Genomic DNA, 1,153,433 nt, shown 5'->3' on the forward strand with positions numbered 1-1,153,433 from the left:
GACGGGCCATGTGTCAAAAGAGCAAGCGAGAGCGCTGGTTAATATGCTGATTGACCTATTGAGAGGAGCGGAGAGGAAAATGGTGGTAGAGTATAGATGCAGGTTAGTGGGAAAGGGGGGGAGAGGCGAAGGGAGTGTGTGCTGGACGCAGCAGCGAGAGCAGGGTGAGGGGGCGGGCGGACGAGAAAAAAAGCAAGCAAGGTGGATGTTTAAAGTGGCGGCGCATTCCAATAGAGAGCGGCGCGCCGGCTGATTTGGCGATCTGCGCGCGCTAATGGAATCGTGGCGCTGGGTGGATAGCATTGGAGTCGGAGCTGCTGGCGGGTGGCGCGGCGTAGCGCGGCTAAACGCTTTGCAGGCGGGCCAGCGCGCTGACAAATTTATTCGTTTCATTAGCACCTCGCGCCGCGTGAAGAAGCCAGCCGCCAGCCGCTGCCAGATCAAAGGGACGCACACCTCCACTCCCACCTCCACCGCGCGCCGTCGATTGCTGCGTGTTTGCTGCCGCCACCCGCGCCAACTGTGGGCGCTCCAGCGACTGTTCGCCGGGCCCGCCGTCTCGGCGCTGTGACACTCGCGTGGCGTGTCTGTACCCGAGACGGCATCGTTAAACGTGACGAGGCGACCCTGGCAGGTACTCTGATTCCCTACGTCGCCTCCAATAGAAAGCTAAAAGCAGAGGTCCCAAAACAAATGTGGAGCAGTAACCGATTGTCAGTACGAAGAGCAAAGAACGTCCTCGGTAGGACAGGAAAAAAAGGCGTCGAGTCATAGATATTTAGGGTTGGTTGGTTGGTTGTTTGGGGGAAGAGACCAAACAGCGAGGTCATCGGTCTCATCGGATTAGGAAAGGATGGGGAAGGAAGTCAGCCGTGCCCTTTCAAAGGAACCATCCCAGCGATTTAGGGAAATCACGGAAAACCTAAATCAGGATGGCCGGACGCGGGATTGAACCGTCGTCCTCCCGAATGCGAGTCCAGTGTGCTACCACTGCGCCACCTCGCTCAGTGATATTTAGGGTGTCCTACGTAACGTGAAAATGTCTGTCATTTCATAAACGTAAAATACGGTCGACGATTAAGCAATTATCCGAATGAGGCGGAAATCAAAAAAATGGTTCAAATGACTCTGAGCACTATGGGACTTAACTGCTGAGGTCATTAGTCCCCTAGAACTTAGAACTAGTTAAACCTAACTAACCTAAGGACATCACAAACATCCATGCCCGAGGCAGGATTCGAACTTGCGACCGTAGCGGTCTTGCGGTTCCAGACTGCAGCGCCTTTAACCGCACGGCCACTTCGGCCGGCAGGCGGAAATCGGTAGGTCTCATATACATGGACAAACAAATGATACTTTCAGAAGAACTGGATGATTTATTCAAGAGAAAGAGCTTCACAAATGAGCAACTCAGTGACTTGCTCCATCTCTGACCCTTATGTAAGCAGTTATTCGGCCGGGCTTGACGCTTGTAGGGACGCGGGGGCGTCTGTTTCAAACGTGTAGCCCGTCGTTCGCGCCGAGGCCAACGAGAAACACAGACCGCGGCGCGCACGTCACGAAGGTAGGCCATCGGTCGCTCAACTCAGCAGACAAACTACGATTCTACGACTGTTATTGTATGGAACTGGGGACTTAGAAACGACGGAGAGGCTTCGTCCCCGCCGTAGCCGGCAGTGCTACACAACCCCACTACAGGCTACATCAGTCCACTCAACCCACCGCCGCCCCACACCGAACCCAGGGCAATTGTGCGGTTCAGCCTTCAGTGGAACCCCCCCCTGAATTCGTGTAGACAGTGTTTGCGCAGCAATCGCCGACGTAGTGTAACTGAGGCGGAATAAGGGGAACCAGCACGCATTCGCCGAACAGATGGAAAACTACCTTAAGAACCATCCACAGAGTGGCCGGCACACCGGACCTCGACACTAATCCGCCGGGCGGACTTGTGCCGCGGACAGGACGCCTTCTACGACTACTAACTCGTAACGAGCTGTGTACGTACAAACGAGAATTTTATAATCTACTGGAATCAGCCATTATGGAGTCTTACTGTTATTAGTCCTACAATGACCGAAGACCATAGGCCTGCTTATACGTAATTTGTGACGGCTGTACTGGGGTACAATAAAATTAAAACCGTACCAAAATGATTATCAGTTGCATAAGGCAACAATTCTTGTATGAAACGAGGACTGATAAGCAGAAGAGACTAAATGCTGTAAACAAGCCATTACACCATTTATATCGAGTATTGATCTTAAATTAAATTTTGTTGTAGTACTCTCAAACAGTATGACTTTATAATAGCAGATTCCACTACAAGATGTAATCTCGTTAGGATGTACACGCCCAGTTGCGAGTTAACAGGTTTAGAAACGCATTTCCTTTGCTGAGCTGAGCGACCGAGAGAGCTCAGGTTAGTTTCGTGACGTACGCGCCGCGGCCTGTCTTTCTCATGGGCCTCGCTTCGTGCCGCGTGACGTCACTCGGTTCCGTGGTGTGACGAAGATACCCGACTTAACCTTCCGCGCAAGCATCACTCTGGCTCTCTCTCGAAGATTGCAGACGCTGCCATTACATCAATAAAAGCAGAGCTTCGTGCCATCCCGGCAGTCAAAGATTTTAACTCCTGGTGGCGTAGACTGCTATCGACAGCTCGGGTGTTTTATTCGAAGTGACGCGGCTGGTAAACAGAGGAGATTTTATTGAGGCATAGCATTGCGAAAGACTCCACGGAGACACAAAAGAGGTTCAAAAAGGTATATATGTCGTATACGTGTTGACTATAGATACGAAATAACACATCTGATACTTCATTCTGTAATCTGAACCTTTCCGGCTGTGTGAAGTAGACTTGGCCACTGTTTCTATGTTTCGATACAGTGTATCGATACGTGGAACTGTTTCAGTGTTTCGGAACGGCTGTGGTTCACTGTTTCGAAACAGTGGTGTTTCATTCCGCCCCTGTCTCGGATAACCGGACCAGATTCGATCTCGAGCCAGACACAGAAACTGTATCGTTGTTTCAAAATAAGGCTGTTTCAGTCCACCTGTGCTTAGAACGGACTAATTGTATCGAAACAGTGATGTTTCATTCCGCTCTGTGTCGGACGAGATTCGGGTGCGGCACAGGTACTGAAACACAACATACCACTTCATGAAACACTTTCAAGAGTGTCGAAATCTTTTTGATAAGCAATAGCATGAAGCTTAAGATATCCGAAAATAAAGCTTCGTTTCTAACTGACTGTCCTATTCCAAAATGGCGTAACATCTGCTTTATAAACACTAACCAAACAATAAAACAACGCATATTATTCACATTCAAAATAACAAATATGTGAAAATCATTCAGTTAAATTACATTTTTTATAACATACGCTTCTCTGTTCATGTACAGTAATCATATTAAGAAACGCAAGTAAGCCTACAACATTTTGAATAAAAAAAGGCGTAGAGTGACAGTTATTGGAAATATGCATAAATTTGATGTGGGTATAATTGCAAGCAATCTGCTTGACATATCACTGATAGTGTAATGGTGAACGGGAAGGCCTGGAAGCATGGTGAGTTTATATTAACGGTGTTGTGTCTAGACAAGACAGCCTAGACACAATGAGAGGAAGCCGAAAGGCACGCGCTAAGCTAAAGCAGGATGGCGTGAGGTCTGAAACAGGATACGTAATGAATGCTATAAAGAAAAGTACGTAGCTGCTGGAATACTTAACTTTAATCCATCCTTGTGGTACATCTGGAGATTGTGGCGATACAAGTGAGACTCTTTAGATACATGCAATGTTACTAATGGCGCCTTGCTAGGTCGTAGCCATGGACTTAGCTGAAGGCTATTCTTACTATCTGCTCGGCAGAGGAGCGAGGCTTCGTCAGTGTAGTCGCTAGCAAAGTCGTCCGTACAACTGGGGCGAGTCGAGTCCGTATCTCTAGACCTGCCTTGTGGTGGCGCTCGGTCTGCGATCACACAGTGGCGACACGCGGGTCCGACATGTACTAATGGACCGCGGCCGATTTAAAGCTACCACCTAGCAAGTGTGGTGTCTGGCGGTGACACCACAAACGGTTCGAAACACCTTGCAAGACAAAAACTTTTTCTGTTATATTTTGTTATATATTCGAATTATTCGCGTTATTTGTGAGTTTATAGTCACTGTGCCTATTATCCACAATGATTCCCTTTGTGTGCATGGAAATTAGCAGGATGGGTATATTACCCATACTAACGGAATGTGGGAATCACAGTGGAATATCCGTTGTTTCTACAGTTTGCTCCCATCTCCAGTTCCGTTCGTGGTGGTTCTTCTGTCTTCAGCTATGGCTGTCCTCAGCCAATCGAAAAGTATGAAAGTCACATGACACGAAAGCAGCGCATTTGCTGCAGGAAATACGAAACTGCCAAGACGCCTAAGTGATAGATTCATACTTTCTGCGATATGATTAGCGCTCTCGCAACTCATTTGTGTTTATATGGACATACTTTTACGGTAGACATTCGAGATGATAAAATGTGTAGGTTTATTAGATTACAAAACACAAACTGTTTCACTGTTTCGAAACAGCGTATTGAAACATCACATTGTACGGTTTCATTTGTTTCGAAACAGTTACGTGTTTCAGTTTGCCCATCTCTAGTGTGAAGTGACATGTAGCATCACTGTTGATGCGGAGTCAATTTCTGTTAAATGAGCCGTTGTTCCTCTTCTGGTGTCTCGGCGGCTAACTGTTGCGATTGTGGGGGACGCAGCGGGTTTTCAGTTGCCGCCCACACGGGGCAGGTGTCGGGACGCGAAGAAGAGCGAACCTGTAGCTGGGACCCGCTAGTAGAGCGGAAATTCCGCGCGGGTGAGCGTTGCGCGGAAAACAGAGCGGCGGGCGCTCCTTAATGAAGAAACTACTCGCGGAGATTGTGCGCGGCGCGGCGCTGAAAGCTATTACGCCTTTGAGGGCGCGGTCCGCGGCTAATGAATGGCGGGCGCGGCGGGCACAGGCCGCGTGCATACCGCCGCCCGGGCCGCATTCCGCGGCCGCATTGTGAGCCGCGGCTCCACCACCGCGCCGTCCGGGATTCGGACCCCGGCTATTGCACTGACGCGCGGCATCCGCCGTCAGAGGCCTCCAATAGTGCGCCACGTGCGCCGCCGGGAAGGTCCACAAGCTCGCCAGCGTGTCTCGTCCGAAACACAGCCGGAAACTGTGCCCCTTCGAGCCTGCGGTAGACATCTGCACTGTCATTTGCTGAACAAAATACAGAGTGGGCAAAGTGAAAGTGGCCCGGAACATATTTCACTCACCGTAAAATAGGCAGCCTTGCTTACAAAACACGACCCCCAAAGCCGATGTGTCAGTTGGGTTGCCTACCTTAAGGTGCATGAAATGCACTGACAGAAAAAAAATTGTAGCACGAAAAAATAATTTAAAATAATGTAATTTCGGGAATGCATTTGTCTAGGCAACATACGAGGGTCATTTCAAAAGAAATGGCCACTATTTTTGTAAAAATACAGTTTTCATTCTGCATGTGTGAAAGTTTTACAGTGTGTAGATACATCCTTCCTGCTTGTTTTCGAACTTAGTTCAACCTGTTCCCGTGAGTGGCGCCGTCACAGCATGTCTTCAAGATGGCTGCTACACTTGACGTTCGTGAGAAGCAACGTGCTGTAATAGAATTCCTGTGCTGTGAAAACGAGACAGTGGGAAACATCGACAAGAGGTTGAAAAAGGTGAACGGAGATGCTGCTGTCGATCGCAGTACAGTTAGTCGGTGGGCAAACAGATTACGTGATGAAAGCGGGCACGGCAATATTGAGGATTGTCCTCGCAGTGGCAGGCCTCGTACTGCTCACAGTCCAGACAATGTGCAGAGAGTTAACGAATTGGTGACTGCTGACAGACGCATCACAGTGAACGAATTGCCACGCTACGTTGGGATAGGGGAAGGAAGTGTTTGTAGAATACTGAAAGTGTTGGCGTTAAAAAAGTTTTGTGCCAGGTGGGTTCCCAGAATGTTGACAGTGACTCACAAAGAAACAAGAAAAACAGTATGCAGCGACCTTTTGGAACAGTACGAGAATGGTGGAGATGAATTTCTTGGAAGAATTGTGACAGGTGATGAAACATGGCTCCATCATTTTTCACCAGAGACGAAGAGGCAATCAATGGAGTGGCATCATGCAAATTCACCCAAGGAAAAAAAAATTTCAAAACCACACCTTCGGCTGGAAAAGTTATGGCTATGTTGTTATCTGATTCCGAAGTTTCTTGCTTGTGGACATCATGCCAAGTGGAACCACCATAAATTCTGATGCATATGTGACGACACTGAAGAAACTTCAAGTTCGACTGGGTCGTGTTCGACCACATCGGCAGAAGCACGATGTTTTGCTGTTGCACGACAATGCATGGCCACATGTCAGTCAAAAAACCATGGCAGCGATCACAAAACTCGGATGGACAACACTGAAACACCCGCCCTACAATCCTGACCTGGCTCCATGTGACTATCATCTCTTTAGGAAACTGAAAGACTCCCTTCGTGGAACAAGGTTTGAAAATGATGACTCCCTTGTGCACGCTGCCAAACAGTGGCTCCAACAGGTTGGTCCAGAATTTTACCGTGCGGGTACACGGGCGCTGGTTCCAAGATGGCGTAAGGCAGTGGAGATAGATGGAAATTATGTGGAGAAATGAAAATATTGTTTCTAAAGGATCTATCTACACACTGTAAAACTTTCAAACATGTAGAATAAAAGATGGATTTAAAAAAAATAGTGTGCATTTCTTTTGGAGTGACCCTCGTATTAAAGCGATTAACATTGCAGGATCACAGGCTAATGTAAGTGCGAGATAACAGATTGCAAGTGTGAAATGGTGGTAAATTAATAACCGATGAAACCACCACACTGTTGGAAGGAAGCATGCAAAAGTGCATGCATTATGTGGTACAGGTGTCGGATGTCAGTTTGGTGGTTGGAGTTCCATGCCTGTTGCATATGGCCAGTCAATATAGTGAATGGTAGTGATCTTGGATGAAGCTGGAGTTGTCGTCCGATGATATCCCATTTTGAGCTCGATTGGAAACATACTTGGTGATAGAGCAGGCCAAGTCAACATCTCGACGCTCTTTATAGCTTGCTGGGCTAAACAGCGGAATGTGGGCGAATGTTATCCTGTTGGAAAACACCATCTAGAGCGCTGTTCGTGAATGGCAGCACAACGGATCGAATCATCAGATTGAGGTAAAGATCTGCAGTCAGGGTGGTTGGGGTAACAACGAGATTGCTCCTGTTGTCATACGAAATCGCAGGCCTTTAACTGGCCTCGTCCTAACCAGCACACGGCGATCACTGACACCGAGGGAGAACAGAAAACACAACACCTTGCCCTCCTATGAGCTCTCGCTTGACGCCAGTGAAGTCCCGAAAGGCGGTTGTCTGGGGTCAGTGTACTGTACGCTACATGGCGTCTGGCTCGGTGCGGTCGTTGAAGCAACAGCTCTTTAACAATTAGTTGTGTCACTGTCGTGCCAACTGCTGCTCAGATTGCTGATACAGGTGTAGCAGAATGCGCCAGAACCATATGCCGAACACGATGGTCTTCCGTCTCGGTAGTCCCATGTAGCCGTTCGGAGCCCAGTCTTCTTGCGACTGTACATTGTCGTGACCACCGTTGCCATCAGTCATGTACAGTGGCTAAATTCGTGCCACGTCTTTCTGCAACATGAAGGAACATCCAGCTTCTCGTAGCCCTATTACACGACCTCGTTCAAACCCAGTGAGTTTGTCATAATGGCGTCTTTGTCGCCTTAAAGGCTCTCTTGACTTACATCAACCCACCACGTACACTCTCAAAGGTAACTAATGATCACGACCGTTACAGCGTATATTTAAAGCAAACCTGATTTTATGCCTCATTCTGGCGCTGCTAACGCCACTCTAATGCGACTTTCACATGTAGCAACACGCCTACCAACTTTCGTCTGTGTCGCACAACTCCTCCTTCGTATTGCAATATTTTTTTCCTTCAGTTAGCTAAACATACCTTGCTATAGGCAACCCTACTTACATCACCCGACCTTAGAGCGGATGATGTAAGATGAGTTGCCTATTTCAAGTTGCACGGAATATGATTCGAGGCATTTTTCTTTTAGCCACCGTACTTGAGTTTACCGAGTATGGGACCAGGTTCGCGACTGCATTACAGACAAAACCGAGCACTTCACTTTTAATGGACCACAATTGATAAATGTAAAGGTAGCTTCAAATTCAAATGGCTCTGAGCACTTCGGGACTAAACATCTGAGATCATCAGTCCCCTAGAACTTAGAACTACTTAAACCTAACTAACCTAAGGACATCACACACATCCATGCCCGAGGCAGGATTCGAACCTGCTACCGCAGCAGTCGCGCGATTCCGAACTGAAGCGCCTAGAACCGCTCGGCCACCGCGGCCGGCTAAAGGTAGCTTCGGGAGCACCTCTAAGAAGTGTTGTACGGCCCCTCCAATTTACAATTTATATTAAGTTCCTTTCATTCCTTTTATCTTTGTCCCGAATCGGAGCAGGGTCGGCATGCTTATGAACAGAATTGGCTTGATTTAGGGGGTGACCTGATGCCCTTCCTGTCACCAGCCCATCACCCCCAGGGAGGAATATGTCTATCCCAACTGCCTGCGTCTAGTGTTACTAATATGAAAGTGAGCGAAAATTTTCTCAGTGTTTGCGAATCGTGTAACTGTGGTGGGGCCTGGGTACCAGCTCGATATTCGCCTATTGGATAAACCACATCACTTGTCCGCAATTTGGGGCACTGTCTTTACCTGGGTCTTTAAAAAATCGTAGGGGCACATGCCGACAGTGGGGCAGGTTCCGGTTGGTTTGCATACGCGGCACCACGTGGTGGCGCGGGTTGTTTTTTTGGCGGTGGCGGATGCCAGCTTCCTGGCACGCAGATCTAGATGGAGCACGTCCGGCCAGGAAGCGGCGCGATAGGCGCTGAGTGGAGTGCTGGGCCTACCTGCCCACCTCTGTGTCCGCCTGTACTGCCACACCGCTGGGCCGCAGCAGACCGAGCGCACGCCTTGTGGGAGTCACCTCGCTCTCTCCGTCCGTGTGTTCCATAGCGCCCCGTGCAGCAGCCTGTGCCCCCTGAAATACGGAAAGCATTCAACACCGTTCTGTCCTGTCGCTTGGTCAGAAATAATTATTCAAACAAAAACAATTTTTATTATATCACGTTTTTAAATCCGACCAGAAGGTGTACTCAGATGTGACAAAAGTCGTGGGATAGTGTCGTGTTGGACCTCCATTTGACCGGCGTAATGCAGCAAACGGACGTGGAATGGACTCCCCGCAGAAATATTTAGCCATGCTGCCTTCATAATTGCGAAAGTGAGGCCAGTGCAGCATTTTGTGGACGAACTGACCACTCGAGTATGTCCCGTAAATGATCAGTATTATTCCTGCCGGGCCATTTGGGTGGTCAAATCCTTCGCTCAAATTGTCCGCCGGCCAGAGTGGCCGAGCGGTTCTAGGCGCTACAATCTGGAACCGCGTGACCGCTACGGTCGCAGGTTCGAATCCTGCCTCGGGCATGGATGTGTGTGATGTCCTTCGGTTAGTTAGGTTTATGTAGTTCTAGGGCCTGATGACCTCAGAAGTTAAGTCCAATAGTGCTCAGAGCCATCTGAACCATTTTTTTTTTCAAATTGTCCAGCATGTTTTTCAAACCAATGGCGAACAATAGTGGCCAGGTGACATGGTGCATTGTCGTCCATACAAATTCCGTCGTATTTTTGGGAACAAGACGTTCATGAATGGTCGCAAGTGTTCTCTAAGTAGCTGAAAATGACAATTTCCAGTCAATGATTGGTTCGGTTCAACCAAAGGATCCAGTCCATTTCATGTAAACGCAGCCCACACCATTATGGAGCCAACACCAGCTCGCACAGTACCTTGTTGACATTGAGCTCCTATGCATTCGAGGGGACTGAACCACACTCGAACCCTACCATCAGCTCTTACCAACGGAAATCGGGACTCATCCTATCAGGCCAAGTTTTTCCAGTCGTCTAAGATCCAACCGATATGGAGACGAGCCCAGGAGAAGCGCTGCAGGTCATGTCATGCCGATAGCTGAAGCACTCGCGTCAATCGTTCAGATGGCTAAGAGCACTTGACATCTGAGGTCATTAGTCCCCTAGAACTTAGAACTACTTAAATTTGACTAACCTAAGGACATCACACACATCCATGCCCGAGGCCGGATTCGAACCTGCGACCGTAGCAGCAGCGCGGTTCCGTACTGAAGCGCCTACAACCTCTCGGCCACAGAAGCCGGGTGCGTCATTCGTCTGCTGCCATAGACCATTACCATTAACGCCACATTTCGCTGCATTCTCCTAACGCGTACGTCTGCCGTACGTCCCACATTGATTTCTGCGGTTATTGCGAGCAGTGTTGCTTGTCTGTTACCACTGACGACTCGACGCAAACGCCGTCTCTGTCAATCGTTAAGTGGAAGCTGTCGGCCACTCGCTTGTCCGTGGTGAGAGATAATGCCTGAAATGAGGTTATTCTCGCCACGCTCGCGCCACTGTGGGTCCCACAATAATGACTTACCAAACGATTCGCGGAATTAAACGTCCCATGTATCTAGCTCCAGCTACCATGCCGCTTCAAAATCTGTTAATTCTTAACGTGCGGCCATATTCACTTCCGCTACGTTCCACATGAATCACCTGAGTACAATAACGACAGCTCCGCCAGTCACTTGCCATTTTATACCTTTTGTACGCGATACTACCAGCACCACCTGTATATCATGAAAAATCTGTGAATATTAGAGCTCACACTCTGGCTTACTATCAATCCTTCATCCCGCGAGCCTCTCGCGACTGGAACAGGAAAAGGAGAAATGGTACTGGTACACAAAGAACCGTCCACCGCATACTAGACGAGAAAGGGAGTTAATATTTCATAGTTACACAGTTCTGTGATGCGTTGAAAGCTTCATATTTCTAGCTCATCGTCAAGTTAGTTTAAAATAACCAGCCAAATTTGTACTGGGTGGACATGCAGACTTAATAAAACGTAGTAAAATGTGGGCTTCTGGATTACCGGACCGTCTTCTTACTGGCATCAAAAATTCAGAGCGGAATGGTCTGTCGTTGGGAGAAATGGGCTCGTCGCCACGGTGATTATGTTGCGAAATAAATATGTACATAAGAAATGTAAAATTTTTGATTGTGAAGGTATTTTTAAGGGTATATTTGAAAATTACTGTTTGGTTTCTTGGTTCGAAATGAAAGAATTCGTGTTTCATTATTTTTGGAAATTCAGTCCCCAGGGGGGTGAAATAGGGCCAGACTGATTCATTGATTCATGACCGCCCAGCAGTTGAGGATAGAAACTCGAAATCTGAAGAAGTGCGGATCTTATACAGTAGGTATTGTTTAAAAAGGGATGGTTGGAATTCCACTCCTAAGAGGATAAAATAGGGGATAAACGGATTTTTACAAATATGTAGCTGTTAAGGCAATTTTGAAGCTAGAACTACGAAAATTGGTATTTTCATCTCATTCATAAATAAAAAAATACATTTTAGAAATTAAATCGCGGGTGAGTTTAAAGAGGGAACGAGAATTTTAAGAAATTATTTGTTTATATTAACAAAATTTAAAAGCTAAAACTAAGAAAATTGGTGTTTCACTTCTCAGTTAGGTATAAAAGAATAGAAGGTAGGGGATGGAAGTCTGTATGGAAATATCACCACAAGAACGCAAAAATAACCACTAACAAAAACATTGAACTCGAAGTACAAAATAGCTCTTTGGGCAGAACTAGAATCGGAAACACCATACTTATATAGCGTTAATTAGCCTGAAAAGGTTAGAAGGCGTTGCAATTTGTGAACAACTAGCGCAGTATAAAGCCAGTTGGAAAACAGTCACACGGACGTATCACACTAAAATTTCCACGGAAACTGACGAGATTTATTGGCGTGAATTAACCATAGCCTGTTCAGTAGCTTTTCTTCAACACCATCTCCAATTAGCTATGGTTCTATACACTGCTGTGAGGCCACTTTTTACCAACAAGTTCACGCCGACCAACCCGCAAAACTCGTCGGGAAAGAGTGGAAAGTACCTCAGCACAATTTGACACCCGCACACGTAAAGGTACTTCCGAATGCTTCGTATTCTTTCCGTATCGGAAAAAGCCTTGTTGATCGCAAAAGATCACTAACTCTAGCCTTCGGAAAAAAGGTCGCAAGACTGGCCACCTGAAATGCACGAGGGCTGCCAGCCGACTCTTTGAATTCGCTAACTCGAGACGGCTTCACGAAATCGTTTACCCGTTAGACATTCCAGCCAATCCGAATTAGGGGCAGAATGCCGGCCTTCTCTTTGGTCAGTTCCTCTCCTGATTACGGTAGTTCTGTAAGGTGCTGCCTCCTTGCAGGACTTTTTCTGCAAGGGATGTTGGCAACACTGGCCAGCCATTTAGCTTCCTGGCACAACCAATTTAGGAGGATTAGGCAAAGAGTGGCCCATCAGCTCCAGGCTGAAGGAAGTCTCATTCGTCCAGAACCGACCCTGTCGTAGACAGCGGCCAATAGAAGAGCGCACAGAAACGTTCAGGAAAACACATGTTACACTCTTCTTAAGTCTTAAGACCAGGCGTGTCATTGATGACGAAATAATCCAAACCAGAGGTAGCCAACTTTTTTCACCTACTGCCTACGTTTGTATATCTGTTAGTAGTAAAACCGCCCACCGGTTCCTAAGTAATGACGATCAATAAGATAAGGAAGTAGCGTTACTTCAGGATATTTATAAGACAGTGTTACAGCAAATTAAAGCATATAATAAGTATTAATTATCAAATGCTTTGTCAAAGTTCTATGAAAACCTAATGAAAATATTTTTAAAAATCTTACCGTTTACCGCCCACCATAAAAGCTGGACCGTCGGCCGCGGTGGCCATGCGGTTCTAGGCGCTTCAGTCCGGAACCCCGTGACTGCTACGGTCGCAGGTTCGAATCCTGCCTCGGGCATGGATGTGTGTGATGTTCTTAGGTTAGTTGGGTTTAAGTAGTTCTAAGTTCTAGGGGACTGATGACCTCAGATGTCAAGTCCCATAGTGCTCAGAGCCAATGAAAAAGAAAAAATAAAAAAAAAGCTGGACCGCGCGCTAATGGGCGGTAGGGAACACGCTGACTACCACTTGTCTAAACTAATTGCAGCAAAATCAAGTTTTACATTAGATTTTTAGTGCAACGTACACAGCCAATCAGGAGGGAAAGGTACATGCGTTCAGGGATGATAGTGTTAGTCACTCTGAATAAAAAAAATAAACTTCATGTGGACGTATGCCCTATTCCGAGGGGTTTCCGAATGGTGTAACACATTTAATATCACTGTTGTTCGTTTTTTCTTGAGTAACTCAAAAACTGTTCCCTCCAGCAAAAACATGTCGCTGTACAAAAATAAACTACGTTAAATTCCCTACAAAAAATATCCTACTCATATATTTTCTCTGTGACTGATAGTCTGCGTGAAGAGAGCGTGAGAATATTGAAAATTTCGCGCGACGCGCATGCCCCGTAGCTTAAGTAGTTTTTTGGAGGCCAGTTTAAGGTAGTTTCCCGATTTGATAGACGACAAGTGTCCGGCAACAACTTGCTCGTCTCAACTTCCTCTACAACTTTCTCTACTCTACTGTGGTACATTGCAAACAATGATAGTATTTGAATAATGCAGAAAATAAGTAACAATATACATTAAATGTTTTCTATCTCGAAAACTACTCTTAATGAGGCAAATCTCCAGTTGAAGTTATTTGTTCAGAGTCACTCATACTATCACACCTGGATTCATGTACAATCCTCCTGACTCAACCGTGTAAAAGGTCTTCTATGAAAGTTGTGGAGCAAAACTGAAAGAAGAGTTTAGGGAAATAACAATACATTAGTTATTGTTATTCCATTTTAAAGACCCTTTGCCCTTAAGGATTATTACCATGCACCAAACTAATACTCATTTTCTAGCCCACTAGCAGTACTGTCTTCCACCAAAGTAAAAGTTTCGTCCATGTCTTACGCGGTCTGTACTACTTTCGTTATTATCCACAAATTAATTCATTCTTCTGCAAATTTGGAAATTTGTGGTAAGTTCCTATGGGACCAAACTGCTAAGGTCATCGGTCCCTAGGCTTACACACTACTTAACCTAACTTAAACTAACTTAGGCAAAGGACAACACACATACCCATGCCCGTGGGAGGATTCGAACCTACGACAGGGATAGCCGCGCGAACCGTAGCAGTGCGCCCTAGACCGCATGGCATACTTCTGCGAGTTAGGTTCCCTATAGTCATAGTCTAAGTAAGCATCACAGGCGCCAAAGAAACCGGTGTTTGAGCTCATGCGTCGCACTTCATTAGCTTTATTTTAACGCAGATTATGCGGTACGTACGAATTGAGATACTTTTACCATGGTTAAGTGTTACCAGAATTCGCATATGTGTTGTCTATTTTCTGCTGAGAATAATGAAACGACGAGTACACGTTACAGACGTTATCAAGCTTTCGGCGACTTGCTTCCCTATCTACGTGTACATCATACTTCACAAGTCATTTAATGGTGAGTGGCAGAGGAAGACTTGAGCTAGGTGACGTCATGGGTGGTGTGCTTGGTGGTTCAGGATGCTAAATGGCGATACCATTAGCGCCAGCCGTTAGGTGCTTTGCTTTGTTCGGTATGTTATCAGAAGATATGTCGATATCTATGACTGAGGAACATTGGTTCAAATGGATCCAAGCACTCACGACAGCCAACGCAATGGCCGACGGCCTTCACTTAACGACCGAGAACAGCGGTGTTTGAGTAGAGTTGTCATTGCTAACAGACAAGCAACACAGCGATAAATAATGCCTGAAATCAATGTGGGACATACGACGACCGTATCAGTTAGTACAGAGCGACGACATGTGGAGTAAATAGGGTATGGCAGCAGATGACAGATCCGAGCGCCTTTGCTAACGGCACGACGTTGCCTGCAGGACCTCTCCTGTGTTCGTGGCCATATCGGTAGGACCCTACGCGGCTGTTCAAATGGCTCTGAGCACTTAACATCTGAGGTCATCAGACCCCTAGAACTTAGAACTACTTAAACCTAACTAACCTAAGGACATCACACACACCCATGCCCAGGGTAGGATTCGAACTTGCGACTGTAGCAGCAACGCGGGTCCGGACTGAAACACCTAGAGCCGCTCGGCCACAGCGACCGGCGGAACATTGGTACCGATGATAATATCGTTAGGTGGCAGATGACTCAACTTTTATGCCTATTGCCTTTCAGCGTCAAGCATCCATTTCCATGTACCACTAAGGGTATAGCCACTGTTCTGGTTAAAGCTGTTGTTACACGTTCTGACTTCAACGGCTTTTCTGCTGATAGAATGGCAGCAGGTAACTTGTGGGGGTTCCATGACGTCGTAACGTCTTCATGACATAATTCGATCATCTAAAGGACCATGTGGCCTACTGAAGTACCATGACGATGACAGCTGAGGTAGTCGTCGAAGTCTTGGGACTGAATTACGACTGCGATGTGGCAAAGAACTCCGTGAAGTATTTATTCAAGATCGCCGCCGCGAAAAACCACGTTGTCGTATACTCTACAGATATTTCTGTTATCTAGTACGCAAGGAACAGCGCTGTGATGTGTGTGTGTGTGTGTGTGTGTGTGTGTGTGTGTGTGTTGGAATTTTTTAAATTCTTTATAGGAAAAATATAAAACGCTATCGTTAATGCTGTAGTCCTGTCAGGGAAATAATGTGAAATTATTTGGTAAAGATGTCTGACCAAGACAAAAGTAAAATAAATTCCCATAAACAGTTGTATACTACAATAGCGCGTGAACGAAACTGCAGAAGGTGAGAAATATGACTCGCTGCACTGCGTTGCTTCTGTGCACGCTGCCAATGGGGGCAGTGTTGTAAGTCTTGATGTTATCCGGTGTCATTAGGGAACAACGTATAATTAATTCCACCACTGCGTGGTTCCACGTACGGTGCTATTAGACACGCTGTACGTCATATTTAAGGTTGGTTGTTTTTGGGGAAGGAGACCAGACAGCGTGGTCATCGGTCTCAGCGGATTAGGGGGGAAGGATGGGGAAGGAAGTCGGCCGTGCCCTTTCAGAGGAACCATCCCGGCATTTGCCTGGAGTGATTTAGGGAAATCACGGAAAACCTAAATCAGGATGGCCGGACGCGGGATTGAACCGTCGTCCTCCCGAATGCGAGTCCAGTGTCTAACATATTTAAGGAAATTTCTGACTGTAGCGATCGTTGACCAGAGTCTTGATGATGATGGAAGGTACTTGGCTGCTACTATGTCTGATCTGCTTCATTCAAGCCGTATCAGAAACTTGAAATTAATTTGGCAGCTATATTGCTACAACTCGCGAAATAGTTTGTAGATATTGCCTTGTGCAAACTGCTTTTTAGAGGTTTATACGAGGGTTGACTGAAAAATAATGCCTCCACTTTCGTAACTCTTCACCAGTTGGCAGCATTGGCATGCGGCAGGTATTGGCTTGCTCCGTAGCCTTTTCTCTACAGCTCCAGTTGGCGGGAAGCCTTAGCACTGAACTGTTGTGTTGTTACAGCGTGAAGTGTGGAACTCTGCGCATACGGTCGGTGAATGAGATTTAAGCAATGCGCAGTCATTGAATTCTTGACAGCAGAAGGTGTCACCCCTAATGAGATTCATCAGAGAATGAAAGCAATTTATGGTGGTGGTGCTGATTTGAGTACTGTGCGCCGTTGGGCGAGGATGTTTAAAGATGTTGAGGCGGAAACATCTGACCCGCGTGACAAACAAAGAGTTGGACGTCCTGTGACAGCAACCACCGAGTTTCACAAGCAAACCGTTGACAGATTGGTTCAGGACGATCGTCATATAACTCGGAGAGAAACTGCAAGCACAATCGGCATTTCACAAGAACGTGTGGGTCACATTATAGCTTTGCCTGGCTAACGGGTCACATTATAGCTTTGCCTGACTCCTGAAATGAAAGCGCACAGACTTCAAATTTGCCAGGAACGCCTCTCGCGTTACGAGAATGAAGGTGACGCCTTTCTCCATCTGCGGGGACATCATTATGCTTCTGATGAAGGCGTTGAGAGTTCATCGTCGGCAGAAAAGTATCCTATTGGCTGGTGATTATGTGGAAAAGTGAATATTGGCAATTAAAAACCACATTCTAAGGATTACTTTTGCGTTTGATTTATTAAAATATTCCCATCCAAACCCAATCAATGAAGGTAGAGGCAATACTTTTCATTCGACCCTCGTAGTTTCGTCGTCGTCGTCGTCGTCGTCGTCTCTCTCTCTCTCTCTCTCTCTCTCTCTCACACACACACACACACACACACACACACACACACTCACTTTCTCTCAAACCAACACCAGACCCTTCCAGATCAGTGGCCAATGACGTAGTGCAAGTCTCATCAATCTAAATTTTTCTTCTGAAGAGCAATGTCGCCTGCTTCATTTTCACACATATCGCTTATATGGTAAAAAATGGACTCTGAGTACCAACGCGTTTACATTTTAGCTTCCGTGACTATATGTAAACATTTGGCATTCATTCAATGGCCACATGACTGATTAACAAGTGGTACTTATTCATGGTGGAGACAATGAACTCAGAAGGGTGGATGAAATGTTTTGAAACCTACGGGTTTATCTCATAGGTGAGTCACCAAGAAACCAATCTTTTACAAAAGTAACATTATTCGTTAGCATCCCACTGTGCAACGTTTTTATGGTGTAGTGCGTTTCTTGATTGATAAAAATTCGTTTCACTAGTATACTCTTTGAAGTTTCTTATCATACATATTTCAAGTCAAAGACCTGATTACGTCCGTACTACACTTTTACTGCAGTTACTCATTTATTTTCTCGTCTTTTGCAGTGACAGACATTTCAACCGAAACTATCTCTACCGTGGAAGATGTCACTGCAATGATAGTGCACAAAATTAGATATTTAAAAGAAAATGATGGATGCAAATGAGCTTGGAAAATAGGTTTGTAGCATCGTGGTAAAATTGTTTCATGGTATAATGAAAATTTATCGGATTCCTTTAAATAATCTCATTGTCTATTAACACACTTTCACAGTTATTTTATACTGCTCATTGTCAGATATCTTGCATGGGAAACTTCTTAGCTAATCCGAAACAGTCGGTTGCTTCATATGAAACATCTATAAAGTAAATGTTTAAGTACACAATTTAGCTGAAATGTTACATAATCCCATTTTGACACATTCCTCTCTTTAAATTTGTCTTAATGTCACACAGGTGCGAGTCCACGTCTCGTTTACGCGGCAGTTAAGTATCCTAAATAGTAAGCTAAGACCCTCACAATAGCAGCGATTTGTAAAATGTGATACTTTAAGACACTCAGTGTAATTTTTCACTTACTATTTGAGTTCCTACACTCTCTCACGTTGCGAAGAAGAGAGATTAAATATATGCGACCTTTTACAGCTGAGACGGTAATAAATTACCTGAACTATTACAAAAATACCCACAAGCAAAGAGTAACCCATCCGGTTGAACAAATGTGTACATGATGTATTTTCGCTATTTGTAACTCCATTTCAGTTTACGAACCACCATCTTACGACTTAGGCAAGTCATCGTTACCCTATATGTAATATGAATTTAAAACATTGTTAGGTAGCAATGATTATGTAAGTTGTTCCCTAGTACCTAATAAAACAAAGAATGAAGGACACTAAAAAATAAAAAGAAATAGGTTATGTTCTAGAGGAAAGATAGGACGCTAAGATCTTCAGTATTCTGATAGTGAACGAAGAAAGTGTCAGGGCATGTGAAATCTGAAGAAAAAATAAGTTAGGGATAGAGACGAAGTCAGACAGAGTTCAAGTCAAATTCCTGTAATTCTTAAGCTTAACGTATTAAACAGTTTTACAGAAGTCATTAAAAAACTTTGACGGTAAGTACAAAAATAGTACATAAATATTACATTAAATTAAGAGGAGGAGGAGGAAATTAGTGTTCAACGTCCAGTCGACAACGAGGTCATTAGAGACGGAGCACAAGCTCGGATTAGGGAAGGATGGGGAAGGAAATCGGCCGTGCCCTTTCAAAGGAACCATCCCGGCATTTGCCTGAACTGATGTAGGAAAATCACGGAAAACTTAAATCCGGACGTGAGATTGAACCGTCGTCCTCCCGAATGCGAGTCCAGTGTGCTAACCACTGCGCCACCTCGCTCGGTAAAATTAAGAATGAATATAATTTCATCCTAACTAATGGAGTTCATACCACCTCGCAACGAGTCCTCAGTATCTCGCTGGAAAGAGTCAAGACTCTCGAATTAAAGGCATCGTTTTGGTTCTCTGTTATAGATGTTACAGCTCAAGGGTATATTGCGAGAGATCTTTCTTCAACACATGGAAAAGCAACTTCATGAGTGAGCTTCATGCAACGTGACTTACATGATACTCATACCACAAATTACGAACGCGTCAATGCATAAATGATTGTTGTAATGATCATTTCTCGCATGACTGTAAAAAAAAAATTACTGTGCCACTGCAATATCATCGTTACACCACTATCTAGCATAAATAATTGCCCCCATGTCACGGCACAGACATGAGTTACAAGTAACAGTGGGTCTGCCCTTGCAAGGTTGCATCCCACTTGATAGCTATGGGGACAACAGGTGTTACCATTGACACATACATGTAACTTAATGCCTAAGCTGCAGTAGTTGCAAAGTAAAAACACCTTTTGCATGTTGCACCTCAAGTTTTTTATTTAATTTGAACACTCAGACGCATTTCGCATTTGTTACAAGGAATCTTCAATGAGTGTCCTGAAAGACGACATGTTTCTTTTTCGGTTGCACTTATAGATTATCGTTTGCAGATAGAGGTTATAGATTTAAAAGAGTTTATTGAAGTTTTTATAACAAAATGGAACAGTAGGTATAGACCAGCGTCTAATTCATGATCTGTGAGAGAGTTTAGACAAGAAGAGACAATAGAGAAAGAAGAGAGTAGAAGCTTTTGAAATGTAGTGCTACAGATGAATGCTGAAGATTAGATGGGTCGACAACGTTAGTGATGGGGAGGTACTGAAGAGAATTGGGGAGAAGAGAAAGTTGTGGTACAACCTGACTAGAAGAAGGGATCGGTTGGTAAGACACATTCTGAGGCATCAAAGGATCACCAATTTAGTACTGGAGGGAAGCGTGCGGGGTGAAAATGGTAGAATAAGACCAAGAGATGAATACAGTAAGCAGATTCCGAAGGACATAGGTTGCAGTAGTTACTCGGAGATGAAGAGGCTGGCACATTATAGAGTAGCGTGAAGAACTGCATCAAACCAGTCTTTGGACTGAAGACTACAATAACAAGAAGCCAAACAGCTTTCTCTCTTGTGGCAAATTGATTGTAACTTTGCCGTCAGACACAGACAGTGCATGAGGAATTCTCCGCAGAATCGGCGAAGAAAGTACCCTACTGGCCACTGAAATTGCTGCAGCACGAAGGTGTGCTACAGACGCGAAATTTAACCGACAGGAGGAAGATGCTGTGATATGCAAATGATTAGCTTTTCAGAGCATTAACACAAGGTTGGCGCCGTTGGCGATACCTACAACTGACATGAGGAAAGTTTCCAACCGATTTCTCATACACAAAGAGCAGTTCACCGGCGTTGCCTGGAGAAATGTTGTTGTGATGCCACGTGTAAGTAGGAGAAATGCGTACCATCGTGTTTCCGACTTTGATAAAGGTCGGATTGTAGCCTATCGCGATTGCGGTTTATCGTATCGCGATATTGCTGCTCGCGTTGGTCGAGATCCAATGACTGTTAGCAGAATATGGAATCGGTGGGTTCAGGAGGGTAATACGAGACGCCGTGCTGGATCCCAACGGCCTCGTATCACTAGCAGTCGAGATGACAGGCATCTTATCCGCATGGCTGTAACGGATCGTGCAGCCAAGTCTCGATCCCTGAGTCAATAGATGGGACGTTTGCAAGACGACAACCATCTGCACGAACAGTTCGACGACGTTTGCAGCAGCATGGACTATCAGCTCGACAACCATGGCTGCGGTTACCCCTGACGCTGCATCACAGACCAGAGCGCCTGCGATGGTGTACTCGACGACGAACCTGGGTGCACGAATGGCAAAACGTCATTTTTTCGGATGAATCCAGGTTCTGTTTACGGCATCATGATGGTCGCATCCGTGTCTGGCAATATCGCGGTGAACGCACATTGGAAGCGTGTGTTCGTCATAATCATACTGGCGTATCACCCGGCGTGATGGTATGGGGTGCCATTGGTTACACGTCTCGGTCACCTCTTGTTCGCGTTGACGGCACTTTGAAAAGTGGACGTTACATTTCAGATGTGTTACGACCTGTGGCTCGACCCTTCATTCGATTCCAGCGAAACCCTACATTTCAGCAGGATAATGCACGACCGCATGTTGCAGGTCCTGTACGGGCCTTTCTGGACACAGAAAATGTTCGACTGCTGCCCTGGCCAGCACATTCTCCAGATCTCTCGCCAATTGAAAACGTTTGGTCAGTGGTGGCCGAGCAACTGGCTCGTCACAATACGCCAGTCACTACTCTTGAAGAACTGTGGTATCATGTTGAAGCTGCACGGGCAGCTATACCTGTACACGCCATCCAAGCTCTGTTTGACTCAATGGCCAGGCGTATCAAGGCCGTTATTACGGCCAGAGGTGGTTGTCCTGGGTACTGATTTCCCAGGATCTATGCACCCAAATTGCGTGAAAATGTAGTCACATGTCAGTTCTAGTATGATATATTTGTCCAATGAATACCGGTTTATCATCTGCATTTCTTCTTGGTGTAGCAATTTTAATGGCCAGTAATGTAACATATGGAAAACACTGACAAGAAGAAGGGACAGGGTGATACGACCTTTGCTAAGACATCAGGGAACAACCTTCGTGGTTCTAGATGGAGCTGTAGAGGGCAAAGCGTTTTGAGGGAGATAGAGTTCAAGTCAACTTCCTGTAATTCTTAATCTTAATATATTAAACAGCTTTACAGAATGTCTTAAAAAACTTTGACAGTAAGTACAAAAACAGTACGTAAATATGTTGACATAGGGTGCAAGTGCTACACCGAGATGAAGAGGTTGGAGCAGGAGAGAAATTCATGGCGCGCCACATCATTCCAGTTAGGAGGCTGTTGAAGCAGAAAAAGGGATGTGCCGTTGGTTTTACGTACTCTTGTCCAGGCCCTGTGTGTGGGTCACGGGCTGCCGTCCGGTGTGCAGATGCGCAGCTCCAGTGCCTCGGCCAGGCCGTGTCGCGTCTGGAAGACGGCCCGCCACCTCTCGGGCCGGTATCGGCGGAGCTCGCCGCCGCCTGGGCTGGCTGTTTGCAGGCTTCTTTAAACCGGCCAGGCGCCGCTCCGCTGTCGCCCCATTAGCATATCCAATTAGGAAAGTGGCCCGCTCCCGTTAGCCGCGACACTGTCCGCCCCTCCCCACTACCTCACTCCCTGATCCTCCCCCCCCCCCCCCCCTCTATCTCTCTGTCTCTCTCTCTCTCTCTCTCTCTCCATCCTCGCTCATCCGGCCGGCGACGCCGCGGCCTGTTCCACCTGATGCCTTTTAATCTTATCTGCCCGGAATTTTTATTTGCTTCCAAGTGTATTTTGGAATCACGAACACGTTTTCGGTATTACCGGAATTAATCTTGTTTGTAGCTGAGTGAGAGTGGGAGGGAGACGAGACGACTGGCTCTCTCCTGGCTTTAAAAGTCGCTGTAAATGCGAGCAGCCTCTCCAGGTATGCGCCGAGACAGCCCTCTTAGGAGCTCTTAAGACGTCCCGCACTAATGTGTGAAGATCGATTCCTCCCGGTCTCTCTTCCCCTCCATCTCGCTGACCGATTTATTGCAACCTAGCACAGACGACCACCTAACTTCACACTATACCATTAGACTTTACATAATCTTGTTATACACACATATTTTTTCTCGGGAAAACAGCTCTCAACTCGGAAAATGTAAATGCCTTCGATAATGTATTAAGCTTCTATTTGAAAATTGTCGGAGCCTTGAAATTAGCATTACGCAGTGTGCTGCTTAATATCCCAGAAACGAGGCTGCGGCGTTTGTCTTGTCACCTTAGCTACACGTCTACTGATGCCTAAAAAGGCCAACACAATTCATTTTCTGATGAGCTCAATATACAGTGACCGTTTCCAAATTCCTATCTCATAGACTGAACGTTATGGTTACAGATTTAAGCCAGGAGTAACTAGAAATCAAACCCGTGTCTACACTCAACAAAATTCTAGAATTTAGTTAGACGAACTTAACAACTCCCTTTCTAGATGATCCGAATGACCAGGTTTCTCTTCGATACTAATCCATATCTTGCCTAGAACTGACTATTGTTGAGGTTGTACGGTGAAGAAGGAATGAAAGGTGTCCAAGATCGTATGAAAACGGGAAAAATTGCGAAGGGGAATAGATAAGAAAATATTTTCGGCTTGCAGACAATAGTCGAAAATCATGTTGTATCACCGCCAACTACAACTACTCTTACAAGGGCATTGCTCATCGCACCCCTCTCTGATTTAATGGTAATATTGCCCTGTGGATAGCTCGTCAGAAACTGAACACAGATCAACCTTGAAAACAAAAAGAAACTGTTCTGGAGCAAAATAGCAAAATAGAAACAATGAACGGTCCAAGCTCAGGATATGCAACATCGAGCCAACTGGCCGAGCCACGGCGTCATGGTTATGAGATCACGGCGTTTGACTGCACAAGGGGAGGTCTGTGTTCAGATCTCGGTTTTCCCCATTTCTTTCGTAAACTTACTGTCCGTCCGTACACTGAAGTCTCTCTTTCCTTTCTGTATTCTTGGCAATTGCCATAATATACATTGTATTGGAGGGCAGCTTGGAGGGTAAAAATCGTAGAGGGAGACCAAGAAATGAATACACTAAGCAGATTCAGAATGATGTAGGTTACAGTAGGTACTGGGAGATGATAAAGCTTACACAGGATAGAGTAGCATGGAAGAGCTGCATCAAACCAGTCTCAAGACTGAATACCACAACAACAACAAACAACATATGAGTCATGAAGTAAGAAAGTATTACCGTCGCAAGTAAGTGTGGTGAATAGTGAGAGTAGGCGAGGTGCCGCATAGACCTTTCAAAGAAATGAAAATAACAAATAAAGGGACGTCAACTATGTTACGACAAAGGCATTCAGTAATCAAAACTTGCAAAACCGAAAGCAAGATTCATAACAGCTAGTACTTGTGTAGACCAAATGGGAGGTACGTACGTCGGACGGTTCTTCGCCTTTTAATCACGGGATCCCAGTGTAGAGTACTGGTTGAAACACACAAGATGTCGCAATCAACTTTCACTATAGGTCCCTTCCTTACACTTCGCTATTGGAAACGGACGTTACACCTTGACACAGACACAAACGTGAATACAGCGAACAGACACATCAGTGACCGAACGGATAATTCACTATTTTCGGAAAAAAATGTAGCACGGATCTCCCGTTTGGCAGCCCAACACCATTTCTGACAGGCTATGTACTGAGCCATCTTACCACTAAATCTGAGACTGGGGCGATGTGGAGTTTCCCTTGTTACGATTACAATCAGTTTCGATTTTTGCTAATCGTCAGCCGGAAGAAATGGCTCTGAGCACTATGGGACTTAACTTCTGAGGTCATCAGTCCCCTAGAACTTAGAACTACTTAAACCTAACTAACCTAAGGACATCACATACATCCGTGCCCGCGGCAGGATTCGAACCTGCGACCGTAGCGGTCGCGCGGTTCCAGACTGTAGCGCCTAGAGCCGCTCGGCCACTCTGGCCGGCTCAGCCGGAAGAAGTTTTAATAACAACACATATGTGATGCTCCACCTAGCTCCGCATAACATTAAAGTGGGACTGGCCAACATAACTTTGTATTGAATTTTGTTTCCCATTTTGTACCTGCCACTAGTCTTTAAAACTTCCACGAAAGATGAAAAAAAAGTGACGCCACATAAGTTCGAACAAAATATTCTTCAGGAGTATTGGACGTGGAACACGCTGGATCTATATCGGTGTATTATCGGAAAGATCTTAAAGAATATCGGGTTTGTTTAAGCAATCTTCGCCTTTCAAGCTGCCCTATTAAAAACTGTCACAGTGTGAAATGTCTGGGCATCCAGGTCTGGGGGATGTTTCCGTGGCACTTCCTGGATGATCTCGTCATCACTATTCTTGATGAACTGTCGTATCGTGTTGAAGCTCCATGGGCAGCTGTACCTGTACACGCCATCCAAGCTGTGTTTGACTCAATGCCCAGGTGTATCAATGCCGTTATTACGGCCAGAGTTCGTTGTTCTCGGTACTGATTTCTCAGGATCTATGCACCCAAATTGCGTGAAAATGTAACCACATATCAGTTCTAGTATAATATATTTCTCCAATGAATACCCGTTTATCATCTGCATTTCTTTTTTATGTAGCAATTGTAATGATCAGTAGTGTAGGTCCCGTCACACATGATAAAAAATCATGTCTGTCAACAAATCCAACGTCCTTTCTGCTATTTTGTATAGTTTGTCGAAATCGCTTTGTCGCATTTCCTAAACCACCATTATCTTACACGCCTGGAGATGGAGGTTCAAGTACACTACCGGCCATTAAAATTGCTACACCAAGAAGAAATGCAGATGATAAACGGGTATTCATTGGACAAATATATCATACTAGGACTGACATGTGATTACATTTTCACGCAATTTGGGTGCATAGATCCTCGGAAATCAGTATCCAGTACAACCACCTCTGGCCGTAATAACGGCCTTGATACGCCTGGGCATTGAGTCAAACAGAACTTGGATGGCGTGTACATGTATAGCTGCCCATGTAGCTTCAACACGATACCACAGTTCATCAAGAGTAGTGACTGGTGTATTGTGACGAGCCAGTTGCTCGGCTACCATTGGTCAAACCTTTTCAATTGGTGAGAGTTCTGGAGAATGTGCTGGCCTGGGCAGCAGTCGAACATTTTCTGTATCCAGACAGGCTCGTACAGGACCTGCAACATGCGGTCGTGCATTATCCTGCTGAAATGTAGCGTTTCGCAGGGATCGCATGAAAAGTAGAGCCACGGGGCGTAACACGTATGAAATGTAACGTCCACTGTTCAAAGTGCCGTCAAGACGAACAAGAGGTGACCGAGACGTGTAACCAATGGCACCCAATACCATCACGCCGGGTGATACGCCAGTATGACGATGACGAATACACGCGTTCACCGCGATGACGCCAAACACGGGTGCGACCATCATGATGCTGTAAACAGAACCTGGATTCATCCGAAAAAATGACGTTTTGCCATTCGTGCACCCAAGGTTCGTCGTTGAGTACACCATCGCAGGCGCTGCTGTCTGTGATGCAGCGTCAAGGGTAACCGCAGCCATGGTCTCCGAGCTGATAGTCCATGCTGCTGCAAACGTCGTCGAACTGTTCGTGCAGATGGCTGTTCTCTTGCAAACGTCCCCATCTGTTGACTCAGGGATCGAGACGTGGCTGCACGATCCGTTACAGCCATGCGGATAAGATGCCTGTCATCTCGACTGCTAGTGATACGAGGCCGTTGGGATCCATCACAGCGTTCGGTATTTCCCTCCTGAACCCATGTTCTGCTAACAGTCATTGTATCTCGACCAACGCGAGCAGCAATGTCGCGATACGATAAACCGCAAACGCGATAGGCTACAATCCGACCTTTATCAAAGTCGGAAACGTGATGGTACGCGTTTCTCCTCCTTACACGAGGCATCACAACAACGTTTCACCAGGCAACGCCGGTCAACTGCTGTTTGTGTATGAGAAATCGGTTGGAAACTCTCCTCATGTCAGCACGTTGTAGGTGTCGCCACCGGCGCCAACCTTGTGTGAAATCTCTGAAAAGCCAATCATTTGCATATCACAGCTTCTTCTTCCTGTCGGTTAAATTTCGCGTCCGTATCACGTCATCTTCGTGGAGTAGGAATTTTAATGGCCAGTAGTGTATAACATTCTGTGAACTTAATTGCGTGACTTTCCTGACGCACTGCTGAACGACGAAGGCTCCAACCACTTGTCGTACCCTTATGATGCTCTGCGGTTACCTACTGTTCGATCAACTAGGGATAGTCTCAAATATCCTGTCGTTTGAGAAGTGCTTGATTCTCTTTCTCTTTGAAAAGCAACCGTTAGCGACCACCATTAAAATGGTTTCGAGCTCGCCGCCCGGTCATCCCAAGAGTTCGACACCAATAGATTGAAGGAAACATTACTGTGATAAAATTTGTAAGTTTATTTGATGGCTCAGTTAACGCCTCCCCAATAGGCCAGTTTGATTGCCGGCATGAACCCTTTCCTGTTGTGAGATGATAGCTCCGTATGTTATCTTGTGAGATTCTTCGAATGCTATATGCGCTAGCCAATCAAGAGTCCTTTCGCTGTCTGATGTCACAAACGTAAGGCGTGGCCACGTAAGAAAGCGGCTTCGTTGCACACCGTGCCATTTAATTAGGACTCCGCAGTGAAGTTACTGCTTTAATTGCTGCATATAAGAGTATTCTAACCTACTAAAACGGCATCATATGTTCCAATCTTTGTTAAGATACTTCGAGAGTTAAATTGTGATGAATGTACTCATTAGTACGACGTGTCAAATTGGAAAAAAGATTCATTCGAACTTTACTTCCCCGTTAATCACCGAGAGCACAAAAACCACTAACTGCGTTACTCTTCTTTATCCCAGTTACTGACGACGATTTCGCCACCCCCCGCCCCCCCTTTTTTTTGCCTTTGTCTGTGCATCGCTCGGAACCAAATTATTATTGAACGTTGGTACTTGAAGGTTATATTTTGCCACCAAACAACTTTCCACCTATGACACAACAGATGATAGCTTCGCCAACCAAGTAGGTGTCTCCGCTAGCTGGTAGGCAACAGCCATGCGCATAGTTGCGTACATACCAACTATTCCGAAAACATGCAGCTAACCGCAGCGTGCAGGACAGTCTTTTCAAGAACATTACACCTCCTTTCCGGATCTACGAGTGAAAGCCAAAAAACAAAGGAATATTTCTGAAAAAAAGTATTGTGTTGGGAGGACCTTATTGTAGATAACATCATTTCCCCATAAAGTCACTCTTAACCTCCGTGCACTTCGTCGATTCTTTGACAAGGTTCCTAATTCCGTTCTGGAAGACGTTTCGTGCGTATTCATGTTTCCCCCCCCCCCCCCCCCCCCCCTGCAACCTTGTCCCCCGACAAAAACTTGGATTCTCGTAGATGGTCATTTATCGGTCGAAAACGGTGGAAGTCACTTGAGATAGCGTACTGCCGAGAACCTGAGTCGTCCAGAAGCCCAAAATCACGATTTTGAATGGGCTACATTGTTTTTACAGCTGTACGAGGTCGGGCATTATCCTCAAGTAAAATCACACCCTCTGAAAGCTGGATTCTCCTCTTTGCTTCGTTTTTCGGTTTCAGACCTCACATTAGGTCACTGTAGGTGTGTCACGTTTCGCTGTTAGACATTTATAAGTGTGAAGAGGATGTAAAAAATGACACATCTTAGAGATAAAATGATTCACTTACCTTGTTTTTTATGTATTTTTTGACACAATCACTTGATCATTTCATACTGCCGTAATCGACATCGATTAGCCAACAAGTCTTCTTCAGACTAAATGCACATGCTACAAGCTGTATCAGTTGCTTTGACGTTGAGCTATAGTCTTCCATGTTTGTTTTTGACAGCGCCACTTATAAGATTTCATAAGCGGCCGTATCCACACTCTCAGACTGCAAGACCTTAGGTGATGTGCTAATTATTTCTTGTGGTTTTATGCTGCATCTGAAAAAGGTGAGATAACGTTTTTAAGACCTATTGCTCAATTTTGTTCATGACATTTCCTACTCTTACAAAGCCGTAAGAACGGCAAAGAATCTCTCTTTAAGTGTATAGATGGTCTCTTATCTTCCAGCCCTACTCGAATTTTTGGTATCTTTAGGGTTACCTTGGAAGTATTCATAGAACAAGTTTTTAAAATCTTATCACTGTAGGAGGCCGAAAAATTACTAGACTTTCTCAACTGTTTCAAAATGTAGGGCTGTTTCACGACTACTCTCTTTGCCTCTACAGCACCCTTAGGCATTAAATTCAACTTTAACTTGATTCTTTCTTTCGCTGTGTTGCATATGGCACTGATGCGGATGTTCCGACATAGCCCTGGCCGAAACACTTGCTTACAAAATGGCTCTGAGCACTATGAGACTTAACTTCTGAGGTCATCAGTCCCCTAGAACTACTTAAACCTAACTAGCCTAAGGACATCACACACATCCATGCCCGAGGCAGGATTCCAACCTGCGACCGTAGCGGTCGCGCGTTCACTTGCTTACATCTAGCCCTTTCGTTCGATACAGGGTGTCCCAGAAATGTTGCGACAAGCTTCGAGGTGTTGTAGAGGGCGTCTTGAGGAACAAATTGAAGAGAGGAACTAGTGTCCGGGAGCGTCATCCAACGATGCAACAGAGTGTCCAAGTCATAGGCACCGGCGCTTGTCACTTCGCCATCCCTTCGGCAGCAAACATGAGTTTGTGCTCTGACGGACTGTAGGCTGAACGTTTCGCAATATTGTTTGTTATTCCATTATCGCCACCGATTGCCACGATTGCCAGTGGAGAACATGGTGCATGAGCTCCGTAGAACGGTCTTGTCTCCTATGATGTGATGCTCTGTTGCTTGGTGGATGATGGTTTTGTTCACAGGTTTCCATCTGCAGTTTATTTTCCTCCTGGAACCCTCTAAAATTTCCTACCTTTTTTCTGTATACCCTCCAAAACCCCTCTAAAGTTTTTCGCAACGCTGATGGGACAATTCAATATTCGCATCCTAGTGCAGACTGGTCCTTGACGTGGGTGAAAAAGGTAAATACACTCCTGGAAATTTAAAAAAGAACACATTGACACCGGTGTGTCAGACCCACCATACTTGCTCCGGACACTGCGAGAGGGCTGTACAAGCAATGATCACACGCACGGCACAGCGGGCACACCAGGAACCGCGGTGTTGGCCGTCGAATGGCGCTAGCTGCGCAGCATTTGTGCACCGCCGCCGTCAGTGTCAGCCAGTTTGCCGTGGCATACGGAGCTCCATCGCAGTCTTTAACACTGGTAGCATGCCGCGACAGCGTGGACGTGAACCGTATGTGCAGTTGACGGACTTTGAGCGAGGGCGTATAGTGGGCATGCGGGACGCCGGGTGGACGTACCGCCGAATTGCTCAACACGTGGGGCGTGAGGTCTCCACAGTACATCGATGTTGTCGCCAGTGGTCGGCGGAAGGTGCACGTGCCCGTCGACCTGGGACCGGACCGCAGTGACGCACGGATGCACGCCAAGACCGTAGGATCCTACGCAGTGCCGTAGGGGACCGCACCGCCACTTCCCAGCAAATTAGGGACACTGTTGCTCCTGGGGTATCGGCGAGGACCATTCGCAACCGTCTCCATGAAGCTGGGCTACGGTCCCGCACATAGAAGTCTGAAGGCGGCGTTACTTAAGACTGATTTCACTTGCGTGCGGTCGCTGCCAGTATTACGTTCAATTTTGTGTGCAGAGAGGATCTTTATTGAACATGTCGACAAACCATTGCAATTTGAGGTACGCACATTTCCGTGATCTTTAGCTCTGTGTGTTACGTCTGTTTTCTTCCACGAGTACACACCGTAGATGCACTGAACACGCTATTGTCTGTTAGGTAAAGTAGATTGATGGACTTGACGGGATACTGTTCTCCTAGAGTATGCGAAAGAACTAGCCACTGTTCTAGCACCAGTGCACCGTAGGCTGCTGGAGGAGCGAAGCGCTCGTAAGTTTGAAAAGAAGGGCAGGTCATTTTCGTTTGCGAAAAAAGGTCGCCGAACAGACGTACAAAACTATAGTCATACATCTCTGAAGTCCGTCTGTTGCAGAATTTTGTAACATGTTTTATGCTCACGTATCGTGACATCAGTGAAGATCGAAAAATCTCCACTGTTTGAATCAACATGGGTTCGCAAAATGATGATCGTCTGAAACTCACCTCAGTCTGTTCCTCGAGGCAACCGGACAGCAGTAGATACCGGCGCCCAGGTAGATGTCACGTTATTTGACTTGCGGAAAGCGTTTGATATATTTCTGCGCTGCCGCCTAATAAACGAAATACGAGGGTACGGGATATCGGACCAGCTTTGTGATCGGACTGAAGAGTTTCAGGCAGATCACAGCATGCGATTCTCAACGCAGAGAATCTTCACACGTAATATTTTCTACAACGAAACTCTGTCTCGGAATCTGTCAAAGAACACAAAGAGATTCCGGTTTGTTGTTTGATTTCAGGGAGGGGACCTAACAGCAAGTTCTTCGGTCCCATCGGCTCAGTAAAGGATGGGGAAGGAAGTCGGCCATGCCCTTTCAAAGGAACCATCCAAAGATATTGTGGTTATATGTAAAGTACATCAGCGGCAAGATGCAATCAATACCTTCACTACGCGATAACAATGGCCATGTCACTGATGACAGTGCCACTACAGAAGAGTTACTAACAACGGTTATCCGAAACACCTTCAGCAAGGAAGACGGAGTAAATATTCCAGAATTTCGAATCTAGAACAACCGCCAACATGAGTAACTCAGAAGTAGATATGCTCGGTATAGCGAAGCAGCTTATATCACTTAATAAAGGCAAGGCCTCCGGTACAGATTGTATACCAGTCAGGTTTCTTTCATAGTATGATAATACAATAACTCCATGCTTAGCAGTCACATACTACCGCTCACTCGTCGAAAGATTCGTACCTAAAGACTGGAAAACTGCACACGTCACACCAATATCGAAGAAAGGAAACAGGAGTCATCAGTTGAATTACAGACCGTTACCACTAGCGAATTGCCGCAAGATTTTAAAACACATACTGTGATCGAACATTACGAATTGTCTCGAAGAAAACGATTTATTGACTAATAATCAGAACAGATTAGGAAAACATCGTTCTCCTGGAACACAAGTAGCTGTTCATTTTCACAAAGTAATGAATGCTGTAGACACTGGATGTCAAACTGTATCCCACATCTTTCGGTTTGCAGAAGGCTTTTGACACCGTTCGTCACAATTGACTTGTAATCATATTGCGTACGTATGGAGTATCGACTGAGTTGTGCGACTGGATTCGTGATTTTCTGTCAGAAAGGTCACAGTTCGTGGTAACTGACGATAGTCATCGAGTAAAACAGAATTAATATCTGACGTTCCCTAAGGATATATTAAAGACCCTCTCCTTTTCCTGCTCTACATAGGAGACAATCTGAGCAGCCCTTTTAGATTGTTTTCAGATGATGGTGTCGATTACCGTCTATTAAAGTCACCACATGATCAAACCCAATTTGAAAATGATTTGGTTAAAATATGTGTATGGAGCGAAAAGTGACAATTAACTATGAATACTAAAAGAAAATTGCTAAATTTCAGTTACAAGATAAAACACACAAATGTAAAGGCCGTAAATTCAACAAAAAACTTAGGGATTACAATTACGAAAAAATTAAATTGGAACGATGACATATATAATGTTAAGGGGAAAGCAAACTAAAGACTGCGATTTATTGGCAGAATACTTAGAAAGTACAAGGGGTCTACTAAAGAGATTTCTTACACCTCACTTGTTTGCCCTCTTCTGCAGTATTGCTGCATGGTGTAGGATAGAACTGACAGAGGACATCAAAAAAGGTCAAAGAAGTTCAGATCGTTTTGTATTGTACTGAAATGCGGAGTGTGTACCAGGGGAATGATATGTGAATTCCAGTGGCAATCATGAAAACAAAAGCGTTTCTCGTTGCGATAGGATCTTCTCGTGAAATTTCAGTTACCAACTTTCTCCTCAGAGTGTGAAGATATTTTGCTGGCATCCACCTACATAGGGAGAAAAAGGTTCTGAGCACTACGGGACTTAACATCTGAGGTCATCAGTCCCCTAGACTTAGAACTACTTAAACCTAACTAACCTAAAGACATCACACACATATCCATGCCCGAGGGAGGATTCGAACCTGCGACCGTAGCAGCAGCGCGGTTCCGGACTGAAGTGCCTAGAACCGCTCGGCCACAACGGCCGGCGACATAGGGAGAAATGATAATCATACTAAAATAAGAGCTCGCACAGAAAGAACTAAATGTTCTTTTTGCCCACACGCCGTTCAAGTGTGGGACGGCAGAGAAATAGCTCGAAGATGGTTCCATGAACTGTCTGCCAGGGACTTTATTGTGAATTGCAGACTAATCATGTAGATGTAGACGTAAGAGTAGTTTCGAGTGAACCCCATGAGACTGTTTGTGCATTTTTCACGACGTATGTAAATGACTTAGTGGATAGCGTCGAAGTCCGCAGCTCGTGGTCGTGCGGTAGCGTTCTCGCTTCCCATGCCCGGGTTCCCGGGTTCGATTCCCGTCGGGGTCAGGGATTTTCTTTGCCTCGTGATGACTGGGTGTTGTGTGCTGTCCTTAGGTTAGTTAGGTTTAAGTAGTTCTAAGTTCTAGGGGACTTATAACCATAGATGTTAAGTCCCATAGTGCTCAGAGCCATTTGAACCATAGCGTCGTAATTTTCATGAGTCTTTTCGCGGATGCTGCTGCTGCTGCTGCTGCTGCTGCTCTGGACAGAGAAAATTGTACTGAAATGAAGGAAGACCTTAAGAGACCTGACTCAGGGAGTGTCAGTTGTCCCTCATCCTAAACAAATGTAATGTACTGCATGTAAATATGCAGAAAGACCCATTATTGTATGATTACATGACTACAGAGCACTCACCAGAAGCAGCCACATTCATAAAATATTTAGGAGTGTGCATACAGGCCAGTTTTGCAGAACGTTTGCTAACGTTGAGAGATCAGACTGCCGTACCAAAGTCGGCAACTCTTATCGATAGCACAGTATTTAGCGATGTCTCGGTGCACTCCGCACCGACGAATGGGAGGCCCTGGGGGAGCCACACCCTTGCTCCCAGCACCGCAGCGCCACCGCGCCGATACACGAGTACAGCGGAACAGAGGACGGCTCTGCCCGGTTCGCCACTTCCAGACAAGCAGGCGACACCGACTAGTTAGGACAACAAGCGTGACTCATGTCGTATCATGTCCTGTCATTACGAACTTTGTGAATTTTCTACCTCAGTAGAAGAGTTTTGCAAATGAGGGTACCAAGTGATACTTTATATTCAAAGCAGATTCCAGTTCCAATGGACTGTATAAAATTAAATAATGCTTTTTATCATTCTTGCCATAAAGTGAAATAAAATTTCATTTGTTGTAATTCTGATCAACCCTGTTCCACAACAATTAATGAAGCACAGTTATGACGGGACGATTATAATTTCGTGAGGTCATAATACAACAGCCTACAACTAACTGCGGGTAGGGCAGATGCCAGACAGAGATTCAGTGGAACAAACCTCAGGAATGTAATCCATTCTTCGACCAGTATTTGCATATTGCTCATAGGTCTAGGATCCATATCAGATAGGATTGGTAGAGGGAACAGAGAAGATCCAAAGAAGAGCAGCACGTTCCGCTACGGGTTCACTTAGTAAGTGGGTAAGCGTCACGGAAATGCTCAGCCAACTCTAGTGGCAGAAGCTGCAAGAGAGGCGTTGTGCATGACGATATGATTTACTGTTAAATTTTCGAGAGCATAGCAATATACAGGTGTCCATAAATGTTGAACCTGACAAACTATGTAGCTCTTTATTGGGCGCAATAAATGAAAGGTGAGTTATACCACATAGGCCTCAACTCATTAAGTTTTGAACCTTACATAAACATTTAATGCAGGCAATACAACATTTAAATCATTTCAACTTGTGCACCCCTGTTAACAATCATAATATCAAGCCGGTATTCAACTCTCCCGACACGTTGTGCAACATGTCTGGTGTGATTGAGGCAATGGCATCCCGGATACGTCGCTGCAATGACACAATATTAGGAACTGCTCTTTTATACAGGATATCATTCGCATACCCCCAAAGAAAGGAATCTTAGGGCGTAATGACAGGTGACCTCGGGGGCAATGGAATTGGACCGCCTCTGGCAGTCCAGCTGTTGGGGAAGGTGTCATTAAGAAAATCTCTGACTTGCAGAGCCCAATTAGGCGGAGCGACATCTTTCTGAAAGGCGATAGTATCTTGCAAATCCGTTAGCTGGGGAACGGCATAATTCACCAACATGTCTGGGTAAACATATCTGCATACATTTCTTTCAAGGAAGAAAAATGGACCAGTCACTTGATCACACATTAACATACACCACACATTAATATATGGACTGTCTTGAATGCATTCTGGTGCGACATGAGGATTTTCTAATCCCCAGATCCGAACATTATGGCGGTTAATTGAGCCACAAACATGAAATACAGGCTCATCGGAAAAACACACACGCTTTAAGAAATCATAGTCCTCATCCGAGCGGTGCAACATACCCATTGCAAATGGTTCAAATTGTGGGCGATCATCAGGTGGTAATGGCCGAACAATTTGGACCTTATACACATACAGTTTAACATGCTTGCGAAACACTTTATGCACGGTCAGTGAGATGACGTCGGTCATTTGAAGCTCTTTTTGGGGATAACTACCGCCCCCCCCCCCTTCTATAGTGGTTTTCTAAGCTTTCCTTCTATTTTTTAGTTTCCCCAGTTTTTGAGTTTCGCTCGCATTGCTGCTGACTTTAATTTTTTTTTTTCCTAAGCCACAGACTGGGCGCTAATGACCGTAGCAGTTTTGCGCCCTAAAACCATAAAAAACTCCTCGAAGCTCACTCGAAGCTTGTCTAATCGATCTCTGTGGCGATTTCGTGAACGTGGTTTGAACTGCCTGCACAATGTCCTCCGAAAGAGACGGTCTGCCGTTCCTTGTCCGTTTCTGAACCATCCCATTGCTAAAAAGGTTTCCATCCATGTCCCGGTTCCATGTTCTCATTAACCTGGCATCAGATGGTTTCTTTCCACAATGGGACACAAAATTTCGCTGCACAGCAATTGATAATTTGGTTTCTGCCAGCCACACAACACAATGAGCTTCCTTCTGGCGGAAAGCCATTTTTACCATATAACTCTCACAGCGCTCGTCGTAACGAAAGTGTTGAATGAGACAGATCTGTACAGAAAGTTAATGGGCTCCCTAGTATACCTGTAACCAAAAAAGTAACTTCTGAATGGTGGACTCCATATGGTTCCCAAGTTGTGCAGCGACCGTAAACCATAAAATTACCAAATAAGCAGCAACCAGTCGCAAAATCATGTTTTATTTATTTACTTTTGCAAATCGATTTCAACTGATTAACAGCCATCATCGGTGCTTTCAACGTATATGTTCCCCGAGTAGTAACACTGTCTTAAGCAGAGGTCGAACATAGAGTCGCTTTATGTTTGACCTCTGCTTAAGACAGTGTTACTACTCGGGGAACATATACGTTGAAAGCACCGATGATGGCTGTTAATCAAAAAATGGTTCAAATGGCTCTGAGCACTATGCGACTTAACTTCTGAGGTCATCAGTCGCCTAGAACTTAGAACTAATTAAACCTAACTAACCTAAGGACATCACACACATCCATGCCCGAGGCAGGATTCGAACCTGCGACCGTAGCGGTCACGCGGTTCCAGACTGAAGCGCCTTTAACCGCACGGCCACACCGGCCGGCGGCTGTTAATCAGTTGAAATCGATTTGCAAAAGTAAATAAATAAAACATGATTTTGCGACTGGTTGCTGCTTATTTGAAAAAAAATGTAACGTTACCAGCATAAATATAATTAATATTTAATCTTGAAACCAGTATAAACATTTATGGACAACGCTTATTGCTTCCTCATAAGCATATTTCGCGAAGAGATCGTAAGGCTTAATTAGATAGGCAGCAATCATTCTTCCTGAAAACTGGAAAGGGGGAAGGGAAACTGGTACATAAAGTACCCTCCGCCACGTACCGTACGCTGGCTTGCTATTTATAGGCGTAGATGTAGATCCGCATATCTCTATGTCGCAACAATTTCCTAAACCAGTTGTGATTACTGCAATATAAGGGAAAGACTTTTCGTGAACTTTCGATTTTAAGTAATTTTGTTCATTTTAATTCTTCGCTTTTTTTCTATTTTCGTTTTTTTTTTGTTTTTTTTTATCTTTCGGGCGTCAGGGACCCTCATTCTCGGAGACCCTGGGGCAATGCCCCTGCTGCCCCAGCCGAGTGACGCCCCTGTTCCGACCGGCGCTTTTTTGTGTTAAATAATATCTAAGTGGTCCCAGCCAGGCGAGACGCACGCCGCGCGCGAAGTGCGTCAGACGCGGCTGGCCGTGGAAAGGCGCGCCCGCCGCCAAATTGGTGGCCCGCGACCCGTGACCCGAGCCTGCTGCCGCTGCCGCCACCGCTGCAGGGTTGCCACCTCGCGGCCGCCTCTTCCCACGGCGCTCGCCGCGGCCACTCCATTCTCCGGGACGTCTGCGCGACCTTGTGCCAATAACGCGGAACACACCCGGCCCGGGGCTGGGAGGGACCGCTGCGAAACCCAATAGGCCCGTGTCACGTGACCTACACCCGGGGATCGGCAGGCCGTGCTGACAGCACTTCGCTCATCGCCGTCGTGGGTAAAGCGAGCAATTAACTCTAGCTCCAAAAAGAGATGGTCGTCTGCTTTATGGACAAATAGGGCAAAATTGCTGGCATGAAACGATAGTGTCCCGTAAACTGCACCCATTGATATTTGTTCCCAGAAATGTTCGAGCAAACGTCCAATAACACCTTTGTCAGAACGCCTCAACTTGACCAGTCGATAGACAACCGGCGGCTCCCACGTGACGTAATGACGGAGAGGGTGCGGGTGTCGAACAAATATATAATGCAAACATAAAATTGTGGCAGGATCTTCAGACACTACGCACAAATCAAATTACAAACACGGAATTAAACAATCGTTTCTCTCCTACTTTACAAAGCATACTTTAAAATATGTGTAAAATAAAATACGTTCTACACCTGTCGTCAGCATACGATTGTATTGTATTGTATTGAACTGGGGACCTAGAAACGACGGAGGGACTTCGTCCCCGCCGTAGCCTCAGGCTATAGCAGTCCACTGACCACTCACCCCACCGCCCCCCACACCGAACCCAGTGTTATTGTGAGGTTCGGCGCCCCAGTGGAACTCCCCCCTCCCCCCCACGCCCCCTTCCCCTCCGGGAACGTCTCACACCAGACGAGTGTAACCCAGTGTTTGAGTGATAGAGTAATTATGGTGTATGCGTACGTGGAGAAAGTATTCGCGCAGCAATCGCCAACATAGTGTAACTGAGGCGGAGTAAGGGGAAACCAGTCCGCATTCGCCGAGGTGGATGAAAAACCTCCTTAAAAACCATCCACAGATTGGCCGGCACACCGGACCTCGACACTAATCCGCCGGTCAGGATTAGCGCCGGGGACCGGCACGTCTTCCCGCCCGGAAAGCAGTGCGTTAGACCGAACGGGTAACCGGGCGGGCCAGCATACGATACGTCTAATGTACACACTAGTTAAAAGGGCAGATTTATGCACGGATATAGGTGGCACAAGAGCATCCTCCACATGTGATCTCGAATGAGCGGTTCTAGGCGCTTCAGTCTGGAACCGCGCGACCGCTGCGGTCGCAGGTTCGAATCCTGCCTCAGGCATGGATGTGTGTGATGTCCTTAGGTTAGTTAGGTTTAAGTAGTTTTAAGTTCTAGGGGACTGATGACCTCAGATGTTAAGTCTCATAGAGCTCAGAGTCATTTGAACCATTTGATCTCAAATATGTAAACAATATTACTTATAATTATAGTTCTGAATACAATTGTCATTATTGCCAAGTGGAAAAGCAGTGTAACATTTTTTTTTTTTGTTAGTGGCTTCTGTCTCGGGTTCTTCGGCCAACGTTCATCTAAGGATTTTTCTGACGTTTCGCCAGCACGAGTGGCTGGCATTGTCAAAGCTTCACCCTCCATTGCCGGTGGTGAACTGGAGCCGAACTCGCGGGCGCAGACTATATGTACCTGGCGCGCCAACGTCCGAGGGCTTCTCCGCGGTCATTTCCGGCGCGGTTCTCCTCTTGCTACCTGCGACGGTCGTTCGCTGCAGTACGGGAAGCCAGGATCCGTTTACCTTAAGGCTTTCCTCTTTCTTGTTCAAACTATTCGCGTGTTTTTGTATTTCCACAGCTTCTCTGAACAAGCGCGTGTGATAGTGCTTCTCTACAGCCAGAACTTACGTGTCGGCCACGAAAGCCTCAACAATTTTGACATTGTAAAATTGCATGGCGAGTAAGATATTCTTTAAAAGGACACAAGACGCATCATAATCTCAAATAATAACAAAACACGACTTTTCGTGTCAGACAGAGGCTGCGTCGCCGGACGAAGTGGCCGTGCGGTTAAAGGCGCTGCAGCCTGGAACCGCAAGACCGCTACGGTCGCAGGTTCGAATCCTGCCTCGGGCACGGATATTTGTGATGTCCTTAGGTTAGTTAGGTTTAACTAGTTCTAAGTTCTAGGGGACTAATGACTTCAGCAGTTGAGTCCCATAGTGCTCAGAGCCATTTGAACCATTTTTGAGAGGATGCGTCGCGAAAGAAGGAAAGGCAGGATTTCAAGGTCAAAACAAGTAGACCCAGCGCAATATGCGTCTGTAGAAGCTCGTTTCGTAATACTCAATGTCGACTACTTACGGCGCTTTTTTTCCAGAAACAGGATATTTACATTGCTGGTCATTTGTATGGCGACGTCGGCAGGGCAATGGAGAATGTGCGGCGGCCGAGGACTCACAGGATGCAGGTATGCCGTTGCAAAGTCAGCAGGCAGTTTCCTAGAACATTTTATTCAAATTTCACACATCTTTGTATGGGCGCGAATTACACTTGGCACATTTGTCACGTATTCCAAAAAAATATCTTCACTCTCAACGGAACTCAGTGACGAAAATGTGTCTTCGAGTATCCAATCGGAGCGAATTAAGGTAGAACGAGGTAGCATTTAGTTTACTGGACGCACCTGTGTATTAGTCCCGTTCTCTGTTCTGGTCGCCAGGACCCATTTGCAGGTTGCTGGGGAAGGGAGTTTGTTAGCCTTAGTCTTCATGATGACGAAACAGTCTTTACTCTAAAGTTCCAAAATGCGTTAGTGGACGGATCCCATTAGCTTGACTTCAAGAGCGAGCTATTTTCTCATGGCGGTCGATGTTTCCCAGCATTTGTTCCTGAATAAACTTGCGAAGGTCCTGGAAAGTCGGTGCTGGCAGCACCTTGCAGCAAGTAAAATTACCGTTGGCGGGAAACAGCCAATGGAAATTCAGAATTCTGTTGCCGAGGAAAATTCAACGTCCGATTGCTCTCGATGTGGAGACCACAGTGAAAACCAAAAATGTCTATTTGCAACATTTTGTTACATCTTTCAGCTACTTCTGGACATAAACGCCATTCCGACTTGAACATTTGTCTTAACGTGCTACCATCTTTCCAAAACCCTCGTCATAGGAGGCAGGCGTCTGTAATTTCAGCCACTTCGTTATCCTGGGCTGCAGCTCGTTGTCTGTGCCAAAATGTTGTCATCGTTGCCAACAGTTCAGCAGTTTATTTGAGCGAAGACATGATAATTAGCGGGGACGGAATCGGGGATGTATGGTCGGTGATCAATCACTTCCAATGGAAAACGATGCAGGAACGTCATCATTCCACCTGCAGTATGCGACAAAGCACTCTCATGAAGAAGGAAACGCATGGTAGATACGTTACGTGGACTGTATGAAATCTGGCGAAACCCGTCGGCAGGATTTCACACTTCGCGGGGGACACTATATTCTGGGCATGTTTACGCACTCACTCACTGTGCGCTCAAAACTGAAAAGTTCAACGTGATGCAATAGAGGGGCATACTACAGACACATTGCAGCACACGTCTGCGCAAAGCTTTACCAAATTTTCGCTATGGTTTTAATGTTGCGACCAACCGGAGGTTAAAAGCGATATAGAACCCAAATAATTTTATGTGAAAACTCTTCCATTGGTCTTTGTTTGTACACAAAAACTATACCGAGTGAGGTGGTGCAGTGATTAGCACACAGGACTCGCATTCGAGAGGACGACGGTTCAAATCTGCGTTCGGCCCTCCTGCTTTAGGTTTCCTGTGACTTCTCTAAATCGCTTCAGGTAAATCCCGCGATGGTTCCTGTGAAAAGGCACGGTCGAATCCCTTCCCGCCGGCCGCGGTGGCCGAGCGGTTCTAGGCGCTTCAATCCGGAACCGCGCGACTGCTACGGTCGCAGGTTCGAATCCTGCCTCGGGCACGGATGTGTGTGATGTCCTTAGATTAGTCAGGTTTAAGTAGTTCTAAGTTCTAGGGGACTGATGACCTCAAAGTCCCATAGTGCTCTGAGCCATTTGAACCATTTTTGAGAACCCGTCGGTTTCCCGGTGTGGCTATTGGAATGTTCTTAATAAAGTATTTATTTTTTGTTTAATTATTTTTTTGCGGTGATCAGTGTAATTATGAAGTATCTGAATAGCTTGTCAGTTTATTTTACAAAGCCATTACCAATATCAAAAATACATTGCTTCTTCATTCTCGTGACGAATGTCAGACTTGGCCCTTCCGTCAGAATGTTTTTCCATTTCCATTCTTCAATTAAATGTCAGAAGGTGTAGTGAGTAATGAGATTCATACGTTCCCCTGTTACGTACGACAATCATTTCCGCCTGTGGCATCAGTGCCAAGACATGAACCATTTATCAATTATTTTAACGTATTTTAATTCAATTAACGACTAGGTGCCGTCTGGTTCGTTGCCCTGTAAATTAATACTTGGTTTTCTCTTTTGTATTTAACAAGTTCATGTTCATATACCAAAAATTCTGTTAAGGCTTACCTTTATTTCTCTATATGAAAACGTTTTCGTCATTTGAGAGTAATTTTGTATATTAAGTCCACTATCGCAATGTTTGGTTTGGAGACGTTTTCAAGTGCAATACATCTTCCCCAGCACACGTCAAATGTATTGTGCAGGAATCTGCTTATATGACATGTTTAACGTCAACAAACCAAAGTGTGTACACCATAAGCACAAGTAAGAGATTTTCGACGCTCCAGTACGCGGTGTTCATTTGTTTGCACTTGCATGAAATTTACGCGGCTTTTTTTCTGTTTTCACTTTCGAGGTATTCCTTAAGCTTCAATATTGTTGTAAAGAAATGAAATTTCTTCGCCCCTGCGGTAACTTCCTGTTGGCAACAGTAATTCTCGCTTCATTTTTCGTCTCCAAGGTTGCATTCAATACTATTTGGTTTTGTCTCGAGTTTTTCAGACAGCGTTAGTTCTACGTTCACAGTCATACGCAGCAGTGTGGGTATGTTTGCTGATGAGCAGGTGGCAGATACGCACCACACGTATGGTTCACGAAACATTCTGTAGCTGTTAGCGCAGCAACGATAACCACATCACAGTATTTTCGCATTTTTTTATTTCATATGAAAATGACTTTGGCTAAAGATATATCATAATCACACGTGTATAAATCGAATTCAGATACGCATTTACGGCAATCGTTTGAAGTTTTTTTTTTTTTTTTTTTTTTTCACGGATGATAGTGCAGTGGGAAGTATGATGCCCCGTCGCAAGCGTAACGGACATTACGTGAGTGAAAATGGAGATGCGAGCACAGTACCTGCGTGATGCTCTGACAGTCCCTGCCATCGCTATAAATTCATTACGTCGCTGACGGGAACTGTACACTCTTTCACGTCAGCGGCGCAGAATGTGAAGCAAAGTAAAACGGGAGATATTACATCCACAGTTTCCCTGCAAACTAATTTAATTACCTACAGGGACGCGGTATCAAACAGACGAATAAGCCAACTTCCTCTTCAAGAAGATATTAAACTGCAGAGTGATTACAGCATTATATACGAGGGACATCATTTAGTCATTAATAACGTAATATAGCCGGGGAACGGTATTGTTCACCGAGAGAAGCAATTAGGAAACTTCTAGGCAGCTTGTTTCTGGGAAGAACAATGGAAAACTTCATCGGCCAATTACTCCCGCGACAGCAGTAAATATTTTATGTCCATTGACAGGGAGCTGCAGGAAGTGTGGGGTGAGGGGGCGGTGGGAGTGTTTGACTGGGGAGGGGCGGGAGACAGGGTGGAGGGGAAGGAGAGCAGCGGAGGAAGGGGGGAGGGGGGGAGGAGGCTGCGGCGTCGGCACTGCCTTGCTCCGAGGTGGACTCTCGTGGAATGCTAACAACCGCCCACTCCGGAACGCACCTGCCGTTCGCGGGCGAGGGCGGCCTGTGGGTGGAACAGTACTCTTAAGTGTAGCCAGCATCCTGCAAGTAGGCTGGTAACGCGTAGTCGGCATAGAGGTCATTACAGACTAATCATTACCTCGGGAAAGAATCGTCCCGGGGCCTCGTCGTAATAAACTTCCCTGTATTCAGCTGAAGTCACTGGAGTAAAGTGCTTTTCATATGAGTGTTCTGAACGGCAACACCCTTTATCTAGAATTAGATTTTCACTCTGCAGCGGAGTGTGCGCTGACATGAGACTTCCTGGCAGATTAAAGCTGTGTGCTGGACTGAGACTCGAACTCGGGAACTTTGCCTTTTGCGGGCAAGTGCTCTACCATCTGAGCTACTTAAGCACGATTCACGCCCCGTCCTCACAGCTTTACTTCTGCCAGTACCTCATCTCCTACCTTTCAAACTTTACAGAAGCTCTCCTGCGGACCTTGAAGAACTAGCACTCCTGAAAGAGCTTCGGGGTGAGAGTCGTGATTGGGTAGCTTAGATGGTAGAGCACTTACCCGCGAAAGGCAAAGGTCCCGAGTTCGAGTCTCAGTCCGGCTCCCAGTTTTAATCTGGCAGGAAGTTTCACCATTTACCTAGTTCTTTTTTTCTTTTTGAAAGGAGCGGAGTCCCTGCACACCAGCATTTGGATGGTGAAACATACATATGTAACATATCCAACGACCACAAGCCCTGGAGACCTCGCGCTGCTTCCACAAACTGCCTCCATTGTCTCCTGTTATGTACTCGGTTCCTCCAGGCGTCTTCAGTTCCCAAAGCTGCCAGATTCTTCGCCAGGTCGCCCATACGGCGCTGCGTTGGTCTTCCTATGGGACGTCCAGTGTTTGGTTTCCCCCAAAGTGCTTTCTTCGCCTGTCTTTCTTTTTGCATACGGGCTACATGGCGCACCCACTGAATTCGTTTGCTTCTCAGCTCAGCTTCTTTAGGGTTGTTGGTAGCTGCATCAAAGCATTGATTCCTTCATTCTTCCTCCTCCTCCATTCCCCTTTATCTAAAATCGGTCTTATACCTTCCTCATTACTCTTACAAATATTAGAAGTTTTTACTTTTTTCATTACGTCATACTCCAGGTTTCTGAACCGTACATGGTTGCTGGACATATAACCATGTTATATGTTCTCATCGTAGTGTGTGCTGACATTGATTTTGAGCTCAGCGTTTCCTTGTGGGTATACATGCGTATCATTCAGACTGCTCTTCCTTCTTTGATATCCATTTCTATGTTGTTTGGTAAACCGAGATCCCAAGTTCATGAAGTAATGAACTCCCTTGAAAGTCATGCCATCCATCTCAAGAAATTCTTGCTGTTCTTGTCCCTTCCCTAATTGCATGAAGTCCGTTTTGTCTTGATTCACCATTAGCCCATCCTTCTGTGCGTAGTTGTTTATCTTCTCGTACATTTCTTTCAACTGACGGATTGATTCATTTTGCAGTACGGTATCATCTGGGTATGCGAGACATTAGCAATTACCGTCCATCAGCAATCCAGTCCACTTCTGTTACATATATTCCCTTATTTCTTTCCCTAAGATGCTACTGAACACAACACGTGAGTGAATGTCCCCTTGTCTGAGACCAATTTCAATCTCTAACGTTTCTGCCGTGAGCCTTCGGAAACGCACTGCTGTCCCTGACCCACGCATAAAAGAGTTCACCATTCCCACTAGCTTCTCGAGGATTCTGAAGTCACGCAGTGCATTGTATAGGCTATTCCTGTGGGTACCCTCATATATACGTTGAAAATCAATTAACACACTATAGATACCTTTATCGTATTCCCAGTGGTTTTCAAACAATTTTCTTACGGAGAAAATGTGGTCTATTGTCGATTGGTTTGATCAAAAGCCAGCTTGGTGTTCCTGTGTGTTGTTCTCTGTGAATCGTTGCAATTTTTCTTAGGATAATGATAGACAGTATCTTCTAGGTTACATTCAGCAAACTGATGCCTCTACACTTACCACCTACCATTTTGGTTACATTCTTGTATATCGGACTTTTTATTGCCAATTTCCATTAATCTCCCAATATCTCACTGTTTCACATGAACTGGATCAGTTTTTATATCTGAGTGCAAGCTCTCACCTCCCTGTTTGATTAATTCTCCTGTTATTCCGTCCTCCGCTGAGGCCTTGTTGTTCCTGAGTCTTCTGATGGCAATCGTCTCATCTTCTACAGTCACTTCCCGTTCCTCTTCATCTTTCCTTTCCTCCTTGGTGTCTGCAGGTAGCTTCTCATCTATGTCTGGACTACTCAAAAGTTCTGTGAAGTGTTCTCGCCACCTCTCTACAATTCTTTCCTTGTCATTTATCTAGTCTGCTTCCTTATCCCTAATTAAAAAAGGTTGGGCTGTAAACTCTACGTTTCCAATTTTTGATGTATTGGAAAAATAGTCTTGAATTCTTATTTAGGCTCTCTGCTTCAGCATGTTCCAGTAAACTGGTTAGATGTAGTCTCATCTCTGTTTTCATGATTCGCTTCGCCTAACTTCTGATTTTGAGAAAATATTCCCTTTCCCGCTCATTCTCTTTGTCAGCCAGCTTCTTCTCCCTCATCTTCTTTCTCTTTTCTGCAGCCTCCTAGCATGTCTTTCTGAACCATTCTCTCTTCTTCATTCTCTTCTTTCTTCCCAAAATGGATAGCGATTGTCACGAGAAGCTCTACGGTCACCTCAGCGAAAGTTTTAATTGGTATAGAGACTTCGCAAGGATTCACATCTGCGATTTTGTCCGTACGTCTGTCTGTGTTCATCCATTAATATTGTCCCATTGGGAAAATAGCTTTCAAATGGTAGCAGTTTAGAAAAGTGGGAAAACAAGTGTTTCGGCAAGCGGTGAAAAAATACCTCTGCTGCAGTCCAGATTGATATTGAAACATCAGTAAATATCTTCGGTGGTACTTCAGGAAGTTGTAGAGCAGTGATGGTCAACCTGGTCCCTCCCGCCCCCTAATGGGCGTTCCAGATTTCAGGTTGGGCGGCAGGTGGTAGGGATTTTAAAGACGTTTTCATTAGGTTTTCTCAAAATTTTGACATAAAATTCTTGGTAAGTAATTACTACAATAGGCTTTAACTTTCTACAGCTGTGGTTTGTACATGTTATAAAGTGGAGGCTACATCCCAACTTTAAAAGTCACCATTACTTTGGAGCTGGCGGGCGGTTAGGAAATTTTACTGATACCACAGGTACAAAAATGGGAGGTTGGCTTGACTGTCACTGCTTTAGAGGATAAAAACGAAGTGGAAGGCAGCAGACGATTCAGGACGTAATGTGCAAGCGTTGATCTGAGATGGAGTCGGAAAAGTGATGGACCAAAAAATATTAGTTATCCAAACAGGATCCACGTGATACTTCTGTTTCTTAATCTTTCTAGGCGATATGCATGGTTAGTTTCTTTAAAATGGGCATGCAGACCTCCTTCCTTGTCGAATATAAATTTAACTGTTCGGAAGTCTTATCTGAAAGCATTTATACCGAGAATAGTTGGTGCGTCATTGCCGAGTGAGTGACACCAATTCACCTAGGCCTGCCTTTATTATAATGGTGCGGTAATCATATTGAGCCTCCAGGAAACCACGATTTAACACAAAAGCTAGTCTTACGGGCATCACAGGTGGGTGACAAAAGTTGAAGATGAAATGCATTCGCAATTTTCGGATACGACTGTACAACGACTGTATCATTTATTAGTAAAACGTGAAAATTTGTGCCGAACGGCGACTCGAACCTGGATTTCCTGCTTTATGCGAGCGTTTGTCTCGATCGCCTCGGCCATCCGAATACGGCCGACTGTATTTCATGTCAAAGCAAAGCAATTTGACGAGAAAAACAGTCTCTCCCAGCGCGGGAATCATACTGTTTGTTAGCGAGTACTGTGGGACGTAGAGACTACGACACTGAAAGTCTGCGTTGTGCCTGGAGGCGCGCAAAAAAAAAAAAAAAAAAAAAAAAAGGCAGTAATAAGGCTGCCAATCGTCAGCAGTGTATATTCATTCGGACATGCCCTCCTGTCTGAAGATACATTGCATCGGAACTATAAAATGCAGACACTGAACTAATGTAAAAGTTCATGACATTGGAAGAAAACGGCGATTTTTCTACAGTGAAGGACTAAAAATAGAGAAACCAGAGGCAGACAGTCTGTCTGTTCTGGAAGAGAATAAAACGTGAAGACTTAAGAAAAGGTAAAAGAGGGAGGAAGAGGCAGACGGCATAGTCCACCTGCCCAGGGGCAAGGCAACAACACAGCCATTCAGATCCATGAGCGTCCCTGTCCAGTCTTCAGAGTGAAAAGCATGATAGAAGCATTAGTCTACAAGGTGTGAGAGAAAAGTAATGAGACTGACAACACTGGGAGCGATCTGGCAACGCTGTGTTGTTCTACTTGTGTAGACCGGTATGTTTATCCGTTTCAGCGCCGTACAGCCATCACGTGATTTTTGAGAGCGCCATCAGTGAAGTTGTGTTTTTGATGTGTGTTACGAAAATGGAACAGTGGAATTTAGAGCAGAGTTATTCCATCAAGTTTTGTGTTAAACTTGGGGAATCTGCCAATGTGACCACTGAAACGTTGGAACAGGCCTATGGGGGACATTCGCCACCAAGATCCAAGTCTTTCACTGACTCACATCCTTTTTGGAAGGCCACGAACACGTTGAAGATGAACCTCGCTCAGGGAGACCTTCAACTTCAAAGACCGACGAAAACTTCGAATGTGTGCTCGCTGTTGTGAGATCAAGCTGACGTTTAACAATATGGATGATGGCTGGCCTGTTAAACACTTTTATTGGACATCAAACTTCGACCGAAGTTTTGCATATGCGAAAGATTTGTGCCAAAATGATGCTGTAAAAATCCACAACTGAGTAGAAGGACAATAGAAGAAACGTGTGCGTTGATCTCCTTCAGAAGATTGCCAATCTTCACGAATGGGTCAGTCGTATGGTCACAGACGATGAGTCATTGATTTCAGAGTACGATTCCGAGAAAATGTGGTACAGTGAGAAATCTTCTGTACCGAAAAAAGCTCGAATGAGCAAATCTAAGCTCAAAGCAATGCTGATTTGCTTTAATGAAAGTCGGGGTATCGAGTAAAAAGTATTTGTTCCTCCAGGACAAACTGTCAATCAAGTGTTTCACAAAGATGTCCTTGAAAGGTTCAGAAACGGGTGAATCGAGTGAGACTATGAGGTGTAGCGCCATATACCGATCCTGCCATGGAGGCGGTTAAGTGGAAGCTGGATGGTGACAGATGGTGACGCGAGACTGGACGCTGGACGCGCACGTAGTTTATGTATCAGCCGATAGAGGACAGTATTGGATAGAGGACTGTGATTTAGTGTCGATTGTGCCCACTAGAGTGCACTAAAGTAATAGAATGTTTTTCATAAACTGTTCTAGTATTTACATAAAGTGTTATGTCTTTTTGTGTATGTAAAATGTTACAAATGTGTTTTAGCAGTGTGAAGCGTGAGTGTGGTCTAAGGTTAATATGAAGATAATTGTCTAACGAGTTATGTAGTGGGATTTAGAGTGGGAACATTTCGAAGAAGTATGGATGTGGACAAAGGGGATTTTTGTAGAATAGATTTGTAAAGTAAGTTTATGGTAAAGGGAAATTTAATTCAGGTACAAATAACAATAGTAATTAACTCTATGCATAAACAAAACTTCAGCATATTAGATAATTACGTCGGTAAAAAGTGCAGTCGTTAGGTTTACTATTTGGCGATTGGTTATTGATGAAAAGCGCGGACCGACGCGGGAGAATGTTGTTTTGCTATTGGCTGTTGAGTATGCTGACCAATGGTAGAGCAATATACTTCGCGCGCCTTTCTCTGCTGGTAGAGAAGACTTGGAGTATTCTAGAGAGGAGTCGGAGCCTAGCCATGAAACAGCTCGGACGTGTGTAGTAGTAGTTCCGATGGAAATCATAAGTTGCCTGATTTAGCAGTGGTTTCATACATCAAAAGAGTTGTTAAGTGACAGCATAATTATTCCGATGGGTGTGTACAAATTTCGGAATTTTTAAGTGAATTTTGTGAAGAGAAAAGACATAAATTCTGCGTGGCGTATTGAGCACGTCGGTGGCTAAAAATCGTGACTGCATTAGGTACCGGCAGACTTAATATTTGTCGAACATTCTCAATCAAAAACAATCCGTATTTTTGTAGCTATTACGTTTTCGGGAAATGGAACACCATAAACTTGCTAACGTGAGTGAAAGGGATTGTGCGTGACTGTGTTAAGACTAGAATGGACTTGGCAGTGATACTTGTTCACCTAAGTTTCCGAATATATTAATTAAGGACAAAATATCCAACCTTCCATTTCGTGTGAAAACTTTCTCCCAAAACGTAGATTAGTGACTTTAATTGCAGCCTGGTTCACGTCGAAGTACAGTAGGTTTCACTCGGCTTCCCTACTGATGATGTGCTGAGACAATGTTCACAGGTAGGTGCAGGTTCGTCGTAAAGGGACGGAAGGAACCGCGCCGCCGCAACTAGACATTGCAGACAAGGGGATGCTGCATCATGAGACTGCCCCATGTCACATGGACACTTTCAGCACTGAATTTTTGACCTCAAAAGGCATTCCTGTTGTTTCACAGACCACCTGTTACGCTGATCTGAGACCTTGTGACTTTGTTCCTTTCACGAAATTGAGAAGCGTCTCAAAATGACGTCGTTTTTGGACTTTCGAAAACATTCAAAAGAATCGGACTGCCATATTAGAGGCCCTACCAGTTTAAGCCTATCAGCGCTGCTACCAGGACTGGGAACGATGACTCCGCTGAGGCGTAGCTGGCGAAGGGAACTACTTTGTAGGGGACAGTATTGTTGTTCGAAAAAATAAAAGCTTTCAAAAATGGTTCAAATGGCTCTGAGCACTATGGGACTTAACATCTGAGGTCATCATTCCCCTAGAACTTAGAACTACTTAAACCTAACTAACCTAAGGACATCACACACATCCATGCCCGAGGCAGGATTCGAACCTGCGACCGCCTAGAACCACTCGGCCACTACGACCGGCAATAAAAGCTTTAGTAGGTAAAAAAAATCAGTCTCATTAATTTATTCATACACGTCATAGTTTTGAGTCTCTGGTAGGGTGCCGCATACGCAGCTAGGATTGGTTACCGGGGGGAGAGCGCGACGCAGCCCGCTGGCCGTGGGGCGCTGACTGCTCTGTGGCCGTGGCTACGGCTGCGCGAGGCGCCTTCGCCGGCAGCAGGCGAGTTTTCGTAAATGCAGAGACCAGACCGGCCTGCGCGGCCAGTTTTTCGCATTTGAATACAATAAGTGTCGGCGTGGCGGCCCGCCGGCCACCAAGGTGAACGTGTGCGTGGGCCGCGCCGGGCGGCTGGCTCAGCGAGCGCCGCCCTGGCCCCTGCCTCTGCCTCTGCCCGCAGTCGCTCGCGCCTCTCCTCTCTTCTGCTCTAATGTCTTCATTGTGCCCCGCGACGCTACACTAGTGACGCCTCCGTCACGCTCTCTGTACGTGCCCGACGGCCCGCTCCGCCCTGTCGAAAGCCCAACTGCTCGGGGCTCACTTAGCAACACTAGTGCTTTCTCCCAAACTGTTAGGATGTTACCAAAGAAACAAGTAGGGTAAGACTGGCTATAGTGGCCAGGACGGGCAAAGTGGCCATTTATTTTATTCCCCTGGAGTTTGCTGCAGCCTAGTGGTGAACATCTAAAACTATTCGAATAAACGTTGGTTTTGTCAGCTAGTTTTGTGGCGACAGTTGCACGCATTCGTCTGCAGTGAAATACGAGGTGCGTTCAGTAAGGAATGTGTTATAACCAGGAATAACACAATAACCTCTTCAGTCTGGTTTATTAAATCACAAATCACTTTTTGACAATTATGTTAGCCAAGCCTCTACCCAGACTCACACTCAGAAGCAATGCAGAATTAAAATTTGGTTATACCAATGTCCGAATGTGCATGGTGGGGTGCACGTCCCGTAATTATTCCCAAGTCCAGTGAAGTTCAGTCTCTCCAAGTGAAGTTGCAAGATTTTCCGCCGAGCAGCCAGGTAACCTCGAGTGGTGCGGCGAGTCATCTACAAGCAGCTGGAACATGGCGTAGTGCACTTCCCGATGAGTACTGTCGTTTGCGGTGGCGGCCGGGTGTATATAAGGCTTGCTAGTTAATGGAGCCGTCGGCTGGGGTCGCTGTTTTCCAAGGAAAACCAATCGCAATGCTTCCTGGCGTAGCCAATTGCTGTGTGCTGACAAACGCGCGCGCGCGAAGGCGGCCAGCGATGGTAACCGCGAGCCGCCTGGAGAAGTGCGGCCAGCGATGTATTTGGCGGCCGCGTACTGGAGCGCGTTGTTCGGTGTTTGTTAGAAGCGGTGTATACCACAGAATGCAACAAATTTTCTCTGAAATCAGGTAGGATTTGCTCAGGGTTCCGAAACACCATATTACACTACTGGCCATTACAATTGGTACACCAAGAATATATGCAGATGATAAACGGGTATTCATTGAACAAATATATTATACTAGAACTGACTTGCTATTACATTTTCACACAATTTGGGTGCATAGATCCTGAGAAATCAGTACCCAGAACAACCACCTCTAGCCGTAATAATAGTCTTGATACACCTGGGCATTGAGTCAAACTGAGTTTCCATGGCGTGTACGGGTACAGCTGCCAGTGCAGCTTCAACACGATACCACAGCTCATCAAAAGTAGTGACTGGCGTATTGTGACGAGCCAGTTGCTCGGCCACCATTGACCACACATTTTCAGTTGGTGAGAGATGAGGAGAATGTGCCGCCCAGGGCAGCAGTCGAACATTTTCTGTTTCCAGAAAGGCTCCTACAGCACCTGCAACATGCGGTCGTGCATTATCCTACTTAAATGTTGGGTTTCGCAGGGATCGAATGAAGGGTACAGCTACGGGTCGCAACACATCTGAAATGTAACGTCCACTGTTCAAAGCGCCGCCAATGCGAGCAAGAGGTGACCGAGACGTGTAACGAATGGCACCCCATACCATCACGCCGGGTGATACTCCAGTATGGCGATGACGAATACTTGCTTCCAATGTGCGATCACCGCGATGTCGCCAAAAACGGATGCGACCATCGTGATGCAGTAAACAGAACCTCGATTCATCCGAAAAAATGACGTTTTGCCATTCGTGCACCCAGGTTCGTCGTTGAGTACACCATCGCAGGTGCTCCTGTCTGTGATGCCGCGTCAAGGGTAACAGCAGCCATGGTCTCCGAGCTGATAGTCCATGCTGCTGCAAACGTCGTCGAACTGTTCGTGCAGATGGTTGTTGTCTTGCAAACGTCCTCATCTGTTGACTCAGGGATCGAGACGTGGCTGCAGGACCCGTTACAGCCATGCTGATAAGATGCCTGTCATCTCGACTGGTAGTGATACGAGGCCGTTGGGAGCCAGCACGGCGTTCCGTATTACCCTCCTGAACCCACCGATTCCATATTCTGCTAACAGACACTGGATCTCGACCAACGCGAGCAGCAATGTTGCAATACGATGAACCGCAATCGCGATAGGTTACAATCCGACCTTTATCAAAGTCGGAAACGTGATGGTACGCATTTCTCCTCCTTACACCAGGCATCACAACAACGTTTCACCAGATAATGCCGGTCAATTGCTGTTTGTGTATGAGAAATCGGTTGGAAACTTTCCTCGTGTCAGCACGTTGTAGGTGTCGCCACCGGCACCAACCTTGTGTGAATGCTCTGAAAAGCTGATCATTTGCATGTCACAGCAGCTTCTTCCTGTCGGTTAGATTTCGCGTCTGTAGCACGTCATCTTCGTGGTGTAGCATTTTTAATGGCCAGTAGTGTATTACCCATGCATCTGACTAGAGAAACCAATTTTTCAACACAATCTCAGTTCAATGCGACTGCCTGTGTGCCCACATATTACCACTCTACTGTTCGGCGTCGAAGCCAAGTTTTGCGACATCAATAACCTCCCCATTATCCACGTACTGATTCCCGCTGAGTGCATCCTACATTGGGCAAAACAAATGGAAGTCGGAAGGTGCGAGATTCGGGCTGTAGAGTGGCTAAGGAAGATCGCTCCAATGAACTTCTGTGAACTCCTCTCGGGAGCACAAACATGGGTGAGGCCTTGCATTGTCACGGAGAAGTTCGTTTGCATTTATGTGGCGACGAACACGCTAAAATTTTTTTTCAACTTCCTGAGGGTAGCACAAGACGCTTCAGAGTTTATCGTTGCACCAAGACGAAGAACATTACACACAACAACCCCTTTAGAGCCCCAGAAGGCAGTCATCATGACTATACCGCTTGAGAGTTCGATTTTGAACTTCTTCAGAGGAGAGGTAGTGTGACGCCACCTCAATGACTAACTTTTTGTTTCCGATTCGAAGTGATGAACCCATAATCATAGCCTGCGACGATGTTTGACAAAAGTCTGCCACGGTCGGACTCGTACCTCGCAAGCGATTCCGCAATTCGTTGCTCTTAATGGTCTACTCTCTTTCAAATCTGAAGGTGGCAGGGGTAAAATACAGCGAGCGAAAGGCTATTTACAATTTGTACAGAAACCAGATGGTGGTTATAAGAGTCGAGGGACATGAAAGGGAAGCAGTGGTTGGGAAGGGAGTGAGACAGGGTTGTAGCATTTCCCCGATGTTATTCAGTCTGTATATTGAGCAAGCAGTGAAAGAAACAAAAGAAAAATTCGGAGTAGGAATTAAAATCCATGAAGAAGAAATAAAAACTTTGAGGTTTGCCGATAACATTGTAATTCTGTCAGAGACAGCAAAGGACTTAGAAGAGCAGTTCAACGGAATGGACAGTGTCTTGAAAGGAGGATATAAGATAAACATCAGCAAAAGCAAATCGAGGATAATGGAATGTAGTCGAATTAAATCGGGTGATGCTGAGGGAATTAGATTAGGAAATGAGACACTTAAAGTAGTAAAGGAATTTTGCTACTTGGGGAGTAAAATAACTGATGGCCGAAGTAGAAAGGATATAAAATGTAGGCTGGAAATGGCAAGGAAAATGTTTCTGAGGAAGAAAAATTTGTTAACATCGAGTGTAGATTTAAGTGTCACGAAGCCTTTCTGAAAGTATTTGCATGGAGGGTAGCCATGAATGGAAGTGAAACATGGACGATAAATAGTTTAACAAGAAGAGAATAGAAGCTTTCGAAATGTGGTGCTAAAGAAGAATGCTGAAGATTAGATGGGTAGATGACGTAACTAATGAGGAGGTACTGAATAGGACTGGGGATAAGAGAAATTCGTGGCACAACTTGACTAGAAGAAGGGAGCGGTTGGTGGGACATGTTCTGAGGCATCAAGGGATCACCAATTTAGTACTGGAGGGCAGTGTGGAGGGTAAAAATCGTAGAGGGAGACGAAGAGATCAATACACTAAGCAGATTCAGAAGGATGTAGGTTGCAGTAGGTACTCGGAGATGATGAAGCTTGCACAGGATAGAGTAGCATGAAGAGCTATATCAGTCACTGGATTGAAGACAAGAACAACAACAACAACAGCAACAACAACAATGGTCTTCTCTTAGGCCCAGCGAGGAACCGAGCGGGGACACACCGTTCAGTACCCCGATTGTTCGATGTGTGTGCCAGCTCTACCGACAGAGACGTCCTGTCGAACCGCGAGATGTTTGATTGTGATCTGTCGATCACCTCGAATGAGAATGCCCGGACGTCGCAACATTGCGGGAGTCACAGCTGTGTCCAGCCGGCCAGCACGTGGAAGTTCGGCCAGGTCTGCCCAACCTGGTTGCAATTATGACAGACACCTCCCCAACAATCTACTGTGCTTTTTCCACTGCCAGATCTCCATAGATATTTTGCAAGCACCTATGAATATTCGCGAAGCTCTTATTTGCTACCCTAAGAAATTCAATGGTATCTCTCATCTTGGAACGCACCTCTGTTACAGTTGTCATTTTTAGGCTGTGCGCAGTACCGCCACGTATCGGAAAATCAAGAAATTATTAGGGCTGAAGCACTAACATTCCACGATTTTCCACAACAAATTTCGGATTTTTCTAACCGGAATTGGCCGAAAAAATGTGTTGCATTACTAACTGAGTGCCTATCGTGTTTTCGGTACTTCTGATGTAAGCCAAGTGAAAAATTCCTTTACTTGTGTTAAAGAAATGTATATAGTGACGGTAAATTGCTGCAATGCTGCTAAAAGTTTATGTAGCGTGTCCCAGAAATGTTGCAACAAACTTCGATGGGCTGTAGAATGTGTGTGAGGAACAGACGATAGGAACCCGTGCTCCGAAACGTCATCTAACAACGTTACAGAGCGTCGAAGTTAACAGGCGTCGGCCCCTGCCACTAGACCACGCCCGTACCAGTGAACGTGACTTCGTATGCTAAGACTGGATGAAGAAACTCTCGCAACGTTCTTTGTTCTTCAGTGATTGCGACTGATTGCCTCCATCGCCAGTGGAAAAGATACAGCTAGCTGCTGCATAGAAAGGCCTCGTCTTCTATGAATGTGATCCTCTGTTACCTCGATGGATGACAGTTTTGGACACAAGTTTCCATCTGCTGTTTATTTTCCTCCTGAGGCCCTCCAACGTTTTTCTGTACACGGAAGAAAAATAAACTGCAGATGGAAACCTGTGTCCGGAACCGTCATTCACCGAAGAAACTGAGCATCACGTTCGATGAAGACAAAGCCTTGAAACTTCCTGGCACATTAAAACTGTGTGCCGGACAGAGACTCGAACTCGAGACCTTCGCCTTTCGCGGGCAAGTGCTCTACCATCTGAGTTACCCGAGCACGACTCACACCCCGTCCTCACAGCTCCACTTCTGCCAGTAAGACAAAGCCTTTCTACGCCGCAGCTACCACCATCTTCTCTACTGGCGATCATGGTAATCAGCCGCTACCACAGAATAACATAAACCATTGCGAGACGAGACGTTCAGCCTACGGTCGCTCAGCGTAGAGTCACGTTTGCTGCCGAAGGGGTGGTCTGGTAGCAGGCGCCAGAGCGTATAACTTCGACTTTCTGTAGCGTCATTGGATGGCGTTCCGGAACATGGTTTCGTATCCTCGATTTGTTCCTCAAAACACCCTCTACAACACCTCGAAGTTCGTCAAAACATTTCTGAGACACCCTGCATTTTAGTCTTCTAAACGACATATGCATAAAGTTCCTAGATTATATAATTTCGTACAACAATTAGCTTAATGGGATCCGGTTTCGCATAGGAGCCAGTCGTCTGACCGGAAAAAGTGGCCACACTGGCTGAAGATATAATTTTTAATGTAGTTTCCTTATTTGAAGACGACAAGACCGATGAAAATATCAGGGCATTTTCTAAAATATGTTTGCAAATCCATTTGTGTATTAACGCATTAGTGAAAAGCCATGTTCTTTTATTAAAGATGTATGTTCAAATGCCACCAAACTATTTAAGAAAATCAATACGACAATCATGTTATTCTCAAGTTACGCAAGGCATTGGATGCTGTAAGAAAAGGAAAGAAATGAAAAGATTCGTTCATCTACAGGAGCCAAACTATTGTCTCGAGAAACACAATTAAAACAAGAGTTCTTAAAAAGAAACTGTGGTGCTACTGGAGACAAGAAATATCTTGGTAACTTCAGATGTTTATTCAATCCACAGTAACAGAAAGAATTTATTAACCATGTTTTTCATATAAAACGAAGGTACTGTGTCATATAAGTAACTGATTTACGTTCCTTCGCATTTCAGCTTGTTGAACTGAATACACTAATCTGCCATATTCCTTTAACGGACATAAAAAGTTCTGTGACACGAAATTCCAATATACAGATACACAGGAACATCCAAAAATAAAGCTCTTCTAAGTAAACTTATTTAGCCGGAAATTGGTGCACTCGCGTCAGAGCTATGAGTTAACATTCACGGTTGTCTGCAGAAATTTATCCAGGAAGGCATGACTCTAAGATTCTCAGTTTGTATTTGAAAGAGATGTATCATGCAACGAAAACTAAACTCCGTATGTGACGGAAAATATTTATAACAGCCCAGAGAACTGATAGTTACCCATTGCCTTCTATAAGTGTATGAGAACTTTGTAATGAGTAAAAGTTCCAACGAATAAAAAGTCTTTGAATAAGTTTGGGGAACAAGAAAGATGCTCTGTTACACCCACTGCTCAAGGAGGGTAACAATCAAGATGATGCCAATTCCAGAAAGATATATCCGTCTTGACAATTGCATATAAGATTATCGCAATAGTACTACCTAACAGAGTACAGACTGTGCATGACTGTCAGTCAAGTGAATATCAAGATTGATTCAGAAAGGGAAGAAACCGCCGAAAACAGATTTTCAAACGCTAATCCGTAATTTGTCACAGATTAATAAACTCTAAAGATGCAATTGTAACATTTACTGATTTGAAAAATACTTTTCACTCTGATTGTAGGGAAATTCTAAATGAAGTTATCCATGAGTTGGGAGTTAAAACTAAGTTGGCTAACCTAATTTGAGAAACTTTGACAGACACATCCTCAAAGTAAAATCTATGCCTGGGGCAACTCGACTTTTCAAAATAAATATAGGTGTTGTTGTGGATTGGCAAGACAGCCAACCCACTATGAGAGGAAGCCGAAAGGCACGCGTTTTAGTTCGCGCAGGCTGGCGTGAGGTCTGGAACAGGTCAAGGAAATGAGACTAACAAAAACCGAACGTAGCTGCTGGAATACTTAACTTTAATCCATTATTGGTGAACATCGCTCTTGACGGTACTTGTTTTACAGCATCAATAGTAACTGGTAATGGCGCCTTGCTAGGTCGTAGCAAATGACGTAGCTGAAGGCTATGCTAACTATCGTCTCGGCAAATGAGAGCGTAATTTGTCACTGAACCATCGCTAGCAAAGTCGGCTGTACAACTGGGGCGAGTGCTAGGAAGTCTCTCTAGACCTGCCGTGTGGCGGCGCTCGGTCTGCAATCACTGATAGTGGCGACACGCGGGTCCGACGTATACTAACGGACCGCGGCCGATTTAAAGGCTACCACCTAGTAAGTGTGGCGTCTGGCGGTGACACCACAGGTGTCAGTAAGGAGAAGGTTTCTCTCCAGAAATTTTGACATATACAAAAAGTGCTTCAATATATTTGGGAACAGCTCTTGGGAAAATAAAATATATAAAGAAATTCAAATATTTCGAGGCTACCATTCAAGAACTGATTTAGAAAATTCTTAACGCAACAAGAATAAGAAAAGCTCAGCACTGCAGATTCCTTAGGATGTGGGGGTGTGAAAGTGGTGTGGGAGCAGGTGATCCTTTTACCATCCGCTCCCCTCTCCACCTCGAAAAAGCCTATGTTATCAACCGCATGGAGGTAAGACAAGTCCGGACTGTTGTTAACACTGATGTAGCCTTGGCTGAAAATGATGGCTCTATACTCTGTCTCCCGCTGACAGCGAGATCCAGTCTGTAATGAGTTTTCTGAATGCACGAAACATACAGCCGATCGAAATTCTTCGTCATGTTTGTTGATTCATGGGTTTGGAAACCATTAAGATCAAAAATGAAAACATCTATGGTAAATGAAAAATACATGGATATTACCACGTGACAGTATTAACGACAATATTTTTGAAAAGAGTGACGGAGTGCCTATGTGTAACCCTTTATTTCCCACAGTTGCCAATTTATTCACGGAGTACTTCGACGATAGGCACTGATAACTTTGCCAAAACGCTCTTAACCGATTTTTGGGCCATTTTAACTGTTTTCATCTCAGCATTAAATTTTCCGTTGTTGGAAGTGACGAGAAGCTTCTATTTTTGGACGAGGGGGGAGGGGGCCTGCGTTGTTAAGACACTGAACTCGTATTCACCATTCTGATTAAAGTCTTCTGTGTAATCCCTAAATGGCTTAAGGCATGTTGGGGGATGGTTCCTTCGAAGAGATCACGATTGATTACTTTCCCCATCCTTGTCCAATCCTATCTTTGTTTCGTCCCTGATGACCTCTTTCTCAATGGACTACGGACCCTAACAGTTTTCCCTGACTTTCTTCTTTCACACCTGATACAATATGCTGGTTCCGACCTAAAGTAGTCGTCAACGCAAGTCTGGAATGCATCTTCGTTTTCTATGAGGTTTCGTGAGAGACCCCGGGGAACAGGAGGAGCCGAAAAAAACAAGCGAATAGGTGGGACCTAAAAGTAAATCTGTGTACCCCACGAACACTTTATGTCCATCCATTGGGTTGTAATGATAGGAATAGTATCTTGTTCATATTTTCTTTTTATAAATGTAACGATAACTATAAACATTTGTTGATCACAATCCAAACAACCGAAGACTAAATATCAAAGAACTTGCGTCAGTGGTTGCCGCGAATCGATAACTTATCCACACTCTCCGACATCATGGCACAAGGGGGTGTCCATAAACCTAGGTTAGGTATAACTACACATTATTTCCATTTTGAGAATGCAAGATGGGAAAAGACGTGCAGTTGTACCTCACCTGGGCTTCTGGACTCCCACTTGTGCCATGATGTTTGGCGAGTGTGGATAGATTATCGATTTGTCGCAATCCTTGATGCAAGCTCTTTGATAGTTTTTCCTCGGTTGTTGGGGTCCTGAGTAACGAATGTTTATAGTTATGGTTACCTTCAAAAAAAAGAAAATGTGAGTATGGAACTATCCCACCCGATTACAGAATGGACGACAGAAACTATTTGTAAGATACACACACTGAAGAGGCAAAGAAACTGGAACACCAGCGTAATATCGGGTAGGGCCCCTGCAAGCACGCAGAAGTGCCGCAACACGACGTGGCATGGAACGGTACGTGAATAAGCCTTCGGCTCCGAAAGCTCATATCGATGATGTTTCGTTGAATGGTTCGCACGCTGACACTCGTTGATGGCCAGCATGGAAATCCGCAGCAATTTGAAGACAGTCTGCACTTGTGTCACGTTGAACAATTCTCTTCAGTCGTCTTTGATCCCGTTCTTGCAGGATCATGACTTGTTACAGAATTCATGGTACACTCGTGAAATGATGGTACGGGAAAATCCCCACTTCATCGCTACCTCGGAGATGGTGTGTCCCATCGCTCGTGTGCCGACTATAACACCGCGTTCAGTCTCATTTAAATCTTGATAACCAGCCATTGTAGCAGCAGTAACTGATCTTACAACTGCGCCAGGCACTTATTGTCTTACATAGGCGTTGCTGACCGAAGCACCATATTCTGCCTGTTTACGTATCTCTGTATTTCAATACGCATGCCTGTACCAGTTATTTTTGGCGCTTTAGCGTAGATAACCATTAGGATTCAGCTATTCATACGTATGCCTTTTTTATACTGGAGTAAAGACGTAATTTCCACCATTATCAATTATCTATGATACAAATCGTTGATATTGTTAATAGCCAGTCAAACGACCAGCTACGAAAGGAGTAGAATTTTTCTGTTCGCGTAAAACATATCAGAAGCCACTGCTGTCACATACTTATGGGCGCACTGATATGGCCTCTAACGGATTACAGTGTTAAGAGATCACCAAATTCGATCTACATTCTCACCAGACTGAAATGCTGCGTCAAAGTGGCCTTCTCTGAAACGTAGGAACCACATTGTTGCGGTTTTTTCTCTGATATCATTTCATCCATAGATGACATGTAAGTTTATGGATACTTCGTTTCTTTTGCCCTCCTACTAAACACAAAAAGAAGCTGTATGGAAATAATTCTTTTTTTTTTCCCTTGACACTAATTTCGTAAGTTCAAAAGCAATACACACGTTCTTCATCGAAACCAAATCCATGATACGTTTGCTTCAAATATCGATTGACAAATAGTTACCACGCCCCTTACTGCTCTGTTCTGCTAAAGCAAGAAAATTCTATGAAAAAATGGTTCAAATGGCTCTGAGCACTATGGCATTTAACATCTATGGTCATCAGTCCCCTAGAACTTAGAACTACTTAAACCTAACTAACCTAAGGACATCACACGACACCCAGTCATCACGAGGCAGAGAAAATCCCTGACCCCGCCGGGAATCGAACCCGGGAACCCGGGCGCGGGAAGCGAAAACGCTACCGCACGACCACGAGCTGCGGACAAAATGCTATGAACTTTTAAACCATCTCAATACCTTATTGACGATATAAAAAATTAAAAATCATAATATCAGATTCTGTGAGGTTCATTGAATGATATAGTACAGAGAGAAAGAAGAAATAACTAAATTGGTTGTAAATGATATAAAAATTAAGTACTTCCCTACGGGCGATCTGGGGGCAAACTATTGCCTCCAATTATCCACAATGTTCTTCAAATCAGTTGCGAACAATATTGTGGCCCGGTGACATGCCGCTTTGTCATCCATAAAAATTCCACCGTTGTTTGGGAACATGGAGTCCATGAATGGGTACAAATAGTCTCCACGTGGTCGAACCTAACCGTCTCCACTCAATGATCGGTTCAGCTGGACACGAGCACCCATTCTATCCATTATAGAGCCACCACCAGCTCGCACAGTGCCCTGTTGACAACCTGCGTTCATTGGTTCGTGTAGTCTGCACCAGACTCCAACCCTAAAATCAGCTCTTACTGACTTGAATCCGGACTCATATGACCAGGCCACGGTTTTACAGTCGTTTAGGCTCCGACCGACATGGTCACGAACCCAAGAGAGGTGCTGCAGGCGATGTCGTGCTGTTAGCAAAGGCACTCGCATCGGTCATCTGCTGCCATAGCCTATTAACACCACATGTCGTCGCTCTGTACTGACTGATACGGTCGTCGTATGTCCCACATTGATTTCAGGCATTATTTCACGCTGTGTTGCTTGTCTGTTAGCACTGACAACTCTACTGAAACACCGCTGTTCTCGGTCGTTTCGTGAAGGACGTCGGCCACTGCGATGGCTGTGGTGAGAGGTATTGTATGAAATTTGGTATTCTCAGCACACCCTTGACACCACGGATCTCAGAATACTGAATTCCCCATGCGTCTAGCTCGACCAACATTCCACGTTCAAAGGATGTTGGTTTCCGTCGAGCGGCAATAATCACATAAATGGCTCTGAGTACTATGGGACTTAACATCGGAGGTCATCAGTCCCCTAGAACTTAGAACTACTTAAACCTAACTGACCTAAGGACATCACACACATCCATGCCGGAGGCAGGATTCGAACCTGCGACCGTAGCGGTCGCGCGGCTATAATCACATAAATCACCTGAGTAGAGATAGCAACTCCGCCAATGCACTGCCCTTCCATAACTTGTGTACACGGTCCTACTGCCATCTGTACATGTACATCCCACTATGCCATGACTATTGTCGCGTAAATGTATGTTACTTTTAATGTGCCAGAGACGACAAAGAACACCCCTATGCCCCTACTTACTGCAAACAATTCATGACGGTCACGTCATATGCCCAGCTGAGTATCAGGCACAATTGCTTCGCATTCAAGTAGAAAACCGCTTAGAGACGATCTTACGGTATGCAACCTCGACAAGGTGTTCAGTACACCATGGAGAACGTTGCAAATACTATACGCGCCACACAAGTTGTAGCAGGTTTCTGCAAACACCGTAAAATCTGCACTGACTCTTCCAGTCATAGCGCTGAGGGCGGAGCCACGAGGCATTCGTGTTGATGACCGGAAAAAATGCAGGCGATCTACAAGCTTTTGGTTGTGATGAGTGGAGGCGATAAACAAAGTGTGTGCCGCCGCGCCGTACTGCGCAGGCGCGCAAACGAGCGCCTCGACCGGTTCCTCTGCGTCTGCGCGCCGCGCTGCACGGCGAATTATCGGCCGCACGAACGGAAAACAGGCTCTAAAAGAAAATTTTTCAGACAAGCTGTTAATTGCACTTTATTATGCCGTTAAGTGAGGAAACAAGAGAACGAGAACGTCGGCCGCCATGGCGATAAAATCGAGAAAAGTTTCTGGGCGAGACACTCAAGGACGTTATGTTATGATACGTCGGAAGGTCAAAAGAAACAGCACACTTCATTAGTTCCTTCTCAAGGCGCTGCTGCGACGTCTCTGCTGCTGAATACGACTGTACCAATGTTCACGTTTCCTGTCTGAACAAGCGGCAACTTTCATCACATGTACCGGTACTTGGCTAGCGAGCGGAGATGCGATGATCTCATAGATTTCTTGATTACCAGTGTCTAAGTCCCATATGTTAAATCTCAAAACTCTCAACAGTGGCTATCCAGTGAGAGCTGGACGGAGACAGCCGAATGGATCACCATCAAGAGGGCGATCAGTATGTGCAGAGGAATCTAACAATTTTCCACCTTAGGACTTTTGCCCGTCACGCTGCATCATACTGACTAATAAGTGGTGCCAAACATGATGATGTGGACTAGTTGTAGCAACCAGAAATTTCTCCTAGTATTACATGGGCATGTACACTTCAAGCAAATGTCGCCTTGAGTATTCTGTAAATTTTTCCCTTGCGCAGAAGATAACACACAGTCTTTGATCTGTTGGTGGCAGTATCCTTATTCTAACGAGGATCAATACATGGCTCTGAGCACTATGGGACTTAACTTCTGTGGTCATCAGTCCCCTAGAACTTAGAACTACGAGGGCTATCCACAAAGTACATTACGTTTTGGAATTAAAAATAAATAAAGTATTCGAATTTTTTTTATTATATACAGATGAAAGCCACGCTTAAATACTACTTTTCTACATAGTTGCCATTTAAATTAAGGCACTTATCGTAGCAATGGACGAGCTTGGAAATTCCTTCGTCGTAAAATTCGGCCGCCTGCGCCTTCAACCACGTGGTTACCTCTTCTTGAAGCTGTGCGTCGTCATCAAAACGCTGCATAGCCAACCACTTCTTCATTGCTGGGAATAAGTGGAAGTCGCTCGGTGCCAGATTCGAGGACTTCACGAGTGGCATTTTCCGTGTGGGCCCGGGCGTTGTCGTGAATCAGCAAGATCTTTGAGCCCAACTTTCCCCTGCGCTTGTTTTGTATTGCTCTTCTGAGGTTGTGCAGAGTTTGGCAATACCTTTGAGAGTTTATTGTAGTGCCTCTTTCCAGGAAATCCACAAAAATCACACATTTTCTGTCCCAAAAGCCAGTCGCCACTTGGTTGAAGGCGCAGGCGGCCGAATTTTACGACGAAGGAATTACCAAGCCCGTCCATCGCTACGATAAGTGTCTTAATTTAAATGGCAACTATGTAGAAAAGTAGTATTTAAGTGCGGCTTTCATCTGTATATAATTTAAAAAATTTCCAATACTTTATTTATTTTTAATTCCAAAACGTAATGTACTTTGTGGATAGCCCTCGTACTTAAACCTAACTAACCTAAGGACATCACACACATCCATGCCCGAGGCAGGATTCGAACCTGCGACCGTAGCGGTCGCGCGGTTCCAGACTGTAGCGCTTAGAACCACTCGGCCACTCTGGCCGGCGAGGATCAGTACACGTAGGTTGCTTGGCTATTGACAACGTGTATTGAAATAATACACTAAAGAGCAATCTAATACCGTGTAGGACCCCCGCGAGCATGCAAAAGTGCTGCAACACGATGTGGCATAGACTCGACTGATGTCTGAAGTAGTACTGGAGGGAATTGACATCATGAATCCCGAAGGGCTGTTCATATATCCGTAAGAGCACGAGTAGGTGGAGATCTCTTCTGAACAGCACGTTGCAAGGCATCACAGATGTGCTGAATAATGTTCATGTCTCGGGAGTTTGGTGGCCAACGGAAATGTTTAAGACCAGACGAATATTCCTGGAACCACTCTGTTGCAATACTGGACGTGTGGGGTGTTGCATTGTCCTGCTGGAATTGGCCAAGTCAGTCGGATTGCACAATGGACATGAATGGATGTAGGTGATCAGACAGGATGCTTACGTACGTGTCACCTGTCATAGTCATGTCTAGAGGTGTCAGGGGTCCCATATTACTCCAACTCCACACAGCCCACACCATTACAGAGCCTCGACCAGCTTGCACAGTCCTCTGCTAACATGCAGGGTGCATGGATTCATAAGGTTGTCTCCATACCCGTACACGTCCATCCGCTCGATACAATTTGAAATGGGACTCGTCCGACCAGGCAACATGTTTCCAGTCGTCAACAGTCCAATGTCGGTGTTGACAGGCCCAGGCGAGGTGTAAAGCTTTGTGCCGTGCAGTAAGGAAGGGTACGAGAGTGGGTCTTCGGCTCCGAAAACCCATGTCGATGATGTTTCGTTGAATTGTTCACCCGCTGACACTTGTTGGCCCAGCATTGAAATCTGCAGCAATCTGCGAAAGCTTTGCACTTCTCTCACGTTGAACGATTCTCTTGAGTCGTCGTTGGTCCCGTTCTTGCAGGATCTTTTTCCGGCCGCAGCGATGTCGGAGAGTTGATGTTCTACCGGGCTCGTGATATTCACGGTACATTTGTGAAGTGGTCGTACGGGAAAATCCCCACTTAATCGCTGCCTCGGGGATACTGTCCCCCACCACTCGTGCGCCAACTGTAACACCACGTTCAGACTCACTTAGATCTTGATAACCTGCCATTGTAGCAGCAGTAATCGATCTAACAACTGCACCTGACACTTGTTGTGTTACATAGGAGTTCCCGACCGCAGCGCAGTAGTCTGCCTGTCTACATATCTCTGTATTTGAATACGCATGCCCGTACCAGTTTCTTTGGCGCTTCAGTGTATATTAGGGGATATCGTGATACTTCCCTTCATCATAAGAACTGTCCCTGTGCAACGTGTACCAGACAATATCACAATCTTTAAAATAATGACGGACAGTTCAAGTAAACTACAACACAATCCTGCGGAATGTAGTATCTTTTATTTTTGACTCAATTACTTTTTATGATACAACTATCACCTAAAGGTGCTGTGTGTGGCATTTGATGAACAACTGTTTATGCGTTGTTGACAATGTCGAACATGTTCATCAAATGCTGCCGATAGCATCTGATGATCGACTTTGAAGGCTGAACCCGGTTGTGATTCTGTAATAAAATGTGATTGTGTCAAAAATAAAAGATAATGTCTTACAGTAAGTCAGTCACCGTCTCCACAAAGGGAATGTTTCTTTTTTTTCTCAACATTCCTATGCTACGCACGTCTTCCACCACATGCTACCTCCGTCAGAAATATGAGTCCTCTTCTTGTCAGGCCGTTATGGAATCTTCGTTCTCAAAAATAGCCAATCGGATGCCAGAAACGGCTCTGCTTCCTTGTAAAGGCATTCTCTAAATAGCCAATGGAAGATAAGAAAACTTACTCCTCTGTTGCTTCACGTGATCGACCACGCACCGAGTGCTTGATCACGACACGATTGATGTCGCCAAACTGAGTTTATCCTATATTTCACAACACTGCAGTTCCATACACCGCATTATTTGGCTGGAATAATGGCCTCCCCACAAACCAGCCTTTTTTTTTTTTTTTTTTTTTTTTAGTACTGACTGATCCCATCTTAGGACCAACGAAGTTGTTCTAAGTTCAGGGTGTGCTGAGTGCGAAGTGTGTGTACGCTTGCTTCGGAAATCTTGCACCATGAAGTGTTTCGAGCCCACAGCAAGTTGTTTGCACGCTTTAGACCTTCTCTACGCAGTCGTGGTCGGACGACTTATCGATTAATACGTGGTAATGAAACTCGTCCGTCTCTACGGGAAAAGTTAATTAAAAACGCATCACCGTTGTGTGTGGATACAAAATTAATTAATCAATTCTTTGATGGCCAGTTGGGTGTGCGCGTGTTTCTCTCTCTCCCCCCCGCCCCCCTCTCCGTTTTTTTTTTTCTTTCCCGCCCCTACTCTACCAGGTACACCCTCACCACAATAATTAAACTCTCTCCGCCCCCTGTGCATCAAGGCGGAAGGCTTTCGCTGAGCCGGGCTTGACAGCGGCGGCAAAGTGGTGGAAGGCCCGCCTCGCGCGCGCCGGCCCACGGGGACTCCCCCGAAACTTCGTGGACAGGGCCATCGTTGTAATTCCTCGCGACAGTTCTTCGCTATTGTAAAGCGCCGTCCCGGACCTGGGCCGTAATAAATACCGGAGGAGTTAAGACTAATTCGGGGCCCACTTCCGCCGCTCGCCTCTGATTTAGAGCGCCAGTGACGGCTCTCCGGCCGGGACAATGCAGGCGGGGCTACTCCGCGCTCGCTCGCTCGCTCGCTCCCACTGGCTTTCTCCCCGGCCCGGTCCCCCAGGCTCGCTGCCATTACTCAAACAGCAATCGAGGCGAGCAGTGGCCGCCGCCGCTCACTTGTCCCGTCGCGAGCGCGTTGATGCTAAACAGCCTGCGCTGGTCGTATATATTCAAATTAAGACACTCGGCCACCTGAAAGGCGAGAACGGACGGACAGAACAGAAGGTACGTGTGTGCCCCCACCCCTCGACCCTCTTCCCTTCACCATTTTTCCCTGTGCCGCTTTCATTCTTTGTCCACAGGTCGTGTTCAGGTGCAACGAACAGCTGGTGCGGAAGTTTCCGCAGCTCCACCATTGTGTCCCTCACGCTAGTGTGAGGCCATAATGGCATTAATACCTATGGAAACGCAATACCCCACCAATGCTTCGATATTATACTGATCCTTGCGCTTACTTCAGCCGGTAAATAGAATACGCTCGTACGATGGGTATAGCAATCATTTTAAAACATTTTTGTGTAGATCAAGGATTGTATTGTATTGTATTGTATGTTAACCGGGGACGTAGAAACGACGGAGAGGCTCCGTCCCCGCCGCAGCCACAGTGGTCCACAACCCCACGACGACTATCGCAGTCCACTTCACCGGCCTCTGGTGGACCCTCCAGGGAACGTCTCACACCAGACGAGTGTAACCCCTACGTTTGCGTGGTAGGGTAATGGTGGTGTACGCGTACGTGGAGAACTTCTTTGCGCAGCAATCGCCGACATAGTGTAACTGAGGTGGAATAAGGGGAACCAGCTCGCATTCGCCGAGGGAGATGGAAAACCGCCTAAAAACCATCCACAGACTGGCCGGTTCACCGGACCTCGACACAAATCCGCCGGGCGGATTCGTGCCGGGGACCAGGCGTTTCTTCCCGGGCGGGCAGATCAAGGATTCCCTAATCTTTTCTCTGACGGAACACAATGATAATCCTGGTACCTTGATGTAAGACCTCGTTTGTTTTGAAAGTTAATAAAATTTTAAAAACTAAAAAATACATGTTTCATCCAGCGATCGTTTTAATTTTAAATAAAAAGTAATAACACAGAAATGATAGTATTTAAAAAAAATTAGTATCGTCGAAGTATCTACAGAGACGCCATGTTTTTCACAGAACAATTACTCACTCCCCGGAACACAGTTTGGGAAACCCTGGCGTAGACTGTGTCGTTCTGAATAGAATAGTGGAAAGAGGAAAATGATGGAATTTCTACGAATCTGTAGTATATAGGTTGTAAACGATATCTGTTTACAACGTATTACAATGGCGTAGTCGAAGTGGAGACGAACAATTTGAAGGCCTTATTTCAATAGTGGTACAAGTGAATTTTTCTTCATTCTGAGATACAGAGTCCTAAAGTTAAATGAGCGCTGAAAAATCTGCAGTTGAGATACCAGAAATATTCAAGTATATATACAGGGTGATTCAAAAAGAATACCACAACTTTAAAAATGTGTATTTAATGAAAGAAACATAATATAACCCTCTGTTATACATCATTACAAAGAGTATTTAAAAAGGTTTTTTTTCACTCAAAAACAAGTTCAGAGATGTTCAATATGGCCCCCTCCAGGCACACGAGCAATATCAACCCGATACTCCAACTCGTTCCACACTCTCTGTAGCACATCAGGCGTAACAGTTTGGATAGCTGCTGTTGTTTCTCGTTTCAAATCATCAATGGTGGCTGGGAGAGGTGGCCGAAACACCATATCCTTAACATACCCCCATAAGAAAAAATCGCAGGGGGTAAGATCAGGGCTTCTTGGAGGCCAGTGATGAAGTGCTCTGTCACGGGCTGCCTGGCGGCCGATCCATCGCCTAGGGTAGTTGACGTTCAGGTAGTTACGGACAGATAAGTGCCAATGTGGTGGCGCTCCATCCTGCTGAAATATGAATTGTTGTGCTTCTTGTTCAAGCTGAGGGAACAGCCAATTCTCTAACATCTCCAGATACTGTAGTCCAGTTACAGTAGCACCTTCGAAGAAAAAGGGACCAAAAACTTTATTGGCTGAAATGGCACAGAAAACGTTCACCTTAGGCGAGTCACGTTCATACTGAGTTGTTTCCCGCGGATTCTCAGTGCCCCATATACAGACATTGTGACGGTTGACTTTCCCGTTAGTGTGGAAAGTTGCTTCATCACTAAACACAATCTTTGAAACGAAAGATTCATCTGTTTCCATTTGAGCAAGGATAAAATCACAGAAATCGATTCTTTTAATCTTATCAGATGCAGACAGTGCTTGAACCAATTTCAGACGATAAGGTTTCATAACTAACCTTTTTCGTAGGACTCTCCATACAGTTGATTGTGGAATTTGCAGCTCTCTGCTAGCTCTGCGAGTCGATTTTCCTGGGCTGCGAACAAATGCTTGTTCTCGGCCGTCCAGAACTTTTCCCTTTGCACAAACACCCATTCTCTGTAAACTGTTTATACCAACGTTTAATACACCACCTATCAGGAGGTTTAACACCATACTTCGTTCGAAATGCATGCTGAACAACTATCGTCGATTCACTTCTGCCGTACTCAATAACACAAAAAGCTTTCTGTTGAGCGGTCGCCATCTTAGCATCAACTGACGCTGACGCCTAGTCAACAGCGCCTCAAGCGAACAAATGTACAACTAAATGAAACTTTATAGCTCCTTAATTCGCCGACAGATAGTGCTTAGCTCTGCCTTTTGTCGTTGCAGAGTTTTAAATTCCTAAAGTTGTGGTATTCTTTTTGAATCACCCTGTATATTCAAGTGTGTATACTATTCAAGTATATGTACTTGAATATTTCTGGTATCTCAGCTGCAGATTTTTCAGCGATCATTTAACTTTAGGATTCAGTATCTCAGAATGAACAAAAATGGACTTGTAGCACTATTGAAATTAGCCCTTCATACGATGTAGGACACTTGCGGTCTATCAAGCCGGGAAATGGGCTTAAACTAAACTACAAAAGCCACCTGACCATCAGCGTATGCGCGCCGTTTGTGGTTTTCAATATCGTCTCGCTCCTTAGGCCACTGACTTATTCGGCTATTTCGTTAACATTATTTACGAGGGTGAGTCAAATGAAAACCTTAAATATTTTTTAAATATTATTTATTGTGCAGAAATGGAACAAAGCGGTATCACTTTCCAACATAATATCCCCCACGCTCAATGCAAGTCCTCTAGCGCTTACAAAGTGCATAAATTCCTTTAGAAAAAAATTCTTTTGGTAGTCCGCGCAACCACTCATGCACCGCGTGGCGTACCTCTTCATCAGAATAGAATTTCTTTCCTCCCCTTGCGTCTTTGAGTGGTCCACACATATGGAAATCACTTGGTGCAAGGTCTGGTGAGTATGCTGGGTGAGGAACATACTCAAAATGCAGGTCTGTGACTGTTGAACTGTTGGACGGGAAGTGTGGGGCCTTGCATTGTCATGTTGCAAAAGGACACCTGCTGACAGCAATCCACGTCGCTTTGATTTGATTGCAGGCCGCAGATGGTATCTTAGGAGATCTGTGCATGATGCACTGGTGATAGTGGTCCCCCTAGACATGTAATGCTCCAAAATAACGCCTTTTTTGTCCCGAAAGAGAGTCAGCATAAGCTTCCCTGCTGATGGTTCTGTTAGTTGCTTCTTTGGTTTTGGTGATGAGGAATGGCGCCATTCCTTGCTCGCTCTCTTCGTTTCCGGTTGGTGGAAGTGAACCCAGGTTTCGTCCCCAGTAACGATTTTTGCAAGGAAGCCATCACCTTCTCGTTAAAAGCGCCGAAGAAATTCTTCACAAGCATCAACACACCGTTCTCTCATTTCAGGAGTCAGCTGCCGTGACACCCATCTTGCAGACACTTTGTGAAACTGGAGCACATCAAGCATAATGTGGTGTGCTGACCCACGACTAATCTGTAATCATGTTGCAATGTTATTCAGTGTCACTCGGCGGTTTTCCTTCACTATGGCTTCAACTGCTGCAATGTTCTGTGGAGTCACAACTCGTTGTGTCTGACCTGGACCAGGAGCATCTTCCACTGAAGTCGCACCATTTGCGAACTTCCTACTCCATTCGTATACTTACTGCTGTAACAAACATGCATCATCGTGCTGAACCATCATTCGTCGATGGATTTCAATAGGTTTCACACCTTCACTATGCAAAAGCCGAATAACAGAACGCTGGTCTTCCCTGGTGGAAGTCGAAAGTGGGGCGGCCATCTTTATACTGATACTGCGACGCTATATGTGCATCTGCACTATTCTGCCACCTATAGGCCATTCTGTACGCTGTTTGTAACACGCTTACCAACTTACAAGATAACGGCGCGAAATTACGATTTGTTATTACAAATTTAAGGTTTTCATTTGACTCACCCTCGTAATTTAAACTTTCCCTTGAGGGTAATTACAGAACGAGACTTCTGTAAAGATATTGCTGGAACCAATTACGAATATAATTTAACCTAGTTCTAACCCACACGAGCACAGTATTATCTTAAGAAATACAGCTACTGGCTACTTTTCATGTATTTTTATTATTGCCACTACGTGCTTAGGGCTTTCGCCCATCTTCAGTTGACATGATACGTATTCCATCTTCAGATGTATATCATTAAAACAGACAGCAATTAGGATGCTGCAGCTGGCCTGTCCAAATCAATAGCTTTGTTTAGCTGCTTAACTTCGCGAGTTGTGTATTTACAATTGTTACTAATTAGATGTACTTCCTTCTCGTCTTGATCTTGATCAGATTTTCGTCTTTATAATCGTGGTAGAAACAGTTTTCCCTATTATTTTGGAGAAAACCAGCGCAGTAACCGCCTTTTTTGCCTACTGACGTCTTTGTTTGCATCGGGAAATTATATCTATGGTCGAAGTTATATTTTAGTTATAGATTCTGAAAGTGCTATATCTGGTTTAAGCTTCTGTATGAGTAAAAAACTGAAACTGCGTAGCATGAATGTTCTGGGTTCTAGTAAGGTTATTAAATAAGTGCGATAGTGACTGGTTAATTGAACTAAGTTGAGTATTATAAAAGAATATTGTACGTTTTATATAAAAGGATTGACATTACATAGTTTACTCACACTAGGAGTGATATTTATGAATAATAAAGGCAGAACAACTGACTTACGTGAAGTAGAACTGTTTTATGCGTCGGATGGGATTATATTGGGTAACGTTTTTTCACTATACTTAGTGTGTGGCTGTATAACTAAATTATGGAAATTCTTTGGAAAAATGAGGAAACTCTTTAGTCATTTGGGATGCGCTTTGGGGATGCACGTTTGCGAGAAAAAATTTCGAGCTCTTGAGCTAAATTTATTCTTTTTCCTTTGTTTGTCAGGTTGAATATTCGTAGATTGTGAGCTACGTCCGTCGCTTGGTGTTCATCTTCAGCAACGAGTAGGACAAATGGTGGCGCTGTTTAAAGATTTTTGGACGAAGAGCATCCATGTGTTCCCAGAAGTCAGCATCATTCCCTGGACGTGCCCTTTCCAGGGAATGGTGCTGGAATTTCCCTGGAACGATTCAGGGAAATCACGGAAAACCTAAATCTGATTTGATGTTTCGTGCACTGAATACGAGTCCCATGTGCTAACCACTCGACTGTGTCGAGGGCAGCGGCAGCAGTGGTCGCATTGCTGACACTCCATGATGCTAAAAACTTCATCCTCTGTATGGGAACTGCCTGTAAATAAACCGATGTTCGGACTCAAGAAAGGTGATACGGCGTAGCGGTTCTGTATTATCAGTGCCCTCGTTATGTGGACCACTGAGACCCCTGCATGATGTTGAATACGGGCCTTCTGAATCCATCGTTTCCTAATTTGCGTGGCGTTCACTTTATCCCGACCAATGTGAGCAGCATTCCTAGAACAGTCTCGATAGAGCATGATGTTGGTAGGCGTCTCTCCTTCTTACGCTAAACACGACAGCATCTTGTTATAGCCGGCCGGTGTGGCCGTGCGGTTCTAAGCGCGTCAGTTTGGAACCGCGTGACCGCTACGGTCGCAGGTTCGAATCCTGCCTCGGGCATGGATGTGTGTGATGTCCTTAGGTTAGTTAGGTTTAAGTAGTTCTAAGTTCTAGGGGACTGATGAGCTCAGTACTTAAGTCCCATAGTGCTCAGAGCCATTTTTGAACCATCTTGTTATAAATATTCAGTTTTCAAATGCAATTTCTGAATGGCAAACTTGCTGCATAATCATTCCTCACATACATCATGCAAGTGATGTGCTACCCGAAATGCTAATCTTCCCTATAGCCATCGTAACGGTGTGAGCCTAGGCAAGAGGTCTAAACGCGACTTGCAGCGAGCAATACTCTGGCACAGCTCTGTGCCATGAGATGCGCTGGAAGGAGCCACCTACCTGCCTGTCAGTGCTTCGTTTGGCTAGGGCCCGCCGTCAGGCAGACCGTTCGCCGGGTGCCGGGACCATTCGCCGGGTGCCGGTCTTACAATTTGACGCCATTTCGGCAACCTGCAGTCGATGATGATGATAGGATGATGATGAGGACAGCACAACACCCAGTCCCTGGGCGGATAAAATTCCCCGACCCAGCCGGGAATATAACTCAGGTCCAGAGGATTGACAATCCGTCACGCTGACTATTTAGCTACCGGGGGCGGACTTCGCTAGTTATTGAAACCAGGGACACTTTGGCACAGGTCATACGTGACAGCTGCAGCAGCAACCCAACAACAAACTCGCCTTGTTGGGTGTAAATATTGGTTGTCGTACCAAATAGGTCATCGAATCGGCGAGATATCGAGTCGGCGCCCTTTACAGTGTTTGTTTCCACTGTGAGGCCGCTCTGCTTCACTGCCATCTCGATAGGGCCGGCTACCAGGGGGGTCCAGACGCCGCCTGAAGGACCAAGGTTCGAAATTAGATCCTCTTAAGCACAGAGCCAATAGGGCTCCTGCTAGCGCCAGTCTCCGGCAACCAGCCATCTGGTGCTCGGCGGGGTGTGTCAGCTTGTCCCATCAGTCTTTACGTAGCTCTGCCACCGGCTGCGAATGTTGACTACACAGGGGTGCACCACTCCTGGGCCGTGCTGAGTATAGTTGCTGCCCGTGATGTAATGCAACGCTTCACCGCCAGGTCTGCGAGTCGAGGTCTACCTTCGAGTCACCAGATGCGTGCTTGAGCATGAAGTACGAACTACAGCAGTAATAAAGATATTTTCCTACTTTCGAAAGCCCTCTGACTCTCCGCAACCCACCATCTTCTACCAGAACACACACACACCCACTCTACACAAGCATGTAGTACGTTTAATATCTATTGGACGTTTGCTGCATTTTGCCTTCACGGCGTCGCAGTCTTAATGGTCAGCAATGAATGCACTATAGGGTGTCCCAAAAGTGGAGACTCGGCTAAATGTCTCGAAAATGGTAAGCAACAGGGACGGGGTGGATATGAAGGGGGGGCGGGGGGGGGGGACTTTTTGGGTGACCTGCGAGAACCATCCGCCATATTGGATTCAGTTAACATTTATTCAATGGTAGAGGTGTCATGTGACACATGTTTAGAGAGTAGAATTTGACGAGAAACACAATGGTGAAGCCCGTTTTGCAATATCTTTCATAGGTGACAAGTTATGTATCATTTGTTATAACATGTTTAATTCGTCGCTAATCACAACACGAATGGCACGCAACACATTGCAAAACAATGTGCACTTTACAGAATATGTTCTGCAGGCTGTCCATGTGCCTGAAGGCTTTTCCGTATCCGTCACAGGAAGTTTGCATAGCTACGATGCAACACAGCATGTGTGACAGTACCACAAACCTCCGCTGTTCCAGGTACTGAAAATCACAAATCTTCATGGACTATACCATGGACTTCAGGTATCCGCACAGGTGGAAACGTATGGGGGACGGCTCAGGTGAACATGGAGGCTACTTGATGGGACCACGATGTCCACGATGAGCAGAGAGGGCTGTGAAAAGGCGTCAGCCAATCACACGCTGACCGAACCCTCTCCAGGACGACAACGTGACAGCAGTGGCCTCTGTGCGAAGAGGACATGAGCGTCGCGTCCGACTGGTCGCGACCCAGTTGGAGACTAGCGAGTCGAACAGCATGCTCACGACTAGCGACGTGCTTAGAAGCGTCAAAGCTCATTACTTCGCTTGTATTGGAAATGTTGTACTTAAGAAGCTTGTTTATTTTGCATGTCGCCCTTTCCTTGTTATTGTAACAAAACTCATTGATAGGATTTGCTTGAATTGTAGTCTACCGATCCGAGAAGCATATTTGCTAGACACCTCACAATTTGACGACGACTAGGCAAAATTCCGCAAGACCTACAGACATGATCACCTCATCCAGCATCTGGAGACAGGTCGCAGCGTTGAGGGTTTCTGTCAGGAAGATAGGGCCAATGAGACACAGTCCCCAAATGCTGCACCATACCGTCACTTCGCCACGTCCTCGAACGCTACGGGCAGACGTCCACCTCGGGTTGTCCGATGACCAGTATCGGCATGGAATCCAATCGCCGAAAAACTTCGTATCCTCTGTAGCCGGAGTAGTTCTGTGATGGAACCTCGAGAAGACAATCGAATTGATATCGATGCGGCGAGTTTTCACCACGGAGGGCGCGCAGCGGAGCAGAATCGAACGCGCTCAAGTAGCGCACGCGCAACGCCAAGTGAATCCACCACGCATTGTGCCGGAGGGGCCTTAAATACCAAAGCAGGAAGTTTTCGCCAGTATCACCTGAAGATCGTCAGAAGACTCTGCGCCGAAATATCGTGGCAGGAAGTTGCAAACATCCAGCAGTTCGCCCGAAATTTTGTGGAACAATATGTACGACGGGAAAGTTTTAAATCTCACACCAGTGTCACAGGTTGTGCTTGTTGACCTGCCGATTGACGTAAAAATTTGCCTCATCGCTAAATAGTATGATGCAAGTTATATCGTTATACCGGGTGATGAAAAAGTCAGTATAAATTTGAAAACTGAATAAATCACGGAACAATGTAGATAAAGAGGTACAAATTGACAAACATGCTTGGAATGACATGGGGTTTTATTATAGAAAAAAAATACAAAAGTTAAAAAATGTCCGACAGATGGCGCTTCATCTGATCAGAAGAACAATAATTAGCACAACAAAGTAAGACAAAGCAAAGATGATGTTCTTTACAGGAAATGCTCAATATGTCCACCATCATTTCTCAACAATAGTTGTAGTCGAGGAATAATGTTGGGAACAGCACTGAAAAGCATGTCCGGACTTACGGTGAGGCAATGGCGTCGGATGCTGTCTTTCAGCATCCCTAGAGATTTCGGTCGATCACGATGCACTTGCGACTCCAGGTAACCCCAGAGCCAATAATCGCACAGACTGAGGTCTGAGGCCAAGCATGACGAAAGTAGCGGCTGAGCACACGATCATCCGATCATCACCAAACGACGAGCGCAGGAGATCTTTCATGCGCCATCTGTCGGACATTTTGTGAACTTTGTTCTTTTTAGGTTCTAATAAAACCCCATGTCATTCCAAGGAAGTGCGTCAATTTTTACCTCTCTATCTACATTATTCCATGGTTTATTAAGTTTTCAAATTTATACTGACTCTTTGATCACCCTGTAACTAATTGCAAAAAATGATGCATAACGTTTTACCTATCAAATATACTGCGAAACGGAGTTCACCAATGTGTTTCTCGTCAAATTCTACCCTTAAAACGTGTATGACATTACCACATCCCATTGAATAAATGAGACCTGAATCCGATACGGCGGATAAGAAGATGGCGGAGGGCTCCCGCAGGTCACCCAGAAAGCTTACTCCCACCCCCTTTGCTTATATCAATATCCACGCTGTCCCTGCATGTTACCATTTTCGCGACATATGCCCCGGTTCCAACTTCCGGGGCATCCTGTAGATGTAGTTGCTCTGTTCTTAGAATACTCTTGGAAAGATATCCACGGAAAAACACGTTCGGGCTGGCTACGAATTTTCTAGTGCCATGTAGGATTCTCTAGCTTGACGATCAAGGAAGAAGCCAACGGGTCCGGACTGTCGGTCAAAGGCAGAGGAAGGGAAAATAGCGAACGCGTGGGAGGAAGGAGTATAGAGTTGAAATGAAGCGAACCATGCAGTGAGAGCGCAGCTGCAGCGATCATGCCGGCCGTAAGAGCGCCACACTCCAGCCGGACGAGTGCATCGAGCTGGAGGGCGGCCAGTGTCCGCGGTGACCCCAGGGCCTCCACTTTCTCCTCTCTGCCGCGCAGGACGGGGCCGCCGCCCGCTTCCTGCCTCACCAACACAACCAAACAGAATAACTCGCCAGGACCCGAGTCCGCCTAAAGGCATCGTAAAGTACAAATAGTTACTTCTTTATAGTCAGTTCCAAGTACGAAATCATGAACACTAAAGCTGCTGTTTTATACTGAAGAGCCAAAGAAACTCAGTGCAACCCGAAAACAAAGGAAGTAGGTTACAGTACACTTGTTCGCCCACTGGTACCAGACAGGGTTGATAGAAGAGATAGAGAAGATCCAACGGAGAGCAGCGCGCTTCGTTACGGGATCGTTTAGTAATCGCGAGAACGTTACGGAGATGATAGATAAACTCCAGTGGAGGACTCTGCAGGAGAGACGCTCAGTAGCTCGGTACGGACTTTTGTTGAAGTTTCGAGAACATACCTTCACCGAAGAGTCAAGCAGTATATTGCTCCCTCCTACGTACATCTCGCGAAGAGACCACGAGGAGAAAATCAGAGAGATTAGAGCCCACACAGAGGCATACCGACAGTCTTTCTTTCCACGAACAATACGAGATTGGAATGGAAGGGAGAACCCATAGAGGTACTCAAAGTACCCTCCTCCACGCACCGTCAGGTGGCTTGCGGAGTATGGATGTAGATGTAGAACCTGCCTAATATCGTGTAGGGCCCCCGTGAGCACGCAGAAGTGCCGCAACACGACGTGGCATGGACTCGACTAATGTCTGGAGTAGTTCTGGAGGGAACTGACACCATGAATCCTTCATGGCTGGCCATAAATCCGTAAGAGTTCGAGGGGGTAGGCATCTCTTCTGAACAGCACCTTGCAAGGCATCAGGATATTATCAATAATGTTCATGTCTGGAGAGTTTGGTGGCCAGCGGAAGTGTTTAAACTCGGACGAATGTTTCTGGAACCACTCTGTAGCAATTCTGGACATGTGGGGTATCGCATTGTCCAGCTGGAATTTGCCAAGTCCGTCGGAATGCAAAATGGCCATCAATGGGTGCAGGTCATAAGACAGGAAGCTTACGTTCATGACACTTGTCAGTCATATCTAGACGTATCGGGGGCCCCATACCACTCCAACTGCACATGCCCGACACAATTTGTGAGCCTCCACCAGCTTGAACAGTCCCCTACTGACATACAGAGTCCATGGCCATATTCGTACACGTACATCCGGTCGATACAATTTGAAACGAGATTCGTCCGACCAGGCAACATCTTTCCAGTCATCAACAGTCCGATGTCGGTGTTGACTGGCTCAGGTGAGACGTAAAGCTTTGCGTCGTGCAGTCATAAAGGATACACGAGTGAGCCTTCGGCTCCGAAAGCCCATATCGATGACGTTTCGTTGAATGGTTTGCACGCTGACACTTGTTGATGGCCCATCACTGAAATCTGCACCAATTTGCGGAAGGGTTGCACTTTTTTGACGGTGAACGATTCTCTTGAGTCGTCATTGGTCCCGTTCTTGCAGGATCTTTTTCCGGCCGAAGCGATGTCGGAGATTCAATGTTTTACGACACACTCGTGAAATGAAATGGCCGTGCGGGTAAACTCCACTTCATCGCTAGGAGATGCTGTGCCCCATTCGCTCGTGCGCTGAGTATAATACCACGTTGAAACTCAATAAATCTTGATAACCTGCCTTTGTAGCAGCAGTGACCAATGTAACAACTGCGCCAGACACTTGTTGTCCTACATAGGCGTTGAAGACCGCAGCGTCGTATTCTGTCTGTTTACATATTTCTGTATTTGAATACGCATGCCTATACCAGTTTCTGTGGCGCTTCAGCGTAATTCCAAATTGCCATCGTATTTTTTCTGAGACTAGTTTCTGGCCGAGAACCCATTATACGGCAGTACATGCATGTAAAATGTATCTTGATAATACTTTTTCCGTACTCGCATACAATAGTGAAATAAATATTGATATCCACTAGAATATTCTTCAGTGTCAATAAAATCGGAAGGCTCCATTACAGTACCAAAGAACGTCAGAAAGTAAGTAAGAAGTGTCGTCCCAACATTGCGCAAAATGAGGGGTGAATTGTCAGAAGTGAGTACATGTTCCACGTTTCTTTCTTTCTTTCTTTCTTTCTTTCTTTCTCGGGCCTTTGTCCCGCTCCAACGCGGGATCGACTTTGTCATGACGGATGTGGCAGTGTTAATTGTGGAGGGTGGCCGGATGCCCTTCCTGCCGCCACCCCGAACTCCCAGGGACGGAAGTAGTGTACCCCAGCAGTCTGCGTCTAGTGTAAGTCATGAAATAGTGCGAACATCTTCAAATGTCTGTGAGTCGTTAAGTGAGGCGGAACATGGGGACCAGCCCGGTATTCACCTAGTGGGATGCGCAAAACCGTCTAAAAACCACATCCAGACTGGCCGGCATACCGGCCCTCGTCGTTAATCCGCCGGGCGGATTCGATCCGTGGCTGGCGCGCCTACCAGAGTCCAGGAAGCAGCGCATTAGCGCTCTTTTTTATCTCCTGTTTACATGGCAGCCGCTCTATCCAATTTTTTTTTAAAAGCACTAGCACCACAACACGTAAGCGAACCGCTTTTTTCTTTTTTTGTGTTGTTATTTGTTTTTTATTTTTTGTTTTTTTTATGTTTTTTTAATTGTAAATTATTTTCTCTGCCAACTTTATATATACAGGATGAGTCACCTAACGTTACCGCTGGATATATTTCGTAAACCACATCAAATACTGACTAACCGATTCCACAGACCGAACGTGAGGAGAGGGGCTAGTGTAATTGTTTAATACAAACCATACAAAATACACGGAAGTATGTTTTTAACACAAACCTACGTTCTTTTAAATGGGACCACGTTAGTTTTGTTGGCACATCTGAACATATAAACAAATACGTAATCAGTGCCGTTTGTTGCATTGTAAAATGTTAAGTACATCCGGAGATATTGTAACCTAAAGTTGACGCTTGAAACCTCCGACGTTCAGTTGCTTGTTGTAACAAACACGGGCCACGGTCGGCGAGCAGCATCTGCAGGGACATGTTTACGATGACGACCGTGTTTACGAGTGTGGCTGTAGTGCACTGTTGTGGTTTGGTCTAGCTGTTACAGTGTCCGCATGTAGCGCTTGCTGCTATTGTTGTTCTGCATTCGTCTCCGCACGCAGACCAACTGTAATACACCGTGTTACCAGACGTCTGTGATAGTGTAGTGTTGTAGGAACTGTGACCATGGTGTATTCGAACTCTGAAAAGGCGGAGATGATACTCATCTATGGCGAGTGTCGACGAAATGCAGCTGAAGCCTGCAGGGTGTATGCAGAACGGTACCCGGACAGAGAGCATCCAACGTGCCGCACATTGCAAAACATCTACCGCCAACTGTATGCAACAGGTATGGTCGTAGCACGCAAACGGGTCCGTAACAGGCCCGTCACAGGAGAAGCGGGTGCAGTTGGTGTGTTAGCTGCTGTTGCCATGAACCCACACATGAGTACACGGGACATTGCGAGAGCCGGTGGACTGAGTCAAAGTAGTGTCATGCGCATACTGCATCGTCACCGCTTTCACCCGTTTCATGTGTCGCTACATCAGCAATTACATGGTGATGACTTTAATGATCGAGTGCAATTCTGTCAATGGGCATTAACAGAGAATGCGTTGCAGTTCTACCCGTTTACCGATGAAGCGGGTTTCACAAACCACGGGGCAGTGAATCTACGGAACATGCGTTACTGGTCCGTGGACAATCCTCGCTGGCTCAGACAGGTAGAGCGACAGCGACCGTGGACTGTAAATGTATGGTGCGGAATCATTGGCGACCACCTCATTGGTCCTCACTTCATTGCAGGGGCCCAAACAGCTACAACATACTCGCGTTTCTACAGAATGATCTGCCAACGTTGCTCGAAAATGGCGCATTGGAAACGCGTCGACGTATGTGGTATCAGCATGATGGTGCACCTGCACATTCCGCAATTAACACTAGGCTGACCCTTGACAGCATGTTCGACGGGCGTTTCATAGGACGTGGAGGACGTATAAATTGGCCAGCCCGTTCTCCTGATCTTACACCTTTGGACTTCTTTCTGTGGGGTACGTTAAAGGAGAATGTGTACCTTGATGTGCCTACAACCTCAGAGGATATGAAACAACGTATTGTGGCAGCCTACAGCCACATTACACCAGATGTATTGCGGCGTGTACGACATTCATTACGCCAGAGATTGCAATTGTGTGCAGCAAATGATGGCCACCACATTGAACATCTATTGGCCTGACATGTCGGGACACACTCTATTCCACTCTGTAATTGAAAACGGAAACCACGTGTGTACGTGTACCTCACCCCTCACGGTAATGTACATGTGCATCAGTGAAAAAGACCAATAAAAAGGTGTTAGCATGTGGACGTAATGTGCTGTTTCACTCTCTTCTGTACCTAAGGTCCATCACCGTTCGCTTTGGATCCCTACGTAATTCGGTGTTCTCCGATACATACGATCGAACAGCGGAGGAGTGGTACTCAAGCGTCAACTTTAGGTTACAATATCTCCGGATGTAATTAACATTTTACAATGCAACAAACGGCACTGATTACGTATTTGTTTATATGTTCAGATGTGCTAACAAAACTAACGGAGTTCCATTTAAAAAAACGTAGGTTTGTGTTAAAAAACATACTTCCGTGCATTTTTTTATGGTTTGTATTAACCAATTACACTAGCCCCTCTCCTCACGTTCGGTCTGTGGAATCGATTCGTCAGTATTTGATGTGGTTTACGAAATATATCCAGCGGTAATGTTAGGTGACTCACCGTGTGTATATATATATATATATATATATATATATGGAAAAAGGCGTCTTTCAGTTACGACAAAAAAAATTAGAATGTACATCCGTAGCAACAACAGAATAAGAATTCCTCCTAAACTATGACATAGAATTTAAAACTAATAGTGTGATGATAGATAATAAAGAGAAGAAAAATGTAACCAAATCCCGCACGCCACTCCATGTGCATGGCCCATCTGCGTACAGATTCCATGTTCCAAATTGGTACAACATTTCGCAGCATGTGGAGCCCCATGAAGGCGGTCATCCTCTGCCCGGTACTCCCCAACTGTGAGGGGGGTTATCGAAGACACTGCGCAAATAGTTCGCAAATAGTTGTCGGTATCGGGGTGTACACTCAAGTGTGCTATGACTGTCCTGGAGAAATTGCCAGTAATCAAGCACCATCTTCTCATCATCTCGAAAGAGGTAGTATATGGACATGCCTTTAAACCATGTGAGAGCGTGAGTCTTCGCAAGTGGAAAATAAGTATCCTCTGGACAAAGGAGGAGCCGCGGCTCAATTGTGCGAGGCGCGATACGTTGGTAGCAGGCGAGGATCTTCTGCACTAGCAGCCATACCTCTAACGCCGATCCACATGTTAAACGGTGTTCGTCAGTATCCACGAGGTGGCAACGTGGGCAAGGGGGGGAATCCGTCATCCCAATAGCGTGCAGTCATTGTCGAGTGACAACCTTCCCGTTCACCACCTGGTACCACGCGGCTCGTACCCGCGTGGGGAGGAACGGCTTCTGGACCGCTCTCCACACTGCAGGCCATAGGGTCGTAGGGCTCTTACTCTCAATCACATTGCGAGGGATGGACCTTAGCAGCAGTCTGTAAACGTCTCTCGCCTTGGGACTGCGAGTGTTGGGAAGGTCTGGGTGCACGTAACTATACTCAAGTATAAATGCCGAGAGGTGCGAGAGTGAGGGTGTAATGTGCGCAACCGTGACAGGTGGCAGAAGAGACGCCGGCAGCAATTCCTCTAACAGACGTTCCGTAAGGGAAGCATCTTTGTGGGTCCACAATTTCATCATTGTGCACAAGTATAACGCTGTTGCTCTCGCTCGTACATTTATAAGTCCCAGTCCGCCATCACGCGGAGGGAGGGTGAGTGTTTCGTAGCGGACTATGAATAGGTGTCCGGCGGTAAGGTAATATCCAAACCCTTGCAGTCTGTGAGCCATAGCTGTCGATATCGGTAGGACTTGGGCCATGTGGACCATCTTAGTCGCCACGTGAAGGTTGAGGTATTCCACACGCTGTAGGAGGTCGATCCGTCGAAGTAAGTTCCGGCGAGCTTCTGTGCGTATTGCCTGTAGTAATCGTGCATAGTTCATTGCAGCCTTGCGGCGCACATCCTGTGTAAATGTTATGCCTAAGAACAGGATCTTCTTAACTAGTGGGAGTGGGGCTAAAGCGTCCTCCTGTAGACCTCTCCCAATGGGCATCGCTGCCGACTTGGCCACATTCATGACGCTGCCCGCTGCCAATCCATAGCGATTGTCCATTGTACCACCGAGCGTACCTCGTCACCAGATCGGACAAGTAATAGAAGGTCATCAGCATATATCCTGCAGTGAAAGGTGTGATCCCTCAATGACATGCCCGAGAGCCTGATTTTCAACCCTCTGACAAGTGGTTCGAGTGCGATCGCGAAAAGGATCATGGAGAGCGGGCATCCTTGGCGAACTGGCCATCGGATCGGAAAGGGACCCGCAACCCGTCCAGTCACCAGTACACGGGATGCAGCTCCACGGAAAAGGCGCTGAAAGATGTCGAGAAAGTCAGGCGGGAAGTCCATGCGGGCCATAACGGACAGAAGGAACTTGTGGTGAACTCTGTCGAAGGCGTGGTCGAAATCAATGGAGATCAGAGCAGCTCGAAGGCGACGGGATGTGGCAATGGCTATTAAATCCCTGCATTCGGTGGTTGCCGTTTGCATGTTGGTCACTCCGCCCTGTGTCGTTTGCTCCATTGAGAGGAGTAGGGGCAGAACCTTCTTTATGCGGCTGGCGAGTAGTCGGGCGAAGATTTTGCAGTCAGAGTTGAGCGTTGAAATTGGCCTGTAGTCCTCGACCGTCCGACCTCTGGAAGGCTTGTGTATCGGTATGAGGAGACCTTCCACGAATGCAGGTGGCACGTGGGAACCGGGGGTCATCAGTTCTTGGTACATGGTGATCCATCGGGGCATCATTAGATCTCGGAAAGTCCGATAAAACTCGAGCGGCAGTCCGTCTGGCGCGGGAGATTTGTTGAGTGCTCCCTTGTTAAGTGCGTCCTCGATGTCGTCCCGTATAATTCCACCTAACAGCGTCGCCGCTGCTGCATTGTCGAGGGTATGCGACACGTGCTGCAGTATGTAGCGATCGTCCGCTTCCTCGTCCTCTGTATTCACCTCGTCGTAGAACCGGCGATAGTGATCTGCAAAGGCTTCTGTAACCGCCGCCTGAGTCATTACGACCCTGCCACCTGGCAATACGAGGTCCGTGATCAGCTGCTGTCGGCGTCGGCGGCTGTCGAGAACGATGTGATACATAGACGGGTTTTCTCCTTCCGCTCGGTCTTGACGTCGCGATCGCACTACGACCCCCTCCAGACGTTTCCTCGTAAGAGACAATATTTGACCTTTAATTCGGCGGCTTTACATTTGTCGGTTTGGGGATGGTGGTTGGCTGTCGAGTTCACGAAGCATCGTGTATTAAAAGTCCAATGTCTGACGATGCCAAGCTGCGATATCTTTTCCGAATTGTGTTAGCACACGCCGAAACGCAGGTTTTGCACAGTCCACCCACCATACTAGAGTCGAAGGGTATCGGGGAAGACGACGTTCGCAATCCAGCCATGTGTTGGCGATAATCTGACGGCATTCCGGGGCTTGAAGATGTGCCACATTCAGCTTCCAGGGTCCTCGGCTGCGCCATATCCGCTGCTGTTGTAGAGTGAGTGTGCATATGAAAGCGCTATGATCGGAGAAGGCAAGCGGCCAACGTTCGGCGTCCAATACTCCCGGCGCTAGAGCTCGTGATACGTAAATGCGGTCCAGGCGACTGGCTGAGTGACTAGTAAGGTATGTCGGCCCGGGACGGTCACCGTGCACTTTCTCCCACGTGTCGGTGAGAAGTAGATCTCGAACAGGAGCAGCAGTTCTTGACAAGTCGAGAAATGTGGGACTTGGTCTTTGGGGTGGAGCACACAGTTAAAATCGCCGCCGAAGATATATTGATCGAAGCGGCTGAGAAAGAGGGGGGCGATATCCTCCGAGTAGAACAGCGATCGTTCGCGGCGTTGGTCAGTTCCTGATGAAGCGTAAATGTTAATGATGCGCGTGCCCAGTGCTGTGATCGCCAGCCCCCTTCCTGACGGAAGGCAAGTCACTTCTTCGATGGCAATTCCGTCGCGCACTAGTATTGCCGTACAGCTGCCATTCCGGTCTGCCGGCGACACATATGTCACATAACCGTAGAAAACGGGGAGGGCCGCTATATACACTTCTTGCAACAGGGCAATGTCAACATCCGAAGAACAAAGCATCTCACGCAGCAACTGGATCTTCACTGCCGTTCGTATCGTGTTGAGGTTAAACGTGGCGATACGATAAGCTTGTTGCCGAACCGCAGGTGTTAAGTTATCCATTAAGACTGGAATTACCTATGACGCTTCTGACTGTATTGACACCTCCGTATCCCTCCAAACCTCACCTGCAGTCCTTTCTAGAGAGCCGGCGCCAATGGCGTGGGCCCTGTTGGCGTAACTTGCATGGTTCCGTCGTCGTCGTGGTCATCCGCCCACGTCGGGGAACTCAAAGCAAGATCGGATTCCCTAGCTTCCTCAGGACACGACATGGGTGCTTGCACTCCAGAAGGTGGTGGGCAGCATCTGTCCTGCATATCGGCATCCGATTTTGCCACTGTAGAAATATGTGGTTTGTCCTCAGTTCCGTTCGGTGGTGCCACACTGCAGCAAATAGCGGTTGTCTCTGTGGTAGCGTCGTCATTGAAGGTGGAGTCGTCCTCTGGAGGCTGCGTCGCATCCCGTTCGGAAGTTGCTCTATGCCTCCGCTTCCGTCGCTTCGGAGGGCGTTGCTTGCTGGTGTGTCCTTCTGTGTCAGACGATGGCAAAGATTCCGGCACAAAGGCAGCCGTAGGCACAATAAGCGAGTCGACGGTCATGCTATCGTCATGTATGTTGTTATCAGTCGACGGGGGCGGCGGCATCGGAGTTGAATCCGTAGCTTGTGGAACGGGTGTGTCATCATCGCCCTGTATTGGAGGATGGAGCCGCGACCCAATAGTGGATGTCGGCTGTCGTGGTGAAGTGGTAGCTGTCGTGAGGGCTGCTGCATAAGTCACGGGAAGCAGCGTCGGCTGCGATGGCGGGTCCGCGTCAGCCAGCGGCAGTTGAGTGATTCGACGTTGGATACTTTCTGATCTGAGGTGTCCTTCCTTCCCACAACCAGAACAGGTCTTCGGTTGCCCATCGTAGATGACGATGGCACGACAGCCACCGATATTCAGATATGAAGGTACATGTCTTTTAAGTTCTATTCGGACCTGGCGGACTCCGTTCAGCACAAGATATGTCTGGAATTGCGTCCATTTTTCCGCAATATGATCATGGACCGTGCCGTAGGGGCGCAGCGCTGTCACGACGTCCTCCGCCGGTAGTTCGAAAGGAACTTCGAAAAGTCTGATCGTGCGAAGTCCCATGCCAGAATAATCGACGTGCACAGTCCCCACATTGCCATCAGCATGGCAGAAACGGAGGCCCTGTTTCGTGTCCCGAAGGATCCGTTCACAGGTTGCGTAGTTGATGATCTTGACATACACGATACTACTCACAATGGACAAGTGAATGCCAAGAATGTCGGTCGCCGAGATTTTAACTTCTTCTCGTAGAAATCGTTCGACTTCGAGTGCTTTGGGCCGTGCAAATTCGTTGCGGAATATAAATTTGAGCGTCGATTTTCTGTATTGGTGCGCCATAGTGATCTATATGCTGAGTACGGCACACGCGAAACGGCCGAGTACGATGTAAACAACACGAGCGCTCGCTCCGCGGCAGGAACACAAACAGCGCGTCCTCACCGCAGCACAGCCAAAGGCCGCGCTCTCGGCTACCCTGGCGGGGTACATGTTCCACGTTTCTTGCACACATAATTCTGCTTCGGTACGTAAACAGGTATGAGAGTGAAGTGCCGTTGCAACTTGAAACGTAAACCAAACTTAAAGTAAGCGGACAGTACGATTCTTGTGGGCAAAGCGTCTAAACTGTATACAGTTTCACCGTGGAATTCTGGTGCCATACGGACTAAATGCAAGTCGCGTCCAGCTGTAGTGAAATGGTGGCAACAATTTGACCGAGGCCGCAGAGAAGCGGGTGATGCTAATCAGGAAATTTCAAATCTTGCTCCACGTGATTCATGTGATTTCCATCTTTTCGGCAAGCAGAAAGTAACATCGGCGGGCGGAGGAGGAGGAGGAGAAATTTTCGAACGATGAGGATGTCCACAAAGAAGTTCAGCGGTTCCCGAATGGCTCCTTGACCAAGAAGCGGATATCTGTCGTTGGAGAATGGAATGATTGATTGCAGAGAAGTAGTGATTATGCCAAAAGATAATGTTGGAAGTGTAGTACAGTATTCAATAAAACTTGCTTTACCTGGCATAATAATGTGTAACTTACTGCCGGCCGCTGTGGCCGAGCGGTTCTAGGCACTTCAGTCCGGAACCGCGCTGCTACTACGATCGCAGGTTCGAATCCTGCCTCGGACATGGATGTGTGTGATGTCCTTAGGTTAGTTAGGTTTAAGTAGTTTCTAAGTCTACGGGATGATGACCGCAGATGTTCGCTCCCATAGTGCTTAGAGCCATTTTGTAACTTACTTTTTGGAGTCTTCTCGTACAATAGTGTTAGTCATAATTTCTGCTACCGACCGCAACAGTGCGAAACGTAGTGGAGCTTCATTAATAAACTTAACTGTACCTAAAACATTGTTCCCTTTCTGCTCTTTTCCGTCGCGCTCGCCGGTCCAGTGGTGGAAGAGCGAGCGTTGGCACAATGATGTCGCGGGATCTCGTCCTGGTCAGGACACCGGAATTTTTCAGTCTGCCTTTAAGGTAGCCTTCACTCCTCGTTGATATGAAGATACGTCAGGAACGACACATGCAGCGGGTTCCAAGTTAAACCGCAGGACTGCTTTCCCCGGGAGGGCTACTGGGAAGGGTTAAGTAGACGCAAGACTCCGAGGTGGCGTTCAGTTGAACGAACTTGCAGACGGGCGGACTCCAGCCAGTCATGCCAACGAACTAACATCACTATTAAATCCGGCGGGAGGGCTTGTACGACCTCCATTGGTTGGTCCTTTCCTGAATTCGAGCATACTAATTTCTCTACTCTCCTCCTCCATTGCAACTTTCCAGTAACGTCACTACATGAGTCGCAGATCTATCCCGCTACGGTCGCCGGTTCGAATCCTGCCTCGGGCATGGATGTGTGTGATGTCCTTAGGTTAGTTAGGTTTAAGTAGTTCTAAGTCTAGGGGACTGATGACCTCAGATGTTAAGTCCCATAGTGCTCAGAGCCATTTGAACCATTTTTATCCCGGCATACAGCCGTTCCTGACTATGGACATCCTGCCAGTTTTCGAAAGCTCGAGTTGAGTTTTAAACGTGTTCAACAAACAGAGAATTTTGTAGAGGGAGAGAGAGAGAGAGAGAGAGAGAGAGAGAGAGAGAGAGAGAGAGAGAGAGAGAGGGGGGGGGGGGGGTGGTGGTGGTCGTACGCGTAGAGCAGTCAATAGTGAGAAGCGATAATTATCTGTGAATTGTCAAAAAAATCGCTGACAAGTGCAGTAATAAAGTGGAATAAGAAACATGCAACCCGGAGTACAAATTTTTAGCTAAGCTTCAGTACGTGAACGGAAAAGGATGACTATTGCTGTCAGTACTAAGAAACGACGATCGATACTCATAAAGTTCAAATTAAACTCTTGGCGCACATTCGAATTCCCATACCGCAGTACCGTATCCCGCCGCAAGAGGAGTCACATGAACATGGCGTAACTCAGTTGAACAGTGGATTATCGTGCGGTAATTCGCTTTCGACGGCAGTGGAAACGTTACAGCGGTATCTGTGCGATCCAGACGTCATCTTTAGCCGTCTGGATTGGCCTGGCATAGCAGCAACATTTCCACTCTTGTCGTAAACGATTTACCGCAAGATATGCTTCTTTTTAGTGGGTTGTGCAATTTTGTTTTGGCCCCTTTAGGGACATACTATGGTAGTGTGGCATGGAGGTTTCAAAATTTGGGCTGCACACGTGTACCTGTAAACAAACAAAACATTAATCACATAACGTTTCGAGGTAAAAACAGAAACTTTATGGCTACCTCTTGTATATATGGGTGTCGCGACGGGCATGAGTACCCAGTTTCCCACCGGATGTGGCAGTAGTAACAACTACGCCATTTCCCTCGGTCCGTAGGACTTGGAACAATAGAAAAATAATGGTATGGGATGGTGCTAGTAACTGCCTGGAAAGCGTCTCACTACCGAGAAACTAGTGTTACATCTCTTTTCATTTTTGCTTGTCACATTTTACTGTTTGCAGCAATAATTTCGTGCCATAAAATTTATAAGTACTTAAGGAAAACTATATTGATTTATGTTTTCTACATTTATCTCCCCTTCCGATCCACCTTCATAAAAATATGCAGATACTTCTGTTCGCCTCCTTCCTGTCAACCCCTTCCGCCCCACACCCACACACACTGAGGCACAGCCTCATAAGTGTGAGAGACAGAGGAAGAGCGGTTGTAGGCGATTACCCCGTGCAGGCCATCCAGCTTTGCGCGGCCCGGCGCGGGCTAGTTGCGTAATGCAGCACTTGTAACTGCCGACGGCACTCTAGCAAATTGAATTGGAACAGCCCACAATGGCTATGGACCAATTCGGAGGAGGCGTTACGCGATGACGAACTGACGCCTTCCCCGCGACGACGCGCCGGGGCTCCGCGGGCGTCCTAATGGAGCTTTCCTTCATAACACACCTCCACTCAAATTTTCGGAAGTTTATTTTTAGCGCATCCGCCTGCTACGACCGACGGCGATTGGATTGGACGCTGATGGAAGTCGAACCATATCTGAGCTATCCGCTCTCTGTGGCACTTCATGTACGTGCAGCATAGACGGAAGAGCGGGCGGCCTTCGTCGGCGCATATCGGTACGCGCTATTTTAAAATTCTAACCTCATTCCAAGATTATACAAGTGCAGATGACTGTATTTAAAGTTTATTTCCAGATCACAGATCTTTGCATAGATACGAGTTCAGTGGAGGACGGTATCATGGAACCACTAAAAGCTGTTGTAACGAATATTTATACTACTGGCCATTAAAATTGCTACACCAAGAAGAAATGCAGATGATAAACGGGTATTCATTGGACAAATATATTATACTAGAACTGACATACGATAACATTTTCACGCAATTTGGGTGCATAGATCCTGAGAAATCAGTACCCAGAATAACCACCTCTGGCCGTAATAACGGCCTTGATACGCCTGGGCATTGAGTCAAACAGAGCTTGTATGGTGTGTACAGGTACAGCTGCCCATGCAGCTTCAACACGATACCACAGTTCATCAAGAGTAGTGACTGGTGTACTGTGACGAGCCAGTTGCTCTGCCACCATTGACCATACGTTTTCAGTTGGTGAAAGATGTGGAGAATGTGCTGGCCAGGGCAGCAGTCGAACATTTTCTGTATCCAGAAAGGCCCGTACAGGACCTGCAACATGCGGTCGTGCATTATCCTGCTGAAATGTAGGCTTTCGCCGGGATAGAATGAAGGGTAGAACCACGGGTCATAACACATCTGAAATGTAACGTCCAATGTTCAAAGTGCCGTCAATGCGAACAAGAGGTGACCGAGACGTATAACCAATGGCACCGCATGCCATCACGCCGGGTGATACGCCAGTATGGCGATGACGAATACACGCTTCCAATGTGCGTTCACCGCGATGTAGCCAAACACAGATGTGACCATCATGATGCTCTAAGCAGAACCTGGATTCATCCGAAAAAATGACGTTTTGCTATTCGTGCACCCAGGTTCGTCGTTGAGTACACCATCGCAGGCGCTCCTGTCTGTGATGGAGTGTCAAGGGTAATCGCAGCCATGGTCTCCGAGCTGATAGTCCATGCTGCTGCAAACGTCGTCGAGCTGTTCGTGCAGATGGTAATTGTCTTGCAAACGTCCCCATCTGTTGACTCAGGGATCGAGACGTGGCTGCACGATCCGTTACAGCCTTCGGATAAGATGCATGTCATCTCGACTATTAGTGATACGAGGCCGTTGGGATACAGCACAGCGTTACGTATTACCCTCCTGAACCAATCGATTCCATATTCTGCTAACAGTCATTGGATCTCGACCAACGCGAGCAGCAATGTCGCGATACGATAAACCGCAATCGCGATAGGTTACAATCCGACCTTTATCAAAGTCGGAAACGTGATCGTACGCATTTCTCGTCCTTACTCGAGGCATCACAACAACGTATCACCAGGCAACGCCGGTCAACTGCTGTTTGTGTGTGAGAAATCGGTTGAAAACTTTCCTCATGTCCGACGTTGTAGGTGTCGCGACTGGTGTCAACCTTATGTGACTGCTTTGAAAAGCTAATCATTTGCATATCACAGCATCTTCTTTCTGTCGGTTAAATTTCGCGTCTGTAGCACGTCATCTTCGTGGTGTAGCAATTTTAATGGCCAGTAGTGTATTTCCAGACAACTAATCTATATCAAGCGACCATCTCCAAATCTAGCATTAATACTGCATCAAGTTTAAGGAAGATTCCTTTGTGTCAAATACACGTTGTTGTTATTAAAATGTGGCGTCTATTCTTTCGGACATGTCAGAAGAAACAGACACCACAAGAGTCATGATTCCACGGCCGTATACACACGTGATGAAAGAGAAATACAGACGTCAGCCGCATGAGTGCATTTAAATACTTCGATGACGGCAAGTGAGAAATTGTGCTGGGCCAGGACTCGATGCCGGATTTCCTGCTTTACGCGACTGGTCGCCTTAACCGCTTCGCCTCGCGGAGTGGCCGCGCGGTTTGAGGCGCCATGTCTCGGACTGCGCAGCCCCTCCCGCCGGGGGTTAGAGTCCTCTCTCGGGCATAGGTGTGTGTGTATTGTTCTTAGCAAAAGTTAGTTTAAGTCGTGTGTAAGGCTAGGGACCGAGCGAGGTGGCGCAGTAGTTAGCACACTGGATTCGCATTCGGGAGGACGACGGTTCAATCCCGCGTCCGGCCATCCTGATTTAGGTTTTCCGTGATATCCCTAAATCGCTATAGGCAAATGCCGGGATGGTTCCTTTGAAAGGGCACGGCCGACTTCCTTCCCTAATGCGATGAGACCGATGATCTCGCTGTTTGGTCTCTTCCCCCAACAACCCCTAAGTCTAGGGACCGACCACTTGAGCAATTCTTTCCCTTAGGAATTCACACACATTTGAACATTTAACGGCTTCGACTAGCCGAGTACGTTTCCCGTCCAACCCAAATTCCCAATTGTCAGATACTGCTTCCGTAGAGCTCCTCTATCCATTTTCCTCACTGCTCGTCGAATCTTACACGACTCTGTGAGAGGTCGGGCCTAGGGTCTATCCACACTGAAGATCTCTTAGAATGCTGCCAAAGTGTAGACATTACTATTATATGCGTACAGAAATAGTGTGCGACAAGTTAGGAGTTTGCGTTGGACAAGAAGTTTGCTTGGATAGCCGAATCGCTACCATCGAAACTGAATGCGATCCAATTGCTGGCAGCTCATAAGACCACGTGGACACCTTGTCGTCGACGCCGTGACGCGTATTAGTATGCCCAGTCGTGGTGGATCCTTATCACAAACCTTGATCTCCACAAGGCCCTGATCGGGTATGGGAAGGAGGTCGTGGCGTGGCACCGAGAAACCCAGGATTTCTACTTCACCATTTGCGGGAATGTGCTAAGATGCAGTATTTGCCGGGGCGTCAGTGAATAGTTGCAAGGCGCATCAGGCATCCACCTCTCGCTCTCACATTGAAAGAGCTACGGTCAGGGCACGCACACACAATGGGTTTGTGCTGGTGCATCTGTTCAAAACTGTTCAAATGTGTGTGAAATCCTAGGGGACTTAACTGCTAAGGTCATCAGTCAAAAAAATGTTCAAATGTGTGTGAAACCTTTTGGGACATAACTGCTAAGGTCATCAGTCCCTAAGCTTACTCATTACTTAACCTAAATTATCCTAAGGACAAACACACACACACCCATGCCCGGGGGAGGACTCGAAGCTCCGCCGAGACCAGCCGCACAGTCCATGACTGCAGCGCCCCAGACCGCTCGGCTAACCCCGCGCGGCGGAGCATCTGTCTCTGTACCACATGATGGGTTAACGGCGCCACTTTCAGAAGACTATGATTAATGTTCTTAAGACTCATGATGGGTGGCGTTTAGATACGCAACAACATATAGGGTCTGTACTCCAACGCAGAAAAGCACATTCGTGGTTGTCGGGCCATACGGCGGGCGACACTCAAATGGGTATCCTAACGCTGTTCGGGGCGTCTCCAGACAAGTCTCTGCTGGTTATCGGGGCCCAGTTCGAAGCAAGACGTATCACTGAAGACCGTTCTACGCCATTCAGTGATATTTCAGGCCGAATTCCTCCGATATCACTGCAAACTGCCTTGTTGGTGTACAGATCTCAATTTTAGTCAGCAGAGGGGCGCCATGAGTTCAGGACGCTTTCTGTGAGGCGCCTATTGATAGTTCCCGTGACCACTGAAGCATGTCGGGTCAGTGGCAATGATTAATTCGGGACCGTGAGAGCCACTCTGATGATTGCTTGGTCCTCAGGTTGTCTATAGGTCGCGTGCTTCCTTCTTGACACTGTGTCCGACCATGGCTCACCCATTGCTGCCAACATCGCTGAATAGTGGCTTCACTCCTATTCAAATGTCGAGCGATTCGCCGATTACTCCACCCGGCTTCTTAGTGTCCGACTACACGTCCTCCCTCAAATGGTGTTGAGACAGCAACCAGCCACTAATTTATTTTCAATTCCTTTATTCAAAGGCACCGTTACCGGTTTCGAATCATTACGATTCATCTTCAGACGGTTTTCATGCTTTCATTAGAACATGTGGTCCTAAAATACACTCCTGGAAATGGAAAAAAGAACACATTGACACCGGTGTGTCAGACCCACCATACTTGCTCCGGACACTGCGAGAGGGCTGTACAAGCAATGATCACACGCACGGCACAGCGGACACACCAGGAACCGCGGTGTTGGCCGTCGAATGGCGCTAGCTGCGCAGCATTTGTGCACCGCCGCCGTCAGTGTCAGCCAGTTTGCCGTGGCATACGGAGCTCCATCGCAGTCTTTAACACTGGTAGCATGCCGCGACAGCGTGGACGTGAACCGTATGTGCAGTTGACGGACTTTGAGCGAGGGCGTATAGTGGGCATGCGGGAGGCCGGGTGGACGTACCGCCGAATTGCTCAACACGTGGGGCGTGAGGTCTCCACAGTACATCGATGTTGTCGCCAGTGGTCGGCGGAAGGTGCACGTGCCCGTCGACCTGGGACCGGACCGCAGCGACGCACGGATGCACGCCAAGACCGTAGGATCCTACGCAGTGCCGTAGGGGACCGCACCGCCACTTCCCAGCAAATTAGGGACACTGTTGCTCCTGGGGTATCGGCGAGGACCATTCGCAACCGTCTCCATGAAGCTGGGCTACGGTCCCGCACACCGTTAGGCCGTCTTCCGCTCACGCCCCAACATCGTGCAGCCCGCCTCCAGTGGTGTCGCGACAGGCGTGAATGGAGGGACGAATGGAGACATGTCGTCTTCAGCGATGAGAGTCGCTTCTGCCTTGGTGCCACTGATGGTCGTATGCGTGTTTGGCGCCGTGCAGGTGAGCGCCACAATCAGGACTGCATACGACCGAGGCACACAGGGCCAACACCCGGCATCATGGTGTGGGGAGCGATCTCCTACACTGGCCGTACACCACTGGTGATCGTCGAGGGGACACTGAATAGTGCACGGTACATCCAAACCGTCATCGAACCCATCGTTCTACCATTCCTAGACCGGCAAGGGAACTTGCTGTTCCAACAGGACAATGCACGTCCGCATGTATCCCGTGCCACCCAACGTGCTCTAGAAGGTGTAAGTCAACTACCCTGGCCAGCAAGATCTCCGGATCTGTCCCCCATTGAGCATGTTTGGGACTGGATGAAGCGTCGTCTCACGCGGTCTGCACGTCCAGCACGAACGCTGGTCCAACTGAGGCGCCAGGTGGAAATGGCATGGCAAGCCGTTCCACAGGACTACATCCAGCATCTCTACGATCGTCTCCATGGGAGAATAGCAGCCTGCATTGCTGCGAAAGGTGGATGTACACTGTACTAGTGCCGACATTGTGCATGCTCTGTTGCCTGTGTCTATGTGCCTGTGGTTCTGTCAGTGTGATCATGTGATGCATCTGACCCCAGGAATGTGTCAATAAAGTTTCCCCTTCCTGGGACAATGAATTCACGGTGTTCTTATTTCAATTTCCAGGAGTGTATAAGTAATACATAATTGTAAGCACTCCACACAGATGGTTGCGTTACAGATTTGCATTGGATATGACTTACGTGAAATGTCTGTTTGGAGTGTTTGTTTTCATAGTTTTCGTCCAAGAGATGTGAATACATTCCCACTACATCCTTATAGTTGCATACATAAATTTTTCTCACTGAACACTTTAGATTGCTCACAGAATACATTTCTAACATGCACCACATGTTTTGATAAAAACTGCTTACAAACATATGAGTGTCAAAGATGCTATGATATATAGTAAAATTATAAAGATGTCCCATGTTTCGAAAAAGATCATATATTCACTTATGCAACTGAAACGCCTTTTACACTAGTACAGAGAGACATTGATTTTGTGAGTTTTAGAGTGAATACTGTCACATTAACTATAAATATGTTCTATGTCAAAATCAATGTCTCCCTGTACTGGTGTAAAAGGCGTTTCGTTGTAAAAGTCAATATATGATCTTTTTCCACACATGGGACATCTTTATAACGTTACAATGTATCATAACATCTTTGACACTCATATGTTTGTAAGCATTTTGTTTGTATTAAAACATGTGGTGCGTGTTAGAAATGTGTTCTGTGACAAATCTAAAGTGTTCAGTGAGAAAAATTTGCGTGTGCAACTATATGAATGCAGTGGGAATGTATTCACATCTGTTGGACGAAAACTAAGGAAAAAAACACTCCAAACACAGATTTGCATTGGATAAGACATACGTGAAATGTCTAACAGAACCATCTGGGTGGCGTGCTTATAATTATGTATTATTTATACTTTAGGACTATTAATTTGTAAAAAAACGCACCACATGTTCTAATGAAAGCATGAAAACCGTCTGAAGATGAATTATAATGATTCGAAACCGGTAACGGTACCTTTCGAATAAAGGAACTGAAAATAAATTAGTGGCTGGTTGCTGTCTCAACACAATCAACATTTGTCGTCAAACAACAGCCACGGTCTCCAACCACGTCATAATATGACAAAACTGCATCGTCGTATGTAGTTATGCGCATGTCTGCGAGGAATAGCTACTGTCCAACTGAGTACACGCAATGAAATTCGCAGAGACTTCATGCCCTGTCGACATGTCCACCGCTTACTATCTTTCCCAGCTGCGTCGATACCTAGATGAATATCTATTTGTCTGTTTGTAACCAATTTGTGTAACTGCTTCATGGTTCATCATTATGTTTTTTAAATTTTTTTTATTTTACTTAAGTTCTTTAGTGTTTATCAGCATCTTTGAAACAGCTCTGTTTTGGGTTGGACGCTGAAAGTTTTACGGACTATAATTGAGGTCGGTATTGTTAGATTGCGGTAATCTAATTTTCGTTCATGCAAAACGTCCAAAAAAATGTCAGTTTGCTCCTTTCTCCATCTCAGTGCTTACTATTATATGATGGATGAATAGATGAAAAGTTCCTATCCTATTATGACCAGATCGTGAAGGTATCGTCAGCATAACGAAAGAAAGCTAGAGGCATTATTGCTGCTGAATTTAACGCGTGCTCTTTGAAATGCTCGAGATTACACACAAATAGGGCCCGTCAAAAATTGATGAAGAATTTCGCAGCAAAAAACTATCGAGGACCGCCCCCGGCGGCAGCAGGGAGACTGCAAACCCCAGTTCAGACCCAGGAGAGGAACGGTGGAGGGGGTAACGGCTAGTATATATAGGGCGCCGAGAGGAACAGCACAGCATTCGTCAGGAACCACCTGAAGATGGCAGCGTGTACGTCTGCCGAAATATTGCGGAGAAATTACGACGCTACCCGGTCAGATACGCGAGAACTGTTAGAATCAAAAAACTATTTTCTCAGACAGCTATTATGCCAAATCATGATTTTTCTGTGTGGCCAAAGAGGTGCATCATCAGTTTTACGGCAAAAGCATCACTTAAGAGGTCCATATTGAGTTAAGTAATATGAGATTGAACTCTGTATTTGGTGATTTTTGTATTATAGCGTACATGCTAAGAATATATGTTGCTTCAAAGCACCGGAAGGCTTTACGATCTCTCGAAAACCCGACGTTTCATGTACGATTTGTTTTAATAAAATGGCAAGAAACTGCATATCAGTAGTTAAACGCTTCCCATATTTGATGCTTTCCACATTGTAAGTTGCGTGCTGTGAAAGTACGCCTTTACGATGTTACGGCACTGATGCTTTATCAAAAGTTCGTCGTTGCTGGTACAGTTTATTACAGTTAAATAATGACATCTGTGACTACATCTCTTAGAAGTATGTGCAGGGTGGTCAGAAACAATCTAGAAATTTTCCAATGGTGTGGCAGGGTATGTTGAGCTGACAAATAATTGTTAAGAAAGAAACTCTATCCGTTGTGCCGTACAGAGTTATTTTCCATTGAAGGTAGGCAATCAGGTCGTCGCGCAGGCAAAATTGAAACAACGTACCACATAAAGTGTAGCCAAACTTGTTCTTCGTCTGATTTCCTCAGACTAAACAAACGTAGTCTTTTCTGACCTAGTTTAAATTTATCACATATGAAAAAGGCATATTTTTGCTGGAAAGGAGCATTTGGACGAGTGATAACACACGGACCCACAGATGTCTGAATGTTACCGCACTTTAGCGCTTGCAAGTGCTGGAATTTGCGCGCGCAGCTACCCAATTGGTTAATCCCAATAGTAAACAATCCTAAAACGGTGCAACGTGTCGATTTTTTTCCCTTAACAGTTATTTCTCGGAACTACGTCCCTGCAACATCCTTACAAGCTATTCAAACTGTTTTCTACCACTCTGTAGATATTATAATTTAGACATTCGTGCTACGCCTAAACTATAGCGTAATTGTTAGTGTCGTAAACTACGAACGGAATGCTTGCAGGTGTGTGTCCGGTTATATGAGGGTATATTTTTTCATCTTACTTTTTTTTTAAAGTTTCTGGAGATTTATCATTAATTAATGGAAGGATGATCTATAATATTCGATATTATTTATTATCGATGACGGAAAAATGGATTGCAAGGCCGCAGTCTATTTCGCTGACTGACTTCCTTGCAGTCCAGTACAGTTCAGAGTACACAGAAACAACATAACCTGCATGTGGTTTCCAGAATAAATGTGTGACTTAATAGACTCAATAACGGATATGAAGATGGTATCTGTTCTTTCGAACATGTCAGAAAGAACAGATACCATCTTCATATAGTTAAGGCTAACTGGCCATTGACCTTATTCTGTGCTGGATGCACACGCATTGCCCAAACTCTTACGGGACTCGGTAAGATTGTCTGTTGCGAGTAATGACTGTAATGGCCAGGGGCACTACGAATGTAGTGTGCGGATATTAAGTTGGGAATGTGGGTCTCACGGGGAGCGTGCAAGGTTCAAAAAATGGCTCTGAGCACTATGGGACTTAACATCTGTGGTCATCAGTCCCCTAGAACTTAGAACTACTTAAACCTAACTAACCTAAGGATATCACACACATCCATGCCCGAGGCAGGATTCGAACCTGCGACCGTAGCAGTCGCGCGGTTCCGGACTGCGCGCCTGGAACCGCGAGACCACCACGGCCGGCGAGCGTGCAAGGGGTAAATCCCTGCAGTCGCACTATCCGCTGTGCCTTCGGTGGCTCAGATGGATAGAGCGTCTGCCATGTAAGCAGGAGATCGGCGAAAATGGTGCTTGCTGCACCCGCTGCTGTCAGGTCTCCATTCTCAAACAGAAGAATATATCGGAAATGTTGGTTTTCCTCCACCTGGAGCTCCATTTTCTGGTGTCAACAGCGCCATTTACTATCTCCAAATGACAACATGTCAATATGTAAACTCAAATAGTAACAGTGAACTATTAATATAAAATGACAATCGATATATAAACCCATAACAACCGGAATACCGATATCCAAAATAAAAAAGTTGCGATCTTCTGCACCAACCTAATAACTTTCGACTCGGTTGTTTCAGAATCAGGGTCCTTTACCTCTGATTGATATATTTACCTTCCTCCGTCAACTCTGAAATTTTGTAACATCATCAGAAGACCACATTAGACATCGTGGAGCTTTGATTGCGATTAATAGAGTCTTGTTTTGTGTGACATGTGACGGCGGAGATGTGAGGGGCGACACTGACCGATTGGAAACAGCCGGTACCAGTGGAGGGAGCAGTTGGTTATCTGGGAGGCTGAGAACGCCTCCGCAACCGAGTCGGCGCTGTTTGCGGCTCTGACTGACAGCCTGGGGGGTGCTCCATGGCCACTCCTGCCGCGGGAACGTCCTGTTGACGCGGGGCAAACCTCCAATATTTACAGGATAATATTTATCCGCAGGACATCTTACGCCGCCGTACCGCGCCACGCCGCACTGTGCACCTAGAGCCGTGTGTGTGTGTGTGTGTGTGTGTGTGTGTGTGTGTGTGTGTCTGAGCCGCGCCGTGTCCGCTTTTGTCTCTGCAGCCGGCGGACAACAAACCCACGCACGCCCACCCAGCCAAGAGTTCCCACCGTCTTAATTCCACTTGATGAACGGACAGCTTAATTTACGGCACCTACGTGTTGGTAATAGAAACAAGTTGACCTCGGCCGGCCGGGGTGAAGAGTAATGCCCGTGTGCGGCCAAAGCTGACAGGGAAAAATTAACGGAGCGTGTTGCCCTGCGAAGGCCGGCGGCCGGCCGACGGGACGAACCAGCCGGCTGGCTGCAGCGAGCGGCGGGCAGCGGCGGCCACCGATCTTCTCTTCGGCGCTCACCAGACCCGACGCACTTCCTGCGCCCATAGCAGCGCGCCGTGCTCGCGGCACTCAGGTATCGGGTCTGCTGATCAGCTAATGTCCTTTATACCATAAGCAAGGAAGCTTGGTAGTTTCGTACGAACCGATAAATGTCTCTGCAATCTTCGCGATTTCCTCTCGTCATTTTTCACTTTCGTAGCGGTAATCAATCTGCATGACTACTCTGCAATTCTCACTTAAACGGAGGTGACAAAAGTCATGGGATGTTTCCCAATATCGTGTCGGAACTCCTATTCCCCAAAGCAGTGCAGCAACTGGACGTGGCATATACTCAATAAATCGTTGGAAGTCTCCTTCAGAAGTATTGAAACAGGGTGCCTCTATATTGTTGTTGTTGTTGTTGTTGTTGTTGTGGTCTTCAGTCCTGGGACTGGTTTGATGCAGCTCTCCATGCTACTCTATCCTGTGCAAGATTCTTCATCTCCCAGTACCTACTGCAGCCTACATCCTATTGAATCTGCTTAGTGTATTCATCTCTTGGTCTCCGTCTACGATTTTTACCCTCCACGCTGTCCTCCAGTACTAAATTGGTGATCCCTTGATGCCTCAGAACGTGTCTTACCAACCGGTCCCTTCTTCTAGTCAAGTTGTGCCACAAACTCCTCTTCTCCCCAATCCTATTCAGTACCTCCTCATTAGTTACGTGATCTACCCATCTAATCTTCAGCTTTTTTCTGTAGCACCACATTTCGAAAGCTTCTATTCTCTTCTTGTCTAAACTATTTTTCGTCCATGTTCACTTCCATACATGGCTACACTCCATACAAATACTTTCAGAAACTACTTCCTGACACTTAAATCAATACTCGATGTTAACAAATTTCTCTTCTTCAGAAACGATTTCCTTGCCATTGCCAGTCTACATTTTATATCATCTCTACTTCGACCATCATCAGTTATTTTGCTCCCCAAATAGCGAAACTCCTTTACTACTTTAAGTGTCTCATTTCCTAATCTAATTCCCTCAGCACCACCCGACTTAATTCGACTACAGTCCATTATCCTCGTTTTGCTTTTGTTGATGTTCATCTTATATCCTCGTTTCAAGACACTGTCCATTCCGTTCAACTGCTCTAAGTCCTTTGCTGTCTCTGACAGAATTACAATGTCATCGTCGAACCTTAAAGTTTTTATTTCTTCTCCATGGACTTTAATACCTACTCCGAATTTTTCTTTTGTTTACTTTACTGCTTGCTCAAAATACAGATTGAACAACATCGGGGAGAGGCTACAACCCTGCCTCAATCCCTTCCCAACCACTGCTTCCCTTTAATGCCCCTCGACTCTTATAATTGCCATCTGGTTTCTGTACAAATTGTAAATAGCCTTTTGCTCCTTGTATTTTACCCCTGCCACCTTCGGAATTTGAAAGAGAGTATTCCAGTCAACATTGTCAAAAGCTTTCGCTAAGTCTACAAATGCTAGAAACGTAGGTTTGCCTTTTTTTAAACTAGCTTCTAAAATAAGTCGGAGTGTCAGAATTGCCTCACATATTCCCACATTTCTACGGAATCCAAACTGATCTTCCCTGAGGTCGGCTTCTACCAGTTTTTTCATTAGTCTGTAAAGAATTCGCGTTAGTATTTTGCAGTCGTGACTTATTAAACTGATAGTTTGGTAATTTTCACATCTGTCAACACCTGCTTTCTTTGGGATTGGAATTATTATATTCTTCTTGAAGTCTGAGGGTATTTCGCCTGTCTCATACACATTGCTCACCAGATGGTAGAGTTTTGTCAGGACTGTCTCTCCCAAAGCTGTCAGTAGTTCTAATGGAATGTTGTCTGCTCCCGGGGCCTTATTTTGACTTAGGTCTATCAGTGCTCTACCAAACTCTTCACGCAGTATCATATCTCCCATTTCATCTTCATCTATATCCTCTTTCATTTCTATAACATTGCCCTCAAGTACATCGCCCTTGTATGGACCCTCTATATACTCCTTCCACCTTTCTGCTTTCCCTTCTTTGCTTAGAACTGGGTTTCCATCTGAGCTCTTGGTATTCATACAAGTGGTTCTCTATAGCTGTCAATAATTACGAAAATGTTGCCACTGTAGGATTTTGCACACGAACCGACCTCTCGAGTGTCTCCCATAAATATCCGATGGGACTCATGTCAGGTGATCTGGATGGCCGATTCATTGACTCTAATTGCCCAGGATGTTGTTCAAACCAGTCGCAAACAACTGTGGTCCGATGACGTGGCGTATTCTTATCCATACAATATATATCGTTATTTGGGAACATGAAGTCAATGCTTTACGAGTAACCGAACGTAACTACTTCTACTCACAAGGGAACCTCCCCATCGCACCCCCCTCAGATTTAGTTATAAGTTGGCACAGTGGATAGGCCTTGAAAAACTGAACACAGATCAATCGAGAAAACAGGAAGAAGTTGTGTGAAACTATGAAAAAAATAAGCAAAATATACAAACTGAATAGTCCATGCGCAAGATAAGCAACATCAAAGTTAGTGTCAGCTCAGGAGCGCCGTGGTCCCGTGATTAGCGTGAGATGCTGCGGAACGAGAGGTCCTTGGTTCAAGTCTTCCCTCGAGTGAAAAGTTTAATTTTTTATTTTCAGATAATTATTATATGTCCGTCCGTCCGATGCGACGTAACTGCGCCGTAGTATGGGGACATATAATCAACTTCGCTCTCCAAAATCCCAGGACATGTTCAGATTTGTTTGGACATATGCAGGATTTGACGGTCTACACACGGAAAAATTTGAAAACGTTAAAAACACATGTTTCACAGAGCACAGGAAAACTGTGCGACTGTGAAACCGTTGCATTCATTTGTTGCAGTTTATGTGACAAACTCTTATGTTTTCATCACTTTCTTGGGAGTGAGTGTCACATCCACAAGAAAACCTAAATCGGGCAAGGTAGAAGAATCTTTTTACCCATTCGTCAAATGTACAAGTTAGGTAGCTCGACAACATATTCCTGTCAAATGACGCACATGCCGTAACCAGTGTCGTATAGAATATATCAGACGTGTTTTCCTGTGGAGGAATCGGTTGGCCTATGACCTTGCGATCAAATGTTTTCGGTTCCCATTGGAGAGGCTTGTTCTTTCGTCTACTAATCGCACGGTTTTGCGATGCGGGCCCAAAACACAGACACTAAACTTATTACAGTGAACAGAGACGTCAATGAACGAACGGACAGATCATAACTTTGCGAAAATAAAGAAAGTAAACTTCTCACTCGAGGGAAGACTTGAACCAAGGATCTCTCGTTCCGCAGCTGCTCACGCTAACCACGGGACCACGGCGCTCCTGAGCTCACACTATCCATGATGTTGCATATGTTGCGCATGGACTACTCAGTTTGTATACTTTTCTTATTTTTTTCATAGTTTCACACAACTTCTTCCTGTTTTCTCGATTGATTTGTGTTCAGTTTTTCAAGGCCTATCCAATGTGCCAACTTATGACTAAATCTGAGGGGGGTGCGATGGGGAGGTTCCCTTGTCAGTAACTGGTTTAGTTGGATCAGAGGACCCACTCCACTAGGGAGCCACCACCAAGTTGCATAGTACCTTGTTGGCAACTTGGGTCCATGGGTTCGTTGGGTCTCCGCCACACTCGAACCCTAGCATCACCTCTTACCAACTAGAATCGGGACTCACCTCACCAGCCCACGGTCTGGAGTCCAGCCGATAAGGTCACGAGGCCAAGAAAGTCGCTGGAGGTGATGTCGCGCTGTTAGCAAAACCACTCATGTCGGTCGTTTGCTGCCATAGTCCATTAACGCCAAATTTTGCCGCACTGTCCAAACGGATATGTCAGTGGTACGGATTCCTGCGGTTATTTCACGCAGTGTTGCTTGCCGGCTAGCACTGACAACTCTACGCAAACGCCGCTGTTCTCGGTCGTTAAGCAAAGTCCGTCGACCACAGTGTTGTCCGTGGTGAGAGATAATTGCTGAAGTTAGGCATTCTCGACAGCACCCTTGACACTGTGGGTCGCGGAGTATTGAATACTCTGTCGATTCTCGAAATGGAAGTCCCATGCTTCTAGCTCCAACTACCATTCCGCGTTCAAAGTCTGTTAGTTCCCGTCGTGCCACCACAGTCGCGTCGAAAACATTTTCAAATGACTCACCTGAGCACAAATGACAGCTCCGCCAATATCCTGCCGTTTTACTCCTTGAGTACGCGATACTCTCGCCATCTGTATGCGTGCATATCGTTACCCCATGAGTTTTGTCACCTCAGTGTTAAATGTCTGGCAGAGGGTTCATTGAACCATTTTCACTCCACCTTGCACAGTTCCGCTCTCGAACAGCTCGTGGGAAAGACGAACACTTAAATCTTCCCTTGAGAGCCTTGTCTTATTTTTGTACACTGATCATCTCTTCCTAAGTAGGTGGGGCAAACAAAACATTTTCTCATTCGGAATTATAATCTCTTGAGTTGATTCTGCCGCAACGAGCAACGCCTTTGCCACCCTAACTCGCGTATCATCCATGACAATCCCTCACCTATATCGCGATAAGACATAACCAGCTACCCTCCTTTGGACTTCATCAACGTCCACCGTCAACTGAAGAAATATAGAATCAATTTGAGAGTCTTTATCGAGAGCACTCATTACTGCTTGAGAATAAAGAGTTAGTTGTGCTTCACAAGAACGGTACTTTTTGAATGTGTGCAGACTGTGTTTCAACAGATAGTTTTCCTCGGGGCAGTTCACATTTTCGAACACAGTATATATTGCAGATTCCTACTGCAAATCGGCATGAATGAAATGGGTCTGTAATTCATCAGATTACTCGTACTTCCTTTCTCGAATACTGGTGTGATCTGTGCAGCTTTCCAGTGTTCAGGTACGGATATGTAGTCGAGCGAGCGGTTTTATATGAGTATAAAATACGGACCTATTGTATCAGAATGTTCTGTAATGGTTTTGTAGCGACGTGTTTAAAGAGTTTCGCAAGTTTCCAAACACGTGTGCTGCATAAATAAAATGGGTCCATGTTACTTCTGCTTACCAAGAGAGCATCGTTCGTCATACATCCGTGACGCGTTTGATTTGAAGCGTCATGTATTTTCGGTTCATGAGAGAACGCCTACAAAGTAAATGCCGTGCCCAGTTTGCGGGTGAAAATGAGATTTTAAAAGCATTCAGTAACTATGCGAATAGCGTGGGATTACTACAAGATTTTGAGATCAGACGGTGCAACTTTGGAAGAAATGGAAGACTGAAGGGCAAAGCATTCTAGGTTTGTAAACTGTCATACTCCAGGAACATTAAATTAGACCGCCTGAAAAGGAGACAGCTTACGAAACACTTGTGCATCTCATTATAGAATATTTCTCCGTCATGTGTCACCCATACCAAATGAGACTAACAGGGGATAGTAACCTAACTTAACCTACCTTCGAATCTTATCCAGCGGGCTCCGTGCCCTGATCCAACTGTACATTTTTCACGTTAGTAATTCGTTGCCAGAGATAAGAGAAGAAATAAATGAAATAATAAAAATTATATTATTCAAGTCGGATTGAATCCCAGTCATTCAGAATAGCAGACTAGCATGCACTGGTTGAGCTACCAAACTATTGAGAAGCATTCCAGACACATTTTTATGCAATCTTGTATTAGTTCGAAGGTGATCTATAAAATCCCAAATGATAGTTGGCAGGTCCTCAGTTAAGAAGTAAGGAATGCCAGCAATAACGTTGAAAATTGCAGTTAAAGTGGCACCTGAAGATATAATGAGTTGACGCAGGATCACTGTAACTTGATAGTAGACTCATCTATAGGATCGTGTACGACCAAGTTGCTTTTCTTATGATGCCATGAACGTGTCCCTGTCTTCCTCGAACTTAATTTGTGCCCAGCAAGCTCCTCTGGACCGCTCTCTGGGAACTCTCCGGGTGTTAGTCGGAAGAGAGTCATAGTGATGCGGTATTATTGACGGAAAGTCCGCCCCCGGTAGCTGAGTGGATAGCCGGCACGGTAGCTCAGCGTGTTCGGTCAGAGGGTAATGTGCCCTCTGTAATGAAAAAACTGAGTTAACAGATCAACAACGAACTTAAATGGATGTCTTACGACGTCCGCCCCTATCAGATGCAACGAGCTAAAGCGAACAAAATGGACATTTAAAAAAAAAAAGTGGTCAGCGCGACAGCATGTCAATCCTAAGAGTCCGGGTTCGATTCCCGGCTGGGTCGCGGATTTTATCCGCTCAGGATCTGGGTTTTGTGTTGCCCTAATCATCGTCATTTCATCCCCATCGACGATCAAGTCGCCGAAGTGGCGTCAAATCGAAATACTTGCACCCGGCGAACGGTCTGCCCGACGGGAGGCCCTAGTCACACGATATTTACTTTTTTTTACTGACGGAAAGATAAAGGCGAGGCCAAACTAATGTAAGGTTAGCGGGTGGGTAAATTATTTCTCGCCCTCCGCCCCCCTTAAAAGATCACAGTGGTCACAGTGTAACCGTATTGATTGTGTACCAGGGCCTAGTGATTTGGAATTTGGAAACTTGTGGTAAGGTTCTATGGGACCAAACTACTGAGGCCATCGGTCCCTAGGCTTACACACTAATTAAACTAAATTTAACTTACGCTAAAAACAACACACACACCCATGCCCGAGCCGGCCGCGGTGGCCCAGCGGTTCTAGGCGATTCAGTCTGGAACCACGCGACCGCTACGGTCGCAGGTTCGAATCCTGCCTCAGGGATGGATGTGTGTGATGTCCTTAGGTTAGTTAGGTTTAAGTAGTTCTAAGTTCTAGGGAACCGATGACCTCAGATGTTCAGTCCCATAGTGCTCAGAGCCATTTGAACCATTTGACCCCATGCCCGAGGGAGGACTTGAACCTCAGACGAGGGGAGCCGCGCGGGCCGTGACAAGGCGCCCAAGACCGCGCGGCTACCCCGCGCCCAATGCCTGGTCTGACCCACGACTGCTGGCAGTGAAATGGTGCGTATCTAAAAGTCGGTTGAGTGGCATCAGCCAAACTACACGGAAATTCTAAGCTGATCGCACCAGTCTTTTATAAGTACACTGACTCTATTATCCCAGTATAGTACCAGCGAGTCGAAGTTGGTCATCTCCTTTACCTCTGGCTGAGACTATGAGGTAATTCCCTCTCATGTCAGCACAAATTGTCACATCCAAGAATATTCTTGAGTTCACTGATTTCAGTTGTGACTTACCGATATTGTATTCGTTGGATACAACGGTTTTTGGTTTTGTTGTAAGGTTTGTGCTAGGCTTCAAAAAACGGATTACCTATGAAAGTAACTCTGAGTATGCGCTTAATTAACAAAAATGCCCAGTTAAACACAAATAACCTCGACTCAAATCAGTAACGCGATCTCATTGCAAAGAGACAATGAATGCTACTCTCCTTGCGCAACTATTTACAATGAGGAAATAGATTTAGAAGAAAGTGAACGGTCACATCAAAAATTCCAACGTGGCTTATAATGCAGGGAGGTGCAATGCATTGGACATGTGGGAAAAAAATGGTATAACAACTCATAGATGCGTGGCGACAAATAAGCACGTTTTCTACAGAATAAAGATAAGCACTCCGTCTTCAGGCCACAAGTGACCCATCGGGACCATCTGACAGCCGTGTCATCCTCAGATGAGGATGCGGATAGGAGGGGCTTGTGGTCAGCACACCGCTATCCCAGTCGTTATGATGATTTTTTTTTTTTTTTTGACCGGTGCCGCTACTGTTCGGTCGAGTAGCTCCTCAATTGGCATCACGAGGCTGAGTGCACCCCGAAAAATGGCAACAGCGCATGACGGCCCGGATGGTCAGCCATCCAAGTGCCGACCACGCCCGACAGCGCTAACTTCGGTGATCTGACGGGAACCGGTGTATTTACTACGGCAAGGACGTTGCCCTACAGAATAAAGATCTGATGAAAATCATGAAACGAAATGAGAAATACAATATTCGTATCGATTACTACTCTTGAAGAAATTAATTGCTGTAAGAGACCCACCAAGTTTCTACCAATTTCTGAAAGCAAGTAGTAGGCTTACGTTTGACAAAGTATAGTCTACCAGCTGCTTGGTGGAATTCAGCATAATTCGTCTAAGTAGGAAAATGAGTGGCAAAGAAAATTGATTTGAAGCATTATTTGAGTGTAAATCCGTATAAGTGACTCCAAGAAAGTAATTCAGTCACACTAGTGCGTGTAATACCAGTGCTCAAAAAACACGTGGAACACTGTGCTCCAGTACGTAAGAGAATCAAGCAAAGTATAACACTTAGAAGTCAGAAGGTATCGACCAACGTCCATTGATAGGGACTGTGTCAGAATTAACTGCACTACCATTCTGATGGATTACTAGCAAACAGATTCCGTCCCGAGCCTCGAAACATACTGTCCTTGCAAAGACACGAAGACCGAATCTCCAAAGGTGAGACGCACTCCGAACCCATAAAAGTTAGAGCAACTTCGTGATGACAGTCAAGAAATTAGTTGCACACGGAGTGAATTATTAGCAAAATGTTGTCATAGGTGTGCTCTGCTTGTAGGTACATCTCACCACCACACCGCACAGCAAAACACCAACCAGCAGCACCACACTACAAAACAGAACCGACCTTCAACAAACAGAACACTTCAGTACTTTCTTAAAACTCATGCCCCACCATCCTCAACGAGATGGGCTGTGTGGTGACTGGCCAGCACACCGGAACTAAAGGAATTCTTCCCGAGTACCTCAGACTGACCCAAAGATAACTAGTACACTAAATGGTTAAATTGTAAAAATGGCAAACTAAATATTGAAAGTTGCAATGTAACACACAATTGTCATCTTGAAGCAGTCACTTTTACATTTCTGAATATTTAAAGCAAATGGCCCATCTTTGCACCAATCTGAAATCTTACCAACATCCGATTCAATACTACTACAGCTTTTTTCAGGCTTCATTAAACGCGATTGTGCTGAAACGTAATTCCTACGAGTTTTCATGTGATAACGCTTCGAAATGAAACGAACGTTTTTAACATTCTACAGCTTTATTTCTCATGTCGACATATTTGTGACTCAACATAGTCACCCTGGCGAAGAACGCATTTCTCCCAGCGAGGCACCACCTTGTTAATACTGTCATTGTAGAACGTTTGACTTCTTTGACGGAGCCACAAACTCACCTCTGCGTGAACCGTTTCATCACTGTAGAAGTGCAGTCCTCGACGGTGTTCTTTAATTTTCGGAAGCACGAAAATGGATGAGGCCAAGTGGGGCTGTAGCAAGGGTGGTCGATGACAGTGAAACCAAGGCGTAACATTGTTGCAAAATGTCGCAGCGCTCGTCTGTGTTCCGGCATTGCTGAAGGAGCTCCACGTGCGAACGAACTCTTCGAATTGGAAACTCGCTGACAGCACGTTATTTCTCACAGACCTACGTAGTTAACGTTACGCACCGCCATGTTTGTTGTTGTGGTCTTCAGTCCAGAGCCTGGTTAGATGCAGCTCTCCATGCTGCTCTATCATGTGCAAGCTTCTTCATCTCCCAGTACCTACTGCAACCTACAGCCTTCTGAACCTAATTAGTGTATTCATCTCTTGGTCTCCCTCTGCGATTTTTTTCCCTCCACGCTGACCTCCAATACTAAATTGGGGATCCCTTGATGCCTCAGAACATGTCCTACCAACCGATCCCTTCTTCTAGTCAAGTTGTGCCACAAATTTCGCTTCTCTCCAATTCTGTTCAATACCTCCTCATTAGTTATGTGATCTACCCATCTAATTTTCAGCATTCTTCTGCAACATCACATTTCGAAAGCTTCTATTCTCTTCTTGTCCAAACTATTTATCGTCCACGTTTCACATCCATACATGGTTGCACTCCATACAAATACTTTCAGAAACGACTTCCTGACGCTTAATTCTATACTCGATGTTCACAAATTTCTCTTCTTCAGAAAGGCTTTCCTTGCCACTGCCAGTCTACATTCTATATCCTCTATACTTCGACCATCATCAGTTATTTTGCTCCCCAAATAGCAAAACGCATTTACTACTTTAAGCGTCTCATTTCGTAATCTAATTCCCGCAGCATCACCCGATTTAATATAGACATGAAGAATAAATACGTAGAATGTTAATAATGTTTGTAGTATTCAAAAATCTTTAAGGACTTTCATGTCAGAAATTCGGAGACATTACTATCCAGCATGCCCTCGCATTCTGATTCAATCATCTAAACACTCTTGGCCACCTGTTTCAGTCCTATTAAGATAGATAAATTGGCGTTGTTTATCTGTAAGTATTTTAGAAGATTACACTATACCTGTTTCATTGGAATCTATGTACAGCTCCCATTCGACTATTGCTGCAAAACTCTGCTGTACTGTTCAATAATGGTTCGAATGGCTCTAAGCACTATGAGACTTAACATCTGAGGTCATCAGTCCCCTAAACTTAGAACTACTTAAACCTAACTAACCTAAGGCCATCACACACACCCATGCTCCAGGCAGGATTCGTACCTACGATCGTAGCGGGCGCGCGGTTCCAGACTGAAGCGCCTAGAACCACTCGGCCACAGCAGCTGGCTCCTGTACTGTATTTCTATACAGCTGAGCTGAACGTTTGGACTTAATATCATCCAGCCAATAGTCTCTTGTTCTTTTTTTGTTTTCAAGCAGCGAGAGAATATGTTTTGTAGTTGATTTGCGTAATGCCTGAACTTATGAACATTTTAGCCAGTTGTAACGCCTCCTTTTAACTAGACCACCATTCATTCTGGTTAAATCGTTCACTCTACTGCGGAGTGAACCGTTGTGAGACTTGTTCCCAAATTATAAGAGGCGATCAAAAGGTTTCCGTTCCAAGGGCGCTCTAAGCCCTTGCCTACATGTCTGTGCTTATATACCCGCATAGAATTCGCATTGCTGCGCTGCAGCAACACCCTTCAACACCCCCTTGCAGACTGGATGTTTGCCATTCGTGGGAAGTGCTCGCACTGGAAAGTAGAGAAGAGGTGCAGGTAGGTTGAACACACGTCATACGTTGTGAGTCATGGCTAGATAACTCAGCTAGTAAGAGCATTGTCCACGACTGTTAGGGACTATGTTCGAAACCCGATAAGGGACGCATTTCTAATCTCTTATGGAGTTCCCATTTTTATTTGGCGTTGTATTGTATTGTATTAAACCGGGGACCTAGAAACTATAGAGAGGCTTCGCCCCGCCATAGTCCTCAGTGGTTCACAACCCCACAACAGGACACAGCAGTCCGAACCCAGGGGTTATTGTGCGGTTCGGCGCCGAGTGGAGCTCCCCCCCCCCCCTTTCACCACCCTGACCCCCTCCCCCGGAACGTCTCATATACCGGACGAGTGTAACTCCAAATGTTTGCGTGGTAGAGAGTAATCATGGTGTACGCGTACATGGAGACAGTGTTTGCGCAGCAATTGCCGACACAGTGTAACTGAGGCGGAATTAGGGGAACCAGCCCGCATTCGCCGAGGTAGGAGGAAAACCGCCTTGACAACCATCCAGAGGCTGGCCGGCACACAGGACCTCGACACTAATCCGGCAGGCGGATTCGTGCCGGGGACCGGCACGCCTTCCCGTTCGGGAAGCAGCGCGTTAGACCGCGCGGCTAGCCAGCTGGACTTACTTGGCGTTACTTCAACTATGGACTATCACAGCCTAATTGGTATTAATATTCCAGAGGAATATTTCGTCGATGTCTTACTACAAATATGACACTGCAAAACTAATGGTGTTCCGGGCGATGTTGAATATGTTATTCATACCTAGAAACTTGGGTCTAATTTTATTTATGTGAAATATACCATCTGAGGTATCAAGAACGAATACATCGTTTCTTTCCTGCTTCTCAGTGACTGTCGAATGCCTTTCTGAAACTAAATTCACAAATGGTTCAAATGGCTCTGAGCACTATGGGACTAAACTGCTTAAAACTACTTAAACCTAACTAACCTAAGGACATCACACACATCCATGTCCGAGGCAGGATTCGATCCTGCGACCGTAGCGGTCACGCGGTTCCAAACTGTAGTGCCTAGAACCGCTAGTCCACCCCGGCCGGCCACTAAATTCACATAATTAGTTCCAAATACTTTAGATTTCAGATACTTCATAATCACGATTTTTTCATTTCCCTTCGCACAAAAAAATAACACTATTTGTCTCCTTTCGTAATATTCTCTGCTTAAAGTCTCATTTGAATTCGAGATATGACGGTGAGCATCGGTCCTTTTTGTGCTGCTTATAACACAACTACTACGGGGCTGTCCATTAGTTTCACAGTGAATCGCCCTTAGTTATTAGATTCCGATCATCTCACCGACCGCCACATATACCTCCTTCACGTGCAGGAAACCTCAAGGCGCCGGGTTCGCGTCACTCGGAATTATTGCAGCAAAAACTGTAAAGTTATATATTGTATTGCTTGCAGTCGTAAAATTTGCGTGTTTATCGCCCTCCACAAAAACTAACGACTTGCAGCGCCAGTTACGCACGGCGTCTCGTAAAAGCTTCTTGCCGTAGAAAGCTTACCTTACTCTCCTCCTCTTCGTTAGCTTTTTGTTCCACTCCGTGTATGGCATGCCCGTATATTCTTTTACCTTAATGCTTGAGGGGAGGTAATAGCGTATGTTTGGTTTTATGCCCAGGTGCTTGGCGTAAAAGCGTTTGGACGAAAGAAACAACTGTCTTTCCTCGATCACTTTATGTAGTACCATAGCGGAATGACTTAGCAGGGTCAATGTTGAATACATTGTAGAGAAGCTTTGTGCAGGGAACTGCGATATCCACTTCGTTCAGAGAGGTGCAGGTAGGACGATTACACTGGTCTTCTTGGACAATTTAAACAGCGCTCTCCTGTTCCTGTTCGTTCGCCTAGGTCACCTGGAAGGGAAGTGACCCAGTGCGAATGATATACAAGAGATGACGGGGTTGCAGAGAAGCCATTCGGTTAACTGCTGATTCAGGGAAGACCGATCCCTATTTATTGAAGGAAGTTTGATAAAAGGCACATTGAATTTTTTGTCAGCTGGGAAAGAGAATAACGAATGGCAACGAAACCGCCAAATTTCCACAAGGAGTTGGACGTATATGTCTCATCTAAAGAAGAAACATTTGGGTTTAACATTCGATAGCCGACGAGGTTACCAGAAACAGCGTACAGTCGAATTTTGGAAGGAAATCATCTGTATCCTTGCCATACTTCTCGATATTTGCCTTAAGCGATTTAGGAAAACCTACATCCTGGTGGTCGGACGAAGATGTCAGCTTCCGTCCTGGGCGATTATAATGTTTTTACAGTGTGCCACCTCACTCGATGTCTCATTTAAGAACGTTCACTTTGCGCACTTGTCTGCTTTGTAAAGCAGACAAGGAAGCAGTCTGTGGCTGAAAAGAATGTGCGGCGGAATGCTGATGAAGTCATAACAAACACATTAGTGATATGTTGGGACTGTTTTTCGAGCAACTTGGGGACACTCATTCGGGTTACCGTGAACATGTACCTGGATGTTTCTTTGTATATAGCTGATGCTCACGTGGTGCACTTTCGTCTACGCCTTCTTTGATGAGAGACCTAAATTTTCTCAAGTTAAACATAACTGCAAAGTACCGCGGAAAGTACTCTAAGGTCCCATAATCTGGGAAACCACCTAACCTACAGTCAGATAAGTGCAGCGCCAGTATACAGGCGAGCAACCATGTCACCGTTATCAGAACTATGCCGCTTCATTGAGTTCATTGCATTATCCCAAGGTAAAGCGTCTATACTAAACAGATCAACACATTCTCACTTACAACGAGGAAGAAGAGAGAGTGTCCAGTCAAGGGTGCTGGTTTTGCTGCCGACCACACGGCTTCGAGAACTAATTTTGCCACAAGCTTTTCTATGGAGTGACTCGCGTCAAAGCTCAGACTACTTGCTGAGACAAACTCACAATTTCCGTCCAACAGGGAGGTGACTACAGAGTCTTTGAGACTCACATATGCCTGTCGGTGTTCATGAACAAGCTGCATGAAAGGTATCTGAGAACAGATGGCTTTCAAGACCAGTTACGAATATGGAGAAGAATGTTCCACTGATTCTGTCGATATCAGTTGTCCTCGTTTCCAGACAGAGAAGGAATGCAACAAATTAGAATGTGATTTCCAAACAGTTGTAAAACATCCACATTTGTGAATTACGGTTTGTTCAGTTGCTAATCGTGTATCGAAACAGCAACTCATCAGTTTTCTGTACTTCTTATCAAACAAATGTCTGTAGATCCGAAGAGCTGCCAGATGGAAAGATTTTGCTGCCATACGTTTAATACTCTGTAAATTATATTAGGTCATTGTTTACGATGCACAGCTGAATATTAATCATTTCATTGGATGATACTAGCTACCAGCACGTACTAATAAGTTTAGCAGTACTGCATGTCTGGAAGTTAATTACAGCTGAGCAATGGCAGAAAGGGCGACGTAAACCACCCCTTCCTCAGAAGCTGCTATCAGCTGAAGAGGGCTGGGAAGAGACCTACCGTGCCCTGCAGAGGCAGACATTTACTGCCCTGAGAGAGGGCAGAGCAGGGGGCGGCAGTTTACAAGGCTGGAGGCCGTAGAAACCCCGTAGTGTTTACAGTGCGGGCTGGAGTTTGCTTTCTGGTAGAACAGAGAAAAAAATTCAGAATAGCGTACCTGTAGAAAGAGCGCTGAAGGCTAGACAAGACTGACCGCCAAGGAATCTTCTTACGGGACTACGCTTCCCGTCGAAAAGCAGAGATGCGTATTTGATTGGTGGAGTGCTAAGGATTTAGGAGGGGAAATAGAAACGCCCAGAAAATCTTCTGAAAGGATTATGAGCTTCAGGTGATTCGCTTCCAGATCCATGACCCATGCAGCGAGAGCTAATAATGTTTTAGTAGCGGCTGCTAGGATTCGTCGCCTGAGCGGAAACGTAGATGCTGCATGTCCAGGAGAGTGCAGGGTATGTCGTGGAGGGGCTCTTTCCTGTGGGGTTGATCGAAGACACTTCCCTCTGCGAATCGACCTAGAGACTTCACTGGCGAAGCTCACGGCAGAAATTTTGGAGAAGTGTTGTTTTCGACACAAGGGGCATGTGAAGTCGTTTCTCTGGGAAAAGAGTTGTTATTCTGTTTTGTCGAGTGATGATTCTTTGCCACTCTGTGGAGTCTGACGGGCATTGGAGTACTTCTTTATGTTCCTGGATAGTGAGAAAACAAAAATCTTGACTCCTCTCCTCTCTGGCACTAGGCAATTTCGGCCCTAGTAGTTTGCGGACAGCATATTGCATCCGCTGTGTTGGCCGAGATTTGCAGGCACGCCAGTCATCTTCTGCACGGCTTCTAACGTCGCAATGATCATATCACTGAGCAGTACAACTGCTGTCCATACTTCGATAAGTGATATGCACGCTCCGGTTCAGCGCACAGGGAAACGCTCATAGTAAATGCGTTGAGTTCCGATTATTTGTCCACTGAGTTTCTTCAGAAAGTGCCAAGCAGGGTGTAGGTTTTTCATTACTCACCGCTAATCAGTATCACCCAATTTTGTGTCCGTCTAACAACGGGAGGGGGGGGGGGGAGGGGAGGTGATTCGTAAGTAAAGTGAAATACACGTTCTGCCAATCTCAGTATTACATGTGGGGTAGAATCCGACATTGATTACTTAGTATTTATGCAATTATTTGCATTCTACATTTTTTTGTGGATAAACAATTTACGATTCCAAGTTGTGATTCATTCCAGTAGTGTCCCGATAGAAATGATTGGTCTGATGTGCTAAACCGAAGTGAAGTAAAACCACAACACGATACTTCGTTTCATGGATGTCCGTAGGTGCAGGTTGTCAATGACAGGATCATTTCAACCATTTGCAGGAGTGAGAATTCCATTGAGGAGACGACATTAGGCAATCATACATACATCTACATACATACTCCGCATACTACATACATACTCCGCATACTGCGTGGCGGAGGGTACCTCGTACCACAACTAGCATCTTCTCTCCCTGTTCCACTCCCAAACAGAACGAGGGAAAAATGACTGCCTATATGCCTCTGTACGAGCCCTAATCTCTCTTATCTTTGTGGTCTTTCCGCGAAATGTTAGCGGCAGTAAAATTGTACTGCAGTCAGCCTCAAATGCTGATTCTCTAAATTTCCTCAGTAGAATGCCTCCTTTCCTCCAGAGACTCCCACCAGAGTTCCTGAAGCATTTCCGTAACACTCGCGTGATGATCAAACCTACCAGTAACAAATCTAGCAGCCCGCCTCTGAATTGCTTCTATGTGCTCCCTCAATCCGACCTGATACGGATCCCAAACGCTCGAGCAGTACTCAAGAATAGGTCGTAATAGTGTTCTATAAGTGGTCTCCCTTACAGATGAACCACATCTTCCCAAAATTCTACCAATGAACCGAAGACGACTATCCGCCTTCCCCACAAATGGCGTTACATGCTTGTCCCACTTCATATCGCTCTGCAATGTTACGCCCAAATATTTAATCGACGTGACTGTGTCAAGCGCTACACTACTAATGGAGTATTCAAACATTACAGGATTCTTTTTCCTATTCATCTGCATTAATTTACATTTATCTATATTTAGAGTTAGCTGCCATTCTTTACACCAATTACAAATCTTGTCCAAGTCATCTTGTATCCTCCTACAGTCACTCAACGACGACACCTTCCACTACACCACAGCATCATCAGCAAACAGCTGCTCATTGCTATCCACCCTATCCAAAAGATCATTTATGTAGATAGAAAACAACAGCGGACCTACCACACTTCCCTGGGGCACTCCAGATGATACCCTCACCTTCGATGAACACTCACCATCGAGGACAGCGTACTGGGTTCTATTACTTAAGAAGTCTTCCAGAACATCCTTTATGTTACACACACCGCGGGGATTTATCGAACAAAGGAGAGGAACAACAAGAAGTGCCAAAACCGAAAACAGTAGCCACGACTAAAATGTAATTGTACAATCGAGGCGGATTTTTCATAATTATGCCTTCAAACTACCTGGTGTTACCTAGGTTTTAGCGTGGGTAACCACATGTAAATAGTGCCATGTCCCACCACTTGCGTATGCATCGACACAAGGATTTTCGAGGCATGCATGAAAGAACTTTGGCAATATAAAAAAGTAGTTGGGAAGTGGCCTAAGATGTTGTGGTGTGTATGCAGAATGGAGCCGGAGCGGGGGCGGGTGTGAGAGCAGCAGCAGCAGGTGGTGTGGTGAGGTGCGTGGGCGGCGACGCGTGTCCCCGGGCACCGCGCTTTCCGGCAGTCGTGATTGATGAGGCGGGGCGGACCGCTGCTGATTGTCAAGTATCAGCAATTCAGGGCAGGAAGCTGGCTGCCTCATTAGGCGGCAGGTGCACCCACGTCCCAGCACCGAGCAGCTGCCGCTGCCGTCTACTCGCGTTTCTATGTATCACGCACACAGTCGCCCGCGCCGGTGATCTTCGCAAGAAAAAAACCGACGTGGAAACGTCTGCAACTACTACCAGTGTTGATACGTTGTTGTTGTTGTTGTTGTTGTTCGTGATGGTGGTGGTGGTGTGGTCTTCAACCCGAAGACAGCATTAATGTGCTGCTCTGTCCTTTACAGTGCTCTTCACCTCGGCATAACTGTAGCGAGCGCCACTTAAAACCACCCTAGTAGAGCCATTGCTGTCTCGTTCTTTCTCTCTCTCTCTCTCTCTCTCTCTCTCTCTCTCTCTCTCTCTCCATGTGGAATATTTTATTTCATTGGGCAGAAATCTGGTTTCGTTGGATAGTCCTTATAACGGGTGTGGCAACGTAACTCCCAGATTTCGAAACGCAATAAAACCCATTTTATGAGTCACAATTTTTTATTTTTTAATAATGTAGATACATTTTTTGTCCGTCGCTGACATAGAAGACTGCAAACCTTCTTTCCTTCCCGTCTGGGCAAACTGTGCAGTGACTAGAGTACATGTAAAGCTTACTGGTACAGGGTAAATGCTAGCTACAATGAAGTCGATAATTCGATTGTAATATTGGCATTTTAATTTGATATTCGCCACAACTGACAACATTTACAAAAAAAAAGTTGATTTCTTTGTCCACCTACACACTCCTGAGAATGGGACATTAACAATTTGCAATTACGCGCCCCTATTACCGGCAGCTACGTTGATAAATATTCGGCACTTCGCAAGGATAACTACCAGATCAAGAATATTAGGTAAGTTGTTGGAAGTGGTTAAGTTTTGGTGAAAATCTCACTTCTGAGCACACAAAGAGCTCTAACTGCAGAACTCTGCACGGAACACGCGTTGGTGCATTGCTGCGATACAGACCGTATATCTCGCTTGGAAGACGATGGCCAAGACGCCGTCTCCAAGTCATTACCGCTCGATGGCTGAAGGCGAATCCACTCTCTCCACAATTCTCCCGTCTCCCACGCGTACGAAAACGCGGCGGAAGAATACTCTGTTTCGGCCAGTGTCGAACTCTTTATCATTGCCGAAATCTCTCCAACGGCGTTTCTGAAATCTACCCAATGATCGAGTTGGTCATAACGCCCCTAGGCAAAGGACATTCCCGTCTTCGCCACGTGTTGCCCAGCACAGGTGGCTCTGGATGCCGGGCTACCCCCAGAAGCGCCGTATTGTCCCCCGTTTCCGGTGACCGCTACCTGCCGCCCACGGCGGCCCGGCGAGCTACGGCCATCTGCAGACTTTACATTCCACAATTCTCAACTTACGTCGCTTTTCACCAACGAGTACTGCTTGACAGTGCCTCATATTTATCATAATTCAATAGAGTCATGATCTGATGCCCTTGCCAGTCCCTTTATTATTAATACTAATGGTGGTAAGCTAACGTGTGAGTGCCCATGTCCTGGCGCCTTATAACACTTATCAGCAAAGCACCGAATATGTTAGGATGTTGGCCTTCAGGTCTTGTAGGGTCCTTGGACGGCAGACAGAAACGTGGTATTTCAAATAAGCCAAAAAAACAAAAAAAATCCCAAGGGGTCAAATAGGGGGAGCGGGCTGGCTCCTCCACCACCCCCCCTCCCCCCTTAATTGAGATGTTCCGGGAAGTATTCCCTCAAAACAGCGACTGATGGGCTTAAAGCGTGAGTCGTTGCTCCGTCCTGTTTCAAACAGACGTCCCCTAAGTGCTATTCATCAAGTCGCTGGAAAAAAATTGCTCCACCGTTTTTGCATACTGGTCTGAATTCAGTGTCACTGTGACTCCATATCCTTAAAAAAAGTCAGGTAACAACAATCCCAGCCGAGAAAATTATACAAGACAATGCGACTTCAGATGATGGTAGAGGCCTTTGACGCAATTCTCGGGGATTGGTGTCGGCCCAGTAGCGCATGTTCTGTTTGCTGACGTATCCAGACAAGTGAAAAATGGGCTTCATCACTGAAAAACTATTGCGACCTCAGGAATGTTTCCGAGGAGAGCCTCACGTCCGTTCCTCCGAGAAGTAAAGTCGCGTTCGGAGAGTTCCTGCACAGAGGCCAAATACGGGTGCTAATGAAGGTCATCGTGAAGAATTCGCCTCACTGAACGACCGGAAAGCCAAAGGGCAGACACATTTCTCTGCACAGAACGCCGTGCGGATTGCAAGATTCAAGCTCTCACTGCCTTAATGTTCTCACGTCATCTGATGGGCCGAAGGACCGCAGTTCTTTCTATTGTCGTACTCTCTGTTTGTATGAACGTATTGACCTATCTAACAAATGATTTCCGGTCCGGAACACTGTCCAAAGCAGCAACTTTGAAATGCATTTGGAAGGCTCGCTGGGCTACGATAACAGAGCATCCGTTCGAAAAGGAGGCCTCGACGGCAAACGCGAGCTCCTCAGTGTCCCAACGCATGACGACGACTGACCTGAAAGAGAACAACACTTCAGAACCTCGTCTGTCAATGAGACCACTCACGCCCCTCTACGACCGCTACGCACGCATGTCAAACGAGAAAGTTTCGTTACTGCACCCAGGTAATGGGGGGCGGCACCAAACTGATACGATTTTCAGAACCATGTGAAACAAAACTTTAAATATGTACATACATTAAAAAAATGAAAAAATTCTGACCCATGAAATGAATTTTATTGCGTTTTGAAATCAAGAAGTTACGTTGCCACACACTGTATAAGAATACAAATGTATTCATCGACTCGTGTCGCTAATATCATTTCACCCTGAATTTTTGTCCCGGTCGTGAACCTTTGTGACTCTTGGTCATTTCTTGTACCACAGAACAGAAGGGTCGAAAGGCTGCGTTCCTGTTTTTATACTCCTTCTAATAATTGCACTCCATTTTTGTTCTTCTGTTCTTATGGGACCCTGTTGGTTCTTGTAAATCCACAGGGCATTCCACAAATGTTGTGACAAACTTTGAGGGGTTGTAGACGGTGTCTTATGGAACAATTCGAGGATATTAGACCCACCCGGAAACGTCATCCAACAGCGCTACAGAGCGTCGAAGTTATAGTGGCCGGCGCCTGCCAAGAGGCCACCTTTTCAGCAGGAAACGTGATATGTACGCTGACGGACCACAGGTGAAACGTCCCTCAACGTTGTTCGTTATTCAGAGATCGAGACTGATTGTCGTAATCGCCAGTGGAGAAGGTGTAGCTAGGTGCAGCATAGACACGACCTGTCTCCTATGAATGCGAATCTCTGTTGCCTTGATGGATGACGTTTTCGGAAACGGATTACCATCTGCAGTTTATTTTTCTCCTGCATCTGCGATTCCAAATGGCATCCTTAAGTATTTCTGGGTTTTTTGAGTTTCCCAATGCTTCAATGATACCGTTTGGCATCGCTTCACGTAGTTCCAAGTTTGGCCAAAAGATCTCAGTGGCGTTTCCTTTCATGACTCGCCGTTTGTTTGAAGTGCAGAACAGAGAAGTGTCGTGAGTTGTGCTACTGCATTTGTGAGTGAACAATAACTGTTGTGTTTAGTTTTATTCTGTGTGTACTGAAATTCTTGGTTATGGAACCAACTTTACGTAGTTCCTCGAGGGCAAGGGAAAGAAATACGGTAAGTTTACAACACAGTTATGTATGCATTTTTTGAGTAATTATTATGTAATTTCTAAAGATACCATTTGGAATCATTGTTTTATTTATTAACCAATACCTTCAAAAGAACTTGAAAGGTCTCTGTTGGATTCCTTTCATGTTAACTTCTTAAATATGTTGTCATTTACGGCATAAATTCCTCTTCTAAATTTACTGTGGTGTTTCTGACTATCTGGGAGGAGACTAAGCAGTGGAACGTGTTACTTTTACACATAAACAAGAACGATCTGTCACACTACTACACTTTAAAGCACAGTTTATATGTAATTCATATATGTAATTCATGCCACACAGTCTCATACGGAACCTACATCCGCTTTCTTTTATATACTGTATATGATAAGATACTGTCATCCCCCTTCCCTTCTGTGTGAGAGGATGAATGAGCAAATGTATTTGTAGTTGCATGCTGGATGGTAGCAGACAAGCCTGTCTGCTAGAGAACAGTAGGTCCAACGTCGGAACAGGTAGCTACGCTTTCTAAAAGCAGAGAGGTTTCTATTTTTAGTATGGTCCTGTCCGTCCCTTGTCATTTTGGTGTAGGGAACTGCCTTTCTGGTCACTTCCGTTTGTATTTGGGAAGCACGCTCGGTAGGAGCCCAGGGCAGTCTGTCCGCGGCGAGCGCCTGAAGTGGTAAGATCTCTGGCTAAGCGCTTGTCTGCTAAGTCCGTAGGACAATGGATTTCTTAAGTTCAGCCTAACTGAAAATTTAATCACCTTTATTTCAGGTTTAGCTCTAAAATATCTAATGTTATCTTAATTTGCAACGCATTTTATTTCGAGTGTGAAGTTCAGAATATCTTCCAGTAGTTGCTTTGTCAGTACTTTGTGAGTAAAGTGGAACCACGTGTTGATCAGTAACTCTAACTAAGATCATCAATCTTAAATGCGAATGTGCGTGAGATTATAATGTCTCGTCTTGACAATATTTTTCAATATAGCAACTTTGCTTTATGTTCAACCCACGTGGGCTGTACTTTGTGAGACCAGTACCACGTGCTTATACAAATTTCTGACCCATCAGGTTAATAGTAAGACGATAGTAACCAGTTGGAGGTTTTTCTTTTGTAAATTGCTTTTCGATCAAATTTATTTTAATTATCAAAATTATTGTGGAGTTACACTCTTTGTGTAAACCAAGTTGACCACGTGAAGCATGTGATGTAATCATCAAAGCAGCCCTCAGCTATTCTTTTCGGGAAGATTTCACAGAGAGTCAGTATGAATTTAGCATACCAGTGTGTGGTAATTACATGACGGACAGGATTGCGCATACCAACGTAACTTCTTTGGGTGAAAATTGAATCGGTTGGTTGTGGTTAATTTCCTCTTGCTTATGTTTCAACGTTGTTCGTGTGTTATTTTATGAATGCAGTGTTGTATGCAGTCTCCCAATCTTGGCTCCATATTTGATGTGTTCCGTAAGATTACAAACTCACATTTTCACAATCCTAAATAAGGCACCAGTTTAGTTATGAATCAAGTTTAATATGCAGCAATTTCAATGATCAATGTTAAAATAAATTTCCAAATATGAACTGGTTTATTTCTTTTCATTTAAATTCTCTTATATATATATCACCAGTTGTCGTATGACTATTAAAAGATTATAATTAATGTCAGTCTGGTTGGGAATTTGGTAAGCTAGACTGGATACCTGGTGAAACAGTTGCTCAGTAATGCAAGGTTAACTTCCTCACATAGCTCACAGCTTTTAACCAGCCTTTATTGTCTATCAGCACCGCTTACACCTCAAATTAATGCAACAACATTACAAACTTTTGCAGTGGATATGGCGTATGTGCAACATACGAGCAGTGAATATTCATCAGAAAAAATTTTCCCCTATTTTTTTCTAAATGTGACGCACAAAGGGTTAAACTAATTAACGCTAAGGACAATACACACACACCCATGCCCGAGGGAGGATTCGAATCTCCGACGGAAGAAGCCACGCGAACCGTGGCAAGACGCCCAAGACCGTGCGGCTTCCCCGCGCGGCTTTAAATACATCCACAAATGTATGCACTGATAGGTGACGGTCCGAAACGGTGATGACATACGACTCAGAATAACAACTGCTGTGCAGACACAGTGATTCAACATTCCTATCGTCAGATGTCGATTGACGTGTAACTGCACCGGAATAACATTTCCTGCAGCGCTTTCCAAAACGGCTGGATCGTTGGAGGAACGCATACAGAGAACCAGTTCTTGAGGAAATTGAATGCACGACTTATACACTGTGTAATATAATACATCGCGTTCTGGTCGGTGCCCTCTAGCGCCTTGAGCGAAGCGCGTAGCTCTAAAGTGGCTGTTCCCTGATGCCGCGATTCAATTGTATTTAAATGGCCTGCAAGTGGATGGTCGAAACAGGGAAAATTTACTTCAAAACTAAGCTCTTCTATCCGTGAGACCATACATGAATCTATACAGACTGTCCCGTGGGTTGAGTCCATGAGGAAGCGGCGGTCAAGTGGTTAACTCATTGTGGGAACACATTACGGAAAACATCGTACAATACTGGTTAAGGGCGCTGTGCCCGTTTCGCTCGCCTTGCATTTTCACCAACGATGAAGCACTTTGTTAGGATCGGTTTCTCGGATAGGAAATCAAAAAACCTCTGCGCGCATGAGAAAGGACAAATGTTACCCAATGCCAGTATGTGCCTTACTCACAAGTAAACCCTTACTTGTTTACTGTCGAATTGTTGCATAAAAGAGTAAAATGTTCGTTATACTCAATAATAGTTTACGTTTTGCCTTTTAGAAATGAGCATTCCGTTTAAGGACCTGATACCCATTTGTTGATGCCTATTCAACAAGCGATTCTTTAGTTTATGGTGGATACTGATTTGTTCCACTGTGTTGGAAAATACTTTCTGAGCCGCGCTTGTTAATAAGAATTCTCGGGTGGGGTGGGGGGTGGGGGAGTACTTTTCGTTCATATTACCACAACGTATCTCACCAAACCAGAGAGAATTCTCAGGGATGGACAGGGTTGGGATGTAGCACGTCATCGTCTGCTCCACGTCATTTTTAGACGGAGCACCAACGAATGTCCTTCATGCGATGTCTCAGGCTTTCCTTGCGGATCTGTTGCAAATACATTTTTCGGGCTCGCCGCCGGATAACGTTGTATAATTTCCACAGTATCAATAGAAACAACTGTTCGACGTCTGCAGGTGACGATAGTTATTGTCGTTAATTATACGAGACGCAACTGGCAGACTTTTCGTATTTGGTACTTCTCGATTTTAATTTGTGTGCTACGACGGATGCCATTTCAAGGCAGAGGCACATCTAAGATTTATAAAAGACGATCGAAACATATTGGCAGTTAGAGCTTTTAGGACATTATAAGATCAAAGGCATGGATTCAAATGACATCGTCCAACTTGTAGCGTCCTAAATAAAGACAGGGATTCAGTGGTTGATGGTTCACATTTTAGCTTTCGCAAATGATCCATTTCCACGTTTTCTAAAATATTATTGGGTTTTCTTAATCATTTAATGAAAGTACGACCTGGAATATTCGACTGAATCTATAAATAATAAAGCTTTATGGTCATCTACGGCGATAGCTAGACAAGCTAACACGTCTATTTTATATGCATCCATTTTCGTAAACGAACTGTGTGGGATGGTTTCTACAATGAAAAAGAAGTTTCGTTTACTGGGCAGTTTACTGTACACTTTTATTCATTTCAAGAAAACTTAGTTTTTTCGTATGTTTACTCTTGGTAAATGTATGTTCAGTCTGGCTTTAGTTCCGTCATCACGAATAGTGCTGTTCGTGAGAAAACGGTCGATGATTTTCTTGATGTGCAGAGCAGACTGGTGAATTTACTCACGTGGCGCTATTAGAATCTCTAGCTGTTCAAACAGGACTTGACAGAGAAATAGATTACTATTTTAATTATTATTCATTATTCCCTTTTCTGTAGTTTAAGGACTGTACACATGTTTTGTATATAGGATCCTCACAAAAAAGACGTAGCTAAAGATGGGCTGGATATCGGAAGAATATGTAACTGTGAGGCATTGTCTGTTATTTATGGATGACTCTAAAGAGCCCGAGTTTCTGGTCAACGTAAACTAATGCGTCACGTGCTTGCATATAAATCTGTAAATCTGCTGTCAGCCACATTGTCTCGAGTGGAACTACGACGCCAGTGATCAGTTGACTCTACCGAGTGTTGAGTTGTCAATTTTTGAATATGCTACAGAGAGCGCATGCACAGAAACTGTGGTCTATTACGTCGTCTGCTAACATCGGCAAGTTAACTGTACTCGTGGAGCTTATTACTACTACAGTAATGGATCACCATGCTTCCGTGTCTCCTCAATCTTTATTTTGTTGTTTGCTTTGTTTCGTGACACGTTGGAAAGCCGCTGGTGGTTTGGTATTTTTTCCTGTTAGTGTTCCATAAGGCGGATGTAATGTCTGAAAGCAAAAAGGTATTAACATTTTGCGACACGTGGATAAAAGAAGCCTACACTGCGTATGAAATTAGTGGACAGTCGGACAAATGTTTGTCACTGAAAATTATTTGTCGTGTTTGTAAGTACACAATGTATTTGTTTGAATTAGGACCAACAAAATATATCCAAAAAATGCGCATGGTAAAAAGTTCCAAATCAAAAGTTATTATTTTCAAAGGGGACATCAGTCCGTGTTAAAACAGGCCACTCCTGTCCCCTTTCGCCCCCCCCCCCCCCCCCACCTGTCTTGTCCAACCGTCCCGTCCCGTGGTGGTGTCAACTCTTTAGTTTCAAATGGGAATCCAGTTTTTGTTTTGTGCGTTTGGATTTTACGTCAAAAAATACCCAGGATTTATCTGAAACATTTTTTGATTCGTGGTAGGTGGCACTGTACGTGGTGCGAGAGTTATTGTCGTTGGACAAAGAACATCCTGAAGTGGGTTTCCTGATGGTGCTTATTTAGCAGACTAATAAATATCTAATTTAGTTTTGCAAATCTGATTGCGCAGTAAAACTTTTACGTTAATTTTTTTACAATAATATTAACTGTTTGTAAGAAAACAATTTAATTTTTTATCAGAAAAGTGAAATACAATCAAATGAGTCGTATCGTAATTGCAAAAACGTGACTAATTGGAAATTGAATTTCGTGGTTTACAGTGCCGTCTGTCGCTAATGGAAAAAGATTTTATGTAAGAGTCTAAATTTTTCGGCACGGAACCCGACTCTGCAATAAATATGGGAGGTTTCCACTTGAAAATCAACAGTCAACCCCTACCCATGGTGCACGTGGGATGGAGGCGAGATAGGTGGTGGCCAGTTATAGCAAAGACAGATCTCCCTCTCGAAAATATTAACTTTGCATATAGAATAGTTTTTCGTACGACGCGTATCTTTCGAAGTATTTAGTTGTTCCAAGTTAAAACAATCACTCCGTGTATTTTGTGGAGCAGACAAATGTAGATATTTTGAAATGTTTTTGGTGATAGGTTTCTACTCTTTCAGTTTGTAATGTTACAATTCAGTATGAACAATTTTTTTAGTGGAATGACTGCTGGACACTGTGCGATGTATGTAGGAATCATCGACGCTATAATCTTGCAGAGAGATATGACAAAGATTCCGATTTACATATATATATATATATATATATATATATATATATATATATATATATATATATATATATATATATTTGTTTTCTGGCATATTAATTGTTCTGCCCATTGTTCTTCTGACTATTGTTCTCGTTAAAATTCATTTGAAACTACCACAGATCTTTCGATACATTGTATTGTATCACAAGAAATAAAGAAGCTCATCTCAACTGATTAATAGGAGAGACTCGAACTTAATTGTTTTTGTACAATTACATTCTCATAAGTATCCAGAGTTCCAGATATCTACGTAGACGTGCATCCGGAGAGACGCTGGAGACGTGTTGAACGAACCTACAATTACACGGCGATTCTTGACAGACTCAAAAACTCGCAATTAAATAGCATTGACAGCGCTTTATCAAGGTTTGGGCACTCAACAAATTATGCAAACGACGATTTTTGTTAGAAGTATATCACTGGAAAACCAACAGCACAAAACACACATGAAATGATATAACAAGTACTCAGGCGTGTGGACAGCACTGTGAAGATCTTATACCGTGAATTTTCGTTTGGTCATTAATAAACAGCCGGCCGCTGTGGCCGAGCCGTTCTATTCGTTTCAGTCTGAAACCGCGCTGCTGCTACGGTCGCAGGTTCGAATCCTGCCTCGGGCACGGATGTGTGTGATGTCCTTAGTTTAGTTAGATTTAAGTAGTTCTAAGTCTAGGGGCCTGATGACCTCAGATGTCAAGTCCCATAGTGCTTAGAGCTATTTGAACCATTAATAAACTCAGTTATGATTATTCGTACATTCTGTCACCGATTCTTTATTTGGAATTTTTCCTTAAACAGTAAGGTCCCTGATAAACTCGCTTTCATGGATCGACTGCCACACTTCATAGCTGACAACTCTCACGACACACACGCAGTTTTGGCGCTGATCTGTGAACCAAAACGACCGCTCGTGAACAGGCGAAACTCAATACAGAAATGAAACGCCAGGGGCGCTGTTTTTGACTCACTTGCTAAAATGTAAATGTCGTGTGACTAGGGCCTCCCGTCGGGTAGACCGTTCGCCGGGTGCAAGTCTTTCAATTTGACGCCACTTCGGCGACATGTGCGTCGATGGGGATGAAGTGATGATGATTAAGACGATACAACACCCAGTCCCTGAGCGAAGAAAATCTCCGTCTCAGTCGGGAATCGAACCCGAGCCCTGAGGATTGACATTTTGTCGCGGTGACCACTCAGCTACCGGAGGCGGACACTAGCTTAATGTTACGTTGCGACTCGGTACCGTTATGTTCCGAGGAGCCAAATGTTACGCCCTCACTGATAATGATAAATGGGTGGAAGGTGACCAGAGGGGTCTGTCGCCACAGGAATCTGAGCAGGCAAGCAAAAGATTAGTTGACACAAGTGCACTTCAAATAAATACATTGTATTCAACATGTGAGTGAAGAACTACTACACGATTGACAACTTGTGACAGACCCGACTAGCTGTAAGCCGAGGCCCGACATGGGATGTGTCCATATACACTGAATGTTTGCCGGTAGAGCCAACAATCAACAGCTCGATGCAACATTGGGTTCAGCTAGCGACACAGAAGTAATCTGTACTAGAAGACTTGTGCCTAGGTGTCCGCAGCTTGTAACATCGTCGTGGTGGTCTTCATTGGTCGACGCCCAGGAGGTCGTTCATTGGTGGCAATGTTAAAAGCGCCTCTAGCGGCACGCGCAGGTGTTGGGTTGGGTTGGGTTATTTGGAAGAAGAGACCAAACAGCGAGGTCATCGGTCTTTATCGGATTAGGGAAGGACGGGGAAGGAAGTCGGCCGTGCCCTTTCAAAGGAACCCTCCCGGCATTTGCCTGGAGCGATTTAGGGAAATCACGGAAAACCTAAATCAGGATGGCCGGACGCGGGATTGAACCCGTCGTCCTCCCGAATGCGAATCCAGTGTGCTAACCACTGCGCCACCTCGCTCGGTGCACCCGCAGGTGTCTTCGAGGCACCCCCGCTCCGGCAGTATCGACAAGCTACGATACTACACTGACGAGACAAAAGTCGTGGGATAGCGATATGCACATATACAAAAGGCGGTAGCATAGTGTACACACGGTATAAAAGGGCAGCGCATTGCCGGAGCTGTCATTTGTAGTCGGATGATTCGTGGGAAAAGGTTTCCGACATGATTATGGCCGCACATTAACAAACTTTTGAACAAAGAATTGTAGTTGGAGCTAGGCGCATGAGAGTTTCCATTTCAGAAAACGTCAGGGAATTCAATATTGCGACATCAGCAGTGTCAATAGTGTTCCGATAATACCAAATTTCAGACATAACTTACCACTATGGATAAGGAAGTGTCCGACGGGCTTCACTTAACGACCGAGAGCAGCGGCGTTTTGCGTAGAATTTTCAGCGCTAACACACAAGCAGCACTGCGTGAAATAACCGCAGAAATCAATGTGGGGCATACGTCGAACGTATCCGTTAGGACAGAGCGGCGAAATTTGGCGTTAACGCGTTATGGCAGCAGACGACCTACGCGAGTGCCTTTTCCAACAGCACGACATCAGCTGCAGCGTTTCTCCTGGCCTCGTAACCGTATTCTACATCTGCATCTACATGGATACTCTGCAAATCAACTCAAGTGCCTGGCAGAGGGTTCATCAAACCACCTTCACAGTTCTCTATTATTCCAATCTCGTATAGCGCGCGGAAAGAATGAACACCTATATTTTTCCGAGCGAGATTTGATTTCCCTTGCCGGCCGGTGTGGCCGAGCGGTTCTAAGCGCGTCAGTCTGGAACCGCGCAACCGCTGCGGTCGCAGGTTCGAATCCTGCCTCGGGCATGGATGTGTGTGATGTCCTTAGGTTAGTTAGGTTTAAGCAGTTCTAAGCTCTAGGGGACTAGTGACCTCAGATGTTAAGTCCCATAGTGCTCAGAGCCATTTGAACCTTTTTATTATTTTTTTATTTCCCTTATTTTATTGTGGTGATCGTTCCTCCCTATGTAGGTCGGCGTCAACAAAATATTTTCGCATTCGGAGGAGAAAGTTGGTGATCGGAATTTTGTGAGAAGATTCCGTCGCGACGAAAAACGCCTATCTTTTAATGATTTCCAGCCCAAATCCTGTATCATTTCTGTGACACTCTCTCCCATATTTCGCGATAATACAAAACGTGCTGCCCTTCTTTGAACTTTTTCGGTGTCCTCCGTCAGTCCTATCTGGTAAGGATCCCACACCGCGCAGCAGTATTCTAAAAGAGGACGGAGAAGTGTAGTAGGTTTGTTACATTTTGTAAGTGTCCTGCCAATAAAACGCAGTCTTTGGATATCCTACACCCCCCCCCCCCCAACATTTTCTATGTGTTCCTTCCAATTTAAGTTGTTCGTAATTGTAATACCTAGGTATATAGTTGAATTTACGGCTTTTAGATTAGACTGATTTATCGTGTAGTGGAAGTTTGAGTTGGACCCTAGACGACTAGAAAGCGGTGGCCTGGTCAGATGAGTCCAGATTTCAGCTGGTAAGAGCAGATAGAAGGATTCGAGTGTGGCGCAGACCGCACGAAGCCATGGACACAAGTTGTGAACAAGGTACTGTGCAAGCTGGTGGTGGCTCTGTAATGCTGTGGACTATGTTTACATGAAATGGACTGGATCCTCTGTTCAACTAAACCGATCACTGACTAGAAATGGTTATGTTCGGGTACCTGGAGACCATTTTCAGGCATTCGTGGACTTCATGTTCGCAAACAATGACGAAATTTTTATGGATTACATTGCACCGTGTCACCGGGCCACCGTTATTGGCGATTGGTTTGAAGAATATTCTGGACAGTTTGAGTGAATGATTTGGCTGTCTAATCGCCCGACATGAATCCCACCGAGCATTTATGGGACATAATCAAATGGTTCAAATGGCTCTGAGCACTATGCGACTTAACTTCTGAGGTCATCAGTCGCCTAGAACTTAAAACTAATTAAACCTAACTAACCTAAGGACATCACACACATCCATGCCCGAGGCAGGATTCGAACCTGCGACCGTAACGGTCGCGCGGTTCCAGACTGAAGCGCCTAGAACCGCTCGGCCGGGACATAATCGAGAGGTCACGTCGTACCCAAAATCCTGCACAGGCAACACTTTTGTAACTATGGACGGTTATGGAGGCATAAAGTAGTAAATGAGTTTTGCTATTTGGGGAGCGAAATAACTGATGATGGTCGAAGTAGAGAGGATATAAAATGTAGACTGGCAATGGCAAGGAAAGCATTTCTGAAGAAGAGAAATTTGTTAACATCGAGCATAGATTTAAGTGTCAGGAAGTCGTTTCTGAAAGTATTCGAATGGAGTGTAGCCATGTATGGAAATGAAACATGGACGATAAATAGTTTATACAAGAAGAGAATAGAAGCTTTCGAAATGTGGTGCTACAGAAGAATGCTGATGATTAGATGGATAGATCACATAACTAATGAGGAGGTGCTAAATGGAATTGGGGAGAAGAGAAATTTGTGGCACAACTTGACTAGAAGAAGGGATTGGTTGGTAGGATATATTCTGAGGCATCAAGGGATCACCAATTTAGTATTGGGGGGCAGCGCGGAGGGTAAAAATCGTAGAGGGAGACCAAGAGATGGATACACTAAACAGATTCAGAAGGATGTAGGTTGCAGTAGGTACTGGGAGAGGCGCGCGGGCTTAGCCGAGCGGTCTTAGGCGCTGCAGTCATGGACTGTGCGGCTGGTCCCGGCGGATGTTCGAGTCCTCCCTCAGGCATGGGTGTGTATGTTTGCCCTTAGGATAATTTAGGTTAAGTAGTGTGTAAGCTTAGGGACTGATGACCTTACCAGTTAAGTCCAATAAGATTTCACACATATTTGAACATTTTTTTGGTACTGGGAGATGAAGAAGCTTGCACAGGATAGAGCAGCATGGAGAGCGGCATCAAGCCAGTTTCTGGACTGAAGACAACAACAACAACATGGAGGCAGCATGGGTAAGCATTTCTGCATGGGAATTGCAACGACTTTTTGATTCCATGCCACGTCGAGATTCTGCACTAAGCCGGGCAGGAGGTGGTCCGGTACGATATTAGAAGGCATCCCATGACTTCGGTCACCTCAGTGTATATTTTCCACGCGTAATCGTTGAGGCAACAAAAGTCAAATGGTTCAAATGGCTCTGAGCACTATGGGACTCAACTGCTGAGGTCATTAGTCCCCTAGAACTTAGAACTAGTTAAACATAACTAACCTAAGGACATCACAAACATCCATGCCCGAGGCAGGATTCGAACCTGCGACCGTAGCGGTCTTGCGGTTCCAGACTGCAGCGCCTTTAACCGCACGGCCACTTCGGCCGGCTAACAAAAGTCAAACGTGTAATAGGATCTTAAGGGCATGGCCGGCAGGCGAAAACGCAGCATCTCTGAATATTTCTCTTTGGAAAGCATGCTCCAGAGTCCAATTTTACGTCGCTGCTGTTTGCACAGTGTACCCTAATCTGCGACCCGTGCGCGACCTACTGCGCAGGCCCGTACATATGGTGACCACCCGCTTTCTGCGCTCGCACCCTGCCACGCCACGCCACGCCACACCTCCACTAGCGCTCTGTTTACCCCGCGCGGCGCTGGCATATTTGCATCTGCGAATATGAAATATTGGCATTTCCATGAATGCTGCGGCATGTGGCAGCCGCGTTCATTGAAGTCGCGTATTATAGGTTTATTATTAATTTAATCAAGCGAATTCTAATTAATACGGAAACAATGGAGGACAATACGTATCAGGCGTACTTAAATGAAAAGCTTGCTGATAACGCCGGATCCTGGCTTCATTCCGTGCAAAATGTGAGCGCCGCGTACAGTGGGTGCCTGAAAATACAACCCGGATTATACGGCTGTGATTTACAGCTAGCCGGCGGCCGGCGCGGTTTCGCGCTCGAAAAATGTGTGTGGTTTCCGTGGCCGGGTTCCGAGAATTTCTTACCGCCAGACTACATTGTTCACAGAATATACATGTCAAGTGTGCAATTTACGTGTGTGCTGGTCATCTGCCAGCAGGATGCTTGCCTCGGGTGAAGAGATAGCTTCACTGCATCCAGAAAGGGAGGACGTGTGTTCGAGCCATGCAACGGGCATGTGCGTGAGTTTCTGAGGTGCTGTTACAGCATGAGGCAATACAGAAATTGATTATGAAATTGTTTCCTACATGGAAGAAGCAGTCAGTGAGATCTACATCTAGCTAAACACTCTATAATCCACCGTGAAGTGCAAGGCAGAAGGCACTTAGCATACAGCACAGGGGGACCAAACTGAACACAACTAACTAATAAAAAAGAAAAAAAGCGGGCGTCAATCAGTGAGAATAGCATCATGTGGCAGGAGTTTAAGATTGAAAATATTCAATTTATCATAACTTTATTTATATAAACGGAATTTTATGGATTATTTTACCAGTAGCATGACAGATAATCACTTCTTGGCCGCACTGATGCTTGCTTTGGACACCCCTGATTATGGCACACGTCATAGTTTCTATCCGCCTGTTTGTTCATAATGAGTGCAATCTGTTAGAAAGAACAAGATTTTCGACCTGGACTACTTAAATGTATTTATTCATCACGATCGCCGTATCGGCCAGTTATACCATTTTCAAATGATACTTCACTGTGTTGTTCCTTTTAATCCCGTCCTGCCAGACAAGAGCTCAAATCCCTGTCCACTTTATAAATAAAACAGCATGGAGTTGAAATGATGCTCTGGCGTCCTGTCTGGCCGTCTGTGTACCTATGTAGCAGAACAGGAAACTCTTCGGCTTTCATGGTTCAGACACTCTCTGTCCGCAGGATACAGTAAACAACAGACTGCCATGCATCACCCCTGCAACTCACTTCCGCGTTTCAGACTGTTTCTGACCACCCTGTGTAGGAAGTGTTGAGAACCGTGAGGGCCTAAAGAGCGCTGTGATCGATTTTGAGATTTTAGCATGTGTGGGTGCCCCTAACATCTCTTGATGCTATGGTCAACCAGCTGAATCTACACACATCATAAAAAGTTTTGCATCACCTCGGTTCGGAGAGTTCCGGAACCTGTACAGAAAACTGGAATAGACATTAACATAAACATCATTTCTGCCCTTCTTATTGCTCATGGAAACCACATATTGCATATTGTACCACCTTAGAGCGAGACCTCCAAAGATGGTGGTCCAGATTGCTGCACACACCGGTACCTTTAATACCCAATAGCACGTCCTCTTGCATAGATGCGTGGCTGTATTCGTCGTGGCATACTATCCACAAGTTCATCAAGGCACTGTTAGTCCAGACTCTCCCACTCCTCAACGACGATTCGGCGTAGATCCCTCAGAGTGGGTCGTGGGTCACGTCGTCCATAAACAGCCCTTTTCAAGCTATCCCAGGCATTTTCGATAGGGTTCATGTCTGGAGAACATGCTGGCCACTCTAGTCGAACGATGTCGATATCCTGAAGGAAGTCATTCATAAGATGTGCACGATGGGGGCAAGAATTGTCGTCCATGAAGACGAATGCCTCGTCAGTATGGTTGCACTATCGGTTGGAGGATGGCATTCACGTATCTTACAGCCGTTACGGCGCATTCCACGACCAACAGCGGCGTACGCCACTCCAAAACATGAGGGAACTTTTACTTAGCTGCACACCTCGCCATGGGCGACGGGAGTGAAGTTGCTCATCATGCGGCCTACTGCGCACAGTTTGAGTGGTAACACGACGTCCTATGGCTGCACGAAAAGCATTATTCAACATGGTGGTATTGCTGTGATTGTTGCTCCGAGCCATAATCCATAGGTAGTGGTCACCCACTGCAGTAGTAGCTCTTGGGCGACCTGAGCGAGGTATGTCATTGACAGTTCCTGTCCCTCTGTATCTCCTCCATGTCCGAAAAAACATCGCTTTGGTTCGCTCCGAGACGCCTGGACACTTTCCCTTGTTGAGAGTCCTTCCTGGCACAAAGTAACAATGCGGACGCGATCGAACAGCGGTATTGACCGTCTAGGCATGGTTGAACTACAGACAACACGAGCCGTGTACTTCCTTCCTGGTGGAATGAAGGGAACTGATCGGCTGTCGGACCTCTCCGTCTAGTAGGCGTTGCTCATGCATGGTTGTTTACATCTTTGGGCGGGTTTATTGAAATCTCCGAACAGTCAAAGAGACTGTATCTGTGATACAATATCTACAGTCAACGTCGATCTTCGGGAGTTCTGGGAAGCGGGGTAATACAAAACTTTTGTGATGTTTCTGTGTACTTCCGTGCAGGGAGTCACTTTAATTGAAAGTCACTTGCCCAGCGTCGGCAGATAAATAAGACACTGCGGCGCCTGTGTTGTTCCGAAAGTACGGTGCAAAGTTCCTTCGGACATGCGGTCGAGAACTCGCATGTAGAATGTTTTTTCACAACTTCAGCGATTTATAACTCGCATAAAAATAAGCGATTTGAGAGACAACGGCTTTCACATTCTAACAGCTGTATTTCCGTAACACAAAAATTTGAACAGCTGTAATATGGACTCTTATTCTAAATAATCTATATTACCGCCTCTTAAAACACATACTACTGCTGAAACGCCCTGTACAGGGTGAAAAGTATTTAAACCAACATACTCTGGGAGGTTGTAGGGGACATCAAAACAAATATTTTTTCCTATGAGGAGTATTTAAACCGGTGGAGGCCGTATTACGATCTTCAGTTGTTAGAGGGCGTGCTACGCTTGAGTTGTAGGCAACTGCTGTCCACCAGTGTAGTAGTGCATTGTCTCTCTTTACTAATGGAGCGATAAACCTTGAGTAATAGACTACGTAGCGCACCACAACGGACGAGCTGCACAGCGGGTTTATCAACAATACTATCCTAATCGCCGTATCCCGCATCATACGACCTTTGCTGCTGTGTACCAACGTCTGCGTGAGACCAGTTCATATAGCAGATTACCTGGACAGGGACGCCGTCGCGCGGTAAGAACGTTGCAATTTGAGAAAGCTGTTTTCCAGCATGTGGAGCGGGATCCTTCAACCAGCAGTCGTGCAATTGCACGTAACATGGGGACCAATCAGACGAATGTAAGAACAGTCCTTCGAGAGCAATTGTTACGTTCATTTCACTTACAGCGTGTCCACAACCTGGAACCAATTTATTATCCACCCAGAGCACAGTTTTCGCAGTGGTACCTGGGACACTGTGAAATGCATCCTACATTTCCATCCTCTGTGTTGTTTGCCGATTAAGCAACGTTCGGGCGTGATGGAGTCTTCAACATGCACAATTCGCATGTTTGGAGTGAGGATAACTCACATGCCGCAGTTACTAGCGCTCATCAAGTGCGGTTCTTCGTTAATTTGTGGGACGGTGTTGTTGGGGACTGTCTAATCGGGCCGTATCTGCTATCTAGGCCATGAAATGGCAGGAACTATTACAATTTTCTCGCCAGAACACTGCTAGAATTGCTGTAAGACGTCCCGCTCCCTACAAGACAACGCATGTGGTTCCAACATGACGGGGCGCCGGCACATTTCAGTTGTCGCGTGCATCGATTCCTGAAGCAACAGTTCCCAGAAACGTGGATTGCCAGAAGTGGTCCTGTACCATGGCCTACTCGATCCCAAGATATGCCCCCTCTGGACTTTTTTGTAGGTTTAATTAATTTGTCGTGAGAGAAATCTTCCTCTACCGGTTTAAATACTCCTCAGAGGAAAAATTGACATTAGGGAAAAATGTTTGTTTTGCTGTCCCCTACAACCTCGAAGGACCTGAGTCGAAACAAGGCCCCCGGAGTAAACAACATTCCATTATAACTACTGACAGTCTTCAGAGAGCCAGTCCTGACAAAACTCTACCATCTGGTGAGCAAGATTTATGAGACAGGCGAAATACCCTCAGACTTCAAGAAGAATATAATAATTCCAATCCCAAAGAAAGCAGGTGTTGACAGATGTGAAAATTACCGAACTATCAGTTTAATAAGTCACAGCTGCAGAATACTAACAACGCGAATTCTTTACAGACGAATGGAAAAACTGGTAGAAGCCGACCTCGGCGAAGATCAGTTTGGATTCTGAAGAAATGTGGGAACACCTGAGGTAATACTGACCCTACGACTTATCTTAGAAGAAAGATTAAGGAAAGGCAAACCTACGTTTCTAGCATTTGTAGACTTAGAGAAAGCTTTTGACAATGTTGATTGGAATACTCTTTCAAATTCTGAGGGTGGTAGGGGTGAAATACAGGGAGCGAAAGGCTATTTACAATTTGTACAGAAACCAGATGGCATTTATAAGAGTCGAGGGGCATTAAAGGGAAGCAGTGGTTGGGAAGGGATTGAGACAGGGTTGTAGCCTCTCCCCGATGTTGTTCAATCTGTATTTTGAGCAAGCAGTAAAGGAAACAAAAGAAAAATTCGGACTAGGTATTAAAATCCATGGAGAAGAAATAAAAACTTTAAGGTTCGCCGATGACATTGTAATTCTGTCAGAGACAGCAAAGGACTTAGAGCAGTTGAACGGAATGGACAGTGTCTTGAAAGGAGGATGTAAGATGAACATCGACAAAAGCAAAACGAGGATAATGGACTGTAGTCGAATTAAGTCGGGTGATGCTGAGGGAATTAGATTAGGAAATGAGACACTTAAAGTAGTAAAGGAGTTTCGCTATTTGGGGAGCAAAATAACTGATGATGGTCGAAGTAGAGAGGATATAAAATGTAGACTGGCAATGGCAAAGAAAGCGTTTCTGAAGAAGAGAAATTTCTTAACATCGAGTACAGATTTAAATGCCAGGAAGTCGTTTCTGAAAGTATTTGTATGGAGTGTAGCCATGTATGGAAGTGAAACTTGGACGATAAATAGTTTAGACAAAAAGAGAATAGAAGCTTTCGAAATGTGGAGAATTGGGGAGAAGTTGTGGCACAACTTGACTAGAACAAGGGACCGGTTGGTAGGACATGTTCTGAGGCATCAAGGGATCACCAATTTAGTATTGGAGGGCAGCGTGGAGGGTAAAAATCGTAGAGGGGGACCAAGAGATGAATACACTAAGCAGATTGAGAAGGATGTAGGCTGCAGTAGGTACTGGGAGATGAAGAACCTTGCACAGGATAGAGTAGCATGGAGAGCTGCATCAAACCAGTCTCAGGACTGAAGACCACAACAACAACAACAACAACAATCTCCCAGAGTTTGTCGGTTTAAATACTTTTCACCCTGTATAAACACGATATCGCCATTGCTTGTATGTGTATTATCACATCCTGAAGTCAGCGTTCATCACTTTGTTTACCGATTTTTGTAAGTGTAATCGTTAATTCGGACTTAACGAGCAAATTTTGTCCTTACAAGCAAGTACGACAACAAAGACCACGGCGGTTTGAATCCACCATCCGGAATGTAAGGAAGGCTGACAGGCGTGGGCCGGCCAGCCAGCGGTTAGCGTGGCACGGAGCGGCGCTGTGACGTGTGTCGGCCGGCGGTCACTCAGACGCGGCGGGCGTGCGCCGGCATAATGGCTGGCGGCTGGCGCGCCAGATAACTGGCGCTGTGTGCTCACTGCCCTATTGAATAATGGCCCGCCCCGTAATGAGCGACAAGCGCTTTTTGCGCCAGCGGCCTCCGCCCTGGGCCGCCCGGTTTGGTGATAGACGGTAACCGCGTCACCGGCTTCCACACCTAGACGTCAGCGTCGTAAATTCGCTATAATGCCGGCCTTTTTGTGCGCTGCTGTGAGCGAAACGTGTCCCGGGGAATTATACTGGCGGCCCGTCAGCAAACGCTGGGGTCAGCGCGGCCGAAGCGTCCCTATCACCGGCTCTCTCTCTCTCTCTCTCTCTCTCTCTCTCTCTCTCTCCCAACCTGCTGACGAGTTTTTGTACAGAACAAACCCAACTGGCTTCCGTGGGCTGCCTAAGCACAAAATTTACTCTCCAAGTTCGTAGAGATAGTCACGTGCCTCGTCACTGAAAGATCATCAACTGTCTTAAAATGAACTTAACTGTGATCTTGTTGTAGACCGAGGAGTTGTAGTTCAAAAGTATTTATTTCCCAGACCAGTATTTATTTGTATAAAAACAATCATCTGTGGCATCTGAGACAGAAGATAAATGAACACCTGTATGCCTACCTTTGTCAGAAACACAAGAATACATCGTATACACTACGGTCCAGTCGCGCGGGATTAGCCGAGTGACTTAGAACTACTTAAACCTAACTAACCTAAGGACATCACACACATCCATGCCCGAGGCAGGATTCGAACCTGCGACCGTAGCAGTCGCACGGTTCCGGACTGCGCGCTTAGAACCGCGAGACCACCGCGGCCGGCTCCCTCGGGCATGGGTGTGTGTGTTTGTTCTTAGAATAATTTAGGTTAAGTAGTGTGTAAGCTTAGGGACTGATGACCTTAGCAGTTAAGTCCCATAAGATTTTCACACACATTTGAACATTTGAATTACAGTCGAATCATACACTGACGTGACAAAAATTACGGGTTAGCGTGTGATGTTCCCTTAGAAAAAAATTGTGAATGACGGTGCTGGTAAAGCTCTTACGTTATTTGATTTTCAAGAGCAAAACTGAACGTTCTCAGACATTTCTCTCTCTACTTATTCTGATCATCACTAAACTGACACACACTATTTTTAGCGCAACGCAATCTGACTTTCAATAATCCCTACAAAAGAATGGCCCTGACTAACAATAACCTGTACCTTTCATGAATCACTTACGTCACAAAAATCTTCGTTACTCGAACTACTACAATACAGCGAGGGCCAATACTGCCAGCTAAATAAAAGATTCCTACCGCGGAAGGCACCAACTACTGATAGACATAGTTAGCAAATGAAAGATTTTCAAAAATGGTTCAAATGGCTTTGAGCACTGTGGTACCTAATTTCTGAGGTCATCAGTCCCCTGGAACTTAGAACTACTTAAACCTAACAAATCTAAGGACATCACACACATCCATAACCGAGGCAGGATTCGAAGCTGCGACCGTAGCGGTCGCGCGGTTCCAGACTGTAGCGCCTAGAACCAATGGCCACTTCGGCCGGCTGAGAGATTTTGATAAAGAATAAACAATGTATTTACCTTAATACTGTTCAAAAGTCACTATATATATATATATATATATATATATATATATATATATATATAGTGTGTGTGTGTGTGTGTGTGTGTGTGTGTGTGTGTGTGTGTGTGTGTGTGTGTGTGTGTGTGCGCGCGCGCGCGCGCGCGCGCGCGCGCGCGCTCCAATTCATGACACCCATCTTTACAAATTTCCTTTTTCTGGCGGACATACGTCCAGGTCGTCCGCTTATAGCAACCTCTCAAAACTCTGGCATCTCTCTCTCCACATCCACTATTGCTGGCGGCTCACCTCCAACCGAGCAGCGCTACGCGCTGTTCACATCCAACTGCCCAACACTACACTAGCGCGAATATTCCAACAATGAACAATGAGTCCAACCAGCCACAGACTGCACACAGCGCAGTCGATGATTTTCATACAGAGCGCTACGTGCCGTTACCAACATAAAAACCCAAACAGCCTACTTACAAGCAATATGCACGTGTACAGATAACTATAGTATCGCGTACACGAGATGTAAAAGGGCAGTGCATTGGCGGAGCTGTCATTTGTACTCAGGTCAGTCACGTGGAAAGTTTTTTTGACGTGATTGTTGCCGCACGATGTGAATAAACAGACTTCGAATTCGGGACGGTAGTTGGCGCTAGACGAATGGAAGGACCCATTTTGGAAATCGTTGGGGAGTTCAGTGTTTCGCTGTCCACAGTGCCACATTTCAGTCTTTACCTCATACCACGTGACAACGAAGTAGTCAAGGGCCTTCGCTTAAAGACCGAGAGCAGCGGCGTTTGTATGGAGTTGTCAGTCATAACAGACAACGAACGTATTCGTTAGGACAATGGGGTGAAATCTGGCGTTAACGGGCTATGGCAGCAGACGACCTACGCGAGTGCCTTTGCTAACAACACGATACCGCCTGTAGCGCCTCTCCTGGGCTCTTCACGATTTCGATTGGATCCTAGACGACTGGAAAACCATCACTTGGTCAGGTGAGTCCCTATTTCAGTTGGTAAGAGCTGATAATAGGATTCGAGTCTGGCGTAGACCCCAGGAATCCATAGACCTATGTTGTCAATGAGGCACCCAGCAAGTTGGTGGTGTATCTATAATGATAGGGTCTGTGTTTAAATGGAATGTACCGTACCCTCGGGTCCAGCTGACCTCGTCGTTGACCGGAAACGTATGGTTCAAATGGTTCAAATGACTCTGAGTACTATGCGACTTAACTTCTGAGGTCATCAGTCGCCTAGAACTTAGAACTACTTAAACCTAACTAACCTAAGGACATTACTACACATCCATGCTCGAGGCAAGATTCGAACCTGCGACGTAGCAGCAACGCTGTTCGGGACTGAAGCGCGTAGAACGGCTCGGCCACAGCGGCCGGCCGACGTGAATCCCATCGAACATTGATGTGACACAGTGGAGAAGTCAGTTCGTGCACAAAATCGTGCACCGGCAACACTTTTTTCCAATTATGGACGTCCATGAAGGCATCACGGCTCAGTACTTCTCTACGGGACTTCCAACGAGTTATTGAGTCCATACCACGTCAAGTTTCTGCACTACGCCGGGCAAAAGGAGGCCTGATAACGTGTTAGGAGTATGCCATGACTTTTGTCACCTCACTGTAACGTTATTTACACACCGTGAACGTTTCCATTAAACGACATGTCTGTCAGCTGTAAAATGTTAATTACTTCTGAAAATAATATCGATCTGACTAACAGTTCCAAGTTTTCTAATGTGACATTAGCGTCCGATACGACCGTTAAGTTTGATTGAGACTCGTGACACTGCACATTGTACACAGCTGAACGACGAAGGTGGATTTCGATAGTGTTTTCATGTATTTCAAAGAGATGGTAGATGACCATTCTCTTTCCATTTCAAATTTCATAGTTTTATAACATGGACGCATGAAGATCAGTGGACCACATTGGTAAGACACTTTGTTTTTACCGCGGGATGATGGGCCCTGTCGTGCTCATGTGGGCAACACATGGGGGCTCTCGCGCCGGCTATGAAGTGTACTCGGTCACACCCTAATTTTACGATGACTCCCGATCACCCACACACGCTGTACCCCGTGTCGGTAGTCGTGTTGTCGGTTGATTTCCTTCTTATCCCTGGTACGTTTCAGCACCCGAAGGCGCCTGAGTGTTGAACAGCAATGTGGACCTCAAGAGGCCCTCTTGCTGGCTTCCACGTTGAAGTCCGGTATTGGCAGCACTCTACGATGTGATGATTGTAACCTCCCCCTCGCTTATCGACCTTAATGACAATGAAAAATTAAATTGCGTGTACCTAAGGGAAATTTGGGAAAAACAATCGTCACCGAAGTTAATCTGTCGGTAAAGAGGGAGGAAAGGGTTACATCTAAATGAAAGGAAAAATGCAAATGAAACTGGTGGAAATTAATTTTGAAATGGAGTAAAGTTAATAAAGAAAGTAAATGTGCGGTCGTTACGTTAACAATTAACTGGCGTTAATTAGATATTTGAGATTTGGGGAAAATTACGGTCGCCAGTCCTATTGACAACTACTATAATAACTGAAAAAGAAAGGTTATTGCACATAAAATTACCACTAAAAGCGTGGCAACTGAAGGTTGACATTTGTTGTGCGAAAATTGAATGTTTGTCAGAAGTAATAAATTTCGATACATTCTGACTTAATTTAGCAAAAGAATTAATGAAACCGGAAAATTGAAAATTAATTTAGTGATTGAAATTAATAGTGAACTTTGTTTCTGAAGCGCTACGAAATTCAATAAAATAAGGTTAGTCTTGGGCTACCTCAACAATCATTTCAAAAGCTACTTGAATCTACGCAATTTAGAAATAAGAGATTTAACTTTGAACTTGAATTAAATGATTCTGAACAATTAACAATAGTAAAATTTAGTACCTACCAAGCTGAGCTACAGTCACAGGTAAGCTAAAATATGGTAACAAAAGTCGCATTCTTAATTTCTGCTTGTGTAATCTAAATATTGTAGCCAGCTATGAATACTTTAACTGAACTTTGAAATTAAAGCAGTGAAATTGAATGATATTACTTTAATGCTGGCGTTTGAATTTCAACGACACTCGAGTTGATTTCGGAAAAGGAAGGGACCCTGCTTGGTAATGCAATTGGGACAATGAGCAACAAAGGTTCATGCTGAGTTACTGTATTTTAGTGATGATAATTTGAAAAGATGAGGTCTGCCATACAGTTCTAAAACTTAACATGCTTTCAGTCTTCCTTGTTGGTTGATTGAAGGTTTGAAATTGTCGATCGACGAGGTGGCGATAGCCACTCATTGTCGGCCTCGCTGTTGCAGAAGCTGGATATTGGCGCGCCTTCTTCTCGACACGGTCACCAGGCGAAACGGGCTCTCGATGTGCGCCAGCTAATGCTTCCCGTCCGCGACACCGTATCAGAAACTTTCATAACAAGTCGAGCGCAATTACATGCTACCAAACACCGAAAGCGTGGCAGCTCGAGGAAGCGTCACACAACACACGTGCTCCACCGCCCTACTCCAGCCAGACTCTCTCTGCCCGCGCTCCACGCGGCAGAGTTGACACTACCCAAAGATCCTAAACACTTTGGTTCTCCACACGACCTATCGATGTAATCGATCGATAGCACAGTTTTCCCTAGGCCAAACCCAGCGTAAAAGTACAAACAATATTTACAAAACAAACCAATTATACATCTAAATAAATGCATATATACGTAGCAAAACAATTGCAATACAGGGTGATTCAAAAAGAATACCACAACTTTAGGAATTTAAAACTCTGCAACGACAAAAGGCAGAGCTAAGCACTATCTGTCGGTGAATTAAGGGAGCTATAAAGTTTCATTTAGTTGCACATTTGTTCGCTTGAGGCGCTGTTGACTAGGCGTCAGCGTCAGTTGATGCTAAGATGGCGACCGCTCAACAGAAAGCTTTTTGTGTTATTGAGTACGGCAGAAGTGAATCGACGACAGTTGTTCAGCGTGCATTTCGAACGAAGTATGGTGTTAAACCTTCTGATAGGTGGTGTATTAAACGTTGGTATAAACAGTTTACAGAGAATGGGTGACAGAGCACTTCATCACTGGCCTCCAAGAAGCCCTGATCTTACCCCCTGCGATTTTTTCTTATGGGGGTATGTGAAGGATATGGTGTTTCGGTCACCTCTCCCAGCCACCATTGATGATTTGAAACGAGAAATAACAGCAGCTATCCAAACTGTTACGCCTGATATGCTACAGAGAGTGTGGAACGAGTTGGAGTATCGGGTTGATATTGCTCGAGTGTCTGGACGGGGCCATGTTGAACATCTCTGAACTTATTTTTGAGTGAAAAAAACCTTTTTAAATACTCTTTGTAATGATGTATAACAGAAGGTTATATTATGTTTCTTTCATTAAATACACATTTTTAAAGTTGTGGTATTCTTTTTGAATCACCCTGTATATATAAAGACAAAGAAATGTCATATCTTCAGGTAACAAAAATAAGGAAAAACTTTTATAGTACAATAGATGGAAATAGGAGGCTATGCATTTCTGGCGTTACATGATGTCGGAAGACAGTCAGTTTCTCCGTCAGTAGATGGTAGGCGGCGATGAGCATGTAGTTCATCTGGTGAAAGCCATAATGTTGAGTACATCTTCGGCTGCTTCACAGACTGTGTTGTAGCATGTAGGACAACATCGTAAAGATGGAATCGAGTGCTGTTACTGCGAATGCCGTCGACCCAAATGATCAACCAATGATGAGAGCTGGAGAGCTGAAGTACTTAAACGGAGCTAACGTGAGGCTGTGGCGTAAAGCTCAGTTCGTAATGACCACTGTGCCCTCCTTATTCTGCTACATTCACTTAATAGGCTGTTAACTGCTGTGTCAGTCCCTCGCTTTGTGATCGTATGAAATAAATACAGTTTCTTGTAACATGTCTTGCGAGCTAACGAAAATGGTTGTCTCGCTTCCTCTGGTTTTCCGTCCTCTTTTCTGCTGAGTGCTTATTCCTTACTTGGCGGACAGTGTCGTCTATCTGACTCCCTTTCGACATAATGGCTCCGTTGCTACGACTGTCTCTGCCTCCGGCATGATTTGAATTTCCCTGAGGCAGTGCTAGCGAGTTTTAATGTGTGTCGTGAGAGCATGATTATAAAGGGTATCACAAACTTTTGGGTGCAAACTGAAAGACACGATAGTGAGCCCACAACTGATTATATTTTGATAGGTAACCAATGGTCGGTAATGCTTATTTAAGGACATACACAATGTACTCCACATAACAACGACGTAGCTCATACTAGTTGTTCAAAGCGGTGATATGTTTTCAACACGACGGTGCACCAGCCCCTTTCGATGTTAATGTTCGCAAGCACCTGAACAACACTTACCCTCATCGTTGGATTGGAAGGGGAGATTCTGTTTCATGGCCAGCGCGATCGCCAGATCTCACCCGTCTGGACTTCTTCCTTTTAGGTTACGTCAAGACGTTTGTGTATGAAACTCCCGTAGAAACGGATGGAGAGCTGCTTGCTAGGGCCCAAGCTGGCTCTCTCCTGGCACAACAGACAGCAGGGATCTTTAAGAGAGTGCGGCGGAACTTCATGTGCGGTTGCCATGCGTGCATTGAGACTGGAGGTCGTCGCTTTAAACAGTTACTATGAGCTGCTCTGTTATGCGGTGTACGCTATGTACGTCCATTACACAATAAATATGCATTTATGACCGTTGATTCCTATTACAAAATCGGTTGTGGCCCATCTGTCACCTGTTTCAAGTTTACCTGAAAGTTTTGAGACACCCTCGTACAAGATTATAATTAGGTTTTAAATATTCATTCAAGTTGTTACATCTAGTGCGGAACTAATCATTAGCCCCAGCCAGTGTAACTACTGTATTCTAGTTGAGTCCTGACATGAGCGTTTACTACATTGCAATGAAATGAATACCCTTAGCTGCACACAGGCGTTGGTATGTCAACGGGGACAGTTAAAAATGTGTGCCCCGACCGAGACTCGAACCCGGGATCTCTTGCTTACATGGCAGACGCTCTATACATCTGAGCCACCGAGGACAGAGAAGATAGAGCGACTGCAGGGACTTATCTCTGGCACGCCTCCCGTGAGACCCACATTCGCAACTTATTGTCCCGCACTATATTCATAGTGCCCCTGCCCATTATACTCATTACTCGCGGCTTTACTGCCGATTTCCATAAGAGTTCGGGAACTGTTTGTGCATATGCACAGAAGAAAATGGTCAAATGGTCGGCGAGATATGTATATACGTTTACTACATTTTTGGCATCGTGTTTTTCATATAGTGTTGGATGAACTAGTTTCCCCTTGCGGGCTAACAGCAGAAGCACCTTAGGCGACACCTTCAATCTAATGGAACGAAACTAATATTTATTTGTCTGGGTACACAACTGTCACTGCACTAATACGCAATAAGGCTGCTCGCAAATACCAGTTAGTTTGCAGCAGCATTTCACTAACGCAATCATGACAGAGTGAGACACATCTCTGGCGACGAGTACTGTACCACAAGTAAACTCGCTGCTGACAGCAGTATTTTCAGTTGTGTCTGATACGGACTCATCTGCAGTTCGCCCCGCCTCTGTACGTAGTTGGAGACGATTTATCGCTACCTACTCATTTTGCCACTGCGTGGTGCCCTGTCGTAGCGGCGAATTGTTTTTATTCTGACACAATCTAGAAAGCGTTCAGCTGCTAATGCATTGTAACCCGAGCCTCCCGTGTACAAAAACAATCAGGCGTGGGCCCCCCTTCTTCCCCTTCCCAACAGTGGAACACATGCGTGCCATCCATCTCTGAAGATCTACCATTTCCGGCACAAGCGCTCTCTCGAAATCTCAGAGGTCTTCTGGAAAAATCTCGAGACATAAGTCTAAGAAAGCAGCCGTGAACGTGTCCCCCTCAATTTTTCAGGCACACTTTCAAGAAAATATAAATTTTTTCTAATCAGAAAGTACAATTGTCTTGAATATATTTTACGATCTAAAAAGACCTGCGTTTTCATGGCTAACGGTGTTAATGTCAGGTTACATATTCAAGGGTGCGAGATCCAGTCCTGAACCAGTACTAGGATTTTTTAATGTTAGTTATCAGTTTTTCCTGCCACTCAAAATGATTTTTTGGTATGAAAAATACCAAGGTGCACTGTGGTTCGAAGTCCTCTGCAACTTGTTGGGTGAGTCATTATAACGACAGAGGAAGAAGAGAATGCCCCCTCCACTAGTGCGAATTCTATGTCTAGTAAAGTTCTATGTCGTTGATACAAGTTCAGACATCTTTCGTTTGGTTTGAAAATACTAATACTATCATAATGGATGAGTAAAGAAGACTACTCTTCCTGCATATCGAGACTCGAAATTCCGAAGAGGAATATCTAATTCTCATTTGCGTGAATTTCAGAAATTATTTTTGGTGAATGCGATAATATTTGTTCATAAAAAGTCATTTCAGTTATTAGTTATCATTTACCATACCGGTAATTTAAGTACACTTTAGACTGTAATGGAGCTTTCATCCGTTGTTGTATTTACTTTCTACTTAACTGTCTCCTTTTCTTTTCAGTTCTAAGTAGACTGTTGTATCTGGATGCTGAACTGTATACCTTACCAACTGGGCACTTCCTCTGGAAAGTAATTTACAGAACGCTGGTTCTCTCTAGCACTTCTTCATTTCGTCCTCTATTTCAGTTACATTTTTAACGTACTCCTGCCAATTGTTGCTAATTTATACCGGCTTACTTGGGCAAAAAAAAAAAAAAATTAATAGGTTGACGATCAGAGGCAGTTGGGTGATTTGCACCAACAGCATGCAATCAAGGGGGAAACTGAATGAAACAATAAGTCAAGACTACAGACTGGCATGGTTGTAATAAAACATAAAATGGGCTTGTGAGTATCGCTACGCCACGCATAAGTGCTGTACTTGTTTACCCTTGTAAGGTGTCAGTGCAATTACAATAATCTTCAGTAAAACCACTTCACCAAGTTTGGGGAAGGTAATGTTAAAAATTACTGGCCAATTTTCAAATGTTTCTGATAAAGCAACGTGTAAGGAAGAACGAGTGTCGTTGACTAAGTAATGCCCCACATTTTGTTTCTTAGAACATTTTTATTGTTAAGTCAGAGTTTGGTGACAATATACATCAACATGTCTTGCTCATGTCCTATATTTCTACGTAGTCTCCATAACGTTCTATAGCCGTACGACAACGTTGGAAGAGCATGTATTCCTCGCTGGTAAAAGCTCTTGTCCTGTAGACGTAGCCATGTTTTCGCTGCATGAGTGACACTGTCGTCATCTGGAAAGTGCGTTCCCCGTAGAGAATCTTAAAGCGGCCCAAAGAGATGGAAGTCCAACGGTGTAAGATTCAGCATGTCTGGAGCAGTGGCTGTGACAGGACGTCCCGAGCGTGGCCGATCATGGAGCTCTGTTTCAGCATTTCCAAGGCTGTAACTTCCTGTACCCGTCCTCCAACTGTACTCCTAACAACTGCAGCATTGCCATAAATTGCACGCAAACGTTTATGGATGTTCACCATGGTTTTTTTTTCTGCACACAACAATTCAATAACAGCACGTTGCTTCTAACATGAGCCGTATGTAGACGCCATATTGACTCTGTTCTACTGCTCTACCATCTGCCAGAACGGTTCGAAACTTCACCGGCGCACAGAACAAACATCAAATGTGAAGTATGAGCAAGGATGTTTGTCTATATGCTTTAATGGCTTTTTAAAAATGCGGACCATTACTTACTGAACGACCCTCGTAGTACCGCTTCTCAGTATATGCAATGTGTTGACAGACTATTACTTCGGAGCCGGCCGCTGTTACCGAACGGTTCTAAGCGCTTCAGTCCGGAACCACGATGCTGCTACGGTCGCAGGTTCGAATCCTGCCTAGGGCATGGATGTGTGTCATGTCCTTAGGTTGGTTAGGTTTAAGTAGCTCTAAGCATAGGGGACTGATGACCTCCGACGATAAGTCCCAAAGCGCTTAGGGCTATTTGAACCGTTTGCACTTCGGAGCCAGTAAAGGAGCATCAAGAGAAAATGGAAGTTACTCTTTTTTGCTTGAAGCATTAGTGTGGCTAAAAGACAAGTAGTTCCTCCTAGCACAAGTTAGGCCATTGTGGTACTACAAATAAAGCTTATCGACGCTTCGTGGAATATCTAAGAAATAAGAAGGATGTTTTCTCGAGGGTCAACGAACGGGGAACTGATTTAAATCTGACGTGTACTGTGAAGAGACGAGGGAATGTTACCATGAAGTCTCTGTCTTAGCTCCACAGTTTCTACGAACCCGTCTATTTTTAGAAGTCTTTGTCTTTTGGGATTTTTTTTTCAGTTTAACCCGTCGTGCTACACCCTCTGCGGATGTAACTTTCCTATTTTTCAACTGAAACCTAAGAATGTGCTTGAGACTGTGTCGTCTTTCAAAACATTACGCATTTGCAACGGATGCGCTGTTTTTGGCAATAAATTAACTATGTGTAGGTACAAACGCGTGGTACAGGCTGTTTTTGGCATTTTGGCAACGCTCCACACAACAGAAGTGCAAGCTTTAGTTCTGCCGCCATGCAGTCATAGCGAGACTACATGCTCCATGGAAAAAAGAACCGTGTTTCCGCTTTCAATTCATCTTAAGGCGCAGTGATGCAGCACGTGCGAAAATGACTTTCGTCCACCACCTCATTTCTGAGAGGATATGACGTAACACTACAAATCGCAACCGTCACGTGCTATGATAAATGTAACCAATTTTAGGAAACGATTATGCATGTCCAGTGACAAGCAACTCTTGGCGATGAACTTCAGAGAAAAAAGATGGACTGCCACTGTACATAGCTTAAGTGAACACAAAAACTGACATCCCTACGTGTTGTATACATGATGACAATGCTAATTCTTCTTAGACAGAATCCTTTTGGGCGAACCCCCATTTGCCGGCTTTCCATTTAGAGAGATGATACGAACCAAGAAGCCGTTTAGTCCGAATTTACTTCATACCTAGCCGTTGCATCCGACGTGTAAACATTTGCATTTGCATTTAGTTTTTTGTGCAGCTAAATAGTGTGAAACAAACACTGTCAATTAATAAAAGTTACAAATATATGGAATATTCGGTTGGTGCTTGGAGCAACGTAGACGTATTCAAAATGATACAATAATATTTATTTTATAGATCGTTGCGAACAGCTTTCGGCTTTCTAGATCATCCTCAGACAGCTTAAGATTAAACAGGTAGTCTACACAACAACAGCGAGAGCTTCAGTCGGAATTTCAAGTAATTTCTATCAATAAGCACCATTCACAGAATCCTGACTTAATCGCTACAGTTGCTTGCCTGAAGCGGCCACGCGTAGAATCGCAGTTGGACAGGGGGGAGGGGGGAGGAGGGGGAGGGGGGATGTGGTCTTGGTGTTCGGTCCGTATTTGAGCTAGGATCATGGTACTGTCGTTACAGTATATTAAGCAAGGTTTGAATGACAAACCAGAGCAGGTGCCCGATCAAATTGTGCAAATCGATTAATTCCATTATAAAAGACTTTAACTGGGCTGAAATTAATGCTCACCTAATGGCACCATCTGTATGTGCACCGTTCGGATTTTACATGCAAAAACGATCACTTTTAAATAACTCCTGACCGGAGCGAGACTGATGGCTCGAATTTGATCTAAGTTAAGTTTTAATCATTTGAAAAAAAATTTGATTCGTTTGGATTTTACGTTCAAAAAACGACTTTCTTTGCAAGGTTTTTGAAGCGCACATTTTCTGTACTTATACCTTCAAGAATTGGTTCAAACTTCCCACAAGGTAAATAAATGGATGAAGTCAAAATTAAAATTTTTGTCCAATAATTTTTATCCGTTGTCGAGAAACGATGATCTAAAGTAGAGTTAAAAGTAGCACGCAATAATCGTGCTTACGTGGGCTGAATGAGTGGAAACGGTTTAAAGTGAATCAAGTAAATAAGAAATGCGTTCTTTCGATGCAATTGTGAACTCTTTTTGAAAAATCTAGCTTAATTCGAATTTTAGGTGCAAGAAACATGCTTTTTGGAGTTCTTTTACGCGTGCCACTTATATGTTTCAGTCCTGTGGAAATCAGTTCAAATTTAGGAAGAAGATAGATAAATATATGTAATTAATAGTCGCCCCCGTTGTTTTGTGAAAGACTTACCGCTGCCACCATATAAACAACATGCTTCGAAAGACAATAAAAAACGTATGCCGGGTCAGTCGTCGTCTGAGTCAACAAAAATCTACTTCTGTTGATGAGCTGTGGCGGGGTTGTGTCAATATTATTGTAAAGTAAAAAAAATGGCTCTGATCACTATGGGACTTAACTTCTGAGGTCATCAGTCCCCTAGAACGTCGAACTACTTAAACCTAACTAACCTAAGGACATCACACACATCCATGCTCGAGGCAGGATTCGAATCTGTGACCGTAGCGGTCGCGCGGTTCCAGACTGTAGCGCCTAGAACTGCTCGGGCACTCTGGCCGGCGGTAAAGTAAAAGTTGGGTGAAAAATGCACGTATCGTAGCACAAAAAAAGGTGAAAATGTCCTGGGCCGAGTTTGGGTTGTAAAAGAAGCTTTTAGACTTACATAGCTTGAAAGACATTTAAATCAAAACATGTTGACATATTCGCGCTTTTCAATGAGTTACCACTATTTTCCCAAGGCAGTGTGCTCCATTTGATCCACCCCTATTTACATGTATGGTGAGGGTTGTAAGAACAAATCGACACGCGTTTGCCTGGTTCTAGAGAGTATCCCAGAGTGGGGATGCATCTATTATAGGAAGTATCCCAGAGAGGGATCCAAAACTTTAATGACACGTTATGTTATATTACACGACCTAACAAATGCCATGTTGAATGGCACAATGGCAAGTGTCATGTTATACGACATGTCATGTATCATGTCACTTAACATGATGCGTTATGTCAAATGACATGGGTACTAATACTAACAAGTAAATAAGCGCGAATATGTTAACAGGTTTTGATTTAAATGTCATTGAAGCTGCCAGATTAGTCGAAAATTAGCTCCCTTCTTTTACGTCCCTAACTCTTCCCAGACCATATTCGCCTTTTTGTGCTACAGTAGGAGCAGTTTTCATTCTAGTCATTAATGGTCAAATACAGTATCATTATTAACCCTTGCTAAAGAAGCAGCAGCAGCAGCTATTTATCCTTTTTCTCACTTTACTAGAAGAGGGGATGGGTTGGTGGGATACATTCTGAGGCATCAAGAGATCACCAATTTAGTAGTGGAGGAAAGCGTGGAGGGTAAAAATTGTAGAGGGAGATCTAGAGATTAATCCACTAAGCAGATTCAGAAGGATGTAGGGTGCAGTAGTTACTGGGAGATGAAGAGGCTTGTACAGGTTAGAGTAGCATGGAGAGCTGCATCAAACCAGTCTTTGGACTGAAGACCACAACAACAACTAAAGATAGTGTTCAATTCGTAATTCGTATAACTGTTCCCAACCACATTCCATTTACTCCTTTTTCTTTTCTGACAACCACGCCCCCCTCCTCTTGTTCATCACATTCGCTAGTTATTTTGTCTGTATAACATAATAGTTTGTGCCATTACTCACTTGGGTACTGTTTTGGTCCATACATTCTTATACTTTTAATCTTTGAGTATAATGTAGTAGACTATAAGATTTATTTGCTCACAGCTTTTTTGTGTACTTCTTTAGGCTTATGTTTCTCGTACAAATACGTATGTAGTCGTAAACGTTCAAATATGTTTGGAAAAACGATCTTGGTTCAGCTGTTAACTAGAAAATTAATATTAATGTGGAACGTGAGTCGCGTATATTTCAATTTCTAGTATATTACTAATCGTATAGAACTGCTGTTAGTGCTCAGGAATTCCATTTTCTGCCCGCATCTCGTGGTCGTGCGGTAGCGTTCTCGCTTCCCACGCCCGGGTTCCCGGGTTCGATTCCCGGCGGGGTCAGGGATTTTCTCTGCCTCGTGATGGCTGGGTGTTGTGTGCTGTCCTTAGGTTAGTTAGGTTTAAGTAGTTCTAAGTTCTAGGGGACTGATGGCCATAGATGTTAAGTCCCATAGTGCTCAGAGCCATTTGAATTCCATTTTCTGTAATAACGTTTACAGTTATTAGACAATGGAGAAATAAAACTTATTTAGTGAGCCAGTTATATGTTCCAGTGATAGAAATGAAACTTCTAAATGCAGACAATGCGATTAATGAAGCGAAAAACGATGAAAAGGATCTGTAGTAGTTGTCGATTACACTCTGTAACACTTGAAAGTCTCTGTCACGCATACCCATATACTGTGTCCTAATGCAATGTCTTGATAACGGCCATAAACGCTTCACACCTTCTTCACTTGCATTGTGTGTGATTGTTGCTGCCACTTAACAGGGAAAACTGTCTCCAACTCTGGAAAATATGTGAGAGGAGCACTTTTGACTGCCAGCATCTTCCAGTCGAGTATCAGTTACGTCCAGTACTCCAGCCACAAACTTTAGAGTGACACTGTTACCAAAACGTTTGTGGTCCAGAAAACATTTGGTTCAAATATGCCATTTCAACACTCACCGCTGCGTTTCGTTTCCTTGTCTGTTGAGACGTCTTTTCTTAAATGAATTCAGTTGGGACGAAAATTACTGTCTACAAAAAGGAAACAAGTGCCAGTGGTACCAGCACACTGTAGCATAAAGCGTTCGAAAGTTTTTGTCCATCCCTTCGAACTGTTGAATAACCGTTTTGAATGACATGGCTGCCGGGACTGGGTCTTGCATTTAGACTCCATCCGCTGTAACAGTATCTGGAAACTTCGATAGTAAACTGATGCTTTTTCCATTGCATGATCGACCCAGAATTAAATATTTCGGTTGTCGGAGTCGACTACTAACCGTAATTTGTCAGAAAGCAAAACGTCGTGGCTTTTCCATTCGATGTTCCTCTGCCCGTTCTCAAATGACAGCGCGAGCCGCTGTGGCCGAGCGGTTCTAGGCGCTTCAGTCTGGAACCGCGTTGCTGCTACGGTCGCAGGTTCGAATCCTACCACGGGCATTGATGTGTGTGATGTCCTTAGGTTAGTTAGGTTTAAATAGTTCTAAGTCTAGGGGACTGATGACCTCAGATGTTAAGTCCCATAGTGCTTAGAGCCATTTGAACTATCATATGACAGTATGGTGGAGTGCTATTAATTGGATGGGCGCCATGGGTCCTACTTGAGACGACTGTGATCAGTTGAATATCACATTCTGCGTTAGTTTTCAGACAAGCTTTTCCTGTCAAGTTGTGGCGGATGGTCACCAAGAGGTAATGGTCGTCTGTGGATTAGGTTGGTCGTAGAGGACCTTGCCGTTATCACGTAGGAGTACCTATCAATGGTTTCGCTATAGCGGTATGACTGACCAAGCTCTAGCCGAGCCGTAACATACTACCCCTCTGTTTTCGATGACTCACGGTGCTGTGACACGGCATCAGGTTTACTCGTGTTGAAGTGGGCATTAGCGCCGAAAAGCAAGCAGCCTGTGTTTCACTGATGTTCCAGTATTGAGCAGATGAACTTCAATCGGTCCCAGAAACAGTATTCTCAAATCAAATGGCTCCGAGAACTATGGGACTTAACATCTGAGGTCATCAGTCCCCTAGAACCTAGAACTACTTAAACCTAATCAACCTAAGGACATCACACAGATCCATGCCAGAGGCAGGATTCGAACCCGCGACCGTAGCAGTCGCACTGTTCCGGACTGAAGCGCCTAGAACCACTCGGCCGGCTCAATATTCTCCCCATAAATGTTTAGGACTACATGACCGATCCCTTGAATATTTTTGCCACTGTGTAAAGCAAACCTTCAACATACCACATACATGTGTACGGTCATAAATACTGGATTAGCATAAGGATGTTGCATACTGGTAGAGTACGTTGCATCGAGCCAGTCACTTCACCTCCGCCGGCCGAAGTGGCCGTGCGGTTAAAGGCGCTGCAGTCTGTAACCGCAAGACCGCTACGGTCGCAGGTTCGAGTCCTGCCTCGGGCACGGATGTTTGTGATGTCCTTAGGTTAGTTAGGTTTAACTAGTTCTAAGTTCTAGGGGACTAATGACCTCAGCAGTTGAGTCCCATAGTGCTCAGAGCCATTTGAACCACCACTTCACCTCCATATTGTTGAGTAGACATTCACACTATGGAAGAGGGGCCATATAAGGAACAACGCACCTTTCACAAGGCGTACGGAGTAACAGCTTTCGCAACCTTGTACCTGTCTGTCGATCAGATAGGCGCAATTAACACGCCAGCTGCGATTACGAAAGACCATCCTGCTTCCCACGTGGCTGCTAAAGAATTTGCCGGATGTGTCTGCTGGCGTAGCTTTCTAAGTCCATACTCTATTCGTTGCAATATGAGAAAATCAAGCAAGTAATAGACGTTGTTTTGTGTAGTGTTATTGGTTGCTGGAGATTGAGTTGCAAATAAAAAACAATGAGTAGATTAGAAGGCAACTGTGAGAGACTAGCCGTTTCACCTACTTGTCTCCGCATTCTATGTAGCGTAAGCACGCTAGTGTTCCACTATCACAGCTGATTCAAACCCAAGTTGTAAAAGAAATATTCGCGGGAAGTATATGGCAAGGAGAGGATATGTGGTGACATACATGCCCTTATCACGAGACGGATTGCCAATGTTATGCGTTAAATACCATAACAATCTCACTGGGAGAGGCCACGAAATGGTTTAGGTACTGGAATCGTATTCAGAAGGTTCGGACTTGAAATTCCCATTCGGCCGTAAATACATCGCTTTTTCTGTGATTTATCTAGAACGATTATTGCGAATAATACGATGGTTTTTTTGAAAACGACACGATAGGTCCCATACACTATCCTTATCCAATGTAAGCACATGTTTCTTCTCCAATTACCTCGGTATCGATGAGATGTTTAAGCTTTCTTTCCTTTAGGAATGTCAGTGCATGATAGCGTACACTGCTGTTAAAAATATTCCTTAGTAAGCGACCGACTTCGGTCGTAGACCATTTATCAGCACATCATAGGTAAACAGCAACAGCTACTTTTGACTGCAGTAACGTCGAGAAAGGTGCACAACGTTGAAAGTCGACGTGCATATATACAGTTCACAGTCAAAGACCATTTTCCAGCGCAACAAGTGTTGACAGCAAGAGTTACACTGGAATACATCGATGTGAAAAAAGGAGCGCAATGTCAAAAAGTTGACTGGAAAATGTAATAAGCGTGTTTACTTCCTATACACGTTCATTTTTTTAGCGACATCATATTTCAGTGTATCACTTGCTGTTAACCCTTAACTCATGAGGTGTGGTCTTCCAGACCGCGTGAAAATTATGGAGCTCGCTGTCCTTGGCCAGTTCTACTGGAATGCTCCTATACTCCCTCAACCATCCTTACATCGCCAACCCTATAATGTTTGGTTGGTTGCGTTACCTGCTTCTTTGTTTGTTGTTGACAGCGTTTCTGATAGACGTGTTGCGGTCTTCTGGACCCCGCCTCGTGAATTATGTACCTGGTTTCTCCAGTATAATACAACACGTGTTCGTAGGAATGTGTCAGTTTTAACGATCCTAAGCTCGATTAATTGTTAATCGGTAGACAGATGAAGATGTCAGTGATATAGATCACGAAACAGAACAAAAAGACGATTTTAGAATAACCAGTGGTCACAGTTCTGCTACCGAGCTGGACGATGGTCCAATAACGTACCTAAAGCGTCAGTTAAAACCTGAAGTGCTGTGAGTATGAAAAAGAAAAATTTAGTTCCCAGAACTGAATGTCGAAGTTGCGGACTTTCTTTTTGTACATATCTAGTGCAGTTTTTATTTGCTAATTTAAACCTTGGAATTTAGTTTTATAATATTTACTTGATACAGTCATACTGCACTGTTTCAGAATGTGAAATTCGATTCTCTAACAGTTCTTTTATGTGTGCTATTAAAAATTTTTAAAAAAATGCAAAAATGTATTTTTTGTGTGATAAAAAGGAAAGTACTGCAGGCAGTATTTAGTGCAATAATATCAATAACACTTAAATAATTGTAAAAATAGGTATTATGTAACTTAAATTAAAAAATTTTAATCATTTGTGTCGTCATTCTCGGTTTCAACATAGGGGTCTCATAGACCCCACCTCGTAGAATACGTTACCGAAAAGTTATCTCGTGAGTTAAGGGTTAACCCAAGATGCGCTGAAAACACTCTTTGTCCACAGCCGGACACATGTTAAAGAATGTACTTAAAGGCAGCTTACGGTGTCACACGATGTCATTTATAACGTTTATCAAAGCTGTGAAAAAAAAAGCTTCCTTCATTCATTCGTAACGTCTGTCCATTTTTCCTTCCACAAACCTCTCCGCACTTTATAATGGTATAAGACCACCTGGTACATCTGTTAAGAAACGTAAGCTCAATAAGAGCTTGAATTCGGTGGGCCTCTTGGTTATTCTCGAGAGTGGTAGGTTATGATCGTCGTTTCTTCCTCTCCCGTGACTCCATTTGTCACGAACGTTTATCATTGCAACAACGCCACGCTGCAGTGCATCAGCCCCCATCAAAGACATTCACACGACACAGAAATCTCCTTTTTCCAGTTCAGTGACGAAAGATTACAAGCTCTCTATATTTCAGTGTGCCACTCGTAACGCTTGTAAGCTCCCTGCTGGGCTTTGTAAAGCGGATTACTTATAAAAGCAAGACCGAAATATCTGCAGCTACATATTGGCTCAAATGGCTCTGAGCACTATGGCACTTAACATCGGAGGTCATCAGTCCCCTAGAACTTAGAACTACTTAAACCTAACTAACCTAAGGACATTACGCACATCCATGCCCGAGGCAGGATTCGAACCTGCGACCGTAGCGGTCGCGCGGTTCCGGACTGAAACGCCTAGAACCGCTCGGCCACAGCGGCCGGCGCAGCTACATATTCTGCAAGCGACCGTACTAGTCATATCCTGTTCCACTCTCAAATAGAGCGAGGTGAAAACGACTGTCAATCTGCCTCTGCACAAGCCCTAACCTCTGTAATCTTATCTTCGCGGTTCTTTTGCGAAATATACGCTGGCGGCAGTGAAATCGTTCTGCAGTCAGTTCCAAATGCCGGTTCTCCAAATTCCCGCAACAGTGCCTCACGAAAAGAGCATCGTCTTCCCTCCAGGGATTCCCATTTGAGTTCACGAAGCATTTCGGTAATACTCGCCTGTTGATCGAACCTACCGGTAACAAATCTAGCAACACGGCTCTTAATTGCTTCGACGTCTTCTTTTAATCCGACCTGGTGGGCACCAAAAACACTGCGACTCAAGAATGGGTCGCTGTAGTGTTTCACTTGCGGTCACCTTTGTAGATCAGCAGATTTCCCTCGAATTCTCCCAATAAACCGAAGTCGACCGTTCACCCTCTCTATTACCGGCCTTACGTGCTCATTCCATTTCGTATCACTTCGCAATGTTTCGCCTAGTTGTTTAATCGCTGGCCGGAGTGGCCGAGCGGTTAAAGGCGCTACAGTCCGGAACCGCACGACCGCTACGGTCGCAGGTTCGAATCCTGCCTCGGGCATGGATGTGTGTGATGTCCTTAGGTTAGTTAGGTTTAAGTAGTTCTAAGTTCTAGGGGACTTATGACCACAGCAGTTGAGTCCCATAGTGCTCAGAGCCATTTGAACCATTTTTTTGTTTGTTTAATCGACGTGTTAAGCAGCGCTTTACTGATGCTGCATTCGAACGTTACACAATTGTTTTTCCTGCTCCTCTGTCTTAACTTACATTTTTCTACCTTTATAGCAAGCTGCCATTCATCACACCAAGTAGAAGTTCTCTCTAAGTCGCCTTGTATCCGCTTACAGTCACTCAACGACGACTCCTTCCTGTGCACCACAGCGTCGCCAGCAAATAGCTGTAAATTGGTGTTCATTCTGTCTGTCAGATCATATAAGCATATGCAGAGAATAAGAGCTGTTCTGTCATACATCCGAGTGCACCAGCCGGCCGAAGTGGCCGTGCGGTTAAAGGCGCTGCAGTCTGGAACCGCAAGACCGCTACGGTCGCAGGTTCGAATCCTGCCTCGGGCATGGATGTGTGTGATGTCCTTAGGTTAGTTAGGTTTAAGTAGTTCTAAGTTCTAGGGGACTAATGACCTCAGCAGTTGAGTCCCATAGTGCTCAGAGCCATTTGAACCATTTTGAACCGAGTGCACCAGGGACGGTACCGTTGTCTCTAATGAACACTTGTCGTCGAGGACAACATGCTGGGTTCTATTACTTAAGACGCCTTCCAACGACTCACATATCTAGGAACTTAATCCGTAAGCTCAGACCTTCGTTAATAATCAACCGTAGGGCACCGTGTCAAGTGCTTACCGGGAATCTTGGAGTATGAAATTCGACTGTTGCCCTCCATCCATGGTTTGTAGGATATCATGTAAGAAAAGGGCAAACTGAGTTTCGCGCGAGCGTTGCTCTAAATCCATGCTGATTTGTGGACAGAAATTTTTCTGTCTCAAGGAAATGTATTATATTCGAAGTAAGAATGCATTCAAGAAGAATGCGTTCAAGTATTCTGCAGAAAACTGATATGAAGGATACTGGCCTGTAAGAAGGTGAGTCCGCTCTTTTGCCTTTCCTAACTGCAAGAGACACCTGCGACTTTTTTCCATCTCTGGGTATTTAGCGTGGGTTGAGAAATTCGCGATCCGCGCAAGCTACGTACGGGGGCCAATATCGCGGAGTACTCTCTGTAAAACCGAACTGGGATTCCATCTGGACCTGGAGGCATATTTGTTTCAACGCTTTCAGTTAATGCTCTACGGCACAGATGCCTGTTTAAATCCTCTGTGAGGCAATCCGTGCGACAGGCAAACGACGGTATGTTTGCGCGATCCTATTGCGCGAACGATTTCTCAAACGTGAAATTTAAAACTTCGGCTTTCCTTTTTCTTTCCTCTATTGCTACCCCCCGACTAGTCGACGAGTGCCTAGATAGAACAACCGATTAGTGATTTTGTGTCTGACCAGTATTGATGGTGGAATTTGTCGTATGGTTCGCGTATTGATCTTCTTATGAACGCACGAATTTCTATTAACTTTTTTTTCTGTCGACATTTGCAAGCTCTTTTTTTGAAGCGAGAATGCAACGATCTCTGTTTCCTAAGCATTTTCCTAATTTGATTACTGAACCACGGAGGGTCCTTTCCATCTTCTATCCACTTACTTTGCTCATACGTCTCCTGTGCGCAATTTACAGTGTTTAAACTTTGCCCATAATTCCTCTACTTTCCTTATATTGGAATTAAATGATGGCATTTCACTGTATGTGTGTTACACTAACAACTACTTGTATGCATCTTCTAGCGTTACTATTCCACTCTACTTCTGGTGTATTAATTAACTTTAGTAACCATCGGCTCTATGATAATATGATGACCGCTAATCCCTGTCCCTACACTGACAATGCCAGTAAGGTCAGAAACCTATTGAAAAGTACTTTCACGACTGTCTGTCCTGAAATAAAAATGCCCCGTCATTTGCTATGTTGAGGCCAACGAATTTAACTACTAGCACGATATGACTGCAAAATTTATAGATCGTGATCTAGATAGGGCACACCAAAAATTGATTTACGTGAGCCTGATAGGTGGTAACGGTCGTCTGGCCTTGCATGAAGCATCGTTTCAGGAACGTTGTTCATAGCCCCGCGGTGTACAGTGGGCTTATTTAACACATTCCTATCATGACACAATACAAGACCTGAAATAACCGTACTTTGCATAAGAGTAACCACTACGAGTCTGTCAGATGCTTCAGAGTCAGTCACCTACTTTTTGCCCTGTAAGTCATATGTAGAAAACCACTTATTAAACTCACTATGATGGATTCAAGATTTTAGATTAATCGTGGAAAAATGCTACTCACTGGAAGAGAGTGTGACGAGTTTAAATGCTCTACCATTCGGATCGATTAATTGCAGTCCAATTCTGTACCGTGGATCGAGGCCTACGCTCTTTACAAAGTCACGAAGACGATATCTTCGCACAGAAGAGACGCTTTACAAAAATGAAAGCTTCCGTGAAATTCTCGACTTCAAATCTCGCATTGCCAAAAAGGAAATAAATACGCGTAAATTACATTATATCTGTGAATGATTAACAAACTTAGGCTGCAAATGTGCCCACCTTGCACACAGTGCTCCTTACAACACCATCGTGCCCCAAACACAAAAACGCGCCATCAGACTGCCAAGACAAGACTCCACGATGCTAGACACTGTGGAAATTTTTGAGTCTCTTCAAACACTACGCCCATCATTCCTCACGAAGCGCGTTGAGACCTGCTTGGCCCGCAAAATCGCAACTCAGAAGTCTTCCTAAATATCTTACAGACTGTGCCGAAGGCAAACTAACAGTCGACAACTAGGTACTGTAAACCTGCGGTATTACAATACAGGAAACAATCTAGTAGTAAAAGCTACAAATGAGACAAACAACTTATACTCTAGGTAAATGGGTTACAGAGATTTCGCCCAAAACTGTTTCCATACGGAGGAGAAAGACCGAGAAAGTACTACTCAAATTATGTAACATTACAACAGTGTTACAGAAGAGTAATATCTCACGCAAGAGATATTGTCGCCATACTTTTTAGCACCTTACGACGAATAGCTGACTGCGTGTTCTAACATCGATGAAGCTATCAGCTTTATACATTGCTGAACTATATGTATGTATTAGTTTTACAATGTGTTGATGAGGTCTCAGGTGCTGTCTCAGAGTCATCATGACTAGTTTAGCTCAGTCTAAGAGAGCATTCTGCGTCCTGGTTCGGCTGTCAGAAACTTCCAGGACGTGTGAAAACATGACAACACTCCTTTGCAGAGTCAAATATTCATTCTATAAATAGCTCCTATGCTGTGGCTAAGGCATTTCTCTGTGACGTGCTGCTTTCCACCAGCGCATATAGGAGAGCTGGTGTAGAGTTTGACATGTCGGGATGAGATTCTGGCAGAACTGGAGCTATGGAGGCTGGTCTTCTGCCGTGCCTCAATAGATCAGATCGTTGCTAGCGAAGTGTAAGGTTCCGCATTCGATTCCTTGTATGCCTTACAGTTTTAGTCTGCCAGGAATTTTTTTCTCTTGTTTGCGTTTTTGATTTGTTGTGTAGGGTGATTAACAAAATACCGTACAATAATCTAATGGAAGGAAGACCAGTGGCTAAATAACATAGTGATTTTGTTGATGAGTTCTACTTCATATACCGGCTGACAATTATTGAACTGATAACTTCTGAACGGTTTGCGTTAGGACGTTCAAACTGCACGGTTGGCGGCGGGGCACGATGGGAATTAGGGAGCGCACATGCCCACTTATATTTTGATGGGTTTGACATTAAGCAAAACTGCCGCACTTGAGGAACTGAGAATCCGCATTTCGCATTCGAGAAGTCCCTTCACCCTCAACGCTGGACTGCGTGCAATGTCCAGTCACGGAATAATCGATGCGATATTCCTCGACGGCACGGTGACTACCGAACGATACGTGCAGGTTTTGGAAGATGATTTCATCCCTATTACCCAAAGTGACCTTGATTTCGACAAGACGTGGTTCATGCAAGACGGAGCTCGACCCCATCGAAACAGGAGAGTGTATGATGTCTGGGAGGAGCACTCTGGGGACGGATTTCAGGCTCTGGGGCACTCGGAATCCACTAGCATGGGCCTCGATTGGCCGCCATATTCTCCGCATCCGTACACATGCGACTCCTTTCTGAGGTGCCATGTTGAAGACAAGGTATACAGCAACAATTTCAAGACCATTGCTGAGCTGAAAACAGCCATTCAGGAGTTCATAGACAGCATCGATATTCCGACACTTCAGCAGGTCATGCAGAATTCCGCTATTCGTCTTCGTCACATCATCGCCAATGATGGCAGACATTTCGAACATGTCATAAGCTAAATCCGAATCTCTGTAGTGACAGTTGCACATTGAGTAAAGTTTGTGCACGCCGTAGTTTGTAGCTAATGTACGTTTTTCTCATATAGTTAAATAATTGTCACGTTGTACGTTTGCAGGTTAGACATCTTACGATGTTTCGACACCAATCAATTTAAAGCTTTCCTTTTCGTATTCGTCCTACACGTCCACCATTGGATCTGCAGTCAAAGATTTTCTTTAGTATCCGGCTTTGACATATACGTCGTATACGGTGAGGTCACTGCTTTCTATGCTGCTGGGTCGTTTCTACTAGTCTTAGAACATGGAGCTCCTCGAATATCTCACTGTTCCGCTTATGATATTCTAATTTATATTCTGCCAAAGGTCGTAAAAGTAATTCAAATGGCTCAAATGGCTCTGAGCACTATGGGACTTAACTTCTGAGGTCATCTGTCCCCCAGAACTTAGAACTACTTAAACCTAACTAACCTATGGACAACACACACATCCATGCCCGAGGCAGGATTCGAACCTGCGACCGTAGCGGTCGCGCGGCTCCAGACTGTAGCGCCTAGAACCGCTCGGCCACTCCGGCCGGCAAAAGTAATTCCTGCCGCTTCAATTCCTGTAATTGTTTAATCGTTAATGGCCATACTTCGGATCCTTAGAGGAGCAAAGGTACAGTCACAATATTAAAGGATTTAAGTAATGTCTCTTTCCTGACTTTGTTCAGAAGCATTCTCTTAATAGCACTTATTATGCGTAAGTAACTTTGTAGTTTCTTTTCAGGATCATTATCATAGGCGTAAGATATATCACAGCCCAGGTAGTTGAATATTTGGATCTACTCCAGTATGTTATTCTTGATCATGATTTTAGCTGTATATGTTGTGGACTGGCAAGAGCGCCAATCCACTATGAGAGGAAGCCGAAAGGCACGCGTTTAAGCTCACGCAGGCTGGCGTGAGGTCTGGAAAATGACAAGGAATTGAGACTAGCAAAAAAAGGTACGTAGCTTCTGGAATACTTAACTTTAATCCATGATTGGTGAACATCGGTCTGACGGTACATGTATCACAAGATAAATAGCAATTGATAATGGCGCCTTGCTAGGTCGTAGCAAATGACGTAGCTGAAGGCTATGCTAACTATCGTCTCGGCAAATGAGAGCGTAATTTGTCAGTGAACCATAGCTAGCAAAGTCGGCTGTACAACTGGGGCGAGTGCTAGGACGTCTCTCTAGACCTGCCGTGTGGCGGCGCTCGGTCTGCAATCACTGATAGTGGCGACACGCGGGTCCGACGTATGCTAACGGACCGCGGCCGATTTAAAGGCTACCACCTAGCAAGTGTGGTGTCTGGCGGTGACACCACAGTATATGTGTTCGTTTCCATGAAATGTCACAGCTTTAGTTTTCTTTGGGGAAATTGTTAAATTGTATTGTTTTGCAATTATATGTATGGACCATACTATTCGTTGTAGATTGTCTCCCGTATCCGCCAGTATAACCTAGTTATATGGAAAAAGGAGTCAGTTAAATACTGTACGTCTCGGTGGCTAAGAAACTTCGATTTTCTTTTGCCATTTATTAAAAATGACACTTGTGTATATGTTAAATAGCGTGACCGGTAAAGGACACACTTGTCTGAATGGTTCAAATGGCTCTGAGCACTATGGGACTTAACATCTATGGTCATCAGTCCCCTAGAACTTAGAACTACTTAAACCTAACTAACCTAAGGACAGCACACAACACCCAGCCATCACGAGGCAGAGAAAATCCCTGACCCCGCCGGGAATCGAACCCGGGAACTCGGGCGTGGGAAGCGAGAACGCTACCGCACGACCACGAGATGGCACTTGTCTGAATCCCTTTGTGATTGTTCACATTCCTATACTAGTGGTTGAGCTGACGCGTTTCTTGATGTTGTTAGTAGCGTGCAAACTCTCAGTTGAACTTACTATGCGATGAGGAATACCATAACTTAGATGTCATAACCTTTTAAATATCCACGAAAGCTATAAACGATGACAAATTAAATTATCTGTGCTTTTCAATTATCTAGTTTGTAGACGAAACGCCACCCACACATTCTCCTCCTGTATTAAGCAATTTTTGTTGTTACATTAGAAAATTCCTGTTAAAACATTTTATACTTTGAAAATTATGTTGGCATGAATCTTATGCACAGTAGGCTTATAGCTCTATAGTTATTGCAGTCGTTCCGGCCTCTCCTTTTTTTCTCTTTAATTTAAGTAAAACTACTGAACTTTATCAACCTTCTGGAACATGTCCATTCTTCCAGGATAGATATATGTAAAATTTAAAAGCCTAATGTTACTTTTTTCATGAGCATACAAAATAAGCTTCTAATTTATTTTATCTTTTCCTGGACACTTTCTATTTCTCATGGACCCTACTTCATCTTCCAGTCGTTTCAAGGAGATTGAGTCTACAATCACATCTCGGCGAGCTGTTACAACAACTTCTTCTTCGTTTCAACAAAGCTATTATCCCACTGTGAGCTACCTTTCTCTTCTCGGGAGCTTTCATTATTTTGTAAACTCTTTATTTGTTTTCCGTAGATATCGTGTTCTAAATTTTCAAGGAAAACCTCCCAGTTCTGCCTTTTTCACTCTTGCCGTTTCTAATTCAATTAATTCTCTTTGTCCTTTATAGTCAGTGTGATCTTCGACGCTTCTTGTATTGAAATATTTTAAACAAACGCCTTTCTTTCCTCTCATCATCTTTGCCAATAGCATTCCAGATAGGAAGCCTTCAATTATTCATATATTGATTCCTCTTTCCTATAGCCTCTTCAGCTGATTCTCTTATTATATCACAAATTTCTTTCCATTCTTCAGTTATGTTTAAGTTATTTTGAGGCTTTAAACATTTAATCCATTCTGTGTTGATGAGTGATAAAGACAGATTGACACTGGAACACTACAAGTAATAATTTGTTAATTGACTGTCACTTCAATCGTTCCCGTTCGGAACAGTATCAAGAAAACTCCACCCAAAAAATCATTGAGAGCAGAAAAGATGTTTGATATTTTCCCTTTAGAACGGTCTGTACTATCACTTTTTAGATACACAGAAATACGTGAGAACGAGACTACTACGATGTGGAACATTTGTGCAACAGAAAATAGCGTAATTGTCAGTTAAAAGGTTGTGCCTGGTGCAATTTCTCTAAAACGGCGGAGAATGGTTTTCTGAAAACGCCTCTCGCAGCGTCCAGATTGCGCACATTCGCCTCCAGAGCCTGCCAGGCCATCACGTAAATTAGGCAACATAATTATTATCAACACGGCGGGGCCAACGTAATTAAAAAGAACTTTATAAAACGGCGCCAGTTGGCGGTTCGCTTTATTACGTAACGGAGAGGTCCGGTAATACTTATTCCGTATTTAAAAGACCGGTGCTGCACGGCTATTAAACAAGACTCCGACGAAAACGCTGCGAGCTCGGACTCGGGGTGATAATTCATAATTATGATAATTATACAGGCAATAAAAAAATGTAAAAGTGGTTGCCCCGGCATTAAAAGTAAGACTGTAAATCACAATATAAACGGACGAGAAGGATGTTATTAAAATGAGTTTCAGATACAGCTGTATTTTATGAGAATATAAATCGTTCATTATTTAAAACGAGGCGATACGAAAGCAGTACCATTACGGTGAAGCATTAGCATCCGCGATAAATCTCTGCGCACAGCGGGCTGTTCTGCCGCTGCGGGTCGCGGATCGCCTGCCTCCATCACCCCCCCCCCCCCCCCCCCCTTCCCGCCATCGCGGCCAACACCCACCGCCACACTCCGTCGGCTCACAGATGCCACACGACTCTTCCGCTGCTCTCAACCCACACAGAATCCCAGAAACTTACCATGGTCTGATGCGGCTAGTGACCAATTCCTCTCATGTGTATATCTCTCTATCTCAGAGTAGCACTCGCACCCGACGTCATCAGTTATTTGTGGGACGTATTACAATCTCTGCCTTTGCCTTGTGACATAATTTCATAATATATTATCGATTGGTGAAGCAAAGTTGATCATGACACCCTACAACACACTCTTTGACCCTAACCTAAACTGAAATCACGTAAATTGTATTTCCTGTATATAAGACATGTTTTTAAACGACAATGCAACATTGCTGAATGCTTGCTGATTCCATAGGCACCACACAATCTTTCTGAAACAGCATTTTAGGATTCCTATAAGAAATCCATATTTCCAGCGTTGAAACCAATTAAATTCTTCAACCCTCATTTTGCTACTATTAATTGAGGATCTATAACTAGAGATGAAATTATGATAATAGGTTTCATGGGTGACCTATTCACGTGGCTAATTGCAAAACTGTTTTAATGAAACACTTACGATGGAATACTGATATTGAATTAAACGACTGTTTTCAAAACTAACACTGTTTCAACTGATGCAATAGAAGAAGAGATCTTGTTTTACACATACTGGTGTGCCCCAAAGCGATGATAAAATATTAATCACAATATTATAGTCTTCATAACTTCGGAAATATTGTAGACTTTCAAATTTTAAGCCCAGTTTTGGAATCACCATAAAAATTCCTTCAGCAAGAGACATTTTACACATCATTCCACAGTCGTTTTAAATTTCGGATGAATTACATTTTCTTTCCTTTGCTAAGATGAAGAATGAGTAATGGAGGGAATAGTTGGCTGAAATAATTCTGTTTGGTGCCACATTTTTATACTGTGTTAGTTGATAGGTTGATTGATTGGGCGACAGAGGTCGAAACGGTGACGTCTTCGGTCCCATCGGATTTGGAAGGAAGGTAGCCCTGTTCTTTCAAAGGAACCATCCCGGCATTTTCCAGAAGCGATTTAGGGAAATCATAGAGAGGATGGCCCAACAAGGGTTTGAACCGTCGGCCTCCCGAGTGCGAGTCCAATGTGCAACCCACTACGCCACCAAGTTCGGTCTTTATACTTCATCTTTTGCGTTAAAACTAATATAAATTAAAATGGTGCTAGCCTTTAAGCAACTTCATTTTACATATTTATACTTCGTCTTTGCGACTCCACATCCCTTAAGTGGTGGGAAAAGCATGCTCGTTTAAAGACCTTCGAGGGGCGCCAGAAAGCAGTTCTGAGTGAGATAATATTGAACTAGGTCGTAGATTCCCAATCTTTATTTTTGTGAATACCTACGAGTATAAAATTGGCAGCAGTGGAAATCCATGACCGGAGGCTGTTGTTACCGTACTTTGAATTTATACTGTTATGGAGTGCAATGAACACTTATAAGGTGCAACAGGTCTACTAAAGAGACTGCTTACACCACGCTTGTAAACCCTATTCTGGAGTATTGCTGAGCGGTTTGGGATCCGCGTCAGGTGGGACTGACGGATGACATCGAAAAAGTTCAACGAAGGGCAGCTCGTTTTGTATTACCGCGAAATAAGGGAGATAGTACTACACACATGATAGGTTAATTGGATTGGTAATCTTTAAAACAAAGGAGTTTTTCGTTGCAATGGGATCTTCTCATGAAATTTCAATAACCATTTATCTCCTCCGATTTCGACAACATTCTGTTGGCACCAACCTACATAGGGAGAAATGATCATCACGATAAAATAAGAGAAATCAGGGCTCGCACACAAAAATTTAAGTGCTCGCTTTTCCCGCGCGCCGTTCTAGGGAGACAACTTGAAGGTGGTTCATTGAACCCTCTGCCAGGCACTTTATTGTGAATAGCAGAGTAATCACGTAGATGCAGATCAGATGTTCTAGTTTTTCTACTCTGATTTTTCGCTTTCTGCTTCGTTTTTAGGGTAGAAAAAAATAACTTAAATTGATCCTTAATGGATGCTACATGAAACTTCATACCTGTAGTTAATACGAGGGAGCATTGATAACTTTGGGAAGGAAGTGATAAATAATATTTTATTGCAAAACTATAAACGACGGCGACGACGACACCACCACCACCACCACCACCACCACCATCATCATCATCATAATCAACGACGTTACGTCGTTGGTGGTACTGGTTTTGTGGGCGTTAGGGCGTGGTCAAAGGCAATTTCTGTGCTTCTCTGAGCATTCCAGCACAGTAATGATTTTATCTTGATAAAACGTTGTTATCGCAGAAGTGAATTTGATGGATCGCTGGTCACAGTACATGATCCGGTACTGCCGGTTTATCCCTGCTGCGTAGGCGATAATTTCTCTTGCGTTTTTTAAGCAGGATGTTGACGCTTCTTCCAGTAGATCCTATCTACACTTGACCTCTGAAGATATTTCCGCAGTAGCAGACGAAACATTAGGTACAGAATCTGCCTTAGATTACGGCGTAATGCAGCTGCAGTGAATGCCATCACGACTATAAAAACCATCCCTGAACGTTTGTACTGTATAATCAAACAACCTTGTTGTGATCGTTGTAATTTACTCTTCAGTTCGGCAAATAATTGCTCTCAATACACTTACAGAGTTACTTTTTGCTTTGTAGGAGTAATCACGCTCGCTGTTCTCTACATGGAAAATGATGTCAGTCGTAAACGCATACCAATAAAGAAGCCCAAACACAGTGTCACAATAATGTTGACGGGTGACTGTGCCGCATTCGAAGATATGAACGTCGGTAAACTCACACAACATTATTCCCGCCCACACCGTAATCCCTGGACCGACAAAACGATCATGTTCGACAACGTTCCTGGAGCATACATTACATGTTCCCACCACTCGTCATATAGAGGGATGTTTTGTAGTGTCGAACACCGATTTATGTTCGTCTAATTGCGTAGTTGTTTGCTATCTCCATCAGGTTACCTTCCATTCAGAAAGCTGTTGCACTCAGCCACTGTTACATTGACTTGTAAATTACAGATTGCAGCGATCAGTCGTCCTTTCTCTAACGTTTTTTAATTGTGCAGCCGTAGATTTCGGCTAGAAGCTATCCATTCTCAATGCACTATTATTTTCGCTCGATGCATGTAATTCCTGTTGGTCGGGCTTCATCCACAGTTCATTTGTTATCTTCTGTACTATAATGTAGCAGTTCTTTATATGTGTTGTCCAAGTTTCATAGTGCTATGTTACTTGGCAGTGTTTCTTGTGAAAGTTGCTTCCATCCTTAAATTTTGCACAGCTTTGTATTTAAAAAGTCATTAATTTTTTAATCAAACAATATATTATTTTAGATGCAAATATTTACCTAAATCGAGGTATTTTGATCTTATGCTTTGACTGAGGTACCTTAGTCGCATCTAGAGCCTTTTTTTCTAAGAGGTTGTCAAAAATGAGTTGGGCGGTGGTCTTGTATCAAGCTTGATTCGAAGCTGGAGTGGCGCAGGGGTTAGCACACTGGACTCACATACGGGAGGACGACGGTTCAAACCCACGTCTGGCCATCCGGATGTAGGTTTTCCGTGATTTCCCTAAATCGCTCCAGGCAAATGCCGGGAGATTCCTTTGAAAAGTGCTCGGCCTATTTTCTTCCCCATTCTTGACACCATCCGAGCCTGCACTCCGTCTCCAATGACGTCGATGTCAACGGGACGTTAAACCCAATCTTCCTTCCTTTCCTTCCTTCGAAGCTACGACTTAGTATGTCACTTGCGAGTAACAAGCGTTTATGACTTTTACTACATGATACAATGATTTCCAAAAGGAAACTAAATGCGAAAGATGAGAACAGACAGACTAAATGTTAGTAAAATCAGAAGAGACGGTAAATTTCAAGCAATTATATAAGTCTGAAGCAATGATTAGGAGCGAAGCGAGTGGATGCAGTCGAACTTAGCTTGATAAAAAGAACGAAAATTTCAACAGAACCATATCTTAACGGTAAGTTGCTGATGGGAGTATGGAAAAGTGTTGGGTACATCACGCTGTACGATCTTTCAAGGACGTCAGAAGTAGGCTATCCATGTTCCCCTTTGTCTTCATCTTCTGCTTTCCCGATGGCTATTCTTATTATTCACTCTTGTTTGATGTGTGATACGGCCCAGTTTTTTTTAATGTGATCTAGCCATTTTATCTGGTATGTATTAATTTCCTCCAGCATAGCCTTTATACCTAATACGATTCTCAAACATTCACTTCTTATGCGAATAGCTATCCTGTAGCCAAAATCTAACGTTCCGGCTTCTTTGGATTCTTCATACTTGTTTTTCTGTGAAATTCCAGTCTCGATAACGGACTGTAGAGGATTCCTTGGTTAGTGTATAAAAGTTTGTTATCGGCTCAACAGTGGCTTTGGTTCTTTTTATTGTACTACATGACCTTCAGAATAATTTACTTCATGAATCAATATCTTTACGCCACTTTAAGATAATTTTCGACGTTTTTCTTTTCCTCTTGCATTATTATATCTAAGAAAACGATGAAGTATCGTTTAGTTCTGTTGTTCAACCAAGTTCAAAACGCGAGCGAACGCAACTTGTCTGGTAATAAACGTATTTCCTAGTCGTTACTTTTATATGGCAGATTATTACTTTTAATTATTGTTGTTGTGTTTCAACAGCACACTTCAGTATTGACATTATGCCCTCGAGGCAAACTTTCGATGAAACGCGATTTTTTTTCTGTTCATATTTTTGCCAATATTGTACAACATGAAGATTGTGATTGTAAGTTAAAAATTTCACCACTCTCAAAAAAGAGTTCCGCTGCGTTAACCTCACATCACACGTAAGACAAACATTTGTAAAATTTTGGAGATAGGAGAGCTGTACCGATCGGTTTAGACCTCGCATACTGAACGATCTCACATATTTGAAACTCACACAACTGGCCAATGTTAGCTTGAGATGCGAACATATTGTACAGCTTACGTGACTGTGATATTGATGATTAACACAGCCGTTCTAATATTTTGTTTTCAATTTGAAGGAGTTAAATTTCTTTGGAGTACAGATAATGTTTGGTGTTTCCGTCTCTTGCAAAAACAAGTAAATTTTCGGCTGTCCCGCCCACACTTATACAACATATAAATGACCATGTGAGAAGCATAGATTTTCCGGAGTTAATTCGCACACTTGAAACTTTTGGGCCCCTGGCTCAGCGCACGTACGCATATGCCAGAAACATTTCTCTCTCTCTCTCTGTCTCTCTCTCTCTCTCCCTCTCCCCTTCTCTCTCTCTCTCTCTCTCTCTCTCTCTCTCTGTGTGTGTGTGTGTGTGTGTGTGTGTGTGTGTGTGTGTGTGTGTGTGTGTGTGTCAAAACGCAAACACACACACACACACACACACACACACACACACACACACACACACACACACACAATGAAAAATGGCTTTTTTCTGTTCATATTATTGCCAAGATTGTACAACATGAAGTTTGTGATTGTTAAGTTAAAAATTTTACGTTTAACATACTTCACACATATTCGAACACTTATTTGATCTGATTTCCTAGCGAATTTCGCCCTGCAGTCTCATATGAATCCTGACGAAACTTGTAATTTTGCCAGTAACTGATTGCCATTTCTAGAAGAAAGTACTATTACTGCCAACTGTTTGATTCTCCGCTGTTTCACAGCATAGGAATCTGGAGAGAACGTTAAATGTCTGTAAAAATTTTTGTACTATGTTTTAACGAAATTAGTAATTAACTATTTCTTTACAAACTATGTTGCTTAGTGAATTACAACAAAATTAACATTCAGCCGTATGAGTATAATACAATTTTTGCCTTGTTGCGTATGTTTCATTATTTGAATGAAACTGCAACACTTCGGAACACTTCACTCTAAACAAATTATTGTTCGAGGCTCTTCTTTCCCTTATTTTACTTCCATTTTTCCCGTTATTCATCTTTGTCCTTTTCTTCTTGATGATGTAGTTATTTTGTTTAGCCGTTTAGCAAGTTGTCGAATAATTCTGCATAATTCTTGTGGAATGTTACTGTTTGATGTTCTGATAGTATGCATGAATGGTAGTCGTTGGAAACGGCAGACAGATTGTGAATCTTGTAAGTAGCCGTGTGTCAGATCATTCAAACTGCTGCGTTGTTTCTGGATCGTGGGTATTGCATCTTCTGCACTTTTATGATTTCCATTATGATAATGCAGTCTGCGGTTGTGGGATCTATCATTGCAAGTTCATTTAGGCTATAAGAGCAGGTATCAGATGTGAGTCTATAGGCGAACCTGTGAGTTAACGTATCAACGAGACTATGTATTCAATTAGTACTGAGGAAAATACAAAACAATTTATCGTCGGTTTCATGGCAATAGTGTACTGTATAATACTGTATGATAATTCTTAAATGTATCAGAAATGTAGCTGTAGTTATAGAAGGGAAATAAAATCATCATGACAATTGTGGTCCTCTGTTACAATTTCGGGAAACTGCATTTGACAGATTGTAAGGTACCCCTTGTTTGTAGGTAAGAGCGAGTTGTTCTTTATTTCCAGTTTTGCTGTTTCACATACCTGAAATGAATGTATCAGCGCTGCGGTACGTATGGAGTAAGAAGGTTCTCACGCTGGCTAGTAGAGGCGGTTGGCCATCTGGCGCTTTCAGATCCAGTTTGATGAAGCGCCAATGCAGAAATCGCTGGTGACGTTAGCAAAGAGATAGATAGTGAAAGTACATGTATTCTGGTGTGAATCAAATACTTGTTATTAATAAGTATTTCCTAACAAAGGTTGCCATTTGCCACTCAGACTTTAGGAGAATTCAGCATGTCATAAATACTACCTTTCAGTAATTTTACAGTACCAGGAAACGTTGACATTAATAAATAAATGTATAACTTTGGCATAACCGAAGAAGTACGATCTTATACGAGCAGTACCGATTGTACGCTCAAGCTTACAGACAGTGCGCCATTTTCGGCAGTCGTCGATAGGATGCATTTCGATCTCGTCACGCGGTGGACCATGTTCTCGTGCCGTTAATAGTTAGCTCACAATCAGTGTGAAGAATTTAATTTTACAGCGTTTCTTAAATAACACACCGTAATGGCATCCCGAGTAAAAATTATTTGCACAAAAAAATCTCATCCCGCTCCATCACGTAAAACACGGGCAGTAGTATTGCACTTTCAGGATCCGACGGCGCTGCTATGGTCCTACAAGGGGATGCAAAACTACGAGAGCATCTCCACATAGCAGGTAGGAAGAATTCGTACGAAGCAGCTTACTAAGTCAGTTCAAAGACGGACTGGCTTAATTATCGCAAAACTCGGGCGGGAAAGTGGCCAGTTATATTGTACGCTCCGTGAACCACCATCTACGGACTCAAAAGCTAAACTGAGACATATGAGAGACATCTGGAGGTTTAGTACGAGAGGGTGGCGTTCTTACAAGGTCCTATTGAAGCAGTAGGAAGTGATGTGATACCATGCCAATACTGAGTCTTTGTCCCTGTAGTATGGCCCTGAGGGGGGTAAAAAAAGCCGCGTGCTTAAGTTCGGTGTCGCCCGACTGCAGGCATACATTCCAGTAACTTCGGAAGCGCCATGGTTCCCAGAGTCAATCCAACGTTCGCTTGTTTGTGAGACCCGAACGCCGATCACGAAAAGTTGCGTGACCACAAGGAAAGGCCTTCGCCGCTTAAATAATAATGCCTCCAAAGAACTACCTTTCAGATATTTGTCGATTTCTCTGTTATCGATTCTGAGTTTCGGTATGGCGCAGACTTAGGCGATATTGTACTTCAGTTGACACTGCGACATGTGCGTTCGTTATCGTATCTCCCGATTGTCTTCACTGCTCCAACCTTTGCCTTGATATCTTATTGCTTTCCGTCTGCATCATACATCTCCTTCAACGGAATATCTCTTTCATCCCTTTACGGCTCTTGCTCTGTGCTTGCTTATTGTTCTTCTCGAAGTCGACATACTGAGTGAGGAGAACAGATTATATAAAACTTATTGAACTGGAAGGAACGGCTCACGACCCGCCTTCATAAATTAAGGTCGGCTAGAACGTCTCGCTTCTTTTTCTTTTCTTATTTGACGGAAACACTCCTGCATACTCGGCTGGTCTAAAGCTTCTGGAGGAAACGATATCGCAGACAAATGGAGTCACGGGACTGAGCTTTCACTCTGCAGCGGAGTGTGCGCTGATATGAAACTTCCTGGCAGATTAAAACTGTGTGCCGGACCGAGATTCGAACTCGGGAACCTTGCAAGTGTTCTACCAAACGAGGAGACGAGGTACTGGCAGAACTGAAGCTGTGAGGACGGGTCGTGACTCGTACTTGGGTAGTTCAGTTGTTAGAGCACTTGCCCGCGAAAGCCAAAGGTCCCGAGATCGAGTCTCGGTCCGGCACACAGTTTTAATCTCCCACGAAGTTTCAAATGGAGTCATGACTCGTACCTGGACATATCTATCGGCAGGAGTTTACCCCGCGCAAGGTAATGTTCTGAGTTCGTGCAAGGGCCCAGTACACAATTTTCAACTACGTGGAAGTTTCGAAACACGCACTCTCCACAGTGAAGTATGGTATCCGTTCTGAAGAGGAATGATGTTAAAGTTCAAGTGATAACAGGTGCGCTATTTATGTCAGGCACGTGAAGACCAGAAGGCTCATAGTATGATTAAACTACACTACTGGCCATTAAAATTGCTACACCAAGAAGAAATGCAGATGGTAAACGGGTATTCATTGGACAAATACATTATACTAGAACTGACATGTGATTACATTTTCACGCACTTTGGGTGCATAGATCCTGAGAAATCAGTACCCAGAATAACCACCGCTGACCGTAATAACGGCCTTGTTACGCCTGGGCATTGAGTCAAAGTGAGCTGGGATGCCGTGTACAGGTACAGCTGCCCATGCAGCTTCAACACGATACCACAGTTCATCAAAAGTAGTGACTGGCGTATTGTGACGAGCCAGTTGCGCAGCCACCATTGATCAGACGTTTGCAGTTGGTGAGAGATCTGGAGAATGTGCTGGCCAGGGCAGCATACGAAAATTTTCTGTATCCAGAAAGGCCCATACAGGACCTGCAAGAGTAATAGAAGGCAGATTTCAGACTACCTAACAGATCAAAACGAAAATTTCTGTTCCGACACTGACAATGTTGAGTGTTTATGGAAAAAGTTCAAGGCAATCGTAAAATGCGTTTTAGACAGGTACGTGCCGAGTAAAACTGTGAGGGACGGGAAAAACCCACCGTGGTACAACAACAAAGTTAGGAAACTACTGCGAAAGCAAAGAGAGCTCCACTCCAAGTTTAAACGCAGCCAAAACCTCTCAGACAAACAGAAGCTAAACGATGTCAAAGTTAGCGTAAGGAGGGCTATGCGTGAAGCGTTCATTGAATTCGAAAGTAAAATTCTATGTACCGATTTGACAGAAAATCCTAGGAAGTTCTGGTCTTACGTTAAATCAGTAAGTGGCTCGAAACAGCATATCCAGACACTACGAGACGTTGATGGCATTGAAACAGAGGATGACACGCGTAAAGCTGAAATACTAAACACCTTTTTCCAAAGCTGTTTCACAGAGGAAGACTGCACTGCAGTTCCTTCTCTAAATCCTCGCACAAACGAAAAAATAGCTGACATCGAAATAAGTGTCCAAGGAATAGAAAAGCAACTGGAATCACTCAATAGAGGAAAGTCCACTGGACCTGACGGGATACCAATTCGATTCTACACAGAGTACGCGAAAGAACTTGCCCCCCTTCTAACAGCCGTGTACCGCAAGTCTCTAGAAGAACGGAGGGTTCCAAATGATTGGAAAAGAGCACAGATAGTCCCAGTCTTCAAGAAGGGTCGTCGAGCAGATGCGCAAAACTATAGACCTATATCTCTTACGTCGATCTCTTGTAGAATTTTAGAACATGTTTTTTGCTCGCGTATCATGTCATTTCTGGAAACCCAGAATCTACTATGTAGGAATCAACATGGATTCCGGAGACCCAACTCGCCTTATTTGTTCACGAGACCCAGAAAATATTAGATACAGGCTCCCAGGTAGATGCTATTTTTCTTGACTTCCGGAAGGCGTTCGATACAGTTCCGCACTGTCGCCTGATAAACAAAGTAAGAGCCTACGGAATATCAGACCAGCTGTGTGGCTGGATTGAAGAGTTTTTAGCAAACAGAACACAGCATGTTGTTATCAATGGAGAGACGTCTACAGACGTTAAAGTAACCTCTGGCGTGCCACAGGGGAGTGTTATGGGACCATTGCTTTTCGCAATATATATAAATGACTTAGTAGATAGTGTCGGAAGTTCCATGCGGCTTTTGGCGGATGATGCTGTAGTATACAGAGAAGTTGCTGCATTAGAAAATTGTAGCGAAATACAGGAAGATCTGCAGCGGATAGGCACTTGGTGCAGGGAGTGGCAACTGACCCTTAACATAGACAAATGTAATGTATTGCGAATACATAGAAAGAAGGATCCTTTATTGTATGATTATATGATAGCGGAACAAACACTGGTAGCAGTTACTTCTGTAAAATATCTGGGAGTATGCGTACGGAACGATTTGAAGTGGAATGATCATATAAAATTAATTGTTGGTAAGGCGGGTACCAGGTTGAGATTCATTGGGAGAGTGCTTAGAAAATGTAGTCCATCAACAAAGGAGGTGGCTTACAAAACACTCGTTCGACCTATACTTGAGTATTGCTCATCAGTGTGGGATCCGTACCAGGTCGGGTTGACGGAGGAGATAGAAAAGATCCAAAGAAGAGCGGCGCGTTTCGTCACCGGGTTATTTCGTAACCGTGATAGCGTTACGGAGATGTTTAATAAACTCAAGTGGCAGACTCTGCAAGAGAGGCGCTCTGCATCGCGGTGTAGCTTGCTGTCCAGGTTTCGAGAGGGTGCGTTTCTGGATGAGGTATCGAATATATTGCTTCCCCTACTTATACCTCCCGAGGAGATCACGAATGTAAAATTAGAGAGATTAGAGCGCGCACGGAGGCTTTCAGACAGTCGTTCTTCCCGCGAACCATACGTGACTGGAACAGGAAAGGGAGGTAATGACAGTGGCACGTAAAGTGCCCTCCGCCACACACCGTTGGGTGGCTTGCGGAGTATCAATGTAGATGTAGATGCGGTCGTGCATTATCCTGCTGAAATGTAGGGTTTCGGAGGGATTGAATGAAGGGTACAACCACGGGCCGTAACACATTTGAAATGTAACGTTCACTGTTCAAAGTGCCGTCAATGCGAACAAGACGTGACCGAGACGTGTAACCAATGGCACCCCATACCATCACGCTGGGTGATATGCCAGTATAGCGATGACGAATACATGCTTCCAATGTGTGTTCACCGCGATGTCGCCAAACACAGATGCGACCATCATGATGCTGTAAACAGAACCTGTATTCATCCGAAAAAATGACGTTTTGCCGATCGTGCACCCAGGTTCGTCGTTGAGTACACCATCGCAGGCGCTCCTGTCTGTGATGCAGCGTCAAGGGTAACCGCAGCCATGGTCTCCGAGCTGATAGTCCATGCTGCTGCAAACGTCGTCGAACTGTTCGTGCAGATGGCTGTTGTCTTTCAAACGTCCCCATCTGTTGACTCAGGGATCGAGACGTGGCTGCACGATCCGGTACAGCCATGCGGATAAGATGCCTGTCATTTCGACTGCTAGTGATACGAGGCTGTTGGGATCCAGCACGGCGTTCCGTATTACCCTCTTGAACCCATCGACTCCATATTCTGCTAACAGTCATTGTATCTCGACCAACTTGAGCAGCAATGTCGCGATACGATAAACCGCAATGGCGACAGGCTACAATCCGACCATTTTCAAAGTCGGAAACGTGATGGTACGCATTTCTCCTCCTTACACGAGGCATAACAACGTTCCACCAGGCAACGCCGGTCGACTGCTGTTTGTGTATGAGAAATCGGTTGGAAACTTTCCTCATGTCAGCACGTTGTAGGTGTCGCCACCGGCGCCAGCCTTGTGTGAATGCTGCATATCACAGCATCTTCTTCCTGTCGGTTAAATTTCACCTCTGTAACACGCCATCTTCGTGGTGTAGCAATTTTAGTGGCCAGTAGTGTATGTGTGCTCGTGATAGCGTGGTGGATTCAGTATTTACTGAGTTTCACTAAGCCTTCAGTTCAATGCTGCAGCGTGACACTGGACGATATTCTTCATTTGTGGTACAGCCTCTTATATGCTACTGGTTGAGGACTGCTGGATATGTACAGCTTCAGCAAAACAAAAGTGACCCAGAAAATGTTCCATGCATCTTAAGATAGACAACCCGACCTACATCAACTTTGCTGTGGAGGATGATGTAAGTTGCCTATCTTATAAAATGTACGAAATGTATTCCTGACCAGTCTCATTTTTCGCATCCTAAACAGAGAGTCATAAACAGGGACAAACGCGAGTTTGAGAGTGACTCAGTAGAGTGTAATGATTATACCGCTTATGGTTTTTATCAACGAGTTAGTTCTCGGTCAGGCCCAGGAATCATGTGGTAAACACACTGATGTTTTCGATGTTAATGTTCTTCAAACCAAAGCCACAGCCTCTTTTCAGTCGCCGAGACTGAATTCTTTGATTCTGTGCTTTCATTCTTAGCGTTTTTTATCGTCCTGTTATTCACTTTCACCAAGTTTCGCTACCTTGACAAAGATATCCTTGAATATCTCTCCCTTCCTTTACTAAATTTTCTTAACCAAATCCTCTCTCGGTCTTCTTTTTCATTCTTATTCTTTTATCTAGTGGGTTCCGGTCGCCGGCCGCTGTGGCCGAGCGGTTCTAGGTGCTTCAGTCCGGAACCGCGCTGCTGCTGCGGGCGCAGGTTCGAATCCTGCCTTGGGCATGGATGTGTGTGATGTCCTTATGTTAGTTAGGTTTACGTAGTTCTAAATCTAGGGGACTGATGACCTCAGAAGTTAAGTCCCATAGTGCTCAGAGCCATTTGAACCATTTAAACTGATTATATCTGAAAACTAAAACTTTAAGTCGCACCAGAATTCGAACTTCGAATCATTCCTTTCGCTGGCAGTGTGGTGCCGACTGTTGTTCTCGGTTGCTTTCAGAAGACTTCCTATACACATGGTGTCCCGTGGTGGTATAAGTGTTTAGGCCTGGGTGCGCAGAGGCTCGAGGTCATTTCATACTGTTGACATTGGTGACACACATTTCCTATTACACGTAACTGCACTGGCATTATCAGTGTTGTATAATCGGAGGGATAATTAGAATGACAAACGGAAAAACACTCTGCAACGAGCCATGAATCTGCAAGTTTTCGATTAGTGTGTGAGTTTAGAGCTCATATTTGAGTCTCAAATGGTTCAAATGGCTCTGAGCACTATGGGACTTAACAGCTGTGGTCATCAGTCCCCTAGAACTTAGAACTACTTAAACCTAACTAACCTAAGGACATCACACACATCCATGCCCGAGGCAGGATTCGAACCTGCGACCGTAGCAGTTGCGCGGTTCCGGACTGAGCGCCTAGAATCGCACGCCCACCGCGGCCGGCAGTATGGCCCACTTCATACAGCTTATTTGAGCTCGACATTATGATGTCTTGAAGGAAATCTTCTTTTTAAGCATCACCACGGATTCAGGAAGACACTCACGTGAAACAGAGCATGCGTTGCTTATCCCTGATAATTTACAAGCAGTTGATGCAAGTAAAGAGACCCATTCCATCTTCCCAGTTTTCTGACAGACATTCTACATTGCAACAAATTGTCGACTCGTAACTAAAACAACGATCGTACGAAGAATTTCCACAGATACATGATTGTTTCGAAAAAGGTTTGGCTGATAGGATGCAGTATATTATACCGGATGGAAAATGATCAACAGGAAATGAAGAGTCTGTCGGTCTATTATGGCTTGGGGGACATCAGCTGGTACGTATTTCTTGATTCAAAAAACTTTAACAACATCCGTATGTTTTGGTTTATTTTATTTTATATTTCAAATGCTACCAGTTTCGGCAACTCAATATTGTCATCTTCAGGTCCCATATGCTATTATCGTATTAAATATCTTATCGAATGGTGCCGTAAAACTGGAAACGTAAATCCGATCGATATGCAATAGATTCCCGTGAAAGGGTGATACTGACTGAGCCTACATACAGTAGGACAGTAGGACGTTGCAGATATCCAGCAACGCGCGACCACGTGCTTCGGGCGATTCCGCAAGAAACATTTACTCACAGTTTCCAAGACCCTTATAATCGGTGTCAGAAGTGTGTTGTAGCTAATGGCGATTCCTTTGAAGACCAGTGAAAGTATTTTGTTTATTACTCCTATTTCCTTTGTTTTGAGAGACCATTCACCAACATTTTCAGACGCACCTTGCAGACGATGGTAGTGTGAACACTTCTGGAGTACTGGCCCCTGACTGGTTTTTAAAGTAGGCGTGAGAACAGACATCGAACAAACTCAGCGACGCGTTGCGAGGATCGCTACAGCACAGTGTAGCCAATACGAAAGTGCAACGCTAATGCTGGGAGGAATGAAATGGACATATTTGGAAGAAAGGGGAAGTTAGTCTCGAGAAACCCTGTAAGTGTAGTTAAACTGATGTTCTAGAAAAACTGTGCACAACACTGCAGCCACTATGACATATTTCACGTAGAGATCATGAAAAAAAGATAAGAGATGGGTTCTACATCCACATGGATAGTCTGCAAATCATATTTAAGTACCCGGCAGAGGGTTCATCGAAGCACCTTCACAATAATTCTCTATTATTCCAATCTCATACAGCGCGCGAGAAAACGAATACGTATATCTTTCCGTCCGAGCTCTGATTTCCTTTATTTCATTATGGTGATCCTTTCTCCCTATGTAGGTCTGCGTCAGCAAAATAGTTTCGCATTCGGAGGAGAAAGTTCGTGATTGAAATTTCGTGACAAGATTCCGCCGCAACGAAAAACGCCTTTGTTTTAATGATGTCCACCCCAAATCCTGTATCATTTCAGTGACACTCTCTCCCCTATTTCGTGATAATACAAAATATGCTGCCCTTCTTCATGTTTCCTATGTGTTCCTTCCAGTTTAAGTTGTTCGCAATTGTAGTTCCTAGATATTTAGTCTCATTTACGGCCCTTAGATTAGACTGATTTGTCGCGTAACCGAAGTTGAACAGAATCCTTTTAGCACTCATGTGGGTGACCTCACACTTTTCGTTATTCAGGGTCATTTGCCAATTTTCGTACCATGCAGATGTTGTTGTTGTTGTTGTTGTGGTCTTCAGTCCTGAGACTGGGTTGATGCAGCTCTCCATGCTACTCTATCCTGTGGAAGCTTCTTCGTCTCCCAGTACCTACTGCAGCCTACATCCTTCTGAATCTGCTTAGTGTATTCATCTCTTGGTCTTCCTCTACGATTTTTACCCTCCATCCTGCCCTCCAGTACTAAATTTGTGATCCCTTTATGCTTCAGAACATGTCCTACCAACCGATCCCTTCTTCTAGTCAAGTTGTGCCACAAACTCCTCTTCTCCCCAATTATATTCAGTACCTCCTCATTAGATATCTTTCCTAAATTGTTTTGCAATTTCTCTTGACCTTCTGATGGCTTTATTGGTCGATAAACGTCAGCGTTATCTGCAAAAAAACTAAGACGGCTGCTCAGATTGTTTCCTAAATCGTTCGTATAGATAAGGAATGGCAAAGGGCCTATAACACTACGTTGGGGAACTCCGGAGATCACTTCTGTTTTGCTCGATGACTTTCTGTCAGTTACTGTGACCTGCCTCACAGGAAATCACGAATCCAGACGCATAGCTGAGACGATATTCCATAAGCACGCAATTTCACTACAAGCCGCTTGCGTGGTACGGTGTCAAAAGCCTTGTGGTAATCTAGCGTGTACAGAGGCATACAGACACTAATTTTTCCGTCTCTGAATGTGGGAATGGAGAGGGATAGAAAATCGCTAAAATTATTATAGAATACACTCTCCAGGCAGTGTAAATTATTATAGAATACACTCTCCAGGGAGGGTACAGTGGCTTGTAGAATCTCTCTGTAGACGTAATCGTTTTACTGCATTTTTATCTGCTTATTATGGAAAACATACAAAAATGTTTTATTTCTGTATTCCGTAAGTATTTTTTTTTCTTCGCTACTCGATAATTCAGGACAGATTGATGTAATACGATATGTATCTGCCTTAGAGCCAATCATATCCCGGAACTGGGAAGATGGCGCGATAATTTCCCTTACGGTGTTGCATTGTGCCGATGGCGACTCGCAGGGCGCTATCTCTGTAGCGACGCTCGTTCACGCACGCGATCGGGTGATTATGCGAGGAAATTGAGGCCAGCGTACGCTATCATGTTTTAATAAATAACAAGGAGTTAAGCTCATTTCGCGTTATCGCTCTGAGGGCGCTGGTCTGGCAGCGATAAGGGGACGGCATAACTCACTGGGAAACGCAAGTGGCAGTCGAGAATGGAAGGCCACGGCGAATCAGCATATAAATGATTCCACCACGTCTTTGTACATGCACCCGCTTTGTCTGTCGCAGTAAGGAATTCTGTGTGGAGGTGACTACTTTATCAGCAAACTCCGCCCGACTAGGGTTCGATCGCTGCGACGCACTTGTAAAAAAATTAGGTCTGTTACAACTTTTAGCTAGAGTATTTCATGGGCGCTGTTCCTTTACAGACTGCTCGAGTCTTCGATGTACTCCGATGTTTTCACTGGGCCAATGTGCTGAGGCCAACGAAAATGGTTCAAATGGCTCTGAGCACTATGGGACTCAACTGCTGTGGTCATTAGTCCCCTAGAACTTAGAACTATTTAAACCTAACTAACCTAAGGTCATCACAAACATCCATGCCCGAGGCAGGATTCGAACCTGCGACCGTAGCAGTCGCACGGTTCCGGACTGCGCGCCTAGAACTGCGTGACCACAGCGGCCGGCTGAGGCCAACGAAGACGACAGGTAGATCGTGAGCACGTTCTGTATGTGTCAGTGGTTACCACGAATTCGAAGTTGTGAAGCAATTTCTGTTTTGTTATAATTTGTCCAACAACAACATGAAGGGAAGCTTCGTGAAGTATGACTGTGTACGGCCCGCATCTCGTGGTCGTGCGGTAGCGGTCTCGCTTCTCACGCCCGGGTTCCCGGGTTCGATTCCCGGCGGGGTCAGGGATTTTCTCTGCCTCGTGATGGCTGGGTGTTGTGTGCTGTCCTTAGGTTAGTTAGGTTTAAGTAGTTCTAAGTTCTAGGTGACTGATCTGTTGTATAGGAACTAGTTTTTCTACACGTTGAAAGCTGTCACAACATTAAACATTAATCTGAAAGTTCACAAAAGACTGTGACTCATATTTTCAATTATCTGAAACCTTACCCCTTTGCATGAAATGTGACCTATAAGTAAACAAACGCAATTTGAATAACATTATTTTGGATTCCTCAGTGACGCCGATGTGTCTCATAGTGCAATGGAATAATTAAAAGGGGGTTTAACATATACTAAACTAAAACGAAACAGAAACTACAATCCTTACAAAAGATCTCATGCAACTGCACTCTGTGTGTGTATGACAACTACATGTTGGAGGTGCAATTTGTGGAACGTGTATGTGTTCGCACTCTATATCTTATAATACCTACGAAATTGAAAAAAATCTGAGTTAATGTGATAGGAAAAAATTCCGAACTCCTTGTCACCGCAACCATGTGCCTTGCAGTTGCAGTCCAACATGAACTTACCTGGTTTTTAAAAATTTCATTTATAAATAGGAAAATACTGTCATTACTGCCGAAGGCAGTCTACTCTCTCGCTCTTCGAAATGAATGACGTAGTTCATTTGAAAACGCAATTCTTAATTGAACACAACTAAGGAACTGGATAAAAATCAAAGGAGTGAAACTTAAATTAGTAAGAATCCCAAATGAATTGTACATGCAATGAATACCAACTCTCATATATCACGTACATAGTGTGTCCCAGTTCCGTCAGGACTGTGGCTACGAAAAATGAGACTTGAACAGCGTTCGCAGAATCTCTGTATTTATTGAAAATAGTCTCCCCCGAATAAAACACAGCTGAAAACGTTTTCAAAGTGTTTGTAAACAGTCACTGTAGACCTTTTTTGGAGTTGCATTTACTATTGCAGTACAATTTTCTTGGATGTTCTGAACTGCCTCGTAACGGTATCTTTTCCTTCTCAACTTCAGTTTTGGGGACAACCAGAAGTCGGCTGTGACCAAATCCGACGAATACGGAGGATGATCCAGTACTGTGATGCATTCGTTGGCCAAAAACCCTTTCACGATCTATGCTTTCTGGGCTCCAGCGTCGTCATGGAGGAGCAACCAGAAACCTTCCTGTTCCGCGGTCTGCGGAACTCACGGACTTCGAACGTGGTCAGGGAACTGGATGTCACTTGTCAGTTCCACACTCCTAAACATCCCTAGGTCCATTGTTTCCTATGTGATAGTGAAGTGGAAACGTGAAGGGACACGTACAGCACAAAAGCGTACAGGGCGACCTCGCCTGTTGACTGACAGACCGCCGACAGTTGAAGAGGGTCGTAATGTGTAATAGGCAGACATCTATACAGACCATCACACAGGAATTCAAAACCGCATCGGGATCCTCTGCAGGTACTATGACAGTTAGATGGGAGGTGAAAAAACTTCGATTTCTTGGTTGAGGGTCTGCTCATAAGACGCACATCACGCCGGGAAATGCCAAAGTATGCCTAGCTTGATGCAAGGAGCGTAAACATTGGACGATTGGACAGTGGGGAAACAGTGTGTGGAGTGACCAATCACGGTATTCAGTGTGGCAATCCGATGTGGGAATAGCGAATGCCCGGTGAACGTTATCTGCCAGCGTGTGTAGTGCCACGAGTAAAATTCGAAGGCGGTGGTATTATGGTGTTGTCGCGTTTTTCATGGAGGAGCCTTGCACCCCTTGTTGTTTTGCATGGCAGTATCACAGCACAGGCCTATATTGATGTTTTAAGCATCTTCTTGCTTCCCACTGTTGAAGAGCAATTTGGAGATGGCGATTACATCTTTCAACACGATCGAGCGCCTGTTCATAATTCGCGGCCTCTGGTGGAGTGGTTACACGACAATAACATCCCTGAAATGGACTGGCCTGCACAGAATTCTGACCTGAATCCTATAGAACACCTTTGGGATGTTTTGTGGAACGCCGACTTCGTGCCAGGCCTGACCGACCGACGTCGATTCCTCTCCTCAGTGCAACACTCCTTGTAGAATGGGCTGCCGTTTCCCAAGAAACCTTCGATCACCTGATTGAACGTATGCCTGCGAGAGTGAAAGCTATCATCAAGGCTAAGGGTGGGCCAACACCATATTGAATTCCAGCATTACCGATGGAGGGCGCCACGAAATTATAAGTCATTTTCAGCCAGGTGTCTGGGTACTTTTGATCACGTATTGTATTTATAGATTTGTACATTATGCATATTTGCACGACTGTTTCATAGATTCAAAGATGTTTTGACAAATACATGGAAATGAAATTTTTTGTTTTCGTTTATAATGGAAAATTGGCAAAATGAATACCCGGCCAGTGCTGAGTTTGCCAGCTAGTAGAATATGAAGGGATAAACGGTACTGACACGACATGTGCCTTCCTCACCTATGTATGCAGACTACAGACGAAGGTATAAAATGTCAAAAAGTTACGAGTGAGACACTTCCTTTTAAACGTGTATCGTTTATGACGCTCTAAAGTTGCGGCTAGACGTTTCCTATGGAGCAATACGGGGGCAGTCTGTTACAAAGACGTGTGCAGCGACCGTGGCGGCACGTCGCGAGTTCCTCGGCTTTTAATGTGGGATGGTATCAAATGGATGACACACGGGTAATAGCACGTCCGAGATCACACAACCGATTTGATTACCGAAGTCAGCAATGTCTGGGGTTGAACATACCTGGTGTACGCTGTTCTGCAACTACACATTCTATAAAATGCATTGTAATGACGTTCGACCAGCAACATAAAAAATTGGCCAGGTGCAAGTTGGGTTTCCGTACAAATTTAGTGTGTATATAGACAGTCCACCCGTTCCTGGAACCGAGTATAGCGACGATTTTTTTTTGTTATCGACATTGATACTGGCAAGATGTCAGTCACGGGAATTCCAAGACTTTCGAGAGTGTTTTAATTTGAAGTATGTAGTCGGAAAACAGTTGGTAAAAGAAAATTTTTTCGTGTGATGTAATTACAGATTAATAACTTTTTAAGTTTATTCTTTACTGGTATTGTGAATTTTTGCTTCATCTAAATTTCATGACTCCAGGTCAACGGGAAATACTCTACAGATCTTGATGAGTGAGTATGGGAGTACCAAAATATGTGGCATAAATGACGGTATCTCTTGATTGGCTCAAATGGTTCAAATGCCTCTGAGCACTATGGGACTTAACATCTACGGTCATCAGTCCCCTAGAACTTAGAACTACTTAAACCTAACCAACCTAAGGACATCACACACATCCATGCCCGAGGCAGGATTCGAACCTGCGACCGTAGCGGTCACGCGGTCTCTTGATTGCATTGACTTGGAAGAGTCTATTTCTTACAACGACAGGGACTATAGGCTTCAGTACGTGAGATAAATTTCGTCTTCATACGTCTGTCCGTTTCTGAGAGAAAAGCGTCTAGACAGTCAAACAGGTAGAAAGACAAGCGAACAGCAAAATGATCCTGCAAGGGTTTTGTTTTTACAGATCGAGGTACGGAACCCTGAAAAACAGCTCTTGTGGAATATCGTTACAATGTGAATTTACTTAATATCTAGAGTGTATGCTCAGTATAGCATAGAGAATGTTTCCACACCCTTAAAGAGCAGCACATAGAGACCACAAGTGTCTGATTAAGGGACGCCACATCGCGTCCGTATACAGGGCGCTTTCCAGTCAGATCGCCACGGATTTGAATGTGAGGCGTCAGGATCCCATATTTACAGGGTCTGTACGGAGACAAATGCAGCGCGTAGGGTTCAACAGCCGACGAATAACTACTGTGTGCCTTTTCATGCCTTTTGGTCGTTCGTGGCGCTCTCGGAGTTGGATTGCGGAGTATGCATGTAGATGAGTGCAGCACTCGGTAAAAACATACACACTAGCATACGAGCTAAGTAGTTAAACCTTATCAGTGTAAAGTTGAAGCCAGACTATCTCAAATACACACATCTAAAAAGGTTTTGCATCACTGCGGTTCCAAGAACTCCAGAAGACAGACGTTAACTGTGGATATTGTATCACAGACACTGTCCCTTTGACTGTTCAGAGATGTCACTAAAACCGCCCAAAGGTGTAAACACCCATGCGTAAGCAGCGTCTATTAGGCAGAGGAGGTCCGAAAGCCGATCAGTTCCAGTCACTTCACCAGGAAGGAGGTACACGGCTAGTTTTGTCTGTAGTTCAACCATTCCTAGACGGTCAATACCGCGGTGCGATCGCGACCGCATTGTTAGTTTGTGCCACGAAGGGCTCTCAACAAGGGAAGTGTCAAGGCGTTCCGGAGTCAGCCAGAGCGATCTTGTTCGGACATGGAGAAGATACAGAGAGACAGGAACCGTCGGTGATATGCCTCGTTCAGGCCGCCCAAGGGCTACTACTGCAGGAGATGACCGCTATGGCTCGGAGGAACCCTGACAGCAACGCCACCATGTTCAATAATGCTTTTCGTGCAGTCACAGGATGTCGTGTTACGACTCAAACTGTGCGCAATAGGCTGCATGATGCGCAGCTTCACTCCCAACGTCCACGGCGAGATCTATCTTTGCAATCAAGACACCATGCAGCGCGGTGCAGATGGGCCAAACACCATGAAGAATGGACCGCTCAGCATTGGCATATCGTTCTCTTCACCGATGAGTGTCGATTTTGCCTTCAACCAGACAATCGTCGGAGACGTGTTTGGAGGCAACCCGGTCACGCTGAAAGCCTCACACAGACTGTCCAGTGAGTGCAGCAACGTGGAGGTTCCCTGCTGTTTTGGGGCGGCATTATGTGGGACCGACGTACAACGCTGGTGGTCATGGAAGGCGCCGTAACGGCTGTACGATACGTGAATGCCATCCTCCGACCGGTAGTGAAACCGTATCGGCAGCGTATTCGCGATGCATTCGTGTTCATGGACGACAGTTCGCGCACCCATCGTGCACATCTTGTGAATGACTTCCTTCAGGATAACGACATCGCTCAACTAGAGTGGGCAGCATGTTCTCCAGACATGAACCCTATCGGACATACCTGGGATACATTGAAAGGGGCTGTTTATGGACGATGTGAACCACCAACCACGCGGAGGGATCTACGATGACTCGCCGTTGAAGAGTGGAGGGAAGAGTGCCTTGTGTACTTGTGGATAGTATGCCACGACGAATACAGGCATCCATCAGTGAAAGAGGGTGTGCTACTGGGTATTAAAGATACTTGAGTGCACAGCAATCTGGACCACCAACTCTGGCGGTATCGCTGTATGGCGGTACAACATGCAATGTGTGGTTTTCATGAGCAATAAAATGGGCAGAAATGATGTTCATGTTGATCTCTCTTCCAATTTTCTGTACAGGCTTCAGAACTCTCGGAACCGACGTGATGCAAAACTTTTTTTTGATGTGTGTAGAACACAACACCAGACTTTGTGAGGTTGGACGCAGAGAACGGGGCAGACGTAGAGGGGGAGGGAATCACAGTGTAGCATTCGTCGGCATCTGCATCACTGAAGCAGTGTTACTGCATCGGCCGAACAACAACAATAGAACCGAGCGAGGTGGCGCAGTGGTAGCACACTGGACTCGCATTCGGGAGGACGACGGTTCAATCCCGCGTCCGGCCATCCTGATTTAGGTTTTCCGTGACTTCCCTAAATCGCTCCAGGCAAATGCTGGGATGGTTCCTTTGAAAGGTCGCGGCCGACTTCTTTCCCCATCCTTCCCTAATCCGATGAGACCGATGACCTCGCTGTTTGGTCTCTTCCCACAAACCAACCAACCAACCAAACAACAATAGCACCTCGTTAATGGATCCCCAGGCATCACCGAAAGCTACATCACAGAGACTTTCTCAGCGAATGTTACTCCCCTCGAATACGAGTTCAATTCCTTAAAAAAAAAAAACTGAGATGATGCTACACTTCTACCCTCTTAAAGCTCCCCATTCCACTTACATACAGTTGCAACACGTAAAGCCCATTATCGGTAGCCACTGTGTGCACTTTGTTTATCTAAAAATGTAAAGACATTGTTGAGGGTGTAGGCTGCAGTCCTCAGACAGGTTTGATGCAGCTGTCTACGCTGGTCTATCCTGTGCAAACATCTTGACCGCAGAATAATTTTATAATTGGCATCCGTCCATCGTTGAGGGATGATGGTGTAACATGCTTGGTTCAGAGTCTGCAGCGTATGCTGTGGCTAAAAAGTCCCACTTGAGAGTGGCAGTCCCTACTGCATTTTGGACCTGTGAAATTTGAGGGACTTCGAGCAGAAGCCGCTCTGTCTCTTCGCTTTGTCCTCTTCCTGATTTGTTCCTGTGGGCGTTCGTCCTCTTGAGAGCTTCACGCAGTTGCGCACAGTTACTCGCCACTTAACACGGTCATCTGCACTGCTTTCCCAGCGACTTCGATTGATTCTGGTCTTGGTCAGGTCTCTCTTGTAGACATCCTTGAAACGAAGATGCGGTCGTCCCACTGGCCTCACACCCTCCTGAAGTTGTCCGTACAGCAGTTGTTTCGGTATCCGTTCAGGATCCATGCGCCTGACATGTCCCAACCATCTTAAAAGTCGATGACTCAGGAGTGCAATGATGCTGGTTGTGCTTGCACGATGAAAGACTTCGGTGTTGGGTACTCTATCTCTCCAAGAGATCTGAAGGATCTTCCGGAGACAGCGGAGATGGAAGCTGTTGAGTCGAGATTCATGCTTAGAAAGAGTTGTCCATGTCTCACAGCTATAGAGAAGGGTGCTTATAACACAAGCGTTGTAGACTTTTAATTTAGTTTTTGTGGTAAGCAGTCCGTTGTTCCATACTCTGTTTTTAAATCTAGCCATGACAGATGATGCCTTTTCGATTCTGTTAGTAATTTCAGTGTCCATGGACAAGTTGCTACATATTGTGGATCCCAAGTAGGTAAGGTCATCAACTACCTGGAGAGGATTGCCATCAATGCTGATGGATGGAAGGTTGTTAGTGCTCTGCCCCATGATCTTAGTCTATTGAAGGCTGATGAGTAGACCAAATTTTTCACAGGCATTTGATAATTTGTTGATATACTGCAGCTCATCTTCTGTGTTCGCTACTAAAGCTGCATCGTCCGCATACAACAGCTCACGGATAACAACTGTATTTACTTTGGCCTTGGCGTTGAGGCAAGCAATGTTGAAAAAATTTCCATTAGATCTTGTATGTAGATACACTCCCTCCTCAAAGTCTTCAAAGGCAAATCTGAGCAGAAGGGAAAAGAAAATTCCAAATAATGTAGGTGCTACACACACCCCTGTTTCACACCGCTATTAACAGGGAATGCTTCTGATGTTTTACCGTTGAAGCAGATAATTGCTTGTGTTTTCTCATGGAAAGAGACAATTATCTGTAGTAGTTTAGGTGGGCATCCAATCTTCTGCAACAGTTTGAAAAGCCCATTTCTGCTCACTAAATCAAACGCTTTAACAAGGTCAATGAAAGCTATATAAAGTGGCCTCTTGCTGCTCACGACATTTCTCTTGTAGCTGTCTTAAGGAGAAGGTCATATCTACGGTTGATCGGCCAGGCCTGAAGCCACACTTAGATTCTGGGTAGATTCTGGAAGCTTAGATTTGTAATCGCATTAGGATGACTCTTGCATAAGTTTTCCCGGCTACACTTAGTAATGAAATGCCTCGGTAATTGTTACAGTCACTTCTGTTCCCTTTCTGTTTATATAGAGTAGCTACACTCGAATTCCCATACTCATCGGGACATAACCTTCTTCCCAGATGGTTGTGGTAAGTGAATATAAATGTTTGAGAAAACAGACTTGTTATATTTTATAACCTCTGCAGGGATCCCGTCTCCACCTGGGGCCTTTCCGTTAGCAAGAGAATCTATTTCTCTATTGAGTTCTTCAATAGTAGGCATTGCAGAACAACTACTGCAAAATACACTGAGGTGAGGTGCCTCCTAATATCGTTTCGGACCTCCTACTTCCCGGCGTAGTGCAGCAGCTCGACTTAACATTGACTCGGCAGGCCGTTGGAAGTCGCTTGCAGAAATATCGAGCCATGGTGCCTCTATAGCCGTATATAATTGCGGAAGCGTTGCCGGTGCAGGATTTTGTGCACAAACTCACCTCTCGATTGTGTCCCATAAATGTTCTATGGGAATCGTGTCAGGTGACCTGGTTGGCCAAATCATTCGCTTAAATTGTCCAGAATGTCCTTCAAACCAATCGCGAACAATCGGTGACATGACATCGTTGTCAGGGAACATGAAGTCCATGAATAGTTGAAAATGGTCTCCAAGCATTCGAACATAGCCATTTCTAGTCAATAATTTGTCCAGCTGGGCCAGAGGACCCAGTCCATTCCATGTAAACATGACCCACAGCATTATATAGCAACCACCAAATTGCACAGTGTCTTGTTGACAACTGGAATCCATGGCCTTGTGGGATCTGTGCCACACTCTAACCCTATCATCACCTCTTTCAATTGAAATCAGGACCCATGCGAACAGGCCACGGTTTTTCAGTCCGCTAGAGTTCCAGTCGTGTAGAGTTCACGAGCGCAGCAGAGGGTTTGCAGGCGATGTTACTCTGTTAGCCAAGGCACTCGCTTCGGGTGTCTGCTGTTAAAGCCAAATTTCGCCGTACTGTTCTAACCGATACGTTCGTCGTACGTCTCACATTGATTCCTGTGTTTATTTCACGCATTGGTGCTTATTTGTTTCGACTGACAACTCTACGCAAACCCCGCTGCTCTCGGTCGTCAAGTGAAGGCCACAACCCATTACGTTGTCCTTGGCGGAAGGTAATGCCTGAAATTTAGTATTCTCGGCACACTCTTGACACAGTGGATCTCGGAACACTGAATACCCTTACGATTTCCGAAATGTAATGTGCCACGCGTCTTGCTCCAACTAGCATTCCGCGATCAGAGTCTGTTAATTCTCGTCGTGCTGGCATAATCGCGTTGGAAACCTTTCCACGTGAATGACCTGAGTGAAAATGACAGCTCTGCCAATTCACTGCCCTTTCATACTTTGTCTACGCGATACTACAACCAACTATATGTGTGAATATCGCTGTCCCACGACTTTTGTCACCTCAGCGTGTAAACAAAACACACCAATAAAGAAGATTCTATTGAAAGGCTGCAGAGTCCTGGTTTCCTACTCGCTATTCGTTATGACTAAACCAGGTATAATGCAATATTTCAGGTCTGAAATCGATTGGCTACCGGCCTTGGGAGAGCCAGTCCTGACAAAACTCTATCATCTGGTGAGCAAGATGTATGAGACAGGCGAAATACCCTTAGACTTCAAGAAGAATATAATGATTCCAATCCCAAAGAAAGCAGGTGTTGACACATGTGAAAATTACCGAACTATCAGTTTAATAAGTCACGGCTGCAAAACACTAACGCGAATTCTTTACAGGCGAATGGAAAACCTAGTAGAAGCTGACCTTGGGGAAGATCAGTTTGAATTCCGTAGAAATGTTGGAACACGTGACGCAATACTGACCCTACGACTTATCTTAGAAGATAGATTAAGGAAAGGCAAACCTACGTTTCTAGCATTTGTAGACTTAGAGAAAGCTTTTGACAATGTTGACTCGAATACTCCCTTTCAAATTTAAAGGTGGCAGGGGTAAAATACAGGGAGCGAAAGACTATTTACAATTTGTACAGAAACCAGAAGGCAGTTGTAAGAGTCGAGGGACATGAAAGGGAAGCAGTGGTTGGGAAGGGAGTGAGACAAGGTTGTAGCCTCTCCCAGATGTTGTTCAATCTGTATATTGAGCAAGCAGTGAAGGAAACAAAAGAAAAATTTGGAGTATGTATTAAAATCCATGGAGAAGAAATAAAAACTTTGAGGTTCGCCGATGACATTGTAATTCTCTCAGAGACAGCAAACAACTTGGAAGAGCAGTTAACGGAATGGATAGTCTTTTGAAAGGAGGGTATAAGATGAACATCAACAAAAGCAAAACGAGGGTAATGGATTGTAGTCGAATTAAGTCGGGTGATGCTGAGGGTATTAGATTAGGAAATGAGACAGAGTAGTAAAGGAGTTTTGCTATTTGGGGAGCAAAATAACTGATGATGGTCGAAGTAGAGAGGATATAAAATGTAGGCTGGCAATGGCAAGGAAAGCGTTTCTGAAGAAGAGAAACTTGTTAACATCAAGTATAGATTTAAGTGCCAGGAAGTCGTTTCTGAAAGTATTTGTATGGAGTGTAGCCATGTATGGAAGTGAAACGTGGACGGTAAATAGTTTAGACAAGAAGAGAATAGAAGCTTTCGAAATGTGGTGCTACAGAAGAATGCTGAAGATTAGATGGGTAGATCACATAACTAATGAGGAGGTGTTGAATAGGATTGGGGAGAAGAGAAGTTTGTGGCACAACTTGACTGGAAGAAGGAATCGGTTGGTAGGACATGTTCTGAGGCATCAAGGGATCACCAATTTAGTATTGGAGGACAGCGTGGAGGGTAAAAATCGTAGAGGGAGACCAAGAGATGAATACACCAAGCAGATTCAGAAGGATGTAGGTTGCATTAGGTACTGGGAGATGAAGAAGCTTGCACAGGATAGAGTAGCATGGAGAGCTGCATCAAACCAGTCTCAGGACTGAAGACCACAACAACAACACCATCTGCTTCAAAGTTCAGGTCAAAGTGAGAAGCCGCCAACTGTCACGGGCAGACCCCTACGGAATTTCATCAAGCGGCGGCGACAGCTCGACTCCAACTGAAGGTTGTCGCCTTTCGCGTGAACTGCTGCTCTTTAGCTGGTCAAAGATCACGGCCGGAATCCGCTTTCCCCGCTGCTAACGAACCAGCCGGGGCAGGCGACGCCGGCGCGGTCTCAGCGCAACTCAGTGCCTCATAACTGTTCCGCTATTCGGCTCAGGGCGCTTTTCTTGCGTACACGTACAGTGCTGGGACACAATATAGAAAGACCATCAACACAACACAACACTTTGCCTAGTACTGGATACGAAAACTGCTAGTACTGAGACAGAGCGATGGTGACGTTGTTAGCAGACTGGATTCGCATTCGGGAGGACGACGGTTCAAACCCGCTTCCGGCCGTCCTGATTTAGGTTTTCCGTAATTTCCCTAGATCGCTTCAGGAAAATGCTTCCCCGTCATTCCCTAATGCCAGTTTCTGCTCCGTGTCTAATGACCTCGTTGTCGACGGGACGTTAAACACTAATTTCCTGTCCGCAGCTCGTGGTCGTGCGGTGGCGTTCTCGCTTCCCGCGCCCGGGTTCCCGGGTGCGATTTCCGGCGGGGTCAGGGATTTTCTCTGCCTCGTGATGACTGGGTGTTGTGTGCTGTCCTTAGGTTAGTTAGGTTTAAGTAGTTCTAAGTTCTAGGGGACTGATGACCATAGACGTTAAGTCCCATAGTGATCAGAGCCATTTGAACTAATTTCCTCCTCCTCCGTTAGCATTCAAAGCAACTTGCAGTCACCTCGGAATGTATAATTACAGGTCCTGTGTGGTTTTCAATGGAATCTTATATCTCTCTTCCTGCGAGATAGTGCCAAGTTCAGGTGACGATGATGAAGGTGCATAGCGCTCACGCACCACAGATTTTAATACATATTTCCTTTTTTTATGCTGCAGAAAATTATTTAGCAGTGGCAAAAATGGCAACAACTAGCCCTGCAGTAATGAAATAAATACAACAGAAGTGGGAAAATGCTGTCTTATTTTGAAATTCATATCTTCCCACTTGATCTGTTGATGCGCTGAAGCTGCAGTCAGCACCGAAATAAGAATTGACATTTCACGTCAAACTGTTTTTGTGATCACTGTATGGCTATTGAACAACTAGAAATTTCAAAATTTAGCAGTATATGAATATATATATAGGAGTTCCCGTGAAGAATTAATGATTCACAGTGAAAAATACGCGATGAACTTAGATTGGTCACAACAAGACCGCGTTTGTTAAGTACTATACAACAGTATTTTAGATATTACAGAAGTTTTATATGCGCCCTCCCACGTAATTTGAATATCTTTAATACTTTATAAATGGTTGAAAATATCGAAATAATGTCTCCAGCAAGCGATAGTTTTGTCACAGATGAATATGTTTATGTATGGTTAATATCCGACACTTCACAATCTACAGAGCTACTGAAGCAAGTATAGTTATTCAAGTGTAACGGAGTATTTCTTGACGGCACTGGATAAACTTTTCCAATGCTACATGGAGCATAAATATAATTTTAATTAGCTGAAAGTGAGTGCAAAGGCTGCAGCAAGGTGCAGTTCTGCGCCCATTTCCAAGCAAACAGCAGATATTGTGAACTGATGATAAAACGCTGTCGAAAATACGAGGGCATACGGCTACCAATCAGTCGTTCGAGTAACACGCATGGCCATATTGTGAAAAAGATGGTTGTTCCTCTTAACATGTTTTTGGTAAATTTAAATGTTAGAAGCTCAAGAAAATGTCCCAAGGAAAATTTAATTATATTACAACGTAAATTTAAAGGTAACATAATCAATCTATTGCCCGCGAATCACATAATGCACAAAAGTATGGGCAACCATGGCCTCAACTATTTTGTACCTCTCATTCGCTTTTCAGCACCGTGATTCGTTCACCCATTATTTATCCTGAGGTCCAGGTACGTTAAGCGTCAAAATGTCTCTACAGAACGCCTTTAGTCGATTTAAGAATATGGTGAAATTCAGTAGTAGCAGAACTGTTGCTTAACAATATTTTCCTATATCACATTTTGATTGTGGACGTTCCAATAACCAGTGGGGCGCTGTGTTAAGTTTTCACTATTATGAAGTCCCTGATTTTCGATGCTCTGCAATGTCAATGAGTGACGTTTCCACACGCAGACTGTCCCATCTTCTTGTTCTTCCAAACAGGTCTTTAAAATGTGTCTACGTTCTTCGGAACGGGCTGTATGTCTTCCTTACGTCAAGTCTTATTAAATGAATACATAATTACTCGATGGTGGCTAAATTATACAGCTATTTGAGACACGCAATATAACATACAACTATGTAGCACATCGGTACAAATACATACTGCCTTCAGCTAGATTCGATAGTAAAGCGAAACTCTAATGAAACGGCATAGTCAAGAAAAAAGTCGGATTCAGTTATATTCTCATTACACCGTTATTGATGATGTACTACAGTAATATTACCGTCATACTAGGTGTGTTATCAGAGTGTCGATTGCCTATGACAACGTAAGAGCCAGTAGTGTAGTGTACACAAAAACAGCTAGTCGCACCATGCTGTGTACAAATTTTATTAAAAATAAGATTTTTAGACTAAAGTAACAGCAAATAAGATAGTGATCGTCCTGCTGTAAACGGCAGTCGATAAAACTGAAATGTTACAGCTATTGCACAGTTCTGTATACTACATTGCTTTTACAAGCCGTGCTACACTGATGAATTACTTGCATAAAAACAGAAACCACAATAATTACAGGCATTGCCGCCACCTTACTTCGCCACTTACACTTTAACTAAACTCAAAATCTGTACGTTCCTATACGTTTTATTTGCCATTAACACCCGTAATACATTGAATGACTTTTTCCTTTTTATGGCGTCTTCTCCTGGTGCCAGTGCAGGCGTCGAAGGGGGAATTGCTGGATACATCCCTCACCGCAACTGTTGTCCAGGGGAGACCTTTACCGGGGCACTCACCGCCGCCCGCCCCCCCCCTTTCCCTTCCCCCGCAGCGTTACCCCCTCACTTGTTTATATATTCTGAGTTCATTTCCTGTAACAGCTTTTGACCCGACCTTATCCACATTACTCCAGGACTCTTGTTGGCTTCTTCATTATGAGAATAATGGGAACAATTACCACGCTGTTCAGTCCCTTGATCATCATCATCATCATCTGTTCAAATAAAAGGCAATTTGACAAAGTAACTGGGTGGCACTTATAACAAATCAACTTTCCATGAAAGCTGCAGTGATTTTTATCTTCTATAATCTCCCAAAAAATGGTTCAAATGGCTCTGAGCACTATGGGACTTAACATCTATGGTCATCAGTCCCCTAGAACTTAGAACTACTTAAACCTAACTAACCTAAGGACAGCACACAACACCCAGTCATCACGAGGCAGATACGACTTCAACAGATTAAATAATAGAGAAGTGTAGTGTTTACACATAGATTATCTTTAAAATTATGTCCTCAGTTATTCCTCTCTATTTAAAAGTGACATAATAGAATGACGACTGCGTTTTGGAAAATTGTATTTGAAAAGATTACGTACAAGTTAATGGTAATGTTGTGTTTGCAGTGCCCGAAATGTATCGCGTGGTTAAGTTGTAAACATCTGCCGCAAACTACACTACCACATCATACGATAAATTCATCATAAGGTACAATTCGAACATGACATCGCTTACTTTATGTGGTGTCACCGCCAGACACCACACTTGCTAGGTGGTAGCCTTTAAATCGGCCGCGGTCCGTTAGTATACGTCGGACCCGCGTGTCGCCACTATCAGTGATTGCAGACCGAGCGCCGCCACATGGCAGGTCTAGTCTAGAGAGACTCCCTAGCACTCGCCCCAGTTGTACAGCCGACTTTGCTAGCGATGGTTCACTGTCTACATACGCTCTCATTTGCAGAGACGACAGTTTAGCATAGCCTTCAGCTACGTCATTTGCTACGACCTAGTAAGGCGCCATATTCAGTTACTATAATTACTTCAAGAATGTATTCTGAACAGATAATATTGTGAATCATGTACCGTCAAGTGCGACGTTCATCATTAATGGATTATCAAAACTAGACATGATTGTCACAATGGGAATTCCGCGACCGTTCATTAAATAAAATATGGCGTTTTAGTCTTCGATCGCTATTCTTTATTTTCAATTGAAAATAAAGAATAGCGATGGAAGACTGAACGCCATATTTAATTAATGGATTAAAGTTAAGTATCAAGCTAATTAGTCCGCTTTCTGAATTCTCATTCCTTGTCATGTTCCAGACCTCACGTCAGTATAGTTCTTCCCTCCTCACGCCAGCCTGCGTAAGCTAAAACGCGTGCATTTCGGCCTCCACTCGTAACACGGTGTTGGCTCTTCTGATCACACAAAACTTTGTATTGCAAATTGTGTCTGTTCCTTGTTTCTTTACGCACTGAATCGCAGGGAGTTTCTATGGTCTGGAGCCAGTTGCCAAATTCGCAGGCTTCCCCGGGACGAAGTGCAAATAGAAGCAAATCTGAGACTACTACTCTGGAAAGGCGCCCCCTTGGCTCTATGACACCTGATTTCAGCCCTCGCATAAGGCTATAAAATATCCGTTTCACTGCAGGGAAGACGCCGACGCGCGGCTCTTCCACTCTGTCACCATATGGCTGTCCCCCTCCTCGCAGCACGCAATCCCCCCTACCCTTTTTTTCCCCTGGAAAAGCGGAAATGCTAATTCCGCCTCCATCCGCTCGCCTTCCTCGCGCGGGGAGCGGCTCGCACAAAAAACGGCCGCCAGCCCAGCCTGTATCTGTATCGGGCGCGCAGGTGTGGGCGGCGCGGCGCGGCGCCGCGTGTCGAGTTGCATGTGTTAGCGGATCAGGACGGGGCTAATGCACGTCTCGAGCGCGCCCCGTGGCTCGCCGCCCGCTACCTCGCCTCACCTATCGAGTTGCGCTGGGGAGGCGGCCCCGTTAAAGACTGCCGCACGCCCACACAGGCGCCCGTGCTGCAGGTGGAGCGCCTAGGTGCGGGGGACGCCACAGCGCTACTTGTCGTGACGTCATCCGACACTGCGACCGGCGGAGATGGTGCAGCGGCTACACGTCACCACAAGTCGTTGAGCTATTGCTGAGCGTCGTGCCCCCACGAACCAAGCGTCGCCATCCCGGACTGTTACCAGCTTCTTCAAGCCTGGACGTCCACTGGGACCATATTGGCTCGACCAACAGGTTGTCCGACGGTCGTGCACTACTGCCGACCGATGAAAAAAAAAAATGATTGTATGGCATTGTCGGCCGGGAGGCACCATCCGGTGAAGTTCGGCCGCCGAGTGCAGGTCTTCTACATCTACGTCTAGCCACCGAACGGTGTGTGGCGGAGGGCACTCTACGTGCCACTGTCATTACCTCCCTCTCCTGTTCCAGTCGCGTATCGTTCGCGGGAAGAACGACTGCCGGAAAGCCTCCGTGCGCCCTCGAATCTCTCTAATTTTACATTCGTGATCTCCTCGGGAGGTATAAGTAGGGGAAAGCAATATATTCGATACCTCATCCAGAAACGCACTCTCGAAACCTGGACAGCAAGCTACACCGCGATGCAGAGCGCCTCTCTTGCAGAGTCTGCCACTTGAGTTTGCTAAACATCTCCGTAACGCTGTCACGCCTACCAAATAACCCTGTGACGAAACGCACCGCTCTTCTTTGGATCTTCTCTATCTCCTCTGTCAACCCGACCTGGTACGGATCACACACTGATGAGCATTACTCAAGTATAGGTCGAACGAGTGTTTTGCAAGCCACCTCCTTTGTTGATGGACTACATTTTCTAAGGACTCTCCCAATGAATCTCAACCTGTCACCCGCCTTACCAACAATTAATTTTATATGACCATTCCACTTCAAATCGTTCCGTACGCACACTCCCACTTATTTTACAGAAGCAACTGCTACCAGTGTTTGTTCCGCTATCATATAATCATACAATAAAGGATCCTTCTTTCTATGTATTCCCAATACATTACATTTGTCTATGTTAAGGGTCAGTTGCCACTCCCTGCACGAAGTGCCTATCCACTGCAGATCTTCCTGCATTTCGCTGCAATTTTCTAATGCTCAAAAAATGGCTCTGAGCACTATGCGACTTAACTTCTGAGCTTATTAGGCGCCTAGAACTTAGAACTAATTAAACCTAACTATCCTAAGGACATCACACACATCCATACCCGAGGCAGGATTCGAACCTGCGACCGTAGCTGTCGCTCGATTCCAGACTGTAGCGCCTAGAACCGCACGGCCACTCCGGCCGGCTTTCTAATGCTCCAACTTCTCTGTATACTGCAGCATCATCCGCGGAATGCCGCATTGAACTTCCGACACTATCTACTAGGTCATTTATATATATTATGAAAAGCAATGGTCCTACAACACTCCCATGTGGCACGCCAGAGGTTACTTCAGCGTATTTAGACGTCTCTCCATTGAGAACAACATGCTGTGTTCTGTTTGCTAAAAACTCTTCAATCCAGCCACACAGCTGGTCTGATATTCCGTAGGCTCTTACTTTGTTTATCAGGCGACAGTGCGGACCTGTATCGAACGCCTTCCGGAAGTCAAGGAAAATGGCATCTACCTGGGAGCCTGTATCTAATATTTTCTGCACCTAATTTCTGTGTCCCACACAATCGCTGTTTCCGGAATCCATGTTGATTCCTACAGAGTAGATTCTAGGTTTCCAGAAATGACATGGTACGCGAGCAAAAAACATGTTCTAAAATTCTACAACAGATCGATGTCAGAGATATAGGCCTATAATTTTGCGCAACTGCTCGACGACCCTTCTTAAAAACTGGAACTACCTGTGCTCTTTTCAAATCATTTGTAACCATCCGTTCGTCTAGAGACTTGCGGTAGACGGCTGTTAGAAGGGGGCAAGTTCTTTCGCTTACTCTGTGTAGAATCGAATTGGTATCCCGTGAGGTCCGGTGGACTTTCCTCTGTTGAGTGATTTCAGTTGCTTTTCTATTCCTTGAACACTTATTTCGATGTCAGCCATTTTTTCGTTCACGCGAGGATTTAGAGAAGGAACTGCAGTCGATGCCACATTTGGCTGACTTGCCTGCCGGTAATGAGGATGAAATGATGATGAGGACGAGACAACACCCAGGCCACGAGCGGAGAAAGTCTCCAACCTAGCCGGAATTCGAACCGGGGCCCGCTGCATGGGAGACAATCACGTTACCAATATTTTTATGTCATTATTATTCTTCTCGTACGTTGCATCTGTTCGGGGCGGACGTCGTAAGACACCCGTTCGTCGTTGATCCATTAACTCAGTTTTTTTATTGCAGAGGGCAGCGAACCCTTTGACTGAACACGCTGAGCTACCGTGCCGGCACCGACCGATGAACTTCGTCCACTGCAGCTGAGTAGAACATCCGACATACGGCCGGACGCTATTCAGTCGCGAGGCAACTGAAGTGAAGACTTACGTGATGAGACCATTTCCAGTGTCAAATCTTGGACCAATGCCAACTATTGCCTTGGTACATAAGTTCGTAGCGTTTTTCCATAGGTTTAGCAGACACATCAGATACAGATAAGAGTCACATTAGTCAACAGTAATAAATTATTCTTCACTATTTGCAACAGTATGCCAGTGCTGTGGTAACTTCGCGATTGCGCGGCTGTAGAAATAATGTGCTTTTGAGGCGAAGAACTCGTCCAGCCATGATTGAAGAGCATTTTCATCCAGAAAGGAAGTTCCTAGGGTTTCCGATAGCTATCGTAAAAGGGGAAAATCTGAGGGCTCAGAATTAGATGATTAAGGAGGACCCCCCATTACTTCCAATCCAATTCCTGCGTAGTGTTTGTTTGTCAGTCTTGCACAATGCAGACTGGCGTTATCCTCGAGTAGCATCACTTCAAGTAGTCTTCGTAGTCATTGTTCTTCGATTGCGTCTGCAGCACTGCTCAGTTGTTGACAATAAATGTCAGCAGTAATGGTTACACCTCGTGGAAGCAATTCGTAGTACCGTCACTGTTCCACCACATGTACGAAAAAAAATTGTTCAAATGGCTCTGAGCTCTATGGGACTTAACATCTGAGGTCATCAGTCTCCTAGAACTTAGAACTACTTAAACCTAACTAACCTAAGGACATCACACACATCCATATCCGAGGCAGGATTCGAACCTGCGACCGTAGCAGCAGCGCGGTTCCGGACTGAAGCGCCTAGAGCCGCTCGTCCACAACGGCCGGCCAGATGTACGATAACAGCATTATCTTTTATGGACGCGCCCAGATCTTTGGGAGTCGCAGCTTTGTTTGGACCCAAACATTCCTTTACTTTCCCTATGTTAGCATAAATAGATAATTTCTCGTCACCAGTAACGATGCAGAACAGGAATGGTCGGTGTTGTTCACGAGTCAATTGATGACGAGCAAACAGAGATGCACACATGGCCACCGGCAGATTTTTGTGATTTTGGCTTACAGCATGCGGTACCAATACACCCGATTTTCCCCACTGGATGCAAATGTCGTACGATGGTGGTATGATAACCATATCTGCCAGTTCTCGAGTACACTGATGCGGATCTTTGTCGATTAATGCATTTAAATGATCTTCATCAAGCGCTGAAGATCTTACTGAACGTGGAGAGTGACTAATGTCAAAAAGATCATCCTTAAACGAGAAAATCATTTTCTTACCGTGCACTGTATGACGGCCTTGTCCCCATAACCGGCGCTAATGTTCCTGGCTTTCTCCGCTGCTGTCACACCTCTATTGAACTCAAACAGAAGGATATTCCGGAAATGTTCCGATTTTTCTACTTGGCACTACATTTTTCTAGCGTCCTCAGCTCCACAAAACTGCCTCAAAATGACAAATGCCGGTATGTAAACTCAAATAGCAACAGTAAACTACATATAAAAACGACAATTGAGAAAACCAACCGGAATACCAACATGCAAAACAGAAACGCTACGAACTTATTCACCAACCTGGAGTATCTTATACTTGGCAAGTGATAGAATGTGATTCTTGACTAATGACTAGTAAATGGAGGTTGCCGCAAAAAATTATTGAAATTGATAAGCGTGATAATGTTGACATTGTACTCAAATGTACATCTGCATCTACATCTACATTTATGCTAAAGCCACCCAACGGTGTGTGGCGGAGGGCACTTTACGTGCCACTGTCATTACCTCCCTTTCCTGTTCCAGTCGCGTATGGTTCGCGGGAAGAACGACTGCCAGAAAGCCTCGTGCGCGCTCGAATCTCTCTAATTTTACATTCGTGACCTCTTCGGGAGGTATAAGTAGGGGGAAGCAATATATTCGATACCTCATCCAGAAACGCACCCTCTCGAAACCTGGACAGCAAACTACACCGCGATGCAGAGCGCCTCTCTTGCAGAGTCTGCCACTTGAGTTTGCTAAACATTTTTATTGCTAAACAGTTTTCTTGAATGTACACTGTACTTCACGTATCACATGCTGAATAAGTATGATCACATAAAATTTCATGTTTTTGTTACATTAATATTAGCGTTCCCACTTAGTTTCCACACTCATTTCCTCTGCAGCTTTCAACCATAGTTTGCTCTGTAAGTCACGATGGTCATTTCTCATTTCTTGCATATTCGACGGTGACCTGTCCTCCTTCACAAGACTTGCAAGCCACTCTACGTCCATAATTGGTAATTAGGTGCGAAAGACACCCACACACAAGCAACAACAGTGGCTCACATGCACAGACTACTCCCGACCAATCCCATTTCCCTGGGGTTCGTCCGTCAACTGACCGTGTACGGCATTATGCGGACGACTTAGTCGCGTGCAGTCAACGTGTTCCACCGCCACCGTATGCCTCGGGATGAATCGGCTGCATAGGCTGCATAAGCCGTCCAGGTAGTCTGACGAATATGGTTCCAGTAGACGCCCAGCCTTAGAACCTGCCGAACAGGCAGACACTATAACAGCTCACTATTAGATAGACGGCTAAAATTTCATGCATACACGTCCAGTATCACTAACATGTTCCTAGAGAAGATCTTATATTAATACTTTACGTCAGTTGTGTCAGCGTCTACGTGTTCATTACCAATAACAGTCTTCACTATAATAAGGGTCACCCGGGATTTACTTTTGATATTGATGGTACCAAAGTGTGCCACCGCACTCGAAGTGACTGCCACACTTGTCGTATCCCAGGCGTCCTAAATTAAAAGAGGTAGTGGGCGAGATAAATATTGATAGGCGGTCATGGCATATTAATATTCTACCTAGTATCAGATCTCGGGGAAGGCATGGACTACGAACTTTCTTGCAGGGAGCCACGGATTTGAATGGACACTAGTGAAAGGTGGTAGTAATCGTAACACTGATAAATAAGAAAATAAAGAGAGAGATGTGTACCGAAAACAGTATATAACAAATTACTCTTAACCGTGGACAGCGTTGGAACGGTGGGCTTTTCTGCATTTGTGCGCGTCTCAAGACCAAGAAAAGGATCCGTTTGAACCTGTATCTTTTTAATGGTCGCCGCCATGTTGAACAAATTATTAATTCCTCTCAAAATGACAGCGGCCGAAATATGCTTACAGGTTTCGGTTCCTCTGTATCAGAAGAATAATTACTATGTTTCTTTCCCTTCTATAATTGTTTTGATGCTCAAATTCGCCTTTACATCAGTCGAAATAAAATTGATACGCAAATTGTAGCTAGAGCAGTGGTTTTTTCCCCAGCAAAAGGTCCCGAATCTGACACCTGCTTTCATATTCATTAATTATTTCGCGACCCATCCTTCTTTTTTCGGCCTTGCGCGGCCGCCCACGCACTCTTCACGGCACGTGGCGTTCTTGGGAGGATTCGTAACACGATGTATATATGCAGAAGACATGTCAGAAGATAAACCGTGATGATCTCGGACACACTATTAACCTTATCCGTGCTGAGAACCACTTTAGTCATAACAACATTCACTTGTCGAACATGTCGATAGTTCCAAAGAGAGTGCAAGTTACCGGCAAGAACATGCACATGCATAAGGATCACTCAGGGTAATGAGAAAGCTCAGCTTAAATGTAGAGCGTGTTAATGGAACTGAAATGAACATTTGGCGTCATTGGCCGGGAGGCCCCTTGCTGAGCAGGTCCGGCCGCCTCCGTGCAGGTCTTATTACGTTCGACGCCACATTGGGCGACCCGCCCGCCGGATGGGAATGAAATGATGATGAAGACAGCACAACACCCCGTCCTTGAGCGGAGAAAATCCTCGACCCAGCCTGGATTCGAACCCGGGCCCGTAGGACGGCAATCAGACACGCTGACCACTCAGTTATCGGGGAGTACAGAGCATGTTAATGAAATTCTGACACCAGCCGTAGAATCTGACTTAAAATAAAATCTCAAAGAAAAGTGGTCAGGACAGAGACTAGCACAATACAGATCAACTATAGCTGTATAGATATATAGAAACCAGATTTCCGGCGACAGATGTGCTGTTCTGCAAAACAATGCTCCAGAAAATGTTTACAACTATTTAGGGCTTACAGTTTACGCACGGATTTCGTGAGAAATATTTTTTTCCGAATAAGCTTGGTGGATAAGCCAGATTGTTCCCTTGTTGAAAACACGAAAAAATTACTTCGTGTAAAATAGTTTTCAAGCGAAATAAAAAATTCATGAAAATCAGTCATTACATCGAATTTTGAACTACAAAGATTCCCTAGAACACTTCGACTTCCAAAGACATGGAAGTTTTTGGACAATATGAAACCCTGGTCAAAACTTTTGAGTTAAGATACGGAGAATTTTCTGTGTAGTATGTCTCGTAAACTAATGAAAATTACACAATGTGAAACGTCCCCTTTGAAAAATTATACATGACTGTGCTTAAACTGACACACAATAATTTTTTGGCGCAACGCAATCTGACTTTCAATAATCCCTACAAAAGAATGGCACTGACTAACATTAACCTATACATCTCACAAATCACTTACCTCACAAAAATCTTGGTTACTCGAACTACTGCAATACAGCGAGCACCACTACTGCCAGCTAAATAAAAGATTCAAACTACAGAAGGCACTAACTACTGATAGGCATAGTTAGCAAATAAAAGATTTTAATAGAGAACAAACAATGTATTTACCTTAATAGTGTTGAAAAATCATAATATATATAGCAGTTCATGCCATCCAGTCTTACAAATTTCAAAACTCCGCCATTTCTCTCCCCACATCCACCACTGCTGGCGGCTCACCTCCAACTGCGCAACGCTACGCGCTGTTAACATCCAGCTGGCCAACACTACAATGGGAGACAACAATGCAAACTAGCCACAGACTGCACACAGCAGAGCCAGTGATTTTCATACAGAGCGCTACGTGGCGTTACCAATAAGAAAACCTAAACAGCCTACTTACAAATGTTACTAAAACCAGTAACAAAAGTAGTGAGTAAACTTGGTTTGTAAAGCCCAACAAATACAAAAATAATGCTTAAGTGCTGCTTAAATATCACATTACAACTGATTCTGAAACCTCTGCCGAAAAACAAGAGAAGAGTAATGAAGTGGAACACTGCGGCAACTAGCGGACAAATACTGTACTGAACTAGAGGGCAGAAACAACGTACCCCATACCTTTGAGAACACTGCCGGTCACGTATGTAAAACGTATGCAGTCAACTGTTACGTAATGAAGCTGCTCGCCTTGGCAAGAGGTGCGATGGGTCGGCGGTTGTTACACACACACTGGACGTACGTCGCGATGCGCTCTGTGGGCAACCAACCGGCCGAGGTGGAGCAAAGCACTGTTCAAACAGCTGCGCTCCTGTTCGGAAGAGGCAGGGTCCACATTCCATTGTAGCCATCCTGGCTTGAGGATTTTGAAGTTGTCCTAAGTTACTTAATGTGAATGCTGAATGATGTCTTTGAGGGGAAAAAATTAACAAACATGTACTAATTTTCGGGAAGTAGATAAGTAAACAAACAATTTTAGCAATAATAATTAGTACTGTCTGTATCTGAAACTTTTACCGGTAGAGTGTAAGCCGCAAGCCTTTTCTTTTTTTTTTTTTTTTTTTTTTTTTTTTTTTTTTTTTTTTTTTTTTTTTTTAACTTTACCGGGTTCCCGGGTTCGATTCCCGGCGGGGTCAGGGATTTTCTCTGCCTCGTGATGGCTGGATGTTGTGTGCTGTCCTTAGGTTAGTTAGGTTTAAGCAGTTCTAAGTTCTAGGGGACTGATGACCATAGCTGTTAAGTCCCATAGTGCTCAGAGCCATTTGAACCATTTTTTTTTAACTTTAGGTTACTTGCATGTATGTAACCGGAAATAATGCTCTCTTTCGTGTTAAGGCCCAAAAAATTATATTTTGAACGCCATCTGACCAGAAGTATTACAAGGAAAAGAACAAAAGGGAGATAGGAATAACTCATTTCGCACAGGATAATATTAATGGGTATCATAAGAAAAATTCAAATGTTCAAATGTGTGTGAAATCTTACATCACTTAACTGCTAAGGTCATCAGTCCTTAAGCTTACACACTACTTAATCTAAAGTATCCTAAGGACAAACAAACACATCCATGCACGAGGGAGGACTCGAACCTCCGCCGGGACCAGCCGCTAAGCCCGCGCGGCAAAAAAAATTCGTTGAACTCTCTATGATCGTACTAATTTCTAACAAACTCATGGCCTTGCTTCAAGGATATGCACATAACCCAGCTTATAGCTAAAATCCGTCCAGCGGGCATGCTAGGCTCGATTTATGATCCTGTGATCCTGATTGGGCCTGTATAACAATCTGAAATTTAAAGACGCAAAGCAATCACGTCGTATATAAAGTGATGAACCGCTCTCTCTCTCTCTCTCTCTCTCTCTCTCTCTCTCTCTCTCTCTATATATATATATATATATATATATATATATATATATATATATATATAATCTGCAACTGTCCTACTGACCTACCTTCTGGTCTGAAAAATCATGCAAAGAAATATTCGAAGCATGCTGTTGATTGCAGCATTGAGAAATGTGTGTGCTGTTACAATATTGTCTCAGAAAGGTTGGTATGTCTGCTGAGGGCAGGAACCCTACAACATTAGGTATGAAAACTAGACGCCGATAGCGAAGTGCATACTCAATGTACAGATATTACAGTTTTAAAGTAGGGATCTCGAATAAACCTTAGGGACTTTGATCAAGAAAATATAACAACATTTAAAACATAATTATGGCCACCTTGACGCACACATCAGCGCATGGAACATCGGGTACAACAAATTACTACAAGCGAAAGATTTACGCAGAAAGTATTGAAAACGGCTCGCCAGACGAGCGTGTAATGAATTCAAATGCGCTATTATTCGGATGGACGTACGTAAACCCGAATCTGCACTGTGCTTCGTAAACTGCCCGTCTCACCGAGAACCGAACGTATCGTCGTCAGATGGGCAAATGACATATGGAAATGCTGTAATTACCACGGCTTCCAAAGACATGGAATGAATGGTAAAATTTTAACATTGCTGTCGTTTTGTAGGATAGGATTATGCTTTTCTGGATGGGGTTGTGCTTGAGGGATTCAGTTCTTGTGTATGGCCTCAAATAATTTTAATATTTTCGGTCTACTCCGGGTATGCTCGCGTTGCCGCAGGTGCCTCTGAGCCTTTGTGAATTTATTTGCAGAGATGTATTCCATCATTTTTCTTTTTGTCTGAATCGAATTTGTAAATAAAGCACCACATAGGAAACAGTATTTCGTTCAGATGTAAACAAAATGGATTTATAAATGATTTTAGCCAGTATTTGGAACCGCCTGTTTAAAACTTGCGTGAGTCGAAGATAAATGTACACGTCCTTTGTTCTCCGTCTTTCGGAAAAGAAGCTAGAAAAATTATGGACGTCAGAAATTTATAGGAAAGACAGAATTAACCAAAACAAAGTGTGTAATATAGTGTTCAATACGCAGGTGCATTGTACGTAAAAGTGTGTGTGTGTGTGTGTGTGTGTGTGTGTGTGTGTGTGTGTGTGTGTGTGGCTGAGAGAGAGAGAGAGAGAGAGAGAGAGAGAGAGAACACAAAATAAAATTTAAGTTTTACTTAGACTGGTGTATTTGAAATAACACATTTTAAATTCTGATGGCATAGTTCGTAACTTTTTGTCTGAACATATCTTGTATGCAATGATGACTGCTAATCCCGTTGCGTACTGTGCGTTAATTTCGAACCTCTCTTCCTGATGTTTTAATGTGTGACTCTTTGTTCTGTGTCAGTTGGGGTTCATGGCAAGATTGTGTTCTGTTTAAAACTGAAAGGAATTGTTAGCAGTCTTTGAAATGCTACACTCGTTTTGAAAATAGTAGCGTATCGCTAATTTTGATGAAGCTAATACCGGCCGCTCAGTTACGACAATTTTTCGCAGTGGGTTACACTGACAATTAAAAAGCTATAGGTGGAAGGTTTCTAAGGTGCAGTCTTCTTTGTGTTGTATTAACGGAAATACCGAATTTGATTCATTATAGTGGTCGAGACCCCATGGTGGAACAACATATGTAAAGAGGCAGTACTTCGAAAGAACAAAGCCTTCAGAGAATGGTTCCAGACCCGAACAGAGGAAGCTAGGGTAAAATATAAGGAAAGCAAGAAAGCGGCACAGACCATAGTAAGGGCGGAGAAGAAGAAGTGGATGGAAAAATGGACAAGAATGTTAGAAGAGGACAGTGAAGGGAACAAAAAAGTACTTTACACCATGGTAAGAAATAAGAGGAACGACAGAAGCGAGTGCCTGAGGATCATGGATAATAATGGAAGAGTTGTGGAGGAAATGCATGAGCTCAAAAAGATTTGGAAGGAGTACTTTCAAGATCTGTTGAATGCCGCCAAGCGGGTAACTAACAGCGATGGAGAGCCTAAGGCAGCAGACGATGATAATAGTGGGGAAATTGATGATCTAACTTGGAATGAAGTGGAAGAAGCCATAAAGAGGATGAAAGGGGGCAAGGCACCAGGTTGGGACGAAGTAACAGTGGATATGATACGAGCAGCAGGAGAAGTAGGAACCCAGTGGCTATACAGAGTGCTGAGGGTGGTGTGGAAGGAGAACAGAATTCCTGAGGATTGGAAGAAAGGAATTATAGTCCCGATCTTCAAGAAAGGGGATGAAAGGAGATGTGAGAACTACAGAGGAATCACCCTGCTATGCCACTGTGGAAAAATCTATGAAAAGATCCTGGAGAAGAGAATAAGAAGCAGTATTGAAAGTAGACTGCAAGAGGAGCAGTATGGTTTCAGACCGGGAAGATCAACAACGGACCTCATATTTGCGGTAAGGCAACTGCAGGAAAGGCACTATGAGTACGGGAAGGACTTAATCATGGCCTTTTTAGATATTGAGAAGGCGTATGATAGTATCTGTAGGGACAAGCTCTGGGATGTGCTGAACGCAAAAGGGATAGATGAAGAGATAACACGAAAAGTCAGAAAAATGTATGAGGGAAGTGAGAGTTGTGTGAAAGTGGGGAGGGAACGTACTGCATGGTTCAAGCTGGAAAATGGGCTGCGACAGGGAAGTGCACTTTCGCCTTTATTGTTTATTATTGTTATGGATGAAATCCTACAGCAAGTGTCAGATGCAATTGGAGATCATAAAATGAAAGCAGTGCTTTTTGCCGATGACCTGATGTTATGGGGAAATTGCGAGAAGGAGGTGCAAGAGCAGTTAGATGCATGGGAGGCAACGGCAGCACAATATGGAATGCATTTCTCTGCAAAGAAAAGTGAAATAATTGTCACAACAAGGAAGACGAATAGGCCAAATGTGGATATAACTTGTGGAGGGGAAAAACTACAAGTGGTAGAGAACTTCAAGTACCTGGGAAGCGTGATTGAAAGTAAGGGGGGAAACGCAATGGAAATAAATGAAAGGTGCAGAAAAGCAGGGCAGTTCTACAAATGCATTAGGGGGCTTATTTGGAGCAAGGAGGTGCCACAGAAATCCAAGGGAATTATATACCGAACCTACTTTGTCCCCATATTGGCATACGGAAGTGAGACATGGGTAATGCACAAAAGCGACAAAAGTAGAATACAGGCTAGCGAAATGAAGTTCCAGGGGAGCAGGTTGGGTGTAACAAGACGAGACAGATTGCGAAATGTGTATGTGAGGGAAAGACTAAAGGAGGAACCAGTACAGGACAGGATAGAAAAATCAAGACTGCAGTGGTATGGACACATGAAGAGAATGGATGAGGGAAGAATTCCAAAGAGGATGTTTGATCTGCAACTGGAGGGGAAGAGGCCCAGAGGAAGACCAAGAGATAGATGGGTGAAGGGAGTGAAGGAATGTGTGACGAGAAGAGGAGAGAACTGGACGAAGGTGGAAGAGGGGGAATGGTGGAAAGACAGAACACGATGGAGAGGCTTGTGTTCCCGACAGACCCAGCCAGTGGCTGGAAACTGTCCAAGATGATGATGATGATAGTGGTCGAGCGGTTGTAGGCGCTTCAGTGCGGAACCACACGGCTGTTACAGTCGTAGGCTTGAACTCTGCCTCGGGCATGGATGTGTGTGATGTCCTGAGGTTAGTTAGGTTTAAGTAGTTCTAAGTTCTAGGGTGCTGATGACCTCAGATGTTAAGTTCCATAGTTCTTAGAGCCATTTGAACCATTTGATTCATTATATTACATGTGATCTCCTTTGTAATATCTTACTTCTTGGCTCAAACAGATCATAAACCTACTTTGCAAGACATCAACACGTTAGTTGTATAGTTTGAACTGCTTCTGTGCGACCGTCTCTTATTTCCTGTTATTGTGTACGAAGTTGAAAATCCTCAGAGTTGTAGAATGAAGGCTTTCACGACCGGATGACACTGCTGCTGGTAAACCTTACGGGGTATAAAGTCGTGGTCGACGAAACTCTTCGGTTCCTAATGTTTCGTCCAGAACGGCGCTGGCAGAAGCGATGCTTCTCTGTTGAGTCTTATCGAGTTGATCGGCGAGCCCTAACGGAGGAGCAACGCCTCTGAAGATGTCCAGCGCAGTTCTGCACTAAACGTTAGGAACAGAAGAGTTTCGCGGACCACGACTTTACACCACGAAAGGTTTACCAGCAGCAACACTTTCGAGTGTTTCTTCAGTTACACTTAATCGGCCTCTGTTTCTCTTGATACTAGCCCATGCTTGCTTAGTATTTCTTCTCTATGTGAGTGAAACAAGCGATGTATTTTGTATTTTCTGTTTTCTATGAGTTGTGGCTTACAAGAACAACACGGCAAGTGCCATAAGCCGGTTTCCCGCAGACTTCTCTTAGTGGAAGAAGAGTCAAAGTAAGCGAACACGTGGCTCGGATTATCCGCTGGTACTCGACCGTTTCTGAGAAAACGACGATCAACCTTTTCGATGTAGTTTAGGTGATTTTATAGCGCGTGATAGTCTTACTCGAAATGGGGGCACAGTGGTAAGCCTTGCAATCTCTCAATTTTGCGCCCCATCTTCGAAACGCGATTGTCTTCAGTTCTTCATTATTTTCGTTTATCTATCCGTATCCGCAGAAGGTTTCTGTATGCATGTGTCTTGTCAAGTCAGGAGATAAAAGACATAAAATTTTTTTTTGTAAAATTACAATTAGGATTCTCAATAAGTGTCACACATTTACTATGCGAAATATGTGTGTATTTTACTTTCAGGAGTTACAATCCTTTTAAATTCTTGTATCAATTCTTGTATCAATTCTTACATTGTCTGTGATACAGGAACATTCGGTTCATGCCTCTGGATGATACTGATCGTAGGAATATACAAAATATAGGAAGTCTGAACACGGCGACCACCGGACGAGGGCATGATTGCACAATGACACTTCTTCGTGTGAATCTCACTCGGAAAAGAAACGTCGTTAGCATTGATGAAGATTTCACACGTTGGCAATAATTTCGCGGCAGAAAACGCTTAGCGGGTGAATTTACGTAAAATACGCGCTTGCAGATGATCATGGGTCAAGGAATTTCACCGAAAACAATTTGAAATAGTCTTCGGATTTATTATAATTTTTTTAAATTCATTCGCCAGACATACAATTGAAGACGAATAAGAACGAAGTTGTTTCAGTTTGTATTGGAAAATATTCGTGTACTAATCTTCTACGAACATGAGTAGAGAAATGAAAAACAAAAATTAAATAATTATAATCGTATTTCGGACACGGGGTCCAAAAGTGAGAACCTGCTACGGCTAGCCACTGCTCCACCGATTCATATGAACTATTTAGTAGATAAGAGGTACATAAAGCACTTCGAAAACTTTGATGACTGTCATTTTCTCAGAAATGGTCGAGTATCTACGAATAAGCCGAGACACGTGTTAGTTTATTTTGCGCCCTCTTCCACTGAGCGAATTTTCTGGGAAATCGGATAGTGGCTCTTGTTGCGTTCTCCTCGTTAGTCTATAATGATGCACTTGCTTTAGTAACGAACAGATTTTTACATCCTCTCCAAATGATTCGCATTTGTATCAAGAAATACCTCTTCAGCTTCTTGTGTTTAATTTCAAGGTAATCCCAGTAACTGGAGCTTCGACGGTGCTTCATTTCTTCAATATCTGACGCTTCCTCCAATCTCTTTGATATTTCTGTGAGCCAGATTTTTCTGTTTGCGAATAAGAGAGTAAAGTGATGGGGCGTTAGTGGTCCAGAACATAGTTTCGGTCAACACTGCTCATTGCTAAAAACTTCCTTCGCTACACTCAACTTCTCAGGTCGTGAGTCCCCTAGAACTTAGAACTACTTAAACCTTAGTAACCTAAGGACATCACACACATCCATGCCCGAGGCAGGATTCGAACCTGCGACCGTAGCGGTCTCGAGGTTCCAGACTGTAGCGCCTAGAACCGCACGGCCACTCCGGTCGGCCACAAATTCTCAGTTTCGCAGTCTATTGTCTACTAGCTCCACTGTGACCAGAGCTTGAAACCTCCCCTTAGAAAAATTTATGAATTACTGTGCTGATAAACCTCTTACGTTATTTGATTTTCAAACAGCTGAGCAGAACTGAACGTACTCAGACATTTCGCTCTTTACTTATTCTGGTCAACACTAAACTGACACACACTATTTTTTAGCGCACCGCGATCTGACTTTCAATAATCTCTACAAAAGAATGGCCCTGACTAACAATGACCTATACTATTCATGAATCATTTACCTCACAAAAATCTTCTTTACTCCAACTACTGCAATACAGCGAGCGCCAATACTGCCAGCTAAATAAAAGATTCTAACCACTGAAGGCACTAACTACTGATAGGCATAGTTAGCAAGTGAAAGATTTTGTCAGAGAACAAACAATGTATTTACCTTAATAATATTCAAAAGTCATAATATATACAGGGTGTTACAAAAAGGTACGACCAAACTTTCAGGAAACATTCCTCATACTCAAATTTTAGTTTCGTCAGTATGTACTGTACTTCCTCGATTCACCGCCAGTTGGTCCAATTCATGGAAGATAATGGTGACTTCGGTGCTTGTCTTGACATGCGACTCATTGCTCTACAGTACTAGCATCAAGCACATCAGTACATAACATCAACAGGTTAGTGCTCATCAAAAACGTGGTTTTGCAGCCAGTGCAATGTTTACAAATGCGGAGTTGGCAGGTGCCCATTTGATGTATGGATTAGCACGGGGCAATAGCCGTGGTGCGGTACATTTGTATCGAGACAGATTTCCAGAACGAAGTTGTCCCGACAGGAAGACGTTCGAAGCAATTGATCGGCGTCTTAGGGAGCACGGAACATTCCAGCCTATGACTTGCGACTGGGGAAGATCTAGAACGACGAGGACACATGCAATGTACGAGGAAATTCTTCGTGCAGTTCACGATAACCGTAATGTCAGCGTCAGAGAAGCTGCTGCTGCATAAGGTAACGTTGACCACGTCACTGTATGGAGAGTGTTACGGGAGAACCAGTTGTTTCCGTACCATGTACAGCGTGTGCAGGCACTATCAGCAACTGATTGGCCTCCACGGGTACACGTCTGCGAATGGTTCACCCAACAATGTGTCAATCCTCGTTTCAGTGCAAATGTTCTCTTTACGGATTAGGCTTCATTCCAACGTGATCAAATTGTAAATTTTCACAATCAACATGTGTGGGCTGACAAGAATCCGCACGCAATTGTGTATCATGTCATCAAACACAGATTTTCTGTGAACGTTTGGGCAGGCATTGTTGGTGATATCTTGATTGGGCCCCATGTTCTTCCACCTACGCTCAATGGAGTACGTTATCATGTTTTCATACGGGATACACTACCTGTGCTGCTAGAACATGTGCCTTTACAAGTACGACACAACATGTGGTCCATGCACGATGGAGCTCCTGCACATTTCAGTCGAAGTGTTCGTACGCTTCTCAACAACAGATTCGGTGACCGATGGATTGGTAGAGGCGGACCAATTCCATGGCCTCCATGCTCTCCTGACCTCAACCCTCTTGACTTTCATTTATGGGGGCATTTGAAAGCTCTTTTGTCTACGCAACCCCGGTACCGAATGTAGGGACTCTTCGTTCTGGTATTGTGGACGGCTGTGATACAATACGCTATTGTCCAGGGCTACATCAGCGCATCAGGGAATGCACGCGAAGGAGGGTGGATGCACGTATCCTCGCTAACGGAGGACATTTTAAACATTTCCTGTAACAAAGTGTTTGAAGTCACGTTGGTACGTTCTGTTGCTGTGTGTTTCCATTCCATGATTAATGTGATTTGAAGAGAAGTAATAAAATGAGCTCTAACATGGAAAGTAAGCGTTTCCGGACACATGTCCACATAACATATTTTCTTTCTTTGTGTGTGAGGAATGTTTCTTGAAAGTTTGGCCGTACCTTTTTGTAACACCCTATATATTAGTTCATGGCATTCAGTCTTACAAATTTACTGTCTCTGATGGACACACGTCCAGATCATCCGCTCTCAAAACTCCGCCATCTCTCTCCCCACATCCACAACTGCTGGCGGCTCACCTACAACTGCGCAACGCTACACGCTGTTCACATCCAACTGTCCAACACTACAATAGCGAATATTCCAATAATGCCAACCAGCCACAGACTGCACACAGCAGAGCCAGTGATTTTCATACAGAGCGCTACGTGACGTTACCAACATAAAGACCTAAACGTCCTACTTACAAGCTGTAGACCGCAGCACGGACTAAAAATCGCTGGAAGAGCGAATGCGGAGAGAGAACGCTGCGCTCCCCGTGATGTGTCGGCTCGCGGCAGCTGGCCCGCGCGTGTGCAGGAAGCAGGAAACAGGACGTGGCCCTTAATTATGCCTGCGATCTGTTAACACCCGCTGCGTATTCGCGGCCAGTGCGCTCTAGGCTCTCGTGCGTGACCCACGGTGAGATCACCCATATTTCGATGACGGGAACTGCGGCACCGCTGGAGCTAGACACATTTTCCATCCTCCCAGCAGTTTTCTCATCGCGCTATTTTGTTTGCTCATGCGTTGTTGTTTACATCTTTGGGCGGGTTTAGTGATATCTCTGAACAGTCAGAGGGAATGTGTCTGTGATACAATATCCACAGTCAATATTTTTCTTCGGGAGTGCTGGGTACCGGGGTGATGCAAAACTATTTTGATGTGTCTATTTGTCCCCAGAAGAGCGTTTGTTGGTAAACTTCCTTGTGAGCTTTAATCTCTCTAATTTTATCTTCGTGATCTTTTTGCAACATATAGATAGGAGGAAACAATACACCGATATGCCAAACCATTATGACCATCTGGTTAGCCGGCCGAAGTGGCCGCGCGGTTCTGGCGCTGCAGTCTGGAGTCGCGAGACCGCTACGGTCGCAGGTTCGAATCCTGCCTCGGGCATGGATGTGTGTGATCTCCTTAGGTTAGTTACGTTTAACTAGTTCTAAGTTCTAGGGGACTAATGACCTCGGCAGTTGAGTCCCATAGTGCTCAGAGCCATTTGTACGATTTGAACCATCTGGTTAATCGCTTGTTTTTTTCGTCTTCGGAACGAAATACATCACTGATTCTGCACATCAGGAATCCGACAGTTTGTTGGTAGTTTTGTGAAGGTATGTGGCGTTAGATGCCTACGCACAGGTCATGCAATTCGGGTAAATAACGGGCCACTGATGGCACCCGATAGTCACCCAGATGGGTTCCATTGAATTTACGTCAGCCGAATTTGGTCGCCGAAACACCAACGTGAGTTCACTATAATGCTCCGCAAATCACTGTACCACAGGTCTCCCATCGAGACACGGACGATTCCACTGGTGAAAGAGGACATCGCCGGCGGGGAAGACATGAAGCATCAAGAGATGCTTGTGGTTCGCAGCTACCAGCATGTCTTCGATTACTATCGCAGGTCCCATGCAGGCGCAGGAGAATGTCTCCCATAGCATAATACTGCTCTCACCAACTTGGGTCCGTGGCGGGCTGCACGTTTCGACCCGCCGTTCACGTCAATGACGGCGTTTGTGGAGACGACCATAGACCTAGTCTAGCAAAAATGTGATTCACACGAAGAGCCGGCACGTTTCCATTGAAACGGTCGAATCCCGATGTTCCCGTGCCCACTGCAATCGTTGCTGACGATGTCGTTGGGTCATCATGTGAACACGTAGGGATGGTCTGCTGCGGAGCTCCATATTCAACAATGTACGATGAACGGTGTGCTCCGAAATTCATGTGCGTGGATCAGCATTGTGCTCTTTCGGCAGAAATGTCACAGACCACCATCTACCCTTACTTCACAGAGCAGATAAACCTCCGACCCTAGCGCTCTGTGAGGAGTTGTGGACGTCCAACCATTTATCACCTAGGGGTAGTTGCACTGACATTTCTTTCCGGAGATGTTCACGTCAGTAGCATGTGAACAATCAACCAGTTTCACCGTATTCGAGGTACTCGATGACAGGCTCTGTTTAATAATAATTTGCACTTTGTGGATTTCGCCACTTTTGTTACAGCGTCATGTGCCTGCAACGCTACCAGGCGGCATCCAGGGACGTGGTGGGCAATGGTCATAATGTCTTGGCTTACCAGTGTGTATTGGTTAAATGTTTTAGGCATGTAAGCTCTCGGAATTTTAACGGCAAATCACACCGTGATGGCTAACGCCTCTCTTGTAGCATCTGCCACTGGAGATGGATGACTATGTTCGTGACACTTTCGCATTTAATAAATGAAACCGTGACGAAAGGCGCTGCTCTTGTTCGGATCATCTCTGTTTCCTCTATCAATCCTACCTTCTGCGGTTTCGATACTGACGATCACTGTCAAAGTACCGATCGTATGAGGGTTTTGTGTTCTAATTCCTTCGTGGATGAACAATTGTTGAGGTTTCGTCCAATGAATCAGTTTGGCAGCTGCCTTACCTGCTATTAACATTATGTGGTCGTTTCACTTTAAACCATTTTGTACACATATTGGCAGATATTCAGTGGAAGTGACGGCAGATCGTCAGAACAAGTATTCCATTGGAGCCCAATACACCAGAAAAAGGCCAAGGGAGGCACCAGCGGACAGATGGGACGGAAACTTACGAAAGACAGTTGGACGGATCTGGCAACGGGAAGCTCAAGATCGACACAAATGAAAGAACCTGCTGGGATTCTTTGCTGCACGCCGTCCCAAAGAGGCCACATTAAAAAGTGATCGAACTGGCTGATGATATATGTATTAGAGAGAGAACGTAGTACATAAGGTTTAGATGAGGAACTGACGTCAATAGAAGTACCTTATAGATACAAATGAAGTTTAAATCTGATCACTCGAATTTCCCGCTTCACGGAACGCACACAGACCGGAGCTGCTATCAGTCATGTAATTCTGACATCACATACCACTATCGTCCGATTACACCAACTGCTGCTAAAAACAAGTCGTTCGGCCCTGGTAGACTGAGGTGCTCCACGGAAGCGCCGAACAACTTTGAAGACTGCGTACGTCCTTCGTCACGCAGAAGAGAACCCGATAGCGAGTACTCGAAACATTGCCCACGCCATGCGCTCCTGCAAAACACACAGAGTTAAGAGCTCATTGTCTGCGCTGTGCGCATACTGTATAGTGGGTGATTTAAAAGTGACAAACTTATTTTATATCCAAACGATACGTTTTCGGACATGCTTTCCTTATCAAAACCTTATCTACTAAGTTCCCTCTGCAAGGCCTAAAGGCCTGTAATAGGAACTGAGAAACACCCTGTTGACAACGTACTACAGAGAAATCACAGCTGAGCTACGGCGCATGCGCTCTGCACGAGATTTTGGTGGAATATTCTCTCGCCGAGGCCCACGAGAAAGACAGGCCGTGGAGCGTACGTTACAGCGAGTGACACTGCGTGTCTCAAGAGCGCCAGCCGGCTTCTCCGGCGGGGACAGAGTAATTATTTCAGAGGAGTTTAATAATTCTTGACTGCGTGCTTAAATGTAACTAAGCTCTCGATAGCACACAATCTTTAGTGGGTACTCTTTCAATTACTTACTGGTTTCTGTTGGGCCCGCACGGAGGCGAGCATTCGCTAAGTTTGGCGGACAAGCTGACTAGTTTGACGTCGCAAGTTCGCCGCAGAGACTGTGTATCTCGTGGGCCCAGCCTCTCGTCCTCTTACGCCATCGGCGTGGTCGGTCTTAATCGTTTGAAGCTCATTTCCTCTTCTCGCTAAAATCGACCTTGAGAATTAGACATACCTTTTCATTGCACTTACAAAATGTAAATTTTAACCTCAAAATTCTGTGAATTTTGACAGCATAAAATTAACAATTAACTCGTTTTGTTTCTCTGGCTTTCTTACTACGAGACTATTGTGCTTGTAAGGGTTTTGCCAAGGTAGGATTGCAAAACCTAATCAGTATCTGCGTAAGTCTTACAAAATTCTATCTTCTTTTGTTGCCCTCAGGGGAAAGTTTAAATTACTATCGTTAACGATAGAAAAATTTTAAAAAATCTGACCTACTAAACGGTAGCGTAAGTAGGCGAGAAGATATTCAATATCTAGCGCGGCTCACGTGCGCTCTGGCTTAGATGGCTTTTGTGGGCCAATAATTTGAGGTTGACAGACCACTAGTGTCCTGTATCAAACTGTACCTCTCGACTCCACCTACACCACTGTGGTACGTTGTTTGTAGATCCTTGTTCAAACGTGTGGGAAATCTTATGGGACTTAACTGCTAAGGTCATCAGTCCCTAAGCTTATACACTACTTAACCTAAATTATCCTAAGGACAAACACAGACACCCATGCAGAAGGGAGGACTCGAACCTCCGCCGGGACCAGCCGCACAGCCCATGACTGCAGCGCCTAAGACCGCTCGGCTAATCCCGCGCAGCTGTAGGTCCTTGCGCCGAGGTTGGTGCTGTTTTCGTTGACTTCTGGAGCGCGTTTCATGAAGTACCGCACTACTGACTAATGAACAAAATAGAATCATGCGGAATATCAGACCATCTGTGTGATTCGACTGTATCATTCCCAGGACACAAAACACAACTTGTCATTCTTAACGGAGAAATAAAATGAAAAATGCGTGTGACATACTTGGCCGCCTTGTGCAATTCTTTTATTTGGTAGCCGGCCGGTGTGGCCGTGCGGTTAAAGGCGCTTCAGTCTGGAACCGCGTGACCGCTACGGTCGCAGGTTCGAATCCTGCCTCGGGCATGGATGTGTGTGATGTCTTTAGGTTAGTTAGGTTTAAGTAGTTCTAAGTTCTAGGGGACTGATGACCACAGCAGTTTAGTTCCATAGTGCTCAGAGCCGTTTTTTATTTGGTGCCACTTCGGCTACTTGGGCGTCTTTTCTTCTCTCCACAAAATGGGTCTGAGCACTATGGGACTTAACATCAGAGGTCATCAGTCCCCTAGAACTTAAAACTACCTGAACCTAACTAACGTCAGGACATCAGACATCCATGCCCGAGGCAGGATTCGAACCTGCGACCGAAGCGGTCGCGCGGTTCGAGACTGAAGCGCCTAGAACCGCTCGGCCACAACGGCCGGCTTTAACAATTTTGTTTATGTATCTCTGCGCATCCGCATGTACTCTTTCCGGTGTCTCCCGTTAGGAAACACTACTAGTAAAGATGGCGACTAGTGAATGGAAAGCTTGGTTTGTGGACTGGGTCTGTTGTTACAGTGCAACGTAGGGTCCCGTATTAAGTTTCATTGTAATCCTCCAAGTGATAACAACATCCGTAGATGGTACCATCAGTTGGATGGTATTGGCTGCTTTTGCAAAGGGAAGAATACGGGACGACCAAGAGTGACTCAAGAACGCGTTGAACGCGTGACAGAGTCTTCCATGTGTAACTCGAAGAAACCAGTTCAGAAGTCTTACGGTGAACTGGCAGTTCCAGTGTGTCTCTATTGAGACTTCGACGCTTACAGCTACGTCCTTATCGTTTGCAGCTGTTAAAGGTTTCAAAGCCTAGAGACTGCGACGTACGTGCCATCTTTGAGAACGAAATGTTGCTGCATGATGACTGAAGATCTTCTGTACTGTGTCGTCTTCAGTGATGAATCGACATTTCACCATCTAAGTGAAAACGGAAACACACATAATGTGCGGGTCTAGGGGTCAGCAAATCCCCACGAGACTGTACAGCTGCAACGAGACTCACCTAAATTGAATGGTTTTTTTGTGCCATATGCCGGCAGAAAGTTTATAGACATTTTTATTTCGGTGAAGCAACTGTAACTAGTGTTTCTTATCTTGTCGAGCTAGAACTGTGACTCTTTCTACAATTGGAAAAAGGTGAACAACAGAAGTTAGTTTGGCGGTAAGTTGATGCGCCGATTCAGTGACCTAGCTCGGTATGCAATTGGTTGAGCGACTGCTGAATAGGCCGCAAGGGGCCGGATGACAGAGGCTGTTTCGCACTTTCTCCATGCCGATATGACGTCAAGAGATTTTTCCTTCTGGGGGTTACTAATAGGTCATGTGTGTGGGCCTCCGCTACTAGCTGATCTACCCGACTGAAGAAACAGGTAAAGGCGCTACAGTCTGAAACCGCACGACCGCTACGGTCGCAGGTTCGAATCCTGCCTCGGGCATGGATGTGTGTGATGTCCTTAGGTTAGTTAGGTTTAAGTAGTTCTAAGTTCTAGGGGACTTATGACCACAGCAGTTAAGTCCCATAGTGCTCAGAGCCATTTTTTTTTTTTTTTTTTTTTTGAAGAAACAGGATTGCAGCAGTTGTTGCAACAATTAGTCGATACACCTATTTCAGGGCCATCTAGCGGGCCAACCATAGCGCCATCTGGTTTCCCCCTTCAAGCTGGACGAGTTTCGTTCTCTGTAGTTTTATCGTTTGACGCTTATTTCGTGAGATATTTGGCCCGGTCACTATCAGTCGACCACCCTTTATAGTTAAGGCTCACCGACCATTTGACGATCTTCTTCTGTGCGGATGCACAAACAGTGCCCGAACTCTTACGGGAATCGGCAAAAAAGCCGCAAGTAATGAGTGAAATCGGCAGATGCACTATGCATATAGTGCGAGACAATAAGTTGGAATGTGGGTCTCACGGGAGGCGTGCCAGAGATAAGTCCGTGCAGTCGCACTATCTTCTGTGTCCTCGGTGGCTCAGATAGATAGAGCGTCTGCCATGTAAGCAGGAGATCCCGGATTCGAGTCCCGGTCGAGGCACACATTTTCAACTATCCCCGTTGACGTATATCAACGCCTGAATGCAGCTAGGGGTATTCATTTCATTGTAATTTCACAATGATAAAGGTTTGGGATGAATTCGCTTATCGACTCGATCTGAGCTGTGTGTCGATTTGAACACTTGAAACAAAAAAAGTTTGTGTTGCTACTGCGTTGACTGTAATGATTGCTCAACAGCCGTAGAACCGCAATATTCATTTTGAAGCACACGGCATTTTAACTGAGTGGGTGGAGATGACCATGTGGATTGCCAGGACTACGACGAAAGCGAGGCCACGACGCGGATAGCGCGTGGCCCAGTCTGGGGCTGGGCCAGCGGTCCCTACCCCTGCCGGTCCGTCGACAGCCACCTCCACCCCGCTATTGGCGCCCACTGACGCGCGCAGTCGTGGAATTACCGCGAACGTGGCAACAGCGCCGTGCTTAGCTGAGCTGGCCGCGGCGCTGACCAGGTAGAAATAAAATAAAGCACGCAGACGCCGGCCGGAGCGGGCCGCCGCGGTCGTGGGCCGCTCGGCCGTTCCCACCGGCCAGGCCGCGTCCACCCCGCCAGCCGCCGGCCGCTGAGCTGTACTACTCTCGCGCGATTGGCAACGCATCCTCAGCTGTTCTCACTTAACGAAATCTTCGAGGCTGCCATGCAGTATCACGTGGAATAAAGTCCACGTATTTACGTCCGAATACTCCCTGTCAATGGCATCTGTTACGTGCAGTGAGGTTGACCATCAGACGCACCCCAATTGGTGGTCACTATTCGTCAATGGCTGCTGAAAACTCACTTAATAACTCGTACGAGGGGTTAGTGAAAAAAAACTGAATTATTTTTTAAAAGCTATATACACTGAAGCGACAAAGAACCTGGTGTGGATATGCGTAATCAAATAGATATGTAAACAAGCGGAATACGGCGCTGCAAGTCTTCAACTCCTATATAAGCCAACAAGTGTCTTTCACAGTTGTCAGATCGGTTACTGCTGCTACAAACGCAGGTTATCAAGATTTAAGTGAGTTTGAACGTGGTGTTACAGTCGGCGCACGAGTGATGGGACACAGCATATCCGAGGTAGCGCTAAAATGGGGATCTTCCCGTACGACCATTTCACAAGCTTACCGTGAATATCAGGGATCCGGTAAAACATCAAATCTCCGACATCACTGCGGCCGGAGAAACTTCCTGCAAGAACGGGACCAACGACGACCGAAAAGAATTGTTCAAAGTGAAAGAAGTGCAATCCTTCCGCAAATTGCTGCAGATTTCAATGCTGGAACGTCAGTAAGTGTCAGCTTGCGAACCATTCAACGAAATACAATTGATATGGGCCTTCGGAGACGAAGGCTCACCCTTAATGACTGCACGATACAAAGCTTTACGCCTCGCCTGGGCCCGTCAAAACCAACATCCGGCTGTTGATGACTGGAAACATGTTGCCTGGTCGGACGAGTCTGGTTTCAGACTGTATCGAGCGGATGGACGTGAACGGGTATGGAGACAACCTCAAGAATCCATGGGCTCTTCATGTCAGCAGAGGACTGTTCAAGCTGGTGGAGGCTCGTTAATGGTGTGGGGCGTGTGCAGATGGAGTGATAATGGGACCCCTGATATGTCTAGATACGACTCCGACAGGTGACACGTACGTAGGCATCCCGTCTGATGACCAATACCCATTCATGCCAATTGTGCATTCCGACGGACTTGGGCAATTCCAGCAGGACAATGCGACACCTCACGCGTCCAAAATTGGTGCAGAGTTGCTCCAAGAACACTCTTCTTAGTTTAAACGCTTGCGCTGGCCACCAAATTCTCCAAATATGAACGTTATTTAGCATATCTGGGATGTCTTACAACGTGTTGTTCGGAAGAGATTTGAACCCCATCGTACTCTTACGGAATTATGGACAATTTTGCTGGATTCGTGGTGTCAGTTCCCTCCAACACTACTTCAGACATCAGTCGAGTCAATTCCACGACGTGTTGCGGCACTACTTCGTGCTCGCGGGGGCCCTACACGATATTACGCAGGAGTTCCAGTTTCTTTGACTGTTCAGGGTATTTTTAAGTTGTTTAGTAAACAACCTTATCCCATTCAAAGTACACACCATTACAACTAACATATTTGGCCCAACGTTCCACTGTTTCAATCATTTTTTGGAGTTATCTTCAGAAATGGGTGACAGGTTCTCCCTCGTTTTTTCTTGACTTCTTCAATGTTGTCAAATCGATGTCATTTCATGCCCCTTTCCATGCGTGAAAATACGAAAACGTAGCAAGGAGGCAGGTCAGGCGAGTAAGGTGTGCGGGGCAGCGGAGACATGCCATTTTTAGCTGTCTAACGGCGATGACTGTGTGTGCAGGTGTGCTTTAGTGCTGGAAGAACCAGTCTCCTGACTGCCACAATTCGGGTATTTTTTTAGAACACTCTTTCTCCATGATAACCCACTAATCTTTGATAATTGATCATATGTCTGTCGACTCTCTGTTAGCACAAGCTCTCGAACCTTTTTAATATTTTCGTCGATTCGGGCAGTTGATCGACATCCTGAACGAGGTTTCTCGCCAATCGACATGTGGCTATTTTTAAATCGAATAAACAACTCGTACACTGGAGTTTTTGCTATAGCGTCATCTTGGTAAGCTATATTCAACATTAAAACAGTTTCAACTTCATTTTTTCGGAGTAGAAAACAAAATCTCACAGCTGCACGCCATTCACTTGAAGTTGCCATCATAAAAAACAAAACAAGAACGAAACAGCGCTAGCATAAACAATCACTACAGATGAACAGAACAAGCCAAGTAAACAACACAGGCGACACAAACTGGCAATGAGTTAAAGCTATACACACCTAGCGGCAGCGTACTATACAAGCTCCACCCACGGCATTCTTAATCCGGTTTTTCTTTTTTTTTTGTGAACTTCCCACTTACAGTGTCACAACTCGATTATGTGAAACCCATAAACCCATTTCAAAGCATACCAAGCACCAATGTAGAGAACGGGAGAGTCATATGATGTTGTTAGCGGTAAAAACCCGAGAGATGGGTTTAGCCCTTGTAAAAAATGTTTCAAAACAAAAGTGAACACATACGGATGCCTACACGTATGTGGGAAGCCCAAACCGGGAACACTTATTAGGGTGCACTAACACACGACGTTTCCTTACTTGAAAATGATTTAGCTATCGAAGTAGGCGAAAAGCAGTTTTCAACGAAGTGTCTGAGACTACATTTAATCGTAACGGGTGAGAATAAGCGCTCACACTGTATACGTCCTAGGTCATAAAATAAGAGGTCTATTATTCGATAGTGAAATAATATGACATCGTGCTCAGTACACAGCTTAATACGTTAATGGTCTAAGACCATTGTACTCGATGATGGCGTGAAAGCCGAAATCTAGATTGTACACGGGAAATATACAAGAATATACAGTCAAATGGAGCTGCATTCCTTCCAAAAAAAAAATCACTTTTTTACATTAACGAACATATCTCAAAAAGTCACTAAATACACTACTGGCCATTAAAATTGGTACACCACGAAGATGACGTGCAACAGACGCGCAATTTAACCAACGGGAAGAAGATGCTGTGATATGCAAATGATTAGCTTTTCAGAGCATTCACACAAGGTTGGCGCCGGTGGCGACACCTGCAACGTGCTGACATCAGGAAAGTTTCCAACCGGTTTCTCATACACAAACAGCACCTGACCGGCGTTGCCTGGTGAAACGTTGTTGGGATGCCTCATGTAAGGAGGAGAAATGCGTACCATCACGTTTCCGACTTTGATAAAGGTCGGATTGTAGCCTATCGCGATTGCGCTTTATCGTATCGCGACATTGCTGCTCGCGTTGGCCGAGATCCAATGACTGTTTGCAGAATATGGAATCGGAGCGCCGTGCTGGATCCCAACGGCCTCGTATCACTAGCAGCCGAGATGGCAGGCATCTTATCCGCATGGCTGTAACGGATCGTCATCGCCATACTGGCGTATCACCCGGCGTGATGGTATGGGGTGCCGTTGTTTACACGTCGCGGTCACCTCTTGTTCGCACTGACGGCACTTTGAATAGTGGACGTTACATTTCAGTTGTGTTACGACCCGTGGCTCTACCCTTCATTCGATCCCTGCGAAACCCTTTATTTCAGAAGGATAATGCACGACCGCATGTTGCAGATCCTGTACGGGCCTTTCTGGATACAGAAAATGTTCGACTGCTGCCTTGGCCAGCACATTCTCCAGATCTCTCACCAATTGAAAACGTCTGGTCAATGGTGGCCGAGCAACTGGCTCGTCACAATACGCCAATCACTACTCTTGATGAACTGTGGTATCGTGTTGAAGCTGCATGGGCAGCTGTATCTGTACACGCCATCCAATCTCTGTTTGACTGAATGCCCAGGCGTATCACTGACGTTATTACGGCCAGAGGTGGTTGTTCTGGGTACTGATTTCTCAGGATGTATCCACCCAAATTGCGTGAAAATTAATCACATGTCAGTTCTAGTATAATATATTTGTCCAATGAATACCCGTTTATCATCTGCAGTTCTTTTTGGTGTAGCAATTTTAATGGCCAGTGTTGTATGTTGCCTAACGTACGCTTTGAGTAATGTATAGCTACTTCAATAGCACGATGCGTAGATGCGCTGTGCTGCTCCGTATTCACACCTCGGCAGCGACGCAGTGCGTGCCACGTCGTAGTGTGTTGGAGCACTTGGAGAAGTGGGTAGAGGGGCGGGCCTTTTTCTCTAGATTTGACCAATACTACTTCCTGTGGGATTATGCGACACTTTTTTTTAATCAACAACCTTTTGGTATTTAATAGTTCTTTCAAATATAAATGTGATACGAGTAGGCGATGCTGGGAAGCCTTGGAGCACTCCTTTACAGCTGTGCAGAGGCTGACGAATCTGGGTAGTCCATAACCATAAACACACCGTCGTCTCGTGGCTCGGTTTATCCGGATGAGTGAAGCGACTGACTCGCCGGGTATGTCCGCTCACACGAACGGGTGCGATGTGTGAGGGGGAAAAAAACGCGACAAATTGGCGTGCGGGCTTTTGTTGTTCGTGTCGGAGAGAGGAGTCAATTACCGCGATAATGGTTTGACGGGCGATTAATAACGGGCGGCGGTCGCGAGCTGTGGCGTTGCGTTGGCTGGCTGCCTGTCACGCGCCCCGCCGACCCTGGCAGGCAGCGGAAGGACTCGGCGCGGGCGCAGCCACTGGCCGCTGGTTCCTTCCAGAGGACCGGAGCACTCTCAGCTGGTGGCCAGCGGCGTAAGACATGACATCTCCACGCGGATACATGTTTCCGACAACTGGGATGACAGTCGCCCTCCTTCACATCTACTGTTTTCTCTAAAGCACAGTGAAGTGCATGGCAGAGGGTATTATCCATTGTAGCAACTGTTAAGGTTTCACTTTGTTGCGTTTACGTACGCAGAGCCGCAAGAATGGTCCCTTACACGCCTCTGCGCGCTAAAATGATTCTGACCCCGTCTTCGGCGGTCACTACGGGTGTGACACGCATGGATCGCTGTGAGTTTCCACATTTCCCACTTGTTGTGAATGTAGCAATAGAATACTTATTTATTTACTGTTAATACCCTATAGTAAATTATGTGAAAGAACACATGAACCACTAGGAAAACCTTACACACATGATGACGAAGTCCTCAAAATCCTCCCCGAAGAAATAAGAAAAGCTATAAACGAGATGCAGAATGGCAAAGCAGGGGGTCATGATGGTCTGACAATTGACATACTGAAGCTTACAGGAGAGGAAACAGAGAAACATCTGGCTAAAGTCTTTACTTCGAGTATACAGAATGGCAGCATCCCAACCTGCTGGAACAAAGCAGACATAATCTTACTATACAAGAAGGGAAGTATTCACGATCTGAAGAACTACCGCCCCATTAGCTTGATTTCTGTTATATATAAAGTGTTTACTAAATTCCTGATAAATCGCATTAAAATGGTAGTGGACACTGCACAGCCCATAGAACAAGGTGGATTCCGCAGTGGTTTCAGTACAATTGACCATATGAACACACTGCGGGAGGTAATTAGTCGAGCCAATGACTATGAATTGCTACTAGCATAGCCTTCATTGACTTTGAAACAGCCTTTGACTCTGTCAGCCACACTGCAGTGTTGCAAGCACTGGCCGAGCAAGTAGTGGGAAAAATATATATAAACATATTGTGCAACATTTATGACACGTCTGTAGCATCTATCAACATAGGAAAAAACAAGTGTGAGTTTCCCATTGGAAAAGGAGTAAATCAGGGCGATCCCCATCTCCGAAGTTATTTATAGTAGTTCTCGAGATGGCTACGTCCAAAATTATTTGGAACAACAGGGGAACAAGGATAAATGGTAAAAGGCTCAGCAGTCTGAGATTTGCAGACGATATAGTGGTCCTAACTAACAGTAAGATGGAAATGCAGTCCTCTATAAAAGACTTAACAGATCGTTGTCAGGAAGTTGGACTTAAAATAAATCACTCCAAAACTAAGTTTATGCATAATAAGTGGGTAGCTTCAGGACAAGTAACACTGAACGGCAACATCCTAAACAATGTTACAGAATACGTTTATCTGGGGTAATTAATTGACACAAAAGGTGATTTGAAACCTGAAATTTTTCGTCGAATTAAACTGGGTTGGAGGGCCTACGGAAGGAATGCAACAGTTTTCAAGTCTAAAATGCCAATCAACTTACAGAAGACAGTTTTTGGTCAGTGTGTACTACCGGTTTTAACGTACGGGTGTGAAATTTCGACTTCAAATGAATTTTTCAAAAGGAAAGTTAGAACTGCTCAGAGAGCTATGGAAAGGTCAATGTTACGTCTCACTAAGAAATATCGACAGAAAAGTGAAGTGGGCAGGACATATTGCACGAACGAAGGATGCAAGATGGACAAAACCAGTTTTAGAGTGGAGTCCCAGAGGAAAACGAAGACCACCAGGGAGACCACCAGATCGCTGGGATAAGGAACTCAGGATGGTTGCGGGCTTCAACTGGCAGAAGACAGCAGAGGACAGAGATGCATGGAAACACCTCTCAAAAATGTATTTAATAACTTACAGAGGCTACATCTTGTATAGACTGAATTAGCTGAACAATAAATAAATAATTAATTGAAATACCCTGGCCCCATGAACCACAATCGGCTTTTGGCCTCGTCAAGTAGCCTCTTCCACAGTATTCTGTCTCTGGCATCTTCTTTCCTTGCTCCCAGTACATGGAGCCCTTGGCAACCTGGTCTCTCCATCTCATTTTCGGCCTGCCTAGAGGCCTTCGTCCTTTATGTTTATTCTCTGAGGAAACTTCTCTCAGTGAAGATCTCTTCTATCTTCTATAGTCGTGGCCGGTCCATCTTAGTTGTCTTGTCTTCTGCAGCTACATCTGGTTCATTCTATACCGCCCGGAGCGCCTTGTTCTTTCTCCTTCACCATTTTCCTCCTTCGTAAATTGGTCGAAATATCTTTCGCAGGAATTTATTTTCAAAAACTTTTACCTTTCTCTCCATATTTCTGCCCCATATAGTAGTACCGGTCTGATTATGGCTTTAGATACTTTGGTTGCTCTTGAAAAAATTGTAGATAACAGTAGTTTGTTGAGTGAGTATGATGCTCTGGATGCAGCTTTGACCCTCGCCTCTATTTCTTGCTTCTCATCGTTTTCGTTCTTCACTACTACCCTCAGATATTTAAACTCATCTGCTTCTTCAAGTTTTTGGTCAGTGTGTACTACCGGTTTTAACGTACGGGTGTGAAATTTCGACTTCAAATGAATTTTTCAAAAGGAAAGTTAGAACTGCTCAGAGAGCTATGGAAAGGTCAATGTTAGGTCTCACTAAGAAATATAGACAGAAAAGTGACTGTTGACTAACCTTACGACTCTGCCATAGCATTTATATGGATCATTTTACTGTTGAATAAGCCTTACCACTTCGCTTCTCTTTCCACACAATACGTAACACGTTCTGTAATCTATTTCTACCTTCGTGAATTTTGTTTTCTTGTCATTTATTTCTAATCTAGCTTCATTTGCCGAGTGCTACTATTAAATAAGCCCAAACGTCCAGGGCAACGGATAAGTGTTTCTGCACTGTAGTTCCTTGAAGGTGGTTACACACTTGCTAATCAAACACTTGTTTGACAGGGTAGCACTATAACAGATACGCGTCAGTCTGTCATTATCCTACTTTAATGTGCGTCGTAGTTTTTTCATCATACTTCTATATACTTTTTTATAATTTCTGTTATGTTGCTGTTTCTGTAATGTTATTTTAATTAATTTTATTAACATACCAGCTGTCTTTTGTAGTTGGCACCACTTCTTATGTGAGCGGCACTTGGGCGTAAGTTCCCTGCCGAATTGTTTCTTCGTCCTGTTTAGCAGTCTGGGGGTAAGATACACATGATTTAGATGGATAACTTCTACTGTTGACTAACCTTACGACTCTGCCATAGCATTTATATGGATCATTTTACTGTTGAATAAGCCTTACCACTTCGCTTCTCTTTCCACACAATACGTAACACGTAATTTTTTTCCGCTGTATGTAGCCGCGCGGAGTGGCCGCGAGGTTAGAGGCGCCATGCCACAGATTGCGCGGCCCCTGCCGCCGGAGGCTCGAGTCCTCCCTCGGGCGTGTGTGTGTGTGTGTGTGTGTGTGCGTGTGTGTGTTGCTCTTAGCATAAATTAGTTTAAGTTCTGTGTTTGTCTATGGACTGATGACCTCAGCAGTTTGGTCTCTTAGGAATTCACACACACATTCCACTGTATGAAATTTGTAACGTTACTTTTTGCTTCACGTGTGACTTCCATATACTGGTTGTGGTATATTATGTTTGTAGGTATCATTACTTCTTCTGAGGGAGACAGATTTTTATCTGTCGAAAACTACGTAAAGGTTTCACTAAACTTCTGACGTGCAACTGACTGGCTGTATGATTCCCATTGCATCAACACACGTGGCAACACAATAATGAATTCCTAATAAAATTTATCAAGAGTAGGCTACAATATGCTACTCAACTTTGGTGCTGTCTGATGCATGGCACTTGACGTCCTAACCTAATACAGAGAAATATGAACAACTTTTCCGTCTCTTGGCAATGATATTATCGTTATAACTGGGAGCAATTGTCCACATACTCTGTTAACGGTCCTAGTTCTCTGTACACAGAGACTGTAAGGCCAGAAGGTAGTTTTCAGAATAGTGTACGGTTTTGGCTGCAAGGACTGCGCTGCTCACCGTGTGTTGGTGCCTGTTGGCGGAAGGGATTTCATGTCCGCCAGTACAAGGCCGAAGCAATGTAGTCGGCGGTTGACAGCGCATCCTATGCCGGCTGTCCGTTGTATTGGCAGGCGCATACTACTCGCTGATGAAAGTGATGCGGAAGCAGAAAGGGTCTGAGTTTGTGAGCACCAAGTGGAGGTTGCCGCATGGAACTAAGAGACGAGTGCTTGTGCTCGTGTGACGGCGAACGCTCATAGTATTCTCTTGTTTGCTACACGCCACCATTCCGTACTTTTTTTTTCAGTTTGTACGTAGGCTTTCATGGCATAGTTTGCTTTTATCTTCAAGACTCTGCCAGTACAACTACAGTAACACCCTCCGGTAGATCAAACAAACCTGTGACCATTCGTGCTGCTCTTCTTTGTACACGCTCAATATCTCGTATCAGTCCTGCTTGGTATGGGTCCCACACACTCCAGTAATATTGCTGCACGGGTTGCCCGAGAGTTTTGTAAACAGTCGCCTTAGTAGATGGACTGTGTTTTTTCAGTATCTTACCAATGAAGCGAAGTGCAGTAACTACCCCACCTACGACGGAGCCTTTGCAATCGACCCATTTCATTTCCCTACAAATCGTTACTCATCTGCACCCCAGACGTTATATTTTACTATTACTAGAAGCACAACATAAACTATTCGGAAACAGGCCACGCTAATCCCCACCTGTTTTTCACTTTAACGTTTCGGCTAAGTCTTGGAATCTGTGGAAAATGACGTTGAATAACTCAAGTACCGTATCTCTTGAAAGACTATGAACCAGCTCTCCTATGGGTTAGCACATTGTTAAGTTTAAATTTTCAGTTTCTGATTAACGTGATTATCCCCCTCATTTTGACGGTGTCGCTTGACAAAAAATTACGTTGTAATCGATGTTCCCTTTTTCGTGGGCCTTCATCTTATCCATGTGTCACTATTAACTGTACTGTTGCGTTGTCTTTGCGAGTTTATTAAACATAGGACCGGATTTCATGATTTGTGCAGGTTAAAACCGCTGTCTTTGTTAATTACGTTCTTCGCCAAACGAATTTCAACAGTTTCTTTTACCACTGAGTCCCAAAAAGATGAAGTCTACGCTGTAATTTCGACATACTATGGGATCCGGTGCTTTCTTCAATAAACTCCAAGGCGTCACTACAGTACCGTTAATCTATATCTACATCAACATGACTTCTCTGCAGTTCAGACTGAAGAGTCTGTCAGAGGCTTCTTCGAACCCTCTTCAGGCTATTTCTCTGCAGTTCTACTGTCTAACTGCGGTTGGGAAAAAGTTTTTCTCTACAAGCTATGGCTTCTCTTATTTTGACGATTATTTCTCCCTGCGTAGTTTGGTGACAAAGAATTTTCACATTCAGAGAAGAAAGTTAGTGATCGAAATTTCCTGACAACATCTCTAAGCAATGAAATTCGCCTTTATTGTAATGACTATCGTCCCGTCTCGGATCATACCCGTGACACTCTCTCCACTATTTCACGATAATACAAAATGAGCTGCCCTTCTTTCAGTTTTTTCGATGTCCTCTGTCGATCCTATCTGGTCTAGCAGCGGACGGACAAGCTTAGAATAGGCAGTCTTCAGTAGACCGGTAGTATCTTCCAAGTGTTCTGCCAGTAAAACATATTCTTTGGTTCACTACAAAATTATCTGCGTGATCGTTCCAACTTAGGTTGGATAATGACACATCGATATCCCAGAGTGGATCGAGCGCATAGTCAAAGATTAAAGCTATGCACATATTCTTTGCCGCCGATCACTGTCTCTAGCACTTGTGTTCCAGTGACATAAAACGACGGAACAAGTGCTGATGCGTACTGTAGATTCAGCCTATCGACTCACTCTGAAGATGACCGGAAGATATACGCCCGAAATATTAGAAGAAGAAGAAGAAGAAGAAGAAATAGTGACTGTGCCGCTACATTCCCGAAATTTAATGGATTAATAATTACGCCACGCCGGTCGCTGTGGCCGAGCGTTTCTAGGCGCTTCAGTCCGGAACCGCGCTGCTGCTACGGTCGCAGGTTGGAATCCTGCCTCGGGCATGGATGTGTGTGATGTCCTTAGGTTAGTTAGGTTTAAGTTGTTCTAAGTCTAGGGGACTGATGACCTCAGATATTAAGTCCCATAGCACTTAGAGCCATTTGAACCAATTACGCCGCAATGTCATCAAGATGCACTTTGGTACCACAGTTTTCTCATAGTTCGAAACAAGATATTCTTAACATTCCGACTTTTCATCTGTTGTCTTCAGTTTCTACACTAGACTGATCTACGCCAGACTAGATGAAAATTTTGCACCGCGGATAACTGACTTAATATGAACGGAACTTGTTAGGATTTTCTAAGGATCTTTTCGCCAAGATCTGACCGTGGAAATTATTGGAGCCTACAGGCATGGCCGTTCTTATGGATGCATGAGTTGTCACTATTTTTTTTAATGTTAGTTTTCGTGCATTCTCTCTTGTAGGAAGGAAGTAACAATCTCAGTTTTCGCAACTTTCTCCGGTGGACACATTGAACCATGGCGAGATTCTGTCGTCAGTAATACCCTGCCACATACTTAGTTATGGCTTGATTGGTTATGTCTTTTAGCAATTCTTTTGTTTTCGTATTGCAAGAAAGATGTTGGTATTGCAATCAATTCTATCAAACAAAAATACTCCGCTAGCATTTCGAATGTCGTTGTTGATTATCGCCCCTGTTATAGGACGGTTCCCTGCATCTATTCTGTTTACCAAAGCCTCTTTTTAACTAACATAAAGGAGTGTTCTTTAACATTTATGATGAATATATGACAGTATCTGTATTGACATTAACTACTCACTGGAAGTCCTAACATAGCTCAGTCATCTACCAAGTAAACGGGTTTCATGGATACTATTTCTTCTGATACGGAAAAACTTGCTCTTCTATCAATGCAGATATTAATAAACACAGTGACGTGCGGTATGTTTATACGGATAGAAATTACAGGAACAAACAGTTGTTACCTACTCCCGCACTAGAGGTACCAACCCACCATTTCTGGATTACGTAGAGAAAGCAGTCATGCATAAAAAGAATTACCGGGAGGTACGACAGTAAACTACCCTGCAGCACGCGAACCGGCTAGAGGTCTTTCTACTTCATTTTTTATTTTACTAACTCCAAAGCGACTGTCGCACTGTGAACTACGCACACCCGTTTCGCTGAACCCTGCTGCAGGCATCGAGAATATGAGATAACTTTTATGACAGAAATGATTTGTGGAACATCCAAGCGAAGTGTTTCTTTGAGCTGAAACTGAGTGAAGCGATCTGAATCCAACGATATATGTCTCGTTGCAGGTAACTACCAATTTCAGAACGAAAGTTAACTATGTTTTCACAAGTGACTACCACTTTTGTTGATTATCGTCGCTGTAATAGTTCCATTCTCTAATCTCTGCAGCTGTTTAATTTATCAAAATATTTTCAAACTAAACACGAGGGTGTTGTTTCAAATTTATCCCGAATACGTGATAAATTCTCTATTGACATTGGCAAGAAGTCTGCGCGAGTTGTGTTTTACCTGGATCTGAACCGAAGCAGATAAGGTCGAAGAAGTGGCTATCGTAAAATAGAAATGTTATTTCTCTTGGGTATTAAGTACGATGGTTGTCTGAAACGTAAGCAGGATACACAGACCACGCTATTAAAAGCAGCACTTGTGATGCTATGTTCTTCATATTGTAATCTAAGCACACTTATTACTCATCGATTGTTGACGCACACTATCTATCGCAGTACGCGGACCATTCTTTCTTCGCAACGGTTCTTTGTTTCTGAATCATTTATTGTCAATACATTGCGTAAAATACGTTATCCATATCTTCCTTGCGCTAGACATTTATGTCTACAAAGTAGGTCGAGAATAAGGGCAATTAAAGTTCTCACAACTTCATCCCTACTTGTGTAGGTTTATGGCTTCCTGCCACTAAATTACCTGTTGAAAGGCATGCCTATGTGCTCCATGTTTAGGCGTTACTGGACCACACAATGTACAACAAAGGGCGTTTCAGTAGTTCTGTTTTAGATTTTCTTTGTTCTCTCATTAGACTTACTTGCATTCTCTCAGAACGACGCTTTCCCGCTCGTCGTTACAATATTCTTGCCCTTTTGTTCCATTCAAACTAACCAGTGGTGAATTCACCGCCTAAAAATTTTTTCTGGCACTTCAAGTTGTGTGGCCGTGGTGATCTTGTGGTTAGAGCACTAGTCTGCAGCGCTGGGTTCGATCACAGATGAAGGCTAGAATGTCTTTTCGTTTCAGTCCTTCCAGCACGAACCCAGATCCACTCAGAATTCTATCAAATGAGTGTCGGGGATCTTTCCCGGAGATAAAAGGCGGCGGGGCAATGGGTCCGCTAGCTTCCCCCTTGTAGTGACGCGGAGAAGAAAGTCTGCTATCTGCCTGTCAATTACGTCACAGAGTTTACTTTACATGAAGCTCTAACGGAGAAAAATCTCGAGTTGGGGAGACTAGGAAAGGAAAGTAGACGTGACATTTTCATAGGAACCATCCCAGCATTCGCCTTAAGTGATTCTGGAAACTACGAGAAACATAAATCTACATGACCGGATGGAGGTTGGAACCGTAGTCCTCCACAGTGCGAGTTCAGTGTCTTAACACTGCGCCTCTTCGCTCAATAAGTGTTAGGTGGCATTAGCAGCAGGTGATTTAGAAAACAATAACCTAGTGATTAAATTATTGAGATACTAGCTGCTGTTGCTCAGTTGCGTTAAATGGAAAAGAAAGAAAAAAGAACACAAGTTCCTAATACGTATAGGAATTGCATACACGTCCTAATCTCCTAACCCCCACCCCCGTCTCTGTCCAACCTCACCCGCCTCTCTTTGTCCATGTTTTCCTCCCCACTCTACATCTCCCCCTGCTTCCTCTCTTTGCTTTTTGTCCATCTCCTCCTTTTCGCTCTCTATGTCCATTTACTCCCACCCCTCTGTCCATCTCCTCTTCTTCCCCGTCTCTGACCTTTAGCCTTGTTTATTGTTGTTGCGAATTCAAATTCTGTAGTAGTATTCTAATCGCAATCTATTAATCCAGAAAAACAACTTTCCCGTTTTCTGTGAAAACTGTCTGCGAGGAAGAAAATAAAACAGCAGTGTTATATAAACAATTTATGTTTAAAAATACAGGTAGTGAGAAAGAATGTGTATTGGAGAAGCAATTTGTCTAATTATTTAAATGCCCGGCTGTCGTAGTTAAAACTGGCTGCGACAAAGGAAACAAAAGCGCACACGTTTTTGCAGTAGCGCATTTTCTTTCTCGCAGTCGTTTCACCCAAAAGTCTTTATATTAGTGTTTACAATAATATGACGTATATTGTAAATATGATGTATACAGCACACACATGCGGAGGGTGAGTCCCACCGCCACACCCTCACGTGCCTCTGTCAGGCCGAATTTTACTGCCTGACTGATGTAGTACTATCATCGTCAGAGGGTGGTACGGGAGTACAAGTCCCACCGCCACACCTCCAAAGTGAATTGCAGTGACGCTGTGGAAACTTACTGCCTCACCAACACAGCTAGACCGCAATAGACCGGTGATGCTGTATTGCAACATATCACCCGGACTACAAGTCCTTAAAAAAATGACGTATAAATCCATATATTTAGATCAAATTTGAGATTGCAGACGTAACTATGTCGAAATTTGAAAGTAAATGGTAAATAACTGTAGATGGTATAGGATTTTGAACGAAAGAACATATACACTTTGTAGATTGAAACCTTACAACTACAGTGACAAAGACGTGCGTGCTGCAAATACAGAACCACTGAAAGAAACAAAATTATCAGTGGCTAACAAAGAAAAAAGGCCAGATGTTATAACTTGCGTTGCAGCTGAACTTCTGGCGAACCAAGTCACTAAAGTAAGGAAAATAGTATTGTTATACGAAAACTGATTATGATAGGACTTGAGTTGCACAGCCGTTATAGGTTTTTTTTTAGTGATATCGATTTACCACTCTCAATGTTATTATTGTGATTAACTACCCTTTTATTTCTTTTTTTTTATTCACTACTACTGGAAAATTGGAAGTTTGTGGTAAGGTCTTGTGTGACCAAACTGCAGAGGTCATCGGGCCCTAATCCTACGCACTACTTAATATAACTTACGCTGTGGACAACACACACACGTACCCGAGGGAGGACTCGAACCTCCGACCTGGGGAGCCGCACGGACCGCAACAACGCGCCTAAGACCGCACGGCCAATACTACTGGCTGTGTTAACCATTCTCAAGTGTGAAGCATAACCAATTAATGCACATACGTGGAGTTTACTTATTTAATAATCGTATGGTTTTACAACTAGATAAAAGTGTCTACAGTCAGATAGAAATGTGCCAGCCAGTCCAGTGCACTCGGAGTGACTTGGTATAGATTTCTCAGATCACCGTCAAATATTCGAAGTGGGCACTCCTTAACGTTGTGTTCTGTTTTATGCGCATCCACTCCTTAGTCGCAGTAAGCAGACGAACGCAAAGCCGACTTCTCAAAGGTGTAAAGATGAGCAATACTGGATGGATGTTCGTTCTAATGTTATCGCCACTTGGACGTCACGTTGAAAGAACTGCTAGCTCCTGAATCGACGCAAGGTGATTTACGTGATTTCAGATGAGTTGGTGGTGGATCTTGCAAAGCAGTGTTCTGTTTTTTAAGTGACTATGCTGTGTAACACGTAGTGTTATGTCTATTCCTCCTCCTCCCAACGACGCTCTGCTTTTACAGTTGTGTGAAGCACACAACTGCACAGAGTGTAACCCAATTATGTATGTTTAACGGGTTATAGCCTATGCTTGAGAGAGGCTGCACAGTCGAAATTACGTCTACTATGTGTTCTTATGCCATTCATCCAATTGCGATGGAACTTTGATGGAGACCGAGCGAGGTGGCGCAGTGGTTAGCACACTGGACTCGCATTCGGGAGGACGACGGTTCAATCCCGTCTCCGGCCATCCTGATTTAGGTTTTCCGTGATTTCCCTAAATCGCTTCAGGGAATGGTTCCTTTGAAAGGGCACGGCCGATTTCCTTCCCCATCCTTCCCTCACCCGAGCTTGCGCTCCGTCTCTAATGACCTCGTCGTCGACGGGACGTTAAACACTAATCTCCTCCTCCTCCTCCTCTGATGGAGTTGTGCAGACGCACACAAAGGTTTATGAAAGGGTACGAACCACCTACCTCCTTTAGGGGTAAGGATAGTGGTGAGGGTGGAAAACGGATGACATAGTAGCGTAACTCAGTAAAGTCTGCACAATTTCAACCAAAAGTTGTATATACGTGAGTTCTTTCTTGTATAACTGATAGTAGGAAGCTATGACAAGTAAAAGTATTCGATAACGACCGTTATTACTACCGAATCCTTAATTGTCAGGGGCCTTAGCCTCATTCGAAACAGTACCAGTTTTTCCATACCTTCCGATGATCTCCGTGTTGCCTTCTGTCAGCAGGTCGTGTCACTTTGGCAACACCACTGGTCTTCCCTTCACGGGAACAAGCTCCAGGGAATTAAACCTCTCCCAGCTGCTTGACCGACCTCCTCTCGGCCCTTTCGCCGCCAGGAGATCATTTTAGCTAGGTTGCGTATGGGGCACTGTCTTTTAGCCATCGCCATTTGTTAAGCGGTGATACCCCACCATTTTACGCTCATTGTCTTCAACCTTTGACGGTTTGCCTTTTCCTGACCGAATGCCCCTTTTTAACCACTTACGTTTTAATGTATTTTTGCCGTCTGAGTTATCGGCCATTTTAGCGGACGACGCGCGGGCTGTTGACCGCGTATCCGTCGTAGCGGTATGGCGAAGGACATCTAATCTTTAGTTCAGGACCTCCGTTGTCTTCACGGCGTATTTTGTGGGTCTTTCTCCAAGAGGAAGTCCATGTTTTTAGCTGTCTTTCCTTCCGTCGAGCCGGCCAGTGTGGCCGAGCGGTTCTATGCGCTTCAGTCTGCAACCGCGCGACCGCTACGTCGCAGGTTCGAATCCTGCCTAGGGCATCGATGTGTGTGATGTCCTTAGGTTAGTTAGGTTTAAGTACTTCTAAGTTTTAGGGCACTGATGACCTCAGATGTTAAGTCCCATAGTGCTCAGAGCCATCTGAACCATTTGAACCTTCCGTCGATCGGGCTTAAGTTGTAGTCGCTTTTAACTCCGTTTTTCGTCTTAGTGTTCTAAGGTTCTGACATGGGCGCATATGACCTCAGTTATTTTAACGCCCTAACATAAAACAAAACGAGACGTGGACGATCAGCTGTAGCCAACCATCACCTTTCGAATGCTGAGTCCCTACTGCTGTACTCCTGTTCATTAGCTCCTTATCCTCAAACGCAAGCTGTCGAACAGACGCACAAACCTACTCCGATATTCCCTTAATTTCTATGGTAGCTTTAATCTATTGCCGGCCGCGGTGGCCTAGCGGTTCTAGGCGCTTCAGTCCGAAACCGCGGGACTGCTACGGTCGCCAGTTCGAATTCTGCCTCGGGCATGGATGTGTGTGACGTTTTTAGGTTAGTTAGGTTTAAGTAGTTCTCAGTTCTAGAGGACTGATGACCTCCACTGTTAAGTCCCATAGTGCTCAGAGCCATTTGAACCATTTTTTTAAATCTATTGTGTGTTTGTGTATCTGTAACAGATGGGGTAGTTCGTACCGATTTTACACACGTTTACACAGCTGTCAGGCCTCGTTCTGCTAGATGAAACTCTGCGCCTCTTAATCCGTCCTCGACGCGGCTCTCACGGCAGAAGTGGGCCGAGTGGCTGGAACATTATACCTAGGAGAGGCTTTGAAAGCACTGAAAAAGTCCGGCTGACACGCCATAGCCATAAATAACCGATAGCTCGACGGAACATTCGGGCCGCATGCAATTAGCGAACGCTGTTCGTTGTTGGAGATAACGGGCACGCCATCGCCGGCATGAAATGGTAATATTTAACTCTGGAGAACCTCTCTGCCCCCTGCCCCCAGCCCCGGCCAAGTGCCGGCGTCAGCTAACCGGTTTTTATGTTCCCTGGACAAGTGCTGCAGAGAAAGCGCCGTCTACTTACCGCTTTCCTCTACAACTCTGCCTTTGTCTGTACACAGCCAACATTTCCAGAACATTTGATTCACACCAACACTACAAATGGCCAGCTGATAATTTTTTCGTGACACTTCTGCAACGCCATGATCACAGCCAGGTACACTGTGGAAACAGAAAATAAAAGGAGGGAAATGTAGACACGTTATTAAATATGTTCTGTGGTGTCGATAGCTACGATGCCACAACGTAGGTGCGTTCTGCTAGGTTGGCACTACGACGGACACCGACGACAGCGCACTCTAGCCGGAGCGGGAGAGCTCTAAGAGTTCCGCTCCAGATTCTGCCATTAAGAGCAGACGGCCTGGAAACACATCGCTTCAACCTCAGTTTGCTATTGAGACTATGTACTACTCACGACGGGTCTAAGGTTTCGCAGCTCAGTGCAAAGTTATGTATTCATTTAATATTGTGGTAGAGTAAAACCATTTCTAAGAGCAGTGCCGAGATATTTTCACCTTGTCGTGCTCCTACTAACTTCCTACATTCGGCCTACCCTTCGTTTGCAGGAGCAGTCCCACGCGCCGCTTTCCAGGTAGTCGCTGTTGGAATTCCAACCCTGAAAGCATGACACTAAAAAGCAGATATATTTCAATCGCTATAGCAATGTACTTACGGTCACACGGATGTTTCATACAAAGAGTCATGTGGCCGAAATGTTCAGGTGTGTGTGTGTGTGTGTGTGTGTGTGTGTGTGTGTGTGTGTGTGTGTGTGTGTGTGTGCGTGTGTCTGTGTGTGATGCTGTACGCGGTCCGTATCTTCTAAGAACAGAAAGGTGTTGTACCTTGCTTAAAATTACGCAAAATAAGAACTACTTTAACATTTGTCAACAGTTAAGCCAGGGTTTTCGGTTGCACCACCACTCTCAAGAGACATTAGCCACAGCGAAAAAACAACCAACATCGCATGTACAGCGTAAGCTAAACGTGACGTCAAACGTGAACAGCCATCTGACGGTGAACCTGTCGGTTCAAAACCGTTAATGGCGCTATTTGTTCTTAGTAGTGGCTGGTTGCTTTTTTTCCTTTTTATAAGAACTAACCTTTATTTTTTACACAGCCACAGTCTCACAATGTCAATTTCCGACGAAACAGCATGAGTTTGATGTTGTTTGTCGTTCTTCTTGTTGACTGTCGACCAGAATTTCAACTCATTAGCAGTCCGCTATTTGTACCGAAAACTTCGAATCAGCCGTAAAAACATTTGCTGCTCACATCTTCTGTATCGCTCGCTTTCATCAACATCGTCTACGTAGCCGCAGCCGTTACTCGTAACAAAACTGGATACTAACGCAGTTAATTAATTGTTCTTTATACTCGTGTATACACACAACACACAACACTGCCCATAATTACTGAGACTTTTGTGGTGACATGCTGACGCCTTGCCTGTTAACTTCTGTTTCGGGTTCTTCGCCCACCAGAAGTGGAGAGTGAAGCTTTGACAATGCCAGCTATTCGTCGTGGCGAAATGACAGAAAAATGGTCGGAGAAACGTCACCCGAGGGAGAAGGCAGTAGGCAATATGTACAGAAGACTATGTTAGACTGGCGGTTACACACAAATCTGCTATAAGTTAGTGAATTTTATGTTACGTGTCACGTCCCTACATGTACTTCCATGCCACATGCACCAATCTGCACGGGCGTTCCCAATGTATTTTCTAATGCATGTCATGAAATGAATTCTGCAGCACGTTCAGACATGTTAGCTGTCTCACGCCCTTATTTGTTAATGTTTACTAGCTTAAGAAACATATAAGTGTATCAGAGTGTTTTCTTTTTAACTGCTTTATCGTTTCACACCAACTCAACGTGTGCAGTCTAATGGAAGCCTCCTTTTTACAGAGAAAGAGTTTCCGACTTGCAAGAAAATCTGGCGACAAAAACGCAGCAGTGAACGTAATCTGTTACGCTGAGGCGGCATTTTCCGGACTGGCACCTGCATAGTCATTCCCCGTGCTGAAAGAGTAAACAAAACACAGTTTTTAAAAGTCTCTGGGGACAAAGCGGTTCTACCGTATTTCTCACTGTTAAGCAGCGAAAAATGAGTGGATAAAGCAGCACTAGAAATTTTTTTTATTATTGAACCACTGAAAGAAACGCTGACAGTGCAACCGTATCAACTTGTACACAGCATGTAATTGTTATTATTTGTACCCTATGTAATAGAGTGTGAAAAAGGTTCGTGTTTATGAAGTAAATAGTCTCCATTGACCACACAACATGACTAAACTGAACTTGTCATGACAAGCATTTTCTGACCTTCTGTATATCGCAGCCCCTTCCCTCTAAAGGTGGAATTTACTAACATGTGTTGCCGTAATATTGACATTTATCTCGTTTTGTTGTTGGAGCTGTCTTAATTACTGACCTAGGGGTAACAGTTCTTAGAGAATCAAATCACCAAATCCCCTTCTCACTCATTCCCAAGGAAAACGTCACTTTTGGCATGTCACCGTTTGGTATACATCGTTCGCCAAAAATGCATCTGAATGTGATGTTACTAGTGCCGAGATTTACGGCAACGGGTCTTCAGCCTCTTTTCCTTCTCATGCATCAACGCGTTTACTTGTCAGGAGGCGAGCAGTTTTTTTTTGTGTTAGGCTGTCTAACGGAGATGATGATGTTCGGTTTGCGGGGGTCTCAACTGCGCGGTCATCAGGCGCCCGTACAAAATCCCAATTTGTACACAGTCTAACTTTTGTGCACTCCAATCTAGCCACTGTCAAAAATGACGATGAACAAATGATGAGGACAACACAAGCACCTAGTCCTCGGGCAGAGAAAATCCCTAACCCAGCCGGGAATCGAACCCAGGACACCATGATCCAGAGGCAGCAACGCTACCCACTTTTTTTTTCATTTTGTTCGGTATTGTTCTTTGCGTTTGGTCTGGGTGGACGTCACAAGACATCCGTTGAAGTTTATCGTTGATTCCATTACTCAGTTTTTTATTACAGAAGACGAGCAGCCCTCTGACCGAACACGCTGAGCTACCGTGCCAAAAAACCAATATGGTCTCGAACTCGGGAATCAAAGTTAGGAAGGAAAGAAAGTAGCCACTTTTTTTTGTATTTTGTGCTTTGTTGATAGTTGTGTTTGGTCGTTGCGGACGTCACATGACATCCGGTCAAGTTCGTTTGTTGATCCTTCCACTCCGTTTTTTATTACAGAGGCCAACCGGCTCTCTGACCGAAAACGCTGAACTATCGTGTCGGCGCCATTAGACCACGAGCTGCGGACAGAATGTCTAACGCAGATAAACAGCCTTGGTGTTGTTTACTATCACTTTCTCACAGCCTCTCACCCAAACCAACAGGAATAACGAAGAGACTGCGGGCTAGTGACAGCAAACAATATCAAGTTTTCCACTTGCGTTTGCAGTGTTATGATACAGAAATAAGCGCATTCCAAAATGTGCGTGAAAACGTTAAAGTTAAATGAAATGGATCTCAAAACCTAGACACTGTCATGTTGCTGTACGTAATAAAAGTTATGGGCACCGTCCTGGACTGTTCATTACGTTGAAAATATTATGTAAGGCTCGTACCTTTCCACTAACAAAACCAAGTTTAGTTAGTAGAGCGCCAAATGGTCTGGTTGGTAGGAAAGAAGGAAGATGCGGATGTCTCGGCACTGAGCACACTCTAAATTTAGCGAGTTTCTTCTCTTTTGGTCTGCGGCTGTTCTGTCATGTTTTCACTTCACATGAAGTCAGAGAATTTTTTACCTAGGGATTTTTAAGAGGGCTGTGATTTCCAGCAGTGAGGTGTTTAAACCAGTGACAGATAATAACATACCTTCTGCAACGACTTATTTCTTGATGCGGCGTAAAACTCTAAGCTTCCTTATTTCAACTACTTCAGCAGTCTGGTTGTCCGGAAGGCACACAGAAAGAATCCATTCTTGCCTCGTGCTGCCTGGTTGACATTTTATAGTGGTGATTAAAATAACTTTCTCGACCAGAATTCGTCCGACCTCATTGCAGCTACATTTACATTACATAAATACTCTACAAACCACTGTGAAGTGCTTGGCAAAGGATACTTCCAATTTTACCACTTGTAGGACTTCTTATCGTTTCATTCACGTATTGAGCGTGGTAGAATAAATGATGTGATGCTTCTGTGCTTGCTGTTATTAGTCCAGTCTTATATTCGCGGCCTATATGGGAAATGTACGTAAGGAGCTGTAGTATATTCCTAGAGTCCTCGGTTAAATCTGTTCTTGAAACGTAAATAAGCTTTCGTGGAACGGCTGGCGTTTATTTTCACCCTTCTTTCAGCTCAGGTTGTGCAGGTTATCTGTAATGCCCTCTCGTGGGCCACACAAAGGACTATTACACTGGCGTATGGTGATTATCTCCGCCAAGGAGCCGGCTGGAAGAGTATTTAAGATATTTCAACGGCATGCTTTAATTTAACATATTAGTGTATTAATGTACTGAGTGAGCATAAAATCTTCTCCTTATTACGCAAATTTATTTTTAAGGAACTATGCTAGATAAGCCGGCCGCTGTGGCCGAGCGGTTCTAGGCGCTTCAGTCCGGAATCGCGCGACTGCTACGGTCGCAGGTTCGAATCCTGCTTCGGGCATGGATGTGTGTGATGTCCTTAGGTTAGTTAGGTTTAAGTAGTTCTAAGTTCTAGGGGAATGATGACCTCAGATGTTAAGTCCCATAGAGCTCAGAGCCATTTGAAGCATTTTTATGCTAGACACAGCTAGTGGGTTTGTTGCAAATAGTGGCTTAACTCATAATATATGGATACACTTCCACACAGTACATGTGCTGCCCGTAGAACGTCCTGGTTATACTCAATTTCTCTCCATGTCTTTGTCAATACCTCTTCCATCACCGCCTTTTCAGTACCTCGCATCGATGAACGGAACACTTTATCATTAATCTTTCCCCACAAAAAAGGCCGAGAGACGTTATTTGCGACGGACGCGGAGGTCATGATTTTCGGCCGTCTATACGGGTCCAGCTGTCTCGAAAGGGTTCATCCAAGAACTGGCGAACTTGTAACCCCCAGTGTGGCGCTGCACTATCTTGCTGAAGCGCTACCTATGGTTGAAATTACTTTTATTGGTGCCGTCGGAGCATATGTAGAAGTGTATCCACGCAAACTTATTGAGTTAAGCTACCATTTGCAACAAACTGCATAGTTATACCAAGTAATAAATTCTTGCAATCAGGAAAAGACCCTGTACTCGCCCTGTGTTATGTTACTATGTTCTCAATTTTAAATCGTACTAGTGAAAGAAAAATGGCACAGAAATATGAAGTAAGCTGCAATTTAGTATCATCTCGAGATCGAGATCATTAGAGATTGAGCTCAGTACTGCAGGCGATTATTATTTCACTTGTTAGGAATAAGCAAAAAAGCAGGAGGCGCTAGAGCGCTGCGTTTCCTAATTGTGCGTGTTTTCTTTTGTTGCAGGTAAGTGCAGCGGCTGAGCGACTGGTCTGCTTACGGTAATGACGCGATGTTTTTCTGCCCTGGGAGATCTCCCCTGTGCCCTGACCCTCAGCTCGTTGGCTGCGCACACTGGGGGCCTTGCTTCGTTACGAGGCCGCTCCAGATACTGTTTAGTACATCGTTAGCGTTTTACTGGGCCCCGCTGTTTCGCACTGATTTTACGACTTACCGCAAGGACTCGCTTTCTTGTCTCTCTTATTTCTACAGTTTTTACTTCTGCCTTTCATTTAGCGAACAAGGGACTAATGTTTATTCGGATGATGTCCTTGCCACATCACTTTGCGAGGCCTCGTAGCAACACAGGCAACACTTTAACCACAGCTGAGGACCTCGTTTAAATAGTGAACCCTGTCCTACTAGCCTTCTTCTTCTTCTTCTTCTGATGCCAGGTTGATCCAGTTACTTTCTTTTACATCAATGTTCTCATTCTTCATCTTACAGAAAGGTTGGAAATTGAGATTTGCTTTGGAATTCTAGTTTACAGAATTCGAAGAGCATGTTCTTTCCATATAGTGTTGATTTGCATTAATTTTAATTGTTGGTAGCAAACCTAATCCTGTCCCTACCTAGTAATTTCTAATTCTGTTCACTCTGCTGTAGCATTATACCACATGAAGTACTTCATGTCGTATATTCTTATTTGCTTGTCGTCTATCCTGCTTGGCGTTTTATTACAGGATAATTCCCTGATGATGTTACAAACTTTCAGACATGATGGAGAGGATAAATGTATCAGTTTAAGGTAAGGGAGCTTGGTCCAGGAACAACCGGGTCAGAAGTTAAAGACGAAAATTACTCTGACGATTCTGACAGTAGAATACAATTAACAGTACTGTTGCTGTTATGATTGTGGGGTTGGTAACTTTCAGATGTGATAGTATGGGACCAAAACAAGGAAAAAAGCCTTGCAAACATGCGTTCTAAAATGCATACCTTAAAAGCTATGGGCACTTGGTCAGAAGAAGAGATATATGTTTCACAGTGTCGAAGATGGACAATTGCTCATAGCTCTTAAGATACGCACTCATGTTTACCAGACACTTCTTGCTTGTTTTAGCCCATACTGTCTCCTTTGACAGTGGCCTACTCTACGATATTAGCAACAACATTACCGGTACATGTATTCCACTATCAGCCATATTCGAACGATTTTCATTAAAACTATCGACTCGGTCGTTTCCGCGCACACCTCCCTCACATAGAATTGATTCATCTACCCATCTCCATCATCCCTGAAACTTTGTAACATCATCACAAAATCTCCCTGTATATTAATGCTTGTAGCTGTTGTGTTAGTTATTAATTAAGCATTGTCTTGGTAGTGAGTTACATCATACTTAAGACTGTAAAAGTGTAGTGAGTGCTCCAGTGTTGTCCTGTTGATGATGAGTTTTGATGGAACTGGATCTTTATGAAGAACTCGGTTACTAAAGTCTTAGCAATTCAAACTTCTGTTAAACTGTAAGTGCATCACAGCAAGTACAGTTCTAATTAAAACCTTTCAACCATTAAGAGTAAAGGAATGACTTTTTTGAGACACGATTCAGGTGCCTCAAAATTTGACATCGACGGAATGACATTGGAGAAAATGAAAACAAATTTCCAGTATCTTGAATGTAACATAATTTACTAGCAGGACGAAGATGTTATTAATAAGACTGATACTTCTCAGATAATACACGCCAAAATTTCAATGTCATTTACCCATATAATACGTTGCAATTGTTTTCTGTCGAACTCTGGGGTCTTTCCACCAAATATCACAAGACTTGAAGTGGGGTCTGGGAGCTTACAATTGGAAACGTTTGGGAGGTCCTTTATATTATAGCTAAGAGAAATATTCTGGAAACCTTCGTTAGCCACCTTTGCTTAGGAACTGGAATGAATGGACGTAACTTGTTGGAAAGAACATGCCCCACTCAAAAAACCAGTTGAAATGATTCACACATGGCAGGTAAGTTGTAGATAACGAGAAATATCATGCACAGCTGTTTACACTTGTCCTCGCACTTGGCTTCCGAGGAGAGGTTAGCGAACTATACCTTTAAAATTACACCAGAACCACATTAAGATATACCAGAGGACGTGTGAATGAACCAACTGAGAACAGTAGAGACTACGTTCCAAACCCTCGCCTAACAAAGATGTACAGTATCGTAAACAGGGTAGCTTACCATCATACTACCTGATCAGCTGTTATCGCCATCTTGGTTACTGAACGTTGTGGAAGGCGTTCGAGATTGATAAGACTGAATTAAGGTGTGAACGATTTGACTTTCGACTGGCTTCATGCGATCCACTCCGAGTTACTCCCCTTAAACACAATGTCCTGGATATATTCTATTCTCTTTTATCCACTACGGTTTTTTCGCTCTACGTCTCCCCATAATACGATGGAAGTTATTCCCTGATATCTCAAAACATATCCTATTATCCTGTACCTTCTTGTTGTCAGCGGTTTCCTCATATCCCTTTCATCACCGATTCTTTTGAGAATCATCTCATTTCCAACACTAATTTTCAAAATACTTCTGTAATCTTCGATTCCATTCTTTTCCGGTTTTCTCCACATGCTGCGTATTCACTTCCATACAATTCCGTGCTCAAAACGTACGTTCTCAGAAATTTCTTCTTCGATTTAAGCTCTACGATTGATACTTTAATACTCGTAGAGTTCTTTTAGCGAGGACTGCCCCCTTCACCCGTGGTAGGTTGCTGCAGGTTGCTTCTTATGCCCTCTTTTCTTTGTCTGTTATGTGTTGCTTTGCTGCCAAGGTAGCACAATGCCTTCACTTTGTCTGTTCATGCATCCCAATTCTGAAGTTGAGTTTATAGCTAGTCTGATTTCTGCTATTCCTCACCATGTTCCTAGTTGGACACATGAGACATTCCATTTCGGAGATCGGTAGGGAATTCAGGATTCTAAAATCAATAGTATAATGAGTGTGCCGAGAACATCTCACTTCAGGCATAACCTCTCACCACGGACAAAGCAGTGACCGACGGCCTTCACTTAACGGCCGAGAGCAGCGACGTTTGCGTAGAGCCGTCGGTGCTGACAGACAAGCAACACTGCGCCAGCTAACCTCAGCAATCGGTGTGAGACGTACGACGAACGTATCCCATAGGACAGTGCGGCGAAATTTGGCGTTAATGGGCTGTGGCAGCAGACGACCGACGCGAATATCTTTGCTAACAGCACGACATCTCCTGTTGCGCCTCTCCTGGACTCTGACCATATCGGTTTGAGCTTAGACGACAGAAAAACCGTGGCCTGGTCAGATGAGTCCCCATTTAAGTTATTAAGAGCTGATGGTAGAGTTCCAACGCGGCACAGACCCCACGAAGCCATGGTCCTAAGTTACCAACAAGACACTTTGCAAGCTTGTGGTGGCTCCTTAATGGTGTAGGCTGTGTTGAAATGGAGTGAACTGGCTCTTACGTTCGGCTGCATGGAGACCATTTACAGCCATTCCTAGACTTCATGCTCCTAAATAATTACGGAACTTTTACGGAAGATAATGGGCCTTTTGACTGGGCCAGAATTGTTACTGGTTTGAAGATCATTCTGAACAATTCGATCGAATGATGTGTCCACCTTACTCCCAAAGCTATGCAATGTGTAGTACTAACACTTTACCCTGTTTGTGAGCTCAAAATCTCACACATTATACAGGGACGATGGCTCAGTTTTTCATGCTAGCAGCCGGGAAGTTGCAACTTACAAAATGGTCCTGGCATCAGCTTATAGTGTGTGACAGTGTGTGTGGTGTGTGTAGCGTATGCACTGACTGGAGTGAGAATGAATGACAATGTAGTAGTAATGGTTGCACTGCCAAATAACTTCTTTGCGAAGCAGTATCGTACAGTAGGGATAAATCGAATGAGGTAGCATTGCTTTAAGAAGACTAGTGTTGTAATTAGGAGGATAGAGGCTTCAGTCTTCATGAGTCCATCCTGATTCAGAATTTCTGTAGTTTCCCTAAATTAGTCTATGCAGATGACAAAATTACTTCAGGCAGATGCCGGGATGGTTCCTGCTTTAAACCCACGTCCCATGCTTGTCACGCTATACATGTAAATGTGTAAATGCCTGTACATATGAATTATTTATTTTTGTTGTTCTTAAGACTGTAACACCACGAAATGTCCAGTATCCTTGTGAAGGGCATCTACGGGTAAGTAAGACTACTACTACTACTACAACTACTACTACTACTATTACTACCACCACCACCACCACCACCACCACCACCACCACCACCACCACCACCACCACCTTTACACAGGACGTCACAAAGCTCATGGCAGCGTTGTAGAAGACTGACAAAAGTACATCGACGTGTAGGGTATTTAGGATCGTTAACAGTGGAAAACGCCTGGAAATGGATCATGGAGGAATGAGTGCTTATACTGGTTTATGCTTTCACTATAGTTACACACTTACCTCATATTTTATTTTTCAGTTCTTTGCCTTTAAGTAAAACTCTCTTGAGTTCTAGATTCAGATTCCGTTTCAGCGGACCGCAGTATCAGGTACCGTATCAGAAACTGGTTTTTATGTCGGTCTGGATGAACCACTTCATGCACGTAGTGTTGATTGAGATGCATATTCTCTGTCGCTTTTTAACCGAAGCTAACGCTTAACAAAAACTGTTTAACAAGGGGGCCGTCCATACGGTAAATCACGAATTTTGATAGGCTTCAAATATGCTGTAGAGGCACTTACCCTGAGTACCTGGCTATCCAGTTTTTTAGCGACGGGCCTTGGTTTTTGAGAAAATCAATTTTGAAGTTCGTTGCATGCTATGTATACCCAAACATTACATAGGTTCCAAGCAAGTCAGCGTAGCGCAGAGGTAAAGGTTCACGGCTACCGCGCTAGAGGTACCGTGTTCGAATCCTGCTCCCATATTTTTTTATGTATGCAACATACGTCCGGAAAATTTGGTCCTAACGTTCAAAAACAAGTGGACGGATTAACTGGGCAATACAGAAATGTAGTCGTGTCCTGCACGAAATCTGGGAAGTTCACGAAACTGGTGTACGAAGAATTTTTGCGTTCTGTAATTCTTCCTTACATTATCGATTCGTGGGGAGGTCAAACCGATTAAACTTTATACGATCATCGATTCACTGATGAAAGGAAAGCGAGCACCTGCATCCTAAAAGTTTCTCCTCAATCGTTGTCCATTGTCTCTAATGACCACCGGGTCGACGGAACGTTTAAATATAGCCTTACTTCGTTCCCGCACAATACGCGTAGGTTTCTAGTCGTAACCTGAGGTACTCCGCATCACTTTTACTCGCTTTATGATAGTTACGTAATCTAGAAACGGGAATATCATTCGTAGATGCCTTCACGGCAAATCGTGATAGATTCCTTGTAATACAGCATTTCTCGTGAGAATCTGTCATCCAAACCATAGAAAAATGGTTGCACGGTGTGAAAAATAATTTCACTAAAATCCTTCTGGGTACAGTGCCGCGTCGTCTTATAAACACTTAGAATGTTAAAAATACTAAAATATTTGCAACACGGTCAAAAGGTCCAATATTTTATTATTTTGACATTTTAAGTATTTTTTTTTTAAGATGACACGGTAGTTCACCCAGCAGGATCGTATTGATATTGACACACGCCGCGGTAGCTTGTGTATTTGCTGATTTCTGTTCAATGCCTCATTTTGATACAGAGTCGTGTATGGTGAACCTGAAGTGCTTCGTCTCTGCGCTGTGTATGTGTTTGTGTGTGTGTGTGTGTGTGTGTGTGTGTGTGTGTGTGTTTGGAGTTGCCTGAGTTCAGAAAACTGCAGCTACGGGAGCACGAAAGGCGCCTGGTTCGAGCCGAAAGGTGCGGGATTACTTCACTTGTTGGTGCTGAACAGTAGCCGCTCAGAGAAGGCAGCGACTCACACACACACACACACACACACACACACACACGGCCGCGGAGAGCGAGCAGAAGAGATGATGAACAATATCTCGTTACCGAAGAATTGCTACAATCACCACCGCGTCCAGATTATTATTCGGTCCCATTCACGCGCCCGCCGACAATTCTTCATTTGCGTATTTCATTTGTCATTTGTCTGGTATTGTCGCTGCGCCCGGGCATGTCCCGGTAATTCAGGGTTTTGTAAATACCGCGGCAAGCCCCTCCTCCGGCCGTCACTTGCCTTTACCCCCGGGCCTCTCCTGGTCGACCCCGCACTTTCATCTCTTCTCTTGCGTCTCTCTCTCTCTCTCTCTCCCTCTCCCCCTCTCGCTCTCTCTCTCTCTCCCCAGCCGTGCCAGAGTTGCTCCCCTCCTCCCTGCCGCCTCGCCGGGGCCCCCTCTACCTCGCCACTCTGCGCGCTCTGCCACGGGGGAGGGGGAGAAGCTTTTTGGAGCGTCGGCGTTCAGAAATACGCCATTAGCTGTATTAGTGTGTGCGCGACCGCCGTGCGAGACGCAGCAGCGTAACCGCGTCAGCGCCGCGCGTGCCCCGGCCGACAACTGAGCGTCGCATGTTTGATGCACGTGCGCGGTACACGTTCCTCCGCCGAGCGCTGCTATCGCCTCTGCGTGTGCTGTGTGACTGTGCGTCCTCGCCTGTATTCTATCGCAATTCTACACTGCTGTCATGAGGAGGTGTCAACAACAACGCTCCGAAACGTCGTCGACATGGGCGGCTGCTGAAAAGTGCACGCGTCTGCGCTCCTCGCTCACACTCTTCGTGTCGACGCATGAATCCCTAGTGTGAAAGTTACTCAATGAGGAATGAGCGCGGCTGCAGCGAAATGGGAGTAACTGCGCTTAGGCTGTGAAACGAGAAGAAACGAGCATCTACCCTTCTGGAGGTAGGTTGATACTAAGATGTTTAGAACTCAGGTTTCTTATACGAAACGCTTTATGCAATCGTGAATGACGTGTGTAAGTGTACCTGTGTCGTGGGCACAGAGTAACGAGACAATTCACAAAAATTTTGCGATAGTGGTTAATCATAATTATTCTTCGTACAACACCCACAGAAATGCGTTATTATATCTCATATTTACCTAAGTACGAATCACCGAAACTGTCCACCTTTTGCTCTGCTCTTACAGTACCAGCAATTAAGAAATCGACCTTTCACCGCATGTGTTTACGTCTTCCTGGCAGTATGTATTTCGTCTCTTGTTTTCTTATATTGTCATATCCTACTGCTATACTTAAAGCGTGGTCGAACGATAGCTATGGTTTCTCCTGCTTATAGCCCATAATACGAACATATTACACTGTTCACAAATTCTTTGTTGCTCCGCGTTAAAAAAAGAAAGTCCATCACCACTGTTTTCTTATTGCCAACACCTAACGCGTCATTGTAGGGGTCTGGCTGCGCCACGTTTTATTATCGGACGCTGATAGCGCAGTATGACTGTTTCTTCGCTAGTTTTCGTCCCCTCTGACACGAAAATAAAAGATTTCTGGATAATAACGAGCTCTGAAGAGAAGAACGGGACGCCCGTTATTAATATCATTCTGACTCGAAGCTACTGTCAGCATTGATGACTGGCGAGAAACGAATGCATCGGTGATTCATCGGAAAAACTACAAAGTTCTGGGATCATCCGTTAATACTCCTAGTATCGGCGTTATTCCTCTTTTTCCGGTTGTCACTGTCGTCAGGCGAGAGAGTACGTAGCGGAAAGATACAAAGCATGTTTTGCGTTAGGCTGTGTGTGAATCGCTTCTCTTTGAAGTTGCAAAGAAATTGCATAGAAACAACGCCGTAATAAGCCACAAAGTGTCGCATTAATTTTTTACAACGCGTGTGGAAGGTGTGCATCTCGTCTTCGGATCCATGACCTGTACATCATTTGGTTTATTCTTTGTTTGGTGTTTGCCTGTGTATTTCCAGCGAACACTAACAACACGAAACGGACATTTTACTGTTTTCGTCAAATTTAGCTGACGATATAGTATTAAATACCGAAAAGCTTTGTGCAAAACTAGTCTAGTAAACTGTGACTGGTTGCGGTATACAATTTGTGTTTACACACCCACAATAGGCTTACTCCCAGAATGTCCGCTTTCTAAGCTGCGCGCGTGCAAAACTTAACAGTGATGTCACGTGTTTTCCGTACTCGACTAAATTATAACCATATCTCAGATCCATCGTCTGTTAATTCTCCGACCCCTTTATTTCGATAGGCTGTGTCTTTTTTTTTCCTGAATTCCGTTTTAAAACAAAGACCACATTCGCGCTGGTATCTGCGTCGACGAAGCTGAAACCATTGTTTCTGTTCGCTTATCGCAGTCCGACTGCCGCTATCGATACTTGCCCTTGAGCAGCGGTGCGATAGGAGGCGCGCGAGGGTTGTCGATTCCCCCTTGTCTGCTACAGTAGACCACCGGTAATTTTCCCACTGTCCGCCTAAGAAATGTTGTTCGTGCATAGCCACGGGTTGCGAAACCGCCTGTCGTAACCTCGGCTGGTCAGCCGACAAGGCGGAAAAGAACTGGTCAGGTTTGTTTGTCAGTATTGCTGCATCAATTATTCGCTCCCAGGCTGGAGCAGTCTCGGAAAAACTGCGCATTGCTTCTTCGACCGTCATTATTACGAGAATTTTACGTAAGATCTTATGCTTGTGCTGGTACAGCAGTCCCTTCTTTAGCTGCGACTCTTGACAGAAGAGCTTTTTCGAAAAGATTTTAAACGGCGGTTGGCTGACCGGAGTAAGAGGAAGATTATTTACGAAATTAATTTCACCCTCCAGGGGGAAAGATCAAAACAAATTGCGAAACGATTTAGAAAAGATATGGTGCAAAAATTGGCAATTGACCCTAAACAATTAAAAGTGTAAGGTCATCCACTTGAGTGCTAAAAGAAATCCGTTAAACTTCGGTTACACGATAAGTTAGTCAAATCTAAAAGCAGTAAATTCGCCTAAATACCTAGGAATTACAGTTACGACCAACAACTTACATTGGATTGAACACACAGAAAAAGTTGTGTGAAAGGCTAACCAAAAACTGCGTTGTATTGGCAGGACATTTAGACAGATCTACTAAAGCGACTGCCTACACTACGCTTGTCCGCCCTCTTTTAAAACACTGCTGCGCGGTGTGGGTTCCTTACCAAATAGGATTGGCGAAGTACATCGACAAAGTTCACAGAAGGGCAGCGCGATTTGTATTATCGCGAAATATGGGAGAGAGTGTGACTGAAATCATACAGGATTTGGGTTGGACATCATTAAAACAAAGGCGTTATCTTCTCGCGAAATTTCAATACCAACTTTCTCCGCAGAATGCGAAAATATTTTGTTGACGCCGAGCTACATAGGAAGAAACGATTACCATAGTAAAATAAGCGAAGTCAGAGGTCGGACGGAAAGATATAGGTATTCGTTTTTCCCGCGTGCTGTACGAGAGTCGAATAATAGAGAATTGTGCGGGTGGTTCGATGAACCCTCTGCCAGGCACTCGGATGCGATTTACAGAGTATCCATCTATATGTAGATGTAGAACAAAAATTGTGAAACAGATGATTGCTATTTGGTTGCTAGAAAGAAACAAAGTTCTTGTTTGTTTGCGGTAATCCGCCGCTAGGTCATGATCGGCAGAAGTAATTGAAGTAATATTATTCACGTGAGAAATGCTCAGCCAGTGACAACGGAGAGAACAATCCTATAATGCTAACAAAATGTGCAAAATCTCGGTTGTATAGAATTAGTCCACACACTCCTAGCAATTACACTGGTTCACGAACTGCAGGATGATAATATACGAGCGGGAGACATTTAGCTCAGATGGAGCCCAATACCTCATTAACATTTGTAAAAACGTAATGAATAAAAACCGCTAAGAACTGATGATGAAATAAACTTTTATTAATTATCAGTTTTGATCATCAAGTAACATAAACTCATTTATGTACATAGTGTGTATGGCAATGTTCTCACTATGACGACAAAAAAACATAAAAAATACTACCAAAAGATATAGAAACTACCGTTCATTGTATTGACACGTTTCACTACTGACAGCAGTTAACTGTAACGGATAGTAGTTTATTTTCTAACGCCACAGTAAGAAAATAACCATACAGGTTGATGTAAATAATTTTACGGTGCCTTATGATCGAAAGTGGTAATTTGGGAGATTCAGAAATACAGCGCAAAAAAAACAGAAGAGTTTTTTGCATCAAGCTGCGAAATGTGTAACGGTTTCAGAAACGAAGAGAAATGGCATGGTTGTCTCGATGACACACAAAAGGTTTTTCAGCAGTTAATTTAGATTTTGAAATTTACGTTACTTCCCTTGATCTTGAAATTCCCTTAGTCATCGCCTGAAGTTTGAAAAGTTAAAAATGTAGATTGAAATAGAAGCCTTAATATTTTTGGCACCGGTTTCTTCACAAATTATTCGTTCTTCTTTTCGGTGTGACTTGTGAGTCACAGGAAACGGAAGCGACAATCGATATATACGAGTATATGTTCTCGATAGTTCGCTTTCATATCGCGCTAGGTGCTGTCAAAATTTCTTATCAAAGACTTGGATGTGCTCCTAAATTTAGAATCGATAACAGGTAAAATAAAAAAAAAAAAAACATTTGCTGTCTTTGCACGAACTGACACTACATATTTTAGAACATTTGATCTCAACACAATAAACTCATCACACTCATGTCTTCGCGGAGGATATACGATGCTCGATTGTGGAAAACTATTTACAGTGTTTATATTGTATCTTGGATACAGACTGCACGAACAAGCTATTTGCTCCCCGTTGATGTTAGTATCGACTGTATGTAAAAATACATGTACGGGTAGCTTGCTGCTGTTGACCCTCTCACCGAGGAATCTTCTACTGATGGCTTGATAAGTTAGACTTACCCCGAAAACAATTTAAAGTATATTTACACCAGAGCAATACTCCACCGGGATATAATAATACAGAATATACGTTGTGAATATGTGCGCTTCTGTTTGGAAACATTTTTCGTCTTCGGCATATCGCTCATCTTACTTACAAAACGAGCTACGTACGTCATCGTTCTTCCCCTTTCTCTGAACTATTTCATGAACGAAATTACCTACAGATATCGAAATTTTCAACTCCAGCTCTTCCATTTTTTTTGGACTTTAGCAGGTGATTTTTATGTTAAAAATGTTAGCGTGACTATTATACTTAAGAGTAACAGTTTACCATGGAATGGTCGGCCACCCACTTTATTGCGGAATAATATCGTATTATTTTGCCGAGAGGAGTTACAATTAACTCATGCAATAATTAGCGGTGTTCATGACGTAAGCTCGAACAATAATGCGACACTACTAGGCAGTAAATTTGTAAACAAAGTTGTGTTCGATGAAACTCTAAATACATAATAGCGACAGAGAATGTGTTTAGTCGCTGCATAATAGCAAGCGAGCTGCTTTTAGTCATAGATCGAAGGTATTCAGTAGTTTGCAACAATCATGTTAATTGGTAATTGGGTGGATACACACTTTAGAGGTTGATCTGTTCATCGTAACTCGGAGCGTTTGTTTCGTAAACATTTGAAGCAGAAATAGTGAGTAGCAACTGGTGTTTCAGTTAATGTTTGAATATACTTTTTTTAATTATTCACTAAGCGTTTCACTGGTCAGTCCGTCATCGTCAAATACAAAACATGTTTCAGATCATGATGCCAGCGCAACTCTTCAAATTAATTGTGGATTAAAAGGGAATGCTCTTATATATCTGTCACTAAGAAGCAGAAGACGAGTTTTCTACGTTTGGTTCCCGGCAGGTGATTTGCGCACAGGCCTTTTTAGTTGGAAGTTTTTAAAATTTATTTAAAATAAATTGTGTAAGGAATAATGATTCTCGTGAAAAAATTGACACTTAGTATCGTTTCACATATAAACCCGATCTCATTTTCTAAAATAACGGTATAGCTATGAAATATAATTTTAAATTAATCTCAAACGTTTTCTTCCATTGAAGACATCCATTAAGACAATATGGTTGCTATACAGTATTTGGAGTAATTTTCATACTGCTGTTATAATCTGTGTAATGTACCAGCTCAGTGATACAAAATGAATGAGAATGAATTAGTTAATAACATGGAAAAGAGTAACGTTTGCTTAAAAAAAATTGCGTTCTCGAGTATACTGTACACGAAGCGTTTGATTTCCGAGTCACATACCGGATTCAGGATGGAACATTGATGCCCGCATGCCAACACATCTGTTCAAAGCATCCGGATTACCCGTTATACTCAGGGATGAACACAGTTTACCAGTCCAGCATGATTCATTTGCCACTTTAATGGTCGTTATTTAGTACATCTCCCATATTTAAGCTTTCCGGTATTTACGTATTAGTCATTTCCATATATGGGTTTTGCACAAGATTTTTATCTCGTTTGTCAGGTTTTTATTGTGACATTTTATTCAGTGGTGTTTTACCACTAATAATCATTGCTACCTTACGATCCGGTTAAACATTGACAGTCCATATTATTCGTCCCTGTTTTGTTACCATGAACTCGTATAAAGCCACATTCTGGCTTCTACAAATGCTACAGAACAACTGTCATCACAAATGCACAACATCCTCTCGCCTGATGATTTTTTTCCTTAAGTAATATAACATTTACCTTCATCATATGGCCGGTACCTTCTTACATAGTTCACTGATGGCTTTTGAACTGACATTATTATCGCGCTAACGTATCTGACGAATTAAAAATAAATGTCTGGGAATCCACTCAATAAATTCTTCTTCTTCTTCTTCCTTAGATTATTGTATCATAATAAACAACAGTAAATAGCTGTCGGTATGATCAGGGAAGTAAACAAACAGCTTACACGTAAGTAACTGAGAATATCATTAAGAATTTTGTACTTTATATGAAACTGCTTCAGAGGTTTATACAGTTTCCGTAAAGCATGAAAATAAGCAATATATACTCGTCAATACGGTATTATCATCTATTAATACTTAAATTTATCCGTGGTTTAAGGTATTTGTTGGGGTCAGTGACTATATTATAAATTTATCAAGTAATTTCTTCTACTCCAATCACTTCTTGCTAAATTTATTAGCACGACTCGTTTCGCAAGGTGCATTACAGCTACATGTATATTATGTTAATCTGAAATGCGAGAAAGGTTATTTTTGTGTGTGTGCCAGTAAGGTTATGTATCGAAATCTAACCTTTTTTGCTCGAAATTTGCCTGCCACAAGGAGACCAGTGAAGAATACGACATAGTCACTTAATACTTCCATATTGAAATTTATACATTCCAGAGATTCTTAAATGCAGTTAACATAACCTCACTGGCACATCCAGAAAATAATCATCACACTTCACATTAATGTACATGTAAGTGTAATGCTTTGGATGATGGCAGAATGCTCCCGAAACGCGTTATGATAAAAAATGCCAGTAAAAAGCGGCAGAATCAGTAAAAATTGTTTCATAAATCTATTCATACGTAACTCTTACTTGTATGAGATCACGTATTCATAAAATAACACTTTTTCGGCTTCAGTCACGTTTATTTCCCAGTAGTTATTAGTACAACACATTTGCCAGCCACCATCAAGTGCGGAACTGTTACTTATAAATTCACTGTTAATGACTGATTTCTGCGAAGTGTGAATACTTTTTTTCCTGTCTGTACCACTGACATCATACTCTGAAAATCGAAACATAACCTCGTTGGTATACCCAGGTTCACAGGAATCTATAATTTAACAGTTTATGTACAAGTAACAGTTACCCATGTCGTTACGGCAGCATGCTACCGAAAGGCGTTGTGCCAATAAACTTTGGAAAATAAAATGGACCGAAGTTGAGAAAGAGTTGTTTTATAAATTTCTTAATACAATCCCAGACATCGATCAGTTTCATGCAGAACGACTGAACTTAAGTTTCGCATTACTTATATATAAATTTCCATGTATGTTTTGTAAACTGATGCCTCTCGCGCTAAGAGGAAGGTGACTAAGTGCAGCTGGTGTTCTAAACAGAAGATAGACATCCCGCAGTGCTGAGGCCACTAGGAGAGTAATATAAGTTTCCCCTCATATTGCGTCGGATGAGAAATTTGCAGATTTTGCGATGTATCTGTGCTAGAGATAGCTGGCGAACGGTCGATGGTTGACAGTTGTCTATTATTACGTGTCGCTACTTTTGCGATTAGGTCCACGTATTCATTTTGACGTATTTCTTGTTGGACAACCACGTGTATATTTTTGATAGTTACAGTGATATTCCCCACTTATTGCAGTATATACGAGAGATTGCGTTATTAGCTTCTCCGTACTGCAGTTCTTGACAGTGTCTTAGAATTTACTATTGTCCGAATTTCCTTTAATCTGAATGACTTTACCAACATTAATACCAGTGAAATGGTTAGTGCAGGTTACCAACGAAACTGAAAGGAGAAGAAGAATTGCGAAGTGTTCTTTCTGTCTTTTGAATATGTTCAAAGAAACTAAAATTTAATAAAGCTTGACATGGCCAAGTTATGGAGCACGTGATCTGAATGTTCAATCTTTGTGACTTGTTACTGTATGTTTCTGTTTTGAACGTGTACTATGATACTGATGCGTAATATGTGTGTTTTTACATAATTTCCACATTCGCCATTATCTATAGAGTAAGACACACCAGTAATAACTAAATTAGAGTAACGGCACAATAATAATGCAGCAACTCACACACGTAAAAGTCACATCTAAGAGTGTCCTGGTACACAAAAAGCTCTTGATAATGGGAGCTGTTACCCAGAACTGTCACGCAGAAAATAAATACAGGGAAATCATGACTGCCACCAGCAGATGTTATTTTACGGTGGCTGGCTTCCACCAAGCATTTCTAATGGGTGAAATAGAAATAAGTTCGTCTTAATTGTAAGACACAATTCTGATGACCGATTTCGACTGTTAAACAGTCGTCCTCAGTTGATAAATAATTATATCGGGTAACACGTCCCAAGCAGTGTATGTACTTGAAGTTAACATTCGATGATCCTTATAAAAGACAATAGATGCCCGAGTAAATCCTACAGCTCTGGAGGCAGCTACATGCCTTCGCGGCACATAAAACTGGTATGTTAACCCTTTCGTGGGCAAAATTATTGAGCAGTTTATTTAATGAATGGAGAGCAGATAGTAGTTAACAGATATGTATATTTATCATACAGAATATCAAATTTGCTCCAACTGTGAAAGTGAGGTCACACAACAAGGTGGGAAGTATTCTTCCCACTGCCCTTCCTTGGAGTTAAATGACAATAACAACTTTTTCAATATATGTCATATTTATTTGATAAATTTACTTCTCTTGTTACAATGATTGTTCACAATTACTTGCCATGAAATTTTCTGGAACATGGGTCTATGCAAAGTGGTATTTGACAATATGTACAAACACAGCGAGTGCTCTTTTCTACAGCTTTGATACTACAATGACGGCACGTCCAGTAGGTTTCTCCTAAAATGGGTTGATGCTCCCCTACAGCCACATGAAGAAAATCTTCAGGTACTTTACCCCTTTTTGCCAGAAAGGCAGGTTTTTGTCCATGCCTTTTTTGGGATGAGAAGCCAGCGGCCAATTGTCTGGCTAGATGAATCCCGTATGTGAGCTGATCATGCTGTCCACTTTCTCTTTTACTTATTTTCCACAGGATAAAACTGTTCACTGCAGCAACGTCCACCAGGAAATAAAATATTCTGTGCCACCATTTTACAGAACGTCTGCCAATAGCATACCTTTCTCGTAATTGATGAAACTTATCGATACCACCCATTATTTTGTTGTATTCTGTCACAACTTCAGGACAAGAAATCTCTGTACTAGTACCATCCTTGTTTTTTCTTTTCACTGTGGCTGTTTCTCATGGGTCATGAATTGAGGACAGGAAAGTGACTGGACGGTTGTCCATCCATTTTACTGCAGAAATGGCTCCTTTTGTTTCAAACTGGAATTCTCCTCGTTCCAATTTTACGTTTTCCTCCATAAATTTGGGTAAATCAAAAGTATTTACCTATACTATAGCTTTGAGGAAAAAATCACAAAATGTCACGCAAACAGCACTGAAAGGCTCCTCTACAGAGCAACACTCAGCTGTACAGTGCCTCTGCGTGAAGGTACAGCAAAAACGGCGGGAACTTCTGATTGGAAGTAGTACCTTATACTGTTCACTAGGTAGTAGCACCATACAGAGATGGGAACTGTGAATCCCACGGCTCTAGGAGCGAGTTCATTGTAGTGGGAAGCATGTTTCCCACGGCTCACGAAAGGGTTAAGGCGCTCTTGCGTATTGGGGTGAGTAATACAAGAAATTTTCTTCGTCCCTGTGTGAAAATCCTGTTCGCTTTAGCAGAAGATCGTGTCGCGGTCAGCACGTGCTTGGCCCACGTGGCGCAGTAGAGAGACGGCATCCGCCTTATAAGGCGCTTCCTGGCGCATGCATACTTGAGGAGGGAACTCTCCTCACAGCGCTGTGCTTACGTCCCTTTCGAGCACTAACGAGTCGTCATCGTCAATAAGAGTGCGGCAACACCTTAAAACATGTACTGTCCACAACGGTGTGTAAGCGATAGACTGTATCGAAGTTTCGTAATTTTTTGTTTATTTGCGGGTATGCAAGGTGTTTAAAAAAGTGTCAACTATTTTGAGAGTTGGTAGTAACAATCGAAACAAAGGAAAAAAAAGTCCAGTAAAATGTATAACTTGGGAGCTATGAGCAGTTGTTCATCTTTGCTACTGTGTACTCTTCTACGGGTCAAGTACCCATACCTTTTCACGTATGCTTTTTAGAGGCCAAGTATACTGCACGTTTTTTTTTTCTTGTTTTTCTCCATACTATCCCCCCCCCCCCTCCGCCCGCCCAAAAAAAAAATGGAAAGCAAAGAGCTTCTAGTAGAAGAGAATTGTTTCACAGTATCGAAAATGCTTTAAAGACTTCAAGGTTTTCATATTTTCTTGCCAAACTTAGCAACCTACATTTCTCCCTAAGTGCCGTGCAAAAGCTTCTGTCATACCTGATGTGTCTCCAATTATATGTGATGTCCGGGAACATAGTCACAATGGAGGCAGGTTGCATCAGGGGTCCCTCAGGGTTTGGTATTAGGACCTATACTTTTTTCATTGTACGTACATATACGTCATCAGTTTTGTTCTTCTGCAAATACCACATGTACGCTGATGAACTCCAGTAGTATATAAGTACAAAACCAACAAACCTGAAGACAGCTATTGAGAGTGTCAATAACGACCTGTGTGTACTATTGAAATGGGCGCAGTATAGAGTTGAAGCTTAGATCATACAAAACTCAAACGGTACTGGCCGGTAATTCTAGGCTCATAAGCACGAAATATCGGGCATCCGTGCCATTTTTATGAGACGAATATCGACTTCTCCCCTTCAAGAAAGAGTCTAGAAGTAATAATAGATGAAAATCTAAATCTGACAGAGCACGTAACTGCAGCCTGCAAGAAGGCGTCATCATCTCTCCTTGCCCTATACAAATATAAAAAGCCCTTCAACCTACAACTGAAAAAGAAACTTGTACAAACACTGATTTTTCAAATTATTGATGACAGCAATATTACCCTGCAAGTCCTTTCTCAGCGAAGTTCACGGTCCGCTGAACTGATTATGAATGCCTGTGTCCGTCATGTTTATGATTTTCGACGTTTTGATCATATTTCACCGTCACATGCACAACCGTCCTGGCTGCTTGCAAGCAAGCGCAGGGATTTCGATACCCTCTGTCTTCTCTAATGTCTTATCAGTGAATGGTGTCCTTCGTATCTCTCTTCGACCTCAGCTCTCTTGTCTGAACAACACCCGCTCCCATCTGAGCAAAATCCTTTCTGTCGCACTGCAACCACTTCTCGAAGTCTTTGTTTGCAGAAGGAACGGGACTCTAGAATAACGTACCGCATCATATTAGAGAACTAAACACATACCCTGCTTCAGAAGACAGCTAATGACATACCTACTAAAGCAACGATAAGGATTTCCATTGCCCCTGTACGCACTCTTTGTCCTCGGGCATCTTTTTTGCCAACCAGATATTCCTCTTTTCCCAGTAATCTTAGCTAAAGCAGTTCCCTTCCTCAAAACTTGTTATATCAGGAAACATGTATTTTGTACACCCATAAATTCTTTTTATATCTGCCAGTATCATTATTGGTATTTTTATTCATATTATTATTATTATTATTATTGTTGAAATTTCGGGACAGCACTTTCAGGACGAGTCGGGCAGCATATTACTTCCCCCCCCACCCCCACAAACGTCTCGCGTATTGATCATGAGGAGAAAATTCGAAAAATTGGAACCAGTGCAGAGGCTTACCGACAATCATTCTTCCCACGCAGTATTCGCGATTGGAACAGGGTTGGGGGGATCAGATAATGGTTGCGAAAGTACCCTCCGTCAGACACCGTTAGGTGGCTTGCGGAGTATGGTGTAGGTGTAGATTATCATCACAATTACTGTGAGCGGCATCAGGTGCAGTAGCACAAGTACTGCCAGCAATAAATTTATTAGTTCGTAGTCCGTATTATTTAACCATATTAGCACTCTAGACACTCAGATCGTTTTAACACTATTAAAATTGCTATTTCTTAAGAATCTATGAAATAGAAAAAGGTACTGTACTTGTGAATCTCTGGTCCGATGTAAGAGAGAGCCTGATGGCCGAAATCTGATCGGGTTAAATAAATAAATAAGAAGAACAAGTGCCCATAGCTCTTGAGGTATGCCCTTTAGAGCTCATGTTTACTGGACTTGTTATCTAAACTCTCCGTATCCTGACAACGCAGCAAGCCGTTATAGGATCCTAAGCAAGATGGAGCAGCTCATTGACTAAGTACAGTGTTCTGCGGTAATTCGTGTTCGGTAAAAGCGGAAATTTTGCAGCTGTGTCAGGCCAATCCAGACGGCTAAGGAAGTCATCTGTATTGGCATGACACAGCCAAGATTTCCGCTGCTGTTGGAAAAAAAATTATCCCACAATACTCCGCGATATTGATGTGCTTTAACCACATTGTTTGTTCTCCTCTAGCTACGCTCTGTGGTACTGTCATGCGGGAATTTTGAAGTGTACCGGAATTACAGAAGTATTCCTGAAAACAAACAAAAAAAACGTAATTACTTAAGTTTATTTTTTGGAAGTGATAACTGAAACGTGACTACCGTCGTATTTAGCAAGCTGTATGGCACAACATGGAGCCCGTTGTATCACTATTAGCCACAACTTGCCCTTCTTTACTCTCGTTTGGAACGGGGAAAAACTGTCGATATGCCATCGCGCGCCTTCTAACATCTCTTACCTTATTCTAGCAATTCCTGTTCGGCGTATGCGGTGGGATCAGTAGAATAGTTGCAACAGCTATCTCGTATAACGTTTTCTAAATTTACACAATAGGTTATGACGACAGTGCCACCTCTAAGAACTGCGAAACGGTCACAAAGAAGGAGAATGCGTTGCAGCGCTTGAATTTATGAGATTTGCATCAATCTTTAAGAGCAAGGATGCTTTTATTTGATTACTGCTTTCGATGACTTATGATCACCTTCAGATCCGTCTAGGAAAGACAAGAATAGTAGACATATATCATGACCTCTGCTCTAAGCAGTGGTAAGTTGGTCGTTTCGAGAAACTGCGCAGTAAAGATTCAATAAAATCTCGTAAATAAAATATCTGTAACACATAAAATGTGGTTTTTTATTTCACATAAGTTATTCCTTCGAAATATTTCTATAGTAACGACGTATTCTTAAAATCGTAAATTTTATCAAAAATTTAATGCTTAACCCCAGCAATAACAATGCATTTTCCATAATAAGCATTACCAAGGGGGACTGGGGTTATTCTCGACCGCCCTAAAAAGAGTAAAAAAATAAAATTTGTTAATTATTGTTGACCTATATTAATAAGATACTTTTTAAAGAGGTACTATTGTGTAACTAAGGTCTAGAGCCTGAAAATACTTCTTAGAACACTCGTAGCAACATCTACAATTATCTAGTAACGTGTACTACCAAGCTGAAGATACTTCGTGAGCATCACAAAAAATTAAAAAATGCAAATTATGTTAGCTGCTGTTGACATTTACGAATAACATGATATTTAAAGGTATACTGGCGTGGAAGTAAGGCCCAGAACCTGAAAATACTGAATTTACATTCATTGTGGAAAGTGACAGTACTAAAACGATTTTAATTTTTGAGTTAAGTTTAACTGAAAAAAATTAATATATTTATGAAATCTGTTAGAAGAATTCATTAATAATCATAAATGTTTATTTTCAAAATTTTAAAACGCGAAATAAGTAACTTAATTGCAATATTATCAAAATATTGTGTGGACAGAAAGTACCCCCCCCCCCCCCCCCTCTGGCATTGCGAGGGTTAAAAGTACTTAACATTATTTACTTGCCAAGTGAGTGCACCTAACACGGGTTAATGTCGACTTACCTCTGTTTATTTACTGGGCGAGTTAACGAAACGTCACCGTAAAACCTCATAAAAAATACAAAATTTAAAAGGTCCGAGGTGTTTCAGTTCATGATACTAAGATCTGGATTACCAACTTTTACAATAATAAAGTATAACAATGACTGTTTCTCAAAAAATGATCTACGATTCGGCACAGTACAAAATTAATTTTATTTTCGCCATACTACAGCCATCACACTGTCATGTAAATTCACTGAAACTGAGCAAGGGGCACAACTTAACATTGTTTGCTTGCTTAAATAATTACTCAAATTTACCTGATTAGGAACAGCTTTTGAAGCTTATTTATATTCAATAACATATTCAGGATCTTTATCTGAGTCGTACCAGTAGTTATCCACATCATCCTCCGATTTCTAGAAATCATGCTTAAAAAGCATTTTCCTGGCAGGAACACTGCACACTTTACTACCACTGGCAGTCGGGTTTTTGGTACTTATCACTATTTACATGCGCACATTCTGAAAAGGTTTCCATCAGTGAGCATATGAAATACAGAGCTGCCTTATGGCGGTTTATTTAGTTCTTGCTTATTTAACCTGACCTCTCCTACATCTGTCCAGGAACTACACACATAAAAATGTTACATAACAATCACAATAATAATAATTTGCTCTATTAATAAAAATAATTGGTAATAATAATAATAATAATAATCACTCATATAAATACATTGGCTACACCATTGCAATTTCATAACCACGTCTGCAACCCTTTAGATCACATAACATCAACAGATACAAAGAAAGTAAATTGGAAAAAGAAAACACTACATGGCAAGCACCTGTATCATCTAACACAGCCACACATCGATCAAGACGCATCCAACACATGGCTAAGAAAAGGCAATATATACAGTGAGGCGGAAGGATTCATGATTGCAATACAGGATCAAATAATAAACACCAGATATTACAGCAAGCACATTATTAAAGATCCCAATACCACAACAGATAAATTCAGACTTTGCAAACAACAAATAAAAACAGTAGATCATATCACAAGCGGATGTACAATACTAGCAAATACTGAATATCCCAGAAGACATGACAATGTAGCAAAAATAATACATCAACAACTTGCCATACAACATAAACTTATAAAACAACATGTTCCCACATACAAGTATGCACCACAAAATGTACTGGAGAACGATGAACACAAATTATACTGGAACAGAACCATTATAACAGATAAAACAACACCATATAACAAACCTGACATCATACTCACCAATAAAAAGAAGAAATTAACATAACTAATCGAAATATCCATACTCAATACAACAAATATACAGAAGAAAACGGGAGAAAAATAGAAAAATACATCCAACTGGCTGAGGAAGTCAAGGACATGTGGCATCAGGATAAAGTTGACATTATACCAATTATACTATCAACTACAGGAGTCATACCACACAATATCCATCAGTACATCAACGCAATACAGCTTCATCCAAACGTATATATACAACTACATAGATCTGTAATTATTGATACATGTTCAATTACCCGAAAGTTCCTAAATGCAATGTAGCATATACCGTACAGTTAAAAGGAAGTCACGCTTGATCAAGGTCCGCGTCACTTTCCATTTTTAACCAGACATAACGTCTGAGAAAGGAAAGAAATAATATTAATATTAACAATAGCAATGACGGTAGAATAATGGAGGAATTAACAATGATATTAATTAGTTATCTCACAACATACTCAGTAATAATAATTTGCACTATTAATAAAGGTAAAAATTTACAGTAATAATAATAATAATATAACTCTAATAATAATAATATAATGGGGACATTAAGAATCATATTGATTATTTTAGCACTTTTAAAGCCTGGTTTGGTATTACAAGAAACAAAAAGGAAAATGAAAGAGAAGAGGATTAAAACTGAAGTGACAATGGCTAGGGGTGTGTGGTGGAGGATGGGGGCCGAGAGTTGACCAGAGTGAGCCGCAAGAAGAGATATCTATTGTGATTGAAGGTGGACCATTAGCTGTCTTTTGAAGTTTGAAAGTATTTTAATCTTTCTAATATTTTGAAGAAGATAGTTCCAATGTCAGGTTCCTGATACAGAAAATGATTTAGAGAACATGGCAGTGTTCTGTAGTGTTACAGAGAGGACATTACCTTGTTGAGAAGGAGTACTTCTGCTGTGTTGTTCAGGAAGTAATGTAAGGGTTGGAAATATATAGAAAGGAATTGAGTAATCGAGAATTACCAGCTAACATGAATAAAGTACATCATGTGCCGTGTTTTACACGCAATAACTCTTGGTTCTCAACGAATGTCCCTTATTAATGTTTACAGTTGACGTATATATAGAAGTAGTACAATATGAATACACGCTACATTTCTTCACGCTACCATTCTTGAAAACAATTTTAACTTTTTTTTAAGTTCATTGTCATAACACAGAGACGTTTCCCTACGATGATGCTCAGTTACTTCCAACGTCGCATTTTTTATTTTTTTTTTTTTTTTTGTGTCGCGCATAGATGGTCGTGCTAGTATGTTCTTACAACTATACTGTACCCACTTATGTTTATGCACGTTCTTCTAGCCTTTCCCAGATAAGACTGAAGATCATCATAATTCATTTAAAGAAGAAATCAAATACAAAATCCAGTCAATCAAAGATTGATACAGACTACACAACAGCCACCTCTTTCCACCATTTTCATTTAGTAGTGTATGAAAAACATTATTCCCAATAGCCAACGTGACTGGAACTTTTATTTATCAATCTAGCTCTTAGATGTTTCATCATATTACTTCTTCGCCGAATATATATATATATATATATATATATATATATATATATATATATATATATATATATATCCACGAAGAAAATATCCCAGTAATGCATACTGATTACGGTTGTTACACCTTTTTATTGGCTATATCGTCATGCTAACGAAAGTAGCAGCGCGCCTGGGAGTTTCCTTGGCTCCATAGGTCAGATACCGTTGTTAAAAAGACCAATGTGTACAGTGTCGTAGCCAGATATTTTACATTTTATCAGAATTCTGTCAGTAAACCGTGTATCTTTCAGTTCCGTTACATATACTGACATCAGATATTCCTTCGAATTTATAACCCTTTTTCAGCGTTACCGCTAGGTAATTAGACGATATGGCAGGTTCTACTTCGTATCTTCCCTCGTTTATGTGCGTTATATGTATAAATCCCCATATTACCGAGCGCGGTCGTTGAGACTACTAAGTGGTAACACTGTCTAAGTCGTTCTGGATTTTCTACCAGTCATTGAGGAACGGTACCTGAGTGCAGATAACAGCTTCGTCGGGAAACTGGCTCCGTGTTTATCCTCTCTTTCCTAACGTTTAGTACGTTCTACCGGGTCAGCTGTTTTCAGTATTATCTTTTATTTAATTCTCCGGCTGGCAGCCCTTGCTTTGGCTATAGTCGTCAGCTAACTTAAGGGAGGAAAGGCATGTGCTCCATCTACCTGTAAATGGTGTGAACGTTGTCTTGTTATGGTATTTTAATTGTTACTTAATATCAGATAATTTGTACATCTTCCTGCAAAAATTTACATCTGTTCCTGTCTCTCAATGCTGGTTTGAGTCAACGTCCATTTATTACTTGCATATGCGTCCATGGCCTGTACAATTCGTAACGGAAGTTATTGTATACTCCTGAACATATTAAGGTACTTTCAGTCGGCGCAGCTGCGGATACTTTGCCAGAACGTTGCAATATTTATATTGACATAGATTTCACTGCCGCATTTCAAACAAACACTTTTATTTTTGAGCAACATCGCTTTCGAATTATCAATCCATTTTCGGGTACAAATACCGTCCAATGAAATATGATGCCGGCCGCGGTGGTCTAGCGGTTCAGGCGCTCAGTCCGGAACCGCGCGACTGCTACGGTCGCAGGTTCGAATCCTGCCTCGGGCATGGATGTGTGTGATGTCCTTAGGTTAGTTAGGTTTAAGTAGTTCTAAGTTCTAGGGGACTGATGACCACAGATGTTAAGTCCCATAGTGCTCAGAGCCATTTTGAAATATGATGATAAACAATTGTAGCGCAACAGAACCAAACTACACAGTAAAGTTAAGACTCTCAACACAGATACTGCTGAAATACTTTGATGAAAATCAATTTAAGCCTGGCTACAACAGAAATTTGATAAGGGTGAACGGGTCAACTAGATGGATTAACACATTTTCTGTAGCATTTTCCGAAAATCCGATTACATGAAACCTACGGAATATGAAAATAAAAGTTAGGTAGCGAAAGGAAGTTTGCATCACCGTGATGAATATCTTGATAGATGTTTAATATCTTGTTTTAATGTATGTCTGCATGTGAAAAGTGATTTTCTTACAACTTTTGCGCCGTGGAAACAATGTTTTTCTTACTTATGTTTCTCCATAGATTTTTAGGTAGCTATTTGCCAAGGACACAAAATCTGTCTAGAAAATTTAAATATTGGACTTCCACTAGCGCTACTTTTACGAAAGTTTCTCCAAAACAGAAAGAAGCAAACAACTATTTTGGTTCCACTTTATATATGAAACTTCTGCTAACAATAGCAAATGTCTCTCGATATCGAAAAGAGAAATAAAATATTTTTTAGAAAACTAAGCTGTGAAAACGAAAACATAAACGCAATAGTATTACCACTTTTTTCCCCATTTCATTCACTGTTGTACCACGGAGATGTAGAAGTATTGGTCTATGCACGGACTGTTGTTACTCTAATTTTTTGACTTTCTTCATTCTGCCTCGTCAGCAACTCCATGGTAATTAATGTACTCTTAAAGTACGTCTGATGAAGAAACCTGCACTTCCCTGAAAAATTGCAGCCATTTTAGCACAAGAGTCTTTCCTTTTAAATTCTTTCATGTAACGAGAAAATCATACAGTTGTTAAGTAATTTTTTTCATGAAGAATATGTGAGAAATGAGAATTTAACCTCTCCGTTGAAAAGACCGCATGCGCCGCATGATATATTTTTAATGTTTCAAAATCTTACGGTATTTGTAAACTGTTTCAAATGAACTTGCTTACAAGTAATAATAGTAGCAATACTACAGGCCTCTCAACATTTCTTAGTTGTTTATAACCTGCAGGAGTACCTACAAAAAGACCTAAGTTCTGTAATGTGTTTTACTGGCGTAACCAAACCCAAAGTACACTTACTACATATTGTTGTCTTCTGGTTGTTTGGGGAACTGTCAGACGTTTTTAGTGGTCCATACATTCAGTCTGAGAACATGTCGAACAAAACACAAAGTGGCACACTCTTACTTCTCTGGGAAATATTATGAACCTAGGTAGTATGAGTAAGGAAAACAATACGTTACTCACACGCATTAGCTTCGCAGGATTGACGTTTGGAGCAGATGGAGTGGAGGGTCTCCAAATAACGTAGCCAAGTGTCGGGGCAATCATTTTGAACTACATTTTTTTCCTTTTTCAAATTACCTCTGATTTTTCAAAATTTTGTACGGCTCATTCACGTCTCTCAAAGCGCCTCTCTGATTTACTCGTAGTGTTCGGATACCAGACTATGATGGTGGCAATATTTCTTTAACAATAATGATGATGCTGTCAACATTTCAAGCGGCTTGTAAGGGGTTAAGTAATTCGGTTGGTATTGCAATGTAAACGGGAATGTAATTACACATTTTTATTAAAACGGCCCATAAAGGAGGTGGGATTTATTGCTAGCAAAGAAAACAAAGTCTTTTGAGAGCTTTTGTTTTACTTCTCGCTATTACTAAATTAATCACGGCATTCGCTGCAGCCATTTTGATATAATGCGAAGATTGCGCTCTAAGGAATTCCAGAAATGCTTAATAAATAAACCAGAGATTAACAGCATTCTGCTGTGTACTTGTTACGGTCGCTTTATGCATCCGACGTTTGAAGAGCGTTCAAAACGGGAACTAGGAATAGAGTCGCTCATAGCTCAAAGATAAATGTACTTTGTTGCGCTACGAAATCTCCCTTCGTGTACTCTTAAATGCTATGTAGGGACTTATTCAGATAGGTTCCTGAGGCCTTCTTACATCATATGTTATATATCGTGTCACTGGACAATCTTGGCCACTAACAGTCTCCCCTCTTTGGTTCCAAAACTTTCTGCATAAATTGTACCATAAGAAACTATAACTGCATGTATGAAAGATCCTCGATCAGAAAAAAATCTCTAATTAGCCTCTTTTTATCACCTGTCCCTTCGCGCAAAAGTGCAAAACTTTTAAAGTTTCGAGAAACGTTGATCAAATCAGTAGTGTAGATCTCTGTAAACAGAATAATCATCTATATTCAGCTGAATAAGTTACCAAACTGATATCTCAAATTAAGATACCGTCTTGTTGACTTTAATTTTGTGAGTCAGCGTGAATTTTCCAAATGACTGCTAGGAAACGCAAGAAATTCGTGATCTGATAATATGGCTTTAGAAAGACTGGAATTCATTACACTGCTTAGTCTGTCAGAGGGATTCGTAAGGTGTCTCGCTAACTGCAGGATACATCCATAGTAGCAACACATACATTATTGTGTCTATACGGCTAAATGCCTATTCTCTTCGTTCAATTTTCTTATGATTTATTCACTAAAATTTCATGAAAGCCTCTAATTGGCGCTACGAATTGTTGCTTACAATTAACAATGTTGGTAGTTCTTCACTTGCACGTATGAGGGCAAGGATACAACAATAAAATTTACGATGAGTCTTCAAAAAGTAAGTTACACGTTATTATGTTATGCCATATGACTTTTATTGAATGCTACACTTCACGTCAAAGTGACACGCATACATGACACTATTTTACTACATGGGCGCCAAATCTTTGTAAATAGCTGTCGGAACATTCTGCCAATAGCTCATTTTCTCGACGGTAGGAATCAGATTCCTGGTCACGGGGCCATTGAAGATCCACTCAATGGTCGTCTTTATCGTTGGAAAATCTGCGCTCGTTCCAAATCAGCTCCTCGACTGTCTGGACGTGGGCTGTCGGCGATGTCGGTGGACTTCCTTCCGATCAGCATCATCCAAGTCTGTGCAGCTTTGGTCAAGTTGTTGAAGTTGTTGGCACTATTTTAGTGAGGCCGGACGTGTCATTGCATGTAGTGCCAACGTTTCACAGTAAATCTGTGTGCAGTTTAGAAGTTTTGCCCACAAGAACCTTACTGTGCCACGTAATTCAACTTTTGGAGAACGTTTCCAGCTGTCGCGTCATTTCATTCCCACTCTGTGATGCACTTTTTTACCGTACCGCGCCGAACTATCTCTTTAGGAGCCCCAGAACATCTACTCTATTGTGACAATGCGCCATTCTTATTGCGCAATGGTCATAGAGTGGCACGATAAGTGATACTTACATTGTAACTCCCCTCGCAATATTCGCTGAAAGTGTTTGTTCTTACACATGACGTCTTTACTCACTTTTCATTCTAACAGACAGATTGGGTATAAAAGGTAGTTCATTCCTACAGTAGCGTGTAATGAAACACACAACATGCTGCTGACGTATTACGACGATTGATACAATTTTTTGGCACCATTACACTCACGAATTTTTAAAATTAACGAGATCTATGTTACTAGAGGGTGGAGGCAGGTAGCGGGTCCGTTTTACAGATAATGGATACGGAAAACAAATTGTAACGTCCCAATTTATATACCGACTGACCGACATGACAGCTGCCTAAATGGGACGTTCCCACAGAGCAACAGCGCCACGAAAATATCATTCCAATTGCTCTTTCCATAGGACTGATCTGCCGTAGTGCCTGCCTATATAACGTGTGATGTGCTCACATATTACGAATTTTGTAACAGTAGTTCATGCATTGACGGTCCTACTTTTGAGATCACAGTCAATTCTAAATCTGATCCGACCTTGACGTTTAGTTCTCTAATGCGAGGAATTGAATATGATTGTGGCACTCGGGTGCTAACATCCAATTAGAAGAGTTGATAATATTTAATCAACGAAAGCGCTGGCGGTACAATACCTTTATGTGCTTGGTAAGTACTTTGGCCCATTAAAATACACCAGGAAAGGTAGGAGAATGGAGGAAGCTTGTCGAAGAGCAGAAGTAGCACAGCACTTGGGGAACCGAACATGAAGCTGGTAGTACAGCCATCCGTAACTCGTTCGAACGATGGAGTTGTTCCTTCCATAAGGCCACAGCCGGTTTCCCGACCCATTCCGAGCTTGGGATCTATTTCCAATGACTTAGTCACCGATGGACCAATGTATCCAACTACTTTCCTTCAGATAGAAAGTTCTCGTGTGCTGAAGAGTTAATAGCAATTTTTTGAGAAAGATTCCATGATCACTGTTCCCTTCTCCACTAGAAAGGATAAATTCTGTGCGACGGTAGGGTCTAATATTTAATCCGAGTTGTGTTGTGAACTCCTCTTAGTAGCTGAGAGGACAGGCTTCATTCCCTCTACATCAGAGAGGAACAACAGGGGCCCGTGCAAATTAAGCCCGGTAGCTATCAGTTCGTATTACCACTCTCACCATATAATGACTTCATTTGAGCAAGGAAAAAAGTACGTCACATTACACCACTGTCCTTCCAGGCACATATCGCATGAAGGGGCAGTAAATTGCAACTGTATGCCATACGGTGCTGTTGATAATACTGAATATAGTTTACTCTGTGAATAAACGTCCTCCTTCGGACGTAGTTGGTTTTTTGTAACCTATCGCTTCTTCCACTGCCTGCGATGCTATATGAAACAACGCGTTATGCCTTGGTTTGGGGCCCAAGTTTGATTTCAGTATGCTGTGCACCCCCCCCCCCCCCCCACCGCCCACCGCCACCTCTTTCCCAACTAATACAGTTCCTTTTGGAATCTTCGTATTACTGATATCTCTTTTTCTGTTTCTGTTGGATTCCGGCAAAAATCCGTGTTTTATTTCACCCATAGTAATGTATATTTTATGTGAATATCCTCGTAGGTAAAGAAAGTAGTGCATAACCATAAAATCAAGTACTTTATTTTCTGCGTGCTACATGTTAATGAAAAACGCTTGAATCCCTTATGAAATATTAGGATTTTACCACATCTTGTTTCACAGGCTGCAGTTTATACTATAATAATATTCGCATGTATGACATAGTAGGAACATGAATAATAACGCATGAAAACGTATAGTAAATCACCCAATAAAATGCAGCTGCACCGTAACGTGCTCCGTTCGAACAGACGTCTACACTTCGACGATAAAAGCTACTTACACCAAGTTGGTAGTAAGGAACAATAAATTGCAATTCATCATGTGGACAGTCGAACTCTGGTACGTCTCCACGCGTATGTAATTGACAAGCATTAGATCAGATATAATTGCGTGTCTATATTGCCCTGTGGTATATGCCTCATGGAAATCTGGCATTTTAGGTGTTTTAATCTCACTGTAATACATTTTAATGTCTTGTGTGTGCCTCTTTGTCACTGGATCTGCCTAGTATTTTTGGATACGAAGTCATCAAGTGTAGCGCATAACTGAAAGATACCGTGCCTTACCTGATCGATAGCTATTGTATTACTGTATTCCATTGATTATGCTTTTTTTTTTTTTTTTTTTTTTTTTTTTTTTTTAATGGACTTGTAGTCCGGGGTGATATGTTACAATACAGCATCACCGGTCTATTGCGGTCTAACTGTGTTGGTGAGGCAGTAAATTTCCACAGGGCAGTGACTGCGTCACTGCAATTCACTTTGGAGGTGTGCGGTGGGACTTGTAGTCCCGTACCACCCTCTGACGGTGATAGTACTACATGAGTCAGGCAGAAAAATTTTGCCTAACATGGGCAGGTGAAGGTGTGACGGTGGGACTTGTACTCCCGTACCACCCTTTGCATTTGATTATGCTTCTTGTTTTAGGTATATATAAGCCCCAACTGTCTTCAAAGGTACTGCGAGCGCGAACCTGTAGAAATGAGTCTGTCATGCCAGTGAATACAAGATTCTAGTAACAGTTTACGTAGCCAGATCTCAGTCACTATATAATTAAGAAGTATGAGATTCAGCGCATAACAGTGTGTAAGACTTCGTACTGTACGTCCAAATAAGGTTCATGGTTCGCTACTTAAAATCAAATTCGAGTTACGTGAAATACGCTGTATGTGAGAGTTTGTCTGCAAGAATTAATCACGTCAACGCACAGTAGTTCCTCCGATACGTGATGTCTCGTTTATTTTCTTTTATTAGATATTCCGAACATATTGCTGTAGCTGTCGTGCCGAGTGGACATCACCGAGGGCAGAAGCGACAAGACATTCATTAACTCGGCGTGATGGATCCGGAGAACATTTGTCCCCCGGTTACGACGGCCTCGGAGGTGTTATTAATTACCTATTTTAAAAGTCGCGTGTTAATTAACGAAAAAGCTCGTAGGTCTCAAAATTAAACGTTCTTGTTCCCGACGTACAAAAGAAAAAGAAAGACAATTTCGGCGCGTATTAAATTAGAAAACTAATTTGACGAGTATCTTGAGAATGATCCACAGCGTGAAAAAAAAAGAGGGGAGGTAAAACAAAATAAAGTTTTAATTAAGCCAAAAGCGTGTTTGTCCGCCTACGAGGTCGGGAGATTTAAATGAAACGCGGTGCTGAATCTTGATCACAATCGACTCCATTACAAGTGCGAAGCTATGCTGATTACTCCTGTCCGGCGAAGAAAGTTACCGGCTCTGGATTAGCGAACCAATCGGCCCAAGTGCTGGGGCGAAGCGTCCTCTTACTACCCCCAACCCCTCCGAAGGTCCTGCAGCATCTCACAATGCGGCGCTGTTCCGGAGTTCTTCGGCACTATCCGTGTTATGTCACTCACTGCAAAGCGAGGAAGGCGGCGTTCGTGAAGCAGGTGCGACGTTTTTTTATCCCCGACACACAAGCATGACCCCTGAACATATCTGCAATTGGTGCAACCACTGTAAATTAGCTGAGTCAGGTTCACGACCGGAAAGGAAGTTAGTCAGGTTTTCTGGGTTGTTATGCCACTCAGAACACAGTAATTCCACAAGTAAAGAGTGGAGCTTGAAACAAAGCATGAAGAAGTTTAGCATTTGGAGAAATATCCGTATTAAAGAAAATCAAATACTCTGCGTGTCTACTCACGGAGCAGACTATTCGACAGTAAAACATATTGCAATAGCTTCGACACTAAAGCAGCTCAAAAGAGTATCATTGTACCTGTCAACTACAACGAAATCCTTAAAATTCACGGAGAATAGAAAAATGCACGTTCACCCTATAACATCTCTTGACAATAGTTATCTGCCTGTTAAATATCCTGGGAGATTCTGCTAACTGTTCGACTCAATTATATCCGGACTTCGTTTAAGATTTCGTAATTAGGTTTTCACTCAGATGAATTGTGAGTACGTCCTCACTGAATGACATATTGTCTCTTTTTTTTCATAACTACATTAAAAGCAGAGAGGAATCGGTATCAATGTCGTTTCCTGATATGGAATTATAGCAATTTTTACTTCTAGCATATATATTACTAAACGTCCCCGGTTGCATGTTACCTACCTAATAGTTACGATGGGCAACAAATACTAGATTTTCAGTATTTTATAAAGTTACTCGCAATATTTAAAATGCTGTCATAATCTGCTCATTATGTTAAAGGTTTAACGCAATAGCTCAAGAATTACAGTTAGAAGCTGAGTATATGGTTTATGCTACCGTTACTCAAAGCGTGTAAATCACCCAGTCCATATTCGTCTAGTACTTGTGAATGAAAGCACTTAGCGCCTTCCAACAAACTTCTTGCATGCTTTCATACGTTTACGAAACTTATTCCCACTCATTACCACATTAAACCTTCACGATATTTATTCTCACTAACTATCGTTCGCCCCCCCCCCCTCCCCGCCACTCCCACCCGCCAGCCGACCGCTCCCGACAGAAGAGACACGACACTGTCGGTTGATACAGCGGCCGCAAATATCAAATTTCGAAGGAAAGACCGACGCCAGCCGCAACCGGCTATCGAAATAGTTCGGCGGTGAAAGTTGAATATTTGTGCCGGGACGGGATTCGAACCTGAATCTTCGGCTTAGCTTTTGTCATGTAGTGAAGTGCTGACTTATGAGGCATTTTTCAGTCTTCTAACTACTCTGATGTGGCCGACCACGACTTCCTCTCAGAGTAGCATTATCCTTAATTATTTGTTGGATACACTACAGTCTCTGTTTTTCTCTACTGTTATCCCCTTTACAGCTCCCTCTGGTATAATAAAATTAGTACTGTACTGCCCGACCTTGAATCAAGCAACTATTTCCCCTCGTGACACTTGGAAAAGTTGCTGGTTGGACAGCGATTTCGTAACGGTTTTGAACCCAAGACTGGCGTTACCAACTTGTTCGGTTCTCAGACTTCTGTGCAGAGGGGGTAAAGAAGCTGGTGCAGCGCTATAGAAAGTGTATAGATGTGAGCGGCGATTATGCGGCAAGTAAAGTAGATATGTAGTAAAATACGCTGAAGAACCAAAGAAATTGGTACACCTGCCTAATATCGTGTAGGGCCCCCGCGAGCACGCAGAAGTGCCGCAAGACGACGTGGCATGGACGAGACTAATGTCTGAACTAGTGCTGAAGGGAACTGAAACCATAAATCCAGCAGGGCTGTACATAAATCCGTAAGAGTACGAGGGGATGGATTTATCTTCTGAAGAGCATGTTGTAAGGCGTCCCAGATATGCCCAATAATGTTCATGACTGGGGAGTTACGTGGCAGCAGAAGTGTTTAAACTCAGAAGAGTGTTTCTGGAGCCCCTCTCTGGCAAATATGGACGTTTGGCGTGTCACATTGTCCTGCTGGAATTGCAAAGTCCGTCGGAATGGAAAATGGACATGAATGGATGCAGGTGATCAGACAGGATGCTTACGTACGTGTCACCTGTCAGAATCGTATCTATACGTATCAGGGGTCCGATATCACTCCAACTGCACACAGTCCACGCCATTACAGAGCATCCAGCAGCTTCAACAGCCTCCTGCTGATATGAACGGTCCATGGATTCATGGGGTTGTCTCCATACCCGTACACGTCCATCTGCTCGATAGAATTTGAAACGAAACTCGTCTAACCAGGCAACGTGTTTCCAGTCATCAGCAGTCCAGTGTCGATGTTGACGGGCCCAGTCAAGGTGTAAGGATATGTGTCGTGCAGTCATCAAGTGTACACGAGTAGGCCTTCGGCTCCGAAAGCCCATATCGATGATGTTTCGTTGATGCTTCGCACGCTGACTCTTGTTGATGGCCCAGCACTGAACTCTGCAGCAATTTGCAGAAGGGTTGCACTTCAGTCAAGTTGAACGATTCCTTCAGTCGTCGTTGGTCCCGTTATAGCAGGAATTTTCCGGCCGCAGCGATGTCGAAGGTTTGATGTTTTATCAGATTCCTGATATTCACGGAGCACTCGTAAAATGATTGTACGGGAAAATCTGCGTTTCGTCGCTACCCCGGAGACGCTGTGTCCCATCGCTCGGTTGCCGACTATGACACCACGTTGAAACTCACTTAAATCTTGGTAACCTGCCGTTGTAGCAGCAGTAACCGATCTAACAGCTGCACCAGACACTTGTTGTCTCATGTAGACGTTGCTGACGGCAGCACCGTATTCTGCCTGTTTAGAATACGCATGTCTATATCAGTTTCTTTGGCGCTTCAGTGTATTTTTTGTCTTACGTCTCTCTAAGACTGCTGCGTGCCCTAGACTCGGCGTGGGGTTTGCTGTAGCGGGGCAGCTGGATCAGCTGTAAGTACGGCGTCGGGGCGGGAAACCCGGGGTGCTCAGCGCTGACTGGCGGCAGGCGGCTGCGGTGCATCGCGGCAGCTGCAGCCCCGCGCCACGCGGCGGCTCCCGTCCCCCGTCCCCTGGCCCCCTGCCCCCTTTTTTGTCGCTGTTTGCGGCCTTGGAGGTTAGTTTGGGGCCCATTCACGGCGCCCAGGCCCACAGAAATCACATTCCAGCAGCCGCCGCCGCCGCCGCCGCCGCCGCCTCGGCCTGGTCCGGGACGGCCGTCTCTGCCGCCAGACACGCAGTCGCCGGCACTGGTGATTCACCCGCCGCTCTTCTCACTCATTTACGCTGGGAGGTGTGGTGTTACGTATCACTCCGGTACAGTGGTGCGTAACGCTGCGTCTACCCGCCCGACGAGTGTTTCTCGAACTACGAAACTGATGGAGCCTTCCGCATATGAGTTGTCCAATGTCTCCAGTACGTCGGTGGATCGCGTTACGTCGCACTTTTCAGTACCGGCCGCACAGTGAGCACACAAAGACGCATGGAATAGCAGAGTCTCCAGCGTGGTATGAAGTGCGGTTTTTTAGTGGTCTTACAGGAGTAATTTCCGTCTGGATTTCCTAGGTGTAAAGGGTCAAGGGGTAAATTTCTATTTATTTCTTCGTAAAACAGGTATTCGGCACGAGGTCCTTCGATCCTCCTGAGGTGTATGCGTGTCCATCTTTTTAGAGATGGTTGCCGGACTCGGCTTCTCGATACAGGATGCCAAATTAAACATCTTTCAACCGTCTAGCTTCCAAACTTGTTTTATTTGGCTGCCAGTTTCAGCGTTTTACTACGCCATCTACAGATCCCTCAGCAATACTGGTATTAGTAGATTTTTGCTACAGCGATCACTTCAATCATCATCTGCCGACTGTGCGGTATCTGTCGGCAGGTGATGGTTGAAATGATCTCTGTACCAAAAATCTACAAATAATAGTATTGCTGGTTCCTGTTTTGATCAGAAGCGAGGCAGAATCTTCCTACACGTCGGTAAAGGGCCTGAAGACGGCGTAGTAAAGCGCTGAAACTGGTAACCAAAAAACAAATTTGGAAACTAGACGGCTGAAAGGTGTTTAATTTGGTATCCTTCCAAAGGTATAGGTTATTTTCTTACATTTCGTTTAATGTTAAATACTGTTCCAGTTTACTTTACATTTCTGTCACACAACGTTCCTTTGTATTGTATTGTATGTTAATCGGGGACCTAGAAACGACGGAGAGGCTCCGTCCCCGCCGCAGCCGCAGTGGTCCACAACCCCACGACGACTACCGCAGTCCACTTCACCCCGCGGCCGCCCCACACCGAACCCAGTGTTATTGCGCGATTCGGCCCCCGCTGGACCACCCAGGGAACGTTTCACACCAGACGAGTGTAACCCCTATGTTTTCGTGGTAGAGTAATGGTGGTGTACGCGTACGTGGAGAACTTGTTTGCGCAGCAATCACCGACATAGTGTAGCTGAGGCGGAATAAGGGGAACCAGCCGGCATTCGCCGAGCCAGATGGAAAACCACCTAAAAACCACTGGCCGGTTCACCGGACTTCGACACAAATCCGCCGGGCGGGTTCGTGCCGGGGACCAGACGCTCCTTCCCGCCCGAAAAGCCGTAACGTTACCTTACTTTTTCTCCTCTTAGTTTATAAACATATGTTACGTTGTTAGGTCTCGATGATGGTGCGGGGAGCTCTGATGCGATGCCATCTCTCGGGGTGACAGACCCCATATAATCAAGATATCTCGTAGTGGGCCTTAGTGCCTTAGTGGTATCGAGCTGTTCTACTGATTTATGCTTTGTGCTCATGGGTGCCGCCTGATTTCATGCAGCGCTGCAGCCCACACAACGCAACTGTCATGCGTGATAGCAAAGTGCGGCGATGGTGCAGGAACTTCGAAGCAGGGCATAGAGAGGTTCACGATGCTGGCGGTCGGGGAAGGAAGCGAGTGTCATTCGACGATCTCGTTCGACGTGTAGGTCAGGCGATTCGAGAAAACAGTCTACGAAGGGCAGTTCAGAACAGGACAGCATTTTGGCACAACCAACGAGTTGCAGACCAGCTTAGAGAACTCACGGAAAGCACTTTCTACGACGAGGGTGCAGGAAAGTTGGTACAACGCTACGATAAATGTCTAAGTTGCAGCGAAGACTATGTAGAGAAGTAGCTGGGAATTGTAGCTAAATGTTGCAAATAAAACATTTTCGAAACTTCCTGGCAGATGTAAACTGTGTGCCGGACCGAGACTAAAAAATCGGAACTTTACTTTCTGCGGGCAAGTGCTCTACCAGCTGAGCTACCCGAGCACGACTCACGCCCCGTCCTCAGCTTTAATTCCGCCAGTACCTCGTCTCCTACCTTCCAAATTTCACATAAGCTCTCATGTGAACCTTGCAGAACTTGCATTCCTGGAGGAAAGGATATTGCGGAGACACGGCTTAGCCACAGCCTGGGGGATGTTTCCAGAATGATATATTCACTCTGCATCGGAGTATGCGCTGATATGAAACTTTCTGGCAGATTAAAACTGTTCGCCGAACTCGAGACCTTCGTCTTTCGCTTGGGTAGCTCAGTTGGTACTTGCGAGCGAAAGGCAAAGGTCCCGAGTTAGAGTCTCGTTCCGGCATACAGTTTCAATCTGCCAGGAAGTTTCGTATCAGCGCAAAGTCCGCTGCAGGCTGAAAAGTTCACTCTGAAAACTTTTTTGATTTTCACTCTGGTTTCCATTTCACGACCGATCAGACCTTGAAAAAAAATAGCCCTCTTATATATCGATTATCTATTTGCAAAAGTGCAACTGTTTATGGTTTCGCCATTTAATTGTGCATCTAACGAGCGTTCCAAGCTTCCAAGTAGGGCAGCGATCGTAATGACTCCACGAGCTGAAGTACCTTTGTGGGCGTTTCTGCACACTCGATGTATCGTCAGCGCAGATTGGAGTAGCGCCAGGAACACCCGTTAAGACTTTCTGCAAACGTGATCTCATGCGCAGTATCGACAACTGCAGGAACTGCTATGGACTTTCATTACGAATACCTCACAAGACTTCACCCATGCGTGTTTGAGCTTTATAAAAACACGCCGTTCTAGGCACAATTTATTACAATTATTGTTATAATTAAACTGCATATAAAGATTTATCGACTGTTAAAGCTTCGGTGTAGGTGTGCTCTGTCGGGAGTGAGTTTTACCGTCAATTACTTACAAATTAAACATGAAATACACTTGTATAATAAGAACTTTCAAGAAACGGCACACTGAAAATTTATCGCAGACATTTCACCATTATCATTAAAAGTCAGTTTAAAAATGCATCAACAATTTATCCTTAAAGACAAAGTAATATAATCAAGACAGGAGACTGATTTTACATTTTAGCCGCTAGCCTAACTGATAACATCGTGGTTTATCGAGTCGAAGTATGTATGTTTGCATCCCGCTACACGCATTTCCTTTTCATCTTAGCTTTGTTAATACATTCTGGGACCCTTTTATGAATGTAATACAAGTATATTCTGCAACATTCGGCGGTATTTACAATTCCATGTGATTAGAGAACGAATGATGAAATAAATATTTGGCTATTTCTGAGTGTGTGCTTAGACGGGAAGCTAAGAAGACAGCTAAAATTTCTGCGAGTGGAACGAGAAGCAGTAACATTTATATTCTTCCTAGTCACAAAGTCGATAGCAGTTCCTGTGGTTGTTGATAATGTGTGTTTGCAGAAAGACTTGTGAAATGAGTGTTACCCGAGCAGCGCGGCAAGCCCAAAGCAAATGTAGGAGCCCAACAATACCGCCAGGGTTCAATGTTGAAACAAAAAGAGCTCACGCAATACTAATTGTAACGAGCTGACAAACCGACGCATATGCTCTAATGATGTTCCCCATGTTGCAGAGTCGTGTTTAGAATACGTTGCGGCTTTTTACGCAACAATATACGAAGATACGAGTTAATAGTGCTGAAATCGTAAGTAACACCGAAGAATGAGTTCACATTACGAACTTCGTGCTACAAAAGTTGAGTTTTAACCTAAAAAACAAGAGAAAGACATGACAAAATGTAACATAGCAGCACATTATATCTACCGGATAATAAGTTTATTGTATGTAAAAAAAGGAAACATGCATTACAGGCCACTGATTTTGCTTTCCAAATAACTAAAGCGAAATGCGTATGGCAACAACCAAACTCCCTTCAATTGGTTGCGTAGACGATACACACTTCCAAGAATATGTGAAGGTTGTTGCACAAGAAACTTTTTCGTATTCATTTACAAGAATTTCTTATATGTCGAAGGACTTCATTTCCTGATTTTAGAGAGTTCCAGGAAAAAATAAACTGTGGATGGAAACTCACTGCCTAAGGAATGGCCTAACGGCAGACGCTGGTGCCTTTAACTTCGATACTCTCTAGCGTAGTCGGATGACTTTCTCGAATACAGGCACATATCCCTCTACAATCTCCCGAAGTTTGGCGCAACATTTCCGGGACACCCTATACACTGCAATTTTGAGTAAACGTGAGGAAGAACTACGGCAGCTGTGAACACAATGAACGGTCTAATGAACACACGCTACGGATCGAGAGTAAATCAAAGAAGTACCAAAGTAATGAGGAATATCAGAAATGAGATTAGGCATGAACGCAGCATAAAAAGATATGGAGACCATGAAGCAAACAAAGTGAAGAAATCGGAACCGAAATTACACATCGCGGACGAAGCGAGGACTAACACAGCATAGACTAACACAGATAAACAGGGCATTCCTCACAAAAAGAATTCCAATGGTATCAGACATTCACCTTAGCTTGTAAAACAGATTTCTGACAATGTAGAAGGGCTTTATGTGAAGTAAGGTTACATTGGTCGCGAAATGGAAATCACTGTGAAAATCAAAAATCTTTTATTTGCAACAGTTGGAGACACTTTCCAGCAACTTCTCTACATAGTCGCCGCTCCGGTTACAAGGAGAGGACGCCTACTCGTCATCACCGAACTCGTCCAAATTCATGGTAAATGTAGGGCGTAGGGAGACATGAAAGAACCCCAAGTGGGAACTTCAGATGGCCAAGCGCTTAGGAAATAAAAGGAATTTTGATACGGATGTATCACCATTTGCACCTATCTGTTATCCTTATGACAAAGTGTTTACGAAGCGGTCTTTGGCTCAGCGGTGCCGGCACGGTAGCTCAGCGTGTTCGGTCAGCGAACTGACTGCTGTCTGTAATTAAAAAAAACTGAGTGATAGGATCTACAACGAACTTCAACAGATGTCATGTGACGTCCGCTACGACGAACCGCAACGAACAATATGTAAAAAGAGGGCGGTAAGAGAACGGACTCGTATTGAAAGGGTCGCGGGTTCGACTCCACCCAGCGGCAAATATTTTTGTGCTCCTTGGCAAATATACGACGAACTGTTCCAAGATGAAGACGGATTGCTAATCAAAGTAATTCCTCCCAAATGTACGCCAGTATTGCAACAACCCTGCGAAGTATATTTTTACCGTCAGGTAAAAAACCTAATAAGAAATGTCAAAACTGCACTTCCTCATTCAGAAAGAAGTAGAAAGAAGAAGAAATCACTTCTCGAGAATCTTGCATCAAACTGCATTCCATTTTACATCACCAGCTATCCTCGCACGCATTCAGCGACATGCTTCGTTACGCGTGATTCGTTGCTGGACTATGTGATGAAAGAAGCTGTTTCCAGAATGTCAATCAAGTTTGTTTTTCTTTGGAGAGATTAAAAAAACCCGTGTCTCTGCAAAAAGTTGGTTGGTGTCCATAACGTACGCAAGATGCAGTCAGAATTATTGCTTCCTCTGTTTCTTTGATGAATATCACCCCAGTACATGTAACTGATCAATTGCAAAAGAATGGAAGTATCGATTTACAAACCCTGACGTTCCCTTGTACGTGTTAACTGCAATCCCTTTTTAAATGCTTACAGTCCCGCATTTCATGCTATGCCTATACGTTTTGTGATTGCATAAATTAATAAAATAGCCTATACGTTGTTGCAGTTAATTATGATGTCATTAGTGTACGCAATGTCCGCCCCTCGTGGTCTCGTGGTAGCGTTCTCGCTTCCCGAGCACGGGGTCCCGGGTTCGATTCCCGGCGGGGTCAGGAATTTTTCCTGCCTCGAGATGACTGGGTGTTGTTGTGTCGTCTTCATTATCATCATTCATTCCCATTACGGTCGGAGGAAGGCAACGGCAAACCACCTCCATTAGGACCTTGCCTAGTAAGGCGGTGCGGGTCTCCCGCATCGTTCCCCTACGCTCTGTAAAGAAGCATGGGACTTCATTTCATTTCATAGTGTACGCAATACCAACAAGCACAAAAATATTTGCCACCCCGCGGAGTCGAACCTACGACCGTGTCTATACGAATACGATCTCCTACCGCTGAGCCAAACACCGCTTCCCAAACGCACTCTCACAGGGATAATTGATAAGGTGCACATGGTGGCAGATGCGTATCAAAATTTCTTTTCTTTTGTAAAGGGGCTTGGCCATTTGGACTTTCCACTTGGAGCTCTTTCTTGTCTCACCATGTACCATGTACCGTAAATTTGGACCAATTCGGCGATGAGGAGTAAGCGTCCTCTCCTTGTTAGACATTTGTCGTAGCGTTGTACCAACTTTCCAATTCACTTGTCATAGAAGGCAGCCACCAGTGCTTTTTGCCAATGCTCTGCGCTTGTCTGCAGGTCGTTGTCCGTGTCAAAATGTTGTCTTCATGGTCAGCGATACATATGAGCAGAGATGAAACTCTGCGGTAGCCAGTTAGAGGCTGTATTGTAGGTGATCAAACACTTCCCATCGAAAATAGTGGGGGAGCATCTTCGTTGACCCCGCAGAGAGCGCCCGAGAATTTTCATGATGAGGAACATGCTTGACAATTCTGTGTGCTGAATGACATCAGGCCCTCATACTTGGCGGAAGACGCAATTTACTAGACATCTTTAAGTGCTCACTGTGCGCTCAGAACTGAAAAGAGATACGTGGCGCGATCGATGTGCATACTGGAAATACTATCCTACATGTTTGTGCATAGCTACATCGGATTTTCGCTGTGGTTCCCATTTTGCGCCCAATCGGTCCTTTCTTTCCGAATAACCCTCCTGCTTGTAGAGCTGGGCATTGTATAGAAGTGGAAACTGGTAACTGCAAAAGAAGACAATTGAAATGTTTGAGATGTGGTGTTTTGTAGAAGGATGTTGAAAACTGAGCGAACCGTAAGATATGAAATAGTGAAGCTTCTCCACAGCACCAAGGAGGAAAATAATGGGCAGAAGTACTGAGAATATGAAGGGATATGATGATAGCACATGTACTGAGACCACAGGGTATAAATTCTGTCGTAGTAGAGGGAGCTGTAAGGGGAAGAAGACAAAGATTGCAATGTGTCCAACAAATAATTATGGACGTTTCCTATTCTGAGAGGAAATCGTGGCGGGCAACATCAAAGCAATCAGAGAACTGAAAATATCCCTCGTAAGTCACCATTTACTATGTGACAACAGTGACTTACGATGGACTTTTTGCTAATCGATGCCATAGGTTTTACATCGCCATGCAAGCTGTTGGGAACGATGCTCCGAGGGCTAAAGCCGATCGTAGTAAAAAAGTATTTGTTATCAGGTCTCGGCGGTGATCTATGACGATATTTAATGTTTTTAACTTACTAGGACGCACTTATCCATAAAGATGCCAAAATTTTCGATTCTTTTTCTTTTGAATATCTCCCTTACTTGCACGGGATAGGCGTTTTTTTATCTAGTTTGGCATTTTTAATGCAAGTCGGTGGCCGGATGCCATTGTTGTCGCAACCCAGTAACTCCCGAGGAGAGAATTTGTGTACCCCAACCGTCTGAGTATAGTGTTATCCTTGTTGAAAGTGTGCGAACGTTTTCTAAATGTTTCCGAATCGTGTATCTGAGGCGGGAAATGGGTACCAGGCAGGAATTCATCTTGTCGGATGTGGGAAACCACCTAAAAATCACATTCAGGTTAGCCAGCACCCAGACTGTCGTCGTTAATCCGCCGGACGGGTCCGATTCGGGCCCGGCACGCCTGTCCGAATGTCCGAAGCGGCGCGAGCGTATCCGGGTGTGGATGGCAAAGCTTGCGATAGGAGACAGAAAAAGTTTTTTTTTTAAGAAACAGAAAAAAGGGAAAGGAGACATCTGCCCCTGACTAACCGAGACATCTGCAGTCAATTAGTACAAGGAAAAGATCGTTTCCACCCACATGCTCTCCACCATCGCGAGGCGGAAACAGCAACGCGCCATATGTTTTTATGTCTTGCAGCAAACAGCTGGACCGCCGACAGAGGCCCACCCGGCGATTCTTAGATCGTCTGAGGAAGCGTTTCTCGTGGTAAACCAGTGGCTCGTACTTACAGCGGCTCGAATACGAATTTCTGAGAGACAGAGAGAGAAAGAAGGAAGGATGGAGCGTAACGCGTCCTCGAGACCGAACTCATTAGACAGAGAATGATCGAGGTGAACAAGGACGAGTGAGCAAATGTGCTACGGCTTTGTTGAAGAAGCGGTGCAGCTTTCTACTGAAATGAAATGATTTTGGTAACCCACGGTAAGAGAAAGCATGGATGATTAATCCCTACTCTTCTTTATCCCAGTCCTGTGCCTTAAACGTAGCATCACGTCGCTAGTTCTGCTACTGTAGACTAGAGTTACGTTAAACTCTATGCTCAATTTCTGCGATATTCGGCTACGATACACCATACTACTGAAGGGCACTCGCAACGTTAGCCGAAATAGTAGTCTGCACAAGAATATGACCACGCAGTCACGTGTCAGAAAGGTCTTATTGACCATGTCCACAACTATTTAATAGGAATCTGTTAGTCCAAAAAATCGAACCTGATATCGAGATCAGATGCTATGGCACAGACTGCTGAGCGCTTATAGGAGAGCATAGGTCAGCACCAGAGGATGACTTTAGTGTCGACGACACAGGAAAGTCTACCCTCCCCCTTTTTTTCCTTCGTATGTCATTCAAAAATGGCTCAAATGGCTCTGAGCACTATGGCACCTAACATCTGAGGTCGTCAGTCCCCTAGAACTTAGAACTACTTAAGCCTGACATCACACACATCCATGCCCGAGGCAGGATTCGAACCTGCGACCGTAGCAGTCGCGCGGTTCCGGTCTGAAGCGCCTAGAACCGCTCGGTCGGATGTCATTAATGAATTGTTTGTATTAATGCTCCTATTACTTCATTTCTTCGCCTGTTGCTTTAACTGTTGAGACAGTTGTTGCTGATGTCGTGTTGACAAAGGATTATTGTTCCAACGTGATGACGTCTGATTCGATGTTTGTAGTAGTAAAGCAAAGCTCTGGACTCTGCTCACAGACGACCCAATCGGGACCGATCGCTAATCGTGTCATCCTCCGCCAATAGCGTCGTTCGGATGCAGTATGGAGAGGCATGGGGTCAGTATACCGTTCTCCCCATCGTTGCGGGGTTTCTTGACATTGGAGCCGCTGCTTGGCAATCAAGTAGCTCCTCAATTGGCGCCACAAGGCTGAGTGCACCTTGCAACAGACCTCACACCTTTGAATATCTCTCTCTCTCTCTCTCTCTCTCTCTCTCTCTCTCTCTCTCTCTGCCTATTTGTCCCTCCCTCCATGTGTGTGTGTGTGTGGGGGGGGGGGGGGAGCGGTGTGTGGGTATGCGTTTTGCGTGTATGTGTGGAGGGGGGGGGGGGGAAGGGGAGGAGATGTTTTGGAGGAGGCGATACGAACCCTTCCACAAACGAAGTACCCAAGAGTTTGTTGTTCCTCTTGTAGAAACTGCATTAATTTTTCCCAAATCACCTACCATTTTTTACTGTTCTAGGCTGTCGTTAATATCGAGTTATACGAAAGGCATTCGATAAGCAACGCTACACTTTGTTTCTGGAAGTAGGTTGGTTTTTTCATGTTTCCAATATACAGTATTATCCTCCACTGTTTTGGCTGAAAAATCTTGTTATTCAAACATAATCTCAGTTAAATGGGAAGACCTCACACCACCTTACTGGGAGGGCCTTTATGCCCGTATGGAAGCACTCTACAGGTCGCCGTCGCTGTCAGCGTCTCGTTGCGTGAAGAACCTCCCACCGTGCACGTACTGCTTTCCGCAGAGTGCATCCCTCGTTGGGCCAAACAGATACAAGTCGGAATATGCTAGATGCAGGCTGTAGGGCGGATGAGGGAGAATAGTCGGATTAAATTTGTGAGCTCCTCTTGGGTGCGCAGACTTACGTCGTCGTGGAGAAGGAGATATTCATTTGCATTTTTGTGGCGGCTAACACGCTGAAGTCATTTCTTCAATTTGTTGATCGTTGCACCATGATGGAGGACATAAAACAGAAAAGCTTCCCTAGAATCATAGGAGACTTCCGCCGTGACTTCGCCGGCTGAGGGTGCAGCTTTGAACTTCTTCTTCTTCGGAGGAGAAGTGGTGCGCCGCCCCCCCTATGGACTGCTGGTTTTGTTTCGGGTTCAAAATGATGAACCCAAGTTTCAGCACCTGTGACGAAGTTCGACAAAAAATTGTGGCGATCAACCTCGTAACGCAAAAGCAATTCTGCACTGACGGCCCTTCGTTGCTGTTTATGGGCTTTTGTTAGGCGGTGAGGAACCCAGCGGGCTGTCGTCGTTGAGTACCCCAACTGGTGGACTAGTGTGTCAGCACTACCAACAGAAAAAAATATATGAAATTAAAATAAAATAAAAAGAATAATCGGGTTTCAACACAGATCCAAAAATTGAGAAACGCATCTCTGAATACTGAACCACCATTTCTCCTGATGATATCGTGCTATAGAAGGCAAATTAGATACCTCGAAAGTACACTACTGGCCATTAAAATTGCTACAGCACGAAGATGACGTGCTACAGACGCGAAATTTAACCGACAGGAAGAAAATGCTGTGATATGCAATGATTAGCGTTTCAGAGCATTCAGACAATGTTGGCGCCGGTGGCGACACCTACAACGTTCTGACATGAGGAAAGTTTCCAACCGATTTCTCATACACAAACAGCAGTTGACCGGCGTTGCCTGGTGAAACGTTGTTGTGATGCCTCGTGTAAGGAGGAGAAATGCGTACCATCACGTTTCCCACCTTGATAAAGGTCGGATTGTAGCCTATCGCGATTGTGGTTTATCGTATTGCGACATTGCTGCTCTCGTTGGTCGAGATCCAATGACTGTTAGCAGAATATGGAATCGGTGGGTTCAGGAGGGTAATACGGAACGCCGTGCTGGATCCCAACGGCCTCGTATCACTACCAGTTGAGATGACAGGCATCTTATCCGCATGGCTGTAACGGATCGTGCAGCCACGTCTCGATCCCTGAGTCAACAGATGGGGCCGTTTGCAAGACAACAGTTCGATGATGTTTGCAGCATCATGGACTATCAGCTCGGAGACCATGGCTGCGATTACCCTTGACGCTGCATCACAGACAGGAGCGCCTGCGATGGTGTACTCCACGAGGAACCTGGGTACACGAATGGCAAACCGTCATTTTTTCGGATGAATCCAGGTTCTGTTTACAGCATCATGATGGTCGCATCCGTGTTTGGCGACATCGCGGTGAACGCACATTGGAGGCGTTTATTCGTAATCGACATACTGGCGTATCACCCGGCGTGATGGTATGGGGTGCCATTGGTTACACGTCTCGATCACCTCTTGTTCTCATTGACGGCACATTGAACAGTGGACGTTACATTTCAGATGTTTTACGACCCGTGGCTCTACCCTTCAAAAAATAGTTCAAATGGCTCTGAGCACTATGGGACTTAACATCTTAGGTCATCAGTCCCCAAGAACTTAGAACCACTTAAACCTAACTAACCTAAGGAAATCAGACACATCCATGCCCGCGGCAGGATTCGAACCTGCGACCGTAGCAGTCCCGCGGTTCCGGACTGCAGCGCCTAGAACCGCACGGCCACCGCGGCCGGCTCTCTACCCTTCATTCGATCCCTGAGAAACCATACGTTTCTGCAGGATAATGCACGACCGCATGTTGCAGGTCCTGTACGGGCCTTTCCGGATACAGAAAATGTTCGACTGCTGCCCTGGCCAGCACATTCCCCAGATCTCTCACCAATTGAAAACGTCTGGTCAATGGTGGCCCAGCAACTGGCTCGTCACAATACGCCAGTCACTACTCTTGATGATCTGTGGTACCTTGTTGAAACTGCATGGGCAGCTGTACCTCTACATGCCATCCAAGCTCTGTTGGACTCAATGCCCAGGCGTATCAAGGCCGTTATTACGGCCAGAGGTGGTTGTTCTGGGTACTGAATTTTCAGGATCTATGCACCCAAATTGCGTGAAAATGTAATCACATGTCAGTTATAGTGTAATATATTTGTCCAATGAATACCCGTTTATCATCTGCATTTCTTCTTGGTGTACCAATTTTAATGTCCAGTAGTGTACCTCCAAAACTTTGACTATTGTTCTTTCAGAAATGGTCGAGTGTCTGCGGGTAAGCCGAGACACGTGTTCGCTAATTGTGACGCCTCGTCCACTGAGTTAAGTTCCTGGGAAACCGAGCGATGGCACTTGCCGTGTTCTCCTCGTCAGTCTGTAACACGAGTGTAACTGAACCACGTGGCCTGTGTACTGTTCAGTCCGTGCTACACGCCACAAGACATGCCATAAGGCTTGAAGGTCGATAGGTTCCAATAAGAGCTCAGCCGAGCTGTGGAGAGACGCACGGAACCGACCACTAACAGCTGCCAGCCTCCGGCGACCGTCACAGAGGATGCGTCCACCGATCAGCCCGCTGGAGCAGCACAGAGCAGAGCGCGTCCGTGAGAAACCGATCGCCGGATGCAGCAGGTGAACGGCGAACGTCGGCATGCGCGCCGGCGCCGGCGCCCGCTGTAAAAACGCCTCGCCGCTAATGGAAGGCAGCGGTAAGCAGATAGCAGGCCGCGCCGCCTCACACCAGTCCGGGGTGAGCGTCCTATTCCGTATGTTTCACGGCCCCACGACACAGGGTCGTAGCCCCCTCCATCACCAAGACAGGTAGTGCCCACTTCGGCAGCGCCGAGTTGAACGTGTCAGAGGGTCATGTTTGAATCTGGACCCACAGTTGCTAAGAATGTTTCTTATCATACGAAACACCAATTTTACCGTAACTTTTCATTTATTTCCACAAAGCGTTTCGATGGTTTAAACCGTTATCATCAGGAGGGATTTTGTGTATTAACATGGCATTTATGTTTTGTGTTATTACTTCGGAGTAATCTGTGGTACTGTCTATTAGGGAGAAACAAAACCAAAGTGAAGCAACGTCGGGCCCGGTTAGTACTGGGAGGGGTGACCGCCTAGGAACACCGTGTGCCTTTGACTCAAGGACACGAAAGTCGTCGAAGTGGCGTCCAATTGAAAAGTTCGCACCAGGCCGCTTCGCCGTACATTATTAGTACATTATTTTGGTGGAGGTCTTTGAAAGAATGGGCGCAAGTGCAAATGTGAAAATTAAATAATTAAATAATAATTATTTAAATAAAAATAAATTCTTTATATACACGTTTTTAAACTGGACTAAAAGAATAAAATATTTTTTCTAGCCCCATACAGATTCCTAACCTCATACACATAGTCCTGAAAATTTGTGCTTGTGAATTTTTAATAGCTATGACAGTACTTGTGAGATTTAGAATAAAAAACGTGGGGCACGTGTAGTACATAACAGATGCATGAATAGCTTACGTTCAAACTACTATCTACCGCATATACTCCATGTATTTTTGGTTTAAATCTTACAAGTACTGTCACAGCTATAAAAAATTCACAAGGATAACGTTTTAGCACTATCTGTATGGTGTTAGGAATCTAATTATTTTTAGTCCATTACATAAAAATAATTTTTTCTGCCGTTTAGTCTTGTGCGCGTGAAATTTCTGTGTATTTTTAAACATTTTGATGAGATTACAATTTTTATTTAAATAATTAATAAAACATATACTAGCCTTTTACCTGCAGCTTCAACCATGCACCCGTATGTTAGGTATATTGCACACATCTGCTTCTCCTCCTCTATTTGTCTATCTTCTCTTGCCGCCTCTCTCTGATCAGCCATGCCCATCCATCCCCATACGAACTGGAACGCATTGGAACACTATCTGCACAACATGCTAGTCCTGAGGGTCAGCTAAGACGTCTGGTGTTACCAACTTTTTAACCCCCCCTTCCCCCCCCCCTCCGCCCCCCCCCCCCCCATCGCTACCGAAAAGACGGACAGGAAAGCGAATTAATACAGGAGTGACATAGAGTTCTGAGCCGTGTTTTCAATTTCAAGTCTGTATCTGGCCGGGAAGTTAGTTAAAAATCAAGTGCAAAATTTGTTCCGGACAGACAGACAAGAAAGAGATCTAATAAAAACATGTTAAAAATACCTTCACTGGACACAGGATTCTTCACCTGTCGTGTTACGTAGGTACGGAACGTAATACATGTAATCTTAACAACCTTCAGCTTCGACACAACCAAAGCCCAAAACTTTGCTCTCCTTCTGTCACTCCTGACATCCTCTATTCTCTGAATCCCGCCCTCCCCTCTCCCCCCCCCCCCTCCACACACACACACACACACACACACACACACACACACACACACACACACACACACACACACACACACACAAATTCACTTCCAGGATTCACGTCAGCGACGTGTGCCACAAGACTGTCTGGTTCCAGTTCATTATCATCGAGCGTGATGCAAAGTGGCCAATGTACTCGTTTAAGAGTGTGACATAACATTTTGTAGACTAATGTTACACTATTTGCAACTTTCAGTTTTTGTTTACTTACTGTACTATCGCGCAATTCTAGACTTAGACCATTTCCAAGCTCTTAATTTGTTGTCTGTGTCATCACCAAAAATTTGTGATTTCAAGAGGTCGGTATGACAGTATTTGCCATCCCAGGTTTCTTGTGAACCTACAGTCAAGAAATGTGTCTAGGTAACCGAAACACGGAATAAGATCGAAACTGTAGGATGGTACACAAAATAAAGCAAGCACTGATAGAAGTGGGAGGTACAGAGTCATTAAAAAGTAAGATTGTATTTTTTTAAATATTCTGGATAAGACGATATTGCTTATTCCTGGAGGGAGTCACTTGAATAACTGCATACTTGTATGCATAGCATCGCAGAAGGTCACTGTGTGAGTATCCTTATTTCTTATCAGACAGGTACACGTGCAAATGAGAACCGGTATTTTGGACAACAGTGTTTGCATTTGGCAAAATAGTTCAAATGGTTCAAATGGCTCTGAGCACTATGGGACTTAACATCTGTGGTCATCAGTCCCCTAGAACTTAGAACTACTTAAACCTAACTAACCTAAGGACATCACACACATCCATGCCCGAGGCAGGATTCGAACCTGCGACCATAGCAGTCCCGCGGTTCCGGACTGAGCGCCTAGAACCGCTAGACCACCGCGGCCGGCGGCAAAATAGTGGTGACGACCATAGTATGATTTGGTTCTCTCTCTCTCTCTCTCTCTCTCTCTCTCTCTCTCTCTGTGTGTGTGTGTGTGTGTGTGTGTGTGTGTGTGTGTGTGTGTGTGTGTGTGTGTGTCTCCAATGAGTGGCTAGAGCATACAGTTTGTGCGGTGCGGTAACTGACGGCCAGGGCAATCTTCGACTTCGAGGAGTTCCCTTGCCAAACATTTCAATAAGTCTTTTACGGATGACGTAGTTCTAAAAATGGAACAACAGCAGTCCAAAATCTCATTGCTTACAACATACTATTTCACTGTAGATCAGTGCAAAGCCATTAGAAACGAAACAACAAACGCAAAATGTGCTTTTCAGAATTTCGATGTGTTGGCTCAACTGTAAAGTGAGCTTCGCGATTTAACAGTCGAAAACAAGAAACAGAGTTTTAGTTCCTGGGAAAGACAGCTTTTATGAAACTGTTGCTCAGCATAGTTCAATCTGAATCTCCTCATTATTTTCTTCCATATATCTCCACCTCCTTCTCATTTTAGTGCTCTCCATCCTCTACCATACATAATCATCATTATCATCATCTTCTTCTTCTCCTCCTCATCCTCAATCGTAGTCATCCTCAATCGTAGTCATCCTCAATCGTAGTCATCCTCAATCGTAGTCATCCTCAATCGTAGTCATCCTCAATCGTAGTCATCCTCAATCGTAGTCATCCTCAATCGTAGTCATCCTCAATCGTAGTCATCCTCAATCGTAGTCATCCTCAATCGTAGTCATCCTCAATCGTAGTCATCCTCAATCGTAGTCATCCTCAATCGTAGTCATCCTCAATCGTAGTCATCATCATCATATCATCATCCTCCTCCTCTTCTTGCTCCTCCTCCTCCTTTTCGTTCGCCTTTCCTCGTCCCCTTTTCTTTTACCCTTTCTCATTTTCTTTCGCCTGTCACATACCTGTACCCCCACGTGCACGGTGACCGGGTCACGCGTCACAGCTGTCATACCCGAGTTCTGCCACCAGCTCCCGCCCTGTAAGTCAGACCGTCGCAAACCAAGCGCGGTACGTGGCCAGCGGGTGACGGCCACGGTGTGGACGGAGTGCGGCGCTCTTTCATTAGCCGGTCCGCGGCCACCCAGATACAGATCGCAAACAGCTCTGCTGCACGCGACCCCCCGCACTGTGTTTAAAGCCCGGCTTCTCGCCACTGTTTCATTTGGCGGCTTATATCTAGCAGTAAAGCCGGGAACCCACATCTGCTCGTGACCACTCTTGGCGCGAACTGATAACTTCTAAAACGTATTCGCGTACGACAGCATCGCTATAAAAAATATGGCTGCTGAAGACTTATCACTCATGTCTGTATGTCAAAGGGTAAAATGAGCGGCGATGTAGCTTTTTAGCTATCCAAAATTTAGTGACATTCACTGCTAGTTTTCGTCCCGTTTTCTGGAGAGCACTTACAGTGACCAAAAACCTACCGAAGTTGCACATACCAAAAGAAGATACACTATCACGTAAACACACACCAATCACTAAAAACATTATTATAAACACCGCACACTTGCAAGAATGAATGCCGCCTGGGGTGCCGTTGCAGGCACGTAACAAAGCTAGGAAGGTATGCAGTGTGATTCACAATTCCTACTGCAGGCTTCTGAGATTCATAGAGCACATTTTTTTTTCTTGACAGTGTTGTCGAATAGGTGTCCTTTCATGCCTCTTTTCATGCGTGGAACTAAGATAAAGTCGCACGGAACCAGGTCAGGCGTGTAGGTGCATGAGGAAGCGGAACCGTGCCAATTTTAACCAAAAACTAACAGAGATGGTTGTGCGTGCAGGTGCGTTGTTGTGCTGGAAGAACCAGTCTGCTGTCGGGCATAATTCAGGTCTTTTTTGACCAACACCGTTGGGTGCAATTACTGACTAATCTCTGACAGTTGATCAATTGTCTATCTACAGTCTGTGAGCACAAGTTCTCGAATTTTTTTCAATATTTTCGTCGTATCGGGCAGGTGATGGACGTCCAGATCGAGGCTTCTCATCAGTCGACATAGTTGCAAAACTCAGTGTTTCTGTTTGATCCGATTTTTAAATCATCCAAACAGACAAAATGGTGTACTTCCTAATAGCATGCAATCCATGTTCAGACTGTACAGACACTTATATAGAATTCGTAAAGGAATACAACTTTTGTCAGTTGGAATGATGTCAGTTGGAATGATGTCAGTTGGAATGATGTCAGTTGGAATGATGTCAGTTGGAATGATGTCAGTTGGGTTCAGGTAACCCGAAACCAGTCATCAAAGACTATAACTGAATTTTGCAACTTTGGCTGTTTCCTATATGAAACTGGTTAACGGAAGCTGTCTGTTAAGAGTTTTAACTTTTAATTCATTTATGAAAGACCTAAAATGGATCCCCCGCTCACCAGGCAAGCTCTCTTCCAATATTCAATAACGCATTAAATGAACTATTAGCAGTTTTTGTCGTTAGTTTTTAGTGTTAGTTATATTTTCTTATTTTATCACACATTCACATAACCTGGGTCCGATGCACCCGGTAGTAAATGTCGTATTGTTGTGTTTGATATCGATACTCATTTGGAGGAAACGAAAGTGTAATTTCTAACACAAAGCAGTATCGTGAGCAGCAGTCCATAGGAAAAGAGAGTACTAAGGTTATTACCTCATTTTATTCTTTTCCAAGTAGAATATCGGAATCCTCACCTAAGAAAGGAACAGGAAAGATAACAGCGTACCTTTTTTTCAAGCCCAAATTTTGATTCAATTGTTAATGGCTGGGTAACGATGACGATTTCCTGTAAGATGTAAGTGCTGCTTCGGATTAAAACCATGAAGTTGTTTCTCAGGTAGTGGCATACAGCTCTTTGGATGAAGAAGTAGTGGTGAAGACGACGACGACGACGATTATAGTGGTGGTAATAATGCCTCTTGACAAATAAGCAGTGAATCTGCTAACATATATAATGCCCCTAATGGTATTCTAGGGAATACTGTTATTACTACTACATCTACATTTAAATATTAATCATTTGTTTAATTTCGTAACTTTTCTGTGACGGTACGCAATCTTCTGACAGTTCCAATGAATAAGAACAGATATACATAAAAGCTGCAGAGTAAAATACAGTGCTTACTCGTCACATTGTCGTATTAGTTACTAGGAAATTTGATTCTTTGGTGTATGAGCACAGATCAGTAGATGTCACTGAAAATCAATACTCGCTAATTGGCGACATATCAGTTTGGTTACCTTGCGGGTCTCACATTAATTAAGACCACCTGACACCTTAAACACTTACTGCTGTTTGTGTTGCCGTTTCTGTGAGGAACACGTTCTTACACGCACCGCATGTCATCTTTTTTTCCACCCACTTCTTCCTTTCCGCTGCACTGCCACTATCTGCGCAACAATCGGCATTAAAATAACTGCGCATTTAATTCAATTTGCGCTTCGCGCTGAGAGGGGCCCTGGAGGCGGAAAGGTAGGAGATGGCGTGGGAGGGGCGGTAAAGCGGGGGAAAGGGGGGGTGGGGAGAGGTGAGCAGGAGGTCGGCAGAAGAAATATGGCAGCCTCAGCGGCGGCGGCGGCAGCAGTCGTACAGCTTGGCCCGGCGCAACAATTAACGCAGCGTAATGATAATGACTTGCTTAATTGCCCACGCGGCGCTGTTTATGGCGGCCGAGGCGCGTTTTCGTGGCTCGCGATTCATTAGCGCCTGGTACGGCCCGCCACGGCGACACTTGGCCTCCCTCGGCTCCGCTCGGCCGCGCTCGGCTGCTTCCGTCGCTTAAGAATTCATCGCATTTACAGGACGAAACGCAAGGCCTCGTACGCTTCGTGCGTCAAGGACCTAACGAGCATGTCGATAACCAGTGAGCACTTGAACAACCGTTTCGTGACATTAGTTGTTGGTTCTCATGATGCTGTTATTACTCACTGTGGAGTGCAACGATACATTTGCTTATACATTTTCTTCCAAGATTCCAATAAAGCAAGAAGTGCGCCTTCTTTTGCTCTGGTATAGAAGGTGTGTTTCACCCCTCACCATATCATTTCCACTACAATCGCCTCTCCGATGACAATAACGTGGAATAATTTTCATGGACATTAGGAAGTCATACTCTTATTACGAGAGTTAAGGGGGGGGGGGGGGGGGGTAGGACGTCAAACGGACCGACTTGTAGCAGGAGAGCCACTACCGGACATTTTAATTTACACTGTCTATTCTTTTACAAATAAATTCATAAAACTTTATCAGCATGACCAGGGACGATTCAGGATTCACACTCATAGCATCGGAAGTTCAAAAACACAACAAAACAGATTTTTTTACATGTGAAATTTCATAATTTTTTTCACTTGCTATTGGCTGCATTTTTTACTATACGTACACTGTTTTTCATAAGAAACAGATTCTTCGTTGAATTTTGCACAACATATAAACCATACCTACAGGTGTATGAAACTCTAGAATTTATTTGATTTGTGAAAAACTGAACGAGCTGTTACATTTTAAACTTCATGTTTAGAAAAACTCAAATTTTACTGTTAATTATCTCAATTTTTACCACAGTTTTTAATAGACTTGAAAAATTCTAGAGTTTCTTACACGTGTAAGTATGGTTTGCATGCCGTGCAAAATTCATCGAAGACTCTCTCTTACTTATAAAGAAAAGTGTGCCTACAGAAACACATGCAGCCAATAGTAAGTTAAAAAATAATGAAATTTCATATGTAGAAAAAAATTTATTTTGTTGTTTTTGAACTTCCACTGCTATGAGTGTCTATCCTGAATCTTTCCTGGTCATGCTCACAAAGTTTTATGAATTTATTTGTAAAAGCATAGACAGTGGAAATTAAAATGTCCTGTGGTGCCTTTCCTGCTCCAAGTCAGCCTCTTTGTCGTCCTATCCCCCTGAATAAAGTTTCGTATTTCGCATCAGTTTTTCTTGTCCGTTTACAGTACTCACGTTTGTAGTATTGTGATCGGTTTCGATTCCATCGAACTGTCTTCGGAGTACATGAGTAGCCCGTCAGCTGACTCCAGATATTTTCAAACTTATACAAAGTCCGATTAAAATGCGACTCCCAGATCCGGAAATTCGATTTTTACCTAGATATGCTCTTGAGGTGCGGTAGACTGACACATTATACTCGATATTAAGATCGTGAGATGCGTGCTGGGGAAGCAGAAAAATACATTTATCGGTGAAGAATAAAATGCTCGGCTAGTATCAAACCAGCAAATATCTGCTTGCTTTACAACCAGGTTAATGTGTTACATATTGGACATGAAGCATTTGAGCGATAAAAAAATTCGTACAGGTTTGATATTATGCTTAAAGTTTGTTGGAAGTCGCTAAGTGCTCTCATTATGAAAGACGGGTTGGATATATTCTGTGTAATTTTAAGCAAAAGCTAGATTTCACGCATCTTACTGTTTACGTTGTCCTATAACCTTTGTCGGAAGTCGCTAAGGGCGCTCATTCGCAGATGCTGGATGACTGGGTGAGTAAAATCAGGGTATTAGCGCGCCACCAGTTACGCTGCCTCAAGGAAAAAAACAATGTCTCCACCTGTAACACTTGTCTTATGACAGCATTTTATATTTTCTAATTCGGTTGATAATTACGTGAAATATTGACAGTTACATTTGTTTTTGTTGGCCTTGGAAGTTGCTTGACAGACAACCTGCAACTTGTGCCCGCTACGGGGATAATCGCTTAATAATAAAGAGGACCGGTACTCGATCTGAGATGCAGTTCAGGGTATTACGTTTGGGCAGCACGTTTTGTGAAACACTGACTGAGGGAAAATTGGGGAAGGAGTACCTGAAAAATGATATTTCAGAAACGGACAAGTAGGGCACACGGGCAAAAAAATAAATAAAAAATAAAAACAGTGGGAAATCCTTATCATAAGTAGGGCGACGTTTGTGGGACGGTGAGCTAAGCTGTACAGGGGTACTTTGCACCATAATGACCAATAAACAAGGAAAAGTTGTGTGGTATAAAATACTAGAAAATATGAGATCATCATGTGGAATTATGTGGAACTTGACTAGAAGAAGGGACCGGTTGGTAGGACATGTTCTAAGGCATCAAGAGATCACCAATTTAGTACTGAATGGCAGCGTGGAGGGTAAAAATCGTAGAGGGAGACCAACAGATGAATACACTAAGCAGATTGAGAAAGATGTAGGTTGCAGTAGGTACTGGGAGATGAAGAAGCTTGCACAGGATAGAGTAGCATGGAGAGCTGCATCAAACCAGTCTCAAGACTAACGACCAAAACAACAACAACAACATGTGGAATATTGGGTCTAGCCGGTGTGTAGAGGTACAAAGATTAGCAATGCGAAGCGGCATCGGATCAACCGACTGACTACAAGCTACCAATAGCAAAACTGGACCCGCAGTTTATCAAACCAGCGGCTGACATTCCGAATTTGCACAGATAGGGTTATCTACGAAGTAGGTTTATTTGCTCCGTTAACTACTTCTTCTGGAAGAAAACACTGTGCTGAACGAGGGAGAAGATTACAGGAAGATTTTCAGCCCCTGTCGATAGATTCGGAACAACTGGAGGAATATGAAAAACATGAGAATGACAATAATCTTTATTAAACACGTAGCGGAAGATATCTGAAAAAAAGGTCAACTGTCTGTTGTGAGTTCACAACTGCTCGGTTATACCTTTAAAAACGTCGTTAGAAACAATACACGCCATATTCTGAACTTATGTCCGCCTGCTTAGCTGAGTGGTAACGTGCTTGCCTACCATGCAGCAGGCCCGGGTTCGATTCCCGGGCGGGTTGGAGATTTTCTTCCCCCAGTGGACTGGGTGTTGTGTTGCCCTTATCATCATCTCATCCTCATCAACACGCAAGTCGCCCATTGTTGGCGTCACATGAACTACGTCTTGCAATACGGCGGCCGAACTTCCCTGGACGGAGCCTCCAGGCCAACAATGGCATACGATCATTTCATTTCTGAACTTATGACGAGTAAATAAAGAGAGTTGACTAGTCTTCGTAGCCTTCACACTGTCGTGGTCTAGCTACTAGCAACGCTGCCTTTAGATCGCGAGGTCCCGAATTTCCGGCCGGGTCGGATATTTTCCTCGCTCGGGGACTGGGTGTTCGTCTTCTCCTCTCCATTTTATCTCATCTTCAGCGATGCACAAGTGGCCGAATTGGCGTCAAATGGTTCAAATGGCTCTGAGCACTATGGGACTTAACATCTATGGTCATCAGTGCCCTAGAACTTAGAATTACTTAAACCTAACTAACCTAAGGACAGCACACAACACCCAGTCATCACGAGGCAGAGAAAATCCCTGACCCCGCCGGGAATCGAACCCGGGAACCCGGGCTTGGGAAGCGAGAACGCTACCGCACGACCACGAGCTGCAGACAATTGGCGTCAAATAGAAAACCTTTTACCAGGCGGCCGAAAAACCCTTGACAGCGTCTCCAAGTCAATAACGCCATACATTTCGTTTCATTGGCACTCGAAGAGGTAAAAGCAGTGGTGAGTGAGAGGGGACGTAGCCGTATATTGTTAGACAGATGACTGTGAAATACACTCCTGGAAATGGAAAAAAGAACACATTGACACCGGTGTGTCAGACCCACCATACTTGCTCCGGACACTGTGAGAGGGCTGTACAAGCAATGATCACACGCACGGCACAGCGGACACACCAGGAACCGCGCTGTTGGCCGTCGAATGGCGCTAGCTGCGCAGCATTTGTGCCCCGCCGCCGTCAGTGTCAGCCAGTTTGCCGTGGCATACGGAGCTCCATCGCAGTCTTTAACACTGGTAGCATGCCGCGACAGCGTGGACGTGAACCGTATGTGCAGTTGACGGACTTTGAGCGAGGGCGTACAGTTGGCATGCAGGAGGCCGGGTGCACGTACCGCCGAATTGCTCAACACGTGGGGCGTGAGGTCTCCACAGTACATCGATGGTGTCGCCAGTGGTCGGCGGAAGGTGCACGTGCCCGTCGACCTGGGACCGTACCGCAGCGACGCACGGATGCACGCCAAGACCGTAGGATCCTACGCAGTGCCGTAGGGGACCGCACCACCACTTCCCAGCAAATTAGGGACACTGTTGCTCCTGGGGTATCGGCGAGGACCATTCGCAACCGTCTCCATGAAGCTGGGCTACGGTCCCGCACACCGTTAGGCCGTCTTCCGCTCACGCCCCAACATCGTGCAGCCCGCCTCCAGTGGTGTCGCGACAGGCGTGAATGGAGGGACGAATGGAGACGTGTCGTCTTCAGCGATGAGAGTCGCTTCTTCCTTGGTGCCAATGATGGTCGTATGCGTGTTTGGCGCCGTGCAGGTGAGCGCCACAATCAGGACTGCATACGACCGAGGCACACAGGGCCAATACCCGGCATCATGGTGTGGGGAGCGATCTCCTACACTGGCCGTACACCACTGGTGATCGTCGAGGGGACACTGAATAGTGCACGGTACATCCAAACCGTCATCGAACCCATCGTTCTACCATTCCTAGACCGGCAAGGGAATTTGCTGTTCCAACAGGACAATGCACGTCCGCATGTATCCCGTGCCACCCAACGTGCTCTAGAAGGTGTAAGTCAACTACCCTGGCCAGCAAGATCTCCGGATCTGTCCCCCATTGAGCATGTTTGGGACTGGATGAAGCGTCGTCTCACGCGGTCTGCACGTCCAGCACGAACGCTGGTCCAACTGAGGCGCCAGGTGGAAATGGCATGGCAAGCCGTTCCACAGGACTACATCCAGCATCTCTACGATCGTCTCCATGGGAGAATAGCAGCCTGCATTGCTGCGAAAGGTGGATATACACTGTACTAGTGCCGACATTGCGCATGCTCTGTTGCCTGTGTCTATGTGCCTGTGGTTCTGTCAGTGTGATCATGTGATGTATCTGACCCCAGGAATGTGTCAATAAAGTTTCCCCTTCCTGGGACAATGAATTTACGGTGTTCTTATTTCAATTTCCAGGAGTGTATATCTGCAGCACATTAGATAGCAACGCAGCAGTTCTCTTGCGCCGGGGTGCTAGCGAGCGCTCGAGAGTGCGTGCGATTGCGTACTACGCACCGCGTAGGTGCGAGAGCAGCGCCAGGCGTTTCGAAACGGGCGCACCCGTTCTTTGTGCGTCGGCGATTCCAGCGTTACGAAACACTAGGCGGCGAGGCGCGGTGCGGCGCCGACAATGGAATGCGTTCGCCCGTATATGGACAGGTACTGCAGCCGAGGAGTCGGACTCAACTAGGCTACTCTCTTCCGCGTGAATAGCTAGCTAGCGGGGCGTGTTGTTTGCCGTCATACGCCTTTCAGCCTTTGTTCGGCTCTGACATTTTCTTTACACGAGCTTTGCTCTGCGATCCGCCCACCAACTGTTTATACTTCGTTTAATCTCTTCCGCATTCTCGTGTCGCTCTCTTCCACGCAGAAGCAGCAACCGATTTGTTACAGGGCGGATAATACTCATGGATGTGCAATAAGTAAAAAGTTAAACACACTTCCATTTAAGATTACAAACTCGTCACAAACATATAAATGTACATACACACAGCAAAAAGAGTTTTGCATTACCTCGTTTCCGTGCCGAGGAAATTGGAATAGAGATCAACATAACCACCATTTTCACCCTTTTTATTGCTCATGAAAACCACGCACTGCATGTTGTATCACCATACAGCGACACCTTCAGAGGTGTTGGTCCAGATTGCCGTACACACCGGTATGTCTAAGACCCAGTAACTTGTCCTCTTGCATTGATGCATGCCTGTATTCGTCGTGGCATACTGTCAGCAAGTTCATCAAGGCACTGTTGGTCCAGTGTGTCCCACTCCTCAACGGCGATTCGGGCGTAGATCCTTCAGAGTGGTTGGTGGATCACGTCGTCCTTAAACAACCCTTTTCAAACTATGCCAGACATGTTCGATAGGGTTCATGTCTGGAGAACATGCTGCCCACTCTAGTCGAGCGATGTCATTATCATGAAGGAAGTCCTTCACAAAATGTGCACGACGGGGGCGTGAATCGTCCAAGAAGACGAATGACTCGCCAGCATGCTGCCGATATGGTTGCACTATCAGTCGGAGGATGGCATTCACGTATCGTACAGCCGTAACGGCGCCTTCGATAACCACCAGCGGCGTACGTCGGCCTCACATAAAGCCACCCCAAAACGTCAGGGAACTCCCACCTTGCTGCACTCGCTGGATAGTGAGTCTTAGGCGTTCAGACTGGCCGGGTTGCCTCCAAACACGTCTCCGCCGATTGTCTGGTTGAAGGCATATGCGACACTGATCGGTCAAGAGAACATGATGCGTATCCTGAGCGGTCCGTTCGGCATGTTGTTGGGCCCTTCTGTACTGCACTGCATGGCGTCTGGAGTGAAATTGCGCAACATACAGCCTACTGCGCACCGTTTGAGTCGTAACACGAGGTCCTGTGGCTGCACAAAAAGCACTATTCAATATGGTGGCGTTGCTGTCAGGGTTCCTCCGAGCCATTATCCGTAGTTAGCGGTCATCCACTGCAGTAGTAGCCCTTGGGCGGTATGAGAGAGGCATGTCATCGATAGTTCCTGTCTCTCTGTATTTCCTCCATATCCGAAAAACATCGCTTTGGTTCACTCTGAGACGCCTAGACTCCTCCCTTGTTGAGAGCCCTTCCTGGCACAAAGTAACAATGCGGACGCGATGGATAAAGGGTATTGACCGTCTAGGCATACTTGAACTACAGACAACACGAGCCGTGTACCTCCTTCCTGGTGGAATGACTGGAACCGATTGGCTGCCGGACCCCCTCCGTCTAATAGGCGCTGATCATGCATGGTTGTTTACATCTTCGGGCGGGTTGAGTGACGTCTATGAACAGTCAAAGGGATTGTGTCTATGATACAGTATTCACAGTGAACGTCTGTCTTTAGGAGTTCTGGGAACTGGGGTGATGCAAAACTTTTTTTTATGTGTGTATGATAATTCTGAGGCTATTGTAGACATAAATCATCAAACATAAAATCATTTTATGGCATTTATTTTGGAATTATGAACATATTGCTGCATTTAAGTTGTAATTATGTATAACTATCTGAGTACCCGGCATTGCCTGGGTATGTATTGAAACGTCCCCTTAGAAAAATTATGAATGGCTGTGCTGGTAAACTTCTACATTATTTGTTTTTCAAAGAGCTGAGCAAAACTGAACGTACTCAGACATTTCTCTCTTTACTTATTCTGATATACACTAAACTGACACAATATTTTCAGCGCAACGCTATCTTTCAATAACCCCTACAATAGAATGGCCCTGACTAACAATAATCCATACCTTTCATGAAACATTTACCTCACAAAATCTTCGTTACTCGAACTACTGCAATACACCGATCGCCAATACTGCCAGCTAAATGAAAGATTCTAACTACTGAAGGCACTAACTACTGATAGGCATAGTCAGCAAATGAAAGATTTTGATGGAGAACAAACGATGTATTTACCTTAATAATGTTCAAAAGTCATAATATATTATGACATCCAGTCTTACAAATTTCCTTTTTTCTGACGGATACACGTCCAGATCGTCCGCTCTCAAAACTCTGCCATCTCTTTCCCCACATCCACCACTGCTGGCGGCTCACCTCCAACTGTGCAGCGCTACGCGCTGTTCATATCAAAGCCGGCGGAAGTGGCTGTGCGGTTAAAGGCGCTGCAGTCTGGAACCGGACGACCGCTACGGTCGCAGGTTCGAATCCTGCCTCGGGCATGGATGTTTGTGATGTCCTTAGGTTAGTTAGGTTTAACTAGTTATAATTTATAGGGGACTAATGACCTCAGCAGTTGAGTCCCATAGTGCTCAAAGCCATTTTTTTGTTCATATCCAACTGCCCAACACTACAATAGTGAATATTCCAACAATGCCAACCAGCCACAAACTACACAAAGCACTGTCAGTGATTTTCATACGTGGCGTTATCAACATAAAAACCTAAACAGCCTACTTGACAGCCTGTCTGCGAGGCATTGTTACCATTCAGCTTAATATAAGAAATGAAATCCGCAAAGACCTCACGCCCTTGTATCGACATGCCAACCGAGCGAGGAGGCGCAGTGGTTAGCACACTGGACTCGCATTCGGGAGGACGACGGTTCAATCCCGCGTCCGGCCATCCTGATTTAGGTTTCCCGTAATTTCCCTAAATCGCTCCAGGCAAATGCCGGGATGGTTCCTTTGAAAGGGTGCGGCCGCCTTCCTTTCCCATCCTTCCCTATTCCGATGAGAACGATGGCCTCGCTGTTTGGTCTCTTCCCCCCCAAACAACCAACGAACCAACCTATCGACATGCCCCTGTTTACTATCCTTGCCAGCCGCACGCTGGAATTGTGCTGCAGCATCGTACATTCATCTATCGGCTACCATAGCCTACAGTTTTGCATTTTCCATCGATAACTGTACGAATACGAATGTCAGTTTGTGAGCAATTTGCGTAACTTCTTTGCAGTGAGTCGTTTTCTTGTCTGAGAGTGCATAAAGATTCAGAATTTGTGCTCGGTAGCCGAACTGGCCGAAATCTCCAGAATCAGGAGGCGATCGCAAGTGACGTGGCTCTCTGAAAAGGGTTGCCTCGGAACTGAGGAGTACAGAAGGCAGCAATATGAGTTTGCAGCGGCCGAGTACGACGTTTTTGTCGTTTGTCTGTGTAGGTAGGAGGCGCTGCCGGCCGCCATGACTCTAATATGAGGCGTGGCGCTGGCAATATAAGTATGACTGGGGCAGGGGGGGGGGGGGGGGGGGGGCTGTGGGGGACGGCGGTTGAATAGCTGTCGCGGCGGCAATATGTGGGGTCGCGCTGGACGCCCGGCCACGTGCGATCCGCCGGCCATTGTTCACGCGCGCCAACTCCTGCGAAATGAGGATTCTTTCTGCTCCGGAACTAATGCCTGGCCGCGCCGGGCAGCGGCAGCCGGCAGCTATTCGAGGGCCCCAGTGTCCAGGGAGGCGAGAGGAGCCAACCGAGTTTTGAGTCCGGGGCGACCATTGTCTGCAACGCCCACGACTGCAGGTGCTCCTCAAAGACCTGACACTGTGCTGGGTGTCCTGCTAGCGAGGAACGCAGCTTAGCGCTCGATAATGAATTTCTGCACTCTGTTGCATTCGAACTGCAACCGGCCATTAAAATTGCGAAATAAGGGAGGATCGCAAATGATGAAATATTTATTACTGTGCGTAAAGAGCGTAGTAGGAAGGACACGTGATTACCTTTATAGATGACACGCAGGTATGCAAGATGCGGAACTAAATGGACAGGACTGATTTCTCTGGCAGCAATATTGGCTCTAGCTTCTAGGGGCACAGAGTCGAACTGAACTTGAATGTCAGGTATTGCTACAACATGTGACATGTTTTTTAAAATATTCATTAGCTATAAGGCGACTGATTTATCAACGCGTTTCAGTTACAGTCATCATCAGAAAATATGGAAAGGAACAGGGAGCACAGGAGTAGCACTTTGGAGATGGTTAATATACAATCAAATACAAATAAGTAGAAATGCAAAATAAGAGCCCATAGGAAAAACATGCCATTGCGTGTGGTCAGTATGGAGACGTATGCATGTTACGCATCCCAAGAGATTACTGACTACACCACTGGCTATTAAAATTTCTACACCACGAAGATGACGTGCTACAGACGCGAAATTTAACGGACAGGAAGAAGATGCTGTGATATGCAAATGATTAGCTTTACAGAGCATTCACACAAGGTTGGCGCCGGTGGCGACACCTACAACGTGCTGAAATGAGAAACGTTTCCAACCGATTTCTCATGCACAAACAGGCGTTGCCTGGTGAAAAGTTGTTGTGATGCCTCGTGTCAGGAGGAGAAATGCGTACCATCACGTTTCCGACTTTGATAAAGGTCGGAATGTAGCCTATCACGATTGCGGTTTATTGTATCGCGACATTGCTGCTCGCGTTGGTCAAGATCCAATGACTGTTAGCAGAATATTGAATCGGTGGGTTCAGGAGGATAATACGGAACGCCTTGCTGGATCCCAACGGCGTCGTATGACTAGCAGTCGAAATGACAGGCATCTTACCCACATGGCTGTAACGGATCGTGCAGCCACGTCTCGATCCCTGAGTCAACAGATGGGGACTTTTGCAAGACAACAACCATCTGCACGAACAGTTCGACGAAGCTTGCAGCAGCATGGACTATCAGCTCGGAGACCATCGCTGCGGTTACCCTCGACGCTGCATCACAGACAGGAGCGCCTGCGATGGTGTACTCAATGACGAACCTGGGTGCGCGAATGGCAAAACGTCATTTTTTCGGATTAATCCAGGTTCTGTTTACAGCATCTTGATGGTCGCATCCGTGTTTGGCGACATCGCGGTGAACGCACATAGTAAGCGTGTATTCATCATCGCCATACTGGCGTATCACCCGGCGTGGTGGTATGGGGTGCCATTGGTTACACGTCTCAGTCACCTCTTGTTCGCACTGACGGCACTGTGAACAGCGGACGTTACATTTCAGATGTGTTACTACCCGTGGCTCTAGCCTTCATTCGATCCCTGCGAACCCTACACTTCAGCAGGATAATGCACGACCGCAAGTTGCAGGTTCTGTACGGGTCTTTCTGGATACAGAAAATGTCCGACTGCTGCCCTGGCCAGCACATTCTCCAGATCCCTCAGCAACTGAAAACGTGTGGTCAATGGTGGCCGAGCAACTGGCTCGTCACAATACGCCAGTCACTACTCGTGATGATCTGTGGTATCTTGTTGAAACTGCATGGGCAGCTGTACCTGTACACGCCATCCAATCTCTGTTTGACTCAATGCCCAGGCGTATCAAGGCCGTTATTACGGCCAGAGGTGGTTGTTCTGGGTACTGATTTCTCAGGATCTATGCACCCAAATTGCGTGAAAATGTAATCACATGTCAGTTCTAGTATAATATCTTTGTCCAATGAATACCCATTTATCATCTGCATTTCTTCTCTGTGTAGCAATTTTAATGACCAGTAGTGTAGTACAAGGGATTACACGGCATCGAAGGTGCACTGGCATGCCGAAGCGTTAAGTATACAAATACATGAAATGTATTCGCAGCTGCGATTATGCAATACCGTCAGCTGTATAGTGCAGTGACGAAGATGGAAATTCGTACCGGACCGGTGCTCGACCCCGGATATGCCGCTTATCAGGAGCGGCCGCCTTACCATTTGCCTATCCGAGCGCGACTCATCGCCAGACCCAAAATCCAAATGTCGTCAACCATGTATCTACAACCTGCACTCGTACATGAATTACGCATATTCCGGTACAGGGAAGACATTTTAATTGAACGACGCTTACCCAGGGCCGGCGGATAAATGCGATATTTTAGTGCCCGTTTGTTAAAAGTACAAAGAAGTGTTTCTTTGGACATAGATCGTACGCCTCAAAAACACAGGCACTGCAATATCGTACAAATACAAATGTTGATTCGAATGTCACAAAAACCGGAAAAGGTTATGAAAATGTATTTTTCAACATTCAAAAAGCTTTTAAATATACATAGTAAAAGCAAGGAATGCAGGTGAATAATGTTGCTTAAAAATATGGTACTGTATCGAAATCGTGAAATGGAACGGGGGAGATGGGACATGATCATAGCAAAACCATGAGAACATTTTAATCTGATGATAGAGAAAATGGTGACAGACAGAATTCTTCGCTTTTCACAATATACAATAGCCATGCGCCACCATCTAGGTACTCTCTGTGTGGAGATAGGTCACAAAGCTTGGGCAACATGGGATCCAGCGCTATCTTGTTGAAAAATACACCACAGAGACTTCGAACTATGGCACAGCCACCGGCCTTAACACGTCCTAAATTTAATGTCCGCTGTCCAAATTACCGGTTGTGCGACCCAGAAATGATAATGTTATGTACCCAGTGACACCCTGTATCATCATACAATGTGCTGGACCAGTATGTCGATAGCGAATGGAATGGTTGGAGCCTCCATACACAGATACATCCTTCGTGATGCTGTATGCAGAGCCGTAACTCGTCCGAAAAACGACCTGGCGCCACACCTATTTGCAGTGGTGTTTTGCTCATCGTTGTTGATGCACCTCTCGGCTGCCATGTTAAGGAAGCCGCAGCAACGGTTGCCGTGTCGATAGTTGATGGCGTACTAGTCGTGAGTGTGTAATGAAGAATGCACTGAAGCGCCAAAGAAACTGGTCTAGGCATTCGTATTCAAATACAGAGATATGTAAACAGGCAGAAGACGGCGCTGTGGTCGGCAACGCCTATAAAAGACAACAAGTGTCTGGCTCAGTTGTTAGATTGGTTACTGTTGCTACAATGGCAGGTTATCAAGATTTAAGTGAGTTCGAACGTTATGTTGTAGCGGCGCACGAGCGATAGGACACAACATCTCCAAGGTAGCGATGAAATAGGGATTTTCCCGTACGACAATCTTATGAGTGTACCGTGAATATCAGGAATCCGGTAAAACATCGAATCTCCGACATCACTACGGCCGGAAAAAGATCATGCAAGAAAGGGACCAACGACGATTGAAGAGTATCGTTCAACGTGACAGAAGCACAACCTTTCCGAAATTTGCTGCAGATTTCAATGCTGGGCCGACGATAAGTATCAGATTGCGAATCATTCAACGAAACATCTTCAATGTGGGTTTTCGGAGCCGAAGGCCCACTCGTGTATCCTTGATGACTTTACGATACAAAGCTTTACGTCTCGCTCGGAGTCCGTCAACACCGACATTGGACTGTTGATGATTGGAAACATGTTGCATGGTTGGACGAGTCTCGTTTCAAACTGTATCGAGCGGATGGACGTGTACGGGTATGGAGACAACCTCATGAATCCATGGACCCTGCATGCCAGTAGGGGACTGTTCAAGCTGGTGGAGGCTCTGTAATAGTGTGGGGCGTGTGCAGTTGGAGTGATATGGGCTCCCTGATACGTCTTGATACAACTCTGATAGGTGACATGTACGTAAGCATCTTGTCTGCTCACCTGCATCCATTAATGTTCGCTGTGCATTCCGAAGGACTTGGGCAACTCCAGCAGGACAGTAGGACACCCAACACGCCCCGAATTGTCACGTAGTGGATCCAGGAACACTCTTTTGAGTTTAAACGCTCCCTCTGACCACCAAACTCCTCAGGCATAAGCATTATTGAGCATATCTAGGATGCCTTGCAACGTGCTGTTCAGAAGCGATCTCCACCCCCTCACACTCTTACGGATTTATGATAGCCCTGCAGGATTCATGGTGTCACTTCCCTCTAGCACTACTTCAGACATTGGTCCAGTCCATACCGCGTCGTGTTGCGGCACTTCTGCGTGCTCGCGGGGGCTCTACGCGATTTTAGGCAGGTGTATAAATTTCTTTTGCTCTTCAGTGTAACAAAATCCGCTAGTTTCATGGTCGCTTGCTTGATTCTTACCGAGATGTTGTTATTAACTTTGACGAAATCTCGTAACCTGTCCAAATAGGGAGGTCCCTAATGACCTCGTCGTCGACGGGGCGTTCAACCCTGACCTTGCTTCCAATTTTTCCGTTATTGTCTTCGGTGCTTGTAGTGAAGTATGAGGTCTCGTCTGCTGGCCCAGTACTTGAAACGGAGGGAGAGACAGGTTGTTTGGTTTACATTCTGGCGTCGTCGGCCGCTCCCGTTATGGGCAAGTCGAGCAAGCGCTGGCGCGGGCAGCTGTTATGGCTTTATTCCCACGCGACTGGCCAGCGGCCAGCCGGGCGATCACTCGCGCGGCGGAGAGGGCAGAGGTGAGGTAGCTAGCTGTCCTTCCGCGGAGCGCAGCGCAGCGCCTGAAAGTTTCATGGGCGGCCGTTAAGGGCCTGCCTCTTGACGGCCAGTCCTGCCTGACGGAAAGTGACATTGATGAAATCGGACGCGCCTGACGTCGGTACATCACTTGGCCAGGAGGGCAGACTACCTGCCCCAGCTAGCGGGCTTTTTCTCGGTGCTCAGCAATCGTAGAAGAGTGTAGGAGTGAGGCGCTGAAATGGGCGGAAAATTTTTAAGCACGGTCGGTACTGGAAGTGGAGTGATATTCAAGCCGATGATTGAATTAAGCAGTGTACTAGTAGGTATCGATGTGGATGATAATCGAAGCTCTTCATGGGTGCAGTGTAAATTCGATTTAGTAAAAACAAAATCATATTTTCGGAATTCTTTTGGCGGAGCACGTTGTCTCTTATATCAGTTTTGAGTCTCGATAACCGTGTTTCCTGAAACGAGTGTCGTATTGCCATCTTTGTTCTCGAAAACTGACATCTCTGATATCGTCGCAAATCTAAACATCACAAATTTCAGTTTAGTCCTCTGAAACTGTCAGAAAAAAAGCCTGTACCTTGAGAAAGGTGGGGTAGAAGATTTTATTTTTTTAACTCGTTCATATTGTTGGAAAGGTTAGAAAACCAAGTTTTACCAACAAAATTTCTCTTGGGAAAACTTTCTGCAGTCAAAAAACTTCGAAAATTTCGGACTTTTTCAGTTTCTTCAAAATATCTCAGTTTTATTTGCTCCTATCGCTTTAACGTCTATTTTCTTTTTTAAAGAGCACAAAATTCTCTACAAATTTGATTCTTACCATTTTTTTCTACTCCCAGTATCTAAGGCGCTATAGCGCATCAAAAAATATCAATTTTTCAAATTTCGAGCAAAGTGACAAACTAACTAATTTTTGAACACTGTTATTTCAGTTTCTATTTGTGTAGTATAAACATATTACTCATCATGTTATTCATTGGAATTTACCATCTCACTCTGCTGCAGGGCCAGGACAAACAGCATCATATTCAGTAACTACGATCACATTCACGTCGGATTGCGTGAAGTTTACTTATGTTACAATATGTAATATGATTGCATGCAGGTGCCATACATTTTCTACAGTTGATTGACGTTAATGATCAGTTATAAGAAAAAGTATGTAGGAATTGTTCTTTAGCGGACAAAAGCGTATTTATTCTTTGGCGGGCGGAAGGCGATTATCTCTGGTGATTGTTCACAGCGCGCTGACAGCTATTAGCACACAACAATAAGGGTCCCACAGTTTGGAGTCGCTTCCATTCAGTATATGTTGTGGTGCTGAAAATGAGTATGTCTGACATGAATTTGTGTTTCATTTGCGAAAAAACTGTGGTGAGTGGTGGACGCAACGTGAAAAAGAAGCCGAACGGTGTGGCCGTGCGGTTCTAGGCGCTTCAGTCTGGAACCGCGTGACCGCTACGGTCGCAGGTTCGAATCCTGCATCGAGCATGGATGTGTGTGATGTCCTTAGCTAGGTTTAAGTAGTTCTAAGTTCCAGGGGACTGATGACCGTAGATGTTAAGTCCCATAGTGCTCAGAGCCATTTGAACCAAACGAAATTTTGTTTACAAAGTAATGAAATTGGAAGTGCAATCGTCAGTATTAGAACAGGCTAAACGACGTGGTGATGAATTTGGTCAACAAGTGATAGAGCGGATTCAAAATGTAAATGATTTGGTTGCTGCAGATGGGTGGTACCACAGATTTTGCTACAGAAAGTTCTTTCACCGTGTTTCAACTACTGGACAGAATCGAGGTTACCGACCTGCAACACAAGTAGATGAAGGCATGGAGGCTATATTTGCCTACCTGGAAACCAATACGGGAGAATGTCAGTTTTCTATGGACGATCTGTTAGAGCAAATACCCACATCATCTCGTCCTGATATTCGAACTGTCAAGGCTCGCCTTTTCCAGAAATATGGTGACGATGTGGTGATAGCTGAAACAGCATCAAAGCCAGGCACAAGAAGATGCTGACGTTATGATTGTAATATCTGCCATTTCAAGAACCAAAGATTTTGGCAGTGTTGTCATTGTAGGAGAAGACGTTGACCTGCTTTTGCCCATGACCGGTTTAGGGCAAGGCATTGAAAACGTATTTTTCTCAAAGCCAGAAAGAGGAAATGCAGAAGACAAGTGGTTTTCCACTGCATCTTACAAGTTTGACAGTGAATATAACCTGTTCACTCACGCCTTTAGCAGATGTGATGCAACATCCTCTTTTTTGGGTCAAGGAAAAATTAAGTGCTGCAATATTGTTGCGAAAAGTGAACACCTAACCTCAGCGCTTTGCACGTTCAATAAACCACATGCTGCCCGTGAAGAAATAATAACAGCAGGAGAACAGTTTACTATCGCATTGTATAGTGGAGGTGTCAGCAGTTCCCACAAACTAGACCATTTGCGGTACCACCTATTCGCCAAGTCTGCCACAAAAAGCAAACTGAATCTTGCACGGTTGCCACCTACACAAGATGCTGCACCACATCATTCGTTGCGGACTAACCAACAAGTCCAAAGTTGGATGGGAAACTGGAAACCTCCTGAGAAATGGGGCTGGAGTCACAGTTACCACGGTCCAATATTCGTTATAATGAGCCAAGATCCAGCACCTGAAGCACTTCTTCACATTGTTTCATGCTCATGCAAGCTGAACTGTGGCGGAGCGTGCTCCTGCAGAAAAGCGGGTTTGAAATGTTCTTCAATTTGCAAGAAATGTATTGGGGTCAACTGTGAAAACGTGCCAAAATTTTTATATGAAGACAGTGAAGAAGATGTTGTGGAGGATGTTGAGGAAACCGCTGACGAAATCAACGAACTTGCTGAGGCTGACTCTCTGTTTAAAGAAGAGGTCAATCTGGGATCAACTGTATGTACATACCCTGAATCCGTAACTCAAGGTATTTCTGGTGACACTGAGGAACCTGGCCCATCAAAACGTTGGAAGTGATGCTCATACCTGTCTCAAGTGCGCTAAATTGCGATGTTACAAGTATTACACTCCCAGAACTGTCAACATTTTTTAGTAACTGACAATGCATTTTAATTGTAATGAAGCTACTTATTTTTAATGTCAACTGTGTGGCCTTTATACACAAGAATAATTACCTACCTAATTAGGTTGCCTATTGCACTAATAATAGTTCAGTTTCCTGAGACAATTTATTTTGTGTGTGTGTGTGTGTGTGTGTGTGTGTGTGTGTGTGTGTGTGTGTGTGTGTATCTCTTAATGATGTATTTTTATATTTATAGTTTAACAAATACCAGAGCTGAGGTGGTCCATAGTGAACTTCAGGTAGTGATGTAAGAATCACAATAGTTAGGTGTCCAGCGATCCTCATGTAGCATACAGAGAAATTGAATACCTGAAAGTGAGGTGGTAAATTCCAACATATAGCATGATGTATAATGTATTGATACTACACAAACAGAAACTGAAAAAATAGTGTTCAAAAATAAGGTATCTTGCCACTTTGCTCGAAATTTGAAAAATTGGTATTTTTTGACGCGTTGTAGCGCCTTAGATACTGGGAGTAGAAAAAAATGGTAAGAATCAAATTTGTAGAGAATTTTGTGCTCTTTAAAAAATATAACAGACGTTAAAGCGATAGGAGCAAACTAAACTGAGATATTTTGAAAAAACTGAAAAAAGTCCGAAATTTTCGAAGTTTTTTGACTGCAGAAAGTTTTCCCAAGAGAAATTTTGTTGGCAAAACTTGGTTTTGTAACCTTTCCAACAATATGAACGAGTTAAAAAAATAAAATCTTCTACCCCACCTTTTGCAAGGTATATCTGCAATTTGACTGGACTATTTGTGTTTAGTCTAAATTTCGGTTCGAATAAGGCAAGAAGATAGCTTCACCAGTCTCATGCAGGCTCTCTCTCTCTCTCTCTCTCTCTCTCTCTCTCTCTCTCTCTCTCTGTCTATCTATCTCTGGATAAATCAAGCCACACCGAGACATACTCAGAATTTAAAAAAAGTGAATACATACAAACTAAACTTAAAAATCAAAATTATGTTCCACACAAGCTACAATAAAAGTGAACGACATGTAACGCTCGTAAATGACATTAAATGGTAGGATCTTAGCGGTACGAACGTCATAGAACCATAGTAAACTGATGGAACAGACCTGAAAAATACAACTTGAGAACCTTGAGACATAAAGAACGCAGCGCTGAGGAGTGTGAACCAAAGAAAACATGTGACGGTGCAAACACAGAACAGGCTGTCAAATAAGAATTGTTCAAATGGCCCTAAGCACTATGGGACTTAACGTCATAGGTCATCAGTCCCATAGACTTAGAACTATACAAACCTAACTAACCTAAGGACATCACACACATTCATGCCCGAGGCAGCATTCGAACCTGCGACCGTAGCAGCAGCGCGGTTCCGGACTGAAACGCCTAGAACCGCTCGGCCACAGCGGACGGCTAAACAAGAATTGTAAAGTACAGAAACTTAAGTGAGCATGCCGGCATCGCATTCTGGTATGAGAAGGTAACATACAGGAAAAACACATTAAATAAAACTGTAAGACTGTCATTCTTAAGTAACATCATAAACGAACTCTTTTTCTTTTTTTTTTTTTTTTTTTTTTTTTTTTTTTTTTTTTATCTTCGTCTATCAAAAGCAACGAGTATAGAGATGAATGAAGGCCTTTCACTCATAGCAGCTAACAGCCAGTACCTGGGTTAACATGATAGTAAGACATCGGCTGAGGATACACTCAACGAGGAAATCAGGAATTTGGTTCAAATGGTTCAAATGGCTCTGAGCACTATGGGACTCAACTGATGAGGTCATTAGTCCCCTAGAACTTAGAACTAGTTAAACCTAACTAACCTAAGTACATCACAAACATCCATGCCCGAGGCAGGATTCGAACCTGCGACCGTAGCGGACTTGCGGTTCCAGACTGCAGCGCCTTTAACCGCACGGCCACTTCGGCCGGCAAATCAGGAATTTAATTCGATCTTTGTTCAAGGTAAAGTGCAGGAATAGCTACTTCCAGCACTGTTAGTGGAACATAATGTCTAGCTCCGGTTATCATGGAGATCCAGTGAAATATTCACTTTTGAAAAGCGTACTGGAAACGACATTTTCCTAATTTTTAGTGGATTTCTAACTATGAGAAACATCTGTCACAAGCAAAAATCGTGTTGCGGTTCCGGAATCGATCGCGGACCCCAGTGCGATATTGAGCTATCAGTTGCTTCCCTTAGCTCTGTCCAGTTTCTGAAATGCTACACAACTAGCAGAGTACACTGATTGCCAAAGGTGGGGTGACGTCTCGGTGCTCTAGTCAGGCGTATTGCTTTATGTCAATTTTTTTGCGAATCTAGTAGCCACAGTGCCAACGGCCTTGCCGCAGTGGTAACACCCGTTCCCGTCAGATCACCGAAGTTACGCGCTTTGGGGCTGGGCTAGCACTTGGGTGGGTGACCGTCCGGTCTGCCGAGCGCTGTTGGCAAGCGGGATGCACTCAGCCCTTGAGAGGCAAACTGAGGAGCTACTTGACAGAGAAGTAGCGGCTCTGGTCATGAAAACTGACACCGTCTGGGAGAGTGGTGTGCTGACAACGTGCCCCTCCGTATCCGCATCCAGTGACGTCCCAGGGCTGAGAGGATGACACGGCGGCCGGTCGGTGCCGTTGGGCCTTCCGAAGCCTATTCTAACGAAGTTTATTTTAGTAGACTCTATTCCCTGTTTTATTATGTAGCGCTGAGACCACTCTCATACTGCTTTGTCATCACTCATCTGTGTTTGTTTTTTGTTAAAAAAAAAAGAGTTTAAATGTGTGTAAAATCTTATGGGACTTACCTGCTAAGGTCATCAGTCCCTAAGCTTACACACTACTTAACCTAAATTATCCTAAGGGCGAACACACACACACACACACACACACACACACACACACACACACACACACACACACCCTTGCCCGAGGGAGGACTCGAACCTCCGCCGGGACATTTTTTTTATTTTTATTTATTTATTTTTTTGCGGTTTCGAAGCACCTATGTCTCCAATTTCAGCCACTTGTGTCTTTTGTTGATGTGATACGCCATCGTAAGTATGTGCCCCTAATGTACTCTGGCACCGTCACTTGTGGGAACTACCATACTGAATTTTCATGTTTACTTTTTTTCTAAGTCTTGGCTGTGAGGCGAGGGTGCGAAAATTTCCTAAACAGATGTTGTGGTAAAACCACACTCGACTCGTTTATTTATCAGACCAACATCTGTTAACTGCGCAACAGTGTTTGAAGTAGCTCCATCTCATCTCCCTGTCTTGCAGGCTATAAGAGTGTGCAACTGAGCGGTGTATTCGGGATGACGGGCGTTCAGATCCCCGTTTGGCAATCCAGATATAGTTATTCCGTGATCATCTTAAATTTCTTGCTGCAAATGACGGGATGGTTTTTTGAAAGGTCGTAAGCAGCTTCCCTCGTCATCCTTCCCTGAGCCGAGTTTGTGCAGAGTCTCTTAATGCTACAGTGACCAATCTCCCTTCCCCTTTTTTACGAGGCTGTGAAGTTTGTAAACAATATGTTTGACTCAAAAAAGAATGTGCTGTGCGGCGAGTCCAGCGGCCATTGCTATCGTGATGAACTCTGATGACCCTGTGTCATTAAGAGCTCGATCATCGCGCCGCTCTCAAGTGGCCTTTCCGTAACTGACAGTCGCTTGTTTACTGTGGCGTTGTGTGCCGTGCCGTGCCGTGCACTATGGCCGGCCTGGCAAACACTGCGTCGCTGGAACTGTTCTTACTGAGCCCGGCCGCACTCGCTGTGATCACAAAGTTGTTGACCATCAGTCTGTCTGATTCTCTGCAGCACGCAGTCACGTCGTTGTTGTTATCTGCTTACGTTCTCGCTTTAATAATGTCATTGCTCGGAGATGAAATGGGTATCCTTTTGCTGAGTGCGGTGAGACGAGGAGAGCAAATGTTAGGGACAAATTGATTAGTATAGCGAAGAGACAAATATGTATCTTCACCCGCTCTCCTCCAGCCCTACCTTTCCCTATTAACAGAATTAAAGCACACTCCGCTACTGAGCTGGATAGTTTTATAAAGGCCTGTCATCTGGCCGCAAAGATCTAAATTTATTCGAGCGCCCGTAGCTGTTAGCAGTGCCTAAAGGAACATAACATGAAGTTATATGATAAGTTAAAACAGCTGCCATAGAGACTTTGCCAATCACCTTCGGAACATAACCAGTGGATTTCACACTTACAAAGCATGCTGGAAGCTACCGGGTTAAGAGCAGGGTCTGTGGAAGAACTGAAAAGAAACGCTGAGAGGAAAAATACCGATCTGAGTATCTATCAACTATAGAGTGACTAGTCACATACCGAACGCAGGACTTATGAATTCCTCGCCGACCTTATAATCCGTCTAAATAGGAAGTATTCACACGACATATCAGTCCGTTTCCGTATTATCAACAAACGCTACGCATTTGGCACAACAGCCATCTTCATGATCGAAAGAAATTAAGTGGATACAAAGTACCTCGTGAGACCAGTAGATGCCAGATGCCGCTGTTGCTAGCAAGAGCTTTCAGAGCTGTGTAATTTACTAAGTTCTTTGTAATGTTACTGGTGTGTGCTAGTCTCGCAGTGTAGCTGATATTCATTTATTTCATTCTGCAGTTGGCTGTTTGCTGACACATTTTAAGTGTTCGACTGTTACTAATAAATTGCTTATTAATAAATTGCCGTCTAGACTGAAATTTTGCGTAAGTCTTACAGTATCATGCATGCGGATACCTATACAGATGGTAGAATACTTGCTCGCGAAAGGCAAAGGTCCGGAGTTCGAGTCTCGGTCCGGCACACAGTTTTAATTAGCCAGGAAGTTTCATGTCAGCGCACACTCGGCTGCAGAAAGAAAATCTCATTCTGGAAACATCCCCAAGGCTGTGGCTAAGCCATGTCTCCGCAATATCGTTTCTTTCAGGAGTGCTAGTTCTGCAAGGTTCGTAGGAGAGCTTCTGTAAAGTTTGAAAGGTAGGAGACGAGGTACTGGCAGAAGTAAAGCGGTGAGGACGGGGCGTTAGTCGTGCTTGGGTAGTTCAGTTGGTAGGTGACTTGCCCGCGAAAGGCAAAGGTCCCGAGTTCGAGTTTCGGTCCGGCACACAGTTTTCATTTGCCAGGAAGTTTCATGTCAGCGCACACTCCTCTCCAGAGTGAAAATCTCATTCTGATCTAATGTTGTTCAGTACTCTGTCCTCAGTCATCAGGCCCATTTTTTGGACATTTCGGCAGATACTTGCTGTTTCGATTTAGCAATGTGTAACTGGAGTCAGCATGAAATACAGTATCTGTTTCCGCTGACTCCAGCGTCACACTGAAAAACTGATATTGGATATATCTGCCGAAAGAGCAGAGCAAAAGTGCTGACGACTCTTGGCGCAAGGCAGCTGGTATACGTATAAAAAATTATTTGCGCACGTCATAAAATCCCCTTTGACCAGCGTATGGTTCAAATGGCTCTGAGCACTGTGGGACTTAACTTCTGAGGTCATCAGTCCCCTAGAACTTAGAAGTACTTAAAACTAACTAACCTAAGGACATCACACACATCCATGCCCGAGGCAGGATTCGAACCTGCGACCGTAGCGGTCGCGCGGTTCCAGACTGAAGCGCCTAGAACCGCTCGGCCACTCCGGCCAGCTGTCCAGCGTAGCTTAATGGTTCAAATGGCTCTGAGCACTATGGGACGCAACATCTTAGGTCATAAGTCCCCTAGAACTTAGAACTACTTAAACCTAACTAACCTAAGGACATCACACACACCCATGCCCGGGGCAGGATTCGAACCTACGACCGTAGCAGTCCCGCGGTTCCGGACTGCAGCGCCAGAACCGCATGGCCACCGCGGCCGGCAGCGTAGCTTAACGAAAACTATAACTCATTATTCAAGGGTGATTTAGGTAGCTGTATAACAATACGATCTTCCGAATAAGAGAGGAATTGGTTTCAAGTCCGAAACAGATAAATCTTGACCTCTAAAAACTGTAATTTTTCGAAACTACTAATCGGATTTTGTGGGCTGAAATGCCATTGTATTCGTCTATTTTAGAACTGTGATTCTAGTGGCAGAAATTATTATAGCTGCAGTTGAAAAAGACCATACCGACACGTCTTTCATTACTAAAACTGTCACTGGTCTCGCATTTGGGAGGACAACGGTTCAATCCCGCGTCCGGCCATCCTGATTTAGGTTTTCCGTGATTTCCCTAAATCGCTTCAGCCAAATGCGGGGACGGTTCCTTTGAAAGGGCACGGCCGACTTCCTTCCCCATCCTTTGTTAATCCGATGAGACCGATGACCTCGCTGTCTGATCTTCTCCCTCAAAAAACAACCCCAACTACAACTGTGAAAACAGAGTATACGTCCGTTGACGAATATTTTTTCACAGTTCGTGTGGATGAAAACAGAATTACGGTTTCTTAAACAGTTCCGGAAATATTAGAGATGAACAGCTCAGCCGAATGCCCCTGCATTTGGTCGTACTGGACTTATTCGGGATTTCCTGTGATAGCTGCCTCAGCCTGTACACGCGTTTCTGTGTGTGTAGATGTGACAGTAATAACACTGAAGGACGCCGGACGGTGCGGGTGTGGTGTCTACTGTGGGGCGGGGACGCTGCAAGTGCACGTAACGAAGGCCTCGCAGGTGGGACGCTTTGCGCGGCCCCAGAGCCCAGTGTTGGCAAGAGGGACGTAATCACGCCGACCTCCAATTACTGCCCGGCGCTGGCCTACCGGCCGCGGCCACTAATTTGCGACGAAGGCGAACGACGCCCGGGCCGCCCTGTGCTGGGCTGGACAGCGCTCGTGGTGGCACACCCGGCCTCTGGCGTGTTTAACTACGCCACGCCGCGTAGGCTCGTTGCGTCCGAGGCCCACGAGAAAGGCAGGCCGTGACGCGTGCGTCACACCACGTCACACTGAAGCTCTTACGAGTACCTGCAGCCGTCTCTGACAGGGATCGAGCAACTATTTCAGACGAGTTTAATAATACCTGACTGCGCATTTAAATGCAAGCAAGCTCTCGATAGCACACGACAAAATTAACACTGTTAGTAGGTACCTTTTCGGTGACATATTGATTTCCGATGGGCCCTGCAGGGAGCCGAGCGTACGCGAAGTGTGGCGGAGAAGGCGTCTAGTGTGACGTCACAAGTTCGTTGCGAGGTCCGTATTTCTCGTGGGGCCCCGACTGCTCAAAAATGGTTAAAATGGCTCTGAGCACTATGCGACTTAACTTCTAAGGTCATCAGTCGCCTAGAACTTAGAACTAATTAAACCTAACTAACCTAAGGACATCACACACATCCATGCCCGAGGCAGGATTCGAACCTGCGACCGTTGCGGTCGCTCGGCTCCAGACTGTAACGCCCAGAACCGCACGGCCACTCCGGCCGGCCCCCGACTGCTTCTCGGTTAACAAGGAAACCTCCCAATCTCACCCCCGTCAGATTTAAGTTGGCACAGTGGATAGGCCTTGAAAAACTGAACACAGATCAATCGAGAAAACAGGAAGAAGTTGTGTGGAACTATGAAAAAAATAAGCAAAATATACAAACTGAGTAGTCCATGTACAAGATATGCAACATCAAAGATAGTGTCAGCTCAGGAGCGCCATGGTCCCGTGATTAGAGTGAGCAGCTGCGGAACGAGAGGTCCTTGGTTCAAGTCTTCCCTCGAGTGAAAAGTTTATTTTCTTTATTTTCACAAAGCTATGATCTGACCGTTGGTTCATTGACGTCTCTGTTCACTGTATTAAGTTTAGTGTCTGTGTTTTGCGACGCACCGCAAAACCGTGCGATTAGTAAACGAAAGGACGTGGCTCTCCAATGGGGCCGGCCGATGTGGCCGTGCGGTTCTAGGCTCTTCAGTCTGGAACCGCGTGACCGCTACGGTCGCAGGTTCGAAACCTGCCTCGGGCATGGATGTGTGTTGATGTCCTTAGGTTAGTTAGGTTTAAGTAGTTCTATGTTCCAGGGGACTGATGACCACAGATGTTAAGTTCCATAGTGCTCAGAGCCATTTGAACCATTTCTCCAGTAGGAACCGAAAACATTTGATCGCAAGGTCATAGGTCAACCGATTCCTCCACAGGAAAACACGTCTGATATATTCTATACGACACTGGTGGCGGCATGTGCGTCACATGACAGGAATATGTTGTCGACCCACCTAACTTGTACACTTGGTGAATGTAAAAAAGATTCTTCTACCTTGCCCGATTTAGGTTTTCTTGTGGATGTGATAATCACTCCCAAAAAAGTGATGAAAACATAAGAGTTTGTCACATAAACTGCAACAAATGAATGCAACAGTTTCACAGTCGCACAGTTTTTCCTGTGCTCTGTCAAAACATATGTTTTTAACGTTTTCAAATTTTTCCGTGTGTAGACCGTCAGATCCTGCATATGTCCAAGCAAATCTGAACATTTCCTGGAATTTTGGAGAGCGAAGTTGATTATATAAAAAATTGAGCTCTTCACTCGAGGGAAGACTTAAACCAAGGCCCTTTCGTACCGCAGCTGCTCATGCTAACCACCGGACCACGGCGCTCCTGAGCTCACACAATCCTTGATGTTGCCTATCTTGCGCATGGACTACTCAGTTTGTATATTTTGCTTATTTTTTTATAGTTCCACACAACTTCGTCCTGTTTCCTCGATTGATCTGTGTTCAGTTTTTCAAGGCCTATACACTGTGCCAACTTATAACTAAATCTGAGGGGGGTGCGATGGGGAGGTTCCCTTGTAAATATCGCCCGGCTCTGGCTATCCTATTGAGGGTTTCAACATTGTAAGGAACTGATTCATGTACGTTGATTTCCACAAATCAAAGTAAAAAAAAAAAAAAATCGCAAACATGATGAGGTTGGCTCGAAAAGACAGTGTGTCAAATGTGAAGAAACGGAGCTAATACGTTGGATACATGGCACGGTATGAATAAAATTTTATGAATATTTTAGAATTTGGTGTAAGTTTTGGAGTACGTTGAATATAAGCGACAGTATCTTTTCGTCTTATAGCTATTGTTTTTTGCTCCAGGTCTTCAGCCTTCCAATCTTACATTACGTGTAATTAAATCAATAGCATTACATTCAGTTACATTTATTTACTGCTAGCGAAGCACCCCCCGGCTTCTCACGGGTACGCTAATTATCTACAGCCGAACGACTTGCTTAGAATGTTCTTGTTGTGTTGTTCACTCCGAAGATTGTTGTGATGCAGCTCTCCAGGCTACACTATCCTATATAAGCCTCTTCATCTACGATTAAGTACTGCAACCCACATTCAACCGAACTTGCTGTCCGCTCCTGATAGCTGAGTGCTCAGCGCGACGGAATGTCATACCTAACGGTCCAGGTTCGATTCCCGGCTGGGTCTGAGAAATGTGTGTGAAATCTTATGGGACTTAACTGCTAATGTCATCAGTCCCTAAGCTTAGCACTACTTAACCTAAAATATCCTAAGGACAAACACACACACTCATGCCCGAGGGAGGACTCGAACCTCCGCCGCGACCAGCCGCACAGTCCATGACTGCAGCGCCTAAGATCGCTCGTCTAATCCCGCGCGGCTTGGGTCGGAGATTTTCTCCGCTCAGGGGCTGGGTGTTGTGTTGTTCTTATCAGCATCATTTCATACCCCTAGACACGCAAGTCGCCGAAGTAGCGTCAACTCGAAAGATTTGCACCAGGTGAACGGTCTACCCGATGGGAAGCCCTAGTCGCATGACATTTCCATTTCCATATGAATCTGTTTACTGTACTCATCTCCTCGTCTTCCCCCGCGATTTTTACTCCCCATACATTCAACCACTAATAAATTTTCCACTCCTTGACGTCTCAGAACATGTTCTGTCAATCGACCCCTTCTTTTAGTCAAGTTATGCCACAATTTTCTTCTCTCCACATAACTGTTCAGGGCCTCCTCATTAGTTACGTGACCTACCAGTCTGATATTCAGCGTTGACCTTTAGCACTAGACATCTAGAGCTGTTGTTGTCTAAACTGATTACCCTCCACGTTTCACTTTTGTAGAAGGTTGCACTCCAGTGAATGCCTTCAGAAAAGACTTCCTAACATTTAAATTTATATTCGATGTTAAATTTCTCTTCCTGAGAAACAGATCTCTTGCCAGTGCCAGCCTACATTTTATATCGTCTCTACTTTGACCATCATCACTTATTTTACTGCTCAAATAACGAAACTCAGCTACTACTTTTCCAATCATATTTCCTATTTTTATTCCCTCTGCATCACCTCATTTAATTCGACTGCTTACCATTACCATTGTTTTGCTTTAATTAATGTTCATTTTGTATCCTCCTTGTTCATAATATGTAGTGATACATGCAAACCTTCCCCGTGAATCAGGCCATCCATTAGAGGAGACCGTATCAAAATTCCTGCAGTAGTTCCTGAGATTAGTCAAAACCTACAGACAGTAAAATGAAACCGAAGATTGTAATTTTCAGTCTGTATTGATTTACTTATCTGTCGAGTTCCGTGGGACCATGTGAGCCACCACTACCTGGTCGTGGAACGAATAAGTACGTAGTTTACAGAATGCTGATTAGAAACTTTATAAATAAAATAATTAGTATAACACGAAAAATTGTGAATACGAGTTAATAACTTGCAATAAAGAAAATTCTCAACTACCACGAAGAATTTTTGTACAGAATATGAGTTTGTCACGAGGAAACCTTTCAGTTTGGATACTTGGGCTTTATCACTCAATTCTTCCCGTTTCTGCTGGACGCCTGCTGAAATTGAAATCTTATGAATAGTGCACACTTTTCTATACAATGTTTAAGGAAGTTTCATGAAAGTGGACATCGTTTTCCCCTCTAGTTCGCGGAATGAATGTTGCAGTTTCGTCTGGAACCGTCAGTATTGTCAACAACAAATCCCGTGATGGATCTTAAAATTAGAATTCTTTGACACCTGAGCAACAGCCTCGACGAACTGACATCGCAAATCGGTCTTGCCGGCCTTTTCTGAACTAAGAAAGTTCTTGGTGAGTGCGTAGAAGTGCCCCAAAATATTGCACTAAACAAAATACATTGAAAGTAATTAAAGTAAAAAAGCCTTCGCTTTTCGGTGTATGAGACAGCAGAGATAATTCTTATGATGAAAATAGAAGCATTCAGATACCGCAAGAGGTATTGAACGGGATGCAAATATGCAAACAAATTTAACTAGTCACTTTTGTTCATATTCCCGCTACGTTTTACGGAGAATATTATCTCCAATTTCTGGTAAATTTATTTACACTGACATAGATGACACGGTAGCACGGTTTTATAAACAATCTGTGACCCTGGATAAGAAGACAAAAAAATTATTTTAATTCATCAAGGGAAAGGAGATTAAGGTACAGCGGAAGTCATGAGAGGTGTTGTACATGTTCTGACTAAAGAAGGGCGGTTAGGAACATTTTTAAGGGAACCAGTGTGTCATCTCAGATACACAGTTTAGAAAAACAGGGCAAACCTAATTGAGTAAGGCGGACGTGGGTTTGAAACGCTTATTGCGTGGCAGCAGTGTATATACGTGGATTATTTCCTTCCATAATTGAGTCGTTCGGGAGTAACGGGCTACTTTTCTATATCGCGTTTAGTTAAAACACGAACTTTGGCAGCTGGTAGCACTAGTTGTACTTTTCAATCGCGAGAAGGCCAGAGTGCAGGGAACAGTCGCCGGCAACAGTGAAGCGTTTCCACGGAAACGTAAACGAAACCGCAGAAAGTCATTGGTCGTCGTAGGTGCGCGAAGACGTCCCGCCAAGTCCCAGTTCAGCAGTCAGGTGTCTCCTTTCGCAGCACGGATTACAGGAGGCAATTAGTGCAAAGAATTTGTAGTATAATAATGTTGCCACAAGTGATAAAGTGCCTTAGAAAACAAATACAGATATACCGCGCACGCCCCATGCCTCCGCCTTGTTAAGCCTAGAAACCTACGTCCAATTCACGTGACAGAGAGCAAAAAGCCGACTTTTTCATTACGCACTATGGGAAGTGGAGCCGACGGTTAGATTTTTTCTCATTTTTAGCTGAAATCAAGCATTGATTTAAACACCTGAATGACTTGTATTAGTGTCACACATTCCAGAAAACTTAATTTCTCTAAAATTACCTATATTAATGCGATAGTTATCTTTTACCCATGACCAGACACTGTATTGACAGTTTTCTTTCTTTTACAGATGAAAAAATTATATTTCTTCAGCGAATGTCTTTTTTCCCCTGATTCTTTTAGTTCATCACGCTTTCACAGGATTAGAAGACCAAATATCAGCTTGCCAGGAGACATTTACTATGTGACGACACCTCCACAATGCGTGTGAAATGTTTCATTGTGCTTTTATGAGAAATGACATAGCTCCAATTCATAATGTCCAGTTTTTTCGCTGTATATGAGTTTATATTTTAACACTTTTTCTTAATGCAGTAGACCTACAGATTCTGCAACAGTATCGAGATCTGAGGCATAATATTCTAGACATATTTAATTGTAGGTAGTTAGATAGCAATTTTTTCTTTCGTCTCAAAAGTTTCATCATTCATCGAATTTTAGATCGGAGGACCAACGAAATTTCACGAGATACGTATCGACAGTTGAAAAAGTTCCGAGACTAATTTTATTACAGATGTATGGTTCATAAGCGACGTCAACGCAGTAAGTACGGTGCAAGCTTGAACCAACCTATCTAAATAATAGTTGTGCATTTGGCCAGCCAGTTGTGAGCAGACAGTGCTACGCAGTAGACGTGCAGCCGTACCGTGTTAATATTGTTGTCTCACATCTTGCACTGGAGCAATAGCTCTAAAGAAAGTGTTTAACACATTCCCCAGTATGTTTTGAAGTAGAGAAAAGTGCGTGCAATGTTCGCCCCGTACACCTTGGCTCGCGCAATAAAAACAACGACTCGTGAACGCCTGAGGTGACTTGGTTGAAGTGCAAGAGGCAGGCAGTTCTTTTCTGGAAAAAATCACGGCAGATGGCAAAACTTTGTTTCTATACGAACAACCTGCTACAAAAAGATAAAATACACAAAATTCACATAAAATGCCAACCGATATTTAAGCGAATGTGATGCGTGTGTTTAACAACATTTCACATTATTGTGTGAGCGTAATGTGCGTTGTTCTACTCAAGTGATGTTGGTAGTGGAGGAGATGGGGCGGGGGGGAGATGGGGGGGGGGAGTGGGGGGAGGAGGGGGTCACGTAGATCACCTCATTCATTATAGTCACCATTCTAGCGTTTCTCTATTTTTTGTTTTTATTAATCGTACCCGACACTTTTTCGACTGACGACCCCTTAACATACAATTCGTTGTAATCGGACACAAATAAATACTCTCAAACAGAAGACCATTCGCATCTGTTTGGTGATGACGTCACTTCTTAGCTTCAGTTTGTAGGTTTTCTGACTTAATATTGAAAAACCTGTCCGCGGTAATCTCTGTATCTTTAAAACAACTTTGCCTGTGGAAATAAATAATACTTCCTTTCGTATATCTTTCGGTGTAACCAAACGTTGCACAAGATTTCACCGTTGTAATAAAGAAACCTTCTGCAATTAAGATAAAGTGAACAGTTTTGCAGAAGTCGCTTGCGAACAGCTGCCACCACTATATGCTTAGGTGGTGATGACGTCGATTTAAATGTAAAGACGTTATGCGTAGTCTACATCATCTATGATCTAATGATGACACATAACATTTGTTCAAGGGAAAAATAACTTTATCTCTGTTGATTTGAGGCGACACTGGTGTCGCGCACACACATGGAAGTGCGTGTCCTCAAAGATATAGGGAAATTGTTGTCCAAGATCATTTGTTTCGTCGTTTTTATCGGTGATGACGTATTCCGGCGATTTGTGACAATCGAAATATGTCTCCTGTCGCTTTGAAAACTAGACCGGAAATCAGGCAGGAAGAAAGCTGTCATCTTGGACCTGCATGTCAAGACCACTAAGAAAGGTCGCTCCTGAACTAGCGATCGGCCATACGTGTTTGCCCCCCCTTTTTTTTTGTAAACAACCCTTTCTACGTCACGTTTCAACGACAATTTTTAGTTTGGCACTGCGTCTTTCGGCAAGATACTGACATTCAATTGCCAGCTCCTACTTTTATATTGTTTTATGTGATAATATTTGTCGTAAGAGCCCTGTTGTTGTGGGTCCCAGTTAGTTATCGTGGCGAAGTTTCTTTGGTTCTCTGGTGAGGATATACCTTCAGCACCACTAAATCAAAACGATAACATCTCTTACAGAGTCTCATAATCATGTTTGTACTTTCAGTATAACGTTCAGTGAATGACAGTATTTAACAGTCATCGCTAAGGATTCGTGACTGAACCTTCTGCGTGTCGAATATGCAATCAGCAAACGTTGGCAGGTCTGTGTACAAAAGAAGAACGACTACCTGACGGCCTCTGCTTGACTATGAGCTAGTAACAACACAACAGTGCGTCTACACTACATTCAGTTCGATGAGCTGTGTGTCGACACGATTCGGTCACGTTTGCTGTACAACTGCCTTCTCCTGCTCGTAAAGAAACAACTGCCAACTTATTTCCAAATTTGGGACTGTATTCGGATAGAAGCATCCCTGTTTCGTACGAAGCGGACGTTGACTTCCAAATATCTGCTGACTCGAGCCCTTTTATTCACAAATTACTTCAATTTCTTTTTTGACTTGAAGGTACATTACGAAACGCAGTACGAATACGAAAAAAGAGCTTAATTTACGATCGAGCGAGGTGGCGCAGTGGCTAACACACCTGACTCGCATTCGGGAGGACGACGGTTCAATCCCGCGTCCGGCCATCCTGATTTAGGTTTTCCGTGATTTCCCTAAAATCGCTCCAGGCAAATACCGGGATGGTTCCTTTGAAAGGGCACGGCCGACTTCCTTCCTCTTCCTTACCTAATCCAATGAGACCGATTATCTCGCTGTCTAGTCTCCTCCACCAAAAACAATCCAACAACTTAATTCACTGTGTGTTTCTCAAGAACGGAGCAATTAACATACAGTTTTTTTGCCTATTACCTCGCGAAATTGGCAGTAGATATACTTTCTGGTATACTACACTGATGCACTGTCACTACTTTATCTGGCGCAGCATTGCGAGTAATCTACTCTTTTGCAGTTGTTTCTGTATCAGGCACCTGCGAATGTTTTCAAAAATATTCTGGTCAATTCCGCATTGCGAAATTAGCTACACACCCAGAAACATGGTGTATTTGTAAATTCCTCATATGGTGTCCTCAGCTACTAGATGCATAGCAAACATGCAAAACAATACCTCCCACTGCAGTTGTCTCTAGTGGATTTATCCCAGTGAGACAAGAAAGTCAACTCCTTCACGGAACAATGTTTGCGTTTGCTTACGGAATCATGATTGTACCGAGGCGTGCATCTCACCGTCCGAAGCAAATCGACAGCCACGGATGCCTTTCTTCAGGGCTCCAGAAACTGTAAATTCCAGCGAAACTTCTGCAGTGTATTCAAAACAACCCTGGCAACACGTGGGCGGCTACAGGAAACGTTTTCCATTTCACTGTCCCTTATAATTTGCAACTAAGTAATTAATGTGGCAACACTGTGCTATCTCAACTAATGCTGTAGTAGTGCATTAGTGGAAGTAGAGTTACGTACTACAAAATGAAATCCGAGAATTATGTACGTATATTTTAGCCCTGGGCACTGTTACCATGTTAGTCTCTGGATAACAGATGTAGTAATTACAAAAGTAGCAGCAAATTGCCGTCGTCTCTTTACACACCAAACGCACAAGAGTGGAATAAGTTGATTTACGTGAAACTATTATCTACCTAGCGCACCGCAGAGCTTCCAAAATATCGGTACTTTCCGAGCCTCGCTGGACGCAATCTTTGTCAGCCATTTGATGGCGGCCTGATGGCTGGAAAAAAAAAACGAAGGTCGCTACCGTCAATTAACCGTCTAAATACTCCTAACGTATTAAACGATCCGCTAATCGCTTGGGCCGCCGAAAACGTCTGTGAAAATTTCATTTAAAATGGCCAGCCTGTTTACGCTTGATACGTTTGTTATTTGCATTCCAAAAGTTAACTCCGTTTCGCACATTTATTGCCCAAACATCGCCGTTTTGAAGTGGGACGTATTTGCAAACTTGATTGCATGAAACGGCGATTAGGTAACGAGAAATCAAATAACGGCATTCGTGCCCGAGCCGGCCTGAGCGCCGCTACTGGAGGGGCGCCGCCGGTTTAACTCTGCAACCCGCTCACCTATTCAGGGGTAACGCGGTTAGCGCGGCCGGCAAGACGATGTGATTAAAATGCCGATATGTGTTTGCTTTTTCCATATCCCCTGGTTTGTGTTCTGCCTCTTTCATTTCTGTCGATTTCGGTATCGGGTTTTCAACTGGTCTGTCCGCTATCAGTCTGACGGATGCCGTTGGAACCTAGACAGTAGAAACAGGGAAATATTAGGATGAGGGGAAAGTTTTTCTGTCTGATACAGAGATAATGCTGATTTTGTTGTTATTACGTCTGTACACCATGGCGAATAACGTACATAAATTTTCCAACATTATTTACGCAATAGGTTTATTTGGTGGGGGAGGGTTGTGGTGTGCGTACTGTAAGACCTTCGGTACACACACCATCAAATTATCTGACTTGTCGCTCTAACGAAGTAGGCGAGTGTCAGCAATTTGTCTCGTGGTCTTATCGTGGCGTGTTTATCTTCTGCCGTTGGGTCAGACGGTAGAAATGCCACTTGCACGCTTAGAGTACCAGATTGACGGTGACCAACTTTAAACAGAACTTGATTAATTTTCACACACATTTATTAAAATAATAAAAAGTATAGAAATTACTTAACTTGATTCTGGATGCTACTTACAATTGACAATCTGAAGTTCCTTTGGTCTTGGTGCGTTAATCTCATTCTCACATATCTCTGATACTTGACAAAGTGTCTATACATTTCTCTTCATCGCTATGTACAGGAATATGATAATCTTACTAGGCGCAGACTGAAACTTGACTATAGACTGGTACAGACAAATGCAGACTAAGGCAGACTGACTAATTGGAGGTCTGTACACTCGCGCGTTAAGGTATCACTGCGCGAGTGTGATCCGCGAGCAGAAAAAGTTCTACATTAGCAGCAATCTCATTGGCTGCGCTACATATTAATACGCGGATCGGCGGAAGCAGAATTTGGTCCGTCTCTAAGACAGCGCCATCTCGTAGTGCGGAGACGGACAAGCGCTGCGCCTGCGCTGTTGTGCTTACCGGGGCGCTCTCTAGTGGGAAATTTGTGTACGCGCTGGCTATGCGAAACTATGTACACAACAAGGGTGAAGGCCTTGTTTGGGTGGGGGGGATGAAGAATGCCATCAGTCTTCTGATCAGTTTCTTTCGGACTGCCACGTCTTTCTTTCCTATCCCAACGTCCTCTTGATCCCACAGTTGCACGTAGAGCCAAAGTTCTCAGTTATTTGTTAGCTTTAATCCAATCTCCGCCGTTCCCTTCAGTTTTTACATTTTGCGTTTCGCTGTAGTACCATAGAGGTTATTTTTCAATGACTAAACACATTTTCTCTCATCCTTATCCTCCTCTTAGTTTTTATTGTCCTCTAATTCCTTACTTCACCGATTCCGCGGAGAATCTCATTTCACATGAGGCCATTTTTTTTTAGCACTACGTTGACATATAGTCAGCACGGATTCAGAAAATATCGTTCTTGTGAAACACAACTAGCTCTTTATACTCATGAAGTAATAAGTGCTATCGACAGGGGATATCAAATTGATTCCATGTTTTTAGATTTCCAGAAGGCTTTCGACACCGTTCCTCACAAGCGCCTTCTAATCAAACTGCTTGCCTACGGAGTATCGCCTCAGTTGTGCAACTGAATTCGTGATTTCCTGTCAGAAAGGTCACAGTTCGTAGTAATAGACGGAAAGTCATCGAGTACAACAGAAGTAATATCCGGCGTTCCCCAAGGAAGTGTTATGGTTCAAATGGCTCTGAGCAGTATGGGACTTAACATCTGAGGTCATCAGTCCCCTAGAACTTAGAACTACTTAAACCTAACTAACCTAATTACATCACACACATCCATGCCCGAGGCAGGATTCGAACCTGCGACCGCAGCGGTAGCGCGGTTCCAGACTGAAGCGCCTAGAACCGCTCGACCACAACGGCCGGCGGAAGTGTTACAGGCCCTCTATTGTTCCTGATCTGTATTAACGACATAGGAGACAATCTGAGTAGCCGTCTTAGATTGTTTGCAGATGATGCTGCCATTTACCGTCTTGTAAAGTCATCAGATGATCAAAACGACTTGAACAATGATTTAGATATCTGTATGGTGCTAAAAGTGGCAACTGACCCTGAATAAAGAAAAGTGCGAAGTTATTCACATGAGTACTAAAAGAAATCAGCTTAATTTCGATTACGCGATAAGTCACACAAATCTGAGGGCTTAAATTCAACTAAATACTTAGGGATTACAATTACAAATAACCTAAACTGGAACAATCACATAGATAATATTGTGGGTAGAGCAAACCAAAGGCTGCGATTCATTGGCAGAGCACTTAAAAGGTGCAACAGGTCTACCAAACAGACTGCTTACACTACACTTGTCCGTCCTATTCTGGAGTACTGCTATGCAGTGTGGGATCCGCATCAGGTGGGACTGACGGATGACATCGAAAAAGTACAAAGAAGGGCAGCTCGTTTTGTATTATCGCAGAATAGGGGAGATAGTTTCACAGACATGATACGTGAACTGGAGTGGCAATCATTAAAACAAAGGCGTTTTTCGTTGCGACGGGATCTTCTCATAAAATTTCAATCACCAGTTTTCTCCTCCGATTGCAAAAACATTCTGTTGGCACCCATCTACATAAGGAGAAATGAGCATCACGATAAAATAAGAGAAATCAGGGCTCGCATGGAAAAATTTAAGTGCTCGTTTTTCCCGCGTGCCGTTCGAGAGTGGAACGGTAGAGAGACAAAATGAAGGTGGTTCATTGAACCCTCTACCAGGCACTTTATTGTGAATAGCAGAGTAATCACGTAGATGTAGACATCTCGAACTCTTCGATTCTCCTCTTGCCCAGTTCTCCCCACGGTCTGTGATCCGCTGCCATACAATATTGTGCTCCAAACCTACACTCTCATCTTTTGGTAAGGACTGTGCTTGACACAACAATAGACATCTTTTCGCGAGAAAACCGACTGAAATCGCTCAACAGAGGATAGGCCACTGGCCATGACGAGATACCTGTACGATTCTACATGGAGTACACAGCGTCAGTGTGCTGTTGGTCGCTGAAAGAGAGGAGCGTTCTTAATAAATGGAAAAGAGCGCAGTCCCGTGTCCATAACGGCTGACAAACAGACGCACAAAAGTGTAAGCCTATGTCTCTGTCATCGGTCTATAGGAGTCAGCGTGGTTCCGCGAACAACGACCGTGTGAAACCCAGCTCTGTCTGTTCATCCACGAGACACAGAAACCAGTAGATACCGGCGGCTAGACTGATGACGTGTCTCTTGACTTCCGGAATGCATTCGACGCAGTTCCGCACTGCCTTGTGATGAACAAAATATGAGCCTACGGAATAACTAACCAAATGTGTGGCTGGATTGAAACGTTTCTACCAAACACTACACAGCATGTCATTCTCAATTGAGAGAAATCTTCAGACATAAAAGTAAACTCGGGCGTATCCCACGGGAATAATATGAGACCATTATTTTTCACTATATGTATAAACGTCGTTGTAGACAATGTCGGAAGTTCCATGTAACTTTTCGCTGGCGATGTTGTTGAATATAGAGGAGTCGTAAAGCTAGAAAACTGTAACCAAATGCACTACCACAAAAATTACAACGTAGTGCGCATTAAGAGGCAGAAGGTATGATTTTGCAATCGTAGAACAATCACTGGATGCGGGCACATCCGTACCATACCCAGGAGTATGCATACGAAATAACTTGAAATGAAACTTAAAACTAATCGCAGTTAAGGCAGATGCCGGACTGAGATTCATCAGAAGAATCCTTAGGAAACGTTTGGGATCCGTAGCAGATAGAGTTGCTAGGGGAAATAGAGAAGATCCAAAGAAGAGTAGCGCGTTTCGGAACAGGGTCATTTAGTAGATACATAAGCGTCGCGGAGTTTCTCAGCCACTCCAGAGAGTGCAAGAGAGGTATTCCGCATCACGATGCAATTTACTGCTAAAAGATCCGAGAGCTTGTGATCCTACAAGAGTCAACCAATATACTGTTCCCGCCTACGTATATCTCGAGAAAAGACCATAGAGGTAAAATTAGAGACATTGAGGTCATACAAAGGTTTACCAAGAATCATTCATCCTGTCAACAATTCGCGACTGGAACAGGAAAAGGGGAAGTTTAGGTAACGATAATGGGGGTGAATAGCGGTGGAGACATCTAACTTTGAATCCTCCTACATTGTACAATTTTGGTAAACATTTTTGGAAACATCAATATTATATTTTAACTAAAGTTCAGTCTTGATCACAACATTTATGTCTCAATAACATAGGTGACCCGTTATGGTTATATTTATATAACCATCTTCAGACCTGTGAATTAATTTTAGAAAATACTAGAGACCAATCTTAAAATAAAATGAAAAGTGTCTAATAACGGCAAACTACATTGCAGTTCAGGAACAATGTCAAAACAAATCAATATTGTAGTATTATGTTGTGGCTGTTCTCTTTAATCTTAAGCCAGTGCATCTTCTCCGTGATTGATATTAGTTTTCCGTTCTTGAGCCTCATATGACTTATCAACTGGCGGCTCACGCATTCCATGGCTTATAACACTATTTTTCGTTACAACGGGATATTATGAATACAACAGCAGTACAAATTCAATCGTAATACGGATTGTTCCAGCCACCTGGCTGGTAAGGTCACTGCTCTGCATGCTGTCTGCGCTGAATGCTTCCCAAGTTAAAGACCGAGGTTTGCTATATTTCTGTGCAGTTGTATCTGCGAACCGTTAACTTCAATATCGAGCGCGGATAAACCGATAAACAGAACAACAAGGGGAGTGCAATAGGGACCCCCTCCTGAGCAGAACTTCTCTCCTCGCCGTCACAAATACCTTTTGTGGCTTCACGCTTCGTTGATCCTGCGGTCGCAAGGAGCGTGGGACAATTCCGTGGCGAATTCTACAGCTGCTAGACACGGAATTCCGTCTTTTGCGGTAGGTGAACTATTAGTGAAGCTGTCAGTGCCATTCTTAAATTCTGCGCTTTGCCTAGAACAGTGTAATTTGATCGCAATGTTTAGACATAACGTGCACACGTAACAGTGTAGCGTATTAGTTCAAAAAATGGTTCAAATGGCTCTGAGCACTATGGGACTCAACTGCTGAGGTCATTAGTCCCCTAGAACTTAGAACTACTTAAACCTAACTAACCTAAGGACATCACAAACATCCATGCCCGAGGCAGGATTCGAACCTGCGACCGTAGCGGTCTTGCGGTTCCAGACTGCATCGCCTTTAACCGCACGGCCACTTCGGCCGGCAGCGTATTAGTAACTGTTGTTCATGAATTACTGAAATCATTTAAAACTCCCGCTCAAATTTAATGATTAGTAAACTTCAAAATACTAAAGAGACTAAGAAATCTGTTGACCTGTTTTTGATTTTTGGTAGATTGCCCCTGTTAGAGATTGACCAATAGCCCAGATGGACAAAAATACACGAGAGGCTTGATCTCGTCTCGTTGATGGGATCATTCAGACACGAAGTTCTGTGAAACCACGGAAGAACTAAACTACGTGATCTTCTAACTGGCGCCTTACGAATATGAGTGCCTTGACCATCTCTATTATCAGATAAAGTTCATATTACTTCAATTCCCCTGCATCCGTGAAACATGTTGCGCAACAGTAACGATGTCTGAAGAGAACATTAAGATTTCATAACGAATTGTTTTTTTGCTACAGCGGCGGAGAAATACAAGTCTGAAACAGCTGGTGGACTTCCTGTGAAAAGTACCGGAGTGGTGATGTAAAAATTCCGAGAACGTACGTTGGAAGACAAGCTGGCAACATATCACTTCTTCCCATACACATCACGTGAAATGACCATAAAATCAGATAAATTCGAAGACTTACTGTGGGTTACCACAGCCTTTCTTTTCGTGTGCCTCCGTGGACAGGAGAAGAGGGAAATAATAGTAGTAACTATAAGACGTAAGTTCCTCACCAGTCGTAAGTATAGATGTAAGTTTCGAATAATCACTGAAAAAGCTCTTCACAACTAAGAAGCCAAACTACAGTCTAACGTCGATCAGTTGTAGAATTTTGGAACACGTATTATGTTCGAGTATAATGACTTTTCTGGAGACTAGAAATCTACTCTGTAGGAATCAGCATGGGTTTCGAAAAAGATGGTCGTGTGAAACTCAGCTCGTGCTATTCGTCCACGAGACTCAGAGGGCCATAGACACGGGTTCACAGGTAGATGCCGTGTTTCTTGACTTCCGCAAGGCGTTCGATACAATTCCCCACAGTCGTTTAATGAACAAAGTAAGAGCATATGGACTATCAGACCAATTGTGTGATTGGATTGAGGAGTTCCTAGATAACAGAACGCAGCATGTCATTCTCAATGGAGAGAAGTCTTCCGAAGTAAGAGTGATTTCAGGTGTGCCGCAGGGAAGTGCCATAGGACCGTTGCTATTCACAATATACATAAATGACCTGGTTAATGACATCGGAAGTTCAGTGAAACTTTTTTCGGATGATGCTGTGGTGTATCGAGAAGTTGTAACAATGGAAAATTGTACTGAAATGCAGGAGGATCTGCAGCGAATTGACGCATGGTGCAGGGAATGGCAATTGAATCTCAATGTAGACAAATGTAATGTGCTGCGAATACATAGAAAGATAGATCCCTTATCATTTAGCTACAAAATAGCAGGTCAGCAACTGGAAGCAGTTAATTCCATAAATTATCTGGGAGTACGCATTAGGAGTGATTTAAAATGGAATGATCATATAAAGTTGATCGTCGGTAAAGCAGATGCCAGACTGAGATTCATTGGAAGAATCCTAAGGAAATGCAGTCCGAAAACAAAGGAAGTAGGTTACAGTACGCATGTTCGCCCACTGCTTGAATACTGCTCAGCAGTGTGGGATCCGTACCAAATAAGGTTGATAAAAGAGACAGAGAAGATCCAACGGAGAGCAGCGCGCTTCGTTACAGGATCATTTAGTAATCGCGAAAGCGTTACGGAGATGATAGATAAACTCCAGTGGAAGACTCTGCAGGAGAGGCGCTCAGTAGCTCGGTATGGGATTTTGTTAAAGTTTCGAGAACATACCTTCACCGAAGAGTCAAGCAGTATATTGCTCCCTCCTACGCATATCTCGCGAAGAGACCATGAGGATAAAATCAGAGAGATTAGAGCCCACATAGCATACCGACAATCCTTCTTTCCACGAACAATACTAGACTGGAATAGAAGGGAGAACAGATAGAAATACTCAAGGTACCCTCCGCCACGTACCGTCAGGTGGCTTGCGGAGTATGGATGTAGATGTAGAGTGTATCTGAATAGCTAATTGTTCCCATGTTCAATCATTAAAAAAGATTGCATGCGAGGTCGTTACTGAAATCGCTCGCAAGCGGCTATGTTAAAGGAAAATTGAGAAATACACATTACCAGGGAAATTGCTGTTTGCTGCTAGTGATAAGTGATTAAATCTATCTCCCTCGTGTCTGTCAAACGTCGCCGAATGACTAATGAATCGTTATAGCATTACGTACAATCGTGCTGACCTATCATTTCATGTGTGGCCTTTGAATTCATTCCTTATTACCCGCGTCCGATAATAGCTAGTTTTGCGTAACAGCGTATTAATCTAGCTATCCTTTCCCGGTTGCGGTATTAAGGTCAGCCTTTGAGCCATTTAAAATTAAACACCACGCAAGCGATTGCTATACGCGCCTCTTTATTCTTACGTAAGAGATGTGTAGATTCGTAAACGTAACATAAAATTGTATTAGGAAGCAATAATAGGTGTATATTTAATATACGATCACGTATTTTCATTAATGATTGCAATTTTGTGATATCCTACAAGCCCAGCCAGAGATTACAACCACGATAAATTTGGCCTCGTGTTCCCTAGCTGTGTGCAGACTACACTTCTCATAAATCTCTGGCATCTTTGATAATTTTCCGCTGGTGAATGGCCACTGGAAGCACAGAATTTTATGACAGCACGGTGTCCCAATTTATCGTTTTGAAAGAAACTCACAGGACTGCTGCAAAGGGTAATTTAATGTCTAGAGATAAAAGCTCTGATTAGAAAGTGCTTAAGATAGGCATTCCCAGTCTTTCTCTCCTTCTGTTCTACTTGAGCATCGAAGGAACAATAACGGAAGTAAAACCACGTATAGTAGTGAGAGATTAAAATTCAGCGCGATGGGATAACGGTGATAATATTCGCAAATAAAGTTGGTATTCTCAGTTAAAATGAGAAGGTATTACATGACGTGTTGAAATGGATTAGCAGTCTAATGTACATATAATATAGGGTAAAGGTAAAACAAAGAAATATTAAAATAACAAGAAGTAACAGAAGTGCCATTAAACACCAAAATTGCGAGCAATTGAAATAAATTCTGCCACCCTGGGATCGAAGCGGCGCGAGATAGGTGAAGAAAGGAGGATATAAGAAGGTGACTAGTCAGGTTCCATCTGTATCTACACTTACTCTGCGCAAGCCAACTTACGGTGTGTGGCGGAGTGTACTTTGTGTACCACCTACAGGAATAATGGTTCAAAAATGGTTCAAATGGCTCTGAGCACTATGGGACTCAAATGCTGAGGTCATTAGTCCCCTAGAACTTAGAACTAGTTAAACCTAACTAATCTAAGGACATCACAAACATCCATGCCCGAGGCAGGATTCGAACCTGCGACCGTAGCGGTCTTGCGGTTCCAGACTGCAGCGCCTTTAACCGCACGGCCACTTCGGCCGGCAGGAATAATGATATAAGATTCGTTGAAAATCATGGAAACCCTACATTTATCCATTCCGAGACGAGTGGAAGCTGTTTTGAATGCCAACGGGTTTCCTACACCAAATTAGGCATGGTAATGTGATCTATTTTTAGTGCTTTCATGTTCTTGTCCTCGCTCTGTATATTAGCAGGGAAAATTGCTACGGCTGGAAGGATACGATGACAGAAGCAAATACGTTCCAATAAACATAGCTCTGTAGACGAACAACTTGCGAGATAATTCCGAATTTGTGGCTACTACCTGTCACTAATTCAATATTAAATATTGACGTAGTTGGTGAAAACGTGTTTGAAACGAAAATCTTTCCATAAAGTCCCAGTTTAGTTGGGCTCAAATTTCACCGATGAGACACTGTTGGAGATATTGGTGCACGCATATTGAGACACCGGCGCCTAACGCGGTGACGTGGTCCAGAACATTTTTGTAGCAAATTCAATGTGTTCAGATTTTGAACAGGGATACGTTTTCGCTGGTGGCGACGGTTTCCAGTTATCCAAGAAAAATGTACAAAAGTGACCCTGAAACGCATCTCTAATGACAAAAAGTCATACCTCACCAGTCATGATTTCTAGTATACTGTTCGTGGCACTCCCTCCTGCCACTGAACAAAGATATCCGATCACACAAACTATTCCCGATATTCGAACTTTCTTGGTCTCTATTGACTGGGCTACTACGCCATCAGCACAGTCGGTTATTGGTTGTTGGTTGTTGTTTTGGGGAAGGAGACCAGACAGCGAGGTCATCGGTCTCATCGGATTAGGGAAGGACGGGGAAGGAAGTCGGCCGTGCCCTTTGAAAGGAACCATCCCGGCATTTGCCTGGAGCGATTTAGGGAAATCACGGAAAACCTAAATCAGGATGGCCGGACGCGGAATTGAACCGTCGTCCTCCCGAATGCGAGTCCAGTGTCTAACCACTGCGCCACCTCGCTCGGTAGTCGGTTATTGACTTAAACGTACTCTTGAGGGCAATGAAAGAAAATCTACTTTAATGAACTCTTACGCTAAAACTAATTACGTTTAAAATTCGACCCAATAATTTTTGATAGCATGTCTCTCTGGAATACAGTGTTTTATTTAGCAGTTAGCTTTCATGAAAGTCCAGCGCATGCTCCGCTCACAGCCACCATCTACCATAATGGTGTGGGTCTGAAGATGGTCTAAAACAAATCGAAATCGATAACTTCATATAGAAAATAAATTCTATTACGGTTGTGAGTGTTTATGTTTAATTTTAAATTCGACCTAAATTTGACCATTAAAAGCACGGTAGTTACGTTGTCAGAAAGTCTGACGAATACAATGATGTATTTGTTTGTTTCATGTTGTTAAAGTTTACAAATTTGTTAGTTGAAATTTACAAAAATATCAATTTTACAATTTTAATTGCTCGAGTAAGCAAGCGACGTAATAAGAGGAGTAAATGAAGACCATAAACGGACAAAAAATGTTCAAATGTGTGTGAAACCTTATGGGACCTAACTGCTAAGGTCATCAGTCTCTAAGCTTAACACTACTTAACCTAAATTATCCTAAGGACAAACACACACACCCAGGCCCGAGGGAGGACTCGAACCTCCGCCGGGACCAAAAAACGGACAACTATGGGAAATAATTCATGTGATAGGAGGAAGTGCCATGAACAACATACTAGAAATCCTGACGGAAGGAAGGGGGGGGGGGAGGAGGGGGGAGAAAAAGGTCAGGTCACTTTTGCACGTTTTCTTGAAATACTCTGAAACTACAGCCCCAGGCGAAAACTTACCCCAGTACGATATAACCAGATTCAATTTCGTACAGGAAGGTTGTGTTCATTTTTCCTGAAGGTCTATCAGTTTGTACGTGACGAAAGATAGATTACGCAGATCTTCTCGTGATTTTTGAGGGAAGATTTAACTTCGAGGGTTGCATAAAACAGCTGAATCAGTTTTGTGTATGTGTGTGTGTATGTGTGAGTGTGTGTATAGGCACAGTCACTGGTTGGAAGTCGGGGTGGGGAATAGACTCTTAAAGTCGGTCGCTAAGAAAATCTTTCCAGACATGTTACAGGAGGAGTCTCCTTATGTTGTTGGAGGCTGTTATAAAGCGGGGACACGTTACATAAATTCGGTGGGGCAGTTTGTAATCGAACAGGGCCCGTAATAACCGACTCGTAACGCGAGCGCCGCTTACATAAAGGACACAGACGTATTTCTTATCGGCGCATATGTTATTTAAGCGAGGGCCTGCCCTCTGACTCGTTACGCGGTTGTTAATTTCACGGGTCGGATAAACAGTGTTTCTTTCCCGACAGGGCGCGCTATCTGGCCCGGAGATAGCGGCCGAGCTGCCTCGGAAGGCGCTCACCCCCCCCCCCCCCCCCCAGCCCCTCTTTCCTCCGCTCCCCCGCGCCTGCTCTGCTCGATATGCGGCAGGAGTGGCCGCGTTATCTCGACGCTAATTAAAGTTTATTGCGAGCCCGCCATGTGTCGGCTCTTTGTGCGTCATGTCGCATTACGGTGGCTCCCCTCGCATCCAGCATCCACGTCCAGCCGGGACGAGTCCTCTCCGGGCGCGGCAATGGCTCCGCCACAGCGCCGTAAAGCGCACTCCGTCAAGATTTAAATAATACAAAAAAAAAAAAAAAAAAAAAGAAAACGAGAGAAATAAGCGGGGGCTTTAACCTAGTTAGCTTGATTGTTGTCCCGCATACGAACGGTTCCCTCTGTTATCACAGCCACGCCGAATGTCTTTATGTATGCAAGAGGTGGGCCCGTCCATGTGATAGAGCAGTTTTATCGTGGCTACACATTAGACTTACTAACAAACTAAAGCTGTCCAACAAGAATGTTGGTTTGAATACTAAAGTGCTTTACTGGCTTGATGCTATTGGAAGTAAGATGCACTTATCCTCCATGGCCTTTCGAACTGAATTTCCCAGCCGTTCATTGCGGGACATACGGCGATTGGTGACCCTGGACGCAACTTGGCATTTTTCACACGTAAAAAAAATCATTGAAAGGAGGGTTAAGTTAGAAAATAAATCTCAGGAACCGTAGTCTGAGTTAGTTAGCTACGTCTTCTATTGATCATCTGAAATCATTTGACCGATTTCTTTATCGAAATGGTGTGGAACAAGTCAGTTTACCGGATATGTATACATGATTAGCGTTAGCATTATTATTTTTAGTTTTATTCATGCAGCTATACTTAAAAAGAAGATTTTGTTTATTTTCTTTTATGTTTTTTAATGCATAGGAGGTTTTAAGTAGAAATTTGTCAATAGAATAGGAGTTGTCCAGGAGAAGTGATTTTAAAATAGATTTAATACGTCCTTCGCTACCTGTCAGATATTTTATGGGCAAATGATCAAAAATTTTTGTTGCTGTGTGTTGAATTCCTTTCTCAGCCGCTGATAGCTGTAACAATCACATGTACACTATAAATGCGAAGGTTTGCGTGTATGTTTGTTACTTCTCCAAACCGAAACGAATGGACTTATTTCGAAGAAATTTGGACTGGAATCAGCTTATATCCTGAATTAACACGTAGACTACTTTTAAAAGGGTCTAGTACAAGGTATTTATTGCTTTGAAGAATATAACGCGAAATGTGGAGCAAGAATTACTCTAAAAAAAGCTACTCGTATTTACTCTTTGACTTTTGTACTGTATTAGTGAAAATGCTTTTATTGTTTAATATGTCCTAAATAATACGATTCAATGTGATGAATGCAATGCTTATACAATCTTGAGAGTGTTTAATAGAAACTTCCCCACACGCTAGTTGCAGTTTAGCCGCTGAGCGCCAGGTGTATGTTACACTTTCTGAGACACTTCAAGAATCACAAAGACGGTGTCATATAGATGCTGCATTTGATTGTGGAATGGGGGCGTATCCGCTTGTAATAGGCACACATATGACGGCAGATGACTTGCACGAAAAATATTATAAAATTCCTTCGTCGACTTAGTATGTTACATTACGTTCAAGAAGACTTTAGGTGTTTGATGAAGATCGATTAAATGCATTAATCCACAATGAGCCACGTCAGTGTACTCCAGAACTTAAATGTGTGATGGTCCCGGCGGAGGTTTGAGTCCTCCCTCGTGCATGGATGTGTGTGTTTGTCCTTAGGATAATTTAGGTTAAGTAGTGTGTAAGCTTAGGGACTGATGACCTTCGCAGTTAAGTCCCATAAGATTTCACACACATCTGAACATTTTTACAGGTGTGATGAAATGGGATCGTTCCAGCATCGTGAGAAATTTGCGTGCAATGGGGAAGGTTCAAAACTCGGCTGTATGGGTACTGGATGCAGTAAGTCAAAATTACAGAAATCAGCAGGGGGTCACATATGCAACTCTGCTTCGTCGTCATTAATTAGTTCGTGAACAACACCGACAGTTCCTGTCCTTTATAATTACTGGTGACAAGAAATGGTGTCTTTACGCTAACGTAAGTAAAAGCAAGTCATGTTTGAGCCCAAACGAAACAGCAAGTCCCCGTATACAGCCCTGCGCACATCCACAAAAGATAATGTTGTGCAAATGTGTGTGAAATCTTAACTACTAAGGTGATCAGTCCCTAAGCTTACACACTACTTAACCTAAATTATCGTAAGGACAAACACACACACCTATGCCCGATGGAGGACTCGAACCTCCGCCGGGATAGCCGCACAACATGGCTCTGAGCACTATGGGACTTAAATTCTGAGGTCATCAGTCCCCTAGAAGTTAGAACGCCAGCCGCACGGTTCATGACCGCAGCGCCTTAGAAAAGATAGTGTTATGCATCACGTGTGCTGTACTACGAATTGCTTCCCCGAGGTGTAACGGTCACTGCTGACATTTATTGTCAGTAAGCGAAGCGCCTTGCACACTCAGTCCAAGAACAACGACCAGGAGGACTGCGTAAAGTGATGCTACTCCAAGATAACGCCCTCCACTCCCCTCCCCTCCGCATTTTGCCGGGCTGAAAAAAAAAAAGAAAACTATACAGGAATTCCGTTGGTAAATTGGTAAATCACTCCGCACCCACGTTATTCACCTAATCTTGCGCCCTCAGATTTTCAGCTTTTTAGTTCTGTACAGAACAGCCTTCAAGGATCTTCCTTTTCGGATGAAAATGGGCTCCGAACATGGCTCAATGTGTTCTTCGTCTAAAAACCACGTGAATTCTACAGTCACGGAATCTTAATTTGTCCCAGCGTCGGCAGACTGTTGTAAATAGTCAAGCAGAATATATTACTGACGATTGAAGTCTTTGTTATGTGTATCGATTATGAACGAACGGAAAAACGCTACGAACTTTCGCAGTAACCTAACAGCATAGTTACGATTCAGCTACCACCTCCAGTGGATTGTACTAACATTGGGGCCGGCCGAAGTGGCCGTGCGGTTAAAGGCGCTGCAGTCTGGAACCGCAAGACCGCTACGGTCGCAGGTTCGAATCCTGCCTCGGGCATTGATGTTTGTGATGTCCTTAGGTTAGTTAGGTTTAACTAGTTCTAAGTTCTAGGGGACTAATGACCTCAGCAGTTGAGTCCCATAGTGCTCAGAGCCATTTGAACCATTACTAACATTGGACCGAGATGGGAGTAACGAATAGAGGCCAAGGTAAAGTAATCTGCGTCGAAATCGAGCGTACCGTCTCCAACAATCGAAACGGCAAACGCTGTGGCAAAGGCAGGTATGGAATAAGAGGAGGAGGATAAGGAAAAGACGGCTGGACGCTGGCGGAGTGGCACAAAGGGCCGTGTTTATCCGCGCCGGCCGGCCGCCGGCCAGCCGCCTTAAATACGAGGCGCGTCCATTGCGGATTCGTTTAACCAGCGACTTGTGTTTGCGCAGCGTCAATGGCCGGGGCTTTCGGCGCAGCGGAGGAAGTTGCAGGTTACTTGATTATATTTGCGGCTATTACCGGCCGGCGGCCTCCTCATGCATAAAGAAGGCTCCCACTTCTTCTCTCGGACATCAAACGGAGCGCGTCGCTCTAATTGGCCGGCTGTTGGATTAGCGGCCATGTTTGCAGAATTATACTTGCGCATTATTTACCCAGGAGCTGAGGAGCGGCCCGGAGAGGAGCGGCCGGCGCGTTATCAAATTCATTAGGTGCGCCGGAGGGAGGGGGATCTGCCGTGTTCATTTCTTTGAGCTGCGCCGAAATTCAGACCACCTCGGAGCAAACGGATCTGCAGACTGCTAATCCGGGATGGTCGGCCGAAAGGAGATTCTCCTGTGTGTGTGTGAGGAGAAGGGAGCGGGGGTAGGGGGGGGGGGGAGGGGGTTGATGGGTGGGCGCCAGCCTTTGGCACTTGGAGAACGCTTTGCGTAGTACTCCGCCAGCACACTTGAGCATATACACCTCTACCACCCTGGGCCGTAGAGTCATCCCTATTTCTTAGATTCTAAAAAGCATAAATGTGGCAACCATGTAATGAATGTGCAGTAAAGGTAAACTCCACAGGCCCTTGCGGGCGCGTCGGGACCGACCGACCGCCGTGTCATCCTACGCCAGTGGCGTTACTGGATACGATACGGAGGAATGTTTGGACAGCACAGCGCTCTCCCGGCCTTTGTCGGTTTTCGTGACCTACATCTACATTTATACTCCGCAAGCCACCTAACGGTGTGTGGCGGAGGGCACTTTACGTGCCACTGTCGTTACCTCCCTTTCCTGTTCCAGTCGCGTATCGTTCGCGGGAAGAACGACTGCCGGAAAGCCTTCGTACGCGCTCGAATCTCTCTAATTTTACATTCGTGATCTCCTCTGGAGGTATAAGTAGGGGTAGCAATACATTCGATACCTCATCCAGAAACGCACCCTCTCGAAACCTGGACAGCAAGCTACACCGCGATGCAGAGCTCCTCTCTTGCAGAGTCTGCCACTTGAGTTTGCTAAACATCTCTGTAACGCTATGATGTTTACCAAATAACCCTGTGACGAAACGCGGCGCTCGTCTTTGGATCTTCTCTGTCTCCTCTGTCAACCCGACCTGGTACGGATCCCACGCTGATCAGCAATACTCAAGTATAGGTACAACGAGTGTTTTGTAAGCCACCTCCTTTGTTGATGGACTAATCTCCCAATGAATCTCAACCTGGCACCCGCCTTACCAACAACTGATTTTATATGATCATTCCACTTTAAATCGTTCCGTACGCATACGTCCAGATATTTTACAGAAGTAACTGCTACCAGTGTTTTTTCCGCTATCATATAATCATACAATAAACGATCCTTCTTTCTATGTATTCGCAATACATTACTTTTTGAGCATTTATTGCATTAATGTGGTATTTACAGGCGATCACGCTGTAACAGCATACGTTCTCAGAAATGATAAGTTCACAAAGGTACATGTATCACATTGGGACAACCGAAATAAAATGTTCAAACATACCTACGTTCTGTATTTTAATTTAAAAAACCCACCTGCCACCAAATGTTCGTCTAAAATTGTGAGCAATACGTTTGTGTCTATTACAGCGCCATCCCTCGTATGGCACTACATATACAAATGTTACAAAACTACTACACGTCAACCTTCCAGCACAGCTTTCCAGCACAAAATAACTCAAATGGCAACAGTTGTGTATGGATATCAAGGTCTTTTATGCACTTTATAACATCACCCGTCGCTGTGAGGAAATCTTCGAAAGGGTCCTTGTAGATGCGGTTTCGTCCGAACAAGCTACAGCCAGGCCAAAAACACCACAGGTGTAAAGATGCGAGTTGGTGCCAGTACCATAGAGACTCACCACTTGCGGGCATTCCATCAGCGTTAGGGGTGGCGCTAAGGATGAACATATCGACATCGCCTCGGCCAATTGCCGGCCGAGTACAATCTGCCAGTGACCGGACGTAAGTCTACTAGAAAGAGAGAAGAGCAACTCTCGCTCACTTGATTATATATCATCGTCCAGGGCTGACTCAGACAGGGAAAGTCGTTTAATGAACTCTTACAAGTGAAGAGACAGTTGTTGTCAATTGCATTTGCTATGTACTGTGAAGTTTACCTACGATTTTTTGCACTTAGCCATTGAGGACCTTTTTGTGTTATACTACAAGCAGTGTTGCAGATTTCATTACTCAACAAGTCACAAAGAGAAGTAAACTTTTTCAGCTCATTTGTGTGACTTTGTTCCTAATTTGTTGGAGTTGCTATCCTTTTACCTGACCTAAGGGCATAGCTGTGTAACAGGGCAGGGAGAAGTTGTCTTAGCGGTGGTACTGCACCAGATGCCGTTTCACGAATTCACAGACTCGGCCTACCGTATAACAACAGTGGCAACTCGGCCTCCACAGCAGTAGCGACGAGGCCTTTACAAAACTGGCGACGAGGGTTTACATAAGTAGGCACGTGCGGGACATGTCCATTCGACATGAGCAACTGTCTCTTGTTCCTCACTACAGTCGCACGATGGTGCTAAACATTTGACCCACTTGTAGAGAGTGTCTGCAAATCGTACATGGTTCGTTCGGATGCGGTTCAAGATAGTCCAAATTGCCCGAGGCTGGTTTCTTCTGCATGCAAGGCAACTTCAGGCACTGTGGGGGACAGTTTTGTTGCCAGCAGCATTTCTATTCATCGATGGTATTGCATTCATTTTCCATGAGAGTCCTGGCTGTAATGTGAGCGGGATGTCGTGATCTTAGTCGTTTTAGCTCCGCAGGGAATACGTCGTCCATTATTGGAAAGTAGGTGTTATAAGCAATCTTCTGATATTCACGCAGTAACGCGCTCTTCTGTCTGATATCAAGAGGTGGAATGTGGCTCAAGATAGGTAGCCAGTTTGTGGGACTAGATCGTATTGACACACTGACAATGCACTTGGTCTCCTTAAGTTGTACGTCTATCTTTTTTAGGCGTGGGCTATTAAGCCAGACAGGGCACAGTACTCTGCTGCTGAATTATACCAAACCAAAGGCTGATACCCGGACAGCTTACGATCCCCAACGAGTGCCGCAGAGTTTATGGAGAATGTTGTTTCTGGTTTTGAGTTTCGAAAATGTTCGTGTCTAATGCTCCTTACAAGAAAGTGTCATATCTAACGTGATTCCAAGGTATTTTGGATGCATACTATGATGAAGTTCGCCTCCTTCAAAACAGGGCTCTGTGTGCCAATCTATTGGACAGACGAAAACATAAAACTTATGTTTTATTCGTGTTTGGTTGTAACCTCCAATTACGCAAATAGTGACTTATGACGTGTAGATCAGAAGTTAGGATTTCTTCAGTTGTTTCAAAAGTTTTCTGTTGGGTAGCTGTTTCTGAGTCGTACGCATAGCCGAACTTTCTGGACTATGTTGCACGGAGACCAAATATACATAAATTAAATAGTAGAGGAACAACGACAGATCGCTGTGGTAGTCCATCAAGAAGCTACTCATCTTGCGTTACGAGGCTAAATGCAAAATGTTGGAGACTTCCCCTCGCTAGGAAAAGTCCCTGGCAGTACCGGGAATCGAACTCAGCTCCTCTGCATGGCAGCCAACCGCTCAATGACTCCTCAGCTACGGAGGCGGACAACAAAGTGTACCGACAACTCAAGATTTATGCACCATACTGGGAATCGAACCCGGATATCCTTCTTATCGGGAATAGTCGCCTTAACCATCAGACTACCTGCTGACGCCTCCAGGCCAGACTCAGATTTGGAGTGTCATTCATGTTTCCATCTATCACTTCGGAACACTGCAGTTGGTATGTGGGAATAGTATCATTTGCAGATCAGAGTCGGTGAAAGACTTTAGCTTACCTTATCACTAGAGGAACTGACATGGGTGAAAGTATACAATAACCGAAATAAAAAGGCTCCAGTAAACATACGTCTGCAAACGAGCAGTTTGTGATACACAGGTTGTTTCAAAGCTTGAAATCATAATCTGAGGTATGTATTCCATAGACAAAATGTTATGGTCATCAAAACAGTGTTACTCACTGGATTACAGAAAGAACTTTCACTCTGCAGCAGAATGTGCACTGATCCTTAACATCCTGGCATATTAAAAGCGTGTTTCGGACCGGGACTTTCCCCTTTCGTGAGTAAATACTCTGCCTACTTTTTTATTGATTCCATTTTGTTCGTTATTGTTCGTTGCGTTCGTTCGGGGTTGACGTCTCGTGACACCTGTTTAAGTTCATCGTTGATACATTCACTCACTTTTTTTATGCGGAGGGCAGCTCTGAACAAACATGCTGAGCTACCGCGCCGGCTACCTACGGAGCTATCCAAGCGCCTCTCTTCCACTTCGGCAGGAGAATTTCTGTGAAGTCTGGAAGGTAGGAGACGAGATACTGGCGGTAAAACTGCGAATGCATGTGGTTAATGTGCTTGGATATCTCAGTCGTTAGAGCACTTTCCCGCGAAAGGCAAACATGCCAGGTACGAATACCTACCCTGCACACAGTTTTAATCTGCCAGGAAGTTTCATTCACTGGGATGTTTTCCTTCCCACAAGTAATTGCCTTTACAGCAGACGTCGGACAACGTCCACCTCCTGCTTCAATATAGACCCCACAATGATGCCTCAGTGCCCTGTAAACACGATCCAAAATTCTAGGACTACTGCGTGTTTCCACACAATCTGCCACAAATTCGTTTCCAAAGATGTTCCTTGTCAGGCACCGCAGGCAAACACGACTACAAGTAGAAATCGATAGGATGAAAATCAAGTGAGCGAGGAGGCCAAGTGCTGGGCCATATCCATGTGTCCGGAAATATTCGATCCAAGAATCTCCGAGACGTACGTCTGAAATTCGCAGCAGCACCACCATGCAAGAATTGAACTTGTTGACGAATGATTAGTGAAGTGTCTTCAAACACACGAAGATTGATTTGCACATAGTCCAGAATTTCCTCCTTTAAATCTGGAGTTTCAAGTCGTGGTCACCGCCTGGCCAAACTAGGAGATGGAAGCTTCCCATGAGCTTACAGACGGCGTTGGAGACGCTTAAATGTCTTCCGATCTGGATATCTCTGCTGTGGGTACATCTGGTACAGGCGACGAGCCAGCACACCATCGACACTCACTTTAACGTACGTGAAATGCAATTCTGCCAGCCCCTCATGTGAGCACGGGCGAACGCCAAACACATCACTGATTGCACTCCTCATCACGGCATTAACTGACCCATTAATATCTTCATTCAAGGCAACTACCTGTGGGATGAAAAGTTACAGTCAATATCACTGCTTTGAAGATCACAATACAGAAACTGAGCATCCCTGACACGTTTTTAATGAACTTTTTTACTGCCTATATAGGAGGAAAATATACGTGAAATATACGCCAACGTTTCTGAAATTCCCTGTAATTCCTAATGTCAGGTTACGAGCCGCTGTAGATTACAGCATGAAATATTGTCCTAGATAGCGCAACTGTTTGGCTATGTTCTCAAGTAACTGGTCTCAAATTTCACTCATGGTTTACATAAAAAAGAAATAAGATGCTTCTTCAAAGATGTTTCGTACGTCATCCTCGCATTTCAAAACAATATTGCTCTCGACCGTGCAGTGAGTTAAGAGTTCTGTCGGACACTCTCGGATCATCTTGTAAATGTTGACTAAGCTGAACAATTCGCTGCTCCTGTTCTTCAACTGGGCCAACGTGAGTGCTCTACACTTCACTCTTCGGATGATTTCAGGCGGAAAGAGTGCAGGGGACGGAGGTCAGATGATCTTGGTGACCAAGGTACAGGACCTGATTGACCTATATTGGCGTGTTCGACGCCGTCTTACATCAGCACCAAAATGTCCAAGTCCTCCATCATGCGTGTACCGCCGTTTCCACGATGTCTCATGAGTGAGATTTAAATCAAATTAGACGGGGTCACAATCTAAAAGTTTACTTTTCACGTACGTCTGTGCTAACCAGAAAAATATTTCATAGACGAGTCAGCGGGGGTTCGTAACCGCACGTTGGAAATCAGGAAGATATTGCAAAGGTTGGTTTTCAAACCCGTGCTTTCCGGGACATTTTTGCTTTTATTATGGAATATTTTCAGTAATATCAGTCTTCGGTAGTATATGTTCTCCCAGAAGGGACTTGTACTTAGGGATATGACTGGTATGACAGAAACGATCATCTGATGCAAAAAAAAAAAACAACTTCGTATGGACATATGTCTTACTCAAAATGGTTTCCGACGTACAAACATGTGTATCAATAGAAAAACATGTATTTTTAGCAGTCATCTCCAAGCATTATCGTAAACGCCACATTACAACTGTTGTACGGTTCCCAATAAGTGTTGGAATATCCCAGCATCATTCGGACGAGAAAATACGTAGTGTCGGTGAGTTTGTTGAATCTATGCAGAATCCAGCATTATGTTTGTACCGTCTTTAGTGACAAAATCATACTGTGCAGAGATCTCAACATGTACGCTATGTCACTTGCATAAACTCGTGTGGTTACGGAATGAACGGCTCTTGCCTCCCTTTGCCAGATAAATGCAACTGTGGAAACTATCTTTGACCAAAATGTCTCATGCTGGCTCGTAATAAGACAAGTATGTATGTAGGCAGGCAGTCAAAATACTCCTAAAATCATGTATAATCTAATGTGATCCACTGCAAAAAGAAGAGCTTAAAACTGGGACGAGTGTTGTTACCACTAAGACATTGCTCTCAGCAATACTTTACACTGGCTGTATGTCAGCTTAACTCCAGTAGTAAAGATTAATTTGCAGGAGATTATGAATCCGTAATGATCAGTTACTCCATGCTACTACATAAAGTTGTTAAGTAGCTGAAAGTAGTAGAAAAACGTAGAATCACTTTACTTTTATTTTATTGCTAAGAATGAACAGAGTAACTCAGCTGTCCATGGGTCCTATGCAACCCGCAACGCCTTCAAATATCACATGCAAGATTTTCATATTCTCTCGATCGATATACACAATCTATTAGTTCTAGAGAAGAAATGAACAGGAACTTTTTGCAAGAAACACATTATTGCTAGAGGCCATATTTTCGAATTATACAAGAAAACCGTCCAGTAATAGTCTTCAAACGCGTTTTTATGAATAATTCGAAAGCCATGGCTACCACCGAAAACGTATCCCACTACAGAATTTAGCAACATCAAATTTCCTACAAAAACGTCGTGTTAATTTATTCTGTAGGACTAATAGTTTGCGCTTAGTGACTGATAGAATATGAAAATCTCGCACTTGCTTTTTGAAGGCGTTGTGGGTTCATAAAATCCTTACGTAGGAGCAGCAGAATAAGTCTGTGTAACCTGTAACTTCGGTAACTACTGCAGGATGAAACAAATTATATCATGAAACAATAAAATTGTGATTTACGTATGAAACACTGGCGCAGTATGTTCGACTTATACAGTGTGAACATAAAATCTATCCCTGATTACAAAAATTTATTTCTGAGGAACTACGTTAGGAACAGCTACGCGGTTCAGCGTATAGTAGATACTTATTGACACTTGTTTATTGTAAGGCAATTTATTGTGTTTTTCCGTTGTAAAAAAAAAAAGTCACAGAGCGTATGCTTATTCACTTCATTCCCTCTTGATGAAAGCATTACAAGAATTTATCGTCTTTCTCACGTCCGCAGTAGGACCTTTGAGTGCTTCGGCAATTTTCAACCAGTCATATTTCTTTTGCTTCAGCTTTTGTGTTGTCGATTTATTGGGTCCCAGAAGCATGTGTGATATCGATATTCCTCTATCAGCAACATTACATTCTTTTCGGACCACTTTATCGTTCACGCAACTCATGCCAACAACGAAAGTAGACAAGACAGGAGACGAAATCTCTCTGTACTCTAGCGCCGAAGCGCAGACGACGCGAACTTCCTTTGATGGTTCACTAAAATTCCAACAACCAGCGGAAGGCGTGCGAACACGACCGAATGCCGTATTCGTACGCGCTCCTAGCCTTTACACCAGAGAGCTTTCACGCTCTCTGTTGCACTTTCACGTATGTTGGTTTCCATGTGGAGGATGCTTCACAGTTTGTCCTCCTGCACATCATTTGCGGAGTAAGTTCGTAATTCAGTAACTTTGTTTTAATACAAAATCCACAGCTGCAAGTGAAATCAGCAGCAAGAGGCGAAGTATTACTGAGAGACTGCAGATGTGTTTTAATGCGTTTGCATTATGAACGAGGGCTCGCTCCCTTTTATTTGTTTTCTTCTTCGGTTATCGTACGAACGTGTAGAATGAAATATGGATGGCTTTGGTAAACGTTATTGTGAACGGCTTTACAATCATACGTTGCTTTAATACTCTGATGGAGACATGCATAAAACATGGGGCCCTCGGATGGACAAGCGAATGACGTCCTTGTGGAGTGGCTTTTCAGGAGGGCAGAGCAGCGCGAGCTCACGTCATTCGTGTTTAACGCGGCGGCCATTTCGTGTGTCCATTAGCAACAGAAAGGTTTCGCTGGGATTAAGCAGGGCCCCCAGGAATATTTACAAATACTCGCCGGACAGATGTTAAGAAATTCGGCGGCAATCTCATTCTGTGGAGTATGGAACATCCATCGTGGCAAGCAGACGCGAGGAGACTAAGTAGATTACGAAAGTTGTGTGGACGTAAATATCTGCGAGGAACTTCAGACAGTAACAAAAATCTCGTGTGGCTCAGTGGCCGAGTGCAACTCTTTCAATTGGACGCTACTTCTACCCCAGTTATCCAACCAGGAACAGTGGATGTACAGTTTAACGCGGAATGCGAACCACATTCTGTCATATCTTCGCGTCATTGAGAGGTGAAGGCTAGGTTACAGACAGACTAAAAACTTGCGTGATCAGACCGTGACTCAATCGCGCGAGCTCTTCGTACGCAGGTACGTGCTTTTCACCAGATGCGACACTTCTAACTGAGCAAAGAGTGATATTACATTATACATTTAGCCGATATCATATTGACAATTTCTGGTAACATCTCGATTAAGAAAATAATTTCCGTTTTAATAGCTTTTAGAATGAAAAGTTCCAGACGTTTATCAAACACTTGGTCGCGCATCTAGATAGCGTTCAACTGCCCTGCGGTATTCGTCTCAGACAGACAACATGGTTACATACTTACTAGTTATTACTCTTAAATAATTTTAGCACTACAAAATTCGAGTCATACCCATTCCATAACATCTTGAGTCGTTGTCTGGAAACTGAATATAGGACCTCATGCCTGTTGCTTTTCTGCTCTTTTCATACAGGCGCCCATGTGGTGTTTCGTGTCACTGTCACGTACACAAATTTATCTAAAATGTCCTCTGTATATAACTTGCTCTAATGTTGTAGTAGTGGCTTGGTGGCAATGCACTATAAATCCAACGTTCCAAGACTTAATCCTCAGTCAGTTGTAGTTCTTTTTTTGTCTCTTACCCCTTCTTTCACCAGTCGAATCCGTTTGTTAATATGAAAAATGCGTAGGTGCAACGTAATTTGGAACTGTTGTTAAGCTGTAGGTCGTTCATTAGCTGGTTGGGTAATTAAGTTCAGTCGTCAGAGGAAGAAAAAGGCATACCAGCTCTGATAGGACCATACATTATAAAGAACTTTAAGGTTCGGTTTGATGACTGTTTTAGTTATGCAGCACCATCCCCCAAAACTATACCTTGGACGCTACCCTACTGATAGATAGCTTCTAAAACGAGACGTTTCATAGTATGTGGTTCCATATTGGCCTAACGAACAATCAAGCAGCCAGAATGAGCACAGTCCCTCGCTGATTAGAAAAATTTATTTCTAAGTAGGTATGCTAGATACAGCTGTGCGGCTTGTTGCAGATGGAAGTTTAACTCTAAGCTTTTCTGTGGATAAACTTCCATTTGTGCCACGCTTGTTTCCCATAAAACGCTTAGCAAGTACTCAGTTTTTCTCCATGTCTTTCCGGACATCACTTTTGTCATCGCCTCTGAATCAGAGGCTCAAATGGTTCTGTAGGGTGCAGATTCCTCGTGTTGGACCTCATAGGGTGGTGGGTTTTGGGGTTCCGCTAAATAGATCAGGGGTCTATTACACTCCGGAGGTGGATACCCGAATATCTGTGGCTATGTCACGTGGACTGGGCGGTTTTTTAGGTTATTGGGGCTCCAGGAAACACAGAAAGGGCTTCAGTCCCAAAGGGTGCAGGTCGAACTAGCTGAAACACTGAAATCTAGCTAAAGCAGGACAAAACCTCAGCCGCAATTTTTGCGAAGGTCCTAACGATGTTCATAAAGAATACGCTAAATACAGTCGGCGGTTCGCGTTTGTTATTGTTAGAAATAGTTTATCTTGCAGTGAAGTAGGTAGTTCTTGTGAGTTAGTATCGGTAAACATCATTTTTGGCAACCGGAATGAAATAGTAATTGAATCCTTTTACCGATCACTCATCTGAGATGATGCAATTGCTGAAAGATTCATAGAAAACTTGAGTCTTCAAACACGTAGCCGACTCATATAATTATAGTTGGTAGTGAGTTAAATTTACCCTCGATATATTGGCTAAAGTCGATGTTTAAATCCGATCTCCTACTCAAGCTCGAAATTTAGTGCAGACTTCAATGCGAGACGCTTATAGTAGTTTCCACAACGAAAGTTTTTGTCGAAACCTGGCAGAAAATCCAAAGAGAGTCTGGTCATATGTAAAGTATGCTAGCGGCAAGACACAATCAATGCCTTCTCTGCGTGATAGCAATGGAAATACTATCCATGACAGTGCTGCTAAAGATGAGTTAACTAAACATCGCCTTCCGAAATTCCTTAACCAAAAAAGACGAAGCAAATGTTCCAGATATCGAATCAAGAACAGCTGCCAACAGAGGTAACTTAGAAGTAGATACGCTCGGAGTAGTGAAACAACTTCATTCACTTAATAAAAGCAAGTCTTCCAGTCCGGATTGTATACCAATCAGGTTCCTCTCAGGGTATGCTGATGCGACGACTCGCTCGATGAAAGATCTGTGGTCTAAGACTAGAAAGTTGTACAGGTCACACTAACATTCAAAAAATTCAATAGGGGTAATCCACTAAATTACAGGTCCCACACCATTAATTTCCATATACAGCAGCATTTTGGACCGTATTTTGTGTTCAAAAGTTAAGAATTGTTGTTGGTTGTTTTTGGGGGGAAGGAGACCAGACAGCGAGGTCATCGGTCTCATCGGATTAGGGAAGGAAGTCGGCCGTGCCCTTTGAAAGGAACCATCTCGGCATTTGCCTGGAGCGATTTAGGGAAATCACGGAAAACCTAAATCAGGATGGCCGGACGCGGGATTGAACCGTCGTCCTTCCGAATGCGAGTCCAGTGTGCTAACCACTGCGCCACCTCGCTCGGTAGTTAAGAATTACCTGTAAGAAAGCGGTGTATTGACATATAATCAACACGGATTTAGGAAACATCGTTCTTGTGAAAATCAACTTGCACTTTACTCACATGAAGTGTTGAGTGCTATCGACAACGAATTTCAGATTGATTCCGTAGCGCCGGCCAGAGTGGCCGAGCGGTTCTAGGCGCTACAGTCTGGAACCGCGCGACCGCTACGGTCGCAGGTTCGAATCCTGCCTCGGGCATGGATGTGTGTGATGTCCTTAGGTTAGTTAGGTTTAAGTAGTTCTAAGTTCTAGGGGACTGATGACCAAAGATGTTAAGTCCCATAGTGCTCAGAGCCATTTGAACCATTTTTTGTGCGAAGTCTTTCGTGAGGGATCTGTTGAGTAAACTTTTCTAGGTCCACTTGCATGTTAATTTAGTACGAAATTGGGAGGTTTCGACTATAGCTAGCACTGTCATCCTCAGGAATGTCACTGGCTGCCGAGGAAGTGACGAAAGCAAACAGATTCAAAAATGGTTCAAATGGCTCCGAGCACTATGCGACTTAACTTCTGAGGTCATCAGTCCCCTAGAACTTAGAACTACTTAAACCTAACTAAGCTAAGGAAATCACACACATCCATGCCCGAGGCAGGATTCAAACCTGCGACCGTAGCGGTCAAGCGGTTTCAGACTGAAGAGCCTAGAACGGCACGGCCACACCGGCCGGCCAAACAGGTTCAACCGATTTAATGTTACTTTCAGCGTGGAATGTTATAAACAGCAGCAGTTCGCAGGGGCCACTGCTGCGTCTAGTACATCTATTTAATTTCGTTACTTTTTGCACAGAAAGTTGCTTCCTGACAATAAGAATGTCGGCTACTTTCGAAAGTTCGGAGTTTCATATTGATATAACGTGACAAGTGCACCGATAACAGTTTATGTAACTACATATTCAGTTTACAAACCCCTCGTAGGTTTTCCGAGTTAGTGCGGCTGTTGTGACTCTATTTCCAGATGTAAAGGAGGGAGTGAACTGCTACGATTGCTTGTTCGATCTATAGTTTTTATATCAGCCGAGAAATACCGTATAGCCGGCCGCTGTGGCCGAGCGGTCGAGCGGTTCTAGGCGCTTCAGTCCGGGACCGCGCTGCTGCTACGGTCGCAGGCTCGAATCCTGCCTCGGGCATGGATGTGTGTGATGTCCTTAGGTTAGTTAGGTGTAAGTAATTCTAAGTCTAGGGGACTGATGACCTCAGATGTTAAGTCGCATAGTGCTTAGAGCCATTTGAACCATTTTTGAATACCGTAACAGCTTTAAATTTATGCACGTGTACGGAACTGATTGAGGCCGGTGACTGTATTACAGATTTATTTAATAATATTTACTGCTTTACTCAGTTTTTATGAATATTTGTTAGCACGGTGTGTTTCGGCATCATGCTGGCATCATCAGGTGCAATACAGTTACATACGCATTAAGTATGATATGGGTTACTTGCTCGGTGTTACAGTGAGGTTACGTACCGATATTTGACTCTGTGCGGGAAGATTCATCTAGTGTAGTGAACCTTTCTGTAGAGGATTGAGTTTCAGTACATACCCAGGTTTCCGCACACCCAACAAATAATCCTCTCATCACACTTCACATGCAACTACACCACACCTGAAATGGTAGCGTGATGCCGAAACACGAGGTGCTAATAAATGTCAGTAAAAAGAAACTAAAGCAGTGAAAATTATTTCATAAATGCATCAGCACCGCCTACAGTCTCGGTGAAACGCGGAACAACAAAGGCGAACCGTTTCCGAGGGCAACGCAGAGCGCTCGGAAATAGCAGCGGACGTCAGAGGCGTCGCGTTGGCCAGTGATGTATTTTGACGGCGCAGGCGCAGTAATTGCCATGGTAATTAGGCGCTCTTCCCGGGATTAATCATGCACGGATTTGTTCGTGGCGGACGTCGCGTCGCCGTGTGTGAAAGTCCTTGTGCGAGCGAGCGCGGCCCTCGTGTCTAATGCATGTTAATAACTTCATCTGGAGGAGAGGCGAAGAGCGGAGTGGAACCTCCAGTCCCATTGTCTGTGCCCTGCGGGCTACTCACGTGGCCAGGGGCACTTGCAGGCAGCCAGCGCAGCCTCTAGCGTTGATATCGGCCTCTACAGTAACAAGAGTATCTTCGGGTATGGTAAATACCGTAGAGCTAGAAAACTACGGCAATGCTGATTGATACTTTACGCCTGCCCTTCCAGATACACCTAGACATCTCACGTGGGATCAAGCCTGTTTCGTGGGATTAAGCCCGTTTCGTCAAACTAGGGGCGCATTCTTGCGAGCATATGAAAACGGCTGTTGTCTTCTTGGAAGATGGGAGTGTTCACACGATACTCACCGAGAAGATATAATCACTGAGAATGTTGAAATAAACATACCTGTTTCGTGTTCAGCCGCGTACGCACTTGTCCAACGAACGACATCCAAAAGCTTCGTTGGCCGATATTTACTCGGTGTGTACTGGCGGCAAATCGGAGCCAACGAAGCGGCTGGCCTCGGTTGCGGATCGGTCTGTAGGCGGCAACATCAAAGCGTTGGCCGTCGGTTGGCGTTGGGGCCTTTCTCCTAGTGTGGACGCCGGTCGAATGTACGTTGATTCAGGCTGGTGATTTGTTGTGTCTCTAGAACGAGTGTGTATTTAAAATTTTCAGTTTAACAAGGGTATCATCAGAAACTCTGGAATTTACAGTTTAGAGTAGCTGACTGTTAAATTAAACAGCGAAACCAGTCAATAGTAAAGTCCTAAAAAATTTAACTTCGGCAGTCGCTGTTTTCCCTGTAGGCAATGCCTGCTCTCTTTAAGGGTGCTTATTTATTGTGTTTAAAAATAATTGAGTGTGGAGTGGAATAGGGAGAGAGCATGAAAGCTGATAGTGTTATCGTGAACGGGAATGTTTATGGGCTCCTACGAACTGCGATTATAAAAACAAATTGAAAAGACTATATGCTTGTAGGGAAATAACTTGGGTATTACGAACTTACACGCATGATGTGAAACAGAAAATCGTGTCTTTATTGACAGCTTTTCGCCTTGAACGACAAATAGAAAGAAACAAAACTAGGAGTGACTTTTAACTTTCTGCTGTATGTACAGCTCTCTTAAAAGAGGTGTTATCTTTGGAAATTTTAGGTTCAAATGGTTCAAATGGCTCTGAGCACTATGCGACTTAATTTCTGAGGTCGTCAGTCGCCTAGAACTTAGAACTAATTAAACCTAACTAACCTAAGGACATTACACAAATCCATGTCCGAGGCAGGATTCGAACCTGCGACCGTAGCGGTCGCTCGGCTCCAGACTGTAGCGTCTAGAACCGCACGGCCACTCAGACCGGAGGAAATTTTAGGGCGTACACAATTAAATAACAATTCAGCATCTATATCTTTCATTAGAGGTAAAATTATGAAATAGCCCATATTCCAAATCAATTTTAAGGTAGGCATTAATTTTGTCCCATCACACTGCTCACTACTTTTTAAAAGAGAGGTTGTCCACCGGTGTTGTTTCTTCTTCTTTTTTTCTGATGATCAGATTGTTGCAACAAAATAAATAAAATAAATAAATAAATAAAGTAAACGCGCCACTTCCCACATGATATCGACCCATGAAATTGTAATCCGAGTACTACTTCACAACTGTAACAAAACAGGAACAACGTCGGCAAGTTATGAAGGCCGACTTCCATTCCCGATGGCTAAATTCCTTGCCGCCAAGCCCTTCGTTTGATGTGGATGAGAAGCCAGACGCTAATGCATTGGCGACGAATGTTCGGCCGAATACAGTCTGTGTCGTACGTTGGTCTTCGTTTGCCTGTTGTGTATGCGCCATTACGGTAACCAGTAGGACTGGTCTCGACACACGGTGTGGAAAACACACTCCAGACATCACAGAAGGACCTCTGTTCTGAACTGCACTCTCCAAATACTGGAGTTTAAGTGTTCCACTTGGCAGCCGACGTCGTACGTCGTATACAAGAGGCAAATCCGCGACCTGTCAGACCACGCTGTGCGCCTCGGGTCTGCTACTGCCTAGACTGTGTTTTGTTTAGCCCGCTGAAGACGTGCAGCCTTATGTGCTGTTGTGAGCAATCAGCTTCTCCGAAGTACCGGACCCCAAACGTACATTGCAAGTAGTTCGTTTGGCAATGTTCGTTCCGAGCCGTTCGATATAGACTTGCATTCACTGACAACAGCAGTTTCTATCAGGTTTGACTGATACTGATAAGACTTGACACTCGTCTCCCGTCTCTGTCATTTAAGATCTTTTTACAACCACTATTATTAATGCCATCTTACATGGCTGCGAAAAGCTAGGCCATTCCTTGCAAACATGGTGGACGTACCACGTTGATGCACCAGAAATTATAGACCGAACAGCGAAAACATAATGGCTTGGTGCCTCGACGCGAACATTTCGCTTACGGCGCAGCTGGTTGACTGTTCGCTTGCTGATGTAGTGAGCATGTATGGACAGGTGTTGAAGAACGATGAAACAACGATTATGCTGCACGGAGCTGCGCATCCGCAGCTCAGAACAGAACGTGGAGGTTGCACACTTGCCCGCTCTGTGAAGCATGATTGGCGGCTGTCTTTGGCAGATTTGACGACATTATATAGTGTCTCGGAGCTCACCGTTCATCGTACATTTTTGAACATGGGGTTCCACAGTAGACTATCTCTACATACTCCCACGTTGACCCAATGACTTCGTACAGAGCGAGGTAGCGCAGTGGTTAGCACATTGGGCTCGCATTCGGAGGGACAAGGGTTGAAATCCACGTCCAGCCATCCTGATTTAGGTTTATCGTGATTTGTCTAAATATTCAATCCAAGCAAATCCCGGGATAGTTCCCTTAGAGAGCACGGCCGATTTCTTTCCCCATCCTTGAAACAATTCAAGATTCTGTTCCGTCTCCAATGACCTCGATGTCGACGAGACGTTAAATCCCAATCATCCCTTCTTCCTTCCATCCAGTTTCTTCGTCAGTTTCGATTGTAATGGGCACGTCAGCAATCAGGATGGCTGGACGTGGATTTCAACCCTTGTCCCTCCGAATGCGAGCCCAATGTGCTAACCACTGCGCTACCTCGCTCTGTACGAAGTCATGTGGATGAACGGAAATGAGTCACTTGGTAGAATGAATCACTTGGCTTTTTCCACTAGATCGGTGGTCGTATCCGGGTAGGCTGCCACGGACGCTGGCCGAGAGAGGCTGTATTATGCTACGGAAGACACTGACCTAGGCATCCGTGGTACCTATAGTAGTAACTGAAGATACCGTGACAGCTGTGGACTACTTGAACGTAATTGCGGACCACCCGTATCCCTTTATGTTTGGTGCCTTCCCCGACGGCGATATCATCTTCCAGCAAGATAATTGCTCGCATTATAAGGCCATAATTGTGCTACAGTGGTTTGAGGTCATGGTCGTTAATTCAGGATTATACATTGGCCACCAAATCTGCCAAACTTTAACGCGATGGAACACATCTGGAACGGTATCGTGTACCAGCTACACGCCCCCTAACTGCCGGCATGTGTTTAAGGGAATTGCCTGCCCTGTGCGAAGAAATCTGGTACCATATACCTCCAAAAACCTACAAAGGATTTGTCAAATGCATGACAAATAGAAACGATGCTGGATTAAGTTCCAAAGGTGGACCAACACACAGTTAAGCTGGTAGCCATGAAGTTTCGGCTTATTAGAGACTATATTGTGTGTTCATTTTTGTTACGTAATAGCGTTACCGACGTAAACTCGGCAGTTTTCCTGTGTACTCACTAATAATTCTTTCATAAAGCTACTATTAAATAATCGTAATTCCTGTTCATTAGAAACAGACGTCCCCATGACATAGATAGGCAACAACACTCAACTGGGCGCCATAAATAAATTAGGAAAGGAGACGCGCTACTTCTCACAAAGGAGCTGCTTCTGTGCTAGAAGGATTTTGTCCAAATAGTGTTCGTAATGATATAATTCATTCTGGTATGATCACTTCGTATCACGAAAGCAAAGATTATCTGGCTGCGATTACGTTTACTATACATTATACGCCTCTGATTCATGCAGCTCGTTTCTCTCTGACATGACAGATACGCCGCAAATACAGATGTTACAAGAGATACGCTGCTGCCACTCGCGAAACCATGTTTTCAGAATATTGTTTTTCCCGTTCCACTCGCTGACAGCGGCGCTCCTGTCTAGAATAAACATGGCCGCACTCTCGAGGAATGCTGTCGACGGAACAGTTCGCGCGGAGCTAGGATGTCCTTGCCAGCACTGTGCAGGCGACTTTCCAAGGCTCGCTGGCCAGACGAGAAAAGAGGCAAGCGATGCTTTAGATTCTCTCCTTACGTAATCGTGCCTGACCCCCCACCACTCAGAGATCCTTGGGATTCGAACCCATGTTCTCCGCGTGCAGACGCACCGACCAGTGCTCAAACCGGTTACCACCAGGCCGTGAACCAACGCACTAGAATGCCGTTGCGATATCGACTACAGAGACAATCCTACAACAAAGCATTTTTCTTTTTTTTTTCGAATTATTTTGGACTAATAAGGAGCACATGAAATAACTTACGTGTTCTCTCTTTTCCCTTTTCTCTCTTTCCAATGGTTTTCATTCTTCACCTATGTTTTTCTCTTCTTTCTTCTGTCCATAGCGTGCCTGTCTTTTTCATTGTTTGCTCCAGAAAGCCACCGAAACTTTTTACTTTTGCTCTGAACTTTTCTCTTTCTCCTACTCCTTTCTACGTTATTTAAATTTCTCTCTGTCTGCTTTAATTCCTTTGATCCACGTCGTTCATGTTTCCTGGTTTCTGGCTTTTTATTATTCTTTCACCTAGCCTTTTAAGATGTCCATAGAATACAAATCTTCTCTTCCTCATTAGGTTTAATATCTCTTCATTTTTTTCATAAACTTCTTTATTAGTTCTTAATTGTCATTTCCGATTCGCATGTTTTGGTATCAAGAATTTCATGATTATTTTGCTTTCCTTATTTTCTATTTCACCTAATTGTTTGCCTCTATTTAACGAAAGGCATTCTGAAGGATACAGACATTCTGATCCAGTGACAGCGCTGTAGTGCCAGAGGTTCACATTTATGGACATAAATTTCTTATTATACTGGTTATTCGCTAACTGATATCAGTGTCCTTATTAAGTTAGTTTCTTTGTTCTAAGAATATGGTTGTATTATTTCATCTAGATATTTAAATTTTGTAACCTTTTTTTATCTTCAGTAATTGGATTTCACGTATTTCGTTGCCTCCATTGCATCTATTATATTCTATATCGTGTATGTAGTCCTGTTTTTGAGACTGTCTCTTGTAGGAGATTTACCCGCTTTGTTTCATCTTCTATAGCTTCAGCTTAGATAGCAAGGTCAGCTGAAAACGCCAAACAACCATTACTCAGATGGTACACTTTTCTCCTAGTTGTGATTTTTTGAATTGTTTCTACTTCTGTTCCATTCCTCCATTCGCCGACTACTTTTTCTAGTACAGAACTGATGAGTCCACCACCTTGTTTCATATCAGTTTTGATCTCAAAAGCCTTGCATATTTAATCTAAAAATTCAGTTTTGCATTTTGCATTTGTTAAGGTGTTTTTTACACGTCACAGCGTCACACTGGTTTATTGTCAACTTAAAACTCTTTTCCGGTGTTCAATAATGTTTACCTGACAATCAAATGATGTGATTTTTTAAAATCTATAAATGCTTTTGGTTCTCATTCTTTTAAACCCGATTATAATTTTCATATTTGAAACTTGTTCCACACAGGATCTTCCTTGCCTAAACACTCCTTGATACTTTACTAACTGAAAATCCAGTTGTCTTTCCAATGCTTTTGAAAGAATTTTGTAATCCACTGGAAGGATTGAAATTCCGCTACAGTTTTTGGGATCAATTTCATCTTTTTTGTTTTGTGGACTGGGTGAATTGATGAAATTTTCCTATCGTCCGGTATAGCTTCTGTTTCCCAAGCTTTTTGAAAGACTCCATGTAGGTCCTTCAATGTTGCAGCATCTGCAATTTTCCACATTTCAGCAGTTACTGAAATCCCCCAGTGGCGTTATCATAATTCAGATCTTTAATGAAATTTTTGTATTTCATCGGTGCCGGGGGATTCTGATTTTGTGTAAGTGCGCCATAAAGCTTATTAACTGTAAATTCATTCGAAATGATTGATTAAAAGAGTACTATTCCTATACCGTATCATTTGGCTTCTTTATTCATCGCCGGCCTCTCTGGCCGAGCGGGTCTAGGCGCTTCAGTCCAGAACCGTGCTGCTGCTACGGTCGCAGGTTCGAATGCTGCCTCAGGCATGGATGTGTGTGATGTCCTTAGGTTAGTTAGGTTTAAGTAGTTCTAAGTCTAATGGACTGATGACCTCAGATGTTAAGTCCCATAGTGCTTAGAGCCATTTGAACCACTTTCTTTACTCAACAGAGGATAATACTGTAGCCGATCTGTTTAATATTTCCATTTCCATGAGTGGGTTGTGAGATAAATAATTCTAGAGTGGTTAATCCTTTGCTGATTACTGTATCTGGTATCGAAGCCAGCCCCCCCCCCCCCCCCTCGGCCTCCGGCTCTCCCTCCCTCCCCCCCTCTCTCTCTCTCTCTCTCTCTCTCTCTCTTTCTCTCCCTCTCCTCCCCTCTCCCTCCCCTCTCCCCCCCTCTCCCTCTCCCTCTCCCTCTCCCCCCCCCCCCCCACTTCCTACTTCCCTGTGGCTCGCTCTATACTGAGTTCGTTGTTTCGTTTGTCATCTACTTCCCGAATTCAGTTTCCCACTGTCAGCAGTCACACAAATTTACCGTAAAAACATGTGCCCTGTAACTCAGGAGGACACAAAATGCTTCGTACCCCTCTGTTTCGAAGATGAGGTATTCCAGCTGACTTGTACTCTCAAAAAGTGTTCTGCATGTTCCGTATGTCATGCTCCTGCCATCGAAGTAATCGATTGCCGATCAAGATCTGTACTCCAGTACACCTGCTCATTGCAGTACATAGGAATTCGGCAAGTATGATCTGCTCGATCTACCTGAAAGGGCGGGGATAATTTTTTTTCAGTTGTTCTTGTTGTGTTGCAAAATTTGTTCTGCTTTCACAGTTACGCAGAATTATGCTGGACACACAGAAGCGGTACAATAGAAAGCTTAATATTTCCTGATAGAAATCCGCTGTCCTGAACCCCAGCCTTCGCATAACAGCTATTGCTGTCGGATTTCTGGAGTTTACTTTAAGGAAAAGGTTAACGGGTACCAAGAGTGTGATGCTATCTACCACCCTACGTCCACAAGGTACAGCATAAGTGTTGTGTACATAGTTCCGCGTAGTCAGCGCGTACACAACTTTCCCACTAGAGCGCGCCCCGCTAAGCACAACAGCGCAGGCGCAGCGCTCGTCCGTCTCCGCACTACGAGATGGCGCTGTCTTAGAGACGGACCAAATTCTGCTTCCGCCGATCCGCGTATTAATATGTAACGCAGCCAATGAGATTGCTGCTAACGTAGAACTTTTCTCCTCGCGGATCACACTCGCGCAGTGATACATGAACGTGCGAGGTATTATAACGAGTGTACAGACGTCCGATTAGTCAGTCTGCATCAGTCTGTAGTCAAGTTTCAGTCTGCGCCTAATAAGATTATCATATTCCTGTACATAGCCATGAAGGGAAATGTATAGACACCTTGTCAAGTATCAGAGATATGTGAGAATAAGATTAACGTACCAAGACCAAAGGAACTTAAGATTGTCAATTGTAAAGAGCATCCAGAATCAAGTTATGTAATGTCTATGCTTTTTATTATTTTAATAAATGTGTGTGAAAATTAATCAAGTTCTGTTTAAAGTTGGTCATCGTCAATCTGCTACTCTAAGCGTGCAAGTGGCATTTCTATCGTCTGACCTAACGGCAGAAGATAAACACGCCACGATAAGACCACGAGACATATTGCTGACACTCGCCTACTTCGTTAGAGCGACAAGTCAAATAATCTGATGGTGTGTGTACCGAAGGTCTTACAGTACGCACACCACAATAAGCTATGTCCGACATAGTGTTCCGCGTCTCTAAGGAGCTATTTGCTAACGGTGCGTCTGTTTCTCGGAAGTCTCTCTACTTTTCACAGATGAGGTGTTACACATCAGTCATTCTTGAACTCTGATGACTAGTTCTTCCGGGAGACGATTGCAAAAAATACCCATTTAGCAGGAGCGCTGCAGGAGTACTCATTTCCTGCAGTCGGGAAGCACCCTTTGATCATAGCTGCTCTATCTGCCTGCTTTAACGCAATTTGTATCGCCTGAAACACATTGTCTTTTTCGGCTTTCAGCGTGACGAAAAGACTACATTCGATGCTGTCCCTTATATAGCCAAGTGTTCTCGGCAAAAAAAAAAGAGAGAGAGAATGAAAAAAGGGGGCTGGAGAAACAATTTCTGTTGGAAATCATGTTCTTTAATCTCCGTCGCTGAGTATGTTTCTTATGACAATCGCTTTCCATCTGCCTTTGTGGAGGACCGAAGATTGATTCGTGTGCGTGCGTGTGTGTGTGTGTGTGTGTGTGTGTGTGTGTGTGTGTGTGTGTGTGGCTAGTCGTGATATCGGCCGCTCTCCGTGATCCTCGACAGCACACAGACGGACGGGTTGGACGTGTGGGTGACTAAAGCTCATTCCGCGCCGCCCGACAATCTTGCGATCGTTGATTAAAGTGAAATCCTCAAAGGCTGCGTGTTTTGTCGCCATACGGACGCGCCATTTCCGCCCTAATTGCCACTCATAGCGAGTCGATAACGGGCTGGCGTGTCCCCCGCGTCGCTGCACGGACCCCGGCGAGTGCAGCCGCGACCGGCGACTGTGGGCGACACGACCACACAGCACGCGGGCACGGGGCGCTGCCGCCAGCGGTCGGCCGGTTCGATGTGTAAAACTTCGAAAGGAAACAAAAAGAAAAAAAAACACTCACTTCCTGGAAGTAGGAAATCCTTGAGCTTTCCTTCTCGGAGGTGTCATTTCACAGTGAGTCGAGATTTCCTTTCCGCCTCTCCGAACACGGATTCCGGAAAACACCGACAGCTCCGTGGTTGTGCAGTGAATCACCTGACGAAACACAGCAACCAGCCGGTTTTTTGTTTAGCTCTATTTAAGCCAATGTGTCCGCTTCTGTGGCCGAGCGGACGCCGACACTGTAGTTCAGTGTATTCGGTCAGAGGGTTAGCTACCACCTACAACAAAAAATTAGTGAATGGATCAACGATGAACTTGCACGGATGTCATGGGAAGTCTGTCCCGAACAAATGCAACGAACAGTAACGAAAAAAAATGAAGTTAAAAAAAAGAGTGGTCTGCCATGCAGAGGTCTCGAGTTCAATTCTCGGTACTGTCAGTGATTTCTCCTTGGTAGGAGGACTCGTGACGTCAGTTGAAGATGTACTTATATGAAAAGTAACGTCTCCAAGGTTTGCAAAGCCAACGACGGCCTATGTAGTGGTGTCTTGATCGCATGCTCCTGTGGAGTCGGAACAGTGGAGCTTTTTTAATCTATGCCAAGCCTTGTTTCGGTCTTCCACCCTTCTTCAGTTGACAATACATTTATCTCTGTATGTCCACCATTTTAGAGACGTTTGCGGGAATCGGCTGTTCGATAGAGGATGTAAAATTAAACACCTTTCAGCCGTCTAGTTTCCAACCTTATTTTATTTGGCAACCAGTTTCAGCGTTTTACTACGCGATCCTCAGGCCCCTGACCGACATGTAGGAAGATTCTACTTCGGTTGTGATCAAAACAGGGGCCAACAATACTGGTACTAGTAAATATTTGCTATTGCGATCACTTCAGCCATCATCTGCCCACCTAGATGATGGTTGAAGTGATCGCTATAGCAATATAGATTATAGACTATAATCAGAACGACTAGTACAACTGTAAATGTCAACGGCCTTGCTGCAGAGGTAACACCGGTTCCCGTCGGCTCACCGAAGTTAATCGTTGTCGGGCTGGGCTCTCACAAGAATGGGTGACCATCCGGTCTGCCGAGCGCCGTTGGCAAGCGATGTGCACTCAGACTTTGTGAGGCAAACTGAGGAGCTACTTGATTGAGAAGTGGCGGCTCCGGTCCTGGAAACTGACATACGGCCGGGAGAGCGGTGTGCTGACTATATGCCCCTCCAAATCCGCATTCAGTGACGCCTATGGGCTGAGGATGAGACGGCGGCCGGTCGCTGCCGCTGGGCCTGCATGGCCTGTTCTGGAGGAGTTTATTTTTTGTTGCGTCACGAGTAAATAAGTGCAAGCTTACGAACTGCATCGCTAGCAGTAAATGACCTACGTGTTTTTTACTAAATAAAGTCTGCAAACATAAAAACAAGGGACAAAAGGGAAGAAACACAAAGTTAAAACAACTTTTGGTTGGTTACAACGAGGACAATAACTTTGTAACTTTTACGTTTACAGCAGATCACATTTACAAAAGGTGTTCGAAAACAGGGTATCTTGGCGGAGTGAGGTAAAGCACTACCCCCTACCGGCGTGGGTAGGATCGAATCGACAAACCCAGTCGTTGCACGTGCGACGAGGTGCGTCATTTGGCGACGTCACATGTTTGACATTTGTCATCTACTTTTGGGGTGTTTCCCGACTTTTACAGCACAAGTGTGTTTATTAAATTACGAGGGCTACCCAAAACGTAATGCACCACTTCTTTTTTTTCTTTTTTTTTTTTTTTTTTTTTTTGCCCAGCCGAAAACAATGATACGAATGCGATACGTTCCGTATGTATTATTTGAAGTGTTCTGAGTGTGCAGGCAAACTTTCCGTCACTTCTGACAGATAGCGTAGCTGTAGGACAGTTTCAAAATGGGTCTGTTGGTGGTGTACGTTGCAATCAACGTGCCGTCATTGAATTTCTCACTGCAGAGAAAGAAACTGTGGGGAATATTCACAAAGCCTTGTGCAAAGTCTGTGGAACATCTGCTGTCGACAGAAGCACAGTTACTCACTGGGCACGGAGGGCGAGGTCATCAGAAAGCGGTTGGGCGGAGCTCCACGATTTGCAGCGGTAGCCTGCCGCTGTGACCGAGCGGTTCTAGGCGCTTCAGTCCGAAACCACGCTGCTGCTAAGGTCTCAGGTTCGGGTCCTGCCTCGGACATGGTTGTGTGTGATGTCCTTAGGTTAGTTAGGTTTAAGTAGTTCTAAGTCTCAGGGACTGATGATCTCAGATGTTAAGTCCCATAGTGCTCAGAGCCATTTGAACCAGTTTTTTGCAGCGGGGTGACCATCCACGACTGCACACCTGACTTGTTGCAGCGAGCTTCCACTCGTTTGGGCCATTAATGGATGCCATTCGTGGAAGACATTTTGAGGTCGGTGGGAAGGTGATTCACTCGGTGAAGCACTGGCTCCGTCACCAGGATAAGGACTGGGTCCGACAGGGCATACACGCCCTTGTTTCGCGCTGTAGGAAGGCCATAAAGTGGGATGGAGATCACGTGGAAAAACAGCGGGTTCAGATAAAGCACCATTCTTTCCTGTATGTAATTCTCGTTGTGTTCAGTAAAGAATTGTTGAAGAAAAAAATACGATGCATCACATTCTGGGCAACCCCCGTGATTGTCTCAGCATCATCTACAACGATTCGGTGTTTTTAAAACCTCCATAAGAATAATTCTGTATAATGTTCACTAATCAATCCACGGATACCTTTGGTCAAATAGTGTTCATTCTGTAGTAGTACACTACTGGCCATTAAAATTGCTACATCAAGAAGATGACGTGCTACAGACGCGAAATTTAACCAATAGGAAGAAGGTGCTGTGATACGCAAATGATTAACTTTTCAGAGCATTCACACAAGGTTGGCGGCCTTGGCGACACGGACAACGTGCTGACACGAGGGAACTTTCCAACCGATTTCTCATACGCAAACAGCAGTGGACCGGCGTTTCCTGTTGAAAAGTTGTTGTGATGCCTCGTGTAAGGAGGAGAAATGCGTTCCATCACGTTTCCGACTTTGATAAAGGTCGGATTCTAACCTATCACGATTGCGGTTTATCGTATCGCGGCATTGCTGCTCGCGTTGGTCGAGATCCAATGACTGTTAGCAGAATGTGGAATCGGTGAGTTCAGGAGGGTAATACGGAACGCCGTGCTGGATCCCAATGGCGTCGTATCACTAGCAGTCAAGATGACAGGCATCTTATCCGCTTGGCTGTAACGGATCGTGGAGCCACGTCTCGATCCTTGAGTCAACAAGATGGGGACGTTTGCAAAACAACAACCATCTGCACGAACAGTTCGGCGACGTTTGCAGCAGCATGGACTACAGCTCGGAGACCTTGGCGGCGGTTACCCTTGACGCTGCATCACAAACAGGAGTGCCTGCGATGGTGTACTCAGCGACAAACATGGGTGCACGAATGGCAAAACGTCATTTTTCCGGATGAATCCAGGTTCTGTTTACAGCATCATGATGGTCGCATCCTTGTTTGGCGACATCGCGGTGAACGCACATTGGAAGCGTGCATTCGCCATCGCCATACTGGCGTACCACCCGGCATGATGGTATGGGGTGCCATTGGTTACACGTCCCGGTCGCATCTTGTTCGCATTGACGGCACTTTGAACAGTGGACGTTACATTTCAGATGTGTTACGACCCGTGGCTCTACACTTCATTCGATTCCTGCGAAACCCTACATTTCAGCAGGATAATGCACGAGCGCATGTTGGAGGTCGTGTACGGGCCTTTCTGGATACAGATGATGTTAGACTGCTGCCGTAGCCAGCACATTCTCCAGATCTCTCACCAATTGAAAACGTCTGGTCAATGGTAGCCGAGCAACTCGCTCGTCACCATATGCCAGTCACTACTCTCGATGAACTGTGAGCCGGCCGCGGTGGCCGTGCGGTTCTAAGCGCTACAGTCCGGAACCGCGGGACTGCTACGGTCGCAGGTTCGAATCCTGCCTCGGGCATGGACGTTTGTGATGTTCTTAGGTTAGTTAGGTTTAAGTAGTTCTAAGTTCTAGGGGACTGATGATCTCAGATGTTAAGTCCCATAGTGCTCAGAGCCATTTGATGAACTGTGGTATCGTGTTGAAGCTGCATGGGCAGCTGTACCTGTACACGCCATCCAAGCTGTGTTGGACTCAATGCCCAGGCTTATCAAGGCCGTTATTACGGCCAGAGTTGGTTGTTCTGGGTACTGATTTCTCAGGATCTATGCACCCAAATTGCGTGAAAATGTATTCACGTTTCAGTTCTAGTATAATATATTTATCTAATGAATATCCGTTTATCATCTGCATTTCTTCTTGGTGTAGCGATTTTAATGGCCAGTAGTGTATTAACGGTTTCTGATCACCAGAATTCTTACAGCTCCTTACTGAATTTGCTGCATCTCGCCGCTGAAGTACGTCAGAGTTGTGGGCAATCGCTCGGTAGCGTCTTTGGCAAGTTTCCTTTTGAGCAGGTGCGGTGCCGTGCGGTTCGGCGCGATGCGGTACCGCGCCGCGCTGCGCCCGCGGTCGAGGCAACTCCCCACAAACGCTGCGCATCGTTTAAATGTTGGCCGGCGGACTGGCAGACGCGGTAATTCCGGGTCCGTAATAACATTAGCGCACTTAGCGCAAGTTATTTAAGGTCCGCGGAATTATTCAGCGGCGGCGAGGGCCCGCGTGGCGCCGGCGTCGGCGTCGGACGCTAAACGGCGCTCCGCGGCCTGGACGCTGCGGATACCGGCGCCAGTAGCAGACCGGCGGTCCCGAACTTTTAGTTTAATTGCCGGCGAGCCTCGCCGCCCCCAGGAGCTCCACCTAACTACAACCCCCCACTCTCACCCCTCCCCTCACTCACTCCTCCCTCTGCGAATATTACCGCGGCCAATTTCTTTCTGTCGGGACGCCGGCGTTTCATAATTTATGCTGTTTCAGTAAACTTGCTGCGCGCCCTGTTGGGGCTTCCTAGGAGGGATGCAAATCCATCGCCGGCGGCGGCTCGACCCACCGCGCAGGGCCCGGGGGCGGATGTGGGGGGCGGGAGTGGAGGCGAGACGGAGGCGGCGTTTTTCTCGACCCGTACAGCGCCGGGGGCGCCTGCTGACCGCTGGCATCATAATCTCGCCGCAGAGGGCGCATGAATATTAAACCGTGAGCTGCCGCGACGGCCGCTTACAGAACAGGCGTTGCTGTCTAGCGCTCCGTGTCACGAGTGGGCGTAAATGAGCACCTGCCATGCGTCACTCGCGTCTCGGTGACATGTGTTAGGAGCGGCGAAGGAAGAGGAATGTCATACTGCGTTGTTGGGTGGGAGAGCACTTAATGCTGTAGACTCAAATATTCGAAAGGAAAGTTCGAGTATTAGTTGAGGACAAATTGGATGAAAATCAGTGTGGGTTTAGGCCTCTTAGAGGTTGTCAGGACCAGATCTTTAGCTTACGACAAATAATGGAGAAGTGTTACGAGTGGAACAGGGAATTGTATCTATGCTTTATAGATCTAGAAAAGGCATATGACCGGGTTCCTAGGAGGAAGTTATTGTCTGTTCTACGACATTATGGAATGGGAGACACACTTTTGCAATCAATTAAAGGCCTTTCATAGATAGTCAGGCAGCAGTTAGAGTTGACGGTAAATTGAGTTCATGGTTCAGAGTAGTTTCGGGGGTAAGACAAGGCTGCAACCTGTCTCCACTGTTGTTCATATTATTCATGGATCAGATGTTGAAAACAATAAACTGGCTGGGTGAGATTAAGATATGTGAACACAAAATAATCAGTCTCGCATATGCGGATGACTTAGTTTTGATGGCAGATTCGATTGAAAGTTTGCAAAGTAATATTTCAGAGCTAGATCAGAAATGTAAGGACTATGGTATGAAGATTAGCATCTCCAAAACGAAAGTAATGTCAGTGGGAAAGAGATATAAACGGATTGAGTGCCAAATAGGAGGAACAAATTTAGAACAGGTGGACGGTTTCAAGTACTTAGGATGCATATTCTCACAGGATGGCAACATAGTGAAAGAACTGGAAGCGAGGTGTTGCGAAGCTAATGCAGTGAGCGCTCAGCTACGATCTAGTCTCTTCTGCATGAAGGAAGTCAGTACCAAGACTAAGTTATCTGTGCACCGTTCAATCTTTCGACCAACTTTGTTGTATGGGAGCGAAAGCTGGGTGGATTCAGGTTACCTTATCAATAAGGTTGAGGTTACGGATATGAAAGTAGCTAGGATGATTGCATGTACTAGTAGATGGGAACAATGGCAGGAGGGTGTCCACAATGAGGAAATCAAAAACTGGGAATGAACTCTGTAGATGTAGCAGTCAGGGCGAACAGGCTTAGATGGTGAGGGCATACGCATGGGAGAAGCAAGGTTACCCAAGAGACTCATGGGTTCAGCAGTAAAGGGTAGGAGGAGTCGGGGTAGACCAAGGAGAAGGTACCTGGGTACGGTTAAGAATGATTTTGAAATAATAGGCTTAACATTAGAAGAGGCATCAATGTTAGCACTGAATAGGGCATCATGGAGGAATTTTATAACGGGGACTATGCTCCAGACTGAACGCTGAAAGGCATAATCAGTCTTAAATGATAATGATGATTGTGAATGATGACCCAAATAGTTTCATCAGTGCATCTTCGCGGGAGGGTGTAGGATTTTCAAAACGCGCTGCAAAGAACACATAATAGGCAGGAAATACAAAATACCCTCTTGACCTCTGACCTCTGGAGGACATGGCTATGAGCCATCAAACATTAGATAAGAGATTGAAGTTATGCAACAGAATAACGGTAATATACAGGGTGATTGACGAAGACATGCAAATATTTTAATATGTTATTCTACAAGAAAAACTAAAGAAAAAAGTTCATATAAAGGTAGATCCGGAAATGTTTAGTTACGTAGTTACGGCTAATAAAAGATTTCACCTGAAATTTAGCAAAAAAAATGATTCAAATGGCTCTGAGCACTATGGGACTTAACATCTGAGGTCATCAGTCCCATAGAACTTGAACTACTTAAATCTGACTAACCTAAGGACATCACACACATCCATGCCCGAGGCAGGATTAGAACCTGCGACCGTAGCGGCTGCGCGGTTCCAGACTGAAGCGCCTAGAACCGCTCGGCCAATCCGGCCGGCGAAATTTAGCAACTTCGCTAATATGAAGCCATAGCAAAACTGTACGAGGTTAAAATAAACCACGATTTGCATTTATTTTCTTGTTATTGATCTTGTGAATCTAATAAAACATGTCCCAGACGTGTGTCTGTAGCAGTTTTCCAGAACCTCCAGACAAGCAAAGATTATAATACAAGTAAATTTGTTTACTTTCCATTAAGATTGTAGAGACGTTCATGTCATTGTTTGCAACCGTTAGTGACCTGTTTCAGTCGTTTCCTAACCTTGCAACAGAGTTAGTTTTCTGTATTGTTCAGTGAAAGAACATAACAACAACAGTGTATTTAAGTGAAACCACATATTAACTGTTGTACTTTGTAAATTATTTATGAAATAGGGATGCCTTTCAAGTTTACGACAGAGGAATTGTGTGGAACTTAAAAAAAAATTGGGCCGAATAGATAATAAACTAAAAGTTTTACAAAATTACTTCTTTGCTGCTCTGTATGTTCTGGAAAACTACTACAGCTACAAGCCTGGGACACGTTTTGTTAGATTCACCAGACCAATAACAACAAAATAAATGGAAATCGTGCTTTATTTGAACCTCGTACAGTTTTGCGATCGCTTCATATTAGCGAAGTTGCTAAATTTCAGGCAAAATCTTTTATTATCCGTAACTCCGTAATTAGACATTTGCGGACCTACGTTTACTATGAACTTTTTTCTTTAGCTTTATTTGTAGAATAACATATTAAAATATTTCCATATCTTCGTGAATCAATCTGTATAGCTGCTACCGCCGCAAAACTTCTTTCCCATGCCAAAGCCCTGACATGTAATGAAGTACAGCTTGGACAAACAGATGTAAGTAATAATTCACTGGTGATGGCAGGCCTAGAAACAGTAGTAAACGAAGGTATACAATGTATTTATTCATTAATACGAAGGCTGTCCCGAAAGTAAGGTCCGATCGGTTGCGAAATGAAAACCACAGTGAAAATAAAATCTTTTTTTATTCGCAACAGTTAGCCACACCTTGCAGCTACCTCTCTAAATAGTCGCCCTTCCGACTTAGACATTGGTCGTGGCGTTGTACAGACTGTCCAGTACGCTCGTCACAGAAAGCAGCCGCCTGTGTTTTCCGCCAATTCTCTACGCTGGTCTGTCTTTCGTTGTTTGTGCTAAAATGTTGTCTTTGCAGTCAGCGGTTTATGTGAGCAGAGATGAACTACGGAGGGAGCCAGTTACGGACTGTATTGTGGCTGATACTTCCCATCGAGGACGCTGCAGGAGCGTCTTCATTGCCCCTGCAGTATGCGGCTGAAAACAGTCTTGAAGAAAGAAACGCGTAACATTTATGTCATGTGGGCTGCGTAAAAAATGGCTCTGAGCACTTTGGGACTCAACATCTCAGGTCATCAGTCCCCTAGAACTTAGAACTACTTAAACCTAACTAACCTAAGGACATCACACACATCCATGCCCGAGGCAGGATTCGAACCTGCGACCGTAGCAGCCGCGCGGTTCCAGACTGTAGCTCCTAGAACCGCTCGGTCACCCGAGCCGGCTGTGGGCTGCGTAGCTCAGGTGAAATCTCTCACCAGATCCATATACTTGGCGGACGACACTGTTGGTTTAGGCATTCCTGCGTAATCAATTCGCGCTCTGAACTGAAAAGAGCGACGTGAAACGATCGGCAGGCACACTGAAGACACTGCCCAACAAATCTGCAAAGTTCCATCGGATTTTCACAGTGGTTTCTATATCGCGCCTATTCTGACCTCACTTTTCAAATAAGACTCGTAAATAAATAGTTACTGAGTTATTAATTTATTGATTATGTACTTAATTACATTTTATCTGGATCTCAAATAATTATTAATTTCCTGACATGTTTAGTTCATTGACCATCTTGAGGACAACATCACATTGAGTGGCACAATACGAGATCCATTGTATCAGCCTACTTCATATCGTCCGGAAGACACCGTCAGGAAATTGGTAAAGCACTTGTGATGCAGAGAAAGATATAACTGAATTAAGTAAATGCAAATATGACCACTGTATATCTCACATTGCGTTCAGGTAATTTATTTCGAAAACTGAGTTGTGGAGCAAAGTCATATCACACAATAACCCATCAACAATCCTTTACCCACACTGTGATCATAATCACAGAAAACTCGCACACACACACACACACACACACACACACACACACACACACACACACACATACACACAGTTGTTTCAAAGTTTTTACGAGAAATGGTGATAGATCACATCATGAGTGACAACTTTTGTTTGAGACAAAATTTTCGCATGCACAAACAACTAATCAGTTACGAGCGCCGACTGTGTAACTCATATTTCTTTCTCAGCTAACGCTACATGAACATACAAAATTATGGCAGCTTTTCTCTTCTGTAAATCGCTTAAAGAGCATGTAAAAGCCTCGCAAAATTGATCGCAGATGTTAGTGCTGCCTCAAACAACCAAAATCCTTTCAACGAAAAATCGTCAGTCTTGAAGGTAGTCCACTTCCATTTTTCTCTGCGTCACTCGATTAATGATTGGACTTCCGTTCAGTACCATGATCTTATAAGATTTAATACGGTGAGGATCTAGCATAAACACTTTTGCAACAGATAACCCGTAAATACAGGTTTTAAATTTCCATTAATAACATCTCCTGTTCAGTTATTATTTTTTTCTTTAAAATACATTTGTGTCGTCAATGTAATAGCAGAAATTCTTGTTGCTCACACGTATGAGTGTGACATAAGGCTGTGAAGACGACCAGACGACAAATGATGCATGAGTTAAGATCGTACAAAGTTTGTCGCCTTTATTCTTTTCTGCAGTACAGTACAATATCTTTTTTAATAATAATCAAAGGCCGCTGTCCCAACGACGACGACTTTTAACTCTGCTCGGTCTTGGTGCAGCAAGTACGCCGCCGTTGCTCCAGCGTCCTCGAACCCATATAACAGAAGTAAACAACAACGCACATTACATATTATTCCTAATATAAAACAATACATATCAGATATATACTCATTTCTCATGTTATGACCCGACACAGTTTAACTACTTTTCATTTTATGTGAATACTAGCTGTTCCCGGGTACACGCTTCTGTGGCTCAGTCTGATTAAACGGAAAAGAAAGAAAAAAAGAAATCACACGTTTGTAATATGTATGGAAATTGGATATACGTCCTAATCTCGTTCTCTCCCCTGCCCCCTGTCCATCCCCTCTTTTTCCTCCCACTCTCTGTCCATAACCAACCCCCGCCCAGCCTCAGCCCATCCTCTCCTCCACCATATCTCTCCATCTCCTCCTGCATATCTCTTTCCCCTTCGCTCTGTCCATCATCTCATCCCCCCCCCCCTCCCCCAGTGTCTGTCCATCTTCTAATCCCTCCTCTTCCTCCATCTGCTCCCTCCTCTTTCTTCATCTCCCCCTGCTCCCTCTCTCTCCTCCTCTATTTGTCCATCACCTCCTCTCCCTGTCTATTTCAATCTCCTTCTTTCCACTTTCTATCTCCATTCCCTCCCACATCTCTCCTCTTTCCCCTTTCTCTTACCTTCAGCCGTGGTTATTGTTATTGCATATTCAGATTCTGCAGTAGTCTCATAATGAGCCAATAAGCCATAAATACAACTTTCCTGTTCGCTAACATCGTTTCAGTATATACAGTATATGACAAATATGTATCCTATGTCCATCCGAACTTTCATTAGAATCTTGTGTAAAAAAGTAAAGTAAATCAGCCACGAAATATACCTGAGTTTTTGTAATAATGTTATTTCCTTATAATTATATTACATATTTATTTATGTGTTTACAACATCTGTATAAAGAAAAATGTAAATGTCCGTTTGTTTAAAAACGCCGAGTCAGAATTACGTTAGCATTACAATTTCTGGCAGCCACACCCCACCCACTTCCATCCACCGCGGCCAAAATACCACAGCGCACAATGCGAGACTTACGGCTTCTTCTGTGCATAAATGCCACTGGTCTGCAGCGAGTAGTTTTGGCTGCAAGGTTTTTCACAGAATGCTTTGAAATTTTGACACAACGTTGCATTTGAATACATGCATGTTTTTATATACATATTTTCTAGCCGGCCGCGGTGGTCTCTTGGTTAAGGCGCTCAGTCCGGAACCGCGCGACTGCTACGGTCGCAGGTTCGAATCCTGCCTCGGGCATGGATGTGTGTGATGTCCTTAGGTTAGTTAGGTTTAAGTAGTTCTAAGTTCTAGGGGACTGATGATCTCAGATGTTAAGTCCCATAGTGCTCAGAGCCATTTGAACCATTTTGAACCTATTTTCTAATGCGCGATTTACAGCTACTCCCATGCATAAATGGCATTGGTCTGCAGTGAGTAATTTTGGCTACAAAGTTAAATATACGGGCACGATGATGGTTCCGGACATTGGTTTGTACGTGATAGTCATTTTTTTTCCTGCAAATGTTGTAAATAAAAGTGAGACGCGCTAGGCAGAGATTACACCACGCAGTTTGTGTTGGCAGCGCCGAGTCATAAATACGTTAGCATTACAATTTTCGGCAGCCACACCCCACCCATTTCCATCCATCGCAACCAAAACACCACAGTGGACAATGCGAGACTTAAGGCTTCTTCTGCGCATAAATGCCATTGCTCTGCAGCGAGTAGTTTTGGTTATAAGGTGAAATATGCGGACTCAACTTTGTACACTCCTGGAAATTGAAATAAGAACACCGTGAATTCATTGTCCCAGGAAGGGGAAACTTTATTGACACATTCCTGGGGTCAGATACATCACATGATCACACTGACAGAACCACAGGCACATAGACACAGGCAACAGAGCATGCACAATGTCGGCACTAGTACAGTGTATATCCACCTTTCGCAGCAATGCAGGCTGCTATTCTCCCGTGGAGGCGATCGTAGAGATGCTGGATGTAGTCATGTGGAACGGCTTGCCATGCCATTTCCACCTGGCGCCTCAGTTGGACCAGCGTTCGTGCTGGACGTGCAGACCGCGTGAGACGACGCTTCATCCAGTCCCAAATATGCTCAATGGGGGACAGATCCGGAGATCTTGCTGGCCAGGGTAGTTGACTTACACCTTCTAGAGCACGTTGGGTGGCACGGGATACATGCGGACGTGCATTGTCCTGTTGGAACAGCAAGTTCCCTTGCTGGTCTAGAAATGGTAGAACGATGGGTTCGATGACGGTTTGGATGTACCGTGCACTATTCAGTGTCCCCTCGACGATCACCAGTGGTGTACGGCCAGTGTAGGAGATCGCTCCCCACACCATGATGCCGTCTGTTGGCCCTGTGTGCCTCGGTCGTATGCAGTCCTGATTGTGGCGCTCACCTGCACGGCGCCAAACACGCATACGACCATCATTGGCACCAAGGCAGAAGCGACTCTAATCGCTGAAGACGACACGTCTCCATTCGTCCCTCCATTCACGCCTGTCGCGACACCAATGGAGGCGGGCTGCACGATGTTGGGGCGTGAGCGGAAGACGGCCTAACGGTGTGCGGGACCGTAGCCCAGCTTCATGGAGACGGTTGCGAATGGTCCTCGCCGATACCCCAGGAGCAACAGTGTCCCTAATTTGCTGGGAAGTGGCGGTGCGGTCCCCTACGGCACTGCGTAGGATCCTACGGTCTTGGCGTGCATCCGTGCGTCGCTGCGGTCCGGTCCCAGGTCGACGGGCACGTGCACCTTCCGCCGACCACTGGCGACAACATCGATGTACTGTGGAGACCTCACGCCCCACGTGTTGAGCAATTCGGCGGTACGTCCACCCGGCCTCCCGCATGCCCACTATACGCCCTCGCTCAAAGTCCGTCAACTGCACATACGGTTCACGTCCACGCTGTCGCGGCATGCTACCAGTGTTAAAGACTGCGATGGAGCTCTGTATGCCACGGCAAACTGGCTGACACTGACGGCGGCGGTGCACAAATGCTGCGCAGCTAGCGCCATTCGACGGCCAACACCGCGGTTCCTGGTGTGTCCGCTGTGCCGTGCGTGTGATCATTGCTTGTACAGCCCTCTCGCAGTGTCCGGAGCAAGTATGGTGGGTCTGACACACCGGTGTCAATGTGTTCTTTTTTCCATTTCCAGGAGTGTATATCAACGGATCTCACCACAAACCATGCATCGAACTGATCCGCTGAAGAAATGTAGTGCTGGCCATTATAAATATCAGTACCGACCATTCAAATCACGCTTGCCGTGAATAAAGATCCATTTCTCTGGCTTACTACAGATACTCCTCCTGAATTATACACTGGACCGTAATTTATGTAACTTACGCATGACCATCAGTTACTAGACGCGAAGACGACAGTGGTCACTGCAGGCCCGTTTCATTTTCTCCAGCCGAATCGCGCGCCGCCTTGTCAGGTCCAGCAATGAAACCGCGGAGCAATTCCAGACGACCATAAGGGCTCACGAGGGCGCGCGACCTTGCATCTAATTTCGGGCCGAGTGGTCGTCGCGCAAGTGCTCGGACGGGCATAGGTGCTGTGGTGGTGCACGGGACCCCGCCGTTCATTACTGCCAAGCTTGGCGATATTGCTAGGCGCGGAATTGCCCATTACTTTGCGCCGTTATTTCATTTTGAGGATAACGCGTTATGATAGAAAGAGCAGGGGATGGATGGGACGGTGGTATTAGGCTCGAGGGAGGAGGAGGAGGAGGAGGAGGAGAAAGAGCAAGGCGGGATGCGTGGGGCGGCGTTTATGCGTCAAAGGTTGCCATGGCGACGGATTAAAAAGTCGACGTGTTCCTCCTCCACTTCGGCCTGGGTACTGCTTCTCCGGCTCGCGTCAATAAGCCATTAGGCGGCTGCCGGTTGCTCGCGCATTGACTTGGCGTGTCCCCCCCCCCCCCTTCTTCACTTCTACTACCCTCCCCCTCCCCACCCCCACCCCTCCGTCAGCCAGCCAGCTGCCAGACCTTGCACGGCGCCAAGATTTCAAAAGCGGCGCAGGGGATGCGATTCCCCCTTTGTTGGCATTTTAATGCATGCATTGCTGGATGAGGGTTAAATTGAAAGTAACGCATTCCCATGCAGCTGAGGATCCACAGGAGAGGAAGCAAGACAGGCTGCTGATCGTTTTTTTTTTCTTTTTTTTTATTCGTTTCCCTTCCTTTCTTTCCTTTTCTTTATTATTTTTTTTTCTCTCCTTTGCATTTCGCGCTCGCAGTGCCTTTTGCGGAATTAGCGACCACGAACCACGAATTCGACTGCATCCTTTTCCACCATACCGGAGTCGTGCACTCGGCGTTTCCTTTCATCTCTGCGACAAAAAAAGATATTCGCTCTGCGAGCACGCTTGACGATGCACTCTGCACACTGTAGTGGTTTACAGTGGAGATCAGGTTATCGGTTCTCAATAGCGTCCTACGCATTTCCTCTAGCGTCACTTTTCGGAAGGCTCATGTATTTATGTACGTCTGTCCTCAGTCACTCCCTATCCCCATTCCCCCTCACTCCACTCTTTAGTCCCCATTTCCCTCAGAATCACTATCGTACCATACTAACATTCATGCTTACCCTTGCTACGTAAATCCATGGGTTTATTCGTTGATATGTTGTTGTTACTACTGTTTGGAAAGAGTTTCACATGTTTCCGCTTCTACTATTCCTCAAAGAGATCATCCTCCCCAGAAAAGAAAAACTAAAATGTTTCACTTCCTTTCCAAGTCCTCGATTCACTCGAAATTGCGCTTTACTACCCGCAATAGTTTACCAAAGACGAATAACACATTGAATCATTGCAGTGGTCTCAGCACTGTGATCGAGCTTCTTGGCAATTCAGTACTCTATATATAATCACGAACTGAAAAAAAAAATGTGGAGCCGGCCGGTGTGGCCGTGCGGTTCTAGGCGCTTCAGTCTGGAACCGCGTGACCGCTACGGTCGCAGGTTCGAATCCTGGCTCGGGCATGGATGTGTGTGATGTCCTTAGGTTAGTTAGGTTTAAGTAGTTCTAAGTTTTAGGGGACTGATGACCACAGATGTTACGTCCCATAGTACTCAGACCCATTTGAACACATGTGGAAAATTTCAAATTCCGTGGTCGTTCAATAGAAAACAAATCACTGAAACGAAAATAACCATTTATGAAGTCATGATTTCTTTCGTAATCCAAAAGGAACAACCAGTCTGGATAACAACAGGGGTTTGTTTTTGGCTCTGAGCACTATGGGACTTAACTTCCGAGGTCATCAGTCCCCTATAACTTAGAACTGCTTAAACCTAACTAACCTAAGGACATCACACACATCCAGAGGCAGGATTCGAATCTGCAACCGTAGCGGTCGCGCGGTTCCAGACTGTAGCGCCTAGAACCGCTCGGCCGCTTCGGCCGGCGGGGGTTTGTTTTTCTGGTAACGGGTTTCATTCATAGAATGATAGTTTTCAGATCAGTACGTAACTCTGAAGTCAGTCCAAAATGATTCAGTTGTTCAGGCTATAAAGTATTATGCAAGCAACATACGTAGTTACAAAATGAAAAATGTGTCTAGCCGTTGGTGGCGTGTGGAGCCGGTAGGCGGAGATGCTCAACGTGCGTGCTAAGAGGCATCGGTGCTGCATGCTTCACAAATTGGTACACACACATTTTATTTGATAACTGTGGATGCTTACATAATACTTTATAAGTTGAATAGTTGTATTATTTTTGACGTATTTTGCTAATTTCAGAGTTGGATACTGCTCTGAAGATGGTACTTCTAAGATCGAAAACGGTTACCAGAAAAATAAACACCTATTGCGACTGTTTTTCGTTAGTGGGACAGATGACTGTCAACACAGTGTACAGAGCGTTAATGTTCAGCGATTAGTGCGTAGAAGCAACAGGAACACAGCAATATCCAGAATTCATCAATGAGTACAAGTAAATGTAAGTGAACGATCTATAAATATCGTACCACACCGTTTGTTTTACAAACCAAAACATCACGAAATTTTACTGTTGCCCACATCAAAACAATAAGAACAACACATTTAGCAGGCCAATAGTAACCAAGTACAGCTCACGACAGGACAAATAAAGCAAAGGTAAGCGTCAAAAGGAGAACGTGAAGCCATCGACCCCTAAATGGGGTCGATGGCGGCAGGATGGTTGACTCTTTGTGTGCAGCGAGCTGTTGATAAAATACCAAAATGACATATAACTATGACGGAGTTAAGTCGCTAGTGGATACTCAAGGGGTCCCATGATAACGTAGTTAGCTGAGAAACATAATCAGAAATTCGATTAAGTAGACGGATGATGCTACAGGTGTTTAAATAAAATAAAACGACATGGACAAGATTTTTATAAGAAAGTTAGACAGCGATGTAATAACGAGACAATTCATGGAACTTTTCGGATAAGGCCATTTGAAAAGAACTATATTTGAAACACCAGAACAAAATTCACGTGCCCTAGACTGACGAACTTTGTCAAGATACCAGAATTTCGCAATACGTCAGGGACACTGCCTTTTGCTGTGTTGGGGGTTACTCGACAGGTAAAGGAGACTATTTCAGAACATTGCCTGTCATCGATACGGCACTGTTGAGGCTGTGTAACATGAAAACGAGCAAACATCTTTCGTTCTCTGTGTTCCGTCCATTCAGACATACCTTTGGCTATGCTAGTAGTACGCTGATACGAGTCCCTTGCCATTCTTTAGTGAACAGTGCTCAGCACAACTGAGCGAAACCTGTAGGGACGCTAATATCTGACGATGCACTGGACTTGCTAAATTTTTGCACTTATTTTCATTTAAACACCTGCCTTCTTGGGCTTTCCTCTGACCTTAGCTTTCAGGTTAAGGTGCTCACTTTTTCATCTCGTCCTTGGTGCGCTAATCGCCCTTGTGTCGAGTAAGTGGCAATTAATTATCTGCAGGAAGTTGTCTAATGACCTTCAGTATGTCGCCTCTAGCGTTCGCACATTTCTCATACCATATGGCCTGTATTGTTTCGTTGCTGCTTGATGCAACTGCCTTAGCTTGTTTCCTGCTAAGAACTATGGAGAAATATTATTGGACTGCTATAAATTAGACTCCATTCGCTAGGATCCCCAGCTCCCTTAGTTATTTTGATTTTTCTATTGGTTATTAACGTAATTAAATAAAAAAACAGTAGTATTCGACACTCTCGTTGGTGACTTCATCATCGATGACGTTTTCTCTCATTTTTCTTTTCTTCTGGATGCAAATTCAGCGACATGTTGAAGAGGTCCGAATGTTTCGGATTGCCAACGTGTCCCCACAACACAGTTGATGAATGCTTGCTGAAGATATCAATACTGACGTCGTGCAGATGAATGATAACCTGTCTTCAATTGTCGTATGGACACAAAGCCTACAGATTAAACTAAATGCAAAGGAGTGACAAATGTTTTAGTATCCTATAAAAAATTAATATGTCTGAGCCCCGCAAAAATTATCTCCTTTTATTCTCAGTGGTATCCCAGTAACATCATTTGACTTCAATATCATGGAGTCACTTATCGAATGGGTCAAGTCGCGTAACGACATTTCTCCCAGCAGCGAGTAGTTGGCCTTCCGTAATGTTCGCACATGCATTGACAATGCGCTGACGCATGTTGTCAGGCGTTGTCGGTGGGTCACGATAGCAAATATCCTTCAACGTTCCCCACATAAAGAAATCCGTGAACGTGCGGTCCATGGTATGGTGCTTCGACGACCAATCCACCTGTCATGAAATATGCTATTCAATATCGCTTCAACCGCATGCGAGCTATGTGCCGGACATCCATCACGTTGGAAGTACATCGCCATTCTGTCATACAGTGAAACATATTGTAGTAACATCGGTAGAACATTACGTAGAAAATCAGCATACATTGCACCATTTAAACTGCCATCGATAAAATGGGGGCCAATTATCCTTCCTCCCATAATGCCGCACCATACATTAACCCGCCAAGGTCGCTGATGTTCCACTTGTCGCAGGCATCGTGGATTTTCCGTTGCCCAATAGTGCATATTATACCGGTTTACGTTACCGCTGTTGGTGAATCATGCATCGTCGCTAAATAGAACGTGTGCAAAAAATCTGTCACCGTCCCGTAATTTCTCTTGCGCCCAGTGGCAGAACTGTACATGACGTTCAAAGTCGTCGCCATGCAATTCCTGGTGCATAGAAATACGGTACGGGTGCAATCGATGTTGATGTGGCTTTCTCAACACCAACGTTTTTGAGATTCCAGAGTCTCGCTACTGATGTGCGGATTAGCCGCGACAGCAGCTAAACCACCTACTTGGACATCATCATTTGTTGCAGGTCGTGGTTGACGTTTCACATGTGGCTGAACACTTCATGTTTCCTTAAATAACGTAACTGTCCGACGAACGGTCCGGACACTTGGATGATGTCATCCAGGATACCGAGCAGCATACATAGCACACGCCCGTTGGGCATTTTGATCACAACAGCCATACATCACCACAATATCGACTTTTTCCGCAATTGGCAAACGGTCCATTTTAACACGGGTAGTGTATGACGAAGCAAATACCGTCCATACTGGCGGAATGTTACGTGATACCACGTACTTATACGCTTGTGACTATTACAGCGTCATCTATAACAAAGCGAAGAAAGCCGCATATTTCTTTACGTACTATACGAATATGTAATAAAAAATGGGGGGGGGGGTTTCTATTTAAAGAAACGCAGTTGATATCCGTTTGACCTATGGCAGCGCCATCTAGCGGGTCAACCATAGCGCCATCTGGTTTCCCCCTTCAAGCTAGACGAGTTTCGTTCTTTGTAGTTTTTTTCGTTTGACGCTTATTTCGTGAGATATTTGGCCCGGTCACTATCAATGGACCACCCTGTATAGTAGGAGACTTCACGCGTAACGTTTATCGCTTCTCGACTCTATCGTTTCCGGACGAGGGTCCCTTACATCACATTAATAGCTTTGCCCTTCTCCATCATATCTGAAAATCTGTGCCACCATCACGTAATAATCCTGTAAAATCTCGTTATCTGTTGCGTGAATTGAACTGCATAAATAAAACCGATGATTGGAGTGTCGAATGTAGTATATCAAATAAAAAATATTTTGCCCTACATGAATATATGCAAGTAACTTTCCCAGGCGAATGTCAGATTCCGTACAGTACTTCTGCGTGCATAACTGCGTCCCGGTGTGACCTATTGCATGTGGCCGATCCCATGAGCTACTTTACAAGGATTTTCTTGAAGCGACTTAAGAATCTTGCGATAGGTGGCAATGCGTGTCTGCGAGGAGAGCCGCTACCCCACCACCTGTTGGTCGTCCTCGGAGGAGACGGCGCCCGAGATGCGTGTGTGAGGGAGGGGGTGGGGGGGGGGGCGCTGGCGGGGGCGGGACTGGGCGGCCTACCTGCAGCGAATGCACAAAAACACGCCGCCCGCCGGATTATTGACAACAACAAAAAGCTGACCGCCGGCTTATGCATTCAGTGCGGCGGGGAGCCGGGCTTAGCCGGCGCCGGGCCATTACTCGCAAATCCTTGCAGCCGGCGGGCTAATGTGCCGCGGCCGCTCTGCCGCCTTGGGAATCACTTCATCCGCAGCGGGCTACTGCCGGCCGCGCGCCGAACCGGCGAGTCCCCACCAGCAACCAGCCAGAGTCAGTTTCAGTGCAGTCTTTTTCTTTTCTTGACGTCGTCACAATTACCAGGAGCAACTGACAATCCCTTGTACTACTGTGGCGTCATTTCATAAACCCTAATCAATTGGAACGTAATCGGCAAATAGAAACGTAGTTTTAGGGGTACTCCTAGCAGTTGTTACGCACCGAGGTGATAAAAGTCATTAGTAGCGATATGTACATATACAGATGGCGATAGTATCGCGTACACAAGGTACACTACTGGCCATTAAAAATTGATACACCAAGAAGAAATGCAGATGATAAACGGATATTCATTAGACAAATATATTTTACCAGAACTGACATGTGATTATATTTACACGCAATTTGGGTGCATAGATCCTGAGAAATCAGTACCCAGAACAACCACCCTTGGCCGTAATAACGGCCTTGATACGCCTGGGCATTGAGACAAACAGAGCTTGGATGGCGTCTACAGGTAGTACAGCTGCCCATGCAGCTTCAACACGACACCACAGTCCATCAAGAGTAGTCACTGGCGTATTGTGACGAGCCAATTGGTGAGAGATCTGGAGAATTTGCTGGCCAGGGCAGCAGTCGAACTTTCTCTTTATCCAGAAAAGCCCATACAGGAACTGCAACATGCGGTCGTGCATTATCGTGCTGGAATGTAGGGTTTCGTAGGGATCGAATGAAGGGTAGAGCCACGGGTCGTAACACATCTGAAATGTAACGTCCACTGTTCAAAGCGCCGTCAATGCGAACAAGAGGTGACCGAGACGTGTAACCAATGGCACCACATACCATCACGCCGGGTGATGCGCCAGTACGGCGATGACGAATACACGCTTCCAATGTGCGTTCACCGCGATGTCGCCAAACACGGATGCGACCATCATCATACTGTAAACAGGACGTGGATTCATCCGAAAAAATGACGTTTCGCGATTGATGCACCCAGGTTCGTCGTTGAGCATACCATCGCAGGCGCTCCTGTCTGTGATGCAGCCTCAAGGGTAACCGCAGCCATGATCTCCGAGCTGATAATCCATGCTGCTGCAAACGTCACTGAACTGTTCGTGCAGATGGTTGTTGTCTTGCAAACGTCCCCATCTGTTGAGTCAGGGATCGAGACGTAGCTGCACGATCCTTCGTCGTTAAACCGGAGGGAACATATGCAAGTGAAACACTATCCAGACTAAATACACAAACAACAACTGACAAATTACAGAAATTTGATAGAAGGATACTCCGAACAATTATCAGTAAGAAACACCAAGTTAATGGGCAATGGAGACATATGCCCATTTTAGTAGTGTATAAAGAAAGTGAATCCATTATTGATACAATGCGGGACAGGATTGCATATTTCGGCCACATATCTCGCCTACCAAATACAAGAATCCTGATGCAACATTTTGACTACTTCTGGAACAGTACAACCAAAACATCTGGTTCAAAGAAGTACAAAGTAATCTGGATGAACTGAACATCGTCGTCGGCTGATACTCGTATCCGAGTTTTCATTTCTCTCCTGAGATTTCCTTTGTCACGGTTCAGGCGTGGAAGTGTCGTTGATGGCTTAGCAATCCAATCCTAGCGTGGAACAGGCGGCCACAGACATTACAGCTGATGGAAGGTGGAGGACGTGGCTGAGCCTGGAGGAGTTTACGTCTCTGGCGTTTGTCATTCTCCATTCTTCGACGTTCCAGCTCAAAGTTTTGAAGAGCATTTGAGGTAACTGAGCGCCAGCGACTTCGGTCTTCTGCTATTGTGGACCAGTTACTCGGATCGATGTTCAAGTTTTTCAGATTTTTCTTGTACTGATCCTTATAACGTTTGAGAGGGGCACCTCGTGGCCTTTTACCTGTGCTCACTTCGCTGTACAGCATTTGACGTGAAAGTCTGTCATTTTTCATCCGCTGGACATGTCCGACCCATCTGAGTTGATGCCCAATGATAAGAGCTTCCATGCTATGCATTTTTGCTCTCTCTAGAACAGCCGTGTTGGATATGAAGTCATCCCATTTTAGGTTCATGATATATCTTAGCTTCTGTTGGTTGAAGCGTTCTAGTTTCTTCAGATCGCAGCGATACAACGTCCAGGTTTCGCAACCATATAGCAGGGTGGAAATGACTACAGCTTTGTACACCATCAGTTTGGTGTACAGTGTTAGGTCTTTATTCAGGAAGACACGCTTTGTAAGACGACCAAATGCTACATGTGCAGCACGTATTCTATTCTCCACTTCTTTTCCAGATGAGCAGTTGGATGACAGTATGCTTCCCAGGTAGAGGAAATGGTCCACTTGTTCCAGGAGTGTATCATAGATGGATATGCTGAAGTCAGGAACGGAGGAGCCAGGAGTTGGCTGCGCCATCACCTTTGTCTTTGAAATATTGATGGAGAGACCAAATCGTTCGTACGCCCTGCTGAAGGAATCAACTGACAGCTGCAACTCTGCAGGTGAATGAGCTGGAGAGGCATTGTCATCAGCATACTGCAGCTCTGTCACACGAGTGGTACTGGTGAACCTTTTTGAATGGAGTCTGGACTGGTTGAATAATCCTCCATCAAACCTGTACTTTAGTTCTATTCCTGCATTGTTTACGGTTGTCTCGTAAAGCATAGCTGCCAGATACAATGCAAATAATGTAGGTGCAAGAACGCATCCTTGTTTAAGCCCACTTGTTATTGGGAATTCACCAGTCATTTCATTCTGGCAGAGGACCTGTCCAGTCATATCAACGTGGAGAGTTTCAATCAGGTCAACAAAATGTTCAGGGCAGCCGAAGCGTTTTAAGACCATCCACATGGCTTCTTTGGGAACTGTATCAAAGGCCTTTTCTAGATCGTAGAAAACAAGTAGTAAAGGCTTTTGCTGTTCTCTGCACTTCTCCTGTAGTTGTCGTGCACAGAAGATCATGTCAATTGTCCCTCTTGAAGGTCGAAACCCGTATTGAGACTCAGGTAGTATAGTCTCTGAAAGTGTCTGGAGGCGATTTAAAAGGATTCTTGCAAAAATTTTTCCAGTGAGAGAGAGTAGAGATATTCCCCGGTAGTTACCACAGACGCTTTTGTCGCCCTTTTTGAAGATGGTGACAATTGTGGAGTTCTTCAAGTCAGCTGGTACCTTGCGGGTTTCCCACATTAATATAATAAGTGAGAAGAGTCTAGTTTTTAGAGGCAAGCCGCCACCCTCAATAAGCTCCATCGGGATGCTGTCAGGTCCAGGAGCCTTCCCACCATACACCAAAATCAACACAGAGAAGAGAAACTGCTTCTGAAGAACAAATACACACGGCTGACATTCAAACCGTCAGAACGGAAGAAGTATGTCATATCTGCAGAAGAACGAGCAGCCAGATGACAGTGAATGCTGAAGTTCAGGGAAACGAAGAAATTGCTGACTGATAAGACCTAAACTTAATAATTGTAGACTCTGATGTATTATGTTTGATTTTAGTGCTCCATTGTGGGCGTAAACTATTTAAATAAATAAATAGATAAATGACACCATTCAGTTTCCTGTGCTGCGGTCTTTTTCTGAATTTTTCTGGATGACAATGCGTCGTGTCACCGAACCACAGTTGTTCGCGATTGGTTGGACGAACATTCTGGACAATTCCAGTGAATCATTAGGCTACCCAGATAGCCCGACATGAATCACTTCGAACGTTTATCGGACATGATCAAGGGATCAGTTCGTGAACAAAATCCTGATCCGGCAACACTTTCTCACTTATGGACGTTATTAACGGCTTAGCTCAACATTCCTTCAATGCAGTTCCAACGACTTTTTGTGTCCACGCTGCTTCGACATGCTGCACTACACCGCGCAAAAGGAAGGAAAAAAAGTTCAAATGTGTGTGTGAAATCTTATGAGACTTAACTGCTAAGGTCATCAGTCCCTAAGCTTACACACTACTGAACCTAAATTATCCTAAAGACAAACACACACACACACACACACACACACACACACACACACACACACACACACACCCATGCCCGAGGGAGGCTTCGAACCTCCGCTGGGACCTGCCGCACAGGCAAAAGGAAGTCCGACACTATATTAGGAGCTATTCCATGACGTTTGTCAGTCACTTCAGTATATAATGTGTGTGTGTGTGTGTGTGTGTGTGTGTGTGTGTGTGTGTGTGTGTGTGTGTGTGTGTGCGCGTGAGTGCGTGGGAGGGTGTGAGACGGGGAGGGGGATTTTCAAAGAGGGTAACCAATGACTGCATAGATGGGAATAAGAACAACTGTGAGAACTATTGGGGGCGTGCGCCACTTAGACGTGAAATAAGGACGGGGAAACGGTTATCCCTGCCAGAGCTGGCTGTGCGGTTTAGGGGCCCATCAGTGTCCAATTGCCGTTCGCATACGTGACTCTGTGTTAGCGGCCACAGCCTAAAATGGGAACCGCTCGTTTCTAACGATCTCCAGGTTTCCTGCTGGCGTGATATCTGTTGCAGGCGTGTCATTTCGTCCAGTGAATTGGGATTTACCGTTTAATGTCAACGTCGTGCTGCGCCGTTTACGACTTGTGGTTTTCTGTCCATCATTATTTTGTGGATTACATCTGTTATTTCTCATTTCCAGCTTGCAGTTTAAATCGAATATTTCTTCAAATCTTTCAGATATAATCTGTTTTGCTGGGAACGATTTTCCTTTTCTCATCGAATTCTGCATGGAACATCTTGCTTTAATTCTACTTGTTCCTAAGACGACAAACTTCCGAAAACACTTAATGTGTTTCGACGACATTTTGTCATTACTTTTATTGAACTAGTGTGCTACTTCTGCATACACGGGGGTGTAAAAAAAAAAAAATCAAAGTATAAGAGGCGCCGTGATAATGGTAAGCAGCAGTATTGTGAATCTCATTGGACCAAAGCATATCCGTAATGCTTATATTTTTCAGTTGTTTGAGCTATGAATATAGCTGAAGTGAAGTTTCGAATTGTGATCAGTAACTCAGACGTTACTTGTTTATTATGTATTGTACGAAATGAGTTTTGAAGCCTCTGTGGTGTTTATTCAAATACGTTAATGGCTAAGCAGTCGTTTCTGTTGTTCTACCCCTTACGCGTTTCAGGTGGATTTGTGCTGTGTTCTCTATGTTTTGTTATTAGAAATAAATCCACCTTATGAAGGAAGTGTAATGTTCCGAACCGTGTGTAGTATAAATGAATAAACTTAAGTGGTTACAGCTACTTTTGGTTTAATTAACAGTAACAGCTGTCATACTTAGGCTTGACGTGTCAAACCCCATGGTTTTATCAATAGTTACGGGTCGACGAAATCACAAGTTTGCTGTGGGAGAGAACAAATTATCTGGATCATAAAATAATGTTGCAGATGATTAATGACAAAATGTAACTAGAAAACTTACAGCCCTTCATGGTGAAATTTTACATTTAGTACGATGTTTTGCTGGACAGAAGTTCGGCGTCGTATCCTCACTAACAGATACTCTTGAAGGAAACAAACTCTTTCTGCCTGGGGCCTTAAACAAAAATTGCTGCAATAACATTTCTTTTATGCTCCGAACTGTCGGGAGCGTCGAGTAACAGGAAAAACCTACGGAATAATATTCTTAGGAAACCCAAAGAGATATTTTAATGTGCCTGACTGAAGATAATTTATTTCCTTTGCGAAATGTTTTCTACGATAATGACTGAGGCAGAAGAAATGTTTTGTGTCTGAAGTGTAACTGTTAGTCCAGGTCCCTGGCACTAGTGAGTGTCGCGTGTACCGTTTCCTTTTTTTGTCTATGAGGGCATGGTCTATTCAGGCTGTTTTAGTTTTATTTCTAGACCATGCCCTTGTAGACATATTGTAAAATCAGGTCTATCTTCTGAAGAAGGCTCAATTACTTGGGCTGAAACCTAGATAAAGGTTGGTTTCATTACCGCAATCGTGGCTGATAGTTTCTTATATATTATTTATTTACTTGTTCTATAGGCCGTTCGAAAGACTTTTCTTTATCGAAATGATGTGAAACTCGTCAGTTTACAGAATATATATACATGATTCGTTTCGATGCATGGCTACTTGCTGGCTACTTACAGATCGCAAGTGGCGTACTGGCCTATGTTTAATATTAATGAACATACCTTTCTTTGGCCAACTCTTGCAACTACTCTTAAAATTAGTATCTCCTCTACTTTCAACATCCTATGAGTTTTTGAAATAAAGTCCGTCCAGAAAATATGGTTTTAGATTAGATTCGAGACTTGTCTTATTATCTAGTAGATGTTTTATGTTATTGGGCAAATGATCAGAATTTCTTTTGGTGTTGTAGGTATGGATACTGTTATTACTCTCAAACTGTGAAAGATGATTTATGACTAACTTTATTAGCGAGTATTTATATTGTGAAGGTGCAGTTAAAAATTATCCCATAAGATTTTTTGAGTGGAAGCATGCAAAATCAAATTTGATTCGTCTTTTTCAAGACTAGCAATTAAGCGAAGAGCGAAAGTTGCTGAACTTCATATTGTTTTACCCGATGAGTAATATGTTTCTTCAAGTTCAAGGTTTCGTTAATATGTACAGTCAGAAATTTGGCAATTCTATCCTGTGTACTGGCTCCTGTTCACATGGTACTTTCATTATTGGCGTGGCTGCATTTGTTGTACCGGACAGAATATAGTTTCTTTTATCAAAATTGAGAGAGAATCCATTTTTCGAGAACAAGTTAGAAGAAAGTCATTAATTATTTCTTCCACTCTCTCTCTCGAATCATATTTATTATAGCACTAGTATTTTCTACAAATAAGTACCAATTCTGCTTCATAGCGTTTAAGCGTAATGTCGTTCAGATATGCAAAGGATGGGAGTGGTTCGAAAACTGAACCCTTTGGGACACCTTTCCTGATTTCTCCCCTGTCGCTAAAATATTCTTCTCTTCCAAAATTGTCTGAATTATTCAACGGAACTTTTACATTCTGACTGTCAAGTACGACTAGAAGCAGTTGTTTGTATGGGTACCATAAAACGTAAGTTCGTACTTCAAGTTACTTTACACGTAAAGAGATTCTGAGAAAGGATCATTGAAAAAAACAAAAAAAACCTTCCGAATAAATCTGCTTCCGCAATCGACATTTCTCGTCTTTCGATCTGTCCCACCACGCCGGACAGCGGTCTTAAGCCGGACCGCAAGTCTCTTAGATGAGCGCGGAAGTGCTATTAACGGGGCAGCATCGCGGACGGCAGCAACGTTTCTTGCGAGGCGGAGCAGGAGAAGGATTGGATCGATTCTCGGCTGCGGCGCGGCGGGAGGGGACGAGGTGAGGCGGGCAGGGTAGGGCAGTTAAACGAGCCCCACGGAGCGGCGATCACGTCGGAGCGGCGCGGCGCGGCGCGCGGCCCGCTGAGAAATTGAGTTCAACGCCTGCGGCCGGCGACCGGTTGCCCCGTGCGGTTTTGCGCCCCCGCCCACCGGGAATCGAGGCGCGGGCACGCCGTACGTGACCCTGCGTACGTCTCTGTCCCTGGTGCCCCCCCCCCCCCCCGCCCCCCCACCCCCTCCCACAGCGATGCGGCTGCGCTGAGCGTCGTCACCTGTCGTGGGACGATTCATTGGCTAGTCAATTGGTTTTGACGTGTAAACGTCTACTCGCTCGTTGGTCGAACCTTCTTGTGTAAAAAAAAAAAAAAAAAAATTAATAAATAAATAAAATAAAATAAAATAAAAATAAAAAGAAAAAATACCATCACATTTGAATCCATAGCAACTACGAGACAAATAATGCGTATACAATGATCGAGCCCACAAACAGGCTGCCTGTACCAACACCACCTAGACTAGAGGCCTGCGCACACACTTGTGACGTCACATACTGATGGCCGGGTCTGTATCGGAACGCTCCTGTTAAGCACTCTGCAGCTATACGAACTTCACGAGTTTTAGAGCTGAGACCGCATAGGGACTCTCGTGCTTTCCTCTTCTAAGTGTCCTTTTAATGAAAGTATGGAAACATATATCATTGCGTAAAGTAACAGAACAAAACTGCGCTATGTTATTTCAAGATGTAAAATTATTTTGACGATTTGCCTTAAATACGCGCTCCTAGCCTTGAATACAAACTGTAATTTTAAATTCTTTTACCTCAGGAGCTACGTTTTCTTGCAGTAAAAAATCGGCAATATACAACAACCAGACGTTTTGGGTTTTAAATAAAGCAGCTGGAGCTCCTACAGAATTTAAGAACTTGTTTCCCCGGTTATTTTCGTAAATTTTCCTCTCCACTTCAAAATTTGCTGACCTCACACGAAACTCAAATCATTAGACGAAATGGAGCACCCCTTGATATAATGTTTAATGAATCAAAAAACCCGAAAAAATATTTTATTTCCCTGTTTCACCAGAACTTTATAACCTTGACCATGAAAAGTTTGTTTCTCCTATATTCTTGACTGAAATTCGTGTCACAGAGTGCTGTTAATTTAATCACAGTGCACTTACCTCGAAATTTTGCTTTCTATACTGCTTAATCTGTCGAACGTTGAATTCATTAAAACAATTTTCTAAGGTAGTTTACTCAAATTGAAATTATTTCCGAATAGCTGTATATGTAGAACTGAACAAAATCATTCTGTAGCTCTTCCAAATAAAAGTACTCGAAACTCAATAATCTGGTAGCAATGATAAGGAATACTAAACATTTTCGAGCCACACTAATTAATATGACTATTCTGTGTGACAATAGTTGCAAATATGAGAGACATTTCACAGCCAGCTTCGTATTAACATCGCAGCGATGGTCCAGAATTAAGAAACAAATTATACTGGTACATGATACATAACTGCTTTTAAAAACAATTGGCAAAAGTGCTGTAATGGAAACAAATAACGCGCTATAAATTTTTTGTCATTTACTTACCCTTGAATGATGCGTAGACACAAATTCCTATCTGGGAATAGCTGCAATCTAGCGATTTCTCAACTTCACACATTTGGGAAATCGAAACGTGCACTTTCAGGCCTTTTTGGGATTTATAATTTCCCTGGCAAAAGGGAACGCAACATTTGTATCCCATACTTCGAAGAAATGTAGGTGAATACTGTATGAAATCTATATCAGTTTCACGTGCCACACACTTTCAACACATCATACACGTCAACAGGACTGCCGACTGAAGATGGGATGGCCAACAGTTTGTGACGCCACGTGCCAATATGGCCGCTGTGCGTAGGCCTTCTATCTAGAAGGCTTTGCCTGTACGTGTTTGTGGCGCATTGTTTGTTTTGTCTGTGGCGTCATCGTTCCGGTGAAGTGGCATGCGCGTGATTCTTACGTTTCGGCATTGTGTGAAACCATAAACGCTTTTAGCTACAACACTGATTCGGGTGTCATTTTGAAGAGGCCGCCATTCGCTACTGGGACCCAAAGTTAAATATTCGCCAGAATTTAAGAGAAGATCGTTATTAAACTGGAAGTTACAAAACAACGAAAGATTTTATCTCACATGACTCCCAAATATGCGCGAAATTATAGGAAACGCAAGTCAGGGGGAAGCTCGCGTTGAAAGGAATCCGAAAGGCCGAAGAAGTTCAGGGTGAGCAAATGGGAGAGTTACTAGGAAAAAAAAATCATCATCATTTAAGACTGATTATGCCTTTCAGCGTTCAGTCTGGAGCATAGTCCCCCATATAAAATTCCTCCATGATCCCCTATTCAGTGCTAACATGGGTGCCTCTTCTGATTTTAACCCTATTACTTCAAAATCATTCTTAACCGAATCCAGGTACCTTCCCTTTTTTCCCTATGATGGTGGCAACAATCAGAACAAAAAAAAAAAAAAAAAAAAAAAAAAAAAAAAAGAAAAAACTACACTGGTGTGAGTGAGGCTTACGCCTTGAGGGTTCCGCACAAACATAATTACGTATGTAGCTAGCTCATCTATAGGCTTGATGAGTGGGTCCGTGAGTATCAAAAGAAGTGACATAAATGGCCGTTTCTTTTGATTTCATTGGCCTAGAAGCTTACGATTTTTACACCGCTAAGGGACCGTAAACTGTAATATCTGACATAAACTTCATCTTGAAGGGCCTTAACAGACGGACTGACCGAGCGAGGTGGCGCAGTGGTTAGCACACTGGACTCGCATTCGGGAGGACGAAGGTTCAATCCCGCGTCCGGCCATCCTGATTTAGGTTTTCCGTGATTTCCCTAAATCGCTTCAGGCAAATGACGGGATGGTTTCTTAGAAAGGGCACGGCCGATTTCCTTCCCCATCCTTCCCTAATCCGAGCTTGTGCTCCGTCTCTAATGACTTCGTTGTCGACGAGACGTTAAACAGTAATCTCCTCCTCCTTAACAGACGGACTGATAGACAACGAAGTGGTACTATAAAGGTTCCGTTTTTACCGACTGAGTTACAGCGACCAGCACCAGCCTAGATTTGTGATTTAACTGTTTTGTAAGGCGTTATACTGCTCACTGTAATCTCTGTACTAAAGAGATTGACAATTAAATAACATATTAATACGAAACACTTCTTACGATTCTAGCCCGACCTTCCACGAAAAATCTGTGGCGCAGTCCCGAACAGCGCGCTCGGAAGGTTTGCGTTCGTTTGGTTTTTTCAGTCGAATGAAACAACGGAATGAAATAAGTCTCTGTGCCGATGTCAGCTATATGAATCATGTTCATCACACTCATATTCATTATTGTATGAAAATTTCCACTTGATCACAGAGTGCGGGTGTTTTAAATTACGTACATGTTCAGCTTTTTCGGTTATGCAACAGCCACGACTGCAGTTGCCAACTTGTTTATTAAAACTTTTTGGAAATAAGGAACCTATCACTTTTCGAGGAGATGTAAATGAAAGTATATCTGAAAAACGAAGTGTTTTCAGAATTTGTATATTTATGTACTTAAATACGAATTTTTCGAATTTGTAACATTAACTATCAACTTTAGGTTGATTTTAAAAGTTTAATGAGTGGAACCGGAAGTACTTTGTCTCGAAATATACTGTTATCAGTATCCAGCTAATGGAGTATGCGGAAACCGCTTAAAAACCACGCTCGCACTGGGCAGCATCACAGATTGAAGAATACAGCCCCGTTTCTGTTGAAGGAGAGAATGTCTGTTTTAGTCAGTGTGCAAAACTATAACTGACTGTATCAATTGTTTATATTCGGTTGCTCCCACAGACTGGTCTGATCTGAAAGGAATAGTCCTACTGAAACGTGAAACTACAGCACACTAAATCGATTGTTTCCATTCGATTGTTCTGGTTTCAGTCAAATGAATGAATAATTTAGCTTGACACGGTATCCTGTTGTACTAGTTATTCCCCTGAGAGGCGATACCGTATAAGCGCCCTGCAACATCGTTATGCAATGTGTGTTTCCTATAATTCTGTCATATGCTCTGCGTGAAAGGGGGTGAGCCCAGCAAAAATAAAAGTTCTTGTTTCGCTTCTAAAATATCTTTCTCGGCCTAGAAACACCCATTCACAAGGTTTTCTTGTTGAAAATCACTCTTATCAGTTTACTGATATGGGTAGTACGCGGCACACCTAGTTCGGTGAAATACCGTCGTCCCAGGGCTGACGAATGCTAAATGACACCTAGCGTCTCCAGGAAGTGTCGACGAACATTTTGCATTTAACAAGAGTAGCTTTCTATGAAGTGGTCTATCACCCTAGACATTTGATACAAACGCTTTGAAACATACTGTATACAGGGTGATCAAAAAGTAATGTCCCTAGGACAAAGCCGGTATTAGTGGATATAGCGAAAACAACAACGAGTGGGACGACCCAGCATCACCATGCCGCCGAAATCATGAGTCACGTGCAGTGCGTAGTAGCCCACCTCATGGCCAGTTGTCTGTGAGGCAGTTGATTAACGAGTCCGACGGAGTGGTATTAGAAGGCTATGTAGTGTGGTGCTGGTCTGCAGTGCAGTGCCTCGTACAGCAATGTACAGACATCAGGAGAGTACCATAGGCAACATACAAACCAATGTAAGCCTAATCACAGAATGGCCAATTAATGGAATCACTTAAATCTACAGCCAGTGTTCATGACAAAAGACGTTCCGGATGACCACGCCCAACAACAGCGGATACACAATCAGAAGCTCTACTATCTAAAGAGACAGTGAGTTCAGGTCAGTCATCAATAAAGGTGGCACAGAATGCGGCATCATCCAGGCCTCTCTGTTGGGATACTACCCTCAAATCGTTTCCATCCCTATTGAATTCACTTTCAGCAAAATCTCCACGGCGATGACACTGAAAGGAAGATGACATTTTTTTCAGCGACAAAACTCGTTTCCATTTGAACGAGTAGTTGAACATACATGGCGCCATCTGTCGGGCAAACAATGGTCTCCATCTCGCCGTCGATGCATGCACTCAGACTAACCCTATGTTAAATGTCTCGTGTGGCATATGCGGAGATGGCCTCATCGGTACCACATTTTTAATGGCACGCTCACTGCTGCGCGCTACAGACTTTACCTTGAGGAAACTTTACTACCCTAATACTATCGCATTTGAACGATCTGTCTCTCGAATGGAGAGGTAGGATTTTTCTTCCAGCAGGATGGACACTTCTATATTTCGGACGAAAAGTCTGCTGACTTCTAGATGGGGTTCTTCATGGGTTTAGGACTGGTAGACGGAGTATAGTGGACTGACCACCTAGGCTGACAGGCCTGACGCTAATGGCGTTTTCGTTTGGGGGCTTCTTAGGTCTGCGGTGTACATGAACACACCAAGAACATTAATTTATCTGCAGGGAAATACCACCACAGCCTGTTCGGAAGTACCAACTGCGATTTTACGTTCAGTGTCCGTCACCGTGCTCAGATGTGTCTTCTACAGGCTGGCAGTCAGTTTGAACACATTCTGCATTTGAGGTACGTGCGAACAACTTGCAGGGGTCGACAGTTGCATTCGGGTCGTCATTGACCGATGATGCAACATTTTGCATTTATACAATTAAGGCACATCAGTAATATGTGTATTTTCTCTGTCTTCACTAATTATGACTTTGTTTTGTATGCAAAGACTATTGAATCGCCAATGTACACTTTGTCCTATGGGACATTAATTTTGAATCATACTCTAGTGTGTAAAAAGTAGTGGTCTCATAATACTCCTTTGGGGTACAGCAAGAGTCACGTTAACAGCTGAGGATATCAAATGGTTCAAATGGCTCTGAGCACTATGCGACTTAACTTCTGAGGTCATCAGTCGCCTAGAATTTAGAACTAATTAAACCTAACTAACCGAAGGACATCACACACATCCACGCCCGAGGCAGGATTCGAACCAGCGACCGTAGCGGTCGCTCGGTTCCAGACTGTAGCGCCTAGAACCGCACGGCCACTCCGGCCGGCAGGTGAGGATATCTTTCCGTTAAGAATAGGATACTGCAGGAGGCGTTCAGTAAGTATGCAGCACTTTTTTTTTCTCGGTTGGATCAGGTACAAAAAATACACAGTTCGTTATGGGACATCGTGGAGTATTCCCACTTTTGTCCCTATAGTTTGGAGGTGTTCGAATTGGTAGTGACACTACAGCAAGCATTCAAAATGGCGTCTGTAATGGAGGTGCGTTGCGAGCAGAGAGCTGTATTGAATTTTGGCGAAGACCAGAGTGTCGCAGATATTCACAGGGCTTGCAGAATGTCTCCGGAGATCAGGCAGTGAACATAAGCACGGTGAGTCGTTGGGCGAGGAGTCTGTCATCAAGGCAACAAGATTACGCAAACCTGTCACATCTCCTCCGTGCCGACCAGCTGCACACAGCTGCGACTCCTGCAGTGTTGGAACGTGCGGACACTCTCACCGGAGGTGATCGTTGGATCACAGTAAGACACCTCACTGCTCAGCTGGACGTCTCTGTTGGTAGTGCTTATTCACTCGACCACCAGATGGTGTACTCAAGTTACAGTAGACCATTAAGGGTACAGAGGGACCGTCTGTGTGGAGTTGTATTCACGTGACGAGGCCGATGGTGACAATTTCGGCGCACATTGTCACAGGCGACGAAGCATGGGTTCATCACTTCTGACCTGAACTAGAACGGCAATCCGTGGAGCGTCGGCACACCACCTCTCCTCCAAAGAAAAGCGCTGCACCCTCAGTCAGTAAAGTCATGGCGACGGTCTTCTGGTAGTCTGAAGGGGTTATTCTGTTTGATTTAGTCCCTCGTGGTGCAACGACCAATTTTGAAGTGTATTGTGCTACCCCTCTGGAAAACGAAGGCCGATGCGTGTTCTTCTCCGCAAAAATGCAAACGAACTTCTCCTTCTCCGTAACACACAAGTCTGCGCACCCTAGAGGAGCTCACAAAACTCCACTGGATTGTTCTTCCTCGTTCACCCCACAGCCCTGTCCGCCCCTGGTAGCTCAGTAGTCAACGCGACACTAAGGGCCCGGGTTCGATTCCCGGCTGGGTCGGAGATAGTCTCCACCACTCAGGGGCTGGTTGTTGTGTGGTCCTAACCATCATCATTTCATCGACGCTCAAGTCGTAGAAGTGGCGTCAAATCGAAAGACTTGCACCCAGCGAACGGTCTACCCGACGGGAGGCGCTTGTCACACGACATTTATTGACCCTACAGCACTGATCTCGCAATTTCAGACTTCAATCTGGTTGGCCCAATGAAAGATGCACTTCGCGGGAAGCAGTGTGTGAAAAATGAGGAGATTGGTGCAGCAAGGTGTTGGCTCCGACGTCGACCGGCAGAGTGGTACGTGCACGAATACAGGCCCTCCGAGAAAGATGGAGTGAGGCCATTGCATTGAACGGAGATTACTTTGAATAAATTAAGTTTTGCAGGCGAAAGAGTGGGGAATGTTATGTTGTTGTTGTTGTTGTTGTTGTGGTCTTCAGTCCTGAGACTGGTTTGATGCAGTTCTCCATGCTATCCTATTGTGTGCAAGCTTCTTCATCTCCCAGTACTTACTTGCAACCTACATCCTTCTGAGTCTGCTTAGTGTATTGATCTCTTCGTCTCCCTCTACGATTTTTACCCTCCACGCTGCCGTCCAATGCTAAATCTGTGATCCCTTGATGCCTCAAAACATGTCCTACTAACCGGTCCCTTTTTTTTGTAAAGTTCTGCCAAAAACTCCTCTTCTCCCCAATTTTATTCAATACTTCATCATTAGTTATGTGATCTACCGATCTAATTTTCAGGATTCTTCTGCAGCACCTCATTTCGAAAGCTTCTATTCTCTTCTTGTCCAAACTATTTATCGTCCATGTTTCACTTCCATACATGGCCACGCTCCATACAAATACTTTCAGAAACGACTTCCTGACACTTAAATCTATACTCGATGTTAACAAATTTTTCTTCTTCAGAAACGCTTTCCTTGCCATTGCCAGTCTACATTTTATATCCTCTCTACTTCGACCATCATCAGTTATTTTGCTCCCCAAATAGCAAAACTCCTTTACTACTTTAAGTGTATTATTTCCTAATCTAATTCGCTCAGCATCACCTGATTTCATTCAGCTACCTTCCATTATCCTCGTTTTGCTTCTGTTGATGTTCATCTTATATTCTCCTTTCAAGACACTGTCCATTCCGTTCAACTGCTCTTCCAAGTCCTTTGCTGCCTCTCACAGAATTACAATGTCACTGGCAAACCTCAGAGTTTTCATTTCTTCTCCGTGGATTTTAATACCTACTCCGAATTTTTCTTTTGTTTCCTTTACTGCTTGCTCAATATACAGATTGAATAACATCGGGGAGAGGCTACAACCCTCTCTCACTCCTTTCCCAACCACTCCTTTCCCAACCACTGCTTCCCCTTCATGCCTCTCGACTCTTATAAGTGCAATCTGGTTTCTGTACAAATTGTAAATAGCTTTTCGCTGCCTGTATTTTAATAGCTTTTCGCTGCCTGTATTTTACCCCTGGCACCTTCAGAATTTGAAAGAGAGTATTCCAGTCAACATTGTCAAAAGTTTTCTCTAAGTCTACAAATGCTAGAAACGCTGGTTTGCCTTTCCTTGATCTAGCTTCTAAGATAAGTCGTAGGGTCAGTATTGCCTCACGTGTTCCAATATTTCTACGGAATCCAAACTGATCTTCCCCGAGGTCGCCTTTTACTAGTTTTTCCATTCGTCTGTAAAGAATTGGTGTTAGTATTTTGCAGCTGTGACTTACTAAACTGATAGTTCGGTAATTTTCACATCTGTCAACACCTGCTTTCGTTGGGATTGGGATTATTACATTGAAAAAATCAAGTTTTCTAGGCGAAAGAGTGGGGAATATTACAGTGTATTGGAATCCTGAATAAAACTAAACTGATTTCAGAAAAAAATATGTTGCGTTACTTATTGAACGGTCGTCACAAGTTCTGCGTTAGATGGGGCTCGCCTTTGTGCGGCCCGAGTCTGCGTGCGTACTGTGGGTGGGGTAGGGCACCAGAGGAGCGCGCGGCGAATCTGCGCGAGCTGCGGCCTGGCTGTACAGTGCGGCCAGCTGCCCGGCTGGCTGGCTGCGGCGCGGAGCGGAGTGCGGACCCTCGCCAGGCGCGGCGGGGAACCGGTTCCCTCGATTTCTCTGCCCGCACCTGCCCGGGCCCCCTGCCCCCCGCCCCCCTCCCACAATTTCAACAGCGGCGGCGCCCCCTCCCGCCGGGGCCGGGCATTCAGCGGCGGCCGGCGGACCGGCTCTCCTTAAAAACTCGGACAAGAGAGCCGGGGCTGCGTTGCCGCTGCCGCCGTGGCGCGTGCGACTCGGCGCGCGGCAACGTCGCAGGGTGGCGGCCGAGCCGCGGCCGCTGCGGGGCTCGCCATTAAATAACAGCGCTGGCAATCCCAGGAATGCGTGTCGTCCGCCACCCAGCGCCCGGCGCCCACTGCCCCCGGGGGCGGCAGCACTGCCGCGCGCGCCGCCGCCGCCGCCCTGGCTGCGACACTCACCACTGTCGCGCTGGCCGACTGTCGCGCCACTGTCACCGGGCCCGCAAACAGCTGTACGCGCTCAGCGTTGACGCTGCGGGGTACGCCGCGACAGAATCACTCCCTCAGTGGCGGTTGCGGGACAGGGTCTTCATCTTCAGTAAATATGGCCTCAGTACTCTGACTAGCTCTTCAGTCCCATTCGCTAATGGTGCGTGACTGGTGGGCTGTCTACTAACCTTCGTATGAGCTCCAGTTTCTCAGTTTTGTCCTAGCCACAGTTTAACGAGACGCTAATGCGAGGAAGTACACTATTGGCGATTAAAATTGCTACACCACGAAGATCACATGCTACAGTCGCGAAATTTAACCGACAGGAAGAAGATGCTGCGATATGCTAATGATAAGCTTTACAGAGCATTCACACAAGGTTGGCGCCGGTGGCGACACCTACAACGTGCTGACATGAGGAAAGTTTCCAACCGATTTCGCACACACAAACATCAGTTGACCGGCGTTGCCTGGTGAAACGTTGTTGTGATGCCTCGTGTAAGGAGGATAAATGCGTACCATCACCTTTCCGACTTTGATAAAGGTCGGAATGTAGCCTATCGCGGTTGCGGTTTATCGTATCGCGACATTGCTGCTCGCGTTGGTCGAGATCCAATGACTGTTAGCAGAATATGGAATCGGTGGGTTCAGGAGTGTTATACGGAACGCCGTGCTGGATCCCAACGGCCACATATCTCTAGCAGTAGACATGACAGGCATCTTATCCGCGTGGCTGTAACGGATCGTGCAGCCACGTCTCGATTCATGAGTCAACAGATTGGGACGTTTGCAAGACAACAACCATCTGCACGAACAGTCGACGATGTTTGCAGCAGCATGGACTATCAGCTCGTAGACATGGCTGCGGTTACCCTTGACGCTGCATCACAGGCAGAAGCGCCTGCGATGGTGTACTCAACGAACGAACCTGGGTGCACGAATGGCAAAACGTCATTTTTTCGGATGAATCCAGGTTCTGTCTACAGCCTCGTGATGGTCGCATCGGTGTTTGGAGCCATCGCGGTGAACGCACATTGGAAGCGTGTATTCGTCATCGCCATACTGGCGTAACACCTGGCGTGATTAGTTACACGTCTCGGTCACCTCTTGTTCGCATTGACGGCACTTTGTACAATGGACGTTACATTTCAGATGTGTTACGACCCGTGGTTCTACCCTTCATTCGATCCCTGCGAAACCCTACATTTCAGCAGGATAATGCACGACCACATGTTGCAGGTCCTGTGCGGACCTTTCTGGATAGAGAAAATGTTCGACTGCTGCCCTGGCGAGCACATTCTTCAGATCTCTCACCAACGGAAATCGTCTGGTCAGTGGTGGCCGAGCAACTGGCTCGTCACAATACGGCAGTCACTACTCTTGATGAACTGTAGTATCGTGTTGAAGCTGCATGGGCAGCTGTACCTGTACACGCCATCCAAGCTCTGTTTGACTCAGTGAGTAAGGCTGTGGTTGTTCTGGGTACTGATTTCTCAGTATCTATGCACCCGAATTGCGTGAAAATGTAATCACATGTCAGTTCTAGTATAATATATTTGTCCAATATATACCCGTTCATCATCTGCAATTCTTCTTGATGTAGCAATTTTAATGGCCCGTAGTATTATACACACTGAAGCCAAAAATCCTACTCACCACCAAGGAGTTATCCGAATGGGACGGAAATCGCTAGATACGATGTACACGTGCAGACAAATAAATGAGCAATATCTCACAAATTAAGAAAGTAAGTAAAGCGTTCGTCCACGTCTGACCCTTACGCAAGCAGTTATACGTCTTGGAACTGATTGACAGATTTGTTGGACGTCCGCCTGAGGGATAACGCGCCAAATTCTGTCGAATTAGCGCGTTACAACGTCACAATCTCGAGACGGTTAGATGGCCCTGCCTCATTTGAGGTGAGATCCAGCGACCTTGTTGGCCACAGTCGGGATTGACAAGCACGAAGACAAGCAATTGAAGCTCTCGTGTGCGGGCGGGCAGTATCTTGCTGGAATGTGACCCCACGATGGCTTGCCTTGAAAGGCAACTAAATGGGGTGAAGAATGTCGTCGATGTACTTCTCTGTTGTAAGGGTGCTGGGGATGAAAAGCAAAGGGGTCCTGCTATGAAAAGAAATGGCACACCCGACCACCACCCATGGCGGCCAGAGTCATGATGGTATCCCAGCGCTGCCTGGGGTGTCTCCAGAATCGTCTTCGCTGCTCATCGGGGCTAAGTTCAAAGCAGCGGTGAAGTCTACTCCAGTCAATAAGACCAGGCCGAAAACATTTCTGGAGACACCCCAGAGAGTAGTGGGATCCCAGCCTGACTGTTACTCGCCATACGGCTGAGGTGTAATTTCATTCCATAGCTGGACGCCTTTGGTCGTTATCCATAGCACCCATACATCACAGCCGTACTTCGACGAGTTTCTACGTCTGTTTTGTTGCCCTTCATGGCAAATCATCCTGGGATTACATCTCACCAAGATAATGTCGGCCCAGAAGCAGCTACAGTTTCTACTGTTTGTCTTCGTGCTTGTCAAACCCTACCTTGGCCAGCAAGGTCACCGCTTCTCTCCCCAACTTAGATCGTTTGGAGTATTACGAGCAGGGCCCTCCAACCATCTCGGGATTTGGACTATCTAACCCGCCAACTGGACAGAATTTGGCACGATATCCCTCAGGAAGACGTCCAACAGTTCTTGCAATTAATGCCATGTTGAGCAGCTGCTTCTGTAAGGACCAGAGGTGGACCAACGCGTTGCTGACTTTCTCAATTTGTGAAACTCTTTCTCTTGAATAAATAACTACAATTTTTTCTGAAATTGTAGTAATTTGTTTGTCGGTACATGCATCATGTGTGCCGATTTGCGTCCCGTTCAGATAATATCTTCGTGGTGCGGTTTCTTTCTTTCCTTTCTTTTTTTCCTTATAATACATATTGTCTGACTCTTTTTGGAACGCACGCTCTAGTAATTTATGCAGTTAACCTCTCCGTGATGCACAACCCCTCTCTGGCAGCGTCTGCCACTGGGACTTGTGGAACAATTCCGTAACCCTCTCGCATCGACTAAGCAATCCCGTGACGGAACGTGCCGCCCTTCTTTCCTTCTTCTCTACCCTTCCTATTAATCTAACTTGCTAACGGAATCAGACTGGGAGCAAAGCTCAAAAGTAAGTTAAAGAATTGTCCTGTAAACCACTTTTTCCGTAAATGAATTAAGTTACCTTAATATTGCGGCAGTGACGTTCAGCTTGATCTAATTTTCCTATAATTACTTTTACGCTGTTATTCCACCTTAGGTCGCTCTCGACAGTCGATTCTATATGTGTTATGTTACAGACCGTTTTCAGTGATGGGTCTCCAATAGTGCCGTCGACAAGTAATACACACGAGGAAGGTTTCTGCCTATAATTTATGAATATTTCGCGCAAGTTGGCTGAACTATCATGAATAAAGTCACTCGCTGCTGTGAAAATGATGGCATAGCCTTCTAACGCAGAAGAGCAGAACTCCTTCATCCACATCTACGTGATTAATCTGCTATTCACAATAAAGTGCCTGGCAGATGGTTTAATGAACCACCTTCATGCTGTCTCTCTATCGTTCCACTCTCGAACGGCACCCGGGAAAAACGAACATTTGAATTTTTCCGTGCGGGCCCTAATTTCTCCCTATGTTGGTGGGTACCAACAGAATGTTTTCGCAATCGGAGGAGAAAACTGGTGATTGAAATTTAATGAGAAGATCCCGTCGCAACGAAAAACGCCTTTGTTTTAATGATTGCCATTCCAATTCACGTATCATGTCTATGACACCGTATCCCCAATTTCACGGTAGTACAAAACGAGCTGCACTGCTTTGTACTTTTTCGATGTCATCATTGATACTGCAGTCTCTCATGCAGCCTCGTGCTGCTGTGGGGCGGGTGCCAATGTTACCTGACACAAGTACTTTGCACCAAGATTGCGTAGAAGAGGGTGCTTCGTGCCAGTGTTGTGCAGTGGAGGTTACTTCGTAGCAGTCTTGCAGGGTTGAGGGTGCTTAGTACTAATGTTACGTAGCAAATAGTTTTTCATAACGAAGTTGCCTAGCACAGGGCTCTTTGTGGAGAAATCACGTGGCAGAGTGTGCCTAGTACCAACGATGGATGACAGAGGGTGCTCTGTACCGATGTTGCATGGTCGAGAGTGCTTTGTAATGATGTTGCATAGTAGAGGGCGCTTTATATCATCGTCTCGTGGCAGTGTGCATCCTATCGACGTTGTGTGGAAGATGATGTTTTGTAGCAATGTTATGTTGGGGAAATTTGCGAGAAGATTACAGAGAAAATGTAGTCAAGCGGCTGGAAAGTGGATTCCGCTAGAATTTGAGTAACGACTCTACACAGTGTTCCATAAACCAAATTATCATTTTATAACTTTGAAATGTTCGCGAAAATCGTGTATCTGAGGCTGGACGTGGATACCAGCCCAACGATCACCTACCGGATGTAGGAAACCACCTATAAACCACATCCAACAAGCGTGACACACCGGCCCTCTCTCCGGCTGCCCCAGCAGATATGTATATCGTCTCCAGTTACGAACAAATACCTGAATCACAGCCTTCTTCACATTTTCTGTGTGAGGCGGTACTGTAATAAAATCATAACCTTTATTATGAAGAGGCCTTATTTCATCGACGCATATCTCGAATATATGTTTAGTTTCTTCTCAAGCCGTCTTTTCCGCCGTCTTCACTTGCTTCTTCATTTCCAGAGGTCTTCGGGCATGTGAAACACTTCTCCATTCTTCGAATCCATCTTCCCTCGGAGCGACCGGACTTTTCATGTAAGCACGCCCATGTGACAACACTTTCTTTACGATAAGCATCGCCACTATAATGAACAGAAGGCCTGCCCTTGATCGTTGTAACAACTTCCATACTGGTAATCACACTAGGAACTTTATAAGCAAACGAAGCACAGAGAATTGTGTTTGAGTTGCGGGGGGTGAGCAAAGTACAGTGAGTGAGAGGATGGAGATAGGACAGGGTACCCATCCAGCACTTCAGGGGCGGGAGAGGGGAGATTGTGTCAGCGAATCTCCGGTTGGTGACCACAAATCACTTTGTCCGCACACCTCTGAACACGCTGAACTGTTAGTGCAGAATAGACCAAGACGAAGCATCGGGGTATGTGTCGCAGGAAACAACGCTACTATCTGACAGAAATCACGTAGCGGCGGCATCTCTTAATATGTGTATAGCCGAGGGCTGCGAAGAATCCGTCGTGACGGAACTGACGCTAGCGGACTTCGTCTCTCGACTTCCCTACTAGTCTTCTCGTCAAATGCGCTCAGATAAAATGATCTTATGTTTAGAAAAATTACGAGGCATGTTCAGAAAGTAGGTGCACCAGATTTTTACACTTTTTCTGGACAGAAGTGTATTTGAAAAAAATTACAAGATAGTGTTGATGCACTTGTTGACTGTTCTCCCACATAATCGCCATTCTTTTCGATGCGGGCCGTGGCACAAGCTTCCTTATGCCCTCCTCGAATAACTCTCTCGCCAGCTCATTTCCCCGCATCAGAACCCCTTTCTGCACCTGCTCGTCAGTTGAAAACTTGATTCCACTTATGTGTGCTTTCAGGGAGCAGAGAAGGTGATATTCTGAAGCCACCAAGTCAGGGGAATACGGGGAAGGGGGTTCACAACATCCCAACCAAACGACTCCAACAGCGCCTCGGCGGCTAAGGCCGTGTGAGGACGGGAGTTGTCCTGCAACAAACACACTCCTCTCGTCAGCATTCCCCTCCCTTTGTTCTGAACGCTCCTTATGAGTTTTTCAGAGTCTCACAATACCGTTGTGCATTGATTGTCTCTCGCTGAGGCAGAAATTCGACCAAGTGATGCTTTTTCGGTGCCAAAACACCGAAGCCTTGATTTTTCTGCACGAATCGTGCATTTGAATCTTTGGTAGCCGGGAAATTAGTGTGGCGCCGCTGTGACGACTGTCTTCTTGTCTAAGGCGTGTAATGAGTCACCCATGTTTCATATCCAGTCACAACAGAGCTCAGAAAATCCTCACTTTCCATTTCAAGTCGTTCAAGAAACTCGCGTGTGCTACTGACCCGATATTTCTTCTACTGTTTCGGGACCCATCTTGCGCAGGTTTCCAGTACGCCAGCGTTTCTGTGGGTATCTCGTATAGTAGAGTTCTTGAGAGTTGTGGAAACATCGCAAAAATTTCGTCCAGTGTCCATCGACTGTCTTCACGAACACCTTGCTCAATTCTTTGCACTAACTAATCAGTGATAATGGCATGTCTTCCACTGCTCTGTTTGTTATGATCATTTGTTCAGCCTCCACTAAACTCCCTACACCAATTCCCAAACGCACTCGTTCGTAACACCTTCGCCGTAAACCGTTTTGATTCGCGAAGAATTTTCGATAGGCGTTATTCCTTCTGTGAGTAGGAAACGGATCGCAGCACGTGGCTCCCACTTGGTGGGCTTCCTTACCGACATACTCCACGCAACTGGGCACTATAAAGTGTTTTTTATTTTATTTTATTTTATTTTTTACGTACTACCGTGCTCCTGTGATGCTGTCTCTGGTCAGGGGATCCCTCTCCACCGCTCACTGTTGCCAACCCTCAAAAAGCAAAAGTAAACCAGATTGTTATGGTCACAGTATACCAACTTTCCGAACAAGTTTCGTACTTCGCTGTAAAGTGAATTTTTACTCTGCAGCGAAGTGTGCGCTGATATGAAACTCCGGGCAGATTAAAATTGTGTACTGGACTGGGGCTCGAAACCGGGATCTTTCGCTTTCGTCGGAAAGTGCAATACCAACGGTCATAGCTTTTATCGCCGGCCAGAGCGGCCGAGCGGATCTAGGCGCTTCAGTCTGCAACCGCGCGACCGCTACGGTCGCAGGTTCGAATCCTGCCTCGGGTATGGGTGTGTGTGATGTCCGTAGGTTAGTTAGGTTTAAGTAGTTCTGAGTTCTAGGGGACTGATGACCGCAGAAGTTAAGTTCCATAGTGCTCAGAGCCATAGTTTATGTCTGCCATAAAGGTTCATGTCAGCGCACACTAAGCTGCAGAGTGAAAGTTCGTACTGTAAACAATCCACCATGCTGTGGCTAAGCTTCATGCCTGCAGTATCATTTCTTCCAGGGATGCTAGACCGGCAAGCTGGCGAGAGAACTTCTGAGAAATTAGGAAGGGAGGATATGAGGTACTGGCCGATGTAAAGCTGTGAGGACGGGTCGTGAGTCCTTTTGGGGGAGCTTAGTCGTTAGAGGTCGTGGGTTCGAATCCCGGTCCGGCACACAGTTTTAATCTGGCAGGATATTTCGTACTTCGTTCTAGTTAAAATTCCCCTGCTTTCTTTAACGTTAGTATGGGTTATAGAAGGCAGAGGACATATATTAATCGTGCAGGGATATACTTTCCGCTTTGCTTGTTATCAGTTGCTGAAAACAGTGTGTCGATATCCTCGCCCCTTTATGAACTGTTATAATATCGAACTAACATGGGACCTCTGCGCATGATAATCCACTCGAAGGTTTTTTGATAATTAATACAGAAACCTTTGAATTACAAAGTGATCGACGTCGAAGGAATGTTGTTGCCTTGATGAGCTCTGTTTTCGTCGGCCTGTCCTGGCTACCCGTGATTTAAACAGGGTGACCTCATGTGTTCTCCCAGCAGGAGAACGCCCCCTCAAGATAACGGGAGGAGTTTGGGGCGCTAGCGCCAAGCATGGGGGCCGCGCAGACAGGGCACGAGACATCGTCCCAAGGAGGCACCATGCTCACCTAATCTTAACAAGGCTGTCACCCTCATTAAGAAGGAAGCTTCCGTTCTTCCTTTCTGGAGTGCTGCTCTCACAAACGGATAAAAACTGTCCGCCAATTAGGGTGAAGTGTGTCGTATCTCGTGATGGGCGGCAGAAGGAGTGGTCTCATTTGATTGCTCTGCTGGTCATAGTCTCTTAACGGTTAAGCGTTTTATTTGTTTACCATGCAGACACTGCCCACCCAACTACGTATCCAGATGTAATTACAGGGTATGGACAAAAGTGCAGAAACACCGCGAGCGATCATGCTCGGACATAAACGCAGTGCTAGGTTGCACTGTTGTAATTGACCACGAACGGCGGCTGCGGGATGCCCTCAGTACGGCGCGAGTATTATTCTTGATCGGAAAAGTGTTCTGTCTAGTTGTTAATGCATTATGTCGGAACTAAGTGAATTTGAACGTGTGCAAATTCTTGGCGCTTTTGTTGTTGGGTGGTCCCATGAGCGAGGTAACCGACGTGTAAAGTCACCTGCAGAGCTCAATGTCGCACTCACGAACCGTGTCAGCACCAAAAATACATAGAGGGAGCTCCGTACGCAGGGAACTGTGTGGGGAGCTAGAATTCCAGAACCACAGGTCACTGATGCAAATGCCAGTAACAGGAGAATGTGCTGCCGAAGCCACAAAAACCTTGACTACGGAGCATTGGAAGAATGTCGTTTGATCGGATGAGTCTTGATTCGCCCTGTTTCCAACTTCTAGCCGAGTTTACGTCCCAAGGCAGGAGTTAAGTGATGGTCTGGGCAGCCATATCGTATTCCATGAGCCCAACGGTTACTCTGCAAGCTCGCATTACTGCCAAGGGTTATGTGACCATTTTGGCCGATCACACCAGTCCCATGGTGCACTATTTGTTTCCCAATGGTGATGCCGTGTTCCGAGAGGACAGGACCACTTTTCACACAGCTGGTGTCGTCCAGGAGTGGTTTTGGGAGCACGAAGATGAATTGTCGCATGTCGCCTGGTCGCCAGAGTCAGCACATCACAATATTATCGAGAGTTTGTGGTCTGCTTTGGAGAAAAGGGGACGAGGTCGCTATCCACTTGCCACTATTTTGGAGGAACAATGATATAAGATAGTTTTAAAAACAGTAAAGGACTTCTGCTTATCCATACTTAGATGACTGGAAGCTGTTTCACATGCCAACGGGTCTCCTACGCCATACAGGGCATGGTGATGTTTCGTTTCCATATTTTTGTCCTCCTCCTGTAGCTTACTTATTATATCAGAACGTGCAGGCTCATCAAGAAACTACTTAAACTTTAAATACTATACGAGTAATAATTGGTGACGGCGTGTGTTGTAAAAAGTACATGTAGAATGCAAGTTGGACGTAACTGTTAACCGATATCTCTCCGTAGGATATAATAGTAATATTATGAAAGCACTACGTGCCACGTAACACCGTTTTCACTAATCATATTCCGCGCTTCTGTCTTCTTGGATTCTGCATTTTGTTGTATCCTCGCAATACTAAAAGACATCTGGAATAAACAGGACAATTTTGTATAATGCAAAAAAGTTAACCTCGTCCTAGGTACTGTCTGGAAATACACGCTAGATGAAGACAGCGAACACAAGACAACCTCTCGACGGAAATAGATTTTTCCAGAGACAAACGGGTAAAATACAAATCCAAGGAAGATGAAATAGGCATGTACACTAGAAACTATCGAGATCCGTAATTAACTGTGAAAATTTGAAGAAATCAACAACTATATGTAATGAAAAGGACGAATAATACGAGTTAAATGCTCTGGTTTACGAAACGCACAGGTATTACTACTATTCAAGCTAGTGATAAACCAAAACACATGAATTTTCGGGTCGTGTTGGATGCGTGTGCCACCAGTAATACAGCCCGTCATATTTTCGGAGCGACGCACTCCCTTGGAGAAGTTCCTCTGCGCCTCTATCATAGAAACTGAGGTCTCGTCGCCGGCCGTTGAGGCCGAGCGGTCCTAGGCGCTTCAGTCCGGAACCGCGCTGCTGCTACGGACGCAGGTTCGAATCCCGCCTCGGGCATGGATGTGTGTGATGTCCTTAGGTTAGTTAGGTTTAAGTAGTTCTAAGTCTAGGGGACTGATGACCTCAGATGTTAAGTACCATAGTGCTTAGGGCCATTTGAACCATTTGAGGTCTCGTCTGACTCCAAAAAAGAAGCTTTTCAATAGCCCACCGAGAAAGACATCAAGGGGAATCAGATCAGGCGAAAAAGATGGTAGATTATCTGTAGTGTCGTACTATAATGTTCAGTTATTTCCGAACTCGCTGCAGCATGTCAGGCATGACGTATTCATTTTCAAGGTAGATTCCAGCTCTGATCTCTGATAGAGATGCTGGTAAGGGTGCAACAAGCAAAGTACCCTTGATGGTCCCCCAAAGGAAAAAGTCAAGAAGTGTTAGCTCCAGTGAACGTAAGGGTCATGTAACTGGCGCATCTCAGCCTATTCACTTACGTGGAAACCGAAAATTTAGGAAATTCCAGATGTATTACTAAACTGTCAAATCCTGATGTATTTTCTAATATGACACCAAATCTGTAAATGGTATGAGGAAGTTTCTACGAATTTTCGAAGTTATAAAGTCCTTTTTGATACACTCTGTATCTATTGAGCGATCTTCTTGTATACTATCAAGACAGGTGGGAGTAGCATTCGCGCCCTTAGGGTTTCGTAAAGACTTAATCAAGTATATAGATAGCTGATTTGTAGGTTGTATTGAATGTGTTTGCGAATGTCAAAATATGTAAGACAAATGGGCGTATCTTTTGCTTGGGTTGAGTCAGACGTTTAATTTTTTTACTCTGAGAAGGGACTGCAGACATCTACATCTACATAAGGGACTGCAGACATCTACATACATACTCCGCAATCCACCATACGGTGCGTGGCGGAGGGTTCCTCGTGCCACAACTAGCATCTTCTCTCCCTGTTCCACTCCCAAAGAGAAGGAGGGAAAAATGACTGCCTATATGCCTCTGTACAAGCCCTAATCTCTCTTATCTTACCTTTGTGGTCTTTCCGCGAAATGTAAGTTGGCGGCAGTAAAATCGTACTGCAGTCAGCTTCAAATGCTGGTTCTCTAAATTTCCTCAGTAGCGATTCACGAAAAGAACGCCTCCTTTCCTCCAGAGACTCCCACGCGAGTTCCTGAAGCATTTCCGTAACACTCGCGTGATGATCAAACCTACCAGTAACAAATGTAGCAGCCCGCCTCTGAATTGCTTCTACGTCCTCCCTCAATCCGACCTGATAGGGATCCCGAACGCTCGAGCAGTACTCAAGAATAGGTCGTATTTATGTTTTATAAGCGGTCTCCTTTACAGATGAACCACATCTTCCCAAACTTCTACCAATGAACCGAAGACGACCATCCGCTTTCCCCACAACTGCCATTACATGCTTGTCCCACTTCATATCGCTCTGCATTGCTACGCCCAAATATTTAATCGACGTGACTGTGTCAAGCGCTGCACTACTAATGGAGTATTCAAACATTACAGGATTCTTTTTCCTATTCACCTGCATTAATTTACATTTATCTATATTTAGAGTTAGCTGCCATTCTTTACACTAATCACAAATCCTGCCCAAGTCATCTTGTATCCTCCTACAGTCGCTCAACGACGACACCTTCCTGTGCACCACAGCATCATCAGCAAACAGCCGCACATTGCTATCCACCCTATCCAAAAGATCATTTATGTAGATAGAAAACAACAGCGGACCTACCACACTTCCGTGGGGCACTCCAGATGATACCCTCACCTCCGAGGAACACTCACCATCGAGGACCTTAATGTTTGACATAAATTTCAACTTGATACCTCTACCCACACCTGAGAAAAAGGGTTCTTAAAAGAAGGACGGAATGACGGACAATAAAGTGATCCTACGGGGGTTCTGTGTTTACCTATTGAGGTGCGGAACACCAAAAATGAGTTTCAGAAGTAGAATAGAAAAACATTTTATACAAATACATGCATTAGTTGTGGAGGAGGAGGACAGTGAACGGGGGTTGCTTAGAGCAAATTACGGGGCCGTGTGCCTGAACGAGCCTATTTTCGCCGGCAGATTTTTGACTCCACTGTGTGTTATGAAAGTGGCGAGCGGCCGCCACGTTGACCAGACAGACTCGGCCGGTGATTTTTTCGCCGGGCTCGCCTCTATTATCGGCCGATGCGATCCCCCACCGCAGCCGCCCGCCAGTAATTGTGTTATTTAATGGACGGCGGGGAGAGCGCGGGGGCCCCTGCGGCCCCCCCCCCCCCCCCCCGGCCCGCGTTCCTTCACGGCCGTCCAGCACCGCGAGCACGGCGGCGCTGATGAGAAAAGGGCGTTATTGTTTTTACAGTGGCTCGCGCGCCTGGCGGAAACCGCCCCCTCGTGCACCCGCCCGACTCACCCCTCCCCTCCCACCCCCACCCCCCCTCGGGTGGCGGGCCCGCCGGGGCGGCTTCTTCTAATTAAAATTATCGACCATACACTACATCACGCATCAGCTTTCCGGCGGCGGGGAGCGAGCGGCCGGGGCCTAATTATATTGCATTCCCCGGGAAGGCACCCATCTGGCGGCGACAGCTGGAACTACGCTCCGCTGGTTTCGCCAACACCGCCTGTCTGCTCAACAACACAGACTTAGACCAAAACTCCCGCGCTCCCGAAAACCTGGCAACCTGCTCTCTTCCGATCACCTGCGGACGAATGGGATCCAAAACAAAGGTCCGTTCCTGATTGGAGAAAATATCTTATACTCACTGAGGAATGAAAATAGACAGGAAAAATAGCCCCCTTAAATTGAAGGTAGACTATGTTCAGGAGGGTTTGGCGGCTGGAACTGGCTTGCCGTGGCAGCGCGGCTGCGTGAGTACTCTCGGGCGGAAGGATATGGAATAGCCAACTTGCTGACACGTGCCACAGCCGAAGCAACTAATGCCGTGTTCGCCGCAGCTCCTACGGGTTGCACTGGTGCCTCCTGAACGCGCACTGAGCGCCGCTTTTCGAAGCTGCTGGTGCCGGAATTGCCCACCGTGGTGTTGTATCCGGCAGTGTGCGATTTGTGCTTTTACTAGTGGGGGGAATGTCTTAGGGGGTTAGTATAATTATATGTTTTACTAGCTTGGACCGTGGCGTTACCCATGGTTAAACCGTTGTTTATAAATAGATGTTAATGCCGAAACTCACTATTCACGCGTATGCACTATCAGAAAAGCCATCCCTTGTTATATCTTTAAAAGTACATTATAGGTAAAGCTTATTTACAAAATCATCTGCATAAAGGTATAAGAGCGGAATTCAAAAAGTAAAGGCACATTTGTGAAAAGCTGTACTTATTCTGATGATAGAAAACTGAAACATGCGTTATTTTTCTACGTAACCTCCCTGGACTTCAATGCAGTTTTCCCGACGTTTTACGAGTTTTTTTTTATTTCGCCAGAAAATACGTTTATCGGTTGCATCTGTAACCAATTTTGCACTGCAGCAATGACGTCTTCATCACTTTCAAATCTTCTTGCCTGTAGTGCTTCCGTTAAGGATCCAAACATGTGAAAATCGCTTGGGGCCAGGTCTAAATTGTGGATGTCCCAGCACCTCGAATCTCAACTCCTTTATTGCGTCCTCTGTCGGTTTGGCAGAATGTGGGCGAGCGTTATCTTGCTGCAGGATGACACCTCTTCACAGTCTTCCACGACGTTTGGATCTGATTGCAGGTTTTAATTTTGTACGCAACACCTCACATCCACCATACAATACAGACCTGGCTCTGAAGCCTCGTTTACGCTGGGGCGACGTCTTGGAACATTGTGGCATGCTACATAAATGTGGCGTGCGTCGTCTTGTCATTTAGTTCTAAATGTTTTGAAATACTTAACTACTACATAACACTTTTTCAAACTTAATAAGCAAACATATTAATAGTATTAATAGTAAACTTTCAGTGTTCGGCTCCACAAATTTAAATTATACGTAAAGTTTTACTCCAGTGAATGGGAAATATGCATCCCAGGTTGGGATGCATAAACTAAAACCAGAGGAGGGGATCGTCTGATGCTGAGGGGGGGAAATCCCCCCCATCCCCCCCTGCAAATCGCTCACTGGTATCCGGGGATGTTTCTGTGTAGTTCCCAAAGACTCCTCGCCTGCAGGCTGGCACTTCTGCAACCCGCTGGACTTGTGTGTCGTGTTATTGGAGCAAGCGTTTCCATACAGCGCGTCTGAGCCTGCTTACTATAGTCAGGATTTGTTCTCCCTCTACAGAATGTATTCCCCTTCTCATCAAAACACGCCTCCCGCCATTACCGTACCGAGCGGGGCAGCGCAGTGGTCAGCACACTGGACTCACATTCGTAAGGACAACGGTTCAAACTCGCGTCCGGTCATTCTGGTTAATGTTTTCCGCGATTTCCCTAAATTGCTTAAGGCAGACGCCAGGATGTTTCCTTCTAAAGGTCACGGCCGCTTTCTTTCCTCAGCCTTCCCTAATCCGGGCTTGTGCTCCGTCTCAATGTCCTCGTTGTCGACGGGACGTTATGCAATAATCTCCTCCTCCTCCCATTACCGTGTTACAGGACCATTACCTTTCACAGTATATGAAATGGTCTACTGAATAAAATTACAAATTTTGTGAGACTTCTTGCGAACGATGTTATTGTATAGAGAGAAGTCAGACGCTAGAAAATTACCACGAAATGCGGGAGAATCTGTAGAAGATAGATGCTTGATACAAGGAATGGCAACTGATCCCCATCGTAAATGAATGTAACATATTGTACATCTGTAGACGGAAAGACCCTTTACTGTAGGATTGCACGATTGCAGAACAATCACTGGAAGCCGTGACATCAATAAAATGTCCAGGTTTACGCATAGAGAGCTATTTAAAGTAAAACAAATCGCAAGTATGGCAGATGATGGTTCAAATGGTTCAAATGGCTCTGAGCGCAATGGGACTTAACTTCTGAGGTCATCAGTCCCCTAGAACTTAGAACTTCTTAAACCTAACTAACCTGAGGACATCACACACATCCATGCCCGACGCAGGATTCGAAACTGCGACCGTAGCGGTCGCGCGATCCCTGACTGTAGCGCCTAGAACCGCTCAGCCACCTCGTCCGGCATGGCAGATGGCTTGCTGAGTTGCATTGGAAGAATCTTCCCGAAGTCTAGCTGACGCACAAAGAAGGTAGTTTACAAAATTCTCGATCAACCAATACGTGAATATTGCTCGTCAGTATAGGATTCCTAGAGCAAGTGGAGATGGTTCAAATGGCTCTAAGCACTATGTGACTTAATATCTGAGGTCATCACTCCTTTAGACGTAGAACTACTTAAAGCTAACTAACCTAAGGACATCACATACATCCAGGCAGGATTCGAAACTGCGACCGTAGCAGCCGCGTGGTTCCAGACTGAAGCGCCTAGAACCGATCGGCCACAGCGGCTGGTTAGAGGAAGTAGAGAAGATCCAACGGAGAGTAGCGTATTTCGTTACAGAGGGTTGCCAGCAATCGTTCTGGAACAAGAGAAGGGGGAAATGATAGTGGTGCACAAAGTATTCTCCGCCACACACAGTGAGGTGGTTTGCGAAGTATTGGCGTCAATTACCTACATCTACGTCTACGATTCCTCGATCACTCAGGACGTGTCATATCAAACGATCCCTTACTTTAGTCAAGTTACGACACAAATTTCTTTCCCTCCATTTCGATTGAGTATTTGAACATTAGTTATTCTAGCGTCCTAATTTATCTTCAGTGTTCTCGTATAATACCACGTAAGAAAACCTTCACTTCTTGTCTATACTGTGTATCGATCACGATCCACCTACACTACAGGCCATTAAAATTGCTTCACCAAGAAGAAATGCAGATGATAAACGGGTATTCATTGGACAAATATATTATACTAGAACTGACATGTGATTAAACTTTCACGCAATCTGGGTGCATAGATTCTGAGAAATTGGTACCCGGAACAACCACCTCTGGCCGTAATAATGGCCTTGATACACCTGGGCACTGAGTCAAACAGACCTTGGATGGCGTGTACAGGTAAAGCTGCCCATGCAGCTTCAACACGATACCACAGTTCATCAAGAGTAGTGACTGACGTATTGTGACGAGCCAGTTGGTTGGTTGTTTTGGGGGAAGAGACCAAACAGCGAGGTCATCGGTCTCATCGGATTAGGGAAGGACGGGGAAGGAAGTCGGCCGTGCCCTTTCAAAGGAACCATCCCGGCATTTGCCTGAAGCGATTTAGGAAAATCACGAAAACCTAAATCAGGATGGCCGGACGCGGGATTGAACCGTCGTCCTCCCGAATGCGAGTCCAGTGTGCTAACCACTACGCCACCTCGCTCGGTCTGACGAGCCAGTTGCTCGGCCACCATTGACCAGACGTTTTCAATTGGTGAGATATCTGGAGAATGTGCTGGACAGGGCAGCAGTCGAACATTTTCTGTATCCAGGAAGGCCTGTACAGGACCTGCAAAATGCGGTCGTGCATTATCCTTCTCAAATCTAGGGTTTCGATGGGATCGAATGAAGGGTAGAGCCACGGCTCGTAACATATCTGAAATGACACGTCCACTGTTCAAAGTGCCGTCAGCGCGAACAAGAAGTGACCGAGACGTGTAACCAATGGCACCCCAGACCATCACGCCGGGTGATACGCCAGTATGGCGATGGCGAAGACACGCTTCCAATGTGCGTTCACCGCGATGTCGCCAGATATAGATGCGACCATCATGATGCTGTAAACAGAACATGGATTCATCTGAAAAAATGACGTGTTGCCATTCGTGCAGCCAGGTTCGTCGTTGAGTACACCATCGCAGGCGCTCCTGTCTGTGATGCAGCGTCAAGGGTAACCGTAGCCATGGTCTCCAAGCTGATAGTCCGTGCTGCTGCAAACGTCGTCTATACGATAAAGCGCAATCGCGATAGGCTACAGTCCGACCTTTATCAAAGTCTGAAACGTGATGCTACGCATTTATTCTCCTTACACGAGGCATCACAACAACGTTTCACCAGGCAACGCCGGTCAACTGCTGTTTGTGTATGAGAAATCGGTTGGAAACTTTCCTCATGTCAGCACGTTGTAGGTGTCGCCACCGGCGCCAACCTTGTGTGAATACTCTGAAAGGCTAATAATTTGCATATCACAGCATCTTCTTCCTGTCATCTTCGTGGTGCAGCAATTTTAATGGCCAGTAGTGTACGTACGAGTGACGTTCAGTAATTAACGAAACAGTTTTCTTTCTCGGCCAGTTTCGTTTGAAAAAAAGCAGAACTTTTTATGGGGCCTCGTGGAATAATCCCGCTTCAAGCCTTGTAGTTTTCTGAATTTCCGTTGGGTGGCGGCGGTTTACGCAGCCTTCAAAATGGTGTCTATATCTCAGATGCACTGCAAGCAGAAAGCGGTCATTGAGTTAATTTTGGCGCAAAACCAGAGCATCACGGATATCCAGAGGTGCTTCACGAATTTCTACGGGGACCTGTAGTGAAAAAAAGTCGCGTCAGTCGTTCGGCGGAGCGTCTGTCATCATCGCCTTCCGCACGTCCCACTCAGCGATGACTCCTGCAACATTCTCATCCGAAGAAATAGTTCAAAGGTGCACCTTCAGCCGGTAAAGTCGTGGTGACGACCTCCTGGGACCCAGAAGGGGTTCTGTTGGACGTAGTTCCTCTTGGTGCAACTATCAACTCAGAAGTGTATTGTGCTACTCTCAGCCGGACTTCGTGGCCGTGCGGTTCTAGGCGCTTCAGTCTGGAACCGCGTGACCGCTACGGTCGCAGGTTCGAATCCTGCCTCGGGCATGGATGTGTGTGATGTCCTTAGGTTAGTTAGGTTTAAGTAGTTCTAAGTTCTAGGGGACTGATGACCAAAGATGTTAAGTCCCATAGTGCTCAGAGCCATTTGAACCATTTGCTACTCTCAGGGAGCTGAAGACACTGCTTCAGAGTATTCACCACCTCAGAAATGCCAACGAAGTCCTCCGTCTCCACGAAAAAGCAAGGCCTCACACAATTCTGCGCACCCGAGAGGATTTCCCAAAACTTCACTGCACTGTTCTTCCTCGTTCGCCGTACAGTCCGGATCTCTCTCCTTCCGACTTCCATCCGTTTAGCCCAATGAGGGATGCACTCCCCGTCTATGTTATCGTCAGGAAAAGTAACCAAATACTTAAACATGTATTTCATACGAACTAGTTTATCTTTTTCAGAAATGACGTTTTTACCGTTGGCAGTATGCACATTAAATCCTGACTACTATGACTATTGGTTTATTCGTGCGCAGTTACAGTGAAGGAAGAATACATGTATATAATATCGCTCTTGGCGGGGCACGTCTAGTTTCTATTGTGTGGGAAGATGACGTATTTCAGCCCTCGGCTCTCTGTGTCACTGGAGACCAGCTATTTTTTTTTTTTTTTTTTTCTGTGACGCCAATACGCGCCCCGGGCTAGCGCCCGCTGAATAATTCGGCACGGCGCTGGTCCCGTCGCAGATGTTACCCATTCAGGCAAATGGGGCGCTCTGCGTGCTCCACTGAATTGTAAAGATTTGCTTAATACACCGTTTTAATCTATACTCAAAGGGACTCGAACAAACAGTCGCGATGATTCTGGCTGAATTCATGGCCGAGTACAAACTGATCGAGTTGTTTGTTTCGCGGCTGACTTAACAGATATTCGTGCACTCTGTTTACCAAGTATAATTTCCTAATTCCGTGCTGCGGCGCAGATGTCAATATTTAAATATATTGATTCAACTTGCGGCGGGCCTGTTTACGGATGATCGGGCGCGGCGGGTCTGCGCGTACGCTCGCTCGCTGGCGCCGGTGTTCCTTGGCGCAAAACAGCTGCGCCAGGTGGTCGGTCCGGAGCGCGCATGCGCAGGGGGTGTTGCCGCGGTCGCCTGTGCCGCTGACGCGAGCTGCCAAATCTCGGCCACGGCACCAAAAAGGTTTTAAGTGGCAGCATTTTCGCCATTTCATTATAATTATATATCATATATCATATCATATTATACAGGGTGTTACAAAAAGGTACGGCCAAACTTTCAGGAAACATTCCTCACACACAAATAAAGAAAAGATGTTATCTGGACACGTGTCCGGAAACGCTTAATTTCCATGTTAGAGCTCATTTTAGTTTCGTCAGTATGTATTGTACTTCCTTGATTCACCTCCAGTTGGCCCTATTGAAGGAAGGTAATGTTGACTTCGGTGCTTGTGTTGACATGCGACTCATTGCTCTACAGTACTAGCATCAAGCACATCAGTACGTAGCATCAACAGGTTAGTGTTCATCACGAACGTGGTTTTGCAGTCAGTGCAATGTTTACAAATGCGGAGTTGGCAGATGCCCATTTGATGTATGGATTAGCACGGGGAAATAGCCGTGGCGCGATACGTTTGTATCGAGACAGATTTCCAGAACGAAGGTGTCCCGACAGGAAGACGTTCGAAGCAATTGATCGGCGTCTTAGGGAGCACGGAACATTCCAGCCTATGACTCGCGACTGGGGAAGATCTAGAACGACGAGGACACCTGCAATGGACGAGGATATTCTTCGTGTAGTTAACGATAACCCTAATGTCAGGGTCAGAGAAATTGCTGCTGTACAAGGTAACGTTGACCACGTCACTGTATGGAGAGTGCTACGGGAGAACCAGTTGTTTCCGTAGCATGTACAGCGTGTGCAGGCACTATCAGCAGCTAATTGGCCTCCACGGGTACACTTCTGCAAATGGTTCATCCAACAATGTGTCAATCCTCATTTCGGTGCAAATATTCTCTTTACGGATGATGCTTCATTCCAACGTGATCAAATTGTAAATTTTCACAATCAACATGTGTGGACTGACGAGAATCCGCACGCAATTGTGCAGTCACGTCATCAACACATATTTTCTGAGAACGTTTGGGCAGGAATTGTTGGTGATGTCTTGATTGGGCCCCATGTTCTTCCACCTACGCTCAATGGAGTACGTTGTCATGATTTCATACGGGATCTACTACCTGTGCTGCTAGAACATGTGCCTTTACAAGTACGACACACTATGTGGTCCATGCACGATGGAGCTCCTGCACATTTCAGTCGAAGTGTTCGTACGCTTCTCAACAACAGATTCGGTGACCGATGGATTGGTAGAGGCGGACCAATTCCATGGCCTCCACGCTCTCCTCACCTCAACCCTCTTGACTTTCATTTATGGGGGCATTTGAAAGCTCTTGTCTACGCAACCCCGGTACCAAATGTAGAGACTCTTCGTGCTCGTATTGTGGACGGCTGTGATACAATACGCCATTCTCCAGGGCTGCATCAGCGCATCAGGGATTCCATGCGACGGAGGGTGGATGCATGTATCCTCGCTAACGGAGGACATTTTGAACATTTCCTGTAGCGAAGTGTTTGAAGTCACGCCGGTACGTTCTGTTGCTGTGTGTTTCCATTCCATGATTAATGTGATTTGAAGAGAAGTAATAGAATGAGCTCTAACATGGAAAGTAAGCGTTTCGAGACACATGTCCACATAACATATTTTCTTCCTTTGTGTGTGAGGAATGTTTCCTGAAAGTTTGGCCGTACCTTTTTGTAACACCCTGTATATCATATATCATATCATATTATATATCATAATAATAATCATATAATCATATTAAGAGTCGAGGGGCATGAAAGGGAAGCAGTGGTTGGGAAGGGAGTGAGAGAGGGTTGTAGCCTCTCCCCGATGCTATTCAATCTGTATATTGAGCAAGCAGAAAAGGAAACAAAAGAAAAATTCAGAGTAGGTATTAAAATCCATGGAGAAGAAATAAAAGCTTTGAGGTTCGCCGATGAGATTGTAATTCTCTCAGAGACAGCAAAGGACCTCGAAGAGCAGTTAAACGGAATGGACAGTGTCTTGAAAGGAGGATATAAGATGAACATCAACAAAACCAAAACGAAGATAATGGAATGTAGTCGAATTAAGTCGGGTCATGCTGAGGGAATTACATTAGGAAATGAGACACTTAAAGAAGTAAAGGAGTTTTGCTATTTGGGGAGCAAAATAACTGATGATGGTCGAGGAAGCGAAGATATAAAATGCAGACTGGCAATGACAAGGAAAGCATTTCTGAAGAAGAGAAATTTGTTAACATCGAGTATAGATTGAAGTGTCAGGAAGTCGTTTCTGAAAGTATTTGTATGGAGTGTAGCCATGAATGGAAGTTAAACGTGGACCATAAATAATTTGGACAAGAAGAGAATAGAAGCTTTCGAAATGTGGTGCTACAGAATAATGCTGAAAATTAGATGGGTAGATGACGTAACTAATGAGGAGGTATTGAATAGAATTGGGGAGAAGAGGAGTTTGTGGCACAAATCAACAAGATGAAGGGACCGGTTGGTAGGACATGTTCTGAGGCATCAAGGGATCACAAATTTAGCATTGGAGGGCAGCGTGGAGGGTAAAAATCGTAGAGGGAGACCAAGAGGTGAATACACTAAGCAGATTCAGAAGAATGTAGGTTGCAGTAAGTACTGGGAGATGAAGAAGTTTGCACAGGATAGGGTAGCATGGAGAGCTGCATCAAACCAGTCTCAGGACTGAAGACCATAACAACAACAACAACAATTATAATTATGTTGGCTGTTTTGTCGAAAAGTGACATTCTGAGACCGAGGCTGAGTGCAAAAAAACAAGTTGACTCTTGCAAAGATGAAAACGGCAACCATCCACCGTTGAGAATGCTGTTTATTTACGCAAAGAGCACCGTTACCGGTATCGAACCAACAACTTCACATTCACACGGTTGTTCACGTTCAATCTTTCCATAAAAATTTATCTATAAATGGAAATACGGAATATCCTTTCTCAAAAAACGTTCTCTTCGTGTAATGTATGCTTTAGATATCCTATTAAACTGTGAGCGATACTGACTGTTGGTTGGCCCTGTGCTGCGCATGTGAAGTATTGTAAAACAAAACTTTAAATTTAGTGAAATACTGAATTTGAAATACTGAACAGTAATCCAATTAAGTACCAAAACGGTGTACTCAGTGATAACTATTTACGTGGAACTCAATACTGGAGTACTTTACGAAAATTCCGTGACATAGAGTGCAATTTCTGACATGAAATGTACAACAAAAATATAATACAGCGCTACTCAGAAGGAAAATAACTGATATTATCTACACTGTTCACTGTAATTTAATCTCCTTGCTTAGCACAACAGCTGACAATTTTGACAACGTACTGTTTTCTCGTAAGAACGCAAAGTGAAACACTATTCGAGAATGATGTTTTTTATTGGAGGAGAAAGATTTTTTTCAATTGACAGCCCTGACAAATAAATATTTCATTTCCATGATTTTGATTTGTAGCTCCTTGTGTTGGCCGGGTTTGCAGTTAAAATTGTTAGATGTGAGGTCCGCCAGTTACGCAAAACACCGTTTTTCTCAGCACCCAAACATGTTTCGGCACCACTGTGCCATCATCAGTGGGTTTTCGTTTTTATTTATTCTGCAATGTGAACATTTTTGTTAAATGATTATAAAATGCACATAATTATATAATCATTTAACAAAAACTTTCACTTTGCAGAATAAATAAAAACGAAAACCCGCTGATGATGGCACAGTGGTGCCGAAACATGTTTGGGTACTGAGAAAAACGGTGTTTTGCATAACTGCCGGACCTCACATCCAACAAAATATTTCATTCTCGCGCATGCATTGGGTACCTTCAAAAATTCCCCCCAAAAAATCTTCTCCATCAGCAGAATCAATGATATATGTTCACAAACGAGTTTTCATCTACGTAGTATAGTGTTCCAGATAATTTCTCTCAGGTTCACAAATATCAAACCTCTTTAGGTTAGTTAGGTTTAATTAGTTCTAAGTTCTAGGCGACTGATGACCTCAGAAGTTAAGTCGCATAGTGCTCAGAGCCATTTTTTCGTCGAATCTAAAGTAGCCTGGTATACTATTAGATTGGTGGATAAGTTCGTAGTGCTTTTGTTTGTCGTGTTGGTATTCCCATTGCTGTTGGTTTATTATTGTTTTTTTTTAAATTGTAGTTCACTATTGCCGTTTGGTTTATGTAGTCTCCTTTTGTCATTTGGAGATACAGAGTGGAACCGTGGACGCCAGAAAATGGAGCGCCAAGTGGAGAAATTGGAACATTTCCGACATATTCTTCTGTCTTGAGTTTAGTAGAGGAGTGACAACAGCGGAGGCAGGTATAAACATTTGCGCAGTGTATGGGGATAATGTCACTGGACAGAGCACGGCAAGAAAATGGTTTCTCGTTTTAAGAAGGATCGTTTTGACACAAGTCACTCTCCACATTCAGGAAGACCTTCGGGGTTTGACGAAGATCGTTTAAACGCATTACTCCACAACGAACCTCGTCAGTGTAATCAACAACTGGCAGATGTCATGAACTGTGGTCATTTCACTATCGTGTGACATTTACATGCAAAGGGGAAGGTTGAAAGAGCGGGTGTATGGGTACCGTACTCCCTAAGCCAGGATCACAAAAATCAGCGGGCGGCCATGTGATCATCTCTGTTTGCTCGTCATCAATTGGCTCGTGAATAACACCGACTATTCCAACCATGTATCGTTACTGGTGACGAGAAAAGGTGTCTTTACGCTAACATAAGGAAAAGGGAGAGATGTTTCAGTCCAAACAACGCAGCAACTCCTCGTACAGAACCCTGCGGGCATCCACTAAAGATAATGTTACGTATCTGGCGGTAGAGCGACGGTGTGGTGTTCTGCGAATCGCTTCTCCGAGCAGTAACCATTACTGCTGACACATGTTGTCAACAACTGAGACGTTTTGCAGACATAATCCAAGAACAGCGACCGGGAAGGCTGCGTGAAGTATTCCTACTCCACGATGACGCCCACCGGCATTCTGCTGAGCTGAGAAAAAAAAAAAAAAAACACTGTACAGGAGTTGTATTGGGAAGTCATTCCGCACCTACCTTATTCACCCAATCTAGCATCCACAGATTTTCACCATTCCTGTCAAACAAACTTTAAGGAATTTTCTTTCTGGATGAAAACGCTCTCCGAACTTGGCTCAAAGATTCCATCGCCTAGAAACCACGTAAGTTCTACAGTCGCGGAATTACACAGTTGCCCCGACTTTTCCAGTGTGTTGTAAGTAATGATGCAGAATATATTATTGGTGTTAAAGCCTCTGTTGTATATACGAGGGGCGTTTGAAAAGTCCGTGCAAAAATAAAAACCACTTACGTGTTTGGGTTCAAAAATGGCTCTGAGCACTATGGGACTTAACTTCTGAGGTCATCAGTCCCCTAGAACTTAGAACTACTCAAACCTAACTAACCTAAGGACATCACACACATCCATGCCCGAGGCAGGATTCGAACCTGCGACCGTAGCGGTCGCGCGGTTCCAGACTGTAGCGTCTAGAACCGCTCGGCCACTATGCCGGCACGTGTTTGGGGTAAACCTTTTTCATTTTTCGACATAGTCTCCTTTTAGACTTATACACTTCTTCGAACGCTGTTCTAGTTTGTTGGTGCCTTCCGAGTACTAGGAATTGTCCAAGTCTGCAAAATAGTTAATAGTTGCTGCAATCACCTCCTCGTTTGAATAAAATCTTCGTCCTGCCAGCCATTTCTTCAAATTAGGGAACAAATTGTAGTCCGAGGGAGACAAGTCTGGAGAATGGGGAGGATGTGAAACGAGTTGGAATCCTATTTTCATTAATTTGGCGACCACAACTGCTGAGGTGTGTGCTGGTGCATTGTCGTGATGGAAAAGGACTTTTTTGTGGTTCAATCGCCGGCGTTTTTCTTGCAGCTCGGTTTTCAAACGGTCCAATAACGATGAATAATATTCACATGTAATAGTTTTACCCTTTTCCAGACAGTCTATGAGGATTATCCCTAGCGAATCCCAAAAGACAGTCACCATAACCTTTCTGGCAGAAGGAATGGTCTTCGCCGTTTTAGGTGCCGATTCTCCTTTGGTAACCCATTATTTAGATTGTTGTTTGGTCCCAGGAGTATAGTAATGTATCCATGTTTCATCCACAGTGACGAAACGACGCTTGAAGTCCTAGAGGATTCTTCCGTAACTGCTGCAAACCATCCATGCAACTCCTTTCCGTTTTTGGTCAAGCGAGAGCAATCGCGGAACCCATTTTGCGGATAGCTTTCTCACGTCCAAATGTTTAATCAAAATATTGCATACCCATTTATTCGAGATGCTCACAGCACTATCAATCTCACGCGCCTTAACTCCCTGTCATCCATCACCATACCATGGATTTTATCAATGATTTCTGGAGTCTTAACCTGCACAGGGCGTCCAGAACGTTCAGCAGCCACTCCGAAAATTTTGAAACCACTTATAAACTGTTGTAATCGAAGCTGCAGAGTCACTGTAGTTTATCAAGCTTCTCTTTAGTGTCCTGAGGCGTTTTGCCTTTCATAAAGTAAAGTTTAATCACGCCACGATTTTCTTTTTCGTCCATTTTTTTGACAATCACTCGACTTCCTTGATTCACACGAATGCCAAACACAAAGACATAGTCTAATATGGTTGAAACTTGATGTGCGTTCTTTCCAAAGATGCTACTAACTAAACATAACGTCGATACGCGCCCGTGGTGTCATCTCTCGGACTTTGCACGGAGTTTTCAAACGCCCCACGTATCTGTCGTGTTTGTTAAACTTAGGGAGAAACGCTATGAACTTCTGCACCGATCTAATGTAAACAGTACGTGATATTTTTTATTTACCGATTAACCAGCTGTATTGCAAGAGATCTGCTGTAATGTTAGACTTTGAACAGAATGAGCACTGCACATGGGCAACGAATGACCAACACTCCGTGCGGTACAAAAGCACAATAAGAGAAATTCTTGTTACTGTGAAGTTGTTCTATAGAGAAATCAGGTACGAAACATTGTCAGTGCATAAGGAAACTTTGTCCTGTTTAGGACCGTAAAATGTGAGGGCCTACGCTATATGGGCACCTCACGATGTTTTAATTTTTTTTTATTTTTCCCGTTTTCTGTGGAAAAGAGCTCCCGCGCCTACCTCCGCCGGTACCCTCGGGGTCGCGTGGGCGGCGGTGGGCGGCGCTGGCGGGCCATCGCGTGACCGAGGCGCGTGAATCCCTCCGCGGCCGACAAGTTTACGGTGTCGTTAAAACAAGATATATCGCTCTAATCTGGAACTAAACTGCGGCTAACATAAGTTTGCAAGAATATATTTAGCTCTGGGGGGCGTATATTGCATTTGCAGCTGAATATACCGGGCGTAACTCGGTTGTAACGTTGCTAACATGTTGAATGCCGGGGCCCTAAACTACACCTGTCCGTCTCGCATCCGCGTGCCTTTGTTTTCTTGGCACTGACATAGGGGACGGCGGAATCGCAGCTCCTACAAAAAGAAAAGGGTACGTATTGCACCATAGCACTGTTCTTCTGTTCTGATAATTATAATTAGGAAGTTCAGCTGTACAAACAACAATAAGGCATCGTCATCAATATCATCATCGTCGTCAACAACAACAGAGTAGTACCCGATTAAGTCAGCAGATGCGATGGCGTGGATTGCAGGACCATCGATTTTCACTTGCGGTAAATGGATGGGAAGTACACTACTGACCATTAAAATTGCTACACCACGAAGATGACATGCTACAGACGCGAAATTCGACAGACAGGAAGAATATGCTGTGATATGCAAATGATTAGCTTTTCAGAGCATTCACACAAGGCTGGCGCCGGTGGCGACATCTACAACGTGCTGACATGAGGAAAGTTTCCAACCGATTTCTCATACACAAACAGCAGTTGACCGGCGTTGCCTGGTGAAACGTTGTTGTGATGCCTCGTGTAAGGAGGATAAATGCGTACCAGCACGTTTCCGACTTTGATAAAGGTCGGATTGTAGCCTATCGCAGATTGTGGTTTACCGTATCGCGACATTGCTGCTCTTGTTGGTCGAGATCCAATGACTGTTAGCAGAATATGGAATAGGTAATACGGAACGCCGTGCTGGATCCCTCGTATCACTAGCAGTCGAGATGACAGGCATCTTATCCGCATAGCTGTAACGGATCGTGCAGCCACGTCTCGAACCCTGAGTCAACAGATGGGGACGTTTGCAAGACAACAACCATCTGCACGAACAGTTCGACGACGTTTGCAGCAGCATGGACTATCAGCTCGGAGACCATCGCTGCGGTTACTATTGACGCTGCATCACAGACAGGAGCGCCTGCGATGGTGTACTCATTGACGAACCTGGGTGCACGATCGGCAAAACGTCATTTTTTCGGATGAATCCGGGTTCTGTTTACAGCATCATGATGGTCGCATCCGTGTTTGGCGACATCGCGGTGAATGCACATTGGAAGCGTGTATTCGTCATCGCCATACTGGTTTATCACCCGACGTGATGGTATGGGGTGCCATTGGTTACACGTCTCGGTCACGTCTTGTTCGCATTGACGGCACTTTGAACAAAAAATTTCTAATGTGTTACGGCCCGTGGTTCTACCCTTCATTCGATCCCTCCGAAACCCTACATTTCAGCAGGATAATGCACGACCGCATGTTGTAGGTCCTGTACGGGCCTTTCTGGATACAGAAAATGTTCGACTGCTGCCCTGGCCAGCACATTCTCCAGGTCTCTCTCCAATTGAAAACATCTGGTCAATGGTGGCCGAGCTACTGGCTTGTCACAACACGCCAGTCACTACTCTTGATGAACTGTTGTATCGCGTTGTAGCTGCATGGGCAGCTGTACCTGTACACGCCATCCAAGCTCTGTTTGACTCAATGCCCAGGCTTATCAAGGCCGTTATTATGCCCAGAGGTGGTTGTTCTGGGTACTGATTTCTCAGGATCTATGCACCCATATTGCGTGAAAATGTAATCACATGTCAGTTCTAGTATAATGAATTTGTCCAATGAATACCCGTTTATCATCTGAATTTCTTCGTGGTGTAGCTATTTTAATGACCAGTGGTGCAGTAACAGAATACAATCTAGCACATTTTAAAAGTGGAGCCATGTATCGCTTTACACGGCTGCATCCCCGTGCCCTCTATAGCACAACAGTTAATATCTTGACCAGCTTACTTATTACACAAAACTCCTTTCACATTTCGACGACATTTGTTCGCTGTGTAATACAGGGCTATTGATAAATAAGGGACAGATATGAAACATTTATTGCTTCCAAACTATATAAGGTAGGTATACGATTCCAATGCTCCTGGAAAGAGAAAAGTTCAAATTTTTATGTATTCAAGGTGAGCACCATGTGTTACACGACAGATATCGGAAAAGTCCCTCATTTCCCGCCACACACGAAGCAGCTGGTCTCTCGTTATCGAATTCACAACTTCTGCAATGCGACGTGGCACACTTTCAAGAGTTTCGGGAATGTTTGGGGGGGGGGGGGGGGGCACTGTCCTTTACGTAACCCCACAGATAAAAGGCACAAGCTGTGAGGTCACGGGCGGGAATTTCTCTAAGCACGTCCGACGTTGCCCGAACGACACGATTCCAGGACGTCGGATTGGAAGAGCAGAAGATGAACTTCATCGCCTATATCCTCCCAGGTCTCCACGCCTCACATCTTGTGACTTTTATCTGTTGGTTTACGTAAAAGACGGCGATTTTATCCCGTCTATGCCTGACACTCTAGAAACTCTGCGACGTCGCATTGTTCGAGCTGTGAATTCGATAACGAGACACCAGCTGTTCCACGTGTGGCAGTAATGAGCCACCGTTTTAATATTTGTCGTCTCACACTTGGTGCCCACAATGAATGCATAAAAATTTGAACTTTTCTCTTTCCGGAAACGTTGAAATTGTGTTTCTATCTTTTGTTGTTTGGAATCAGTAAATGTTTGAAATTGTTCATTTTGAACATCCCTGTAGGTATGGAACGACATCTGATATGAATAAGCTATTTGTTACTTCAGTTCTGAGTTTATTAGAAAGTAAACGTGTAGACCACTCACGGATTAGGCCTCAGGCCTGTTCCGACTCGCCGAAAATTCTGAGCAGGAACTAGGAATCGAACCCCGGGTTTTTCCGCAACGAAGTCAGCGAAGCTAACCATTCGTCTACGGAGGCGGCCGATATTTTTCCGTAAAAACCTGTTGTGTGGAAGAAGAATAAATCTAATGACTAAAAGATGTGTAAGCCAGTAGTGAAATCTGCAGAGCAGTTTGGGGCAGAGACATAGCCACCACAACCGATGCACGCTTGTAAGGCAATGTCTGTGACTGATATGAGAATGTTAAGAAGAATTTGTAGCATCACACGAGTCGATAGGATCAGTGACGAGAGACTGAGAGGCAGCGTTAAATTGACGGACAGATCAAAGAAGATTCAAGAGAGAAGATTGTAATGGTATCGATACGCCGTGAGAATGGGCGGCACTTATATAGGCAAGAGAGTGATAGAAATGGTAGTGGAAGGTGACAGAGGAATAGGGAGACAAAGATGAAGATGGATGGACTGTATACACGAGGATTTGGGGGACGTGAACTCAGCCAGAAACTGGAAACATTGTGAAACAAGGCTCATTTGACCAAATGACGTCTTTTCATTACTCCATAGTCCAGGTTTCATGGCTTCGACGACACGTTTTCATGTCACTGGCATTTGGATCAAATGTGAGTGGTTTTGGTATTGCAGTTGTCCCTGCAATTTCCAGCTTACGGAACTCTCTTCGTGTTGTTTTTGGTGCTGAAAGGGTTCGCGACTGCGACATTCGGTTCTGTAGTGACTTTTTCGGCTGTCGTCCTTACAGTCCTCTCAAGTGCCTGTCTGTAACGGTGACTCAACATACACTTCCGACCACGTTGTGCCTGTATGTTATGAGTGGTATAAATCTGTAATACGATGCCTCTTCAAATGCATAAACTCCGGCTACATAGATTATGGAAGTACCCACCGTACAAACACCAACAATTTTCCCACGTACGAAGCCACAGGGATCCGACGTAATGACCCACAATAACACAGGACACTGGTCTGACCTGTAATGGTCGTCACATCGCAACGTACTGAGAATATTGCACAGGTGTCGTTCGTGGTCAAATACAATAGCGCCACCTGCAGGCTTGGCTGTTATCTGCTTCTATGTTTAACCACTCATTTCTCGCGGTGTTTTCATACATTTATCCGACACCTGTATATCATTGTATTGTTCATAATACAACGAAGTGAATTCTAAGAACGCATTTATACGAATAGTTAGTGGAATATTTACTGTGTGCACTTCGTTTCTTCTTTTTCTTCTTCTTGTCCTTCTCCTTTTTTTTTCTTCTCCTTTTTTTTCTTCTTTAGCCAAATACTTAAATCCTTCTCCGCTCATTATTGTGTTCCTCCTGATGTAATTTGCACACCACGTACTTTTCGCTTTCAACATTTTTCCTGCACGCTCCGTCACATATTTCGTCAGTACTGCGACTCATTTCTTCCTCATCGCCAATAAACTTAACGACGTCAACAGGAAGCCGTCGTGACCACTTTCCTTATTTGCACTGCTAGTCAACAGTCCGCCCCCGGTAGCTGAGTGGTCAGCGCGACAGAATGTTAATCCTATGGGCCCGGATTCGATTCCCGGCTGAGTCGGAGATTTTCTCTGCTCAGGGACTGGGTGTTGAGTTGTCCTGATCATCATCATTTCATCCCCATCGACGCACAAGTCGCCGAAGTGGCGTCAGATCGAAAAGACTTGCACCCGGCGAACGGTCTACCCATCGGGAGGCCCTAGTCGCACGACATTTACATTTACTGCTAGTCAACAATGATCGTTACTTCGAACTGAAATATGTTTGTACCTTGTCACATTACCTCCAGCTATGGCGGGTTCACTTTGTCAATTGGTAACTAGTTACCAAAATTTATATTTTTTGGAACCGACGCGTTTCAGAAACTTGGTTTGGGACGTCTGCTGAAGAACTGAAGTCCTAGATCGTCATCTGAGTAGGGTTTCTGAAAAGCACAGTGAATTGTAAATATAAATTTTACTGTTTATATAGTCATTTGCAGTTTTAAACAATATGGTGCTTACCGATCATTTAATATGGATACGCCTCAAAGTGTATGATGGCTCTTATTGGCTTTTTGACAAAATGCTTTTGTTTCAGAGCACCTTGTTACTTTTGTTTGGGTCTGATCTCCAAGAACTGATACTGTTCGTGGAGTGTCTTCCCAAATAAATACCCGTCCGCCTAGGTAGCTGCGCTGTCAGCGCGGCTGATTTTCGACTGAAGCGGCCCGGGTTCGATTTCCGGCCGAATGGGAGATTTTCTTCGCTCGGTTAGTTGGTGCCTTGTTGTCCTCACGTTTGTATCGTAATACACTATAGAGACGCCTGCATGGGCACGCCACGAAAGCCAATAAATTAGAAAATATAAATATCCTTCTTCTTGTTACTCGCTGTATGACGAACCTTCTAAATTCCCAGGCTATACACATGTTCTAGGGATCATGTCCATGAAATCACGCTAATAATTTGGAGGCCGTTAATACCTTTGAGCCGGCCGCTGTCACCAAGCGGTTCTAGGCGCTTCAGTCTGGAACCACGCTGCTGCTACGGTCGCAGGTTCGAATCCTGCCTCGGCCAAGGATGTCTGTGATGTCCTTAGGCTAGTTAGGTTTAAGTAGTTTTAAGTTCTAGGGGACTGATGACCTCAGAAGTTAAGTCCCATAGTGCACAGAGCCAATTGAACCAATCCAATTAAGAGTATGTACAAGGTGTAGTACAGGAAGCGGAAACCAGTGATATTTCGTAAACGATAGAGCACATAGAAGCATCGTTTGCGAAGAGCAGTAGTCCGCAAATGATTACTGCATTAATATTTGTTACGTGCCACATACTGAGTAGCTAATTGTTTCTATGTGCAGCAATGTTATTATTTGCGAGTATTCCGAAAAAAAATTCTTAGTAAACTGGAAATAAAGAGGAATAAACATTGGCTGTAACTGGGCCGAGAAATAATAACAATAGCGATACAGTTAAGACTGAAATAGTAGGAAGAATAACTAAGTCATAAAACGACAGTGATGGCGTCAACCCGTGTACAATTGTACGGACGATTAAATGCGGACGAGAGTTGCTTGTTGTATTCACTATGTGACTGTGTCAGACATCCTTGAGACTTTTTGTTCTACACTCGGCGTTGAGGAAGTAGTGGTAGTCGAGAACAATCTCTAAAATATAATAAACGTTCTACATTGAATATATACTTGAAGAACAATTAAGGTTCCTTTTAAATAGCGCCGGCCGCTGTCACCAAGCGGTTCTAGGCGCTTCAGTCTGGAACCGCGCTGCTGCTAAGTCGCAGGTTCGAATCCTGCCTCGGGCATGGATGTCTATGATGTCCTTAGGTTAGTTAGGTTCAAGTAGTTCTAAGTTTAGGGGACTGATGACCCCAGATGTTAAGTCCCATAGTGCTTAGAGCCATTTGAACCTTTTAAATAACAACTTCGCATGACCAAAAAAGTGTAGGATCCTATCAGAAACGCGACAAGTTACGAGTGGACTGACCCTGCGAGTTTGTTATTCTATGCTGTTACTAAACATCATATCTTTACATTCCAGTTCCATGGGAAAATATAAGGGTGTACTGATGACAAATAAAGTTTCTGCAGGGTGTGAGTCTAACTTAAGAGTTTTTGGATAACTTTGAGCCTAATCTGAGACTGCAGCGTTCGCACGACAGTAAGAAAAACCTATAGAAATTCGGTGTCTGTGAGTTTCTCCGAGAAAGCGTTGTCTCCAACTTCTGGGTTTGGGGAGGAGGTGGGGGGGGGGGGGGGGGGGGGGGAAGTCCGATTTTAGAATGGACCTGACGCAGAGTAAACAAGTGCCCGAAATATTTGCGCTCCACTACGTTCCAACGAATCTAATTTAAGGCGTGACTCTGCGGTCCACCTTACTAATGACGAAATTCTTCTCTCTATGTGCGGCGACTTCAAATTAGAGCCAGGAATGTGGTCGTTGGGCTACTCGGAATTATTCCCGATTTCAGTCGAGGCCAGTCGTTAATCAGCATCGGGGCAACCATTGTCTCTCCCCGAATGACCTGGGCACCCCGAGATGGCTGTCTGAGCGGCGCGCTTATTTCGGTAATCCCTCTGGAGCGCGTCCTAGTTCATTATTCGCGTCCCTTTGGCTGTTTTCGGCTTTAACGAGGCGTGCGTTTATTCCTAGCCGGCTGATTAGTGGAGCCACGCTTCAGTTTCCTCAGGCGCGGCTGGACTGCTTGACAGACTTCCAAGGAGCGTGGGGTTCCTCTACTGCAGGTGAGCCACTATTTGCGTCTCAGCCCAGATTGAAAGAACTTTTCCGTTTCGGCCTGAAAATGGGTAAGTTTACTAGGCCAATCGTGCTTCCCAAGCTAACAGTCACTCTCTCTTCTTGCTCGGTGTCAAATTTCGTTTCCCTATTGTTATTTAGGGTGTAGTTATAGAAGATTATTCATATAAAGAATCGAGTCGTGGGCGTAGAGAGTAGTTGACGTGATGAATAACATAATGTATAACAGCGGAATCAAGTCGTTGGATCAGATTCAGTCGAGAATCTTGTCAAACTTCTTTTTTTTGTTACAGTTTTTAATTGGCCCTTGGCATTAACTATTTAGACAGAGAAGTGAGTCCTACAGGTCTGGTATACAGTATCGTCTATACTGCAAAGGCATTATAAATTACATTAATTGCAGGTAAACTTCATGATACACTCTGTACATTCACATACTCAACACTGACCATACATCACAGTTACTCACGCTGGATTCTTTGTGTCTGACTTATAATTAGATATCCGATTCTTCCAGAAATCGGGCAATACTGACATAGTCCTTTCGGGCAGCTGCCGAAACAGGTCCGTGACAGATGTAAGTTGGGGCCGGCCGCTGTGGCCGAGCGGTTCTAGGCGCTGTTGGTAATGCGGGTGCCAGGTTGAGATTCATTGGGAGAGTCCTTAGAAAATGTAGTCCATCAACAAAGGAGGTGGCTTACAAGACACTCGTTCGACCGATACTTTAGTATTGCTCATCAGTGTGGGATCCGTACCAGGTCGGGTTGACAGAGGAGATAGAGAAGATCCAAAGAAGAGCGGCGCACTTCGCCACAGGGTTATTTGGTAAGCATGATAGCGTTACGGATATGTTTAGCAAACTCAAGTGGCAGCCTCTGCAAGAGAGGCGCTCTGCGTCGCGGTGTAGCTTGCTGTCCAGGTTTCGAGAGGGTGCGTTTCTGGATGAGGTATCGAATATATTGCTTTCGAATCCTGCCGGCCGGCCGGCCGCTGTGGCCGAGCGGTTCTAGGCGCTTCAGTCTGGAACCGCACGACCGCTACGGTCGCAGGTTCGAATCCTGCCTCGGACATGGATGTGTGCGATGTCGTTAGGTTAGTTAGGTTTAAGTAGTTCTAAGTCTAGGGGACTGATGACCTCAGATGTTAAGTCCCATAATGCTTAGAGCCATTTGTAAGTTGGGGAATTGCTGCTCTGATCAAGGCCTTAAGAAACTTGCGGCCTTATCTGTTTCAGCGTGAACGCGCTAGTATCACATGGTTGAGACGTGCAATCTCATTTTGTGCATCAGATATTAAATATCCCGTGCAACGCCGAGCACTGCAGCTAGTTATCAAATAAGAGAACGGCAGGTGAAAAGTGAAGCAAGTGAAAATGTACATCTATTTCAAGCACAGTGAAAATGCTTCGTAATAAAATGAGACTAGTCACATATGACGATTTAAACCGCACTTGTTCTGTAGCGCGCCCACACACGTAATCATTAACATGATATTATAAAACTGCTTGGTAGATTGCTTTTCGTGGAATAGTATAGGTGTTTGTAGTTTCGTATGGAAGGCGTAGATGGTCAGTGCACAAGTTACAGAGCAGTGGTACCAACTGCAGAGGTAGACGGTGGCGCCCCTGCAGCGGTCCCCGGCGTACGTCCGGGATTATAATGAGCTTCCGCGCAGGCGCGAGGTTGTGGGCCGCCGGGTGTGGGTGGGCTCACACACACACACACACACACACACACACACACACACAGCCATGGCGCGCGCCGGCCGCCTCTCCACCAAATTAGTAGTTGAGAAACAATTTGTTGGCCGTGGTAATTAGCGCTCTAGTATGTGTCGCTTGCGGTAATAATAAGAGGCCCCATTGTGAAGGAGGGCGAAGCACCCCTACCCCTCCTCCCCCCCTTCCCCAACCCTCTCCGCCCCTGCCAAGGTCCTAGCGCAAATTCCTGTCTCACGGGTCGCGCTGTCTGACGCTGCTGAATTCACAGCACAACTCAGTGACCTCTGCTATTATGTTCATCGTCGCATGCAGTCCCAGTATATGCGCAGTAGGTCGTCTTGATGCTAGATAAGTTTTGGGTAATTAAATAAAAAATTCCGTAGACTAATATACAGTAACGCACCCATTCGCCAATGTACATTTCGGAGAGCAGGGCTTGAAATCATTGTTGAAATACTTGAACTGGCACTGTAATGCTGTGGGAACGCTTATCTGTGGTAAAACGGAGCGAATGTAAACAGAGAACGCTGAAAGAATAACTTCAGAACATATTTGTGTTGTTTCCTCGCATATGGTATTACAATGCAGTCATGTCCTCGTCTTGTTTTACTTTTACACCACTACCCGTTCGCCACATGTGTGCACAATTTACGAAGATCGTAAAATTTCAAGGAATATTGCGCTGTATGTCGACGTTTATTCTATTTCTCGTAGAAAGCTCACAAGTGCCGACACTTAATTATTCCAAGTGATAAATACAATTTTCGTTGCAATTAAATATTGCAAGAAAAGTAATTCTTGAACACTGAAATTCCCTATGGCAAGAAAGTAGATAGCCGAACAACTTCTGCGATTTAAGAGGTTACTATAGCAACGCGTCGTATGCGGTGTCATATGCAAGGAGACATCAATACGCCATTCACAGGTGTAAGATAAGTTAAAATATTCGCTTTACTCTTTCTCACGCCATTATTGCATACTTTTAATCTAAGAGATAGCAGTTTCCGTAGCTTTTAAATAACAATGAGGTCTCAAAACACTCAGTAGAATCACTGAAAAGTTTGTGATTCGAAATATACATTATCCAATAAAATACACTATTCTCAGACAGTTGAAAAAATCTGTCTCTTATTTTTCTGTTTCTTTCCTCCTCTCAGCTTACTAATAACAAGCAATTTTAGTCATCATAAAACTAGACCGTTCATATTTACGATTAGTGGTTGTTCAACTGCAACATCTTCCTTAACGTTATGTGACACTTACCAGGACAGAACTGAACTTGTAACCACCGCAGAATGTTGTTTGTTGACATGTAATCTAAGTATTTCGGCATCACCTTGTAGAATACAAGATACAGTGTAGTACACTAATACCAATAATAATATTGAAATTTTTTACCTTTGAAGACTTAGGCGAAATCAGAGGCACACTACATAATTTTAAATCGGGAATACTACACAAATTTTCAACGTGGATAAAGTCTTTTTAGCTGGAATATGTACCATAATCAAGCCCAAAACGTTAGTCAGTAGCAAACTTCTGACCACGTGCCACAGTTTACAACAAGCATGAACTATTATGAGTAGTCCTCGGTGACGTGCTGCTACAAGTTAACATACTCGTTACTGCTGGTAGTCTAGGACAGTTCCTAGATGCAGTCTTTCTGTTAAACTGCAACGCAGATAGTTCTCCTCATTGTAGCTGCTCATTCCATAGTGTCAATTTTGGCACGACGCATTAGTTTCTGTAACAAAGATTAAACTGTCTTAAAGTATGGCGCATATTTTGAAGGTCTAAAATTGGTTGATAGTGGAATGACGATTGCGTTACTTGCTACCGTAGAATGGAACTACATAAATTTTCTTACTTGGATTTTTGAAGGATCCTCTAGCTTACATAAAATTCGAGAAATTTCACGTGTTTCTTAAATAATTATGTTTTTACTAAACCTGTCAGAAAAAATAGAGCTTCAAAGTTACTGTACTCACTCAGAAAAGTGTCTGTTTTTTTTTAAAATTATGCCAATCTTTAGACTTGCACTTCAGCAAACGAAAAAAATTTTAATGTTCCCTGAATTTGTGACGTGCTGAAGTACAATCACGTACCATTCCACTTGATAACGGCCACAGCTCCGAAACAGCAATACTGAATTTTATGAATAAATAGTTTTATAGTCACTGATAGTCATGATGTGCTTTTTTAATTTTAAAAATGTGTATGATGCTAATTGCGTTGCATAAGGAGTTTGAACATAATGGCCATGAATCAGGCATATTACGTTACAATCTGTTTGTTGTAGATGCGCAGTTTTCTCAGAAGAGAGCGCAGTTTTATTCGTTTTGAGGACATGTACCTCACACGACAACTCGTTTCTCCCATCTGCTTTGAACTGGACGCCCTTGTCAGATACTACTTGCAGGTACTCTTTGAAAGGACTCTGCAGTCCACAATGTCGCAGCAAAATCGCAGACAGCCAGCTAATCTATAGTGAGAATATCGAGTGCACACTTCGCTTATTCTGTTACACCACTGACATTCCTTCGATTACTACCAGTCTTCCCCATTTAGGGTTTTGTTGTCGACATCCTATTACTGAATTTTGATTCCTCGCTAGTCCTGACCACCAACAGAGAAGGTTTCCGTCCAATTTTTTTATTTTGTTTTAAATTAAGGTTAAGTTCCGGAGCTCTAAAGTGATGGCCAAGAACGGTGTTGAAACGGTATTGAGACCCACCAGTAAGATAAAAGAACGCTTAAGAGTAGCAAAAGATGTTCGGCATTGTGGGCGAGTATATATTCGCATCAAACAAAGAATTATTAACACTCGACTACCCGCTAAAGGAACTGCTGCTGACACATAATGACAAATCGGCCGTAACAGGACATGTATTCCAAGACGGAAACCACAAAATAAAATTCAGTGAGTCAAGGATTTAGCAAAGACAACACATTATCATGCACACGTGTGTAGAGAGACCATACAGATGCACAAACAGCGCAATAGTTTTAACAGAAAAGAAGAAGCTGTTAAGATAGACAAAATACCGACGTAGACTCTGCGTCTGCAGAATGGCAGTCGATTACTTTTAATACAGAAATATGGCGCCAGCGAGAGCTTAATCACGCAATCGGAGAAACGTGACGAGTGGTTGTGCCCTCTTTGAGGGACTATATACAAGGGGGCGGGGGCTCGAGCCCTTGATACAGGTAACGTTTCACTTCCGCAGAGTCTGAGACGAAACATCAGGGTACATTTTTATATGTCGACCACGGGCACTCAGCCCAGAAACTTTAACTGAAGTAAATACCGACCGTGAAAGCCCACATTGTGTGTTTGCTTTTTGATTGTAGAGATATCTGTGACACCAGGAAATACATGAAATGTAAGTCTAATTATTTAAGATAAACAGCTGAAGGTTGTCCAAATAAAAATGACAATTATACTGGATTAGACTTGGTGTAGAAGATGTCTCGGTTTGATACAGGGGGGATAGAGAACGGCGCAGTTGTCTGACGCAGTTGTTAGATCGGTTATTGCTGTACAATGGCAGGTTATCAAGATTTAAGTGAGTTGGAACGTGCTGTTAAAGTCGGTGCACGAGCGACGAGACGCAGCATCTCCGAGGTAGCGACGAAGTTGGGATTTTCCTGTACGATTGTATCGCGAATATAAGGAGTCTGGTAACACATCAAATCTCCGACATCGCTGCGGCTGGAAAAAGATCCAGAAAGGAGTGAAGAGAATCGATCATTGCGACAGCAATGCAGCTTTTCCGCAAATTGCTGTAGATTTCAATGCTGGGCCATCAACAACTATCATCTTGCGAACCATTCAACGAAATGTCGATATGGACTTTCGAAGCCAAAGGCCCACTCGAGTACCTTTGATGACTGCATGGACAAAGTTCTACGCCTCTCCTCGGCCTGTCAACATCCACATAGGACTGTTGATGAATGGAAACGATTCTCGTTTCAAATTGTTTCGAGCGGATGGACGAGTACGGGTAAGGAGATAAGCTCATGAATCCTTGGACCCTCCATGTCAGCGGAGGAGTGTTTCAAGCTAGTAGAGGCTCTGGGCGTGTGCAGTTGGAGTGATATGGGCCTCCTAATACGTCCAGATACAACTCTGTCACGTGGCACGTACTTAAGCATCCTCTCTGATCACCTGCATTTATTCATGTCCGTTGTGCATTCAGACGGGCTTGGACAGTTCCAGCAGGACAATGCAATACCCCACACGTCCAGAATTGCTACAGAGTGGCTCCAGGAACACTTTTCTGAGTCAGACACTTCCGCTGGGCTCCAGACTCCCCAGACGTGAACATTATTGAGCACATATGGGATGCCTTGCAACGTGCTGTTCAGAAGAGATCTCCACCCCCTCAGACTCTCACGGATTTAAGGGCAGCCCTGCAGGAGTCATGGTGTGAGTGCCCTCCAGCACTGCTTCAGACAAGTCGAATCCATGCCACGTCGTGGTACGGTACTTGTACGTGCTCGCGGGTCCCTACACGTTATGAGGCAGGTGTAGCAGTTTCTTTGGCTCTTCCGTCTATGAATAATGTACATCGCCAAAACTGGAACTAATGTTTTTTCCCATCGTGAATTGGTTCCGCGTTAACGCTTAAACATATCTATCAAGTTTCGCCTTCATACTATAGTCAGAGTCCAAACTGTAACTCGTGAATTGCTGTACATTAATTATAACCACCCGGTAAGATTAGAAGCGTTTTCTGGCCCTGACAGAGAATTACTATCGATTTGTTTCATATTTATACTTATTAAATCCAGTTGACTATGAAGACTTCCGTTATTAAGCTGATCCGATCCTTTCCCCTTCTTTTTTCCCGCGAAGATAAAGCTTTTACATTGTACCACCTTGCTGAGCTTAGCGCTGATCTCTGAGTATTGTATCCGTTGCCCAGTATGCAGTCGCTAGATAGGCTGCCGTGTGGGGAGGGACGAGAGTTACGGACGCAGCGCAGATTGTCTTCCGTGTGTACCCGTCCGGTAATTGCTGGTCTAATTCTCCGAGGATCTCGTTGTGGACAGCCTCGCTGCCAGAAACACGGACAGGACGCGGTCAGCCAGCGGTCTTTGCTTCGAGGCTCGGCGGCGGCACCGGGCTATCTGCTCCGCACAGCACGGCAGCAGCGCTCTGTCCCCTCCCCCTCCTCCCCCCCTCTCTCCCACCCTTCCCAATCCCTCGGATGGCAATCGCGTCGCGTCCGCCTCGTGGCGCCCGATTGATTCCGCGAATTACGCAATAACTGCGCAGAAAGCAGATTAATTCCGGCGCGGCGGGCCACGAGTGGCATTGGCCGGCGGAAAACGCATTGTAGGCGCCAGGTGTGCTCCTCAGTGCGGCGGTTACTGCAAGAGATAGGAGAGGGCCCCGCCGCGCGCACCGCACAATGGCAATTGTCTCGTTCGGCGCCGGCGTGCATGTCGCGGACGCGCTAACGGCAGAAATGCGTGTCGCCCCACCCTCTGTGTGTGTGTGTGTGTGTGTGTGTGTGTGTGTCCGCTACAGTGGCCGTCCTGGGGACCATCCGCCCCGTTTGTGACTGCAATGCCACACGCCGTCCACCCGTTCTGTTACCGACTCGTAAATATGCTGTACCGGCTGCATTGAGCAGACCTGCCGGAGAACTGATCTCCCGGTGTGTAACTGCACTCAGTGGAGGCACAACCGGGAGATTAGCCATTCACTCTGCAGTATGACGAGAGTTGTAGCAAGGTTGTTGGACGGTTTCCTAAGGTTCAACATCTCACCACCTACATGCTGAACAAAAATTTAGACACCATCAGGAGAAATCAAGCTGACACCATGCAACACCTCTCTGGCTTTGATACTGCCCTCAGTCAAAGTACTGACCTGGGTGCTTGGGCAGAAAACACGCTACTCATAGCAGGAAGTAAGACTCCTGTAACCTGAGCTGAACCGTCCGCCAAGTTTTCTCCAAAGTATAGAATATTCATACGTATTTGAACATGAGTCACGATGCGAGTGGATACTTCTGAGTAAACACATTGGAAAATTCGTCGTAAATATGGATAGCTGCTCAGCTGAGAACTGCACTGACGATTGCGAAAACGGTTTCCGCATGTCAAGAAAAAGATGGACATAAACTGCCGCAGAGACAACTGGGAACCAGGAGCTTGCGGTCAGGCGTGTATTGTCAGTATATGTTAATGAAAGTAGTTGTAAACATGAAAGTAGCTGTATAGTACTGCGTTTCTTCCCCACAGTCGAATACTATAGTGAAGCAGATTTTTTTTTTTTTTTTTTTTTTTTTTTTTTAATTTTACGATTCCTGTGATGTTTTCGCCACTGGCAAAGTGGAGAGGAATATTTATTGTGACGTATTTATACGTCATTATCCTAAACATTCATACGCAAACGGAATGACATTTAATCCCATTTCTTGTATAGCTAGGACGAGTGATAATGAACATATTTTTATATCGGAATAGTCACTGTGAGGAAACATGCGGGAATAACGTAATCTTCAAAGAGTTTCGACCACAACTCAGCGAGCAACAAATAACACTATTAATAAAAATTCGTTTCACTGTAACAGTAAACAATGCATTTTCCCCTCTGTACAATAGAATGCCTCATTTCTCAAAGAACCTATTTATGATTATAAAATAAACTACACTTTTCCAAGTGCCTATATAAAGACAAAAACTAAAATAAATAGGCACAGGTTAGTAGTGCATAACAACTTTATTTGAAGGCACTGATACAGAGTTGTTAAGTCATTACGCTTAATAATTGAAAACTACCACGAAAGTTGTGAGCCTGCATTTCTATCGCCTATTATATTTTAATGTCTCTATTAGATGAAAAGGGCAGTCTAAATATCTCTGTACACATTACTTTTCGGTACACTTCATACATGCAGAACTAGTACTTACCGATTGTAACATCGAAATCAAAATATTTTATAAAGTAACTCCTTTTCATTAATTTTGGCTTGAAATGTGGCATACTGTTAATATAAGTGTATGAAAGTTTTCAGAAAAGTAAGTGAGACAATACTAACTTGTCACAAATTCGAAAAAAAAATAATGCTGATATCGACAATTACTCTTGAAGAGAAGTAATGCTAGAGGAGGATGTCCCATTACAAGGTCCTACCAAGAACGGTATGTTTTTGATGAATCCTCAATGTGCCGTTGTCTTTAATAACACGTGGTTTATAACATAAATATAGTTAGCTAAATACGAAAATTCGTTGACCACCGATTTAAATTTTCCCGTCGTTTTATTACAACAAAACACACCAGTAATGACGCATTTTTCCGAGATCCTTAATGGGCTAGTGCTAAGAAACAGCATATATTCGTGCGTTCTATGTTTTTGCATAAAATTGACGAAATATGGGCTTCAGATGGAAAAGACGAATACTATGGGGCGCCTTGCAAGCGCTGCTTGTGACGTAGAAAGCGTTCTTTCCACTTATGACTGCCACCTGGTGGTGCTGTTATTGGTCCCTTTTTTCGTAGCACGTTGACGAAATATCACAGGGGCGTTCATTAAGTAATTAAACACATTTTTGTCTCAGTCAACTTCGGTTGAAAAATGCAGAATTTGTTACGCGGCGTTGGGAAATATTCCCGCTTCAGTCTATAGAGACTGAAGCGGGAAGTTCTGATAGGTGGCAGCGCTATACGTAGAATTCAAAATGGCATTGTGAAGGAAGTTGGGTTGTTTGGGAGAGGAGACCAGACAGCGAGGTCATCGGTCTCATCGCATTAGGGAAGGACGGGGAAGGAATTCGGCCGTGCCCTATCAAAGGAACCATCCCGACATTTGCCTGGAGCGATTTAGGGAAATCACGGAAAACCTAAATCAGGATGGCCAGACGCGGGATTGAACCGTCGCCCTCCCGAATGCAAGTCCAGTGTGCTAGCCGCTGCGCCACCTCGCTCGGTCCTGTGAAGGAAGTCCTTTCCATACAGGGAGCTGTCGTTGAGTTCCTTTTGATGAGAAACCAGAGCATCTCTGATATTCATAGGCGCTTGCAGAATGTCTATGGAGACTTGCCAGTGGACAAAAGCAAGGTGAGTTGTTGAGCAAGGCGTCTCTCGTCATCAAAACAAGGCCGCAAAAACCAGTACGATCTCCCGCGCGCCGGGCGGCCGCACATAACTATGACTCCTGTAGTGTTGAAGTGATTTTCACGTATTCGTCGCCACAGAAATGCAAATAAACTTCTCCATGATAACCCAAGGCCTCACACAAGTCTTCAGAGACGAGAGGAGCTCAAAAAACTTCATGGGACTGGTCTTCCTCATTCATCCTGCAGCAAGGATCTCACACCTTGCGACCCCCATCTGTGTGGCCCAAAGAAGGATGCACTTCGCCGGAAGCAGTAGGTGGATGATGGAGAGGTTACTGATGAAGCAAGACGTTGGTTCCGACGTCGACCAGTAGAGTGCTACCGTGCAGGCATACAGGCCCTCCCAGTAGGGTGACATAAGAACGGGAATTATGCTGAAAAACAGGGTTTCGCAGCGAAAAGAGTGGGGAATAATACGTGCATATGACTACTGAATAAAACCAACCTGCTTTCAGAAAAAAAAAATTCCATTACTTAGTGAACGACACTCGTATTTAGCGTTTCAAGCGAGGCAATGGTTCTTCAGAGCGAAGTAACAAGAATTGACGTCACAAAAACTCGTTAGCTATCTCATCTAGTGTGAAGACGGCTTTGGTACCGGAATCAGCATCCAGGTATCCGGGGTAACGTGACTCGTAAGTTTCAAATTCTGCTGCTTATTAGGCCAAAGAAATCCAAAATTCCCGGTCTAAATGGCATTATTTATCCTGCCCCGCCCCCTTCTGGCGACAAAAAAAAAAGCTGTCACGGACAGGTGGAAGCTGGCGAGTGCCACCGCCGCGAGGGGAAACAGAGGAAACTGCAGCCGACCGCATTACGGCGTTAATTCGCAGCGGGCATTTATTTATACGAGCACTGCGCCGGCCCGGACGATGCGTGTGGGTTCTTTTTTTACCCCCCTCTTTTTTTTCTGCAGGCCACGGGGTAAGTCGTCGGAGGGGCGGGAGGGCCCGTATTTACTACCTGGGCTAATGAAATTTCGCGGCGGCCGCGCGGGACCCCACCGGACCCTGGCGCCGGGCGTCGCCAATTTACTGGCGCACAATTACACGGCGTTCATATTCATGGGTGGCAGGCCGGAGGAGGGGGTGAGGAGCGGCCACTTACCTCCGCCCACCTCTTCCCAGGGGCTGTTGTCGTATTTATGCAGGACGCCGGCCCGCTGCAGGAACCGCTGCGGTCGCGCCCACGAGGCGTCGCTCCGGTCACCACCTCAAGGGCCGCAGTCCGTCGTCGCTCTAACTGATGCTGATTCAGCAGAGGGCCTTCCTACCCCGACTACGTGACTGTCCCTGAGAAATCCTGACGGACAGAGCCTAGCACGACGACGAGAATATCGGGGAGATTAGAACTTACAGCCGCGCGGGATTAGCCGAGCGGTCTTGGGCGCTGCAGTCGTGGACTTTGCGGCTGGTCCCGGCGGAGGTTCGAGTCCTCCCTCGGGCATGGGTGTGTGTGTTTGTCCTTAGGATAATTTAGGTTAAGTAGTGAGTGAGCTTAGGGACTGATGACCTTAGCAGTTAAGTCCCATAAGATTTCACACACATTTGAACATTTGAGAACTTACAGGAAGGTCGTTGAGAATGAGATTTTCACTCTGCAGCGGAGTGTGCGCTGATATGAAACTTCCTGGCAGATTAAAACTGTGTGCCGGAACGAGACTCGAACTCGTGACCTTTGCCTTTCGCGGGCACGTGCTGTACCATCTGAGCTATCCAAGCACGACTCACGCCCCGTCCTCGTCTCCTACTTTCCAAACTTCGCAGGAAAGCTCCTGTGAAGCTCACTGTTTTTTGACCCCTGAAGAATGACGTTCGTGGCTGTCGATCTGATTCGGAGGAAGAGGCGCACGCCTGCGTACTATCATGGTTCCGTGGGCGGCCACAAACATTTTTCCATCACAGCGTTGACCAGTTTGTCTCACAATGTGAGTAATGCATTAACAGCAACGGCACTTACTTTTCAGAGAATGAACAGTTTACTTACTTCTTCCCATCTGTCTCGTTTCCACGTGACTGTTCTTTGTACATACATAGAAGACTATAAATGACAAAACTTTTACAATCGGAAGTGGCTGTAATTTTTTTTCAGTCTGACGCAATCGAAAAATTTTTACTTCTTAACATATCTTTAAGAACTACAAAGGAAAATCTAAGCGGTATTGCAAACACGCAATTTAAAAATCGTAGCTCTTCTATTCCACAAACCATACTTCAAAATAAACATCAAATAAAACATGGTCCATACCGGTGGATCAGCACGTAGTTTACATGCACTGTACATAGGATGCGTTGTCATACTGAGTTCACAAGTATGTAGGTGACATAAGCTGTGCATGGCTTCTCCTTGCAATCGCAGGGCGACACGCAGTGATTAGCACAATGGATTCGCATTTGGAAGAACGACCATCTAGATTTAGGTTTTGCGTCGTTTCCCGAAATCATTTAAGCCAAATGCCGGGATGGTTCCTTTGAAAAGGGCAATCCAGTTTCTTTTCCCCTCCTTCACAAAGCTGAGTTTGTGCTTCGTCTACAATGGCCTCAAGTCGACGCGACACTAAACTCTTAATCTCCCTTCCTTCCTTTCTGGCATTGCACCCGCGCGTCCTCTGTATGTGAATCGGAAGTATGAACATATTTTCGTTATCCTTAAAATTCCGCATACCATCGTCATTACTGGTACGTGTGAGATATGTTACCTTAATAAGATGGTATATTAACTAAGGCGTAACGATTTTTCGTATTAGGACAGAGTAGTAAAGACGAAAAAGGAAAAGCAGGATTTACAATTTAAAACAACTATAATGTGTGCAATGTGCGTATGTAAGATGCATCGTAGAATGCTATGTCGACCTAGGTAGCTCTCTGCTTCCGGTAGCTTGTTGGTCATTTGTACGGCAGCATCGACGTGGCTCGGATACCACTGCAGAGCGCCTCAATGCGGGCACACGGAGCATTTCCGATTGGAGAGGACGCTGGGGTTGCAGGTAGGCTGTGGGTTAGTGAGCAGGGTGTTGCCAGGAATGTGTGTGTGCGAATTTCACAGATTTTTGTACAGGCACAAATTTCATTGGGCGTATTTTCATATACCTGTTCATTAACACTAACTGTCCAGCCGACGGACGCTTCACTGGAGTACCGTCTGTTTCAGTCATCCCGAAATATTTGTACGAATTTTGGTACCGAGTACATTCCCCAAAAGATAGGTGAAAATTTCAACTAAGTGCTATAGATCCTTCTATAGGACGTACTTGGTGGAATGAGTATAATCGTTTGGAGAACCATGAATCTTAATAATTATTTACTAACAATGTTGAAGTTGCTCTAACTCAAGTCTATCATGATTGAATAATAAGTAGGCAAAGATATTCCTCATGCCCTACACGCTCTAACAGCCTTTGTGGATTCCCAAAAAATATGAAAAGCCACATGCTGAAATGTTAAGTCTGCCACTACACATTTTGGGCACACACAGTTACGTGATGTCACTTTAGCAGCCGAAAACACATTTCTGTTACAGCCAAGTCCAGCTCGCAATGTCAGTTCGACAGAACTAGAGGCTTGTGCGGATGCTAATATACCAGCGGTATTCCACAGTAATAATTATTTTGTAGATAAAAACTTGCGCTGTAGCTGAAAATAACAATAATAATTACTTTGTGGTTGAAATCCAAAGGACATTATCAGTATAACGATTTTCCTATATTTGCATTTCACGCAGTTTATCATGATAATAATTATCGTTTTAACTTATTACTATTGCGTGCCTTTGTATTGGCTTAAATGCACAGTATCCTCGATACGGTACTTTTGTTTTTATCTTCAAGGATTAAGATGGCGGCATGCCCTTCTTCTTAGTTTTTCTCAGTACTGTTTATAAACGTGCATTTTGTTTCCTTAGAACATGCAGCTGCTTGTGTCTGAGGCATTCCTGTATCTTTTGCAGTAACAGCGATCAGCAACCCAAGTGACATAAAGGCAATTCTGGGCACACCAGCGTTTGGAATCTTCACTTTTACGGTCTGACTCCTGATCGTGTAGCACACGCGATATAAATAAGTTCAGTACAAAATCACTGAAGGGGAACGTCAACATAGCTGAAACAAGCGTAATGGAATGTAGCCGAATTAAGTCAGGAGATGCTGAGGGAATTAGATTAGGGTATTACTAGATGAGTTCTGCTATTTTGGCACTAAAATAACTTATAATTGGTGAAGTAGAGAGGAAATAAAATACTGACTGGCCATAACAAGGAAAGCATTTCCGATGAAGAGGAGTTGATAACGTCTAGGATAAATTTAGACGACCGTGGTGGTCTAGAAAATAGAGCACTAGACTCTGGCCCTAATGGTCTCGCGTTGACTAGCGGGCGGGAGCGGAGATATTTTTCTTCTTCCAGCACTGACCTAAATCCACTCATCCTGCTATCAAACTTAATACTGGGGGTATTTCCCAGTGTAAAAGGCTGCTAGGGGGATGGGGTCACCACTCCCCCCTTCTAGAGCCGCGGCAAGCGAATGGGTGCACTCACCATCAGACCAGATGACTTCTCACGGTTTGAGCACTGCAGACTAACTTTTTTTATAAATCAGTGTGTTAGGAAGTCTTTTCTGAATGTATTTGTATAGAGTATAGTCTTGTAAGCAAGTAAAATGTGGACGATAAGCAGTTGACACAAGAAGGAAACGGGACCTTTTGAAATGTGGTGCTACAGAAGAATGCTGAAGATTAGACAGGTGAGTCGAGCAACTGATGAAGCGATACTGAGTCGAATTTGGGGAAAAAGGCAAGTTATCGTACAACTTGACTGAAAGAAGAAAGCGTTGATGGGATGCTTCTTAAGTCATCAGTTGTCAACTGTCAATTTGTAACGCAGGGAAGTGTGGGGGGACTGAAGACCTCGACAACATACGATCAACGAGCAATCAATGTTCCTGTTAAATATGTATTTACAAATACACAGTGTAACGCTTAATACAAAGGGAAGTGTTGCACAATAACAAGAGTTAGCGTACATTTAATAATCGAACCATCTGATTAACATTTAACAGTATGCAAGGCAAGACGTCAACTTGTGACACAGATTCATTTGACAATATAGTGAAAACATTCCGCAGAAAATATAAGGTGAGCAAAATGAAACTGGAACGGAAAATTTTTCACGCACCTGAAGACAGGCACCCCAAATTACATCATATTTCCCGGTTGCGGCTGGTGTAAGCTGGGTTGCCTATTGTACGGTGCATGGAATATTTTCCGGCCCAGATTAATTTTGCTCGCCTTATCACAAAATCTGTTTCAGCAAATTCCACAAAAACTTGTAATTTATGAAACATACCAAGAATTGACAGACTCTGTTGTATTAGAATGTCATGACCGGACCGCGCGTTCCTGGAATATGGAATCTTAATTACGAGGTCTGACTACAGCAGATGAAAACTCAGACGAATTGCAAGCGTAACTTCAGAGTTCCGCCATACACAAGGGGTTTATAAAATATAGGTAACCGTGGATACGGATAAAAGTATTGCGGATGTCGATGTGGGTAAGGGACTTGTGGATGCTGATATAATTACCCTTATCTGCGCAGACCCCGGGCGATGACTGTTCAGTTTTTTAAACAACCTATTAATAGCTTTTGGACATCACCAATACAGCCAATCTGAGAATGATTTTTTAGCGTTTAAATATGTAACAACTTGAAACCATTAAAAACAACAATTATTACATTTCATTTGTCTGAATTTAAGTCAATGATTTAAGAAAATTAATAGACATTCAGTTATACGAGACAAGGATTGATGACATATTTCTTACATATTCATTTACCATATTGCAACAAAATAATTAAAAATAATCACTTTTCCTATAATCTTATTTATCTTTTTGCTATAAACTCGTATAGAAGTTTATACACTAATACGTCTTCTGTTATGTTACTTAAAATCCGTCTTGATTGCAAATTTTTTATTATTCATATGACCGGTTTCGGTTCATTCAGAACCGTCTTCAGATCTGATATTTCAGTTACTCCTGTTCATTCAGAACCGTCTTCAGATCTGATATTTCAGTTACTCCTGTAACTGAAATATCAGATCTGAAGATGGTTCTGAATGAACTGAAATCGGTCATATGAATAATAAAATATTTGCAATCAAGACGGATTTTAAGTAACATTATAAAATCACTGATTGCTGTTATCCCATAAGACATTATGTTTGTTTTTGCAACGTCTTCTGTTGCTAAAATGGTGAATATTTGTCGATGATGCACTGCCGGAAAAACCCGCCAGGGTAGCCGAAAGCGCTGCTTCCTGGACTCGGGTAGGTGCGCCGGCCCCAGATCGAATTAACGACGAGGGCCGGTATGCCGGCCAGCCTGAACGTGGTTTTTAGAAGGTTTTCCACATCCCGCTATTTGAAGACTGGACTGGTCCCCACGTTCCGCCTCAGTTACAAGACTCGCAGACATTTGCAAACGGTCGCAGTATTTCATGGTTTACACTAGACGCAGACAGCTGGGGTACACGACTTCCGTCTCGGGGGGGGGGGGGGGGGGTGGTGTTATCTGGCCACCCCTTAACACCAACACCGCCACATCCATTGTAACAAGGCCGACCCTGTGTTGAAGCAGGACAAAGGGCCAAAGAAGATGATGATGAATGATGATGCATTGCCAGAAAATCTAACGCTGCACTGGTGTCATAGTTTCCTGATATCTTCTGTCGCAGCCGAAGAAAATGTGATCAACATCTTCCTCACTGCCATTCTCACTTGAAGACTCTGTGATCATATAGAGGCAGTAGAGATGTTAGCGAAATCTCCCGTGATTGAATCGAAGTCGTGATATTAGCGCTATGAAGTTGCAGATATACTTGCAATTTTGGTACGAAGAATGTGATTGGACAATAGTTACCATTGCAGCATAGTGTCGTTTATTTCGTAAGACCGAGTGAGCTTTCCGTTCCATCGGGCCGTTATGCTAACCCTTGTGGTATGTAGGAGGTGGTCAGGTGGCACCATATTGTCTACCACTGCACCAGTGTTCACGGCTACCTTGCTCAGAGTATCTGCTTCATCATTTTCTTATACGTCGCTCTGCGGCTTCGCCCAAAACATGGTGACAGTTTTATTTGGGCGGAGAAGCTCCTGACCTGTTCTATGATATGATGTACTAGATAATTTTTGGTCTCGTTGAGATTATTGCAAAATGGTTCAAATGGCTCTGAACACTATGGGACTTAACCTCTGAGGTCATCAGTGCCCTAGAACTTAGAACTATTTAAACCTAACTAACCTAAGGACATCAGACACATCCATGCCCGAGGCAGGATTCGAACCTGCGACCGTAGCGGTCGTACGGTTCCAGACTGTAGCGCCTAAAACCGCTCGGCCACCTCGGCCGGCAGACGATAGCATTTTAAGAACATCAACGTTGAGTCGTGAATCAGATAAAATATTGATTGTTTCTTCTTAAATTTCTAATCTGTACGAGTATGTAAGCCTCTCTAAAATGTATCTGCTGCGAGTCAGCAACAGAAAATAGGTTAGAGAGATTAGATAATTGTCGGAGTCTGTGATGGAGAAGACAAATCGATTACAATTAGCGTTTTGACGATGCAAACAAATATAATGCAACAAGTACTACAATGGAAATATATCACCCGAAAATTCCTATTGAAGGGTGCGCTCTTCTTAATTGACAGTTTGTTAATAAAGATTAGGAAACTCACTAGTAGGCCGGCCGGTGTGGCCGAGCGGTTCTAGGCGCTTCAGTCTGGAACCACGTGACCGCTACGGTCGCAGCCTCGAATGCTGCCTCGGGCATGGATGTGTGTGATGACCTTACGTTAGTTAGGTTTAAGTACTTCCAAGTTCTAGGGGACTGATGACCTCAGATGTTAAGTCCCATAGTGCTCAGAGCCATTTGCCAACTCACTAGTAGGTGGTATGCAGACAGGTACTCCTTTATCAAGGAACTACAGCCCTTAGCGGGTTTTACTTCAATTGTGTACTTTTGTGTGCATACCCCTAAACTTCTCCAAAGATAAGCTGCTTCAACGCGGCCTCCGCCATTATTGAAGCTGAACATTTGGAAGCAGCACCTATTCATTCAAGGCACACTGAATCAGAAAATGTTAGCTGATAGTTAAGCAGCATGATGTGTTCAAGACATATTTACATAGATGGATCTAAAAAAGAAAAACAAATGGTTCAAATGGCTCTGAGCACTATGGGACTTAACTTCTGAGGTCATCAGTCCCCCTAGAACTTAGAACTACTTAAACCTAACCAACCTACGGACATCACACACAACCATGCCCGAGGCAGGATTCGAACCTGCGACCGTAGCGGTCGTACGGTTCCAGAATGTAGCGCCTAGAACCACTCGGCCACTCCGGCCGGCAAAAGAAAAACAGTGCGTAGGAACTGCATTCATAGATGGCAAGACTAATCAAGAGAGCAAATTCAAACGCCCTGAAGTACCATTCTTACTCACCTCACAAAAAAAATGGTTCAAATGGCTCTGAGCACTATGGGACTTAACATCTTAGGTCATCAGTCCCCTAGAACTTAGAACTACTTAAACCTAACTAACCTAAGAACATCACACAACACCCAGCCATCACGAGGCAGAGAAAATCCCTGACCCCGCCGGGAATCGAACCCGGGAACCCGGGCGTGGGAAGCGAGAACGCTACCGCACGACCACGAGACTCACCTCACAGCTGTTCAGTTTTTTACGGTGGTTCACGTAAAGACAAAAATATGAGAAATGCATGATTGAACGTGAATGCGGATGTTGGTCAAGCCTGCAGCTTGCGCTGTTGTATTTATCCACGTACGGCAGCTGCGCAGTGTCGTCAATAACTTGCAAGCGTCAGCCGTAGTCATAACAGTGTTCTGTGTAGTTGTGAATGCATTATGTCGAAGCTAAGTGACTTAGAACGTAGCCAGATTTTTGATGTTCATATGGTGGATGCTATCGTAACCAAAGTAGCCGAAGTGTTTTCTGTTTCAAGAGGCACTGTTTCGAAGATTTAAATCGCTTGCGGGGAAAGCGGGAAAACGTCGTCCGCTAAGTCAGAACGCGAACGAAACTGTGTCTTGAGTGATCGGGACAGGTGATCATCGAGGACGATTGTGGCGAAAAATAAGAAGACGGTAACTGCAAATATTACTACAGAACTGAATGCTGTACTCGCGAGTCCTGTCAGCACCAAAACAACACAAAGGGGGCTCCCAAAGCATCATATTGCACGACGAGCTGGAATTCCAAAACTACTCATCTGTGATGCAGATTCCCCTAACAAGAAAAAATGGCTCTGATCACTATGGGACTTAACATCTGAGGTCATCAGTCCCCTCCCGTAACAAGAAAACGTAGTTCCGAAGCCATAAAACCAGGAGCATGGAGCAAAGAGGACAGTTATTTGGTCGGACTAGACTGGTTGCACACTGTTTCCAACTTCTGCCTGTGTTTTTCCCGAGAGTGAAATATGGTGGTTGATTATTTGGGCAGCCGTATCGTGGACCGTCAGTACTATGCAAGGTCAGATTACTGCCAAGCATTATGTGACCATTTTGGCTGACCAGTTGCATCGCGATGTACAGTGGCTGTTCCCCAATGGTGGTGATGTGTTCCAAGAAAACACGGTACCTGTCCACACAGATTACATCGTCCAGTTCTAGCTTTGTGAGCACGAGGAAAAACTATTGCATCTCACCTGGTGACCACAACCACAAGATCTCAGTAATATTGTGCATTTGTAGTGCACTTGGAGATAACGGTGCATGATCGCTATCTACCTTCATAATTGTTACCTGAACTCGCCACTATTTTGCAGGAAGAATGATAGGAGATTCTCTGAAACCGTTTATTTATAAATACCGAGACGACTGGAGGCTTTTCTGAATACTAACGGTTTTCCTACAGCGTATTAGACGTGGTAGTGTGCTTCGGCGTTTCCACCCACTGTAGTTCAGCATCCCTGAGATGTTGATCCGGCCACAGTGGCCGTGCGGTTCTAGGCGCTGCAGTCTGGAACCGCGAGACCGCTACGGTCGCAGGTTCGAATCCGGCCACGGGCATGGATGTGTGTATGTCCTTAGGTTGGTTAGGTTTAACTAGTTCTAAGTTCTAGGGGACTAATGACCTCAGCAGTTGAGTCCCATGGTGCTCAGAGCCATTTGAACCATTTGAACCTGAGATGTTGAATAGTCGTGCTGCGATAATCAACCACTTCGTTGAGCGAACATCGGGATGGTGACAAAAGCTATTCTACGAGTCGGGTCTGCAATATCGGCAGCGGCGTTCCCTCAGCGGCGACGGTCAGTGATGTAACTTGGGAGACCAGCTAAGCCGTGACAAGAGAGACCCGAGTGTGGCAAAAATCTGCGCGCTCGCAGCCGCCGTATCTTCTGTCGCTGTGTATTCATACCGGCGGTCTCTGCCGTATTGACACTCCGGGTTCTGTAAAGTGCGTTCCCTAATTACCACTTGAATGTAAGATAGCCTTGACATAGGGGTGAGTCTGAAAGAGCGGCGCGGCGGCCGGGGGTGGAAGACATACATAAAGGGAGAAAGGGCGAGGGTAGGTGGTCGAGGACTATACATTGAATTTCATTGCGCGGGGCCAGGGGGCGTTTGTTAGGGTGGGCCATAATTTAAAACGGGCGGGAGGGGGAGGGAGAGGGGAGAATGGTGGGTGAACCTAGCTAGGGGCGGAGAGGGGGTTGGTAGGGGAGGGGGTGCAAGGGACGAGAAGGGGGAGGGAGAGGTGGGAAGGGAACGCTCGAGGTAGAATAGAGGTCGGGGCACAATTAATTAGCCATAGGGTATACATTCTGGCGCCCCGCACCGACTCCCGGCCGTGCAACGGCCACCGCCGTCCCTCAATAGAAGGCCATAGAAAGCGGACCTATTGTTTCCGCGTATAACTCTTTCATTATGGCAATCTGTGGAGGTAGTAGCTTGCGCATGCGCGCTAGCTAGGCCTCGATTGTTGCAAAGCAGCGCAGCGCAGCGGCGGCGCCACGAGTCGGTTGCTTGCACACACACGTTCTCGCCGATGTGTAGGTGTGTGTGTGTGTGTGCGTGTGTGTATGTGTGGTGCCGCTGTTTGCGATGCTGTAATTAACCCGACATACGCCAGGTTCACGCAAGTCTGTGCGCGTAGGTAGGTGTTCGTTTCCGTATGTGCGCCCGACTACTCGTTCACGTGTGGGAGTTTCAGAGACATTTACGCGATCTTGTGTGTGCGTGTGTGTGTGTGAGGGAAGGAGCAGGGAGAGTAGTGCGGGGCAATGGCCGCTGGCGCTTTTTTTGTGTTTAAAGTTGACGAATATTGTACGTAGGCGGCAGGGATAATGAAGGCTGCTGGGATCAGTGGTAGGGGGGGATGGGGGAGGGTGAGGGTGAAGAGGGGTGGGCGGTCCTGGTCTCGTAATAAAAACGTCGCGGCAACGACAGGCGGCCTGCAGAACACAACACTGTGCCGCGGCGTGCGGAGAGGTTGCAAGGGTGCCAACCGCAAAACTTCTCTGGATATATCGTCCAGTGGGCGGCGATCGGTTTTTCAACGTCTGTCCTTTGCCCTCCTCCCCCTCTCCGAAAGACCTCTTTCTCTCAGCGGTTTTGTTTTGGAGCGAGCGAACAATAGTGGTGCTGGAGTTCAACCGTCGGTCGAACGGGAGAGACCACCGTGTGGTTGTAGTGGTGATGTCTGTGGCGGTGGTGCTGCCGCACAATGAAGACCTCGCCGTATTCAGGGCAGCCGCGGTATATTATATAACCCATCGCGACACGGTGAAATCGGTTGAATTACCGACTCACTTCACGGTGCGGGAAAACTGCCGACTGGGGCGGCAGCGATCTCAAAGGAGATGTTGGCCACCATTCCTCGTAATGAAAAAAAAAAAAAAGAAGAAGCGTTAATTCTATTCGGTAGCGGATTATTAATGGGGTGGTAGAAACGTGGCCCTTTAGTTTCAGTGCCGTTAGTCACGAATGTCACCAACGAGTAACTTCACTTCTACCATCCGTAATTATTGTGACGCCTTCTACCTGAAACACGCCGTGTTGCATATCAAGACACACGGCGGAAAATTTCTGGTAGCAATCTTCGCCTCATTTGATCACATTTGAAAAATAGCTTTTTAGATGGATGCATTTATTCTGAGCTGCGATAAACAGGCATTTCTGCGTTGTAGATGTCTCTTGATGATTATTCAAATTTGGGTTCCGAGAATATGCGAATGTATTATCTAGAGATTTTTGCCCTAACAATGTTAGGTATTTAGGTTGCTAAGCCCTCGTGAAATTTACGTCTGCAGTTGGTACCAATTAGCGGTTCCCACCAATCTGGTATTGTCAGTATACAAGAGCGATGGCAAGAAAGGGGGGGGGGCTATAGTCTCCCCCCCCCCCACAATGAAGTATCATATTACACTGGATAAAATGACTTCAGAGATCAGCGAATATATTACTTCAACAGATTCAATCATTTTTTTTTTTTAATAATCATGTAGCAATATAGGTTGCAATGTATTTCAAACACATTTTAACAAAAGAGTAAGAGCGGAAAATAGCTTACTATCAAGACCAATAAATGTCATTTAACTTGAAATTGGTGTCTTATTATTTACTGATATACATTGGATGTATATTAATGTACGACTAACAATTTACAATAATCAAGATACATTGGATGTATATTAATGTACGACTAACAATTTACAATAATCAAGTTAAATACGCCGTGTATGCCTACCAACACTGAAGTTGCTGACCCCAGACAAAAACTTAGAAATCACGGGACATCTGCGTCAAATCTTATTATTTTCCCGGGCACACACGTTCTGTAGACACGTTTTTAACCTAAACTCCAAAACAGTTACCGAAAACTACTTTAAGCAACACCAGATTTTACCAATTTGTCGGTGAGGGACCCCAACTCTCCTTCTGCTAAGCGATCTTCCATTCCGCCAAACCCCCTCCTCCTCTCGCCCCCACCCTTAACCCCTCCCCCCCCCCCTTCTGGAATTGTTCCTGTCAGTATACGGTGTAAAACAGAATATTTTGTACTTATTTCGTATTTGAAATACTACTGAACACCTTGTAATTAACCAGTGGATGAACTATGAATTATGACTTCCTTTGAAGAATATGTAGTAGTAAAATTAACGATAGTTTAGTAACAATTCCTCCCTTTAGTGGTTGGTTGGTTGGTTTCGGGAAGGAGACCAGACAGCGTGGTCATCGGTCTCATCGGATTAGGGAAGGATTGGGAAGGAAGTCGGCCGTGCCCTTTCAGAAGAACCATCCCGGCATTTGCCTGGAGTGATTTAGGGAAATCACGGAAAACCTAAATCAGGATGGCCGGACGCGGGATTGAACCGTCGTCCTCCCGAATGCGAGTCCAGTGTCTAACCACTGCGCCACCCCGCTCGGTCCTCCCTTTAGTGTTCCAGGGTTAATAGGAGAAATGGGTTTTCTAATTATGAACATGTTTTTATACATTTTTACGCAATTATTATAGTTGTAATGGCTACCAACAGTGTCCGGTGATTTCATAATGACTTTAACACGTATTGACGCTATAATGAGAGTTTGCTTTATTAATTAGTACCATTCGTCGTACATGAGTTTTTCTCTTTTACAGTTGCCTTGATACCATTTGGTAGATACACAGACTGTTAAAAAAAGTATCCCATATTTTGAGAGGTGGGAGTATGGAGCAAGAAGAAGCAAAACCGCCCAGTTAATATGGGCTCTGAAATACATACCTTCAGAGCTATGAGTAGTTGTTCATTTCGGTACTGTGCACCACGTCTCTTTTACGGCAAGCTCTTCGCTCTTGTGAAAGACTTACAGAAAGCAGTAAGCAGATGAGGACCCATTCCTCTGTTATTGTCCATGGATAGAGGACGTAGTAAACATCAGTTAGTGTTGTTGCTGTAAACCGTATTCACATTTCTGGGTAAGTGCAGCAACATTAGTGATAATGGAACCAATTTGGTTTTTTGATAAGTTTGTGAAGCGCTTTTCCGTTGTAGTTCTTGTTTTTGCACTTGCCAGCATAGTGGGAGTCTAATTTCCTCACAGGAAATGAGCAGCATATTGCGCACGTCCTTTAGCAATGGCTCATACGTGCAGTTCGGACGTAATAGCAGCCAGGTTACATTAAAAACTCTGCCGTTCCGCAGTAACGGAGTAATGTGTTCTCATTTGATTACTCACTTGTTTGCTGCGTTCCGTATGTCGTTCGTAATAGCAAAGAGCTTGTAGTGGAAGAGCTATTTTTCACAGTAGCCAAGTTGAAAATGTTATCATAGTTCTTACGGTATGCATTTTAGAGCCCATGTTTACTAGATATTTCGTCTTGTTTTGGTCCAAATACCACCTCCCAAAATGTGTAATACTTTTTTAACGCATTGTATTGTAGTTAACCGGTTTCACCATCAGAACTAAAAAATCAGGTACTTTGTTAGGAAAGTAAGATGTCAAGTCATCAAGCGCCCACATTAGTCATGTAAAATCACCAGTTTTAATTTTTATTGTTTGTTGTTTCTTATGGAAAACGATACCTCCATTTCAGTAGATATCCCTCATACATACATGTGGCAGTTCTTCTCTTATGTGATGGATCGCTTGTCATTGGCTGATATGTGGTGGAGGGAAACTTATTATATGAAATTTAGTGGTGGATTAAAAAGTCGTAAGAGCATCAGCTCATTTTGTTTGTGTGTGTGTGTGTGTGTGTGTGTGTGTGTGTGTGTGTGTGTGTGTGTGTGAGAGAGAGAGAGAGAGAGAGAGAGAGAGAGAGAGAGAGAGAGAGAGAGAGTTTGTGTCTGTTCATGCAGGTGACTTTTTTTTTCGCTCAGGCTTAATACTTAACTATCGGAAACATGGTTCGTATATTGAAACTTTGTACTTCGGAATATTCTTTCAGGAGCATTTAGTACCGATAATGTATGAAACATCGTTACATGTAACACAACTTGAAAGCGTCTTATTGGTATATTCATTAACTGAACATGTTGTTCCAAATTACAGATCAGTTAGTAAAACCATGGCTCCGAAAAGGCACACACAATATTGTTTGAGACCTGAAATTGCGGTTTAATATTGGCCCTGCCAACTTAGTTACGCCTTTACTTAACGAATGAAAGACAGTCTCTGTTCCTCCTTTCGCCACACACTTGAAGCCACACGAACTTCGTAGTCAGTCACGAGTGAATATTTTTCCTCTGACTTGTGGCACCAGGAAAATAAAAGTTAATCACACAAACAGAAAACGACGACGTTGGCAGTGGAGATGTCGTAAAGCACCGATAAAAAATGACAAGTTTCAATTATTGGTAGGATATTGGCGAAATGCGGTTTCTTTACGAAGGAGGAAGTTCTGAGAATAAATTTTCAGGGCTTTATTGGCAAATATTCTCCAACTACCTGTGTATTATTCATGAAGGGAGTGTTTAAAATTAGGTTAATAACAGCATGTACAGAGTTGCATATAAGCTTATAACACTTTCACAAAGTAGTGTCACCCTCTGGGAGGAATTTGGTATACATTGCAATTAATAGAAAACTAAACAGGCTTTACTTTAGGGACAATGAAGGCAAAAAGTTCATACGAATGAAACAATAAACGGTCGCCATCCTAATTACGCATATTAATTTGAAACATTATGTTTAAGGAAATTGAATATCGGTTGTCGTAGTGACTTTCATTAAGATACCCTTTGAATAGCACACTGGACACACACGAATACATGACAATCTAAGTTGTGGGTTCCAGTAGTTACCATTAATGCGCAAACCAGTAATCATAGAAAGCAAGAATGTATCTCTACCATAATAATAACATTTACCATTAGTATTATCACTTGATTCAGTACTGAGATATTACTGCAGGAAACACTGAATTAAAGTAGGACATGAAAATATTGCGGTCTTAACTGACATATAAATACCACAAATACAAATTAATTAATACTATAATTATATTGTTTATATTCCCATTTATGGAAAAAGCATCAGATTTCTTTAGTAGCCATAATATTTCAAATATCTTTCTAATACGAAAAGAATATGGTGGGGACCCATAAAATGATACTGTCTCAATAGGCAACTCTATGATTATTTCAGAAGCAAGCTTCAATTCAACCAAAATTAATGCTTAGCGCTACTTGGAATAATTTATGTTTTCATCCTTTAAAGAAAAGTACTCAACACTAAGATCGATTAACCTCAAAAAATAATAGTTCATGATAGCAATTAAGACTAAATTACATTGAGAGCCTTTTTCATCACCTGTGAAGCAGATATTTTAGACAGTAACATTTATACACTCTGTCACTGAATTTTTGCACATTTAATACACAGAAACAAGTCACTATTTTGTTAGAAACAGAATACTCGGTTTTCTACACACTTAGGAGGGAATCCTGCATCGGTTCATGATTAGGATAACGTTTGGGTTCAAACACAGCTTTATATCACCTGGCTTATTACTGAAAACACTCACACAAACTAACTGGTCTATGCTCTGGTACATATGTGTCCCTGAAATTGGTGGAGCAGTGGCGAAGTAGTGGAGGCAAGCGACGTGGCGGCTAACTGTACTCGCAGCTCTTGATGTTGAATGCTCTTCATAATTTCTTCTTGGCGTCGGATTTGTATCGTATTAGAGCCATTCCTTATTGCAAAGAGTACCATACAACAGCCAAATCCAAATCCGAGGCAAAATTCCATACAAAACGGCTTCCAAATGCCTCCCTTGGCACCCTCGATGTTTACCGTACAGCGACTAGCCACTGATTGCGTACCGTTCCCACCAAGAATCCGCCCAGATCGACCGCCAAACGACCTTTTACCTCGCGCAAAGCAACTCCCGTTGCGGAGGGGCTTCCCTACAGCTTTTGCATTTCAGAATACAAGTTCCCTAAGCGTGAACCAACTTCCAATATACTAATTTTTCTTTTTGAACATACATATATTGTAAAATTTCATTATTATTAAACATCATTTAGTTTTTTTTTCGTACATTCATTACAAACTTTAAATTTCCTGTCACAAATCAATGATCTTAACTAACAAAGAACAAACATTTTATAAGGACAGATACACATTTACATAGTATAAACCTACTTTCAATCGATATTCACACAATATAAACCTACTTTTAATCATTGGAGGTGTTACAAGCTGTTGTAATCCCATTTTTCATCCTGAATGAAACGAGAGTAAAAGTGCAATAAATAGGTCAGAAATTACCTTTACCATGTATTTTGTAGCGTTTAGACAATGTACAGGCGAAAATGTCTTTTCGTAGAATTGTAGACCAGGTTGGGAAGACACTTTAAAAGTTACAGTAGATTCGCGTGCAATCAAAAGGACGACACGCAATACTGAACGAAACAACTTTGTTGCTGCGAAGTCCAAGGAAAGTCCTCTTGCTTTTTATGCGTCGTCATTGCATCTCTTTGTGGGGCTGCAAGAACCCAATCGAAAAAGGAAATCCCACGAAAGGGCTCAGACGGACCACAGAATGGAGGAACGCTTTGAGAATGCGCATCAGCTGCTGTAGATTTGCGGAATCCTGCGCGTCACAATCAGTTGCCGGTCAATAACTCTAGCAACGGCAGTTTGCGGAATACGTCCGTCAGGCGTGACGTAGGCCGACGTGATTGCCGTGCTGAAGATGGTTTGTTGAGTCTGCGCATAAGGACGTGTTGTCATCTACTGCCGTGGAATCCAGTACGTCTGTAATTTGAAACAACACGAGGCTAGTGTGATGTACAAATCTTTCAGAGTAACACGTCGGACCACACTATAATCCAGCATGATTGCAGTGATACGACATTAATGCACCATTGTCTGAGCAGCAAGATCCCAGCTTCCTTTTTTATTTGAAGCGAAATTCTCAACCGGTTTAGTTTTTAAGTAGCCTCCTATGTTGATTTGTCCTTTTATCACGATGATTACAACGCGGTATAATATTTGAGAGGACAGATGGGCGCTACATAACGCGAGATATGCGTTACCAAAGAACTAACGGCTGCATAAATTGTTGGCGTGTTCTGTCCACTAAACTACTGAAGTCATTAGTTTACATTAATTTCTTTGCCACCACAGACAATAACAGTTTACGTTACTTTATTTTCCACGGCAGACAACAGTAACACATCATGCATTGTGGAAAATACAGGGGGAGAGTTACTGACGTCGTTCAGGCTGTGAGACAAGAGTCGAAATGCCTTTCTTTAGAGCCTTGTCGATAGGAATACTGCTCTGAGAAACACAAGGTGGCAGGTTTGGGCATCTGACAGGCACACTGTTTTAGTTCATCATAAGTTTTTCAAACACCGCCCATGAGCGTACCTTTTTTTCCACTTTCTAATCCGTATAATACCGACCGCCTACTTGTTGGCCTCTTAGCTTCTTCGTCTGTCCGTCGAGCTTGGAGAAACCCAAGGTGGCCACCACGCATGCACCGTTGGCCGGATCCACCAAACGGAACCGGTCCATTTCTCTTTACTCTCTCTCCTCTTTTTTAAAGCACCTTTTTTCTCATTTAAAATAAAGTAACATTTCCGTAAATGAAAAAGCAAAGAAATTTTTTGGTGACCCAGAAGGAAAAAAAAAACACAGAAGATAGAATAGATGATACATATTAGAACCACCACCTTCATGTCTGCGGTTGAATAGGTCGATTGACCCCCAGAAATCATACTTGATTGTGTGTTAGTGATAGGGCAACTTGATTAAGCTAGTGCTAACTTTTTGTGTATAATATTTGTAGAACTGAGGTTATGCAAGGGTTTAGTACACCGGCACTCTTAAAAATGCTATGTACACTTTTAAAGTGACCTTTCGGTTATATATATATATATATATATATATATATATATATATATATATATATATGTGTGTGTGTGTGTAATGTACATGGTGTCAAAGTGCCTGGAGTTCATAGTCAGTTAATATCTAAGTGCCTTCTTCTTCTTCTTCTTCTTCTTCTTCCGCCCTATTAGTTCTATCATTTTCTTGCATAATGAATTTCCATCTGTATGGCCTGGTGTGCAGGTAGTCTCTGTGAGTTTTAGAAATTTCGTCTTTAATTAATTCAGGTGCTTCCATTGATCAAAGTTGCTAATGCATTTGTATATTTGGCGTCAGTGGCTATGTTGTTTACCTGTGCTGTGACTCTGATGTTTCTCTAATTCCCGCAAAGTACGATTGCGTGCTCTGGGTGTTCTGGCATTCCTAAGTCCTCATATGTGTAATTTAGTGTCTAACTAAAAAATTCATGCGGTTTAAGTGAGATGGACGAGGCCCGCGATCAGGTAAGAGGTCCATCGTGTCGGACGAAGTGCTCTGAGATGTCAGGGAAAAGTGTATAGACTTTTCGTCCCTTATCGTGAATTTTGTGCACTTGACGTTGAACTCGTAAAGAAAATATCCTTACTCATCTGATATGTCTTCACGAAGAAAATATTGCAATGCGCATTACCATGCCGCAGTTTCTCGCTTATTTATTACCTGAACTCGTTCCTCTGCCACAATGACATCATACTTGGTACCCATAGCTCTCAGAATACTCCAGATATAGTACGTTTGCCGAATACAGAGCCGGCCGCGGTGGCCGTGCGGTTCTGGTGCTGCAGTCCGGAACCGCGGGACTGCTACGGTCGCAGGTTCGAATCCTGCCTCGGGCATGGGTGTGTGTGATGTCCTTAGGTTAGTTAGGTTTAAGTAGTTCTAAGTTCTAGGGGACTTATGACCTAAGATGTTGAGTCCCATAGTGCTCAGAACCATTTTTTTAACCGAATACAGAGCTTGAAAAAAAGACGGGGAAGCGAGACTAGCATTAAATTATTGAATATGGGCGAGATACGAGTTCCTTGTCTGAAGTACTGCACCACTTTGTTCGATGATATTGGAGCCTATACAGTAGTAAGTACTTACTCATATTATTTCGCTTGAAAATGGACGTAAGGTAGGAGGAAAACAGCATTTCTAGGAAGAAAGAGGTTATCAAAGACGAGTACGAACACGGATTGGAGAGGAGTGACGAAGTAAAGGTTCCATTGCGGAATCCGCCTTAGGCGATTCTAGCGCGACCACGAAAACTCTAAAACTGAATTTGAACTCCTGTCGTCTCACATTCGAGTACAGTGAATTAACCATAGCGACACCTCTATAACAATATTGATTTGGCATGTTCTTCGCGTTGCACTGAAAGGTTGCTGTTCGGGACCATATACGGTTTCGTAGGAGTCTTGGTTTATTTTCTTCATTACTGTCGTCTGATGTTTTTTTTTTCCATTTCCTATTCTCTTCTCTCTCCTATTCCGTATTTTCCTTTCCTTCCCTTTTTCTTTCATTTTAATTTTTAAGCTCTTTCATGTATGTGGATAAGCTGTTCTACGATTTTTTTCTTCTAATAATTGCAGTTCCATTTTTACATTATCCCTAATTTTCTCGTCATGTGCGAGATCTACCCACGCATCTTTACGTCAAATCGCTTATTTTTCATAACTCTCCAATGCTTTCTCCGGTATATACAATATTATATTCTCTTTGTGAAGGATCTCAATAGTTTCCGAGAACGGGATGGCTTGCTGATGCTTTATTTTATTTCATTTATTGTTTTATTTGTCCTAGTGTGATTAGGACCATCACACGGTGTCGTACATCTAATCGTGAATTGTACATATGTGTTTTTCTGCTGTAGGTACGAACTAAAGGTGCGGGGAGGGGACAGTGAAACAAACAAACAAACAATGCCAGTGAAAATTGGTTTCCACAATTTGGCGTATGCACAAGTACAGTCATGGCAATGTTACAACGCTCTTAATCGACTATTTGGATGATGTTCCTTAAGCTGAATTGATGCGTATGTGGTACATGCACCGGCGAACTTTCATGTGGCTCTTCGGGAAATCGTAGCAAGAATCTTCGACAGCAAGAGTATCTCTCGTGGCTCGATAGTACCGTGTTCTGCCAGGTCCCCCGACTAGATCAAGTTGGATTTTGTTCTGTAGGGGTATTTTTTTTATAGCGTCGATGAACTCCGAGAACTCACTTCCGATGTTTGGTAATACATCCGGAACATGCATGGGATTTTTGGTCGTGTATGGCACAACAAACAAAAGTTATGGGTTTTCCATGTGAAATATAGTTTGCGATGCCATCCTCAGTTTACCGAAAACCGTGATCCTATCTCTTCTTTTCGCAATGTTCATGCTAACTGCCGTTATAAAGTGCAGGATTCCTGTCTGTTGGACTGATGCGTTGTACTAAGGTATTTACGAAATTTGTTTACCTTTTCCAAATTATTTCGCAAAAACATTCTTTGTATCTTTCAATGTAAAAATTAGTTATCCTAAAGGTTTCACTTTACATTTTTCGGTTATTTTTCCAGTTCTAAATTACATAATATTTCATGAAAATAAGTTGTTTACCAAACAGAAAACTACTATTATGCTCTAAAAATGCGCTTAACTTTTTCACAAATAATTCAATATTTAGTAAGAGTTAATCTATAGCGCCCTTTACGCGTGGTGTAATTTGGAATCACAAAATTTCTATTTTGCATCTTCTTACAATAAATTTTAGTATTATTTTATTCCTTTGCTTTTTGTGACAGTGAAAAAAATAAGTTTACAAGAAATTGTTAACAATACAAAAACAGGACATCATTATAATCTTTAATTTGAACAATACAGCTTATAGAACATTCTAGAAGTTCATATTTTAATATTTAGAACTGAATATTCACCAAACGATCGGTCAATAGCTGACAACCATTATGTTCATTAGTATTTGTTTCAGCGTGCCTGCCGGCCGGTGTTGCCGAGCGGTTCTAGGAGCTTCAGTCTGGAACCGCGCGACCGCTACGGTCGCAGGTTCGAATCCTGCCTCGGGCATGGATGTGTGTGATGTCCTTAGGTTAGTTAGGTTTAAGTAGTTCTAAGTTCTAGGGGACTGAGGACCTCAGATATTAAGTCCCATAGTGCTCAGAGCCATTTGAACCATTTGAATCAGCGTTCCTACAGCATGTCTTTTGCCTGATAAAGACGTGAGTAAAAAGCTCTCTTTAGTGCTAAAAAGCTGAATGGTGTAATGCTGCTTTTGCGTCAAAATAAAATGTGAAATAAGACATATGCTGTGATGTATTGAAAAAGTGTCTTCACTTTGTCTGTAAAGAAACCCGAGATCTGAAATTATCTCCTAGCAAAACGACGAGCACTGTATTAAGATCAAACAAAACGGAGAGTACAGGATTTCATTATATTATTTTTCACCGAGATTTTTAGCACATAATTTCTCTTCCCCTTAACTTTAATTAGGCAACGGCCTTGCCACAGTGGATATACCGGTTCCCGTGAGATCACCGAAGTTAAGCGCTGTTGACCGTGGCCAGCACTTGGATGGGTGACCATCCAGCCTCCATACGCTGTTGCCATTTTTCGGGGTGCACTCAGCCTCGTGATTCAAATTGAGGAGCTACTCGAGCGAATAGTAGCGGCTTCGGTCAAGAATGCCATCATAACGGCCGGGAGAACGGTGTGCTGACCCCACGCCCCTCCTATCTGCATCCTCCTCTGAGGATGACACGGCGATTGGATGGTCCCGGTAGGCCCCTCGTGGCCTGTAGACGGGGTGCTTCTTTTTTTTTTTTAACTATAATGTACTACATTGGCGATTTCTTATGCTAGAAGAGTACATAATTTGGATACAGAACTGCGGGAGCTGTTTTTCACATAATTGTAGAAAGAGGATCGTTCCAACGGGCATCGATGGGAAGACGTGCTGTAGCCGCTTCACATTAACGGCGAACATGCGGGACGTTTCGTTGTACAACTTTTGTCCTCAGGTATATGTCTGCTATCTGAATCATCGGGCGTGTGTTACAAAGGGTTCACGTACTCAGTCGTAATACGTCGTGTCGTCGAAACCATTGGTTTCCGGGATTTATATTTATTAATGTTGTTGGCTTTTTTCATTGTCCTCTATTGGCCCCTTTAGTTTGTACTGGAAATAATCAAACACCCTTTAATAGTTCCGATACACGTTAAGGCTCTAGATTCGCGTACGAGGGAAACGTAATTCAAATCCCCGTCAGGTCAACAAAATATTTGTTTACATTATTTTTCCTATGAGTATTAAGGCGAATGCCAGGTTGGTTCCTTTGGAAAGGTCTCAGCCGATATCCTTTCCACTCCGTCTCCGACGACATCGCCGTTGACGGAAAATTCAACCCTAATCTCGCTTCGTTTGTCTTACTCCAAGTATTTTGGAAAGTAAATATGCATGGCCTCATTAGCATACGTCAATTTTCCTTAGCGCTTTACGCGAATCAGTGGGATAGAGATCGATGAAACATCATAAATGCATTAGGACTTCTGCATATTATTTGTTAACTTGTATTTTTTTCGGCATGAGGACAAAAAACAAATGAATAATTAATGTTTCTATGCCTGCGACACCAATCGCGTAGTAGGAAAACGGCAAACACATTTAGGACGAAGAGGTAGAGTAATTGCAGTCCCGCATTGGAAAATTGAACTTGATGGAAAGAAATACGGCACACTCACATGGACGAGGAAATTTGTTTGTATCTAATATCAACAAAACAGTTCCACTTTCCATTATGTAGATGGTTTCTACTGTTACGCCAACATCCATTGTACAAATTGCATTTAGTTAATCAGAATGAGAAGTGCGTAGTTGTGGTTGGCGAGTTGTGACAGCGTAATGAAACAGAAACTCATCTACTAATGGACATATTAATGGCATTACGTTTGCCGGCGCGCCACTAAGTAGGCATCGACGCCGCGGACGGCCAGTGACATCAGGATATGTCACAGTAATGCGTCCGCAAACAGCAGAGTTCTGATGCGTCGCGCGCCTGTGCACGGCCGATGGGGGCGCCACGTTCGCCGACTCTCTGATGCTACTTATAACGTTCAGGCCATAAAATCAAATCAGAACTTATTTATTTCAAAGTGTGTCCTGTAGGATTTTATTCGCATGATTCATTCGAAGGCTGTTCTGAAAATAGGGTCCGATCGGGTGCGAAGTGGAAACCACAGTGAAAATCCGATAAAGATATGCACAGATGTGTTGGGCAGTGTTTCTAATACGTCCGCCCATCGCGTCACCTAGCTTCTTTCAGTTCTGTAGGCACAGCGAGCACATAAAGATGCCTAGAAAATAATGTCTGCTGCCAATTGTGAGGGCCTGGAGAGAGATTTCGCCTGAAGTCATGCTGCCCACATAACATACCTGTCATCCGTTTCCTTCTTCATGACAATTCTCGGCCGCATACTCAGGGGCAATTAAGACAATCCTGCAGCGTTTTTGATGGGAATACCCGTCACTGCCTCCCCATGAGTTTCATCTCTACTCACATGACCCGCTAGCTATAAGGACAACATTTTGAATAGAACACGAGCTGTAGGCCAGAGTGGAGAATTGGGTGAAAGCGCTGGTGGCTGCTTTCTATGACGAGGGTTTTGGAAAGTTGGTACAAGGCTACGACAAATGTTTAAGTTGGAGTGGCTACTGAGTAGGGAAGTAGCTGGAAGGTGTAGCTAATTGTTGCGAATGAAACAGTTTTGATTATCACAGTCGTTTCCATTTCGCGACCGACCGGTCCTTACTTTCAGAATAGCCCTCGTAGTACAAAAGACTTATAATTATTCAATAACGCAGATAATGATGTGCACTATTCAAGACACTTTGGCCAAATGGGTGTTGGAATCGCCTAGAACGTATTCAACAATTCTCACCAGCTCCGTACCTAAACTCGGCAACGTCCCGAAAACTGAGCTTACTAGTCCGCGTACCGTGCAACTGACAGCAGACTCCCGGTTGTTTCTAGACCACTTCCCGCAACACATCAGTAAGCCATATTCTACAGTATTGGCCATAAAAATTGCTACACCACGAAGATGACGTGCTACAGACGCGAAATTTAACCGGCAGGTAGAAGATGCTGTGATACGCAAATGATTAGCTTTTCAGAGCATTCACGCAAGGCTGGCGCCAGTGGCGACACCTCCAACGTGCTGACATGAAGAAAGTTTCCAACCGATTTCTCATACACAAACAGCAGCTGACCGGCATTGCCTGGTGAAACGTTGTTGTGATGCCTCGTGTAAGAAGGAGAAATGCGTACCATCACGTTTCAGACTTTGATAAAGGTCGGATTGTAACCTATCGTGATTGCGGTTTACCGTATCGCGACATTGCTGCTCCCATTGGTCCAGATCCAACGACTTTTAGCAGAATATGGAATGGGTGAATTCAGGAGGGTAATACGGAATGCCGTGCCGGATCCCAACGGGCTCGTATCACTAGCAGTCGAGATGACAGGCATCTCATCCGCATGGCTGTAACGGATCGTGCAGCCACGTCTCGATCCCTGAGTCAACAGAAGGGTACGTTTGCAAGACCATCACCATCTGCACGAACAGTTCGACGACGTTTGCAGCAGCATGGACTATCAGCTCGGAGACCATGGCTGAGGTTACCCCTGACGCTGCATCACAAACAGGAGCGCCTGCGATGGCCTACTCAAGTCGTTGAGTGCACGAATGGCAAAACGTCATTTTTTCGGATGAATCCAGGTTCTGTTTACAGCATCATGATGGTCGCATGCGTGTTGTGCGACATCACGGTGAACGCACATTGGAAGCGTGTATTCGTCATCGCCATTCTGGCGTATCACCATGCGTGATGATATGGGTTGCCATTGGTTACACGTCTCGATCACCTCTTGTTCACATTGACGGCACTTTGAACAGTGGACGTTACGTTTCAGATGTGTTACGACCCGTGGCTGTACCCTTCATTCGATACCTGCGAAACCCTATATTTCAGCAGGATAATGCACGACCGCATGTTTCAGGTCCTGTACGGGCCTTTCTGGATACAGAAAATGTTCGACTGCTGCCCTGGCTAGCACATTCTCCAGATCTCTCACCAATTGATAACGTCTGGTCAATGGTGGCCGAGCACCTGGCTCGTCACAATACAATCGTCTTAATGAACCGTGGTATGGTGTTGCAGCTGCATGGGCAGCTGTACCCGTACACGCCATCCAAGCTCTGACTCAATGCCCGGGCGTATCAAGGCCGTTATTATGGCCAGAGGTGGTTGTTCTGGGTACTGATGTCTCAGGATCTATGCAGCCAAAACTGCGTGAAAACGTAATCACATTTCAGTTCCAGTATAATATATCTGTCCAATGAGTACCCGTCTATTATCTGAATTTCTTCTTAGTGTTGCAATTTTAATGGCCAGTAGTGTAGCTACAGGAAATTTATCTAATCGCTTCAGTCATTTATAATAAATTTTTATTTTTGGGCAAAAGCATAAGATTTAAGCTTTGTACGAAACGCATTTAAATAAGAGCATCGTGTCCTTCCTGGCATTTTGCACTTGTATAATTTTGTTTTGGGTAAATGGTTGTTTTTCTTTGCTTTCCTTGTCAGGTTTTGGTATGGAAGCAGATTATACACTCATGTTTAGATTCCCTGTATTTTTTTAAATTTTTTTTCCGTCCCTGTGTGTACCCCACCCCGGCTCTCGACATAGGCGGGTTTTCGATAGGAGGACAGTAAATGTGCGTGCTTGTGAAGTTTCCGGAGTAAGTGGTAGTTGCCTGGTCGGAACACATGGGTCGTACGGTGGGACACGGGGGAGGGGGTGCGGGGTGAGGGCGGCGAGGCGTGCGCGACACGCCACTCGTCGTCCGCAGAGGTGGACAGCGGCGCACGCGAGCGGCGGCGAACGCCCACCGATGAATATGTATGCCCGCACCGGTGCCTCTCACGAGGCGGCCGCGCAAGGGCTGCTTACTCGCGCTTGACTTATCAGGGCGCGTTGTTTCCAGATTTTTTTCGCAGGTCTCTACACTGCGCGCAGGCGGACCTCACCACCAATTTACTTTAGTGATCCTGCGTAAAGCCGTCGGCACACGGACCGTGCATCCGAACGTTGAGCGTTGAGCGTGCCGAGTTTCTGACGTCATAGCGTGGAATAGCACGTTCCGGAGTCTTTCTCTTCAGTACAGAGTTGTGAGACGCCATATTGGCATTCATTTCAGGCCTATATCTACATATGCCGTTTCTGAGCACCAGCAAATTGAGAATCACTGGAAAACCCGTTATTAGTTGTGTGATTCGTCCCAATAAAATAATGGGAAACATCATATTAGTGGCAAAAGAATTATTGTAACTTGCGTATTATGAGAGTAGGCTATTTGAAGGCAGCGACGCAATGAAAATCCACCAAAAACGCATTGTTCTTGCTACAATTTGTTAAAATTAAATATCAATTAGTAACATAATTATCTACGATTAACGGTTTTAGCAAGTGGTAAGACACTATGGTTAATTATACGCACGGAGTTGTTGGTTTAGCGTAATGAGTAGCGTCTTTGTTCACGAATGACATTTTGTTGGGGCGGTGGTTCTCGTTTTAACACTTCCAAATTTTTTTCCCTAACATTCGCGTTCTTATTAGGTTCTGATACTTTATTATTAGTTTAATACAAGTATATGCTATAATATTTGATGTTATGTAAATATAAGTTCACCTTTTTTTTGAGGGGTGACTGTTCGATTGGCTTAATCTATAGCACAGCTTGCGCTACTTGTGTAAAGATATTTTGCTCCTTTTTCTTTTACGCTTCGTAATTCACTTGTTGCAAAGATTCTGCTACTGGGTAGGAACAGTGATCAAGTAAGACTGACCTTGGGTTTTTACTAAAATGTGGGAATGATGAAATAATGTTTATCTTATGCAGAGAAGTATTCCAAATTTGTACCACGCTGTTTGGAATAGAAGTTTTATAACCCTTGTCCTTATTGATTGGACATGGTACTTTCCTTTTCGTGGACAATGGAGGAAATGTGCGTTTTAATAGAACTAACGTGGGAATTTTACGCGCGCTCGTTGAGTAAACAGTGTGATTTACGAACTAGAAACATCCCTCGACTGCCGCTGGAGTGCGTTGCGATTGCGTATACCACATTGGGGCCAACGTACCGTATGCACAAGTCGCATCGTTCGTGAGCGTTCAGCAGCACATTGAACTTGGCACGCTCAACGTTAACGTTCGACAGCACGGTCCGTGTGCCGACGGCTTAAGCGTAAGGGTTCACGTTCAGGATTTTGTAAGTACTGTCCTGATCATGCCAATAGTTGTACGATTTATAATCACTGTTTTCTGTTTTGGCGTCTATACATCATACTCTTTAGTGATATGATGATGATAAAGTCCCATACGCCTTGACAGAGCGTAGGGGACGATGTACTAGGCAAGGTCCTAGCGGAGGTGCTTTGCGAATACCTTCCTCCGACCGTAATGGGGATGAATGATGATGATGAAGACGACACAGGAACACCCATTCATCTCGAGGCAGGTGAAAATCCCTGACCTCGCCGGGAATCGGACCTGCGAGATCACGAGCTGCGGGCCTTTTAGTGATAAGTCACGGAATATTTTGTGCGGTTCTGCCTGTATTATATCTTTGTTTGAAACTACTCCTTTTGTTCGGTTTGAACAAAATACCTATCACTATTGTGTAGTCCAGGCCTGGCCAAGGTGTTCTCAACGCTCCGACTTGTCCCACCAGTTCGCCATGCCGAGCAGTTGTGCAAGTGAGACGGCTATACGCTGAAGGATACACACGCGCAAGACGCGAGTATTGCAGAATACTACATGGGTTGGATAAAAGTAGTGGCAAAACCACTGTAACATGAAGGATCCGCGTCACATGGCAAGCCCTCTGTCTGTAGCTAATAGCAGAAGGTCAGCTGTAGTAGTGCAGTGAGCGGCGACTACAGTGTTTGAGTCAGTTGGTGTGTACATTGAAAGTGGGGAAGGCCAGTTCGGGGACCCTAACTGTACTTTTTAGTAAACATGATCAACGTATGTTTACGAAGACTGAAGTGGCATGTGGACGGAGGGCACAACAGTGTTCTCTTCTGGCACTGTATAACATCATCCTTCATGGGAATGAATGACGCCACATGGCGAACCCTGTGCAAGAGCTCATGCGTACGTGGGGGTGGGAAATACTGGAACATCCATTGTATTCAGCCGATACGAGTCCGCGACTTCGACCTGGCACGCGCTATAACACTAGAGAAGTCATTATCCGTGCCATAGGGCGGTTCTTGCGGGACATCGACAAAGATAGATTCGCTGGTAATGTATGGCGCCTTTAGTCTCTGTGGGGTAAGGTGATAGAGATGCTGGGCGATTGCATTGACGTCATTTAATGCGGTGAACGTCTGTCAGTAGCGCGTGGTATGAATAATGACCACGTTGCCACTACTTTTAATCCAATCCATGTATAATAAGTAGGATTTTGTTCTGGGACGGGGTCCACCTTGAGCAAAACACAACTTTATCTTTTCTTCTATTACCCAGACGTCAGTGGATTTTTATTTTCTTCTTTGTTACCACATTCTGTGGTTTTCCTGGATTTTTATGTTTTTTATTATTGCCGGTTTTTTCTTTTATTTTTCTTTTCTGGTTTTCCCAACATCTTCACTAGCGTTTATTTTCAGCTTCTTAGTTTTCTGTTAAAGCAATAACTTCGTTAAATAAGTACACTAGATAGCGCTAATTCTGTGAGCAGAACGATAACAAGCTTTCCACACAATCATCTAACATTCAGTTGTGAAGTTCATAAATATGTACACATTTCGATTTTAGTATATGTAATATATCTCGGACTACCATTAATAATACAGTCAAACACGTGTTTTTAAATAGATTAACATCGTTAAACTCGAATTTTGGCTGCAGTTTTTCACGTTGATAATGGAAAAAAAAATCCAACACATATGTGGAACGAAACACTGAATTAACATTAGCGGCTTGTCTGTGTGGTCGGGGATGTTGCTCATGGGATAACACTTTATATGACCGTGTGATATACTGTACGTCTGTTAGCTCAAGTTGAAAGTAATGATGTACGTCAGCAGCCAAAAGCGACAAATAAATCGAAATCTTCAGTCATTAGTTGTTCAAAGCCCTGAAACCTCTTTTAGAACTCTTTATGAAATTTCTCAATTACTGAATCGTAGTCAGTCATGTCTGGTCCACAAATGTCTGCTTTCAGTTGCGGGCAATGTTCGATGTCATGAACTTGAAGCGGATCTTTCATTGCTTGATATCATCGATCTTGTCCGACGTATCTATAACCAAATGATTCTTACCTTCCGTTAAAGGATGTAGTCAATTGCAATAATTAGTTATGTACACCTTAAAAGATTTTGTTATTGCTCTACTAAACCTTAATTTAGTTTTTTTCCTGAAGGTCGCATTCAGTTCAGCCAACATTTACTCTCGTTCGTCAGACGTAAATTATATGGTCTTTGTGGCTGAGTTGTTATGAGGTCCCAAGGAGTTTTTCTCCAACTCATAACAGCGCTATTGCATTTTCCGTGACCTTCAAACGATATGGAAAGCAAAGCAATTCCCTTTCCCCACTGCATCATGGGGCTTCTCCACTTTTTCTTCCATTTGAACAATTGCGTAGCCGCAATAGTTTTCCTAATGTAGCATATAAAACATAATTTAACACATGTAGCATTGCTACTAAACTGCTTGTCACAGTGTTACTCTAGAGTCGCCCAGCTGCAGTTTTCATTTTCCTCCTCATATTTACTAAGAGAAGCAGTATATGTTCTGTCTGTCTGGCTGCAGTCAGATGAACAACGCACCATTGCAGGCGTCTTCCTGAAGACAAATGGCTCTGAGCACTATGCGACTTAACTTCTGAGGTCATCAGTCGCCTAGAACTTAGAACTAATTAAGCCTAAGGACATCACACACATCCATGCCCGAGGCAGGATTCGAACCTGCGACCGTAGCGGTCACGCGGTTCCAGACTGAAGCGCCTTTAACCGCACGGCCACACCGGCCGGCTCCTGAACACAATAACGTCAATTAATGAAGTATTGTTACATATAACGGAATCTTTAGCTCGACTGGACAATACTATATGTATAGTCTAAAGGGACCGACTGTTTTTCTGGCTCCACACCTCTAGCAGCAGATCCAGTGAGTGTTTTCATCCATTTGCAAGGTATCTAAACGCAGCACGCTCCAAATAAACCAACATCGACTGTAGATGTGACACGAAATGCCTTCTGTTGAAGCGAACGTGTATCGGACGATGCAAATACATTTAATCAGGCAAGTAATGGTGTAATAACACAAATCAGACGTAACTTGTTCCAGTGCTTTTTGATGTAATCCCTTACGCCGAATCTTCCACATAGATGGCTTCGGAATGCCAAGTTCGCGACTTGCAGGACATGAAGATTTCTTCGAGCTATGAAGGAACGCCTACCGGACAGTCTCCATTGTTTCAATTCCAACACCTGGCCATCTGGAATTTTTTCCTTTACAGAAGAAACCGGCTTCCTTGACCTGCTGTCTATACCACCACTGAATGTTGTACTGTCTTCACGACGCACCCTGCACTGTAGTAGCGTATTCAGTTTTCTCATACAGCAACACACAAAACGCTTTATGTTGAACAGTCATCATTTTGGGAACAGCTATCACCCTACCAGCTGGTGAATCACAAGGAGACTTGCAATCACGTGACCAAAACTTTACATTGTGCTCTTTTCATTAGTTGTTAGCACAAATGGGGTGATTCAGCTGCCCCTACCTGTGGCTTTTATGTAAACTGCATCGCTTTCAAATACCACATGTAAGATTATCATATTCTCTCGCTTGCTACATGCACGCTGTTAGTCCTACAGAAAAACATGAACAGAAGTCACTTTCAAACTCATTTGTCTTGAATAACTCGAACACCACGGTCTCCAGCGAAAACGCATCCCAGTACCAAATTTGTTGTTGTTGCTGCTGTTGTGGCCTTCAGTCCAAAGACTGGTCTGATTCAGCTCTCCATGCCACTCTATCCAGTGAAAGCCTCTTCATCTCCGAGTAACTATTGCAGCCTACATCCTTCTGAATCTGCTTAGTGTATTCATCTCTTGGTCCCCCTTTAAGATTTTTACCCTCCACGCTTTGCTCCAGTACTAAATTGGTGGTTCCTTGATGCCTCAGAACATTCCTGCCAACCGATCCACAAATTCCTCTTCTCCCCAATTCCGTTCAGTACCTCCTCAGTTACGTGAGCTACCCATCTAATCTTCAGCATTCTTGAGCATTCTTCAGTAGCACAGCGTTTCGAAAGCCTCTATTCTCTTCTTGTTTAAGCAACTTATCGTCCATGTTTCACTTCCATACGTGGCTACACTCGATACAAATACTTTCAGAAATGACTTCCTGACACTTAAATCTATACTCGATGTCAACAAATTTCCCCTCTTCTGAAACGCTTTCCTTACCATTGCCAACTACATTTTATATCCTCTCTACTTCGACCATCATCAGTTATTTTGCTCCTCAAATAGCAAAACTCCTTTACTACTTTAAGTGTCTCATTTCCTAATCTAATTCCCTCTGCATCACGTGATTTAATTTGACTACTACGTTCCTTTATGTTCGTTTTGCTTTTGTTGATGTTCATCTCATATCCTCCTTTGAAGACACAGTCCATTTCTTTCAACTGTTCTTCTAGGTCTTTTGCTGTCTCTGACAGAATTACAATGTTATCGGCAAACCTCAAAGTTTTTATTTCTTCTCCATAGATTTTAATTCCTACTTCATGTTTCTTTTGTTTTCTTTACTGCTTGCTTAATATACAGATTGAATAACATCGGGGATAGGCTACAATCCTGTCTCACTCACTTCTCAATCACTGCTTCCCTTTCGTGCCCCCTCGACTCTTAAAACTGCCATTTGGTTTTTGTACAAATTCTAAAAAACCTTTCGCTCCCTGTATTTTAGTGACACTAAATTTGTTACAAAAAGGTCTTTTTCATTCTTCATGGGACAAATAGTTAGCGCTTAGCGAGCGAAAGAATATGGAAATTTCGCCCGCGGTTTGTGAATGTGTTGCGGGTTGCATAACCCCATAGCTACGAGCAGCTGAATCAAATGGTTCAAATGGCTCTGAGCACTATGGGACTCAACTGCTGAGGTCATTAGTCCCCTAGAACTTAGAACTAGTTAAACCTAACTAACCTAAGGACATCACAAACATCCATGCCCGAGGCAGGATTCGAACCTGCGACCGTAGCGGACTTGCGGTTCCAGACTGCAGCGCCTTTAACCGCACGGCCACTTCGGCCGGCGCAGCTGAATCACTTATTATATTTCAAGCTGCAAGGCGTCAGACTTCGAAGAATCGTTTGTAATCAACTTGTGTGATTGACCCGAAGCGTCGCTGTAGAGACTGACGGCGCACAAAACGAGAATTCACTGTTGGATTGTACGACGAAGGAAACAGAAGTAGCGCGAGGTGCGCTAGGCGTCTGCGGCGAGAGGGAGAAGTGGTTGCTGCTGTCCAGGAGGATGTTCCCTTGAGGAAGGGCGTGGGCGGAGGGGAGGGGGCGCTAATGGACGCCGCTGCAGCCCAGCTGATCTCCCCTCCGAGCTCCGAGACGCGCCCCACTGCCGGGAACACCGCCGTTCTCTGAGCGCTCCGGGTTTCGCCCCAAGAACAACGTCGTGCTGGTCGATAAATTACTGCGCTCCTATACGGCAGTTAAGCATTTCTTCAGCAGTCAGAAAGTGTCACGAAATGCCTCAAGCCACAAGCTGTTCTAAAATCTGTTCAAACGCTGAAAAAAAATGGAAAAAAACTTGTGTAACGTCGGAATAACAACATGAAAGTGTCCTCTGCAGTACAGGTAGACTTGTCGACAACGAGAAATTTGTTTGAACATTATTTGAATATTTTTAGATCATCCTTTGTCGTATAGACGTTACTTGTTCACGGTACAAAAAACCTGCTCGCGCAACGATTGAGAAAAATGGTGCAATGGTTACCAAAGAAAGTGGATGTCTTCTGGAAGATCGGGATTCAATTCCCCGTCGAGTCATTCGGCTTTTAGTTTTGCAGGAGAACCCTACGTAGCCGGCGTACTTCCTTTGAAAATAAAGCTGCCATATTTCTTTCCTATCCTTGCGAATGACTTCGTCGTCCACCGGACCTTAAGCCACACTATTCCTAGTCTCGCGAATCTGTTCAGGAAGAAAATTTTTAAAACGCCCATCGATATTACACCGTCCGTGTAGTATTCATCTGAATCGAATTGGGGAGAACAGAAATTTATGGCACAACTTGTTTAAAGAAGGGGTCGGTTCACAGGACTCGTACAGCGTCATCAAGGCATAGTCAGTTTGGTAACAAAGGGAAGTGCGAGGGGTACAAATTGAAGAGGAAGAGGTAGGCATTAATATGGTAAGGGGCTTGAGATGGGTGCCGTTGCAGTAATTATTAACAGATGAAGAGACTTACACAGAATAGACTAGCATGGATAACTGCGTCAAACCAGTCTTCATACTTAAGACAACAATAACAACATAAATGTCCACGTGCTTAGCGGAGTGATGACGTGCTTGCCTCCCATGCAGCGGGCCCGGGTTCGATTCCCGGCCGGGTTGGAGATTTACTGCGCTCTTGGACTGAGTATTGTGTTGTCTTCACCATTTCATCCTCATCACCTGCAAGCAAGTCGCCCAGCGTAGCGTCGACTGAAATAAGACTCGCACTCGGCGGCCGAACTTCCCCGGATGGGGCCTCCCAGCCAATAGTGCCACATGCTCATAATAATCACGTGAATGAAGCAACAGATTTAACGTTTAAGTAGCCTACGACTTTTGACTAGCCTACGATAGCTAACATGTTTACTAATTACCACACTACCTCGCTGATAGGACTTCAGTGTCCTGTGCAACAGTTGAGTCTTCCATGCAGTGAGTGCACAGTGACTTTTAGTTACTACACTAAATTAATGCAATGAAACGTTAACTACTATTATAGTCACAATTTGGAGGTCGGTAATAGTTTCCTGAATAGCAAGTTACTTTGCTAATTCATCATAAAATATTTCTTGCGCAATCACTCTAGAGCTTAAGTTATCGAACGAATGGAGGCAAAGCGGTTATCTGGCCCTACAGACTTGAAATATATATATTCTTCTCCTCGCCTCCCAGTTCCCCTGACGACCTTTTCCCTCCCATCACCTCTCTGTCCAGCTCAGATCCCATGTACACTCTCGACTGGGTACCTTCCGCCACACGACTCACAGTTGTTTCTAGAGTATGTAGTTACATTTATGTTGTATTAATAGTATTGGAAAGGGATTGCTTTAAAACAGCAGTTTGTTCACATTTGTTTGGGCTCCTTGCCAGCACACTGGTGATTTTTGTTGCATCTTGGATAACACAGCATGGGGCGAAACTACACTACTGGCCATTAAAATTGCTACACCACGAAGATGACGTACTACAGACGCGAAATTTAGCCGACAGGAAGAACATGCTGTGATATGCAAATGATTCGCTTTTCAGAGCATTCACACAAGGTTGGCGCCGGTGGCGACACCTACAACGTGCTGACATGAGGACAGTTTCCAACCGATTTCTCATACACAAGCCGCAGTTGACCGGCGTTGCCTGGTGAAACATTGTTGTGATGCCTCGTGTTAGGAGGAGAAATGCGTACCATCACGTTTCCGACTTTGATAAAGGCCGGATTGTAGCTTATCGGGATTGCGGTTTATCGTATCGCGACATTGCTGCTCGGGTTGGTCGAGATTCAAATGGTTCAAATGGCTCTGAGCACTATGGGACTTAACATCTTATGTCATCAGTCCCCTAGAACTTAGAACTACTTAAACCTAATTAACCTAAGGACATCACACACATCCATGCCCGAGGCAGGATTCGAGCCTGCGACCGTAGCAGTCCCGCGGGTCCGGACTGTAGCGCCCAGAACCGCACGGCCACCGCGGCCGGCGGTTGGTCGAGGTCCAATGACTGTTAGCAGAATATGGAATCGGTGTGTTCAGGAGGGTAATACGGAACGCCGTGCTGGATCCAACGTCCTCGTATGACTTGCAGTCGAGATGACAGGCATCTTATTCGCATGGCTGTAACGGATCGTGCAGCCACATCTCGATCTCTGAGTCAACAGATTGGGAGGTTTGCAAGACAACAACCATCTGCACGAACAGTTCGACGACGTTTGCAGCAGCACGGACTATCAGCTCGGAGACCATGGCTGCGGTAACCCTTGACGCTGCATCACAGACAGGAGCGCCTGCGATGGTGTACTCAACGACGCACCAGGGTGCACGAATGGCAACACATCATTTTTTCTGATGAATCCAGGTTCAGTTTACAACATCATGATGGTCGCATCCGTGTTTGGCGACATCGCGGTGAACGCACATTGGAAGCGAGTATTCGTCATCGCCATACTGGCGTATCACCCGGCGTGATGGTATGGGGTGCCATTGGTTACACGTCTCGGTCACCCCTTGTTCGCACTGACGGCACTTGGAACAGTCGACGTTTCATTTCAGATGTGTTACGACCCGTGGCTCTACCCTTCATTCAATCCCTCCGAAACCCTACATTTCAGCAAGATAATGCACGACCGCATGTTGTAGGTCCTGTAGGGGCCTTTCTGGATACAGAAAATGTTCGACTGCTGCCCTGGCCAGCACATTCTCCAGATCTCTCACCAATTGAAAACGTCTGGTCAATGGTGGCCGAGTAACTATCTCGTAACAGTACGCCAGTCACTACTCTTGATGAACTGTGGTATTGTGCTTGAAGCTGCATGGGCAGCTGTACATGTACACGACATCCAAGCTCTGTTTGACTCAATGCCCAGGCGTATCAAGGCCGTTATTACGGCCAGAGGTGGTTGTTCTGGATTCTGATATCTCAGGATTTATGCACCCGAATTGCGTGAAAATGTAATCACGTCAGTTCTAGTATACTATATCTGAATACCCGTTTATCATCTGCATTCCTTCATGGTGTAGCAGTTAAATGACCAGTGGTGTATGTAAAACCTAAATGTGGCTGGGTGAACGAGGATCTGAATGCGAGTCCAGTGCCACCGAGTTTGGTCGATCAAACCGTTATCGGTAGACTATGTGCCCTCTGCCACGTACAGTACTGTGGCTTACAGGGGTAATATGTAGCGTAACGAGTACTGAGATGAGAACGACTGTCAGCAACCAGCGGTCCACATTTGGCCGCCACCCTGGCCATTATTTTGGCTGCGTGGGTAGCAGAGGAAGGGTTCGGAAGACGCCGCCAGCCGCCAGACGGCCAGACGGCAGCCTCCGGACGGGCAGCGGCAGCAACTTGGCGGACGCAGGCCGACGCTGCGCGATGCGGCGCTGTTGAAAGTTTTTCAATTACGTGGCGCCTCCTCGGCCGCGCGGTAAGGAGCCGCCGAATATTCGGCCAGCGCGGTACCCGCCGCAGCGTGGCCGCCGCCGCCGCCGCCGCCTCCGACGCCGCCGCCAGCTAGCCCGCCAGCCAGCCAGCCGGCCCGCCAGCCAGTCGTATTGATTTCCGCGGACGACACGTGGTATTCGTGACCACCGCCGTCGCAGCCGCCGTCGCCGTCGCCCCGTGGCCCCCTTTCGGCGCCCGCTGCGTCACCGCCGTCTCATTTCTTCGTGGGATACCTGCATGAGAAACGGTTCCCCTCCCCACTGCTGATCACTGTTGCAAAGTTGTTATACAGGGTATCCCAAAAAGAATGACCCGATTTTAACTTGTAATCATATTGATACAAATGTCACTAGATAACGGAAACAGCGCTAGATGTAATCGGCATGGTCTGGACTACAACCGGTACAAGCTCTTCGAGATACTAACAAAGTGAAGCGAGTGGACTATAGCAATGCTATTCTAGAGTAGGGTAATAGAACCCAGTACGTTGTCCTCGATTGTGAGTGTTCGTCGGAGGTGAGGGTATCATCTGGAGTGCCCCAGGGAAGTGTGGTAGATCCGCTGTTGTTTTCTATCTACAGAAATGATCTTTTGGATAGGGTGGATAGCAATGTGCAGCTGATTGCTGATGATGCTATGGTGTACGGGAAGGTGTCGTCGTTGAGTGACTGTAGAAGGATACAAGATGACATGGACAAGATTTGTGGGGGGGGGGGGGGGTTTGGGGAGGGAGACCAGACAGCGAGGTCATCGGTCTCATCGGATTAGGGAAGGACGGGGAAGGAGGTCGGCCGTGCCCTTTGAAAGGAACCATCCCGGCATTTGCCTGGAGCGATTTAGGGAAAACCTAAATCAGGAGGGCCGGACGCGGGATTGAACCGTCGTCTCCCGAATGCTAGTCCAGTATCTAACCACTGTGCCACCTCGCTCGGTGACAAGATTTCTGATTGGTGTAAAGAATGGCAGCTAACTCTAAATATAGATAAATGTAAATTAATGCAGATGAATAGGAAAAAGAATCCTGTAATGTTTGAATACTCCATTAGGAGTGTAGCGCTTGACACAGTCCAGTCGATTAAATATTTGGGCGTAACACTGCAGAGCGGTATGAAGTGGGACAAGCATGTAATGGCAGTTGTGGGGAAGGCGGATAGTCGTCTTCGGTTCATTGGTAGAATTTTGGGAAGATGTGGTTCATCTGTAAAGGAGACCGCTTATAGAACACTAAACTCTAGAGGAAGGGAGGCGTTCTTTTCGTGAATCGCTACTGAGGAAATTTAGAGAACCAGCATTTGAGGCTGACTGCAGTACAATTTTACTGCCGCCAACTTACATTTCGCGGAAAGACCACAAAGATAAGATAAGAGAGATGAGGGCTCGTACAGAGGCATATAGGCATTCATTTCTCCCTCGTTCTGTTTGGGAGTGGAACAGGGAGAGAAGATGCTAGTTGTGGTACGAGGTACCCTCCCCACGCACCGTATGGAGGATTGAGTAGTATGTGTGTAGATATGTAGTAGATGTAGAGGACGTGGAAGATGACACTTTTATGTTACGGTTGGTATTCAGCGATGAGGCAACTTCCCAGTATTAGCGTTAATGTTCACCGTCAAAATGTTCGTATATGGGGATTCTAAAATCCTCATGAAACAATGGAACACGATCGTGGTTCACGAAAAGTGAATGTTTTTTATGCTGTTTCGCAAAGCAAGGTTTATGGACCCTACCTTTTTAAGGAAGAAACCGTGACAGGACAATCATATCTTGCAATGCTACGGAACTGGTTATTCCCACAACTTGGTGTAATTAAAATTGTTTTTCCGTAAAGAGTGGCTGAAATGCAGTTACTGTAGTTCAGTAGACTCATAACATACAGTTTAAAGTCCAATAAACGTTTCATGTCAATGGCTACACTGGTTCCTGAAATACAGGGAAGCGAAGTCACTAAGCCAGCCGGTGTGGCCGAGAGGTTCTAGGTCTGGAACCGCAAGACCGCTATGGTCGCAAGTTCGAATCCTGCCTCGGGCATGGATGTGTGTGATGTCCTTAGGTTAGTTATGTTTAAGTAGTTCTAAGTTCTAGGGGTCTGATGACGTCAGATGTGTAGACCCATAGTGCTCAGAGCCATTTGAACCATTTGAAGTCACTAAATTTAACATTGTCCGGATAGGGCTTTCCAATAAAAATATAATCCATGACTCATTGTGCGTACACGAGTACGCGGTCGTGGCGTATGGTACGACATCAAAAAGTATATGCACAGTGAATCATGTATTACATCTTAAAATTGTAGACTTGTGGTATTCACAATGAAAAATTGCAGATCATCTGCCGGGTGACGACCTCAAGGTTGTAAACAGTTGCGCAATAATCAAAACTTTTTGCAGTTTGTGGTTTTTTTTTTGCATCTAAATGTTAATGTGTACTTTAGCTGCTAGGTCAGTCACTTATCAGATAGTTTTAAATACATCAGACGATGCCACATCGGCAGACGTGTGGTACATTTCCAACGCCTCCAGCCAGCACATTTTCGGTACTCTGCTCCTGGGTGTGTGACGGCGTCGTGATAAGACGAAAGCTACCGACGTTTCGGCTACTATTGCGGCCCATCTTAATCACTTTGTGATCCGGCGTTCGTGCTTTACACAAACATCACTACCGCTCCAGCTGAAAGTGTCTGCGCATCATGGGGTACACTATGTCGATTGGATGACAGGATCAAAGGGGAGGAGTATCTAATGCTTATTGCTAGTAATATGCGTCCTCTGAAACGTACTCGCATAATGACCACAAGGTTGCCAAGGAGTTCTTGGTGTAGTGCGGTTCCCCCACCAGGGGTGCTGACGGATGCTGAATGATCATTGGAGCATGTGGACGTGCTGCAGCAGCTCACCTCAAAGCACCTCACACGTGCTCCATGGCATATAAGTCAGGGGAAACGGACAGACCAGTCCATTCGCTGAATATCTTCTTCAAAGAGCTCCTGTAACTGCGGTCGCGCATTGTCATAATAATGAAGTCAGGGCCGAATGCATCCCAAAGCAGCACATGAGGAAGGTGAACTGTGTCACAATAATTTTGTCGGATGAGTATACCGTATTCATAGATTGGCAGGTAATTACCCCCATGCAACATTATGCCTACTCATACCATAGCACCTGGACCACCAGAACAATCATGTGCGACAATGTTCCTGGGTGCATTACTGGTGCCCACCTCTCGTCATATGAGGGCGCGCCCAGCATCTGAACCTGCTCCTGCTTACTGTATTCAGCTCATAATTCTCTCTCTCCTCTCTCTCTCTCTCTCTCTCTCTCTCTCTCTCTCTCACACACACACACACACACACACACACACACACACACACACACGCGCACACACACACACACACACACACACACACCTACCTGATCCCTTCTTTTAGTCAAGTTGTGCCCTAAACTTATTTTTTCCCCAATTCGATTAAGAAAGTCGTAATTTGTTACTCGATCTACACATGTGATCTTCAGCATTCTTCTATAGCACCAGAATTCAAAAGTTTTTATTCACTTCTTGTATGATCTGGTTATGGTAGAAGTTTCACTTCCGTACATAGATAAACTCCAGACAAATACCTTCAGAAAAGACTTCCGAACACTTAAATATATGTTAGATGTTAAAAAATTCCCCTTTCTGGGAAATGCTTTTCGTGCAGTGAACCTGTCTGCAGCTTCTTCCCTCTCTGCTTCAGCCATCACAGTTTATTTTGCTGCCCAAATTGCAAAAATCATCTACTGCTCTTTACATTCAACTGTTGTTCCAAGTCTTTTCCTGTCTCTGACAGAATTACTTTGCCATCGGCAAACCACAAACTTTTTATTTCTCCTCCTTTGAACATTAAATCCCTGCTCAAATTTTTCAGCTTTCTTTTACTGCTTGGTCTATGTACAGATTGAATAACATAAGGAAAGGCTACACACCCGTCTGCGTCCCCTCTTATAAACTGTTTCCCTTTCATGTCCTTCACTCTTACAAGTGCAGTCTGGTTTGTTCCTGTACACATTGTAAATAAACCTCCGCTCCCTGTATTTTACCTCGGATACCTTTAGAATTTCGAAGTGTGTATTCCAGTTGACGTTGTCGAAATCTTTGTCTGACTCTACGAATGCTATACAAGTAGGTTCCCCTTTCCTTATATATCTTCTAAGATAGTTCGTGGAGCTAGAGTGAACGTAGAGTGATTTTCTGCAAGTTTGGCCTCCACCAGTTATTCCATTCTTCTGTAAACAATTGAAACTTCCCCTTAAGGAAATTTTCAAATGACATGGCTGAAAACCTCTACGGTATTTGATTTTTAAACAGCTGAGCAAAACTGAACGTACTCAGACATTTCTCTCTTTACTTATTCCGATCATCACTAAACTGACACACAATATTTTTAGCGCAACGCAATCTGACTTTCAATAATCCCTACAAAAGAATGGCCCTGAGCAACAATAAACTGTACCTTTCATACAATTACTTACCTCACAAAAATCTTCGTTATTCGATCTACTGCAATATAGCGAGCACCAATACTGCCAGATAAATGAAAGATTCTAACTACTGAAGGCACTAGCTGCTGATAGGCATAGTTAGCAAATGAAAGATTTTGATAGAGAACAAACAATGTATTTACCTTAATAGTGTTCAAAAGTCATAATATATACAGGGTGTTACAAAAAGGTACGGCCAAACTTTCAGGAAACATTCCTCACACACAAATAAAGAAAATATGTTATGTGGACATGTGTCCGGAAACGCTTAATTTCCATGTTAGATCTCATTTTAGTTTCGTCAGTACGTAGTGTACTTCCTTGATTCACCTCCAGTTGGCCCTATGGAAGGAAGGTAATGTTGACTTCGGTGCTTGTCTTGACATGCGACTCATTGCTCTACAGTACTAGCATCAAGCACATCAGTACGTAGTAGCACCAACAGGTTAGTGTTCATCACGAACGTGGTTTTGCAGTCAGTGTAATGTTTACAAATGCGGAGTTGGCAGATGCCCATTTGATGTATGGATTAGCACGGGGCAATAGCCGTGGCGCGGTACGTTTGTATCGAGACAGATTTCCAGAACGAAGGTGTCCCGACAGGAAGACGTTCGAAGCAATTGATCGGCGTCTTAGGGAGCACGGAACATTCCAGCCTATGACTCGCGACTGGGGAAGACCTAGAACGACGAGGACACCTGCAATGGACGAGGCAATTCTTCGTGCAGTTGACGAAAACCGTAATGTCAGCGTCAGAGAAGTTGCTGCTGTACAAGGTAACGTTAACCACGTCACTGTATGGAGAGTGCTACGGGAGAACCAGTTGTTTCCGTACCATGTACAGCGTGTGCAGGCACTATCAGCAGCTCATTGGCCTCCACGGGTACACGTCTGCGAATGGTTCATCCAACAATGTGTCAATCCTCATTTCAGTGCAAATGTTCTCTTTACGGATTAGGCTTCATTCCAACGTGATCAAATTGTAAATTTTCACAATCAACATGTGTGGGCTGACAAGAATCCGCACGCAATTGTGCATCATGTCATCAACACAGATTTTCTGTGAACGTTTGGGCAGGCATTGTTGGTGATATCTTGATTGGGCCCCATGTTCTTCCACCTACGCTCAATGGAGTACGTTATCATGATTTCATACGGGATACACTACCTGTGCTGCTAGAACATGTGCCTTTACAAGTATGACACAACATGTGGTCCATGCACGATGGAGCTCCTGCACATTTCAGTCGAAGTGTTCGCATGCTTCTCAACAACAGATTCGGTGACCGATGGATTGGTAGAGGCAGACCAATTCCATGGCCTCCACGCTCTCCTTACCTCAACCCTCTTGACTTTCATTTATGGGGGCATTTGAAAGCTCTTGTCTACTCAACCCCTGTACCAAATGTAGAGACTCTTCGTGCTCGTATTGTGGACGGCTGTGATACAATACGCCATTCTCCAGGGCTGCATCAGCGCATCATGGATTCCATGCGACGGAGGGTGGATGCATGTATCCTCGCTAACGGAGGGCATTTTGAACATTTCCTGTAACAAAGTGTTTGAAGTCACGCTGGTACGTTCTGTTGCTGTGTGTTTCCATTCCATGATTAATGTGATTTGAAGAGAAGTAATAAAATGAGCTCTAACATGGAATGTAAGCGTTTCCGGACATATGTCCACATAACATATTTTCTTTCTTTGTGTGTGAGGAATGTTTCCTGAAAGTTTGGCCATACCTTTTTGTAATACCCTGTATTCCAACAATGCCAACCACCCACAGACTGCCCACAGCACAGTCAGTGATTTTCATACAGAGCGCTACGTGGCGTTACCAACATAAAAACCGGAACAGCCTACTTACACAATTAGTGTCACTGATTTACAAAGGCGACTTATTAAGGTAACTGTTCAGTAATGTTCAAATATGTCAGCATCTGCTTTCTTTGGAAATGCGATTATTACGTGCTTCTTGAAATCTGAGAGTATTTTGCCTGTCTGATACATGTTGGACACAAGGTGGAGTATTTTTGTCATGTCCGGGTCTCTGAAGGATCTCAATAGTTCTGCGGGAATATTATCTACTGCAGATGTCTTGTTTCGAATTAGGCCTTTCAGTGCTCTGTCAACTTCTTCTGGCTTTATCTCCCATCTCATCTTTATTTTCTTCCTCTTCTCATTCTATAAGACTGCTTCCAAGTTTATTTCTCACGTACAGCCCTTCTACACAGTGTGTAACGCTTAGAAGTGCAGATATTTCTGTTGGTGAGTGAGGACGGTGTCTGAACAACATAACCTGAGTATTTACGTCATTTTCAAACTAACAAATACATCTGTTACAAGTTGTATGTTATAGGTTGGTCAACAACTACATGTGGCAAGAGCAACCCATTAATGCTTACTATCCTGGGCAGCAGGCCAGGTATGGAAGGGTGGAAGCGTGGGCGGAAAACGGTTAGTCTACACTGCAAGGCGTAGTCCACTTAGGATGCAGTAAGACCGTGCAGAAAATGTCAGGGAGTAAAATTTGTGACGTGTTTGTGGGAAGACTGTTCGATGCAGAGAAAAAATAACCATCACACTGATGTGTGTATACATTAAGGTACCCCACACATAAAAATATCAGAAATTATATCCGTTGCACCCTGTATATTCCTCCCTCATTTCAGCTATCGCCTTCAGTTTCACGACCTTCACACGGAACTTCGCGATAGTACCTTTGTGTACACTGTTAGCTCTCGGACTGACCGTCTTGTCGGGCGTGCCTTCGTATTGGCACCGACGTTCTTCTTTATCGGCTTCCGGAACACTGTTCAATATTTACAGCAGAACTTTTCGCCGTGTATCAGCTACGCAGTACACCCGGCGACACAAGCTTTTCAATTACGTCATCTGCCCTTCAAAGCTTCTGTGTGCTGCACACCGTCGATCCCTTAGTGCAACGGGTCCAGGAAAACTATCACTTGCTCACTCTCGATGGAGACACTGTGCTGTTAATGTGGTTTCCTGGCCACGTTGGTCTGACAAGAAACGAGGCCGCTGACGCTGCTGCCAAGGCTGCAGTCCTCGTACCTCAACCCGCTAGTTTTTACTTTCCCTCCGATGATCTCTGTGTTGCCGTTTGTCAGCAGGTGGTTTCTATTTGGCAACACCCTCTCGCCGTGAGGATATCGTTGTAGCTAGGCTGCGCATCGGGCACTATCGTTTTAGCCATGGCCATTTGTTAAGTGGTGCTTCCCCACGCCGGCCGCGGTGGTCGAGCAGTTCTAGGCGCTTTAGTCTGGAACCGCGTGACTGCTACGGTCGCAGGTTCCAATCCTGCCTCGGGTATGGATGTGTGTGATGTCCTTAGGTTAATTAGTTTTAAGTAGTTCTAAGTTCTAGGGGACTGATGACCTCAGGTGTTAAGTCCCATAGTGCTCAGAGCCATTTGAACCATTTTTTGCTTCCCCACCACTTTGTACTCACTGCGCTCAACCTTTGACGGTTTGCCGTTTCGTGACGAAATACCCTTTTTTTAACCTCTAACTTTCTCGTTTGTGTTTGCCGTCTGAGTTATCGGCCTTTTAGCGAACGACGCGCAGGCTATCGACCACGTTTTACTTTTTATCCGTCATAGTAATTTGGAGAAGGCCATTAAATTTTTAGTTCAGGAACTGCGTTTCTCCATGGCGTATTTTATAGACTTTTCTCCACATCCCTGTTTTTAGCTGTCTTATCTTCCGTCCTTTGGGGTGAACGTGTAGTCTTCGTGTTCTACGGTTCTGACAAGGGCTCGTATGATCGTAGTTCTTTTTGCGCCCTAAAACAAGACAAAGGTTTCTCTTCCTTGGGTGGTACCGGCATGCTACAAGAGATCCTGATATTCATACAGCTGGTTCTCTTTTCACCAGTGTCCTCTTTGATTTTCCTACAGGCGAAATCTACCTTTCCCTGATTACGCATGCTTCTACGTCTTTTCATTTTCTGTCTAGCCACTCCTTCAGTCCTATTTTGCATTTTCTATCAATATAACTTTTCACACTTTTACGTCTTTACTAGGACGCTTTCCGACGTGCAGTACTTAGCTGATTGACTTCGAGCAGAGCTGCCACACTTGCAGAATAATGGCCTCCTCACCAGAGGAGAGAACTCTCAGCAGTAGCGACTCAAGCCTGTGACCAGTGGAGACACGCAGATTGGCCCGCGAAGCCAGCACGGAGAGAAATTTGCCGCGCGGCGGGACGAAACGCGGCGAGCGCTCTCGCCGTTTGTCCGACTCGCCGTTCGTCATATTACCATCGTTCCATTAGCGCCTGTGTCGACGTCGCCGCGAATTTCGCCACCGCCAGCAAAAAAAAAAATATGTGACAACGAAAGGCACTTAGGTGGCCGCGCAAAGCGACGCCTGTCGCTATACAGCAGTCGGCCGCGGCTGCGACAAACTCCCGCACACAGCGGAGGCCTTAAAAATCTGTCGCAGCCGGTACCTGCCCGCTTGTGAACCGGCGCCGCCGTAGCTGCGTGCTCTGCCGGGCCAAACAGCCCGAGTGTTGCGTTTTTCACTTCCTGTCACAGCGAGATGAGCTCCTACTCCAGGAGCTACAGAAATTACCAACACAGACTTTTTTCACAGCTCTCGCAAGTAGTACGTTGTTTCGAACTTCCTACATGAATTCGCAAGTGTGCTTGCCCGCTCATGAACATTACTAGCTGCTAGAAGTTAAGGTCAGCAGAGCAGCTCACAGCAGCAAAGACTCTTAGTGTCTCGTACAGGTCTGAAAGGATTTCTGGAGCAGTGTTCACCACTGTAGTTGAGCTCTACGGTTCGGTGCACTACATCAATAACATAGTAAATGATGCGGTTACCGGTAGCACTGGTAGCGTTGATAGGGAAAGAAACATAAATGAATGTGTAAGAAAGAAACTGGGGAGCCGATGACGTCATTTCTTCGGTTTTTTCCCATATAACTGAAAACGCACGTCATTGAGTGTTAGTCGGTCTTGAACTTCATAGCCTTACAGAAAATAAACTGCATTTTGTACGCAGTAAAATTTTAAAATTGTTCAGATGGCTCTGAGCACTATGGGACTTAACATCTGAGGTCATCAGTCCCCTAGAACTTAGAACTACTTGAACCTAAGGACACCGCACACATCCATGCCCGAGGCAGGTGTGGCGTCACCGCCAGACACCACACTTGCTAGGTGGTAGTTTTAAATCGGCCGCGGTCCATTAGTACATGTCGGACCCGCGTGTCGCCACTGTGTGATCGCAGACCGAGCGCCACCACCAAGGCAGGTCTCGAGATACGGAATAGCACTCGCCCCAGTTGTACGTACGACGTAGCTAGCGATGCACACTGTCGAAGCCTCGCTCATTTGCAGAGCAGATAGTTAGAATAGCCTTCAGGTAAGTCAATGGCTACGACCTAGCAAGGCGCCATTAGTAACATTGCCTGTATCTACAGAGTCTCACTTGTATCGTCAAGAGCGATGTACCACAAGTATGGATTAAAGTTAAGTATTCCAGAAGCTACGTACGTTTCTTTATAGCATTCATTACGTATCCTGTTTCAGACCTCACGCCCATCTGCGTGAGCTTAGCGCGTGCCTTTCGGCTACTTCCGAGGCGTGGCTGTCTTGCTACGCCACAACAGCAGGATTCGAACCTGCGACTGTAGTGGTCGCGCGGTTCCAGACTGAAGCGCCTAGGAACCGCTCGGCCACACCGGCCGGCTTTTCCTTGGTGGGAGGACTGGAACGAGCTGCGCACAGCCTCGTGGTGGCACCTGAGGAGCTACTTGGAGTAGTTACGGCCCCACGCCGCGAAAACTGACAACAGGCGACAGAGCGCTGTGCTGACCTCACGCTCCTCCATGTCACATCCAGTGACGCAGTGGTGGAGGATGACAGGGCGGTCGGTCGGTAGCGAGGGGCCCCCAGGGCCTGTGAACGGAGTTTGCGTTCGGAAATAACAAGAAGCTGTGATCGTTCCCTTCACAGGGACAATCGTAGACGCGCCACAATGATGGCAACACTTATGATGGGTTAGCCTTCTTGTAAGGACTGTACAACTGCCATGCAGGACAACCGCTGATCAGTTTCCTGTATAGCAGTGCAGCGATTTACGTACATAGTGTTCACGTACGTGTCTGCTTCAGTTACACTGCCGGAGAAAAAATAGTGCACATGGAAAGACGACGTCGATTTTGATCCAATGATGCCATATGCCGCCTGGGAGATAGTAGATTTGCTTATAATGGTTTCAGTGTCGTCCACCAACAGAGAGCGTAGCGGCATAGCTACCAGAAGGCCATACGTGTCTACCCTTTAACAGGAAGTACTAACAGCCAGAAAGCTTAGTGTGGTGCAGACGTCTGAAGCAAGCAGGCAATCTTAACACAGAGCCGTATGCGTGCTTCCTGAGCCAACTGACTGAGTTTGATAAGGGTCAAATTGTGGCCTTCCGAGTGTCGAGTTGGTCCTTTCGGAGAACTGTCACGCAAGCTGGACGTGCTACGTCAGTTGTGCAACGATACTGGTATCAACGGTCACGTGAACATTCTCATCGCAGACGATGTTCTGGACGTCCACGCAGCACAGACACCCTCCAGGATCGTCTTATTGTAAGGGCAGCAGTGGTAGATCTTACAGGTAGCACAGCACAGACAAGAGGAGTTGTGAGCACAGTCGTATCAACACAAACTGTTGTGGACCGGCTACGAGCAAGCACGCCTCTAGCCACAGCATCGACGTGCACTGATCGACAGGTTCCAACAGGATAATGCTCGCCAATACAGTACCCGTGAAACTCAATGTGCTCTGCAAGATGCACAGCAGCTTCCCTGGCCAGCACGATCTCCGTACTTATCTCTAGCCGAGCATGTTTGGCATACTATGGGACGGGAAGTGACATGTGCAACTTATCAACCAATAACTCTTTCACAACTACGTGAACAGGTCGAGAAGACGTGGCATAACGTACCCCAGAACACTATTCACCATCTGTACGATCAGTGCCTGCGTTGCCGTCCATGGAGGCTACACCACGCACCTAACAAGGATGTTTCGCCCGCATCTCGTGGTCGTGCGGTAGCGTTCTCGCTTCCCACGCCCGGGTTCCCGGGTTCGATTCCCGGCGGGGTCAGGGATTTTCTCTGCCTCGTGATGGCTGGGTGTTGTGTGCTGTCCTTAGGTTAGTTAGGTTTAAGTAGTTCTAAGTTCTAGGGGACTTATGACCACAGCAGTTGAGTCCCATAGTGCTCAGAGCCATTTGAACCAAGGATGTTTCAGCAGGGGTCGATGCCTGGTACCTCTGAACCGTTCGTGGTACAGATCTGTCAATGTAATAATTTCACATACTCCATATGCACTGTTGTCGCAATAAATCTGGAGTGAATGGCCTAATAAATTATTTTCCGGCAGTGTAATGCCATCAGTAACTAATTTCTGTTCTTCTAGGAGTGTTAATTCATTTAGTGACAAATAAACATTCTCCAGCCGTGTCTGTGGACTGCGCCACCAGTGATTTAGAATGCACGCCCTGGAAGGACCCGTATGTACTTCCGGAACGTCTTTGTAACGTAACTGGGTAGACAGAGTGGGTTCTCGCGTGGTCGCTCTTCTATTTCGAGACAGACCATACCATCCTCTGGAAGTGGCACAATATGTAGATGGTGAAGATCTCCGAGGACGGGTTAGCGAATCATCAGCCAGTATACTCATTATGTCGTGGTCCACAACGTGCAGACGCTTGTAGAAAATCATATTGTCGGCAACAGCTGCCGTGGTGAAACTTCGTTGTTGCTCCCATTTTTGATTGCTACAAATTAACAGGCACAGGGAGTTGAAGTATTTCTTCTGTCAGCGTTGTAGCCTTCAGAAATGTTGGCTTGTAACTCGCTCCTAGGCACTCCTGTTCGTTCAGCCTATAGCAGAATTGTCTGGATATGCCACATTGTGACGAAGATGCTTCTCACTACTCCAAGAAATTAAAGATGTATTTTTCAGTTACTGATAGTTGAAGATAGCGGATAACGACCGTTTAGAGCAAGAATAGTGAATGATTTTACAATTAAATCAATACAATAAAATGAATACACTTAGCTGCATATACTCGTTGACGTGCGTCAGCTGGGACAGTTGAAAATGTGTGCCCCGACCGGGAGCCACCGAGGACACAGATGACAGTGCGGCTGCAGGGACTTACCTCTGGCACGCCTGCCGTGAAACCCACATTCCCAATTTATTGTCCCGCACTATATTCGTAGTGCCCTTGCCCATTACACTCATTACTCACTGCTTAACCGATTCCCGTAAGAGGTCGGGCAATGTGTGGGCACCCGCACAGAAGATTGTCAAATGGCCGGTGAGCCTTAACTATATATACATATGAAGATGGTATCTGTTCTTTCGGACTTGTTAGGTGATCACCAATAGTGCAGCTTATTACCGCTATCATTAAACATCCCAAAAATTTGGTAAGACACGCTGTTTTAAAGATATTCCACATGCCACCATCCGACACTGATCGTTTCACACTGAAACTCCACAGCAGAAAAACTCTGCGCAGATAATTATAACAAAAGGGAAGTAGTAATTTCATCCGAACAGTGCCCACAAGCACATCGTCTGGATTCCACTCGACTCGACTGCGGATTTGCGGATTTAAGGGCCGGCGTGTCACTCTCCACTAGACTGCCGCACCAAGCGTTCTCGCCAACAAGGATACATTATTCGATGCATTTCCAGCGGAATTCTTCCTTGGCTGAAGCAAAGATAGCTTCAACACGCACTCTGCGACGAAGCAGACTGATAAATTTACGGCTGATTGTTCCACATAATGACTAATATCTTGACATGCGAAGACATTGGATCCTCACAAGCCCCCGCTACAGTTAATAATACCACTTCAACCCCGACACTATTTGGCAAAATGACGGCTATGTAAGTTCCCATGACCCTCTCCACACCCAATGCGGCTACTGTAACCTCAAAGGCAATACCATGTTCGGATTTGCAAAATGGTTCAAATGGCTCTGAGCACTATGGGACGTAACATCTGAGGTCATCAGTCACCTAGAACTTAGAACTACTTAAACCTAACTAACCTGTGGACATCACACACATCCATACCCGAGGCAGGATTCGAACCTGCGACTGTAGCGGTCGCGCGGTTCCAGACTGAAGCGCCTAGAACCGCTCGGCCACCAGCGGCTTGCACTGCTTGCACTAGGTTTCAGTTTCTGGCAGCTTGCTATCCTGCCAGATCGTTTGTTGCACTCTGAGATTTTGTTTGATTTCATTTATTACGGTTATGGGAGTTAGCATTTTGTTTATTTTTGTTTTTGTGTGTTCTGCGGTTCTGAACGTTGCCAGAACGAAATTCGTCAAAAGCTGAGAGAGAGAAAGTTCTTAGCCACTCTCTTGGTCAGGTGATTGCCATATGAGCTGAGTCATTACGTGCGCACATCGCGAAAGAAAAACTTACGGCAACTTACTGCTCCCCGTTAACGAGGTGGTCGAAAGATCTCCTGTAGCTTCGAATACAAACTAAATTACTGTCACAGTGATTAGCAAGATAATATATGAGAAAGAAGAGTAATCTGGGAAATCCACGAAGCGTGACACACTGGGGAGTGGAACATATGGACAAGCGGATTAATCTTTCATGTTTATGACTGTTATCGAGGAAATGAAAAAATTTGGAAGTTCGTGGTAAGAGCCTATGGGACCAAACTGCTAAGGTCATCGGTCCCTAAGCTTACGCACTACTTAATCCAACTTAAACTAAGTTACGCTAAGGACAACACACACACCCATGCACTCGAACCTCCAACGGGGAGAGCCTCGCGGGCCGTGATTAGGCGCCGCGGACCACGCTGCTACCCCACACGGCCGAAAGGAACATTGATCAATATTAAGGAACCAAGTCTTTTTGAAGGTAGGCGAAAACCGTTAATTACAATTATGCACGATCTACGCATTTTCCTACCGACTTATACGTTGCAGTGGGCTTTTGGTAGAGACGAGTCAAATAGGTAGACATGAGGTGGTGGTTAGTGTTTAACGTCCCGTCGACAACGAGGTCATTAGAGACGGAGCGCGGGCTCGGGTTAGGGAAGGATTGGGAAGGAAATCGGCCATGCCCTTTCAAAGGAACCATCCCGGCATTTGCCTGAAACGATTTAGGGAAATCACTGAAAACCTAAATCAGGATGGCCGCAGACGGGATTGAACCGTCGTCCTTCCGAATGCGAGTCCAGTGGATAGACATGAGGCTGGCCAGGAAACGTAGTAACAGGGTTAAGATAAACCTAGAGATCTGTTTCTCGTAACGAAATGAAACGAGCATCCGCTCTTCAAGCGGGACTGGAGCATTATGCTTCTCTTTTAAGTCTAATTATGTTGTGATAGAAATCATTGTGGCATGAATCCGGTTTGGAACGGATGAAAATATGATTTATTTTTAAGACTTCGCATGCGTAATATTTCTTTCAGTTTTCAATAACAGAAAAGTTTCTCGCTTATCGCAAATTCGATAACGTCATCAGGAAAATCATTTCCGTTATCTTCCTCTATACTGTGAGAATAAAAAAAAGTTCAAATGGCTCTGAGCACTATGGGACTTAACATCTGAGGTCATCAGTCCGCTAGAACTTAGAACTACTTAAACGTAACCAACCTAAAGACATCACACATATCCATGCCCGAGGCAGGATTCGAACCTGCGACCGTAGCAGTCGCGTGGTTCTGGACTACAACGCTACGACAAATGTCTAAACCGGAACGGTGACTATGTAGAGAAGCAGCTGGAAGGTGTAGTTAACTGTTCCAAGGAAAACATTTTTGATTTTCAGTGGTTTCCATTTTGCGACCAATCGGGCCTTACTTTCCGAATAGACCTCGTATTTAACAGTTCGCAGTTTTAATTGATGTTAGCAAACTCGGCCGTGAGCTAAGTAAATTCGGCTGCTTACTTCAGGGACTGAGGGGTAAGTAGCGCGATAGAGGATGTGAGAGGGGGAATGTTGTATTATATTAAGGATATTGTAATGAAGCGTAATGAGTAGAAGAAGAATTACATTCAGAGCATTTAGTAAACATTCGTGATGGTGTCTCGATTTGCATAATGAATTGAAATATAAATCTAATTACTGCTATTAATCGCTGGACGGGGTGGCCGAGCGGTTCTAGGGGCTACAGTCTGGAACCGCGGGACCACTGCGGTCGCAGGTTCAAATCCTGCATCGGTCATGGATGTGTGTGATGTCCTTAGGTAAGTTAGGTTTAAGTAGTTCTAAGTTCCAGAGGACTGATGACCTCAGATGTTAGTCCCATAGTGATCAGAGCCATTTGAACCATTTTGAACTCCTATTAATAAATTACTCATCCGCCCACACACACACACAACACAACACAACACAACACAACAAAACTTCGTTAGGCAATTACATTGTCATAGTTTTGTGATTAGGAGGACGGGAGCAATCTGAAACAGAGAATAGACGACAGTAGGTGTTACAGATGGCACCGACTTTCACGAGATGGAGGCCAGTGGATAGATAACTCTTGGTGCCGTTAGTAAACTATTCTATTTGGGCACATAACATACTAATTTATGCGAGTTACGAGATAATAATATGTAAAAACATATGTGGACTAAGGTGCCTCCGCACCATACCTGTATTGTCTAAACTCCGACCAAATAGCCCATGAAGGCCCAAACGGTACCAACCGGCCGCCGTGTCATCCTTAGCCCACAGGCATCACTGGATGCGGATATGGAGGGGCATGTGGTCAACACACCGCTCCCGGCCTTTGTCAGTTTTCGTGACCGGAGCCGCTACTTCTCTGTCAAGTAGCTCCTCAGTTTGCCCCACAAGGGCTGGTGCACCCCGCTCGCCAACTGCGCTGAGCAGACCGGATGGTCACCCATCCCAGTCCGACAGCGCTTAAATTCGGTGATCTGACGGGAACCGGTGTTACCACTCCGGCAAGGCCGTTGGCACCTGTATTGTCACATGAGCTAAAAAATGTGACGACCATTGCTGTAGAAGGGTTAGCTGAAGACTAACCTTTCAGTTGCAGGTTGAACGAAACTTCCTCCTTCCAGCTACCGCAAAATGGCGATACAGCATAGAAAACTGAGGTAGCATGAGCGTACAATGACGACCAGAAAATGATAACGTATCACTACGAAATTACAGAATGCATCGTACGTATACGTATTGAAACAAACAGTAATATCGGATATTTCGATTTGTGGGTAAGGAGATGCCTGTAAAGAAAACACGGACTCGTCGCAGAGTAGCGGACGGGCCTCGCTCTTGTAATACACGGACGTGGAGCAATCGCCGCGCGAGGCACTTTATTGCTGCAAGCGCCGGCCACCGCCGCCCACGGACGGCTGTTTGGGCGGCAGCTCCGCTGTTGCTAATGGCGAGGCGGCACTCAGCCGGCGCGCAGAGCACTCTGCCCCCTCCCCCCTCCCAAACTCCTCCACTCTACCCCCCCCCCCCCCCCCCACTCACTCCACACCCTGCACAACAACCACCTCCTCGGCCGTCAGTCTGACGTCACGCTGACGGCAAAGCACGCTCGGCTCGGCTCGGGACGCTGACAATTCGCTATATGGAACTGTCAATCAAAACACAATATCGGCCAGATGCCGGCCCGCCCGGGCCGTGGGGCGGCGAGCAGACGTAGCAGCAGCAGCAGCAGCAGTAGCAGCCGCCGCCCACTAACACGGTTACCGCGTCCTTGCCTCGCGCGCCCATCGCGTATTCAATTTACAAATTGCTTTTCAATATCAATCGGCGCGGCCACCAAACTCGATGCGCGCGGTTTGCTAACAAAAAGGAAAAGCAATTACAATCAAGCTGTCAAATTAGAGTGCAATGTATCTGCCTGCAACCAACCCCCCCCCCTCCCTTCCTCACCCCCTCCCCCACACTCAGCCCCTACCACCCCTTCCTCCTCCTACACTCACCTCCCACAACGCTGTGCTCTTTTTTGTTATTAATATTCCTATTTGCGTGATGGATAGTTGTTGCTGCCATTGCTCCGATAATTATCACTGCCATCCGTTTGGCATTTTAAAACCCGTTTCTTTTTGTTTTCAGTGCAACAGTGAGCGTCGGCGTGCGGGAGGAAGAGGGGAGGGGAAGAGGTGGTACAGTGGGGGGACGGGGGGAAAAATCATGGATCGCTAACGAATTCGCAGTCGTCCGGCGCATACAAGTGCAAATACATACACGCCTCGGCATAACGGTGCTCTAATTGGAAGCGTAATCAGAGCTGATGGGCTGCAAACGGTTGCCGTTTGGCTGTTTACTCGACCAAGGAAAGGAGGCAGGATCCGCGCCGCATTTGCCAGTCGTACCTCGCGTATCGTTTTAACTATCGATCGTAATTAGACGTGCGCGTTGGCGCGGAAGCAGATATATTTGTTCCTCGCCGTGCCGGATGCAATATTTACGCGACGCTCAGTTGCCCAAAGGCCCTTCTGCCTTTAAATCAAAGCTTCGGGCAGCCGTTTGACAGAAATTTGTGGGCGGTTAAAAATACTCCCGTCTCCTCCTCCTTTGGAGTGTTATCAGATTTGCGTTGCTTTGCCCCTTCGTTTCTTTCTTTTTTATTCCTTGAGCCGTGTTTTTTAACGTGACCACGTCCCATTTTATCCTCACGAAACTAATCGCTTATTGAGACAGACAACAATATTTTATTCGATTTACACGACCTAAAACCATGTCTTGGAACGCACCTAAAACCATGTCTTGGAACGCAGGCGAATAGAAACAGCGAATTCAAGAGAAATAAACGATAAAAACGGATTTCTATTAAATAGACGAAATTTGGTTTTCCTCTGGTTTCCTTAAATCATTATCACAAACGTTCCGTGAGCACCGAACAATTCTGTAATTGTGCCTTGTGTCAAAGTGTTTAATCACCTTGATATTAAACTACGAACATACTGTCTTCCTTCCCCACTCCTATCTCCTGTGATGTGGCTGAAAAGATCCAGAGCTCTATAACACGTGCACCACCAACATAACATGTAGGAGTCATGCAAAAATAAAAGACAAAAACATCCTAAGATTCACCACAAAAATAGCAATTCAATACTGTCTGCGTTTTCTGTAAGCTTTCCAAATCCTTCGATTTGAAACTTATCACAGTTCACTAAGTTCGCCGACTCTTATTCACAAAATATGACGTTCTACTCCCAGATCGACTGTTAAGTACTAGTTTTCTGTGACTTTTATTAATCAGTATTAGTATTAGCTGCACGGTTCGTCTGGAAAGGTAACGGTCGATTACTCTTCTACGTTCTTGTCCAAATGAGCCAGTGCTACATCGACGCAAATTCCAGCCCTTCCTTCCAGTTTGACTAGTCAAGTTTTTCTCTTCGAAGTGGTTCCCTTTTTGTCTCTTTTTATTATCCAACAGTGGTACCATTGCCGTAGCACACTCTATTAACACCTTCGAGACGAAGTTAACGGCAGCGGCAGCTGCGGAACTCCACTATTTGGAGATCACTGTGATGAAATAAGTTACCACCCAGAAAAAGACAGCGATTCATTCCAGAAACAACCCCGAGGCTGTTGTTAAGTCATTCAGTCTGCCGAACCCGTCCTGGCAGAGGTGCCAATTCTGCGGTTTCATCACGAGACCCTCTGCAGCACATGGAATCGGTGGAAGGAAAAGCGGGGAGCTGAATCTTAGAGGCGCTCCACAACTTCTGCTCCTGCAACTGAAGTGAAACGATAGCGTTACTCGCGAAACACTCTTGCCCTGATTTGAAAGAAAGAAAGAAGCAACCCTAACACCAAACAAAGTAAAACACGACAGTATTTCCGTCCTTCAGTTGAGTTAATATCTGTACTGTTAAAACATCATTGAATGACAGTTGTTTCTCCATTTCTTTTCTTTTCTTACATTCGAATTGAGTCACTATGGACTACGATTTAACAAGTCATACCATTTTCCATATTTTCCATTTTCCACCTTTTATGTTTCACCGGTTCCTCTCGATCTCATCACTCAGTGGCTTCTTCCAGTCTTCTGTCTGAATCCCCTTCGTGTTTTGAGTTCTTCTCCCAGCTTAAAGTCCAAAATAATTTTTTACCATTTGTCTAAATTCATTCCTGTCCATGAAAAGTCTTCTGCAATACCGACTACTTTAAGACCTTTATCGGGTTCTTCGAACCACCCAAATCTTTTTGCCTTTGGCCTTACGAAATTCCAGATTTTCTTTGTTAGACGATCACTGGCCATTCTGAAGATGTGCCTATAGAACAATCAGTGTTGTTACTGGTTCTTTTTGCAGAGTTAATCATCTGATGTCAAATACATGTACCCATTAATCCATCTGTTGGCTAAAATCTTCTTTAATATGCTGCTGTCTCTTGTGACTAAAATATCGACAATTGTCCCCGTCTGTTCGTTGTCAAAGTCTCCGAAGCTTAATAACATTCTTTATTGACAACCGTAGCATAGTCTCTTAACTTGCCTCCAATACTCAGCTACTTCTTGATACAGAAGGTATCTGTGAGTTGATAGGATGCATGTCCTAAGATTAATCGCTTCCATTTCTAAGCCATTCTGTTGTATTCCTAACATAAATACCTACATTTCCTGACACCGTTAATTTTCCCTTGCCTTATTTCTTTACGTTCTTATTTATGAACAGTGTAGGCTTCATCTTCATCCTGGTATTGCAAAATCTAAATCATCAGTCACTTCAGAAATGTGGCCTGTGTTGCGGAGCAACGCTTGTAGGAAAAAGTGTAATTCCTCATGGAACTATTGCAATGTGCCCCTAAAAGACATCAAACCATAAAATGATTTGCAATAACATATAATAACTTTGCTAATCATTTGGTTCCATCCATTCGAGTTACGTTTCCACCAGTTTTTTTTTTTAATATCCTTACTGGTTGAGTTCTGCTTTCACACTTCACTAAATGATACTTGGAGCCTGACTTGATGCACAGTTTAAAAATGCAGTCCACCGTTGCGTCGTGATATTATCCCTTCTGACACATCTTTTCGGGGAAACCATGGACAGCAAAGAGCGTGTGCAGGTGGCGGAGTTGGAAGTTTGAACCTTTCCAGGTATCCGAATTCATCAGTTCTGTTTCCATGATTTGCTTTGGTATCTACCTAGTTTTGTTCGGTCTCTCCTCAGTGACGGTTTAGTATGCTTGCATCTCTGGTAGATAGAAGCATTGTCTAATTTATTCTATGAAGAAATTTACCAGAGCTGTTATGTTGGTGAAGCTATCTACCGTGAATTTTGAGGTTGACAGAGCTCTCTTTTAGGAATCAGGCTTTCCAGTTCTCCAGTTCTTTGAGTCTTTTTCACCGTGAAATTGGTCGATGTTAGTCGAATTCCCTTAATGACAGCTGGCATAATTTTGAGCTTGAACAGCTTTATGTCAGCTGGAAGGGCTAACTTTCAGCTGAAAATCGTAATTTAAAGACGTCTAAGAGACAAGAGCACTAAATCCACTACTGTAAGGACCAGCCAAATGAAAACATGAAATTGAGAAAACGTGTATTATTTAAAAAGTGATCGCCATAAATGCTAATACACTTGTCCCACTGTGAGACAATACGGTCAGTGCCTTCATCGAAAAAAATGTTGCCTGTTTATATACAGAGCCATGGCTGTTTACAGGCGTGCAGCTCTTCGTCCGAAGCAAATCAATGGCCACAAATGTGTTTCTTCAGGGCTCCAAAAATATGATACTCTCATGTGGAGAGATCAGGACTGTATGGAGGACGTATAACGAATTCCCAGCGGAAACTTTGCAGCGTAGTCGAATCTACGTTGGCAATGTGTGGGCGGGTATTAGCCTGCAACAGAATGAAGCCGTCCGGCAACATTTTTGGGCGTTTGGAGGTTATGGAGCGCTTCAATTTTTGCAAAGTGTCCACGTACGACTGTGCGTTATTTGTGGTGTCGTTTTCCAGTGAGTCAGTGAACAGCGGATTGACGAACAGCATCTTTCTGTGGAAGGATAATGCCCTCCCACATGTTACCAAGGTTGTCTCGACTGGGATGCACCTACATATCCTGGATACAGACCCGACCTCTCACCATACTATTCCCATATTTTTGGAGACCCGAAAAACGAAATTTGCGGCTGTTGATTTGCTCCAAAAGAAGAGATACACGTCTGTGTATAATGATAGTTCTGTAGGCAACCGCAGACATTTCCCATGAAGGTACTGACCATCTTATCAGACGTAGTGATGAAATATATCAAGATTTATAGTGATTATTTTTCAAATAATAAGCAGTTAACTTACTTTTATCCATCTGTCTCGGTTTCATTTGACTGTCCATTATTCAGGGTCTCTCTCCTAAGAGTCGTCAGAAGCATTTTCTCCGGTTTTTGGGCAGATATCTGCAATTTAGTGTTTGCAGTGTGTAGCTGGAGGTAGCCCAAACAGACACCACTAATCGTATCTTTCATGCGACGCCCGATGTCGACGGAAGGCGTCGGTTTGTTTCCCGTTACAAACAAAAAGATTTTAAAGCGGAATTTTACGTGCCCATTCGATACAGCGGTACCAAATTAGTCTCGTTTGATATTTGTCTCATCGAAACGTGTTAAATGGGACAGCAGAGAACAAAGAACTACCAATACTCTAGGAGCGACAGCACGCTTCTGACCCGCTGCCGCCATGCATTAGCGCTGCTCAGTCGCTGCTACAGTACTGGTTATTCTTCACGTTACACTGTCCCTGTTAACACATATCGATAAAACGAATATCGCACTAGACTAGCATCGGACCACTCTGTAGAATTGTCAGGTAAAACTCCACTTTAAGAGTAATTTGTAACTGAAAAAAAAAGTTTCCCGTCGACCCTGGGCTTCGCAAGAAAGACGTGATGAGTGGTTTTTGTTTTGACTCACTCCTGCTATACATCACAAACATGAGAACATGAGATTGCAGATACTTGCCGAAATGTCTGAGAAAATGTCACATGGAAACATTAGCAGACATATCCTGTATAAAGCAGAGTTAATGCTGTGGGAATATGGTAACTGCTTGCCTTCTGTTAGTACAGACGATACCTCACCCTCCCCTGCCCTCTCTCTGATCATCGACGTCAACGTCAGAAACATTCATCTCGAGACACCCTGGCGTTGACGTCCGTTACGTCCTGTTCCTTTTCATTCATTACCGCTGACGACCTGTGTGAACATAATCATTTGGAAAGAACTGTTGCGTGTCTTGGCGCTCCTTGCAGTTAAATGTGAAGCGGTGCTAAGTCAATTCAAAGGTCACAGGAAGGCAACGATGTATACTACCTCCAGTAGGGCACTGTGGTGCTAACGCCGACCTTCGAGTTACTGTGTTCCAACCACAGTTTTCATCCAAGCCGTGCGGTTGACCACCGGTCACGCTATTAACTCGAAAGGTCAGCAGCAGCAGACAGCGTAGAGTGGAGTCTCGTCCGCTACAACAGTGTGGTATCCGGGAGTTGTTATCAGCGACGAGGAAGGCAGGTGATATTATCTTTAATTAAACGAATCTCACATAGAGGCTGCGGTGCGGGTGAGGGTTTATGATAACATTCTTCGCTAATGAGGAGCTAAATTAAAAGAGGCTCTGTGGGGTCGGGCGCAGCGGGGGACTGGCCGCACGGAACGGACGGCAGCTGAGCTGAGCTCAGCTCAGCTCGACTCTGCCCGGCGCGCAGCGGCTCGCGTCTTGACCGGAGCCATGGCCTTGAGCCGACTCGCCTCGCCTCCATACTGGTTATTCCCCCCCTCCCCCCGCCGTCCTACACCCTCCTCCCACCACCCGCCCATCCCGGCGCTCATCTTCTCGGAGCGCCACGCATTCTTGTGTAATTTGTAGTTCCGATAACCTCAGCCGACCGGCGCAGGTAAAAACAGTAAATGGCTCTCGCTCTGCCCTCTTCTCTCTCTCTCTCTCTCTCTCTCTATGTTCCTCCCGTTCTCTTCCCACGCAGCCCTGTTTACCTGCAAACCTTTGTTACCGACGCATTTCGCTTTTGTGCAGAGCTCTGCTCAGGGCCCTTACTGCGATGGAGTCGTCCACCAAACCTGGCAGACTCGCACTACGCCACCGTCAGACAAAAAGCTCTGCATGGATACGGAGTCTGCTGTCCACACCCTGAATCCGAGGACATTAAAATATTGTATACCAAGACTCTATACTGGGTGATCAAAAAGTCAGTATAAATTTGAAAAGCACTGAAAGACCTGAGCCGAAACAAGGCCCCGGGAGTAGACAACATTCCATTAGAACTACTGACAGCTTTGGGAGAGCCAGTCCTGATAAATTCCACCATCTGGTGAGTGAAGATGTACGATGTACCCTCAGACTTCAAGAAGAATATAATAATTCCAATCCCAAAGAAAGCTGGTGTTGACAGATGTGAAAATTACCGAACTATCAGTTTAATAAATCACGGATGCAAAATACTAAAGCGAATTCTTTACAGACGAATGGAAAAACTAGTGGAAGCCGACCTCGGGGAAGATCAGTTTGGATTCCGCAGAAATATCGGAACACGTGAGGCAATACTGACCCTACGACTTATCTTAGAAGCTAATTAAGGAAAGGCAAACCTACGTATCTAGCATTTGTAGACTTAGAGAAAGCTTTTGACAATGTTGACTGGAATACCCTCTTTCAAATTCTGAAAGTGGCAGGGGTAAAATACAGGGAGCGAAACGCTATTTACAATATTTACAGAAACCAGATGGCAGTTCTAAGGGTCTAGGGACATGAAAGGGAAGCAGTGGTTGGGAGGGGATTGAGACAGGGTTGTAGCCTCTCCCTGATGTTATTCAATCTGTATATTGAGCAACCAGTGAAGGGAACAAAAGAAAAATTCGGAGTAGGTATTAAAACCCATGGAGAAGAAATAAAAACTTTGAGGTTCGCCGATGACTTTGTAATTCTGTCACAGACAGCAAAGGACTTGGAAGAGCAATTGAAAGGAATAGATAGTGTCTTGAAAGGAGGATATAATATGAACATCAACAAAAGCAAAAGGAGCATAATGGAATGTAGTCAAATTAAGTCGGGTGATGCTGAGAGAATTAGATTAGGAAATGAGACACTTAAAGCAGTAAAGGAGTTTTGCTATTTGGGGAGCAAAATAAATGACGTTGGTCGATGTAGAGAGGATGTAATATGTAGACTGGCAGTGGCAAGGAAAGTGTTTCTGAAGAAGAGAAATTTGTTAACATCGAGTAAAGATTTAAGTGTCAGGAAGTCATTTCTGAAAGTATTTGTATGGAGTGTAGCCATGTATGGACGTGAAACATGGACGATAAATAGTTTGGACATGAAGAGAATAGAAGCTTTCGAAATGTGGTGCTACAGAAGAATGCTGAAGATTAGATGGGTAGATCACGTAACTGATGAGGAGGTATTGAATAGGATTGGGGAGAAGAGAAGTTGTGGCACAACTGGACTAGAAGAAGGAATCGGTTGGTAGGACATGTTCTGAGGCATCAAGGGATCACCAATTTAGTCCTGGAGGGCAGCGTGGAGCATAAAAATCGTAGAGTGAGACCAAGAGATGAATACACTAATCAGATTCAGAAGGATGTAGGTTGCAGTAGGTACTGGGAGATGAAGAAGCTTGCACAGGATAGAGTAGCATGGAGAGCTGCATCAAACCAGTATCAGGACTGAAGACCACAACAACAACAACAAATTTGAAAACTGAATAAATCACGGAATAATGTAGATAGAGAGGTACAAATTGACACACATGATTGGAATGATATGAGGTTTTATTATAACAAAAAAAAACGAAGTTCAAAAAAGTCCGACAGATGGCGCTTCATCTGATCATAATAGCAATAATTAGCATACTAAAGTAAGACAAAGCAAAGATGATGTTCTTTACAGGAAATGCTAAATATGTGCACCATCATTCTTCAACAATAGCTGTAGTCGAGGAATAATGTTGTGAATAGCACTGTAAAGCATGTCCGGAGTTATGGTGAGGCATTGGCGTCGGATGTTGTCTTTCAGCACCCTTAGAGATGTCGGTCGATCACGATACACTTGCGACTTCAGGTAACCCCAAAAGCCAATAATCGCACGGACTGAGGTCTGGGAACCTGGGAGGGGAACCTGGGAGGCCAAGCATGACGAAAGTGGCGGCTGAGCACCCGATCATCACCAAACGACGCGCGCAAGAGATCTTTCACGCGTCTAGCAATATGGGGTGGAGCGCCATCCTGCATAAACATCGTACGTTCCAGCAGGTGTTCATCAGCCAGGCTGGGGATGATGCGATTCTGTAACATATCGGCGTACCTCTCACCCGTCACGGTAGCAGTTACAAAATCAGAATCACGCATTTCCTCGAAGAAAAAAGGCCCGAAAACAGTGTATGTGGTAAACTCAACCCATACCGTGACTTTCTCGTCGTGCAATGGAGGAGTTTCCACGACAGTTCTAGGATTTTCGGTAGCCCAAATTCTGCAGTTGGGGGCATTGACAGACCCTCGGAGCGTGAAATGAGTTTCGTCGGTCCACAACATGTTACTCAACAAATCGTCATCTTCCGCCATCTTTTGAATCTTTTGCAATCTGCTATAACTGAAATTTCCTGATTTAGCCGCCCTGCTTAATAATTCCTTGCGTATCGCGGAGATGTTGTCGGGGCTCTCTAGATATTCATATGAACTACTGATACGCCAGTCCCAACGTTAATACGAGGCTTGCTGGTACGACGCAACGGTCACACTTGAACGCGATGTTTGACCTTTTAGATGCATATTCAGCGCTTATAAGGTTGAAACTAGCACGCCCCATAATGCCAGGGGTGGCCGCTTGTACGTTTTAGCACATATTTCGATGAGCGAACGCGGATAGCGCGTCTCTCGCTTTACGACAGATACGAGAGGGAAATGTTCCGCAAAAGTACGTAGAGACGTAGGTGATTACGCTTCTGTTTGACGCCTAGAAGACTAATGCCCCGTTTATAATCGACGACACATGTATAAAATAAGTTACTTCTGCAACAAACGAGCAGTCAAACTCATTTCTGCAGTCTCCAGACAGTGGCCGTAATATCAAGTGTGTAACCGCGGTTCAGTTCACTGTCTAAAATTAGGAACATGTACGTGTACGAAACAAGAAGAGACTTGATTAATTTTCGTGAATAATTTATTTCCTACATGTTGATGACGTGTTCCTTGATGCATTTAATACAGTTCTAGGTTTTTACAAACTGCTACATGGTAGCGAATAAAGGCAGTGATCCTGGATGTAGAGAATTAATCTTTTTTTTAAAAAAAATTCCAGTCATTGATCAGAAATGAATTGTCATTCTGTTGATTTCGGTCCACAATAACCATCTTCAGAACTGATTAAAAGAAAGGTTTATACTTTCCTAATACAACTAAGTCAAAGTGGCATCGACTTATGATGTAACCAGTATCAGCTTGACATCATCGCACTGTATTGTTATACATGTTCGATGATACCTGCGTTCACGCTAGATCGAACGTAATCTCCGCATCTCGTTGCATGGAACAGTGCTGGACGGCGAAGGTGGTAAGAGAAACCGTCCGTATTACAGCCAGCCGAAATATTGCCTCAGATTTAAGGAAATAGCAATGTCAGTAGAATTTACGCTTTAATATTAAAAAAAGATGCATGACGAATGAATTATGCGAATGGAACTGAAATTGTTAGAGGTGATGTGCATGCACATATAAACAACTGGGTACAATTTAATAAAAATTAGGTGATTTAGCCGGCCGTGGTGGCCGAGCGGTTCTAAGCGCTTCAGTCTGGAACCGCGGGACCGCTACGGTCGCAGGTTCGAATCCTGCCTCGGGCATGGATGTGTGTCCTTAGGTTAGTTAGGTTTAAGTAGTTATAAGTTCTAAAGGACTGATGACCTCAGCTGTCAAGTCCCATAGTGCTCAGAGCCATTTGAACCATTTTAGGTGATTTGTACAAGAGAAAGAGCTTGACAAATTGAGCATTGGTTCACCTCTGGCCCCCATGCAAGCAGTTATCCACCTTGGTAGTGATTCACTGAGTTTGTGAATGTCCTCCTGAGGCATATCGTGCCGAAGTCTGTCCAATTGGCGCGTTGGAACGGCAAAATTCCTAGCTGCTTGGAGCGCCCTGCCCATAATGCTTAAAGTGTTTTCAGTTGGGGAGAGATCCGGCGATGGTTTTGGCCAAGTTAGGGTTTGGCCAGCACAAAGACAAAAGAAAATGGTTCAAAAGGCTCTGAGCACTATGGCACTTAACATATGAGGTCATCAGTTCCCTAGACATAGAACTACTTAAACCTAACCAACCTAAGGACATGACACACATCCATGTCCGAGGCAGGATTCGAACCTGCGACCGTAGCAGCAGCGTGGTTCCGGACTGAAGCGCCTAGAACCACTCGGTCACAAAGGCCGGCTGCCACAAAGACAAGCAGCAGAAACTCTCGACATATGACGGAGGACGTTACATTGCTGAAGTTTACGATCAGGGGGGCGTGCCATGAAGGTCAACAGAACGAGGTGTAGAATATCATCGACGTACCGCTGTGCTGTAAGGTTGCAGCGGATGACAACCAAACAGGTTCTGCTATGAAAAGAAATGGCATCCTAGACCATCGTTCCTGGTTGTCAGGCCTTATGGCGGGTGAAATTCAGATTGGTACCGCAACGCTATCCGTGGCGTCTCCAGACACGTCTTCAGACTGTAATCACATCGACTGGAGTAGGATTTCCCTCAGTGATGAGTCCCGTTTCGAGCTGGGCCACGATGACCAGTGAAGACGCGTCTGGAGATGCCCAATACAGCGGCGGGATGCCCACCAGAGTGTCGCCCTCCACACGGCCGAACAACCAGGAGTGCTGGTCTACGGTGCCATTTATTTCCATAGCAAGACCCTTTTGGTTGTCATCCGCGGCACCCTTAGAGCACAGCGGTACGTCGACGATATTATAAGCCCAGTTTTGTTTCCTTTCGTGGCAAACCGTCGTGAGCTTACATTTCAGCAAGATAACGTCCGACCGCACCCGGCGAGAAATCCTATTGCTTGTCTTTGAGCTTGACAAACCTTACCTTGCCCAACAAGGGCGCCGGGTCTCTACAAGACTAAGAACATATGGAGCATTACGGGTAGGGCCCTGCAATCAGCTCGGTATTTCGACTATCTAACGCGCCAGTTTTATAGAATGTGGCAGGATATCTCTCAAATATAGGAGGGGATCCAGAAACTCTGTCGGTCAATGCAAAGCCGAATGATTGCTTGCATAAGGGCCAGAGGTGAAGCAAAGTCTTACTGACTTGCTCAATGTGTGACGCTCTTTCTCTTGAATAAATCATTTAGTAATCCTGAAATTGTGATCATTTGTTTGTCTGTACATGTGCATCACATTTACCGATGTCCATCACATTCGGATAATTAGTATTAGTTGAAAACAGTGTTGGTTGCAATTTTAGTTTTTTTTATTTACCAACTACGCGTTTCACCTTATTTAGGCATCTTCAGGCTGATCTTAATTTCGTATTTCTTAGGACGATCCTTTAGACAGTGTAGCTACAGGGTATCGCCTAGTACATCAGGCCAACATCGCCTTCGTTAACCTGATGTACTCGACGATGCCCTTTAGCTACACTGTCTAAATTATCATCCTAAGAAATACCAGATTAAGATCAGCCTGAAGATGCCTAAATAAGGTAAAGAGCGTAGTTGATAAAAAACTAAAATTGCAACCAAGACTGTTTTCAACTAATAATACTAAACACTGGATTTCTGGTTCATGCCACAGATGGACTGTAAGAAATTCGGATAATTAGTTCGTGGCGAATCGCTGACTTTTTGTCTTAGACTGAATTAATAGCAAAGCAAAATTTAATTTAGAATGTTCTTGGTAAGCGTCATACAGTATATTCTGCACACTTAAAGGGATTTTCCGAGTGCCGAATAATCTCATAAACTTTTATATATTTTTCTGTAACTGGAGTAAGTTAGTGGCGGCATATTAACTTACCAAAACAGGTTTTCAAAAATACACTACTGGCCGTTAACATTGCTACACCACGAAGATGACGTGCTACAGACGCGAAATTTAACCGACAGGAAGATGCTGTGATATGCAAATGATTAGCTTTTCAGAGCATTCACACAAGGTTGGCGCCGGTGGCGACACCTAGAACGTGCTGACATGAGGAAATTTTCCAACCGATTTCTTATGCACAAGTAGCAGGTGACCGGCGTTGTCTGGTGAAACGTTGTTGTGATGCCACGTGTAAGGAGGAGAAATACGTACCATCACGTTTCCGACTTTGATAAAGGTAGGATTGTAGCCTACCGCGATTGCGGTTTATCGTATCGCGACATTACTGCTCGCGTTGGTCGAGGTCCAATGACTGTTAGCAGAATATGGAATCGGTGGGTTCAGGAGGGTGATAAGGAACGCCGTGCTGGATCCTGACGGCCTCTTATCACTAGCAGTCGAGATGACAGGTGCCTTATCCGCATGGCTGTAACGGATCGTGCAGCCACGTCTCGATCCCTTAGTCAACAGATGGGGACGTTTGCAAGACAACAACCATCTGCACGAACAGTTCGACGTCGTTTGCTGCAGCATGGACTATCAGCTCGGAGATCATGGCTGCGGTTACCCTTGACGCTGCATCACAGACAGGAGTGCCTGCGATGGTGTACTCAACGACGAATCTGGGTGCACGAATAGCAAAACGTCATTTTTTTCGGATGAATCCAGGTTCTGTTTACAGCATCATGATGGCCGCATCCGTGTTTGGCGACATCGCGTTGAACGCACATTGGAAGCGTGTATTCGTCATCGCCATACTGGCGTATCACCCGGCGTGATGGTATGGGGTGCCATTGGTTACACGTCTCGGTCATCTCTTGTTCGCATTGATGGCACTTTGAACAGTGGACGTTACATTTCAGATGTGTTACGACCCGTGGCTCTACCCGTCATTCGATCCCTGCGAAACCCTACATTTCAGCAGGATAATGTACGACCCCATGTTGCAGGTCCTGTATGGGCCTTTCTGGATACAGAAAATGTTCGACTGCTGCCAAGGCCAGCACATTCTCCAGATCTCTCACCAATTGAAAACGTCTGGTCAATGGTCGCCGAACAACTGGCTCGTCACAATACGCTAGTCGCTACTCGTGATGAACTGTGGTATCATGTTGAAGCTGCATGGGCAACTGTACCTGTACACGCCATCCGAGCTCTGTTTGACTCAATGCCCAGGCGTATCAAGGCCGTTATTGCAGCCAGAGGTGGTTGTTCTGGGTACTGCTTTCTCAGGATCTATGCACCCAAATTGCATGAAATGCAATCACATGTCAATTCTAGTATAATATATTTGTCCAATGAATACCCATTTATCATCTGCATTTCTTCTTGGTGTAGCAATTTTAATGGCTAGTTGTGTATCTAATACAAAGTAGCTTATTTCTGTCACTGAGCAACATTTTTCCGCGTAGAATACACCCGTTACTTAATTGGAGTAAATAAAAAAACTGGCTCATAGACGACCGGTATTGGTGGACCATAGCACCCTTTGCCGGAGAAACAACACAAAAGCGCATGGGCGGCGAATGTACTCGGAGCGTCACAATAACTGTTTAACCGACGTTCCATATTTTCTGCGGTGCGACAGCCTCCGCTTAGGTAGCGGCTGCGTCCGAAGAAAGCTACGCAGTCCCATTTGGTATCGAAGAAATTAAAAGACTGTCCCAGAGTTGGGCAGATAGTGAGTGTGGATGGAGGCGCGGACGCGGCTGTGTAACCGGACTGTTGGCGCCGGCAGATTGGTCCGTGGTGGCCATCGGGATAGGAGGGAGAGAGAAGGGGGGGAGGGAGGGGGGAGGGGAGTCTGGCCAGCGGAGATGGGAGCGCGCAGATACACGGAAATGAACAGATGATATCCCGCCAAGTGGCCGGCGCCGGCCGCTCGCCGGGAATTGAAACATTTGCGGCTAATGAAATGTGAAACGTATTCCGCGGATCGTATTGCCCAGAGGAAATAAACAATTGGCTGGCGGGAGGTCGGACCTCCTTTACCATGAGCTCGCTGGTGTGTGCGTGTGTGCACGTGCGTGTTGGGCGCGCGTGTGAACGCGCTGTTTGGCCGGCCGCGATGGCTATCTTAACGCGATCTGTGTGCTGGGCTGCGGTCTGCGGAGGACGCTGGCCGCAAGAGAGCGGAGACCGGCCGCCGCCGCTATCCCCGGGATTAAAAGCCGCTTGTGCGGAGCGGGGACCGGCGGGCAAAAAAGTGGCCTTATTGTGGCCGGTTAGCGGAAGGCGTACAAGAGTCACCGTTTTTATTTTTTTAATATCGCGTTTCCGTTGCCGTAGCAATTTACGACGACTGCAGAACGCCGCCGTGCCGATGTGACGTCTGCGGTATCGTTCTCTTCCGTTCATTTGGTTGCTGGTGGCTCCCCCCCTGGTTCTGCTTCAATTTTGCAGTAATGGCCATCTCGCAAGGTTCGAAACTTCCAAGCATCTCTCTCTTTCGGCCTTCTCATATTGAGCCCATCAGCCTGCTGAATTGGACTCCAGTAATGCTAAGGTGTATGTAGTACGTTTCGTTTAATTCTCGTTTAAAAAGTAAACTATCAGCCTGAATCACATGTAGGTTTGGTCGGGGTGTATGTAGTACGCTTCGTTTAGTTCTCGTTTAAAAAGTAAACTATCAGCCTGAATCACATGTAGGTCTATCGGGGCAGACATGGAGAGGGGGGGGGGGGGGGAGGGGGTTAAGGTGGGAACCCAATCTTTTTTCCCCAACTGCGTATGTTACTGTACCAAGGAGCGGATTCAGGTTTTGGTTTCGAGTCGGGAAGGGGTGGAGGGGGGGCGACGAGGGTCACCGTCTTCTCCTCCCCTCCTGGGAAAGCGAATCAAAGACCGCGTCTTATTCGCAGAACACTTAGAGGATACAACAAATCTCCTAAAGAGACTACCAACACTACTTTTATCATTTCTCTTCTGCGCGTTGTGGTATCCTTATCATTTACAATTCACTGAAGACAATGAAAAGTTCAAAAAAGGGCAGATTTTCTTGTGTTATCGCAAAATAGGGGAGAAAGTGTCATGGATATGATACGGGAACTGGGGTGGCAATCATTAAAATAAACCCGTTTACACAATTTTATTCGCTGTGGGACCACAATCTCGTAGAATTTTGTAAATGACTATATGTTTGCGTCCACTGTACTATTTATTACAGTTCTGCGCGTTGCAATTTCGATATTAGGTCATTATCATGTGGTTCCAAGCGCAGACAACACATATATGAAGGTTATCTATACCAGTGGTAAAATCGGATAAACGTATGTCTTTCACAAACCTGGGTTAAGGACTCAGGTCCTGAAAACACTGCGGAAGTCAACAGTAATAAAGTTAATAAATAGGATGTGAGCCCCTATGGCTAATGCCAAGATACGTCTCACACACACCATGTGTATAAAGTATAAAATAAACCATTTCGTTACAAGAACTTCTCACAAAAGAGACAAATGCAGCACTCTTAACTAATGGAAAATTTAACAGATAATACAGTCCCTGTCGAATGTAATGGCCTAGGAATAGGCGTTTTTCGTCGCAACGAGATCTTTTCGCGAAATGTCAATCACGAGTTTTCTTTCGTTGACTCCGACCTACTTTTTGGTAATCGAGACTAAATCACTCGTAGCAAACATTTATATTATTGAAAATTATGTGAATTTTTAAGCTGTTAGAATTATATTTTACAATTGAGATTTCGCCATTAAGCCATTTTGAAGCATCTGTACCACATCACACAACGTAATGATAACAATGTAACATGAAATTAACAGTAGATACAACCAATTTTATAGATTGTTGACATTTATGTATTTACAAGATTTTGACGTATAGTATTAAGTTAGGTAGAGATAACAATGCAATATTCCCATCAAAGAACAAATAGTCAGCAATGTTGTTGTTGCGGTCTTCAGTCCTCAGACTGGTTTGATGCAGCTCTCCATGCTACTCTATCCTGTGCAAGCTTCTTCATCTCCCAGTACCTACTGCAGCCTACATCCTTCTGAATCTGCTTAGTGTATTCATCTCTTGGTCTCCCTCTACGATTTTTACCCTCCACGCTGCCCTCCAATACTAAATTGGTGATCCCTCGATGTCTCAGAACATGTCCTACCAACCGATCCCTTCTTCTAGTCAAGTTGTGCCACAAGCTCCTCTTCTCCCCAATTCTGTTCAATACCTCCTCATTAGTTATGTGATCTACCCGTCTAATCTTCAGCATTCTTCTGCAGCACCACATTTCGAAAGCTTCTATTCTTTTCTTGTCCAAACTATTTATTGTCCACGTTTCACTTCCATACATGGCTACACTCCATACAAATACTTGCAGAAACGACTTTCCGATGTTTATATCTATACTCGATGTTAACAAACTTTTCTTCTTCAGGAATGCATTCCTTGCCATTGCCATTCTACATTTTATATCCTCTCTACTTCGACCATCGTCAGTTATTTTGCTCCCCAAATAGCAAAACTCCTTTACTGCTTTAAGTGTCTCATTTCCTAATCTAATTTCCTCAGCATCACCCAACTTAATTCGACTACATTCCATTATCCTCGTTTTGCTTTTGTTGTTCATCTTATACCCTCCTTTCAAGACACTGTCCATTCCGTTCAGCTGCTCTTCCAAGTCCTTTGCTGTCTCCGACAGAATTACAGTGTCATCGGCGAACCTCAAAGTTTTTGTTTCTTCTCCATGGATTTTAATACCTACTCCGAACTTTTCTTCTGTTTCCTTTATTGCTTGCTCGATATACAGATTGAACAACATCGGGGATAGGCTACAACCCTGTCTCACTCCCTTCCCAACCACTGCTTTCCCTTCATGCCCCTCGACTCTTATAACTGCCATCTGCTTTCTGTACAAATTGTAAATAGCCTTTCGCTCCCTGTATTTTACCCCTGCCACCTTCAGAATTTGAAAGAGAGTATTCCAATCAACATTGTCAAAAGCTTTCTCTAAGTCTACAAATGCTAGAAACGTAGGTTTGCCTTTCCTTAATCTAGCTTCCAAGATAAGTCGTAGGGTCAGTATTGCCTCACGTGTTCCAACATTTCTACGGAATCCAAACTGATCGTCCCCGAGGTCGGCTTCTATCAGTTTTTCCATTCGTCTGTACAGAATTCGCGTTAGTATTTTGCAGCTGTGACTTGTTAAACTGATAGTTCGGTAATTTTCACACCTGTCAACACCTGCTTTCTTTGGGATTGGAATTATTATATTCTTCTTGAAGTCTGAGGGTATTTCGCCTGTCTCACACATCTTGCTCAACAGAAGGTAGAGTGTTGTCAGGACTGGCTCTCCCAAGGCTGTCAGTAGTTCTAATGGAATGTTGTCTACTCCGGGGCCTTGTTTCGGCTTAGGTCTTTCAGTGCTCTGTCAAACTCTCTACGCAGTATCATATCTCCCATTTCATCTTCATCTACATCCTCTTCCATTTCCATAATATTTTCCTCAAGTACGTCGCCCTGGTATAGACCCTCTATATACTCCTTCCACCTTTCTGCTTTCCCTTCTTTGCTTAGAACTGGGTTTCCATCTGAGCTCTTTATATTCATACAAGTGGTTCTCGTTTCTCCAAAGGTCTCTTTAATTTTCCTGTAAGCAGTATCTATTTTACCCCTAGTGAGATAAGCCTCTACATCCTTACATTTGTCCTCCAGCCATCCCTACTTAGCCATTTTGCGCTTCCTGTCGATGTTATTTTTGAGACGTTTGTATTCCTTTTTGCCTGCTTCATTTACTGCATTTTTATATTTTCTCCTTTCATCAATTAAATTCAATATTTCTTCTGTTACCCAAGGGTTTCTACTAGCCCTCGTCTTTTTACCTATTTGATCCTCTTCTGCCTTCACTATTTCATCCTTCAAAGCTACCCATTCTTCTTCTACTGTATTTTTTTCCCCCATTCCTGTCAATTGTTCCCTTATGCTGTCCTTGAAACTCTGTATAACCTCTGGTTCTTTCCGTTTATCCAGGTCCCATCTCCTTAAATTCCCACCTTTTTGCAGTTTCTTCAGTTCTAATCTACAGTTCATAACCAATAGATTGTGGTCAGAGTCCACATCTGCCCCTGGAAATGTCTTACAATTTAAAACCTGGTTCCTAAATCTCTGTGTTACCATTATATAGGCTATCTGATACCTTTTTAGTATCTCCAGGGTTCTTCCATGTATACAACCTTCTTTCATGATTCTTGAGCCAAGTGTTAGCTATGATTAAGTTATGGTCTGCGCAAAATTCAACCAGACGGCTTCCTGTTTCATTTCTTAGCCCCAATCCATATTTACCTACCGTGTTTCCTTCTCTCTCTTTTCCTACTGACGAATTCCAGTCACCCACGACTATTAAATTTTCGTCTCCCTTCTCTACCTGAATAATTCCTTTTATTTCATCACACATTTCATCAATTTCTTCGTCATCTGCAGAGCTAGTTGGCATATAAACTTGTACTACTGTAGTAGGCGTGGGCTTTGTGTCTATCTTGGCCACAATAATGCGTTCACTATGCTGTTTGTAGTAGCTTACCCGCACTGCTATTTTTTATTCATTATTAAACCTACTCCTGCATTACCCCTATTTGCTTTTGTATTTATAACCCTGTATTCACTTGACCAAAAGTCTTGTTCCTCCTGCCAGCGAACTTCACTAATTCCCACTACATCTAACTTTAACCTATCCATTTCCCTTTTTAAATTTTCTAACCTACCTGCCCGATTAAGCGATCTGACATTCCACGCTCCGATCCGTAGAACACCAGTTTTCTTTCTCCTGATAACGACATCCTCTTGAGTAGTCCCCGCCCGGAGATCCGAATGGGGGACTATTTTACCTCCGGAATATGTTACGCAAGAGGACGCCATCATCATTTAATCATACAGTAAAGCTGCATGTCCTCGGAAAAAATTACGGCTGTAGTTTCCCCTTCCTTTCAGCCGTTCGCAGTACGAGAACAGCAAGGCCATTTCGGTTAGTGTTACAAGGCCAGATCAGTCAGTCATCCAGACTGTTGCCCCTCTTCAGGAACCACACGTTTGTCTGGCCTCTCAACAGATACCCCTCCGTTGTGGTTGCACCTACGGTACGGCTGTCTGTATCGCTGAGGCACGCAAGCCTCCCCACCAACGGCAAGGTCCATGGTTCATGGGGGGAGCAATACTAGCTAGTATTTCATTTTGCACATTGCAGTTATGAGTGGATTTTATATATCACGCATCTAAAAGCGTGTATTTAAAAATACGTCACAGTAAATGTCTAAAACGATCAAGAATTTATTTTATTTCGGAGTCTGTTTGTTCATTCAGTATGCATTGTGGCTGTTTTTGAAGGCGCTCTAAATTACAATTTGTAGATGCATGAAAATGGCTTAATGCCGAAATTTCAAACGTAAAATAAAATTCTAACAGCTAAAAGCAAAATCACATCAGTTCAAAAATTTAAAGAAGCTGTGGAGCCATTTTTCAAGGAAGTAATTACAAATCTCTCTTACTTTTCTGTGTCTTCGAATTAGATACATACATAGTTAATTTCGGTATCATTCATTTAGAGCTATCTCAAACAGTTCCCAAATTTTTCTGAAATCTTCATGTTTCTAGGACGTCCAGATGGCGCAATCAGTTGTAGTTTCAGTGAGAAATATCGCAGTGCGATCTAAACCGGCCGATGAGAATACCTGTTCGATCACCTAAACTTCAGGCTTTGGTAATATTCGAAATCACACACACTCATAAAAAAAGATTCGCATCACCTCGGTTCCCAGAACTCCTGACGATAGACGTTGACTGTGGATATTGTATCACAGGCACAGGCACAAACTGTTCAGAGGTGTCACTAAACCCGCCCAAAGATGTAAACAACCATGCATGAGCAGCGCCTATTAGACGGAGAAGGTCCGAGAGCCGATGAGTTCCAGTCATTCCACCAGGAAGGAGGTATACGGCTCGTGTTGTCTGTAGTTCAACCATGCCTAGACGGCCAAAAGCGCCCTTCGATCGCATCCGCATTGTTTCTTTGTGCCAGCAACGCCACCATGTTGAATAATGCTTATAGTGCAGCCACAGGACGCCGTGTTATGACTCATACTATGCGCAACAGGCTATATGATGCGCAACTTCACTCCCGACGTCCATGACGAGGTCCATCTTTCCAACCACAACACCATGCAGCGTGGTACAGATGGGCCCAACAACATGCCAAATGGACGGCTCAGGATTGGCATGACGTTCTCTTCACCGATGAGTGTCACATATGCCTTCAACCAATCAATCATCAGAGACGTGTTTGGAGGCAACCCGGTCAGGCTGAACGCCTTAGACACACTGTCCAGCGAGTGCAGCAAGGTTCAGGTTCCCTGCTGTTTTGTGGTGGCATCACGTGTGGCCGATGTACGCCGCTGGTGGTCATCGAAACGGCTGTACGATATGTAAATGCCATCCTCCGAAAGATAGTGCAATCGTATCGCCAGCATATTGACTAGGCATCCGTCTTCATGGACGATAATTCGAGCCCCCATCGCGCACACCTTGTGAATGAGTTCACTCAGGATGACGACATCGCTCGAGGAGAGTCAGCAGCATGTTCTTCAGACATGAACCCTAATCGAACATGCCTGGGATAGATTGAAAATGGCTGTTTAGGGACGACGTGAGCCATGAACCACTCTGAGGGATCTACGCCGAATAGCCGTCGAGGAGTGGGACAGTCTGGACCAACAGTGCCTTGGTGAACTTGTGGATAGTATGCCATGACGAATACAGGCATGCTTCAGTGTAAGAGGACGTGCTTCTGGGTATTAGAGGTACCTGTGTGTACAGCAATTATGACCACCACCTCTGAATGTCTCGTTGTATGATGGTATAGCATGCAATGTGTGGTTTTCATAAGCAATAAAAAGGGCGGAAATAATGTTTATGTTGCTCTCTATTCCAATTTTCTGTACAGGTTCCGAAACTCTAGGAACCGGGTTGATGCAAAACTTTTTTTTTATGTGTGTATATGACGAGTGCCGAGAGGATTTCTCTAGCAAAGCTATCCACCTACAACCAACTACTTCTAGAATCCCTTCTCTGCTACTTAAATTTCGCCTTAACTGTTCGCTAGTGACGTGTTCGCCTGTCAGGTGTACGATGTGATTCCATACGTAGACAAATACTCAGAAAAAAGATTACTGTGTAATGTACATTTAGGATATGGTTAAGTCCTGTCGAAGTCTTTAGAGTCGCTGCAATAGCTTTGAATAGACATAGAGGCGGTTATAGCTTTTAATAGACAAAGAGGCGGTAATAAATTATACTTATTCGAAGAGCCATTCCTTATTTGCCTCGAGTAATTTACGGCGAGCGCGGAAAACCTGAACCACAATGTTTGTGACGATGATTTGCGTTTCTCTATCCAAATTACTACCGACTCTAATGATCTTGTCGCCGACGCACGTTAAACCATACACACGTTCCTACTCTAAAGTAGGAGCCTGTGCTATTTTGCTTAATACATTATGTTGAGACTGATTTTTTAGAAGCATGGTACAAGTAGTTTCTTTTCTACTGTCCAAAAGCTCTGCAAGTTAAGCGTTTAGAAATCGTTGCAACATTTCTGTGTTGTTTACTTTTTAGACAGCCTCCACTGAAACAATAAACTGTGAATGCACCTCTGCGTTTTATTTTCTGTGTCGCTGCATAACGAGACACCTGTACATACAGCGCCTAGCGACGTGGTACATATGCAGTAAACTGCAACAAAGCTATCAAAAACCTATCAGAGGGATTTTTTAAAAGGGGATTTACAGTCGGTCTGATGGTCACTTTACCCGCACTGACGCTCCTTTTACAGTGTGCAGTTGTTGTGGAGTGCTTGTGCGAGAACGCTGCTCGCGGCGAACAAGCGATCCATAGTGTCGCACTAAAGCCGCACTCAAATGCCGTTTCATTGGTTGTCGTGGCGTAAGTACGGCGGAGCGATCGCCTGTCCCATTGTCGCAGTTGAGTGCAACATGGTGGAAATAGCAACGACAATAGAATAATGTAGGTGTAAGATGCGGTGCTTGAAGAAGATACAGCCGCAGAAAATTACTATTGGAAGCAAAGAATTACACGTTTCAAAGGAAGAACGTGAAGTTCTGTTATGGGTGTATATTACTTAATACAAGTACGTAGGAAAAATAACAGCTCATGCAGTGAAATCCGCAAGTGTACAAGGAGGAGATAAAACTCATGGGATACCTCCTAATACAGTGTCGGACCTCCAGTTTCCCGGTTTTGTGCAGCAACTCGAGGTGGTATGGTCTCAGCAAGTCGTTGGAAGTTTCCTGCTAAAATATTGAGCCGTGCTACCTCTATAGACGTCCATAATTGCGGAAGTGTTGCCGATGCAGGAGTTTGTGCACGAACTGACCTCTCGATTATACTCCATAAAATGGCTCTGAGCACTATGCGGCTTAACTTCTGAGGTCATCAGTCCCCTACAACTTAGAACTACTTAAACCTAACTAACCTAAGGACATCACACACATCCGTGCCCGAGGCAGGATTCGAACCTGCGACCGCAGCGGTCGCGCGGTTCCAGACTGTAGCGCCGAGAACTGCTCGGCCACTCCGGCCGGCCATACTCCATAACAGCTCGACGGGATTCACGTCGGGCGATCTAGGTGTTCAAATCATTCACTTTAATTGTCCAGAAGGTTTTTCAGACCGATCTCGAACCATCGTGGCCCCGTGACATGGAACATCGTTATCCATAAAAATTACATCGTTGTTTGGGAACATGACGTCCATCAAGGGCTGTAAATGCTCTCCGAGTAGCCGAACTTCTAGGGGACCCTGTTCATTCCATGTAAACACAACCCACTCCATTATAGAGCCACCACCAGCTTGCAAAGTGGCTCGTTGACAATGTGGGTCCACGGCTTCGTGGGGTCTGCATCATACTAGGAGCCTATCATCGGTTCTTACCAACTGAAATCGGGACTCATCTGACCAGGCAACGGTTTTTCTGTTGCCTACGGTGCAACCGATATTGTGAGGAGCCCGTACTGGTTGTCTGCTGCCAACGCCAAATTTCGCTGCAGTGTCGTAACGGACACGTCCCACATTGATTTCTGCGGTTATTTTACGTAGTGTTGCTTGTCTGTTAGCAATGACAACTCTACGCGAACGCCGCTGCTCCTCTATCGTTAAGTGAAGGCCTTCGGCCACTACGTTGGCTGTGGTGAGAGGTAAAGCCTGAAATGTGGTATTCTCGACGCGCACTTGACTCTGTGGATCGCGGAGTACTGAATTTCTTAACGATTTCCGAAATGGAATGTACCACGCGTGTAGCTCCAAATTACTATTCCGCGTTCAGAGTATGTTAATTCCCGTCGTGCGGACATAATCACGACGGAAACCTTTTCACATGAATCAGCTTAATGCAAATAACAGCTTCGTCAATGCACTGCCCTTTTTCACCTTGTGTGCACTACAGCCGTCTGTATATGTGCATATCGCTGTCCCATAATTTCTGTCACCTCATTGTAGATCTGCAACAAAAAACCAGGGAATCTGTTTAAAGTAGTCAGTCAGTCAGATAATGATTAAGCCACCTGGGAAGGAAAATCCTACGTAAGTTAGATTATTCCCCCAGAAAATTATGTCGTTATAAATGTAAGATGATCGTCGTGTGCTTCTAGTGCATGATTTCAGCAGCAGACCCAACTGCTATAATACGACGCACTTTTAACTGTTGATGGTTTTTCGGTCCACCTGACGGTACAACCTTCGATTGTTTCCTGGGATTTTGTACACTTTGAATATTACGTGGAAAGTGTTGGTGCATAATCTGAAAATCAATATCTCTTACGCGTTCAGTCGTATACGCAACGACATTGTGCAGGGGTCACAAGAAGGTCTATAACCAAATAAATATTTCGATAGAAAGACAGACGTAACTGCTTGTCTTTTATTATTTCCATTTCACAACACGTAGCTTACTGTCTCTAACGAATAACGATTCCTCGGGTGCAGCAACCAACGCGTTTAAAAGTATTTCCCGGAAAAGAAAAGGATGACGTCAAAACTGTGAAGCTGAAACAAAGAAGATCAAAAGAAGACCAGCGCATTGCGTCATAGTTTCGTTTGGTAAGGCGAAGTGAAATTCTAGTGGCAGAAGCTACAATAGTTCGCTATTAAATACCGAGAGCGTTCGTTCCTGGAAGAGTCCACCAATGTATTGCTTTCTCGTACGTATATCTCGTGAAAAGATAAAGAAGGTAACATTTAGGAGATTCGAGCTCACACGGCCTACCAACAATCGATGTTATAGCGCGCCATTGCGTCAGGAACAATTATGGGGGGGGGGGGGGGGGGAGGAGAATGACAGTGGTAAACAAACTAACCTCGTAAGATTTCTCTCGGACTATAGACATATGAGTAGAAACTCATCATTGCTGGAATTTTTGTCTTGTTGTTTCTGTTAAACAGATAGTCGATGCAGCAAATAGGAGTTACGTTCAGTGACTTTTTGTGATGACTTTTGCACTCACTGCAAACACAGTAGTACTCTGAGCTAGCTGATGATCGAGAACGTCGAATTCACCTTGAAATGCGCGACAGGTGTTCACGTCATACATCGCATGGTAATTTCTGAGATATGGCTGGAATCCGTATTCAGCGTAAACTACTACTTTATCTTTATATTTATTGGTACATATGAATTATAGGCTATGCCTATAAGCACACACTAGAAAAAAATTAGCATCTACCCACTCTTGAGGCAACACGCTAATTAGAGTAGATTACATGTACTATATTTCCCAATATATTCATAATGGGAGATGGAAAAACCAAAGTACACAATAAATATTTACAAGAAAAACGGACATAGTACTGTAATTTGCGAAGATACTGTGTCTACACTGTTTGAGCGTGGCACTTTGTTCCGGGGCCGTGTTTACGGTTTACGAGCGTGATCTTACTCTACGCTGATGATCGACATCGCACGAGATACCCTGATGATGCCCCTACCAAGTGAAACGCGTCGGTTTTGAACCAATAAACAGCATTCTGCAACGTAGGACTGTCTTTTAATATTAATTGTAATATTATGTCCGATCAGGCTATCGTAGTGGATACGGCAGCATGACAAATTAAAAAATGAATGTTTTTGCAGCGTCAGATATACGCCTTAGTTCCTCATAACGTTTGAAGTCGGCCTGGTACATATACTGACGATTAAAAACGCATTTAGTCGAAAATCTGGGGAACAGAAATAAGTCAGGCACACTCGGGACGTGTTTCTCATCGTTAAGCTCGACACACATGGCTTACGTTCCGGCTGGAGAAAATGCGTAAAAGAGCAAGTGCATCACACGCGACGAGGTCCTCGTTACGGTTTGCAGCTACAGCGATCTCTAGCGGCAGTTGTCGGCTGTATCTGGCTCGCTAATCACATAGTTTGTATATGAAAACTGACGCTTGTAAATTTCCTGGGTTAACTCTAGTAAAATGAACGTTTCCTCCCTTCCCCATACACTAGTTATGTTGTTATGTTTGCAATACACGTAAACAAAATTTTCAGTAGCCATTAACAAGTAATAAGGCAAAAAGAAGTTCTATGTGCAGTCACTAAGGACGCCATCTTACAAAAGTTCTACTACAGATAGTGCCATACAAGTTTAGTGTAACGAGAAAGTGAATAAAAAAAGTATTTTGATACAGCAGGACGTAAACCACATGCACTCAGTTCCGCAATTCGACACCTGTGTTCTCTACATTACAATGAACTTCGTAACAACACTGACATGTTACGATCTCGTGTGCCCGCATCTCGTTGTCGTGCGGTAGCGTTCTCGCTTCCCGCGCCCGGGTTCCCGGGTTCGATTCCCGGCGGGGTCAGGGATTTTCTCTGCCTCGTGATGCCTGGGTGTTGTGTGCTGTCCTTAGGTTAGTTAGGTTTAAGTAGTTCTAAGTTCTAGGGGACTTATGACCACAGCAGTTGAGTCCCATAGTGCTCAGAGCCATTTTTTGAACGATCTCGTGAAGGCTTTAAATGCTTCTGCGTTACTAAATCGACATTTAATTGTAACAAACCGTATCAAAAACAACGCTTTTTTTTAAATAAATCTTCAATGTACCGTTATCTCCAAATGGTTTTCTTTCGTAACATGCAAGATACATTAGGAAAACAATCAGATACAAAAATTCTTTAACCACCAGCACGTTTCCCGTAATTTTATTACAATAAATGGCACGAATAATGATGCGTTTTCGAAACTTCATCAGTGTGCTGGAGATTTGAAATAGAAGGCATGCATAGGACGTACGTTTAAAATTAATTCATTTATTTATCATTTTTTTGAGTCTTTAGTGTTCTGATCTGTCTTTGACCAATCTCTTTATCTCAGAGTAGCATTTGCATAAACGTCCTCAATTATTAGTTGGATATATTCCAATCTATGTCTTTCTCAACAGTTTTTCCCCTCTAAAACTCCTTCTAGTATCGTGGAATTTATTCCGTGATGTCTCAACAGATTTCCTATCATCCTGTTCTTTCTTCTTGTCAGTGTTTTCCATATATTTCTTTCGTCGCCGATTCTCCACAGAACCTCTTTCCTTGCCTTATCAGTCCATCTAATTTTCACAATTCTTCTGTAGCATCACATCTCAAATGATTCAATTCTCTTTTTTAGGTTTTCCCACAGTCCACGTTTCACTAGCTTACAAAACGATAATATAAAGGCCACCAAATATGGGATTCAACTGAAAACGACGAAATCAAATATGGCATCTCTTGAGATCTGCTTGTGACGTAGAAAGCGATTTGCCTTTACATTACCCATGTTCCTCTCCAAGAAACAGACTTCCACGTTACGGAATGCCGCGGAACGTGACGTCAAAAAACTCGACTAGCTCCTCGTACACGAGCGCTTCCTCGTCCCGTGTGAGGACGGCTTTGGCCGTCGTTTAATTGCGGCGAATTGGTTACCTACCGGGGAGACGTCGGGAGGGTGCTAAACGCACGGCACTGCACAGCGAGTGAGGGGCCGAGCGGCGCCGGCAAGCAGCTACAGCGGCTGCGGCTGCAGTGGCGGTTAATGAAACGCTCTTGAAGCGGCCGAGTTTTTTCCGCGAGTATTTTCCCCCTCCTTTTGTTGCCGTCGTTGTTTTTCCGTTTGTTTGCGAGATTGTCGAGCCCAGGAGCGGGCCGCCGAGCAACACTAATGGCGCGGCGCACCTGCTGATTAAAACACTGCCGGTAATGACCGCTGTCGGCACTCGCGCCCGCACAATACCTCGCCTGCCGGGCTGGCAGCGGGTGGCTAAGAGCGGGTGGCGAGCAGCGAGCGGCGACGCGCCGCCGCGCCCCGGAATTACACGTTAGCCTCGTCGCGCGACCTTGACTTAATAAGGAATCGCCGGCAGCCTACCCACTGACGCACGGGCCGCGCGCTACGACCGGCGTGCGCCGCGGAAACACTACCTCCGAAGCTGCCGTTGGGCTAGACCCATGCAGGACCTCCAGTAGGTGTGCCGTGGCTTCCACACTATCTGCTCAAAAGTATCCGGACGTGTATCAGTAAACATCAATATGGGACGGGTCTAACATTCTGCGTGGTGGAATTGACTAGTTTTGAACCAGGGACCTGTTGCTGGTAAGGAGACGCCAGACCACACGTGACATGTAGAGTTCAGAAGAGTTCAGTGAGACTAGCGATGATGTAATCAAATACTTAATGATTTCAGCGTCAGATCCACTGCACTCCCTGTAAAAGAATCTTAATACTAACTAAATTTAGTGGAAGGGGTTCAAGGCTTTCCTATTTTTAGTCAGCTGGTAAAATAACGTCGAAAGTTTACCATTGGAATTTTTATTCTACTCACAAAACATTGTTTATAAACTGTACTATTGATGAAAGGAAATATTTTAATACAAGATGATAAAAACCAACTGCGTTCAACAAAAATGTGAAAGAATATTCCCTGAATGGGTTTCTAAGTTCTATAATGGATCGAAGGATGACTTATTCCATATCACATCTATAATCTAGGATTAAATTAAGTTTTATAAAAGAGAAAACTATCAAAAATGGTCTACAGTGACCCTCAAGTATCTTTAATTACTTATTTAACTTGTAAATTACAGTGGCTGATGTGGCTTCTCAATAATTATATAACAGAAAAATCATCACATTTCAGATTTTAACTGCAAGTAGCAAATGTGAATACCACGAAGTTTACTTGACGATCGACACTAGTATTACGCAAAAAGGGGATGTAACAGATGAGACTTCTGCAGTTCTGACTGAAGCCTTATTTGCTCTTATGCAGCATCGTGTGCGTTCGTTACCTTGTCGGTGGTTAGGCAGCGTCAGGGGCGGCTGGTGGCGCAGCTCCACACACCTCGCCGTCTCGGTAGCAACTCTCTCGAACTTATCCTTACTACTGTTTACCGAAGTTGGTTTAAGAAAAAGTATCTGGTTGTTTTTTCAACTGACCAATCAGCGTCTCAATGTTAACCTTAAGCTCCGCCTACAAAAATTCTGTCTATCCAATGAGAAACGTTATACTTTTCGTGGTGGGGCAATGTTTTTAATGTTTGCATTGTAACAGAGACGTGTATAGTCTCACGCTAAAACGTGCCGCTGGTGTGGCCCCTTTAGTATTATCGTAAGATCTATACTGTTCTTCTGGAGGGCTCTATTTTTTAACATGGGCTGGAGGATGGGCCTCTTGGTGGTCGGCCGGCGTAGCGGGGTCCCATTGTCCCACTCTTATTGTAGGGCCTTCTAGCCTACACGGCTCTGCTCTCGGCTTCTGTTCTCGTTTCTTCCCTCGGAACTGCGTCTGTTTCACGGTGGGAAGGTATGACATGCATTTAGACGTACTTGTGTTAGTCTGTGGTATTCCATTTGCTCACTCGTTGATCGTATTACTTTGGTCACTTTAATGTCAGGATTTATTCGGAGCTATGTGTCATATTGCCGGATTTTCTATCATGTCAGGGTTTTCGTGGAAGGTGTTGGATTTGCCTGACACCTTACACGGGTCCAACCTTCGTTACTTTCACGTCTTGAGTTCCGCTGCGAACAGGCATCTAAATGTCTGTGGGTAAAAAGTAGCCTACTCTGCCCGAGAACCGAAACGAGGGAAGGAAATGACTTTGGACGCTCGGGTCTGGAGCGCAGCGACATTCTAACCCATTCCAAAGGCGTTCCATTGGGATAATGCCTGGACACTGAACGGGACAGTCCATTTAAGCAATGCTACTTTCTTCAAACCATTGCCTCACAGACGCTGCTTTATTTCAGGGTGCCTTGCCATACTGATACAAGAGCCATCGTCTCCGAACTGCTGTTCTACAAAGCGCAGTACACAATTCTGTAAAATATGTTCATATCCTTCTGCATATAACGTTTTCTTAAGCGCAACAAGAGGTCCACACTTTAACCGCGAAAAACGCCCCCTTATAGCAACACCACATCGTCCATATTTCACTGGTAGCACTATACGTGGTGACAGGTAATATTTTTTACACGTTTGCCAAACGTAAACCCATGCGTCGGATGCCACAGTGTATAGCGTGATCCATCATTCCAAATCATTCATTTCCACTAATTCACTGGCCAGTGGCTTGACACTGGCTCCAGAAATTTGTGACTTTTTAGGAGTTGCTCGACTATTGTACCCCAATATTTTTAACTAGCTACGCACAATCATTGTCCTAGTTGCGCTTTGGAATTCAAGAGCGATTCCTTCATCTGATTTCGTGCGATTTTTTTTCCCCGTACCTGCTCCGCAGTTATTCGCTGTTCCTTTTCCGCCAGTATACGATTCTGCTGGCTGAGGTTCATTTAGCTGTAGTTGTTCCTTCGCTTTTCCACTTCACAGTCAATCATCAACAGGTGAGTTGGGCAGCTTTAGAAGTTTAGAGATATCGCCGATGGATTTGTTACTCAAGTGACATCCAAAGGCTAGTCAATGTTCGGAGCCGCTGAACTCTCATGACCGACCGTTCCTGCCGTTGTTATTTCTCTACTGACAACACAATACTCCCTCTTCACCTTTTACACTGGCCGGTCCGCCTCCAGTGATATTTGGTGGTCAATTCAGCGTTACGTAATGGTGTCTGGCTATTTTTGGTCGGATAGTGTACTCATCGTTCGAAGTGACACAACTACGAAAAATCAATAGCTGAAAAAAAAAAAAAAATCGGTCAGTTTTTCTAATTACAGTTTTATCACTTTAAATTACGCAAAAAAGCGTGTGAGTAAGTTCAGTAAACGTAACTAATCGGATGGGTTCACAGCAGAAACGGCGAGGAAGGAAGCACATACATGTTATAAAAATGGGTCTATGTATGTGCGTAAGTACGTGCGTGTGTTTCACAACTCCTCCTCAACCAACGGACTTACTTCAACTAAACTTGATCAACATGTCACGTACTGTCAGGCAACATTCGCTGTAGGAGTAAGAACCAACCACGTGTCACAGCTCGGGAGACATACGCCATAAACAATGCGATCCGTGAAAAACTGCCGCATTATGTACGACGTTTAAATTTATTGCTCCTTTCCTACTAACTCTATTCGCAACGTATATCACAGACAGTATCCACATATGTCGGTAGATGTACCTACACAAATACACTACTGGCCATTAAAATTGCTACACCACGAAGATAACGTGCTACAGACGCGAAATTTAACCGACAGGAAGATGCTGTGATATGCAAATGATTAGCTTTTCAGAGCATTCACACAAGGTTGGCGCCGGTGGTGACCCATGTAACGTGCTGACATGAGGAAATTTTCCAACCGATTTCTCATACACAAACAGCAGTTGACCGGCGTTGCCTGGTGAAACTAAGTTGTCATGCCTCGTGTAAGGAGGAGAAATGCGTACCATCACCTTTCCGACTTTGATAAAAGTCGGATTGTCGCCTATCGCAATTGCGGTTTATCGTATCGCGAAACTGCTGCTCGCGTTGGTCGAGATCCAATGATTGTTAGCAGAATAAGGAATCGGTGGGTTCAGGAGGGTAATACGGAGCGCCGTGCTGGATCCCAACGGCCTCGTATCACTAGCAGTCGAGATGACAGGCGTCTTATCCGCATGGCTGTAACGGATCGTGCAGCCACGTATCGATCGCTGAGTCACAGATGGAGACGTTTACAAGACAACAACCATCTGCACGAACAGTTCGACGTTTGCAAAAGTATGAACTATCAGTTTGGAGACCATGGCTGCGGTTACCCTTGACGCTGCATCACAGACAGGAGCGCCTGCGATGGTGTACTCAACGACGAACCTGTGTGCACGAATGGTAAAACGTCATTTTTTCGGATGAATCCAGGTTCTGTTTACATTGGAAGCGTGTATACGTCATCGCCATACTGGCGTATCACCCGGCGTGATCGTATGAGGTGCCATTGGTTACACGTCTCGGTCAGCTCTTGTTCGCATTGACGGCACTTTGAACAGTGGACGTTACATTTCAGATGTGTTACGACCCGTGGCTATACCTTTCTTTCGATCCCTGCGAAAACCTACATTTCAGCAGGATAATGCACGACCGCATGTTGCAGGTCCTGTACGGGTCTTTCTGGATACAGAAAATGTTCGACTGATGTCCTGGCCAGCACATTCTCCAGATGTCTCATCAATTGGAAACGTCTGGTCAATGGTGGCCGAGCAACTGGCTCGTCACAATACGCCAGTCACTACTCTTGATGAATTGTGGTATCGTGTTGAAGCTGCATTGGCAGCTGTACCTGTACACGCCATCCAAGCTCTGTTTGACTCAGTGCGTAGGCGTATCAAGACCGTTATTACGGCCGGAGATGGTTGTTCTGGGTACTGATTTCTCAGGATCTATGCACCCAAATTGCGTGAAAATGTAATCGCATGTATGTAATATATTTGTCCAATGAATACCCTTTTATCACTGTATTTCTTCTTGGTGTAGCAATTTTAATGGCCCGTAGTGTATATCTATCATTCTACGATATGACGTCATAAATACTGAAATGCGTGAAAAATTGCCACATCATGCATGAAGTTTTTAAGACATTTATTCTTTACTATCAAGTCACTCCCCCAGCTGAGTCAACATAAACAAATCCTTGACACTTCAAAACGCTTTTGACAGTTTTCAACTGCGAAGCCGTCCGTATAAACATGAAGAGGCGTTGCCATAGAGACGTTTACAATATCGCTTTGTAGACACGTAAAGCAGCTGCGCTGCGCTTATACACTTGTGCGTTATACGTATTTCTCTGTACGACTGTTTCCAAATTTCAGAAGTGTTTTTAAGAATACATGGAAATGAAATTATTTCGATATTACACTACAAATAGAGTTCATTTATTTGTTTTCGTTTGTAATAGAATACTGTCAGTGCCGGGTTCGTCACCTAATATTAACTAGAAGAAATGGCAGGATTATAGTACTTGTTAAAACATCACTGGACTTATTATGTGGTGTTCGAGCGAGCCATTGAGTTTAAAAATGGTAGTGGAATAGTGTGATTGTAATAAATACAATAAACGTTTGAGAACTACCTTTCATATAACTTTCAGTATGGATGTGTATAATATCTTTAGCAAGCTGATAGCCATGGGTTATCGAAAGAGTAATTATTCAGCCTCATTACACTGATGAGACCGGCGGTCGAGCTAAAACTATGACGTTGTTGGATCTGGAAAATGTAGTAGCGGATCGTCTGAATACTTTTCATAATGTAAAAGACCACAGAAGTAGATAGTTTGCTGTGCACTTTAATTGTTACGATATAAGACAATCGAATTCTACATCTCCGGTTATTCACATGGTGAAAATAGATGAATTACATTACATTCAAGTAAAAATTTCTGAGATCCGGCCATGTCGCTCTCGACATTGTCAGCTACATTATTTTGTGCTGCATTATGCAGGGCGATTCACGAAGATACGCAAATATTTTAATATGTTATTCTACAAGTAAAACTAATGAAAAAAATTCGTATAAACATAGATCCGCAAATGTTCAGTTACGGAGTTAGGGCTAATAAAAGATTTTGCCTGAAATTTAGCAACTTCGCTAATGTGAAGCCATCGCAGAACTGTACCAGGTAAAACTAAGGCACGATTTCCATTTAATATCCATTTATTTTGGCGTTATTGATCTGGTGAATGTAATAAAACGTGTCTGCAGTACATTTCGATAACATCCAGAGAAGCAAAGAAGTAATCTCCTTATGTAAGTTGTAAGTCTATAGTAAACTGTGCCTCTTCAGTAAATAAAATGTATTTGTGTAACTGCCGATTAGTATTTAACCAGTTGCACAACTCCAAGCAAAGGGCAAGATTTACCAGATGTAAAAGATCCACTTTTTGTTTATGGTAAGGATACAGATTGTAGTACGTCAGTGAACGCCATACTTTCGGTTGTGAAATGGCTAATCGTTGAGAGATACATCGTGTACTGGTACCCGGGCTATGTTGAACAGCATCTGTAATATCCTCATCATCGTCTTCACGTATCGAGCACTCGTACTTATTATGAACGCTAGGTGGAAAACCTCTCTCCCGTAACGTTCCAAATGCTCCACTAATGGTTCATGTATTCAGAATCCTCCGACTTGGATAAAGTACGCGATGTTCGTTAACTGCAGCCATAGCATTACTGTCACATTTGCCATAGATAAACACCATATCGGCGTATTCCTCTGTCGTAAATTTGGAAGGCATCCCTATTTCATAAATAATCTACAAACTACAACAGTTACTATGTGGTTGCACTTAAATACACTGTTGTTACTATGTTATTTCACTGAACAATACAGAAAATAACTCGTTTCAAGGCTAGGAAACGACTCAAACAACTCAGTAACGGTTGCCAACAGTGACATAAATGTTTCTATATTCTTAGTGGAAAGTAAACAAATTTATTTATATAATAATCTTTGCTTCCATGAATGTTCTGGAAAACTACAGCAGATACATGTCCGGGATATGTTTTATTAGATTCACCAGATCTATGACAACAAAATAAATGTACATAAAGCTTTACTTTAACCTCGTACAGTTTTTCGGTGGCTTCATATTAGCGAAGTTGCTAAATTGTAGGAAAAATCTTTTAGTAGCCCTTACTCCACAACTAAACATTTGCTGACCTATGTTTATATTAACTTTTTTCTTTAGTTTTACTTGTAGAATAACATATTAAAATATTTGCATATCTTCGTGACTCACCCTGTATATCAGCGAGACCAATACCCCCTAAATTACTGCTGACCTAGCATTGATCAACTCTTATTCCACTCTTTAGTCTGTAACGAAAGAAGAATCACGTTCTCGGAAACGTGGAAAAAAGATAGCGAGTCGATAACTGAAACGAGACCTTAGATAATCTGTAGCGCAGCGCTCGCTGGAGCATCAGACATAAATCAGTCCTCTCTGCTGTTTGCAACGCGTAGAAAAGTAGTCTTCATTTCATCGGGGAAGATCCTCAGAAAAAGGTGAGACGGTGATGCGGTCAACAAAGCTCCGTGGGATACAGTTCTAGCATTCGTTTCTCTGCTCCGTAGCGGATTGCCTTGACCTTTCGAGCGTGACACGTGTATATTCTATAATGGAAAATACGTCGACGTTATGCAACTGAGCCGTCTTTCTGTATTCGCCATCTAATAGCGTACCTGCGCATATACTGCAGCGTCACTCGCCCTCTGTGAGATATCATTGAACGTAACGTGCGAGAACAAGCGTTCTCCACTGCACACTGTAAATACACCACTTACAGAATGTAACAAAATGATTTCGAGGGATTGAAGAGAGTTCCTTGAGGAACAAATTGAGGTCAGGAAAGCTTGACCGAAAACGTCATCGAAAGACGCTACAGGGAGTTTGCGTAGGGGGATACGCCTGCCTCTAGACCGCCCTCCAAACGCGAGGTTCAGCGCTGAATCTTGAATCGTTGGCGAAATAAGTGTGGTGGTACACCTTGCACTACTCATCTTGTGTACAGAAATGTACTTAATTATAATAAGAAGAAGCTCGTCAAATTTTATCCTTTGGAAAGAGTAATGAAATGGCGAATACATGCGGCAACGGAACTATTCACAGAACTAACAGTTATTTTACGAGAAATATATAATTTACTTTCTGAAATAAAATAAATATCGTATTCAATGACTGGCTGAGAGTCTCTCAAGAGGGATGTTCGTGCGCCTGGTGCAAGTCTTCTAGCTGGACGCCATTTTGGCGACGTTCATGCTTCTAATCTACGTAGCAATCCAACGGGAGAAAGGGGACCTATAGTTTAACGTAAAATCTGAACCACGTGACGTCCCTGCCTCATCTTCACATAATCGAGATACGAAAGCTAGGGCAAAGGCAGACTGAAAAATTTCGTCTCGCCGGGATTCGACCCAGTGTCCATTCGGCTTCCTGGCATGCACTCTCCGAACCTCCCGTTCTAATCCGTTCTTACAGTCTCCAATAATGCCTCCGCTATAATTGTTTTCCCTGTTAAGTTCTTTTAGTGCTTATTATTTTAGCTCATTTTTAATGTCCAAGTGTTTTTAAACATTATTAATGAGCAAACACTTCTTACTGAGAAAACTTAACGGTGTCATATTAAAACTAAAATCCTTCTTCTTTCTGGATTGACAGTTTTATAATAAAATGAAATAGAATTGGTATTATTCCTAGAAAGAAAAGATGTTCTTCTGTTCCATTAGGGGAAGGTACTCCATTTGCATCGTGTAAAAATTTAAAACATAGATAATGGAAAAGTGTGATATTATAGACAGAAATTATATGCAGTAGATTGAAATATTAAAAAGATAAATAAAACAATAAACTGTAAAACAGTAACTGCTTCCATCACAGCAAAGTCCTTAAGATCGTTGAACTTTTCACCTGAGTCCTATTTTTGGAAATTTGCGCACTTTTCTTTATTATTTCTGGTCTTATCCAGCATAAGATGTTTTATATCGAAAAATATTCAGTATTTTTTTTAAGAGATAGTCGTGTGACCTAAATCCCGTTGGTTTCATTCATTTTGCGTTTGGAAATGGTATCTCGTCTGACTGCAGGAAAGGTGCTAGTTTAATAGCGATTAGGGCACGTTCTATTGACGCAAGTGATTTTTTTTGTCTGTTGTAGTGCCTTATTACGTCGAGACTTTTGTGTACAAACCTGTCTTCTTCAGTACCTGTTAAATTATTAGTTAGGGAACATATTGGTGAATAATCAAAATGAATACGGTACCTGTTTTTCTGTTAAACGCGAAATACCAGGTAGATTTCACTATAGATGGTAGCTCATGATCGTCGAAGTTTTCTAAATTGACAGCCGATCAAATTTTGGGTATTTATTTTTCTTTTATGTTACTGTCCTTACCGTCCTTCTGGTTGATGTATACTTCTTTCATGTGCTCCTTTTCTTTTCTGGAGTTGTTAGCTGAATGTAGCTACACTCTGTTAAAATATTTGAAGTGAAAACCTTTCTTGGGTATATGTCGAACATTGTTAATGCTGCCTGGAACTATTCGTCGAGCAAGTATGGCGTTAACCTTTGACCATCAATTTTATTTCAAAAACGTTGGTGTATGGTTATTTTAATTAATGTGTTAGTCAGAAGTAAGAATATGATAAAAATAATTCCGGTCATTTTGTTTTACAAGCAGGGTGGGGCGGGGGAGTATGACACAAAGAATTACTCATAAGAATCTCTTGGGTTTCAGAAGACCACTGCGCAAAACCTAATTAGATATTTTGGTAGGAGACACACATCAGTGGGCAGAGAATCTCTCCAATCTTGTAGCTCATACTAGAGGTGCTCAATATGGGCTACGTTTGTGATGTGGCTAGTACTAGTTCGTGAATGCAAGTCGTTGACGCGATGTATTTGAAAAGGCGTATAGTCAGCCCGCTTTACGAATCTGGTAATGTGGTTGCCTGTATGCAGCTGCGAAGCAATCACTTGTGACAATACGGTGACGAGGGTTAACAATGGAACTCAAGGAAGGTTCAAATGGCTCTGAGCACTATGCGACTTAACTTCTGAGGTCATCAGTCGCCTAGAACTTAGAACTAATTAAACCTAACTAACCTAAAGACATCACACACATCCATGCCCGAGGCAGGATTCGAACCTGCGACCGTAGCGGTCGCTCGGTTCCAGACTAGCGCCTAGAACCGCTCGGCCATCCCGGCCGGCGAACTCAAGGAAGGCACCAGCTACATGTGCAATCTATAATTATAAGAATTCTGCTAACCAGTAGCTGGCTTCCCTTTACCAGTGGGACACTGATACATAGCGATAATCTATGGTGAGACACATTCATCCCGTTGGTAGTCTGAGGGTTAAACTGTTTGGTGTCTTTTTCCACACATGTCTCGTTCGTGACATCCACCAAGCCTGACGATCTTTGAAACAGAGTATTGTATTACAGCGGCCGCGTGTTGTTCGTGTGTTGCAGAACTGTGCGCGGCAGCAGCCCCGCACACCGGCAAGCTGGCCACGGCAGCCATGAACCCGCATTACCACGCTTACACGGAGCTGGCGAGTCCGCACTCGCCGCCTCCGGACAACAGCTCCTACCACCCGCACCACCACCACCACCATCACCACCACCACCCGCACCCGCCGCACCCTGCGGCCGGGCCCGGGGGTGGGCCTCCCGGAGGCGGCGGCGGGGGCGGCGGCCCGGGGGGTCCTGTCAGCAACGGCCACGTGCTGGGCGCGGGCGGCCCGGGACCGGGGGACCACCACGGCTTCGGGCCCGGCCCGGGCAGCGGGGGCGGCGGCGGCGGTGGCGGCGGGGGCGGACCCGGCGGGCCCGGCGGCGGCCCGCAGCAGATGCACCCGCACCACCAGCACCACCTCAACAACGCCAACAACAACAATAACAACAGCGGCAACGCCAACAACAACAACCCCGCAGCGACGACGGTGGGCGGCGGCGGGCCCGGCGGTGGTCCCGCCAGCAGCGCGGGGCCCAACCCCAACAACAACGGCGGGCCCGCCAACAACAACAACAACAACAACTGCACGGGCGGCACGGTGAAGGTGTGCGCCGGCTGCGGCGGCAAGATCGTGGAGCGCTTCCTGCTGCACGCGCTCGACCGCTATTGGCACAACGGCTGCCTCAAGTGCTCCTGCTGCGGCGCCATGCTCGCAGACATCGGCGGCTCCTGCTTCACCAAGGCCAACATGATCCTCTGCAAGACAGACTACATCAGGTCAGTCTCCTCACGTCTCTCCACTCTCTGGGGCAGGGGTGGGCAAATAGCGGGCCGCGGGCCGCATACGCCTATCTAATATCCCTCTAAGACAGTCATATTTTTATTAAACCATTTTCATCGTTTCTGAAATGCGAAGTTAATTAATCCATGCAATGACTTTAAAAGCTCCGGCCATCCGCTAACCTCTGCTTCTACAAAGCGGTACCCGAGCAAAACCATCGCCCACCCCTGCTATAGTCCAAACTTAACGCGCCACAACATACCATGCAGTTATTAATGAAATAAGATCCTCTGTACTGATAAAAGTTTGCCAGACGTGATAAAAACTGTTGAAGGTCCTGGGCGCTACTTCGCACGGTGCTTTTATAAATTATCACTATTTCGATGGATCTCTTGTTTGAAATAAACAGGCGATGTTTTTGACCATTGATGGATGGTGCTAAATTCCATAGCGAATTACCACTCCGTCTACAGGCCACAAGTGGCTCATCGGGACCATCCGACCACCGGTCATCCTCAGAGGAGGATGCGGATAGGAGGGGCATGGGGTCAGCACACTACTCTCCCGGTCGTTATGATGGTATTCTTGACCGAAGCCGCTACTATTAGGTCGAGTAGCTCCTCAATTGGCATCACGAGGCTGAATGCACCCCGAAAATGGCAACAGCGCATCGCGGCCAGGATGGTCACCCATCCAAGTGCCGACCACACCCGACAGCGCTTAACTTCGGTGATGTCACGGGAACCGGTGTATCCACTGCGGCAAGGCCATTGTCTCATAGCGAATTAGGTAATGTGCCAACATGGAGCAGTGGTATTTGGCATTACCATCTGATGCTCGTTATGACAACGTTTCCTCTTTAGGAAAATTCCTACAAGTCAGCAGGCCTTTTACACGATCTATCAACAATCAACAGTATCGAGGCTTTAAATGTGTCATTTGTATACGACGAATGAAGTACTCGTAAACGTCTGTGATTTTTGTAAACGGCCTTGCCGTAGTGGTAACACTCGATCACCGAAGTTAAGCGCTGTCGGGTTGGGCTAGCACTTGGATGGGTGACCGTCCGGTCTGCCGAGCGCATGTTGGCAAGCGGGATGCAATCAGCCCTTGTGAGGTAATCTGAGGAACTACTTGATTGAGAAGTAGCGGCTCCGGTCTCGTAAACTGACATACGGCCGGGAGAGCGGTGTGCTGAGCACATGCCCCTTCATATCCGCATCCAGTGACGCCTGTGGGCTGCGGATGACACGGCGGCCGGTCGGTACCGTTGGGGCTTCCAAGGCCTGTTGGGACGGATTTAATTTAAGTCTGTGATTTTGAATCTGCTTTTGTTTTGTAAGGCGCGTGATCTCAGCATTTAAGTTCAAACTACTTGTAAGGCATAACGGAGTTCCGCGTCGCTCATCAGCAACTACTATTGAAACATAGAGTTCTGCAGGAATTGTGAAAATTTTAGCGACTTTGACAACTCCTTTTCTCCATTTTTAAAAAATAGTTTCCACTGCTTCAGTCACTTTTAACTAATACGTACCAGCACGACGTTCGCAGCACGCTGCCGTTATCAGGTACATTACAATTACATCTACATTACATTAATCTGCGGTTTATTTGGCAAATTGCGGTTGTGTAACGAAATATAATCGTTTATGCTGGCTCACGGAGTACAGAAATAAACATAACACAGTTACATAACGCTTTCACATTAGGGGTTTCATTTACTTTCTTCAGCACTTGATTCAGTAACACCCGATAGCATATAATACAGAGCGAGTGAGCTCCAACTTTCAGGAGAGCCATCCGCAGATCAAGTAGCGAACTATTGGCTCGAAAACTATTTTATTCTCGGAGTTAGTGTTGGAGTGCAATAGAAATACACATTCTAGGAGAAACCTTCACAAGAAATTTCTGAGTCTCGTAAATAGGGCCAAACGAAAGCGACAAGTTACTCGATATGGAAACAGCTGTTCTATAAAAATAACAGCATGCTTAGGTGTGGTGAGAACAACTCATTACATTATCGCCTTAGGCTCTCTGGAAAATCTTCATAATATTATATTTATCATATTTTTGTCATAATAACCAGGAGTGGCCAGTCTTCAGAAATTGCGACTACGATCCTCCAGAAAGGAAACACGATAAAATTCAGTTAAAAAAACAGTATGGACGGCGTTTAAACATAAAAACATGCAGTGAAAACTCAAACTTTTACACCAAACACCGTTTTTCCTGTTGCATAGTACACTCGGACAACTGATACTAATGTGTAATGTGAGAAAAAAACGGCTGAAATTTAAAAGGAAACTGAGGAGCTGCCCTTAAAATCAACCCAAGCGTTAAACCAGAAAAAAAGAAGCGGGCGATAGTACGAAATTAAATGCGTCGTGCCTTCGCTGCCGCGATTTCTAACATCAAATATCGAACGGACTGTTCCGTATCTTCCACACTGCAGACGAAAAAAACTGAGATGACGTTTATTATTCACTTGTTAATAGGCGAATCTCCTTCTTAGTGTATCAGATAAAATTTTGCAACTAAGCTACATACCTTGAGTGTGATACGCACGTTTCTTTTATTTTGAAGCATTGTCAGTGAGAATTATTCTTCACATCAGTTGCACGGCGGGACTTTTCATCGTATTACAAATTATATGTATTTGCTTGCACGCTACAAATTTGCCGTTGACAGTTTACAAGTTTTAACAGGAGCTATTGGACTGTTTATGATACAAAATACGTTCCACCGTAGCAAAGATGTGAATAAGATGCAGATCTGAGCCGCTACTGATGATGATTTTCAAATAGGACAAGTGAGCCACGTGGAAATATGAAGGGGGGGACAGATTTTTTTAAAATTCCTATACAGTGGTGCAGGGTTCCGGGTATCACACCCTGCAGCCAGTCAGCCTGCCGAGGTCCTCTTTACGAGTAATCTAGGTAGAAGAATTGTAATGATTCATATAACCTTAATAACAGCTTATTTTCTAAACGCTGCAATAGCGTGGCGGCCAAGTTGTGTCAATTCCGTGCTGAAGGGTATAGGTTCGAGTCCCATTGGGGGGGGGGGGGGGGAAGGGTACTTTTTAAATCTTTATTGAAATGTTTGTGAGTTCTGACGATACTTTATGCGACACAATATTTGTGAATAGTTCTGGAAGAGCTACATGCACAACGAAAGCTATTCTACCGAAATGTACTCCATAATGACAGCCAGGTGACGCTTATTTTTATCGCCAATAAAAAATATTTAAAATATGCTTCAGAACACACCTGAACTGTTTCGGAATAAACATGAATTTGCTAGAGAAGAGGATGAAATCCAAATCCATTCAATTGTTCATGGATTCTGTTTGCACCAGCTTCTAGTTATATGATAAGAGCTGTCTGGTAAGGCTCAGGGTTACGTAAAACTATTTTTCGTCGATTATTCTCAAACGAGGACCATCACTGTGAGTGGCTGCAGGGCATTATACAGAGGTCCCCAGCCTACTTCATAGAATAGGTGGCTTCAAAAAGAAAACCCCACCCCACAGGAACTCTCTTTGTTTGTCACAAATATTCACCAGAGATGGTAAAAAGATAATGAAATTCAAGTTCGCTGCTGATGTTGATTTCCATTTTGCATTCCTTCTGTGGATCTGTTCAATAACTTTTAGTCACATACCCTGAGGCTTCACAACACACGATTTGTGCATCATTTCGAAACCAGTAGAGACAGCTCTATATCGTCTCGTAATATTCCATCGTTCTCATTGTATTGATTTTTCAATGTGTAGAAGTCCGCCCCTGGTAGCTGAGTGGTCAGCGCGACCGAATGTCATACACAACGGGCCGGGTTCGATTTCCTGCTGGGTCGGAGATTTTCTCCGCTCAGGGACTGGAAGTTAAGTTGTCATCATCATCATCATCATCATCATCATCATCATCATTTCTGTCCCTTTCCTTCAAAATAGACATCATGATGCCCAGGGGGACACAGACATGATTAACACTACGAGTGATGAAGAAGAAACAGATACAGACCAGGGCACCAACACAGATATTGAAGCGTCCAGCGCGGATGATCCATAGTGTCAACCAACACCATTTCAAAGATTCAAAGAACAGTCTGGAACAAATGACAAGAGGTGCACAAGACACACACAATCATAAAAAAGGATTGCTCCTTATATGTAAATATGTAAATAGATAACAGTACCTCCATGTCTAATAAGTTTTTAAAGCTAGGTACCTCTTCAAGGGACCTACGCCTTCCGTTAAGAGGCAGCGCACAGTCTGGATGGAAGGATCTTAATTGTGGTCCCTCTCTTTTGACCCCAACCCGACGGATGGGTTGATCGGGGAAAACCACCGTTCAGGTCGTGTTGTCGGTGGGGCGGGGAGGTGCTTGCGCCTGATGTACTCTACTAGGAGCCTTGTAGGCTCAACACAAACCATTAGCGTCATTACGTTTATTACTTTTACCATAAACACCCTTCCACTAGCAACTTTGAGCCAAGCACAAAAGCAGTTACCTCTCTATTGTATATCGTAAATAGTTTATCAGGCTGGATATGGAGGTCTTAGTCTCAGTTCTAGCTTTAACGTACCCTAATCTCTCCCAGTTACGTTAGCTTTTAGGATGGCAGATGCTAAAGGCATGGTGAGCGATGGCCAGCGTCTTGAGGGTCATTCCAAGAACCGGGGTTCAAATGGCTCTGAGCACTATGGGACTTAACATCTGTGGTCATCAGTCCCCTAGAACTTAGAACTACTTGAACCTAACTAACCTAAGGACTTCACAAACATCCATGCCCGAGGCAGGATTCTAACCTGCGATTGTAGCAGTCGCGCGGTTCCGAACTGAGCGCCTAGAACCGCTAGACCACCGCGGCCGGGAAGAACCGGGCCGGCCGGTGTGGCCAAGCGGTTCTAGGCGCGTCAGTCTGGAACCGCGAGACCGCTACGGTCGCAGGTTCGAATCCTGCCTCGGGCATGGATGTGTGTGATGTCCTTTGGTTAGTTAGGTTTAAGTAGTTCTAAGTTCTAGGGGACTGATGACCTCAGATGTTAAGTCCCATAGTGCTCAGAGCCATTTGAACCATTTGAACCAAGACCCGGACCGCCGCCCACAACCAGGTGACGGGCAATATTATACCTATCTCTTCTCTATTCAATTCTCTTCCTTCCTTCCTTCTTTCTAAATAAATATATAATTTCGTTTTGTTGATTAATATCTCATTTGATTTTGTATTAGTTATAAGTTTTTATAAAACTGCACAAAAAAGATGTCAAATGGATGTAAACAAATACAGCCCGCCTCCATGTGGCGGGACACGGGCAACGGTGTGGGTGGGGACGGGAGCCGGGGTGGTGTTACTTTCAGTCACACCGGATCCCGGACCCAGTCACAGCGGCTATGTGGCAACATACGACCCACCACAAGAAATTAGACGGTGGGTCATAAAAATAAGCAGCTAGAGGAAAAAAGTGTCCGTATCATCATTTCATCTCCATCGACACGCAAGTCGCCGAAGTGGCGTCAACTCGAAAGACTTGCACCAGGCGAACGGTCTACCCGACGGGAGGCCCTAGGCACACGGCATTTACAATTTAATCTGTAGAAATGCTTTGCCAAATCCTAAACTCTGAGTTGGCAGAGACGTTGACAATTAGTCGTAAAAGTGCCGCTACCTTTGCGTCGCCAGGCGCAGCTATAGAATTCTCCAGTGACACGAGTACCTTGTACCTTGCTTGCCACCAGAGTAGTTGGTAAGAGGCGCAGGAGAGGGGGGTGGGGGAGGGGGGTGGAAGCGGACGAGGAGAGCGTCGAATCAGGCGTAATTGGCATCAGCCGAGTGGCGTCTCGATGACGCTAATACCTCCACCGCGGAGCACCCCCTTCCGTAGCCGCTACCCGCTACGCCCTACCCCCGTCCCAGCACCGCCGAGGCCCACCGCTGACGAGGCGAGAATTAAACGGAGAGCTCATTGTGCGCCGGGCGAGGCGGCTCGTACTCGGAGATTCCACACAATAAATCGATCTCTTAATGCGGAGCCGAAGCATTTAATTAAACTGTCCGGGTGCCGGGAAGAAGGGAGGTCCGCCCGCGCCGGGGCCAGCACCAATATTATGCGACGGCGGCAGCCTGGTGGAGTGGAGCCGGGGCGATTCGGCGCGCACGGCCGCCGCCGGCTGGACCACTCCAAACAGAGTTCGCCGCGGCGGGCTGCGGATACGTCACGCAGTCAGGAGTCTCACGAACCAATTAACGGACGCATCCTGGGGCAAAAAAGCGGCCCACCTCCGGACTGTGTTCTTGGTCGCGCTGGTGCTGTCAGACTGTTACCGGAGGAAAATCCTTGTCTTTAAAAATTAAATGTCGCGTGCTATTGCTGGCTGAGGTATCCCACGGGTTAGGTTCAGCTGCCCGGCGGAATTGGCGTCCTTTCTGGCAGAAAACCCAAAGAGATTCTGGTCATCCATAGAGCACACCAGTGGCAAGACGCAATCAGTACCTTCACTACGCGATAACAACCGTGAAGTCACTGATGACAGTGCCACTAAAGCGGAGTTATTAAAGACGGTTTTCCGAAACTCCCTTACCAAAGAAGACGAAGTAACAATTCCTGAATTCCAATCAAGACAACTACCAAGATGAGTAACATAGAAGTACATATCCTCGGAGTAACGAAGCAGCTTAAATCACTTAATAAAGGCAAGGCCTCCGGTCCAGATTGTATGCCAGTCAGGTTCCTCTCAGAGTATGCTGATAAAATAGCTCCATATTTAGCAATTATATAAAACTACTCGGCCCGCATCTCGTGGTCGTGCGGTAGCGTTCTCGCTTCCCACGCCCGGGTTCCCGGGTTCGATTCCCGGCGGGGTCAGAGATTTTCTCTGCCTCGTGATGGCTGGGTGTTGTGTGATGTCCTTAAGTTAGTTAGGTTTAAGTAGTTCTAAGTTCTAGGGAACTGATGACCATAGCTGTTAAGTCCCATAGTGCTCAGAGCCATTTTTTTTAAAACTACTCGCTCACAAAAAGATCCGTACCTGAAGACTGGAAAATTGCTTAAGTCACACCAATACCCAAAAAGCGAAGTAGGAGTAATCCGCTGAATTACAGGCCTATATCACTAACGTCGATTTGCAGTAGGGTTTTGAATCATATACTGTATTCGAACATTATGAAGCACCTCGAAGAAAACGATTTATTGAGACATAGTCAGCACGGATTCAGAAAATATCGTTCTTGTGAAATACAACTAGCTCTTTATACTCACGAAGAAATAAGTGCTATCGACAGGGGATGTCAAATTGATCCCATATTTTTAGATTTCCAGAAGGCTTTCGACACCGTTCCTCACAAGAACCTTCTAACCAAACTGTGTGCCTACGGAGTATCGCCTCCCTTGTGCGACTGGATTCGTGGTTTCCTATCAGAAAGGTCACAGTTCGTAGTAATAGACGGAAAGTCATCGAGTAAAACGGAAGTAATATCCGGCGTTCGCCAAGGAAGTGTTACGGACCCTCTATTGTTCCTGATTTATATTAACGACATAGGAGACTATCTGAGTAGCAGTCTTACATTGTTTGCGGATGATGCTGTCATTTACCGTCTTGTAAAGTCATCAGATGATCAAAACGACTTGAAAAATGATTTAGATAAGATATCTGTATGGTGCGAAAAGTGGAAATTGACCCTGAATAAAGAAAAGCGCGAAGTTATTCACACGAGTACTAAAAGAAATCAGCTAAATTTCGATTACGCGATAAGTCACACAAATTCAGAAAGACTCTTCTTCACACCTTTCTAGACTGGCACTTACGGAGAAAGGAATATCGCGGACAAGCGGTTTACTCAACACCACGGGAAGAATGAAAGATTCAAAGTGGAAGCACAGAGCGAGGTGGCGTAGTGGTTAGCCCACTAGACTCTCATTCGAGAGGACGACGATTCATATCCTCTTCCGGCAATACAATTTTAGGTTTTCCGTTGTTTCCGTAAACCACATGTGTCAGATTCGGAGATGGTTCCTTTGAAGTGACTGGACTGATTCCTTACGCATCCTTACCTTATGTTCTCCGTCTCTAATGCTCTATCGACGAGCGTCTAACAGTATATTTGCCTTTTTTTGTAGTGAAAACAATCACCTAGGCTGCGGTAAGCCTCTTCTCCACGGAAGCCTGTGTTCCAGAAGTTTTTGTCTCACAGTTTAAGCAGAAAACTTTTGCGAAGTTTGGAAAGCATGGGGAGATACTGGTAGAATTGAAGCTCTTTAAAAATTCTTCACTTTCGTACTGTTTCCCAGGCTATTTTTGGATTCGGCTTCATCCTATTTAGCCTTCAGTAAAATTCTCTTGCTTTTTTCCTAACCTTACTCTTTGACTGCTTTGAATTCATATTTACAGGACCTCGCTGCAGCTATTTGTTTGGTTACATGCGAACTGCGTCTGCTTCTTTCTTTACCTAATTTTGTTTGTTGCATATACCTTTGCGTCTGACAAGGCTACTTCTTCTTTAGACGTGTTACTATTAGCTGCGGAAAGCTACCCGAGGTTACAAATTTGATCAGCTCTTGGGTCTCATAAAATTCCGCCTCATTCTGACACCGAAAATACACCGACGGTGTGGCCGCGGGAAATGTGTGGCGGTGGGCGTTTCCACCGGAAGGTAGCGCTGTCTGCCGCTCATTAGTGACGTCAGAGCGACAAGTAGTGCTGGCGGCGCGCGGATGATTTGCACGCAGTTTACGTAATTGCCTCACTTCATCCTCATTCCACTCAGCTTAACCGATTGATCACACAAAAACAATTATCCAGAAACCGATAGAGACGCTTAATGCGTGGTTACCACTCCATATTGCTGGCTGGCGCGATAGATTAACAACTGTCCAGTTGCCGACGTATAACTAACTGGCTGGCTGACTGCTGCCTCAACACCCCGTCCCCCCTCCCCCCCTCCCTCCCTCTCTCTCTCTCTCTCTCTCTCTCTCTCTCTCTCTCTCTCTCTCGTGTGCTGCCCGACGCGGGTGTATTGATGCTTGTTAACGCCACAGACAAATGGTACAGGCTGGCACAAAAGCCGAGACCCCTCCCTTGCCTGTATGTTTTGACCCAGTGCAAAATCGTAAATTTTTCAACTCGCTACTCAACTGAAATTAGTTTCTTGCAAAACTATTAATTCACTGCTGCATGTTCTGAAACACATTTTTGATACGTGATACTCTTGTGATTCTTTCTCGTAGCCTCCTCAGTACTGAACTTGGATTTTATGAAGGAAAAGTTAATATTGAATCAGTGCATTGTTCAGGGCAAATTAAGGTTAAAACAAAGGCTTAAAAAATTCGTGTCTCACTAAATTTTTGCAACATGTTCCATGGGAATCCTATTTATGTTTGAAAATAATTGCAATACGTTAAATACTCATAAAACTCAATGACAGACATCTAAAAATTATGAAAATAATGTGCAAGTATAAAGTGAAAGTATAGATCGTTGCCGAATTTAGACTCGGTGCTACGTCCAAAAATAATTCATCGCGGTATTGTTATGATTAAATAAAGTTACTTATTGGATTTTGTAGGGGGTATTAGTGTCATAGCAGATTCTGAACACATTCTAGTCCAAAATTACTAAAAACTAACAAAAATTACCTTTATTTTTCGAAGGCATGATAACACTGACAAGGGAACATCAGCAACTTGACCACATATTTTAAGGAGAAAAAAACACACTTTCAAGGTATGTGCAAGATACAGAGGGTGAGGCGTTTATAGCGTCACGGCCATTTTCCTCGGAACGAAGGAGAAAATCGAAAATCTTTTCATACAAAATTTTCAGTATTCATGAGGGGACATAAAGACACTGACATCAGTTCGTCTTTTTTTTCGGGGTCAAATTACTTTTTTTGTAAATTGGGTGGTGTACTTTCTTCTACGGAAATGGGATGATAGGTGATGTCATATTGGACAAATAAGACAGCAAATGCTTTTCACACACTATGACTTCTCTCTCTATATATATTTATTTTGTTATCGTTATTCAATGAAGAGTATCCATTTGTCTACGTAAGCTGGTTTGTTGATGTTTTAGTTGTATTCTCATTACGATACTTTGTTTACAGGTTTGTTGACATCGGTACGAATTTATCTAGAGCCAATTTAAACCTCGTAAGAACATTACCTACTATTCTCCGTAAACTCCATTTCGTTTTGTAATCATGGATGTTCGATACACGATTAATGAGGGAATCGGTATGATATACATTTATGTTGAAGCTCATAGGAACGCTAGAGCAGCTTGCAACTTATGCGGAGAACGGTACCCTGAAAGAGGGCAGCCACCAGCAAGAAATTTTCAACGACTTGCGAACTTATTTTCAGAATCGGGATTGACGCACCAAGAAACAATAATTGAAGAAGAGATGCTATTTGGGAAAATTCGGAAGTCGCTGTATTAGCTGCAGTTGCCGCTAATCCTCACGTAAGTTCCCGTCGATTGCAACGTGATTCGAAAATTTTGCGAAGGAGTGTTCTTCGAATACTTAAGCGTAATAAATTCCACCCATATCACGTTAGTTTACATGAAGCCCTTCGTGGGGATGATTTCCAGAAGCGTGTTGAATTTCGTCTATGGGCTCTAGTACAAATTGAAAACGATACATTTTCCAAAATTTTATTTTCTGTTTAGGTGATATTTACAAATGGCGCTCAAGTGGACCTACATAATACACATTATTCATCAGTGGAAAATCCAAGATGGTTACAGGAAGTAGAGCATCAAAGGCAGTGGAGCATGAATATTTAGTGTGGAGTTCTGGAATTGCGTAACACTGGACCGTACTTCATGAAAGGTGAACTGAATAGCAGGAAATACGGAAAGTTTTTGTATCAAGAACTTTCACGTTTCTTGAAGACATGGCCCTTGTGGAACGGGCTTTCATTTGGTATCAACACGATGGTTACCCATTTCATTACTCAGCTATAGTTCGAGAAATACTAAACAGAGATTATCCTGACCGATGGATAGGATGTAGATGGCCTATCCATTGGACTGCTCGTTCCCCGGGTCCAACGCCCCCCCCCCCCCCCCTCCCCCAGACTTTTTCTTATGGTTATCCAAGGAGGACGTAGTTTATTAAGAAATACCAAACACACCCGAAAATCTACGTCAAAATGTTAGAAATGGCTGTGCATAAATCAGCAAAGAAATGGAAATGCCGTGTGGCTAGGGCTTCCCGTCGGGTAAACCGTTCGCCTGGTGCAAGTCTTTCGAGCTGACGCCACTTCGGCGACTTGCGTGTCGACGCGGATGAAATGATGATAAGGACAACATAACACCCAGTCATTGAGTGGGGAAAATCTCCGACCTAGTCGGGAATCGAACCCGGCCCGTTAGCTACCAGGGGCGGACAGCAAAGAAATGTTGAGCGCTGTTCAGTAGTCTATTAAAGCGCGTATTCAGAAATTAATTGAAGCTCATGGTCGTCACTTGAAGCATTTACTAAACTGAAATTCGTTCTAATGTGAATAGGAATTGTGGTTGTGCAGTGTACATGTACTATACGTATTGTACGTAAATGAATGCCAGTGAAGTCAAAATGTGTGAAAACGTTTTTCTCTCTTATTTGTCCAATATCACATCACCTATCACCCCTAGCGGATAAATGTATTACAACTTTTGTACTCAAAACTGAATGACCTCTCCATTTCGCTGGAAGAAAATACACACACCATCCCTTTTTTTAAAAAAGTAATTAGCCACTGAAAAAACATTGAGAGTACCATATGAAGGACGAGTTACAGTCACTCTCTTATGTCCTCTTATGAATACTGCAAATTTTGTATGAAAAAAATTTCGATTTTCCCCTTTCGTTTCGGAGCAAAATGGCCACGACACTATAAATGTATCACCCTGAACACGCCCTGGGAATCGATCTCGCGCGAAAATTAGAACTGTTATTCCGATAGTACGGAGTTATGATCACCTGTAAGTACAGCCTTCAAACATAAGTGCGCACCAGTTATTTCTCACTCGCTCCGCCCCACGACAGTCTCTTTTTGTCCGAGAGCGAAGCACTGTACGTTGATTCGTTCATTGTGGCGAAGTGCGCGGTTTATAACCTGTAGCTGGTGCCAGAGATCCCTTTGCTTTGAACATTTTCATACTGCGATTCACATATACAGTGTAGATGAATGAAATGAATGAGTATGTTGCTAAAGAATTAGTGTAGTGCTACTTAATTATTAATATCGCTGTTGCGCTCTATTTTCTTTGGATTCTAAGACTGACACTGTTGAAGTGAAGTGCATCTATAGGAGTTGTGCCGATCTTGTGTGTGTGTTCGTATGTGTGTGTGTGTGTTCGTATGTGTGTGTGTGTGTGTGTGTGTGTGTGTGTGCACGAAGCTGACATATTATATACTGTTTAGGCGTCAGCTAAAGCGTTCTTGAACAAGTTTTCAAAACACGTTCGGCAGACGTGATACCCCCTACTCCTGTTCCTACGCCTTCAACAGCCGACGAATAGGAGTGCTCTGGTTGTCACTGCGTAACGGGAGTAGTGGACTACCTTTTAAGGTTGTACTATACAGAATGGTCCATTGATCGTGACCGGGTCAAGTATCTCACGAAATAAGCATCAAACTAAAAAACTACAAATGACGAAACTCGTCTAGCTTGAAGGGGGAAACCAAATGGCGCTATGGTTGGCCCGGTAGATGGCGCTGCCATAGGCCAAACGGATATAAGCTTCGTTTTTTTTAAAGTAGGAACCCCCATTTTTTATTACATATTCGTGTAGTACGTAAAGAAATATGAATGCTTTAGTTGGACCACTTTTTTCGCTTTGTGATAAATGCCGCTGTAATAGTCACAAACCTATAAGTACGTGGTATCACGTAACATTCCGCCAGTGCGGACGGTATTTGCCTCGTGATACATTACCCGTGTTAAAATGGACCGCTTACCAATTACGGAAAGGTCGATATCGTGTTGATGTCTGGCTATTGTGATCAAAATGCCCAACGGGCGTCTGCTATGTATGCTGCTCGGTATCCTGGACTACATCATCCAAGAGTCCGGAGCGTTCACCGGATAGTTACATTATTTAAGGAAACAGAAAGTGTTCAGCCACATGTGAAACGTCAACCACGACCTGCAACAAATGATGATACCCAAGTAGGTGTTTCAGCTGCTGTCGTGGCTAATCCGCGCATCCGTAGCAGACAAATTGCGCGAGAATCGGGAATCTCAAAAACGTCGGTGTTGACAATGCTACATCAACGTCGATTGCACCCGTACCATTTCTATGCACCAGTAATTGCATGGCGACGACTTTGAACGTCGTGTACAGTTCTGCCACTGGGCACAAGAAAAATTGCGGGACGATGAGAGATTTTTTTGCACGCGTCCTATTTAGCGACGAAGCGTCATTCACCAACAGCGGTAACGTAAACCAGCATAATATGCACTATTGGGCAACGGAAAATTCACGATGGCTGCGACAAGTGGAACATCAGCGACCTTGGCGGGTTAATGTATGGTGCGGCACTATGGGAGGAAGGATAATTGGCCCCCATTTTGTCGATGGCCATCTAAATGGTGTAATGTATGTTGATTTCCTACGTAATGTTCTACCGATGTTACTATAAGATATTTCACTGCATGACAGAATGGCAATGTACTTCCAACATGATGGATGTCCGGCACGTAGCTCGCGTGCGGTTGAAGCAGTATTGAATAGCATATTTCATGACAGGTGGATTGGTCGTCGAAGCACCATAACATGGCCGCACGTTCACCGGATCTGATGTCCCCGGATTTCTTTCTGTGGGGAAAGTAGAAGGATATTTGCTATCGTGATCCACCGACAACGCCTGACAACATGCGTCAGCGCATTATCAATGCATGTGCGAACATTACGAAAGGCGAACTACTCGCTGTTGAGAGGAATGTCGTTACACGTATTGCCAAATGCATTGAGGTTGACGGACATCATTTTGAGCATTTATTGCATTAATGTGGTATTTACAGGTAATCACGCTGTAACAGCATGTATTCTCAGGAATGGTAAGTTCACATAGGTACATGTATCACATTGGAACAACCGAAATAAAATGTTCAAACGTACCTACGTTCTGTATTTTAATTTAAAATACCTACCTGTTACCAACTGTTCGTGTAAAATTGTGAGCCATATGTTTGTGACTATTAGAGCGCCATGTATCACAAAGCGAAAAAAGTGGTCCAACTAAAACATTCATATTTCTTTACATACAGGGTTATTACAAATGATTGAAGCGATTTCACAGCTCTACTATAACTTTATTATTTGAGATATTTTCACAATGCTTTGCACACACATACAAAAACTCAAAAAGTTTTTTTAGGCCTTCACAAATGTTCGATATGTGCCCCTTTAGTGATTCGGCAGACATTAAGCCGATAATCAAGTTCCTCCCGCACTCGGCGCAGCATGTCCCCATCAATGAGTTCGAAAGCATCGTTGATGCGAGCTCGCAGTTCTGGCACGTTTCTTGGTAGAGGAGGTTTAAACACAATCTTTCACATAACCCCACAGAAAGAAATCGCATGGGGTTAAGTCGGGAGGGCGTGGAGGCCATGACATGAACTGCTGATCATGATCTCCACCACGACCGATCCATCGGTTTTCCCCTTACAGAGGCATCCAGAAGCTTTAAACTGCGCATACCATCGCCGAATGGAGTTAGCAGTTGGTGGATCTTTGTTGAACTTCGTCCTGAAGTGTCGTTGCACTGTTATGACTGACTGATGTGAGTGCATTTCAAGCACGACATACGCTTTCTCGGTTCCTGTCGCCATTTTGTCTCACTGCGCTCTCGAGCGCTCTGGCGGCAGAAACCTGAAGTGCGGCTTCAGCCGAACAAAACTTTATGAGTTTTTCTACGTATCTGTAGTGTGTCGTGACCATATGTCAATGAATGGAGCTACAGTGAATGTATGAAATCGCTTCAATCATTTGTAATAGCCCTGTACTACACGAATATGTAATAAAAAATAGGGGTTCCTACTTAAAAAAAAACGAAGTTGATATCCGTTTGACCTATGGCAATGGCATCTAGCGGGTCAACCATAGCGCCATCTGGTTCCCCCCTTCAAGCTAGACGAGTTTCGTTCTTTGTAGTTTTTTCGTTTGACGCTTACTTCGTGAGATACTTAGCCCGGTCACGATCAATGGACCACCCTGTATACCAAACGTTTTCTGTAACAGAGGAAAAATAGTTCATAAATTTCTCTTGGAATGTTTCAACAATTTTTTGTCTGTCATCATTTACCGTGAAGTCTTGCAATGTTGCTCTAACTATATACTGGTATTTTTTGATTATGGGATGGCCTAAGGATGACACTGTGTACTGAAACAGGTATCCAATAGGCAAAAATAAAATATTACGACTGTAGAGTAAAACATATCTTATTTCTTAAGTGTATTAGTCAGTCTTCGACCGACAATATGTCGAGAATACGTAAAAAAAGAAATTTTCTGAACATGAGCGGAGCACTTAAAACGTTCCGCCAGCGGAATCCGTGTTGACGTATCAGGCGCCACTTGAATCTCACCCGGTTGCGGCGTGCGCAGGCGCGAACTCCTCCGGCTCCGTAGCTGGCCTGTCTGAGAACGAGGCGAGAGCAGCAGCAGAGCAGAGCAGACCAGAGGCGCCGCTTAATAGCCGCGCCTGGCGACGCCTTGGCAGCCGTCCACCGGCTCTGCTGCTCCCCCCACCCCCACCCCACAGACCCCCTCCCCCTCCGCGCCCTACCACATAGCGCCACAAGAGTTACGTCTGAGCGCATGCAAATCTCCAGCAGAGCCGACACGACCTCCTTTCCGCGCCGTCCCCTGCATCTCGGCGGTCGTCATCGTGAAAAGCGCCGCTTTAAGGAGAAACGCCCAGTGTGAACTCTCTGCATAGAGACCAGGGCGGTGTTCACTTTTCAGACGAACAAATAAAGACGCCTCCTGACAGTGTCGTGACGACTGAAAATTTGTGCCACGCCGGGACTCGAACCCGAATTTACTGTTTTCCACTAACGCTGCTTTAACCATACATGTATTTACATTTAATTCAGTTCAGACAGTTTCCGATGTAAAATCTGTGTTAGTGGTAAGTCATCTACAGTGAAGAGCCAAAGAAACTGGTACACCTGCCTAATATGGTTTAGGGCCCACGCGAGCACGCAGGAGTGCCGCAACACGACATGGCACGGACTCGACTAATGTCTGAACTACTGCTGGTGGGAATTGACACCACGAATTCTGCAGCGGTGTCAATAAATCCCTAGGAGTAGGGGGGTGGAGATCTCTTCTGAAAAGCACGTTACAAGACAACCCAGATACACTACTGCCGATTAAAATTGCTACACCACGAAGATGACGTGCTACAGGCGCGAAATTTAACCGACAGGAAGAAGACGCTGCGATATGCAAATGATTAGCTTTGCAGAGCATTCTCACAATGTTGACACCGGTGGCGACACCTAAAACGTGCTGCCATGAGGAAAGTTTCCAACCGGTTTCTCACACACAAACAGCAGTTGACCGGTGTTGCCTGGTGAAACGTTGTTGTGATGCCTCGTGTAAGAAGGAGAAAACCGTACCATCACGTTTCTGATTTTGATATAGGTCGGCTTGTAGCCTATCGCGAATGCCGTTTATCGTATCACGACATTGCTGCTCGCGTTGGTCGAAATCCTATGACTGTTAGCAGAATATGGAATCGGTGGGTTCAGGAGGGTAATACGGAACGCCGTGCTGGATCCAAACGGCCTCGTATCGCTAGCAGTCGAGATGAAACGCATTTTATCCGCATGGCTGTAACGGATCGTGCAGCCACGTCCAGATTCCTGAGACAACAGATGGCAACGTTTGCAAGACAACAATCATCTGCACGAACAGTTCGACGACGTTTGCAGCAGCAGCGGTGAACGCACATTGGAAGCGTGTATTCGTCATCGCCATACTGGCGTATCGCCCGGCGTCATGGTATGGGGTGCCATTGGTTACACGTCTCGGTCACCTCTTTTTCGCATTGACGGCACTTTGAACAGTGGACATTACATTTCAGATATGTTACGACCCGTGGCTGTACTCGTCATTCAATTCCTGCGAAACCCTACATTTCAGCAAGATGCTGCACGACCGCAATTTGCAAATCCTGTACAGGCCTTTCATGATACAGAAAATGTTCGAGTGCTGCCCTGGCCAGCACATTATCCAGATCTCTCACCAATTGAAAACGTCTGGTCAATGGTGGCTGAGCAACTGTATCGTCACAATGCGCCAGTCACTACTCTTGATGAACTGTGGTATCGTGTTGAAGCTGCATGGGCAGCTGTACCTGTACACTGTACACTCAATGCCCAGGCGTATCAAGGCCGTTATTACGGCCAGAGGTAGTTGTTCTGGGTACTGATTTCTCAGGATCTATGCACTCAAACTGTGTGAAAATGTAATCACATGTCAGTTCTAGTATAATATATTTGACCAATGAATACCCGTTTATCATCTGCATTTCTTCTTGGTGTAGCAATTTTAATAGCCAGTAGTGTATGATCAATAAAGTTAATTTCTGGGGAGTTTGGTGGCCAGCTGAAGCGTTTAAACTCAGAAGAGTGTTCCTAGAGTCCCTGAAAAGCAATTCTGGACGTGTGCGGTGTCTCATTACCCTGCTGGATTTGCCGAAGTCCGTCGGAAAGCACAATGGACGCGAGTGAATGCAGGTGATCACACAGAATGCTTCCGTTCGTGTCTTTTGTCAGAGTCGTATCTAGACGTATCATGGGTCCCATATCAGTCCAATTGCACACGCCCCACACCATTACAGAGCCTCCATCAGCTTGAACAGTCCTCTGATGACATGAAGAGTCCATGAATTCTTGAGGCTGTCTCCATACCCGTACACGTCCATCCGCTCGATACAATTTGAAACGAGACTCATCCGAGCAAGCAACATGTTTCCAGTCATCAACAGTCCAATGTCGGTGTTAACGGGCCCAGTCGAGGCGGAAAGGTTTGTGTCGTGCAGTCATCAAGGATGAACGAGTGGGCCATCGGCTCCGAAAGCCCATATCGATGATGTTTCGTTGAATGGTTCGCACGATGACACTTACTAATGATCCAGCATAGAAATCTGCATCAATTTGCGGAAGGGTTGCACTTCAGTCACGTTGAACGATTCTCTTCAGTCGCCATTGGTCCCGTTCTCTCAGGATCTTTTCCCGGCCGCAACGATGTCGGAGATCTGATGTTTTACCCGATTCCTGATATTCGCGGTACACTCGTGAAATGGCCGTACGGGAAAATCCCCATTCCATCGCTTCCTGGGAGATGCTGTGTCCCATCGCTCGTGCGCCTACCATAGCACCACGTCCAAACTTGCTTAAATCTTGACAACCTCCCATTGTAGCAGAGGTAACCGTTCTGCGCCAGACACTTGTTGTCTCATATAGGCATTGCGGATCGCAGCGCCGTATTCTGCCTGTTTAATTACCTCTGCATTGGAAAACGCATGCCTGTAACAGTTTCTTTAGCGCTTCAGTGTATAATTGAGAGTAGTTAGGCGAAATCCTGACCTATGAAGCTACGCTTTGTCATATGACTGGTTATGACCCAATATTCATATTGTAAATGCTCTATGAGTACAAGTAAGTAAAGAACGTTGTCACAGTAACACATATATATCTGCGCGACGAAAAATAAACATGGATACCTTATGGAATTGAGCATCAGACAATAGGTAATCACTCTCAAATCCCACAAAAAGCGTACGGTGTGGACACATGCGGATTATTGCCAAATGTTCTGCAATGAGGTCGGTTCCTCTTGACTGTAATTACGAAACGTGGATTCGAAAAATTATCTATCACTGAAAAACCTCATCAAAGCAATTGAATCGTAACCTAAACTGGTGTCAAAAATTAAAGCAACAAACCGCTTTTTTCCTGTCCTGTGTCTAATTCACGAGGGTTGGGGGGCGTGAGGTGGGGAGTAATGTTAGGATCGGTGGATTGGAAGGAACGATCCAACACCCTGGCCACCCCGCTCTCCAGAAATTACGCCCCTTCACTTTTTTTTCTGGGGCTGTATCAAGGACAGAGTCTTCGTCACATCAGTTGCTGACGTCGACGAACTGAAGGCTAAGATACAAGCTGCTGTGGGTACTATGACAGAACACATGTTACGAAACACCTGGTGGGAACTGGAACACCGCCTCGACATTTTCCGAGCTGCCAAGGGAGCACACGTTGAGGTTTACTAACGTAAGTGGTCTTACAAAATAACTAGTAACACTGACCTATTTAACGGCATCAAATGTAACTTATTATGTCAAATGGTTATCCTGTTATAAATTTTTATAATCAGGGCAAGATTTTTTTGTGCTCACTCTGTATATCAAAACTAACATAAGAATCCCTTTTCGCTAGAACTGGTTGTTTAGTTATCCCAGATCGTGGATAAAAAAAAGTACTTTAGATTTATAAATGTCGTTAACAGCATTTAACTTTTTGTACATATTTCTTCTATGAGTTGTAACAAAAATAAAATTAGGTGGATGTATCCAAACAGCTTTCTGCACCATTTTCACGTTTCAGCATCTGAGGCACAGCCTGTAATCTTCTGAAGCGTTTGAAGGGCATTTTTAAAACTTTTTTACTGTTATTTAAACTCTGTATGTATTAACAAATGGTAATATTAATTAACAGATATTGAATGACATTTTAACAACAGGTTTTGGCTGGTGGTGGTATGAAAATAAATTAAAATTTGATACAGACATATAGCATTACATGATTAGATAAAAATGTGACAGTGAACTTGTAAAATAAACCGATTCCAAAAAAAGAACTTGGCGCCAGTGAACTAGTTCCCACTGATGACCAAGACCTATCTCTAACTCATAACACTGCCTCTGTTTACTTCGTATAGTACTAATACGTAATACCACCCTACTGTACCGATGCAAACACCCACCTGCATGACTAAGTGGCTAGTATTGCTGCGAAAAGTTGGGAAGCTCCCCAGTTCGATTATCTGTGAGCAGCTCGTACAGTATATTCCCAGATCAGATAGTCTGGAATGTAATCTACAAGGCCAAGCTAAAACCTACTTGAATGAATAAACAGCCGAAGTGGATTGTAATCAAGTATATTGCACCAACATGTGATCCATATTTATTTTATTGCTGAAACATATAGCCAAGCCAACGAAACGAGAGTAAAATCTGAAAGTTCTGTCATGAAACTGTCTTGATATGAGCCCCAGGAAATTCTGGGACACCATTTTAAGTGCGAACACGTTAATGCAAGAGCTATGAAATACCATTCCACTGTATATTACTTTGGCCACGGACGTGATATTGAAATAGAATTGGTTTCTTCCACAGAAATGCCCACGGCCAGCCATTAATCAAAACGAACCTACTACATATTTTTGAATTAAAACTTTTCCCGCTCTATAAATTTCTTTACTTATGTGTGCGATTGGCTTCATTAATAGCGTTTGAAATGTTACGCTTAAAAATGGTCAAAATCAAGAAAATTTTGGTTCTGCATAAAAATAAAGACGGCTACTCAAACGTTTCATACAGGGTGTATAACTATATGTAAAAATAATGGTGATACTTAGAGGTTCCCTGATGTTAGCGGGAGAAAAAAAGCGTAATTAAAAGCCACAAAAACGTTTATCATTCACAAATTAATTTAACGATGTGGACATTATCTGACGTAAGGGTATTTGTATCCACACCGGCTGACACTGTATTTACTTCTAAAGACAATGTTTATCTTTGTACATCGCGACGTATATGCAGTGTAATAACTTGCGTTTCGTTTTTATCTAAGACGACCACCTTGTGTTACAACCTGAACAATTATTACCACAGTGAAGCGAAGTACAGTAACAAGTTTTCAGTCATAAAACGTTAAAAGCTTCATGCAAGATACCGGCGCAAACGAGTACTGCATAGATGGTGCAGATTTCCAGTAGAATTAGCGAGAGTAAAAAATTATCGTAAAAATTAGCCTTTCGAAAGAGGAAGATGATAGTTGCGATAGCACTACGTTGTCAGGCATCCGCATACGGTGGTCGGGCAGAGAAAATTACCTTTGTCTCAGATTGTCTGTAGCTGGAATGCAAGTGCGAGGTGTTTTTTCACAGTTGGCGACTGTAAAAACGAATTTACTGCGAAATTTTTACGACAAGTGCGTCGGTAGTATAACGCCGTCGTAGTGGAGTGGTACGCCTATATATATTGCAAAAGGAGGAACAGGTTCCTTGTAAAAGTCTCCCCTACGAAGCTCTCCTTTGCGAAACTGGCTGCGTGAGCGAATCGTTCCAGAGGTCGACTTGGACGTAAAATTAGCCACGTCTGGCTGTCGGCTATGACCTTCGCACTGTCTGGATTCTCTCTCTCTCTCTCTCTCTCTCTCTCTCTGTCACACACACACGCACACACACACGACAGGACATCACATCGGCTGAGAGGCGCGTATAGTTTGGAGAGAAGAGTTGTGGATATGAATATGAGTGCCCCGGGGACGCGCCCCAACGACTGGAGATCTGCAGACTGGTAATAGCGGCTCATTAGCGTGTTGTAGATTGATGCTGTTGCTCCGCGAGATTCCACACGGACGTAGTTCAGCCTTCCCTCGGCGGGTCACGTAGGCTGGTTTCTTAGCCGTACTTCACACCAGTTTCTTGCGCCTGACTCGGCCGGAGGCTTAGACCGGTTGGCAATCCTTTGTTGCCTCCTGTACACACACACACACACACACACACACACACACACACACACACACACAGGTTGACTTGCAGCAGATTTGTTCATTCTGGCCACTAGTTACTGAGAGAAATATCCTTTATTATTCGCTTGCAGAAAGAGTCGCAAAGGGCAATTTGAACACGTCTAGACTGGAACCTGCGTCACGTGGTTCATAGTTGTGAAATGCTCGTCCGCTCGTCCTTGCGATGTCTTGGTGGCGTGCAATGTATCACACGCAATCCACATATTCCTGTCGTTGCGGGGTGTGCGAACCAGATTGTGAGCCTAATCCACCGCTAACTAATAACCAAAATTTTTCTCAGGACTTTTCTTCGATAGAGGATCTGCTTTCGGGTTTGTAGCTGATTAAGTATTTTTTTGGAAATACAATGACGAGAAAAAAAAATCGCAACACCTACAAGGAGTTGTGTAACATAAACGAAAGTTGGTATGCGTGTTTTTGCACCTCACAGATGTTGTCTATTTCAATTTCGCATCAGTCGCATAAGAGAGGCGCTAGTAGCGGCAGTGAGAGGATGCATTCAGGTTTGCTTTGCATACACGCTGTAAGGGTCGCGAGCGTTGGTTACCATTCGGACTGGACGTGATGAGTTGACATCAGTCAAGAATGCCTTTAAGGGGGGTAGGACGTCAAACAGGCCGACTTGGAGCAGGAGACGCACCACAGGACATTTTATTTTCTACTGTCTATACTTTTACAAATAAATTCATAAAACTTTGTGAGCATGACCAGGAAGGATTCGGGATTCACGCTCATAGCAGTGGAAGTTCAAAAACATAACAAAATTTTTTTAAATGTTAAAAATCGTTTTTTCGCTTACTATTGGCTGCATTTGTTGATATAGGCACATTCTTCTTCACAGGTAAGAGAGATTCTTTGATGAGTTTTGCACAGCATACAAACCTTACTTGCAGGTGTATGAAACTCTAGAATTTTCCAAATCTATTAAAAACTGTGGTAAAAATTGATATAATTAACTACAAAATTTGATTTTTTTCTAAACATAAAGTTTAAAACGCAACAGCTCATTCATTTTTTCATAAATTAAATAGATGCTACAGTTTCAGACACCTGTAAGTATGGTTTGTATGCTGTGCAAAATTCATTGAACAGTCTCTCTTACTTATGAAGAAAAGTGTACCTATAGCAACAAATGCAGCCAATAGTAAGTGAAAAAATGATGAAATTTCACATGTAAAGAAACTTATTTTGTTATGTATTTGAACTTCCGCTGCTACGAGTGTGAATCCTGAATTCTTCATGGGCATGCTGATAAAGTTTTACGAATTTTCTTGCAAAAGTATAGACAGCGGAAATTAAAACCTCCTGTGGTGCCTCTCCTGCTCCAAGTCGGCCCTCGGCCCGTTTGACGTCCTACCCCCCTTAAGGCAACAAAAACGCCATTATCAGCACCTCACTGAGTCTGAACGAGATAGTGTAATAGGGATACGAGAAGCTGGATGTTCCTTCTGCCATACTGCAGAAAGTCTTCGCAGGAATGTAGTCACTGTACGTGATTGGTGGCAGCGATAGTCTGGAGAATATACGGTCGCAAGAAGACACAGTCCGGACGGCCACATGGCACTACAGAGAAGGAAGGCAATCGTGTTTGCCGTAAGGCTCTGACGCATCACAGACTGCATCTGCAGTAGCATTCTGAACCTCAGTTGACACCATAGTGACACAACGAACTGTTACAAATCGGGTACTTCAAAGAGAGCTCCGAGCCAGACGCCCTGTAGCTTGCATTCCACTGACCCCAAACCATCGTCATTTGCGACTTCAGTAGTGTCAAGCGAAGACTCATTGGAGGGCGGGGTGGAGATCTGTTGTTTTCTGACGGAAGCTGGTTCTGCCGCGGTGGCAGTGACGGCCGTGTTTTGGTTAGAAGGAGTTCAGCTGAGCGCCTGCAACCAACCTGTCTGCGTCCTAGACACTCTGGACATCCGTCTGGAATTATGATCTGGGTTACGATTTCATTTGAAAGCAGGAGGAAGCTCGTGGTTATACCACGCACCCAAACTGTACATTTGTACGTTAGTCTGTTGATTAGACTTGTTCTGTTATCATCCACGGACAGCATGCTAGGTGTTTTCCAACAGGCTAGCGCCCGCCCACATAGTGCTGTTGTAATCCAACATGCTCGTAGGAGAGGTGACATGTTCCCTTGGACTGCTCTACCACCAGATCTGTCTCCAACCGAGCACGTATGAGACATCACCGGACGACAATTCCAGCGTCATCCATTAAAAGACCAAGCTGGCCGGGGTGGCCGCGCGGTTCTAGGCGCTACAGTTTGGAACCGCGCGACCGCTACGGTCGCAGGTTCGAGTCCTGCCTCGGACATGGATGTTTGTGATGTCCGTAGGTTAGTTAGGTTTAAGTAGTTCTAAGTTCTAGGCGGCTCAGAAGTTAAGTCCCTTAGTGCTCAGAGCCATTTGAACCATTTTTTTTTATTTTTTTTATTGACCGTTCAAGTGCAACAGGCATGGAACTCCATTCCAGACTGACATCCGGCACCTCTTCAACGCAATATATGCACGTCTGCATGCTTGCGTTCAACATTCTAGCGGTTACACCAGCTATTAATTTACCAGCATTTGATATTTGCAATGGCTTTTCTGACGCTTACATTAACCAGTGATCTTGGCATGCTACTCAGTTAAATTTGTTACCTAAAAAAATGTATTCACGGTATTTCATTACTCTACATTAACTATTTTTGGTGCTGCGAATTTTTTCAGCCAGTATACAAATAGATGCAGTATATTCTTTGCGATATTTTTACTTATCTAATATTTTTCCAACAAATTTCGGGGTCACACGACCATCCTCAAACACCCATTCTTCTGTGCGACAAGATGTTGAGTTGCAACCTCGTTCTCTCATTTACCAATGACGTCTTAGCGAGTTAAATGGTACGGGCAAGTCGTCAGCTAATCGCAGCTCCTTAGCTAGATGTAGTCGTTTTGTTGCCCGTTTTGCAGAGTCTAGTTAAGCGTGGCTGACTGCCACCCTCACAATCACCATCGAAAACTCTCAGTTACGAGGTTGCCTTATTCGATCTATAGACGTTGTTTGACCGACACACCAATAACTAGGAATCACTTGTCAAAAGAATTAATGTTTATAGCATTTCGTCATCATCAATACCATTTAGGCGCTAAGGAACGTAAGGTTACCGTTTAAAGTGCCGTCAATGACGCAGTGTTTAGTGACGGATCCCAAGCACAGATTCGGGGAAGAAATCTGCCGCATTGTTTCCAGACTGTCATGCCAGCAACAGTGTTACGCTATTTAGAGAAACCCAGAAAACCGTCATTTGGACCCACAGACGAAGATTTAACTGCCGTAATCTGGAATGAGAGTCCAGTGTGCTAGGCAAAAGCACCTTCTAGATCGGACGGTGCTAAGAGATTCGAGGTGGATAAAGTAGGAGTGGTCCAACGAATATTTCGCGCACCTCACGTTAGTCAACCCAACTTACATCTGCAGCTGATTTAAGTTGGGTTGTTTATTTCAAGGTGGAAGAAAAATTTTCCGGGCCAGTTTTATTTTGTTCATTTATGGTGACCAAAGATGATTAATATTATGGCCAAGAGAAAAAAATCGCAATTATACCTAAATCAGATTCATCTACAGATTCAAACAGACACATCATTTCTTAGGTATCCACAAATACACGTACATGAATACCTTTAATATACTAGAAAGCACTGAAACAAGCCGCAAAATAGTTGCTACTGTAGAGAATCCGTGATTAATAGACCGGCAGACCGCGTTCAGTCAAGGAAAAAATAAAAAACAACGCAGACACACACACACGCACACACACACACACACACACACACACACACACACACACACACACACAAGAAATTATGCGACATATGAGACTACAGAAATCAAACATGCAAAACTGAGAACGGGCGAGAGATATGTGTCTAGTGATGGTATACGGCAGTAGGACGTAGAAGAATCCCTTAGCGAAGGTACAGAGGCATCTGTAGTTCGGTTTCAGTCGTAGTAGTGAGTTGACATTGTTACTGTTGTATATAATTTTGGTGAAGATTCATCTTGCTTGTAGAAAATGAAACCAGCAAAATAACCTCGGCCGCAAGCTTCGGGTAGTGTTCAAAACCTCGGTCCCCGAAGAAAAAAGTTGACTGTCCAGAGAGGTGCTACTTTTTACAGTCAACTTGCGTGCATTTTCACAGCTTTACGTTGGCTGCCAAACAGTACGTATCCGGTGAAACCTCCTTTATCATGTATCGAAGCACGAGTTCCACAAGAGCCACAGCAAGAGTTCATTTTTAGCGGGAAACGACATTCTGACGAAGCTGTTAACCTCACAATGAACCGGAATAACAGTGTACCTCTGCTTCTACATAATTAGTCTCCAATTCGCGGTTAAGTGTCTCGCAGAGGGTTTCTCTACGGTTTCACTCTCAAATACCACGTGGGAAAAGTGAACAGCGAATTATTTCTGATTTCTCTTATTTTATCACAGTGGTCTTTGATTGCTATGCACCGGGTCGTCAAAAAATAAGGAGCGATCAAAAAGTTTCCTTTTGATGGTGTCGCTGCAGTTTATATGCAAAATAGTGCTACTCTCGTACAGTTGTATAAGCACCGACGTGTAGGCAAGGTGTTCTTTCCGACGTGTGTGCGGTAAACACGGACACGTGAACTATGGCGACGTTGTTTTTTTGTGCCGAAGGACAAATGCCGGTAGGCTTCAATCGGAGAGTGGAGAATGTGTATGGGGCATCATGTCTGTCGAAACCCATTGTTGTGGAATGGTGCACCAAGTTCCATACTGCTTCATGATAACGCACGTCCCCGTATCGCAAATGTCACGTCGCAGAAGTTGCGCCAACTTAACTGTACGGGTTCGAACGGCAACTTTCTAATCTCCCCTGATAAAACTGGCGTCGAAAATATTTCTTGCACGTTAAGATAAGCAGCCAAACTTACATCCCCTGCTCCTGTGGCAGATGATGTAAGTTAGGTTGACTGTCTTAAAGCGCAAACAGTATTCTCTAGACCAGTTTTATTTAGCCTGTCCCTATAGTTGGCAGTCAATAAAGTATCTCACATTTTGAGGAAAACGTAGTGATTGTAATTTCGTGAAAATATCACGCTACAACGAAAAACGCCTTTCATTTAATTGCTTCTAAACACGTCGAGCCCGTTAACGCACCTCTTCCACGTTTCGGGGAGCGAGCCTGCTCCGGATCGAATCCGCCCCGCGGATTAACGATGTACGCTGATGATACAGGCAACCTGGATGTGGTTTCTAGGTATCCAAATTAGCTAGGCAAATACCGAAATGTATCCGCAGTTCCGAATATGGACAACCATCAACTGTATAATGGAATGACGACGATTAAAATTTGTGCCGGACCGGCTCTCGAGACGGGATTTACCGTTTATCGGGAGCTTTCGCCTTAACATTAGGCTATCCGAGCACACTTCACAGCGAGACCCAGATTTATGTACGTCATCAATCAAGTCTGGGAGCGAAGCGTGCTCAGATAGTCTTATAGTAAGGCGACTACTTGCGACAAGTGGAAAATCCGGTCTACATCTACATTTATACTCCGCAAGCCACCCAAAGATGTGTGGCGAAGGGCACTTTACGTGCCACTGTCATTACCTCCCTTTCCTGTTCCAGTCGCGTATGGTTCGCGGGATGAACGTGCGCGCTCGAATCTCTCTAATTTTACAGTCGTGATCTCCTCCGGAAGTATAAGAAGGGGCAAGCAATATATTCCATATCTCATCCAGAAACGCACCCTCTCGAAACCTGGACAGCAAGCTACACCGCGATGCAGAGCGCCTCTCTTGCACAGTCTGCCACTTGAGTTTGCTAAACATCTCCGTAACGCTATCACGCTTACCAAATAACCCTGTGACGAAACGTGCCGCTCTTCTTTGGATCTTCTCTGTCAACCCGACCTGGTACGGATCCCACACTGATGAGCAATACTCAAGTATGGGTCGAACGAGTGTTTTGTAAGCCACCTCCTTTGTTGATGGACTTCATTTTCTAAGGACTCTCCCAATGAATCTCAACCCGGCACCCGCCTTACCAACAATTAATTTTATATGATCATTCCACTTCAAATCGTTCCGCACGCATACTCCCAGATATTTTACAGAAGTAACTGCTACCAGTGTTTGTTCTGCTATCATATAATCATACAACAAAGGATCCTTCTTTCTATGAATTCGCAATACATTACATTTTTGTATGTTAAGGGTCAATGGCCACTCCCTGCACCAAGTGCCTATCCGCTGCAGATCTTCCTGCATTTCGCTGCAATTTTCTAATGCTGCAACTTCTCTGTATACTACAGCATCATCCGCGAAAAGCAGCATGGAACTTCCGACACTGTCTACTAGGACATTTATATATATTGTGAAAAGCAATGGTCCCATAACACTCCCCTGTGGCACGCCAGAGGTTACTTAACGCCTGAGACGTCTCTCCATTCAGCTCTAGCCCGGCACAAGTTTTCGTCATCGTCATTCCATTATACAGCTGACGGTTCTCCATATTCGTAACTGTGAATATATTTTATGTATTTCGTAACGACTGTGTTCACCTTAGTACCGTGCTTGAGTGTGCTAAATTACATTGCATCGTACTCCTGATCGAACAACACTGGCACTGAAATGTCGTAATATCGTTGATAAAATGGCTGCTAACCACGTCCCGCCTCAAATACACGCTTCGGAAACATTTTGAACACATTCTCACACTCGAACATGTCATTTACTCTGGACGGAGCTGGATGGGGTACACAGCGCACCCCCCACCCCCACCCCTCACCCCTCCCACGCTACAAAGTCAAAGCGGTAGGTGGATCAAACAAAATGTCCAGACACTCTGTGACCAAAATGGTACTGAAACAGAGAATGACAGACTGAAGGCCGAAGTACTTTTCCCAAAGCTGTTTCACAGAGGAAGACTGAACTGTAGTTCCCTCTCTACATTGTCGCACAGATGACAAAATGGTAGATATCGAAATAGACGACATAGGGATAGAGAAACAATTAAAGTCGCTCAAAAGAGGAAAGGCCGCTGGACATGATGGGATACCAGTTCGATTTTACACAGAGTAAGCGAAGGATCTTGCCCCCCCTTCTTGCCGCGGTGTACCGTAGGTCTCTAGAAGAGCGTAGCGTCCCAAAGGATTGGAAAAGGGGGCAGGTCATCCCCGTTTTCAAGAAGGAACGTCGAACAGATGTGCAGAACTATAGACCTATATCTCTAACGTCGATCAGTTGTAGAATTTTGGAACACGTATTATGTTCGAGTATAATGACTTTTCTGGAGACTAGAAATCTACTCTGTAGGAATCAGCATGGGTTTCGAAAAAGACGATCGTGTGAAACCCAGCTCGCACTATTCGTCCACGAGACTCGGAGGGCCATAGACACGGGTTCCCAGGTAGATGCCGTGTTTTTTGACTTCCGCAAGGCGTTCGATACAGTTCCCCACAGTCGTTTAATGAACAAAGTAAGAGCATATGGACTATCAGACCAATTGTGTGATTGGATTGAGGAGTTCCTAGATAACAGAACGCAGCATGTCATTCTCAATGGAGAGAAGTCTTCCGAAGTAAGAGTGATTTCAGGTGTGCCTCAGGGGAGTGCCGTAGCACCGTTGCTATTCACAATATACATAAATGACCTTGTGGATGACATCGGAAGTTCACTGAGGCTTTTTGCGGATGATGCTGTGGTATATCGAGAGGTTGTAACAATGGAAAATTGTACTGAAATGCAGGAGGATCTGCAGCGAATTGACGCATGGTGCAGGGAATGACAATTGGATCTCAATGTAGACAAGAGTAATGTGCTGCGAATACACAGAAAGAAAGATCCCTTATCATTTAGCTACAATATAGCAGGTCAGCAACTGGAAGCAGTCAAGTCCATAAATTATCTGGGAGTACGCATTAGGAGTGTTATAAATTGGAATGATCATATAAAGTTGATCGTCGGTAAAGCAGATGCCAGACTGCAATTCATTGGAAGAATCCTAAGGAAATGCAATCTGAAAACAAAGGAAGTAGGTTACAGCACGCTTGTTCGCCCACTGCTTGAATGCTGCTCAGCGGTGTGGGATCTGTACCAGATAGGGTTGATAGAAGAGATAGAGAATATCCAACGGAGAGCAGCGCGCTTCGTTACAGGATTATTTAGTAAACGGGAAAGCGTTACGGAGATGATAGATAAACTCCAGTGGAAGACTCTGCAGGAGAGACGCTCAGTAGCTCGGTACGGGTTTTTGTTAAAGTTTCGAGAACATACCTTCACCGAAGAGTCAAGCAGTATATTGCTCCCTCCTACGTATATCTCGCGAAGAGACCATGAGGATAAAATCAGAGAGATTAGAGCCCACACAGAAGCATACCGACAATCCTTCTTTCCATGAACAATACGAGACTGGAATAGAAGGGAGAACCGATAGAGGTATTCAAGGTACCCTCCGCCACACACCCTCAGGTGGCTTGCGGAGTATGGATGTAGATGTAGATGTAGATTGCCATAACCCGTATAACAATATCTACACTGTAGGGTAACGGGAATAGGCAAGAAGGAAGAAGAAGAAGATGATAATCTTTTATTGATTGAATTCTGTCACCGAAAGAGAAAACGAAATCATACGGTGATTTAGAGCACAGTGGAAAGACACTAGTTAGCTTTCACATTTCTGCGTCATCAGAAATAAAATGACATGAGCAAAGAAAAAGACCGACGTAAATCAGACTGAGTATTATGTACGGGGCGTAAGTATTGTCTGTTTGCGCGCTCGGTGATTTGTGAGGACTGTTTCGTACTCGAATTCTACCAAGACACACCCCGCGTTACCTGCGGCGCTGATGAAGTAGTGTGTCTGGTGTCTGGTCGAGACAGAGGCAGCGACGCCAGTCCGAACCGCAGCCTGGGCGTCGGCCGCGCATACAGTAATTGGCGGCCGTAATTGGCGGGTGGGCCCTCAGGCGGCGGCGGCGGCGGCGGCGGCGGCGGCGGCGGCGGCGGCGGTCGGCGCGGGGGCGGAGGCGGGGGCGGCAGCGTCAGAAACTCGATTTGTCTGGCCGGCGCGGCCGCCGCACGTGAGAACAGCCCAAGAGTGAAGCGCGACGGCGGGCGCAATCAGGCGGCCAATCAGCGCGCCAGGTTGCGCCCCGGTGCCAATCAGGCGCGGAGCTGCTGGGCGCGGGAGGGAGGGGGGAGAGGAGCAGGGGATTTCCCTGCACCGCGCCGGCCGCCGATTTCGGGCTTGTCGCCCGGCGAGTAATCAAAAGGAAGTAATGCGCAGCTCGCGCGACGAACCGAAGAGCGCGTTCACACACACACACACACACACACACACACACACACACAGTCGCTCTCAAACGCCCTCTCTCAAGCAGGCATAAATTCCGATGCGAGGCAGCGCGGCTTAATGGAGAGCTAGCTGTACAGGGCGAAGAATACGAGTAATGGAAGTCTTGGCCAGAGTTCCACGTCCGCACTAACTACCACCGCCTCTAAACTTTCCATGGCACTGCTGGTGCAGTGCGTTTTCTCCTCCTTTTTTTTCCCAGCGCAGATTTATAAAAGAGAAGACCTCAATCTGTCTGCTACAAAGTACTCATTCGAGCTTGCGAATTTGATGTGTAGGTGGTCAGAAACAATCTGAGAAGCTTATAAGGGTGTTGCTGGGGAAGCTGTGCTAAGAAATACGAGGGCTATCCACAAAGCGCATTACGTTTTGGAATTAAAAATAAATAAAGTATTGGAAATTTTTTTAATTTTATATAGATGAAAGCCGCACTTAAATACTACTTTTCTACATAGTTGCCATTTAAATTAAGATATTTATCGTAGCGATGGACGAGCTTGGTAATTCCTTCGTCGTAAAATTCGGCCGCCTGCGCCTTCAACGACGTGGTTACCTCTTCTTTTGGGACAGAAAAGGTCTGATTTTAGTGGATTTCCTGGAAAGAGGCACTACAATAAACTCTCAAAGGTATTGCCAAACTCTGCACAACCTCAGAAGAGCAATACAAAACAAGCGCAGGGGAAAGTTGGGCTCAAAGATCTTGCTGATTCACGACAACGCCCGGGCCCACACGGCAAATGCCACTCGTGAAGTTCTCGAATCTTTTAAGTGGGAGTTATTTCCTCATCCGCCGTACAGTCCCGACCTGGCACCGAGCGGCTTCCACTTATTCCCAGCAATGAAGAAGTGGTTGGCTATGCAGCGTTTTGATGACGACGCACAGCTTCAAGAAGAGGTAACCACGTGGCTGAAGGCGCAGGCGGCCGAATTTTACGACGAAGGAATTTCCAAGCTCGTCCATCGCTACGATAAGTGCCTTAATTTAAATGGCAACTATGTAGAAAAGTAGTATTTAAGTGTGGCTTTCATCTGTATATAATAAAAAAAATTTCCAGTACTTTATTTATTTGTAATTCCAAAACGTAATGTACTTCGTGGATAGCCCTCGTAATTGTTAAGAAAAAGATTCTGTACGTTGCGCCGTTTCCGACTTACGAAACATTGAATTTAGCCAAATTTAAGCAGCCTGCCATAGGCGTGGTCACCAAACATTTTCTTCGTTTGGTTCCCTAAAACGGAGCAAATGTGGCTTTCGTTCACCTAGCTTGCATCTTTAACTTCCGAAAAAGGGACTTAGTAATAGGTAATGAGCATTTCAACAGTTGCTCACTCACGGACCCAGAGATGTCTGAGCATCGCCGCATTTGGCGCGTGTAATTGTTTGGATTTACGCGAACAAGTAAGTGATTGGTTAACTTAAGTGCTAAATAACTAGGAAATGAAGCTCCGTAATGAAGTTTTTTCTTAACAAATATTGCTCAGTACAACAGTACAAAGGATTTTCGTATTGTTTCTGACTACCCTGTATAGAAATTTGACGTTGCCCTTGAACCATCAATTATGGCGGTTCACAAACAACTACTCAAGTACACATGTTATTCCAAAACGTAACCGTGGAAGTAGGGGCCAGGAGGTGCTGGTGAAATAACACACACAGCTAACGATACCTTATTTATTTTAAAAGATTTTCTCAATAATAAATTTTTAAGGCTAACATTTAAAAAAAATTTCAAAAACAATTTCCAATAGCTGACAAATTTTCTTTATGAAGAGGAGATTGCATGGTATGACGTTAACAACTTCCCAATAATAAGATTTTAAACTTGACACACACACACACACACACACACACACACACACACACACACACACACACACCAGCTTGAAAGAACTCTTTTAAATAGCTGGCAAATTTTCTCTACGTAAAGGAAATTGCGAGGTATGACGTTAAAAAGTTCGCAATAATAAGATTTTAAACTTACCACAACTCCCTAAAAAACCTTTAAGTAGCTAGTTTATACCAAAGTTAAAATAGTTGTCTCTAGCCAATTAAATAACTTATATTACACCTGTCAGTTGTTACAAGATAAATGTGAATAAGCCAGACAAACCTTCACGTTAAAGGCAGTTCCCAAAAAAATTTTCCTTAGCTCGGTGAGGGAGTGACACGTCTGAAGGGGCCCAGAGCTCAATAGTCCGTATAGTTATTCGTGGTCTACAGGGCCACAGCAGATCAGCCCCAAAACTTGCATTTCAAGCTACCGTCTCCCCGAGTTAACCAAAACCAGAAGATGTGGCAAGGGCGGTGCCTGTACAGACTCAGAACCACAGAGACACACGACACCGACCCTAAGTCACCCAATTAAGGTGTGAATGAAACGGCCCGACCAAGAAGCAATTAGCGCACATTCCCGCGGACAGGCAAACGAAAACTGTGGTGGGAAGACCCCAACAAACCACTGGTGAAGAAGCTCATACACTTCACTAGAACTTGAGAAACCCTGTTAGATAAAAGCAGTACTCAACTTCTCCCACTCCACCACAGCGCCGGGAACACGTTGCACTTCCTTATACTCGCCAGAGCCAACGGCTGCCAGTGGTTTCAACGGCCGATAGACATACGGTCCCACGCGCTGGTCTCCTGCACCACGGCTTCTAAGCTTCATAAGCCACGTACAACGGGGTATTTATTTATTTATTTATTTATTTATTGCCAAATTATAGACCTGTTACCTGATGTTTAAAACAGGTCGTACATCTTACAATTTTCGTTTTTCATCTTTTTACAGTTTTCTTTCCTTTTGTTTCATCTACATCATTTACAAAGAATGATAGTTTTCAAAATAACAATAATTTAAGGTTGAAATATAAATAAAATTTTGTTGTTTTTTTAAGAAGAATATAAAAAGAAGGTAGCATAGATGAGAGATTTGTTAGTACCATCACCGAATGTTACTGACAGTGAATGCCTCGGAATGGTTTCTTCGAGCCGTTGACCGCCAGTCACACACACACACACACACACACACACACAAATGGTTATTAGTATAGAAATAATGTTGCTTATCCTATTTATTACTAATCCTATGTATTAAGGGTAAGGCAGACCTAGCCCCTGACAGCCAAGAGGTCGGCCAAAGCACGTGGCGAGCAGTTGACGACCCCCAACAACAGGGCCCCGCTCGCGCCAACACCTCTCTCGGTGACAGCCCAGTACGTACTCCCCTATCGTCACGCGACCGTACCTTTGCTCCACCTCCCACCAAAGGGCGGTAGCGATCCAAACAGCGCGCCAAACCGAAAGCGCCACCGCAAACACTAGACGCGAAGCGAAAGCACTCCGCCTGGCGCGCTTTCCGAAGAGCCGGACACAACTGCGGCTCAGCCCTACTGCATCCCGTAGAACGAAAACTGAAATTTTTGTCTTTAGGAGCTAATCTAAGCTGATATTCCGGTCCCGACGAACCTTCCGTATCGATTTCGCACCGTTGCAGATGTACCGAAATTGGCCGAGGACAAAAAAAAAATATGTTGCGTTACTTATTGAACGCCCTGAAAGGGAGAGTGCTTTGGGGCCGTACCTGACATAGTGCGGTGTCAGCTGTTCTGCCGGCAGCGGACGGAAGTGCGCAGCGTGCAGACAGTCCGCAGTGCCGCGATGTCCTCATTAGACCGTGGTGCGGGACCTGACGTGCGACAGGGCACCGCGCAGCAGCAGCGGACAGATGCGTATCGCCGGCCGGCCTTATCACGGTGCCGCTAATGACTGCGCGGCCCGCACGCCAGTGGGCACTATCTGTCACCGCGGCGTCTTTTTTACTGGCCAGGCACTCGCGCTAAGTGCGCCGCCACTCCACGATGGCCCGCGCTGATTCGCCGACATGAGTGGATACTGCTGGCAAAGAGAGTGACTGCCACCAAAGGCACGCGAGATGCCCGCTTGTGGCAGACTGCACGCTCCAGAATTGTGATACAACTTCGCAGGCCCTACGCAACGCTCGTTAATGTTCTCTCAACATTACCATGTTATCTCCTACCCCCCCCCCTTTCTTCCTCCTCCCCTCTCTTCTTCCCTACCTCCGTCTCCCAGTCGCGACAGTGTTTTTAAACACAATAATTTTGTGAGTATAATATAAAAAGCTCGCGTCACTATTACTTAAACGTCCTAATGGCACTGTCTCCTGGACTGCCCAAAACTGCATCAGATTTGAAAAGAATGACGCTTTAAGTATGATGAAGATCTTAACTATATTTATTTCATAATGGCGATTTAATACAGTCCATTGCCGATTTCAGCCGTTAATGGACATCTTCAAATGCATAAAAACGGTTCGAAAAGACAAATATACGAAAACAGACCACCCATATATACACTACTGGCCATTAAAATTGCTACCCCAAGAAGAAATGCAGATGATAAACGGGTATTCATTGGAAAAATATATTGTACTAGAACTGACACGTGATTACATTTTCACGCAATTTGGGTCCATAGATCCTGAGAAATCAGTACCCAGAACAACCACCTCTGGCCATAATAACGGCCTCGATACGACTGGACATTCAGTCAAACATAGCTTGGGTGGCGTGTACACGTACAGCTGCCCATGCAGCTTCAAACACGATACCACAGTTCATCATAAGTAGTGACTGGCGTATTGTGACGAGCCAGTTGCTCGGCCACCATTGACCAGACGTTTCCGATAGGTGAGAGATGTGCAGAATGTCCTGGCCAGGGCATCAGTCGAATATTTTCTGTATCCAGAAAGCCCCTTCAGGACCTGCAACATGCGGTGGTGCATTATCCTCCTGAAATGTGGGATTTCGCAGGAATCGAATGAAGGATAGAGCAACGGATCGTAACACATCTGAAATGTAACGTCCACTGTTCAAAGTGCCGTCAATACAACCAAGAGGTGACCGAGACGTGTAACCAATGGCACCCCATACCATCACGCCGGGTGATACGCCAGTATGCCGATGACGAATAAACGCTTCCAATGTGCGTTCACCGCGATGTCGCCAAACACGGATGCGACCATCATGATGCTGTAAACACAACCTGGATTCATCCGAAAAATGACTTTCTGCCATTCGTGCACCCAGGTTCGTCGTTAAGTACACCATCGCAGACGCTCCTCTCTGTGATGCAGCATCAAGGGTAACCGCAGCCATGGTCTTCGAGCTGATAGTCCATGCTGCTGCAAACATCGTCGACTGTTCGTGCAGATGGTTGTTGTCTTGCAAACGTCCCCATCTGTTGACTCAGGGATCGAGACGTGGCTGCACAATCCGTTACAGCCATGCGGATAAGATGCCTGTCATCTCGACTGCTAGTGATACGAGGCCGTTTGGATCCTGCACGGCTTTCCGTCTTACCCTCCTGAACCCACCGATTCCATACTCTGGTAACAGTCATTGGATCGCGACCAACGCGAGCAGCAATGTCGCTATACAATAAACGGCAATCGCGATAGGCTACAATCCGACCTTTATCAAAGTCGGAAACGTGATTGTACGCATTTCTCCTCCTTACATGAGGCATCACAACAACGTTTCACCAAGCAACGCCGGTCAACTGCTGTTTGTGTATGAGAAATCGGTTGGAAACTTTCCTCATGTAAGCACGTTGTAGGTGTCGCCACCTTCGCCAACCTTGTGTGGATGCTCTGAAAAGCTAATCATTTGCATATCACAGCATCTTCTTCCTGCCGGTTAAATTTCGCGTCTGTAGCACATCAACTTCGTGGTGTAGCAATGTTAACGGGCAGTAGTGTATATACAGGGTGTTCCATTTATCTTGGCCACCCTATATAACTGTTTGTCCTGATGCAAATGACAAAATTTTTCAAGCAAATGTTCTTTAGCCGTCAGGGGGACATCCAGCAGCATTATTGCCACCGTTGTAGCTTTGTTTTTTACAAAAATATGGACAGCGGTATGACTTTCTTTAATGGCACCCTGTGTTTTTTATTCGGTAATTCATTTCCTTTTCTAAAGACCTATTCAAAAATGTATCACAGTGTTCCATTCACTGAAACACAAGGTTATTAATTACTTAACACAGCATTGACGTTGACGCTCCCAGCACTCAGTGCAGGTTCTCGAGGTACGGGAACATATCCACGTGCTGACGTTGACAGAGGACAAATGTAAACGTAAGTAGAATGCACACCCTTCAATCTGTCGACCATCGTCTGTTGTAGAGTTGTATGAGTAGAATGTGCACCAATGAAGAGAACGTAGAAATGGTGCTCTTCTATGGGGAATGTAAGTTAGCACAACAGTAATTGCAATACTGTTTTCTTATATACCGGTGCATTTAGTACAGTAGTTTAGTCCTTTTAAATACTGTTGTGTAGAATAGGCACTCAGTAAAGGCTGTCCTTCCTACAAATTGCATTGACATAACGTTTCTTGAGCTGGCCGGTGTGGCCAGCGGTTCTAGGCGCTTCAGTCTGGAACCGCGTGACCGCTGAGGCCGCAGGTTCGAATCTTGCCTCGGGCCTGGATGTGTGTGGATGTTCTTAGTTTGGTTAGGTTTAAGTAGTTCTAAGTTCTAGGGACTGATGACCTCAGATGTTAAGTCCCATAGTGCTCAAAGCCATTTTTTACAGGTGTAGTTATGACAGTGCAGAAAACATTGGCTCTTTCTGTCTGTTCTACTCATTACATATCCCTTTTAAGAAAAGCTAGAATTTCGTGCGTCTCAACGTTTATGACGTTCTTGTCTCCTGAACTGTGTGTCGTACAGTGATGTGATTTTGGAGATACGTTCAGTGGTATATGTGGATACTGTTGCGAGTAGATTTAGTACTAAAGAAGAAATAAATTAAAATGACATGCCTGGGGCTGAGGTTTCACTGAACGAATAGTGAAAGTGTGCTAAATACACTAAACTTTTTTCGTTTTATCATTTTGTTGGGAGTGTCAGCGACAAATAGTTCCGGAAATGTGGATGATGACAGCTCGTTCGAAGTCACTAAGTGTCCTAATTCTCAAATACTGGATGCATATAGAGTGGGTAATTTGCACCCTGGAGTTAATCGTGTCTAACGGACTCAAGGGGCAACCAAAATTTGATTTTTAATATTTCATACAACTCAGTCGACAGAGATGTAGAGAGACAGGAGTAGGCATATGAAATTACTTTTGGCCACTGTGTGTTACACGTGACCACATATTTATATGAAGAGCGGTAAAGCAGTAAAACTACCCACAGTACCGATTCAGAAAGAAGAAAGTTACGAAATCTAAAGAAAGTTAGTTTTTCCTCAAATATTTGAAGTTAATGGGGCTAAAATATGAAGTTCGTTTCAAAGATAGCATTTAAGCACGTTTAATGTCACTCGAAGAAGTAAAATTCACCTTTACATCTTTGCCACTACCGTACAGCTTAGCCTGTGGAGGCGTGTTCAAATGAATGCGTATGTACGTACGATCCATCAGAATTGTCGTACTTGGGTCAGAGTCCAAAAGCTGACCGGTTCACACAAGTAATCATGTAATCGTTGGAGGATGGTCACATACCAGACTTCACAGCTAAAGTCCAGCATAGTGATCCAGAACTCAGTCCCAGCTGCACTTCTTGTCAGGTTTAGATTCTGAAGTCTGATAATGTGGTCATCCTGGTATGATTACACATGGCTGAACTGAAGAGTTCTTGAACTCTGAACCAAAGTATGGCCGTTCTAGTGGGTACTACTTATGCATGTGTTTGAGAACAAAATAAGTATCCACAGCCGGTGAGATAAAATGTTGTCGGTCAAATATTTTTTGGTGGCTGTCAAAAGAAAAACTGTCAACGATTGTATTATTTTATTTACCTCTTAAAACGCTCCGGAATACAGTTAAAAATTCTGTTTAAATCTTAATTGGGGAGATAAACTTCAGGACGACGTTCCTACTCGTATGAAATCTATCTGGTCATTGAAACAGAGCGCAAATTAAATAGTTTACAATGTCCTATAGACTAACAGCAGAGTATCAACTAATTTTTTTTTTTTAATCGCTGTCAGCTACTCCTCGTATTACGTGACAAATAACCGAAGAATATACGAGTGTTGCCTCATGAAGCACTGTACTTAAGCTGCCGAACTCTAAATTATTTGCTGGAAGCCTTGAGAGAACCAGCTATTATACTTGAGAATGCCACACAGCTATAAGTTGTTTCGAAAATCCTCACAAGATCGATGAGACTTGGCTCTGAACTTTCAGATAATCTGACATTGCAATCTTACTGTCGATGGAAGGTGAAATCGTGAAGGGAGGTATAGGAGACGCTCATATTTGGAAACAGGAAAAACATAATGAAAGCGTTACTAAGTGTAAGAATTTGGTGTCCTTGTAAATATATGACTTTGATAGAAATATCGAGGTAATATAGAAAAAGAATACAGTGTTGGCCATTAAACATTATATATACGACGAGGATGATAGACAATTATACAATTAAAGCTGCTGTGTGCAGTATTTACTGAGTGTAACATAATACCGATACCTATATAATGTGGAAGTATATGAATATAAAACCAATAAATAGGAGTCCGCAAACGAGCCGTTTTCAAGATAAACGTGAATATGTGGTTACCTGTCGCCACTGAAACGAATTATCGTTGTAGTAAGACAATATGTATTTGAAATGTTAACTTTTCGATTGTGTTCCCATATAAATGGGGCAAAATTTCAGCCATTGCGCATGGTTGGGGAACGTGATAGCTGCATGATGGACCACTGAACATTTTGCCGCTGATCTAAGACGAGATAACATAATCGATAGATAGACAGGTGGGGTGTGGCCTGTAGGATCAGTTGGCCACAATCCCATGGATTTTCTGTCTTGGAGGTTCTCGTAAGTCTAGGGTATAGTATTCTGGTTGACACAGTTGAAGGACCTAGCCAGCGACTTATACACCTTTAACAATATTTACGTGATGGTCCTGGCGTGTGTGAGACAATTCGTAACTCACTGCAGAAAGTATTGCAACGTAATCCAAGAACGACACGTGTAACACATTCTTCAACGGTTACGAGTGTTTAGTAACGTGTTGAATCAGTTTGGTTTTTCTTGTTAAGGAAAATAAAGACACCTTCACCGAATTTATCGACGTGGAAAAAGCGTTCGACAGTGTGAAATGGTGTGAGATGTTCGAAATTCTCAGAAAAATAGGTATAAGCTGTAGGGAAAGACGAGTGGTAAACAATATGTATTAGTACCAAGAATGAACACAAGAGAAGAAGATTATAACGAAGTGCTCGGGTTAAACAGGATTTACGAGAAGGATGCAGACTTTCCCATCTACTATTCAATCTGTACATCGAACAAGCAATGACGGAAATAAAAGATAGGTTCAGGAATGGAATTAAAATTCAGGGGGAAAGAAAACCAACGATAAGACTTGCTGATGAAACTGCTAATCTCACGGGAAACGTGAAGGAAATGAAAAGCTTGCTGAGCACAGCATGAAGACGGAAAAGAAACTGACGGAAGACAAAAATGGTGAGAAGTAACAGAAGTGAGATTAGTGATAAATTTAACATCAAAATTGAGAGCCACGAAGTAGAGGAAGTGAATGAATTCTGCCACCTTGAAAGCAAAATAACACGTGACGGACGAAGCGAAGAGGGTAAAAAACCGAAGTAGCACAGGCAAAGAGCGCATTTCCAACCAACAAAACTGCCATTACTTTGAGGAAGAAATTTTTGAGAATGTGCGTCTAAAGCACAGCATTATATGGAAGTGAAGCATGGGCTAGTGGGGGGGAAGGTGAGAAGAAGAAATTGAGGCGTTTAAGATGTGGTGCTATAGAAGCCTGTTGAAAATTGGGTGCAATGAGACGGTTGTCTGCAGAATAGTCGAATATGAGAAAGACGTGAAAAACTTTTACAGGGAAGGGCGGAATGATAGGACATATGTTAAGACATCGGTGTTACTAAGGTTATAAAGCGAGATGTAAGAGTAAAAACTCTAGGATAAGACCGAGTTTGTAATACTCCAAACAAATAACACTAATCAAAAGCCATTTTATATCTCGGATGTGACGTACCAATTACTATGTGGTTTGGTACGTAGAACCCGAATCTACCTTTCAAAACATTCTAGCACGTACGATGTTTGAGTTTTTAGGGGCTGCTATGTTTTATTTTCCGCATTTTTGTGTTAACTGTTGGTTAGTTTACGTCAGAGTTTCCCGAACATGGCGGTTTTTTCGACATTTTGATGATACTATTTTTTTATATTTTATTATGATTTATGTTTTGTTGGTTAATATTTAAAACTGAAGTTATCACAGAATGAAACAATTACTTGTCACATTTAAAAATTTTTATTAGTATTGAAAATAAACAAGGCGTTCCATCAAAGTAGCTGGATTCTCAAAGCGCTCTGTCGTAGGAAAAATTTGGGACCCGATGGTTTAGACGTTACTGTTTTTCTCCTTTCTTCACAGGGGTGCTAGATGATGTACAAATCGTCACTAGATAGGAGGTGAGGTAAGGAAAAAGCAAACAAAAGAAAACCATCGTTGTTACATTTCTGCCGGCCGGTGTGGCCGTGCGGTTCTAGGCACTTCAATCTGGAACCGCGGGACCGCTACTGTCGCAGGTTCGAATCCTGCCTCGGGCATGGATGTGTGTGACGTCCTTAGGTTAGTTAGGTTTAAGTAGTTCTAAGTTCTAGGGGACTGATGACCTCAGATGTTAAATCCCATAGTGCTCAGAGCCATTTGAACAATTTTTTTTTTTTTTTTTTGTTACATTTCTCGAATACCAAAGCAGATGAAAGTTGAAAATACGTTGTGAACTAATTTGGGCCCTCTATTTGAGCCATAGCCATAGATGTTGCATAGTATTGAGTCCTGAAGTTCTGAATACGTATTTCTCGCTTCTTTCAATGTTGTTAATGTTCGCCATTACTGTTTCTGGTTCAGCTGTGTGACTAGGAAATGTGACGTGATAGAAATGGCTCTGAGCACTATGCGACTTAAATTCTGAGGTCATCAGTCGCCTAGAACTTAGAACTACCTAACTAACCTAAGTACATCACACACATCCATGCCCGAGGCAGGATTCGAACCTGCGACCGTAGCGGTCGCTAGGTTCCAGACTGTAGCGCCTAGAACCGCACGGCCACTCCGGCCGGCGACGTGATAGAGAAAAGCCGTTTTTTTTTTATTAGTGAATTTAAGCACAAAAAAATTAGGTAAATCCATCCACTTACAAAACAGATACAGAAAAAATGTTTAAATTTGTTGACTATTGTAATTGAGGACCTTAGGTGTAAATGCTACTCTGGGATAAAGGGGTTGACACGGAAGAGGAAGTCGTGGAGTACCACAACAAAGCAGTCACGTAACTGATGACTCACAAAAATCGTGTACTGAAATCGGAGGCGGTTGTCAACCACACAACCGCAATCATCTCGCCAATGGCTCGTTAACATTTTTGCTCCTGTAATCGTATGTTTTCGCCCCTTGTCAGCTTCCGCTATTAAGAATGATACAGCCTCTACGTAGAAAATTAAAATGAAGTTTGGAAGGAGAGGAGGAATCCAGAGCCTCAAACTGACGAGTGGCTGGGCGTAAGAAAGGCTGCGAATAAGTTACTGCATAGCAGCGCTATGAGAGAAGACGGTAATAGCAGGAAGAGTGAGTCGATACAAATGCGTACTAATACTACGCGCAACCCCTGCACGGAGGGAGAAGGCACGGGCATCAAAAGCGAATACGCAAACGCCTGCTCTGGCGCAGCATTTGACAGTCGGTTTTTTTTTTTCGGCTGCCGACAATCAGAGGTATCCCGGAGACGAAAGAGGAAAAGGAAAAGGGGAGACCTGGCGAGCACGTGCTGGAGGGGAGGGATGGTGAGGGTGGGGAAGGGAGGAGAGGGGAGCGGAGGGGAGAGTAGGGTGGAACAAGGAGCGCGAGGCGGGGGTGGTAGGAGCCCGCCGTGAGGAGGCGCTTAATGAATTGCCATTACGTCGGCGTGTGTTTACCGGCGCCACGGCTCGCCTTTTGCTGCTGCCGCCAAGGGAGACGAGAGGCGCCGAGCCGACTGCAAGGGGCCCGCCGCGTCCACACGGCGGCTGCTCTGTCTGTGTCTGTCTGTCTGTCTGCTTGCTTACTTACGGCCAGCAACTGCGATCGCGCGTGTTTTCGTTTGTCCCTCCCGTTCACCTCCATCGGCGCTCTGCAAGTCGTTGTAAAGTGCTCGTCAGGGAGTGCTATTCATCCTCAATATGCAGCAGCCAGTAACCACCCGTTCTCAGCTCAATAGATACTAAAAAAAAAAAAAAAAAAAAAAAAAGGTTCACTGAAGAGCAAAGAAACTGTTACACCTGCCTAATATTGTGTCGGTCCTCCGTGAGCACCCGGAAGTGGCGCAACACGACGTGGCATGGACTCAACTAATGTCTGAATTAGGGAACTGACACCATGAATCCTGCAGGGCTGTCCATAAATCCGTAAGAGTAAGATGAGGTGGAGATCTCTTCTGAACAGTAGGTTGCAAGGCATCCCAGATATGTTCAATAATGTCCATGGGGCGTTCAGTAGTCAGTGGAAGTGTTTAAACTCAGAAGAGTGTTCCTGGAGCGACCCTGTAGCAATTCTAGACGTGTGGGGTGTCGGATTGTCCTGCTGCAATTGCCCAAGTCCGTCGGAATGCACAAGGGGCCTGATCAGACAGGATGCTTACGTACATTTCACCAGTCAGAGTCGTATCCAAACGTATCATGGTTCACATATCACTCCAACTGCACACGCCCCACACCATTATCGAGCCTCCACCAGCTTGATCAGTCCCCTGCTGATATGCAGCGTCCATGGATTCAGGAGGTTGTCTCCTTACCCGTACACATCCATCCGCTCGATACAATCTGGAACGAGACTCGTCCGTTCAGGCAACATGTTTCCAGTCATCAACAGCCCAGTGTCGGTTTTGACAGGCCCAGGTGAGGCGTACAGCTTTGTGTGTGCTGTCATCAAGTACACGATGATGTTTCGTTAAACGATTCGCACTCTGACACTTGTTGATTGCGTAGAACTGGGCGATTGGAGAGCCCAAAGTCTTGGTGATTCAGGGCCAGTCCATCTCCCAGGAAAAGTGGCATTCATGTAGTCCCGGACAGTTACGAAAGAATGTGCTGGGACTCCATCTTGTTGGTAGACGATAGGGTGCAATAAATCATGTCATATCTGAATCAGCTGCTGTGGATGCAAAAACCGTCCCAGTAGGTCAATATAGGTGTTACCGATTACTGTTTTCTCCAAGAAAATGAACGATTCATGTATTTTTGATCTTGTAAGTCCCACCACCTCATTTACTTCTGGCGTCTCTCTTTCTCATTCTTGTACGCATTTGATCGCTTCTCTGGCCAAATCGTTCTCACACATCCACACGTGTGAAATGTGGCCTCGTCGCTTAAGCAAATGTTGCGGAATAGTCCTCATCTTCCTGTTCATGGAGAATCGGAACGTGGCAGACACGTTTGTTCAGTTTCAATCGCAGTCTTTTCAGCACAGTGATGTGTCGATACGAAGTCCCGTGCTTAGTGTTCTGTCTGGTGCTGAGGGGCTGTGGGCAACTCTCTTCCTGAATTTTCTCCACAGTTTCATCTGCTATTGCAGGTCTTCCAGCCCGTTCTCCGCTCGTAACACAAGCAGTTCACATTAATTTGTTGGGAATGTTTTTAATGGCATGTCTAGCAGGTGTTGGTTTCTGAAATTTATGGGCGAAATCGTTCAGCGCCTCCTCATACGACATTCCACGCAGCCAGTTAGCAAGGACAGCTGTTCTTTTTCCTGTTGCGTACATTCTTTTAGATACTTACAAAAAATGTCCAAATTTTCAACGTTAAGGCAGTAATGGCATGGAACTCTTATATAAGTCTTCTCTATGTCCAGTACAAATAAAATAAGAGGACGTCTTATTCAAAACTCGCTTTCTGTTAATATGGCCGAAATGAGCTTTTTACGGCGTATACTATTTAAGATAGCCGCCTTTCTTATTCAGAAAACAGTTCTCCTTTTTCAAAATCTAATTACTTCCAAGGTTAGAAGCTACCAATATCTTCTGTTATTCCGAAACTAGTTTCCTGCCTCGAAACTGATACTTCAAAACTCGCTTTGTGCAGAGAATTTTTATAGAGCGAATTGTCTTTTGACTTCACTAATGCCATTTTCAATATTTGTGTTGTTAACATTTGGGGAAGTAACAATAGTCTCGTGGGATTTGCTTTCCGTCTATTTGCCTTATTGTCAGGTCTCTGTCAGTTGCAAAGCAGCAAGTTTGAGCTTGTGTTTGAAAGTTTATTTTTAACCCCAGTGATACCAACACATTTCCCATAACGCGCATTACCAAAGGGGGAGGGTACTTCATGCCATCGTGAAAATATATTAAAAACCAAAATTCGTTGATTGTAGTTGTCTTACATTAACAACATAATTTTTAAGGAGATACTGATGTGTAAGTAGGACCCGTAACTTGAAAATCTCTCTTAGCACGCTCTCCACAATATCAACTCATTTTCAATATGGTGTACAACCGATAGGAGCATACTTATGCTCAAACTTAGAACTAAAAATGCAGAATTCGTGAATTCGTGTTGGCTTCTACTCACAACATACTTTTTAAAGAGAGAATGATATGTAAGTGAGGTCCTGAGCCTGAAAATACTGAATATGACATTCACTTGGGAAACTGACATGTACTACTAAGACATAAGTTTTTGGGTTTAGTTTAACTAAAAATTTAAAACACTTGTGGAATCTGGTAGAATAATTCATTAAAAACAATAAAGTTTTTATTCAATATAAAGTAACTGACCAGACTGCAATGTTTTCAAAAAGTTGGCAAAGCACCCGCTCCACCATGTTAATTAAATTGATAGAAGAATTTTTTGAACATGTAATAGAGTTTGAATGGGGAAGGAAGATAAGAAGAATGTCATATACAACAACCAGTGGAAAATACCATGAAGAAAGTGCATCTCTCTAAATGGCTATTGTTTTCGCCTGCACCCATTAATACTTCACAGCTGAAAGTTGGCAGCAGCGCTGCTACCTGTCAGCGATCTTCTTTCGCTGGCTCTGCTATGGGAGAAAATATCTATTTGTTGCGATGAATGACAGCTTACTTCACGTATCGATAAATTGATGGCGGATAGTAGGAGAATAAGTCGGATTTCCACCGTTTCTCGCTTGCAAGGCTGCTGTCTTTGTGGGAGCTCTTATTCCTCACTGACATTCGAACTTAGCTCTGCTGATTGGCAAGTTCAGACTGACAAGGTGCCAGCAGGCGTTGTCACCCGTGGGGAATCTGGCACTGCGGCGGGATTGGTGGCACACGGAGGGCGGGAATCAGGTCTGTTGTAGCCGACTCCCCTTCATCCCGGCAGCCCAGTTTAATCAAACAATTCGCTCTTCGAGCATTAATCGGGAGCGCTTGTCTTTATGGCGTTCGGCCCGGTCGCCAGATGAATCTCGGTCCGTGGCCATCGATCAGTGGGCGTCACACACCAGAGCTCCTCTCGGCTTCGACAGCAGGTGCTCTCTGACATCTAAACACATCATATACTGTCGTCCCTACTATCTTTCTTTTATTTGCAGTGGTAAATAAATAAATGATACATAATTTTTAAAATGGTGTCGTGATCGTAATCGATTGTACTATGTGTATTTATTACATTTAGCATCACCTGTGCTCGAAATTCGAACAACTGTGTTTATGAAGTAGCAAAATCAGCTTTTTGAGATAATTATTGAATTGATCAGTACGTGCGTAGGGCGTTTTTCCAGAAGTTTTGTAAGCACATCAAGTACACATAACAAGAGACTGCAATCATCAATAATATATTGTCCTTCACTGTTTACAACAGTCTCCCAACGACGGGAGTAGCTTGTCGATTCCCCGACTGTAAAAATTACGTGGTTTTGAGGGGAGGAACTCGTCCAGCCATGCTCAGAGCGCACTTTCATCTGGAAAGAAATTTCCTTGAAGGTTGTCTGACAGAGAACTGAAAAGTTGAAAATCCAATGGTGCAAGATCAGATAAGGCGGCAGGGTGAGGAATGGCTTCCCAACCCAACCCCTATATAGTGCCGGCCGTTGTGGCCGAGCGGTTCTAGGCGCTTCAGTCTAGAACAGAGCTGCTGCTACGGTAGCAGGTTAGAAACCTGCCTCGGGCATGGATGTGTGTGATGTCCTTAGGTTAGTTAGATTTAAGTAGTTCTAAGTCTAGGGGACTGATGTCCTCAGATGCTCAGAACCCTATATAGTGTTTTTTTGTCAGTTCAGTACAATGCGAGCGGCCGTTATCGTGGTGTAGCATCATTTCACACACTCTTCCTGGTCGTTTTTCTTGGACTGCGTCTGCAAAACGTCTCAGTTGTTGACAATATATGTCAGCAGTGACGGTTACACCTCGGGGAAGCAATTCGTAGTACACCACACTGTCGCTATTACACCAGATGCAGAACACTATCTTTTATGGATGAGCACAGATCTTTGTACAGGGTGTTCATGCTATGTTTGGACCCAACCACTCCTTTATTTTACTTTTGTTAACATAGACACGATTTCTCATCTTCAGTAACGATGCAGGATTGGAATAGTCGGCAATCTTCCCGAGTCAATTGATGAGGAGCAAGCAGAGATGTACTTATGGCCACAAGCTGATTTTTGTGATCTTGGCTTAGAGCATGCGGTACTCGCATACATACCCGATTTTTGAACCTTCCCCACTGTATGCAAATGCCGCACGATGGCGGAATGACCACAGCTCATCACGGCTGCCGGTTCTCGAGTACACTTACAAGGATCATTGTGAATAAATGCGTTTAAACGATCGTCATCCATCCCCGAAGGTCTTCCTGAACGTGGGGAGTCAGTAATGTCAAAACAATACTCATTAAACGAGTAAACGATTTTCTTGCCGGATTCTGTCCAATAACCGTATCCCCATACGCGACGCAAATGTTTCTGGCTGCCTCCATGCTGAAACCCCTCTACTGAACTTAAACACAAGAATACGTTGGCAACGCTTTGGTTCATCCACCTGGCACTCCAATTTTTAGCATTCACAGTTCCACTCACTATCTCCAAATGACAAAATTACAGTATCTGAATTCAAATAGCAGCAGTGAACTACAAATTAGAAATGAGAAAAGATAACAAAAATAACCGAAATACTAACATGCAAAGCAAAAACGCTAAAAATGTATGCACCAACCTAATAGTTACGACCGTACGTGGACCAGATCTATGCCAAACCATAACATGTATCTTAAAGTGACACACTCCACGTAATTCTGTGTCTAAAATTTTAGTCTTAGAACGGACCATAGCAAATGCTGCGTTGTAGCTACGAAAACTATTGACATAATTCTTCGATTTCTCTTTAAACTGTTAGATCATTTATAGTGCGACCTTGAGGCAGTACGTTGAATGTTTTTTGTGTTAGCGGCTGCAGATTAACTTTTCCCGTATGACATCACAGTGTCAATTCCGTTGTATCACGTAAATAACCTGAGAAGTTAAACGTTTTGCTTTACAAAATCTGCGCTATGAATTCATCAAACAGCAGCTATAACTGTCAAAATTATTTTGAAATACGTTCAGAGCACATTTAAATGTACCTTTCAAAATAACAATAGAATTATCCTTATTGACGTCCACATTGTTCCTATTAGTTTGTCTACGCAAAAATATTTTGTTTCTCTAGCTTTGTTTGCCTTTCAGTCCGGTCTATTACTGTTATATTTCGTGGTATAGCCTGAAACAAATACATTTTCTTTATACTAAGAGAAGTAGTAGCTATTCAGAATGAAAAACTGAAACTTAGGGACTTGATAAAAGCTTTGTGGTACCGGCAGCAAACGAACAGAAAGTCAGTCCCGCTTACTCCCTGACACAAGTAAAGGAAAAATGACCCCAATAAACAACGTCGTATACAGTTTGTGTTGGCCTTGAAGGCTTCGCTACTACAATGTTTTGATTTCCACTGGCGACAGTATCAACAACCTAGCAGTTGGTGTATTGTAGCTGCCCTGTGTGGCTATGTGTTACTGCAAATAAGACATCTGCAACAATTAAACAAGATCGTCCCTAGAAACCGATTCCACGAAGCGTCGTTACTTTCGTGTGCCATTTTTACCGTAGAACAGGATCAGTATGCGGTGTAAACCCCCCCCCCCCCCCCCCCCACACACACACACACACACCGCATACCGCATACCGATCCTGTTCTACGGTAAAAATGGCACACGAAAGTAACGACGTTTCGTGGAATCGGATTCTAGGGACGATCTTGTTTAATTGTTGCAGATGTCTTATTTGCAGTAACACATAGCCACACAAAAAAATGGCTCTGAGCACTATGGGACTCAACATCTGAGGTCATCAATCCCCTAGAACTTAGAACTACTTAAACCTAACTAACCTAAGGACATCACACACATCCATGCCAGAGGCTGGATTCGAACTTGCCAGACTGAAGCGCCTACAACCTCTCGGCCACATGGTCGGCTTTCTGTACACATCTGGGGCAAAGTATCTTTCGAATTAGATGGTTGCATTGGCCTCCTTGTATGATTAACATTAAAACAGGTGCTTCAGTTCACGTATCAATATTATCATTTTACAGTTTTGAACTTTGGTGATTTTCTCCTGGTTAAAACTGATGAAAATACAAAAAGTTGTTGACTTTAATAAAATGAATAAAAAGAACGATAACGGCCATGTTTTCAGGTCCTTCACCCGGCTGAAAATGACCTACTGTCGAAATAGCAATAGTGGAAATTGTGATAAATAATACGCTCGATTGCGAATATGAGGTCATTAAAAAATTTATGAGACTTTGATTCACAGAAAATACAAATATTTATTTTCTCTTTAACTTACTACAGAATCGTTGGTACATCTTTCTCACTCACCATGATTGTTGGTGCTTCCGATTCTGCTTGCTTGAGCACTATCGCTTTCTCATTTCACTATTCCCCTACACACTATCATTAACGTTTTCTGTCCTGCGCTACCATCACTATTGTGTCCGAACTAACTTATCTATTGCCTGACTGCAAACTCCTTCTCTCTTCAACTAGCACCACTACACACGTACACTAAAGTTTCTGTCCGCTCCTCCTCTTGGCTGTACTTCTGTCTTTTTTGTATCCCGCCTGGAAGGCGCGCGTGGGTTGGATCAGGAAAGGTAAAACACGTCGTTACTGCTGCATGTATTTGAATCCTCTTTATTCAAGCAATAAGAATGAGCTTGGAATGAGGTGCGAAGCTGTCCTGGCTGGCTGCACCTGATGAAATGGGCTGAAGGAGTCGCGGATCTCGTAGACCTCGACAGCACCGGCTAGAGAGCGCTGTCGTCGGTGTCTCTCGTAGTAGTGCCAACCTTTGGAACCATGTGGCATGTTTACTATCGATACCACACACAGTCTTCGTCTACTTGGCGATTACTGACATTTCCATCAGCCTCCGTAGCTACGCAGTTACTAGTACTTTTCTCTACTGCACTTATGGTCGTTGCTGCTTCTTTACTGCCTTGTTAGAGTCTGACGCTGTTCCCCTTCACCATTGCGCTGTCGTCGGTGTCTCTCGTAGTAGTGCCAACCTTTGAAACCATGCGGCATCGTTACTATCGATACCACAGCCTTCGTCTCTACTTGGCGATTACTGACATTTCCATCAGTCTCCGTAGTTGCACAATTACTAGTACTTTTCTCTACTGCACTTATGGTCTTTGCTGCTTCTTTACTGCCTTGTTAGTCTGACGCTGTTCCCCTTCGCCATTTCACGTTGCACCGCAAGTAATCCTTTCCTGGGATTCGCCATCGATGTTGCCATCAGAATGCACTTGTTTAGCTTGAAAAGTGTGCTATCTTGGGTCTCCACCGTCTCAAAAATGGTTCAAATGGGTCTGAGCACTCTGGGACTTAACATCTGTGGTCATCAGTCCCCTAGAACTTAGAACTACTTCAACCTAACTAAGCTAAGGACATCACACACATCCATGCCCGAGGCAGGATTTGAACCTGCGACCGTAGTGGCCACGCGGTTCCAGACTGAAGCGCCTAGAGCCGCACGGCCACACCGGCCGGCCTCCACCGTCTCAAATTCTACGGATTCTGTCAGAGGACAGCACAATAAAGACAACATTTCACCAAAGCAGCTTTCCGAGGAAGTTTGGCAAATCTATCTTCCGGTTGCTTTATTAGAAAAAGCGAGTGATTACAATCAGTGGAGACCGGCAACCTGAACAGCGGCAGGCGCCGAAGTAGCGCCACGCGAATTAGTGCGGGCAGTGCGGGCGCATCGCGACTCTGATTTCCGTTCACAAACACCGCGGAAAAACGCCGCGGCCGACCAATTCGTTTCGCGCCGCGCGTTTATTTCCTTCCCTTTATTTTTTTTACTACTCCTCCACCTCCCTTCGGCTGGTAATGTCATCAATTTAGGTTTCTAAAGCTGCCACTGGCAGTTGCTCGTCCGCGTCCGCGCAGCGGCATACACGCGTACGACAGGCGGCTGGCAACACCTCCTCATGCTACCGCCGCGCCGGCTCACCCCTCCTGCTGCGCCGCTGCCGCTGCCACTCCCAGCCGCCTCCAACGGACTCCTTCAAAAAAGCGGCGGCGGTGGTGGTGGCGACGGCCGCGGCAGCGGTGGAAAAAAAGGTAGCATGAAAAACCTGTCCGTCCAGCGGGCCGTCCATTCGGCTGCAGATTCCGTCCCCAATCAGGACGGGCGCGAATTAACACGGACTCGCACACACACACACACACACACAGAGTGAGCGGTGGCGTGGGGCGGGAGGGGGGGGGGGGCAGCGAGTGGGACGGAGGGGGGCCAGCGGAGAGACCGCGCTGCCGAAATGTCCAAATTGGGAGCGGCTGGGGGTTGAGCCAGCCGCTACCGACGCCGCCGACGCCGCCTGCGACGCGAGCCGTCACCGCCGCCGCCGCCGCCGCCGCCACCATTTTTAATTCAATTTGCACTTGGTCACCGCCGCGGACAGCCGCCCCCGCAGCCGTCCCCCCGCTCTCCCTCCGCCTCCCAGACACAAAAGCAGCCGCGAATGTGAAACCTTGTCCAGCTGGCCGGCGTTTAGCAATTGCAATGAGGCGCGCCGCTGTGGGACTGTGGCTAGCCCCGTGCGGGCGCAAATAATAAAAAAAAAAAAAAAAACGAGGAGAGGGGAAAAAGAGCGAAGAGGAGGAGGAGGGAGGAGGGAGAACCGGAAGTAAGAGAGAGAGAAGCTGGGCGCTAAAAAAAAAAGGGAGGGGCAGGAAAGAGACAGCGCGAGAGGGAGAGAAAAAGATAAAAGAACCATTTAGTTCCTACATTTAGCTTCCTATACCTCACGTCGCGGACAAATTAAAACGCAAAAAAAAAAGCTCGCCTGCCGTCCCAGTCAAAATTGTTGCTCATTGAATTTACGAATCTCTTATTCCGCGCCCGGCTTTTTCTTCGCCTCCGCTCCATAAACTGTGCCCGGCCGGTGTTTTCTCTGCAGCGACTGTCTCGCCGCGTGTTAATTGTAGCGGCAGAAGCCGTCCGCGTAATCTTATCGGCGCGCCAGGATCTATCGCCTTCTGCCGTCCGCTGTTTATTTTAGACGCTGTACTGCGGGAGAGGGACCATCGCCTCGCCGGGGCAGTCGCAGCGCGTCCGCCGCGGCCATTCGTCATCGCCGCGGAAGCGACAGCTATTAGCAGGGCAGTGCCTGCCCACGCGCAGACACAGTCCTTAACGGGCCCCGGCTCCATGTTTAATTCATATCGGCAGAGGCGATTTAGCATCGGGTTGGCCAATATGCCGATGGTAACGCGCGTTAATGCCTTTTTCTAGAGCTATCAGTTCCTGCCTGTCGAAACGGTTCTGCTCCGGCTATCGTTCCCGTCTGGCATGCGGAACCGTCGAGTTGTTGCTTCACCGGAATTGCGTTAACTGCTAATCATTTATCCTTGCCGAACGGCGTGGCACAGCTGTAACAGTTATCGGACATCTTTGACGGGCATTGCATTTAAGATGATCATACAGATGTTCGACGATAGCCATTGTTCCCACGCACAGCACAAGAACAGAGGGTTGATGTGCAGGAGGGTTGAGGTTGGGTTTTGGGGGAGGGGGATGGTACACACTAGTGTGCAGAACTTAAGAACCAATGTAACTTTCGTGTAGTGTCACAGCTCAGTAACGCAGCTAGATGAAACTTGGACCATACATCGAGAGATCAGGTCCAGTGTAGTACAGAAGATAACTGAAAGAAGTACGCAACGAGACGACCAGCAAAGAGACATTTATTCACAGACAGTAATTACACAGAAGTCACCGAGAGCCACAAACATCCAAAAAAGTTTTGCATCACCTCAGTTCCGAGAGTTCCCGACCCTGTACAGGAAACTAGAATAGAGATCAACGTAAATATCATTTCCGCCCTTTTTACTGTTCATGAAAACCGCTCATTGCATGTTGTACCACCATGCAGCGACACCTACAGAGGTGGTAGTCCAGATTGCTGTACACACCAGTACCTCTAATACCCACTAGCACGTCCACCTGCATTGGTGAATGCCTATATTCGCCGTGGCAGAGTATCCATAAGTTCATCAAGACACTGTTGGTCCAGATTGTCCCACACCTCAACGGCGATTCTGCGTAGATCCGTCAGAGTGGTTGCTGGGTCAGGTCGTCCATAAACAGCCCTTTTAAATCTATCCCAGGCATGTACGACGGGGTTCATCTCTGGAGAACACGCTGGCCACTCTAGTCGAGCAATGCCGTTATCTGCCGGCCGCTGTGGCCGTGCGGTTCCAGGCGCTTCAGTCTGGAACCGCGCGACCGCTACGGTCGCAGGTTCGAATCCTGCCTCGGGCATGGATGTGTGTGATGTCCTTAGGTTACTTAGGTTTAAGTACTTCTTTGTCTAGGGGACTGATGACCACAGATGTTAAGTCTCATAGTGCTCAGAGCCATTTGAACCAATGCCGTTATCCTGAAGGAAGCCATTCACAAGATGTGCACGATGGGGCACGAATTGTCGTCCATTAAGACGAATGCCTCGCCAATATGCTACCGATATGGTTGCACTATCGGTCGGAGGATGGCATTCACGTATCGTACAACCGTTACGGCGCCTTCCGTGACCACCACCGGCGTACGTCGATCCCACATATATCCACCCCAAAACAACCGAGAACCTCCACCTTGCTGCACTCGCTGGACAGTGCGTCTAAGGCGTTCAGCCTGACTGGGTTGCCTCCAAACACGTCTCAGACGACTGTCTGGTTGAAAGCATATGCGACACTCATCGGTGAGGAGAACGTGATGCCAATCCTGAGCGGTCCATTCGGCATGTTTTTATGCCCATTTGTGCCGCGCTGCTTGGTATCGTGGTTGCAAAGATGGACCTCGCCATGGACGTCGGGAGTGAAATTGTCCATCATGCAGCGTATTGCGCACAGTTTGAGTCGTAACACGACGTCCTGTGGCTGCAGAAAAAGCATTATTCAACATGGTGGCTCTGCTGTCAGGGTTCCTCCGAGCCGCAATCTGTAGGCAGCGGTCATCCACTACAGTAGTAGCTCTTGGGCAGCCTGAGTGAGGCATGTCATCGACAGTTCCTGTCTCTCTGTATCTCCTCCATGTCCGCACAACATCGCTTTGGTTCACTCCGAGACGCCTGGACATTTCCCTTGTTGAGAGCCCTTCCTGGTACAAAGTAACAATGCGGACGCGATGGAACCGCGATATTGACGGTCTTAACATGGTTGAACTACAGACAACACGAGCCGTGTACCTCCTTAGTAGTAGAGTGACTGGAACTGATCATCTGTCGTATCCCATCCGTCTAATAGGTGCTGCTCATGCATGGTTGCTTACAGCTTTGGGCGGGTTTAGTGACGTCTCTGAACATAAAGAGGAACTGTGACTGTGATGCAGTATCCACAGTGAATGTCTGTCTTCAGGAGTTCTGCGAACCGGGTTGATGCAAAACTTGGTGTGTGTATAATGGTCGCCTGGAAATCGGGAAGATGGGGGACATGTTTCTTAACAGCGTGATCGATCACCACGAACTGCAGTGCATGCTTTGAAGAGTGCTCCTGTGCTACCCTCAAGCTTGGTAAGATGTTCTTGTGGTAGGGCGTTCCATTTCTCCAAAAGTGCGGTTGCCAGCTGCTGGATACTCGTTGGCGCGTGTGGACGTTTTGCAATAAGCGTCTCCAATGCATCCCACACTACTCGACGGGATTTAAGTCGAGAAAAGGGGTAGGCCAGTTCATTCGCCAGATGTTCCAATAGGTGCTCCATCTACGCTGTTCGATGCGGTCGCGATGGTCATCCACAGAAATGGAGGCTCGGCCGAATGTACCCGTGGAAAAGTGCAGGTAGGGAAGGAGTACAGTGTCACAATAAAGCTGACCGCTAAGTGTACCGTGTTCAAAGATTTGGAGGCCAGTACGCTCAGGCAACATTATACCTCTGCAAACCGTAACACCTGGACCACCAAAACAATCGTGTTCGACAATGCTGGACGTACATCCGCATGGCGAGAAATAGGGACAAGTAATGTACCCGGTGACATTGTCGGACATGTTGTGCAGCATAAAAATAGATGTAAAATTAAATGTACATTTTTATATAAATTGATTTAATGATGGCTACATGGGGAAATACAGTAAAACGTTCTATTGGTGAGAGGGTATTATAGAAAATACTCTGTATTTTACAAAGTCTTTACGTTGATATGAGCAGTATTTCGGGTACTTCAATCCGATTTTTAGTACACTTTACACTAAAAGATATGCTTAAACAAATCGCTATGAAAAATGTTAACTAGAGTACAATTTCTGAAATTGTGAAGAAAGTGGGTATATAATATAGGGAGTGAAATGTCTGCTGCCGCTTGTACCGAACCCACATTCGCAGTTACAAGAGTTGAAAGACGTGAAACGGAAGCAACAGTCGAGAGTGGAGAGAGATAAGCGTGTGGCGTATAACGATGATATTTGATCCGTACATTGCGCAAGAATTAAAAAGAAAGAGAATGAGAGGGGGTGGGGGAGGGGGGGGGCGAGGGGTGATTGGAAAGAGTATTAAAGTTCACAGAGAAGAAGTAAAAACTTTTAAGGTGTACTGTGACATTGTAGTTACGTCAGAGACCAGTTGAATGGAATGTGTAGTGTCTTCAGAAGAGATTAGGAGATCAACAGTAATAAAAGTAGTATAGTAATATTAATTTAGGTGTTATTAACGGAATTCGATTTGGATAAGAGACTCTAAACGTTGTAGAAAAGTTTTGTTATTAGGATATTAAGCCAAAAGACGTAAGTGAAACGTGAGCGACAAACAATACGGACAAGAAGAGATAGAAGGTTTTGAAATGTGGTGTTACAGAAGATTGCTGACGATTATATTAGTAGATTGGGGGAGATGGAGTAAGAATTACAGAGGGAGATCAATTCTTGACTACTGTTAAAGAAAATGTAGGTTCCAGTAGTTATGCAGAGATGAAGATGCTTGCACGGAATAGAGAAGTGTGTTTAATTAGCCTTCGGGCTGAAGCTCGCGCCAGCAACAGTGAACTAATGTTGCACATACAATAATATCACTTATAATGGTTGTAGTTAACGGTGTTTGGGGAAGACAAATAAACTAGCTTATGCCACGCTGCATGAATACCACAGAAACTGGACACTACTTCCACGGTTGCAACGGAACGCAAGATACGAAATACACAGGTTGAGTCGCGTAACAAAGATTATACATGGTGATTCAAAAGTAACTGCAAACGCTTGATGGGTGTAATGAGCGCATCATAAATGGAAAACGTTAAATAAAGTTTTATCTCAAGTTGCCTTATTTCAGAGTTATGCAATAGAGTGCGGGTCACATGTGCAAAGTTAATTGTTCTTAGAAAACGAAGGGTCCCGAAATTCAACACAACTATGTACTACACTTTTACCTCAGAAGATGGTTCAAATTGTTCAAATGGCTCTGAGAACTATGGGACTTAACATCTGTGGTCATCAGTCCCCTAGAACGTAGAACTAGTTAAACCTAACTAACCTAAGGACATCACACACATCCATGCCCGAGGCAGGATTCGAACCTGCGACCGTAGCGGTCACGCGGTTCCAGACTGAAGTGCCTAGAACCGCACGGCCACGCCGGCCGGCCTCAGAAGATGTTCAAAACGATATTCATGTACACGAAGACAGTGACATGCTCGACGTCTTACCACTCTCGGAATGTTGTAGACTCTGTTCATCTCATTCTGCACAGTAAAATAAAAAATGTCGTGTGAATAGGGCCTCCCGTCAGGTAGACCGTTCGCCGGGTGTAAGTCTTTCGATTTGACGCCACTTCGGCGAGTTGCGCGTCGATGGAGATGAAATGATGATGATTAGGATAACACAGCATCCAGTGCCTGAGCAGAGAAAATCTCCCACCCAGCCGTGAATCGAATCCGGGCCCTTCGATTGACAGTCTGTCGCGCTGACCACGCAGCTACCGGGGGCGGACATTCTGCACAGTTGCACAGCTATTTTCAGTTCGCTGCTATGGTTACGCTACATCCTCAATTGCAACACCACCCACTAGCTCGTTGAGACGGCTCTAAAGGTTGAAGTCCTGGGTTTAATATCCGGAGATCTGGCGGGCCAAGCAACTGGCCCTACACGATCTGTTCACTCGTTCGGATAAACAGCTTTGAGACACTCTCTTGCCTCCCGAATGAAATGTACAGGGACACTGTCGACAAAGCAGGCGATGACGACACACCAAAGGCCTGTACTGGCCCATGGTGTAATCACTACCACAAATGACACTATGCATCATCACTCGGAAATAAAGCAGTTTCAGACAAAGCTTTATTTAACTTGTGTACAGTTGTTTTGAATCATCTTGTATACGTTCGCAGTTTTCAGACCTTGGCCCTGCATGTTTAGATGGCAGGTTCATATTTCTCTTCCTTCTTGAATTAGATTCGACACCGATTAATAGAGGAAGGTGAAAAAGAAATTAATCTGGTGTATGACTGCGAAACAGTGCAGTCCTTTCTGAGGGTGTGCCGGGCTGTATTCTAGCACCTGGCAGAGGATCAGCTTAAACACAGGATAATTCTTCCCCATCCCTTTATAATTGCCCCGGGAGACGCCACGATAGGAGTCAGCTGCAGTTAATGACACGTCATACGAGAACGCTACAGCAATCAGCCGTCAGAAGTGTTTCAGAATTTAAAGAGCCTGCGAGCTAGGTAGAGGAAAAAACCACCTGTCTGTCCCCCAGAGACTGCATGCAAATTATTTCATGCATAAATTCTTTTAACTACCACTGATTCGTAGCTCTGTTGTACACCTGCCGTCTATTTAGCCGCCACTTACCGTAATAACAGACTTGCGGGCAATTATTTTGAGGTTTCATGACGTGAATAACAGCGAGGGCCCCTTATATCTACCATGGTCCTGAGAGTGTTTGAGGGTGACCACGCTGCTTAAGCTTTTGTAGTAGAGCAGAAACACTGTGCAAGTCGGTAATTTCCGCAGTCACAAAACATGCCAAAAGTGATGTTAAGGGACAGAAGTGCATTTTGGGAGTAATTTTGGATCAAACAAAAGGGCATTTGGTCACTTTTATTGCATTGAAGACAGACCTATCGACTCACTGAAGCACTCATTTTATTGTAACACGGAAAACTTATCGTGCATCTACAAAACAGATTGCCTGCTACGCACCTAGTAAGTGTTACAAAAGAGAACCTTATCAGAACCATAGCAGCTGTGATAACATTAACATTGTATGACTCGTGTATAAGTCGCTCGGACACTACTAAACATGGGACAAAATTCGTGTGTGTGTGTGTGTGTGTGTGTGTGTGTGTGTATATTTCCCACCCCTTCGAACAAAGGAACAAATTATTCAGCCACACTAGAGGACCATAGGTCTAGGAGCCATGTAGCACCCCAAGAGATGGAGTTGGTGGTATGGTAAGGAAAGGGGTTTATAAGTAAATAGAACACTGGAACATGTAGAGATATTTAAATCAATTATAGTATACAAATGGCTTATTGTCTGTGAAAAATCGGTTAACTCTGTGGACTGGATATTTAATCCACAGGCACCTCAGTGTAGCTTGTTTTCACTCCAGAATTTACTAACTCTTGCATCTGAAGAGGAAATTAATAATATTTTCATCTTAACTAATTTCTCTGTTACGTCCTTAACAGACCATTGCAATAATATAAAACAGGAAAGTGTTTCTTTATGTTAGGCAAGATATTATTTATTCGATCAGAAGTGTCTTTCGCCATCTTAGGCCGTCATCAAATCGTAACTGTATGTGACAACCACAGGAACAATGAATGCAGCTTTCACAGAAGTTATTGATACGGCTGTCACATAAAATGATGAAATTCGAAACGTTTAACAAACGAAAATACTACTTATTATATTACAATATGATCTTTACAGTTAGTAAAAATAATAAAGTAAGTACACTTCCGTGAAGTGGAAGTTTCTGCATTAAACAAAAGATGAAAATTAAAGCTGAGTGTACTACTTTGCATAGGTTGTGACATTAACATAAACCAATCTTAATGTAACACATCGGGAAAAATGAAAATGTTTTTGGTCATTGTCTTAATTTAAGGGGCTCCGGAACGCCCTATACTTGCAATGTTAAAATAACGCTTATAAATTACATCTTTCCTCACAAAGTATATGAGGTAGGAAGTTGAACTTCTTACAGATTATTTATTGGAATATGGGCTACAACTTAACACAGGGAGTTTACAAAATTTTTGTTCAGTTATTAAAGATGATTTTTTTTTCAATTGTAATGAAAATTCACAACATTTTTTTGCAATTTTTTATTTATATATTCAAAAATTTACAGTTTTTTGGAAAAAGGCTGTGTTAAATTATGCAGAAGGTACTGTGTAACATTTACTGAAAGTTTGAAACAAATATGTTTGGTAGATCCTTAGAAAACATGTAATTAGTATGAGAAAATAAAAGTTTTGGGAATCGAGCGACAAAGATTGGATTAACTTTTTAGTGCATTCCAGGTCCATAGGATGGATTATCTTCATCCTCTGCAAACTCCTCCTCCAGCTTCCTCTTGTTCTTCCTCCTGTTTACTCTTGCTTGTATTTCTAGACTCTTTACAGCCCTGTCTGCAGGCCGAAGGCGTTCCTTGTCTAAAGCAAGCATCGCTCGTTGTTGTGTTCGTAGATTTTGCTACCATTTTCTTCAGTTGCAGTTACTGCAACACTGTTCCAAAAGGTGGTCATGTATGAACACTTATCACATTTAAGTTGTATTTCACTAGCAAGTCCTACGTGCTTTATTATGGAGAGTTCCAGACCAACTTCACTACAATGAATACATCTTACACAGTTTGAAAAAATTCCTTTGAGAACCGACATATCAAATATTTCATTCACATCCGATTCGCCCATAAAACATTCATAGTTATTGAACCAAGCTTCTTCTGTGAAGTATTTTCTTTCCCACTTTGACTGCTATGGGCAGGTGTACTTCAGAGGTTAGGTTCACTCACTTGGTTATCGTCTTTATTGTTTACAGTAATAACACATACCTTTGGCTTTCCAACATTTCTCCTTTTCTTAAAAGCCTTCAGAGGATTTCTAATTACTTTACTTTTACTCATTATTATACTTCAACAAAACAGAGACTCAAGAAACAGAATTAATTACGAATATTTTCGAGATAACGACAGAGTAAATAAACATGAAACAATCGACAATCACACCAGCGATATATATTGAACCATCACAGGTTAGCCACAACACATACTTTATCTCACATCACTAAAATGTACCTGATGAACACGGACGTTAATAATAACACCATTTGACAGCAGTTTAACAGCGCCACAGTGGGTCACGCCCATGTAGAACACATTTCAAAAAAAATTTAAAAATAGTTGTAGTCTTCGGAATTGAATAAATTATATATCTATTAAAAGGTAATAGTCTGCAGATTCAGAAAACGCAAAAAAGTAAAAATTGAACTTTTCATGATTTTGAGCCTTTCCGGAGCCCCTTAACAGAGGGGAAAAATGAAATTTAAAACTACGCTGGCTTTTTGTATTATATGTTCAGTTACGAAAAGCATTACCAGTACTGTTATCTTTCTACTTTACTGAATTGCACGTAAAATGTCACAAATTACGTACTGTTCAGAATAACAGAAAGATTACTCTTCTCGAAATACCTCAAATTAATAAACACATTACACATGTCAGTTTAGTTTTAAATGACAAAAGAGAATTTCCCCTTTCCCCTCTGTCAAATGTTACTGTTCTACAAATTTTAGCCTGCAGTATCTTCTTCACGTTATTTACACTCTTGGATGTGAGTATACAGTTTTTCAGAGAAAGATGCGAACGTTATTCGGAAACTGAGGTCAATTCAGTCGCGAAATGGAAACCACAGTGAAAATCGAATGAAGCTTTGAATAGATTTGTTGAACAGTGTGTCAAGTATGCCTATTGATCGCGTCACGCGGTTCTGAGCGCAGAGTGAGCACGTAAAGAGGCCTAGACAATAGTGTCTCCCGCGAGTGTAAGTGTCTGTGAGAGATTTCGCCTTATTTCAAGTAGCTTACACGACATAGCTACCATACATTTCCTTCTTCATTAAAATTGTCGGCGGCACATTGCAGGGGAAATAGGGACGTCCCTCCAGCGTCTTGTATGGGAAGTGTTTGATCACTCACAATACAATCCGTACTTGGCTCCCTCTGATTTTAATCTCTACTCACGTGAACCGCTGGCTATGAAAACAACATTTTGGAACACACAACAATCTTTAGATCAGCGTACAGAAATTGGAGAAAGCACAGGCGGCTGCCTTCTACGACAAGAGTATTGGAAAGTTGGTACAACGCTACGATAAATATCTCAGTGGGAGAGGCGACTATGGAGAGAAGTAGCTGGAAGTTGTAGCTAACTGCTGCACTCAGATTAGTTCTGATTTTCACTGTGTTTTCGATTTCGCGACCAATAGGAAGCAACTGAAATCACTCAACGGAGGAAAGTCCACTGGACTTGACGGGATACCTATTCGGTTCTACACAGAGTACGCAAAACAACTTGCCCCCCTTCTAATAGCCGTGTACCGCAAGTCTCTAGAGGAACGGAAGGTTCCAAATGATTGGAAAAGAGCACAGGTAGTCCCAGTCTTCAAGAAGGGTCGTCGAGCAGATGCGCAGAACTATAGACCTATATATCGATCTGTTGTAGAATTTTAGAACATGTTTTTTGCTCGCGTATCATGTCATTTCAGGAAACCTGGAATATACTCTGTAGGAATCAACATGGATTCCGGAAACGGCGATTGTGTGAGACACAACTCGCTTTATTTGTTCATGAGACCCAGAAAATATTAGATACAGGCTCCCAGATAGATGCCATTTTCCTTGACTTCCAGAAGGCGTTCGATACAGTTCCGCACTGTCGCCTGATAAAAAAAGTCAGAGCCTATGGAATATCAGACCAACTGTGTGGCTGGATTGAAAAGTTTTTAGCAAACAGAACACAGCATGTTGTTCTCAATGGAGAGACGTCTACAGACGTTAATTTAAACTCTGGCGTACCACAGGGGAATGTTATGGGACAATTGCTTTTCACAATATATATAAATGACCTAGTAGATAATGTCGGAAGTTCCATGCAGCTTTTCGCGGATGATGCTGTAGTATACAGAGAAGTTGCAGCATTAGAAAATTGCAGCGAAATGCAGGAAGATCTGCAGCGGATAGGCACTTGTTGCAGGGAGTGGCAACTGACCCTTAACACAGACAAATGTAATGTATTGCGAGTACATAGAAAGAAGGATCCTTTAATGTATGGTTATATGACAGCGGAACAAACTGGTAGCAGTTACTTCTGTAAAATATCTGGGACTTTGCGTACGGAACGATTTGAAGTGGAATGATCATATAAAATTAATTGTTGGTAAGGCGTTTTCCAGGTTGAGATTCATTGGGAGAGTCCTTAGAAAATGTAGTGCATCAGCAAAGGAGGTGGCTTACAAAACACTCGTTCGACCTATACTTGAGTATTGCTCATCAGTGTGGGATCCGTACCAAGTCGGGTTGACGGAGGAGGTGGAGAGGATCCAAAGAAGAGCGGCGCGCTCCGTCATAGGGTTATTTGGTAAGCGTTATAGCGTTACGGAGATGTTTAGCAAACTCAAGTGACAGACTCTGTAAGAGCGGCGCTCTGCATCGCGGTGTAGCTTGCTGTCCAGGTTTCGAGAGGGAGCGTTTCTGGATGAGGTGTCGAATATATTGCTTCCCCCTACTTATACCTCCCGAGGAGATCACGACTGTAAAATTGGAGAGATTCGAGCGCGCACGGAGGCTTTCCGGCAGTCGTTCTTGCCGCGAACCATACGCGAGTGGAACAGGAAAGGGAGGTAATGACAGTGGCACGTAAAGTGCCCTCCGCCACACACCGTTGGGTGGCTTGTGGAGTATAAATGTAGATGTAGGATATTAAGTTCAGAATAGCCATCGCACCTCACTGTGATTTCCGTAAACAGATAAGATATGCCATGTACTAACTGTGACTGAGCCGACGTGGGCTCTGCTTGGTGCTCCATCGTTCGTGACCGATTCCAACTGCGTCACGTCCGATGAAACATTCTGGCGCAATCGCTTATCGAACGTCAACTGCGCGCAGTGAGTCGGCATAACTTAACCGCAGAAGTAGCAGCGGGCGCGCGTGTCTTTTACTTTGGACGCGGAAAATATTTGGCTCGGTGCTCGGCCGGTACGAATCACCACGGAATGAAAGAGCGAGAGAGGCCGGGACGTTCACAAATTGGTTAATTAATGCGCCGGGAGAGGCAGCACGGCCGGCGGCCGATGAATTATGCATCCATAGTAAGGGGGAGGGCAAAGGGAAGGGGTGGGGGTAGGAGCGGTCCCGGGAGGGGGGGGGGGGGCTAGGGGAGCGCGGCACCTGCCGATCCTCCCACACGTGGGGCGCCGAGGAACCTCTCGCGCTCTTCACACGTGTCGGCCCTCGAAGAATACGCTTTACGGATACGCGAAAAAGCGGACAAGACTAGAAGTGTGCACGGATAAAACAAATGCTGACCGCATCTGTTCCTGCAAGTCTTTTATCCACAACCGCGGATAACACAAACCGCTTTTACCCGTTGTGTACCTCGGAGACACAACGGAGGTCTGCGCCCGGTCTGAATTTTCTGCTGCTGAATACGGACTCCGAAAACGTAGAGGCCGATCATGAACACGTTTTAATACATTACTATACTCTGTTCAAAGTCACTTAAGGATTGATAGGCGCGAACGAACCAGAGGGGTGAATCTCCCGCTGCAGACATGGCACGTGTTTAGCCAGTCGTACGAGGCCGATCATATGCAGTATCAAGCGAGATTTGTGGCTGCATTGAGGATTTCTTGGTGGGTAGGGTATATTATGTATATCTTGGAAGAGCATGTTATCTAGTCTAGATAAGGTACACACAATAACTGGTGTACCGATTCGCCGACGGGATTGGCCGTACGGTTCTAGGCGCTACAGTCTGGAACCGAGCGACCACTACGGTCGCAGGTTCGAATCCTGCCTCGGGCATGGATGTGTGTGATGTCCTTAGGTTAGTTGGTTTAATTAGTTCTTAGTTCTAGGCAACTGATGACCTCCGAAGTTAAGTCGCATAGTGCTCAGAGCCATTTGAACCATTTGTACCGATTCGGACGACATGTCACCTCAAAATTTGGTTTTTGGACGCACGGCAAGGTGAGTAGGATGAAAGTGACAAGGGACTTTGACTTTACACTTCAGGACTTCCTCCGTGACAATAGGGAGCACTTGAGAACGAAATTGTGGTGTGCGTACTGTAAGACCTTCGGTACACACACCGACAGATTATTTGACTTGTCGCTCTAACGAAGTAGGCGAGTGTCAGCAATATGTCTCGTGGTCTTATCGTGGTGTGTTTATCTTCTGCCGTTAAGTCAGACGATTGAAATGCCACTTGCACGCTTAGAGTAGCAGATTGACGGTGACCAACTTTAAACAGAACTTGATTAATTTTCACCCACATTTATTAAAATAATAAAAATCATAAACCTTACTTAACTTGATTCTGGATGCTATTTAGAATTGACAATCTGAAGTTCCTTTGGTCTTGGTACGTTAATCTTATTCTCACATATCTCTGTTACTTGACAAAGTGTCTATACATTTCTCTTCATGGCTATGTACAGGAATATGATAGTCTTATTAGGCGCAGACTGAAACTTGACTACAGACTAATGCAGACTGACTAATCGGAGATCTGTACACTCGTTATAATACCTCGCGCGTTCAGGTATCACTGCGCGAGTGCGATCCGCGAGGAGAAAAGGTTCTACGTTAACAGCAATCTCATTGGCTGCGTTACATATTAATACGCGGATCGGCGGAAGCAGAATTTGGTCCGTCTCTAAGACAGCGCCATCTCGTAGTGCGGAGACGGACGAGCGCTGCGCCTGCGCTGTTGTGCTTAGCGGGGCGCGCTCTAGTGGGAAAGTTGTGTACGCGCTGACTACGCGGAACTATGTACACAACAGAAATATATCTCAGTCGCGGTATGGTACATTTCTTAATTGCACATAGTCCTTATGCCACGCATTTAAAACAATAGAGTCTGAGACAAACAGCTACATGCACGTGCGGAGAGGAGTGTTCACCAGAACACACTGTCTTCTGCGTGCAATACACAAACGATAGACATAAGCTACACTTAGGTTACAAGCAAACAGAAATACATATATACACAGGAAATACATACACACAGCAATAAGAGACGAAGAACGATGGGCACAGCTAAATTCAGTAACAAACTTCAACGACAGCATCAACGTAACAACAATCTCCAGAGGGTGCACAGCGACACCCACAGTGACAGCAACAACAGTGACTCCGAGTAAGACGAGGAGGCGGAGGAGGAGGAGGGTAAGATGTAATGGTAAATAGGACACCTGGAGTTATAAATCAGACACAACATGCCAAAATGCACTGACAGATTGTACACATCAGTGAAATAATAATTAATTACAGCAAATGCTAGACTAAGCTTAGTGAAGGTGCTCATACACTATCCAAGAAAGCATACGATTTTGTACGTGGATAACTATCTAATATTAATGCATAGGATTAGCAATACCGTTTCTCTACTACTAACTATAAACTATTTTGTCGTGACTGGCGGTCAACAGCTCGAAAAAAACATTCTGAGGTATTCACCACCGGTCACAATCGGCGATCGTAATAACAAATCTCACCTTGACCCTAAAATCTTTTTGCGTTTTTCTTAAAGCAATAAAATTTTATTTATATTTCAACCTCAAACTTTTTGTTATTATAAGAAAGTATTTATCAGGTGTAAAATATCGCAGATAAAATCTAAACAAAATACAACAAAAAAGTTACAAGCGGAAATTGTAATATGTGCGACCTGTTTTAAAATATCAGATAATAGGTCTCTAAATTTGCAATAAAGAAATAAGTAAACAAATAAATGTCATCTTGGATGAAGAGTCATTGAAAGATGTAAAAATAGCTTTAGGTGTGCCCCAGGGAAGCGAGTTGGCACTCTTGATATTCAAGGTATATATTAATGGTGTTGCAGACAATAATAATAGTGACCTCAAACATTTCGCAGACGATGCAGTTGTCTCATGAAGCACTGGCTGAAAAAGAAACTGCACAAATATTCAGTAAATGTTGAGAAATGTAAGAATTGTGCGCTTCACAAAGCGAAAAGACATAGTGTCCCTCGATAACAATATTAGTGAGTCACGATTGGAATTGCTCAACTCATAAAAATAGCTGGTTGTAACAATTTATGGCGACGTGAAATGGAACCATCACTAGGGAAATGTAATCGGCCTACAGTGGAGAGTGCATACAAAACACTCGTACAATCCATGTAGAATATTCATACAATGTAGGCTTTCACGGCCGGTGTTGCCTTCAGTTGAAACTTCCAGGCTAAGACGCCGTGGTCGATGTATAAAATTTCCACCTAACGTTTTGTCTCCATCTTCTGAGGTCGTCCGGCTACTGCCACTGAGGCTCCAGGTACTTGTTCAAGCGTGTAGGAGCCGTATGAAATAGTACTAGTAGGGGAGACTGAAAGGATACAAAGAAGACTGCACGAATGGTCACATGTTTGTTTGAGCCATGTGAGAGTGTCACGAAGATGCAGAGAGAACTGAAATGACAGATTAAAACTATACCATGAATTCCTTCTTAGAAAGTTGCTAGAAGCAACTTGAAGTGATGAATCTAGGAATATGCCGTAACCCCCTACGTACCGCTCTCATGGGGATAGCGAAGACGAGATTAGACTGTCTACAGCCCGCACAGAGACTTTTAAGCGGTTATACTTCCCGCACTCCACACGTGAACGGAACGAGGAGAAGCCCTAATAACTGGTAGAATGAGAACAACCATGTACCTTGGGCTGGACAGTAGTTTACAGAGTATAGATGTGGTGGTAGAGCCGTAGCCGCAGCAATCACCCCCGACAGCCAAAGCTTCGCCCCTATCACTTAAAAACTTCAGAATTACACTGTGCTTCAGTTTCAGGTATCATGCACCCCTGTGGTATTGTTTTCTGTGCGCTGGGTTCGCGTTTGCTTTCATTCCTTGCGGTCGCAGGAGTTAGTATTTTCTCAGTAATTACTGTTATTCGTAATGTGTTCTGTGACAGTGAATGCTGTCAGAAGTAAGTTGATGAAATGTGAATGGAAAAGTTTAGCGTCACGCTCTGGGTTGGACAGTTGCCATACGACATCAGTCGAGATAAATGGATTTCTTTTCTGAATGTAGGCCACATTTAGAAAAGAAAGAAAAAGATCTTGACGGTGGCCTACTTCTCCCCATTAAATACGTGATGGAATGAAACGCTGCAGCTCCTAGAGTGAAAAGAAATTAGGTTATATGTATGAGCAGATTGCCCGCACAGATTCATTTGCCGAGGATGCAATATTTTTACACTTCCCTCACTATCCTCGAAGTCTTTCCCGACAGCATGCTTCGATCTTTTCCGAATCATATTCGAAATGTCACGGCTTATTGGTGTCTCTTGTTGTTTGAAATATAAATTCTGTACCTATGACTTGGAGTGTTTTGTATCGCTAGCCTTCTGTCTTGTTTCTTATAAATTTTGCCACAACGATTTCTTATTGTTATGTTTAAAATAAGGAGCCTAATCAGAAAGCATAATAATAGGTCAATTGTAAATATGGCGATCTGTTTCTTGTATCAAAATCCCTGCCGCAGTTCCTGGGATTGGTCGTCGCAGACAGACAGAAAAACGCCGTTGGGGAGTTTAATTGGTAATATGTGTACAGGGTGAACCAGCACTCCACCGAGAAATTTTCAGATGTGATAGTATGGACCAAAACAAGAAAAACATCTAGTAAAAATGAGCTCCCAAATGCATACCTCAAGAGCTATGAGTACTTCTTTAGGTGTTTCGCAGTAGCGGAAATGAACAAGTCCTCCTAGTTCTTAAGATGGACGTTTTAGAGCCCATGTTTACTGGACTCTTTTTTGTTTTGTTTTGTTTAGTTCCATACTATAACCTCTGGAGCGTACACAGGTATTCATTCAATCCCTCAACCGTCAACACAAAATTAATTGTTTTAATTAGACTTTCAACTACAGAGCACCCATTATTGGTATCACTGCATGACAGTGTTATATCTGGGAGGTATTAATTAAAAACAGCCACTCTTCCGGGACATGCGTCTCACTCAGTGAGGCATAACCAAGTAATGCTAAAACAACAAGCTTCCGGCAGAGTACTATGCTTTACATAACTGAAATGATATTTAAGATCGATTATATGACTCGAAAATTAGTTCGTGGAAATAGACCGAAGCCTAGATGTGCACACTTCTTCACAGTGTGCGTAAAAATCTGAAGACAGTAACTTCAGGCTAATTGATGGCGCTGCCTTTGTACAGGTATTTGCCGGCAGGATTGATTTTTACCTTTGGTGACCTACAGCTTAGTAACACTGGCCACCAATTCGGAAGTCATGCTCTCGATTCCCGGTAGCTACTTAGATTCTTTCTGGGATGGCAAGATTTGAAACGCAGTAGATGCAGTTTCGGAAATAATCCAAACGAGGAGCGAGCATAGCACCCATACCACCGAAGTAGTGACTTATCGAAAGGCTCCCACCTGACACTGGACTCGCATTCGGCAGGACGACGGTTCAATCCCGCGTCCAGTCATCTTGATTTAGGTTTTACGTGATTTCCCTAAATCACTCCAGGCAAATGCCGGGATAGTTCCTTTGAAAGGGCACGGCCGACTTCCTTCCCCGTCCTTCCCTAATCCGATGAGACCGATGACCGCGCTGTTTGGTCTCTTCCCGCAAACAGTCCAATCCAATCCCCTCCATGAAAAAGTTCCCACCTGGCAGGAAGCGACATATCCTTGTACGGCTGAAATCTCTATAGGTTTATTTCTGATCCTGGCAGAAATAAGTACCTAGTTTCGTGAGTACTAACAAGTGTGATACGTGAAATACAGACTTATCGAACCATCTGAAATTTCACATTCACTTTGTGTTACGACTTTCAGCTGACTATTTGAAGAGGAAAGGCATCGGTTGAACGAGAGTTACGCAACCCATGATTTTTAAGAACTGAGTGCAACGTTGTATTTGTTAAATTTATCTTGGCTGTGGGACTCATTCTTGTATCCATGTGTATTTACAAATAAATTTGTTTTTGGATTGGTTCCGCTCTGAGCGGACACATTTTTTTCTTCTTATTTCAACCAGATAGGTTTCGCTCAGGTTTCGGCATCATAAAGGGTTTTTTTATTTGCTTTCCATCAAATTACACAAAAATGGCTTTTTACTGTCTTTACATACAGAATTTCAGTTTTTAAGTAAAATATTCACAAATCGAAAATCGAAACATTTTTTTAACATATACTTTAGTGTCTGAAGCTTTCTGTACTTCGTAGTATAGCTGTTACTCTTTACAAGGTGCGAAATTAAGATGGAGAACAGTTGAATGTGTTGGGGTCATAGTTCTGGATCTTGTTTTGGCCTTAAGCTATCAGAGCGTTCTCTCTCTCTCTCTCTCTCTCTCTCTCTCTGTCTCTCTCTGTGTGTGTGTTTGTGTGCGTGTGCGCGCGCGCGCGCGCGCGCGCGTTTGGTATTTCGAGGGCGGGCAGGGGGCAGAGAGATGAATTTTGTGCGTGGTTATGGATTCTGATTGTCTATCGCTCTGAAGGCAAAGAGCAGAATTCCATTGCAGAGAACAGTGTAATCTTTATTATTTCTTTTCCTTCCGCTGTGGCTTCCTGTATTTCGTAATTTTCATCAGTTATTACTTCTTTCTTTTTTGAAAGTTTAATGGTTATAGTTCTTAACTGGATGCTGTGTGTGTAACTAAACACCACGGTAACTAGAAGTGTACTGAAATTCTGATTACTGATCCAAATCTAGAGGCAACTTTGAAATCCTACATTTAAACACGAACTTATCTACGCAGGTTACTTATGTGTGATATCATTTGATCGAACTAATAATTCTCTCTGTATACCAATACACAGATATCATTAAAAAACAATGAAAGCTCTGCGTTACAATTCAGCCTTTGCCTTCCTACGGATGAAACCAGATTACATATTTCTACATTTCCGGAAAGCGGTTTACACGGTCCCCCATTGCAGACGGGTAACAAAGGTACGAGCGTACGGTATAGGTCCCCAGATAGAGTACGTGAGTGGCTCGAAGAGTTCTTAAGTAATTGAACCCAGTGTATTGACCTCGACGGCTTCATTTAAAAACTAAAATTCTATATCTACGGCCAATAGAAAGCTATTTTGCATGTAATTTGATAGAAAAGAAATAGAAAACCGACTGATGATGCCGTCTGGGTAATAAAAAAGAAGAGAAAATTGTGTTTGCTCAAGGTTGAAACTAACCGAAAACAAATGGGGTTGTATTTGCTGTTTCCTGTGCGAGTCGTTCTACAGATTCCCCTACTGCAGCTTTCTGCTGAGAGTGCAAGTATATTTCCTGTTCTGAGTACCCATACAATTTTTTTCAAATATCCGACCAACTCCAACCGCCCGCTGACACGACTGATTGCTGGAGAAGCGACGGGGCGTGGTGCAGCATCCGCCGAGGCAAAGAGCTCCAGCGGCCTGGAGGTGGAACTGGAGACAGAGTGAGTGGCGGGTGTCATAGGGTTGAGGAGAGAGGGGGGGGGGGGTGAGGAAGGCGTTGCGGGGGTGTCCCCTGCAGGAGACAATTAGCACGCCTTCTGTTGCTGCCGCCGACGCCGACGCCGCCGACGTATAAAATGCTAATTGCGCTAACTCTTTTAGCGCCTTACAATCAGACTAAAAGCTTTAATTCATTAACTCGTGCGCTGCAAGTCGTCGTCTCCAGGCGGCACCCGCCGACACGGAAGATGTCGTCGGAATTTGTGTCATCTTGCCGCCGCTTTTTGCACCTCTGCATCTCGGCGCGGCTGGAAATCTCCTGCCACCAAAGAGCTCGGGGATTTGCGCACGAGTGGCTGTTCCGCGGCCTCCTATTGTGATAGATCCTCGCGTTTCCTTCAGGTTAACGTGAGTTACTCGTCGGTGGGTAGAGAAACTTTGATGCGGTATGTGCAGAAAATTTACAGACGAATATTCGGTCTCCTCATTCTCTTTTTCGTTTGGCCAACAGCTTAATCACAGTGGTTTGTTTGTAGAAAACCTTTGGAATGCGCCTGGGGTCGCGTCAAGCAGTTTCGCGACGATGTCAGAAGTCGTTCATTTGGTTCACGATTGAAACTTTGCATTTAGCTACCAAAGAAGCAGAGCCACGAAATCCTTTTAATACATCCTTTTGCTTGTGACTTAGTGCGTCCTTTGATTAGCTCTCCGTCTTCCGTTTTCAGGCCACGAGTGGCCTACCGGGTTCATCCGACCGCCGTGTCATCCTCCGTGGAGGATGCGGAGAGGAGGGACGTGGGGTCAGCACACCGCTCTCCCGGTCGTTGTGATGGTATTCTTGACCGAAGCCGCTACTATTCGGTCGAGTAGCTCCTCAATTAGCATCACGAGGCTGAGTGCACCCCGAAAAATGGCAACAGCCCATGACGGCCTGGATGGTCCCCATCCAAGTGCCGACCACGCCCGACAGCGCTTAACTTCGGTGATCTCACAGGAACCGGTGTAACCACTGAGGCAATGCCGTTCCCTCCTTTGTTTGGGAAAGTTACTAAATACCCTGTCCAATTGCCGGCCGGGGTGGCCGAGCGGTTCTAGGCGCTCCAGTCCGGAACCGCGCTGCTGCTACGGTCGTAGGTTCGAATCCTGCCTCGGGCATGGATGTGTGTGATGTCCTTAGGTTTAAGTAGTTTTAAGTCTAGGCGACTGATGACCCATAGTGCTCGGAGCCATTTGAACTATTTTTTTGCAACCGTTGTGGGAGATGCTGGTCTGGCTTCAATGTGTCTGCTAAGTGCGTTCCAGACATGCTCAGTCCGGTGAACAAGCTGGCCACTCCATTCGTCCAGTTCCTTCAGCTTCAAGCATGCTGTCCACCAGTGCAGCTCTGTGAGGACGAGCGTTATCGTCCACCAGAAGGAACCCATCTCCTATGGCACCAGCGTAGGACACAACAAAAGGTCGAAGGATATGATCTCTATACTTCTCAGCAGTCAAAGCACCGTTCCGAACGGCATAGAGATCCGTACGTCCGCCACTACCGACTCCTGCTCACAACATTCGTCCGCCACCATGACATGGTGATGTTTCCTGCACATAAGCAGGACTGTTCCGAGCTCCACGTTCTATCCAGATGAGGGAACGACGATTGTCCGACTGAACACAAAATCTTGACGCATCTGTGAACAGCACCCGGCGCCATGCGCTACATCTGTTGTCTGAAGTCGCGTCCAGGTCCTGGGAATTACAACTTCGGACATACCAATAGCTGCAGCCACCTTCCTGTGCGTTTGTCCTGCTCCCATCCGTCCTATGGCTCTCCATGCTATAGCTTCCGGTAAGTCACGTAGTTGTTGCACTGCACTACCTGCTCACTACGCTATCTGAACCCAGCTGCTTGTGTAATTCGTTTAGTAGAGTAAACACAAGTTAACACCAACCCCCTCTGCAGCAACTTTCGGGTATTACCACTATCTCGGTGATCGTAATGTTATTGTCTCCACTCCGTAGAACTGACAGAAAGACGTCGAACCATTTTAGTTCATTCTGCCGATGACAGTACTTAAGCACCTAGATATCTCAGTTGATCCCGTAATTGTTTTGACCAGTGAACATCATGAATACCTTTGATCAGAGTGTGTACTGTAGGAAAGAGATAGTTGTACCATAGCCTCTCTTGGGCGCAGAGGTCTGGCGAAATAAAAGCACATGAATTTGTAAAATGAGCAGGTAGTTCTGACAGAAATTTCCTCGTGTTGGTATTTGTGCATACGCGTACGGAACACATGCTTTCCCCGCAGCGAGCTCGCGTGCAGTAAGAAGCATAAATTAAATATTGTTTGTAGTAAACTGGTGGCTGGCGGCTCGCTATTAAAGCGCAGTCTATAACAGTGACAGCAGCGGGCCGTTTTGTTTTATCGGTGATGTGCGTGTCGTAATTTACAGATGTGGGCGGCGCCGGCCTCTCGCCGAGAGCGCAAATTTGCAGCCATAAAGCCGTACATCAAACGAGCGGCGTAAATCATGGCGGCGCAGGTGTGGCGGCATCAATTTTGTTTTTCAGGCGTTTGCAGCGAGACTGACCGGCACTCACTCGCCACTCGATCTTGGAGCCGTTAAAAAATGGAGTGCCTGCTGCTGTCTGGTGCACGTTGACAATTTTATCTCGCCAAGACAGACGCTGACTGATGTCCGCGGTTTAATTGATTGCTTCGCTTGAAGTGCCTTCATTACAGAGCCTTCTGTGTTTTTCTTGCTATGTCCTACCTTGCGTACTACTCTAGACGCACAATCAGTAACATTTCTCCATAACAAATGGGGTCATGTGCTGCCTCTCCGCCTCTCTAGTTGTTCCACGTTTGGCAGTGAGACCACTTTTACCACCGATTTCATTGTGTTCAGATACATGTGCTCAATTTTTTGCAGTATCATAAAGGTCAAAAACTGTTTTATTATTATTTATTATTATTATTATTATTATTATTATTATTATAGCTTCAGAAAAATCTCATTTGAGTCTATACAAATGTGGAATATAATAATATGAATACCCATCTGTCACTCTTCACTACAATTCCATGAAACATTACAAATAATTAGTATTGGTAAATGGCCGAACAAAACGTAACAAATGACAAAGTACATGAAATACAACGTCTCCTACATTTTTTAATGTTGTGCTGGTAAATTCGTTTGGAAAACTGCCAACAGGGGTGACACTGACCATAGTAGCTGGCACCTACCTGGAGCTAGTCGAGTAGTTACCATTGTCACTGGACTCTACGCCTTGCTAGATTCTGGATTCTGTATATGAGTCAGTAGAAAATGTAACCTCATAGGATCACGTTGTTTTCTGTCTGTCTCTCTGTCCGATAGTTAAGACTTATTTTCCTCAGGAACGAGTAGAGTTAACAAGTTGGAATTTATATCAAATACTGAGGCCTATGATCCCTTGGCGGCGTAAAAAGTTTCAGGTTGTAAGTCAGTGCAATCAGAAAGATGTGACTATATTTTGATACTTGCAGACGCACTCATCGAAACTTATAGGGTACTTCCCCTTGCCCTAGAATCATGAAATTCGGCCAGAAGCAAAGTTTCATAGCACAAGTAAAGAAAGAAAATCCGAAAATTGTTAATCTGTAATTATATCACATAAAAATATTATTTTATCACTAGAAACTTGCATTACTTTCGTATTTGTCAAAAATCTCTGGAACTACTGTAGGAATTTTGATCTGGTTTTCAGCAATAAGTGGAGTGATTCACGAGAAATGTTTGTGTGTATAATTCAGAAATATTTGCTGCTAATTGGTTGAGCTACTATTAAGTGAATCCCCCAGCTGTTTTCTTTTCTTCCTCCTTCTACAGTGCTTGCTCCATATTTAAACAATGTTCGACGTAACCTGTCCATCCTAATCAACTCCTTCCCACAGTTAGATGAGTACTGGCTCGCACAAACAATACTTGTCATGCTGCTGTGGAGTGAGTTGGCTCAACGTATTTGGAGCGATAGGGAATCATATATGCATCCAAATCTGCATCGCTTCCCTTCAACATACCAACTGAATGTTGCGATGGTTACCTGTAAACGTCACAGCCGTTTTCCTGGCAGTATTCACCGTCATGTCAGTGATCAATTCAATATTTCCGACCTACGTTTCCCTTTTATAATAGTGCTATTCTTGGGCACTGACGTTTCTGTCTGTATACTGAAATTTTAAGTAATATCCTGTGCTACAGCTTCGATGTAACTGGTGAAAATTAATTACGTTTTCCGTGTTGAATTATCATGATTAATTGCTTCACTATTACTTCTATAATAGTTGTGCTTATGATTCATAATGTTGTTTAACTAAGACGCTTACACAAGAAAAACTGCTTCCGTGCGTCATTGTAGACACTGGATAACAAGAATTTAATGTTACATATGCCTCTCTGAATAATTAGTATGGTTGACGTGGAGCTCTCACGTGCGTGTACACACAGTCAGCGAATTAAGCTATATGCAATTAAGCAAATGGCTGTAATGGAACCGCGTTAGGAACCTCCCCCTCCGACTGTAACTCTATTGTGCTGTTGTTAGAGGCACTATGATAGCTTTTGGTTGTTTACATGCCATCGCGATAGAATTCTACGGCAGTCATATTAACTGCGTGAAAGTTATCTCTCTGCTAGATAATCAAGAAGCAGTTAAGTGGTTGCAGGCTAAGCCTCGTATCTGCTTGCATCTTGGACATTTCTTAGAGGTACGATGAACACATAAAAGGCGCAGTGGGCTGTCTTTATAGCCAAGTTCCACAGATGCGTACAAGTGAAGTTCCTAAGGAAAAACATAACGAAGAAACTCACAGAGTTTGTTAAGAATCTGGTATACAGTCTCTCCTGAACGCTTGTTCAATCAGACAAAGACAAAAATGAAAATGTTGTGTAAGGCTAACTTTTGCACCCAGACGTCTACGACCTTCGGTTCGAGGACACGTCTACTCGTAATTTACAGCTAGATCTTTAGCTCCAAGCATACTTACTTGCTGACCCTCGGCTGAGGAAAATCAATTACAGCAGCAGAATATTTTCCAACTACTAGCATAAATCATGTTGATGACAATTCACCAAGTGTTCAATTAACATCAACTTAACTCACAGTAGCAACTTAATGGCTTGGTGACCTTTCTGAATGATGTCACATTTCCACGGGAATTCGTTTCTAACCTGTAGTGACTGTCTGAGAATGCAAAAAAGTTGCGTTTAAACTCTCTGCGACATTAGATGCGCAGCACGCTATGGCGTATGCACAGCGCAGAATACGAAGCATTGATTTAGTGACAAGGTCTCAGTTTGCTGTTGAGAGAAACTAGATTCATGAACAGATCGGTCGGTTCATTTGACAGATTTAATATAAAGTTTAGTTTAGTTTGTTCTTTATTCTCTGAGACAGTTAGTTTTTTATGACTGAATTATTTCCACTTACGTAGCTGAAGTTCAGTCTGTTTGCAATGATTATTGGTCATTATTCGAGTGGCAGATGAGCCGACACCTATTAAATCTTTATTAAGAGAGCAAACGAATAAAAAAGAAACTTTGATCAGATAAACAAACTAAGAAACTGCAACCAGTTCAGCATTCTATGATATTTCTGCTGGCGGAATAATTTGAACAATACGAGTGTGTTTCGTAGTGTATGTCATGACTTACCAATTGATTTAATCTAGTTCAGTCATTCCTCCTCAAAACGAAGCCATCTGATTTAATTGAAACACGGGTGATATCTTTGTGATCAACAGGACCTGTGTGTCTTAGGCTTCGCTATTATTTGATGTTAAAGATGTTTTCCGCCGCTTTGCAATTGGATTTCTTGACTGTAGCTTATTTGGAGGAAGGTCTTTCAGAAGTTGATGGATTAGTTGTCTTTGTATATGATTGACGTGATGTAGTTTCCTCAGTACGTTACCTACAGTCATAGGTGTACTGTCAGACAGTATTCAGTAAGCGGATATACTGAGATAAGGGCTGCTGTATAGAGAAATGATGCATCAACCTCTCATGAAATGTTAAATAATTTCTTTATAATGTTACATGGCTTGGGATTCATACCACCTCTTGAAAAAACATTTACCTTGAACTGTTGCTTTGTTGTGTTACTGTCCGCGTGAAATACATATACATCTGTCTTTGATGTATTTGGACTGAATTTTCAGTTCTTACAGTATGAATTCGAAGTTTATGCGTTCTTGGAAATGGCAGATGGCCTATCTTGTAGTGTAGTATTGAAACTGCCAAAGCTAAGTGATCAGCAAGAAGAACTACGATAGGCCAACTTCATTCATTCTGATTTCTAGAAAAGAACAAGGTCATGTGCGTTACCTATTACATTCTTCAGTGTAGTATAATTAGTGGTCCAAATAGACATCAACTGTGTTTTTTCATCAGTTTATTTTCATTATGTATTAGGCCCTTCAGAACACTGGATAAATGTTGAAGGTTTCTTACGGTAGTATAATTAGTGGTCCAAATAGACATCAACTGTGTTTTTCCATCAGTTTATTTTCATTATGTATTAGGCCCTTTAGAACACTGGATAAATGTTCAAGGTTTCTTACGGCTGAATATATAACTCATTTCTACGTGTCGGTAAGTCTGACTAATGCACAGAACCGAAAATTTTTCGATCTATACTTCAGTTTATACATGTTTATGGAACTGCTTAAGGCCAGCAACTGTGTTTTAAATTTGTGAAATAATTTTAACTGCTTCAGTCACATTTTACAAATATTCATTTGCACAACGAGTTGCGGTTGCATGCTGCCAAATCACGTGCATTACGGTTACATCTACATTGACGTGAAGTGTATTGAGGATATTTGGTGGATGTACCAGTGAAATTAAGTATCCGATTATAACAATATTTGCTGGGAATTTGTCTAACACACAGATCACCGTAATAACGTATCACCTTCCCTTAACATTTCACATTTAGTTGCTTACGCCTTTCCAGAGATTTTTCGTTCCTTAATGATGTGTATCTCAGTGTGAAACTGTTAAGGGAAAATGATGTATTCATTACTGTGCGTTGTGTGTCAGATCAATAAATTACGAAACATAATTTCACTGTCACACCAAGTAAATAGTATTCATCACGCTTCAGGTTAGTGTACATGAAAATGTGATGTAGCTGATGATAGCAACGTGCTGCCAAAACATGTCGTGCCTGTAAATATTCGCAAAACGTGACTGAAGCTGTAAACATTATTTCATAAATTTTTGGTCCAACACTAAATTTATGAAATTTGTGGTGCTACTTGATTCGATGTTTGACTCACGACAACACGCTTGTTAATGGAATTAAAGTAAATGAAGACTGGTCCAGCATAAAACTTCATAGAACGTTAATGAGGCAAAGGTAGCAACATAAGACAATGTTTGACACTTTCATTTGATACGATCTGCTACGAACAATGAAGGATAAGCTGCTGAATTTGAAGTTTGGAAAGACATAATATGTGACGTATGTTTCAAATTATTATCAATGTTAACAACCAGAAACACCTCAAACTTCGTTTCATTCATCGGTTTTTCACTCTTGCGGCACTGTTGTGTGGAACGTTTCCGTCGCCGGATTGTTTTCCAGTGTACCCGTTGATATTACGTATCATCATCATCATCGTCATCGTCGTCATAATCATCATCATCATCATCATCATCATCATCATCATCGTCATAATCATAATCACGCTACACAGTAATGTATGGCACTTGTTAATCAGTCAGTCACTAGTCATGAAACGATTCTTTTATCAAGCTTGCTCTTCTTAACCTTTGGCAGTAAGAACATATATGAAAACATAAATTAGGTTTTGTTAGTGGTATTAAGTGTGTGGTTATGAAAGGCGGTAAATTAAGCATACGGTTATGAATAGAGAAACATTAAGAGTTTCAAAGCCACACATCATCTCTCTTGTTTGCGTCACAGCCAGTGTCAAAACGTTAAATGCATACTTGCACACTGGAGACAAAGGTAATTAGATACGGCATATATGGAAGGTAATTTCCGAAGCTTTCCTCGACAGGAAAGTGTTTATGCCGCGCAAGTACTTGTTACTCATTTGCTACCTGTCATTTTTAATGAGCCCTGCGTTACGCCCGTGGGCGCTTAGCAATACGCCTTCAGTCTTGTGCGTTAAGATTCGTTTTTCGTCTCCTCTGAAGACTAAACGTTAGCCTCCGTTGAGAAAACTGTTTCGGATCTACGTGCTAAATATTTTTTATTTTTATTTTATGATCTTTAATGTCTCTACGACAAAGGCATCGCCAGCTCTGGTGAGGGACTGACAAAGGAGGATTATGCCCATGTTAAATACGCGTGTAATGACGATACGAAGCGACGTTGTCTCCCCACTGAACAGAAGCGGTGTCTACAAGACGAGTTGCAAAGACTGTACATCATACTACATAGGGAAAAAAACCGTATAAGTGCGCATAGGACCTGGCCTCTGAGGGTTCCGTACAAAATTAATTATGTAGTTAGATAGTACGTCTATACGTTTTGATGACTGAGCTTGCGAGTATCAAAATGTGTGGCATAACTGACCGTATCTTTGGACTGCATTGACTTAGAAGGTAAAGTTTTGTTACTGTGCAAAGAGACTATAGACCTTAGTATTTGAAGTAAATTTCAGCTTGATACCTCTACTCACTCCTGAGAAAATGGAGTCTTAACAGATGGACAACAAAGTGATCCTATATGGTTGGTAATGATAGAAGCTGCAGAAATGAATTAAAATCTTTATCATGGTTGCCACTTGAACCTGTGTCATCTTGGTTCCTACTCAGGTGTGCTAGCCATTACACCACCACAGCATTATAGCTAACACAGCTGCATGGAGCAATCTCTAGTCCAGTGCCTTGCGTAACAAGCTTCAGTACACAGCATCAGTTTATTTTCCTCTTCTTAGCTCGTCACTATTGCCGAAGCTCTCTGGTGTTGAAATAGTATCCCAGCATCATACGTAACGGGGAAATCCTGCCCGTACCTCAGGCGTAGGTGATCTATAGATCTGATATAACTAACCTTTCCTCGAGCATTTGAGTCTCATCTTTATCTACGATAAATATAGAAGCTGAAGATATAAATTAAAATTTGTGCTGAAAATGTGAGTTGAAGTCCATGCACAGGTGTTGGATTTAATGCTGCGTGGTGTAATAGCTAGCATACCTTCCTTGTAGACAAGTTCCAGCCAGAATACAAATATTAACTCGTTTCTTCAGCTTCTATCATTATCGTAGATAAAGATGTCAGCCAAATGTCTCAATGCAAATTTAATATATCAGATCCTTAGATCCTATAAGTGTTCCATTTTTACCGATTAAGGTACGGAAGAGTAAAAACAAGTGAATCAGTGTGCACAAAACTTAAATAATACCACTGAAGCAGTAAACAGTAGAAAACAGGCTCTCCCTTTACGCAGGGCTGATACGGATACCAGAAACTCTAGATGTAGATATTCTCCACTATTGGCACAGTGAACAGAAAGTGTCTACTTGAAATACTGAAGATAAAGAAGCGCCACGAGGACCAACCTCCTCAAAGAATAAACAGGGTCCTCAGCGACTAAACAACTCTTTAAAATGACTTCATATTCGCTATCGACTGTACTCTTTATTACAATATCCAATATTTCAATTGCGACATTAGGTCGTTTCAAGTGGTTACAGCTGCAGTCAATATATTCATCAATGTTAGACGTACCAGTGACAAAAATATATCCATGTTTCACAGTACAGCGCTGAATAAACTAAAAATTATTGACGTTCGGAAAACACGGCAGTAGGCAACATTAATACCAAGAAGGAAAATGTGAGCCTCTTTAGCACGTGTCAACCTTTGTCGTATTCGCCGTGTGTGTAAAGTATAAAATTCATTACCACGTTATGAGAAGACATAATAAAACATACAGATAAATACAGCCCTCTTAACTAAATTTACCGGTATGTGACGGTTGGGATAAAAACTGAAGAAACTACAGTGGTTCTTACAGCATATGTCAGTAACCAACATCGTACTGGTGAAAGCAGGAGGGAATCCGCTTCAGTGTGTTTACGTCGTTTTCAAGGATTACGTTTAAGACACGCACTGGCGTTCTGAGACAAAACTTTTGGTAGCATAGACAAACATACTTCTAGGTGTTAAGCTTAAGGTAATGGGATAACGAGGACAATCACACTTTATTCACGGCGAAAAAAATACACGTAAGTCTATAAACTATAAAATACATTAAAACATTACTTGCTCATGAAGATGCATTCAACAACCAGCCACAGTTACAAAAGTTCTAATATTACTTAGTTTTCTGTAGTGTATACCGGTTGTCCCAGAAGAAATGATCAGTATTCAGGGAGTTAACAGAAATGATCATTCGATGCAAATAAGGCTGGTAAACATGGTCTCTAACATGCAAACCTTGAGAGCTGTGAACACTTCTTCATCTTCGGTACCGTGAAACACATCTCTTCTACACCAATCTCTTTGCTTTCCATTTCCTGTGGGATAGAATTATGGACGAAAATAAGGAAAAATGTCGAGTAAACTAGGGCTCTAAAGTGTATACCTTAAAAGCTTTGATCAGTTCTTCATCTTCACTATACTGAAATATATCTCTTCTACTGAACGAGAGCTCATAACTATTTAGGTATGCATTTTAGAGCACCTGTTTACAGGACGTCTTTGTTTCGAAAGAACGTTTCTGGCATGTGCCTGAATATTTTCCTGGGACACCCTGTGTGGTATGTTATGCACTGTTTGACATGTAGGCGTCATGCTGCAAGGAACCATAAATGCAGATACATTCTTGTGTGTTAGATGTACAAGCACAACCCCTATACGAATTATGACAAGTATACAGGGTGGAAATTATTGAACTAAATGAGAAAAACATAAAGTAGTTGCAAACGACAGCGTGCACACACTTTATTTAACATGTAAATGTCACTACAGATATTCAGATTTAGGTTATGACATGTTCTATATGCGTGCCATCATTGACGATGGTATGGCGCAGACGAACAGCGAAATTCTATATCACCCACTGAAGTGTCAGAACATCGATGCTGTGGATGACCACGGGAATGGCTGTTTTCTGCTCAACAATAGTTTTGGGGGTTATTGCTGTACACCTTGTTTGTAACATAGCCCCACAAAAAAGAGTCGCATGGTTTCATATTCGCCAGCCGCTGTGGCCGAGCGGTTCTAGTCCGAAACCACGCGGCTTGCTACGGTCGCAGGCTCTAATCGTGCCTCGGGCATGGATGTGTGTGATGTCCTTAGGTTAGTTAGGTTTAAGTAGTTCTAAGTCTAGGGGACTGATGACTTAAGGTGTTAAGTCCCATAGTGCTTAGAGACATTTGAACCAATTGTTCAGATTTGGAGAATATGGCGGCCAACCGTGGCCCATGCCAGTGGCCTCTAGGTACTTCCGAGCCAGAACCTCAAGGATGGGGTCGAGCTCCGTCTTGCATGAACCACATCTTGCCGAAATCAGGGTCACTTTGGATAATGAGGATGACATCATCTTCCAAACCCTTCACGTACCGTTCGGTAGTCGCCGTGCTACCAAGGAATATCGCACCAATTATTCCGTGACAGGACGGTACACACACTCACACACACACACACACACACACACACACACACACACACACACACAGTCACCCGTTGAGGGTGAAGAGATTTCTCGATGGCAAAATGCTGTTTCTCAGTCTCCCAGACGCGCCAATTTTGCTTATTGAAGAACCCATTCAAATGAAAGTGGGCCTCGTCGCTAAATCAAACAGCACATACTAATTCCCATCACGCCCCGCGGCCATCTGTGCAGTTTGAACGTCCTAACGCAAACGGTTTGGAAGTTATGACGACTTTATTTCAAAATTGTTAAGGCTTTCGTGGCCACTTGTTGACAAACTGCCTATTGGCTTCTGTATCGGGTTCTTCGGTGGACGTTCATCTAACGATTTTAGTGACGTTTCGCCAGCACGAGTGGCTGGCATTGTCAAAGCTTCACCCTCCATTGCCGGTGGTGAACTGGAGCCGAGCTCGCGGCCGCAGACTATATGTACCTGGCGCGCCAACGTCCGAGGGCTTCTCCTCGGTCATTTCCCGTGCGGTTCTCCTCTTCACTTTATTTCACATAGGTCAATACTTGTCACACACTGTATCATGCTTACATTTGATTACACTTGCACTATTTCATGCTCCACTATCAACATGTGATTCATTGTCTTACGTAAGAGATGAGACGTGTGGGGCTGATGCAGGCGTCTCGCCACAAAGAAATCAAACACTGCAGATGCAATACTGTGTAAAAAGACTTCAGTTGTCTCCTCGATACTGTACAAAAATAAAGTGAGCAGAAATTATCAAGAAGGTTTTTGGTATTATGCTGTCTGGATTCACGCTTTTCGTGACGACTTCCCGAGATCCAGGAATGAGTGACGCAGACAGGTGGCGACGCGGCCGGGAAGTCGCCTAAAGTCCTCGTGCTGGTTGACTGACCCGTCGCCAGGGAGTTTGGACGAGATCCGGTTCGGCCGCCAGGTTAGGAACTGACCGCTTAATCCAGGCGCTTACAGCGGCCGAGCACCACCCATTTTACGACCGCTAAATTTCCCAGCTTTATAGAGACTCCTGATGCGATTAACACTCGGTCCCGTGGGAACCTGACGTCGGACGCATAAATCTGAAGGACGGCGACCTCATAGGGCAATTTCCATGCGATTCTCAGCCGCAAGTGGTATGTCAGTCACTTATCAAGCGATCAGCTGTCACCCGTTACGCGTGGATGGTCTAGAAACAGTTCAGATGTCCTGAATCAAATAACGTTAGTGACTAGTCTTTCATTTGTGATTTATGCATTCGTGCCCCATTTTTGGAATCCTAGTTGGACTTTTCCTTTACATGACCTTTTTGCTAATATGGCTGAATTTTCAAACGAATTCATATGTACTGTCTAGGAGCGCAAAGGAACTGTATCAGCTACAGTTCTCCATGAAACAAAACTTGGTTCATTCAAATGGAGCAGTTATTCTGCTCAGATGAGGTAGCTGTCTGATTCCATTTTTGGACTTGTGTTGAACACGTAAAATCTGAAATCGTGGTTTCAGATTGTGTGTGCACCGTCCACAAAGCCCCAGCCGTAACGGATATCAGATTGGCAATGGTATAAGATTTCGTTCGTCCTCTTTCACACAAGACCAAGACAGCAGAGAAATCTCTATTCTTATCGAGTTTTTAAGTTTGAGATAACACCGAAAGCAAGTATTATTCATATGTGCATGCGAACTTCTCGACGGCTAAGATGAACTTTAAAGGCATATAACGTCAAGACGTCACTTCGTCGCACTGCTGCAGATAGTAACTCTATTGGTCGAAAAAACTGCAGCGTACAGACTTCCACGTAGGAGCAAGAGATACGCAAAATAATATAAAAGGGCTGCAAAAAAAAATTCCTACTGGAGTGTACCACCATCCAAGAAACCATGCCTCACAACAACCTTGTGTATCGTCCGATTTGTCACGTCTAATAAATATGTACAAGAAATTTTGTTTTTTGATGAACTGGAAGCTCAAAAGTTTATTTACATATCTTTTTATAGGTTTTCAATATGCCCCCTCCCCTCCCAAAATCCCTTAAGATGCACTGTATATGTCAGTGCGGTATTCAAATTGTCCCCACACTGCAGCGAACATGCGTTGAGTTACAGCTTCCACAGCTGCTGTTATCCGATGTCTCAGTTCATTCATTGCTATTGGTAACGGAAGCACACAAACAGGGTATTTTATAAGCCCCACAAGAAACAATCACATACAGTCGTGTCCGGTGACCTTGGAGGCCAGTAATGTAAGGCTGAGTCATTTAGTCCAGTGCGACCTATCCATCGTTCATTAATCCTTTGATTTAAAAATTCTTGCACTTCTAGATGCTGCTACATAGCGGGAACCATGTAAAACTACAGAGTTTTCTCTCTACAACAGTACGATGTTCGCGCACTTATCTTAACGAACATAATATTTATGATTTTTTTTTTAAATCGGTTTGTTCTTCTTGATATTTTGATTCTTTTTCCCACAGTTCAATACACATTCTTCCTGCTTTCCTGCTTCAAAAATGGTTCAAATGGCTCCGAGCACTATGGGACTTAACTTCTAAGGTCATCAGTCCCCTAGAACTTAGAACTACTTAAACCTAACTAACCTAAGGACATCACACACATCCATGCCCAAGGCAGGATTCGAATCTGCGATCGTAGCGGTCACGCGGTTCCAGACTGTAGCGCCTAGAACCGCTCGGCCACCCCGGCCGGCGGACTTAACATCTGAGGTCATCAGGCTTCGTCTGTGTTCCGTTTTAGACGGGCTATCCAATGGGCCAGCTTACCACTAGATATGAGGGGAATACGATGAGGAATTTCCCTTGTGAGGGCCGGATTAGTGAGAATTTAGTGTATATGCCTATTAAGTTGCCCGACTTGTTCCCTACTCACTCAATCGGCCTGCGATTACTGTCATTAAATTTGTAATTTTGCCTCTTGTACGCATCGGTGATTGAAAATATTAATAGTCAATTAATTAAATATTTTCCCGAATGAAATTTTCAGTCTACAGCCGAGTGTGCGCTGATATGAAACTTCCTGGCAGATTAAAACTGTGTGCCGGACCGAGACTCGAACTCGGGATATTTGCCTTTCGCGGACAAGTGCTCTACCGACTGAGCTACCCAAGCCGTCCTCACAGCTTCAATTCCGCCAGTACCTCGTCTCCTACCTTCCAAACTTCACAGAAGCTCTCCTTTCTTCCAGGAGGGGGCAAGGTCAAGGTTCGCAGGAGAGCTTCTGTGAAGTTTGGAAGGGAGGAGACGAGGTACTGGCGGAATTGAAGCTGTAAGGACGGGGCGTGAGTCGTGCTTGGGTAGCTCAGTCGGTAGAGCACTTGCCCGCGAAAGGCAAAGCTCCCGAGTTCCAGTCTCGGTCCGGCACACAGTTTCAATCTGCCAGGAAGTTTCAAATATTTACCCGTTTAGAGGGACTGGACTAGAAAGCCACTGAGGCCTCTCCACGCTTAGGCGAGACATCGCGCAGAAGTATCACCTTTACAGGTATATGGCTCACTATGTGCGGTAGTTGCTAGTCTGCTTGGTTGATTGCTATCCGTCGCAGAAATAAAAGGAGATCCACTGTGCAGGCAGATAGGAGTCCCGCAGGAGGTATCCGGTGACGGCGCGGCGGCGCTTTGCGCTGCTCGCAGACGCGCGACAGGGCGCTCGCGTAAATCTTGCGCCGAGCCGGGCGGCGTGCCCCTCCCCCACGGCACCCCCGCCTCCCCCCCCCCCCCCCCCCCCCCGAACCCCTGTGGCGGCCGTATTTTATTGCGGCGATTGTGCCGCCGCTATGCCGGCCCTCCGGCCTCGATATTGTCTTCTGGTCGGCGGCGTGCGGCGGGTGCGTCGCGGCTGCCGCCGACGGCTGCTGCTACTTTGCAAATGTATGCAAACGGCGTTAGAGGGAAAGTGGGCGTGTAATTGGCGCGTGGCCCGGCCCGGCCCGGCCCGGCGCACCCAGGGCCCGGCCGCCTCCACACCCCCGCCTCCTGCCACCCTCTTCCGGGCCAAACGCCCGTTTCCAGGCGCCTATTGATTGAGGGTGGGAAAGGGGGAGCCCCGAGCCCTCCAGCTGCCGATGGGAGCGCGCACGTCTCGTCGCGTTGCGAATTGGCGGCTCTCCGCAGGCGAGGCGGGCAAGAGCGTCAGGCCCGGGACACAGTGTGCTCGTTCTGCTCTTTCTGTTACCGGCGAAACATCACGCCTCACTCCGCGGTACACCGTGCCGTCATCACCATTTAAGCGGTCGACGCCACAGCAGCTGAACACAGCCGATTCCTCCGTTTTCGACTGATGATAAAACGATCATTAAAGATGGAATATCTTAGTTCACAATTTGTGACAGTTTGTGTGGAGCGACATTTATGCGGAAGCAGAGTCAAGAGGGCGTGCTGAAAAGTAATGCTTCTGAATTTGTGAAGACCCTTAGAGATTTTTAAATAAAATAAACGCCATTAACATCCTGCATATTGATTGTTCATGTCTACACAGTCACCACGGTAAAAAAACACGCCTCTCCCACCGAGAGACCATTTCGTTGATACCGTTACCGCACAATCTTTGACTTTGTTGACGGAGCCACTGTTCAAAAATGGTTCAAATGGCTCTAAGCACAATAGGACTTAACATCTGAGGTCGTCAGTCCCCTAGACTTATAACTACTTAAACCTAACTAACCTAAGAATATCACACACATCCATCAGGCAGCAACCCAAGCTAGGCGGTAGCAAGGCACGGCGAGCAAAATCAGGAGAGCAGACAGGCCGGCAGCCAACACATATCCTCCATCCTGAACTGGCAGACCGCGTACAACCAACTGCACACATACGTGGTTGCTTCCCACCTCGTACCTCGCGGCGTCTCAGCAGGTAGGCCGAGCAAACGTCAACTGCCACTCGCCCCGCGAATGCGGAAAACAACGAGGCAAGCAAAGATAAGGAACATCGAAGGATCGATAATGGACATCCAAGAGACTGGCGCGCCAGTAACGAGCGCCACGGCTCAGTAGGTGGCCGGACACGGTGGATCAGACAGTGTATTACATCGACAAAGTCAAGGGACACATCCAGCGCTGGCGTTCAGGTGACAGTAAAGCCGTCGGTACACGGACCGTGCATCCGAACGTTGAGCGTTGAGCGTGCCGAGTTTCTGACGTCATAGCGTGGAATAGCACGTTCGGGAGTCTTTCCGAACGTGCAGAGGAATGTCTGGCATGTCAGATATTCTGAGCGAGCGTCTGAGCGTTGACTAATGAGATGGTACAATGCTACCTACGTCACACGCATGCCGTCTCTCTTCAGTACAGAGTTGTGAGGCGCCATATTGGCACTCATTTCAAGCCTATACCTACATATGCCGTTTCTGAGCACCAGCAAATTGAGAATCACTGGAAAACCCGCTGTTAACTGTGTGATTTGTTCCAACAAAATAATGAGGAACATCGTATTCGTGGCAAAAGAATGATTGTAACTTGCGTATTACGAGAGTAGGCTATTTGAAGGCAGCGACACGCTGAAGATCCTCCCAAAACGCCTTGTTCTTGGTACAATTTGTTATAATTAAATTTCAATTAGTAACATATCTACGATTATGGTTTTCAGCAAGGGGTAACATACTATGATTAGATGGAGAGGCTGTGTTGATGGCTTAGCGTAGTGAGTAGAATCCTTGTCTTGAAGTGCGTTGTTTGTTCGGGCAGTGTTTTGCGTCTTGACGCATCTAAATTTTTTTTCTTAACATTCGCATTTTTATTAGGTTCTGATACTTTATTTTTAGTTTAATATAAGTATATGCTATAATAGTTGATGTTATGTAAATATAAGTTCACCTTTTTTTTTTTTTTTTTTTTTTTTTTTTTTTTTTTTTTTTTTTTTTTTTTTTAGGGGTAACTTTGTTCGATTGGCTTAATCTACTAGACAGCTTGCGCTACCTGTTTAAAGATATCTTGCTCCTTTTTCTATTACGCTTCGTAATTCACATGTTGCAAAGCTTCTGCTACTGGGTAGTAACAGTGATAAAGTAAGACTGACCTTGGGGTTTTACTAAAATGTGGTAATGATGAAATAATAAACATTATTTATTATTCTTATGCGGAAAAGTATTCCAAATTTGTACCGCACTATTTGTAATGGAACTTATATAAGCCTGTGTCCTTACTGATTCGACATGGTACTTTCCTTTTCGTGGACAATGGTGGAAATGTACCTTTTAATAGTGCTAACGTGGGAATTTTACGCGGGCCCGTTGAGTAAACAGCGTGATTTACGAACTAGAAACATCCCTCAACTGCCGCTGGAGTGCGTTGCGATCGCGTATACCACGTTGGGGCCCACGTACCGTATGCACAAGTCGCATCGTTCCTGAGCGTTCATCTACATCTACATGACTACTCTGCAATTCACATTTAAGTGCTTGGCAGAGGGTTTATCGAACCACAATCATACTATCTCTCTACCATTCCACTCCCGAACAGCGCGCGGGAAAAACGAACACCTAAACCTTTCTGTTCGAGCTCTGATTTCTCTTATTTTATTTTGATGATCATTCCTACCTATGTAGGTTGGGCTCAACAAAATATTTTCGCATTCGGAAGAGAAAGTTGGTGACTGAAATTTCGTAAATAGATCTCGCCGCGACGTAAAAAATCTTTGCTTTAATGACTTCCATCCCAACTCGCGTATCATATCTGCCACACTCTCTCCCCTATTACGTGACAATACCAAACGAGCTGCCCTTTTTTGAACCCTTTCGATGTCCTCCGTCAATCCCACCTGGTAAGGATCCCGCACTGCGCAGCAATATTCTAACAGAGGACGAACGAGTGTAGTGTAATCTGTCTCTTTAGTGGACTTGTTGCATCTTCTAAGTGTCCTGCCAATGAAACGCCGCCTTTGGCTCGCCTTCCCCACAATATTATCCATGTGGTCTTTCCAACTGAAGTTGTTCGTAATTTTAACACCCAGGTACTTAGTTGAATTGACAGCCTTGAGAATTATATTATTTATCGAGTAATCGAATTCCAACGGATTTCTTTTGGAACTCATGTGGATCACCTCACACTTTTCGTTATTTAGCGTCAACTGCCACCTGCCACACCATACAGCAGTCTTTTCTAAATCGCTTTGCAACTGATACTGGTCTTTGGATGACCTTACTAGACGGTAAATTACAGCGTCATCTGCGAACAACCCAAGAGAACTGCTCAGATTGTCACCCAGGTCATTTATATAGATCAGGAACAGCAGAGGTCCAAGGACGCTTCCCTGGGGAACACCTGATATCACTTCAGTTTTACTCGATGATTTGCCGTCTATTACTACGAACTGCGACCTTCCTGACAGGAAATCACGAATCCAGTCGCACAACTGAGACGATACCCCATAGGCCCGCAGCTTGATTAGAAGTCGCTTGTGAGGAACGGTGTCAAAAGCTTTCCGGAAATCCAGAAATACCGAATCAACCTGAGATCCCCTGTCGATAGCGGCCATTACATCGTGCGAATAAAGAGCTAGCTGCGTTGCACAAGAACGATGTTTTCTGAAACCATGCTGATTACGGATCAATAGATCGTTCCCTTCGAGGTGATTCATAATGTTTGAATACAGTATATGCTCCAAAACCCTACTGCAAACCGATGTCAATGATATAGGTCTGTAGTTCGATGGATTACTCCTACTACCCTTCTTAAACACTGATGCGACCTGCGCAATTTTCCAATCTGTAGGTACAGATCTATCGGTGAGCGAGCGGTTGTATATGATTGCTAAGTAGGGAGCTATTTTATCAGCGTAATCTGAAAGGAACTTAATCGGTATACAATCTGGACCTGAAGACTTGCCCGTATCAAGCGATTTGAGTTGCTTCGCAGCCCCTAAGGTATCTACTTCTAAGAAACTCATGATAGCAGCTGTTCGTGTTTCAAATTCTGGAATATTCCATTCGTCTTCCCTGGTGAAGGAATTTCGGAAAACTGCGTTCAATAACTCCGCTTTGGCGGCACAGTCGTCGGTAACAGTACCATCGGCACTGCGCAGCGAAGGTATTGACTGCGTCTTGCCGCAGTTTCAGCAGCACGTTGAACTTGGCACGCTCAACGTTAACGTTCGACAGCACGGTCCGTGTGCCGACGGCTTAAGGCACTTCATTACATTCCGTGGCGGTGTTAGCGGCGGCGCCGAGCTGGGTTGCTACGTGGCTTGGTTCAGCGGTGCCACCTATAGTCGCCTGGAGAAGAGAGACACGCCAGACGCAAAGAACTCCCAAGTTGGTGACCAGGGCCACCGCTGCGTCGGTGCCGGTCACCAGCGGATGCAATCCCGGGACAGCGCGTCCTAACAGCTCCCTCCGCCTTGGCCCGGCGGTTGGAACGCAGGCAAGGGGTGCATTAGCTAATGAAACGGAGGCGGCCCGCGCATGCGCACGAACGCCTGCCCGCCCTGCCACTCGGGCTTGTTTTTTGGTTCGCGTATGGAGACGACTTTTTATATCAACGCGGATTCAAAAACGGCGAGGGGGGCGGGGATGGGGGGCCGGGCGGTGGGGACGAGTAGGAAAAGGGCGGAAAGTGCAGAGAGGGAGAGATAAAATGATGCAGGATGTAGAAAGAAGTAAAAGTGCACAATGCCGGAAAACAATCTCTTAAATTGGCCGCACCACTCACAATAATTATAGAGATTGAATCTTGCAGAAAGCAATTTGGGATGTCCGCGGAGGTGGTGTGCGCGCGGGTGTGTGTGTGTGTGTGTGTGTGTGTGTGTGTGTGTACACATAAAAAGTGTTGCCGATAGAGAACGTGGTACCTCCATTACTTAGCGCCCATTGTGCGCCTGTTTGGCGACGCATTATGCTAAACACCCTGCCCCGGACGCCGTCGACGTCCGCGTTGATATGGATCTAATAGTGTGGTACACCCAGCGCTGTGTGCATCCCCCTAGTTCGGAGGAGCTGCAATTCTGTTTTCATAACGTTATTACGCCATTACCGCTTTAAGCTCATTTCGGAGGAATCGATACCAATCTTCGGGAGTGCTGTCTGTCTGTCTGTCTGTCTGCGACTGCCGAGCGACAGCTTCTGTGCTACCAGAAAATGGCCGGAGCGCCTGCGTACCGAAAATATCCCGGGGTCTTACCAGTTATTCTCTCGTCTGTTAAACTGCGATTGCCATGTTATTATTACCATTATGCTAGTGACGTTATTACAGAATAGAATATAAAATTACCTCATTTATGTCATCATATGAACTTTTTTTTTACATTGTTCGATAAACCGCTAGAGAAAACGTTTTTCTATGCTTGGTCTGTGACGTGATTATCACGATAATATAAAGAAACCACGAAATAAATACAAGAAGCATCAAAGTTTAGAAAAAAGGCCAAGAAACAAATGGTATTTTCTAGAATTATTTGCAGAGCTTTGATATTTCCTGCATTTATTCCCTTATCTTGAAAATAACAGTTAGTGACTTCACAGTTGCAAAGATTCACTATTACGTTATCAGCTTCGTGGGATTCAGATGCTATTTTCCGGGGTTGAGTAATCTGTCTGTTGTGTTGGCAGAAGAGCCAACACCATGTTGCTACAGGAGGCCGAAATGCACGCGTTTTAGCTCACGCAGGCTGGCGTGAGGAGGGAAGAACTATACTGACGTGAGGTCTGGAACATGACAAGGAATGAGAATTCAGAAATCGGACGTAATTAGTTTGATACTTAACTTTAATCAATTAATGATGAACGTCGCTCTTGACGGTACATGAGTCACAATATTATTTGTTCAGATTACATTCTTGAAGATAGTAACTATAGTAACTGAATATGGCACCTTGCTAGGTCGTAGTAAATGACGTAGCTGAAGGCTATACTAAAACTGTCGTCTCTGCAAATGAGAACGTATGTAGACAGTGAACCATAGCTAGCAAAGTCGGCTGTACAGCTGCTAGGGAGTCTCTCTAGACTAGACCTGCCGTGTGGCGGCGCTCGGTCTGCAATCACTGATTGTGGCGACACGCGGGTCCGACGTATACTAACGGACCGCGGCCGATTTAAAAGCTACCACCAAGCAAGTGTGGTGTCTGGCGGTGACACCACACTGTCCTTTCAGGAAAAAAGCGACGTTGTGTATATATACATAGGAAGTTGTTCCTGGTAGAAAGAGGAAACATTCAGCTGCCATCGGAGTCGTGAAGAAAAAAAAAATAAATAAAAAAACAAAAAAACAAAAAAGGAGGTAGTGCAGAACATATACGGATCTATTCTGACAAGCATCTTTGCCTCCCACCATACGTGACTGGAACGAAACAGGGTGATTAATTTTTGTACAAAGTACCGTCTGCCACACATTACCGTTCGTTTGGTACTTACTCGTAAGTATTTGTGGCTGTAGATGTTAGTAAAAATCTGTCATACACTTCAACTCGACGTATATCACAGCACACGAAAACGCTATATCATGTTCCTCGTTCACTTGCTTTACCTGGCACAGATACCTCAGAGCAATGTGTACAAGGTGAATATGAGCTGTAACGATATGTTTTCATAGTTAATAAGAGAATTCATTGATCCCTTACTGAATGTGATAAACAGACAGAAGCCTACACACCACATACTTTCAGCCGATTTCTACCACAACGATATTTTAAAGTTATGACCAGAAGTCTGTGTATCAAGCATATTAGCGTTATGTATACAGGGTGTTACAAAATGGTACGGCCAAACTTTCAGGCAACATTCCTCACACACAAATAAAGAAAAGATGTTATGTGGGACTCTGTCCGGAAACGCTTAATTTCCATGTTAGAGCTCATTTTAGTTTCATAAGTATGTACTGTACTTCCTTGATTCACCGCCATGATTTCATACGGGATACTCCACCTGTGCTGCTAGAACATGTGCCTTTACAAGTACGACACAACATGTGGTTCATGCACGATGGAGCTCCTGCACATTTCAGTCGAAGTGTTCGTACGCTTCTCAACAACAGATTCGGTGACCGATGGATTGGTAGAGGCGGACCAATTCCATGGCCTCCACGCTCTCCTGACCTCAGCTCTCTTGACTTTCATTTATGGGGGCATTTGAAAGCTCTTATCTTCGCAACCCCGGTATCAAATGTAGAGACTCTTCGTGCTCGTATTGTGGACGGCTGTGATACAATACGCCATTCTCCAGTGCTGCATCAACACATCAGGGATTCCATGCGACGGAGGGTGGATGCATGTATCCTCGCTAACGGAGGACATTTTGAACATTTCCTGTAACAAAGTGTTTGAAGTCACGCTGGTACGTTCTGTTGCTGTGTGTTTCCATTCCATGATTAATGTGATTTGAAGAGAAGTAATAAAATGAACTCTAACATGGAAAGTAAGCGTTTCCGGACACATGTTCACATAACATATTTTCTTTCTTTGCGTGTGAGGAATGTTTCCTGAAAGTTTGGCCGTACCATTTTGTAACACCCTGTATATAGCGCCCTTCCTGCCAGAGCTTCCTTCCTTCATAGATGATTCCAGTAACGCGAAATCTATATTTCGCTGTTAATAAACATCTATTCAATACCCCACTTTTGCGATATATGATGATCAAATATTTAGTTTTAGACATATGGGAAGATTGTAAGGCAAATTAATGTGTAAAATGCTCGTAGCTCATTTTGTATGCTACGGTCGCAGGTTCGAATCCTGCCTCGGGCATGGATGTGTGTGATGTCCTTAAGTTCAAATGGTTCAAATGGCTCTGAGCACTATGGGACTCAACTTCTGAGGTCATTAGTCCCCTAGAACTTAGAACTAGTTAAACCTAACTAACCTAAGGACATCACAAACATCCATGCCCGAGGCAGGATTCGAACCTGCGACCGTAGCGGTCTTGCGGTTCCAGACTGCAGCGCCTTTAACCGCACGGCCACTTCGGCCGGCTGTCCTTAAGTTAGTTAGGTTTAAGTAGTTCTAATTTCTAGGGGACTGATGACCATATATGTTAAGTCCCATAGTGCTCAGAGCCATTTGAACCATCATTTTGTATTGATATCATCTTGCCTGAGGAGTTGGGTGGTTTTGAAATCGATTGCAATTACAAAAAAGTAATAAATACAGTTGTTTGAACATAAAATACTATAAAAGGATAATAAATGATTTTTTTATGGTCCATAGTAAAAAAAAAATTATATACAGATCATATCTGACTCATAAAATGTGGTACTGACTCTCAGAAGCATTAGCAATATGGAGAAACAACAACGTTCAAGTTATGAGTATTTGAGAGGTAGTCGTAAATATTTTATTATCCCTCTGAAAAAATAAAGTAACGTACTTATTTTTTTGTTGGCAGGTACATGTCTCCCTGAAACAAATTTAAATTACCTCGATATCGTACGGTAGCTAAAGGCCACAGGACACAAAATAAAGCGACACGTCCTATCTCCACTGTATCAATGGGTTACGCGATTTTCTTTCTTCTCCCTCAGGGGCGTGCTGTGGTTCCGTGGCGCATGGGTTTCAGTCTCTGCCAGGGCTGGAATTGGTATAGACATCTTCTGTCAGATGTAGAAACATGCATGGTAACTTTCATTCATATCGCTCACGGTGTTCCAATTTTTTCCCATCAATGGTGTCATTGAGCGCAGTCTTTGAGGGTATTGCATCACTTTCCGACAGTTTATACTAACTGTAATGTTTATTCACTGAAAAAGTCTGGTTTGACGTAACAGAGAGCCTAAAGGCCATCGTCTTGAGAGATGAAATAAAATACTGGCCATTAAAATTGCTACACCACGAAGATCACGTGATACAGACGCGAAATTTAACCGACAGGAAGAAGATGCTGTGATATGCTAATGATTACCTTCAGAGAACATTCACACAAGGTTGGCGCCGGTGGCGACACCTACAACGTGCTGACATGAGGAAAGTTTCCAACCGATTTCTCATACACAAACAGCAGTTGACTGGCGTTGCCTGGTGAAACGTTGTTGTGATACCTCGTGCAAGGAGGAGAAATGCGTACAATCACGTTTCTGACTTTGATAAAGGTCGGATTGTAGCTTATCGCGATTGCGGTTTATCGTATCGCGACATTGCTGCTCGCGTTGGTCGAGATCCAGTGACTGCTAGCAGAATATGGAATCGGTGGGTTCAGGAGGGTAATAAGGAACGCCATGCTGGATCCCAACGGCCTCGTATCACTAGCAGTCGAGATGAAAGGCATCTTATCCGCATGGCTGTATCGGATCGTGCAGCCACGTCTCGATCCCTGAGTCAACAGATGGAAACGTTTGCAAGACAACAACCATCTGCACGAACAGTTCGACGACGTTTGCATCAGCATGGATTATCAGGTCGGAGACCATGGGTGCGATTACCCTTGACGCTGCATCACAGACAGGAACACCTGCGATGGTGTACTCAACGACGAACCTGGGTGCACGAATAGCAAAACGTAATTTTTTCGGATTAATCCAGGTTCTGTTTACAGCATCATGATGGTCGCATCCGTGTTTGACGTCATCACGGTGAACGCACATTGGAAGCGTTTATTCGTCATCGCCATACTGGCGTATCACCCGGCGTGATGGTATGGGGTGCCATTGGTTACACGTATCGGTCACCTATTGTTCGCATTGACGGCACTTTGAACAGTGGACATTACATTTCAGATATGTTACGACCCGTGGCTGTACCCGTCATTCGATCCCTGCGAAACCCTACATTTCAGCAAGATGCTGCACTACCGCAATTTGCAGATCCTGTACGGGCCTTTTAATGATACAGAAAATGTTCGACTGGTGCCCTGGCCAGCAGATTATCCAGATATCTCACTAATTGAAAACGTCTGGAGCAACTGGCTCGTCACAATACGCCCGTCACTACTCTTGATGAACTGTGGTATCGTGTTGAAGCTGCATGGGTAGCTGTACCTGTTCACGCCCTCCAAGCTCTGTTTGACTCAATGCCCAGGCGTTTCAAGGCCGTTATTACGGCCAGAGGAGGTTGTTGTGGGTACTGATTTCTTAGGATCGATGTACCCAAATTGCGTGAAAATGTAATCACGTCAGTTTTAGTGTAACATATTTCTCCAATGAATACGCCTTTATCATCTGCATTTCCTCTCGGTGTAGCAGTTTTAATGGCCAGTAGTGTAGATGCCTAACTTAATAAAATAAATAAAATTTACCCCCTGTAACTGAGTCCCGATTTGGTGGCGGGATCTAATTTTTGGGCCAGTGTACATTGCAGCCGCAGAGGAGCGACAGCGGGGTATCGGAATGTGTGCGAGTGTATCGGCGCGCAGGTCACAGCCAGAGGCCGGCACCTGCTTTGAGGGGCGGCGCGCCGCCCCCGCGGCACTGGTGGAGGCGGCGGTGCGGGGGCGTGAACGCGCGGTAATGAGGCGGCGGCCGCGGACAAAGCCCGCCAGCGCCTGTAGTTATGGCCGCGGCCGTGAGATTAATCGATCTCGTCTTGTGTGCGGCCGCTCGTTACGGGCTTTAATTGTGCGCGAGCGGCCAGATGGAATCCGCCGATAGCCCCGGCCTGGGTCTGGCTGCAGCGCTCGGCGCGGGGCGTTTTTAGCTTTGATTATCTTCCCCGCGGCGGCCGCACTCGTCCTCGCTGTACAGTCGCGGTCGTTTAATGAGAATTTAGGAAATGTTAACGACGGCGGTAGGCGCTGCCGCAGCTGCAGCCCAGACGTAGCGGCCTACTAATGGTGCGGGCTGCTGTGCCCCACTCTTCATTCTCCCCGAGCGGGCGCGGGCCGCATAACGCAAGTAGTCTCCTGGCTCTTTGGCGTGACGGCGTATTAATGGGTACATATACCGCATGCGCTCTACAGAGCTGAGCTTCGCCCTTCTGGCCGCAGACGGGCCAATCGTGACCGACCGACCGCCGTGTCGTCCTCTACAAGTGTCGTCATTCCGATACGCCACGGAAGGGCGTAGACTTCTGCAGACGTCGGAGACCCTACTTATCATTCAAGTAGCTCTTCAGCTGGCAGTGCGAGCCTGAGTGCACCCCGATCCAGTCCCACAACCAAAGAAAACTCTCTTGCAGCATCAGGAACTAAACCCGGGTCTTCAGCATGGCAGGCAGTCAGCCAAGCTTACCATTCGGCTGGGGAGTCGGATGCTTGCACTCTAAAGCCTGAAAGAATGAGGCCTCGACTTCGTCGATTTTGTCAAAATGCGCTGCTCTGCTGACACAGAGGGCGTAAAAAATCGTAGAAAAGAACGCGACCAGCTCGACAGCAGCCTCACTCGACAAACACTGAACAGCGCCCGCGCATCACACAAACACTTCATTTACAGTCGACTACTTGCGACAGCACCACGAGGGCTACTTTTTTTCCAACCACCGATCACTGAAAACCACAGTGAAAGTAAGAAATGTTTTATTTCCAATATTCAACAACACCTTGCCGCTCCGACCTAGATATCTCTTGTAGCGTGGTACCAACTTTCCAATATCCCCATTACAAGAGGCAGCCGCCTTTACTTTCCGCTAATTCCCTACCCAGGTTTGAACCTCGTTGTCAGTGCCAGAATGCTGTCCTCATAACAATCGGTTCATGCGAGCGAGGAGAGGAAAGTTAGAAGGAGCGAAAGTCGGGCTGAATGGTATGTGATCAAACACTTCCTATCGAAAACGGTGCAGGAGCGTCTTCGTTGCATCTGCAGTAGGCGGCCGAGAATATTAATATCGGATAATTTCAAAGACATGTTTGATAAAAGTGCACTTCTGGGGTCTGATACTATTCCGTTGCTTGCTGCTCTTCGTAACAGTTCGCGCGATGAATGATGGGAAATGAATACGACGAATCGTGGATGGTTTGTGGATAGTAAGTCACATCGCTAGTTCGCAATATCCTATGGTTTGTAAATGAAGTTAGCAGGTACTTCGATTCACTCACAGCAATTTGAACTTAGCTATTAGATTCAACTCTGACCACCACTTCAGAAACCGCCACATATAACGGAAAAACGGCGAGACGTTTCCGATAAATTTCATTGTTAACCTTTTTGATAAGTTGAGCTCCCACATGCTACTTGTAACATCTCACCCCCCTCAGTGTCTATGGTTTATTTAAAGTACGTCTTTTATCTGTAACGGCGCACTTGCGCATAATGCTCTCATTAGATACCCTGACGTTCGGAGAGATTAATTAGGCTGTCCAGAATGAGATTTTCACTCTGCAGCGGAGTGTGCGCTGATATTAAACATCCTGGCAGATTAAAATTCTGTGCAAGACCGAGACTCGAACTCGGGACCTTTGCTATTCGCGGGCAAGTGCTCTATCATCTGAGCTACCCAAGCACGACTCACGCCCCGTCCTCACAGCTTTACTTCCGCCAGTACCTCGTCTCCTACTTTCCAAACTTCACAGAAGCTCTCCTGCGACCCTTGCAGAACTAGCACTCCTGGTAGAAAGGAAAGCTTCTGTGAAGTTTGGAAAGTAGGAGACGCGGTACTGGCAGAAGTGAAGCTGTGAGCACGGGGCGTGAGTCGTGCTTGGGTAGCTCAGATGATAGAGCACTTACCCGCGAATGGCAACGGTCCCGAGTTCGAGTCTCGGTCTGGCACACAGTTTTAATCTGCCACGAAGTTTAATTAGGGTGTGTTCGTTATTTTTGCTTAAAAGCGAAAGCCAGTATCAGATCTTGTAAGAATGGTCACATATATCCAGCCAGTGCAATACCTGTACATAAAATTTTCTTCTTGACTTTGAGATCAACAGACGGCTCGGCGGGTGATACACTCTAACCACGGCCTCGGAAATCGCAAAATGTTCCGAATAACAGCGAAAAGGGGTACTGTATAATATCACCTGATTAGCCACTATTAATGATAACGAAATGCCAACTGCAGCAAGTGAGTGCTCTTTAGTCGTTGTTTGTGTAGTCGCTCTTTACATAGCTGCTCGAGAAGAAACGTCAGGCGGAATATTATGCGTAAGGGCACAACTTGTGTCATGAAGAACCATTTTCATTCATAATATTTTAACCTGTTACATCTCGCCCGTATGGACAATAATTTAGGCAGCCCGAAAACCAGTGGGTGCATTCCTGGCAATTACAATTACACGCGATGGCGGTTGCTATTCGGGCCGCGATGAGGAGAACTCCAGCATTCCGCGAGATTTAGCGCAAAGGCGCGGCTTCTTGGGGCAGCCGTGTGTGTGACGCAGGCGGCAGCCAGCAGGCAGTTTGTCGCGAGTAGGTGTCGCGGAGGTGTGAATATTTGATAAAGGACAATGGGGGGCGGCCACAATGGCGGTGTTGACGCGCGCGCCGCCGTAATGAGAGTGCTGGCCAAATTGCAGCCGCGTCGTGCCGCGCGCACCCGGCGTCTGCCGAGACGCGACGCGCCACCGGCAGTTAAAATAATTAGCGTAAGTAAACGCACGGCGCCGCGCGCGGCAATTGTTTGCCGCCGGGGGCCAGGTAATAGTGCGTAGTTATACAAAGCGCTCCCCAGGGGGCTCCGGCGGCGCCCGCGCCCGCTGCCGGCAAGGAAGCGCACTGCACTGCCGACGTCACCGCCTCCTGCACGCTTTAAACTAAGGATGGGGCCCCTCCACGCCCGCACCAACGTGGTGACCAACACAAAAGTTCTACTGTCACCTCCGTATGCATGTTAGTTTTGAATCAAGGCGTCACAGGATGCAGGCTGTGATGTTATCCATGCGTCTGGGTAAGGCTACTCATTAACATGGTCCATCAGGAGATAGTAGTGGTCGAAAGCGATCGAAGGGTAGCGGTTGTAAGAGCAGAGGAAAAAAAGTGCCAAGGCCAGCGCCAAGGGAAAAAAACCTCTGCGACAGTAGGACGGGAAGTAAGAGCAGTAGCGGTTTGCTAGCTGCGACAGAGCATGCAAGGTGAGGGGGGTTAGCGTGAGGTATCGTGCAACGTTACCTATGTACTGCGTGGTCGTTCGCTGGGTCAGTCCGGTGCCGCGGCTGGGCTCCCTCGTTGTCTCCTGGGCCGGCCGCAGTGGCTTACTCCCTGTAACACAAAAGTTCGGCGCGGCAGCGCGGCGACGCTTGCGCGATGAAGACTGCCCTGGCGGTTTTCTTCTTTGCACCTTTCACCTGCGGTGCTGCTGGGGCAACCGCTGGGACAGGCGCGCGAACGTCCTTCTGCGAGGTCGCAGGAGTGTTCGCAGGTACGACTGCACTGAGGCCTTGGGCGAAGACTGCACGCAGTTGCCTCAAGGCCTCTTCCTTCTCTGCAGCCACGGCGGCTGCGAAGGCAGCCCTCTCCACCGCCATTACGGCTTTGAGGGCTGCTGTGGCCTCCTTCACGGCGATGCCGAGCTCGAGGTCACATCTCTTCGCGGGAGGGCGAGCTGCGTCCTGGCGGCCCGTTTCCGAGCGGCCGTCCCCGCCCCTGGCAGGTGGATCTGCTGCTGCGCCGTCCCTCAGCTGCACCGGGCTGTTCTCCGCCCTACGCCGTTTCCGACGTCGTCTTCTCTTCTGCTGCTGCGTCGGTGCGGCCGCGGCTGCTTCGCCGCCCCCGGCACGGCTGCGGCTAGAGAAAGCCACGCAACCGCGCCAGCTGGCGACGTGCGGGCCGCCACACCGGACACAAGTCGGCAGAGCGTTGCTGCCGCGGTCGCAGGCGCGGCTGTCGTGCTCACCTGAGCACTTGACGCACCGCGCCGCGTTGCGGCAGTACTTCGCAACATGGCCCTCGCCCTGGCACCTGAAGCACTGGGGCTGAGGATCCATGGCGGTCGGGAGAGCCTCCGTCGTAACCGGGAAGCCCAGCAACTTCCGCAAGTCGAAGATGTCGCTCCCGCCGTCGACCGTTTGCACGGTTACGGCATAGAGCGGCGCCCTCTTCCTGTTGGTCCGGTTGTGCAACCTTGCGGCTGCATTACCAAACCCGGCTCGCAGCAGCCCTTCCCGGACCGCTGCCTCGTCACAGCACCAAGGCAACCCCCTGAGGAGTGCCTTAGTCGTCTTCATCCTTCCTACGGAGGGTGCCTTCTCACGCGCCGGCGGCGCGTCGGCGATGTGGTCGGCCACTGCGACCTTGATCGCCCTGTGGTCGGCCACGTTTGCGGCTCGAACGCAGATCAGCGAGTCTGTATCGACAGACTCGTAGACCACCTCGTTCCGAGCGCATTTCGTCATGGTGTCGAACAGCGCTGTCCACCCGCCTTTGCACTTGACGTACAAAGGGGGGACAGGCCGCGACTCGTCTTCACAGGAGTTCCTTGCACGGTCGGCAGACTCAGAGAGTCGCACAACCGAAGGACCCTTCGTAGCGGCAGGTTTCCTCTGCGCACCCTTCTTTCCCATGCTGCGAGGCGCGGAACACGACAATTTGCACGCGTTGTCAAAACAACGCACGACAATTTGCTCTCCGCAGCGCCCACAGCACAGAAAACCTCTTCACGAGCTCTCAACGGCCGAGTAAGCGAAGCGCGCAACAACAGCGATGCGCTCGCCTCGCCAGCTCAGGCCGCTCTCCCACGCCTCCTGCACGCGTCTACCGGCGAGCTGCTCTGCACGGCGGTGCGAATATTCTGCTCGTACTCCATCAGTTGGTGCTGTCTCCTTAACTCTAAATTTATTGCCGACAAGTCATCTTAGCTATAACTCAAGAAAATAGTTAAAGGTTCCTACCATGAAAAAAACTAGTTTTGTGATTGTCGGTGTTAAGTCAGTGTTCTCAGCTTTCTGTAGCTTGTCATCTGCTACCAGGAACCCTTTTACTATATAACCGTCTAACGAAAATAGATCTGAAACTGCCAGCGGAATGTTACTATGTGAGTTGTTTCACACACACCGAGCGAAACTAATGAACAACCATTTAGATTTATTATACAAATCACGCAGATGACTGTCATGGGTCAGCGTGAAACATCGCCTTAGAAAAATTAATGAATGACTGTGCTGGTAAACCTCTTACGTCATTTGATATTCAAACAGCTGAGCAGAACTGAATGTACTAAGATATTTCTCTCCTTACTTATTCTGATCTACACTAAACTGACACACAATATTTTTAGCGCAACGCAATCTGACTTTCAATAATCCCTACAAAAGAATGGCCCTGACTAACAATAACCTATACCTTTAATGAATCACTTACGTCACAAAAATCGTTACTCGAACTACTGCAATACAGCGAGCGCCAATATTGCCAGATAAACAAAAGACTCCAACTACTGGAGGCACTAACTACTGATAAACATAGTTAGTAAATGAAAGATTTTGATAGAGATAGATGTATTTACCTTAATAATATTCAAAAGTCATCATATATAGATCATTTCAAGATACACAGTATTACTAATTTACTCTTTGTGATGGACACACGTCCAGATCATCCGCTCTCAAAATTCCGCCATCTCTCTCCCCACATCCACCATTGCTGGCGGCTCACCTCCAACTGCGCAACGCTACGCGCTGTTCACATCCAACTGCCCAACACTACAATAGCAAATATTCCAACAATGCCAACCAGACACAGACTGCACACAGCACAGCCAGTGATGTTCATAAAGAGCGCTACGTGACGTTACCAACATAGAAACCTAAACAGCCTACTTACAAGCGTTAATGTAAAAAAGATATCTTGCGTCAGTGGCCGAAAATTTGAAGTTATTAAAACGCGCGCACACACACACACACACACACACACACACACACACACACACACACCACAACCCCCCCTCCCCCCCTCACACACACACACACACACACACACACACACACACACACACACACACACACATACTGATCAGTCAGAATATTATGACCACCCGCTTAATAGCCGGTATGTACACCTTTGGCGCGGATAACAGCGGCAGCGCGTCGTGACACGGAAGTAATGAGGCTTTGTTAGGTCGGTGAAGGGAGTTGGCACCACATCTGCTCAGACAAGTCACCTAATTCTGGGGAGGATGACGATAAACTCTGACATATGCCAGATGTGTTCTATCGGGTTCAGATTTGACGAGTTGGAGACCACCACATCAATTGGAACTTGCCACAGTGTTCTTCGAACCACTCCAGCTCACTCAAGGCCTTGTGACATGGTGCATTATCTTTACGGAAAAATGCCACTGCCACTATCGCCAAGGATGGATGTACGTGGTCTGCAACCAGTGTGCCACACTCCTTGGCCGTCATAGTGCCTTGCACGAGCTCCAGTGCGCCCATGGATGCACACGAGAATGTTGCCCAGAGCATAATGGAGTTGCTGCCGGCTTGTCCCTTTCCCGCAGTACAGGTGTCAAGGAGCTGGAAGATGACTGATTCGCGATCTCCCACTGACATGATGAAGAAGGACTCGGGATTCATTAGGCCATGCAACGCTCTGCCCATGCGCCAACGTCCAGTGCCGATGGTCACGTGCCCATTTCAGTCGTAGGCGCCGATGTCGTGGTGTTGACATTGGCTCATGCATGGGTCGTCGGCTGCGGAGGCCTATTTTTGGGAGTGCTCGGCGCACTACGTGTTCAGACACGCTTTTACTCTGCCCAGCTAATGCTGATGTGAGTTCCACCACAGTTCGCCGTTTGTCCTGTTTTACGAGTCTGTCCAGCCTACGATGTCCGACATCAGTAATGAGGGGTGGTCGCCCAACCCCATGACGCCTGGACATGGTCTCAGCTTGGTTTCGCCACTGATGAAGTCACTCACCAAAGCACTCCTCGAACACTCGACGAGACGTGCTGTTTCCAAAATGCTCATGCCGAGCCTCCAAAACAACACAATCTACCCTCGGTCAATCTCAGATAGATCGAACTGCTTCCCCAATCTACTACCGGACAGATCACTCACTCATACTACACTCACCGTGCGCGTGTCTGACTCAGTCATCCCTCACGAGGGGAGGCAGCTGCCGCCTGGACAGGTTTATATCGATGTTCTTCACGGATAGACGTCTCTCCGTATGTGCCTACTGGATCAAGGAAGATTTGGGTTGTCGTCCCGTGGACGACGGAACATAAGCTTAGACAGTGGAAGGTAGAAAGCCGTGCCGTTCACAAAGGAAGAATTATCGCGGCTCGCTCGGCCAAGCTGCAAAGGCTGCTATCGTAAAACTTTGCGATACGTTGGAATTATGTGGCGATCAGACGTGCCTAGGTAGGTCAGTAAGGACATTTGACGTGAAAGTTAATGTCATAGTTTCAAATCCTGTCGGACATGGCTCTGAGCACTATGCGACTTAACTTCTGAGGGCATCAGTCGCCTAGAACTTAGAACTACTTAAACCTAACTAACCTAAGGACACCATACACATCCATGCCCGAGGCAGGTTTCGAACCTGCGACCGTAGTGGTCGCCCGGCTCCACACTGTAGCGCCTAGAACCGCACGGCCACTCAGGCCGGCCCTGTCGGACACAAAATTAAAGCTCAGGAAGAAGAAATAAAAATTTTGAAGTAGGACGGTCGCATTGTAACTCTGTCAGAGGCGGCAAATTATGTGGAAGAGCATTTTTTCGGAATGGATAGCATTTGAAAAACAGGTTATAAGATGAACATCAACAAAAATAAAACGAGGGTAATGGGATTTAGCCCAAATAAATTAGTCGATGGTTAGGAAATTAGATTAGGCATGAGACATTGAAAGTACTGGTCGGTTTTTGCTGTTTGGACAGGAACAGACGATGGTCGAAGTGAAGAAGATATAAAATTCGTACTGTTAAAAGCAGGAAAACCGTTCGTGGGAAAGCGAAATTTGTTAATTTCCAGTATACATTTAAATGTTTGAAAGACTTTTCTGGCCGGACGGGGTGGCCGAGCGGTTCTAGGCACTTCAGTCTGGAACCGCGTGACCGCTACGGTCGCAGGTTCGAATCCTGCCTCGGGCATGGATGTGTGTGGTGTCCTTAGGTTAGTTAGGTCTAAGTAGTTCTAAGTTCTAGGGGACTGATGACCTCAGATGTTGAGTCCTATAGTGCTCAGAGTCAAAGACTTTTCTGTCAGTATTTATCTGAAATGTACCATACATTGAAGTGATACGTGGAACATGAACATTGCAGATAAGCATGGAATATAAGCTTTTCAAAAGTGCTGTTACAAAAGTATGCTAAGGATTACATGGGTAGGTCGAGTAACTAATGGAAGGACTGTGCGCTAAAGTAGAAAAGGGTTTCATCGTATAACTTGACTTAAAGAAGAGATAGCTTGTTTCGGCAAATCTTGCGGCGTCACTGAACAGTTATATAACGGCACCTATTAAAGATAGTTTAATGCTGGAGGGAAGAATTGGACGTTTAAAACTTTAGAGGGAGACCACAATAATCATATGGAAGTGGGTGTAGGTTACTGTAGTTATGCAGACATAAAGATGCTGGCATAGGATATACTAGCATGGAGAGCTGCATCAAACCAGATTTCCGGCGAAAGAATAGAACAACGACACAACGTTCAAAGATATTTGAATGTAATCATTTGCGTAATAGGCCACGTTGTTATGAAACACTAAAACTACTAAAATGCCGACATTTTGACCGACTTTACAGGATCTCTCTTCAGGGCGACCAACAGCTGGTTTCTGGTAGTCTCCCATATACTGTCTTATTTTGGTTGTCAGGTGGCTATCGTCACCACAGTCTGGGATGCCACTGGACATTTCGAAGTAAGGACTGCAATGGAGCGGTGGCTGTACTGTAGACTGTTGTCTGTGGTACTTTGGCTTGTGATTGGTAGGCAGTAGCGAATCCGCAGCTTGTGCCCAGGAGTGGCGTTTTCCTCCAGGGTGCGGTGAGCCCGAACTGCAGTTCTTATATGACCACTTGTTTATTTTGTTGGGCCAGTGTCTAGTGGAGCTGCTAGCTGCCGAACACCGATGGTCTGGGATCGCTGGCAAGGCCGTCGGTAACTTGTAACCATCCTCCCTGTTCATGGTGTCAGGTCGTTTAATTATATCGACTGCCTCTCTTATTTTACACTGCTGCATCCACGGCTGCCGAGCAAGCACACGAGCTTCTGGAAAACTAATAGATCAGCCGCAATGCTCGTGGTGTTCAGCTGTAGCTGATTTGTTGTGGTGGCCCAATCTTACGTATCATCCTCCGAGTAACGGATCGTGCAGCCACGTCTCGATCCCTGAGTCAACAGATGGAAACGTTTGCAAGACAACAACCATCTGCACGAACAGTTCGACGACGTTTGCATCAGCATGGATTATCAGGTCGGAGATTCCAGAATTCTCCAGTGGTACCACAGATAGCGGTCATCAGTAGCCACATGAGAAATGAAATAAAACGGTGTATAGGGAAAGACCATCACCAGGATCCAGCATTTAATAGCCATGAGGAGACTGCTGCAGAGTCGGTAGAGACGTCGGCATTTTAGTAGTTTTAGTGTTTCATAATGACGTGGCCTAACACCCAGAATGATTTTATTCAAATTGACCCATGCCGTGGAATCGTATGAGCTTCATTGATCGAATGACTGATTTACGCAGGGAGACAGTTAGCCCACTGTTCCCCGCGTCAAAACTAAGTTTATTGTGCTTTTTCTCTCCCTGTAATTCTAGTAAGACCAGCCGGTACCTTTATAACGTAGTACGAGCCATTTAACTAGTGCTGCATTGAAGACAATGTCTCCAGGAATTTATGACCAGAACGTTCGATGTCTTTTGATCTCTAACGCTTCGCACTGCAATATTAAATGTGGTATGATTTTATCCTTTAGCGCCCAATCTGCATTTAGGGATACCTTTCTCTTTATACACCGTGTATAGGTGTTTCTTAAAATCCCCATTGTCAGCCATCAGTACGTTCATGAGTTTAATCTACCTCCTCTTCAAATCCAGGATTACAGAACTTGTCTTGAAACGTGACAGTATCGTCAGTAGCTAACAATGTTTCTATTTTTGGACGTTAGTCCATTATTCCGTCTTAGTTATGGTATCCCAACAAATCAAGTCTTCGCACCTGTCTTGGGCATCCTTTTAGCTTGCTCCCTGCAACTTATTCCAGAGAGCCCAGAGACACACAGTAGGTTTACGCTGTTGCTTTTCACTAACCTAAAAATGGCTTCATGAATTTTTGCAACTCTCTTCGATCTCGTTGCTGGAGCTGATAAAGATTTCGGACCTGCTTCACTGTCTTAATGAACGTTGCTACTACGATAGTAGGAGTTATATTAACAGAGTGAAGCGACGAATGAAAACGTGTTCCAAGACGAGGCCTCGAACCTAGGTCTCCTGATACTAGGCAGATGCTCTAACCACTACGCCACCCTGGCGCAGTGTCTTCGCATAACCGCACGGACTACCCTAGCAAGTCTCCCTTTTCAGTTCAAATTCCCAGTCACATCTCAGCCCACGTAGTATTCCCCTAAACTCGAACTCATTTTCAGAGTCTCTCTAACTGTATTGGAATAGCACCTCGGCATCGAAGGAAACGGGCGATCCTGCATGAAAGCCATGCACAGGTGCTTTAACCAAGTGAAACTGTATGGTTCCAGAGACCTTTTCAAGTCTCAAGCATGTATGGTGTGTATATGCTGACTGAAGCAAAGAATGAAAGTTAGTAGCAAGACTAGGATTGAAACATCCGACTTCGTTCGATGCTGAGGTGCTATTCCAATACAGTAAGAGAGCCTTTGCAATGCTGTTCGAATTCAGGGGAAATACCAAGTAGGATGAGGTGTAAACGGGAATTTGAATTGAGTAGGAAGGCTTGCTAGGGCAACCAGTACAGCTGTCCAAAGCCACTCCGCCAGGATGGCGTAATGGCTAATGCATCTACCCAGTGGGCAAGAGCCCCGGGTTCGAATCCTGGCCTTAGTGCACATTTTCGTTTGTCGCTTCAGTGTGCATATATTAGTCACAGATGCTCGAGACTTGAAGCGGTCTCTGAAACCATGTAGTTTCATTTTATTACATTAAGAAATATTATTCGTCGGCAAAAAAGATATTTGAAGCAGTTTGTTGCACGTTTCTTGCTAGTTCTTCTGATGTCGTATTGCTAGCAGAATTCGAAGATCTAGCATCAAATGCCTGTGTGTACAACGCATTCAGTCCGTGGGAAAAGCTCACTGAAAATGATTGTTAATACGACGTAATTGTCACCTGAACAAATGGAAGCGGGTTATTCAATCACGGAAATGTGCCAGGTGACTCCTCGAATAAATGTCCGTGTTCCTGAAGATAAGACTGCGTTCGAAACTCGTACTTGTCTGGAGGACGCAATCTCTCGTTCCGTAATGAATCGTGGATTATTAACGCGCATTCTGATGTAACTGGATGGCGGCGGAACGCATCTGCGAGAGGAGGAACGGTCGCGTGGCTCGTGGTTCCCCCCATTCCCTGGCCCTAACACGGCCCTCCCGTAATGGTCCCATTTCATTTGCCCCTGCAGCTAGCCAACCCGCGACATCTGGCGAGGCACCGCAGCGCGCTCGCTCGCTCGACGTAATAACGACGCCATTGTCGAGACGAATTTATATGCAGATTGAGCGGCGTGTTATCTCCTTAAATTGGGCCCTTGTTTGGGCGTCACGTAATTTTACCTCTCGCTAATGCGACAAAAATGGGAACCTGCCTTTGGCCGGGCGTCGGTGCGCCGGTCTGAGTGACGGCGAAAAGCATTCCGGCGTCGTCAAAAGGGCGGGCCGTGTGAATGGCTGCGACGTGCGCGTCCGAAACGAAATCGTTATGAGTCCGCCTGCAGTCGCTAATGAGAGGCCGAGGGCCGACGACACGCACACCACTCCACGAGTCTCCTGCTGTCACTCTTTTTGCGGGCCGCCTAACCGTTCCGACCCGCCGTGACCCCTGTCGCTAATTGCTACGGAGAAATGGCTTAGTTACTGTGTCAGCATGACTACTGGAATCGCCTCAGCACCTGCGAACACCTTTCCCGGGAGGACGCTGAACGTATACATGGACGCTTTCCTTGTCAAATTGTGTCTGGAAGGGGAGAAAAAGTCACTTCCAAATAAGGACCCATTATTTTTGGTTATAATGGCACTGCATTCGATTTGTTGATGATCAGCAAAAGTAAGACAATAGAAACGGTATATGGTCGAATCAAATGAGGGGATGTTGAGGGACTAAGATTGGGAAATGAGACATTGAAAACAGTATAGTTCGCTGTTTCGGCATAAGTAGAGAGGACCTAACACGCTAAGTGCCAGTAGCAAAGAAAGCATTCCTGTAAAAGACCACTTTGGTTTTCTCTACTTCCTCTGCCAGTCCTGTTTGGAACAGTTGCCAAACTGACGAGCAATATTCAGGCACTAGCTGAGCACGTGGTACTACCCGGTTTTTCGGTGCTTCGATTCCGATAGTAAGTCTCCTCCTTCCTTCTCTTTTTGTGCATCTCCTCTATCCCCCTGTATGTCCATCTTCTTCTCCCCCTTCTCTCTGTTCACATTCTCCACTCCCCACATTCTCTGTTCATCTGCTACTTCTCTCTCTCTCTCTCTCTCTCTCTCTCTCTCTCTCTCTCTCTCTCTCTCTGTCCCCCTTTCCCAGCCCCTTCGTTCCCTGTCCATCTGCTACTTCCCCTTCTCTATATCCATATTCTCTTCTCCCTTTTTGTCCTCCTCTTTTTTCCCCTTCTGTCTGTCTTCCTCGCCGATCGCTGTGACCGGGCGGTTCTAGGCGCTTCATTTCGGAATCGCGCTGCTGCTACGGTCGCAGGTTGGAATCCTGCTTCGGGCATCGGTGTGTGATGTCCATAGGCTAGTTAGGTGTAAGTAGTTCTAGCGGACTGATGACCTCACATGCTAAGTCCCATAGTGCTTAGAGCCATTTGAACCATTTTGAATCTATGTTTCTCCTCCACCTCTATTCTCTGTCCCTCTGCTACTCCCCTTTCTCTCTGTGCATCTCCTCCTCTTTCCTTTCTATGTCCATCCTCTCCTCCTCTTGCTCCTCTCTCTCTCTCTGTCTCTCTCTCTCTCTCTCTCTCTCTCTCTAGGTCCATCTCCTCCTCTTTCGTTCCTCTGTCCATCTGCTCCCCCCCCCCCTCTCTTTCTCTGGGCCGTGCAATAAATTTGTAGGTATATTCAGCGCTATATATGGATACTATCAGCTATATGTGCTGCGAACAGCGTTAATATTAAAGGAGGAATGCGGCAGGTTTTCACACATCTCAGTGTTTATGACATCATATCTCCTGAATTCTGTGCTGTACAGTGATGCAATTTTGGACGTTTATTCAGTGTTATATGTAAACACCGTCTGCAAAATGTGCCTTGAATACAGTTAGTAGTAAAGAAATAATAAATTAAAATGTCGTGCCCGATACTGCTGCATGGACAGAGAAAATGTAGTGAGCGCTAAACTTTTTTCCTTTCATCATTCCGTGAGGCTTGCAAGCGAGAGAAAAGAAGTATGGATTAAACACCTGGAAGAGTCTACAGTCGTTGTAATCATTTTTCTCAATCGTATCACGTAGCACATATCATTCAAGAAAAGCATTTTCACAAGTATAATGTAGCTCACCAGTCAATCTGTAATCAGCTTTTTCAAAGAGTAAATATTTTTTCCCTAATCGCGTAATATTCTTCAAAAATGGTTCAAATGGTTCTGAGCACTATGCGACTTAATTTCTGAGGTCATCAGTCGCCTAGAACTTAGAACTACTTAAACCTAACGAACCTAAGGACATAACACACACCCATTCCCGAGGCAGGATTCGAACCTGCGACCGTAGCGGTTGCGTGGTTCCAAACTGTAGCGCCTAGAACCGCCCGGCCACTCCGGCCGGCGTACTGTTACACTACCTGTTCGAAAGCATCAAGGTACTTGTTAGTGGACGTTAATTCGGGTTGTGTCCACGCTTCACGTTTTTGACAGCTGGGCACACTTTTAGTGATGCGTGTGAGTTCTCTGAATCAATGACAGCCGATTCCTCCTCTGGGATAAAAAGCAGAGAAGGGAGTCACGTTTGACGCTGGGATCGGAGCGAAGTCGACGGTCTGACTCATCGCGAAAGTGTTCCGCTGAGTTCAGGTCGGGCATGTGGACAGTCCAGTCCCTTTCAGGAATGCTACTGTGCAGTAACCATTGCTTCAGAGACGCTGATTTACGACAGGTTCATAGAGTGCTTTGTCATACCGACCCAAAAAAACAATCATTGTCTCCGAAACGTCCCTCCACTGTAATCAGTACTCAAAGCTGTAAAATGTGTTCACACTATCAGGCAGTTAATGTTGTCTTAAACACAATAAGGCGATAGCACGCTAACCCCGAGAAGCAGACCCAGACTGTAACACACACGTTTACTGTTGGTAGTACGCTTGATGGCAGGTAATATTCTGCAGGCATTCAAAAATGTTCAAATGTGTGTGAAATATAATGGGACTTGACTGCTAAGGTCATCAGTCCCTAACTTACACACTACTTAACCTAAATTATCTTACGGACAAACACACACACCCATGCCCGAGGGAGGACTCGAACCTCCGCCGGAAGCAGCCGCACAGTCCATGACTGTGGCGCCTAAGACCTCTCGGGTAATTCCGCGCGGCCTGCAGGCATTCGACAAACCCGAACTCTTCCATCGCATTGGCACATCATATAGCATACTTCATCACTCCGAATCACTCGCTTCTAATCATCCACTGACCTGTTTAACCGTTCTTTACACCACCTCAAGTGTCGCTTAACATTCGCTACAGAAACGTATGGCTTATGGGGAGCTGCCCGACCACTGTACCTCATCATTCTTAACTCCAAAAGCACACACTCTGTGCCAGCAGGACTGCTGGTAGCATTTTGGAACTCACGAGTGGTCCCTTCCGCTCATTCTATCCGGTGTTTTACATTCACTCACCGCATTGTTCGACGTTCCCAGTACGTCAGTACACGAAGCTACCTAGTCTTGGTTTAGCTACGGTCGCTACGCAGTCGATTTGGGCAGCTCTACAAGGACTGAAATTTTCCTGGTGGATTTGTTAACCAGGTGACATCCGGTAACAAGTTCACGTTCGAAGTCACTGAGCTGTCCTGACACACCCATTACGCTGTTACTGCTTCTGCGCTGACAACACAGTACTCCAGACCGCCTTTTATACAGGTCTGTCGTGACGTCTACTGGTCAGTTCTGCATTCTGTCTGATCATACAGTTTGTTTGGGATGTAGGTACAGATAATGTGATGATTGATACCTCGATATGTACCCACTCCCGTGTCTTAGTTGTTTTTTCTCTGTGTGTAACAGTGTTTCCGCAAACGCGTCACATAATTTACTAGCTGATATTTTCTGCGCTCTCGTAACTCCGCCGCGAAGTGGACTATGGCATCGGTACAGACTATACGTTATGTGTCCATATATGCACACTTCAACACCTGACCTGCTGCGCGGGGGAAAATAAACGACAGGAACCTGCATGTTTCACGCATACTTGGAAGTACTAACCAACCTAAAAACATACCACTTACAATAGCTATAATTATTAAGCTGAAAATGAAGTGCAAGGAGTGTGAGATAAGAAATGAGACTAACAACACTGCGATATATCTGGCAGAGTTGTGTTGTTCTACTTGTGTAGACAGGTGTGTTCATTCCTTTCAGATACTCAGCCGGAATTTTAGCCCCGTACAGCCATCACATAATTTCTGAGAGCGCCGTCAGCGAAGTTGTGCTTTTGTTGTGTGTTACGATAACGGAACAGCGGAATTTAGAGCAACGTCATGCTATCAAGTTTTGTGTTAAACTTGGGAAATCAGCGAGTGTGACCCTCGAAAAGTTGAAACAGCCCTATGGGGAACATTCCTTATCAAGAGTAGAGAATTTTCACTGGCATTTTTGAAAGGGCGAGAACACGTTGAAGATGGACTTCGTTCAGGCAGGCATTCAACTTCAAAAACTGACGAAAACGTCGAACGTGTACGTGCCCTTGTGAGATCGGACCGACGTTTGAACAATAAGGATGTGGCTGACCTGTTAAACTTAAACACCTTCATCGTACATCAAATTTTGACCGAAGATTTGCAAACGCGAAAGGTTTGTGCTAAAATGGCGTCGAAAAACTTCACAACTGAGCCGAAGGACAATCGAAGAAACGTATACGTTGATCTTCTTGAGAGGACTGCCAATCACCACGAATGGTTCAGTCGTATGATCACAGGCAATGATTCCGAAGTTTTTAGTGCGATCCTGAGAGAAAGCGGCGAAGCGAGGAGTGAGTAAATCACAGATCAAAACAAGACTGATTTGCTTTTTTGACAGTAGGGGTGTCGTAATAAAGAATTAGTTTTCCGGGAGAAACTGCCTAGCAAGTATTTTACGGAAATCTCCTTGAAACACACTGGACTCGCATTCGGGAGGACGACGGTTTAGTCCCGCGTCCGGCCATCCTGATTTAGGTTTTCCGTGATTTCCCTAAATCGCTCCAGGCAAATGCAGGGATGGTTCCTCTGAAGGGGCACAGCCGAATTCCTTCCCTGTCCTTTCCTTATCCGACGAGACCGATGACCTCGCAGTTTCGTCTCTTCCCACAAACAACCCAACCCAACCATCTCTTTGAAAGACTCAGGAAAAGCGCGAATCGAATTAGATCGGACATTGCAGGGAAGTCGATGCTACATCATAACAAAGGCCCATGTCACAAAGCCACTTCCACCGCGGAATTTTTGAACTCAAAAAAGGCATTCCTGTTGTTCCAAAAGCTGCCTTATTCACCTAATCTGAGTCCGTGTGACTTTTCTTCTTTTCCCTAAATTGAAAAATGTCTCAAAAAGACTTCATTTTCGGACTCTGGAGAACATTCAAAGGAATGTGACCGACTTGTTAGAGGCCCTAACAGTTGAAGCCTTTCAGCGCTCCTAGCAAGATTGGGAAGAACGATTCCATCGGCGTATGGCTGCCGAACGGAACTACTTTTTTTTTTTTTTTTTTTTTTTTGGGGAGAAATGAAAACCTTGGTAGATAAAAAAATTAGTCTCATTACTTTTCTCACGCTCCTCGTAAATATTGATGTAATCTTGTTCAGTGCTCAGTGTACTGTGACCTGTCGTCAGTAGAAATAGCTGCACTTGTGCACTTAACACCGTGTACAGTTTATGTCGGTTGGTGAAATTCGTAAGAAGACCAGGAGCGCATCGACAGGCATCGAGAAATATTAATCTCTGGATGCAACATGATTTGACTGCATAAGAGTATTGCTCTTGTGCACCTGTAGGGGGACAGCGCACTGGGACAGTGGTCGCTGGGGCCGTGTGCGCCGGTAGTTGCGTTTCCGCTCGCAAGACGGCGCTGCGTGGCCCGGTGTGGGCCGCAGCCGGCAGACGTCCGCCCGGAGCCCATTTCCGCGTTGGCGCGGCCGCAGCTTGTCTGGCCCGGGGATCCAATAAGCCAGCGCGGCCGTCTGCTGCTGCGGAGGAAGCGGGCGAGGCCGTAGCCGGCAATTAGATGGCCAGGCCATTAATCACGGCCGCCTGTTTATTGGAATGTCATTCCGCGCTCGCCCCGGGTTGCTCATTAACAGGCTGCGAACCCGGATCCCCGCCACGGCGGCTTGCGCAAGCGCACTAGCGGGCGGGCGGGCGCGTGTAGGCGAAAGCGCGGCGCGGCGCGGCGCTTCCGGCGGCTTTTGTTGTCCGCGGCCGATTAGCGCCGGCCGGCCTCTGGTCGGAGGGCCTACTTTCGCCGCCGCCCTGCACAGGTGGAGGCTGCGGGTCCCGCTATCTGGCAGCCTCCCGCCTCCTGCTGAGGTCGTTCGCATCGTCTAATGAGGCGCCGGATTCCAACCCGGCGTTCACAACGCACAGCCACGTGTGGCGTGACTTTGCGGTACACGTGCGAGTGGGGATGGCGATTATTGCCGGAACAACCGGTTTGTGGTTATACTGGTTCTTTTCCTCTACAGTTTAACCTGGCTAATAAAACCGCTCAGAATAACCGGTTTCTGAAATAAACGATTTTAGATTTTTTTATCGCTGTTTCTTCCAGTGATAAACTTTCTTTCTTTCGCTTACGCCAGGGGTCTCCAAACTTCTTAGCCCGCGCGCCACATTGACTCCTCCACGAAGTCATAAGGGCCATGATCTACCTAGTGGGATTAAAGCACTCTAGCACTCCGTGATCACCTTGATTTAAAGTTAAACGAAAGATGAAATCGCAAAAATCTAAGGTTGTGGGAACAGCTAGCACTGAAACGAACTACGATTTTTATTTAATTACATAATTTTGATTTGTGGACGGACCTGATCGAAATTCTGAGCGTATTTTATTCTAGCGAATTTCACCGACAAAAAAGTATGTCACTGCACATTCTTCACGAAAGCGTCCTGCAAAGTTAACCAAATCTCAAAATCATTGTTAGCAAAACTATTACTGCAAGACGTAAAAGAGATAGAGTATGTCAACGCATTGTTATTTCAAGCGGCGTAACAATAAGTTTATTTACGTAGTCTTGTAGCGAGTAGCAGAGCCAGAGCATATATTTGATAGTTCTGTTGTGTGATTGTGTCTATGTTGCGAGTGTCTCACGAGTTTTTTTGGTGTTTTATGCGCTGTACTAGTAGGTGAGACGACGAATTGTGAGACAATTCAAAGTTTGAATTCGAAGAGACAGTACAGGTACCACCTCAAATATTTGGCAGGCCGGATGCTGGGGATGTCCGACCAGCTAACGCGGGCCTGTTTGCCGGCCTTCGTGGGCCGTAGTTTGGAGACCCCTGGCTTACGCCATAGTCCCGCAGCGATCGCAGGGTCGGCGTGGTTACAACGGATTTGACAGTGTTAGTGTTAGGGATGGCCGGATGCCCTTCCTGCCGCCACGCCGTACCCCCCCAGGACGGAATCAGTGTACCCCAACTGTTTGCGTATAGTGGAAATCGTGAAATAGTGCGGGCGTGTTTCAAATGTCTGCGACGGGTGTAACTGAGGCGGAACGTGGGGACCAGCCCAGTATTCACCCAGCGGGATGTGGAAAACCGCCTAAAAGTCACATCCAGTCTGGCCGGCACACCGGCCCTCGTCGTTAATCCGCCGGCCGGATTCGATCCGGGGCCGGCGCGCCTAACCGAGTCCGGGAAGCAGCGCGTCAGCGCGCTCGGCTACCCTGGCGGGTTTTCTTCCAGTAATAAACGTAGATTTCAAACTAAGATTAAAATTTTCTAATGAAGATGGAGGAGAAAGAGAGCATGATCGACGTGGGTTTGAGACTGGTGCAGAAATCGGCGTGTCCAGCAAATATTGCGGAGACGGGCGCGGCGACAGCGAGAGGGAAATCTCACAAGTTGATGACTTCCTTACACCGTCACTTTTGGACAGTACCAATTTTTCCCGCTGAACCAATAACGAAATTAAGGGTTCAGTTATCGTTCCGGGTTTACAGCAAGTCAATAAAATTGTAGATATATCAATCAAATTTACCTTCTCTTCCAATGAACAGTGCAGAAAAAAAATTGTGGTAAGATCTTATGTGACCAAACTGCTGAGGTCATCGGTCTCTAAGCTTACACAATACTTAATCTAACTTAAAGTAACTTACGCTAAGGGAAACAACCTACTACCAGCTTAGAGACAGAAGTGATAACACTTTCTGGAGGACCTGATCGTAATTTTGCTGGACAATGCTGAAGCATGTACAGTGCAAGCTGTTACTGATTTGTTTTACTCATGGGAATGCTAAGTGCTATACCACCTACTGCACTCCCTCGTAATTTCAACTCTATTCCTAAACTAAAGGAAACACTTCACGGCATTCGCTTCAGAACTGCTACAAATTCGTCGGGCAGTAGACCGCGCCGTTCGAATTGTCAGCACAACTGGCACTGCTAAGAGTATCCTACGACTTCCACATTGCCGGCAACGGGTTATTCTAAATGCTGGTGACTACTTTGAAGTTCAGTAAAATTTTGAAACGCGTATCTATTTTGTACGAGCTGTAAATAAATAATGCCACTACTAAAGTTCGAACCCCTGTACATCATGATTCGTTGAGTCCTAAGGCTGAACGTTTCTATTTGTCTAGCCAAAAGTGATATTATTTACTTCATTTGCAAACTAATAGATAATGCTATTAAAAGTAGTATGTTTTTAGATTGTTTAGTACTTTCAATTCCATGTGGCTCAAAAAAATAGCTCTAAGCACTATGGGACTCAACTGCTGAGGTCATGAGTCCCCTAGAACTTAGAACTAGTTAAACCTAACTAACCTAAGGACATCACAAACATCCATGCCCGAGGCAGGATTCGAACCTGCGACCGTAGCGGTCTTGCTGTCCCATACTGCAGCGCCTTTAACCGCACGGCCACTTCAGCCGGCCGATTCCATGTGGCAATATGCTTATTTTCCCCTTGAACAGCAGGTCAGAAGTTGAAGAGTGGGCACGTGGACACAAAACGGAATGTCTATACTGACAGGTGTAGAGCACTTAGTGGTGCACCGAGCGATATGGCGCAGTGGTTAGCACACTGGACTCGCATTCTGGAGGACGACGGTTCAATCCCGTCTCCAGCCATCCTGATTTAGGTTTTCCGTGATTTCCCAAAATCGTTTCAGGCAAATGCCGGGATGGTTCCTTTGAAAGGTCACGGCCGATTTCCATCCCACTCCTTCCCTAACCCGAGCTTGCGCTCCGTCTCTAATGACCACGTTGTCGACGGGACGTTAAACACTAACCACCACCACCACTTAGTGGTGCAGTTATGGTCACCCAGAAAACTGAGGCCGTAAAGTTTGTGATATGTTTGTGGGAAGAGTGTTCGACACAGAGAAAAAAACCGCAGAAAGAGCTAGGTTTCTTACGTTAACTTTCTAAGTAAATATTCTTTCCAGTTATTTTTTGTAAGCTGAAGAGAACATGCATTGCATTTGACTTCGATGTACGGCGGCACATGCAGTCGTTACACTTACTTTTCCCAAAGTAGTGGCTGCGTTGTCGAATGACCTTCCCCTGTTCGTCAGCACAGTGCTAATGTACAGTTCCGAAGAAGAGATAAAATAGAGGGAGAAAAAAACCCATTAGTGGAACGGCTCATGGCAAAGATGTAGGTAATGTGCCCCGTGTGTTTTTTGATATTGGTCTATTGCAGTTTGGATCCATTAGGAATGAAGTGCACTACTGGCCTTTAAAATTGCTACACCGCGAAGATGACGCGCTACACACGCGAAATTTAACCGACGGGAAGAAGATACTGTGATATGCAAATGATTAGCTTTTCACAGCATTCACACAAGGTTGGCGCCGGTGGCGACACCTACAACGTGCTGACATGAGGAGAGTTTCCAACCGATTTCTCATACACAAACAGCAGTTGACCGGCGTTGCCTGGTGAAACGTTGTTGTGATGCCTCATGTAAAGAGGAGAAATGCGTACCATCACGTTTCCGACTTTGATAAAGGTCGGAGTGTAGCCTATTGCGATTGCGGTTTATCGTATCGCGACATTGCTGCTCGCGTTGGTCGAGATCCAGTGACTGTTAGCAGAATATGGAATCGGTGGGTTCAGGAGGGTAATACGGATCGCCGTGCTGGATCAAAAATGGTTCAAATGGCTCTGAGCACTATGAGACTTAACATCTAGAACTTAGAACTACTTAAACGTAACTAATCTAAGGACGTCCCACAACACCCAGTGCTGGATCCCAACGGCTTCGTATCACTAGCAGTCGAGATGACAGGCATGTTATCCGCATAGCTGTAACGGATCGTGCAGCGACATCTCGATCCCCGAGTCAACAGATGGGGACGTTTGCAAGACGACAACCATCTGCACGAACAGTTCGACGACGTTTGCAGCAGCGTTGACTATCAGCTCGGAGACCATGGCTGCGGTTACCCTTGACGCTGCATCACAGACAGGAGCGCCTGCGATGGTGTACTCAACGACGAACCTGGGTCCACGAATGGCAAAACGTCATTTTTTCGGATGAATCCAGGTTCTGTTAACAGCATCATGATGGTCGCCTCCGTGTTTGGCGACATCGCGGTGAACACACATTGGAATCGAGTATTCGTCGTCGCCATACTGCCGTATGAACCGGCGTGATGGTATGGGGTGCCATTGGTTACACGTCTCGGTCACCTCTTGTTCGCATTGACCGCACTTTGAACAGTGGACGTTACATTTCAGATGTGTTACGACCCGTAGCTCTACCCTTCATTCGATCCCTGCGAAACCCTACATTTCAGCAGGATAATGCACGACCGCATGTTGCGGGTCCTGTGCGGGCCTTTCTGGATACAGAAAATTTCGACTGCCACCCTGGCCAGCACATTCTCCATATCTGTCACCAACTGACAACGTCTGGTCGATGTTGGCCGAGCAACTGACTCGTCACAATACGCCAGTCACTACTCTTGACGAACTGTGGTATCGTGTTGAAGCTGCATGGGCAGCTGGCTGTACACGCCATCCAAGCTCTGACTCAACGCCCAGGCGTATCAAGGCCGTTATTACTGCCAGAGGTGGTTGTTGTGGGTACTGATTTCTCAGGATCGATGTACCCAAATTGCGTGAAAATGTAATCACATGTCAGTTGTAGTATAATATATTTGTCCAATGAATACCTGTTTATCATCAGCATTTCTTCTTGGTGTAGCAGTTGTAATGGCCAGTAGTGTAGTCTATTGAAGCAAGCAAGTGTGCATGCTGTTCACTGGTGCGTGTGCATGAGATATATCGAGTACTGATAGGTGCAAGCGTGTGCCGCGTGGCGTATCAGCGCCGCCAGCCCACGGACAAAGGCTGTAGTGAGGCAGTACTGGCCGGTTGTAGCGTGTACGTAGCGCGCTGGGCGCCGCGCCGGTCAGTGCTGTGGCGCAGCTGCGAGTTCTCAGGCGGCGCCGGCAGATGCGCGCTAACGAAGCCCGCGCGGCCCGCGCTCCTCGCCGCATTATAATATTCAAATGAGCGGCGCTGCGCCGCGCCGCGGGCAGAGCGCAGCCGTGGCGCGGACGGCGAACCCGCAGCCGCCGCCGCCTGCAGACACTGCTCACCTCACCTCACCTCCACACCTCAGGAGACCGGCGGACGTGACCAACACCGACTCAAAGGAAGGCCTCGGCGCTTGTTCGTGACGTCCAGTCAGCTAGGCACGGAGAACGCCAGGTCTGTTGCAGGCACACTCATATTGGTGGTGTCTCCCTCTCTGACACAGGAAAATGTGAAACTATTGGCAGTAGTTGACCAACACACATTGTTCTGAGAGATTTCTGCAATCAATTAATTGTGCAAAATGGCTCAAATGGCTCTGAGCACTATGGGACTCAACTGCTGTGGTCATCAGTCCCCTAGAACTTAGACCTACTTAAACCTAACTACCCTAAGGACATCACACACATCCATGCCCGAGGCGGGATTCGAACCTGCGACCGTAGCACTCGCACGGTTCCGGGTGCGCGCCTAGAACCGCGAGACCACCGCGGCCGGCAATTGTGCAATTCATTACACTTCTTAACAAATAGTGTACTCCTGAACTTAAATTTCCACCTGTTTTAAGGACTGACTTACAAAAACAACTTCATGGTGCAGCAGCAACAGAATTCGTGGTTCTTTACCTTATTTGTAAATCTGAGGAAGTTACGTTCGTACTGGGTTGCTTTTACAAGAAACTGTGAACATATTGGTGCTCTTCTTTAGGTATCTTGGTTGACTATGGGGTGAGGAGCACTGAATGTTAATGAAATATCTTGCGATTGTACACGTTGGGGGAGGGGGTGGGGGACAGAAGAAGAGGCAAAAGAGAGATACTTGTTTTATCAAATAAAATTTTTCTATCTTATTAACTTTCTCCTTTCAGTTTCAAGAGGGGAATATTTATCTTTTCTAATGTGCATGTTTAAAAAATTTAACCTCAGCAGTATTTTCGATGCATGAAGCTATTTTGTTTCCTGTTTAGAATTCTTTTCGTTGAAAACGACTGTAATCTAATGACTGGCAACACTTGGACATTTACACATGTAAATTAGTTCACATTTCCAGTGACGATGTCAAACGAAAATAAATAAGTAAATAAAAGAAACGAATTCATTGTAAGGGGGTTGGGGTAAGTTCCGATAACAAAATGGATCAAGTAAAATTTCCGAATCTTGCAATAGGGCAAAGCATCTTCTGATATTGATATACGTTTGTTTCGACAGGATTCAGTAATACAGAACTATGATCTTCATATGTAGCTTTACGATAGTAAGAAAATCTTTCATCTGAATAAAACTGCAGAATCCAAAACAATACGAAACATTTTGTCCAAAAATAAGCGGTTTATAGTGATAAGCACGCCCAGGCGTTTCTGCCTGCAACAGACCTGGCGTTAGCCGTGCCTAGCTGACGAGACGTCACCAACAAGCGCCGAGGTCTTCCTTTGAGTCGATGTTGACGTGACGCACTGTGGCGACCGACTGCCTGTATCCATGGCAACCGTCGCTTGGAGAACACGGAAATTAGGCGAGCTCCCGAGTCACACCTGATCCTCCGTGCTTCACCGCTGTCAGTACACATGACGGCATGTAACGTTCGCCAAATCCAGGCTCTTGCATCAGATTGCCACTGAGTATGGTTGGGTGGTTCATTCGGGGTAGGGGACGAAAGAGACGTGTCATCGGTCCCATCGGATTAGGGAAGGATGGGGAAGGAAATTGGCCTTGCCCTTTCCTAGGAACCATCCCGGCACTTGTCTGAAGCGTACGCCAAGAAAGGAAGAATGAATTGATTGTTGATCTTAATAACGAACATCCTCCTTTACCTCCTCTGCATTACTGCAGATGACGTGTCACTGAGCACATTTGTTCTGTGCATGCAGTACACGTGAGGCGCCTAGTTGTTTCCACTGCACTGTGTGGAATACTGTAAGTAGGCTGTTTAGGTTTTTGTGTTTGGTAACGTCACGTAGCGCTCTGTATGAATATCACTGGCTGTGCTGTGTGCAGTGTGTGGCTGGTTGGCGTTGTTGCAATATTCGCAATTGTAGTGTTGGGCAGTTGGGTGTGAACAGCGTTTAGCGTTGGGCAGTTGGAGGTGAGCCGCCAGCAGTGGTGGATGTGGGGAGGGAGATGGCAGAATTTTGAGAGCGGACGATCTGGACGTGTGTCCATCATGAAGAGTAGATGATGACTTTTGAACATTATTAAGGTAAATACATTGTTTGTTCTCTATCAAAATCTTTCATTTGCTAACTATGCCTATCAGTAGTTAGTGCCTTCAGTAGTTAGAATCTTTTATTTAACTGGCGGTATTGGCGCTCACTGTATTGCAGTAGTTGGAGTAACGAAGATTTTTGTGAGGTAAGTGACTGATGAAATGTATAGGTTATTGTTAGTCACGGCCATTCTTTTGTAGGGATTATTGAAAGTCAGATTGCGTTGCGCTAAAAATATTGTGTGTCAGTTTAGTGATGATCAGAATAGGTAAAGAGAGAACTGTCCGAGTACGTTCAGTTTTGCTCAGCTGTTAGAAAATCAAATAACGTAATAGGTTTATAAGCACAGTAATTCCTAAATTTTTCTGAGGGGTTGTTTCAATACGAAGGTTCTGTTATAGTTCAATAACCTGCTGTCTTCAAGTTGTCCCCAGCGCAGAAAACATCGCGCGGGTCGTAGGTACTGTATCTTGAGGCTGAAACTGATTTTTAGCGAGGTTCTGTTCTGAAATAATGTATCACTTTTTTGGGATGCCACTCGCGTATTTTAATATAGTCACAAGAGAAGACTACATCATCTTAATACAACACTTTCGCCGGCCGTTGTGGCCGAGCGGTTCTAGGCACCACAGTCTGGAACCGCGCGACCGCTGCGGTCGCAGGTTCGAATCCTGCCTCTGGCATGGTTGTGTGTGATGTCCTTAGGTTAGTAAGGTTTACGTAGATCTAAGTTGTAGGGGACTGACCCCAGAAGTTAAGTCCCATAGTGCTCAGAGCCATTTGAACCATCCTTTGAGTGATGTTCTTTCGGAAGTGGACACGTACATAGCGGATAGTGCTGACGCTGTCGTTTTGGGGATTTTCTTGATGATTCTTAGTAGCATTCTGGTCTCTCTTGTTGTAAGCTTCTGTGGACAACCGCGTCGTTCACTGTCTATTACTATGTCTGTCCTTACATCGCTTAATGATAGATTGCACAGTCGCTCGGCTTCGTCCTATAATGTTCGAAATTTCGGCACACGACTTGTGTTGAAGATACTGGGCGTCAATGTTCCTCAATGGTCGTTTCCTTCCCCCTGCGGTCCATTCTGCTGTTCCACGATACCAACGTCCGACGTGCTGTTGCTTCACGGCCGCCACACGACAACACAAGTGTGGCATGCACTGCGGGGCTGCGTCAGCCGTTTGTTTGGTTGAAAGTAGTCTGCTGTATGAATACATTTTGCCCTGTCGTAGACCGTGCGGAGTGTAACATATTTTATTTTCCCAGAATAGATTTATGGCATACGGGAAGCCTAGTTACCAAGAACATGGTGATCTTACGCTACATCATCGTACTTAATCGTATCGGCGCTGTGGGTGATTTACTAGCCCGACATACCATCGTAGTTTGTGACCACCTACTGTATGAATACTTATTTCCATCACTGTACTTGCAGAACTAGCACTGCTGAAAGAAAGGATATTGCGGAGACATGGCTTAGCCACAGCCTGGGGGATGTTTCCCGAGTTCGAGTCTCGGTCCGGCACACAGTTTTAATCTGCCAGGAAGTTTCATATCAGCGCACACTCCGCTGTAGAGTGAAAATCTCATTCTGGAAACATCCCCCAGGTTGTGGCTAAGCCATGTCTGCGCAATATCTTTTCTTTCAGGAGTGCTAGTTCTGCAGGGTTCGCAGGAGAGGTTCTGTAAAGTTTGGAAGGTAGGAGACGAGAGACTGACAGAAGTAAAGCTGTGAGCACGGGGCGCGAGTCGTGCTTGGGTAGCTCAGTTGGTAGAGCACTTGCCCGCGAAAGGCAAAGGTGCCGAGTTCGACTCTCGGTCCGGCACACAGTTTTAATCTGCCAGGAAGTTTCAATTTTTTATGTATTTTTACACAACTGCGGGGTAAATGTCACGTGCAAAGGAGAGGGGGGTCCACCAAAAATTTCACCAGCTCTCACCAATGAGGGATGGGGAGGTCCAAATTTTGAAGTAAACCCCTCACATAGGTGTAGACGTCCCACTGGGAACGAAGAACATCGCCGCAGTCTACTCGGACTTTAGTTCAGTGTGGGAGGCGGTCGGCGGTCACGGCCGTGTGAGGAGGCGCAACTCTCGCAACGTGAGCCGCGCGGAAGTGTTTTCTTAATTGGCCGCGGCGCGCCTGACCGACCGGTTCGTGACGTCATGGCCGGTCGGCGCACCGTTAGGGGCACAAGCTGAAGCGAAGGCGCAGCCGCAGCAGGCGTGTGAGCGCGCGGTCGCGGCACGTTAACTGTACAGGGCGGCGATGGCGCTGGGGCCCGAGCCGAAGACACACGCCCAGGCGCTCGGTACCCGTCACCCCAGCTCCACCCACACGGCGCCTCCCTACTTGCACCGTGGCGGTCTTGAGAACATTACTCTCCGTCAGTTAGAATGCACAGCCCGTGAGTCTGGAATGTCAACTACTACCTTCCTCGATAGTCACTGATTCATGATAAACAGAATCTCGTGGTCCAATACCTCACGAAATTAAAAAAACTACAAATAACGAAACTTGTCTAGCTTGAAGGGGAAACCAGATGGCGCTATGGTTGGCCCGCTAGATGGCGCTGCCATAGGTCAAACGGATATCAACTGCGATTTTTTAAAATAGGAACCCCCATGTTTTATTACATACTCGTGTAGTACGTAAAGAAATATGAATCTTGTAGTTGGACCACTTTTTTAGCTTTGTGATAGACGGCGCTGTAATAGTCACAAACGTATAAGTACGTGGTATCACGTAACATTCCGCCAGTGCGGACGGTATTTGCTTCGTGATACACTACCCGTGTTAAAATAGACCGTTTATTAATTGCAGAAAAGGTCGATATCGTGTTGATGTATGGCTATTGTGATCAAAATGCCCGACGAGCGTGTACTATGTCTGCTGCTCGGTATCCTGGACGACATCATCCAAGTGTCCGGACCGTTCGCCGGATAGTTACGTTATTTAAGGAAAAAGGGAGTGTTCAGCCACATATGAAACGTCAACCACGACCTGCAACAAATGATGATGCCCAAGTAGGTGTTTCAGCTGCCGTCTTGGCTAATCCGCACATCAGTAGCAGACAAATAGCGCGAGAATATGGAATCTCAAAAACGTCGGTGTTGAGAATGCTACATCAACATCGACTGCACCCTTACCGTATTTCTATGCACCAGGAATTGCATGGCGACGACTTTTAACGTCGTGTACAGTTCTGCCACTGGACAGAAGAGAAATTACGGGACGATGACAGATTTTTTGCACGCGTTCTATTAAGCGACGAAGCGTCATTCACCAACAGCGGTAACATAAACGTGCATAATATGCACTATTGGGCTACGGAAAATCCACGATGGCTGCGACAAGTGGAACATCAGCGACCTTGGCGGGTTAATGTATGGTGCCGCAATATGGGAGGAAGGATAATTGGCCATTTTATTGATGGCAATCTAAATGGTGCAATGTGTGCTGATTTCCTACGTAATGTTCTACCGATGTCACTACAAGATGTTTCACTGCATGAGAGCATGGCGATGTACTTCCAACATGATGGATGTCCGGCACATAGTTCGCGTGCGGTTGAAGGGGTATTGAATAGCATATTTCATTACAGGTGGATTGGTCGTTGAAGCACCATACCACGGCCCGCACGTTCACCGGATCTGACGTCCCCAGATTTCTTTCGGTGGGGAAATTTGAAGGATATTTGCTATCGTGATCCACCGACAACGCCTGTCAACGTGCTTCAGCGCATTGTCAATGCATGTGCGAACATTACGGAAGGCGAACTACTCGTTGTTGAGAGAAATGTCGTTACACGTATTGCCAAATGCATTGAGGTTGACGGACATCATTTTGAGCATTTATTACATTAACGTAGTATTTACAGTTAATCAAGCTGTAACAGCATGCGTTCTCAGAAATAAGTTCACAAAGCTACATGTATCACATTGGAACAACCGAAATAAAATGTTCAAACGTACCTACGTTCTGCTTTTTAATTTAAAAAACGTACCTGTTAGCAACTGTTAGTCTAAAATTGTGAGCCATATGTTTGTATTACAGCGCCATCTATCACAAAGCGAAAAAAGTGGTCCAACTAAAACATTCATATTTGTTTACGTACTACAGGAATATATAATAAAGTGGGGGTTCCCATTTTAAAAAAACGCAGTTGATATCCGTTTGACCTATCGCAGCACCATCTAGCGGGCCAACCATAGCGCCATCTGGTTTCCCCCTTCAAGCTAGACAAGTTTCGTTCTATGTAGTTTTTTCGTTTGACGCTTATTTCGTGAGACATTTGGCTCGGTCACGATGAAAGGAATAACCATATATATATATATATATATATATATATATATATATATATATATATATATATATATATATATATTACAATGCAACTTCCACGACATTTCAGAGCACACTGAGGTGACAAAACTAATGGGATACCTACCAATTTCGTGTAGACCTCCTTTTGGCCAGCGTACTGCAGCAACTCGACGTGGAGTGGACTCAACAAGGCGCTGGAAGTCACCTGCAGAAATACTGAGCCATGCTGGTTCTGTAACCATGCATAACTGTAAAAATGTTGCAGGTACATGATTCTATATACCGGTGACCGCTCGATTATGCCCCTCAAATATTCAGTGGCATTCATCTCGGACGACCTGGGGCCCAAATTATCCTCTCCAATTGTCCAAAATGTTCTTCAGACCAATCGGGAACCACTGTGGCCTGTACCACGTCGCATTTTCATCCATAAAATTTCCATCTTTGTTTCGGAACATGCTGTTCAAATTGGTTTCAGATAGTTTCCAGATTGCCGAACATAACAATTGTAAATAATTGATCAGTTCAATTGGACCTGAGAACCCAGTCTATTGCATGTAAACACACCCCACACCGTTACGGGCACCAACCATCTTGCACAGTGCCTTGTTGACAACTTGCTTCTGTGTCTTCATGGATTCTCCACCACACTTGAACCATACTATCACCTCTTAGAAACTGAAATCGGACTCATCTGATCAGGCCACGGTTTTTCTGTCGTCTAGGGTCCAACCAAAATGGTTACGAGCCCAGGAGAGGAGCCGCGGGCGACTTCCAACTGTTAGCAAAAGCACTCGCGTCGATCGTGTGTTGCCATTGCCACTTAACTTTGCCACACTTGTTTGCCACGAGACTACTGTAAAATATACAACTGTCATTTACTACGAAAAAGTCAGTTTATGCACTAAGTAACAAACTGTGCTCTTGAAGTACAATGTTGACATTTACAACAGTACAAGTTCATCCGAAACTTTAACAGCACGTTGGGCCTACACTATGATATTGAGTGCTGTAGCTGAGGTCTCGCAGTGGATGAGCTCTTGCATTTTCGACACTATAGTGACCTCAGTATGAGGGCGCTGCAGTGCTCGGGGAGAGTTGTGGTATTCAGGAGCACCTCTGACACGTCGTTGCAGATTGCAGCGTGTCCTCGCTAATGCCTGTGGTACAGATTCTCTTTGCCGACTTCGGTGTGGCAAAGTGCTCTCCGGACGAATACCACAGACTACCACATGTTACGAACTTTACAATCTGTTGACTCTGTAAACAGCATACACAAGAAATCTTCTCTGCTTGTTTTGGCAAGTTTTGGGAATCTACATCTACGTTTGTATCCACACCCATATTTTGTTTGAAAACCACAATGAAGTGCATAGTACAGAGTTCTATGATGCCTGAAACGCTCGCGTGCGCGCTGAAATTAGTGTACTCTGGTCTTTGCGATCCCTACGAGAGTATTACGCAAAGGGTTGTGATATGCTCCTAGAGTCGTCACCTAAACTTACTTCCTGAAGCTCACTAAACGAGCATTCAAGGAATAGTTTTCGTATATCTTCAGGTGTTTCGCAGTTGAGTTCTCTCAGCATCGCCTTGATCACTCATTGGGAACCGTAGTATACTTCCTGGTTGGGCTACGACTGAGCCTAAGTGATCATTCCACTTCATATCCCTACATATCGTTACACCCAAGTATTTGCATGGGTTGGCCGTCTCAGTAGTGACTCACTGATACTGATATCATAGAATATTATGTTTTTATCCTTTTGGAAATGCAAACTTTTACGTTTCTGAATATTTAAGGCAAGTTGGCAATTTTTCCACCACTTTGAAAACTTATTAAGATCTGACTGAATATTTGTGCAACTTTTTTCAGACAGTTCACACAAGAAAACAAAAGACAATGCTTTGCAGGGATTTGTTTCTAAGTCCTATGTCGACACTGATAAATACTTGGTCTTTCACTACGGCGTCACAATAAAATGACAATTGGTCTACCGGTCGTATGGTTGCACGACTGTAAGTCAGGTGCTGTGAGCAAATGGGGTTTTTATTATTTATTTGTTTTTGGCTTTGGGCAGCAAAGACCACACAGACAACAGCAGTTACGAAAGTGTTCTATATTAAGATAATTGCAATTTTCCCAGTAGAACAATAAAAAGTGTTCGATGTACAAACGTAAGTACTGAAAGTAAAATAAAAGCACTAAAACACGAGCACCAGACAGCCAGCAGTAATTACAGCTGTACCAAATTAACATCAATGCAATTTTCGAAACATAGCAGTGATAAGAATGTGAAGTACCGAGATACGTTCGTTATATAAATTAAAAAAATAAAATTACGACCCAGGGTTGGAACCGGAATGGTTCCAGAGGAGAACGAGGTCCTTGCCGTGATGTTCTCCTTCTCACTGTTGAACAAGGAGGTTGAGATTAATTCATTTCCGACATATTGGTACTGATGATAGTGATAGTGTCATCATCGCCGTCGTTGTTGTTGCTGCTGCTGCTACTGCTGTTGTTGTTGTCGTTTGTTGCTTGTACGTGAGCGTGACGAACGCTTTTCGACGTCCCGTCTCAGAGTTAATGAGCAGTATGGGTGGTCACGCCAGTGTCACATGTGGCCGAAGGTGAGGAACTGCTGTATAGAAGGATTTTTAGTCCAGACCGATTGTTCATTCTCCGCAGCTGCTGTGGAGCTGTGCGGAACATTTAACAGCTCAGTCTGTGGCGCCGTCGATTTTAAGGAGACAGTTTGACCGCATTCCGGAAGGTGTAACGGTCGATTAGTCGATGTGATTATTGCTTGCGAAACAACAGCGCGCTCGGTGGGTTGACTTTCCCAAGGCTGCCCACAGCAGGCTCGGAAATGGCAGCCGGGCTACTACGGTCTCTGTTCTCACAAAACCAGCTTAACCTCGCTCTCTCTCCCTGTGCACGCCTCTGCCGTATGTCTTAAATTGTTTCTGTACAGACGATTTTTGCAATTAATCGCCCTGCACCTTTGCCACAACGTTACCATTCCCGACAGTTTCTTTGTGTGTGTTTACTGAGTGATATATACTAGTAGGAGCTAGACGCATGGTACATTGCATTTCGGAAATATTCCGAAGTCCACAGGGCCAAGAGTGTGCCGAGAATACCAAGTTTCAGGCATTAATCACACCACGGGGAACGCAGTGGCCGAAGGCCTTCACTCAACTACCGACAGGTTTGGGTTGTTTCCTGGGAGGAGACCAGAAAGCGAGGTCACCGGTCTCATCGGAATAGGGAAGGACGAGGAAGGAAGGCGGCCGTACCCTTTTCAAAGGAACCATCCCGGCATTTGCCTGGAGCGATTTAGGGGAATCACGGAAAACCTACATCAGGATGGCCGGACGCGGGATTGAAGCTTCGTCCTCCCGAATGCGAGTCCAATATGCTAACCACTACGCCACATCGCTCGGTCTAACCACCGAGAGGGCGGCATTTTCGTAGAGGTGTCAGTGCTGAGAGACATGCAACACTGCGTCCAATAACGGCAGATATCAATCTGGGACGTACGACGAAAGTATTCATTAGGGGCCGGCTGCGGTGGCCGAGCGGTTCTAGGCGTATCAGTCCGGAACCTCGCGACTGCTACGGTCGCAGGTTCGAATCCTGCCTCGGGCATGGATGTGTGTGATGTCCTTAGGTTAGTTAGGTTTAAGTAGTTCTAAGTTCTAGGGGACAGATGACCTCAGATGTTAAGTCCCATAGTGCTTAGAGCCATTTGAACCATTTTTTTTTTTTTTAGTCATTGGAGCAGTGCGGCGAAATTTGGCGCTAATAGGCTATGTGAGCAAGTGACTGAGACGAGTGCCTTTCCAAACAGCACAACATCGCCTGCATCACCTTTCCTGGGCTCGTGACCATATAAGTGCGACCATAGAGGACTGGAAAACCAACACCTGGTCAGATGAGTCCCGATTTCAGCTGGCAAGAGCTGATGGTAGGGTTCGAGTGTGGCGCAGACCCTACAAAGACATGTGCCCAAGTCGTCAACAGGGCACTCTGCAAGCTGGTGGTGGCATCATGATGGTGTGGACTGTGTTAACATGAAATGGACTGGATTCTCTGGTCCAACTGAACCGATCAATGACTTGAAGTGGTTATATTCGGCTACCTGGAGACAGTTTACAGCGCCGGCCGAGTGGCCATGCGGTTCTAGGCGCTACAGTCTGGAACCGCGCGACCGTTACGGTCGCAGGTTAGAATCCTGCCTCGGGCATGGATGTGTGTGATGTCTTTAGGTTAGTTAGGTTTAAGTAGTTCTAAGTTCTAGGGCACTATTGACCAAAGAAGTTAAGTCCCATAGTGCTCAGAGCCATTTGAACCATTTTTGAACAGTTTACAGCCATTCATGAACTGCAAGTACCCAAACGAAGGTGGAATTATTGTGGATGACGATGTGCCATGTCATCGGGCCAGAGTCATTCGTGATTGGTTTGAAGAACATTCTGAACAATTTTTGTGAATGATTTGGCCACCGATATCGCGCGACACGAATCCGATCGGTCACCTATGGGACATAGTCGAGGTCTGTTAGTGCACAAAATCATGCAGCGACAACACTTTAGCAATTATGGATGGCTATAAAGATTGCATGGCTCAGTATTTCTGCAGGGCTTTTAAGACGACTTGTCGAGTCCAAGGCATGTGGAGTTGGTGCGCTACAGAGGGCAGAGGGCTTTCTGACATAATGTTAGGAGGCATCGCATGACTTCTGTCACCTCAGTGTATGAGAGAGAGAGAGAGAGAGAGAGAGAGAGAGAGAGAGGGAGAGAGTGAGAGAGAGGGAGGGCGATTTGCAGCCAACGAAAAAAAAAAGTGCTACAAAATACGAGAAATTCTGAGTTGTAAACATATGGTCACCTGTAAATAATATTCGGCCATATCTAGCAGCATCCCAGTTGTATACTAAATTACCCATCATACGAAGAATAGTTGCAAGCTTAAAATTCAGTGGTGGGTATTGTTTGTAGCATATAAATTGAAGTGGGAGGATGCGACCATCTCACTGAGAATGCAAAGAATGACCTCCACAGGCTCTGACATTTATTTATTTATTATCATTACCGTCTTGGTAACTATGGTGGGTCGCTTGCTTCTAAACACAAGCAACAAATGTGCAGAGGTGGCCGCTTGGTCTTCTTCTGCAGCTTATCTCAGTGCTGCTATTGGTTCAAATGGCTCTGAGCACTATGGGACTCAACATCTTAGGTCATAAGTCCCCTAGAACTTAGAACTACTTAAACCTAACTAACCTAAGGACATCACACACACCCATGCCCGAGGCAGGATTCGAACCTGCGACCGTAGCTGCCCCGCGGTTCCGGACTGCAGCGCCAGAACCGCACGGCCACCGCGGCCGGCTCAGTGCTGCTATTTATCCCCTCTTTATGTACATAGCTTCTTGTGAATTAGGCTGTTACACTGTAACCAGCAAAGTTTGTTCCCCTTGATGACTTTTATTCTATTATTATTTCAAGTTGTATTTTGCGGAACTCTGTTTGCACACCAAGAACACTCTTAACCCGGAACCGGTCGGTCAAACTGATCTACGCTAACAGTTGGCGAACATCGTGTAGGCCGTTACTCCGGCGTGTCAGAATTCTAACTATGCTGTCCTGTACATATATTCGATAAGGGGATTTGCTTTTGACAATATCCACACAATTCGAATGAGTTCCAACATCGAATGCTGATTTAGATTTCAACGACGTTCAGACATCAAATGGTTTAAATGGCTCTGAGCACTATGGAACATAACTGCTGTGGTCATCAGTCCCCTAGAACTTAGAACTACTTAAACCTAACTAACCTTAAGGACATCACAAACATCCATGCCCGAGGCAGGATTCGAACCTGCGGCCGTAGCGGTCGCGCGGTTCCAGACTGTAGCGCCTAGAACCGCTCAGCCACAACGGCCGGCCGTTCTGACATAGGTGGCCGGTAATAGTCGACCGTAAAACGTAGACGTTAATTGAGGAACGTAAAGAATAGCGTGAAGTGCAAAATACATGTAGAACTAAGACATTTATTGATCAATACATGCAGCAATAAATAATACTGCATATCTCATAACTTTATGCCTACAGACTGTGAAAATAACATTACTGAGAGAAATTTCTGCTTCAGTTTGTTGCGTTATTGGCAGAGGGGGTATCTACCTTTTGCGAACATTCTGTCAGAAGCTGACATTGTGGCTATACAGCCCATATAATGGCGCCCTCTTTATTGTAGCTTTGGATAGGTAGTGTTGACGATGTGATTCCATACTTCTATTGTATCTTCTTTTAAATGTCGACTCCAATCTCTCCGATAAAAATTGAATTGTAATGGTAGGTCTGTTTCTTTTCCTGTACGTAAATTATTCTTCTCTTGTGTTAATTTCTTATGTTCACTACATAAATGGAATTTAATTTCTCTGTTTTCCTTAATGTATCTACGTGTTTCCTAGTTCCCACTGACAGTCGTTTCGACAGCCTCATACAAGTCTTTCATGATTTTATTGTCTTCGAACACGCTTTAGCATACTGGAATTACATGTTATTGAGTTTAAGACTGATTAAATTTGATATGGCTAAAATATGAACATGTTCAGTTTGCAATAAGCGCTTTTTAATCTTTTCTATGATGTAACTATTCGGATTCTCCCTATCAGCCTGTATTGGTTGAGTGTAAGATAATTTGACACTCAACGTATTAATTATTATGATAACTTTACTTCTTGGCAACGGCGTTGCCGCAGTGGATACACCGGTTCCCGTCAGATCACCGAAGTTGAGCGCTGTCGGGCGTGGCCGGCACTTGAATGGGTCCCCATCCGGGCCGCCATGTGCTTTTGCCGTTTTTCGGGGTTCACTCAGCCTCGTGATGCCTATTGAGGACCTACTCGACCGAGTAGTAGCGGCTCCGGTCACAGAAAACCATCGTAACGACCGGGAGAGCGGTGTGCTGACCACACGCCCCTCCTATCCGCACCCTCAGCTGAGGATGACACGGCGATCGGATGGTCCCCATGAGCCACTTGTGGCCTGAAGACGGAGTGCTTTTTTTTACTTCTTGCAACGTACTTTGTCTATGCAATAGAAGATTCGTTTAAATGATGGAAAAATTAAGTAAGATTCGTAGCAAGCAGTTTTACAATTTTATTTACTTTTTGCAGTCATCGAAGATCGATATTTCGTCTTTTACATCGATTTCCAATGTTTCAAAGACTTTATCGTATTGAAACATGGATGTTTAAACTCTCAGCATCTCCGTGTTTCAGATATCAATGATTATGGAATATCGCTAGTCTGAATTGTACGAGTGTACGTCGCATAGTTTCCACAACAACATTCACGGAGTTGAGACCACCATGCAAGCATCCCAGATATGACGTCGTCGATGAACTAACCGCAGAACCCCTCCAATTAGTCTCGAATTTTTATTTATACTGTTCGCATCTAATTCTGGGTCCTCCGCGTACGTCACGATTCTGTTCACTCGACGCGAGTGCACGCCGACAGCGACCGCGCATCGTTCTCAGAAGCGCCTTCAGTAACAGCTCGCGGCGTGCAATACAAAGGCGCAATTAAATCTAAATTGCTGTGTGCGATCCAGTGACCCGCTGTCGCATTGCGATATTAGATCTGCCAGGGCGGACAGTGGAGGGTTGTGCTGTCGCTGGTCTCGCGGTCGGCTGTGGACGGGACCCAGAGGCGCGCCGGCGGTCGGCAGTGGAACTCAGCGTGGTCTTTGCCAAGCTGTAGACCGCAGGCCGGCGGCTGTGCGCACCGCATCCAGCAATCCCAGGAGCTGTTGGCCTGCGCGCTGTCGGCTGCAAGTGTTATTCTGATCTGCACGTGACTACGAGGGCCTTTCCAGAAGCATGCGCAGTCTTCTGCGACAACGTCACATAACCCCCCTCTCCCCCCCCCCCCCCCCCCCACACACACACACTGATGAGCCAAAACATTGCGAGCACCTGCTTAATTGCTTGTCGGTCCGTCTTTGGAACGAAATACACCACTGATTTTGCGTATCAGGGACCCCACACTTTGATGGTAGCTTTGTGGGGGTATGTGGCATTAGATGTCAACGCACAGGTCATGTAAATAGCATAAATAATGGGCCGCTGATTTGCGTACTTCGTGATGTCGCCCGATAGCGACCCAGATGGGTTTCAGAGGATTTACGTTAGGTGGATTTGATCGACGAGACATCAACGTGAGGTCATTATGATGCTTCTCAAACCGCTGTAGCACGGTTCTGGCTCCGAGACTCGGACAGTTATATTGATGAAAGTTGACATCGTTGCCGGGGAAGATACCAAGCGTGAACGGATGCAGGTGTTTCGCAGCTTGTCTTCGATTACGACCACAGGTCTCGGAAGCGCATGAGAATGTCTCCCATTGCATAACACTATTCAAACCGGCCTCCGTAAGTTGCGCGCTGCACGTTTCGAACCACCGTTCGCCTCGATGATGGCGTCTGTGGAGACGACCATGACCTAGTGTATAAAAAAATTTGATTCACCCGAAGACCCGACACGTTTCCATTTTTTGTTTTTAATGTGTGTGAAATCTTATGGGACTTAACTGCTAAGGTCATCAGTCCCTAAGCTTACACACTACTTAACCTAAATTATCCTAAGGACAAACACACACACCCATGCCCGAGGAAGGACTCGAGCCTCCGCCGGGACCAGCCACACAGTCCACGTTTTTATTGATCGACGGTCGAGTCTCAATGGTCCCGTGCACACTGTACTCGCAATTGACGATGTCGTTGGGTCAGTAAGTGGACACTCAGGTGTGGTCTACTATGCAGCAACGTACGGTGAACGGCGTGCTCCAAAACACTTGTGAGTGCACCAGCATTGTGCTCTTTAGGCAGAGATTCCATAGATCACTGTCTATCCTACTTTACAGATCAGACAAGCCTCCGAACCCCACGTTCTGTGAAGAGTCGTGGACGTCCAACCATTCAGCACCTTGTGGTAAATCCACTGTCCTTACACGTCTTCCCGTATATCCTCATGACAGTAGCACGTGAACATCCGGTCGGCTTCGCTGCTTTTGAGGTACTCGTTCACAGGCTTTGCGTAATAATAATCTTCCCTTTGTCAAAGTCGCTTATCTCCATGGATTTCCCTTCTGTAGCCCATATCTTCGCTATGGTATTCCCCGTCCGTGTCTGCTCCGGTTACATATTCTTGTTACCGCGTCGCGTGACCGCAACTCCAGCAGCGGCATCCAGCGTCGCTGTTGACATCATGTTTTGGCTTTTCAGTGTACGCTAACTGGGAAAGAATGTGAAGCACACAGAAGCCGTGGACGGGTGTCAGTCTAACTACGCGCACGTACATACTATCGACGGGTATGAAAATGATCGGACCTGCAGTTTTCAGTGACAACTGGAACGGCCAGTAGAGTGCGTTAGTGTTGTTACAAGGCTTGCTGTAGTACATAAGAGGCATGAACAGCGTCAGATGTTGCGTGATAACTAAAGAGGGTGCTGTCTCGTGTGAGACAGCCTTATCAGCATCTAACGTAGTGGGAAAGGGCCTCCACATCCGGTCTCCAGTTGCCCGGCTGATGGAATTGTGCAATAAATAGCTCTGAGCGCTATGGGACTTAACATCTGAGGTCGTCAGTCCCCTAGAACTTAGAACTACTTAAACCTAACTAACCTAAGGACATCACGCACATCCATGTCCGAGGCAGGATTCGAACCTACGACCGTAGCGGTCGCGCGGTTCCAAAATGAAGCATCTGGAACCAATCAGCCACAACGACCGGCGAATTGTGCAATAACCAGATCCGTGTTGCATTTGGTCCGATTTTGGACTAAATGGGAAGGTGATTGCGCGCAAAGTAGTTGGCCACCACAAGGCAGGAACAGCACCACACTGTGCAGCAAGCACCACGTAACCCATTTACATCTGCTCCTGCCATGCAAGAACAGGAAATAGACTCCTTGGAATACACTTCGCTATCCCACACCACTGGTCGAACACTACCAGTGATCACTGAATTACCGTCCAAGGCGTAGGCTGACTTTAATATAACAACCCAAACGGCTGTGTTTGGGGTGGCGCCGTGACCGGGAATCATGTACTGCTGACGAATGGCGTCGCATTGTGTTCTGCACTGCTCTGTATGCGAGCATGTGCGCGACTCGGAGAGAGGCCCCGTTCTTCCAACGTTTAGGGGCGACACAGTGGTGTTCTCCCGACCTCATGTTTTTTTTTTTGGGAGGGGGGGGGGGCATCGGGTTTGACTACAGGTTACGACTGACAGTTGTTGAGGGAACTCTGACGGCACAATTGTACGTAACGGTCACAGCGCTTCCTCATGAGCTAGCTCTCTTGCGGCACTATCGCGGCGCCATTTTTCAAGAGGACAGTGCTCGTCCACACACTGCACGTTTCTGTGCGAACTGTATATGTGGTACTGACGTACTCATGTAGCCAGCAAGAATTTCAGATCTGTCTCTGATACAAGGTGTGCAACCAGTTCAGACATCTCTCTGTTCCCTGTGCCAGTATCCAGAGTCTGAGAGACGAGTTACAACGCTGAGGGCCAGTTAACATCGCGAGTAAATACGGCAGCTTTACGACATCATTCCGAAGCGAATCACTGCGCACATCGAAGCCCGACGCGGAGCAGCGTCATAGTGATAAGTGGCTCCTACTACCAAGATCTTCGTGAATTTAACCCAATTTTGTAATCACTAAAATAACATCACTTACAATACCAATCCCTGATGTCTTCCTTAGTCAGCTCCTCTCCTTGTGGATGCTTCACATTTTTTTTGCCAGGGAGTATAATACGAAGCCAATTTACTCCCATAGCGGTAAGAATAAAAGACGAGGATACCAGGTGTAGAAGAATGAAACCGGAATTTGGTTGCAATAATTACACGTATGTTGTTAAGAGACAGGTAAACAATATTTTATTCAAAATAATCTCCATTGATATTTATACATTTCTGCCATCTGTCTACATCTACATCTGTCCGGCAGGCTATGAATGCCACGGCAAAAAAACAGTTCTTCTTTTGAAGCGAACCAGTGATGGGGCGTTATCATGGAGCAATATGACTTATTGTCGCCTTTCTCCATATTCCGGTCGTTTTTCACGTAAGGCTGGATTTAAATCTATCATTTGCCGTTGGTAGCGATCAATGTTAACAGTTTCACCAAGTTTTAGCAGCTCATAATAGCTGACACCCTTCTGATCCCACCAAACACAGAGCATTGTCTTCTTTCCAAAGCGATTTAGGCTTGCAGTGGATGTCGATGGTTTGCCTGGATTCGCCGGCCGCGGTGGTCTAGCGGTTAAGGCGCTCAGTCCGGAACCGCGCGACTGCTACGGTCGCAGGTTCGAATCCTGCCTCGGGCATGGATGTGTGTGATGTCCTTAGGTTAGTTAGGTTTAAGTAGTTCTAAGCTCTAGGGGACTGATGACCACAGATGTTAAGTCCCATAGTGCTCAGAGCCATTTGAACCATTTGACCCTGGATTCGCCCATAATTTACGACATTTAGGATTCTCAAAATATATCCGTTTTTCAGCACCTGTCATTATTCTATGGAGAAACGACTTTCTTTTGTATCTGGCGAGCAGCATTTTACGAGTGGTCTTTAGATTTGCTTGCTGTATGTAATTCAGGTCATGCGGAACTCATTTTCCCACATTCTGCACCTTTTCCATAGCGTTCAACAGAAGAGAAGCCGCTGTCTTCGATAAATTCAATTGTTCTGCGAGTTCGAGTTTGAGTGTCATCTTCATCCGATAAGGGCTGCAGTTCGTTGACTTCGAACTTCTTCGAGGGTTTCCAGCTCTCATCGTTTCTCACGTCAAAATCGCCACTTTTGAATTTTTCCCGAGAGCATGTTCGCCGAAAGCTTCGACGAGCATTCGATGCTATTCTGCAGCAGTTTTCCTCAAATGATAACAGAGGACTAACGCTGTCCGCAAATCGAAGTTCGTAGGCACAAAACTCGACATGTTTACGGGTTGGAAACACATACCGATGTATGGAACATTGGTTACTGTGTGTTGACATTAGTCGTCAGCCGTTACAGGAAGCAGATGGCGCTGCAGACGCGGTCTCGCTGGCCCTGCACTGAGGGCTAGAACCATCTATAGAGAAATATCGGTTTCATATTTCTACACCTGGTATATCTCATCATAACGTACGAATACGGTGTAGTAAAGGTTTATGTATTTCTACGGCGAGGCAGGTCTGTACCGATGCAGGAACTCCGTTAAAAAGATACCACCGCATTACGATAAACTGAAATAATAATTAACTGGTTGTTTATTGATGTTAATTTCTGTTTTCGCTACCTCTGTTTACGGTGGAACCTAGCAGAGGTCAGAAACGATTTTGTCGTGAGTGTATGTACGCCTAAATAAATGATAATCGTGCGGAATAACAAAACACGGTTGTTAATATTGACTGAGAAACTTGGGACGTGCTATATACATCTAATCCCACGAGTACCTGTTAGCCTTCCGAATTAATGTGAATGCGAGAGGAATTCAAGTAAAGGTAGTACCTGCATAATGCGATTATAATTGAATATAAAATGTTAGTTGCGCCGTTAATAGATCAGCCATTTCCCAAAACATATAAACTGCAGGAGACTGAATTTCAAACGAAAGAGATTAGGCCGCAGTAGGGTATGATTTACGTTTGAATACAGGCTTTAAATAAAAACCATATTGTATTCTACTAAAGCTAACATCCCCAACACCGCGGCAACTTTAATTATTGCGACCGCACTGTAACTCCGAACTAGTATGTAAATATTCAAATACTTAATGAGGCCGCAATGATGATTATTTTATTTGTTCTGTCCAACGTAATGTTTTATTTAAAATGTTTTGTGATTAAGCTACTAAAAACGGTAAATTTAATTAAAAGTGATTCAACATCACGTTTTGGTGTAGCACTGATTACACAGAGCTTCAGAAAATCTGGGGCTGTTTCAGTGGCACTATGTCATAGAAAGAAGGAACTTTTAAGAAGAAAAACAACTACTTTTTGTTTACGGAAGAGAATGATTGACGTATCATACATTTTTGTTTAGTTAAACAGAATCCCAGGATATGACGGCAACCGTTACCGTTTTCGATGATGCATAAGCGATCATCAGTATCTGTATGTCATAGGCCACATCTAGACTTATACCGTGTTGACAAAAACGGTTATCATACTCAAGAACACATGTAAAGCTTTGTTCTTCAAATACTACCTATGACCTACGGATTCTGAAGGAGACCACTCTCTGACCGAAACAGTAATGGCTGACACCATATCTATCTGAAATAAAAGGAGATTTTTAGAAGAAATTGTCTGAGACACTTTCTAACGTCCAAAATTCTTCACTAATCTGTGTCTTTAAGTTTGTTTAAAAGAATTGTATGTGAAGGTACTGACAGACATTTTTCTAGGACCGCCCATTGCCACCCACTCGTGGTTGTGGTGGTAGATAGCTCTTCGTCCCATGCTGTTAGTAAGCGAGTTTGGTTGCGGTGCGTGGCTGTGGGTGAATGTGGCGAGCAAGCATCCGCGAAATATGGAGCAATAAATAAAGAATAATAAGGAAAAGTTATATAAGTCTGTGACTTACGAACTTCACCGTACGTGCGAAAATGCATTTATTGTTTCATTTGTCCGACATTATACGATACTTGAGCGTTTTCGACATTCAGAAAACGACGAGTAATATCAAATAGATGAGTTTTTAATCTCTCAGCACGTTTTCATCAATCAGAATTTCCCGACGATCAACAGAGACACAAAGAAAAAAAATAGACTCAGAAATACTCGTAACTAGCAAATAGATAATCGAACGGAACACTACAGTGAGTTCGTCGTGAATGTGGGCCTAACCCTTCGCCGCCCGGAGTGGCCGAGCGGTTCTAGGCGCTACAGTCAGGACCCGCGCGACCGCTATGGTCACAGGTATTAATCCTGCCTCCGGCATGGATGTGTGTGATGTCCTTAGGTTAGTTAGGTTTAAGTAGTTCTAAGTTCTAGGGGACTGATGACCTCAGAAGTTAAGTCCCATAGTGCGCAGAAATGGTTCAAATGGCTCTGAGCACTATGGGACTTAACATCTATGGTCATCAGTCCCCTAGAACTTAGAACTACTTAAACCTAACTAACCTAAGGACATCACACAACACCCAGCCATCACGAGGCAGAGAAACTCCCTGACCCCGCCGGGAATCGAACCCGGGAACCCGGGCGTGGGAAGCGAGAACGCTACCGCACGACCACGCATAGTGCTCAGAGCCATTTGATTTGAACCTAACCCTTCACATAATTTAGGGCGTTTTTGTCAATCGCTGCAAATGTAGTCTATAAGCAAATATTGTGAAAATGAGGTATTATACATACGTATGTGCAATGAAAAGTAAATGCCTAATGAATTAAATTAATCTAATGCCTAGTGAAATGAAGTAACGTCCATTCCTTTCCAGCTTTATTTAACTACTTTTACATTAAGACAATATTACTGAACTAACATTGTCTCCGTGGTATTGCCCGCGGTTAAATTTGGCAGCGTAAGGTAATTTCAGTGCCAGTATGAATGGAACTGGGTGACGATTTTATAAGCGAATCTCTTCATTAATATGGTAAAGTTCATAAAGACGTAGAGAATATACCTTTCTCTCCAAGAACTAAGTGTTCCACATTATATTGAGATAACTGCCAACCACATTCATCAACTTCCACCCACCACAGTATGGATGAAACACGTTGGTGACTCTATCATCATTACATTGCATCGTCAGTGAAACAATAAAAGATTTCACATACACGACAATGTTCGTGAGCCATACCCACCCTCTGCCACCAAAATATCTTTCTAACGGGGCAACTGCATTTATAATATTCTTAATGGCTCAAAATGGCTCTGAGCACTATGGGACTCAACTGCCGTGGTCATCAGTCCCCTAGAACTTAGAACTAGTTAAACCTAACTAACCTAAGGACATCACAAACATCCATGCCCGAGGCAGGATTCGAATCTGCGACCGTAGCGGTCTTGCGGTTCCAGACTGCAGCGCCTTTAACCGCACGGCCACTGTGGCCGGCTTATTCTTAATGAGATGTATGTCTATATGCATCTCATACCTAGATTGGTAGTCATGCCTTCACCCGTGCCGTATATTTTGACCCGGTCAGCGCCAGGTTTCTCAGGTAATATTATTCATAAACAAGGTAATTAGTAGCTGTTACACAAATTCCTTGCTTCGGCACACAGCCACGGTCATCAATAACGTTTTATTTATCAAGCAACTGTTCAGTGTTCTATTTAGTTAAAGATAATTGCATAAGTATTGCAGTAGATAAAAGAATTAAAATAGAGTAATTTCCTGGCTGACTGAAGCTACTGCTGGACCGAGGCTAAAACCCGGAACGTTTCGTGTACGGTGTGTAGAAATAAATACAAAAAACTAGAAGTGAATTTGTCCTCCTTCGCTTGTAGTACTCAGTAGCTTCTGTGGTTCTGTTGATTCAGGTGCTGATCCCTTCTTGTAATTGTTTTGCTTCTGAAATTGGGGTATCTTAACCGCGCAACGTTTCTTTAGTCTCCAGCTTGTGGTATCGCGTTGTGACGTAGAACCAAAAATCTTGTTTTCTTTTGCTCCCATCAGTTAAAATGTAATAAGCTGTGTGCCATTAATCCAGATAACAGCGTTACTTTTCGCGTAGGGACAGACTTTTGTGTGGGGCTAAAACGTCCGTTGGTTTACCATTATTGCGTATAGTTCTATTTATTGTTGTTGATACTTTCCAGAAAGATACCCCAAATATCCGTGCGATTTGGGGGACGAATGTATGCATTTTATTGACTGAACTGTCGAAGGACGACTCACGACCAGTCTCCCCAGTTTCTTTACTGCCTGCACCTCTCTCCAACTTTGCAAACTTCACAGAAGCTGTCCCATATACATTGATGGACTAGCATCCTGATAGAAAGGATATCGCAGACAAATGACTTAGAAACAGTTTAGGGGATTGTTTCCGTGCACTGTGTTGAAACTAGAAAAAGAGTGATGGAAATAAACTAAAGGAAAAGCCTGTAGCACAAGCCCGTGACTGGGCTATTGGCCTGACAGCCAGTTAACTACAGCTCTTCTAGCCGCGGCACTAGGAGAGTTAGGGTGGCAGGTTCAAATTCAAATGGCTCTGAGCACTATGGGACTTAACATCTGAGGTCATCAGTCCCCTAGAGCTTAGAACTACTTAAACCTAACTAACCTATGGACATCACACACATCCATGCCCGAGGCAGGATTCGAACCTGCGACCGTAGCAGTCGCGTGGTTCCGGACTGCAGCGCCTAGAACCGCTCGGCCATCACGGCCGGCAGGGTGGCAGGCCCATCGTCTCGTCCGCCTTTTACCCCCGGGGAAGGTCCTCGATACTCATTTGTTAACAGACTGAGTAGACCTAGACCATCCTGGAAGGACTGGAACGAGAAAAACATCCGCACCCTTATTCATGATCGAACCATGGGTCTTCATGGATGGAGGCTAGTGCTCTACCCTCTGGGCCATCACGACACATGAGCGTGACTGCATAGGTTAGTCGGAAAGACTGTTGCCCGCGAACGACAACGTTACGTCTTTTGAGCCCTGTTTAGGCACAATGTTACAGTCTGCCAGGAAATTTCAGAATACTGAACACGTGGCAGCAGGTGATAGATTCATCGCCATTCGACTGTATTGTCGTTTATTTAATTACGACCCAGGTTTCGGACTTTTATGCCATTTTCACTCAATCACTTGAAAACGGCATAAAAGACCCAAACCCGGGTCGTAATTCAATAAAAAACGATACAGTCAAATGCTGTTGTGTTCATTTAAAAATTATTGTATGACTTGCTCAGCAGCATCAAAAACTGTTTATTGTTTTAAGCCTTTTACCCTAAGTAAATGTGCATTCGATATTTGCCTCGTGATGTTGTTGTGGTATTTGCCAAAAGATTAGTCTGATCCGGCTCTCCACGTTAATCTATCCTACGCAAGCCTCCTCGTCTCCGAACAACTGTTGCAATCGACATCTACTTGAACTTTTACCGCTCCTCGGTACATGGAGGGCAGTACATGCTAAATAAAGACGGTATCAATTTCCATGCTAATTCTTACGAGCGATAAAATAGTAATTCCCGTAGCCAGCTTCATTGGGGAAGTTGTGCTGACCCCTGCTGCGGATTTTTATGCGGTGGGGTAGGGGTGACTCGCTGGTTCATAGGTTGACTTATGAAGTGACATCACTCGGACACCCGCTCGAAGAAAGATCTTTCCCTAAGGCAGCATTTCAGCGAAACCAGTTTCAACAAAATGACTGTTTTCTTCAACAGTTCACTGTTCCTTGGGAAACAGTTCCTATTTGCTTGGTAGGTATTAAAATTATTTTGACCATTGGATGGTCCTTTTAACTCATCAACACATCGGCGGGTCCGTAAAATCGAGAGAATTTGACATTATAGTCGAAGTTTGCATATCAAGTTTCTCGATTTATGGAATATGTACGCAATCGACTCGGCACTGCAATTTTCTAACCTACGTGAATCTGTTGTTGGATCTTAGAGTGAGTAATTTAACTGGGTAATGCGGTACTCTTGCAAGCGCTGAACGAAACGGACGCTAAATTCCCTCCATATCTTTGTGAAATATCGAGGAAAAGTCTCAGGTTTACAGTCTCAAAATCTTCACAATTTCGAAGACCGTATTCCAGTCAACATTGTGTAACGCTTTGTGGAACTCAACAAATGCTATTGTAAGTAGGCTGTTTAGGTTTTTTTATTGGTAACGCCACATAGCGCTCTGTATGAAAATCACTGGCTGTGGTGTGTGCAGTCTGTGGCTAGTTTGCACTGTTGTCTGCCATTGTAGTGTTGGGCAGCTGGATGTCAACAGCGCGTAGCGTTGCGCAGTTGGAGGTGAGCCGCCAGCAGTGGTGGATGTGGGGAGAGAGATGGCGGAGTTTTTGAGAGCGGATGATCTGGACGTGTGTCCATCAGAGACAGTACATTTGCAAGACTGGACGTCATGAACTGCTGTATATATTATGACTTTTTAACACTATTAAGGTAAATACATTGTTTGTTCTCTATCAAAATCTTTCATTTGCTAACTATGCCTATTAGTAGTTAGTGCCTTCAGTAGTTGGAATCTTTTATTTAGCTGGCAGTAGTGGCGCTCACTGTATTGCAGTAGTTCGAGTAACGAGTATTTTTGTGAGTTAAGTGATTTGTGAAAGGTATAGGTTAATGTTAGTCACGCCCATTCTTTTGTAGGGATTATTGAAAGTCAGATTGCGTTGCGCTAAAAATATTGTGTGTTAGTTTAAGCACAGTCATGTATAATTTTTCAAAGGGGACGTTTCACTATAAACGTAGATTATTAAATGTCAAAGTTTATACTGGTAAACAAATACCCGGCTAAGTTCAGTAGGGGAGCGCTGCATAGGTGCTGTGGACAGGTGTTATCAGTGTGGTTGTCGGGGCATTTCTCAGTCGGACTTCCGGACTTTGCTCCTGGTGGCTTCTAACCCGAGGCGGCCGGATAGCCATGGCGCGCTCGCCGTCCAGGGGCCGGCCGTGATTGATAACGCGCTGGAATTTCCCTCAGGCCGTATTTCCCCCGTTTCCTTCGCAAAACAACAATTTGTTTGGATGTCAAGAAGGAGTTACAAGTTGCGATGAATACCGAGCTCTCTCGGGCAGGCAAGCGACTTCTCCCGAATCTGACCACCGCTCGGCGGCGGGAGATTTTCGTTTGAAAAAAGTAGCGCAGCCGTTCTGTACACGTCTCAAAGCGCATCAGTACGCCAGGCCCCATCGTTTCTCTAAAAACGTATTCAAGCCGTGGTTGTGTGTACTATAAGACCTTCGGTATACACACCATCAGATTATTTGACTTGGCGCTCTAACGAAGTAGGCGAGTGTAAGCAATATGTCTCGTGGTCTTATCGTGGCGTGTTTATCTTCTGCAGTTAGGTCAGACGATAGAAATGCCACTTGCACGCTTAAGCAGATTGACAGTGACCAACTTTAAACAGAACGTGATTAATTTTCACACACATTTATTAAAATAAAAACAAGCATAAAAATTACTTAACTTGGTTCTGGATGCTATTTACAATTGACAATCTGAAGTTTCTTTGGTATTGGTACGTTAATCTTATTCTCACATAATATCTCTGATACTTGACAAAAGTGTCTATACATTTATCTTCATGGCTATGTACAGGAATATGGTAATCTTATTAGGCACAGACTGAAACTTGACTGTAGACTGGTACAGACAAATGTAGAACTCGTACAGACTGGTACAGACTGGTGCAGACAAATGCTGACTGACTAATCGGAGGTCTGTACACTCGTTGTAATACCTCGCACGTTCATGTATCACTGCGCGAGTGTGATCCGCGAGGCGAAAAGGTTCTACTTTAGCAGCAATCTCATTGGCTGCGTTACGTATTAATACGCGGATCGGCGGAAGCAGAATTTGGTCCGTCTCTATGACAGCGCCATCTTGTAGTGCGGAGATGGACGAGCGCTGCGCCTGCGCTGTTGTGCTTAGCGGGGCGCGCTCTAGTGGGAAAGTTGTGTACGCGCTGACTACGCGGAACTATGTACACAACACAAGCGTAGGTTTTCGTCTTCATATTTATAAATAAAGGAGAGATGGTAACTCTAAGATCTCCTGGGCGACTATCTATTTGGCTGTAGAAAATTAAGGGCATTAGACACACAGTTCAGACATTGCGCTTCATAAAGGAGCCAAGACTTAAGAAAAACCGAGACCCTTTAGTAGGAAAGCTTTGTGGCCGAAAGCTTATTTGTTTAACAGTCCTTTTGTTGTGCCTGTCTGCGACTCAAAATTTCCAGTGTAAAGCCTGTATTACACGATGTGCCTAAACCGTACACCTATGCACCAGTGCCCCTAACGTGCATACCTGTAACTACAGACTGGTTCACTTCCGACCAATCACACCTCCACGCGGTATATACCTAGCGCGCATGCGCAGCAGCAGACGATACGCGCGAAAAGAAAATAGAACTTTCTGATGTCTTGTAAAGTTGTCCTTTCTACCGCACGCAACTCAAGAGCGACTGTATGATATACTGGAACGTCATACGTTCACATTGTTTCTGTGAGCTCAAGGTTCCTATTTAATAAGAAAATTGTTTTTACCATTATTTATTAAGTAATTGTTTTTCCTCTTATGTAGGTTAGTACTGTTCCGAATTACAGACTCAACAGTTTTATATTACGACACTTGGTTACACAGGTATATGTATTTCGAAAATTACATTTATACAGCATATTGCACATGGAGTATCCACTTGTTTTTGTAGCCATGGTAGTGACAGTAAATATTCGGATTAGGGAAGAACGGCGACGAAAACGAAAAATCAGACGTTGTTGGGTTCGACCCTGGCTGAAAAGAAGGGACGAAGGCAGGGGAATATATATAGGGAGGCTATCTCACCTTCTCGAAGGTAAGAATTATATGTTTATACGTTTTGTGATCATACCAGCCAAGATCACTGATAATATAGCGGTCAACGCCCTGTTACGTTGCAGGCTGGTTGTAACAGTACGTTTCCAGGCGAATGGGGAATCTTTTAAGGGCCTGGGGTTTAGCCACAGAATAGCACAGCCCACCATTTCACAAGTTGTTGTGGATGTATGGACTGCAATTTGCAGCATTTGAAAGGACCGATACTTAAAGCTGTACTTGTGTTATTTTTCCAAGTTTTGAATATACGGTATATAAGTGCTCCTCAGAGTTTTTCAGTTCTTGTCTATCGCACTGGGCGAAACTGCACGAACTTTGTCACCAGTCACTGCCAGTTTCTCTTTTCTGGCATGCTGAAATAAACAAGAGATGCAGTCAAAACAAACATGAACTTTCGTAAGCTAAGGCATTACGACACAAATCGAAACTCACCATGTGGCGTTATGTGCACATTACGCAGAAAAAAACGATTGCCGACGTATCGTATTATGATACACCGCGTCACACGTACACCCTTCCTCGCTGTATGCCAGAATTAAGATGCTTAACGCCTCTTTGCTCCATTTCATTTCTAGAATACGAAGTAGTCAATAGAAGTAATGCTTTCACAAACAGCTAGTATAAAAGAAGGCCTACTGGCAAAAATGTTTTTTCTCTGCATTTAAGAAAACTTACTCACTGAAAAAAAATTGCGAAAAATCCCCAACATGAAAATCTGAAATAAGCTACTAGCCACCAAGCAGTAACCAAATAAGCAGAGAACACTGCGGTAGCCCCTTCTGCGCATGCGCGAGTTATCGCTGCCTAGTGCGCATGCGCGGATTGACGGTAGTTTAGAACTGCTCTCTATTTTGGCGCGCGGATAGGTGTATGCTAATTTTCGTAGTTTCACCCGTTCTACCGCTAGATGGCTGTAGCGCCAGACCAGTACCGTTCGCGGCGGATCGTCGTGTAATACCCGCTTAAGGTGAGTAGCTCTCTGTCCTTTCAAAGTATTGTCGTGTTTGTCTTTCGTCGTCGCTCTGTTGCTGCTACTGTCGTCGTTAGGGAAGGGCAGAAGTGTTTGGAGGAAGTGTTGTAGTGTTTCGTGCCTGACCGCGGTAGTGCACAGTATAGTACAGTGGGATGGCGGAGGCAGGGGGGGGGGGGAGCCGCGCGCTGAATTGTTAATCAATGAGTAATGTGCGCGCAGTGCGGGACAGGCCGGCCGCTCCTCGCGTGCTGATAAGAGGCACGCGACATTCCCCCCCCCCCCCACCTCTTGCCAGCCCCCCTCCACCTCCCGCTCCCCTTGCTCGCTTATCTCGGACACGAGTGCCCGCATTAGCTGCCTGTCCCGCCGGCCTATGTACCGTACGAGTCCGCCAGCTCTCACCGCCCATCTGGTCGGTCGATTCAAAAGACGTCCCATATTATCGGCTGCTCTGGCTCCCACTTCATCACTGCCAACACAGAAAAAACTGAAAGCACTCACTGTTTCGCGTCCGTCGACGTGCGTCCACTCATCCATCCACTTATTCATTCATTCATTCCCATCATGAAGGAAAGCCTTCAGGTATTTGGAATGAGCCAAAGTATACATTAACAGCCAAAAGCAGCCAATGCTGACTATTTCTGTAAATTGTACCGACAACAAACTATGACTAGTACTACCCTACTAACTCTGATTATTATGAAAATCACATGTAGATTATGAAACTTCCTGGCAGATTAAAACTGCGTGCCCGACCGAGACTCGAACTCGGGACCTTTGCCTTTCGCGGGCAAGTGCTCCACCAACTGAGCTACCCAACCACGACTCACGCCCCGTCCTCACAGCTTTACTTCTGCCAGTACCTCGTCTCCTACCTTACAAACTAAGGCTAAGGTCCCGAGTTCGAGTCTCGGCCCGGCACACAGTTTTAATTTGCCAGGAAGTTTCATATCAGCGCACACTCCACTACAGAGTGAAAACCTCATTCTGGCACATGTAGATTAATTTGTACAGGGTCGGAGAGAAGTCGCTCCCTAGTTTTATATCTTCATAAAATTGTTATTAATGAATGTTTGCAGGCGGAACAGGTTGTAGTGTGTTCTCAGGACCATAAGAATAAGTGTAATACATTACAGATCTACTTTTGCTCGGAGCCCATTCATCGAATCCTCGCTATCCCTCCCAACGTCCTGGAAATTCTTCATTCACCCAGTGACAAACCGTGCGGGCCAAATGAGGTGAGCCGCGCTGGATTAGGCGAGCGGTCTGGGGCGCTGTCAATCATGGACTGTGCGACTGTTCCGGGCGGAGGTTCGAGTCCTCCCTCGGGCATGGGTGTGTGTGTTTGTCCTTAGGATAATTTAGGTTAAGTAGTGTGTAAGCTTAGGGTCTGATGACCTTAGCCGTTAAGTCCCATAAGATTTCACACACATTTGAACATTTTTTAAAATGAGGTGGTGCTACGTCCTGCTGAAAAAGGATACGCGCAACATTGTGTCATTCTGATATCTCTTGCCACACATATTCATTCAGCGTCTGGTGATACCGGTACCTGTTCATGGCCTCTCGCAGTATGAATGGACCGATGAGACGGTACGCAATCATACTGCACCAGACTGTCAATATTGGTCGACTTCTTAATTTTACAATTGTCATTCCTGGATTTGTTTTTGCCTAGTAATGGTAGTTGTGCCAATTGACGAATCCTCCACCAAGAAACACCGAATCAACGCTTAACGCTTAAATAATGTTCTTGAACAAATACGGCCCCGTGACGGCACGGATTTTGTCGATCTAACGCTCGAATTGGACAGAATTTCGCACGATATCCCCCAGGAAAACGTCCAACAATTCTGCCAGCCAATGCCAAACCGAATAACTGCTTGCTTAAGGGCCAGAATGGACCAATGCGTTATGGACTTGGTCAATTTTTTTAACTTACAGTGTGTATGGAAGTTTTCGACGATGAATCTGACAGTGATGCTCACGCAAGCGAGGGTATTGCCGGCTGTTATGTCCTGTTGCTTGTCGTATCACTCCTGTGGGAACACGAGTGTCGCACGGATAACTGCCGCGTCGTGCGACCTTTACTGCAGCGTATAGTACTGCAGATGGTTGTTGTCTTGCGAACGTCCCCATCTGTTGACTCAGGGATCGAGACGTGGCTACACGATCCGTTACAGCCATGCGGATGAGATGCCTGTCATCTCGACTGCTAGTGATACGAGGCCAGCCCGCATCTCGTGGTCGTGCGGTAGCGTTCTCGCTTCCCACGCCCGGGTTCCCGGGTTCGTTTCCCGGCGGGGTCAGAGATTTTCTCAGCCTCGTGATGGCTGGGTGTTGTGTGCTGTCCTTAGGTTAGTTAGGTTTAAATAGTTCTAAGTTCTAGGGGACTGATGACCATAGATGTTAAGTCCCATAGTGCTCAGAGCCATTTGAACCATTTGATACGAGGCCGTTGGGATCCAGCACGGCGTTCGGTATTACCCTCCTGAACCCACCGATTCCATATTCTGCTAACATTCATTGGACCTCAACCAGTGCGAGCAGCAATGTCGCGATACGATAAACCGCAATAGCGATAGCCTACAATCCGACCTTTATCAAAGCCGGAAACTTGATAGTACGCATTTCTCCCCCTTACGCGAGGCATCACAACAACGTTTCATCAGGCAACGCCGGTCAACTGCTGTTTGTGTATGAGAAATCGGTTGGAAACTTTCCTCATGTCAGCACGTTGTATGTGTCGCCACCGGCGCCAACCTTGTGTGAAAGCTGTGGAAAGCTAATCATTTGCATATCACAGCATCTTCTTCCTGTCGGTTAAATTTCGCGTCTGTAGCACGTCATCTTCGTGGTGTAGCAATTTTAATGGCCGGTAGTGTACTTAATGATTTCCCGTGGGCCTCGCACAGAGCCGAGCGCACACGATGCACAGTATGTCGGGCAAGGCGACCAGCGCGGCGTCTTAAGTTCGTTGTGGGGCCCGTATCCCCCGTGGGGCCCGCCAGAGCCAGCCGCGGTGTGCCTGGTGGGGAGCAAATGGACTGCGGCGTCTCTCGCAGCCGGCGGCAGCGGCAGCGGCAGCGGTGTTCGCAGAAGCAGCAAACACGGCCGTCAGCCTCGTGCCACAATATAACGCGGGCGCCACTTGGCGCGTGTTTGCCCTCGCGGCAATCACAACAAATAACTGCAAGGCGGCCGGTCGGGCCGGCCTTTGTCGGCGCTGTTTGTTTTCTTGGTCTTCTCTCCGCCGCGAGCATTATTTGTGTTTAATTTACCGACACGCGTTCACGATTTCGGATACCTGCCGAATAGCAGGCGCTGTTATTTTGTTTCTGTCCGCCATATTCCCTCCGTCGCACTAGCTGAAGACTGTTTGGTGATCAACAAGCAGTCAGGGAGACTTCCGCAGAAAACAGAAAAAATATATATGTACCGGTTCGCCTCTTGCGTAGCTACCCGAGGGCGCCAAACCGCCCGCTTCACTGTCGTGTTCGAATGTTTTTGTTTCCGGAGATATGAATACGAATTTATTGCCACTCGTACTCGATACAAAACAGGGACTGCCCGGTCAGCTCTGTGCACAATCCCTAGAGAACGTAAGCACGAACGAGGCGTAGCCGGCCGGAGTGGCCGAGCGGTTCTAGCCGCTACAGTCTGGAACCGCGCGACCGCTACGGTCGCAGGATCGAATCCTGCCTCGGGCATGGATGTGTGTGATGTCCTTAGGTTAGTTAGGTTTAAGTAGTTCTAAGTTCTAGGGGACTGATGGCCTCAGATATTAAGTCCCATAGTGCGTAGAACCATTTGAATCATTTTAAACACATCCAGTCACTGGGATCACATATCCCAGATATGTGGGTGGCTCGAAGACTTCTTGAGTAGTAGAACCCAGTATGTTGTCCTCAATGGTGAGTGTTCATCAGAGACAAGGGTATAGCGAGGACTGCTCCAGGAATGTGTAACAGAACCGCTATTATTTTCTGTACACATAAACGATCTGGGGGGCAGATTGGGTAGCAATCTGCGGATGTTTACTTACGATGCTGTGGTGTATGGGAAGGTGTAGAAGGTGTGTGACTGTAGAATGATACGAGATTGGCTTACACAAAATTGATAGTTGGTGTGACGAATGGCACTTGGCTCTAAATCTAGAAAAATGTAAGTTAATGCAGATGAATGGAAAAAATAAACCCGTTATGCTCGGATCCAGTATTATTAATGTTCTGTTTGACACAGCCGCGTAGTTTAAATAACTGGGAGCAGTGCTGCGAAGTGATATGAAATGGAACGAGCACGTGAGAATTGTGATAGGTTCAAAAAATGGTTCAAATGGCTCTGAGCACTATGGGACTTAACATCTATGGTCATCAGCCCCCTAGAACTTAGAACTACTTAAACCTAACTAACCTAAGGACAGCACACAACACCCAGCCATCACGAGGCAGAGAAAATCCCTGACCCCGCCGGGAATCGAACCCGGGAACCCGGGCGTGGGAAGCGAGAACGCTACCGCACGACCACGAGCTGCGGGCCATTGCGATAGGAAAGGCGAATGGTCGACTTCGGTTTATTGGGAGAATTTTAGAAACGTGTGATTCATTTGGAAAGGAGACTGCATATAGGAAGTTGGTGCGACCTATTCTTCAGTACTGCTCGAGTGTTGGGATCCGCAGCAGGTCGGTTTTAAGGAAGACATGGAAACAATTCAGAGACAAGGTGGTAGATGTGTTACTGGTGGGTTCGAACAACACGTAAATGTTACTGACATACTTCGGGAACTCGAATGGGAATCCATGGAGGGAAGGCAACTGTCTTTTCGAAGAACACAACTGAGAAAATTTAGAGAACTGGCTTTCGAAACTGACTGTAGAATGGTTTAACTGCCGCCAATATACATTTCGCGTAAGGATCACGAAGATAAGATACGAGAAATTAGGACCGTACGGTGAGATATGGACAGTCGTTTTTCCCCCGATCTGTCAGCGAGTGGAACCGGGAAAGGAAACGAATATTAGTGGTATAGGATACCCTCCGCTAAGCATAATATGGTGGTTTGCGAAGTATGTCTATAGACGTAGGTGCAGAGCGTAGCTACAGCGAAGTTCTCCTTTTACATTCTGCCTTTTGTATCCCGCCTGTAAGGCGGCGCGCGGGTCTGCTACTGGAAACTGAAAGGTTGGCCGAATGAAGGAAGTGAGTAGGAGCAGGAAAAGGTAATACACATCGGTAGTGCAGTATGAATTTAAATCACCTTTACTCTAGCAAGAATACATAACTTTTGCCATGAGGTGCGAAGTGTCCCGGCCGTCTGCTCTTGACCAAATGGGCTGACTCTGGAGCGGAGCTCGTAGAGCTCTCCCGCTCCGGCTAGAGTGCGCTGTCGTCGGCGTCTCATAGTGCCAACTTATGAAACTGTACAGTGGCATCATTGCTATCGATACCACACCGCCTACCTTAATATGTTACATCATCTCACGTTTTCAGGGCAGTGTCGCTGACATTCCCCATTTGTGTACTCGGTGTTAGTAACGCCTATATCAGCAATTATAAGCAAGTTAATACGGTAGTGTGTTTTCAGCTGCTAAAATGTGTGTTTCGTTAGGGTTTACGTTTCATTTTATTCAGTTAAAACATCATCAACGAAAGGATTTTCTTGTGTGTTTCGTGCTTTTAACGCGTGATGTCTTCATTGACGTTTCATTCAAATTATCCCCTTTGGCAGACGCATCGTAAAAAAAAAGAAAAAAAAAATTAGTGAGGGAGCGAGAACTGTTGACCATAACCGGCTAACAATAACCCACAACCAACGAATTCAAATGGCTCTGAGCACTATGGGACTCAACCTCTGAGGTCATCAGTCCCTTAGAACTTAGAACTACTTAAACCTAACTAACCTAAGGACATCACACACATCCATGCCCTAGGCAGGATTCGAACCTGCGACCGTAGCGCTCGCTCGGTTCCAGACTGAAGCGCCTAGAACCGCTCGGCCACCTCGACCGGCACAACCAACGAGGCTGTCAATGTAATCTGCAGATAAGGCAATATTTGTCGGACGACCAGTATCACAGCTCATGGGCTGGCGCAGAGCGGAAGAAAGACAGGGGAAAGACTGTTTCCACGCTTCACACCAGACGTTCTTCTCAGCTACCTGCTCTACTTTATTTTACATCTTTGCCCCTGTTCTGCTTGTAGTCAAGGAAACAACATATCAACCATTAGTGTTAATTTCCTTTTGGTTTATGAGGTTTCGACTTTTTTAATGTCTTATCCTAATTTATGAAAACCAGACTATTTTTCTGAAGTCGTGCTGTGCAACGTGTTCGCTGCTTGGGTAGTCTTCCGTCTTTAAAAGGTGCGGAGGAGGGGCTACGGAGTGAGCAGATAGCAGGTGGGATCTGGGACCTGGCGGACGCGTACACAGAGAATACATTAGCGGCGGCAATAGCGGTCTGTGAGGCGGCGTCGGTGGCGGCGTCGGCGGCGGCGCCGCCGCCAAGACGGCGGGTCGGGGGCAGGCGCGGAGCGAGGCGAGCCGAGGCGAGGAGGCTAAATGGCTAACCTGTGGATCCGCGCGCGCCGCTTGTTGAATGGGAAGGATGGCCCCCGGGGGCGGCGTAATCGGCTGTCCCTTGCCCCGGCGCGCGCCACCGCCGCCACTCCCGCCCCCACCCACCCCCGACTCGGCAGCTCCGTCTCGTGCCGTCCCCGCCGCCTCGCGCACGTAACCGCCAGCAGGCGCAAGGCGCGCTGGCCGCCGGGTCAGCTTCCAGAGCACTTTTCCACACAAGGGACATACCATTTGGCGACCTCTTGTAAGTCTCCTACTTCTTAAATTTAATCTCACCTGAAGACCACACGGCAATCGAAATTTCGTTTTTTTTTCCTTTAAAAAAAATTCTCAAGAAAATGAACTTTGAAGCTTCCGAGAGCCTTTAATACAGTAAAGTAAGACCGATTTTTCGGCAGACTACGTGACTATGTTGTAGAGTACTTGCGTGCCATATGGGGCCTGTGTTCGATCCTTGAACAAGCACCTCTGCTTGTACGTTTTCCAAATGAACTGAATTTCCCGCTCCCCAGAGCCATAGCAGTCACGTGGGTCTGTGGATTCGCAGTCAACTATTTATCCTTGGATGGACCTAAAGACGTATTGGACTTTCGGAGCTACATACAAGAGCGTCATCGTAAAGTTCTACGGAACCCGAAGTACGGGGAACATTTTTCTGCTTGGTTAGGAGGCGCCCTACGCGGCCCTCCAGGCAACTGGATCGCCAATAGTAGCGAGAAGATACCCAGTACTTGAGCTGACAAGAAGAAAACCAGCCGTAGATGGAAGATATACATCAATGATCAAGCGTAAGAGGAACAGCGGCTCAACTCTCTACCTCCTGCTACGTAGCACGTATTCCATTTTCCGATACACAATGCCTCGGCGTAGGGTAGACACGGGGTTATTTGCTTTCTTTACTTAGTGCACTGTGCGGTGCTATAATGCGCGTCATTTACGACGGCGGCCGAATTTAGGTTCGTTCTGCGCATCTGACGTCACAAAACACATTCAGCCAATGAACAGAGAACGACGTTGCCAGAGCTCGACAGCAGTGCAGAGCACGGACGAGTGTCTTCAGTTTTAGAAATGTTCAGTCATAAATAAAGTAATTGAACAAAAGCAGTGTCCTGATAGCAGACTTTCTTTTATAGAAAGTTTGGAAAAAGCATTCTTTGTACCAGTTGCTTCATATTCTATTAATTAATTAAACCAAACAAGCAATAAGCCTTCTAATTCAGGCGATAGCAAGGAAAGGTGTTTGTATCATTCTCACGAACCGCTTTTTTGCAATAAAAAATGGTTCAAATGGCTCTGAGCACTATGGGACTCAACTGCTGTGGTCATCAGTCCCCTAGAGCTTAGAACTACTTAAACCTAACTAACCTAAGGACATCACACACATCCATGCCCGAGGCAGGATTCGAACCTGCGACCGCAGCAGTCGCACGGTTCCGGACTGCGCGCCTAGAACCGCGAGACCACTGCGGCCGGCTTTTGCAATAACGAACAGCAGTAATTGTTTATTTCCTATTGTACTTCGACGAAACGTGAGTAATTCATAGTCATACCAACAGTGTTTGTCGGTATTTTGCATGATATTTTAGTTCTCCACGAGTTCTGTTGAATGGCGAGCGGCGTTAGCGTAATGGTTAAGGTGTTTGGCTGCTAAGTGCATGGCTCCGAGTTCAAACCTTGTTCGGTGCTTAATATTTCTTCATTTAAAAACAATATCGAAGTGTCTTACTTCATGGGTTTTATTCATTTGAATGTAATTTTTTGACATTTCTAGTGCTTTGTCTCTTCATTATAATCATAATAAGTTTTCGGTTTTTCTAATTTTGGGTCCAAATAGTTTTTGTGAAATCGAATCATAAGTCTGCCAAAGCAGTCGGAACACCATGTGTCTGCACAGGCGAGCAGTGCAGTAATGACAAAATCGCGCACAGCGTGGAATGCGGGGAGCACGTCTTTGTAGCAGCGAAAGGGTTAATGCGGCCGTTGTGGCTTTACTTCATAAACTGCGCGCTCCCCCCTAAACGTAAGTTTGCGAACTATATTATACTACGGTGCCACTTCTCTTGGCGCGTGCGTCGATTGCAATTGGCAACACAGCTATCTCCCGCGTCTGGGCGGGCATGCGCGAGTCGCCAAGACAAGGGAACTGAACTATAGTAGCATGTATTCTAGGCGTGGTATATTAAAAAAGAACACACACGTCCCTCCCTTGACTGCGAGGGGGACACCGTGACCGGGCCTCGAGTTATGACCCCTCCCCAGTCTGTCGCACCTCAACACTTTATTGCCTACTTCCCCCCCCCCCCCCTCCCCGCCCAAAGCGCACTCTCTCCTATAAAAAAAATTGGCGATTTTTAATCAGATGTGCGTGTCGTTCGAGGTGAAGTATAAAATACATAAAAACGGGGCACTGGTGATCACTGATTTGAGCCTAGTTTCGATAGTTATTTTTTCCCTTTTTCCATTCATCTCAAGTTTTTACGTTATTTAAATAAGATTCATCAAATATCCTAATTAATATGTCTATCTGTGATTTTATAAGAAAGGCATGTCTTCTAATTTCCAATTACATATTCTACACTAAAACCCAGTTTTCATTGCAAATCTACCGGGTGATCAAAAAGTCAGTAATAAAACCCCATGTCATTCCAAGCATGTGTGTCAATTTGTACCTCCATATCTACATTATTCCGTGATTTATTCAGTTTTCAAATTTATACCGACTTTTTGATCACCCGGTAAATTCTTAATTGCCGATCTTTTATAAACGTTTGTTAATAAACATTATTTTAATTAAAAACATTAAAATTAAGTTGTTTCAACTTTTCACTGAAATGCTCGTAGAACAGGCACCTTTGTTTAAAAATTTTACCACAGCCGGGAATCGAACTCACGCTGCCCATATCACAAACGAGCAGTGTACCACATAGCCACACTACCTGTGGAAAGAAAAAAGAGAAAGACCATTCTTTAAGGTACTAACGAAGCTCTGAAAGATTCAAAGCCGATTTTCTCGAAAGCTTTTGAGAGTTACATCTAAGTGCTTTACGGATTGATATTTGGTTTCTGAATTACACACAACACAAATATATTTTTTTAAAAAAATCGGATTTCCATGTGTCTCCTTGTGAGTACGTAACTGGTGTGACTGAAGTATCATTTCCCCGAAAATATTCCCTTCGTATATCTGATTTTGATACATAAACGAATATCAACGTTATCTGACTTCTTTTTATGAGATATTCGGATGTCGGAAAGGTTTTCATAACGCAACGGCAAAATATCGGATATCGAACATATGTTCAACGAATGCAAAATTTTATCGAACGTATTCAAAAGACTACTAACAAGATATGAAAATGTTACACCATCTTCCCTTACTGGAAGCATGCGTGCAGTGGAGAGACAGACTCCACTTTGAACGAACACCTATTGAGAAGATACATTAATCGCATCAGTCATTGTCAACATATTCAAGATCATCACGTGTCTCGAAGTCCTCTGCAGCGCGGACTAGGATTACTCTTACTCTAACGTGAATGCAAAGAAATAACCATAATCTGACGATGGCGCCTTGTATAAATAACGATTCGACTGATGCAGTTAAGTCTGCTAAAGTCTATTACGATCAAGCATAAACAAAGAATAAATGAGCACATGGCAGTTGACCGACATAAATTAATATTAGTTTCGGAATGAGAAACAACTTAAGAGAAATCGGAATAATGGTTGGTCATTAGTGAAGGAAAACAATACGACAGCTCAGAAATGAAATTACAGAAGTCCTCCACGGAAATACGGTGACCACAATTCGTCGAAATGACATCAAAAGGAACCCCATACAATTTCTGATCCCGAGTAATGTATTCACAGATGCGTTGATGAAACACCAATATTGATCCTTGAACAAAACACGAGGTCACTCGGTCTGAACGACGGATTGATCCCTGGCCACGAGGAAATCAAATCTGTAAAGCTGAAAAACTTGTAGAGTATTACACAAAAGCATGCTAGCAGGCAACTTTCCCACCACAAAATATTGGAGGCCGCTGCTCAAAAATGTCCATCGCAGTGAAACAGCAGAAACAGTCGCCGAATTTGAACACGTAGAGCCATGAACGTATGGACAGCATACACGCGGTGCAGTTTAAATGACATCACATACCCTCTCAACCATTGAAGATCTATTTAGTTTCTTCCTACCCGTCTGGACGCTTCACTTTTTTGGCAGGCAATGTCTTGTGACACAGGTGGAGAACTTGTCCGAGTGTTTCAATGCAGAGAGCTAGAGATTCTGCACGCTGCCGTTGTCATTGAAATCCCGCATAATTATGTAACTGTACTTTACAATTTGATATTTGTTCTTCATCGGTAATTTGGTTCTAGCATCGTACTGTCTACGGGTACGCCAACTGAAGATACATGATACTTACCAGAGAGCAGAAAAGCTGCCACGACGGAAGAAGTAATTCGTGAGAGTCGTTTGTTAAGAACTTGAGCTGCCATTCCCAGACGTAGTATTCTCTTGTGTTTCTTCATTACGGTCCAACGTACCGTCTACAGCGACGTCATTAGAGCCGGGACGCCTGCTCGGTTTTAACGAGCAGGGGGGCGCTGGAGGGGCAAGCAGGTCCCGTGGCATTGTTGGAGTCATTTGAGGAAACCATGGAAACACGGCGTGGGATGACTTGATCTGGCGGCCCTTTCCAGTTCCGAGTTCATCGTTTCGTCGCTGCCTCAGTAGGCACCTGTTTGAGGCACTGCGGCAAGTGTTGCTTCGAACAGCCGTTGGAATTTTTACCCAGAAATAGAATTAAGAGGTATAAGTTGTGTCTTACTTCCACATCTTCCATTTTAATCGTGACCCTGGAAGTCCTAACAGTATGAAAAAATATAATTTTAAAATTTTTCACCTAATTAACTTTTGTTGTAGTTACCAACTAATACAGGAAGAAACTGGCAAAAAGCAATCAATCGATAATTTTATGGACTTGTTTTCACTATGGGATCACTGAGACCTTGGTTTCAGCCACCCGTCATTTCATGTTTAATATCTGAAAGCAAATTTTGCATTTTCCCTAGACACAATCCCACATCTCTGAACTTCCATGAACCTATAATGCGTAAATCAGATTATATTCTGAATAACAAGCAAATATGAGTCTAAAATGTAATAAATTTGTATCAAAATATATGCTACTACTGTGGTTACGTTTTGAAATGAGTAGTACAAACTCCTATTTACGTTACAAGGAGTTTAGATGTACTTATTCACTATCACTGATCTCCTCAACATGATCAATATAAAAATAACCACTTGTCACAAACTCCTTAAATTGCGGAGTACAGTCTCGGCTCCGACTGTTGCTTTGAGTGCTGTAAGTGACTGAGTGACTGCTAGAATGCACTACATTCGTAGAAGTACCTCGGTGTGTCACCAGATGTATTACCATCTAGAGAGCCTGTACAGGCTCTCAATTACCATCGATGCTTTCATGCAGAAGGCATTGGTACTTCGAAACAAAACGGATAAAATGGTGGTTTGTGGCAAGAAATCACTGGGGCTGAAAGAGTTAACGCTAAACCATGGTGTGCTTATACGTTGAATATTGCAGTTCCGTTGTTTATGCATCATCAGTGAGTAAAAAGAGCGTATTGGAAGGGTTCCTTATCACGAGTAGCGATAGTATACTTTCTGTGACCACCTTTGTACTCTGTGGGTGATCTTTTTCTCGTCAATACATTTTAATTATGTTATGAAATATGTATAGATTTCCATTTGTACTCCATTTTATTTTGAGTATATATACTCAGCTATATCGTGAAGTGAGAATGCCCTCACGATAAAAGTTAACTTGAAAGCAAGGTGTTTGAGCTTCGGAAAGCTATACCGCTGAGATTTTCCGGGAAGTAGGCTGCACTGCTGATGATAGGCAAAGCTGCAGTCTTCTCTTGAATCCGTAGTGGTTTTGGGTAAGATGTAGTTTGCTGGCAATTTCGTTTCAACCTCGTGTGACTGAAACATCGATGAGGATGGTGAAATATTTTTGCTTATAAGTTAAGTGTGTATGTAACAGTACTGACAAGGGAACCTCCCCATCGCACCCCCCTCAGATTTAGTTATAAGTTGGCACAGTGGATAGGTCTTGATAAACTGAACACAGATCAATTGAGAAAACAGGAAGAAGTTGTGTGGAACTGTGAAAAAATAAGCAAAATATACAAACTGAGTAGTCCATGGACCACATAGGCAACATCATGGAGAACGTGAGCTCAGGAGCGCCGTGGTCCCGTGGTAGCGTGAGCAGCTGCCAAACGAGAGGTACTTGGTTCAAGTCTTCCCTCGAGTGAAAATTTTACTTTCTTTATTTTTGCATAGTTATTATCTGTCCGTTCGTTCATTGACGTCTCTGTTCACTGTAATAAGTTTAGTGTCTGTGTTTTGCGACCGCATCGCAAAACCGTGCGATTAGTAGACGAAAGGACGTGCCTCTCCAATGGGAACCGAAAACATTTGATCGCAAGGTCAAAGGTCAACCGATTCCTCCACAGGAAAACTCATATGATATATTCTATACGACACTGGTGACGGCATGTGCGTCACATGACAGGAATATGTTGTCGACCCACCTAACTTGTACACTTGGCGAATGGGTAAAAAGATTCTTCTACCTTGCCCGATTTAGGTTTTCTTGTGGATGTGATAATCACTCCCAAAAAAGTGATGAAAACATAAGAGTTTGTCACATAAACTGAAAATAAAAAATTAAACTTTTTCACTCGACGGAAGAATTCAACCAAGGACCTTTCGTTCCGCAGCTGCTCACGTTACCACGAGACCACGGCGCTCCTGAGTTTCCAGTGTCCTTGATGTTGCATATCTTCCGATGAACTACTCAGTTTGTATATTTTGCTTATTTTTTCACAGTTCCACACAACTTCTTCCTCTTTTCTCAATTGATCTGTGTTCAGTTTTTCAAGGCCTATCCACTGTGCCAACTTATAATTAAATCTGAGCGGGGTGCGAAGGGGAGGTTCCCTTGTGAGGAATGCTACGTTTAAGATTGAAAAGGTTTTCCGCATGCGTTGAGCCGCACACAGCATTACATTTCTGTGGAGAGCAGACTGGAAGAATGGTGATCCATTGTGCATTTTTCCGCCATTTTGGTAGTCCGCTAATATTTAAACCGACACAGCACTTCGATAACGCTGTCAAGTGGCCAATAAATCAGGTGCTTGTTCGCTAAATACATCAGGTAATGCAAAAATAAAAGCTACACATTTAGGCTCTTATACTAATGAAACTTTCCAATCGGTTATCTGGTTGAAATTAGCCCTGCGGAATTTTATAACAGTGAACTGTCAGTCGAGGGCGTCCACGTGTTCGCTGACGTCAGAGGTGCAGTACGATATGCCTGCAATCTGGCAGCAGCAGAGTTGTGCTGTGTGTTACCCGAACTGCTGGGCACGTGCCGACACTTGCTCTAATTTGCTGCTATCGGTGAAAAGGACTAATTGAACGTCTGCAGCACAGTTTAATGCTAGTTTAGAATCGAATACTGTGTATCAGGTTTCCACGCGTAATTTAGAATTAAAAGCTTTTATCACTAGAGCCTGCAGCATGAACTACGTCGAAATACGGCATTTGTTAAGAAAATCAGTTCCACTAGCTGCATTGTAATATTTACATGCTTGTGTATAGATATGTCTATGCAACAGGGTTGCCTGTTTCGGCTTCCGTAACCAACTTCAAGTGTAACTGTGGATGTTGTGAATGATAAATCTCATTTGCATCCAACTGAATGCTTTGTGTCTCTCCTTCCTTATTTATACCTTACTTACGATCAAGAACGTATTCTTACAGTTCACATTTCAGCTTAGGTCGAGGTGGAGTTGACGATCATATGGCTTCCAGGGTTCAACTGTGACCTTTCTGTTATGAAATATTGTTGTTATATTTACGTATCTGTCATAATATTAAACTTTTCGTGATAATTTTTGTTTCACAGCTGTTTGACAGTTGTAGTCCTAAGGTGCTATATGTCTGAAGATTTTCTACCTTTGACAGTCAGGGATAGTGTGTTTGTTGCATAGATATTATATGGTTAAAATTTCTTGTATATCTGTTATCTGTGATTCCATTGTTTATCGTTTCTCGTGGTCGAAAATTTCAGTACAATTTTCTAAGCAGTGCTTGCGTTTCAGGTCAGTTTGTTCGTTGAGTAAGTCATTTGGGAAATTTTCCGTATGACTGTATATTCCAGTTCCTCCGAAATATTCGTGGTACGTCCATTAGATGTAATGTGTAAAATCTGCACAGTTCTTTCAAGGTGTTCCGCTTTGTGATTTTCATTTTTTAAGATGTAGGGAGAACGTTGACTGATTGCTTTCATATGCTCTCGTATGTTCTTTGAATGTTGTTCCTTCCCGTTTGTCCGATGTAGAATTTCGTACAGATTTCTCAAGTAAATCTGTAGGCTCCTGGCTTCGAAAATTCTGGGAATTTCGCTTTTCCTCATCGAAATCGTGTTTTCAGATTATTGGACATATGAAAGGCTAGTTTTGCATTTGTCTTACGTAAAAGTTCGTTTTCTTAATTCGTTATCTGGCTTTTGCTGGGTGTTTAAGGTTACTCTGACACGAATAAAAAGAACGAATGGCACTGTAAGCCGAAGCGGACAAGTTTGTTGTGCAGAAATGTGTAGATGTAAGCAAATAAATATTACATTGCACCTACTGGAATTTATTTCTTTAAAATTAAAGATAACAGAACGCTTTAGTTTTGAGAGCTTTTTGCGCAGAAATATCTAGGCGCAAGTAAATAAAAGTTACACTGCATTTACTGGGGTTGATTCGTTTAAAATTAAAAATAAAAGGACACTTCAATTTTGAGATGGGTGAGTGGAAATGTACTCTCGGTAACGTAATAAAATTTACGAGGATAACAGGAAAACACAGAAATATGGGAACTACGAGGTAGTGCAGAAAAAAAAGAGGGAACAGAAAAAAATTACAGATAACAGATGGAAAACAATATTTCATAGACTGTCAGGCAGCGGTGGATTTGTGTGGTCCTTCCTTTTTGTATAGACGTTTTCCCAAGTTGAATTTTTTTTTTATAAAGACGCGCAGCCTTTCCAAACCGACAGATTTACGTAAACACTCAGCTCACACTCATTTGCATAATGATTCTAGAAGATCGCATCCGTTTTAGCGCAAAATTCAAATTTCTGGAACTTTTGGATATCTTTAGGAAACTTTCCTTTCGATCGTCCCCGTGACTTCCGTGCGTAGCATTTCCAAAGAAGGAAATAAGAACACTGTCCAACGTTAGTAGGGAAAAGTCACACGAAAACAGCACATACACATTTCCACGGAAATAAATGAAATGTATTGGCTTCAATTAAACCTTGGCAAATCCAGTATACTGAATTCTCTCGCTAAAAGGGGACACTCGCCTAGAAAACCGGGGAAGTATGTAGGCAGAATTAAACGCCTTCGCACGCACGGGAACACACTTCCATCTACATTCATATGAGTCCCAGCAATTCGCACTTGAGCGCATGGCAGACGCTCTATGAACCACCTACAGACTATGTCCTGCCGTTCCACCCGCGAATAGCACTTGGAAAAACGAAAGCTTAAATCATCCCGTGTGGCCTCTGATTACTCTTATTCTATTACGATGGCCACTTCTCCCCGTGCAGATAGGAGTCAATGAAATTCTTTCGCATTCGGAGGAGAAAGTTGGTGATTGAAATTTCGGGAAAATATTTTGCCGTAACGAGATACTCCTTTTTTAATTATTGCTACGCCAACTCCCATATCATATCCGTGACACTTTCTTCCTTTTCTCACGATAATACAGAATGAGCTGAGTTCACTTTCGCAAAACGTTTCCATTTAAGTTGTTTGTAGTCGTAGTCCCTTGGTCCTTAGCTGAGTTGACGGTCGGTCTTTAAATGTTCGTGATTTATCTTGTAACCGAAATTTAGCGGATTTCCTTTAGCACTCACACGGAAGACCTCGCAATTTTCATTGTTTCGAGTTGGTTGCCACTTTTCACACTACATAGACGTCTTGTCTAAAGCATTTTGCTATCGGTTTTCACCTTTTGATGACTTCACTAGACAGCAAACAACAGCATCATCTGCACACAATCTACGAGGGCTGCTCAGAATCTCTTCTAAGCCGTTCATGCACATTAGGAACAGCAGAGGGCCTATAATACCTCCCTCTGAACCACGAGGTATCTCTTCAGTTTTACTCGATGACTTCCCGTCAGTTACTACGAACTGTGACCTGTCTGAAAGGAAATACTAATCCAGTCGCATAACTGCGGGATCCATAGGTATGTAAGTTGATCAGAAGCCGCTTGTGAGAAACGGTTTCAAATGCCTTAAGGAAATCTGGAAATACAGAATCAACCTGAGACCCCTTTTCAATAGCACTGATACATAATGTGAATAAAGAGCCTTTCGGATGATTTAGAGACTTCCCGTGCCGAAAATGTAACCTCGTTGCTCACGAAGTAACATTAACTCCCAACTTCCAAAATGGTAACCGCTTTAAATCAGAAAATCCTCTCCGGAGGATCGTCATCTTGCCCTCGCAACCGCAAGAGGGCTGCCGGCCGAATATTCCACTTCGCAAATTTAGCCGTTTCAGTCAGTCATGATCATGTAGGGACTGTCAAAGGCCATTTCCCGGTCCAGCTAGCACCGCTTCTGCTTCAGAAGTTTCTTCCCACATGTGTTAGGAACGGCCGGTCATCATGGGAAACCATAAGCTCCTAAGCCAGCCTAATCAAGTTCCGACCGCAACCCATTTAGGGAATGGGCGGCACAACACCTCCGAATCTGAGATATCCACGGTTTCCAACTGTGGCCTAAACTAGCGGTTTCGAAAATGCGGCCCGCGGTGCGCAAGCGTCTCATGGAGAGATTTAGTCCGACCCGCAGGTAAGCGAAAGTTTTTTAAAGTACGCGCGATTCGTACGGCTGACTTAATCGTGAGAGAGGCCGCTAGGAGCATTACGTTCGTAAAGGTGCCATTGGGAGCGCTCTGTCTGTAGTTGACTGTGACTTCCTTGCTGTGGAGACTAGCTTTCTTGGCTGATATTGCTTTCCGTTTGAAAGAACAGGACAAAATATTTCAAGGGGAGGACGATATTATTTGTGACCTTTACAAACGTGTTATAGCTTCCAGGCAGATACTGATATTATTTTAACAAAATGTCAGACAGAAAATTTGCCAGTCGTTGAAGAGTGACCATGGTTGAAGTTCTTAATGCAATAATTTACCAACAGCCGTATGATTTGTAGAAGTTTATTTTATTTTATGAACTATGTGCTGCTACCTGTTTCGGCATTGTATTGATGCCATCTTCAGGCCCCACTCGTCATATTCATAAAATCGCTATACACGGAAGGAGCCATATAACTGGATCCGTGAATCAATCTAAAATACAAAACACTGGGGTAAATAATACAGTTTCGAGAAGACGTCTTCTCGAAACACTATGAAACGCCCCCTTCGCAAAATTATATACGTGACTGGGCTTAAACTGACACACAATATTTTTTAGCGCAACGCAATCTGACTTTCAAAAATCCCTACAAAAGAATGGCCCTGACTAACATTAACCTATACCTTTCACAAATCACTTACCTCACCAAAAATCTTCGTTACTCGAACTACTGCAACACAGCAAGCGCCACTACTGCCAGCTAAATAAAAGATTCAAACTACGGGAGGCACTAACTACTGATAGGCATAGTTAGCAAATGAAAGATTTTAATAGAGAACAAACAATGTATTTACCTTAATAGTCATAATATATATAGCAGTTCATGACATCCAGTCTTACAAAATTCAAAACTCCGCCATCTTTCTCCCCACGTCCACCACTGCTGGCGCCTGAAATCCAACTGCGCAACGCTACGCGCTGTTAACATCCAGCTGCCCAACACTACAATGGCAGACAACAATGCAAACTAGCCACAGACTGCACACAGCAGAGCCAGTGATTTTCATACAGAGTGCTACGTGGCGTTACCAATAAGAAAACCTAAACAGCCTTCTTACAACTATTATTTACCCCACGAAGATGGTTGAAGTTTCCGCTCTTCAATGAAATTACAAAATCGTCAAAGTTGTTCAAAACTTTGTATTTAAATGGCGACCAGTTTCGATCTTGTGTCCATTATCAATCCACCCAACAAAGTCCTACCACTCCACCACAATGTGGGTACGATGGCCACAATGCTTGTGCCTTAGTGCAAGTTACTATTTGCGTACGAGAGTACAGTGCTGCTACGGTATAACTTACGTGGATGGTTTTATACTGGACTAAAGTTCGAAACCGTTCGCTATTTAAATAAAAACCGACTTCTGTGCAACTTTGACGGCTTTGTAGTTTGATTGAATCATGGGAAGTTGCTGCCTATTGCCATTCAGTATGCTCGAAGCGAGATTTTTCTCTGTTGTTTACAACAGAATTTCTTGGTTATCTGAGAGACAGTTCCTTCCAGGCTCTCCAGAATATGTAGATTTTCCAGAACCCCTTTTCTTGTAAAGTGAAAGGTGTTCAGTCTGCAAAGAAAATGAAAATCGTGGATCGACAAGTTGATGGCTCTAAGTAGGACAAATTTAAAGATGAAGCGTCGTTCGTTTTAACAAATTTCGTTCACAAGTAAACTACCTCGAGGTCAAAGGCTTTGCACAAGATTCATTACCAGTATTTAACACCACCTACAGATGTGAACAAACATTTTCTTCGCTGAAATTTACTAAATCTAAATACGGACGTAACTTGAGTGACGAATATTTACGAGATATTTTGCTCACAAAGGAAACTAAGTTAGTGCCACAGTCTGATAAAATTTTGGATTCGAAAGACAAATTTCATACCTCTCACTAAACCGAGGGGAGAGTGTTGTACCATGGAAACCTTTCAGTCTTTTATTTGTAACCAGCACTGTAATAGCGATTTTTTCTTATTCAGTTTTGAAATGACGGCATTCACTTCATGTGCGCTACAACGTTTTTCCGAAGTTGCAAAATCTACCCAGAAAAAGTATGGTTTTTCCATATATGAGAAACTGTTCTAAGTATAACATAGACATATATCTAGGAATGGGTATTTTGTTCAAATTTAAAATTGTTGCACGCGAGAAAATCTTATCAATACTGTATTTAATATTCTATGCTTTACAGTATTACTCTAGCACACAGCCAATAAACATTAAGTGAAATCAGACTGAGTAGTAGAACTATCAAAAACGAGTTATAAGTAAAAACAGTTTGAAGTAGAAGGTATTGACAACTATAATAACACAAGTTTCCAGATTAGAGACGAGAAAAACTGTTGAAACATTAAAGCAACTCAGTTCATTTTAGAATATTATGGATTGCACGGTAAAGAGACCTTCCAGTCCAAGGTGGAAGGTGGTGCATAACTGACAAAGTATGGTTTAACCGTCCATAGGTAAAGTAAAGAGTTTTAAAATTATGCAAAAGTGTACATAAACCTCTGTAACTGAAGAATTAACAGTATCCTGAAGTAGCTTTAATACGTTAGACAGCAGGACCATTCCATTCGAAGTGAAGTTTTTGTTCGTCTCTAACACTTCTCGTTCCTTTAGTTAGTGGCAAATCAACGCAGCTCGCATTATCAAAACATTGCTGTATATTGTTCGTATTCAAGTCTATCTGGTTTTATTTTCGTATTATTACTTCAATGTAAATTTATGATTTCATACACACCTGTAGTTCAGCAGCTGCAGAATATTTCAACAAAGGTAAAAGGTCAGTCGTCTGCAACACTTGACTTTTGTTGCAACGCTTGACTTTTGTTGCATGTACTATGTACGATTTGCGATTTAACAGGTCATTGTTTGCTACTCATCGCAAATGTATACTGTTCGCGATGTTACTTTATTTTATTGATTCTGTAATAAGGGACACTACCGTCCAATTTTTATTTTGACTTTGACTCATGTTTGAAATGAGCCTAATTCCACTTCTGAAGATCTCAATTTAAAATGTTGAAACAGATAAAATGAATCAAATAAAGATTTTCTTTTTAATTTTGTCCATATCTTGCAGCTTCAAAAGTGACTGTATTCCATACACTGAAAGTATGAATTAAAAAACGCCTTCAGTCCCAACTTTTCATGTTTTATTAAGTACACAATGAATTTCGGACGCTGTGGGTCCATCATCAGGTTTAATGTATCTTAATACGTACTTTATTTTTCCTCTTGAATGAGATGAACTGCATATTCCACATAACCCAAGAAAAGCATTTTTAACATTTTAGCACCTCCGTAACTTCTCTTCTCCATCCTGTTCGTACATATCATTCAAAACGTTAAATACGTTATTTTTGGATTATGTGGAATATGCATTTCACCTCATTCAACAGAAAAAACAAAGAACGTGTTAAGACAAATTACGGCCGGGCGGGATAGCCGTGCGGTTTAGGGCGCCTTGTCACGGTTCGCGCGGCTGCCCCAGTCAGAGGTTCGAGTCCTCCCTCAGGCTTGGGTGTTGTGTGTTGGCCTTAGCGTAAGTTAGTTTAAGTTAGATTAAGTAGTGTGTAAGCCTAGGGACCGATGACTTCAGCAGTGTGGTCCCATAGTCCTTACCACAAATTTCCAATTTAAGACAGATTACAACTGATGATGGACCCACAGGGTCCGAAATGCATCGTGTACTTAATAAAACACGAAAAGTTGTGACTGCAGGCGTTTTTTTCTTCATACTTCCAGTGTGAAGGCTTTCTTGTGGAGCTGACGATTGACTTTTTATCTTTGTTGATCAACGTAAATTGTACACATGTTATGTCCGTAACCATGGAATGATCCAACACTTGAAATATGTACTACGCGGAATATTTACAAACGCTGCAAAATACACAACTTCTTGTCTCACAAGAAGAAAAACTGCAGAAAATCCCGGAAATTACTTATGGTGGTTTGTAGTTAGCGGTCCTTCTTGTGATTCTAGAATCGATTTCTATATTTAAACACTGACCAGGGAACATCATGTGTTGCTGGGTACACTATCCTTTACGCAACGCTCCCCTATTTTTAAGCGGCGATCCTCCCCCACGCTGTCCCCACTGCTCTCAACTGTGGTCGGTGAGACAAATTTTACTTGAGTGCCCCTGTTTTACTCCGTTACGCGCCCGTCTACAGCTGTTGCCTGATGTATCTTCCATTTTAGCAGATGACGCGCGCTCAGCCCATCGCGTTCTCGAGTTTATTAGTGCCAGTGAGATGACGTTAGTCATTTGAAGCTGTTTTTGGAGACAAACAACCCCCCTCCTATAGTGGTTTTTAAGCTTTCCTTCTGTTTTTGGTTACCCCACTTTATTGAATTTCACGCCCATTGCTGCTGGTTTCCAGTTTAGTTTTTTTACCTTTTCCTAAGTCACAGATCGGGCGCTAAAGACCGTAGCAGTTTTGCGCCCTAAAAAACCATAACAAAAAAAAAAACACTCCCATACGAAAGAGTAAAAAGGTTTTCAATGAATACTGTGTTTGTGTTACACAACAATAAATTGCGTTATGATTTTCTTCTTGGATAATTTCTGAGAAAATGTGTTAACCAGCCCTTACAGAAATACAAAACTGGATATGTGGCCCTTGTACTGTAGTAATCTGGAGACACCTGACACACACAAGAGCCGCAGGAAGAGCGCAGAAGCTCGGCCAGGAAATTATATGTTTCAGTTTTATACAACACCTGCTGCGGGTCTCTGTAACCCAAGGCGTAAAGAACTGTCCAGTGCGTTACCACGGCGACGTAACAGGTTCCCGTCCGGGCCCTGCACAAACGTCGCATTGCGTTAACCCCGGCGCGGTGACGATCACCGCCGCTGGAAATGGCCGCGTGCCTGAAAGAGCCGGAATATACTGGTCAGCGGTTGATTTCTTTTGTCCCGCCCGTTCCTTCCGCCGGCGCCGAGAAATTATCTCTTTATTGGGCGCTTACAACGGGCCGGCACGTGGAAACAAAAGGGACGTCGGTACCGGTGGTTTTGGCCGGCGTACTGCGCGAGCTGTCAGCGTTTTGTCCGACTGCTGGAGGGAGGGAGGCAGGCACAGGAGGGTGAGGGCCGTTTGAAGCGGGCCGAGGGTTGAGCTAGCGGCGCGGCGGCCGGCGCGTATTTTTGCCGGCGCTGGGGCTCGGCTGCTCGTATCCCACACCGGACCCGACATCTGCGCCGGACAGCCTGCCCGCCCGCTGCCTTTCTAAAACAATATTGTTAAATACGAATGTAAATTTCCACCTTTTCAGCTGGAAAATATCTCGCGCGAGAGGCAGACACGGATCTCCCCAAAGGGCCCGCCCGGCCGCTCTATTCTGGCCGAGCCTACGCGGCCGCTCTCTGTGTGGCGGCAGAGGCGTAGAGAGAGAGAAAGAGAGGTAGAGAGGGAGAGAGAGAGAGAGAGAGAGAGAGAGAGAGAGAGAGCTGCAATAATGCAGTGAGAGGAGCGGAGAGAGTGATAGGCGGCTGCTCAGCGCCTGGGGTGCTGTCCCTATCAAAAACTGTCGGACATGATACATACAACTTGTTCTTTCCTAACATGTTTCTATTCAGTTTTGCAGTCGCTAAAAACGCTGATGTTTCGTTGTCTTCAAAACCTGTCGCTTCTGAGCAGTCTAGACCTGAAAGGTCTTCGGAAACATTAAAAAAATTGTCATTTCTCCATTATTGTGTTGGTCTGGGGGCGTCCACTTTGATGAAAATCTCGCTGCCGCCGAAAAAGATTAATAAATGTGTCCTGACAGGACGGATGCGTTGGTTCTAGGCCAGAACACACACAATGAAAGTGCCACAGAATAGTGAATAATAAGATATTTTACTCAACTTTGAAAACGCCGGTTCCAGCAATTGTAGAATGCATGTTTAGGGTATCTGTCCTGCACTGACTACCTTTTCATGAACACAAGACTAAATAATATTCTCTCAACTGAAGTGGGAAGAAAAATAATCTTCTGCCTTGATATGCTATTTGAAGAATAGGTCGAAACTAACAGTACTCATTTTAAATTATTTATTTATTTCTCAAGTAAAGACCTGCTGTCTGTTCCTACATAGCAGGTTGTACATTGTGTGATTTTATATGTTCTTTCACAAAAATTCAGTTATATTATTATTCTGTTCATTGTTCGGTTTCTTCGCAAGACTAACCACTGTCTGTCTATGGGCCACTCTTTGTGTCTCACTCGACCACTTCAAGACTTGACGAAATCACGAACGTTCTGCAGTAACTACGTAGTAAGACTCGGACTAATTTACAACTTACAACTTACAACTTCTGCTCTCGCACGGTTACTTAAGCGCACGCCTCTCTTTCCGGTATCGCTGCCTCTCCAGCGGGTGTGATTCTCGCTGGCAGCATGACTGGTTGCGCTCAGCGATGTTCCTGCTGCGGACGGACATCCACGGTACTTTTGTTACCAACTGTCGCAGACTCTTCCTTTGTGGTACCTCAATACACCACAATCATAGTGATTGACACGGTTGATCTTTTTGGAAGAAAACTACTGTTCTTTGTTTTTTTATTACTTTAAAGAAGCGAAGATTTACAGATTTCAGATATTTCTGAAAAATTGTGACCTGTACAGTAGCTATGTGTCACCTTACTTTAGCTACCACTCCAGTCAAACAACAAGCCGTAATCCACTGCTAAATTTTCAAAAAACTTTTGGCTCACTGGCATACGCAACAGAAACACAAGATTGCACTTAAATAAGTAAATCTTGCTATTAAATGTGATTGAAGCAGCAATTGCTTTGTTTGTAATATCAATAGATCAGTCGTGGATCTCACTCAAATTCATAAAACATGGATAATATTTACATCCAATGAAAAAAACATAATTAGGCACAATTATCACAAACAAAAACAAAACCAATCATATAGCCATAAGAAAGATCGTCATGTAACTTACGCAGAAGACATGTACGACTAGGACTGGGTTTGTGAGGGTTCCATACAAGCTTAATTATTCATATACATAATTTATCCATGGGTTTTGTTGAATGAGTTTGAGAGTATCAAAATATGTGACAGAAGTCGTCGTACCTTTTTACTGCATTGAATTATAAGCTTAAATCTTCTACTCCACCAAGGGACCATAGACCTTAGTATTTGACCTAATTTTCATCTTGGTATCTCCAACCGTTCCTGAGAAAAAGGAGTTCTAACAGACGGCAGACGCACAGACAAAAAGGTGATCCCATAAGGGTCCCGTTTTACCGGCTCAGGTGTGAAACCCTAAATACAGCGACATTAGTTAAAGCACATGCCTCAAATCGTGCTCATTGGTATCTAAATAAAAGTTACAGAATGCTGCAATATATCGGATCTGTGCATAAATCAATAGCTGTACAAATTGTATCCGTGGTGCCGATGAAAAGTTCGAAAAATAAGATATAGAAATCAATGTGTAGTTACACTTGGGCACTTAATAGACGAAAATTGTGATGAGAGAGGTAATACCTGCCTTATCAAAGAAAAAAATGATGTTGGTTGACGTGTATTAAATGAAGGTTAGTTTGTTCATATTTTCCATGTAATTATATGAAAACATCAGTAGGCACATTACTTTTCAGTAAAAAAGTTATTTCAATCAATGCTCGCAGAATTATTTTGTGGCTATACGGAATTCTACTCTATAGTCGTAGTCAAAACTTCAGTCTTCTACTAGGAGCCTAAATAATATGTTCACTTGCATCATGTTTTGATGCAGTCACCAGCCAGGAAATATTTGTAAACTGTTGATAATGACAGTACAGTCGAAGCCGGTACAGACACAATAAGTTTTTAACCATTCACTGAAACACTCGCATATACAAGGTGACACAGCTGCTCCTACCGCTGGGTTTTATGCAACCCACAGTACCTTCAAGTACCTCCGTCAAGTTTCTCACATTCTCTCGCTAGCAATGCGCAAATTGTTAGTCCTACAGAAAAAAACCAACTGGAGTTTTTTGCAGGAAACTTAATGTAGTTGAATTTTTTACTGGGATACATTTTCCATAGAGGCTACAGTTTTCGAATAGTTAAAGAAAAATGTGCAAAAGTGATCTTCAAATGCGTTTTTCTTGAATAACTCGAGAACTGTAGCTTCCAGCGAAAATGTGTCTGAGTACAAAATTTAAATACATTAAATTTCTACAAAATAATTCTGTTAATTTTTTGGAGAGGCTAGTAGCTTGTGTGTAGTGGGGTAGAGAATATGAAAATCTTGCTGTGCTATCGAAAGGTTTTGTGGGTTGCATAGAAACCAGTGGTTGGGGGCTGCTGTATCACCATGTGTAAGAAGAAGGACTGCACAAAAAATTGTCTCCTGTGGGACACCATTCTTAATTCTGTTTTTCTAGAGTATCAATTATTTTTCTTCTTCCAATATTGTTTGAATTAGTCAGCAGAACCATTCGGCAGTCCTTTTATTGAGCAAGAGTAAAAGCAGTTTAAAATTCTTCTGTAAAATTTAAGGTTTTGTCAGAGTGCATCGATCGGATGCTTTGGACTCATCAGCAAAAAATAGCTTCCTGGTGATTCAAAGTTTTCTTTGTAACAGTGGTGTACGGTAGCGGTACCGGTTGTTGGGGAGGCTACGGGTAGCCGCGGGCTGGCGGTCAGAGAGCGTGTGTGTCGCCGGCGCGCACGACCGCCGTGTTCTTGTCCGGCGGCCGACAAGGGGCCACGACCGCGACCGCGGCCTGACCCCTGCCGGCACTGCATGCCACGGCACACGGCGAACTGCTACTGCCAGTTCCGGCTAGCCGCGATATCTCTCTTGCGGCCGGCGAACGCAACTGGCTGCTGCAGGGGTCTTGCTGTCTAACGACGAATTCCACAAATTTAGCTACACACTGTTCATCTCGTAATGACCAGCACTCACTCCACGATCGCCACCACCACCACCACCACCACTACGACGACGACGACGACGACGACCACCACCACCACCACAACCACCACCACCACGACCACGACCACGACCACCGCCGCGACCACCATCACCATCACCGCCACTACTGCTGCCGTCACCACCACCACCACGACCACCAACATAACCGACACCACCAACATAACAACAACAACAACTACTACTACTACTACTACTACTACTACTAGTTCTATATTCTTTGATATAATCTTCATCGTCCTCAAGACCACTATAGACTGACCCGTCTGTCCTGACCTCCGCAACTAACGTTTTGTCCACAAGCAAAATAAAAGAACCTACCAGGCGGTAGTAAAAATGTAATAATTAATTACTAGGATCATTCCATACGATTCGGTGCGGTAAATGCTAACTACACTACAGGCCATTAAAATTGCTACACCACGAAGATGACGTGCTACAGACGCGAAATTTAACCGACAGGAAAAAGATGCTGTGATATGCAAATGATTAGCTTTTCAGAGCATTCACACAGGGTTGGCGCCGGTGGCGACACCTACAGCGTGCTGACATGAGGAAAGTTTCCAACCGATTTCTCATAAACAAACAGCAGTTGACCGGCGTTGCCTGGTGAAAGGTTGTTGTGATGCCTCGTGTAAGGAGGAGAAATGCGTACCATCACGTTTCCGACTTTGATAAAGGTCGGACTGTAGCCTATCGCGATTGCGGTTTATCGTATCGCGACATTGCTGCTCGCGTTGGTCGAGATCCAATGACTGTTAGCAGAATAAGGAATCGGTGGGTTCAGGAGGGTAATAAGGAACGCCGTGCTGGGTCCCAACGGCCTCGTATCACTACAGTCGAGATGACAGGCATCTTATCCGCATGGCTGTAACGGATCGTGCAGCCACGTCTCCATCCCTGAGGCAACAGATGGGGACGTTTGCAAGACAACAACCATTTGCACGAACAGTACGACGACGTTTGCAGCACCATGGACTATCAGCTCAGAGACCATGGCTGCGGATACCCTTGACGCTGCATCACAGACAAGAGCGCCTGCGATGGTGTACTCAACGACGAACCTGGGTGCACGAATGGCAAAACGTCATTGTTTACAGTGTTTACAGCATCATGATGGTCGCATCCGTGTTTGGCGACATCGCGGTGAACGCACATTGGAAGCGTGTATTCGTCATCGCCATACTGGCGTATCACCCGGCGTGATGGTATGGGTGCCATTGGTTACACGTCTCGGTCACCTCTTGTTCGCATTGACGGCAGTTTGAACAGTGGACGTTACATATCAGATGTGTTACGACCCGTGGCTCTACCCTTCATTCGATCCCTGCGAAACGCTACATTTCAGCAGGATAATGCACGACCGCATGTTGCAGGTCCTGTACGGGACTATCTGGATACAGAAAATGTTCGACTGCTGCCCTGGCCAGCACGTTCTCCAGATCTCTCACCAATTGAAAACGTCTGGTCAATGGTGGCCGAGCAACTGGCTCGTCACAGTACGCCAGTCACTACTCTTGATGAACTGTGGTATCGTGTTGAAGCTGCATGGGCGGGTGTACCTGTACACGCCATCCAAGCACTGTTTGACTCAATGCCCAGGCGTATCAAGGCCTTTATTACGGCCAGAGGTGGTTGTTCTGGGTACTGATTTCTAAGGATCTATGCATCCAATCTGGGTGAAAATGTAATCACATGTCAGTTGTAGTATAATATATTTGTCCAATGAATACCCGTTTATCATCCTCGTTTCTTCTTGGTGTAGCAATTTTAATGGCCAGTAGTGTATTTAGCAACATTCAGCAGGCGAGTGCTGACCAGCGTTTAAGTTCCCGGCGAAATACGTTGTCGTTCGACCACGACAGGAGTTCGCTGTTGTAAGAAACGGAGAGGGTGGATGAGTGAGAAGAGAGGAGAGGCGCCTAAGGGGGTCGGCAAGGCAGTAACGGGAACAGGAATAGGAACAGGAGTAGGCGCAGGAAAGCCGGCGCCAGGCCGCCCTGCCGTGTTTACGATCTGGCGCGCCCTCTGCCGCCGGCCCTGCAGCCGTCGGTACACAGCGGCGCCTCTGAGGCCTTCCAGCACCGCGGCTCTGCTTGTGGCTACGCGCATACGTCACGCTGGTCGCGCTGCATCCTACAGGAGACAACAGTTGTTCAAATGGCTCTGAGCACTATGGGGCTTAAGTTATCAGTCCCCTAGAACTTAGAACTACTTAAACCTAACTAACCTAAGGACAGCACACAACACCCATGCCCGAGGCAGGATTCGAAGCCGCGACCGTAGCGGTCACGCGGTTCCAGACTGTAGTGCCTACAACCGCTCGGCCACCCAGGCTGGCCTACACGAGACACCGCGCTCTTCTAACTGCGCTCCTGCCTTACAGCGGGGCCGCACCTGCTCGCCGTCAACGATTTACTACAAGTTTACGGTACATGCAGGACGTGGCCTGAAATGAGAAGCAGGGTAATGGGAGCTCCAGATAGCCAAGCGTTTAGAAAAACAGCGGCAACCGAACTGCTACAGTGCTTGATGCTTGATGGACGACGTCGTCCTACCAGAGTGAACACACTACTCGTAGCACATGATGTATCAATGTGCAGGGTGCCCCGAGAAAACACCGACAAGCTGTAGGATCAGGCTCCTTACACCAAAACAAGAAAAAAGTCTTCTGAACATTGCCCTGAAAATCCATACTTTAAAAGCTATGGGTACTGTTTCATCTTCGATACTATGCAACAGCTGTCTTTCACTGCAAAGACTTTGCTTTCCATGTTTTGGGAGGAGATGGAATGGACGGAACTAAGAAGAAAATGTCCGGTGTATACGGGTCCTCAAACGCATATCATGAGAGGTATGAGAACTTGTTCATCTTCGCTGGTGTGAAACACATTTCTTCTACTGAATAAGAGGTCATAGTTCTTGCTGTATGCATTTTAGATCACGAGTGATAGACGTATCCAGTTTCGGTTGCGAAGATGTCTAATGCAGTTTTGGACGAAACCTCGGGAACCGAAAAGTTTCGCCGACCACGGTCGTACAGGCCGGAAAAGTCATCAGCAACTATCTACTTACAGCCTTGTTTAAGAGACATATTCCTTTTTTTCATCCACACTTCCTCCGCTTAAAATATGGGAAGCAAAGACCTTAAAGTAGAATAGACGTGTTTCATGGTATTAAAGTTGAGCAAAGACTTTTTTTCTTGTTTCGGTGCAAGGAACCTGTCGCTAAAACATTTCGGTGGTTTTTGGGACACCATACGTATGAAGTACTCGATATCAAGTTTACCGATTCTTTTTTCCTTATCCATATATATATATATATATCTGGCGAGGCAGGAGGAAAGGTACGTGTCTTGACAGGTGATAGCATAAGTGATTCTGAACAAAAAACTTGGTATGGGTATATGCCCTATTCCGAATGGTTTCCGAGATAGAACGCTTTTACTGCACATTTCTTTGGCTCTGAGCACTACGGGACTTAGCATCTGAGATCATCAGTCACCCAGACTTAGAACTACTTAAACCTAACTAACCTAAGGACATCACACACATCCATGCCCGAGGCAGGATTCGAACCTGCGACCGTAGCGGTCGCGCGGTTCCAGACTGAAGCGCCTAGAACCGCACGGCCTCACCATCTGGCTGTACATTTCTATTGATTTTCTGTATTATACATTGTCTTTGTTCACGACGTACCACAGTAATATAGAGGAAGTTGAGACGAACATTTTGATACAGGATGCTTGTGGTCTATCAATTCGGAAAACTACCTCAAACTGGCGTACAAAAAGCACCTAGGCTACAGCGCACGCGCTTCGAGCAAGATTTCCAATATTATCGCGATCTCTCCGCGCAAACTGTAAGTCCTAGACAAGAAATAAGTATGACCTCTTTTTGTAGCAAACTTAATTTTATTGAAATGTGTACTGAGACACGTTTTAGTTGGAGTTTGCGGTTTTCGAGTTATTAAGGAAAAAGGTACAAAAATGATATTAAACGTGTTCTATCTCGGAAACCATTCGCAGTAGGGCATATGTCCACATGAAGTTTTCTGTTCAGAATCACTACTATCACATCTCATAGCATGTACCTTTTCCCCTGACTTACCCTATATATATATATATATATATATATATATATATAGTGAGTACGAAATTTTGTGACAGACATTTTTGTATTGGTAGTATGTGAGGAATCGCGCTGCAAAGTTCGAGTGCGCCAATTTTTCTTCATCCTATATATCTCAGCAAATAGGAGAGAGTATTGTTTCGGTTACGACACCTGATATACAGGTTGCCCAATTTATCTTGACCACCCTAAATAACTGTTTGTCCAGATGCCAATTACAAATAGTTTCAAGCAAATGTTCTTTAGCCGTAAGGCGGACATCAGTCAGCTTGATTGCCTTCGTTGTAGTTTTGTTTTTTATAAGGATATGAACAGCGTTTCCGTACAAGTTGTCTAACTTTATTATAATGAGCATTCGTCCTTACCTACGCGAACGTCAACAAAATATTTTTGCGTTCCGAGAAGAGGGTTGGCGGCTGAAATTTCGTGAACAGATCGCGCCTCAACGAAGAACGCGTTTGTTTTAATAAATGTCAGCCCAAGTCGCGTATCATATACGTGACACTCGCTCCCTTATTTCGAGGTAATACAAAACGAACTTGCCTTACTTAAAATTTCTCGCTGTCCTACGTCAATCCTATCTGCTAAGGACCCCATTCCGCCAACCAGTACCCTAGCAGAGGACGAAGAAGCGTAATGTGGACAGTCTGTTCATTGCATCTTCTGCGTTCTGCAAACAAAATGCAGTCTTTGGTTCGCCTTCGCCACAAAATGATCTGTGACAATTATCTATTTCAAATCAAGTTCTTCGTAACTCTTATCCCTAGGCATCAAGTAGAACTGACAAGCTTTAGATGTGTGTGAGTCATCGTGTAACCGTAATTTAACGGACATAGAGACATCAGTTCAGTAGTTAAATAAGAAGAAATAGCATTTGGAAGAAAAAGCCATAAATCGTGATTTGTCCACCTGCGGAATTTGGTAGTAACAAGATTCTATTGAAAAGACTAAGTAACGAAATCTATTGCTTTATTTGTTGCTACGGAAAAGATGGTAATGTGGTCTCCACTAAATATAGTAGCTAGTGATAAGGCTAGAATCAAATTTCGACCATTTCAAGAAGTATTCACTAGATAGCATTCAGCTTTCACACCACTTAAAGCTTAGTGCAGCGGCGTCTAGTGAATAATGATATCACTAATTGCCATGTCCGCTCCGGTAGCTGAGTGGTCAGCGCGACGGAATGTTATGCCAAGGGGCGCGGGTTCGATTCCATGCTGGGTCGGAGATTTCCTCCACTAAGGGACTGGATATTGTGTTGTCCTAATCATCATCATCTCATCCTCATCGATACGCAAGTCGACAAAGTGGCGTCAACTCGGAAGACTGACCCCAAGAGGACGGTATAACCGACGGGAGGCCCTAGCCACACGACATTTCATTTCACTAATTTCCATGCTGTTGCACTAACTATCCTAACACGCGCAGACAGTGGAGATCTGACATAAGTGATCTGAAATTTGCACCTCGGGCATGGATGTGTGTGATGTCCTTAGGTTACTTAGGTTTAAGTAGTTCTAAGTTCTAGGGGACTGATGACGTTAGCAGTTAAGTCCCATAGTGCTCAGAGCCATTTTTTTGACATTTCCAGTCTATAGAAGTGGCTATTCGTGAAATTTCTGTACAAAAGTACGTCGCAAGTAGGAAAGTATTCCCAATAACTAACATGTTGAGCATCAAAATACCTGGCACGCAACCAATACAGCCTATTGGAGAGTGTCTAAAGACCATTGCTACGGCAGAAATCAAACAGGACTTACTGAACATGTTAATATGTTAACCTTGTCAACGTTGTTCGATCCTAGATTCAAGACTGCACACTTTAAAGAGTAACGTCACTTAGATTGTCACACGGTAATGCTGGTTTTTGCAGGGAGAGCGGGATCGTCACTGGTTACACAGACAGTTGCATGCACGGTGCACGAAGCCCGCCGCCGAGACGTGAAACGCATGGCAGAAAAATCCACGGAAAACAGGAAGACCGCTTGGGAAAAACGGCGGGCCTTTTTAAGAGAGGAAACCTCACCTCATGAGAGGTGTGTCGAGTATTTGATAAAAGTAATTCCGGGAAGGCGCGTAAGCACCGGAATAAAGCTCCAAACTTCATAAAAAGTTTTCTTACACACTTAAGCAGGGTCGTAAAGGTAAACGATGGCTGCGAGAGCACAAGCGGCGCTTTGTTTACCAGACGCCCCTCTTAACACGGTGGCCGCCGAGTCGCCCGCTCCTTAAGGGCGCGTGTTTGACGCGGACGCCGCCTAATGTACGCTCTTACCGCGGGATTCTTTCCAGCCGGCTTAGCATTATTCGTCCCGGTACCCTTCTTCACTTTCTTTTCCCTTCCGTCGCTTGTTACTTCTTAGGCAACAACGGTCCGACCCTTCGTACGCACTCACAAAAGACGTCAAACTATACAGGGTTATCCAGAAATACTAACCCGATTTAAAAACTTTGTATTTCATGAAATATAACATAGATACGAATGATCCACGCGCCGTTGGAAAGGTGAGGGTCTAAAATTTCGAATACCACCGGTGGAGCGCTGATTGTTGCGTAAACTACGCAAGAAGATTCGCGGCAACAGCCTGTCGGTTCATGTCAGTCGTAAGACGAACGTGACTCGAACAGATCGAGCAGTTCACGCCACAGCTACAGAAAGCTAGTGCCATCTAGCGACTTATCTTTGTACTATATCCACGATGTGTCTTGGCGTTATTAATATATTACCGACTTTAACAAGGTAAATAAGTGGGGAAACCGATCTACAATTTGTACTACTGTTCGCCGGCCGGAGAGGCCGAGCGGTTCTAGGATCTACAGTCCAGAACCGCGAGACCGCTACGGTCGCAGGTTCGAATCCTACCTCGGGCATCGATGTGTGTGATGTCGTTAGGGTAGTTAGGTTTAAGTAGTTCTAAGTTCTAGGGGACTGATGACCTCAGAAGTTAAGTCCCATAGAGCTCAGAGCCATTTGAACCATCTACTACTGTTCAAGTCATATTTACAAACAGCAAGTAACAGGTAAATAAAATGTCAGAATCACGATTCAGTTTAAAACTTGAGCATTCGCTCATCTTGCACTCTAATGACATCTGTTCGTACTACCTCCAGGACTGGTCTTGCCGCTGTAGTTTCTTATTAAAACTACAGTGAAAATCCGACGAAGATATTTTGGGCAGTGACTCTAGTACGCCCGTCGATCGCGTCGAGTCACACTTCTCAGTTTTGACTTCACCCTGAGCGTGTAAAGATGCCGAGAACAATAGTCTCCCGCCAAGTGTGAAGTGTGTACTGTCGTTCGATTTCTTTACGCTGAGGGTTTCCGCCTGATTTCATGCAGCCCGCACAACGAAACTGTCGCGCACTTCCTCGGCTGCACGCTGTAGAGCTCCTGCAGCGTTATCGATGGGAAGTGTTTGATCACCCACCATACAGCCTTACTTGGCTCCCTCCGATTTTCATCTCTGCTCACATGAACCACTGGCTATGGAAACAACGTTTTGGCGTAAGCAACAAGCTGCAGATCAGCATAAACAATTAGCAGAAAGCACAGGCGGCTGCCTTCTATGACGATGGTACTGGAATGTTGGTACAATGCTACGGCGAATGCCGCAGTCTAAGCGGCGACTACATAGAGAAGTAGCTGGAAGCGGTAACTAAATATTGTAAATAAAATGTTTTTGATTTTTCACTCCGGTTTGCATCTCGCAGCCGATCGGACCTTGGGAAAAAAAACACTCCTAGAATTTATTTCATTTACTAGGAATCTAATTTATAATTAACCTTCTTTCTTACTTCGTCTTGATGTTGCCACATTCTTTTAAAGAGAATGTCTGGCAACCTCGTTGCGCTTTACTCTAAAACGAGAGCAAGAATCCATATTCTCATTTGCAACCCTCTGTGATAACCAAATTAAATATTATTTCTTCTTGTTCTGGGATCAGAGCCGAGAAATATTTTTTGAACGACAACATTTTCTGCTTTGCCCCTTACCTTTACTTAAAAATCACCACAAATGTTTGTGTACACGTACTTAGTATGTGAGAAATCAACCATTAAATATGTTAAAATATAAATATGGAATTTTGTGGTAAGGTCTTATCCTGCATGGGTGTACTGACCTTCAAATGTCTGAACACGGTACATCCACCTGTCAGCGTTATTTTGACACTGTGTGTCTTTTAAAGGATGCGTTCATTTTTATCGATGTCAGTACGCGACCGCATCGAACCACGCAAGTGCAGGAACTCTTGGAATTGGTGGTATGTGTGGAATATCACTGTGACGTTCGAAAGTGGGAATTTTGTTTCGCCTTGTTTTTTTTTTTTTTATTAACAGATTTAAGCTGTTTCTTGCGTCCACATTTGTCATTATGGATGATAAATCTAATATTTTCGTAGGTCTGGCCAGAATTTATGAAATAAAACTCCATTTAATTTTCTGCTGTTTTGTGAATCGTTAGATAATGCACAGCCCAGGAATTTATGGGGCTCTGAAAGTGAAAATGCATCGTCGAGGTGGGTGATCTTTGACAAGTTATATATTGTCCTTAGCAGAACCGTAATGTATAAGTAGATCACGTTTTTTGGGGGTAAGTCCCAATATTATTTAATCCACATTTGTTTCACACTTCCAAGACTCTGAAATCGTAAGAGATTTTACACAGTTATAGATGTCACGGTCTGTGCATGGCTTATTCGATTACAGTAAAAAGCGATCCAAATACTCGTGATAATAACGAAGACAAAGCTTCTTTTAGTGCAGAGTTATATTCTAAGCGTTACTTACCGACGTCATCTGCTCTTATACTTCAGGGAAAGGCGCGAAGCTCCAGCGCGGAGCTCTTTGCACATCCTGCCGAGGCGAAATTTTCGTTTTTCGCTAACGAAATTATATAATCAATAAATTGGCGGGAAGCGGGTGGGGTGCTAGGCGCCGGTAATCCCCCTCGTCCATTCCCCTCCCTTCCCTCCTCCCAAACCCCCTGGCCTCTTTGTTCGGCATGAACGGCTGTTCATCAATTTAACCAGCTGTCACATATTTGATTAATTGTACCGTCGCGCGCCGCGAGGACGAAAGCGCGGCAGCTAGCACCGTGGCGTGGCGACCGTGGCGCCGCCAGCGGCGGTGCGGAGAAACGCGCGGGGTTGTCGCCTGGCGCCGCCGGCGTCGCGTTTTGTAAATAACATCCACGGGATACGTATGGCGTCTAAGGTATATATAATCAGCGTCGGAGGGGAAAGATTAAACAGCAGGTAATTTGTGCCTACGTTGGCAAGTCTTGGAGAGTCAGCTTGCAGCGTTAATTGGCGGTCGGGAGACTAATTACTTGAATTCCTGAGCAGACGAGGGGAAAGCCCTTGTGGAGGCGAGAGCAGGGGGTGGCAGCGGGTGACGGTGGGGTGGGGGTGTGGGGTGGTTGTGGTGGGAGGTAGAGGGTGGCGCCACTAGAGGGTCACGAGCGTGCAAAGGTCGTAGCTGCGCCTTGTCTGCACGCGATACAGCTTGTCGCACAACAGTTCAAGACGACCCCGGAGCGCCTGTACGGAACAAAAACGAACTTATGGAGGAACGAAAATAGACTTGTGACTAAACTTCGTCCCTGACTTTGAGCGTTTCTTGAACCCGCACGTGGGTAACGCGTCTGTGCTTGCAGCCGCCTATTGGCGTGTTATTTCCCGTTCCGATTTGCGGCGAATCCACCCATTTGGATGATAGATACAGGTAGTGACAGAACCCATTCAGGACTAATTATGATTTCTTACAGTGATATCCGACGGCACGAAAGATTGCAAAATGACAGTACATCATTGGCGAATAAAACAGTTCTCATATTAAAATACTGGGGACAGGCAAAAATATTGAAAAACCAAAAACACTTTGCGATTCCTGGTGCGATACAGGAAAACGGTCGTCTCAGAACGGATAAATATAAGTACTGCTCGGTTTTAAAGGGAATCTCACACCATTCTTGTTCCAAAAACAGTGGGAAATTCAAGTAACGCTTATGCAGGCGTTCGATACAGTGTCCCACAGTCGCTTAATGAACAAGGTATGTGCATATGGATTATCAGACCAATTGTGTGATTGGATTGAAGAGTTCCTAGATAACAGAATGCTGCATGTCATTCTCAATGGAGAGAAGTCTTCCGAAGTAAGCGCGGTTTCAGGTGTGCCGCAGGGGAGTGTCGTAGGACCGTTTCTATTCACAATATATATAAATGATCTTGTGAATAACATCGGAAGTTCACTGAGACTTTTTGCGGGTGATGCTGTAGTATATCGAGAGGTTGGAACAATGGAAAATTGTACTGAAATGCAGGAGGATCTGCAACGAATTGACGCATGGTGCAGCGAATGGCAATTGAATCTCAATGTAGACAAGTGTAATGTGCTGCGAATACACAGAAAGAAAGATCCTTTATCATTTAGCTACAATATAGCAGGTCAGCAACTGGAAGCAGTTAATTCCATAAATTATCTGGGAGTGGCCATTAAGTGTGATTTAAAATGGGATGATGATATAAAGTTGATCGTCGGTAAAGCAGATGCCAGACTGAGATTCATTGGAAGAATCCTAACAAAATGCAATCCGAAAACAAAGGAAGAAGGTTACAGTACACTTGTTCGCCCACTGCTTGAATATTGCTCCGTACCAGGTGGGGTTGATAGAGGAGATAGAGAAGATCCAACGGAGAGCAGCGCGCTTCGTTTCAGGATCATTTAGTAATCGAGAAAGCGTTATGGAGATGATAGATAAACTCCAGTGGAAGACCCTGCAGGAGGGACGTTCAGTAGCTCGGTACGGGCTTTTCTTGAAGTTCCGGGAACATACCTTCACCGAAGAGTCAAGCACTATACCCTCCTACGTATATCTCGCGAAGAGACCGTAAGGATAAAGTCAGAGAGATTAGTGCCCACAAAGAGGCACACCGACAATCTTTCTTTCCACGAACAATACGAGACTGGAATAGAAGGGAGAACCGATAGAGGTACTCAAAGTACCCTCCGCCACACGCCGTCAGGTGGCTTGCGGAGTATGGATGTAGATACAGATGTAGATAGTAATCACAAACATTTCTGTTATAAGTAGGTCTGAAAGGCTCAATAATATTGAAATCTGGTTATTGTGGTGGCCAAGATAGGTGGAACTGCACATATCCTCGTGTTCACCAAAAGTAGTCCTGAACGATGCCAGCTATGTGCAACGTCTTGGAACACAGCATCGCCATTGAGCAATAAAAACTGTACCGCGGCATAGACCTGTTCAGCCAGAACGGTCACACACTCCGTGTCTGTAAAGCGACCTTGCTGAGTAGCCGTGGGACCCATGGAATACCATGGTATGGCCGTCAAGTTATCAGCAAGCTCCCTCCATGTTTCACTCTTGGGACATAAACTTGGCCGCAAGTGGAAAAAAAGTGAAACAAGATTCAACAGACCAAATCAGTTTTTTCCATTGGTCCATAGTCCAGGTTTTGCGGCTTCGGCGCCACCTTTTTCTGTTACGACATTTGCATCCCTGATGGGGTTCAGCTCGTCCTGCACTTCCTAGCTAACGGAGCTCTCTTCGTGTTGTTTTGGTGCTGACAGGGTTCGCGAGTACGACATTCACTTCTTCCGCGACTTTATCAGCTGTCGTTCTTTTAATTTTTATCACAGTCTTGTTCAAGACCGTCTATCAACGATCACTCAACACACGCGTTTGTCCGCGTTGTGACGATTGTTTTCCTCTTCCCCTGTATGCGGTATAAATCTTCGATAAGGGGCTACCTTCGTTACGTGATAATCTACCATACAAGCGCAAACAGCTCGGCCACGTTCGAACTCGCATCTAAATAAAATCCTCTTCTGACCGCAACTAGCACTTTCAACGTGCTCTGGACGTTTTACACGTGCCGTTCGTTGTGAAATTGGACACTGCAACCTGCATACTCGGCTAGCTTTTACGTTCAAGAATGCATTTGCCGCGGTGGTTCCATATTTCTGTCCACCTCCTGCAGAATTACATGTCCATCGTGATGTTCTTAAACGGTAGCTTCTATTACACCAACTTCGAAACGTTAGATATTATTTTGGGGGCGCGTTTCCGTATGTACATCTCCCCATACAATAAAGTGTATCCTATCTTAGTTCAGAAATCAGAACATGCTTGCATTGAATGTGTTAATATCCATTAAACTATTGTTGTCAACATTCCGACGATAAATCTATCAGTATTGTACTTCAGATTTGGTATCGAAAGAAGTGGTGATTTGTTAAAGGCACTGGACTGCTAATCACGAGGAGGAGGATTCAGATCCTCGTATCCTTATCTACGTTTCTCATGGCTGAGTTAAATCTGAATTTCTGTCTTCTATGTACGGAGATTGTGCGTTCGAGTGAATTACAGTTTATTGTATACCACCTTTTAACAGGCACAAAGTGTTTCGAATGCCAGCACTCATCGTCAGATGTATTTGCAGTAAATTGTGGTTACTAGGTGACTGTTTCTGTACACCTGTGCTTATTTCGGCCTTAAACGTCACTCTGAGGACCAAAATGCTTACAAAGGGAAAATGGGAACCGTTCCTTTCATAACTGTGTAACGAAAGAAGGAAAAATGTCTGATGTTCATGAAGGTGATATCGACATTGTCTTTCTTTGAGTTTTCATGCCAAGCGATGTGGCGCAATGGTTGCAAAGCTGGACTTGTGTTCGGGAGGACGATGGTTCAAATGCGCGTCAGCCCATTCCCATTTAGATTTTCCGTTGTTTCTTTAAATCACTCCATGCAAGTGCCGGGGTGGTCCCTTCGAAGTGACACGCCGATTTCCTTCCCCAACCCTGCAGCATTCCGTGCTTATGCTCTATGTCCTCGGGGTGTTAAACCCTCATCTTCCTTCCGTTTTTAGAGTTTTTCAGATGGTGTTAAGGAAAGAACTTAGTTTCATTTATAATTTCTACAGCTTTTTTACAGTTTAACTAAGCAAAAAGGTTATGAGTGTAAACGATACTGTTAAATACCGTTAACATGGGGTATTATCGCCCGTTGATGTCTTACTTTCGTTTCTCGAATAGATTATTAAACATTAAGGTTTGGCACGCTATGTCACGTACAAAATTGTCAGGAGGCGTTGACACATGCGTTGGGGAGATTATAAGGATCACTCTGCCGTATTAGCATCAACATATAAGCTCTGTTCCCAACAGTTTCCGAAATACAACTGAAATTTGAGACATCTGCCATGAATTGGAAATTTGTGGTAAGGTCTTATGGGACCAAACTGCTGACTGAGGTCATTAGTCCGTTAGCCTACACACTAGGTAATCTAACTTAAACTCACTTACGCTATGGACAACACACACACACACACACTCACACACACACACACACACACAAACACAAACACAAACACACACACACCGATGTCCGAGGGAGGACTCGAACCTGCGACGGAGGGCGGGGAGAGACACACAAACCGTGACATGGCGCCCTAGACCGTGCGGCTGCCATGAAGATGAGCACCAGCAATGACAAGTAGGTCACGGAAACCGTCAGTGCCAACAACAAATAATAATCATTTGATTCATCATATTTCTGAAATTATCAGATAAGTACCTCATATAAAATTAGAAATAGGCAGTTGGTTTTGAGGACGTTTATTCTAAGAATAGTCCATGTTAACTCTGTTTAACGCTTGCCTGCCTTTCTGTAACACCGGTTAAAAGTGCTGCCCAGTGTTGAAAAAAAAACTTATTGTAAATCAAGCACTACTATGATGATTGCGGTGCTCTACTTGTCGAGTATTTTTATGGATGTTCTAGAGTGAGGTCATAGCTGTTTTCACTACCGCCACACTTCTTTGCACTGATCTCGGGCCATTAAACAATCTCCTGGTAGCGTGTCAACCTCCGTAATGATGTACGTGGATGCCGCTGTTGTGTAATGTACAGTCGTCACACCAGAAAAGTGCAACAACACCTGTAGGGCTCTGAGCACTATGGGACTCAACTGCTGTGGTCATTAGTCCCCTAGAACTTAGAACTACTTAAACCTAACTAACCTAAGGGCATCACACACATCCATGCCCGAGGCAGGATTCGAACCTGCGACCGTAGCAGCCGCACGGTTCCGGACTGCGCGCCTAGAACCGCGAGACCACCGCGGCCGGCCACCTGTAGGGTTTCGCTGCTTCGCACAAGTATTAGCAGCAGGCATTCAACATAAATTAATAACGTACTGCTCATAAATTGGTTTGATTACTGTTTGAGTACTTGCGTGCGACCACCTACTGGAAATAGCAGCTGCAGTATAACATCCGTGAGTCTGCGTGCGCAGTGGCATTAAGTTGAAGAACTGCATAACCAGCTGTAGGAAAAGCAGACGTCAGGTTTACTCCAAGAATACGAACCAAATGTACGTCATCCACCAAATATGTGGCTAACAGAAGCGTTAGTTCAACCCATTCTGGACTATTTATTATTCGTCAGTATTAGATCCTTACTCGTGATGAGAAACCGAAGGAATAGAGTGTGGCGCGTTTCGTCACGGGTTCGTTAAGTAAGCACGCAGCTGTCACGGAGGCAGACAATACAAGAGAGGCATTGTGCATGGCGGGAATGTTTACACCTGAGACCCCGAAGACTAGTTTCTTAGAACAGCAAGGAAACGTGCTATTGCCTCTCACCTGTATCTTGCGAAAGGACAATGTCATGAAAATTAGACAAATTCGAGCTAACATTGAGCCTTGCCGCCAGCCGTTCTTCCCGTGCATCATTCAATGGGTTTGATGCTACCGACAGTGTATATTGTCTTTGATCCATGAAGTAATGAAGTAATGTTGGAAAATGTGACGTCATACGTACATGCAGCAGAAAACAATATTTGCTTCGGTTCTGTATTATTTTTTAATTGCGGTAGTTTACTTATCTGTAGCCCGGCAGGGGGTCTAGTTTACTTCATCGTTCATTTGACGAATCCAACAAATGTGATGTTGTGAGAATAGTTATAATGCATGCTATGGCGCGTGTTTTGCGCATGTTGCCTAACAAAGACAGGTTACGTTTGCTGTTGTTATGTCGTAGTATTGGAAGGTTCTAGTCCCCACACGCAAAGCAGCAAAAGAGGTGGGGTGATTTCAATTGAAGAATACGGTTGTAGATATAGACCAGCATGTTGATCAATCGCACATTTTCATAATAACATTTCTTATCCGATCTCAACTGTTTTCCTTAAAGCTTCATTCTTCACATACTTTTTTCGATGTACAGCAAGTTTCCAATTATATGAGTTGATGCGGACCCGAAACTGGACGGATAACCGAAAATCTCTTATAATCCAAGTACAGAAGTTTTATTACCGAAAACCTCTGTTCACTATTTTAACGAAACATGAATCATGTCACATTTGAAAGCTCACTGCATTACATACCGGAGACTGATCGCTTACTCACAAAATTACGCCTAAAACGCACTGTATTATGTTCAGTTCACTTTAAGAAAATATTCTTTAATTTTTTTTCTTTCTGTTTCTCATTCATATTTCCCTTGACGACAGTACACATTTTCAGGAGAGTGGAAACATTTTTGTAATTGAAGGAAGTCTGTGCTGTGTACTGTAATAATAGGTCAAAGCAGTGTGTGTGTGTGGGGGGGGGGGGGGGGTACGCGCGCGAGAAAAGGGTTTCCTTGAAGCTCCGTCTTAGCTCTTTTCTTCTACTGAAAATACAGGGTTATTAACATGTACCTATGTGTTTTCAGAAGACGACCGAGCGAAAATTAAAAGACGTACAGAAAGACGACACATATCAGTAGATAAAGCGTCTCTCCAAGTTCATATTAGTAATGCGCGGCGTAACGTAGTTGCAGAGTTCATCACTAGGTGGCTCGTGTGGCGCAGTGTGTGGACACGTCGTCTGCTCCGTGTAGGCGCATCGACTTAGTTCGCGCCTACAGCGAGTAATCCAGTGAAGAGATTTCTAAAGAGGGCTGTTCTCGATGCGCCTTTCCGGGCAGCAGTAGCAGCAGCATCAGCAGCGACTTTAGTGCACTGCACGCACACATCTTTTGTGTTGACTCTTACTGTGCCACAAACGATGTCCATATTGTTCATCTCTAATGTGAGTTAAAAAGTTGGAGAGATTCTCTGTCCTCTCACATGTATCTATTTTCAGTATATCTTGTGATTTTCACGCAGCTGTCTTCCGTTACCCCAGAGGTAAATATGAGTGAACCTTTACTTTTCCACAACATCCGCCTCACGTCACTCAAAAATGATTCAAATGGACTTAACTTCTGAGGTCATCAGTCCCCTAGAACTTAGAACTGCTTAAACCTAACTAACCTAAGGACATCACACACATCCATGCCCGTGGCAGGATTCGAACACGCGACCGTAGCGGTCGCGCGGTTCCAGACTGAGGCGCGTAGAACCGCTCGGCCTCTCCAGCCGGCGCTTCACGTCACAGCTGGAATATCGTTTCATAGGCATCACTACTTAAACACTCGTCGTTATTTTCGTCATCGACTTCTTCAAAAGCAGTTATTTTTATTGTAAATGAAAACATTCGTTCTAGTTATTACGCACAACTTCAGGCTTCGTATTTAATTTTCTTCGGGTGTGGCACAGGTAATCCGCAAGCCGGATAATGCGAACCCGGAAAAATCGAAAGCTTGCTGTACTCATCCAACCCGCGCCGCGTGTGTTTAGCGCACGAGAAAACTGGCACCATTTTCCTCAGCGAACAGCACTGCAGCCGGAGGCAGCAAGTAGGGCACGACCGGAGGGTGCGTCGGTCTCTGCTCGACTCGACTCGACTCGACACGACACGACACGCGGCTCTACCAGTGGACCGCCACTGCCGCTGCAGTCGCCGAAGAGTTGTAATTAGTTAACATTGTGAACTAACACGGGCTAATTAGGACGGCGCCGATGGAATTACTGTTTAGTTTGGGTAGCAGCGGCAGCGGCGGCGGCGGCGGTGGCGGCGTCCGTTAATTCGGCAGCAGATTGGGGGAGGCGTCGTCGGCGGCGGCGGAGGCGGCGGCCGGGTCCAATCTGCAGCGCCTCGCCTTCATTCTTCGCGGCTGATTGTCGCTCCCGACCAGCCAGACTCATTTACCCGCCACCCCCACCCCCTGCTCAGCACACCACCCGCCGTACTCCCGCATTCCACTCACTCACCACCCTACTCTACCACCACCAGTACCACTACCACCACCACCAACGACGCCTGTTATATATAACTTCTCCTTTCATATCGTCACTCCCGACGCCCCTCTCTCTTTTTCCCCCCTCCCCTTCACGCTGCCATTGTTAAATATTTGTTTTGGGCATCTTTTCCTGTCTTACTCTACTCTCCTTTCAGGACAGGGAAGCTAGAGTCTGGGGGGGAAAAAGCGAAAAAAAAGAGAAAGAGATGGGGTTGGTGGTGGTGGTGGCGAGAAGAGAAAGGCCGGGAATGTAGGATTATGCAATCAGCGTCGTCCATTTGCGTTTCTGTCCGTAGGGTGTGCGAGCGCTTTTGTTTGGCTCCCCCAGTAATAACTTGTGGACCGGCCGGCCGGGCCCGCGCCCTGATGAAATTTGCTCCTTATTATTTCGACGTGGCGGGCGCGGTGGCCGCCGCCGCCGCCGAATGGTCACTCCGAGTTTCATCTCGGGCCCGCGGAGCTCTGTCCCCCGACGGTGGCGGCGTTTAGCGCCGGTCGCGGCGCAGATGTGACCAACTGGAAATGTCGCGGTGGCTGGTGGTCAGAGTAGTACGTTGACGTCGGTGGAAGCCACACAGTGTCAGGCACATAAAGTACAGACTCTTATCATAATTATGTTATCATCATAATTGGATTTTCCAACGTTATTTTTATCCGCCTGCCCAAGAAATTAGATCACTATTGAATGACCAGTTAATACGAGGGCCGTTTAGTAAGTAATGCATTACATTTTTTTCTCAGCCAGGTGGGTCATCGTAGAATATTCCCATTTCAGCCTCTATGGTTTCATGAATTTCGAATTGATGGCGGCGCTACAGGTGGCCTTCAAAATGGTGTCTGTAACGCAGATGTGTTACAAACAGAGAGCGCTCATTGAGTTTCTTTTGGCGGTAAACGAGATCATCGCAGATACGCGCTTGCAGAATATCTACGGAGACCTGGCAGCTAACAAAAGCACAGTGAGTCGTTAAGCGAGGCGTCTGTCATCATTGCAAAAAAAAAAAAAAAAAAAAAAAAAAAAAAGGTTCAAAAGGCTCTGAGCACTATGGGACTTTACAGCTGTCGTCATCAGTCCCCTAGAACTTAGAACTACTTAAACCTAACTAACCTAATGACATCACACACATCCATGCCCGAGGCAGGATTCGAACCTGTGTCATCATTGCAACAAGGTCACGCAAATCAGTCCGGTCCCCCTTTTGTCGGCCGGCCGCACACAGGTGTGACTCCTGCAGTGCTGGACGTGCGGACATTCTCGTTCCATGTGATCGACGGATCACAAAAAAAAAAGAACACCTTGCTGCACAACTGGACGTCTATGTTGCCTGTGCTGACACCCTCGTCCGTCAGTTGGAGTCCTCAAAGGTGTGTACCCGCTTAGTTCCTCCCCGCCTAGCTGAAGATCATAAAGAGCAAGGAAGGGCCATCTGTGGGGAACTGCTTGCGCGTTACGAGCGTGATCGTGATACTTTACTGTCGTAGACGATGAGACATAGGTTCATCACTTCGAACTGGAAACCAATCAGCACTCCATGGAATGGCGCTAGACCCGCCTCTCCCCCGAAGAAAACGTTCAAAACCGCATGCTCACCCGCTACGGTCTTACGAGACTCTGAAGGGGCTACTCTGTTTGATGTCCTGTCTCACGGTGCACGGTCAGCTCTGAAGCGTATTGTGCTATCCTCAGGAAATTGTAGAAACTACTTCAATGTGTTCGTTGTCACAAAAATTCAATCGTTCTTCTCCTTCGCCATGACAACGCAAGGCCTCAGACAAATCTGCCCATCCGAGGATCTCACAAAATGTCATTGGATTTGTTCTTCCCCATCCACCCAACAGGCCAGATCCTGCACCTTTCGGCTTCCATCTGTTTGGCCGAACAAAGGACGCACTTTGCAGGCAGCAGTGTGTAGATGATGGCTCGGACGTCTACCAGTAGAGTGGTACCATGCCGGCACACGGGCTCCCTCAGTAAGGTGGTGTAAGGCCGTCGCAATGAACGGAAATTATGTTGAAAAATAGGATTTTGTAGCCAAAAGAGTGGGGAATAATATGGTTATTGGAATCAGGAATAAAACCTACCTACGTTTAAAAAAATGTGGTGCATTACTTATTGAGTGTTTGCCTAGAAGTTATCGTAAATCGGAAGAAGTGAGAATTAGGAAGGATGTGAGGAAAAACTGTGCTCTTCCTGCTCTTATATTCATTGCTTGCATCCAAGAAACTGAACAATAAGTTCGCAGTACAACTGAGTTGGAAATTAAAGACAAAGCAGACGAATGATGATATATGGATGAACCCTCAAACAATGAAAAATATTTTATGTAATCGATATGATATGAATGTAAAGAAGGAGAAAATTGTCACGGGAACAGATATGTTAAAAGAGACGCAGAAAGTTACATAATATTTGAATGCAAAATCTTAAAATGTGAGACGAGACAGAAATAGATTGTCAGCAGAATACAGCATTTAATTCGAGAAACAACTTAATCACCAGAAGGAACAACTCTCAGGTTGTGTTGCATCGAGTCATGAAACTACCCTTCCAGAAGGATGACAGACCACGGTCTGACGTCATGTCGACGACGAGGCTCATAAGACTGAGCAGTACATCGGATTTGCGAAGTCTATGGAAGCAAGTACCAAAATAATGGTCATACGTTACTTGGCTTCCAAGGTAGCGGATTTGCTTCACTTTTTCTGATTCGTAGCCTCACTTTGACGTTAAATTTACTGGTAATCTGATATCTGCTACTCCTCATCACTTTCATCTTTTGTCGGTTCATTCTCAGTCCATATCCTGTGCTCAGAAGACTGTTCATTTCGTTCAGTGCGTCCTGTAGGTCTTTTTAATTCCACTGCGAAAGGAATGTCATCAGTGAATATTATCGTCGATATTCCTTCGCCTTCAATTTTAATCCCGCTACTGCTTGGTTTCCGGATTATAGAAGTAGACGTAGAGCTTGCAGAATTTGCCCTAAGCGGGACGAATGGGATTATTAAAATGTATTTAGGGGAAACGTACTCAATCTGCAGAATATAAGACATTCGGGATCTATTGCGCTCTGTGCCTGATCTTGTCCACGTGTTCCACATCCTTAGGAAGCAAAGCTGAACCTCGTTCCTTCACCGACTTTTGCAGTGAATGAAAGTGTGGAAAGATTTGTTGCAACGGGTCAGAGACAGCGTCGCTTCGCCGTTTTGCTAAGCAATTCGCTTTTGCATAGCTGTGTTCTTCGTACATCAAATTCCACTGTTGTAAGGTCTTCGTTTCTGCTATTTGAAGTCCCGCAAGAATGACAGGGTTGCCTGTTAATAAATATTATGTAAGAGGGAATTTTAAGAAATAAGTTACACGAGTCATCTCAAGCTATGACCAATGCGCAGTCAGAAAAGACTACATATATCCAGTTTCGTGCAGACACAGGTCTGTCGAGGTAAGGATAACGGCTGTAACACAGTGTATGAGTGAAATAATGCAGCAACCGGAAACATACTCCAAACTTGACGTACGCGGAACAGAACGATACCTGCGGCGAAACATTCGAAATTCCACACAGGTTCACCGCGAATTTCGGGCGGTACGTGGATCAAATGCAATGTCGTGTCCAGTCGTAGTAAAATCGTGCCAATAATCTGAGCAAGGGCCCATAGATGATGCTGATGTTGATTGGGAAAGCACGTCACCGACATCGATCGCAGAGGACGATGTCCAGGCAACAGAGGAAATGATTCGCAGCAGTCGCAGGTACTCCGCGCTTCTCGAATGCCTCCGTGACCAAGTAGCGGATATCTATCCGACTAGCAACTGAACGACTGATAGAAAGTTCCGACCGTTTTTTACAGAGACTTGGTGACTATGCTGAAAAGTAAGTATCATTTATCTGAGTTACTCTGAAGTGCAGTGCCGCATTCAGAAAAAAATTAATTGGCCTACCATAATAATGTGGCTCCTTGTACTAAACTCAAAAAACGGGCAATGTTGGGCTATTATAATTATTACAGCAGAGAGTCGAAGAAGAGCCAAAAACACATTGCTTTCTGCCGAGTACATCTCGCTAACTGATCATTAGGAGAAAAAGAAATTAAAACCCATAAGCAGACTTTCCGATGGTACGAGGTGCATTCAAGTTCTAAGGCCTCCGATTTTTTTTCTGATTAACTACTTACCCGAAATCGATGAAACTGGCGTTACTTCTCGACGTAATCGCCCTGCAGACGTACACATTTTTCACAACGCTGACGCCATGATTCCATGGCAGCGGCGAAGGCTTCTTTAGGCGTCTGTTTTGACCACTGGAAAATCTCTGAGGCAATAGCAGCACGGCTGGTGAATGTGCGGCCACGGAGAGTGTCTTTCATTGTTGGAAAAAGCCAAAAGTCACTAGGAGCCAGGTCAGGTGAGTAGGGAGCATGAGGAATCACTTCAAAGTTGTTATCACGAAGAAACTGTTGCGTAACGTTAGCTCGATGTGCGGGTGCGTTGTCTTGGTGAAACAGCACACGCGCAGCCCTTCCCGGACGTTTTTGTTGCAGTGTAGGAAGGAATTCGTTCTTCAAAACATTTTCGTAGGGTGCACCTGTTACCGTAGTGCCCTTTGCAACGTAATGGGTAAGGATTACGCCCTCGCTGTCCCAGAACATGGACACCATCATTTTTTCAGCACCGGCGGTTACCCGAAATTTTTTTGGTGGTGGTGAATCTGTGTGCTTCCATTGAGCTGACTGGCGCTTTGTTTCTGGATTGAAAAATGGCATCGACGTCTCATCCATTGTCACAACCGACGAAAAGAAAGTCCCATTCATGCTGTCGTTGCGCGTCAACATTGTTTGGCAACATGCCACACGGGCAGCCATGTGGCCGTCCGTCAGCATTCGTGGCACCCACCTGGATGACACTTCTCGCATTTTCAGGTCGTCATGCAGGATTGTGTGCACAAAACCCACAGAAATGCCAACTCTGGAGGCGATCTGTTCAACAGCCATTCAGCGATCCCCCAAAACAATTCTCTCCACTTTCTCGATCATGTCGTCTGACCGGCTTGTGTGAGCCAAGGTTGTTTCGGTTTGTTGTCACACGATGTTCTGCCTTCATTAAACTGTCGCATCCACGAACGCACTTTCGACACATCCATAACTCCATCACCACATGTCTCCTTCAACTGTCGATGAATTTCAGTTGGTTTCACACCATTCAAATTCAGAAAACGAATGATTGCATGCTGTTCAAGTAAGGAAAACGTCGCCATTTTAAGTATTTCAAACAGTTCTCATTCTCGCCGCTGGCGGTAAAATTCCATCTGCCGTACGGTGCTGCCATCTCTGGGACGTATTGACAATGAACGCGGCCTCATTTTAAAACAATGCGCATGTTTCTATCTCTTTCCAGTCCGGAGAAAAAAAAATCGGCGGCCTTAGAACTTGAATTCACCTCGTATTTCTCCCCACATACGTTTTGTGAACGAAACGAGAAAGGGGAAAACTGATAGTGGTACTAGTACTACACCTTGCCACACAACGCAACGTGGCTTCCGGGATATATATGGCCATTTGGCTGCCCCTGCCTGTGTGTTTTATCCAGCCCGCAACACCTTCAAATACCACGTGCAACATTTTCATATTCTCTCGCTCACTGTGCGCGAAGTATACTCAAGCACCAAACAAACTGATTTAGGCATGCGTATTCAAATACACAGATGTGTAAACAGGAAGAATACGGTGCTATGTCTGGTGCTACGCCGGCCACTGTGGCCGAGCGGTTCTTGGCGCTTCAGTCTGGAACCGCGCGACGGCTACGGTCGCAGGTTCGAATCCTGTCTTGGGCATGGATATGTGTGTGATGTCCTTAGGTTAGTTAGATTTAAGTAGTTCTAAATTCTAGGGGACTGATGACCTCAGATGTTAAGTCCCATAGTGCTCAGAGGCTTTTGAACCATTTGAACTACTGCTGCAATGGTAGGTTATCAAGATTAAAGTGCGTTTGAACGAGGTGTTATAGTCGGCGCACGAGAAACGGAACAAAGCATCTTTGAGGTAGCGATGCAGTGGGGATTTTCCTGTACGACCATTTCACGAGTATACCGTGAATATCAGGACACGGTAAAACATCAAATCTCCGACATCGCTGCGGCCGAAAGATATCCTGCAAGAGTGAGACCAACGTCGAATGAAGAGAATTGTCCAAAGTGACAGAAGTGCAACCCTTTCTTTAATTGCTGCAGACTTGAATGCTGGGCCTTCATCAAGGGTCAGAGTACGAACCATTCAACGAAACGTCATCGGTAAGGGCCACTCGTGTACCCTACGCCTCGCCAGGTTCCCTCAACACCGACAATGGACTGTTGATGACTGGAAACATGCTGGCTGGTGGGACGAGTCTTGTATCCAGTGGATGGACCTGTACGGGTTTGGAGGTAGCCTCATCAATGCATGTACCCTGCATGTCAGCAGGGGACTGTCCAAGCTGGTGGAGGCACTATAATGGTGTGGGGCGTGTGTAGTTGGAGTGGTATGTAATCGTGATACGTCTAGATACCACTCTGACAGATGACATGTACGTAAGCATCCTGTCTGGTCACCTGCATCCATTCATGTCCACTGTGCTTTCCGACGGACTTGAGCAGTTCCAGCAGAACAATGCGACACCCCCAGAATTGTTACAAAGTGGCTCCAGGAACACTGATCTGAGTTTAAACACTTGCGCTGGCCACCAAACTCCCCAGACATGAACAGACGTGAACATAATTGATCATATCTGCTATGTCTTGTGCTGTTCAAAAGAGATCTCCACACCCTCGTACTGTTACCGATTCATGGTATCAGTTCCCTCCAGCACTACTTCAGACATTAGTAGAGTCCATATCACGTCGTGTTGGGATACTTCCGCGTGCTCGGGGGGGTCCTACACGATATTAGGCAGATGTACCAATTTCTTTGGCTCTTCAGTGTAGTAGTCCTACAGAAAAAAACTGCAAAGGACATTTTTGTAGGACATCAAATGTAGTGAAATTTTGTACTGCAATTCGCTTTCCGTAGAGCCCATAGTTATCGAATTATTGAAGAAAAACGTACAAAATTGATCTTGAAACGTGTTTCTCTTCAATAGCTCGAAAACTGTGGTCTCCAGCGAAAATGTATCTCAGTACAAAATTTAACTGCATTACATTCCCTATAAAAAAAAGTCCTATTTATTTGTCTGTAGGACTAATAGTTTGTGCTTAGAGACATAGAGAACATAAAAATTTCGCAGGTGGTTTTTGAAGGCGTTGCGGATTGCATAAAACCTATAGTTAGGGGCAGCTGGATAAACCCGTAGATGTCGATGAAAAGGAGTAATAGTTCCCACGGTTACTAAAGAAAACGTGTTTCTTCATTGAAGACTGACTGCTGAGAGTGTTGACTCGTTTGAGAAACGAGTGCGTGTTTTTCTATTATTACTCGTCGCTTTCGAGACCTCATTACCGGCTGTTTCCGACCACCAGTCCCCCGTGGATTGATCCCTCCTTTGGCGGCGTAATTGCGCGACTGCGGATATGGATAGTTAATTAAATCGCTGATCCAGAGATTATGTACATTGACTGATGCGTAGCTATCCCTGGCGATTGACCGAGTAATTGACGGGGCGGGGGTATGGGGGGAGAGCGGAACGTGGCCGCGCGGACACACCGCTACCGCTACCGCCGCCGATACCACTGGCGTGTACAATCGGGAGCGCCGTGGCCCACTGTACCCGCGGGCCGCTGATACGCCGACGGAGCACGCGAAAGTCGTAAGGCGAGCTGCCCGCGCGGCCGAGATAAGGGCAGCGGCACCTGCGGCCGGCCCCTGCTTATCCCGGCCAATTAGAGCGCGATCACGCGGCCGCCGACCAATCAGGCGCCGTCTGATCACAGGCTGCGGCGCCGCCGATGACCGCCGACGCGGGCTGGTCTCAGTACAGTCTGGGAGACTCTACGTACCACAAACCATTCCGACTGGAAAGGAAATTGTTCGATTTTCAAGCATCCGAGAGTCTGAAGACAACCGACAGTTTAAACTACACTACCTGACAGAAAAATTAAGCGCCCAGAAAGGGAGGATGAAAGGTAATGAAACTCCACGGAATGCTAGGGTACGTGGTGTTACTTCAGTGATTACGAAATAGAGTGACATGTACGAGGTACTTTGCAGTATGAGCACACTTATCATTATGATGTTGCACCACCTCTGCACGGGATGCGTGCACTGATTCGGTTGTGAAGAGCGTTGTAAATCTGTTGTATCCTCAGACGAGGTATGCTAGCTCTCTGGTCCTTGCTATATTAGATGCTGCAACTGGGATGGAGAAAACGTCTAGTCCCATACGTGTTGTATCGGAAACAGATCTGTGAATCTTCCTGCTCATGCGAGAACCTCAATATTACGCAAACAGCTCAAATAGACACATGGCATTCAGGGCAAACATTGTCTTGTTGAAAAATGGAATGAACATTGTCTTGTTGAAAAATGGAACCATGATAATGTCGCATCAGAGATAACACGTGTTGGCACGATGTCTGTGAAGTATCTTTGTTCAGTCGGAGTTCCCTCAATCACTTCCAGCCATAAGCCGTGATCTGAAGTCATACCTGATGGCTCCTGTGGTGTCACCGCCAGCCACCACACTTGCTAGGTGGTAGCTTTAAATCGGCCGCGGTCCATTAGTACATGTCGGACCCGCGTGTCGCCACTGTCAGTGATCGCAGACCGAGCGCCACCACACGGCAGGTCTCGAGAGACGGACTAGCACTCGCCCCAGTTGTACGGACGACGTAGCTAGCGATGCACACTGACGAAGCCTCGCTCATTTGCAGAGCAGATAGTTAGAATAGCCTTCAACTAAGTCAATGGCTACGACCTAGCAAGGCGCCATTAGTAGTTTATTGCCTGAATCTACAGAGTCTCACTTGTATCGTCAATAGCGATGTACAACAAGGATGGATTAAAGTTAAGTATTCCAGCAGCTACGTACTTTTCTTTATAGCATTCATTACGTATCCTGTTTCAGACCTCACGCCATCCTTCGTGTGTTTATAGCGTGCATTGCGGTCCCCTCAAATCACACTGTGTCGGCACTTCTGTCGACACATCAGCTCCCTATAGCTTGACCCCAGGAGTAACACCGCTGTGCCTGTTCAAAACATCGGAAGAGTGGGACCTCTCCCCCGTCACCACCACTCTCGCTGACGATGGTCATGTGGGGTATTGCAGAACAGCAATTCATCGCTGAACGCGAGGCAATGCCATTCATCAGTAGCCGCTTGTGTTCTTGTGTTACCGGCGATCTACGCGTGGGGCGGTGATTCTCTACTCCAGCTGCTACTTTTCGACCAATGGTGCGAGATGATAGAGAATTCTGAGGGGCATTCTTTGCGTGTTCTCGGATGACAGGTGCATACCAAAGAGTTTACAAAGTGCTTGGTATACAATATGGCGATGTTACCTTGTGGTGGTAGACAAAACCTTGACTCTGACGACAAATATGCCTACTCTCACATTCCTATGCAGTTCAACGCTAAGCCCCTGTCACATCCGAATGCCTCATAAATCTGCAAACTGGACTATTCGACCAGCCGGCCAGAAGGAGAACCACAAAGAGAACTTGTTCAAACCCTGTCATATGCTAATAGTGCTGCCTCGCACGAGTACGCAGCATCTCTATGTCATTCACAGTGATTACTCAACATCTGACGCTGTTGCGCTTCTTACATTCTCTACTAAGCCTGTTAACAACACTCGACACGAACCACAGTAATGCATGCTGGTGGATGGTCTACCTGTCACATAGAACTGCAACACTAATCATTTGCATACCTTCCAAAGGTGTGTTTGCGTTGAAAGTTATATTGATATCCGACCATATCTTGTGGGTGCTCGATTTTTTTTGTCAGGCAGTGCACAATTTCGTCAAGGAGGGAGGGTGGCAGAGAAATATCCAAGAAACCTTATGCCATAGCAACCTTACTTTTGATGGAGTAAACTGCTTAAGGTTTCCGACATTCCTACCGCTGTGTAAGACGAAAGTTTGTGTACTTACTCTGCGGAAAGAAGGAAGGTTAAGCTTTAACGTGTCATCAACGATGAACTCATTAAAGACAGAGCACATCCTCGGATTGGAGAACGATAAGGGAGGCAGCCGCGTCCTTTTGAAAGGAACCATCCCTGCGTTAACAGTTTCAGGAAATAAGGGAAACCGGAATGTGGTTGGACGGATGGTGATCCGAACTGCCATTCTCTTGAATGTTAAACCAGTGTCTCAAGCACTGCGTCACCTCTTTCGGTAAAGTACTCTGCTCTAATCGCACTATTACATAAAACAGATGCTGAGATAGGTAAACAAGGGGCCCGATGGGTTGCGTTCACGAATTTCGATTACTGTTTTCAGGGGGAAAGGAAAGTTGAAAAACGGGAAGATCTTCGACTTTCTGCTCAATAGGAGCAGTATTTTGTTCAAAAAGTTATGTTTGGGGACGATTTGCGATTAGAATGAAATACAGGATGTCCATAAAAGATTGTCCCAGTTACAAATTTTGATAGTATCAACTGTAAGCATTGTAGAGAGTCGCCGGCCGAAGTGGCCGAGCGGTTCTAGGCGCTTCAGTCTGGAACCGGTGACTGCTACGGTCGCAGGTTCGAATCCTGCCTCGGGCATGGATGTGTGTGATGTCCTTAGGTTAGTTAGGTTTAAGTAGTTCTAAGTTCTAGGGGACTAATGACCTCACATGTTAAGTCCCATAGTGCTCAGAGCCATTTGAACCTTTTTTTTTTTTTTTTTTTTTTTTTTTTTTTTTAAGAGAGTCGGTTCAGGGTCACCATTAAAGAGAAACTCGAACAGCTTTAGATAGTAGCATGTGCGAGTACTGCTTCGTTGTTTCTCAGTTGCAGTGCCACTTACGCAAAGTGGCGATACCCGAGCAGAAAACTGTTTGTGTTCTGCAGTTTGCTAAGAGTGAACCTGTAATTTGAGTAAAACGTGCATTTCCTTTACTGTTTAATTATGATCCCCATGTGTCAAAACGTCCGCCGGTGGTATAGAAAATTGTAAGGGACCGGATGGGTGTGTGAAGCGAAAAGCACGATACTACCAAACGTGTCTGAAGATGATGTCAGAGTACCGTACCTTCGTTATACTAAGAAGTCTGTTCGGAAAGAAAATCTTGAACTTCAGTTGCCAAAGACGACAGTGTGAAATGTTTCAGGAAAACGTTTACACTAGCTTCCATACCAGTTGAAGTTGGTACAAGCTTTAAAGCCAGATAATTATCTCGTGCTTATAAGTTTCCAAGTGAAGTGTTGCAGCGAGAAGATGAGTTTCTTGCTGATGTAATGTTCAGTGGTCCAGCAACTTTTCATCTAACTGGAAAGATGAATATTCATAATGTTCGTATCCTGGGGTCGGTACATCCTGATGAACTTGTACTGTATCAGACAGATTCCCCAAAATTAAACATTTTGCCGGCCGCGGTGGTCTAGCGGTTCTAGGCGTGCAGTCCGGAACCGCGCGACTGCTACGGTCGCAGGTTCGAATCCTGCCTCGGGCATGGATGTGTGTGATGTCCTTAGGTTAGTTAGGTTTAAGTAGTTCTAAGTTCTAGGGGACTGATGACCACAGATGTTAAGTCCCATAGTGCTCAGAGCCATTTGAACCATTAAACATTTTCTGCACTATGAACAGATATCAAGTCTACGGGTCATTTTTTTCGCTGAAACTACCGTAACAGGGGTGGCTAATATGGATATGTTGCAAGAATGACTCTTTCCCCAATCTGAAGGTGAACTTGAAAGCTTTATTAGGCAACAAGGTGGAGCACCTCCCTATTGGCATTTCTTTGTAGGAGAGTGGTGGAACGTCGAAGTGCCTCACTGTTCGACTGGTCGTAATGGTCAATACGAAGGAGCTGTTTGCCGCTGGTTCTAGGCGCTTCAGTCTGGAACCGCGCGACCGCTACGGTCGCAGGTACGAATCCTGCCTCGGGCATGGATGTGTATGATGTCCTTAGGTTAGTTAGTTATAAGTAGTTCTAAGTTCTAGGGGACTGATGACCTCAGCTGTTAATTCCCTTAGTGCTCAGAGCCGTTTGAACCATTTGTTTCTCGCTGGCGTCCACGTTCACCAGCCTTCTCGCCATGCAGTTATTTTCTTCGAGGCTCTATAAAATATCGTGTCTACGTTCCACCGCTACCTAATGATTTGCCAGAGTTGAGTTATAAAACTAAGAGGGTATTGCTTCCATTACTCCGGGCTCGTTAAACCAAATGTGAGAAAGTTTGATTTTTGGTTGGGTTCGTGCCGTATAGCTAAAAGAGCAAATATTGCAAGAAGAAGTAGGTTAGTTTACCTTCAATGTATGATGCGTTCTAAATAGTTTAATTTTAGCTGTTATGTTATATCATTGATACAAGAACGTCCTTTAATAACACCCTGTATAAAGACAAACCGAGGTGAAGCAGTGGTCACGGGACTGGAGAATGACCTTCCTTATTCAATTTTCCGTGCTTTCCTTAAACCGGCCCAGGCAGTTGCCGGGTAGGACCTCTGGGAAATAATAACAGAGTTCGTTTCTCCGAAGGACCACATCGTTGATGTTACGGTAAATCGTAATCTTCCTCCCTTGAACATAAGTTTTAATCACGATAAACACAAGTAAATTATCTTCGCTAACTTATGACCTATGGGATGTATACGAAACGACTGTTTTCAAGCAAGCATATGTTGCTTGGCATGATAAATTACTTTTAATAGATGTTGTATTAGACGATATGTAGACTAATCAACTTGGACAAACTTGATGGCGACTTTTTCAGGCGAAAACAGGATCCAGAGCGAATGCAGATGTGGTCTGGAGCCACTGTTCCTAACATATTACGTATTTTTTGTCTTTACACTTTTATACGTTTTTTTTTATTTTACATGTCATACACAAAAGGTCCAAATGCAACACAGTCGGGTCCTACTCAGCCGAATGATGAGTAATGTGTGGTTCTTCAAACCCTAAATACAATACTGGCCATTAAACATGCACACTGTGAATATAATATGCAACAAACATTAAATTGAGAGGAAACGTACTACACGTTTGGAATTGGCATTCAGCGGGTTTAAAGATCGCGTTTGAATGTTGTTTCTTTGTTAGAAGATGGTGTTATGCCTCGTGTAAGAAGGAGAAATATCTACCAGCTCTTGTCGGATATCGACCGTGGAAGGATCGTGACCTAGCGCAACTATAGTTACTCGTTCCGCGATGTTGCTTCTCGCGTTGGCAGGGATACTACAGTTGTAGTGTGATTATGGAACGATGGCTTCAGGACGGTTACACTCAGCATCATGCAGAAACTCAACCACTCACGCAACTAGCGCACGACATGACAGACATACCGGTCGCTCTCCCAGCGCAGGATCGTACAGCAACGACACGTACTCTGAATCAGGAAATGGGGAAGTACGCAACAAAGAAACATCCACACGGGCAGGTGACGACATTTGAGCACTGTGGGGCGTCAGCAACGTGACCTCTGTTGCAGTTTCCCTTGTCGTGGCAGCACTTTCGCTTATACACACACAGGAAAAGCACCATATCATCTTTTGAGACGAGTCCCCTTTCTGTGTGCATCATCACGATCAACTCAGCGGTGTTAGAAGGTTGGGAGCAAACTGAATGTTGCCAAATTGAATTCATCGTTGTCGTAGCGGCTCAGAATGTAGCATGATGGTAAGGGGGTGTCATTGTGTAAACACGGTCACCTCTGGTTAGCGTAACGAATAATTGGGACGGAATGTGTTGTATTTCTGATGTGTCTGTAGCCTTCCTTCGAGGTCGCCGTCACGTTATCTTTCAACAAGTGTTCGAGCACGTTACCCAAATGCCACACCCCCTGATAATATCTGGTCATGGGTTGCCGAGAGACTAGCACACTACCACACGACAGCCACTATGACTGAAGAGCTCAAGCGTAGAGTCGATGCACCGTGGAATGACGTAGCCCTATCTCTCATCCAAGCACACTTCGACTGGATACCCAGTTGAGCTAGAGCCAGAGGTGGCACATTGTATGACCCTAAACCATATACAAATTAACTGTAATCACGTATTATTCCTGCTTTACTGTGTACGCAAAGTGAGTAAAATTACTTTATTTGCTACCCTTCCTGGTGCTCCTAGTTCAATAGCCAGCGGTGTAGGTGGTTTAATTATTTCTCGAATGATGAAAAATATTCAAATACACAATATGTATAGACAAATTTGCACTACCAGTAGTGCGTAAAATCTTCTATCTTCAGATGTAGTTTCCTCATCCCTTCGATCACTTCCTCTGATACGTGTTGTTTTGTACATTCCAACAGGACGTTCAGCAACGATATAGTGGATTTACTGTACTGGTAAAGGTGCACCAAACTCATAATTTTCAGGACTAGCCTATTTCCGCTTGTGCAGTAGACAACCACATCTGCCTTGTGTGAATTTTAAAATTTTTCTGACGAATTGGGTGTTGGAAGAAATTTCGGGCTTGCACCCTGTCATCGTCACGTACGCTACACTATATTTCGACTGGGCACCTGCCAGTCAGAATCAGGTGAGCCATCGAAGACTCAGCTTTGACTGACAGGCGCCCAGTCGAAATACAGTGGAGTGTAGTTGATGATGACCGGCTGCAAGACGAAAATTTCTTCAAACGCCTCTGCCTTGTCCTGCTCGAATCCGGTTCATGATCCTTCATCAACATCTGATGATATCGAACTCTTGTACCCGAATGGGGAGGTCCTCAACTAGATATATGATGATTGCGCCTAATGGATTTTCCACGAGTGGTTGACACTGGAAGAGGATCCAGCAAGGTTGTTTGCTCTGCGCCACGACGGTTTCCTATATTTTAGGCGTTGGTGTTCTGCTTGTGCAATATCTCGATGAATGTCTAGCTGAGGATTCACTGAATGTTGTCGCCAGGCCTTCAGGAGAAGTCCTGAACCTCTAACAGCTGCACGTGGGTAAACTTCTGATGGGAACAGGAAGACATCTGATGTTAGTACTTAGAAAATAACCCGTTATTCTTCGGACTACCTGCTTGAGCTGCACGTCTATGTTACTACGGTAAGCACTTTTGATCGAGGCTGAACAGCAGTATTCAGCGACAGAGTATAATAGGGATAAGATTGTGGGTCTCAGAATATGGGCATTAGCTCCAAGGAACGCGCACAGCAAACGAAGAACACTTACAGAGCAGAGGGAGAATAACGGGCTTTAAACTGTTAACCGCTAATTACGAGACTCGTAACATCCAAAGTACGAGATTGGAACGTATGTCGAGAATCGTGTAACAAATTACGAGCCTCTGTCGGTAAACTCTGAAAATGACATTTTTACTACTGCAGCGTAGGTGGTATGCACCTGAAGATAACGCAGATCGCTTTGAAAACTGTAATACATTAATTATTAATCTGGCCGCCAGAATTCATATTTTTTCGTGGCGTCGCCACCTGCGGATTTTCTTTTCTTTCGGTATGTGGGGGAGGAGGATTGCGCGTACAGTAATGGTCCAAAGATGGGTTCGGCGGTTCCAGTAACGCGTGGCGTGACGTGGTTGTGGTGCAGCCGGGCGACCACCTCGAAGCGTTTGTCGCCACTGTGCTAGCGGCACGGCGTGCTCCTTGGTCGCTGAATGGGACCTCGCCAGCCCCGGGACAAACAAACGGGCGAGCAATTAGTGAGCGTGATTGTGTAGGCGGGTGCCATCTGAAAAGGAAACGTCCATTAGGGCCACGGCGTACGGCCCTGTCCGCCCGCTCGCCTGTATAATCTTAATCCGCAGGCAGAAACAATTTACGTGCGCGCAATATAACGAAGCCTCATTAGGCCGCACAATCAATGGCTTGCCTGCAAGGCTACCCCCCCCCCCCCCCTCTCTCTCCGCCGCTCCCCGCTACCACTCCAGTTCCCCACCTACTCTCTGCCCCCCACGCTTTCCTGTCGGGCTTGTTGCCTTGTCCGCTTTCCGTTCCCCTTTCATCTCGTGCTGCTACGTTAAAAATAATTGATGTCTCATATCTTAATTTTATTGCTTTGCGTTATTATATCAGTTATAAGGGAACAGGAGACGACGGCTGCCGAGAGGATGGAGGGGGGGAGGGGTGAAGAGGTGGGGAGGGTGCACAAGGGCACCGGAAGAGAAAAAGACGAGCTCTCTCTCTCTCTCTCTCTCTCTCTCTCTCTCTCTATCCGCACTTGACATGTTGTCGGAAATTGGTTAACTTTGAGAAAGAAATGTCGCTCGTTCTTAAACAGCATTGCTTTAGAGGGCGAGGGTGAATGGTGGAACGGCGACAGATATTGGACAAGAATACCTGCGGGGTTGTATAAGAGTTTTCCTCCAATATGAAGCGCGTTCTACAATCCGCGTCGTTCTTTCGCTAAATTGGACGTTTCACCGCTCCTTAGATTTAACACGCGGCCTCTCTTAAAATGACAAGAGGCCAAGTTGGACAAACTGAAGAACCATTGAGAACGCTGATATTGCCACTTTCTGATATCGACGAAAATGAGAGAGGCACAGAGACGGAGAGAGAGTAATTTTGGTTTTTTGCGCTGATAAGAAATGCTTGTACAGTACTCGTTTTAGTTGGGAAAGACTGCCGATAATTGGACCCTTACCTAACTTAACTTACTAACCGTATTAATTTTTATTTCATATTGTTTTATTTTATGTTTAATTTTAGACTTCTGTGTCCATCATACATTATCGTGAAACTTTTCATGGTATATCTCCAAACTAGTTTGAAATAAAAAGCAAGAAGTATCAATAGTGCAGGTAACTGAAATCAAAGTAACGATGTAAATAAAAGTGTTAGTGATGGGAAAAATAGTAATCAGCAGTCTGAGTGTTGCTTGTCGTGGTGTAATGATCAGAGATGCTAGCTGGCATTAGGTAGATGCCAGGTTCGATCTCACGTTGATTTACATTTAAGATTTAGATGACCCAGAAGAGTGCAAACGTCCACTTATAAGTAATTCAATTGGTGTTGTTGCTGAGGTCTTCAGTCCAGAGACTGATTTGATGCAGCTCTCCATCGTACTCTATCCTGTGCAAGCTTCTTCATCTCCCAGTACCTACTGCAACCTACATCCTTCTGAATCTGTTTAGTGTATTCATCTCTTGGTCTCCCTCTACGATTTTTACCCTCCACGCTGCCCTCCAATGCTAAATTTGTGATCCCTTGATGCCTCAGAATATGCCTTACCAACCGATCCCTTCTTCTAGTCAAGTTGTGCCACAAATTTCTCTTCCCTCCAATTCTATTCAATATCCCCTCATTAGTTATGTGATCTACCCATTTAATCTTCAGCATTCTTCTGTAGCACCAAATTTCCAAAGCTTCTATTCTCTTCTTGTCTAAACTATTTATCGTCCACGTTTCACTTCCCAACATGGCTACACTCCATACAAATACTTTCAGAAACGACTTCCTGACACTTAAATCTATACTCGATGTTAACAAATTTCTCTTCTTCAGAAACGCTTTCCTTGCCATTGCCAGTCTACATTTTATATCCTATCTACTTCGACCATCATCAGTTATTTTGCTCCCCAAAAAGCAAAATTCATTTACTACTTTAAGCGTCTCATTTCCTAATCTAATTCTCGCAGCATCACCCGATTTAATTCGACTACATTCCATTATCCTCGTTTTCCTTTTGTTGATGTTCATCTTATATCCTCCTTTCAAGACACTGTCCATTCCATTCAGCTCCTCTTCCAGGTCCTTTGCTGTCTCTGACAGAATTGCAATGTCATCGGCGAACCTCAAAGTTTTTATTTCTTCTCCATGGATTTTAACTCCTACTCCGAATTTTTCTTTTGTTTCCTTTACTGCTTGCTCAATGTACAGATTGAATAACATCGGGGATAGGCCACAACCCTGCCTCTCTCCCTCCCCAATCACTACTTCCCTTTCAAGCCCCTCGACTCTTATAACTGTCACCTAGTTTCTGTATAAATTGTAAATAGCCTTTCGCTCCCTTTATTTTACCTTTCTTTCAAATTCTGAAGGTGGCAGGGGTAAAATTTAATTGGTATGTTACTCCAAAACATTTCGTGTTGTGTATGAAAGTGTGTGTCTTCCCGTTGAGGGAGATCCGTCTGTGCTTATGTGATGTCCATACAATAAACGTGCTGACTTGGACCTGTGACCTTTCTTGGACCTGTGACCTTTTGAGTGAAGGTCCACACTCAGTTTTGATCTGCTAGAAAGTAGCAAATCAGCCCACACCGTAGTGTCAAAATTGAAACCGCAGAGTTAGTTACGAGATGACACACTAACCACTCATCCAGCAGAAACGGCGATAGTAATAAGTAATAAGTATATAATAATAAGGGGCGATTAAAAATTCTCCGTCTGAGGGCGTTGCTGCGGCATAAATGCAACTTAGCGCGACTTGTGCTGGTATATGAGCACCGACATGCAGCCAAAGGATCATCGTGGCATTCGTGGATTTCCAATGTGCGTGCGGTAAATGCTGAAACGTGAACCATGGCGACGATGTTATGAAACACGTCCTAACGAGAGCAACGTGCTGTTACTCTTGTCTTGGCTGCCGAACGACAAACACCTGTAGACATCCATGGCAGAACGGAGAACGGGTATGGGGCAGCATGCCTGTCGAAAACTGCCGTTGTGAAATAGTACGCCAAGGGGTGCGACTGCTTCATGATAGCGCACGTCCCATATCGCACACGTCGTAACGCAGAAGTTGCGCCAGCGTTCAAGTGAGAGGTACTCAACCATCCGCCCTATAGTTGTGATCTCTGCCCATGAGATTATCACGCCTTAGAACCCTTAAAAATGGCCTTGAAGGGTCGACGATTCTTGTCGGATGAGGATATGCAGCAGGCAATTACGAACTCATTCGCGCAGCAGGGCACAGTGTTATACAGTGGGAATCTTCAACCTGATGTGTTGGTGGGATGACTGTCTCAATGCTCACTGCAATTCTGTATGATTGGTATACGGCCTTCGAAAGGAAACTTTTTGAAAGAAAAAGAGAAAAAGCATAAAAAAGTGTAAGTGCATAAGTCGGGCTAAATAATGTGTTCATTAATGGTAACACTGATCATATCCTACAAACTAACTCGTTCCCTATGATTACGATAAAAGAATCGTTCAAATGATCTGTGGAACTCGTAACTAACTAACCCGCCCCGTTATACCAATTAAGCCAGTGGGAACTACCGACTAAACATATAGATGGAACGGATTTTGAGGCACAGTTTAACGTTAAACCGTAGACAAGGGGAACAATAAAATGTGCTCGTAACATGAATACACTTTTAATGTTTTCTGGTGTTTTTATTGTGTTTTAAGCTAGTAGAGATGAACGGTGGTTGATTTTTGCGTCTCCACAAAAGCAGTACTTGCTATTTAGATCTGACATTGGCTCAAATCGTCTAACAACGCAAACGGACAGCAAACACAATTTGTTGAAATTTTTTGGATTTGCACCCAAAATCTTGAGTTCTCCATAACTCCACGTCCTTGGCAGCTGCTTCGTTCGGCTATGATTAAGCCAAATTAAAGATAGGCTACAATTAGTTTCTAGCAGGTAAGGGGTTATGGACAGATTAGCGTAAATAGGTACTGTCTGGTTGCAGATTGATATTAAATTATGCCGCGCAGAATGTTCATGAGTGTTATATGACGTATCACGGTTGTCATTAGTTCATGTGCTGCAGCTTGAAAGTGAGTGTGTAACATCCGATGCTATTTGTCATATTACTGTAAATTATCATTGTAAATTGTAAAAGAAATAATTACTTGAGGAAATACAGGAACCAGCCACGTAGCGCTATTTGTGCCTTGATGCATTTCGGGTTTTCACCCATTTTAATTGACGTAACACCTCCAACAATTTTACGTTTTTGTCGACTTTTGCACGTTGCAGATACCTTTCATTCTGTAGCTTGCAGCTTCGTTTCCCGCATTTCTTTTTTTTTCGCATTTGCTTGCACAGTACACACGCTGTAAGCTTATGTGGTATACTGACAAAGAGCACAAATGTGTCCGTCATACGAGTACATAAAACTGCATCAGAAATGGCTGGTTGCTGTATTTCTTGAAGTAATTTAATCCACAGCCCTGGGGATCAACCAACATTGTCATGGAGGAATTGCAGAAAAGAAATAAACATTACGTAATTTTAAGCCTACAGCGGAGTGCGCGGTGTTTTGGAACTTGCTGGCAGATTAGAACTGTGTGGCAGATCTTCGCTAGGTCCTTGGTTCGATTTCAGATCCAGCACACGGTTTTAACCCTGCAGAAAGCGGAAATTGCTTCTGTAAACAATCCCCTAGGCTGTGGAAAAGCCAATTCTCTGAAATATCCATTCCTTATGGATATCGAAAGATACGCAGAAGAACTTTTGAGAAGCTTTTTTTATGTTTTTTACTGTATTTTATTCTTGGCTTTTAGCTTACACCATATAGAAGGATTAATCTTCGTTAGTATGCGCAGGTATTCATGCACTGATAGATCGTTTACTGCAGAATGTTTGCGCACGCACACGCACACACACGCACTCGACATAGACAGTAGTTACAGATAGACCAGTCAAGTACTGCGTTGCTATACAACACTTTTGTACAGCCAATTGTCTGCTGTATGTTGGTCTTAGATGTGGGCACCTCCCGCAACCGTGAATCTATAGTTTCTGTTGAAAAGTCTATGATACTGTGTTACTGACAAAGTCGTCTCGCTGATTTGCTAGCAATTACAAAGCTTTACAAATTCTTGTAGAAGGGTTGTTAGTACTTCCATATAGTCTCGCACAGTTAAAGAAAAGGTAACCCGCTACCTCTTCTTACCCAGAAGGGGAGAAAAGTGTCTCTGCGTTATGCAGCCTGTGAAGGTGTTTACGGAAACATCCGTGGTAAAACTCGAATGTGGCTATTAGAGCGGCGAGGTGCCTTGACACTGAATATGTATGAATTTTGTAGTTTTGCAAAATTCAAGAGGCACGAGAGAAGTACAGGAGAAAGTAGAGGTGTGAATATAATCGTGTTTCGTGGCTGGATAGCTCAGTGGATAGAGAAACTGCCCGGGATAAAAAAAGTCTAAGGTGTTGCGTTCTAGACTCGGTCCGGTACACTGCTTCAATTTCCCAGGACATGTCAGCATTATGTAAGAGAGAAAGATATGATTGTCAGAATGAAACTAGAAGGAAAGTTAAGCAGCTAAGAGACTGAAAATCACTGGGTAAAATATTTATTATCATTTTCATTTTCAGAATAAACATCTTCATCTGTTCCGAAATTTAAGCAATTTAAAACTGATAGCACCGTCTTCATTGTATCCGCTCTATCCTTCTCACTCCTTTAGGTCTGTAGTCATGGGTTGTCCTTGATATCCGTATTTGAACCATACGTTGTAGAGGGGCATGCTATGGCTTTTTATACTGTTGGATCTTTTTTTCTCGACTATTCCTAGAACATGGAGTTCTTCTCATACCTCATCTTTCCTCTTATGATATTCTAATTTATATTCTCCCAAAAGCGTCTGAAGTCTCATTTCTGCCATTTCAATTCTGCGTAATTGTTTGGTCAATGAAGTCCATACTTCGCATCATTAGAGCAGCAATAGTACGTTGTAGTATTATAGAAACTAAGTACTGTCTCATCCTTGGTTTTATTCAGGAACGTTTCCCTAATCATACCCAAAAAGTGTGAACATACCTTTGTAGTTTATTTTCAGGTTCATTATCGTAAGCATAAGAGACATCACAGCCTAAGCAGCTGACAATATGGACTTGTTCCAGTATATTAGTCTCGATTATGATTTTAGCTTTAGGGTATTTCACAAAACTCCATAACCTGAGTCATCTTTTTGGATACGTTTAAATTATATTGTTTTATCATTATACGAGAGGACTATACAGCACGTTGCAGGCTGTGATCCGTATGCACCAGCGTTATCTGGTCATCTGCAATAGAAAGTGAGTTTACAAGATCTTCCCTGTCGAAAATAATTTCTTCTTCTATCATGAAAGTCTGTGTTAAAGCATTTAATCTTTTTTGAAATTTCTTGGTACATCTTATGCTCACAGTTTCGTTGGTTTACGCCTCTATAGTTACTGAAAAAAAATCTGGTCTTCTTACTTCAGTGTAGGTACGAGTACTGAGCCTTCCAGAACATGGCTATTCTTCCGGCACAGATTTCTATAAAATTTAGAAGCCCCATGTTAAGAGTTTCGTGAGCATACTAAGTAAGCTCCGGATAAAGTGTTACTTATCGCTTATCACTGCAAGTCCGTACTGGAAATTTATCGAGCTTCAGTGTGTCCACAAGGGAACTAGAAACTGCGTGATAGTGCTTTGGAAACAGCGAATTATTTTCAAGGAAAGGTGTTTTGGATACGTACGCAACACCACGCGAGTGCCAGCACGTTGCTGCGTGTGGCGCCCCGGTGTTTACAGGCCGGTGTTCTTCTGCGCTCCGGAGCTGGCGGACAGGCCCGCGCTCCGGCCGCGCTGGCCTGCCGGTGACGTCACCGGCCGCCATGTTGGCCGCGCGAGGGGTCACGTCCTTAATGAAGAGAGTGCGACCGGCGGCTAATGGCCGCGCCCGCCCGGCTGGCCTTGTTATTACTGCTTTCAGCATCGGCCGCTTGTGCGCACCACAAAGCGCTGCTCCCCACCCCCTCCCTCCCCCCTCCGACTCTGTCCACGCTCCACCCTTCGATACTTTACCACCTCCCACCCCCATTACGGGTTCCCAATCCACACTTCCATCCACCCACCTGCGTCCAGATTTGACTTTTTTTCCGTGAATGCCTGTAATGTATCCGCGCACAGCACATCCATCGTCAATAACGCTTTCTCTGAAGTAGGACCCGTACGAGCGTCAAAGAAAGGAAGATTACGGTTAAGTATCTCGTAGACGACAACATCAATCGAGACAGAGCAAAATCTCGAAATGAAAGAGCACGGAAGAACATCGGTAGTGACCCCTCGCTTCAGAAGCCATCCACATATTCAGAGACTGCAGGGTAAAACCAGATCACCGTCATGCGTCAAGAACTTGATTGCGATGACACTCATTATCGCCTCATATTTGGTTAATAGGCACTTAATCGAATGAGAATAAAATACGGAGTTTTTGATCTTATGTGGATCAATATTCACTAACAGCATTCAGTGTCAAGTGCAGTGAAACTTATACGCAAGAGCATCATCGCCTGCGAGCACTTCAACATCAGTGTCCATTGTCATTTAAGAACTTTTTTGGGCAACAGGAGGCAAGCTTGTTAATACTTATTTTGAGGGGATTTTGAACTGACAGACATGTAAAAACCTTAAGGGGTATGTATTAGCAGTATTAATGGAAGATGTTGGTGTTTAAGAGTGTCGAATTATCCACTAAAGGCATAGGAGGGTTTAGCTCGCACTTACAATGGGTGCTGAATTGGGTCACCACATCTTCGTCTCTGGATATCTTCCATGCAGTTTCTTAAGAGACAACATGTATCAAGAAATGCAATAAAAAGTGCAAACATGTCTGAACATTTTACACATTCTCTCAGAGACGTTGAATACGAAATACTGTTGGATTGTCGGAAATCCATTATAATAAGTATACGCCATACGGCTTCATTATGTGTGGTGAAATTACAACTACGATTACGTTCTCTATTCTAGTGTCAAGTTTTCAATCCAGTCAAACTTTCGTATACTTGGCGGGGTGTAAGTGATCCTTGTTTACGATTTATCACGCTAGTGTACAGAAAGTCGAGATGAACAATTTTATATAGAACACTTGCGGTCCATCAACTTGGAAAACTGCCTCAAATTGGTTTACGAAAACTATCTAAGCTACAGCGCATGCGCTTCGTGCGAGGCTTCGCGCAGACTATTAGCAAAAAAAGAAAACAAATACAGGATCTTAATTGTCGCGCACTTACAAAACGTAAAATTGACTTCTGCGTATCTTGCGCCACACAGTTCCATGAATTTTAAAAGCACAAAGTTATCAATTGAATCGTTTTTTGTTCGTCTGGCCTTCTTTCTATGAAACTATATGTTTGTATGGATTAAATTGATATGGAATTGTAAACTTAATTAGTCTTTGCATTATGTTTACAAATGGCCTTTTACTTTCGCTAGCCTCGCTGTATGGTTTGAATTCACAATGTTAACGAAATAACCGACTAAACTCGCGGCGTAAAAGCCAAGTCGTGGGATGCTAAAAAAGGTCGAATACGGGAATCACTTGGTGGAGTCACAAATGTTTGTACAGTGGTAGGAGGGAGTGCAATGAACAACGTACTGAAGATCGTGACCGGTGGGGGCTTGAGTGTGATGGTGGGTGTTCGTTAGAAGGCCTCTTTTGTACGTTTTTATGGAAAAGTCGAGAACAGGAGTCTAACGAAAACGAACAACCAATACAACAGTATCCTACATTACATTTTCTACAAAAAAGGTCATGTTCATTTTTGCTCTAGGATAAATACTTTGGTGAAGAGAGCGGGAAATTAATCAAAATATCGCGAGACGCGCATGCATGGAAACTTAGATGGGTTTTTGAGGTCAGTTTGAGTTTATTTCCCGACTTCAAAGCCTGCAGGTGTCCTGTATCAAACTATTCGTCTTGACTTCCTCTGCACCACTGTGATACGTTGTAAACAGTTATCAGTCAGACACCCTGTATACCACTGTTTCTCGTAGACGTATCTCTCTCTCTTTCATGGAGTCTTAGCTGGAAAACGCTTTTGTTAGTCACAGTTTGTCCTATGCGTTGCGCTTCGAATTCAGTTCCAAAGTGCACTACCATTTTTCAAGAATGGCGTGAGTTGCTGTCTTTGAATTACCGAATAATGATTGACGTTGAACTTTCTTGGAATATACTTACGCCAAAAAATGCCTGACATCTCAGTAGGTAATCGAGCATTCATTAGTGCGTAAGCTATGGCCACATCCCGACGATTTGTATTTGAATATCACTTCTTTAACATTATACAAAAAGGGCCATTTCCAATAAACGTTGAGCTGAAACGAAATATTTTCGTCATAATAATGAGATTTTGAATTTTAATTGAATAACTTCATGTAATTTACAGCCAATCACTCACTCTTTCAGAGAGTTTCTTTTACTGCGAAACAGTGATCGATGATATTAACTGCTCGGATAACTCTTAACATGGAGAAGACCGTGCGTCCCCATCGTTCGTAAAAGAACACGGGGAACTGATTCAGTTCCCGGAAGAAGCGACGGCTGCAGTCTGATTTACTGAGGCCCTTCTAATCTGGCAGTCAGAGCTCGAAACCTGGTCGTTCGTTAATCGTTCCCGAGCGCCAGCACTTCGTCAGTATTCCGGTCGAGCGGAGGAATTTAAAGACTAAATATGATTTTTTGAAATTACGAATGGGGCTATGATTGGGGATGCACGTGCTCAGAATACCGCCCTTTCCGAGGGGAAGCCCCTTCCAATCGATTCGGGCGCGAATAAAGGAATGAGATTATCGAGTTAGCAAGCAAAATAAAATGTGGGTTTAGTTTAGGTGTACGCGAGTTAGAGACCGTCTGACAGGAATAATAATTTTGCGCCCTCGCCGCAGCCTTGGTGTACTTCCCGAAACTGCAAAATTTACGTAGTAAGAACTGCTGGGAGTGGTCGGATTCCCTGCACCCACCGCTCTGCTGCCCCCGAAATGCGCGAAATGAAAGTGCAATGTTGTCGAGTGAAAGAAATGTTACTAATTAAATGTTACGCAAGTAACCTAGAGAAATACGTGCCTGCTGGTCCGCTGGGGTTGCGACGAAAAGCTGTTTCCGGGTTATGTGTAACCGAATTTGCAGTTCTAAAAATTATTTGCCAACTATGTCATAGGCAACGTCCATGTAACTTAAAAAAGACAATAGTAAAATTATTAGTCGAAACACTGCTGAAATAGGCATATTGGAAATTGTCTTCACTATTTGTTTTGCCGAAGAATGCATTTTTGGTATTGGTTAAAGACAGTCTCGGTTGCAATTTTAGTTTTTTTATTTTTCAACGACGCGTTTCGCCCTATTTAGGCATCTTCAGGTTATCTTTTCTATATGGACGCGAGAGGCAGAAAGATCAGCATAACGCGTTTCCGTTCACAGGAGCGAGTAACAGAGTAAGATGGGAGCTCACGTAGAACGCATAAGGCACTACAAAATACATTTTTGCTGTTCACACACGTTTAATCAAATAAAAGTTTTGCTGATAATGTCTGGCAATGTTTGCCGACAAGATAAAGAATGCAACCTATAACACTAGATCGCGTGCTCACGGCAGTTCCGCTTTGCCGTTTTTGGTACGACTTGGAAAGAGAGAAAAATTGATGTATGATCGCCGATGCGTTGGTTCTCGAATGTGCTCAGGAGACGTAAGGTTTGATTACGCGAAGGTGGTTTCGTGACTGAGCTTTGATCCGGTTTGCCTTCACGCAATCAGAATCTTCAATGAAAATACCTAAGGTACCTATTTGAATAATAAAAAAATGGAAATGAACGCAAAACAGTGAAATTTTGTGAAAAGGTATCAGATTGGAAATTGAACGCATTAATGTCCTCCAGAATATAATCGAGATACTGCGACGAAGAGGGAACCTGTAACAAAGCTTACATACATTGAAAAATCTAAAGAAAAGAATAAGCAGAGATTTTCTGTAAAGTGAAGCATCAATATATTCTCAAAGAAAAGGGCGTTAAACTAATAGACATTAACAAATATACAATGAATACAAAACTTACTTTTTTATGTTTCCTCTCATACATGGAGCAGTCCATCAATCACTGCTTTTGTCTATCGAAGATTTTTTTTAAAATTAAATGTTATGGAGTGCGCGTAAGTACTTCTTAGAGTCACACGGTTTACCGAAGCGTTTTGCTTGGTGTTTACATAGTTTTGACACCATATAAAATATAACTTGTAGCGGTGCTACACAACACGTCTTAACAAGTCGGCGACCAAACGTAAAAAGGTAATGAAGTCTCTAGAACATTTCTTAACAAATGATGGATTGTTATTTCAAATGTTTCACAGCTTATTGCTATACAGCGCTGTGGCAATGATTTAAATATCTGCGCCCAGCGGGTCATAGTGTTTATCTGAAAAACTTCAACGCTGGACCCGCGTCTTGTTGTAGGCGCACATTATAAAGTATTTTGTCACTTTACACATGCGATGTGATGATTAATATCTTTACAAACTACAGCCCGACGGCTGTTCCTCTCTTTTGTGACAAATATCTAATTTGCAAAGTATCTGAAATCCAATAATATTACAACTTCCACTACTTGAAAGGGCCCTCGTGGGAAACGAGTGACCATCAAACCATGAAACTTTGTGGAAATATTTGTAAGGACATGCGGAAGCGAAATAACGAACAAACCACTGAAAGCGACACATTTTAATTTCCACATGTGAGGGCGACATTTGTTAATTGTGTACCATGTTTGCTTTCCAGTCTGCAAACTTAGCTCATTGTATCTTCCATCTGCATCCACGACATTGTGGAAACACACTAGAGATAGCTCTACTGCTCCCCTAGACAACGCTGGACCGTGGAATGTTCAGCTACCATGACGCAGCTCGTGCACTATTTGAAGATGTCACATTGTGTCCAGCATGCTCAGCCATGGCAACAGTAACTTCTTCATCAATCTGTGGTGCAATTAGCCGTCGGCCTCTACCAGGAACAATTTCCGAATCGCCAGATAATTTGAACTTCCGAATCGTGTTCTTCAACCTCGGTACTGAAAGAAGACCTCTCCGCATTACTTTAATGCGTCGGTACTCGTCAAGAGCGGGGATACTAATGCAGTTGTTTTCATAAAACAGCTTTGCGATTAAAACCCTGCTCATCTTGTCCAGACCCAAGTTGACTACCTGCAACTGTAATACACACTTGAAGTTCGTGTTTCAATCATACGTCGCCGTACCAGTACCGGCGCCTAACAGCAAGCCATGACGCTAACACTGCTAATAAAGAAGATGCTGCAGCGGACGGTCGGAACATCATTCCTATAAAGCTGGACACCCATACGGTAAATAGCCTTACGTCTACACTGACTCAAGTAGAGAAAGCTTAATTGTAACCACCTTGTACTAGCAAGATGTCTATGATAACTCAAGATACTTTCATAGGCAAGGATACACGACACACTTCATATAAATACCAAAGCCTTATATTCATGCAACGCTATGGGAATTACTTTGATTCAAGCCACTGTTTCTATGGAATAGAACTGACAGCATAATTTAAAAATAGCTAATCTATTTACTCAGTGATTCATTAGTATTCATACTCTCACGTACATAGTAATTACGAAACATCGTAGTCTTAATCAATCTATTTAAAAATTAGCAGCGATATTACAGATCTGAAGTTTCATTTCCCATCTACATAGTTCCTCAGAGCAATGCAGCACGAAGTATTTTTAACAGTGATTTTAATTATGTCTTATACAGAATCTCGTATGCTTTTCTAACAGTTGTTAATTTCAAAATAACTGATCAGGACAGAAGAATTATTTCTAGAACTGAGTAATTCTGTTTATGTGAACACGACTTGTTTTTTACGTTAGCGGTACAAATATTATTCAGATTTTTAATAACTGGAAGGAGTGGTCAAGTTTATAACTGAAATCTATCCCCTAACCTGCAAAGGCAAGGAGCCAACACATTACCAGAACATTGCAGTGACGAAGTTGCAATCCACGCTGATTGCTACGCAGTTACGGGCGTGCTGCTACCATATGCTTCGTACGTTAGCGACTCCGTCCGGTTGGACCACTTTCTTAGACCAACAGTTGCAGACTTTTTCTTACTGAAAACACTTCACTGCTTCAAGTACTAAATTATAGTCAGTATTTTTTCCATTAAGGAAGACAGAAAGAATGAGAAATATTATAGACACGTAAAATAAAATAAATTTAGAACGCTACACTAATTACAGTACTCGCAAAAAGTATTAAAGTACATCTGCGGCTGTTGTGCTTCGAGGGCTGCGCATGCGTAAATGCAAAGGTGCCGGAGTTGCTGCCTGTAACTTCACATAGTTAGTTCAAAACGTTCAAGTATGTGTGAATTCCTAAGGGACCAAACTGCTGAGGTCATTGGTCCCTAGTCTTAAACACTACTTAAACTAACTTAACGCTAAGGACAACACTCACACCCATGGCCGAGGGAGGACCTGAACCTCCAGCGGGAGGGGCCGCACAATCCGTGACATGGCGCCCCTAACCGCGCGGCCACCCCGCGCGGCCCATGTTAGTAGCACACACAACCCCGCCCAAAAAAGAGAAGAAGCCGAGAATTTTTTTTAAATAGTCTTATGATTTGTGATTTTTAATGTGAAGGAAAGCAGGGACAACTCTCTCGCTACACAGAAGTTCAGTTTCTGGGGAACTGCAACTGAGCACACAAAAGGAAGCTATTTGCGTAGATTTTTATCGCTGTAATATTTAAATACCTTTCCATTATTTGTTATTATTATATTAAGGTCAACAGCAGTGACTTTTAATAGGTAGTTCCTCCTATAATGACGTCAACACCTTAACGGAAAAATGAAATTGCGCTTCGTATCCTGGCCAGTAATAACAACGATTAAATACCAGAAACTGATCGAAATTAATGTGCACTTATTCTGTCTCATTATGTATGTAAGAGGTAGCGCTCTATAGCTTTTCCCATAACAGAAATAGTTTAATAATTTCATAATCTTTCAGAGTAGTTAAGAATCACAACTACCAATACATACGTCAGACCGCTCTTTAACATAAAACCTTAAATGCACTCGCTTTCCTGGTTAGATTTTAGTAAAATCACGGTAAAGGTTGATATATTTTGCTATCTTCTTAATTACGCATACTACTTTCACCAAAAATGCAAAGTACGTTTCAAATGTATTAATTTTGACAGATGCTGTCACCGATCTATTTTGTTTCTACGGCAACGCTCGTCAATAATATAAGTAATATCTCTGGCTTTACGTTACGAAACGTCGACCGTAAGCTTTCAATTTCGGAACAAAAATAAACCGACCGTCGTATATTCTGTATTGTAAATAGATAATTCACTCTTACGTACTTTTAGACACCAACTACAGACCTAATTATTTTGTTATGATTTAATCAGTTAAATGATTTTGAAGTGAAAAGTCTGTAGCTTGTAACTACTCCGTATTACCTATCTTGCGTTTGTCACTCAACAATCAGCCCGCATCTCGTGGTCGTGCGGTAGCGTTCTTGCTTCCCACGCCCGGGTCCCCGGGTTCGATTCCCGGCGGGGTCAGGGATTTTCTCTGCCTCGTGATGGCTGGGTGTTGTGTGCTGTCCTTAGGTTAGTTAGGTTTAAGTAGTTCTAAGTTCTAGGGGACTTATGACCACAGCAGTTGAGTCCCATAGTGCTCAGAGCCATTTGAACCATTCACTCAACAATCTCTTTTTTGCTTTCTAATATTCCACAGTTTAAAGTCTCGCTTGTTTCTATCATAATGAATGATTTATTTCAAATAGCAATTATTTAGTAACTTCGGGCTTGATGAGAACACGGGGACCAGGTTTCGACTTTTAAACAAAATAATTTATTTCCTTCTCTTTTCCAACTACTTGCAGAGACAGACGCCAAAGAGTGATCGAGTGACAAACAAAACAAAATCCTCACTCTAGGCGAAATGAATTAACACAAAAAATCAAACAAAAATCCTGGGTACCACCACCGCCTTTAACTCAATTTAAAACACAAATTACAAAATTCTCAGCCGCTTCAGTGTTAGCGATCCGCGACCCCACGAACAAAACTTCAATGAAATTGTCACTCCTCAGTATTAACTGCAGTAATAACGGTTGCAGTGCAATTCCGCTACAATATGGTTCAGCTACGGTCGGGATCAACACCAAACGTTACTATCGCAACTCTGAGTGGGGTAAACTGTATCCAAATTTAAAAAAAAAAAAAAAAAACACCGGTCTGGGTATTCCGGTAACAATATTCAAATCTCTACAAAAATCGAGAACTCCGTTCGAAAATAAAATAATTCAGTATCCGCAAAATCCTACTCACATAACTCCTAGAGTACCAAGACCATCCAATACATTCACGGCCTTTACTCTGTGCCTCAGAGAACGCCTTCGTCAACTTTTACGATTAATCACAGTACCCACTTTATAGGCGCGCTGCAAATACACCATAACCGTAGCCCCGACTCAAAGAGCTTCAGTCCAATCGCTGAAGTCAAAAACCACTTCTTCTATTCATGATTCACAGTCCTTAGAAAACAAGTAACCACATTACAAGTACAATACTTGAGTCCACAGTCATTTAATTGAAAAATGCGTCACAGCGATGATTCTTCAAAATAAATCGAGGAGGGCACTAAAATTAAATTATTTCCAGTTTCTGATATGCAGCCCTATACCCGTTGCTGCAATCTTTTACTGAAATACAGACACTTTCAGTCATACTTCTAAAATTTCGAAAACTTTCAGCTGCACAGTAAATCGATACAACCGTCCGATTAATTAATGTTGGTAGCTGTCTCAAGTTGGCGAACAAACAGCAATTAATATCTGGTCCTTCCTGCTTGGAATAAAAAAGAAAAAGAAAAGGAACAGATAAACTTCAACATAATTCAGTCAAAAAGTTATATATATCTTTTCGCGAGGAATAAGCAGTCTAATATTACAAAAAAACTGAAAAGATATACAATAGCCAGTGCAGCAGTTAAATAGTACGAACGCAATTTTTAATGATTCTTCTTATTTTTATTTCATGACACTAGCGATAAGACCACAGAAGTATCTAATGAGGTGGAGCATTCTATACATGAAATTCAAAGGAAAAGAACGAAGACAGAGAAAAAAGCCTACAAAGTAGTGGCCATTCCGTTATAGACGACAGTGAATCATGGACCTGTCTAAACCAGGCAGACAGAGAATATCATCAGCCACAGACGAAATTCTTAGGAGAAAATTAAGGCTGTTCCTTAAGAGACAAAATGAAAGCAAGAGACATAAGGGCCAAATTAAAACCACCTTATTTAAACGAGGGACTTCAAAGAAGTTCGCAGAAGCGGAAGCAATATATCGAAATAAAGACTGACGTGGGAAAAGAAACGTTAATAGGTTCGGAAAAAGATAGCTAGAATGAAGACAGAACGCTCTCTTAGCCTGGTTATTGAAATATATGAAAAGAAGAAAAGACGAGTAAATCAGTTATCAACGCGAAAAATGTTTTCAGCATTGGGAAAAATTTACTATGATTGGCGCTGGTTAGGACGTAGTATGTACTTACTTTTTGTCCTGTAAAAAGCAGTCAGCTAGCTATGGGGGTGGGAGAGAGTGTGGAAGATGTACAGATGAACGTTGAATCTGAATTGTGATGCAACTTTTCTTTTCTCAATTCCTCGGGCCATTGACAAAGTTAAAAATTCTGTATTTTTGGTTTCATATTATTGCTCATCAATGTTAAAGGCGAATCTTTAAGAAAGTTCACCTGATAACCCGATAAAAATTTATTATGCTGCATTCCAACGCACTGTTTAAAATTGTAGGACGTTTCACCGTGTAGTTGGCACTCAGTCTTACATTTTTACATGACTATCAATCTTGCAAACTTTTTCTTCTGCACAATTGTAGTATAAAACCTGTAAAACATTATTATCACTGTAATCGGTTTTGCTTAGTCACGGTCGTGTAATGAAATACAGTATACAAAGTGGTGTAGTATCTTCAGTGGAGTCTAAAGCAAGTGAAGTAAGGAATTAAGCAATGGATTTGCTGCAGTATTGTACCTTTTTTCCCCTCAGTGAGGCTTCAAACTCCTTGTGAATCTTCAGAAAGGAGTTAAGTATTCAAAAGCATGGTTTTCTCATTTATGTGATTACATAGTTTCTGTGGAAATGCAGTAAGTGGAATGATTCTCACGTACGTTTGTAGAGGGGTGACACAAGCGAAAATTCTTGTGAGAAACGATGTTCGGCAGGGAATGAGATATTTTTGCGTCTGCTCAGCCGTTTACCATTTGCCCCCTTCTCTACCTCATTTCTGTTTGTTTCTACACAGTCTCCTTAATGCGTTGACGATTACAGAGGCTAGAAACAAATAAGCCCAGCAAATGTCGAAAACTATTCAGCCTCCATCTCGATAGGAGCGAGCCACAAACCAGACTTTCGCGGTGATTTTTCTAACATGAATTCGGGCTTCTCTACTAAATTATTAGGGTTCTTATGGCATGTAGTACCCAACATAACGTTTTCTCCTTCGTTGTCTCCTTTGAATTGAAGAGGCGATGCTGGACGTGAATTTAAAACTTGTTTCTGTAATCGCAAATCCTTCATGACCTTACAACATCGCTCGAGAGTGACAAAGTCAGTGTTCACTAGTTTAAAGAAGTATATTTTTATTTGTGAGACGGAGACATCGATCCAACATTCACCTAAATGTGTATGGGGAACAGTGGGCGCTTCTGCGCTGATGAGAGTACCATTTACCGCCAGCGTTCAGTTGATATGAAGGACTGATCTTCAATAAGTCTTCAAACTTTCCACGACAGTTGCGGCCTCCACCGACAAAGCGCGGGGCTTCATTCTAAAACTGTTGGAGACTAAGAGAATTTGGGCTAAGTAAAAAGGAATATAATTATTTTACTGTATCTTTCAGCCTGGGGTCACGCAACATTAACATCTATCCTCTACAAGCCACGTTCTGGCGTGTGGGGGAGGATACGTCGTGTACGAGTCACTTCTTTCCTTTCGAAGAAATGTATTCGCAGTTGCGAATATGGACAATAGCTGCATAGTAGGATGACGATAACGAATATATGTGCCGGACCGGGACTCGAACCCGGATTTCCCGCTAATCGCGAGCGGTCACCTAAGTGTTAGGCTATCCGAGCAAACTTCGATGTGTCGTCAACCACGTGTCTGCGCCCAATATTCGTACATCCATTACGTATATTCCCGTACATGAGGAGATATTTTCTTGATAGTCGGCTGCCCAATGTCAGCCTGCATGCACGTCAGAAGGAACATTGCATCGTAATTCAGAATAACACACGCACAGCAATATCGTAATTTTCCTTCCTGTTCCAGTAGCGAATGGTGCACGAAAGAACGATTGTTGGTAACCCTCTTACCCCTTCGTGTGAACTCCAATTATGAAACGGCCCCTTAGAAAAAATTATGAATTACTGTGCTGGTAAACCCCTTCCGATATCTGATTTTCAAACAGCTGAGCAAAACTGAACGTACTCAGATATTTTTCTCTTTACTTATTCTGATCATCACTAAACTGACACACAATATTTTTAGCGCAACGCCATCTGACTTTCAATAATCCCTACAAAAGAATGGCCGTGACTAACAATAACCTCTACCTTTCATGAATCACTTACCTGACAAAATTATTGGTTACTCGAACTACTGCAATACAGTGAGCGCCAATACTGCCAGCTAAATAAAGGATTCTAACTACTGATAGGCATAGTTAGCAAATGAAAGATTTTGGTAGAGAACAAACAATCTATTTACCTTACTAATTTTCAAAAGTCATCATATATATATATATATATATATATATATATATATATTAGTTCATAATATATAGTGTTACAAATTTACTCTTTCTGATGGGCATACGTCCGGATCGTCCGCTTTCAAAATTCTCCCATCTCTCTCCCCACATCCACCACTGCTGACGGCTCACCTCCAACTGCGCAACGCTACGCGCTGTTCACATCCAACTGCCCAACACTACAATAGCAAATATTCCAACAATGCCAACCAGCCACACACTGCACACAGCACAGCCAGTGATTTTCATACAGAGCGCTAAGTGACGTTACCAATATAAACACCTAAACAGCCTACTTATACAATCTCTCTCTGTTTTTCTTTTCCTTTGTGCTCTTTTCGCGAGACGTACGTCAGAGGAAGCAATATATTGGCGGACTATTCTAGGAACGTACGCTCTCGAAATTTTGGCAGAACGCCATACCAGAAAGCACAGCGCCTCTATTGTAGCGTCTGCAACTGGAGTTGAATCAGCGTCTACTCGATGCTCTCGCGCTTAGTAAATGTTCTGTGACCAAATGCGCTGCTCTTCTTTGGTATCGTCTCTATTTCCTCTGCCAATCCTGTGTAGAAGGGTGTCGTACTGATGAGCAGCACTGAAGTATCTGTCAAACGCAGGTTTTCTAAACTGTCTCCTACGTGCTTAGACTACACTGCCTGAGGATTCTCCCAATGCATCTCTGTCAGGCATGTCAGGAAATGGCATCGTAAGCTGTTTCCACTCCTCAGTAAGTCATTTTCAAATAATATGTTTAGAAAGAAGAAGAAGGGTTACAAGAAGTTCTAGAAAACGCTATTCACTTGATCAGTACATTTGCGTTACTAGTAACCCGTAAACGTACAGCTGAATAGGCCAGGAGAGGCACCTGGGACTTAAAGTCAATTATATACAGTGAAAAAATTTTAACACGGTACTGAGGGGAATGAAATATTCTTTTCGTGGTAAAATAATTTCGTGTTGAACGGTTCATACGGAAAAATTGTATATTCTGTCTAGTCGAAGTTTATTACAGTGTAGTAATTCCGTTCGCTTTTTTAAGATATACTCTTGTAATTGTTTTTACTTTTATAATGTCTTGTTCAACATCAGAAGGCCGACTTTTTGTTCGACAGCGTCCATTGTTTTATTCTTTTCGTCGTTCGTATACGCATTTGAATAGCTGTACATACTTTTTATGTTTCGAATTTATGTGGTAATCGAGACAGCTGCTTCAGTGTTGATTTCGTTGTCAGATTCACACTCGTTGTCGTCGTCTTTGTCGTCTACACCGATGCGACCATTTGTACTCTGAATCCTCTCTAAAATGTCTTTTTCGGTCATAATCGGCGCTGTACAAACAAACAATATCGGTTGTAACAAATCCGTCCAGTGATACTGCAGGCCATTCTAATAATGTAGAAAATTTTCTAATGTCTCTGCCATTGCGGATAAAACAATATCCAGCATCTTCGACAGTGGAAGTTCCCAAAGACAAGGGTATCACAGCAACAGTAGCATCTATTGCTCACTTTATTTGGTGGAACGAAAAAAAATCCGTGTGACTTTGCTACTGTCGTCTGACTATGGGAATTTGTTCGTGTTAAACGATATTTCTCTTCTGTTAAAAAAAAGTATGTTATTAAGTAGAGTTTTTCGGGACGGCAGTATTGTTTCGTGTTAACACCTTTTTGGTATTAAACCGTTTTAGTATTAAATGTTTTTTATTGAAACTGTATATAGCTGGTAACTCATAAACCTCAAATATGAGAATGAAAAGGTACAAAATATAAAGTTGAGATACACCCTTCGCAAAGTGAAAATTACAAAAAATAATAACTTCTGATGTAGATAAGTCAGACGTTCACCAGAAGCGTGTTGAATGGTCCTAGTTTACAGTCTCATAAGAGGCGTTATTAACGTTCGAAAAATGACAGTACTGAGCAGACCAGTTTCCACAGAGACAATCCCTCCGTCTGTCGGCCTGCAGTCTCAGTGAAAGCTTTTGCGTTCTACCGTATAGCTATCATGCCGTTTGTGAACCATGTACTGTTCAGCTACTGCAGGCCTACCTCAGCATAACACGCCTGCAGCAACAATTTTAGTGATACTGCGCCGACCTGTCGCGGAGCAATGCGACTGCATTCTGTCGTCATATTTATAGCTCATAAGGAATTCAGCCGCCGTGTCGAAAATTTATTAACGGAGCAGTAAACATATTGCAAGCAGTACGTACTTGCTCCAATATTAATACCACGTATATTATAACAACCGACAAATTTAATTTTATCGTCGTTAAATCAAGATGGCGCGCCGGTGGAAAGGATAGGCGGGGGACCTGCCGTATGGGCGCGTGCGCTAGTCTTTGTATGTGTGTGTGTGTGTGTGTGTGTGTGTGTGTGTGTGTGTGTGTGGCTGAGCGAGCGGGCGCGCTGCCGCTGCATTGTGTATCGCAACAATCTCGGCACACGACGAACCCGGCGCCGGTCGCCCTTTTGACTAGATATTACACGAGCTAAATTTATTACGTCATTTTGTTGTACCCGTATAGATCACTTATTATTTGGATTCCATCATCCATGGCTGGCGAGCGCTTGCTCCCGCTGCGGTGGCGTTGCCGGCAGCCGACCTATCTGTACTAATTAAATCGACTACCAATTAAATTATACCGCGTTACACTTTGATGCTTTCAATATATTTGATGGTGTGGGGATAATTTTTAATTTTAAAATTGGTTGGAATGATTGACGTGTATAATATTAAGTATTCGCCGTACGAGAGTCGAGCGGATCTCGTCTGCGGGGTTGTGTGGCTGATGGACGTGGATGTGAGGTGGGGGAGGGGGAGGAGAGGAGGGCGTTGAATGGGGGAGGAGGGGGTGGTGGTAGGTAGTGACACGGGGTGATGGCGACGGTATGGGGGTATAGGGGGAGTGGGGGGAGAGAGACGAGAGCTGGCTGCTAATTTGAACATGGAGCTGCATATGGATTACGGGAGCGCCCCGTTTAAAACCGGAACAGATGGCTCACCTCCATTATTATATTAATAAAAGCGGTATAGTCAATTTGACAAAAGAACGGCGACAACTCTGCGATATTGGCTGCTTCGCTGGGTACGCTAACGCCGTTCGCTCTCGCGTAACAAAACGTGCTTCCACCGCTTTCCTGACATCTTGTGTTTTATTTCCATCCTCGATTACATAAATGAAAATTATAAAACGTAACTGTGTTTTTTTCTGTCCATTACTAAAGTATTACCTCATTTATCGAATACATCATGCACTTAAAATGCTGTAGATAACGAGGAAAAGAGTTTTTCACTAATTTAACATATTTCTTTATTCCTCACACAGTCTTTGCAAGCTTATGCAAACTTCTTCTATTCTTGGCGTATGTAAATCCAATTGGCAAGGCTATTCACGGTTTCCCCCAAGTCTACGGTTTTATCGTTCTCTCGCCATACGAAATATTTCTTTTAAAAGTTTGACAGTGCTCTTACAAAATGCTTCCCTCTGCTTCCCATCCATGACGTAGTTCTGCATTCTCCTTGCTATATAGGTTAAAAATGCGTTTACTTTTAGGTGTGTACTGCTTAGATTAAATGCTGCTTTTAAACGCGTGTTTCCCTCCTCTTCCTGTGACGTAAATTGCATATTACACAGGTTCTCAAATTATAATAAAGTTTGTATCTTGTCATTTCCGTATAAATCTATCTCCATCAAGACTGTCTATTTATTGCATGGACAAAACGAAGCACTTTTTTGCCTTGTTTCACAGAATTTTTTTTCGTATGACCTTCATCCACAGTAATGATGTTGTAGTGTGTAAAGAGCGCCAGCTGTGTTTCGCATAGTGTTTTCGGAACCAATGTTTATTTTTAGGGAGAAGGCTATTTTGTTTGATCTCACAATATGATTTAGGATTCTGCTACGAATAAGTATGAGTGATTTAGGACGGTAGCTCTACAGTCTTTTTAGATGGATGTGGCCATTACCCTTTTCCACTCACGGAAAGAATTTATCTCAAGGGATCTGTGATGAATTACGGTCAAGCGTGAATCTATACTCTTGTGGTGCACAAACAGTAAAAACTCCAGATGACTCCGGCCTTGAATTCCTGTCCGAGACGTGTGTTCAACACACGTCTTGAGTCTTCCTAAGCTCAGTTAGGACGCTCCGCACGTTTGATTGGGTTCCTATTCACTGATGTCCTCAGTACCTTCCCTCGCGTATCAAATATTTATCATCATTCCATAGCTGCAATATTACGTCTGATACTTGCAGCATCCTGGTTGTACATGTACACAGCACTAAGCATCCCTCCATATCGTTTTGCATTTCAACCGTACGACTGTGGAACGAAGTACTCAGTAATCCAAAACTTGCTGCTTGTACAGGAAGTTAAATCTTTACATGATTCCTTTTTCCTGAAAGGAAAAAAAACAACACTCTCCAGTAGCGGAAATACGCATTTATCTATTCGGTGGCTAATATTTCGAGATCGAAGCCCCATTTTCCAGCACTCCCCTTAAAAAATAAGTAATCATTTTCCGTAAGCGAGAAAGTAATAAATTTCGTTAAAATAATTAAACTGAAACTTCATTAAACTGTCAAAAATGAAAATAGACTGGAAAATGTCTATAAACTAAGTCATTAGGTCCATAACAGTTCATGTATGCTACCTGAAACAGGATCAAGAATCATGTTATATTTGTCCATTATGATCTACGTTGCATTCCTCTCTATCCCACTGTCCAACAACGGACCAATATTTCTGTCACACCGATGGCACTGTTCCAGCTTAGCTCAACTCCACACAGTTTACTTTCTTTGTATCTTAATCTACTAACTCCGCTAACTTGATCCTGTTATTTCTCGTTCTTCCCCAGGTCTGTCAACAACTTCTCCACATTTTATTTCTTCTGTACTGCTGGCATGACTCTGTTAGGATATCATTATTTCCATTTGACACGAACGTTGTATTTATAAGGAAATTATATAACACAATGTTAATAACACTGATATTACTGAAATACCTGTGTTTACAGCAACAATGATGTACTGATGGAATTTATTGCGTTAACTCCGCATGTTGGATGCCAGCTCTGCGCTGGTGTGATTCACTTAGAAAGATACACAGTGAATCAATTCAATTAAAGTGGATTACGCTCATCAACTGTGACACAGTTGCATTTATGTGCAGCATACGCAAATTAATAACAAATTAGTTGTGCCAGCAGCAGGAATGTAGATAGAGTACGACGCAATCATGTTTTTCCACAGAAAGCTATGTTTGCACCACCACTAATTTACAGAATTTCAGATATCGTGTACCAGACAATACTACAAAATAAAATATTTCTAGCAATATGATTACATTAAGAAGACAATAACATGTCCAATATGTTAATTAAAAGGTCTCATTATTGCTTTCCGTGATTTGTTATTGTTACCCCTAGACAAATGGAACATTGACAGATGGACTGTGATGGGACTGCATAATTGCATGTCATTACCTAGCGCTGATCGGTCTGTCACAGCGTGGGTGCTGCGTTATGTCCACAATGTGCACTGGCGAAAGGCAGCATCTAGGAGTGGCAGTGTGAAGGCGGCAGGTGACTGGTGTGTTTCGAATGTGACCCTGGGCCGGACAAGGACAGGCTTCTACTGGCTATGGCTCTACCTGATAACCATACTGCTCAGAACCAAAATACCGAGCGACCTCTGAGCTATAGCAAAGTGTCTCTCATGAAGGCTTGGATCGAAGTCTCTACAGCAGGAAGATTCTTCCCTAACATTTCCCAGTGTTTTCTGCGGATGTGTATGAAACGGACTAGTAAGTTAAGGTTCTTCTCGAGAATCTAATTACTTAGGAACAACTTTTGTAACAGTTCCGTTAGACCCTGGTTTCCATATCCTAAAACGCATGCACATACATTCGCCTTCTCTGAAGGCAAGCCTTCGTTATTGTTTTAGTTTCTACATACCTTTACCTCTTTGTCTGGTCGGCGATTACAGCACAATTATCTTATCTTGCGGAAGTGTTCATTTGATTCTAAACTGCAAGACAGCATATGAACATCATGTAAGCGCGTTGGCACACACCCAACAGCAAGATAAACATTCGGTTAACGCATTTCCACATCGAAGGATGCAAAAGCATTCATCTAGCAGACGGTGGAACTCAGCAGTGGTCATTCGCCAACAGCTTTTCGAAGTAATGACACTGGATCCGTATTCTGGAGGACGGCGATTCAAATACCTGTGCGGCAGTCCAGATTTACGGTTTCCGTACTTTCCCCAAAATCGCTTAAGGGTAATATCAGGACGGTTACATCGAAAGGGCAAGGCCGATTCCCTTCTCTATTGCTCCGAACTTGTCTTCCATCTCTAATAACTTCTGTGTCAACGGAAAGTAAAACCCTGATCAGTGTGCGCACTTTGCGTGTACAGATTCTAGTCTACGAAAAATTTTTGTCTTCAATTCCAGTGTATGATCATGGAAAAATTGTGTTTCAATTCCATTCCATAATGAACATGTCTGATCCGTCAGCAAAAGGGTAACCAAGCACAACCGTTGGCCAGTCTTTACCGTATAAACAATAAATTATGAAGTCATTAAAAGATAGCTTAAATGTGATGAAACATACCTACTTGAAACAGAAGAAGTATTATATGATCGTAGTACGGTTAAGCAAAAGTGTAATCGTGTAAAAATATAAAAATTAATAATGTTACTTTAAATCCGTCTTGATTGCAAATTTTTTTTTTTATTATTCATATGACCGGTTTCGGTTCATTCAGAACCATCTTCAGATCTGTAAAAATAATTATACTAATTTACTATTTCACGAAAGCAAATCTTTTTCATCCTATCTTATCAACATCAGATGTACCAGAACGTACCTGATATTTAAGTTACAGGAGTAACCCGTCCAATTCAGCAACTTTCACATGCTACGTCACATAAAATTGGTTGGCAGAGTGCACGTCATTTATATTAATTATAACACTATTACCGACATGTGGCGTCTGGTACATTTGTTACATTCCATTCGCACATACTGTATTCAGTAGATCTTTTTTATATTAAAAATATTTAATTAAAATATGTAGATGTCAAAGCTAAAATCTGTACTTGTCAGGATTAAAAAACAGTAAAATTATCATTTTTATACGATCTAACAGGCATAGGGCGATTTATATATCTATGGTGCTGGTGTGAACTTGTTTTCTTCTACGGTCTGCTTCCTGTCGGTAATAGTGTTATAATTAATATAAATGACGTGCACTCTGCCAACCAATTTTATGTGACGTAGCATGTGAAAGTTGCTGAAATGGACGGGTTACTCCTGTAACTTAAATATCAGGTACGTTCTGGTACATTTGATGTTGATAAGATAGGATGAAAAAGATTTGCTTTCGTGAAATAGTAAATTAGTATAATTATTTTTACAGATCTGAAGATGGTTCTGAATGAACCGAAACCGGTCATATGAATAATAAAAAAAAAAAAAATTGCAATCAAGACGGATTTAAAGTAACATTATAAAATCACTGATTGCTGTTATCCCATAAGACATTATGTCTGTTTTTGTAAAATATAAAAATTAACTTGACAGAACAGGTATAATTCTGTAGTACAAACTTCACAGTGCCAGGACAATCATAGTGAGAACGGTGCTGCTTTCACAGCAGATATTATTGCAATTGAGACACACGCGTGCGCACGCGTGCGTGCTCGCACACACACACACACACACACACACACACACACACACACACACACAAAATTGTCCGTGACGTAAACTCGCCAGGTATTACTACTGTAAACACATTTGACAAATATGTATCTGCAGTTAAGTAAAAAACGAACATTACATGAAAGTCTTTAACTAAAAATGCGTTATAGGCTGTTACAGAAATCAAATAATATTCATCGAAATAGGTAAATGAAACTGACTTTTTCCTAAATTATTAAAAAGGAAATGGATGGGTTACAAAGCAGGGTTATCCATAAGGACATCAAAGGTTTCAGAAAAACAAGGCATACAGAAAAGCGGCGCGTGTCGGTAGATGGAGGACGTCTTCAAGTTTCTATCTGTAATACACACCGTGGCGCAGCCACACCTGGGTTCAGACATGTCGGGACGTGCAGACAGATCATCCGCTCTGTACTGTTACATCGAAATAGTTCGCACCTACAGATATACAACCCAATGAACAGCTTACCAAATCGGGTAGCTGACGTTGCTCCCCGAGAAGACGCAACGACAGCGACTTTAATGAATTGCGCGCACGTGTTAACGTCATACAGGCTCGTACTGAGCACCAGTAATGTGAATTAGAAACTTGGAGAGACGCTCTATCTACTGATAAGTGCCTGTTTTTTTCTGTCTAGTAGTTTTCGCGCTGTCGTGTTCTGAAATTGTAGAGGTACTTACAAATAACTGTGTACTTGAGGCCTTGAAACGATGATTGTAACTTCAGGTAACAGTAATAATATATGGATTTTCAACTTTAAAGATTTAACAAACTTACCACCAGGCACCGTAGTGGCAATTATAACTTTGCGGTTGATAATGGAAGCAAGACTAAATAAAAATCAAGACACGTCCATAGGATTTGTCGATCTGTAAAAAACGTTCGACAATGTAAAATGATGCAAGATGTTCGGAATTCTGAGAATAATAGGGCTAAGATATAGTGAGAGCCAAGATGGAATAATACGAGTGGACGACCAAGAATGGAATGCTTGGATTAAAAAGGTTGTTTGACAGGTATATAGTATTTCGCCCCTACCGTTCAATCTGTACATCGAAGCAGCAATGATGGAAATAAAAGAAAAGTTCAGGAGTGGAATTAAAATTCAAGGTGAAAGGATATCAGTGATACCATACGCTGAAGACATTGCTCTCCTGAGTGAAAGTGAAGAAGAATTACATGATTTGCAGAATGGAATGGACAGTCTAATGATTATAGAATATGGGTTGAGGGTAATTCGAAGAAAGACGAAAGTAATGAGGAATAGCAGAAATGAGAACAGCGAGAAACTTAACATCAGGATTGACGGTCATCAATTAGACGAAGTTACGGAATTCTACTACCTAGGCAGCAGAATAACCAATGACGGACGGAGCAGGGAGGACATCAAAGGCAGAATAGCAGTGGCAAAGCTGGCATTCCTCGCCAAGAGAAGTCTACTAATATCAAATATAGGCCATAATTTGAGGAAGGTAGTGAAACATGGGCTGTGGGAAAACAGGAACAGAAGAGAATGGAAGCATTTGAGATGTGGTACTACAGATGAATGTTGAAAATTAGGAGTGAGAAGGTAAGGAATGAGGAGGTTCTGCGCAGAATCAGAGAGGAAAGGAATATGTGTAAAACAGAGACAAGGAGAAGGGCAGGATGATAGGACATCTGTTAAGACATGAGAGAACGACGTCCATGTTACTAGAGGGAGCTGTAGAGGGCAAAAACTGTAGAGGAAGACAAATTTATTTTTTATTTTATTTATTTATTTATTTATTTATTTATTGCCAAATTATAGACCTGTTACCTGATGTTTAAAACAGGTCGTACATCTTACAATTTTCGTTTTTCATCTTTTTGCAGTTTTCTTTTCTTTTGTTTTATCTACAACATTTACAAACAAAGGTGCTTTTCAAAATAACAATTTAAGGTTGAAATATAAATAAAATTTTGTTGTTTTTTAAGAAGACAGAGACTGGAACACATCCAGCAGATAGTTGAGGACGTAGGTTCCTAGTATTGCTCTGTGATGAAGAGATTGGCACTGGAGAGGAATGGGTGGCAGACCCATCAAAACAGTCAGAATGCTGATGAATCAAGAAAAAGTAGTTGCAAATGAAAAACCCTAATATATACAAATGAATAATTGTTTGTTCGTCTCCTATGTGATCCTATACCAGTCACCTGATTACAATGAAAATTTGGTGAGTTGTTGCATGCGCATAAGTGAATGTTTCTGTGAAGGTAAGAACCACGCGCCACCAACAAGGGTAAGGGCCAAAAAGTGAGTACACAGAAGCTTAGCTCAGTAATGTCTGCAGCAATTCCAATTAGTTTTGTATCTACATGACACATTGATTTATATTTATTTCTAAAAAATATTGTTCGATAATACTCCCTAACTATCCTTACAGATGGGGGTGGGGATGAGAAGATATCACGTGTAAGAATATTTAATAATCACCTATACTGGTATCAAATCCTTAGTTTTCGTGGTCGCTAGACTTCATGGTGAGTCACCGCGATGTTTGATTCCCTGAGTTGCTGGTTAGAAGAGGTAAGGGGGGGGGGGGGGGGCGTAGGTTCAAAGAAGTGACATATCAACATATTTCTGTATTGCCTGCAGGCATTTCTACCATAATCGACTCTCATATCACTTACTATTTGGAAAAATTTACTCTGGCAATAAGACACCCATAGTAGGCCTATGGCAGAGTATTTCGGGTGAAAGGAGTTAGATAATAGCGAAACTCAGGAACGAATTTAAACTAAATGTAGTATATGCATGACACATTATTTACATAAGAATGCTTTGGAAGTAAGATACCCCCACTGTCGTTACGCGTAATGTTGAGAATGAGAAGATGTGACATTCAGAAACGCCCGGAAACGGCCTGTTGTTATTTCTTTTTCGTAATTAGTCGACTTGGCATACTTAAAAGTATGAAGCACAATCTGTCTTATTTTTCTCAGGAATGTAACAGTCGAAAAATGTATTTGTTTTTACAGAAGACAGAAAGACTAAACATACTGTATATCAAAAGCACTTAAAATTTTTCAAATTTAATTTAATGAACAAAAAGTTGCTCTTTCTTTTATTTTCTACATGTAAATGTACTACTTTGCATATCTGTATCTACTTAGAAAGACACCTAGCACTAGCACTGCATCCACCTGGTAAATAATAAAAAACAGCCAAACATGTCAGTAGAGGAAAGTGCCCGAAACTGCTCCCATTTGCTTATGATTAAAAGCATGTAATATTTACTTAATAATTTGTGCGCCATTTACATTTTACTCTTGAAAAACATAACAGTTATTACAAGAGGATGTTCTGTAAAACCTGACACTTAGTGATTTTGAAAAATCGTTGTCAAAATCGAATGTACGTGTACATAGACTAGCCTTGATGAGTGCCTGAACACCTCTGGGCAGGCGACCCCATCAACACAATACAGGCGAGTGGCGCTACACTGAATAAAATTACTGTCTTCCATGTCATAGCGGTTTCAACACAGTGACCCTTTAATTCTTTTGTGCAGTGTACGACGTGTGTGAGAAAAATAATGAGATAGATTTTTTATCTACCAAAGTTTTTATTCTCTTCAAACAACGACATTGTCCCCTTCAAAGTACACTCCTGGAAATTGAAATAAGAACACCGTGAATTCATTGTCCCAGGAAGGGGAAACTTTATTGACACATTCCTGGGGTCAGATCATCACATGATCACACTGACAGAACCACAGGCACATAGACACAGGCAACAGAGCATGCACAATGGCGGCACTAGTACAGTGTATATCCACCTTTCGCAGCAATGCAGGCTGCTATTCTCCCATGGAGACGATCGTAGAGATGCTGGATGTAGTCCTGTGGAACGGCTTGCCATGCCATTTCCACCTGGCGCCTCAGTTGGACCAGCGTTCGTGCTGGACGTGCAGACCGCGTGAGACGACGCTTCATCCAGTCCCAAACATGCTCAATGGGGGACAGATCCGGAGATCTTGCTGGCCAGGGTAGTTGACTTACACCTTCTAGAGCACGTTGGGTGGCACGGGATACATGCGGACGTGCATTGTCCTGTTGGAACAGCAAGTTCCCTTGCCGTTCTAGGAATGGTAGAACGATGGGTTCGATGACGGTTTGGATGTACCGTGCACTATTCAGTGTCCCGTCGACGATCACCAGTGGTGTACGGCCAGTGTAGGAGATCGCTCCCCACACCATGATGCCGGGTGTTGGCCCTGTGTGCCTCGGTCGTATGCAGTCCTGATTGTGGCGCTCACCTGCACGGCGCCAAACACGCATACGACCATCATTGGCACCAAGGCAGAAGCGACTCTCATCGCTGAAGACGACACGTCTCCATTCGTCCCTCCATTCACGCCTGTCGCGACACCACTGGAGGCGGGCTGCACGATGTTGGGGCGTGAGCGGAAGACGGCCTAACGGTGTGCGGGACCGTAGCCCAGCTTCATGGAGACGGTTGCGAATGGTCCTCGCCGATACCCCAGGAGCAACAGTGTCCCTAATTTGCTGGGAAGTGGCGGTGCGGTCCCCTACGGCACTGCGTAGGATCCTACGGTCTTGGCGTGCATCCGTGCGTCGCTGCGGTCCGGTCCCAGGTCGACGGGCACGTGCACCTTCCGCCGACCACTGGCGACAACATCGATGTACTGTGGAGACCTCACGCCCCACGTGTTGAGCAATTCGGCGGTACGTCCACCCGGCCTCCCGCATGCCCACTATACGCCCTCGCTCAAAGTCCGTCAACTGCACATACGGTTCACGTCCACGCTGTCGCGGCATGCTACCAATGTTAAAGACTGCGATGGAGCTCCGTATGCCACGGCAAACTGGCTGACACTGACGGCGGCGGTGCACAAATGCTGCGCAGCTAGCGCCATTCGACGGCCAACACCGCGGTTCCTGGTGTGTCCGCTGTGCCGTGCGTGTGATCATTGCTTGTACAGCCCTCTCGCAGTGTCCGGAGCAAGTATGGTGGGTCTGACACACCGGTGTCAATGTGTTCCTTTTTCCATTTCCAGGAGTGTAGTTCCCTTCGGTAGCCATACACCGGCGGAATCATTGTTCCCAGTCTTGATAGCAGCGCTGAAAGGCTTCAAATGGCAGGACTTTCAAACATGTCTCTCACATTCTCTTGAATTTTCTCCAGAGTCCCAAAATGACGTCCTTTTAGAATTTTGCAATTTCTGGAAAAGAAAAGAGTCACAAGACTTCAGATCAGATTCATAGGGGGTTGTGAAACAACAGGACTGCCTTACGAGGCCAAAATTTCTGTGATGGAAGAGGCTGAGTGCCCTGGGGCACTGTCATGACGCAGCATCCGTTTGTCTGCAGTGTCAGATCCACTAGATTCACTTCTTCCTGAGCCTTTCAAGAACGTCCTTGCAAAACACTTGACTGACAGTTTGTCGTGGAGGAACAAATTCTTTATGCTCGATACCCCTTCTGTCAAAACAGGAGATGAGCGTTGTTTTACTCTTTGATTTACTCATTAGTGATTTTTACGGTCTAGGAAATGTCTCAATGTGACACTCCTTACGTCGCCGGTTTCTCTTAGCATCGTACTTAAACATCCAGGATTCATCACCTGTGATCACACGACTGAACCAGTCACTGGCAGTCCTCTCAAGAAGCTCAGCGCACCCGTTTCTTCAGTTGTCCTTCTGTTTAGTTGTGTGATTTTAGGGTATCATTTTGCCACAATTCAGGCGAGTGGAGCTCTACTGAATAAAACTTCTGGCTTCCGTGTCATAGTGAGGGGGAAGTGGGGGTGGAATGTGCAAATCTTCTGTGAAAATTTGATGTTCGGCGAAAGTGATGAACAAGTCCTTTTCTTAAAAGAACGTCGGTCTGGTGTCACAAGACCACGCACACGTTCTACGTTTTGGTTGATTTTCGAAGTCGATGATCTCCCTGAGAGAGGTTTGTATTCAACGTGTGCTGGACCTCCCAAAAATGATTTATATCCACCAACAACTCGTACTCTTGATGTTACCCGTTGGCATGTTTCAACTTCTCAAAGGTAAAATAAACGGGTTTTCCTAGTTTAATGAAAAAATTTGTACTCGTAACATTGGTCTAAATTCCTTTGTTCCATTTTAGTAACACACAACAGAAACAAACTCCACTCACGACGCTCTAAAAAAACACGTAATGGCTGTATGGAGATGAAACTCGAACTGAACATCTGCAATGGATGAACACACCGGTCGACACAAGTAGAACAAAACAGAGTTGCCAGATCGATCGCAGTGTTGTCAGTGTCATTACTTTCCTCACATACCTTGTACTACACTGAAGATTGAAATAAACTGCTACACCGACCTAATATCATGTAGGGGTCCCGAGAGGAGGCAGAAGTGCCGCTACGCGACGTGAAACGGACTCGACTAATGTCTGAAGTAGCGCTGGACAGAATTGACACCATGAATGCTGCAGGGCTGTCCATAAATCCGTAAGAGTACGAGGGGGTTGGAGATCTCTTCTGAACAGTACGTTGCAAGGCATCCCAGCTATGCTCAATAATGTTCATGCCTGCGGAGTTTGGTGGCCGGCGGAAGTGTAAACTCAGAAGAGTGTTCCCGGAGCCACTCTGTAGCAATTCTGGACATGTGGGGTGTCGCATTGTTCTGCTGGAATTGCCCAAGTCCGTTGGAACGCACAATGGTCACGAATGGACAGACACAATGCTTACATACGTGTCACCTGCCAGAGTCGTATCTAGACGTATCAAGAGTCCGATATCACTTAAACTGCACACACCCAACACCGTTACAGAGCCACCACCAGCTTGAACAGTTCCCTGCTGACATGCAAGGTCCATAAATTCATGAGGTTGTCTCCGCGCCCATACTCTTCCATCTGCTCGATACAATTTGAAACGAGTCTCGTCCGAGCAAGCAAGATATTTCCAGTCAGCAACAATCTAATGTCGGGGTTGACGGGCCCAGGCAAAGCGTAAAGCTTTGTGTCGTGCAGTCACCAAGGGTTCGCGGGAAGGCCTTCGACTCCGAAAGCCCAAATCGATGATGTTTCGTTGAGTGGTTCGCACGCAGACACTTGTTGATGTGCCAGCATTGAAATTTGCAGCAATTTGCGGAAAGTTTGCTCTTCTGTCACGTTGAACGATTCTCTTCGGTTGTTGTTGGCCCCTTTCTTACCCGCCAGGTTAGCCGAGAGCGCTAATGCGCTGCTTCCTGGACTCGGGTTGGCGCGCTGACCCCGGATCGAATCCGCCCGGCGGATCACCGGCGGAGGTCGGAGTGCCGGTCGGCCTGGATGTGCTTTCTAGGTTCATATGGCTCTGAGCACTATGGGACTTTACATCTGAGGCCATCAATCCCATAGAACTTAGAATTACTTAGACCTAGCTAACCTAAGGACATCACACACATCCATGCCCGAGGCAGGATTCGAACCTGCGACCTTAGCGGTCGTGCGATTCCATACTGTAGCGCCTAGAACCGCTCGGCCACTGGTTTTTAGGTGGTTTTCCACATGATACTAAGTGAATACTGGGCTGGTCCCTACGTCCCGCCTCAGTTCCATGGCTCGCAGACATCTGAACACATTCACACTATTCCATGGATTACACTAGATGCAGACAGTTGGGGTACACTAATTCCGTCCCGGGGGTAGGGGGTGGCGGTAGGAAGGGCATTTGGCCACTCCTTAGCTTAACCTTGCCAAATGCGATTAACCATGCCGACAGTACATCACTGTGGGAAAAAGGCACGAGCAACAGAAAGAAAGAAAGAAAGAAAGTTGTTGGTCCCGTTCTTCCAGGATCTTTCTCTGGTCGCAGCGATGTCGGAGATTTGATGTTTTTCCGGATTCTTGATATCCACGGTGATATGTGTGCGTAAGCAGAAGAAACTAAAGATCAAAGACCGAAAACAATTTATTGGACTGTTCAGTTAACCAAAACAAATTCTCCAAGGATTACACCAACACAAAACAGTGATCTGTCTTCGAATCACAACTACATACCAGAATAATAAAGAAAACAACTGAAATAATTTCCTACTAGTCTCCGCCGGAGACTTCTCCGATATACCAAGCCTAATCCAGAGATTAGTAAGAAGATCCAAGCCGAACTGCCGGGGCGGTAGCTATCCACGTCTGCTGGCGGTCGATGAACTCACGACGTGCGGCCGAGACCAGGCCTTTATAGCGCTTTGGCGGCTAAGTACCTCGGAACTATTTTCCATCGCGTGGTTTGACGTGTGAAAATAGTTCCAGGATCTGCAGCGACCTCTTCCTTATGTTTATGTTGTCCCGTAGTGGCCCCTGGTGGCCGCTGGTGTCTTTTCTGGGGTGTTGTTGTTGTTGTTGTTGTGGCCGTTCATCAATATTGCCTGTCGGTTGTGGTGCTTCGGTGTGCCTGCGATGCGGGCAACCCGCGGCTGCAGGCTGTCAGTTTGGTTGCTGATACTCAAGGCGCCGTGATGTCTGGTGGAGAAGGCCACAGCACACGGTACACTCGTGAAATGGTCGTACTGGAAAGTCCCCGCTTCATCGCTATCGCAGAGATGTTGTGACCCACCGCTCGTGCGTTGACGTTCAAACTCACTTAAATCTTGACTACTCTCCATTGTAGCAATAGTGATGGATCCAACAACTGCGCCAGACACTTGTTGCTGTAGCGCCATATCCTGCCTGTTTACGTATCTCTGTATTTGAATACGCATGCCTATACCAGTTTCTTTGGCGCTTCAGAGTATTTTCCCTTGGCTCCACAAGAGTTCAGAAGAGTGCCGCGCCAAGAGACCATCGGATACACTTCGGGGAGGGGAATCCAGTTTACGGCACTTTCCTCTATCGATTGGCGACATGCTGCTGCGTTGTATTTACGTGTAGAGTGTAGAGTGTATTGCAGGTAGCAGCGGCGGTGTGGTGACGGCGGCCCTGTTTGTGTGGTTGCAGGCTGTTCGGCAGCAGCGGGGCGTGCTCGGCGTGCGGCCAGACCATCCCCGCGTCGGAGTTCGTGATGCGCGCCGGGCCGCAGCACCACGTGTTCCACCTCAAGTGCTTCGCGTGCTCCAAGTGCGGCGGGCAGCTGGTGCCCGGGGACCGCTACTGCCTGCTGGCCGGCAGCCTGGTGTGCGAGCAGGACTGGCACAAGCTGCTGAAGGGCTCGGCGGTGGCGTCGGCGGCGGCGGCGGCGGCTGCGGCGGCGGCGGCGGCGGCAGGTGCGGGAGCGGCAGGCGCGCCAGCGCGCAAGGGCAAGGTCGGCAGGCCGAGGCGCAGCCGGGACTGAGCAGGTCGGTACCCGCACGGCCGCACGGCCGCACGGCTCCAGGCGGCGCCGCCGGCCGCCAGGCAAGCCCGCCACTGCTGCCGCCAACGCCCTTCCGGCACACCACTCGCCATTCCTTCACTCCGAGAAACTGACGCGGGGAACGGGCGTGCTCTACTCGGCGATAGGAAAAAACTCGCTTCGTTTTAGAACGGCTGTCAGTGTTATTTCTGGCGTTCTAGGGATCAGTAACGGAGCGAGCAAGAGTTCTGTGTTGAGGGTTGCACACATTAGAAATCAAGGCGCCACTATTACGCCAGGGCTATTAACGAGGGCTATATTCTTTGTGGCTCTGATGGCGAAATTGAAGCCACAGTCAAATTAAAAAGAAAATGTTTAATTTTCAGCATTTATTTACATGTTCCTGCTACCTCTCTACATAGCTGCCGATCCCTCTTACAAGGGGACCTTACAGTCTCGGAAATTCAGTTCAGGTTAGTAATTTACCTCAAAGGTGCCCGTCCATAGAAGTTGAACCAAGTGGTCTAGGGGTAGCGTCTTTGATTCATAAAGTGTCTTCGGTCCCGGGTTCGATCCCCGCCACTGCCTAAATTTTGATAAATAATCAGCATTGGCGGCCGGAGACTTCCGGCATAAGAAGTCAGCCTCATTCTGCCAACGGTCTTGTCAAAGAGGGCGGAGGAGCGGATAGAGGTTCAGGGCACTCTCTTGTCCTAGGGGTGGGAAATTGCCCCTAAAGGCGGAAGAATCAGCAATGATCAACGACATGAGGATGCATAAGGCAATGGAAACCACTGCATTAAAGACACGTAACGTGTATCCACAGGACATGTGGCCTGTAATTGAAGAAGTGTCATGATGATCTCTCCATTGGCAAAAGATTCCGGAATAGCCCCCATTCGGATCTCCGGGAGGGGACTGCCAAGGGGGAGGTTACCATGAGAAAAAGATTGATTAATCAACGAAAGGATAACGTTCTACGAGTCGGGGCGTGGAATGTCAGAAGCTTGAACGCGGTAGGGAAACTAGAAAATCTGAAAAGGGAAATGCAAAGGCTCAATATAGATATAGTAGGGGTCAGTGAAGTGAAGTGGAAAGAAGACAAGGATTTCTGGTCAGATGAGTATCGGGTAATATCAACAACAGCAGAAAATGGTATAACAGGTGTAGGATTCGTTATGAATAAGAAGGTAGGGCAGAGGGTGTGTTACTGTGAACAGTTAAGTGACCGGGTTGTTCTAATCAGAATCGACAGCAGACCAACACCGAAAACGATAGTTCAGGTATACATGCCCACGTCGCAAGCTGAAGATGAACAGATAGAGAAAGTGTATGAGGATATTGAAAGGGTAATGCAGTATGTAAAGGGGGACGAAAATCTAATAGTCATGGGCGACTGGAATGCAGTTGTAGGGGAAGGAGTAGAAGAAACGGTTACAGGAGAATATGGGCTTGGGACAAGGAATGAAAGAGGAGAAAGACTAATTGAGTTCTGTAACAAGTTTCAGCTAGTAATAGCGAATACCCTGTTCAAGAATCACAAGAGGAGGAGGTATACTTGGAAAAGGCCGGGAGATACGGGAAGATTTCAATTAGATTACATCATGGTCAGACAGAGATTCCGAAATCAGATACTGGATTGTAAGGCGTACCCAGGAGCAGATATAGTCTCAGATCACAATGTAGTAGTGATGAAGAGTAGGCTGAAGTTCAAGACATTAGTCAGGAAGAATCAATACGCAAAGAAGTAGGATACGGAAGTAATAAGGAATGACGAGATACGTTTGAAGTTCTCTAACGCTATAGATACAGCAATAAGGAATAGCGCAGTAGGCAGAACATTTGAAGAGGAGTGGACATCTCTAAAAAGGGCCATCACAGAAGTTGGGAAGGAAAACATAGGTACAAAGAAGGTAGCTGCGAAGAAACCACGGGTAACAGAAGAAATACTTCAGTTGATTGATGAAAGGAGGAAGTACAAACAAGTTCCGGGAAAATCAGGAATACAGAAATACAAGTCGCTGAGGAATGAAATAAATGGAAAGTGCAGGGAAGCTAAGACGAAATGGCTCCAGGAAAAATGTGAAGACATCGAAAAAGATATGATTGTCGGAAGGACAGACTCAGCATATAGGAAAGTCAAAACAACCTTTGGTGACATTAAAAGCAACAGTGGGAACATTAAGAGTGCAACGGGAATTCCACTGTTAAATGCAGAGGAGAGAGCAGATAGGCGGAAAGAATACATTGAAAGCCTCTATGAGGGTGAAGATTTGTCTGATGTGATAGAAGAAGAAACAGGAGTCGATTTAGAAGAGATAGGGGATCCAGTATTAGCATCGGAATTTAAAAGAGCTTTGGAGGACTTACGGTCAAATAAGGCAGAAGGGATAGATAACATTCCATCAGAATTTCTAAAATCATTGGGGGAAGTGGCAACAAAACGACTATTCACGTTGGTGTGTAGAATATGAGTCTGGCGACATACCATCTGACTTTCGGAAAAGCATCATCCACACAATTCCGAAGACGGCAAGAGCTGACAAGTGCGAGAATTATCGCACAATCAGCTGAGCTCATGCATCGAAGCTGCTTACAAGAATAATATACAGAAGAATGGAAAAGAAAATTGAGAATGCGCTAGGTGACGATCAGTTTGGCTTTAGGAAAAGTAAAGGGACGAGAGAGGCAATTCTGACGTTACGGCTAATAACGGAAGCAAGGCTAAAGAAAAATCAAGACACTTTCATAGGATTTGTCGACCTGGAAAAAGCGTTCGACAATATAAAATGGTGCAAGCTGTTCGAGATTCTGAAAAAAGTAGGGGTCAGCTATAGGGAGAGACGGGTCATATACAATATGTACAACAACCAAGAGGGAATAATAAGAGTGGACGATCAAGAACGAAGTGCTCGTATTAAGAAGGGTGTAAGATAAGGCTGTAACCTTTCGCCCCTACTCTTCAATCTGTACATCGAGGAAGCAATGATGGAAATAAAAGAAAGGTTCAGGAGTGGAATTAAAATACAAGGTGAAAGGATATCAATGATACGATTCGCTGATGACATTGATATCCTGAGGATGTACGTCTGGAGTACAGCATTGTATGGTAGTGAAACATGGACTGTGGGAAAACCGGAACAGAAGAGAATCGAAGCATTTGTGATGTGGTGCTATTGACGAATGTTGAAAATTAGGTGGACTGATAAGGTAAGGAATGAGGAGGTTCTGCGCAGAATCGGAGAGGAAAGGAATATGTGGAAAACACTGATAAGGAGAAGGGACAGGATGATAGGACATCTGCTAAGACCTGAGGGAATGACTTCCATGGTACTAGAGGGAGCTGAAAGGGCAAAAACTGTAGAGGAAGACAGAGATTGGAATACGTCAAGCAAATAATTGAGGACGTAGGTTGCAAGTGCTACTCTGAAATGAAGAGGTTAGCACAGGAAAGGAATTCGTGGCGGGCCGCATCAATCCAGTCAGTAGACTGATGACCAAAAAAAAAAAAAAAATGTTTTATGTGCAGCTTATATAGCAGTCAATTTATATTCTAAGGCAGCACAGTAAAATGGCTGCACTTTTAGTAGAATCGCTCTCTGCCATTCCTTCACTCTTTGAAACTGACTGAAACGGGTCACGGGAACCGGCGTGCTCTACTCGACAATAGGAAAAACTCGTTTCGTTTTAGAACGCCTGTCGGTGTTACTTCTGGCAAATTCAAAGCTGCCTTCTAGGGATGAGTAACGGAATGAACACGAGTTCAGTGTTGAGGATTGCATACATCAGAAATCAAGGCGCCACTATTACGCCGGGGCTATTAGCGAGGGCTATATTGAGGCTCTGATTGCGAAGTGGAAGGCACAGTGAAAATAAAAAAAGTTTAATTTTCAGCATTCAGCTACATGCTCCAGCTACTTCTCTATGTAGCTGCCGTTCCGACTTACAAGGGGACTTTACAGTCTCGGAAATTCAGTTCATCTTAGTAGTTTACCTCAAAGGTGTCTGTCCATAAAAGTTGTGAAGCCCACTAGTCAGAATATACCGAGAAAAAGGGCTCTAAAGTTTTATGTGCAGCCTATATAGCAGTCAATTTATATACTGAGGCAGCACAGCAAAATGGCTGCAACTGTAGCAGAATCGCTCTCCGCCATTCCTTCACTCCGAGAAACTGACTGAAATGGGTCACGGGAACCGGCGTGCTCTACTCGACGATAGGAAAAACTCGTTTCGTTTTAGAACGCCTGTCGGTGTTACTTCTGGCAAATTCAAAGCTGCCTTCTAGGGATGAGTAACGGATTGAGCACGAGTTCAGTGTTGAGGGTTGCATACATTAGAAATCAAGGCGCCACTATTACGCCAGGGCTATCACCGAGGGCTATACTTTTTGAGGCTCTGATTGCGAAATTGAAGCCACAGTGAAAATAAAAAAAAAAAGTTTAATTTTCAGCATTTAGCTACATGCTCCAGCTACTTCTCTACATAGCTGCCGTTCCGACTTACAAGGGGACTTTACAGTCTCGGAAATTCAGTTCAGGTTACTTGTTTACCTCAAAGGCGTCCGTCCACAAAAGTTGTAAAGCGCGCTAGCCAGAATATACCGAGAAAAAGGGCTCTATAGTTTTATGTGCAGCCTATATAGCAGCCACTTTATATACTAAGGCAGCACAGCAAAATGACTGCACCTGTAGCAGACTCGATCGCCGCGCGAGCAATCAAGATTCACCCTACGTTCGGAAATATTTTTATTTTCTTAGAGCAATTATTTTGAAAATTATAACAACTTTTAAATAGAATTTCTGGCCTCATCCACGTAAGGTGACCCTATGTGATATCAACAATTTTAATCATGTAATCCAGAGAATAATGGGCTACTTCTCTTCTTTCTTTCCTCTGCTGGTTCATATTCATCTGATGACAGATAGTCGTCGACTTTTGCAAATGATTCCTCGTCACAGCTTTCATTTTCATGAGAAAATTCATCATAAATCATAAGTACTTTTTCACTCAGCATGTCCATAGCATGTTCGTAAATATCTTCATCCGACAACATTGCTTCACGAGAAATTGACGTCAAACATTGTTGGTAAGGCGGGTGCCAGGTTGAGATTCATTGAGAGAGTCCTTAGAAAATGTAGTCCATCAACAAAGGAGGTGGCTTACAAAACACTCGTTCGACCTATACTTGACTATTGTTCATCAGTGTAGGATCCGCACCAGGTCGGGTTTACAGAGGAGATAGAGAAGATCCAAAGAAGAGCGGCGAGTTTCGTCACAGGGTTATTTGGTGAGCGTGATAGCGTTACGGAGATGTTTAGCAAACTCAAGTGGCAGACTCTGCGAGAGAGGCGCTCTGCATCGCGGTCTAGCTCGCTATCCAGGTTTCGAGAGGGTGCGTTTCTGGATGAGGTATCGAATATATTGCTCCCCCCTACTTACACCTCCTGAGGAGATCACAAATGTAAAATTAGAGAGAGTCGAGCGCGCACGGAGGCTTTTCGGCAGTCGTTCTTCCCGCGAACCATACGCGAGTGGAACAGGAAAGGGAGGTAATGACAGTGGCATGTAAAGTGCCCTCCGACACACACCGTTGGGTGGCTTGCGGAGTATAAATGTAGATGTAGATTCCGAATTTACCAAATTAATTTCAACAAGCCAGGTTCCCGGGTTCGATTCCCGGCGGGGTCAGGGATTTTCTCTGCCTCGTGATGGCTGGGTGTTGTGTGATGTCCTTAGGTTAGTTAGGTTTGCGTAGTTCTAAGTTCTAGGGGACTGATGACCGTAGATGTTAAGTCCCATAGTACTCAGAGCCATTTGAACCATTTGAACCTATGAACAAGTAAGCTTTCGTAATAAACGATCGCGTATTTTAAATCGCCTTCGACATGCATAACAAATCTTGACTGATTTCATCTGCAAGTCCTTGATACTTCCCTGATGTCATCGTTAATATACGTGTTTAATTCACAATATTTTAAAATGTTCGATGATATTTCACAGTACAGAACGCTCCAGCCCCGCGGAAGTCAAGAGTGAACTGGCACGTTAGCTTAAGCTTCTTTTTTTCATCATAAATAAAACAAAATTTTATGATTTGACTGGTAAAACTTTCGGTCATTAAGTTTACATAAAAGTTATCATAATGTTGAAAACAAGTATAAGTCAAAATAGAAAGTTGCAGAATGTTGGATCGAACCTGGATAGCCCACGTTCCAAGTGATTCCGCTACAAACGCTGCCATTTCGTTGTGCTGCCATAATGTATAAATTGATCAGTATATGAGGAACTCGTAAAACTTCAGAGGCCTTTTTCTGGGTATCTTCTGGCTAGTGCGCTTTACAGATTTTGTGGGTCGACACCCCTGAGGTATACTACCAACCTATGAAAGCTCATCCCGATTTGAATTTCCAAGACTCTTAAGGTCTCCTTGTTAGACATCAATCGTACCGTTGTGCAAAGTTTCGAACAGCCTCGTCATATAATGCAGCCGCCTGTGCTTTCCGCCAAATCTATGCACTGGTCTGCAGCTCTTCATCTCTGCCAAAATGCTGTCCACTGGTTCATGTGAGCGAAAAGATGAAAATCAGAGGGACCCAAGTCCGTGATGTTTGGTAGATGATCAAACATTTCCCTTCGAAAACACTGCAGGAGCTTTTTCGTTGCACCTGCACTATGCGGCCGAGAATAGTCATGAAGAAGGAAACGCATGGCAGTTACGTTATGTGGGGTGCATGAAATCAGGCGAAAACTCTCAGCAGGGCTTCACACTTCGCAGGAAACTATTTTCTACGTATCTTTACGTACTCATTGTGCACTCATAACTGAAAAGTGCATATCGACGCTATAGACCGGCGTACTCAAGACACTGCGCAATGTATCTGCACCAACCTCCCCGGATTTTCACTGTGGTTTTCAGTTCGCGACCAATCGGAGTTTGAAAAAAATATGCCTACGTAGCGCTATCGGAACTTTCTACTCAGAGACTCATTTCATCTTACTGAAGCGCGCAAAAGTGCAAGGCTACTCGTGACATACAAGGGGACCACGACTCCTCATCACATGTTTTGTCCAAATTTGTGGTACATGCAGGGCTGTGCAGAAATGGAAATAAGAGGATAAGGAGTACAAGACGGCCACGCGTTTCGAAGAGAATAGCATTTTTGGCGTGAATCGTCCGAGATATGAGTCATTTATGTTAACGTAGTTTCCAAGCAGCTGCTGGCGAGGCGGGAAAATTACACAACGGTAATCCGAGGGTCGTGTGGATGAGCTGTTACACGGAAACATTTTTTTTATTTTCTTTATTTTAAATTTTTACGTTACTTACATTGCGAATTAACTGAAATAACACTGAAATATAGTACTTACTAATATTTTCGTGAAAGGCAGGGAAAAGAAAGGCAAATGAAAATTTGCGACTACAAATAAATTTCTTACAGACGATTGTACTCACACTGTCCACGAAAACTCTTCAAATAACATTTGAAAAGAAAGATGGTAGTTAAGTCATAAGGGACTTCTTATTCCCTTAGTTTCATTTTCACCTTGGAGACGACTGCGTCAAAATACGTTACATTGTAAATGTCGCCAATGTTTGGCGAAATGGTGGGCTATGTGTGGTTTGGTGCACAAACTGTGCAGCGAGGGATACCATTTTACTGAATTTTTGAGAAATTAAAACTGCTGATCTGTTTCACTTGGTTAAAAGCTTTCAATATCCAAAATCATGTAAAGTCATTTTTATTTTTGACGCACGGTTTCGACAGATATAACTGTCGTCTTCTAGTCTTCGCACAGTTTTTGTTACTAAACGTGTTGATTGTCAGTTAGAGCCTCATGCCATGTTGTGAGTATGGTGGATAAAATATACGAGTACTTCATAAAGGTTTATCAGAAGTAAAACTTTTACTGTTAAAAAGCCGCTTGTCCACATGGCCATGTCTGGATAAGTCTTGTTCATAGATGATTGTTAATTACTTTATATTATGATTTTTAAGCGCTACTTTTACGGACATTACCAAGTGCGCAAGGTGAGTTGTAACCGTAAACATTTTATTTCTGACAAACCTTTGTATCAAGTGGTATATTTTATACTCCATAATGAGAATATGGCATGAGGGTCTACCTCACAATGCACATGTTTGAAGACCAGAAAATGACAGTTATATCTGAAAAGATATACGAAGACATATAAGGCAAAACAACGACGCAAAGAACATAGCCGTTGACTTTAGTATTGCTAAGATCTAGTCTAATATTAGCAAGTCGTTCACACGAACAACGTTGGATTTGCACGCGACTATCAGAGTTAATGTCAAAATATTCACTTCGATAATGCTACACAAATTCAGACAATTATGAACGTGAACGATGCCATGAAAACTACAGATTTCGTCCCGTTCACCTTATGTCAAATGCTGACTGACTTCAACCCTTATTGACGAAAAATCAAAGGCCACTATAGACAATTTGCCAGAGTGTTGTTCAGATACTTTACAGGTGTATCGTCTTTCAAATAAAGTTAGTGCATATAGATTGAGAAGGTGTGGAGATCTTGAGTGACCCATACGTCCCATCAAGGCCAAGGCGCTCAAAGTTGATAATATGTAGCTTCAACAGTGGGTAGCATAAGTCCCTCTGCATTCCGCCAACGTTGATAAAAGAAGACTGCCTTATCGATTACGATTAGTAATCTCAGTCGTCGTTCATCTCCGGTAGAATAGTTCTATTTTTTTAAATGAAATGTATTGACTGAATTAGTGGCGCTTCAAAGCGTCTCTCCAGGATGAATAGTTCGTTCATGGACGTAATTTGGTTTGGTCTAACGCCTCTTTTAGAGCAAATTCGACACATTCTGAGACAAATCGTGATAACTATGTTACATAAAATCACATGGTGACCAATATTAGGCGTCGTGGAAAGACTCCAAACTATCACAGCCAAGTTGTGCTGCTGAGTTGCGGAATTCAGCAAGTTACTAATAACAGTGTTTTCTTGCTGGTGAGTATCAGCATCAGCATTCTTTGATTGCTAAATGCTGTTTTCAGTGTTGTGAACTTAACTCTGTAGTATCATTTATTTTCATACATTGTGTCCCTAAAGAATCTTCTGTCTTATGCCTGAACTCAGTATTCGAAATTTGTTCAGGCTCTAACGCACCGACTAACATGCTAAATATCCGAAAGGTAACGTATATCCAATCAGAGATTTTTTAGTAAAATGTAATGTATCTGTTACACCAAACGCAGTTTTTGACAATCGTGTAGAGCAGTATGTTGTGAAGACCCAGTTTGATAAACTTTTTCCTGGTGGAATCGTTTTACGAAAAACACCACAGGAATTCTGGCCACAGAGCGTTTAGCTGTTCAGAACTCGATGTATAACTTAAAGTGAAGCAGGCCGCTTCTTTTCAGTGTATGGCATTGAATCAGTTTGCTCTGCCGACCCGGAGGCTGGAAATTATACTTTCGAACATTAATATCAATGCGAATGTTGCAGTGATGTTCACATGGACGGCGAGTTGTTAAGTTGCTTTAGTCTGAATTGCGTCTGTACTTCGATACGTGCTTTGAATGCTGAAATGAAGAAAAATCCTATATGGTTCTGAGGAGTTGAAATGGTTTGTATCAATGCAAGACATTGTGTGTAATTGTCATATAGTAATTACCCGCAGCCTTTTCACCCGCAGTGGCTATTTCGTTGCGAACGTACTGGTAATGTTATCTGAATGAGAAAACATTAATTTTCTTTTGTTTGAACTTCGTCGACCCCATGTAATATTTCATAACATACTAGAGCCTATTTTCGTTCGGAATCTTGAATACACAAACGCGAGGAAACATTTTGTTCTCTTGTAGTAAATATTTGGCGGTCGCACAGTGTGTTACAACTATTGCAGCCATTTGTTTGGGCTATATGCAGAGGGATGTAATTTCCCTGGGCTACCCCGCCCTCCCACTAATTTATCGAGCTCGGTAATTACAGTAGTATATCTCGCGAACCATTACTAATAAATGCGCATGCCAATGGAGTGGCAATTTATACCGCCGGATAGATATGTTTACCACACTGTTAAATTAACGATTTTTTACCGCTAGTGCGCGCACGTGCGGTCCGCGTGCCGGCGACCACCGTTGTCGCACGTGAGGTGTTTCTGTGACGTCACAGAGGGGCGCTGTTGGCGTGTTACAGCACAAACGCGAGTCCATAACTGTCGTTTGTACCATTGCTGCTCGGTACTCCCCGTATATGCGTGTTGCAAGCTGACAGGCTCAGAAAAGACTTTTACAGAAACAATTGTGATATCAGCTGTGCCCCAAGATGCGTGCCAAGAGAAATTTTACTCTAATTACTACGTAAATAATTGTTAAATATACAGAGGGGTGCAATTTAAGGGTAATGAAGCTACTTAAAATTTAATACGCCCAAGTGAAGTGGACGAGTACTCTCCTCAACAAGTTCAAGCGGAATTTATCAGTTAAACAGGAGAAGAAATACAATACAGTGATAAATTTTTAGAGATTGACCCTGTGAAGTAATACGAAGTTGAGTGAACTGTGCCGAGCAAGGTTGTGAAGTATGGAAGAACCTTCCGTGGTCCAGTAGCGGTGAAATATCATTCGTCAGTACATAGGGTGAGATGCGTAAGACGAAATAAACGAATAAAAGGGGATGCAAGTTTTAGTTGATTCAATCCGTGCAATTAAAAAGTGTTAGAGACGTAACGCACACTTGTGGCACTTTTAAATCTATTTCCTCTTTTATATCTTAGTTTTTGGCAGTGGCTATTTATTTGTTTCTGTACGAACTCTTAGTAGTAGTAGTAGTAGTAGTAGTAGCAAGTTTCTTCTTTGAGAGTGGTTTATGATGTTTCTCGATAGATTTTACCAGCAGATCAGGGGGCTACTGGTGGCAAGTGAGGGAAGGTCGCACAGTACCGGACAAAAGGATATGTTTCTAACCTGTAGCGCTCATGACAGCATCTGTCTCGCCACTGCAGTATGAACTATGGAGGAACAGGACCACTCACGCATTTCTGAATCAAAAGGACAGTACGTTTTGGCATGCCAAAAAGTTACTTGCCTTTGGGGAGTTTTTTTCATGAACGAACTTGACTTTGGAGTGTTATGCCTTGTTTACAAAAAAAGAATATAACATTTTTATTCGGTCTGTGCGTACTAATGATGTTTTCTCTCTACCCTGGGTTGTGTCAATGTCTACCAAAACAGTGAAAATGTTAAACTACCAGAGCGTTACGTTCGGGTCCTATCGAACAAGAAATTTCGAGTTGTACCGGACATAAAAGATACCATAAAAACTTAAACTTTCAGTTGTTTTGCGTACCAAGAAAATATAGCGACGAAGTTACGACGTAAATGGAATGAAAATAATGCGGAGGAGGTCATAGAAATAGTCAGACTTCTTGAAAACGATGTCAGGGGAGCGAGTGGGAAATGTTCAGTTCCAGGAAGTACGTTACATGACAGGCTTAAAGCTTTACGGGAAAACAAGGAGGTGTCCTTGGAACCTGCTTCAGGAAATAACAGTTTTATTCCGGGAATGTTCAGTGAGGAGAAGGGAACAATATTGTTCGGTCATAGAAGACTTACAAGAAGAATGAATTCACTGCCGCATTTATGAATTTTGGATCCGTGAGAACTATGTTCATGTAGCACTGAAGCAATAATCCCAAACCCCCAAAACGGATTCTTTAAAGAATCGAAATCACGTCTATATAACATCTTCAACTTTGAAAATGAGTTAATGCATTAAATGTTTGACTTTAAGCATACAAAGGTGTGTCCGAGCGGTTCTAGGCGCTTCAGTCTGGAACCGCGCGACCGCTACGGTCGCAGGTTCGAATCCTGCCTCGGGCATGGATGTGTGTGATGTCCTTAGGTTAGTTAGGTTTAAGTAGCTCTAATTTCTAGGGGTCTGATGACCTCAGTGTTAAGTTCCATAGTGCTCAGAGCCATTTGAACCATTTAAGCATGCAAAATACAGGTATTTATGACTAAAGACGCAAAACCGTAATTATATTGCTTTTATTACTTTCAAATTACTCACGCGTGGACTAAATGAAAAACTCAAAACCAAATCCATAAGACATAAAAGTTTATAAAAGGTATGAAATAGTGTTTTTAACTTGTTGGAAATGGTAAGAGCTCTCATAATCAAACGCTGGATGAGTGTAGTCTGGGTAACTTAAATAAAAATATTTGATAAAGGCTTGTTTTTCATGGATCTGTGAGCCGTATCTACTGAACTGTGTGTCGTACAATGATATGATTTTGCAGGTACCATCGTTGGCATATGTAGATACTGTCTACAAAACGAGTTCCGAATAGAGTTTGTGGTAAAGAAATAATAATTTGAATCGTCATACTTGTTGCTGAAATTTTACTGCATGAACAGCGGAAATCTATTGAGTGGTGAGCTTCTTCCTTTTCATTATTTTGCGGGCAGTGGCAGCGAGGAAGAGTTTCGAAAAGATTAGAAATGGTGTGTGAAGGTCACTGGATGTCACCAAGTATTCTCATCCTCAACTACTGGACGAATGTAATCGGGATAATCTGAGCGCCAGGAGTTACACTGCCTCGAGAGATATATACAGTTTCTAACTTTAATACAATTGAAAGAAAACAGCCCTCGGTCACTATTTTTAACGAATTAACCGGGTTTCAACACTGCTAGGAGTGTCTTCCTCAGAATTTAAATCAAAGAATGGTCTGTAACATGGTCACAGAATTATGAGTAAAAACCTATGATACAGAGTATAAGTACAGAATCATCGTGAAAGACTGGCAGTACTTATATGTCATTTATAAAATAATAAATATGCCAAAAGGGCGTCAGTTACAAAGATATTTAAGATAAAAAATTGTAATGGCGAGCCACTAAGGGATGCTCATTACTTACGCGGTTACAGGTTGCAAACGGACCGTTTGATGATTCTGTACTTATATACTGTGACCTTGTTATAGACCATTCTTTGATTTAAATTCTGAGGAAGACACTGCTAGCAGTGTTGAAACCCGGTTAATTCGTTAAAAATAGTGACCGAAGGCTGTATTCTTTCAATTGTAAATATTCACGGTCTCTGATCGTGCAGCCATGTACAAAATTTTGCTAACTTTAATACTTGGTTTTCTCTATTAATTCCTCAAAGTAAGATTATACCTCTTAATTAGCTGGATTATAACAGCATTTTAAATTTTTAAATTCAGTCAATACTCGTAAGAAATACCGAAAATCAAATTTTTGTGGCTCCTCTAAGGCATTAAGCAGATAATGTGTAACCGCTATGAGTGACTGTTTAGCAATGTGGATAGTCTTCATTGTAAGTGAGATAAATGTTTTACTAAAGATGAACCCGAAGTGGTAACGTATTACTAAGATGTGTAACTATTATTTACTTTACTATTTATAACCATTTACGGCCCAATTACAACTGTTTGCAACAATAATTACTCTTTCACACATTACAATTTCACTGTCGATACAACTGTTCAAAATGTATCAAAATGCAAAGTGTTAGAAATACAAAGTGGTCCATTGATAGTTACCCGGCCAAATATCTCACGAAATAAGCATCAAACGGAAAAACTACAAAGAACGAAACTCGTTTAGCTTGAAGGGGGAAACCAGATGGCGCTATGGTTGGCCCACTAGATGGTGCTGCCATAGGTCAAGGAACCCCCATTTTTATTACATATTCGTGTAGTACGTAAAGAAATACGAATGTTTTAGTTGGACCACTTTTTTCGCTTTGTGATAGGTGGCACTGTAATAGTCACAAACGTATAAGTACGTGGTATCACGTAACATTCTGCCAGTGCGGAAGGTATTTGCTTCGTGCTACATTACCCGTGTTAAAATGGACCGTTTACCAATTACGGAAAAGGTGGATGTCGTGTTGATGTATGGTTATTGTCACTAGGGTCACTATGTATGCTGCTCGGTATCCTGGACGACATCATCCAAGTGTCCGGACCGTTCGCCGGGTAGTTACGTTATTTAAGGAAACAGGAAGTGTTCAGGCACACGTGAAACGTCATTCACGACCTGCAACAAATGATGATGCCCAAGTGGGTGTTTTAGCTGCTGTCGCGGCTAATCCGCACATCAGTAGCAGACGAATTGCGCGAGAATCGGGAATCTCAAAAACGTCGGTGTTGAGAATGCTACAACATCGATTGCACCCGTACCATATTTCTATGCACCAGGAATTGCATGGCGACGACTTTGAACGTCGTGTGCAATTCTGTCACTGGGCATAAGAGAAATTATGGGACGATGACAGAATTTTTGCACGCGTTCTATTTAGCGACGAAGCGTCATTCACCAACAGCGGTAACGTAAACCGGCATAATATGCACTATTGGGCAACGGAAAATCCACGATGCTTGCGACAAGTGGAACGTCAGCGACCTTTGCAGGTTAATGTGTAGTGCGTCATTATGGGAGGAAGGATAATTGGCCCCATTTTATCGATGTAAATCTAAATGGTACAATGTATGCTGATTTCCTACTCAATGTTCTACCGATGTTACTACAGGATGTTTCATTGCATGACAGAATGGCGATGTACTTCCAACATGATGGATGTTCGGCACATAGCTCGCGTGCAGTTGAAGCGGTATTGAATAGCATATTTCATGACGGATGGATTGGTCGTCGAAGCACCATACCATGGCCCGCACGTTCACCGGATCTGACGTCCCCGGATTTCTTTCTGTGGGGAAAGTTGAAGACTATTTGTTATCATGATCCACCGTCAACTCCTGTCAACATGCGTCAGCGCATTGTCAATGCATGTGCGAACATTACGGAAAGCGAACTACTCGTTGTTGAGAGAAATGTGATTACACGTACCGCCAAATGCATTGAGGTTGACGGACATCATTTTGAACGTTTATTGCATTAATGTGGTATTTGCAGGTAATCACGCTGTAACAGCTAGCGTTCTCAGAAATGATAAGTTCACAAAGGTACATGTATCACATTGGAACAACCGAAACAAAATGTTCTGACGTACCTACGTTCTGTATTTTTATTTAAGAAACCTACCTGTTACCGATTGTTCGTCTGAAAATGTGAGCCATATGTTTGTGACCATTACAGTGCCATCTATCACAAAGCGAAAATACTTGTCGAAGTAAAACATTGATATTTCTTTACGTACTACACGAATATGTAATAAAAAATGGGGGTTTCTATTTAAAAATAATCGCAGTTGATATCCGTTTGACTTATGGCAGCGCCATGTAACGGGCCAACCATAGCGCCATCTGGTCTCCCCCTTCAAGCTAGACAAGTTTCGTTCTTTGTAGTTTTTTCGTTTGACACTTATTTCGTGAGATATTTGGCTCGGTCACGATCAATGGACCACCCTGTATAAATCAACGAACATGTGTTATGAGTTTGAGCTTTGTAACTGTATTAAGTAGCGGGTCATAGTGTAGTTTAGAGTGAAGAGCGTTCCAGTACCGCCTTCAGAAAATATTGCAATTCCGAAAAAGCTTATGTTTCCGATACTATCCATTTTCCTCCTATGTACTGGCCAGGCCACAAGAGCTGAGCGGAGCCGAGAGAGAGGGGGAGAGAGAGAGAGAGAGAGAGAGAGAGAGAGAGAGAGAGAGAGAGAGAGAGGTGGGGGCGCAGTGGAGTGGAAGGGAGCGGCCAGTGTTGTGATAATTCGGTAACGCGATATGAGCGGCCCCAGCATAATGCCGGCCACCTGTCAATAGCAGCGCGGAGCGTAGGGAGGCAGCAGCGAGGCTAGTGCAGCCACGGCCGGGCCGTCTGGACAGGAGCGGCTAGCGTCCGAGGCCGCCCCCCGCCGCCCGGGGAAAGAGACGCTGCGGTATACAACAACACAGTTAGGAAAACTCGAGTTGGTTAATTATCTCCCCGCATGTAACATCAAAGCGGTTTTAGCAGGAGCCGGTGGCTGCCGCCGCCGCTACAACACTAACTCGGCGTGTTAGGTTTACAATGGCCGCGTCGGCGTCGGCGGCGGCGGCGCCCAGCCCCGGCGCCCGGCGGGCGTACACTCAGGTGCAGGCTCCGTGCCCCTACCCTCTCTGCAGGGCTCCTCTCTCTGTGTGTGCGTCTGGCCGGCTCCGCATTTCCTCCCACTGTCCGCGGCGCGCGCTTTGAACACTTGCCGCGCCGCTGCCGGGCTGAGCGCGCCACCGGCCGGCCGCCCCTTCTGTTTTATTAGCGTTTCTCGCTCCGGCCGTTCCTTAAATGAGATACATTTCGCGGTCCAGTCGGATTACTGTCACGTGACCAACAAGTTTTTCGCAGTCGGGTTGTTATACTTGCGAAATGCATGTAATCCGGAGACAAGACACAAGTCAGATTCGATTACCGCCACTCCTCGTAGAATTACGACACCAGAAATCAAGAGGAACTGAAATCTTAGTTGAAACGAATCGAATGTGAATTCGTGCCACGACCTCGCATGTACACTACTGGCCTTTAAAATTGCTACACCAAGAAGAAATCCAGGTGACAAACGGGTATTCATTGGACAAATATATTATACTAGAAATGACATGTGGTTACATTTTCACGCCATTTAGGTGCATAGATCCTGAGGAATCAGTACCCAGAACAACCACCTCTGATATGCATGGGCATTCAGTCAAACAGAGCTTGGATGGCGTGTACAGCTACAGCTGCCCATGCAGCTTTAACACGATACCACAGTTCATCAAGAGAAGTGACTGGCGTGTTATGACGAGCCAGTTGCTCCACAGCCGTTGACCAGGCGTTTTCAATTGGTGAGAGATCTGGAGAATGTGCTGGCCGGGGCAGCAGTCGAACATTTTTTGTATCCAGAGAGGCCCGTACAGGACCAGCAACTTGCGGTTGCGCATTATCCTGCTGAAATGTAGGATTTCGCAGAGATCGAATGAAATGTAGAGCCACGGCTGTTAACACATCTGAAATGTAACGTCCACTGTTCAAAGTGCCGTCAATGCGAACAAGAGGTGACCGAGACGTGTAACCACTGGCAGCCCATACCATCACGCCGGGTGATACGCCAGTATGGCGATGACGGATACACCCTTCCAATGTGCGTTCACCCCGATGTCGCCAAACATGGATGCGACCATCATGATGCTGTAAACAAAAACTGGATTCAACCGAAAAAATTGCGTTTTGCCATTCGTGCAGCCAGGTTCGTCGTTGGCAGGTGCTCCTGCCTGTGATGCAGCGTCAAGGGTAACCGCAGCCATGGTCTCCGAGCTGATAGTCCGCGCTAATGCAAACGTCGTCGAACTGTTCGTGCAGATGGTTGTTGTATTGCAAACGTCCCCATCTGTTGACTCAGGGATCGAGAAGTGGCTGCACGATCCGTTACAGCCACGCAGATAACATGCCTGTCATCTCGACTACTAGTGATACGAGGCCGTTGCGATCCAGTACGGCGTTCCGTATTACCCTCCTGAAGCCACCGATTCCATATTCTGCTAACAGTCATTGGATCTCGACCAACACGAGCAGCAATGTCGCGATACGATAAACTGCAATCACGGTAGGCTACAATCCGACCTTTAACAAAGTCGGAAACGTGATGGTACGCATTTCTCCTCCTTACACAAGGCATCACAACAACGTTTCACCAGGCAACGCCGGTCAACTGCTGTTTGTGTATGAGAAATCGGATGGAAACTTTCCTCGTGTCAGCACGTTGTAGGTGTCGCCACCGGCGCCAACCTTGTGTGAATGCTCTGAAAAGCTAATCATTTCCGTATCACAGCATCTTCTTCCAGTCGGTTAAATTTCGCGTCTGTAGCACGTCATCTTCGTGGTGTAGCAATTTTAATGGCCAGTAGTCTAGACACTCCGCTTACTGAAAGAATTCGACAGCATCTCCCATTGACTAATCCGTGATGCCCTTGCCACCGACTCAGCTAAAAGTGCATGACACCATTATCGAGCGGAGGAACTTGACAAATCCACCCGCAACGGATCCCGACCTGATAATACCGAAGTAAAATCTGTTATCATAGAGACCTTAGAAAGTACCACGCCTAGACAAAGTGGCAACCAAGAAGTAAAAAATCTCCCGCATAAACCACTGGTTCCTTTGATGGGAATATGCAGAGATCTGCAAAAATTAAAGACGAAAGTCACTTTCCCATGATGTCTTACCGCCAAGTAACACAGCTGGATGTCGATTCGTAATGGGTCGGTGGACATTACAAAACGGGGGAAAAGGTTCTAAACTGGGTGTCTGATCACCAAGGACGGCAGTGCTTGCTTCGCGACGTGTTCCCAGGTTGGTCATTAGGTTGGTAAGGAGTTCTTGTGGTAGGGTGTTCCATTCCTCCACCAGCGCTGTTGACAATTGGTGAATATTCGTTCATCCACACAGTCGTGCTACAAAACGTCTACCAAACGGATCCCACACATGCTCGATGGAATTTAAGTGGAGAGAATGGTCAGGCCAGTCCATTCGCCTAACACCCTCTCGTTGCAAGAACTCCCCACCCGCACTGTTCGAAGCTGTCGCACTTTTAACCCATAAAAATGAAACCAGGGCCGAATGCACACTTTAAAAGACTCAAGTGGAGAAGGAGTGCAGTGTCACAATATCGTTGATCGGTGAGTGTACCGTGTCCAAAGATGTGGAGATCAGTACGCCTATGCAGCATTATGTCTCCTGTAACGCCCCAAGGACAGAAAACACAATTCACAAACTTTTTGGAAACTTAAAGTAGGGATTTATATTAAAAATGAAGAAATTCCTCCAGCTGCGTTTAAGGTGTCGATTTTATTTTGGCACCTAGTTTCATCGTTGTAACAACGTCATCTTCAGGCTCATACACTTGTGGACGTCTACTGCGTGCGGCTGATACTAGAAGTCAGTGGTTGACCACTGTCGCCTCAAGAACCAGTATTTTTTTCCAGAATGTTGGGTGCGTCACTAACACCTACTCCTCTCAAAGCATGTACCTATCCTTCTGATTCACCCTGTATATGTGAGAGATAACCCGACCAAGAATAATCTTATCCTCACGCAGTTCGACGATGATACTGCGGCTTTCACAAGTGGACGAAGTCATACGGTGAATATTAGGAGACTGCAAAACTGTCAGAATTGTAAAGATGGTGCGAAACGACGACGTTCAACTGATCCCACAGGAAAGTTCTGTTATCTACTGCACAAAAGAGGCCTATACTCTTAACACATCTCCTGCTACTCGGTCATCAAACAGAATGAGGGAGGCCGGCCGAAGTGGCCGTGCGGTTAAAGGCGCTGCAGTCTGGAACCGCAAGACCGCTACGGTCGCAGGTTCGAACACTGCCTCGGGCATGGATGTTTGTGACGTCCTTAGGTTAGTTAGGTTTAACTAGTTCTAAGTTCTAGGGGACTAATGACCTCAGCAGTTGAGTCCCGTAGTGCTCAGAGCCATTTGAGCCAGAATGAGGGAGGACAGCCACGTACCTTGGCGTAATTGTTTAGTAAATATTCTTTCGGGGCATGGGTTTTATGATCTCTGTAATATCCCCGTCCCCTCCACAGACACGGACACACTTAATGCATGTAGAGCTGATTGCGAATACGACTGCACAGACGGTTCCACTGTGGAGGGAAGGGGGGAAGGGACAGGGTGTGGTGAGTAGGAGCTGTCTGGATGTAAATGAAGAAGTGCAAGATGTATCGAGAAAGTAGCTCTCCCATCCCGCCACGAAATGGCACATCAAAAACTGAAAAATAGGAACTGTGCATATGCGCGAGATATTTTTTGTTTTGCGCAGCCGTAGGAGATAGCTGGCAATTTCCGACTAGACGCGCAACATTGCCACTGTGGCAGCTGAAAACAGGGGTTGTAGAAGTTTCTTCCGACAAATATGGCGTCAGATCTGCGGCAACATTGCCTGAAAGCTGGCAGTTGCTATGGTAATCATAAAACATCCAGCGGTGGAAGACGCAACCCGACGATGCAGACGGGAGGGCTGGACAGGTAGGAGCAGACAAAGCAAGCGTCTGGGAGGAATAGCGTTGCATGTTGTGGGGGGCGGGGGGGAGGAGGGGGGAGGGTAGACAGTAGGCACCTGCCGTGTCCCGCGTCCACAAAGGGCAGGCAGAGGCAGCGCCAACACGCCGGCGGCGGCGTGCAGAGCCGGGGCCCTCTGAGAGCCAGTAGCTGCTCTGCTAGCAGGCGCAGGCGCCGGCGCCGGCGGGCGCCGTGTCCCGCGCTGCACACGCTGGCTGCCTGCTACACAAGGCAGGGTCGCAGAACATCGCCACTACCCTCGGCAAGGCCCCACTACTGCCCAAAGCCGATACCTGGGGCAATTTCTGCGCCTATCTGACAAATATTAGTCAGTCCCACTAAAAGAGACCAGTGGTCACTTTAGAGTGCTGTAGTTGCTGCAGGACTGGTGCTGGGCAGACGCACCTACGGGTTTTATGCAAAGCTCGACACCTTCAAATACGACGAACGGGAGTTTTATATTTTCCAAAGTATTAGTCGTACAGAAAAATTGAACAGCACCTTTATGTGGGAAATTTAAATCGTTCAAATGGCTCTGAGCACTATGGGACTTAACATCTGACGTCATCAGTCTCCTAGAACTTAGAACTACGTAAACCTAACTAACCTAAGGACATCACACATATCCATGCCCGAGGCAGGATTCGGACCTGCGACCATAGCGGTCGCGCGGTTCCTGACTGAGGCGCCTAAAACCGTTCGGCCTAACCGGCCGGCGGGAAATTTAATGTAATTAAATTTAGCGCTGGGATACGTTTTCGCTACAGGCCATATTTTTCGAATTATTAAAAAATACCTACGAAAGTGACCTTCAAACGCGTTTTTATTGAATAACTCGAAAACTGTGGCCTCCAGCGAAACGTATCCCAGTGCACGAACAAATATGTTCATGTTCATTTTCTCTAGGACTAATAGTTTGCGTGTGGCGAGTGGAGAATTCGAAAATCTCGCACATGATTTTTGGAGGTGTTGCGGGTTGCATAAAACTCACAGATAGGGGCAATAGAATCGTCCTGTAAGTGACAGTGGTATGCAATCAACGCAATAAGATTGGTCTACGTGGAAACGGGACAGTATGGCAGAAAGCAGCTGTTGTAGTTTAACAATCAATTGCCATACCTTGAGCGAGATTGCCGGATTTATCGGTGTGCTGTACTCTCCAATTCATCTACAAGGAATGCCGTACCACTCGCAGCCATGTAACACGATGTAAGAACAGAGATCTTAAAAGGTGCTGACTGACAGGGACTTATTACAGTATGATGCCTTCTCATTGACAGTTTCAAATCCAACAGATAAGGCTGCTATTTGTGAATGAAGACCCATTCCAACCACTATCCGAGTGGACTCTTCGAAGGAAATTCCATGAAATTAACATTTTTGACTCGCGGGCCTTGCAAAACGCGGTTGCTGACAGTATCATGTAAGGTTACACTTCTACAACGGGATAGTCAGCACAGAAACTACCCACTAGATGATTGGAGGCGTCTAGTGTGGTTCGACAGGTCACGATTCATCTCTTTTCAAATAACGCAATGTGTTGAGTACACCAACAGCCGGATGAGTGTTGTAGGTTGTGAAGACTATATCAGGCTGTGAGCAGTTCTGTGAGGTTTCAGGAAGGGAGGTGTGTGAGGGACTTTGGACAGAGATTTGGGTCCGCTTATTGATGTTACCATGAACCTTGAGTAGAAATGAGACCTTTAAGCTGCAGTATGTAGGTCAGGCCGGAGTAATTCTGTGAAATTTTGTTATTTTTGTTGTTGTTGTTGTTGTTGTTGCTGCTGCTGCTGCTGCTGCTGCTGCTTCTGTTGTTACTGATCTTGTTGTGTTGGTGGGGGTGTTTCGTAGTTTCATACAATGGCTTGGTCCCACTCATTCAGGTTATGGTGAATGTCAACGAGGATCTTTATTTCAGCGTTCTCGGTGACAGCTGTTGCTCCCTTCTCATTCATCTTCATGATGAGCATGCTTTCTACAATGCTGTCTTCCACAGATGACAACAACTGTATTCAAATGGCTGTATGCATACGCTTCTGGTCTGACAAGCACCTACGCACTCTATCGCCCCTCGGGCGCCCCGCTAGATCACCAAACCTTAACGCCATAAAAATATTTGGGACTCTTTAGAACAGTGGATGCAACATAGCTGTCCGTATCCCTGCAATCTCTTACTCTATGGGATGTAATCATTAATGAGCGGTTACAGCCAGATATGGCATACCTGAAGAAACTTGTTGACTGTCTCCCTTGCCAAATTGAGGTCATCTTCAAGGATAGAAAGGGAATAACATTTTAACATGACTGCTCGGAGTGACTGTTTTTCTTCTTCGGTGTACTCCTAAAGCGCACAGTATGTGGATGTTACGTGGTGGAATTTGGTGGATCAGTGTGTGTCAAAACCCGCTTGATGACAACTGAATCCCTTTATTACTTTCCAACACTTCATATTAATAGCGCATGGCCACATTGGCGGCCAGTGGAATGGGGATTAGAGATCCGGAAACCTAACCCCAGCTTGGCGGCGTCTGTAGCTGGGGAACATTTGGTTGTTCGGTGGCTAGGAGGCTCTCAGTTCGACACCCAGCCTATGAATGGTACGACTGGACCCCCTGGAAGGCGATCCTGTCACGATGACCAGTGACAGACGGTGACTCAATGACTTGCCGATTCGATGACCTGCCTGGCCGATTGAACAGTATTTCTATGCACCAAATCGGTTTCGTTGCTTCTGCAAATAATGTGGGCTACCAACACAAGTACAAGGATAGCGTACCAATAGGGACAAGAAAGGAGGCATGAAGGGCGCCAAAACAGAAATAACAATCATCCATTTATTGCACCATTACACACACACATCATGTTATGTGAGACATTATAATTGTCATACTCAAATCTATGACACACAATATGTTTCAGGAAGGGGACACACAATGGACTTTAAGAAATTACAATGGCACATCAACTCCGCTATGACAAACAGTGTGCATAATGAAGGCCGCACAATTTTACCAATGTAAGAAATTAAAACAATACTAGCATAAAATTAACTAAATTGCCTTGAAGGAAATGTTCATGAGAAGAACACGACGGGGCCGCAAGGGAGGAGGCAACACAATACTTAACTCAGTTGCACCAAAACAAACAACGGACACCAGGCCACGCCAACAACGGACACGTAAGGCACGCAACTACTCTCTCCGCTGCGGTTCCGCGGGTTCCACCCAAGTAATAGCTACCCGAAACATTTCAATACTGGGAACAGTACACCAGTGATCAGCAAATTAAAAAAAAAACAATAACGTGACATAAAAATACAATAATTTAAGAAAATCACATCATATGAGTATGAGCTTAAGGTCTTTCGGTAATTAACAGATTACGAAACAGGTAAAGGGGCATGTGTCACTATTAAATCTTGCGTAATTACACTACTAAATTTCTCAGTACCCAATTTGCAATTAACGCAACAAGATTAAATCATTTAAATGATAATGTTACTTTAAAATAATAATAAAATTATTTCATACAAAAGAGGACCAAGAATGGCCCGATCAGTACTCCCCAGTGAAGCAGTTCGCACAGTGGTACTCCACGGCTCCGAGCACACAGCCCCATACAAAATGCAACACAACCACAGCGACCCGGCGTACTACCAGAGCCACCAGGCAGTAAACCAAAATCGTACTAAGCCAAAACAAGGACCGACCTTCAAAATAACGAGACGTAGCCCGGGCCGGACAACAGACCAAATCTCGAGAAATCCATAAGAAACATCAGCCAACTTAATACCAAAACAACAATTTATGAACAATATGCAAAACACAAGACCTCTCAGTCCAAAGGCTTCCGTTTAGTCACGAAGGTGGCTCCGACCCGCCTGCTGAGGTGTCAAACGTCGTACGGAGTGCCAAATCAAGCTTAACCTTCGTTGACGGAAAGCGGAAGCACCACAAGACAAAATAAACTCCAATCTAACCGCGCAAGGCAAACTCTAAGACTATGCACTTGAAAATCGAACATAAAGCACCCAGACTACCGTGCCGCTGATGACGCACTTCCATCACCAGCGTCTAGTAGAGTACGGAGAGCAGCGTAGCCCATCGATATACATCCAAGGGCGGTAAACGAGGATAGCAATCCCAGCGCCGGCCGCGGTGGTCTAGCGGTTCTAGGCGCTCAGTCCGGAACCGCGAGGCTGCTACGGTCGCAGGTTCGAATCCTGCCTCGGGCATGGATGTGTGTGATGTCCTTAGGTTAGTTAGGTTTAAGTAGTTCTAAGTTCTAGGGGACTGATGACCACAGATGTTAAGTCCCATAGTGCTCAGAGCCATTTGAACCATTTGCCAATCCCAGCGACGGAGAGACAGGAGGACGAAATGACATCCCGCCGCACATAGAAGGTATTTCTAACTCAGGCTCGATAAATTACAACAGACGAGATGTTGCTCCCCTTGCGAATCAAGTTAAACGGCACACCACGCCGCTGTCCACACTATTAACCGTAAAATCACGGTCCGGTCTTCCCATCGGGCCCCACTCGGCTTCCAGACGCAAACAACCCCAGCCGAGCCGAACTGTCTTCACGCCAAGGCAGCCACCTCTTCATTCCTCACACGCCTCCAGCTAAGCGCCGGCCAGCGATCACACACGGAAACAACCGCCTAACGCCAAAGCGCCATCTGAGTGAAAAATCAGCACTAGGATCGATACGGACTTGGAAATAAGCGCCGACCGGAGTGGCCGTGCGGTTCTAGGCGCTGCAGTCTGGAGCCGGGCGACCGCTACGATCGCAGGTTCGAATCCTGCATCGGGCATGGATGTGTGTGATGTTCTTAGGTTAGTTAGGTTTAATTAGTTCTAAGTTCTAAGGGACTGATGACCTCAGAAGTTAAGTCGCATAGTGCTCAGAGCCGTTTGAACCATTTTTTTTTTTTGGAAATAAGCGAGCACCGTAACACAAATGTCACGTACGGCGCGGGCCGAAGTGTACCTGTTTTTGGTAAGTAGCGAGCAATGACTACTGGCAGTCAGAACGGCATCCCCCAGCGGACACTGCGGCATAATGCTGCCCCAGGGTATTACTACGTTTCCTTTTTACGACGTCGAGTGCTGTTGCCTGAACTCGCGGCGTTATAGAGCGTTGATGTTTTGCTGCATCTCTGAGTTAGAGTTGACCGCTTTCGAATTGCTTCTCGCCGCTGATCGTTGTGATGGTAAAGTCGACGACCGGTTTTGGAAGAGGGGGGAAAAAAATAAAGCGTCAGATACCCGAGAAGCGAGGCTGACACGGTGGGGCTGCGTTTTAACCGTGGCCTCTGTGGCGCCTGGCTGCCATCTGGGACAAAGGGAAGCGGCGTGCGCCGGCCTCGGGCTACCGGCAACCGCCTACTGGCTCCCAGTTGCTGCCCGCTACTGCCTGCCCCGAGGCTCGGCGGCCCGGCCAAAGGCGTAGCCAGTCAGCCAGCTGAGTCCCGGCGGCGAGACTTTGTCAGCTACAGACCGGCCCAGGCCCGTATCATGCCCTGTGTAATGCGCTGATCTTTTGTTGTGTTAGGACCGCGCCGGCTTCAAGCGCGCCCTCACACGCACGCCCACACATACAGATACACTCGCTGACATGGACACATACGCGCTCAGAGGCGCCGCTCGCCGGCCGCTGAACAAATCCTGTTTATTAAGTTAGCCTCCCCCCCCCTCCCCCCCCCCTCCAGTAATGGCAAAACCTCCGCGAGCGCAGCCGACCGGGCCCTTTTGTAGTCTCTCTCTCTCTCTCTCTCTCTCTCTCTCTCTCTCTCTCTCTCTCGGGGAAGGCCGGGCGGGCAAAGGTATAATTAATTGCCTCGGGGTCAATTTGGCAGAAAAGGCTTCCTCTGTTATTACGGCATAGTTGTATTAAAGTTTAGTGCACGCCGCCTCGCAAAAGACGGCGCCTCGTCTGCGCTCTCCCTCCCCCCCTTGTCCCCCCCCCCCCTCCACCCCTAACACACCGTCGACCACCCCGGGGCGCCGCCGTCTCCGCAGTGCGCGTGCGCGAGCGTCCGTCCGCTCTCTCTCTCTCTCTCTCTCTCTCTCTCTCGGGGGCGCACACGGGCAGGCATTAAGAGTTTAGCCCCGCGCGCCGTATAATTGAATGTGCATGCCGGCACCTGTATTAATTAAATCCACTGTCTGTCTAATGGAGGGGGCAGTCGTATAATGTCCTTCCTGGCCGGCGCAAACGCCTGCTCAGAACTAATCGCGTAATGCGTGATGAATCTGCCGTTCCAATTACTTTTATCATTATTGTCGCCCGACCCATCCGGGGTCCGGGTCGCAGCAGCGGAGTCGCCGTCATCGCAACGCGCCGCACCGCACGCCATCGCATTGCGCCGGTATAATTACCTCCACGGCCGCTGTTGTGGCGAATAACTTGGCGGCGGCGGCGGCGGCAGCAGCAGCAGCGCTAAACAAGAGGAACAGCCGCGGCACGGGCCCTCTTAACCGGTTTAATTTAATTACGCCCGCTGCTGCTTCCTCCAGCTGAATCAAAAGAACAGCCTCCCGTTTCTATTCTCTCACTCGCGTTCGCTGGAATGCCATTTCACGGCCAGCTGAAGAAATGAAAATGTTTTGCTTGCGAAATAATTACAGGTGACCAGGAAATGAAAGACAGTAGTGTCAGACAGCTCTTCTAGGTAATAAAGTACCTGACTCATCCGAACATTATTCTACCGCCATTGTCATTTGATAATGAACTAGTACATCATTTACTTGACGTTGATTCCTCCTAGTATAGGCTAACTTTTACTCCAGGATTTGGTAAATTTAAGTTTACTTCTCAGCGCGATGCACATCCTGTCATCACAGTCGTAAGTTTCCTAAGGGACGGAAGTCATGCACCACTTATCTGTGTACCAAGTAAAAAGCTCTGAGTGTGCGTATTTTCTGAGGAGGAAAATTGGGACCAGCCCAGCATTTGCTCAAAAAAACGTCGGAAACGGCCTAAAAAGCACTCTCAGGCTGGCCATTCCTCCAGTCATGGTTGTCAATTCCCCACGCCGATTCAATCGAGGTCTGGATCACCTTCCTGTCCTGCAAGGTGCCATTTTGAGCGTTACACTGTTCATGCAGCTCCATTTAGTAATAAGCAGAATCATAAAAATGGTTCAAATGGCGCTGAGCAAAAAATTGGTTCAAATGGCTCTGAGCACTATGGGACTTAACATCTGAGGTCATCAGTCCCCTAGACTTAGAGCTACTTAAAATCAACTAACCTAAGTACAGCACACACATATATGCTCAAGGCAGGATTCCAACCTGCGACCGTAGCAGTCGCGCGGTTCCGGACTGAAGCGCCTAGAACCGCTCGGCCACCGTGGCCGGCCCAGAATCATAGATTAGGTTATTCCATTTTCTTATATTTGTTACGACACCATCACATCATTATTTCAGAGTGCCGTTACTGGTTTTGCGCAGCCAGTGGCTATCTTCTGATGGACAGCAGATAAAAAGAGTGTACATTCTTGATGTAGTTAGGATGGAGATAAGCGATCTGATATCTCTGTATATATAGAGCAGAGTATATGTGTGTACGCCTGGGATCTCCTCCCAAACCTCTAGATCAATTTCAACCAAATTTGGCTCAGAAGCAGCAGGGTTTATGGGGTCAATGTCGGGCGATCTGGATGGCAAAATCATTCGTTCGAATTGACCTGAATGTTCATCAAACCAATCGCGACCAACTGTGGTCCGGTGACACGTCGCATTGTCATCCACAAAATTTCCGTCGTTGTTTGGGAACATAAAGTCCATGACCGACTGCAAATGGTCTCAAAGTAGCCGAACATGACCATTTCCAGTCACTGATTAGTTCAGTTGGACGAGAGAACCCAGTCGATTCCATGTAAACATGGTCCACACAATTTTGAGGCCACAGCCAGCTTGAACAGTAGCTTGTTGACAACTTGGGTCCATGCCTTCGTGGAGTCAGCACCACCTCAAACCCTACCATCATCTCTAACCAACTGAAATAGCGACTCATCTCACCAGGCCACGGTTTTCCAGTCGTCTAAGATTTAACCGGTACGGTGACGAACCCAGGAGAGGTGCTGCAGGCCGTGTTGTGCTATTAGAAAATGCACTCGCGTACGTCGTCTGCTGCCAAAGCCTATTAACGCCAAATTTCGACGCACTCTCCTTACGGGTACGTTTACCGTACGTCCCACGTTGATTTCTGCGGTTACTTCAGGCAGTGTTGCTTGTATGTTATCACTGATAACTCGATGCAAACGCCGCTGCTGTCGATCGTTAAGTGAATGCCGTCGGCCATTGTGTCGTTCGTCGTCAAGGGTAACACCCGACGTTTGTTGTTCTCGGCACGCTCTTGACACTGTGAGTCTCTGAATAATAAATTATCTAAAATATTCCGAAATGAAACGTACCATGCTTCTAGCTCCAACTACCATTCCGCGTTCAAAGGCTGTTAATTTCCATCGTGCGGCCATAATCACGTCGGAAACCGTTTCACATGAATCGCCGGAGTACAAATGACAGCTCCACCAATGCACTGCCCTTTCATACAATTTTTACTACCGCCATTTGCGTATGTACATATCGCTATCTCATGACCTCTGTCACTTCAGTGTATTTTCTCACAGGCCACAGCTGCTACCTACGCAACTGCATCGCGAGAACTTTAGCCAGAGCTTTCGCGATTGTGGGTGGCTATAGAGGCAGCATGGCTTAATATTTCTGCAGGTGATTTCCGACCTCTTCTTGAGTCCGTACTACGTTCAGATGCTGCACTACGCCGGGCGAAAGGAAATCCGACGCGATGTTAAGAGGTGTCGCATGACTTTTGTCACCTGAGTGCAATCCCAGTTAGGATTGATACGGTACGTCTTCAGAGGTGTGTTCATGGCCATGGAAAAGGTGAAATGGTGGCGGTCCTTATCACTTGTTTCCCATTCCTTTTGGCAGCAATCCGTCCGACAGTGGATGAGTTGCTAGTTCTCAGTAATATGTTGACCAGTAATTTCCATTATTCTGTCCTCGCTCCGTGTCTTTACCCAGTATCTCCCAGTCCTGTACCTAATAATTACTCGAATGTCGGTGGGGTAAATTCCGAGCATCACGCACAGTGTTTCCATCGACTTACTGCCGGAAGCCCCCGATAGTGTGACCGTCCACGAGAACAGCGTTGTAGGAGTCGACGTCAGTGTTGCGGCGGTGATTAGGGAGGGAGGATCGGAGCTGAGCGGGCAGAGTCAAGTAGCGTTCCTTGAGCAGTGCTATGTAGGCGGGTGGCGGCGGGTGGATTAGACGGGCACCGGCTGGCCAGGCACTCTGCCTGATGAAACGGCTAATCCGTCCGCATCCCTGCGCCGTGCCGTTCCGTTTTAATATTCATTTAGAGCCGGCGGTGCGTTCGATGGCGCGGAGCTCGAGAAACCGCGGCAGCCTGCAACGGGCGGCCTCGCGCGTGGGCGGATGACTGTGTAGCGGCCAGGTACTGGGCTGCCGTCTTAAGGCTGCGGTCACAGGGCCATCGACGGCGGGGCGTTCCGCCGACAACCGACGTCGGCCGAAGACAGCTGAAGTTTTCAAAGCGGAACACCAGTACGGTCGCGGTCTCGCTGCAACTGATCTCAACGCCCGAACCTCGTACGACGGTCGGCGGAATCGAGTCGGTTTGTTTTCTTCATTCGAATCAGGCGACGTTGTGACACGGGAAATATTTAAGGTAAAGGTGAAGTTACACGTTCTAGCCCTGTACGGACCAATCGGCCCGACCGACCGCCAACATAGCTCTCCCAGTCGTTGTTGGGTTTCTTGACCTTGGTATCACCACTGTTCGGTCGAGTAGGTCCTGAGTTGGCCTCACGAAGCTCGGTGCGCCTCTTTCGAGTCCTCCCACCAAGGAGAACTCCCTGCTAGCACGGAAATCGAGATCGCGGCCCCCAGCCCGCATGGCAGTTGGTCGCGGTCACCATTCAGCTACGGAGGCGGACACCCACAAAACATGGATGAGAAGTTACTTTTAGTACGGAAAAAGTGGGCAACTTTGCGTCACTTTTAGAGCTTTCGTAACATAACTTACACAAATACGCACTGTAATAATTTCCACATATAAAATTAACATTTATCCTGTGATTTCGCTGGCAACAATGTTTTTATGTGCAATGACGCATTCACAATATTAATTGTAACAAAATTACACTCCCCCACCTCCTCTCCCTTGGGTCAGGACAACTTTCTAACATGAAGTTTAAGACCGGGGGAGCTGGATTCAAATGATTCAAATGGCTCTGAGCACTGTGGGACTTAACATCTGAGGTCATCACTCCCCTAGAACTTAGAGCTACTTAAACTTAACTAACCTAAGGAATTCACGCACATACTTGCCCAAGGCAGGATTCGAACCTGCGACCGTAGCGGTCGCGTGGTTCCAAACTGAAGTGTCTAGAGCCGCTTGGTCACCCCGGCAAGCGGGGGAGCTGGGAATACCTAGTACTTTTTTATGACATACAGTTATAACTTCGCCGGCCGCTGGTGGCCGAATGCTTCTAGGCGCTTCAGTATGGAACCGCGCGAGCGCTACGGTCGCAGGTTCGAATCCTGCCTTGGGCATGGATGTGTGTGATGACCTCAGATGTTAAGTCCCATAGTGCTCAGAGCCATTTGAGCCATTTAGTTATAACTTCGATACAAATTTGTACAGCTTTATTAGATTTGTTTCATCAATCACCAGAAGAACATTTGTCGAAATGTTTGCCGGTTTGGTGAGATTTATTTTTCTAATATTCTTAAAATTCATATAATTATAGGTCTACCCCCACTGAAGCAAAAAAAGAAAGAAAAAATGCAAACTACATTAAGCACGTTAACTAAGTAAAATTTTTACACACTTACTTATACATATGTTCAATGGAGCCGTGTCAGAAAAACATAGGTCACAACACTGTATCCTCTAAGCAAGGTAATTAGATCAGGCTGTTAGATACTTAGCTACAGTTTTTCTGGTACGACAAAAAAAAATTCGTGACACTTCAATACAATATTTTCCAAAACAAAACCTCGTATCTAGAAACAAAGTTATAAAGCAAAATGAAACTTTTGCATTTTTACTAAACCATTTACAAGTGTCCCTAATTTTATTAATGAGACTTATTTTCTGCAATCTCAGTTGTCATACGTATCTGCAGGTATGTGTGCTCCCACAAAATTACATGTATAATATACAGAAATAACATTTTTCACTTTCTCATCTCTGAAGAAAATTGTTGTAAAACATAGCTCTTATAAAGAATGGTCTACACATATCACTTGTTCATACAGACTTACCTTCAGTTAGTCAGCTCTTCAGATTTATCGGCAGCAGCAGAAACTTTCCAAGAAATCTACAAACACTCCTTTCCACCTGCACATATTACGGTTTTGTGGCCAGCTCAAGTGTAATGCATAGGTATTTTTGTAGCTTCCATCACTAATAGCGGCACTATTCAAGTGCACGCTGCAGCATAACTGTATACTAAGAACCGAATTACAATATTTAAGAATAAAAAGCTACAGCGCGCTGTTGTCGCAAAGTAAGATCTCGGTTACAAAGTCCCCCACTTTTACGCTACACGAAAGAAGGAGTTTGCGGCATTCTGAGAAATGTCATAGCACGGATATGTCCTGAAACCCATTTATTGGAAGCCACAAGTTTCGAACAAAATTTAATAACAACAATTAGTTGAGGCTTACAGTACCTTAAACTACATACGAGTAATACATGTTCTGTGGCTGTCTAGCCACATCAACCTCATGTGTATTGTTAATACTGTATGTCATGTGCAACACGGGACAAATCTATACCGTAAATTTTAGGCCAACATTTTAACGTTAAAAATTTATACATGGAAGCGAGAAAAGCGGCGGATGTCGATGTTGATACTTGAAGTTGCTATAGTGGATCTTTTTTAATTTGTAGTAGGTTGCCATTAGCTGTCTGCCATTGCCGATATGACGTATGTCTTTTCACGTTTAGTGTTTTAAGTGTTCAGAGTATCTTACTCTAAAATTTAAGTTTGTCTTTCACACGTTTGCTAAATGACTGTCATTGAAGACTAATTGACATGCATCTGTTTTGCTGGATTTATTTGAAATTGTGTTTAGTATTCGTAAGCTTGCTTTTAAGTATCTCTAGTATATAACATGAAATTTTTCTATTCGGCTCATATATTGTTCGTAAAAATAGTCTGGTTATTCTAGTAACTGAGAAGAGGGTGTAAGGTCGACACCATCTCAGACTCGCGGGTACCCTAGCACCTGAGCATTTTCATAAAGTGCTTCTGTAGAGTTCCCCTTAAAAAATCTTTAAAAAATGAAAGTATTAAAAAAAAGAAAGAACTGAAACTGACTCGTCAGATTACATTTTGTAACACCAATAACGAATAGCCAAAAATTCGTTTCACCTCCTCTCGAGAAATGCTTTAGTTGGTCCGTCATGTGACAAGGCTGAAGGGCTTAAGTTTGGCGCCATGTGTTCAATAAAATACATTTTTATATATACCAATAACAACAGCTGCAGGTCAAAGTGGTACAAACCACGTATACGTGAGTTCGTTGTATGTTTCATTAGTTATACACTGAAGCGTCGAAGAAACTAGTATAGGTATGCGTATTCATATACAGATTATATGTAACCAGGCAGAATACGGCGCTGTGGTCGGCAACGCCTATATAAGAGAGCAAGTGTCTGCTGCAGTTGTTAGATCGGTTACTGCTGCTACAATGGCAACTTATCAAAATTTAAGTGAGTCCGAACGTGGTGTTATAGTCGGAGCACGAGGTAGCGACGAAGTAGGGATTTTCCCGTACGACCATTTCACGGGTGAACTGTGAACATCAGGAACCCGATAAAACATCACGTCTCCTACATATCTGCGGTCGGAAAAAGGACCTGCAAGAACGGGTCAAACAACGACAGAAGAGAATCTTTCAAAGTAACAGAAGTGCAACGCTTCGGCAAATTGCCGCAGATTTCAGTTCTGGACCATCAACAAGTGTCAGCGTGCGAACCATTCAACGAAACATCATGGATATGGGTATGGGCTTTCGGAGCCGAAGGCCCACTCGTCTATCCTTGATGACTGCACGACACAAAACTTTACGCCACGCCTGGGCCTATCAACACAGACATTGGACGATCTCGTTTCAAATTGTATCGATCGGATGGACGTGTATGGGTATGGAGACAACCTCATGAATCCATGGACCTTGCATGTCAGCGGGAATCTGTTCAAGCTGATGGAAGCTTTGAAATATTGTGGGGCGTGTGCAGTTTAAGTGCTATGGGATCGTTGATACCTCTAGACACTACTCTGACAGGTGACACGTATGTAAGCATCTTGTCTGCCCATGCATGTCCACAATGCATTCTTGACAATTCCAACAGGACAATGCGACATCCCACACGTCCAGAATTACTACAGAGTGGCTTCAGGTACATTCTTATGAGTTCAAATACTTCCGCTGGCCACCAAACTTTTCATACATGAACATTATTGAGCACATCTAGGATGCCTTGCAAAGTGCAGTTGAGAAGAAATATCCAAGTCGTCGTACTCTTACGGATTTATTGACAGCCCTGCAGGATGCGTGGTGTCAGTGCCCTCCAGCACTGCTTGAGACATTAGTCGAGTCCATGCCACGTCGTGTTGCGGCAATTCTGCGTGCTCACGGGGCCCTACACGAGATTAGGCAGGTGTAACAGTTTCTTTGGTTCTTCAGTGTATATGTATAGTTAACATACATTCCTGAACTGAAGTGGTTCACAGATGATGATGATAAGAAGTCGAAAGTACTCACAGGAAAACAAAATCGTGTATGCAGTGGGATCGAAAGTCCCTGGCATTTGCACACAACTGCCGTTGCCGTGGACTATACAGTGGTTTTTTGTGTGTACAGGGCGAAAGCGAAATCCATTGACAAAATTTCTGATGTTATTCAGGCATCTTGGTACAAGAGAGCGTGTTCTATGTTGGCGTCTCAGTAATGTCCTTGCACTCGCGCCTGCGTTCAGTATTGTTCGCTTATGTATCGGGCTTACTTTTCCGGCAGTGTTCTCCAATCGTGGACAGCGATACGCACCAGTATTGACCACAGGTACCTTGTACACAAATACTTAGAAAATATCCCTGAACAACGTGTGAAATTTGTCACTGCAGTTCGAAGTCGCCCTACGGATGGCGCTTATCTCTGAAACAATCGGTTTTCGGTTTTACCAGTTTTTTTCATCTCCACTTTAATTTGACTGTTAAAACCGCACAAAATAACCCGTTTCTGAAATAATCAATTTTCGGTCTTTTGCTGCTGTTATTTTAAGTAATAGACGTAGACAGCGAACAAAGACCGAAAAATTTTAAGACTCCCTTACACATATGCATTATACGTTTCAAAAATCAAACTATCAGATAAAATAAGTAAATAAATCAAAATATTGTCTCCAACGGTTGGCTGCATTTGTCGAAAAGAAATGAGGGGTTGAATACTACAAAAAGCAGGACAAGTGCGAATAGAACTCGCATTGTGAGGGTTCCGTACATACTTGGTTATGTATATACGTACACACTTCATAAATGGCCGTATTTTTTATTGCATTGGCTTGGAAGCTTAAATTTTTTATATCGCCTAGGTGCTGCAGACATGAGTATTTGCATAGATTTCGACTTTATACGTCTACCCATTCTTGAGAAAAAGGAGTCTTAATAGACAACAACATAGTGATCGTAAAAGGGTCCCGCCTTTATCGATTGAAGTAGGGAACCCAAAAACTCGTTTTCTTAAAACTCTGCTCAGAAATAACGTTGTAACCGAGGATCGTACCACTGTTTGAGCATTACGAACAATCAGTGCAAAAGGATGAAAACTGACGTTGGAGAAAACGTGTTTTTCGTGTTTGTTTTCCAAGGGCTACAACCACCGTCTAACAGTCCACGCCCCGCGGCAGCGGTACATTACTGTCTGATCAATGCTGTACCCATTCTTGTGTGTTTGTTGCCGGTTTCTAACTATCTACATATCATCATGGTTACTAAAATAACACTGATATCGTTTCCCATTTTCTATAATAAGCCAATGTTTCAAAGATATGGAAATTTTACGAACACTTTCAGTTTTTAAAACAGATTTTCTTTAAAAACTAATTTTTGGACCACTGCTACGGCAAACTGATAAAACCGTTTTTAACCCATTATTAGCAAAAATCTACTGCAACCGAGATCATAAAATCACCGGAAATTACCGGTTATTTGGAACTAAAATGCCGGTATCGGGTTTCACCGGTTGGTTTTTCCCATCCTTAGGTCGCACTGCATGTATTTGGAGGAGCACAGTGTTCTCATACTGCTAGACCGTTCTAGTTCACCAACGAATATTTTGAGACACATTTAACTTTTTTCCGGAATTCACTTCACATTGCAGGATGGTTCTTTCGAGAAGGTAACGATCGAAATGAATTCCAGTCCGCGTCCAATTGGCCTATTGGACCGACTCTAATGATTTCTGTATAGATGGGATCTTAAACCCCTTTCTTTCATCCTTTTTCGGTGCGAGGTCACGTAGTTTTAGTTACTAGACGAAGAAAAAAGGTGACCCTCTAATTCGGAGCGCTGACATTCAACGCTGTGTAGCGACCGTTGCGAGTCTCGCTGCCTGCAGGAAGGATGTCGGAAAGACGCCGCTATTAAAAAGTTGGTGTCTGAGTAGGCAGTGTCACGAGGAGAATTTGAGCAAAACACAAGGAGAATATTTAATTGGCGCTGAGTGGGAGACAAGAGGGACTTGGCGAGCAGAAGGAAGGAGGCGGTAGGAGGAGGAGCACGAGGAATTAGGCGGGGGCTTAACTAAGACGCATTGCGAAAGGTAGCGAGCCCGGCCCGCGGCTTTGACGGGGCGCCCATCCATTATTGTCGCCCTCCTTCCCCAACTCCACATAATTAAATACTTTGTTTTAATTTCGGACCGCATACTTGTCCTTGTCCTTCCATTCAATCAACCGTCTCATCTCGTTAACGTTAATTAAAGTGATTTTCTGAGCCTTCTCCTTTATATTTAATTCTCGCCCCGAGGAGAGGAGTGGAAGCAGAGAGAGAGAGAGAGAGAGAGAGAGAGAGAGAGAAATCCTTATTTAAGAGGCGAAAATCAGAAAGGGTGGCAAGGTTTTTTTGGGGAGGGTGGAAGGGAAGTAAAAAGAGGAGCGTTTTGTGTCCGCGTCTGCGTCTGTTTGGTAGTCGTGAGATGTATAAATTGGCTGCGAGCGGAATTTATGGCGAGCTGCGGCTAATTAGAGGCACCGCTGGCTGCTCGCCGCTCGCTGCCGGACACTAACAAGCGAGCAGCGCCCGCTCAGAAATAACCAGCCAGTGCCGACGCCGCTGCCGCTGCCGCCGCTGGCAACGACGCCGCAGGCGCCCGCGGACCGCCGCCACGCAGCCCCGCACAGCGCGCCTGTCGTGCGGGTGGCCTCGCAGCTGCTATAAGGCGGCCATCATTACGCGGACTGCTTCTGGCGCGCTTCTACCTGTCGGAGAACAAAACTGTTTATTGCGTAATTTTTGCTGTAGATATTCTGCAGCATTTCAGTTTAGATGTTGACTAGAAATTCCCAAGGCTTCACACTGTATTTATAACCAAAACATGTGTCAAGTGTGCGTCCGAATTATGCATGTAGCAATATCGATACAGGCTAACCATGAAAGAACATTTTCAATGAAAATAGTTTATTCTGATGCTCTCTTAACGTGCTGCTCCTAATATGAAAAGCCGTCTAAACACTGTTATTTTACAGATAACATTCAATATTGCCCCAAAATGCAGTTTTAGGTAACTGGCAGATTATAAGTTGTGTACCCGACTGGAACTCGAACCTGTAGTCTTACCTTTCGTGAGCAGTTTTAATCTTCTATGAGATTTAGAAAGTGGCGGCGAGGCAGTGACAGAAGGTGAGCTGTGTGACCTGCTTGTGACTCGTGCCTGCTTAGCTCACAAGAGGACCGTACGAACTTCCCCTCACCGAATTGATTCATACTGACAGCGTGTGTAGAACGCGTCTAGGACTTCAATATATGTAAACGTGAAGGCGCAACTATCAACTGCTTTCGAGAAAATCAAGTTTGAAAATTTTAAGCACGCTTGAATGCTTTGTATGGTCGCTACTACACAAGGAGTTCACAGCCGAGCGAGTAACCACATACTTTCTTAACCACGAGGCCTCTAGATCGAACCTCGCTGTTGGTAATACTTTATCTTCAGTCCCACGTAATTCTAAGAACAGATCTGCGTAATATGCCACAAAATTGTGTGATGACCGAGAACTGTTTATGAATCTAAATTAGGTTTGCACTTGCAAAAATTTGGCATTTATTACTTGTGCTGTATGTCGCATTAAGTATTATTTTCCTTGTTATTATGATCAGTATCATCCTGATTCGTATAATTATCCGTAGGATAAACAGTACAGTTGTCGCAAATGTAGACACAATAGGATAAATAAAATCACTGTACTGATTTGATTGAAAGTTTTTGTGAACAGGCTTTTTATTTTCAGTCTTCGTACCAAAGAGATTTTTTCTCATTTTTTTCAAGTTAAATATTATGAAAATAGTAAATCTATTGTTGGAATTAGGTGGGAATTTAAAAAGAAACGCAGCAGCGGCTGCGAGTTTCGACCCAGAGACCTCGCGTTTATGGAACCACGCGCTTACTTGTTGAAAACTCCTTGAACGCTAGCGATTATACGAAGTATACAAACACGCCTAAAATATGTAAACACGACTTTCTCGAAGACGGTTGAGGTTGCGTGTTCTTGTTTACTCACGTTCAAGTGCTAGTCGTGCTCCACACACCCTGACAACATGAATCAAATCAGCTGGGGTAAATTCGCACGGTCCGCTGGTCAGTCCCAAAAGGCTTGACTCCGGTACCCAGGAGGTAGCAACCTCTATCATTTCAGAATGTCGTCTTAGATATTATATCCTGATCCAAGCCTTAGTTTTAACCACTGTCGCCTCAGCTGCAATACGCTGGTATTTGAGCACCATGTAGGCCCCTGTTGCGATTCTCCTTTCTCCGCCTACCATTTCGTTATTCGTCATTCGAAATTTTGTGACCACTGTGGAAGAGACTTCGTATACTAACGACACTGTGCTATGGTTGTGCGTTATTGCCATACAGTTCCAATAAGTGAGCAAGGGCTGTTGAAGCTTTGTTCCCTTTCAAATGCAGAAAACGAATTACCACATGATACTCCGCGTTATCAAAAGGTTGCTCAATTATTTGCTCCTCTAGGGGTGTGCTGCTTGACTGTGCCACTGGGATTTCAATGAGCTCCAGTACTGAAGACATGTACCTGTAAATAAACAAAATATTAGGGGAGTGGCGGTTTATATGCGCCGGTGGGCAGTATGGGCCGCTTGGTGTTTCATGGTTTTGCCGCTAAAGGGCGGACGCATGCAGTTCCTGGAATAAAGTGCAGATATCATTCCGCCATTTCTTAGGAGTTGAGTGATGTAGCAGTTGAATTTGCGTCACAAGTTAATTTTATTTGTTTTTGAGTCTCGAAGATGGTGAACGATGTAATCTTTAGCATCGTGTTACGTAAGGGGGCGATCAAAAAGTTCCTTCAGCGTATATACAATTCCGATGCAGGTATATAAGTACCGACATATAGGCAAGGGATTAGTGTGGCCTTCGAGCGGAAAATTTGTGATATCCCCTTATACTTTAAAATATAAAAAGTTTAAGTATCATACTAGCATTAACATTTAACTAGTCTACTGTAGATTGCATCGTAATAACAAAATACCACTCATTCAAGGCGGTTTCTGTTTCTTCCATGCTTTAATTTGTAGTTTTAGGCGACTGCTATGAGCCATATATGAACTTTTTTTTTAATGTCAAAAGCTCACCGATGAGTGGATCAAGTGGTTTCATTTGATTTGAAAGGCGTGATGACCGAAAGAGCTGCTGGCGATCGTTTTCACGATACTAGAACTACTCTGGAAACCGTATTAAAATCATTGTAGGCAAACAGCAGGCCACCAGACACTTCGGATGGGAGTTTTCAAACCACCACTAGAAAAAAGTTACGAAGACATGCTGGTAACACTCGTGAGAGATTTAGGTGCCACGTTAATGCCACGGGCTAGGGGTATCAAAAGCTGGCTTACGATTTGGCAGAAAATTTAAAACTGCTTCACAGATTTAACAGAGAAAAGAAATTGGAAGGCAATGATTTATAACAGAAGTTTATGAAGAAGCTACAAAACTGTCTTACAGTAAAGCCTCAGTCCAAAAGAGTAATGCGTTGTGTCCGGTTCAATGGATCACTTATTGAAAGGTTTTTTTAACCAACTGTTTTTTCATTGTCTTATCCTTTGATACATAAACAGATTAATTTGCTTGTCGACCACAAAATCTTTTCTTAACATCTCGAGCTGTATGTCTTAAAACTCTTTTCTTGCTGTTTGTCGTTTTGTAGGAAATCTATTTTTCACCATTTTCACCAAAACAAATCTACAATTAAAGGTTTCACACAGTTTATTTCAAAACAACGATAAAAAATTTACACCAGTTTTGTCTCAAGTGGCCGCCGTTCACCTAATTACGTAACTTTATTTTATCCCTCGTATTCAGATGTGACAGATGAGGTTGGGAGTTAATGGAATTGTTGTCTTAGAGCAGCACTCTGGAACATTTTTTATTAGTCTCTCTTTGAAGTTGAAGTAGGCGGACGAAAAGCTCCAGGAAACAACGTTTTAAAATACTGCAGAATTGTTGAGGCTTTAATGGCCACCTGTTGATGTGCTGTCTATTGGCTTCCGCTGTGCGATCTCCGACTGACGTTTGTTTAACATTTTTTTGATATTTCATCAGCATCAGTGTCGGGCATTGTGAAAAATGGCCTTCCAGTTGTTTGTGGCCGGAGGTAGACGAGCACGTGGATAGAGACTGGAATACGTAAATGAAACGGAGAAAATATGGAAACACCAAAACCACAAGACATTACAACGTCTAATACGGTATATGAAAACTGTTGGCATTCAAAACAGCTTCCATTCGTCTCAGAATGGATAAATACATATCCTGTATGGTTTCCAAGGGACTCTTTCGTCACTGTGGTGACCCTAGTAGCCACAAAACCAGTCCTGGACGATACAAGTTGTGTAAACAGAGGCCTTGTCGTCTTGGAACACAGCATCGCCACCAGGGAACAAATACTGTATCATTGTATGGACCTGATCGGCCAAAATGGTGACATGGTCCTTATCATATATGTAGATGGTATGTAGTGGGCAGGGGCACTACGAATGTAGTGTGTGGACATTAAGTAGGGAATGTGGGTCTCACAGGGAGCATGCAAGGGATAAATCCCTGCAGTCGCACTAACCTCTGTGCCCTCGGTGGCTCAGATGGATAGAGCGTCTGCCAGGTAAGCAGGAAATCCCGGGTTCGAGTCCCGGTCGGGGCACACATTTCCAACTGTCCCCGTTGATGTATATCAACGCCTGTCGACAGCTTAAGGTCTTGATTTAATTATCACTTGATCCTTATCAGTAACGCAATCTTGCAGAGTATGCACGGGGTCTCTGGAACACCTAAATATGGCTACTCAAATCATCTCAGAACCTCCGTCATATTTCACTTTTGGGACGTTAACTGAACCAGAAGTGGGAAACAGTGGGAAACAAAATTCATGCTACCAAATAACTTTCTTCCAATGCTCCCCATTCCAGGTCTTATGACTTCGACACCACCTTTCCTGTTACGGGCATTTGCTTCACTGATGAGCGGTTTCGGAATTGGAGCTCGCCCTGAAATTCCCTGCTTTTAGAACTGCCTTCACCTTGTTTTGTTGCTGACAGGATTTGAAGGTGTGACATTCAGTTGTGCAGTAATGGTTCAAATGGCTCTGAACACTATGGGACTGAACATCTGAGGTCATCAGTCCCCTAGAACTTAGAACTACTTAAACCTACTTAAAACTACTACTTAAAACTACTTAAACTACTTAAAACTACTTAAACCTAACTAACCTAGGGACATCACACACATCCATGCCCGAGGCAGGATTCGAACCTGCGACCGTAGCGGTCGCGCGGTTCCAGATTGAAGCGCCTAGAATCGCTCGGCCGTGGTGCAGTGACTTTTGCATCTCTAATCCTCTTATTTTTCGTCACAATCCTCTTCAATGCCCGTCCATCACGATTAGTCAACTCACACTGTCGTTCGTGTTGTTTCCCTGTACGCGGTACAAATCTTTCTCGGTTACGGACCGCCTGTCATACGAGTGCGAACAATTTGCCCACGTTCGAATATACTAAGCTCCGACATGACACGCTCACGTCTATACAGAACTCTGCTCTGACTGCGACTGACACTTCCTACGTAGGTGAGGGCACTGCATTGCTGTCATTCGTGGCCAAATACAACAGCGGGACCTTCAAGCTCGGCTGGCGTATGAATTTAAGTTCAAGCATGCATTTCTCGCAGGTTTTCCATATTTTTATCCAACGACTGTACCTGTCACACAGACGTCGGAGTGCCTTTCCCTGGTAAACCGGTCCTGGATTCCTGTACTGCCGCAAGCGGCCGTTGCAGACAACAACAGGTAAAAATGTCCAGGGAAGGGCCCTCCGTTCTTGGCGCGACAGCTACGTACAACCGGCCGCGGCCTCGACTCCAGTTGGCCATCAGCAATGAAGGATGCTGGCGGAACATAAGAAAAGGCGTGTAACAAACGTCATCCGAAGATCACATGACGGAAGTGGTCAGGCAATACATAATTCTAAAATACATTGCACAGATGACGAATCTGAGATGAAATGGTTCAAATGGCTCTGAGCAATATGCGACTTAACTTCTGAGGTCATCAGTCGCCGAGAACCTAGAACTAATTAAACCTAACTAGCCTAAGGACATCACACACATCCATGACCGAGGCAGGATTCGAACCTGCGTCCGTAGCGGTCGCGCGGTTCCAGACTGTAGCGCCTAGAACCGCACGGCCACTCCGGCCGGCCTGAGATGAAATGATTGGTGCTGTTCGGAAAGAAATGATAGCTGCTTCAAATGGGCAATAAAAGTGTGGATTACCTTTTTCTAATCTTAATGAAGATATAGATAGTGTGTTATGTCATACGTGCTCAAATACCCAGAGTACATGAGACCGGCAGTATTAGATTTGCGTTTGTATTACTGATTGGAATCTAGGACGCGATGAGAGACTGGTTTGTACCATAGATCGAGGTTTGGGTTAAGATGGGAGATGACAGTTTAATTGCAACTTGTCGAAATCAGTGAATGTGAATATGAAATCTTAGATGTGCTACCGTTGTCCTAGGTCTAAGTTAGATTGAACGGTGGCAGTTTGGTTGTGAGTTGGCAATGCGGTATCGAACGCTTCGGTTTGTCCAAAAAAACTGTCATGCTACTCCAATTTGTAACACAAGTACTTAGTAGGCATTTCCAGTGCTGACACCCTCTCGGGACGAACGTCACTTGTACCTTTCATTCGGCGAGTCTGCCGCCTCCTAATTAACGGGACAAAATAGCTCCGTCTATAATGATCGGCCGATGACAAGACGTGGACGTCAGAACAGCTGCCGATCAAACGTGTGGGAGAGGGCGCCAGTCGTAATGAGCTATGCATACTGAACAGCGCGCCGGTCGGATCGGTTCGCGTGGCAGCCGCCTAATAGACCCATTAGAGAATTCTCCGATTTCCTGTGCTGCTATGTTAATGAAGCAGAATTAAAAAACGAAAACGAATGGCCAGGGCTGGGAAGAGAGCGCGAATCCGCTGTGACGTTCTGGTGCCGGCGCGCAGATAAGCGCCACACAAGTAAATTACGCGTTCGGTTGTATGCATAATTATTTGCCGGCAATTAGTCTCGCCGGCGCCTGTAATTTGGTTGGTCGGCGGAGCAGGCGGCGCCGCACACTCGTTTCGTGTGCCCACGGCGGCGGCAACGTCTGTTTGCCGAGCAATTTCGGACGCAAGTCCTCGAACAAATTTCGGTCGTTTGCGGGCTTGTCAAATTGTCATCGATCGCCGCGAGGATAAACGGATTAACGAGTTACGCGCTACTTCGCCTTCTGTGCGCGCGCGCCGGAGGCAAAATAATGTTTTATGGACACTGGCAGTCAGATGTCGCCGCCACGTCTCTAGCAATTTCTCTCCGGCGTGGACAAAAAAATGAGGAAAAAATGTCCGAAGTCTAATGTCATTTTTGTTCTTTATTGTCGCAACGAGCACATGAATAAAATCACCCACAGTAGACACATCTTACACGTCACAAAAGATTTTTTTTTTCTCATGAGATACTAATTGCTGTTCCAAACTGTCATAAAACTGACTTTTTGTTGTTCGTGGACAGCAAGCATCCATTTATGACCGTCTTTCAATGTGTGAAAAATGTTTCGAAATTTGCGTTAATGATCGCAGGAACAACGGCGTACAGCCTCTAATAAGAACATGCCTAGTAAAGCACTGGTTGTTCAAAATAGCTTTCAAGCTGAAGGTACGTTTACCGCTAAATGGAAACCACCGTTATACTCGTCAAGAGATAGCAGATAATCTGTACTAATAAACGACTAAATCAGTTCATGATACACCAATCACAGCTGCAGGTTCCCTATCTAATGGCTTACAGGGGTAACAAAAAATTGATTTTATAATTTTAAATACACTTATTATCTACTCATTAAGAGGTATAATCTTACGTTAGGGGTTTATCACAGTAAGACAAGTATTACCGTTAGAAAATGCGTGTGTCGTGAGGTAGCATAACTTACGACTAGCAAATTACCTAAAATACAAAATTCAAATGGCTCTAAGCACTATGGGACTTAATAACTGCGGTCATCAGTCCCCTAGACTTGGAACTACTTAAATCTAACCAACCTAAGGACATCACACACATCCATGCCCGAGGCAGGATTTGAACCTGCGACCGTAGCAGCAGTGCGGTTCCGGACTAAAGCCCCTAGAACCGTTCGGCCACAGCAGCCGTCTCCTAAAATAGAGGATGTTCGGAATTCCCATTACAGTCCTCTAGAAGTTGTAGAGGGGAATGAGTAAAGAATATTTTGTACTGGAACCCATATCCGGAAACGTGCCGTTTCCATGTTACAACCATTTGAACATGTTGATAGCGCGACCACTTGCAAGAGTAATTTATTAGGCGTGACCCCAGTGCATCACTTGTCTTACGGTTCCACACATCAATAACCAAAGAAACAAAAAAAAAATTAATCAGTTTTCACAAGCAACACAAAAACTTTTCCAGTTCGGGTATGCGGCGTCTCCTCGAGGCACCGAAGTCACGTTGCTAATGGTGAAGGGGCCCCTTTCTCGAAGCCGTTGCGTAATTGTGGCGAAAATGGTATGCAATGGAGTCGGAACTTGTGGATAACGATCTTAAAAAAGGCGACGAGCAGCTCTTCCGTTACCATGAGCTCCGCCGTAGAGAAAGTTCATGTCGGTGTATTTTGCAAACCTGTACCCAACAATGTTGCTCCAACACTCAGAGACATGTGAATGAGGCTTGAATCAGGTCAGAGAGGTAGGATAGACGTCAAATGACATCAACCGATCCTACGTGAACACTCGTCGTAATGACTATCCTGTTGCATACTTACCTAGGAGACATGTTTTGAAACGACAGTAACACGAAACGTTACGTTTCCGGTCATGGGTTCTAACTCAAAATATTATCTACGCACTGCCCTCTAAATGTCCTAGAAGTTTGTAACGGGAATTTCCGAACACCTCATACATTCATCCAGCGTTTGAGAATGAGAGCAGCTGCCGATTTACAACAAACTTTAAACATATCTTCAAACCTTCACGAAACCTTTCCTCGCTGACGTACCCCACAAAACAAATAAATGAAAAAAGTTTATTGCTTACTGCGTTATCGCTGTTCCTACAATAAAACCTCTGCTTGAGGGATATTGTTTTAATTTATTTCTTTTTTAATAGAACTCTATTCGCAATACATTCTACATACAGTATCCAAATACAGCACTGAAAGCACCTGCAAAATTATGTCGTTGTAGAAAACTTAGTTGACAACAAAAGACGTCATAAACTTTGAGGTACGTGAAAAAATTATTTTTATTAAAACAGAGAGTAAATTACCCAGACCATTCTCAGGCAGTGTTTCGTACAAAGAGCATCTAGCGACTTACAAGAAACTTACAACATACTTTCAACCTACTCTAAACTTTTTCTCACGTATGTGAGAAATTACCTTATATGTAAATTAATCAGACGTTTCAAGCAGTTTTATACATTGGAGATAGATTCCTTAAAGAATCAGAATGAAAGGTTTACTAGTGCTTTTTTAACTGCGTTATAATGATCAGCCTCGCGGAGTGGCCGCGCGGTTAGAGGCGCCATGTCACTAGTCGTGCGGCCCCTCCCGCCGGAGGTTCGAGTCCTCCCTCGGGCATGGATGTGAGTGTTGTCCTTAGCGTTAAGTTTGTTTCAGTAGTGTGTAAGTCTAGGGACCGATGACCTCAGCAGTCTAGTCCCTTAGGAATTCACACACATTTGAACATTTTACAAAAATTATTACAGCATGTTTAACGTAATACTGGAAGATCTACAGAACAGGAATGTTTCAGACGAAAGTATAGTCTGTACCATTTAATGCCACGAGCACGGCGAGATCTAAAAGCAGTCGCTGAACACATAATCCTGTTACATTTCGCATTTTCCATCAATTCGAATACGTAACCCATTAGAGGAGTGAAACTTCCTGGCAGATTAAAACTGCGTGCTGGACCGAGACTCGAACTCGGGACCTTTTCCTTTCGCGAGCAAGTGCTCCACCATCTGGGCTACCCAAGCACGACTCACGACCCGTCCTCACAGCTTTAATTCCGCCAGTATCTCGTCTCCTACCTTCCAGCCAGTTCTCCATGGTTCGCAGAAGAGCTTCTGTGAAGTTTGGAAGGTCGGAGACGAGATACTGGCAGACGTAAAGCTGTGAGGACGGGGTCTGCGTCGTGATTGGGTAGCTCAGACGGTAGAGCACTTGCCTGCGAAATGCAAAGGTCCCGAGTTCGAGTCTTGGTCCGGCACACAGCTCTAATCTGCCAGGTAGTTTCATATCAGCACACACCCCGCTGCCGAGTGAAAATCTCATTCTGGAAACATTAGAGGAGTGACAGAAAAACTAGAGGTTACGTGTGACGACGTTTGCAAGGTGAACCCCAAGTCCGCCGTCAGAACTGCGGAGTTTGTTGAGCGATATTTTTTGAGAAACCTGGTCATGGTCTCCAGTAACTCGTAATTGAGTAATAATGTAACTACGATATATTCGGTTGTTATCCCAGTTACTTTATTTTTTGGGGAAATACCTTTATATGAGTGAGTAAGGCCTTAATACACAATCGCCAAATCGTACAACATAAGAGATAAAGTGATGCAACAACACTCGTATGCTAAAGTGCTGTGATGTGGTTGCCGCCGCTGCAGGAGAAGTTCGTCGTTGCGTCGTTGTCCGGCTCTTCCATCGCATTCAGCCACGCACGAGGTGCATAACGGCCATCTGTTTGTCAATAAACCTATCCATTCTGCAGTGCATCGTTAAAATTCAACTAAGACTGCGGAAAAACAAACTCGAGACAGAACCGAGCAGTCCTGAATGCAAGCTTGTGGGCGAACACTAAAGTGGGCATTAGTGTTAAGAGCAGCAGGTACCGTGAGTGAATGGAACACGTTTATTTCCAAAAAAGACACACACGGCATACCAGCGACAACTGCATTGTTTTGTCCATACATTTTCGTTCCAATACAAAACAACAACCCGAGGGTCAATGGGCCGAGTCCCTATCCGGGAACTCACTTTTATTCTCAATTTGTACCCAGCAGATAAACAGAAATAATGCTCAGTATTTATTTATTTTATGGGCTACATTGGACCACTATTATGAACTAGGCCCCTCTGTTTTCTGTTGACCCAATACTTTTTCATTCTTTGAAATCGCGCCGTTCTCTCCTCATCCGAGATCACCCTACACATTCTCTGTTTGTTAATTTTTATTGGTAGTGTGATATGCGTGTCCTTAAGTATCTTGAGCGCGTCTGTCTTGCCTTTCAAATCCTCCGTCGTAATCTTTAACTTCATCATATCCTCCTTGAGCTGTGAGATCCATCTAATGCCGCTATTACTATTCCATAACTTCCGAATTATTTTCCTGCTAATTCTAATTTCTGTTGTTCTCATCAAATGTCCTAGGAATGAGACCCGTTTCTTTTTCCTTATACTTGTCACTGGTTCTATTTCTTTATAAACTGTTTCATTTGAAGCTATTCTCCAAACTCCGTCTATTTTCTATATTTTATTTACGCATGTTCCAATTATCCTTATTTCTATTTTGAGCAATCTGTCTATTCCTACAGTGTTAGTTGTTTCAAATATACAGTAGTTTCGCTAGCATGTCTTATTTGCGGCTATGTGACTATTTCGTAGCGTTTCAGTTTTGTGGCTACTGAGAGGCACCTTTTTTATGTGTGTTCTTGGTAAGATGATGTGTTTTAATCAATTTGTTTATTCTCCTCTGCCTGATGGTTTCTCGTTCAGGTTGTGTGCTATTATTTCTCCAAAGTATTTAAACTTTTCAACAATTTTTATTCCGTGTTGTCCAATTCTAATTTTCTTTGCCAGTAGCGTTTCTCAGTATATTCTATTTAATAATAATTCCATACAAGGCTTGAAAAGGAAAACCAAAGGTAAATTTGCAATAGCAAATAAACTAAATAACTTCCAAGATAATTTGTACTTACTTCATCAACATGGCCTCTACAAGTAAATTTCTGCAGCGCGGGGTAGCCGAGCGGTCTAAGTCACCTTGTCACGATCCGCGCGGCTCCCCCCGTCTGAGGTTCCAGTCCTCCCTCGGACACGGCTGTGTGTTTTGTCTTTAGCGTAAGCTAGTTTGAGTTATGCTAAGTAGTGTGTAAGCTTAGGGACCGATGACCTCAGCAATTTGGTCCCATAAGACCTTACCACAAATTTATTTTAAGTAAACTTCCAGGAAAAGATCGTAAGGCGAAAACACGAACATTGTATATAAAAGTACATGACGTTATTATTTTATAGCTGATATTTACGCGTCCTGCGGTTATATTCGTCGTAGAAACCGGGGAAGCAGTAAATTTCTCGGCATATTGCACACGTTATAAACGCCGCAGTTTTACAATTACACGGTTATTTTAAAGTTTTTATAGAAAAGCAAACTTGGCTTACATTCATAAAAGATTGACTGCAACTCACGCGTAACGCTGCTCTAAGGTCAAAATGAAACTATCGGAAGACGAAGTCCTGCAAGCTTTAATTACAGTCACTTCTTGGTAAGTTATTTGCAGAGTCCCAGTGAACTGTGTAATTAAAGTTCTTTCTTGGAAGTTTATTTGCTTTCCCAAATTTTCCTTTGCGTTTCCTCTTCGTGCCTTTTATGAAAATATTACAATATAACACTGCGAGCATTATTGCGGTTTATTTGCTTCGTAAGTAACTTAAAAATTGAAAATATAAAAGTATTTGCCTAGAGACTCGACCCTGTGCTCATCGGATTGCAGTTCTTCAATCTTTCCGCTGCGCCACTCACAGCCTGAAAACAACGCTAACATAAATGGCTCATGTCTCGCCGGACCCGCGCCAAAAATTCTGTTTTTTTTCTTAACTCCTGCCCACCTTGGAATTCCTACTTCTGTCACTTTCGTATCTGGCTAAGCCCTGCATACACCATAAATTTAGCGAAGTCGGTGATCATGTGTAAGCCCGGTCCCCTTGTAAGAAGAAGAACAGTCGGAAAGATACGTTTGCGTGTCTCGACCTACGAGCTTGACTTCAGAGCGAGTCAGGTCTCTTCAGTTGTACTGTCACAGTTGATGACCCACGAATTTTCAAATTCGGTCCGGAAATAAAACGCCAAGTCGGGAGTGGTGCAACGGAAACAATTTGTTCATAGGAATCGAAAACGAGCAAATTGAAAACCTTTTCTCGCCTCAACAAGAAATTTACTAGGAAAACATTTATCTGTTAGCCCTTCAAACACCTAAGAAAATGGCGGCAGGTTTGTAACCAAGCGTTGCACCCACTTGGACGCTGCAGCATGAGCGTGCTTCTTGTCACATAGTAGTCTACATCAATGAATTTTTGGGTGAAATAGCATTCCTGTCGTTTCTAATGCTATCCAGTCTCCATGATTTCCATCTTGGAAAGACTAGTTTGCTCGGATCTGTTTAAAAATCGTAGAAAAAAAAGGATAGCCGGCCGGGGTGGCCGAGCGGTTCTAGGCACTACGGTCTGGAACCACGTGACCGCCACGGTCGCAGGTTCGAATCCTGCCTCGGGCATGGATGTGTGTGGCGTCCTTAGGTTAGTTAGGTTTAAGTAGTTCTAAGTTCTAGGGGACTGATGGCCTCAGAAGTTAAGTCCCATAGTGTTCAGAGCCATTTGAACCATTTGTAAAAAAGGATAGATGCTGCCGCTCACGGACAAAGAATTTAAGTAAATAAAAATGAAGCAAATAAAAATTAGTTCCATACTGGGGTTCATGTCAATTTACGTTAATAACTACTACATCATAAGTCAATGTAATGCATTTTATGACTTAAGGCATGTCGAATGTTCGTGACGCCGTTACCTCGGCTCGCGTACCACTTGTAAGGACGGCACTTTGGTACTCTGGATAATATCCGGAGGAGCATAAATGATGGGCTGAAGGGTATTCCAGCTGAATGCGTCCACAACTGCTGCGAAGGCGGGAACAGCTCCTCAGTGGCTGTGTAATTGCCAAAAACAACTATTTTCAAAATGTTGACTTGTCTGCGATTCTCAGGGCAGTTTAATTTATCGGAAAAGTCAGGGAAATCTCAGGGAATTGTGAGAAACTAAGGCAGTTCTGAGGGACTCTGGTTGAACTGAACTGTTCCTTGACTGAAAGAATCCGTACCGAACAATTTTGTCTCAAATCACTCTGAGATTCTGCTTTGGAGCCATTCGGTTGTGGAGCAAAGGTTAGGACTCGTGTTGAACTGTTGCAATGTTCGTTGCTCGACCGTGGCAAGCTTCGGCGCTCTAGTAGACCTCTGTGATCTTTGTTATTGCCTGTGGGTTCTCGGATCGTAGGTCACTTTACCTCGTGCGATAGCGAGTCCGATGGAATGTAGCCTCCTCGTGAAAATTTGTCACGTAGCTGTGAACTAGTCATTAACAGAAAAGCACAGGGGCGTCTTTTTAATTTCATAAAAATGTAAATACGGATCGAAAATTGAACACACATGTTTCGTATATCTGTACTGAACAACATGTCTTAGATTCTTTTCCTAGCTACTTCCTATGCTAAATAGTATTTTGCTGACTTTCGGGCAGTGCCATGCTTCAAGTAAACAATGACTACAGAGTGAAAATGGCCCCGTTACAACAGTTCGAAGCGAGTTCCGGCGAGGATTTCGTATGTACTTGAAAGTATCATACACACCCATGGCGAGGTACAGAATGGTGACTGAGGGCGGTAACGAATCAATATGGAGAAGGGACAAGTGCCCAAAACTCCCACAATTGCTGATAAAACTATAAATGCTTTTTGAATTTGGAATAATACCCAATACACGACGTTACCAATTAAAAATCTCATTTGCGACCATTAAAACTAATACATTAAATGTTACTGTCACTTACAACAAAAACACGGTCCGGCAAATTGGGAATTTCAACCTGTAAAAATCAATAAATCTCAGGCAGACCTTTCGTTGAAATAAAGTCGCCACTCTGACTGTCAATGGGACAGCCTTGAAGTGAGGAAAAAAAATAAAATTCACGGTTATAAAGAAAATGGGTGAATGGAAGCTAGTGACACCGATTTTTGGCTTCGCCTCGTAATGTAATGATAATACAGCACTGACAGGATTTCTTTTGCGTTTGTATTCCTTTTGGGAACTGTGGTGACAGACTAATCCGTTGCGTAGCCCAAGGTCCAAGTTACACTGTAATGTGATATTTCAGTTGAGAGTTGGCGAAGCCTACAAATTTATCGGCGAAATCTTAGATGTGGTGACATACTGCACTGTGACATAACCCGAGGTCTATGTTACGTTAGAAGGCAACAGTTTGGATCTGAATTGGGGATGTGGTATCGAATGCTTCGGTTGATCCAAAAAAATTAGTATCAAATTTTCAGATGCACGTCGTATTTTCGGTTATGTCGATTCCCATCATAAGGAAAATTAACCAGTAGCCGTGGAGTAAGTTGTGTCATACATTACGCGTATCTCATGGGCTTGAATGTTCAGGGGTAGCTCTTATGTGATATTAATGACGTTTTCATGCAGGTCTGTCGATTATATCTCGTTTCTGGATACAGACTGCCGGTACCGGGAGAAAGCACACATCCATTGCAAATGGCCGTTCGCAGATCAACTTGGCGAGTCGCGCGCTAACAGTGCGTAATGACTATCTAAAGCCCGCAGCGACGCCTGGGGGGCACGTTGCAAGAGGCGGCGTGTGGGGGTGGAAAAGGGGAGGGGGCGTTGCTGGCGAGAGAAGGGGCGGGGGGGGGGGGGAGGAGGAGGAGGAGGAGGAGGAGGAGGAGTGGGGATGGGACGGCTGCATGGGCACAGACACGAGTCAGCCCTGCTTAATTGCTTGTTATATTATAGACCGAATTATTGACATTACAAGGCATTACTCGAACAAACAGGACTGCAGTAATTGCGTCGTTTATACACTAATGATGTTTGTGATTGGAATAGCCGTCCGGAGCGGAGCGGAGCGCAGCGGCGTCTGTATTTGCATCCCTTTAATCATTGTGTTTATCGGCGCGCCGACACGTCCTTACTCGCCCACTGCCGCTGAAGCTGTTGCGACGTAGCCGCAGGGTCGTGTTCACGCACCTTTGTTCTGTGCGGCGGCCCGGAACCTTCTTTGCCCGGAGCGTCTTTGACGAGACGTACCGCTCGCTCCCACAAGGTGAGCGACGGAATAAGCTGCTCGGCCAGTGCGTCTGTCACTTACTTTTATTGGTCAAATTTTCCTGTAATGACCATCAGTCCTTGGACCCTCCTAACGTAGACGATTTATGCAGACCTACCTCATCCACGTTAACTTACATAACGTTCTCTACTGTTTTTATGAGTCTACAGTTTATGCTTGTACTTTCCTACGACTGACACACGTAAAATTATCGTCTCTAAAGACAGTCCGTCCGAACAGGTCTCGAAAGGCCCAACCGTACCGACCAACAGCCGTATCATCTTCAGCCGACAGGAGTCACTGGATCCGGATATGGCCGGACGGAGTGGCCGAGCGGTTCTAGGCGCTACAGTCTGGCACCGCGCGACCGCTACGGTCGCAGGTTCGAATCCTGCCTCGGGCATGGATGTGTGTGATGTCCTTAGGTTAGTTGGGTTTAAGTAGTTCTAAGTTCTAGGGGACTGATGACCTCAGAAGTTAAGTCCCATAGTGCTCAGAGCCATTTGAACGATTTTGATCCGGATATGGGAGGGCATAAATTGGTGTCCTGACCACATTGTTTTCCCGCGCTTTGCCAGTTGACAGGACCCTCTGCTTATAGGTCAAGTAGCTCCTCAATTGGCGTCACAAGGGCTGAGTGCGTCCCACTTGCCAACAGCACTCGGCAGAACCAGATGGTCACCTACCCAAGTGCCAGCGGAGCCCAATAGCGCTTAACTCCGATGACCTGACAGTAGTCGGTGTTACCGCTGGTCGTTGGCTTCAAATACACTACCTGATAAATAAGGAACATTTGAGAGGGGAGAAGGAAGCGGAATGAAACTTTACGAGGCGAGAGAGTATATGTGACGTTTTTTCAGCGACTGCAAAATCGTATCAAATTTAGGCAGGACTTGGCAGTATGAGCCCACTTACCAATATGACACTGCACCCTCTCCAGCATTGTTACGAACGCTGATTCTATTGGGAATGGTGTCATAAACCAAATGTATCCTGTCCTGAGGTACGCTGGCGCACAACTGCTGTAAATGGTCCTTGACATCCCGGATACTGTGCACTGAGACGGCGTTGACCTCCGAGCTGGGTGCTCACACGTTCTCTAGGGAACAGAACTGGAGATCTTACTGGCCACGAGAGTATCTCACCATAGCGCAGACAGTTCATAAAGACAAGTGCCATGTGTGGACGAGCATTGTTCTGTTGAAAAATGGCACCACGATACTGTCGCATGAGAGACAACACATTAGGACGCAGGATGTCCATGACGTGCCACTGTGTCGTCAGAGTTCCCTCAACCACTACCAGCAATGATCTGAAGCTGTACCCCATAGACCCTCACACCATGACGCCCAGAGTAACACTGCTGTGCCTCTCCAAAACTTTGGAAGGATGGGACGACTCTCCAGATCGCTTCCGTACTCTCGAAGTGTAGTGCAGAACCACTACTCATCGGTGAACACAGTGGGACACCATTCATCAGCGGTCCATTCTCCGCGATCATGCTACCACAGCGATCGCAGCCGTTTATGTTGCGGTGTTAACGGCAAGTGGACGGTGATTCCCTAGTCCTGCTATTGCTGGTCTCAGTCCAGTTTTTCGGAATGACGCAAAATGTTGCAGGGAGACCAAGACTTGTTCTTGTTAGGGAGATGCAGATGTAAAAGGATTAGGATATGGTTGTTGCACAATATACTGACATACCTTTGATGATGAATATTGCTTCCATTACGTTCCCATGCACTCCAACATCGGGCCCCAGTCACATCAGAATGCCCCAAAAAGTGGATATTCCACGATTCTTCCAAACGGCCAAATGGAGACCCACAAGGAGGCACATTTCAAATTCTGTCACGTGTTGATAACGCTATTATCTCACGTTTCCGGGACATCTCCACGTCCTTCACATCGATCAGTCAACATCTGACGCTGTTCACGGACATTATAGTATCCCACTAGGCCTGGAAACAACACTAAACACGAGCAACACTAATACACTCTGGCAGCCGTTCAACCCTCCAGGGAGAATGGCAACTTCATTCTTTTACGGTGTTGGTGTATTCGTGTGCGAAGTTACTTTGACAACCGATGGTGTCTTTTGGGGCTTCATTTTTTGTCAGGCTGTGTAAATTTAGCAGTGGCCACGAAACTTGATAGTGTTACCACTTACCTACGTATCAGTCTTCAGTGAGACACATATTCCCAAACTATGGATGATTTGATGGAGACCTCGATTGTTCAAGTCTGCAGTTTTTGTGTTCATGAAACGTTCCACCTCGCAAATCATCTCTTAGTCATTCTGTAAATACATTTCACGCGATTGTTTCCGCATCCGAGGAAATAGGAACAAGTCACTGGATGCCATTTCAGGAGAATATAGAAGATGAGGCAAAAATTGAATGCACCCTCCCCCTAAAAAAAATCCTGCGTGGATGTTTCCTGATCATAATGAGAACGACAGATTTTTTGGAGAAAAGCGCTCGCTTGCACAGCTTCCCACCACGTTTAGTATTGATAGTTACTCGTATCTTCGTCAGCAGATATCTATAGTAAGCTCCTACGGCGGACTACTGAGCGACACACCATGGAAGTTTCAGTGAACAGCGCCACCTTCGTCTTTTTTTGGCGGCGGTGAAGTCACACATGTGCACCGCTTCCTTTGCTCCTTTCTCTCAGGGTCATAACGATTCGGTAATAATGATTACTCGGATAAAAATGCCATCTGAACTGTCGTGACACGGTTGCAACGTTTCCAAACTATCTCTGTTAGGCGAGCTTTTTCCGTTTGATTGGAGCAGTCGCGGAACCAAGCGGGCAGCGATATTTGTCACGGTCAGATGTCGTGCAACATCTTCAAAACTGATATCAGACTAATCTTCTATTCTCCACTGTCGCTTCAAGTGTGATACGCCGCTTTTAGAGCCGTAGAACCACCACTTCTCTCCCGTTTCCCTTTTCTGCACTTCGTGATTCAGACTTACCTGACGACTATAGAAGCGTTTGTGACAACTCAACGGTGTGTTTTACGATGGTGCATTGTTACCGTTAACTTCCTCCAGGTCAGCGACGTATGTGGAGTGATAATCCCCTTCAAATATAAAAAAGTAATTACCGCACGATATTCCACCTTATCGACGGGCTGCACCCTTTCCTTTATGTCCGCCAGCGGCGTGCTACGGTAATGTGGCACTGCAGAAATTTACTGGAAAAAAACCAAGTCGTAATTAGAAGGACTATCGGAAAAACACTTCTATCGACGCACAAAGAAGATTGACTTACACTTTCCCATACCCACTCAGTAATCCAGTCCGACTCATTGTTCATTACCTCTTTGTGTCTCTCTAGCTGCCGCTGCCCCGTCTCACAGCCACAGTTTCCCTCGTTCTGTCCTACTCGTATAGTCTCCCCCCACTGTCACTGTCTCCTTCTTCGTCTCTATTACTGTTAATATCTCATTCCCTATTTCCCACTGTTGGTGCCTCTTCTCACTGTCGCTATCTCTCTCGTCCTCGTTGCCATTGTCGTTGTCTGTCTCTCATCCACACTAGCTCTCACTTACTGTCACTTTGTCTTTTCGTTACTCCACTCCCACGGCCACTATCTCCTTCCGTCTTTTCCTAGCACTGTTCTGTCACTGTCAACTATGCTCCACTGCCACTGCCTCCCTCTCTGTCTCTCACACTGCCGTTGTCTCCCACGCTCTTTCTATACCAACAGCCATTGTATACTAGCGCCCAGTATTTATTTCTTTTCCGTCCTTTTCCCACTGCCACTGTCTTCTTCTCTGTCGGCACAGAAAAGCGCGAATACGTTCACATGCCAAAATTCTTACAAAAATTTTAAACGTGCTGAGGAATGTAAAACGAGGCAGCTTCTCAGTCAGTGTCTTTTAAAATAGGAACGTCTTATCTTTTCTTTTGCATCGATAAGAAAATTTTTCCCTTGGTTCCATTATTTTCCACAGTATATCATTCAAATGAAAAGAACTTTATTGGTCAGTAAAATTCGGATAGCCTACTCACGTGAAATTGAAATAACGCGAAACTAATTTTACACCTAGGATCGGACATCACGTTCACAAAAGTTTTGCATGTGCTATTGTACTACAGCCTGGAGTTCCCAGAACCCTTCTGATGATAATGGAGACGCTTTACAACCTTTTCCTCCAAGCTACGTCTAGTTATAAACTCCGTTCTTTTCCTCACCCGAATACAATTAGGGTAATTTTGAACATCTGTATCTCCGAAATGGATAAAGACATCAAAAAAATCTTCAGGGTTATTCACAATCGGGATCTTAGGAATATATTGTAAGAATTACATCCATTGTCTATGCATAGCCGTCTTGGAACCTGCGACTCGGTTTTGGCAGGAAAAAATGGTAATAATTTTTTTTTCGGGTGGGGGGGGGGGGGTGGGAGGTGCGCTTTCTAACGAACCGACCATGCATTAATGATGCTTCTATATGCCCCTTAATGCCCATCATACACCACAACAAATGCAACAGGTCCAACCGAATTTCACCATTTTCTTAAGTAGAAGGAAGTGTGTAATATTCATACTTTGACCCTCTGCCGTAGGACAGTGACACTAAGACTACCCTTCTATTGGTTATACAAATGGTCCCAAGCTCAAGGCCTATGCAAAATACTCGACAATACCTTCTATCAAAAATAAAACCCGAGGTATGAGGCCCGGAAGAATTTCGTTTTTGTGCGCGGCGTTGTGCACCATGTTAGATGCTGCATGCTGTCGCATGTCTACCGACTACCATTCGTACGAGTAACTTATTAGATCGTATGGTTACAAACAATGCCGAACTTTTCTATTCACTTAATATCCTGGATGGGTCTGTGCACATCTCATCTTCTCAATCCACATAATTCCCTGCATCCTATGCAACATCATATCGGAGACTCTTCAGTTCTCTCTTTTTCTGGTTTTACTTTTAATGAAAACTAGCATTAAATGCACGTTTGCCCCTTTCGTTATGCAGTACGGTTGGACATTGAAGGTTATGAAATGCTGTCTAAGGAACCCAGAGCAAAGAGGAAGCAGCGAGTTACGTATAATCGGTGACGAAATATTGTCACACAGATGTGAATAAACTTGTAAACGAGCATCTCACGCCTTATCATAGCATTAGTATGATAATACAGTGAAAGTAAAATGTAATGTCCTGAGCTGTTATGTTCCTCCATTGAGCTAATAACATATAGAATTCCAATAGCTTGTTCGTAAACTTCGAGTCCGCCATATGAGATACAAACTTGAAAGTGTTTGCTTTGCCGAGGGCAACGGCATTCAAATTTTAGGCTGTTGAGTCATGCATTATTCAGAATTTCTCTAGCGCCTTCACTTGGGTAAAGTACACCGGTAAGACCCGTGTTATGTTCTCTGCATCTGACTCTCTCCATGCTACATTCGCCCTCTTTACTTGTCTTCATGGTGACAGGACGCGATTATGTAGCGTAAATTATTTACTTTGTCCATTGGTTATGACATCCTGTTAAGTTTACGTAATAAGGCTTCTAATGGTGATTCTAAGAGAAAGTTTGTAATTCTCTGAACGTCCTGCAGCACTTCCCATTGACAACGTTGTCAGCGCTACTCGATTCGAATCTTTTCATATCGATTTGTATCCGTGTGTATTTCGACTGCACTGCAGTGAACTACTATGTCCACGTGTCTCCTTATTATTTTAATGCATTGTATCGTTTACGAACAGTAAGCAAATAAACAGAGTGTCGTAAACAGCCGTATAGTCGGCAAATGTATAGCATTCGCAACCGTATCTCTATCGCAGTTTCGTTCTACATAAACTCTCTCACTCATTCAACAACGGCAAGGGCGGTTACTGGCGTCACAACTCTGGTTTATGAGGCACGAAACAGTTGAAAACTAATTTTTACTTCCATCATATAACTATTTTAATAATAAACTTCGTTAAAAAGCCAAACAAGCGGCCAAAGAGTAACTAACTGTAGAAAATTACTATATAAATGTTGTAAAAAACTTACCCTGCTGTTCAGACGACTGCAAACTATAGGAAAGCCATCCAAGACGTATCTGCCAGTTAGCGAACCGTCATGAAGAGTCTTGACTCTCGCCTCTTTGGCGACAGGAGGAGAAGGACAGGCAGGGCCAGCGAAGACTAAGCGATATAATATCAGTATAGGAAGAATCTCAATTACTTGTTCTTCTCATCCAAGGAGACATTTAATACCTACCACCTAAATGGAAAAAAGGGCAGAACTAGGTTACACTGCAACGCAAAGAAACTTGCTGTCTGTACCAGGAAAGTAGCAGATTTATTTATTTTTATCATTAACGTATTATGTAATTCACCACAGTAGTTTCAGATATATTTCTATTAATCTGCAGCGTCTCTGCACCGCTATCACCTTCTCACATCCCTGCTCCAGTCATAAATGTAGCGTGGGACGAACGATTGTTGGTAGAATCTCCGCATGGCATTTAATGTCTATGGTTTCCTCAACGCGATCATTTCGTGAGACCTGTGTGGGAAGGAATAATGTGTTGTGCGCCTCCTCCCGGAACTAGCTCTCTAGGAAGTTCTTGGTGAGGCACAACGGCAATTTCGTAGCGTCTGCCTCTGGAATTTATTTCCGTAATGATCTCGCACCGACTGAACGATCCCGTTACGAAACGCTCCACTCTTCGTTGGATGTCTTCTCCCTCTTCTACTCGTATTAATCCAGCCTGGTACGACTCCCTGGCCGACGAGCATTACTCTGGAATCGATGGAACAGGTGTTTTGTAAGCCACTTCCTTCGTAGATGAGTTATACTTGCTTAAAATTTTTCCACTGAGTCTCAGCCTGATATCTGCTTTTCCCACACTTTTGTTTGTTTAATCTTCCCAGTTTAGGTCGCACCGGATGGTTATGCCTAGGTATTCTGTGGCAGTTTCTGTAACCAGTCAGTTGTCGCCAGTAGTTAATCGTACAGTAGCGCATTTATTTGCCTGTTTACGCACACTAAGTTACATTTATTTACATTCAGGTTCTACTACCAATCGAAGATCCTCTTCCGGCCTTCCTGCAGTTTGTTACAATCTTCTCACGTTGCTGGCTTCTTATAGACAACTACATCATCCACCAGCAGTCTCTTGAAGTTTCCGACATTGTCTACTAGATCTTCTGCGTAAACTGTAAACAGCAACGCCCAATCACACCCCTGAAATTACCTTTAAATGCTACGATTGTGTCTCGTTAAGAGCGATGTGTTTGTTTCTGCTTGCAAGGAGGTCCTGACTCCAGTCACAAATTTCTCTGGTAATCCATCAGTGGGACAGCAGCCAGACATGACGTAATTGAATAATGATAACTGAAACCAACAACTGTACTGTAATGCAGCACCGATTATTCGAAATATGCTACCAGATTAGACGTCAAAAAGCGTCACCTTCAGGCCCCTAGCGTCATCTGCCATCAACTTACGTACCTCAGTGATAGAGGCCAACGGAGTCTTCAAACGGAAACACTACAACTTATTACGCACGTTTCACCAGCATGTGGAGCCAACAAAGCCGAGTGCAGCGTGACCAAAGTCAATTGGAATCCGTTATTTTCGCATGAGTAAGAAGACCACCAATGATTACACCATTGATGTCTTGTTACTGCTATGAAAATAACGGAAGACCATCAGTGGTCTTGTTATTGCTACGAAAATAACGGAATCCAGTTGATTTTGGCCGCGCTGCACTCGACTTTGTTGGTTGCTTGGTAAGTTGTACTACTTCCATTTGAAGAATCCTTTGGTCTTCGTCACTTGTGGTACGTACGTTGATGGCAGATCGCGCTTGGGGCCTAAAGATGATGCTTTTTGGCGTCTAAACTGGTAGTATATTTCGAATAAACGACGTTGTATTACAATACAGCTGTTGATTTCAACTATCGTTATTCAGGTAGACGCAGATTTGGCCAAATACTCCAAAAGCTCGTATTTTTTTCACTAAATGGCAGTGTGCAACTGTATCAAAATGCCCTCCTACACTCAAGGAACACATCAGCCCGAGCGCCGATGTGCACACCACTGTGGATCTGTTGGAGGAACAGAGCGAACTGAGTTCCGATAAATCTCTCTTTGTGAAATCTAACGTTTTTTATGGAGGAAATTTCCGCTCTCCAAAAACGTCATAATAAGTGATCATACGCTCCACATTCTAAAACTACTTTCTGTCAGCGATAGAGACTTATAATTATGTGTAATTATCTTACGACCCTATTTGTCTCCAGGAGTTACGTACCCTTCGTTACTCTGGCGGTCTACGAAAAACTGAGGGTAGAAGAGGGGCCTGTTGTTTCGAATGATCTCTGTATAGTCTCATTGGTTACTCATCTGGACCTGAGATGTTCGCGTTATTAAAGGAATCTGATTACTTTCCTACTTCACGATCCCTTATTTCACAATCTGCCATCACATTTCACCTACATCTTTTTAACGACGTTCAAGGAGCTTTAAAAACAAGACTATAGTCATGTTACGTCTGATACGGTTCACAACGAAATGTTTCGCGGAGACAGGCGTAGAACGTACTAAGTAGCGAGGTGACGAAGTGATTAAAGTGCTAGACTCAAAGTAGTGACATCCAACTTTAAGTTGGCCCAGCTTTCTGGGGGTATTTCATGGGTTCTTCAAAGTTCGCAAAGCGAATTGCCTGAAGGTTTCTTTACAAGGTGCACGAACGATTTCCTTCGTTATCCTCAGCCAACCCGAGAATGTGCTCTGCCTCTAAAGCTCTGATCGTCGACGGAATCCTTGATGATACGACTTGATCAGGGTATTTGCTTTCTTGGTCCAGTTATCTGTAACCAGACACGTCCTAGACAACGATAATCGTCTTCGATTTCATAGACAGCCCCACCCCACTCTCTTTAGCACGTCTTTTCTCCGAAAACGGTTCCTACTACCACTGCTTTTTTCGAGGAATACCGTACTGCGTTTAGAAGTGTGGTCAGCTGATTCAGAAATTCTGTCGGGGAAAACAGTTGCAGCATTGACTGCTTAGTAAAATATCACCCCTCTTGTATTTTGCCTCTTGTCGAAAAGTAAATTTTGATTATCGTGAAAAACTGATTATTTTGTTTTGTTTTTGTTTTGGGCAAGTAATGCCATCACTTTGTAAAATGCATACCTCTGGAAATAGACGGATAACTGTAGCCAGTTGCTTGTAATTATATTTCCAAACCGCGTTTCGGAGTATTATACCTCTATCATCAGGCGTATTTACATAAATTGCCGGGACACAAGACATGGTGTACGTATAACGTGGAACGGACCATGTGGATATTTGGGTGTAGCGGTCAGAGGAGCCGGCGAAGACTTGGCTGCATGTCTTGCTGCCTACCCCCTCCACCAGTTCCTCCGCCTCGTCACATCCCCTCCCCACCTCTCCAGTTCCTACCTCCCTTTCTCCACCCCCTCTCCACGTCCACTCTTACGTAGACCGTCCCTCCTTCGGCTGCTCGATCCCGGTTGTCCTGCTTCGTGTCAACCATAGTGATTTACTTCCAATTTCATTAGAGGGGCAGAAAAAGTCCGTAGAAGTTTAACCCCGAAGTTCCATTTAATTTATACTGCTTAATGCACTTAATACTATAAAATACTCTTTGTACACGCGTGTCGCCGTCTGCGTGAATACTTGTGTGTGTGTGTGTGTGTGTGTGTGTGTGTGTGTGTGTGTGTATACGGTGCTGTATCCACGCTTTCGTGTGTGTGTGTGTGTGTGTGTGTGTGTGTGTGTGTGTGCCTAGTCTCATAGCGCTTCTAATTAATCACGTTTTCACCTCATCGCTAATGGAGGTTCCAAAATGTTCATTTCACCTAATGTTCAATTAACCTAATTGAACATTTGCATTCCTGGTCCCCCCTTCTGCCGTCGCCTACATATATATTTCGTCGTCTTTTGTCTGGCTGCTTACTTTAGCTAATTGCCTGCATCTAATATGCAGCGTCTAATACGGAAAAGTAACGACGGTCGCGTCATTTTCTAACTTGCTTCCCCTTCATCCCTCCCTCCCTCCTTTTTCTCCCGCCAGACCCGCCTTTCTGTTTTCCCGTTTGCGACGAGTACTGACGCGATCGCTAAGATTAATCTGTGTTATGATTTCATAAAAGAAACTTATTCAACGTGACAACTCAATTCGGCTAAAAGCATCACCTTAAGTTATTGCGGCAGCGCCCGGAAGATGTATTAATTCCGCGTAATATATTAGAGCGGGCCTGAGTGCGGGGGGTCGTGGTGGTAGGGGGCAGAGGGGGCGTTACGGCTGTCGTGTGACGTCACCCGCCGCCTGATGGATGGTAATTGGAAACTTCACGCGTCCTTCGGGTGTGCCCGTAACTCCTATTAACGCGCCGCCTCCCAGCACACGGCCTGATTTCAACAGCGTCACTAGATCCGCATAATGGGGTAGGCAACGCCGAGCGACTCAAATTTCGTTCTCCCTAGTCTCCTAAACAGGCGTTATGAACGGCTCTCCCGTGTTACATACGACATCCGTAATATTTTATAAACGTTTAAAGCTATCTAAACAAGTTTTCCGATATGTACGAGCACAGTAGGCAGCAGTGCGACTATTTCGCTTTCGGCTAACGCTCTTCTTTTCGATATTTAGCACTTCTCGAAGAAACTAAGTCTTTTCTCTAGCACGCGCTTCTCTTTAGCGTATGTGTGGTTATTAGCTCGTTGTCCAGTACAGCAGAAAAATATCAAAGACGTTAACGCAGCATAGCACTTTGGTATGTTTAGAAGCAAGGACTGACTAACTAAAGAAGAGATTAAACATGGTGCAAATATTTGTTATAAAAAACAGTCTTGATCACAATTTATTTATTCCGGTGACTGGTTTCAACCGACCACAACTGTGGTCATCTTCAGACCAATGAGTAAGAACCTCCTTGTGGTGGTAAATCACTACTCACGTAACCCTCTAAACTTCTTGTAATCTCCCAATACCTTACTTGGCAATAAATTAATTACTTTTCGATACATTGTGGGAGTATACAGTGATCAATGTTATTACAAATATTTACTATCAAAAACAGTCTTGATCACAAATTATTTATTCCGGTGACCGGTTTCGACCACTACTGTGGTCCTCTTCAGACCAATGAGTAAGGACATCACACATATCCATGCCCGAGGCAGGATTCGAACCTGCGACCGCCGCAGCAGCGTGGTTCGGGACTGAAGCGCCTAGAACCGCTCGGCCACAACGGCCGGCTTATTTGACCAAGAGCGGCGCCTCTACAAAGTCCTCAATACGATACAAGTGTCTGTTGTGGCCACAACAGTCTTGTCTGTATTTGTGAATGCCTTACATCCGAGTTAAGTGTCCAGTAAATAATACTGAAATTAAGTTTATTGCCATTGCAGGTGATATATTTTCTAACAGTGTTAGTATTAGGTGGGTAAATTATTGGTGCTCGTATGATGAGTGCTTCCGTAACCAAGGTAGGCGAAATATGTTTGGTGTCTCAAGCGGCATGCTATTGAAGATTTACTTCACATACAGGGAAAGCGGATAAAGTATCGTCCCCTAAGTTATAATGAGAACGAAAGTGTGCATTGAGTGATCGTGTCTCGAAAAATAGGACGTCGATAGGCGCAAAAGTCACAGCAGAACTGAATGTGGCGAATTCTGTCACCAGCAGAACAACACAAATTGAGCTTCACTTCAGAAGCAAGGAATTAAAAGGCGAGCTGGAATTCCAAAGCCAGTCAAGAGTGATGAAAATCCCCGTGACGCGGAAACGTGCGGCTGAGTCCATAAAATCAGGACTACGCCGCAAACGAAGAATGGGTCGGATGAGTGTTGTTGCACACTGGTTATTAACTTTTAGCCGTGTTTACGTCCCAAGAATGAAACACAGAAGGGGTTCGGTAATGATTTGGACAGCCACACCATGGTATTGCGTGGGTCTCACGGTTACTGCGCAAAACCGTATTACTGACAAGGATTACGTGACCGTTTACACTGATCGCCATCCCACTGTACACTGTTTGTTCACCGGGGGTGATGCTCTATTCCAGGACGAGAGAGCTCCTGTTCATACAGCTCGCATCGTCCCGGACTGACTTTGTGAGCACGTGGATGAAATGTCGCAGCTCACCCCGCTACCCTACTCACCAGATCTCAATGTCATTGATCCTTTGGAGAGAAGGGTGCGCGATTGCTGTCCACCTACATCACCGTTATCTGATGTCACCACTGTTTTGAGAGACGTATAAGATTCCACTGAAAGTCATACAGGATCTGTGTTTATCCATTCTGCGACAACTGAAAGCTGTTGTGAATGCCAATTACGTACGCCGTATTAAGCATGGTAGTGCGTTGTGTTTTAGACTCGTAACACTACAGTAGGCTATCGCAAACTATCGCAAGTAAGCGGAGAATACCGTACTTCTCCTAGCAGCTTTGGGCAATTAAGATCTCAACTGTATGTTAGGTGTGTTGATACCTATCGCGCGTTAGGATAGCTTTGTTTTCTTGTGCAATCAGTGTTTTACTAAATTTCCCCAGAAACGGGGAACTGTGATCTGTCTAGAAACTGAGTGAGGATATACACTGAAGCGTCAAAAACATTTATAGAGGCATGTGTATTCAAATACAGAGATATGTAATTACGAAGAATACAGCGCTGCGGTCGGCAACGCCTTTATAAGACAACAAGTGTCTGGCGCAGTTGTTAGACCGGTAACTGCTGACACAATGGCAGGTTATCAAGATTTAAGTGAGTTTGAACGCGGTACTATAGTCGGCGCACGAGCGATGGGTCATAGCATCTCCAAGGTATCGATGAAGTGGGGATTTCCCCGTATGACTATTCCACGAATGCACGTTGAATATCAGGAATTCAGTAAAACATCAAATCTCAAACATCGCAGTGGCCGGAAATAGATTCTGCGAGAACGGGACGAACGACGACTGAAGAGAATCGTTCAATGTGACAGAAGTGCAACCCTTCCGTAAGTTTCTGCGGATTTCAGTGCTGGGCTATCAACAAGTGACAGCGTGCGAACCTCTGAACGAAGCATCACCGATATGAGCTTTCGGAGCCGACGGCCCACTCGTGTGCCCTTAATGACTGCACGATACAAAGTTTTACGCCTTGCCTGAGCCCGTCAACATACCTTCGACTTTCGATGAGTGGTAGGTCTCGTTTCAAATTGTATCCAGCGAATGGACGTGTGCGGGTATGAAGAACACCTCATGAATCAATATACCATGCATGTTAGCGGGGGACTGTTCAGTCTAGTGGTGTCTTCGTAATGGTGTGAGGCGTGTGCCGTTGAAGTGATATGGGATCCCTAATACGTGTTGGTACGAGTCTGCCATGTGTCACGTACGTAAGCGTCCTGTCTGATCACCTGCATTCATTCATGTCCATTGCGCACCCCGACGGACTCGCGCAATTCCAGCAAGAGAGTGCGACACCCCACACGTTCAGAATTGCTACAGAATGGCTCCAGGAAGACTCTTCTGAGTTTAAACGCTGGCCACCAAACTCCGCAGGGCATGAACATTATTGAGAATATCTAGGATGCCTTGCAACGTGCAGTTCAGAAGAGCGCTCCACCCTCTAGGACTCTTACGGATTTATGGACAGCCCTGCAGGATGCGTGGTGTCAGTTTCCTCCAGCACTACTTCGGACATTAGTCGAGTCCATGACACGTCGTGTTGCGGCATTCGGTGTGACCGCGCGGGCCCTCACGATATTAGGCAAGTGTACCAGTTTCTTTGGCTCTTCAGTGTATAAATAACCACGTAAACTATGCAACGTTTTTGTTCCATGTAGTTATTCTCCAGTCTCGCATTTAAAAATATTTATAACGAAATTGAAATTTTCGGTGTTCAATGAAGGTTTTATTAGGAAATTGTTTATCATTGCCGGCCGTGGTGGCCGAGCGGTTCTAGGCGCACAGTCCGGAACCGCGCGACTGCTACGGTCGCAGGTTCGAATCCTGCCTCGGGCATGGATGTGTGTGATGTCCTTAGGTTAGTTAGGTTTAAGTAGTTCTAGGTTCTAGGGGACTTATGACCTCAGATGTTGAGTCCCATAGTGCTCAGAGCCATTTGAACAATTTTTTTGTTTATCGTTAACCGAAAACAGTTGGATATCGTAGCAAAAATTAAGAAAAATTTCGTCTTATCATATAGCGCCAAAAACGCATTTTACTCAATAAATAAATAATTAAATAATAAAAAATATCGTTTCAATACTTCGTCGAGTATATACCAAACAATTTTCTGTTTTTGCTGAACAACTTTCGAACTTATCAGCAATAAAAGGAAATTATTGTCTTTGACCATGATGAAGAACGTTCTATTGAGTACAAAATAACAATAACAATTATAAAGCACTCCGTCTTCAGGCCACGAGTGGCCTACAGGTACCATACGACCGCCGTGTCATCCTCAGTGGAGGATGCGGGTAGGAGGGGCGTGGGGTGAGCACACCGCTCTCCCGGTCGTTATGATGGTATTTTTTAACGAAGCCGCTACTATTCGGTCGAGTAGCTCCTCAATTGGCATCACGAGGCTGAGTGCACCCCGAAAAATGGCAACAGCGCATGGCGGCCTGGATGGTCATACAAGCGCCGACCACGCCCGACAGCGCTTAACTTCGGTGACCTCACGGGAACCGGCGTATCCACTGTGGTAAGACCGTTGCCATATATATATATATATATATATATATATATATATATATATATATATATATATATATATATAAACTGTACTTGCACAGTGGTAATAGTTTTGATAGTATTGGTTACATTGAAACGCAAAAGTATGTGAGCGTATAATTTTTATTACTTATCCAATGGGATTTATATTTAGTGAGGATATAAAATACGTACACAATGCACTAATACTGAACGATGTGTGGTTCTAATTACGTGCACAACAAACAAACCAACAAGAGCATACAGAAATCGTAGGCTCCTAGTTCCTGTCTCACATATTGATTTGTATTTCTTTTCCTACCTGTAGGCCTACCATTTACTGCGTCATTTATGTGTTGTAGCAAAACTACCGAGCCGTAGTTTTGGTAGAGCGCAACTCTTGTTGTGGTTGTGGTGTATCCATATTTTCGTCAGTCCTCTGTATATCCGGAATTCGTGTGCCAGTCCCGTGTTTATCTGTGAAACGCCTCGCACGCTTCCACAAATCCTGATTGGCTTCCTTCCGATCGACTCGGCGCGGGATCGGGAACGCCGCAGACGCTCTGCCGCGAGCTGGTCGCCGCGCGCAAACCCCGTTGCAGACTAATTCTCGTCGGCGTAGCGCGACGCGGCCCGGCGTTTGCTGTAAACGGCACTCGTTTGCTGTGAGCGAGGAGGGGCCCCGTGAGCTGTGAGGTGAGCCAGGCTGTGAGGTGAGCCGAGAGGTGAGGCGAGGAGCACGCGTGGTGCGCCAAGGCGCCGCCCGTAATGAAGACGGGCAACATTTAAACGCACCGGCTGCTCGCGGCCTCTTCATTAGCGCCTCTTCCCGGCAAGCACCGCCAGTGCAGCCCGGCGCCCTCTGCTCTCCCCTGCTCTTGCTCGCACACACACACACACACACACACACACACACGACGCGTATACACGGGCATACGCACGCTGAAACAGGAACATACAGCGATTCCGTGACAAGATAAACAATACTTTTTGAAGTTCTATGAATTGGTTTGTATCTACACTGCCGGAACAGAGTGAGATGGCGCAGTGGTTAGAACACTGGACTGTGGTGGACGACGGTTCAAATCCACGTCCGGCCATACTGATTCAGATTTTCTGTGGTTACCCTAAATCGCTTCAGGCAAATGCCGAGATGGTTCCTTTGAAAGGGCACGGTCTACTGCCTTCCTCAACCTTCCTAATCCGATAGGACCGATGACCTCGTTTTTTGGCCCAACCGCTCTACCTCGCGGGAAAAAAATAGTACACACCTTAAGAGGTTACCATTTCACTCACGATTTATTGTTGCAACATGCATATGGGAGTAAATTAAGTGATTACATTTAAAGATCAATAGCATAATCAGTTCTCGGATACCAGATATCGACCCATGCTGAAAATCCATATAAGCGCGTGGTATGTCTTCCACGGGCTGCAACGCAGACATTGACTCTGGCATCCACTTAAATACACAGATGGCGAATACTCTCCTGGGATACGTTATGCCACGCTTGCTCTACCTGTCACGTAGTCCTGTAAGAGTTACTGATTAACAAGTCGCACGAATCACTTCTCGTCCCATCGTATCCCACACTTGCTCGATAGGGGACAAGTCTGGAGATGATGCTGGCCAGGGAAGTTGCTGCACGTCAGGCTGAGTTTCACGTGGAGTGTGTGGTAGAGCATTATCCTGTTGGAACACCACATAACCTTCTTGTATCAAGAATGGCTGAAGAAAATACTACACGTACTGAGCGCTGGTTAGCGTCCTCTCCAGAATCACCAAAGGTGAACGAGAATTGTAGCTTGTCACACCCTAGACCATAAGGTTCAAATGGTTCAAATGGCTCTGAGCACTATGGGACTTAGCATCTGCGGTCATCAGTCCCCTAGAACTTAGAACTACTTAAACCTAACTAACCTAAGGACATCACACACATCCATGCCCGAGGCAGGATTCGAACCTGCGACCGTAGCAGTCCCGCGGTTCCGGACTGAGCGCCTAGAACCGCTAGACCACCGCGGCCGGCAGACCATAAGGACTTGGGGGGGGGGGGGAGGAGGTGTCCTGGAAGGATGCTCTCTCCGAGACAGTGCTCACCAGGTCTACGTCGTACGCGCATGCGACCATCACTTGCGTGCAGGCATAATCTGCTTTCATCGCTGAAGACCACGATGCGTCATTCCATTTTCCAAGTGATTTTTGACGGCACCAGTCGATTTGTGTGCGTCGATGCTGTGACGTGGTTGCCATATGGGCTTGAGGAACTCTTGCCCGTATTGCCACTTCTAATAACCAGTTCGCAAGAGTTCGTGTTGACACGTCTGGCCTCACGAGCACTCTTATCTGTGCTGGGGTATCTGTAGAATCTGCCACTGCTGCCATTACAGTACATGCAGAAATCGACAGCATAGTTTATTACGATGGTCTTTCTCCCCAGACGGGTAAGAAGCATCTAAATATTTTGACATTCATTGTGCTGTGCTATTTTTTCGTCCTTCAGTTTTTCATACCAGTATACCTTCCTCACAGCGTCGCTAGTGCGCAGCGCCAGTAGGTGGGATTTAATTTGGATGCAGGTTCATCACTGATCGAATATAGGGGATTTTAAACAATTCATATCAGCTGCGGATTCATATTACAAGAAACGTTCAAATGTTCAAATGAGTGTGAAATCTTATGGGACTTTCCGGTTAGGGTCATCCGTCCCCAAGCTTTCACACTACTTAACCTAAATTATCCTAAGGACAAACACACACACCCATGCCCGAGGGACGACTCGAACCTCCGCCGGGATCAGCCGCACAGTCCATGACTGCAGCGCCCAGACCGCTCGGCTAATCCCGCGCGACAGAAGAAAAGTAATACGAGGGCTGTCCAGAAAGTAAGTTACGATCGGTCGCGAAATGGAAACCATAGGGAAAATCCGGTAAAGCCTTGCACAGATGTGTTGTGCAGTGTCTCTAGTATGCCCGTCGATCGTGTCGCCTCGCTCTTTTCAGTTTTGAGTAAACAGTGAGCACGTAAAGATGCGTAGGGAATAGCATCTCCCGCCAAGTATGAGTGCCTGGTTAGAGATTTCGCCTGTGTCATGGAGCCCACTTAACACAACTGTCGAGCAGTTCCTTTTTCATGTCTATTCTCGGCCGCACACTGCAGGGGTAATGAAGACGCTCCTGCAGCGTTTCCGGTGAGAAGTGTTTGACCACCCACAATACATTACCTAATTGGCTACCCCTGAGTCTCATCTCTGCTCACAAGAACCACTGGCTATGAAGACACAATTTTTCCACAGACAACGAGCTGCAGACCAGTGCAGATAACCGGCCGAAAGTACACGCGGCTGCTTTCTATGGCGAGGATATTGGAAAGTTGATACAACACTAAGACAAACTTCGAAGTCGGAGCGGCGAATATGAAGAGAATTAGGTGGAAGGTGTGCCTAACTGTTGCAAATAAAACGCTTCTGGTTTTCACTGTGGTTTCCATTTCGCGACCGATCGTAACTTACTTCCTGGACAGCCCTCGTATAAAGCATTTTTACTGGATTGACGTGAGAATCAAAGAAAGGTATATCAGGCAAAATTGGAGATCTAAGAGGTGGGAGACAGCACGATGGCACGGGGGTGGGGGGGGGGGGGGAGGGGAGGAGAGACAATAAGGTCTGGGGAGTGGAGTGAGTCTGCAGCTGTGTTAAGGGCAGCATTGTGAACCACCGGTATCAGCACTGACGTCGACTGACCATGACCAGTGGCCAGTGATTGGAGGTGGCGGTGTGGGATCGTCCGTATGGCAGAGTGCTGAGTGGAATGGTAGAAAGGTTACGGGGTGCTGGTGATGTCGACGGGAGTGGGCGCTTCCGCCGCGGTTTTTGAGCCAGTTCCGCGAAACGCGAGTAATCACGCGAGAGGCGCACATGCGGCGACGGCGCCCTCGGCTGATTACGCCGATACATTACCCGACGGCTCTTGTAAACGCCGCCCAATTTGGGAATGAGGGCGCGCCGCACACCCTGCCCGGAGACGAGGAGCGGACTGAGGCGAGCTCCGGCGAGGCACGGCTCCGGGTGCTTGTTAGCATTGCGCGGAATGGAAGAGCCATTACTCTATCAGCCGGGCAAACAGGCAGCTGGCGGGTTGCGGCGGCGCTGCCGGGCGCCAAGAGAAGAGAAGGGCAGGGGCGGGAAGGGGTGGGGACGGGCCGCTACTACCTGTCGCGCAAACATCCGGGCAGCACACCGAGGAGGCCCGCAGCTCGTGGTCGTGCGGTAGCGTTCTCGCTTCCCACGCCCGGGTTCCCGGGTTCGATTCCCGGCGGGGTCAGGAATTTTCTCTGCCTCGTGATGGCTAGGTTTCAGTAGTTCTAAGTTCTAGGGGACTGATGACCATAGATGTTAAGTCCCATAGTGCTCGGAGCCACACCGAGGAGGCTGCACTCTGCGACATCCCGGGCACTTTCAGTCGGCACCACTCTGCCCTGTTCAGTTTTGTCTCGCAGTAAGAAAAGTTCAATCTTAGGATTATGCCTTCGATAAGGTAGACATTGTATTCTTTTGGATATCACTCACTTTGTAACAGGTGTCCCCACTCGTAAGTGGCCTGGGAAAAAGTATTATAAGAATGCAATTTTTTTTTCAACCTCGGATCAGCCGTGAAATTGAAACCTCAGTGAAAACTCAAAAATGGTTCAAATGGCTCTGAGCACTATGTGACTTAACTTCTGAGGTCATCGGTCCCCTAGATCTTAGAACTACTTAAACCTAACTAACCTAAGTACATTACACACGTCCATCCCCGAGGCAGCATTCGAACCTGCGACCGCAGTGGGCGCACGGTTCCAGACTGTAGCGCCTAGAACCGCTCGGCCACCCCGGCCGGCGCCGTCGACATTCGGCGGACCATTCCGCAGATGTGTTGCACAGTGTCTCTAGTATGCCAAATCTATTGCATCACGGCGCACTTTTCAGTTCTGAGCGCACGGTGAGCGCGTAAAGATCCCTAGAAAATAGCGTCTCCTCCAAGTGTGAAGTCCTACTGAGAGTTTCGCCTGATTTCATGCAGCCCACAGAAACTGTCACGCGCTTCCTTCATCACAATCCTTGGCCACATACTGCAGATGCAACGATGACGCTTTGGTACCGTTTTCGATGGGAAGTTTTTCATCATCCACCATCCGGCCTCGGCTCCCTCTGATTTTTATCTCTTCGCCTACGCGAATCAAATGGTTCAAATGGCTCTGAGCACTATGGGACTCAACTGCTGAGGTCATTAGTCCCCTAGAACTTAGAACTAGTTAAACCTAACTAACCTAAGGACATCACAAACATCCATGCCCGAGGCAGGATTCGAACCTGCGACCGTAGCGGTCTTGCGGTTCCAGACTGCAGCGCCTTTAACCGCACGGCCACTTCGGCCGGCCCTACGCGAATCGCTGGATATGAGGACAGCATTTTGGCACGGACAACGAGCGCTGAGGATTGGCGGAAATCGCAGGAGGCTGCCTTCAGCGACGAGGCTGTTGGAAAATTGGTAGACGCTACGACAAATTTCTAAGCCGCAGCGGCGACTATGCAGAGAAGTGAGTGGAGACTGTAGCTAAACGTTGCAAATAATATAATTATGATAGTTTCTATGCTCTCTGTTTCGCAACCGATTGGAGATAAAAGAGAGTGAGAGAGTGAGTGAGTGAGTGAGTGAGAGAGAGAGAGAGAGAGAGAGAGAGAGAGAGAGAGAGAGAAACAGCAACAGCCGGCCGCTGTGGACGAGCGGTTGTGGTCGCTTCAGTCGGGAAACGCGCTGCTGCTACGGTTGCAGGTTCGAATCCTATCTCCGGCATGGATGTGTGTGATGTCCTTAGGTTAGTTAGGTCTACGTAGCTCTAAGTCTAGGGGACTGATAACCTCAAATGTTACGTCCCATAGTGCTTAGAGCCATTTGAACCATTTATTTTAGAGAAAAACAGCATGATTCAGTTACGATGTTTAAAGTCTCAGAAGTACTGATATTTGTGCTATCTAGCGTTTATGCAAAAATGTCTGTGTTCAGCTTTAACAAATAAGGCGAGGGCAGTCGTTAGTCAATTGCCAATTGCCTGTGACATGGCGTTGTCGACGATATACAATCAGACCTTCAACAGTACGTTAAATATTCCGGAGCGAAATTATATAGACGGTAGAGCGTCATAAACTTAAATTTGGTGATGATGTACTAGTGGTCGGAAATTAGTATTTCAGGTGGTATTTTCATACGACTGAAGTTTTATTTGAGAATCTTTGGAAGTACAGGAACCTGCATTCACCGTCACGTTATGTACGTTGTCCTGTTCAAATGAATGTGCTTCCAAATGGCCACGACACGTAAAACATGTAGCACTTGTCAGAATATTAAAGGGGCTTTAAAACACTATAGTGGAGTCTTTTCTTATATGTTCACACAGAGCTTGCCGTTGTGGCCGAGCAGTGCTAGGCGCTTCAGTCCAGAACCGCGCTGCTGCTACGGTCTCAGGTTCGAATCCTGCCTCGGGCATGGATGTGTGTGATGTCCTTTGATTAGTTAGGTTTAAGTAGTTCTAAGTCTAGGGGACTGATGACCTCAGATGTTAAGTCCCATAGTGCTCAGAGACATTTGAACCATTTTGTCCACACAGATACCTCTGCCGTCTGTAGGCAAATTGACAGCAAATGAGTAGTCAAACCATGCCTACTGGATCAATTTCTAGATCGCGCTCCAGATTTTCTGTCATATTCCAGGCGCAGCTCTCATCACTTCATATATCAACGGGGGAGTAGGAGGGGAGGGGAGGGGGGGGGGCAGGAGGCTATGGCAGAGTGAGATACACTGACCACTCTCCCTCAAATGGGTGGGTACACTTCCCTAAACGATGATAGTCAACTGCTTAATTATACGTTAATATCGGATAACGTGATGCGTTGAGGGCCCCGCACCACAAGAGTGAAATAAAGAGATGAGCTTCTAAGACGGCCATTAAGTCTGCTGGACGCTGTGTGATGACCCTGCCCGAGAACCTGTCTTACTTGTCGTCAGGAGTGTTGACGGATGTCACACCCACTTATTGGTCGGTGGGCGCACTCTTGGGAGAATCGATTAATCAATAGCTCAACCAATGCTGGTCAGTGATCACTTTGTGCCAGTTGACTCACCTGCATTACTGCTTTCCTATTGGTGTCCTTGATGCGCTTAATGTAAACTGAAGATGGAGAGGGGAGGGGGGGGGGGGAGGAAAGGAAAGGGATAGAATTACTGGTGTCAGCTGCATTGGGACATTACGCGGAATCAGCGGCGACGAATGAGAATGTGTACACGACCAGGGTTCTAACCCGGGATCTCCTCCTTATCAAGCAGGTGCATTAACCACCGCGCCGTCTTCGCTGGCGGTGAGGCGTACCGAGGTAGTCCGCGCAATTGCGGTAACACTGTGTCCGGGACGGCGCAGTGGTTAATCTACCTGCCTAGGATGCAGGAGATCCCGGTTCGAATCTCAGTCCGGTACACATTTTCACTCGTCGCCGCTGATTCTGTGTAATGCCCCGATGCAGCTGACATCAGTAATCCCGTCCCTTTTCTTTCATTTCTCCCCCTCCCCCCCCCCCCCCACCTTCAATTTACATATAATGTATCACAGCTGCGGATTCCACGTGGTGCCTGTTCTTTCTGACGTACCCGAAAGAACAGACTCCACGCATTCATATACTTGCTGCATTTGTTGCAAGTAGCGTGTGTAAAAGGCCTTACTAAAGTGGGCAGAGATTGCATACACATTAGCTGCCCTGTCTTTCAAGTAAGACTTAACTAATTTAATGGATCTATTAAGAACATTCATCGCACCAAAACGATTGGCAGCCTTGGTCTGTTCTACCAGAAAAACCTCATTATTACTGATGACTGAGTGCGCTGCCGAAGTTTCCGGGGTGTCTTTCTATACAGCGCTTCCTCAAGGTGCTCGAAACAAGAAGGTTGCTCTACTGCGTACATGCCTTCCCTCGTTATAGCGGCTGACATGTTTCTGTGGCACTTCTTAAAACCTCTCAGTTAATTCTCGCCTACAAAGTAATCTCAACGCCTTCGATATAAACAATAACGGTACTTTGGAACAGGAATCTCGGAGTTAGATCCCTGTAATTACAGTCATGCGCCAAACGCTATTCATCGTGGGAAAAATTTCTCAGTACTTCTCTTTGGTCGTCTGTTGTCATCCGGCCACCGCTTGCGTGCACACACTATTCTGGAAGCAACTGAAACGTAGGAGGGGTGGGGGAGTGCCACGCAGTTTGCCAATGTACCACAAACACCATAAGGTTACTTGTAGGGATGACTTTGTGACTAACATCTTCAGCAGGTGAATTAAGCAACTGTTTTCTCTATGGGTTGCTGTCTACGTTACCGTCTTTAGTTATAAACTTTGAAAATCCTATGAAGTGTGAACAGTATATCATTGTTACAGGATGACTACAATGGATTAATTAGATTGTATGTATATTGAGTGTCCTGGTTACATCCACGTAATACAGTCATCACTTTAGTGTCAGATACATCGAAGCTTGCAAATGAATTGTAGCTGCCCTATGACAATGATGTACTAATGACACGCAGATATAAATTTCAAAGTTTTCTAGCTGAAAATGTTGACGAAGATAAAAACTAATACTCAATAATTTTTTTTTTACTTCAGCTGCTGTAGGTGATACAATATCTTATCCGATGTATAACAGCTGTGGAGCATCGCTTATCATAAAGCTTCGACAACCTTGCTTGTGTTTTGGGTGGAACAGGTTTACACCTCTCGTATGGTAATCGTGGTTAAATCTTTCTTCGATTTCCGAAAATGAACGCGCTTAATGTCCCCATCCTTATAGATCATTAATTCATATTTAATGATCTCCGTGTAGGCAACCCAACATCTTTCCTTCTGAGTTTCTGTGCCGAACTGAGGAGCACTTTTCTTTTCCTCCCACTATATCGCTATATCTTGATCCGAAATTTATTTTTTATAAACATGGTCATAAGTTTCATCCTATCTCGAACGACCGCTCCATCTGTGCCACTTTTCTTTAGGTCTTCATTAATTTCAATTAGCTAAATGTTTCCGTTCTTCATCGGTCAAAAGTCTATCGGCGAGCCTTTTGTTATACATTATGGGCAAGTAAGCATACAATTTCAATATTATAAATCAAGATAGTGTCTACGATGTTTCTCCGAAACATGACAACTTTCCTTTAATTACGTCTTCGTCAAAATTCCATTTTCGTATTTTGGTTATGGGACTTGCATTACAAGTTTCATTTCTTATTTTTCAATGTCTTGGGTCGGTCACCAGTTATTGTAGTTTCAGTAAGGTAAATTACTTCTTTTGAAATAACTGTACTAAAACGTAGTTTTTCCTTTTGTAATAGACACTTCTTGTTATAACATACAAGAATTTTGTATGTTGTTCGTAGTTTCGCAAAGAGACGGGTTCCTGAGTATTGCTCGTCAGTCTGGGAGCCTTACCGGATCGGACAGATAGCAGAATTAGGGAAGGTCCAAAAGAGGAGCAGAGCGTTTGATCACAGCTTAGTTTAGTGAGCGCAAAAGCATCACGGAAATATTTATGCATATCGAGCGGCAGACGCTACAAGAGAGGCATTATGTATCACGATGTGGTTAACTATTAAAATTCCGAGTGCGCAAGTTCGTAGAAGAGTAAGCAATCTATTGCTTCGTTTAGCCGCGCGGGATTAACCAAGCGGTATAAGGCGCTGCAATCATGAACTGTGCGGCTGGTCGCGGCGGAGGTTCGAGTCCTCCCTCGGGCTTGGGTGTGTGTGTTTGTCCTTGGGATAATTTAGGTTAGGTAGTGTGTAAGCTTAGGGACTGATGACCTTAGCAGTTAAGTCCTATAAGATTTCACACACATTCACTCGCTTCGTTTCACATACACCTATATAATAATTTATTACGGCTAGGGTCGCTTAAAAAGTACAGTGTTCATATTACCGGTTCCAGCACTTGACTGCCATCTTCAGATGTCACTAATTCACTAACAGATTCGTCAAGATATATAATTTCCAGTTAAGCATTCTGAACAACATTAAGGATACTAAAACACGCCAATGAATATATCGTATATTTACATATTAAAAGAGACTCTGGAGGTTTAGAAGCATTCGTGTGTAGAGACATTATGGCGTGGAAGATGTTTACGATATCAGAGACAACAGCGTTATTTCAGAACAATCTATATCGAACAATGTCTAGAGACAAACCGTTAACTGGGTGTTGTGTGATGTCCTTAGGTTAGTTAGGTTTAAGTAGTTCTAAGTTCTAGGGGACTGATGACCTTAGCAGTTAAGTCCCATAGTGCTCAGAGCCATTTTTGAGCCAAACCGTTAACCATACACAGGAGGAGGAAAAGGAATATTAATGGAGATGAAGACTTTTTTATTTGGTCTAAAGTCAGGTGACTGCTACATATATCTCACATAAAGACCACGATGCACCAATTAGATTGAAATTCACTTGGAGGCTTACCAACGAAAATCATTCCCGTGCAACATTCGCGAATGGAACAGAAGAGGGGTAAAGTTATAATGGTACAGAAAGTAAACTCCACCGCAAACCATAAGGCGCCTCGCAGAGTGTAGTGTATAGAAGACGTCCAAGGATAAACGATAAATTTTGGGGGATATGACAGGAAAGATCACTCGAGTCAAAGTCTACTAAGCATGGGCTCTAAAATGGAAAAATTGGGAAATTTGTGGTAAGGCGTTATGGAAACAACCTGTGTGAGGTCATCGGTCCCAAGGCTTACTCACTACGTAGCCTTCCTTAAACTAACTTACGATAAGGACAACACACACACCCATGCTCGAGGGAGGACTCGAACCTCCGACGGGGAAAGCCGCGCGAACCGTCTTAAGACGCGTCAGACCTTTTGACTACCAAGCGCGACCTTAAAATGCATACCTTAGCAGATATGAGCACTTGTTCAGTACTAGAGCCGTGTTGCGCAGTAGCCAAGATCAAAGCGTACTCACGGCTCTTAAAGTATGCACTTTAGAGCCCGCGTTTTATCGACATATTTTGCTTCTTTTGGTGCATATCATCACCTCTCAAAATGCGGGAAGCAAGGAGCTTGTAGTGGAGCAGATTGGTTTCACAGTATCGAAGACGGTGTGCTCATAGCTCTCAAGGTTAGCGTTACTAGAATTTTTGCTTCGAATGCTCTTTCCTGTCATATCCCTGGACGACGACCAGTTATCCTCGGACACCCTGTATGTAGATGTTAGCTGTTCAGTAGGAACTTGGAGAGAATTTTGTTGCCGATTCAGTGGAAGTGCATTCCTGGATAGTTGTTTTTATCCCATTTGTCTTCTATACCGCGAAAATAGTAAATTAATATTATTTTTGTTTTAAAATCTGAATCAAAGGGCAGTAGCTCACAATGCGGAACGTGGGAGGTGTGCGCATCAAATGCTCCGGTAAGGCGGCCTCCGATTTAGGGCGGCGTGAGGCCGTCCGCGCTAAACAGGTCAAGCCGGCGGCGGCAGCGGAGGCGGCTGGGGGCGGACGTCGCCTGCACGGGCCGTACGCCGTCTCCTCCTCGTCGCCACCGCCTCCGCCGCCGCGGACCAATCTGAGGGAGTGCGCTGCGCCGACGACGCTCTCATTCCGGAAGTGCTTCCCTGTCCCCCGCCCCCCCCCCCCCCCCCGCTAGAAATACTAAAAAAGTTTTTCTTCTTCTTCTTCTCCTTTCCATTGATGAACGCAGCCGCAGGAAGGACAGCCGAGCGACTTGAGTAGTAGTGGTAGCTGGCTGCGGCCGCGGCTGCAGTGCTAGGGGAATCACCGCAACCAGTGTGAACAAGACGTGGCCGGCGCACACGTCACTGTGGACGCCGCGAGGTGAGCGCAGGGCCTTGTGGCTGCACTGCCCTCTACAGTACAGCCGGTCAGCTAGCACTGACTGTGACGTCTACAGTCCCGGGACCCCGTCGCAAACTCTGCCACCTACACATCACTGTTTATTTAATCTTTATGTTCACTATAAATTTGTCTGTCTTGGTAGAGGTTTAAAGAGGCTGTCGTATTTAAGGAAAAGATGTTCTATTACCTGCGCTCAGTGAAATTAGCGCCCAGAGAAGCTCCAGGACATGTCCACTGTCTGATCTTCGTAACTTGTCCGGCGGGCAGAAGAGTCGAGGGCAATCACGTGGTGTACATGGTGAATGGGACAGGAGATCCTCGAACAAGAACAGTAATGCCAAAGTTTTTACTATCGGAGGTAATCATAATTTATTTTATTTCTGTCTGACCAAATATATTTTTTTGCAAATAACAGGATCTTCAGAAACTACAAAGGAAAACGTAAAAACCATATTAGAAACACGAGATTTACGAACCGTATCCATTCTACTTGAAAAAGCAAAATAAACAAAAATTGTGCAGTACTCATATATCATCATATGGTACATGTAGGATAGGTAAGTGCGCTGTCAGGCTAAGAGGGTAAGGTTACGCACATATATTGGTCACATAAGCTGTACACAGCTTTTCCTTCCATTTCTAGCACTACACGGGCGCGTGCTCTACGTGTGAGTTCAAAACATGGAAACAGTTTTGTTTTTGATTATAACTCTGCATATCGTTTCAGTATTTCCAAGTGGAAGATACATGAGTATTACAGAGCATCTCAAAATAACTTAACCCCTGGCCGCCTGTGCCTTAGAAGCTGAAAAATGAAAAATAGTACGGGAAGTGTTTTGGTAAATTCATTTAATTTCAACTTAGAATTCAATTTTTTAACAACCCCTAGGACATATATATACATGCAAACTTATGCCTTACCATTAATAAAGATGATCTGTGAAAGCTGAAGTGGAAGTATAAAGCAAAGGCAAATGATTCAATTCAGAGCTGATTCTTATGAATTCCGCCAGCAACTTCAGTGCGCTTTGTAACTCGTTTACCAACACTACGTTTAGCTCTTCTAAGGTCGTCTTTTCGTTCTTTTATAGCGGCAGCACTGCTCATAATCCAAACGATCAATTCGACTCTTGTGTTTACTTTCTTTGTAGATTCGCCTTTCAACCATCGCGATAGGATAAAATCTAAAGAGGTAAGATCCAGGGACCTTGGCATGCCTATTTCAGCCGAGTCGTCCTCGCGGTGAATGTTAAGTTTTGATGTGACATCTGACGAGTTAAATGTGCAGGGGTCCCGTCATGCTGGAAGAGCACACCCATCCGTGCAACCGAAGTAACATCTTCCAGTAATTGGTGCGGCCTATTTTCAGTCTAGATACTGCGGCCCTGTGACAATGTACGGTAACACTATACGCGCAATGGACTGTTTACCTATCGTGGAACACCACACATTGGCGGAAAAAACACGAGTACACACTCTTGTATCTGGTATTCTGGGCAAAGGTGTTCAAACTGTGCGCCGCGGCTCCCAGTGGTTTCATAAAAAAATTGATTTATTTGCTTTCCAAGTAAAGGGACAACGAGTGATCTAGTAGTTATATCTAGAGCGTCGGCAAGCAAGTGTTGGTACTTGGCAGCATGACAGATAACAGTCTCAACGTACTACATGGCTCACTTGGTTTTCTTTATTAACCAAGGTTAGTTTTTGGGAATGTGTCCGTTTTTAATAATCGTTTGTATTTTGTAACTTACATTTCTCTGATAGTATAGACACATGTTTAAATACAAGCACAAAACATGATACTTCAAACGTATCATGCAGTTCTGAAGATAAGAATAAACGAAAACACAGAAAATATGACGACACTTATTTGAATTTCGATTTTACGTGTGAATCACTGAAATGAACTCAGAGATTATTTATTGAAGTAGTTTTCAAAGTAGTTTGATCGAAGCAAACGGGTAAAGGATCCTTTAAGTTCAGTACTTGTATCAACACTTACACTGAACGGAAAGAACATTTATTGATATTTCTTCAAACTCAAAACTCAAATCGTAGTTCGTTTCCTCATCACTCCCTGAGCTCTTTAGCTTGGTGGAACAGGAGTATCCAAAAGTAGAAAACAAGACGCAACGAGTTTTTATACCTCTTGCAACATTCTACTTATATGAGGTTGTTTTCCAGCTTCGGCAGTCATCAACATGTAATACAAATCGCGAATGAATATGGAGAAAGAGATAAGAGTCGCAATTTTCAATCTTGTGCCGGGATTTGAACAAATGATCACGAAAGAGCGAGCTCATTCTTCCCATTGATTTCGCTGCAGTAATAAGTTGTAATAACATTAAAAGCTGATTAAAATGTTTTATGTCTGTAGTTAATAAAGAAAAAACTACTTTTCTTCATTCTCATCAAAACTAAAATTTAAGCCGGCCGGGGTGGCCGAACGGTTCTAGGCGCTACAGTCTGGAACCGCGCGATCGCTACGGTCGCACATTCGAATCCTGCCTCGGGCATGGATGTGTGTGATGTCCTTAGGTTAGCTAGGTTTAAGTAGTTCTAAGTTCCAGGGGACTGATGACCTCAGATGTTAAGTCCCATAGTGCTCAGAGCCATTTGAACCATTTTGAACTAAAATTTAATTAGTCCACACGGTGAATTGAATGTCTAGTGCAAAAGGAGCCGCGGACGTTTATGTTTAGATCATGAGAGCTGTGAAACGAAAGAGTCTTAAAAAATTGGTCTGCCGAGTTTTCTACGAACAGCAGCAGCGTTTCCATTAGGAAACATGTACGTAACTATCATAACGGCGTACGCAACATTTGCAAACACGTTGTGCGTGCTTACACACTACAATAACATTGGACAACAGACCACGATCACCATTAAAAAATTCAGTTACGTAAAATCAGGCCACAACTTCACAACTTGAATTTTGAAACAACGACAGTTATTACATACATCAATAGCAACCCAAACACCGACAGACATACGAAGACTCTGTATCTCTGTAACAAATAAAACTTCGACACATTTTATACGGATTTTTTTATTCAAATGAGTCTGTACTACATCTCTTAAAATGATTAATTTTCCTCTGGAACACTACGTGTATTAATTGGGTTGTATTTATAAGCTCCAAGAGGTACGTCGGATGACGCGCAAACCGAGGTAGCGGTTCCGACATGGCGTGGGAGCGCAGGGCTAATGACTTACAATCTACCCTGCGGCCGCAGCGGGAGTCGACACCGCGTCTTTGGGGCAGGGAGAGCGAACACGCCACGACCGCGGCCGGGGAGCTGAGTCCGGAATATCGAAGCAGCCAGCCAATCCCGGCTGTCGCAGCGAGGGTGGCCGTGGTCACTGCAGGGGCGACGGGACATCCGTCGCGTCGGGCCGCGTCGCGAATGGCGGCGTGTTGCGGTCGCAGGGAGGCTGCAATGAAGTGGCGGCCGCCCTAGTGCCGTCCCGTGTCCGCCCGCATAGCTAACCTCTAACCTCGCCTCAATTATGTACACAGGCGTCTGCGCCTGCCGCGCTCGCCGCCAAGTCATACGCCGCGAGCTGAAGGGTTGCCTGCCCAACAGGCGCCAACTGTCGCCCGCGCCTGCCATGCGGCACTCGTTCCGATGGTCATGCCGGACAGGCGCGGCGCCGGAAATGTTATGTCTGGCAACACGCAGCAAGGTGCTGCAGCGGTTTTCAGGCTGGCTGTACCCGTAGGGAACAGGATTTCCAGAAGGGGATTTGGATACCGTTCCTCGCAAGCGTCTTCTAACAAAACAGCGTGCCTGTGGAGTATCGTCTCAGGTGTGCGGCTAGGTTCGTGATTCCCTGTCAGATAGATCGAGGTTAGTACTAACTGACGGGTACTCGTTAGAGTGACACAGAAGTGATATCTGAGGTTCTCCAAGAACGTGTTAAGTGCTATCTACTGTTCCTAATCTATGTCAACTGTTTAGCAGACATTCTGAGCAGTCCTCTTAGATCGTTTATGGTCTAGTAACGTCACTATTTGATCCAAACTAATTAAAAATGGATTAGGCAACACATACGTAAGGTTTTTTCATATTGACAGAATGCATAGGGCACGACTAGTACTTCAGTGTAAGTAAACAGGAGCATGTAACTATCAACCTTCCCAAGAAAATTGAGTTTGTAAATTTTAGCCGTGCTGATATACTTTTCTGGTCACTATGTTTCATGAGCATGAGGTCTCTGGATTTCATGTTTTATTTCTGTTCATTCCCACAAAATTCTAACAGAAATTTATTATGATTGTGCAAATTATTTACATTTTATTGTTTTTATAAAACTTATCCTGAAGGAAGGCTTCCAAGAGAACACTGGCTCATCTGAACAAAGAGTGATAAAATCAATTGATGAATACTCATGCAAATACAAAATCACGTTACGATAACGTCTTCAAAGTCTGCCAAACTCACAACAGCATTATACAAGAGTTTTCTAGAAGACAGCTTGAAGTCAAATGTGACAGAAGAATCATTTATTTTGCTCCACGACTCGTGGGAAGGGCAAGCGAACGCAAGTTTGTATGACGGAACTATTCAGGCTGGAGAGAATCTGCCAACGTGCAGTATTAATGTAATTCCTCCAAAATGAACGCAGCTGGTGCAGCCTACCAAAAATACTACAAAATTGCACCTACACACGAACAAATTAGAAAGATATCTTCTCCAGAAGATTGTATAAAAATTCAGTCAATCGTACGGCATCAGCTGTCTGCACCAATATTCGCGCGAAACTATGTGATGGCCGAGAATCTTTATGAAAGTAAACCATGGTTTTTTTTTTTTTTTTTTTTTTTTTTTTTTTTTTTTTTTTTTTTTTTTTTTTTTTGCAAGACACTCTGAAAAAGCTATGCACATGCTAAAATTTGGCGTTCATTACATGTGCTGTATGTCACAATTGTTACCTTTTTCATGTTTCTACGACCAGTACACTTTACACTTGTCACATACACAGATAGAATAACACAAATAAAATAACTGTACTGATTTGATTGAGAGGTCTGCTTTATCATTTTATTCGTTCCAGCGAAATTTTTTCCCACTTACTCAGGATAAAGTTTATGAAAATAATAAATGAATAACTAAGTATTGGTAATTTCCACATAATAAATCTGTTGTCAGAATTACGTAGAAGTGAAATTCGATCCAGACATCTCGTGCCTAAAAAACGAAGCACTTACTAGCTCAGTTCAGAACGTCTTGAAACACTGCCGACCATTACGGCATATTGATACATTTTGCTTTGGACTTTACAATCACAACTGAATAAAAGACAATTTTTGTGCCATATCCTTTCCGACTTTATTCTCTGCAAGGAATCTTCCTTCTTTTCAAACTCAATTTTGTCGAATATTGTTGAGGTTTAGGTCTTCCTGTTTCATTTGTTGAAATCCTAGTCGCGTCCTATGTATCTTGTCAACACGAATCAAATCGGTCAGGTCTAGCTCGTGCCATCCCCTTGTAAAATACAAATTTGTGGCGGAACTGGCCGTCGGCCACTCCCAAACTGCAATTCCTGAATCGCCAGTTAATTCGAACCTATCAAGTTCTTCAACCCGGATGCAAAAAAGACCTCTCCTTATTCCTTTAAGGTGTCGATACCCGCGAAGAGCAGCAGCATCACTGCTGTTGTTTTGATAAAAGTGCCGTACGAGTAAAGCCTTTCCCACTTTGTCCAGAACCTTGTTGACCGACTGCAGCTGCAATGCGCGCTGATGCTTGCGTTTCAACCCTATGTTGCCGACCAGTACCGGCTCCTAACGGCAAGTCATGGCAGTAACATTGCTGACAGCGCAAATACTCCAGCGCACAGTATGGGCATCATTCCTATAACTCTGGGAACGCATAAGGTAAATAGATTTCCGTATACATTGGCTGAAGTAACAAAAGTGTAACTGAATCCACCGTGTAGATTAGATTAGTGCTAGTTCCATAGATCATGAATACGACACTTCGTAATGAACGTGTCAGGTTAATAAAAGGTGTCTATACAAGATATTACATTACAGAAAATATTACATGGCAATTAATACTGTTTTGGAGGGTGGAGTGGGGAAATTACCCACTTACTATATCCAAAAATTCATCTAATGAGTAAAAGGAGTTAACATTCAGAAAGTCTTTTAATTTCGAAACTTCCTGGCAGATTAAAACTGTGTGCTGGGCGGAGACTCGAACTCGGGACTTTTGCCTTTCGCGGGTAAGTGCTCTACCAATTGAGCTACCCAAGAACGACTCAGGCCCCGTCCTCATAATTTCACTTCTGCGAGTACCTCATCTCATACCTTCCAAACTTTACAGAAGCGAACCTTGCAGAACTAGCACTCCTGAAAAAAGGAAATTGCGGAGACATGGCTTAGCCACAGCCTGGGGGATGCTTCCAGAATGAGATTTTCACCCTGCAGCGGAGTGTGCGCTGATGCGAAACTTCCTGACAGATTAAAACTGTGTGCCGGGCCGAGACTCGAACTCTGGACCTTTGCCTTTCGCGGGCAAGTGCTCTACCAACAGAGCTACCCAAGCACGACTCACGCCCCGTCCTCACAGCTTTTAATTTCCTTTTAAATGCTATATGGCTATCTCTCAGGCTTCTGATGCTGTTAGGTGTGAACGCACAGTGTGGTACAATACGGTTGTTTTCATACATTTATGGAACCAACAGCGAAAAGAAGTCAGAAGCATACTCTGCTAGTCCGTAATGGATACTATATAGGGATGGATGCAATGTATGGTACTAATATTACAGCAAAAAGTAAATAGCTGGAGTTAATGAAACTGCTTGTCACTGAAGCTGAAATCCGTTTGTCATGTACGTGTACATGGGAAACCACCTGCGAAACAAGGTAAGCTAAGCCGTTGCATCCAAATACTTCAGGACCCACAAACTCCTTTTATATGTGCCCCTTTCTAAATACGCTTTGCAGAGGTATGTCGGTACAACGATTCACAAGAACTTGGAAAAATGTTTGTAATTTCGTGAACGCTTAGCAATAATACACGGGGGCGCAGTAAGAGAACAAATCTACGGACGTGATTCAGCGGTACGGACCCAAATAGCTGTAATTAACTTGCGCAGCGATTACCTTCGCAACTTGCTGCAGCGGCGTTATCACTTCCCAGATCTGAGAGAACGCGGCCGGCCTGCGAGTTCGGTCCGCGCGGTCCGACAGCGCCGCAACGACTCGGAAAATTAACGTGCCGCTTAGTCGCTCCCAGAATTACGTATAAGAAATTGTTTTATATTTAGCCGTCTTATTTGAAATCGAATTAGCGGCCATTAAAAGTAGTTCTGTGCCGCTCTAATGGCGCGATGATCGACCGGCGGGGACTAATTACTTTAATGGGTCTTGCCGCATGCAAATTAACGCGGCAATTACACAAGTTTTTGGGCTCGCAGGGCTAAATGAGGGTCGGCGCGGCCTTTGTCGAGGGAACGGCGCTGGCTGAAGCGTCTGCCCGTCCCAGCCGGTGTCTCCTCCACCCTTCCCCTCCCCCCATCCTCCTCCCGCGCGCCACTCGTCAGTAGTCCCACCCTGCGGTACGACAAGTCCATTCAGGACCTTTGACCACGTGTCGATTTGCGGGGCGGCGGGTTAGTATTAGTTTTCCTATTCGGAAAAGTGTGTTGCCATTTTGTTTGTAATTGTGGTTTACTGAAATTCTGTGAAATTTTTTAAACACCCCTGCCGATCACCTGGGTCTGAAAACCCCTGCCGATCACATGGGTCTGAAAATTATTTGTGCGGATACGCAGAAAAGATAGAGAACGCGCTGCTTAAAATCTACAAGTCCACAACGCAGCTCTCCAAAACTGAAATAAAGTTTTCTAACTCTCTACCTACAATCCGCAGGAATCAGGAACTACGACGATAAATGAAAGTGTGCTGTCGTTTAATACATTAGTACATTCAGTAAAAGGCCACATGCACAATTACACTGAGGAGGGAAAAGTCGTGGTATACATCCTATCCGCCCGGTGTGGCCGAGCGGTTCTAGGCGCTTGAGTCCGGAACCGCGCTACTGCAACGGTCGCAGATTCAAATTCTGCCTCGGGCATGGATGTGTGCGATGTCCTTAGGTTAGTTAGGATTAAGTACTTCAAAATCTAGGAGACTGATGACCTCAGAAGTTAAGTCCCATAGTGCTCAGAGCCACTTGAACCATTTTATACCTCGTAATATCGTTTCGATCCTCCTTTTGCCAAGTGTAGTGCAGCCGCTCGACGTGGCATGGACTAACACGTTGTCGGAAGCCCCGTGCGGGAATAATAAACTGTGGTGCCTCCTTAGAAGTACATAACTGCGAAAGTGTCGCCGGTGCAGGAGTTAGTGCGCCAACTGACCACACGATTATATCCCATTAATGTTCTATGCAATTCATGTTGGGCGGTCATTCATTCGAATTCTCCAGAATGTTCTTCTAACCAAACGCGGATGACTTCGGCCCGATGGAATGTCGCATAGTCATCCACAAAAATTCCACCCTCGTTTCGGAACATGAAGTCCACGAATGGCTGGCTGCAAATGGTCTCCAAGTACCCGAACATAACCATTTCCAGTCAATGATCGCTTCAGTTGGACTAGAGGACCCAATACATCAATATAAACACAGCCGACACCATTATGGAGCCATCACCGGCTTGCACAGTGCCTTCTTGACAACCACAGCCTACGGCTTCATGGGGTCTGCGCCACACTCGAACACTACTATCACCTCTCACCAACTGACATTCGGGATGCATCCGACCAGACCACAATTTTCCAGTCATGTAGGGTCCAACCGATATGGTCAATAGCCCAGGAGGGGCGCTGCAAGCGATGTTGTGTACTGAGAGGTAGCTTGCCAGATTCAGTCCAATAGGCGTGTTATATCTCAAATTATCGAACTGCTGTGGGGGGGGGGGGGGGGGGCGGGGTGCTGCCCACAATGCTCCAAACGTTCCTAATTGGTGAAAAATCCGGCGACCTTGCTGCCGAAGACACGGCTGCTAGGCACCAAGACAAGCAATTGAAACTACTTGCTGAAATGAAAGCTCGGGATGGTTTGCCATGAAGGGCAACAAATGTCGCAGATGACAAGCAAAGGGCCCGTAGACACGTGTTGTTCCTGGAATCTCATTCACGGAGTAGAATTATATAAATGTGTGGTGTCTGTTCTTTCTGACATGTCTGAAAGAACAGAGACCACGTATTCATATAACTGATTCGCCTACATGGGCAATGAATCCACCTTCTTCCGTGTGGATGCACAAGTACGTCAGAGATCCTGTGGAAATCTCAAAGTTGCAAGCATGGAGGGAATGGGCAGGGACTGCGGATAGGTTGCACTCGGTGGAAATGTGGATCGGCCATGAGGCGTGCCCAAACAGTCCGCGCACTTGCGGTACCACTGTGTACCACATGGCGCAGTAATTGACATACCTGCCTAGTAAGGAGGTTATCTCGGATTCGAATACCGGTCCGCCATACACTTTCGCTCTTCGCCGCTGATTCCGCGTAATGTCCCGATGCAGCTGACATCAGTTATCTCTTCCCTTTCCTCTCCTCTCATTTCCTTTCTGCCCTCCCGACCCCCACCTTCAGGTTACATATGGAGTAGAATGTCTTCAGTAACGATTCCCGCTTCGAACTGAGCCCCGATGACCTGCGAATATGCGTCTGGATAAGCCCCTGACAACAGTGGGATATCACCCTTACTGTCACCCGCCATAAGGACCGTCAACCAGAAGTGCTGGTTTGGGGTGCCATTTCCGTTCTCAGCACGACCCCTTTGGTAACCATCCGCGGCACCTTTTCAGCACAGCTGTACGTCGACGATTCTCTGTTGCTTATCTTCGTGTTTGGCAAACCCTACCTTGGCCAGGTAGGTCGTCGGATCTTTCTCCAGTGAGGGTGTTTGGAGAATTATGGGTAGGACCTTCCAACTATCTCGAGATTTTGACGATCTAATGCGCCAATTGGACAGTATTTGGCACGATAACCCTAAGGAGGACATCCAACAACTCTATCAATCAATGCCAAGCAGAGTAACTGCCTCATAAAGGCCAGAGGTGGACCAATGCATAGTTGATTTTCTCAGTTTGTGCTCTTTCTCTGGAATAAATTATCGAGTTTTTCTGAAATTGTAATCATTTGTTTGTCTGTACATGTACATCACATCTACCGATTTCCGTCCCATTCTGATAATTTCTCCGTGGTATGTTGCTGTTTTTCACCCCTTGTAGGGCTCACATTGGCCTGAGTTCGTGGCCCGATGTATGCTTCGAGCAGCCGTACGACTCGATGACTGCGTATCCATTGACCTGGTGTAACAAGAAACGTGATTCATCCGACCAGGTGACACGTTTCCATTGATCCACTGTCCACTGTCGATGATACCGCCCCCAGAGCAATCGTAAATGTCTCTTTGGGCCAATATTTGTACTCCTAGAGGCCGTCTGCTGCGAAGACCTGTGTTGAATATTGCATAATGAACGGTGTGCTCCGAAATACTCGTGGCTTGCTCCAGCACTGAATTGTCTCAGATCTGTGACTGATCGCCACCTATCCTCCTTTACAGAGCGGGCTAGTCTTTGAGTTGCACTTTATACGATGAAGAGTGGACGTTGAAGATTTTGGCTCCTACATCTACATCTACATCTACATTGATACTCCGCAAGCCACCCAACGGTGTGTGGCGGAGGGCACTTTACGTGCCACTGTCATTACCTCCCTTTCCTGTTCCAGTCGCGTATGGTTCGCGGGAAGAACGACTGTCTGAAAGCCTCCGTGCGCGCTCTAATCTCTCTAATTTTACATTCGTGATCTCCTCGGGAAGTATAAGTAGGGGGAAGCAATATATTCGATACCTCATCCAGAAACGCACCCTCTCGAAACCTGGCGAGCAAGCTACACCGCGATGCAGAGCGCCTCTCTTGCAGAGTCTGCCACTTGAGTTTATTAAACATCTCCGTAACGCTATCACGGTTACCAAATAACCCAGTGACGAAACGCGCCGCTCTTCTTTGGATCTTCTCTATCTCCTCCGTCAACCCGACCTGGTACGGATCCCACACTGATGAGCAATACTCAAGTATAGGTCGAACGAGTGTTTTGTAAGCCACCTCCTTTGTTGATGGACTACATTTTCTAAGCACTCTCCCAATGAATCTCAACCTGGTACCCGCCTTACCAACAATTAATTTTATATGATCATTCCACTTCAAATCGTTCCGTACGCATACTCCCAGATATTTTACAGAAGTAACTGCTACCAGTGTTTGTTCCGCTATCATATAATCATACAATAAAGGATCCTTCTTTCTATGTATTCGCAATACATTACGTTTGTCTATGTTAAGGGTCAGTTGCCACTCCCTGCACCAAGTGCCTATCCGCTGCAGATCTTCCTGTATTTCGCTACAATTTTCTAATGCAGCAACTTCTCTGTATACTACAGCATCATCCGCGAAAAGCCGCATGGAACTTCCGACACTATCTACTAAGTCATTTATATATATTGTGAAAAGCAATGGTCCCATAACACTCCCTTGTGGCACGCCAGAGGTTACTTTAACGTCTGTAGACGTCTCTCCATTGATAACAACATGCTGTGTTCTGTTTGCCAAAAACTCCTCAATCCAGCCACACAGCTGGTCTGATATTCCGTAGGCTCTTACTTTGCTTATCAGGCGACAGTGCGGAACTGTATCGAACGCCTTCCGGAAGTCAAGAAAAATAGCATCTACCTGGGAGCCTGTATCTAATATTTTCTGGGTCTCATGAACAAATAAGGCGAGTTGGGTCTCACACGATCGCTGTTTCCGGAATCCATGTTGATTCCTACATAGTAGATTCTGGGTTTCCAGAAATGACATGATACGCGAGCAAAAAACATGTTCTAAAAATCTACAAGAGATCGACGTAAGAGATATAGGTCTATAGTTTTGCGCATCTGCTCGACGACCCTTCTTGAAGACTGGGACTATCTGTGCTCTTTTGCAATCATTTGGAACCTTCCGTTCCTCTAGAGACTTGCGGTACACGGCTGTTAGAAGGGGGGCAAGTTCTTTCGCGTACTCTGTGTAGAATCGAATTGGTATCCCGTCAGGTCCAGTGGACTTTCCTCTATTGAGTGATTCCAGTTGCTTTTCTACTCGGGAGTTCGCCGTGCTTCAGCCACTTTCATAGATGCTCACATCTACATCTACATAGATACTCCGTAATCCACCATACGGTGCGTGACGGACGGTACCTCGTACCACAACTAGCATCTTCTCTCCCTGTTCCACTCCCAAACAGAACGAGGGAAAAATGACTGCCTATATGCCTCTGTACGAGCCCTAATCTCTCTTATCTTATCTTTGTGGTCTTTCCACGAAATGTAAGTCGGCGGCAGTAAAATTGTAATGTAGTCAGCCTCAAATGCTGGTACTCTAAATTTCCTCAGTAGGGATTCACGAAAACAACGCCTTCTTTCCTCTAGATTCTCCCACCAGAGTTCCTGAAGCATTTCCGTAACACTCGCGTGATGATCAAACCTACCAGTAACAAATCTAGCAGCCCGCCTCTGAATTGCTTCTATGTCCTCCCTCAATCAGACCCGATAGGGATCCCAAACGCTCGAGCAGTACTCAAGAATAGGTCGTATTAGTGTTTTATAAGCGGTCTCCTTTACAGATGAACCACATCTTCCCAAAATTCTACCAATGAACCGAAGACGACTATCCGCCTTCCCCACAACTGCCATTACATGCTTGTCCCACTTCATATCGCTCTACAATGTTACGCCCAAATATTTAATCGACGTGATTGTGTCAAGCGCTACACTACTAATGGAGTATTCAAACATTACAGGATTCTTTTTCCTATTCATTTGCATTAATTTACATTTACCTATATTTAGAGTTAGCTGCCATTCTGTACACCAATCACAAATCCTGTCAAAGTTACCTTGTTTCCTCCTATAGTCACTCAACGACGACACCTTCCCGTACACCACAGCATCATCAGCAAACAGCCGCACATTGCTATCCACCCTATCCAAAAGATCATTTATGTAGATAGAAAACAACAGCGGACCTACCACACTTCCCTGGGGCACCCTCACATCCGATGAGCAGTCATCATCGAGGGCAACGTACTGGGTTCTATTACTTAACAAGTCTTCGAGCCACTCACGCACTTGGGAACCTATCCCATATGCTCGTACCTTAGTTAGGAGTCTGCAGTGGGGTACCGAGTCAAAGGCTTTCCGGAAGTCAAGGAATATGGTATCCGTCTGATACCCTTCATCCATGGTTCGCAAGATATCATGTGAAAAAAGGGCGAGTTGCGTTTCGCAGGAGCGATGCTTTCTAAAGCCGTGCTGATGCATGGACAGCAACTTCTCTGTCTCACGACAGTAGCACGCGAAGAACCGACCAGCATCGCCCTTTCCGAGATGTTTGTTGTCAGACCCCTGATCGTAACGATGTGCCGCCAATGTCAGTGGATTTCCCCATTGGAAGCCCGTGTCGTTGCCCGCAGCGCCTCTGTACGATCCAACCTTGCGGTGATCAGTGGTCATAACGTTCTGGCTCGTTATTGTAAGACTGCAAAGAAAGTTATTGTGTCAGGTAACAAAGTTCTGGTGTATCGTAACAATACTGCAACCTGGGGAACTGGTCGCGACTGCCCCGGCTGCCGGCGCCGCCAGCAGCTGTGCGCACGCGGCCCCTTGCCACAGACGCCGCGGCGCGCCGTAGCCATCTTGGCGCGGCCATGGCTGCCGTATTGACGAGCGGTATGAGTTACATTAGCGGCGGCTAATGGCCCCACCACTCTACTCCGCTCTGCTGCCGCCCGCACCCGCGCCCGCACCCGCCGCTAACGAACCTAATGGATAAGAGATGTCTCGACACGGGTTCATATATTCGCCATCAGATGGCGGGTCCTGCCACCCCAGTCGCTAGCCGCTAGTCCACCGCGCTGCTCCAGCCCACTCACACGCTTCACACGTCACCCCATAATTATCCCAAAAACATCGCAGCCTCGTGTAATAACTTATTTAACAGTCCTAAACGCATGCATTATTTAGCTTCGCGGCAGATATCGACAGTTGGCGACCTCTACCTGTTTTCTACAAAGAGCTTAGGAATATTTTTGTTGGTAATATGCCTTCTTCAGTGTGTTGGTTCTTTTTTCTCTACGTGTCAAGTTGCATAATTTACTAACTAATCTTTTCTGCACGGTCGTAACTGCAGCTGTAAGTTCACTACGCCTGGACTATAGAAGCATCCATGTGGCGTTGTCGCGTCCACACTTCAGCACCTGTCGAGCTGCTGCCCAGGGCAACATAACAATTAATGGCTTGCTCTTGCCACATGTAGTTGGAGCTACTAACCAACTTAAAAACATACTAGTCTTAATAACCATAAATATTTGCCTGCAGATGAAGTAAATATTGACGTAATGTTGTTCAGTACACTGTCCTCGCCCGTCTGGTTAGCGCTGCGATCTAACACACTACATTCTGGGCGGGAAAGCGTGCCGGTCTCCGGCGGATTAGTGTCGAGGTCCGGTGTGCCGGCCAGTCTGTGGATGGTTTTTAGGCAGTTCTCCATCTGCCTCGGCGAATTCGGCCTGGTTCGCCTTACTACACCTCAGTTAGACTTCATCGGCCACGTACATGTACACCATAATTACTCTTTACTCTACCACGCAAACATTGAGGTTACACTCGTCTGGTGTGAGACGTTCCCAGGGGCGGGGCACTGGGGACCGAACCGCACAATAACCGTGGGTTCGTTGTGAGGCTTCTAGAAGCGACGGAGAGACCCCAGTTCCATACAATACAATAAAATACAATACACTGTCCTCAGTCACCAATAAAAATATCTGTAGTTGTACCTATTGCACCCTGCATTCGACAGCTCTCCGAAAAAGTTCGAATGACTGAGAATACTATTTAACCACAGTTTGACTGATTAAGTGTAATCAGAAAAAGTCTAAATAAGAGCGTCCTGTGCGAACAAAACGTTGAAATACAACACTGCAAGTTCAGTAACATTCGAATTTACTTACAAAGGGAAGAAAAAGGTATCAACAAGATTGGAAATTAAAAGAAAACATTGTGGTTACATGTTTCATTAATTATCATTTATTTTAACATATCAGACGAGATATACATAAAAATTTCCAAAAATATATCTAACAAAACTTTAATTTTATTTTGTAGAAAAATCTAAGCTCTTTTTCTACTTCAGTAACCTTCGTCATGTTTTGTCAATCGCATTTTCTGCAGTGACGGAAGTCGAAAATACTTCATTAATTTTGTTCTTACAATACGCATGGGCAACGAATTTTTCTTCTTTCTCAGTCGCAGATGGAATTGGCTTTTCTTCCTATTTTGCTTTTTTATTGGATTGTATTTTGTCCCCCAGAACGGCCTAAATTACTACGGCAGGCAGAGCGCAGCAGAATTACGCATGATCTTCATAACATACGAAATCATGAAATGTCAGGTTTTCTACGTAATCAGGAAGATGAGTCAAACATTGTGCTTCGCTGAAGTCATTTCTACAACTGGTTTATATACTGAAGTACGTTATCCATCGTTGATTAAATATAGGAGTGTAAGAAACAGATTTATTTATTTATTCGTATGGCTAAGGCCCCCCGTCGGGCAGACAGTTCGCTGGGTGCCGGTCTCTCAATTTGACGCCACTTCGGCGACCTGCAGTCGATAAGGATGATAGGATGATGATGTGGACAGCACAACACCCAGTCCCTGGGCGGAAAAAAATTCCGTGACCCAGCCGGGAATCGAACCCGGGCCCAGCGGACTGACAATCCGTCACGCTGACCATTCAGCAATAACGAAACAATTGACGAAACGCTGAAATGATAGAATGAGACAGTCGCTAACCTGTTTGTTGGTGGTACGTCATGAATATCGCTTCGATGTTTCGAATGTGCTGAAACGAATTGGATTCTTTTGATTATCGACGTAATTCCCAAAGAGTGGACAACTTTTCCGATTTATTGAGAAATCCGATTCATCGAAGATCGAATTAGCAGTACTCGACTGCACTACATTGACGTTTTAGAGATCACAAGTGCTTCAGTTTATCACCTAGGTAGAAATCAACGAGTTACTTCTTTATTATTGCTAAAAAATGAATCATAAGAGGTAAATGTGTTATTAATGACTTACTTCTTTGCGCTACGATATCTTCATCCTTCGCATCGGTGAGAAAAGGCAACATTTATACAGGGGTTGGAACTTAAATAGTGGAAACTATTTATTTACAGCTCGTACAAAATAGATACGTGTTTCAAAGTTTTACTAACCTTCAAAGTAGTCACCAGCATTGTGTATAACCCGTTGCCGGCGATGTTGAAGTAGTAGGATACTCTCAGCAGTGCCAGTTGTGTTGACAGCTCGAGTGGCGCGGTCTATTGCCCGACGAATTTGTAGCAGTTCTGAAGCGGATGCCGTGAAGTGTTTCCTTCAGTTTAGAAATCGAGTTTAACTCAAAAGGGCTTAAGTCAGGGGAATGCTGTAGGTAGTATAGCACTTAGCAGGCCCATCAGTCAAACAAATCAGTAACACCTTGCACTGTACGTGCTTGAGCATTGTCCTGCAAAATGATAGTCATTGGTCAGGTTCTGCAGAAAGTGTCATCACTTCTGTCTCTATGCTGTTCATTTTCTGAACGCAACCTACGACACAACGACTCCTCGTTTACTTCGTGGATTCGAAATAAAAAAAAAAAAAGAAACATAGCTGCATCTACACCTTAAGTTGTGACGAACGAAACGATTTCTGAAATTCCTGGGATTAGCCTTCACATACAGACAGAAAAATGCAGCAGGGGGCTTGAATTTATAGAATGTATACATATGACGAATCTTTCCGGTATCTCTGCAAGAAGATTCCTCCGCTCTGTGAAGCAAAATTGAAATAGGGCGTGTTTGTTTTTAGTGACATTCGAAAAATAGTGTTAGCTTCTTGACAAGTGTCATCTATCGAGTGTGGGGAATTTTCCTTCTCCGTATCTCGTATTGTCAACGCAGACTGCGAAGTGTCCGGAGCAGCTGCTTGCTGACATCGGCACGTGGTGGAGGTTTCCGAAGGTTGTTGCTTATTTTTATATATGTATTGACTAAACCGATGGCAAGTCTCTCGATCTCTCTGAGTAATTACTGCATCAAACATCCATTTCAACCTGCTTACTGTAATCAACCTTGTAGAAACTTTTGTTATCCACACTTGCCTCATACCCATTTTGACTGTTCCATGATGTCGCAGTAATGTTCTACCAAGTGATCACATGTTTTAGTAATGTATTCAGTAACTTCTCATTACTTAATTTATCCACAAATTAAACATCGCTGTTCCCCAGTTTGATTCAATACCTTTCCATTAATTAACTCATCTACCCAATTAATCCACAACATTCTTCTGTAGAACCTCATTTGAAAAACTTGTGTTCTCTTCACGTCCATACTGTATGTCATTTATCGGTTAATTCCATACAAGAGTACTTTCAGAAATGACTTCTTAACTCTTACGTTTGTATCCGATGTTAGCAACAGAAAAACTCATCCACTTATTTATGCCCTTTTCCACATTTAATTCCTTCAGCGTCGCCTGATTTAGTTCGACTGTTTCACCTTTGTTAACGCTAATCTCATAATTTCTTTTCAAGGTACTATGTACTTCGTTCAAATGATTTTCCGATTCCTCTGCAGTCTCTGACAGAAGTACAATGTCTTGTCGAAAAGTCGCTATGTGCATGAGAGTCGTGGTATGGAACCTCAAGGAACAGCCCCTGCTACAGTACCCTGTTGTGATGCAGCTCTTTCAAAGGTAACGGGACCATTTCTTTAAGTGACAGTAGTATACTGTGACCGGCGATACTGTTGGCTTGCTCCGATCAGAAAACTGTCTGGGGCCAGTCGCACCAGTCTGGTCGTCCTGCCCGTGCTACTGGGGGAGTTGACGCGGCTGGCGACATTAACACGGGCGCCTACGGATCCGCCGAGAGCTATTAAGGCGACGGGTGCCGTTTCCATTTAATGGCTCCCGCGATAGGCACTTTGGCGGCAAGTTGGCCCGCGCGCCGACGCCCAGGAAAGAGTTTGCTTATCTGCGCCACTGAATTTAATAAGAACTTGGATTAATTAACGACACGTTTGATGATAACTTCGGGTGTAAATCGCGCCGCCGTGTACCGGCGCAGAAATGAATTCCCGCCGTAACCCCCGCAAAGTGCTTTTGTTACTACACGGTAATTTTGCTCTAATTGGATTCGTACACATAAAGTTATCCTAATTACGCTGTTAGACCTTTTTCCCTCAGATGACGTAGTTTGGAGACATTGCGAGGGACGACTACAAGAGGAGGAAAGAAAAGTAAAAACAATATCGTTTTTAACTTTGAGTCGCGCTACATTATCATCGTAGTAATAGCTTTTTCGGTCATTGCGAAGAGTGACATACAGTTTACTAATCGACAGCGAAATTAGTAGTTTTTAATCTTTATTCAAGCAAATCGATACATTTCGTCATTTCTGTAATTGTATGCATTATAGAAAGTCATATATGTCACAATTTTGCTTTGTTTAAAATGTCTGAACGCAACGAGATTAATACTTCTAATCGATATTCCTAAGATTACAAATATAATTGTATTTTCTTTTGAGAGTAAGATGACGCAGACTTTTTACTATCTACTTGATATTATGATGCGTGTCATCTCCAATATATGGTCACATAACGGACAATTTGTCTATTGCGCTTATTGTTCTGCCTGCAAATTATTCGAATAAGTTTGTTTACTGTACTATTAAACTTACGTTTTATCCACTATCTCCCACACATATAAATATTTATTCCTCTTGGGTAAATTTACTTCTGAAGTGGTTCTCCCTTTTAAATAAATCACAAATATTTAATTCTGTATTATCGAAAGCTATGTCCTAGCAATGTTTCTGCTACGATGAGAAAACTTAGCACTTCTTTGTTTGACCACCCAATATTATTTTTGGCACAACATTGAAATTTTTACACATTTTTGTTTACTCTTAGAGTTCGAAGAAGTGTTGTAAGTAAAAGAGTAATTGCCATTTTGTAGTATCTTGACGATTACTTTCTCTTACATTAGACCAATTAAATGTTACCGCATCTTCCCCTCCACAATTCCTCTATACAAGATCTTTTCTCACTATTTTCTTCTGTGTCCCGTGCGTGTTTAGCATCTATTGCCAATTATCTGTTGGGTTACACTGCAAATATTTGCAGTCTATGTTTAGAAGGAGTGTTTTCTTCGTGGTCTGATTTTTTCCGAACATCTCATCCACCAACCTCGAGTATTTTGCATGTCTAGCAAGGCGTTAATGCAGCCCATACGTCACTAGCAATGAGATACTTCATTTCAGTTCCAACTATGATGGATAGTTTACCTTATTTTCCCCTTGTTGCATCTCCAGGAAGTGTGACAGGTCTGCCTTTGCAGAGCGTCTTAGGAAAGGTTATGGGACGGTGAATGTGCGAAGCTGTTAGGTCGTCTCTGGAACGTGCTCTATTCGCTGGATTATAAGACAACTTCTCGTGACTGGCACACGAGTCAGAAATAATGCTCTCTTCAATTATGTGCATTAAATACTACGTACGGTGAAAGTCCTGTAGTGCATGTGGTTCATACTGAATTGATCTCCAGGGTGAGCACTCTGTTTATCTACCTACAACGCATGAGGTTACAATGTACACTAAATTATATGAAGAGAATGTGTAAATGCATATTTGCAGATGTAAGAGACCAAACACAATTTTGTTCTCCATAAATTCTTAAAAAATAGATTTAGAAGTAAATTAGACAGTTTTGATGTACCAATTAACATCATTCTGAAATTTCATCACAAGCAAGACGTATAAATTAAATATCCATACCATTAAAACCTACAGATTTTCCCTATGCTCCTAAGGAAATTAACAATCTCTCCATAAACGCGAATGGCTTTAATAAACGAAAGAGGAAAAGCTGATTGAGGAAGGTGGTATCCCGTACTCATCAGTGTTTTCGAAAAGTGTAACTTTCCGCAGAAAGACCAAAACAAAATGTTATTCACATCAGCTTCAGAGTCAGAATCACACTTACATGCAGAAAAACTGTAGTTCTGGATTCGAGAAGATGGAGAGGAAAAGAGGCGGGTGGTTGATGCCGCAGTGGTGTGATGGTGGGAGTCGTTGGTCGGTCCAAATGTGTCCTCGTAAACCACGGATTTGTAGGAATATATATATATATATATATATATATATATATATATATATATATATATATATATATATATGGCGTTGTAACACGACATAACAACCGACCACGTGTTGCCACGTGTTCTACGCTGCAGAAGTTTAGATGGGAATCCCTTAACATCCTCCACATAATTCCGATTTCTCACCATGCAATTTACATAGTTTTACAGCCGTGAAGGGAGAAATTCGGACGAAGAATTGCACGTCTTGGTACAATTATGGTTCCATGGGCAGTCGCAAACATATTTTCATGAACGCTGTCTTGTCTCACAGAGGAATAAGTGTTTCAACAGTTATGGGGGTTACATTTCATATAAACAGATTACTTACTTTTTTCCATCTGTTTCGCTTTCATTCTGCTGCCTCTTACACGTTGACACTGATACACAGCTGTATAGATAGGTTGGCCAATATGCACCTCATTTACGGGTACAATAAATGCAAGGGAAGAGCGACATAGCTAAGCTGCGTCCAGCTATTTCAACAAGGACGGCAACCATATTGTCACACGACATCTCTGGGAAGACGGGCATAAGGGAGTAATCTTACACAAATTAGCAAACTCAAGATACTAAATATAGTCTAGTAATTACACAGAACTTCCAGACTCCAAAAGTGCACAAACTATTTCCCGGTTAAGTCGAGCGCAGAAATATGGAAGAGTACGCTGATTAACCGATCGAAAACGCCTACAATGAGCGGGGGGTTTACTAGAAAGATTTTTATTCCCCCCCCCCTCCCCCCCCCCCTCTTACGTCGTCAGCTGTTACACCTAGGACCACAACTGGAAATTTGTGCCAAGGTCTTATGGGACCAAACTACTAAGTGCATGCACCACTTAATCTAACTTAGACTAATTTACACTAAGGACAACACACACACTCGTGTCCGAGGGAGGACTCGAACCGCCGACGGAGGGAACGCCCGGACCGTGACAATACGCCTAAGACCGTGCGGATGCTCTATGTTCTGTATTGTACATTTTGATGATGCTATATATTAGCCTTTCGCAGTGTTGTGAAAAAGTTTTCACAGAAACAAAGATAATTGTGGGTAAGAAACCGAATAAATCAAAATTACGTTGTCACACGGTGGCGAGCCTTTGGAGACCACTGCCAACCTAAATAATGCCGCAATGCCTGATCAACCGCCAAACCTGTGTGTCTGATTACGTTGCAGTCGTTATGATGGCAACTACATATTTAAACTCCGTATATATTCCAGCGGTTTTACAATACCTCGATCGATGGATGGAGAATTTCGCAAACATAAATAATAGGTAAAGTTTTATGGACACAGAGTTTATGAGTGTAAGTCCAAACAAAAGTCGGTATTTATCAGAAAGTGTAACTGCGGAGCTGTAGTATGTGGAATAGTATGGTCTCTGTCCCTTGTTCTTTACGTGCGCTAAGCTCAATAACGCTCCTCTTAGTGACCATGCACTGCTGATCGAGAAAGTCTTTGAGTTGTATTCACATTCCATCATCACGCCTTTGACGGTCAATAGGCGGCTTTAGTCCGCCAGATGCCCCTCACGTTAGCTTCGTTTCGGCAGAGAGGCTGCAGCCAGGGGTAATTACGCTGTTTACGCACAATCAGAGGCTATTCGACTAGCGGTATGCTGGCGTTTCAGTTCGAGAAAGTCTCGCCGTGTTCACGTAATCGCGCAAACTGCTGGAAAGCACAAGGTAGAACGAGAGAAATAGTAGAAGGTAAATAGAGGGGAAAAGCTGCCGGCGCCAGCACGTTTTCTGAACGGCTAGTAGCGAGCGGGGACTCCCCGGCCGGCGCTGACACCTAGCCCATTGCCAACCTAAATAATGCCGTAATTGCTTTAACCGGTGCGGTGTTGCCAGTTTTCCGGCACCGTGGAGCCAGCTAATAGCTGGGCTCCCTGTCCGCCATTCGGAACCAATTGGCAGTGCGCATCGCGTTATTGGCTCGCAGATTGGCCGTACGCGACGGGCACCTGACCGCTTCGCTATCGAGACGCCGAAATATGTGGTTGCATATGTTCTCCAGGAGCAGGCAGTTGTTATTTCCTGTTCCGCTGGCTTCGTATCAGCCCAGAGCCTTGTGGAAGTGGCTCGTAGGAAAACCTGTATCCCGGAAGGCGCGTCTCAAGTTGAGTGCAAATCTCTCTGTGTTTTAGCTTGTTACTTGTAACAAAAAATTCAACACAGTGGATACTCCTCCAGGAGTAAAGGAATACCATTTACGGAAATGTTCGTTTCGCGTCTTTTTGAAGACCTTCCCCTGGTTCCACTGCTGCCTGCCATAACTTACCTCATCTATTGAACCTCCCACTAATAGCCCTGCTTATACTCAGCATCAAATTCTGGAAGTAATTGACAGCGTATGTGCTGGGCTGCTCCCGCCACCAATACAGAAATGGCAGCTTCACTGGTCATTGCCGTCTCCCATTGCATTGCCCCTTCCACTGTGCAAATCAGTGAGTTGTTGCTGTAGAATGCTCACGTAAAAATTAGTTTCATGTGACTTACAGTGTGTGATGAAAGTAGTCGAAAGAGGGCTATGGGGAGACACTATAGATATCTGATCGACAGTGAATTTCGAAATTTTACAGGATCTTTGAAGGAGACGAAGGCTTTAAACATAATACATCTTATATTCACAAAATAATTCGTATATTTACTAAATTGGAGAAAAACTTCTTTCGAGAAAGTTCTTCATATCAGATCAATTGTGGAAGGCAACATTGCCCAGTGGGGTATTTTTGTTAAAGAGAAAGGAATTTCAGAGAGATGAACAGCTGACGAGAAAAGCCTATGGCATGATGTGACATGCCAAGTTTGAAGCAGCTCTTTTACCCATTTCAAAAACATTAAGTCTGTTCCTGATTAATAGTAATAACACATTTTGGACATGTTTAGATACACTCCAGACTACCTGAACTTCAGATTACTTAAGTGATTTTTGAGGAGACACCGTCTTTAAAGAGATTTTCTGTGCAGCAGAGAGCAGATTGCTATGTGACTGCCTGCAGACAGTACCTTTTGCGATAACGTCACAGTTTTAGAGCATCAAAGACGGACGCCAGTTTGTATCAGGCTTTTATTCAAATTTTCTATGCTGAAAATTTAAATTGGACCCGGGAGAGACGGAGGGGAAGGTCAGATGGTTCAGCAGGTAAGAATGTTGGTCTAGAATCTAAGAATTGCCATCGAGTGCTGGTATGGCTATGGTTTTAATCTACCGTGAAGTTACGTTTCCAATATCTATAATAATATGGCAGTGGAATGCATTATTTATTTTGCTTGGGCTTTATTGAACAATAGTGCTAACAACTTAGTGCAAATGTAAAAACATCTATTCTGAGAAATCACAATATAATGGGTTTGAACAATGATCTAACATCATTTTACAGCATTCACATTGGCACAATACACATAGCCAAACATTCTTGAATTGTTACAGCTGTAGGCGAAATAGGATATGGATAGGAACTTACAGAGATTAGCGACCATACACTTGGAGATAAAAATGTTAATTTTACCAATGATCGTGCATCACATTTCATAAACACAAGTTACTACTTCGTATAAAATAAAAACGGGCTTTGTGTACTTGAATACTTCGTTACACAATAAAAGTGAAGCATATGGTGGAAGAGGCAGTTTCTTCGAAGAACAGTAAAACCATTTACTGCAAAACCTTGTGAAATGAATAGGCCAATTTCAATAAGTGCTCCTGTTGTATTATGATCCCGAAATTTACATAATGGAAAAAAAATATTCCACGCGCCTGAAGCTAGGCAGCCAAGCAGATCGTGTAAGTTGGGTTACCTAGCTTAAGACAGATGAAATAATTTCCATACTAGTTTTTTTGTCAACCTTATTCAAAGGTCTTTATGCTTCATACAAGGCAGTAACGTGTAACGTGTAATAGGGAAAATTTGGTGTACTATCTGTGGCTGCATAAACACTCGGTGCATGCTTCCCAATTTCTGTTGCGTTCTTTCCTATATTCCATTTTGTCTACAGTAGATACATGAAAATCCCGTATACACCAAGTTGTTGGTAATGTCGTTCAATAAACTCAAGCCAAATAATACGAAACACGCTGAGGACTCGCGCATTGAGGGCTCAGCACAAATTTAATTACGTATATAAACAGTTCATCCAATTCCAGAATCGAAGATCTCGTCGAGTTTTGTCTGCTATAAACATTTATATCGGCAAGATACAGGTCCGGGCGATTCCAAGAGTTTCGAGATTGTTTTAATCTCAAGTCTGAAGACTGATAACAAACGCCAAACATATAATTACACTTTAACAATTTTACGATTTTTACTTTTACTTGTACTGTGGGATCTTCCTTCTTGCCAAATTTCACAAGTATACTTCAAGGGCAGGTACCCGGTATGTTTTAATGAGTAAGTTTGTGAGTATGGAAATGTGTTACATAAATGGCCGTACCTTTTGATTACATTGAGTGAGAAGCTTAATACTTTTGCAACTTCAAAGAGCTGCAGACCTTAGTATGTGACATAAATGTCAACTTGACAAGTATACCCGCTCCTGAGGAAAAAAGGGAGCTTAACATACGGACAGACGGACAGTCAGTTGACAAAGGACAAAATTTGTTTCATGTCATCTAATTATAAATTAACAATTTTCGTATTTTTTCCGTTACTTGTACTACGAAACCTTGCTTCTTGCCAAATTTCATTATTCTAGGCCAGCAGGAAGTACTCTACAGATTCTGATAAGTGGATTTGCGTCTGCCTTATCTGCGATTAGTTTTATATAGACGTACCATTACAAGTAGCTTCGTGTGAATACATTCAGATGTTTTATGGAAGTGACTGCTTCCAGTGATTGTCGTAAATCATACAGTGATGGATCTTTCTGCCTATTACATTTTTTTTATGTTGGGTGTCAACTATCACATCTTGCACCAATCCACCACCTGTCGTTCTTCTGGAGATATTGCAGCACTTCGCTGCAATTTTCAAATGTTGCAACTGCTCTGTGTGACGTAAATGAGCCTATCTTTTGACTGCATTGACTTAGGAGTTGGCGCCTGTTATGCTGCCAAGAGATCGTAGACCGTAGTATGTGACATAAATTTGAACTTGATACGTCTACCCGTGAATATTAAGAAAAAGGGGTCTTAACAGATGGACGGACGGACAGGCTAGCAGTCTGATAACAAATGATAAAAAACATTTTTTCGTGTGATGTACCTAAAGATTAACGATTTTCCGATTTTTTCATGCACTCGTGCAGTGAAACTTTTATCCTGCTCAAATTTTGTAATTCTAGGCCAAAGGGAAGTATCCGTGTAGGTTTTGAGGAGTGAGCTTGCAAGTATCAAAATATATGACATGACAGGCCGTATCTTTTGACTGCATTGACTTGGAAGCTGATGTTTGCTATATCGGCAAAGTGACATAGTATGTGATATAAATCTTAACTAGGGGCTTGTACTCGTTCCTCATAAAAAGAGGACTTAACAGACCGTAGGACAGACATACTCAGATAAAAAATGACATTTTTCTTGTTCGATATAATCAGAAATTAACAGTTTTCTGATTGTTCTCCTCTAGGTCTGGTGTGAAATTTTGTTTCTTGTCAAATTTCATGAGTCTAGGTCAAGGATTAGTACCCTATAGGTTTCGATGAGTGAGTTTGCGAATATCAAAATGTGACGTGAATGGTGGAATCTTTTGATTGAATTGACATAAAGGCTTCATTTTATTACGTAACCAAGCGACCGTAGATGTTAATATGTGGCATAAATTTCTGCTTGGTACTTCTGCCCGTTCCTGAGAAAAAGGATTTTTGTCACTCGGACAGACAGACAGCCAGGCAAACAAGACGGAAAAGTTTTTAGCGACTGATGTACGGAACCCCCGTAGCTGAGTCGTCAGCACGTGTGACTGCCATGCAACTGCCCCTGGTTCGATTCCGGGCCGGGTCGGAGATTTTCTCCGCAAGGGAAATTGGTCTTGTGTTGGCCTCATCATCATGTCATCATCATCGACAAACAAATCGCCCACTGTGGCGTCGACTGAAAAAAAATTGCAACTCGGCAGCCGGCAGCCGAACTTCCCCAAGTGGGTTAGTGTATGTATGTTGTATGTTAACTGGGGCCTAGAAACGGCGGAGAGGCTCCGTCCCCGCCGTAGCCGCAGTGGTCCGCAACCCTACGACGACTACCGCAGTCCACTTCACCTCTCCGCCGCCCCACACCGAACCGAGGGTTATTGTGCGGTTCGGCCCCCAGTGGACGACCCCCCCCCCCTTCCTCCAGGGAACGTCTCACACCATACGAGTGTAACCCCTGTGTTTGCGTCGTAGAGTAATGGTGTTGTACGGGTACGTGGAGAACTTGTTTGCGCAGCAATCGCCGACATAGTGTAGCTGAGGCGAAATAGGGGAAACCAGCCTGCATTCGCCGAGGCAGGTGGAAAACCGCCTAAAAACCATTCACAGACTGACCGGCTCACCGGACCTCGACACAAGCCCGCCGGGCGGGTTCGTGCCGGGGACCAGGCGCTCGTTCCCTCTCCGAAAAGCCGTGCCCCAAGTGGGTACTTCGGGCTATCAGTGCCATACGATCATGTCATTTCACTTCGATGTAGGGAACCCCAAAAAGAAGAGGTACCTAGCAGCGGGGTGTCGGCCGGTTTCCGAGCGGTGCCGAAACGTAAAGTGGCGGCACCGGCAGGCGGTTAGCGGCTTGGCGTTGGCGGGGTTTTGTCGCCGTCGCCGTGGCAATCGATACGCTTGCGGCGGTGGCGTGGCGCCGGCCGCCGTGTGCCCCTGTGGTCAGCGCGCCCCGCAAGACACGCCGCGACGCCACTGGTCGCCGCACGCGGCTCGGCTGAATAAATTATCGGCAGGAGCGTTTTCCAGCTGTGCCCCCCGCACGGCGCCGTCTCGGCCGCGGCGTATTGATTGCGCAGTCCGCACTGTGGCTATGGGTCCGCCGGCCGGGCCTTTAATAGCCGTCGTAAATCATGGCGGCGGCAATAGCGCGCGCTCGATAGCGCACAGTGCTAATTGTCGCGAGCGGACGCCTTATCTGCCGGCGCGCAGCCGCGCTCCTCTGATAGAAGCTCAGCGGTGGAGCGAGGTACCTGCGGGGGTGGACCTGTCGCAGACCACACTGTCTGCGCGCACTGTAGTACCTGCCGAAAATAGCAGTTAGATCCTCACTTTTTTTGTCATTTCAACAATTACGGATTAGCCGAGCGGTCTAAGGCGCTGCAGTCGTGGACTGTGCGGCTGGTCCCGGCGGAGGTTCGAGTCCTCCCTCGAGCATGGGTGTGTGTGTGTGTGTTTGTCCTTAGGATAATTTAGGTTAAGTAGTGTGTAAACTTATGGACTGATGACCTTAGCAGTTAAGTCACATAAGATTTCACACACATTTGAACATTTTTTGAACAATTACTTGGCGTGCCACCACTCCACAGAGACGTGGAGATGACTGGTCTCACTTCGGCTTCGAGTGTATCGAGAATAGTCATGAAATTTTAATCAAGCGTACTATTTATGTATGTACTGTGCAGAGGTACAGTATGTATTATACCAATTTTTTTAAAAAAGAAAAGAGGTCAAGGAAACAACTACGAAAATTATAGAGGAGTTAGCCCCCTAATCTCAGTCTGTAAAATATTCGTAAAAATTAATAATCGTAAAAAACTGTAACACAGGCTCTTCGATTAGAAAAACAAAGTGGACTCAGGAATGACCGTTCACGCAGTGATAATACATTCACCAGCAAAACAGTCTAGAGAAACGACGAGAAGACAGTTTACAGACATATACTATGTGATCAAAAGTATCCTCACACCTGGTTGAAAATGACTTACGTGCTCGTAGCGCCTTCCATCGGTAATGCTGGAATTCAGTACGGTGTTGGCCCACCCTTAGCCTTGATGACAGCTTCCACTCTCGCAGGCATACGTTCAATCAGCTGCTGGAAGTTTTCTTGGTGAATGGCAGCCTATTCTTCAGGGAGTGCTGTACTGAGGAGAGGTATCGAATCGCTCGGTGAGGCCTGGCACGAAGTCGGCGTGCCAAAACATCCCAAATAAGTTCGCCGGCCGCTGGTAGCCGAGCAGTTCTAGGCGCTTCAGTCTGGAACCGTGCGACCGCTACGGTCGCAGGTTCGAATCCTGCCTCGGGCATGGATGTGTGTGATGTCCGTCGGTTAGTTAGGTTTAAGTAGTTCTAAGTTCTACGGGACTGATGACCTCAGAAGTTAAGTCCCATAGTGCTCAGAGCCATTTGAACCATTTGAACCCAAAGATGTTCTATAGGATTCAGTCAGGACTCTGTGCAGGCCAGTCGATTACAGGGATATTGTCGTGTAATCACTCCGCCACAGGCTATGTATTATCAACAGGTGCTCGATCGTGTTGAAAGATGCAATCGCCATTCCCCAATTGCTCTTCAACAATGGGAAGGAAGAAGGTGATTAAAACATCGATGTAGGCCTGTGCTTCGACAGTGCCACGCAAAACAAGGGGTGCGTGCCCCCTCCATTAAAAACAAGACCACACCATAACACCACCGCCTCCGAATTTTATTGGTAGCACTACACACGCTGGCAGATGACGTTCACCGTGCATTCGCCATACCCACAACCTGCCATTGGATTGCCACATTGTGTACCGTGATTGGTCACTCGACACAACGTCCTTCCGCTGTTCACCCGTCCAAGCGAGGCGTCTTTTGCTGCATGATGTGTGTCTTATGAGTAGCCGCTCGACCATGAAATCCAAGTTTTCTCCCCTGCCGCCTAACTGTCATAGTATTTGCAGTGGATCCTGATGCACTTTGGAATTCGTGTGTGATGGTCTGGATAGATGTCTGCCTATTACACATTACGACACTCCTCAACTGTCGGCGTTCTCTGTTAGTCAACAGACGAGGTCCGCCTGAACGCTTTTATGCGGTACGTGTCCCTTCACGTTTGCACTTCACTATCACAATGGAAACAGTGGACCAAGGGATGTTTCGGTGTGTGGCAATTTCGCGTGCGGACGTATGAGACAAGTGACACCCAATCACGTGGCCACGTTCGAAGTCCGTGAGTTCTGCGGAGCGCACTTTCCGATCTCTCACGATGTCTAATGACTACTGAGGTGGCTGATATGGAGTACCTGGCAGTAGATGATAGCACAATGCACCTAATATGAGAAACGTATGTTTTTGGGGGTGTCCGAATACTTTTGATCACATAATGTATATAGTTTTTATTCACTTCGAGAAAGCCTTTGACAGTTTAAACTGAAAGAAAATATTGGACATAATGACTGAAGTCTTGTACAACTTACTGCAGCTATGAAAAGCTTATAGCAGAACACAGTAATAAAATAAAAGTAGGCGATAATAAAACTGAAGGGACTTAAATTAGCCTGCAGCCAGGCACTAGCACAGTTTCTTATTTGTTCTTCCTAGCATTATCTCTTGTCTTCACGGGGCCGTCGTGTTAATGTGTATTTGACAGTGTTAGTTGAAGAGGGCGACCGATTGGCTTTCTATCGTTCTGTGACCAACCTCATTTAATCTGTATGTGATTCATTTGGTTAAGAATTGGTGACAGTAAACTGGGAAGGCAAAGTAACAGAAATAAATATTTCAATATCCCAACGTATGCAGATGATGTAACAATTTTGGAAGAAAACGAAGATAAGCTACAGCAAGCAGTGTGAGAACCGCATCAGTTACAGAAGAGAGAATATAACCTTCGTATATGAATAAAGAAAACGAAGATCGTGGATCATCATGCAAAATACTCCCCCCAGTCAGAAATAATGATAGTTAATATGCAACTCGAGTAGGACTCAAGCTTTAAATTTTTAGCTATGATACCTATGATATGGACAAGGATATAGAAAATAAAATTTACAAATATCTGTTGTTGTGTAGGATGACAAACAAAACATAACAAAATAAAATATGGAAAGAAAGAAAATTAAAATTTTATAAAACAATGGATGCATCTCCCTATTGCTAAAAGGAAGTGAGTCATAGATGCCTAAAGAAAGTGATAAAACTAAACTACAAGCAGCAGAAATGAGACTTCTCAGAAAGAGGTGTTTGCAAGGAAAAGTTTATAGGAAATGTGGATATTAGTTAGAAAATTACAGTACTATTAATGAAAAGATTGAAGAAAATAAAACACTATGAGAACATCACCTAAAAAAATGAGCGTAGAAATAATTTCATACTAGGCAACACTTTTCCAGCCAGGAGGAAGGAAAGTAGTAGGGAGACCTAGAACGAGGTGGTAGCGAACATTGAAGACGGAACACTTTAAGACAAAGAAGAAGCAGAAGAAGAAGAGGACAATTTGTGTATCTCCTTGGAGCTGTTTACTTCGAACTATTGTGGTTTGTCTTTGTGAGGATTTATGGTCGGAAACAGCTAGGCAGCAGCCGGAAGCAGCGTACTGACTGTTACCGGTGTACGTTTGACAGTCCAATGACTGTATATCGGAATCTTGCTGGTTTCAGTTAGCAAAAGATCAATAAATACGGGTTTTGGGGTAGAGACACGTTCAACCCTCTTTCGTCGGGCAAAGCTAAGCTGGCGACCCTTGGTTTGATTAGTTTTAACTGTGTAGCAGTGATATAATTTGTCCGGATTCGCCAAGAAACGTTTCGTAGGATATCTTCGGAGCAGAATGTCGCGTTGTTTGTCTCATACTCCACACAGGGCTGAAGGAGCGATTCCAATGTGGCAGCTATGGCGACACAAGCTGTGTGACAGTATCGGTACGCTTCTCTAATGGCATTGCCGTAACGTAACTGAATGCACCTCTTTCTAAGGGCGCGACTGTAGTCGTTCTAGGAGCAAATACATCAAAGCTTTTGGACATTTCGGTTGCACCACGCAAAAAAATTAACACCATAAAAAATTTTCGTGCTTGATGATTTGTTACGACTGAAATTGTGTGCTAAAAGCAGTAACTTAGGGGATATACAATTACTGTCTTTTTAATTACGACAGCCACACAGTAAAGGCACAGTAAAACTCTGCGACAACGAAGAATAGCTATAAAATTTTAATGATCATTTCGCAAAACTCAAGTTACGTAATTAAATTTTTTTGTTTACGGAATGAACTTCCATTCAGCAGCGAAATGTGCGGTGATACGAAACTTCCTGGCAGATAAAACTGTGTGTCGGACCGGGACTCGATCACTGCACCTTTGCCTTACGCAGGCAGGTGCTCTAGTGACTGATCTATCCAAGCACGACTCACGTCCCGCCTTTACAGTCTTACCTCCACCCGTACCACTTTTCCAGACTTCCGAAATCCTCAGGAGTTCAGTATACCTTGCGTGACTGGCGCTTCTTGAAGAGCGGAAGCTGTGGCTAAGCCACGTCTCCGCAACATGTTTTCTTCCAGAAACGCCAGAAACAAGTACCTTAATGTTGACGATAAGCGTACATTTGATCTTTGTGGTCCTCGTTTAGCTCTTTTCTTCTAGCCTGACACTTCTGATGTGCACTTTTTGGCAATATCCTTCACTGAAATTTCCATACTATCAAAATCTTCCTCAGTTAGTTTTCAGTGAAGCAACCTAGATTGAACCCTACTCTCATAAGAGTCCCGACTCTTTCAGCGTTATCGTCATTGATGCCCAAAGAAGCAACAGTTGAAGAAATTTTAAGAGTAATAATGAGCCAAATGTTGTCTTTGGGGGTGTCTTCTAAACGAGGCTATTAATGCTTTTGTTCGGGTTATGTGTTTCACCGTGTTTGCATTTCTGTAATAAATCGCAGTCAATTGCGTAGCCGTCTGTACTCTACAAATGTCATCTCTGACAGCAGGAAGTAATAAAATATCCCAAACAAGGACACAGTCGTGTAGGAAATGGGACGTGGTACTACGAATTGGTTGAAATAAGATATGTAGCAGAATTAAAGTCTGAAAACTGACGATAGTATGTGTAACTAGTATTTCAAACATGCTACAAAACTATCTGGTGGCAAAAAAATAATTCAACATATTTGATCAATTTTACATACATTCCCCTTAAGACGGATCGTGTCATTAGTCACCAACTTTCAACTATAAAAGGTGGAGTTTTGATAATGATTTACCTTGCCAGTCCAGAGGAAGTCATCTATGTACGACTAACCATCGCACAAGATAACAACTACAAATTCACTTCCACAAAATCGTGGCTCGCTGAAAAATGGAGATGAAGTAGCTAGAAGCGGTAAGTACATTTCGCAACCACCCCTCCTACCGTTAAATCTGCTTAATAAGAGGGTTGATTAAGTCATGTAAACGCTTCCAGATTACGCGTTCAGAGCTGTCTGTTGTTAGCGGGCTGCGACGGAAACGTGACCCGCACAAAGCTGTGCGGGAACTTTTGGGTATCGCGCCGCGAGCTCCTGGCGGTGTTGGCTGGAGCTCTTGGGGAATTCGTGACGGCCGTAAAGGGGGGCACGACAGACAGCTGTAAGGCAATACCGCTCGCGCCGATGAATGCCGCTTTGTTGTTAGCAAAACAAGCCGCCCATTACGGCCCCAGTCCCGGCACGTCCCTGCTCGGATGTCGGGGGCAGCGCAGCCCAGTCGGCCAGGCGGCCGGCCTGGCCCCGCGGGCCTAACTAGCACAGTGGCAGCACTGCGCGGCGCGGGGGGAACCCCCAACCTCTGTGTGTCTGCGCGGGGAGTCCCCGGCCGCCGCTAATGGCGGCCGCGCTGCGCGGACGAGTGCAAATTGCGCCAATCAGGGCGTCTCGCGATACGCCGCGTCCTGGCGCCCGCCGATATAATGATTTCCTGTTAATTGTGCCCGCCCTGTCATCTGTAGTTTTTGATAACCCGCAAAAATTTTTGCCCTCTGTCGCTACCTCTCTCTACCGCCCTACCGTCGCCATGCCCTCTTTTTTTTCCGCAGCACCATCCCCACCTCTACTGCTATAATGTGCCACCGGACGAGGGATTAATTGCCACGTGTCGTTTTTCCACCGAACAGACTCGTCAGATAGAATTTAAAAAAAAAGTCATCCTTTTTGTTCATGATATTTGTTCATTCGGCGAACCATTTGCGACCAAGCAATAGAAAATTTCACAGTGCAGACAGGAGGTTGGTTAATGATGTTGAATAGGCTACCTGGTCCTCACTTAAAACAATTTCATATAAGATTGCATTGAAAAAAAAATTTCAGTCTCATAACAAAGTTTTTCTACTTTGGGTGTCTTCAAACTTATGGGGACATGCACGAAGAACAGTTCACACAAGAGGATCCATCTACATATACACCACTAAAGGGACTGTGAAATGCATGGTAATAGGAATTTAGTCCTTGAGTGTGGACTGAATGTCTTCTTGTATTTACCTATAAATGCTCAAATCTCTTTTGTCATATTTTAGTACAGTCACTAACGACCTGTTTGTCATACACTTATCAATCCCATGGACATCACGAAATCTCCCTCATATTCGTTGTCTGTAATACGTAAAATCCCACAGTGGTACTTTAGAACAGGTGGAACAACCATCTTGATTGATAAACACGACTTTTCCACAGTACTCCAAATAAATAAAAGTTTTCTCTCCACTACCTGTTTCTCATCACAATGCTCCGTTTCTATTGCTCCCAGGTAAGCTACATGCTTGTCTTCTTGACTTGTGCACAATAAATCCAGATATGCGCGCAACATTCACCCTTAAGTTTACTTTCCTTAAAAGGCAGACATCGTGTCAGACGGGATAAAAGCTATGGAAAGGAAGTGGTTCTAGTGCACTACTAAACTAAATAAACGTGTAAGAAAATATGATGCTTTCCTCTGAGTCTTCCCTTTAGGGAGTCCAAGCTGACGAGCAATACTGAAATATTGGTTGAACGAGGGTTTTCTAAGCTACTTTCCTTTCTGGGTGCACCACGTTCCTTAGGCTTCTTCCAATGACTTTCAGTCTGGCATGAGCCTTGTCTGCCATCTGTTTTATGCAGTCGTACCATTATAAATAGCTCTGTGTGAATACATCCACATATTTTATGGAATTACCTGCTTCTAGTGATTGTCCTGCAGCCGTGTGATCATACAGTAATGTCTATTACATTTTTTTTTATGTTGGAGGTCAACTACCAATCCTTGCACCAATCCACCAAGTGTCGTTTTTCTAGAGATCTTCCAGCACTTCGTAGCAATTTTCAAACGTTGCTCTGTATGCAACAGCATCATCAGCGTAAAGCTTCATGGAACTTCCACCTAGGTCATTTATATACATTGTGAAAAGTAGTGGTTCTATAACAGTCCCTTGGAAAACGACGAAAGTTATTTTTACATCTGATGATTTCTCCTCATTAAGAATGACATGCTGCGTTCTATTTTCTCGGAACCCTTTAACCCAGATACATCTGACATTCCGTTCGCTTTATATTGTTCACTAAGCGGCTGTGTGGAATTGTATGGAACACCTTTTTGCAGCCGAGGAATACGGCATCAACCTTGGGTCTCTTGGTGAAGAGAGCGAGCTGGTTCTTAAGCGACTGTTGTTTGTGGAATTCATGTTCATCGCTACATAGGAAATTTTATGTCTCTAGAAATGTCATTTTGCGTGAGCATAAAACGCGTTCCAAAATTCTTCAACACACGATATGGGTCTATGGTTTTGTGCGTCTGTCCGACGACCTTTCTTGAAAACGGCAATGGTCTGAACTTTTTCCCGACCAGTAGGAACACTTTACTCTTCATATACGCTAAAAGAGGAGTATATTCTTCTGCACACTCCATATATATATCGGATCAGGTGCAGTGGCCATTCCTCTGTTGCGCGATTCCATATCATTTCCTATCCCATGGTCATTCATTTTGACGTTCCGACGATGGGAAGGAGGAACCACAATACGAACTTGCCCGGTGAAAAAGTTTTCGGAAAAGACGTTTAGTATTTCAGCTTTCTCTCTGTCATCCTCCGTTGAGATGTCATAACGATATTGGAGCGTCTGGGCAGATGGCTCCGATCTGTTTACTGATCTAAAATAAGACCAAAAGACCAATACAATACACAAATTTTCTGTCGATTGTGGGGACTTCCGTAATGGTAGGACGAGTCACGCATCTCCTTAAGCTAATTTTAGCTTCGCTTTTCTTTGTATATGAGGCTTTGGATATTTTTATGTCTATAGTGAAGCTCTGTTTGCTTTTGAAGCAGTTTTCTGACTTGGACGTCGAACAAACCTCAGAAGTTTCCTCGACACACACCTGTATAAGGCGTATTATACAGTACCCTTGAACTTCTTTCTCTATCCGTTTGTGAAGGCTAATCTCAGTAACTATTCTGGGGCTTTTGATACGGTTTTCAGTAATAGATACACTGATTCAAGAGAAATGTTTGTATATATTATTTATTAACGCTACGCCCTATGTAACTTACGTTTCAATAGGTTTGAGTCGTGTACCTAATTTTGTCCCTCTAGGAATTTTCAGTTTCCGCTGTTGGTAACGAAAGTTTAGCTGCGCGTACATGCGTGACCTCTATGTAATGTTTTTAATTGTAATGTTGAGAGAGTTGGTTTTGTGGAGTGCGTGTAGCTTGCGTGTACAGAGAAATTCATTTTTTTACGCTGAAGTGAGTTAGTGTAGCTGACAAATTAACATCCTGCAGCTCCTAGTGTGAGCAATATGTGTGTTCAAATATTGCGCCGTATTTCAGTCGTATGTTTCTGATGTGTAATCGTTGCAGTCAAGGGTTTGACCTATGTTGCTGTAGCGGACAATGTAATAAATCTGGGGATGTTCATAATTTCCTTCGTGCAGTTCCCATCGTCGGGCACGAAATTTGAAAGTGTTGGTAAATACTGATTTTATTTACGGTTTATAAAAATTATTAAAATTTTTTGGTATAGGAAAGCTCAAGGGGGGAGAAATGAATTCGTTGCACGAAATGCATAGTTTGATGCGACGAAACGTACAGTTTATTTACACATACATAGAAATTCGTAGGGTACACATCTTTAGAAGTAAGAAAAAACTACGAAAACTGTTCGTTCATGGTATTGAAATGATTCATAGTAGTGAAACTGCTTAGCAACGTTAGACAGGAAAGTTATATTTAAATTGATCGTACTTCGTAAAATTTTTGTGGGGACGAAATTACGAAGACATTTGTGTATTTCTGGTTTTGCATTGTTCACATTTATGTCAAATACTTACTTCAGTGTATTACAACAGTTCAATCGTAAGTTGCCTTCACATTGAGCATGAATTCAGGGAAATACATAACAATTTGTAGAATTTTCCGTAAAATTTCAGGGTTTATACAGGTCCTAACGTACTAAAATGACGAAATTTGGGCCTCCTACCTTAATGTTCTCTTTCCTGCGCACTTTCCAGAAAACTATTTACGTGGCCAACCCCACCCCTACCCGACCCGCCCTGCACGACTCCCTCTCCCTAGCTTAGGTCCTATTTTGAGTACGCTCTTGTAACATGGTTGATCGGTTGACTCTTGGTTTCAAGTCTGAGGGCACGGACAGGAATTTCTGTGCGAAGTCGTATGCAGATGTCCTCGTATTTCTACCAGCATCCAATGAATCTCGTCCCGACCTCCCCGACATTTTTGTATTTACGATGAAAGATGACATTTATGAAAATTTTCACAACGAGCTCTTTGGGCTTGCAGACACGGGAGACGGAAATGCACGCTGTGACGGCGGCAGAAGGACGCTTACTTTTCTGCCTGGCGGTCTAACTAGCAGACGCGGCCGCGCGCCGCTCCTGACCCTTGAACCGGCGCAGGGAGGAGGATGGAGAGAGAGAGGGAGAGAGAGAGGGAGAGAGAGAGGAGTGGAGGAGGTGGTGGGCAGAGCGAGGAGGGCAACAATGGAAGGACCTGCGGGCACGAGAGGGCGCTGCCCGGCGCTCCTTCCGCTAATTATCATTCATCACAGCATTGTCGAGTGCACTAAACTACACAGGCCAGTTAATTCGCGTTCTAAGGGAATTGTTTGAGCGGCCGGCCGGCCGGCTGGACGGCCAGTGGCGGGCCTGTGCAAGTTTCTCCGCTTTGTCTGCGCGCGCACGCACGCGCCCACGCCCACGCACACGCACACGCAGGAAACCGGCCCGCGCGTGTTTTGTTAGCGGGCCGCGCTGCCCGCGGCGGGTTACCTGGCCGGCCTGCCCTTCCTTTGAGGGCCCGCCGCGATATGCGCTAATGACTGATAAACACGGCGCGCCGGCACCCGGCCCCAGGGCTGCCAACACACAGCCGGCCCGCACCCGCCCCGCCAAAAGGTCGATTACAACGCGCGGAGCGCCCGACGCGTCACTTTCTGCTGACGCGCAGCCCTCCAAATCTGTACCGCAGCCAGCACGGTATTAGCTGCTCCACCCGCCCGAGGATCTCTGGTACACCTAACGACCGAACGCCATACGTTTTTAGCACCTCTAATTCTGTACCGGTCTATTTACAAGTCCTTGGAGTGTGCCGCTGTGCAAGCCGGGCAAAGTAAAAATCTCACGCACCTTAAGGTATGCAACCCAGCTTACATCATCTGCAAGCGAGAGAGACAATGTAAGTTTCGTTGCCTATCCTAAGGCGCATGTTTCACATTTTCGCATATTTTTATTTTGCCCAGTTTGTACAAGGTGGTCATAAAGTCTCTATCCATTTCTAAGAAATAGTGGACGTATGTATATAAAACGTATGCACCGGGTGATCAAAAAGTCAGTATAAATTTGAAAACTCAATAAACCGCGGAATAATGTAGATAGAGAGGTAAAAATTGACACACATGCTTGGAATGACATGGGGTTTTGTTAGAACCAAAACAAAGTATTGCTAGACGCGCGAAAGATCTCTTGCGCGCGTCGTTTGGTGATGATCGTGTGCTCAGCCGCCACTTTAGTCATGCTTGGCCTCCCAGGTCCCCAGACCTCAGTCCGTGCGATTATTGGCTTTGGAGTTACCTGAAGTCGTGATCGACCGACATCTCTAGGGATGCTGAAAGACAACATCCGACGCCAATGCCTCACCATAACTCCGGAAATGCTTTACAGTGCTGTTCACAACATTATTCCTTGACTACAGCTATTGTTGAGCGCTTCCCACGCCCGGGTTCCCGGGTTCGATTCCCGGCGGAGTCAGGGATTTTCTCTGCCTCGTGATGGCTGGGTGTTGTGTGATGTCCTTAGGTTAGTTCGGTTTAAGTAGTTCTAAGTTCTAGGGGACTGATGACCATAGATGTTAAGTCCCATAGTGCTCAGAGCCAGAGCTATTGTTGAGGAATGATGGTGGACATGTTGAGCATTTCCTGTAAAGATCATCATCTTTGCTTTGTCTTACTATGTTATGCTAATTATTGCTATTCTGATCAGATGAAGCGCCATCTGTCGGACATTTTTTGAACGTTTGTATTTTTTTGGTTCTGATAAAACCCCATGTCATTCCAAGCAAGTGTGTCAATTTGTACCTCTCTATCTACATTATTCCGTGATTTATTCAGTTTTCAAATTTATACTGACTTTTTGATCACGCGGTATTTCTATTGCTAATCTTTGAGGGCTGTAAATAAAGTAGGGGCAGCATTGATAGCACGCAGTATTTAATGAAATGACAAGTACAATATCTTTTTCCAACACATTCCATGGATGGTACAGCAACCGGCAATATACCGTGAAGTCTTGGTTGGACTAGTGTAATTATTATTTATTTACCAATGACGCGTTTCAGACAAAGGCCTTGCCGCAGTGCTGATGCTGGTTTCCGTCAGGTCACCGCAGTTAAGCGCCGTCTGCCTGGGCTAACACTTAAAATGGGTGACCCTTTGGTCTGCCGACCACTGTTGGCAAGTGGGATGCACTCAGCCCTTGTGAGGCAAACTGAGGAGCTACTTGATTGAGAAGTAGCGGCTCCGGTCTCGTAAACTGACTTTCGGCAGGGAGAGCGGTGTACTGACCACATGCCCCTCCATATCCTCAATCTGTGACGACTGTGGGCTGAGGATGACACGGCGGCCGGATGGTTTCGCTCGGCCTTCATGGCCTGTTCGGGAGGAGTTTAGTTTTAATGACGGATTTCGCCTGTTTCTGGCATCTTCAGATTAGCCCACACAAAGAAATACACATTGTGGTTACAAACGGCATGACCCAATTTTGCATAACTGGAGCTACTGGCAAGAAATTGTAACAAAGCGTACTGAATTAGGTTGATGCTTAATTCCGTAGCGTTTTTCTTTTTCATGTTGCAATTTCGCTTGCCATAGGTTTATTTATCGACTGTAATTTTTTATCTATAGTTCACTGTTGATATTGAGTTTACATACTGTTATTTTGAGTTAGTGAGTGGAGCTGTGGACGCTGGAAAATGGAGTGCCAAGTGGAGAAATCAGAACATTTCCAACATATTCTTCCGTTTGTGGTCAATAAATGGGTGACAGCAGCGGAGACACGCAGAAACTTTTGAGTCAAATTGTTCAAATGGCTCTGAGCACTATGGGACTTAAACATCTGAGGTCATCAGTCCCCTAGACTTAGAACTACTTAAACCTAACTAACCTAAGGACATCACACACATCCATGCCCGAGGCAGGATTCAAACCTGCGACCGTAGCGGTCGCGCGGTTCCACACTGAAGCGCCTAGAACCGTTCGGCCACACCGGCCGGCTCATTTGCGTCGTGTGTGTGGATAACACCACTTGACAGATCACGGTAAGAAAATGGTTGTCTGGTTTTAAAGAGGATCGTTTCGACGTTAGTTACTCACCACGTTCAGGAAGACTTTTGGTGTTTGATGAAGACCGTTGAAACGTATTAATTGACAATCATCACCCTTAGTGTACTCGAGAACTGGTAAATGTGATGAACTGTGATCATTCTATCATGTGCGACATTTACATGCAGTGGGGAAGATATACTATAGGAAAATGTAGCTTATGTCCGCCAAGATATTCATTAGGGGATCTTCTAGAAATCTGAGGTACGTGACATTAGATGCGTACGCACAGATCATGTAATTGGCGTAAATAACGGGCCGCTGAGTTGCGTACGCAGTGATGGCGCAAGACACAGATGGATTCCATGGGATTTACATCAGGCGAATTTGGGCGCCGAAACATCAATGTGAGTTCACTGTAACACTCTTCAAACCACTGTAGCGTGGTTCTAGCTCCGAGACACGGACAATTATACTGCTGAAAGATGACATGCCGTTGTGAAAGGCATCAAGCATGAAGGGATCCAGGTGGTTCATAGCTGTCAGCGTGTCTTCGACAGGTCTCATGCAAGCGCAGGAGAATGTCTCCCACATTAGTCAATAATACTGCTCCTACCAGCCTGCGCTCGTGCTGCACGTTCCGAGCCGCCGTTTACCTCGATGACGGCGTTTGTGGGGACGACCATCAACCTAGTGTTGCAAAAATGTCATTCACCCAACGAGACCACACGTTTGCATTGGTAGACGGTCGAGCCCCTACGGTCTCGTGCGCACTGTAGCCGTGCAACGTAGGGGCGGTCTGCTGTGGAGCTCCATGTTCAACAATGTACGATGAACGCTGTGCTCCGAAACACTTGCGCGTGGACCTGCACTGTGCTCTTTCGACAGAGGTGCCTCATATCACCATCCATCCCAATTCAAAGAGCGAGCAAGTCTCCGGACCCTAGGTTCTGTGAAGAGTCGTGGAGTCCAACCATTTAACGCCTAGTGGTAGTTTCACTGGCCTTTCACCCCTTTCCGTAGAAGCTGACGACAGTAACAAATAATCATTCGGCCACCTTCGCCGTTTTCGAGATTTTCGTTCACAGGCCCTGCGTAATAATAATCTGCCCTTTCTCAAAGTCGCTTATCTTAATGGATTTCACCATTTGCAGTCCGTATCTTCGCTAGGGTGATACCCCATCTGTGTCTGCTCCGCTCACATACTTTTGTTACAGCGTTACGTGCCATCAGGCGGCATCCAGCGTCGCAGTGGACAGTGGTCATTACGTTTTGGCTTATCGGTGTGTATCCTGCAAACAATCGAGAACTTTCAGTGTCGTAGCAACTCCAAGATGAGCTGCTGACACTGATCAAGGAACAGGTACGGTTTGCAACAGCCCTACGCGAAACGCGAGGAGCTTAGCAGATCTTTTCTTTTTCTTTCCGATCTCCGACCCGGAACTGTGCAAAGACCTAACGGGTTGCCATCGCTCGCGTCGCAATACTTAACTCGCGAGAGAGCAGTACGTTTTCGCCGGGCCGCCACGGATTATTAAACAGTGCCACGCTTGGCGCCCTCTGGTTGGTATCTGCCTCACATAACGCTGCGGGTTGGTCTACCGCCAACGTCTTTCGCCGCGGGGTGCCTCCGCCCTTATAATGACGCCTCTGCGTTCTCCCGGCTAGAAGAAGAAGTGTAGCTATAAAACGCGCACTGTACTCGCTGGGAAATAATTCGCAGCGCAGATTTTAACGCAACGGAATTCCGCATATTTTTTTCTGCGCTCGCGCGGGACGAATTATGGGCTTGGTGAGGGCGAGGAAAGGGCCTGCGAAGACGATGATTATGTTGGCAGCGGCGTCCCGTGAAGGATGGCGCGACAGGCGTCGAGTTGGGGTGGTGGGGGGGGGGGGGGAGGGGGGGGGTCGCGTCGCCGTGACGTCGCGACGCCTTCCCTTCTTCACCCACAACCGACCACCCTCGCCCGCCACGCTGACAGCTTACAGCCTCTTCCTGCGAAGGGAAGACTAATTTTTTTTGGCACTTATTCAGACTGGAAATACGCTCAACTAGCCTCATTTTGGTTCGTTTTGTTGCCACGTCTCAGCACTGCTTTCCGTGGGCGTGGTTTCGCGTGTGTGGTGAAATGAAACACAGACGAAGTTGTATCGATGAACCGTATACACTAGCATTCTTGTATTAAGTAATAAAATAAATTGGAAAAAAAAGATCGGGCGAGTGTTTCGAAAAATGATTTGTCTGAAAGTAAGAAATAAAATAAATTAGAGAAATGTTTTTTGATTGATGCTCGAAATCGTGTAGAGCAGCTGAGATGCTCATACTTTAGTGACTTAAGGAGACCAATGAGTGAAATTTTACCACACAGATATCGCCTAGTACTCTAAAAATCCTAAGATTCTGAGTTAAACAAAAAAATTTAAATTCTGAATCGGCGCCTCATTTGCCCTACATAATTTCGAGCATCATTCAAAGTCGCGTCATATGTTTCTCTAATCTATTTCATTCACTAAAAATGTAACCGGTCTTTTAAATTTAGTTTTATTTTCAAGTTTGGTATAGAAAACACGATGTATAATATATTTACATGTATACCAGTATTCTGTTATTAGTAAGAGTAATATAGTGTAGATCGAGAGAAAGCAGGGAAGTTTCAATTAATGCTTTGATTCGATATTTTTTGGCACTTCATTTGCAGAGCTAGAAGCAGCTGTTTGTGAAATATTAAATATACCCTCAAACAACTAATAACCATCATGATTATTTTCAAGCAATTAAATCTTCTTATGAAAGACCAGACCTCACGGTGATCAATCCGTTACCATATCTGTCCACTTCCCATCCTTAGTTTGGTTATGAAAATTCGGACAAAATTCAAAGCGTAATTTATGGGGAGTCTTCTTTTCGCACCGCCCAAACATTTGACCAAAAATAAAAAGAAAAAAACGAGTAACCTGGATACACCATAAAACAATCTACCATGAAGCAAGATTAGAATGTTTGAGAAAAAGTATTTCTAGCTGATGGTCATGCACGAAAGATTGGACAATCTACAACAGATGCTCCCAGACCTTTTGTCACTGCGTACTGCTTGACATTTTTAGATATCTGGGATTACCACTACAGCTTGTTCAGTTTTTAATGAACCGTGTGGTGGGGGGAAAGGGGGGGGGGAGGGAGGGGGCGGGTGCAGAAGGTTGAGCGTCGACGCAAGCTTTCTTCGTATCACGAGCCTGTTAAATATGACGCCCAAAAAAGTGACAATAAAAACAATAAACTGTTGACTACTAAATGACTACTGCACTATCACACATTGGTAAACGGCTTAGGTTGGCAGCGGAACCCATCTTCCGATAGCTTTCTCATGTCCAAATGTTTGTGCAAAATATTATGTACCCGTTCATTCGAGATGCCCACAGCACTAGCAATCTCACGCACCTTAACTCTTCTGTAATCCATCACCATATCATTGATTTTATCAATGATTTATGGAGTCGTAAGCTCCACACGGCGTCCAGAACGTTCAGCATCTCTTGTTCCCATATGGTCACTCCGAAAATTTTCAAACCACTTATAAACTGTTCTGATTGAAGGTGCAGAGTCACCGTAATGTTTATCAAGCTTCTCTTTAGTCTCATGAGGCGTTTTGTCTTTCATAAAGTAATGTTTAATCACCACACGAAATTCTTCTTCGTGCGTTCTTTGACAATAACTAGACTTCCTTGATTCACACGAATGCCAAACACAGAGATATCGACAAATATGGCTGAAACTTGGTGTGCGTTCTTCCCAAAGATGCTACTAACTAAACATGACCTCGATACGCGCCGGTGGTGACATCTCTTGGACTTTGCCCGGACTTTCCAAACGCTCCTCGTTTGCGTGCGTGTCAGAAGGAACATTGCCCTGTACTTTTTAATAGCACAGGCACTACTGTTTTGCATTTATTCACTAATACCAAACCCTCTACACTCTGTAAATACGCCCTTCCTGGACAGGAATATGCGTAACGTATGAGCGCAGGTTGTCACACTTGGACGATAACTTACGGAAGTTAGGATCTGGCATTGATTCATGCACAGATAGCCGAAGCGATTAAGGCGACCGCTCGCAAAAAGCGAGTCATGATTTGGCACCGATTTTCACTGGTGTCGTTCCAACATATGGGCTATGGTGGTTCACATTCGCATTTGCGAATACATTTCCATTATTTCTCGACGGCTCTAGTCGTTGCAGGGCGTGTTCCTTCAGACATACATGGATGTCCGAAGGATCATTGCATCGTACTTAATAACAAAGGCACTGCCATTTTGTAATTAAAAGAAACTCCGCCGAAACCGGCCGCCGGCCGGGGTGGCCGAGCGGTTCTAGGCGCTACAGTCTGGAACCGCGTGACCGCTACGGTCGCAGGTTCGAATCCTGCCTCGGGCATGGGTGTGCGTGATGTCCTTAGGTTAGTTAGGTTTAATTAGTTCTAAGTTCTAGGGGACTGATGACCTCAGAAGTTAAGTCTCGTAGTGCTAAAAGCCATTTTTTGAACCAAACCGGCCACGCACGCACGAAGGCACCATCCGGCCGCCGTGTCATCCTTAGCCCACAGGCGCCACTGGTTGTGGATATGGAGGGGATTCTGGGCAGCACACCGCACTCCCAGCCATATGTATTTTACGAGACCGGAGCCGCTACTTCTCGATCAATTAGCTGCTCAGTTTGCCTCACAAGGGCTGAGTGCACCCCATTTGCCAACAGCACTCGGCAGACCAAATGGTCACCCATCCAAGTGCAATCCCAGCCCGACAGCGCTTAACTTCGGTGAACTCCACAGCAGTCAACAAAAATGTTAGACCAAGTAGACATCATTTTGACGTCACTTCCCAGTAATATTCGAGGGAAACAAGCATCTCCCGGGCAAAGGAGGATGATTTTCGAGAACGCCAGCCACACGTGCTGGTGTAAGATCAAAGTTACCGAGAAACGCCAGCAGACAGCCAATCAATAATCGACGTTACAATGTTCGTCCAAATCTGTGCGGCCGACTACCGCACCAAAGCTGCAGCACATCATCGCTGTCTGTATCGGCCGCAGCTTTGTCTTTCATGTCTCTTGTGCGGTGCGAGACGCGCCGCTGATCGTAGTGGAAGGCAGCCAGCACAGGTGGTGCGGCCCGTGCTGCGCCGAGGCCAGATCGCTATCGGCTGCGCCATCCATCTCCCGGCGGTCAGCCTGCCACCTCGCCACTCCACCAAATAATGCCGCGCACCTGCCCTTTCTTTTTATTGTTGTTTGACTTTGACAGAGCGGCCCGATGCACGCGCCCCATTGTCGGTCGGTATAGCGCCGTCGCCTTCCGCGGGCCCGACCCTTCTGGAATTACGTGCCGGCTGCAGGGTCCGTACTGTAGCGTGGATCCATAAACGCCACGTGCTGGCCGGCCGTTCGCATTGTGTACACCCGCAGCTGTTACCGCGGAGTGGCGTACTGCTCGCTTCAGTAATTCTCCCACGGCTTCACGACCATGCGGGAACTATTCTTCATGTGCTCTCATATACATGCCTATTCCGTACAGTAAGGAATCAAGTATTGATTATAAAAACAGTTGGTAACAGGGATGTTTGGATAACTGATTTTTCGGGTAACCAGTTATTAACAAAAACGTTTCGCTCAGTGTTCAAACGAATATGAAACAAGAGACTTATGCGACATAGAGACAAGTGACGTAATACAAGACACATATGGCCGCAAATGTTGGGAACCATCCCAAAAGTGGACGACAAATGTTGAAAATTTGACATCATCAGATGCTATACCTCACCGCACGTGCAGCGATTGGGGTGGTCTAGCCCACCATCGCCGGTAGGAGGGTACTGCTATCTTCCAAACTTTACAGAAGCAAGGTTCGCAGGAGAGCTTCTGTAAAGTTCGGAAGGTAGGAGACGAGGTACTGGCAGAAGTAAAGCTGTGAGTACCGGCCGTGAGTCGTGCTTCGGTAGCTCAGTTGGTCGAGCACTTGCCCGCGGAAGGCAAAGGTCGCGAGTTCGAGTCTCGGTCGGGCACACAGTTTTAATCCGCCAGGAAGTTTCATATCAGCGCACACTCCGCTGCAGAGTGAAAATCTCATTATGTGATCTGTTGTAAATGTAAAAGTTAGAGGATCATTGTCCTGGCTGTAACGAATCCAAAACTGTCCTCTTTTTTTCTTTCCTTTTATCCCTTCTGTTCTTGTTTACAAACTTTATTTGGTAAAGAGCACGGAGGCCAATTACTGATAGCGATGCGATGCGGAGGCTTATACTTATTTACTTGTGAAGCAATACGGTAAGTTTTTGTTGTACTGTACTTCGCAGTTAACCAGGGGAGACAGCGAGAACGGTAAATAAAATAATCAATATTGCCTCAGTGTAAACACAAAATTGTCTAACGCAATGAGAAAAAAAGACCTTCCGGACGCAGGACTCGAAGCCTAGGCCTCCCGCGCTGAAGTCGCGCACATATTACCGGAGCCACACCGACGCGAATACTTTGCTGTAGTTGGTATGATGAGGTTCGACACCCCGAAACGCCCCAGCGATGCACATACGGTGAGGTACGTCACATGTTCAACATTTGTTGTCCAAAATATATATATAAGAGGTGGTAATCTGGACCAAAACAACAAATAACGTTCAGTGAACTTGAGCGCTACGATATTTGTCCTTGTTTATCTTCGCTTTTGTGAAAAACATCTCAAAGTGCAAGCTCTTCGCTATTGCGAACTATCTACAGAATGCAATAACCAAGTGTTCGGATATGATACGCGAGTCGAAAAGATGAAGATTCTCGTTTCGGTAAGATATTTTCGCGAAATTACAATCCCAAACTTTCTCCTCTGAATGACAAAATATTTACTTTCATTCGTAGGGAGGAACAGCCATCGTTACGAAATAAGAGAAATCTTTGATCACAAGGAAAGATTTAGGCCGGCCGGAGTGACCGAGCGGTTCTAGGCGCTACAGTCTGGAACTGCGCTACCGCTACGGTCGCAGGTTCGAATCCTGTCTCGGACATTGATGCGTGTGATGTCCTTAGGTTAGTTAGGTTTAAGTAGTTCTAAGTTCTAGGGAACTGATGACCTTAGCAGTTAAGTCCCATAGTGCTCAGAGCCATTCGAAACATTTTCTATTTTTTTTTGGAAAGATTTAGGTGTTTATTCTCTCCTCCTATTATTCAAGAAGGGATAGAGACATAGACTGAAAGTGGTTACATGAACCCTCTCCCAAAGACGGAGGTGCGACTTGCAGAGTAGCCATGTAGATATAGATGTTGGCCGTGATCGGATCTGGAGTTAAAACGCTCATCTGAAAAAAAAAAAAAAGTTCTAGTTACATTTATAATCCGTGCTGGTGACACATTTGCGCGAACTGCCGACAGGTCTCTACCAAGCGACCTCACTGCGTTTGAGCTGGGGCCCCGGAGCAAGAGTCAGGGCGTGCAGCACCTTCCATGCGAAATTGCTCCGGGTGGCCATCAGCAGTAATTAACGGGCGAGCATCCGTTAATGGAAACAGCGCGTCCTGACAGGAGCATTAAGAAGCGCCGTGCTCGGCCGGCCGCGTTTGATTGAGCTGAGGGGACGGCACGGCGGTCGCCAGTCATTACCCATTAGCGGGATTAGGCTGTGTCACAGCGCCGCCCGCTAAGAACAGCAAACAATGATCGGCGGCGTGCGCCGACCGCAAACAACATCTCTGGTCTGCGATAACAGACGTGCCAGCTGCGCCAGTCTCCGCCGCGCGGCGCTGTTGTCTTAGCTGCCGTCCTCCTATCCTAGAGTAAAAATATTTGCACTAATTTGCGTCGCCCTGCGCAGCCTGCGTTGGAACAGCTGGTTAATCCATACCTGGTCTTGTTGGTACGGGGTGCCTGATGGGCCACGTCGACTGATTGGCGGAATTAAAGCCACTGCGTCGTGGAATTGCCAAAAGCTCTCCATATGTATAGGTAATCAAGTATCTTAACAAAATGAGTGTCTATAAATTGTTTATTTGTTGTAGGCTACCAAAGTTTGGGAAAAAGCTGAAGATTTTTTATGCTAAAGTCTTATTTATCCTTTATTTTTTTATTTGCTTGATTTTTCATTGCACATAATTTTGGCGGTTTCGCGTATTGTGTGAATTAAGCGGTGTTCCAAAAGCGTAGAGACTTGTCGAGAGCCTGAATAGGTGAGAAATCGCCTACAAGCAAACACGTTATAGAAAAACATTTGGCATTCTGGAAATTTTGGTGATACACATTGTAGTTTAACATATCACTATCTGTATTACAGTTCAAGGAACGGCGTTTGACAAATTTCAAACAGTTTCTTCGGAAATGAACGGTGACATTGAGCTTCAAACTTCAAATCAAACGTCTAGCAGATTTGCTTACATTCAAAAGAAGTAATAAAATGGGTATAAACTATCGGGTGGACTACGTATACGAATTCTGTAATTTTAGCAATAATGTATTTTTGTCGTCCGCAAAAATAACTTAACAAAAATGCCACGAAGCATAACTATATCGATGTGTTTCTTCGTCACATGCTGCTATCCCTCGGTGACAGTGATGTATTGTAAGAGGAAATTAGCTGACAGGAGAGTTTTTTCGTGTTACTGTGAGATAGTTGCCATGAAATATCAAAAAATTCCCGCTATCACAGCCAGCACATTATGCAATGGCTCATGGGTCATAATTTAATTTGTTTTTGCTACACGCGATATACTTCACACGCCCTTCAATTTACCGTTCCGGCGTACAAAGCTGTGAACACTGGAACGAAATATGATATCTCACCCAATAAATACAAGAGTTTTTTTTACGATGAACTTTACTCGTTTGCTCGCATGACTGATTTATGTGTTAAGTTTACAGCATTTCTCGATGAGCATCTCAATTAGTGATATGGCTCGCTGATAAAGACTTTACACGTGCCATTTTGTTCCAGTTGCCCTTAAGTAACTTAAGATGAGTTCCTGAGTGGTTCCCTTGAACAAAACAAGGCCAGTTTCATTCCAAATTCTTGTCCAATCTGTAAGTGTGTTCCGTCTCTAATGTGTTTCGTGTCAGTTGTACGTTGACCTGTAGCCTGCCTGCCGAAGCGTCTCCAGAGTAGACACCGAAACTATCCAATTTGCTCCGAGGGTCCTTCACTAGCTCCCCAGCCTGGCCGGGAATCGAACCCAGGACCCCGTGATCCAGAGGCAGCAACGCTAGCCACTAGACAACGAGCTGCGGACTGTAGCAGCAGTGCGATAACACGCTAATTTATTACTGGTTTTATCTAGACTCAAGGATCAGGAAGAAACTAAAAACAGTAAAAAAAAAACACCTAACTATAACGAATTCTGCTAGACGTCAGTTTATAAAATGTGAAAATGGAAGTCCAGTGAGCGTTATAACATTTTCATTCCACATCCAAAAGCCTGTCTTCATTTTAACTTTCGTGACTGTTAATTCCTTGAAATTCAGAAAACTAAGTTAGATATGGAGAACTAATCGGCAGTCGGACAAAATTTCCTAATGTTACACCAGTTCTATAAATTTTCAGTAATTTAGAATTATTCCTGATGAGTCAGGAGAGTTTTTGATATTAAATTTCGTTTCTCTTACGTGAACATGAGAGGAATTTTGTGACGCTCTATTTATTATTAACAGGAAAAGAACACTATGAAGATTCTGTCAATGTTTGAATTTCATATTTATTTCAGTAGTAGCAGCAGACAAAACGGAATCCACGCAGAGTGATTAGACTTAAGAGTTATTTCGCCCTAAGTTAGGTTAATGAGATGTAACAGCTCTAAGTATTGGCCAGTGAAGTCCATTACGTGACTACAATGGATCCGGTGTTACTGCTCCACTTTTCATACTTTTTAGTTTCGGGCTGCGCCTCGGCATTTCGATAAACAGCAAATAACCATTAATATCAAGCTTATTTACTACCAACGGGATGAGGGTGTTGTGGTGAGTGGAATGGCTAATACACTGTAACCATTACTAATTATGTGTGTGTATGTATATTGTGTGTAATTGATGCATAATTTCCGTTTTCCTAAGATTTTGTTATGTATGTTTATTATATGATCAGGTAATGTGTGTGCTACTGGTAAGAATTGTGTCTAGCAGTGTACCCTGCTGGTTACGTACTTTGTGTAAGGGGGATTGTACGATTTCCTGCAGCACAGCCAATAGGAAAACAGTAGTTGTACCATGTTACCTTCAGGGGATGGAGATTGGAGTTAGTGGAAAACTAGCAAAGGGTGTTTTTGTGCCGTGGTACAGAGCATGCTGCTGTCATCTGAGAAGAGCCACAAAAAATCGGAGATCGCTGAGACTTGGTCTTCAGCACCACCACCTAGAGAAAGGCACAGTCTTAAAAAATGAAGAATGTAGGGCGTCCGACATTGTAGAATATGAAGGGGCAAGGTTATAAATTTGATTAATAAAGACACTGTACATCTTTAGCAAGGTGTAGCATCCAACACTGGTTGTGCTGATGTCACATCGACTATAGAAATCGAAGTAGCAAAACTAGTAAAAGGCCCAGTACTTCGCGTCTTTGGGGTTGGCAGCCAACATGATAGCCCATCTTTGACACTTTTACCCAAGTTTGTCCATGCGCTGGTGCTCTAATGGCTCTGCTGCTTCGTTGTCTTCACTGGTTCGCTACTCTCCTTGTATCAGTACCTCCGTTGTACCACTATCGTTACTTCCATAGTTTCCCTGCTTCCATGTCTCTCCTGTTCCCGTTGCTGCCCTGCTTCGTTACTATCCTGCTTCTCTAGTTCCACTGAATCGCTACTCCAGTCCCATCGTTTCATCCACTCCGTTGTTACTTTCGTTGTCTTGGACGGTCTCTTTATCTGTTGTTCTGGCGACTGACGCCTGTATTCTCTTTCTTTGCCGTGCTGTAAATGAGGCCTAGGTAGCCTCATCAACCTGAAGTCCATATCACCGACATTTTGCAGGTAGGTTCTCTAGATTTCTGTGGTGATGATACAGATTATAGGGGAGATAGGTTGGAGCACGTTTATCAATTTGAGATAGGGAGTCGTGGTCTGGAAACGTCTGTGTCGAAAGTGAGAAAACTCCAATGCGCTGTTGGTTTGCTCGTTATGATAAAAATACCGGTACACACATTTCCATTAAATTCAGGGAGTACAGTTGTAAAAACTTTATTTCTTCTAATATTTCGGCCGTATACCTCCCGGCCATCTTCAGAGTGAGCCCACAGTCTGAAGTTAGAGTACTTGCTCCGTCGGTTAAGTCACAGCAAGCACCAGTGCCAGAGACGTTGAGCGGCGGTAAAGAGTATATGCATAAATTGCATCTGTGACTACGCTTTTGATGCTTGATGGGGTATTGATGTGTTGTTACTAGCTGCTCTTTAGCGACACCATTGCCATATTATTAAAGAGAACGCAAGACTTAATGGATTGTCTAGGTTGAAATGGCTGTGGTTGTTAATTAAATTCTTCGTCAAACGAGTGTGAACTGCTTGTTTCATCACCGACTCACAAAAGGTGAAGTTGATGCTAAAATTTCAAGATTCTGATAATGCGTAGTGTGACCGGTATGGATGCAGCACTGTGCCACAGCGGATTTAGTTTGCTGTAAGGATTGGTTGTACCTACAGTGTTCCATGGATCTTTCTTGGGTTTTACGAGTCGTCTGCCTGATATACGAAAGGCCGTACACCCAGATGGTCTAGTAAACACTGTGTTGCAGAGCATTAACTCATCTTTGACGGAACGCTGACGTGTTGCTGTCTTCGGCGGAGAGAGAAAAAATCACAAACTTTGTGCTTGGTCAGGATCTGACATATTTTTCACTGTAGGTTGCCTACATACACCAAGACACCCATGGACTGAAATCTTTCTATGTCTCCTTATGCATTCGTTATGCCCACCTTAGGTTTTATTCCTAGCACCTTGCGTATTTGCTGCGGAGAGTACTCAGTTGCTTCGAAAACTGAGTTTAAGTATAGAAGCTCAACCTACAGAACATTTTCATCAGCAATGTTGCGTGCTCTGTGAACCGAAGTTCTGACGGCACTCATCGCCTGGGAAGAGTGATGCCATCTATTTTCGTGTGAATATCAGTCCGTATGAGCTGGTTTTCGATAAACTTCGTGTCCTTCGAAGTTTTAAACCATTTAAATTCCATTCACAAAAACTTAAGTTTACAACGTAAATCGGAAAGGAACGATGCCTTCCATTTTTGGATGCTTTGATTGGTTGCTGGTAGGGTTACAGTTAGCTTGCAAACTGTAGCCATCTCACTAGCTTGCAATGACGACAAACTCTGAAAACTATCGGAGTGGTGATTCTTCGTGTAAAGGTGCCCACACACAGCCCAGATCAGTCGGCAGCCTCATCCGCGACCCGTCCCATGTGTAATGGGCCGCTTGCCCGGCACTGCCTGCCTGCCTGTCTGTACTGATGAAGTGTGGGCTGACAGAGAGAAATCGGAGCAAACAGGTAGCGTTCCACCAATGCTCGCACCGGGCCTGCGGTTCGTGTGCGTCGGTTCTACTGACGAACTACTACCTGTAAGTATGCACACCCGCAAAGAAACCCTAGAGTGAGGGGTCAAAGGTTCAATCTTTAGTAGGGCACATTTGAAAGTGATGTGTTAGTAGTTACGACAGAAAAAATGTGAGCTGTAACGACTCACCACCTGTATTAAGAGGGCGACAGAGAGAGACTGTCTGGGAGGCGCAGAGATCAACATTCTATCGGAGGTATGTATTACACTTCACAAAATGGACATGGTCAACATTCAAGAAATGTTCCAAAGAAATCATTAACTTGCACCAGGAATATCTAACGGAAAATGGCCTGCCACAGTGATCGCAACAGTTGGTACCATTAGCATCGAAGGCAAACTCCTGGGGAGTTTAAAGGCGTACAGGACGTTCAACTGGGTTTCCACTCTTAATGAACGCATATAGAATCGTATTGGTGTAACAGGGTGATGAAAACTGATGTAATGTGATGGCATGCAGCCGAAAGCAAACCAATCTCTCGTGGAGCTTATCAACCTTTAGGGAGTAGCTGCCCATAGTGTGCCAATATGTTTCATAGGCACGGAAAAAGAAACATCCAAAGGTTAAATTTGTTCAGTGGTTCTATGTTACACTATTGGCCATTAAAATAGCTACACCACGAAGATGACGTGCTCCAGACGCGAAATTTAACCGACAGGAAGAAGATGCAGTGATATGCAAATGATTAGCTCTCCAGAGCATTCACACAAGGTTGGCGCCGGTGGCGACACCTACAGCGTGCTGACATGAGGAAAGTGTCCAACCGATTTCTCATACACAAACAGCAGTTGACCGGCGTTGCATGGTGAAACGTTGTTGTGATGCCTCGTGTAAGGAGGAGAAACGCGTACCATCACGTTTCCGACTTTGATAAAGGTCGGATTGTAGCCTATCGCAATTGCGGTTTATCGTATCGCGACATTGCTCCTCGCGTTGGTCGAGATCCAATGACTATTAGCAGAATATGGAATCGATGGGTTCAGGAGGGTAATACGGAACGGCGTGCTGGATCCCGACGGCCTCGAATTACTAGCAGTCGAGATGCCAGACATCTTATCTGCGTGGCTGTAACGGATCGTGCAGCCAAGTCTCGATCCCTGAGTCAACAGATGGGGACGTTTGCAAGACAACAACCATCTGTACGAACAGTTCGACGACATTTGCAGCAGCATGGAGTATCAGCTCGGAGACCATGGGTGCGGTTACCCTTGACGGTGCATCACAGAAAGGAGCGCCTGCGATGGTGTACTCAACGACGAACCTGGATGCACGAATGGCAAAACGTCATTTTTCCTGATGAATCCAGGTTCTGTTTACAGCAGCATGATGGTCGCATCCGTGTTTGGCGACATCGCGGTGAACGCACATTGGGAACGTGTATTCGTCATCGCCATACTGGCGTATCACCCGGCGTGATGGTATGGGGTGCCATTGGTTACAGGTCTCGGTCACCTCTTGTTCGCACTGACGGCACTTTGAACAGTGGACGTTACATTTCAGATGTGTTACGACCCGCCGGCCGAAGTGGCCGTGCGGTTAAAGGCGCTGCAGTCTGGAACCGCAAGACCGCTACGGTCGCAGGTTCGAATCCTGCCTCGGGCATGGATGTTTGTGATGTCCTTAGGTTCGTTAGGTTTAACTGGTTCTAAGTTCTAGGGGACTAATGGCCTCAGCAGTTGAGTCGCATAGTGCTCAGAGCCACTTGTTACGACCCGTGGCTCTACCCTTCATTCGATTCCTGCGAAACCCTGCATTTCAGCAGGATAATGCACGATCGCATGTGGCAGGTCCTGTACGGGCCTTTCTGGATCCAGAAAATGTTCGACTGCTGCCCTGGCCAGCACATTCTCCAGATCTCTGACCAACTGAAAACGTCTGGTCAGTGGTGGCCGAGCAACTGGCTCGTCACAATACGCCAGTCAATGCTCTTGATGAATTGTGGTATCGTGTTGAAGCTGCATGGGCAGCTGTACCTCTACACGCGATCCAAACTCTGTTTGACTCAATGCCCAGGCTTATCAAGGCCATTATTACGGCCAGAGGTGGTTGTTCTGTGTACTGATTCCTCAGGATCTATGCATCCAAATTGCGTGAAAATGTAATCACATGTCAGTTCTAGTATAATATATTTGTCCAATGAATACCCGTTTATCAACTGCATTTATTCTTGGTGTAGCAATTTTAATGGCCAGTAGTGTACATGAACTGCAACGTCACATGCTTTTCAGAAGGGATATTTGTCCCTAAAGGAAGAAGGCTTATCTATGCAGACCAGGAGTCAAGCAAAAGCAACTTGTTTTGACCGGTTATTGGCCAAAAGCAGTGCCCATACTACAGCTGTAGTTCCGTTACGCCCATTTTCCCCACTCTTGGTTACCGTGAGGTAAATATTCCGTACTGCCCTTTCACGATTATGCACACGAGAAAGAATCGTAGAGGACGCACCATGTACAACTTGTCGCAGCGCAATGAATAACTTTCCAGCCAATTTCCAATCCAGATAAACAGCAGGCGTAATTGTATACGAATGCATTAAGGCATTGGTGTCAGTTGAGCTTGATATAACTCTCTCGGTACCTCCAATTCCCAGGGTTTCTTTCATTCGCACTTCCTCTTCAATTGCCAACTGGTCGGAACTGAAAACAAATTCCTTACCGAACGGTGGGATACGTTTGTGTATAAAACTTTTATCCATTGTGTATTTCATCTACAAATTCTTAGGCCGATCCCGCAGTTTGCTGCGCTTCGTCAAGTTGACACTTTTTAGGAATTTCATTATCTTACGTCTTCCAGTTCTGTAGCACTGTTTGGAGCTATGTAACCATCCACTCCTTGCCTCGAAATCGTTGTAATCTACGTCGTGCGCAGTTTGATGTTCATATCGTAGTAGTTCACTGTGATTCACATCCTGTAAATTATATGGAAGAGCCTCGAAACGCTCCGACACCAGATTTTGTAACAAGTGCGCCTTGTCCTCCCTTGAATATCCGCAGTTTTCCTTACGCACTGCACGGTCTTATGGCTGAGGATTTATTCGAAATCTGTTCGTAATTTCTTTTAAGATGCTGCGGATGATTTTTCGTGTACGTCCCGCTCCTTGGACAAGGCTTGTCCTTCACTATATTTCATTAGGGACGGGATTTGTAACTCCCTGCCCTACAACGATGATGAACTACATTGCTCGACATCTGTTTCAGTATCAGTTTCACCTGTTAAGCACTTATCGTCATCATTGTTTCCCCATGTAGATTGTCCGCACAGTAGAGTGTATACGGCACCACACATTCCAGTGGATCGTCTAGAAAAAAACGCTAATATTTCGTCTACAACTTCTTTCCTACTCTGCAAATTCCTTGCTTTCCTTTCTGGCAAAATGTCAATTTCGGCCGGCTGCTGTGGCCGAGCGGTTCTAGGCGCTTGAGTCCGGAACCGCGCTGCTCCTATGGCCGCAGGTTCGAATCCTGCCTCGGTCATGGATGTGTGTGATGTCCTTAGGTTAGTTAGGTTTAATTAGTTCTAAGACTTCAGATGTTAAGTCCCATAGCGCTTAGAGCCATTTGAACCATTTTTTTTGTCAATTTCGGCAACTGCTGCAGCGTTTGCTTTGTTTACCGTTTTCATTGCTCTGCTTTATATCGACACCACTATCGACTGGCGACTCCATGGAGTGTTCTGTGCACCACGACCAAATAGTGGATAGAACTGGAAGGAGAATCAGCATTGGCCGTTATTTTTTTTTTTTTTTTTTATTATCCGCAAAATAATATTCAGTTGCTGTAATATACAATTAAAATTGGTAGGCACTGGTATCAACAAGCTTAGAGCCATTACATAAACCTCCAGTTCACTCCCCCTGTTCCCATCGGTTGCATGGTAGACAATACGTCGGGCGTCGAATGCCGTAAACATTGTAGGCCTTTATGTAATCCCTCTAAGCTTGTTGATACCAGTGCCTACCAATTTTAATTGTATATTACAGCACTGAGGATGGTCACTAAGTGACCGAAAATGGATTTTGCGGATAATAAAACAAAACAAAAAATACGGCCAATGCTGATTCTCCTTCCAATTCTAGACACCACTAGCACTGTAGCACTGTTGTGAGTTACTCGTCGACTACGCACTGTAGCCTCATGCTGGGCTCCATTGGATAAAAATGGTTCAAATGGCTCGGAGCATTATGGGACTTAACATCTGAGGTCATCAGTTCCCTAGAACTTAGAACTACTTAAACCCAACCAAAGCGGTCGCGCGGTTCCAGACTGAAGCGCCTAGAACCGCTCGGCCACACCGGCCGGCCCTCCATTTCATACCGCCAGTTCACTCCCCCTGTTGCCATTGGCAGACACTGTTATGGTTGCATGGTAGATAATACGTGGGGCTTCGAATGCCATAAACATTGTAGGCCGTTTGCGACGGCTGTGAATGGGCGCCTTAAGCCTTTCCACGTCCGTCAGTGTACATTTTGTCGCGTGTGGTTTCAGGGTGAGCGAAGCAGCCGCTGACGGAGAGGGCGAGGCTGAGCGACCGCCGGTGGCTGGCGGGTGGCTGACGTCGGCTTGTTGTTGCAGACTGGCCTGGGGGGCACCAGCTGGACGGCGGCGGCGGACCGGGCCCCGTGACCCGGGGGCGGGGGCGAGGAAGGGGCCGCCCCCGCGGACGCGGCGCATCGCGCTCCATCCCGGCGGCCGTCAGCGCCGCCGCCATGGACGAGCGCTAGCCGCAAGCCGCGACATCGTTCCAGCGCCTCACAGGCCGAATCTGCACTCCTGCGCCCGCGGGACCAACGGCAAGGCACTCCCTGCCACACACTCACAGACACACAGACTCTGGCCGCCACGTGCGGCCCTATTTATGTCTCCCCCTCCCTCAGCACCCCTCCCCACCCCTCCCCTCCCCTATCCACCCCACCCCGTCCTGCTACACGCCACGAAAAGGAACGGCGTAAGAAGAAACGTAAGAGGAACCGCGAATCTGCAGACATTGTGTGAGCGTCCGTGGTGTTCGGAATTGCCAGGTGTGCCACGAGCAGATTAGTGTACGGCAACTCTCGTAGTCTGCTACTTGAGTCTAGAAACGATTCGTCACAAGTGTTTCCCCTTCTCTTCTTCTCCACCTGCACCCCCTCTCCCTTCTCCCACGACATTACTCCCCTCTCCAAATAAAAAACGAGTGTATTTCTTTTCTTTTCATTTAAAGTAAACAGTTAACTACAGCTGTGGATTATCGGACAAACAAGTTATTGCCGCCTCATAGCGATTGTGTTGTTTCTCTTTTTCAGAACTTTTCAAATTGTATATGGTGCAAAAAGAAATGAAATGGAACAGGTTACGGACACTGTGAATAACCTACGTACATGTATATAGTTATTATTATTATAATATTATTATTATTATTATAATTATTGTAATCCGTGTTCGAAGAGATTCGCCGGGGTAGACCGGGTCTGGTGCGCTATCCAGGACTGGCCGCTCCTCGTGCGTACACACACACACACACACACACACCACACACACACACACACACGAGCCGACGATGTTGTGTCTGTTCACTCGAGCGTCAACACGCATGCAATCGAGTCCCTTGCAAACAACAAGTGTGATTGGTATTTAAAAAAATAAAAAAAAAGAGAACAAGTACTCACATACACATAACATGTTCAGAAAGACAACGATACTCTACATGTCTGATTGTAATTAATGTTACTTAGTTATATATTTCTCGTTTCTATTGTTGTTAATTGTTCATATTTTTAGTCGTGAAACACTTTCTAATTTCTATACGAAATGTGTCCCGTGACTACCTTGATTTCTGGAAAGAATCACAGATACGTAAAGTAAAGCAACAAAAAAAAGTATATTGATAAAACCTCACCCTTAATTCTATAGTTGTTAACTGTTGTGTGAGAAGCATGACTCTGTGTTCTTGATATACCTGTCTTTTTTTACTCGGTCTTCGCTGGAGGAAAAGTGCCCGTTCGCGTCAGATTAGATGCTTCCAAACTTTTAGTTCGAGCCTGTAGACCCAGTTTTACGTCACGCTGTACTAGCAGAAAATGCTTTATTTATCCTCAGTTCGTGACGTCATTATTGGATTTGTCGAAAACGTGCGATCACGTAGCAGGCACAAAGTCACCAGAACTTCGATTTTGTATGTAAACATTGACATCCTCAAGGTTTTTCAGAGACGTCTTCGAGGTTTTTCAGATCCATTTTTCGAGCATACCACTCGAACGTTCAAAGTAAAACATAAACTTAGCATCAGGTCCTGAGGTGAAATGACAAGCAGTCGCCACTGCATTATATTCTGCTAGACGTACCGATCCTGTAAATGGCGTGTATGAAACTCATCACTCGCTAAAATAATACCCTAGATTGACCCAGAGATAATATCCGTACCATGGAGGACTTTAACTGCTTCGTCGACGTAAAATGTGACACGAATCTTATCTCTACACAACTGTGGTGCCATCAAGTGTTAACCTGTAAGATAGGATTGCTGTCGCAACAATAATTATTTCCTACATGATACAGCTCATTTTTATTACTAGGCTTCACCTAAGTATAGTATTTCCAACTTTTCCTCCAGTAAACCGAAACATATGAAGAATTCATGTGATTGTTGGAAAACCCCTTAATGTTAAAACAATGCCTTTACCTCAATTTTTTCATGGCAAGCAGCACACTTTATCCAAATAAAAAAAAACGAAACAAATTATTCGAAGATGTGTTTGTTTCGCAAAGAAGTAATTGCGCCAATATCACGTCCACCTTTAATAAACATTCTATTTAAATATTAGTACTAAAACATCTCCTTACGCACTTTTTCACACTGAACGTATTTGCTCAACAAACATGTTTACAAACTTGTGTGAGATTACATAAATACTTTTGACCTGTGTGCATTCCACGAAATAAAAATGGAAAAGCAACCCGCAAAATAGTGTACGTTTTTTATTTCTCGTTGCAATTCCTCGATTTCCCCTTCAATTTGTAATCCAGATTGTGTCTTTCCCCATAACAACAGGATTTACGCCATGAAGCTGCAGTCATCACCAGAAACTGGACTAATGGGTACTGTTACAAATTCAAGTACCATCACAGTTACACGTACGAGAAGAGTTACATCCAAAGAAACTTAACCTTGTTATTTAAAGTGAACAAATTTGAGCTTTCTGGCAATCAGGAACAATGATAAAATTTTTTTGCAGTTTTTTGTCTGAAGCCCATCAATTTCCATACGTCCTTATTGTTCAGTTATTTAGACAACAAAGCCCGAAATGAAATCCATCCATCCAATATAAAGAACCACGTGGATGATAACAGAAGTAACAACTAACAGAATAATACCAGATGAGATGCCAACAGCAAACATTCAGAACAATATTAAAACCAATAATTCAGTTAGGCCTACTTTTGAAAGTGAGCTAGTGTTATCAGAGTTCGACGAATCGTGAGAAAGGAGAAAGTATAGGTAAGTAAGAGTGAGAGGCAGACAGACTTTCAGAAGATACTCCGTAAAATGCGGGGGAGGGGTGTCTAGCTGCTGTCCGTCGTACATCATAATGTGTATAAAATTCTTCACATTTGTACAGGGACAGTACACTATATCAAAAGCTGCTGCCAGTACTAAGGTGGGCACTTCTAGCTGCAGTGTCAGCTTCCGTTCACATATCGACGTGAATGTGCATGTGATAGCTTGCTCCACGCTGCATCCTCTTGATGACAAAGTCAAGGTGGCCACATGTCTTGGGGACCAATCAGGTATCGAATACTGTCCCACATGGGTACAGTGGGCACAATTTCGGTGTCTGCTATGACCGGGTAAGTTAAAAGGTGTCTTGCAGAACACACTACTTAGCAGTGACAGAATGTGGTGTCATTATCATGTAGCTGCTGTATGAATTCGCTGAAATAGACTGTAAGATATTTGGTTTGTTGCAGTAAGCTGATTATCATCACAGGCCAGTCACAATTACAAGAGAAAATTCATCCACTTAGTATGCTCGAATCCGATGCAATGTGCGGCTTCCGCACAAAGACCACTGCTCATCCACACTACAGTTTCGTAATCATAATTCTATAAGTTGATGTGTTACCATCGTTTGTCCCGTCCAGTCTCGTACGAATCCTTCAGTTCTACAACTTCATTACCTCCTATATCCAACATGGAATGCTGAATTAACCATCTCTGAAATTGTCATCCATTCAGATACAGGTTTTTCCGTGCGCAAAAGTTGGAATCGTTATTTGAAAAGGACGCGATTGATATCCGAGTTTGTGCTCTCTCTCTCTCTCTCTCTCTCTCTCTCTCTCTCTGTCATACATTATGTCTTTTGCTTCGTATATTCTACATAGTACCTCCTTACTTCGTAACTTACTTGCCATCTTAGCTCGTAATGTCTTTCTGTAGAAATATATTGCAGGTGAAGCGAGATTATGCTTGTATGATTAACTATTAACACATGTTCTAATTAAATACAATTCCTCTACATTAGTTGCACAATTTCAAAATTACTTGAACAAGTTCTTTGCAGACATTTACTGGCAGTAGACGTGTTGACAGAACAATGCTGCTGATAAGATGGAGAGCTATTGTGAGAGGCGGGGGTCGGGGGCTGTTGTTTCCTTCTTCCTCTGCCCCCCCAGATTTACTTCTGTGTCGTGTGTACCTACTTCCATAGTAGGTCTTATATAGGGTGTGTAGGAACCACAACACATTACCTTCTGCAATGCCGTGTAGGATACCGATGAGGTTCATAACAGCCTCCTATCGTCTGGGGATGCATAACTACAGGTCCCGCATGGTTTTCAATGGCATCTTATACCATTCTTATTGGGAAATAGTGGCACGTCCCGGTACCGGTGCTGGAGGTAGATAGCGACACGCACTCTTCTCTCCAAAGTACATCACAACGAGTCGATAACAATGCGATCTGATGACTGTGGTGCTCATGGAGGACACAACAATTCATGCTAGTGCTCAAAAAAACAGTCGTGGACGACGCGAGCAGTGTGAACAGGAGCGTTGTCGCCTTGGAAAACAACATCACCAATGAGCAACAAGTATTGTACCGTAGGATGGATCTGATCAGTAAAAATGGTCGCATAATCCTTGGCAGTAATGTTACCTTGCACAGTACCGACGGAGTACATGGAATACCATGGTATGGCTACCCAAAACATCACCGAGCCCGCACTGTGTCTCACTCTGGGGACATAAACTGGGCCAGAAGTTTGAAATAGTGTTCAAGCCGATTCATCCATTGCTCCGTAGTCAAGGTTTTGTGGCTTCAGCACCACGTTTTCCTGGTACGGGCATTGGCATCTTTGACGAATAGGTTTCGAAATCGAGCTCGTCCGGCAATTTTCATGTTATACAGCTCTCTTCTGGTTGTTTCGAGGTTCACAGTGTTCGCGAAAGAGATTTTCAGCTCTGCTGTGACTTTTGCATCTGTCGCTCTCTCATTTTTAGTCACAATCCTCTTCAGTAACTATTTGTCACTATCACTCTACATAAACATTCGTCCGATTTGGTGATTTAGCTGATGATGTTTTCCCTCTCTCCCTGTATGCGGTATAAATCTTCGATATGGTACCTCATGAAACACCACACACCTTGACTACCTTATTTACGGAAGCATCCACCATACGGGCACCAACGAATTTCTCACGTTCGAATTCACATAGCTCCGACATGCACTCACAACTAAACGGAACACGGCTCTGACCACGAATGACACTTGCAACGTGTTGAGGACATTTCTCAGGTGCCGTTCTTCGTCAAATATAATAGAGCAATCAGCAGCATCTGTATTTATGTTGAAGCTTGAGTTTCTCGCGGTGTTTTAGTATTTTTGTTCAACTTCTGCATGTACACAGAGTACTAAATCACCAGTTACTTTTCTGCAAAAACTTATCGTTTTCGTCTTTTATTTACTTGTCCACTGCTGTAATTCTGTTCTGTACATTTGTTACCGTCGATGATTCGTCCATGTTTTCCCCCGAGTGAGGCGGCATGGAAGTAAGATACTAAACTCAGTCGGTAGGAAGGTGGTTCAGGTCATCGTTCAGCCATTCAGAGAGAGGTTTTTTCGTAAGGAAACGGTGGAGTGCTTCTTTGAAAAGGACGCGATTGATATCCGAGCTGATGCTTGCGCTCTCTCTCTCTCTCTCTCTCTCTCTCTCTCTCTCTCTCGCTCGCTCGCTCTCTCTCTCTCTCTCTCTCTCTCTCTCTCTCTCTCTCTCTCTCTCTCTCGCTCGCTCGCTCTATTTGTCACATACAAGGAAACACACACACAAACGAATTACTATTGAATGTAATCAAGATTCGATTGCCTGTAATCGGGATTTTGCCTTGTGCATCCACTGGGGATTTAGGACCTGTGACTGTAAGTTTCTGGAGCATGAAGTTTGCAGCCGTATACTCTGGGTAGACGGAAGCTGACCATACTGCTACTGGCTGAAAGTCAGAAACAAATCGCATTTTTCTGACAAAGTTACCTACTCTCCTAATTCCTCCGTACCGATCCATTCTCTCCGTACTAATTACCGTTCACCTCTTCATTATAACTCTAACAGTTGTGCTATTAGCCAGGCCAGGTTAACCCAAGTTGTCTTCACGAGGTTATTACTCCTCCCTGTCCTCCTCCCTCTCCATTTGCGTGATAACGCCTCGGACATAACGGACATTAGAAAATGAAGGCGTGTTCCAAGACACTCACAATAATGCTTACATACAAAATTATGAGATACGGCGAAACATAAAAGAATATACCATAGATTTTTCTGGTTAAAAATGACGTAAACAAAGCTAGAATAAGCGCAGTGGGACTAGTAGACGGGAATCTATTCAGTCAGCACGCGAACAATTGGGTAGTGCAGCCGGAGATTTAGTAAAAAAAAAAAAAGTAACGAAGTTGTCTGAAGAATGAAAAACAGTTCACGAAGAGAGAAGAAAAGCCATACGGAAGATAATAGAAAATGGATCTGGGAGCACTGTGTGATCCAACAGTGTCCATATACAAATGCTATACATACACGCACTGGTACACTCACAGTTCTTCTTAGATATCGAATGTCGTATTCGACACTGCAGGAGACTTTCCCCGGTTTCGCCGATGGAGGTCATCAGATATCTATTATTTTCCACTTTTCCATTATTAAGTACAGATGAAGTGAAGATGAAATGGGAGATATGATACTGCGTGAAGAGTTTGACAGAGCACTGAAACACCTAAGTCGAAACAAGGCCCCAGGAGTAGACAACATTCCATTACAACTACTGACAGCCTTGGGAGAGCCAGTCCTGACAAAACTCTACCATCTGCTGAGCAAGATGTATGAGACAGGCGAAATTCCCTCAGACTTCAAGAAGAATGTAATAATTCCAATCCCAAAGAAAGCAGGTGTTGACAGATGTGAAAATTACCGAACTATCAGTTTAATAAGTCACCGCTGCAAAATACTAACGCGAATTCTTTACAGACGAATGGAAAAACTGGTAGAAGCCGACCTCGGGGAAGATTCCGTAGAAATGTTGGAACACGTGAGGGAATACTGACCCTACGACTTACCTTAGAAGAACGATTAAGGAAAGGCAAACCTACGTTTCTAGCATTTGTAGACTTAGAGAAAGCTTTTGACAATGTTGACTGGAATACTCTCTTTCAGATTCTGAAGGTGGCAGGGGCAAAATACAGGGAGCGAAAGGCTATTTACAATTTGTACAGAAACCAGATGGCAGTTATAAGAGTCGAGGGACATGAAAGGGAAGCAGTGGTTGGGAAGGGAGTGAGACAGGGTTGTAGCCTCTCCCCGATGCTATTCAATGTGTATATTGAGCAACCAGTAAAGGAAACGAAAGAAAAGTTCGGAGTAGGTATTAAAATCCATGGAGAAGAAATAAAAACCTTGAGATTCGCCGATGACATTGTAATTCTGTCAGAGACAGCAAAGGACTTGGAAGAACAGTTGAACGGAATGGACAGTGTCTTGAAAGGAGGGTATAAGATGAACATCAACAAAAGCAAAACGAGGATAATGGAATGTAGTCGGGTGATGCTGCGATAATTAGATTAGGAAATGAGACACTTAAAGTAGTAAAGGAGTTTTGCTATTTGGGGAGCAAAGTAACTGATGATGGTCGAAGTAGAGAGGATATAAACTGTAGACTGGCAATGGCAAGGAAAGTGTTTCTGAAGAAGAGAAATTTGTTAACATCGAGTATTGATTTAAATATCAGGAAGTCGTTTCTGAAAGTATTCGTATGGAGTGTAGCCATGTATGGAAGTGAAACATGGACGATAAATAGTTTGGACAAGAAGAGAATAGAAGCTTTCGAAATGTGGTGCTACAGAAGAATGCTGAAGATTAGATGGGTAGATCCCATAACTAATGAGGAGGTATTGGATAGAATTGGGGAGAAGAGGAGTTTGTGGCACAACTTGACGAGAAGAAGGGACCGGTTGGTAGGACATGTTCTGAGGCATCACAGGATCACCAATTTAGTACTGGGGGGCAGCGTGGAGGGTAAAAATCGTAGAGGGAGACCAAGAGATGAATATACTAAGCAGATTCAGAAGGATCTAGGCAGCAGTAGGTACTGGGAGATGAAGAGGCTTGCACAGGATAGAGTAGCATGGAGAGCTGCATCAAACCAGTCTCAGGACTAAACACCACAACAACAACAACAACAAGTGCAAAATTTGATGAATTTGCTTTCTATTACGCTCTATGATTTTCTACAGAGGGAAAACAATCGTGTCTTGCCACTTTGTTCATCCTTTTTGGTGGAACCTTATTGGAAGTCTCGTATTTCACAGCTTTAGCACACCAGATAAAGTATAAAGTTATTTGACACATTTCTCGATAATTCCAGTTATTCTTCAGCTCATTTTTTTGGGAACAAAACATTCCGTCGTCAGTCAGATTCCGACCATACAACGTTATATGTAGCTTTCACATCAACTTTTGGCAAATATTTCCTCAGAGCCAGACGCATTCGGTACTCTGTTGCCATCTGCTTGCCCTTGTTCATTACCTTCCGCTGCTGGTTTGTTAATTCATTCACATTTTCAGTCCAAGATAATTTATTTACTTTTCTTGAACAAAACGTCACTGTTTTCTACGATTATCTCTCCATCTGTTTGCCAATTTCTTTTCTCGTTCAGTTCGATACTTGCTTCTCTACATTTGTTCTTGAATACTCTGCAACACATATTCCCAGCTTCCCAACAAGCGTGTTCAGGGCTTTTGGAATTCTAGCTCTGCCATGCCTGTACAAATACTCTATCATTGGATGTTTTAATGCTGACAGTACTGACTCAGTTGCAACATTCATTCAGTGACCACTAGAGGGGAAAAAGTATTTAATACTGAGTACACTTCCGTAAGAATTGTACAGAATGGTATTCAACAGTTTTCATTTTCAATAGACTTCCACCAGAACTAAAAAAAAAAAAAGGTAAACGCGAAGTCTTCAAATACAAGCTCAGAGACTACCTTGCGGTACATCATCCTTCTGTTCTGTACAGGAGTTTCTCGCAGTAGTTGACAACTGTTCTATGTTGTATGATATTTATTCACACTCCCTCTTACAATTCTTTTCGTGCTTTATTATATATTTTGCTTTTGCTAATCAGCATTCTGCGAACTATTTACTATTTCTTTACCAAGTAGCTTTGACCAGCATAGTTCCACGGCACCTGATCAACGTATAAAGAAAGCGCATGGGTACAAAATATTTTCACTATCAAACAATTACCCATTATCGTGCAGCTATATTCTTGACGCTGTTGCGAGCGGAGTCCACGATGGGAAGGAATTATAGCAAGGGTAGCGAGTGCGAAACTAGCCCAGATACCAACGCGTACTGATGTATTATAACTCGTATTATACAATAGAAGAACATTTGTCTGAACTGCAGTTCCGCATTAAACTGGTGATTTAACCTTGTGAGTAGCTGCTTTGTTGTAGAATGATATGCATGTCTAGCGACCACTTTTCACATCTGATATCACATTCAGCCTCTAACGATTTATTTGCTGACCCTGTCCTTCACCTTCTGACAGGCTCTTTTGCTGACACCACCATCGCAACAACGAGCATTACCATTCGAACTGTATTAGGTTACACTGGCTACCATAGGCGGAAGCCAGCCTAGGTGAGCGCGTACCTGGGTCGGCCCGAAGACTCCTACATTCATACAGTGTGGAACCCAATAATCCAGATTGTGACTGTTATTCTGGGTGAACAAACATCCAACGCGGGTCGGTGCCCATAAATTGGACTCCTATTCAGGAGGAGTGGTGTTCAAACCATTCCTCTGTCATCCTGATTTACATTTCCTGTTGTCTACCAAAAGCGCTACATGGTGCATCCGGGATAGTTCGCTCTGTTCAGTGGCAAGACGGAAATGTTTCCCCATCTCACAGCGTTTTGTGTACAATGAATTTCATCGCAGCTGAACCTTAAGCTGCTTAATTGCTATTTGTTACGAACAGAATACCTCTATTAATTGATCAACACCCGCAAAATAGATAAGAGGACAAGAATTCCCATTTATTTCAGTGTTTCACTTTTCCCTGTGAAATTGCACTATTAATCGATCAACATCAAAATACGCCTCTTATCGTGTAAAGTTTCCGTAGGAACAAGTTATGAGCCCCCTTCCACCACCATGCTAAAGTCTCTCATATTGCATATGCTTCCACCTAGCAATATCCTGCACAAATGTGTCCTTTTTCCTATTCTTACTTCTTAAAGGCCTTTTTCTTAAATTTCTTATTCGTGTATCCACTTGTGGCTGCTGCATAATAATTAGTGAATATTATCTACTGAAGGAAATACACCAAGTTTCGCTTTGCATTGTTAATTTCTGCACTGAACTGACATCTCGTCTTGTTTTTGAATAAAATATATGAAACAAATAATCATGTTACCGACTGTTGATATGGGATTACCTTTAATATATAGTACTAATTCACTTATATTTCAAATTTACTGCAAAACTTACACTAAGAACGGATCCTAAGTGAGGCAGACACTGTGGTATGACTCCTTTTTTACTTATACAATTTTAGCCAATCTTTGCTATAAACTTACACTAAGAATGGATATTAAGTGAGGTAGACGTTTTGGTATGGCTCTTTTTTTACTTGCACGATTTTAGCGAATTCATAAGATAAAGAACAGAAGGTTGCAGGGATAAAATACAGGGGGCGAAAGGTCATGTACAGCTCGTACAGAAACGAGACTGTACTCTTAGATGTCGAAGGGCATGAATGAGAAGCCGTATTTGAGAACGGAGTGATATGGGGTTGTAGCGTATCCAGAACTTTAATGAATCCACACCCTGAGCAAGCAGTAAATAGAAGCAACGGGAAATTTTGAGAACGAATTAAAGTTCAGGATGACACAAAATTAAAAAATTTGAGGTTCGGTCATGGCACTGTAATTCTTTCAGAGACAACAAAGGACTAGGGAAAGGAGCTGAAAGGAATGGATAGTGTCTTGAAAAGAGGTTATAAGATGTGCATCAATAAAAGCAAAACGAGGGTAATGGCATGTAGTTGAAATAAATCAGGCGATGACGCGGGGTTAGAATAGGAAATGACACACCAAAAGTAGCAGATAAGTTTTGCTATTTGAGCATTAAATTAACTGAGGATGGTCGAACTAGAAAGAATATAAAATGCAGACCGGTTATAGTAAGGAATGCGTACTCGGAAAACAGGTAATTCTAAACATCCAACATAAATTAAAGTGTTAGGAAATCATTTGTGAAGATATTTGTGTGGATTGAAGACATATACGGAAATGAACAGTTCAGACAAAAAGAGAATAGAAGCTCTTGAAATGAGATGCTGTAGAAGAATTCTGAAGATCAAGTGCGCAGATCTCTTAACTTACGAAGAGGCACTGAAATGAACTCGAGAGATAATAAATTTCTGACAAAGCCTCACTAAAAGAAGGAATCAGTTGATAGGACACATTCTGAGACGTCAGGAATTTTCGATATGGTACTGGAGGGAAGTGTGTGGGGTAAATGTTGTGGACGACGACAGAGAGAAGTAAGCAGATTCAGATGGAGGTAACTTGCAGCAGTTACTCGAAGACGAAGAGATGTGCACAGAATAGATTAGCGTGGGGAGCTGCATCAAACCAGTCTACGTATAAAATTGATTTTTTGGAACAATTCGTTGTAAATAAACGTCTATATCTTTATGAACCATTAATTAATACTTTATTAGACGTTACTCCTCTTACACTGCTACCTGATAGTTCACGTAAACGGCTAGAAAAAGTTATTTCAGACCACATTTTTGCACGGGAACAATATTACTACTGATTAAAATGGAACACAGTATGAGCGGGCCCTACAATATTCCGAAATCATGTTTTGTGTATCATTCACAATTTTTCCTAATTTCATACTGTGCATATCTGAAATGTTGGAAGTGTAGACTCAGTGCAATAATCACTGCCGCGAGATGTTACACAGAAGTTAATTTCTTCAGCAGTGTGTGTGTGTGTGTGTGTGTGTGTGTGTGTATGTGTGTGTGCGAGTGGGTGAATGAGTGCGCGTGCGTGGGTGCGTGTGTGTGTAAGATAATTAAGAAAGAACACTGTAAAACCTTACACAAATGTTAATTCCTCAGTTATTTGTAGCAAAAGAACAGTGTTCCGCTACAGCGCCCAAAAAGGTTACACTGCCACAATTGATATGTTTCATGTCGAAAATGTTTCTTTGGAAGTAATGAAATGAAATACAGATACAAAACATTTTACAAAATCTGCGGTGTATGTAACTATTCAAATGATTATTCTACAAGATTACTAGCAGCACTTTCAGCACATCCTCGTCCTCAAAATAGCTGCTGAACTTAAAGAAAATATGTACCTCTGCTGATACCTAATAAGATGTCGATAAACAATACTGTTCCTTAAGGTGAGGAACTATGTGAAATTCTGAACTCAACAATATCGATAACATGCCAATTTGGGACCCCTTTTTTTATGAGCGCTGGTAGTATCTGAAAAGGAACCAAAGCGGAATACATGTTTATACAGAGGTAAGTCGATGGCTAATGATACGTTTTGGAACTGATACTTTTTGTGTGTAATTTAGTTATAAGAAAACAACAAATTAGCCTGTTTTATATTCTACATGATAGATCGCTAATGATGGACGTTCTATCCTCTCTCTCTTGCTACTACTGCACTGCAAAAATAATCGAACTGTAGAACATTAACACTTAGCAAACCTTAGCAAAATTTACAAACACTATTTAATGAAATGTATAGGACTTTTACACTTTTCCCATTTAAAAAAAAGTGGTTTTCAGTAATAATTATATTCAGTACAATACAACAAGTCTCTATAATGCATACACAACTACTTCGAAAACCTGTCTGAACGTGTCCGATTCAATCAATTACTTCCCACCAATAGGCCAGAAGGTCCAAAGATTTTACATGTTGTAAAACATCGTAAACAAAAGCAGCTTCGCACCTAGTTCACCTACAATTTATTTTTAATTTCAATATTTCAATACTCAACATTAATACTGGTAATAATCGCGATAGCGAATCGTCAATATTTCCAGTTACATGAAAACACAAAATATGTGTGACAATTTTAAAATTACATTATCTGAATGAAAGTCTTTCTTATTACATGGTTTTGGTTAGTTCATGTATGAATGTTCCAGTAATAACAGTTGCGTTGTTAAAAGAAAACAATTGTGCACGAAATTCTACTGAATTGTAAAGTGAGTTAAATGAGCGTGCAGTGTTCTTTATTAATCAGGAAGATCGTACCACTGATCAATTTCATTACAAGGTCTAGGTAATATTATAACTGAATATGGGCAAAGTCTGTATACACCGAGTTTAAGAGACAGAAGAGTCAATGGAACGAAACTAACACTTTACAAATAAGTATAATGCAAAATGACAGTCAAGAACACTGTTCTGCATTAAAGTTCATGATATCCTTTATTTTTGAAAATCTTAATCATATTTCAATATGCTTATTTCATTAAAAACCGTTACTGTAGGCACGCTCTATAATATTATGTCTAAAAGGAGAAATATTTGTGTGACATTATATCAAGAGTATCTCATTACTATCGATGTCACTGTTAACAAAATAACAGAACACAGCATTACTTATTCGATGAAACTGTTTGACGTGGACAACACGGAAATATTAAAGGAATATAAAAAAACAGTAGAAAACACTGAGGAACTGGAGAAAACAACTGAAGGTGAGAAGGCATGTCATCCATTAATGCTGCTTGGCAACGGCCGTATAAGGACAAACGCCTCGGGGTACACCATCCTATCAAGTCATAACGCTCTCGTCGCTACATGCAACAACCAGCCTAAATCGGTAAGTATTGTTACAAGTTTGTATACTTCTAAAGTTTCTCAACTATCTTATTGATGAGAATCACGAAGTAGAAAACCATGGAAAATGTAAGTCTGTTTCAGAAGTATTTTACTGTATGATTTATCTGAAGACAGATAATTAAATTATAGATAAATAAAATAGGTAAGAAAGAAATGCAAAAAAAAAAAAAATAAAAAATAAGGAAACGTTCGTTTCACTTCTAGAGACTTTTATTTCTTTAAACGTTAAAATGTAGGCATGTACAATGAAAGAGTACTTAAGCGAAATGGCAGCAGGAAACATGTAAAATAATCGAGAAAGAAATGGTCATCGGAAAGAGAGATTCACCACATAGAAAAAATAAGACAATCGTTGGTGTAATTAAATGGAAAAGGGTCAACATTCATATTGCAAGCGAAAGACCAATGTAAAACTCAGAATAGAGGGTGGGCAGGTAGGAAGACTACACTAAAGGCTTTTATTATGGCAAGGAACTGTCTGCTGACGTGGCAGAAGAAGTAAAGGGTGTCGATGTGGAAGACATACGAGACCCATTATTGGTAGAGTCTGAAAAGACTTGGGATCGAATAAGGCGGAAGACACAGATAATACGCCTTCGGAGAAAAGCACTACGCTGGCCCACGGCTTGCCAGTAAGCATCAGCTAGCGAAAGCAGTACTCAGCTTACCGTAGTAGATGACCAACCCATTAAAATCTCGTGTCCATGTTTTGCTGGTTACAATAATAACGAACACTACCACAATTTTCCTTGCCGTTGTAGAACGTTACAACACTGGCTTAACGCTTTCATTATGCTATAATATATGCACTTTAACTGAGTAGAATTTTGTAAATTAATTACATGTAGTGGAATTTCCAAAAATATTGTAGTAGTTGCAACTAAAATGGACAGTTGAATGATATCACTTCATTTTTTATGCCAAGCAGTTTTTGAAACCTGGGAAAATTGCACAACATTTTCAAGATAAACAATGAAAGTCACGTGTGAAGTGCTTTCAACGATGAAATGAGCACACCAGACAAGAAATTATTAACCCCTGTCTCAGGAGATATCACGCTATCATCGTATAACATCAACTCTGCGCCTAATAATGTCCACCAGTCTACGGAGAAAATCTACAAGTTTCTTGAGGTATACCATATCAAGGTAAAATCGAAATCTGATACGTGTGTTTAGATTCCATGGGGCTACCATATCGGATGGATATTATTTTGCTACGTTTCACGCGATGCTCAAAGTAGTCCCAGGTGCTACTTGCAGGATTAAGAGAGGTTGATTTAGTGGGCCAGACGAGGTGCAATACGCTCTGTGAGTGTTCGTCAGTGCAGCAACATATGCAGGCAGCCCTATAAACAATACTGTTGCCCTCTTGGAGGACGGGAGTGTCCAAAACATGTCATCATGCATTTGTAGAGGAAAAGGTAACGTTTGGTCACCGACAACGTTGAAATGATCATCCTGGTTCAAATTGATGTGGACTTGAGCGGTGGGCCCAAGTCTATATACGAGAAGCCCCCAAAACATCACAGGACCACCTCTGGGGTAAAACACACCCATGTTCATGATCTGAAGATCCTGTCCTTGTTGCGACATATTCAACTTATTTAACAGCCTCGATGTATTGGAGAGGAAGGTTAAGCCCACGAACTATATTTCGTCACCGATGATTACGTGCTTCTTTGCACCTCCATGAACAGGATAGTTTCTTTCAGAATCTTAAAAGACTTTGAATATGATAGGTGGGACTGTGACAAAACACAGGTCTCGTATTAAAGGAGACTGGGTTCGATTCCGTCTCAACTATCAAAAGTTAAGTTCCAAGGACCATGTAAGACAAATATCTGGATGGCTATTCCGGAAAGGACATGGACATTTCATTACCACCTCTGTCCCATCTGACCCAGGATGCTCTGTCTGTATTAATTTCGTCATCGCCGAAACATTAAATCGTGGTCTTTCGTCTTTCCTATAGAGGAAATTAATAGAGTTAATTTGGTCATGTTTAATGATACAACAAGGAGCGCTTCCTTTCGGATACGTATCTACCCGAGAAAGATTGATTAGTCCAAAACTGTTACTTACTGATTGTTTACTTCAAACATGCACCAAATTTTTATTTTCATCGGTTGAAACTGACACAGTGAACTACTGACACTCCGAGGTGTGTTCTGTGACCTCTTGTACTAGGCACATAAAGAATATGCTTTAAACAGAGTGACTAAAACAAAATCGTCCTGCATTGTAATATCTCCTAAAGAGCTTCACGTCCTGAGACTTCAACAGCCTATACGAAACCTGCAGAGTGATTCTTATTAGCGTTTAAAAAAACGCAAAGAACGTAGATGACGCTGAGACAAGTTATTTAATACGAAACACACGGGGCCTCAAATGTCGGCAAATACGTGAAAAATAGATGACAAATGTTGCTGGGGTTATCGATCCTACCTTCGCTGGTAGGGGGCAGTACTGCAAAATGGCTCTGAGCACTATGGGACGCAACTGCTGTGGTCATCAGTCCCCTAGAACTTAGAACAACTTAAACCTAACTAACCTAAGGACATCACACACATCCATGCTCGAGCCAGGATTCGAACCTGCGACCGTAGCAGTCGCACAGTTTCGGACTGCGCGCCTAGAACCGCGAGACCACCGCGGCCGGCAGGGCAGTACTGCACATCGCTCCGCTAGACTACTCTTTTTTTTCCAATACCTCTTGTAAATGTGATCTGTTGTGAACGCGTAAGTTACAAAATTATTGTACTCGCTGTAACCAAGTGAAAATTGTTCTTATTTATTGTTTCTTTTTTTCTGTCCCTTCGTTTTTGTCCCTTCTTCTTTTGTGTACAGACGTTATTTAGCAAAGAAAGCGTAGGCCATTTACTGGTAGCGACGCCATTCACAAGTTTATACTCATACTCTTGTGACGCGATACGTTAACTTTTTGTTGTAATGTGCTTTGGAACAAACTAGCAGAGTCCGCCAGCTCTGGAAATGAAATAGTAATTTTACCTAATGTAAACATAACTGTCTAACCAAATGAAAAAACCACTTCCTTACACACGCAAGATTCGAAGCCCGAGCCTCAAGCACTGTAGTCGCGCACGTAGCCCCAGAACCACTCCGACGTGATCGCTTGACTTGACTTGTGTTGAGATGATCAGGTGCGACAGACCTATAAGTTCAACAGCTGCACTTGAGGCGAGGTACGTCATCTGGTGACGTCGCATATTCATTTGTCATCCACTTTTAGAGTATTTTCTGACGTTTGTGACGCCATGCATATTACTTTGAATTACTTGTCTCAGGGTTATCTACGTCGCTTAGAAGGTTTTAAACGTTCATAAGCGTTACCTTGTATAAATCTGGATCCGTTTCCAATCCCATGCCGTTTTCATCTCCACTGTTACAGTGCATACATGTTTCCGCGCCACACTGTCCAATAACAAAGGCAACATTAAACACCCAGCTTCTACCCCTTATGTTCACATTACAAGCTAACGATGATGACACAATTAACAGAATTAATAAAAATAGCGTGAAAAGATAATAATGGAAAACTGAATTTCTGTTATAGGCTTGAGAAACGATTAGAAAGTTATTCGAGAATACGAGGTACTCTAAAAGAAACGAGAGTGAGCAATTAATTTTGGAAATTTCATTCAGTTTTTACAAACATACTGTTTAAAGAAATTAGAAGTGAAATTGGGATATCTGGAAACGACCCATAGAAATGGTAAGATATTAAACACACTATATCATTGTTAGACAGCTGAGGGACTAATAATGTAACTTCATATGGAGTAGGAATACAACATGATTGACTAAAATTCAAAACGATATAAGAGAAGTGTGTTAAATGCCGACAAAGTGAGAAACGATTATACTCATTTAAAAATCTCTGTTGTGACGAACAAAGCATTGAATATAAACACAAGGAGTTTTCAAGCATAACATAAAAGGAATAATATAGAAGATAAGTAATTATAGCAGTAGAGTTCACAATACATACAGCAATGTGAGATACAGAAAAACCCGTAGACAACTGAAGAAATAACCAGCTTATTGCATGATTGACAGAGAATGACATTTCGTAGATATAGGGTTATTAAACATGGAGCATAACCGCAGCTGTACGAGAACGAACAAGATAGTGACTGTGGTCTTATTGAAGGGGAAGTTTTACTATTCACCTGACAGTAGTCGGGGAAACTATGGGAAGCCTTATTCAAGGTGACCACAATGGGAATAGAAAACCGTTCCATAATAATAATAATAATAATAATAATCCAGTGTTTCAACTACATCTTCACTTTATTGTAAACATTTGGAATAAGGAAATCACTAAAGCAAACGACGTAACAAATAACCAGTGGCAATTGTACCTTCGAAGTCAACAATAAATCAAATAAAAAAATGAGAAGTACTAAGAAAAAAAGTGATGACATCGAAACAATGAAAACTGTAAGAAGATTTAACAGTGCTTCCAGGAAAATAACACAACAGTACCGCGAAAGTAAAAATCGTGTGTATTCGAAGTGAAGATAAGATAGTTTGCTTGAGGGAAGAGAAATGGATGGAATATCCCTCGAAACAATGCAAGGAAACCATTGAAAAAGTATATCAGGGTGGCCCTGTAGCTTTCAAATCGAATAAGATGTGCGCAAAAGGAAGATTGGAGTTTGAAGTTCCGTCGACAGCGAGATCGTTAGAGACGGAGCACAAACTCGGATTGTGAATGGATAGAGAAAGAAATCTCCTGGAATTTCCCTGGAGTGATGTAAGGAAATCACGGATAACCTAAATCTGGATGTCCAGATGGAGATTGGAACCGGTGTCCTCTGGAGCGTGAGCCCAGTGCAAATCAAATAAGCTGAGAAATGAACTAGTTCTCTTAGTGACACCGCCAGATGTTCCAGAAAAGCAATATCACCACCGAAGAAGGAACGACCAGCTGTGGACGACCACTCTGACATCTCACGCTTGTCAATCGCTGACTAGAATGGTATACAGAGCGATAGAAAAGGGAAGCTTGGTAGGTAATGAACAAAGATCAGTTTGTCTCCAGAGGAAATACCAGAGAAGGGACTTTAGTTTGCACTGAATAATGAATGGAGGATAAATTAGAAGCAGGACACAGGACAGCTTCATTGCATTTGCCATTATAAGTTGTGAAAAGCTGCTTGAAATCATTCAATGAAAGAAACATGAAGTATACAAATTATTGAATATTTTAGGATACCTTGAAAGAAGTATGCTAATAGAGAAGGGAAATTAAAACACATTAGTGTTGAAAAATGGAAGCCAGGGTGCAGCTGAACGACCACTTGCGAGTTTCCAGTACGTCGAAGAAACAATGAAGAAAATGTAAAAATTTGTATCAAACACGTTCGAGCAAGACGGAAACCTATCACTAATAAAACTTTAAAATGATATAACCATTTTGATTGAAACGAATGAGGGGTCACGTTTGTTGCATGAAATGAAAATCTCAGAGAATTTACAGTATCAATCAACTAAATAAAAAGGAGATCTTGAAAGGAGAACAGTGAACTGTTAATGAAAATCTTGGGAATACTCAGATGACGGAGTGAAATTATTTGTGTTTTGATGGAAGGCTGGTTCCGGAAAACAACGCAAAGAAGATGCAGAATGACGCTTATGAAAAAGGATTTCTTATAGAAAAAGTTCTCAGTAGAAGTTCTTTGTGCAAACAAAAGATGAACTGAAAAATAACAAGTTCAGATCCAGCACTGCATTCGAGATATGGTACAACAGAAGGATATTAAAAATAAAGTGCATAAATGAAGAGTTACTAAAAAGAATAGGGAATAAAAGAAGTATGTGAGATTTATTTACTACACGAAAGAAAACGAAAAGTACATAACAAATGCAGGGACAATTAGCTTTGGACTATAGAGAGTCGTTGAATGGAAAAATCTTAGGTGCAGACGAAGATTACCATTACTTGAAGCAAACAGTCGTGCTTTGGTAATGAGGTGAAGAGAATTGTGTAGGGTTAGCAAATAGTGGAGAACAACACGAAACGACCAGAATAATTGACAACTACGTTGAAAGAAAGAATAGCATTTGTAGACTTAGAGAAAGCATTTGACAATGTTGACTGGAATACTCTCTTTCAAATTCTAAAGGTGGCAGGGGTGAAATACAGGGAGCGAAAGGCTATTTACAATTTGTACAGAAAGCAGGTGGCAGTTATAAGAGTCGAGGGGCATGAAAGGGAAGCAGTGGTTTGGAAGGGAGTGAGACAGGGTTGCAGCCTCTCCCCAATGTTATTCAATTTGTATATTGAGCAAGCAGTAAAGGAAACAAAAGAAAAATTCGGAGTAGGTATTAAAATCCATGGAGAAGAAATAAAAACTTTGAGGTTCGCCGATGACATTGTAATTCTGTCAGAGACAGCAAAGGACTTGGAAGAGCAGTTGAACGGAATGTACAGTGTCTTGAAAGGAGGATATAAGATGAATATCAACAAAAGCAAAACGAGGATAATGGAATGTAGTCGAATTAAGTCGGGTGATGCTGAGGGAATTAGATTAGGAAATGGGACACTTGAAGTAGTAAAGGAGTTTTGCTATTTGGGGAGCAAAATAACTGATGGTGGTCGAAGTAGAGAAGTTATAAAATGTAGACTGGCAATGGCAAGGAAAGTGTTTCTGAAGAAGAGAAATTTGATAACATCGAGTATAGATTTAAGTGTGAGGAAGTCGTTTCTGAAAGTATTCGTATGGAGTGTAGCCATGTATGGAAGTGAAACATGGACGATAAATAGTTTGGACAGGAAGAGAATAGAAGCTTTCGAAATGTGGTGCTACAGAAGAATGCTGAAGATTAGATGGGTAGATCACATAACTAATGAGGAGGTATTGAATAGAGTTGGGGAGAAGAGGAGTTTGTGGCACAACTTGACGAGAAGAAGGGACCGGTTGGTAGGACATGGTCTGAGGCATCAAGGGATCACAAATTTAGCATTGGAGGGCAGCGTGGAGGGTAAACATCGTAGAGGGAGACCAAGAGATGAATACACTAAGCAGATTCAGAAGGATGTAGGTTGCAGTAGGTACTGGGAGATGAAGAAACTTGCACAGGATAGGGTAGCATGGAGAGCTGCATCAAACCAGTCTCAGGACTGAAGACCACAACAACAACAACAACAACAACATGAAGTAAATTACATATGAAAACACAGAAGTTGAGGATGAAACTTAATGAATTACGATCGTTGCCCATCGCAATTGAATGTCGCATGTGCACGTGACGCGGCAAGGAAAGAAAACTATGTGATCACTTGTATACAGACACCAGTATGTAATGTGAAACCGACCACTATACGTCAAGTGAGGGTGACCCATATGTGTGAAATGAGACGGGGAATACTGTGCTGTCAGCAGAGAAGCGCTAACAGCAGAATGGGTCTGTCAGGAGGGCTGAGTGACTTCGAACGTTGACCAGTCATTGGGTGCTGTCTGAGTAACTTACCCATCAGGGACATTTTAACCCTTCTAAAGCTGCCCAAGACAACTTCTAGTGATGTGTTTGTGAAATGGAAACGCGAAGCTAAAACACAGATAAACCAAGACCAGACATCCTGTACTGACGGATAGATACCGTTGAGCATTGAGGAGGGTATTTACAAAAAACCGCATAAAATCAGCGGAAGGGACCACTCGCGAGATCCAAAGTGCTACAAGCAATCGAACTAGCACAATGTTTTTTCGCAGGGAGTTAAAAAGTGTAGGGTGCAGTGGTCATGAAGCTACTCAAAAACCACACATGTCTGTACTCAGTCCTAAGCGACTCTTGTGATGTAAAGAACTACACTACTGGACAGTGAGTCACTGGGAACGAGTGTTTTCAAGTTATGAATCACGATATAGCCTGTGGCAATCCTATACAGGAGTTTTGAATCACGATATACCCTGTGTCAATGCTACCATGTGTAGTGTCAGCAGCGAAGTACAGAAAGATGGTGTCAGGTTGTGCGAGTAATTTCCGTAATTTGCGCTTAAGGAAACTTTAAATGCAGAAGAATATTAACACATTTTACAGCATTGTGTACTGCGTACAGCAGAATAACAGTTCGGGGACTGTGACTCTATCTGTATGACAAAGTCCCCTGTCAAAAAACAACATCTGTCAAGTAATGTTTTGCGGACAATAGCATTCCTGAATCCTACTGGACTACCCAATGGAACACGTTTGGGATGAGTTAGTAAGTCGACCTCCCTCCAGGCCTCAGCGCCCAACATCACTACCGTCTTTGGTTTCAGCATTTCAGGAATAATTGGTTGCCATTCCTCCTTGTTTCATTGAAAGTGTCCTCAGAAGACCTCAAGGTGGAGGGTGCACATACCACAATTAACGTCCACTAATAGCTGTCCAGATACTTTGGATAAAATAGTGTACCTGTGGACATTTATGAAGGAATTCTCGAATCCATGCCACACGGAATACCTGCTTTATTAGCTTCCATAGTTGGATCAGTGATCTATTAAGTAGTAGTGTTTATTGTAATAAAAACAGAACTATTGGGGAAAAAATCAATGGAATGTAGAAAGCCATGAAAGACACAATATAATTAACAATACGAGAAAAGGGATAAATAAAGGGAAAGAAACACAACAGAAGGTCAAGAAAGATACAACTCCTTCACACAAATATACAGAGTGGGTAGGGAATGTGAGACGAGTTGTGTATGGAGAGATATAAAAGCAGACATAATAATGAATGAGTGATAAATTGGGCAGAAAAATTAAGTAATTACAATTAAAGACAAAGATAAAATCATCAGTGGTCAGAGATAAACAAGCAAATGTATTGGTGAATGCAGATGAAATAACTAGAATGAGGGAAGGAATATTTTGAAAAAGTGAATTTAGGAAAAGACATCACCATAGAGGAAAAATATATCGAAAAAAGAGGAGTGCCAGCAGGTGAGGTTGATCCTCCAATTACGAAAATTGAATTTGAAACAGCACTGAAAGAAATGTGGCCTAAGAAAGCTCCAGGTCCAAAAGGAATATCAGCTGAGCCCTGACAGAATTTTATGGAAAAAAGGAAAACTGTACTTTTCAACATTCTAAATCACTGTTGTGATTACATGTCTCTTTCAGATGATTCTGTAGGAAGTGAAACAATATTCAACAATAAAAAATGGGATAAAATACAGAAAGATGAGACTAATGTAATATTCTGCAAAAATACTCTCATGAATAATTTAAAAAAATGAAATGCAAACTAAAACTAGAACTTGAAGAGATCTAATTTGGTTTAACCCAAAAAGAAGAACGAAAGACGCCATTATAGCCCTCAAGAGATTGCTAGAGAAGTTGAAATTATATGGAGATAATGATGTAGCCTCTTCTGGTCTATAATATGAATTTGATGTGTTTTCTGTAAGAAGCTCTTCAAGATCTTGAAAGATACACACTTGGACTGGAAAGACGTAAGAACGCTTTTGAACGCATTCAAAAACCGAGATGCAAGAAAAGCTTGTAAAGCCAATAATAGCAAACAGGTAATACCTGGATGCTTCTTATTGCTTCACTGCTTTAATATTTTCATTGAAAAAGCTATGAGGCTCTTCAAAAGAAAAAAATGTGGCATTAAATGAATAGAATCACCATTCACCGCATAAAATTTGCAGATGATGTCCCCTGAGTAGCTGACAGTGAAAAATATGTGCAGAATATACTTTCAAAATTTTTGTGAATACTGAGAAAGTTTGAAATTAAAACTGATAGTTAAAATATCTGATTTACTGTAGTGACAAAGTGAAAAATGTAAAAGAAACCTGACACCAAAACTAAATGAAATGAAAACAGAGGAATTTAATAAATATTGTTTTTTGGAAGACAATAGATGCAGTATGAAAAACAGAAAAAGAACTATAACAACTAAACGTGATGTCTGTGAATAAAGACAACAATTATTGAACAAGTCATTTAGTATGGAAGTGAAAATAAACGGGTAAAAGAGAAAATATGTGTTCTCAACATATTCATCATGTGGCTGTGAAAGTTGAATTCTGCTGAAGACAGACAAAAAACGATTAGAAGCGGCGAAAATATGGCTTTGGAGAAGGCTAACGAAGAGCTGGAATCTATCGTTATTCTTATCATCTACTTTATGCATTAAGCGTACAGGCTATAATCACATCGTTCCTTGTCCCCCCCTCCAGTGTATTCTCCTCGGTTGATATAGTGTAGCTTCTTGAAAGAAGCTCAATGTCAGTTCGAAATGAGCCAGCACGTTGGTTTTGTGTGTGTTCTTAGATTTTTTTTTTAGGCACTGACATGTTTGTAGTTCGTATTTCCTTACTGCAGAGCAATGATCTTTACTCGTCTTTGGTTTGTAGGTATTTTTGCTTGCTCATATTTCTCGACAATCACTTACGCAGTGAATAATCTCAATGACTGAAAACTTGCATCTGTCGCTACTGTTTATAGAAAAGGGTACAAGATAGGCTGCATATAGTTATAGACCAGTATGACTGACAAATGGCTGTTGCAGGATTCTAAGTTCAAATACTGTGGTGTTCATAGAGGAAATAAGCATCTCCCAAAGAACCAGTATGGATTCAGGAAACTCACTCATGTAAAACACAGCTTGCTTTACAGGATGTAACTGGTATAAGTACAGATATTTTTGTATATGGTACTTAATATGTACATACAGGCGTGTCTTGGTAGATTTTTGTCTATATTGTACAGTCTTCTCACAAACACATCACAAACATAACAACCTGATGTTTCCTGGATGGTTGTAGCTGCGATACTAAGTGGACTATGCTTTTCACTACAGACTAACTGCTTTGTTTCTACATGTCCACACTTCAACAACTGGCATGCTGCCCAAAGGAAAATACATATTAATGGCTTGCTCTTGCCACACATACTTGGTTGTACTAACCAACAAACAAACAATTGCAACAGCTATAATTATAAGTCTACAAATGATGCATTAATTTTGGTCATTACACCATCCACAGTCACCAACAGAAATATCTGCGCTTGTACCCATCACACCCTGTATACTGCCTGAAAAAAAAAAAGAAAATTACCTAGAAGACACGGTCAGATATCAATTTAACTTCGAACAAAAACACGATTAGCATGAAAGTAAATTACTACAGTAGTAATTCTCTGCTACAGGTCGAATGGGTAACATGATACATTAGCACTGTTTATGTTTAGTACTGCTATCAGGTCTAGTATGGTGGTAGGATGGAGTGTGAACAGCGTCAGATGTTGAGTGAACGCTGTGAAGGATATGGAGGTGCTGCATACACGTTTGACACAGCGTTATCAGCGCCTGTCAGAGTTTGAAAGGGCCATCACTGGGTGTCTTCATTTGGTCAACAGATAGAATGGTGCAATATCCAAATTTGTGGGGCAGTGGGATGTGGTAGTTCATATGTCCACTGAGGGCAAGTAGCAATGATTGAACAAATTTATTTATCAAAGATTAGTGGTAAGTGTACTCTGATATGGAAGGAAACAAAACATAAAGTAAGTCACTTCTTGAAATGCAACAATAGTAGTTCCGGTGGCTGAAGGCTCATTAGATTCTCAATGAAGTTCACTTAAAACACACACTTTATATAGGTTAGAGTACCATAGCGAGCAAACTTGTGTAGTCGGCTGTGTAACTGTTTGCAAGTAAGCTGGAATAAATTTACAGGTCCACAAGTCCACCACGATGACAGACTTCCCGTCTTCTTCGGCAGGGAGACCATAATCATAGCTCAAAGTCCACAATGGGCAGTTCCCAGTTTCACGAATTCAGTTATTAATGGCTGTGACATCACAGGGTCGGCTCTTGAGTGACAATCTTGATTAATAGAATCCTGGTGATGATGATGATGATGTTTGGTTTGTGGTGCGCTCAACTGCGCGGTCTTCAGCACCGGTACAAAGTCCCAATTTTCACACAGTCCAGTTTTTTTCACATTCCAATCTAACACTGTCACGAATGATGATGATGAAATAATGAGGACAACACAAAGACCCAGTCCCTGGGCAGAGAAAATCCCCCACCTGGCCGGGAACCGAATCCAGGACCCCGTTCTCCAGAGGCAGCAACGTTAGCCAATAGACCACGAGCTGCGGACGGTATCCTTGTGGAATCAGCGCCTGGCCCAGTAATCTCACTCGGAGTGAACTGGTCTGGTCTAGCTCGAGCACTACCCTAAAAATACTCAGCGCTATACAGCTGGGGTTGCTTCCGATCATGAGTCTTGCATAATAGATGGATTGTGCGGCTTGCGGCCTCTAGCTGTGCTTGGGTCGCCGCCTTACGGGCAGTCGGAGCTGGGCCATCTGTTCAAAAATGGTTCAAATGGCTCTGAGCACTGTGTGACTTAACATCTGAGGTCATCACTGACTGAGGAGTAGGACAGATGCCAGATTCACTGAAAATATGTCCAAGATATTCAACCTGATTAACAAAGAAGAAATGGTTGTCCTTGTTAAATTTAGGATTGAACTGTTGGAGGTTTGTGAACAGAGTATCCAAGTTGTTAGCCAGGTCCTAGGCGTCTTTACCTATGATGAGAATATCTCCTAAATAATTTGCTGTTCCCTTTGCATTGTAAACGATATGCTCTAGATACAGAGGAAATTTTACTAGGGCACTGGCTATACCAAAGGGAAGTGAAGTCTGTGGTACTGGAAGAGCAGGAAGAGAATGTTAACGATTACGATATGTTGGATTTCTTTGTACAACGGCAGTTGGAAGTATGCATCCCTCAGCTTAATTTTTGAAAACATTTTTGCACCTGCTAGGTGGGCCATGATGTCCTCTGCCTTAGGTATCAGGTACACACAAAAACTGATGGGGCATTGATGATCGTCATGAAATTTCCACAAACGTGTAGGGCACTATTTTGTTTTTCAACAATGGCAATGGGCATGACGCATTGGCTGTTGGGGACTAGCGAGAATGTTCTCATCTTGAGGCGCTGTAATCTCTCGTGAAGCTTATTCCTGAGTGAAAAAGGAACATTTCTAGCATTAAAAAACTTCAGCATTGCTAACGGAAAGAGTCTCATGCGGGTTTTAAAGTCTGTAACACCAGATAAGTGTTGTGAAGATATGGAATTGTATTTTGAAACACATCTTGGAGGTACGGTTTTGTGTCCAGAGATTTGACTGTACGTGTTTGGGTGGGGAGGGGGGGGGGAGGATTGCATTAAGTTCATTGTAGTTCATTAAAAAGATCCATGCACAAGAGACTGGCTGATTTTGGGACATCCACCAATAAAAATCCAGCAATGGTATTGAGTGCCCGAAACTGTACTTTGGCTGTGAATTGTCCATTAATTTTTATAAGGTTGTTCCTGTAATATCGCACTGGGGTATCAAAGGGCCGGAGGGAAGGAGAGCCAATGCTATAATAAGATTCCCAATTGATAAGGATTGAGGCAGCCCCAGTATCTATCTGAAAGGAAGTGGGTACACTATTGGTTTTGACAGTTAATGAGGGACATTCTGTAGAGTATGACAACACTGACTGTATATAAGCTGTATCTAAAAACAGTTTTTTAATGTGGTCCACTCCCATGTCTGAGGAGTCCACGTGAGTCCAGTCCACTGAGATCTTCGAACCTTGTTGACACACTTCAGACCTTTGACCACATTTCCCACAAGAGATGCGCTTTGGTTGCTGGCCATGGCAATGGTGTCGCTGGTGACTGATGAAACAGTGACTGCAGAAAGGAAACTGTCGGAGACAACACCAGCGTGTTGTGACTTACCGTGATCTTTGTAAGTCCAGCCAGGCAGGTGTCCATAATTTAGTCTGAGCATGGCATATTATCCGAGTTGCAAATACTTGTGATGGTTCATGTAGCGTAACTAAGGACCAAAGCGATTATTCGAATGACTTGATAATGGGAAAACAAGTTTCTAAACATGTGTCCTTGAGTTTCAAGAGATTAGTTCTAAGACTGTCATACAAGGCATGCACTAAAACCATATTTCTAAGGAAACAGCGCGTTAGTGCTTGAACTTAGGGTTACCACACGGGAAAGGTCAGTAGCGAGATAAACCCAGTAGGCAGGCAGTTCATTCTTTGTGTAACTTAGTTTATGACAACTGAACAACTTGTGGCGGGCCACTACTTCGTGCACTTGAGAAGTGAAATATTGAAGTAAACTGGTCTTCAGCTTGACGTACAGGAAGACACTGCATTCTGCTTTGGGATACACGTGCCAAAAAGGAAACACGTTGGTGGTCGTCACCTGAGCCAGGAAGCGTTGCTCCCTGTGTCTGTGTACAACGTAGTTTCGCCATGGTTCACCTTTCCTGCTGAAGCGACTGGGAAGCTGGTGAAATCGATAAGAAACTTTTGACTGTGGAGCCGATTTCGGAGAGGTGGGAGGACATTTCCAGTGGTGACACGGAGATGCCCACGAGATGCTTGCTCAGGAGTCCATGGGTGCGTTGTATCTGCTGGAGTAGTATCAAGACATGGGCAGAGGGAGCCACCAATTATGTCATACTGCAAGCAACGTTATAGTGAGAATTTTGCCTGGTGGAAAATATGTCTTGTCACTAACTACCTAGATCAGAGCACAGGCATGAGAATGATGTGAACATAACACATCGTCACCCACTGATTGGAATACCAATAGTGGCACAAAAATATCTTGGTAGTAATGACTGAACAAAGATTAATAGCATGTCTACTGTGACATGGACTGAAATAAAACATAGACTAAGTAGCTTCCTGAAATAGAGCAATAATAACTATGGCAAGTAAAGGCTGGTTAGATTTTCACTGAGTACAAGTTCATTAAACATACACTTTATAAAAGTCAAAGAGCAAAGTTATATAATTCGACATTTAGCCATTTGCAAATAAACAGGAATAAATTTACAAGTCCACAAGTCTGTACGAGGACACAGCCCCGCCCTTTTTCAGCGAGGAGGCCATAAACACTCTCAAGTCCTCAGATGGCAGCTCCCAAGGTCGTGAAGTCAGACATGAACGGCCACGACGCCATGGGTGCAGCTCTCGAGTGAAAATCATGATTGACAGAAGCGTAATGGAATTGGGGCCAGGCCCACGGAGCTCTGGAGAGCAAACTGGTCTGGTCTGCCCCAAGCACTTCCCTAAACACCACTCATCACCAGGATATAGCCAGGCTTCGCTTTTATCACTTGTCTCGCGCAAGAGAATAGGCCTGTGCAGCACATGGCCTCTAGCGACCTCACCTCGTGTTGGTCGGTCAGAGCATGGCTGTCTGTCTTCCACAAACTTCCCCCTGTGTGCTAAGCATCTTTGAAGAACTGGTGTGATGTTGTCTGGTTACATCTCAGGCACAGCCTCGGCACAGCAACAGTGATCTGACGCCAGTATGGATGGGAATGTGAGAGTAGGCATGCTCGTCATCAAGGTTCCAGTAGACCACATCTGACCATAACATTTCCTTCTTTCTTTCTGTCTTGCGCCGTTTGTCTCGCCACAACGCAGCGTCGGCCAGGTTACTATTGATTTGGCAGTCTTAGTGGCAGAGGATGGCCAGATGTCCTTTCCGCCAAACTCCGCAGAATGGAAGTAGTGTACCCCAGCTGTCAGCGTCTAGTGTAAGTCATGGAAGAGTGCGAACGTTTTCAAATGTTTGCGAGTCATATAACTGAGGCGCAACGTGGGGACCAGCCCGGTATTCACCTAGCAGGATGTGGAAAACCACCTAAAAACCACATCCAGGCTGGCTGGCAGACCGGTTCTGTCGTTAATTCGCCTGGCGGATTCGATCCGTGGCCGGCGCGCCTACCCGAGGCCAGGAAGCAGCGCATTAGCGCTCTCGGCTGCCCTGGTGGGTCACATCTGACCATCACATAGTGTCCATCAACCACACTGTGACCTCCTCACATCTGTAACTGCCACCTGAAAACATGCAATGGAGTTCTTGCAATATTTTGTCGTCCCATGCCGTTGGTCAGAGGCTAGCATCAGCCAGACTACGGAACTACCATCACATATGTAGGCGGTCAGTAATACCACGACACAAATGGTTGTACAAATGAAGTGAGAGAATTTCAGAGACTTTTCTGCTCTCTTACAGATACATTGACTGAAAAGGCTCTCCATGTTCTGGAATACCAACTCAGCATCGAACACAAACAGAAGATCCAGCCTGAAACCCAGGTGCAGGTTTTACATAAACGAAATGACACAATTTCAGAGACTTTACTGGTCTCATAGACTAGGGCGGAAATGAGAATTTGGGTCGAGGGGGGAGGTTCAAATGGTTCAAATGGCTCTGAGCACTATGGGACTTAACATCTGTGGTCATCAGTCCCCTAGAACTTAGAACTACTTAAACCTAACTAACCTAAGGACATCACACACATCCATGCCCGAGGCAGGATTCGAACCTGCGACCGTAGCAGTCGCGCGGTTCCGGACTGTGCGCCTGAACCGCTAGACCACCGCGGCCGGCGAGGGGGGAGGCATGCCAGAGTAAGCCGTGCAGTTGTGTCAACAACTGTGCCAAGGTTACCTATCGGCTAAAGCATCTGACTAGCATGCATGAGTTCCATGTTCGATTCCCGTTCTTGGTGTAAATTTTCACTCACCGCTTCAGTATACACACAGACAGACAGCAGTTTTAGGAGTGATGCCATGACTGGGAAGCACGGACTGCTGATGGATGGTATCACATTGTGTTAAGTGATTAATTGCAGTTCTGCACTATCCCAGATGACCATCTTTGGCTAGTATGGCGGCGAACTGGGGAAGTTTCCATCCCTCCAGTGTTATGGAGACACACAGCGATGTTACCTCTGGCTTCATGTCCTGCAGTGGCATAGGGCCATAGGACATAACCTCAGGTCACGGGTGGTAGTCATTAAGGGAACTCTGACACAGCAGCATTATGTCACGTACATCCTGTGTCCTCATGTGTTATCTCTCATGCGAAAGTATCATGGTGCCATTTTGTGCTGGACAATGCCCGTCCACAAGTGACACATGTCTCTATGAACTTCGTGCTTGACGTTGAGGTACTCACTTGGCCAGTAACATGCCCACATCTGTTTCCGACAGAACATGCCTGACGCGAGGTATGACATGAACTGTGCCAAAGCGCCAGTACTCAGGACATCTAGAATCAGTTACCAGAATTGTGGGGAACCTTGTCTTCGGATGGTATACAACAGTCTATGACGCCCTTCCCACCCAAATCAGTGGATGCATCCAGGACACAGAGGGTGCAACATGATAGTGATAACTGGGCTCATACTGTCAAGTTCTCTATGAATTTGACTCGACTTTATAATCATTGCTATAACTTTACATATCCTCTCAACCCTTGAAGTTTCATTTCGTCACCCACTCATGTTCTGGGTGCTACACTCTTTTTGCCATAGGATACGTTGCGAACAGTAGTGGAAGGTAGAAAGGGAGATTTCGTCTTCCTAGATTTCCGATGTCGTTTGACGGTGAGTTCAGACCAAGACTTGAAATAAACTTGCACTTTGTGCAGTGGTTGCTGGCCATCCTTAAATCAGGGTAAATGGACTATAAAAAGTACAACAAAGAGACCAAGCGCGAAGTTATATAATTGCAAATTTCGCAGTGAACATCTGGAACACGTTGTGACGTTTCAGTATTTATGGGTAATTCTAATGGGTATCATTAGTCGCGAGACTCTATTATGTAAATTTAGAGAAACTGAATTTCGAGACATAGCAACTGGAGACAACTCCATCTCGATAGTGTCTTACGAAGAACTATCTCGTTCAAGCTACAGAATGGTAGGTAAGGTTCTCGGCTGTGAATTGTTTGCGCAGGAGAATTTGAGGAGATGGTGTGGGAGAAGAGTCATGAACAAGCACAGACGAACTTCGTGGTCGTCACTTCGAACGGTTGCTGTGAGATTAAGTTGGCTGTATAATACGTAAACAGTTGAAGTCAATGATAATACTACATAATCACTTCCGAGCACCTCGAAGTGAAAAATGTTTCAAAAATGTTCGCCAGTTCTCAAAATACTATTAATGAAGACAGAAACATGGAGTTAATTTTAACTTATTCTTCCTTCATGGATTACGTGATTTCACCTGTTCTGGTCAACAAGGTAAGCCACATCTTCCCTGGTCTTACCCTGTGTCATGTCCCTCTAGGTTTTGGTCAGAATTTGTTTAGGAAGTCTACTTTCAAGTTTTATATCTACATGTTCCCAATTTCGTTTTCTGTTTGGATTTATTTCCTTTCTTTGAACCTACTTGTAACTCATTTCCAATGTCTTCATTTCTGAAACAATCGTCAGTTGTTCACCATTTATCATTATGGAGAAATCTCACTTCCGCAGCCTCGATCTTGCTCATATCCTTTTGCTTTGGAACCCAGGTTCCATATTCATGAAGCGTAGTTGGTACTACTGCTGCTACAACTTCGTAAAAACTGTATCTGTGGCTTGTTACATAGACTGCGTTAAATTTTATAATCTTATTACGAACTGCACATTCGACATTTCGTCTTACGTCACAGCCGCTATACTTGAAGTGGGTGACTTTTTCCACAATTATATTATTTATCATAATTTTACATCCTAATCGCGATTTTCGGTTAAATACATACAAGCTTCGTTTATTAGAGAAGAAATTCAATTTATATTTAAGAGCCAACGAATTAACGTGTGAGCGACTCTTTGAAGAATATCTTCATGTTCTTGAATTAATGTCGCATCACTTGCGTTCAGGAGAATATTTAAAACCTTTCTCTCTGTTGATCTTTATACTGTAGGTGATGTTTTGCTTTCAAGATCTGATCTGGTCATTTATGTAGATGTTGAATAAAACTGGAAAGAGGCCACATCTTTGTTAAAATCTCTGTGTTGTTGTCAACTGTCCAGATAAATTGTCTCCGGCTTCGCTTGTAGTTTTTGACTATTTGTAAAGAGCGTTTGCAGAGTTGACTTGATGGGTTGGAAAGAATATTTTTTTCATAACCCGCCACAGTAGATGTCTAATAACTTTGTTAAAATCTTTTTCATAATCTGCAAATGTGAATCGTGTTTCTAAGCCAAATTATTTTCCTTTTACTAGCAGTTGTTTTATACTAAAAATACAGTCAGTGCAGAATCGTCTTTTCCTAAAACCAGTTTGTTTCTGTAATAAAACTGTACCAGAGACAGTACGGAGTCAGTTATTTAAGGTAGTGCTGTACATTTTATAGCCTGTGTTAACCATCTTAATTCCTCTACAATTGCTTGGGTCGCTTCTGTTACCTTTCGAAAGTATGGGGAAATTTTTTTTTCCAAATTCCGCTACTCGTGTACCTTTTCCGCAGTCCACCGTAGGAATAAAGCTTACAGTTCTTTGCGGCGTAACAAATTTAAAATTTAAGCTCTTAAGTCAATGTTTTCAAAAGATGCGGACATTCATATCACATACATTGATGCAAACTCAGTCATCAAAACCTGTAGATGAACTGTCTGTATACATGTTGGGCCTAGTGGTTCTAACAACCCTACAACAATAAAGGTCAAAATTTAATAATGATTGTGGTGTTGCTCACGCTGCTAAATACTGCATTTTCGGGCAACAACAAAGTTATTATGTGGCAGGTGTCACTAGAGCACAGTTAATAAAGTCATTTCATGTAATAATGAATAAACTAGGCACTCATCTTTTCGTATTTCCCACGCTGGTCTCGTTGTAAAATCGTCGAAAATCTAGGTGGTGATGAGTACAAGCTCGGATGCAAAGAGGCCTAGGTTTGCTATATTCAGAAGTTTTATAGATGTGTTTCACAAACCATTCTTGATGATTAAACCTTTGAAAGTTAGCACAATGGTGATGTAAAAAATAATCAGCACTCCGGATTTAAGTTACACTTCCTTTTTATTGCTTTTGTTGCAATATCGCGTAACACACAAAACATCACTTCACAATACAAAACATACTTGAAAACATCGTCCTCACTGTTAAAGTTCACATTTTATAAGCTGACTAAAATATGCGTCTTTCCAACATGACGTCCAAGACTTGGCCTTCTCAAGGTCCGACTCTCTAACTAACTAATTAATAATCGCTTACGCGCCCAAAAATCAGAGTTACAAATACGACAAAGATCATAGAGGCAAAAGGAAGAATACACATAAGAATATTATCATTGCAATATAAACATATCGATGTATCAAAGTACCTCTACATTAATCAAATCAAATCTGAATGTTGTCTCAGAAATATGTTAACTACTTTACAGAAACACAGTAGAATATTGCTGGTATCGAGAGGTTCAGGTGAGCTGCCGTAATGATTACGTAATTCAAGTACCATTATATAGACTAGCAGTAAAGCGTGTGCCTGCAAGCTGGAAGGTCATGGGCTCGAATCTCTGTCGAACTACAGATTTTTCAATCTTTGTTCTAACCTAACCTCCACCTCTCAACAATGTGACTACTCGCCAGAAGCTACATGTGACTCGGAGTGTACGTGAATCTATAGGTCCTGTTTCTGCTGGTTAGGTAACTCGAGTAGGTTATGGACAAGCAAGTCACCGAACTGGTGTCCAATAGAAATAATTGCACCAGCGAATTGAGCCACGCGAAATTGTTATTATTATCTATTTGGTAATTAAGTTGGAACGGATCTCTCAGAGTGCTGGTCCCACTCGCACCCTTTCGGCTTTTCTTTATACTCCTGATAAATGTGAGATTTGGTTCTTAGAACGTTTGACAGGGCCAGACTTCAGTTAGTAGTTCATTTTCAATGACTTATCGTGGCTCTTGTGCTTGTTCCCTTAGTGTCTGTCACAGACGCAGTCGATTTCGCCTGACTTTCACAGGCAGCGGCGCCCTAGCTCGTGACTCAGACGGTGCTGGCAGCCCGGAGCTCCACCGGAACACATAAGAATGAACAGGTGCCAGGGTGTCGAAATGACGTGGCACTAAAACAGAAGTCCCAAAGAGAGAGAGAGAGTCCTCAAGTCGACACGCAGTCCCTCGCGGGGGCTGACTGACGCAAGGAAACTTTCCCCGGCGCCTCTTCCTCGCGGGCCGGTCGCAAAAACTTCGTTGCAGTTTTAATAAGCGTTAAATTTAAAACGGCGGCCTTAAAACTGAAGTGGGGCCCGGCGGGTGATGCTGCGGCCCGCCAGCCGACAGACAGACATGCAAGCAAGCCGTCATGCATTACTCAGTATACACCTGTGTGTATTCCCGGGGCCGCTGCCGCCGCCGCCGCTGCGCGCAGTAAAACTTCCCTTTAGTGCTGTCGCGTGTTGTTCGTCAGCCCGCGGGGGTGCGCCACAACGGCGCCTGGGGGGGTGGCACCGCTGCGGACCTGCGAAACAACCGCCAAGGTGTAAATTACCGTCTCGACAAAAAAAAAAGGGAGGAAAAATATAAACGAACGCGCGAGCACGGCGCGCCGCCACGTGTATGTTACGTGGAGCGGTTTTGTGTGCACACGTTTGCCCCAGGAGAGCCTCACCAACAAACGTGTGTATCTACGTACCTCGTGCTGGGGGGAGGAGGGCTGGGAGCAGTTACATCCCGAGGGTGGAGGGAGGAGGGTGGTGGGGCGGCCAGGGGAAGTGCTGCTTGATTTTTAATGGCAGCTCAGCGCCACCGCTCGACAGACCGCGATAGTACGGCCTGCAGAAAGGTGCGTACACCTGTGTGTAATTCTTGCGTTTGTGTATGTAAGAGCTTCTGAGGGCTCCCAGTGTGTAAGATATTGTAACCGCATCTGTCAGTTCTAAAGAAGCGTCAGCAGAGGCCACAAAATGTTGAATTAGCCCTTCGATCTGCTAAGGTCACGTGTGATAAGTAGGGGTGTGTCTCCTACTTGTAGCACTTTGCAAACTTTCGCCTCCAGCCAGCCCTGTAACGAAAGTTAAATATACTTTCTCGCTCCATTTTGAAATGAAAGCGTTCGTCAACTCATATTAGTTTCCACGAGATATGGCGAAACAGTTTTAAGATTTCACGGCAATGATTCGCTGCTAGTCAGTATCGATTTCTCCAAAATGACACTGAACTGATAAATCTCTCTTTGTGGCAGCGTGGGATGCGAGAGGGGTTTGTGGAGATCTTCCTCTTTCGAATGGAAAGGGTAGATGACCCCGCCCCCCGTCTCGTCACAACTAACCCACCCCACACCCACCTACCTGGACAACCGCATGACTGTCTACTAAATGTAGTCCGTTTCTGAAACTGCAAAAAGTACTCCAGAAAAGTAAGGTTTCTCCAAGTGTAAGAAACAATTCTAAGATACAACATGGTCATGTACCTAGGGACAGATATTATATTCAAATGGTTCAAATGGCTCTAAGTACAATGGGACTTGACATCTCAGGACATCAGTCCCCTAGATTTAGAACTACTTAAACCTAACTAACATAAGTACATCACACACATCCATGCCCGAGGCAGGATTCGAACCTGCGACCGTAGCAGCAGCGCGGTTCCGGCCTGAAGCACTAGAACCGCTCGACCGCAGCGGCCAGCGATATTGTATTCAAACCTAAAAGTGTTGCAGTAGAGAAAATCTTGTCAGTACTTTATTTAATAGTCTACCTGTTACATTATCAAGATGATAGAGTAGTTACCATATCCTAGCATGCTACTTTCGTACATTAATCTTTCACCTGTCAACAAAATGGAGTAAGCACTGATATCGTATGTGCACGAGAAATTCTGACTGTCATTTGGACAAAAGTCATTTTGCATCTCCTGATTCCAATTTAATGTAAAATCGTACGTTGAGATGAAAGTAATGAGAAGTAGTAGAAATGAAAACAGCGAGAAACTTAACATTACTATTAATGGTTACGAACTTAAGGAATCTGCTACGTGGTTAGCAAAATAACCCATGACGGTCGGCGCAAGGAGGACATCAAAAGCAGACCAGCACTGGCAAAAAAGACATTTCCAAGAGGATTCCATTGGTATCAAACATAAACCTTATTTTTAGTAAGAAATTTTTGAGAATGTACGTTTGAAGCAAAGAATTGTATGATAGTGAAACATGGACTGTGGGAAATCGGAACAGAAGAGAATCGAAGCATTTGAGATGTGGTGCTACAGATGAATGTCGAAAATTAGGTGGACTGAGTGGTAAAGAATGAGAAGGTTCTGTGCTGCATCGGAGAGAAAATGAACATATGGAAAACGTTGACAAAAAGAAGAGACAGGATGATACAGCATCTGTTAAGACATCAGGGAATAACTTCCATGGTACTAGAGGGAGCTGTAGAGGGCAAAAACAGTAGAGAAAGACAGAGATTGGAATACATCCAACAGGTTCTCAGTGGTGTTCTGAAATGAAGAGTTTGGCTCAAGGGATGAATTTGTGGCTGGCCGCATCAAACTAGTCAGAAGACAAATGGCTCAAAAACAAACAAACGTTGGTTTGAGATGATCAGTAAGTCTCATACAATGTATGACAGTATATTATACTACTAGTCGAAAAATGGTCCTATCACAGGACAAGAAATGCGAATATGATCCTATTTATTTAAAAGGCTCTTTCTGAAAGTGTGGTACCAGCTGCCTCATTCTACCTTCTTCAGCACCTTTAAAACATTTCCCTAATATTTTGGCACATGAACATATTAGCGCTTTTTTTAACTCGCGATTTACCTCTACCTACCACAAGCTCCACTAACTGTAAATCTCTCACAACACAAGCCAATAGTTTTAAGCGCCCATATCCATCCACTCCCAGTTGAACTTTGGTTGAAATGGCTCTGAGGACTAAGGGACTTACATCTGAGGTCATTTGTCCCCTAGAACTTAGAACTGCTTGCAACTAACTAACCTAAAGACGTCACACACATCCATGCCCGAGGCAGGATTCGAACCTACGACAGTAGCAATCGCGCGGTTCCAGACTGAAGCGCCTAGAACCGCTCGGCCACACCGGCCGGCAGCTGATTTGTGTCTCCCGGTCACTGTCTCCTTTGTCACAGCCATAATCCCCTTCGTTCTATCCTACTACCACAATCTCCACTCAGTGTCATTGTCACCCTGTTGCTCTCTCTAACTGCTAATATCTGATTCCTTCCTTCCCACTGCTGCTACGTCTTGTCACTGTCACTATCTTCCTCTTTCTCATTCTCATATACTTTGTCTGTCATTATCACTGGCTGTCACCCACTCCCACTTTCTCTTTCCCTTTATTCGTCCTTCCTCTCCCCCCCCCCCCCCGCCCCCCCCTCGGACACTGTCTTCTTCATTCTTTTCCTAGCTCTGTTCTGTTAGTGTAAACTATGTTCCACTGACACTTGCCCTTATCTTTCTCTCTCAGCGCCATTGTCTCCTTCGCTCTTTCTAGAACACAACCAGCGTCTACTGTTTTCCAGTATTTTTTACTTTTCCGTCTCTTTGCCACTGCCACTGTCTTCTTCTTACTCAGTATGAAAAAGTGCGAATTCATTTCAGGTGAAAAGTTTTGGGGAAATTTTTGAAAGGTGCTAGGGACGGTAGAATTAAGCAACTGGTACACCACTTCTCAGAGTCTTTTAAATAAACAGTAAGGGCGTTTTCCACTCGTTCTCTTCTAGCTCATATGAAAAGAAATATCTTGGACAGTAAAATTTAGATGGTTCACTTATATGAAACTGAAATAACGCAAAACTAATTTCACACCTCAAACAAGATTTTATGTGCAAAAAAACTTGCATGTGTTCCAGTACTAGAACATGAAGTTTTCAGAAGATAATGGGGACATTTTACAGCATATATCTCAGTGCTATGACACTTTATAATCTATGTTCTCACCTCATCCCAGATTATACATGCATAGTTTACGTGTACACGTAAATGGACCGTGAACCTCTATGTCCCATATATGAAGATATGAAGGCTGTTCGAGGTCGGGATCTTAGGAATACATTTAAAAAATTACAGCGGTGCATGGCTTCTCCGAATCACCAGCTGGGTTTTGTTGCGTTGGTTGCGGCGAAAATATAGTAAAACGCCACCTTCTATAAAGTTTTCCGAGGAACTGCCCATGAAATGATGGTGCCTCCGTAATTCCCATTTTGCCCAGTGTGTGCCACAGTAGATGCAAAAAGAAGCAACCGATTTGTTCCATTTGCTTAAGCAGGAGATAGTGTGTCATTTTATAATTTGACCTGTACTGTAGGATAGTGTCACTTAGACGATCTTTCTGTTATTATACAAATGGCCACTGTCCCTAGAGCTTCCTTTTTATAATCAATAGAACCGGAGGTATGAGCACCGAAATATACCGGCGTTTTGGAACATACTAGGTACTCAAGTTATAGCATGCATACCGATAGTACCATTATCTGTAGAAAATATGGACTACGCTTACGGGCATTAAGATACATATCACTTAAACTCATAACTGATTATTAAAATAAACCTAGAATGACATAGTGAAATTACAAATTGCACTTACACTCCTGGAAATTGAAATAAGAACACCGTGAATTCATTGTCCCAGGAAGGGGAAACTTTATTGACACATTCCTGGGGTCAGATACATCACATGATCACACTGACAGAACCACAGGCACATAGACACAGGCAACAGAGCATGCACAATGTCGGCACTAGTACAGTGTATATCCACCTTTCGCAGCAATGCAGGCTGCTATTCTCCCATGGGGACGATCGTAGAGATGCTGGATGTAGTCCTGTGGAACGGCTTGCCATGCCATTTCCACCTGGCGCCTCAGTTGAACCAGCGTTCGTGCTGGACGTGCAGACCGCGTGAGACGACGCTTCATCCAGTCCCAAACATGCTCAATGGGGGACAGATCCGGAGATCTTGCTGCCCAGGGTAGTTGACTTACACCTTCTAGATCACGTTGGGTGGTACGGGATACATGCGGACGTGCATTGTCCTGTTGGAACAGCGAGTTCCCTTGCCGGTCTAGGAATAGTAGAACGATGGGTTCGATGACGGTTTGGATGTACCGTGCACTATTCAGTGTCCCCTCGACGATCACCAGTGGTGTACGGCCAGTATAGGAGATCGCTCCCCACACCATGATGCCGGGTGTTGGCCCTGTGTGCCTCGGTCGTATGCAGTCCTGATTGTGGCGCTCACCTGCACGGCGCCAAACACGCATACGACCATCATTGGCACCAAGGCAGAAGCGACTCTCATCGCTGAAGACGACACGTCTCCATTCGTCCCTCCATTCACGCCTGTCGCGACACCACTGGAGGCGGGCTGCACGATGTTGGGGCGTGAGCGGAAGACGGCCTAACGGTGTGCGGGACCGTAGCCCAGGTTCATGGAGACGGTTGCGAATGGTCCTCGCCGATACCCCAGGAGCAACAGTGTCTCTAATTAGCTGGGAAGTGGCGGTGCGGTCCCCTACGGCACTGCGTAGGATCCTACGGTCTTGGCGTGCATCCGTGCGTCGCTGCAGTCCGGTCCCAGGTCGACGGGCACATGCACCTTCCGCCGACCACTGGCGACAACATCGATGTACTGTGGAGACCTCACGCCCCACGTGTTGAGCAATTCGGCGGTACGTCCACCCGGCCTCCCGCATGCCCACTATACGCCCTCGCTCAAAGTCCGTCAGCTGCACATACGGTTCACGTCCACGCTGTCGCGGCATGCTACCAGTGTTAAAGACTGCGATGGAGCTCCGTATGCCACGGCAAACTGGCTGACACTGACGGCGGCGGTGCACAAATGCTGCGCAGCTAGCGCCATTGGACGGCCAACACCGCGGTTCCTGGTGTGTCCGCTGTGCCGTGCGTGTGATCATTGCTTGTACAGCCCTCTCGCAGTGTCCGGAGCAAGTATGGTGGGTCTGACACACCGGTGTCAATGTGTTCTTTTTTCCATTTCCAGGAGTGTATAACGGCCACTTTTACGGATATTTCATACGTATCTTATGTTTTGAACAGGGTGCTGCTGCCAGTAATATTAACCTAAATTTAATAACTGAATAGGCTTCCACGGCCAAAGACAGTTGAAAGAAAACTTTTCTGAATATCGTACCGTGTCAAAATGTAAAAGACTGGACTGGGAAAATCAACGTTTCAGCCACGGTTACAGTGACATTCTTCTGGTTGTATTGATGACGACCAATAGTGATACAAATCATATTGGCACGAACACTCATACCAAAGATTCACAACCAGCTACTAAAATTCTTGTAAAATAACATGGTAAAAAATCAATATTACAGTTGCCGCTTTTAGCAGTTAAAATGAGGCGTCTAATTAAAATGTAGGTGGTAAATTACATAAACTTCAATTTAATTGCATGAAAAGTCTCTTGTTCGAAGATATTTGCCTCTGAATTGCGTAAAATAGCATCATGTTCAAAGTAGTTTGTCAATACTACACTATTTCCACGTTACAAAATTCGTAGGCGTCACTTGAATTGCTGCCATATAAAAAATTACGGAAACCTCTTTACCTCAATTGTCCACACACACAGACACACACACACACACACACACACACACACACACACACACACACACACACACACAAACACACACACGCACAACATACCTTAATCGATAATTCATCTCTATTTCTGTTCTCAAATGTCGAATACTGTATGCATATCGTCTCTCTTTTACTAAGTAATCAGGGAGTTGTGTGTTTATACAGAAGCTTTATTTCCTTGTCTAATGCACACACACACACACACACACACACACACACACACACACACACACACACACAATCACACCTGAGAAGCTTGTAACGTATTGTAGTTGGAATGCTGGGGAAAGACGCACAGAGAGAGAGAGAGAGAGAGAGAGAGAGAGAGTTCTTCATGTCAGGTGATCCACGTCAACTCCACTAATGTTATGTCAGCTTCCATCTTTCTCTCTCTCTCTCCCTCTCTCTCTCTCTCTCTCTCTCTTTCCCTCTATTTCATGAAGCCCAAAAATGTTATGACAGAGGGGGTGTGAAGGCAAAAAGAACTCTAACAAAAATACTCTAAATACAAAAATGGCTCTAAGCACTATGGGACTTAACATCTGAGGTCATCAGTGACCTAGAGTTAGAACTACTTAAACCTAACTAACCTAAGGACATCACTCACATCCATGCCCGAGGTAGGATTCGAAACTGCGACCGTGGCAGCAGCGCGGTCCTGGACTGAAGCGCCTAAAGAAGAAGAGACTAAGTTGTACAATTTCTTTTCATTCAATATCTTTGTACTCAATGTTTTTGCATTTCTTACAACACCGCTACAGCAGTTCCAGAGATTAGCCCCCATATACAGACAAAAAAATATGGTAGGGAACTTTAATGCATCATAGTTCAGCGGATTTGCGCAAAATATTTATACGTTATATACATAAACCTTTCTGCTGGACCAGTTTATCTGTCAGAGAACACTGTATCAAAATATGTGACTGTAGGCTTTCCCGGCGTAAACTATTGATGAAGGTTTCTCGGGTCTCCAGCCGGGTGGTAGCGTTGATATCTCGCGACGTTTCGGGAAGTGTCACACTACCCATCTCCTGTATCAAAATAGCTACAAGTGAGAGTAGCAATCATTTGCAAACGGAAAAATGTGCTGGGGAATGTAATTTATAATATGTGATGATATCTATGTTACTAATAACACGTATTTTAGTTGTCATACGACTATTTGATAACGATTAAAAAAAAGCCCAGTGGCAGCTAATATAATACCAAATTACATATAAAAACCACATTTTGAACACTATGGGGCTTTAAAACGTTGACTGAATTAACGTATTGCTTAACTGTAAACTGGTTAACATCAGTCAACATTTTTAAATTAATAATATATAAATAACGCGTTAGAGAAGGAAATACATCTCTAATGTGGCCGTTTGGGGTTTGGAGGGCCAAAAATATTATAAATTTTCAGTTATCTTCTACATTTCTGTTGTCTTCCACATTTCTGGTGTGTGAGTAATGTGAGAACACGTCAATTTGCTGCTGCATGGCATACCTTGCACATGTGAGGCTCTTGTTTGCATCTTTTAACCTTCCATGTGACTCATGTGCCGGCCGGAGTGGCCGTGCGGTTCTGGGCGATACAGTCTGGAGCCGAGCGACCGCTACGGTCGCAGGTTCGAATCCTGCCTCGGGCATGGATGTGTGTGATGTCCTTAGGTTAGTTAGGTTTAATTAGATCTAAGTTCTAGGCGACTGATGACCTCAGAAGTTAAGTCGCATAGTGCTCAGAGCCATTTGAACCATTTGTGACTCATGTTCTTTAATGTCGTTCGTAAATGTAGACATGTCAACGTTGACGTCGGTCAATATCTTTCAGGCAAGACAAAAAAAAAAAAAAAAAAAAAAAAAACAAAAACAAAAGTAAAATCTACCCAAAATAAAAAGTGAACTGACAAGTACATTGCTTCCAAAACAATAGTAAACACATCGATTCTGAGCATATGGTTTAACGTTACAACAGAAGTGGACTTGCTGTCCCTCTTAACCAAATCAAAATAAATCTTCAGTTTTAGTATGGTACAATCCGACACGCCGGTAGGCGCTGAACTTGGCTCAGTATCCGGTGTACATGTGTATTAGAGCAGTCATTGTTCCCGTGACTAACCTCTGTTATCTCTAAAGCATGTGTGCACAGCAACATACAGAAGAAATGGAGTGTAAAATGAGCTTGACAAAAAAAAAATGGAAATACCTCCTTTTCCTCCTGTACTCTTCATCTGAAATACCTTGTAGCCACAGGGTCACCTATTTGGCCTAAAGGTTAAATAACGGAAAAAGAATCAAATGAGGTTACCGCAGTAACAGAGAGAACAACGGCGCAAAATTAGCGTCGTCTCAGCGGCAGGGGTAAATGAGACGAAGCAGTGTCGCACTGGCGCGCAGGTTGCACCAATCAGGAGCCTGCAAAGAACGCTTCCCGCGCCGGAGTCATTACGGGCGACCTAACCTCGCACCTAAATATCCGCTTAATGAGGTTTACGAGGAGCGGAGGTAAAACGGGGCGGGACAGAGCTGACACCGAGGGTGATCACATAAATCGCGTATTATGGCCCGGGCCTCACACACCTGCCGGTGGACACTTCGCAGCGCCCCCGAGCGCGACCTCGCGAACGCACCGCCGACGGCGGCGGCGGCGGCGGCAGTGGCAGCCAAATAATATATTTCCCGTCGCCGGCGAAAACAATTACACCCTCGTAAAAAACAATCCTCGTTCCGCCCCTGCCCCCCGCCCACGCCCTCGGACCGCGCGTTGCTCCTGGAAATTGGATAATATTTCCAGCACGGCGGCCGGAAGGCGCGGGTGTGGTGGGGAGGGGGGAGCTGGCCGCGGGGTCGGCGGCAATTTTCGGATAAGTAGTGGATGTGACGTAATTCGTTTGTTTCGCAGATTGCGACCGGGAAAGAGCGCACGGCTCTCGTAATCGTTCCACGGAGCAGCGAGAGGCTTTGTCTAGCGTCCAGACTGATGTTCCAAGTGCAGCACGCCTGCCGGCCCCCTTATCTCTACTGTGAATCTGTGGTTACTGCCGTAAAGTCTACATAATGTGTTTTTGTGGGGAATTGGAAGTCTTTCAAGGTGGCGTAATACTCACTGTTCTTTCATACACTCTATCAGGATCACCCTCGGTAGCACTTGTGACACCACACTCGCAAGGAATGACATTAAAACTCCATAGATACGCAGCGCGACAGTAAAAGAAATGAATCACGCAGAAGACGTGGTCGGATGTGAATGCACGTAACTTCGCGCACGTACACACATACAGCGTGAAAAGTATTTAAACCGACAAACTCTGGGATGTTGTAGGGGACATGAAAACAAATATTTTTCCCTAATGTAACTTTTTTCCTATGAGGATTATTTAAGGGGGGTAGGGCGTCAAACGGGCCGACTTGGAGCAGGAGAGGCACCATAGGATATTTTAATTTCCACTGTTTATACTTTTACAAAGATATTCATGAAACTTTGTCAGCATGACCAGGAAGGATTCAGAATTCACACTCATAGCAGTGGAAGTTCGAAAACACAACGAAATAATTTTCTTTACATGTGAAATTTCATAATTTTTTTCACTTACAAATGGCAGCATTTGTTGCTATAGGTACACTTTTCTTCATAAGTAAGAGAGATTCCTCGATGAATTTTGCACAGCGTACAAACCATACTTAAAGGTGTATGAAACTCTAGAATTTTCGACATCTATTAAAAACTGTGGTAAAAATTGAGGTAATTAACTACAAAATGTTTGTTTTTTTCTAAACATGAAGTTTAAAATGTAACAGCTTATTCGTTTTTTCATAAATTAAATCAATTCTAGAGTTTCATACACCTGTAAGTATGGTATGTATGCTGTGCAAAATTCACGGAACAATCTCTCTAACTTATGAAGAAAAGTGTACCTGTAGCAACAAATGCAGCTATAAGTAAGCGAAAAAACGATGAATTTCACATGTAAAAAAAATTATTTCGTTACGTTTTCGAACTTCCACTGAAATGAGTGTTAATCCTGAATCTTTCCTGGCGATTCTGACAAAGTTTTATGTCTTTATTTGTAAAAGTATAGACACTGGAAATTAAAATGTCCTGTGATGCCTCTCCTGCTCCAAGTCGGCCCGTTTGACTTCCTAGCCCCCTTAAACCGGTGGAGGCCGTATTACGCTCTTCAGTTCTTACAGGGCGTATTACGCTCTTCAGTTGTAGGCAACTGCTGTCCACCAGTGTAGTAGTGCATTGTCTCTGTTTACTAATGGAGCGATACACCTGGAGTGAGTACACTGATATGGTTGGTGCGCTACGTAGCTGCACAGTGGGTTTTTCAACAACAATATTCTAACCGTCGTATTCCGCATCATACGACCTTTGCTGTTGTGTACCAACATTTGCGTGAGACCGGGACATTTAGCAGATTACCTGGACAGGGACGCCGTTGCACGGTAAGAACGCTGCAATTTGAGGAAGCTGTCTTGAAGTATGTGGAGCGGGATCCTTCAATCAGCAGTCGTGCAATTGCACGTAACATGGGGACGAATCAGACGAATGTAAGAACAGTCCTTTGAGAGCAATTGTAACGTCCATTTCACTTACAGCGTGTCCACAACCTGTAACCAGTTGATTACCCACCCAGAGCACAGTTTTCGCAGTGGTACCTGGGACAGTGTGAAATGCAGCCAACATTTTCATCCTCTGTGTTGTTTACCGATGAAGCAACGTTCGGGAGTGATGGAGTCTTCAACGTGCACAATTCGCATGTTTGGAGTGAGGATAACACACATGCCACAGTTACTAGCGCTCATCAAGTGCGTTTCTTCGTTAATGTATGGGTTGGTGTTGTTGGGGATGTTTCATTGGGCCGTATCTGCTACCTAGTCCATTAAATTGCCAGAATTGCTGGAAGGGGTGATTCCTGGACCGACGGTTCCCAAAAATAAAATGGCTCTGAGCGCTATGGGACTTAACATCTGTGGTCATCAGTCCCCTAGACCTTAGAACTACTTCAACCTAACTAACCTAAGGACATCACACACATCCATGCCCGAGGCAGGATTCGAACCTGCGATCGTAGCGGTCACGCGGTTCCAGACTGAAGCGCCTAGAGCCGCACGGCCACACCGGCCGGCGACGGCTCCCAGAAACGTGGATTGACAGAGGTGGTCCTACTCGATCCCCAGATATGTCCCCTCCGGATTTTTTTGTGTGGGGAGAAATGCACAACCATGTTTACGCAACTCCTGTTGCACCAGAAGAGGATGTAGTTGCCCGGATAGTAGCAGCAGCTGGAACAATTCAGGATACTCCTGAGGTTTTTGCCCGTGTCAGACAGAACATGATCCGACGGTGTAGCCTTTGTTTACGTGTCAATGGAGGCATTTTTGAAAATCTACTGTAATTTAAATTGGGTTGTGTTGATGTGTTGTATCTTGGTCATAAAAAAAGGGAAAAGTGTTTGTTGGTTTAATTATTTTGCCGCCAGAGAAATTCTTCCTCTACCGATTAAAACACTCCTTATAGGATAAAATGACATTAGCGAAAAATATTTGTTTTGATGTCCCCTACAACCTCCCAGAGTTTGTCGGTTTAAATACTTTTCACCCTTTTTAAATGATTAGAGATCCAATTCTCTGTGAGAGGCAAAACGTTCATCAGAGTGCGTTACTGTTGCAATTGTTCAGTTTTCTTACTAGTCCTTGCAAAGTACACTAATGTGACGAAAGTCACGGAATACCTCCTTATATCTTGTCGGAAACCTTGTGCGCGGCGTAATGCGGCCACTCGACGTGGCGTGGACCCAATAAGTTGTTGGAAATCATCTGGAAAAATACCGAGCCACGCAGCCTAACGCTTCTCTGTTAGCACTGATAACTCTATACGCAAACGCCGCTGCTCTAGGTTGTTAATTGAACGTCCCCCCCCCCCCCCCTTGCCATAGCCCTCGATGTTTCAATGCAGTGCTCGCCCATAATTGCGAAAGTGTTGCCGGTGCAGGATTTTGTGCACGAAGTGAGCTCTCAGTTATATCCAATAAATGTTCGATGGTTCTAAGCACTATGGGACTTAACATCTGAGGTCATCAGTCCCATAGACTTAGAACTACTTAAATCGAACTGACCCAAGGACAACACACACATCCATGCCCGAGGCAGGATTCGAACCTGCGACCGTAGCAGCAGCGCGCTTCGGGACTAAAACGCCTAGAACCGCTCGGTCACAGTGGCCGGCTGTTCGATGGTGCACACCGAATTGAATGGCCAAATCAGTCGCGAGAATTGTCCAGAATGTTCTCCAAACCAACTGCAAACAATTGTGGCCCGGTGACATGAAATCGTTGTTTGAAAAAATGAATTACATGAATGGCTGCAAATGGTCTCCTATTAGCCGAACATAACCGTTTGCAGTCAACGACCGATTCAGATGTACCAGAGGACCAAGTCTATTCCACGCAAACACAGCCTACACCATTACGGAACCTCCACCAACCTGCGCAGTGTCTTGTTGACAACTTGGGTCCATGGCTTCGTGGTGTCCGCGCCACACTCCCACCCTACCATCAGCTCTTATCGACAGAAATCGGGACTCATCTGACCAGGCCACGGTTTCCTAATAGTCTAGGGTCCAGTAGATACGGTCGCAATGCCAGGAGAGGCCCTGCAGCGATGTCGTGCTGTTAGCAAAGGCACTCGATTTGGTGGTCACCTGCTGCCATGGACCATTAATGCCAAATTTCACGGCACTGTCCTAACGGATGCGTTCGTCGTACGTCCCACATTGATTTATTCGGTTATTTCACGCAATGCTGCTTATCTATAAGCACTGACAACTCTACGCAAACACCGCTGTTCCCGGTTGTTAAGTGAAGACCCACACCCCCTCCCCACAACACTCGATTTCTCAATGTAGTACGTGTCCACTGATGGTGCCACTGAATAGCTGTAGTGAATCAGCTGGGGGGTGGCCGTTCAAAGATGCACGCGGACATCTCGAATTATTTGATGACGTAAGGTAAGGCTGTTCAGCAGGGAGCGACACAATAGTGATAATAACTCGTTTTGATTCTTATTTTCTCTTAGTTTATCAGTGTTTCCCCTCTGCTCCCACAATTCATCAGCTCGTACCTACGCATGTAATAAAAATCGTTATACATTGTTTCTCAGGAATCGGTACCTTCTCGTGCACAAAACGTGTTTACGACCAGTATTGTCACAGGCAACAAGACACGGGCAGGAGGTATACAGCAGACGAATCACAGGGCTAGGCTTCATCTACTCACGAGGTGATTCTCGACATTGCAGAGTTGCAACACTCACTGGCCTTAGACACTCACTGGCTTTTTAATGTCGTAGCATTCGGCAAGCTTCGATGGAAGGGTTTGATCTAGCTCGTAAATGTCGAATTTAATGACTTCTTTGTAGAAGTGTTTGTGCCTGATTTGCAGTACTTATGTGGCACAACTATTTAGAACGTCTGTTGAGTTCCAGTCAAATGACGACATTAATAATATCAAGTCGAATACAGCTCATTAATTTATTATTATTATTAAAAACTGTAAATGCAGTCAGAACGGTCCTGGAGTTTGCGATAACTGATATCTTACGCTGAATTGTTGGTTAAAGAAATAAGCTTCCCTTATTGGTACACGTTTTGCTGTGTACGTGGAAATTGCTTTTGGAAATGCATATTGTCCAGCACGTATCTGTAAACTGTGAAAAATATTCCGTATGCCATTGTGTCTGCTCAAGGTTTTCTGGAATCGTCGGTGTATACCAGCAACAAATTCTAGACTTTTATTGGAGCTCGTATGTCTGTGACTGTCATCCTGTTAGTGTTCCTCAGGACGCTGGCAAAGTAGTGAGCCTCGCTCAGAAAGCAGTTGTCCTCGAACTGGCAAGAGGAATGGTAGCGGACATCTCAAATCAGAGGCAGTCACTAAGCATTAATTCATCCCACGATTCCAAGAGTACTACACTTCTGGCTATTAAAATTGCTACACCAAGAAGAAATGCAGATCATAAATGGGTATTCATTGGACAAATATATTATACTAGAACTGACATGTAATTACATTTTCACGCAATTTGGGTGCATAGATCCTGAGAAATCAGTACCCATAACAACCACCTCTGGCCGTAATAACGGCCTTGATACACCGGGACATTGAGTCAAACAGAGCGTGGAAAGCGTGTACAGGTACAGCTGCCCATGCAGCTTCAACACGATTCAACAGTTCATCAAGAGTAGTGACTGGCGTATTGTGACGAGCCAGTTGTTTGGCCACCATCGACCAGACGTTTTCAGTTGGTGAGAGGTCTGGAGAATGTGCTGGCCGGGGCAGCAGTCGAACATGTTCCGTATCCAGAAAGGTCCGTGCAGGACCTGCAACATGCGGTCGTGCATTATCCTGCTGAAATGTAGGGTTTCGCAGGGATCGAATGAAGGGTTGAGCCACGGGTCGTGAGACATCTGAAATGTAATGTCCAATGTTTAAAGTGCCGTCAATGCGAACAAGAGGTGACCGAGACGTGTAACCAATGGCACCCCATACCATCACGCCAGGTGATACGCCAGTATGGCGATGACGAATACACGCTTCCAATGTGCGTTCCCCGCGATGTCCCAAACACGGATGCGACCATCATGATGCTGTAAACAGAACCTGGATTCATCCGAAAAAATGACGTTTTGCCATTCGTGCACCCAAGTTCGTCGTTGAGTACACCATCGCAGGCGCTCCTGTCTGTGATGCAGCGTCAAGGGTAACCGCAGCCGTGGTCTCCTAGCTGATAGTCCATGCTGCTGCAAACGTCGTCGAACTGTTCGTGCAGGTGGTTGTTGTCTTGCAAACGTCCCCATCTCTTGACTCAGGGATCGAGACGTGCCTGCACGATCCGTTACAGCCACGTGGATAAGATGCCTGTCAGCTCGACTGCTAGTGATACGAGTCCGTTGAGATCCAGCACGGTGTTCCCAATTACCCTCCTGAACCCACCGATTCCATATTCTGCAAACATTCATTGGATCTTGACCAACGCGAGCAGCAATGTCGCGATACGGTAAAGCACAATCGCGACAGGCTACAATCCGACCTTTATCAAAGTCGGCTAACATGATGGTAGGCATTTCTCCTCCTTACACGAGGCATCACAACAATCATTCAGCAGGCAACGCCGGTCAACTGCTGTTTGTGTATGAGAAATTGGTTGGAAACGTTCTTCATGTCAACACGTTGTAGGTGTCGCCACAGGCGCCAACCTTGTGTGAATGTTCTGAAAAGCTAATCATTTGTATATCACAGCATCTCCTTCCTGACGGTTAAATTTCGCGTCTGTCTTCGTGGTGTAATAATTTTAATGGCCAGTAGTGTAGACTTGTAGAACTATCGTTGGCTACCGTAGACTATTACATCCTTGGGCATGGATGTGTGTGAAGTCCTTAGGTTAGTTAGGTTTAAGTAGTTCTAAGTTCTAGGGGACTGATGACTTCAGTTGTTAAGTCTGATAGTGCTCAGAGCCATTTGAACTTGTTGTATGTGCTTCCTCGAAGCGCTGCAGAACAGTCTCTTCAAATGCAACGTTCCGTCGTATTCGAGGTCTTGCAGCATCACCATGATGTCCCGTTAACGAGCCTGTTTCGCCAAGTCGCCGGTGAATTGCTGTAAACGTTCGCAGGTTGAAAGGTGGCTACACTGAGCCACAGCGCCAGAGATTGCGCCAAAGAGTATTCCGCCGCCTCCACTGGCAGTGCTTATTGAGAACTCGTAGTAGTCAGTGCTTGCTGAGATGTCGTAGTGAAAAGTTCTTGTCGAGAAGTCGTAGTGGAGAGTGCTTGTTCCATGTGTTATGCAGTTGTTTGATGGGATAGACAGCAGATGTTGTTCTAATGGAGATATTGTAATGATTAGAGTGCTTTTCATCAATATATGTGAAGGTAACAAAACTCGCTTTATTTTTCATTGTTTTAATGTCGTAAATAATGCGTCATTACAGGTTCAGTCAACAAAGCATGTGGCTTGTGTTCTTGTATTAGAGTGTAATTCTGGTTTTCTTGCGCAATTATAGTATTTCTTTTTTTTAATTACTTCAGTATAAATGGTATTTAAAATTTCTTGTCTTATTGATGAAGAACCGTGCCAGATGTGTACGTTGAATCACACTTCCACACACAGAACAGTTACACTTGTGCTTTGGTTTCGCAGGTTTTATAGTTGCTGGGGACTTAATTAATTAATTGTGTTAACGGAAATTTCATTTCATTCTTTGTTGTTGTTCTATGCAGTCAGATTGCGTACAAATACTAGTCAGGGCCAACCGTTTACGACACTTCGTAATCGGACAGACGACAACTACTAAAAATTTAAAAAGTATTTCACATTTATTTAATTAAGCCCCCATGCACGTGGCGACCGCTGCTTCGGATCGTCCCTTGGAATTCTTCTGATTGTAAAAATAGTAGACAGTAGTATTGTTGTAGTAATTTGTAGTTTAGTAATTGTAGTCTATATTGCATGTGTAGATTTGGTAATTGTCTTTAATTTTGTTGTCTTGTCTACGGGTTTGACAATTTAGTGCAATTATTTCAATTGTTAGTTAATCGTGTTTGAGGGAAACATTTCGTGTGAATGGTATTGTTGGAGATAAAGAGTCATTGTGTGTAATTTTCGTACAGTGACGAGTTTTGTACATTTTGTAAATGATTACGCGATCGATGAAAAAGACAAAAGTGAAGGATAGTGTGAATGACGAAATTGTTGACATGGCGAACTCGCCAACACAGGACAACAGTATGATGAATAATGAAGTTGAAAACAATTTAATAAGTCGGGAAAATAGTCCGGAACCAATTCAATTTTTTTCACAATCAAAAAATTTTCAGAATACGAGATTAACGACAGAAGATTCTGGGATAGTATCGAACACAGATAGCTTTACTGCTATGACGAAGGAAGTTAGTTTTACGGGAAATGTTAGGGGCGAAAAGAATTTCGAACAAGTTAATATGGGGCAGTTGATGAGTGCAATATTAAATTTTCGATCTGAATTGAAAACAGAGATAGGAACAATTAAAACTGAGATAGGATCTGAATTAAAAACACAAATAGGAACAATTAGAACTGAGATGGGAACAATGGAAACACGGTTAGACTCACAAATAGGAACAATTAGAACTGAGATGGGAACAATGGAAACACGGTTAGACTCACTTGGATCACAGTTAGGATCTGAATTAAAAACAGAGATAGGAACAATTAAAACTGAGATGGGAACAATGGAAACACGGTTAGACTCACGAATAGAGACATGTTTCAAAAATATGAAAGATGAATTAAAGAAAGAAATCAGAGAAGAAGTACAACCGATTTTGAATTCTCACAATAATAGATTAATTGCAGTAGAGATTAGACAAAAGGAACAGGATAGAGAACAGGAAGAAAGAGATCGCGTGATAGTACAAAAATTTTCAGAGTTAAATTTACAACGTGCACACGATAAGGAAGAAATATTTGAGAGAATCGAGGAACCCGTACCAAATGACAGATTAAATAACCTAACACAACAATATGAACAGTTAACTACCAAATGTGTCAATACTGAAACCCGAGTCGCGACACTTACGGAAGACGTAAATAAACAGAAAGAACAATTAGGTGATTTATCGGAAAGAGTTGAGGAGATTTCAGACAAATTGACAAGTCTTAGTTTAAATGGGGACAGAGATTCGGATGATACAGCTCCATTACCATTTGCAGAAACCGAAGAGTACCAGAACATAAATAAGCATGTTGAAAATCAGGGAAAATTTAATGAACGCGTGAAAAGGGAATTTGAGGCATTAAAAAAGCAAGTCAAACAAATTGAAGGCGAAATCGTAGGAAAAGACAGCAAAAGAAATTTAGAATCACAGATAGCAGAGGGGTTTGAAGAAAGTAATTTGTTTCATTTACGGGATGCAACAAGAGAGCGCCAGGCGCGCGAACTTGACAATAATCGATATTCGGACTGGGACAGACGCGGTAGGTCTTTGTCGCCACGAGGCGAAAACTTTGACTATAAACACTTTTTGACTGTTTGGAAATTTAAGATCTTTAGCAATTCTAAGAATGACATACATCCATGTGCATGGTTAGATCAATTCACGTACGCACTTCCGCCAAATTGGCCACTAAGTCACAAACTAGAAATTATGTGCGGCTATTAAGTCCTCAGGGGATTCACTACACTAAGTGAATATGTGCCGTAGCGTGCATAGGGCCCCGAGCTGTAGTGGTGCTATTTCCCTTTTAGTTTTCTGCACCGCTGCCTACTCTTTTACTATTCTTTGCATCTGTCAAAACAACTCTTCGACTATCAATCTATCTAGAGAGTAAGTAAACAATAACCGGATATGACTATTTTACCCAAAAGTGATTTCGGAAATTACCGTTTGGACTTACTGTACCTTCAGCAGCATTCATTCGTAGTTTAAATGAAATTTTACCTGTTTATCTTCGTGACAATATTACCTCATATGTTGACGACAGTCTTATTGCTAAACGTTCTTGGAGTGAGCATAACAAAATTTTGGATGCATTATTACGTATTTTTGCAAGAGTTGGCATTACAGTGAACTTGGAAAAATCTGAATTTGGTCGTTCTCAGGTGAAATTTCTCGCTCACATTATTTCTACAGAAGGTATTCTTCCTGATCCAGAGAAACTAGACGCTATTCGTAACTATGCTGTTCCTACCACAAAACGTGATGTTCGTAGTTTCCTTGGTGTCTGTAATTTTCTTAGACGCTTTGTTAAATTGGACGATTTGGCCACACCTCGTTTATGTGAACTATCTGGAAAGAAATCTAATTGGTGTTGGGATGAGGAAGCTCAGTCAGAATTTGAACAACTACGTGATGCTTTTGTTGCTGCTCCACTTCTTTCACATCCGGATTTATCTAAAGATTTTTGTTTGGCGACGGACTCATCATACAAAGGCCTAGGTGCACATTTATTTCAAGAGATAGAAGAAAACGGGGTTGTAGTGCAGAAGACTATTGCATTTGGAAGTCGTGTTCTCTCTAAATCCGAAAAGAATTATTCGATTACGGAACTTGAAGGTTGAGCTGTTGTTTGGGCTTTTACAAAATTTCGGATATTTTTGTATGGCAGACATACTAAGGTTTACACCGATCACCGAGCTCTGGAATTTCTTATGTCAACAAAATTAACTCATGGCAGATTGACACGATGGGCGTTGTACCTACAGGAATTTGATTTTAGTATTGTTTACATACAGGGTTCTTCAAATATTATTGCTGATGCTTTATCACGTGCACCTATGGGTTTGAAACAAAGTGCTGAGGAGGACTGCAAAGAAAACAATTATTGTTTGATGTATATTCAAGGTGTTGCGTTTGAGAACTTTATTTCGTCTTCGCTCCAGGACATCGCTAAGGAGCAAAATAAGGATCCAATCTGGAAGGACATTAAGGAGAAGTGGAGGAGAAAGGAAAGCGTAGCGATTAGACAGCATTATTTAGTTCGCAATGATATTCTTTTTAAACGAAAATCGGTCGACAACTCTGTTTGGTTAGTTTGTATTCCTGATGAGTGGGTCAATAAATTGATTTGGTACACACATTTCAGTTATGCGCACTTAGGTCCCAGAAAATGCTTTCATAAATTACGAGAAAATTGCTACTTCAGTAATATGGAAAAACGTATTCGATTTGTTCTTGCCAAATGCAAATTATGTGAAAAGGCTAAGCCGCCAACTATTTCTCATAGAGCACTGTTGTTTCCTATCATTCCAGCGAAATTAAAGGGCATGGCTGCAGTCGAATTGTTCGGTCCACTGGTTCGCTCTACTAATGGTTTTGCGTACATTTTAGTAGCAGTGGAATTGACATCAAAATATGTGTGTTTTACACCTTTACGCAAAGCAACAGCTCGTTCAGTATCTAATGCTTTCATCAAACATTTTCTTAAAGAAGTGGGTCATGTTGATAAGGTTATATCAGATAATGGATCACAGTTTCGTTCTAAAATTTGGCTTCGTACTCTACGGCGTCGTAAGATTAAACCAATCTTCATTTCACTTTTTCACCCTCAATCTAACGCTTCAGAGAGATGGATGAAGGAAATCAATAAATTGTGTCGTCTTTACTGTCATCAGAATCACAGAACGTGGGATCAGTACCTTCATATTTTTCAAAACATCCTGAATGAACTTCCTAATGAGTCAACTTCTTTACCGCCAATACTGATATTAAAAAATAAAGAACTGACAAATCGCATTTCTGAAATCGTTCCTTTTCCGCCTACACGGAAACTGCGGCATTCTGAAGTTGTGAACCTGGCTCTGCAAAATATTGCATCTGCGGCTGCTAGAAGAGAGAAATCAGCTAAACATCCTGGTCGTTTAAAAATCTTGTCAGTTGATCAAAAGGTGTTAATTAAGTCTCATCGTTTGTCTCACAAAGGAAAAGGCTTGTGTCGCAAATTTTTTCTGCTTTATAACAGTCCATATAGATTTCGCAAAATTATTCATGATAACACTGTTGAAGTAGAAACTCTTAAATCTCGGCGCTCTAAGGGAATACATCACATATCGAACGTTAAAATTTTTGTGGAATGACATACTTTTGAGAAACTAACAGCAACATGTAAACATGCGGAGAGTACAAGGATACCGCGCTGTGTTTTGGCTGCGGCACATACTCAAAGCAACAGTCAAGTCTGCGCGCCGCACAAGGTAGTCGTTGACCGCAAACAACTACTTCCTACGTCACGCGCCTACAGCTGATCGAGCGCTCAGTGCGAATGCACTGACAGCTGTAAACAAATACACAGTCTAATTTCTCCGATTAAATTCAGTATAAAGCTATAGTGACTTGATGAATTATGTTATTAACGTTCAGTATTTTTCAGGATACGGTTCTATAAAATATTTAAGAACTTCAGGTAAATTCTGTGCGTGTCCGACGTTAAGACGACTTGCTATCGAGAAAATTTCAGGAAGAATGTCATTTCGAAGAAGAAAATAATAAACTAAAAAGGGTAACTATTAATTGAGTTTATTTTTCAGGTAACATAATTCCACTTAGGTACGTACTTTAGACGTAATTTGCTGCTCGCGATTACGTGATTCATACTTTGTGCTAAATTTCATGTTCTATGAAATTACTTGTGAAGCGACGTGCTTGCGTACGTTAACTGATTTTGACAATGATTATTAATGAACAGGGTTGTAACTTGTGTATATTATGCATCGCTTGGCTGCACTGCTTTTTCACTGATGTCATATTTTTTTTATTATGTGCCAGCTGTGCTTATTTATTTAAATTATAATTGTTACCTGATTAATTGTGCTGATGTGGTTATGTATGTAAGTTATACTTTGTGATTTATCTGCTTGCGCCTTCGTGTTTACTTATTAAGATTACATACGAACATTTATTTGCTTATGCTGATATGATGCTAATGACCTGTTTATTACGTAAGATATATGTTTGCTGCTGTGCGTATGGATTGCATATTTACACATTTCTGTTTTGTTGTCATAACTACTCTTCAATTTAGAATATAGAAATGCTGGTACACTGTGTACGAACATAGAGTTTAGGTCACACTATGGTATTAATTATAGATTGTTTGCTTGGCAGAACCTCGTTGTAGGGATTGTGCTGCATCCACTTGTTGACATTCTGTTCTCTACTGGTATATTTACTCGCTATTGCATGTTTTGCTTACGCTCAGTGCCTTATATATTTAAGATAAGAAAATGAACTGCTATAATTCGACGAACGACATTAGTAAAAGAAACTTCATAGAAGTCACATGAGCTGGAGGTTTTATGAAAGCTGTATAAATGTATGCTAATAGGAAGGAAGCTAACGACATGACATACCAACACTAGGTTTAGACCATTGACAGTCATTGCACTGCATTTTTCGTGAGCAATTGAAATAGTAAGTGACACTTGACACAAGAAATACTCCACATGTTTGCTTCTGTTTGCCATAATTCTTGAAGTGGTGTACACACTGTGAAATATTATGATCATTCACACTCCGTAATCGTACTCAATTACTGAGAGTTATTCGAACTAAAGTCTGTTAGAGGTCATGTATGCATTTCTTTTATTTAATGATGGACAAGGTAACCAAAATGTATCTTATAATTTATAATGAGTAGAAGATTTGGGTCAGATGGATTACACAGAGGTTGTGTGTTGACAGTGTCTCTTCGGATTGTATGGGATGATGAGGTTTGCATTAGGATTTTATCTGTACTTGTTCGAGGAAACTGACTAGAGGAAAGAGTTGTTATGGAAGTGAAATTATATTGGTAATAAGGTTTATATGTATCGACGTATTGAAGAGGTATTATTGAGATATTATTGAGATTATGTGAAGTTGATGATTATTGGAGTTTTGGTGGACAAGAGGCAAGGTAAATGATATTGATGAAGGTTTATATGTATCGACGTAAGAGGTATTATTGAAGTATTGAGATTATGTGATGCTGATGATTATTGGAGTTTTGGTGGATAAGAGGTAAAGTAAGTGAGGAGCATATTTTTTTTTGTTGGTTTATATGGAACAAGGAGGATGAAGATGGCAGACTAGAACACTAAAGTGGAAGGAAGATTGTCTACACACACTTTGTTAAATCAATAAGCAGTACATACTTTTTTTTGAGAGAGGAAGCATTTGCATATCTTGGCTCACTGACAGTTGTTCAGCAACCGTACATTTTGATCTGGCTTGGCAAACATTGGTCTTGACATGATGACTATGACGTTGACTAACTATTATTGACTGTTATACATTGCTGCCACTACTACCTGATACACATGATGGACATCAAATTTTGACAGAATTGCATTTACACAGTTAACACTATTCAATCACACAGTAGCACTAATGTGGACGATAGATGAGTGAATGTGTTTTGTGTGTTTTCCTTTCCCAAATCCAAATTGGTACCGACCTATCTCCTAAATATTATCTTACTTGTTTGTAGTGGCTTGCACTGACACTCATGAATATTATAGGTTTACTGATATTTGTGTGTTTGTTATAATTTGTATGTTTAGTGTAAGAGCATTGAGAATAATTTTGTAAAAGCAATTGTGTGTGCATTCAAACTATTGCTCATGCCTGAACTGTCTGATTAGTGATGGTGAATATTATGGACTGTTACCTGCACTTGTTCAACATAATGGGTGCCACTTAGAAATGTTTAATTTCTGCTGTTGAACTGTGTGATTAGTGATAGTGAATATTATGGACTGTTACCTGCACTTGTTCAACATAATGGGTGCCACTTAGAAATGTTTAATTTATGCTGATGAACTGTGTGATCAGTGATAGTAAATATTATGGAGTGTTACTTGTATTTTTTCTACATGATTGGTGCCACTAGGACATGTTTAATTTCTGCTTATAAACTCTGATGAACAGTGTGATTAGTGATAGTGAATATTATGGACTGCTGTCTGGACCTGCTCTTCATTGCTAGGTGCCACTGATGAACTGCTTCTACTGACATAATTTCACTTGTTGGTGTCTGCACCTGCTAAACATTGCTGGGTGCCACTGATGAACTGCTTCTACTGAAATAATGTCACTTGTTGGTGTCTGCACCTGTTCAACAATGCTGGGTGTCACTAATGGAACTGCTTCTGCTGAGAAATGTCACTTGTTGGTATCTGCACCTGTCAACATTACTGGGTGCCACTGATGGACTGCATCTATTGAAATAATGTCACTTGTTGGTGTCTGCACCTGTTCAACATTGCTGGGTGCCACTAATGGAACTGCTTCTACTGAAATGATGTCACTTGTTGGTGTCTGCACCTGTTCAACATTACTGGGTGCAACTGATGGAACTGCTTTTATTGAAATGATGTCACTTGTTGGTGTCTGCACCTGTTCAACATTTCTGGGTGCCACTGATGGACTGCTTCTATTGAGATAATGTCACTTGTTGGTGTCTGCACCTGCTCAACATTGCTGGGTGCCACTGATGAACTGCTTCTACTAAAATGATGTCACTTGTTGGTATTTGCACCTGTTGACCATTGCTGGGTGCTACTGCTGGAACTATCAACTACTTGTTTTCTTATTTTTGAATAATTAAAAGCATTTTATGTGAACATTTGTATAAACTGATTTTTTGTGTATTGTGTAAACTATTATGTAAAGTCACATGTATGAAAGAATTTGTATTGCTTACTGTATTTTATATATTAGGTTATTGAAAGGTCAGTGCAAAGCCAAAATTTTATCTAATTATGTGATATTTACGTATTAATATTATCTTTCATTTTTGTCTGTATTTTTGTGGACGAATTTGGTGGTATTTTCACCACCAATGCTGGCAAAAATACCATCAAATTCTGGCCCGTGGAGGAGGGGCATATGAAAGGTGGGTACACTGAGCCACAGCGCCAGAGATTGCGCCAAAGAGTATTCCGCCGCTTCCACTGGCAGTGCTTGTTGAGAACTCGTAGTCGTCAGTGCTTGCTGAGATGTCGTAGTGAAAAGTTCTTGTCGAGAAGTCGTAGTGGAGAGTGCTTGTTCCATGTTTTATGCAGTTGTTTGATGGGATAGACAGCAGATGTTGTTGTAATGGAAATATTGTAATGATTAGAGTGCTTTTCGTCAATATATATGAAGGTAACAAAACTCGCTTTATTTTTCATTGTTTTAATGTCGTAAATAATGCGTCATTACAGGTTCAGTCAACAAAGCATCTGGCTTGTGCTCTTGTATTAGAGTGTAATTCTGGTTTTCTTGCGCAATTATAGTATTTCTTTTTTTTTTTTTAATTACTTCAGTATAAATGGTATTTAAAATTTCTTGTCTTATTGATGAAGAACCGTGCCAGATGTGTACTTTGAATCACACTTCCACACACAGAACAGTTACACTTGTGCTTGCCGGCCGCGGTGGTCTCGCGGTTCTAGGCGCGCAGTCCGGAACCGTGCGACTGCTACGGTCGCAGGTTCGAATCCTGCCTCGGGCATGGATGTGTGTGATGTCCTTAGGTTAGTTACGTTTAAGTAGATCTAAGTTCTAGGGGACTAATGACCACAGCAGTTGAGTCCCATAGTGCTCAGAGCCACTTGTGCTTTGGTTTTGTAGGTTTTATAGTTGCTGGGGACTTAATTAATTAATTGTGTTAACGGAAATTTCATTTCATTCTTTGTTGTTGTTCTATGCAGTCAGATTGCGTACAAATACTAGTCAGGGCCAACCGTTTACGACACTTCGTAATCGGACAGACGACAACTACTAAAAATTTAAAAAGTATTTGCATTTCATATTTATATAATTAAGCCCCCATGCAAGGTGTGGGTGACGTCTTGCTGGGAACCGTTCCTCATACAACCGTCGAGCTTCATGCGTATTACCGTCGGCTAGTCCAGAAACAAAAAATATATCTCCTTGGTTTTCAAACAAATACTGTGACTCCATGCTTACTGTATGACTAAATCGCAGGTGACATGTGTGCGCTCCGAAGCGAAGCGTACGTTTGACTGCCTCTGACGTTTGGTGGAGACAACAGTAAGACCTATTCGACACGTGTGCGTATCACGTTGGGTCAGTGACGGGGCGAGGGACGTTTGTAATGTGTGAACCGACAACCGTATCGCTACCCGTCAACCGACGAACGGCAATGGGGCAATCTTACGACCAATCGGAACGCGTGGCACCAAGTTTCCGTCGTTTAAAAATGGTACGTTGTCGACCTACACAACATTAGTAATCAGCTATCCAGGGTTAAAATTTAGTGACAATTTTTCTCCACCCTGTATGAGACATAAGCAATCATGATTAAATTACGTAGTTTCTTTCATAGCACGGGTAACAAAACAAGGTGTTTGCATTTCCCAGATGCAGTTTGGTATAGAGGTACTTACTCTCCCGTTGTGTTATTGCATTTTAGCATTTTGTCCAACCTCATTCTTCCTATATATCTCAAAAATTCTCTTCGGCATTGATTTTGTTACGATTTGTAGTTCTTGCAGTGAAACTGCCGCCCTATCTTCTCGTATCGCTCTTCTCAGTTCACATATGACCTCAAATCGCCTTATATTGTGGCAAACGTGCCTTGCAAGTATTCCCCAAAAGTTTTTCTCGAAGCTTAAATCCGGGCTACGTGCAGGCCAGAGTATGACATCGATATCTTTATCTTCAAAGTACTTTTTGCATGTAGGAGAAAAAAGTACTAATGCATTATCTTGTTGAAACGTTAGACTGTCGTCTCTTAGATCCTCATATATTCTAATCAATTCGACTCTAGCATATCAGTGTGCATGTTACAGTTCATTCTTGTGTTCAGCCAAACAGTGCGTGATTTACCTTTAGCGTAGAAGGCTGCCCAAATAATAACTATACCACCACCAAATTCCCTGCTCTTTTTGCTTACTGGTCTGTTCTCAGATCATGCCAATAATAATGAAATCAATCTGGACCAACTAACTTAAAGTTTTCTGTCGTCAATGAGAATCACTTTGTACCATTCTGAAGCCCATGGCATATGATTTTCAGTCAACTCCAGCCTAGCCTGTTTATGTCTGGGTGTTAGAGCAGGTTCCTGCATTTGTTTCTTCAATGCGAGATGTACGTCATTCGACAAGTTTGTCCTACCCTTCTAGCATATACTGGCAACTGTGAATCAGGAACAAGCTGAGAAAAAAATTCAAATGGTTCTGAGCACTATGGGACATAACATCTGTGGTCATCAGTCCCCTAGAACTTATAACTACTTAAACCTAACTATCCTAAGGACATCACACACATCCATGCCCGAGGCAGGATTCGAACCTGCGACCGTAGCAGTCGCGCGGTTCCGGACTGAGCGCCTGAACCGCTAGACCACCGCGGCCGGCAACAAGCTGAGAAGAATAACATTTTCTGACCCTATGTATGCCCAAACGTAACCGTTTCGATCCCACAGATAACTTTATATTTTGCCCGTATAGTGGCCACAATCTAATAAAATATTAAGTCACTGTACTTGTATGGTTGAAATTCCTGGTGACTTAACGATTAGAGAGTCCCATTTCCTTGTGTTCCTCAATTTTTGCTTCTTCGTCACATTAATAATGTTTTCCAGGAGGCATTTTCACAGTCGTCGTTTATGTACACAACACACACTGTTACTAAGGGTGCCCGCTTCCTATCCGCAGTAAAAGCACGTAAGCATACGTTAACACTGCACAGAACCAACTGCCTTTAGACCAAGCTGCACCCTCTAAGACCTGAATCGTTGATGTCTCGTTATATACTGTACTATGACTTCAAATGCGATACCATTTGGCTGTATTTATCGGCGTACTGGATCTCATTCTATTGAACATTCACTGTAGACAACTATTCCAACCGACCACGGTAATTTTCCAGGAAATATCCATCACTTTATACTAATTTCCACAACTGTGTGTATTTGTCTGAATACTGGTGTAACTACAAGTGTGGCTGGAATATCCAAATATGGTTTATAAAAACTGTTCTTCTGTTCTGTTTGGATGGTACTTGTAGACACGCACAAATATTCAACTCTGTATCCCTGTCGTTTTGACTCAGTTCTGCTTGCCAACTTCAGTGTGATTTTTAGGTGGTTCCTACACTTGTGCAGGCGAATACTGGATTGGTTAGACATTTCTGCATCAGTTACACAACACAAAAATATGAAGTGGAAACATATGTATGCAGTAAAATTAACATGCAGATTTATTTCAACTGGCGTAAGACCACAGTAATACGGCTATGGCCAACCTGGCACATCTGATCGATCTTGAACTCTCACGACGTCACTTGCACAGGTCTGCACTTACGATGTCAAAATCCACATTCCCTTTCTACGGCATCATAACCATGACATCACAAGCCATGCCTCCTGTCTGTTATGTAGAATGCAACTTGCCTTTTCTTGGATATGGTACAATCACAGAGTTTTTAATACAATACAGCCATATTTGGATTAAGACATCACAGCAATATTTAGATTTCTATTCACAGTTCAAATATTTTACCAACGATTAAAATGAAACAGACCAAACAGTATGAAGCCACAATCTAGATCAGGTTAAAAGGTAACAAAGGACCTGTATTCTTTATAAAATCATTTTTTATGTCAAATACTATACTGCCACACCAATCCATTTTAGATGTGCACACACACCATCAAAAAATACGTAATGTCTGTAACTTAAAATATTTCCTCATAAACATCTTAATTCTGCATCATAAATTTCATCTTGCATGTAAGCAAGCATGCGCGTGCACAAGAGGGCATGCCCTCTTGCACGCACACTCACGCACACACACACACACACACACACACACAGACACACACACACACACACACACACACACACACACACACACACACACGCATATACACACACATACACACACTCACACACACACGTTGTGTAATATTCTATTTTTGTACTATTTATCTAAAATGTGTTTCTCAAATATTGCATCTAAAATTCTGCGTCTTCAGTAAATTCCATGTCACATGCATGAAATCTTAAAAAAATTAAAAATTTTACATACCTATAATATTTATCAAAAATTATGCCTAAATATTAAATTTGATCTCTTTCTCGCTCTTTGTTTTACATTTCACCAAAAAAAAAATTATCAAATACTTGCCGCCTCATCAGTAAATTTCATCTCCCTCTGTTTCATGCTTCACTGAAAAGACTTGTTGCCTCATTAGTAAATTTCATGTATCTCTCTGTAAGGCTTACTTTAAGTTCCGAAATTAGAATGACACATTTACAATTCCATGTATCAGGTCTAGACATTGACAGGCTGATCAACAAAACTGAGGAACCGAATGAACGAAAAAACAATCTGAAATCCGTTGGGAACCTGCTGTATAAAAAATTTATTTCAATGGAAACCTTAGGTGTATTAATAACCAAATAAAGTAAATGTTCCCCAAGGAAAGGAAGCAGCAGGTTAAAAAAGTATTGCAGTCAAAGCAAGTATAGTCCTTCAATTTTAAACTATGTTCTGACACAATGAGAAACTTACATATCACCTTTACTACAAAGTCTCTCTCTCTCTCATCATACAGGCACTTGCTTTCATTGAAAAACTTGTCATTCTAATAATATTTTATGAAATCTAGAATCGATGCACATACACTGAGAACATCTTTTGATTCCAAAGATTACGAATAAAACAACGGGAAAATAACGCTTGACATTTTCATGGTGTCTGTGAGAACAAAGTTACGAACCAGCAAATTTATGGAGCAATGTTAGAGCACAAAGATTAAACCAATCAAATTAAGTGCATTGCAGGGCAATACCATATTCACAAAGGGACAGTGCAGCATAAACACATGTCAAACAAATATCGCTACACCAACGCTATTTACACACATAAATTACGTAATGGACGAGGAACAAACCACAGAATAAGGCAAATAGTCTCATCCTCAAATGTCAAACACAGAGGTAGAAACTATTGCCGAGAACGATGCAGCTATTTTGTAAGAAAATTATAAATGTTAATAAGGTGATGTGAACGAATTCGCAGCCGAATATTTCAGTACTGTGACGAGACAATAGTATAACAGAGTTGACAGCAGTAGAAAAACTTAACTCACATACAGAAATGTCGTTAGTTGTCCTGCATGCATAATCTGTTTTGTGTCAGAACCCTGTGTGAAATTGAGTTTCATATTGTACAGTGCGTGATGGAGGGAGAGTTTCACCCCAGAAGACAGGAATCTGACCACAGACAATATTAGAGAAATTTAATATTTCCTAATACTAGAATGGTATAGGGTTCTTAAAATTATCTAAAACATGTCACTACTTACAGAACGCAATAAGACAACTCCCAGCTCTCGTTTGACTAGGGAACACATTGCAATATGATATGCAATTCTGCAGGGTTCTAATTAATGACTTATCAAATAAATTACATTCTACGCAGTTTTCTTCTTGCGTCTTTTTGCAACGAAACCACAATTTATTTGCTGTCTGCATCTCTTTTGGTTATCTATACTCACTTGGAGGACTGCATTGAAGAGAGAAGAGGTTATATGAGATACGGTGATGATTATTCAAGAAAGCCTGTCGGTAGACATATTACCTTACGCATAAAACTTCATACTTGAGGAAACACCTGCTTCAGACATAATTTTTTTCATTTTACAACAATGCAGTGTGTCCTGCAGACTTTACGTCGTCAGTTACCATGTTCTTATACTTTCGAGATAGCTTAAACATAAATGAGGTGTTAAACGCAAACGATTGCACAGACCTAATCGTGAACTCTGTCAGTACCAAGAAAACTCATCGATGCCATAATCACCTGTCTACAGGCGCCTGTGCAGAATGGACCCCTGTAGACTATCGTATAAGATTTTCTACGTCGCCATCAAGGGTAAAGTTACTGTGTCCTTGTGGATCAAACAAGTAGAGAAACGCTTTGAAGAACTTCATTTTAGGCAAAAATGTATAACTGACTGTGACGACTACATTTAACCATCGGGACCAGACCCTTCCTAACACCCATTACAGAACTTAACCACAGTGATACCAGGAAATTATCCGAGGGATGCGAGATAGATTTCAGCAGTAAAATGTAGGAATACTGGACGAACAGGAAAACTCAAGGTACTAATAAGAAAACTACTTCTAAACTTCGCCAAGAGCAACAGAAGTGGCAGACGACAACACCACAGTACAAAAAAACCATCATGGTCCACAGGTAAAACAAAGGAGTAAAAGAAAAAAAGAAAAAATAAACAGTAATTAATCAAGAGGAAGATGAAGTTCTTATTAACTACGCTGCCTATTTTGGCATGAGATGTATTCCACCGATATGTGTGAGGGAAACTTTGACTATGTATGTAACACTATCAACGGACTATACTAATGTTCAACAGTTTTTCAGTCTTTTTTTTACACTTTTGATAACATGCAGCAAGCTAATATAAGCCAGTCTATTTTTCGTAAAATTCGTAGAATGAATTACACAGTTATTATTTCGAAAATGGATACATGTTAATTTAGTCTTTTTCAAGAGACGTACAAAGTTAGAAGCAAAAAGCGTTGTGAAAGAAGTTGGGAAATTCCTGTAGGGAACAAAAGAAGTACGTAATAAGAATTTCTTTCAGTTCTAATCAAAATTTAGTGATTGGTGATTTTCATCCTTTTATTTCTAACAGAAGTTCGCTAAAGTGCTTGTCAGAGAAGAATCTACTTTTTTCTGGACTGTAACTACGTAAATATAGTTGTAGTGCATATGGGCAGTTCTCTATCATTTTCTGTCCGAGAATGTACTATTTTTTTTAACACTGTCGTATTGTGATCAAATTTATCTGTTGTATGTACAAGTTGCGCAGTGCTGTACTTAGACTGCTTTATCTCACAGCTACTTTTTATTCGCCTTCGCATTATTTCATATATCTTTGGGGTGTACCATTATTGCTATTACTGCTGGTGAAAGTAGTATTATGGCAACCATATTTAATGATAAGTACTTCCGGGAATGTTATTACTTTAATAGCAAATGTCACAAACTGTGCTATACAATAAAAAAATATATATAGTTTATCTCTTCTAGAAACAAGATATAAGTAAAGCGAAATGGCTCTTTTTGTTCGTCTGTGGGTTCCTTTTTCTCACTAAAAGTATATTATATTCTCTAAAATTAACCAAAGGTATAAAACCATTAATAGACGAAAGTGAAGAAAATTGGCACTCAGTCTTAGTAACTCTTACACCTTAGACAGATGAGAGACTGTTAGTTTCTGTGCAAAATCGTGAATGTGGGATTTGTAAAATTATATGAACTGTTTAGCACGCCCATGCCTACATTAGCTAAATACTCTCTAGTCATTGTAGTAACTGGCGTTCGCGTTTTCGACACTGGTAATGCAGGGTAAGCAAACTACCACTAGCCCACAAAAATTTCGTGCACCCTAAGACAGGCTATCCAACTTATGTTACCTGTCCTCGTTGTAGATGATGACTGTGTTCCCATCATCTGACCTACAGTTCTGAATATGATTTGGATTCCACCTCTGCAGTCCAATTAATGCAGGCAATGGATGCTACACGTGCGTCGGGAAAAAGTCAGTGGTTACACCCACCAGCAAAATGGAGTTATATCAACCACTGGGTACTGCTTTTACGTGAAGAGCTATAAGGAAGAAGGTGTGGGACAAGATGTACGCTAAGTTGCTCTGTGAGCACATCTTTCAGAATCACGGGTACAATGACATGCGAAGGCAGAAACTGTCGATTGTCGATCAATGGCCACCCGAAACAACGCTGTCTCACCTGGAGAGCGACCAACTGAATTGCTGTCACATCAGCCGACCACACGTTCATGCACCACTGATTCTGTCGTGTGGTGGGATACAATGGGTAATTTCCCCTACACACCCAATTGTCGAGTTGTGTCTATACCCTACACCCAGTCAAATTTGCCCTGAGAGTTCTGCTTTTATGATTTGTGCTTAATAATAGTAAGAAATGTAAATTTTTCCCTGCTTTAATAATTTGAACTTTTATGAAATTTTTGTCACCCAACGCATGGTCTTCTGATTTCCATTTTATTAGCTTTTAGCGTCCAACATAGGGCCATGTCATTTCATTCTTATTTATCACAATTTTGGCACCGAACGAGAGATCATGTCATTTCTCTCTCCATTCTGTTTACTGCAGTATGGTGCAGTAATTATCGCAAAATACAAAGAAGGATGCTCTGCCACAGTGAACCACTTTGTTTAATTTTGCCCAACTTTCGGCAATAGGATTTAGAAGTAGGCATAGTAAACAACTAAAAGAGTGTCGGGAATGTGGCTGAGGACGCCTACCTGAACTCATCGTGTGTGGGAAGTGGGTGAGAAGAAGTGACATAAGTAATGGTGTGAAGGCGACTGGTGAGTCACGGCTGAATGTCACAGTTAGTAAGAGCATTTTCTGCTAAAGCCAAGGTGTGGAGTTCGACTCCTGATCCTGCACACAGTTTTCATCTGGCACTAGATTTCATTGCCATCCTGAACTAATTCAAATGCGATTCTCTCACTATGCCCGTTATGATGGGTCATGTCATTATACGAGAACATGCTGAAAAGTAACGGCTACGAATATTTTATGTGAAAACTCTTGAAATTTTCAATAAAACAAACGTTATTAGCATTTTACATCTTTATTCTTCATTTCTACATATTTCCAACCCTCTAGCGCTAAAGGTCCCCGAACTGTAGGGTGTAATATGGCGATGTTTAATGTAACTATGTCGGTGCATGACAAAAAGCGTGCTCAATCGAATGTCGAATTCAAAAATTTCGTCAACTCATGGAGCACTCCTTCAGCTTGACAGTACCAGATCACACATGAGCTCTGCGATATCTGCAACAACCCGACGCTCTGGTTCACTGTCATGGATAATCCTCGTTACAGCCCTGCCTTCGAACCCACGTTATTTTCATTTGTCTCCAGAATTTAAAGAACATCTTCGAGAACTTCAGTTTGATTATGATGAAGCGGTACAAGCAGAGGTAAGATTGTGGCTCCTTCAAAAATACCAAACACTCTTCAGTGACACTGTTACAACTGGTCTTCTTTGGGAGAAATGTGTTCGTCATCAGGGTAACAGTGTGAGAAATAAATACATTGCCGGAAAAAATTAGTACGTCCTTTTCGATGTTTTTGTTGCAACACTGAGTACTGAGTACATGAAATGATCACGTTTACAGGTCAATGACGCAAGCGATTCTAAGGTGCCAAGTATCGATCCATGGTGAAACACTCACGTTAGTACGTGATGTAGCTTTCACGGGTGTCAATGCATGGGCGGACCCTCACATATGCCATGCCTGCTCGACCTTTTCTCGTAGTTCTGAAAGTGCTGTTGGCGGACGAGTCGCACGTGTCACTTCTTACCTCGTCGTGGACCACACGTACTTGATTGCTTACAAGTCCGGAGGCTCTGCTGCTGAGCACGTTGAGTTTCACGGGCAGTGCGTAGGGAGGCGTTATCCTGCTGGAACAACACATCACCTTCCTCTTGCAAGAAATGCAGATGAATGGGTCTAACAACATTATGCTCGTCCAGAGTGCTGGTTAGCGTCCCCTCTAGAAACAGCCAATGTGAACAGGAGTTGCATCTTATCACACTCAAGACCGTAAGATGAGGCGGGGCCAGTGTGTCTTCGACGAATGCACTCTATGAGGCAGCGCTCGCCAAGTCTGCGACGTACGCGCAAACGACCATGATTTCCGTGCAGGCAGAATCGGCTTTCATCGCTGAAGACCATGGCACGCCATTCCATCTCCCAGGTGATCCTCTGACGTGACCCGTCGTACCGTGCACGTCGATGACGTGGCGAGAGATGAAGACGGTTAGAGGTGTGCGTGATCGCAATCCCACTGCTAATAACCAGTTGGCAACAGTGTGTGCCGACACGCCTGCAGTCCCAAGCCCTCTCATCTGTGCTGTACGATCTGCCACTGCTGTCGTTGCAATACGACGATCCAGATGGGCGTCTGTGCTGCGTGGGCGTCCAGAATCTCGTCTACAGGTCTGAGAATGTTTACTCACCACTGAATCAGCATCGTTTCACAACTGACGCAGTACGTCCAACTTGCGTGGCATTTGCCCAAAAGTCATCCTGACACTGGAAAAGCCACAATTTGACCCTTTAAAAATTTAATCAGTTGGCTGTTGGAAGCACGAGTATGCCTCCGTGGCGTGACTGCCCTCCCCCCTCCCCTGCTTCACATATCTGCATGACACTGAGATTTCTGGCTGTGGACATTCCCTATTAAAGGTTAGACACAGTTGGCGGTCTGGTAGCTTCTCCGCCACGCTATCTGTTGGCGGACGAAGTTGAAACCACTATCAGGACAGCTACTCTCTCGCAGATGGCATATGCCGCCATCTGATCAAAATCGGCATCGCCTTTCCAGGTGCCAGGGGTATTTATAGCTTATCATACACATGTTGCGTACGTTAACAAACCCCATGCCACATTCTCTTTAGTGTAGCCAAGTTTTGGTGTGTGACGTGAAACCTTACTAGAAAGTTGCTCTCCCCTAGAAAAATATGTTATCTGATGTCGCATGCTACAAGTTATCTTCGTGTGTAGCTTGTACCACAGTCAGTTCCAGTGAAGCCATATCAGAACAGTGCATCATGTATTGGTAAACAGGAGCAGCCGCTACGCTCCTGGTAGCCTTCATCAAGAAAAGGAAAAGAGAACGAAAATAATCAGAATTATTCGTTGGAGGTCAAAAACTTCACAATGTCTTTCTTTTTTAAGGAAACTAATGGATAATGATGAAGCTTTGTTAAAAATAACGGCACGAATGAGTTTAGACTATTCTCCCAATGATTAAAAAGTCAGACACGAACTGTCGTGAGGTAATAGTGCTTCATGTTAGGTTATTTGTAACTTCGAGGTATTCGGATACACATGACTTATAATTTACTGGTGTAGACATTTCGGACCTTCGTACCAAGTATTTCACGAATTATCCCGCAAGTATGCGAACTATAATACGTGTTCTCCATGATTGACGATTTTGTAGAGGTAGCTAAGGAAACAGTATCATTCCACCATTTGTGTCACGAACACACACACTTCTAGTTAATTGATATCCGTTTGACCTATGGCAGCGCCATCTAACGGGCCAACTATAGCGCCATCTGGTTTCCCCCTTCAAGCTAGACAAGTTTCGTTCTTTGTAGTTTTTCGTTTGACGCTTATTTCGTGAGATATTTGGCCAGGTCACGATCAGTGGACCACCATAGAGAGAGAGACAGAGAAAGCATGCTGGAAATATGTATAAAAATTTCTGGCTTTATTGGGGGTGATAAAAGAAACACTTTTATTATGTGAAACAAGTATGACAGGTGCATCATTTCCAGGGCAGAGTTCCTTGTCTGACGCTGGATTTGGCTTAGGCCAACGCTCACAGTTCAACAGCCATCATAGCCATGTTTGAAAACTGGAAAATTCTAAGGCAACTCTTGTATTCCACTATCAACGGGGATCTACCACAAATGTGTGGGCTGGTATTTATCGTACAGGGTGACACAGAATAACGGTAATGTTTGAAATGAGTAGTGGCAGCCATGGGCTGGTGGCAGCACTGCGGCTCCGTGACAGCGAGTAAACAGTCCGCCATTTCAGTAATCATGGATCAGTGGAACGGACAACACCGTGCGTTAGCCATATAAATGTTTTATAAAAACAATGGTAGTTTGGTAGCGGCGCAGAGGGAGTTTCGACGTTTTTATGATTTAGGACGTCATGATGCCGCTCCGTCGAAACACGAGATAAAATGTTACATTAATAACTTTGAAGGGACTGGATCTGCCTTCAAGAAGAAACAAACAGGACGACCAAGAAGTGTGTGTTCTCCAGCGAACATTGATGCTGTACGCGAGTCTGTCTTGCGGAGCCCACGGCATTCAATTCGTATGCAAGCAGTAGGGTTGGAATGTTCCGGGAGAGTGTTCGCAGAATTCTTCATCATGATTTAAAATTTCATCCGTACAAACTATAGATGGTGCAACAACTGAAGGACAACGAGTAACGGTTACGATTAGGATTCTGTCAATAAATGAGAACAAAAATAAACAATGACGATGAATTTCTAAACAAGTTGTGGATGTCAGATGACGCACATTTTCATCTCACAGGTTATTTGAATAAACAGAACTACCGTTAGTGGGCAATAACAAATCCTAATGACGTTCATGAGCGCCCTTTACACGCTAGTGAAGTGACAGTATGGTGTGGTGTTTCATCACATGGGATTATCGAAAAATGGTTCAAATGGCTCTGAGCACTATGGGACTTAACTGCTGTGGTCATCAGTCCCCTAGAACTTATAACTACTTAAGGGGCTCCGGAAAGGCTCAAAATCATGAAAAGTTCAATTTTTACTTTTTTGCGTTTTCTGAATCTGCAGACTATTACCTTTTAATAGATATATAATTTATTCAATTCCGAAGACTACAACTATTTTTAAATTTTTTTTGAAATGTGTTCTACATGGGCGTGACCCACTGTGGCGCTGTTAAACTGCTGTCAAATGGTGTTATTATTAACGTCCGTGTTCATCAGGTACATTTTAGTGATGTGAGATAAAGTATGTGTTGTGGCTAACCTGTGATGGTTCAATATATATCGCTGGTGTGATTGTCGATTGTTTCATGTTTATTTACTCTGTCGTTATCTCGAAAATATTCGTAATTAATTCTGTTTCTTCAGTCTCTGTTTTGTTGAAGTATAATAATGAGTAAAAGTAAAGTTATTAGAAATCCTCTGAAGGCTTTTAAGAAAAGGAGAAATGTTGGAAAGCCAAAGGTATGTGTTATTACTGTAAACAATAAAGACGATAACCAAGTGAGTGAACCTAACCTCTCAAGTACACCTGCCCATAGCAGTCAAAGTGGGAAAGAAAATACTTCACAGAAGAAGCTTGGTTCATTGAGTGAAAACTATGAATGTTTCATGGGTGAATTGGATGTGAATGAAATATTTGATATGTCGGTTCTCAAAGGAATTTTTTCAAACTGTGTAAGATGTATTCATTGTAGTGAAGTTGGTCTGGAACTCTCCATAATAAAGCACGTAGGACTTGCTAGTGAAATACAACTGAAATGTGATAAGTGTTCATACATGACCACCTTTTGGAACAGTGTTGCAGTAACTGCAACTGAAGAAAATGGTAGCAAAATCTACGAACACAACAACGAGCGATGCTTGCTTTAGACAAGGAACGCCTTCGGGCTGCAGACAGGGCTGTAAAAAGTCTAGAAATACAAGCAAGAGTAAACAGGAGGGGGAACAAGAGGAAGCTGGAGGAGGAGTTTGCAGAGGATGAAGATAATCCATCCTATGGACCTGGAATGCACTAAAAAGTTAATCCAAGCTTGGTCGCTCGATTCCCAAAACTTTTATTTTCTCATACTAATTACATGTTTTCTAAGGATCTTCCAAACATATTTGTTTCAAACTTTCAGTAAATGTTACACAGTACCTTCTGCATAATTTAACACAGCCTTTTTCCAAAAAACTGTATATTTTTGAATATATAAATAAAAAATTGCAAAAAGATGTTGTGAATTTTCATTACAATTGAAAAAAAAAATCATCTTTAATAACTGAACTAAAATTTTTTAAAATCCCTGTGTTAAGTTGTAGCCCATATTCCAATAAATAATCTGTAAAAAGTTCAACTTCCTACCTCAAATACTTTGTGAGGAAAGATGTAATCTATAAGCGTTATTTTAACATTGCAAGTATAGGGCGTTCCGGAGCCCTTAAACCTAACTAACCTAAGGACATCATACACATCCATGCCCGAGGTAGGATTAGAACCTGCGACCGTAGCGGTCACGCGGTTCCACACTGTAGCGCCTAGAACAGCACGGCCACTCCGGCCGGCCATGGGATTATCGGAACGTATTTTTTCGCAAATGAAGAGGGAAACACAATAACTGTCACTGCTGATTGTTACGTGGAGATGTTACGAACTTTCGTTACACCCGCAGTGAACAACTTTCCAAACGTTCAAGAGGCCTGGTTTCAACAGGCAGAGTGACATCAGACACTGCACGGCAGTCAATGATCTCACGATTCCGTAACGTTCTCTGGTCCCCTAGATCGCCAGATTTATCCGTTTATGATTTTTACTTGTGGGGCTACCTCAGAGCAAAGTCTACACGACTCGACCGAGAACTCTGGAAGAGTATCCCAGCTGAGATGTTTCAGCGGACAATGAGGAAACTCAACAGCAGATTTCACGAATGTATTCGTACATGAGGAAGCCATCTAAAGGACGTAATTTTAAAAAAATGATAAATGCCATCAGTGTTTCGTAAATGGCAAAGTTTAAAGTTTTCAATTACTATGAATGCAATTTCTTTCCTTCATCACTTCTAGTTTTATTAGATTGTGGAATTGTTCCCGTTTTTCTGTGTCACCCTGTATCTGGGATGGTAACACAAGAAATCGTAGGCTAGGAAGCAGGAGACAGTCAGGGTACCTGGGCAAACTTCAGAATATTAACAGACAGTTCTGTAATTGAATAATGAAACACATTTATTTACATGATTATTCAGTTTCCCCCGGCATATTAACCGAGCGAGGTGGCGCAGTGGTTAGACACTGGACTCGCATTCGGGAGGACGACGGTTCAATCCCGCGGCCGGCCATCCTGATTTAGGTTTTCCGTGATTTCCCTAAATCACTCCAGGCAAATGCCGGGATGGTTCCTCTGAAAGGGCACGGCCGACTTCCTTCCCCATCCTTCCCTAATCCGATGAGACCGATGACCACGCTGTCTGGTCTCCTTCCCCAAAACCAACCAACCAACCAACCCGGCATATTTCTTGCTCGAACAGTCCACGGGAGTACTGCCGGTCCATAGTGTCCAACGGGCACAATATTTCGACGATCAGACGTCGCCATGGCCAGGTGCGCTGAGGGGTGGGGAGGAGGGCGGTCGTATTAAATCCTCTCCCCTCGCGAGGCGTTCTCTCCGCGGTCCGCGCCCGCGCGTCAGCGGTCCCTGAGACGCTGACGTCTGCGCCTGTGGTGGCCTCGGTGTAATTGCCGCGTCGGCCCTGGTCGCCCGTTCGTTTCCTTTGCTGAGCGTCTTTTAATTAGACTCAGTGCTGGTTACCATGCCCTGCTGAGGTTGTAGGCGCAATTTCGGTTGACGAGTCCGTCGCTGGTACGAATTTCGATATCGTCTCTAACGACGCTGTCCCAGTATTTAGATGTCTGTGCCAAGACCCTGGTACGTTGGTAGTCCATTTCGTGATTTTCGGACAAACAGTGCTCTGCGACCACCAACTTGTTAGGGTACCCAAGACGAGTGTGCCTCTGATGTTCTCGGCAACGATATTCGATGGTGCGGAATGTCTGTCCAATATAAGTCTTCTCACATTGACACGGAATCTGGTATATGGCGGCCTTCTGCTAACCGGGATCGTCTTTGACACTTCCCAATAATGCTCATGTTTTATTTGTTGGGCGAAAGACAGTTCCTACTCGGTGTTTCCTCAATATTCGTCCTATTTTCCCCGATAGTGCACCAGTATACGGAATAAGATCAGAAATAATACATTTTCTTCGAAAGAGAGACTGCATAAATGAGGACTGATTTGTTTTTACACAACAGCTACTGATAAATTATATAATAATTACGATAATAACAGAGATACATTATAGCAGCAACAATGCTTTTGTTTTTCTAAAAAGTGATTGCATAAACGCAGAATGATTTTATTAACGTAGCAGCAACTGATCATCTAGCATAGATAATTGTAGTAAGATGACTTTTTAAATTATTTACAATATTTACACTGTATATGGACTAGCAGCAGCAGGTGAAGAACCACACACAAACACACACATATACAATTTTTTTACTAGCACGCACAGTGTTTAGTCAAGTACATGGTACACATAATAATATAGACAATTCACAGATGCACACACATACACCCACCCACCTACCAACACACACACACACACACACACACACACACACACAAATCACTCAAGTGAATAGTATGAGAATGGAAGGGTTTCGATCCCATCTGCACAGATGAAACACATCTCATCATGATATGACAAACTGACATTCACCTGCAATGCAGAATCCACCACATGGTCACAGGACCGAAGGACTACTTCCTGAACTGTATAAGGAGATTCGTCACCAGTAAACAAATTGGGGAGACCAGGTCTGGTTAATACGGTTCTTACTTTCTGGTTTCTGTACTTTTTCTCTATAACTGTACTGAAACAAATGCAACGTAATAATGTACTATAACTACTTGGCTATCAGTTAGTACTTTCCAAATCTTTATGAAAATAAATTTATGGTGCTGACAAATACTTTGTAAACTTTGCCACATGTGTCAATTTAACCCATTCTGGGTAAAACTGATCAGTTATGGGTCAAGTTGAGATGCCTTCGAGCAGCTGCTACGGTGCCAGAATTCAGGATAATAGTAACCAAAACATGTATTTTGAGAGGGTTTTATTGTTTCAAAACGTACAAACATATTAAAATGAAAAACTAATATGCTTAAGTTAAATTTAAAAATGAATATAATGGATTTTTACATTGTTCTAATAGATTTCTTAGTTTTAGAAAAATTAACATTTTCTTAAGTAACGTTTAAACATAAGATTATAAAAAAGTTTTAGATAGCCTCACAGGCCCTTAGTTGCGGCCAGTCACTCCGATTCTGAAGAGAAACATGGGTCTGATTGGCAGTTAACACAAGTGTAAGAAAAGCTGTCCTCTGCACAATCTTGACCTGGTTTGGATGAAGAATAAGTTTCAAGACACACCAAACAAAAAGAGTCTTTGTCAGAGACTGATTCATGTTTCATTTTTTTAGGCTTCACTCTTTTTTCATCTTGTTTCCTTGGTTTGTCGAGCTGTTTGTTTTGTTCGCAACCAAATAATTTCAGTAGTTTTAATTTGCCTTTCTCTGTCTTAATGGACTTCCTTCTTTCCCTCACCTTTGTGTCTTGCTCTATTTTTTTTTTTATAGGAGTATCTGTAAGAATAAAGCACTTTAAGGGTTGCTTGCCTTTACCGCTTGTTTTATGTTCTCCTGCTCTTGGTAGAGGGCGAATTTTTTTTGGCATAAACAATGGGAGAGATAGTTCCAAGGCCAGCAATAACACGTGATGATTCCTTTTCAGTGATGTCGGCTAATATCGATGTAGAAGATTGTTGAACGCCTCCTGATGTAGAAGGCTGAGCGACTTCCGCGGATGTAGAAGGCTGATGGACTTCTCCAGATGTAGAAGCTGTTGGTCTCCTACTGACATAGATGGTTGTTAGTCTTCTGGTGTTGTAGAAAGTTGAAGATCAGTTACAAAACTTGACAAAATATCTTCGGCCTTAAAAATATCTGGGTTATACGGCATGATCCCTGAAGCTTTGAATCCTGCCACAATATTATTTCATGTCGTGGCATTTCCAGAGGCACTATTTGCTGGATTTAGAATGTCATAAATTGTTACAGTGTTGCTAATCAGCCAGTTGTCCTCAGCTGCAAAGTAATATTTCTTGAATGGTCCATAAACAGATATGACAAGGGACTGGAGGCGGTGAGAGGTATGGGGAGGGAAAGAAAGCAACCGACTCCATTGTCTTTACAGAAGTTTAACACCTGATTTGACAAGTATGAATCGTGATTCATTCCAATCCTTGCTTTATCACAAGTCTGCGCAGAAACTTTCTGCATGCACGTCTGTGAAGTTCCAAAACAACTATCTCTGTGATTACTCGATGATTCATCTTTCTCGAAGCTCGGACATGACTGGTAATATTTAGTTTGTATGACCTGCATTCCTTAAGGCAGCGGATGCTGTAAGTAGTCATAATCGATCTATGTTTTCATTCAGGTCGTCGTAATGTTTATACCATAGAGACAGTTTGTTCAGTCTTTTATGCTGAACTTCAACCCCTTTACCCGTGCTGGATGTAGCTGGTTTAAGGGCTGTTGGGGCCGAAGGCCCACTTGTGCACCCTTCATGACTGCACGACAAGAAGCTTTACACCTCTCCTGGGCCTGTTAACACCGACAATGGACTGTTGAAGATTGGAAACATGTTGCCTCGTCGAACGAGTCTCGTTTCAAATTGTATCGAGTAGATGGGCGTGTACAAGTATGGAGCCAACCTCACGAATTCATGGATCCTGCATGTCAGCAAGGGACTGTTCAAGGTGGTGGAGGCTCTGTAACGGTGTGGGGCGTGTGTTGTTGGAGTGATATTGGACCCCTGATACATGTAGATACGACTCTGACAGGTGGCACGTACGTAAGCATCCTGTCTGATCACCTGCATCCATTCATGTCCATTGTGCATTCCGACAGACTTGGGCAATTCCATCAGGACAGTGCGACACGCCACATGTCCGGAATTGCTACAGAGTGGCTCCAGGAACACTCTTCCGAGTTTAAACACTTCCGCTGGCCACCAAAATCCCAAAACATGAACATTGTTGAGCGTATCTGTGATGCCTTGCAAATTGCTGTTCAGAAGAGATCTCCACCCCCTTGTACTCCTACGGATTTATGGACAGCCCTGCAGGATTAATGGTGTCAGTTCCCTCCAGCACTATTTCAGACATTAGTCGAGTCGATGCCACATTGCGTTGCAGCACTTCGGCGTGGTCCCTGGGGCCATACACGATAGGAAGGTGTACCAGTTTTTTTGGCTGTTCAGGTATATTCCATTTTGTTACTCTTTGAAGTTTTCATTTGTCACACGCATTGTTCATGCACAGATTTTGACCATATGCCTTCATATCTCTTGGGGTCTAATTTTTTATGTTCGACGTTTTTAAGAATATTACCTCTAATAAAACAGGCATTCTTACAAATTCCATGTCTCAGACTCTTACTGCACACTCATGTATTGGTGCATACCTAACATATGTGGTTCTGTCCTGCTGACCCCATATGTTCTGTCTATCTCAACATCACTGTAATTATTAATGAAGTCAGTAATAGAATTTACTCGCTTATCTTTCACTTCTTCATCTACTTCTTAGACTTTTTTCTGCCTCTTTCCTTTTCAGACTGTCGGTTACTGGCTTAAACGTTTCTCAGAGATGCTGATCTCCTTGCAACTGTTCTAGCTCCAACAATCTTAACTTCTGTCGAATAGCCTTCCATGACTCAGTATCTTTACACATCGTCGACGACATGTTGCTGCATCATAAGCAGTTTCAGAGATAGTTTAAAAATTATATATACTTTGCAACTGGTGGTGGTGATGGGAGTCCAGCGTCTTAGCTATCGCCTTGATCTGGTTTACAGCTTCATCATTGTAGAACCCGTTGCTTATTACAAGACCCTTGTGGTGAGATTGTTTCATCCATGCAATCTGGGTGATAACAGTTTGTTTACATTGAAGTGCAGGGGTTTTTATAAACTCTCAACTATTGCTGGGTATATAAACAAACTTAAATAAGATCATAGTTCAGTGCCCACATCTGGTAATGTTGAATCGTACTCTTCCACCTCCATCGATGTACAGCATGCATCGAAGAGCTGAGCTATGGTGTCTTCTGATCAGGAGAGAGTTTGGCGAGCTAACTCCAGTAGATCACTCCACAATGTCTTGTAGAATTGGTAGACATATTCTTACAAATTCCATATCTCAGACTCTTACTGCACACTCGCTTAGATGTACTGGTGCATACCTAATATATGTGGTTTTGTCCTGCTGACCCGATACGTTCTCTAGCTCATGCACTCATGCACACAGGAGAGTAGAAGTGGGGTGGGGTGCTTCACACGAAATTGGCAGATGTTCAGGGCGCTGCAAGGGAGGTGGGGGGGTGTTGATGTCAGTTAAATATGACATGCATGTAAACTGCAGTCGAGTCTCGCTTCCACGAATGCAAATAGCGCTAGGAGCAGAAGGTGCTTCGTGCAGAATCTGCAGAAGTGCATGGAGGGTGGTGAGCCCCCCCCCCCCCCCCCTCCATGACCTTCAAACATGGTGCAAGATGTTGTGATTCCTGAAATGACCTAGGAAATAAGGAAGTACTAATGCTGACACCAGCAAAATATGACAGGCACAATTGTCTGCAACCTGTAATATGGCACCAGAAAAAAGAAGTGCTGACAGATAATGAGTCAGCTGTTTCCACCAGAACTCGCAGTGCCCTACTACTCATTATTTCTACATTGTTTCCCTTTCTGACATCTGTGGCTCAGTCAGTAAAATTGAAATCCTTTAGGATCATGTTGTTGGCCATCTGGCTTTCTGTCTTTTTGCCTGACTTGGAATATCCCTTTTTGTCAGGAGCAGGTAGTGATTGCAGTGCTGATTCATGTTGTAACCTGTGGCAACCCGGTGGAAGTGTTTGGGTATGCTGAATGCCTGGGGCACGTTACGTGCCATTAAATGTAGTGCCAACAGTTAATTACAGAGGTGCTGGTATTAGCGTATGGGGGTGTTTTTGGTGGTTAGGGTGAGGTCCCCTTATTTTGCTTAAAAATACGCTATATGTGAACATATTTGACAGTACTGTGTACTGCATACAGTATAGCAACAATTCGGACACAATGACTGTTTGCATCAGCATGGCAATGCACTCTGTGACAAAGCAGCATATGTGAGGCTTGAAACTGACTGGCTTGCCCAGAGGAACATTTCTGGGATGGGTCAGAACTTCGACTCCGCTGAAGACCCCAGCATCGGACATCACTAGCTTTCTGCTTCTCTTGAGGAAGAATGGTATGACATTCCTCGACAGACATTTACACACCCCATCGGAAGTGTCCTCAGCAGACTTCTAGCTGTGATAAAGGCCAGACATCAGATTAATGTCCGCTAATAGGTGCCTGTCTACTTTTGATCAGATAGTGTACGTATTTTTTTGACTGACGATCATCTTTGTTCTTTATTAGATGTATGGAGCGGACGATAGGGAATACTGAAGATCTTAACCGGTTATTCTGATACAAGACACCAAGCAATACAGATTGTGTCATGCGACAACCAACAAAAACCATTAACATCTGACCCACCTCGTGGCCAGCCCAAAACGTTCATCTTCACCTATTACATAATAATAAACTATTATTTTCTGTTTACTTGCGTCCATACCCTTGCCGTATTTTTGCAAGATGAGCACTATGGCAGGCCGGGTTGGCCGAGCGGTTCTAGGCGCTACAGTCTGGAACCGCGCGACTGCTACGGTCGCAGGTTCGAATCCTGCCTCGGGCATGGATGTGTGTGATGTCCTTACGTTAGTTAGGTTTAAGTAGTTCTAAGTTCTAGGGGACTGATGACCTCAGATGTCAAGTCCCATAGTGCTCAGAGCCATTTGAACAATTTTTGAGCACTATGATAGCGAATCGGCTTATTATACCGCTTTCAAGTTATAGCTCACTATGAAGTGAGTGAGTGCGCCGTTCCCTTCGGGAGAACACTGTCACCATGATAACCCTGTTTGCTAATTCAATTCGAATAAAATAATGTAGCACTTCACGTAATAATTGCCCTCCAGTCCATGCAATCTGCCCACGGCACCTAATATCTGCGACATGTCCGCCAGGTGTGACATTTGACAACTCCGAAAGAGTTTGATGACGTTCGCTGCAGTCGAAACGGAACGCTTCCCCAAGCACACAGTCCTGTTTATCAATGGCACCTGTCTATTGCAAGCACTGAATGCCAGGTCCCAGAAAGTTGTGACCCAACCTCTGTGAGGCACTCTGGCACCTCCTGTACACTGCTAATCGTGCGTCCCCGCGAGGGTGGCGGGATATTTCAGAAATCTTGGCGCCTCTCCCGCTGCGAGGTTAATTACGCGCCCCTTAATCTCGTCATTGCTCCGCTCCCAACTCGCAGAAAGCAGGCGCCCGAAGCGCATATTAAGTTGTAAAACTACCGTCCGGGTGGATAGACCTGGAGCTCACCTGCCGTAGGGGCTATCCTGTCTGGAGAGCGGCCAGGGAGAACCCTTATATCACCGAGCGCTCGCCGCTCAGCGCCAAGAAAAGAACCAGGAGCCGACGGTGGGGTGGGGCTAAGTGTTACGTGAGACGGGTGGGGGGGGGGGGGGGGCAGGGTGGGGAGAAGGAACGGGGAGGGGAGGGGAACAGGAGGGAGACGCCAATGGAGAAAAGTGCCAACCCTTCCGTTCAGAGCTCGCTCTTCCCCTGTAATTATCTAAAATTGTGCCGCACTTTGAGTAATTAAAACACTGAATGCAGCGCAGGCGCGTCGCGCGCCATTTTTACCCTCGAGTAAGCTGAGTGCATCCTTCCTGCAGGCCGAACTGGCTGCATAGGAGCACTCACAAATGGCCATCTGCAGGGGAGTGGGGGTGTGGGGAAGACGCTGCTGCTGTTGCTGCGTTCAAGGAAGAGCGGGGGAGAAGTAGCTGGCCATGTAATCACAGAAGTGCAGCGATCTGCTCCGTACTGACAGCGACGAACTAGGCCGCCCCGTGGTTGCTCTGGCTGAAGGAAGCTCACGTGTCTCGCACTGTACACCGGGACAGTATAGTACACGGCAGCCAATGAAATACAAGAACACAAATTGCGTATATCAAACGTTTATACCAGTCATCCCCAGAGTTAAATATTTGGTCCATTAAAGGATCTACTTTCCAATGTTCTATAGTAACGTATTTCTCCTACTAAGGAGATTTATGGTTACAAGACTATCGTCAAGTAACAACTGACTATAATTCAGTAGTGAAGTGCCAGAAAGAGCAGTTCAAGAATTAGGAAAGTTAAAAGAAAATCTTTCACTGTGCAACGATGAAGTAGACTAAAACCTTAACAGAATGCAAGAAATCATCGTAAGGGCAGAAATGAAACTAAAATTTTTGAAAACATCACCAACGATCTTTAAAATGAAATTCAGAAAATTAAAAACAGTCTTGATCGCAACTTTTTAATTTTATTGGAGTGACCGGTTTCGATTCTATTTAAGGACCATCTTCAGACTCCAGTATGGTGGGTAGACTCCGTTGAGATAGTTGCGCCGACCCTCGGCGCTGGAATAACCGTTCAAAGGTCGGCGCAACTTGCTCAATGGAGTCCACCCACCGTTCTGGAGTCTGAAGATCATTCTTAAATAGAACCGAAACCGGTCACTCCAATAAAAATAAAAAGTTGCGATCAAGACTGTTCTCAATTTTTGAGAAGTGAAACAGATGTGTACGTGAGACAAGACATAACACAGCAGAGTTTTGCTGACATTTGTGGCTTTAGACTAAGAATTTTATTTATTTATTTATTTGGGTGACTAGTCTTCTGACGGGTTGGATCCGGCCCGCCCCAGATTCCTTACTTGTGCCATCCTTTTCATTTCAGAATAGCAGTTGCACCCTACGTACTGATGGAAAAAAGTCGCAACACCAAGAGGGAGCCGAGCGATATAAACGCCAAGTTGGTATGCGTGTTCTACATCTGAAACATGATGCCTATTCAGATGACGCTTAAGAGTGGCAGTAGTAGCGCCACAAGGAGGATGCAAATCAGGTTTACTTTAGATACACGCTGTAACGGTCATGAGCGTTAGTTATCTTTGACATTGGACTTGGTTAGTTGATTTTAGTTAAGAGTGCCTTTAAGGCAATAAAGAGGCCATTATCAACAACTCGCTAAGTATTAAGGAGATCGTATAATAGGGCTACGAGAAAATGAATGCACTTCTGCGATATTGCAAAAAGACCTCGCAGTAACGTAACCACTGTACATGATGGCAACGATGGTCACGAGAATGTACTGTTGCAAGACCGGGCTCCAGATGGCCAAGCGGCACTGTCGAGAGGGCGACCATCGTGGTCGACATATGGCTCTGGCGCATCGTAGGGCATCTGCAGCAGTAATTTGAGCAGCAGCTGGGACCCCAGTGATACTACGAACTGTTACAGATCGGTTATTTCAAGGACGACTCCAAGCCAGACGCCCTGTTGCGTACATTCCACTGCCACTGACTCCAAACCATCGCCATTTGAGACTTCAGTGGTGTCAAGCGCGAGCTAATTGGATGGCAGGGAGAAGATCTGCTGTGTTTTTTTATGAAACCTAGTTACACCTTGATGGCAGTGTATTGGTTAAAAGGCGGCAAGTTGGGGTTTTGCTGCCAGCCTGTCTCCGTGCTAGACACGCTGAACCTACAGCTGGAGTTATGGTCTGGGGTTCGATTTTGTGTGACAGCAGGAGCTATCTGAAAATTTCTACGTCGATCTGGTGATTCGACCTACTTCGCTGCCATTCATGAATAGCATTCCAGGTGGGTGTTTTCCAACAGGCTAACTGTCGCCCACTTACCGCTCTTGTAACCCAACATGTTCTGCACATTGTCGACATGTTGTCTTGACCTGCTCGATAACCAGATATGTCTCCAATCGAGCACATATGGGAAATCATTGAACGACAACTCCAACGTCTTCCATAAACTGTATTAACTGTCCACGTATTGATCGACCAGGCGCAACAGGCGTGGAACTCCATTCCACAAACTGACATCCGGCACTTGTACAACACAATACATGCACGCTTGTACGCACTAAATGGTTCAAATGGCTCTAAGCACTATGGGGCTTAACATCTGAGGTCATCAGTCCCGTAGACCTAGAACCACTTACACCTAACTAACCTAAGGACATCACACAAATCCATGCCCACGGCAGGATTCGAACCTGCGACCGTAGCAGCAGCGCGGTTCTGGACTGAAGCGCCTAGAACCGCTTGGCCACAGCGGCCGGCTTTGTACGCACTCATTCAACACTCTTGAGATGATACTGGTTATTAACGTACCACTTTCCTCATCGTCAATGGCTTATCTCACGCTTACATTAACCTGCGATCGTACCATGTTAATCACTGAAGTACATTACCAGTTGTTGTGATGTTCAGTCCGTAGACTGGTTTGATGCAACTGTCAATACCACTCTATCCTGTGACAGCATCTTCATCTCCGAGTAACTACTGCAACCTACATCCTACTGAATCTGGTTCTGTATTCATCTCTCGATCTCCCATTACGAGTTTTACTCCCCACATTTTCCTCCACTACTAAATTGCTTCTCCCACGGTTTCTCAGAATGTGTCCAGTCGATCGATCCCTTCTTCTAGTCATGTTGTGCCACAAATTTCTCTTCTCCTCAATTCTATTCAGTATCTCCTCATTAGTTACCCATCTAATCTGCAGCACCACATTTCAAAATCTTTTATTCTCTTCTTGTCTAAACTGTTTATAGTCCATATTTCAGACACATACGTGGCTACACTATATACAAATACTTTCAGATAAGAATTCTTGACGCTTAAATCTATATTCGATGTTAACAAACTTCTCTTCTTCAGAAACGTTTTTCTGCCCGTCACCAGTCTTCAGTTTATATCCTCTCTACTTCGGCCATCATCAGTTATTTTGCTGCCCAAATAGTAAAACTCATCTACCGCTGTAGGTGTCTCGTTTCTTAATCTAATTCCCTCAGCATCACCTGATTTAATTCGACGACATTCCATTATCATTGTTTTGGTTTTGTTGGTGTTCATCTTATATCCTCCATCCAGGAATATGCCCATTCCGTTTAACTGCTCTTCCAAGTCTTTTGTTCTCTCTGAGAAAATTACAATGTTATCTGAAAACCTCAAAGTTTTTGATTCTTCTCCCTGGACTTCAATTCCTAATATAAATTTTTCTTTGGTATCATTCACTGTTTTCTCAATACACAGATCGAATAACAAAGCGGATAGGCTACAACCACGTCACACTCCCTCCTCACCCAATGCTTCACTTTCGTGTCCCTCCACTCTTATAACTGGCATCTGGTTTCTGTACCAGTTGTATGTAGCCTCTCGCTTCTCTATTTTACCGCTGCTACCTTCAGAATTTCGACGAGAGTATTCCAGTCAACATTATCAAAAGCTCTCTCTACGTCTACAGTGGTATAAACGTAGGTTGGCCTTTCCTTACGCTATCTTCTAGAAGATCTTTCCTACATTTCTCCAGAATCCAAACTGATTTTCCCGGAGGTCGGCTTCTACCAATTTTTCCATTCTTATGAAAGGAATTTGTGTTAGTAATTTGCAAGAATGAAGTATTAAACTAATGCTTCGGTAATATTCACTCCTGTGCGCACCTGCTTTCTTTGGAATTGAAATTATTATATTCATCTTGAAGTCTAAGAGTATTTCGCCTGTCTCATACGTCTTGAACACCAGATGGAAGAGTTTTGTCATTGTTATATCTACCAAGGCTATCATAGATCTGGCGGAATGTCTTCAACTCACGGGGCCCTGTTTCAACTTAGGTCTTTGAGTTCTCTGTCAAATTCTTCTCACAGTAAAGTATCTCCCATTCCGCCTTCATCTACTTCTTCTTTCGTTTCTGTAATATTCCCCTCAAGTACATCTCCCTCGCATAAACCCTCAGTATACTCTTTCCACCTTTCAGCTTTCGCTGATTTGCGTAGGACCGATTTTCCATCTGAACTCTTGATATTCATACAGATGTTTCTCTATTCGCCGAAGGTATTTTTAATTCCCCCATTATATCTGCTTCTAAATCCTTGCATTTGTCCTCTAGCCATTCCCGCTTAACCGTTTTGCAGTTCAATCAGTCTCATTTTTAGACGTTTTTATTCCCTTTCACTACTTTTTTGTATTTTCTCCTTTCTACAATTAAATTCAGTATCTCCTATGTTATCTAAGGATTTCTACTAGGCCCTTGTCGTTTTACCTATTTCATCCTCTGATGCCTTCACTATTTCATTTCTCAAAGCTACCCGTTCGTATTCTACTGTAATCATTTCCCTGCCCTTGTCAGTCGTTGCCTAATGCTTCCTCTGAAACTTTCAACAACATCTGGTACCTTCAAATTATCCAGATGTCCTTAACATCCAACCTCCATGCAGTTTCTTCAGTTTAAATTGTTGTCAACATCTGCCCCTGGAAATGTTGTACTAATTAAAGTCCGGTTCCGCAATCTCTGCCTTACCATTACTTAATCAATCTGCCACCATCCGCAGTTTCCAGATCTCTTGCACGTCTTCAGCGTTCTTTCAGGATTTTTAAATCAAGAATTACTGATGATTAAATTACGCTCTGTGTAAAACTCTACCAGGCGGCTTCCTCTTTCATTCCTTTCCCCCAGTCCACATTCACCTACTGTTTTTCTTTCTCTTCCGTTTCTTACTCTCGAATTCCAGTCTCCCAATCACTATTAAATTTTCATCTCCCATGATTACATGAGTAATTTCTTTTATCTCGTCATACACTTCACAATCTCTGCATCATCTGCAGAGCTAGTTCGCATATAAACTTGCACTTGGCTACAATAATGCGTTCACTATGCTGTTCATTCCTATTTTCTTATTCAGTATAAAGCTACTCCTGCATTAGTCCTCTGTTCCTCCTGCCATCTAACATCGCTAACTCCCACTGTATCAAACTTTAACCCATTCAACATCCCTTTCAGATTTTTTAACCTGCCTGCCCGAATAAGAGGTCTAACATTCCACTCTCAGATCCGTAGATTGCTAGTTTTGTTTCTTCTGATGACGACAGCTTCCTTAGTAGTTCTCGCATGGAGGTCCGAATGGGAGATTATTTCACCGCCGGAATATTTTGCCCAAGAGAATGTCACCGCCAGTTAACCAAACAGTAGAGCTGCATGCCCTCGTGAAAAATTGTGACTGTAGTTTGCCCTTGCTTTCAGCTGTCCGCAGTAGCAGCACAGTAAGGCCATGTTGGTTGGTGTTAAAAGACCAAATCAGTCAATCATGCAGACTGTTGCCCCTGCAGCTACTGAAAAGGCTGCTGCCCCTCTTCAGCAACCACCCGTTTGTCTGGCATCTCAACAGATACCCCACTGTTGTGGTAGCACTTAATGACATCTATTGGAATCGCTCAAGCACGCATTAGTCCCCACCAACGGAAAAGTCCGTGGTTCGTGGGGTGGATATCTTACCTTGACGAATGTATTCACGAAATTCCAGTACTGTACATTAATCGTTTTTCGGTGTTGCAGTTTTTTTCTGTCAGTGTATTTGACGAGTGTATTCCAGTCTCTGTGTTCCCCTACCGTTTTTACCCTCTAAAACTCCCTCTAGAACCACGGACATTATTCCCTGATGTCTTAACATGGGGAGGGGGGGCGAGATTTGGTGATGCGCATGGCTCCTGTCAGTTTGGGCACCAGTATAAGAATGCCATTGACAAAACCTGGTGGTTCGGGGAAGGAAGGATTGAGTAACTCCTGGGACATGTTGGTCCACCGTGGAAGCATTTGTGCGCTGAAAGCCCGATAAAATTCAACTGGAAGGGCGTCAGAGCCTGGAGATTTGTTCTTCCTGCTTTTGATGATCGCATCCGCCATCTCGTCCAGTGTGATTGCTATCACTAAGGACGCCACCTCCAAGTTCTTAAGGGTGGTGGTGAGGAGTTGGAGATCGTAGTCAGAAACCAGCCCCACCGCCGCCGGGTCGTCTTCGTAAAATCGATGATCAGCGAAGGCTAAAACGACCGCTGCTTGAGGTCGACAAGATTGACATTCTGTTTGGTAAACCTGGAGACAAGGGAACGACGTTGACGACGGAGGTCGGATGTGACACGAAGCATGGATGGAGGTTCCTTGTCGGTGGTGTCATGACGGTATGACTGCACCGCCACGCCTTGTAGTTTGTTAATTTGATGCGTCAGAAGTTTGACTTTGATACGTTGGCGATTGCGATGTACATCCGGCGACGGAGGGAGGATATTATGTTCGTGTAAGACGATGTAATGATAATGCATAGTATCCCGGTGCCAAGGAGCCGCATCTCTACCGCATTGGATAAACACCCTCTTGACAGCCGGCGTGCACAGGCGATTCATCACAAAAGCGTTAAGGGCTACTGAGGAAGACGTTGCTTGCAGGATGTCCATATAGCAGTCATGCGTTGTCGAAAAAGTGGATGATGAAGAAGCGATGTGTTGAGCTTCTAGGGAACTCGAGTGCGCCAAACTGGTTGTGGGGGCAGGAAAAGAGCGCAGATGAACACGCAATGGAAGGAAAAGGCTAAAGATCATATTTCTGCAGAGGACAAACCCGCCTTATGTGGTAGGTGTAACGAGTAGTTCTGTGTACGATATCCCATGCGTCAATGAGATGAAAATAATCCACCGACATACGTTATGCCGGACATGGTGGTTTGCCAGGTGATCCTTCGGATGGGCGACACAGTAGAAATCACCTCCTGCGACGTAACGATCGTATCCCCCCACAAATAACGGCGCAATTTCTTCTGTGTGGAACGGAATTCGTTGACATCTGTGTGTCCAGTCTAGAGGGACATATATATTAATGACTCGGGTATCAAATAGTGTGAGAGATACATGCCTAGATGTAGGGGGTACACTACATTCTGGGTCACTGCTGACTGACAAAAGCCGGCCGAAGTGGCCGAGCGGTTAAAGGCGCTACAGTCTGGAACCGCACGACCGTTACGGTCGCAGGTTCGAATCCTGCCTCGGGCATGGATGTGTGTGATGTCCTTAGATTAGTTAGGTTTAAGTAGTTCTAAGTTCTAGGGGACTTATGACCACAGCAGTTGAGTCCCATAGTGCTCAGAGCCATTTTTTTGACTGACAAAAACAACTCGAATCGGTGAAGAGTGGGAATGGTAGCAAGACACATCTCTTCTAGAAGCACGACGTCGACTTCTGCAGCCTCAACACGTCGTGGAGGACTTGCGACATCGCTGTGTCGCTGAACGTATAGGTACTGAGTGTTGCACTCGTGGTCTACACGTAGTGTCTTTGGTTAGAAAACGAAACGACGTCAGTTCCGCGTTTAAACATCGTCACCGCTTAAATTTTGAACAAAAATTATCTACATTGGCAGCAGATGACTTCCAGCATAAGAATCATCCTCATTCAGTCAATGGCTGGCTCTGAGCACTTTCGGACTTAACATCTATGGTCATCAGTCCCCTAGAACTTAGAACTACTTAAACCTAACTAACCTAAGGACAGCACACAACACCCAGCCATCACGAGGCAGAGAAAATCCCTGACCCCGCCGGGAATCGAACCCGGGAACCCGGGATTCAGTCAATGGCCTCGTCAAGTGGATGGAGGAGCGGACAGAGTTTCAGGGCACTTTTTTACCCCTTAGGTGTGAAACTGCTCCTATAGGTGTGGATGAATCACTAATGATCAGCGGTATGAGAATGAGAAGGCATTGGAAACCACTGCATTAAGAACACATAATGTTTATCCACAGGACATGTGGTCTGTTATTGAAAAAAAATATCATGATGATCTCTCCATTGGCAAAAGATTCCAGAATAGTACCCAATTCGGATCTCTAGGAGGGGACTGCCAAGGGGGATGAGAAAAAGATTGAATAACAAACGAAAGGGTAACGTTCTACGAGTCGGGACGTGAAGTGTCAGGATGTTTGAACGAGGTAGGGAAAAAATGGTTCAAATGGCTCTGAGCACTATGGGACTTAACTGCTGAGGCCATCAGTCCCCTAGAACTTAGAACTACTTAAACTTAACTAACCTAAGGACATCACACACATCCAAGCCCGAGGCAGGATTCGATCCTGCGACCGTAGCGGTCGCGCGGTTCCACACTGAAGCGTCTAGAACCGCTCGGCCACTCCGGCCGGCACTGTAGGGAAGCTAGAAAATCTTAAAAGGGAGATGAAAAGACTCAATCTAGATATAGTGGGGATCACTGAAGTGAAACAAGGATTTCTGGTCAGATGAGAATAGGCTAATATCAACAGCAGCAGAAATGGTATAATGGGAATAGGATTCGTTATGAATAGGAAGGTAGGGCATTGGTGTCTTACTATGAACAGTTCTGTGATAGGGTTGTTCTTATCAGAATCGACAGCAAGCCAACACCGACAGCAATAGCTCAGGTATACATGCCGACGTCCAAACTGAAGATGATGAGACAAGAGACGTATATGGTGATGTTGGACGGGTAATTCAGTACGTAAAGGGAGATGGGAATCTAATAGTCATGGTGGGCTGGAGTGCGGTTATAGTACAAGCAGTAGAAGAAAGGGCTATGGGACAATATGTACTTGGTACTAGGAAAGAGAGAGGAGAAAGTCTAATTGAGTTCTGCAAAAGATTTCATTTAGTGATAGCGAATATTCTGTTCAAGAATCGCAAGAGGAGGAGATGTATTTGGAAAAGGCCACGACTTACGGGAAGATTCCAGTTAGGTTACGTCATAGTCAGACTGAGGTTCCGAAATCAATTACTCGATTGTAAGGCGTACCCAGGAGCAGATATAAACTCAGATCACAATTTAGTAATGATGAAATAGGCTGAAGTTTAACAGACTAGTCTGGAACAATCAATGTGCTAAGAAGTGGGATACAGAAGTTCTAAGGAATGAAGAGATACGCTTGAAGTTTCCTGAGGCTGTAAATACTGCGATAAAGAACACCTCAGAATAGCACAAGAGGGAAATCCTTGGTGGGCCTCATCTAACCAGACTGGACTGACGACTCAAAATAAATAAATAAAAAATAAAATATGTGGCCTTGTGGTGCTGGAAACGTGGATACCATGGTCAGAAGCTATGTGTTTGCGGATGAAGTGCGGGGTAGGGGGAACTCTACGGACGTCAGTACCCTGTCTTCCACACTGTGGATGGAAGCTCTGTTAGGTATCGGTACAGGATAGTGGCGGCAACCGATTCATAATCGATGTCACCATTCCATGTCCCTATGAGGAATCCATATGGTCTTCCCTGAAGGGAGGAGAGTTGTGTGACGACTGTGATTTCAACTCGCGAGTCCTACAGGGTTACATCCGTAGTAACCGATGGCGCCATGGCAATCGTCGAGCAAAGATTTAAATCGCTGTCGCCGTCGCCAGGGCTCGTTGTATGTATTCCTGCTGGAAGGGATCAAGGTGTTGGTGCAGACAGCGGATAGGGAGAGGGGGGGGGGGGGGGAGGACGCCGGACCCCGTGAGTGATCGACAGCGACGTCTGCGTCAGGTTGGCGTGGTGATCGTTGTGTACGAACGTGTTCTTGCATATCGAACGACGGCAACGAGGAGCGACGTTCCGACAAGAAGGCCGCCGTAGGCATAATGCACTACTGGCCATTAAAATAGCAACTCCAACAAGAAATGCAGATGATAAACGGGTATTCATTGGACAAATGTATTATACTAGAACTGACATGTGATTAAATTTTCACGCAATTTGGGTGCATAGATCCTGAGAAATCAGTACCCAGAACAAACGCCTCTGGCCGCAATAACGGACTTGATACGCCTGGGCATTGAGTCAAACAGTGCTTGCATGGCGTGTACAGGTACACCTGCCCATGCAGCTTCAACTCGATTCAACAGTTCATCAGGAGTAGTGACTGGCGTATTGTGACGAGCCAGTGGCTCGGCCACCATTGACCAGACGCTTTCAATTGGTGAGAGATCTGGAGAATGTCTGGCCAGGGCAGCAGTCGAACATTTTCTGTATCCAGAAAGGCCCGTACAGGACCTGCAACACGCGGTCGTGCATTATCCTGCTGAAATGTAGGGTTTCGCAGGGATCGAATGAAGGGTAGAGCCACGGGTCTAACATATCTGAAATGTAACGTCCACTGTTCAAAGTGCCGTCAATGCGAACAAGAAGTGACCGACACGTGTAACCAGTGGCACCCCATACCATCACGCCGGGTGATCCGCCAGTATGGCGATGACGAATACACGCTTCCAACGTGCGTTCACCGCGATGTCGCCAAACACGGATGCGACCATCATGATGCTATAAACACAACCTGGATTCATCCGAAAAAATGACGTTTTGCCATTCGTGCACCCAGGTTCGTCTTTGAGTACACCATTGCAGGCGCTCCTGTCTGTGATGCAGCGTCAAGGGTAACCGCAGCAATGGTCTCCGAACTGATAGTACATGCTGCTGCAAACGTCGTCGAAACTGTTCGTGCGATGGTTGTTGCCTTGCAAACGTCCCCATCTGTTGACTCAGGGATCGAGATGTGGCTGCACGATCCATTACAACCATGTGAATAAGATGCCTGTCATCTCGACTGCTAGTGATACAAGGCCGTTGGTATCCAACACGGCGTTCCGTATTACCCTCCTGAACCACACCGATTCCAAATTCTGCTAACTGTCATTGGATCTCGAGCAACGCGAGCAGCAATGTCGCGATACGATAAACCGCAATCGCTATAGGCTACTATCCGACCTTTATCAAAGTCGGAAATGTGATGGTAGGCATTTCTCCTCCTTACACGAGGCATCACAACAACGTTTCACCAGGCAAAGCCGGTCAACTGCTGTTTGTGTATGAGAAATCGGTTGGAAACTTTCCTCATGTCAGCACGTTGTAGGTGCCGCCACCAGCGCCAGCCTTGTGTGAATGCTCTGAAAAGCTAATGACTTGCATATCACAGCGTATTCTTCCTGTCGGTTAAATTTCGTGACTGTGGCACGTCATCTTCGTCGTGTACCAATTTTAATGACCAGTAGTGTAGGTGCGTTGAGTGGCTGTAGGGTGAAGTCTCCTTCCGTTGTCTCGCGCCGGATGTTCGAGTCCTCTCTCGGGAATGGGTGTAGGTGTTGTTCTAAACATAAGTCAGTTTAAGTAGTGTGAAAGTCTAGGGACGGATGACCTAAACAGTTTGGTCCCTTAGGAATTCACACACATTTTTTTCTCCTTCCGTTGTGGACCGGGGACGATGGCTTTGAGGAGGCCTCCTTGTTGTTATTGGCTGCAACAACGTTCGAGTGACTGTGGGAAAACTCTTGTTGCTGGTCGAGATGGCCATCGGACGGACTTGGAGATGTCGTCATTATGGTGAGTACCATTGCATACGTCACTGGCAGGGCTGTCGTGGCGGTTAGGGGGTGGCACGTCCGTAAGAGGCAGCTGCGCAATACGTCGTTGAACAATTCTTACTGTAGACGACGCTCTTTCCCGCGTCCAGAGCATGTGCTTGGTTGATCATCGCACAATATTACCGACCAGCCACCTCCGATCCGGAGGTAAGAGGGTACACAGCTCCGAAGTTCGATACGAACTTACCACACACCGTTCAGGACAGGATATTTCCTGAACTGTGCCCACTTTTCCGCGACGTCTTTGTTACCGCAGAGTCGGAGGGCCTCTGTCACAACGCCCGCGGGGGGCGGATCAGCATGCTCCGTGGTGACGGGTTCTACTTTGTCATCATATGGACAGAAGCATAGTCTAAGGTTGGCCACTGGTATGATTTTGTAACATGCCTCGTTATCAACCATTTTCACATAGACATTGCTGACCATGACCACTATGATGTCGCTCGGGGGTGTCTTCGCTCAGTCGCGCAGGAACAGAACCCCTTAGGACAGACGATAACGGGACAAAAGTGAATCGCAATATCGGTTTGCAGTAGTTGTACTCCACGATGCATCGTTAGGAACAGCGGCAAGAGTTTATGGGCGCGGTTAACACAAATATGAGCTAGCTGCCGGCTGCTGTGGCCGAGTGGTTCTAAACGCTTCAGTCCGGAACCGCGCTGCTGCTACAGTCGCAGGTTCGAATCCTGCCTCGGGTATGGATGTATCTAATGTCCTTCGGTTAGTTAGGTTTAAGTAGTTCTAAGTTAGGGGGACTGATGACCTCAGATGTTAAGTCCCATTGGAATTAGAGCCATTTGAACCATGGGCTAGCTGCTCAACGAAGTAAGTGCTCGCATCGTAGTACCGCAGAAGGCAGACTGCTACCTGAACTATCCAAGGTCGACTCACGGCCCATCCTCACAGCTTTACTTCCGCCAGTACCTCACCTCCTATCTTGCAAACTTCACGGAAGTCCTCGTACGGAACTTGCATCACTAGCAGCGAAACTTGCAGGACCAGCACTTTCTGGAGAAAAGATATTGCGGGGGACATAGTTTAGCCACAGCCAGCGGGATGCTTCCAGGATGAATCTGTCACTCTGTAACGGACCGTGAACTGATGTGAAACTTCCTGGAAGATTAAAACTGTGAGCCTCGGACATTTTCCTTTCAAAGACAAGTGGTCTTCAACAGAGCTACCCAAGCACGACTTACAGCATGCTCTGGAGGCCTTAATTCTCTACAGTCACTTATACTATGTGATCATAAGTACCCGGACACCGGGCTGAAAATGACTTACAAGTTCGTGGCGCCCTACATCGATAATGCTGGAATTCAATACGGTGTTGGCCCACTCTTAGTCTTGATGACAGCTTCCACCCTCGAATACATATGTTCAGTCAGGTGCTGGAACGTTTCTTGGGGATTGGCAGCCCATTCTTCGTGGAGTGCTGCACTGAGAAGAGGTATCGATGACGGTCGGTGAGGCCTGGCACGAAGTCGGCGTTCCAAAACATCCCAAAGGTGTTCTATAGAATTCAGGTCTGGACTCTATGCAGGCCAGTCCATTACAGGGATGTTACTGTCCTGTAACCAGTCGGCCAAGGCCGTCCATTATGAACAGGTACTCGATCGTGTTGAAAGATGCAATAGTCATCCCCGAATTGCTCTTCAACGGTGGGAAAGAAGAAGGTGCTTTAAACATAAATGTAGGCCTGTGCCGTGATAGTGCCACGTAAAACAACGGGGAATGCAAGCCCCCTCTCAGAAAAACACTACCACACCATAACACCACCGTCTCCGAATTTTACTGTTGGAACTACACATGCTGACAGACGACGTTCACCAGACGTTCGCCATACCCACACCCTGCCATCGGATCTCCACTTTTGGTACCGTGATTCGTCACTCCACGCAACGTTTTTCCACTGTTCAGTTGTCCAATATTTAAGTTTGAAATGTCCCCTTAGAAAAATTATACATGACTGTCCTTAAACTGACACACAATATTTTTAGCGCAACGCAATCTGACTTTCAAAAATCCCTACAAAAGAATGGCCCTGACTAACATTAACCTATACTTTTCACAAATCACTTACCTCACAAAAATCTTCGTTACTCGAACTACTGCAATACAGGGAGCGCCACTACTGCCAGCTAAATAAAAGATTCAAACTACGGAAGGCACTAACTACTGATAGGCATAGTTAGCAAATGAAAGATTTTAATAGAGAACAAACAATGTATTTACCTTAATAGTGTTGAAAAATCATAATATACATAGCAGTTCATGACATCCAGTCTTACAAATTTCAAAACTCCGCCATTTCTCTCCCCACATCCACCACTGCTGGCGGTTCACCTCCAACTGCGCAATAGAGTTGTGGCGATTCGTGAATGAGTCGTTCATTTGAGCGACTCTAAACAAAGAGTCGTAAGAATCGAATCGTGATACGGACGAATCGTCGTTCAAAAGAATCGTAAGAACGATTGCGTGTTTCCGAGTCGTGACGATTCCAAGTTCCAACGATTCATCGATTCTTAGTACGCTACTACGCTATGCTTCGAAGGCAACTTCCGAATCGTGCCGAATGATTACGACCGCCAGGTGGCAGTCAAGTGGAGGATGCGTGTGAACAAAGGAAGCTCGGAACGAACAAACGAAGTTCGTGGGACGTAATATTACTAGTGAAAACCAAGCTGACATTTGGCGGTGGCTGACGGGAACGAGCGTAAAGGCATTTCCCATTTACTATCCCTATATAGTGCACATGGGCGGATTCATATCATCCTACGTTTTTCTGTGCTCTTTCAATTCCACAGCACCTTATATTTCACAATAAAGCAACTGTCAGCCCCCACACACTGCAAATGTAGCTTAACTTTTTGTTTCGTCGAAATACAAAGCATAGGTATTTTGCTTTTAATTTGTCTGAGAACTTGCTTCTGCCACTACTATTTATGTGAGAACACGACATACTTCTAAAGTGTAGGATACAATCGTATACAGCGACATTACTTCACTGCTAATTTGCTAATTCTGTTAGTTCCACAAGTGCCGCCACTAAATGGCTGTCGCACTAGACCAATATTACAGAGCAAATGTAAGCTCTCTAACCAATACCTTTCATGACGGATCGCCGTGTAATACCGTCTTTAAAATTCTAGTTTTCGAATATTACCGTGTTCAGATTCATATTAAATGTTAGTGAAGTAACGTCGCCGTATACGATTGAATCCTATTGTTTAGAAGTATGTCGTCTTCTTACGTAAATAGCAGTGACAGCGGCAAGTTCTCAGACAAATTAAAAGCAAAATACCTATACTTTGTATTTAGAAGAAATGAAAGTTAAGCTAAATTTGCTGTGTGGGAGGGCTGTTAGCTGCGTTATGAATTACAAGGGTGATGTGGACTTGGAAAGACATTTAGCACAGGAAAACTTAGGATGATATGAGGCAAACCACGTCTGCCTCACTGCTAGATTTTGTTACTATAAGACAGAGGTCTGTAGTTAAATACGTTCAAGCCACACAACCAAACTGGCATACCACGTAATTTTGCACCATCTTCCGCACAAATCGACGCCTCTTTTCTGGCATACTGAAATAAAACAATAGATGCAATCAAATCAAACGTGACCTTTCAACAATTAAGGCATTACACGTATAAATCGAGAATCACACTTGCAACGTCATTTGCATGTTTACTCATAAATAAACTATTTGTGGCATATCTCATCATCACACAGTTCGATTCTAACCCCATTGACAATTTTAGACATGTCCTGCCATCTGTGAGTAAGATATAGAATTTTTTGCATTCCGTAAGAATCGTGCCATCGAAGACTAGAATGAATCGTGGAAGAATCGTGAACGAATCGTAGTAATCGATTCGCAATGTGAGATTGAATCGTAGGAATCGAATCGTGAAAAAGAATCGTGTTGCCCAACTCCACTGCGCAACGCTATGCGCTGTTAACAGCCAACAGCCCAACACTACAATAGCGAATATTACAACAATGCCACCCAGCCACAGACTGCACACAGCACAGCCAGTGATTTTCATACAGAGCGCTACGTGGCGTTACCAATATAAAAGCCTAGACAGCCTACTTACATAGCCCCCATGCTCCCCACAAAAATTTTACAAATTGTTTTGGGCAGTGGCCAATACAGATTTGAAAAAAAAATTTTATAATTACAGTAAGAAAGATATCAAATGCACACACTTATTAATACAATGTTGATCAAAAGCTAAAATTTTCTCACAGTCCATAAAGACAGTCCTGATCATTCATCACAGTAAAACTGCCGTTTCTTTTCTCAAAGTCTGAGCAGTAAAAGACAATGCACACGGAAGTAGTGGATTTCCATGCAGTCTTGAAGAAGTAGTGTTGTCCTTCCAACGGAAAGACAGTGCTGACTCTTGACATGCTGACAGGTAATGTGCCACAACAGAGCAAACCCACAGTAGAGTCATTCGACGTTTTGAAGAATATTGGTAGGTAGTTCATCACAGAGCAGACCCACTGTAGTCCTGGTAGAGATTACGGTACTGGTGGGCCACCAGAGGTGCAGACCCACTGCAGTCCTTGTAGAAATAATGGTATTGGTGGGTCATCAAAGATGCAGACCCACTGTAGTCGCCCGCATCTCGTGGTCGTGCGGTAGCGTTCTCGCTTCCCACGAGCGGGTTCCCGGGTTCGATTCCCAGCGGGGTCAGGGATTTTCTCTGCCTCGTGATGGCTGGGTGTTGTGTGGCGTCCTTAGGTTAGTTAGGTTTAAGTAGTTCTAAGTTCTAGGGGACTGATGACCATAGATGTTAAGTCCCATAGCACTCAGAGCCATTTGAACCATTTGAACCACTGTAGTCCTTGTAGAGATGGCCAGCAGCCATCTGTTGTGACGGTGCAGGTGCACAATCACCATTGAAGAGTCTTGCGGATAATATAGCAAGTCCATAACCACCACTTGTGCACTCACAAAGTTTTTGGAATTGTCCTTAGAACCAGCAACGCTGTTATGTAGTCCCTTGCTGAATTATTAACACACGTGCAAACACTAACAGTCCCTACTTCTCACATATCGTCCATATACTATGACCAACAGAAACGTGTGCAGTGAAATGTAACTTACAAGTTAATAATATGATGAACTGGTGTCAATTACAATTTTATAACATAAGAATACAATTACAAAGGTACAAAACAATATAGATAATATTTGTAGCACAGGCTTTACAAAAGAATCGAAATAACATATACATCAGTGTTACAGGAATTATGACATGAGTACATACGTAAAAGATCAGAATAACTTTCGAGACATCAACTTCACACATGAGCATTAAAACAGAACAGAATAAATAATGTCTAAACATCTTTACAAACTAAATAACATATTATTAATGCAAATTATATTTGAGAATAACAGTATTCCTCATCATAGTGAATATAGCTTAGTATTAGAAGAGAAAATATTCTATGAAACTGTACACAGAGACAGGAAGAAAACAAATACACAAGGGTACACAAATACATAGTGGGATAACACAAAAGGAAAGGACAGGGTTTGTTTTCAGTGTAACATCTGGTACTGCAGTCCAACCCAAAACTTCATTCCATAGATCTTTTCTCTTATTTCAACATTTGTTTCCACCAAAAAAATCCTATCCAAGCATGCTTTCTGTATTTGTATGTTCACATATTTCTTACCTCATTATTTGTTTTCCATTATCTTACCTCATCATTTATTTCCAAAAAGTCCTATCTAAACCTGTTGCCCCCAAACCCTACTATTTTGGTTCATATCCTCTTTCAAAATACTTTTTTGGCCAAACCATTTTCTTATGGCTTCTCAATGCATTTCTTCCAATTCATCACAACTCATTCTCGTATGTGGCCTACCTCATCTTAAGCTAACTTAAATCTACTGAGCTCAGATGCTAAACTAAGGAATGAGGCAATGCAGCAGCACAAAACAATTAACACAAACAGTAATGACAAAAAAATGCAAATTGGCAAAGCAAGCAGCAATATTACGACTAATATAAGGCAATGAGCAGCAAACAAGAAAAATAAATCAGTAGTAAAACTGGCTTAACAGAGTAATGTAAAGTGAAGTTTAGTAGCACTATGCCTGGCAAACAGCAGCAGCAAATGTAATAACTTATATTTAAACATGACATAGCTCAAGCAGAAAAAATACTACAGTAAAAATGGCCATGTTTAATACCTATGTCACATTTTAACACTAGAGTGATGCATCACAAAAACGTACTCTGCATGAAAGTTACCAAGTCATTAAAAAAATTACTTATGCAATTCCTGTGAAGGGAAATGTCTTTTTGTGCTCTCTTTTCTAGGAAAGTACATCATAAACGTATTCTTTACTGGGTCTGTAGACAGAAAATAGTGATATTAGTACATTTATTAAATTTTATAATAACCAATGCTGCAGTGCAGCTAGAAACTAGATATAAAAGAAAATGAGCAAATATGTACAAAGGAAGGCAGGACACATCATTCATTAGCCATATGGCATTTCATAAGGTAGTAAAAAAATCTCTCAACTAGAAAGACAGTAGTGATAATCAGGTGTATAGACATAAAAATATTCTCGTCATTTCATTAGGCATTTCAGTAAATATCATAAATTAAGAGCTCCACAGTGTTATCATATGTTTTCAAGTTTGAACGTGTCGTATTTGCGATGCTTTCTACAAAGGAATGTCAATAGCGAGGATAATGGCCTCTTTTTTTTCCACCTGTGCCTCTGAAAGGCACACACTAATGGCTTTTTTCCAGGTGACTGTCGTGCAGCTGGGTGCCCATGACTCATTACGCGAAGGTGGTCACTTAACTTTCTTACTGAAATATTTACGACAGCAGTTTGCATTACAGTGACAGTCTCATATAAAAAATTTCACAGGTCGAGAATTTGCGTTGCAAATGTGTAGAAACAAAATCCTATGAATATAACAGTGTTCAAAAAGTTTTCAGTGGCATTGTGACACATTCACACATGTACACACATTTCATAACTCTTAAAGTACCATTCTTGGTTTCCAACATCCTTTTCAACAAATCAGAGTTCCTAACCACTACTCATTATTCATATATGTATTCGTTGACACTTTTTCAGCATTTCATCAAAATAAATACGTAGCATAATCAAAATCCTCATTTACGGTAGCATCATCTTATTGATCATAAACATACCTCAACAGCATAATACACATGGTCATCATAAAAATAACATCATAACACCTCAGTCAAATCTCAAAAACGTCGTAGCTTTCTGCAATAATGTCAAAACCTAAAAAAATTCTCTGCTCATTTCAATAGTGTCATCTACCTCAAATGTACTTTAAAATTATGCTCCCTTGCCAAACACATCATTCAAAGCTCTCATAGTATCACAATGGTTCCGAAAAAATATGAACAGTTCACAAAGTACAGACAAAATAAAATTTCATAAGTGTGAAGTTATCCAACTGTATAATTGCGTAAACATCTGTCACTAATGTAGTAAAAAAAATGTTTGTTTCTCTGTAAAATAATCAGGCAGCTGTGTAATTCTGTGTTGGAGAAATATGGTACCGATGTGTAAAGTTGTATAAGCAAATACCATATTAGCTAGGGCTCCTTGTGCTTGCCAAACACATGGTACACAAAGTAAGCGTGTACCCCCCTGAGGATTAATGTACTTATACCCTCAGGTGTTACAGATTACAACAAAGGAATGAAATGTATCACGGAAAACTTTCTTTGTAATTGAAAAATCTTGAAAAATAAATGGTTTAAGTACAAAATTAATCACTCAAATGCGTGTCCTGTAGCGCTAAATGTGCATCTTGCTGTAAGATAATTCTGTGGAAGTGTCGTAGTTATCGTCCTCTGTAAGCAAAGTTCTGCTGAAGTCAATGTACTTACCTCATCATAAACGAAAGCGAAATGCCTTGCGTATAGATATCATAGTTATTACATACCTTACCGTGATCAAGAAAGTACACTCCTGGAAATTGAAATAAGAACACCGTGAATTCATTGTCCCAGGAAGGGGAACCTTTATTGACACATTCCTGGGGTCAGATACATCACATGATCGCACTGACAGAACCACAGGCACATAGACACAGGCAACAGAGCATGCACAATGTCGGTACAGTGTATATCCACCTTTCGCAGCAATGCAGGCTGCTATTCTCCCATGGAGACGATCGTAGAGATGCTGGATGTAGTCCTGTGGAACGGCTTGCCATGCCATTTCCACCTGGCGCCTCAGTTGGACCAGCGTTCGTGCTGGACGTGCAGACCGCGTGAGACGACGCTTCATCCAGTCCCAAACATGCTCAATGGGGGACAGATCCGGAGATCTTGCTGGCCAGGGTAGTTGACTTACACCTTCTAGAGCACGTTGGGTGGCACGGGATACATGCGGACGTGCATTGTCCTGTTGGAACAGCAAGTTCCCTTGCCGGTCTAGGAATGGTAGAACGATGGGTTCGATGACGGTTTGGATGTACCGTGCACTATTCAGTGTCCCCTCGACGATCACCAGTGGTGTATGGCCAGTGTAGGAGATCGCTCCCCACACCATGATGCCGGGTGTTGGCCCTGTGTGCCTCGGTCGTATGCAGTCCTGATTGTGGCGCTCACCTGCACGGCGCCAAACACGCATACGACCATCATTGGCACCAAGGCAGAAGCGACTCTCATCGCTGAAGACGACACGTCTCCATTCGTCCCTCCATTCACACCTGTCGCGACACCAATGGAGGTGGGCTGCACGATGTTGGGGCGTGAGCGGAAGACGGCCTAACGGTGTGCGGGACCGTAGCCCAGCTTCATGGAGACGGTTGCGAATGGTCCTCGCCGATACCCCAGAAGCTACAGTGTCCCTAATTTGCTGGGAAGTGGCGGTGCGGTCCCCTACGGCACTGCGTAGGATCCTACGGTCTTGGTGTGCATCCGTGCGTCGCTGCGGTCCGGTCCCAGGACGACGGGCACGTGCACCTTCCGCCGACCACTGGCGACAACATCGATGTACTGTGGAGACCTCACGCCCCACGTGTTGAGCAATTCGGCGGTACGTCCACCCGGCCTCCCGCATGCCCACTATACGCCCTCGCTCAAAGTCCGTCAACTGCACATACGGATCACGTCCACACTGTCGCGGCATGCTACCAGTGTTAAAGTCTGCGATGGAGCTCCATATGCCACGGCAAACTGGCTGACACTGACGGCGGCGGTGCACAAATGCTGCGCAGCTAGCGCCATTCGACGGCCAACACCGCGGTTCCTGGTGTTTCCGCTGTGCCGTGCATGTGATCATTGCTTGTACAGCCCTCTCGCAGTGTCCGGAGCAAGTATGGTGGGTCTGACACACCGGTGTCAATGTGTTCTTTTTTCCATTTCCAGGAGTGTACTATAATGTAACGTATTGTTGTGCTACGGAAAAGGCTGTCTCATTGTAGCTATACCACAAAAGTTACTACTAAAACATGTTTTACTTTCCAGAATAATGCATAAAACTGTGCAGACATAGAACAGAAACACCGCAAAAGCAACATTGTAAATTGTCACTCATTAGTAGCGTCGTGATAAAATCGTGTAGCTGTCACATAAACTAACCACTGTGTCATCTGGTATCTCACAGAAAGTACTTTAAATCCAGAATGTATTTTCAAGTAAACCAAAATGTTGCATTAAAATCTCATTAGCAGTACCAGTATATGTTCTAAGTATGTAAGTCTTATAGTCGTTACGTAATCGTGCAACTAACAAGCAAGAATGTACACACACAATAACACTGTGTCGTCTGTTCACCATAACAATGCATTCGTAATTTCTGTTTAAATATGTTCTCTTGGTTCTTGACTGGATATTTAACTTCAAACATTGTTGCATGTTAACAGTTTCTGAAGTCTGACAAAGCATACTAGAAATGTGAAGTGAAATGTTTTATGGCAAAGACAAAGTTAAAAAGCAGATTATCTCTCAATAAACGGTTTTACATGTGAAATGTGGTGTAAACCTTTACTCTTCCTAGTACGCAGTGTTTCAACTTCGACGCAATTATCATGTGGTATACGTCGGTAAAGAATACTGGAATTTTTCTCAAGGTTAGCGTCTATGTAATTTTTCCCTGAGCCAGCAGGCGCACGCGGCTGCCTGCGGTGCGAGTCATTGTCTGTCTCTTTGTTGGCGCACGTCGTTATTGGGATTAGGGGACCTAACTTCTACAAATTCACCTTTTCGAGAGGGCACACCCCTGTTTGAATCCCGCCAGTTCTGATGAAATTCAGGTCTGCCGTTATGATTATATCATCTGTCGTCATGTTGGCAGATTCCATAGTTTCTTTCTTGTCGGTCATGTGCTGGTGAACTTCTCCCTGAATCGTAACTGCGTGGTGGACCATTGCGTCTGAAGTTATTCTATCTCCCTTGATAATAATTATTTTCGTTCCCATATTGTCTGTTTCTATGGTTATCTCTGTCATATTCATTACTACGGAAATGCGATCTTTCTCTGTAACTATTACTCTGCCAGTGGTTGTCATATGGGTGGTGTCTGTTTTGTTCACGATTTGCGTTGTAAGAATAGACTTGTCGTGTCCAGTTATTGTTTCTCTCGTCACGGAATTGTGGCGGATGTGACCTGTAGTGATAGTTTTCCTATTTTCGCATCCCGCGACTGTCTGTGTCTATTTCTAATTCTTGTAAGAGTCCCTGAAGAGCTTCAATGTCGTCTTTGCAACGTCCTGCCAAAATAATATTCCTTAAATGTTCAGGCAATGTCATTAAGCAAATGTGGATGAGCTCTGAAGGGCTGTATAGGTTTGAAAGATATTGATTCTTATGCAACATGTCTTCAAAATATTTGACAAGACTGGAAAATTCAGATTGTTCAAAGTGTTTCATCATCATGATGCTATGTTTTACTCGGTCTTGTGTAGCTTGAGATCAATATGCTGAGAGGAAGGCATGATAAAATTCTCCTTCACTGTGGCAATCGTGAATGACCGATCGCATTCTTACAGCTGGTTCATTCTCTAAATAGCCACACATAAATTCTAATCTGTGCTCTAATGACCAGTTGGGAGGAAAACAATGAGAGAATTGATGAAGCAACGCTTGTGGATGAATGTCGTTGCCGGAATTCTCAAATGTTTTGAATTTACGTGTAGTAATAAACACCTTTAGTCAAAATCATCATGTCGGCGAGTTGCATATCGGTCATTGTTACGTCGTGTTGGCGGTTCCATCTCAAAATTCGGTGCACCTTGCCAATTTCTTTCATAATTTCCGAAATGTCCTGTGTTATTATTTTGTGACTTTTCTGTATTTCTAAGTTCCTCTTCCCGTGTTGGAGCGCGAGTGTCCTCTGAAATATGTAATACTTGTATTACTTGTGCCAACTGATCTTGTACTTCCCGGATTTCTCTTTTGTACTGTGTATTGATTTGATTTTGATTTTGTTTGAATTTTCTAATTTGTTCATACTCTTCAGTGTCAGTGAAGGCTACAGGTCTTGTGTCATTCAGATCATCATCTACCTTTGTAGATAAGTTAGTAAACTGATCTGAAAGTTCGGCTACTTTATTCTTTAGTGAAATTATTTCCTCTGTGTGTTTTTCTGAACCAAGTTTCAGAGCGTCCATTTGTGTTGAAATCGTTTCTACTGTGTCCTTTAAGTTTTCCTGAGTTTTTGCAAGTTGCGTAACCGAATCGGTAGATGCAACTGAGTCAATTTTAGCTTGCAAGGTCTCATGATTTTCATGAACAATAGTTTGCAGTTCTTTTATGGCTGCTTCATGATTCTGTAATGCATTTTCATGCCGCGAAGAAAGAGGTTGAAAATGCTCACAAATTTGTGTTTTTATGTCATTACAGATTTTTTGACATTTCGATTCAATGTTATGTAACTCAGTAGTTAAATCTCCACGTGTTTGCTCAAGTGCGGTGTCTAACTTCCGAAGATTTTGTTCCATTGTGTCTACCTTTTGAAGCTTTTGCTGTGTTTGTCTCTGATTTTGTTCCATTGTGTCTAACTTTTGAAGCTTTTGTCCCATTTGTTGCATTAATTGTAATAACAATGCACTGGTGTCTGAAACATGTTCCTCAGTGCTTTTCGGTAGTGAATTTGCACCGGCAACATTCACATTTTGACAAGCAGAAAATGTGTCTTGACTCATTTGAGAAAACGGTGAGATCCCGAAACCTGAGTCTACAGTATTTCCAATATTGTGTTTTGTCATTTCGGATTCCTGAGGCAGGCTGTTGCCGACTGATCGATCGATAATGCTTCCCTGTTCACTACTTGTTTCACTGTCTACACCATTATTTGCCGCCCGCTCCATTTCCCTATGCACTATTACCAAATTACTACTTTGAATGTTTGTTAATTTATTACACAGTGGTGCTGGTAAGCTACGCTCGTCATCACTATTATTTCTCAGTTTACTTTGGAGTCTAGTGTTACGTTTTTCACATGCCATTATTGTCACAATATTTCACATGATAACACAGAAAAGCACAATTTGAAGAGCAATAGTAAGACGACACATTAACATAGCACTGAAAATAATATCTCGTTAATTGCAAGCGCAGCTGTGAAATACTTGCTGCAAATCTACGTGCATGCCACAACTGTTTTACTGCACAAGAATGAAAAACTACAACTACAAAGGAAATTCTCTCTACAATTACGTGCTAGCAATAAACAAAGGCTGCACTAATTGCACAAACTACAAGAAAAAATCAGAAGATTCCAGTGAGGTATCCTGGCAGGGTCGCCTTATGAAACGTCCCCTTAGAAAAATTATACATGACTGTCCCTAAACTGACACACAATAATTTTAGCACAACGCAATCTGACTTTCAAAAATCCCTACAAAAGAATTGCCCTGACTAACATTAACCTATACCTTTCACAAATCACTTACCTCACAAAAATCTTCGTTACTCGAACTACTGCAATACAGCGAGTGCCACTACTGCAAGCTAAATAAAAGATTCAAACTATGGAAGGCACTAACTACTGAAAGGCATAGTTAGCAAATGAAAGATTTTAATAGAGAACAAACAATGTATTTACCTTAATAGTGTTGAAAAATCATAATATACATAGCAGTTCATGACATCCAGTCTTACAAATTTCAAAACTCCGCCATTTCTCTCCCCACATCCACCACTGCTGGCGGCTCACCTCCAACTGCGCAACGCTAAGTGCTATTAACAGCCAACAGCCCAACACTACAATAGCGAATATTACAACAATGCCACCCAGCCACAGACTGCACACAGCACAGCCAGTGATTTTCATACAGAGCGCTACGTGGCGTTAGCAATATAAAAACCTAGGGCCTCGTGATGACTGGGTGTTGTGTGATGTCCTTACGTTAGTTAGGTTTAAGTAGTTCTAAGTTCTAGGGGACTGATGACCATAGATGTTAAGTCCCGTAGTGCTCAGAGCCATAAAAACCTAGACAGCCTACTTACAAGTTCCTTACTCCAAGTGAGGCGTGGTTTGGGATTTACCGGCGTAATGTACGTCTGTGCGGCTTATGAGCAGCCGTTCGACCATGAAATCTTAGTTTTTTCACCTGCCACCCAACTGTCATAGTACTGACGAGGTCGGCCTGTATGCTTTTGTGCTGTACGTGTCCCTTCACGTTTCCACTTCACTATCACAATCGGTAATAGTGACTAGGGATGTTTAGAAGTGTGGAAATCTCACGTGCTCACCTATGACACAAGTGACACCCAATCACCTGACCACGTTCGAAGTCCGTGAGTTCCCCAGAGCGCCCCATTCTGCTCTCTCACGATGTCTAATGACTAGACAGATCGCTGATATGAAGTGGCAGCACAATGCACGTAACATGAGAAACGTATGTTTTTGGGGTGTCCGGATACTTTTGATCACATAGTGTACGTTCTAGCTCTGTTTCTCATGTTTCAGGAAATATTGACCATTAATAAATTATACTTTACTTTCAGTTAGGTTTAAGTGTTTCTACTGTAGTCTTTCCCAATATCAGGAGATATGCCTTGCAGTTTTGTATGCTCTACCTACTCAATTTGTCATTCATTTATCTTCCAGAGTTTTAGACTTCACTTCACTTTGATTCTGGAAATTGTAATTTTATGTCTTCTCGCTGTAGTTTGTACAACGCTGCCACATATCTTGCAGCTATATCGCTTACATGTAGTCCAAAATAAAAAAAAACACGGCTTCATCCAGTGTAGTCACAAAAACTCTCAAGAGTCTTAAGACAACACTTCGTTGCTCTCGTCTCACCGATCTCGAGCACAGAAATAGAGACACCTTTCCTCCCAAAAGTTCACCAGACAAAAAAGTTACTCCCATAAATGATCACACAGGTCGCTTGAAGTGATGTAGACGGTGCAAAACCGCTAGCTTGTTGTCATATGACCTCCCACTAACGGATGAGTCTCGACCATGAAGTGGTATGGGTCGGCCAGTCGGTTGTAAGGAATCTGCACTGTAAGACGTGGAGAAATAACAGAAATGCAGAAAGGAGCTATCTTGCCTGGACTTGCCCATGACCACATCCAGAACTAAGTTACCTGATTTGCTAATATACTAACAAGGGCTGTACGATGTACCTGCAAAGTATAATGTACGGCTAGCACCCATATAATATGGGGTATGAACAGTAGTCGAAACAAAGATTCTGATCCTTAGGGGCCGAGGAGCGTCATGCTTTTTCAGTGACACTCGGTCTCAAACTGCTCCAGTCAGTGAATTCAGTTCAATCCCAATAATTTTGAAGAGACGTGCATGCTATGCTAGGGTACGTTGCTAAATTTCATTGCTGACAGCGGCACATACAGTCGCACATCTGCATTGGGGTACACAAACCAGTAACTGGACTGAAAGCGTGTAGCTGACGAATTTCAATTCATCCTCATTGCAAACGATGCAAGGTGTCGAGTCACCGAGGGCTCCACGACTCGGTTAACCAGCGATGAATGGAGAGTGTAGTTTGTGTCGGAGCTGCTTCTGGATTTTTTTCCCGCCCGTTCTTTCAGGTCACTATGAATACGAACCAGGGCTTTAAATTCAATGTGCTCGGTGACTAAGTGTTGCCCTTTCTTCACCATCATCATTATGTGTATGCTGCGGGAAGTGTCGTCTTCGAAGATGAAAATAGTCATTGTCACAGGGCTGTAGGCATACTTTCGTTGTTTGACAAACACTGATGCAACCTACTGCACCTCGAATTTCCCGCTAAACCACACGATCTTAATTCCATAGAAAAATCTGCTCTACTGGGTTGGTGCATAAGTCCGTAGCGTTTGTACATAAGTTTCATAAACACAACAGGTACACGTAACAGAGACTTTAGTCATCACTTATATGGAAATGTTGAACTTGTGTGATGAATGTGGTGAACTGTAATTACATTGTCTCAGCGCCAGATTACCTCGTAGAACTGGAAAAAGTGTCAACTTAAACTGGATCACTGAAAATATTTTAATAAAACATAAATATCAGTGGAGCACACATGTGCTATGTAACCCCAGATCAAATAGAACAGAAGCATAAGGAACACGTTACCACTTTTGATGAATCCAACATTGAGGCAAATACACGCGAAGGACGTCGGTAAATCCAGAAGAATTGTCAGAGTCAATGAACTCGTGAAGCCGAAATGTATCAGAATATCAGTACAATTTACTAGCACTTGTGTACAGTTGAGCCATAATGAACAGTAATAAAGACGAATTGGAGCATATAACATCCCTTCCAAACAACATCTCATAATTACAAAAGAAATAAGTTTAGAAATCACTCGAAAACACAGTCGCAAGGAGGAAAAGCTGCTTGCAAATCTCTCGAATTAACAGATGCTTAACACACAAACAGAGTCAAATAACCGCATGTTCTGAAGCGACTGGACATGTGAAGAAAGATCTAGTATTCCCCACACAAAATTAGCATAGTACAATACAACGCGAAGAAACACGATTTTACCTATGTTGTAAAATACAATGGTAATCAGTCGTATGAATGCAACTGAAATGTTCGTATCTTGCTGCTTCTCGTCATTCCACCGAAGGTCGCTGGGCGAATGCACCCAGATCAAACACTAAGCAAATACTGAGATACTGCTTGCTTCAATGTACTGCTCATGCCGGCACACGAGAAGGTGGTGCAAATGTTCAAATGTGTGTGAAATCTTATGGGACTTAACTGCTAAGGTCATCAGTCCCTAAGCTTACACACTACTTAACCTAGATTATCCTAAGGACAAACGCACACACACCCATGCCCGAGGGAGGACTCGAACCTCCGCCGGGACCAGCCGCACTGTCCATGACTGCAGCGCCTAAGACCGCTCGGCTAATCCCACGCGGCTGACGCTGGTGCCTTTTGCTTCAAAGCATGATGGAAGAAAGAACGAATTCTGTTCCCTGGCATTCTCATTAGTGAGCAACGGTCCAAGATGTATGGTGTTTCTTTTCTTTTAAGAAACAGCTTATCTTGTCTCATGTAAGCCTAACTTGCACCTATATGAAGAAACTAAAGCTTGTAACAGTCCGAATAATGACCCAATTCATTAATAAACGCAATTCCACTTCGGTACGAGTAAGGGATGTTAAATGAGCAGCACACACAAACATTAATCGCGCTACGGAAAAATATCAGACACAGTATTACAAACTGAACAGCAGTGAACTTCAGTGTCATTCAGAAGAGCCTCACAAAATCGAAAGTGTTGTAGCGAACAACTTACAGTTGATCAGTGTACGGTGAGATGTGCACCCTCTACTGTAATCATAATAGTCAACTACGAAACACTAAATCTCCACCAGCAATACGACTTAAAGTCGATGTTGCAATCTGAAAGATTTGAGTATGCATGCGAAGACTTCCTAGACACTTCGAGGTACTACTCTATTCAAGGCGTTTTGTAAAACATTTGTAGAATCGCGCACAGCGTACTGCCACAAGCCGACCATCGTCTGGCCCTACTTCGTTAGCTAATAATTAGCTCAGAACATAATATCACACTTGAAAGAAAAGTCGGATATAGGCTACAAGTATCACATGAGCACCCCATTTTTTTTTCTTTTTCTAATGTGTCATCAGTCTTCTGAGTGATTTGATACGAATTGCCACGAATTCCTGCCCCCATGTCAATCATTTCATCTCAGAGTAGTAACTGCAACCTACATCCCCAAGAGCATTCACGTTTAGAAAAAACAGAACACCTTGAACGATTAGAGACAGGACGTTCATATTCATAGGACATGCGAAATGATTAACATTTGAACCCTAAGGTTCAACGTCAACATCGATATCGCGGCACAACACCACCTACCGGTAAACTGTGCCTGCAGCTCTCGTTGTCGCTATAAACCGAAGGTAACGGACCAGTGTGACTTAAGCAGACGTGTAGGATGCCTCGCAGACGTATGAGCGAACCGTATCATCAAATCAGTGAGTTCGAAATAGGGCACATTATTGGCATGAGAGAGTGTGACGCATCTATCCGGGGAATTGCAGCACGTGTGCGACGAAGTGTTTCGTCAATGCAACGGGTGTGTGCAGAAAGGTTCACGGAAGGCCGTAGAACACGACGAGATGGATCAGGTCGCAACACCCAGACCACGACCTGAGAAGATCGACTCCTCATTCAAATACCATTTCAGGACAGACCTGCCTCTTCCTTGGCTCTGGTGCAACAGTGGAACACGTGGTACACTATCAGCGGTGACAACCCGTCGCCGTTTGTTACGGCATGGGTTAAGTGCGTGTCGACCACTTCTCCGCCAACCTTTTACTAATGTGCAGAAACATACAAGACGGCAAAGGTGTATGGAACGGTCCCTGGAGGCAGGAATGGCATCAGATAGTGATTTCGGAGAAATCCAGGTTCAGTTTGTTTGAAAATGGCGGCCACACTTTGGCTCGCCGTAGGTAGGGGGAGCGGCACCACAATGACAGGATTCGCACAAGACATCCACTGCCAATTCAAGGCACCATGGTGTCGGTTGTTAATGGGCACAACCACAAATCACAGCTGCTGCGTGTCCAGAGCTCTGTGACCGGTGTGACCTACGTGAATTCATCCTGCGACCCGTAGCTATACCCTTTCTGCACAGTACTCTACATGCCATTTCTCAGGAACACAATGTACGACAACATGTTGCTGCACAAACAAGTGCCTTTTTCGTGTCAAAGGATGTCAGTCTTTTCCACTGGCAGTCAGCTCACCAGATTTTTCGCCAGTCGAAAATGTGTGGGATATGGTGAAACGACAGGTGCAACACTGTTACCCAGTGCCAACCACTACAGACGAACTTTGGAACCAGGTGAATGCAACATGGACAGTTATACCACAGGACGCGATTCACGCCTTATACGGTTCGATACCACCACGCGAGGAGCAAGTTAACAGGGCTCGTGGCGGAGCCTGTGCCTACTAGGCAACAAGATACATGCTGAACCGAGATGACTGAAAAACTAATCATTTCTGCAGAACGTACTAAGGTACATATCCTGTGAATAAGAAACGTCCTATGTCTAGTCGTTCAAGGTGTTCTACTTTTTTTCTGAACATGAGTGTATCTGCAGGATGTATTTCAATCTCTGTCTTCCTCTACAGTTTCTACCAATTACACCTCCTCTAGCATGATGGAAGTTATACCCTGAAGTCTTATCGGATGTCCTATCATCCTGTCCCTTCTTCTTGTCAGTTTCTTTAACATATTACTTTCCTCGCCGATTCTGCGGAGGACTTCCTGATTCCTTACTTTATAAGTCCTCCTAATTTTCAACATTGTTTTGTAGCAACACATCTCAAATTCTTTGATTCTCGTCTGTTCTGTTTTCCCACTGCCCACGTCTTACTAACGTACTACACTGTGTTCCACACGTACATTCTCTGAAATTTCTTCCTCAAATTAAGAGCTATGTTTAACACTAGTACACTTCTCTTAGCTTGGAGCGCCCATTTTGGCAGTGATAGTCAGCTTTTTATTTCCTCCATGCTCCGAACGTCTCCCTATGAGCATGATTCCTCAGCTTCATCTACTTTGTGGTCACCAATGCTGAAGTTACGTTTCTCGCTTTTCTCATTTCTACTAATTCTCACTGCTTTCGTCTTTCCTCAGTTTACTCTCATTCTATATCCTGTACTCATTAGATTTCATTCCATTCAACAGATCGTGTACCTCTTCTTCACTTTCACTTAGCATAGCAACGCAATCAGCGAATCTCATAATTTATGTCTTTCATCTTGAATTTTAATCACACCCATGAATTTTTCCTTTATTTGCGTCAATGTCCCATCGACGTACAGGCTGGACAGCAAGGGCGAAAGACTACACCCGTGTGTCATACCCTTTTAAATCCGAGCACTTCTTTCTTGGTCTTCCAGTCGTGTTGTTCCCTATTTGTTCTTGTACAAATTGTGTATTAACCTCTTTTCCTATGGCTTACTCTTTATTTTCTCAGAACCTTGAACATCTTTCACCATTTGAATTTGTCGACCGCTTTTCCAGGTCGATAAATACTGTGAACGAGTCTTGATTGTTCTTCAGTCTTGCTTCCGTAATCACTCACAACATGAGAACTGCCTCTCTGGTGACTTTACCCTCCCTAAACCCAAACTGTCGTCATCTGACAGATTCTCAGTTTCCTTTTCCATTGTTCTGTATATTTTTCTTACCAGCAACTTGGAAGCTGAATGTTTAATAATGTTTGCACTTTTCGGCTCTTTCAATCATCGGAATCGTGTGGAATATGTTTTTCCCTAAGTCTGATTGTATGTCGCCATTCTCAAATGTTCCACACACCAACGTCAATAGTCGTTTCGTTGCCACTTCACCCCTTGATTTTAGAAATTCCAATCGAGTGTTATCCATCCCTTCTGCCCCATTTGATCTTAAGTCTTTCAGAGCTCTTTTCAATCACCATACCGATACTCGATCCGCCATCTCTGCCCTATCGATTCCTATTTGTCCTTCTATCCCGTCATCAGATAAGTTCTCCCCGTCAGAGTGGCCTTCAGTGTATGCTTTCCACCTGTCCGCTCTCTCCTCTGGATTTGACAGTGGAATTTCCATTGCACTCCTAATGTTACTGCCCTTGTTCTTAATTTCACCGAAAATTATTTTGATGTTATTATGTGCTGCTTCCAAGGCTCTGAGCACTATGGGACTCAACATCTTAGGTCATAAGTCCCCTAGAACTTAGGACTACTTAAACCTAACTAACCTAAGGACATCACTCACACCCATGCCCGAGGCAGGATTCGAACCTGCGACCGTAGCAGTCCCGCGGTTCCGGACTGCAGCGCCAGAACCGCACGGCCACCGCGGCCGGCTGCTGCTTCCATCCTTTCAACTATCACTTCTCTTTTGATTCCATACAGGACAGAAAGTAAATCATTGCAAAATCTTAACTGAAGGAAGGACTGACTGAATTGACTGTACAGGGCTATTTTAAATTATTCGCCCGTTTTCGAAGTTCTATATTTTCGAACTATTACATACACAAATACACTGATCAGCCAGAACAGTACGACCTGCGACCTAATAGCCGGTATGTCCAACTTTGTTACGGATAACGGCGGCGAAACGTTGTGGCATGGAAGCAATGAGGCCTTGGTAGGTCGATGGATGGAGTTGCCACCACATCTACAAACAAACGTCACCTAATTCCCGTGAACACCAGGGAGGGAGGCGATGAGCTCTGATCCCATGTTCAACCATATCCCAGGTGTGTTCGATCGGGTTCAGATATGGCGATTTGGGGAGCCAGCACTGTTTTCGTCGAACCACTCCATCACACTCTTGCCTCGGTGACATGGTGCATTATCTTGTTGAAAATGCTACTGCCGTTGGGAAATATGATCGTCATGAAGGAGTGTACGTGGTCTGTAGCCAGTGTATGATGTTCCTTGATCGTCAAGGTGCCTTGCACGGGCTCGACTGGAGCCACAGATGCCCACGTGAACGTTCCCCAGATTATAAAGAAGCCACCGCCAGGTTGTCTCCGCCGCAAAGTACAGGTGTCAAGGAGCTGTTCGCCTGGAAAACGACGGACTCGCGCCCTCCTATCGACATGATGAAGATGGTATCGTTATTCATCAGACCATGCAACTCTCTGCCACTGTGCCAACAGCCAGTGTCATGGGTCACTTGCCCATTTTAATAGTAGTTGCCGATGTCGTGGTGTTAACATTGGCACATGCATGGGCCGTCCGCTGAGGATACCCGTCGTTAGGAGTGCTCAGTGTGCTAGGTTTTCTGATGCACTTATTCTGTGCCCAGAATTAAAGTCTGATGCAAGCTATGCCACAGTTTTCCGCCTGTACTGTTGTTCCTGTCTGCCGCGACTACGATGTCTGACTTATTTAGTGAGGGGTGGCCGGCAAACACCACAGCATCTGGACGTGGTTTCACCTTGGTTTCGTTACATGCTGAAGACACACACCACAGCACTCCTCGAACACCCGACAAGTCACACAGTTTCCGAACTGCTTGTGACGAGCCACCGGGCAGTGACAGTCTGCCCTCGGTCAAACTCAGAGAGATCGCCCGCCTTCCCTTTTTTACATACGGACAGCACGCTGATTGACACTACATCCACCGTGCGTGTGTCTGACTAGCAGCCTTTCCTCGACAGATGACTCTGCTACCGCCTGGATGGGTTTAATAAGTCGGTGGTCATAATGTTCTCGCCAATCAATATACTGCGACCTCCCTATCTCTCTTTGCTCCGTTTCTTTCGCTGATTTTTCCTCTTCTTTCTTCCCTCTTCGTACCGCGGCTGTATCTCAGGCTTTTAATGCAGGAATGTAGTGAGAAGCGGGCACATTTGTGTGGTGGTTCACGATACCGTAGTGCTGTGAGGGAGCGTCACTCGTGCCTCTGGTTTGAGAATACTGATGACTGAAGTACGAACATTTCTCAAAAGAAAAACAGGTATGTGCTCTCTTTTCTTTTAAAACTATTAATAATAGCGTAGCTAGTACTATCTATCGTTCTACTAAACTGAATGAGCGCGACACCACTGATGAAGTTTCAACCTCAAAAGAAGTTTATTAATACCAATTAGCTGAAATAAAAAGACTCATCCAATCCTGAAGTCACTCACAGTTAGAGTTATTAGTTTCTGATGTGTTTGTGTAGTGGTCATTAACACTTAAACGATAGTTTCAATAACACTATCACTGTCCGTTTATGAGTTGCTAAGCAACGTATCAACTAGCTGATTACGCAGTGATTAATATTTGACGTATCCCGACAGTAAATCGCTTCTCGCTTGCTTTAAGCATCAAGACGATTACTATGCCGCTGATATAAGTCTTTGATAGTTATTATCAAGTTATTGTACGTAAATTGCAGTTAATGTTACTGAATCACGCAAGCGACGATAACGCCCGATATCCAGCCGTGTATCTTAAACTCCTCGCCGATATTTGAGAATTCGCGCGCGATTTGTTTGCACCAAAGTCGGGCCGTGGTTCCCTAGAATAATTTTTAAATCAACTGCGGGTTGTAAATTAACAATTCTATGCCCATTCATGAAAATTACAGCAGATCCGCACCCGACGACTACTTGATCGCGCGCTCGAGCAACACGGAAGTTTTTTGTTCTTACAAAGATAAAATGTATCATGCGTAATGCAACAACGTGATTTGATATGTCAAAACATTACCTATTAAATATTGTACATAATTAAATTTTTTACTCTAATCAATAAAATTTAGAAATGAATGACATGTATATAAAAAAAAATCTCAAGTTGATATGACGTCATGGGTCACTACTGGTTTCGACTCCCCTAGACTCACGTGACGCAAAGTAGATCCGACTATGTAGGACATACTCATGTAATGTTACAATACGTAACTGTCATTTTTATGAGAAATGCTCGTCATTTAATTACTAATCACAAACATGGTGTTCATAAATTAGTTATACAAAAGTAACCTTTAATTATGAAAAGGTAAATAACTTAAACGAATGTTTCATACAGCACTGTATGCAGTATAACTTCAAGTATCATCTACAAATGTTCAATGTGGCTATCTTTAGTAATACGACAAATGTCCTCTCGGTAATCAACTTACTGCCAGGTCCTATGAGACAGGTCTTGAGGTATGATGCCAATCGCTTGTGTTATCTTTTGTTTTGGTGAAACGATTGTACCAATTAATAACAGTTTGTCTTTAAGGTGGTGGCTTGTGCTATTTAGTCCTGAGTTGTCTCTGAACTGTAGTAGCGGATTTGGATTCATAAAACCGTAAAAAACACTACGCACCCTCTGCACCGTTGTACGACTCCAACATGGCTGTTGGAATAAGGCATTAGTGCGTGCCACGTAGCGGGAACATCGAGAACTAACAGTTCCAGGTGCCAACAAAGCGTGAAGACATACTCAATGCAGTGTTGTATCAAGCATTTCTGTAAATTATTCACCTTTTCACAATTAAAGGGTACTTTTGCATAATTAATTTATAAACATCATGAATTGCAAATAAATTCTAATTTCTATTGAAAATATAACGATATTTTGTAAAAATTGTTTGAATTGTAAAATGACATTACAAATTAATTTTTTTTGTCGTTATTTATTTAACAATTCACGGAAATGCTAACCTTGGTTTAAGAATTTGATACGGCAGGGAATCGTACCCACACCACCCACAAAAGCATTCTACCACAGAGCTACAAGGCCCCTAAGAAAAAAAAGAAAGAAATAGGCCTAAATTTAGAGAATTAACGGGACTTGGAAAACTTCAAATTCGGTTTTCTTGAGAATTTTTGACAACTTCATAAAAATGCTTTGAAACTCATAGTTCAGTTGTGAACCTCACGTACCATAAATACAAAAAATTACAAAAATTTGATTGCGTTAATGTCTTCTTGCTAGGGAAAAATTTAGTCGTGGAATGAGAGCACCTCACGTATGAGTTAATAGAATGATGTTACGTGAAAAAAATGCTTTCAGATAACTGCAGTAAACAGAATTGTCTCTCCGAGACTGCAAACCTGCGGCAGCCGCATTTAACGCATCAGCTGTCTGCACACCGCGAAGCACCAGGAACAGAGCGTCATTTGAAAAGCTAGAACATGGTGGACGAGCAGTCGCTCCCTAGTTTTAAATGCCAGTAAGTTTTGTGATGGTTGATGTTTATAAATGAACGTTGTTGCGTTTTGTTACAGGGTCTCTGAGAATAACTTATCGTACGGTGAACGGCGAGATTGCAGGAAAGTTGAGCACGCTCAGGTCGCTTCGATGTTTGAAGTGTGGCTATTCGTAGCACTTGTTCAGGGATGGTGGCGCGGTGTTCATGGCCCTCACGTCACACTTGATGCTACACCATTTGGAATTATCACTTTAAGGTGATGAGAACAGAGTCAATTGTGGATAATTTAGCGGCAGTGAGGGACATCTTCACGCGCAGTCGTGGTAAATCAACACCCGGCAGCTCCTGAGAGTGGAATCAGGAGGCATACGGTGCACGTTGTATTAAAAAAGGTTCAAATGGCTCTGAGTACTATGGGACTTAACATCTGAGGTCATCAGTCCCCTAGAACTTAGAACTACTTAAACCTAACTAACCTAAGGACATCACACACATCCATGCTCGAGGCAGGATTCGAACCTGCGACCGTAGTGGTCGCGCGGGTCCAGACTGAAGCGCCTAGAACCGCTCGGCCACTACGGCCGGCTTATTAAAGAAGGATGTGATCTAGAAACCCCGAACACCCCATTATGTTGAGGACTTATCGTTGGTGGATTGTGATAGAAGGATGATGAAATTACACTGTAATGGCAGAACGATTAACCGGATTAATTGAAGCGAGGAAGTGTTGTTTCACATTGGGAGATTCATCAATCACCAAAACTGAAATTACTGGGCAGAAGCAAATCAAGGAAAGACAACTTAAAAATTTACAGTCTGTTGCGTATGAGAGTAGATCGTGTCATTGATTCGTTCATATTGCAAGACAGTATGAACAGCGATTGGTATCGTTATATGCTGAATGAATAACGTGGCCGCTGATATCACAGTGGGACAATGTTGAGGGTATTCTTTTTCAGCAAAACGAAGCATCACCTCATTTTGCCCGCATCGTTAGTGATTGGCTGGACCAAGATGTTCCAGGACGTTGGCTAGGACGCCAACGACCCCACGAATGGCTTCTGAGAGATCCCGACCTCGCCCTTTGTGACTTCTTTTTGTGGCGTTGGGCCAAAGACGAAGTGCATCGTACTAACCAATGCACTGTGCATGAATTAGAGGAGGGGTCCACGTTGTCCTCAGAAATGCACCTGTGATATTGCTGCAGAAATCAGTTAATGATTTTGATATACATTTACGTCGTTTGGTCGACAGTGCGGGAGCATATGTGGAATTGTAGCGTAGTACACATATTCTCATGGTCCCGAGAACCAACTAAATCTCGTTTCGTGTATAAATATTCACTAATAAAAATTTGATGGACATTTAAAACTAGGAAACTACTTCTCTCGCGCTCTGGTTGGCGTGATCGCATACTGAGTAAACACCGTTTGGCCAAAACGATCAGAAACGCATAACCAATATTTCCGCCAAACAACACGGAGAGATCACTTCAAAGACTGTGACTGTCTGTAGTTGATAGTGGTTGTAGAAAATGTGGTGACACATCGACACCACCCCACTGACAGCATAGGTGACAACAGAATTGGAAGTTTCTGACTGACGCCGATAACCATTGTGTGGGATGTGGCGGAGCGAATGGAGCTCACGTACTGAGCTATGCCTCAAGCTGCAGAGTAGGACGGCCAGCGGCAGCCACTGACCCACTCGCACTTGGAGCGTCTTCGATACGACACCATTGTCCGAAGAGGCTCATCACTGTTGCTGTTGTAATAACTGGACTCCGTTTCTTGCTAATCTCAAAAATGGGTCTAAGCTTTATGGGACTTAACATCTGATGTCATCAGTCCCCTAGACTTAGAACTGCTTAAACCTAATTAACCTAATGACACCACACACTTCCATGCCGGAGGCAGGATTCGAACCTGCGACCGTAGCAGCAGCGCGGTTCCGGACTGAAGCGCCTAGAACCGCTCGGCCACAACGGCTGGCTCTTGCTGATCTATTTGTAATGAATCTTCATATGGTTCCAGATATATAGCTTAAGTTAAATCATCTGTTTACTAAGTAAACTCGTTCGCTAGTCATTTCTGCACCTGCCCTGCTTTATTACCTTGATAGTTGCCCAACCACACTGTAGACCCCTTTCCTAATCGTTGTATCCGACCATGTGCAGATCTATAGTGAAGATGGTCCCATGTGGTAACGAAATGTGGCAGCCGACGAGCAGCAAGATACAGCGACCGGGCCAGACAGACGCAGTCACATCAGGAGTCGAAGGCGGCACTTCCGGGGGAGCGTCCAGGCGCTAGGTGTGCGACGGACACATTTTTGCTCTCAGGGAGGGGGCGGCGCTGTCAATCCCTGGCGCCCGTGAGTGACGGCGGACGCCCCTGCCGCCCGCAGCGCTAAGAGAATTATCGCTAATTCCCTACCCATCGAGCGCAAACGTTGCGAATTTTTCATGAGGATCGCAGCGGCGTGCAATCTGCTGATGGAGAGCGAGTGTGGCTGGGGCGCGTGATGAGCCGGCGTGGGGGGAACCCGCCGGGGCGGCGGGGGGTGGCGGGGCGGCGCTGGCCTCCGCCCCACTCCGTCGTCAAAGCCGCCGCTGCTCCTCCTCTCGTATCGGCGATACAGGCGGCCGGCTACTACCAGAAACCAGTCTCCAGCGCTGTTCCATCTGGAACTCTTTCACCACAAGGCAAGTCCTCCACCAGCGAGGTGCTTGTCCATCACCTCCCGCCCCACTGGGCAAGTCGAACTACACTGAAGCGTCAAAGAAACAGGTATAGCCATGCGTATTCAGATACACTATATATAAACAGGCAGAATATCGCGCAGTGACCGGCAATTCCTATATAAGACAACAAGTGTCTGGTGCAGTTGCTAGATCGGTTACTGCTGCTCCAATGGTAGGTTATCAGCATGTAAGTGAGTCTCAACGTGGTGTTACAGCCGGTGCACGAGCGATGGGACACAGCATCTCCAAGGTAGTGATGAAATGGGGATTTTCCCGTACGGCGATTTCACGAGTGTACCGTTAGTATCAGGAATCTGGTAAAACATCAAATCTCCGACACCGCTGCGGCCGGAAAAAGATCTTGCAAAAACGGGACCAACCACGATTGAAGAGGAAACTTCCTGGCAGATTAAAACTGTGTGCCGGACCGAGACTCGAACTCAGGACCTTTGCCTTTCGCGGGCAAGTGCTCTACCAACTGAGCTACCCAAGGACGACTCGTGCCCCGCCCTCACAGCTTTACATCTGCCAGTGCCTCGTCTCCTACCTTCCAAACTTTACAGAAGCTCTCCTGCGAACCTTGCAGAACCAGCACTCCTGAAAGAACGGATATTGCTGAGACATGGCTTTGCCACAGCCTGGGGGATGTTTCCAGAATGAGATTTTCACTCTGCAGCGGAGTGTGCGCTGATATGAAACTTCCTGGCAGATTAAAACTGTGTGCGGGACCGAAACTCGAACTCGAGACTTTTTCCTTCGTTTGGAAAGGAAGAGACGAGGTACTGGCAGAAATAAAGCTGTGAAGACGGGGCGTTAGTCGTGCTTGGGTAGCTCAGTTGGTAGAGCACTTGTCTGCGAAAGGCAAAGGCCCCGAGTTCGAGTCTCGGTCCGGCACACAGTTTTAATCTGCCAGGAAGTTTCATATCAGCGCACACTCCGCTGCAGAGTGAAAATCACATTCACGATTGAAAAGAATCGTTCAAAGTGACAGAAGTGCAACCCTTCCGTTTATGGCTGCAGATTTCGGTGCTGGGCCATCAACAAGTGCCAGCGTGCGAACCATACAAGGAAGCATCATTGATATGGGCTTTCGGAGCCGAAGGCCCGCTCGTGTACCCGTCGCCTGGGACAGTCAACACGGACATTGGACTGTTAATGACTGGAAACATATTGCCTGATCGGACGATCTCGCTTCAAATTGTATCGAGTGGATTGACGTGTACGGGTATGGAGACAACCGCATGAATGCATGGACCCTGCATGTTAGCAAGGGGACTGTTCAAGCCGGTGGACCCTCTATAATGGTGTGGGGCGTGTGCAGTTGGAGTGATAGGGGACCCTGATACGTCTAGATACGACTCACTCAGGTGACGCGTACTTAAGCACCCTGTCTGATCACCTACATCCATTCATGTCCATCCTGCATTTCAACGCTCTTGGACAATTTCAGCAGGACCATGCGACACCCCTTATGTCCAGAATTGCTACAAAGTGGCTCCAGGAACACTCTTCTGAGTTTAAACACTTACGCTGGCCACCAAACTCCCCAGACATGAAAATTACTGAGCCTTGCAACGTGCTGTTCAGAAGAGATCTCCAGCCCTCGTACTCTTTCGGATTCATGGACAGGCCTGCAGGATTGATGGTGTCGTTTCCTTCCAGCACTACTTCAGACATTACTCGAGTCCATGCCACGTCGTGTTGCCGCACTTCTGTGTGCTCTCGGGGGCACTATACGATATTAGGCACCTGCGATAGTTTCTTTGGCTCTTCAGTGTAGTTGGGTATCTAATACGTTCTCGCTTTTGTTTCCGGAACTCAGTGAAAGAATGAAATCCTTCTTCTTCACATTTCTGCGAGCTTTATTCAACATGCGGCGTTCTTACAACCGAGTTTCCATCTCTAGCAGTCCGGCCAGCCCTCTTCCTTCAGGGTTCTGTTCTAGGGATGGGAAAAACCGACCGTTTAAAACGAATACCGGTATTTTATTCTGAATAATAGGTATTTATCGGTATTTATTTGATCTCGGTTATAATAGGTATATTTTTTGTTTTACCAAAAACCGAAAAAAACGAAATATCAGTTAGCCATAGCAGAAGTTCTAAAACGTTTAAGTCGGCATTGGTTAGAAATATTGCTTTGTTATAGAAAACTGGAAAAGTGACCAGTGGTATTTTAATAACAGTGCCGCCAGAAACGAGGAACAAACACATGGCATAAGAACTGGTACAACATTGCTGAGACAAAATTGTCCCTGTTGACATGCGTCGTGACTTCAGGTACTCGATAACGTGCAGCGCACAAGACTTAACGCCCCCACCCGGTCTATATGGCCGTTTCTCGTTGTCACCACTGTACATCCGTTCTATTGCAGAACAGCATCAACCATAGTCTGGAAATATTTCTGCGAAGTGACGTAGCAATGAAGTACAATGCTTACATTGATTTAAAAGTTTAAGTTTTGTCTGCCACGTCTATGAAATAATAACAGCAGAAGGAAATTAGGGTGACAGCAATAAATTAAAGACTTAGTAACAATTCATTCATCGCGAACAATAAAGACAAAAAGTAGCTGATGTACTGGCTGCGTCTACGTGTGATGGTTCAACACGAAAAACAGACTTCTTCAACCTCCGGTTACACCCTTTATCATTGATCATTCGAAGTGCCCAAATAGTGGTATGGTCCCCAGTTACAGCACGAGTTTTGAGCAGCGTTTCAAAACATTAGAATCAATGGCAGGATACTTGTGATTTTTTGTGGTATCCAACCACTTATCACTTATTGAGAAAACCAACGAATGGTGGACCGACTAAATTTTCTTTTATTTTCCTATTTAATTCTATATCTTGATTGTAAGTATTTTGAAACTGAGAGAGTCAAAATTTGTCAACGTTTATTCGATTCCCACGCCTATTACATCAAATAATAGGAATAAAAAACGAAAATCGTTTCTTTAAGAAACCATTTATTTTGACCGGTTTAACTGTCAAGTGAAATTGGCGTGGGAAAAATCGATAGAACCGAAAACCCGTTGTTTCGGCGATAAGAACCACCCGCACTCTGTTCTGCATCACGCGTCTAATTGCATTGTTCTAATATAGCCGGGGGGTCTTCCTCTCTTTCTCTGTTGCGGAGGACTCCAGAGACATATTCTGTAAGGTCATCTTGCCTCTGGCATTCTTCTAGGATTCTCTCACCAAGTCAGGAGTTTGTTTTCGATTGTGTTTACTGTATCCTACGTAGCTAACTGACAGTTGATCTCGTAGCACTACATTTCTCATTTTGTCTCGTCTTGCTGCTTTACAACTTTGTCTCCAGTAAAATCAATCTTTGGAAATAATGTACACTTGTCTACGGGAAAATAGGCCAGGTGCAAGTAGGACTCGCGCACTAGGGGCTGAGTACAAACTTAATTAAGCATATAGGCAGTTCCTCCATTCCAGGAATCGAGAATGTGCCAGTTTTGCCTGTTGTCGACACTGATAGTGGCAAGATATCGATACCAGGGATTCCAAGATTTTCGAGTATGTTTTAATTTCAATAATACGAGTACAAATGTGACATAAAGTTATGTAAGAGGCAAGTGACCATTTTTGTAATAACTAGTAGTCATCCATTAGGCTGATAGGGTCGCATGGTAAAAATCAAACATCAGGGAAAGAATGAATATGTTGCTCATATGACGCTTTTCGGAATTCATCCATCATCAGATATCCAGGAGTGATTACAGCACTTAGATATGATGTTTCAAGTTTTACGTGAAAAGCCATACCTACGTGCAGTAATCATTCCTGGATGCCTGGTCATGAATAAATTCCGAAACGCGTGATATGAGCGATAAAGTCATTCCTTGCTTGATGTCTGACTTTCACCGAGTCATCCTGAATGGGTCAATGACTGTTTTAATTTCAAGCTTGACGTCGGAAACTAGTGCCAAAAGAAATATTTTTTTCGTGTAATATAATTATAAATTAACAATTATCGTATTTTTTCATTTATTTATACTGTGCCAAAAGAAATATTTTTTTCGTGTAATATGATAATAAATTAACAATTATCGTATTTTTTCATTTATTTATACTGTGAAACCTTGCTTCTTGCCGAATTTCATGATTCTAAGTCAACGGGAAGTACTCTACAGGTTCTGATGAGTGAGTTGGCAACTATCAAAATATGTGACGTAAATGACCGTATCTTTTGGCTGCACTGACTCAGGAGCTTACACTCATAATACAGCAAAGAGCTTATAGATACTATGTGACATGAATTGCAGTTTGATACGTATACACCTTCCTGAGAAATTTGTGTCTTAACGGACGGATGAAAAGACAGAGAGTCAGATAAGGAATGAAAAGACAATCTTTTTCATTTGATATTATTACAAATTTACAGCTTTCGCATTTTTTTCCCTCGGTTGTACTGTGAAACCTTCCTTTTTGTCAGATTTCATGCTTTTCGGTGTGTTTGTGGGTATTAAATATGTGACATAAATGGCCGTATCTTTTGGTTGAATCGACTTGGAAGCTTCTATGCTCACATCACCAAGGGACCTCAATGTGACATAAATTTAGACATTATGGTCAACAAGTTCCTCGAAAAAGTCGGACAGACAGACAAACGGTGAACAAAATGGTCCTACAAGGGTTCTGTTCCTACCGATGTACGGAACCCTAGAATAAAAAGAAACAATGAGTTCCCTAATCAGTGCTTGATATGTACGTTCCTTAATTCTATTAGGCCTCTGGCTGTTAATAAAATGAACAAATCCGGCAAAATTAAGAGTAATACCTTTGTTGTGGCGTAACAAGACAGCTACGCCACACTGAAGTAGCCGAAAGGCACGCGTAATCTCACGTAGGCTAGATAGAGGTCTGAAACAGGATACGTAATGAATGGTAGCAAGAAAAGTACGTAGTTGCTATTATACATAACTTTTAATCCTTCATGTGAATACAGCATTCCTTGATGATACAAGTGAGACTCTATCTTAAAATGGTTAATGGCGCCTTGCTAGGTCGTAGCCATTGACTTAGCTGAAGGCTATTCTAGCTGTCTCTCGGCAAATGAGAGAAAGGCTTCGTCAGTGTAGTCGCTAGCAAAGTCGTCGTACAACTGGGGCGAGTGCTAGTCCGTATCTCGAGACCTGCCTTGTGGTGGCGCTCGGTCTGCGATCACACAGTGGCGACACGCGGGTCCGACATGTACTAAATGGACCGCGGCCGATTTAAAGCTATCACCTAGCAAGTGTGGTGTCTGGCGGTGACACCACAACCTTTGTCATGGCATCTCAGCAAGAAGGGAAGTGTACTCGACAGCTTTCTTTTCTTCTTCCGAAATTTTTCCCACTTCTGTACAAGTTTCACCACATCAGACAGAAGCGCCGTCCTCCAAATTTGAACAGCTTATTTCTCGTTCTACCTTGTCATAAGTGGATAAACGTCGACAAACTTTGATTAATTTTTCAAATAAGGAGTTGGATGGTCCTACGGTTGCGGTGTAAAAAGGCATAAATTTTGCTCTCGCTTCAAAAGTATTTCTGTTAAAGAATTTATCTGCTCTCTAGAAAGGGCAGTACACATTCTCCCTGAGGACCAGGCGGAAGAGGCCAGGAAATAAAGCAAGAAGTGTCCCACACATTGTGTAGGGATCATCCACCGTGGGATGACATCCGTTCCGCAGAAAGAGCAGCTATTCATTCCCTTAGGAATGATGACTAAACAGTAGTTTTACCAGGTTTGTTTTGACACGGTGTGTTTACGTCCTTAAAATTGATTCACTACCCAATGACCCTGCTTACAAACGACTACGTAGTGACTGCACAGTAAGGATTTAGCTCAAGGCTCTTTCACGTTTAAAAAGTAGCACGCTGGCGGAAGATTTACGCAAGCAACATCATCCTGGTGCTGCCGTTCTTCCTAGGTTTTATAGCCTGCCACAGTTGCACAAGGAAGAGATTCGCCTTCACCTTATTGTCAGTTATTCGGACATACAAACTTATAACCTGGCAAAGTATTTAACTTCATTTCACAGAGTATTTGTTGCCGACGGGCGTTGTGGCCGAGCGGTTCTAGGCGCTTCAGTCCGGAACCGCGCTGTTGCTACGGTCGCAGGTTCGAATCCTGCCTCGGGCATGGATTTGTGTGATGTTCTTAGGCTAGTTAAGTAGTGATATTGAATACTGATCTTAGTGGAAATTTCAGTCTTTGGGAGTGAAACGACCGTTCGATAGATATGAGTGGAATACTGGGAGTAATTTACGGTTTTCTTTCATCTTTTCTGGAGTTACTTTTGCTTCGATTACATTGTTTGATAACTATTTCACGGTCATTCTTGTTCCATTACATGATCTTGGTGAATCTAAATTTTTGCACAAAATGACTGGTGATCTGGTTTTGTATCGTAAATCGAATCCGGCCATTTGCATCAAATTCAGAAATTCTGTGGGCAAGTTAACACTCTCACCTGCATTAGCCACAGAATCGATCGATTTATATATTCTTTCCTCACCAGGGATCTTTTTCAGAATTTCTAAAATAATATCAGCAGCTACTTTATTTGTTACTGCTGTGACGGCTCTTTCAAAGAGCCAATTTCAATTTGTATACTTGTGAGCAATATCCTGCTAAATTGCATGCATTAATTCATCTAGACTGTTGACAATGTTACATAAATCATTTGTAAGTTCAGTTTGGTCAGTTACACTATCATTTGGATGAGTACCATCACAAATTTTTAAGAGTTTTCGAGAAAATATCTCGTTTCTTGTTCATTGCAAAGTTGTACTGTCGTGTTTGCTCTTAATTGTATTTTATTCATTTGGCGCCGGAGAAATGAAGGCTTCCAACATGCACCGATTTCATCTGCTGGAGTTGTTTTTGGAATAACATGGAAGTATTTGAGAAAAATTTCCAGAAAATAAGGTCATATAAACCTCCCTTTCATTCCAAATTACATCGGAGATCTTGCAGTGGTCTACGTTACCCTTTGAATAATGTTTTACACGGTGTTGTCCATTCGCCCCAAATGATTACTTTACACTGGTTTAAACGGTGGGTTCCTATAGATGTTCTTAGTACTTTATAGACTGTAAATTCTTGTTCTCCAACATTTAGTGATAGTTTCAAGCAGAACGAGGAGTTTGCGCTTCTTGCATTAACGCTGCCGCAGTTCCAGAAGGTCCCAATGCAAACGCTATCTCTTTTGTGGCGCGTATTTCATCCAGAAATAAACTTATCGAATATGTCTTTCCGGTACCACTTGGTACCTTCATATACTTAGAGATTTCTCCACTAGTACATCTGTTCACAAGATCCATGACGAAACCATAAACTTGCTTTTGGCGTCTTATGGTTTGTTTAGAGCGATATATTGTAATAAGTCATCAACTTCTCTCTTTCAGTATTTTGAAATGCAGTTCATCAATTCAATTTCTTCGTGACATTTACTCCTCTCAAATGAATGTAATCTTTTAAACAAGTGCTTTCGGTTCTGTCGTATTAACGTCACTCGTTCGGCTCCTACTTTTGGGTACATATCAACTAAAATCTGAAAAATAAATGACGGGAATTTGTAATATGACTCTACCCCTCCTTGTCTGTGATCATTTTGTTATATTCATAAAACTCCTTAAAAATTACTTTTCTGTTTGTTTCTGCACCTATATAGGGTTCACACACTTCAAACGGAAACGGTAACCATCTCCTCCTCTTGTAAAAATTAACGGATATTGAAATGTACCAAAACAATGTGTTTCTGAGATACTTTGTAATCCTTCTATTCTTCGTTGAATAATTGTATCATAAAGTGTATATTCTCAATTCACAAGTACAACGGCATTTAACTGAGGTGCGCTGAATCGACGTTTGTATTTTCCGGTTGGTATTTTATCTACTCTGCCTGCTCGAATTGCGACTTTATACTCGTCGGATGCCCTTTGATCGAGTGCTGTTTTGAATACGTGAACAAATTGACAGTCCTTATATAAATCCATCTAAAGTTCTTCGTGATTTCCCGCCTCAGTCCAAGTAAATCTACGCAAAATGGATCGACTTACGTTTGTTTTTCATCAGTGACATATATCTGGCAAAATTTATAAGATCCATTTGGAAATGGTAACAATGATCCCAATCTATGACAGTCTTGTCATTTAGTCGAAATATAGGAGTGAAACGACGTTCCTCGCCGCACATGGAAGTAGCACCAAAGATGTCATTTGAAAGCAAACACTGTACGCTCTCACATTTTGTAGAAAGCGTTTTAAATCCAGAGTTTCTCCAGTCATGTAATCGAATAACTGTAATGGAGGAACTTCCAATTATGCTAATCGAATTTTTACACTCACGTAACAGATTTCTGGTGTTACTCTATTGAATTTTTCATCACTACAGAACAGACACACTTGATCTGTTTTGCCACTCAACCATTTCTCTAGCTATTATTCGCGGTTTTTCCTAAATTATTACATTTTAATTGCTTTAATAATCGGAAACTATAGTTAATATTTCCTTTTGTTATTTAGTAAAGTATTTCTGTTGGTTTCCTCCTATTTAGCCAGAACGTTTTTGTTCAGGTAAGCTACGTAATAATTTCTGTTCTGATAATTGATTCGTTAATGAACAGTTTGTCCATTCAGTCTGACGAAACTTATGAACAACTCCACTGATCTGCTGTGAGTTACTCAAAATTTCAGAATAATTTTCGCTGTTTCCGCTGTGTTTCATCGGAAGTATTTTATGTATTTGGTAATGACCGCTCAAAATTTATCTAGGAAGAAGGTGTAGTAAGTTTCTTGCCAAAGTAGCTTGTACAGTTTCCAACCTTGTCAGTCACTTTAATAGCCGATTAGAGAGGGAGAACTTTACAGGCTCCAGCGAAGCATCAGTTCGGCGAGATTCAGTAACAATTGCATGTATCTTGAAGATGACGGCTAAGTGGACTGTCGAAATATTGTGTCAACTTGACTTGAAGATTCGGTGCAAATCAGAGAAGTGTTATTACATTCCTAGGTTCCCCACCCAGTGTTGATTCACAGAGTACATTCTAGCGTTCCATTAGAATACTGTAAACAAACAATCCTGATGGAAGAACATCCGCAGTTGAGCATCGTAGTAGAGGCTGTAAATATCGCTTCAGTTGTAAAGTTCTTTTTATTTTTGAATTCTTGAACCACGACCGGTTTCGGGCTTTTACATGCCCATATCAGGTGTGACTATCTCGTGCTGTGGCCGCGAGCACCGCGATAAGTGGGTATAGGACGCGTTGGTCATCTGAAGCGGTATTTTCAACCTGTGGTAGAATACTGAATATTTATGAGAAGGCCAAACAAAGACCTGACACAAGTTCTTTTCAAAAAAATAACGGAAGACAGAAACGCCATGTAGAATTTTAGTGAAGAATAATGCCTTCAGTAATGGGTTCTGGTAATCATCCACACAGGAAGAAAGATCACTGTATCTCTTTTGCGTGCATCGCTGGAGAAATGATGCGTCACCATTACCGAACAGACAAGCATATATTAAAATTATTTCTTTAATGACTCACTCATTTTGATATTGTAGTAGATTAAACAACAAATTATCGGTATGATAAGTATGTTCTCCAAGAACTCGAACAAACTGTTCCGCAGCCATTCATAAGTGTTCCATGCAGTCCTTAACTGAGCAAAGGTTGCAGTCTTACGGGTTCTTCACAGTTTGCATTGGAACAGAACCCTATATATGACAGTCTGCTAATCGTGGGTGGTTTGTAAATGGTGTCCTGTGTACAGCGGTCAGCTGAGAAAGAAAGATTGTTCAGCTTTGTTAATCATAGATATGTCATATCAGATTCCATCACGTTGTTTTGTCAGTTATTGTGTCGTAGGTACAGTAAATTTTGAATTTTTCCCTTCCTGCAATTGTGAGAGGATCATTTACATCGACCAGTATTGCTGCTTCGGCTTTCCTGCTGTTATCGCCACACATCTCTTTATTATGCAGGGTGGCCCACTGATCGTGACCGGGCCAAATATCTCACGAAATAAGGGTCAAACCAAAAAAACTACAGAGACGGAAACTTGTCTAGCTTGAAGGGGGAACCAGATGGCGCTGTGGTTCGCCCGCTAGAAGGCGCTGCCATAGGTCAAACGGATATCAACTGTGTTTTTTTAAAAATAGGAACCCCCATTTTTTACTACATATTCGTGTAGTACGTAAAGAAATATGAATGTTTTAGTTGGACCACTTTTTTCGCTTTGTGATAGATGGCGCTGTAATAGTCACAAACGTATAAGTACGTGGTATCACGTAACATTCCGCCAGTGCTGACGGTATTTGCTTCGTGATACATTACCCGTGTTAAGATGGACCGTTTACCAATTGCGGGAAAGGTCGATATTGTGTTGATATATGGCTATTGTGATCAAAATGCCCAACGGGCGTGTGCTATGTATGCTGCTCCGTATCCTGGACGACATCATCCAAGTGTCCGGATCGATCGCCGGATAGTTACGTTACTTAAGGAAACAGGAAGTGTTCAGCCACATGTGAAACGTCAACCACGACCTGCAGCAAATGATGATGGCCAAGTAGGTGTTTTAGCTGCTATCGCGGCTAATCCACACATCAGTAGCAGACAAATTACGCGAGAATCGGGAATCTTAAAAACGTCGGTGTTGAGAATGCTTCATCAACATCGATTACACCCGCACCATGTTTCTATGCACCAGGAATTGCATGGTGACGACTTTGAACGTGGTGTACAGTTCTGCCACTAGGCACAAGATAAATTACGGGACGATGAGAGATTTTTTGCACGCGTTCTATTTATCGACGAAGCGTCATTCACCAACAGCGGTAACGTAAACTGGCATAATATGCACTATTGGGCAACGGAAAATCCACGATGGCTGCCACAAGTGGAACATCAGCGACCTTGGCGGGTTAATGTATGGTGCCGCAATATGGGAGGAAGGATAATTGGCCATTTTATTGATGGCAATCTAAATGGTGCAATGTGTGCTGATTTCCTACGTAATGTTCTACCGATGTTACTACAAGATGTTTCACTGCATGACAGAATGACGATGTACTTCCAACATGATGGATGTCCGGCACAAAGCTCGCGTGCGGGTGAAGCAGTATTGAATAGCATATTTCATGACAGGTGGATTAGTCGTCGAAGCACCATACCATGGCCCGCACGTTCACCGGATCTGACGTCCCCGGATTTCTTCTGTGGGGAAAGTTGAACGATATTTGTTGTCATGATCCATCGACAACGTCTGACAACATGCGTCAGCGCATTGTCAGTGCATGTGCGAACATTACGCAAGGCGAACTACTCGCTGTTGAGCGGAATGTCTTTGCACGTATTGCCAAATGCATTGAGGTTGACGGACATCGTTTTGAGTATTTATTGCTTTAATGTGGTATTTACAGGTAATCACGCTGTATCAGCATGCGTCCTCAGAAATGATAAGTACACAAAAGTACATGTATCACATTGTAACAACCGAAATAAAATGTTCAAACGTACCTACTTTGTGTATTTTAATTTAAAAAACCTACCTGTTACCAACTGTTCGTCTAAAATTGTGAGCCGTATGTTTGTGACTATTACAGCGCCATCTATCACAAAGCGAAAAAAGTGGTCCAACAATAATATTCATATTTCTTTACGTACTGCACGAATATGTAATAAAAAACTGGGGTTCATGTTTTAAAAAAACGCAGTTGATATCCGTTTGACCTATGGCAGCGCCATCTAGCCGACCAACCATAGCGCCATCTGGTTTCTGCCTTCAAGCTAGACAAGTTTCGTTCTTTGTAGCTCTTTCGTTGGACGCTTATTTCATGAGACATTTGGCCCGGTTACGATCAATGGACCACTCTGTATACTTCAGTTAGTTCTGACAGTATATACTTCCGTTAGTTCTGGATTGTAATGGCATCTCACTGTTTGTGTGACACTGCACATTGATACCACACTACGTGCACCAAAATGGGCAGTGTAATTGCAAGTTTCCGTCAGTCACCGATAGTATTCGTGCAGGGTCCAACGGACTCAGTAGTGCAGACTAGTTGAACCACGTCTACAGCAGCTCTGAACTACGGGTGCCCTCTGCCTCAGCGATAGAGGACGGCTGGCGTCACCCAACCAGCCCAACTCGCCCCTGGAGCCTCTTCGCCGTATGACGCTACACAGACGCCGTATGGTCGCAGCTCCATCACCACTTTTAGTGTTAGCCCGCCGAAGTGGCCGTGCGGTTAAAGGCGCTGCAGTCTGGAACCGCAAGATCGCTACGGTCGCAGGTTCGAATCCTGCCTCGGGCATGGATGTTTGTGATGTCCTTAGGTTAGTTAGGTTTAACTAGTTCTAAGTTCTAGGGGACTAATGACCTCAGCAGTTGAGTCCCATAGTGCCCAGAGTCATTTGAACCACTTTTAGTGCTCAGTTCAGAAAGTCTCATCCTCGTTGCTGCTGTATTAGCTGGACTCAATATTTCTTGCTGCATTAATTGTAATGAGTCTTCATACACTTTTGAGAAATACAAGTTAGATAAATCTTCTGTTTGCTGTGTTAACACGCTCGCCGATCGTTTCTGCTCCTGTCCAGCTTTTCTGTGACGCACCACTCTGAAGCAAGCTCGTCTTTATCATTCTGTACGGAGTCGTGCAGAACAATATCTCTGTCAGGAATCCCTAGGTTTCTGCGTGAAAACTTATGTGCGTCAAGCAGCCATTCGATGCTTGAAGATACCCTTGATCAGACCGGAGTTTTCTCGCAAGTTTTCGGTGCAGTTCGTTTCTAATCTAGCTTCATTCATCTTGATATCTATCACCTCGGACTGCTCCAGGCGTTTCTGGAAGATTTAATTTGGTGTAATTTACGTGTATAGTTATTATTGTTATACTGGAGTCATGAACTGATTTTATAAAAATGCTGCTTATGATTTCAGTTTTGCGTTCCACAGATCCCCTGCCCTCGTTTCATCTGTGCAGTGATCAGTCTTCCAACAGCTGATTTAATATGGCGGCTGCCACATTTTGCAAGAATTCCCTCTATTATCAATCGCCTTTCTTCTAATTCTGCTTTTATCCAATTGATGAGCCCAAATCAACGCAGGAAAACGGATGAACCGTATGTGCTTTGACGTATTGGTTAAAGCTTTATCCATTAACAAGCAGAATTTCTTGGAGGAGGCCTAAATACTTGCAGTAGCTTTACATTTATTATCCAGCGTTTGTGTAGGTTAACTGACACATTTCTTTTCAGGAAACCTTTTACAATTTATGGGAAGTAAGTCACCGATGCAAATGCTTCAATCCAATACGTGTGTATTAGATGATTTAACGTATACTTCAGCTGTTTCTGCTTTTGATGGTAAACCCTTATCAGTCTCAACTACTGACGAAAGTGGTTCTTGTGCTGCACTGAACAACAATGTTCTTAAACTGTCTGCTTCAAAATTGCTCTCAATGGAACCTGATTTGGTATTTTGTAGTGGTTTTGTTGCTACCTTGCAGCTGCAGATGTGAGTTCCAGGGTTTCATCATAGATGTCAGTGTATTTATGGTTGAACATTTGATGGTCTAAGTCTCTACTATTTTAATAGAAATAACATGTTTTGGTAAACAATGTAGATCTTACATGTCATTTTTTTTATCTTCAGCTTCTAGTACAATAAAATCAGTGATGTATCCTGTACATCATCTTGCTTATACATGATGTGAACAATTTATACATTTTGTGTAAGGATGCGCTTAGTACTATTGCAGTCTACTGCACATAATGTGTGCATACCTAATAATGCATAATTACTAATGGAGAATGTTGGGTGCAGACAGAGGGTAAAATAATGTCCCTACATTTCGTGAACCAGGAGGTAGCAAGGGCACCACATTAAAAAAAAAAAGAAAACACATATTTTAGCATGCAAGAATTACGATGGTATAGTTATGAATTAAGGAATTAAACTGAAAATTCCAAATTTTGAAGTTCATTATCATTATTTTTTCATATTCTTTAATTCATTGCATCTCTGTTTAACCTGGTCTCCTCAGAAAACTTTAAGTCCCAACCAACAATTAATTTATGAAATCTATTTGGAAAAATAATTTTAAATCTATTATTACACTTTATACAATTTTTTTCACCATACCTAATATTTAAGTTTCCACATCTTGTAATACAATATATTTAATTTACATCTAGCTTGCTAATTTTTTTAAATGAATCTAATTGCTTGCATTGTTGAGCTTCTTGAGTTCATCCTCCAATTACACAGATGAAATTTTTATTAATTTTTAAGAATTTTATGTTATAAATGAACAACAGTTATAGCAAAAACGATATTATTCAAGCTACTGAGTTGATTAAGTTATACATACTTTTAAAAAAGCACAAAATTATGTAAATGAAAATACACAATATTTACAACTATTAATTGTTTAAAAAATACTCTCCAAAACACTAAAGGAAAATAGAAATAGAAAAAAAATTCTTATACTCATAAAGAATGGAAGAAAGAATGATCAAACAAAGACTGTGTTTCAAATATGAATATTTATATAACAATTATAATTTAGTTCCAAGCTATTACATAAAGAAGAAAGGGAGTGTTACTCATATTTAATAAAGCCTGATACATTAAAAAAATATTATTCAGATTTCTTACTTTCTGATTCTTGTTTTGATATTTTCCATGATCTTCGAAATTATGAATTATTAAGAAATAAATCTAGAGAGGAAATATATTTAGGAAACAAGGAATACAATAAAAAAGAACTAACAAATTTATTCCATTTTTGAGATGAAATACCGGATATACATTATATTTTTACATTGGAAGACATACAAATTTTATTTCAATATCCATAAGGCACCGTATCATAATTTTCATCATACCAAATTGCGAATTCCTTCTTAACTTTCCTGTTGATTAATTTTTTGTATTTACTCCTCTAGCTGTCTAGTTGTAATCTAATAGTATCTTTTTCCTTCACTTTATTCTCAGATAAACTTATCATAAATTTTCCATTCAGGTTTTGAAAATTCTTGTAGTTTAAAGGAAATCCCCTTGTCTTCATTACTTTATTCTTGCCACTTTTCTCACATCAGTAACTTTTAGGTCCAGTTGAAGACCAATCTCTAGTACAATTATTTCCAAACTTACCAGTCCATTCACCTAACATACATCCTGTTTCTGCAGTATTTTTAAAATCATCAATACATACTATACCATCCAAATCGAAATATTCAAAAGATTCTCCTAGCTTATCTAACATGTGACACAATCTAACCCAGGCATTTGGTGTAGAGAACACAGCTATAACAATATCTGTAGCAGTGTTATTTTCTACATCTTAATCTTTGTAATTTTACTTCATTTGAACCATACTCTCATTAATGGAAGTAATATCTCTATTATCTAATTGATCATCCAATAATATCTCATAAAACTGGTGTCAATCTGTTACATACTCAGTTTTACTCATGTTTTGTCGTTTTCCAAATATTTCTCATAATGAATTTAGACATATCTTAGCAGCAGCTCATTTTTGTGGATTTCTTTTCCCTTATTGGGAACTAATTCAATATCCTATATTTCTTTAACTGTTAGATATATATTTAAATGGTTTCAAAATCATGTGGATTGGTTTTTAATTTTATTTTCCTAAAAATTTTTATATAATATTTAAAAAAACATTTTGCTTTTATTTCTAAAATCCCATACTTCATTGATATCTAAAGTTTTCTACCCTTCTTCCACAGCTTTTTGTCATCATTATGAACACATTTATTTTTTTTCTTCTACACATTTTTCACACAAAGGAAACAACAGTTTATCATTTTTAAAGATTTTTATCAATACTGGCAAAATCCTCTAGGTGCCGATACACTACATTTTATGAATCCATACAATTTCTTAGTATATGAATCCATACAATTTCTTAGTATAATCCCTTGTCTATGTATTTTTGTTAGATATCGCTCAGGATAATAATTAAATACTGTACATTTGGGTAAAAACCACACAAATCGATATATTTTAGTGATACCATCTGTTACTTTAGCTCTTAATTTTATTGTGTTAGTTCAACCACCATAAATGGTATCTCTTTGAGTCAAAGGATCAATAACTTCAGGTAATTGTTTGAAGTTCTTAAGTTCTTTATATTCTACTGAGTTAATCCAATCACATTCTCATATATCTACCAAATTTTATCCAGTGTTTCGTATTTTTGTGCTTCTTATTAATGTCTTTTGGTACAGCTCATCTGTAAACTCTTTATTTTTGTTGTTAATCATGTCAGTTCCAAAACATTTCCTACAGTCCTGAAACAACTGCAATATTGATAAACAGCATTGTTTTCCTTATCAAAGACAACTCTATGGCTCCAGCTACATTTATTTCATGGCCATTATGAGCATTTTGAATATTATTATCCTTTAAACTGTTTAGCCAAGCAATAGACTCTTTTCTATAATTTTCTTTTTGTTCTCTATTCAGTACTGCAATTCGTCCATTAGGCAAATATGTACATTTTTACATATCTGTACAAAGTCCATCAGTTGTTAAATAACCGATTTTATCTGTATTAGCTACTTTCAAGGACTGTTTTCTCAGTTCTAAGCAACCTCTTGTCTGTACAACTGCGTCAGAATTACAGTAGTCATAAAGGGTTTGTGAAATTGGTTGAAATTTGACATCTTTTGTTTTCTACTCCATAATGTACTTTGGACTTTCCTGAACATTTTGGTATACAGTACATTAAAATCAGACAATTGTGAGACCTTCAAATAACACTTTGAATGTTGACATTTGACTATGAAATTTTGCAGCTACACATATACTGCCACATTTGAGCAGTCACATCTTGGGAACTACACAGTCTAGAAGGCTGTGAATTGCTTTCTTTTGTACCTACTGCTACTACTCAGAAGTTGGCATTATGAATAAACAAATCAGTCCTTTGTTTCTGATACTAGTTTTAGTTTAAAGTAGTGTGACTATCAGCTATTTCTTTAGTCAGCTAACTTCTATTCCCTTTTAGACATAAAAAAATGACTAAGCGTAACATAAACTTAAAGAAATGCAAATTTGGGGTAACAGATATGTGAGCCCTTCATTTTCTTCTCTAGTACTTGAAAACACGTGTGATAGCAGTGAAGGAAACCATGACAAGGTTATTGAAGTGACCACACCCCCTAGTGCATCGAAAAGGGAAGTAACTTTAGAAACTGGTGACAGTGACAAAAGTAATGATATTATGGGCAACGTCATTACTGATCTGCAAATCCTTGCACAAGTTGTTTCTAAAACTGTACCTTGCTGTATTTGTGGTGGTGAAGTTAAACTTGATGAGGATGTAGGAGCTAGAATACGTGTTGTGTCTAAATTAATTATTAAATGTCAGAAGTCCAAAAACGAAAAGGATTTCATACTTCATCAAAGTGTTCAGGTAATGAGTTGTAGGAAACTAATGTGAGACTGTCCTATGGCCTTAAATGCATTGGGTAAGGTGCAAGGGCTGGCAATGTTCTCTGCACCGCGTTGAATTTGGCAAAACCACCTTCGAGATATATGTAATACGTAACAGCAATTGAGGACTCTGTAAATGCTGTGGCTGAAGAGTCAATGGTTGCTGCTACATGAGAAGCTGTTGAACAAAATGAAGATGACACAGACCACAGCATTGCTGTGGATAGATCCAGAACAAAGTGTGGGTTTAATTCTAAAAATAGTTTTACATGTGCAATAAGTATTGACACTGGAACAGTTTTGGATTTTGAACTTCTCAGTAAGTACTGCCAAGGCTGTGCAGTGAACCAGAAGAACAGATTACTTTATAAGCAGCAGTGTGTAAAAAATTATGATGGCACAAGTGGAGGAATGGAGGTAAAAGGAACAGTTAACATTTTCCAGTGTTCACAGAACAAGAGAAGCGTCAGATACATGAATTACTTTGGTGATGGAGACAGCAAGGCGATCGTTGCAGTACAAAACTGTAAACCATATGATATCCCTAAACAAAAACTTGAGTGTGTAAGACATGTCAAGAAAAAAATGGGAACACATCTGTGTAACCTAAAAACCAAGCCAGGTAACACAAAACTGTCTGATGGCAAGACAATAAAATGTGCTGGAAGACTAACAGTCAAAGTAATTGAAATTACAGGAATATTATGGGAAGGCCATTAGAGGTAACTGTGACAATTTAGAGAAGATGAAAAGAGCTGTGTGAAGCACTTTCTTTCTTCAAATATCAACTAATGAAAAGCCATGTCATGCTTTGTGTCCACCTACACCAAATGCTTGGTGTAAATATAGGCAAGCTTAATTTTCTGGCACCCTGCATGAATTTACACATAAACATTCTCTTCCTTTGGCAGTAATGGAGGCAAGCAAACCTGTTCACAGAGATTTGGCAAATCCTGAGCTACTATAGAAGTTTTTACATGAGAAGACCCAGAATGTGAATGAGTCCTTCAATAATGTTGTGTGGTCTCCTGTGCCTGAAAATGTATTTGTTGGCCTGACGACTCCAGAGTTAACAGTGTTTGATGCTGTAATAACTGTTAATGGTGGGAACTATGAAAGACTCAAGGTTCTGGAGAAGTTTGCCTAAGATTTGGACAGAACACAGGTAAAAGACTGCAAGAACTGGATGAGCTTCGTGTACATGAAACAGAGCTAGCTGCTCAACAAATAAAAAAAAGAAGCAAGAAAGAAAAGGAGGAGGCAAGCACTGGGCTGTTGTGACACTCAAGGAGACACAGGATATGGGCCAGGGCATTTCTAGTGCATAAAAGATGCAGAAATGAAAGTTTGTATAAGAAATTGTAATAAATATGTTATACTGCTAGAGAAGGCCGAAAAGCACGCTATAAGCTCACGCAGGATGGGATCGAGGTATCGTTCTTGATGAGACATGCTTCATACGATAACTATCAATTGCTATGGTGCCTTGCTAGGTCGTAGCCATTGACTTAGCTGAAGGCTATTCTAACTATCTTCTCTGCAAATAAACGAGGCTTCGTCAGTGTTGCATCGCTAGCTAAGTCGTCCGTACTACTGGGGCGAGTGCTAGTAAGTCTCTCGAGACCTGCCGTGTGGTGGCGCTCGGTCTGCGATCACTGACAGTGGCGACACGCGGGTCCGACATGTACTAATGGACCGCAGCCGATTTAAAGCTACCACCTAGCAAGTGTGGTGTCTGGCGGTGACACCACATTCCTCCCCCGCAAATCGGCGAACCGTCGTGTTATAAGGCTTCCGCCCGCCGTGGGGAGGACCCAATGTTGGCGTCTGCGATGAGGTGGGGAGCCTAACAAAAGGCGAGGCTGTGCCACCCGCACCCGGCCATTCGGTCCGAGGGGAGCTAGGAAACGCCTGAAAACCTAGTCCAGGGTACACGCCAACATGCGGTGTTTGCGCCCGTAAAGAGACAGGAGGGGCTGAAGGGTGGACCTCCATCGCGTCGGGGTACCCGACGCGCGAAGACGCCATGGGGGCCGGAGCGGGCAAGAGGTCCATGGCGGAGGACTGCTGGTCACGGGAAGCTATCGGCGGCGCGTGACCCAGGGAGGCGCTTGGCGGCTGCAGCAACGCGTCCACTGCGGGCGGCGCCGGCAGAAGAACAGGCGGCGGCGGCGGCGCGTCGCCATGTGGCAAAATGGAAGGCAGCGTCGGTAACACCTGGGGATGAGGCGAGCCAGTAGATCGGTCCCCAGGGCGCTGACCGGACGGCACCGTCGCTGAAAGCAGACGGGGAGCGGCAGAACCCGTGCGACGACAGAGGCGCAGCTGATTGAGATGCCGACGCATCTCAACAGAGGCCCCCAAAACCAAATACATCGCGCGGCCGAGGCAGCGAAGAATGCGCCCTGCGATCAACGCCGTGAACCTCGATAGTTGCGATAGAATACAACGTCGCCTGGAGCAAAAACAGGAGTCTGCCGCTGCACAGGAACCTGATGCGGCGGATGCAGCAAAGACATCAAGGTTCGATGAAGACGACCGTGGAGCAACTCAGCCGGCGAGCGACCATCTCAGGGCTGAGAGCGATACGATGACAAAAAGAGCAACAACGCGTTCTCCCGAGAATGCGACTCTTTCAATTTCAACATCTGTGACTTGAAAGTCCGGACCAATCGTTCAGCGGCACCGTTTGACTGAGGCGAAAACGGCGCGGATGTCAGATGTTGAATACCATTAACCTTGCAGAATGACTGAAATTCTGCGGACATAAATTGTGGGCCATTGTCGGAAACAATAGTATGTGGAACACCTTCAATTCAAAAGATAGCAGATAACGCTTGGATGGTGGCAGATGACGTCGTGGAAGACATCCGGACAACAAAAGGAAAATTACTGAAAGAATCGACCACAACCAACCATGGAGCATTCCAGAATGGACCAGCAAAATCGATGTGCAAGCGTTGCCAAGGGGAAGTGGCTTTCGGCCATGCAAGGAATTTCCGCGGTGGTGCGGATTGTTGTGCGGCACACGCCATGCAAGAAGAGCACATATGCGTAATCGCAGCATCGATTCCGAACCAAGTACAGTGCTGACGAGCAAGTTGTTTCGTTCTCACTATACCCCAATGTCCTTGGTGAAGAAGCTTTAAGACAGAGGACTGTAACGAACGTGGGACCACGACTCTGCACTGATCATTATCAGAACACAACAACAAAACACCACGTCGAACAAAAAGTCTCTCCTTGTGAGCAAAAAATCTGCGAACCAACGGATCCCCTATCCGTGACTTTGACAAGGGCCATTGCGTAGCAACAAAACGCAAAACCGTAGCAAGGACAGGGTCAGCAGCTGTGGCTGTAGCTACACGACGAAAATCAATCGGAAACGATTCGACCACGTCATCGGTTTCCGAATCAATGAACATGCAAGTAAGTTCGGAAGAATCGAGTGCTCTATCCTCAGCAACAGGCAAACGGGACAACGCATCGGCGTTTCCGTGCTTAGCAGTGGACCGATACAAGATATCGTAGCGGTACTGCGAGAGGAAAATAGACCAGCGAATAAATTTGTGCGCTGTACGTGGAGGTACAGGCTTGTTCGGATGAAAAAGCGATGTCAAAGGTTTGTGGTCTGTGATGATGGTAAAGTGACGACCATACAAGAAATCGTGAAACTTTGTAACACAAAACACGAGAGCCAAAGCTTCTTCCTCGATTTGTGAATAATTTCTTTGCGCTGACGAGAGCAATTTGGACGCAAAGGCAATAGGGCGATCATGCGAACCAACTTTGTGCGCAAGCACAGCTCCGATCCCGAAATCCGATGCATCTACCATCAACAAAATGGGTTTCTGGGGATCGAATGGCGTAAGGCAAGTATTTGAAAGCAACGCCGATTTCAACTGGCGAAAGGCGCGTTCGCATTCCGTCGTCCAAACGAACGGAACACCTTTACGGCGTAAGCGATGAAGCGGAGCTGAAATGGAAGAAGCGCGCGGCACAAATTTATTGTAATACTTAATTTTTCCCAACACACTCTGTAGCTGCTTCAAATTCTGCGGCGAAGGCAAGTCTTGTATGGCACGGAGGTGCTCTGGACTCGGATGTATGCCTTGGGCATTGATTACATGTCCCAAATACGGTAAGTCACGAGAAAAAAAACACGCATTTGTCCTTCCGCAAGTGAAGACCATTTTGTCGCAATACCTGACATAATGTTCTAAGATTGGCTAAATGCTCTTCTGCTGTCTTTCCGGAGATCACAATATCGTCCAGATAGTTCGCTGCAGTAGGGACCGACGCACAAATAATTTGTAAATAAGGCTGAAACAATGCAGGGGCGGATGCACACCCGAATGGCAGTCTTTTGAATCGATACAAACCAAGATGCGTGTTAACCACCAATACGCGCTGGGATTCGTCGTCCACCGGTAGTTGCAAGTATGCATCAGCTAGGTCCGACTTAGAAATATATTTACCCGGGCTCAGTTTGTCAAAAAGATCTTCCGGGCGGGGTAAAGGAAAAGTTGCAATCACTAGTTGGGGATTCACTGTTGCCTTGAAGTCCACACAAAGTCTCAGTTTTCTGGAAGGTTTTGGCAAAATCACTAAGGGTGATGCCCAGAGAGAAGCCTGCACACGTTCAATCACACCTTGTGATTCTAAATCGTGTAATGTTCTTGCGACCTCATCACGCAATGCGTGGGGAACATTGCGCGCTCTGAAAAATTTCGGTTGCGCGTTTACTTTCAGTTCCAAATGTGCTTTATAGTTCTTAGCGCAACCAAGGCCCGGTGCAAAAAGTCTGCAAATTCTTCACATAAACGAGAAACACTGGCGGAAGGCACAGTCTGGTTCACTGAGAGGACCTGATTGACTATAGACAAGTTAAACAACTGAAATAAATCTAAACCAAACAAGTTCACTGCAGAAGAAGAACGAAGAACGTAAAATGACACAAGTTTTGTTTGTCCCTTGTATGTTACAAGAAGGCTGCACTGTCCTAACACAGGGATCGTGTGACCTGAATATGTAGTTAGCTTAACATTTGCGGCACGCAACGGAGGAGTGCCCAGTTGTTTGTACGTGACTTTATTGATCAATGAAACTGCAGCTCCGGTATCGAGCTGGAATGGTATTACGTTGGCATTAATGTCCAAGTCTACAAAAAGTTTATTGTCCTGCCGACGACAAGAGCGACTGTCTCGTGCAATTTGAACAGACACTGGTACAGAATCACTCGCAACTTGACGTGATTTCCGTCGATGTCGACGCACACGTTTTGTGGGACGCACCCAGTCACTTTGAGAGAGAGTGTCACTGGACCGAGGGGAATTAACTACATGAATTTCCATGGGCGAAGGTTCACGAGCCTGAGCATTCTTGGTTCGATTCCGGCGCAAAGCAAAGGGCCTGGAATGGTTGTGATTGTCCGATCTGAGCTTTTTCTGGCAAACACTTTGAACATGTCCTTTTTTATTACAGAAAAAGCAAATAGCTTGGCGTGATGGGCAATTCTCACGCGAATGTCTAGTAGCACACCGCGGGCATGATTTCACTGCATTTGCATGCTTGCGCGGCACACGTGGCTGCGCGGACGTGCGCGAGGGCTGTTTACCGTTTCGTGCAGCTCGCCCGGCGGGCCGGTTAATGTGACACACAGCTGGCGAAGTTGCAAATGATTCCTGAGCAAAGTCAAGTGTGTCTTGCCTATCCAATATGTCTATCACTTGTTGAAGGGAGGGATTGACTAGTTTCAAAATTTGCTCCCGTATACGAACATCAGAAACGTTCTGTGCAATTGCATCACGCACCATAGTATCTGAATAAGGGCGTCCACATTCACACTCAAAAGCACAATCCCTGGTAAGGCCTTGCAAAGTTGCAACCCACTCCCGATTAGTTTGACCGGCCATACGTTTTGTACGAAAGAACGTATACCTTTATGCAACTACATTAACTGATTCTTTAAAATATGCATCTAATGCAGACAAACTTTCTTCGTAGGACAGAGTTGCTACGTCGCGTCGGGGAAACAATTTCACTATCACACGGTACGTCTGCGCCCCTACACAGGCCAATAGAAAAGGCTGCCGCTCATTACCTTGAATTCTGTAGGCGGCGAGATGGAATCCACATTGGCGTGACCACTCCATCCACGTTTCCATTTCCGCATCGAATGGACGAAACTGGGGTGCAACAGCATGTTGTGGCTGCGGTAGCGGTGAAGCAGCGGCTGCCGCATCGGTTTGCATTGCACGTTGACCCTGGACGAGCTGTCCAAGGCCATCCAATAACGCCTGCGTCTGCTGATTCTGCAAGCGATAAAATTCGGACAGTACATCTGGAGATTGTGGCGAAGCCATGACACAAGTAAATTAGAGCAATACGAACGCGAAATCCTCTATTAAGCCTCTTCGTCACTTGTTATATTGCTAGAGAAGGCTGAAATGCACGCTATAAGCTCACGCAGGATGGGATCGAGGTATCGTTCTTGATGAGACATGCTTCATACGATAACTATCAATTGCTATGGCGCCTTGTTAGGTCGTAGCCATTGACTTCTCTGCAAATAAACGAGGCTTCGTCAGTGTTGCATCGCTAGCTAAGTCGTCCGTACTACTGGGGCGAGTGCTAGTAAGTCTCTCGAGACCTGCCGTGTGGTGGCGCTCGGTCTGCGATCACTGACAGTGGCGACACGCGGGTCCGACATGTACTAATTGACCGCAGCCAATTTAAAGCTACCACCTAGCAAGTGTGGTGTCTGGCGGTGACACCACAAAATAAGTTTTAAACCTCAGTATCACTGAACTACATTTTAAATAAATAACCCATTTTCTAAAAAAGTACTGATGGTAGAGACATATTTTCACAGCATGCCAAGTGTGAGAATCAACACATATGGAACAGGAATAATTAACATATCCTGAGTTGTTTTGGTTTTACGTTCATTTATTTACAAACTTCTGTCTAAAAATTAACTGTTTGAAAAAAAAGATAACATGCCCCACAATAGAATTTTAGTAATGACTCTAGTTCAGTGTATTTAGAAAGGTGCATTCAAAAATTATGGAAAACTGTAATTTGGTGTCTTAAAAAGGTCCCAAGATAATGGATCACAAAATTCTATAATTTAACATTGGCGGCATAAGACATACAATGTCCCCTTAATTTCTTTCTTCATATTGAATACATAATTATCTTAAGCTTTCTGACTATGCCATTTGAGAAATATTTCTTTCTTTTGGTTTCATAATATTTGACATCAGGAATAGGTCATATATCATTTTCATTTTCTTGCATATTGAACAAATGTGGGAAGTAACGTTTCTTTAGTTCTTTCAAACCAAATGTTTTTGGGAAGCTACTGAGTGGGCCTTGTACAAAATTGCTGCTATCTGTATTTTTAGTTCTAAATGCTTTGTCTCCAATAACATTAGCTTAGTTCCTGTAGATGGTAAATGGTTTTCCTGTATTTACAACACAGTTCTTCAGAATGAATTGCAATATCATCAAGTGTAGTATAATGACCTATAAAGGTTTAACTCTTACGTTTATCAGATATCATCCACCTACAAAATTCATAATTTGCCTTATAAACAGTGTCACCATTAATACTGTGAGTTGAGCTTGCTAATCAAAGCATATGTATCTCTCAGTACAAGTACAAGGAATTCTCATTGGTATTCCCTTTTTACAATGTTTAAATTGTTTTCCTATAACTATTTTCTTACATATCCAGCATTGGAAAATGTAATCACCTTGGTATTCTCCCTTAATACAGCAACCAACTTCACCACAGTTTTGGCATCCTTTGACTGTAATTTCTTCACCAAACTTTCTTCCACATACTCCACTCTTTTGTTTTTTATAGTGCATGCAACATTGATGAGTTTTAATTTCTACTTTAAGTTGACAGTTTCTACTTCTTTAAAAACAACATTTTGTACTTCAGACCTCTAACAAATGCGCTTACACTCTTCATATTTATAAACTGTATCACAGACTTCATGGTGATTGCTTAAGGATTCTTCATTGTAACAGTACGTATTGTAGTTTTCACAAGATAGCCTTTTTCCTCAGTACTGTTTTTCTCTCGTTTGGTTCGCTGGCCAGTGAATTGGTAAACAGTTCCACGAGTATTTGCTCGTACGCATCTCCACAGCTATTGTTCACCTCTGTTATCCATGGTCACTGCCGTCCGCTGTGGCCTAGCGGTTCTAGGCGCTTCAGTCCGGAACCGCGCTGCTGCTACGGTCACGGATTCGAATCCTGCCTCGGGCATGGATGTGTGTGATGTCCTTAAGTTAGTTAGGTTTAAGTAGTTCTAAGTTCCAGTGGACTGATTACCTCAGATGTTAAGTCCCATAGTGCTCAGAGCTATTTGAACCATTTTGAATCCTTGGTCACTAGTGTACCAGAGCTGCCACTTCGTCGGTTTCGAATAGCATCATTTTGGAATGTAGAGTATACATTAATCACGGCGGCACATGAACAGTTTACAAACTTAGCCGTTTCGGAAATGCTTTTACCCTTGGCCTGATAAACTGCTCTATTTCCACATTACGACAGCAATAGATCTATACACTTTATATACCCTCTACTGCTAGTGCTGCCACTTGCCAGCTATGAGTGGTTATTGCACGTTGTCGTCTAACATAAGCTGTGGTTCCATTAATGTGGCTGAACTGCGGAATTCATTATTGTTTCTTAAATTCCTGGAGTCTGTGCTCCATACTAGACACAAGATTTTCTTCGAGGCTCTTCCTTGTAGTAATTTTTGCGACAATCGTCTGGAAGAAACAGTGTGGAAAGAAGTACTACTGAGAAATGGCGAGGTGCATTTGAAGCTATCTGAAGCTGTCAGTAGCCGGTTCAGCTGATGTGTAACAGTTCTAAAAAGGGCAATCACTGAAGATGGAGAAACTCATTCACTACGATATTCTAGTGCATTATTTTTGCATTTGTTGTTATACACTTTTCAATGGGGAAACTTAGTAATAAAATACTTCTGCAGTCTTTGTAACCCCCTTCGCAATGGCAGGGTACGTTTTTAAGTCACAGCTTCATCATCAGGACTTCTGGTGTTATGTGAGATCTTTTAATCGTCTGTCTAGCACGTCAGAAATGCATATATCTGGGTATTATAATACATTCTTCATTGCAGTTTGCTAAATTAATTTGGAACATATGCAGTAGTACAGAAGAAAGTATGTGGATTTATGTTACCCTAAATGTTGTTAATTTATTCGCTGTTTGACATCTCGTGACGCTAATGGAGTGTGGTTTCCCAATGAATGTCCTTTCATAAAAGCAGATAACCCTGATGATAAAGCTATGTATTCGAAATGTAAAATGGCATATTAAAAGTGCTATAAAGGCGGTAGGTGCATCCCTATCTTTGACTGTCTTGGTTTACCGACAATAGTCACTAGCACTGACATGAGAAATCGACTTTTATTTTACAGTTTATGTTGTTGTCCCATACGCTCTTTCCTGTTTGTGTATCCCCTCATCTTTCTCACAAATTTCATGTGTTATCTTTCCTACATACTTGAAATTTTCGACCCTTTCTGTTTGTACAATATCTGCATAAAATTTAGCGTTCATTATTTTGTGCTAGTGATAAATCTGATTCTCTCCGCAGAGATTTTTATACCAGCTCTTGATTTACGAGGGTTATCCAGAAAGTAAGTTCCGATCGGTGGTGAAATGGAAACCAAAGTGAAAACCAGAAACGTTTTATGTGGAACAGTTAGGTACACCTTCCACCTGCTTCTCTACATAGTCGCCGCTCCAACTTTGAGTTTTGTCGTAGTGTCGTAGTGTAGATTTTCCAATGTCCTCGTCATAAAAAGCAGCCGCCTGTGCTTTCGGCCAGTTATCTGCACTGGTCTGCAGCTTGTTGTCTGTGGAAAAATTTTGTCTTCATAGGCAACGGTTCGTGTGAGCAGAGATGAGACTCAAGGGGAGCCAATTACGGACTGTATTGTGGGTGATCAAACACTTCTCATCGAAAACGCTGCAGGAGCGTCTTCATTGCCCCTGCAGTGTGCGGCCGAGAATTGGCATGAAAAAGGAACTGCTCTACAGTTGTGTTCTGTGGGCTGCATGACACAGGCGAAATCTCTAACCAGGTCTTCATACTTGGCGGGAGACTTTACTCCCCATGCATCTTTACGTGCTCACTGCTCACTCAAAACTGAAAAGAGCGACGCGACACGATCGACGGGCATCCTAGAGACACTGCACAACACATCCGAGCAAAGCTTTACCGGATTTTCCCAGTGGTTTCCATTTCACGACAGATCATCGGAACTTACTCTCTGGACCACCCTCATACATAAGTTGTTTCACAATTCCTATTGCAAACTTGCAGGGGCATTAGTACATACCGTTGTGAGAAGGAACAGGTGCCCGGAAATGTACGATTTCTATATAAAATGAGTCGGAAGATCAGATCACTTTCATATCTCCCATCTCACGGTACGCCCACAAAATGAGAAGAGGGTGCAGTCATCAGTCATCGTTGTCATGACATCGCATACCATTTTCGTCCGACTACAACAGCTGCGGGAAATTGGTTTGTTGAATTCGCAACTATCAGGGTTGACTGTCTTGCTCCATAGCTGTGCCACTTCTCAGCTTAGAAGAATACGTCCCTCTTCACACAGAAGAGAAATCGACGACAAGAATTCGAAATATTGTCCACACCGGGGTTCCCATACAGCAAACAGGCCAGACAGTACCGCGAAGCATGGATTTAAAAGTGATAAGATTTTTAAATTGTTTCACATGAAGCAGTACACATCCTAACATTGGTTTCTTATCAAAACTTTATCTACTAACGAGGGAAGCGCTCCTACTTCTAATTACCCGTTTCATCCAGACTGATCGTATATGCAGAGCTTGGCGAAAAGTGGAAGGGACAAAAGTGAGATTTCTAGATGGCAAATCCTTTAGAAACAGTGTTATTTTTGGCGCGGGGGCAGACAAAGCATGAGTTATTTGTGTTCGTATAGTTTTGAAATAGCGGTTAGCCCAGTCGAAAACAGTTCCCCTTTAGCACCCGCGTGGAGTGGGTGTGCTGTGTGTTTGTGCCTGCAGTATGAGCGTGCTCGTCTTGTTTAGTTCCTCCGGCTGACACTAATGTGACGCTGTAGTGTGACACGGTCCTGGCGATTCAGCACAGTAAACCAAGATTTAAACTAGCTTTTCGAAGCGAATTTGTTACAGCCACAGCACTCGATGTCAGGCACCTTTTAAAGGAAGAGGCCAAGATGCTGGCTGCTGACGTCAATGGTATCCACTCACTGATCGTAAGTAATGCGGTCATGTGAAACTTATTAATGACTCTACATGTGACAAGACGGATATGTTGGCAATATCAAGGTTGATGATGTGGGGGCCGGCCGAGGTGGCCGAGCGGTTCTAGGCGCCACAGTCTGGAATCGCGCGACCGCTACGGTCGCAGGTTCGAATCCTGCCACGGGCATGGATGTGTGTGATGTCCTTAGGTTAGTTAGGTTTAATTAGTTATAAGTTCTAGGGGACTGATGACCTTAGAAGTTAAGTTCCATAGTGCTCAGAGCCATCTGAATCATTTTGATGACGTGGGCTGGGACTACAGGCTATATACATACTCGAATTGCCCTTGAAACTCCTGGAGGCAAACGTTGTGGCGGCGCTCTACCCCTGTGGCATGATGCAAGAACATTTTGCAGAAAAGTAGAACCATTTTAAGACATATCTAGTCCTCAACTGAGTAGGCCAGACGCCATTGAACTCTGATGACATCTACCATCATACCTCCAGATAACAGGCTGCTTGGGATATAGTCGTTTATGACGGCTAGCCTAAAACAAATTCCAGTTGTTGCAAGGAAAGTCACTAACGTTCCTAGAGCCTCCAGAGTCGTATCACACAACATCCACTGCAGGATGTGGTACCTCCACCAACGCTGACTATCCTCTCAGTGACTTATGTTGTGACGCTCACGACATCTCCGCCTTTCCAGACGAAACAGACCAACGTTGCTGTACTCGAACAATCATCGACGTCTAGCCGATCAGTCAGCCTGGCCAGTGGTGGAACTCCGTTCTACACAATCAGTACCACCAAACACTGCACGCACCACTGACAGCGGTATGGTAACTGATTCACTTATCATACCAACCAAAGACTTCGTGCTAGCGAGGCATGAGTCAATGCAATCATCCGACATGGAAGACCATGCAAGAAAACAGGATTCACCGAAATGACGAAAGTGATGTTACGGCACTGTGTCAGAACAAGGCAGCTCCTACTCACCGACCGAAGAACTGCTCCCACAGGACGCCAACCATGTGGCTGACACGTCACTGACTCTATTCCTCCACAATGGATAGCAGGGCGGGTGGTGTCCAACTGCCAGTCTTCTACAGTGAATAGTGATCAGCAGAAAGGTTCCAGTGCAGGCTGCAAAGCTGCTCGGACCCTTCCTATCAACCACTATGACCTTATGGAACACTAATAGACTTCCGCACCCATGTCATTGGTCGAGAACGTCAAGAGTTGGGAGGTCACCGATCCAGGTTCCCTGAGGGGCGGCCAAGCCATTCAGTATGAACAACGCTGGGAGTACAGCAACCAGCGGAGTGTGACATCATTCGCGATGTCAGCTTCTCTCCACCACTGCCCTGGACAACCCCGCCCAAGCAACGCACCGCCACGCTTACCACGATGAATATCAACCTAGTTATCTCCCCTACCAAGATCTAACGCCTGAATGAAACTATGTGAGCCACAGGAGTCAACTTCGGATTCCTGCAAGAAGTGAGATGAACGCACTTCCGGACTTTTAATTTTATGGAAAGTATGTGATGCCTGGTGGCCCCACAGACCCAAACGTGGCGATTTTACTTTGTGGCAGTATCGAAACCACTAACGTCAAGTACCTCCCATCTGCCTGAGTATTAGCAATCACAGCACTCAGTACTCGATTCGTTAATATAAATGCACTGCTAATCATCGTGATCAGGCGAGGCTCTACTCCACCGACATTGCTCCCCTTTTCGTAGGACGGTATCAACACAGCATCTTCGCCAGTGATTTTAATAGCGTCCTTCATCTGAACGACGAAATCGTGCACTACACGCCTTGGCTGGAACTGGATAGGATGAGTCACGATATTCACTTGCATGACTCGTAGGAAAAGCTAGACAGCGAGAGATCTTACCAGTCATTTAGTGAGTCGACTGGATTGCATAAATGTCTCATAAGGTCTTATCTGGTGTAGTAACGGGTATTTGACGATGAACGTAATTCACCCCAGGACCCGGACTGCCAGCAGCAAGTTGCCGCAACGGGGGCCATCTGTGAACAACACCACTCCTGATACCTCTTGACTTTGGCATGGCAGCTCCTCTGCACGAAACCGGCTCTCCACAAGGCACTTATGCAGTATGGCAAGAACATGGTTACACTACATCAGCAGACTTCACTTTTACCACACGGCATTCAGGGACCTTGACGCTTTAACCTCGCCCCCGGACAATCAGTGAGAACGACACCAAATCAAGGCTCACATAGTATGTTGATGAAGCGCCGATTAGGAGGGTCCGTTACTCACTCGGGACGACACGACCGCACAACTGCACTACAATGTGGCGGACATGCGCTGACATCACGAATAGTTTATGAAACGTCCTCTAAGAAAAATTATTAATGACTGTGCTTAAACTAACACGCAATTTTTTCAGCGCAACGCAATCTGACTTTCAAAAATCTCTACAAAAGAATGGCCCTGACTAACGATAACCTATACCTTTCATGAATCACTTACCTCACAAAAATCTTCTTTACTCAAACTACTGCAATACAGCGAGCGCCAATACTGCCAGCTAAATAAAAGATTCTAACTACTGAAGGCACTAACTACTGATAGGCATAGTTAGCAAATGAAAGAGTTTGATAGAGAACAAACAATGTATTTACCTTAATAATGTTCAAAAGTCATCATATATATATATATATATACATATATATATATATATCAGTTCATGATATCCACTATTACAAATTTACTGTTTCTTATGGACACACGTCCAGATCGTTCGGTCTCAAAATTCTGCCATCTCTCTCCCCACATCCACCACTGCTGGCGGCTCACCTCCAAAACAGCTTACTTACAAGTTAATCACACGCCTTTCGGCCCAAGAAAGTTGCTCCTGTAAGACCCAAGTAACCATAGTGGAAGCCATGGACAATCGTTTTCGTCGCCGTTAGCAGGAAATTACGGTAGATGATGAGGCAACTGCAGATCTATTACACCAGATGGGTGACACGCACGACCAACATCGCCACAGTGGCAGCATTAACGAAGTCTCGCCTGAAGAGGTAGAGGATACCTTGGACGAGGGTCCAGTGAATAAGTCTCCAGGGACTGACGGTTTACCAATCGAGGTTTAATGGACCTTGCTTGACTTCACGATACCCTGGTGTGTTACAGTTACTTATGTTCCCAGACTGCTCTGTACCACCTACTTTAGTCGTAGGACTTTTTATACTTGTACACAAGCCAGTGGGAGGGCAGTCGGTCAACGACTGTCGTCTTCTCCGAGGGACTTCGAGAGAGTGCACTATAACTTTCTGGGCGGTATGCCATTTCTCCTGAGGCTCTGAAAATCAGTAACTTGGTGGCGTTGAATATCGGGAGCGGCCGTGGCAGGGCGCAGTCACCCCGTCCAACCCTCCAACCAGTCACTCAATTGCGATATTTGGGAGTCACATTTACAAAGTATGTGTGTAGACTTAGAGAAAGCTCTTGACAATGTTGATTGGAATACTCTCTTTCAAATTCTGAAGGTGGCAGGGGTAAAATACAGGGAGCGAAAGGCTATTTACAATTTGTACAGAAACCAGATGGCAGTCATACGAGTCGAGGGGTATTAAAGGGAAGCAGTGGTTGGGAAGGGAGTGAGACAGGGTTGTAGCCTATCCCCAATGTTATTCAATCTGTATATTGAGCAAGCAATAAAGGAAACAAAAGAAAAGTTCGGCGTAGGTATTGAAATCCATGGAGAAGATATAAGGTTCGCCGATGATATTGTAATTCTGTCAGAGACAGCAAAGGACTTGGAAGAGCAGTTGAACGGAATGGACAGTGTCTTGAAAGGATGGTATAAGATGAACATCAATAAAAGCAAAACGAGGATAATGGAATGTAATCGAATTAAGCGGGATGATGCTGAGGGAATTAGATTAGGAAGTGAGACACTTAAAGTAGTAAAGGAGTTTTGCTGTCTGGGGAGCAAAATAACTGATGATGGTCGAAGTAGAGAGGATATAGAATGTAGACTGGTAATGGCAAGGAAAGCGTTTCTGAAGAAGACAAATTTCTTAACATCGAGTTTAGATTTAAATGTCAGGAAGTCATTTCTGAAAGTATTTGTGTGGACCGTAGCCATGTATGGAAGTGAAACATGGACGATAAATAGCTTAGACAAGAAGAGAATAGAAGCTTTCGAAATGTGGTGCTACAGAAGAATGCTGAAGATCAGATGGGTAGATCACATAACTAATGAGGAGGTATTGAATAGAATCGGGGAGAAGAGGAGCTTGTGGCACAACTTGACTAGAAGAAGGGATCGGTTAGTAGGACATGTTCTGAGACATCGAGGGATCACCAGTTTAGACAAGACACTGGCTCCATGCTGTCGGATTAATATCCCATTCATCCTGACTGTCGCCTCATGGACACTGGTGAACATCGCTTCATGTGCGAGTCGTCTGTCGTTTAATTGACACGGAACATCTTAGCTTGTTACCTCTGTGTCACACCTGTCGTGGCCAAACCACGGACCCTCCTCTGTCCGGGTGATTGTTACTTTCTCTGTGTTAAATATAATGCACATACATGGTTCAAGGAAATGGCCATCGGCAACGTCTTCCGCGAAGGGGAGAAAGTGGAGCATGATTACTAGTGGTATATGCAAAACGTTCAAAACGCCCGCGAACTCACACAGAGGTACTGTACACTCTAAGAAAATTATTTACGCAGTTTTCTCGTTGACCTCCATCCCTCTCCCCGTAGTTAGGGAGTGCCAGGCTCAGTTTGACGTTCCGCGCAGCATCACACTGAAGAGAGAACGTCCTGAACTGTAAATAGTGAGAAAGGAAAGAGACTAGATGATTCATAGACAGTTGCACGCATTGAGGATTTAGCAAAGCAGAATGAGTTTGTTCTAGATATTTCACACGGCACTGTTGAATATAAAATAAGCCAATGGCAGGGGCCAAAAAATATTTCAGTTCCACTGTTTCTTGAACAAAGATTATTGTAGCTGAAGTAGGACAACTAATATACAAATGTTATTTTCGTTTATCTTTTGAAATACATTTTTTGTTACATTATGTTTTATAGGAATTTAATTTGTACGAATTTACTGATTTTATTCATGTAATTAAAGAAATCCTATCGCCTAGGGAAATTTTTTATTATTTATCACGGGCAACGCCTGAAGAGAGATAGTTCATTTTTGGATAATAAATTAATCTAATTTTACATACCAAGTTTTTGAGTGAGCCTCACAATTCTTTCCTGGAAATTTATTTGCAGAGTCCTCTTGAATGCTGTAAGTACATTATTTTGTTGGGAATTTATTTGCAATCCCAAATTTTCCTTTGCCTTTCATTTTCATGCCATTTATGAGGATATTAATTGGGCTCTGAGCACTATGGGACTTAACATCTTAGGTCATCAGCCCCTAGAACTTAGAACTACTTAAACCTAACTAACCATCACACACATCCATGCCCGAGGCAGGACAGAAGCGCCTAGAACCGCACGGCCACCACGGCGGGATATTAATTAATACAATGTATTAAGCATTAATTCGGCTTATTCGCAGTCTGAGTAATGCAAAAACTGAAAACAAAAAAAGTTCGCCTATAAGGAATCAGCACCAGGACCCTCGCAAATAACTGTCTGCACTCTTTCTGCTGCGCCATCCGTTGCTCACAAACTGCGCTAACAGGGAAGGTTCATGCCTCGCTCGAATCGCGACAGAAGTTCTACATTTACTAAGCGCTTTGTCATCTGGAGCCAACGGCGTTTCCGCAGTGGTAACGCCTGTTCGTGTCAGTTAAGCGCTGTCGGGCTGGGCTAGCACTAGCATGTTGGCAAGCGGGGTGCACTCAGCTCTTGTGAGGCAAACTGAGGAGCTACTTGATTGAGAAGTAGCGGCTCCGGTCTCGTAAACTGAGATACGGTCGGAAGAGCGGTGTGTTGACCACATGCCCCTCCATATCCGCATTCAGGGACGCCTGCAGGCTGATGATGACACGATGGCCGATCAGTACCGTTGGGCATTCCTGGCCTCTTCGGACGGAGTTTAGTTTTTTAATTCGTCATCTGGAGCTCCACTTCTGTCACATTCATTTCTGAGAAAGCCCTGGATATACTTTGATCTTCTACTTGTTAAACTCAAAAGTGAAAATTTTCCTGTAAGTTCTGTACAATGGTCCACTCAGTCACTCCGCCAGCAGCGTGTAATGACTGGTACTATAAGGACGCAAAATGGAGATGTACTATTAGGGAACGGACAAGGATCAGTATTGGGCCCACTAATTTTCTCATTGCATGTTAATGATGAATCCCCCTGCAAATATCAACTACAGAGTGTTTCTATAAGAGCGTTCAAAATTGTAACAGGACACAGAGGATGCTCCACTGAACACTTTGAGGTAGGGAACCTGGAATCGAAAAAGCCAGCTTAAGGAAATAATAGGAATAAAATCAAATTACTGTGTACTTTTTTATTTACATCAGTTGCAATTAACTGCATTGACACAACAAACGTACAATTTTTACTGTATCTTACAAAATGTACTGAAACTGGGGGCAAGCAGCCTCAATCGTAGCGTGACATCGGCGAACAAGGTTCTGACGCACACTAACAAATATCTCTGGTGTGTTTCGAATCACATCACAGGAAGCTACAATTCTGGCAACTAACTCAATCTCCATATCCACTTCGGTCTCATACACAAGTGACTCCAGATATCCCCATAGGAAATAATCAAAGGGATTCAGGTCAGGCGACCTCGCAGGACTTGGACTAGGACCTGCCCTTCCAATCCAGCGACCAGGAAATGCAGCATGGACATGGGTGCGGATATCCACATTGAAGTGAGACAGTGCACCGTCATGTTGTATCCACATACTCTCACGAACAGCCAAGGGCAGATTTTAATTCCTGATACCTGGGATTCACAGTCATGTAGAACTTTATAAAAGACATATTTACGCCAGCGACTGTAACACTTTGCCGGCCGTGGTGAACAGGCGGTTCTAGGCGCTACAGTCTGGAACCGCGCGACCGCTCCGGTCGCAGGTTCGAATCCTGCCTCGGGCATGGATGTGTGTGATGTCCTTAGGTTAGTTAGGTTTAAGTAGTTCTAAGTTTCTCAGTTCTAGGGGACTGATGACCTCAGATGTGAAGTCCCATAGTGCTCAGAGCCATTTGAACCATTTTGAACTGTAACACTTTCTTTATTTCACGATTGCAATTTCGACCTTAGGTAATTATCAAGTGCAGATTTTTGTGGCTTTAAGACATGTCAACTTAAAATGAGCTGACACATTTATACGTCGTTGTCATTACTGTTAAATACACTCCTGGAAATTGAAATAAGAACACCGTGAATTCATTGTCCCAGGAAGGGGAAACTTTATTGACACATTTCTGGGGTCAGATACATCACATGATCACACTGACAGAACCACAGGCACATAGACACAGGCAACAGAGCATGCACAATGTCGGCACTAGTACAGTGTATATCCACCTTTCGCAGCAATGCAGGCTGCTATTCTCCCATGGAGACGATCGTAGAGATGCTGGATGTAGTCCTGTGGAACGGCTTGCCATGCCATTTCCACCTGGCGCCTCAGTTGGACCAGCGTTCGTGCTGGACGTGCAGACCGCGTGAGATGACGCTTCATCCAGTCCCAAACATGCTCAATGGGGGACAGATCCGGAGATCTTGCTGGCCAGGGTAGTTGACTTACACCTTCTAGAGCACGTTGGGTGGCACGGGATATATGCGGACGTGCACTGTTCTGTTGGAACAGAAAGTTCCCTTGCCGGTCTAGGAATGGTAGAACGATGGGTTCGATGACGGTTTGGATGTACCGTGCACTATTCAGTGTCCCCTCGACGATCACCAGTGGTGTACGGCCAGTGTAGGAGATCGCTCCCCACACCATGATGCCGGGTGTTGGCCCTGTGTGCCTCGGTCGTATGCAGTCATGATTGTGGAGCTCACCTGCACGGCGCCAAACACGCATACGACCATCATTGGCACCAAGGCAGAAGCGACTCTCATCGCTGAAGACGACACGTCTCCATTCGTCCCTCCATTCACGCCTGTCGCGACACCACTGGAGGCGGGCTGCACGATGTTGGGGCGTGAGCGGAAGACGGCCTAACGGTGTGCGGGACCGTAGCCCAGCTTCATGGAGACGGTTGCGAATGGTCCTCCCCGATACCCCAGGAGCAACAGTGTCCCTAACTTGCTGGGAAGTGGCGGTGCGGTCCCCTACGGCACTGCGTAGGATCCTACGGTCTTGGCGTGCATCCGTGCGTCGCTGCGCTCCGGTCCCAGGTCGACGGGCACGTGAACCTTCCGCCGACCACTGGCGACAACATCGATGTACTGTGGAGACCTCACGCCCCACGTGTTGAGCAATTCGGCGGTACGTCCACCCGGCCTCCCGCATGCCCACTATACGCCCTCGCTCAAAGTCCGTCAACTGCACATACGGTTCACGTCCACGCTGTCGCGGCATGCTACCAGTGTTAAAGACTGCGATGGAGCTCCATATGCCACGGCAAACTGGCTGACACTGACGGCGGCGGTGCACAAATGCTGCGCAGCTAGCGCCATTCGACGGCCAACACCGCGGTTCCTGGTGTGTCCGCTGTGCCGTGCGTGTGATCATTGCTTGTACAGCCCTCTCGCAGTGTCCGGAGCAAATATGGTGGGTCTGACACACCGGTGTCAATGTGTTCTTTTTTCCATTTCCAGGAGTGTACATTTTTACGCTTTTACATATTGCGAGCACCCTGCCAACTGCTGTTCGATTTGCCGCTGCAGACGTACTAAAGCGTGCCACAGTCATACACCGAACACGAGGTCCTTTCCTCTCGGAAGTGCCACGTGACCGTCCCGAGCCCTGTCTTCTTCCGACCATATCCCCGTGCCAACAGCTGCCGAGCCTTTCTGCAGTATCGAGGAAGGAACATCCAGCTTCTCGTAACTGCATTACATGACCTCGTTGAAACTCAGTGAGCTGTTGATAATGGCGTCTTTGTCGTCTTAGAGAGATTCTTGACTAACATTAACTCACTGCGTCCAATCACAAAGGTAGTTAACACACACGGCCGCTACTACGAGTACGTAAAGAAAACCTGATTTGGATCCTCATAGTGGTGCTACTAGTGCCACTCTTATGGCACTGACGTGCAATATGAAAAGACGTCATCTTTCACAAGTAGAAACAAGCTTACCAACTTTCGTTGACAGAGTGACGATTACTGAACTACACTCCTGGAAATTGAAATAAGAACACCGTGAATTCATTGTCCCAGGAAGGGGAAACTTTATTGACACATTCCTGTGGTCAGATACATCACATGATCACACTGACAGAACCACAGGCACATAGACACAGGCAACAGAGCATGCACAATGTCGGCACTAGTACAGTGTATATCCACCTTTCGCAGCAATGCAGGCTGCTATTCTCCCATGGAGACGATCGTAGAGATGCTGGATGTAGTCCTGTGGAACGGCTTGCCATGCCATTCCCACCTGGCGCCTCAGTTGGACCAGCGTTCGTGCTGGACGTGCAGACCGCGTGAGACGACGCTTCATCCAGTCCCAAACATGCTCAATGGGGGACAGATCCGGAGATCTTGCTGGCCAGGGTAGTTGACTTACACCTTCTAGAGCACGTTGGGTGGCACGAGATACATGCGGACGTGCATTGTCCTGTTGGAACAGCAAGTTCCCTTGCCGGTCTAGGAATGGTAGAACGATGGGTTCGATGACGGTTTGGATGTACCGTGCACTATTCAGTGTCCCCTCGACGATCACCAGTGGTGTACGGCCAGTGTAGGAGATCGCTCCCCACACCATGATGCCGGGTGTTGGCCCTGTGTGCCTCGGTCGTATGCAGTCCTGATTGTGGCGCTCACCTGCACGGCGCCAAACACGCATACGACCATCATTGGCACCAAGGCAGAAGCGACTCTCATCGCTGAAGACGACACGTCTCCATTCGTCCCTCCATTCACGCCTGTCGCGACACCACTGGAGGCGGGCTGCACGATGTTGGGGCGTGAGCGGAAGACGGCCTAACGGTGTGCGGGACCGTAGCCCAGCTTCATGGAGACGGTTGCGAATGGTCCTCCCCGATACCCCAGGAGCAACAGTGTCCCTAACTTGCTGGGAAGTGGCGGTGCGGTCCCCTACGGCACTGCGTAGGATCCTACGGTCTTGGCGTGCATCCGTGCGTCGCTGCGGTCCGGTCCCAGGTCGACGGGCACGTGCACCTTCCGCCGACCACTGGCGACAACATCGATGTACTGTGGAGACCTCACGCCCCACGTGTTGAGCAATTCGGCGGTACGTCCACCCGGCCTCCCGCATGCCCACTATACGCCCTCGCTCAAAGTCCGTCAACTGCACATACGGTTCACGTCCACGCTGTCGCGGCATGCTACCAGTGTTAAAGACTGCGATGGAGCTCCGTATGCCACGGCAAACTGGCTGACACTGACGGCGGCGGTGCACAAATGCTGCGCAGCTAGCGCCATTCGACGGCCAACACCGCGGTTCCTGGTGTGTCCACTGTGCCGTGCGTATGATCATTGCTTGTACAGCCCTCTCGCAGTGTCCGGAGCAAGTATGGTGGGTCTGACACACCGGTGTCAATGTGTTCTTTTTTCCATTTCCAGGAGTGTACATAAAAAAACGTAAATTAGTTACAAACTACAGCGTACACACACTGTATTCAACATGTAAACGTACCTACAGATATTCGGATTTAAGTTATGACATATTCTATATGCCTACTATCATTGGCGGTGACGTGGCGCGGACTAATAGCGAAATTCTGCATGGCCCGCTGAAGTGTCGCAACGTCGATGCTGTCGATGACTTCCTGAATGGCTGGTTTCAGCTCAACAATGGTTTTGGGGTTATTGCTGTACACCTTGTCTTTAATACAACCCCACAAAAAAGAGTCGCATGTGTTCATATCCGGAGAATATGGCGGCCAATCGAGGCCCATGTGTACCTCAGAGCCAAAGTGCCGTCCCCAAGGTACTCCTTCAGGACATCACTCTCCTGGTTCGATGGGGTCGAGCTGACACATTTATATGTCGTTGTCATGAATGTCGTTGCATGAACCACATCTTGACGAAATCGAGTCGCTTTGAATAATGGGGATGAGATCATCTTCCAAACCCTTCACCTACCGTTCGGCAGTCACCGTGCCATCAAAGAACACCACAGCGATTATTTCGTGAGTGGACATTGCACAACCACACAGTCACCCGTTGAGGGTGAAGAGACTTCTCGATCGCGAAATGCGGATTCTCAGTCCTCCAAATGCTTATTAAGGAACCCATTCAAACGAATGTGGGCTTCGTCGCTAATCCAGACTACTAATTCCGATCATGTCCTCCGACCAACCGTGCAGTTTGAATGTCCTAACGCAAGCCGTTCAGAAGTTATGACCAATTCATTTCCTATATTTCAATAATTGTCACCGTGTATGTCGCACCACGCCTTGGTGTTGAGATTTTTTCCCGTCAGCGTCTTATTAACATTATTACTATTCCATTGAACGTTTCGTAATATCTTTAGTATTTGTTGTTACTGGTCAGATGTAAGAGAGGGCCTTAAGGTTCCAATCTGGCCAGGCCAAATAAGCAATAAGTAAGATATACCACGAAAGAGGTGATGGCAAGCACGCGCATTCCATTCTACAAACCGTAGAAACCTGTAATAGGAATTGAGAAACACGCTGTATGAGCAAGTAATTACAAATCAGGATGGATACACGCCTATTGGGTACCCTGTACTTACCAGTGCGGTGCAAGAACTGGTGTGTACGGCAAGTCTGCTTTATATGTAAGCGACAAGCGAAACAGACAAACGTTAAGCCGGAGAAGCGTCAGTGGCAGACAAGGAGCCGGCACTGCGCGTAAAATATTAGGAAGCAGCTCATCTCGCGAAGGGGCCAGCCGGTTATTTACACTGGCGTCGCGAAGGGGCGGCGTGGGGCCGCGTGGTCGGCCCGGGGGCGGCGCGGGGCGGCGGGGGCGGTGGAGGCGGAGGCGGCCCGGGTAAACAAGAGTGCAATCTCGGCGGCGGCACAGGGCGAGCGCACTCGGGGCCCCGTTATGAATAACCAACCTGCACCCGATTATAGTGTGGCGGCGCAGCCAACCTTATTGGCCGAGAGCCTTCCGCTACTACCCGTCGCGCGCGCTTTCGGCGGCTCAGCCCGGGACCCGCGCCCCGCGCTTCCGCGGCAGGTGTTTTCGGAACGGCCGCTACACCCATTTTTCTCGGCATCAACTTTTTAACGAGTTTCCTCGCTGCCATTGAATGGCGCGGCAAGGGCGGCGCGCGCAGAGCAGCCTAGAAGCCGGGCCCCGCGGAGCCAAAGCAAAGCGAAGGCAAAGGCGGGCGAGCACACCGCGGCGGCGGCGAAGGCAATTCCGTAAAGTCTCAACTATACTTTAACAAGAAGAATGGTCAACCTCATCAAAACATAACGAGACTCCTTTACTCCCCAAATCACATTATAACTAATTGAAGTAGGGGCTAGCCCCGAGGAAGAGAGAGAGGCACTGCTGGGGAAAAAGGGGAATCCCCGACAGAGAGCCTGTCGCGGGTAGGGGTTGGGGGATTGGACAGGGCCAAGAGAAAAAAAGGGGGTGGGTCTTCGCGTAAAAGGAAAACCCGAAGAAAAGCCAGCGAGCCGGAAGAGAGGGGACCACCAGTATCGGAGACATAAAACGCCGCCTATGAATTTCAGCCTATCAAAGGCAGACATTGGGAGAATGAGATGCTCGAATTGAATGCATGTGTCGTTATTGGGGCAATAAAAAGAGAACCGCGGAGGATCCCCGGGGCGCGCCATGCTTGTAAAACAATTATTATGTAGCGGCGCCGACGACGAGGAACGCCTCGGTTTGTAACCGTGAAATAGCTGCACTACAGATACGGAAAAAGACGAGGCGAACGGCGCATCATAACGTTTACGTAGAAGAGGTCGATAAATTTTGATGTTACTGCAAGCACGAATGCCAGTTACAATTCCGAACCATTTTGTGTTTTGAAGAGACAACACAGAAATCCTCTGTGACTTATAGTAACACAGCAGTTGCGCAGTATCACAGAGCTTTTCCGGCCACACGATGTGTGGTACTGTATACAACTAATCTAATTAGCAATTAAGCTAATTAATCTAGTGAGTTTACTACAGGTCCAGTGTATGATGGCGTACCTAACAATTACGATATATAGCGCGGCATTATGGAACATGATAGGACGTTAAACTTACGAAAAACAACCATCTACGATTTAGCCAAAGCATATTGTAATATTTTATAGTTAGTAGTGAATCCCTGACGGCATACATCTTGCGGGTAATACGTGAGCTATGTACTAATGCAGAGATCACCTTATCGCACAGAACTTTTGCCACCTACACATGTACTCTACTGTATACAGGGTGCGGCAGCTAAAATAGATCACCTGCAAATGTATCCAGAATGAATAAATATGTGAAGGTGCAGTTTTCGCCAAGCTATAGCGGACAATATGGCGAATTTACTGACGTCCGCAAGTCGCTGAATTACGACACCATCTTCGTTTCTTCCTAATGGTACTGTGCATTTTTATCTGTGGCATTTGAAAGAAGCTTCTAAGAGAACTTCAGCGTCAGAGCATGATGGGACTTGGTCAAATAGTATCAAGAGAACAGCGCCGCGGACCGCTGTCCCGCCGTCAGGAAAAGAAGTTCCACATACGCCTGCGCTCTTACACCAAGTGTAGACAAGCACGTACCTCAGGTACGGTTCGTGTGTTTGTTATCACGGCTGTCATATCGACTGCTCCAAATGTTGGCCGCTTACTCTGGAGAAACGATACTCCACGTCGAATTTCATCTGGAGTTTAACGGCAGCACATTCCCGTGTTATCAGCCATTTCGTTGTTTCGTCAGTCGTCGGTGTTTTCTAACAGACCTCTTCTTTTAATTTTCGCCAAGGTTAAAAGTATAGAAGTGTCCAGTTTGGTGAGTGTGTAAATCATTTTCCGTTTCTTGAAAGACCGTTCCAGTGCTCTCCAAACGTTCTCTAAAGACAGGGTCTGTCATTACATGTGGGGGAAAGGACGGAAATCCATCATGTTCGAGCCACATTCACTGTCTTATGTCCAGTGGGATGTCTTCCAGTAACACCGGCAGCAGCGTGTCTTAGGAACTCGAGACACTTGAGTGTTTAGATTCCCATAGATAAAACAAGGATCAATGGTGCAATACTTGAAAAATACGCAGCGAACGTCAATAAACCAAGGCTTTGTTTCTATCCACTTCTTTGCGTCAGTGTGGATCTTCAACCGAAGATTAGTGCATATTGCGAAGATTGACTTGCCAAACGTTTCAAAACAATGCTACTTCCTTAAGAAAAATTTGGCATAGATATGCCTCATCAACTTGCATTATTCAAAGACAACAATCAGAGAACCGTAAACAATTTTGGAACTCATTGCCACAACGCTGTAGACGCAGCGAAACATGAAGAGGACGAAATGCTGTGGAATGTAGTGTTTGCAGAACGCTTGTTTGGTCGATGCCTCTCGTACCCAAAGGTGTCACTTCCTGACATTTGTTGTTGTTTGTTACTGCTGCTAAAATGTTAGTTTTATTCCTTTCATCACTTGCTTTCTCCTCGACGAGTTTTACTCATCACAAATTCAGTTTCTAGAGCTTTTTTCTATAACGTTTGCAAAGACAGATCTTGAGTGATTGACAATATCTGGATATTCTTCAGCACACAACGGTACTGCTGCTGTAATAGATCGACGACAATCTCCATAAACGTTATTCACTTTATCGACCGTCCATACGCTGTGAATGACTCAGTAGCTTTTCGAATAAGTTATCTGATTGCTACATCAGCAGAACATAGACTACAAAATTGTTAAGGCTTTCGTGGCCACTTGTTGACAAACTGCCTATTGGCTTCTGTCTCGGGTTCTTCGGCCGACGTTCACCTAATGATTTTTCTGACGTTTCGCCAGCACGAGTGGTTGGCATTGTCAAAGCTTCACCCTCCATTCACCACCGGCAATGGATGGTGAAGCTTTGACAATGCCAGCCACTCGTGCCGGCGAAACGTCAGAAAAATCATTAGATGAACGTCGGCCGAAGAACCCGAGACAGACGCCAATAGGCAGTTTGTCAGAACATAGACTGCCGGGCTTCAACTGCACAAGTGAACGCTAGAACCATACGCGAGGCACGAGTTTGCTTACATCTAGTGTAATAGAACTGACATTTGTGGATCCTCTTCTCCTAACGGCGGAACAGTAGTTTGCGGCGCTGTTGCCTTGATACTACAGTGAAGGGCCAAAGAAACTGGTACACCTGCCGAATATTGTGTAGGGCCCCCACGAGCAATCAGAATTGCCGCAGCACGACGTGGTATGGACTCAACGAATGTCTGAAGTAATGCTATAGAGAACTGACACGATGAATCCTGCAAGGCTGTCCACAAATCCGTCAGAGTACGAGGCGGTGGAGATCTCGTCTGAACAGCACGTTGCAATGCATCCCAGGTACGCTCAATAATGTCGATGCCTGGGGAGTTGGTGGCCAGCGGAAGTGTTTGAACTCAGAAGAGCATTCTTGGAACCACTCTGCAACAATTTTGGACGTGTGGGGTGTCACACTGACCTGCTGGAACTGCCCGAGTAGGCAATGAACAATGGACATGAATGGATGCAGGTGATCAGACAGGATGCTTATGTGCGTGTCACCTGTCAGAGTCGTCTCTAGACATATCAGATGTCCAATATTTCTCCAACGGGACAAGCCCCACACCATTACGGAGCCTCCACCAGCTTGAACAGTGCCCTGCTGACATGCAGGGTCCATGGATTGACGTCCATCAGTTCGATACAATTTGAAACGAGATTGGTCCGACCAAGTGATTTGTTTTCTGTTATCAACAGTCCAGTTTTCCCAGGCGAGGTGAGGCGTAAAGCAAATTCGTGCGGTCATCAAGAGTACACGAGTGACCCTTCGGCTGCGAAAGCTCATATCGATGATGTTTCGTTGAATGGTTCGCACGCTGACGCTTGTTGATGACCCAGCATTGAAATTTGTAGCAATTTGCGGAAGGGCTGGACTTTTGTCACGTTGAATGATTCTCTTCAGTCGTCGTTGGTCCCGTTCTTGCAGGATCTTTCCCCGGCCGCGGCGATGTCGGGGGTTTGATGTTTTACCGGATTCCTGATATACGCTCGTGAAATGGTCGTACGGAAAAAAATGGTTCAAATGCCTCTGAGCGCTATGGGACTTAACATCTGAGGTCACCAACCCCCTGGAACATATAACTACTTAAACCTAACTAACCTAAAGACATCACACACATCCATGTCCGAGGCAGAATTCGAACCTGCGACTGTAGCTGTCGCGCTGTTCTACAATGAAGCGCCTAGAACCGCTGGGCCACAACGACCGGCCGTACGGGAAAATCCCCACTTCATCGCTACCTTGAAGATGTGTCCCATCACTCGTGTGCCGACTGTAACACCACGTTACAATTCACTTAAATCTTAATAACCTTCTATTGTAGTAGCAGTAACCGATCTAACGACTTCGCCCAGACCTTTGTTGTCTTATATAGGCGTTGCCGACCGCAGCGCCATATTCTGCCTGTTTACGTATCTCTTTATTTGAATACGGATGCCTATACTAGTTTTTTTTGGCACTTCAGTGTATGATGCCGCAAAGGGTAAGTACAGGGACTATTTTTTCTCAGATCTAATCTGTTGTGAAATGGAAACCGCAGTGAGAATCAAAAATATTTTATTTTCAGCATCTGGCTACGTCTTCCATCTGCCTCTCTACATAGCCATCTCTCCGACTTAACAGCGTGGTACCAGCTTTGCAGTACCCTCGCCATAGAAAGCAGCCGCCAGTTCCCCACGCTTGTCTCCGGCCCGTTGCCTGAGCCAAAACGCTGTCCTCATAGCCAGCGGTTTATGTGAGCAAAGTGATAAAAATACGGGGGACCAAGTCCGGGTTTTATGGTGCGAGATCAGCCACTTCACATCGTAAACGCTGCAGGAGTGTCTTTGGTGCACCTGCAGCGTGCGTCCGAGCATTGACATAAAGAAGGAGAATGAGTGATGACAACATTCCTCTTCGCTTATTCCGAATTGCTTTTCGTAGATTATTTTCTCAAATCGTCTGATCCACTCGCTGAACAAGAACATCGGTTGACTCTCGGTACTTTCCTTGACCGCCTGCATCATATAAGTCTGCACGTCCTTCATCGAAATTCCTGTACTGGCCCAGTATACAGGGCGAATCACTTAAAATCTTCACCGCAAATATTGCGGGAATGGAACGTGCTGTAGACGTGCGGTGTTTACAGATTGGATTGGTAGTCAGGAGCTCCTATTGTTAGCCAATTAGCAGATTGTAATATTACTTAGAAAGTGAGTTTTTTTTGCAAAAATGGAACAATGCCTATTGACACTGACAGACTAAAAGCACAGTAAATTAGAATGATAGTAGTCTTTGTTGCAGGATTCTAGCGCTACGCGTTAACGAGATATCGTATTTTGGAAAGTTCTCCCACCGACACTTGTACAATACCCGTGGTAGCACACACTAAACAACATAACATGTGCATACACAAGTAATGAGACATTTCACCATCAAAGGCTGTGTTCAAATTGACAACCAGCAGCGACAATACACGCTTCCAGTCCGGTATGGAACGACTGCTGCACACGTGCGAGCATTTCAACGGAGATGTACGAGAAGGATGTAGTAACACGTCGCCGCATATCATCGGGTGTAATTGATATGTCCTTGCAGACAGCGTCTTTCAGCTTTCCTCACAGGAAAAAGTCTACAGACGTCAAATCCGGAGAACGGACCGGCCAAGATACAGGTCGTCTGCGTCCAATCCAACGATTTGGAAACAGTTCGCGAGGACATGAAGTACCTCGTGTGCTATGTGCTGGACAGCCATCAAACTGGTACCACAGGTCCCTACTACTCTGCAGAGGAAGGTCCTCTAGCATTTTGTTAGGAGGCTGTGATACCTGTGCACGTTCAGCGTTATGTCTGTGAAAAACGGGCCTGCGAGCAGTTGGTTAACTATTCCATACAACACGTTTGCGCTCCATGGACGCTGACGTTCCAGCTGACGAAGCCAACGGGGACTGCGAACAGACCAATAGCGCAAGTTTCGGCGGTTTACCTGGTCACTAACGGTAAATTTCACTTCATCACTAGGCAAGATACAAGATACATCTGAAGTGTGCTGTCGTAATGCTTGAGTAATGAAGTTAGTACGATTCTTATTATCTTTGCCATGCAGATCTTCATGGAGAGAGATGGAACCTATGTCGATGGAGAATACACAGGACAATTCTTCGTGCACTTGCGCGGGAGCTGACGTGCGCAATATTAATTTCCCTCTCTTCTGTCGTCACTTGTTGCCTTCTGTTACGTTGTGTAGGTGTTACACTACCACTATCGCACAAATGGTTAAAGAGGGTTATAAATAACTGCCAAGATGGATGACGTGTATTGAGATATCTTGCCCCCTACACCGTACAAAAAGAGCTGCGTTCTCCCTACGCTCTCCGTGCACCATAACCATGTCGGATCGGTTTTTTCTGCACTGCTAAATCTCTTCGACCACTCAAGACCTACCGCTTGGACTATCACACACTAACTGACTAGCAAGTTGCGATGTACTCAAGGAGCCGGCCTGAGTGGCTGAGCGGTTCTAGGCGCTACAGTTTGGAACCGCGCGACCGCTACGGTCGCAGGTTCGAATCCTGCCTCGGGCATGGATGTGTGTGATGTCCTTAGGTTTAAGTTGTTCTAAGTTCTAGGGGACTTATGACCTCAGCAGTTGAGTCCCATGGTGCTCAGAGCCATTTGAACCATTTTGTACTCAAGGAATTCACAAGCACATCGTAAACAAACATAACAACATCGTACCCAGCAACTACGCGCGTTTAAAGGCAGAAACAAGTGTCGGTGTGGAAACCTTTTCTAATACGAAATCTCGTAAACGACTCACACTATAATCCTGAAACAAACACCACTAACATACCCTACTCTATTTTATGAACGTCAATAGGCACTTTTCCAATTAAAAAATGATTGTCTGTACAAAAAATGCACTTTCTAAGTATCATCATAATCTGTTTATTGGCTACCGATGCGAGCCCCTAACTACCAATCCATTCTGTGAAAACCGCACATCAATAGCACTTTCCATTTCCGTAATGTTTGCGGTGTAAGTTTTAGGTGATTCACCCTGTATACCCTCCCAGCTCAGCCATTCCATCGGCGCACTGCATTTGAGCGGCGCAGTCTCCGCACCATCGGTCGAATGTGCTGCTCAACTACCACAGCCTCACAGAGTAGCATCATCAACTAGCCGGAGATGCTGATCTACGAGCCTCCAGCCAGGCCTGACGAATTCAGTCTCCGAACTGGATCCGCCGAGACCAGGTTGCCGTGTGTGTGTGCTGTCGCCTGACACACCAGCAAGTCTCCAGCCAACCTCTCTCGGCAGCAAAGCCTCTCTGCGCTGCAGAGCTGATACCAGACTTGCGTCACCAGGGGCGCCGTCGTCGCCAGACGCTGTTGTCCCGTCACACCACTCCGCTGTCCAGCAGAGATCACCCGCCACTACTAAGCCACTGTGGATGGCAGATGGGCCTTCCTTATGGAAGCATCGAATAATAAAGAATGTAGGCATTCTTGACTCCGCACCATCGGTAGTACTGGAGGTCGCATTCCACAACTTCCCAAGAACGCCGCTCTGTGGCACGCGGCTATAGCACTGGATAATGAGTTAAGATGAAACATAATTGGGACCCACTCTGTCAGAGAAAGCACGAACCAGAGAAGTGAGACGTACTTGACTGTATGCGACAAGTAAACTGGAAATTCCGTGTGGCTATGGCCTCCCGTCGGGTAGACCGTTAGCCTGGTGCAAGTCTTTCGAGTTGACGCCACTTCGGCGACTTGCATGTCGATGGGGATGAAAATGATGATGATGATAAGGACAACAAAACACCCAGTCTCTGAGTGGGGAAAATCTCCGACCCAGCCGGGAATCGAACCCGGGCCGTTAGGTACGACATTCCGTCGCACTGACCACTCAGCTACCAGGGGCGGACATGTGACAACTTTAAAGTGTGTACAAGATTTGGGTTCGAACATGGACTACTGCTTTCCATGGGAACGAAGTTACAACTTATGTCACGGAGAGTGCGCCATGGACTGACTCAAACCTTTAACTTGTCAGTGGATCTCTCTCTGTCTTTCCAACTGTACAAAGATTGTCGCGCCATGCTGTGTGGCTAGTACCTCTGAGAGGAAGGATGTAGTGGAGCTTTCGGCTCAACTGTCTCAGGGTTATAGGCGACGGTTATTTCCGTTGCCCTAAGCATACTACTTGTATTCTCCAACCCTAAAGTCGATTGTGGAAGGTTTGCAAAATACCCTTCAATAGTTGCCATTGCCTTAGTGACATTTGTGACACATGCCGAGACACAATTTATTGGATTTAATCGTACACCGTAGAAAGGATTACGCTGCTATGGGCCAGTAAGCAGTTACGATAGGTACCACTCCCCATACCATAAAACGACAGGTGGTCGCAGGATGTGAGATCGGAGACTCGAGCAGGCGCCTTGTTGTACTGGAACGTATAGGGAACATGGTGATTCATACTGGGAGGCGTGGCGGAAAACGTGTAATTTTGTTTATTAACATTAACTGTTTAAATGTTTATATATGACTGCTTGTAGACTGCCGATGTTTTCCACACTGAGAGCTTCGTGACATTGGTTTTAGTAACTCCAAAAGGAAGCTCACTTGTACTATGAATAATATTTGACACCAGCTATTTGTTACATTGTAGCCCGTAGCAACCAATAACGACATTTTCACAAATATTACGAAGTTCAAAATACAAAGAGTAAATAGCTTTTGCAAAGATTAATTATTTTCCCCCTTATATGGGTAATAGTAAATAATGTGTACGACACATTTTCTAAAGTAGCCCGTGTTATTCCTTAGGAGTCAATCTATCTCCGTACCAAATTTTATCTAAAACGGTTCAGCAGTTTAGCAGTGAAAACGTAACAGACAGGCTTCCTTTCGCATTTACAATATTAGTATCGATTAGTACTGATACGATTGTAATTACCTGTGAAAACCCCACGAAGATTCAACTGGTAGTTTTGGAGATTGCCGTGTTCAGACGGATAGAGAAGATGGTTTTAGATAAAACTTTAAATCACGATTTCTTTTTTGTTTTTTTTGTTTTTTGTTTTTTGTTTTCACCTAATTTTGATGAAATAAAGCCTATTTGTTGGCCCAGGCTACGCTCAGGTTACCTGTGAAAACACCATGAAAATTCGTGTAGCATTTCTGGAGACTGGCATGTTCAAACAGACAGGCACGGTGGTTTTACCATTGTATTGTTAGTATGGATTGTCAGTCACTGGACGATTAAACCGACCAATTAAAAACGCTCCCTATGCAGGCAGGCGAAACGCTGCACACAGTTACTGGACGGTCTTCGAACGTATGATAACATGTAGCCACTGAGAGGGAATATTATGTATTGTTCGGATTAAGTTAAAACATAAGTAAAGGTTGGGAAACGTTTACTAGTAAGACGGACTAGTATTTGGAGTGACACCACGCATGTGCAATGAACCGAGTGTGTTTTCGCGTAAAAGCGATTTAGTCAGTTTAAAGTGCTATGCTAAAAGTTTGTATGTGAATTCGCTAGTGTGCGGCTTCAAACTGTCACTAAGTTCGTGTAAATTGTGTAAACTTAAAATGATGTTACAGACGTGATGCCTAGAATACGTGAACTTACATTCAAATATTACGGTTAGGTTGGCTTTGAAGACTATTTTTCCCTTGATATTTCTATCAAAGGAACAAGATATTTTGAGACTTACGTTACAACAGCACTTAGATTGTCCCGCTTGCCACTCCATTTGTTTGCAGTCGACTGTATGCGTGTCTGAAGCCAGGACTCCTGGATTAGGAGAAGACCAGCTAGGATATCGGGACATCTTTACAAGTCGCTAGGTATCCAAACTTCTTAGTGGTGAATTAGAGAACTTGCGTACGTGCTGACCCTACTACTGACGAGGTGGTCAACGTAGCGCTCCACATGCAACAGTTTGCGACGGACGGCTTGCACTGTCAGCATGTTCGACAACGTCATGTGTCACGGAAGAAACATCCGTTATCTCACACGCATAAATTAGTTAGGAAGGAGTAGGAACCGCTACAGCCTGTTCATTGGCTCAAATGATAAATGTGGATAAGCTGAAGACCTTTGTATGGGATAGATGAGCCAGCCAACCACGCTTCTGATATCTCAGTTTTCCCATTGCTAAACCGTATTTTATTCCCCTGGCGAAAAGTTATTTTTTTGTCTTTTGCGATTCAGCAACGGTCTCATATTTTAGTTGTTTCAGGAAAGATTCTTAGTATTAGCCAGATACTGTTTCACCCTTGTTAAGGTAGTCCTGTAAGAAGATGCCCTTTTGCTTTGTAGAAAACGATGAGCACCCTTTCTGGCAGGTGAATTACACTTTGGTCTTTCTAGCCATTACTGTGACATCTCTTTCGTTTGTGAAATGGTGGACCTATGTCCCACCCACAGCGCTCAAAATGATTTGTAATTGTTTTGAAACCGTCTAGACATTCGTTTTCATGTTTCATTTTGATCATTATTCAGCAATTGCAGCACCCAGTCTGTACAAAGCTTTCTTATTTTTGACTTATTGTGTGAAAGGTACAGTAGTTTTTACTCAGATATGCCTTGTGTCAAATATTCCACACAAGGTTCAAGACGTGAAATCAGGATCACCCTCCATTCCCTTCCTCATCTCCTGTCCCCTTGCTCTTGCCAAACAACATCAGCCGGATTCAAACGTTTGCTCTTTGCGTTGACACTGAGGAAGACCTTTCTGCTTAGGTACCGAAATTTCTTTCCCTTGAGTAATCATAGAACGTTCTCTTCCGTTCTTCACATGGTCAAGATGTGTGACACTCAGTTCTACTTCGTGACGTAATTAACGGATTGAAAAAAAATATTTTTCTGTACTCCTATAAGGATGATTTTCCTCCACTCCTCCAATACAGACAAGCATTAAACTGTCCGGATGGAAGCAGAAATCTTTGTTTTGCATATCGAGGCAAGGACTTTTCTGATATTTACACCCGCACAATAGATATGAACTATACTGCCGTAGGCTAGTTTTCGAAAGATTTCTGATCTCACCTCTAGACTGCATTATGTTCTTGGAATCACCGTCAAAAGCAAGGTAATCTCAAAGTTTCTACCTCAGCTACAGAGCTGACTGTCGTCTTAGAAATTTCACCCAAACCGATACCGCGTTTAAAACTTCCTCTTGTTCTTAACACTATAATGTGACTGGAAAGCAATGCAAATCTCCAATAGTTCCGTATAATATATTTACGGGCTACTGCAAACAAAGTAACACATTCTTTGACTAACCTCAAATTTTTCTTACCACAGTAGACACACTAGGCTACTTCCTAGGAATCTTACATTATGGGTGGAAGTGGAAGAAACTAGGCAAATTGTAAATAAGGAGACTTCGTAACATCATCACTTCATGTGATTCTTGATTTTCAATTGTTTATAAATGGTTTGTTAACTGTATTTTGTGCATACTTCGGTACTGTTTAAGTTTATTTATGATTTTTTACTGAATAAGGATCATTTCTAAATGTATAACGTAAAGTGAAAAATATTGTATGGTTTATTGATAGATGAATAATGCCGATAGCTAGAACCATAACGAGAGGATAGGAAAAGCTGTAGGAAATCCCTGTGTGCAAGGGAGACCAAAGACCGCGAAAGGAAAAGGTAAAAGTCATGAGAAGAGTGTGCCAGCTGAGAACAACGTACCAGTTGGTCGTTAGCCATGTGCACAACATGATAATCAGAAGAGGAGCCATTTGAGCTAACCGTACATAAAAGGTGGGGCTATGTTTATGGAACGCTCGCCGATCCCAAAACATCGCTTCGCATCGTCGCCTTCGGGCAAAGTGCTGTTTTCTTAAGCAGTATAAAATAGCAGTGGCCAGTATTTATTGTATATCCTTTTGTGAAGTAAAGGTCAAAATTCAGTTTAAGTTGGAGCGATTCCGAAAAAGTACCTTGGCGTCATAAACATAATGAAAAGATTCTCTAATTTACCCTAACAAAGACTGTCAGATTATAGTGAATGCTTGAGACATAATTCACTGATAGAGAAACTCTAATAAGGTTTCTAGTCAGCTATTTTGCCCTACAGAAAAGAAGTCTGAATTTAAGAAAACATTGATTTTTAGGTAGATTACAGATTGATAACTTCACGACATGAGCGGGTATACAATGTAAAAGGCATATTACTATATACATAACCAGGTCTAGATTGGGATTTAGCATCTATTACACAATGCCAGGTCTTGTAGGCGATGACATCTCGGTCGGCGAATGATTCCAATACAGGTAGAGAAGCATTCTCACATCGAACAATGGCAAGGGTAAACCATCCACTGTGCCAGCATCGAGACTAAAATTAACTCGGCATCCACGGAAAAATATAGGTCCATTCAATATAACAGATTGAGCTGTTCCATTTGTGCCAAGTTTGTTTTCGAGGCTTATGATATGTTTGTAGACAGGCATACGGTGACGTCGTTGACGATACACACGTCGACGAGGTATAGTGCTTCAATTCTGTTGCAGATAGAGCTCACAGCGGAATGGTTCCGCAAGGTCGTTCGCTCGCTATATAAGCGGGCAGTGCACGCCAGCCTTAATCGGGAATTGAAGCCGCTTAAAACGAACGGGGAAAACAGGGAAGTTGACTGGTACATGGTGTACGAAGGAGGCCTCTCCAGTTGCTGGAGCCTTGAGGTCAGCAGCTTCAATGACAATATTTCGATTAATTTTAATATGCGATTCGGTACGATTACCAAGTTTCAGACGATTCATTTTTTTTCCTTTATTGTAATTTTAATCACCTCATACAAGGCGGGCTGTCAGCAGCATATTAAAATTACAATAAAGGAAAAAAAAATCTGAATCGTCTGAAACTTGGTAATCGTACCGATTTGCATATTAAAATTAATCGAAATATTGTCACTGAAGCTGCTGACCTCAAGGCTCCAGCAACTGGAGAGGCCTCCTTCGTACACCATGTACTAGTCAACTTCCCTGTTTTCCCCGTTCGTTTTAAGCGGCTTCAATTCCCGATTAAGGCTGGCGTGCACTGCCCGCTTATATAGCGAGCGAACGACCTTCCGTTGTGAGCTCTATCTGCAACAGAATTGAAGCACTATGCCTCGTCGATGTGTGTATCGTTAACGACGTCACCGAGATCCCCTAACAGTATTATTTCCCGTTTCTTGTTAAAACCGACTACAAGAAAGAAAACAGAGAAGCACATTAAAATTATGTTTTTGTGCGTACAATTTCTGTTCAGAGTTATGTATAAGAAGAAGGAATATAATATCGAAGAAACAATGAGTCAAAAGATTTAAACGTCCTACTATCGCCGTTCAAACTGATTGCCAGAAAGGAAACGAAACTAGATAATTTCACAGCACAGCTTAGGCATGTTCTTTCTCGCAGACGCTTTTAATAAAAAACCTGTATATTACTGCTGTCGGAATGTTTTCGCATCTCAGACATAATCTAAATTTTTAAGGAGGTACGTAATACCTGAAAAATTAGTGAGCTGACTTGTAGCCATGATTGTTGGTTCATAACACCGATAGAACTCGATTTGAAGGTATCATTACTCACTGATTACGTTATCGGTAATATCGTTACACACGTGTGAAAACTAGCGGCGTTCATACGATTATATACTCATGTACATTTGAATCTCAAGCGGCTTAAATAATAAAATAAAACAGAAAAGTTACTTTTTAATTATTTATTGTCGAAGCTACAGACAATATTTTATAAATGCAAAATACTACATATGTTTTGTATGTAAATGATAAGCGAAATGAGAAAAATGTTTTCAGTTCATCAATCAAGTAAAAAAAACTGTGCTTCATAGTAGAATCCCAACTATTAACTCATACAAAAACATAATTTTAGCACTACATTTGCGAGTCGCAGGACGGTTGTGTAGTGTTTTGTTACATTAACGATTACAATAAACCGGCAAGAGTGAAAAAGTACCGCATTTGAAAATGACAACTTTTTTATACCGGACGAGATCAAAAAACAATAACCATTAAACTGAATCATTTGCAGATTTAAAAACCCGTGTGTTTGCATTATCATCAGGGATTAATGTGCAAAACACGGACCAAGAAGTCAGATCTAAAATATAACAAACAATAATCACGTAAATCATCGAACTACGCATTTAAAATTCATCAAGGAGGTTATACAAATTACTCACCTCACAATAAACGTTAACGCAGAATTTTCCCATTCCAAAAACATTTTAAATCAAACTAAATTTACACAACAACAAAGCTTCTACAACATAAACCATGTTCACCAAATAGCAACTGCTCCGACGACGCGCGCACATCCTTAAATCTTCAGAAAACAACCGAGCCAGTACGCAAAGTACGGTAACGAGTTCCATCCCGCATGCCGAATCGAATGGCAACGCCGTACACTCCGTATCCGTACGATTGGTACCGCATTTGCCGTTGCCGCATTTCAGTATACGCAAGCTCCGTATTGGTTTCCGTTGCAGAGATCGTATCGATAGATGCGAGAAACGAAATATATTTATGAGTAACAATTCGGTACTTCGAGTCAGCCTAAGTACTCGTTCCCCAGTACCGAATACATAGGGTTTGCTACATCTCTGATACCCAATGTCTGCCTGCACATCTATCACAGTAGAGTGTACAAATCTGAAGTTAACTAGCCAAGACATTTTCCAGTAAAAACGTTTTCCTATTAAATATATGAAAAGTATATAGCCTATGACTGTCCAAATGTTAATTAGAGTACCATTAAAATATGAGATAAATCGAACAAGAACCTTTCAAGATTTTTTAAATAAATTTTTCCCTTTCTGACTTATTATTATTATATGTATATTTATACACCATATGTATTACAAAATACGTAGCCTATGTCCAGTCAAACTTTTATTAGAATATCATGTAAAAAATTTGAAAAACTGCTGAAAAAGTTTTCGAAATTGTTGATAATAGTGTTTCTCTTTTATATATAAACTAAAGTAGATCAATCAAATGCTTTTCGAGATATTTGCTACTAACTTTTCCCCTTCATATACCATTATATAAATATTTATACATCATATATACTGAAAAAATGTGGGCTACTTCTGTCCAGATGTTTAGTAAATATATACGGGATCATCAGAAACAGTCTGAAAAGCTTGTAAGGGTGTTGTGGGTAAGATTGAAGTGAGAAATAACTGTTAAGAAAAAAATTTGATGGGTTGCACCGTCTCCGATCTAATTAGCATGGAAGTCATCCAATCAAGCCGCTGCGCGCGTAACTTCGAACGCCCCACCAGAGACGGTATGTCCAAAATTGTGCTTCGTTCGGTTTCCTAAAACGGAACAAAAGAATGCTACAGGAATTAGACATGGGATGGTATAAGGATCGACTCCGAGCCAAAGGCTGAGCAGTCTCATGCCCTATCATTTACACTATGAGAACAACTAACTGTATCTGGCGGGTCGCGGATTTTGCGTACCCGTGGGCGGAGTTTAGCTCTAAAGTGGTTAAACGGAAATGCCATGTGGCTAGCGCCTCCCGTCGGGTAGACCATTCGCGTGGCGCAAGTCTTTCGAGTTGACGCCACTTCGGTGACTTACGTGTCGATGGGGATGAAATGATGATGATGAGGACAACACAACACCCAGTCCCTGAGCGGAGAAAATCTCCGATCCAGCCGGGAATCGAAACCGGGCCGTCAGGTATGACATTCCGTCGTGCTGACTTCTCAGCTACCAGGGGCGGACGCCAAAGTGGTTGATAGGTTTTCTCATCAATTAGTGACTCAACTAGCAAAGATCCGTACGACTTAGTTACGATCCTGGGTCACGCGCCACACCTGATTTAGCTAAGATTTATCCGTGGATTAATTTTGTACATACTCGGTAAAAAGGAAACGCCTTACGCAAGGGTAGAAAAGGGTACGTCACAGTGTGAACAGAACGATTAAGTGACGGCTAATATACTCCGCAAAGTATTGTGAAGTGCGTAACAGACGCTACTTAGCAGTGTATCATACGTTACAATTTATTCTCGTTTCAGTCACTCACTAGTGGTTCATGGTGTGGGTTCCTGGTATCATGTCCTAGTTCATGAACCACGGGCAACGTATGAGTGGCCAAGTAAGTGGTCCTGCCAGTCGGGATACCAATTACTTTGGAATAAGGCTGGGCATCTCGGACATATTCCGAGTCGTGGCCACCATTGTGCTCAGACGGCAGAGACTACCAAATCCACCGGTTAGTACCTCAACCGTTAGGGGTAAAACTCAATGGGACCCGGGGCAAGTAAGGCTAGCAACCTGCTTCCCTGGTACTATAAATATGATGCTGGCAACATTCAGAGCAAAATGCCTCGGACCTTTGGAGGTGACGGAGTCCCACCTCTAATTGACAAACCAGGGACTCCTAAGATACGGCTCGGCAAACGAATGGTAACGAGATGGGGAGCTATTAATATCAATGGGAGCTACTCTGGGAAGAAGGTAGAGCTGGCAGAGGCTGCAAGTAAGATGGGGTTGGACGTTTTAGCTGTTAGTGACATTCGGGTAAGGGGTGAGAAAGAAGAGGAAGTAGGAGAATACAATGTCTACCTGTCAGGAGTCAAAGCAGGAATAGCACAATGGGGTGTAGGGCTTTTCATCAGGAAAGAAATGGAACCCAACGTAGTTGCAATAAGGTATGTAAACGAACGACTGATGTGGGTAGATTTGACAGTGTCTAGCAGAAAATTAGGATTGTGTCAGTATATTCGCATTGTGAAGGGACAGATCAAGATAAGCTGGATAGTATTTATGACGCACTCATTGATGTAGTTGTTAAAGGACAAGGACAGTGTTCTGCTCATGGGTGACTTTAATGCCAGGATTGGAAATCGAACAGAAGGGTATGAAAAGGTTATGGGTAAATTTGGAGAGGATATGGAGGCCAACAGGAACGGGAAACAACTCTTGGATTTCTGTGCCAGAATGGGCTTAGTAACCACAAACTCCTTTTTTAAACATAAGAACATTTACCGGTATACTTGGGAAGGCAGGGGAACCAGATCTGTCATTGACTATATAATAACAGATCAGGAATTCAGAAAGGCTGTGAGGGGCACACGTGTATACAGGGGATTCTCTGATGACACTGATCACTATTTAATCTGCAGTGAATTTGTTATTGTGAAGCCGAAAGTGCAGGAGGTCAGGTCCATGTGTAGGAGGATAAGAGTGGAGAAACTTCAGGATAAGGAAATCAGACACAAGTACATAACTGTGATCTCAGAAAGGTACCAGTTCGTTGAATGTAGTCAATTGCAGTCACTGGAAAAGGAATGGATAAGGTACAGGGACACAGTACTAGAAGTGGCCAAAGAATGTCTTGGAACAGTAGTGTGTAAAGGTAGGATGAAGCAAACAGCTTGGTGGAATGACGCAGTCAAGGCAGCCTGTAAAAGGAAAAAGAAGGCATATCAAAAATGGCTACATACTAGAACTCAGGTAGACAGAGAAAGTTATGTTGAAGAAAGAAACAAAGCCAAACAGACAATTGCAGCATCCAAGAAGAAATCTTGGGAAGACTTTGGAAACAGGTTGGAGACCTTGGGTCAAGCTGCTGGAAAACCATTCTGGAGTGTAATTAGCAGTCTTCGAAAGGGAGGTAAGAAGGAAATGACAAGTATTTTGGACAGGTCAGGAAAACTGCTGGTGAATCCTGTTGATGCCTTGGGCAGACGGAGGGAATATTTTGAAGAGTTGCTCAATGTAGGTGAAAATACGACCAGTAATGTTTCAGATTTCGATGTACAATGGGACAGGAATGATGATGAAAATAGGATCGCATTTGAGGAAGTGGAGAAAATTGTCAATAGATTGCAGTGCAATAAAGCGGCTGGAGTGGATGAAATTAAGTCGGAACTCATCAAATACAGTGGAATGTCAGGTCTTAAATGGCTACACAGGATAACTGAAATGGCGTGGGAGTCGGGACAGGTTCCATCAGACAGGACGAAAGCAGTAATCACACCAATCTTCAAACATGGAAACAGAAGAGATTGTAACAACTACAGAGGTATCTCTTTGATCAGCGTTGTGGGTAAAATCTTCTCAAGTATTGTTGAAAGGAAAGTGCGAGTATTAATTGAGGACAAATTGGATAAAAATCAGTGTGGGTTTAGGCCTCTTAGAGGTTGTCAGGACCAGATCTTTAGCTTACGGCAAATAATGGAGAAGTGTTACGAGTGGAACAGGGAATTGCATCTATGTTTTATAGATCTAGAAAAGGCATATGACCGGGTTCCCAGGAGGAAGTTATTGTCTGTTCTACGTGATTATGGAATAGGAGGCAAACTTTGCAAGCAGTTAAATGTCTTTACATAGATAGTCAGGCAGCAGTTAGAGTTGACAGTAAATTGAGTCCATGGTTCAGAGTAGTTTCAGGGGTAAGACAAGGCTGCAACCTGTCTCCACTGTTGTTCATATTATTTATGGATCATATGTTGAAAACAATAGACTGGCTGGGTGAGATTAAGCTAGGTGAACACAATATAAGCAGTCTCGCATATGCGGATGAGTTAGTTGTGATGGCAGATTCTATTGAAAGTTTGCAAAGTAATATTTCAGAGCTAGATCAGAAATGTAAGGGCTATGGTATGAAGATTAGCATCTCCAAAACAAAAGTAATGTCAGTGAGAAAGAGATATAAACGGATTGAGTGCCAAATAGGAGGAACAAAGTTAGAACAGGTAGACGGTTTCAAGTACTTAGGATGCATATTCTCACAGGATGGCAACATGGTGAAAGAATTGGAAGCGAGGTGTAGCAAAGCTAATGCAGTGAGCGCTCAGCTACGATCTACTCTCTTCTGCAAGAAGGAAGTCAGTACCAAGACTAAGTTATCTGTGCACCGTTCAATCTTTCGACCAACTTTGTTGTATGGGAGCGAAAGCTGGGTGGATTCAGGTTACCTTATCAATAAGGTTGAGGTTACGGATATGAAAGTAGCTAGGATGATTGCAGGTACTAGTAGATGGGAACAATGGCAGGAGGGTGTCCACAATGAGGAAATCATAGAAAAACTGGTAATGATCTCTATAGATGTAGCAGTCAGGGCGAACAGGCTTAGATGGTGGGGTCATGTTACACGCATGGGAGAAGCAAGGTTACCCAAGAGACTCATGGGTTCAGCAGTAGAGGGTAGGAGGAGTCGGGGTAGACCAAGGAGAAGGTACCTGGATTCGGTTAAGAATGATTTTGAAGTAATAGGCTTAACATCAGAACAGGCACCAATGTTAGCACTGAATAGGGGACCATGGAGGAATTTTATAAGGGGGACTATGCTCCAGACTGAACGCTGAAAGGCATAATCAGTCTTAAATGATGATGATGATGATGATGATGATTCAGTCACTTGCAGGATGCTACAAGAATGACAGTAAAAAACTTCATGTCCTTACCAGTTCTTATTCTCAGCTAATTGTATCATTTGATTGAGTTCAATTGTGCTCAACTGAAGTTGAAGTCATAGGATACTACATCTGCGTCCTATAAAGCTTACAGTCTTTCATTTCTTTACATTTGAAGCAGGTTGCCTGTCTTTGCACCACTCTGTAGCATAATCAAAATCTCACTGGATATCTGCGCAGTTTTTTAACTATGGTGATTCGTTACAGACAACTACATCATTTGAGGTTATAATTATTGTCAGTCAGATCCAGGAAAAGCTACAGGAACTTTGATAACGAAATTGCACCATATGCTGCAACAGTGTGGTTTGCAGAAACAAAATCGCCGGTTATTATGCAAAGAAATTATCGTAGGTTGTATGGATGTGATTCACCTGATGTGAACACAATTAATAAATGGTTTCGGAAGTTTCTAGCAATTGGAAGTCGTCTGAAACATTCTGGTGGTGCACGTCGTAGCATTTCGTAAAGCCTAGTTTACACGACGACACTAGGTTGCAGGCAACTCGTCGGTGAAACTAAACACTTTCGGCGTGTTCCAACTTTGGCGACACTAGTTGCATGAGTTTTGAGGTTATGTGTGTTCGTAGAGTGTAGACAAACTGAAATATGCAGTGAGGAACGGAGAATAATATTCGCTTTTTGGATATATACGCTTTGCATAGGTGTTTATGGGATTTCAGTGATGCTGATTACAAAAATAAGCAATATATTGCTGCTTCTGAGACCTTCAAGTGCGATCAGAACACAGATAATTTGACAATATCTGAGCTGTAGGGCAAAATTTATTGACTTAGGAGCATATATACAACTGAATTAAGAAAAATACAAGCAAATGTATTTCTAGCTATGGAAATACTCTCATCTACAAGACTAAAATCCCATAGTTCTAGTAGGCCGACTATTTTTTTAAAGGAATTTTGTTGACAGGAGGGAAGGCTACACAAATCAAGAAGCTGCATACTTTATTCAATATTCACCTATTTAAAATGTCACAGCAATGCTCCCCATTCACATATGTTTGAATTTTGAAATATTGCCACTGTACTGATCTATCTTCAAGAGAGTAGTTTGCAAACCATTATCTTCTTAAAGCGGCCTGCTTCTTCAAATAATTACTGCTGTTAATGTTAATAATTATTGCTGTTAATGTAAATAATTATTGGTATTAATGAAAAAGCGTCATAACCAACTAAAACCGCATCATATAGTATGCCAAGTGTTCTAGATTGTAACGCATGCAATGTGATACGTAATTTCAGTTCTGGAGACAGTGCTTCATGCATCACAGTATCTTTATTCGTTATCGCATAATTAACTCTACTTAGAAGAAACGTGAACAGTTCTGGTGACATTCTAAGATAATTAAAAGAACTTCTTGGGTCTTCCATTACGGTACAAAATACTTCAGCAAGGATGCTGAGCAGCCGAGCTGACGTCTTTTCTTTATCCAGTCACGAATCGCAACACGTTTCTTATTTTTTTCTTGTGCAACGATTCCACGCAAAAAGCTTCATCTCCATCACAACTCGTGCGACGTGCAGCTTCCGACACTTTCATTTCAGATACGGCTCAGTAACCCACAAAACGACGAAACTGAAGTGTATACTGGTTTCACCCTGTCTACAGTCAAATATGAAACCATTTGCGTGCAACTGATTCCGTATTTTACGGACTATAAGACGCTACGGACTATAAGACGCACCTTAATTTTTAATAAACTCTTAAAAAATAACATTTTTACCATTTTTATTATTAGACTGAAAAGCCAGATTTAAAAAAATTCTTTGTTTATAAGACCGAAGTGACCTTTAAAATCCCTGAAAATCGTCATCTGATCTTTCTTCTCCTTCTTTTTCCTCTTCTTCGTCACCGTTGTCTTCTTCATATACTTGGTGTTTCCGTAAGCGCATGCAAAAATGTAACAGGACATAAAGAATGCTCCACGGAACATTTTAAGGTAGGAAACCAGTGGTCGGAGAAACCAGCTTAATGAAATATAGAAGTAAACTTGTCTACCTCTTTGTCTACCATTACTGTTTTCCAGCTTTTTTACAACTAACATGCATACAAGTTTACACATACTGTACTGCTTATTTAGGTGCACATTCTTTATTTCCTGTAAGGAAAGGACAAGGAGCCTGATTACTAGGAAGTTGTGATGCAGTAGGCCGGCTGAATGTCCACCTGTACTTGAGGTTCCTGCAGAAAGCTCTACCTGAGTTATTGAAGATGAAAGGGTACAGTACCGCCCGACATTGAAAATAGGTACAACATTCTTCGTTATTCTCGTCAGAACAACATATTTTTTATAATAATAACTCAATTTCACTTAATACACCGAAGCCGGGTACCAGTGTAGGAAAGAATGACAATTTATTTATTTAATTGATCACATGTGCACTCCCACAAAATAAATCCCTATATCCAATTTGGTGAGACCTGCGAAATGAATGAATGTATGGTCGTCTGCTAACCGCAGATAGTGAATGTGAATATATGATCATCTTTGAGACGGTCCTTTGGTCACCTATGGTGGAACCAAAGAGATGAAATTTACCTGAGCTTTGAGCGCCTGAAATGTGGCTGACCAATACGGTAGCAAGGTGCGCCCCCACCTCGACGGAGGTGCGAGCTGACCTGAAGAACGGCCATGTTTCAGCATTCTCTGGCGCTGGATCTCGTGTTGGTAAGACCTGTCTTAGGTGTGCTCCGTAAAGACAAAAGAGTGGAGAGAATGGTATGCATGTGGAATACTTAAGAGTAGTTTGGAATAATAATTTCTCTATTTCAGGAACTTTTGTGGGGAGAATTAAGTGTCAGGCAGGTAATATTAACGGGATCGTAGTAATTTTCGGAAGTGACCAACGGTCACAATGAAACCACGTGTAGCAATAAGTTGAAATACTTCCGAGTGCTAAAGTTAAGCTGAATTACTGGCGTGTGTACTATAAGTTGGAAATATTTAAGAAATGGCATGTGCAGGACTTGAAATTAGAGACGAGTACTTCCACGTGGTGAGTACTGTGTGAGTCTCTATCTGTGTATGAGACAAAGATGAAGAGAAGTACTCGTCCATGGTATCAGTTGACGACTCGCGTGTGTGACGAATATGTTCTTAATATTACTTCGCGTGTTATGTTTCCGTGTGACACTTGATTCAAACTATAATACTCTGAGAGTGAAGCGAGGTGAGTCAGCCGTCTATCCAGCAACGCCATTTGGCTTGCATTGCACAGGAAGACGTGCATATATTCTCCAGAATTCATAGTAGGAAAGAAAAGTTACGAAGTGGGGCAGCGTCGTGTGAAACTGGGATTAATACAAATTGAAGTGGGAAAGCTGAAACTGATGTGATTATAACGTTGTGACTATTCCTTGTGTTGTATTCCATGTTGCCAGTGTGGTGTATTTCATGTAATTTAAGTATGTGTGGTTTGCATGGGAGAGTAGCAAGATAGTTTCAGAGGCAGTGGGTTATGCATGTTCCTTTTTGTACCGCTCGGCCTGGAGGAAATTTTCGTGATGGTGGGTGCGAGAGTCGCAGTGTGAGATATAGCAACAGATCCACCATCCTATCCAGAAAGTGCACTGTTATGTTAGATAATTACGAGACCATAAGATAGAGAATCACCAATGTAAAGCCATGCCCACTGGGCGGAGTTTCTCATGTGTAATTGTTGTAGAAAATGTAATGGTGTGTTTAGGTTATAGAATTTATAGGAATAAAAAAGATAGTGAAAAGAAAAAGATTGGTGGCCTTTTCCTTCGAATATTATGTTGTCATGATAGCCAGAATTTATAATGTGTGCGCCATTCATATTCAGTGCGATGGCCACGTGTTAATCAAAGCCGTTGGGTAAGAAAGAAAACGTGGTATTGCCAGTGCGTAGTGACCAATCAGAGTTGTGTAAATTACTAATAGCCAGATGTGCGTTATCCGTTTCCGTTGCGTAATATTAAAACAGGAGAATAATTTGTTACTTATTTGTGAGTAGTAGAGCTCATGTTACTCGATAAATAAGAATGAAACCACTCGCTTGGCAGACCACTCATCTTGCAGGCCTGACTGCTTGATACCACAGTATGAGCAAGGCATGTGGGTGCCTCTCAAAGAACATACCGCTGGCTGTTCGTGAGAGGATGTGGATACAATATGATGGTGCACCGCCTCACTTCAGTGTGAATATCCGCAACCACCTCAATGCTGCATTTCCTGGTCGCTGAATTGGAAAGGGAGGTCCTACTGCATAGCCTGCGAGGTCACTTGACTTGAATCCCTTTGAGTATTTCCTTTGGGGATACCTAAAGTCACTTGTGTATGAGAACCCAGTGGATACGGAGATGGAATTAGTTGCCAGAATTGTAGTTACCTGCGACGTGATTCGAAACACACCAGGGATATTTGTCAGGGTGCGTCACAACCTTGTTCGCCGATGTCGTGCTTGCCTTTGATGGCCGTCAGTTTCAGCACATTTTGTAAGATACAGCAGAAATGCTACGTTCATTGTGTCAGTGAGGGTATTTGCAGTTAACTGTAACTAATGTAAATAAAAAAGTACACAGTAATGCATTTTTATTTCTATGTCTATCTTCTCCGAATCCAAGTTCCATAACTGAAATTTTTCAGTGCAGCATCCTCAGTGTCTTGTTAAATTTTTGCACGCTCTTACGGGAACACCATGTATAAGATAGTCTTCACTATCAACGAGAAAGTTACTTATGCCGCACTTCTTCCAGAATTTGACAATAATGTCTTCTCCCACTCTGGTCAACAACTGTTTTATCCACTGACACAGTTCTTTGATTGTAGGTAGTTTTAAAGCTGCTCAGGCGTTAATTCATGTTGGGTTTCATCCATCATCCATTTCTTAAATTCCTCGTTAAATGGTTTATTTGTCGAGACATCAAGAGGTTGCAACTGTAAATCCACCAGAAATAACAAAAAGCTCTGTGTGTTTCGTTCTGATTTTCTCTTTCACAGAATTTTTCGAACGACTAATAAACTAATAATGGCGTGTGACGAGGGCCTCCCGTCGGGTATACCGCTTGCCTGGTGCAAGTCTTTCGATTTGACAACACTTCGGAGACTTGCGCGTCGATGGAGGTGAAATGATGATGATTAGGACAACACAACACCCAGTTCCTGAGGGGAGAAAATCTCCGACCCAGCCGGGAATCGAACCCGGGGCCTTAAGATTGACAGTCTGTCTCGCTGAGCACTCAACTACCGGGGGGCGGACACTAATAAACTGATCTAGCACAAGAACTCTTCTTCAGTAAAGCACCTTGCTTTCCCTTACAAACATTGTTGATCCGTAATTTCATACCAGCATCGTCCATCCAAACTTTGTCAAGTACTTGAACAACAGCAGCTGGCGGTATTTCAGAAGGTTATGGCATTGTTTTGCGCTTGAAAATGAGTATTGGATTAAGATTAATACCATCAGCACATCATTACAAGACAAAAGTGTAGTGCATCATTTCACGACGACTTGTTTTTGTAGTTACAGTTCTGTTACTCGGCATATCAAATGTCTGCTTTGTCCATATCCGCTATTTGGCTTAGTTCCACATTGGTTTCAACAAAATGTTCAAATGTGTGTGAAATCTTATGGACTTAACTTTCAAGGTTATCAGTCCCTAAGCTTACACACTACTTAACCAAAATCATCCTAAGGACAAACACACACACCCATGCCCGAGGGAGGACTCGAACCTCCGCCGGGACCAGCCTCACAGCCCATGACTGCAGCGCCCCAGACCGCTACACTGGTTTTCTTTCGATGTTGAACAACAGAGCGACGGAAAGATAATACTTTTTCTTCGCTGTCTTGTGGCTTTTTTTTGAGATAATTTGGTTTTGGTACGCATACTAAGTCCATGACGCTTCATAAACCTGTACCACTAACCAACTCCACCCTTAAAGTCTGTTAAGTTCCACTGTAGCGCTAGCTTACGAGCGTGTATTTGACTCATTTTTTGTTAATTAAAATGTCTTTTGACGGTGTCGTTGAACCTATTTCAATAAGTCATCTTTTAGATTTGGCCATTTTGCTTTCAGTCCTTTATTTGCACGTTTAATATTCCTCATTTTCTTCAGTTCTTCTTCACCATCCCGCCAATCGCGAATGTTCTTTTTCTCTTGTTTGAGTGCTGAAATGCCGCTAAACTGCTCTGTTCCGATATTCTTCTGCATATGCTATTACTTCCAATTTGTAGGATGCATCATATAAATACCTTTCATTTTTTCTATAAAGAAACTAGCTGCTAACAAAAATATTGTACTGCTACCCATAACACAAATCACTTTCAATTCAAGTTTACTGTCACCGCCGACTGACTAGACAGTGTTCTGGGTTTCTGATGAATGGGGAGGAGGAAGACAGTGTTAGTAAGCTTGTGAATCGCCGCAACTGATGTTCGTCGCATCGGTGCACTGATGCTCCCAGTTGAATCCAATATCGCCTGATAGAGATAGATTTCCCGTGGCATCGAATATATGGCCAAATTTAAGACTGGCTGGAATTTTAAATCAAACACTTGACATTTTTATATTAATTGAATTTTGGAGGCAATTTTCGAAGAAAGAAGTGCAGCTTATAGTCCGTAAAGTACGATCTTTCCCCATTTTCTTTGCCTTCTTTTTGAAAAATTAATATTGCGTAATTTTCCATTTTCTTATTTAGTTTATTATAATTTGAAGAAATCATCATAGCTGTATCTTAAACAAAGACACAGAGTTCCACGTCCACGTGGTGCTGCATGGGCTTTGGTGCCCGCGACGGTAGTTGTGTTGTCAGATAACGTTGCGCGTCAGGGGCCGTGAGTAGCGGCTATTAAAGCTGTCTTTATTCCAGAGGAATAATACATACATGAAATGGAATGGTACATAGGTGTATAGTACCTCGCAAATACCCCCACCGCAGTGGGAGCTTACATTGGGCGATACACTTCAAATGTATATATTACATAATACGGAAAGATAAACATACACATAATAAATTAACAAAATGAGGAAGAAACAAGAAAGTGGAACAAAGATAGAACTGCTCCTGTGACAGAACGCAGGAGTCAGGGAGAGAGAAGCCAGCACTCTGCCCAACGACAGCCCTGGGCATCGGGCGCTGTGCCGTCATTCGCTCAAAGATCCTGAACGATGCACAGCACGACGTCAGTACCCTGGACGAGATGATGGAGAACTCCCACGCCTTGAAGCCCAGATTCAGGAGGTCACTCGCGGACTGTGGGGACCATGTTCCCCTCCAATTCAGAGTGGACGACGAATAGGTGACACTCTGGACGCCGGGACGCAGGTGGAGGACGGCACGCCTGATGTATTACGCCGTCTTCTACTGGTGGCACCAGTCAAGCCGGAGGCGGTCGACGACTATCTGGGTGTCGACTATGCGGACCTGGCCGCAGCCCGCAGCATCGATTGTCCGCCGCGCGCTCGTGACTGCGCCGCGCCTTGGAGGGCAAGGCATTGATGCGGGTGCGGATGGCATTGATGAAGTCGAGCCTAGAGAGGAGACGAGTGGTGTCGGCGACCCATTGGTGCTGCCCTCATATGGCGGCAGACTCGGCCGCATCATCGAAGGCACCGTGTAGGCGGGCCATCTCCGACGTCGTGAGGAGATGGCCTTTCCACGTCAAGTGCCGCTCGAGCGCCGCGACCTCGCTCTGCACCTCGCACAGGCCCGCATCGTCCGCAGCTGGACCCATCTTCTGCAGCATCAGGAGCTGGGCCTGCCGTAGGGTAGGGCCCATCCAGCGGGCTGATAAGAATGCCGAGGCCCCCATGGGCTACAGGAGAGTGCAAGTAGACCAAGGGGGTGTCCACCGGGAGGTGGAATCATCTTCTGACGGCTGCTCGCACTGCGGTGTCCGTGGCGTTCAGGGTACCGATCCCGGTGCGACTGAGGGCCAGCTCATGATACTGGCCCGTCAGCAGCAAGTGGACGAGGGCGTACAGTCACTGTTGCAGTTTCAAGGGAGCCCGGGTGATGATGTCCAACTGCTCCAGCAGATGGCGGAGAGGATGGAACAAGCACCGACCAGAACAGGAGAACTGCAGAACCAAGTAGCGGAAGGTCTCACTCACGCGTAGGGCCGGCATGGTGCCGTTGCCAGCTGTGAAGGTGATGGGGTCGTCCACCTTCACCTTCTTCTCGCGGCCGGAGGCTACTAAGTCGACGGTGAAACACTTTCGCGCTTTGATATGCAGCTCTAGCTGGGATGGGCGAGGACTTCCGTGGCTGCGTCGATGAAGGACTGCAGGTCCCTCTTCGTCGATACGAACAGCAGGACATCATCAGCAAAGGCCGCAGAGTTGACTCTGCTACCTGATATCCAGGCTCCTATGCGAGAAGGCAAGGTGTTGAGCATTATATCGGCTGCTATGTTGCAAAGGAGGGGAGAGAGAGGGTTCCCTTGACCGTTGCACGGCCACGCTCACGGCGCCGCCGCCCGTTATCACCGTCGTGCTGCCCCTGTAGCAGCTTAACGTAGTCGGCAAATTCGCTCGGGAGGCCGTGCGCTTTCAGCACGGAGCGGAGGGCAGCACCCGGCGGAGTAGTGTCGAGGTCCGGTATGCCAGCTAGCCTGTGGATGGCTTTTAGGTGGTTTTCGATCTGCCGCGGCGAATGCGAGCTGATTCCCCTTATTCCGCCTCAGTTACTCTATGTTAGCGATTGCTGCGCAAACACTGTCTCCAAGTACGCCGCGTACACCATAATTACTCTACCACGCAACCATTTTGGGTACAATCGTCTGGTCTGAGACGTTCCCGTGACAGTGCCAGGGGAAGGGTTAGGGGGTTCACTGGGGACCGAAACGCACAATAATCCTGGGTTCGGTATGGGGCTGCGGTTCGGTGGATGGACTGCTGTGGCGTTGTGAACCACTGAGGACTACGATGGGACAAAGCCTCTCCGTCATTTCTAGATCCCCGGTTCAGTAACAATCACACCGGCTAAGTGGACTGAATGGAGCACTATGGCCCACACAAAGTTTATCATATGGCGGACCGTAGTTGTCTAAAAGCAATCTACAAAAAAATTCACGCTCGTTGTCTTAGAGGAGATAACTCTCTTAATGAGTTTTCCCCGTCTGAATTGGCCGATGACTTCTACTTGTTGAACATCTGCAAACGAAATGACACAGACGCTTAAGAAACTAAGAAAAGTGAGCCAACGGCTACATTCGACACAAAGGCCATAAGACCTTGCACTGTAGACTGTTCCGTTTTAACGAGAGGCGACCACATTACAGCGGATCGGGCGCGGCGACAAGAATCGAGCCCCGCCGACAAGCGGCTGGCATGCGCGATACACCCGATACCCAGAGGACCACCTCCTGCCCGAGCGAGAATAAATTATGTGCGCCCAGGAAGAAAGGCACCGTGCAGTGGCTGCGCTTCCGCGGGCGCTGCCTTGTTAGTAATTGATTGGCATGCGCCATTACTGTCCGTGTCGGGCTCCCGACAGGCGCTCATTAAAATACCTGCGTCATGCTGCCCCTGTCCAAATTAGGCCGGCCACGAAAAACACGCATCTTCGTTGTTAGCCCCGCTAACAAATGACGGCCGCGCCGCGCTGAAATAATATACAGTAATAATATAACGAATGACGCGGGCGGCGGCGGTTGGCAGCCGAGACGGCAGTGTGGGAGAGCACAGAGAGAAGCGCGTGCGTGTTTTAAATAGCCGGCGCGCTAGCGACTGAATATGCGGGAAATTTGTTAATTAGCCAGCCGCTACAGCCGCCAGCGACGCGTGGAATTGATTCGTCCGCGGGCCCGGAATCCGGAGGTGGAGAAGCATTTCGGGATTTTCGGCGCCTCCGCCGTAATTAAGATATATATTCAGCGCCACTGCATAGCGCCGCCGCCTGCGTCTCGTCAGCGAATCTGCCCGACGGGCCGCTAATGCGCAGATATTTCGGTATTCTGCCGACACGGTAAGGCCCGGTGCCAACGAGTCGATCAGACTTGCCGGTAAGTCCGCAGCTTCGACTTCCGTCATTATAAGGTTCGGAAGGATCTGGCGTCCCGTTTGGGTCAGTGTTTTAGCGTCTAGGAACCAGGCACAACAAAGTACTACTCGTCAGTTGCACTCAAGGTTGCACTAAAGGTTGTAACTAGAGTTGCGCTCTACAAAAACTGTTATTCGGTAGTTTTAGTACCCTTCTTAGTTCCCCGCCTGAACGGGCCTCGAAAGGCCCAACCGTACCGACCGACGGTCGTCTTATCCTCACTCCAGAGGCGTCACTGGATGCGAATGTGGAGGGACATGTAGTCAACACACCGATCTCCTGGCCATTGTAAATTTTCGTGTCCGCTGTTTCTCAGTCAAGTAGCTCCTCAATTGGTCTCACAGTGGCTGAGGGCTCGCCGATTGCCAACAGTGATCAGTAGACCTGGACGTCACTCATCCGATTGTTAGCCAAGTCCGACAGCGCTTAACTTCGGTCATCACTGTGGCTAGGTTTTTAGTCTACTCTACATAAATGGCGTAGTAAATGGTAGGATTATCGGTAGTACTGGTAGTATTGGTAGATAAACAAACATAAATGAATGTGTGAGACACAAACTGGGAGCAGACAACTTTTTTCTGTTTCTTAGTTTGTTTAACTGTCTGCTTTGCACGTATTTAGAACCGCATGTCATTCAGCGTTAGTCCATCGTGTATTTTATAACCTTACAGAGTATAGATTGTATTTTATAAGCAATAAAAATTAGTTGAGGGCGACACTTCTGCACTTTTATGTAACCAAAGCAATTACTTTCGGTGCCGCAAGTACAGTTTACATGTAGAAAAATAAAAACATATACATAATTACTATTGTTACTTTGTGCACAGTAGGACATTCTTCATCACGGTCAAAGGCAAGAATTTCCTGTTATCTCTATTTCCTGACTGATTGACTCACTGACTGAGCATCGCCCATCCCAAACCACCAAGGACTGAAAATTGAAATTTGCACAGGGTGTGGATCTTATGCTATAGGGATTTTTCAATATTCCATCCCTAAGATGATGAAATATGGGATGAACTTTTTTTTGAAAATGTGCCGCTATTAAGACAATTTTGAAGCTACACATACGAAAATTGGTATTTGCTTTATCGATCAGAAATAAAGAAATACGTGTTTTAGCACTTTTGGAATTTCAACCACTAAGGAGGTAAAAAGGTGGATGAAATCTTTTTGAAAGTAAATCATTGTTAACGTACTACAAAGCATTTTTGAACCTACATTTGTGAAAATTGGTACTTGATTTCTCAATTACAAATTAAAAAGGAAAGGAGTTTCATTGTTTTTGGAAATTCAACTGCTAAGGAGGTGGAATGGGGGATGAAATTTTTAAGAAAACATTTCGTTTCATTAACAAAAATTAAAGCCAAGTATATGAAAATTAGTATGTCTCTTCACCTAGATATAAAGAAATATTTGTTAGGGGGAAGACTGAGTCTATAGTAATATCTCCCCAAGAACATAAAAGGCATGATTAAAAAAAACTTTGGACTCCAGCTACGAGAATCGCTTTTTAGTCAGAGGTATATCGGATAAGGCCTTGCTTATATGGCCTTAATTAGCGTGAAAAGTCTAGAAGGTGCTGGAATTTGTGAATAACATAAAAATTCGATTACATAAAAACAAAAAAAATCCAAGCAGACCATACTGTCTATGCAAGCGAAGCAGGGGCACTAAGAGAGTTATTGATAAATGCAAACGTTGTTTATGAGTAACAGAAACATGTTTTATACAGGTTAGATGGAGTATTGAAGCGATGTTTGATTTTTTCAGGTTTTAATTTTATTTTACCTTTTTTTAGGAAATTACTTTTTCTAGTGCTATACGATAAATGTGTTTGGTTTGCTTTATTTTTACTACAATATCCCTCTATTTCACGTTACAAATCAACAATTTTTTAATAAAACCGGAATAAAACACTGAAAACTTCAACGGTGCTGTAAATATTGTTTACTTTTGAGCAGTAGATAGGAGAATAACTACGTAAAGCAAAAATGTTCCGTATGTTAGCCGGCCCTTTATAAATCTTCACTCAACTTCTAGATGATTCATCGCTTCCGGTTTTTAGAGAAATCTAGTCAGATTTATTTAAAGAAAGCATTCGTTGTGAGGTAATGCTTGATAAGTATGCATCACACCTTATACATGGGCAATGCGGGTGTGAGGCTAACTGACCAAAGCTACTAGGACAACTACTGTGCTCTGCGATTACTTATGGCTTGTGATAGTCTACGGTAGCCTACGATAGTTCTACAAGTCTAGTTGTTACAACGCATCTCTTCTGTGTGTGAGCAGCATTCAGTTATTTGCATAGGCGGCCACAATTGTGGGGCGGGGGGATGAGGAGGGGGCAGGAGTTTTGGGTACAGAATTCTAAAAAAGGCTGTTCACATTATGGCTTTTCTTAGGCGTGCTGGTGGTTTGGGAATTGTCTTGCTTTCATGGTGGATGTGACGATTTACAGAAAATTGTTGAAGTACAAACCCAAACCACTTGCTATCCCTTTCTCGTGCCGTCCTTATCGAGCTCAAGGAAGGGCCCATGCAACACTCTGGGAGGCGAATTCTGGCACCTAGTGTGAGCATAAAATAAACACAACCGCCGGGTACCTGCCCAATATCCCTCCGGAGTTCCCCCAAGGATAGTCAATCTTCCAGCTGCTTAACTTAATCACGACAGTAGTTCACCATTTGTTTGCGATCGAAGAAGAAGTCGCGGCTTGTGTAGATCACGCGCAGTTTTTCAATCTAAGAGAGACTGTACAAGACTTTGAACAAATCGGTCTTGCAACGCCGCAGATGTTTCATCTGTCCCTCATTGTGACCAGAACGCTTCAATGGAAAATAAAAAGTACTAATTTTGGTTCTCTGACGAGGGGAAAAATGTGAAAAACCAAGTTCTAAAACGTCTCCGCTTCAAGAAGCAGGAGCTTCTGAAACTCCATGATGTGCAGCACAACATAAGATACTGTATTTCCTTATAAAGTTGGTGTACAATTTGCTTACGGCGTTTCTGCCTCTTGCTGATAAATTGTCCAAACCACTGCTAGCGGAGAGTGAATCTAAACAAAATTACTTGTTCATATACACTTCGCAGTTCTTGCCTTTTATAATTCCTCTTATGCTGCATTGGCGTTATTTGCAGTTCACCTCATTTTTGGAAACGCAACTACAGTTATCTGTGTTCTCACTCAGCACAATATTACGGTGTTTATTTTTGTTTATTTGTTTTTCATGTAGGTTGTCGTATGATTCGTGTGTGTGTATGTGTGTGTGTGTGTGTGTGTGTGTGTGTGTGTGTGTTCGGGAAAGGAGACAGAGACAAAGAGAGAGAGAGAGGGATTAGACTGTGGTGGAGGGTAGAGGGAGAAATTTGTGTGTGTGTGTGTGTGTGTGTGTGTGTGTGTGTGTGCGTGTTTTAGTGAGTGGTCTTACACATTCAACAGAGATGCAAGCAGAAGGGGAGGATCTGAGAGTCGTCGTTCGAATTTTTTGTGGGGAAGCAGGGGAGTACAGTAATTATAGGAAAGAAGCTGAGAGGAGATGGTGGTAGTCAATGGGGCCTGGTCGTTAATGTTATTTTAAGCGGTCAGTTAGTTTAAGGAGTATGTGGTCTAACAGGTTGGTCTGATCATTTGTGAGTTGTTTATTTTGTGTTGTGTTTCTCTGAATGTGGTAGTTTTCTTGTAAGATGAGGAGGTGCTTTTTGTTGTTGTTCGTCCTTGTGATTCCCATATCTGTGGCTCTGCTACTGATTTTATGTTGGTATTGATGTAAGTGTCCTGCAAAAGTTAAATAATTTGTTCAATTCTTTGTATGTGGTGTCAAATGTCCCTCTGGTTTGACCTATGTGTCTCTCACTGTACGCATCACATTTTATATGGTATATTCCTGATTTTTTATGTGGATCAGGTTTTACCATTGTTTTTTGAAAGGACTTCTAAATTGAATTGTCTGTTTGGTGGGCTACTTTCACGCCTTGTTTTTTGAAAATGTTGGATATTCCGTGAGTGTATTTGTGGTTGTATGTAACTGCGCACCATCTTTTGTTTTCTGTTTCTCTCTCTCTTTATGATGAAGAAGCAAAACAGTCTTGGTTGAATGGTTGTAATTACCATTTATTTACCAACGTCGCATTTCCCCTGATTCAGCATCTTCAGAATGGCTGATATTACATGGTGTTAGGCACATCAGATACCGATCATGGAAAACGGGCCATCCAATAACTGCCCTCGTCAAATATTCGAAAACATTGCGCGATGTCCATATTGAGACATGCAACGTAGTCGAATGTATACAAAACATGATCAGGCCTACACAAATCTGTCACCATGCAAACATGTTGGAGGCACAGTACACCGAATATGAGGAACTTATATCAATGGCCAGTAAAGTACTTAGAAACTTATACCGTAATGATCTGCGTTAGACTTACTAACGATGCTACTGTAGCCAATACTGTACATGCAGGATGGGGAAAAAATATGGAAACACAAAGAGCACAACACACTACCTTGACTAAAATGGTACAGGAGAATCGTTGGCATTCAAATCAGCTTCCAGTGGTCTCGGAATGCATAAATAAAGGTCCTGTATTGTTTTCAAGAAAAAAAAATTGGGAAATTTGTGGTAAGTTCCTATGGGACCAAACTGATGAGGTCATCGGTCACTAGGCTTACAGACAACTTAATCTAACTTTAACTTACGCTAACGACAACACACAAACCCACGCCCGAGGGAGGACTGGAACCTCCGTCGGGGGGAGCTGCGCCAACCGTAGCAAGGCGCCCCAACCACACAGCTACCCCGCGCGGCTTCAAGGAAACATGCTAAATGATGGCAATTTCAGGTAACGACGATGCAGAGGGTAACGATCACGCGCGCTTCCCTCAAAAATAGACCACAAAACCCAAATGGTATTGCTATCTGCTGACTCTGACGGGCAGGGGAGAGGCGATAATTCATCGTCGTGCCCACAAAACCAGTTCTCGACAATGCGACAGACCGACTGTGTGACTGGATTGAAGAGTTCCTAGATAACAGAACGCTGCATGTCATTCTCAATGGAGAGAAGTCTTCCGAAGTAAGAGTGATTTCAGGTGTGCCGCAGGGGAGTGTCTTAGGACCGTTGCTATTCACAATATACATAAATGACCTTGTGGATAACATCGGAAGTTCACTGAGGCTTTTTGCGGATGATGCTGTAGTATATCTAGAGGTTGTAACAATGGAAAATTGTACTGAAATGCAGGAGGATCTGCAACGAATTGACGCATGGTGCAGGGAATGGAAATTGAATCTCAATGTAGACAAGTGTAATGGGCTGCGGATACGTAGAAAGAAAGATCCTTTACCATTTAGCTACAATATAGCACGTCAGCAACTGGAAGCAGTTAATTCCATAAACTATCTGGAAGTAGGCATTAGGAGTGATTTAAAATGGAATGATCATATAAAGTTGATCGTCGGTAAAGCAGATGCCAGACTGAGATTCATTGGAAGAATCCTAAGGAAATGCAATCCGAAAACAAAGGAAGTAGGTTACAGTACACTAGTTCGCCCACTGCTTGAATACTGCTCACCAGTGTGGGATCCGTACCAGATAGGGTTGATAGAAGAGATAGAGAAGATCCAACGGAGAGCAGCGCGCCTCGTTACAGGATCATTTAGTAATCGCGAAAGCGTTACGGAGGTGACAGACAAACTCCAGTGGAAGACTCTGCAGGAGAGAAGCTCAGTAGCTCGCTACGGGATTTTGTTGAAGTTTCGAGAAAATACCTTCACCGAGGAGTCAAGCAGTATATTGCTCCCTCCTACGTATGTCTCGCGAAGAGACCATGAGCATAAAATCAGAGAGGTTAGAGCCCACACAGAGGCATACCGACAATCTTTCTTTCCACGAACAATACGAGACTGGAATAGAAGGGACAACCGATAGAGGTACTCAAAGTGCCCTCCGCCACACACCGTCAGGTGGCTAGCGGAGTATGGATGTAGATGTAGATGCGAGCTGTGTGAACAGGGGCACAGTCGTCTTGAAACACAGCATCACGATTGGAGGAAAAACATTGTGCCATGGGATGGATGTGACCAGCCAAAATGTTTGGCAGTAATGCAGCCTCACACTCTCACTATGGGGCCCACGGAATACCATTATACAGCTACCCAAATCATCACTGAACCCCCATCATGTTTCACCCTTGAGACATACATTCGGTCAGATGCTGGAAACAGTGGTAAACAAGACTCATTCGAAGAAATTACTTTCTTCTATTGCTCTATAGCCCAGGTTTTTGGCTTCGTCGCCATGTTTTCCTGTTACGGGCATTTTCATCACTGAAGAGCGACTTTGGAATTCCAGCTCGCGCTGCGATTCTCTGCTTATGGAGATTCCTTTCTGTTGTCTTGGTGCTGACAGGTTTCGCGAGTGCGAGTGCTTTGACTTTTTTAGCTTACGTCCTCTTAGTTTTCGTCATAATCCTCTTCAATGACCTTGCGTCACCATTAATCAGCACACTTTCATCCATTTTGTGACTTAGCAGATGTTTTTCTGCTTTCCCAGTATGCATATATGTCTTCATATATGCTTATTGAAAAACTAAACACCTCTGATACTTTGGTTACGAAGCATCAACGATAGGAGCACCGACAATTTGTCCACGTTCGAGTTCACTTTACTCCGACACAATACACTAACAACTACACAGAACAGTGTTCTGATAACGACTGACACGTGCGGCGTGTCGAGGACACTGCACAGATGCCACTCGTGGTCAAATACAGCAGTGAAACCTGCAGGCTTTGCTAGCATCTGCATCAATGTTGAATCATCCATGTTTCGCGACGTTTCCATGTTTTTTTCCCATCCCCCGTAGGAACTGATTTTGTAGAAAGCATTATCTGAAGATAACAAGTTTGCTTGTGTGGTCATCCTCCACAGCAAGCATATAAATACTTGATTTGCAAATAAAACTGCCTTTTCCTGCTGCTAGTTACTTTATTTATCCTATACGCGTTTCGCAGTCCCATAACAACTACACAGGATAATCAGAAATAGATGAAAGAAAACTCAAGATGGTACACAATGACATACAAACACAAACTCACCCACAAAATCACCAACATTTTCAAAAGACTGGGAATAAACATAGCATACACACAACAGACAATTCTATATAAAAGTACGCTCAAACCGGCAAAAACCAGAGACATATACCAGACAGCAGGTATCAGCTACAGTGTAACACTTGTGAAGGCACATACATGGGGCAAACAAGAGGAACATTTGATGTCAGATACAAAGAACACATGAGAGCCTGGAAATATGGGACAAACCACTCCACATTTGCAGAACACCTAAGAGAAAATGACCACAAACCAACCACTAGAGAAGATGACATGAAAGTAATTAGAATCAACAATAAAAAAACACCTCCTAACAGTGCAAGAAAATTACCACTAACAAAAAGGCAAAGCAAAGGTGAAAATCCTGTTGAATAATCAAGTACGCATGCCAAGCAATACATTATTTACACTAATAGATAAAATAATAGAATAACGTTCGCAAAAAGTATTAATAAAATAATACTGTCCAATATAATAATAACAGAAACCAACATCTTTACACTCACTCATCCATGAAGCCCTCCACAGAATATTGAAACGAAAAGTCAAATCAGCTGTCACCAAAGTTTTCAACCACTCGCTAACAGCTAGTTCACCCCCCCCCCCCACCCCCCCCCCCCCCCCACCCCCCAAGGAAAAAAAACCTCGTCGGCTCTATCCCCCTCTCTCTCTCACTCATACACACACACACAGTATAAACATTATAAATAGAACTTAGACTCGAACATATACATCGTTAGATTGGCAACAAGTAGTTAAACATACCAAATAAGATGAAACACGTAATGGAGTCGCAATATTTACGTTGTGAAAAACAGTGTACGACGAAATAGTTGTATCGAGTGACAAAAGAACAATAGTCCACTACAAACATGGTGAACAGTGTGTGGAAGGCGAGAACACAAAGATGTGATTGTATGACAGTGATAAAAGTGGTGGAGCTACCTCCAAAACCAGATGTGAAGAAACGCAGAACAGCAAATCGAAAGTAATTACTTTTTTTACAAAGAAATCGCGAAGTGAACCGTTTAATAATCTAAAACTAACAAAACTGTATCGTTATAGACCCACTGATGATGCCTCAGACCAGGAGAAGGCGAAACGCGTATGGGATAAATAAAGTAACTAGCAGCAGGAAAATGCAGTTTTATTTACAAAACAAGTATTATCTGTAGATGGTTGCTAGTCAACTGGTAACGGTAAACAGCAAGTTACAATTTTACATTTTATTGCGATGCAGACTATTAGAATTTTTATCTTTCGGTTATTTGATCGTATCAGTTCTTCCTGTACTGAGTCAGGTGGGATGCAATCGGATAGGTGACGTTATTTTCCCACATTGTGTTCTTCTTCGTTTTCTTAGTCACTAGTCTCATTATTATCACTTCTCATGTATCGAATATCTATCATCACTCTACGACTGCAATACAACATCGGTTATGTCCATGTTCTATTGTGCTTTTGAATAACACAAATTTTCCTCCATCTCTTTCTCCCTTTCAACCATACGACTGTGGAACAAATTATACTGAAACATGCATCTTATCTAAAAGCGCTATGCATTCAATAGTAGATTTAAGCTTTATCTACACTCATTGGCATAGTTTCCCTGTCGGCATATCCCAGCTGTCATGTTTCTGTCCAATTGGAAACAGCATCTCTGTTACGTTACAAACCGTCTAGGCTTTTCTTTCTAGAATTTCAAACAATGGCCTTACCGCAGTGGTTCAGATGGTTCATATGACACTGAGCACTATGGGACTTAACATCTGAAGTCATCAGCCCCCTACAACTTAGAACTACTTAAACCTAACTAACCTAAGGACATTACACACATCCTTGCCAGAGGCAGGATTCGAACCTGCGGAAGTAGTGGTCCCGTGGTTCCAGACTGAAGCGCCTAGAACCGCTCGGCCTCAACGGCCGGCGCCGCTGTGCTAACACTGGTTCCCGTCAGATCACCGAAGTTAGGCTCTGTTGGGTTTGGCTAACACTTGGATGGATCCAGTCCAGGTCTGCAGAGCATGACGGTAGTCAGTCGCTACCATTGGGTCTTGCAAGGCCTGTTCTGCTACAGAGAGTCCTACAATTTCTCACTCTTCTACAGAGAATTCAGCTGTTTCTCCATATTGATTCCTTCTGTACTTTTGTCACACGTTCCATTTAGATGTGTCAGATCACATACAAGAACGTAATGCGGGAGTTGGTTAATTCGTAAGACTTCATTTTGTTATTACGTTTGTTATCATCATCATGATTCAAATGGCTCTGAGCACTATGGGACTCAACTGCTGAGGTCATAAGTCCCCTAGAACTTAGAACTACTTAAACCTAACTAACCTAAGGACAACACACACATCCATGCCCGAGGCAGGATTCGAACCTGCGACCGTAGTGGTCGCGCGGTTCCAGACTGTAGCGCCTAGAAACGCTCGGCCACCAGCGGCCGGCTATCATCATCATGACTATGATTATTATTTTTGTTGTCTTTATGATTATACGTTACTCATGTACCAAACAAACTACACTGAAGCACCAAAGAAACTATTATGGGCACCCGTATTCAAATGTAGAGATATGTAAACAGGCAGAATACGGCGCTGCGGTCATCAACGGACAATAAGTATCTGGCGCAGTTGTCATATCGGTTACTGCTGCTACAATGGCTGATTGTCAATATTTAAGTCAGTTTGAACGTGGTGTTATAGTCGGCGCACGAGCGATGGGACACAGCATCTCCGAGGTAGCGATGGGGGTGGGAATTTTCTCGTACGACTATTTCACGAGTGCACCGTCAGTATCAAGAATCCGGTAAAGCATCGAATCTCCGACATCGCTGCGGCCGGAAAAAGATTCTCCAAGAACGACACCAACGACGAGTGAAGAGGATCGTTCAACGTGACAGAAGCGCAACCATTCCGAAAATTGCTGCAGGTTTCAATGCTGGGCCATCAACAAGTGTCCGTGTGTGAACCATTCAACGAGACATAATCGATACGGACTTCCGGAGTCGAAGGCCCACTCTTGCACCCTTGATGACTGCACGACACAAAGCTTTTCGCCAAGCCTGAGCCCATCAGTACCGACACCGGACTGTTGATGACTGGAGACATGTTGCCAGGTCGAACCAGTCTCGTTTCAAATTGTATCGAGCGGATGGATGTGTACAGGTATGGAAACAACCTTATGAATCCATGGACCCTTCTTGTCAGCAGGGGACTTTTCAAGCTGGTAGAGACTCTGTAATGGTGCGGGGCGTGTGCGGTTGGAGTGATATGGGACCCCTGATACATCTAGATACGACTGTGAACGGTGACACCTGGGTAAACACCCTGTCCGGTAACCTGCATCCATCCATGTCCATTGCACATTCCGACGGACTTGGGCAATTCCAGCAGGCCAATTCGACACTCCACGGGTTCGGAACTGCTACCGATTGGCTCCAAGAACACTCTTCTGAGTTTAAACGCTTCCACTGTGCATCAAAATCCCCAGACATGAACATTATTGAGCATATCTGGGATGCCTTGCAACGAACTGTTCAGAAGAGATCTCCACTCCCTCGTACTTTTACCGATTTATGGACAGCCATACAGGATTCATGGTGCTAATTCCCTCCAGCACTACTTCAGACATTAGTCGAGTCCCTGCCACGTCGTGTTGCGACACTTCTGCGTGCTCGCTGGGGCCCTACAGGATATTAGGCAGGTGTACCAGTTTCCTTGGCTCTTTAGTGTATAATGTTTAATCTCTGAGGAGGTCTGGTTAGATGTGAGAAACGGCCGGAAGGCCTTAGTCTCGTTAGATTGAAATAAATGCATAAATAGATGTACGATAGCATCACATTTTCGTTTATTTTAAATGCAAATAAAATCGAGAACTATTGCATAATCTATTTGAGAGCTGGTATGTCGAAGTTGATGACCAGAGAAATTCACAGAAGAGGTGGAATATAAAAATGAAGATGTGGTAAACGAAGTTCTGTTTGCTTTTAAGTTAAGTAAAGGCATTAGGGAGACAGTCTAACATTACTATTCATATAGTAGGCAAGGATTGTTAAAAACGAACACACTTTCATAAGATGTTTCGACATAGAAAAAGGAGATCATATTTAAAGCCTATCAAGACGTTTGAAATATTCAGAAAACCAGCGACACGCTATAGAGATAGAAGGGAAATATTCAACAAGAACTTTAAGAATGGAAGAGTAAGACAGAAGTGCCACAGTTAAAAAGAGCGAAAATCATTGATGCAGTCTTCCTCCGCTGCCATTCGATCTGTATGCTGAAGGAACAATGGCGAAATGAAGAGGAAGTTTCAGGGCTGGGATAAAACTTCAGAACGAAAGGATAGCAATGATGAGATATGATGTTGACATTGCTGCCCTCATTGAAAGTAAAGATTTACAGAACGTTTCGAATGGAATCAAAAATTCGATGTCACAGAATGTGGACTGGAAGTAATTGAATGGAAGAGAAAAGCAATAAGGAAAAGAAGAAGTGAAATTAGCGATATACATAACACCTAACTTCAGGAGCAGGTAGTAGACGAAATGAACTTTTTCTGTTACCTTAGAAAGAAAATGACGCAAGACTTACGAAGTAAGGAAGCAGACAAGCAGAGACGATGAAGATATTCCCTGCTAAAAGACGAATAGTGCTACCAAATTTGGCCCTAATATGAGAAAAAAGTTCCAGAACATTCCTCTGGAACATATCATTACATTGAAGCAAGGCATTGACTGGAAAAACTGGTAAAGTGGAGAATCAACTTTCGGGATGTGGTGTTACAGAAAGATGCTAATAATTTAATGGACTAATAAGAGAAGACTATATATTAAACGGAATAAGTCTGAGTGGGACTCACATCCTGAGGGTTCAATACATATTTAACTATATACATAGACAAAAATAATAATATCGTGCGACTGAATGGATTGGTCATTTTCAGCTCAGTGAACGCTCGCAGCAGTTTCAGCTTGTATCTCATGGAATGTATCGTAAGGGCTTCATGAAACTGTTTTAATGGTTAATGTACACAGCAATACATGCCGCGGCCAATGTTCCTGTTATTTAAAAGAGTCCGTATTTGCTATGTATAACAAGATCGCTACTCAAAATAAATTTACAGAATGGCATCTTGGACTTCTAATTTTTTTAAGTAACACCCGCCACACAGCGAGAAGCCATTGATTACCATAATAATTTTCAATTAGCTCATCCATCAACACGGATGAAGATTGAACAAAACATATGGAGGTTTCTGAAATCTTTCCAGCGGCAGCTCAGGGGTAATAATCATAGCAGTGATTTATCCACACCAAATATCTCCTGATCCGTATCGAGCAAGTATGACGACGGCTTGACTATAGGTTACGGGTAATGCCGCTGTTTCGTATAAGGATATGTGCACTGAGTTAGCTTACAAAGGCGTAAGAATATGATGCCTTGCACTCGCCGATGTCAATAATTGTTTTTGGCTGACTCGACGACCCTCTTGTCCAAAGATTTTGCTTTTCAGCATTTTTCTCTAAGTGACGTCCACTGCGGTCCTTCGTGTGCTGAGTTGTCCACCCATGATCGCCAGTTACGTTGAGACCGTGATACTGAAAAGACGTCAGGTGTCAGGAATGCGTCCAGTTGCTTTAAAGTTCCAGAATATTTTAACACAATAAACAGTAATGTACCATATTAACTGAATGTTAACTACCATTTGAAAGTACAGTAGTCACATTCTCTCCAACGTCATTGGTGTATCTATGACATTCCTGACGATTTTGATGCAAAAATGAAAGATTAAATTTTAACTAAAGTTTACTTAATGCCCTGTACATTTATAAGTTTCCTTTAATTTACGTCAATGGTCGCAAAGTTTTTGTTAACAGATTACAGGTTTCGGTCTATAATGACCATCATCAGATCTGTTTTATAAAAGCAAAGTCCTAATGTAATGCAACCATAGTGGCATCGTCAAATTTTAAATGCAAAATCAGCACCCGCATCGTCAAATATATATAAATAACATCATATGCACGAGTCATGATGTCAGTAGCACTACTGTTCAAAATAAGCGTTATATTTATAATGCTCAAAGCTTTTTTTACAGACTGTAGGGTGGTACGACATGTGGTAGTCTAATAGGTTTAAATAAAATGTGGACTTTTCATGGGTTAAATGTGTCTGTTTTTTAGCAACATTTTCACGCGGAACTTTTCTAGGTGACTTATCAAAGACACCTGTTTCCTTCACAAAGTCGTGTGTCTCTACATAATAAATGTTAAGGTATGTGTGATAGAAACACAGTTTAACATCTCTCCTTACTTAGCATTTTCCCGATAATTTTTCATTGTTTTAAAATAGCCTAATATTGTGTCCAGTTCCTTTAACAAGAAGTTACTCAGAGAGGAGGCTGAACTCATTATCTTTATTTCTGCAGTTTTTCACTGTAACTAATTGGGCTCTCACACGCAAGTATTCCTGATGTATCCGCAGATAATTTGTTTTTAAGGTAAAACTTAATGGGACGCTGTAGACCAAGATAAAATATTGCAGACATGTCCATGTATGCGCACGTCATTACATTATTTCACCTTAATAGACTAAAGGAAACTAATAACATTGAATTATATAATTTATGGTAAGATAATAGAAAGATAGATTCGAAGCCAACACCTACTACTTTAGTACTAGTTCATATGCCAACTAGCTACGCAGATGTTGAAGAGACTGAAAAAATGTATGATGAGTTAAAATAATTACTCGCATAGTTAAGGGGGAGGAAAATGTAATTGTGATTGAGGATTGTAGTTCGATAGTACGAAAAGTAAGCGAAGGAAAAATATGAGGTGACTATACACCGACCGGCCGGGGTGGCCGAGCGGTTCTAGGCGCTACAGTTTGGAATCGCGCGACCGCTACGGTCGCAGATTCGAATCCTGCCTCGGGCATGGATGTGTGTCATGTCCTTAGGTTAGTTAGGTTTAAGTAATTCTAAGTTCTGGAGAACTGACGACCTCAGAAGTTAAGTCCCTTAGTGCTCAAAGCCATTTATTTTGAACTATGCACCGGAAGAAAGCCGCCTGGTAGAACTTTTCATAGGGCATTGTTTCATCATCGCTAATACTTGGCTCAAGAATCATGAAGGAAGGCTATGTACATGGAAAAGACCTGGAGACTAGAAAGATTTCAGACTGCTTATATAATGGTTAGAGATTTTGGAACTAGATTTTAACAGTAAGACACTTCCAGGGGCAGATGCGAAATCTGAACAAAATTTTTTGGTTATAAATGTAGATGAAAACTGAAGAAATTACAAAAAAAGGAGGAAAATTAAGTAGACAGGATCTGGATAAGTTGAGAGAAAGAGAGGTTGCTGAGAGCTTCAGCGGAAAGGGGAAAGGAATACAAAGGAAGACGAATTGGTAGCCTCAAGAGATTAAATAATAAAGGCAGCAGAGGCTCAAATAAGAAAAAAAAATACCTAGTAGAAGTCCTTGGATATCGCAGGAGATACTGAATTTAACTGACGAAAGGAAAAAGCATGAAAATGCAGCAAATGAACCAAGCGAAAAAGAAGAGAAACGTCTAAAATCTGAGACTGACGAGAAATTCAAAATAGATAAGAAGGGCTGGACAAATGTAAGGATATTCACGAATGCAAAAAAAAAAGTAGAACACCAAAACGTAATTAATGTAGAGTAATGTAATTTCGGGAATACATTTGTCTAGGTAACATACTTAAGTGATTAAAATTGCAAGATCACAGGTTAATGTAAGTGCGAGATAAGCCATTGCAAATGGGACATGAAATTGCACGCCAGATCATTAAGATGAACATCAACAAAAGCAAAACGAAGATCATGGAATGTAGTCGAATTAAGTCGGGTGATACTGAGGGAATTAGATTAGGAAATGAGACACTTAAAGTACTAAAGGAGTTTTGCTATTTGTGGACCAAAATAACTGATGATGGTCGAAGTAGAGAGGATATAAAATGTAGACTGGCAATGGCAAGGAAAGCGTTTCTGAAGAAGAGAAATTTGTTAACATCGAGTATAGATGTAAGTGTCAGGAAGTCGTTTCTGAAAGTATTTGTATGGAGTGTAGCCATGTATGGAAGTGAAACATGGAAGATAAATAGTTTGGACAAGAAGAGAATAGAAGCTTTCGAAATGTGGTGTTACAGAAGAATGCTGGAGATTAGATGGGTAGATCACATAACTAATGAGGAGGTATTGAATAGAATATGGGAGAAGAGGAGTTTGTGGCACAACTTGACAAGAAGAAGGGACCGGTTGGTAGGACATGTTCTGAGGCATCAAGGGATCACCAATTTAGTATTGGAGGGCAGCGTGGAGGGTAAAAATCGTAGAGGGAGACCAAGAGATGAATACACTAAGCAGATTCAGAAGGATGTAGGTTGCAGTAGGTACTGGGAGATGAAGAAGCTTGCACAGGATAGAGTAGCATGGAGAGCTGCATCAAACCAGTCTCCGGACTGAAGACCACAACAACAACAACATCATAAAACTTCCTGGCAGATTAAAACTGTGTGCCCGACCGAGACTCGAACTCGGGACCTTTGCCTTTCGCGGGCAAGTGCTCTACCAACTGAGCTACCGAAGCACGAATCACGCCCGGTACTCACAGCTTTACTTCTGCCAGTACCTCGTCTCCTACCTTCCAAACTTTACAGAAGCTCTCCTGCGAACCTTGCAGAACTAGCACTCCTGAAAGAAAGGATATTCTGGAAACAACATCATAGTTCAAGGAGCAGGTCTAGTGTATCTAGCATGCAGACAGGTTGGTTGCAGGCCCTCACCTGTCCTTCTCTTAATCAACACACGACCATCACTGGCATCGAGGCAGAACCAGCCTTCATCAGAAAGCACAACTGACCTCCAGCCTTGCGTCCAATGAGATTTCGCTTGACACCAATGAAGTCGCAAGCAGCGGTGGTTTTGGGTCGGTGGAATGCACTTACAGGGCGTCTTGCTCGGATCTGTCCTTGAAGTACCCGATTGTTAAGAGATCGTTGAGTCACTGTGGTGCCACCTGCTGCTCAAATTGCAGCTGCAGATACAGTACGATGGCTGCAGATGTAATACGATGCGCCAGAGCCATACGCAGAACGCGATGGCCTTCCCTCTCGGTAATGCCACGTGGCTGTCCGGAGCCCGGTCTTCTTGCGACCGTACAACCCCTGCCAGCACAGGAAGCATGTGCAGTGGCTGCATTCCTGCCAAGTCTTGCTACAGTATCGCGGAAGGTACATCCAGCTTCTCGTAGCCCTATTACATAACTTTGGTTCACACTCATTGAAGTGTCGATATAAACGTTTTTCTCACCTTAAAGGCATTTTTGACTGACGTCAGATCATCACGTCCAGTCTCAAAGGTAACTAACGCTCACGAACGCTACGTCGTGTGTTTAGGGCAAACCTAATTTGCATCTTCATAGCGGAGCTACTAGCTCCACTCTTATTCGAGTGGCGCGAAATTTGAATAGACATCATCTTTCAGATGTAGAAACACGGCCAACAACTTTCCTCTATGTCGCACAATTTATAGCGCTATCGCGGAATGTATAATGCCAAATATGACCTTAAAATGCAGTACGCGTTACCCTCTGGGAGGAATTTTGCTGTTTGACCGTGCTTTAACTTAACGGACAGAGGGAATCGAACCTGAATTTCCTAAGCGTGGCAATTAGTAGAAAGGACAAAGACTATAATTTAAAAAATAATGAAAGTAGAGAAAGTTTACGTAAATGAAGCAAAAAACGGTCGCCAGCCTAATTAGGCATAATAATGTGCAAACATTATTCTCAATGGATTTATATACACTCTTGAAAAAGGAACTTCCATTAATTCTTTCTTAGTAAAGTGCAATGAACACCTATAATGACCAGACGAACTACACATGGGTAGCAGTAGTTAGAATGTAAAATAGACTTTATCCCTGTTAACTACAATCATCACCTCAACCTTTTACTAATTCAGCACAAAAAATGTTCCCAAATACAACACGAGGTTAAGTAGTACCTGACAAGAGTTCCAGTTTAACTGACATACATATATACATCACAAATGCAATAATATGACACTGAAATAACACATTTATATTCCTTCTTGTGAAAGGTGGCTACACTGAGCCACTGCGCCAGAGATTGCGCCAAAGAGTATTATTAAGCCGCCTCCACAGTGCTTGTCGAGAGCTCGTGGTAGTCAGTGCCTGTTAAGAACTCGTAGAAGTCAGTGCTTGGAGAGAGCTCGTAGTAGTCAGTGCCTGTCGAGGTCTCGTGGTAGTCTGTGCTGAGATGTTGTAGCAGAGAGTGTTTGTTGAGATGTGCTATTAGGCAGTGGTTGCTGAGATGTGATATTGGAGAGTTCTGGTTGAGATATAATGTAAGGATTAGAATGATTTTCATCAATATAAATGAGGTAATTAACTCAGTTTGTTTTTATTTTAGTGTCCTAAATAATGCGTCATTATAGGTTCAGTCAACAAAGCATCTGGCGTGTGTTCTTGTATTAGAGTGTAATTCTACTTTCCTTGAGCAATTATAGTATTTATAATTTTGTTTTATCACGTCAGTAAAATTGGTATAAAAAATTCTTGTCTTGTTGAAGAAGAACCGTGCCAGATGTGCGTTGAGTCATACTTCCACATACAGAACAGTTATACTTATGCTTAGGTTTCGTAGGTTTCATAGTTGCTGGGGACTTAATTAATTAATTGTGTTAACGAAAAATTTCGTTTCATTATTGTTGTTGTTCTTTGCAGTCAGATAGCGTAATAATACTAGTCAGGGCCAACCGTTTACGAGACACAGCGTAATCGGACTTACAGCTACTAAAAACATAAAAATATTTTCAATCTTATAAATAATTAAGCCGCCATGCACTTGTCGTTGTATACCTTTTTTTACATCAGTGAATACCGACACTGTGGTCGTGAAACGACGTCAAATGTTAGGTCTGGCCTCAAAATGTCGCAGAGCCTTATGCCCCTCTGAAAACCGAATTTTAATATTTGTTGCTTTGATGGATCTACAAATTCTTTTCGGTGGTAACTGACTAAGAACTTAAATGAATCAACTGTAAGAGAAAGGGACTTAGAATTTTAGCAATTAATGAGATGTCAGAATGTTTAAATTCAGTAAACATTAATACATAGTATTAACTGATCTCTGGCTATCATGTGAGAGAATATTAGTTGTATACTCTCGAATTTAATTTCAGCATCTTAGCCATTCGTAACGATTTGGCTGTGAAAACTTATGATTAATCACTGTTGGAAGTTTACTTAAGGTCCCCTATACTTATAATACTCCAAGCTTCTTTTAGAAACCGTAGCTTTATGCACATGAAATGTGGTAGTTTGGTAAGTCTAAATAAAATGCGCACACATTCAGGAGTAAAATGTCAGTGTACTTTCAGAACGTTCTGACGCAGAACTTTGCATATAGGCTTACCAAAGATACCTATCTCCTCTGCAGAGTATTTACAGGACGGATGGCTCCTTACTTATCGTTTTCCAATCGTTTAAAATTGCTTAATATTGTTTTCAATATCTTTAGGAATAGGCTGCTCACATTGCAAAAATTTAGACGAGATAAAAGAGCCACATGTTTTCAACACAAGGTCCCTCATTTCTTTTTAGCATTGTACGTCATGTATCCTGATATTAGTATGCAAAAACAAAAACGCACATACATTTATAGCTGGAGTACTTATCCCTGACACTGCTTGCTAAAAGAACGATCTATGACAGGATCGCCGGCCGGGGTGGCCGAGCGGTTCTAGGCGCTACAGTCTGGAACCGCGCTACCGCTACGGTCGCAGGTTCCAAACCTGCCTTGGGCATGGATGTGTGTGATGTCCTTAGGTTAGTTAGGTTTAAGTAGTTCTAAGTTCTAGGGGACTGATGACCTCAGAAGTTAAGTCCCATAGTGCTCAGAGCCATTTGAATCACCTGTCTAATAGACGGTATATCCATATTTGGCGAGGATAAAAGCGGAGACGCATGAAAGCGATGAGACCTTGGTAGGTCGCTGGAGGGAGTTGACAACACATCTGCACACGCAAGTCAGAAATTCCGGGGAGGTGGACGATGAGCTCTGACGCCACGTTCAATCACATCCCACATGTGTTCGATCGGGTTGAGATCTAGCGCGTTGGGGGCCAGCACATCAATTGGAACTCGCCATTGTGTTCCTCGAGCCACTCCATCACATATCTGTCCTTGTGACATTGTGCATTATCTTGTCGAAAAATGACACTGCCGTCGGGGAATATGACCGTTATGAAGGGGTATACGTGGTCCACAGCCAGTTTCAGATACTCCTTGGCCGTCTTGGTGCCTTGCACAAGCTCCACTGGACCCATGGATGCCTACGTGAATGGTCCCCAGAGCATAAGCCGCCGCCAGCTTGTCTCCGTCCCGCAGTACAGGTGTCAAAGAGCTGTTCCCCTGCAAAACGACGGGATCGCGCTCCATCATCAGCATGATGAAGACGGCCTCGAAGTTCATCCGACTGTACAACGCTCAGTCACTGCACAAACGTCTAGTGCCGACGGTCACATGCCCATTTTAGTCGCAGTTGTCGATGTCACGACGTTTACATTGGCACATGCATGGGTCATCGGTTGCGGAGGCCCATCATTAGGAGTGTCCAGTGCACTGTGTGTTCAGAGACACTTGTGCTCTTCCCAGCATTAATGTCTGACGTTAATTCCGCCAGATTTCGTCACCTGTTCTCTTTTACCAGTGTGCCCAGACTACAACGTCCGACATCTATAATAAGTGGTGGCCGCTCAACCCCATGACGTGGTTTCAACTTAGTTTCGAGACGTGTTGAAGACACTCACCACAGCTGTCCTCGAACCCTGACAAGTCGAGCTGTTTCTGAAATGCTCGTGCCGAGCTTCTGGGCCATCACAATCTCTCCTCGGTCAAACTGAGATAGACCGCACGCCTTTCCCATTCTACACAGAGACAGCACGCTCACTGATGCTACATGCACCGGGCGTGTGTCTGACTAGCAGTCATTCCTCCCCAGGTGATGCTACTGTCGCCTGGACGGGGTTAATGTAGATAGTAAGTCGATAGGCACAATGTTCTTTCTGATCAGTATATGTCTCACTGCCCGAGAAGCAAAAACCACTAACAGTGTTGGGGAACAGGAAACCTAATTTGCCAGAACTGTTTCTATCTCTGGTCTACAGGATTAGCAGCACCGGCCTGCTATATTGCGTGTGTCTGGCAACTGTCGGTAGTTAACTGTGGAAGTTTTTAGAGGTTATTGAAGACCTGCCCGATCACGTAGGTCTCGAAGAAACAGTTTCCGCGCTAGTTTGTTCCAGGATTTATACGACGGGTAGATGAGCAGTAAAACTGGAAACGAAACGCACTGGTCGTAAAAGGCTGTCCATGCGGCCCCTAAACTCACCGCTACCTGCCGCCGTTCCCATCCGTAACTCACATGTTGTGAGGGGCAATTATCACGCGCACATCTTGTACAACTTCCGGGAACGACCTGTGCAAAAAGAAAAGGTCCTTCAAGTGTGACGCTGGGCAACCGGGCCTAGTAACGTTGGAAGCTCAGCGGTGCATTTCATTTATTCGAACTTCACATGAATGAAACTGCGAAAGGTAAACTACAAACGAAAGTGTATGCATATGGTACTAAAGAACGAGCCAATAACCATCTTAGTAATTTTTAACTATGCCTTTGGGGATGCAGTAAATTTGTTCGTAATTATGATGCATTACAGTTTGTCCTAAATAACTGTGATGATTTTTATTTTAGAAACAGAGAAAAATTTACTATAATTATCCCTGCAGCGATGATTAAGTACGCTCTTGGGAAATTTGTCCTGCTTCGACTGTAGTTGCCTCAGTTACAGTCAAGTTGCAGACACGGCAGTTTGCAAATTGATTTTCGCGACAGAATAATATCTGGCGTTGATTAAACATTTCATGTTAGTGGAAAGGTCCATCGCCGGATACTCTCCCGTTCCAAGAACTCCCCCACCTGCGCTGATCGGTGCTTTAATATTCTGCACTCCATCATATCGACGAGAGTCCTTAAGTCTTCAGTGATTTAATTGTTGGCTCAATCTCCCCCTTGTCTGTATCACAGAGGAGTATCTCAGACATCATTCTCGGAAAGGCATTTGCGAAGAGGGTTATATCATTCCCTGTAGGAACTAAATTTTTATTTAATTCACCAGCAATGCTCAGAAAATAACTGTTAAATTCTTAAATACATATGATTTATTAGTAACAGAAATATTTTTACTACGATCTGTCTTTATATCGTCGCCCTTGTGCTGCTGACCAGACGCTTCCTTCACAACTGACCATATGGTTTTAATTTTATTCTGTGAATTAGCTATTGTATTTGCGTACCTCATACTCTTTGCCTTCATAATAACATTTTTAAGCACCTTACAGCACTGTTTGTAATGGGCTACTGTAGCTTTATTGTGACTACTTCTAACATTTTGATATAATTCCCGCTTTGTTCTACATGATATCCTTGTCCCACTAGTCAGCCACCCAGGCTGCCTTTTATTGCTAGTACCCCGTTTAGAACGTTATAATGGAAAGAAAGATCATGAGAAATGTGTTATGGAAACATTATATTCGTCATCTATAAACATCTTGCCACTCTTGTTCCTTGATGAGGTTTAAAAAACTGTCTGTTGATGTTGGACTTACTTTCCTACATAGTTTGTAATTACATGTGACATTTGTTTGAGTACAAAAGTCTTTTAGTGTTACACCTTGTGCGATATGGTCTGAAAGGCCATTCACCCTTTTACTAATAGAATGCTCATCTAGTAATATAGAATGAATAAAAATATTGTCTATGGCTGTGCTACTGTTCCCCTGCACCCTAGTTGGAAAAAACAGAGTCTGCATCAGAACATATGAACTTAGAAAATCTACTAACTTCCTTTTTCTTGCACCATCATATACAAAATTAATATTGAAGTCACCACAGATTATTATTTTCTGGTATTTCGTACAAAGTGAATCAAGGACCCTCTATAGTTTGAGCAAAAATGCTCTGAACTCAGAGTTAGAGGACCTATGAACAATAACAATTAGAAGTTTAATTTCACTAAATGCAACTGCCCCTGCACAACACTCAAATATCTGCTCAGTTGAATGCCGTGATACGTCTACGGAACCCCCCCCCCCCCCCCTCAAATAACTTGAAAAACAGCCAGTTAATCTGTATCCCGCTAAAGGAAGCCTCTGAATTGTCGAATTATTTAAGTGGTGTTCCGACATACCAGTAATTTCAGAGTCAACATCTATAAGCAGTTCAGTAACTTTATCTCTAAAACCTCTTATATTTTGATGAAATATGCTACCCATATAAATAGCAACTGTTGGCAGCATGAAGAAATTCTGGGTGTAATGACCACAGTCTAACGTATACAGCTGCGACAGTCACTTGTGTGAGAATTGTTACCTTCTGGCAGTTGATGCGACACTAGCGCCCCAAACGGAGAGAAAGTAGCTGTAAAATTTAAGTTTGTTTTTCATTATTTTTCTAGTTAATCAGCGAAATAGTTATTACATTTTTGCGCTCGAAGCATTAATAAACTACCAAGAGACATGAATGATCTCGAAATACATGTATAACAGTCGAATCTCTCTGATCCAGTGACATAAGCTACAACTTCATGGTGAAATACTTTCGAATATGTGTATAATTGCAGCTTGCTCCTCCGAAAGTAAGACACTATAAACATATATTTCATGTATGAGAGGACGATATTTCTTTTGTTGTCTGTTCTTATTATGACAGATACTTCCATTGACAGATATCAACTTTCTAGGGAGTCTAAAGTTTCGCACAATCTTACACTTCACGCGACTTTCTAATACATAAATACTTTTGTAAATGTGATTACTTGTGCTTCGGCGAAAGCGAGTCTGTTGAAGATTGTTGTTGTTTGTGGCTCAGATACAGCAACAGTTGTACAACTGGTTTCTTTTGTGTTGGGAAACAGTTTTATTGCTTTTGTTCTTTTATAATTACGCCTGTGTCGTTTTTCCTTCTTCGACAGTTATTGTACCTTATCTGCTACGTTAAATAATGTAGGTATTGCATTCCATATATGTCTTCTACGCTCCACATTCACTGGAAGTGTAATGAAGGAAACTTCACGTTTTTCAGTAGATACACGACGCCATTCAGAAAAAGATCAAGTCTTCTACAGTTTACTATCATTTTTTTGTTCTTAGAGAACACGACATTCTTTAGTAAATATCTGTAGGCTATAAGAAAATCGAAAATAAACTTTTCTCTATTGTAATGGTTCACACCTCCTAGGGTCGTTTGGAAACCTCAAAAAAGACAAAAGTGGTGCCTTGTTCTTGTTGTTGCTGCAGTTTATTGAGCTATAGGTGCTCCCGTTTGTAAAAACCATTCTATATACCAATATAAACAATTACGCTTCGCTTTCGCTTTGGCAAGATCTCGCCGAACTCAACAGTATAACTTCTTGGTCGCTTGGCACGCTGCAGTCGCAACGGGAAAAAAAGACGGAGTTTCGCGACTGTTATATTAGATTGTGGTAATGACTAACAGCAGTGTAGGCCAAAGAGCTGTTATTATTTTCCAAGCTGTATCAACGCTTTCTAGATGCACTGGCCTACGCACAGCGGCCATATTGGAACGTGACGTTACGACCAGTGGAGCGTTTGTTAAATGAAGTTCCAATTCGCGAATTTGTTGTGGGTAAAGTGTGTGCCACTTGAAAGTGTATATTTCATACAGTATACGCCTACACTTGTTGTTTAAAGCATGGCATACAAATGCTGTGTTCCCTGCTACAACGACATTATAAATCCCAAGAAGAAATGAAAGTACTATGTATTCCGATTTTCCACTTGCGAGAAGCTGAGAAATGACTACTAAGATTTTAAAATAGGCGAGAACACTCTGGCACCAGAGAAGGACAGTATGTAACAAACATTTTGTGAGGTAAATCATTGCGCTCTGGTGTGTGAGTGTGAACTGCACAGACTTCGCCTAAGGGGGCGGTGAAACGTTACAGAAAATAACTTTGGTGCCAGTTGGAATAATGTGATATCTGTAGAAAAACATTAGATATCTTAAGGTTAATCTTGTTTTGTCGCATTCTGGTATCTTTAATTTTTTAGCTTTGAATAGAGCTTGGGCAGATGGAAGTGTGTACGTTGATGACTTAATAATAACCATTCAAGTGAAGGAATCGGTGTACAAAATTATTACTGTTCCATGGTACCTCATACAGCGGAGAAGGCGAAGGAGTTTAGCGGTTCTTCGAGGCTGTAAAAGGAGGTAAGTGAAAACGGATCAACTTCTGGCTGGCTTGGACTGTGTCAAGCTGGCCGCTTGCGCGATTCATAAAAATTAAGAGAGTAATTTTCACTTTTTTTCAGGAGCTTGCAGTCTTTAACTTTCTAATTTCTCGGTCGAAACATAAAAGAAATAATATTTTTCTGCAGGCCAGCTCATCAGAGAAGCCCTCTGCCTCCCGCATACCGATCTAAAGCGAGACCGGTAGTTTTTGTTCCTCGATCGTAAAACTAACCATAATCATGAAATATAGCACTAGAAAATCAACCGTTCGTACCTTTCTTGCTAATGAAAGCTCCATTTGTGTGCTGCAACTAACGGTTCTGTTTTCTCGCTAACGTAATCTCCTTTTGTGTGTTGCAACTAACGATTACATAGAGAATCATCCTCAAATTGTGGGAGTATCTGATTTTCAAAATCATTAAATTATTTTTCTCGATTTAAGCAGTCAACAAATTTTCTATCCCCGTCAGTAAATGGAAGCTACACAGAAGCAGATATTACCATGACCGGCCGCGGTGGTCTAGCGGTTCTAGGCGCTCAGTCCGGAGCCGCGCGACTGCTACGGTCGCAGGTTCGAATCCCGCCTCGGGCATGGATGTGTGTGATGTCCTTAGGTTAGTTAGGTTTAAGTAGTTCTAAGTCTAGGGGACTGATGACCTCAGATGTTAAGTCCCATAGAGCTTGGAGCCATTTGAAACATTACACTGGCTACGCTTACGTAACGTAAATATATACTTGTTTATTATATACATATGTACAAAGCAACTATACTGTTATAATATAAATGTTTGTTTCATGCCATAGGCAGCTGAGAACATGATGCCGAGCAAACTACTAATAGAAAATATTTTCCAAAATTCTGAGACAGTACAACCAGGACAAAAAAGTCTGGAAAAAAGCCAATTTGGAAATATTTTCCACATGGCAGCGAAAAGGACGTCAGGTAAAGAACATCAGTAACCATTCATAGCGTTTTTTGAAGTTAAATGTGGAAACAGAATCGATTTTTTACGAGACCCCCTGTGTGCTACACTTAGAATTTTGTTTCCTTTCCAGTAGCTTTAAAATTTATTATTTTTTTAGAATATGTCATTACGTAAATGTTTCACATTCTTGCAGTAGCACGAAAACACGACTAGCGTTACGCAGTTGTTTTGCAAAGAAATATTTTTCAGTAGCAGAGTTAAGTTACAACCAAGCGTCACCTGTGAACTGTTTACGTAGTGAATATAAGACCAATGAGAATGAAAAGATACTTTCGAAAATTCATACATTTGTTATGGTTAAAAATGAGTTTGAAACAACAACCATGGAAAGTTCAAAGGAAGAGAACACTTTAGATACTATACCCGAGAGTAATGTTGAATATGTTCAGGGTAATAGCGATTATGCTGCTTCACCAAGTGAGGCAATGTCACAGCCGGTGAGCAATCTAGTTCCGCACCAACAAAACCCTACACCTGCTCCTTTTGTACAACTATATCAAAAGATAGAAGCTTTACTCAATTAGAAACCTGATGGAAACAATCAAAGACTTGACAAAACTGCAGCAAGGTTAGGGGCTTTGACTAACGATGTTAGTAATCTTACTCAGATGCAGAACACTTTGAAAACAGACATTGCGAATCACGTCACTGAAGTGATACGCGATGATTTAGAAGGAATAACGTAAGACATTTCAATGCTGAAAACTACAGGAAAGACATGCCAAAACAGATTAAAAAACTGACAAATGGCTTTGACACAATACGATTGGAACACACAGCACTACAGTCCACAGTTGAACAGGTAGTCCAATAAGTAGATGAAAAAAATGGTTCAAATGGCCCTGAGCACTATGGGACTCAACTGCTGAGGTCATTAGTCCCCTAGAACTTAGAACTAGTTAAACCTAACTAACCTAAGGACATCACAAACATCCATGGCCGAGGCAGGATTCGAACCTGCGACCGTAGTGGTCTTAAGTAGATGAAATTGTAACGAAACATTGAAAACAGGTTGATTTTTTTACGAAAGAAAGAAATGTGTGTACGAATTCCTAAGGGACCAAACTGCTGAGGTCATCAGTCTCTAGACTTACACACTACTTAAAGTAACTTATGCTAAGAACAACACACACACCCATGCCCGAGGGAGGACTCGAACCTCCGGCAGGAGGGCCACGCAATCCGTGACATGGCGCCTCCAACCGCGCGGCCAGTCCGCGCAGCAAGAGGGAAAGAGACTTTAATTGAAACTTCCTGGCAGATTAAAACTGTGTGTGCGACCGAGACTCGAACTCGGGACCTTTGCCTTTCGCGAGCAAGTGCTCTACCAACTGAGCTACCGTAGCACGACTCACGCGCGGTCCTCACAGCTCTACTTCTGCCAGTATCTCATCTCCTACCTTCCAAACTTTACAGAAGCTCTCCTGCGAACCTTGCAGAACTAGCACTCCTGAAAGAAAGGATACTGCGGAGACATGGCTTAGCCACAGCCTGGGGGATGTTTCCAGAATGAGATTTTCACTCTACAGCGGAGTGTGCGCTGATATGAAACTTCGTGGCGAAAGACAAAGGTCCCGAGTTCGAGTCTCGGTCGGGCACACATCTGCCAGGAAGTTTCATATCAGCGCACACTCCGCTGCAGAGTGAAAATCTCATTTTGGAAACATCCCCCAGGCTGTGGCTAAGCCATGTCTCCGCAGTATCCTTTCTTTCAGGAGTGCTAGTTCTGCAAGGTTCGCAGGAGAGCTTCTGTAAAGTTTGGAAGGTAGGAGATGAGATACTGGCAGAAGTAGAGCTGTGAGGAGCGGGAGTGAGTCGTGCTTCGGTAGCTCAATTGATAGAGCACTTGCTCGCGAAAGGCAAAGGTCCCGAGTTCGAGTCTCGGTCGGGCACACTGTTTTAAACTGCCAGGAAGTTTCATATCAGCGCACACTCCGCTGCAGAGTGAAAATCTCATTCTGGAGACTTTAATTGATAACGTGTTAGAGAGAGAGCTACAGCAGGCTGTTGGGACAACGATTACCGATGTGTTCTAAGAGCAGTATACGCCAGTATTCGAAGTACAAACTGAGTTAGGTCAGACACAAAGAACACTTACAAAGTGTCTACCTAACTGGAAGGACCACATGCAAACACAAATAGGAAACAATTGGAGAAATTAGAAGAATAAAATGACGTTAAGGGGCAAGCAAGGAATGTTATTAGCTATACAAGAAAGAGTAATGATGAATGTCATATTCTAGTCATGCAAAGGTATGTGAGCAAGGAACAGTAATAGCACGAACATAGTACCACAAAATGATCTTACACAAAATATGGGAGCAGACACCATACTTTCATCAGTTCTACTAGAAGAAAGTCTCTAAAAACCGACGATTTCAGGTGTTCATCACAGAAAAGAAATTTGCTCATCCAGATATGTGCGTACAAACTTTAAGAAGTGTGTTGCCTACAGCTTGGTCTGAACAACTGAAGATTCAGTACGTATTAGCTTTTATACAAGGTGAGACCGCGATTGGAGTATAAGAGACAATAGAGAGCTGTCAGCCGTTAACACAATTGTAAAATGCGTTTCTTGCGAAATGTTTGTCGCTTTGTGTGCAGGAAAGATTAAGGAAACAAGTATTTAGTCCAGAGCCATGCCATACAACATCAGGCAGTGGAAGTAAGAAAGTATTTCAAGAATTCGATAAATAAGACTAGTTTTTGGGATGAACCAGGGGTTCTTAGTGATGTTCTGTACATTTTGAAAGGAAAGCTTCCATTTCACATTAGAGAAAAACTGGTACAGGTCCCACCAGGTACAAACTTAGAATAATTTTTATCGGACCTCTGTTGTATTGACCTTATAAACCAAGACATGAAGATTAGTAATAACAATAATAACCAGAATGAGTACCGTAATGATGGGGGCGGAGAGCAGCTACGCCCATGCGGCCGCAGCATGACGGCAACAACCATTACCGAGCTGCAGACGAGAGACCGGACTTCGTTGACACACAGAAGGCTATGCCGATGTTAGTGCCTGGCCCGGCCGGCGGCAGCTTTCGAAATCATAAAAAGAGATGCAGGAACGATGACCGATATCACACTGGTTATTCCAACCACGCTAATGGCTACTGCAATGATGGGAACAATAAAAGTCAGGGGGAACCACCGCCAAATAGTCACTCACAGTACAGTACGAATAGGAATTTTCAGAATCTGCAGTAGCAAGGAAACTAGGGAAAACCAGCAACTATTTAATCGGGGGATAAACACTTACCAGCAACGGAATCGGACTATGAATCCGAATTGGGAGCATCGATGGGGCAAACCAAATCCAGAGGCGAATATAATAGAGGCCACCAATAATACGCATTCGGTGACTACGATTACATCAAACTAGGTATGTTTGAGCAAATCGTTAACAACATTTCGTTGTCTAATACATGATATTTACCGTAGACCTAATACACAAAAACAAGGAAAGGAACGAATGAATTACAACGATTCCGCGTATGCCAAAGAGGAAGTATCCCTAGAATAAAATGTAAGGCAAGTATTAAAAGTGCCTAGGTGCGAAAGATTCATTATGACACACAGCTGCGTAGGGTTAATCAATTCTCTGTTAGGGAAACTGCACTGCTAAAGACCAACTGTGCACCATCACTGTTAGAAAAGAAAGTAAGAAATGACAACTGATGTACAGCGGTCTTTTTCGTGTATAACACAACATGATTCAGCCGCAGACCCACAGGACAGAAAGATAACAGTTTTGCACACACATCGCTACCTGAAGAAATATTTCCAGAAGCAAAACGTAAACTATCAGCAGAGGAAATGCTTGTGTAGATAATACTAAGAAGAAAATAAAGCTGCAGATCTGAGCACAAGATTAAAGAACAAAATCACAACAACACAGCCATACTAGCTTTTAAACAGTGACTAAGTAAAACAAAAGATTAATAAACCAATGTGGCAAATGACGCTGGATTATAAAATGGAAACTGGGCTAAGATACATTAGTGACTTGCAAATAATCAATGAGACAATGTACTTATAATTGTTAGGCACGATAGTATATTTATCACTGTAGATTAGGTTAAGTAAGAGAGGAATCCGCGTCCTACGGGCACCGACCTCGCAAAGTATTTTACTACAATGTTATCAAGATGAAAGGACAAAGGATGGGACAAAATATTGACCTTAAAGGAATGGATAAGAGGACTGGATAAAAATATATTTTTCTTTGTCTTTGGATCAATACACGTAATCCACGCTACTTTCGTGCTAGTGTTACTCTTGACGCCAATAACGGCTAACTGTTCGTAATATATAGGAAAATGCTATTTTTATTAAGCACAGTAGCTTAATTTTACAGCCAGCCGAAGTGGTCGAGCGGTTCTAGGCGCTACAGTCTGGAACCGCGCGACCGCTACGGTCGCAGGTTCGAATCCTGCTTCGGGCATGGATTTGTGTGATGTCCTTAGGTTAGTTAGGTTTAAGTAGTTCTAAGTTCTGGGGGACTAATGACCTCAGAAGTTAAGTCCTATAGTGCTCAGAGCCATTTGAGGGCAGTGTTAAGGAAGATTGTTATGAAGTTAAATTAAAAAATGACTTTGAACTGGGTGATTACATTCGAGGAGGGCAAATAAAGTGGAGTGAAAACTTTGGTTTAAGGAAACTTTGGTCCCGCTGTGGAGGTTAAGTTGTTCCGGATTTGCAACGGTGGTTGGTAAAGGTATCTAAAGGCAGTAACGCGCATTTGGCTATGTTACTTACCGGAGTCTAGTAGTAAGGTGAGGACTCGCGACTCCTTTAAGAACCTTACTATTCTTCTCTGGGTGTGGTGGTGCCCGGTGTACGTAAAACCACGATCAAAGAAAGCACTCGGCAACCCACGGGCTAGTAACATACCTACTGATATAATTGTAAAGTACGCCGCACCGCTCAACTGTGGTGGAGGAGAAGACCAGTTGCCGCTCTGTGGTACTGTATTAATTGTTGCGTATGCAGTCAGGTACGCGCCAATATTGTTGCCGCCCAGCGGACGTAGGGACAATGTGAATCTTAAAATAGGAGTCGAATTTCACAAAGACACTTATGCAAGTGCATATTGAGGGAATTTGTAGAGATGGAGATAAACGTTTCCTCACTAGAAGCTCATGCGTTAACGCAAAAGAAGAAATCTCGAGACATCCCCAGACCTCAGATCATCTAGAATGAAATGACGATGTAATAAAGGAAAACATTATATTTTTATGTATTTGTATTTATTGTAAGATGTTATCGAATTTCTGTTAGAATGTTTCTCACGTGAACTATCATTTGAGAAAGAGGTCAACATTCCTCAAAGGAATCGGGTACCATGGTGAGTCTCGGGTACCAGGAAATTTCATTTGAAGACGTTTTCACGGGTGGATCAAAGGGCAGTCCCATCAGCCAACCTATTCCTTATTCATCCTACGACTGTAACATCTAATAAGTCACCCGAAGAGAACTTATACCTATATAGGAGTAATTTTTTTCCGTTTCAGATACGAGGACACGTAGCTTTTTTTTTACTGAAAAACAATTGTTTTATTGTGTTACTGAAATATGAATGTGAAAAATATTTACGAAGGGAGAAATCACCTTACATAACGCTAATGTGATAAGAGATAAGTTATGCTATGTTATTAGATCAGTTAGCATGATTTTCTGTGTGTAAAGACAAGATCGCACCCGTTACTATAGTTGAAAGAGTAGAACGATACACCACTTCATATTACTGTAAAAACTGATTTGTGAAAGAGCCACGTACGAGGCAATCGAACATCAAAGCAACAGGGACAATAATGAATATTAAGATTTTAAAATACCCGAGAACACTCTGGCACGAGTGAAAGAAGTATGTAACAAACATTTGATGAAGTGAATCACTGGGCTCAGCCATGCGATTGTGAACTCCACTGACTTCGCCCAAGGAGGCGGTGAAACGATTTTTTTAGCGTTGAACAGTTTAGGCAGGTGGGAGTACGTCCGTTCATTATTTAATAATAACTGTCGTTATAACCGTCGTTATCAGAAGAAAGAAAACTGGCGTTCTACGGGTCGGAGCGTGGAATGTCAGATCCCTTAATCGGGCAGGTAGGTTAGAAAATTTGAAAAGAGAAATGGATAGGTTGAAGTTAGATATAGTGCGAATTAGTGAAGTTCGGTGGCAGGAGGAACAAGACTTTTGGTCAGGTGAATACAGGGTTATAAATACAAAATCAAATAGGGGTAACGCAGGAGTCGGTGTAGTAACGAATAAAAAAATAGGAGTGCGGGTAAGCTACTACCAATAGCATAGCGAACGCATTTTGTGGCCAAGATAGACACGAAGCGCATGCCTACAACAGTAGTACAAGTTTATATGCCAACTAGCTCTGCAGATGATGAAAAAATTGATGAAATGTATGATGAGATAAAAGAAATTATTCAGGTAGTGAAGGGAGACGAAAATTTAATAGTGATGGGTGACTGGAATTCGAGAGTAGGAAAAGGGAGAGAAGGAAACATAGTGGGTGAATATGGATTGGGGGAGCGAAATGAAAGAGGAAGCCGTCTGGTAGAATTTTGCACAGAGCATAACTTAATCATAGCTGACACTTGGTTCAAGAATCATAAACGAAAATTGTATACATGGAAGAATCCTGGAGATACGAAAAGGTATCAGATAGATTATATAATGGTAAGACAGAGATTTAGGAACCAGGTTTTAAATTGTAAGACATTTCCAGGGGCAGATGTGGACTCTGACCACAATCTATTGGTTATGAACTGTAGATTAAAACTGAAGAGACTGCAAAAAGGTGGGAATTTAAGGAGATGGGATCTGGATAAACTGAGTAAACCAGAGCTTATGCAGAGTTTCAGGGAGAGCGTAAGGGAACAATTGACAGGAATGGAGGAAAGAAATACAGTACAAGAAGAATGGGTAGCTCTGAGGGATGAAGTAGTGAAGGCAGCAGAGGATCAAGTAGGTAAAAAGACGAGGGCTAGAAGAAATCGTTGGGTAACAGAAGAAATATTGAATTTAATTGATGAAAGGAGAAAATATAAAAATGCAGTAAATGAAGCAGGCAAAAAGGAATACAAACGTCTCAAAAATGAGATCGACAGAAAGTGCAAAATGGCTAAGCAGGGATGGCTAGAGGACAAATGAAAGGATGTAGAGGCTTATCTCACTAGGGGTAAGATAGATACTGCCTACAGGAAAATTAAAGAGACCTTTGGAGAGAAGAGAGCCACTTGTATGAATATCAAGATCTCAGATGGAAACCCAGTTCTAAGCCAAGAAGGGAAAGCAGAAAGGTGGAAGGAGTATATAGAGGGTCTATACAAGGGCGATGTACTTGAGGACAATATTATGGAAATGGAAGAGGCTGTAGATGAAGATGAAATGGGAGATACGATACTGCGTGAAGAGTTTGACAGAGCACTGAAAGACCCGAGTCGAAACAAGGCCCCGGGAGTAGACAACATTCCATTAGAACTACTGACGCCCTTGGGAGAGCCAGTCCTGACAAACCTCTACCATCTGTTGAGCATGATGTATGAGACAGACGAAATACCCTCAGACTTCAAGAAGAATATATTAATTCCAATCCCAAAGAAAGCAGGTGTTGACAGATGTGAAAATTACCGACCTATCAGTTTAATAAGTCACAGCTGCAAAATACTAACACGAATTCTTTACAGACAAATGGAAAAACTGGTAGAAGCCGACATCGGCGAAGATCAGTTTGGATTCCGCAGAAATGTTGGAACACGTGAGGCAATACTGACCCTACGACGTATCTTAGAAAATAGATTAAGTAAAGGCAAACCTATATTTCTAGCATTTGTACACTTAGAGAAAGCTTTTGACAATGTTGACTGGAATACTCTCTTTCAAACTCTGAAGGTGGCAGGGGTAAAATACAGGGAGCGAAAGGCTATTTACAATTTGTACGGAAAGCAGATGGCACTTACAAGAGTCGAGGGGAATGAAAGGGAAGCAGCGGTTAGGAAGGGAGTGAGACAGGGTTGTAGCCTGTCCCCGATGATATTCAATCTGTATACTGAGCAAGCCAAGGAACCAAAAGAAAAATTCGAAGTAGGTATTTAAGTCCATGGAGAAGAAATAAAAACGTTGAGGTTTGCCGATGACATTGTAATTCTGTCAGAGACAGCAAAGGACTTAGAAGAGCAGTTGAACGGAATGGACAGTGTCTTGAAAGGAGGATATAAGATGAACATCAACAAAAGCAAAACAAGGATAATGGAATGTAGTCGAATTAAGTCGGATGATGCTGAGGGAATTGGATTAGGAAATGAGACACTTAAAGTAGTATAGGAGTTTTACTATTTGGGGAGCAAAATAACTGATGATGGTCGAAGTAGAGTGGATATAAAATGTAGACTGCAATGGCAAGGAAAGCGTTTCTGAAGAAGAGAAATTTGTTAACATCGAGTATAGATTTAAGTGTCAGGAATTCGTTTCTGAAAGTATTTGTATGGAGTGTAGCCATGTATGGAAGTGAAACATGGACGATAAATACACTCCTGGAAATGGAAAAAAGAACACATTGACACTGGTGTGTCAGACCCACCATACTTGCTCCGGACACTGTGAGAGGGCTGTACAAGCAATGATCACACGCACGGCACAGCGGACACACCAGGAACCGCGGTGTTGGCCGTCGAATGGCGCTAGCTGCGCAGCATTTGTGCACCGCCGCCGTCAGTGTCAGCCAGTTTGCCGTGGCATACGGAGCTCCATCGCAGTCTTTAACACTGGTAGCATGCCGCGACAGCGTGGACGTGAACCGTATGTGCAGTTGACGGACTTTGAGCGAGGGCGTATAGTGGGCATGCGGGAGGCCGGGTGGACGTACCGCCGAATTGCTCAACACGTGGGGCGTGAGGTCTCCACAGTACATCGATGTTGTCGCCAGTGGTCGGCGGAAGGTGCACGTGCCTGTCGACCTGGGACCGGACCGCAGCGACGCACGGATGCACGCCAAGACCGTAGGATCCTACGCAGTGCCGTAGGGGACCGCACCGCCACTTCCCAGCAAATTAGGGACACTGTTGCTCCTGGGGTATCGGCGAGGACCATTCGCAACTGTCTCCATGAAGCTGGGCTACGGTCCCGCACACCGTTAGGCCGTCTTCCGCTCACGCCCCAACATCGTGCAGCCCGCCTCCAGTGGTGTCGCGACAGGCGTGAATGGAGGGACGAATGGAGACGTGTCGTCTTCAGCGATGAGAGTCGCTTCTGCCTTGGTGCCAATGATGGTCGTATGCGTGTTTGGCGCCGTGCAGGTGAGCGCCACAATCAGGACTGCATACGACCGAGGCACACAGGGCCAACACCCGGCATCATGGTGTGGGGAGCGATCTCCTACACTGGCCGTACACCACTGGTGATCGTCGAGGGGACACTGAATAGTGCACGGTACATCCAAACCGTCATCGAACCCATCGTTCTACCATTCCTAGACCGGCAAGGGAACTTGCTGTTCAAACAGGACAATGCACGTCCGCATGTATCCCGTGCCACCCAACGTGTTCTAGAAGGTGTAAGTCAACTACCCTGGCCAGCAAGATTCTCCGGATCTGTCCCCCATTGAGCATGTTTGGGACTGGATGAAGCGTCGTCTCACGCGGTCTGCACGTCCAGCACGAACGCTGGTCCAACTGAGGCGCCAGGTGGAAATGGCATGGCAAGCCGTTCCACAGGACTACATCTAGCATCTCTACGATCGTCTCCATGGGAGAATAGCAGCCTGCATTGCTGCGAAAGGTGGATATACACTGTACTAGTGCCGACATTGTGCATGCTCTGTTGCCTGTGTCTATGTGCCTGTGGTTCTGTCAGTGTGATCATGTGATGTATCTGACCCCAGGTATGTGTCAATAAAGTTTTCCCTTCCTGGGACAATGAATTCACGGTGTTCTTATTTCAATTTCCAGGAGTGTAGTTTAGACAAGAAGAGAATAGAAGTTTTCGAAATGTGGTGCTACAGAAGAATGCTGAGGGTTAGATGGGTAGATCACATAACTAATGACGAGGTATTGAATAGAATTGGGGAGAAGAGGAGTTTGTGGCACAACTTGACAAGAAGAAGGGACCGGTTGGTAGGACATTTCCTGAGGCATCAAGGAATCAAAAATTTAGCATTGGAGGGCAGCATGGAGGGAAAAAATCGTAGAAGGAGACCAAGAGATGAATACACTAAGCAGATTCAGAAGGATGTGGGGTGCAGTAAGTACTGGGAGATGAAGAAGCTTGCACAGGATAGAGTAGCATGGAGAGCTGCATCAAACCAGTCTCAGGACTGAAGACAACAACAACAACAACTACCATTATTGGTTATGTTTTACTGTAGAGAAGGCGAAAGAGTTTAGCGAGGCTTTGAGGCTGTAAAAGGATCAATTCTTGTCTGGTTTGGACTGTGTAAAAAGGGCTGCTTGGGCGGTAAATAAAAATTAAGAGGGTGGTTCTCATACTTTTCAAGAGCTTGCAGTCTTTCTGATTCCACGGTCAAAACATAAAATGAACAATAATTTTCTCTAGATCGCTCGTCAGAGAAACCCTCTGCCTCCTGCATACCGATGTAAAGCGAGACAGGTATTCCTTTTTTCTAGAGCGTAAAACTAACCATAATCATGAAATATGGCACTAGGAAATAACCAGTTCTTATCTCGCTCGCTTTTGTAAATCCCCTTTGTCTGCTGCGACTAATTAATCCACTGAAGATCGTCCCCAAATGGCGGTCATATCTGGTTTTCGAAACTGTTACTTTTCTCTCACTAGGTAGTCAAAAATATTTCTATCGCCGTCAGTAAACGCAAGTCACTTAAAAGGAGATTTTACACTGCTCAAGTAATGCTGCTAC

At 44.3% G+C, this 1,153,433-nt stretch overlaps 2 protein-coding genes and 1 non-coding gene across 3 annotated transcripts; all 3 read left to right on the forward strand.

Annotated features, from left to right (window-relative positions):
- The first annotated feature begins 255,000 nt into the window (after positions 1 to 255,000).
- On the forward strand, positions 255,001 to 790,347 carry LOC124616523 (thyroid receptor-interacting protein 6-like). Its single transcript, XM_047144838.1, has 4 exons — positions 255,001 to 255,410; positions 544,996 to 545,758; positions 789,880 to 790,114; positions 790,192 to 790,347. Exons 2-4 carry the CDS (start codon positions 545,046 to 545,048, stop codon positions 790,345 to 790,347), a joined length of 1,104 nt encoding a protein of 367 aa, XP_047000794.1. The 5' UTR covers positions 255,001 to 255,410; positions 544,996 to 545,045.
- Positions 790,348 to 830,653: 40,306 nt separating this feature from the next.
- Trnat-ggu lies at positions 830,654 to 830,728 on the forward strand. Its single transcript has one exon. It is a non-coding gene; the product is annotated as a tRNA-Thr (tRNA).
- A 215,555-nt stretch (positions 830,729 to 1,046,283) lies between these two features.
- On the forward strand, positions 1,046,284 to 1,087,434 carry LOC124616524 (natriuretic peptide-like). The gene is made up of 2 exons (XM_047144839.1): positions 1,046,284 to 1,046,514; positions 1,087,240 to 1,087,434. Exons 1-2 carry the CDS (start codon positions 1,046,284 to 1,046,286, stop codon positions 1,087,432 to 1,087,434), a joined length of 426 nt encoding a protein of 141 aa, XP_047000795.1.
- Positions 1,087,435 to 1,153,433: the final 65,999 nt, after the last annotated feature.

The sequence above is a fragment of the Schistocerca americana genome, chromosome 5 (genome assembly GCF_021461395.2).
Source record: "Schistocerca americana isolate TAMUIC-IGC-003095 chromosome 5, iqSchAmer2.1, whole genome shotgun sequence".
NCBI classification, from domain to species: Eukaryota; Metazoa; Arthropoda; class Insecta; order Orthoptera; family Acrididae; genus Schistocerca; species Schistocerca americana.

Coding starts and splice junctions, on each gene's coding strand:
- LOC124616523 (XM_047144838.1), top strand. CDS start 545,046: ATGAACCCGCATTACCACGCTTACACGGAGCTGGCGAGTCCGCACTCG. Junction 545,759..789,879: donor TGCAAGACAGACTACATCAG/GTCAGTCTCCTC, acceptor GTGTGGTTGCAG/GCTGTTCGGCAGCAGCGGGG. Junction 790,115..790,191: donor CGGTGGCGTCGGCGGCGGCG/GCGGCGGCTGCG, acceptor CAAGGTCGGCAG/GCCGAGGCGCAGCCGGGACT.
- LOC124616524 (XM_047144839.1), top strand. CDS start 1,046,284: ATGAGCCGGCGTGGGGGGAACCCGCCGGGGCGGCGGGGGGTGGCGGGG. Junction 1,046,515..1,087,239: donor ATCACCTCCCGCCCCACTGG/GCAAGTCGAACT, acceptor GTAAAATATTAG/GAAGCAGCTCATCTCGCGAA.